We start from the raw sequence: 1153433 nt of genomic DNA on the forward strand, positions 1-1153433 counted from the left end.
ATAATAAATTTACTATGTAAATTATGTTACTCTTGTTCAACAAGAGAAGGCCAAATGGACTTCAATGGTAGTGATTATTTATTTGAATTTTCATTATTAGAACACTTGAGTCATTAGCTAATTAGCGTAAAGTGCATTTGTGAGATGGAGGAGAGGAAAAATGTTGCTGGAGTGCATCAAAAGTGATGTGGTTCCAAGAGTGACTGAGCTCTTAGTAGCTTCCGCCTCTTTAGGTCCTTGACTGGCGACCCCATCCTGGGGTGCTCAAAGCCTCTCCTCCAAATGTCACTTTCCTGCTGAATGGCATCGTCCTTCTAAATGTGTAGAGTCTCAGTTGTTTCTAAATCAACTGTGGATAATTTATACAAAATGTGAACACAAAAATTTAGGTGTTGTTTTAAATTGATATGGAGTAAAATTTAATGATATGCTTCTCATCAAGATAGAAAATGATTTCCTATAATTATCTACTTTAAGAATAAAGTCTTTCATATTTAAAGGAGAATGAATAACTAAATAACTAAATAACTAAATAACTGAATAACTATTTTATCCATGCTCTAGACTTAACCTTGGCACTATTGGTATTGGGGCCAAATGCTTCTTGGTTGTGGGGCTATCCTGTACATTGTGGGGTGTTTTCCAGCATCTGTGGCCTCTACCACTGATTGGCAGTAGCAAGCACCCTATTCCCCTTTCCAGTAGTGGCACACAAAAAATGTCTCTAGACATTGTCAGAAGTCCCTTGCAGGGCAAAATTGGCCCCAGTTAAGAACCACTACCCAAGACAAAGATGTGTGACAGGCTGTGTGCGAACATGTGTACCTCATAATCTAGTTAATAACCAAAACCATGGTTTTAACAGGCAGCCTCCTGTTTTTGGATCTACTCTTTTTCTTGGGAATTGTATTTATTTATTATCTTTTGTGGGGAAGGAAAATGGAGACTCATATATTTAATCTTCAAATTAAACTATCACTAGGCTGCCATTTATTAGCTGCATGACTTGATAAATGACCTCCAGAAGCCTCAAGTTCCTTGTATCGGGAATAATTTTCATAAAGTACTTAGCACCTAGCATGTTATTAATAAGTTTTGGGTTTTTATGGATGATTATTTTAAATTGCATTATAATTATTTCTTTTCCTTCCTCATGGAAAGATTTTATATTTCCATTCCACATGTGTCTTCTATGATTAGCTTTAGCGAATAAATTGTGAGTAAAAGTGGCCACTTTCAAGAAGCTATAAAAACCATTGCATGATTTTACCGCCCTTCCCCTGGCTCTCCCTTGAGACCAGCAACGTCTCGGGGGCTGTTCCTGCAGCCTGAGACCTGGAATGAAGACAGCATGGAACAGAACCATAGCCAATGTGTGGCAGACACGTAACTTGAGCTCGAAACTAAGTTGTGTGTGTGTGCTTTTTTTTTTCTTTTTAAATCAGCCTAACTTGGCTGGAGCTCATTGATAAGCTAATTAACCAAACATTTCTTGAATGCTTATCACATACCAGATGTGGTATTATGGATAAAGAGATCAGCAAACCCTTCCAGGCTGTTTTATATCGTAGATTCTATGATCAAGAAGGAAAAAAAATAACATGACAAAATTAGCTGACCTGAATGCGATGGAGGCTGCCTTTGTTAGGGAAAGGGAAGTGCCTTTTCAAGTCAAACTTAAGGTCAACTAGATTGCTAGTTATAGAGAACAGAAGAAGAATCAGGCTAAAGGAAGTGCAGGGCAGGGAAGCATGCAAACAAGGAGCATTTTCCTTTAATAGGGAAGAATTAGGTGAGGATATGGCATGCAGACTGTGTAGACAGGAGGAGGGGGCACCTGAGTAGTACAGTGGGTTCAGATTCTCACTCTTGGTTTTGGCTCAGGTCCTGATCCCAGGGTTGGAAGATCAAGCACAGAATCCGAGCTCTGTGTGGAGTCTGCTTGAGTTTCTCTCTCTTCTCCCTCTGCCCTTCTCCACCTCTCTCTCTCTCTCTCTCTCTCTCTAATAAATATATACATACAGGAGAGGGAGATGCCATCGATATTTTATAGAAATAGTGATGACTGCATTTTGAAATTTGGGATTTATCTGTCTAGACAAAAGGAAAACATTAAACATTTCTAATCAGTAGAATAATAATGTCCTATATTATTCACTGTGTCATTGTCCATACTTCTCGCCTGTTTAGAAGATTTTAACGGCCTTGTAACATTATTTAAAGATGTGTATCTGTGTCTAAATGTCTTATTTCTCAGAACAAACTCAAAGAATAGAGGTTTTTACAGTAAGCTGACATTCAACTTTTCTAAGATTGAATTTCTTACTTTGAGAAGTATGATCCTGAAAGAAGAGTAAGAGGGTATTATTCCTTACTGAATAGCACCAGCTTTTTACTTCTTGTTGAAATATTGCCAGTGACAGTGTACTAGGTAGTGTTTCAGGGAGAAAGATGACAGGGAAAAAAAAATAATAACAAAAGCACAATAGTAAGCAAGTCCAAAATAGAAATGGAAACTTGTCATTGGGAAAGATTCTGGAAATGGTAGAGACTCATTTCTTCTTTATTTGAATTCTGTTTGGGATTCATAAGGAATTACCATTTTTTTTCGGGTAAATCTTTTCTGGGCAAACCTATTCCATTGATGATAATGCCATCCTTTATGGATTTCCTGAAAGCTGTTTCTTGCTACAGAACACATTCCTAACTGATAAATTAGGACACTCAGCCTTTCCAACAATTGTGTAGCCAATCATCATCATCTTATTATTATCATCATCATATATCAAGTGGCTTTGTTCTCATGACTACACTTGGAAATATTATCTCAAATCATAATCATGATACATGGCCACACTCAACTGTAAAGAGATAGAGAGCAAATGAGTTTTAGGCTTTCTAACCTCTATAACCTCCATGGCCACTCTGTCCAGTTTTGTGCCCATTGCTACAACCTTTACATTTAATTCAATAATATTTAAAGTTTAGTTCCTGGCTCTTGGTAGGCACATTTCAAGTATTTGAAGCTACATGTGCCTGCTGGCTGCCATATTGCATGGTGCAGCAGATATGGAATATTTCCATCACCACAGAATGTTCTGTGAAAAAGTACTGCTCTATGATAAAGACATGCAAGAGGAATGAAATTCTACCAATCTTCCATCATGCCTCAAGGTGTCTAACATAGGGAAGGCCCATGTTCAACGGTTCTTCTAAAAGGTTAATAATTACTTATCTACTTCTGTTGTATGAAACCCAAATATTCTATCCCCTTACTGATTAACATTTTTAGAATGGGAAAGAGCAAATAATAAGTAAGTTAAAAATAGTGAGTGTACTCTAAATTTGTCTAAAATTCAGTGGAATCACCTACAAACTTTGGTCCTCTACTGCTACTACAAAATTCAAGTAAAGGCATAAAATAAACAAGACAGCAGCCTCTCAGAGATTTAATGCCACTTTCTATGCCAGCCATTCTATAAAATATTAATGAGGACATTTGCTGTAATAAATGTTAATACATTCTCTTGAACGTGTGAACACTGGCAGATGATTCTTTATAGTGACATTCAGTAGTAGGAAGAGTTTATTAAAACAATATATTAATTTTCAGGAAGCTAAAAATAATACTTAAGTTCATATCTGCTGTTTTTATAGTTTCCTACTGATTTTTTAAAATTGGAATAAAGTAATTTTTTGCAGCAGAAATGTTTGAATCCAAGAACCAAAACATTGTGTCCATAAAATACCTGAATCTTGCTCTCTCTTATTCGTGATAACATTACTAGAATCAGGAAAGGATAATAAGCATCTATGAACTTCCATACATGAATGAAGGACACACTAACCCATCTCTAGTTACTTAGTGGATATGATTTAAAATCTAGCATCACTCAATATGTGATATTGAGAGAAAGTTCAAGAAAGCTCTCTGATATACTAAAAGCCAATTCCATGCATAGAAAAAAATCCTCGTTTCTATACATTAAAAAAAAAAAAGAATCCTCATTTGAGAAACAATTGAATGGACCTTGTCTTTTCTGATCTCTTGACGTAATGACTATGGCCTATATGCTACTTTTGTGATACCTCCTGGACCACTCAAAAATGCAAGTATAATTTTGAAACTCATCTTAATCTATAAATCACATAACTATTGATACGTAGGTAACTTTTACGATTTTTGCACTCACTAAATTTGCCTTTTGCAAGGTTGATGATTTTGTTTGATATTTCTGGTTATGATCTTATTAAATGTAAAATTATCCTTTTGGAAATTAGGTAGTGAAAGTAGAGAGATACGCTCTCTAGCAACCCAGAGTAAGATTCAGAATTCTAAACTAGTGATTTCCGTAATAATATAATGGCATGCCAAGAATATTATTGAAAGTTCTCTGCCTTATATGGCACAACTTAATTTTTCAACAAATACTTATGGAGTACCTTCCTCAGGTGAATCTTCGTATTGCCTAATTGGAGGGGCCACAGAAAAGTTAAAAACACAAAACAATTCAAAAAATGGTTTGCAGTCATAGCAGAGCCATTGTATTCTGACAGTGTATTGGAACCAGCTGGGTAGCTGTGGAAACTGTTTCCTCCAAAACTTGCTTGTTGGAGCTTTAGCTCCCCTTGTGGAGCTGGGACTTTTGGGAGGTCATCAGGGTTATGTGAGGTCATGATGTCAGGACCTTCATAATGGGATTGGTACCCTTAAATTGGTACCCCGAAATGAAGAGACAACAGAGAGCTTGTTTTTTTTCCTCTCCTCCAGAGAGTGTGGGTATGTGATTAAGTCATGTGAGTACAGAGCAAGATGGCAACCACCTATATAAATCAAGAGGAGTGGCTTCAAAAGAAATGCTTCCTTGCCTGCCTTTTTTATCTTGGGCTTCCCAACCTCCAGAATGGAAAGATATACATTTTCTGTTTTTGCTATCTAGGTTATTGTGTTTTGTTATGGCAGCCAGAGGTGAGTGATATAGAAGCTAAAATGTATGAAAAACAAAGGATGAAATCTCCTACCTCTTCCCACTTTCAAATGTTTGTGTTGGTTTCATCTTGCAGAGCTTTAAGGAAGCTTCTCAGACTGATGAGTCTTCTTTCTCCTCTATTTGCATTGAGAACCACTGTGTAAGATACAGCGCTGTTAGGACAGAAGATAAAGATTACTTTCATGAACTTTTTAAGATAAAAATTGGGTGTTTGATTTTGTTTGTGTTCAGGTGATAGGAATTGATTTAGTTCAGTGAAAGGCAGACATCCCTTCCTCTACATGGACACCCTCATTTTCCCCGGGTTCTGATATCAGATGAAGTGGAATTTTGGGGAGAGTCATGGGAGAGCAAGGTAGGAAACATGAAATTTCTCAGAAGGTGCACTGTCCCAGGATGCACAATGCTTTCCATTTTGGGAGGTCCCAGTCTTTGCAGAACTTTTTTTTTTTTTTTTTTTTTGCAGAGCTTTTCAAGGAGAATGGGAGGTCCTAGCCTACAGGTGGGAGCTAAAACAGGAATTTGGGGTTATCGAGTAAACTTTTTTCAATCATAGCATTGTAAAGTCTGGACTTGAAAGTTTAGTAATTTATATCTTTGTATGATATTGTGCATTAGTCATACCCATAATTTAGAAATAAAAGTCTTAAATTTCCATTGAAGGAGTTTTAGAGTCTGGGGTTACTGAGGAAGGCAGTATTAATTTCTTCCCCTACCCTCTCCTAATAACGTAAAATCATACTGTACACATAATTGGAAAAATAAACAGTCTTTTCCACACTCCAGCAACCCTTCGCGGGACATGATGGCGCTTTCCTAAGGAGCGTTCTCATGTCAATACAGGAAACCATTTCAAAGCCTTAAATCTCTAGAGAAGGCAGGGAGGTAAGAGCTGATACGGCACTACCAAGAAACTGCATTACAGAATGGGATGAATTTGCTGCTATTGCAGATTTTTATCATTTTTGAGTCTCTTCATTGGCTGACTTTGAGGGGGAAAGGAAAGATAATGATTAATAAAAGAGAGTGGCCACACTTTGTGCAAGGTAACTTAGTAGTGGTTTTCAAAGGGTGGGTGGGTCAGTTGCATCAGCATCACCTGAAACTCCTTGGAAATGCTAATGACTTGCCCACATCCAATCTGTAGGAATCAGCAGCTCGGGGGTGGGTCTAGTAGTTGGAGCTTAAACATCTGCAACTGATTTGGATGCAGACTCCATGTGAGAATCATTACTTTAAAATAACATCAGCTGGGGCACCTGGGTGGCTCAGTCAGATGAGCATCTGACTCTTGATCACAGGGTTGTGGGTCAAGCCCCATGCCTGGCATGGAGCCCACTTTAAAAAATAATAACATCAGCTGTAGGAAGGTGGAACAGTTGGTGTAGGAACAAACTATTCACATAAAATGGACACCTACAAATAACAGGGGCAAAGAGAAGGCTGCAGAACCCCCACTTTGTGACAAGCATTGGGTCTCTAGAGAACACAGTGGCAGTGGTGGTGGTGGTGGGGTCTTCGTGAGCATTGCTGTGGGACAGTATGGCACAGCGATGAAGAGCATAAGCTGGAGCCATATTCTCCAGGCTTCAGTCCTCACCTTTACCATCTAAGAGCTCCATGGCTGTAAAACATTTCTTGATCTGCAAAATACCTAACACAGGGTTTGTTACAGGGATTAAGGAGTTAATATGTGTAAAGCATTTAGAACAGTGCCTGGAACAGAGAGCTCTACGAGTATCTGGTATTTGGGTCTTTCTCAATATATAAAGTGTAGTTTTATATTAAAACCCCTTAATCCAATTGTAAGTTCACTATTTTCTTTATACTTATAGACAGTGCATCTTAAAGAGTTTAAATAACTTGATGGATTAGTCAGGATCCTTGCAATTACTAGTAACAAAGATATAATCAAAATGCTTTGAAAATTTAAGGGGAATGTATTGATCCGGATAGCTACACATTCCAGAGAATCTAGAAAATGTCTGCATTCTTGGTGCTCAAGTCATCGTGTCGGGACCTGTGTTCTTTCGCTATTATTTCTTCTGAGAGGGCAACTCTACACCCTCTTTCCACCTCATCCCTTCTGCTACCTCCCAGTAAAGTGAGTGATAGACTTTATTCCTGTTCAGAGACCCACATTGCAAATCAAAACCTCAGCCTACACTTACTGGAAACACCTGTCAAGGAATCCTAGCATACTCCAATCACAATCCTCCAACTCAGCTTTAGTTCATTTGCCTAACCTTAGGACCCAGGACCTGCTAGCTGTGGGAGGAAATCCCCAGACCTCCTAGCCAACCATGCCCTGCTTCTGCATCGCTTCTAAAACCAGCTGTGGGGCCCTGTACTCTTCAACACTGCCTGTCCCCATCCCTGGATTGTTTCCCTGGAATAAGGACATACATCAGACTTGTAACAAATTGTTTTGGTTTTGTCATTTGACAGGAGGTTCTCTTCCTGAGTTTTATTTTTTAATTGGAGTATAATTGACAACACAATGTTATACTAGTTTCAGGTGTACAATGTAGTGATGTAACAATTCTATACATTATACAAGACAACACAGCAAGTGGAGTAAACGGCTGTCCCCACACACAAGTTACTACCATGTTACTTACCATACTCTTTGTCTGTACTTTTCATCCTGTGTCTTAGTATTTGTACCTATGGAGGTTTGTACCTCTTAATCCCCTTGACCTAATCCCCTCTTCCCTACCCACCTCCCCTCTGGCAACCAGCAGTTCTTCATATTTATGAGTCTGTTTTTGTTTATCCATTTATTCTTTTTAGATTTTACACACAAGTGAAATCATATGGTATTTATCTTTTCTGACTTAGTGTAACACTTTCTAAGTCCATCCATATTGTCATGAATGGTGAGATTGCATCCTTTTTTTATGGCTGGTTGAGCAATATTTCATTTGATACACGGTGTCAGCTTTATCCATTCATCTAACAATGGACACTTGAGTTGCATCCAAATCTTGGCTATTAACTCTGCAATAAACATAGAGGTGGTGCATGGACCTTTTCAAACTAGTGTTTTTGTTTTCTTAGGGCACATATCCAGCAGTGGAATTACTGGATTGTATGGTAAGCCTATTATAGGATTTTTTGAGGAACCTCAGCCCCTGGGCTTACCCACAAAAGCCTGACTTGGATGATGTGCTTGTCTTTGAGCCAATTACATATCATTTGGTCTGGATCACATGACCATCTTTCCAACAGCAGATCGAGTCAGAACACCTGATCCCCATCCTCTGACCTCAGAAGGACATGAAAAACTCAGGATTCTTGAACAGAAAGAACGGAAGGGGGATGATGGTAGGATTGAAAATAATAGGTGTTGACTGCATGTGCCTAGGGTCATCCAGGTGTCCAGTGGTAGAGCCACGCCTCCTATTAAAGATGCCCATCTGTTTAATTCAGAAGGCATGTTAAGTACTCCCAAATACTACGTGAAATTAAATATTTCTGCGTTCACTATGAGCTGATCAATGTCCTGGGTTTGAAGAATGTAAAACAACATAAGACCCATTACAGCCCTAAGGAGCTTTATTTAACAGTGGAGACAAACGAAAAGAGAAAATGATAGTGTCTGGATTAAGGTGCTCAGAAAGAGGCATGAAGGGCTCATTAGCAGCAATTAGAAGTACTTCCCTTCTGATCATTAATCACCAAGTACACTTCTGAACTCCAGGATCCGTACCCTCCCTTTGCCAGGGAGCATAGGGCGAGGGGGTGGAGAGGAAGTTAACATCTGAGATGTACCTCCTGGAGGAGGGAGAAATTCTCCTCGGTTATTCTAATTTGATTAATGGAATCCTCAATGTCGATGGTCGACTTCGGGGAACTCACTGCATAAATTAAAAAGGAAAAAGAAAAATCAAACATAAGCTTTAATTAATATATTAGAAGATATCTTCTGCAAAATGGGGGATCTTGATCCTAACACCCCAAATTCTTTCTCCAAACTTTTTTAGTGCTTCAGAGAGAGCCTGAATTCATTCACAAAGAAATGAAAACGAGTTCATTTTCCCTTGGTGCTTACTGGTGAAAACTGCCCATTTAATATAAAAATGACACGTTGGGTGAAGCCAGCTCCATCTGGATAAACTCCGGAGCTGCTGAGGCCCCCGGAGCTCCAATCGGGGCTCTGCCTTTGACATCCGAGCGCTGTGCTTGGCTGGCAAGTCAGAGGGACCGGGCTAGGGTAGGCGACCCAGAATCTTCCATTCACCTCAAGTCAATTTCGTGAATTGGTCCTGAAAACCAAGTATGAGCTGGAGGGCACCCAGCCTTCCTGTGAAATCCACGAGGTGCAGGGAGCAGCACAGTGGTGATGTTAGTCTGGTTGCGTCTTAAGTCAAGATTCTGCTAAAGAGCTGGATTGGAAACTCTTCTTCATTTTAGGGGACGTTGTGAGGCCGTGTGGTCCACACTTCAGGCTGTTAGATTCGTTCAGCACTCCAGAGGTTTCAGCTGGTCCCTGGACTTGTTCAGCTGCTGGTCTGGTTCTGGCAAATTCTCGAGGAAGAGCGGCAGCCCTCTGCTCCATAGCATCCGCCTATCAATGTTCTCATTTCACACAATCTGTCACGGACATCTGCTAAGGGAAATTTTTGACTAAAAAAAAAACAAAAACAAAAACATAAAAGCATTGAGAACTCAACTGTGGAAAGAGGGATGTGAGAAATTTTGAAAATCAACTCCATATACTCTGATCATAAACAATAAAGAGTAGACATTGTATTTAGTTTTGAAGCTAAACAGAGTGAGGCTTGGCATTTGACAGAATGGCCAGCGCCTCCAGGAAAGTGGCCGATGCCTTCACTATTTCAATAGCTTAGATGTAGCTGGGTGTCATGGACGGAACCCTAAAACTCCTGGTAAAGCCCTAACCTCCAGTCTGGTTAACCGTATTTAGAGTGAGGAATAAAGAGAAAAGGAGTCAGTAAGCTGGGGCCCTGACCCCATAGGGTTAGTGTCCATATAAGAGACACCAGACAGCTCACAGTCCCTCTGCACATCCCCAGTAGATAATCCACGTGAGGACAAATGGCTATCTCCAAGCCAGGGAGAGTGTCCCCACCACGAGCCAATTCCTGCCAGAAGCTGAACTTCGGTAGTTACGTGACACATGAAACCAAACACTTCCTCTACTTCTACCTGGGCCAAGTGGCCATTCTTCTGTTCAAATCTGGTTAAAAGCATGGACTGTGTCACACACCCAGTGATCCGTCCAAAACCAAGGACTGGACCTAAATTCCAAATACAGAGACTGAAGTCTTCAGCCTTGCCTAGGGGAACACCTCAATCTTTGAACCTTTATAGTGTTGTTTTGTACAGGGCATTCTCTGTACAAATTTGTTGTGGTTATAAAACAATTAGCAAAACAGCTAACATTTGTATTTATTTTCTATTCCATACCTCTGCCCCATGTTTTTTCTCCTCAAAATCCATTCCTTTCCAAATAAATCTGTTGGAGAAAAAAAAAAAAAAAAAGGAACCAAGAATGCTTCAGCAAGGCAGCATTGGTCAAGGAATTCAAGATGGTAGATGAATAAGCAATGATTCAAATTTGGGAAGAAAAGACTGCCAAATGATTGGCCCACCAAGCTTTTTAAATTCAGAAGAGCAATTCTAAATCTAAAGAAATGTAGTATTAAAGTAATTACATTACATTGGAAAAACAAACAAACAAACTCCTCCAGCCTCCAGAACTATGAGAAAATAAGTGTGTGTTCTTAAACCACTCAACCTATGGGTTGCTGTTGTCAAGGTGGCTACAACTGAGTACTGTGGATCTTGGTACAGAGAGGTGGGGTACTGCTGTATCAAATACCTAACAGTGTGCAAGCAGCTTTGGAACTGGGTAATGAGAAGAGCCTGGAGGAGTTCAGAGGTCCATGTTGGGAAAACAGGCTGCTGTGGAGGAACTGTTGATAGAAATACGGACATTCAGGATGATTCTGGTGAGGGTGCAGAAAGAAAAGAGGAGAGCCAGAGAGAAAGCTTTTGTCCTAGAGAACACAGGCATCATCCTCTAGGATGCACAGGGTGTAGGTAGAAATAAGGACACTGAAGGCCCTCGTATTGGAAATGGGCAACTTAGTGAAAACAGGAGGAAGGAACGTCCTTGGTGCGTAGAATTTGTCCGAGTTGTGTTGTAGTGTTTTCTGGAATTCAGAATTTGCAAGCAGTAAAATGAGCTATTTTGCTGAGGAAGTTTCTTAGCAAAGAAGTGAAGTAGCTTAGGTTTTTTTTTCCTTTCCTACTTGCAGTACAATGCAAGAGGAGAGAATTTTTTTTTTTTTAAGATTTTATTTAGTCATGAGAGACACACACAGAGAGAGAGGCAGAGACACAGGCAGAGAGAGAAGCAGGCTCCATGCAGGGAGCCCAATCCAATGCGGGACTCGATCCTGGAACCCCAGGATCATGACCTGGGCCAAAGGGAGAGGCTCAACCAGTGAGCCACCCAGGTGCCCAAGAGGCGAGAATTGATTTGAAGAAATGGTTAAGCAAAGGAACCAGAACTTGAAGACTTCTAAAAACTGAGAAAGCTTCTTCTGAAAAGCACACTAAGGGTGTGGCTGAGCAAACAATTGATTAAGAATCTGGTTTGGATGCAAACCACTGATGTGATCATTTATTTTTAACAGAAGCCAGGAATAGAGGTGGAATTTTATCAGGAGAAACCCAGCCAGTTTTGAACTGAAAGGGTCAGAGAGAGGCTGAAATGAAGGAAGGCTATCTTGGGTCTTTGTTTTTGTTTTTGTTTTTTGGTCTACAGGATGGGACCACAGAACTCTTCAGGTCAAACATGTTTTATCCTTTAGGAAAAAGGAAGAACGACCCCAAAGGTGGTTCAGAGATCAGCAGGGTTGCCCTCCCTACTTGCCAGAGGGAAGCCTGGTTTCCCCTTCATTTCGGAGAGTGGGGCCTCAGCTTTGAGGGCCAATAATGCCACTCTCCAGTGCCTCAGGGGCCAGGCCTTGGCCATAGTTGTCAGAGCAGTGCTGCCCCAGGGAGCCAAAGGGTGGGGGTGGGAGGGTGATGCAGCCAGGCCGGGGGCCTGGAGGACAGAATATCAAACTGGAGGATTTCTCTCAACCTTCAGATCTAATGGAATTTACCCTGCTAGATTTTCCATTTGCTTTGGATTCATCACCCCTTTTTTTCCTTCCATTTTTTCTCTTTTGGCATAGAAACATCTTTCCTGTGCCTGCCACACCAGTGTATTTTGGAAGCACATAACTTGTGTGGTTTCACAGGTTCACAGAGAGTTTTTACATTGGGTTGAATCCTACCTGGAGTCGCCCCCATATCTGGTTTAGTGATACATACACGAGACTTGGGCCATTAGACTTGACAGCTGATGGGAGAATAAGTGAAGACTTTGGAGGCCACTGGGATGGAATGAAGGTACTGTAGATGAGGGAAGGACAAGCAATTTGGGGTCAGGGTGGAATGCTGTGGAGTGAATATTGGTGTCTTTCCAAAATTTGTGTGTGGAAGCTCTAACCTCTGCTGAGGCTTAAAGAAACCATTAAGGTTAAATGGGGTCATAGGGTGAGGCCCTGATCCCATAAGATTAGTGTTCATATAAGGAGAGACACCAGAAAGCTGGCCGGTGTCTGGGTCTACACTCTCGCACTCTTCAGGTTCAAACCGTTAACATAATAAATTTCTGTCTTGAAACCACCCAGCCTGTGATGGTATTTTTTATGGCACGTCAGGCCGACTCCGGTGATAGACAAGGCCATGCGGATATAGATGCCTGTTTTATATGCCAGTCTATGTGTTCATGAGTGGATATTATCAATCTTATTAGCTATCGATTCTTGAATTGATTCACTGATAGCGATAATTGCTTTTCCTAATGTATCATTCCAGTAGCCTTTACAAGAAAAAGAAATGATACTTACCCCAGATAAATTTCTGTCACTATCTCTCCCTTGGGTTTCTGCGATCCTTTACTCGATCATTCTATTTAGCAAGGAACTACTTGCAAGTTCTAACATGCATAATATTTCATACCTTCACATGGTTAAGCATGATCTTCTCTTTATAGAATTCCCTCTGCCTTTTGCAGAGCTAAGAAACTTGTAAGCTTCCAGCATTCAAGTGAACTATTCCATTTACACCCTTTGGGAAGCCTAACTTCATAGGCAGAATAAATGCCCCTTCCTCGGAGATGCCTGTGTCCCTTGTATGTCATTTAATTAGTGACTTCAGACGATATATGCAAAACCTGCAAAGGAGATGGCTGGGAGGACAAACGCTCGTGAGAGTTAGCACTGATGGGCAATGTTTCTGAGACAGAATTAAGAATGCGTAATTAAGAAAGAAAATTTTTTTTTTTTTTTTTTTTTAAGTAGAGAAGTGCTGGGTGATGGCAAGATTCAGACAGTAGAGCTGAAACTCGATCTAGTTTTTAAGGAGTCTAACGCAGATGGATCTTGCAATGACCGAGGAGAGGGCAAAGATAAGTCCAAGTTAAGACTCTGCTGGAAGAGGCACAGAGAAGTGTTGGGGTCATGAGCTTATGACAGGGTAAGGAGGGCCATGATTTAGTCACTAATAGGAACTTCAAAAGAGGAGGAGCCTACCCACAGGGATGGGCAGGTGGTGATCTAGAATTGGGAGTGAAAAGGTTCAGATCTGCAGAAGAAGCCAGACGCCCAAGTAGTGTATCAGCCGCATGATCACTTGCTTCTCCTCAGTTTCCCAAGCTGGAAACCTTGGAGTCATACTTGACCATGACTTAGGACTCATTTGGTAGAGTTAGGCCACATCCTAGTGGTTATGCTTCTTAAATAGTTTTTAAATGCCACCCTCCTCTCTATCCCCAACTCTTATGTTATTAAATTAGAATCACTCCAGTACTAGATACCTTTGGTCTGCCCTTCAAGATTCACTCACTAGCTGCCTCCACCTGGCTCTGTGCTCTGGCTTCAGGCGGGGTTTGGCCAGTGGAAACCCTCAGCAAGAGATGGCAATGAGAAGAAAGGTTCAGGCATTGAATCCCCTGATTCCTTCTCTGTGAGGTCTTCCAGGATAACTGTGTTGTGACAGAAGGTCACTGTTCCTTCTAAAGCCACCCATTGGCATGAGTATATTGACCCAAGTTCTTATGACCTTTCTTTCCCCTCCTCCTTTGGCTCTTAGTACCTGGCTCATGCACTACCCTTGTTTAATGCCCCACACTGTGCACACACTCTTCTCCCAGTGCTAGGCTGAGTGTGCTAACAGAACCCTCTCTCCTCTTCCAAAAGGAAGAGCTGATCATGTCATTCTCCAAAGTTGCAAATTCTCCTACAAGGTGGACTGAGTTTCCTTTTAATCATTTAAGCATTAACATTTGTGGGAAGAGCGTCACTTCTTGCAATGCTTGCAAGGACCCTGTACTCTGGCTGCTTTGAACATTTGGGCCCCAAAGACCTTTGGCCCTTCTGGTGTTCGTGCTTTGGCATAAACCGTGTCCTCTTCGTGAAATGCTCTCTCCTGAGGTCACAAAGAAACATATCTGTTCGTTGAGCAAAAACAAATGTCGTGAAGGGTGGATCTGGGCGGGGGGCAGGGGGGTAATATTTCTTAGCTTACCTGGAGCAATTAGTGAGTATTTACTTAAATCCTATGACAAACTGTACATACTTCTATTACATTGCAAGTAGTACTGTATTTTCATGATTAACTGGCAGGCCTTCCTAGGCCCATTAGACTTAAAGTTTCATAGGAGAAGAACTGTGATATTTTAAAATCTTGATAGCAGTTTAAATCTTGATATCTTACTCCATGCCTGCCATAGATGTTCAGTATAATATGTGGAATAAATAAATATGCCAGCCTGTAAGCTATTAGCTAAAGACCTCACATCTGGTTAAAAGGTAAGATGGTCTAATGGTTACATCTTTTATTTTATTTACTCATGGCCAGAATTAATTTACCTGATCCATCTGGCTAGACTGATGTCCTCCTCCTCCCTGAGTCACTTATCCTATATATACACCTTTCTTAAAACTTTAAATCCGATAGAAAAGTTGATATGGACAGAGTGTTATAAGTGCTTACACTAAAAATTCATAGTCATTCATTAGGTATAAACTGTGTACCATTTTCCATCTATAAACAAATATTTACTGTGTATTTTATTTAGGAGACACGTTTTCAAATAAGAAAATGTGTTTAAACATACATGCCTTTGATTACAGTTGAATAATTGAGGTATATATTGTGTAGCTATAGTTAAATTGCAAGAAAAACTGAATTTATTCAATTAGAATATAAATAAAAATATATCCGGTAAATAATTTAGACCTAATAAGTTAAAGGGAGACTATCTTTCCTAAGTCCGTGATCCTTTTATTTAATGTACCTACAAGTAATAGGTAAAGTAAAATGCAAACTTCTATTAAGATTTTTACTCCGTCCTTTGCCACACTGCCTACTTGAATAAACAAATTTAATAAACTGAAGGGATATGCTTTCCTTTTTTTTTTCTTTCTGCACAGATGAAGCTTTAAAATAAAGTTTCCCACCTTCTGTTAAGCTTTCAGGGAGGCATCTGTGCCTCTGTAATAAGCAGCTAAGAGGCTAAGTCACATATTTTTCAGCTAAAAAGTCCGATCTGGATTCTTGTGCTGTCTCATTCATGTGAGTCAATGGCCATCCTTGCAGCACTGCTCTGGGAAGGAGAAAAGAAGCTGATGTGAGTTGATCTAAGTTGTGGAAGTCGATCCTGGGCCAGACTATTGGTTTGCTCATGTATTTTGCCCAAGAGAGGTTTTTAGGAACTATTGGCCCACCAGGGACAGAAGATCTCTCTTCTCAGGAGCAAGTAATACTTAAGAGAAGGCAGAGAATAAAGACCGAAATGTAAATCATAATTTTAGCAGTGAGAATACCTGTTTAAGAAAAACAGAATTCTAGTTTTCAGCTCAGGTTTCTGCTCAGGTCATGGTCTCCGGGGTCCAAGAGACTCTGTGTTTAGGGGGAGCCTGCTTAAGATTCTCTCTCTCTGCTCCTCCCCTACCCCACTTGCATGCTCTCTCTCTTTCTCTCTCAAATCAATAAATATTTTAAAAAATAAAAACAAATCTTGTCATTTTTTCAAAGAACAAACAATACCATGGAGAAACTACTACTAATCTGGCCGACCTTGAACAGAATAATGACTAGTTAAATGAATTGTGTTAATTCAAAAATTACTTCCTGCCACAGGTATGTCTCAACCTATGCAACAGAAGTTCAGGTTAAGCATTTATTTAAACTAAATTTTCCCAGTGAATTAATAGGAAATGCAACAGAGTTTGCTTTTTAAGGAATATCTATGGCGATGGCTTGTGGAAAATCATTTGTTAAACCATATACTTAGATCCAAATTTCTCTGAATATAAATTTAGATTTTCACGTTCAGTAATAAGATTCAGGAGATATCTGTAGGCTATCCTTGCCATTGGGCCCATTGAAACTGGTATGAGGGCCAGGATAATATTTTGATGTCATCACCAGTCTGCATAGCCATCTAGTTTTACAGCTGTTTGCATTTGGAAAATAAATGGAGTGTATTTCATTCCCAGGGCAGACCTTCAGCAGAGCCTCTTCCAAGCACTAAATTACAGCAGCGCACTGAAGACGAAATATGTTGTGTGATCCATGCCCATTTCATAAAACATTTTTCTCCCTAGTAAGTTTTGATGACTGCACCAATTCTTTGAAAAGCCATGCATATTGAATGAAGGAGGTGGTCTCCGAAAGTAAAGCAAGGCACAAGTTTAAGCTCCAGAAATGCCTGATTTTTTGAGTTATGATCAATACCATTATGTGCTTTTGCCTTAATATTTCATAGCATTTCCATGTTGAGGTGTTTGCATAATGTCACATTATCTTGAGGTAGTGATTATGGAATTGTCTCTAGATTATTTCCAATTTTTTCCAAAAACCTGGTAATGATGCAGTTGGCACCTTTATTCACATATTTTTTTGTATTTTTATCTTTACAGGTGCATAAATAAGCTGTAATGTTGTTTTTATGCAGCAAAAAATATTTCATCTGCATAGATAGGCCCTGTAAATGAAGTCCTCTCAGTGCTGTAACAGTGTTTGGCGTGCACCATACTCACTATATGTTATTGTGGCAGCTTTGGGAGATGATGATTTAGAATTTGTTCATGCTAAACTGATATATAGGAAATAGTGTCTTAACGTAGCAAGTTTTTAATTCCTTATATGCTGTTTAGTGATCTTCCTGCAAAGAGTCCTAGCATCAAACATCTAGACTTAGAGACCATTTGCTCGAGAAAGATACTCTATTAGCTTCCATCACATAATCCCCAAACTATAATGAAAAACGTGATGCTTCCCTCACATGCATTCACCCTATAGGCAGCCAGATAAAGGTGCTGACAGGTTTTGCTTCAGTAACTTTGGTGACCTGAGGGTGCCTGGGTGGCTCAGTAGGCTGAGCATCTGACTTCTGCTCAGGTCATGATCTCAGGGTCCTGGGATCAAGCTTAGCAGGGAGTCTGCTTGTCTCCGTTCTTTGACCCTTCCCCCTGCTCATGCTTGCGCTCTCTCTTCCTCTAAATAGGTAAAATATTAAAAAACAACAACAACAACAACAACAACAACAACTGAACTTTGGTGAAGAAAACAGTGCCTGATCCAGGAATGACAAAAAAATTAACAATTTGAAGGATGTATTTGAGACCTCTGTAAATCCCCCAGACTTAGAAATATACAAGAACATGAATAGCATACGAAGTAGAATAAGTTCCAGTAAAGACTTTAAATCCATACAGGGAAAAATGAGCAGGTCGTTTTGCCCTTCCACATACACTCTTGATTTCTCTGTATAGGTTTAGGAAACTGTGTTTAGGGAATAAATCTAAGAAAGCTCCTCCCCTTGATTTTTGCAAATAAAATTGCCCATTTGCAGCTCCTTAGATATTTTTGGTTTCTATCACCAACAGTAGCCTATACAGACAATCTTTCATGGAATTTTTATTTGACTTTTATGTGCTCTTTTTATCACATTATTAGCATTTACTAGATAAATTAGAGACCAACACATCAAAATAAAATAAAAATCATAAATGGTATACAGATGGCTAGGCTCCAAGTGGTAAGTTAATTGACTAAATGTAAAACATGAACAAGACTATAAATTACCTATGCCATGGGTCTCCAGGTAACTCCTTGAAAACTACAATTCTTTAATTTTTGAAAACCAAAGTTCTGTACTTTGAAATTAGACTACAAGAATAACTCCTAGCCTGTATGAAACCATAAAAAATTACTTTAAGAAAAAGTCTTGAGCTAGCTAATGTTGAATAGTTTTGTTAACTTGAAACTTCTTTGCAAAGAATTTTTAATGATTTTTTCAAAGTTTAAGATGTATGGGGATATATTTGTCCTTCTATTTCTAGGCTCCTACTTTCTCAGACCAGATACAACTATAGCTACCCACCCCAAATATAGTCTATGCATTGCGTATACATAGTATGTGGATACGTAGTACCATGGATGTGTTATAAATGTACCCTCCACAGTTTTAAACACAGCATATACCTTTTTCTGCTCCTTTTGAAAGTTTAAAATATGTTTTGGAGATCATCCCATATCTTATTTTGTTATCAACTGTGCAACATTCCCCTGTATTGTAACATAATTTTTTATACCAGTCTATACCTCCTTGGCTATTGGTTGCCTGCTTTCTCTCACTAATGTGAAAATACAGTACTGCATATTCTTGCAAATTTTTTGTAACATACCAGAGAATTTTTTTTTAAATAGCTTCCTAAAAATTGAGTTGCTATATCAAAGAAAAAGTGCATTTTTATTATTAATGGTAATTCCAAAATTTCCTTCATAAGAGTTGACCACATTCTCTAAAAATAATGTGTGAAAAGTACCCACATTATACAGGTCGAGGTTCTAAATGTTACCTTTGTTAATTCCTTAGGTGGCCAATACCTCCACTTTGTTATTTTGATTTACATTTTCCTTAAGAGTTGGGTTGAGCATCATTTCACAGGCTTTTGTAGTGAACTGCCAGTTCACGCACTCTATTTTCTAGCGTTGGCAGGTAGTTTTTTTGGTTTTATGAGCTTTTTAATACACAACCCTACCATGCCTTTTTTGTGAAATACATGCTTTTTGCAAAACATAAGCTAGACTTGTTCATTGTTTACAATATACTTTTTACATACACATTAAAATTTTTAGGTGATCAAATTTGGGAACAGATCAGTAATTTCAAGTTTTGGTATAATGCTTCCTATTGGTATTCAAGATCATTTTTAGTTTGGTATTCAAGATCATTTTTAAAAATTGATCTTTTAAAAATACTTCAAAGTTTTTTCTTTTCTTCATATTTTTATTCCATTTTTTTATACCTTTAAAAATTTTTACATATTTATCTTTAATTCTTCTGGAATTCTCACAGATAAAAGGAATATGGAAGAGATTCAGCTTGTTTTGCAGTCATTCACCTGAATCCTTAAGAGTTATTACACTACTTTTAGCTAACTTACTCATTGTATTTCACCTCTGATCAGAAATAGGGGTTTGTCATACACTGATTATTCACATCAGTTTTTATTTTTGAAATCTCCCCTTCTGTCCTCAGTACGAAACTGTTAGTTCTTGTGGCTTTATGCAATAATACAGCTAGTCTTTCCTTATTGCTGTCTTTTTCTCCATAGAACATGATTTCTATATTTTTATATGAAATTTAGTCTTCTCTAGGCAATTGAAGTTGCTGAGTGTTTTAGGGGGGTTAAATAAAAAGTATTAGGGTAACTTGGTACCATTTTATAACTGAGTTATTCCATTCAAGAACATCACATAAAAGGGAATAAATATTTTTCTTCATTTTCAAAAGTTAGATTTGCACAGATCTTGTAAATTTTATTTCTAGAAATTTAACTCTGCTTTTTCTCTTTTACTACTGTAAATATTTTTCTTCCAGATGTTTTCTACTATATGGCTATTTTGATAACTGCATAACTTTCCATGTTACTTATTTTGTCACTAAAATACCTTTCCATGGAAAGTTTATATAATCATACTACTTAAAATGACAATTTTTATCCTAACAGATTAAAAAATACTTTTTCTTGGAATCCATTAAAATTTTTGGATTTGTAGACTTATAATTTTCAAAGTTAGACAATTTGGGCTATTTTTCTATGTTTCTGTTCAGCATGCCACCCCCTCCTGCTTCTTTTGGGTCTCCAATTGCATTAATGTTAAACTACTTGCTATTTTTTCTTAGGTGATGGGTGTTGATTCTTCTTCTTCTTCTTCTTCTTCTTCTTCTTCTTCTTCTTCTTCTTCTTCTCCTTCTCCTTCTCCTTCTCCTTCTCCTTCTCCTTCTCCTTCTCCTTCTTCTTCTTCTTCTTCTTCTTCTTCTCCTCTTCTTTCTTCTGAATTGTCAGGAGCTCATCTGAGCTGAGAGAGAGTGCTGAGCTACCAGGTATCGGAATAGCTGATAAAAGTAGCCCAAAATAAGAGTTAAGCCTTCTGTCACCTTCTGTGATGGTATAAGCAGGAGGCTAGAGCAGGAGAATGTGCTCACTTCCCCTGTTCCACTGTCCCTTCTGGAACACATCTGGAAGAGGGTAAAGTGGCTCAGCATAGGCATGGCGGAGTCATCTCCTAGCTGATGGTCCCTCCACCACATATAAACAACAAAAAGCTTGGGCAGTTTTGTGGATGCTGAGATCAGAGAGAAGGCGGTGGTCTGGATGGGGGAGGCTCAGAGGAGAAGAGTACTGGACACTGAATCAGAGTAGGAGCAGGTGTCTTCAGGGTTTCCCCCTGTCCTCAAGGCCAGTCTTCCCTGTCCTCTCCCCCCACCACACCCATGTCCCCCCGAAAGGAGGCCTCAGGAGAGATCACTGCAGACAGATAAAGAAATCAGGATGATTTCTGGGCTAGGAAAGCAAATATGAGAAGGGCTTGTCTGGCCACATGGGCCTGAGTCCCTGACCATCACTCTCTTTGGAGACTGGAAAGCTATTTATGTATACCAAGTCCACCCCGCGGAAGGCAGCTTCCTGCCAGCCACTGCCCTCCCTTCCTGGCCACCACTTGGGCGGTCAGACAGTCTTAATGGCTTATGGTCAGGCTTAAGAAAACAGGTACAGGTTTTTAACCTGGAGCCTGATTACTCGTGTTCTTTGTTTTGGACAGTTTTTACGTACGTTTATGGATTGATTTTTTTCCTGCAGTGTCTACGTGTATTTTTCATTTAAGATAGTGTTTTTTATTTTTAGAAATTTCTTTTGTGTCTTTTAAAATATCTTCCATATCTCATCTGTTCCTGTTTCCCTCTGCTTTCTCGAACATATAGAGCATATGTACAGTAACAGTTTGCGATCCTGCCTGTGTGCCAGATCTGACATCTCTGTAACTTCATGGTTGATTCCTATCACGTTTTCTCCTAATTAAGGAATATATTTTCTTGCTTCCTTGCCTACCTCTGAGCTTTTTAATGGATGTCAGACAATGTCTTGTGAACTTTGTTGATTGCTGGCTTTGTTGCACTTCTTAAAATCATTTTAGGTTTAGTTTTGATAAGCAGTTAATAAAGACCAGCAAAACCCTTTGAGGCTTTGTCAGGACAGGTCCAGAGTAGCCATATCCCAGGCTAATCTGGCCCTGCTACTACCGGCTAGTACCCTGAAAAAGTCTTTCCATTGTGGAGCACAAAAGATACCTGGCTCAGTACGAACAGGTTCATGCTCAGCCAAAGATTTAAAACCCTCTCCTACAAATGTCTAGATCCCTCTCCTTTTCCATGTAGTATTTGTTTTTTCTAGGACTGACTCTGCCCCATAAAACGGAACTCTTTGGGCCTTTCTGAGTTCTGACCTCAGCCTCCTTAACCCAGAGAGACCACAGGCATCTTTAGGTTCTTCCTCCTAGCACTACAGCCTGACACTAACTCCAAGCAGAAAGCTGGTGAGATCATAAAATTCACTTTATTTCCCTCATTCTGATATCATACCTGCTTACCACTTGCTATTCAACATCTAAAAACTATTGTTTAATACATTGTTTTTCCAGTTATTGAAAGTGTATACTGCTGTAGTTGCATGACAAATCACCATAAACTTAGCAGCTTAAAACAACACATTTACTGTCTCCAAGCTTCCACAGGTTAGGAATCCCGCCATGGAATAACTGGGTCCTCTCGTCAGGGTCTTACAAGCCAGGAATCAAGGTGTCTGCAGGACAGTTAGTTCTGGACCTTGGAATTCTCAGCTAAGCTTTTGTGGTTATTGGCAGAGCGGTCACCTCTCAGCTCCTTGCAGCCGTTGGTGTCAGGTCTCTTTTCTTGCCATCCCTCAGCAGGGGTGGTTCTCAGCTTGTAGAGGCCATGTGCAGTTCCTTGCCTTTTTATAACATGGTACCTAGTTATGTCTAAACCAGCTTTTTAAAGCCAGGCCCAGTCATAAGAATCTACTTTTTTTATTAACTCCAAATCAATTGATTTGGGAGTTTAGGTTTGTGAAATTCCTTCACTTTTGCCATATTCTATGGGCTTAAAAGCAGATCTCACATCGAACATGCACATAAGTGGGGGAAGCTGAGGATACGACTCACTGGGAGTACTCCTAGGGGATGTCTTACTGAGACCACGTGGCCATTTTCATCTTTATTTCTTGTTCTTGGTTGAAAGTGGAAATTCTCTAGTTTTCTTTCATTCTTTCTATGAGCCTGCAAGTAGAGCCCTGAAGTTATTAAATGAAGTGATATCAGACTTTCTTGTAGCCAATTTTAAGGGAACTTTCCCCATTATTATTAAATGTTGTCATGCTATCAACCTATATATTTATATGTTAAGAATGCATATTAAATATTGATAAGTTCAATATTAGCAAATGTGTTTTCACAACAAAGAAGAAGACTCTGATTTTTCCCTTTTGGTCTATCTATAAGTTGAATTATTAACATTGAAACAGATTGGCATTTCTAAATTGAACCTCACTTGGTTATGCTGAATGGTTTTTCCCTAGTATTAAGATTCTTTAAATTAATAGACAAAAGTGGGATTCTGTAGTTCTATATTGTAATGTTTTTATTTTAAAGATATGTCTGCTTCATTAAAAAATTCAAGTTTTCCTTTATATGCTTTAGAATGGTTTAAACAATCTAGAAAGGTTTTTTCCTTAAGTATTTTATAAGATCCAACATGTCTGGCACTTGAAGAGAAATTGCTCTTGTTTACGTTCTCAATTCCTTGTATAAAAATTGGTCTGAATTTATATCTCTCCTAAAGTCAATATTTTTTATTCATATTTTGCTAGAAATCACTCTTTTCCAGTACATTTTTTTTAAGACTTGAAAAAGTAGTTCATAGTTTAATTCCCACGGTACTTTTTATTTCCCATTCTGTTGCTTATTTTGTATCCTCCTATTTTTAAAAAGGTTTACAAATGATTTAATTATTCATTGAAAAAAAAGTTCTTGGACTATTTAACAGTTGGTTTAATTACCTAATTTATCTTACCTGATTCCATTCTTTGCCTATTTGACATTTTACTTTTTTTTTTTTTTTTTGGTACCGGGAGGGGGTTATGAGACTTTTTACTCTCATGTTTGTTTCTTGATTTGAAGATTTAATTCATTTATCTAATACTTCATTCACAAACTAGTTGACTTTTAGTCCCTAACTTTTCCTCCAGGTTCTGATTTTATTGTTCTTACTAAATCCAAGAGTTTCATATATGGAGTTTCATGTCACTTTTTCTAAGAATTTTTTTATTTTAGGTATTAATTCCTCTTTGATGTAAGAATTTTTATGGAGATTTTTTTTATAATTTTAATGTTAAGAGGATAGGAATTTTACAATTTGAGGTTTTTTTGGTAATACCTAATTTAATATAAAATGCTATCAAAAAATGTTTGCCCTGTAGTTTCTAGGTCTTATATTAATGTTCATATTACAGCCATTATAGGATGAATATATGTGCATGTTGTATGAGCACTTGAAAAGAGGAACTGCTTATGCAAGCAAAATTTACTCATTCAAGTTAAATATTTAGGAACCAAGAATATGATCAATGTAGTACCTAGCTAGAATTTTTTAATCCTAAGGTTTGTTGTATAAAAATTCAGGAATTATGTCCAGTGTTTGTAGTCTGACATAAACAGCATATATTGTAAGCTCAAAAATAGATACTATCCCCTATCCATGGTGATGAAATTCAAGTTCTGAAAAATTAAAATTTGTTCTTAATTCATCAAGCTGCAAACCTTAACCAGAAAAAAAGAAAAATTATTTATTCAAAATCAGTAATACAGAGAAAAAATACTCATAAGACTTACTGTAGAAATATGAACATACTGTAAATAATTGAAGTGCTATTTCAGACCCCTCTGGGGAGTTAGGTAACATTGAGTATCATCAACATTCTACCTTTCAGAAATCCAAGCCATATTAAGTTCCAAAATACATGTAGCCCCCAGAACTTCTGGTAAGGGATTGTAGACCTATCTTTCTGTTAAAGTTTTGCCCTATAGAACAAATACATATGATAGATTTATTTTGTTACTTTTGATATTAATAAGTATATTCTAAGGTAAGATATATTTTCTTTCTTCATCTACTTCTTTTTAAATGTTCTGTTATAAAAAGTGTGAACAATTATTTCTTTCTCAAAAATTAAAATTAGTGTAAAAACTATATTCTCTTTCATATGGGATTAAGATATTACAATTAACTATACAGAAAATGTTTCAGTTATGAGACATTGTTAAAATGCCTTAGAGCTCAGGTGAATATAATGCAGGTAAAATGAAAAGAACTTTATAAAAAATATTAAGGATTTTATTATTACAAACACAGATGAGATCTTAAATAGACTTGTTGATTCCGCTCTATTTTATTTCCTTGCCTTCACCAGAATCTCTACACACAGTGCTACAGATAAATCCAAATGCACTGCACCACTACCCTTACTTTCAATACTCCAAAGTACAAACAAGTTAATTACTACAACTTGCTGCCAGTAGTCCTCAAATCAGGAGTTGCCCCAGGTGCTGAATTCTTGGAGAGGAAGAGAGACAAACAGAAAATAGTAATATTAACATATATGGATGGCATAGTGGAAAATGCTATGAGAACAAACAGAAATAGGAAACCAATTATCCAAAAAAGAAAGAAAGAAAGAAACCAATTATCCTAGAGCATGAATGAAGACAGAGACAAGGAAAATTAGATATGAACCTTGGGATTGGTAGAAATGTTCTAATTCGTTAGTTGCAAAAAAAAAAAAATGTTCGTTGAACATTTGTGAGGCACAAAGATATTTACAGAGAAAATGCTGAAGATAAATGAAAAGAAGGTTTACAATGAGTGTTGTTGGGGGATTGGGTGTCTTGCTAGACACTTTTGGCTCTTTCCACACCATGTTCCTGAAAGAGAACTGACTCATCATCTCTCCCTCGCATGCCTTGCAGCAGATTCCAAGACAGTATTACACTGAATGTGTTTTGTAAATTACAAACAATGATACAAACGTTAAGTGGTACTCCAACACGTTCCAAGACAGCTCCATAGGCTTTAATAGGTTATGTAATTATCCTAGCTTTCCAAATTATAATGTCCTAAAAGTGATCATTAAATAAAATGAATAGAATGCTGATGGTATTTCTTGTAAATAAATGCGATAGTAGTGAAGCATTTTAGAAAGAATTTGAGAAAGGGAGCGTTTTAATCTAATATCACTGGAGAAGACAGCAGTTTTATAAAAGGGAAGAGATTATTAATTGTTTGCATTTTTAAATTGTATGCAGCAAGTTTGCGTTTTCTGTTTCACTAAAAGGCTCATTTGACATTTTCCAATAAATTCCTATGCTTTATATCTCAGCACCTTTGTGTTCATTTTATTTCAGTTTACATTTGCAATATGTGATTTATCTGCTTTTTTATCTGCCTCAAGAATAAAGTTCTTGGATTACATTTTGTCAGATAATATGAACAATTTATAAAGGGAAAAAGATGAACACCAACAAATTATTTTTTATCCCTCTGGGTTTTCTGTATGTAATAGACTGTAAAATATCTGAAAGTAAAGACTTTGTTCTCAACATGAAATTCTTAGTGTTAACCAGTATTGGACCAAGAATAAGCATTCACTAAATTCTGTTGAATGAAGGAATAAATTCATGAGAGATAATGTATTACAAGTGGGAAAATATTAATTATTGATTAGTAAACAGAAATTTTAACTCAAGAGCATAAAAGAAAGGTCAGTTAACTAGATGAGTTTACATAGTCTTTCCTCACATTAATATAATAAGGTTATAACAAGTCATAGAGAAATTGGCATATTCAAAACTGCTTGTGAAAATTAAATTGAGCCAGACCTTAAGAAAACCTTTCATCCCTATAAACTATATCCTTCTACTTTAAACTTTTCTATTGGGAGTTTATTCTAAGGAAATAATCCAAATGTGTTAAACAGCTATGAATATAAACAGATATTTATTTTTTAAAAATCCAAAATAATCTTGGCAACCTAAAACACATCTGATGGAGAAATGTTGAAGTAAATTCCTGTACCCTTTTAGGGAACCATTAGTTAGACATTTAAAAATATGCATAGGAATATAATAACTGTATAAATAACTTCTCAAAGTGTCAAGCAAAACTATTGGGATAAAAATCTGTACATATGTTCTATTAAAGGATATGTGCATTGCATCCATAGAAGGAAAAAAAGATGAAAGAAAACAATCTGAATTCAAATTTAGTTTATGATATTACTATGAGTAATTTCTTTTTAAAATCTTTAAATTGTCTGTGGTGGTTACATTGCTGACTCTTAGCAGTTCCTCTTCCATGGCTCTTACCAGTATTCACTCATTAACAGAGAAATAATGCTGAGTGTTTACTATATGATAGACTAATTGCTAGACGCTGAGAATATAAAATTGACTATGTTGATGATGAACAATCAATAAGATACCGTCTATGGGAAGAGTTTTCCCTGAATTTTAGCCTATTATCTGCAACTCTACTAGTGCTCCCAGAAAGTTCATTTGGTCACTAATAAGGCTGCTATGAGGAAGAGAGTGAGATATGAGTGTTAAAGTTTTTATGTGCAGAGGTGAAGGAAAAGTCAAGGAGACCTCATAAACAGATGTCTTTTCCAAAAAGTGTTGGGATAGGGGTAAGAAGAGAAATTTTGAAAAGAGTAACTTAGAGGTTTCCATATAATCATGAAAAATAAATTTCAAGTACTTCAACTTTGTAGTAATTCTCCTGGCACACAATCTAGACTTGTAATAATTCTATATGCAATCCTAAAACTTTTCCCTGGATGTCACCTTTCTCTACTAAATGCAATGAAAAGTGTTAGGGATTATCTCACATGTTTTTTGAAGTTAAAAGTGGGTACATATTACTGGAATGAAGGTTTGGCAGAAGCAAGAGCAGTGCTTAAATGTCCTTTAAACCATAAAGCGGGTGAGATAAACTCTATCGTAATAGCATAATAGGAACACTAGAGCTGGAATCAAAAGGCCACTACTTGAGTCTCTGGCCTACTGCTGCTCAAAATAAAACCTTGGACAAGTCTCAGAAATCATCTGTTTCCATTTCCCTACTTCTTTATCAATGATGAGAAATCTCTCTATTTATCTACCTACATATATTATCAGTTTATTAAAATCAGGTTAGGGATCAAATGAAAAGTCTAAATGAGAACATTTTTCTCTTTTGATATGTTGTAAATAAAACATTAAAAGTAGTAGTAATTCTGGTAACCTCAAGATTTCGTATCTTCGGACCAATATGCCGTTGCCTCAGAAAAAGGACCACAAGTATTTTATCACTCTGTGTACTCATTTCCTTCTCCTAGATCTAAAATACTTAGTAAAAATTGTAGTTTAAGCAACTGTAGTAAAAACTCGAATAGTTAAGAAGGTCGACACGCATAAATTGGTTGACCTACAAGAAAGTTTGACTTACAGGGAGTGAGATCTCTTTGTGGTCCATTTTTATAATTGTGGTCCTGATTATGTAATTTATTCTATACTTTCAAATTAGCAGACTATTCAAAGAAGTGCAATAACTGGATACTGATGGAGAAATTATCACAAATTATAAATATTAAAAAGCATGTTCAGGACAACTACCCCGGTGGCTCAGCGGTTTAGCACCATCTTCAGCCCAGAGCATGATCCTGGAGTCCTGGGATGGAGTCCCAGGTCGAGCTCCCTGCATGGAGCCTGCTTCTCCCGCCTGTGTCTCTGCCTCTCTCTCTCTGTGTCTCTCATGAATAAATAAATAAAATCTTTTTTTTTTTAAAAAAAAAAAAGCATGTTCAGATTTCTGGAATGGCCTTTTGTGTCTGAGAACATTATCTTTATAATTTTTTTCATTCAAAAATTTATAATCCATTTTATTGAATAGAAGTCTTAATTAAGCAACTTTCAAATTCTATGGCTTGAAAAAGAATTGAGCTCTTCAACAGAGACAACTTGAGAACTCTTCACGACATCTAGTAAAAGAGCATAGTTCCATAGGCCAAAAAACTAAACAAACAACTAAGTGACAGAGGAATGGTTAATGACATTTATCATTGCATTAAGTCTATATTTGGAATGTTGAGGGGTTAGAGTTTGTAAGTCATTCTCTGTAGGGAGAAGAGCAATTTCAGTAGGGTGTATCTAAGATATATAGCATATGAGTTGTCACAAAAGTTCTATTGAGATCATATAAAAATATATTGAATGATTCATGTTTCTCTGCTACAAATTACTTGCCTCAGTAAACACACTTCATTCTTCTTTATAAATTTGACTAAATGGGCAGAAAGTCTAATCAGGTAAATATATATTCACCCAACATAAAGTTTAAATAAAGTTCTATTTTACTTTATGACAGGAAAGGGTATCTCAAGAGAAATGGAAATACATGGAAATATCTAGATTCAATCAGTCGTTCTTGCTTTCCCAACTATCTCTTTCCCAAGACGCATATATGGCTTATTTTAGTCAAACCAAAGAAATTACTGGGTGATTCCTGGTCCTTACCTAGTCATTCATATAAAACTTATATTAAATATTCATTGCCTTTTCAATATTTTTGAAGTCTTTAAAAACCATGAAAAGTGGAACCCATGCAAGGACTTGAAAAGAATTTGGTTCTGGTAGAGTTTACAAAATTGCCCCCAACTAACATAAACAAATTTAAGTGTTTAAAGCATTCATTCAAAATGCTCTGTACCTTATCACATATAAGCTTTATTTTAACATATAGCTAGCATATCACTTTTTGTAAGATAGTTATATAAATATATACTGTATATATATATAAATATATATATATATAAGTATATACTGTAAATATAGCAGTGTAAGAGCACTTGAATCTGTTGTTCAGTAGGCACAAATACTCTGGCTACCTTTAGAAAGGAGAACAAGACAAGTTAATTGCAAAATGATAAACACTTTCAATATTCAACACACTTAGAATGCAGACGGAATTTGGCATACTTGATTTACTAATTTCATATACAATAACCCATACTCATGAAATATTTCCTGCTGAGTAATACAAGAAGTGTACCCCCGTGTACCTCCAATAAAAGGTAGTATTGCCAAACAGCTAGTTGTGTTGTTTTGGGTTCCAGAGTAATAGCCAGTCTACTAGGAACACATGTTAAATCCTCATTTATACTGGCGTGCATCTATTGTCTATTTCCGGTAGAATGGGTTTCGCTCTGATCAATAAATGTTTCAGCCTAGTTGTTCATCTTATTAGAGAGGTCAAAGCAGTGACAGAGGTACATCTGTTTTCATGTCAAATAATGTTGGAGGTAATGAATTTTCTCCAAGTAGATAAACAACACTCCTGCAATTGTCCTTCGGTCTCTCACTACAGAGCTGATCATGATTAAGCTGAGGCTCTTGGGGAATTGGAAGTGTTGGCATGTCTTAAAACATTTTTTTACTCCAAAATTTATTTCCATCTCTGTGGTATTTTCAGTTCTTGAGTAGTGACCTGGTTGCATAATATACATCTAAGATGACGCTTGTTACATAATGCATTTGCATAAGTGGGAAAATGTAGCAGAAGGATTGTTCCAAAATACAGCCAGTTAAAATTGTTTTCAGTTGCCTACATAACAAAAAAAGCCCTCTTTGCAAGGTTAAATATTAAATTTAACATGATAATAATTAATAAAGTTTCCTGATGAGCATGATGCAAAAATGCGTATAAATGTAAGTTCACATACATGCCTTGTTAGTGCTTGGTGAAGGCAATCCTGATATTGCACTCTCTTGAGTGACTAAATGAGGGCAACCATAGGTTGCATTTACAGGAAGGTAAAACACAAAGAGATGTGCAGACAAATCTAGAAAGTTTCTATGAGAAACTCAAGTGGTTTGGAAGCAAAAAGTATGAAGGTGTTGTCTCGCTTGCTTGATGGATAGGGACAGTTGTTTCCGTGTGGATTAAGTTATTGTGTTTCATCAAGCCTGTTTCCTGTAACAGAATTGGATGTGATGAATAGATTCAGTCACTCTGATTTGCAGTCACTTGGCAAATTGCTAGCATTCATTTTAGCCCCCACTTTGGCATTGATTGACCATGTAGCACTGTCACTTGAGGCAAGTCACTTGAACCCTATAGTCATTGATGTATAGATTGGCAAGAAATGATTTACGTATTTTACCAAACAGCCAGCCCTGGGGAGAGATACTCAGGCCATGGGACAAAGGGAAATCTTGCCAATTAGCAGATTAATTAGCAATACGAGGTCGTGGACAGGCCACCAGTGTCTGGGAAACCTACAGAGGGGCAAACTGCAGCTATCCTGCATCCACACTTAGGGACCTTATGACCTAGTAAAATTCCAAATCTTCAGCAAGCACATGATTATCATTAGGTTTTTCTATTGAAGACAGATAACAAACACTTAAAGTCAGTATAATTCCACAGGTTGAAGACATTTCAATTTCAAGATTGGGAAAGATGTAACTGAAAAACAATATTAAGCAATTTTTTTTCACTATACTTTTCTTAATTTTGTTTCAATACAGACGATTTCATCATTTGATGGCCCCAGATGGTGGACAGGCATTTGGGGAACATAATTCCTGAGAGGCAGCAGGACCCTGCAATAAAGATTCTGGTATTGGCCAGACTCTGGAGATGCAGAAAGACAGACCAGAATGCAGGGTCCAGAGGTCCAAAGTAGGCAGCAGTGCGTTGGTCACATGGCTGGGATTCACAACAGTCTCCAATCCTGAGGGAAGCAGGTTAGCCTCAGAGAAGATAGAAGCTGGCCGAGTTACTGAGGTCCGACTCAGATTTGAAAGCCAACACGTTGAGACCAAGTCCCTGGGCCAAGGATCAAAAGCTACAACTGTGTAGCTCAGCTAATAGTAGCGGTATAAAAAATGGAACAAAAGGGAATCTTAACCCCAAGCTGTCTAAATTTCTAAATAAGTAGCAGGCTTAAAATTACTAAGAATGATGTGATGCCTGGGTGACTCAATGGTTGAGAGTCTGCCTTCAGCTCAAGGTGTAACCCGGGGTCCTGGGAACAAATCCTGCATCAGGCTCTCTGCAGGGAGCCTGCTTCTCCCTCTGCCTGTGTCTCTGTCTCTCTCTGTGTGTCTCCCATGAATAAATAAATAAAATCTTTAAAAAAAAATTACTGAGAATGAAACACTCGATTCTCATCACTGAGGCTAGAGCTGTCTCGGTACATGGTGGTCATGTCCCTCGCTCTGCAGACGAAGTTGGGGAGCAGGGCTTCTTGCAGCTTACCACATGGAGGGATGGCACGGAGTGGTCTGACCCTACTAGGGGGAGCCTCTTTGTAGTCATTTTCTTACCTCTTCAAAAAACTTGGTGAAATGTTTCGGTGCAATGTTTCTGTCTGTGAGATAGTAAAACAAAACTGCTTGTAAGTCCTCAAAAGGAGCCCTGGCACAGCTCCCGTCGGAGAGTAAAGACTACGTAGCATTCACAGCAGGGCAATTCCTCTGCACAGAGTCCTCCGTCATTTGTCGGCAGTCGCTCTTTGACTCGTAATGGGGATAATCAAACATGAAATTTATAAAAAGGTACAATATATGGATCATGACTTTCCAGACACATCGATAGCTCATTTTAGTGGATTTCATTTGTTATTGTTCATTAAATCATGTAGCTACAATTAAAATTTTTCCAACATTCTCTTAACACATTTTAAAACATTCATTTTGTGCTTAAGCATTCTTTAACTTGGGTTGAAAAACTGTAGCCCACAGGCCACAACTGGCTTACCATTTAAATTTGAATGAACTTCAGTCTGAGAATATTTCTTTTTTTTTTTTTTTTGAGAGAATGTTTCTTAAAAACATTTTCAGTTGATTTAATAATAGGGCTATACTAAATTCTACCGCTAGTTAAGCAAAATGTTGTCCTCCCCCCAAGTAATTTTATTCTCATTAGTAGAGCAATATTACACAAATATTATATGCAATTATTTTTATATTTTTAATTTTGTCAAAAAATACAGAAGATTTTTTTCTCTGTTAAAAAGAAACTATGTAACTTCTTCAATTTTACCTCTAATCCTGAGTCAAAATTACTTATTATGTAGGCTTACAGAAAAATTTACTGACCCTTGTTAAAAATCATCAAAGAAAGTTTACCTTCTGTGCATTATACATTTAAACATAGAAAAATTTTTATTTTACTTAAAATCTTTTAAAAAGTAAGTGGTATAAGTGGCAAATTTGGTTAGCTATTATTTCCATATGTGAGCAAGAAAATAAATCTTTAGTATATTTGAATTTCATGGATTCTGTCCTGAATAAATTATTGGAAGCACATCCACCTTGATAATTTTCAATTTTGAGACAAAATTCTTTTAACATATGAAAACCTTATATCAAGGCTCTGAATATTGTACCAAATATATCTGTAGGTATTTCAAATAATACAGAATTATTAAATAGGATATTAATACTGAAGGATTATGAAGGATGAGAAGATCAAATGTTTTATATGAATGTAATGAAAATAAATATTTAAAAATAAAAACCTGAATATTTTCAAAAATAGAAGAAATAAGAATGATAAATTCTATAGAAAGGACAAAGCTTTTATCAAGATAGGATGCACAATTCTTTGGTTTTTAATGACTAATAGGCACATGTAGACAAGTATTAGTGACAAAATAGTCATACAGAATGTTAAAGAAGGAACAATAGATGAAAATTTCTAAAGAACATAACTTACCAAGAAATAAAGAGAAAAATTGGTGCTTCTTCTTTTCTTAGACAATTTATATTGTATATTTCACTTCTAAAAAATTGGTGACACAAAGATATATTTAGTATTTATATTTTATATTTAATCATATTCTTGAAAACCCATTGACAATAACTTGAGCAGTTAGAATATATATAAACTTTATCCACTTTAGCAAGACTAGGTCAAAACCACAAACCTGTTTTTGAGCTAGAATTTTTTAAAATTTTATTTTAGGGAGAGAAAGAGAACAAGCAGACTTCATGCTGAGTGTGGAGCCAACATGGGTCTCAATCTCATAACCCGAGCTGAAACCAAGAGTTGAACACAACCAACTGTGCCACCCAGGTGCCCCTGAGCTAGGATGTTAATTTTTTTTTTTTTTATGATAGTCACACACAGAGAGAGAGAGAGGCAGAGACATAGGCAGAGGGAGAAGCAGGCTCCATCCACGGGGAGCCCGAAGTGGGATTCAATCCCGGGTCTCCAGGATCGTGCCCCGGGCCAAAGGCAGGCGCCAAACCGCTGCGCCACCCAGGGATCCCTGAGCTAGGATGTTAAAATCATAAATCAAATTACAGGACCGTGCCCTGTTTTTCTTTTTTAAATAAGTAAGTACAAGTAAGCTTATTAAATGGAAATCTATAGATAAAATTTCTCATACCTGTCAATTTTCTACAGAAATCAGATTTGTGTTTATGACTTCTTAGGAAAGACTTCCTATTTGAATGGTCTAAAAGTAAAACTCCACATACCCTAAAATACATTTTTATCCCAACCTATTTTTTTGACAGTTATTATCCATACATAACCCTACCTTCGATGTTGCTCCCCCATTTCATCCTTATTTTATCAAAACATTTCTAAAATACACAACCGCACTGCCCTCAAATCTTTATCTCCATAAAGATCACTTTATTTCACAGCTTCAACATTTTAAGGAGTCTGTTAAAATACTCTCCTATACCCTGGCCTCTATACTGCAGTAAAGTCTTCCCATTACTTGAAAAAATGAACACACACAAACACACACACAGTCTGATGAGGACAATTTCTGCTTGAAATTTTCTAAGGTAGCCCAGGATCTGTAGAATAAAGTTCAAATTTCGTAGCATGATGAGATGCTCTTTCTCATCTGTATCCCTTCTCTACTCCTCAGTTTTTCCTGGCCACGTGCCTTAATCTTAGGGCATCAGCTTGTCCTGCATCCCCTAACTAGTTAGATTACTTTATGCTTCTTTCCTTTGCCTCTTAAAATCTCTTCTTACCTTCTCCCTTTACTCATCCTTCACCTTCTAGACTGTTCTCTGTGTAATATTTCTGGACCTGCTCTTCATTCAAAGTTAATGCTCTTGCTTTATGATTTCACAGCACTCTGTACCATGTGTAGAATATTTGACAAATTTTATCTTTCTGTATCCCTGCTAGACTGTGCACAGATAACTGACAGAATGATAGTCATCTTTCTGTTCTTAACCCCTAGCAGTAGCTCGACTGTATTAGAGAACCAGTAGGTATGAATAGAAGCATGAGTGACAACTATCCCATTCCATTTTGAAAACAAATCATCTCTGACCACCTAAGCATAGTACCAAGCCCCTTCATGGCTCATCCCTCACCGACTCTAGAGAGTTGTTTCTGCTTTGACAAAACGTTCACTAAACTTACCCTATGGACAAATCATGTGAACAACAGATTTATACTGAGTATGATCTACATCAGTAGCTTATAATTTCACTTGGAAATTTTAATAATCATATAATTTTAATATATAATTATGTAACTATAATATATACAAGTTACAAAGCCTTACATATAGAATCGTTTAAATTGTAAATACTGTTGCAATATACAATTGTAATATTTTTTAAAATATTAAAGTAATCATAGACAAGAATAATATTTTGCATTCCTAAAGCACTTTTACAGTTATAATATCCTTCTATATAAATATTATTTAAACCTTGTATTTGGCAAGACTTAATATCCCCATTTTGTAGAAAATAATTTGTCCAAGGTCACAAGGAATGAACCAGAATAGAGCACATGATTCTGTTTCCCCGTGCTGTTTTCTCTACCAAATCACATTCACAGAGTAACAAAGTGGGGTAAGGACATAGCAGCATATTTGTATTTTGCCACCTCCTACTTAAAAATGTGTATGAGGAAATATGAAAATAGATTCATTCTAGTTGTGTGTTTAGCTACTGGAAAGTTCCAATATTGAAAAGTTGAAGGAGATGACAAAAGTAATTATGTTGCATCTATGACAGTCCTTTGATTTTAAATTCTTCCTGAAGTTAGTGCTACCGAAGTTTTTCCACTTGGCAACCTCTTGTGACTGTTTACCCCCTGAGCTGTCAAAATTATATCCTAATGTGAGGAAGAAATTTTTTATTTTAAAATAAATTTTCTCTAAAAATAAATGCAGCCACCCAAGTTCACCCTGTCCCTAGCAGTGGTAGATGAATATGCATCTCTCTGACAACCTAGCAGAGTAAGGGCTGCCTTCTTTCCCAGCAAACTGACAGTTGTTCTACTAGGAGATGAAAGGGGGGAAAGGCACAGCTAAATCTCACATCCATGTCTTTTAAGCAGACAGTGTTCTAACATTGAGTTTAACCTCCCAAACAGAAGACCCCTCCTTATGTAGAAAGACCTTTCTTCCACACTATGTATTAGAGAAAATACCTACACTGACAGGCAGTCTCCTGTGTTCTGTATAAAAGCCATGAAGTTGGGATTTGTAGATGATAAAACATTTGGACGTCTCATCAAAATGCTTAATCTTCTGGGCACCATAGAACTTAGATGGACTAGAACTGCAATAAGTTTTACTTCTACTTCGGTAACCTAAAATTGGCTCCTAGTCAGTGATGGAAGAGTAAGACCCATTCCCTTGAAATTTATAAATTCTAACTCATTTGATCCATTCACTCATTCATTCTTGAAAGAGAATTATCTTCTGGATGCCAGTTATTAGGATAAGCACAAATGTAATACCTAGGCTAAAACTAGTAATGGGATGATTACGTCGGGGAGAACTTTATGAAAGAAGAAATACTTTTGCTGATCCCTAAAAGAGAAAGAAAATTGATCCAAGCAGAAGGACCAATGTATGATTAGAACTAAAGGCAAGAGAGTATATGACACATCTACGAATAACTAAGTTCAGTAATACCGGAGCTAAGCCAGAATCAGCAGGAATGGAGAAAAGAAGACCAATTCCAGATACTTTAAAGACATAGAACTGATAGGTTTCAGTGATGATGTGTTGAGAGTAAATCAGAGAAGTGTGATGTTTAGTTTTCTGATTTGGGTGATTGGCTGTATCATGGTGCTGTTCTCTGTCTGGAAAAATACAAGAGGTAGGGAGGGGGTCAGGGGAAAGTGGAGAAAAACAAGTAGCAGGCCGGGGGAGTTAGGGGCTCAGTTAGAACTACCTATGAAATACCTAGCGGGGTTACTGAGAATGCTAAGACAGATGTACCCAGATTGATATCTGGACTGGAATTTTAGTTTGGCAATTACTAGCATAGAGGTCTTAAGTGGAAATTCAACTTTGAATCTCTTTATTTACCTTAAAATGTATTAATACATTTATAGTTTCAAAAGTCATTTTTTATCAGACTTTAACCCAAAACAGTAGTGTCCTGCCTCAGTTCCACCTCTCTCCTTGATTTCACTCCCAGGCACAAACTTCCCCTACCAACCCCAGCTCCTTTTTATCTTACTCGCCTCATTTCTAAATGACATGCTCTACAACCATTTCTCCCCCTCACATTGTAGGTAATATATTGACTTCCAATTACACAAGCTGAGAGTTTTCCTCCTTTACATTTTCCCTGGCTGTTTTTTAAATACTTATGTCAGTTTACATTAGAAAAATTACCAGTGTTTTTATTTTACTATGACTATGACAATATTATTTATAGATAAGTCTTATAATGTACTATGCTTGTTTCCTCTCTTGTACAGCTGGATTTCTTTCTTCATGGAGTAATTGCTACCATTCTGTTTATTTGCTTAGTTTTCTCTCTTTTTTTTAAAAGATTTTATTTATTTATTCATGAGACACACACACACACAGAGGCAGAGGCACAGGCAGAGGAAGAAGCAGGCTCCATGCAGGGAGCATGATGTGGGACTTGATCCCAGGACTCCAGGATCATGCCCTGGGCTGAAGGCAGATACTAAACTGCTGAGCCACCCAGGGATCCCTATTTGCTTAGTTTTCTGTGTCTATCACCAATGCATTCTTAGATAGCTATCAAGAGAATAAATATCCTCGCAATATTTTTAAACATTTTTGTTAAATTTATGAATTTGTTCTTTTTGTTCTTTTTCTCAATATTGCTGTGAGAATCCTCTAGTGGTTTTAAGTTGAACTGGTTACTGTCTGGCCTGTTGCTGCCATAAGCTGTCATGTTAGGGACTTAACCAAAGCCCCATCCCTGAAAATAATGCTTTTCTACTACTCTCATTTCATAGACCCCTATAATTGATTGAACTGTTTCCCCCAAACTGATACATTGAAGCCCTACCAACCTGTATCTTAAGATGTGACTATATTTACACATAGGGGCTTTAGAGAGGTAATGAAATTAAAATGATGTTGCTAATGTGTGCCCTGATCCAATCTGACTTGTGTTGTCACAAGAAACAAGACAGAAAGAAACATGCACACAGCACAGAGGGGCAACCATGCAAAAGGCTGGCTTTTTTCAATCCATAGGAAGCCAATTCTGTACCTTGAACTTTCAGCCTCTAGGACTGTGAGAAAATAAATTTGTTTTTTTACCCAGTCTGTACCATTTTGTTAGGGTAGCTTTAGTAAACAAACACAACCCTTTATATTGTTCTTTCCCTCGCCCCATTAGAGAAGGGGTTTATTGTGTTATATGAGAGACTTGCCATAAACAGACTCTTCCACAGTTAGTATCAAAACAATTGGCTGCACATTTCCAAGAGTAAAACAAACCATAGAGGTTGGAGTCCTACCTTAGGACTCACAAAAGTAAATTTTAGTAAAAACCAAAACTATTAAAACATTACAATAAAATATGAGCATATTTTTGACTTGAGGGTTTTAAAGGCCTTTGCAAACAGGTTTTAGAAAAAAATTTAACTTTTTAAAATTAAATTCAATTTGCCAACATATAGTATAACACCTGTATATTGTTCTTGATTCCTTCCCTCCCCACCCTGCTACTTTTTAGACAGAGTATATTCTCCAGGTGTTTTTTGAAAAAGAGTGAATTGGGGTGGAGGAAGGGGGCTTTTGTCCTATCTGAAAATATCTGTATTTAAACTTCATATTTATTTGATAAATTTTCTGGGTATAGAATTCTAGGTTGATTATTTGGTATGCTCCTATGTATTACCTCTCCTGTTATGAATGTTATATATCATATATCTATAACTTCAATTCTTACCTATGTATGAAACTTAACATTTAAGGGTAATCACTACTTTATCCCCCCTCCCATACTTGGAATACAAGTTTATTCCCAAACTTACTGTCATCCTGTAATTCAGTTTTATATTATTCTAATACATTAGGGCATTATTTGGTTACTGGATGCAATCAAGTTTTGTTTAAATTACCTGTACATTTTGTGTCTTTTTCTTCATTAGTTCCTTTTCTCAAACTGTCCAAACTGGACCATCTATCTTTTGCCTACAGATAATGGTTGAAACTTGAGATTTGTTAGCTCTGCAAATTGTATCTTTCACAAAATGTGGTGAAGTTATGGTCATTTAAAAGCATTTTCTACACTATTTTCTCTCTCCTATGCATTGTATTTTTTTTTTAGAGATTTTATTTATTTATTCATGGGAGACACGGGGGGGTGGGGGCAGAGACACAGGCAGAGGGAGAAGCAGGCTCTCTGCAGGGACCCCGATGCGGGACTCAATCCTGGGTCTCCAGGATGATGCCCTGGGCTGAAGGCAGGTGCTCAACTGCTGAGCCACCCTGGTGTCCCCTATGCATTGTATTTTAAAGAATGCAGAAGCTATCAGTAAATCAAAGTAATTTTAACAAAGGAGGAAGTTCTAAAAAGATACATCTGAAAAGAGTAGTGTATCTGTCATGATAGGCTACATCATGCTGTAGACACATCTCTTTGGTGGTCTAAAACATTAAAGGTTTAAATTCTCATTCATGCTCCATTTCTATTGTAGGTCCTCTGGAGTCTCTGCACTGCATTATTACTTTCTGGAACACTAAACAGCTTCCATCTAGACTATTATGTTCATGGCTAGGCTGGGGATGGAGGGAAAGAGATAAAGAAAGAGAGAGGTAGGGCCCCGGTTGGTGCTTTTGGTTGAGTGACCAACTCTTGATTTTGGCTCAGGTCATGATCTCAGGGTCATGTGATCGAGCTCTGCATTGGACTGCACATTCAGCGAGGAGTCTGCTTAAGACTCTCTCTCTCTCTCTGTCCCTCCCCTCCACTCTCATTGTCTTTCTCCCTCCCTCCCCCCCAAAAAAAATTTTTTTTAAAAGGAGAGGCAAATAGTTGATTCCTAAATACTACCTCCCAAAGTAAAACATAACTCCACCCAAATGTCGTTGGCTAAAGCAAACTACATGACCACTGCCTAATTCATGGGATCAGAGATGTCTAATTCTAAGTGCCCAGAGAAGAACTAGAATTACTTGGTGAACATCTTCAATAAAAAACTACAGTGAACAATATAAAGAAACCATGAAAAGAATTAGAGTAACGAGAATTTAGTGTTGAATTTGAGGTGAATAAAAACTGTTAAAAAATATTTCTTGGCTAACTCAGTTTCCAAAAAGCTACTAATGAAAAAATATTCAAGCAAAAATGACAAACTTTTACATTCGCTTAATCTAGTTCACTCCTTTCAGATTATAGTGAATCAAGAATTGATTGGGTTTTTTTTCTGAACAATCATAATAGAACATTTACAACCTGTATTAGACAACATATTTTGAATAAGAAAACATACCTTAAAATAATGGCCTTACCTATGTACCATATGCAGTCTAGGCCATATATGAATGCTGAGGAAATCTCTTTTATCCTAGTTTACCTACATGGCACAATGATAGGCCCAAAATATGGCATCAGGAACCTCTAAATTCAGTATCATGATAATTGGATAGCAGGTATTTGGCAATACAGAAATAGCAAAGTATTGCTAAATACATCATAAAGAGAGTGGGTGATATAGATAATATTAATACTCATATTTTGGAAATCTATGTTAACATCTTTTTTGGTTTTTTTTAAAACCTTTTTAAAAAGCAATCTCTATACCCAACGTGGGGCTTAAACTCAAAATCATGAGATCCAGAGTCAAGTGTTCTACTGACTGAGCCTGCCAGATGTCCATATGAGCATCTTCTCTTAAATTTCTTTGGAGTTTTATTTGGTGCTTAAAGAGTACCAAAGACAGATCACTGTAACTGTAATAATCCATTTGTACACTAAGGGGCGCCAGGACCATGTTCATAACACCACACTTTTAGATACAAAGAACTTCTCAAACCTCAAGTATGAGTGTCATTTCCCAGTATAAACCCCCTTTTTTGTGATACTAAATGGGGACCATCATTATTTCATAAATATTTTCCCCAGAGATTCATGCAGTCCTTGAAGCTCCAACTCAGGCACACCAAAGAAATCTTATTAGTGTCATTAAAATTAATATCCATTAAGAGCTTTACACAAATTAACTCACATAGCAACATCTTATTAAATCTCAAAGAAGAAATTCTTAGTCTAAATTTTGAAAAGCCTGAATGAGATATTAATGAAATGCTCTATGTTATCTGTGTTGAAGAGAGTATATATTAGATCAAATAATCCCATGTGTCTTTTCTTCTCTACTTAATATTTCTAGCTTAGAAGGTCGGGTTCAAATTAACGTCAAGAGAATTTTTTATAGAGAGGCTATAGCCTGAGCTCTATGGAGAGCTCTCATCTCTACCACTACCACCTGGAATCAATGGAGAGCTCTCATCTCTACCACTACCACCTGGAATCAATGCCTTCCAGAAATGCTAGGTCTTGAGGATTATCACAGTTCACTATGTTTCAGGAAAAATCTATATATAATAAGATTGTTACTCTGAATACGGAAGAAAGGCATAGAGGAATCATATAACCCATAAAGAAAACCCACTTAACAGTAACTTCAACAGATTGCTGGTAAGGTTCACTGTCCTTCTAAATCTCTTTTTGTTTAATTCTCACAATTAAAGAGGCAAATACTATTCTTATTTTAAGTGTGATGAAACTAAAGCTTATAGCAATTAGGTACACTTGGCCTGGGTCTTATAGCTGGTAGGCGCTACAACCAGGATCGATAAAAGTCTGTCTTTTTTCAAAGTTCTGACTTCCAATATGTTATTATCACATTGATTGTTGCCAAATTGGTATACTGAAAGGTTTTTTCTAAAGTCTTTATTGTAGTAATAACCTTACCAAATCAACTTTTCTTCAGGGATGGTACAAAAGTATGTTTCTGCAGAGGAAATACAACAGTGTCTTTTTCCACCAATCCTAAAAGTTAGATTTACTTGCAATTCACGTGATTGATTTAAAATGAAAATGGCTAGGTGCCGTGTTGAACTGGAGTACTTGTCACGGAACCTGACCTGTAGCTATCATCCTCAACTGGAGTTAATCAGAATCTGTCAATTTTGTATGCGGGTTTGTTCCTAGGGCCTGAAGGGTGAGGAGCTCACTAAGGATGGAAAAGGAGTTTCAAAGTGGAATTCTCTTTTCCAAGGACTTGTCACATCACTAGATTGTTTTATAATACAAGTCCGTGAGACTGGATGTATTAGCATATGTACACACCAGTACACGAGATTTTAAGTCTTCAACATTTATATAATAAATTGCTTTAAGATAAAACAGTTGTATGAAATGATAACATAGAAGAGTTTGAGCTTGTGAAAAAGGAAAGAAGGAAAGGAGGGGTTTAATACAGAAATTAGTATTTTTAATATTTATAAGACATTCTTTGTTTAAAAAGGAAATTATCCGCACTTTGTACTTTAACTGCTAGAGCTGAAAGAGATCAAAGAAAAGTTCTTATCAGTAGTAAGCTGTTGGCCAAACTTGAAACTTGTGCTTATTAGGCAGCAAACAGCCTAAGGGCCTTGATATTTAAACATAAAAATTTACTTTGTCAGCAAAGTAAGTTTAAGTGGCAGATGCAGTTAGATACTGAGCGTGGAATAGCAATGTAACATATAAACAGGAGAAAAAAAGGAATGACCATTATGAACCCATTACCATTGAGACAAATTACAACCTTATGGAGCTTATGTCTCAATTTTGTTCCAGCTACGAGTAACCCAAGAAGTGGGTCTGTCCACTCCTCCTGCCCAAGTCCCCCAGTGTACTTCTAGGGCCCTTTTAGAGCTCTGTCCTATTCTTTCCCTATAAAGAATTAGTGCTGTTTTTTGTTTTGTTTTGTTTTGTTTATATTTTATTTATTTATTCATGACAGATACAGAGAGAAAGAGAGAGGCAGAGACACAGGCAGAGGGAGAAGCAGGCTCCATGCAGGGAGCCCAACGTGGGACTCAATATCGAGACCCCAGGATCACACCCCGGGCTGAAGGCAGTGCTACACTGCTGGGCCACCAGGGCTGCTCGAATTAGTGCTTTTTAGAGGATGACTGATTTGATGGCCAGTGAACAGAATGATGCTGACCATTCTCTTAAAGACCCTTCAGCAATTTTAGGGGCAATGCTAAAAAGAATCAATATTAAACTAGCTCTTAATGGTCAAATATGATAATTTGAGCATTAAAATAAAACTAAAAATGTTGATTATAATGGTAGTAAAGTTGACAACTGGAACATACTGAGTCTATAAAAGAATAGAGACCTATAGTATTCAAGAGGAAGGATAAAGTGTGTAAGAAGATTAAACAAAATTAGAAGGTAATAGGAGATGACTAGTTCTATTCACTTCAAAATGTAGTAAGGTGGAGTGTTCGTTGTTATACATATATCATCTTGTATGTCAGTTGCAGAAATGTAAATAAAAATTTCTGTTTCATGGAAGAACAAACAGAAGGCATAATAAGTAAACCAAATGGTGCTGGGAAAGTAGATGCTACATTGAGAACAGGAAGGACTAATCAACACCAGTGGTCAGAAAAAAATAAGCAAAAAAGAGAGTAAAGTGATGCTGGATAGAAAGGAATTATTTAGGGGCGCCTGGGTGGCACAGTTGGTTTAACCTTCAGTTTTTGGCTTCAGCTCCAGTCTGATCTCAGAGTTGTGAGATGGAGCCCCATGTTGGGCTCTGTGCTCAGCATAGAGTCTGCTTGGTTTTCTCTCTCCCTCTCCCTCCTGCACACGTACACTCTTTCTCTAAAATAAATCTTTTTTTAAAAAAGAAAATAATTGTTTATTATTAATAGCTCATACTAATAGCTCATACTAATAATAATCTTTACTACATTCTAGTACTTTATATATATGTACTAACCCACTCAATTCTCCTAATATCTCTGTGAGTTAGATATTATTATTCCTCCCATTTTACAGCTAGAATCTGACACGCAGGTTCTGTGATATGCTCATGATCGCATAATTAACAAGGTTAGAGCTGTGATTTAACTCTAGTAATTAGACGCCAGGACAGTGTGCTTAACCTCTCTACACAATTAAACATTTCACAGGGACCCTTTGAGTTGAACTATTGGGATTCATTCCTGAGGTTTCAGAAGGAAAGACCATAGATGCTCCTATGAATTAAAATAATTTTAAGGAATTATAATTTTCATACAGTGGCCAAAACTTTTAAAAAGTCATTTTGTTGGGGTGGGGGGAGGGCACCCTGGGTGGCTCAGCTAAGTTTAGCGCTGCCTTTGGCCCAGGGTGTGATCCTGGAGACCCAGGATGGAGTCCCACGTTGGGCTCCCTGCATGGAGCCTGCTTCTCCCTCTGCCTGGGTCTCTGCCTCTCTCTCTGTGTGTGTCTTCCATGAATAAATAAATAAAATCTTTGAAAAAAAGTCATTTTGTGATGAACACATCAGGTTCAGAATCAAAAAACATAATATAAAAAGTGTGTACTTAAAAACTACATTTGATGAAACAAGCAAAATTTAGCTACTGAAAGGAAGTTTAGCTAGACTAGTGCCTTGTTCTTGAAACTTCTTGGGAAAAACAACTAAGAATCAGTTGATTTTTTTTTCTTATTAAGAAATAATTCACTTACACAAAATTCACCCATTTAAAGTATATGATTCAGTGGTTTTTACTATATTCAGAATTGCATAATCACCATCACAATCTAATTTTCTCCACTCAAAAAAAAATATCATTTTCCCAATAGAATTGAGCAATCTTTTACCCAGATCTGTACTTCACTGCACCTCAGAATGTATTATTTAGGGGATAGGAGTCTGCAATCATTACTGAAACCCTCAGAAGGAATCAAAACATCATCACTGAATCTCTAGAGATTATGAAAATAAGAATGACAGTAAGAAATGTATAAAATGGGTCCAGGAAAATAAAAGAAATATATTAAGCCTATGGTGCTGATTTTTAAAGAGGGGGAAGGGGTATATACATAAACTTAAAAAGGAGTTTTGTGGTCATTTCTGCATATCTACAAAATGAGGGGAGGGAGGATGGGGGATGGGTGGAATAGGTGATGAGGATTAAGGAGGGCACTTGTGATGAGCGCTGGGTGGTGTATGGAATTGTTGGATCACTGGTATTGTCCACCTGAAATTAATATGGCACTGTGGTTAACTATATTGGAATTAAATTTTTTATAAAGGAATAGAAATGTACAAAAGATCCTATGTGTTCCTCATCACAATCCTGTGTGTTCTCCCCATACATTGAAGTTCCTATGAATGTTTGCGATCTTATGATTACACATGGTATTATCCTACCAGTAAGGCATCATATTATGAAGTCTATCTGCACTATTTTTGGAGTGCTCCTTATTTAGACTCCCATCTGTACAATTATTTGTAAGAAATTACTCTGAAATGTTGGTTATTCAAGAGTATTTACTAAAAGTGACTGAAGGGCTTTGTAATATGAAAGCAACTTAGTCATTTAAGCAGTGACATATATACATATATATATGCGCACATAGGTATGAAATAGTTGTGTCTTGATGTGATGACATTTACTATCAGTTACTCAGTTGTCTACAGTTGAGACTTTGTTTACAGAATTTATCTGTTTTATATTTAGTTGTGCAACGGTCTAGGAATTCCTTTGAATTAAGGAAGTTCAACTCCCTCAACATGGACTTGGAGAAAGACTTTCTACAGTTATTGTTATCAAGGAAATGGTATGTATTCTTTATGTAATTTTTAGGTCTGCAAACTCTTCCATCTTGTCCAGTGTGGAATTAGAAAGTAAGTCCATATAATATGGAGTTTTTAATAGGAAAACAGCTCCTGGGCATCTGTTGATTTTTCATTTATTTAGTGTAATCTGTTCCAGGCTGTTCTAAGTACTTCATAAACAATGATTCATTTCATCTTTCTAACTCGGTAAGGCAGGAGTTATCATTATCTCTATTTTACAAGTGAGAACTGGTGTACAGACATAAGAAGAAAATAAAAGTGTGCACTGAAGCTAGATTCTCACAGAAGTTACTGAAATTTAATTGTTGAAATAGTGTCCTAAGTGGGAATGGTAGGATCACACCAATCTGAAGGAGCTGCACCTACAAGCAAATTATCCACTAAGACGATCTGTAGGACAGCAGTGAATATTGTGTGACTCTCCCGTCACATCACTGAAAATAATAGCAGAGATATTTTTGACCTAGTCAGTGTTCCTCCAGGGTCTACTCTTTTCTTCTTTTCTTTTCTTTTCTTTTCTTTTCTTTTTTTTTAATTTTTTTTAATTTTTTTTTTTTTTTTAATTTTAGAGAAATAGAGAGCACAAGTGAGGGGTGGTGGCAGAGAGAGAGACAATCTCAAGTGGATTCCACACTGAGCATGGAGCCCAATGCAGGCCCTGAGATCAGGGCCTGAGGCAAAACCCAGAGTAAGACGTTAACTGATTGTACTATCCAGGCGCCTCCAGGGTCTACACTCTTAAAATAACGTGGAAAGTGCGCCTGTTCCCAGAAGTCATTGACTTCTGGTTCTTTTGGCTCAGAATTCAGAGCCCCCAAGTCTCCCTGCCCAGTTCCCAAATGCCTCTTGATTTGTCGTCTATTCCCTGCAGAAGCCTGTATGTTCTTTATTTTCTCCTCAGTGGGAGAGACATTGTTTCAACTCAGTAAATTCTTAATGATGGAGCTAGAGCTTTAATATTGCACTAGAGCGGAAAACATTATCATCATAAAAAATCTATAGAAAATATTTAGTGACTCTTGTGAAAATCAATAAAGGGAAACCGCTAAAATGGAGCGGGGAGGTTCGGTAGGGGAGCTCTCATCCCCTACCGCTCACAATCAATTGGACACCCAACGGGAAGAGATGGGCCTTGCCCACCTGGTTCTACACCAGCAGGAAGGAGGAAGGCTTCCTTCTCATCTAGCAACAGCCCAGCCAATGAGAGCCATAGTTCAGCCAATGAAGAGCCACTGTACCTAGAACTCCCAGTCTACTCCATCGGAGCTATGGGCCTTCCCAACTTTCTGCTTTCCTCATGAATAGAGCATGTTCCTCTCCTTTGGTGGACTTGCCTATGGTCTCACCATAGTTTCCTTATCCCTGATTGCAATTCTCTATTATTCCCAAATGAATCCATCTTTTGTGGGTAAAATAAGTGGCAGTTTTATTTGATAAGGTTAGCCATCTGCTTTCAGCCCCACCACTGTGCAGGTGACTGGGCACCTGGTGCTGGGGGTTGTAGGCAAATCTGGGAAACAAAACCAATCACTGAAAGATACCTGTTGCCTTTGTAACAAGTTAGACTCATTGAGGTTTGATGAAATCTTTTAAATCCTATTGGGGGAAAAATTGAATGTTTAGATAAGCATTTCTCTGTAGAATACTTAGGACATGGTGACTTCTTTTCAACTACTGCTTTCCGGCTGACTTTGGTGATAAAATTCTCTGCTAATGCCAGTTCTCACGTACATTACTGGGATTTAATTGCTGAAACAGTGGTTGTGGCACAATCTGATCAAGTCAAGGAGCCACATTTATGAGGGCATTGTTTGGTAAAAGAATTTACCTAGAATTTACCTAGTTTATCAGGGCTAATGTTTTATAAAAACTAAACTGATGTATTTTAATTTCTCTCATGAAATAAGGATCCTTTCACACTCTTCAGTTTCTAAAGCCCGATCTTGAGGATTATCACTGCAGAATGAGGAGGTAAGGTGGAGGGGTAAAATTGTGTCCACTTTTCCAAGGTAATAGTTTCAAGTCTTGGTTTCATGGTAAGGTAATTTGCTAAGTAAATTTAAAGAACCAGCACCCTGAATTCTTCCACAGTATTTACCCAACACCTTAGAGACAAAGCCTGTGAAAGAAATGTTACCAACTAACCTGAGTTTGCTCTTTGGTAAATCACAGGTAGAAACCCCCAGGTTGAGCTGTCGCATAAAGGAAACTTTATTCACAACAAATAAGGAAATCACAGGGAATAACCTACAAAACTGATTTCCCAAGCAAGGGTGAATGGATTCCTTTCATTTAGGATTGTGGTGAATATTTAGTTAGAGGAGCCTTGTCATCGAATGTAGAGGTAGGCCTAAAGTCGCACATGTGCCTTAAAGAAACATGCTTGCTTACACATGCACTGTATATTAAGTAAATGAGGCTTGTGCTCCACCTGGGGTAGAGATTTTGACATTTTTAAAAAAGGATGTATTTATTGGAGTGAGAGAGGGGAAAGGAAGGAGATTTTAGTATTTTAATGAGGGAGAGGTAGCTGTAGGTCACTGTGACCCATCTGCACAGGTGTAACTTGAGGGTTGAGTTCAAACTGGAATGGGTGGGTCAGAACTCATCCTAGGGTAGTCACTATGGCTTGAGGGCCAGGTTGGGTTTCCATCAAGGGATGCTATACCCACTGGGTCTTATGCGGGTTAAGAGATAAACTGGAAACAAGAATTTAAGCAAAAATGTGGAACAAAAATTGATGAGTACAAACAGGTAGGGTGTAAAGATCAGCTGGTGACAGAAAGAGTTACTTGCAGGGAAGGGGGAAATCTGTCCTTTGTGGTCCTCTGGGAAGTTGTGGGAGGAGCAAGCAAAAAAGATAGCCAGAATAAAGGAGGAAGTATAGATAGATTTTAATCTCCTTTTATCTAATTCCAACTGGTGGTAGGCCACTGGATAAGGTGAGAGAAACAAAAAGAGCAAAGGGATTTTACTACCTTCTTGGGTCTCTAGAAGAAGGTATTTGTAGGTATTAATTGTACTAGCAGTGGTGTGTAGTGGAGAAAGAAAGGTGATGAGAAATGGCCATTTTAGGTGACTTAGATGAAATCAGTGCTTCATGACGTCCTGACTGAGAAGTTTCTGCACATGAGCTCTATCCATGAGACCTGAACCCACAGCAGAGTCCATGCTGCAGATGTGATATGTTCACTCTCTCAAAGACCAACACTTTCCTGAGGGAGTATCAGTCCTTCCAGGAAGCCCCAGCTCTTCATTAGGACCCCACAGATCATTGTCCTTGCTCAAAAACTAACAAGCTGTATATGACAGCTTGCTCAGCGCAGACACCAGGTCTGACTGTTTAAAATCATCAGCTGTGGGACGTCTGGGTGCCTCGGTGGTTGAGTGTCTGCCTTCGGCCCAAGTGGTAACCCCGGGGTCCCCGGATCGAGTCCGGCATCAGGTCCCCACAGGGACCCTGCTTCTCCCTCTGCCTGTGTCTCTGCCTCTTTCTCTGTGTCTCATGAATAAATAAATAAAATCTTTAAAAATAAAATAAAAAAATCATCAGCCGCTTTCACAGCCCATTTCATTTCCACCAGTGGTGCTCTGTGGAAGACAGCGCACCAAGTAGCAGCCAAGAGGCTGAGCAGAACTGGCTGACTCATGGGACAGAGGAGTTAAAATTGTAGTTGAAGCCTTGCTGAGGCTTTTGTTTACAACCTAAAAGGCCACCTAGTGCTTCACAAGAGTAGCATGAAAACCAAGCAGCCTTCACAGGAATTAAAATTAGAGCCTCAAATTCTGTCTCCAGTTTTTCATATGTAATCTGACATTCAACCCAAAACCTTGCATTTGAGAAAGTGGACAATATCATGATTGTTGTCAATATTAATACATTTGAAAAATCAGGAAAACTAACAAAAGGCTACATAACATGAGTTTCTACATATTTTAATGAGCTTAACTGAATCCAAGTCAGCAATATTATATTTATTATTTTTATGAGAATTAAGATGTGTGGGAGAGTTTGTGACATAAGAATGAAATGAATTATAGAATGTTTCAGATTCACAGTCAGTTGAAACCATACTGAGCTTGATTTCATTTATCTAAGGGAGAACTTGAAGACTTAAAAAGTTTACAAAGGTCAAAATCAGAGAAAATTTTAGAAAGTGAGACTGAAAAGGAAATACTTCTTTTTTTTTTTTTTTTTTTAAGATTTTATTTATTTATTAATGAGCCCGATGTGGGACTCGATCCTGGGACTCCAGGATCAGGCCCTGAGCTGAAGGCTGCACTGAACCGCTGAGCCACCCAGGCTGCCGAAAAAGGAAATATTTCTTAAGAAGTCTGAGGAAGGAGAATGTTTTTTTAACGTATGAAAAAACATTAGTTGGGAATAAACTCTTCTTAATGTACAAATAGATGTTTAAGATCATTGAGGAAAGTTGTAGGATTATCCATGTTTTAGAGCAAAAATTAACAACAAATGGATTTTGTGGTTTCTTACCTCATATTTCTAACTCTTTGATTCCATTATTTGTATATTCATTTGTTTGCATGCTGTTTTCTGGTACATAAGTTCTTAAAATGTTTTCTTCAAATACAGATTAAGAATTCCATGCGAGTATAAACTAGCTACATATTCTTATAATCTAATATATCATGGATGCTAAGTGGTTGCTGCATCATACTGAAATCAATAAAACAAACTATTCAAGCTATAATAAAAGTTTCCTGGGGTGTTGTTGCCATGATAAAGGGGAGAGCAAAAGAAGGAAAAGTGTGTCAGGGATTATACTTTGAAAGCTAATTGAGTTTTTTTTTTTTTAATTTTTATTTATTTATGATAGTCACAGAGAGAGAGAGAGAGAGAGGCAGAGACACAGGCAGAGGGAGAAGCAGGCTCCATGCACCGGGAGCCCGACGTGGGATTCGATCCCGGGTCTCCAGGATCGCACCCTGGGCCAAAGGCAGGTGCCAAACCGCTGCACCACCCAGGGATCCCCACTAATTGAGTTTTTAATGACAAATCTCATGGATATAATCAACCCTAAAATTGCAAGGAGAGTAGAATATGTACCAAATCTCTTTAACAAACTAAAAGTTTTATTGTAGGAAGATTTCTACATAATTCAATGGCTATGGAAAATTGATATGGGCTACAATTAATTATTCATCAGGAAAATTCCCAGTTAGAGAAATCAACAAAAATCAAATGCAGACATGTAGAAGGAAATGGTCTAAGGCCAAAGACAGTCACTTTGTTCTGTCACAATTATCTGACTCCTTCCTAGAGGATAGAATGAAACCTGATAGACAGGAGGTTTAAAACCCACCAAGACATCTTGATTTTTTTTTTTTTTTTTTTTTGGTCAATTGTTTTCTAAATTTCTCTGCTTTCTTTTTCTCCATACAAAACTGCTCTGAAAGATTTATTCTATTTTAAGCAAATATTTAAAATAGAATTTAAATGAAATTAAATTTGGGAAGTGGTGGGGGACACCTCGTTGGCTCAGTTGGTTAAGTGTCTGCCCTCCACTCAGCACTCCTCTGGGGTCCTAGGATCAGCTCCCTGCTGAGCCAGGAGTCTGCTTCTCCCTCTCCCTCGGCTCCTCCCCACTGTCTGTGCTCGCTCCCTCCCATGCTCGCTTGCTCTCAGATAAATAAAATATTAATTAATTTGGGAAGTGGTATACATAATTAATTCTGCTTATCTGGTTCTTAGCGACTGAATTTGAAAATTCCCCAAAGTCCAGCCCATTAGTCTGTTTTTGCTCCTCATCTGGTACTTTGACTCAACAAGACCTGGAAACAGTATGCTGGTTTCCCTGGAGGAATAATTCTGAAGGAACTGTTAGAAATGGAGTCCCTCATGCTGCCTCAATATTGAAAGCTTGGTGCAAGTGGGATCCACTGGAGTAAAAGAAATAAAAACTAGGCAGGGGATCCCTGGGTGGCTCAGCGGTTTAGCTCCTGCCTTTGGCCCAGGGTGTGATCCTGGAGTCCCCGGTCAAGTCCCACATCAGGCTCCCTGCATGGAGCCTGCTTCTCCCTCTGTCTGTGTCTCAGCCTCTCTGCCTCTCTCTCTCTCTCTCTCTCTCATATGAATAAATAAATAAAATCTTTAAAAAAAAAAAAAACAAAACAAAACTAGGCAGCTTTCTCAAAGCTGTTTTACAAAGAACAGAAAAACCTAGCAGGAATCATCACACATTGGCAGTTCTCTCTAAATGCTGAAGGGGTTGGGGAGGATTTTTCCTTTTTCTTGGGTTTGAGCACTGTTGTTTCAGTGTTGTTGAGCACTGCTGTCCTCTCCCTCCCCATCCCCCTAAAAATCACATCAGCTTTTAAATATGGATGTCCTGGAACACCTGGGTGGCTATTTATAAATAAATAAACAAATAAATAAACAAACAAATAAATGAATAAATAAATACATCAATAAATAGACTTTCTGTCCTGGCCTGGCCATAGAGATCACTGGAGGAATAGATGGATTTTAATTCATTCTTTGGATGGAAACACTCTGGAAAATTGTGTGGAGGTTCCTCAGAGTTAAAAATAGATCTGCCCTACGACCCAGCAGTTGCATTGCTGGGGATTTACCCCAAAGATACAGATGCAATGAAACGCCGGGACACCTGCCTCCCGATGTTCACAGCAGCAATGTCCACAATAGCCAAACTGTGGAAGGAGCCTCGGTGTCCATCAACAGAGGATGGATAGAGAAGATGTGGTTTCTGTATATACTGGGATATTCCTCAGCCCTCAGAAAGGACGAATCCCCACCATTTGCTTCGACGTGGATGGAACTGGAGGGTATTATGCTGAGTGAAGTGAGTCAATCCGAGAAGGACAATCATCATATGGTCTCATTCATTCGGGGAATATAAAAAATAGTGAAAGGGATTAAAGAGGAAAGGAGAGAAAACGAGTGGGAAATATCAGAAAGGGAGACAGAACATGAGAGACTCCTCACTCTGGGAAACGAACAAGGGGTGGTGGAAGGGGAGGAAGGTGGGGAGTGGGGGTGACTGGGTGGCGGGCACTGAGGGGGGCACTTAGCGGGATGAGCACTGGGTGTTATGCTATATGTTGGCAAATTGAACTCCAATATAAAAGTATACAAAAATAAACAAATAAATAAATAAAGCAAAAAAAATCATTCTTGTCCTCACAATTCATTAGTGGTACCTTCCGATTAAATTTAACTTTTAGTTTTAATATCTAAAATAACTCATGGTTAGTCATCCAGATCAAAACTGGAGGTATTATACTGGACTGTATCTTCCCATATCAGAAATCCTTCTCTCTTTTTATCCTGCTCCTTCTTTTTGCTGAGTATTCCTCTAAAAAAGCAAAACCCAAAAAACCTCTGTGTATGTATGTGTATAAAGTCACCACAAAAAAAAGGGTGTTTCAAATGTCCACAAAGGCATGAGAGACTTTCCAGCTTACAGATTGTACATTTAAACACATATACATGTGTACACACTGGCCGTAATTTTGAGTGTGACCATTCTATTTTTTGGAAAAATCTTTTGAATAAATAGATCATTTGATGTCTTATTTACTTGACAATAATTTTCTCCTCTGGAGTCTACAACAGATAAGTGAAAAAAATGCCCAATAGCAATGTAGTTTTTATCATGTACTTCCATAGTCACAGGCATCAAGCTGGAATCTCACTCTTGTCTACAAATAATCATTAGTCACCACAGCACCTGAAGGTTCCATATGCTCCTGACAATCCCCCAAGATAGATGTGCTCTGTTATTTAAGATTTATGGCTATGCCCATGAGTCATCACTGTATATAATTCAAAAACTGGCATTTGCCCTTGTGCTTAAACATTGATTCTCCCATTCTATCAATGTTTACATCTTATTTTTACAAGTCATAATCAGTTTGTCTTAATAAAATAGTACGTGTTTATGAGCCAAATGTTTTAAAATTATAACTATAATTTGTTAACTAGGGGTGGGAATATTTATTATCTCACAGAAACAAATACATGTTTAATTATTTGGTGAAGGTGTTGAGGAAGTGGAAAATATTTGGTTTCTAGAGAAGGCCCCCAATTTTTTTGACTTGGAAGTCAAACTAAAGAAAGCCTATTAGTTTGGATGAATGCATGGCCTCTGGGTCAGCATAAATTCTGTTCCATATGCCTGGTCTGCTTCCCAGAATGAAGGTGACATAGAGAGAGAGCAAAATCTTTGGTATCTGAACCAAAACATATTCGGAAGTTGGTCTTCACACACCACAGAAAATAAGGGTGGGCAGCTACATAAAGTAATTGGAGATTCAAGGAGATGAATTCTAATCTTGTAAGCAGATACAACACTGCTAAGGTCAACCATTAGAGAATCATTCCCCAGCTTCATTTTTTAACTCCTGTGGCTCTCCAGTGCCTAAAGGATGGGATCTCAGTTTTATCCTGTCATAAAATTTCTCTCCGAATTCATCTTGAGCTTCTTTCTCAAATTCACTCTGTCTTTTCCCATACATAAAATTTCTATTCATCTCCCAGGAAACATCTATGATTTCATAAAGTTCCCTTTTCTCCAAATGTTCCTATTTTTCTCTTAAAAACAACAGCAACAACAAAACCTTAGACACTTCTTAGACAACCAGATAGGATGTACCTGTTCTCATGCTTTCCCTGGTTTTCCAGGCAGAGTAATTGACTCCTCCCACTGTTACCCTTTGCACTTTGTGTATGTTTCCTATCACCTCATATGTGTGATATGTGTGATCATAAAGTGTGTCTTTAGAGGTATTGGTTGCCCATTAGACTTGACAAGCATTTAGAATGTAACGAATCTTGGAAGAATTTAAATTCTCTGCAGAGTCCACAAACTCCAATCCATGCAAGGGGGGCAGGCTGCTCTAAGGGTTAAATTTTTGGAAAACCACTGCATGAACATGTGTTTATGATGATAAGTGGTAGCTCACCAAGAAAGTGGATAGAAAGTGGTGGAGACTGAAGACGAAGGAGCTCTTGCTGAATAGTGCAGCCAAGTGATCTCAAAATGCAAGACAAGCAATGTCTCTGCCTTGCTTGTTGCTTCCATGTCTTTCCATTGTTTTAGAACATAAAGAAGCAGGAACACACACACACACACACACACACACACACACACACACACCCCAAACAAAAATACATAGGTGATAAAATCCTGCCTGACTTGAAATCTCTTAACCTTTATGTCTGCACAGTAGCTCACATTCCTTCTTGATCTCTATGTGGCAGTCCTTCTGTCCTCACTACCTTCAGTCCTTCTGCCATATGGCTTTTTATGTGCTTTTCTTCTTTTTTTATCTTTATTAACCCTTCCTCAAGTCAATTCTCCCTCAGATTCCTCAACCCACCACCAAACGCTTCTGTCTCTACCGCTAAACACAATGCTTCCAGTTTTTAAATGGTAACTACAGTTACCTGTCTCCACACAAAGTTTCTGAGTTCCATGAAGATAAGGACCCTTTATCTGTTTACCCTTATTTTATCTCTAGAAGTAAGCATAGTGCCAGGCAGGAGGTAAGCAGTAAATATTTGTTGGAAGGAAGGAAGGAAGGAAGGAAGGAAGGAAGGAAGGAAGGAAGGAAGGAAGGAAGGAAGGAAGGAAAAAAATAAATTATTAGCTTTTAAATGGATGGATGGAAGTTCATTATTCTAATTATCCAGTAAGAGGATAGGTCTGTGAACGAGGGGACAAAGCTATTTAAGATCTTGCTGTACACCTTTAACTTAGGCCTTCAGTCAGTACACCAACAGCAAGGAATTGTTAATATTTTTAAAGATTTTATTTATTTATTCATGAGGGACACAGAGAGAGACAGACACATAGGCAGAGGGAGAAGCAGGCTCCCTGAGGGGAGCCAGCAAGGATTTATTGAATAATAATGCTTGACATGTGTATTAAATGCATGTATTAGTGTCATTATAAACAGTTTGATATAAGAAAGATAGTACATTTAAAAAGTTCTTTTTCAGTTTCATTCGTGGTGGAGAATAGCTTGGTGAGAAAAGGTAACCTTTAGCTCTTGGAGACGAGCTTCTGCTTCTGCCAGAGATTTTTCAGCTATAGTTTCACTGCATTGTTCTATTGTAGACTGATCTTTCCCCTTTCATGCTTTACTCAAGAGAGAGAAAATCTCACCAATTGTGATTTTAATGTGAAAACACATATATAACAATAAAAATCCCCCCAAGATAAGAAATAAAAATCAATAATGATCAAGAAAATATTTAGCTATCAGAAGACAAGAGAAGGAATAAAAATACTTTAAAGGTCTAATAGAAAATTACATAATAAAATAGTATTATTGCTTTCAGCTTTTATGTTTGACACATTTTGGTTTTTTTCAGTAGAATAGTTAAATGATGCTAACTCAAATGTTCTTTAAAAAAAATACCAAACCATACCAAAAATGCTCTTAACACAAATTTTGCATAAAAAACACATCTGAGATTTCATTTCAAATATGTGTTTTACATATTCATAGGTTTGTATATATTACATATTCAAATAGGTATATAAAATGATATAAATAAATATATATACTTACGTTAAATTATATGCATAATTTTATATTTAACATACATATATACATTTAGAGAGGCAACCTTAGTATTTGGGAAATAGGCTTTTTAGGGGGAAGTTTTTAACTTTTCTGTTACTAAGCTTTATATAATTAGCCCATCGGTCCTTTCAACTTAATTTTATATTTAATTATATATTAATAATCAATAGTATTCATGTGTGAGCTAGATCTCTGTCATTCACACAGGGAAATGGTATTTGATTGTGGGAGTATGTTATATTGTATTCACTCTCTTGTGGATATTTGTCTGTTTTCCATGTGTATCTTTAAGAAGAGGGCTCCTGGGGATAGCATGGTATTCCAGTGCATGTATGCCATAGTTTCTCTGCTCTCTATATCTAGGAGTGCAACTGATGACTAAACACAAAACTGGTTTTCAAATTGGCAATCTTAATGTGACCTTCTACCAGGAGTGGATGAGAGTTCCCATTGCTCAATGATCCCTCAAACTTGGCAGCGTTATCACACTTTCTAATTTTTCTAATCCGTCAAAATGGTATATCATTCTGCGTGATGTGTTTAAGTATACGATTTGGTTAATTTTAGTATAATCACAGAGTTATGTAACCATAACACAACCTAATTTAGGAACATTTTTATCATGCCAGAAAGAACTCCACATCCTGGAGCTACTCCACAACCCGCCCTCCAACACAGCCTCAGGCAGCCACTAATGTATTTTGCCTGTACAGACTTGCCTACTCCCAGCATTTCATGTAAATGTGACCACACAATATGTGGTCTTTTTTTTTTTTTGGCTTTTTTTTTTTCAATATGTGGTCTTTTATGATTGCCTACTTTGCTTAGCATAACGTTTTCAGGGATGATTCAGTGTTCACATGAATCAGTATTTCATTTCTTTATATTACTCAATAATACTTCATTGTATGGATATACCACATTTTGTTTATCCCTTCTTCAGTTAATGAACATTTGAGTTGTTGCCACATTTTAGGTATTAAGAATCATGCTGCTATGAACATTTGTGTACAAGCTTTGACGTGGACACGTTTTTATTTATCTTACATATACACCTGGGAGTGGAATTGCTGGGTTATATGGTAACACCATATTTATTTAACATTTTGAGAGATTGTCAAGCTGTTTTCCAAAGGAGCTGCATCATTTTAAATCCTACCAGCAGATGTGTGAGGATTCCATTCCTCCACAACCTGGTCAACAGTTACTGTATATGTTATTGGTTATAGTCATGCTTGTAGGTATGGGCTGGTTATTTCACTGTGGTTTTGATTTGTATGTCCCTAATGACTAGTGCTGAGAGTCTTCTCACATATTTACTGGCCATTTGTGTATCATCTTTGAACAGATGCCTATTCGATACTTTATCCAAATTTCATTAGATTTGTCTTCTTATCATTCAGTTGTAAATTTTTTATGCCTTCCGGATACAAGTTCTGTACCAGATATATCTTGTAAGTGAGCTCTCTGTCAAATCAAATGACAATACTCCATCAATCAGTATTTTCTAGAAGGATGCAAGATCATTTTTATTCTTTTTATTTATTTATTTTTATTAAAGATTGTGTTTATTTATTCATGACAGACACAGAGAGAGGCAGAGACACAAGCAGAGGAAGAAGCAGGCTCCATGCAGGGAGCCCGATGCGGGACTCGATCCCAGGACCAGGAATCATGCCCTGGGCCAAAGGCAGACACTCAACCACTGAGCCACCCAGGCATCCTTCAAGACCATTTTTAAATAATGAATATTCTTTAAGGATAGGGCTTCTTGAGAAGCCACAAACTCATTCTGCCTCTTCTAATGTCTGTAAGGCTGTTGTTTTTCATACCTCCCATGGTTGTGAGGTTGATGTTATTCAAGGCTACTGTAGAGCTTTGGATATGAGAAAAGAACTCATATCCAAAATATATAAATAATCTTTACAGTTCAATAACAAACCAAAAACCCAATTTAAAAATTGGCAAAAAATTTTTTTAAATTAGCAAAAGATTTAAAGACACATCTTGAGAGAAGAATTATAAATGACAAAACATGAAAAGATGGCCAGCATGATTAGTCATTAAGGAAATGTAAATTAAAATCATAAGGAGATAACATTACATGCTCTTTAGAATGGATAAAAGTAAGACTCTTAATACTGACTGCTGATGAAAATGTAGTGCAACCAGAATTATGTTACTCTGTTAGTGGGGATGAAAAAAAAAAAATGGTACACTTTGAAAGAGTTTGGAATGTCTTATAAAACTAGAAAATTTCTTACATGCTCCAGCAATTCCACTAGAAATTTACCCAAGAGGAATGACTTCTGTTCACACAAAATCCATTCAATGAATGTTCATAGTAGCATCATTCATAATAATAAAATTTAGAAAAAGTTCAAATGTCCATCAAAAGATGAATGGATTAACAGTTTGAATTACATCCCTACAATGTGATGCTATCCTTAATTAAGAGGAAACCTCCTAAAACTACAAAAATATGGATGAATTTCACATGCATTACAGTGAGGAAAGAAGCAGACACAAAAGACCATATAGTGCATGATTCTATTTATATGACATTCTAGAAAAAGCAAAACATTAATGACAGAAAATGGATCAGAGTTTGCCAGAGGCTGGGTGTAGAGGAAAGGAATTGACTATAGCGAGGCTCAAAGGGACTTTCTGGAGTGATGGGAAATTTTCAATACCTTGATTGTGATAGTGGTTACTATATGTATTTATTTGTACTGTCCATTTTAAAAGGGTAAATTTTGCAATGTGAAAATGATGCTTCAGTAAAAGTGACAAAAATTTTACATGGATGTTATATTCAACCTTATAAATATTATTTTTATAAAATCAAATTACATTTACATTTTAATCCAGAAAACAGACAATACTATCAAGTCTATAGCAAGTGTCAATGACAACAAATGTGTAAGTTACAGAAAAATAAACCTAACAAAGATGTATAAAAACTTCATGTAGGAAACTTGCAACTTTATTGAAATATTTTAGAGATGATGTAGATAGATGGAAAGACACCATATTGATGGCTAAGAAAAATTTAATGTTACAAAGATGTCCACTTCCCCTGGCTGAGTCATAAATTCTAGTTAAATTCATTTGCTCAGCAAATTTTTACTGAGTACCTATCTTTGCCCAAGGAACAACTGTTTTCAGTGCTTGAGATGTACAAGTGAACAAATCCAAAAATAACTGTCAGTTTTGAGTTTATAATCCATCTGGGTAGGAGATGGGTAGGTGAGAGGGAAGTAAAATAATAATAGGCATATGAATACATAAACCGCATAGTATGTTAGAAGGTGATATTTGACTAAAAACAAGAAGTAGAGGCAACTAAATGAGTAAAAGTAGTGGGGACGGAATTGGGACAGGTTACAATGTTAAAATGGAGTTTTCTTTAAAATCAGCTAATTTACTCTAAAATACATGTGAAAAATGAAGTGGATCAAAATAACTAACTCATTACTGGCAGACGTATATGCACTATAAAGCTGAGCTCCATCAGATATTAAGACCATTTTAAGTTACACTAGTAAGGTGGTCTTGTACTGGTGACTGGAAAACAAAGAAATGTAATAGAGAACCCATAAATATACCCAAAGGTATATAGAAGCCGAGTAAGTAAAGAATAGCTTGTTTGATTAATGATCCTAGGATAGAACTCTGCTTCACAGATACTCAAATAATTTCAAATGGATCAAGGAGTTAAATATAAAAGACAAATTATTTGAAGCAACAATATAGGGGCATATCTTTATGAAATTGTGGTTTGAACAAATTAGGACTAAAAACTGCAACAGTTTTGCGATGCCTGGGTGGCTCAGCAGTTGCGGGTCTGCCTTCGGCTCAGGATGTGATCCCAGAGTCCCGGGATCCAGCCCCAGATTGGGCTCCCTGCAGGGATCCGGCTTCTCCCTCTGCCTGTGTCTCTGCCTCTCTCTGTGTCTCTCATGAATAAATAAATAAAATCCTTAAAAAAGTAAAATAAAAACCAAAACAGTTTCTTAAGGAGGCTTTAAAAATGCAACTATAACAAATTTTTAATTTCATTCTAAGAGTCTACTTCATTAGTAATCAAGAATGAATGAGTTAAATTCACAATATTATTCCCACATTCATTAGGCAAAGTAGAAACTGACAATTTCTAATAATAGCAAGGATGTGGAACAATGGTCACATGGGAGTTGAGAGTGATATATAACTGCTTTGAAAAGGAAACCATGATGCCTAATAAAATGTTTGAATATATGATCCTCAAGTCATAGCAGGAATGTTCATAAGATCATGATTTTAAATGAGTTAGAGCGAAGCAAGTTCACTTGCGTACATCTCAGGAGCGTGACACTATGTATGCAAAGAAACTTACAGATGAAAGCCTATAGTAACTGTTACATTAAAATTGGTTTCAAAATCAAGGAAAAGAAGACATATTAGTGGAAATAAACAGATACGGCAAAACTATATAGCAAAGAATGATTAACACAACTTCTTGTGTTTACTTCTTAGAGGCAGGGAAGGGAAGTTATTGGGGAAGGGCACATAGGGACTTCAAACATTGAAATATTCTATGTTGTAAGATTCATCATGGATAGGTCATCTTTTTTTAACAATGATGAACATTATGTAAATTCTTTTGTATATTTTATAATATAAAATTGTAACGAAGTATTGAATATGTTTAGCCATCTAATTTATACCCTATGGTCATCTTACATGTTCCATTTTATAGATACATAGAGCCTCATTTAATATTTGGTTTGCAAAGGTTAAATTCTTAACTACTTTTGAACTAAAATTGGAAAAAGCTTTTTATTTTTATTTTAAAAGATTTTATTTATTTATTCATGAGAGACACACAGGGAGAGAGAGGCAGAGACACAGGCAGAGGGAGAAGCAGGCTCCGTGCAGGGAGCCCCACGTGGGACTCTATCCCGGGACCCCAGGATCAGGCCCTGGGCTGAAGGCGGCACTAAACCACTGAGCCACCCAGGCTGCCCAGAAAAAGCTTTTTAAACGGAGCCAATTTAACATTCCCTGGAGAAATGAGGGATGTTTTATAAAATAAGTCCTATTAATGCTATAAAATGTTTCCATTAGCTTTCTGATTCATACAAACTTTGAAACTGATTCTTCCCTTCTCTACGTAGGGTAGGCTGGAGTGTATTAACAAGTAATTAAATCAGTCATAACAAAAATTACAAGAGATGTTAAAGCTTGCCAAATACCTACTATGTGTTGGTACCTTTTTTAAGGGAGAGAACATAGCAGACAACGATCTCTACCTTCAAGAAGCTCACATTGTCAGAGGAGGAGAAAGCCATTCACTAAAGGATATAAGTATAATATGTTGGAAGGTGATAAAAGTTATGGAGGAAATTGAAGCAGGGAAGAGCAAAGAAGTGCAGAGGTAGCGGGAGGGTGGATTTTAAATAGAATGATTAAGAAAGGCTTCCCTGAGAAGCTGACCCTTGAGCTGGTGACTGGGAATGTTAATAGGAATCCTGGGGGAAGAACAACCAGAAAAAGGAAACAGTTATAGGCTCCGAGGTGAGGATGAGAAATGGCGAGGGCAGCATAGATGGATGGAGAAGGGTCATCAGGACAGCAGTGTAGGAAACAAAATCAGAGAGGGGGTAAATCATATAAGACTTAGAGATGATGATAAGAGACCTTGATTTTATTCTAAATGAAACTGACAAATTGTACTCTAATTATATTTTATGGACATACATTGTAACAGGCTCATGAAGGAGATAAGGAGAATTAACTGAAGTTGAGCAAGGCAGATGAACAGGGTGACCAATCAGACCATCGCAGTAATCCAGGTAAGCAGTGATAGTGCTTTGGGTCATGTGTTAGCAGGAAGATGATGTGAGTTTTGTATTTTGAAACAAAGGCAGACAAGATTTACAGAATTCATATGGAAATGTCAGAGAAAAAGAATCAAGGGTGACTCCAATGCTTTTGTTCTGAAAAACTGAAAACTAGAGTTGCCCTTCCTCTACTCTCACGTGAGGTAAACTATAAGGGGAGCTTGTTTAGAGAGAAGGATCATGAGTTCACTTTATTCAGTTCGAGATTTATGTGTGAACTTGGAGTTCAGAGACAAGTGTGGGCTAAAGATATAAATGTCAGTTAAATATATAATACCCGGCGTCATTAAGAGAGTGTGAGCAGATAAAAAAAATATAAGGGACAATGCCTGAGCCCTGGAGTTTTCCAATATTATGAGGTCTGGAGAAAAAAAAAGGCAAAAGAATAAGAGTGTGGTTGGTGAGGGAGACTGGGGAAGGACCAGGAATGATTTGTCCAGGAAATGGAGGAAATATTTCAAACAAGAAAAGAGTCACCAAATGTGCTAGATGGTGCTCAAAAGTAGAGGAAGATGGGGACTGAGAATTGATTGTTGGAAGTAAGTCATCAGTGACCTTGATAATTCTCTTGGTGGAGGAGGTTTGGCAAAAGCTATTTTGAATGGATCCAAGGAGAAAAAAAAATAGAAAGAATTGAAAACAAAGGAGATAGACAACCACCAAGAGTTTTATTATAAAACCAGAAAAGAAATAAGACAGTTGTTACAGAAGAATGTGGGGTGGAGAATTATTATTATTTTTTTTAGCAATGGGAGAAAGCACAGCGTATTACATACGGCAATGAGAATGATTGAGTACAGAGACTGATTGCATGAACCATGTCCCTGAGTGGGAGAGGAAATGGAGTCTGATGTACAAGTGGAAAAGATGACTTCCCAAAGGTGCAAAGACCATGCAGGATTACAAGAGTGAAGGTTGAGTCTAGGATGCTAATGATGATGGAACATGTGCAGTTTGGGTAGAGGGAGCTGGGAAAGATGGTTTTCCTGCAAAATCTTCATGACCAAGAATCACAGATACTGAGAGCAGAAGACCACATAGATTAGGAATCTGTGATACTAGTATTGCTTCTATTGCTCTGAGAGTCCACTTGAAGCTAGCGGTCAGGGAGTTTAAATCAGAGAGATGATTATGGCAACATGTTTTTCTTCTTTGCAAACTGAGAGATGGAAGAGATTTGAGGTAGGTGCAAGAGAATGATTAAAATGTGGCTGTGAACTGTAAACTGATCAGGGAAGTGAGGACATGAGAGAAACAGGAAAAAGAAAAATTGGTATAGGGATTAACAGATTGTATACAGGGGTTTGAAGGATTGTTTGACCTTAGGGCAGGTGCTTGAAATGGAGATAATGAGGGTTTACAATGACTGCTGGTAAGTCCTAAGGGATGTGCACATTTGTTGATCTTTGCCTTGATAGGCACCTTTAAATCCTTATATTCAGTGGTCTGCACTGTTTTATGTATTTCTGAGAATAACATACTCAAAAATTATTACTTTGTTTAGCTTTTACAGTTAACAGTTTACTGCTTACGTAGGCATTTTATTGTATTAAGGAATTGAGTATGCTAATGCAATATGCAAATTCTTATTTTAAGTCTTAAAATTATTTTCTTTTAATTTTTTAATTGAAGCATAGTTAACATACAATGCTACATTAATTTCAAGTGCAAAACAGTAATTCAACAACTCTGGTATGTTATGCTGTGCTCACCATGAGTGTAGCTACAATCTATTACCCTACAGGTTATCACAGTACAATTGACTATATTCCCTATGCTCTTGCTTTCATCCCTATGACTTAGTGATGCTATAACCGGAAGTCCATACCTCTCATTTCCCTGGATCCATTTGCCCATCTCCCACCCCACCCCCCCACTCTGGCAACTGACAGTTTCTTCTTGGTGTTTATGAGTCTGTTTCTGTTTTTTTTTTTTTAATTCATTTGTTACGTTTTTTTAGATTCCACATATAAGTGAAATCATATGATGTTAGTCTTTTCTTGTCTGATTTATTTCATTTGGCATAAAACTCTGTAGGTCCATCTATATTGTCACAAATGAAAAGATCTTATTCTTTTCTTATAGTTGAGTAATATTGCTGTGTGTGTGTGTGTGTGTGTGTGTGTGTGTGTCTACATGTATCCTATTTTCTTTATCCATTCATCTGTTGATGGACACTTGGGTTGTTCCATACCTTGGCTATTATAAATGCAATAAACATAGGATTGCACACATCTTTTCCAATTAGTGTTTTTTCTTTTAAGTGCTCAGTAGTGGAATTCCTGGATTGTATCGTATCTCTTTTTAATTTTTTGAGGAATCTCCATACTGTTTTTCACAGTAGCAGCACCAATTTATGTTCCCACCAACAGTGCAGGAGGGTTCCCTTTTTTCTATAGCCTCATCAACATCTGGATCTTGGTGGGGGGCGGTTTGTTGTTGCTACTAGCCATTCTGACAGGTATAACGTGATATCTCATTGTAGTTTTGTTTTGCATTCCCCTATTGATTGGTGATATTAAGCATTATTCTATTAGTTCTTATAGAAAGTTGTAGTGTTCTTTTCCGTAATACATAAAAAAGTTGATGATATGAGAATATATAGAAAGTATACATAGTAAGATATACATCAATATCAGGATATATCTCATATCTTGATGATATGAGAATATATCAGTGAATGTGAATCACTAATATTCATTAGTGAATATATGCAAGGAATGCTGCCATAAAAAGGACCCACAAGTAGACTGGCATAAATAACAAAGATTTGCCTTCTCCCATGGAAAAATGTGAGTTGCATCTTCAGGCCATCAGGAAGCTTTCTTTCTGTAGTCATTCAGGGAATCTAGTTCTTTCCAAGTTCTTGCTTCTCCCATCCTTCAGGGCAGGTAAGACTCATAAGCATTTATGTGCCATGGACTTCTACAGTAATCTGGTGAAGTTCATGGATCATGTTTATGTGTCATGTTTACTGAACAAATAAAATGCTTCAGGAAACAAATAACACTGAAATACCATGATCAAAATGTATAAATATATGCTTCTTTAAGACTTTAAATTATAAGATTTTTAAATCCTACAGTTTTGCTATAAATAGCATAATTTTAATGCAGTTGTGAACATACATGCAATATCTTGAGATATCTGCAATGTCTGTAATATGATTTGAGAACATCTACGATTTCTGTATTCGCCAAAACCATAAGTACTCTTAATTCTGCTATGATTTATTGTCAATTTTTCAACAGAAGAAAACCCTCAATTAATAAAAACAAAGATAAATTTTTCGCCATCCAAGTTTCACAGATAGGTTGAATTCTGTCCAAGGTCACCGTTGGGTTAAGGGCTAAAAGCTGCTGCTGCTTTAGGGCATATATGTGATTTTCATTCAGGGTCACCCAAAATAGAAGTAGGAAAAAAGTGTGGAGGTCTGAAGACAGGCCTGAAAATTGACACATAGTACTTCAGTCATTCCATCTGAGATAAATCAATCACAGGATGACACCAACTTCAGGAGACCAGGACAAATGTAGTCCAGTCATACATCAAGAAGATGAAAAAACAGAGAGGACAACCAGCAGACTCTGCCACAAAGGACACACCGTACTTTCCCCACATTTCTCCTTCCCATTCCCCCTTTCATGTGATGTTTGTTTTATTTTGTTTTAAAAGTCAATTTTTCTTGCAGATCTGTTCCTTCTGGGTACTCTCTCAGTCTATTGGAAAATCTTAGAATACTAGGATTTTCAGAGGAAATTGTACTTCAAGGTGCAATAATTACACAATTCGAAGGCTTTTTTATTATCCAGGTATAATTGGGCTACAGTATTACTTTTAGGTGTACAACACAGGGGTTCGACATAAGTGTGAAGTGCCAGAAGTTCACCACAATAAATCTGCTTATCATCTGTCACCTTAGAAAGTTAATACAATATCATTGACAATATCATATTCTCTATGCTGTATGTGATATCCCCCTAACTTATTTTACAACTGGAAATTGGTACTTCTTAATCTCCTACACCCATTTTGCCCCAACCCCTACCTTTCTGGCATCTGCCAATCTGTTCTGCATCTATGAGGCCGGGTTTTGCTTGGAAGACATTTTAAGCATCATATAATACAAACAAATGCTGGGAGATTATTCAGAGGTAAGAAAAATGCAAGTATATATGATCCCGTGTATTGTCCAAGTTGGTCTATTATTCTGAAATTTTATTAGGTAAAATAGTTCTTGAAATAGTGTTCCATTTGCCAAATCAGAAATTAACTTTGTATAAAATTGTTGAAAAGATCATTTCTTATCTCAGGTATGTATATACATATGCACATGCATATATTACTTTATTTTTGCTTTTGATTCTAAATCACAAAGATTTACTTTTCTATACTTAGACAAATTAGTAGATAACAAAATAGTCTCTGAAACCCACAATATGATTATCAGGTGACCTTCTAATATTACCCAGGCAGAAGTAGCAATTTTGTGCAGCGAAGATGGCTATCCATCAGATTATTCTACTGTAATATCTCTGCTATGACCAGTGAGACCCAAATAATTATGTCTTCTGTAAGTTAGATGGTGGAAGGGGGAATCAGTTTTTATAAGCTTTTATTTATCAGAACATTTAATCTTGAATAAATATTAGATATCAGAACTTTATCTCACTTGTAATGACCTCGAATAAAAATGAAGATGTAAGAATAAGGTTAAAATGAGTTGTTGATACAAAGAAAAAAAGTCTGCTGCCAGGAAATCAGTTCCAGAGAACTGATTGGCCTGAAGCCCATTTTTACTTCATCCAGGGCAGAGGTGTATTAATAAATGCTTATTTTAGTGATTTGTTTAGTCTGTCTTTATAACCATGTGTTTTTTTTATTTAATAGGGAATAGTGAGTGCTTTTTTTATAATTATAAGTAGAAAACATTCTCTTAGATCTACTTAGCATTGATAATTTTATCACTGTGTCTGCGTCAGCTTTCTTTCTCCTTTTTCTTTTTTTTTTTTAAGATTCTATTTTTAAGTAATCTCTACACTCAATGTGGGGCTTGAACTCATAACCTCGAGTTCAAGAGTCACACGCTCTATCAACTGAACCAGGCAGGTGCTCCTGTATCAATGTTTCTTAATCTTTTTTGGGAATCACCTGAAATTTGGTAAAAGCTATGTACTCTTTCCCTAAAAAAAAAAAAAAAAAAAGTACACAAATAGAAATTTTGCATAGAATTTTGAGGTTTCTACAGACACCCCAATATTCTTCCAGAAGGACCCTTAGAGTTCAAGCTGGAAAACTCTTGAAAACCCTGCTTCCTCTACAATTTCATCTAATGGCAAAGGAATCTGAGTGTAGGGATACCCTTTCTCTACATGATACATCTCTAATTTGTTCATTATGCTGGTCTCTCTGCTAGGAAAATGATCTTGCTGCTATTTTCTTATTCATTCATATATATATATATATATATGAATATATGTTCATATATATATATTTAAAGATTTTATTTATTTATTTGAGAGAGAGAGAGAGAGCTCACACAAGTGAGGGGAGAGGGCAGAGGAAGAGAGAGAAGCAGGAAGCCAGACACAGGGCTTGGTCTCAGGACCCTGAGATCATGACCTGAGCCAAAAGCACATGTTTGACTGAACCACCCAGGTGCCCCAGGATGAATATACATTAACCACATCTTTTTATTCCAGTCTAGTTCTCACTGATTCAAACAGCGGAAGTAAGTGATACTGTGGATCATCCAAAATAAGGCAGTATTCACAAGTTTACATGACATCTGTTTGAAGCAGTTTAAACCCTAATTGTATTTTAATTACTATTACTGTTAAATTATGTACATTTCTCAGCATATATCACCACAGAAGAGACAGAAGTGTGTTGAAAGATGGAAGGCGTTTTGCATGTATGACAGGAGGGTGAGTGGGAATTTTCTGGTTGTCCCAGAATTGGTGACTAGATCCCAAAGCTGAGATCAAAGAAGTACTAAGCTCCCACTTTCTGAAGAGATAACCCCCAAATGACATCAGAATCCTCTCTGCAAGATTTACTAAGAGATCAGAACTAGCCCTAGAAGGCTTGCAGAGTAGTAACAGCACAGCATTGCCTTAGCCTACTGAATATCCAGACCTAGCCACACGGCTGTGGAAGCAAGAGCAATTTGGCCTCCCTGTCTCTCATTCCCTCAGTAAAATTGAAATAATACTGACTATGAGAGTAGTGCTTCAATAGTTCCACTTAGCACATGGTAAATGCTCAGTGGTGTTTATATCTAGCATTTTGTAAGTACTCACTACATCCTATGCTTCAAGGTCTTCCTTTTTAAATTTCTATTTCACATGGCTATTGTAAAGATTAAGGACCAACATAGATCTGAATAAATATAAAAGTACCTGGCCTTTAGTGAGTAGGCAATAAATGCATTATACCGTCCATAGTTCATACAACCATCACGCCACGCGCATGCTTGTGTGTGTGCACGTGTGTGTAAGTATGTGTAAAAAACTGAGTAGAAAGAGATGCAGTTGGAGGTGTGGATGTGGTGAGCCCTGGGGAAAGGGAAGTGTGTTCTTTGCTGAGAATAATTCCACACAGGGAAAAGTTGTTCATACACCTGCAAAACAGATTGAGAGGGGGGGGGGCTCCGTTAGAATCACTCAGAGATGAAGGCTCCCCAGAAGGGGCAGGGACTCCATTTCCCTAGCGAATGCTAGTTTAGCAAAAGACTTGCTGATGTGCCATGTTCCCAATATTCTTCCTCAGTCCCTGCAGTGTCTGAGCATCCTTTATGTATCACCTCCAATGATTCTCCAGCTTTCCCTAACTCTCAAACCAGATAAGATCTCTTGAATAGGCACACATTGCTTTTCTTTATAGACCTTACCAGAGTTGACACTTACATATTTATTTTGGGTCTGTTTGTTTAATGATTATCTAGCTTAATAAGACATAAGTTTCATTAAGACAAAGAGTCTATTTTTGTATTTCTAGTGTCTAGCCCAGTGACTTGCCCTTAGTTAAGTATTTGATAAATTTTGGGTAAATAAATGATATAAATTGGAAGATAGAAAAATCAATGTTCCCGTGTTGAAAAGGTTCCCATGATCCAAAAGAAGCATAGTACTAGATTAGTTTAGCTATGAAAGAAAAAGATTAATTCTGGTAAAATGATCATAGGAGGTTTATGACATATGTATAGGATTAGAATGAGAATTTGAAGAAAGATGGATGGCAATCAACAAATTGAAGGGGAGAGAAATCTAAGAAAACGTATGTGTGCTAAATATACTGGATTGTGAATAAGTGGGTTTGGGAAAGAAGAGAGTAGATTGGGAAAAGAAAAGATACATCTATAATTGTGAGGAATTTGTCATAATAGGTCCCCTTCGATGTGATGCTAATTATTTGGATAATTTCCCATAGAGAATGGTTAGATATTGCAGTTTTTAAGCTGAGAAGGGCATAAGATACATATCAGACAAAGTTTAGTATAGAAAACCAAAGCTAGTTTGATTATTTTGAGCAGAAAGTAACTTAAAATTGCTGGAAGAGTTGGAGAAGTGAGCTCCATATTGGGCCTCCAGAGCTGGCTGTAAAATGTTCCTCAAAACCCAAGAAGCTAGAAAATAGACACAAACTCTGCAGAAAAGTTTTAAAACTGGTGCAGAAAAAAATTCACATCAATATGACTGATTGTAAGCAGAAACCAGACAGGTCAAACATATAAAATGTCTCCATATTATTCCTGCTTTTCAAATATCACATTATTGCCTATAATTGGCAAAACCTAATATGTATCAAGGAACCCAGCAGTAGAGCTTGGTTGGTTGAACACATGATGTACTAGGAGGATGGGGTGCACCCAGAGAGGATATGGAAGCTCCCCCAACCTCCCCACGTTACACTGTGCATCTCTTCCATTTGGCTGTTCCTGGAATGTATCCTTTATAATAAACTGATAATACAAGCTGGATCTTGAATTTTCTGAGAAAAGCATATGAGTTCCTACCAGAGCTTCTTGCAATGAAATACACCAGCAGCTGCAATCCAGTGCAATCCTGTCACACCTTCATGATGTTCCCTTGGCCAGGAATATACTAAGAATACACTGTCTCAAGAATAGAAGCACGCAGCAAATTATGGCAAGACGGAGCCACATAAAATACTCTCTCGATTTTCATGACAAATATGGTAATTCTGTGCTAGCCAGCAGAACTACTTTCTTTGTTGTATGGATATTTAGAAACACACAGATTGGAATAGAATGGAACCTATCCTCGGTTGATAGAGTCACCACAAAGGAGTGAAAACATTAGTAACCATTATAGTCGCTGTAACACAGAATTGTTACAAAACCAACTTGCCAGCTAAGCACTCTTACTACTTATTATAGAATAATTGAAGCAATAAAGTACATTTGAAACCTTAAAAAAACTAGTATCAAAGAAATCTAAGAAATGTAGTCTTGGCTTATCTCAGTCTCTCTCCATACTATACTTTGTCTCACCACACTGTTGGGAGGAAGACGTGGAGTTTGCTGGGGTCAACCCACAACACCTCTCAAGGAAGTTTTTTTGTTTGTTTGTTTTTAATTCACTGTCAATTTACCAGTTGACTTGAAGTTAAGAGATTGATTTAATGAAGTTGGTGAGGGAGGGAAGTCACCAGTTGCTTACCCGCAGTCCATGTGTCTACATAAACGTTATGCTTTCAAATAAGACAGAAAATCAAGCTGACCTAACAGATGACTTTCTCTTTTCAGAATTGGTATATAAATGTATTCCCTTTAAAGTACATAATCAGTATGTTTAAAAAATTCTTTAGAAGTTGAACTTGGACTGTGGCAACATTTCAATTCTTAGTTAGAGGCGAGATCAAAAGCTCAGTATACGCTTTGAGTTGTTTTCCACTGAAAGAAGGAAGAGGTAGAGAAATGTGGGCAAAAAACATAACATTTGAAAGTATACAAAGATATGGCTTTAGCTTTTAAAAAAACTCCAAATATCTGAGGTGATCACTAAAATCTCGTGTTTTAAAATATTATTACAAAAATATTGCCTATTAGTATTACACTTCCAAGAACAGCATCCACATTTGGTTAATCACCAATAATCCATTCATCTAGTTGATGTATAGCCATGGCCAGTCCACTGCCTACACTCCAGCCTACATTTTGCTTTTTACAGTCCTTCCATTTGGAAGTGAAAGTCAGGATCCTTGCCAATAAAACAACCACCTCCAATGTTTTCAATATTGCTACCATCACCCTGGCAACACAGAAGACAGGACATAAATAGTTGCTCTGCCAAACATATCTCTTGCCTTGTTTTACCGTGGGAGTTAGAGTTGTCAAGGCAAGTTTATACCAAAGTTAAAAGTAAATTTTGACTTATCAATGGCAAGATTTTCTAAAAAGTGCATCCACATTTTATGTAGACCATTAAGTGGAAGTGTAAATAAAATATAAACTCTATGAGTACCAAGAAAATACTTGTCTTGTTCCCCAGTACTGAGTAGGAGTAGATGCTCTATAATAGTTAATGGATTATTTTTGTTCAATAGAGGCATAGGTTTCTCAAGTACATACAGATTCTCAAGTACATACAGATTCTCAAGTACATACAGATTGACATGATTTACATTACTGTGATGGTAGCATTAAAATATCTTCTTTTAAGATTTTTTAAAAATTTTTAAGTGATCTCTCTGCCCATTGTGGGGCTTGAACTCAGAATCCAGAGATGAAGAGTCACGTGCTCCACCAACGGAGCCAACCAGGAACTACTATCACACCTTTTAAAAATCATAGTCCAGAATATGTTTTAGTTGACAGAATTATAAATGCGTGCAGTGATTTAATGAATTCATTTCAGCTGAATTGTCTCATATACAATCGGACATAATATGATAGGATTCCATTGATGCTCTTGACACTGAACTGTGTACTTTTTATACATGTTGTAGCATTGTAAACCTTCCCACCCAGTGCCACGTGCTGTAGGTATTTTGGAGATAAAACCTAGACCTTAATGCAACAGCAGGATCGAGCAAGTTTACTCAGTTTGTCAGAGGAGGGCAAGACATGAACTCCGTTCATCAAACCCTGTACTCCTTTTACTCCCCATACTGCCTCCCTTGGTCTCTCTCCTCAGGCTACAGAGCTGTTTGGGCTTTTCTGGAGTTAAAAAGTCAAAAATCACACTGTTGTGGTAACCTGGTTTCACTTTCTTAGAATACCTGCCACCATCTCTCCCCAGTAGTGATCTGGGCACGTTTTCCATAATTCATAAATTTCCCGCTTTGAAAGAAGAAGGGCCATGGGAAGTAGAGTAGTCTGGGATTTCCTGCATGTTTATTGAGGATCTCTTTGAAATTAGAACTGGCTTTTGGAAATGGTTTGAGAGAAACAATGTGTATGGTAGATTTTGTGTCACCCTAGAATAAGCCTAATCTGATATTCAAGAAGTCATTAAATGAGAGCTTAATGGGGGGAGGGGGGATAATGAAATACATCACTGAGCTCCCCAGTGAGGAAATATTGTGGCACAGTAGACAGAACTTGACATTTGGAATCCGATTCCAGCTTGAATCTTGACTCTGTTACCTACCAATTTTTCTCACTTGGATAAATAATTTAAAGCCTGATTTCTCTTCTCTGTAAAATGGTAAATTAAAATATCTGGCTTTCAAGGCTGTTGGGAATTTAACTGCTAGCATGTGGAAGCACTCCAAAGGTAAGAAAGTGCTACATTAATATGTTGTGGCAATAACATATCGCTATTATTAGTGTTGGTCCCAGACAGAACACGGAATATTTAATCCAATGTCCTAATTGCACATAAAAGAAAACTGAGTCATAGAGGAGTGAAGTGAGACAAAGATTCCCAATAAACATGAAATAAAAAGAAATTTGAAAATAGATACAAGCCATCATTGCCTATCATCTGTGTATGCCAGTACATTGTCTCATCATATCTACAAGATTTAAAATGACAGCCCTTGCTTTTTGTACTTTGGCTAATGTGCTCTGAACGACTGAATATGAGAGAACAGCTGGTTACAAGTGCTACTCTTCTGTCCAGACTGGGAAGCCCCATATACGAAATAACAAATATTTGTGTAGGAATTGTGTTGTTTAAATAGAATGAGGTTGAGGAACCTCGGTGGCCTCAGAGTTGAACGTCTCCCTTCGGCTCAGGGCGTGATCCCGGGGTCCTGGGATCGAGTCCCACATCGGGCTCCCTGTTCAGGGTGGGTGGGGGGGGGTGTGGTCTGCTTTTGCCTCTCCTTCTGCCTGCAGCTCCCCTGTTTATGGTCTCTCTCTCCCTTTCAAATAATAAATAGATAAATAAATAAATAAATAAAATCTTAAAAAAAAATAATAGATCTAATTATCTCTCAAATGCCCCATCTCCAAATGTCATCATATTGGTGGTTAGAGCTTCGACATAAGAATTTTGAAGAAACATCATCACAGTGCATAACAGTGGGAAATAGTGATTGGCTATTGAAATTTAATGGAGATTAATAAATGTGTCTATTAAAAAAGAACACAAGGTCCCTAACAAGGTGACTACCTAGCAAGTACATTTACTTCTCCTTCTCTAAGCCTCTATGAAAGATCAAAGAAATACAAATATTAAAAATTCAATTTATTACTGGAAGACTATAAAAGATAAAACTACACACATAAAAAAAACAAAGCTAGGGGTGCCTGGGTGGCTCTGCCAGTTAAGCATCTGACTTTGGCTCAGGTCATGATCCCGGGGTCCTGGGACTGAGCCCGACACAGTCTGAGCCTGCTTCTCCCTCTCCCTCTGCCCTTCCTCCCCCACTTGTGCTTGCACAGTCACTCACTCTCAAATAAATAAAAATCTTAGAAAAAAAAAAAAAAAACAGAAACAAAGCTAAATCCAAGCTATCACTCCCACCAACAGCAAAGAATGGTAAGAGATTCTGGAAGTCAGAAAGCAGAGTAGTGGATAATGAAGGAAAACTAAGCTGAGAAACTTGCAACCCTTACAGGTAAAATGGATTTTATTTATTTATTTATTTTAGATTTTATTTATTTATTTATTTATTTATTTATTTATTTATTTATTTGACAGAGAGAAAGAGAGAGAGCCCGCGAGAGCACAAGCAGGGAGACAGCAGGTTCCCCACTGGGCAGGGAGCCCGATGGGGCTCGACCCCAGGACTCTGAGATCATGACCCGCAGGCGTCCTAAAATGGACTTTAAAAGGGGTGTGAGGGCAGCCCGGGTGGCTCAGCGGTTTAGCGCCACCTTCAGCCCAGGGTGTGATTCTGTGGTCCCGGGATCGAGTCCCACGTCGGGCTCCCTGCATGGAGCCTGCTTCTCCCTCTGCCTGTGTCTCTGTCTCTCTCTTTCTCTGTGTCTCTCATGAATAAATAAAATCTTTTTTAAAAAATAAAAATAAATAAATAAATAAATAAATAGGGTGTGAGACACCCTGGGAGGCCCTTCAACTAATCCCAAGTTAGAGACCTTGGAAACTGGGAGGATGGCCAGTAAAAGAAGAGAAAAACATAAGGACTTCTGCAAGAGTCAGTGACTTCAGCATTAGTTGGGGGACTTGGCTGAGCCAGGGGTCACCAGTGGCCTCAGGGCCCCAAGATGCTCCCCCAGGCCAGTCGGGACCTGGTGTGACCAGGTGGCTGCCTTCCTCCCCACCTCATGCCGGAAGCAAGACACACAGTGGGTTGCCTCATTTCCGATATTTTAAGGGTCAAATTCTCTCGATGCTGCTCCTGAGGAGAAGACACGGGTGGGCCGCAGGGGCCTGGAGCTCCCTAGCGGGATGGGGAAGGCCGTGGGCCACGGGGTCCTGGAGCTCGCTGGCGGGATGGGGAAGGCCGTGGGCCCGGAGGGCCTGGAGCTCTGGGGGGGCTGCGAAGGCCGTGGGCCGCGGGGAGGGGGTGGGGGTCCTGGAGCTCGCTGGCGGGATGGGGAAGGCTATGGGCCACGGGGTCCTGGAGCTCCCTGGCGGGATGGGGAAGTCCGTGGGCCGCCGGGGGCCTGGAGCTCGCTGCCGGGTTGGGGAAGGCCGTGGGCCGTGGGGAGGGGGTCGTGAGGGCCTGGAGCTCTGGGGGGCTGCGAAGGCCGTGGGCCGCGGGGAGGTGGTGGGGGTCCTGGAGCTCGCTGCCGGGATGGGGAAGGCCGTGGGCCACGGGGTCCTGGAGCTCGCTGGCGGGATGGGGAAGGCCGTGGGCCGCGGGGTGCCTGGAGCTCGCTGGCGGGATGGGGAAGGCCGTGGGCCACGGGGTCCTGGAGCTCGCTGCCGGGATGGGGAAGGCCGTGGGCCACGGGGTCCTGGAGCTCTCTGGCGGGATGGGGAAGGCCGTGGGCCGCGGGGGGCCTGGAGCTCGCTGGCGGGATGGGGAAGGCCGTGGGCCGCGGGGGCCTGGAGCTCGCTGGCAGGATGGGGAAGGCCGTGGGCCGCGGGGGAGGGGGCCGCGAGGGCCTGGAGCTCGCTGGGGGGCTGCGAAGGCCGTGGGCCGCGGGGACGGGGTGGGGGCCTGGAGCTCACTGGCGCTGCGGGGCTGCGAAGGCCTCGGTCCGCGGCCGGTCCCGCCTTCCATCAGGGGGCGCCCGACCGTCGCGGGGCGGCGTCAGGTCGCGGCCACACCCGGGGACCGGGGCTGCCGCGGCCGCCGCGCTCGCTGCTCTGGCTACGGAGCCACCCTGCACTCTCTGCGGCTGTACTTTTAAGGCCAACTCCCGAGTGGCGGCAGAACGTTCTTTAGTTGAGACGCAGGCTTCCCCGGGGGCTCCGGAACGTGCCGCCCCTCCAGGCGAGGCCTCCCAATGGGGAAGGTCGCAGAGACGCCGAGGTCGGCCACGGCTCCAAGGGCTCGTTCGTTCACGCGCATGTTGTTGACCTCAGGACTGCATCAAGTCCACTTTCCATTCTCTCCACTTCTCTAGTTTTTAAAAAATGCTAAAGCCTCCAGGATCGCGGTGATCGAGTCCCAGAGCCAGCCTGCCTGAGGGCCCCGCGGGTGCCGGGGCGGCGCCCTGCTCGGTTCTCCGGGGCGCGAGCCCTTCTCCAGGCCACGGGGAGCTTCGAGCTCTCAGCCGCTGCTCCGCAGACCTTGTTCACGTTAGGTCGACATTTACATTAATTTTTTGTGCAGAAATTAATGCTAAGACTTAAATTGTCATTAGAGAAAAAAATAAAGCTAATATGCTGATTTTATAAATGAGAAATTTGTGATGTAGATAGGATTTGTTGAAAATTATACCCAATTCGTAAAGGAGAAAGGACTAGAAGTTAATGCTTCTTCGCGTTTCCTTGTACCCTTTGTCTTAACAAATAGTTTCACAGCTCATTTTATCAGGAGGCTTTGGGGAGATTCGGGAATTATCTGATGCCAGGTGAGAAAAATCCCTCTGCTAGCCTTCTCCACTGCCTGTTTCTAGATTTAAATTGATCTGATTCCCACCTTGTGGAGGTTATTATCAGAGAGATGACCTTTTTGTTACCGCAGAGTACATTGGTCAAGATCAAAGCCAATGGAGTCAGACCTTATTTTCAATTTAGGCTCCTTGTTTTATTATATCTTGTGCAAATTAATCTCTCGCATCCCAGTTTGTCTGTCTTTAGCAGGGGACAGTGGCGGTAACTCTTTCATGGATCTAGTTTGAGGTTGAATCAGCTAGCGTGTTTCTATTGTAGGATGAGGCCTAGGGAATGACACTGTTAGTTATCGTCATTCTCTCACTGAGATCCCAATCATCCCTGCAGGGCTCATCTGCTTATACTATAGTGTCTAATATGTAGAAGGTGAATACAAAATATTAAAATGCAATTGTGGAGGTGCCTGGGTGGCTCCATCGGTTGAAGTCATGGGTCTGGTCATGATCTCCGGATCCTGGGATTGAGCCCTGCGTTGCTGGGCTCCATGCTTAGCGGGGGTTCTGCATCTCTCTCTGCCCCCACCCCCGTGTTCCTCGCTCTCTTTCTCTCCCCCTCTCTAAAACAAATCTTTCCAAAAATCAAAGGCAGGTTGTAAATCTCAAGTGTTGAATCTCTATATCCTCACAAGTGTATACACAATGAAACTGAGTAATGGATGAGAGAAGATTGCACTGGTGGAAATAGAGCAAAAAAGTTTACTACAAGTAGCTATGTCAGTGAGGAAAGAATGTATTAGTGCATTAGTAGTGAATTGGGACTCAGTAAATTTAATTTACACTAATGGCTTATAATGCGTAAGACTTTCACTCCATTAAAAAAAGTTTCTGAAGCATTTAAATTTCCTTATTTTATTTTCATTGGAATACACTAAGAAAATATTTACATATTCATATAGAAACTTAAAAGTTACCTTAAATTCCACCATCTGGAGAGCACTAGTTAAGTGTGTGTGTGCATGTATGCTCCGTAAACTTTAAAGATAACATTTTGATATACATCCTTTCATACTTTTATCTATACATCCATAAAGATTTGAAGAGAGTTAAGGAGTGGACCATATGGCTAACAAAGACAACAGTGTTTAAGGGAGAGAAAACAGTAAGTGCAAAAGCCCTAAATTGGGAACATGCCTAGCATGTTCTAGGAACAGTGAGGTATGTAATGTAGTGGGAGTGGATGGGTGAAAAAAAAAAGTGCAAACCAAAAAAAAAGGTAGCTAGTTAGACAGTTGAAGGTGATGGTAGCTTACATTAGAGTGGGGGCAGTGGAATCAGGAAAACTGTGATTTTTTGGGGATAGATAACTTGATATATTTTGAAATTACAGACAAAAAGTGTTATTGGTGAATTCAGAATGAGGTGTGCTGAAAGAGGGCAGCCAAGTGTGATTCCAAGGTTTGTGTGTGGATCATCAGAAGACTGGAGCTGCCATCTGCTGAGTTTGGAAAGAATACAGGGGAAGCAGGTTTGGTCGGGTTCGGGGAGATATCAGGGGCGCCGTTCTGAATAGGTTAAGCTTGAGAGGCATAGTACAATTCCAAGTGGAGGTGCAGGGTATGCATATGTTAACCTAGAATTCAGTGGAGAAATTTAGGCTGGAGCTTTAAACTTGGGGGCGGGCCATCAACACATAGGTGGCTCTTAAGTTACAAGAATGGAAAAGGTCACCCAGGGAGGATAGACAGAAAAAGAGTTTCAAGGTCTGAGGTGTGGGGCACTTCAAACTCCGAGAGTTTGGAGACAAGCCCAAGAGGCTGAGAGGTTGTCCTTGGGAAGTTGGGAGAAAATTGAGAAAGCCTGTGATTGAAGTGTTCTAAGGAGGGAGTGACAAAGCGTGTTAAGTGCCGTCGTCTGTCATTCAAATTGGCCAACTGAGAACGAACTGATGGATTCAGCAAGGTGCACGTCATTTGCTGCCTTCCATTCTGATAGGGAACTCGTTGTTCAAATACCTCCTCGTGGAGAAGCAGGTTCTCCCCCTGCCTATGTCTCTGCTTCTCTCTCTCCATCTCTCATGAATAAATTAAAATTAAAAAAAATACAAATACCTCCTCATTCTCACCTAATGACTTGCTACTTATTTCGATGTGAACACAGAAACAGAGAGAAGACCATTTAGGCAATCCCATCTGGGCCTTGGCGGGAAGGATACCCTCTCTCCTGTTACATGGAGGGACTCTCTGTGCTCTTAACTGTAGCCAACCTGCCTTCTTGGTCAAGAGCCCAACCCCTCTTGACAACCCAGGGATATCACTTCAGCAGTACCCGCTTCCAGCACTATTGTTTTCTCCATATTTTGATATTCTCATCAGCATATACATGTCTACAAATAAGTTTATGGGTCAGGCGAATATATACTTTTTTAATGAAATGGTTCAATAATTATCACTGTTTGTGTACATTCATAAAATCTTGGATCTTCAGTTATTCTTTTAGTATCAGAATCCATCTGTGTTGAGATTTAACATGCTTTTAAGCATGGAGAAAGTCACTGTCCTATTTCTGAGTTGCGTCTAAGCATATACATAACTACAAATATAGAATATTGGTTTGCAAATTATCACAACTGTCTGGTGATTGACCAAGATTTTGACGGCATAGAGCTGGAGTAGAAGAGCACCATAATTTTCTGGTTTCAGGAACAGCTGCCATAAAGCATTATCTCTAATTTCACTATCACTTGCACCCGGAGTGGCCTGAACCTCTCTAGTACACAATTCCTTCAGGCAAAGTATCTCAGATATATTTTATGAGGGGCAAAGAGGTTACTTGCAGTTGTAGGAACTGGGCTGGGGAGTAGAATTAGAATAGTGATTGATGCCAGTTTCTTTTCTCGGGTTTAAGTTCATGGAAGGGTATCAACATGCAAACAGCTCGTTGCAGTGCAGTGTGATTACTTCTTTAATAGGGCATATGGGAACATGTAGAAAGGACAGACAACCCAGCTTAGGAAGTAAGGGAATTTGATCAAAAGGACACTTACACATAGGGGGTGAGGAAGATGGTGAAGGAGCCAAGAGGAAGGAATTAGGGAAAATCTGAGGCCTCATGGAAATAAAGACCCATGGTTCTGTTTCTGGACCACAAAGTGAAAAAAACAGAAGCAGAAGTTAATAGAAATGGCAAGCTCAGTCGGTTGGACATCTGACTCTTGATTTTGGCTTGGGTTAGGATCTCAGGGTCATGAGATCGAGCCCCATGTTGGGCTTTACTCAGCTGTCTGCTTGAGGATTTTCTCTCCCTTTGCCTTTCCCCTGGCTTTCACTCTGTCTCTCTCTCTGTACATAAATAAATACAATTTTAAAAAATAGAGAAGAGAGAAAGAGAAATGGGAAAGTAAAATCAACATTCCAGATTCATAGAAAAAAAATGAAAACCAAATTTAAAGGTAGAGATTGAACACATTGACCTCAGAGGTCACAAAGAAGTTGATTTGAAAACCTTTATTACCAAGCACGAAGTATTGCATGAGAAGCCATCTACTGAGGAACCCCTTCCTTAGAAGACATTTGTTAACCAGAAGGAAAGGAAGGTAGAGGACAAAGAGGGCAAGCCAAGCAGGAAGGGAAACGGATACAACACTCTGAGTGCAGAGAAAGAAAAGCAGACCTTCTCCGCCTTCTAATGGCCAGATTTTTTTAAGTCTTAAGATTATAATGTCGCTTCTGGCAGTTGCTTGAGCTAAAACTGGCTTGTCTGCATGAGGTCCCAACAATATCTTTAAATGTGAAAGCAATTAATCAATAACCACAGTAGTTAATCCACATAATGTCAAACCATCAAGTCCTTTACTGAATGGAGGGAACGTTTTGGCATCCGCGATCCATCCCATCTTCAACCGCCCAAAGAATTGATTTTGAATCAGAGGTGCTTTAGGCAGATCGTGAAATTGTGAACTACATTTACTGCTCGAAGCTGCCAGGATGCAATGCGCCGAGCCTCTAGATTGTAGAGCTCCTCCAGGGGACATGGCCAGCCTTGGCAGCCACGTGAAGTCGGCTGCTTGCCCAGAGTGCCCGAGGCTTCACCCTTCTGTGCCCATTTATTTCTTCTTTGGCTTCTATCTCCTCTCCTCCTGTCAAAACCTTTTTTTTCTTCCCCAGAGAGGGCCTCATGTCAGTCAATTATATTTTAATTTGGGTTCAGATAAGTGTGTTCTTTAGCCCAGGGTTACTTTGCATTTTGAGTCTGAGCATAAATGTTCTTCAGAGAATTTCAGGAATTAACAAGTAGGAAAGCTTTGTACGGTCAGAGAAGAAGACCCTTCCCAGGGTCTCCAAAGTCGTGCACCCCATAGATTCCAAATCTAGCTGAATTTAGGAACCTGCTAGTGAAAGAAGTCTCATAGGAACAGAGAATTATTGTTCTTTAGCAGTGGTGACACCTGTTAGTGATAACCTGCCCCCAATCCATTTTCCTGTTCTTCGTAACAGCACCCAATTTTTCCTTTAAAGGATTGCTAATCCCTCACTCTGTGGTTTGGGTAGGGGTAACTCCAACCCTGGCTCCCAAAAGGAGCCTACGATTCCAGCCTAATTAATTTGAGTGTCAAATTTTCCCAGATTCTGCAATTAATTCATCAGCAGGCAAACAGGAAGAGTCAGGGAAGCAGAGGCACATTGACATGGTCTGGGCAGGGCAAGGCCGGGACCATGGACCTCGGGGCTTTGGGACTTTGCCTGGGGTTAGAGGGGGAAGGAAGGTCTCCATTCTCCTGAGCTGCTGAGTGGGACACACGGTAGAAGGAATCACTTGCCATAAGAGGAGCAGCATGTCCCGTGATAGAGCCTGGAAAGGAAAGTGAAGACAAGAAACAGGAGAAGGTGTTTACAAATCCTCATCATCTCGTTTGCGCCGCCGGTCTTTGCAGCTACCTGCAGGAATAGTTTTTAGTCAGCTTTGGTTTTATTATTGACAACTACATAAAGCATCGAGGTATTCCAGTTTCTGGTTGATGGTGCTCCCTGAGGAAGCCTGGGATGACGTGCCGACCGCACTGAGGACGCCACCCCTAAGGACACCAGACTGCCACCCTGCCTCCCCTGCTACCCTAAAACTTCTCCCCACGCCCCGCCAGCCCCAAAGCCTGATTTATTTTTGATGTTTATTTAACAGACATTTATAAAGTCATTGTCATTGTCCCAACTGCTTTACAAATATTGACTCTTAGTTTGTCTGACAATCCTGTGAGGTACTTTCTCTTCTCTGCTTGGTTTTGTAGTTGAGGACATTGGGCCAAGATCACAAAGCTGGGGAGCAGAGGCAGGGAGAGAACTGGGAATGGCTAATCCTTTTTTTTTAATAAAGATTTTATTTATTTATTTATTTATTTATTTATTTATTTATTTATTTATTTATTTATTTATTTATGATAGACACAGAGAGAGAGAGAGAGGCAGAGACATAGGCCGAGGGAGAAGCAGGCTCCATGCAGGGAGCCCGACGCGGGACTCGATCCCCGGACCCCGGGGACACGCCCAGGCCGAAGGCAGCCGCTCAACCCCGGAGCCTCCCAGGCGTCCTGCCTAATGCTTTTTAAAGCACTTATATCAATGTTCCTCAACCCTGTCTTCACATGAACCTCTAGGGAGTTGTTAAAAAACAAACAAACAAATAAATAATTCTCAGGGCTCAGACCAGAGATTCTGGTTTAAATGGTCTGCCCTGGGACCTGGACATCAGCATTTTTGAAAGCTTTATAGGTGGCTCGAATATGCATTTCTTATCAAACCACCTATTTGCAAAAAAATCAACAATTACCTGGTCCAGGCTCTGAGTATCCAACAAGGAGCTCACTCCAAAGCCCCATTGGCTTCTATATTTTCACTACGAAACAATACTTTTAAAGAGTTATTAAGACAATCCATTGTGATATATGTATATAATAAATTTAAGTTATGGATGATATTTGCTAGGATTGGAGATGGGGCTAGGGTTCATGAAACAATGAATGCACCTAATTGTGATACGGAGGGCAGCAAGAGCATAGGTATTTAGATTTAAATAATTGCAAATGACTCCGTTGTAGCTGCTTCTTCATGCTAAACAGAAAGTAAAATGGGATTCTTTTCCATGCAAGATTTGTACCCGGCCCATATAAATTTAATAGCAGTAAAATACCATTCACTTGCATAGTTTCTGTCTCTGAGGAGTATAGACTAGTACAAACTTGGTCTTCTCCTTTGTGTCTCGACTCTAAAATGAGACAAGAAATAATGCGTAACTTTATTTTCCACTTCCTACTCTCTCATTACCATCCCCAATCTCTGAACTTTTGTGTAGTTTTGAGGGGTCACAGATCCATTAAGCTTGCAGAGACACGTATTGGTAAAAGGTAGGAGTGACATTGTGAAGACCTCTCAAAAATAATGGAGAAAATGTTTTGCTTTTTAATATCTCTGGTTACATTGCTTCTAATGCATTAATTTCCATCGTAGCTTGAACTATTCGTGTAGCATATTTAATACTTTCTAGTCCTCCTTCCATTTGCCCTTCAGATTTCTTTAAATGTTATCCTTACAGTTCAGTGTAATTTCTGAGATTTACGTGTACAAGGGAGATCCTAAGCACTCAGGGCTGCTTGATTTCTAATTTCTTTTTCTTCAGGGGAAATGAGAAGCTGTTTTCCTGAAATAGTAAAGTATCACTTAAGCTTTTTTAAATCATAAGAATTAATGTGAGATCAGCAACTATATCCATATTTCAGATAAACATCCTAGTCTAAATGTTGTAGTTTCTTTCATTGTTTTTATTGTGTTTTTAAAGGAGTTTTTTCCTAAATAGAACCAACAAATTCTTTTAGATTTTTGCTAAGTTCACCACACTTTAGTGATACCTGCCATCCTCATCTATTCCTCATGCTTTTCATAAATCACTACAACTTTTTTAAAAAAAGATTTTATTTATTTAGTTGAGAGAGCACAAGCAAGCACAGGGTGGGTGAGGGGCAGAGCGAGAGGGAAAAGCAGACTCCTCCCCTGAGCAGGACACCCCAAGCCCCCACACGGGACTCCACCCCAGGGCCCTGGGATCACCACCTGAGCTAAAGGCAAACATTTAACCAACTGAGCCACCCAGGTGCCCAATCATTTTGCCTTTCAAATAAATACATTTCAATACGTAGAAAGACATTGAGTTATTGATTAAATTGGTGAACATAGAAAATAATCTTTCTGTGTTCTCATTGTTGACAGCAGAAATATATTAGCTTTATTAGTTATTCCCTAATTAGAGAAAGTTCATCAGTGAGGGAAAAGTAACATTCACTCCTTTAAATTAGCAATATGTAAATGTAGAATTACTACTAGGGACTTATAACTCATCAAGGGGAATGCACTGACTAGTCTTCAGGTGGTCTAAAGTGATTCAAGGCTTTGGGGAAGACAGCAAGTAGGTATTAAAATATGCTTTCTATAAAAGGGAAACAGAAAACCTGTATTCTTATTTACTGAAGGGTATTTCAGCATAATAACTAGCATTTAGCAATCTTTGCCACCCCCTCCTCAGGATTCTGAATGAATTCCTTGATTGATTATCGAAGTTTTTGTTGTTTATGTGTGATGAGAGAGAATTTGGGAACTAGGGGTATTCAATGATTTTTCTGATTTACACCACCGGGGGGCACATTCAACAATTAGATTGCCCTCTACCAAGTTGTTTCTCTAGTCCATGATGACTCATTTCTTGTGCTTTTTCTAAAGAGGTAAAAATTACTCATTTTTTTTTGACCTCAGAAATTCCTAGGATTTCTATTGACCATCCTAGCAGTTCATTCATTTCTTTCATAGACTCCCTTTCCTGAGTTTACAAGGCCAACTGGGTCTTGGATTTGTATCCTAGATGTGGTAATAAATATAAAGGATGTTAATAATTCTGAAAACCTAACAAGGCGGGAAATGCATCTTCCCCAATATTCGTTACTGAGAGGGCTAGCTATTCCCAGATTAAACTGTAAAACAGATGAAATATCGTCTATTATGGTCTTCTTAAAAGAAGCAACTTCTTTGCCAGGCTCCTGTGTGGTTCAATAAACATGTATCGAGTTTTTACTGTGCAAGGCACTGTACTAAATAGTTAGCAGGCAAAGATGGATGAGTCATTGTCCTTACAACCTGTTGCTCTGCAAACCCAGTTTTTCCTCTCAGTAGAGTCTCTAAATAGGGTGACTGTACACCCTGATTTGCTCCAAACTGTCCCTGTTAACTTCTGCTGTAACAATATTTATAACTGCCACTTGACTCTCCAAGAATCTGCTTTGATCTGCATGTATATGTATATATTTCCTTTTTATCTTTCATGATGTTAGTCACCCTGACAAAGAAAATAGTGTTGATGTTAAAAAGGACTTAATATAGGACTCTTCCTTGTAGGTATTGACTTGTATTTACCAATGGCTTAATGAGTTTTTAAAAATTTGTCTATTTTTATTTTGAAATTATTTATACATACAAAAATTTTGCAAAGATCATCTCAAATATCCCTTCAACTAGATCCTCCAAATGCTAACATTTCATAGAACCACAATAAAATGACAGAAAGCAGGAAATAAATATTGATACAATACACGTTCTAATTACAGATGTTATTCAGATTTTGTCAACTGCCCCACTGATGTTCTTTATTTTTTTTTTAAGATTTTATTTATTGATGAGAGACAGAGAAAGAGAGGCAGAGACACAGGCAGAGGGAGAAGCAGGCTGCGTGCAGGGAGCCCGATGTGGGACCCGATCCTGAGAACCTGGGATCACTCCCTGAGCTGAAGGCGGATGCTCAACCACTGAGCCACCCAGGTGCCCCATCCCTAGTGATTCTCTAGCCCAGAATCCAATAAAAAGTCACACATTGCATTTAGTTATAATTTCTCCTTGGTCTCCGCTAATTCTGGAATAGCTCTTCTAAGAAATGTCCTTCAAAGTCCTTCACACTTTTGAAGAATATTGGCAAGTTGTGTCTTAGAATATCCCTCAGTTTCAATTTATACTTTTTCATGATTACATTGGGCCATATATTTTTAGCAATAATAGAAGCAATATAGAAAGCTCATTACTTCATATTAGGCAACAGTCACAGGACTCCTTAAATGATGCTACAAAGACAAATGTCCACTCTTCAATTTTGCAGTGATAGTCCTACCCACATATTATATGGCTGTCCTATGAGGAGTTTGACTATGAGGACAGTTAATTCACTAAAAAATTAAATTTACCTGTATAAAGCAGCGTGGTCAGCTTTGATGTTGAAAAACTCTTTACATGATCTACTTTATCTAAAAATTCAGGCTGAACCAGCAATTGAAAAGGTCACTTCCTACATCTAGCCCTCAATACCTATGTGACACTCATGAGTCAATGAAGTGTTAAGTATTAGTAGAAAATGTATTGAGTGTTTAAGTCCGCCCCGGGTAAATGAGAGTGGAGGTTTTTTTCCTGGAATTCAATAATATAGCAAAGCAGTAAACATTGCCCTTTTCAAAAAAAGTACTACTCTTCTCTTTAGGATGTACTCCTAAAAGCCCTACTTTTTAGGATATCCTTTTCTTTATGTGTATAATGCCTGATTTGTTGAATTTGTTTATATCTTGGAAAGATTAGACACATATTACCTGCAACCTCCTATTTGTTGGCCCTACAAGGATTAATTTAGTGTACTACTATACTTTAAATTACTCTAAGTGCTATATCACCAAACTATATATTCAATTGTTGCCATGAGCTTTTTTTTTTTTTTTCTTTTCTTCTAAAAGAGCTGTAGCTATTGATTCACAAAATGTGAGAATTTATAAATGCTATTTGGGTAACTTCAGTTTGTAAGGTTTTTAAAAACATTTTTTTAAAGATTTTATTTATTTAATCATGACAGACACAGAGAGAGAGAGAGGCAGAGACACAGGCAGAGGGGGAAGCAGGTCCCATGCAGGGAGCCCGACGTGAGACTCGATCCCTGGTCTCCAGGATCAGGCCCTGGGCTGAAGGTGGCGCCAAACCGCTGGGCCATCGGGGCTGCCCGTTTGTAAGGTTTTAAAGAGGAAAAGGAATAAACATTTTTTTCATCCAAAGAGTCCTAGAAAAACTATTACAATGAACAAAAAAGTATTTGTGAAGCAATTTTCTATTTAAGCACGGCTCTGAAAGAAAATACACTTTGTTTACTAAAAACAAGTACAATGAAAACTTCTACTTCTTATATTTTTATTAGAATTTCCTTATTATTACTTAATCCCCATTTATTGTAAATTAAAAGGGCATGTCATGCATGTGCGCGAGGTTTAAAAGGAGACAGATTTTTCTGTGTGATTATATAGCCCATGCAGTACTGTGGTTCTCATATCCCATGCATGTTTATGATGATGGACTGGAAAAAAAAAGAGAGAGAAATGTGCTCACACACTCCCTGAAGATAGTGTTAAGCCTCTTGTAAAACACAAATGCTATAAATTTTAAAATAAATTTGAAAGCAGTTTTTTTAGATTTTACCAAAATGCAAATAGGCAATACTCGTTCTCATTCAACTGAATCTGTACCAAAAGGAACATTAAAATTGGGGCCATATGTTCACGGCATGGGATAATCAGATAAGAATAAAGTAGTAGGAGGTTCTGGTTCGCCTGAACTTAATTATATGTTCTTATGAGTCCTGAGATGAAGAATTTCCTTTCCACATTTTATAATATTTTTTAATTAACTGCAAATCAAACAATTTTAAATATTTCTTTTAAAATTCAGCTTGATCCTACAGACCCAGCAGGAGGAAGTAGTTATACATTGACATGGCTACCAGTTGCTAGCAGTGACAGCTGTTCCAGGAGACACATATTTCCCCTTGTATTGCGTTACACATTGCATCTTTGGTTTCTACCTCCACACAAGTTAAAATCAGCACCCTGCAATAATCGTGAGAACTTCTTAGGTGATGCAGCAGAGGAGAGAGATCTAGATAGTAATACTACTTTCCAAGTTCCTGAGGAGATTAAACGAGGCGTATATGAAAATCTCTCTCACTTGGCCTTGTACATACTAGAAGTTTCTCTTCTTTTTTAGCTACAGCAGACCCAATAAGAGTTGATCTTCATTATCTGCTAATAATTTCACTGGGTCCAGACTCCCATCTCACTGTCAGTCTGGAATATCTCTGCCCTTTATCATTTGAGCTATTTTTTTTCCTTGTTTATTAGAGAGCTCCACAAACTATTATTCACAAACCATGATTCCGCTGCCATTCTCTGAGGTGTGAGCATCTGCGAGCTGCTCGCAGAGGGTGCAGCTGTTGCTCGGAGGCCGGCTGGCTGCGTTGCCAAGCAACGGCTGCAAGCCAAATCCCGGGGCAGGTTGCTCGGCGGCCGCACCTGCCTGTCGACCCAGCTCTTTATTTAATTAAAAATCTGTCCCCGCACACCAGCTTGGCCGGGGGGGCAGGAGCAGCGATCGATCACAACTATATTAAATGGCCTGCCCGTGTTGTCTCATTGACTTCTTCGGCGCAAACCAGAGGTGTCTCTGGCCACCCCCTTCCTCTTAATGACTTTGCAAAAAAAGTGTGTCCGAGAAAAGTGTAGACGGTTTCTGTCTGCAGGACAGAGAAACGGAAACCCATTGGTCGGACGCATCGCTCCTGTAATAAAATGTGCCAAAAATAAAATGTTTCATCGACAAGAAAGCTGCTAACAAGACAATACTGCATTTTTTATGTGCAAAACAGGACAAAGAGGATTTCAAGTAGGTATTTACTATTAATTGGGAATTTCAAAAGTCAATGTTTTCCTAGGCCCAATTGCTTTCCTTTCTCCTTTCAATTAACAAAGAACTTCCATCCCAGGTGGCATTACAGTTCACCCTTCTACAGGTTTTCTATTTCCATTCTCCTCATTTTCAAAACTGACAGAGGTTCTTTTATGTCAACCAGATAATATTTGAAATAAAACTGTCAGGAATTAAAACCAGCCACTGAAATGGCTTTTAAAATCCCAGGAGAGTCTCACTACTGTTTGTATATGTGTCAGTTGCCCTCTGCCCTTAGAAGTTCATTCCAGCTCCCTGACCCTCTTAAGAATGCTTAGATCTAATAAGTATTTCAAGGGGAAAAAAATGAAAGCTCTTGATCGTGATTGCAGGACAAATTTTTTAATATCAGTAGGTGAAGACTTTAAAGTGGGACTCCAATAAGTGAAGTAGTTCTAATTTTTATGGCATCTATTAAAATCAAGAAAGGTCTTTATTAGAATCCAGTGTTTGTTATATCACCAAAAGCAGCATAGATTGTTATTTAGAAGACTTGAATTCCCTTTGACTGATATATAAATTACCTGTATAAAGGAAGCTTGCTCTTAGAAAAGGTACTTAAAATGCAAATAGTAATACTTCAGTGTTAATGGAAACTGACATTAAAAGAATATAGGAAAGTGGATTTTTTAAATATATTGCGTGTTCAATTAAATTGAGAATTTTTAAAATTTGAAATTAGGATAAAAGTATAAAAAATTCTGCCATTATATTAGTGTTCTCCTGGTTTGATGCATTTTATAACTTTATTTAGATAAATGCAACTCACAGAATTCTATTGTCATTATCTGCTGCTTGCCTTTTGCCACACTTATATGTTCAATGTTGACATCGAAGCTGTGTTTATTGCTTGTAATACTGCTTAAACTTACTAAGTACCTCATATCCATAAAGCCCTGAAATTTCACAATATCTGCTTCCAATGGAGCCATGCTACCACCCTGGTCTTTCCAGTATGAATAATATAATTTTATTTTTTATTGAAGAACAATGGATATACAAGATTGTCTTAGTTTCAGGTGAAAAACATGGGGATTTGATGTTTATATACATTACAAATGGATCACTACAATAAGCCTAGTGATCCTCTGTCACATACTAAGTGGTTAGAATATTATTGACTATATATTCCCTATGCTGCACATTGTATCCTCTTATTTATTTTATAACTGAAATTTTGTACCTCATCCTCTTTCTCACCCACTTTGGCCAACCTACCACCACCCCTACGTCTGGCAACCATCTGTTTGTTCTCTGAATCTATGAACCTACTTGTATTATTCTTTGTTTTTTTTTTTTTTTTTAATTCCACATATAACTGAAATCATATTGTATTTGTCTTTTTCTGGCTGACTTTACTTAGCATAATACCTGCAGGTCCATCCTTGTCAAAATCACAAGATTTCATTCTTTTCTTATGGCTCAGTAATATTCCTGTTTGTGTGTGTATATGTGTGTGTGTGTGTGTGTGTGTGTGTGTGTTTATTACATCGTGTATCCATTCATCTATTGATGAGCATTAGAGTGCTTCCATGTCTTGGCTATTGTAAGTAATAGTGTGATTAGCGGGGGTGCATGTCTTTTCAAATTCATGTTTTCATTTTCCTTGGAAAATACCTAGAAATAGGATTGCTGGATCATATGATAAATCTATTTTTAATTTTTTGAGGTACTCCATACTATTTTGCAGAGTGCTTGCACCAATTTCTAGTCCACCAGCAGTGACCAGGGTTCCCTTTTCTCCACATCCTTTCCAACACTCTTTTTATTTGTCTTTTTGATAATAGCTATTCTGACAGGTGTGAGATGATATCTTATCATGGCTTTGATTTGCAATTCTCTGATGATTAGTGATGTTGACCTTCTTTTCATGTGCTGTCGCCATTTGCATATCATCTTTGAAAGAAAATCTATTCAGGTCCTCTGTCCATTTTTAATCAGGTTATTTTTGATTTTGAGTGTTATGAATTCTTTATGTATTTTGGATGCTAACCCCTTATTGAATATATTACTTGTAAATATCCTCTCCCACTCAGTACATTACCTTTTTATTTTGCTGATGATTTCCTTTACTATGCAAAAGCTTTTTATTTTGATGTAATCCCAATAGTTTATTTTTGCTTTTGTTGTCCTGAAACGATAAATCCAAAAAAAAATCACTTAAACTGATGTCAAAGAGCTTATTACCTATGCTTTTCCCTAGGAATTTTATGGTTTTAGGTCTTATATTTAAGTCTTTAACCCATTTTGAGTTTTTTTTGTATATGATATTAGAAAGTGATCTAGTTTCATTCATGTCCATGCAGCTGTCCAGTTTTCCCAGCACTATTTATTGAAGAGACTATCTTTTTCCCATTGTATATTCTTGTCTTCTTTGTCATAGATTCATTGACCATAAGGACATGAGTTTATTTCTGGGCTCTTAATTCTATCGATTGGTGTCTGCTCTTGTGCCAGTATCATGCTGTTTGGGTTGCTATAGCTTTGTAGTATAGTTTGAAATCTGGGATTGTGACAGATCCAGCTTTGTTTTTTCTCAAGATTGCTTTGGCTACTCGGGGTCTCTTATGATTCCATATAAATGTTAGGAGTATTTGTTCTAGTTCTGTGAAAAATGCCATTGCTCTTTTAAGAGTGATGACACTGAATCTATAGATTGCTTTAGATAGTACAGACAGTTTAACAATATTCTTCCAATCCATGGGGATAGTAGGTCTTTCCATTTATTTGTATCATCTTCAATTTTTTTTTAATCAGTGTCTAATGGTTTTCAGAGTACTTTCAGAGGTCTTTACCTTTTTGTTTAAATTTATTCCTAGGAATTTTATTCCTTGGATGCAATTGTAAATGAGATTACTTTCTTAATTTCTTTTTCTGATAGTTCATTATTATTGCTTAAAAGCACAAGTGATTTCTGTATATTGATTTTGTATTGTGCAACTTTACTGAATTCATTTGTTAGTTTTAGTAGTTTTTGGTGGAGACTGTTAACTTGAAACTAAAAAGTAGACAAAAGAGGGAAGCAGATGTTTATTTGGGATCAATGAATTGTCCTTCAGGGAGTACAGATACAAGTAGAAACCCAAATAGTGTCCTGTTTCTATGATGAAAGCAGGGATTTTTTTATGTGAAAAAGAAAGGTAAGCAATTACATGAGTTGGAGAAAAGGAAGGGGGAAGAAAAGGTTTTCTGTGAGCATTATCAACTAAACTATTCCGAGTTAAACATTGATTGATTTCTGATTCTATCTTCAGAAAGTCCACCACCATCAGTCTTGTAATCAGGACACCTGTTCTCCTGCCACCTTCTCAAGCCATCACTAAAAACAATTGCCATTTTGCCCAGTTTAAGGGTTTTGGCACTGGTCAAAGATGGCTAAGGCAATTTCTCTGCAGTGGCTACTCTGGCTCTATTTTAAAATGGCTCCAGTCAGGCAGCCTGGGTGGCTCAGCGGTTTTAGCACTGACTTCAGCCCAGGGAGTGATCCTGGAGAAAATAGAATAGAATAGAATAGAATAGAATAGCCCCAGTCATGTCAATTCTTCACTTTGCCCTTATTTGATCTCAGTCTCTAAAAGTATCACTGTTTAACCATTAGAAGGCACCATTGATCAATCATTGGAAAGCATCGCCATTTGAGTATTAGTAAGCCATACCGGTCAGCAAACATTATTGATCCCTCATTGCCAGGAAGGCTCATTCCTAGTATGTCATAAGAGAAGGAAAATTATTTCCTTAGGAGCCATAGGCCATATATGAGTAACAAGAGTGCCAGAGCAGGGAAAGGCTTTACTGTCAAGTTCCTTTAAGGCCAAATGTCTCTTTCATAAGCCTTAGAAATTTCAAAACGCTGAGTGACTATTATTTGGATGATTTCTTTATAACATTAAGCTATACATGGGGGATCCCTGGGTGGCTCGGTGGTTTAGCGCTGCCTTCAGCCCAGGGCGTGATCCTGGAGACCTGGGATGAGTCCCACATCGAGCTACCTGCATGGAGCCTGCTTCTCCCTCTGCCTAGGTCTCAGCCTCTCTCTCTCTCTCTCTGTCTGTCTGTCTCTCATTGACAAATAAATAAAATCTTTAAAAAATAATATTAAGCTGTACAAAAGAGATGAAGTTTTATAATGACAACAATTTGAATAACAGTAAACAAAATGCTGAGTCCAAGTTGGAGGACTGATTTGCACCAAGAAGCAATTCCTGAGGGCAACCAGCTAAAAAGGATCAAAGAACCATGGAGTGTCAGTAGGTATTGCATTTAAACATCAGGTTTGTGTCTGGGTTTTATCTAGTTTGGTTTCTACTTTGCCAGAGGTGTTTACCCAAGTATAATAAGAGGTGTTTATCACGGATCAACCCCTACCCTCTTCAGCTAGGAGGTAATGAAAAACAATCCTATTATCTAATACTACTCTTGCAAGGAAATCCAGAAATCTTTCCTGGGCAGTTATTGCGTTAGCAAAAGTTAGCAATATCCTCCAGGCTTTTAGACAGATTTCTGATCATGTATTTGTTTATGGCAGTGCCTCCCCAGGGAAAAAGTAATCTTCCAAACCTGGCACCTGCAGTGGGATTGACACAACCATGCACTGAACATTCTTATGCAGCCAGTGTCACACTTTAATCTGTGCAGTAAATTTGAAGGTGATGTCTAATGCTGTGTTCTGGTTGATTATATACAATGAAATGGACATGACTAGTTAATACGCTGCATAATGACTTTCAGTTTGGTAGGGATTTATACAATGTTTTCCCCACAGGTCTTTTTGCCAAATACAAGTGAAAATAAATCCTAGTGAGGCACAAATTATGGAATCATCAGGATGAAAACAATCAAACCAAAGGTTTAAAGAGTATGAAAAATGGAGAAGGTTATCTGCAGCTAATAATTAAACTGGTAGAAATCAGGTAGCCTTTAATTTTTTCTGTTCATAAATATCATGCTTCAAGTCTTTGGTCTGAGTGGTCAGGCAAGGAGTCCTAAGAGTCCAAGTAAGAGCCCATATAAGCCTCACTCTATATGAAAGCTCAACAGTACAATTAACATAGAAAGTTAGGGGAAGAATGGTACAAAGATTGGTAATTAGATGTACTAATGGATCTCCTGATTCATTTACAGAGTAAGGCCTCCAATGATCAATTTAACAATTTAAGTTTCCTCCTTATAGAAGGGATTGCGATATACACACAGTGGAATCAGCCTTCCAGGCTGATTTATCTTTATAAAAAGGTAAGAGGGGAACAAGTTATTGTAGAAAATGTTTGACTTCCTTTTATTGTTCAAGACAGAATCAGTATTCTGAGGCAAACCAGGGGTGCCCAGGTGACACAGTTAAGCATGTGACTCTTGGTTTCAGCTCAGAACATGATCTCAGGGTCATGAGATTGAACCCCACGTTGGGCTCCATGTTCAGTGTGGAGCCTGGGTTTCTCTCTCCCTCTCCTTCTGCCTCTCCCCATCCCCCAAAATAAATAAATAAATCTTTAAAAACAATCTGGGGCAAGCCAGAGAAATGTGGAGTTACTAATTTAAGAAGTTCATCAGTGTTGTAAGGTAGATCTAACATGAGAATAATTAAGACATACATAAGGGCACAGGCCCGGTTCAGAATTTTGGGTTAGCTATCCATATCAGATGTTGTCTGTTTCATTTTCTTAGTTTGATTTGGGGATTCCCCAGTATTTGCATAGGGCTACATTTGAGGTGGAGACTTTTTCAGCTGTGTGATGTATACTCAAGGCTCAACTCCCTGATGTTTGACTGCCATCTGGATAGTGAGGAAGACCTGGTATAGCCTCCCCAGGGAGATTTAAGGTCAGTCTTTATTCTTATTGATTTAAATAAGAAAGGTAGAAGAAAATTGGAAGCATTGTTTTGGAAAGCCATAGACTAATATTTGAATAAACTAGGAAAAATTTAAGATCCAGTCCAGTGTATAGGAATAAAACAAAACCTCAAAGACAATCTATAGGACTACAATCTAACAAAGAAAAAAAGTGTAAATATAATTTTTCTATAATTACCCCATTTTAAATCAAAGATAACAACAAAAATAATTTGTTTATTTTAAACTTGGCCTCATTATCTAAAAGCAGCAAGAATAGTGACTACTATATCAGCTCTTTTAAAGATTACTTTTTGGACTTCTGGGAAAGATGGCTGAGGAAGAAGACCCTTAACTCACCTTGTCCCATGGATACAACTAGGTAACACCTACACCAGTGTAAATAACCCAGAAAATAACTTAAAGACTGGAAAAACAGACTCCACAGCTCAATGGAGAGAAGAGGCTACATTGAAGGGAGTATGAAGAATGGAGATGTGGTTGGAGCTAAACGAACCGAACGGACCCATGGGAATGTCTGCAGGAGAGAGGGGCTCTGCTGACTCAGATAGGGGAAGAAAGATGATCTTACTACCCAACACCCCAGGCACAGGGAATCTGCACGGGGAGGATGAATATCGGTAACATTTGGCTTTGAAAACCAGAGGGGCTGAATTTCATAAGTTCTTAAAATTAGTGGAGCTTAATACCTAGGGAGATAGGAAACTGAGTACCCATCATTAAAGAGACACCACAGCAGATACAGCATAAAAGCAGCATTTTGAAAAATTCCCGGGTATTAGGGTAGGGAAGTTTTCTACTAATAGAAGATGTTGTATACAAACATAATGGTAGCCACAAATCAAAAGCCAATAATGGGTGGGGGGAAGGGCAAGCAATCCAGTATATTACCAATGAGAGCCAGGAAATCATGAGAGAAGAGAGCAACAGAAGAAGGTAACAGAGAAGAATTACAGAAATAACCACAAAGCAAGTAACAAAATGGCAATATGAATATGCCTAGCCATAATTTTAATGTAAATGGACTAAACACTCAAATCAAAAGACATAGGTGGCAGAATGGCTAAAGAAGAAAACCCAAAAGAGATTTATTTTAGACCTAAAGACACATGCAGATTGAAAATGAAAGGATGGAAAAGCATTTACCTTGCAAATGCAAGTGAAAAGAAAGCCAGGGTAGCAATACTTATATCAGACAAAATAGCCTTTAAACAAAGGCTGCAACAAGAGACAAAGAAAGATGCTATGTAATCATAAAAGGAACAATCCAACACAAAGATATAAATCATAAATATTTTGCGCTCAACCTGGGAGCACCCAAATATGTAAAACAGTTAGTAACATAAAGGAAGTAACTGATAGTAATACAGTAATAATAGGGGACTTTAACACCCCACTTACATTAAAGGCTAGATCAGCCAAACAGAAAACTGACAAGAAGAGAGTGACTTCTAATGATACATTGGACCAGATAGACTTAAGAGATGCTTTGCCTCAAAACATTCCATCCTAAAACAGCATAATACACATTATTTTCAAGTGCACATGGAACAGTCTTCAGAACAGATCACATATTAGACAATAGACCAACTCTCAACAAATTCAGAAAGATTGCTTCAGCTCTAATCATTACGTCTTTCCTTCTACTGGTTTTGAGTTTTGTTTGTTCTTTTCCTAGTTCCATTAGGTGTAATGTTAGGTTGTTTGAAAATTTCCTGGCTTCTTTAGAGATGTCTGTATTGCTATAAACTTCCCTCTCACAAGATGTTTGCTACATCCTAAAGATTTTGGACTCTTGTATTTTCATTTGTGACCATGCATTTTTAAAATTTTCTCTTTGATTACGTGATCGACCCATTCATTGTTTAGTAGCATGTGATTTAACCTCCATGTGTTTGTGTTCTTTCAATATTTCTTCTTGTGGATGATTTCTAGTTTCATGGTCCTGTGATTGTAAAATATGCATAGTATTACTACAATCTTTCAGATTGCCTGCTTCTCCCTCTGCCTATGTCTCTGCCTATGTCTCTCTCTCTCTGTGTGACTATCATAAAAATAAAATAAAAAAATTAAAAAAAAAACAATAGAACAGATCAATGAAACCAGGAGCTTGTTCTTGGAAAAGATCAACAAAATGTATAAACCTTTAGGCAGACTCATAAAAAAAAGAAAGAGGATTCAAGTAAAACAGAAATAAGAGAAAGAAAAACTAGTATCACAGAAATACAAATGATTATAAAACAATATTATGAAAGAGTATATGCCAATAAACTGGACAACCTAGGAGAAATGGATAAATCTCTAGAAATATATAGCTTTCCAAAACTGAATCAGGAAGAAATAAAAAATTTGAACAGACTGATTACCAACAATGAAATTCAATCAGTAATCAAAAAACTCCAAATGAACAAAAGGCCAAGACCAGATGGCCTCCCAGTTGAACTCTAATAAACATTTAAAGAAGAGGGCATCTGGGTAGCTCAGCGGTTGAGCATCTGCCTTTGACTCAGGTTGTGATCCCAGGGTCCTGAGATCAAGTCCCACATTGGGCTCCCCTCAGAGAGCCTGCTTCTCCCTCTGCCTGTGTCTCTGCCTCTCTCTGTGTGTCTCTCATGAATAAATAAATAAAAATTAAAAAAAAACATTTAAAGAGTTACTACCTAGTCTTTTCAAAATAGAAGGGGAAGAAATGTTTCCAAATTCATTCTATGAGGTCAACATTACCTTGATACCAAAACCAGATAAAGACACTATGAGAATGAGAGAGAGAGAGAGAGAAGTACAGGTCAATATCTCTGATGAACATAGATGCAAAAATCCTCAATGTAATATTAGCAAACTGAATCCAACAATACATTGAGAAAATGATTCACCACAATTAAATAGGATTTATTTCTGGGTTTCAAGAATGGTTCAATATTGGCAAATCAGTCATTACGATATGCCACATCAACAAAAGAAAGTATAAATACCATATGATCCTAAAAATAAATAAATAAACAAATAAATAAATAAATAAATAAATACCATATGATCATTTCATTAGATGCAGAAAAAGTACTTGACAACATCCATTTATGAGAAAAATCCTCAACATATAGGCTTAGAGGAAACATACATCAACATAATTAAAGGCCATGTATAAAGAGCCACATTTAGTATCATATTTAATGGTAAAAACAAAACAAAACAAAACAAAACTGAGAGCTTTTCCTGTAAGGTTAGGACAAGACAATGATGTCCACTCTCATCACTTTTATTCAATATAGTACTGAAACTCCTAGGCCACAGCACTCAGACAAGAAAAAGAAATAAAAGACACTTAAATTGTTAAGGAGGAAGTAAAACTTCTCTTTTGCAAATGACATGATACTGTACCTAGAAAACCCTAAAGAATCCACCAAAAAACTACTAGAACTGACAAATGAATTCTGTAAAGTTTCAGTATTTCTTTACACTAATAATTAAGAAGCAGAAAGAGAAACTAAGAAAATGACTCCATTAACAACAGCACCAAAAATAGTGAAAATGCCTAGGAATAAAATTAACCAAGGAGATGAAAGGCCTGTACCCTGAAAACTATAAATCACTAACAAAAGACATTGAAGATCACACAAACAAATGGAAAGATATTCCATGCCTGTGAATGGACAGCAAATGTCTTTTTTTTTTTTTAATGTCCAAGCAATCTATGGACTTAATGCAATCCCTATCAAAATACCAAACATGTTTTTCACAGAATTAAGATAAATAATCCTACAATTTGTATGCAACCACGAAAGACTGTGGATTACCAAAATAGTCTCAAAAAAGAAGAACAAAACTAGGGCATCACAATCCCAGATTTCAAGATAAACTATAAAGCTCTAATGATCAAATCAGTATGATACTGACACAAAAATAGACACATAGATCAACAGAACAGAGAGCCCAGAAATACACCCACGATTATATGGTCAATTAATCTTTGACAAAGGAAGCAAGAATATGCAACACTCTCTTCAGTAAATGGTTTTGGAAAAGCTGGACAGATACATGCAAAAGAATGAAAGTAAAACACTTTCTTACACGATACACAAAAATAAACTCAAAATGGATTAAGGACCTAAATGTGAGACCTGAAACCATAAAAATTTCTATAAGAAAAGTTACAGGCAGTAATTTCTGTAACATTAGCCATTGCAACATTTTTCTAGATTTGTCTCCCGCGACTAGGGAAACAAAAGCAAAGATAAACGTTTGGGACTACACCAAAACTAGAAGCTCTGCACAACAAAGGAAACAATCAACAAAATTAAAAGACAGCCTGCTGAATGGCAAAAGATATTTGCAAATAACATATCTGATAAAGGATTAGTATCCAAAATACATAAAGAACTTCTATAACTCAACACTGAAAAGATAAATAATCCAATTAAAAAATGAACAGAAGACGTGAACATTTTTCCAGACGAGACATAGAGATGGCCAGCAAACACATAAAAATACACTTAACATTGCTAATTAGCAGGGAAATGCAAATCAAAACCACAACAAGATATCACCTTACAACTGACAGGTAGCTATTATCAAAAAACAAAGATATAATAAGTATTGGGGGGATGTGGAAAAATGGGAACCCTTGTGCACTATTTATGGGAATGGAAAATGTGGCAGATACTGTGGAAAACATATGGTGGCCCCTCAAAAAAATTAAAAATAGAATTATCATATGATTCAGTAATCACAGTACTGGGTGTTTACCCAAAGAATATAAAAACCCTAATTCAAAAAGATATGTGCACCCAATGTGTTTATTGCATTATGATTTACCATAGCTAAATTGTAGAAGCAGCTCAAGTGTCCATCAATAAATGAATGGATAAAGAAGTCATATCCACTATATATATATGGATAGTGGAGATAGATAGATAGATAGATAGATAGATAGATAGATAGATAGATAGATAGATAAGATAGTGGATATATATATATATGGATATATATATGGATAGTGATGGATAGTGGATATACATATATATGGATATATATGGATATATGTGGGATATATATGGAGAGTGGATAAATATATATAGTGGAGTATTATTCAGCCATAAAAAAGAATGAAATCTTGCTATTTGCAACAATGTGGATGGATCTTGAGAGTGTAATGCAAAGCAAAATAAATCAGTTCAAGAATGACAAATTCTGTATAATTTTACTCATATGTATGATTTAAGAAACAAAACAAAGAAAGAAACAAAAAAAGAGAAACACCAAGAAGCAGATTCTTAACTATAGAGAACAAACTGATAGCAGAGGGGAGGTGGGCAGGGGATGGCTAAAATAGGTGATGGGGGTTAAAGAGCACATTTATGATGAGCATTGAGTAATGCATAGAATTGTTAAATCACTATATTGTACATCTGTACTGTATATTAATTATACTGGAATTAAAAATTTTTAAATAAGCAGAAATGCAAAACCAATTTTAAAAAAGATTACTTTGTTGGAACTTTATAAGCAAGGTATTAGGCTGATTTTTCCAAGCAGTTCCCTAAAGCTGTCTGTCATAGCTGAGTCTATGTATATATCTGTCAGACATGACATTTCAGTCAAAGTCTTGGCAGGGGAGCCCATTTTTAAGATTTTTGTCCTGTAATGAGGAGAATAGATTTTTATTGAATTTATGTAGATAAATAATAATGCCTGAATTCTGAAGGGATCAACTAGGCAGAAAAAAGATAAATGTTTTATTTTTGCTTACAAAAGTATATTTTGCCAAATTATTGACAGCTTTAGAAAAAGATTTTCTAAAATGTGGAAAAAGAAAAGATTCAAAATCAGTGATACTTCTGGAAAAAAAATTCATTTAAAAATATAACCATATTAGTTCATTTAGTCCAATGTAATTAATATTTATTCTGCTCGGGGCCAGTTTTGCCATTATTTTTATTGATCTTCCATGATGATGGACAGTGATAGTTTTAAGAAATTTGTCAAGTTTTAATTGTGCCTTTATAATTTGTCCAGCAAAGTAGGTGCTGTGATTATTCAGGATTGTGGAAGGTATGCCCCCACGTGGGAAACAGATTTTACACTAAGCCAGAGTTACTGGCAGTTGAAAGAATCCAGTTGTGTCTAGTGGAAGGGGGTCTGCGATCTCTGGAGACGAAAATAGTGATCCTTAAATGCACTAAGAAGGCTAAAGGAATGCCAAAACTAAAAATGGAGTGTGCCAGCGAGCTGAGAAGGACCAAGTGCATGTCTTGGATTTCCCCTAGCTCCAACTATTCATTTAATTTATAACCCTTTTTTACCCATTTTAATTTGTCTAATGAAGACTGTTGCCATGTTATAGGGACATCAGGATAGCAAAAGTCTGATTATGAGGGGCCATTTTTTTTTGAGAAGTAGAATGGACTTTGCCCACATGTGCCACCATGTTTATAGATTTCATTGTCCATTATTAAAAATGTAATGAGAATTTGTTGAAATAGATTTGAAAGCAAAATTTAGTTATTTTGTGACACACAACCTTTTAAGATAACTGGGATTACAAGTGATAAGTTCATTCTGGGAAGCTTGTTACGATATTAAAAGGTTTAAAACACTTGGTCAAGTAAGATCGTAAGCCATTGTGACACAATACTCAAGTTACTCCTTCAGCAAAGGTGATAGAGAGACTGCTTTCAAATCCAGGCTAATGGGTTACAGGAACCTAAGCTCTTTCAGTAGGGAGGACTCGGTTTAGAGTAATCCAAAGAACTATAAAGCCATTTTTAAGGAAAAATCTTCTACAATCTTTTATCAAGAACAGACCAAGGGCACAAGAAACAGTCCTTTTCAGACAGAGCAAATCAAGTTGTAGATTCACAGCAGTGTACTTTTGATATTAAAACTCATTCTTTTTTTTTTTTTTAAGATTTTATTTATTTATTCATAGAGACACAGAGAGAGAGAGAGAGAGAGGCAGAGACACAGGCCGAGGCAGGCATGCCGAGAGCCTGACGTGGGACTCGATCCTAGGGTCTCCAGGATCAGGCCCTGGGCTGCAGGCGGCGCTAAACTGCTGCCCCACCGGGGCTGCCCTAAAACTCATTCTTAAATAAATTTTAATCCTAGCCGATTTGACCAAACATTAAGATTCCTTTTTAAATATTTTTTCCCACAAACTTTCTGCAACTTCTTTTATGTTCATATTTTTTACTCAGCCTTCTCTCTTTAAATAACCAACTTTACTTTAGGACAAAATTACCTCCTTTTCCTTAAAAAAAAAATTTCTGTTTTCTCATATCTTCATTTACTAAAAGCACACATATTCTTTTTGTATTTAGAGATATTTCCCTTAATATTTATAGTAGTGTTAATTATATTTATTAGAATTCTTAACTTTTAGAAGACTTAATTCTAGCAAAAACTAAGTAATGAATTAGGAATTGTGTGGCAAACCACCATTCTTAAGATTGCCAAGTTTATGAATATACTTCATAATTTCTAGAAACATGTTCGTTTACATAGTATACTCTTTCAACAAAGTACAAAACATATTTAACAGATCTAAGTTTATCTTTAGTTTGCCTGTAATAAAGAAGCCAAAAGTAGACAAACCCGTATTTAATAGTTAATATTTTATCTTACTTGGAAATGATCTAGTTATTTAAATTGCTATTAATTTAACTTAGCAAATCTCCAAAGTTTTGTGGTTTGGGTTTTTGTTTTTTTTAAGATTTTATTTATTTGAAAGATAGAGAGAGCACAAGTGGGATGGGGGTGGGCAGAGGGAGTGAGAAGGTTCCTCGCGGAGCAGGGAGCCCAGTGTGGGACCCCATCCTAGGGTCCTGGGATCATGACTTGAGCTGAAGGCCAACGCTTAACTGACTGAGCCACCCAGGCGCCCCAATAAATCTCCAAAGTTTTAAGTTACCAGAAAGATTTTGGGAGCTATCTTTAAGAAAACTTTCATCAAACCAAGTTACTGTTGACAAATTTTGTAACAGAGATAACACATTTATTTTTAGTAAACCTAAGTAGACTAAAAGTTCTGTATAGAATGCTGATACTTCCAAAGACAATTCTATTTCAATTAAACAGACATACTTAAATTAGCTTTAAGAGTGAATATTTTTCCAGATCACATGAACTTGAAGAACATTTGGCCTAGTTTTTCCTTTTTTCCTGAGAATTTAGTATGCCCAATCCTTACAAACGGTTGCCTTTAATCAATCAAATTTTAATATTCATGCATCTAGGACACACATGACATATAGACATACTGGACAAAATTTTAGAAGACTTTTTAGAGGGTTTTTTCCCCCTCTCTAAATTTCAAATGACCTTTTCTCCCTTTCTGTTCTCCATTTGATAAGAATTATTTCCCTCAAGTTTGTACTTTAAATAAATATCTGGATGCTAGTTAACATTTTTGTCTCAAAGTTATAGGGATAAACCTCTAATGTATACTTAGAGGAGGCTCTGAAAGTCAGCTTTCATTCTGGCTAAATTTTCAATCATAGAATTATTCAATTTTTCCAAATATCTTGTCAGGTGTCAACCAGGACCAACAGCAAATATTGCTGGCAGTATTGAATAATCCCATTAATTTTTAATTTTAGTTTTCCTTTGGCTTATTTTAGGGAATAGCAGTTTATGGGAAAATCATTCTGAATCTCCTTGACTTTAGGAGGGGTCCATATGGGGACTCTACTTTGAATGTAGATACGGGAGTGTCTGTAAGGTCATTAATTTAGCAGCCTCTGTTTACAGGGGCTATCTTGTAGGCACTTCTTATATCTTTAATTTCTCATTAACTTTTTGCACTAAAACTTAAAAAGCTGTTAAAAATAGGGGATCCCTGGGTGGCGCAGCGGTTTGGCGCCTGCCTTTGGCCCAGGGCGCGATCCTGGAGATCCGGAATCGAATCCCACGTCGGGCTCCCGGTGCATGGAGCCTGCTTCTCCCTCTGCCTGTGTCTCTGCCCCTCTCTCTCTCTCTGTGTGTGACTATCATAAATAAATAAAAAATTTAAAAAAAAGCTGTTAAAAATAATAATAATTTAAAATAATAATTTTAAAAGCTATTCTGGAATTTCAAACCGTGTTTTTAAGTGTACTTCCTATTTGATTTTACCTAAATCAATGTTCTTCATAATGGTCATAGTTATTCTAGGTTATAGGTGTCCTGAGGGCTGGCAGCAGTTTGGTAGGACCCTAGCCACAAATTAAATTTAACCCACATTTTTGTTTAGCCATATTGAGCCACAAAGGGATATAACCCACATTTCTGTCCAATCATAGGGTCCCAAGTTACTAAGCTAAATTCTCAGGACACAAAATAAAATAACAAGACTGTCATTTTATAGATAATTACAATTTTCTGAGACTGTAGTTCTTTAAGCAAGTATGTTGGAAAATGACCCTCCTCTTAGTATTAAAGATCTCATTTGAAATCTGCAGTTTTTCTTCTCCTTTTATTTTTTTAAAGATTTTATTTATGTATTCATGAGAGACACAGGGAGAGAGAGAGGCAGAGACATGGGCAGAGGGAGAAGCAGGCTCCCCATGGAGCCCAATGTGGGACTCAATCCCCAGAGCCTGGGATCATGACCTAAGCCAAAGGCAGACACTCAATCACTGAGCCACCCAGGTGCTGAGAAATCTGAAGTTTTTCAAGCCAACTGCACAAAAAGACAGGTTATGGAAGCTCAATGGAGCCCCAAAGTGGCCTTAGTAGTTTTAAATCATCATTACTAATTTCTGTCCTTTCAAATAAACATTTACAGGAAGAGGGGCCGTAATTTCTGAACATAAACTCAGCAGGAGGAATTTCTCAGGGATTTTTTAGAAACTCAAAGTGTTCTTAAGGTAAAGTGAGCAATGAATAGGGGAATCTCTACCAAGGAGAGCTCTTCCAGATTAACCCAGATATTTACCATATAGGGAAACACTTCCAGCTGGTCCTGTGATGAACCAGCAGAGACCCATTGTCTCCTTGGGTGATCACACCCACATTGAGGTATTATCTCCAGAATTTAGGGAAAACAAAACAAAACAAAACAAAACAAAACAAAACAAAACGCAGGAACCTCTACCAAAAGAAGGAAGGCAAAAAAAACTGGGGAAATTCCCAATAGGAGGAGTCAGTCTATCTGAAGAAGCAGCTGAGCGCAAGGGGCTCGCTGTAGGTACCATACCCTGAAGATGCCAGTCCATGAAGGTGAGATTACTTCCAACACCAGATAAAGAAAGAGCCAAAACAAAAGACAAACATACATGTATTTGGGCTCAAAGAATTGCAATCCAAGAAGCACAGAGTCAGTGGAAACCCAACTACCGTCCCACTTGAAAGGAGAAAGTAATAGGTTTTTATGAGGAAAAGGAAGCAACATGAGTTGAAGAAAAAGTTTTCTATGTGGGGTAACAAGCTGAACTACTTGGAGTTATACATCGATTAAATACTGATTCTATCTTCAGAAAGTCTCCAGCCATCAGTCTTGTGATCAGAGTATCCATTTTCCCACTGACTTCTCAAACAATTGTTGAAGTAGTTGGAGTTTCGCCCAGTCCAAAGATTTGGGCCCAATTCAAAGATGGCAAAGGCCATTTCTCAGCAATGGTTGCCCAAACTCTCCTTTAAAATGGTTGTGGTCATGTCGATTTATCATAAATCTCTAGGATTTTCTACATATTTTGTCATCTACAAATAGTGACAGTATTTTTTAAAGATTTTATTTATTTATCCATGAGAGACACACAGAGAGACAGAGACACAGGCAGAGGGAGAAGCAGGCTCCTTGCAGGGATCCCAACGTGGGACTCGATCGCAGGTCTCCAGGATCACGACCTGAGCCAAAGACAGATGCTCAACCACTGAGCTAGCTACCCAGGTGCCCCAATAGTGACAGTTTTATTTACTCCTTTCTGATTTGGATGTCTTTTATTTCTTCTTCTTGACTCTGACTAGGAATTCCAATATTATGCTGAATAAAACTAGATGTGGTGACCATCCTTGTCTTGTTCTTTATTTTAGAGGAATAGATTTCAGCTCTTCCCCGTTAGGCATGATGTTAGCTGTGAGTTTGTCATATATTGCCTCTATTATGTTGAGATATATTCCTTCTATACCTGTTTTATCAAAAATGGATGTTGAAATTTGTCCAGTGATTTTTCTGCATCTTTTGAAACCATCATATATAATTTTTATTTTTCATTTTGTTAACATGTTGTGTCATGTAGATTGACTTGTGGATATTGAAACATCATCCTTGCATCCCTAAAATAAATTCCACTTGATCATGGTATATAGTTCTTTTAAAAAAAAAATTTTTTTTTGAGTATAGTTGACGTACAATGTTAAATTAATTTCTTTTTTTTTAAGATTTTTTTTTTAATTCATTCATGAGCATACACAGATTGGAGAGAGAGGCAGAGACACAGACAGAGGGAGAAGCAGGCTCCATGCATGGAGCCCGACATGGGACTCAATCCTGGGACTCCAGGATCATGTCCTGGGCTGAAGGCAGCGCCAAACCGCTGAGCCACCCAGGCTACCCCAATGTTAAATTAATTTCAAGTGTACAGTGATTCAAGTTTTCTATACATTATGCTATATTCAGTACAATGATAGCTACATCTGGCAAAATACATACTGTTACAATATCATTGACTGTAGTCCCTATGCTGTGGCTTTAATTCCTGTGCCTTGTTCATTCCCTAACGGGAAGCCTATATCTTCTACTCCCCTTCACCCATTGTGCCTATCCCTCCACCCCCCTCCTTCCCTCTGGCACCCATCAGTTTGTTCTCTGTATTTGCAGATCTGATTGTGCTTTTTGTTTGTCTATTCTTTTGTTTTTTAGAATTCACGTATGATTGAAGTCATATGGTATTCATTTTTCTCTGTGTGATTTATTTCATTTACCATAATACCCTCTGGGTCCATTCATGTTTTCCCAAATGGCATTCACTTATCCATTTTTATGGCTGCATAATATTCCATTACACATACACACACACACACACACATCCTATATGAGTTAGTGTTTTTGTTTCCTTTCGGTAAATACCCAGTAGTGGAATTATTGGATCATATGGTATTTTTATCCTTAATTTTTTGAGGAATCTCCATACTGTTTTCCACAGTGACTGTACTGATTTGCAGTCCCACCAACAGTCCATGACAGTTCCCTTTTCTTTACATCCCCCACAACATTTCTTATTTCTTTGTCTTTATTATAATCCCATTCCGATAACTGTGAGGTGATATCTCCCTATAGTTTTGATATGCATTTACTAATGAACAGTGGTGTCAAGCATCTTTTTATGTGTCTGTTGCCCACTTATATGTCTTTGGAAATTTGTTCATGTCTTCTCTCCATTTTGTAATTGGGTTATTTGTCCTTTTAGTGTTGAGTTGTATAAGTTCTTTATATATCTTGGTACTTGTTCTTCATCAGATACATCATTTGCAAATATCGTCTCCCATTCAGCAGGTTGTCTTAATTTTGTTGACTGTTTCCCTCACTGCGCAGAGCTGTTTATTTTGATGTAGTCCCAATAGTTTATCTTTGCTTTTGTTTCCCTTGCCTCAGGAGAACTATCTAGAAAAATGTTGCTACGGCCAATGTCAGAGAAATTACTGCCTGTCCTCTCTCCTACAATTTTTATGGCTTCAGGTCTCACATTTGGGTCCTTAAGCCATTTTGAGTTTATTTTTGTTTATGATGTAAGAAAATGGTCTAGTTTCATTCTTTTTCATGTAGCTATCTAGCTGTTTGCTGTGGAGGGAAGCCAGGAACCACGGCCTGGCTAGATGGGGCATTTTCACAGGGGAATGTCGGGGTGTGATGTGCTATTAGTAAGCCAGAGGGAGAATGTTGGTGCTCTCCTGGTTCCTGCAGGTGTCCATGTATATAGGCTATGCGGTTGGGGAGGGAAATGCTTCCTGCCAGCTCCTTTGTTCTTGGAGAAGTCTCTCAAGTATTTCTGCCCCTCTGGTGCCTGTACTGAGGTTAATAAACACGTCTCCCTCCCATACTCCCCAGGCATTTTTGAAACTGTGGCTTCTGTGCCGTATCCCTATGGGGCTATCTGTTGTGCTATCTCTTTAAGGGCAGAGACTCCATCCTCTTCTTCTCCCACAGCCGAGCCAGCTGATTTTTAAAGGTCCAGGTATTAAGCCCTGCTGAGTGAAAGAACTTTAAAAAATTATGCACTTCTGATGTGATGTAATGAGCACTGGGTGTTATAAAAGACTGATGAATCATTGACCTCTATCTCTGAAATTAATAATACATTATATGTTAATTAATTGACTTTAAATTTAAAAAATAAAGACATAGCAAAAAAGAAGAAAGAAAACCAAAATTCTCAGGTGTATCACATAGAATGCTTCCTTTCAATTTTTCTGATGTTATAAACTGCAGCAGAAATATCTCTAAATATAAAAAATTATGCACGTCTGGTTTGCAAAGCCAAATATGAGCATTTGTCTTTCTCATATGGGTTCCCCGTGCTTGTGGCACCTGACATGAGGCCATGTGTCTGTCTCCTCCCCATGCCTGTGGCATCCCTCCCTCCCACAGACAGGCCCACGGGTCTATTTAGCCCACAGTTGTGTCTTCTCCCTTCCTACCCTCCTTGAGGTGGCTCTTCTCTGCAGTTAGCTGTGGAGAATCTCTTCTACCATTTTCAGGTTTTTTACTGGGTTATTTACACCAATGTAGGTGTTATTTGGTTGTATCCACGTGATAAGGTGAGCTTGGGATCCTCCTACTTTGCCATTTTCCCCAGAAGTCCTGAACTTTCATTTTTTGATAGTGTTTTTCTGTTACTGATTCAGTTTTGTTCCTAGTAAATGATCTTTTCAGGTTTTCTATTTCTTCCCAGTTCACTTTTGGAAGATTGTATGTTTCTAGGAACTTATCCATTTCTTCCAGGCTGCCCAATTTGTTGGCATATAATTTTTCTTAGTGTTCTCTTATAATCCGTGGTATTTTTGTTTCATCAGTTGTTACTTCTCCTTTTTTGCTTTTGATTTTATTTTGAGTCCTTACTCTTTTTTTTTTATTGATGAATCTGGCTAAGGGTTTATCAGTTTTTCTCTTTGCAAAGAACAATTTCTTGATTTCATTGATTTTTTTCTATTGTCTTTTCAGTCTGCATTTCATTTATATCTTTGATCTTTATTATTTCCTGCCTCCTATCACCTGGGGCTTTGTTTGTTCTTCTTTCTCCAGTCCATTTAGATGTAGGTTTAGATCGTTTATTCAGGCTTTTTCTTATTTCGTGAGGTAGGCCTGTCATGCTATATATCTCCTTATAACTGTTATAACTCCTTATATCTTCTTATAACTGTTTTTGCTTCATTCCAAATATTCTGGATCATTGTGTTTTCATTTTCATTTGTCTTCATGCATTTTATTCTTTCTGTCATTGCTTTGTTTACCCATTGACTGTTTAGTATTGTGTCGTGTAGTGTCCTTGTGTTTGTGCTTTTCTTCAGTTTTTTTCTTGTACTTGATTTCTAGTTTCATACATTACAGTCAGAAAAGATGCAATTCTCTTACATTTAATGAAGTTTGTTTTGTGACCCAACATGTGATCTATTCTGGAGAAAGTTCCATGTGCACTTGAAAAGAGAAACAATCTGTCATCTTTGGATGGAATGTTCTGTATATATTTGTTATGTTATCTTATGTCCATCTGGTCTGATGCTTCATTCAAAGACAGTGTTTCCTTATCCATTTGCAGCCTGGATGATCTATTTATTGATGTAAATGGGGTGTTAAAATCTCCTACTTTCATTGTATTACCATCAATTTCTGTGTGTTTATGAATATTTCCTGTATATGTAGTTGAGGGTCTCACTGTTGGGTGAAAAGATATTTATGGTTGTTACATCCTTTTGCAGTGCTAATGCCTTTATCATTATGTAATGCCCTTCTTTGTCTCTTCTCTCTTGTCTCTTTTTTTAGAGTCTTTCTTTTTAGTGTTTGCTTTGTGAGAGATGTATTGCTCCACTACCTTTCTTTTTGTTTCCATCTCCATGGAAATACCTTGTTCCATCCTTTCACTTACAGTCTTTATGTGTCTTTAGGTCTGAAGTGGGTCTCTTGTAGGCAAGCCTATGAGCAGAATGGGTCTTATTTTATTATCTACTCAGCTGCCCTGTGTCTTTTGTTTGGAGCATTTAGTCTAAATACATTTAAAATGGACTTTCAGTTTCTTGTTTTCCAGTTGTTTTTTATGGTTTTTCTCTGTTCCTTTCTTCCTTCCTTGGTCTCTTCCCTTTGTGATTTGATGGGTTTTTTTTTTTTTGCAGTTTTTTTTTTTAAATTTAAATTCCATTAACCCACATATAGTATATCATTAGATGGTAGGTTTTTGTTTTGTTTATTTTATTTTATTTTTTAAGATTTTATTTATTCATGAGGCAGAGAGAGAGAGGAAGAGACACAGGCAGAGGGAGGATCAGGTTCCATGCAGGGAGCCCAACGCGGGACTCGGGTCCCGGGCCTCCAGGATCACGCCCTGGGCTGAAGGCGGCGCTAAACTGCTGAGCCACCTGGGCTGCCCTTGTTTTTGTTTTAATGTTATATTTGAGTTATTTTTATTGTTAATTGTGCATATATTTTACCTTTTTGGTTTGTGACTAGTATAAGGTTCATATAGATCATCCTATTTTATAGCCATCTATTTGAGTTGGTCATTGCTCTAGTGTGACTGCATTGCAAAAGCACTGTGGTTGTACTCCCCTCCCCAACATTTGCTGTTTTTGTTTTGTTTAAAGATTTTATTTATTTATTCATGAGAGACACGGAGAGAGAGGGGGGCAGAGACACAGGCAGAGGGAGAAGCAGGCTCCACGCACGGAGCCCGAGGCAGGACTCGATCCCGGGGCTCCAGGATCAGGCCCTGGGCTGAAGGCAGATGCTCAACCACTGAGCCACCCAGGGATCCCCAACATTTGCCGTTTTGACATCATATCTACATCTTTTTATTTTGTTTATCTCTTAACTATTTATTATAGATACAGTTGATTTTATTACTCTTTTCACCATCATACTAGTTTTATGAGTGTTTTGATCTATCTTTACTAAATGTTTGCCCTTATCAGTGAAATTTTTCTTTCATGTGTTTTATTTGTACTTACGGCCTTTTCCACTTCAAGAGGACCCTCATATTTCTTATAAAGTTCATTTTAGTAGTGATGCTTTTGCTTGTCTGGGATACTCTTTATCTCTCTTTCAACTCTGATTGATAATCTTGCCAAGTAGAGTACTCTTTATTAAAAGTTTTTTCTTTCTTTTTTAGCATGATGAATATCTCCTGACACCCCTTCTGGACAGCAAAGTTTCTGCTAAAAAATAAGCAGCTGATCTTACAGGGATTGCCTTATACATAGCTAATTGCTTATTTCTAGCTGTTTTTAAGATCCTCTCTTTTTTGTCCTTCTCTGATTGACTTACTTCACTCAGCATAATACCCTCCAGGTCCATCCACCTCGAAGCAAATGGGGGGTATTTGTCATTTCTGATGGCTGAGTCAGAAGACCAGATGGCTGGTCTCTTCCATCGTATACAGAGACCACGTCTTCTCTATCCATTCATCTGTCAGTGGACACCGAAGCTTCTTCCACAGTTTGGCTATTGTGGACATTGCTGCTGTGAACATTCGGGTGCAGGTGTCTTAGTCTTTTACTGAGATGCCCTTTTGATCTTTAATTTTTAATATTTTAATTATATTGCATCTTAGTGTAGATCTTTTTGGGTTCATCCTATTTGAGGCTCTCTGTGTTTCTTTGAACTGGGTGTCTGTTTTCTTCCCTAGGTTAGGGAAGCTTTCAACTATTATTTCTTCAAATAAATATTCTACCCCTTTCCTTCTCTTTTCTTTTTCTGAGACCCCTATAATGTGGATGTTAGCATGCCAGATGTTGTCTCAGAGTCCCTTAAACTATCCTTATTTTTTAAAAGTTCTTGTTGCCATTCAGTTTGGCAAAATTACCTTGTCTTCAGATTGCTGATTACATTCTTCTGTATCAGCTAATCTGCTGTTTATTCCCTTGAGTGAATTATCCAGCTCTTACTGGTAATTTTTCTTACATTTCTATCTCTTCGTTGAAGTTCTCACTAAGCTCATCCATTCTTCTCCTAAGTTTGATAAGCATCTTTATGACCATTACTTTGAACCCTTTATTGAGTAGATTGCTTATTCTATTCCATTTAGTTCTTTTTCTCAGATTTTATCATGTGCGTTGTGCTTTCATTTGGAACATACTCTTGTCTCTCTCTCTCTTTCTTTTTTTTGCCTCTCTGTGGTTGTTTCTGTGTATTAGGGAATTCAGGTATGTCTCCTAATCTTCAAGGAGCAGCCATGTGTAGGAGCTGTCCCATGAAACTCAGAAGCACAAACACCCCTGGCCACTGAGCCAGGTTCTCTAGGGGTATTTCTTATGTGGGCTACAGTTGCTGTCCTGTGTTGGCAGGGCCATGTCTCCTGGTGATGTGCTGATGGGTGGGGTTATCATCCAATTAGCTGTGAGGTCCAGCCAATATGCAGGATTATATGGGGCTGTCAGTGGGATGCACCCCCTGGCATTAACAGTATTTTTTTTGAGAGAGAGAGAGAGAGAGAGAAAATCTTAAGCAGGATGCATGCCCAGCATATGAGCCTGACAAAGGGCTTGATCTAAAGACCCTGAGATTATGACCTGAGCCGAAATCAAGAGTTGGACATGTAACTGACTGAACCATCCAGGCACCCCAGCAGTATTAAGGGAGAATACCTAAATGGCTTTGGGATTGGAATGTCAGAATGACAGAGCACAAATGGTTGCCACCAGTGTCTTTGTTCCCCAGGGAGAGGCCCAGATGCCTTCTGCCTCTCTAGCATCCTCTTAAGATTAGTAAGCATTTCCCCTTTCCATGTGGTATATGCACTTCTGATCTGGTATTTTCGCACTGGTTTCCAGGTTGAGTGAATCTGTGTGCAAGCCCTTTAAGAGCAGGTGTTCTTTTCCTTACACTTCCGTAGCTTTCCTGAATGTATTACATGTTGATTTTCAAAGCCAGGGGTTTTATAGCCTTACCTCTCCTGTCTATGATCTAAGGATGCCTGATGGGAAGCTCCGATTTCTTTCTATTCAGAGAAAATTTCCATACCTTTGAGATCCCTTCTGATTATGGAACCCCAAGCCTGGGGTGTGGTTTTTACTAAGCAGAACCATACCTTTGTCTCTTCTACCCATCCCGGTGCTGTCCTTTGTTATGGGTACTCTGTTAATTCACTTTCTGGGCCCCCTTCATAGGGAATTATTAGATATGTACTTACAGATTTTATTGTGTCCACTGGAGACTGGGAAGTTAGGATCTTTCTGTGCTGCCACTTTGAACCATCCCCATATAAGTTTATTTTTGCTATGTGTTCTGGAACACTGATCACTAGGGAGGTTTCTGATCATTCAGGCCCCACGTGAAGCCCCAGGAGCAACATTCCCCGTTACTTTCCTGCAAGCAAAACAGGATCAAGTAGTGATTTATTGCCAACCCAAGCTGAAGGCAGAGTCTTAGGAGATTTATAGGGTAAGGAATTGGAGAGAAGGCAAAGGAGAGAAAAAGCAGTTGAGCATGGAGCTCTCTGCCCTTTGCAGACACTTTCCCCAACAGAGACCAGTTTAATATCTTAGAAAAGCTGCTCTCAAATCTCTGCCACACTGTAGATTCAGTAAGGGTTGAATTATATTTTTAGCACCTAAAGCTAAGAAAGAAATTTAAAAACAAACAAAAAAGAATTGATTTAACATTTTTCTAGATTTTACTATGTGCCTGATGAGGTAACAATAAGATATTTTACTCACGGATTATACCACCTGTCCTGTACACAGTAGGATAAAGTGTTAGGGATTTATATAAGATGAGGTATGCTCATGTTGATTATGTATCCTCTATTTTTTTTATTTTTATTTTTTTGTATGAAGACACTTTTGTATACCCCCTTTGTAGAGCTAAGCAATATGATGGACTGCAGGGTCAAAGACTTATAATACACAATATAATTTCAATGGTCTCACGACCTGAGGAAAAATCTTATTAGAAAAAAGGCAATTACTTTACCCTGTGACAAGTCTCATGGTGTAGAGTAGAGGGACAAGAAAGTCTGACGCTTCATCTGAGATTTTGGTGGAAGGATGTACAGGTGTTTTTGTTTTTGTTTTTGTTTTGATGGACAGGATTAAAGACGTTTCTGGCAATGAAAATTGAATACATAAAAACATGAGAATGTTAAATAATGTGATGATTTATGAGAAATAAACATGAGGCAGTTTATATGCCACCGGGTGTAATAGCATAGCATTTAGGATCTCACGGCAATTAGAATCCTTCCATCTGCTACCAATAGTGACCCTGCCTTAACTAACCTTACCTAAGTTTCTGCGTTTTCTGCAGTAAAATGAGGATTATATAAGACCTCTATCACAGAGTTGTGGAGTTTCATATCATGTATGTAAAGTGCTTAACATAATCCCTGCAGTGCTTAACAAAGTACCACTTAATAAACAACCTAATAGTTATTATTATGATTGGGCTACAGAATATATAAAAATAAGTGATGGATATGGACCTGATTAAAAGTGGCCTTATGCCATGCTAAAGAAAAGCACTGTATTCTCAAATCATACTAAAATATCTTTTGTCCTTTTATGTCTTGCAATGGAATAGAATTGATTTTGAGTATTTCCCCTGATATTCTTGTGCAACAAATACCTCAAAGAAAACAAGCCTCAAAGAGAAGCCTGAAAATAGTATGTTTTTACAATGTTGTAAAGTGTATTTACTCAAACAATTCCAAGAAATGTATTTGTAAAGAAAATGTGTACTGGAAAGAGACCTCAGGGTAAGTAAACAAGAAAATGGTGATATAACCTCCTCCACCCCATTTACCATATGTTATTGTGTACCTTACATTAAAAAAAATCTACAAAAAAAGAACACATGCTACTTTATAGCCTTCATGTGATATCCTACTGAAGCTGCTTTTAAAATTCAGAGTAACACATGACCCAGAGCTCCACTTACTTAGATGTCATTTCTTTTACCATCAGAAGAGGAAGTACACTAGCCTCTGTCATTTGAATATGTGACCCTCTTGCTCATGTGACATGTAGTTCACTTTAAAATTTCATACTTTGAACCTTTGTTAAACTTATGTGACTGCCTCTCTTCCCTCCTACCTCCTGCTTTTGTTTTATTTGTATTTAATCTATTCCCATCCCTCACCTCAAGATGTGTGAATATTATTAATTATCATAAATACATTTAACAAAATAAATCTTTTTTTTCTAACAGAAATATGCATGAGAATTATTGACTGTTGAGAGATCCGAAAGCATATCGATATAGGACATAAAGGAATTTTATTCCCAGTTTGCCCATTACATGATACTGAGCAACCACTTAGACTAAGTGGAATTCAGTTTCTACACCTAGAAAATAGATCAGTTAAATGCTTTGACTCTCTAGTCCTTCCCAGAACTAAAATTTTGGGGCTGCCATGATTTTATTTATAAGTCAGCTATGTTCTGGTGAAATGCATAATTAACCACTGAAAACCCAACAAAATGACTATGACTTACCATTGAAAAACCAACAAATATCAATATTTGTTGAAAGTATCAGTAATAGGGCAGCCTGGTGGCTCAGCGGTTTAGCACCGCCTTCTTCCCAGGGCCTGATCCTGGAGACCCAGGATCGAGTCCCACATCAGGCTTCCTGCATGGAGCCTGCTTCTCCCTCTGCCTGTGTCTCTGCCCACCCCCACCCCCCCTCTGTGTGTGTCTCTCATGAATAAATAAATAAATAATTAAAAAAAGAAAGTATGAGTAATAAAGATGAGGTAATAAGTCAGAGGTCAAGGTTACTTATTTTAGAATTAATGGAATAAGTACAACAGTGGACAGTAATTTCTTTGAGGGACACATTAGAGGAGTTTCATTTTGATTACTCTGAATGACACTAAAAGGCATAACACGTTCTTCCACACTAAAAGGTTTTTAAATCCTTTCTGTTCAAAAGAAGCAAAGAGTTCAAAATATTTAAAGCATCTCTCAATGAACATTAATGATTTTTCAGCCACTTGTTATATGTTTCCCATTTTTAGTACTCATACCCTGATTTTTTTCTGGAAAATACCTTGCTCTCAGTCCAAATGTTTCTCAGAGGAGTAAAGTACCCCTCTGTCCTATACACCATATTCCACTGGTCTTTGGAATTAATTAGGGTGGGACCCAACCTAAACAGTCAAATCAGAGTAAATCTCATGTCTTTTATTGTAACAAGGGAATAATACCATCACTTGTCCAGAGATCAGGGGCACTGGATTGTAGGGTGGAGAAGCTCTGAAAGGCCACACCCTACCAATATCTGAGAGAGTAAGTACCATTAAAAAAAAAAATTGGTGGGTGCCTGGGTGGTTCAGTGGTTGAGCCTCTGTCTGGCTCAGGTCGTGATCCTAGGGTCCTGGGATCAAGTCCCGCATCGGGCTCCCCATGGGGAGCCTGCTTTTCCTTCTGCCTGTGTCTGCCTCTCTCTGTGCCTCTCATGAACAAATAAATGAAATCTTTACAAAAATAAAAAAGAAATTGGCATTCATTTCACCCCTTCACAAAGTGACTACACGATAAAAGAGTCCAGAATCACTGACAAATCAATCTTTTTTTTTTGACAAATCAATCTTATGTCAAAAAACTTCTCAATTCTGCAAGACAAATTTATAAAAATATGACAAGTGTAATTTTATTTATTTATTTATTTATTTATTTATTTATTTATTTATGAGAGACACAGAGAGAGAGAGAGAGAAGCAGAGACACAGGCAGAGGGAGAAGCAGGCTCCATGCAGGGAGCCCAATGTGGGACTCAATCCCGGGACTCCAGGATCACGCCCTTGGCCAAAGGCAGGCGCTGAACTGCTGAACCACCCAGGAATCCCGGATAAGTGTAATTTCTTTATGCAGTCATATATTTTACTCATTTTGCATTTTCAGGTTGATTCAATATGAGATGTCATTGTTTGGATCAGTGCTGTGCAATAGCCACAAACCACATATGGCTATCTATTTACATTTAAATTGATTAAAATGAAATCAATTGAAAAGAAATATTTACTTCCTCAGTCTTTTTTTTTTTTAATTAAATTTGCCAACATATAGTATAACACACTGGGTGTTATACATCCTCAGTCTTATTAGCCATATTTCAAAGGCTCAGTAGCTATGTACCATTAGTATCTATTATATGGCTTATCCAAATATAGATTATTTATATCATCAAAGAAATTTCCATTGGTTAGTGTGGACTTGAAGAATAGAATTCCATGAAAAGCAAAACAAAGTAATTCACTTGTCCCCAAAAACGTATGCTTGGAGCCGAGTATGCAGGAATGAGTTGGTAATCAAAGCAGAAGATGATAAAGAAAATTATAGTATGTGAACAACAAAAGCCCCTGAACAAGAAATGACTTGCCTGAGGAAGTGACATCTACCTTGAAAGATGAAGTATACAGAGTATTTTTATTACTCACAAAATTTTCCTTGCACATTTTTAAAGTTAATCCTTCTAATACTTGGCTCCAAGTGGCGAATGTAATGCCTTCTGACCCATAGAGTGGTTTTGCCTTATCCAGAATTTCATATAATGGAATCATATGATATATGGTCTTTTATGTCTTATTTTTTCGATTAGTCTAATGGTATTTAGATGCATTTATTTTGTGGATAGCAGCAGTTCATGCCTGTTGATGGCCAAGTAGCATTGTGTGGATGTATAGTTTCTCCAATCACCTCTTGATGGATATTTACATTCTTTTCAGTTTGGGTTTTTATAAAGGAGTGTGCAGTGCCCATTCAGAGGCGTTGAGTGGACACAAATACCTACTTAAATTTCTCCCTAAATTAACATCTACTATGGTAATTCATTTCCTTTGAGTTTCTCCTGCATAAATATCTACTAATATAATTGCTTTTGAATAAATAACTACTAGTGTAGTTGAATTAGAGTTGAATAAATATAAAACCTTGGTCACTTTTTCATGGGATTTTCATTTCATGGGAAATGAATGAAGAGGATAATTTTACTTCAGGAAATGATGAAGCTGCCTACTATCAGTTGGTGGTAGTTAAGAACCAAAAAGTAAATAAACTGAGATGCTCTGCAGTCATATACTGTTGTGTGCCAACCTCGTACACAATTGGCACTATAACTCCAATAACCTAAAACTATATTGTATTAGAACTTGTCTTATTTTTAATTTATTAGAATGAATAATCTTTGCTAATTTTAGAATATTTTCAAAATTTTTCTGTAATTTGGGGTCAGTCCTCACTGTTGGTACATTCTTTTGCATAAATGAAGGTTTTTTTTATCTTAACTAACTCAAAGAAATAATTCTAATATTTTGTAGTGCTTTGGAATATAAAATTCTATCTTCTCATACACAACCATAAGTTTCTGATATATGCGTGTGCAATGGGTAAATAATAAATCGACAGAACATATCTACACATATGTGAGGTAAAGTGCTATTATTTCACGGCTTAAAAGTCTTGTGAAAATTGGATACTACTTACATTAAATAAAGAATCAAATTACAATCTTTATATCAATACAACCAGTTTTACATTTGCATTTTACATAGTGCAGTTTCACATTTTAGATTCTTTGAGATCCTTAGACTTCCAGAACCCTTGGTCTGAGTTTACTTTGTCATATATATGCCATATGTTATCAAAAATATTCCTTAGTTTTGCATAATGGTAAACTTAAATCTGTATTTATTTGAATGAGTAGAAGCTAACAGCATATTCAGCTGTATAACTCACTGCGCAATGATAATGTTTTGCCTGATTATGGAATAAGTACTCCAAAATATTTAATTATCTTTGAACTAATTTAATAAAAATTCAATAGGAAGTACAGCTAGATCACAATCTAATAATTTATGCACAAATAAGACAGAATTGATGTTATCATAGTTATCTTGACTTTTAATCAAGTTTTATGTGATAAACTACCAGGTAATATTAACTAAGTAATTAGCTTTTTTTCCAATATCAATGCATTATCATGTATGATGTCAGATAATACATGACAAAGAGTCTAGACAGTATTTTCTTTAATAATAGAAATAAAATTCTCTATAGTACAATAGAACTAAGACCAATGTGGTCACTGAATAGACTTAACAAGGATGGTAAGTCAGTGTCACATATCCAGTTATGATTGTTAGTCTCTTCTTAATAAAGTATTACAATATCTGAGGGGAGTATCTTTATGAAAAAATCACTAAAAATATTTTCAAAAATCTATAAGAATATCTTTATGAAAATATATTCAATATGATTATTTTAATGAATTATTTGGCTAGAAAATGTTTTACTCACAAATGATCAATGAGCGTCATATATATGTATATGTTAGAGCATCTAATCTGAGGATGCTCTAATATATATTATGGAAAATGTAGCTGATTATTATAAAAATGGCTTGTCCAAAAAATAAAATAAAATAAAATAAAATAAAATAATAAAATAAAATAAAATAAAATAATAAAATAAAATAAAAATGGCTTGTCCAACAAGACCATCTCGCCCTTCTATTCATTATTTGAATCCACTTTTAATTAAATGCTTGGGGCTCTAGAATTTAAAAAATACTGCCTTATCAACTGCATAAACATTTCTTAGATACAGTGATCAGGAATTCTGTTTCCAGACTCCATTCACCCATTCTAATTAGCTGATTTTGAAAGAAAGAAAACCTTGTTTGCCTGGAGTAAGATAAAAAGAGTGCTCTTTTAAGACTCACTTTTCTCCTAAGTAGTTAACTGTCTGATTAAAACTCTCTAAGTGAAGGAAATGGGCATTAGGAATTAATGAGGGTTCTTTATAGCAAAGATTAAAATTATAAAAAATAGAGGCAGAACAAATCTTGAAACTGTGATCATACTATATTCCAGAGGTATCAGTTTAGAGAGCTCCACTGGTAATTGTGTCACTCCAACAGCAGTGGCAGTTAGCTAAAAATTATTCCTTTGGGGGTGGCTCCTAAGTAGCTGAGAGTGCTCAGTATTGGTTGGTTGGTTGGTTGGCTGGTTGGTTGGTTTTTGAGGCATGCCAAAAGCATGTTATGTTTTAACAAAGCAGAGAAAGTTTTCAAGAAAGGAGGAGTCATCCAGACTGACAAATAGTTCTAGACATTGAAGCAAGGTAAGGCTGAAAGATGCTCATTTGATTTAGTGATGTAGAAATTGCTAATTTCCTTGGCAACTGCAATTTCAGTGGAACTGTTGGGAAGAAGAAGCCAGATTGCCATGGGTTGAGAAATGAGTGGGAGGTAAGAAAGAATTCATGATCAGTGTAAAAATTTCCTTCAAAGGGTTTTGTTATGAATCAGGATGAACAAATTAGCTGGCGAGGGTTGAGGGACTAAAAGAGAGTTCTTTGATTATTTTTTTAAATGGGAGCATGTTAAAAGGCTAATGAAGTAAAAGCAGGAAAAAAAATAGGTTGAACTAGAAGAGAGAAGTTAATGGAGCATGTTCTCTAAGAGTTGGGTGAGTCTTAGGACTCACAATTTTAACGAAAACAAACTCAAATGTTTATGTGGGTACATTTACTAATTCAGTAGCAGGATGTTGGGAGATTTTCCTCCTAACATTTTTCCTTTTGAAGTAGCAGAGAAGTTATCTGTTGAATATGAAGTAGGAGATGGGATAAACTGGCCCTGTTAGAAGCTCAAAAAAAAATTAACTTTATAAAAGGAGAGAATTAGGGATGAAAGGGGACTTTATTTTTTCAGATGGGAATTCTTGGCAGTGTAACTGGTACAGCCAGTATAGACATCTCAATCAAAAAAACCCGAAAATCAAACCTTAATCAAATTAAACCTCTAGATCTGTCAACTTGCAAGAAATATGGAGGATAAAGGGACGTGTCAGATGACATCCAGAAAATGTAATCAGCTGAATTCCATGGTGTATGTGATCCAGTTGCTTCAACAAATCAGTGGCATTTTGAAAGGATAAGGGGAACACCGTACTTGTGATCAATTTGGAAAAATTGAGCATTAGCTGGATATTTTAAAATTAAGTTTCCATAACCGGATCTGAGCATTTCTTCTTTGGAATATAACTGCAAGCACTTAAATATTTTGAAGTTAATACTGTTAGCTGGATTTTAAATCATTCAGGACTACTGTTACTTTATTAAGTATGGCGTTAGTATTTCACTTACTTTTGTATGACTTTATCTGAGAGATAAATGTTGATGTGTTTATGAACAAAAAGATAAGATGTCTGAGATTCATCTTAAAATATGTGAGCATAAAAAACTTCGGAGCCAAGTTAGAAGAAGCAAGAATGGCAAAATTTGGATAATAAATGTTGATAAACAGTGTGGAGCTTAACTCTAGGCATCTCTTTCAAAATGTTTTGTTGGGAAGAGTAAGGGCGAGACAGTTGGAGAGGGTGTGGGACAGAGAGGTTGGTTTCTCTGCGGCTGATGAGAGAATCCAGGGGGCAGGGAGAAACTGATGATGCTGGGCAGAGAGGACTACGCGGGCGAGGTTGCTGCGGTGAAAGGGGAGGGGACCCAGAACTGAAGCAGAGAAGTCCAAGTTCACCTTTGCTAAGGGCAGGGAGCCTTTGGCCAATAGAGAAGGTAGGGCGCTGGGAGCAGATGTGCGTAGTTGGTACTCAGTGGGAGGAATTCACAGCTCCTAAATTAATGCTTCTCATTTCACGAATCCAATATAAGGCAAGATAATAAGTGAGATTCAGAAAACAGTGAGGGACCAAAAGAAGTTAGCCAAGAAAAGAGAAACGGGAAGCAGTCCTGGAGACCTGGCACGTGTTTTTCAGGCGGCTCTGTCTCTCCCCAACGCATCTCAGGGAAGGCCTTTGTTTATGAACAGGGGCGGCTGCGATGTGGTCGTGAGAGGACCGAGCACCTTGCTTCTCAGATGATTTTTTTTCTGTGAAATCACTTTATCCTGACATTGATGGGATCAGAGAAGTGAACAGTTCTCCGTGCCAGACTCTGATGAAGCTGCTGGAGGATAAGGGAGTGAGATGAGCAGGGCCTGGGGCCTCCCTTCCCGCCTGCGGCCTGCGGGCCTCTCCAGGCCTCAGACCCGCTGCCCTGGCTGCCCTCGAGGGGCTGCTGCGTCTGGGAGCCCTTTCTTGACTTTATTTCATGACTTGGAAGATGTCTGCTTTGCTGATCAGTGCAACAGAAGCAGAGGCGGCGATTCAGGGGGACTCAGGGATGGCACGATGACACTTGGTCAGCAGATCCGAAGCCAGGCCGCAGGCACGACGTGCCACCTCGCCCAGATCCTGGGAATTAACAACAGATTAGCACAACGTCCTGGTGCAAGTCAGAGTTGGAAGGCCAATTAGATGGAGCTTTTTTTTTTCTAATGTGTCAAAATAATGCAAGTGTCTGTGCTAAATAAATTCATGCTGATGCACTGCTGCGAAAATTGAATGATTAATAAGCTTCGGTATTATTCCTGCTTAGTTTAAGACCAGGCCGACTAAGGCTTGGATATTGTGAGTTGCACATTTCTATGTGGATGTTACAAATTCCATTTTAATTATCTACTTTTTGCGTGTCGTATATTCCCAGATGATACTTTTGTCCATTCTGCCAATTAATAAAAGACCTCAGGCCCTCGTCGTAGAAGAAAGTAAGCTCTGATACTATAAACTAAAATACTTTTCCGGTGTGGGAGCCATCACTAATAAATTCAGCATGCTTAAAATGCTCATAAAACTTTGGATCAAAATATGTATTATATAGTTTTTACTTGTAATGCTTCTGTAATAACTCTGATATGAAAAGTAATCTTAAGGAGAAAATAAATGAAAAATACCTTATCTGTGTCAAAAAGGTAGCAGTTTATTATGGCTATTTTTGATTTAAAATAAAAAAATTAGTTACTTGAGTCTCTATACTAATTTTACAGTGAATTTCGATAAGATACTTTTTTATGTGTGTGAACTCAAAAAAATGTGAAGAAATAAAGCATAAATATTAATCTTTAAGGTACCTCAACAATTCTGGATACATTTAGTTTTCTTTGAGAACATTTTCTTAATATAGCATATAGGCTAAATTTTTTTAAAATATGGTTTAAATTTTGTAAAATACTATATATTATGTCTCTTGAGTAGAATGTATGTATATAATTCAATGTTATTTTCATCACTCATTGCAAGAAAATAATGTGAAAAAAATATCACAAATGACGCTAGATATGACCTTGCTAATCTCTCTTACAGGAGCAATCTGTAGTACATAAACCAACATATAGATTAATGGTCTCATTTCATAGTTTTACGTGGGAAGTTGGAGTCTTCTCATCCCAAATAAATATTAAAAAGCAAATTGAAGATAATAGATGGCATTCTATTTAGCATTTTTATTTATCTTTTTAAAGTTGGCTCCATGCCAGCAGAGCCCGCCATGGGACTTGAACTTAAGACCCTAAGATCAGGACCTAAACTGAGATCAAGAGTCAGATGCTTTAACCAGCTGAGCCACCCCGGTACCCCTTACTTAGCATTTTAAATTAAGTAATGTAATAAACAATAGGTAATCACTTGGGCTCTTAAAATTAGAATAATTAATTCCCTGGAGTCAAATCAAGTTCATTCAGAGCATTACAAGATAGCATGGCCCTCATTTGTATACTGATATAAGTACTCTTCTTCTTTGTAATTTTAGCTTACAAAATTATTGTACCAAGTACTGAAAAGGTATGCAAAAGATCGAAATATTTCAAGATCTCCTATGGCACATTCTTTCTATTTAGAAATTCTCATCTCCAGGATCACACCCTGAGCCAAGGCAGAGGCTCAACCACTGAGCCACCGAGGTGTCCCGCATTTCTTTCAATCTTTTCATCATGTAAGTATATACACCTTTTAAATAAGATTATATTAGATATAAAGTTGCATTCTTGATTTCATTTTTGCTTTTACTTATTTTTTACAAACTGGAAGTTTGTACCTCTTAATTTCTTTTACCAATTTTGCAAATCAGTCTGCCCCATATACCTCCCCTTGGGCAACCATCAGTTCTTTGTACTTCAGTCTCTTTGGGTTTATTTATCAGTTATTTGTTGTTGTTTTTGTTGTTGTTGTTTTTAGATTCCACATACAAGTGAAATCATAAGGTATTTGTTTTTCTCTTGCAGACTTATTTCACTTAGTATTATTCTTTCTATGTCCATTCATGCCGTCGCAGATGGCAAGATTTCATTCTATTTATGGCTGCGTAATAGTCCAGGGTGTGTGCATGTGCACACACATACCACATCTTCTTCATCCATTCACCTATCAGTGGATACCTGCATTGCTTCCATGTCTTGGCTATTGTAAATAGTGCTGTAAGAAAGATATGGGTACATATATCTTTTTGAATTAGCATTTTGGTTTTCTTTGGTTACGTACCCAGTGGTGGAATTACTGTATCATACAGTATTTCTATTTGCACCAAATCACGTTCCTCCAACAGAGCACTAAGGCTCCCTTTTCTCCCCATCTTTACCAAAACTTGTTGCACCTTGTCTTTTTGATATTAGATATTTCACAGCTGTAAGGTTGATATCTCATTGTGGTTTTGATTTGTACTTCTCTTATGATTAGTGATGCTGAGCATCCTTTCATGTGTCTGTTGACAATCTGTATATCTTCCTTGGAAAAAATCCTTATTCAGGTCTTCTGCCCGTTGTTAGATTATTTTTGTGTGTTTTGAGTTGTATAAATTCTTTATATATTTTGGATATTAACCCCTTATCAGATAAATCTTTGCAAATATCTTCTCCCTCTTAGTAGGTTATCTTTTCATTCTGTTGGTTCAAAAGTTTTTATTTTGATATAGTCCCAGTAGTTTATTTTTGCTTTTTTGTTTCCCTTGCCTAAGGAGTCATATACATAAATATATTGGTAAGGCCAGTGTCTCAGAGATTATTGTCTATGTTTCCTTCTAGGAGTCTTAAAGTTTCAGGTCTCACATTTAGGTCTTCAGTCCATTTTGAGTTTATTTTTATTTATAGTGTATGAAAGTGACCCATGTTTTTTCATGTAGTTTTCTAGTTTTCCCAACACCATTTACATAAGAGACCATCTTCTCTCTATTGTATGTTCTTGCCTCCTTTATCATAGATTAGTTGACCATATAATATGGGTTTACTTCTGGGCTCTCTATTCTATTCTGTTCCATTGATCTACATGTCTCTCTTCTGCCAGGACCATAATGTTTTGATTACAACAGCTTTGTAGAAGAATTGAAGTCTGGGATTGTGATACCTCCTGGTTTGTTCTTTCTCAAGATTTCTCTGGCTATTGAAGGTCTTTTATGCTTCCATATAAATTTTAGAGCTGTTTGCTTTATTTCTTTTTTTTTTTGCTTTATTTCTTTTTTTAAGATTTTATTTATTTATTTATTTATTTATTTATTTGAGACACACAAAGAGAGAGATAGAGAGAGAGGCAGAGACATAGGCAGAGGGAGAAGCAGGCTCCATGCAGGGAGCCGGACATGGGACTCAATCCCGGGTCTCCAGGATCACGCCCTGGGCTGAAGGTGGCGCTAAACTGCTGAGCCACCTGGGCTGCCATGCTTTATTTCTTTAAAAAAAAAAAAAAAAAAGTACTATTGGTATTTTGATAGGGATTTCGTTGAATCTGTAGATTATTTTGGGTACTACGTATATTTTAAAAATATTCTTCAAATCTATGATCATGGTATATCTTTTTGTGTCATGGTATGACATGGTATATCATTTATTTGTGTCATCGTCAATTCCTTTCATCAGTGTCTTCATGTTTTCAGAATACAGATCTTTCACTCCCTTGGGTAAATATATTTCTAGGTATTTTGCTCTTTTGGTGCACTTTTAAATGGCACTGTTTCTTAATTTCTCTTTCTGCTACTTCCTTATTAGTATATAAAATGCAACAAATTTCTGTATGTTAATTTTGTATCTTGCAACTTTCCTGAATTAGTTCTCATCTTTTTTTGGTAGAGCTTTTAGAGTTTTCTTTTTTTTAAATTTTTATTTATTTATGATAGTCACACAGAGAGAGAGAGAGAGGCAGAGACATAGGCAGAGGGAGAAGCAGGCTCCATGCACCGGGAACCCGACGTGAGATTCGATCCCGGGTCTCCAGGATCGCGCCCTGGGCCAAAGGCAGGCGCCAAACCGCTGCACCACCCAGGGATCCCTAGAGTTTTCTATATATAGAATCACGTCATTGGAAAGAGTGACAGTTTTACTTCTTACTTAACCAATTTGGATACCTTTTTCTTTCTTTTTTCTGTCTGATTTCTGCAGTTAGGGCTTACAGTGCCATGTTGAATAAAAGTGGTGAGAGTGGCCATCCTTGTTTATTTTCTGTCCTCAGAGGACAAGCTTTCAGTTTTTCACCATTGAGTATGATGTTAGCTGTGGGGTTTTCATACATTACCTTTATTATGTTGACATATGTTCCCTCTAAGCTCACTCTACTGAGAGTTTTTATCATGAATCGATGTTGTATTTTCTCAAATATTTTTTTGCATCTATTGAGATAATCACAAGGTTTCTACTCTTCTTGTTAATATCATGTATTACATTAATTGATTTGCAAAATACTGAATCATACTTGCATCCCTGTAATACATTTTACTTGATCATGGTGAGTAATCCTTTTAATATATTGTTAAATTTAGTTTGCTAACATTTTGTTAAGGAATTTTGCATCTATGTTCATCAGTGATATTGGCCTGTTCTCTTTTTTGTTAGTGTCTTTGTTTAGTTTTTATATCAAAGGAACACTGGCCTCACTGTATTTGGATGTTTTTCTTCCTCTTCTCTTATTCTATAACAGCTTGAGAAGAATAGATATTAACTTTTCTTTAAACGTTTGGTAGACTTCACCTGTCAAACTTTTTGGTCCTGGATTTTTTTGGAGGGAAAGGATGTGTTTCATTACTGATTTAATTTTGTTACTAGTAATAAGTCTGTTCAGATTTTGTATTTCTTCCTGATTCAATGTCAGAAGACTGCATCTAATGGAAAAAAAAAAAAAAAGACTGCATCTAGGAATTTCTCCATTTCTTCTACGTTGTCCAATTTCTTGGCATATAATTGTGTATAGTATTGTCTTATAATTTTTTATATTTCTATGGTATCAATTGTTATCTCTACTTTTCATTTCTGATTTTGTTTATTTGAGCCCTCTCTTTTTCTCAATGTATCTGGCCAAAGATCTGTCAATTTTGCTTCTCTTTTCAAAAAAGCAGCTCTTGGTTTCATTTATATTTCTTATTGTTTTTGTTTTTGTTTTGTTCTTTTATTTTCGTAGTCTCTATTTCACCTCCTTCCACCCTAATCTTTAATATTTCCTTACTTCTATTAACATTGGGCTTTGTCTGTTCTTCTAGTTTCCTTAGGTGTAAAGTAGATTGTTTATTTGAGATTTTCCTGCTTCTTATAGTAGGCCTCTGTTGCTATGAACTACTGTCCTGGAACTACTTCTGCTGCGTCCCAATAATTTTGGACCACTGTGTTTTTATTTTTATTGTCTCTACATATTTTTTTTATTTCCTCTTTGAGTTCTTTGTTAACTCATTGATTGCTAAGCAGTATATTGTTTAGTTTCCATGTGTTCTTGTTTTCTCCAGCTTTTTCTTGTAATTGTTTTCTGATTTCATACTGTTGTGATCAGAAAAGATGCATGATATGATTTCAGTGTTTTTGAACTTACTGAGACTTGTTTTGTGGCCAAACATTTTATCTATCCTGAAGAATGTTCCCTGTGCACTTGAAAAGACTGTATATTCTGTTTTTCGATGGAATGTTCTGTATAATCTGTTAGTTCCATCTAATTTAATGTGTTATTCAAAACCATTATTTCCTTGCTGACTTTTTGTTGGGATGGTCTATCCATTGATGTAAGTGGAATGTTAAAGTCCCCTACTATCATGTGGTACTGTTAATTTCTCCCTTTACGTCTGTCACTCATTTTGTATGTATTTAGGTGCTCCTGTGTTAGCTGTGTACATATTTACAATTGTTATATCCTCTTGTTAGATTGATCTTTTTATCATTATCTAATGCCCTTCTTTGTCTCTTGCTACCAATTTCATTTTAAAGTTTATTTTTTCTGATACAAGTACTGCTACCCTTGTTTTTTGTTTTTGTTTTGTTTTGTTTTGGAGGGGTGTTGTTTTTGTTTGTTTGTTTGTTTGTTTGTTTTTTACTTTTGGACTCCAAATGCATGGAATATCTTTTTCTATCCTTTCACTTTCAGGCTGTATGCGTCTTTAGGTCTGAAGTGAGTATTTTATAAGTATTACATAGATGGATCTTGTTGGGTTTTTTAAAATCTATTTAGTCACCATATTCTTTTGATTGGAGCATTTAGTTCATCTACACTCAAAGTAATTATTGATTGGTATAAATTATTTCCATTTTGTTCATTACTTTCTGGTGTTTTTGAAGTTGCTCTTTGTTCCTTTATTCTTGTTCTCTTCCTTAGTGGTGTGATGGCTTTCTTTTATGTTACCCTTGAATTCCTTTCTCTTTATTTTTTGTGTCTCTTACAAGTTTTTGATTTGTGGTTACCATTAGATTCATATATAAACATCTTCTTTTAAATATTTTATTTATTTACTGGGGTGGGGAGGGAGCATAAGCATGAGTGGGGCTGGGCAGAGGGAAAGGAACAAGCAGACTCTTTGTTGAGCAGGGAGCCTGACAAGGGACTCGATCCCAGGACCCCAGGATCAAGACCTGAGCTGGAAGCAGATGCTTAACTGACTGAGCCACTGTGCCCCTACCATTGGGTTCATATATAAAACATCCTGTGTCAATAGCTGTCTGTATTAAGTTAATGATTGCTTAAGTGTGAACACATTATAAAAGCATTAAATTTTTACTTCTCCCTTCACATTTTATGTATGCAACATCATATTGTATTGTTTTTATTTTGTGTATTTCTTGACTGATTTGTATAGATATAATTGATTTTACTACTTTTGTGGTTGAACCTTCATATTGGCTATTCAAGTAATTAATCTACTATCTCTACTGTATGTTTTCTTTTACCTGTGAAATTTTTTCCTTTCATAATTTTCTTCTGGTTATGCCTTTTTCTTTCCACTTAAATAATTCCATTTACTATTTCTTGTAAGGCTGTTTTGGTATTGATGAACTTCTCCAATTATTCTTTTCTTTTTCTTTGTTTTTTTTTTTTTTTTTGCCTGGGAAACTCTTTACCTCTCCTGCAATTCTAAATGATAATCTTGCCAGGCTACATATTCTTGGTTGTAGGTTTTCCCTTTCACTACTTCATATATATTATGCCACTCCCTTCTGGCCTGAAAAGTTTTTGCTGGAAAGGCAGCTGATAACCTTATGGAGTTCCCGTGTATATAACTTTTATTTTATTTCTTTTAATGTTGACTCTTTATCACTACTTTTTGCCATTTTAATTCCTACATGTCTTGGTGTGGACATCCTTGGGTTCATTTTGTTAAAAACCCTCTGTGCTTCCTAGACCTGGATGTGTGTCTCCTTCCCAGAGTAGGGAAGATTTCAGCTACTGTTCCTTCAGATAAGTTTTCTGCCAACCTCTTACTCTCTTCTCCTTTAGGAATCCCTATAATACAAATATTACTACACATATGATGTTGCAGAGTTTCCTTAACTTAGTCTCATTTTTTTCTTTTTCTCTTTTTGTTGTTCATCTTGTTACTTTCTATTACCCTTTCTTATAGATGACTGGTCTGTTCTCCTGACTCCTCTAATCTTCTGTTGATTTCTTCTAGTCTGTTTCTCAATATCAGTTATTGTATTCTTCAGTTCTGTTTTATTTGGTTTTTTATTTTCTCACTCTTTGTTGAAGCTCATTCCATTCTTTTTCAAGTCTGGTGAATATCTTTATGACCATTATTTTGAACTCTTTATCAGGCATATTGCCTATCTCCACTTCATTTAGCATTTTTTCTGTGATTTTTTTCCTGTTCTTTCATTTGGAACATACTCTTTTGTCTCCTCATGTTGCCCAACTTTCTGTATTTCCTTTTATGTGTAAAGTAGGTCACCTCTGTCTCATGGTCTTGAGAGATAATGGCCTTATATAGAAAATGTCCTTTTGTGCCAAGTAATGCAACTCCACCCTGGTCACCAGATCCAGGTGCTCCAGAGGGGCTCTGCATGTGGGCTGCTTGCACCTTCCTTTTGTGGCTAAGCCACATTTGCCTTCAGCCCATCTGGTTGCAGTGACTTGCTTTGCCTTCTGTGAGAGCACTAGGCAAGATTTGCTCCCTGTGCTGTTGAAAAGTCCAGCTATAGCCATCATAAGGTCAGTGGTGAATGGGGCCAGCATTTGGCCTCTGTAGTTAGCCTCTTTGGTACAGCTGCAGGCACCCTCAAGGGCAGGACTTGCTCCCTATGCAGCTAAGAGGCCAAGCTGCAGGAACTCTGTGCATGTCGGTGTATGTGGTTATCTTCTCCCACTCCCCAGGGCCGAAATCGCCTTGGAGTGGAGCAGGTCAGCTGGGGCCGCCTGTCATATATGGCAGGAGCTGAGGCAAGCAAGTTGGATGAAGGAAGGGTACAGGAGGATGCTAGGGAGGGGCACTCCCTGCTAGCAGATGAGAAAGCACTGCCTCCCACGTCTGACCAGCTAGGCCAGAAGAGGGCTAGAAAAATGGTGCTTACCAGCACTTTTGTTTCCTGAGAAATCCGAAGATCCCTGCCCCTCTGGCACACATTCTAAGATTAGTCGATAAATCTTCACGTTTACCGGTGGTGCTTTTCAAATTGCTGCCTCTGTACTATGTCTCAGACTGTTATTTAGCTTCCTAGCTTTTTAAGGGCAGAAACGTAGTTTGCTATCACCCTCTGGCTCTCCCAGAAATTAGCCTGGTTGGTTTCCAAAGCCAGACATGGATGCTTTGTCTTTCCGGTGTGGGTTCCCAGGCCTCGGGGTGCACGACGTGTTGTCTGGTCCCCCTGCTTCTCTGTGTTTGTGATCTCCCTCCTGTTTATGGTTAGTCATGCTGGGGGGTTGGTTTCTGACCACCTCTGCATCCCTTCTACCCTTGATGGTGTGGCCTTCTTTCTAGAACTAGCTGTGAAAGCTCTGTCCTGCCAGTCTTCAGGTCATTTCCAGGCAATTTATAAATATAGTTGTTGCCACAAAATGTCTGCAAAATGAGATGAGCTCACGATCTTCCTGTTCCTGCAGCTTTCCTAATTTTTTTAAAGATTTATTTATTTATTTATTTATTTATTTATTTATTTACTTACTTATTTATTCATGATAGGCAGAGACACAGGAGGAGGGAGAAGCAGGCTCCATGCAGGAAGCCCAACGTGGGACTCGATCCCGGGACTCCAAGATCACACCCTGGGCCAAAGGCAGGTGCCAAACCACTGAGCCACTCAGGGATCCCCACCTAACTAATTTCTTTTACTTACTCTTTAGTTGTGTTTTATTAAGTACATATATGCTTTACCTCATGGTTTCCATGAGTCGAGGATCCAAGTACAACGTAACTATGTCTTCTGCTCAGTAGCTTACGAGGCTGTCACGTGTCAGCTGGGCTGCGCTCTTATCTGGTGGCCTGACAAAGGCATGATATTCTTCCCAACTCATTCATAATTCACTTCCTTGTAGCTGAAAGCTTTTTCACTGTCTGTCAGCTAAGGCTGCCTTTCCATCCTATAGGCCACCTGCAATTCCTTGCTGTGTGCTTACTTTTCTTTACTTCTCTGGGTTGCTTTTTTGTTTTATTTTGGTTTTTTTTTTTTTGTTTGTTTGTTTTTGTTTTTGTTTTTGTTTTGGTGGCGGGAAGACCATGTACTTCTCTATAACATGGGGCCATTTACTTCATCCAGTATGCAGGGAGAGTCTCTCAACTTGGTGGGACCCTCTTTTCAGGGCTCTCACCTGAGTAACTCTGGCTCCTCTAGAATAGTCTCCTTTTTGATTAATTCAAAGCCAACTGATTTAGAACTTTAATTATACCTGTAAAATTCCTTCACATTTACCATTATGCTACTGGTTAGTAGCAAATTGCAGGTCCTACTCACACTCAAGGGGAGGGAATTATACAGGATGTGATCCCAAGGGGCCAAAATCACAGCGACACACTCAGGTCTGTCTAGTGTTTGGTCATTTAGTTTCCTCAAAATTATTATTTAAAAGGTAAATATTTTTTATAGTTTTGGATGCTTTTAGTTGCCATAACAACAACAACAACAACAAAACTATCATCAAATGAATTTATAATATGAACAGATAGATTTGGAGGGAAAAGGAAAAAGTCAACTATTAAATGTTAAGAGAATTTAGAAATCACCCATTTCCACAAAGCATTACAGTAATTGAAACCAGAAAGATTCTCAATGGATTCTTAAACCATTGAATGAAACATTTTTGAATAACAGAAAATTTCAAATATTACTTCAGAGATTATTTATTAAATAAAAAATAAACTTTTCAATGGAAAATTTTTGTATTCACCTTAATCAATTATTAAATGTAATAAAACAAATAATGATACTATCTGTCTAAAGACAATATCACCTATTTATTATGTTGACAATACAAAATTTCAATTTTGTAGGTTAAAAGTGACCTAATAGCAGCAGCTGTATGATTCATCCTAGTTTTTTTATGCATGAGATACTCCGCAAACAACTGACCCAAACTCTTCCAAAATGTTTATATTATGAAAAACAAAAAAGAGTTGGAAAATGATTATTGATTAAAGTGAACTAAAATGAAATAACAAATCATTGAAATATGCAATCTTTAATTGGATTCTGGATTTTTTAAAAAAAATCAGTAAAGTGGAAAAATTTGAAGATTAAGTATAAATGTATCAAAGTTAAATCTCTTGAATTAAGTATTCATAATTGTGGTAGTAAAAGGGAACAACCTAATTCTTAGGAGACATTTGCCAAAGTACTAAAATATGATCTGTACTATCATGATTTCTGAAAATTTGTTTCACTACGTTGCAGGGGTGGGGAGTTGGTGGGGCTATGTATTAAAAACAGCAAATGTGGCATTTCCTTTAGGATTGAGTGATATAAGTTGGAAGAGCCTTAAGGATATTATTAATAAAAATTTGAAAATATTAGTGACTGGTGTCCTTACAAGGAGAAGAGACATAAGCACACAGATATACAGGGAAATGCCGTTATAATAGAGACGAAGATTGGAGTGATGTGCCTACAGGCCAAGGAATACCAAGGATTGTTGGCAACGCCAGTAGCAAGATAAAAGGAATGGAACAGATTACTCTCCAGAATTTTCGAAAAGGGCATGGCCCTACCAACATTTGATTTTGAACTTGTAGCCTCCAGAAATGTGAGGGAATAAATTTCTCTTGTTTTAAGTTACCCAGTTGGTGGTAACTTGTTATGGCAGCTCTAGGAAACTATATTATGAAAAAATATGAGAAGAAAGAGATGAACTAGCAATGAGCCTATTTGATTTTTGACAATTTATAAAATAATATAAAGGATCTGGGACTTCCAGAATTTAAAAATAAAATGATATCATATTACCAGCCCTTCTCTGAAAAAAAATACACAAAATAATTAATGACTTCAGGGCAAAGATCAATCCAGGGTGTCCCTGTAGGACTTTCTGTTTCTGTATTTAGAAGGATCTAATTGAGTGTTGCTGTTAAGCAAAACACTTCTAAAGATCTGAACAGATGACCTTGTAGTCCCTTTCTAAGACACTTAGGAGCCTCAGGGGTCCTGTCCCACAAAAGCTTCACACTGGGTACAGATAGAGGAAGGCCTGTCTGAAGAGATCTGGGGGGGATGACTTGTAGATAATGGAATTAATCCCATAATGATACATAGAAAATAATGAGACACAGACAGTAGAAAGTGAAAAAGAGGCCTTTGCTTCCAAAGGCAGCTAGAAAGCCCAGAAATCTCTTCAGCTGCAAATACATGTTGTTCTTTACCAAAAGGGCAAGATGACTCAGCCATAGCACCCAGGAGTCTAGATCTATACATATTAAAGAATCATTCCCAGGGAATAGAACTAGTCCCTATTTAGTTAACACAGGTGCTCAACTAGATTTCAGAATTGCTGTGGAACAGTTACTACTGCAACTCTGTTTCCAATTCTCACATCCCTTTGAATGGGAATATCTATTGTGATTATTGCATCTTGGCTTCACAGTTGTATGTTGGGTCTGTGGACATCAGGTAACTTGGCTGTTTAGTCGATAGGCCTTCAGATTGAAAGCTACCATACACAATGAGCATCACCTCAGTGGCTTCCCCTGGACCTGGACCTGAGTTACAGGACCAGGTCCTAGAATGATACTGTAACAATAATGAGGCTGAGTTCTTGGGAGGAGGGTAGAGGCTATATATTTTCTATATGACAGGAATATAAATAGTTTGTGGATAGAAGGTAGACTCTGTCAGACTAAGAACAGTGACAAATTTTTTTATCATTCCAGGGGAAGGTGGGGTTCATGTGCCCTTTACCTTGAATGTGAGCAGGCTTTGTTACAGCTCTGGTCAGTACATTATGGCAGTAGTGGTGCTGTGCTAGCTTCTGGGTTCAAGCATTAAGAGACTGGAAGAATCTACTTCCTGTGGATGCTCATTATGCTGTGCCACATCAAGAAGAGTTTTACATATAAATTTTATTGTTCAACTATGGTGGGGCCACAGATCAAAAAACAACTGCCATTGGAAAAATAGTTTGTTGTTCATAATTCCCAAGAGAAGAGGATACACCACACCACATGGGGTCACTCAGAGAATCACTCGCAGGTTCAGGAAGGAATGTATGAGGGAATGTATGGCGTAGGAGTCTTTACTGTGGTGTCCATGAGAAAGGCGAGCCCAAGTAGGTAGTTTTGGGATTGGCTAATTAGGGTCATTTCAGCAGCCTCTGGGATCTAGGAGCTTCTTTGCTGATCTGGTACCTGGTGCTGTGATGATTAGGCCAGAAGCATATCGCTGCCCAAAGTGTAAAAGGCAGAGATAGAGGAAGTAGTAAAGAGTACGAACTATTGATTGGTTCATTTACATGCAAAAAAGCATTCCCCCTGGTAAGTCATTTGTTATCTCTAAGAATTGGCTAGCCCTCCCTACTCTACAAGGACTCACAAGCCAGAAATACAGAAAATAAGAAAACGTAGTTAATGCAGGAGGTCACTCTGGCCAAGGGATGATGGCCACATGAGTGGGTCAGACAGTGTTCAGTTTACTAAAACCTTCAGCTAAAAATGTGTGCCACCAGGTAATATGCACCACATTAAGACCCTGAGCAAAATCTCTACCCAGACAAGCCTGGTCAACCTGCAGAATCATGAAAGGCAGTCAGTTGTGTTTTAAGCCATTATGTTTGGGGGTGCACAAATCCCAGAAACAGGTAACAGAATCTGTGTATTTGTGGATTTTTATGTATCTACACACACACACACACACACACACACACATAGAGCAAGAAGACAGACAGAGCAAATGGGAAAAATAGCAACAATTGGTCAATAACCTGTGTAAAATATTTATAGTTGTTCTTTGTAAATTTTTTCAATATTTCTGTGAGTTTGAAATTCTTTACAATTTTCTGGAGAAAAACACACATAGGAATAAGAAAAACCATCTTGTGTGCAATACGGACATGATTGTACTAAGAAGGCCAGAGGAAAGAACTAAGCCTTTTCGATAGGTAGATGATTATGTGAGGAGAAAAGTATCCCATTGTGGGTAAAGCCTGCACTAGGAGAGGTGTAACATCACTGAAGTGTAAGAGGAGAGAAAAGAAGCTCTGTAAATAAAAGAAATGTGAAAATACTGTCAGATCCAAAAAATACTTTTGCATTAGGTTACTTCTAGAGATCTGGAAATTATTGTTTCCTTTCAGAAAATCTTTGAGGGGGAAAAAAGAAGTGTTTCTACATGCTGATAATTGGAAAATAAAAATGCCTGTGGCTTTAAAACAATACAGTATCTTTATTGGCTCATATAACTGAAAAATCTAGAGGTAGGTGAGGCTTCATAGAAAGCTGAGCATATGGGCAGCCCAGGTGGCTCAGCGGTCTAGTGCCTGCCTTTGGCCCGCGGTGTGATCCTGGAGACCTGGAATCGAGTCCCGCGTCGGGCTCCCTGCATGGGGCCTGCTTCTCCCTCTATCTGTGTCTCTGCCTCTCTCTATCTCCCTGTCTCTCATGAGTAAATAAATAAAATCTTAAAAAAAAAAAGCTGAGCATAATTCTTCATATATATTAACAGGGAGTAAGTTTGGTTTTTTTTTTACTGTTTCATCCCTCTGTCTTCCACTTTATCCTGAACCTGATTCCAACACGACACCCAGCACCTCCGAAGGATATCTGTATTCTTATTCCTTCAGGAAAGAGCAAGTGTCTTTAAAAATCTGAGATTCACGGAGACCAAATGCTCACTATATTCCCAAGGCTGCAGGCCGCTGTTCCATGCAGAAGACGGAACGCCTTAGTTCTGTGGTTTGCTTCACGAGCCAGGAGCGATACGAGCATCTCTGACCCTACCTAGAGGGCACATCGATGTGCCGAGAGCTTAAAAAGTGTAAATTGATGCTCGTAGGCAGTGAACCAATAACCACTGCAGGATATATTTTCTCTCCAGTTCTCATAAATTTCTCTTTGTACATTCCTTCCGTTTTTTCCTTACACTACCAAGTGACCATTTTCTAGGCTAGAACACCTACCTTTAAGAGAGCCAGCCTTATATTGGAAGCTGCCAGTCCTCAGGCAAATTTGTAGGAAAAGGACACTGCCTGCCTTGATCTCAGTCATATGACCAAATAAATGTGGCCATGGCTTTGGGTCAGTTCCAAGAAGCAGGAAGTATCTGGTGCACCACTGGGCTTGTGGTTTGTGGATATCACTAAAAAAGGAGGTTTGTGGGAGGGCCACGTATCAACCACATACCTCCACATAGAGGAGGTAGTGGCTCTTGGCTCAAGTTAGTGGACAGGCTCCAAGGTGGTTTCCAGTGACCCCTCATCCTTGAGGGTTGACACCTCACCTGCTCCAGGTGAGTACCGAGGAGGTGATGGAACAGCGTCTGAAGCGACATAGAAGACACTGCAGCTTCAGCCCTGCTCTTGGGGGTTGCTCGCCATAGGGGAAGCCAGGCCCCGTGCCACCTGGGGGAAAACAAGCCTTTCTCCAACAGCCAGCCTCATCTTGCTAGCCCTGACATCTAGCAACGCTGGAAACAACTTCAGATGCCTCCAACTCCGACCAATATCTTGACTACGATATAATGCAGGTCTCTGAGACAGAAGTGCCTAGCCTTTTCTGAATTTCTGATTCATAGAAACCGGGAGAGGGGTAAGTTGATGGTTGCCATAAGCCACTAAATTTTGAAGTAATTTGTTATGCAGCAATAAATAGCTAATATAGATTTATAGTATCTCTTTGTCAAAAATCACTGTATTGCTAGATGTATGCATATGTGTGTGCGTGTGTGTGTGTGTGTGTGTGTGTGTATATATACATATCCTGAATTATATATATTAGGTATTATACTTTATTAACAGTTCTTGGAAGCTACTCATTTTTTAAATAAATACTGATGTATTTTCTACTTTTAATAATTAGCAAGTGTATGTGTATGTATGAAATATAAAGTATATTTCAATTATTTCCTACAACAGTATGAAGTAGGTTATAAGGGAAAAACTGAGACTTAAGGAATTTAGGTAACCTCTCTAAGAACCTCTAACCTAAGTTCACCCAGCTGGTCAGTGACAGCCCAAGACTTCAAGGCCATATTTTTTTACCTCAACGCCCATGCATTTAATCATCGCATTTAAAAAAATTTTTTTAAAGATTTTATTTATTTATTCATGAGAAACACAGAGAGAGAGACAGAGACACAGGCAGAGGGAGAAGCAGGCTCCCAGCGGGGAGCCCAATGTAGGATTTGATCCCAGGACCCCAGGATCACGACCTGAGCCAAAGGGAGACACTCAACAACTGAGCCACCCAGGTGCCCCCATTACATTTTATATAGACCTTCTATCCCTACTAATTGCTCATGATTTACTATGGAATTTAGAATGGTCATATTTTAGTTAGGATTTTGTATTATAGTCACAGAAATGATTGCTCTCTGTCTCATATATACTATGTTTTGGCATTTGGGTGTCAGAATGATGATAGCTTCATAAACCAAATTGAAATGTTATTCCTCTCAGGCTAGAATTTGCACTAGTTAATAGTGTGAAGATCATATATGCCCATAAAATATATATTCCCACAAAATAATATATTTTGAAAGCATGGAATCAAATTACCTGGTTGCAAATTAACTTTGAGAATATCTTTAGTCCAAATATATTTTTTTTGTTTTTAATTTTTGTTTTAGGATAATCACAAATTTATGGAATGGTAAGTTTCTTTAATAAATGATTTGAAACCCAGTTCCCAAACTGATAGCATATCACTCTCAAATAATTTCCATTGTGCAATTCCTATAAACAGGGGCTTTTCCACTATGTAAGAATAATATAATTATCAAAATCAGGAAGTTAGCACTGATATACTTTCCCATCTAATTTTCAGATCCCATTCAAATTTTACTACTTGTTCAAAAAAATATCTTTTCTGCCCATTCACTCAGTTGATAATTCCTGGCTGTGCTTAGCTTTCGTATGTCTTTAGCCTTCAGTCTGGAGGAGCGCCTCCATACTTGATTCTTGTGACCTTGGCATTGCTGTTGCTCATACGTGTTCTGTAGAATGCTTTTCCATTTGAAGTTTTCAAGTGTAACTTCATGATTCGATTCCAATTACGTCTTCGGTAGAAATGTGACAGAAATGGCTGCATCCTCCTCTTGACATCCTTTTGGGTGACACAGGATTTCAACTTTCCCCAGCACTCTTGGTGGTTCACTTTGACCCCTTGGTTAAGACGATGCCTCCTGGGATTGCCCACCAGAAGGTCACTATTTTCTTTTTGAAATTAGTATCTCTTGTGTGGAGATAGTTTGAGGCTATTTATGTATCTTCTTCCTCAGTGAACTTTCCACTTCTCCACTCTGTACTTATTTTCATATGGACTCATGGTTTCTCCTTTGATTCAGTGGGTTAGAATCCAGCACTACCATCATGGGGTTGTTAATGCTGCTTCTGATGTGACCAATGGGAGCCTTTTCAGGGTGGCTCTTTTCTTTCTTGTCTTTGAGCATTGCCTTTTCTCGGGCACAAGATGTTCCAGGTTCATCATGTGATTTCCTTGTTGCAAACGTGTTGTTGCCATTTCTTCCACGTGCCCTGGTTACTTTTAGTAGAAATGGTTTTGAGAAGCCACGATCTGAGCTCTAGGTTGGTTTAGGTGATGGAGGTGTCACTGATCGCAGGTGGTGAACAGAGCTAGAGAGTGGCTGTGGGTATCAATGCACATGTGCGTGCGCACGCACACACACACACACACATACACAGTGTGTTGATTGCTGTATCTACCTATATATGGGAAACTCTTAGTTCACCCTGATAAATGTAGTTCTGTTTCAACACCACAAGGTTCATTTTAGTTTTCTCCCTTTCCATATTTCCAATTCCCTTCTATGATATGGAGGAAGCTGGTTCCTGCAATGTTTTAACTTATTTCCTTATTTGATCAGTGCTCTGTTGGGAGGATTTATCTTAGATCGGCCATAAATGGTATCTGCCTTAACTATCATCTTATAGTACTTAGTTGTTTGGGGATACATTCAAAGCTCATTTCTCATCTTGTGAATTTGTTTCCCCTGTTTTATCTTGAGTAGAACTGCTAAGTATCTCTTTGTTTTTTATTATTTTTGTTTGAAAAAATGTTCGGTATAAGGGACTTCTGCTTCTAACTATGCTAAAGGAAGAGTAATTGGGCTTATTTTCTCGCCTGAAACAGTTAAAACTCAATGCAAAATATATGAATGATTTTCAGACTTTTGACACCAGGCAGCACGGGAAGGCGACACCTGAAAGAGGAGACGTTGTGTAGTCAGGTAGTTGCTAAGCAGCAGCATGGGGGCAGCTGCTAGGTTGATTTGCCAAGTTCCGTAGACTGGGCCAGCAAGGAAGCTGTCTGACTGGATCTGGACAGTTGCATACTTGTAGCAACTTGTTCAAAACCTCTGTTTTCTAGGGCTCTTTGCTACAAACATCTTTGAAAAACTACTCCAGGACAAAAGCTATCATGAAACATATAGAAATGTTATGAAAAGTGCATCTCAAGGGGGAAGACAAACTAAGCGGGCACTACCATTGCCCCAGCTTACTGCCTGAAGAGAGTGGCCGGGGTGCAGGACAGAGACGGGTAACCCAAAGTTTGGTCGTCTCCCTGCCTTATGAAACGTTTTATCCAGTGGTGGTGAGAGGTGGTGAGTTCAGACATCTTTGCCTTGTTTCTGATCATAGCAATTTTATTTCTAGTAGCTCGAAACTGGGAACAACCCAAATGTTCCTGCACAGATGAATAGATGAGCATCTTATAATATATACATAAAATAGAATAGCACCCAACAATAGAGGAACAAATCAACAGATAGAACAAGACAGAATTGAAATAATTATGCTGAGTGAAAGAAGTCAGACATCAAAAAGGGCTCGTGTTGTATAACATTCTAGAAATTGCAAATCTACAGTAACAGAGAATTGATCTGCAGTTGCTTGGATTGAGGATCAGAGATAATTACAAAATAACATGAGAGAACGTTAGGGTGGCAGATGTTTGTTATCTAGATTATGGCAGTGATTTCATGAGTGTACACATATGTTCAAACATCAATTTGTACATTTAAATATGTGCAATTTATTGTATGTAAATTATACCTTAATAAAGCTATGGAAGTGGAAGAAAACACTCTGGAGATAGTGGATTTATTTATAAAATTCTGTATCCTAACAGATATTTTGGGGGTTTTTTCCCCCTTATTTTTGTCTTCATTTCAGACCTCTTGAGTTGTATGCTTAATACACCTCTTATCCTCACCAAATTAGTAATGATAACACTTCATAAAATGAATTTGCTTCTAAGTATAGCTTTGATCACTTATTCTGTAATTTTAGTTTTGAATCTCGCCTTCACCTTATAGCTCTTTAGAAAAGTTATTTTATAATTTAGAGGGTGAAACTTTTAGTAGCGATGATGACGTTGCCTTTGGGGTAGATAATCTTTTTTTTTTTTTTAATTTATTTATGAGAGACACACGGGGCGAGGGAGAGAGAGAGAGAGAGAGAGAGAGAGAGAGAGAGGCAGAGACACAGGCAGAGGGAGAAGCAGACTACATGCAGGGAGCCCGACGCGGGACTTGATCCCGGGACTCCAGGATCACACCCTGGGCTGAAGGTGGCACTAAACCACTGAGCCACTGGGGCTGCCCTGGGGTAGATAATCTTAACCTACAATCTTGTATGTCATTTGTTAATTTGTTCAGAATTGTACTTGTTCCCACTTAGTCTACATCACCTCTACCAAGCCAGTGTACCCAGGTCCTAGCTGCTGTGATTTTTGGCAATTAAGAGCTCACAGTTTTCCTTTTCTTAAGAGAATTGCCTCTAGCTAACAGGGTTGGCTTCATCCAAGAGTTAGGTCTCTCCCCTCCAGGGCAGCCCATAATCATTCAATGATTGATAGAGAGGCACAAAAAGTTGAGCCCCCTAATCTCAGAGTGAAAGGAATTACAGGTGCAACTACCTCCAGTGATCCCTTCCTCCTCATGCTTAAGTCCAGAATTTCCTGAGAGTACTTTCTTGCTTAGCTCCTTCCCCATTCCTAGCCTATTCCTCTGCTCCCTTCCTTGGTTAGGGTTTTTCCTCCCTGAAAGGCACGCCCTCAGGAAGTTACAGGCCTTCACTTTCCTACCTCATGCTCTAGGATACCATATTACCATCAGTTTTTTTAGAAGTGCCTCACAGATGCATAACAAGAATATGTACATAAGGGGACGCCTGGGTGGCTCAGCGGTTGAGCGTATGCTTCAGCCTCCGGGCGTGACCCTGGGGTCCTGGGATCGAGTCCCCATGGGCCTCCCTGCATGGGGCCTGCTTCTCCCTCTGCCTATGTCTCTGCCTCTCTGTGTGTGTCTCTCGTGGATAAATAAATGAAATCTTTTAAAAAAAAGAATATGTACATAAGATCTGTGTTTACACACACAGGCCTCTATATTCATGCAAACTCTTGGACTGATCACCCGGGATCTGAGGTAGCAGCGGAGCTTGCATCGCCCAGGGTAGGCCTGTTTCCGCTCCTTCCCTTGGCACCAAAGCAGCAGCAGGAGCGTCCTGCGTACACTGCCACAGGGGAAAGCTGGACGCAGCTTAGACTTAGGCCCACATCGTTTCTATGCTTTTCCAAATAGCCCTTGAAACCCGCAGTAGAGGAAGTCATCCTGACAGCAAAGGCGTCCACTTGCCATAGCCACACCCCATTCTCCCTTGTCTCAGTAAATCCCACCATTTGCTGTTTTATTTTTTAATTTAATTTGTGTTTATTTGTCTTTGTAGGATTTTATTTATTTAGAGAAAGCAGGCATCGGCAAAGAGGGGAAGGCCCGAGGGAGAATCCGAAGCAGGCCCTCGCTGCACAGAGAGCTGGTTGTGGGGCTCCAGCTCACCCCCAAGACCAGGAGCTGAAACAGAGCCTGACACCCACCAACCAGCCGCCCATCGCTGCTTATGGTGAAGTGATCCCCACGCCCAGCAGGGGGCTTGACTCCCCTGGAGGTCAAGAGTCGCCCCTCTGAGCCAGCCAGGCGCCCCATCCCATGTACTGAATTTTTTAGATGAAGATCTTCGGGCTATACTTCACTCTGCTTTTCCTTTCACCTCGGACAGCCAATCTGCAGCAAATTCCATGAGCCTTACCTTCCAAATATAACCCAAAACTAGTGTTTTCTCAATACCGCCACTACCCGGCCTGTGTCTCCCCTGGATTACTGCCCTCCCCTCCTAAACTCTCTGTTCCCACCCTTGCCTCTTCTGTGCTAACCAGACCAATCATTTTGAAATGTAAGTCAGATCCCATCTGGAACTCTCCCTGGACTTTTCATCCCACTTAAAAGAGAATACGAATTCTTTACATGACCTGGCATGCAACTTTTTCTATACAACCTTTTGTCCTCTTGCCCTTCCTCTTATGCACTGGACTCGAGCCACACTTGTGTTCTTGATACTAACGCATGGTCCTGCATCAGGACCTTTGTACTTTCTGGGACAACTTTTTTTCCCTGTAGATTCTAGGCGACTTTCCTGCTTAACTCCTGTCTCTGCATAAATGTCATGTCCTCCAGGAAACCTTTCTTGATCATCATTTTTAAAAGTATATTCATTACTCTCTGTTTTCTGACTTTGCATTAGTTTTCTGCAGAACTAATTATATTATCTCTTGCTATCTGACCCCTCACTTAATGAAGGCTTAGAAATAATATATGTTTTGTTCACTGGTGTTTCTTCCGTGTATCTAACAGTGCCTGGTACATAACAGCTCTTTGTTAAATAAAATGAATGAATAAAAGAATGGACAAATGAATGACTCAAACTAATGCCACATTCTGGTTAGTGTTATATTTGGTTCATGAATATTTTCAACAGTTTTATTAATTTTTTTCTTGGATTTTCTGGCTTTTCTGTTTTTGTTTAGGGGGGCCTTTTTTTTTCTTTTGAAAAGCAACATTTGCTTTTCTTAAAGGCCACAGATTTTTGGCTCTTATTTGGGATTTATGTCTCTGTATTTAGGCCAAACTTTCTTGTACAGATATTTAATTGACCCTTACGTTTCGAAGGACCAGTTTTATTCCCTTCGGCTGTTACAATGAGAATTCTGGGCATGGGGCATGACTTGACCCTGCTCTTCCTTTCACATTGAACATGGAATCTTCTCTCAACTGCTATCAGCCCTACCGTCAGAAGCAAAACCAAATGCAGCATTTTCTCAGCTCTCCCGGTACCATGCTCATTTCTTATCTATATTATTGCTATTACCTTGTTCTATCCTTACCATGCTCATTTCTTATCTATATTACTGCTATTACCTTGTTCTATCCTTAATTTATAATAAATTTGTAGGCATATTGTCTTTGTTGAACTTTTCATTCCTCTGGCCCAAGCTCACCTCCAAGAACCATCCTTCCATCCTCCTCTACCTGGGACAGATTGCTCTCTGGCTGTCACCATAGGATGCACCTTTATTTCCGTTATGGGTTAAATTCACTTTTTTCTAGATCCATTGTCATGATCATTCTTAGTCCATTATTTTGCTGAAGTATATCCTTTTGCTCTCACTTTCTAGAGTGAGCTCTCCCTCTCAATTTCCAATATTTTACCATTATCCTTAGGCCATTGTTATTTCTTCTGCACTAGCCTCCAGGGGAGTGTTCAATCTGAACATGTGTTTGTGCCTATTATATATTTTTATTCTTTGATAATTCCTCCTGTTCCCATTCCTATTTTCTCTAGTCTCCTCCTGAACTCAATTTAGTCAGGTATTGGGATCTTTAGATGAATTATTTCTCTCTTAAATTCTTCTTCTACATTTGCTTGCTCTACATTCTTTTGGTCTACATTCTGAGAGATTTTATTTATTCTATTTTTAAAGTTAATGTGGATCTATGTTTGTCGATTGTGCATGTTCTTTCCAGTAGATTTTTCTTTTTTTTTCCAGTAGATTTTTCTTTATTTCCTTGCTACTTCTGCTCAACCTATAACTAACTCTCCACACATATAGTATGCTAGTGAATGTGTTCCATGACAGCAACCAATTATTTTATCTTCTGTCCTTCAAGTTTCTGTCCTTAGTTTCCTCTTAGGAAATTCTTCATTTTTTTATTTTGGTCTTTTACTTTAAATATCTTGATTATCAGTTCATAAAATAATATTATTAACATCTCAATTATGGATTTATAAATAATAGGAAAGAGGGCTATTTATCTTATGCATTGAGGATGTTTACCGACTCTCTTAAAGGTAAGTCAAGGACCTGACTTTTATGCTGAGTTTGCCTTAAATTCCAAAACGAACACTGGGATGATGACACCTATTCTTACTCCTTTTCTTCTCACCAGAATTCCACTGAGTTATTTAGAGAACTACACTCTGTTGGAGGTTTTACTGGGTACATGCCAGCAGCAGGCTGTTTTTTATGTGGAGGCATGGGGGTAGGGTGTCAAGTACCTAGTGCTCAGTAATACATAATATTTCCATGTTCAAATCTGGTCTCCCTCCTCTTCATTTCCTCTGTCAGAACTATGTAATGGATTCCCACAGCCTGCTCTATCTACTGGCATTGTTCGTTCCACTCACTGTTTTCTAGATATTCGACAAAAGCTCTTGTGTGCTTTATACTCCACCTTCCTGTCCTCTCTGTTGGTGTAGTGGGATGCAATCTAAACTTTTTATCTTTATCACTATAATGTGATGTGGGGAAAGGAAGAACATAGCCAAGTTTTTAGTCTACTCTGTTGGCCCAGAATCATTAATGTATTGTTGTTGCCTTTTTTTTTTTTTGATTTAACAAAATATTTGATTCAAATGTTTTTCTGCCTCTAAGGAAAAATAAAAGCTCTTCAAAAGGTGTTAGGCCTAGTGTCATTCCTGACCTTCGTAGGAGACCTTGACCAGTGAACTACTATGGACCTCAAGCCAAGCTTATAAAGTTGATCTGCTCTGATGGAAACATTGCTATACTTATTTTACTTCTAAAATTATGATTCTGGGCAGCCCGGGTGGCTCAGCAGTTTGGCACCACCTTTAGCACAGAGTGTGATCCTGGAGTTCTGGGATCGAGTCCCACTCCCTGCATGGAGCTTGCTTCTCCCTCTGCCTGTCTCTCTCTCTCTCTCTCTCTCTGTGTGTGTGTGTGTCTCATGAATAAATCAATAACTTCTTTAAAAAATAAAATAAAATTATGATTCTAAGTCTATTATAAAAATGTTTATTAATAAGTTTAAAAATACTTCTAATTGTCACAGAATACTTTCTGACTATATATTTTGAAAAACCAGAAAAAGCATTAGAAGACATAGTGTTATTAAAGAGGGTAAAAAAGAGTTTCATTCTTCAAAAAAGAATCCTCTTTTTATTATAAATTCTGAAGGGGGGGGAACCAGCTGGCATCAAAACAGTAAGTTTTTATTTATAGGAAAAAAAGAATGACAGCTCAATTTACTTTAAGGAGAAGTCATACCAAAAGCTCATAAGAAAAGATTCTGTCCTTTGCAGATGTTCATATTGGTCTCTGAATCTTTTTTCTAGTTGTGGCAACCAGACAGCATCTAGTGGGTAGAGATACACTGGCCTTTCTTCTCGGCATGTGCCCAACAATGTTAGGGATAGGGGGTCAATAGGCTGCAAATGAGATTGTAGACTCCTATTATTAAAAAAATTTTTTTAGTACTTGAGAGATAGGAAGATGCAGAAAAGTAGTTGTAATATTTTTTAAGAACAAAATCATACCATTATTTGAAACTGTGTATCTTCATCGGTTCTTACTTTGAAGACTCTGGCTTAATCTGGGTTAGCAGGCTGCTCTTAAACATGTCTGTATGGAACACCATTTGGAAAGCTCAGGACACACGTATTAGTTCCCATTTCCCCTTTGGAGAGAAAGTGCTGTCGATGAATGAAGCAATGTTTGGAATACACATTAGCAAATTCCAGTACATGCAAGTGGCAAGTGTTACTCTGTGGGCATACAGGAGAATTGTAAACGCATCACAAAACATAATTGGCTGTGTTATAATTGGACCCTTGAGAAATACTGTCCTTCTGCAACTCGAGGATTTTCTCCTGGGGAATAGGAAAACCATAGCTCCTTTCTTACCAGTTTCATTCCTGTGCATCTTGAGCATCAATTTAAACTGCAGAGTTGATAGTAACTAAAATATTTATTAAGGAAAAAAGTTAACTTCGTGGAAGTAATACCTTCATAAATCTGATCTTACATCATGCAGTTGTGTATTTTTTGGCAAGCATTATGTTTATTGTATTAAGCATTTCAACCTATGTTTATATGATGTATATTTTAAAGACAGTTTTAAGCCAATTGGAAGAAAAATTAATTTCCAGTTATAAAACACTAATCTGAGATTATTTATATGGGCATGTTAAACTGGAATCACAAGATTGAAGAAATCTAGATTTTTCATGAAGGATTTATTGCTATCTTTGAGTGAGAGAATGTTTCTAGTTTTATTGTGAAGTGAGATTCTGAGAAAATCATTTTAAATATTAAGTCTCCTATTCATTTTAGGTATAATCAAGCATTGTCATAGTTGTGTGTTGAATAATCCTTGCTGACAAACTTTGCCTTTTTTTAATTGTTTTTTCTTCTCTGGACCCCAGAGCCCCTTGTTCCTCAACCTAACACCAGCCTCATTACATTTGTCTATTGATCTGTTTTGTGCATGTGGCATTTTTCTCACTCTTATAAGATTCCCAATAACAGAGAGCATATCTTATCAATTTTTTGTTGTTGTTCCTACTCTTAGGTTGTTACTTGCCAAGGGCTAGATTGTTGTTGAATTTACATTATCTAGTTTTTTTAATAAACTGGTTCTTTGGGCAGCCTGGGTGGCTCAGCGGTTTAGCACCTGCCTTCAGCCCAGGGCCTGATCCTGGAGACCTGGGATCAAGTCCCACAGCAGGTTCCCTGCATGGAGCCTGCTTCTCCCTCTGCCTGTGTCTCTGCCTCTCTCTCTCTGTCCCTCATGAATAAATAATAAATAAATAAAATATTAAAAAATAAATAAATAAAAATAAAAGTTCCTTTTTATTCTTTTGCCTTCCCTTTAAATTCATGGGAGAGTCTAAAAAAGTGAATATTGCTCTTTGACTAAGCTGCTGCAAAGTAAGAAACGAAATGATGAGTAAATCATTACAAATAAGTCAAATCAAACTAGATATTGACACCTCTGAGCAATAATTAAGATTTTAATATCTATCAAAGGAAATTTTATTCTTTAGTAGAAGGCTTATAAACAACAAAGCTCTTTAAACACAAACTGGCTAAATATTCTAGGTAAATGTATTTATGCTTGCAAATTAGATTATTAGGCTTTTCAGTAATCTTAAAATGTCTGAAGTCAGCAGACCACCCCCTGTCCTCATGAGCACATTCAATATTTCCTTAACCATTTCTCTTATTCTCATAACTTATATTGTTATTCTCACTTTCTTTAAATTTTCTGTGGGGCCCTTTGCATAAGGAAAGCAATTTCTGAGATAGAGCCATTTGAAACTAATAATTACTAGATCATGACTATAGAAAACAATTCTTTAGCCAATTTCTTATTTTAAAAGCAGCTGAACATCGGTTGGCTCACACATCCTCCTACCTTCCTCCACCTTCCTCTCTTTGTCCATAATCTTTGGCTTCTGTTAAAGAGCCTATTCTTACACTGTTTGAACCTTGTCTTTCACCCACATACATCCTGCTACTTCGCAGGTAACCATGACAATGCTTCACAGTACTGAGGTTATGTGCCATATAAAATGCAGCCATGCTGTCTTAAATTTATTAGCAAACACACCTTTCCCAAAATACACACACGCACACAAAGATCATATTAAAACTGCATGACATTTAGGAAGTCTTAAAAGACCAAGTATACAATCAAATGATTTAACATGTGGGAAGAGATCATGATTCTTTTGTTAGGAACAAATAAAAAGCATACAAATCCTTGCTAGTACAAAAATAACATCTTAACGTTTTCTAAGTCATTATTCCAGATACTTTCACTCCTTCAGTGTCTGCCTCCTTAAAATTTACATTTGGTAATTAATAATCACAGCAAGTGTGGAGGTAGATCTATTTTCTGGTAAATTATTAACAATTGTTAGTTTAATATTTCTAAAGGCACTCGTCAAGAAGTGAGAAGATTAAGGTTCAGATTCTGGGCAACTGAGAAATCACTGGATCAACCATTCATGGCTGTATAGACTATATCCTAACATTATGTTGACTCACACTTAAGGATTCCTCATCACCTTTTTAAGGTATTCAAGTATCTCCCCTTCTGGCTTCTCTACAGAGCTCTAGTTCATTCTTGAGTTGGGATAATATCATAAAATCCACCAAAAATAAATATTTTTGAGTGTAAGTGGAAAGAATGACCTAAACACTGAGAATAAAAGAAATATGTTAGATGTTCATCTGGCGCTTTGGGAGTTTAAAATTAAATTAGAGACATGAGCCATGTCTTATTGAGTCTTTTTAATAAATGGCCTCTTTCCTTAATAAACTAGTACATACTCAGTGGCCAGTACTGCAACACACTCTCTTAGATGTGCCCGAGAAAGGTAGACACAATGTCAGCCCTCAGGAAACTCCTATTCTGTCCATATCTTTCTTTCTCCTTCCACTGCACTTCCTTAGCTCATGCTCTTATTTCAGTACTAAAGTTAGTATCCTTTTCCCAAACTTTTCCTGCTGTCAGTTTATTATGTGCCAGCTTAAACTCTTGAAAACACTTTCCAACACATCACCAACTGTAGACGTTTCCAAAACAATGAAGTTTGTCATTGAAAGACCTCCAAAACCTGGTACTCAGTAAATCTTGTGTTACTCCATTACGGTATTTTTGCCAACATTTTTCCTTCTATCTGGCGCTTCCCTTTGTTTACTGCCTATCAATATTTCAAGACTCAATCCATGCTACAACTGGTCTTTGAGGCCTTCTCAGACATTCAGAATGATATCATTAATAATAAATAATAACAGATAGTACCAGCAATAATAATGATATTTAGTACTGGGAGATTAGGTCTGTGTTCCAGCTATGTACCTGGATCCGTGCCTTACACATATCATCTCGCTCAATCTCATATTGGCTTCTTATTCTTCCTGTAACAAATGACCACAAAATTACCAACTTAAAATAGCACAAATTTCTTATCTACCATTCTGTAGGTTAGAAGTTTAATGCATATCACTGGCTAAAATCAAGGTTTGGGCAGGGCTGTATTCCTATTTTATAAACTCTAGAGGTAATCTGTTGTCTTGCCTTTCCCAGCACCCAGGAAGAGCCATTATATCACCCCCACTGCGTGAAGAGTATATGGGTTGTATGAGAGCAGTGCTTAAAAACAGGAGCTCTGATTCAGAAAGCCTAGGTGTGAATCCTTACATTTCTATTAGCTCTGACCTTGAGAAGTTGCCTTTAATAATTCTATGCCTTAGTTTCCCTTTTCTTTGAAACTGGGATAATAATGATCCGGAACTCATGAGGCACTTAGGATTAAATGTATCAATCCATGTGAGGACTTCCAACAGCTTTTGGAAAGTAGAAGTATTTAAGAAATGGCAGCATTTGTTGTTTTTGTTATGATCATTAGACAAGCCTGTAGAGACATTGAAGCTGTTGCTTCCAAAGGGAGAGGCTGAAGCATAACCTTGAAGGGAGTTAAAGTGCAATTTAATAAGAATAGTAATTTCAATAAGAAAAGGCAAAAGATGGGGCTCGTCAGTTAAGCGTCTGATTCTTGAGGTTGGCTCAGGTCATGATCTCAGGGTCCTGGGATGGAGCCCCATGTCAGGCTCTGAGCTCAGCATGGAGCCTGCTTAGGATCGCTCCTCCCTCTCCCTCTGCTCCTCTCCCTGCTCACATTCATTTTCTGTCTAAAATAAATAAATCCTTAAAAAAAAAAAAAGAAAGAAAAAGATATTTTTAGTAACATGCAAAACTGTTTAGTTGAAGAGCAGAAATAATGTCCATTAAATATTTCTTAGGACATTTCTACATGCTTAATGTCATAAAACACCTAATCTGGAGCCTGGAAAATAAAATTCTCCAATGATGTTCACTTGTCCTCAAGGCTACTGAGAGCTGTTTTGTATCTCCTTTTGTCTTAAGTTAGGTTCCCTGGATGTTAATCCTGAGATGAGGATTGTTGTTCAAGTGATCTCTTAGAAAAAGGGAAGTGATGGGAGCAGGATAGAGCTGGAATGTGGTCTCAGCTATAGACTAGTTTCAGTGGGAGACTTCAAGAAGGTTTTGAGTGAAGTTTAGGCCAACATGTTGAGCAAGGGAAGCAGCCATTGTATGTTCTCATGCCAGTCTGCCCAGGTCTGGGTGAGGGACACCCTTCGAGGTGAAATAACTATAGTTTAGCAACTCTTTGGTGTGGGGGGCTGCTGTGAATTGCTATCAGCTAAACCACACAGAAGCTGTTGAATGGGGGTACTGGCCAGTACAGGGGGTCTGAGAAAGATACCACTGCCATCCAGTCCATACTTGATGACTTCTTTGTGTTTTAGGATCTTCTCATTCATATTGCCCTCTACTCCTCTAGACCACTCATGAGCTAAAAAAGAAAAAGACTTCTGCTATATTCAGGTTACACATACATACATATCCATTTATATATAAGAATGGCGTAGGATAACATTATTGGGCTCTATGAAGCACAAGACACTGATTATCACTTGAGATGGATAATCTCATTTATTCCTCAGAATCCAGTAAGGTAATCAGTTTCATTACATCATTATCTAACTGAGGAAATGAAAAGATCAAAAAGAGAGAGAATTGATTACGGTCAAAAAGCTAGGAAGCATAAAAGCTGAGATTCAAATTTAAGGCCTGTCTCAGAAACCATGTTCTAAATGGAGCTAAAATAAATATACTACCTCTTGTCTTTTCTTTCCTAACTCTTCCCTTCTTTGGAGTCATGTGTAAATTCTAGAAAGTAGAGGGCAATCTACATGCAATAATTCTACTCGTAACATACCAGTCCTTAACACTATCTTTGGATCAAGTTCTCTCATGGTTCAAAGTCAGTTTCATTCCAATTTAGGGTTTCATCTAAGTTTTAAATTTGACTCTTATTCTTAGATGATTTAAGTGTCTTAAACTCACAAGCCTACAGTCAGTCTCAGAGAATCAGAAGCCATCTTAGAAATAAACCTTTCTGTGGCTGTCTTACCAGGTGTTCAAATTTAACGCTTCCCAACTTACTAGTTTTCTGTATCCCTACTGAATCTCACAATCATTTTTTTTTACATGGAATATTGTCTCAGTCATTATTTCAAAGATATGCTTTAAAGGTTTGCCTCTACAAAGGTGATCCAGAAAGGCAGCATGGAGATACAGGAGAAGTGAAGAATAATGAGATAACTAAATAATATGGGTAAATCTGAATAAATATTGACTTGATAAAACTGTAACAACAATGTCTTAGAGAGTTTAAAATACTTTAATAATAATACATGAAGCAAGATGGCATAAATCCAGTTAATATGTTTCAGTATCTTTGCATTGTCTGGGAAATGATAGGTATTGGCTTATCTTAGACTTGAACGAGTCAGCAATGTAATCACTGGAGTAACCACTGAAAGAATATGTAATTATAAGTCTAACAAAGCAGATAATAAAGTAAGAAGAAAATAAGTCAAGGAATGAGGGAAAAGGCACACAAAAGAGACTTATAGAATGCAGAGAGCAAAATGATAGATTTGAATTCAAATAGAGTGGTAGAGTAAATATTGATGGATTGAACATTCCAATTAACAGGCAAGTATTTTCAGACTGAACTTTTTTAAGGGAGCCTCTCCCACAGGAAGCCCGGTGCAGGTCTTGATCCCATGACCCCGGGATCACGACCTGAGCTAAAGGCAGATTCTTAATCACTGAGCAACCCAGGTGCCCCAGACTGAACTGTTTAAAAATTAAAAAGAAAAACTATGCTGCTTACAAAAAAGACATTCTTCATATAAAGAAAGACCAGAAGTAAAAGAACTTTTTAAAGTATGCAAACACTTTTTTAAAAACTAATATAGCTCTATTTATATATGGCAAGAAGCATTACTATCAGTAAAAAGATATTTCATAAGATTTAATTCATTAAGAAGATATAACAATCCTCGACTTTTACATGCCTAATAACACTGCCTCAAGATATATAAAACAAAAACATGTAAAACTAATAAATCCACTTTCAGAGTTGGAGATTTTAACATAAGCCCCTTTGAAACTAACAGAAGAGATAAAACTCAATAGGGATCTAGGAGATTTGAACAACAGGACTATCAAAGTTGACCTAATTAACATATTAATAAGCATCACATCTACACTAAATATTAAGTCACCTTCAAGTTCACACAGAACATTTAACAAAATTAATTATTTGCTGGTCAAGCAAATCTCAACATTCTTCAAAGTACTACAACAATACAAAGTGTTTTCTCCAATCACAGACCAATGGAGCTAGAAATCAAAAGCAAAAAAACAAAAAACAAAAAAACAAAAACAAAAACTAGCCCCACCCTACCAAAATCCTCATAGGTTTTAAAATTAAACAATAATCCTCTGAATGACCTAATCACAGTATTTAGAAAATCTAAGAATTTTTAAATGAAACAACAGTAAAATACTTCCTATCAAAACATATGGGATGCTGCTAAAGCCACACTTAGAAATGTATGGAGAAGAAAAAAGCCTGAAAAATTAATAACCTAGCATCCATCTCAAGAAGCAAGGAGTGCATATAGTGCTCAGGTCTTGAGTTCTATATTTTATTCCTTTTCAAAAGAAAGCAGAGTGTTCACTTCAGCAGTACATACCCTAAAAGAAACCAGATTCCTCTCCCTGTAGAAGTGCTCGATTGTAGTTCAGAAGCGGGAAATGTACATGGTAAACCTGGGATATCCTGTTAGGCCTGAAAGTAAGGAAATTCTCTGAGATGAGTGGGATTCCAAAGAACACAGTATTTGATTTGGAGAGGCTTGTGGATTTTTATACATTGAATTAAGAATTCCCTAAGTAATCTTACTAGAGAGGGGGGGAAGGGAGAGAAAGAGGGAGGGAGAAGAAGGTTAAGTGAAAATGGGAAAGCTTAGATTTACAGAAAAATGTCTCTCTTTTAATGAAAGACTCGTAATGTGAGAAAATAACAATCTCACATCAATTGATGACATCAGTGGTGAAGCCATTGGGTGAAAAGTTGTCGGGGAACAGGACATTTGCAACTCTCAAAACGCTAGACTATGGATGACTTATCGATTACAAATGCGTAGCTTTTTACAGTGAAGAAAATTAGGCAGTCCCCGTCTCAACCAAGGGATCAAATTTAGTGTCACCAAAAGTTGGACAATATGACATGATGTTCCTAAAGTTTTCAGGCAATAAAAAAAGCATACGTCATTGCCTGTGAAGTGTCCTTGCCAAGAATTTATCAGACTTGAATCTAATTATGTGGAAATCACTCAGACCAATTCAGGACCAGGGACATTCTACAAGACAACTGGCCTGGTCCCTTCAGTAAATCAATGTCATGAAAGACAACGGTAAGTGTACTGTTCTAGATTAAAAGAGATCGAAGAGACTCTCGAAATTGCCAATGTCATATGTAAATTTTCACTGGATCCTGAATCTGATAAAAAAAAAAAATAGGGATAATAGGTATTTTGTAGAAAATTGGAGAAAAATGTAATGTGGACTGTATATATTTATGATATGAAATTATAGTCCATTTTCTTAGATGAAAAGAGTTACAGTCTTTTTTTTTAATTGCTGCTGTAACAATATTGCACAAAACTTAGTTGAAACCAACAAATTTGCTAAAGATTTGTCGACCAGAAGTCCCTCACTGGTCTACGGGAGTTAAAATCCAAGCCCCGACAGGGCTGCACTCCTTGCTGGTGGCCCCAGGGGACAACTTATTTCCTTGCCTCTTTCAGCGTCAGAGGCCACAATCCCACTGGCTGGGTTGGTGACATTCTCTCTAAGCTGTCTTCCCTCTCCCAGGTCCCTGGGATCATGGCAGGGGAGATTTTCTACTTTTCTGCATCAGCAAAGGTAACCATTCACAGGTTTGCCAGGTGGGAGGTGGGTCTTTCCATGAGGGGGAGGGGGTAGGAGGGGGTAGGAGGTAGGGCATCACTCTCCCCGACACAGTGGTATGTGGTCCTTTAGGACAGTACTTTCATTCTTAGGGGAAGCATGTTTAGCTATTCTGGAATAAGTCTGCAACGTGTGTGTGTGTGTTTGTGTGTGTGTGTGTGTGTGTGTAGCCAAATGTAGCAAGATGTTAAGAACCGTTGGATCTAGATGGAGAATTTATGGTTGTTTTTTATTGTTTTTTCCATTTGTCTATAGGTCTAAAATTTTTCAAAAGCGAGGTACTCTTGAGCTTTTTCAGTCCCCAGACAACCCCAGGACATATCTGATTTAAGAGTGACTTCAAAAAAGATAAAATAGGGAGAGAATTTTAAGACTGGGTATCTCCATAAATATATATAAATACAAATACAGAGAGAGCCAAGTAGAATGAAGATAAAGCTGTACTTCATTGTTTTAAAAAAGCGGTCACTCATATTTGAGGGAAAGAAAAGTATTTAGTAGTTTGTAGGTGACACGATGACCTTGTTTTTGTCTATTTAAATAAAATTATAAAGCAGATTTGCTTTGTCTCAGAGTGAACTTGTCTGATGATGCTGTTCTCTGAAAATGCTTTCCAATGGGACAACATCGTGGCTGGGCTGTGAGTGACAGGCCCCGTCTCACAGCTCGGAGTCCCAGCAGCAGGGGTGGCAGGGGTGGGAAGGTACTCAGAAGCCTAGGGCCCTTTCCTTCCTGCTCCCTGCCAGGCCCTCCCTCCACCCTCCCTCCCTCTCTCCTCCCTCCCCCTCTCCCTCCTCCTTCTCCCCCCACTCGCTCCTCCTTCCCCCTCCCTCTCTCCCTCCTCTTCCCTCTCTCCCTTCCCCATCCCTCCCTCTCTCCCTCCCCTTCTTCCCCTCCCTCCCTCCCTCCTCTCTCTTCCATCTCCCCCTCCTTCCTTCCTTCCTTTCTTCCTGTCCTTAGTTCCTTTCTTCTCATGCTGTCTCCCCTTCTGGTTTGACGGCTTTCTTTAGTCTTAGGCTCAGATTCTTTTCTCTTTATTCTTTGTGTCTCTCTTACAGATTTGTGATTTGTTACCATCAGGTTCATATATAACATCTTATGCACATAGCGATCTATACTGAGCTGATGGTGGCTGAAGTTCGAACTTATTCTAAAAGCACTAATTTTTACAACCCCGCCCCCCCCACCGTGTTCTGTGTGTATGATGTCATACTTTACATCCTTTTATTTTGTGAGTCCCTTGGCTAATATTCCTAGATATACTTGATTTTACTGCTTCTGTGCTTTAACGTCCATATCACTTCTAGATTTCCTTTCATAATGTTCTTACTCCTGCTTATTGCCTTTACTTTCCACTCAAGGAACTTCCTTTAACATGTATTGTAAGGCTGGCTGAGTGATGATGAAAACTCCCTTAACTTCTGACTGTCGGGAAACTCTTTATCTTCTATTCTGAATGATAGCCTTGCTGGATAATCTTGATTGCAGATTTTTGCTTTTTAATACTTTGAATTTATCACGCCACTGCCTCCTGGCCTGCGAAGTTTTTGTGATGCTTTGTTTTTTTTCAATGAATGCTCAACACATAGCCACAAATGAGTTTATTTTAACTCTAGTGATAAATCTGCAGAATACTGAATATTGTCCTGAAAAATGGTAAATAACCTAGGATAAACATCTCAAGGAGAATAATTATTCATCCTCATGCATTCACTTGACAAATATTTTGAAAGCCTACTAGGTGGAGAGTACTCTGAGTAACCCCGAGAGGACATGAGTAAGGGACAGTGGTTGTCTTGAAAACAATCAAAAAAACTACGTTTTGGTATATATGTGATAGATATTTCTAATTTAGATCATTTATTGTAAATAAGGAAAACTGTCAGCATGTTTATTAACTAAGTCTTTGTTAAAAGCTAAATTTAGTGGCTGAACTTACCCAAAGAAATCATTGCTAAATGTTACTAATAGCTGCTCCCCATAAAGATTACCAGCTGTGTGGTCTTTAGCAGGGCTATCCATTCACATGAATGATATGAAACCAGAACTGTGCCACGCAGTCTTGGACATTTGTGTATAAAATTAATACTTCTCGGTAAATTTTTTTCCATTGAGTCATAGCAAATGTGATAGTGGGAATCACTATTATTACTGCTAGCGTCATCAGCCTTTTATACTCAGTAAAAGTAATTCTCTGAGAGGAAATAGTTCCCAGGGGAAAACACAGCATTTAAATGTGGTATTAACAAAAGTAACTGACACGCAGAAGGGCCGCCCTCTAAGTCACATGTCGGCTTTTCATCATTAGCTGTTCTCTGCAGGTGCATTTGACCCAGTACATTTTCATGAGTTTAAAAGACTCCCAAGTTACCCGGAATGAATGAAAGAGTTCCTCTTTTTGGTTAATGGGCATTCTCACTTCCAACAGGATTGGGACATTAAACTTTCTGAAATTCACCTTCACGTAGCTTTCATTCCCTTTGTTCATTTTCTGATTGTTTAGTTACCTACTACAGAGATCTGAGAGTTCCTCGTTGCTCTAGGTTCTACTTTTGAGTCATTAAGCCTCAATACTCGCTCATTCCTCCCTCCGTCCACTTTCCTTTCAGGACTTCTGGAACGACGGTAGTGGTAGATCTTCTGTTACTGTCCCACAAGTCCCTGAAGCTCTGTTGGGTCTTGTTTTGTTATCAGAGGGGGAGTGGGCAGATGGAGTGGGAAGGAGCCAGTGCAGGGCTTGATCCCAGGACTCTGAGGTCACGTCCTAGCTGAAACCAAGAGTCAGGAGCTTAACCGACAGAGCCACCAGGCGCCCCTGTTAGTTGTAGGAGTTGTGGCCCCCAGGGACAGCAGGGCAGGAAGAGTGACCTCACTATCCCTGGATGTTGGCAAAGTCCTGGTTCTCGTCCCTGTCTCACGTCACCCCGGTGGGGAAGGGAAGGAGTGTTCACTCACTGTGGCTGGTAGTGGAAGGCCGTGCCCCCCAACCCCAGTCTCCACAGCCCAGTGGGCATGGACCAGCCAGCTCCCAGCCCCCGGCACCACCCAGAAGGCGGGTGGGGAACCTTGTTACAACCTGGAGGCAGTCTTTCCTCCACCTTGGCTGATGTGGGAGGCAGAGGGGGAGCCATAGTTCTTCCTCTGGTGTTGGGCTGAAGTAGAGCAGTTATTTATTGCTTAAAATGTTTCTCTCTGGCTAAGCTGCCCATTTCCTAGTCATTTGGCTAGAGAGAGCAGGCTTTTGTTGGAGTTATTTTTGTCTGCCCCATTTGTATTTCCAGGTTGCCACTTTTCCAGCAGCCAGTCTGGGATATATGAGGCAAAGAGAAAACCCACTCTTTAACATCATGCTTTATATTCTGGTCCCAAGATATCAAGCTGGCCTGCCTTCTTCTCACTGCCTTTGAGTTTTGTTATTTTTGTTTTATATATAATGTCTAGGATTTTTAGTTGTAATTACTGGGAGGAATATGGGGGAAAAAAAACCACATCTATTCCATCATCCTGAAAGTAGAAATCTGAAAATAAATTTATATTTTCAAATTGATAACTTTTATTTTTTATTTATTTTTTCTTTAAAGATTTTATTTATTTATTCATGAGAGACACAGTGACAGAGAGGCAGAGACACAGGCAGAGGGAGAAGCAGGCTCCATGCAGGGACTCGATCCCAGGACCCCCGGATCATGCCCTGAGACAATGGCAGACGCTCAAGGCTGAGCCACCAGGCAGCCCTCAAACTGATAACTTTTAATTATCATAAATTTATCAGGAGGGCAGCAAGACTATTTGATAGAAGTCTCATAGGACCCTCAGCATCCAGCTGATTTGGGTAGTTTTGAGGAAAAAAAAATTTTGTTCCTTTTTTTAGCTTTGAATTGAGAAAATTCTGCTTGACACAAATAATCAGTTACCATGATACCCTTTTTATTTCATCTAGGACTCACAGGCACATGTCACCCACTGCCTGTTTTGGTAGGCAAGGTCGGATCGCAGTCGCATGCTATTATTAACCTGTTGTGTACTTGGCCATACAATGGGAGAGTTGAGTGGTTGTGGCAGAAACTTTATGCTGTACAACCTTGAAAATAATGACTATCTATGCCTTTGAAGAAAAAGTTTGGGGGCACCGAGGTGGCTCAGTCGCCTAAGCGTCTGCCTTATGATCCCAGAGTGCTGGATGGAGCCCAGTGTTGGGCTCCTGCCCAGCAGGGAGCCTGCTTCTCCCTCTCTCTCTGCTGCTCCCCCTGCTTGTGTGCAATCTCTCTCTCTCTCTCTCTCTCTCTCTCAAATAAATAAATAAATAAAATCTTAAAAAAAAAAGTTTGTCAATTCCTGTTTACAATGTCCTACTTTACCTTCTTATAACACTAGTATATTACTCTAGTCCAGAAATTGAGATGAGAAAGAGTGGACTATTCTTATTTCAAAAATGAATTACTAACTACACTCAATAATTATTATTTTAGCCAGTAAATGAGCCCTTAGTCTTTTGAACATTTATTAATTGGTGAAAAATATTTTTAGGTTGTTTTTCCTTAATCTGACACATACAATATTGTCAATTAAAAAATAATAGATGTCTCAGTTTTAAAGTCAGAATTTCCTAATAAAATATGTTGAGTCTATGGTTGTAAACTTGTTTAATTGCCTATGCTTTATAACTTCATTAAAAGATTGCAGGATTCAGACTTTAGATTACCCGGTGGCATTTTCCTAGCAACATGCAAATAAGTGCATTTTTGCCACAGGTGTAGAAATAGGTCAAAAGTGAAGTAAGGGAGAAAGACATGACCATAACTGTGAAATTCTTTTCTGTGTTTCCTACATTTGAGGAGTAGCTAGGAAACTCTCATGGCTGCCAAAGAATAAAGGAGGAGGAGATTGATAGGAGTTGAGTTCAGACAGGTGGCTGTGGACCAGGTCATGTAGGACCTCTTTTGCCATGATGAAACCTTAGATTATTCTCTGAATGAACTGGGCAGCCACTGGGAGGTGTTGGGCAGAGAAAGGAATTACACGATTCAACCAAAATTTTGAAAGGAACACTTTAGCTGATATGTGGAGAATGAGCTGTAAGAAAGTAGAAGGGTAAGAGGAATACTACTGCAATAGTCCACGCAAGAGAGAACAGTGATTTGGGCTTGAGTGGTGGATAGTAAGAATTTGATTGACCTTGCTCTCTGGTTCCTGGGAGGTAGCTTCAATGGAATTTCCTGTGTGATAGAAATGTTTTGTTTTCATGGTAGACTCTGATAATTTATGCTAACCAGGTGACTCGTGGTAATCCCCTGCACAGTGAGAAGATGACTCAGAATGGCAGAGACCAAATCTATGATTAGAGGGCTGGGGCTTGAAGCCGCATATCAATCAGCCTGACCCTAGAGGAGAGAGGGCTCTGAAGACTGAGTTCATTCATGTCTGCAATGATTCTGTCAATTGTGCCTATAATGAAACTCCAGTAAAGAAGCTGGATACCAAAGCTCAGATAACAGAGTTTGTGTTCAGAGACATTTTATGAAAGGAAACCAAATACCACTTGGGCAAGTAAGGTTGGCTGCCATGTTTGAGGAGTCATATTTATTTTTGATATTATACGTTTTCCCTTAGAAGGAAGGCATTATATTTGACATGTTGTTGATCGTGAAAATAAAATAGTTTATAACACTTATGTGGATGTGGGAACCTTCTACAATATTGCATATTGATATTAACATTTAATAAATACTGGGGTAAGTCCGGTGTGACCCTGTCCACATCTTTGCACGTTATGGTGCCTCAGACTCTTAAAGCATATATGTTTGCTTTTATAGAAGATTGAATGAACACTATGCTTTCCAGTAATGACATTGTCACTTAAAGTTAGGGAATTGGATGCTCTTCTGACCTGGCAATGCCATAGCTTTAAACAGTTTCATGTGTATGTGTCAAATCACAAAGAACTGTACTCATATGAAGTGATTGGGTAGACTGGATGTTCAAATAAGCACATATGGCTTCAAAGAATCTGTAGATCTTAATTTGGACAAAGAAAACTATAGACTGCAAAACTTCAACTGAAAAAATCCTTGCAGGTAGAAGAATAGCACTGGATAAACAAATACAAGTAGCTAGTGATAAAAAAAAAAAAAGACAGATTTTTCAATGTCATTTTAAAATTACTACTGTAAAAATTGAGAATCACTAATTAAAAGCAAAGGACAATTTTTTTTTCAAAGGACAATTTATGACCTCTATCTATCTGTCTATCATCTATCATCTATTTTAATAACTAGATTAATTAAATCTTTGAGCTCTTTGTGTCTATGTAGAATAAAATAGTTTTTTAGGACAGCAGACAGCTCCATTACAGGTGATAGAAAGGAACCTATGATTACCAATTATAGTATCATCTTTTTAGTAAAAATTCTAGCATTTGAAGATACCATGACTGTAGTCATGTGTGTAAGCTTCAGACAGCAATAGATGTTTTCCATAAGAGAATTGTATGTTGCTTTTGGATTTTTTCCAAGCTCTTTCAAAGATTTATATAAAACCAGCCAAATGCTTGATGATTTGTCAGCAACTCTATACTGCAGAAAATTTAGGCGCAGTATACAGAGCTTATCTAATATAAAGGAACCAAAGGAAAATGTTCTTTTGCGTTATGTTTAATGCAAACATTGAAATTAACTGAATGACTCGAATGCATGGAATTATGGGACTTGTCATTTTTAAAATTATCAGCACTCTGGTTTTCAGGTCATAAAAGGACGTTAAATTACATCAACTAGAGTCATGCAGGAGGAGTGCCCTCATTCTGAGTCTGTAAACAGATATGAGCTCATTGACCTAACTGGCTAAGATTCCAATGTTATTTAAAAGATATGGAGACTTTCTCAAATAAACTTATTAAAGATGGTAGGAAAGTAATTTTGAATATATATACTTTAAAAGCATAGAGCATAGCAGTTATTTCGGTTATCTGTAGATGTTGATTATTGCTACTTGAAACCTAGTTTGGTGTTCCATCAACAAATGACAAGGCTCACTGCTGTGGATATAAAAAATGATGAGAAATAATTTCTGGCCCTTAAGAAATGTATATGCTGTTGTGGGAAGTATAGGATGTATTCACAAGAAAAGTAATTTGCGCAAGACGCTGCAGTTGTCAGAAGTTATAAGATAACTATCTCTGACCGAAGATAGTAAGATGAAGTTATTCGCAGTAAGGAGAAGTTGAGCTGGCCCTTGGAGGGTACGTCACAGCAGGCTATGATAAGGGGATCCAGTAAGGCAGGGGATCAAGCAAATGCTGTGCATGTTTGAAAGTGGCAAAGAGCTTTAGTTCCTGGGATAGTGAATGTGTGTGACAGAGCAGTGAAAATAAGATTGGCCCGGGTTGTGGAGGGTATTAAATGCCAGAATGAGAAAGAAGTATGGGTCCCAAACATTGTATTAATATTTTCATTTGGTTCATGCGTCACTTCATCTGTAAATCAAAATGCAAACTTCAGATGTGGATCAATTAAAAAGTGATGAACTTGCTTACCTAAGAATTGCAATTGTTCATTACAGGCCTCTTTTCTCTGATCCAAGAGATTCTGCAGAAGCAAACTGATGTAGAAACTTAAAACCATTGATTAAAAAATAAATAAATGAATAAAAGGGTGATATAACTATCTTTGTCAGTCTTAAGTATGAATTCAAGTTCTAAAAGAGGATTTCTCAAAAAATAAATAAAATAATAAAGTAGGATTTCCTACTGTTGAAATCTCCTCTGACCTTTTTTTTTTTTTTAAGATTTTATTTATTCATGAGAGACACACAGAGAGGCAGAGACACAGGCAGAGGGAAAAGCAGGCTCCCTGCAGGGAGCCCGATGTGGGACTCGATCCAGGGACCCCGGGTCACGACCTGAGCCGAAGGCCGACGCTCAACCCCTGAGCCACCCAGGGGTCCCTGAACTGATTTCTTAATACCCCCCAACATACATGGTGGATGTTTGTGATTTGCCTAACCAGCATTCTTTCCTTTTACTCACTCCAGCTTTGCTTGCTCCAGTGTAGCTGATTTCCCTAGCCTTGGGGGGGGATGTATGACTGAAGATGAATCACATTCCCTGATCTTGGAACCGAAATCCAGCAGAATGCCACAAACCATAAAACTGAGGCAAAATATCCCCATTTGTGGCAGCCAAGCAAGGAGGTGTATTGGTTTCTGACGGAGCCTCCAGGAGCTGTTCTGTGTCCTTGCACCGGGACATAAGCTCTCCTTCAGTTTGCTCTTCCATCCTCCAAGAAATTCCGTTTTGTTTTTTTCCGTATGTTTTCCACAGGGAGTTTTTATGACTTGTAATTGATGATACTGACTAGTACCAGGCACCTTCTAATAACAGTTAGGAGATTTTAGTATGAGATGCATGAGTTGACAGCTTATATTTTGGACTAGTGTCTCAGAGCTAACAGGACAGTATAATTCATTATCTTAAACTAGGACACTTTTGAGAGTAAAACTGAGCATCAGTAATGCTCAGTTTAAAAATTAATTAAAAATTAATCTGTAACAACAGATGTAAAGCAAAACCGGGGCATAAGTCCTGCCCTTTGTTTCAGTGTATCTTGTGTAAAAAACTTCAGATAACAAGCTCTGGTTTGCATTTCACCTCGTCTGAAAATGCTGTCAATGATTCTGTTAAATAATAAATGTTTGAATTCTGAATTACCTCATAAAATGATTGGAGAAAAAGAGTTATTGCAAAAAAAAAATCTCTGCAGCCTGATTTTCTCCTTAATGGGTCTTAATGAAAAGTTATTTGGGTGGTGGTTTGCAAATCATCATTTTAGCTGTGTACTCTATGCCATTGCTGGGAATCCATGTAATTCTAGTAAGACTATTTTACATTTGCTTACTCCACATTACAGTAAAAACAAAACCAAAATCAGCACCAATTAACATAAATGATTGAACTTCAAAAAAAATTGGAGTTTTTTTCAGTCTTTTGCTACTTTTTGGAAAACTGAAATATATTCCAAACTTCAAATAAGATTCGTAAAATCTGCAAATTTACCCTTTTTCATCAAGTTTATAATATTTTACCACTTTCTTGTGATTTTAAAATTGATTTAAAGGTGAAAATTCAGGGGTAGGTGGCTGACTCAATCAGCAGAGTGTGCAGCTCTTGACCTCGGGTTTGTAAGTTCTAGTCCCACATTACGTATAGAGGTTCCTTAAAAATACAAAAATAAATAAATAAATAAATAAATAAATAAATAAATAAATAAATAAATAAATGTCAACACTTAGAAGAACGTAAACTACTTTTTCCTTCCACGAGGATCTTGAGAGAGTACTTTTGGAGGTATGAGACCCTCAACAAAAACCCTTACTCAGAAAAGAATAAGTGGGTGTCACAACTCATGATTTGAGTCCTTAATCTGTTAACATCATTAAGACAATCAAGTAAATCCACTTTCTTTCTATAACTAAAAAACTGCTCTACATTAATTTGGAGATGTGACTCAATCATTTAACTTTGTTCTGTGAAATAGTTGTTAACCAGAGAGAGAGGCTCCGGTGCCCCAGCAGAAAGGAATAATGCAATAGTGGTTTAAGGCCACTAGAGGGGGAGTTGAAAAACACAGCCACAGTTCCAAACTGGAAAGTATCTCTGCAAAACAACACTTCATTTCAATACGTAGCAATTTATATTTAAAAGTATTGTTTATCTTCATAGAATTTCATTATAAGAAGTCATACTTAAACTTTGAGATAATTTATAAACACAGTGATTTGATGATTTGAGCCAACTAACTGGAAACTGAGTCTTCCTATGTCTTTCCTATGATTTATTTGAAAAGAAACTAAAAGTTAAGACTAATAACATTCATATTTTATGTTTTAGTGAGTATTTTTTGCCATTTGATAAATTTGATAGATTTAGTTTACAAAAATAAACCAACACTTACGTGAAACATGCAAAGGCTGCTATTCGGGCATAATCACACGCTCTGTGATAGAACAGAAATCTGGCAGTACATTTTAGGAAGAGTGTTTAGAATGACTGTAATTCCTGATAAATCCCAAATTCACTTTTTGAGTATCCCAAAGGCCCAGTAGCTCCTTCAGAATGTCTCCATTTTAGCCATAGGTTAGATTTATCCAAATCAACTTGGTTAAACATTTCCAGCTAGATATCGTTTAGTTCTTTTATTTTTTAACCCAAAACTGCTGTTGGAAAATGTATCATCTTTGAGTGTATGTTTCTTTTTCAAATTTTACAAGTATTAATTTCATTAGACTCCTTATTACCGTTTTTAATTATGAACGTGATGACAATGTTGAATGCTGACGTTACTGAGCCAGACACTGATCAGAGTCCACAATGATCTCGTCTAATGCACCAAAAACTGTTTTAGGTGCGTGAAATGAATGAACTCATCCAGTCCTCAAAACAAGCTCCGGTGAGGTACATGCTCTCATTATCTTGATTCTGTAGATAAGGAAACTGAGGAACAGAGGTTTAGTAACTTGCCTCCTATCTCATGCCAGTAAGGAGTGCAGCTAGGCGGTTGAGCCTCCTAATAGGTTGATAGTTATTTAGAAGTAATTAAGTTCTGCTACTTGGAAACAACAGATTGTTAGAAGTCATCAAGTTCTCATCTATTACTATGCAACCTTGAAGTATATGCCCATTTTTGGTTATTTATTGTTCATTTCTATATCTTAAATTTATATGACCTTAAATTTTAGCAATGATATGACATAACAAAAAATCCTATTTTCTGGATGGTCAAAACATCATCTTCTTTAAGTTTCATTTTGTGTCTAAATCATATATAAATGTTGCACCAGGTGTCAAAACACTTACATTTTTTTAATCTCAGTTTTCACATTTGCTTTTGCTGTTTGTAAAAGCTATATTAGTATGTACTGAATTTTATACAATTACCATTTAATCCTATTGATTTAGTGATATTTAGCATTTAATTAATAAATCTCATTCTATTTTGATTCCTTACCTGTCTTCCTTTTTCTGTAATAATAATGTTGATGATACTGAACAATGTTCATATGATGACATGATACGGAGGCACTTTGCAAGTCTAAAAAATAACCCAAGCCCATTGAATTGATCTCAAAGGTGGAGATTCTATTTCTGCCACTGCCACTTAACTTCTAGCAAGCAAAAGGCAACTTTCTGAGCTTCAGTTTCTCCATCTGAAAACTGAAAAAATTCCAAATGAGGTAGAACCACACAGTTTTCAGAAAGTGAAAAGTGAGTGTGCTAGACAACATCCTGTGGATTGGAAACCATGCAGTGGTGTGTTCGTTATCGTTGCTGTGGTTAGTGTTACCTTGGTTAGAGATCAAAAAAATATCAAGAGATGAAAAAGAAGCATGTGACAGCTTATAAGAAGTGAATAGCAGTGAGGCGCCTGGGTGGCTCAGTCAGTTAAGCGACCTATTCTTGATTTCAGCCCACGTCTTAATCTCAGGGTAGTGGGTTTGCCCAATATGGGCCCCCAATCGGCCCCATGTTGGGCCCCATACTGGGCATAGAGCCTACTTTAAAAATAAAGTGTATAGCACAAATTTAAAAGTACTGTTTAAGTAAGATAGATTCTAATTAAGATTCTTGAAAGTATTTTTGATTTAAAAAAAAAAAAAAAGGGACCCCCGGGTGGCTCAGCGGTTGAGCGCCTGCCTTGGGCCCAGGGTGTGATCCTGGGGTCCCGGGATCCAGTCCCGCATCGGGCTCCCTGCATGGAGCCTGCTTCTCCCTCTGCCTGTGTCTCTGCCTCTCTCTGTGTCTCTCTGTCACTGATGAATAAATAAAGTCTTAAAAAATAAAAAAATAAAAACCCTCAAGCACTAAATAGCTTCCAGTTTAGTTCTGTTCACTCTTAGATTCTGTGAAAGAATGTAAAACAGGATAAGGTTTAAAAAGAACTTAGATTCAAATTATGGATGGTTTTAATATCTAAAACAGTTGACCTTAATCTAAGAGAAAATTGGACTCACTGAATGTTTTCTCACATAATAATGATACAAGACCCATAATTTAAGGACATTGATTTTACAGCAACATTTGGGACCAACTGTTAGGTAAGAATGGAGAAGAAAGCCAATTGTAACAGAATAAGTAATCCATTAAGAATGCCTACAAATATTTGCAAAGTATACACCACGACTTTTAAAAATTTGCTTCAAAGTTGAAAAAAATCAATGTTAGTACATAAACATAAATAAAAGAGGTAAATTTGAATTGAGTCCGTATTTTTGTTTATTGCAAATAACTCAGGCTAATTTTAAAAGCAAGCTGTCTAGAGCAGTTATATGCTCTATTAAAAGATCCTACTAAATTGTAAACAAGTTTGCTGAGATAATTTCCTACCTCCCATTTTCATGAATTCCTTTGATCATTTAATTTTGAAAAAGCACTTACATAAATTTCTATAAGTGAGTAATAATGTTTTGACTAAGTACAATATATTATCCACTTATCGGTCATGTAGAAATTTAATTAATCATTACTTAGCAGTGCAATAGAGATTAACTTTTTGACTTCAGTTTAACAATGGCCCATAATATCAAGAAAGTTTAAAATATGGGGGTTCTGGGTGGCTCAGTGGTTAAGTGTCTGCATTTGGCTCAGGTCAGGATCCTGGGATGGAGTTGGGCATCGGGCTCCCCACAGGGAGCCTGCTTTTCCCTCTGCCTATGTCTCTGCCTCTCCCTCTGTATCTCTCATGAATAAATAAATAAATAAAATTTTAAAAAGAAGAAAATTTAAAATAAATATGAATCCACACAACAGTCAGTGGTAATGCTGTGGATGGTTTTGTTTATTAGTACTAGAGTGACATGAAACCAGCAAGTGAATCACAGCAGCTAGGAAGGAAGGAAGGGTCTAAGAATGGAAGCAATGGGCCAAGATTTCCCTAGAAAATTCCAGAAGAATAATATTAAGATATTTTCACTTACATTTGGTAATGAAGAAATGATAGGCTGGTATGAGTGAGGCATCAGAATGCAATCAAGAAAGCAAGGGGTATCCCAAGCCCAACAAGACAGAAAGAGCAAGTCTTTGAATGAAGCACACAATGATCGCAAGACAAACCCCGTGCTTTTGTCACCGCTTGTAAGCTGCAGGGATAAGGTATGGTGATCACACAGAGACTCACTTTAACTTGGCTACCCCTTCAGGAGGAATTCATTTTGGTTTGTCTGTCTCTTCATGAGCAACGAAACTGCATCTAAATGTATCTGGGCTGCGAAATTGAATCCCACTTATTAAATAATAAGTGGCATCTATTGGCAAATTTAGGAATAAACATGTTAATATGCTTACTCTGTTAGATGAAACATGACAACTCGCATATTTCCTGAAAGATCTGCTGTTCTGTAGAGCCGGATGAGTTCAAGTATATGTTGGTTTAAATAAGAAATTTTTCTGTTAACCACTGGTTTCTTAACTATGACACTCAAGTACATTTAAAAGTCTTATAAACCTGGGAAACTCCAGAAGTGGTCTTATCGAGCAATGAGATATGATGCTGATGCTAATTTAAAGAAAAAATGGCTGTGTGGTAACAGCTGTTAGCTGCTGTGCTCAGACTCTCCACGCTGTTGCTTCTCATTTAAACATAGAAATGAGTGATGTCAGTAAAAATAGTTCTCCCTGGTTAGCTGGCAGCAGATAGACTTCCTAGTTTGTAGCCAAATATCAGAAACTTGATAGATAATATTTCTGTTGCTAATAAGATAGTATGGGCTTTATAGCTTGAAGTAAGAGTAAAATCAGAAGCTCAATGGAGTTGATTTAAAACAAAATTCATGGTTGGTTACAGATAGCGATCAATCACTCTTAAGGTTAAGCTGACTCCGCGGTCATAAACAAGAGTACACATACCAGGAAAAAAAGATATGGAAGTTTCTCTGTGTGCTTTTTAGTGGATTGAAAAGAGAGATTATGATCTGCTGTAGAATTCCAAATAAACCAAAGGTTGTTATTGTGCTTAAGGATAAATATAAAATTGAAATCTGTACCTTCTCTGCAGGAACAATTAAATATAGACCCACGACCTAATCTAAATTGAGTCATAAAAGTCTCATGGTGTCTCTAGTTGCAGAAGGATTCTTACTTCATGTCTCTATTTGCCTAGAAACCTGCTGTATAAGAAAAATGAGGGTGCTTGTGTTTTTATATCAAGCCTCGAGTTTTCAAGGGAAATATTCATAAAAGTGACATATTCTCTCATTTAACTAGTCCAGAGAACTAATTAAAGGAATAAGTGGATGTTGGGAAGGTGGAAATCTGTTTGTTGATGACTTGTTCTTAACAATTTCTCGGAGTTCCTAGCCAGTAGGATTTTTTTAAGTGAGCAAAATTATGAAATTCCAATTTGAATCCTTTTATTTGCAGTAGAATTTTCTAGCAATGGGCTGGCTGTAGGAGACTCAGAGCCTAAGCTATAAACTTCACCATCATTCTTTCCCTTGCTTGACATGTTATTCCCTTTTTCAGTCTACATTGTTTTTCAAAACATTCCTTGTCCTTGGTGCTGAGGGACTAACAGGGAACAGAGAAGAGAGGCAACAAGTATATAAAGCATAGGGAAAGCAAAAATTACCTGACAATCAGAGGTCTGAATTCATTCCTGGTATTATAACTAACAAAAGCAAGTTCCCTAGACTGTCTGGGTTTTTGTTTCTTCATCTGCAAAAGTAGGAGTTAGAAATAATGCTCTTCTAGCTCTGTAGTTGATTATTCTGAGTGTGTGAGAGAAGCTGAGATAAATCCTCGTATATTACCAAAGCCCTACCTGTTAGGCAACAAGGGCAGCGCTTTTGGTTTTGCTTCTTCACAGAAACTAATGTGTCCTTTTCAAAACATCATAATTTCTATTTCCACTTTGGAGGGGAAAAAAAGTACAATATAAACTTCAAAATCTGGTAGCATCTGCGGAGAACTTTAGAAATCCTGTTCTAATATGCATTCCCTAAGAGATCTCATTTAACTAGATGTTTGCAAGTAACAGCTCTTTTTCTAGTAGAAAGGGCCGTCAGAATCATTTTGTTAAGACTTGAAGGCCATAGTTTTTACCAATTGTCATAGACCAAAAAACCCTATGTACCTGGAGAGTGAGCTGTGAACTGTGAGCTAACTATTGAACTCTGGAGAGAAATCGTTGTTTTAGATCACCGACGCACGGCAAAGTGTTGGAGATTTTATCATACTTGCAAGCTAACCAGTTGGCTTGCCGTAGTTTCATGGTTCTTGACAAAAGAGTCTTCTGGGTCAAAGAAAAATACCTGATTTCTCATTGTATCAGCTGACAACAAAGTGTGTCAGCATTTAAGCTTCCATCCCAATCTACACAGAAAGATTTGAAGCGGGACAAATGTTACCCATAGCTGGCGTGGGTTACGTTACTGGAGAAGAGTCCTGAGTTGAGGGAATAAATCCTTTGTAATGGGCACCAAGTCTGGCTGACCTTTGCCCCAGAAGAAGACCTGGTATTTATTTATGCACAACAGTAAGCCAGCTTTTGCTCCAGAGGGAGACACTATTTTCATCATAAAAAAATGCTCCTTATACAAACGTCCTCGGGAAGATAGTCCAGAGCACAGGTTGTTGAGTTCCACTAGCAAGTCGTACAGAAATCCAAGAGACCTGTGGAGAATTACTCTCAGCAATCTGTTAAATCAAGCTGTTTAAGAATGCCTAATCACAGAGACCACCTTAAAGTAAAGAATATGTAATATTTTATAATAAAACTGTTTACATTTTAGACATCAATCAAAATTAGAGTTTGGGACAACAGGGAGATAGAAAATAAAGCAAACCAGAATCTCATTTTGACCCAATAATTCTTTTTTCATCATGATAAGTGTGCTCTGTAACCCTCATTAACTGCTTCACCATCCCTCCACCTCACCTCACCTCTGGTAACTGGTTGGCTCTCTCTAGTCAGAATCTGTTCCTTGATTTGTCTCTCTCTCTTTTTCTCTCGTCCTTTGTTCATTTGTTTTGTTTCTTAAGTGCCACATATGAGTGAGATCACATGGTATTTGTGTTTCTCTGAATGACTTATTTTGCTTGACATTCTACTCTAGCTCCATCTATATCATTACAAATGGCAATATTTCATTCTTTTCTTATGGCTGAATAATGTTCTATTGTGTATATATAGCACTTCTTCTTTATTCGTCTACTGATAAATACTTGGGCTGTTTCCATGTCTTGCCATTGTAAATAATGCTGCAATAAACAGGTGCATATATCCATTTAAATTAGTGTTTTGTATTTTGGGGGGTACTCAGTAGTATGATTACTGGGTCATAGAGTAGATCTTTTTTTTTTTTTTTTTTTTTTTTTTGAGGAATATCCACAGTGTTTTCCAGAGTGGCTGCACCACTTTACCACTTTGCATTTCCACCAACACTGCACAAATGTTCCTTTTTCTCCACATCCTCGCCAACACCTGTTGTTTCTGTGCTGCTGATTTTAGTCATTTTGACAGGTGTGAGGTGATAGCTCATTGTAGTTTTGATTTACATTTCCCTGATGATAAGTAATGTTGTTTATCTTTTCGTGTGTCCGTTGGCCATCTTCATGTCTTCTTTGGAAAAATGTCTCTTCATATCTTCTACCCATTGTTAATTAGATTATTTGGGATTTTTAGGTATTGGGATGTACCAGTTCTTTACATGTTTTGAATACTAACCCCTTCTCAGATATGTCATTTGCAAATATCTTCTCCCATTCAGGAGTTGCCTTTTGATTTTATTGATATGCATTCTTTGCTGTGCAGAAGCTTTTTATACTTTATGTTTGCTTCAATTTCCTCTGTCCCAAGAAACATACCTAGAAAAATGTTGCTATGGCAAATGTTGAAAACATTGTCTTTTTACCATTGTATATTCATTCCTCCTTTGTGGAAGGTTTATTGACCATATAATTGTGGGTTAATTTCTGACACATAGACGCCCTGATCTATGTGTCTATTTGTATGCCAGTACCACACTGTCTTCATTACTACCATTTTGTAATATAAGTTGAAATTTGGAATTATGATACCTCCAGGTTTCTTTTTCTTTTTTCAAGGTTGCTTTGGCTATTTTTTTCAGATTGCTTGTTCTAGTTCTATGAAAAATGCTGTTGGTATTTTGATAGGGATTGCATTAAATCTGTCAGTTGCTTTGTGTAGTGTAGACATGTTGACAATATTTGTTCTTCCAACCCATGAGCATGGAATGTCCCTTTCTTTGCATTGTCTTGAATTTCTTTCATCAGTGTTTTATAGTTTTCAGAGTACAAGTCTTTCACTTCTTTGGTTGAGTTTATTCCTAGACTCATGATTATTTTTGGTACAGTTGGAAGTGGACAGTTTTCTTAATTTCACTTTGTGATGCTTCATTATTAGTGTCTAGGAATGTGACAGATTTTTCTATATTGATTTTGTATCCTACCCATCAATTCTTTATTTAGAATGACTATGTTAAATGCTATTATCAAGGTCACCAACAATCTCCATTTTGCTGAAGTCATTGATCAGTCCTACAGCCTTCTCTTGACCACCCCGCAGCATTGACAAAGTTGACTACTTCTCTCTTTTGTTTTAAAGATTTTATTTATTATTCATGAAAGACAGAGAGAGAGAGACAGAGACATGGAGACACGGGGAGAGGGAGAAGCAGGCTCCATGCAGGAAACCCGATGTGGCACTTGATCTCGGGAATCCAGGATCACGCCCTGGGCCGAAGGCAGGCACTAAACCACTGAGCCACCCAGGGTTCCCCAAGTTGACTACTTCTCAATCCTTAAGTACTTCCTCCCTGATTTTTGAGATGCCACAGCATATTGGTTTTTCTCTTCCCATATTCATAGCTCCTCTCTAGGCTACTTTGCTAAACTTTACTCCTATCACAAAACTATGCATTGTAGTGTGTCCTTGGATAAAGTTTTAGCCATATTCTCCATCAAACTTTTCCTAGGTGATCTCATTCAGGCCCCAAATTAAAATCTTTTTTTTTAAACATTTTGTTTATTTATTCATGAGAATACACAGAGAGGAGAAAGAGAGAGAGAAGCAGAGACACAGGCAGAGGGATAAGCAGGCTCCATGCAGGGAGCCTGAGGTGGGAATTGATCCTGGTACCCCAGGATCATGCCCTGAGCCGAAGGCAGACACTCAACTGCTGAGCCAGCCAGGTGTCCCCCAAATTAAAATCTAATCTGTATTCGAATTACCCAAATTATGTCTCAAGTGGAAAACTCTGTCCAGATATCGAGGCTTATCTATTCAACTAACGATACATACTTCTTCCAGTGTGGAATTGGCATATCTAACTCAACATGTGCAAAAAAAGAACTCTGGATTTCCTCCAGGCCAACAAGATCAGTTTCTCAAGGAGAAACATATTGAATCATTTGCTCAGGCCTTAAATTCGGAAGTTGTGCTTGATTTCTCTCTTTTCCATATCCTTGACAATCAGTCCATTAGTGGGTCCTGTCAGCAGTACTTCTACATAAACCTGGCATCTGACTCCTCACCATCTCTAGGACACTACTATTGTCCTAGCTACTGCCACTTCTTGCCTGTTGTACTTCCTTAAGCGCTTTTACTCTTCAGTGTAGTTCATTCTTAGATGGCGGCCACAATGAACATTTTAAGATGACTTAAAATCTTCCCAGCCTTAAACTCCTTCAATGACTTTCACTTTTGAATAGAAATAAAACCACTTCTTCTGAGGGCCTCTGAAGACCCTGTAGCTCTCATTAGCGTTCACTGCTTGGCCCTCATCTTGTGCCACTCTCCCAGATATTCTCTGAACTTCAGTCATGCGGTCTTTCTCTTGTGCCTCAAGTACATCAAACCTTTCCCCATCTTGCGTGTATTTCATGTGCTCTTCACTTTGCCCAGAATACTCTTCCCCCAGATTTCTGCATGGTCATGTCTTTGTCATCAGTCACATTGTAGTTCAATTTTATCTCAAAGAGATTTCTCAGAGCTCCCACTCCTAAACCAGTCACTCACTGTAGCAGACACTTCTAGCTGCTTATTATACAGTCATTTTTCTTTGATAACAGAGCTTTGAGTTTATGCACATCTCGTAGAAGAACAGAGTTTTCAAGGGAGACCAGACCTTTCTCAGCCCCAAGGCATGACTTTTGGTTATTTTAAGGCAAGAATGGTTATCTCAGACTATTAACAATTGATCTGTTTAGGCATAAATCTGTCATAAAATTCAGAGGATGCTTTGAGTATGCAGGAAGCCATGGCAGTTCTAGAAAAATGTATCTCTTAAAAAGAGTGCTCCTTTTACTACCCAAGGATATCTGTCACCTGGGACTGCCAGCTAATTTGGAATTCCTGAGGATAGATTTCAGGCAAAAAAGGGACTGGCCAAGATGCAGAAAATTATCAAAGAAGGAAGAATTTATGTAAATGGTGAGATAGCTAGCTCTTGAATTAATCAACCAGGAACTTTTCTAGCTCTACCTTCATGTTATGTGAGATAATGTCCTTCTTAAACTTTTATTTTGTTTTTTTCTATAACTTCAGACAGGTAGCATCCACGCTGCTACATTAGATAGCCAATTATCCTATTTTTTTCTTCCTAGCACTTCCTGCAATAAGGCCAGAAACCTCATCTTTCTTGTTCATTCTTATTTATTTAGCACCAGGATAGTGCCATACATATTCAGCAAATATTTTTAAATTAGTAAATAACTTAGAGAAACAAAACTGATGTCCATTGGAGCTCATAATATATTGAAAGGAATAAATCGTTACATATGTAATAGGTATAATAATCTTTTGAAATATGTTAATGTAGCTTTCTCTTCATCTGTCTACACTATGTAATCTTTCACCAATCAGCTACTGTGCGCATGAGTAATGGGGCGGAATTAGAGCTGTTAAAGCTCTTTGGCTTTGAAGAACAAAAGTAGGATTTTTGAGGGGTGTTTTACAAGATAATTGTCTTTACTCCAGATGATTTTGGAAAAAGAAAAGAGATTTTCAAAATTCTTTAAGCCTCTATTAGCATATGAAGATTTCAGTCCTCAAAAAAGAAAAAAAGATTTCAGTCCTCCCAGCTGAAGTGCTCAGATGCATCTACAGTGAGGTAGAGAAACATCAAGAAAATGGGTCTTGGGACTTTTGGAAGAAGGTGGTTCGAGAGGTTTCTACAGTAGAGAGAAGGGAGAAAGAGCTTCTTTCAATAGAGAGAAGGGAAAAATATCTTTCCCTTTTCTGTGAGGGGTGTGAGTTTAAAGAACATTATAGAAGTATTAAGACTATATCAGAGGAAACTAAAAATAGTTGAAGTTGGTAGCTTACTTCCCTGGATAGATCATAGAAGAGGCTAAAAGATGGAGAAATCTTTTTGATCTTTTCCAAGCCCTGAAGGCAGGAGATACCTATATGGAAGAGTACTGAGGCAGTGGAAGACTGGTGGGACAAGTAGAGACTTAGAAATCTTTCACCTGAAAGTACAAATGCCTGGAAAGAAGAGCTTTGGAAAGTTTCAGTAGGACACCTCAAAGAATCTGAGCCCACTTCAGTACAGAAATGATGAGAGCAACCACAAAACAGTGGAAACCAATGAGGACCTAGGGAACAGTATATAAATCTGAATATACATAGGCTAACTTTTTGTCACAAATGTGTATCTCTTGTCCAAATTTCACCTTTGAATTATTTTTTTTTAAAAAAAGAAGTATTTATTTATTTCAGAAAGAGAGAGAACAAGCAGAGGAGGGGCAGAAGGAGAAGGAGAGAATCCCAAGCAGACTCCAAGAGCAGGGAGCTGAGTCAGTGCTTGATTTCACACCTCTGAGATCCTGACCTGAGTCCAGAATCAAGTGTTAGACACTTAATCGACTTAGCCACCAGGCACCCATCACCTTTGAATTCTAACAAACCTACCCATTTTCCTGCTCAACATTTCTACTGGCATGACAAATTAAAATCTTAAAATTAGCATACTCCCTCAAAATTAGCCTACCTAAAACAGAAATCTTATGTTTACAACCCCACACCTGCTTCTCCTTCTGCCTTTTCCATTTCAATAATGTTCACCTTACCCAGTTGTTGAGTTTAAAATCTTGAACATCAGTCTTTACCTTACTCTGAAACTAATACTCAATTTCAAATCCATCTGCAGATTTGGCCACCTCCGAATTCACAATACGATCAAAATATGCGTACTTTCCATTCATCCCCACTACTGCCACTTTAAGCCAATATCCTTTCTTGCATGTACATTTGTGATAGTTTCTTAACTGCTCTCCCTCATTCTAGTTTTGCCAACTTTAACTCTATTTTGTATACACACACATGTTGGTGTGATACTTTTAAGAGAAAAGTCAGATTATGGGATCCCTGGGTGGCGCAGCGGTTTGGCGCCTGCCTTTGGCCCAGGGCGCGATCCTGGAGACCCGGGATAGAATCCCACATCGGGCTCCCGGTGCATGGAGCCTGCTTCTCCCTCTGCCTGTGTCTCTGCCTCTCTCTCTCTCTCTCTCTCTCTCTCTCTGTGACTATCATAATTAAATAAAAAAAAAAAATTAAAAAAAAAAAAAAGTCAGATTATGTCTCTCAGCTACCTGAATCTGACGAGAGGTTTTCTGCAGCACTAACAACAATATCCGGATCTTTCACTGTAACCTAGGCAGGACGGGGAGGGGCAGGGACGCCCGCAGATCCTCGGGGTCACTGCGGGAGGAGCGAGGGGAGCACAGTGCACCTGCCCCTCTCGGTAAGCGGCCGGAGTGCAGCCCCCGGAGCCTCAGGGACAAGCCGGGGGTCAGGCAGGGGCTGGGGGGTGGGGGCTGAGCCCCAGGAGCAGGTCCAGCCCACAGGCCTCAGAACCCCAGGGCGCCAGGGGAGGCCCCTGATCCTGCGCTCCCCCAGGACAAGTGGAGGTGGGGAGGGTCCAGGATAGGGAGGCTCCTCCTGCCGGGGGCGCCCCAAGCTGTGCAGGTCAGCGTCCCCCATCCCGGGAGCACTTAGGCCCGTGCAGACTGGGAGCTGCCAGGGGAGGGTGGTGTGTTCTGAAGAAGCTGACCCCAGAGTGGGGAGATGGCAGGCACCAGTGTTGCTGTTCCTCCTGGTATCACCCCGTGCCTGGGGTGGGGGGGACAGGGGCCTCACGGCCTACACAGCTCCCACTGAGCCTGGCACCCGGCAGGGGGCGGGGCATCTCCCCAGGTGCACACAACTGAGAATCAGCTCCACAGCCCCGCCCCCAGAGACCAGCTGGAAGGACACGGAAAGAGCAAGTTCGTGACCCAGGAGCACTGGAAAGCTCCAGGACTGAGGGAAAATAGTATATATAACTAGAGGGTCCTGCTTTTTTTTTTTTTTCCCATTACAACTCATTTCTATATCAGACTAAAAATTTCCAATATTTTTCTCTTTTCCCAACTTCACTACAATATTTTACCAACTCTTCATTTTTAAGTTTTTTTCCTTTTTGACTTTCATATTTCTACAATTACATACCTTAGATAGATTTTTCACTTCTGGATTCCCTTCAACACATTCAATTTCATTTTGGGAGATATATGAGAAATGGGGTTTTGTTTTGTGTTTTTTGTTTTTTCTGCCTCGTTTTGTTTTACAATGGTGGAAGTTAGTACCTTCTAACACGACCAGCATGCACCAGAACCAAGTGGAACACTGTGCTGGTTTATTCTGTGAGATTATATTCTCTCTTCCGTCCCATTCTGCCCCCCTCTTTTATCTGGTTTATATTGTGGTGGTCAGTGGTGGGGCTTTCTCCAAGTATTTCTGGTTTATATAAATTTGGGGCTGAGCATCTTCTAACATACAGAACGAAATACACTCAAAACCAAGAGGATCGCCTCTAGGATCCCTCAGTAGACTACATTCTCTCCCCATCCTCACCACCATCCCCCCCTTTTTTCCCTCTTTTTTCACTTTATTTGTTTTTCTTTTTCTTTTTTCTTCTTTGCTTGGCTTTTGGCTTTTTATTTTTACTACTTTGTTTTAAAATTTGTTTTTCACTTTAGTGGTCCTTTTGTTTTATTTTTTACTGTTCTTCTTTTTCTTTTATTTTCTGGTCTCTGACCTCTTCAGAATCATCTAGAGTGCATTTTATTGAGGTTGTGGCTGATATTCTTGACTCAGCCCACTCATATAGCCACTCTGCACTGGGCAAAATGACTAGAAGGAAGAATTCACCACAAAAGGAAGAATCAGAAACAGCACTCTGCCACAGAGTTACAGAATCTGGATTTCAATATGATGTCAGAAGCCAATTCAGAAGCACAATTATAAAGTGACTGGTGGTTCTGGAAAAAAGCATGAATGACTCAAGAGACTTCATTAGTGCAGAATTGAGATCTAATCAGCCTGAAATTAAAAAATCGATTAATTGAGATGCAATCCAAACTGGAGGTCCTAACGACAAGGACTAATGGGGTGGAAGAGAGAGTGAATGACATAGAAGACAAGATGATGGCAAGGAAGGAAGCTGAGGAAAAAGAGAAAAACAATTAAGAGCCCATAAGGAAAGGCTTCAGGAAATAAATGACAGCCTGAGAAGGAAAGATCTACGTTTCATTGGAGTTCCAGAGGGCGCCGAGAGGGATAGAGGGACAGAAAGCATATTTGAACAAATCATAGCTGAGAACTTCCCTAATCTAGGGAGGGACACAGGCATTCAGATCCAGGAGATAGAGAGATTCCCCCCAAAATCAATAACAACCATTCAACACCTAGACATTTAATAGTGAAACTTGCAAATTCCAAAGATAAAGAGAAAATCCTTAAAGCAGCAAGAGATCCCTAACTTATATGGGGAGAAATATTAGGTTAACAGCAGACCTCTCGACAGAGACCTGGCAGACCAAAAAAGGGCTGGCAGGATATAGCCAGGGTCCTAAATGAGAAGAACCTGCAGCCAAGAATACTTTATCCAGCAAGGCTCTCATTCAGAATAGAAGGAGAGAGAAAGAGCTTCCAGGACAGGCAGAAACTGAAAGAATATGTGACCACCAAACAGGCTCTGCAAGAAATATTAAGGGGGACCCTGTAAAAGAAAAAGGAAGCCCAAAGAAATAATCCACAAAACAGGGACTGAATAGGTATTACGATGACACTAAATTCATATATTCCAATAGTTACTCTGAATGTGAATGGGCTAAATGATCCCATCAATAGATGCAGAGTATCAGACTGAATAAAAAGCAAGACCCATCTATTTGCTGTCTATAAGAGACTCATTTTAGACCTAAGGACACCTCCTGCCTGAAAATAAAAGGTTGGAGAACCATTTACCATTCAAATGGTCCTCAAAAGAAAGCAGGGGTAGCAATTCTCATATTAGATAAATTAAAGTTTATCCCAAAGACTGTAGTAAGAGATGAAGAGGGACACTATATCATACTTAAAGGGTCTATCCAACAAGAGAACCTAACAATCATGAATATTTATGCCCCTAATGTGGGAGCTGCCAAGTATATCAATCAATTAATAACCAAAGTAAAGACATACTTAGATAATAATACACTAATACTGGGAGACTTCAACATGGTGCTTTCTGCAAATGACAGATATTCTAAGCACACCATCACCAAAGAAACAAGGGCCTTAAATGATACACTGGACCAGGTGGATTTCACAGATATTTACAGAACTTTGCATCTGAATGCAATTGAATACACATTCTTCTCAAGTGCACATGGAACTTTCTCCAAAATAGACCACATACTGGGTCACAAATCAGGTCTCAACTGATACAAAAAGATTGGGATTGGCCCCTAGATATTTTCAGACCACAATGATTTGAAACTAGAACTCAGTCACAAGAAGAAATTTGGAAGAAGCTCAAATACGTGGGTTTTAAAGAGCATCCTGCTAAAAGATGAAAGGGTCGGGGCAGCCCCAGTGGTGTAACAGTTTAGCGCCAACTGCAGCCCAGGGTGTGATCCTGGGGACCCGGGATCAAGTCCCACATCAGGCTCCTTGCATGGAGCCTGCTTCTCCCTCTGCCTCTCTCTCTCTCTCTCTGTCTGTCTCTCATGAATAAATAAAATCTTAAAAAAAAAAAGATGAAAGGGTCAAACAGGAAATTAGAGAATTATAAAGACGGAAACTAATGGAAACAAAGATACAACCATTAAAAATCTTTGGGATACAGCAAAAGCAGTACTAAGAGGGAAATACATCGCAATACAAGCCTCCCTCAAAAATTGGAAAAAACTCAAATACACAAGCTGACCTCGTACCTAAAGGAACTGAAGAAAGAACAGCAAATAAAACCCATACCAAGCAGAGGAAGGGAGATAATAAAGATTCGAGCAGAACTCAATGAAATAGAGACCAGAAGAACTGTAGAGCAGGTCAACAAAACCAGGAGCTGGTTCTTTGAAAGAATTAATAAGATAGATAAACCCCTATCCAGCCTTCTTAAAAGGAAAAGAGAAAAGACTCAAATAAAATCATCAATGAAAGGGGAGAGATTACAATAAATACCCAGGAAATAAAAAAGATTTTAAAAATGTATGATGAGCAGCTATATGTCAATAAATTAGGCAATCTAGGAGAAATGGATGCATTTCGGGGAAAACCACAAATTACCAAAACTGGAACAGAAAGAACTGGAAAACCTGAACAGGCCAATAACCAGGGAGAAAATTGAAGCAGTCATCAAACACCTCCCAAGACACAACAGTCCAGGGCCAGATGGATTCCCAGGGGAATTCTACCAAACGTTTAAAAAGGAAACAATACCTATTCTACTAAAGCTGTTCCGCAGGGCAGAAAGGGATGGAATGTGTCCAAACTCGTTTTATGAGGCCAGCATTACGTTGATTCCCAAACTAGAGAAAAACCCCACAAAAAGAAGAATTATAGACCAATATCCAGATGAACACGGAAGCAAAAATTCTCACCAAGATACTAGCCAATAGGACCCAACAGTACATTAAGTGGATTATTGGGAACCCTGAGCGGCTCAGTGGTTGAGCATCTACCTTCAGCCTGGGGCGTGATCCCCAGAATCCTGGGATGGAGTCCCACGTCAGGCTTCCTGCATGGAGCCTGCTTCTCTCTCTGCCTGGGTCTCTATTTCTCTCTCTGTGTGTCTCTCATGAATAAATAAATTAATTAATTTAAAAAGAGGATTATTCACCATGACCAAGTGGGATTTATCCCTGGGATGCAAGGGTGGTTCAACACTCATAAAACAACATGATAGATCACAGCAACAAAAGAAAAAACAGGAACCATATGATCCTCTCAATAGATGCAGAGAAAGCATTTGACAAAATACAGCATCCATTCCTGATCAAAACTCTTCAGAGTGTAGAAACAGAGGGAACATTCCTCAGCATCTTAAAAGCCATCTACGAAAAGCCCACAGCAAATATCATTCTCAATGGGGAATCACTGGGAGCCTTTCCCCTAAGATCAGGAACACACAAGGATGTCCACTGTCACCACTGCTATTCAGCATAGTACTAGAAATCCTAGCCTCAGCAATCAGGCAACAGAAATAAAAGGCATTCAAATTGGCAAAGAAGAAGTCAAACTCTCCCTCTTCACAGATGACATGATACTGTACATAGAAAGCCCAAAAGACACCACCCCAAGATTACTAGAACTCGTACAGCCATGCGGCAGTGTGGCAGGATACAAAATCAATGTCCAGAAATCAGTGGCATTTCTATACACTAACAATGAGACTGAAGAAAGAGAAATTAAGGAATCAATCCCATTTACAATTGCACCCAAAAGCATAAAACACCTAGAAATAAACCTAAGAAAAGAGGTAAAGATCTATACCCTAAACACTACAGAACACTTCTGAAAGAAATTGAGGAAGACACAAAGAGATGGAAAAGTATTCCATGCTCATGGATTGGACGAATTAATATTGTGAAAATGTTTATGCTGCCCAGGGCAATTTACACATTTAGTGCAATCCCTATCAAAATCCCATGGATTTTATCCACAGAGTTGGAACAAATCATCTTAAGATTTGTGTGGAATCAGAAAAGACCCTTAATAGCCAGGGGAATATTGAAAAAGAAAACCAGAGCAGGGGGCATCACAATGCCAGATTTCAAGCTGTACTACAGAGCTGTGCTCATCAAGACAGTGTGGTACTGGCACAAACACAGACACATAAAAAAAAAAAAAAAAACACAGACACATAGATCAATGGAACCGAATAGAGAATCCAGAAATGGGCCCTCAGCTCTATGGTCAACTAATATTCGACAGAGCCGGAAAGACTATCCACTGGAAAAAGGACAGTCTCTTCAATAAATGGTGCTGGGAAAATTGCACAGCTACATGCAGAAGAATGAAACTAGACCATTCTATTACACCAGACACAAGGATTAACTCAAAATGGATGAAAGATCTAAATGTGAAACAAGAATCCCTCAAAATCCCAGAGGAGAACACAGGCAGCACCCTGTTTGAACTTGACCACAGCAACTTCTTGCAAGATACACCTATGAAGGCAAGGGAAACATAAGCAAAAATGAACTATTGGGTCTTAATCAGGATTAAAAGCTTCTGAAGCAGTCAATAAAACTAAGACAACCTAGAGAATGGGAGAAGATATTTGCAAATGACAGATCAGATAAAGGGCTAGTATCCAAGATCTATAAAGAACTAATCAAACTCAACCCCCAAGAAACAAACAATCCAGGCATGCAATGGGCAGAAGACATGAACAGATTTTCACCGAGGAAGACGTAGACATGGCCAGCAAGCACATGAGAAAATGCTCCGCATCACTTGCCATCAGGGAAATACAAATCCAGACCACAATGAGATCCCACCTCACACCAGTGAGAATGGGGAAAATTAACAAGGCAGGAAACCACAAGTGTTGGAGAGGATGCGGAGAAAGGGGAACCCTCTGCACTGTTGGTGGGAATGTGACCTGGTGCAGCCACTCTGGAAAACTGTATGGAGGTTCCTCAAAGAGTTAAAAATAGATCTGCCCTACGACCCAGCAATTGCACTGCTGGGGATTTATCCCAAAGATACAGATGCAGTGAAACACCAGGACACCTGCCCCGCAGTGTTCACAGCAGCAATGTCCACAATAGCCAAACTGTGGGAGGAGCCTCAGTGTCCATTGACAGATGAATGGATAGAGAAGATGTGGTCTATATATACACTGGGATATTCCTCAGCCCCCAGAAGGGACAAATCCCCATTTGCTTCGACGTGGATGGACCTGGAGAGTATTATGCTGAGTGAAGTAAGTCAATCGGAGAAGGGCAATCATCATATGGTTTCACTCATATGGGGAATTTGAGAAATAGTGAAAGGGATTATAGGGGAAAGGAGGGGAACTGAGTGGGAAATATCAGAGAGGGAGACAACCATGAGAGACTCCTAACTCTGGGAAAGGAACACAGGGCTGTGGAAGGGGAGGTGGGTGGAAGGATGGGGTGATTGTGTGATGGGCACTGAGGAGGGCACCTGATAGGTTGAGCACTGGGTGTTATATGTTGGCAAATCAAACTTAAATAAAAACAAATGTAAACAAAAATCTTTATTAAGTAGGTAGCATTTAAGGTAGACCTTGAGGAATACATATGGTTTCTTAGGATCCAATCAGAACCTGAAAGCGAGTTAGATCCAAGCAATAGATTGCAGACGTGATGACAACTTATCAGCGTCCTGCTTGTAGGATACTGGATTCCATTTTGAGAGACCAGCTTATACTGCAGTTGCAAAATGGGGAAAGGCAAAGTCACAGGGCAAAAGTCCTAGCAGCTCTTAGTTACCAAGGCAAGAATCTGGGTATCCAGAAGCAAGCCTTTTCTTGGTTTGTAGGACTCTGGTGCCTAGAAGGTCATAGCCGAGTTTATAGGTTTATGTGGGAAAAGAACAGATTTAAGGCTGGTTTTAGGCTGCTGTGCTCATTTTTTTCAGACTTTTCCAATATTGCCCCTGCCAGGGAGCAGGATGGTTTCCAGGATCCAAGGTGGTCTGGACCTAGAGATTGGGACTAAGTGTCTTGGTCTGGGTAGGCTGTGCTATGGACTGAATTGCATCATCCGAAAATTCATAGGTTGAAGCCCTACCCCTCCATATGGCTTAAGTGGAAAAGAATCTTTAAAGAGGTGATTCAGGTTAACTGACAGTGGAGCCCTAATCCAAAAGAACTGAAGTCTTGATATGAAGAGACAGCTCTCTCTGTCCTCCATGTGGGGACGCAGGACAAGGTGGCCATCAGTTAGCTGGGGGCAGAGTTCTTACGGGAAAGCCAGCACGCTAGCTCCCTGCTCCTAGCCCTCCCAGCCTCCAGGGCTCTAACAAAGTAAGCTTCGGGTGCTTCAGCACCTCCGTCTACGGTATTTTCTTACCGCAGCCTAACCTAATGCATGAAAGCCAGCAGCGGTCTACAAATTCACGACTACCACTTGGCAAAGTGACCAGGCAAGAGTCAAATCAGAATTTCAATGTTACTGCCTATGGAAATTCCCGGATAATAGACATTAGGCGGTTTGAGAGGTTGTGGACCTGCTCCGTGGTGCTTCTGCCCACAGCCTCCTGCCCTTGGGTAGTGCCTCCACCTTGCAAAGGGCTGGCCCTACGCGGCCAACCTGATCCCTGGTCATGACGTTGGCGAGCTCGTCCATGATGGTTCAGCACCCATGGCCTAAGGTTCCTACCTACCTTGGCGAGCGAGGCCCTACATGATCCAGCCCCCGTGCTGCACTTTTGATTCACTTCCTGCCACTAACACTAACACTCTAATTTTTGGCCTAAAAGAACAGTGTCGAATGTCACGTGTTCCCGTACTATTTTCACAGCTTCAAGCTCTACACCCTTCCTGGAAGCCTTCTCTCCTTCCCAATCCTTCTCCCCCGTGTTTATTTATTATTTATTTATTTATTTATTTTTCTTCTCCCCCATTTTTAAAACAGCCATCCCTTCTTCAAGCCCTGGCTACAGTCTTGTCATTTTTCCCTGTCTTTCCGCATCCACATCTTTCCCCATCCCAGAACAGTATTCTGTTCTACTTACTCCCATTACATCTTGAATGTTCATGCATTATATAAACTCAGCTGCCGTCTCTTTTGCAGTGTGCTTCCCTGGAGTAGACTTATTTCAGAGCCATAACTTGTCACATGTTATTCACTTGGCCTGGAAAACTGTCTCCCTCTCTCCTTGTGCTTCTGTTTTGCAATCGTAATTCCTCTTCATCATCAGTCCTTGGCCTAAAATTCTTCTGGAAAACCTTCCCAGTCTCTTAAAGTTAGCTGGTCTCCCGATAAATACTCCTTCTCACTCTCATTAGCCCTTGATAGCATTGTATTTATTTATTTGCTATTTTCCTCACTCCGGAATGATGAGTGAATGTCTTCTCTTGGCTTGAACTATACTGTCCAGGACAGTAGCTGCTAATGACAGGTGACTCATGAACCCTTAAAACGTGGCTGGTCTCCGTTGAGTTGGGCTGTAATTATAAAATAGCCATCAGATTTTGAAAGTAGAACCAAAAAATAATATAAAGTATCACAATAAAATTTTGTACATGTATTACGTGTTGGAATGATAACATCTTGGACATATTGAGCTAAAAAATTATTTAAATTCACTTTTTTTGTTTTTACTTCTTCTCATCTGGCCACTGGAAAATTAAATATTCTCATATGTGCCATATATTGTTTCTACTGGATAGCACTACTCTAGGTCATGCTCTTCAAACATGGGGAAAACATATTTTATTGATTTTTCTTCATATGCTTGTATGGCTCAAAACCGTATTGAATGAATATATAAATAAATAAACATATTAATAAATTAATAAATGGCAATCAGTGGAAAAATAGCAATATCAAAAGCAAACAAGTTTACACAGGTTGTTATTAATCCAAGTGATTTTAGATTCATCCTAACAATGCTCTTTTCTTTATATTTTTGTAATATAGAAGAAATCAGGGAAAAAGAGACCAGCTTGAAAACCTTATAATGGTAAAGTTTTGACTCTAAAATGTACATCCTGACTTTAATATATACTTTCAATTTTTCATTTGAATCTGTGTTTGGGGGGCAATTCAGAATGTGCCTGTCATAGGCAGATGCTTCTGTTCTCTAAGACTAGAGACATAGGAATCAGTAGGTGGTGGTGCAGATGGCAAAGAGAGGGTGGGGTGACATTTCAAACTGTGGGCGGGACTAATGCAAATTTGGCAGCCCGAATGGAATTTTTGTAGGCCTGATAATTTTTGCAAGACTTCTTGCTTCCCAAGAAGCCTTTGTCTATCCCCCAAACCCCCAACACACACACACACACACACACACACACACACACACGATTATCTTAACTCTCTCCATTGGAAATCTTTTATATTGCAATTCTCAAAGACCAAAAGAATCCTTCTCAAAATTGTGCTTATGGGACCAAACTTTATGCTTTTAATATCAGAAACCACAGGGATGTCTGTTAAAAAGGATCTTAAATGTAGATAAATAAATTTGGTTTTCATTATGCATTTAATTATTAGAAACATTATGCATATGTATAGTTTTAATATTTAATAACAGCAAATTATTTCATCTGATTTTTTTTTTTTTTTGCTATGGTCATTGAAATTGCAGAGCTAAAGAATGCAAACTTCCTGAGATAAGTCAACCTCCACAGTGAGCTTGGCTGGCATGACTCAATGCCATTTCCAAAAGCACAAGGTAGAGGAATTTAATCTCTGTATCCTTGATCCCTAACCTTTCTGTAGAGAATGCCCTCCAGCTTGTCAACATGTTCATATAGCAATGATATGTTTTCAACTGTCTAGCCATTATGGCCTGCTGAGTTATATTCTTTTTTTTTTCTTTTATGTGCTTGATCATGGGAGGCCCAATTATGTTACTGAAAATTTTAACTGATGGTAAATTACTCTTACCAATATTCTCCTCTACCAAATTTGTAAAAATATTGGATTTTCAAAGATGAAATTGTTCAATGACTATGATTAAATGATAGAATGCTTTTGGCCCCACAAAATGCAGTAAACCCTTATGTTTTGAATTCCAGTCAATCTCCTTTTAAGTTTTTGCTGTGGCAAGAAAGAAAAAAAGAGAGTGATACTGTCAAGTATTAAGTGAGGCTCTGGAATAACCCATATTGTTAATTGGGATGGTAGTTACTAGGAAAAACAACTTGCCATTATGTAGTAAAATTGCATCTACCCCACTACCAAAAAATTCATTCTTAGAATCATGTCCTAAAGAAATTCTCATACACGTTAACCAAGAAATAGGTACAAGAATGTTCACAGGAACACTCTTGGTGACAGCAGAGAATTAGGAACTACACAAAGGTCTATCTGACAAATTTATACAATGGAATGCTAGACAGCAAGAAAAATGATCTGTAGGTAAAATAAGCATGAATATACCTTGGAGTCATAAGGTTGAGAAGAAAAATAAGACATAAAGGACTACATACAGTAAAATCCCATTCATATAAAGTTTGACATATGCAATATTAAGCAATACATTGATTAGAAATACAGATATAGGAGATAAAAATGTTCATACATTTAAAAAAAAAGTCATGACGAACAGAAAGCTCAAGATACTAGTGAATTCATGGTGAACAAGGGGTGGGGAGTGATGCAAGCAAGGCAGAGCAAGCAAGGGCTTCCAAGTCATCCCAGAAATGCTCTGTTTTTTAACCTGAGTGATGGGTATCGGAGTATTTAATTTATTAATTATATTTTATATAAAGACAAGTTATTAAGTTTCATTAAAACTTACAATTTGTTATGAATATATGTGTATATCAAATAGTTAATGTAAAATAATTTAAAACACAGAGTTAAAAAGGAAAGAAAGGGAGGGAAGGAGAAAGAAAAACATGAAAAAATAAACAGGGAAAAATAATGACTAAGAAAGAGGGAATAAAATAAAACCAGTCTATCTGAGCAAAATGGAAATCCCAAAGAGAAAGTTGCAAAGAATAGAGAAATGTTGGTTATGATTTAATTTCCCTGTTATGTTAACAGTGAAATTGAAATAAGCATGATGATGATGTAGTATCTAATGTTTATGCAATATTTTCCAGACCGTTTCCTCAGTTTATGAATTAACTGATTAGACCATTACGATTACTTCATGGAAGACATTCTATTGTTGTTTTCAGTTTTCACAGTATTAAACTAAAGGAAATAAAATCCCAGTAAACTTGAAAAAGTCACATATTTGGTAAGTGGCAGAGTTGAGTAATCCTATTACAGACAGCCTCCGAGAATTAAGGTGCCCAGATAATGAATAAGTAAACCTATCTGGCAAAGCCTCCATGAAATTCCCCCAGTCCTTTCTAGAATACAGCTAGGTCATTTATGGGACTTTTGCTCAATCTTGTGGAAATCAGGCAAACTTGCTTCAGGAGTTGTAAGATTAAAATCTGAGTTTCTACCTTTACCTTTTAAGAAATTCTACAGTTTCTTGCCTCTTCTCAAGACTGGTCATCCTGCGTGAGATACTGAGTTTGGAATCTGTAGCAGAGGCATTATTAGGTCACTTTTATTAGATGCATTTTCATGCATTACTGTATCTTCCTCTATTTCAATCTTTCATCTTCTTCCCAGAGAAATAGTAAGTCTTATAAAATGAATATAATGAAAATAGGATTTTTCATCCAGTACATAATGTTTACTTCAAGAATAAAATTGAATAATATATTCCATATCTTCAGTCTAGTTTTTTTTTTTTTCTTCAGTCTAGTCTTTTTTTTTTTTTTTCAGTCTAGTCTTAATTGAAAACTCACTGAGAGCAGTGCCACGTGTAGAGTTTTATAGCCGGAAACCATCACAAGTGGTTACAAACAAGGAAAAATGATAAGATTCTATGTATTTTCTAAAATATTAGTATATGTTATAACCATCTCTTAATTTCTTACATCATTGTGATGACCTTATTTTGTGCAATGATATATGTTTATTAATATTTTATCATTGTAGTTAGTAGAAGTCATCATAAAACAAAATTACATATGACTCATCAAGTCGAGGGGAAAAGCTCAGAATAGTCATCAAAAGTGAGTCACCTTCCTTTTATTCTCTTACCCTGTGGTTCCATGACCTGAGACAGCAGTGATTACATCCTTCCCTGCCCAACTTTCTATGGAACCGAAATCTACCCTCCACCTTAGTCCTTGCTTTAAGTGTGATGAGAATGTGAGGAAAATCTAAAGAGTTTTCCAGATCAGGATACAGCAAGAACACCACAGTCTTCAGAGTCAGTGAAGCCTGGCAGTGTGCCTTCCTAAAGAAGTTTCATAATCTTGTTTTCACTCTCAACAAATCCTTTAAATTTAGCTTCAATTTGTATAAGGGGAGTTAGACCTCCTTCACAAGGTAGTTGTGAAAATTCAGTGAGCTGATATATAAAAAATATACAACAGCATCTCATGCTAGTAGGTGCTTAATAATTTTTAGTGTCCTGAACTTCCATTAACCCAAGTAGATTTTTTAGACCCATTATGAATATATGTAGCCTCAATATCTCTAAAATCATATGGATAAAACCAAAATAATGGAGAAAATACCTTTTCAGGGCATATGAGTCATATCACATTCCTCAGGTCCTTGTCCGGCTGCCTTCAGGACTCCTCAGCTCTGATCGTTGATCATTGGACTCTGCCAGGATTTTCAGCCTTGCTGGTATCCATGGATGGAGGCATTTTTACAAGATCTCACTCAGTGCATAGAGACCTAAGATCAAGTAAGCCTCGCTGATAGTTGTCCTCTTAACCTGTGCCTTAGTTGTTCCAAATGTGTCTCAACTTATTTTAATACCTTTGCTCCTAATTCTGGTAACCAGATTCCTGATCTCCCCTATTTATCCCTTCACCTCCCCCAATCTATTCCCCTCAGATTTGCAAAGATAAATTGTTAACTGTACATCTCTGGTCATGTTATCCTCCAGTTAAATCCTTCAGTGATTTTTCATAATCCTAAGATAAAAGCTAAACTTGATCTTGAAGATCAAAAGTTAACATGATCTTGAAGATTCTGTATAATTTTCACTCTTTATCCCCTTTGTAGCCTCCTAGAGAAGCACTCGTTTTTTTGTTTGTGTTTTTTTTTTTTTGTATGTTTTTGTTTGTTTAACTAAAGTCCAACAACATTAGCTTTAAATTTTTTTTTCTTGAATGTGACAAACTCTTTCCTGCCTCTGGCCCTATTGCTTCATCAGACTGCCTTCAAAATTTCCTCATTTCTGATTTTTTGTAGCAATTTGACTGTTATATACTTAAATGTGACTTTTTTTTGTATTACAGATTGAGTTTCACAGTGCTTCCTAAATTTCTGAGCTGACATTCTTTGTCAGTTTTAGAAATTCTCAACCATTCTCTGTGCTTCTGCCCTGTTCTCTCTCCTTTCCTTGTGAGACTCCAATTACATGTATGTTAGACCTTTACCCTCCATCCCACATGTCTATACACAATTTTCTGCATTTCTCTCTTTTTTTTCTCTTCTGTCTCTCTCTTTAGTCTGGATAGTTGGAATAAATCTCTATTCCAATTCCATAGTCTTGTCTCCTGCATGTCCATGATGCTATTAAACACAACTATTTTCAGTTCTGAAATTTCTCTCATATTTTTCTTAGATAGTTTTCAGTTCTCTGACAAAATTTTCCCTCATTTCCCTCATTTATTTCTCCACATTTTTCTCTCTTTTCTTGAACGCTGTAATAATAATTATTTGCATGTCCTTGTCTGCTGTCTCCACTTTCTGGATTCCTGTAAGTCTATTTTTATTTTCTTAAGTTTTCTAAATGTTTGATCCTGTGGTCCAGTCTCTTAGCATCCCTAGACTTGCTGACTAAGTTCTGGGCATTAGGCATAAAAATGAAACAGAACAAAACATGGAGGTTCCAAATTATGTTATCTTTCCCTTTCTCCTTGTAGAAAAATGTATTGAGACTAATCTCCTTAATATAATTAGTAACTTCTGGGTTGAGGTTTCAGTAATGTTTTGTCTGCTTCTGCATTTCTCCAGTTTGAGGGCCTTCCCCTCTAGGGTTTTTTTAAAAAAGCATCTGAGCCCTTTTTCTGGAATTTCAGAATCCTAATTTTTCCTTCTCCCACTCCCCTCACCTCCCAGCAAAGTGCAACTATTGATAACTCTGCTATGCTTTTCAAGAGCTTACTTCTTGGCTTGTTAAACTAGCCATGTGTCAGGAATAATTCTCCAAACCTCTCTCCTCATCAGCCTTATGAGACTGCTGAAATATTTTCTGATTTCCTTCCATTGGAGATATTTTGCCCAGGCAGAGTCCATGTCTCAAGCATTTGCTGAGGAATATTCACTCAACTTTCTATGGTCTTCCTTTCTCTGGCCCTCTACTCTGGCTGACTTTGGAGTTCCTTGATACTCTTTCACATTTTGTGTGACTTTTCTAATTATTCCCAAAAGAAGCTTTGGTCTGCTACCAGCTATCCCATTCTATCAGAATAAGAAATATGCTTCAACTTTTTCACATAATTTTTCTCTACTTTTCACCTTTTATGATTAAATGTTTTTTGCTTACTGCCTTTCCCTGAAAAAAATTTAAGATCCAAAAGTATAGGGACCATTGTACTTTCTTCTTCTTCTTTACCTCCTTCACTTTCTGCTTCCCCTTCCTCCTTCTGCTTCCCTCCCTCATCTCTTACTCCCTTGTACTCCTCCCAGCCCCCCACCTTCTTGCCCCCTTTTTTCCCCCTCTCCTCTTTCTTGGAGTCTTTTACAGTTTTTATGTATCCAGGACCTGTATCTCCATGAGCTATTCACTCACTCAGTTCAACTAATCAGCATTTTTGTGGTTGCTGTTCCTTCTCCTGGGATGTAGCTTCATACTGCTAAAGCAGTGGTTTTCCATCCTGGCTGAGGACTTGGTCTTAGTTAGCAAAACCTTTATAAGAAAAATTTCAAAATACTGTTTTGGGTATGATGAATATGTATTAGTAGCAAAGACAACTAACTGTCTAACAAATGTGAAGCCCTCCTCCTATAGTATAACATTGACTTTGGCAAGCCCATGCTGGGGAAAAAGTCTGTGTTTCCTAACCCCTTTGCTCCTAGATAGGACCATGTAACCAATTCTCCTCATAGGAATTCTGTGAGTTGCTTTTATTTATTTATTTTTTAAGATTTTATTTATTTATTCATGAGAGACTCACAGAGAGAGGCAGGGACACAGGCAGAGAGAGAAGCAGGCTCCATGCAGGAAGCCTGATTCAGGACTCGATCCCGGGTCTCCAGGATCATGCCCTGGGGTGAAGGTGGCTCTAAAACCGCTGAGCCACCCAGGCTGCCCTTGAGTTGCTTTTATATCCACTTTTTTAAAGAAGGAAGCCTGCATTCTCTTCTCTGTCTCCTTTTGCATGTGATGGTGAGTTTTAGGGAGCTTGGGGCCACATGACTAACAGAACCTTTTTTGCTAATATTATATGGCTGAATCCCCATGTTTTACTATTAATAGTATAAGAAGGAAATGCCTATTTTGTTGAGCTACTGAAACATGGGTTTATTTGTAAAAACAGTTAACATTCCTAAACTAATACAGAAATTGATTCCTTAAACTGGGTGATACCAGAACAAAGACTTAAAATATGTGGCTTTGGTTCAATGGTCAGGAGGTGTCCAGGAAAGGAGATGATCTAACAGGCTGGGAAAGTAGAGACTCCTGTTCTGCAGTGTCAAAACAGTTCATCAAATTGTTACCATCAGAACTTTATAAAGACACCCCATACCACCAAAACTATAGCTCTGTCAAAAAGAAAAGAAAGGAAAAGAAAAAAAGGAAAGGGAAAGGAAAAGAAAAAAAAAAACCCACAGTGAAGATAGTGCATGTTGGATGTTTCTTGCATGACTTCACAGAAATTTACAAGAAAGATAAAGGCTCATGTAAGAATAGGATGAAAAGTTCAGCCCTATGGCAGAGATTGGTTTAAGAGTCTATTATTCCAAAGACGTTTATGATTTCAAAAGGCACAAAGGAAACTGATATTTAAGAGATAGAAACAGAGAGAAGGAGGAAGAGGAATACAAGAACTAAAGCAGATTTGACTATTTAGTCGAGGAAAGAACTTTTGAGTGTGGTTAATATAACTTGGTACCGATGGAAGTGATCAGATCAGAAGCCTCTACCTTTTTAGAGAATTCTATTGTTACAAACCAAATAAACCAAAACATGACCCTGACCTAAAAGAAAAAGCCTACAGCTGTTCAAAAAAAGATCTCTGTCCCTTCAAATTTATAGCAGGAATTGTGATCCAAATCTTTTACTGCTATTACAAATTAGCACAAATGCAGTGACTTCAGACAACACAAGTTTATGATCTTATAGTTCTGGAGGTCAGAAATTCAAAATGCGTGCTAGACTTAAATAAAAATTTCAATGGGGCTGTGTTTCTTTTTCCATGAGACTTTTGTTTTGTTTTTGTTTTTGTTTGTTTGTCTTTTGCCTTTGTCAGCATCTAGAGACCATTGCATTCCTTAGCTTATGTCCTCCTCTGTCTTAAAAGCCAGCAATGGCTGGTTAAGTCTTTCTCAGGTCTTGTTATTCTGACATTGACTCTCCTGCCTCTCTTATTCATGTGTGAGGAGTCTTCTGATTATATTAGGCCCACCCAGATTATCTAGGATAATCTCTCCATCTTGAGGTTAGATAGCAACCTTAATTTCATCTACAACCTTCATTCTCCCTTGCCATGTCACGCAACATATTCAAGGGTTCAAAAGATTAAAACGTAAACATTTCTGGGAGGATATGGTTCTTCCTATCACAGTGGGTATACTACTACTGTTATTCACTGCAGAAACAGTGTTGGAGAATAATGGACAAGGCTGGAGGCAGCAGCCATTGAAAATAATAAATAAGGAAATGTGTCTCAGAGTCAGAAATCAGGGCTTTATCATGGACCTTCTTAAGAGTATGTGTTCTTCACCACGTCATTCTGGTCAGCTGGATTTTGTCATTGCTGAGGAACAGTAACTGTTGTGTGTATGCCATTCTTCCTTTTGCAAATAGGAATTTTTTTTGCAACCGTACTCTTTGCACTTTGGTGTGTGGTAAGGGGAGGGGCCAGAAACTTGCTCTTCGGAGGTTGCTGTGTCATGGGAAGCCATATCTGAATGAATTCGAATTGTGTAGAGTTCCTTGACATGCGGTTGGATTAAGGGAAGGGGCAGGAATTTAGCTTAGAAGAGAGAAAAAGGTTCTATATATGGAAAGAAGGAAGCACAGACACTTGATGGTCAGAAGATAACCTGATGGTCAGAAGATAACCAACTTGCTACCAAAATTTGTGCTCTAGCTTCTGTTGCATATATGGAAGTTTGCTGCCCAGACAGGGACCCCCATTTGTCAGCCTCCACTTGCATCTGTGTGGGGTCATTTGGCTAGTTTACTATGAGGGAATGAGAGTAGACATGATACATTTCAAGCTATGAAGACTCCGAGATTTCTTGTTTGGTGTCCCTTTCTTCTTTATTCTGGGTTCAAGACTCCGGAGCCTTAAGAGACAGAGGAGCCACGAGAAGGAAAAAAACCTTGCTTCTTGAATGACCACTAGGAGAAATCTGCTTGGTGACAGTCAAGTCTGCACTGGGTTACTAAATGGGCAATAGATATATTTCTTTTATGTTCAGTTCTCAAAAGTAAGGTATTATTTGTCAGGGAAAACACTATTGCCCTAATACAGAATTATCTACATAGGGTGGAAAAAAATCCCTTAATCTTATAAAACAAAAATTTAACTTCAGATTAATCTTTCCCTTATTAAAACACCAATATTTATGAAAATCATAGCATAAGTGTGAAAATAATTAGTTGTAATATTTTAATCAGTGCTAAAATTTGTGACTATGTAGGTAAAAAAGAATGCCTAAAATAGCAAAAAGTGTTCATTTGAATATTCCTTTAAAAGTAAGAGGATAAGGGATGCCTAGGTGGATCAGCGGTTGACTGGTTGACTGTCTGCCTTCAGCCTGGGGTGTGATCCCGTTTCCAGGGATTGAGTCCCACATCCTGCTTCCTGTGGGGAGCCTGCTTCTACCCCATCTATGTCTCTGCCTCTCTCTCTTGTGTCTCTCATGAATAAAAATCTTTTTTAAAAAGTAGATAAAATATATTCCTTGATATAATTTAGCATAATCCTCTATTTTTATTTTTAAAGGTCTTGGTGATATTAAGTTTATATGAATATAATCTTGTCACATCAACTTTAAGGTTGGAACAGTTTTTATAGTAAAGAGAAAAATATATGTGTCTATTAACTACAATTACTGTTTTATAGAAAAAGAGTACAAATAGAATCAAATTTTATAGGTAACAACACCTGCAAATGTTGAGTGTATCATGACAAGAATTAACCTATTTAGTTTTGCAAATCACTACTACCTTTCCCATAACATTTCAGACTTTGACTCTCTTTATGGTATCAAGGTGGTCTAGTCATGTCACTTATGTTTTAATTTAAATTCAAGAATTAGCTTGCTCCATCTCATAGTCTGATACTGAATGTAATAGTGAATTATCAAATAGTTACAATTCCAGTGCAATATTTCATATAAATTCAAACATTACATGGCTTTGGAAATTGTTTTCAAAAGTCACTATGCTTATAAAATTCTAATTTAAACTCCTGAACCTACAGGGTGACCCAGTCCATGTACTCGCCAGTGCTAATATCTGTACTAGTGCTGGTTATTCACGCTGACATAATAGAAATAAAGAGCAAAGTATCTGTCTCCAGATGATACAGATTTCTTTGGAAAACTCAAGTAATTGAAAGAGGAGGAAGGCTGATTACAATTCTATACTTTATCTATTGAATTGTTTTTATTTCCATAACCATACTTTCATTGTAATATATACTTTTCTGCCCAGAGCTGGAAGACCAGCTTCTATTTTTTAACCTATAAAGAGTTTTGTTTATTTTTTGCTTTCGTTCTCTGAAAGGAGTCTGTGACCCATATGAGGTTTAAGACTTATAAGGAAGAGTAAAAAAACAAAACAAAACAAAACAAAAAAACACACACATAAAAATATCCTTCAGTGTCACATAAAGTATATCAAAGAAACATCTAAGGCTCTAAAGTACTCTGTTAATAATGCCTTCGTCTTGATTATCATTCTGACTTTTTTTTTTTTTAACCAAAACCAAAATAACTTCTCATTGTGCCTGGAAATCTTCTTTCAAGGTGTAGCTGGTTTGTCTGATAAACTAATTTTTGATAATGACAGATGGCTATGTATGTGTCAGTGGAAGAGGTGCTTATGCCTGTGAATGCATTTTGTAACTAACCCAAGGCAATAAATTAGATAATGGAGATTTACACCAAGTAGGAGAGGAAGATGGCCCTGAGGGGTGCATGCTTGGGGAAGAATCAGGTCCCTAACACGTCCTGCCCCTCGTACTGGAGAACAGGCCTCCACTTGGCCTCATGCGTTGTTCGGGCTGTTCTCGGACCCGCCAGTTCCAGGGAATTTGATACATGAAAGGCAGCGGGACGTCTGACAGGCAATTTTACTCGGGAATTGGTGTTAGCGGTAACACCTGATGATAAAACTCACCTCACCGAATCACCATTCTCCCCATGTACCGAGATAATCCACCGGCTTGGAAGCTTTGCTCTCAGCTATTGATTTATAAGATTTGTATTCATCGTGTCATTTTTTAAATGTCTTGCCCTGCCTTCCCTTAGCCCACCTCACATCATCTCCACCTGATAACTATTCTCTTTGTAAAGAACCAGCAGAACTCCGCAGACCCGCAGATTCAGTCTCATCTGCAAATTTGTCAGATATGCAAATTCTTAGGGCCCACCTGTATCCACCAGCCAGAAACTCAGGGCTCGGGCTAATGATCCGTGTTTTGGTAGGTCCTCGGGGTGTCAGGATGCATGCCCCAATGTGAGCAGCACCGATGGGTATGAATGATACTATAGCTTCAAGTCAGAGCTCTGGGTTTCTCCTGTCATTAGGATTTTCCAGCAGCCGCTCCTCAGTCCAGCCTCTCTCAATATCCTGGCGCTGAGTGTGTCCTTTGAAACTGCTTAGCGGGGAGGACAAACACTCCTGTCTACAGATCCACCTCTCCCGGATTGGCTCTTAGGAAGACAATTAGAACAGATTTCAGTAATACTGGGTTTACTTGAAACAGATGCAACACCTCATTTCAATTAATTTTTCTACATGTAATGCTTTTGGCTTGCTTACTTCCCTGTCTTGTTTCTTTCATAATATATTTACAGAGTGCCTACTACCGGCCCAGGTACTTGATGAGAAGCAGTATTGCATGTGCATTTTGCAGTCGAGTAAACTGCACTAGACATTACTGTATGTAGCAGAGATGTAATTTAGATATAGTTGGCATGTCATGTAAAGTGTATGATTCAAGGGTTTTTGGTATATTGACTAAGTTGTGGAACCATCCCAACTTAGGACATTCCATCACCCCAAAAAGAAATCCCATACCCATTAGAAGTCACTCCCCATCCCCCTACCTAGTCCACACCCTCCCACCGCTGCTGAAAATCCGGCCTAGTCCTAGGCGATCACCAAGATACTTTCTGTCTCTATGGATTGGCTTCTTCTTATTTATATGACATGGCTTTGGACATATCATATAAATAAATCATATAATAGGTGATCTTTTCTGACTGGCTCCTTTTACCCAGCACGTTTTCGAGGTTCATCCATGTTGTAGCAGGTCAGGACTTCGTTAATTTTTATTGCCAAATAATATTTGCTTGGTGATACCACATTGTATTTATATATGGACATTTGGTTTTTTGCTTTTTGGTTCTTATGTACATTGTTTCCAAGGACATTTCATGTACAGGTTTTTACGTATGTAAGTTTTCGTCTCTCTTGGGTTAATACCTAGGAGTGGAATTGCTGGGTCATATGGTAATTGTATATTTAACCTTTCCCAAAGCAGCCGCCCCATTTTGCATTGCGACCTGCAGTGTAGTTTCTAAGAGTTTTTGACCTGGTATTCTGGATACAAGTTGCAAGTTTTAAAACTTTCTTCTTGCAACCTAAGACTAGAAAAGAGGTAGATATCTCCTATAAACACTTACATATGACAAACACACATTTCATCCACTTTGGGGGTGGGTGTCAAGTAGAAATATATACATTTATGAAGCACATGATTCTTATTAGAATGTTAAGCTCTTGGGATACTCTTAATAACAAGTGAATAGATGACTCACTGAAATAGTAATTCATTGAATGAAGACACATATAAATTTCTAGTTTGTATCCAAACATATGGTAAGTTCCTGTGATTTCCATTAGGCACTTACACATAAATGCTTCACATGTGAAAGACAAAACACTTGAGTGTTTTTTTCTCCATGAAATATAATACATTTTTTAATGCTCTTTTTTTTTTAATGCTCTTAATGAGATTAAGTGATGACCATCATCCTACATTAATCAATTGATATTTCCAAGGTTATTAAATTAAAAGTTATTTGAAGTCTGTTAGACTTTATGATTAGAAATGGTGATTATAGCCCTAGCAATTGAAGCTAAGCAGAAATTTGAATGCATGCTCAGGTTGCTGACTAAAATCGACATGTTCTTTCTGTGAGAAACTGCAAGCCTGTGTTTCAAGACAGTGATATAAAAAATCACTGTTTGGTACACGTCTGTAAGTTGAAGATTGCCTATATCTATGGATTACCATTACTATTACAGTCTTTAAGAGATACTTTTACTTAAATTTCAAAAAATACTGCAGTGAGAAAGCAGTAAATTCAGTTAGTTGTCTTAATATTTCATTGAGAATTAAAATGACAAATCCTTTATTTGCAGATCTAATAGAAGTTATCAAAATGAAATGCATTTATAGATTTTATTGATCTAATTTTTCTGGTTTCATATTCAGTTTTCAAAGCTTCTCATTTACTTGATCAAGGTGAGGATGTTTTATTTCTATAACATGTTTCTTCCTCATCTCCATTGAAAGGGAAAAAAATCAGTACTCTGAAGGTGTCCTACTGAGGTATTGCTGTTTATGGAAGAACAGTACATGAAGCAGTAAATAGCTCTAGCCAGTGATTAAATGTAAAAGCAGAGTTGATGTACTCGATAAATGCAAATGTCATTTATAGTCTCACATACTTCAATATCATAAATACTCTTCTCATTGTATAAGTACAAGATGACAGCACAAAATAAACTCTATAACATATGCCTAAGTGATACAAATAAGAAGGAGGTACATATGCCAATCTGAATTATAATTTTACTGTATTCATATACATACATATGTATGTGTATATGTACACATATATGTATACATACACCTATATGTGTGTATACATGTATATATACATATTTGTATATATGATATATATTATAACAGTGTTTCCAATTAATTATTGATTTTTTATAGAAGTTTAAATAAAAACTTTTTATGGTGATCAACTGCTTGAAGTAAACTATGTAAGGGATATAGGCTAAGTTGTCTATTTGAAAAAACGCTAACCATCAAAAATTTGTATAATTTAGTTATCAAGGTCATCAAAATTTGTCTAACATTAATCTTAAGTTGAATTAACATTTGCAAAAAAAAAAAAGGAATTAACATTTGCCACATGTCTGTCTACATAGCTAATACTTGCAGGTCTCACCAAACACTATCCCTGTTCAAAGGTGTAATAATTGATCTTTTTAAATAAAAATGATATTGGAAATCTTTCTACGATACTAAAAGCCATTAGAACATGCTCTTTAAATGGGTGACTTGAATGATATGTGAATTATGTATCAATAAAACTGTTAAAAAAAGAAAAAAATGGGAAAAGACACCTCATTATATATTTCCAATAACTATTTTTTCCATTGTATGTAAATTACCTACATACATAGATCCTTGAAAAGCATTTATTTATTCTCATTTTTTTTGTTACACATGAGAGCAATAGAATCTACCTATATTGATCACTAGTGTGCTAACATAATATGTACATTTTACAGCGTGGACACAAATTACAAAAGAATGAGAAAAATAATGGTACATACTTACTTAGAGCATGTGTCTACCATAAAGTTCATTAAATGTATACTACATGTCAGTTAATTGTCTTTACAGGTTATTGTTTAGATTTCTCAAAAATAATTTGTTATAGATTTTTCAAGTCTTAAGTCAGTAGAGAGGGAGATATTTTTCACATTGCACGTCTAAATGGTTTATCTGTTGTCCTGTAATATCACTCCTTTGGGGTGTGGTTACAAATTAATGAAAAAATGGAATGAATGAGTAAAAAGCTGTATTATTTAATTCTCGCAGGATATTTTCAACTTTAAAAATCTAAAACTGAGGCTCAGGAAGGCTAAGTAATTTGGCCAACCTCTCTGAATTCCTAAATTACAGAGCTAGGCTTTGTAGTTAGGTATGTCTGTGCCATTTCTAGCACACCACTGCATATGACTGTACTTTCCTATAGCTGAGAGTTTCTAATGATTTCAAGACTCGACAGAGTATCTGGAGTCAGGAATTTGAGTATTTGATGGAGGTCTTAGAAATTAATGAGTTCAAGCTTTCTCATTAAGAACAGATTAATGTAAGACATGGACATAGCCTAGGACATATGACATTTAACTTAGTTCAGGGCTTGGGAACATTTTCTGAATGTGAACACTTTTTCAGGTGAGAACAAAGTCATTGAAGCAGCTAAATCACTTTTGCTCTCCCCTCCTAATCCCATTTACACCTTCTGATGGTTGATGAATTTTTCCTGAGAAAATGCATTAGGAGAAAAGAAGTGATTCTGAAGGTTGCCCATGGAAAGAAAGTAGGTTCACTAAATTTTATGAGTGATTGACTATAAAAATGTTTGTTACATACAAATTGATATTTTATATGAAGTGGCTTATGATGTTTTCCACCAGAGTTGATATAAAAATCCTGCATGATAAATGATCAGATTGCTGCCTATGGGAATTTCAAATGCAAAGGGAATTTGCAAACTTATGTCATGGTAGATGTACCTAATAATACTTTAATATTATTTTTTAAATTAAAAAAAGTGGTGAAATATGAAGATTCTAGAACCTCTTCCACTTTTAGAGAACCTTAAAAGGTTAATAAGATTTTGTATAAGTGGGGCAATATTGAATATTATATATATTGAGCAATAACAACTTTGGTTGATTGAATCCTGAAGTAAACTTGTCCTACTCTTTTGCCTCATTTATGCTACTGATTTTTTGTGGAAGCAGTTCTGGTCTTCACATTTCTTGCTGTTTCTGTTTTACCTCTTTGCATTGTGTTTATCTGCGTTGTATGACCAAACTCCTTTCCCCCTGCACATGGTTCCACCTTCATATTTCCATTTTCCTTTTCTTTGGATAATTCCGCTTTGCATTTCAAAATTTTTCTACTTCCTTTTCTCCTTACTACTTAAAAAAAAAAAATCCCTTTTTTGGTCACGTGTTAAAGACACTTAACTATTGTCTGTTGGGGAAGAAAAAAATCAAAAGAAGGGGTGGAGAAGGGGCGGAGTGGGGCTGGCTAGTTAACTTGGGGAAGAAAGGGGAGAGAAACAGCAGAACTGGGTTCTGTCCCTGAACACTGATGAATCATGGACATTTGTTAAGGCTTGAATTGAAGTTTTGTCACTGTGTTGTAAGTGAGTTTATGATGACAGTTCATCTTTGATAAGTATTGTGTTGTTGTTCAAAGGGAGAAGTTGTACATAGTTTGAGAAATAGAAATGAAATTTAAAAGAATTGTATAATCAATCCAATATATATAGGAAATCGCATAATACTCTACTGTTGGAAACAAGAGGTCTTGAATGTAAGGAATTTCAGGTACTATTAAAGAGACAGATGACTAAGTCTATAAGCTCTCCCAATCAAAATGTTTTAATGCATGTTCTTATTACGGGTAATGACTACCAACTCTTGTCAATGACATAATTAAAGAAAGTTAAATCACTATTAATGGAAGCTGGATTAGTAAATGTCTTTATGATATTACAGAAATAAAAACTTTCATTTTGAAGTTATCCACTCGATATTTGAGAGTTATGCATTTGTTTGAAATTTACTCTGCAAGTCCTGCTAGTATAAATTCTATCCACTAAAATGAAGGACATCTTGGTAAAAATAGACCGATCTGTGTGTAACAGAACGACTTGCAGTGACATCCAGGTAATAAATATACTTAGCTTGAAACTTAAGACTCAGTTTGCTGTTTAAATTTGGACTATCTTCACCCAGGTTGGCAAATTTATGAAATCAACTCTTTTCTTCTAGCCACCTATGGACATTCTGACAGAATCATATTCTTAAAGAATGGGTCACCTTAGAGTAAAATTTAAGGCACTGTGAATAAGAAAAAGAAATGTGTATAGATTCCAGTTGTAGACAATGCAAGCTATTTATAGATATGTTTAGATCCTTAATCTCAGTTTTAAAGTATAAAATGTTGACGTATTATTAATTACATAAAAATGTAGGATATTAGATAGCATATAACAATATCCTTTAGGCGATTAAGCATCACAGTATCTTTTTTCCCCCAAATTGTCAGAAACCCTTAGGACCCCACCACCTTTTAAGAAGTTATTACTGTATAAAAATATTTGTGCTGTCTTGGTTTTCTGATGCTTCCAAATATCAAGCTTATAAGATTATAACTTCCATCTGTGATAGGTGAGTAAAATAGAGGTCATCTTATTGTCATCTCCCAATAGAATGTAGGATTGTAATTCTATGTTTACTAATATGTTCAGGTAGTCATGTTTTCTTTGCAAATAATTTGCAGGAACTCTTTTTTTTTTTTTAAAGATTTTATTTATTCATGAGAGACACACAGAGAGAGGCAGATACACAGGCAGAGGGAGAAGCAGGCCTCTAGCAGGGAGTCCGAAGCGGGACTCGATCCCAGGACCCCGGGGTCATGCCCTTAGCCCAAGGGAGACGCTCAACCGCTGAGTCACCCAGGTATCCAAAGAGCAGGGGTTTTAATCATATCTAAAATAAAAATAGGATGATTGCTCTTTTATTTTCTCTCCATTACCCATTACTGCAGAGGGGGAAATTCCTGGCAACACCCTTTGTGGTGCTTCAATGGACACTCATTTAATAGATGAATTCTATATAATCTGTGTAGGCAGTGAATTTGATCCATAACATACCTATAGTCTTAGAGAAACATGCTAGGTTTCAATGGTGGTTTATTGTATTTAAAGTATATTAAAAACCTAATAGAATAGTATCAGTCAACCATCTTTCTTTTTCTTTCTCATGAGAGGTTACATCCATAAAATCAAAAAAAAAAAAAAAATCCAAACACTGGAAAGAGTGACAACAATTGTTAGTTTGGGTCATTTCAAATGTTATCCTCCATCTCTTATTAACAATGCCCATTATATTTTTGGTGCTATTGAATACTTGCATAAATAACTGAATTCTTCCCTTTGTATAGGCCTAAGTAAATGGGTTCCCCATACTTTGAGCTATCCCTTAAGGCTCAAAAAAAAAAAAAAAAAAAACCAACGAAAACTCCAATTCTGTGGAGTGAAGAGGATCTTACAATGAAATCTAGATTTTCAAGTTTAATAATTCTTCTTTAATGGGAAGTCACGCTGTGGGTGCTTTTTTTTTTTTTTTTTTCCGGAGATGTGCTTATACTTACTAGGGAAGGGAGAAAGAAAAATGAAGAAATCTGTCATTAGCAGAAATTTAAAAATACAGTACCGTAAAAGCCATGGCTTGTCTGAGGATTTGACAGGATTCAATATAACCGGTAATATTTCTAAATACTTAAATCAGCAGAAGTTTGCCAATATAGGCAAACAACAAACTTCCAATTAGTAACTATTGTTCAATGTTACTTTGTCTTCATTTAGCCGTATCCATTAGCACTTGTGTCACTTGGTGTCCCTTCTTTCAAGTTTAATGCCTTGTCAGTAACTGTATGGCTTGGGCCAGGGGAAAATGTCCTCCAAATATCTGTCTTGTTTGTAGGAATATGTGACCATATTTTTTGATCTAAGGTCGTGTTTTTTCCATGGTGCTTTCTATAATGGCCTCTCTGTGCTGCTTTAGTTTAAAAATACTGAATGTGAACACTGATGTAAGAACCCTCACACATTCCCTTAACCATTCTCCTGGGAATTGGTAGTTCTGAGTTGCTTTCTTTTCATATTCCCATCTCCTGAAAACATTCCCCAAGGACAGAGATAGTTGAGGCTTTCTGTCCATTTGTTTTTAACTTGGGCTCTGTCTGGAACACCCCTGTGCCTGCATATACTGCCTCAAATCGCAAGTCTGTCTTCTTCTGGCTCTTAACGCTGTATCTCTCTCAGAGACAGGTCCTAGCCTCCCATTTGCATGTAAATAAATAAGGCCTGTGGTCACTGTGCTCTTAGTTTCTTAACAGATACCAAAAACCTAGAAAATGAGTGATTGCCTGTTCAATTTTTTTTTGCCACAAACCATTTTTCTTTCTAGTGCTGTGTGTTTGTACATAAGAGAAAAACAGAACAAAACATCTTAATTACATTGTCTTATTCTTAAAGCAAAAATGTTGAAGAAATTAGATTTGATTTACTGAAAAAGATCATTACAAATATGCTTCTACACACAGAAATACGCTCACAGTAAAATGCAACCAAAATTGAATTTTATGCTACTGATACGTATAATATTACCTAAAATCAGGTAGGAGTAAGAGGAGTCATTTCGTGGCTATTAGGCTCATTTGTTCTTTCTGCATTTTTAATAAAAATAAAATGTTTATGAGCACATTAAACATTTACATATAGTAACAACTGAGAGCCAAAAGTTAGACACAAATTGGTCATGAGTAAAAAGTCAGTGCTTCGTGTGAACTAAATATTTTGGATTAAACTTTCATCTGGAAATGATTAATACAGGCATCAGATCTTCATTAATCTTTCTTATTAGATTATTTTCTCTTAAATGAATAGTAGCTATTGATTTGTGACTTCTTATTTATGATGGCCCATAACACAAGTTATGTCATCAGTCCCTATGATTTATAAACATTTTATCTGGAATGGCAAGATTTGGTGAATAAGCAAAATTTTATTACTACTAATGGTGTATGATCTGTTTTTTTTTTTTTTTTTTAAGATTTTATTTATTTATTCATGAGAGAGAGAGAGAGAGAGAGAGAGAGACAGAGGCAGAGGGAGACGCAGGCTCCACGTAGGGAGCCTGAGGCAGACTCGATCCCAGGTCTCCAGGATCATGCCCTGGGCTGAAGGCGGCGCTAAACCGCTGAGCCGCCCGGGCTGCCCTATGATCTGGTTTTTACGGAATTTTTCAAAATAACTGAACTGAGTTTAAACGATGCATTGTAGGGGCCTATGGATAATCCAACAGACACAGAATGCTATGTTGTGAAAATGCCCTTGCTCTAGTTATCATAGGTAAGAAATAAAAGCCACATTTTGAGTATCCTCGTTAGAAAGGTTTAGGTCAATGAAGCATTTAATCGCAAGCTCCACAACAGAGGATGAAGCAATGATTTAGGCTACGGCTGATAACCAGCACTTGCAGGAAGAACTGTGGAAGTAGTATCTTTCTTCAACAACTTCAGATATTAGAGAACACAGGGCTTCATCCGAGGGATCCAAAGAAATTGAGATTTGGCTCAAAGGCCAACAAATAATGAAGGCTGACTTACCTTCTCTAGAAGTTTATTACATCCGTTTTGGTCTTTAAGCTCTTTGTCTTAAAGATATAAATTGGAAATGGTGTACTTCCTTCGTAGGAAGTCTGAAGGCATTACTGAAATAATTGACAGAGTACAGAATTCTTACGGAGGGAGGCTGTTGTGGTAGCGACCTATCACATAGACAGTGATGGGCATCTCGTCCTGCTACTCGGAATCCTCAGGCCGAGAAAGAAAATCTGCTTTTGAATCATTAAAGATTGAAACAAAAACGATGGGCTTGACTGGTTACCTAAATCTGGACGGCAAGGCCATCCTCAGTTATGCAAAATACCCTTCCCGGGCTCCCGTTCTCAGGCCATTACATCCCACTTCTTTTCCCATTTGCTGGCTCCCGCGGCCTCCCTCTTTCTAACGGGCAAAAAACAAACTAAGTTAAGTCACGGCGGGGCGCCTTTTGTGAGGTCCCTCCGAAGCGGAGGAGGGAAACAAAGAGCAAGCCAGAGAGGAGGAGAACATAAAGAAAACAAATAAGGCACAAGGAAGGGTGCGAGTCAGGGGGAAGGGAACATCTCGGGGTCAAGAGGCAGAGAGCGGCCTACACTGTGACAGTTCGCTCCGCCGCTGGGCGCTCCGGCTCCTCCCGGGGGGCTGCCCTCGGGGGCTGGACCTCGACTCCGGAGTGGGAAGAGTCGCGGCCCCTCCACAGACCCCTCGGGAAACTAAGAAAAAAAAAAAAAAAAAAAAAAAGCTCATGAAACATCTTATAGCCATCGCCAATCGCCGCTTTTACCCATAGGCAGGTTGGTCGTTCTTTCCCATCAGGAATGGTATTCTCTTCACTTGCTGCGGAAGGCAGCCCCAGCGCATCACGGGGGGCCCTGCCCACCGGGCGCCCCGCTTCCACCCGGGCCGAGGCCGAGCCCCGGGGGAGGCCTGAGCCGAGCCCCCCGCTCTTTCTGGGAGGCCTGAGCCCCGCGCCCCACCGCCCCCCTGCGCACCTCCAGCCCCAGCGCCCCGATCCCTCGCGCCCCTGCACACCTCCAGCCCCCCACCCCCCGCGCCCCTGCACACCTCCAGTTCCCGACCCCCCACGCCCCTGCACACCTCCAGCCCCCGACCCCCGCGCCCCTGCACGCCCCGAGCCCCCGCCCCCCCGCACGCCCCGAGCCCCCGACCCCCGCACGCCCCGAGCCCCCGACCCCCGCACCCCTGCACACCCCAGCCCCCGCCCCCCCCGCACACCTCCAGCCCCCAAGCCCCCGCCCCCGCCCCCGCCGCACACCTCGAGCGCCCGTCGCCACCTGTTCCCGCTGCTTCCCCTTCTCGGGCCTGCGCCCTGACCCGGGTCGGCAGCCCCGCAGGGGGCCGGGGCCCGGGGCCCGGGGCCCGGGGCTCCGGCGGGAGTCGCCGCTGCGCCCCTCGGGCCGGCGGGTCGGGCTGCACCGTCCTCGGCCCGGGCCCCGCGGCTCCGTCGAGGCAGCTGCGCCCCGGCCCCCGGCCCCCCGGCCCCGCGCTCGGCGGCGCCGCCCGGCAGCGGGCACAGCGGTGCTCCAGGAGGCGAACCGAACCCCTGCGGCCTCGGCGGCCCGAGGACCGCTCCGCGCCCCGGGGGAGGCGGGGGGCCCGGGCGCGGGCAGAGCCGCGCCGGGCGGTGCAGCCCGAGGAGCCGCCGCCGCGCTCCCCTCCCCGCCCGCTCCCCTCCCCGCTCCCCTCCCTCGCGCCCGGCTCCCCTCCCCGCCCGCCCGGGCCGCCCCCGCCCCGCCCCGCCCGCCCCGCCCGCCCCCGGAGGAGCCGGAGCGAGCCTCCCGCCGCCAGCCGCGTCTCCGCCGCCGCCCCGCGCCCCCGGCCCCTCCCCCCGCCCCCCCGCGGTCGGGGGCATAAATCGGGGAGGAGACCGGGAGGCAGGGCGACGGCGAGCGCGGGCGCCGGCCGACTCGCCGCCTCTGTTCCCGAGTCGCCGCTGATGGCGGCGGAGGCGCGGCGGCCGCGGCGCGGAGCAGCAGCCGGAGCCGGAGCCGGAGCCGGAGCCGGAGCCGCGCGCTAGAGGGTCCGCCCGCCCCCCGCCCCCCGCGCCCCGCCCCTGCCCGCCGACCCGCCCGAGGCTGCCCGCGCCCCGCGCCCCGCCGGCCCCTCGACCGCGAGCATGGCTGCGGGCCGCCTGCTGGCCCTGGCGCTGGCGCTGGCGCTCGTGCAGGCGGCGCTGGTCCGGCCCGCCGCCGCGGAGCCCTTCCCTTCGGCCGTCACGTAAGTCGCCGGCGGGGCCGGGCAGGGGCGCGGGGGGCGGGCAGCGGGCAGCCGGGCCGGGCAGGGGCGCGGGGGGCGGGGCGGGGAGCCGGGGGCGCGGGGGGGGGCGCGGGGGCGGCGGCCGAGCCGGGCGGGGGGCCCCGCGGTCCCGACACGCCCGCCGCCGGCCCGCCGCGCCCCAGCCCTGCCCGGCCCGCCGCGCCCCAGCCCTGCGCGGCCGGCGCCCCCGCCCCCGCCCCGGCCCCCGCCCCCGCGAGCTGGGCCGCCCGGCCGGGGGGGTGGGGGGCGGTGTCCAGCCGCACGCGCGGCCCTCCAGGCCCGTCCGGGAAAAGTTGTGCGCCGCCCGCCGTCCCACGCTGGGCGCCCCGGGGCCCGCTGGCCCGGATGCTCGGCGGCCGCTCGGCCCGCTCGGGGTCCGGGTCCTGGTCCTGGTCCTGGTCCTGGTCGGGGTCCGGGTCCCGGGGCCCCGCGCCCCCCGCGCCCCCCGCGGCCCCGCCGCTCCTGCCCTTGGGGCGAACACGGCCCGTTCCTGGAGGGAGGGAGCAACGTCTCCAGAGTCCCCTGCAATTTCCTCTTATTTTTAACATTGCTAAAATGACTTAAAAAAAATCCGCTGCTGCTCTGGAAATAGAATATTTAAAGGTAACTGTAGTCACGCGGCAGGAAGGGAAGGGAAAATAATAGTTCTCTTTTCTCTTAGGCTGGAAAAAAAAGAGGCAAAGTCAGTAGCTCCTGAGATACGCACGCACCTCGGAACGGCGCCGGGCGGCCCCTCGGGCGTCCGGGCAGAGCCTTTATTCCGGTTCTTGGAGCTACTTTAAGGCTCCCAGGAGCAGGTGATCTTAAACGGAGGAGTCCCTTGAATGCGTTTTACATCCCGAAAACAAAGCCGAGGTGGCCTCCCGGGACTCCTGCCGCGGGGCCGGCCCGGCTGCCCTTTGTTGGCTCCGCGCGGCGGCCTGGGCGATGCTCCCCGGGCTCCGCGGGTCGCGGCGCCGCCGCGGGTTCAGGATGCGCCCGGAGGCCTCCCTGCCGCCCGCCCGGCCGGGGCACAAGCCCAGGGATGCGCCGTCTGCCCCGGAGAAGGGGAGCGGCGAATAGTTTTTGTCCTTGATGTGCAGTCCTGGCCCTTTTTCAGATAATCTCCCGTAGGAATGATTGCAGATCCTTTTCCTTACGAAGCGAAAGGGTAAATGCCATCTGTAGATCGTCGTTTAATTGGCAGGATGTTCCAAGCGGAGATTTTGAAATATATAGAGTAAGGATTTCTCTGAAGATGCTTCAGAATCATCCACTCCTATTAGGGAATTACACTTTTATGGATGGAATTCTTTATTCGTTTGGCCGCTTGGCCTATAAAACGAGAACTCCAGTGACTCGCCTTGCATTTTTGTCAGATAAAGAAGTGGCTCTTTAAAAAGGAGCCCGTGTGTGCAGCTTACATATTTTCAGTGTGTTATTTTTAACGGACAATTTATCAATATTTCTTTCATTTGGAGGGAATGCATCATCACCCCAGTGGAGGAAACTGTGACTTTCTAAAGCTACAACAAAATAATAGCCTTTTATTCCTGAACATGCCATGATAAAATACTAATGTACAAGTCCTTATTGTGAGAAGGACGTCTGCAAAAAATGCTGTCCTCAAATTCAAGTGACTTAATGTTTATGGTCAGAAATTCACTGGAGACAAGAAAGAAGACAAAGAAGTGAAGAAAAATAGGAATTAGGAAACCACAATTTCCTTCCTTTGAAACGATTTGAAATTTATTTTTTAGCAATAGAGATTTAAGACATTCTCAAATAATAGGAAATATTAATTATTTGGTAAGGTAAAAGCTTAATAAAAGACCTTGTAGAGAGCTAGGTCAGTCTCCTGTAGGTAACATTAACGCTATTTGGATGAGGCTTGTGCGTCTTCAGTAATTTATTTCAAAAGTTAAAATACCATCTTCTGAGGAGAGGAGAGATGATAGTTGACATTTGTACTTCTTGCTAGGTTTCTGAATAAACTTTATGAAATTTTAAAAAGTGCAGTGTTAATTTTGTCGAGATATGCCATTTGCCTTTCTTGCAAGAAAAGAATTCATACGGGGTGTTTATCATGCTAAATCTCGAATCTTTGGAAAAAAGATTCAAGTTTATAAACATTCAGTACAAAGATTATGGTATCAATAAAGGCAAATTATTGCAGTCCTACGTATAAATTTCTCTGGAAATCATTGATAAGTTCTTTTTTTTTCTTTTTTTTTGACAATTTTATTTTTCCCAGAAAAAGTGGTATCAGTAGTTTTTAGAGGGAGAACATGCCATCAACAGAGTATAAGATTAATTGTGCACTCATTGGAGTGGGACCTCTCCACTAGAATTAAAATTACTAACACGGAGCTTTATTTTTCTTTTAAGTAGTGTTTATAGTGATATTAAAGGCTTAAGTTTTAGTATAATAAAACAAATAATGTATCATTTTACATTTCTTTTAAAATTTTTTTCTGTCTTAGTATATATTCTCAAATAGCATTTTCTTCTGGATTTAGGTATAGTTAAACTGTTCTAAGACTTAACACTAAAATAACAAGGTTCCCCTCCCCCCACCAAGAGAGCAATTTTGATACAATTTTTTTGCTAGGCTAGGCTTTTCTTTTGAAAATGATTGTCTCAATAAAGTGTGAATCATAAATATGCCATATGGTAGCCACCACCTAATGCATGTTGGTTTATATATAAATGGAAATCCCATCATTTTCATGTTATAGTATGCACAGCTTATACTGGTAGTTTAAGATATACTTTTCAAAGAGGGAGTTCTTGCTTGTTCTAGAAATAATTTCTTGGCACATAAATGAAAACACTTCTATTTTAAAACTCAGAATAATATGTATGTTAGCCAGTATTGTAATGTTAATTTGAATCTGTTGCTCTTTATTTTAGGATCTATTTACAAATCCCGATTAAAAAAAAACAACTGTAGTTATAACTACTGTTAATGTTAAACTCTTAGTCATATCAGAATACCAATCAGTCAAGAATAATTGGCTGAGAGCCCATTGGTATGTGGGGGATTTTAATATAAAGTGTGTAATTGGATACATATATTAATAAGAATTATAGATATCTTTGGGAAATAGATAAATCTCATGAAAGAATAGTGCTTTGGAGTTTAAATACTTAAGATATGAATATTTTTTCTGTTACTGAACAAATTTATATTTAAAGGCTGTAGAAAATAAGTTTATGACATTGGAATGGATATCTTTTTCATGTGTTAGAAATGACATAATTATTTTCATTTGGTTCTAACAATTTCTTTTCACATACTACATGTGCAAGGAAATGTACCTTAAGATACAATGTGAGGTAAAATATTGTGTAAATTAAAACCTAAAAACAATGAACGTTAATAAATCCCGTTCTCAGATCTTTAATTTGTTCTCAGGAGATTAACTGTGAGACAACATTTATTATTCTACAGGTGTATGTTTAAAATATGCAACAGTAGGTCTATTTTTCAGAAAAGTAGTATCATGGTGTTAAATTTCTTAATATTTACAGGTGGGTATAAGTGTAGCTATTTGGATTGGCATTTGAGTGAGCATTAGGCAGACCATAAAGGATATAATCTAAAAAACATTTTGGGAAGGTACAAGAATCTAAGCAATCTAAAGCAATCTATTATGACTAAAGGAAATAAAATGTACCTTTATTATCGTGTATGGCTTTCACTAGTTTAATTTTAACTTAGTGCATATAAAAATAAAATCTATAGCAAATTGTTCATTTTGAAAACAGAAACTTGACCACTCTTTTTATTCAAAGAAACCTGGCTGTGTAGACACTTTTCTGTTATTTCTCCAACACTGATTAAAAGAAATAATAAAATACTTTTCATTTTCAGGTTTATACATAGTAAGGATTTGCAAAAATATAAATAACACCTGTAAATTCTGTATTCACATTTACTGTTTAGATTTTTGAGTGTACATAAGAAATAACAGTGCATTTGGGACTTTTTTACATGACTTTAAAATTGAATCCGTAACAAACTACTACTTAATTGGTATGTTTTCTGGAGTATCATTTAAACACATACACAGAAATTTCTCTTCTTTTCCCTGTTTTGTAATGTGGATATAGATTTCCAGGAAAGTAATCTATTCTTCTCAATTCACATCTTGTTTTCTAATACATGTCTTTGGACCATTTATAACCTTAAACTGGACACTTAAATGGTTAAAGTATATTTTAGGGAAATCATCTTTTTTGCTGATTTCCTTTGGTATCTTACATGTATACACACAATCAGTTCTATCATTAATGTACTTAGAAGTTTGAAAAAAAAATCAGATTTTTTTGCAGTGTTACTAAAAAGTAACATTTTGTTATAACTAAAGTGTCAACTTTTCCATCATTTGTAGTAGTATTTCAGAAAAGCGTATAAGCTGCTTATCCTGCGGAAGGAACTCGGTTCCATCGCATCCAGTCCTCATTTACTTAAGACTTGTAGTGTGCATCAGACACCGTGTCAGCCACTTTTTCTTTTCATGGACTGTTTATGTCTAGTACAGCGAATGTCCCCAAGCCTTTCATAGGCTTGCTTTCCAGTAAACTCTGAACTGCGTCAAGATGGTCAACCGTGCGGCTTACAAGTGATTTATTTTGTGTGTGCCTGTGTCCAAAATCATGGAACTGGTTGTATCATATTCTTTCCACATTTGAAAGAAAAAGGCAATTGACTTTAGTGTCAATTGAAATAAAAATGGTAGTACTTTGTGAAAAATATTGTACTTACCTTTTCCTTCAGGGTCTAAAATATTAACACTGCATAGTTAGATAATTTGTTTACTTTCCATCACAGTATTTTATTCATTAGGTAATATTTTATTACATATGGACATATACACAGACACACACAGGTGCTTGTGCACGTATTTCTTTTAACCTCCTTCAAGTGGTTTGCTGTGGTAGAAAAACCTCAGTAAGGTAAATTTATTAACAGATATATATGCTTGAAGATTCCTGCAAATCTACAACTGTTTTTAGTGGTTGAATCTCTTTCAAAATATTTTCATAACACTAGCATTTCAGAATAATTTGTCAAGAGAATCAAATGAGTTATTGTATACAAAAGCAGCTTGAAATGCTCAGGTCCTGTAGAGACGAGTCATTAACATAATCGATGAGTAGCAAATGAAGTATGATTTTGCCATCTTTTTAGCAAAATAAGTATGCGAAAGAAACTACTGCATTTGAAATGCTGGGCACCTGCTAAAAGGCCTTTGCATACTAAGCAGTTTTTATTTTGGCCATTTAGATATGGGATACTTAGATATTTGTAAGAATTAAACATATTTGGTGTGACATGCTTTAAGAATAAAGGATAAACATGAACAGTTTTAAAAAATATATTTGTGCAATATAAACTGTTAGGTTTCTCTTATAGGTTTATATAACTTGTAGTAATTCAGCATTATTGCTCCTTTAAAATTGCCGTTTATACAAATATTAACAAGATAATAAACAAGGAAAAGATTGACATTGTGGCCTCAACGAACTGGCACACTTTTACAGTTAATTTCAATAATGCAGGATCAGGTTGTTACATATGAAGCAATATTTAAAGTTCTCTTTGAATATGAATGCAGGATATTTCTGGCTAAATGTTATTTTAACATTTGCTTCTGCTGATTTTTTTTTTAACCATATGCTTCTGCTGGATTAAAAAAATTAGGATACATTTTAAATTCTGTGTCACAAATGGAAGAACAACTTAAAGTAGAAATGATGGCAATGGATAATAATGGTGTTGCCCATTTTAAAGGCTTCAGATAATCTTATTGTTAATTTGAAGTTACTTTTCCTGAGTCATTAAAAATGTATTACAGTTGTCTCTGGGCAAACTGAAAAAATAACTCCTGTATTCTTTTATTCAGATAATTAATTGCTCCTTCTCTGTCTCTCTTTCATACACCTACATACACAGTTACTGTTAATCATGATTTATTATTTGCATATATCATCAAATCAAATGGGGAGTTTTTGATTTGCTTTCTCCCAGTGACCTGTGACCAGACCTCAGGACTTTCTCCCTTGCATCTTCTTTGACTGTTTCAGGGGCCTTTCTCTTACCCTCGGACATTTCTGTCTATAGGGAAATTGTTGAGGAATTTTGATGTGGAGAGAAATCTGTAATACATGATCAACAGTTCTACCAAAATTGTCAAACAGTCTAGACAATTGTTTCTTTTGACATTTCCCCACCTACTGTGGGGGATAATTAGGGGAAAGGAGGAAGAGCTAATAAAATTGTTCTCTGTCTAAGGTGCCTACTGTCAGGCTTTAGAAAGGGATGGTTAGGCATTAATGATGTCTTATTTTGAGGGTTAAAAGAAGAATGGCTTAGTAAAATAAATGGACTCGGGCACACTGAGAAAATCTGTTTTAGGAATGCGATCAAGAGGTGTTGTGGTGAAAATGCCATGAGACGTGATGCAAATGCACGTGGGGCAAACAAAGGAGCCTTCTGATTAACGTGGTGTAGATTTACATTAAGGATGCTAAAAGGGCAGCTGGTCATTTTTTAAATTTTCTTTTTTCTCCCACTTCCCAAGTGAGCATGGCTATTCTGGAAATTATGTTTACTGAACATCAGATTTATGTATAGAGAACTAAATATATTATGGACATTCACCTTAGAAACCAAAGAAGACAATATAGTTGTCTAGGTCTCAAAAAACAGAAGCAATTAAGCGGTATTTTTTAGGGAAACCTTAGAATAATGGATAATTAGATAAATATTAGCATGACACTTTATTAGAGGCTTAAGTGGCGATCATCAAAAAATAAGTAAATTTCTTCAATTAGATTATAAGGAATGAAATAACTCACAGGTAGGTTGGCTTCTAGGTAGTACATTTAAGACTTTGGACTTCTGAGTACGTGGTACATGTTATGTTTTAATTTACACCGTCTTTTTTTTTAATGTCTCCTGCTTCAAATATTTTTAACATCAAATGTAATTTAATGATTAATGCAGGTATTGTTATTCAGTGTGAATTATGCAGTGCACTGAACTACTGCAGAGCATCCAAAGTGAGGAAGAGAGTCCCCGAGGAAGACATTCACATCTCCAAGGCCTCTATAAAGCAGCAGGATCTGAGGAAGAGTACAGAGCATGTTGAAGAAACACTGTCTGTTTTATGTTAAGCATAGGGTTTCTGGGTGTGGGAAGAGATGTTGGTGGGACTGGGCCATTGGTTTGAGTCTAGGTCATAAAGTGTTTGCACCAGAGCTGTGTTTCTGTATGACCTAAGTGGCGATGTGCAGTGTTCACAACAATGTGGACGTTTGTGGTGGCCTAGGTCTGCATTTTCAGACAATGTTAGCCTTCATCCTAGGGTTTTTTAAATTGAAAAGTAAAAGTAATACGTTTTGAATCATAGGATGTAGATGATAGATTCAAGAGGGCCAATAATTGAAGCGAAGACAGTGAGAGCAGTTAGTGAAACACTGCAGAATCTCCAGAATGAGAGATGGCCAAGGTCCAAAACAGAATGGTGGCAAGGGGAGAGCAGCACTGATGTGAGATATAAGGCGGAAGTAAGATTTCAGGTGCTGTTGGTTATGGGATTTGGGGAATCAGGAAGAGATCAGAGTCAGGATTCTGAGAGCTCTATCAGGTAAGCCACGCTACATTGAACTTTGTAGACTAGAGTACACAGGAGGAGCGCTGGGGGTGAAAGTAGTAGTTTCACTGTTGGACATCTTGAGTTTTCAGGGTCTCTCTAGAGGACTTTTAGGCCATTAGGAGGAGGTATGAGAAGGGGATTTGGATAATAAAAGAGAACAGTTTCAGTAGAGTGTTAGAGACAGAAGCATGGTTTCAGTGCCTTGAGGAGTTGGTAGCAGGTGAGAATGTAACAGCAAGTGCAGATTTTCCTTTCAAGGAACTTGGCAGCGAGAGGAAACAGAGATATAGAGAATTAGTTCCGGAAAGAAAGTTTAAGGGATTTGGCCAGCTTTTGTTTACAGAATTAAGAGTAATATTAGGCTATTTGGAATTGCACATAGTAGAAATATTTTTCAGTGGTGGCTGGATGTTCAGTCGTGGGAGTTAAGGTCAAGGACGTGCCAATGACTGCAGAAAGGGGTGGGCCTGCCATCAGGACCATCTCTCATTCCAGTCTCTGGTTTTCTTTGTCTAAGTCTTCATTCTTTGTCCCTGCAGATTGGCTTTCTCTGCTTCCCAGTGTTCATGGTATTGAATGGATGTGAGGGCTTATGTTTTCTCCACTGTTGCTTTGAACCAACTTGAGACATGAATCCTACTCCTAAACAAGGTATATTGGCATTCTGAAAATGGGCCAGATTGGCCACCTATAGCCCATTCAGTTGTGACCGGGCGATGGGATTTGGAAAGAGGACTGGTTGCCTCCACGTGGGTCACTTCTGCACACATTGGTACACTCTCACTGGGAGGTACTACATTGCAACAGGCCAGTTGTTATTACTATGAATAGAGCAAGCGGCAGTTCTTAGAAAAAGGCCCCTGGAGTGTGGGGAAGGTTTTGGGACAACTAAGGGAGTGTTATCAGACGGAAGATTTGGGCTTCTCAGAGGGAGGAGGCCAAATGGCAGAGATGAAAGAGATGAGAGAGGCCGTGATTGATGGGTGAATGTTCTGACAGAGGCAGGTGAGGAAGGAATCAAGAGGAAGAACAATGTCTTACAAGGTAACTTCTGAAATATGAAACAGCCTTGAGAATTAAAGCAGATGGTTGGAATATAGGAGAGACACACTTTTAATTTGTTGGAGATGTTTTTGGAGGAAAGCTCCAAATTACAGATTCCATTTTCAAGAAGGAATGACATGATTCAGAAAAGTAATACATTAGCAATGTTCAAATTTTGAGATGCACCAACTAGGGTTTTTCTTTATTTGCTAATAACAAAACTCCAGTTCACCCTTTGGTCACAGCAGTATTTGGTTCCCTTTTGTCTTTTTCTTTTGCCTTTTTTTTTTTTTTTTTTTTGGCGGGGGGTGGGGGGGAAGATTACCTTGAAGGTCTGTGTAGTTTTGTAGGTTTTTTAAAATATTTTTAATTTATTCATGAGAGACACACAGAGAGAGGCAGAGACAGAGGCAGAGGGAGAAGCAGGTTCCCCGCAGGGAGCCCTATGTGGGACTCTATCCCGGGACCCAGGATCACACCCTGAGCAGAAGGCAGACGCTCAACCACTGAGCCACCCAGGCGTCCCCTAGTTTTGTAGATTTTAATATGTGCATACGTTTATGGCAGGAAGATGTTGTAGCCATATCAATGAAGAGGGAAAAAAAGCAAATAGTTCTTTCTTTTGCCAATTTAGCATAAATTTTTTTGTTATTTGGCAGTTTGGGGTAGTTTGCTGTCCCACCCTGTAGGTGCTCCCACTCTACCCCATAGGCAATCCTGAGCACAGGGCAGAAATTTGAATTGCAACAGATCCTTGTGAAGAAAACAAAATAATGACTTTGATAAGATTACCATATGTAGAATATAGACATATAGACATATAGAATATAGACATATGGAATATTCCTGCAAAGCCCATCCCTAGTCGCCCCTTACAAAGGCATCTCAGGTCTCCTGAAGGTCTGGAAATTACTGGCAGCTACCATCACAGCGGTTCCCTGTGCTTCCGAGATGACTGAATGAATGGTTTGGATCTCACATGCCTTAGGATCTAAGAATCAATCTTGATCTCATTGATCCCAGCTCAGTGTGGAGAAACCACCCTTGTGGTTTGTAACAAGAGATGAGAAGAATCAGATGGGAAGAGTGGGCTATTTATTTCCCTTTCGTGACTTTGCTGTTTTTTTCTCCCCCGTAGGTGTTCACAGTGTACTTGAGTTTATTCTGATGTCTCTTCCTGCAGGATGTTTGGACACTAATAATTACTAACAACTCTCTTCCAGTGATTATGACCCTGCTTTCTGATCATTTTGTGGTCCTTGTGAGTTATCTCTGCGTGGTTTTAAGCCATCAATCTTCAAGCCCTTCCCCTGAGAGAAGTATTAGTATCTTCCCTGTTTTATCAATGAGGAAAGTTAACTTTAGAGTGTGAAGAACTTTCCTGAATTATCTCAGGAGCTGGAATTTGATCCCAAGCTGCTTGATTCAGAATCCTACCCTTCCCTGCCATAACTGCTGCCCTGTGGTGGCGGGGGTTCAGTGGGTTAGCATCCACGGACTCCTCTGGTCCAGTTGTGGGTGGCTGCATAGTCCAGCTGGGATGTCCACTGGAAAGAGGAGTCACTGTAAAGCAGAGCAAAGCCAACTCTCACTTTCAATTTCTCCATCTGCGGAACAAGGATAATATTAACTTAATCCTGAATCACAGTGTTATATGGTGAGGATCAAAGGAGAGGATGCGCGGGGAACTTTGAAGGACTGTTTAATGGGCAGGCTTTATTATTTGTACCACTTGTGATTTTTCTGCCTTCAAGAGATCATGAATTGATGACGAAGGTTTAGTGAGCTAGATTATTGTGCTAATATATCACTCGGGCCATTAGAAAAGCCTGAAATGAATGGGAAAAGGAATGCTTAGCAGGCCCGAGAAACATCCCTTCCTAAAACTTGTGTAGACTTTAATCATAAAGAGGAAATGAAAGGACTAGAGTGAGTGGAGTGTTCTGTCTCCGGGTGAAGGACACAACCTGTGTCCTAAAAGGGACCGTGAAGACAGCAGAACCACAAAGGACTTGACGTGTTTTATCCTGACATTTCAGCCGGCACCTGTTGTCTGAGAACTGTGCCACAGGAGGCGGAACCTATTTTTAAAAGTCTTCCCTTTGCTGATAACCTCTCATTTTCAAACGAAGATGTGAGTTTTCGGCCTCAAGGCAGAATATTGGAAAGTTAATAAAGCCGTGTGTCCATGAAGCTTACCGAACTGATTCCAAACAACCCTCCAAATTGGGTGAGCACAGAGTAGTAAAATTGAGACCCGTTGCATTTTTAGCAACCAACACAGAAGTCACTAGAAATCTGCCAAGAGCGTACTGAAAAAGGCCAATTTCCATTTGACTCATCCCACTGATGATTAGTTACACTCATTTAATCCCACCCCTTCACTTTGTAGTATAAATGGGGGTCAGCCTGTCACAAAACCCTCATCTTTCGTTGGTAGAAATAAAACACCTAAATTGTCACTGCGCATATTTAATTGATTCCTAGAGGAAAGTGATGTTTTAGACGAAACTGTGCATTAATAACGTGACTCAGGAGCAGGACTTGGTGATACCATGGGCGCAGCTCGTTTGTGAGTGCCAGGGACCAGCCTTTTTATGGCAGCATCTTGACATTTGCCACAGAAAGGGACGTGTAAAATTCTTATGATGTTCGTCACTTTAAAAATACCAAACCCTTCATTGCCTTGACATTATATTAGAATTGAGTTAAATTTGCATCCGTGAAAATGTTAGGGGAGACCAACAAATGGGCCACGTGAAGGCTCAGGAGGATGGGCACAATGGAGGGTGGGGGATTGCTCTAAATGAAACATGCGGAGTGCTGCTTGGTTGTTTCTCAAAACACCTGATTTTCCTGTCGATATAAATGTAAAAATCAGGATTAATTTTCATGAGGTAAAATTGTATTGTGCCCGTGTAGCTCAGTTCCCAGGGGACTGATACATGGGTTAAGGTCTGCTGGTGAGTAATTGTCTAAAATTTATATTAATACTCTATGGTAATAAATAAACGTAGGGGAATGGTAACTCATCACAGAGCAAACCATGTATGATAATTAGATGAGGTCATTCATCTCCTTAAATTATCAGATGTGACACAACCTGTCTGTGTGGTGTCTAAAAGCCAGCTGAGTCCCTGGGTGTAAACGACCGTGACAGAGGGGTGGCTTGAGGGTTGGAAGCCTTGGATTTGGTCCTACCCTTTCTGGGTTTTTTCTGCATGTGAAGTAGATTGGCCCCTGGGATTCTGTTTTTAGAATATGCACAGGGATCAACGGGCTGCTCAGAATCTTGTCTTTTTCTTTTTTGTTTCCTCTGCATCTCCACCCCTACTAATTGCAAGAAATTATATTTACATGGTGTATATAAATATGGTTTATATAAATGTTATATATGATATTTATGTTTATTATTATGTGACACAACATAACAGTACATTAAAATAAATGTTATATATGATATTTATGTTTAATATCATGTAACAATGTAACAGTACATTAAAATAACATGTAATGTTACAGATGTTATACAATGTAAACGTGTAAACATATATTAATGTCATATATAATATAAACATAATTTATATGAAATGAAAATAAAACATTAGTAAATTCTGCCTATAGATTCTGATGCATTACATGCATATAGAATGTAGGTTTAGAAGACTTTATAAAACCTGAAAATGCTCTCTAGTATCCAGAAGTGCTATCATACTTGTGAAGGACTGCACATTTCATTAGAAATAATTGAAACATCAAATGGATGGGGATAGGATGTATACTTGCTGATTATGATTTTTTTATTTTTTTAAATTTATTTTTAATTTTTTAAAAATATTTTATTTATTTATTCATGAGAGTCACAGAGAGAGAGGCAGAGACACAGGCAGAGGGAGAAGTGGGCTCCATGCAGGAAGCCCGATGCGGGACCCAATCCCAGGACTCCGGATCACGCCCCGAGCCAAAGGCAGATGCAGGTGTCCCTGATTATGATTTTGTAAAAAAATTATTTAATTATTTGAGAGAGAGACCACACGTGTAAACCCAGGGGAGGGGCAGAGGGAGAGCAGAGAGCCCGTTGAGGGGCTCAGTCCCACCACCCCGAGATCATGACCTGAACCAGAGGCAGCTGCTTAACCAACCAACCACCTAGGCATCTTGCTGATTATAATTTTAATTTTTTTAAAATAGCAACCAACACAGAAGTCACTAGAAATCTGCCAAGAGCATACTGAAAAAGGCCAATTTCCTTGAGTCCTGTGATCCCACTCTTGCAACTCTTCCAAACCCCACAGTGATTCCATGTTGCTGCACTTGCCTCCAGAAGTTGCAAGGAAGCCTGTTGATAGCTATTTAAGCAGAGCCAGAACCAGACCAGTCTCTCTTCTGAAAGTCCCAAGGACTCAAGGTAGGCAAATGGTTGAAAGGACCAGAATTTTTGAGTCAGGTAATGCGCAGGTTAAACTCTACCTCTGGTACAGCCTGTGTGATCATGGCAGGTTAACCTCCCTGAGTCTCAATTTCATGCTCTGTATAGGAGGAATCATACTCCATACCTTTTAGGGGAAATTCTGAGGCTTAGATGGCAGGCCATCAAGTCCTGGTATGTGTATATTCCATCGAATTTGTTGAGCAAAGGGTGGAAACTGTTAGTTTCTTTCATCCTATTTCCTGTGAAACCAATAGAACTGGAGGTTTTTCTCCCAGTTATAATCCACTCCTAGGGCTGTCTCTGGACATTACTAGGGATTGTTTGATTTTTCTAAATAGTCTTTTATTCTCTTCATGTTAAACAGATGAGAGCATTGGGAGAAAGTCTTCCCTGGAATGGGCATGGAAATGGGAGGACTTAGGTAAAAAATGAAACACACCAGACCTTGTTCAGTGTCCTGAGGTGGGGTTTAAGGCTCCTCATGCTTTGTGTCGTGGTTGTTGTCTCAAGTTGGGTTCTATGTCACTGAGACAGATGACAAGCTGTGTCAACTGCCAGTTGGGACCGTACCCTCTCAGTTTATCAAATTAGAACAGATTACTCCTAAGACACACAGGTCTTTGGTATTTTAAATGCATTTGGGTGTTGGATTTGTGCTAAGTATCGTTAAAGCTTCATTCTTGTACCTGACTACCAAGTACTTACAGTTCTAAAAAGTGCTCATTTATGGTGTGGTTGTAGCCCTTCTAATTGGGCTTCTTCATCTGAACCACAGAACACGGATTATAATTTGAGAGAGTATTTTTCAGTTCTCTCAAAAATGGTTCATTATTGATACCATTCTAGAAGCATAGAGAAGTTAACTCTTAAAGCATGGATGCTTTGGAACATTAGGGCTTAATTCCCTCATGGAGCTTGCTTGCTTGGTTCAGAGTGTAGGTTCAAAGCTCAGCTCTCCCATTATTGGCTGGGTAACTTGAACAGTTGGTAAAATCTCATAATGTTGTGAGAATGAAGAATGTGAATTGATGTAAAGCAACAGCACACAGAAAGCATCAAATAAATAGAACTTGATTAGAAACAGGAGAATTTCGTGGTCAGGTGACTTGAGTTCCTCTTTGTGTCTACCACTAATCATGTGGGACCTGAGGAAGAATTCCTGGTTTTAGCACCTTCTAATACCTACTTGCTCAGCACTTGACTATTTCCTAACAGCTTGGTACCAGGCATCTTCCTGTATCTGATTGAAGGGCATATTAGGAGATGTGTAATGAAGTTAGTGTGTTCTGTACATTTTTGTGTACAGAAAAATAATGTTAGTGGCCCATTGCCACCTGAGGATTTTGTTCTGTGAAAGAGGTCCCAGGTGTTCTCTCTTGATAATAGATTTCTTTTTTTTTAAAGATTTTATTTATTTATTCATGATAGACATGGGGGCGGGGCAGAGAGGGGCAGAGACACACAGGCAGAGGGAGAAGCAGGCTCCATGCCGGGAGCCTGACGTGGGACTCGATCCAGGGACTCTGGATCATGCCCCGGGCCAAAGGCAGGCACTAAACCACTGAACCACCCAGGGATCCCCATCTCTTGATAATAGATTTCTAAATAGTTGTTGTAAACTATCTGAAGCTGGTAACTCTAAAACTGTATCAGCAATAATTGTGAAACTATATATAGCATAGAATCGTGTCCCCCTTCCCCTTTTAAGACTAGTGATAAATATATCTTACCTTGTGGTATAAATAATATGCAGTTTTTTTAAGATTTATTTTAGAGTGGAGGAGAGTGCGAGAATGAGTGAGCTTGTGCACACACATGTGGGGTGTGGGAGGGGCAGAGGGAGAGACGGAATCCTAGGCAGACCCCATACCGAGTGTGGAGCCTGACACAGGGCTTGACCCCGTGACCCTGAGGCTGTGACCCCACCTGAAACCAAGAGTTGGACACCCAGCCAACTGAGCCACCCAGGCGCCCCTATTATGAAGTATTTTTTTTTCTTTACACAGCATACATCATTTATATCATACTGTTAAAAGTATCCATTCTGATTTTTCAAGAAGATATTGTAGTAGAGCTCATCATGCATCTTGAAGTTCAGCGGGGTGTGTATAGAATCACATAAAGCCGACCGGCTTTCCTCCTAGTGTAACTGTGTGATTAAATGAGAGAAGTCAAGGTACTTGTTAAATTCTCAACATTTATGCCAAGAAGATTTGAAAATTATATAAAATTATATAAAAGAGATTAAGTACTGACCACCGATTTAAATGGAAGCAAAATAGAATCTTCATAAAGGCATTTTACGTGAAGATGGTTAGATACCGTGGATCCCTTGTTTAGAATTTACTAGTCTAGATTTCTTTATTTATCTTGGTTTTTAAAAAATATTTTATTTAGTTATTCATGAGAGACGCAGAGACACAGGCAGAGGGAGAAGCAGGTTCCCTGTGGGGAGCCCAGTGCGGGACTCGATCCCGGGTCCCCAGGATCATGACCTGGGCCAAAGGCAGACACTAAGCCACTGAGCCACCCAGGCATCCCTATCTTGGTTTGGTATTTTTAATACTCTCTAATATATTAGCACAAACTTGGTGGTTTCACACACTGTGTATTTTGTCACAGTTTTCTTGGTGAGGAGTCTAGCCGTGGCCTAGCTGGATCCTTGCATTGCCCAGGGCCTCTCGAGCTGCAGTAGGTGGTGACTGGCCTGCTCCCCCTTCTTGGGTTGCTATCTTTTCCTCTGTTAAGCTTATGTGGTTGGCCACACTTCTTTGTGCTTGGGGGAGTAGCTCCTCCCTTCTTGCCCTTGTCCTCAGCTCCCAGAGGCCACTCACTTCTGCTCTCTCTCCTACAGACGTCGTCTCCTCTGGAGGCCAGCAGGAGAATCTCTGTTCCGAAGGGGGCCAGATCTCATCTTAAGAACTTTCGACTGACTCACTAGAACGCCCAAGGGAACACTCGGTTAGTTCAGAATCAGGTGGTTTGGGATCTTACATCTACAGGATCCCTTCCCCTTTGCCCCGAAACAGCTTCAGTGTGGGAGTGATGTCCCTTCAGACTCCCACGTCCCACCCCGACTGCGGGAGAGTAGGGGATACATGGGAACCGACCTAGAACCTTTGTTCCATAGGTTTTACTATCAGTCATTAAAACACCAAAACCTCAAACATAGGATACGCATTCCTTGCCCACTGTAGATGTTCACAGACTTTGGAAATGCTCTGAAATACAGGACCTGGCATCTTCTTGCCTCCAGGCAAACCGCTTCGCCACTTTGGTTCTGCTCCATCTGGTAAGGAAAGTAAATTACAATAGCTCATTAGCAGCTCCTTACTAGTGTTGGCTGAACTTTTCAGCCTCTACAAAGACTAGAGTTCTTCATGTTATGGTGTAAGCCAATTTACACAATTATCGTCAATAAATATGTGGAAAATTGTAAGACATTTTTCTTGAAATGTAAAGGATTAAGTTACTTCCAAGTTAAGGTTTATACTTTATGAAATCTTAGGTCTCCTGAATTCTGTGCATTTCCCTGCCTGTATAAATTAGTGATTTCCTCTAATCCTCATCAGCATTTTTTTATACACCCGTATGGAATGGTAATGTTTCTAACGAATGCCCTAATTATAAAGTATTATGCAGAAATCTTTATATGTAACTGAATGCAACCATACCATATATAATTTCTCCTATTCAGTGAATAGATTTCGGTGAACACTGTGACTTCTGATTTTCAGAGAGGAAGATGACCATGAAATGCTTCTTCACTGTACTTAAGTACTGGGTACTCAGTAAGTTTACTTTAAAAAAGGGGTCCCACTATCCCTGCATACGGGTGCGCTGCCCTGTTTACCCAGTTATTTCAGTTTGGAAGTACTGTTGATTGCCTGATTTGTTCAGGATTTCTCTTGTTATACATCTAGCACTAATTAATTTACTAACACTGGGAGTAATTGTCTAATGCAGTGCTTTTCACACTAACTGTGCTAGAGGAATAGAGTTTATTCATTTTTGGGGTAAATTTTATATCCATTGCAAATGTTTATTTTTGTAGAATACAATGCAAATCAATGAGTGGAAAAATGGAATTTAAAAAGACATGAGGGATCCCTGGGTGGCACAGTGGTTTGGCGCCTGCCTTTGGCCCAGGGCGCGATCCTGGAGAACTGGGATCGAATCCCACGTCGGGCTCCCGGTGCATGGAGCCTGCTTCTCCCTCTGCCTATGTCTCTGCCTCTCTCTCTCTGTGTGACTATCATAAATAAATAAAAATTAAAAAAAAATAAACCTCATTCTTCTTTAAAAAAAAAGATATGAACCTTGTTTTTAAATAATTAGATTCAATAGCTGTAACATTACTTTTTAAAACAAAAATTTACAAAAATATCTAAACAATTTCTGTACTTTTCCTTGAGTGGGATCTGCAGAGCACAATCTGAGTGACACTGGTTTGTTTGGTTTGGGTGTTTAAGGTAAAAAATGGCTATTTTCAGTTTAAAAATGGCCTTTAAAAATAGATTTTCAGATTAAAGCATTTTTTAAATGATATAACCTACTTTTTTAATTTTGGCTACTGGATAGCTGTGGCCTTTTTCCTCAAAATAAACATAATATTTTGGTTTAAAAGGAGCTGCCTATTTCAGATTGCTACATGCTAATATAGTTTCTTAGAATTTTATGTCACTTCCAAGCAAATTGGACTTTTAGTGTATTCTCTTTAGATCATTTACTATTCGAATGAGCCAAAACACTTGCTTTGGCAGAGCAAATACTTTGGTATTGCAATAAAGAGGAAGACTGTATATTCTTTATCTGACTTGCTCCTGTAAGTCAGAGCTAATGGGAAGGTAGCTAATCCCTTTTGATGGATTCTTGGATATATTCAAGAAACAGATGGATCCGATATTGTTACTCCACAAATATCTTATGTCCTAGAATCAAGATGGAAACATTTTGGTACATACCTGGGGCAGGTTGATTTTTCTTTTTCTTGACCTTTTTTTCTTTTTTAATTGTATAAAGTGTACTTGGCCTATGAGGCTGAGGGTATATGAAAAGCCCCATAGATACTTCACATGTCACAGTGTCTGCCAAAGTATAAAAGTATAAACATTCTCACTGTGTTGAAACACATCCATAACAAACAATATGATTCTCTTAAAGGCATAAAAGAAAAAAAGAGTTTTCAAAGAATGACTCAAATGCTCACTTAGTAGTGAGAATTGCAAAATCTTTTCATTTTGCAGACCCCAATTTCTCCTTATGCATTTGTGCGTGTTGAAATTATAATATATTGGGATGCCTGCGTGGCTCAGTGGTTGAGTGTCTGCCTTTGGCTCAGGGCATGAGCCTGGAGTCCTGGGATCGAGTCCCACATCGGGTTCCCTGCGTGGAGCCTGCTTCTCCCTCTGCCTGTGTCTCTGCTTCTCCTTGTGTCTCTCATGAATAAATTAATAAAATCTTTAAAAAAAGAAATTATAATATATGAAAAATTGTTGATTTTTGACAAAGTTTTTATTGTTTTCTACTGGTTCAGCTAGAGATTTTTCTGAAAACCTTTTGCCAAAGATGTTCTCAAATTGTAGGATTTTACCTAACAGAACCAAAGCATATGAAGTTCTAGCAAGAGAGTGGTAAAACAAGATAATCTGCTCTTTATTTTATGCCATTCTATGCAGTCTCTTCTTAGTTATATCTATCACAATATACTTATTCCTGAACATTTATCTTGAGGACTTTCATAGAGTTTTTCATAACTATTGAGATAAACCAGTTTCCTAAAGAAACCAGAATTATATATTTTAAGAATCTCTCGAAGGGTTCTTACTCAATTCTTCAGTAGGTCTCTTAAAACTAATAGAATTAAACAACTCTTTTTATAAAGATGCTGCATCTCCCAGCTAATACGTAGGGTGGCAAGCCAAGAATAATGTCAATATTGACAGTGCTAGACAAACTCTTGCTAACCCTCCCAGAGCAGCTAGCCCTTTTAAGTGATTTTCAGGATAAGCTCACAAAAAGGTACCTTATTGATAAATTCTCTTATAACATAATTTCATGGATCTTACATCCTAAGAACTATGGCTTTTTCTTTGTAGTATGATAATCCTCTTCAAGAAAGAGAACACTAACAGAGCATTACAAAGACTATGATATTGAGAAATCTGAAATTTTACCAATGGAAATTGCCCACACCCTAAGTAACCATTATAGTTAATTATTATAATACATTATTATCTGTTATTAATATTATGTGCACATCATTTAAGACATCTTGGCGAGGATGACCTTCATACATGAATGTTTTAATTTAATTTCATGCATTTGCAATTTGGCCAGAAATGTGGGTAAGAATTTAGAACCAGATGTCATTGTCTTAAAAACTTTACGTCTAAAAATAAAGTATTATCTTCTTTGTGAGCAGGTTTGGCTAGGGTTTGGTGAGGCCTTTTTCTTAGAACTACGTAGAGCAACAGGCCTGTGCTGTTGCTGCATCATGTGATTTTTGTGAAGCCAAGGCATTAACTCCAAATTATCTATGAAGTTATTCTGTTGACCTTAGATGGTTTTGAAATGAAAGTCTTTGGGTTCTTCTTTCTCTTTCTGACCATCTTCATTTTTAATTAGATTGTGAATTAAGGCACCCTTATGCATACCTGAGCTAGACCTGCCTCCCGGTGAACACTGTGGAAGTGACATGGCCATTATGGTTGGTAGTGTAGGAGGCAGTCACCAACTGTGCTAAATGTGGTTTTGTGTCCATCTGCATTTCTTTCTCTATACTTCTGCCACGATATTTATTCTTTTCCTGATGGATCAAGTACCCATAAGCTCTTCTTTCATGATCAAACTCCTGCTTTTATTTTCCGTCCATGATTTGAGACCTCCTACTCTCTTAAAGCAACAACAAACAAATCTCAAAGGAACTCTTTCCAAAACCACTGAATAAACAGAATCTTTCTAGAGATACCATTCATAACAGAGTTCATTAGCACAGATAAACCTCTAGTGTGCATGCCATATCAGCGCCGACCACATTTTTAAAGAGACGACTTTTCTATAGTTCTCTTCTGTCTTTTACCTGCAACTATGCAATCTTAGGATTTTCTGCCTAACTTCAGACTCTGTCCCTTAAATATCTGATATTATTATAAAAAGGTCATCATTTTTGATAGCTATCAGCGGCACATATGGAGTGATAATAAGCTGAGCATGGCCAGTAAAGAACTACTGTGGATATGTGTGGTATTTTATAAGAGGTGAATGAGAGTGCTATTTTATAAAATTACAGGTAGTAGAATACCAGTGTAATAGACTAAGAAGAAGGGCAGACCACTAGGATACGAGCAACAAAGATGTTAAGAACGTGTACTTAAAGAATTGTAAAGAATAATTGAGTTATATACTTAAGGAACTAAGTGATAATACCAACATGAGAGGAAAGTGTGATTTGATTTCTTTCTATGCAGTCTCTTCTTTCTTGCTCTGATTTTTCTATTTTGTGTCATTCTGAATTGACGGTTGAAAATTAACTCTGCAGAAAACACAATATAAATTTATCAAAGACAAGTACTCTGCAAAGTTGTTTTAGAATAAGGAAACGACCTCAAAACCCTTAATTGTAGTATTTTACGAAGAAGATGGCCTAGCATTTTTTAAGAGTCAGAACTGGAATTCCTCTTTTATCCAGATAGGTACATTTCTGAATACATTTCTCATGCTTTTATCTGACAGTGACGGTGGTTCTGTTTCTGGCCTCCAAGATGGGGTAGGGTTATAAACGATGTTTTATCTTATAAAGAAAACAAAATCACAGGTTGATAATGGGTTGAAAACTGGAAAGAGGCTTTTGGAATCTTCAATTAATATTACATGCGGTTCAGTTTGGACTCATGCGGATGTCTTTCCAATCTTTGGTCTCTCCTGAATTCAGGTATGGTGTGATCAAGGCTTAATTATTTTATTTTAGTTTTATAATATTTGTTTATATTTCATAATTTATAGTGTTTGGTAATAGTTTATAATTTTGACAAGTTAGGAAGATCAAATCAGAGAAATTTGACCAAAGATAACCATTAAAGTTTATTGAAATGCACATAGGGAAAGATAGTGTCAGCCTGTGGGATTTATACCAAGCTGCTAATTTTTCCACACAATTTAAGGCTGCGTTTCTCTAGCTTGGTGTTACTGACATTTTGGACCAGACCATTCTTTGTTTGTTTTTCCTTTCTTTTTAAAGAATTTTTAAATTTAAACTCAATTTAGTTAACGTATAGTGTATTGTTACTTTCAGAGATAGAATTTAGTGATGCATCAGTTGCATATAACACCCAGTTCTCACTACATCAAGTGTCCTCCTTAATCCCCATCACCCAGTCACCCATCCCCCCACCAACCTCACCTTCCACAAATCTCCCTTTCTAATAGTTGAGAGTCTTAAATGCTTTACTGCCCTCTCTGTTTTTTATTTTTCCTTGTCTTCCCCTATGTTCATCTGTTTTGTTTCTTAAATTCCATGTATGAGTGAAATCATATGGTATTTGTCTTTCTCTGACACAACATTCTTTGTAATGAGGGCTTGTCCTTTACATTGTAGTATATGTAGTAGCATCCTTGGTTTCCATCTCTTAGAAGCCAATAGCAACCCATCTCCAAGTCTTGACAATAAAAAACATCTCCAGACATTGTGAAATGTCTCCTGAGGTGTGAAATCACCCCTGGTTGAGAACCACTGATCTAAGTGAAATCTGCACAATAAATTGGCCCATGATAGGTGTTTGTGTTGCCAAGGCTGTCTATTTCTGGCTCGGTTTCACAATACTTATGTGGGGTTTGCTTTTCGCTAACGTTTTGTCACATCGGTGAGTTTTATTCATTAATCCCTGATAATAAGTGTGCTATTATAAAAGGTAAATTGGCTAGTTCAAAATATTTTCTAAATTAAGCTGTTAAATTGAGTGCTTTATGAAGCAGGAAGTGTAATTATTTAACATATAGTCAAATGTACAGGGGTGCAATTCCCCTGTTCCTGGAGATCTGTGAATTTCCTAAAGGAAAATTTTGCAGGGAAACATGTCCTTAACAGAAGCATCCTGGTGTCTGCTCTTTCCTGCTGGGTCTAGAGAGGAAATGAGACAATCCATCCTGCCCTTGTCGCACTGCATAAACTGCTTTGTAGATACCAGAAACGCTGGACCCTTGCCAGGGTGGCCTGTGGGCCAACTGTGATTAACATGGACATGCGCACTCTTGCGAGGGGTGTTTGTTACACCTGGGAAAGATGCGCAGAAAACTGATGAAGGTTTTCTTGGCTAAAAGTGCTTCATTTTTTCAGAGGGGAACAATTAACAGAGACGCCAAAACAATGAGAACACTATTGGGACAAACTCACTGTACTACTAAGGTACATCTGTAAGTGAATAATGTTCTAGCTTATACGTGGCTTTGAAATTTTATAGGGCTGGCCTGAACTGATCCCATACCAAAAATATCTTGATGAGTATGGAAAGAATACCAGGTGTTTCTGCTCATCTACTTTTTCTGTAAACAGAGAACGGTAGCAGCCCTTGCGGGCTTGTTCTCTCTTAGGACAGTGCACTTAGAATGACAGCGCGGAGTGGTGGAGCATCAAAACCGCAGCCCCAGTGAGCACTGTCCCTGGCTAGGAGGGAATGTAGCACATGAGGGAAAATGGAAACCCAGAATGGGCCACGATAACCTTTTTCCTTTATTTGATCAAAAAGTAATTTCTCTGCTTCTTTTTCCTCTGGCTGCAAAGAAATAGTACAATATTTTACCTCTTTAGTTGATTGGCTTAAGTAGGACTCTTGAAGTATTTCAGATCCATTCTACTGACTGATTTGGGAGAAGCTAGAAAGATTCACTTTTATGTGAGTAGTATCTCCTTTTTATATTGTGTTCTCTCTGGTACCTCTCTTGTACGTATCATTTTATTAACAAAAGTGAAAATATACTGGGGTGCCTGGGTGGCTCAGTCAGTCGAGTGTCAAACTCTTGATTTTGGCTCAGGTCATGATCTCAGAGTCTGCTTGTCCTTCTCCTACCCCTTCCCTCTCTGCTTCTCTCCTCGCATGTGCTCTCTCTTTCTTAAATAAATAAACCAAATCATTAAAAAATATACTGCACTCTTACTGTATGAAAAATCTAGTGCATTTCCACATATTTTTCTCCCTTTTTGGGGGATGCTTATTATTCATAAATGAGCAAAATAATTACTGCCTTTCCTTTTCTGTACTACAAACAAACATGATGAAATCTATCCTATACCTGATTCATTTTATTCCACCTCAGCTCTTCCTTTTGTTTACTCTCACATTGGGTTTGATTTGGACCATTTTGGTTTCCACCTGTTGTCTAGCCTAATGATGAATGCTCTTTCACTCTCAAAAGTGTCCAGATTCAGATAACAAATTATGTGGATACCCTATGCTCAGGCTATTTCACCAGTAGGTCTTAGTGTGTAACCCAACTTATGGTGCCATCATTAGGAAATTTAGATTATTATTGTATAATGTGATATATAGTAGAAATATTTGAGTATATATAAACTTCTAAACATATGCCTAGATTGTAGATATGTTCTAAAAAAAAAGCTATCAAGCTTTCATCACAGTTATGAAGAAACTCTTGGTCTACATTATCAACAATAGTTAAACTATGGAAAGAGCCCAACTGTCCATTGACTGATGAATGGATGAAGAAAATGTGGTATATATACATTGGAATATTACTCAACCATCAAAGAGAATGAAATCTTGGCATTTGCAGTGATGTGGATGAAGCTAAAGTGTATTATGCTAAGTGAAATAAATCTGTCAGAGAAAGACAGTACTATATTATTTCACTCATATATGGAGTGTAGGAAACAAAGCAGATGAACATATGAGAAGGGAAGTGTAGGAAACAAAGTAGATGAACATATAAGAAGGGAAAAAAAGAGGGTGGGGGGAAGTGAACCATAAGATTCTCTTAATAGTAGAGAACAAACTGAAGGTTGATGGAAGGAGGTGGGTGGGGAATGGGCATTAAGGAGGGCACTTGTGATGAGCACTGGGTGTTTTATGTAAGCGACGAATCACTAAATCCTACTCTTTAAGCCAATAATACACTATATGTAACTAGGAATTTAAATAAAAATTTAGGAAAAAAGAGAAAGAAACATTTGATCTAGCCTATTCATATCCTAGGTATACTCTTTCCTTTAAATGCATTAAGAAATGGGATATTTACTATACATCCTACAATAGCAGTTTAAAGTTTTTAAACAGCTATGAATTACCAAATTATGCAAATCATTGATGTAAGGAACAATCCTAATTTATGTATTACCTATGAGATTGCTTTTAAATTCCTGAATGGAACACTGTCATTGGTTGGCTTGTGTTTGCCCAAAATATATGTTGAATTTCAAAACCTCCCATGAGCTCAGAATGTGACCTTATTTGGATACAGCATGTTTGAAGATGTACTTACCTAGGATTAGGTCATACTGGATAGGGTGGACTAATCCAGTATGACTGATACCCATATAAACAGGGAAAATTTGGACCCCAGTTTATGCACAGGACAGTGTCACTTGGAGATTAGAGTTATGCTACTGCAGGCCAGGGAACTACCAGAAGCTAGGAGAGAGCCATGGAACGGATCCTTCCCTACCTTCTTCAAGAAGAGTATGGCCCTGCTGACCTTCAACTTGATCTTGATCTTCAACTTCTAGCCCCCAACCTGTGAGACAATACATTTCTGTTATTCTAAGCCACCCAGTTTGTGGTACTTTGTTATGATAGCTGTCATACACTAATGCAGACACCATTACTCTGAGCTGCTCTCTAGGGATGTTTATGACATTGCATTTAATTATTTAAGGGCTGGTGTATTATACTTGTCATCATATACCACAATTGCTGCAATAGTTTCATTTTAAATAGGGCATCATTAGAAATAATTTCTTTAGAACATTCAGTCACAGATGCTTTCTGTATTTACACTTGTAGACAAATGGTCCTTTACTGGGTACATGTATCATATCCTACATATACTTACCCATCCATCTTGCTCTTCTCCTGGATATTTTTTCTAAGAAAATCTAGATTTATAAGCCCGATACTCCCAAAGATAAGGTGCAGTGTGTTTAAGCGAAAAGAAAAAATTTAAAGTCTTATGAAGCGTAAGTCTGTAGAACCTATGTGGTGGGTAAGACTCACGCATAACCTACCTAACTAGAATGAAGTTGTGTGCAATGTAGCTTATCTCTTAGGTCTTAAAGGCAAGTATTCCAGGTAATTTCATGCAGGTCCTATACTTCATGTATAAGGGTTTTTTTTTTTCTAGTGTTCTCTTACAAACAGAGACTTCTATCTGATGTTTTGTCCTGTACTCTTCTCTGGCATAACACCAATGGATCTGCTCCAGGTTTGGGAAAATGTGTGATGGATAAATGGGATGATTCTTGCCAGACAGACTTTTCAAGAAATAAAGAAAACTCTTAGGCGTTTAAAGATTTGTTTAAGGGGGGGGGGGTGGGGAGCCAATTTTGAAGATCTTTTTCTTCTCTTAAAATAAGGTAATGTGATGATAGTACCTTCTACTTTGGGACATTTTAAGTTAGAATAGTATGAATTGGTTAACATGTACATTTTAAGAATGCTAATGATATGATTATAAATATAAGTGGGTAGCTGTAACCAGTGCATTAAATACAGCATTTCACAGAAGCATACACTCCCAGGATATACATTCTTCTAGAATCAGAGGTCAGACTTGCTTTGAGGTGTTACTGCCAGTACCGTGTTCACCTTCTTGAAGAGAAAATTTTTATAGTAAACATTCTGGACTCCTACACCTGCCTAGAATGGATAAAAATCACTTGTAGGCTGAATCAATACTGTGTGTATTCTCTTTCAGGACTTGACCCTGTTTTCGCTCTGGCCTCCCTGGCTAGAATGCTTGATATGTGCTTGTAACACTCATGGCTATTCCTGCTTCCCACAAATTAGTACTCAATATTTCATTGTCTGGAGTTATGTGTAGTAGGTCTTCTCACTATTTATTTTTCTTGCTTTGTCTGATGCTTAATTTTACCTGGGTGTAGGATCTTTTGTGATTTTTGCTTTTATGCTAGGCATGGGTCCGTGAGTACAGTGTGTGATGTCTCATTCTCCATTTCCTGGGTTTATGCTTTCAAAATGCTCTTTCTTAGTGAGCTCACTGTGTTGTTGTGAGATTTGGATGAGGTGATATATATGTGAATACTTTGAGAACTGTGGAGCTCAGTATTGACAAGTGATGTTAGGGTATTCATTTTCCTCGCTAAGCCAGTTTGTTGGATTTGTAGAACATTACATTCACCACTAAGGTTGGTGGTTGGACTCTATTTCACTATCTAGCTTTTTCCGAGTTCACTTTATATTTGAAATGCAGTTTAGACAGCAGTGTTTATATGCTGTGATTTTAAAATTGTAATCCCGATACAATTATATCCTGGTTTATTGTTCTGGTATTTTACTGGTTAAAATTCTGGCAGATAGGTTAGGGGAAATTAAGTTATAAATGTTATTCATGATAATATATCCTCATTAATGAAATAATTTGATGCGTACTATCATTCTATGGATGTGTCTCTGCATAGTATACATGTATGTACTATGTATATATAATAAATATACTCATTAATAAAATTAGTGAAATAATTTAATAAACATTACCAGGCAGTATATTAGTCCTTGAAGGAACAAAGTCAATAGAACAAGATCAGGCCTTAGATAACTTATAGAGTAGTTACAACAGTATTTAATATTTATTATTTTTATCTGCTATCTTAAAACTTTATTTTTATTAACGTTTTCTTCTAAATTATTTTGAGTTTACCAGTATTTTGATTGTGATTAAAAAAATACTCAGAAAGGTATTCCATAAAGTATAAATAATAGAACAAGCTCCATTTCTTGTCCTAAGAAATAATGAGGCTTTAGAGCCAAACCGATGTCAGCCACTGTCCTGGAACCCCTAGAAAGCTGTTGGTCGTATGAGACCCATGCAGCCAGGCAGAGATGAGACCTGTGAAGAGCCAGTTCTCTGCCCAGGCCTGAAAATGCAGACACATCACTTCTCTGGCTGAGAAATCAGGGCATGAGTAGAAATAAACTTGCTGATGACCCATTTTTCTTTGGGTAAATGTTAGATGTTACAGAGGGAAAATCAAATAAGTCAATACAAAGTTCCTTTTGCACAGATATGAAAGTGGTTCTGCAGTCAAATTATGAAAGATAAAAAATGATTGGCTAAGAAATGTCCACTTAAGAATTGCTCAGAAAGGTCATCCAAGAAACACGAATGGAAATCTATTTAGTTGCGTAACAGATACAAATAGATAGGTAGATTAATTCAAATACTATCTCTTTAATTTTTCAGATACAATGATTATAGTTAAAATAATTTAGTGAACAAAATACCTCACCTTTAGCAAACCGTTAATCCTTATTTAAGTGGTTTCTAAGCATTTTAGAGGTTTTTGTCTCATTTTACATCTTTGAAACAACTTGTGAAATGTTTCAGTTAATTCTGAATTTAAGAGTGTTTTGAAAATCCCAAGGGATATGTATAATGTTTACTCTAAATAGACCTTTTGAATTTCAAGTATTCTTTTTAGCACAGGTTCTGCATAATTTTCCACATTTATACCAAGAATTGATGACTTCTGGTCTAGAGTAAGGCAAGGAACAATTCAGTATATTTCAAAAATAAAGCTAGTACTTACCAGGAGATTAACAGCTGATTCCTCTATTTTTTTGAGAAGCAAATCGGAGGAAATGGTTTGGAACAGTTACCTGCACTGATAACTTCATACGCAAGAAGGGACATGTAATTGAAGGCCCGAGCCGTCTCAGGGGAGGCTGATCAAGAGCCCAGAGACAAGGCCTGTGAAATGAGGCCCGTGTTTTGATCTATGGTTACTTTTTAGAATTACTTCTCGTGTTCAGTGACACTTAGGTGGGTGGTAACTCAATTACGTTGTTCGAAATTTAGATAAACAGATAATGATTAACCCTGACCTAGGATATTTTGGAGATTTTTCAAATAGAGATTGTGTGGGTGTGTGTGCGTGCGAGAGAAACAGAGAATGAATGAATGTATGAATGAGAGGATGTTTTGGCCTGAGGTGAGGAGTTTACCATCTTGAGGCACTTCTAGGAAACTTTTCAACTTTTGGTCAAATTTAGACCTCTCTTGTGTATGCCCGTTGCAAGAAATATACTAAATGTACTAAAATAAAATGTAAACCTCCAGTGAAGTTTACTATTCAGGAAAAAAAAATTTTCCTGAACATAATTTCTACCCATTAGCTCCTCTGAGCTATATGCCAGAAAAATTGGTAATGGCAAGATATCCACATACCTGTTATGAAAAAAAAAAAAGGCTTTAAGAGTTTGGATTCTTGGAGGTAAATGTTATGTCTCTATTTAAGAACATTAACACATTTTAAATAGTATTGCCTCTTGATGTTTTGATCATCAGCTGCTTAGTGAAAAATAATTTATTAGCAATAACCATTTATTAAGTGCTAGGCGCCAGGCAGTATGTGAATGTTTTACTTACTTTATTTCAATCTTATCTCAACCTTCTAAAATAGGGGTAGGCATTATGTTGTTCTTTTAAAAATGAAGAAGAAACTGAGGCCTTGCAAATATCACTTTCTGTACTACACAGTTGGTGATAGTGGGTCAGGGATACGCCTCCGATGTGACTCCACACTTGCCCTCAGCCACAACACTCTGTCGTCTTCTCAGGCAAGTGCTCAGGCATCTGGGTGGCTAGGGTCATGATCTTAGGGTCATGAGATGGAGCCCCACATTGGGCTCTGCACTGAGCATAGAGCCTCTTAAGATTCTCTCTCTCAGGCACCTGGTGCCTCAGTTGCTTGAGCACCTGCCTCTGGCCCAGGTCATGATCCTAGGATCCAGCTCATCGTCGGGCTCCCTGCTCAGTAGGGAGCCTGCTTCTCCCTCTGCCCCGCGCCCCCCACTTGTGCTCTTTCTCGCGCGCACGCTCTCTCTCTCTCCCCATCTCAAGTAAATAAATAGATCTTAAAAAAAAAAAAAAGATTCTCTTTCTCCCTCTCTGTCTGCTCCTCTTCTGCTTGATCTCTCTCTAGCTCTCAAAAAAATTTAAAATAAGCATGACCTTATCTGGGTCATTACATATTATTTATTAATATCTCAACATATATTAATAATTATTTGTATATTATATGGTTACATAAACATAGTTACTATAATATTACTATATAGCTATTATGTAGAATTGTAGAATCCTAATACTAAGTATAGTATCATTAACATTATTGGGAAGACTAGTTTTTCTTTCTCCAAACCAGTGATTTTTTAACGAAGGACGTTTAAGCTGCTCTTTTTCTGGATAAATTAATGAGTCTTTTAACTCTTGCTTCTTAGAGTGGAGTCCCCCAAAGAATACATGAAGTATTAATGGAATAAACATTTTTCCAGAATAATACATGTGAAAGAAATCTTCAAAGTAAAATGGGCAAATGAATATCAAAGAAGCTTCTTTCGGAATGTAATCCTCTGAGAGCAGTCTTAAAGATTAGAAAAGATTCTCTTTACGATTATGAATTTGAACCAGCTGGAATGAGTTCAGTCATGATGAGCATAACTGAGGATCGTTTCTGAAAGCGAGGGAGGTAGGAAGTTAAAAGACCCATCGCCTGGCACCGAGGTCACCTGCTTCGTTAGAGACTGAAATAGAAGCGAACAAGTGTTAAGAATTCATCCTGCCTTCCCGGTGCTTTTGTCGCTTTATTTTTAGAGCTCTGCTCGGGCGTCTGGGAGCACGGTTTGCCTCGACGGGCCTGCTCAGCGAGACTCGCCCTCTCCTGCGGGCTTTGCCTCTCTTGGCAGGCGTGAGGGACTTGCTGATGTCACACGCCAGGCCCCCGGGTCAGCCCCGGCTGTAGCTGGCTTCTTCAGCCCACTGGGCTCCTAAGAGAGCTAATTGTTCTCCTGCCTGTTAACATGTGTTACTTCCTTGCAAAGTCAATCAGAATGAAAGGGCACTGGGTAGATAGTGGTCCAGGAGTGACTAAGAAATATCTAACAGGGACCCCTGGGTGGCACAGGGGTTGAACGCCTGCCTTTGGCTCAGATCGTGATCCTGGGGTCCCGGGATCAAGTCCCGTATCGGGTTCCCCGCAGGGAGCCTGCTTCTCTCTCTGCCTCTTTCTCTGTTTTGCTCATGAATAAACAAAATAAAATAAAATAAACAAAGAATGGATTAAATTGTTGTGATGGATTGATTCATGAGGAGCGGATGAAAAAGAATATTTCAGGGTCTCCCTTATACAACTAAGCTATCATAATTGTCCCAAACCACACAGACATACCATTTTACGGGGGGGGGGGGTAGCGATGAAGCAGAGTACATTCTTTTTCCTCATTAAAATTGTGCACGTGTGTAATCATAGGAACTCTTATTTAGAGTTTTATCCAGAACATGCTCTTTACTCAAGACCAAAGTAGAAGTAGCAGTTTAAAAGGTATTGTTAAGAGCCACAGTTTCAAATGCTTAAAAACTTAAAACCCTGAAAACAAAGTAAGCAGAAGAGATCTTAGACAGTAACTTTGTCAGGAACCGTCAGCAGTCCTGCTGTTCATTGGAGTTAGAGAGATACGGTGGTTTAATAACACAGATACACACTTGAATCACTTGGGAAGTTTTCAGAAATTACCAGCGGTTAGGTCCTGCCCTAGAGACTATGATAATTGGCTTGGCATTGGTATTTAAAACACATCTCCCCAGGTGATTGTGTGTGTGTGTGTGTGTGCGCGTGTGTGCAGTGATGGCTGAAAACCACGGACTTAGAGGAATCAGCAGTAATTAGTTCTGCTTTTGCCCATACATATGTTATCTGGAGTTCCACATTCCACTTCTTCAGATGTCACTTTCTTGTCTTAAAAGCTATGGAAGGGATGACATCTCTTAAACACTGGAGAGCTCTGTAAGGTGCATTTCAGAGGTATATACATCCAAGTATATTTGGTTTGCATAAGTCGCAGAAAATAACATTTTAAGGTACACTGGCATTAGTTTAAAAAATAACAAGTCTTTCATTACCTAACAAGGTATGCATAAGAGCCACTCAAATATTTGTTTAATATCTACTATGTAGGAGACTGATGGAGAGACTAAGGGATTTGGCATTTATTTGTTCTCAAGATATTTATGTGCAATTAGGGGGAGCTAATAGGTAGAATTTAAGAACTGCTTAACCTTCCGAAGCCATGTGTGCTTCTCAGCACAGCAGTGCTACAGTGAACCCAGGAGTACCCATGTCTGGGCTCATATGGTCTTGGAGAGTCCACAGGAGGTGTGTGCTTGTAGGTTTACCAGATGGTCGGTGTGCAGTCCTCCCCAGTACAGCTCTTCTTTTAAAATTTCGGTCCTTCTGAGTTTTCTTGGTACCTTAAAAGTGCTGAGATCGGATCACTAACTCCTCAGACCTGTTTTGTCTTTCCCTTGCAGATAAATTTTCTTCATTGAATCACATTGTCTTGGGACCATCGTTAATTAGCTGATTATGGCTTGTGTTTACAACTGCTTGGTGCTTGGATATGATGTTTGTCTTAGACCAGGGTAGCTTTGGAGGTGGCCTTAACAGAATGAGCGGACTGTAGGTGCAGGTTGGTACGCTGAGTTTTCCCACGTTGGGTTAGCAGGAGGAGCAGATTATACAAAGGTAAAGAGTATACCTGATTGAAGAAGGAAAGTTGTTGTTGTAGAGTTCATCGACTTCATCTTCCATGTGCCCTATCTGCCGAGGGCATTTTTGTTATCAGATTATGTTTACAGCTCCTGTCAGGTATTACTTTTATTTAGTAAAAAAAAAAAAAAAAAAAAAAAAGAAAAAGAGATCCAAAGAGTTTATGATATTACACGTTAATAAGTCATCAAGCCAAAATTCAAAGACCGTCCATAAAGCATTCGGATCATCCAGAGCAGGGTCCTCCGTGCTCTGCTCTGCTGCCTGTGTAAAGAGGCCAGAGGAAGGTCGGAGGGAGAAGCTGGGTTGAATGCCAGTCCAAAGGGGGGATTTCATCCCCATGGAAGTGGAGAGCCATTGAGGGTTTTTGAAGGGGGAGTGTATTTTCGGTTATTTTGGAACATTAATATGGCCGAGATATTTGGATTATATCAGTTCAGTAAAAATGCTTATTCAGTGAGAGCAGGCGATTGAGTGCATGGCGTGTTCTGCGCGGCGGCTGCCTCTGGGGCAGAGTTGGGTTAGGCTGCTTGGACCCTGGCACTCTCCCACTTGGAGGTAGGGCGGGGACACAGCATCTGCCCCTCCCCGACCTCCCTGTGGCAGCAGCCCGTCGGGTGACTGCGGGACGGGCCCGGGGCCGGCGCGGCCGGAGTGGGCGCAGGTGCAGGCCCAGCTCTCCGGCTCTCCGGGGACAGCGCTGGCGCCGCAGCGTCGGTGTGGCTCTGGGGACAGTGGCCGGGGATCGTTCCTGGGGGGCCGTGGAGCCGTCCACGTGGGGACAGGGAGCAGGATGCTGGGTGCCCGGGGAGGCCCACTGAGCGCGCTTCCTTCCCTTGGGTCCCGCTGTTCCCTTGCACGTTGGTCTGCACCCGGTGTGAGTTGCAGTCAGTGGGGGGAGAGGTTGGTGGAAGACCCGCCCTGGGCTCTCTGTTGGGCGCAGGTTGCTTTGGTCTGGTTTCCCCCAGTTTTTATGGTAAGCATCCTCTTTCAGGAAGCATCCTCCTTCTGCCTTGCTGCAAGACATGCCACTCAAAGGCCTAGAGTTTTAGCCACCCCCCCCCTTTAAGGAGGCAGTCAGAGGATGCTGGACTTCGTGCTGAGGGGACCCACGGTCAGGCCCTGTGGTGCCTCAGTTGGGTCCTTACTGGTGTGGGTTTTCTGTACACCCAGCCGGGGCAGTGATGGACTCTGGGGGAAGGCAGCTCCTGAGAGACAGTGGCCCGGGTGATCTCAGCGTAAGGGGGTGAAGAAGTGGCAGGGAAGGATGGAGTGAAGGAATAATAGGAAGGAAGATGAGCAGAGCTTGGTCACATGATGTGTATGAGAGAAGAAGGGACAGAAACTGGATCAGAAGTACTCATCTGGGTGACATTTTAAAATTTCCTATCTACTCACACAAGCTGCCAACGTGGAAAAGGAATGAGCATTTAAAACACTTTTCTGCTACTTTTTGGCTGTGTTCTTTGAACTTTTGTTTTGGTTCACACAAGCTTTTTAAAAATAGTTCTGTCCCCATGAGTTAATAGGTAGCATGCTGTGACATCCTAATGTTCCAAATGTTAATTTTTGCTTTGAGTGTGGAAATAAGTTCATCTCATTGTACACACCATTCTTTTTATGAAATGTTTGATACGTGGAACTGTGAAAGATACCACTGTTGGCCATAAAGAGAATTCACATTTTGAGAGGTTGTGAGAGAGGAAATATCTAAAGCAAGAGAAAAGCAAATTACATATTAAAATATATCATTCTTTGTGGCAAAGAGCTAATGTTTTACTAAATTTGACCAACATGTTTTTTGAGCTGTAAAGATTTTATTTATTTATCTGAGAGAGCTCTCGTGTGCACATGTGTAGCAGCAGGGGGCTTGGGGGAGAAGAGGAGGGGAAGAGTCTCAAGCAGACCTCACACTGAACATGGAGCCCGACATGGGCCTGAGATCATGACCTGAGCTGAAACCAAGAGTTGAATGCTTAGCCGACTGAGCCACCCAGGTGCCCCTGAATTGTCTTTCTTGATGGCTGACACTCTTTGAAGAAAAGTATCAGTACTGTGACCAGAACATAGGGTAAAACTGACCTCATCAAGCATTAGACCGTCTTCCTGGGCTTTCTTATTACCATGCTCTGACTTAGTCTGTGTGTCCTCCACCCCTGATGGAGAAGAGAGGGCCATGAAGTTGTTTCCCAGGAATCCTCAAAGCCTTATGGGCACCAGATGTGATAGCCTAGATGTGGAAACTGTCTTATTCATAATATTATTGCTGTGTCTCAATTCTATGTCAGTGCTGTTATTATTAATAAATTATATTTGCAAGTATATTATTGCAAAATATATTTTGCAAACCAAAATTCATTTACTTTTGTTGAAAGAAATCCTCGTTCAAAAATTTTAGCCACTTGTGACAATATAGATGGACCATGAGGATATTATGATAAGTGAAATGTTGGAGAGAGAAACACAAATAGGATCTCACTGACCTGTGGGATCTGTAAAACAGAACAGCCCCTGCATGTGGAGAGCAGAGTTGCAGTTGCCAGGGTGAGAGGTGTAGGGGTAGGTGAAATACTTTTAGGGTTCATGAGGTATAGACTTCCTGTTACGAAATTAATGGGTCCTGGAGCTATGGTGTGTTGCAGTATAGTGACTATAGTCCGTGGGATTGTAGTATATTTGCAGGTTGCTGGGAGAGATCTTGAAAGTTCTCATGGCAAGGAAGAAACTTTTATTTTTTTACTTTTTATAGTGACGAATGATGACTAGACTTATTGTGGTGGTCATTTTGCAGTGTTGCAATTTTGGAATCATTATGTTGTATACCTGAAGCTAACAGTGTTGTATATCAATTATATCTCAATTAAACCCATTTTAGCAGGCCTTGCTCTTAGTAATTTTGTGGCCAACATGCAGATAATTAAAAAAATTCAGTTAAGTAAATTAAAACTACAGTAATCTTTCATATTGGGGGAGTATAGGAAGTACGCATCTTGTACAGAAATATTATGAGACATTTTGTGCACACTTATTTTACTTATCTAGTGATATGAAAACCACTGTCCAAAATAAAGGTACTCAAATGTGGATGTCACACCCATTTCCCATTGCCTTTTGAATTTCAAATTTATTTTCATAGCTCTGGCAACGTTAGCTCTCTTGTGATAACCTAGGTGGCAGGCGGAGCCCTCAGAATACCCTGGAACGAAGAGTTGAAGACAACTGTCAGGCAGCTGCTAAGTTAAGCTGTGCTGGAGTTCTGTGTGTGAGCCAGTCACATTCTTCAGTTGGATGGAAGACATTTCCCATCAATGGATCTGCCTTATTGGCCTCTTTATAATTTTTTGAGGGGTAGTAAATAGCATATTTGATAATTGAAATTCATTTTTATGTTTGTAGGCCTGTCATTTGAAATTACTTCAACATGACTGTTGACTCATTTTAATTACTGAATTTAAAAAATAATCACCTGGATAAAGTTGAAAAGAAATCTTAAAATCTGAAAATAACAAAAGATTGAGCCAAAAGAGAGAGAGAGAGAGAGAGAGAGAAAGAAGTCTTCCAAGGTTCAAACAGATAAGGATATAAAGAAAGAAGCAGTGCATTGAACACCAAAACTATGATTTCTGAGCTAGGTCTTCTCCAAAGTGGGCAAAAAAAATTAAAGACTTTATTTTTTAGAATAGTTTTAGGTTTACAGCAAAATTGAGAGAAAGGTAGTACCTAGATTTTACATGTTCCCTGTGTGTCTGCACATACATGGACTCCTCCATTAGCCACATCTTTCTCCTTTTATATATAGCTGGAGAATCCAAACTCACTCATTTGTGAGCCCAAATGCAAACAGAGTTGAGAATACGATGTTTATTGACGGTGGGTTGGGGAATGTCTTCCAACAAATACAATTCAAACTATAATCTCTATATTTGAAAAGTAGTTCCAGCTGTGCAGACCTGACAGTTTGTGTTATATAAACACAGAAGTACATGCTGAGCCATGTCCCTTGGAATCCCCTCTGAATTCCACAGACAACATTGCTACTATTTCTACAGGCCACTGAGCCACAGCATGAATTCCTTGGACTTTGTCCTTCATTTTCTTACCAACCAGCTTCTGTATTGTTTTTTGTTTTGTTTTGTTTTTTGGGCTAGGGGTGTTGCAGTGTCTTTACTTGGAAATGAAGTAATTTCCTCAGGTTTAGAATCAAGATTCTTGGGGCACTGGGGTGGCTCAGTGGGTTGAGTGTCAGCCTTTGGCTAAGGTCATGGTCTCCAGGTCCTGGGATCGAGTGATGCATTGGTCTCCCAGCTCAGGGAGGAGCCTGCTTCTCCCTCTCCTACCTGTTCATGCTCTCTCTCGCTCTCTCTCTCTCAAATAAATCTTGTAAAAAAAAAAGAATTAAGATTCTTTTTGCATAAATTTAAGTTATTTGTATATTGATTTTAAACCTTAGTTTTAGGACTTTTTTAGACCATTCTGCTAAATTTTTGTGTACTTCATAAATACACATAAGATTAATATTTATTGAGCAAGTATTAATGGTCTATTTTCATGTTATGATCTTAATTAGCCATACATCTTTGCTTTTAAATTGAGAGCACTTGTTGCCTTTTAACATGTTGAAACATAAGCCTTTGACCGTTTTTTATGTTCAGAACCCCTGAAAACGGTGATATGAGACTAATCAGATAATTTTAAAAATGTTAAAGAGAAATGAAATGTTGGATTATCAGTATTTTTTGCTAACCCTCCCATATTACCTCAAAAATTATTATAATACAAATAGAATTTTATTCAACCGGTTTTGAAACACTCTAGCTCAAATGAGAATAATTCTCAAAATCAGCTAAGTCAGGAAAGTATCTTGGATGATTTGGATTGTTCTATGTAAATCTCCACTCACTGCCCCAAGTAAATATAGATTTAGTACTTGAGTGACAGCAACAAATGCTGAAACCTAATCCTGATTTCTCAGTGCTCTGATAGGTCATATTTGGCAAATCACTGCTCTCTCTGGACTTCACTGATCTAGCAAATACCTTTTCTGTTGCCCACAGAGGCAAACTACATGAGATGACGGCACAGTGTGAGAAATGAGTTAGTTTTAAAAGTTATCTAATAGTGCCAAACGTGGAATTAAAGAATTTGGCATTAATTATTTTGTAATGCCTACAAAAGTATGTAAGAAATATAACTATTTATTCCTCTATAATTAAATGTTAAATTTGAGTCTTAAGAATGATAGTAGAAAATGTGAGCTAGTTACTTATAACCAACCTCAGTCAATTTAAGGATTCTTCACTAATCCATTGCAACCGGGGGTGGCAATTATGTTTCTAGGCTTCGGAAAGCAAGGGTTCATCTAGTCTGCTTTGATAATCTAATCTAACAGCTAATCTGATTTAACTGTTGTCCCTCCTGCAGATCCCTAGATTTGCATGTTCCTGCACATGTCACTCTGTGTCCTCTTCATTGCAACTGTGAGGTTCCTTCAGGTCACTGGCCTCCATCAGCCACTTCCATGCTCTCTTTTGGCCAGACTTTCAAGAACTTTTTTAGAACTCTCATCCAAGGATTTGACTCTGGTCTGTGTACTTTGGCATCCTTCTTTGACCACTGACTCAGTATAGGGTTAGGGGTGGGGGCCAGAAAAGGGGAGAAGAAAGTAAATTCTCAGTTAACAGCACTAGATATTATCCTTTCACATGGAAACCCTTCAGCATTTACATTACTAATATATCTTGTCATCTAAGTTGAATATTTCTATTGTCACTACATCTGGCAAGGGAGTGTGGTTGGATTCAGGTGATATTGGAAGCTCAAACAATCCTAAAAAGTCTAGAAATCTTAGAAAAATACCGTGTTTTTTAGTTGTGATTAAAAAAAAAATCCTTCAAGGTAGTGGAGTAAATAAAGCACTGTCCGCCTTGGAAGGGAATTGAGGAACACTGGGATTGCTTCCCCAGCATGCATTCCACTTTTCACCCACTATGTAGTATCTATTGAATTTTGGTGGGCTCCCATTCCAAGTTAATCAGTGCAACCCCATCCCTCTTGACAGTAGTGGGCATGACCCCCTAGTTTGTTTAGGAGGATGTCTGGGACTATTTTTCAATAGGTAGGGAAAAGAATATTTATCTTCTGGATTTTGTAGGATATATGTAAAGTTGGGGATTGTTACCTATTTTGCTCCCCCAGGTGAAACCATCGTGACATGATACAGGGAAGAAGACAGTGTGACAATAACTGTAGAGAAAGAGAATTAGAGTCCTGGTCATCATCTGGCTATCTTGACTTGAGTATCACCAAGCTCAAAACCAGAACACTTTCTGCCCTACCCTTACCCCAGATTTCATTTTCTTTTCTCTTGGCTAATGGCGTCACCCTTTGAGTGTTCCAAGCTAGGAAGCTTAGAATCATCTCAGGACCTTCCTTTCTGAAGCTCTTCTGTCCCCCTCACACCCAGAATCAATTGGCTGTCACATCTTTTTCTTACTCCATTTTCTGTCCCCATTGATTATGGCTTAGAGCAAGCCTTTTCCACCTGGCATTTATTAAAAAATAATAATCTGTTAATATTGTGGTCCCTTAACCATAACATTCTGCTTCCACATTGCAGTTTAATACTATTAAAAAACAAGCAAGCAAAGGTAGATAGATGTCTGACCATGCCTCTTCTTTATTAAAAAAAAAAAAAAAAATCAGTGCATTGCATTGCTTATAGGATAAAGTTCAACTCTTTGGCCATAACCTGTTTGAGGTGATGAATGAATGAGTGTTTCATTTTTCTTTTATTTCTTTTTTTTTTCATTTTTCTTTTATTTCTAATGCCTCACATTATCTGCCATATGTCAGGTGCCAAAGAGAGATAGCTGAATAAATGAATGAATTATGCTATAGATCTGGAAAACTGGAGGAATGTGTGTTAGTGACTTAAATGTAGAAGGTTCTCTATTAGGTTTTAGGTGCATTTAACAGGGAGAAGAGAGGGGTGAATTGTAGTGATATCTCCCCAGTGCCCCCTTTGGGATTAAAAAATATATATATTTTTAAATGGAGGGTATAAAATGAAAAGAAAGAAGGTGGGAAGGGATATGAAACCTGTTAATTTTTACTCATTTACATGGAGAGTGAATTACAGCTGTAACATGGATGTGTCACCAGTTTCCCTGTCTGCCAGTTTATAAAATGGAAATGTAAATTTAAAACTGTTTTGTTGTTAACATTTTTAAAAAAAGATTTTATTTATTTATCTTGGGGAGGGGGGGAGCAGAGGGAGAGAGAGAATCTCCAGCAGACTCCCCGCTGAGCATGGAGCTGAACATGGGGTCAGATCTCATGACCCTGAGATCATGACCTGAGCTGAAACCAAGAGTCAGACGCTTAACTGAACCACCCAGGCGCCCTAACGACATTTCTTTTTTTGAATTATTTTTCTATCTTGTGAGAATAGTTCAGTTCCTATATAGCTATTTAAAACACACAGTTTTGTTAAATCACAACAGAGATGAACAGAACTATGGAAGCACGAGTGCCTTTCTGTGCTGATTGTGGCTTTTATGAGACTGAAAACTTGATTTTATAATACTTGGAATTTGGCCAGATATTGGCGATTGTGTCAGTCAGACTGGAATTGGTGATTTAAATATAGAACGTTCTCTGTTCCAATATCCAAGTAACTGTCAGTTTATAATTAAAAGAAAGAATTAAAGAACTAAAGGAAGAACAAAAGGGTGAAAGGAAAGAAGGAAAAGGGGATGGAAGCAAAGAAGGGAAGAGAGACAGCTGTGATTTTGTAGTGAGACTTGTTTGGATCTGAGGAAAGCAATTCTAAAATGACACTTACTTTACTTGTGTCCCAACAGCAGCATTTAGCTTCTCTGGACGTATTCATGTGGTTCCAGGTGCAAACACAATTCGTAAGCAATATGAATCTTTACTCCACTACTGTGTTACTTTGGTGAGCTACTTCACCTCCATGTCCCGTTTATATAACAGTGCCTGTCACAAAACATGGCACTGGTGGTGAAGTGAGGCCATATGTGCTTAGCACGGTCTTTCATATGACAATACATTTGGTGGTCAGAAAAAAATGCCACCTTCTATGCTAATATTGCTCTTTGTGTAGATACCTCATTAATACACTTACTGTATTAATTGTTATCATTGACACGCCTTTATGTTTCTCTACTAGTTTGTGGGCTCTATCAGCACAGACTTTTGCATTTTTGAAATACTCAATTTTAGGCAAAATGAATATTGTTAAGAATAATCACAAACTGAGGACCTGGGTGACTCAGTAGGTTAAGTGGGTGCCTTTGGCTCAGGTCATGATATCAGGGTCGATATTAGTCGAGCCCCTCATTGTGCTCCTTGCTCAGTGAAAGCAGTCTTGAAAAAAAAGAATAATTGCAATCTAAAATTTTGTAAATACAAATGCATAAAGTGTATAACTATTTATAAAAGGAGAAAAGAGAAGATCAAAAGAATGCCAAAAAGTAAAGACAATGAGTACTAAACTATATTAAATACAAGCATATTCAAATAAATGTGTTGTTATGTCAACATAAGATTAATATTTATTCAAGTTCAAGAATATAATGATAAGGGTAATCCACATGACAGCAAGGAGGTTGTTAATTGGGAAGACCAAATGCTAATGATAAACAGAAACAAAAACAAAAACATAAACAAATTGAGGGGAAAATAAGTTGGTCAAAGAATGCCTCTTCTTTCTGGATTCTGTTTCCAAGACTGAATGACTTTGGTTGGCAATCCATTGTGGAATGAGGGAGGAGAGGAGGACCATGCAACTTTTATGAAAAATCTGGAAGTTGATGAAAAATATGAAGAACTCAATGTCAGACTTTAAAAAGAAAAGCTCTGAAGTTCACAGCATCAGATATTGGTTAGAAATACGTGAATGGTTTGGGATGTTGTTAGACTTTGTTTTCAGTTAAGGAGTACAAATTAGAATGAATGAGTCTTATTTTGTAGCATCTATTATGGAGCATCAAACTTTTATTTCCTAAAGACATTTAATTTCTTTCATGTCTTTTATATTGCCAATCTGTGGACCCATATTTTAGTATTTTGATTAGTAGTTCAGATCTTGGTTTTATCATCAATTTCCTTCATTAATTGGATACCAGAAGTAGCAGGACCACAGGCAAGAAAACCGAGCTACAGAAAAATAGTTTCACATACAAAGGTGTGGATAATGAATAGGAATAAAGGGGAATATCACAAATTGAGGAATACTTATTTAGAGGTAAGGGAGCAGTGAGTGCAGGGAATCCCCAGGGCAGAAATACATTGCAAGCCACCTAGAAGCACATCAGCTGTGAGAAAGGCTACTGTTAACATTGAGGAGCTAATTAACATTGAGCTAATTAACATTAGCTAATTTAAGCCCATCCAGATATTCATCTTCGTCTTTAAAGACCCAAATTATGAGACCCATAGGATGATACCTGGAGGTCTGCATTACTTGAAAATTACATGCAACTTAAAAGTTGGAAAGAAAGAAAAAGCTTGGAGAGTAAAGGGCCAATGTGGCAGTTGAGAAGGTAATTTCAACTGAGAAAAAATACCTTTTAAAACTTGAGGTTGGGGTAAGCGCTTATGGGCGGAGTATTTTTATTTGAATTATACATAGAAAAATTTTGACTAATAATTGCCAAAATTAATAAAAGATATTAGAAAGTCCAAATAATTTTTTTTTGGAATAAAGAAGTTTTGAGTTGTCTGCCTGACTTATTATGTTCTTCTGCTACAAAATATTTTTATAGGCTGAGAATATATGTACTTACTACTAAACACTGACCAAAGTCTGAAGTATTGTATTGTAAGTACATACAGGCATGTTATTCTAACTTCTTAGACTCTTAATTTTAGTCAAGTGAACTATTGATTGTAACCAACAGCTCACATCCATGAACAACATAATATTCAGTTTATTTCCTTAAACATTTTTAGAATAAATATTTTTGACTTTCTTACTTAATATGAGTTTTCTGCTGAGAGGTTTATTTTTTAAACTATAACCTAATTACACTAAGGTACTACTAATTCAATATTAAGTGGAAAAAATCTGCTTTTCCAAGCAGAATGCTAGGCATGTTCCCTGGCAAGTATGATTACTTCCATAGCAGTAAAGCACCTGGTACAAAGGAATGGGCCCTGGGATTAGATTGCTCGACGTTGCCCTGTCACTTACTCAGTGTGCAATGTCAGGCAAGTATCCTTTAAATTGTCCATAACTCAGTTTACTCCTCCAGATTGTGCAATCTATCAGAGTCATGGTTTTTGTCTTTTTTGTTCAATACAGTATTCCTAACGTCTAGAATAATGGCCTACATATATAGTAGGCATTCAATGAATACATCTCAAAGTGGGAGCTTGTGTCCTCTGCCAAGAGGGTGCTTGAAAGGTGGAGCATTTCCCATAATTCCTCACAAATAGGAAATGCTAGTTGTTGCTATCACTTATTATCATTGTTAGTTTCTATTATTGTGGTTGAGGGTGAAAGAGGTTTAAAAGATAAGAAAATTTAAACTGTTCCAAGTAAGAGGGCCAATGTTTTGCAGAAGGGCTCTCCATTCTAGAAAAGTCTGTTGGTATCTGATAGTTAGTTCTATGTAGTCACACACAGAGGAGAGGATGGATTTATGTGTCCCTCCTAATAAGGGTTGGAAGTGGCCTTGAACCCCCTTCGATTCTTTTCTTGTTATGCTTACCCCTTTTTGGTCTCCTTTTACAGAAAAATAGCCTTTGATTCTTTTACTTTTGATGTTTCTGTTTATTCTGAATTTGAGGCTGGTAACTCGCTGTTGGTGTTAAGGCTCGGTTTTGCTCATCCTAATTATTTCTCTACCTCTTCCTATTATATATGCAATTATTCTGGCTAATTAAATGTAATGGCTAATCTTGTCATTTTTCTTCTCCAAGTATAATACTGATTGGGAAGCTCACAGGTCCAGTATAAGATTATCAGGGCTTAGGAGCTTTATAATATACTCAGTGTTAATAGTAGCCAGAAATGTTTGTCATTTTTTTGGAGAAATCTTTTTTTAAATAGAAAGGATTCTAGGAAAGCAAACAAACCCAAACCCAGACCCAACCACACAAAAAAACAAACAAAAAACTGTGCTGCTAAAAACTCCCCCAAATAAACCTTGTACATGTTACTCCTTTGGGTATGATCCCTTATTCTTTGTTCCATATATAAGATATACTGCTCTCAAAAAGTCTGTGAATCAGACTAACTGGTAAATGATCTTGGATCTCGACTACCTGTTTGTCTCTTGTTCTTTCTCTCCCCACCTGAGGTCTGCCTACCTACTTTATTTATCTATCTTTCCATCATCTATGTATGATAGATTTATCAATGATATTTTAATATGGATAACTTTGGTTTTTCCCCTTTTCCTTTCTTCTTTCCTTCCTTTTTTCTTCTTCCTCTTTCTCTTCCTCCTTCCCTCTTTGTCTTTTTCCTTTTCTTCCTTCCTTACCCCTCTCTTTCTCTTTTTTCCTGTGTCATTTTTCCTGTAAGATGTTTGAGATTTGTAAAGAGGAGTGAAGATACTATGATAAAATCTCTGAATTCTGATTGGAAATGCAGGTAGACATGTCCAGAATTCTGTCCTTGACTCCTCTCATTCCACTTGGACCCAGGGTTAATCAAACCCACCTTTGGGTCCCATTCCACCTTGTACTTGTGTCTCTTGATGTGCTTAATATACTTTAGTTTATTCAGTTTTTCTTTTCTATTATTTGAGAGCAAGAATTGAATTCTTTGATTCCTTGCATTGCTTACTTGGCACATACCAAAGGTTCAGGAAGTTTATTTTTCACCCTTGAAGTTTGGCAGTTTTTTCCAGTTCTTCTCACTTGAACTTTCTGCTGTCCCCCAATTCTTATTTCCATAAAGGGTCATTTCTACTATTTTCTCATTGATGTTCCATTAGGGATCTATAAGATACCTACCTGTAAAGAAGGAATTGTATATTAATTTTATATATACATATATATATATACACACACATACATATACATATATAAGTAACTCAAATTCCTAGTTATTTTGCAAGTTTGTTTGATTTTACATTTTTGGATATCAAGAATAAATATTTCTTTACATTTACTATTATTTTTAAGTCTTACTTTTTATATCATGAGAACACAAATGAAAGCTTTTGTATACATACAATGCAGCATTTAGTAGTTATGCCAAGAGAGTTCAGTTATTCTTACAAATAGATTTTACTTGTTGGAAAAATTTTTTCAAGTCTTAGTTTTGATTACATTAAAATACTTTAAGGATGTACAGAAAGTACATCTTTTTTTATTTGTGATTATACTGGAATAAAATACCCAAGGAATTCAAATTATTTTTAATCTGAATTACTAATTTAAATGTATATTGTATTAGCTCCTCTTTTTATTTGTCTGTATTTTTGTTAATATGGATTCAGGACTATTATTTGAGCCATTGTGTAACTGGAACATGTCTGTATAGCCTCCAGCATGGATTATACATTCTTTATATTCAAGAACATACTTAGCATTTGTTCTTTTTGTAAGATTTCAGCATTTTTCTTCTGTAAGATGACCTTCATTTCCATTACTTCATTAGAATAGTACATGTTTGTATATAGATGAAAAATTTCCATGCAGATGCTGTTTCAAGGTAATTCAAGTGATATTACCTACCCTTCCTTCCTTCCTTCCTTCCTTCCTTCCTTCCTTCCTTCCTTCCTTCCTTCCTTCCTTCCTTCCTTCCTTCCTTCCTCTTTCCTCTTTCCTTCTGAGTAGGTGTGAGATTTCATCATATTGAATCTTTGAGGAATGAGCTGGAAGACTGATTACTTTATAACCTCACATTTATAAAACTCATGGTGTTGATAATATGATCAAATTGATATCACTCCCAGAATATTACTAAGAAAGGAGGAATGTTATCTTTCAAGATAAAGGGCTAATTATTTCTTGTCTTTACTGTTTTCTAATGACTTACAGAGGCAGTTGAATATTTAAATCCAAGGGAAAACATTTACAATTAGAGTTTTTGCATTAACATGAGACAGGGTGCAAGAATTCCCTTTTTTTCCTGAGGTGGTAGTGGTTCAGCTTTCCATTTGCATCTATGAAAAGAAGCAAAACTTAAGGAAAAGTAGTCTATTATATGACAACAGTTAAGGCATTTAAAGGCCAAATAACAATATTTTTGTGCGGTATGCTTTCTTGGCTTGCCATAATATCAGTTTTCCTTTTTGATGTCAATAATTAAAATTTCAATGTGTTTTCAATTTGAGCTGATTAATCTGGATCATCTGAGGCTTCAGAATTGTATGAGTGGGTAAAAAAGACAGGTGAGTCAGAGGGAGGAGAGATTGTATTGCATAATTTGCCAGTCCTGTTCTGTCCACTGTTAGATATTATGAGGAATTTCCTCCTGACACATAAAGCATGCACACTACCTAAGCATCTAATTATAATTACTTGCGTGGTGAATGTGTCTTCACATTCTAAAACCATTTTGAATTAGCTTTTTTTTTTTTTTTTCTTTTTTACCTTGGTACTCTGTGCTTTCAGGGATTTTATATGGTCATATGAACTGTGAGTGATGCTCAATATTGACAAGTACAGTGCAAACAGCAGATGGTAAAATATTGATGGAGACATTTGGGCCAGTTGTCTTGCTTAGAAGTACAGCTTTTTGGCAGTTTTTGGCTTTTTTTACCCCCTGCTTTTTTATACGGTGTACCTTGGAGGGAGGGAGGTCCTTTTTGGTTTTCTAAAGATCCTTTTACGTTTTTTTCATGAGGAAAAAAGTGAATGTCAGGATAGCCTAGAACCACCCCCTTAGTAAAGGAGTTACTGCACCATGTACAGAAATACTTCTCTCAAAATAATGTAATTTCTATGACAAACATTACAAAATTTATTTCTGTTTTATAACTGTGTTACTCTATTCAGTAACTTACATTTTCAAATTCGGATACATAGTTTTGTACTTTATGTGTGTATGTGGGAGGTGCCATCCCATAAGCAGTGGTAAGCGTGTCAAGGGAAAAAAGATGTCTTTTAAGGCCTTTGTGTAGGGGAGGCGAGGACCAGGTTCCCCAAGATCTCTGGAACTGTACACATTCACAGCAATTACTGAATAAATCCTTATTTTTTTTTTTTAGAAGGAGAATTTTGCATCTTTGCTATTCATTTTTTTGCTAACTGGCTATTTCTTGTTGATGATGTAGTCCGTAAGACCTGATTTAAGGAATCCTAGAGTCTGTGAGGCTTCCACTGTATTTCAACTCATAAGTTTGCACAAGTGCTTGAAAGCAGAGAATGAATATTCAACTTTCCCAACAGGCTTTCTTTTACTCCAAGAGAATATGAAAGTAAGGGCCAGTGACCCCGCTTTCTGTTAAAGAAGGTCAAGACCTAAGAGAAGAATTGCTCTCTCCAGTCTTTATTCTACAGATTCTTTTACTGACTTTGGGTAAATTAGAATGTTCTACTGATAGCCCTTCAGATGAGCCACACCCACATTGCCCTTTCTGTAAACCTTTGCAGATTCTGGAATGCTAGATCATCCTCATTTTGCTTGTACTGTTCTGCTCCTTTAGATCCTACAGACGTTCCTGCCAGCCCGGTCTTCTTCTCTGAGATCCTGATGCACGTACATCTTTTTAAGCTTAAATAACAATACGGAATAGCTTATGAGATATATTAACTTATCTGCTTGCTTATTTTTACATTTACATTTTACTAGTTTATGTAATTCCAACAACCCAGTAAGTTAGGTGTTGCTCCTTGTATTTTAAAGCTGGGTAACTAGGGCTGAGAGTTTCTGTGGTCACACATCAAATGAGAATGAGGCATCTATCAAACCCATCTATCAGCAGAGCAGGCCAACTGCACGATTAGAAGGCTGTGGGGCACTGGCTCGTTGGTGGCTCAGTCAGTTAAGCATCAGACTCTTGATTTCCACTCAGGTTGTGATCTCAGGGCCATGAAATCACACTTTGTGTGGGCCCCTGCGAAGCCTGCTTGAGATTCTCTCTCTCCCTCTCCTGCCCTTCCCCCTGCTCATGTGTGCTGGGCTCTCTCTCTCTCTCTCTCTCATATAAATAAATCTTAAAAAAAAAGAAGGCTAGGGGTAGGGAGACTAGAAGATTATTCTAGTAGAGACAGTACCTTATATTATTGTGCATATTAATACAGCTATATTAATAGATTGTATATTTAAAAATGGAGATGCAGTAAAGGACCAGGAAATCTTTTTTTAAAAAATCAGAGCATATGTCATATATAAATAAAATTTGGAATTCAGTTTGTTGAATATACCCATTGTGAGTATTCAAATCTCTAGTGTGCATTAAAATGTTTGGGGGTACAAATGATTTCCAAAATGGTAGCTGTCTGTAGAAGAAAACAGTCTATGGATTTAAAAATAATCTTCCATCCTTATTGTTTGATTTACCTTAAATTTTTTTTTTTTGTTGTGTAATTTCTTTTAACTTTTTCTGGCAAACAGTTTAGATGATCAATTCATGAGGTGAGATCATGAACATACTACCTTTAAAAAGTTATGTATTCTCATCTTGTCTGCAAAGGGTGAAACTATAGGGAGCCTCTCACTAATTTCAAGCAAGTCTTTCTTTCCTCTTTCTTTTCTGGAGAAGAAAACGCCACCCTGGAGAAGCAAGGAAGCCTCAAGTTTGGTGATCTCTGATGCCCCTGAATTTTGCTGACTGTTCTCTTCAGTCTACATCCTGCCTCTGTTGTCTGTGTGCCCTCCAGCTGCTCCCAGCATACATGCCCTGCCCTTCATGGATCCTATGTGCCATGGAAGATACTCTAAGGAATGAACAGCCAACTTGAATATATTCTCGTGGCTTTGTTTATTCCGTTCTCAGCACAGTATAGGGTTGGTTAGAACATCTGCAATTTATTTTCTAATCTGTTTCCCAGCCAGGCGTTCCTCCGTTTCACCATTAGTAAAGGAAGCCAACACAAAAGAAAACCATAACCTCCTCCTTTGATTGTCAAATATAAAGAACTTTGTAGAGCATTTGCTAATTAATGGAAGAAAAGTGCATTTGTGAGTAGAAAGTTCCCTGTGTTCAAATACTTCTTCCTCTGCCAGTGGAAAATCAGGCCTAGATTTGAAGAGATTCGCTCTGGTTTAGTATGAACTGAGGAACCTTCGCTGCGAACGTGAATACTTTATGCTATTCTAATGTATTTTTTGTTTTCTTGGCTACTTCCCATTTGCATCTAGCTGAGGAAGTAACAAAACTGTTACTGCTCTGGTCTCAGATATTTGGAGATAGAGAATGTCAGAAATCCTGTAGGAAAGGTAGTTTTTTTTTTTTTTTTTTTTTTTTTTTTTTTATTAGTGACTCCTCCTGGTCATCTGAGTACCTTAGAGAATTAAGGGGTCATTTAGGAAAGTGAAACCTGATATTTTCATGGTAACTTTTATTGTTGGATCATCATATCAATATATGATAACTTCATAAATAACATTTGCTGCCCTTGGCACTTCCAAGCATGATAAAACATTTGTGAATTTGAAGAAACATTAAATTTGGCAGCACAAAATAAGCTAACAATATTGCTAAAAAATGTATGTTTTTGACTCAGATCTGAGCTTCCCTGATCCAGCAGTGATCTTGAGTTTCACATAGAGAATAATAATAAAGAAAATGCCCTTTTTAATGTGAGGCAGAGAGGTGGGGTGGCGATTGGAATAGCAGCAAAGAATGCTTTAAAATTTTGCAGGATAAGAATATTGCAATTATTTCTAAGCTATTTCACAAATATTTATGTCTTCATTAGTATTATTTCTAATGGTTGTTCATAAAAACTCGGACCTGGGAAGGGCTAACAATACAGATTACTTCACTTGCCATCATAGTAAAGGCATTTAATGATTTATAAAGGACGTATGGCTATTGGAAATGGGTTTTTTCCAAACAGCTACCTTAAGTGCAATAATTAATAATTAAACTGTCAAAACTATTCTTTAACCACATGATATACATTTAAATTGTCACTATTTTATATTGTATACATTAACTGTGTGTGTATGTATGTAGGGGTGCTTATCTAATTGCTTGTGATAGATTTGACAATTTTTAATTATCGCAGTTTATTTCTACAATGAAACAATGAACAATGGATTGGGTACTTTTGCATATAGAGCCCTTAAATGGTGTGGGACGATATTTTACCTCGCCCTTCATACTTGCGTTGTTTATTTCTGCTCTACTCCCTTGGCTTCAAAAGGTTATGATTATGTTAAAGCGTAATTTGGAACAGGAACTAATTTCTTTCCTCAATCTCATGTGCAAATGTATCTCTAACGTATTGTATATTTTGCACTTTCTAATGATGTGCAATTGCATTTGATATCAAAGTTTCCCAGGAGTATGCAGCACAAAATAAGAATTGGGAATCTGGTTGATTAAAACGGAAGGGTATTCAATACTACATTTTTTTTTTCTTGCTGAGTGTGCGTATTGCAGTGCTTACTGCTATTTGAACACGCAGAAGCTGCCACTTACTTAATGGTAGCCGGTGGTCTCTAGGGGACTTCGCAAAAGATTCCAAAAGGCATAGTGATTTCATGAGCCAAAAATATTTTGAAATTACCTGGAAAAATTCTGCGTGTTTCTAGATGTATTTACAACTCTAAATCTAAAAATTAATGCCAGGATGTAATTAATGTTATGTAGTGAAAAAACAAATAAGGGGCACCTGGGTGACTCAGCAGATTAAACATCTGACCGGCTCAGGTCAGGATGCCTGAGTCCTGGGATCCAGCTCCACTTTGGTCTCTGTGCTCGGTGGGGAGTCTGCTTCTCCCTCTGCCCTTCCCCCTCCCCACTCCTGCTCTCTCTTGCTCTGCTCTCTCTGTCTCTCTCTCAAATAAATAAATACAATCTTTAAAAAAACATAAAATGGGAGAACCTGGGTGGGTCAGTGGTTGAGTGTCTGCCATCTGCTCAGGTCGTGATCTCTGGGTTTGGGGGATCGAGTCCCACATAGGGCTCCCTACAGGGAGCCTGCCTCTCCCTCTGCCTGTGTCTCTGTGCCTCTCATGAATAAATAAATAAAATCTTAAAAAATATACAAAAAACATGGGATCCTTGGGTGGTGCAGCGGTTTAGTGCCTGCCTTTGGCCCAGGGCGCGATCCTGGAGACCCGGGATTGAATCCCACGTCAGGCTCCCGGTGCATGGAGCCTGCTTCTTCCTCTGCCTGTGTCTCTGCCTGTCTCTCTCACTGTGTGCCTATCATAAATAAATAAATTAATTAAAAAAAATTATTAAAAAAAAATCTTATAAAAAAAAATATATACAAAAAACAAAAAACAAATGTCAAAAGTATATCCAGCATAGGTGGTATTTTGTTGTAGTGTTCCAAAAGTATATTTGTAAGCGAATTCTTTGGAAAGCAAATAGCATATTTTATCATTAAAAGAACAACAGTTTCCCAGGTCAGTTTGTAAAGCCCATTTAACCCACATGTACTGGATAAATTAAAATAGAACTATTTCAACTCTGTTTGACCACCAGGCTTTCATGCTTATTTATTCATCATGGGCATCAGTGAGAGACATTTGTAGACATGAGGGGTGGAGGGTAGAGGTGTGGGGGCAGAAGAAATATTTATAAAGAAGTCCCTTTCTCTAAAGATCTACTGATTCCTTATAATCCATTCCTATTTGAGATTCTGAAGTCTCTTTCTTATTTCAGCAATGGGAGTGAAGGCTCTCCAGCCTCTTGGGATAGCCAGTGGCAGGACTGCAAAGAGAAGGATAAGCAAAGCACAAGCTGAGCAAAATGTGATCCTCTTCCTCGGGGAGCTTGCCATCCAGAGGGAAGGCAGAAAATCCTTCCGTTCCTTGTCTTGTGAAGTGGTGACGTTTCTTAGGAGATGTCGCCAGGAGGAGGAGAGGGGGAGGGAACTATTAATGCCGATGGAGGAGAAAGATTTTTGAGGAGAAAGATTTGCGTTGGGCCCAGTATTTCAGGAGGGGCTAACCGTATGGGAGCATTTCAGTGCATTAGTGTGATTTATGCTGCATCTACGTGCATTAATTGATTCTTACATCATGCGCTTTTTCCCTAGTGTCTTGCATCAACACTCAGTTAAAAACAATTCCATCTTTGCTATTTTCAACAGTGAAATACACTTTCTGCTGATTTCTGCCCTAACTTCTACTGACTTCAAATTATGTGAAAAATCTCTCTTCCTCAACCAGTTGTTTTTGTCATTTTGTACAAGACAAACAAATAAGCTTTACATTCTTTTATCTTTAGGCTCTTAATAGAATGTTCATTTCATATTGTAAAACATAAATTCTTTCCAAGGTATCTTTTTTCTTTTTCCTTTTCTCTCTCTCTCTCTCTCTTTTTTTTTTTACTCATTTTCCTATCAGTGATCTGTTTTATTTTAATTTCAAAATATTTTACAATGGGGCAGCCCTGGTGGCACAGCGGTTTAGTGCCGCCTGCAGCCTGGGGTGTGATCCTGGAGACCCGGGGTCGAGCCTCACATCAGGCTCCCTGCGTGGAGCCTGCTTCTCCCTCTGTGTGTCTCTGCCTCTCTCTCTCTCTCTCTCTCTCTGTCTGTCTATGAATAAATAAATACAATCTTGAAAAATTTTTTTTACAATGAATTGTATTAGTGTGCTTGGGCTGCTACAGCAAAACATGGTAATAGATGGCGTGGCTTACATAATAGATACTTCTTTTTCACAGTTGTAGAGGCTGAGGAGTTCAAGGGGCCAGGTGATTTGGTTCCTGGTGAGAATCCTCTTCCTGGTTTGTGGGTTGCCACCTTTTTAACTGTGTCCTCACCTGCCAGAGAGAATATCTCTCCTTTTTATAAAGCCACAAATTCCATCACGAAGGCCCCACACTCATGACCTCATCTGACTTTATCTCCCTATGGTCCTATCTTCTGAGAAGTCCCATTAGGGAGAAAGGCTTTGACATATTGACTTTTCGGGGCACACAATTCAATCCATAGCATTGAAATTTAATAAAAAAAATTTAAAAACCCTGGAGCTTTTTCAATTGCTACATTAATTCTCTAGTGTTTTTTTTTTCCTCTAGTGTTTTTGTCACATGAAACTTGATAAATGAGAGTTTTAAGTGTAAGACTGAAAAGGAGCTGGTTTTTCTGTATTATTTCACCATTTCATATTTTCAGCACTCATTTGGCTGTAAGGAGTGGATATAGACTTCATATAGACTTCCAGATTTTTCCAGAAGCTGCTTCTGACTTGTTTAGTTTAAAAAAAAAAATCATTTGGCTTTTCAAATAGGTAAAATTTTGGTCAGCTACATGCCTGAGTGTAAAGAGGTACTGTATAAATATTTACTAACAGCAACATCAGAAACTTCAATTTGTGTGGAAAGAACTTTGAATAAAATAGGGATCTAGCATGTGTATATTAGTAAATAAGCATTAATATCAAATAGAAGTAATTCAAAATAGATGGACTTAAGCCCATCTCTTGTGGAGATGGGTCCAGGGAGAGCAGAGCTCAGGGATAAATACAAAACAATAGAAATACGTACCATACTTGTTCATGCTCTGAAAGCCTCAGCTCATTCTGCATTTCATTGAACTTTTCGTACATACATGCTACTAATTTATTTGTGTATCTGAAGACCGAGGGTGCTGTCCATTTTTATTAGAATATCTGAGAACATTGTCTCTATCCCCTGTTGAAATATCATCATTCTTCTGTGATGCTCCTTTTCATCATAACTGTTAAAAATCCTCTTTCTTCTCAGTCTACATATTTGCTGCTCTATTTCTCCTTGGTGCTTTCTCTTCCAAACAAGGGCTGGTTATGAATAATTGAATGGCAAATAGTTTTTAGTTCAGAGTGGCAGTGGTACAGCTGGCAGTCTTGCCTACAAACATCCTTGGGATGGAAAAGTATAGCCTAGGGCCAAGTTTTCTCTTTTGGAATAGATCAGTGGCCCAAAAATCTTGGTCAAAGAAGTTGAAACACAAGTTCTGTAAGCTTGTCTAGCGGAGAAAAATACCCAACATGAATTAAGATCTGCTTTCTGATCAAGGCTGGTATTCTAAATGGCAAATGTGTAAACATCCCTAGTGGTTAATTTTACAACTTCTGCTGACTTTTAGGTTGCTAGATAAAATATCAGTGTGAGTCCTTCTTCTCCTACTGCGGAACTGATGGTTTAGAAGAATCACAGTACTATTTCAATAGAAGCAGTTGAATGATTGAATCCCAAACCAGAGACCGTGAGAGACTTAAGTCATCCGCACATACTTGGCTACTTATGGTATGTTCTCGTGCAGAAATGTCTCCAAATAGATTTATGCTTTGTTTTTAGAACAGGCAGTAAATATTTATGAATGCCAGTCATAGAATAGATTTTATACTCTTTTTGTATATCTAAACATGTCACTTGATTAGTCTTAAATACCAATAATTCATCCAATCTTTTCAGAAGCACCATTTTAGGCATGTAACGTTTACGGTATCACAAAGCGTATTATGGAGGAGGTGGTCCCCTTACACTTACTTAGACAACCAATGACAAATAGAAGGTCATTTTCTGATTTAAGAGGTCACTTTCCTTTCTTCTTTGGAGGGCCTCCATCCCGCCCACTGCCCCTCCCCTGACAGTCGTCTGAATAGTCTCTGTGAATGGGCCAGCACGCCTCTGTTTAGGCCTGTGCCACTCATGGTGCAGCACTTGAAGGGAAAGAGCAGGTGCAGGTCAGAAGTGAATGGGATAGCCTGAGATCACTGCTGGGAAACATGTTCAAGCAAGTCACAAACTAATCTGGCAATGACTTTAGACAAAGAAGACAAAAGAACACTTTAGGGTCTAAATCACCCACTTGACAGAGGAGGGCTTCGGGAGGAGAAGCCATGTCAGGACTAGTTGCTTATGTTTTCCTTTTCCTTTAGTTCTACTGAATTTTAAAGGTGAAGGACCAAACTCAGGCTCTTAGAAAATCAGGAGATTTCCTTAAATATAAAGTAATTGCTGTGCACAGTTATTTATCATGTTTGTCTGCTTTCTTAGTAGTACTCTGTATGCGGATAACCCAGCTTCAACTTGAACTTTATTTCTCTTACTTTGGGGTTCAAACTATCTTTATGGAGGATTCATTTTTCAAGTCAGGGTGATTTATTTATCTGCTTGATGTATGGTTTTTAAAATAGTCTCATGTAATATGGGCAAAATAAATCTATTAGGAAAAACTGTACTTCTATTAGGATTTTTGTCTTTGTACACTTATAAGGACATAATACAGTAGAATATAAATATAATGCAGAGTTAAAGATAAGGAAAGGGTAAATGTCAATAACAGGCTAGAGTAGTTTAGATTTTATTTATTTATTCACGACAGAGAGAGAGAGAGAGAGAGAGAGAGGCAGAGACACAGGCAGAGGGAGAAGCAGGCTCCATGCAGGGAGCCCGACGGACCCGATCCCGGGCCTCCGGGATCATACCCTGGGCCGAAGGCGGCAACTAAACTGCTGGGCCATCGGGGCTGCCCTTAAACCCAAATATATAAACTGTAAATCAAAAAAATTGGCCTATAGATTTTGTTCTTGAGTCTCCCAGAGGCTAAAGTAAGAAGAGAAATAAATCTCTTATAAAATCTATATATAGAAATAGATTTCTATGTACTAATTTTACAGGGGAGAGCATCCTTTTTCTGGTACTTCGGTCTGAAAGAAATTCATCCATGGGTTTTTAATATATGAATTGTTGAAGGATTAGTAACAGTAAGACTGGATTTTATAAACTTCTCTACATTATAGCTGAGGGTTTATTTTATTTATTTTTAAAAAGATTTTATTTATTTATTAATGAGAGACACGGGGGGGGGGAGAGAGAGAGAGAGAGAGAGAGAGAGAGAGAGAGAGAGAGAGGCAGAGACACAGGCAGAGGGAGAAGCAGGCTCCATGCAGGGAGCCTGACGTGGGACTCGATCCCAGGATTCCGGGATCACGCCCTGAGCCAAAGGCAGACACTCAACCACTAAGCCACCCAGGCGTCCCTAGCTAAGTGTTTAATAGCAAAATCAAAGTTAGGAAAAGTAATTTAATGGGGTTTTAAGATGACATGATCCAAGAACAACATGGCTTTGATCAACAAATAAGATCTAGACTCCAGAGGAATGTTTTTAAACAGTCTTCCATAAATATTGTTTCACTTCATTAGGCTAATGATAAAAGCAGTCACAAATAATTTGAGAATATATTCTCTGAGGACCCTGGAGTCTAGATGGTCTTTGTTGCTTCTTAGAGACATATTTATATACCACATTAACAGTGAGAGAGTAGTAGTTGGTAGGTTAGAAAGTTTGGTGAAAATTCAGTTTATCTGACCAAAATGCTTATTAAATGGATATTTTTCCCTCCACCTGCCACCAGGCTCTTTATAAAGTATGTTAGGAGAGTATCTAGAGTTACAGTGAGCTTTTCTTTATGTAATAGTTCTTGATTACTCCAAAACGTGAACAAAGAAATGATCAATTCTCTAAACTTCTTGAAACAACCAATAATTCTAATAAGATACTTTCTGTATATATGGGCTTTGATCCAAAGGAAGTATTGACACAAAGTTGATGCTATGGATTATCTGAAAGCATAAACCAAAGTTGTTATAGACTTATTTGATGTTCTTATACCTTTCCAAACAGTCATAACACTAATTTTTCTACTTCATCATCTTTTTTTGGAGGTGAGAAAAATATGGGTTTTGAACTGACCCATGCTTTAATGTCAAAACGAAAAACTTTGCTTCTTGGATAATGCAATGGAAGACATTATAGTTAGAACAGAATGTAAATGTAATAAATGTTGACAATTTAAAGGTAATACTGTAATGGGAAGAAGCTGGGTTTCAGGGGAAAGTGGTGAAGGCAAGGCATTATTTTTTTTCTGCTTCTCATACTAAGCGAGTAAGAAATACTGGCTAAAGCCTACAGATAGTCCAATAGGTTCTTTTTTTTTTTTAAGATTTTATTTATTTATTCATGAGAGACACAGAGGGAAAGAGAGAGGCAGGCAGAGACACAGGCAGAGGGAGAAGTAGGCTCCATGCAGGGAGCCCGACGTGGAACTCCATCCTTGGACTCCGGGATCATGCCCTGAGCCACCCAGGTACCCCAGTCCAATAGATTCTTAAGATACTATCTCATTCTAAGGATGAAAATAATAGAAAAATATATGACTTAGAAAAGTTGGAAGAAGAGAGGAGAGACTGGTACATGGAGGAAGATAGGGAAGTAGTACAGGTGAGTTAATTTCCATGTATTTAATTGGACTGAGTAGGTCCTTTTTACATCTGAAGAATTAAGAAATGAAGGTGAAAACAGATTATTTCAAGAAAGAACATGACCCAAACAGGAAATATAAAGAAAAACTGGAAAAATTGGTTGTACCTTAATGAAATAGAACTAGGCATGGAATATTATTTTTATTTTTATTTTTATATTTTTAAACAGGTAATGAGGGATTCACTGGGTACATTAAGTTTGAGATTTTAGGAAATTTTCCAAGTGGTCAATAATAATTGAATATGTCTGAGGACAGTACAACTACTTACATTCACACACACGTTTTCCTAAATGCTTTGTTTTTTTTTTTTTTTAAAGAGATCAAGACCTAAGTGGAGATCAAGAGTTGGACAGTTAACCAACTGAGCTACCCAGGCACCCCCTAAATGCTATTTTCAAAGCATTTCAGACGGATGCAAATAAATTAGATACAGATGCTTATTTTTATAAGCACATAGTTGTTTTACGGGTAATCATGAAAGTGTTAGAGTGCTTTGCAAATTTTAAATGGTTAAAAATGGTAGGTGCTTCTATTATTTATGAAGTTTGTCTTTGAAATGTACTTCTAGGAAGAAGTAAATGTTTAATAGCTTTATGAGAAAAAAAAGTCTTATTAATTATGTTTCCATGAATTCTTTTGACCCATGGTCTGGAATTCGTTATTCACCAGAGAAGAGGCTGGAAAGCATCTAATTTATTAGGCAAGTAGTTGGGGAAATATTGAGAAACTTTGGGTAAAAAGTAACTGATACAGGTTACAAAAAAAAAAAAAAAGTACCACTTCCTTTCCCAGGACCCTCCCACATTCCCATTTTAAGGAAAATATAGTTTATCGGGAACAAATATAAATCTGTAAGTTTCAGTTTACAGTCTATAGACAGAGTTAAGAACTGGCTTGGATACAGCTCCTGAGTATGACATAGACACACAGACACAGACACGTAGACACACAGACACACAGACACAGGCGCATAGACACACAGTCAGGGACACAGATACACCCTCAGCAACATTAACCAGTTGACTGTAAGCAAAACTTGCTTGCTCCTGAGACCCAGAACTGTCCTCTGGTCAGATGACAGACAACTTGAATGTTGTTTTTAGGTCTCAGAGTCAAAATTTTAGGTAATAAGTTTGTTGACAAATTAGATTACTTTCAAGGAGACTAAAATAGCAAGGAATCATATTTTAAGAAGAATAATAATTTGATATTTTTAGAAAGCCCAAAGAATTCATGACAGAAGTAGAATGAAGGCATCCAAACTTCAGGGCTAATGAGTAAAAATTATAGAGAACACAGAATATGCTCACCTCAAAGATGTTTCTTCTGTCAATTAAAAAAATGAAAATAAAATGGAACTCTCAAGAAGCTGAGCTTGTCATGACTCATGATGTTCAGTACAATTATAATCATTGCTATTCATTGAGCACTTCTGTACTATTTAAATACTCTTATATCCTTTTAATCTGTTATTTAATTCTCATGATATCCAAAAGGGAAAGGTACTGCTAAATAGCTTCATCTTACAGGTAAGAAAGTAAAGATTCAAGGACACTGTCTTGCCTAGAATCTTACAGGCTGTATGTGACAGGAAATCCCAGTTCTTCTGACTCTGAACCTTGAACTGCCAAGTAAGAAGATCACATCTAGGGGCACCTGGGTGGCTCAGTTCGTTAAGCCTAGGCCCAGGTCACGATCTCAGGGTCCTGGGAACGAGGCCCACTTTGGCTCCCTGCTCAGCGAGGAGTGTGCTTCCCCCTCTCCCTATCACTCTTCATCTCTCTCAGCTTGTTTTTTTTTTCTCTCTCTCTCTCAAATAAAATCTTAAAAAAGATCATGTGTAAATGTAATACATTTAGATTACACATATTTGGAAGAGAGTCTGAGTTAGATGCGCTGAGGGGGGTTTGTTTTGTTTTTAATGTCAACTCTGTGTTTTAATGATTTTCATTGATCTTATGTGAATCCAGCCCGACATGACTTTCTAGTAGTTATGGTTGTAGTATTGAATGGCGTAGGGTAAGAAGACCAGTCCTATTTCTCATCAGGTGGACATCAGAGCAGATTTTTCTGGACATTATAAGACAGTGTTTTGGTGCAATTAGATGCTATTAAAAGAAAGATCTAGAAATACCTGAAATCCTGCTAAACATTGCTCTTGTTTCTTAGATTTTTTTCGGGGGAGTTATATACATAGTTAACATAATTCAGGGAATAAAATACTATCATAGATGCTTCCCAAGTGATTGATAGCCTAGTGCCTTGGTTTTAGAGCTAACGGCTTAGCCATAAATAATGTCTTGTGAATCTAAAATTTGGGTCCCAAATGCTCCTGTATTTGTGGAAGTGATGAGAGCTAAAGCAATACGAAAAGAGAAAGACCAAGAGAGAAAGAGAAAGCCAGGTCCATGAGTGAAGAAGTTGGAGAATGTGAATAATACAATCTGATATTCCTGAGGTCTGATAATCCTGAGGCAAAAAAGCAGAAGTGAGAGGGAGAGAGAGGGAGAGAGAGAGAGAGAGAGATAGAGAAATCTTTTAAAAAATATTTTATTTATTTATTCATGAGAGAGACACAGAGAGAGGCAGAGACACAGGCAGAGGGAGAAGCAGGCTCCCTGTGGGGAGCCCAATGTGGGACTCGATCCCAGGACCCCAGGATCATGACCTGAGCTGAAGGCAGGTGCTCAACCACTGAGCCACCAGGTGCCCTGAGATCTTTTCTCTTGAAGCATCCTTGCCCCACAGTGACTCCTATACAGACCAGTCCGTATTTGAGATATGAACTGTGATGAGGTTATGCAATCCTTCCCTTAGGTAAGGAGGTGTGCTTCCATCTGGGAGGAAGGAGACCAGTGTTTCATGTTACGGACAGAAAGCAAAACTGTTCCTCTCTTACAATCTTAATTGGATTTTTCAGCCTTCATTCTGGACAGTTTTCCCAAACCTCCTAAGAGCCTTACTGACCATCCCAACTCTGTAGATAAATTACAGGCTGAGACAAGCTGATGGGAAGAGCTGAATCCAACAGATGGTCACAGCTGTATTGATCTAATATAAGAATCCCAGTCTAAATGGAAAAGAGAATCTAATACCTTCCAGGGCAACTCTGAAGCTTTAATCAATAACTGGAATGTTAGATTTTGGCAAAGGAAGAGGTGTTAGATTTTTAAAGCTGACTATATGACCCCGATAAAAAAGAATCAATTTTTTATTAGGAATGGAACCTAATAATTTTGCACAATACATCCAGAATTTCCTTGACAAAATTTGAGTAATGGATCAGCTCCACTGGAATTTAGGTAATTTCTTGTGACTTTAACATAATGCACAAGAAGCCTCAATCAATAATACTTGCATTGGAGAACAGTTTTGAAGTAAGCAACGAGCACGTACAATACTGTCATGTGTATATAATTATCTCAGCGCGTCAAAGGGTGGAAAACAATCTTCAAGTGGCAGAGAATTAATAACCCGCCATTTCATTGTTCAGCATTTTGTTCTAAACTTGTGTTGGTTTTGTTTCTGTTTTCCTTCATTGCCTAAGAGATTTTCTTATAAGTATCAACTTGATATTGCTCAATACAGCTAACTTTCATGAACAGTGAGCTGAAATGCTGTTGAAAGCCAAATATTTTACTTGTCCGTGTCTGAGAAGGCTAGTCGTGAGGAAAAATTTAATTGGGCTAGGTACTATATGGAGATTGTGTGCATATATAGAATCAAGAGTGTAGCCCAGCCCACATGAATTCTTCTAAATTAGATACAGAGCTGTATATTTGGAAGAGAAGCGTGGAGCTGTTCTTTTCAGATGAGAAGAGTTTAACCATTGCTGACACTACTGGATTAATAAGATACTTGCTGCTTTGGATTATCCTTCACTTAGCTGTGAAAAGAATATACAGCTCATGTTCAAAGGTTATATTTTACATCTTGGTTGATTCTCTTTGAAGATGATAGTGAAGTAAACCAAGGACAGATGACCGAAGATCATGAGTGTCCTGCTGGCATTGTCAAGTTCGCAGCTGTTTTATACGCTTGATAACAATAAGGGGGACGGTGAGAGTGGTGCCCTGTGCATTAAGGCTTGTTGTATTTCTAGTGTGTGAGTGAAAGGCATTCATTGAGCTGTTTAAGACATGAGGCAAGATGGAAAAAATACCCTTTAAAAGCTCCTAGTCATTTAAAAATATATGTTAAAGAATTTAAAACTAAATTTGCTGATGTTTGAGATCCAACCACAGTTTTGTTTTTTTTTTTAACTGACCTCCTAAGCTGGTGAACATGTGCACACGCCCAGTTTTCTGATATTTCATAAGAGGTAGAGTGCCCAGTGCTCTAAAGATCCTCTTCGTGACACCTATTTTCTGTACCCCCAGCCCTGGGTGACGGAGTCACAGTGACACGTCCCTTGCACTGACGGGCAACCAATGTGTTTTCAGTCATTAGGATTGCTCCTGGAGCCAGGGGAGCCTGAGGCAATCACCAGTAACTGAGTTTTACTCCAGGGACCTCATAGACACACTGTTTGGGCCTGTAGGCAATTAAGACAGTCTACAAGGAAATCGATAATATTTGGGGAGTGTAGTGTGTATTTGCTAACCACTGTGCTAGATACACTTGTGTGTGTCCTGCCTCGAAACTGTCCATCTTTATGGAGGAGAAACTACACATGTGTAGCTTGTTAACCTCCACGACACGAAATAACAAATACAGAATTGTAAGAAGTGTTGGAAGCAGTACCCGATGAAGTCAGTAGTGTCGATAATATGTGGTCTGAAGAGGAGCTTGGGCGGGGGCAGGGGCGGGTGGGGGCATGGCACTGAGGCCCCTGGGAACATTTGCACACGAAGAAGCTGGAGCAGGGCACACACTCCACCCCGGCACATGCCATCGAGATGGCTGGGAGGTTCATCGAGGCACTTGTGGTTTCAGTAGGGAGAGGTTGTATGATTCGGTAGGAAATCCCTGTGTCACTGAAAATGCCCAGGAACAACGGCAGGGTCATCTCTAGCTTCTGGAATGCATGCAGCCACCTGTGCCTCTGGGTTCTCTAATGGCCTGAGGTGGGCCTCGGGGTGATAGAGTACCAGGCGGTGTAATAGAGTACATGGCAGACCACGTGGATAAGGGGATAGGGCGGATATAGGGTATCAGGCAGGGTGATAGGGTATCAGGCGGGGTGGTAGGGTACCACTGCAGACCCCATGGATGACAGGGTGAGGTGGATAGAATGGTGGCAAACCGAAGTGTTCTGTGTGTGTGTGTGTGTGTGTGTGTGTGTGTGTGTGTATGTCTTAGGAGCATTCAGTCTGAAAGTTGTGTTCCTATGTCTTCTCTGCTCATTTTTTTTCCTTTATGTATCTCTGGCCCCAGTAGGGAATGCTAATTTTTCATTTGAGTTATCTGGAGAAATTCAGATCCAATATAATATTCTTTGGAATAAAGCTCTTATAGTCCATCAGTTTTATGCCTTTAGTTTGTTGAGGATTGGAAAACCGGAACGTGACTTCTAAATCGCAAATTGTACAACTCAGCTACTTCCTTAACCTTTGATTGAAATGTCTCATTTTCTACTTTCCTCCAAATGCTTTTGTTGAGAGATACTTTCATAAAGGTCAACTGAGTCACATCAGTCAGCAGATACTATATACGTCTCCTCAAGGGCAGTTAATAAAAGGGACAGAAGAACATAATTGTGTTAACTCTCTGGATTCTCTGCCTTGCGTAACGGAGTGAGGAGGATCACGGGGCCCATTTCAGGATTCCTGTGCTCCCCTTAATGATGCTATAAGCTAACTTGGCCAACAAACCGTGCAACTGCAACAATTGTGAATCACGTCCTTGTGACGGAACCAATGTTGTACAGTAAATTGCCAGAAGTTGCAATTCCTCACTCTGTGTGTGTGGTTTTCTGTTGTGTTTTTGGTTTTTGGATGTTTTTGTTTGTCTGTGATGCTCTGTTTTTACTAAAAAATTTTTTTGAAACTTCTATGGAAAGCATTGCCATATAGGATATTTTTGTGAGGCTTTTGCTAAATCTGAATTCTGTTACCCTTCATTTAGTTTTATTTATTTTTTCCATCTATTAATTGATCTTCTAGTACTGATTGCAGCCACCATAAATTCTCATTTGCAAAGATGGATGGAACAATGACAAAAGCATGGATCAGAGCTTAGAAGGAGCACCTGTGTTTGCTGTGGGGCGTGTGTGCGCGTGTGTGTGAGTGTGCCTGTTAGACATCTTGATCCATTTGTACATTTCTCTGGGGAATTTTCAGGCAATTAAGTCAACCTATTGCAAATAGAGCCCTCTCTGCACATTGTGATTTGATAGGAGAATGGGTAATTCCTGTTAATGACTAGTACATCTGTTCAATTATATTGTTTTGTATTGATGGTTAATTACGTGTCAGGTTGGAGGAGGGGGGGACTGTGAAAGCATGATTCCCTTTTAAATGTCAGAGACTCTTCCTAAATTACCTGTCTTTTTAACACACATGGAGCACTTTGACAGGCATTGTGTTCTTCTGACCTTAAAACATTTACCCTGTCTTGGAGAAGAAGTGGAATGTTCCCTGGGAAATGGGCTATATTGGAACTGGCCTGCCTTGAATGTCAGTCATGTCCAGTTTCGTGTGGAGTGACCCTTGTCAACCTTTAGCTGGCAGCAGAAGGAGGGCTTCCCATGGGTAATACAATTTTTGTTAAATAGCCTTTTCTTGGAGAGGATTTCCTTTGGAAAATATGGCTCTAAGTGAAATTGAGGCTATACTCTTTAAAACTATGACTTGCTTTTTTCCTAGATGTATCTAGATACAAGCAAATGAAACCCTATTTGCATATTTTCTTTTTTTAAGTGATATGCTCACACTGAACCTATTTGTAGATTATAGGCTAATGCATAGATTTGTGTTCAGTGAAGAACAGTGAGTATTTATAAATCCAACCCTTGAAAACAGAACAGGAAAAGATTTGTAATAGAGAGTAGAGTGGCTAAGGAGCTAAGTGTTCCTTCCATTAGCGAGGAGTTACGGATGCCATGGTATAAAAGCCTTCTTAGCCAGTTCGTATGTGTATCTCATTTTTTATTGATGTCAGTGGGTGGGTTGAGGCCAAAGATTATTACGTTTTACTTGACAACTCATGCTATGTCACAGGGCAGTACGATGTGTTGTCATAAAGCTATGCATTATGTATGAGATCCTGTAACAATTAAAAAGGGGGAATTGACAGCACAGAAAATTAAGTTCTTAAAAATGAATCATAATGGTGGAGGCTTGCTTGAGTAGAGGACTGATCTTGTTTAATCACCTTGTCTATAAGCGTTTGGAGTGTTTTTGTGGACTGTGTGGTTTTCCTTAACAAAGGAGAAGGATATTAATATTACATTCAAGAAAGCAATAAAGAGTTGTTGATTGTAGTGACTTCAATTAGGCGCCTCTTTCCCAAAGAAAAGGACTTGTGTGGCTTATGGCAGTATAAGAACAATCTGGCAATTTCTCAATTTGGTATTGCTCTTGTACATATTGGTGATCTTTCTTTTTTTCTGACTACACCTTAAGATAGTAAAATACAGAAATATATGAAGGAAACCATCAGCCATTCTCTTTCTTTTAGACACAGTAATATTTAATTATCCATTGTTGAAGGTTCTTTGCAAGACCCCTCTTCCCAATTGTAACAGTATTTAAGATTTTCTAAATACTTAACTAGATTCTTCTCTGCAAACTATATTGTAAATTTGAATAAAAGGATCTTTTATGTTTTAGGTGAGAGTAGAAGATGAAAATCTATTTTCTAACATATATTGTAATTTAATACATAATGAGATTTTGCCTTATTAAATTTATTTCTGTTTGTTGTACTAATCAGTTCTGTAAGTTATTTCTTAGGGAACTAATTCTTGTATGTCTTAAATGCAGTGAGGAATCTCACATTAAGTTCCAGAGGACTGAAAAATTTTTTTGAGGAACGATTATGTTAAAACTACGCAATAATTTTGGAAATATTATGACGATGTTACACAGTATCTTAACGTTTACAGTTTATTTTTGTGTTAATATTTGTTTGCTATATTTTTATTTTTGACAGTATTATCTTAGAAGCTGTATGTAAGTTAATGCTATAATAAAGCACACTTTTCATCTTATATAAAATTTTATATTAAATATATGAGCAAAATATAGTTTTTAAGCTTCTGATCTATTTGTTGAATATATAAAATTAAAGATCAGTTAATTTCATTTTATTTTTCTAATAATAAAAACGTTTATTAAATGTAGAAAATACAGAGGGGAAAAAGAAAAATTACAGAGGGGAATTTTAATAAAAGCATGAAAATGACAAACAGTTGTACTGCATTTCAGGATTACAGTCTTGCAGTGAAATAGCACATTAAGCATCTCAGAATTTGATTATAGTGAAAGTTATTTTTAAAATCTTATTCAGAACAAGTGATTTTTTTTCAGTAAAGTTTTATATCAAAGGCACAGTAATTCCAATGTAAACAAATGTTCCCTTTTGAAAAAACTAAGGATATAAATTAGTAATACGTTTATTTCTCAACCTTATGTTTCTAGTTCTAATATTCTAGACTTTGTAGAGCAACCACAATAATTTAGTGAAGATTTATTATTTTGCAGGTATTGTTTTAAGCCCGTCATGGGTAAGATCTTTTTTAATTCCAACAAGAACCCTATGAGTTAAGTACCATTGCTAGCCTAGTTTTTAAAGCGATAGAGCAACTATCCTACATCATCTAGTAAACAGCTGAACGAGAATTAAAACCCAAGAAGTCTGACCAAGGGCCCGAGAACTTAACACAATCACTGTGATACTGCTGACTGGGAAAGAATTGCTCTAAATCTTGTTAGTTGTTGGCAGACCATATCTGTGTAAAGAGACATGTGAATTAGCCTTTAAAAATTCTGTAATTGGGACGCCTGGGTGGCTCAGTGGTTGAGCATCTGCTTTGGGCTCAGGGCGCGATCCTGGAGACCCGGGATCAAGTCCCACGTCGGCCCCCCCCCAGGGAGCCTGCTTCTCCCTCTGCCGTGTCTCTGCCTCTCTCTTTGTGTGTCCCTCATTAATAAATAAATAAAATCTTAAAAAAAAACCCTTAAGAAAATAAAAAAATAAAAATTCTGTAATTACTACCTTTTAATACGTCATGTTGCAAGAGATTTAAACAGACATTATGTACAAAATAAACTATAGAAGCCACATCTTAGGACTCATTTCCCTGCTTCCACTGCCTGTTACCAATCTGATACGTATATTTCTGGTAATGTCCACTGTTTATGGAACTTCTTGTGTGAATGCTTAGAGAAAAAATATATATATTTTTTTATCTATATAGACCTATGGATAAGTTCACACTCTGCATTTTTAAGACTTGTTTTTCCCTGAAGATCTTGAGATCTTTCCATTCATTATTTTGTTGTTCCTTTATTTTTTCATTCAGTCCTTTAACTGCTGCGTATTCTATGGAACTGATATATCTGTCATCAACCTATAAGGGGTCCTTATAAGTTTAGGTTGATTTTCTTTATTTCCTATTACTAAAAATGTTCCAGTGGACATCCTTGTCCACACCACTTTGTGGATATCTTGGAGAATTTCCTTATAATAGATGCCTAAAGAAGAATAGGGAATGGGTATTTTTCACATTGAAAGACATTTCCTGATTTGCCTTCAAAGAATATATATGCAAAAAATATACATAGGCACATATGTTCCTATACATATATGCACATGTATACATATGTACTGTATATATGCCTCATACATATACATACATATACAGTCTGAATGCAAACCAGGAAATACTTGATACATACTATAAATTTATCTAGTTATGTATTTCCCAGTCATTGTCAGTATTTTAAAATTTTTATTGCTCTGATGTGTGATCAAATATTTTAATATGTTGAGTTTAATTGATTACTGATAAGGCTGAGTTTCTTTTGAATAGGTTTAGTCTTTTTTTTTTTCCTGGTATTTTCTAGTCATCTGTTACTGTATTTCATTGTTTACATTTTTTATTATGAATTTGTAAAATTTCATGCTGGACTATGTGTTAGCTAAGTAATTCATCAGTTTATTCTCTTGAATTGTTCTGTAGAGAGTCATATTTTATGCATATAATGAAAACATTTTCCCCTTTTCTCTTCCTATATTTATGCCTCTTATTTCTTTTCTTGTCCTAGTAAATTAACTATGAGTTCTGTTAAGGCATTTTTGTATCAAAGAGAGTGGACATTCTTCCTCTTTGTTCGTGATTCAAGTGGAATGTTTTGAATATTTTACTCTCAAATATTTTTTCATGTATCTGATAAATAATGTTTATTAAATTAAGGAAGTTTTTCTCCCTCCCCCTTTTGTAAGAATGTATATTTATTTTCGAGAGAGAGAGATAGAGAGAGAGCGCGAGATCAAGAAGTGGGAGGAGCAGAGAGGGATGGAGAGGGAAGGAGAAAGAAAGTCAAGCAAACTCTGCTGAGCACGGAGCCTGCAGTGAGGCTGGATCTCACGACCCTAAGATCATGACCTGAGCCAAAAACCAAGAGTCTGATGCTTAACCAACTGAGCCATCCAGGTGCCTGGTTTCTTATTCTTTCTAACTTACTGTTTTTTATTTTTTATTTTATTTTTTAAATTTTATTTTAAAAAATGTTTTATTTATTCATGAGAGACACACAGAGAGGCAGAGACACAGGCAGAGGGAGAAACAGGCACCCTGTGGGGAGCCCAATGCGGAACTGGATCCCAGGACCCGGGGATCACGCCCTGTGCCAAAGGCAGGTGCTCAACTGCTGAGCTACCCAGGCGTCTCATAACTTACTGTTTTTTAGCAAGAATAAAAATTAAATGTTAGCCAGAGCATTTTTTTGGGGGTATTATTGAAATGATCAGATCATTTAATGACTTAATTTAATGGCCTATAATAGTAAGTTGAAAATAATCTGATATTAACCATTAATTTTTTATTTAATATATTCTAGGGATTATTCTAAGTAGGTTTTTTGGTCATAATGAATTTTATTTTACAACGCTGTGAGATGAAAAAATAGACACAGAAATGTTATTTAGATTCTTCAAGTTCACACACAGTTAATGTGTGCAAGTATTGGTATATCCTAACGTGGGATCATGTGTTCTTTCCTGGAATATATGTTTTATGGTCATGGTGGATTATTTTTTTTAACATTTTCTCTTTGATTTGGTTAATATTTTATAGAGGTTTTTTGTTTATGTTCATAGGTAAGATCAGTTTACAGTCTTTTTTGGGGGGCCTTGTAGTGGGATAACTTTTGGCTATTTCTCTCAGTGTATATTAATTTATAACCCGAAAAAATGTAATGTTATTTCAAAAGATCACTTATAGTTGCTCTGAAACAATAATTGGGAAAGCACTGATGGCAGAGGAAGCTAGAGTCAGACTGTTCAGTTAGCAGGCAGGCAACTCATGCAGTAGCCCGTACACTAGATGAAAAAGTCTTTCAAAGCAGTGACAGAATGGAGAGGGAGAGATGACAAAGAGTTTTGATTGTAACAGAGTTAATATTAACAATTAGCAAATTCCTCTTGTGTGTCAAACCCTAGTCACTGTCATTGACACCGTGAAGGTAAAAGTTGAATGGAGAGCTTGACAAATTATTATGAACTACATTACCCTTTTGATATTGTAAGTAAATTATACAGGCTCCTGGAAAGATTTACTGAGAAGTAAATATTTGAATTTAGCTTTAAAGGATAAATGGAGATTTTCTAGGTGAAAGATTTCAAGTAAGAGGTATTTCCAGCAGAGGGAATAACAGTGTGGAGAACTTGTACGTTAGGGGAAAACGAAAACAAAAACAAAAAAACAACCAGTATGTGATGATGTTAGTAATGTCCTTTACTCAAATTATTTCAGATTTCTGAATTTTTATACAAAATAATTTTAAGATGAATTCGTGTAATTCTGAGTAAGATTGGTAGAAGGATCCTTGATATGTTGGCAAAAGAAAAAAATATCAATAGAAGGTAAGATTGGAAATATAGGAAGTGCTAGTTCTTGGAAGCTGCTTGTAAAACATTGGAGTGTAACTCACTGATCCACGTGGAAATTTCTGAACGGGAAGTAAAATGATAGATAGGATCTGGCTATTATGAGTAACATATTCTCAGGGTTCTTGTTACTATTGTTTAATAATAGAGGGAATGCAGTCCCTTAGCAGCTATCTAGAAAATTGAGACTAGATTACATCATATGTAAAATAACATATTTCTTGGAATTAATTTTCTCTAACAATTTAAACTAAAATGGTCCATCAGTTTGCTTAAAGTCTAAAAATGTGGAAATAGAGATATTCTATTTGCACTTTAATTTCAGAATCTCCTTTTGACTTTGAATGAGAAATCAGCTATGGAATCATTTTTTCCTGGTTCATAGAACTTAATGAGCTTTAAAAAGTAATTTTAACAATTGGCAAAGCCATATAGTGTTAAGTAGTAACCTTGGTGTATTTCCACACAATTTGTATAGCAGCTTTTCTCTGAAGAATCTAAATATTTACCTTAGTATGCCAATACTTTAGCTTCATAGGGAAGTAACTGCAGTCCTTTGGGTGGAAGTTTCAGCAAGTGATGCAGTGTGTTCCCATAATCAAGGCAAATGCTAGTTGAAGTCTAGGTAGTTGAGGAAATTGCTAGTGGTATGGAGCCCTGGATCAAAGCTGATAGAGGTGGACCGTGCCCAGAAATTGTTACTCTCTGATTTATCAGCAGTTGCTGATGCATTGGCTTCATCCCTGTTGAATTTTCCAATTTTTTGCTATAGAAACTCCGCCAAAGAGTTATACACTTATTTATTTAATTAATATTTTACTGGGCAAGTATTTTATCCCAGCAAAGCTATGTGCTTTTGATTTCAAGTAAGAAAGACCTCTCTTATATTGTTTACATTCTGTTAGAGGAAAAGAGACTAAAAATAAGAAAATATAATCATTGCAAGCCTGTGAGTGTCCTGAAGAAACCATAAAGGCCCGATGTGAAGTATAGGTGGCAGGACAAAGTGATAGATTTAGCTAGTGTGGTTAGGAGGTTTCTGTGTGGTTGACATTTGTCATGGGCCTTGAAGGGATGAGAAGAAATAAGAAGGAAAAACATGGTAGGCAGAAGAAAGAGCAGGTGAGAACGTGCTATTTGGTGATGGTGTCAAATTCCACGTAGAGTGGCAAGATGAAAATCTCAATCTGTTCTTCTTACCCAAAATGTTAGTGAATGCAGGGGGCTCTACATCTGTGCTGGACAATGAGTGAGTGGTGTACAACGATGGCTGGCTCAGGGGTATTTTCTCATTCGGGTTCATTTTCTCTCCACTGAGTCTGAGTGCTAAAGTTTCTCTGGCTTATTAGCTGAAATATTAAGGAGTAAAGAAATCCCCAGTTAGGATTGTGGAGAACCACCAAGGACTCCTCCGCATAGTATCTTGATTACCCTATTCCTATTTGATCCGCTGTGTTCCACAGAAAATAGGGTCATGCAAATCAAATAATATAATTTCAGCCCTTCTTAAACCTCTCCTTATTAGTACATAGAATGCCTGAAGAGAATGTGAAAGGTGGCTGCCCAAGGTTTAGAAATAGCATATTCTATAGTTTTTCAGTATTTAGAGCAATGAACTAGTTTAAAATTGTGTCTTTTATGTAAATGTTTAAATATAAGAATGCCTAAAATGTAAAGATGCACAAATGTGAGCACCGTTGCAGGGATTATAAACAAGTCACCATTGATTTATTGGTCTGTCTTTGATCTGTATACCAAAAATCAATGTTATTCAAATCCCTCATCCCCACTGAAAAGATATGGGGATAGAAAGATACTCGAAACATAAAGATCAAGGAATATTACTTTCCCTAACAATAAATTAAATATAAACAAAAAAGTATTCTTACAAATAAAAAAAGTCTTAAGAGAGATTTGCCTTCCCAGTTCTGTGTGAAATAGATGAAAGCGACCATGTGTTCCATCATAATTGGATTAAAGGCTATATATCATTTTAGTGTTAGTCTAGGACTGTTAATTGCATATCTTAAAAGTTGCAATAATTATTTGAACAATAATAAGCAATGCATTGTCTAAATTTTTTGGTGAGGAGCCAAATTTTTTCAAATGTGCTAAAGTAAATTTTCATCTTTTAAAAAGAAATTTCACATTCATTTTTTTAAAATGTGCTTTTATTTCTGGTCTCCTTTAGTTTTCTGCTCTCCTCCCCACTCCGCCCAACTCCATGTGTACCTCTTCCTCATCCCTTCTCTTGATTTCTTTCTTTTCCTTTGGGTCCATTGAATCTCTTTCAATTTCTTCAGTTTCATTTTCCTTCATTGAATCTTATCTGCTACCAGGTGGCTGTGGTACAAATTCAGGGAGAGTTGGTTAATCAGGAGTGTGTTATTTCCCCTGGGCTTCCTAGCTCTGTTCACTCCTCTGGATTTCTCTAATGAAAAGGAGAGATACTGTGATGGGTCCCATGTAGTCTCTTCCTTTAATTTTCTTGTCTTCGCATTCGTTTCACAGACTGCCCTTCAGTTAAGTCAAAAGAGTAAACCTAGAGAACTTGATCCCCTTGGATGGAACACCTTAACCACAACCCTGACAGGGATATTTTCTTCAGATGGAGAGTATAGACCCTATTCTTGAATTTATCCAGAGTGATTTCCATGGATTTTCTGAAAAATCTAGCAGGAGCAATCTGACTGAGAGATTCAGGAATAAGGTACTAAGTTTTCTCCCCAGTTTTGCTGAGAGATAATTGACCTGTATCACTGTAAGAGTTTAAGACGTACTGCATGATGGTGTGATTTATATATATTGAGAAATGACTACCACAGTAGGTCCAGCTAACTTCCATCCTATCCTATAGTTTCAGAAAAAAAAAAAAAAAGAAAAGAAAAAAGAAAAAAAAAAGAAAAAAGAAAAAGAGGGAAACTTTTCTCTTTATGGTAAGAACTCTTAGGATCTACTCTCTTAAAAACCTTCCTATATACTATACGGCAGCGTTAGCTGTAGTCATTGTGGTGGATGTTACAGCCCTTGTACTTACTCATCTTATGACTGGAAATTTGTGCCTTTGGGCCACCTTTCCCCATTTCCCCTCGCCTTCCTTCTACTCCCTCTCCTCCTCAGTCTTTGCCTCTAGTACCTACAATCTGATCTCTTTTTCTAGGAGTTTGGTTTTTTGTTGTTTTTGTTTTTAGATTCCACATATGTGAGATCATACAGTATGTCTTTCTCTCCAACTTGTTTCACATAGCATCATGCCTTCAAGATCTGTCCATGTTATTGCAAATGGCAGGAATTTCTCTTATATATATTTTTTATGGCTGAATGATATTCCACTTCACATATATACCACAACTTCTTTATCCATTTATTCATCGATGGACAATTTGGTTGTTTTCATAATGTTGTAATGTGAGCCCCGGTGTTAATATAAAGAAAATGGCTTTATTTACTTAACATCAGTTGACTTAAAGAAATAGGAAAACCAAATTAATTTCATATTATAGTAGTATTTTGCATGACATGCTAGAAATTATATAGAGAGAGTGGAGGTCTTTAAACAAAACTTCATAGCCATTTCTCTTAACCAGTTTGGGCTTCCAGTAGCTCCTTTTGTATCCAGAGGTAGACAAGAAAGCAGGGACTCTATTGATAGGTCCTTAATTACCTAATGAAATTTTGGGGGTATTTTTTTGATCCATAATTCTGAGGTCACTTACTCCTTTTTAGAATTTGCTGTGTCCTTGTCTCCAGTTGCTGTTTTCTTCCCACAGCTCTGCATTCTTTTTGCCCAGCCCCTTTGAACCATTATGCCTGTGGGTTACTTCTTTGATTCTTGCTTCCAACTTTGCTTTTGGACACTAGATTATTGGATCCTCCTTAGATACATAGTCCAAAGAACCTGAATGGAGGGCAGACCCAATCCACTCCTAAACCCCAAACCCAGGTCCTAGAACTTACCGCTTGGTCAGAAAGATGTTTCTATTAAACTTACATGGATGTTTATTAATCATTATCACCTGTTTGCCCTTGGTTGCTGATTCTTGCTTTTCTCTTAATAACAGGGAGAAGATATAAATTCTTATTTTGCTCATGATATCCATATATTTTTATCCACCTTTCACTCTTTTAAACAGAGCATAAGCAAATAAAAATGGCAGTCATATGGCCACAATTAATCAGTTAAATGCATTTTCCCTTGTCTAGGCACTAGGAATTGGATGTCTAAAGACAATTTTTTTCTGAAATTTTAAAAATTTTAGTTGTAAATTCCAAATCAATAATCATCATTAGAAAATCAAGCCATATAGAATATATATAAAAACTAAATCTTTTTTTTTAAGATTTTATTTATTTATTCATAGAGACACACATAGAGAGATAGAGAGAGAGAGAGAGAGAGAAAGAGAGGCAGAGACACAGGCAGAGGGAGAAGCAGGCACCACACAGAGAGCCCGACGTGGGACTCGATCCCGGGTCTCCAGGATCACCCCCTGGGCTGCAGGCGGCGCTAAACCGCTGCGCCACCGGGGCTGCCCTAGAATATATATAAAAACTAAATCTTATTTAGATGATTACCTAATAGTTTATAAGAGAGATATGCCACACCTAGAAGAACTTTCCAGTTGTTTTGCCCCCAAACAACAAGGTTGTTAATAAGGTGATGAATGCCTGTCACAGAAAATATTTGGGAGAAAGGGCATGATAATTTTTCACGGGTAATATATATGGGCAGCTTCCATTAAATAGGAAGCTGGACAGCAAGACCAAAAGGTTTCCTCCTTCTGCACTTTCTGGGACTGAAAATAATGTTTATTACCAACAGTCATTGGATAAATAACTTCAGTTAGAGATTTAGTGGCAAGGTGTTCAAAGGTGATGTAAATTCCCATGAGGCCACCATCTCCCTGATGTGATCAAGAGATAGGAGACGATGATCCGGCCCTTGGGGAGATACACCAGGGACAGTGGAAAAGACAGCTTGCCAAACAGCAAGAGATGTGCCAGTGGACTTTTTTTTTTTTCTATTACTGCAGGTGACCTAAAACAGGTAGTGTGAATTCTAACAGATTGCCTATGCTCAAATCCTTTTGTATTCTCTGAATAGCAAGAGGAATCCATTCAGCCTCTCGTATACAGAAGGAGCATTTGGAGAGAGACACTATAGGCTGTCAGACCTGTGGGAGGCTGCTGAGTCACATATGATTCACACATCTGGCTTTAGAAATCTTTGGACTTACACATTACAGTATGAGGTGGTCCATTTTAAAACTGCTTGTTGAAATTCACATTGGGATGTACTCTGAAATGAGCACCAGGAACAGTGACAGGATGACTATTTTAAAAAATTAGAATTCTGTAACAATTTATCCTGAATGTTGATAGTTAATTCATGTTACTGGCTGCTTCATGATTCCTTCATATTTCATAGGGATGATGGGTTACATGGGCGTGCCATCTTACCAAAGCATTTTTCTCTTTTCACTAGGGCATGTGACATGCTTGCCACTTTAAAAAAAAATGTTTTTAATTTTTAAAAAGATTTTATTTATTTATTTTCCAGAGGGAGGAAGAGAGAGCATAAGCAGGGAGAACGTCAGAAGGAGAAACAGGCACCCCAGTGAGCTATAATTCCTCCCCAAGAAGCTGTCTTGTGCTTGGCATGCTCAGAGTGCTCAGACCATCAGAGAGGGGAGCACAAGGGCAGTGAACGTATTGCTCAGGCCTAGAGGGTGAAAGAGAACCACGTGAACTTTTCAACCACAAAAAGACTGAAAGCAATTAAATTGTGTTTTCTGAGCTGAAAAGATATTTACCATTTCACATTTGAAGGTTTCATTCCAATTTTTTGAGAGTTCTGCACCAATGGTAAATAAAGGAATAAAATTGTTGGGGATAGGCTACCCTTACAGTGGTCCTTTCTGATGATCTTTGGAAGGAGAGTTGTTTTTCATATTTGCAAGGTAATACATTTGCATTGATAGCTTTTTGATTGTGAAATAAACTCTGTCCTGGAACAGGTGGCAGACAAATAATACTGTGGGCCACACAAGTCAGTCTAGGCCTATGCATTTGTATCCTTGCATTGGATTGTTTATTTGAACCTGCATTATGAAGACAGTGAAGGCCAGCTGAGAGTCATATCTCCCATTCATATTTGAAAGATTTAATGTTGCTTTTAGAATATTTTATATTTATAAACATATCAGGGCTGACTCTACATTTAACCTGTTACTTGATGTCAAATCTCTGTGCATGTTGTGAATAATAGGAGAGTCTGTGGCCCTGTACCTGATACTGATGGTGCTGTGCAATCAGTGAAAGCAGTGAAATTTATGGGTTTGTAAATAAAACAAATAGTGCTTGTTTATTTGATAATATGAATGAAAACCTAAAAACTTAATGTGAGGGAAAATTGTAGCATTTCAGTAATCACGTGCATATTTCCACAGATTTTTTTTTATTTTTTACGATTTTATTTATTCATTTTGAGAGAGAGAAAGTGGGGGAGGAGAGGGAGAGGGTCTCAAGCAGACTCCCTGCTGAGCACAGAGCCTGCCCCGGGACTAGATCCCATGACTCTGAGATCACAATGTGAGCCAAAATCAAGAGTCAGATGCTCAACCAACTGAGCCACCCAGGCATCCCTCCACAGAGTTTTTTTAAGGAAGAAAATATTTGAGTTTCCCCAATTATTTAAGTCCTCATTTCCTAACTAGAACTTTTCTCTTGCCATGTAAAACTAAGACTTCTCTGCCATTTTTTTCTCCTTTTATCAGTGAAGCAAATTTAGAACCCAGGGCTCTGACAGTATGTAAAATAAAAGACATGAATCCTTTGTAAGTTCTGATGAGAGAAGAGTTGAGGACTCCTATCTGGTGATTTATTGATGAGAGCCAAGTCAAGTTTCAGACCATCCTATCAATTAGCATTTATTAAGATTCTATACTCTGTTGGCTTCTTGGGGCAAATTCCTACACTTTGCCATTTACTAACTCTGTGACCTTGGGCAAGTAACTTAACCTCTCTATGCCTAAGTTTCCCTATCTGTAAAGTAAGACTCAATACCTGCCTCAACAGATTTTTGTAAGGATGAGAGGATGTTCACATGACATGTTTAGAACAGCTTCTCACACTTGCATGCTCAATAGATATTATCTACTATCCATTGAGTATCTACTGTATACTTAGAACTGTGTTACACATTCTCAGTATACAGGACTGTGGCCTATCCACTCACTGAAATTAAGTATTGCTGAAGAAAAATAATACTAACAGAACACCTGTATCAATACCACGTGGACATTTTGTAGGGCAGGCTATATGTATATTAGAAATTTAGGAAAAAACAATTTCTGAGGGTGTGAAGACTTGGGAGTGCCTGGAAGTAGGATCTAAGCTAAGTGCACAGACTTGAAGGATGGTTTTTGGGAGTTGAGGGGACTTAGGTAATTTCAGGTGAGCAGGAAACATGATTACCTAACATGAAAAACTGACATATTTTTGAAGCAGCTAACTGGCCTGACTGCAGATATTGATCCATATGGGGAAGTGGATTGGCCATTTAGGTCAGAATCCAAATATAATAAGCATTTGAGTATTTGGTAGTATTGAAAATTTGATGAATGTGCAGTTAATAATTCAGAGAAGAAAGGAAGTATGGACATTTTATCAGGACATTACATTATATCCACATGCTTGAATTAGGCTAAAATACATTTTGGGAACAATCCGCAATGACTGGAAGAAATACAGATAATGCAAGGGAAGATCTTCAATAAAATGAATGGAGGTTTTGTAATAAGCAAATAGGAATTCGGCTCATTTAGTTTATAGAAACAGCAGCAGCAGATTGTGTGGCCATGTGGGGCACCTCTTTTGGCACCAGGCTAGGGGCCGGTACTGGAGGTTGTAACTAACTGTGATGTGGAGGGCTACAATACAAAGCTGTCAGGGCCTCAAGGGAGCAAATCCCTACAGGGGAACTTTCCCCCTTCTAGCTAACCATGAACTACAATAATATCAGCCCTAAAGTGTATTGCTCATTTGTTGTCTCGGAGGCTGCAAGCAAATTGCTAGAGCTGAGGCAAAAAATATTAACTAAAGAAACAATAAAAAAAAATGCTTGGATAAAACAAAAATCAATCTAAGATGGTATAAAAAGTAGGAATGAAGAATCTTTGATCTTTGAGAATGAGGAGTATATGTATTTATGACACAGATTAAACACATGTACACACACACACACACACACACACACACAGGAGCAGCAAGAGGCCAACAGAAAATGAAGGCAGAGGAACAGGAACAGCTTAAAATCTGATTTTAGTGATAACCCTCCCCTTTTTTTCCCCCTACTCTCAAGGACTTTTACCTTTCCACTCTGATTAGCATGTTCACATCTCTTTCTGCATTTCTTACAGGATTGACTCTAGATAAAAATGGAACACTAAAGCATTTCACAAGTCTAAACAGCTTTCTAAAAACAGAGCAGCAGTGTTATTGAAAATGGCTTCAATTGAGAATAATTTCAGGAACTAACATTCCTGGCATAACACCCATCTCACAAACAATCCTACATTTAATGTAGATATCAAGCACTCCTGTTATACCAGAATAAAAAAAAAAAAGTATTTCATGATATAGTCTTCTACGATATTATAAGAAATGCCTATTTAGCAAAATAGTGTGTCTGGGCCATCTACATCTTTGGCTTACTTATGTTATATTTATCCGACTACAGGAACACTGTGGGTGGTTTATTACATAACAAAAAGCAGTGTGGCATTGGTGGGCTATTTATAGCAAGCAGAACACTTTTGAAATATATGATCTTATTACTTTAAATTTATGAATCAGCTCTTTATATATATCAACACAATTGAAGTGGTCAGATGGTCAGATCTTCTGATATTTTAATTTTTTTCCTAGGTCCACAAGGTGTAACTATGTCTCTTATTTCCTTGGGGTAAAAATAAAATTATTTCTTAAGAATAGTGACATAGGCGGAGAATGCTCAGGACTAGGGCTTTAAAGGGTGCAGACTGCTTTCTCCCTGGCTCCTCCTCCCAGCCCCCACCTTTCCCCTTCCCCTCTGGATCTTCTGTTCCTCTTTTCTTTAGTCCCTAGGATAATTGTTAGTGGTATAATTAAGGAGGGTGTGGAAGAAAGATGTCTGTTTTACTACTGTCTCCTTGCTAATAGCAGTGGGTTCATACACATCCTTCTCTTTTTTAGAGGACTTACCACATCAAATATAGCTAGGAAGGACAGTTAACTTTGGTAGGATCTATTATAACAATTCTTAGCTATCACTTTGGGTCCATTGTTCCAACCAGTAAAAAGGCAAATTCTCTCTGTAGCATTTAAAACAATTCAATAGATAACTATGTAGACTTGACACTTTGTACTCAACCATTACACTACAATAGATTAAACAGGGTGTAATTTGTGCTCTTCTGAATTTGATGTTCCTCAAAGGCATGGAAAATGAAATGGATTACCATTTTTTTTTTTTTTTGTCTTAAATAGTTTCCTGAACTCTGCACTATCCTTCTGAAAGCAGGGAAATCTGACCTCAAAAGGAAGAGTATTAAATGCATGGAAAATATTTTTCTTTTGAATCTAGTGAAAACTTGAATATCTTCTGTATTTGCTTGTAAAATTTTGGCTCTTTCTGTACCATAAAGTGAAATAATTAAGAGATTATCTTAATTATTTGATAAAATATTTGAGTATTTAGAGATCTCATAGTGATTTCTCAAAATTACCCGGAGTCTGCAGACATAATCAAATAGTTGGAAACATATATAGTCAGTTGACTCTGAGTTATTTTAGGGGCAGAGAAAAGATTACAAGACTTTTTTTTTTTTCTATGACATTTATTCTACAATTGAAAGATTTGGATTGATAATGTGTCACTTTAGAGATTTAATAATCCCCTTACAATAGTAAGTCATATTTTGAAAATTTGCTTCTTGTTGAAAACTGGGGGCTTTTTATAGATGCATGGGTCTAGCAGTTCATTTTTTCTGATGTGGATTGTGGAGAGAAGAAATTTAGTAGATCAATCACTTACTCTACTTAAATAAAGATAATTGTGCTTTTTAAAAAACACAGTAATGCAATTACATTTCATTTTGACACATTTTCTATATATTCAATAAATACTTGTGTGCCCACTTATATAGAAGGCACTGTATTTAAATATTGAGGATTCAGTGATGAATAAGAATAAAAGTATATACATTTAATCTTGAAAGTGTACAGAAGAATAAGCAAAAAAGCACAATTAAAAAGCTTTGGGTTAGTGGATAGAGGAGAAAATGTTTTTGTTTGGGAGGTTGTGATATTCGAGTATTTGTGGAATTTTTTCTATCACAATGGGGGTAGAGGGTTAATTTCAGTGAGAGGTTCTAGAGCAAACACAGAGCCTGGGAAAGGACAGCACACATGGAAATGCACGAAGTTGGCTTAAGTGAAAGGTCTTAGAAAAAAAGAAGCTGGAAGGCTGGGTGGTTTAATTTTTCTAAACTTTAACTTTTCTCATCTGTGAAAAATGAACACTAGTTTTTGTGAGATCTGATGGGAGTGAGTGTTAATCACTTGGGTATGGAGTTTGGCTTAAATATAAAGTCTCAATGCATTTAGCTATCTTCCAACTGTTTTGTGGAAAAAAATGCAGAAAGGCTGTTATTTAACAAAGGATTGGAGGATGAATATGATGAAGAAATTGATGGGATGGATTGAGAAGATGGTTTGCCCATGAGAAGGAACATAACTAACAGTACTACGGGGAGGAAAGGTCATGAGTTCAGGTTATAGATATTTTGAGAAAGAGTGATGGTAGATCAAGATGGAATGGTCTAGCAAATGGTGGTCAAGATAGAACGGGAGCTCACATGTTGGGATTATGTATGTGAGGCTGATAGTTGAAGTCATGAGATTTTGAAGGAGTACAAATAAAGAAAAGAGAGAAAGGAGGAAAGGATCAAACACAGAAGTTGAGAAATAGCAGTGTGTGATCTTAGGAAGATGAAGAGGAATCAGACAATAATGTAGACAAAATATTAGGAGATAGGGTCTCAGGAGCTAACGGAACAATGGGTTTCAAGAGGGCTGTGGAAAAATGGAAGATGGGGTAGTGAAGGGATGGGAAATAGTTCTGTTGGTGATACGTTTCTGATCTTTAGAGTGAGAAACAAAAAGCTATCATCCTAACAGTGAAGCCTCTGTTAGAGGCTCACTTGAGTCTTGAGTTTCGTTTCTACTGAGCAGAATAAATGTGGTCTTGTTTGAAAAACTTGGAAATCCAATGTTTTCTCATGGAAATAGCTTTTACTTATGTTCATTCATATCTATATGATCAGATATACATTGGTCGGAGACTGTAGTATATAGTTATTCCTAAGAGAAGGACTTTCAAAAAGACTATTAAACTCCCTGGAGCAATTCGTTCTATTTTACAATGATTTTAGAAATTTGTTCTTTAAAAAAATTATATATTGTTTAAGTGATTTGAAGTGTGCTGTGGATACTCAGTTTCATCTGCCAGCATACTCTTTTATAAGATTGTTAGGCTAAAAAGGAAAAACAATAATGAGAAAGATTTAAAATTTTTTCAGTGCAGTGTTTTCGCATTTCCTAGAAATATTTTAATATTTTTTTGTTTCATAGAAAAGAAATTTAGAAAATAAGCCTTGTGTATGAATACAGTACTCTAACATTTCAATGAGGTTTTTGGTTGTCTTCATTATTTAGGATGAATAGAGATCTTGAAATTCCCAGGTCCTTGAATTCACTTTTCCTTACCTTCTTTCCTGCCTGCTGATATCTGCCCTGCATTCATCGGAACGCCTTTTTGCTCTCCTCTTTCCGTCTCTGGTCAAGAGATGGTGAAGAGATTCACACAGTTGTGCTGATTAGTACCAGAAAAAATGATGACCTCCAGTCTAGGGCACATCTTTAAATACCCTCCAGCTCATGCTCTTTTTAAATCTCCAACTTTCTTTCCAACTGCCCTACCTTAATGCTGCTTATCACTGAACAAATGACTTGTCTCTTTTCTTACAAAAGAAATAGACACCAGTAAGTAGAACTGTCTCAACATTTCAATCAAGTTGTTCTGTTTATTTCCATTTATCTAAAAGCTTTTACATTTTCCCTCCAATCTCTCTGAAAGAGGTATCCTCCCTTCTAGCCATGGATTAGGTTTCTCCTAGGTTATGCTTATTTCTTACTCATTCTCTGCCCTTAGGTTTGGAAGACAGGGCAAGAAAAGGCCTAATTAATCTAGAGCTTCTGAAGGACCTTGCTCTGTCAAAAATTATGTGCTCTCTCCTGAATCTTTAGTTTCTCCTTTTCTACTTGCCATTTTCCTTATACCTGGAAACATGCCAAAATCTCTCCTATTAAAAAAGAAAAATAGGGGTGCCTGAGTGGTCAGTTGGTTAAGTGTCTGACTTGGCTTATGTCATGATTTTGGGGTTCTGGGATCGACCCTGTATCTGGCTCCACGCTAGGTGAGGAGTCTGCTTGTCCATCTCCTCCTGCCCCTCCTGCTGCTTGTGTTCTCTGTCTCCCAAATAAATAAATCAATAAATATCTTTAGAAAAGAAATTAAAAAAATGCTCTTTGTGCTCTTTGTTCTAGATACTTTTTTAGATTCCACACTGTTTCTCTCATTTTCCTGACATATAAAGTTTGAATAAATTTCTCCCACCTTATTAGATGACTCTATAACTACATCCTGTCTCTGGAAACTTTTCCCTTCTCTGGGTTTTGTGATATCGTTTGTTCTTCGGTTTCCTTTTCTTTTGCCTCTACTCAGATTCTCTGTCTCTTCTTTATTATTTTCCAGAGTTCTAGTACTGTGTATTTCCTTCTTCCTCCTATATACTGTCCTTTAGGAGTCACACATTGATTTACCTATGTCCTTTATATGTGTTGTAAACACCAAATCTTTATATTCCTATTGAAACTTCTAAGGACTCCAAAATCCAGGTAGATTCAGTTGCCTACTGAATATCTACACATGGATCTCTCAATAACAAATCTAACTGAACCAATAAAACAAACTCATAAATGTCCCTCTACATCCCTCTACATTGTTCTTTCTTCCGTGCCTTCTGTATCAAAAGGTCCTATTATTGTTTAACTGAGGAACTCCATGAATCATCCCAAAATCCTTCCTCCATTTACTGTCTATATATCCAGTAGTACATGAAAGCCTGTTGTCCATACTTCAGAATTTCTGTCGAGCTCATAGTTTCTTATACTTGGCCTCTTCTCCATTTTTCTCTACTGAGCTGGTTTGAATCCCTTCCATTGCTTACTTATCTAGACCTTCCCTTCTAATTTTTCATTTTCCTCTGTGCCACCATCTACTTGGCTGTCAGAAAAATGGTTTCATCATGTTTATGTACAATTAATTGATCTCGATACTCTTTAACTTCACATTTTCTATTATCCATTATTTTGGGAATACAATATAAATGCTTCAGAATGTAATTTAAGACCTTTGGTCTGGCCTATCTGTCTGCTTGAATTTTGTCCCTGCCATGTCTATTCCCATTCAGTGCCATTTGTTGAACCAACTTGGACTCCAGCCATTGAGACTACTTATAGTTGATGCATATGCCATGTTTGTGTGGCATGATGCATATGCCCTCTGCCTTTATTCTTATTTACTTGCCTTCTCAATTTTATCAAATTCCAGTTGTCTTTCAAATCTCACTTCAAGTAACTTCGAGTCCAGAAAGCCTCCTCTGTCTACCTGCACTACTACATAATAAAAATATATTGAAATATATCCCACCCATGGGATTCAAGACACACTACCCCAAAATATGATACTGAATAGTTTAAGTTGAAGGAGTTTGAGAAATGGCATGTGCAAGAAGTGCTTTCTGACCTTCCTCTCATATGAAAGTTGCTTTCCCTAAAGGCAGAGGGAAGGAACATCCTTATCTTTGAAGATAGGGACAGAGAAAAGAATCTGAATGAATAGGCTTTGTTAAGTTCCTGCTAGTTTACTATACTTAGCTCATATTCTTTGCTCTATCATATCTTTTGCAAAGTTATAATCTTAGCAAATCAGACTTAGCATAAGAGCACTCAGGTTTACCATTTCTTTCGGTCTTCATTTCCTTATGAAGGTTCTTGTGTCATGCAAAATGTGTATTATAATTATTTTTAAAGATTTTATTTATTTACCTGACAGAGAGAGAGAGAGAGAGAGCACAAGCAGGGGGAGTGGCAGGCAGAGGGCAAGGGAGAAGGAGGCTTCCTGCCCAGTGGGGAGCCTGATGTAGGGCTGGATCGCAGGACCCTGGGATCGTGACCTGAGCTGAAGGCCGACACTTCACCAACTGAGCCACCCAGGTGCCCATAAAATGTGTATTAAATAAATGTGTAGGCTTTTCCTTTTTTTTTAAGATTTTATTTATTCATGAGACACACACACACACACACACACACACACACACACACACACACAGAGGCAGAGACACAGGCAGAGGGAGAAGCTGGCTCCTTGCAGGGAGCCCGACGTGGGACTCGATTCCAGGTCTCTAGGATCACGCCCTAGGCGGAAGGCGGTGCTAAACCGCTGAGGATCCCCTAGGCTTTTCCTTTTTAATCTGCTTTTTGTTATAGGGGCCTTCTACTGTCCAGGTATTATATCTAAGTTAAGAACTTAAAAGGGTAGAAGAATAAGATATTTTTCCTCCCCTTTACTACGGGGTGTTTGTTCTCGTCTGCCTTTTTCCTGCCAGATCCAGTTTCAAGACCAGTTGTAAGGCATTTATCTTTCATTTCTGCATCTGTAGTTTTTAGTATCTTCTCCAGCAGGTACGAGTTCTTGTTGAATGGGTTAACAAAGAGCAAACAACATATTCTTCCTTGAGGAGTGCTGTTAGTTTCTTATTCCATGAAAAGGATATATCCTCTGTAAGTTTCTCCAAACTTTCTTAGTACCTTCTGGGGATATTGAGTAAAATAGGGCTTAGCGATTATACATATGTGATTGACAATTTACCTAGAAAGAGAAAGATGGAGACAGATTCTGTACCTCTGAGTGTTTTCCCTTGTGCAATTTTTCACTTTCATGATGAATGGGATCTTCGCTTACTTCACAGCCATTGTAATCTTCTAATTCCGGGTTTAAAAGGTATAGTACTTACGAATTTTTGGAAATCCAGGTAGCACCCCATATCTATGAAAAATTATCCTTGCTCCTGTAAAGCGTTCTTGACAGCCTGTCAGGGACAAGGAGACTGGGTAGGTCCTCCATTCTTCAGCCAAAGCAGGTTTACCTCAGTGAACATTGGTGGTGACAGTACATTCGGGTGTCAAGTGAGAAAACACATTTTGAAACACTTTAGCACAAATCAGAATTCAGGCCTGAGTTAAGTTCTTTTTTTTTTTTCCATTTATATTCTTTGTCTCTCAGTTTCTTAGCTAAGGGGATATATAACACTTCTTACTATTTGTCAGTGTTGGGAATTATATTTGAGAAAAACTGATTTATTTTCTCTGGGTCTTAGGACTTGTTCAGTAACTGCTTGGACAAATGAGGTAGTCTAATGTGAATTAGAAAATGGTGTAGGGGCACCTGGGTGGCTCAGTTGGTTAAGGATCTGCCTTTGCTTAGATCATGATCCCAGGGGCCTGGGATTGAGCCCTGCATGGGGCTCCCTGCTCAGTGGGGAGTCTGCTTCTCCCTCTGTCCCTCTCCATCCCTTGCCTCACTCGTATTCTCTGTCTCTCAAATACATAAATAAAATCATTAAAAAAAATGGTATCCATGTGCTCCTGCCCACTCCCTACTGTAATTAATTAATTAATTAATTAATTAATTAATTAATGAGAGACATGGAGAGAGAGGCAGAGACACAGGCAGAGGGAGAAGCAGGCTCCATGCAGGGAGCCCGACGTGGGACTCGATCCTGGGTGTCCAGGATCAGGCCCGGGGCTGGAGGCGTCGCTTAGTCCCCCGAGCCACCTGGGCTGCCCTTATCCTTTTTTTGTGACTGACTTCAGTTTTCTTCCTGCCTCTTTAGTTTATCAGCTTGTTATTTTTTTATAGGTTCATATGTACCTCATTTAAATCCCTTTTTTGTGTTATGTGCCCCCCCACATTTTTAAAATTCTGTTACATTTAATTGTATTTGACAAAAAGTTGGTAACACTGCAGTTCTATTCGAATTCTTATCTATCCAAGGGAAAGAAAGGCAAACATGTTTAAGTCTTATGATGGGACTCTTAGGAAATGCACAATTGATTTTCAAAACAGCACTTTTCTAAACCACTCTTGGACATGGTCTCTAAAAGGTGGGGGAACATTAGGTACTAATAAAGTTTGAAGAAGTAGGATAAACAAACAATGGATAGGTGCATGTCATATATGTGTAGGGAGAAGTTCAAATTCAAATATAAATCATTTCCTATCATTCTCACTAATGTTTTCTTGTATTTGCATGGGCAGAACAAGATACACATTGTATGTCTTTTTATCAATAAGGGTGAATAAATGAAATATATGAAGGAATTATAAACTATATTGATTTGAATAGGGAACGTTGTGTGCTCTTGGTAATGTCTCTAATGCCAGGAAGAAGTAAGACCATTGACTTAAGCTTTTCTAAAATGTCTTGACATCCATAACTTGTATTTTACGATGTCCATTTCATTAATCTGAAATATATATATGAAAAGGATTTGAACTGAAATCTTTCAGTCATAATTTTAATGCTCAGAACCATTCCTTTAAGACTTAAGCCTTGATCCAGGAATTTCAAATCTAAGAGTTTAGCCAAAGAAATGAAATACTTTTAACTTTATGCACTAAGATATTTGTTACTGTGTAATTTATAGTGGTTAAAGCTGATGATACTCTTTTTACAAAAAATAATGGTCAAATATATTATGGGATATAGAGATAATGGAATTGGCCATTAAAAATACAAAGTTTATAAAATATTTGCAATGGCATGGGAGAGTATTTCTCATGACCTACGCAAACAGAGATGTGAATTTTACATAATATGCTTTCAACCATGTGAGAGAATTTTAAAAGACTAGAAGTGAATACATCATGATATCAACAGTGGTTATCCCTGGGTGATGGAATTATGAGAAATTTCCAATTTATGTATTTTTTCAAGTATCCTATATGTAGCACACTCTTAGGATTATATTAAGAAGACTTATCAGCTAAAAGATGAAGTTTAGAATATTCTATTTAGTAACTATTAATAGAATTCTTGTAAGAATTAAGGAAACATGTACCCTTATATTGGACAAGACATCTATGTTGTTTTCTCTTTTTATTTTCTGGGATCTCAGCATCCTAAGAAGTTGACCACTACAGGATCATTGGTTTTGTCATTTGAAAGTGGGTTGGGAGGGTGGACATAGTAGAAACTTGGAGCGGGGAGAAATCTAATGAATTATCTACAGCATGAATATAGTATGTGGCTTTAATTTGCCAGAGATCTGATGGAACATTCTCTTCTGATTTCTGCAGTATCAAGTCATGGGTGGATAAGATGCAAGAAGATCTTGTCACACTGGCAAAGACAGCAAGTGGAGTCAATCAGCTTGTTGATGTGAGTAACATCCCAAGATGTTTGTTAAGCTTTTCTTTGATTCAAATGCAGTTCCATCTTCTGGGAAACTGCATTTCTGTATTCTGAATAGGACATGACTTTTCATGTTAATCAGGTAGTGACATTTGGAGAAGGAGCCTTGGTACTGCTAGCTACTGTGAACACCGAATGCCATTCCTGAACAATTAAAGTAGTATTCTCACCACATGTTAACATTTACACACAGCCTCATTGTAGATGAGTTCATGTGATGTGTAGATTCTCCTAGAGTACATCTTGGGGTTTTATGTCCCCATTCTTCAGAGTGTATTTAAGAATCTCTCACACAGTGGTGATTCTAAGTCCTGTGATGGATTCTTTTGAATATCCTCAGTGGGAACACATGTTCTCTCTTAGAGGGTAGATTTTATTTTTAAAAATGGTTGGAAAGTGTTTATAGCCATGTCTAGAGACTAGAGTGAGTCATTGAGATGGGTAATAAAGATTTTTGTGCAAGAAAAAGAGACACTCTAAAATATAGCTTTTCTTACAATTTATGAAATGGCTCTGAAAGTCACTCCAAAATGATTCTTGAAAATGATAGCAACGTATAAATATTCGTATAGCCTCTTAAATAGATGATTTTCCTTGGATGAGAGCACTCACACGTGTAGGCTCCATAAGATTTATTGAAAAACAAATGTTATTTCTTTAGTCTCACTTCCATTCCCATGTAAGTAACAATTTGAAAGTACTTTTATCTTGTGTTCCTAGTGATGTAAGGAGACCTTTCATTTCCCAAAAATGTGATGAGTCATAGAGGTGAGATATGGTATAAAAGCAAGTTTGTGTATGACATATGGACCTTTGTCATGGACCTTTATTTATTTGTGTGTATTCCTCCCTGGGAGACACTGGAATGTATGGATACCTTGTGTAGTGAGCAAACTTCATAAAGAAACATATCAATGTATGTTGAAGAAGCGTAAAGATTTGTGAGATGAGATAAGGAATGTATTGGGAAATGAGAACTGTCCTTTGTGAATAACAATGATTAAATTTAATTGTAATCAACACGTACTAAGCACATCATATGTCCCAGGCACTGCCCAGGCTGCCAAAGATTGGCAGAGATGCAGCTCCTCTCATTAGAGGACTGACGCTGTACGACTCCTAAGTCCCCATTTTGAGGGTACAGGGGTTCCTGAAAGCCACTGTATGCTGATGCTCAAGGTCTGCAATGATTCCATATAGAAAAAGATATTAAAATACACAATTGTGCAGGATAATAAGGTGAGCCTCTGTGAAAGTGATGGAGTTTGTGAAATGAGAAGAAAAGAAATGAGAATTGACAGATTCTGGTTAGACGTTATATGACTCTCTTTATTGACAGCTCGAGATTAAAAATAAACTGCTCTTGGGAGCTCTTCTTTTGTCTCCACTGTTTCTCTGGCCTCAAAAACCACTTTCTTGGCTGGCTTCACTTTTACTTTGGGTGTTAATATGTGAGCCCTTTCACCAAACCTGCTTTTTGCAATGAATCACTTAAAAAAACCCAAAACTCACCTGATTTCCATTATGCTTTATCAAGTATAGATTACTAGGAACAATGCCAATATTGATGAATCAGTAAGTGGCCTCGTCTGAATTAGGATAAAAAAATTAGAATGGACAGGATGAAAGAAAATCCCCACAATGTTCTGCTTATGTTACATGTACCAAATTAAGTGACAGAAAAAATACAAATAAAAGAATTGTATATTATGTAATGAGGCAAGGGGCAGGGGTGAGAGAGAGAGAGAGGGAGAGAGAGCAGAATCTATGATTGGAGAAGGAATTTAAATATTGGGGCACATGAAGAATGTTATTTTACATAGATAAATGATTCCATATATCCTTCTCTTTTTGCCTAAAGAGCGGAGGTCCATCATGCGGGCCAAAGGGTTGTATTTGTTCTTGGCCATAGGAACCCAAAGTGCAGAGTAGCTGAAGGGCACCAGAGTTGAGAGTGAACTTCATACTGAGTTTGGGGGGGTATTGGAAGCACAGTGATGATCAGAAGTTGAGAGAAATTTAGCAGATTTCTGACTTGATATTTAATATTGTGGAAATGACGATTCTTTCTAGATTATCTAATGGAATTATTTTTGCTGGCATCACAGGGTACAGCTAGCTTTTTACCTGAAGGCTCGAGCAACTAAAATGAGGCAACATAGCTAAAACAAGACATCTTTCCAATTTTGTAAAAATGGCTTTATGGCATCTTGAGACAGTAGCCCAGGGAGGGTTGATAATGATTAACGCATTGTGTTAATTGAAGGTGTACATTGTGTTACTTAGATACATTTATATATTGCAATATGGTTGTAATGATATTTATCACATTAGATACCTATGATTCATTGTTATTGTCTGTTTTTAACAGATTGTACACAAATTTTAGGGTTGTTTCTTCTGTTTTTTGAGAGATGTCTTTTATATTTTGATGGGGTTTACATGGAATCTCCAGATGGCTTTGAGCAGTGTGGCCATTTTAACAATATTAATTCTTCCAGTCCATGAGCACAGGATGTCTTTTTGTTTGTTTGCATCTTCTTTGAAATCTTGCAGCAAAGTGAAGACATTTTATTACTTTTAAACCCACACATAGACATACAAATTCCTGTAGCTGGCAAATGGAGAGGCTGATCATCATATATTAATGAATAGATAACATTAAAAAATTTAAGGTAATCTTAATATTCTTGGAAACACAGTTTTTAAGTTTATAAAACATTCACCAGCAACCATTTTCTCATGTAATATGTTGATAAAATATTTCATGTAGAGCTATACCTAAATTTCATTCAATATATAAATTATCAGATATTCTGAATTAGTGGGTTCTATAATAATGAATTAGCTTTATGAAAAAAATAATTTTATTTTGAGAGACAGCATGTGCATGCGTGTGGGGGGAGAGAGAGAATTTTTTAAAAGATTTTATTTATTTGAGAGAGAGAGAGTGAATAGGGGGAGGAGCAGAGAGAGAGGGAGAAGCACACTCTGTGCTGAGCATGGAGCCCGATGCATGGCTCCATCCTGGGACCCTGAGATCATGACCTGACCCCAAATCAAGAGTCCAGCACTTAACTGACTGAGCCACCCAGGTGCCCTTGACAGAGAATCGTAGGCGGGCTCCACGGCCAGCACGATCCAGATGCTTGATCTCCCAACCCTGAGATCAGGACCTGAGCTGAAGTCGGGAAGAGTCGGTCGATTAGCAGACTGAGCCACCAGGTGCCCCATGAAAAGTTTTTAAAAAATAAATTGATAAATACAAACTACTCTGTAAAAATAGACTTTTGAATCTGCAAAACGTTGTAGTGAAAGGAAACAGAGCTCTGCAAATAGGTCAGAGATCCTCAGTTGCTCCACTTGACTGACCCTGCTCTGGGGAAAGGAAATCATGACAAATATAGGCAAGTCACAAGCATCTGGGAGTTTTGTTGTCTTTTTTGTACTCTTTGCAGTTACCCTTTGCTTTAGGTATCCAAGACTTTCTGAGGGCCTTTTTATTACAAAAAAATAATAATAAGAAGGGACAGATGGTTATCATTCACATTTGTTTGTTACATCTGTAGTAACTCTTTCGTCTCTACACAGAACATATTTGATATTAGGAAGCAGGTGTGAAGACTATATTTTGAAAGAGGTGGAGTTTTTCCAAGTAGGTCATTCCAAATAGGTCTGTTTTCCTGGTTAGGGTCAGATGGGGCCAAGGGACCTGCAGAACCTGCACTGAGGTGAGGCACATGATGTTCAGAGGATGCAGAATTGAGGGAGGCGTTGGTTTGGAGAGTTCAGCCCTCACTCTCAGAGTGAGTGAGGAGCTCCTGAAATTCTGTGCCCTACGTCCTCGTGTGTGTCACCCGAGGGCTCACCCTGGGGCACAGGGACACTAAAAGCCTGACTCAGTCTGTGTCTTCTGCTCCCTGTGGCTGGAGACCTAGGCATCTGCAGCCTCCTGGACCTCACACTAATCCCAGCCTCTCTGCTACATTCTCTTCCCTGATCTTTTCCCATCCTACATATGATATCAGGTCTTCCTTAGAGCTTTTTTTTTTTTTGTGATGCTTTGTAAGCTTCCCAGACTCATCTTGTGTTTTGTAAGGTGCACTATTTCTATAGTTATTCCTAACAATATAGGCATCACCCACCTTATCTGACAGCGCTCCATATTCCCCTTCTCTTTCAATTCTAGTGTTGGGTTATATCTTCTGACAATGAAGGATGGTCTTCCCAGACCATCCAAATTTTTTGTTAACGGAGTTGTTTGTATTCTTTTAGCTTTCTAAGAGAGTTGAAATAATGCCTGTCACCTTATTTTAAGGCTTTCTTTTTTAAAAAAAATTTTTTTTTTAATTTTAAGGTTTTCTTTTTTTTTTTAAATTTTTATTTATTTGTGATAGTCACACACAGAGAGAGAGAGAGAGAGAGGCAGAGACATAGGCAGAGGGAGAAGCAGGCTCCATGCACCAGGAGCCCGACATGGGATTCAATCCCGGGTCTCCAGGATCGCGCCCTGGGCCCAAGGCAGGCGCCAAACCGCTGCGCCACCCAGGGATCCCTATTTTAAGGCTTTCTTAAATGCAAATTCTATCTGGGTCTCTGACATGTTAGCCTAGAATATGCAAATGTATTTAAGAAAATTTGCGGATTATTCCCCACCCCTCTGAAAGTATAGGTCAAAAAAAAAAAAGTATAGATAAAAAGGTAAAAATCATTCTGCGATGGCATCATCATAGAACTTTCTGGTTTTTGATTCACTGTTGTGATTTCATAAGTTAAAATAAGGTTAAAATCAATACCTTTACATTTCAGTATGCTCTCAAAGCTGTCAATATGAAATGTGTCTAAATATTGAGCATTCAGTACTCTTAATTTAGTATTTACATTAAATGTTTTAAGTGAATAATTTCTTTTCATTAGTAACTCATTAGCAGACTGATGCTTTTACTTTGACATTGTGGTCACGTCATTTATTTAAATAGCATATTCATTTTCTATGTGGTGGAGAGTTTAAGATATTAATCTGTTTACAAAAGAAGATACTCTAGAGCAGAACATAATTAATCATTGGTGATTCTGACTAGGGAATCCATAAGATGCAGAGGCAGCAAGGGCTGGTATCTTTTATCCCCCCCTGGAGAATACTACTAGGTAGCTGGAAGGTGTTAGATTCCCTGTTCCCTGCTTGTCAAGTGAGGTAGGTCCTAACAGTCTTCCTTATAGAAATGTTATAGGGGTAAAAGGGAAAATGAAATGAAATGTGAGAGCAATGAAAGAGGCTATGAAAAATTAATATTTATTGCATGTTAAAATGTAGCTTTATATTTTAAAATACAGCTTTATATGTTCATATTACTTTATAAAAGTAATAGAACTACTTTGTAAGAATAGCATAATTACTTTTCAAGTAAAACTATTTATTGTTATTTCACATTCTGGTTTTATTTAGAGTTGCCATATTCTCTCAGTGATGAAATGTTGTAACTAAATGAGCTGCGATAATTACATAGGCAATTTGAGACTGTAGTTATTTTAGGGGAAAATAAAAACTTTTTTTTCTCTAAGTAAAATGAAATCTATTTTGGCCACTGAAAGTACTATCAGTAGACAATTTGGATTCCTTTCACTCACCTACGGAGATTTTAAAGTTTCAGAAACTAATTTATTTTTATATGTTTTATTTTAATTTTTTTGGAGAATCTAATTTTTAAAAAAATGGTAGTTAATTACATTCATTTTGAAAGGTATGGAATAAACTCTAGGGGATTTCTAATCTGATGGCAACTTTCAATATTTTATTAACAGGATTTTGAAGGAAGTGCTATGGGTTCACAAACATTAATTGTAAAAGAAATGGAAATATTTTCTTTTTTACCTTACCGAGCTCTTTCATTATCAATCAATAATTAACACTTAAGTTATACTAGTACTTGAGGGATAAATGATTATTCTTTGTTTTTCCAAATAGTAATCTAATGGTTTTGTAATACTAATTACAGAGAGGATGATATAATGCTGCCTGTACTCTTTTCTTGTCTCTGAGCTCCACAATGAAGATGGAAGCTAAGAACCCCTAAATGATGTAGCCCAGCGGTAGTTTCTCTAGAATGAAGATGAATGGCATAAAAGACCATTATTTGCTACTGCACACTCTCAGGCTACAACATACAGCTTCTTACTATTTATTTTTCCTGGAGACATTTAATGTCTTTATATCTTGTGCTGTGGTTCTCAGCCAGGGGCAGTTTTGTTCCCCAGGAGACATTTGTCAGTGCTTGGAAACATTTGTGATTGTCACAGCTCGGGGAGGGGGTTGCTCCTGGCACCTTGTGTGTAGCGGCCAAGGATGCTGCTGAACATCCCACAATGCACAGGACGCCTTCTCACAACCAGGACTTACCTGGTAAAAATGTCTGTAGCACTCAGGTTGAAAACCTGCTCTACAAGGACTGAAACATTTGAGGCAAGGATAAATGTATGGGATTCTTTCAATGAATATAAATTTGTAAAATTGTCCGCCTTGGTGGGTAGCAGTTTTGCTTTAGAAAAAGCATTTGTTAGTAAGGTATAAGGGGTAAGAGCAAACTAAACAGCGCTGCTTTTTAAAATTGTTTTGTTGGCAGAAATGAATTTGGGTCATTTGGGTTTAGGGACATTAAGCAAGCAGCTCAGTCAGCCTATGGTTAATTATTTTTTAATTTGGTTTTAATGGAATCTAGTATGATCTCTTCCACTTGTAATTGCATATGAATTTGCTGCTCAAAATACTTATACAAGTCTTTTTTTAAAATTTTTTATTTATTTATGATAGTCACAGAGAGAGAGAGAGAGAGAGAGAGAGAGAGGCAGAGACATAGGCAGAGGGAGAAGCAGGCTCCATGCACCGGGAGCCCGATGTGGGATTCGATCCCGGGTCTCCAGGATCGCGCCCTGGGCCAAAGGCAGGCGCCAAAGGCTGCGCCACCCAGGGATCCCCTTATACAAGTCTTATATAGCTCCAGATTTGCAGAGTGAAAGAGGCTAGATTAAGATGTGATCTCTGGAATTAACAAACAAAAAACCCCCAAGTAGTTGGCTTATTTTATGTTTAATGCTTTTCTTATTTTAATTATCAATATTCTTTTAAAATTCTGAGTATTTATTTTTTTACAGATTTTATTTATTTATTTGAGGAGGGAGGAGCAGAGGGGGATGGAGAGGGAGGAGCAGACTCCCCACTGAGTGTGCAGCCGGATGCAGGGCTCCATCTCAGGACTCTGAGACCGTGACTTGAGCCAAAACCCAGATTCGGTTGAGCCACCCAAGCTGCCCTAATTCTGAGTATCTTAAAGATAAACTTACTGTTTACCTTACGTGTGAAATGTCTCTAACTTAAAAATTGAAGAATTCTTGCTATGAATCTTTTTTTTTTTTTTTTTTTTTTTGCCCAACTTAGTTTTTGTTATAGTTACTGTGTTCCACAAATGAAGCCTTTATATTTCACTTGCACTTGTAGTTAAATAGTAGCGCCTGTTCCTGTGCATAGTATGGAGAAGGCACAGACAACATATGTTTATGGTTGTCGCTTGTTCTGGTCCTTCTATCACCTTTTTTTTTTTTTTTTTCCCTTCTAGCATCTTTAATGCAAGCTTGAAAGTGTCACCATTAAATTCTTGTTAATAGGAATTAGGGCAAGTAGCAATATATGCTGTGGAAGGTTCTCCAATTCTGACTTCATTCTTCCTAAATATTCTTTTTTTTTTTAAAGATTTTATTTATGTTTATTTGAAAGAGAGCATGAGAGAGAGAGAGAGAGAGAGAATGGGGAAGGGGCAGACGGAGAGGGAGAAGCAGGCTCCTTGCTGAGCAGGGAGCCTGATGTGGGGCTCAATTCCACGACCCTGAGATCCTGACCTAAACTGAAGGCAGACACTTAACTGACTGAGCCACCCAGGTGCCCCCTTCCTAAATATTCTTAAAGATAATGTCTCATCTGAAATGTGATACTGTTTCAGCTAAACAGATACACCAAATAGAAAGAATGGAAAGACTAGGGAATATATTATTGAACACTTGAGTTTGATGTTTGAATGCCAATTTGATGTAGTTGTCAGAAAAATACACCCTATAAATTCAAGGACATGATCAATTACCTATGTGTATGTATGTGTGTGTGTGTATGTGTAGGTATGTAATTACATGGTGTGTATAAATACATTCAGATGAGGTTCTTAGTAAGCCTATGTCATATCTTGAGTTCTTCCTATGTGCTAATTTTACTATGAGTTCTGAGCAGGACAGCTTGGAGTTGATTAGAAGATCCAAACTAGTACCCTGAATTTTATAGCTGTTCATGTAGTTTCTCACTTTGCCTTTCAGTCTGTATTTTCCAATAATCCCCTTATATAACACACCCTCTGATTTCTTTCCTCCCTTATTAATGTGTATTTCTTTCAAAGTGTGACTACAATCCCATCTATCATAACCCATAAGGTTTTAGTTTGCCGTGAATTCTGACAGCACAATTTTCTGTACCTCTTTAGCGGAACACTAATATTCTTCATATTGATCATTACCTTATTTTGTGTATTTTCTCTTTTTAAGATCTAATTATCATTTAGGTGGTGTATTTTTTTAATTTTTATTTTTTTTAAAGATATTTATATTTGTTTATTGAGAGACAGAGAGAGAGAGGGGCAGAGACACAGAGAGAGAAGCAGACTCCATGCAGGGAGCCCGACGTGGGACTTGATCCTGGGACTCCAGGATCATACCCTGGGCTGAAGGCGGCACTAAACCGCTGAGCCACCCGGGCTGCCCCTAGGTGTTGTATTTAGATTCCAGTATCTAACTGAATGGCGCCTTCCATGGCTTTGTTATTTTTGTAGGTTCAAAATAAATAATTAATTTTAAAATACAAGGAGGAACTTGTTATAAGTCAGCATCCACATTCCTAGCAAAGCCTAGGTATGGTAACTAGTAGTATTAGTAGTACTAGTAGCTAGTATCAGTGTAGGCATTGTATTATGTGCTGAGCTGAGCTGTACCAGTGAACAAAATGTCCTCTTGAAATTTACATTCTAATTAAAGGAAATATGAAATATATAACAAACGTGAAACTTAATAAATTATGTTAGATGATGTTTGCATTTGCTTAAAGGTATCTGAATAGAAATCTCAAGCCATAAAAAATTCAAAGGTAGTTTCCTATCTCAGAAAGCTAGATTATAAGGAAAAGAAAACAAAAGACTGTAATTTATTTATTTATTAAACAATCTGATTAATTAATTAAATAAATAAATATTAAATTTAATATTTATAAATATTTAAAAATATAATATATAAATATAATAATTTATATTTATAAATTAAATATTTATTTATTTAAAAAATAAAGACATGGAGAGAGAAGCAGAGACACAGGCAGAGGTAGAAGCAGGCTCCCTGTGGGGAGCCCGATGCAGAACTTGATCCCAGGACCCTCGGATCACGCCCTGAGCTGAAGGCAGACTCTCAACCACTGAGACACCCAGGTGCCCCAAAAAGCTGGAATTTAAAGTGATTTTTACCAATTGTATTAAACATGATTCACAGTGTGTTAAAGAGTATTAAAGAGTGAATGATTTTTAAAGCTTGATATTTCTGAGATTGTAACATTTATTATTTTAATAAAAGAGAAAGAGGGGAGTGTTAAAGAAATCGGAAGTTAGTTGGTAAATATTGCATATTCTTTTATAGCAACATTAATTTTTTTAAACTCACCTAATTTTCATTGGAGGAACATAGACTTTTTAAAAATGTTCTTTGTTGGGGGATCCCTGGGTGGGTCAGCGGTTTGGTGCCTGCCTTCAGCCCAGGGCATGACCCCGGAGACCTGGGATCGAGTCCCATGTCGGGCTCCCTGCATGGAGCTTGCTTCTCCTTCTGCCTGGGTCTCTGCCTCTCTCTCTCTCTCTGTCTCTCATGAATAAATAAAATTTTAAAAAATAATTGTTCTTTGTTATTGGTAATATTTATTCATTCTAATGTCAATTCAGATCTAGTGTCACTAGTTATTGCTTACTTTAGATAAAGGATTCTTCACATCTGAATATCTGCTTCTGTTGGCCAGCTTCTCTGATGATGTAACTTATGATAAATAAAAAGAAAGACTTTATTATACTTGGGAATCATTGCAAAATTTCTTAAGGTAAGGGAACTTTGATCTTTGAAAGTGACCACGAAAGAACATTGTATCATTCTTTTGTGTTAATACATCTTTCAGAAACAAGAGATTCTCAGTTGCTAGGGAACAAGTAGTTCAAAAGCCCACAAAAGACTTAATAAAAAAGAAAAAAATAGAGCCAAGCCATCCCACATTGCAAAATTCAAGTAAAAGTAAGTGAAATTGATTTTGTTAGTCTGTAAAGCAGTTGAGGTGACAAAGCATCTCTTTTCCTGCCCACATTAGTATTGAAGATGTTAGAGTTTACCCCTGTTAGCCAATAAAGACAGTGAAATGAGAATGATGGTGGGAATTATGTCACATTTTCTTTTAATCCCTCTTATTATTATGAGGTAGAATCATATTCATTCATCCAATTCATATATATTTTTGGACAATGTATGCACATCTATTTTGATATTTTTAGCTTTTCTCTGTAGAATTTCTTCTCAGAATCCCACATTATTGTGAGCGTCATAATAGGAGTTCTAAGATAATTTCATTATTTTGTAAAGTCGAACGACAATTGCACATTTCTCACAATAGAGCTCATTTTTCCGATGAATGAAATGAATCTAATGAGTAATGAAATGAAGGTGCAAAGTAGTAATTAATAATGTTAATCACAACTTTCAAAGCATGAGGCCTTTCTTAGCATTTTTATTTTTTGGAAGAGTGAATCACTGGAGGAGGTTATTATAGAATTACTATCCAGAGGCTGATTATTATTGTTACCTCTCAGCTGGGAGCTCTTCAGAAATAGGTCATTATTTTAATTTTCTATTGTTAGTGTAACAAATTACCAAAAATGTATTGGCTTAAAACACAAATTTATTATTTTATGACCTTTAGATTATTTTATAACCTTTAGAAGTCCTTCCCTTGGTTCATGGCTCCTCTCCTCCGTCTTCAAAGCTAGCAACATTGGGAGGATTTCTTCTCAGGCTGCCATCTCTCTGGTTTCCTCTCGCATAGTCATGTCTTCCCCCTTCCACTTTGAAGAACCCCTGTGATTACATTGGTGAGTCAAGAGGAAATCTTGTCTCAGAAAGATGACTGTGGGCATGGCAGGACTCTTGATTGCTTGTTCAGGACAAATTCCATGGGAGGGAAGTAAATGTCTAAGGACCAAGGGAAGGGGTTGGCAAAATTTACATTAGGTTTATTACGCAGAAATTTCTGTTTCTCTTTAGGGAACTTAATTTATTCATGAGTTGCCATTCTCTCTCCCAGGGGGAAAACCATCTTAGTATTTCAAAGATTTTGTCCCAAATCCCTTCCAATAATCTCTAATGTTCTTGACTTTGCTCCTTGGCATCTGAGCACAAGGAGAAACATTGATGAGATGTGTAGTATGTTTGCTCTTTTCTGTTCTCTTGGCATAGATATAGAATATGATTGCTACTAAGGACGTGGCCAATCTCTGCAGCCTATGTAGGGCCCCTCAACTCTGGGTGGTTGGTACCATCATCCTTCCGCTGGAACCCTGCTCCCTCCACTGTCCATTTTTCAAGCTCTGCATTGGGAGTCCCTTGATTGTGTACTCACACAGCGTCCTAGCAGACAGATAATTCTAAGCCACCATTCTTGTTCATCCCAATGGGCCTTTCTGTTTTTCCACATCTTGCTGAAGCCGAGGGAGACCCCAGCAGAGTGGTACTGCGGATCCACTTTGTATAAACGTGCCACATGAGCATTTTACCCTCCGCAGCTTTGGGCAGTGGTTTGCTCCTTTACCATGTAAAATGGGACCCAAACCGCCTCCACTTTGATACTGCAAAGCTTGCATTTCAGTATTCTCACCGATATAATGGTTAATGAAATGTATTTTTTGGGTTTCTTAAAGTAAGTAAATAATATAATGTATGTGAAACACCTCGGACTGGTATGGAGCAGATGCCTCAAAGTGATCACTAATAAAATCTTCCAGGTCATCCAAAACTTGGAAGCCTATCTTGCTTTCAGTAAGCATCTCTGGGGTATCTTTGTTATCCCATGGCATCATAGTAAATATTATGATTTCTGAAACATTTCTTTAGGTCTGTTTGGTAAGCAATTATATCAATCAGTGGTGTTACTTTTTAAATATTACACTTGAGGGGGTATTCTTAAATGTATCATTCTGAAGATTATCTTGGAATTACGGACTTGGGGCAAAGAGACATAGAAGTTTCCATCGGAAAAAGGAAGGAAAGCTATATTCTCTGTTGTCTATGAGTGTAATAGTGAATAATCATTAAAGCCAGTTAATTAAGATTATAAGAAAGCAAGAATGGACAGCTGACACATATTCTTGGCTGTCCAAACTTGTGGCAAGGATGGAAATGAGAGCATTTGAACTACAGAAAAATTAAAACATATTAGTATATCAGTCAGGAGGAAAAACATCCTATCTAGATTCTCTTTATATGCTACGTTCTTTCTAGTAGAAGAAATGGAAGCTGGTGTCACACAGCATAAGAGGAATTGACACATGATTTGAATGAAGCTCCGGTATCAAGAACTCATGTTATTTACACTGTGTTCTTGTTTTATTTATTTATTTTTCTGGAAAGAGTGGATAAAATGGTCAGACAATTATTTTTTAGAAAAAAATACTAGGAAGAGAAAGAGAGAGAAATACTTAAAGTTCTACTTCTATTTAAAAAACATTTTAACATTTTAAGTATTTTAGAAATGGGGTTTATTTTAATGACAGGAAAAATTATAAATGTATGTACTTTGTAAAAATATATAATCTTAAAAATCCACTTGAACCCTTCTCCTGAAAACTTTTACTAAACATATATCATGAGAATTTTTGATAGCTTTCACAGTACCTCTTGCAACAACAAAGAATGTTACATTCTTTAAAGCCAGAAGCAAGAGCTTTTTTTTTTTTTTTTTTTTTTTGATGGGGCAGTAATATGGTTTTAATTCATTTTTATTACCAAAAAAACATTTCAAATGTGGTTTTATTCAGCAAGATATTTATATTGGGGCTGTGGATGTAAGCTTCCTTGATCTCATTTATTTAAAATTTATTTGTGAATTAGATACTACTTTTTTAATTTCCTAAGCATTTAAAAATTAGAGTCAATTTGAGAGAATATTCTATCTATGGTTGAGAGGATCTCTATATACTTGAATTGTTAATTGTTCCTGATTCATAATCCATCTAATGCATCTGGCCTACGTAGGTAGTGCCTTAGTAAGTGACATTATGTTTAGTACATAATGCAAAGCACACATTGTGTATTTGGAACTGATCTTTACGAACTCTGAGTGCTGGTGTGATCTCTATACCACAGGAAGAATGTCAGACTTCATACAGAAATAAACACAATATTAATGGCACAAAGCATAACTGCCTTTTCCACCAATTAGTTTTATTGGTTTTACTGAAAAAAACTAAATGTCTTCGATCAATTACAGTGATGTTGAGGCTTATCTGTTCGTACCCCAAATCAATTAATCTTTCTAGTTCATGTTCCTGGGTGTCATCTTTGGCTAAGATGAGAGAGAGCCTTGGGCTGGATGGAGTTGTTCATGGACAATCTGGTCTTTAAAATAGGACTCCGTAATCTGCCTCTTAGCAGAAAGTGTAAGCAATTCAGTAATATGCAGGAATTCCAAATAAAACTGAATATGGGGATTTTATATGACTAGATTTTTGTGCCTCGAATGGTTGGGAGGATAAATCCACAGGGTCAAAATTCAAATGAGTATGAGAAAAACTTCATAATTTGAAGAAGTCAAAAAATTTTAGGAGTGAAAGTTTGATTTAAATCCTTTAAAATGATTTTGAATCACACAATTAAAACTTCATGTGAAATTACTGTGTTCTGTTATAAATAAATGTTAGCATATGCATCTATGTATGTTTGAAACCAGTGTTCACCAGTAGCCTCCGTGGCCATCTGAGACCTGGCTATAGAACCTGTTGGTAGTATTGCAGAAATTTGGAGTTGTGCCAGAAAAAGCAGGGTTGAACTGGTTCCTGCATGTGCCTGGATTCACTTCTTCTAAGACGGTAAAAACCTGCCAGGCCCTGGCTTTCAAAGATGGTTTAGTCATGCATGTGCGGCCCATCTGGTGGATGCATAAGGGATTTCCTACTCGGCTCAGCCCTGTAGCCACAAGCATGGTCGCTGCCTGCCCCCACCCTCCCCCTTTCTTTAATCTGTCCTCTCCTGCCAGGAGTGTACAGGCTCTGCAGAACAGGTGCGTCTCCTGCCACTCCAGGGAAATCCTTCGGTAGACACTGTTGGGAGGCAAAATTATAGTCTTCTTTTGCTGCCTAGCTTCCTTGCAGCATAGTTTGATTCAGTGATTCAAATAAAACCTCAAAGATGAAGTTTGCTAATGAAAAATATTTATACTATTAGAGACTGAAGCAAACTATCATCGACTTTTAACCCCTCTGTTTGTGTAATAAAGCTCCCGGTGTTACACGGATTGAACCGTAGCAGGGTCTTTATCTCTCCCCCTCCTCCTCCTTCTTAACCTTCCTCCCTCTCCTCCCTCTCCCCTTCTTCCTCTCTCTCTCTTCCTAAGATTTAGCAGGATACACTTTAATCCCAGGGTTGTAGGGTTGTAGCTAGGGCTAACCGTAGGAGGTCTCCTTCAATACAGTATTGCTTGCCCTTCCTCCCACCTTGGCTCACTGCGCACATCCTCCCAAGTCTGACCTGTAGTGCTTCTGTTCTACTGACTGTAGCGTGGCCTCTCCTCTTCTTTCCTTTTTCCTTCCCTTTCCTTCCCTTTCCCTTTCCCTTTCCCCCTTCCCTTCCCTTCCCTTCCCTTCCCTTCCCTTCCCTTCCCTTCCCTTCCCTTCCCTTCCCTTCCCTTCCCTTCCCTTTCCTCTTTCTCTCTTTTCTCCTTCCTTCCTTCCTTCCTCTCTCTCTCTCTCTCTCTCTCTCTCTCTCTCTCGTTTTTAAAACCTGATGGCAGTTAATACCAGGTTTTGAATTTGGGGAGGTACAATTTCAAGTCACAAAATTGTATACACAAATCATTATGGTACAAGATATTTTACAGCCTGTTAACATGACATTGCTATTTTGCGTAGCTGGTGGTCTTACAGCAAATTCTTATTTATATACATGTTTTTGACACATTCAAATTCCAGAAAGATCAAAGTGAAGAAGGGAAAGAGTGGGCCTTTCTAATCATTGTTTATGGTTTAAAATACATTCTACTGTGAACTTATGAATCACATCAGCAATTATTATACTAATTTTCTTTTTTCTTCATGCAGATTTATGAAAAGTATCAAGATTTGTATACTGTGGAGCCAAATAATGCACGGCAGCTGGTGGAAATTGCAGCCAGGGATATTGAGAAACTTCTAAGCAACAGATCTAAAGCTCTGGTGGTGAGTTTTAATTGGATCTGCTCATTTTATTATTTTCATTACTTGTTTTTTTTTTTTTCCACCTTTATTTTCCTTTGTGTGCTTTCTTTACTTCAGAAACTATGTCCATGTAATGTGTTTGTAAAAGGTAAGATATCATAGTTTCATTTGTGAACTCAAAATGATCAGTGGATTACTAATTATTAGTTTATTTTTTATGTTAGATGGCTTTATAACATAGGAACAGCATATTTAATTGGTACATACATCTACTTATACATGTATAAGTTATGATGCATAATAATGTTTAGATCTGTCATACAGCATAAAACCCACAAATATTGCCAGTACCCTTAAAGCTTCCTTTGCAGTATTCTCCTCTGCTTCACCTTCCTCCCTGCCAGAGGCAGCCAAGTTGCTTGATATTTGGTTACTCATTTCTTTTATTTTTGTTTGTATTTATTTATTTATTTATTTATTTATTTATTTAATTTATTTTTTTTTATTTTTAAAAATAGAAGTACCTCACATAAATGTGTTGCGAAACATGGTGGTGGTTAGTTTGCTTGTTTCTCAGCTTTATGAAAATCATGTTGTAATGTAGGTAGCCATCAGCGACTTGCTTTCTTCCTTGTTACGTTTGTATGATTTATCTGGGGGTAGCTTTAATTTGCTCTTATTCACAGCTAAATATTATTTTATGAGGGTGTATAACAATTGGCTCATTTATTCCCTCTTGGTAAATTATTATTTGAATTATCTCTAGATGAGCACTACTATGAATACTGCTGCTGAATTTTCTTGAACATGACAATGGTACACATGTGCAGGGATACCTGTAGGGTGTTATGTACGTGGTAGTAGAAATAATAGGCTCACAAAGTCAGCTTTACAGAAGTATGAAAACTGTTTTCCAAAATGGTTGTATCAGTTTACACTTCCGCCAGCTGCATACGAGTCCCCGTTGATCCATATTCTGACCAATAAATGGCCATGTCAGACTTCTCAATTATAGGCCATCAAATGGGTGTAAACTAGTATCTATTTCTTATTAATGAGGCAGACATTTTATGTTCTTTAACCATTTTTGTTTCTTTAGTGAAATATCTGTTCATATCTTTTGGACATTTTAATTTTTTAAATTGATTTGTAGGTGGTGTATTCTTGATGGTAGCTCATTTAAGTTCTATATAATGCAAATAACTTTTTGTGACTTGCTTGTGACTTACCTTTTCATTGTCCTTATGGTGTATTTTGATAAAAGATGTTCTTAATGTAGTCAAAGTCACCTTTAAAAAATGTTTATTAAAAAAAAGTATTTCAGGGTGTGTGTTTTAAAAATCCTTCCCCATCTTGAGATTGTAAATATTTGTTATTTATTTATTTTTTAGGGAGTTTTATTTATTTATTCATGAGAGACACAGAGAGAGAGGCAGAAACATAGGCAGAGGGAGAAACAGGCTCCCTGCAGGGAGCCCGATGTGGGACTCGATCCTGGACTCCATCCCGGGACACTGGGGTTATGCCCTGATCCAAAGGCAGGTGCTCAACCACTGAGCCACCCAGACATCCCTGTTATATTTTTTTTATTATAAAAAGTTCTGTGTCTTTAAGATTTATTTAATCTACCTTCAGCTGATGTCAGTATATAGTATTAAGTTGCACTTTAAATTAAATGTTTTCCTAACCAATTTTCCCAGGGCCATTATTTAGCTTCCATTACTGCAGTGGGCTCCAGTTATCAAGCTAGATATCTAGTAGGTCCAGTCCCTCACCATATTCTTCAGAAGGATCTTGAGTGTTTTTTTTTTTAAAGGGTTTTTAAAAATTTATTTATTCATGAGGGACACAGAGAGAGAGGCAGAGACATGCAGAGGGAGAAGCAGGCTCCCTGCAGGGAGCCCGATGTGGGACTGGATCCCAGGACCCCAGGATCATGCCCTGAGCTGAAGGCAGATGCTCAATCACTGAGCCACCCAGGTGTCCCGGATCTTGAGTATTCTTGAACTTTCACATGTAATCTAAATTTTAGATTCAGCATGTTATTACCCAGTAAAATCCTTACTGGGATTTTGATTGATTTGCATTGACTCAGACCAAATTGGGAAGACTGATATCATTATGATATTTTGCTTTCACTTTATAAATATACTATTCTCACCGTTGAGCAAAATTTTATTCCATTCAACAACATTTTAAAATTTCTTCGTGGAGTTCCTATACATCTTCTGTTAGATATAATGCTGGAGCTTACGTTTAGCTTCTGTTAGTCTACAAATCACAGCATTGTTACAAGAATTTGTCCCAGGACAACTCTGAATTTCCGGTTTACTTATCACTCACAGTTCAGATTTTTAGCTTACTATATTATATGTATATCTTGGCACTCAGAAATTTTGCCTGCTTTTTTGACACTTATAAATCTTTATGTTTCTTAAAATATCCAGGATCTTGTTGTAATGTAACAGGAGAGTTCTTTGGAATATTTAAAATACCGTATTGGCAGAAGTTGAAACATTTAATTTTTAAGAAATATATAAATGAGTTATCCATGAGAAGTTTTCATTACTGGAGGATTCAATGCATTCTTCCTTTCAGTTTTTAAGCATCATTTGTAGATATTAAGTGTGTTTTTTAATTAAAGTTTATTTAATAAAAATAAGATACATATTTTCTACTTAAGTGGTTAATATTCACTCAATGACAACTGGAAAGGATTCCAATTATATTAATTTTTATCAGCTTACCTTTTTCCTCCGAAAGTAAGAAGTAGATAATCCGGACATCAAAGTCCCATGAAAAAAGACCATAGAATGAAATATGATGTATCTTGCCTTAATTGGATTAGGATGGAGCCTATTGAGACCTTCTTTTCTATCATTTGGAATTGAAGCTCTAGACACCTGGTGCATTATTTGAGTCCTATGGGGGATCAGTGACTATCCTAATGCATGAATGGCAGAGTACAGAAACCACAATGACTGTTTAATTGTGGAATTAGATTATATGTCAGGGAGAAAGAGTCCTGTTTGTTTTCAAACTAAATTCTTTATTTAACTTTTTTGATTCTACAAAAACAGAAAACACATTATTTCAAAGGGAAATGTTTTGAAGCTAATTGAAAAACAGGTGCTACATTGTACTGTAAATGAATGCAAGATAGCATTATTAATTAAGCTCTATTTTTGTTGTAGGCTTATACTCAGGAAGACTTCTTGACTAAAAGAGCTTAATTTATCTGAGCAGGTTGCCAGTGTAATTCCACAAGTAAATATACTGGAAAAGTAATGAATATAAAAATTTGAGGTAGATGATAAAATTTAATACCAGTTAGACCTTATGAGCATTTAGTAAGTAATAGTATCTGATTATTTCTCATAGTGAACTAAGCTCTTGATATCATTATTAGTGTCATTTTTTCAGTGAGAAAACTGAGTCTTTGAGAAATCCTCTAACTTGCTCAAAGAAATTTATCTGATAACTAATGTATGTCAGTGCTTCTTAAATTTTAATGAACATTAGTTCAGCTATGGCACTTGTTAAAATGTACTAGCTTATTCAGTAGACCTGGCCAGAGATACTACAGTTCTAATAAGCTCCCAGGTGATATTGATACTTCCAGTACAAAAACTATGAATTAGCAAGAATGGAAGAGCATTCAGATTCAGGTGTCTGACTTCAAGCTCTGCATTCTTACTTACTACAGAAATACATCTTTTGGCATGAAAAAAGTTTATAATCATAGAGGAAATGACTAAGGAGTATGCTATAAACTATTGTTCATTCAGATTACTTAAGAATTGGATATTCCAGTTGATAGAATATTCTGGAAGGTTATGAATTTTTTTAGTGACTCCTGTATCAATTACCCATCTTCAAAAAATGACTAAATGAAAATAATAGAATATTGAAAATTTTTTTCTTTTTTATTTAAATGTGAGAAAATTTTAAACCCTTATTCTTCTTCAGTATCAAGATTGGAACGTAAGATGAAGAACTAAATTCAGTTCGTTTTTTACTCACATATGTACTGAAGAAATTGCCGGTTTATAGTTAATAATTCAGTTTGTTTTATCTTTTAAAGAAAATGAACAGCTGGAGGCTTTTCTTTAACCAACCTTCCTTCCTTCCTTCCTTCCTTCCTTCCTTCCTTCCTTCCTTCCTTCCTTCTTCCTTCCTTCCTTCCTTCCTTCCTTCCTTCCTTCCTTCCTTCCTTCCTTTTAGTGGAATGATTACTTTTCAATATCTGCGATACTTTTTATTGTGCATGCATATACACAGATTTTATGTTTTTGAACCTTAGATTTTAAATTCTGTTAAAGCCTGTTGATTTAAAACGGAATTGTAATTTGTTGTATTGCTTTTTGTTTATCTTGCATTTGCTTAAGTGTTTGACTCTAAACTACTCCTACCAAGATTTTCTTTTTTTTTTTTTATTCACACTTATTTAATGCTGTGGTCTTTTTATCTGTTCCCTCAACCAGCATTAGAGCTGAAAGAGAAATCAATCAATCATTTTTAGTTACTTTTGCCCTAAAACTATCTCTTTTATAGCAGAACAGACTTTTGCTTAAAAAGTGATTGCTTAAAAAAACAGTTAAATGATTGGTTTTTTGGTTTTGTTTTGTCTTTACAACTATATAAAAACATGTTTCTGATGATTGATGTTCATTAGGCTCTTACATATAGCCTGTGAAGTAGGAACACTAAACGTTTACTTATTCTTGTTTCATAAATGAGGAAATTCAGACAGATCAGTGTCCTTGCTCAAGACTTGTTTAGATGAAATGAAGTAGTGGTGCAATTCAATTTGAGGGTATCAGTCTACAATCTTTATTTTTTGTTTTCCTTCCAAGCCCAAGCAGGTAATTTCAAACACTTTATTCCCAAAATTATTTCTAAATGACTATTTTTCTGGCATTTGTTACATCTTTGTCTCAGAAAATGGCTTAATGGGATGATTATTAACATTAATCAACATTAACATTATTAATTGCTAATATTGAATTATTCTTAAACAGTCTCAAATCAAAGAATGTTTACAAGCAACAACTCTCTCCACAAAAACACCACAAAATCACAGTAAACATTTAACATAGTTATTATCCACATTTATTTTAGCCTGAACTAGGCTGGAAAAACCTGCAACTATGCACACATAGCTCATGGGAGAAGGCTCTTCAGCACAATAATGTTCCAATTTCTAGTGGTGCCTTCTGAAGGATGGAGGTGAATAAAATCAGTGGTCTCATGCATGGTTCACTAACCTGCCTGGCTAAGGAAATTTGCTGAGTAAATGAAGGTTTCCAGATATTTTGCTAAAAGAAAATAGGATCAAGGTTGTAATAACTGAATTTCTGTGGTGACACTTTTGCAATTATGGTGTATCCTGTCTCCCTCTGGTGTCCTGGTAACTTTAATTAAAACTATTTCAGTTTATTACAAAGCTTTAAATATTGTAATATGCCCAACCTTTTTTTCTATTCTTGATATTGAGCTTATGATTAGAAAATGAAAAGAAGAAAATGACAAATGTTTTCAATGATTCTTAAAGTAGGGTCTTTTTTCTGGAGGATTACATTACTGTTGTTTAATCAAACTGGTTGTGTTTTCTTTTTCTTTCTTTCTTTTTTTAATGTTTCTTTAGCTCCTAAACCCATGGTTCTGCCTCTTTCACGTTTGTCAGAAATGCCTCTAGAGTTGGCTAAAAATGCAGGTTCCCGACCTTTATCTCTAGAGATTTTAACTTGGAAACATAGGAAGAAATCTCAGAAAATTTAGGTTCAAAGAGGTGGTAAAGAGATACAGGAGGAAAGGTGAAATTCTTCAGAGACTCAAAGAAGAGTAAAAAATGTATTGTATTTGGCTACTAAGAGTCAATGTTTTACTTCTGTGAAAACAGATTTATTAGAATGTGTTGGAACAGAGTAAAGACTACAGTGTTAAAAAGTGATTGGGACATGATAAATTGTCAAGAAATTTGTGTCTTCATGAAATTTGGTAGGACAGTGAAACAGAAACATGGAGTCTTATTAAATACTTTGTTTTTCTTTTCTGTTTGTTTTTGAGAATGGAGGTATATAAGTATATTTATAGACTGAAAGAGAGGAATCTGTAACATTTGGGGGAAAAAAAAACCCAAAACCCAAAAAAACAAACAACCTGAATGTTGAAGATTGACTCCAGTAAAAACAGGTACAGAGAAGATCAGAGTCATGCCATTTGTCTTTGAAAAGATAGTGGTATTTTTCACTTGAGACAAAAGAGATATTAAAAATGAATAAAGACTTTGCAGATAGAGAAAATCTGAAAGTCCCACTGAATTACTGCTTCTCTCTTGGTGAAGTAGACGTTAATATTTTATGTGAAGAATGAAGGGGCTGTGGGAACTTCAGGACCATACTAAAGACCATACTAAAGAAAAAGTGGAGAGTTTGCTGTGGGTAAGTGAAGTGGCTGATAAATAAAACCTAGGGCCTTCCTAACACTGAGAAAAAACAGAAGGCACAAAATACCTTCATATTCTAAAAATGAGGTCTTGGGCTGCATATGAATTTGAAAGAGCTCTCTGAAATTCTGTGTGTGTGTGTGTGTGTGTGTGTGTGTGTGTGTGTGTTTTGACCATTAGTTCAAAATTTGTCTTGTAGTTATAAATTTATCCAGATTGACAAGAACGAGAGAAATTACTTTGGAAAGAGTATGAAATGTTGTGCTATTTCTGTGTTCCCAGAAGAACACGAGTATGCTTACTCTTCTTTTGTTAGTATAAATGTCTTTGAGAGGATTACTCAGATTGTTTATATACATATATCCCTTTGACTCTGCGAGTGGTAAAGGGACCAGGTAGTCTGCATGTGTTTTGCAAAGCTGAGATTACTTTTATTTATTTGGTTTTGATACATGCCTCTAGATACTAAACATGCAGTGCTGAGGCTAGACATGCTGTCCTGGTGGCTGAGCAATGAAAGGTGGCTTCACTCTGTACAAGCTTACACACAGAAGAGGTAGGCCTTGTAGGACAGCCTACAGCTACCTACAGAGCTGGTCTGCAACTCCAGGAAGTAGGGCTTCCTGCCAAGGCCAAAGCCAGTTTAGCAGAAAGAGGTAGATGGGAATTGAGGGGTAGAGCAGTAAATGGCAGCCAGAAGTGTGGGATTGCAATTGTATGAACTGCCTGGCTTCAGGCAATGCAGAAAAGCACCTCCTAAGAAGGGAACATTTGCTGCTCTCAGAGAGGACCAACACATAATTACAGTCAAGAAAGGGCCTTCCGTTGCCAGCTTCTCATAGTGATGCTGCTAAAATCAGCACCTGTGAGCTGGTAAGGGGCGGGGGGTGCAGATGGGATCAGGAGAAAAAGCTCAGAGAGTGGAAATAGATCTCTCCCATACTTCTTAATCTGAATCTCCTGAAATTTCTTAGCCTGAACCAGTACCAGGCTAGTAATGGTATTACAAATAAATTTTAAATTAGGCTTATTAGACTTTCAATTTTTAACCTAGATTAGATATTTTAATTGATAAGCTGAGATTATTTTTAGGGATAGAAGTAGTATATACAATGCTGAATGGAAAAGTTACAGACTCTGTAAGGCTTGAAGTTATGTTCAAATATGATTAATACTCAAGGCAACTAATGAGCAATTTAAACAGATGGCAGGTTTGTTTTCTCTCATGTAACAAGAAACCTGGAGGTAGGTAGCTCAAGAGGTTTGTGGAAGTCCCATTCTGTTATTTCTTGTCCATCTCACTCAGTAACCTCTGGCTCCAAGAGGAAGCAAGAAATGTGGTGCCTTTAATTAAAATGTATATCCATCCAGCCAGTGTCTCCATGAAGACCTTTTCAAGATTTAGAGTGTGTTTTAGGGAAGAATGTCTAGAGAAAATTCAAATTAAGGAAGCAGAGGAAAGAGAGGAAAACATTGTTGGGATGTATGTATGTATGTAGAGTCCCACTCCTTCAAAATAATCATTATATGAACAACTAAATCAGCTTTCTCCAGCAAGGTGTTGGCACAGTATGGGTGGTAGTACTTGAAAGGACTGCCAAATCCATCTTGGGTTGAAAATTGGCAGGATATATTTTGTAAACATCAAGGATACTTAAGAATTAGCGGTAGTTGAAAAGTTTGAAATCCTGAGCCACGGTACGTGGTCTGGTAATTGTCAAGAATTCCAAGTTCAAGAGAGGAGACATTTTTATGTGGATAAAGTGTAAGATTATAGGGAACGTTGGAGAAACAAGACATTGTGGTAAATGTTGGAAATTTGAGAAATGAAGAGTTCTAGGGATGACAAGATTGAGGCATGAGTGAGTGAGCAGGTTACTAAGATGGAAAAGAGTGAAAGGTTTTAGGGTTTTAATGGTGCTGAGCAAGTTAATAATCAGCACATAGTGAATGTATACTATGGTCCAAACAGTTTGCTAGGCTCTTCCTATATATGTCTACCACAACTTATATTCTACAAAGTTGGTATAACTGTTTTCATTTTACAGATGAAAAAGGGAAAGTTCAGAGAATTTAAAAAATTTCAATTTTACACAGCTGGCAAATAAATCAAACCCACTTACGTATCTCTACAGAATACTTGGTGTTTCCTGTGTGCCTCCATTAGTTTAAAAACATACAACATTAACTCATTTAGTCTTCACAATGCATCAGAAAACTCACCTGAAAACTTAGAAAAATTGAAGGTCTTGCCCAAGTCTTACATAGAGTGGCATATTTGGGCTTGAGTTCCTGTTTTTAGATTATATAGTTGTTAGCTCAGTGCACCATATTTCTCACCTCAGTGACATCTCAACAATCTTAGCCAAAATATATTTATGTGTCATTTGTCCAGTCAACTTAGATCTCTCCTTAAAGGTGCCATTATGCCTTTAATGGAGTCCCATGGTAGCTTTGGATTAAACTCCTGGCATGTCAGCATCTTCATCTGTTTCGTTTGGCCCATCGCATCTAACACATACTTAAAGCGGAAATTAGCTACTAATAAAATACGGACGTACATAACCTGCAGAATGTCTTCTCAGTTAATGTTTTTGCAATAAAATGACTCTTGAGTTTTGAAATCCAGTTTTCACAGAGTAGACAGATTTCTCAGTAAGGTATTTTTCTTTCTTGGTTTCTTTTTTGCTGATTCCTATAAGGTAACTATTTATATTTACAGCCTCCAAACTCAATATTTTTTAAATAATGTGATATCTGGGAAGAGTCTTAATTTACATTCTAAATTCAATTAGCACATCAGAATCCTGTGTAGATGCTTTAAAGAGCAGGCCAGGTGCCAACCATGGAGATGTGCATGTTTGCTGTTGGCACTGAGAGGCCACGCAGGCTGATTGTCCGTTAACAATCCTATTTATCTTTTCATCAGGAAGCAGTGTTTGTAGTGCTTTTACATTCTCGTTTAAGAGTTTCTTATATTCGCTAAATGCATGTTATACTGTTCTACTTAGGTTTTAAAAAGTTGGTTAGGGGTATGGATTGATATACATACACTATGAATTTTTTCCATTCAACATAATAAATGATAGACTTTCAGAATTTTTCACTCAAAATATATCAGGTTTTTGGGAAGCAGATTACTGGGTTAAATGGGAGATGCCTGTATTTCTTGATACTATTTGTTAATGTGTCAAATGGAAATCTCTAGCAATACCATCACATTTCCTCTCTCAGGTTACACAGTTTAGGGGCAGCTTTATGGATTTTTAAATCTAACATAACGATAGGAATTGGGGGCCAAATAGAAGGGATGGTGAAGCACCCAGACCTATGTTTAGGACTTCTTAAATGACACTACAAGGGAAACAGATCCATATGCCCTGGAACTAGGTGGCTACTCTTTACCAACTCAGTGTTTTAATTTTGATTGTATTCTGTTCTAATTAATATGTTCTTTAAAGGTTAGCAGTGAAGTGTTTTGAAACAGTACTTTCTGTTGTAAATGACTTGGTGCCAGAGTGAATTTTCTCCGTCCCTCATTCCATCAAGTAGTGTCTGCGCTAAGTGACCGTGTAAACAAAGACACTTTTGAAAAAAAGGTAGTCGCCTTTAACTGGCAGGGCACAGTGAAAGGTATAGAGAGCCTAGTTTTTTAACAGAATGTGTTCAAACAGTGTAGGTTTCAAGCAACAGTTGTAGTCTCTTTATGGTCAAAGAAATGTCTTTTGGGAATGTGATTTTCATAGTCTTGAGTTGCCTTAATTCCATAGGATCTAAAAGTAATATTTAAAATATCAGTAAGAGCCTTATTCTGTTGGCAATTTGACCAAAGTAACGTGTGCTCTGATAATGCAGCCATTGAAAAATTTGTGTAAAAGAGTGTTGGGTTTGTTGATTGCATTTAGGAAATGAGAATTTGATGCATGAAGGGACTTACAAAGCTTACATAGGCTGGAATGACTATGTAGTTTGTGGGGCCCAGTACAAAATGAAAATGTGGCCCTACTTTTTAAAAAGTGATCACGAATTTTTAAGATGGCAGCAGCCGAGTGTTGCACCAGTTGTCGGGTCTTCCTGAGCAGTCTCAATTCGATTACACAGGTGGCACATCCATGAAGCTGGCCAACCTTGCACCCACCCAGGTGACTAATGGGACAACTGGACCTGGTCATGGGATTTGTCCAGTCCTGTTCCTATGATGATCGTCATCAGTCTTCACTTGGTGACTTGAGAGTTTATAAAACCTGTAACAATTGTTAAAAGATTACCTCAAAGTGAGGCAAAAAAAAAAAAAATCCATTTTTCTTTCTACTTTTTTTTAATGAAATTATAAACTTGTCCCAATAGCATGATAGAAATGCTCCGATTTAAATGTGCTAGTAGTATGATGGTTTGCATAAAAATAAATCTAGACACACTAGGGTTAATCTAAGGCCACCCTCTTTGATTCATATAATAGGATTTGTAGCTCAAACTTCATAGTATGCCATATATTTGGAGAGAATCTGATCAAGCAGTGTTTACTCTAAACACTGTTTTAACTGTTTAATGACTTGAACTTCCAGTGGTGGTCTGATTCCTGAATATTCTTCTTAACTTCGTTTTTTTTTAATCTAGTGTTTATCTTTTTACCCATTAACCCCTTATTATCCTATTGCAGAATTACATAAACTCTAAACCCTAAACCTTCTTCGGTGAATTCATTTTCTAGCTTTCACTGAATAACACGCAGGTGGAAGACCTTTATGTGATAGGCAGTGCCATCCCAGCTTTTTTTTTTTTTTTTTTTTTTGATATACATGAGGATTCTTTTTGATTCTATTCTCAATAATTTTTTAGAGGTTATAAAATCAAGAACTGCTTTTGCAAAGATGAGCTGTCTTTGCCTTCCTTAAAATCCCCTGACACAATCTACCATCAGAATGACGGAAAGCCCCGTTAATTTTAATTAAAATATCATAGAACCGTAAATCTTGTAGGAATTTGGGGAATTCATTTTTCTGACCTCCTTTCAGGCAGGTAAATGTCTAAACTACCAAGATTAGGGACGGTGTCGTTCTTTTCTCAAATATTTTTGGCGACGAAACTTCCCATTATTTGTAATACCTTGCTGTTGTTACTTTGCTTGTTTTTCAAGAAATTATTTCTAACGTCCACGTCCTTGTCTCATTTAAAACTATTTTGTTTTCTGTTCTCTGTGTGCATTACATTTCGATTGGCCTAATCCTTATAAGACCATCTAATTTTGTGTGTGTGTGTGTTGGGAGGGTTGAGGGTGGCGAGAACCATCGACTCATCATGGCTTAGCATTCCTAACAAATAATGATGATTCCTGTTTGCTGAGTAGTCATCATTGCTGGGCATTGTTTTAAATTGTTTACCCGTTTCAGATTCAAGCTTCAGAACAATCTTACGTGGCAGGTACATTATGGTGTCTGAGGATGAGGGGTTGCCCTGACGAAGCAAAGCTGTCTAACTCAGTACTAAGTGGAACAGGTTAATCCTGGGCATCGCTGACTCTCCCTCTGCCTTTTAATAAGCCAGGCCCTGTAACCTAAGGAGCTGTAGCTTCTTTAGCGTTCCTGTATATGTATATGGACGTGTTTTCTATTCCTTTTACATTTTGTGCTGTGTTCTGGAACTTATCAAAGATTTATTCTCCAACTTCCTTAAAACGTAGAGGTCAGAATTGAAGATGGTAATTTAATTTGTAAGGGAGCACTCAGAACAATCACAGTGTAACGGCAAGTTAACCGTTTTTCATACATGTGATCCAGCAGCAAGAGGTGTTATTTATTCTTTGTGGGTTGTATGGTAGATGATATGTATATTAGATGATTCTGATATATTTTTAACTTATGTTGATAAATATACAAGTATATCCTTGTAAATAATTTAAACAGTACAAAAATATAGCGTAAGATGAAAATCAAACTTCTCTTTAGAATCCACTAGAGTAAATGACTTTTTTTTTTTTTTACACAATTTGGTGATTACCCTTTACCCATCCTGTGTGTGTGTGTGTGTGTGTGTGTGTGTGTGTGTGATTTACCAATATTGTTTATGGAGATGTTTATGTCACTGGATTCTAATGCATATAGTTATTTTAATAGCTTTGTAGTATTTATTATATTAATATATTATTTATTTAGCCAGTCTCCTATTGAGAGACTTTGTTTCTATATTGTTAACATAGACAGTACTAATACTGTCTATAGCACATCTTTACATATGGAGAAATTTTTGATTTTTATTTTCTTAGAATTAAGTCATATAAAAGGATGGATGAGTCAAAACACAGGTGAGACATTTATACTTTTCTTTTAAGAAAACAGACATCTTTAATCTTTCCACCAATTTCTTCTTCCCTTTTTTTTATATTTGTTTTTAAATAACAGGGCTTCTGATAGACTCAGGTGGGAGTCACAAGGTTGCCTTTAGCCCAGTATAATAAGTTAAATACGGTTCCTTAAACAAGACTTAATTTTAAATGATAGTTTTTAATTATTATAATAATGTCAAAAACTCATACTGTTCTCTACAGATTAGTGCCTTTGTTGTTGGCAACATAATCAGTGCAAAATTAACAGGCTGGCTGGGGCAAACATCTGTCTTCCAGATTTATTTAAAAAAAAAAATCAGCCTAAGAGTTGCTGTTGCTGATTATGCATACCAGCTCATATGCTCTATCTCGCGTGCATTATCTCAGCCACAGGCAGCATGCCAACACGCCGCACTGTGCGTGAGTGATCCTGCTGTCGGCAGACCTTGTATTCTAGGGCATCTGACACCATCGAAGCCCAGTTAAGAGCAAAAACCAAGTTGTGTCTTGACAGGCGAGGCATTAGTTACAAAAGATTGTCCACGCCTTCTGTGGCTAATTTATTCATTTAGTCCCAGGACTCATTACTCCCTAATTGCAGCTGCTCCTGTAAATGTTGGTCTCTTGTTGCCTGACAGTCCAATCGCTTCTCATTGTTTGTACTGATTTTTTTCTCAGAAATTGTAGGTCAGCTGACTCCAAAGTCCAATAACACATCATAATGACTCATTTTCTACAAGAGGGCTTACAGAGAATTTATTGCCCTATATACATTACTGCCTATGCCATTTTTTCTTCTGCACAACAGAATGTGACCTCTTAAAAAGGAAGAGAATTAAATAAATCATCTTGTATGATATTTATGTGCTCAGAATACTTCTTTATGATGCGAATGTGCAATAGCCATTTTTGCCTGTAGTTAATCATAATGAGTTTGACTTTTGCAGAAATGTCCATTTTCTTTAAATGACTTTGCACACATCAACTTGCTCCACTCGAATGGGCTTTTTTAGACTTAGGAGATCAAAACACATTAATAGAGTATATAATTTCTCATGCCTTTATTTAGTAACTACAGTTTGACCCTCTAATTGTATCCATTGGGATGAAATTAATCCCCACAGTTTCTCAGTAGAGAGTGATGACATTTTTAAGTTCAAATATTACAGTGTTCTAAAACTAACAAAGACCTTATATAACACCTTAAATAGAAGGATAATAGTAATAATAATAATTTATTAAATGATCACTGTATTCTAGGCACTGTGCTAAGGACTTTATTTGCATTTATTTATTTAGTCCTTACAACATACTTTTGCTCTTGGTCTTAAAATAATCCCTATTTTATGGAGATACTTTGCCTAAGGATTTGAATCCAGATCCATGTAATTCCCAAACTTGATAGCATTTCTTCTCATTCTGCTTTGACTTCCTATGTGCCAGATACTCTACTGAGTAGAGTATTATTCCATTTAATAATTTCTTCTCTCTTCCTCTCTCCTTCTCCCCTCTTCTTCCTACTCTTGTTCTTCTTCCTCCTTCTCTTCTTCTCACTATTACATAATGTGATAAGGGGAGGAAGTATAGAATTGGAAATTTTGAAGTATATTCAGAGGTCATGTAATTCTAGGTTGGTATTTTTCTTTCAAAATAAGATTATTTTCTTTATTTTTATTTTTTAAAGATTTTATTTATTTATTCATGAGAAACACACACAGAGAGAGAGAGAGAGAGAGAGTGGCAGAGACACAGGCAGAGGGAGAAGCAGGCTTCATGCAGGGAGCCTGACGTGGGACTCGATCCTGGGTCTCCAGGATCAGGCCCTAGGCTGTAAGCGGCGCTAAACTGCTGAGCCACAGGGGTTGCCCTATTTTCTTTATTTTATATAAGATGTGCTACACACAAGAATTGGCAGTGGTTCCTTATTTTAATTTTAGTGGCAGTGATGGACTGAAAGAGAAGAAAGAAGGAATGGAGGGAACAAAAGAGAGAGGATCTGACTTTTCCATGACTGTCATGCGTTTAGTACTCATGTAAAACTGTGTGGATGTTGGCTGATGGAGGCAGAGATCACAAAATCCTAAATTTTTTTTATTAAGTTCAGTTGTAGTTACTTGGGCTTATATAGGATATGAGCCATTTAAGAGTATCTACAAGTCACAGACTGTGCTGAGACTTTTATGCCCCTAAATGAATATAGTCTGGGAGTGGTTTAGGGAGACTCTGGTCTGACTATTACACCAGTTGTAGTAAAAGATAAAAAAATAATTGTTCTTATTTCTAAACTTGTGCTTAAATACCCTGTAGATAATCACTCTCATTATGATCAATGAAACCAACATCCATACGTACATACATACCTTTGCACGTACATACGCACATGTCCATGCCTACATATACACACATACACATGTATAATATTGCCCAGTTAGTTGACATCTCAGGAAATAAATGTTATTGGCTCCTAAAGCCTTGGTAGATAATAAGCAAAGATGCAGAGCTAATTGGATCACGTGCAGTTCTAAACTTCAGGTATACTTAAATGACCAACTTTTAACTACAGTTAGTGAAAAAATGGATGTGAGGGGCACCTGGCTCCAGCATTTGTCAGCCCACTGATCAGCAGGGTTGACTTGGCCGATCCTGTTGGCTAGGTGGTGTGCCCTTCCTCACGATCTGTGTGTAACCCTCCTGAAGCCGCATGCTAGGCCAAAGAGAGGTTGGATCTTCAGTCACGGTGTCTGAGTAGCTGTGCTCCCCCGCTGGAAGCTGCAAACCAACTCTTAAGTTCCATTTGTAGGAGAAGATAGAGTGGTCAAGCTTCAGAGACCGCGGACACATCCCAAGGAGGCACTGCATGTGGCAATCATCTTTGAAATCGATAGATACGTAGAGACGGAGAGAGTTCGGGAGAAAGGAGGAGAAAGAGTGAAGCAGGACATGGTGTACAGTTAAAAGACAAGACGTCTTACTCATTTTTAAAAAGAGAGAGAGAGAGAGAGGCCGAGGCATCATGAGAGTGGGAAGGTAAGACCTGGAGGCCAACTGAGTTTCCTGAGTAGAATACAAACAACTTGCAACAGCTCTCTTAGAATGTTGATGCTTCAGAAACATTCTAGATGTTTATTGTAGTCACTGTTACTCGTTTGCCCTCAGACTGTTTACTGGAGCTTCGTAATATTGGGAACGACGTTGCCTTTTGGGAATCTTTCTTTAGGTTCACTGGTGTCCGATGTCGGCCAGTCTTCTGGCCTGGGGGTTCAGGGCTGCTACTGGTGGGGCACTCGGGTGATCAAGTTCCTCTGACACTAAGTGGTAGTCCCTAGTCCTCGGCTGGCCGTTCACTCCCGTGGGCCCCCCGCTCTGGAAGCTGTCAGCGTGTTAGGCAGCAGCGATGGGCCCTCACCGTGGGCCCCCCTTGGGCACCGCGGGCCGCAGCTGCCGCCCCTGAAGGGTCTCAGACGGGCTCTGCGGTTGGAAACAGCGGTTCTCGGCTGCGTGGAGAGAGCACACTGAGTAAATTCTGGAAGGAGGGCCGTTTGAAGACTTAGAGGCAGTTCCTGTCAAGGCAGGCCGGGCCTTTCCTCTGAGCTCCCCCCCGCACATGGGAATTAGCCCTGCCACCTGCCAGGGGCTTACCACATGCATCGCACAGGAGCTGGCCCGTCCAGTTTGTCGTGTTTGTGTGACAGTAGTAATTTCCCACTTCCCCTTGAGTGACAGTGTTGAAAAAGGAAAATAGTGTACGCATTTGAAGAAGCACTGAGCTCCCAGAGCCTCTTCATAGCTTCTACAAATGCAAGATCGTATGGATGGTATGGCTGATGTTTAAAAGCTGGATGATATTGGGGCCCCTGGGGGGCTCGGTGGCTGAGTGCCTGACTTCGGCCCAGAGCCTGAACCCGGGGTCCTGAGATCGAGTCCCACGTCGGGCTCCCTGCATGGAGCCTGCTTCTCCCTCTGCCTGTGTCCCTGCCTCTCTCTCTGTGTGTCCCTCATGAGTAAATAAATAAAATCTTTAAAAAAAAGTTGGATAATATTCAGCTAACATTAACTAGTGAAAGACTAGAGTTGGCCCCGTGTGCCCTCAGTGACGTTAGTCTCTCCTTTTTCTGATTCACGAGGTCTTACCTGTTCAAGTACCATGGGAGGAAGTGTTTTGATTTACATATTAAATCCTGATTCAGTCACTTTAGTTCTTTCCTTATGCTTCATATGACAAAGCCATTCCGTTACATTTAGTTCTCATTATTAGAGAGGGGGGAAGATCTTCTAGGCCTATCTCTTTGCAAGGAGCTGGGTTTTTCTCTGTATGATATATGAGGGTGGTGAAAGAAAGAGGGGTTGGAGGTAGAAACAGCAGTGATGAAGATTTTGGATATCATTTTTTACCCCATTTTTGATTAGAGAATAAACAATTTGACCATGTTTATAAAGACAGTGAGTAATGAAAGGAAATTATTGGGTTATCGAGAACGTATGCAAACAAATAAGCAGTATTCAGTGAGAGACAAAACTTGAATTGTGTCCTATCAGTGATTAGAACAGTGTGTTAAATATGCTTAAAACAAGTATTTTAAATGGTTAAATTATTATATAAACTGATTAAAACTATTCAGTATCTGTTTCCTTTGTAATGCTTAGTGATTCTAATATTGTTGTTTGTTAAGTAAAATATATATTAGGTTTTTGATTTTTGAGAGTCTCTTTGTTTACTTTTTCTGATTCTGGCATTCCCATACTACAAAACAAATTTTATGTATATTTTATATATATATAAAGATTAAGATTTATTTGTTTGACAGAGAGGGAAAGAGGGAGAGAGAGAACACAAGCAAGGGAAGTGGCAGGCAGAGAGAGGGGCAGAAGCAGGTTCCTCCAGGAGCAGGGAGCCCGATGTAGGGCTCGGTCCCAGGACCATGGGATCTGTAGCATGTTTATATGTCCCAAAAGTTGTACAAGCTTTACTTATTGGATTTCAAGAATTTTACCAGGATATGCCTAGGTGAGGATCATTTCTGATCCATTCATTGTACTCTGTGAAGCCATTCTGATCTTTAGACTCAGGTCTTTTTCCAACTCAGGTGCTCTTCTTTCTAGGATATGTTTAGTTTATACTCTATAGTCTTAAAATATTTTAGTATTTGCATGGTAGGTTGGTTGCCTGGATCTCTTCTCCACATCTTTTAGCTTTTCTTTTATTAGCATTTCTTTGTTTTTTCTTCAGTTTGAACTTGCATTTGAGCTTTCAGGCTCCTAATTCAGGTATCCATAATGATTACCCTCTCTTTTAACTCATCTGCTCAATTTTTTTGTTCATGGAAACCCATGATTTTATTTTATGTTACTCCCTGCACTTATTTATTTATCTTTTAAAGATTTTTTTTTTAATTTTTAGGGGGAAAACAAGTGTGCAAGCATGGGGGGAGGGGCAGAGGGAAAGAATCGCAAGCGGACTCCCCGTTGAGCCTGGAACCCAACACAGAGTTTGATCTCATGACCCTGAAATCATGGACTGAGCCGAAATCAAGAGTCAGGCACTTAATCGACTGAGCCACCGGGGTGGCTTCTGCATTTATTTTATTATTTTTCATGAGCTCATCTTTCTTCTTTATATGCTCTGTTTCACTAAAGTCTGTTCTGATCATTTTACTTGATCTTCTCTCTGGACTTAACATTTTTTTTATCTGTGCCTCCTAGGTTTGTGGTCTAGTGATTGAAATAAAGCTAATGCAAGAATCCCACGGGGATTGAAAGACAAAGAATTCTTTGGGTCCATGTTATAACAGAGTTTTTAATCAGTTCCCTTGTTTAGAGTCTCCCTGCATATTCTGAACCTCAAGAGCAAGGAAAATTCACTTCACTCAACTAATTTCCTTCGTATGTGTGTGTGTGTGTTTTCAAATTGGTTCTAATTTAAAAATAATTTCAAGATAATTTTAAACTTACACAAAAGTTGCAAGATCAGTAACAAAAAATGCAGTTGTATCATTCACCCATATTTCCCTAAAGTGCTTTATCACACCCACACAAAGAACAAGTTGCAGAAATTCTCCTTCATGGCTTTTTGAGGTCTTAGAATGTCACGGGGGACAACATCCAACTTGGGGTAAGGGTGAGGGCAGCATAGATGCTAAATTCCGACTCTTCCTGAATCTTCTATTTTAAGTTCTCATATGAGGTGTCTGTACAACTTCCAGTACATATTTACCCCATTGGGGAAAGAGGCTCTGTATTAATTTTTTCCTCTTGGATCTTATTATGGGCTGATTTGTGTGCTTCCTCAAATTCATTTGTTAGAGACCAGCTCCCAGTTCCTCAGAATGTGACTGTTTTTCCATAGGATGTTTATTTATTTATTTACTTATTTATTGAGAGCAAACAAGCATGCAGATGAGTAGGCATACACGGGACGGGGCAGAGGGAGTGGGAGAGAGAATCTTAGGCAGGTTCCACGCTCAGCATGGAGCCCGAGGTGGGGCTCCATCTTCTGACTCTGAGATCAGGACCTGAGCTGAAATCAAGAGTAGGATGCTTAACTGATTCAGCCACCTACGCATCCCAAAGATAGGATCTTTAAAGAGGTAATTAAGCTGAAGGGTGGTCATTAGGGTGGGCCATCATCCAATAGGGCTGGTGTCCTTAGGAGGAGAGGTTAGGACACAGATGAGCACACAGAGGGAAGATCATCTAAAGACACAAGGGCAATATGATATGGCTGTCTACAAATCAAGGAGGGAGGCCTCAGAAGAAACCAACCATGCTGACAATTTGTATTCAAACTTCTAGCATCTAGAAGAGTCATACTTGGTTATAGCAGCCCTAGCAAATAAATGCAAATCTCAATAGATCTAGTGATCCAGAGGTAATGGACTTTTTTATAGAAAGGTAATAAGCTTAAAAACCCAGAGCAGAAGAGATAAAAAACTATTCGTCCCCCGCCCCCCCCGCCCCCCCCCCCAGGTAATATGAAGCAGAATGATGGAGTACAGGGTGCTGAAGCCTTTATCACTTAGACTTGCTCTGAATCTTCACATTATCAAGGGTGTAATGATGAATAAGTTTATCTCCTGCATTTCTGTACCATATTAAAATGTCATTATTACTGCTGCTAGGTTGATTGGACATTTGAATCAGGAGAGAAGTCCTATTGTTTGAAGTTGCAAAATAAAATAGATGATTATTTTTTATTTGTATTTAAATACAAATCAAGTAAATTAAGTAGTGTTCTAATATTTTTTGAAGAAAAAGTTGACATGCAAAAGTTGGAACAAAATATTTGTCTCAGGAGCTATAGGATCGCCAATAGTTAGCATACCTCACTCAAGTTAAATTTCTTTGCAATACTTCCTACATATTTTTGATATTCATTACATTTATTTGGTATGCTGACTACGGGAACAACTAAGACTTTTTTTTTTGCCAAAAGTCTCATTATCTTGGTATTTGGAAGGGTTGGATGAAAACAATATTCCCTGGCTTTCTCACATTCTCTAATGACCCAGCACATACGGCTGACTGGAAGAATAAATGCTTTTAGTATTTTGAACACAAGTATAATTCCTTTAGTGTCTATAAAAAATTAATGAAGACAAATATAACTTTATTTTTTTTCTTCAATTTTTATTTAAGCTAAGATGGCAACTGTATAACAAATAGAAAAAAAAATAAAATCAAGCAAGCCAAAAGTATTTACCAGTCTGTAGTGGCAACCTTTGGTACTTTGAGATTCAGATAGAAAAGAAACCAAACATTAAGATTAAAAATGTAATGGCTTCGATGTTATTCATTCATCTGATTTCTTTAGAATGGTATTATTTCTTTCATAAAAGCATGGGATATAATAAAAATAATTGAAAAGGGTATTTATTACTTTACTTAATGTATTTAAACAATTGGTAGACATCTTTGACCCAATATATACTATAGTTTTGTTTTTTATTTATTATTTATTATTTTACAGTAATATGCATTGTTTGATTTACAAAATATACAGGTTTGATATAAGAAGTTTGAGAATGAGAAAAAAGTTTAAATCCTATCATCTGGAGATAGTCATGATTTATATTTTTGGTGTATATCATCATTCCATTAATTCTGTAAAAATGTTTACTTTAAAAGTTAGATTATGCCAATATAGTTTGTCTGCATGTACATTCATGAATCAGACTCTTGCTTTATAAATATCTCAAATTTATTGTCTCAGTGAATCTTCACAATGATCATTTTAGAGAGAAGTTATCTGAAACTCAGATAAATATATATTTCAAAATCATAAGATATTTTAAACTATTTATTTATTTGAAAGAGCGAGAGCGAGAGAGAGAGAGCAAGCACATGGGACAGTGGGAGAAGGAGAGAAAATTTCAAGCAGACTCCATGCTGAGCTGAATCCCACGACCCTCAGATCATGACCTGAGCCAAAACCAAGTGCCACCGAGGCACCCCCAAAGTCATAGCATTAATTAGTGGTAGAGTTAGGACCATTTGAAACTGGTCACCACTGATGCTTTGGGTCTTAAAAGTTATGTCGTATCATTTTCCTAACATACCACCACAATTCCCACATTTTCCTGTATTACTGACTATTCCTTTATAAAATGCTTTTTGTAGTTGTCTAAACTATCTTTTGGACATGACATAGTTTACTTAACATTCCCCTGTCAGTAGACAATTAGGTTTGATTTATGTTTTTCTATATGTAAGTAGTGCTGGGGTACACATTCTTGGAGATAGTTATTGCCCAAATCGTCGATGATTCCTATAAATAAATTATATGGGTTAGATGCCATAGAGTTGAGAGTGTGCACATTTCAGGTCTTTTTATTACTTATCCTCAGATTGAGCTCTGAAAGTTTGTGCCACCATTTGAGTGTACCCATTTTTCATTGGATATTACCATTAGAAATATATAGTGACTACATAAATGAAAATTTTATCATTAATTACAATATTCTTTATGATATGAATTACCAAAACCCTGAAAATCTAGAGTTTTAATAATGGGCACAATTATATGAAAATTTCGCTTTTCCATAGAGTTTAAATGTCCATGGAACATTCTTTTTCTTAAGAAAGAAATTTTAAATATATTCTCGTTGTAGAATATATTTGTATATAATTTATCAAATACAATGTACAATTTAATGCAGACATTCCTCATTTATGTAAATAGAAACTTATTAAAAAAGTATTAGGATATGAAATTTTTGAAAATTAGATACCAGTTTTTTTTTTCTTTTTTTGTCATCTAATATGGAAGTGTAAATAAATGAAACCCTATTAGGCTACTCTCAGTAACTCTGTTTTTTCATTATGTATAATTGGGACAACAAGTAACATTTTGTAGTACATATAAAATATTTGCATATTTAGATTCATTAAACTAAGAAAATATTTACCAAAGTAATCACATAACAAACCTTCCTTTAGCTATTCACTTTCCTACTCTTGCAACTTTTATGCAGTAATAAAGAAATTGCAATCTGTAAATTTAAATTGCAATGTAAAATTAATTAAATTTGGATGTTATTTATCACCTTATTTTTTTTTGTAAAATGTAAGTTTGAAAGTTGCCATCAACTCTTTTTTATAACCATTAACATTAGTAATCCAGATACTAGGTCCTTATTACTATATTGAAATATTTTAGCTCTGTTTTGAAAGAGAGATTATATGAATGTAATGTAATTTTAACTTTAGGGAGTATATTATATATTTATATTATCTATAACGTTTTTTAGTATCACTTAATAATTGCTCTTAGTAGAAAAAAAAGTGGATAGTGTCCATACGGAAGGTAGAAATAATTACTGCAGGGCAGCCCAGGTGGCTCAGCGGTTTAGTGCTGCCTTCAGCCCAGGGCGTCATCCTGGAGACCAGGGATTGAGTCCCGCGTCGGGCTCCCTGTGTGGAACCTGCCTGTGTCTCTCTCTCTCTCTCTGTGTATCTCTCATGAATAAATAAATAAAATCTTTAAAAAAGGAAAAAAAAAAAAGAAATAATCACTGCAAAAAACTGCCTTTCTTGCATAATTATGATGGCTAAAGCAAGCAAAACACTAATGCTTCCCCCCCCCCCCCCACACACACACACATATTCTGGATAAAACTCTAGTTTTATATGAATTGGTGTTTTCAATTTTGTTTTATGTGGACAACATGATCTGTATGGGAAATCACAGAAGAGCCATGTTCCCATTTACTTCTATACAAAATATTATTCATTTAGAATTAACTCTGTATTTCTATCAAGGCTTGTCAGCCCTTGTATGATCTGTTTTGTCTTTTCCTCTTTGATTTCATTTTATTTCTATAGACCTCTCAAAATGCTTCAGCTCTTGAGCCTTCTTTATCGTCATTCTCTTGTAAGAATATTTGCATGTTCTGTTTCCTTTCCCAGGTCAGTGCTTCGTCTTCATTCCTTAGATCTCAGTGTGAAGGTCAGTTGATTAAAATAGACGGTTTGACTGTATTGTTTGAATCAGAACTACCCCACTCCCCAAATTGTTTTTCTGAGTTACAGACTCCTATATTATCTTTACAGTGGTGATAACAAACTGATATTAAGTTTTTGTTCATTTATGACTTTGTCTCCTTAAGTGTGAATGTCCATAGATGCCCATTTCAGTTCCTGTTCTTTATGTTTGCCTTACACAGTGCCTGATATACTGGGACTGTTCAAAGAATATTTACGAGTAAAAAAGTCACTTACTGATTAAAATATAGCTCTGTTTCCCTAATGGTCTTTCTAATACTTCTTGTTTTGTTGTAATCCTATTCACTTAGGGCTTTAAAAATGATTTTGAATCACGTTTATTTGCTTGCTGCTCATATAATAATAAAACTGAAAGTTGCAATGAAATAATAGTGAGGACACATTGAAATCATATAGTTATATTATACTTTTTACAAGAAACAATCTGCTTTTGTTTCTGAGAACACAAAAAATGCAGAAAAAAGAAAAGGAAATAGAAGAACCAACTTTAACATAACCTCTCAAAAAAAAAAAGACAATCAACTACAACTACTCGGAATAGTTTGATATGAGATCAACTTTTATATTTTTCTTTAATGTCTATATCATGTCTATATGATACAGAGAGAAATTATTTTTTTCCAGTTCACCATGTTGAATAAAAGTGATTTGGCATTTACCATGGTTTTTCTTATTAATTAAGTTGTGCCTACTTTAGCTTACACTATTATAAAAACCATTTGTGGGAGCCTTCCTTTTAAATAAATTCTGTAGTGTGATTGAACTACAAATATGAAATTTAAAATAAAGCAAGGGGAACTAATTCATGAGTTCTAGTTTCCAGTTTGACATAAAGACAGAAGATACTGTCATCCAGACATTAGAGAGTTATTATAGAAATGAATGGAAAACTTGGATTTTGGCAACTCCTGAAATATATAAGCAAGAAAGGAAACCAGTGGAACCTCAAAGGACATAACATTACAGTAGTATTAACCTTGAGTAGCAACTATAGTTATAGACCTTTTCTTTAGTAAGTATTTGTAAATACAGGAATAAAAGATGGGAATGTCCCTGTGGGAATGTCCACATTGTCCTTGCATTCCCAGTTCATAGAAAATATTTATGTGATACAGCTTTTTAGAGCTATTACTTATTAGAACATTTAAATAATTCATACCAAATGTCATTTAGTAATTCTAATTAACATTTATGTTCTGCAATAGCTGCAAATATTTCTTTATGTCCAATTGAAGGGTTTTTAAACATTTTCTAATTATTCATGCATTTCACAATATATTTTTTAATGCATTTAAGAAGGAAAGTTTATTTTATTTTATTTTTTTTTAATTTAAACCTCAGTTGCACCCTTACCCTACTTGATTCTAATTAAAACTACCCTTTGGCAAAAAATTCTACTTCTAATATATCCATAGTACAAGAGAAATTGTAAAACATTATGGTTGGGTCTCATTTGGTAATAAGGTTGTTTATGGTGAATGCATACATAATTATTTTTAAGATTACTTATTACTCCTTCTGTTACATAGCAGCAAAATTCTTTATTACTGGCCTCCAGCACCTTAAATAAAATACATTCCTGAGAGGTAACGCTATGTAGAATGAGCTGAACAAAGCCATAAGTCACAGATATTAGTGAAGACCAGAGCTAGATTAAAAAGGCTAAAGGTAATCTTAGAAATAAATGTAGCCACTATATCTTAGAAGTATTTGATTTTTTTATAGGCCCCTCCTTATTCTTTAATTACAGTAAGACTTCTGTACATCTTCATTTCTTTTGAAAATAAATGTTGACCTTACTTGGGGTTTGCTAATCTTCTAAATACTGCACATTCTTTCTGTTATGCTACAGCTTTTACAATAAGGAGTATTGTATTTAATTAGATAAAGTTACGTGTGGAAAACAAGTGATAGGTTATTTTTCAAATCTGCTTCCCCCCAAATTAAATGGGGGATGGTATTTTTATTCAGTATTAGCTGTCAGAAGACATTTATGTCATATTGATTATCAAGGATGTTGTCATACTATTGAATGGAGTAATGCATCTAATACAGTTTTCTTAAGTGAATAAACACAGTATCCTAGACCTTGAAATATAAAATGATCTTTGCATATCAGTCTTCAACTACATGTGCAAATCCTTTTGCTGTCAAGTGTTAGCATTTTATTTATTGGATATAGACTATTAGCCAGGCATATAGATATTAGAGATACAAGAATTCATATTCACATTTATATACAGTTGATCAGGATCCTATACAAGATGTGAAACCGTGAGAACATACAAGGTACAATGACAATATATAGGAGGAATGATTCATTCTACCTTGTTGGGGTTGGGATGGGGTCAGGCAATGCTATAGCTGCATTGTAAACCAGTATATACTGAAGTGAATAAGAGTTTGACGGCTTATAAAAGAAACATTCTTGTAAAAATAAAATATACAGTTAGGTCTCATAGGTCTAAGTTCCTCTCAGTTCATCAGAATCCTCCCTGCTACTCCAAGAAGGTTTCTAATGATGTGTCTTTCTGCTAATTAATTGTGGTAGCTCAAAGCTTCGTCTCCTGTAACTGCTTTAGCTCCTAAGGCTGCGAAAGTGTAGCTTGACACATTGAGCAGACTGATTGTGATGTCACCAGTGCTCTGAGATGTTAACCCCATTTTAAAAGGGTCACTTAGAGAAACAGCTCTTCCTGTTCAATATCTGCATGTTAACATAGTAATCTCACATTTCCCCCTATCCTTTAGTTATATTGTCACAAAGTTGTCCTGTGTGATAGTAGTGAGTCATTTATGTTCATCATACACTGAATAGTACGACCTGCTAGATTTTGAAATTATCCATCCAATTACAGTGTCTGAGTCCGAGCACAGTCGAGACATATATATGTATATTTTTCCTTTCTGGACAGGCGAAGGAGTAGGTGGGCCAGGTGCTCTTGTTACTGAGATTGAATAGATGAATCTTTTCTCCTCTGATATTTGTTCCTTGCTGTAATGAGGAACATTTTACATTCAGTTATAAATTTTTTTTCTTTATAGGATACTTGAGGAAATGGCAAAGAGAGTATTAGAAATACATATTTTTCTTCCCAAATAATGATGTCTTGTGTTTTACTTCCTTTCCTGAAGGATTTTGTGCAACTGATAATTAGGCGGCAAGGCTTCCTTCTGTTGCCTGTTTAATTTAGCATGCAAAATAGCATGCAAAAATTTAGCAAAATATTGATAACTCTAAGTCTCTGTATACTTGTTATCTTCAGCTGATATGTTTTGGACTGATTTAATTTTTTTTGTTCTTTTCTTAATTAGATTTTTATAAAGTGAATATATCATCTTGTAAAAACAAAGTAGAACTGTTTTAGCAATATGAAATGTAGCTGGAAAATATACAGTTAAAAAATTAGCTCCAAATTTATTAGTGTAATCCCCTTATGAAGTTTCAGAAAAGTAGTATTGATAGTTTTTAGACTTTAGATTAGATTTTGTTGTGTATGGCTGGGCTGCGCTTCAGGGATACAACTACTCTGCATCTGAGTAATCATTTGTTTTGTTACAAGGGATTTCACTGTAATTATTTTAAGCATACTAGATTCCTTGACTTCTGAAATAGGCTTTTAATAATCAGGAGATTGTTAATGATACAATTTGTTATTAACCTTTAGTCAGTCTTTTCAGTTTTAAATATATTTCTCTCCTAAGAATTAAAACACTTCATCTCAAAGTACAAAAAGTCATATTTATGTTGCGTCAGAAAATCCAATTATAATAAAAATGAATGATGAGTCAGGCCACCTTATATAAACTTCAAGTGTGAGTAACTCTGAATTCCTAGATTCAAGAGAAAAAGACCTGGGATAAAGGAGCTTGATATCAAGTTAAAATTATTTTTATCATGCTTCTATGTTGTAGCTAACTCACATCAAACAAAAAAAAATCTTTTAATTTTATATAGCAAACACAAAGTATTTTATTATTGGTTTTAATAAGTTCTTTCTAATAGTAAAAAGTAAATTTCCTAGTATATTTAACCGTATCAAAATATAGCTCTTATAGTTTATGTTGCTGTTGAACATAATGGTTTAAAACTACTAGAGTTATGATTAAACATATCTAAACAAGTGTGTTTATCTTTACTTCCTCCTAAAACTCCATTAAAGTAAAATTAAGGAATAATGAGGCTTAAATCTCTGAGGACAAAGATTGTAAGACGAGAAGATAATGCCAGATAAGGGTTGCTAACAAAAGTTGAGTGGAGTGGTCGTTGACTTAGAAGAGCCGAAAGCTAAGTGCCTACATTGGTATGATACCCCATTGAGGAAGAATCCCATTGGTGCTCTGGAAGAGTTTAGAAATTGGAGTCACAGGTGACTGTGAAAGGTTGGGTTCAGGGTAGGACTGAAGACAAAGATTGTTTGAGAATGTTTAGAAGAAGTTTCAATCCCAATCCCTTTCTCACTGATCTCAGCCTTCGTTGTACCTAAGAAGCTCTGGACTCAGAGAAACCAGGAGATATGAAATGTGTCATCACTCTAAAAGAGATATCATCAACCTATAAAAGGAAACTTCAAAGATTAAATGAAGTCTACCTAGGGGAAATTCCTAGATTCCTTCCCTCTTGATCTCATAACTAGAAGTTTTGACACTTTTAATTTCTGAAGATACTGGCCCAAGAGGTGAGTCCTACCGAGATTGACATTTTGGGATTCACTAACAAAATGGCCAGGTCACCAACTGATTACCCTGTGGTAAAGCCACATATCAGAAAGGAAATCCATGCACCAAGAACTTCTAGTGAACTTTTCGATGCCTTACTCTTAAATATGGATAGGCAAAGATTACAAGTATTTGAGGAAGTTTTGAACATAATGAGAAAGTCAAAATAACACACTGGATACAAAGAAGAGAAGGACAAAATCAAAAACAGAGACAACATGAACAGTGCAGGAAACAGGAAAAAATAGAAAAACTAAAAGAAATCATTAGTTAAGAGAGCTTTTATTTTTGAAATAAGATTAGAGTGCTATATCTAATTTAGAGAACATATAAAAATGGATAATGGAAATCAAAACATTAAGTAGATGGAGGGAAGATAAAGTCGAGAACACTTTCCTATGGAAAAAGAAGGCAAAGGAATAGAAAACAAAGTCTTAGAAAATTAGAAAATCAGTCTAGGAGATCCCAAATAAAGTAAGACTTCAAAAGAGAAAGAAAAGAAAGTGGATGGGGAAAAATAGGTATATGTAAGTATGTGTGTGATTTTTTTTTATTATATATTTTTATATACCTCATGAATGCATATCCATGTATTCATATAAATGTTTGTGTATATATATATATCACAATTATATATACAATGTAGAATTTCCTGTAAGGACATGAAACCCAGGTTGATAAGAATCTCTAAGTATGAAATACAAGGAAGAAAAGCATTGGCAAGAGGTTTGAGGATTTTAGAGAGAAGATATTACAGCTCTGGGAGAGAAATAAAGGACACTACACTGGAATGATAGTCAAAAGGCACTTTTCAAAAAACAATCCTGAAAGTTAAAAATGGAAATTACTTTCAAAACTCTGAGGAATGGGCAGCCCGGGTGGCTCAGTGGTTTAGCGCGGCCTTCAGCCCACGGCGAGATCCTGGAGTCCGGGGATCGAGGCCCACGTTGGGCTCCCTGCATGGGGCCTGCTTCTCCCTCTGCTGTGTCTCTGCTTCTCTCTCTGTGTGTCTCATGAATTAAAAACAAACAAAACTTCTAAACTCTGAGGAATGATAATTTCTAAACTAGATTATTTATCCAAGTCAAAGTGTCAGTCAAGCATGAGGTAGGGGAAGTAAAGTCTCAGAAAATTGTTCTCCCATACACCGTTTCTCAGGAAAGTATTGGTAGGAATACTCCAGCAAAATGAGGAAGCAAGTAATAAAAGGAATACATGGATTCAACAAAACAAAACAGAGACAAGGAATTGAAAATAGAAAAGATAGGGAAATTGCTGGATGTTAGCAGAGTGACCGGCCAGGAATTAATCAGTCCAAACAGGTGTAAGAGGATGGAGGGTTCTGGAGTGATGTCTTCAAGGAAAGCACAAAGCTCAGTGTACGACCAAAGGGATTGACTGTTTCTTTCCAGAGCCTGGCAGTGCAGAACTCCAGGGAAATCAACAGGTTGTAAAAGAAAGACCATGTCGCCACGGTGAACTACGTGGCTTGGCTGTGCCTAATACTGAGAGTATCGTTGATTATATCCACTCTGCGTACTGAATTACCTGGAACTTGTGACTCTTTGCTGGAAAAACTGAAGGAGGGGAAAAACGTTTCCATATGTGTGTATTGGGGAAGGTGAAGTCCTAGAAGATAACTGAGTACTTTTTTGGGAGAAATTCTATAGAAATTATCTAAATTTCAAAAACATAGCAATTTTAGCATGTTAGATTTAAAAATAAAGTCATGTAACGAAAGAGGGTTAATCTGACTTACTGCATATGATGGAATGTGGTCGGCCTGGGAGTCCACTGGGAGTCGAAAAGGGCGTGGCGGGACGTTTAAAAATAATGCCTTCTCTTTCCCTGTCTGACCTGTGACACTGATTGACTTTTAAATTAAGCATCTGTCTGTATTGCTTGGGAACAGTAAAATGTCAGTAACAAGAAAATGCCGTACGCGGTTTCCACGTGGAAGCGAGTATACTCCGTTTGTGTCCCTTTCAGAAAGTCACGCGCTCCCTCTCCAACTTAGCCTGGACTCTTGCTGCTTCTGTTTGTGCCTCTTTTTAACCGGTGTAATATTGTTGAAACGTGTATCTGTTTTCTCCTTGAATTCTCTAGTTGTGCATTTACTCAGGTTGCAATAGCAGCAATTTATCCTCCTGGGCCTTGGCATGTGTCGCATCCCTCGGAGCCCTCCTTGCCCTGCGGGCCGCTGTCCTCTAGCGCCGCTGCCAGGCACTTGCTCAGTCCGGGAGCGGACTCGCCTCTGGAATGCAGTGGCAGCTTCTGCAATGCTGTTCCACCTCCCGTGTCCCGCAGCGCTGGCAGGTCCGGCGGTGCTGCAGGTTCTTTCAGGGAACGACCAAGAGGTGAGGGACTGATGAGGCAAAGGCTTTTCAGGGGGAAAGAATAGTCTTGAGGAAGGCCCTATGGGACGTCGGTTTCCTGGTGCCACCGAGAGGCGATTGACTTCATGGTGTTGACTGGTCGTGTTACAGGCCGGCGCTCTACTAGCTCCGAGGCTCTACGTATGAGGAAGACAGCGCTTCTCTTTTAAGGCCCATCGGGGGAAATGCTGTCAGTGGTGATGTCTGCACAGAGATGGAGTCTGGCCAAGTACTTGTCCAAGGAGAGTCAGAATCAATGAATCATACCTCAGCTATGATAGGTTAAATGGTGATTCTTTCCCCTGTACATCTTTACTCACTGAGAATGATGTTTATTATTAAAAAAAAAGAATGTCTACTACTTTTTAATCGCAGCCCTTTCATTCGTCATATTTCAAATTTCAAGATTAATTATGGAGCTGGTCCATTCTTTGGAATGGTGAGTCCCTTTCCTCCATGTCCGTTTCTATTCCTCTTGCTACTTACCTTTCTATTCTGGGCCTCTGTATACTCCTCTCCACAAACAATTGCAACTTCAAAATGAATAATTCATATGGTTCATTGTATCCTGAATCGGCATATCTGAGAGCAAATATAATACCTTGTGTTCGTGCAGGAAGCCTTTTTGTTCTTTTGCAAGGGAAGAAAAAAAAATATGTGGAGTGTCAAAAGATGTTTGTGCTAAATTATGTATATGTTGGGCATTTGATTCTTTCAGTCCTGCTAGGGGGTATGTTTGAATGTGGGGATATATAACGAGGTTTTATTGTACTTTTTTGCACTGGATGAATTCAAATATCATTTCATCTCAATTCATCATAAACAAATAGTATTCCTCTTTGCATTTAGAAGGGACAGACAGGTAACTACTTCAGTTGGATCCCATCAAGATATACAACTGCGTGGAACTAAATATTTGTGCTGTGTGGTCATAGTGACTTTCCGATAGGTAGTGGCTGCTGCAGGCTGGCTACATGACTGTGATTTATTATTTAACTATGGGCTGTGTTCATTTCAGCAGGGAGCCTCTCCTCCTGCAGCTCCTTTGAGATCTGTGACTGTCATCACACTTTGCGCAGTGGCTTGGACATCATTCTCAGTTGCAGGTCCCTCTGAACTCCTCCAAAAGGATTCATTTTCATAACCTCAATGGAACACACCGAGAATTCATGCCTAAGCTTATTGACTCTCTGATATCCAGTGTGTTCATAGAAGCATAAAACCATAGGCAGCTGTTCTTTTGGGTCCCAGTTGTCAGGTGGGAAATTACGAAGAGCTTCATGCTGCTCTAAATAATTAAAATTAATACCCGAAGAAAACCTGCTCAATTAGCATCAGATTCCTTACAGATATGGAATATTAAGCTAGTGTCTGTACGAGACAAGTGTGCGCTTGTGAGATACAAATATTTAAGTAGGAATAATTTTCAATCTGCCTAGACTACTTAACAAAATATATCAATTCAGTGACTCTTAATAAAGCTAAGTCTTCAGAGGTGTGTGTGCGTGTGTATGTGTGTGTGTGTGTTTATTTGGTAGGGAATCCAAAGAAGCCAGCTTTTGATAGGAGTGCTCCTTCCATCAACCCCTGGGCTCCTTAACCCCAAAGCAGTCCTGCCTCCCTTCAATTTCCTTTAAATCATTTACAGCATAACTTTTGGTGGAAAGAATGGAACCAAGGGGAGCCAGGGAAAAAGAACTTTTTTTTTTTTTTTTTTTAGTTTTAGAGAGTGAGAGAGTGAGAGAGCGAGTGGGGGAAGAGGCAGGAGAGGAAGAGGAAATCTCAAGCAGACTCCCTGCTGAGCCTGGAGCCCCACTCAGGGCTTGATCTCACGACCCTGAGATCATGACCTGAGCCAAAACCAAGAGCCGGAAGCTCAACCCACAGAACCACCCAGGCACCCCCAGAATGACATTTTTAATGGAAATAATGAATGACAAAAACAGGTTCTAATATTGGAATGAAGGTCAGGAAGACAACTGTGAGAATGTTTACTCTGGTGCTTGCAGACCGGTACATAAGACACTTGGGAAGTGCATACGTCGGGCGTTCATGGCACTTCTGCAGCAGACAGGCAGCATTAGCCAGCACCCAGCATCCACTGCTCTGCTCCGCGTATGAGAAAAGCATAACAGTGTGAACGGCTGTAACCAAGGTAAAAGTAAGAATATAAACAAGTTCTATTCTTAGTCCTTCTGACTCTCAGAGCTTTATCCCTGTATATTTATGTCATTAGAAAGCCCACAGTTTGTTTTCTCATTATTTTAATTGTCCACATTATTTTTAAAAAGGCTTATCAAAGATAGCTTGCCAAAATACATGACATTTGAATCATTAAGGAATCATATTAGGATATCCCAGATCTGAAAGTAGAAAGTGCATTTTAATGCTATCTTTTGAGAATTTGGGTCAGCCCTCCTGGGAGTTCTGCATTTGATATTCATTTCCTCTCTCAGCTGCATTTTTTTCACTGAAAAGACAGTGCACTGAAGCATATAGGACAGATGTTACGTATGAGAAAGAAAACAAAAAACAAACACAACTGTGCAGTGGGTTGCTACTGGGAGGAGATGTAATAGAATTCAGTCTGGATTTTTTTCTAGAACATCCCAACCAAGTATAGCATCCATTCTTGAGGCTGCCTTACTGTTTAACTGCCTGCCTAAATAGAATTTAAATTAGTAGGATATATTTTTTAGAAAAAACAAGGGAGGGAGCCTGGGTGCCTCAGTCCCTTAAGCATCCAACTCTTGATCTCAGCTCAGGTCTTGATCTCAGGGGTCATGAGTTCAAGCCCTGCGTTGGGCTCCATGCTGGGAGAGAAGCCTACTTAAAGCACAGAAACAAACAAACGAACGAAAGGACTCGCTGGGGAAAGTGAGCAGGTAAAGGTCCAGGCTGGATTTCCCATGTGTTAATTGATATTTATATGCCCGTAACTGGACAGTTGATGTCGAAGTCACTTTCTGGAAATGCTTGATGAAGAAAAGGAAATACGTTGGTGCTGATTGTCAGTGCCCTAGGTTGAAGACCTATGTCACTGAAAAAGCGTGTTCAGAGGACAGTGATAATAAATCGTAAATGAACTGTAAATTGGATCATCTGAAGATTAAAAAAGAAATCACCCTTTTTAATCTATATGTGCTTGTTAAATGATACAGGAGGCAGAAAGCACTTGCCCGCCTTTTCCATGCCCTGGACCTGCTGTGCTTTTGAAACCTATAGGTAAGGCCGATGTGTTCCTGGCGGCCCTCGGAGGCCATTTCATCTTCGTAAATGGGGGGAAAAAGGAGAGGAAGAAGAAGAACAACCCACACCCGCTTAAATCGGCAACCGGACAAAGTCGCTTGGCTAAGGAAGTAAAAACCCGTCAGGGGACATTTTTTCTAATAAAGCATTTTTATTTTTGCTTCCTTCTTTCTCTATTATTAGAACGAACTAGAGCTTTTTAAGGCCAGAGGAGGTGCCGAGGCATGATCCACGCATGTGCCGCATCAGTAATCAGAGCCGGGGAGCCAGGCGGTGGGAGCAGGGAGCCGAGGGAGGGACCGAGCAAACCCCGAGAAGGGCGGACTCTGAGGCAATCAAAGCGTCCTGTTTTGTTTTGCTGTGTCCTGGGGTGGCGGGGCCGGACTGTGCGGGAACTCGCGTCCCTCTCCGTGAGGGTTGGGTAGCCCGCGTGTGAGTGTGTGAGTGTGAGACTGAGTGTGAGAGTGTGTGTGAGTGTGAGAGCGAGTGTGTGAGTGTGACTGAGTGTGTGAGACTGAGTGTGAGAGTGTGAGAGCGAGTGTGAGACTGAGTGTGTGTGACTGTGAGACTGAGAGCGAGTGAGAGTGTGTGTGAGAGCGAGTGTGTGACTGTGAGAGTGTGTGAGACTGTGTGTGTGAGACAGTGTGAATGTGTGTGAGACTGTGTGAGAGTGTGAGTGTGAGAGCGAGTGTGAGACTGTGAGTGTGTGTGTGAGACTGTGAGACTGAGTGTGAGAGTGTGTGTGAGTGTGAGAGCGAGTGTGTGAGTGTGACTGAGTGTGTGAGACTGAGTGTGAGAGTGTGAGAGCGAGTGTGAGACTGAGTGTGTGTGACTGTGAGACTGAGTGAGAGCGAGTGAGTGTGTGTGAGTGTGAGAGCGAGTGTGTGACTGTGAGAGTGTGTGAGACTGTGTGTGTGAGACAGTGTGAATGTGTGTGACTGTGTGAGAGTGTGAGTGTGAGAGCGAGTGTGAGACTGTGAGTGTGTGTGTGAGACTGTGAGACTGAGTGTGAGAGCGAGTGTGTGACTGAGAGTGTGTGTGTGAGACTGTGTGTGTGAGACAGTGTGAGTGTGTGTGAGACTGTGTGAGTGTGAGAGCGAGTGTGAGACTGAGTGTGTGTGTGAGACTGAGTGTGAGACTGTGTGTGACTGAGTGGGAGAGTGTGTGTGAGACTGAGTGTGAGTGTGTGTGTGTGAGCGAGTGTGAGAGTGTGAGAGTGTGAGAGTGTGTGAGTGGGAGTGTGTGTGTGAGTGTGCGCGCGCGCCCTGCTGGAGGGCCAGGCTCTCCCGGAGCCCCTCTAAGCCCGTTTCCTCCTCAGAAGAGCGAGAAGGCGGGGCCGGTGCCTCGGCGCCTCGGCCGCTCGGCCTGCGGGGGGGGCGGATCCGTGGACTCGGCCTTCACCTGCGCTACAGTCGTCAGAACCGCTGGCGCTCGCGCTCGTGCCCCCTACGGCGCTCAGTGTAAGGCCCTTGGTCCGCGTGACGCGCAGGCCGCGTGGTCCGCGTGGGCCCGGGTGGTCCGGGTGCGTCCGCGTGGTCGGGCCCAGACCGTCGAGCCCCTTCCGGTTAAAGGTCACCGGAGAGACCGCGTGGGGCGAGGCTGCCGCGCGCCCCGGGGCCCTGCAGGCCTCATCCTCCCGCGGGGCTCCCGACGCTGCGACGGCCGCTGGGGCAGGGCCGGGCCGGGCCGGGCCGGGACGGGCGGGGCGGGGCGGGGCGGGGCGGCCCCTCACCCCGGGCCCCCGGAGCGCCCCTGGGCGTCTGCACCCGCCGCGGGCTCCGCGGGCTCCCGGGCTCCCCGCTGGGGCCGCCAGACGTGCGCTCGGCGCTTTGCGAACAGGGGCCGGTGGGATCCGGGCCGCCGGGGCTCGGGCTGCGGAGCACGCGTTGGGGGGGGGGGGGGGGGAGGGAAGGGGGCGCCGTCCCCGCGGCCTCCCTGCCCCGCCCCGCGGCTGCCCGTCCCGGTCCCCGCGGCCCCCGGACCCGCCGGCTCGCTCCCTGGGGCCTCGTGCCCTGCTGTTGGTTGGGGGCTCGCGCCAGCGCGACTTTGGTGCCGGAAATAATGTGCAAATGTTGACTCTTCTCCATTCTTTGAAAACAAAAATTTGTGTGGGGCAGCCCGGGGGCCAGCGGTCGAGCGTCCGCCTTCGGCCCAGGGCGTGGCCCGGGTCCCGGGATCGAGGCCGCGCCGGGCTGCCTGCGTGGAGCCTGCGTCTCCCTCGGCCTGGGTCTCCGCCTCTCGCTGGGTCTCTCCTGAGTAAACACACACAATCCTTAAAAAAAAAAAAAAAACCAAAAAGTGTTATGTCAATTCAGTGAACGAAGACCGAGCGTGTTGTCGGCGTCAGAGCAGAGCCCAGTGTCCGCTCAGCCCGCGCCGCCGCCGGGGCCCGCGCCCCTGGGGCCCTTCACGTCCATCCTCCTGGCCCGCGGCCCTCAGCGGATCCCCACGGTTAGCGGCTTCTGTGGTGTGTCCCCCCCCCCCCCCCCCCGGCTCTGCCCTCCCCGGTAGTCCTTCCTCTCTTCCCCTAGGCTGCTCTGTTTTGCGTCTTAGATTCCACACGACTGAGATCATGTGATAATGGTCTTTCTCGGCTTGACTTCTTTCTCTTCACATACCTTCTACTTCCATCCATGTTGTTACAAATGGCAAGATTTTGTGTTTTTTTCTTTTTCTTTTTGCTGGCCGAGTAGTGGTCCATCGTGCGTGTGTGCGTGTGTGCGTGCGTGTGCCGTCATCTGTATCCGCTCACCTGTCAGCGGACCCCTGGGCTCTTGCCATGCTTCCAGGGCTGTGACTTTTCTCCATTCTTAACAAAGGATGCTCTCTCCTTTACCGTTTCCAAGGACATGGAGACCAGAATAGAACCTAAAACTATAAACTCCGTGTCAACATGGAGGAGCTGGAGCCCGTAAGAGCAGGAAAACTTTGGTTCCACTTCAGTTTGGTATCTTGGGTCTCTTCTCTAAGAGCCCAGAGACTTTGGAGTCTCCGGCTGTCTGGAGCTGGCTGAGACTAGCCGCCCCGGCTAACTGTAATGAGTCCTTTGCACGAGCTCAGTGTTTCATGTAAAATAACCCACAGCGATTGCCATCTCCCTTCCTGCAAACTTCCTGACACACGCCTCTTCCCTCTTTTGCATGCAGCCTTACCTGGAATCTGGTAATAGGCTCAAATACATGCACGTTGCCTCAGCTCTCGAGTAACGGGACCTACTGTCTCACCTTCCTTTTCTCTTTGACCTTCAGTCCTCATCAGCCTTACTTATTTAAGAATTATTTGTCATTCTTTTTTTTTTTCCTACTAAAATTTTGTGGAATTCCAGTAAAAAGAAAAGAATAAAAATAATTTCAAATTTCTCACCTGAAGATCACCACTGCCAATGTATTGTTTTATGCTTTCTAGTCACCATGAGTATGGCTCCAGGAGTGGGGAGAGTGGGGAGAGAGAGAATATATATGTAGGAAAGTTGAAAATCAGAGAGAAAGACAAGGGTAAAGTTTGAGTTAGAGTTATAGCTGAACATAAGGTGAGAGAGAGAATACCATGCTGGTGGGCGTGGATCCTACATCGTACTGTAGTTATTATTTTTCAGTTTTCTTCTTTCCCTTATAACTATATTGTAAGAATTTAATAGTTTTCTGGAATATTTAAGATCACTCTCATGCTAAATTGACGTAATAGGATTTACTACATATTGGCGTTGTTTTCGTATTTTATTATTCTAAAAACACTATAGTAAATATACTTGAAGATAAAGGTTTATATTTTTCTCTAGAATTATAATAGTGATGTTGTGAAAGCTTGGTATTCTAGAATATTTTAAATGGCTACATTTTATATGAAATCAAGGCTTTTTTTGTTATTTAAGATTTTTATTTATTTATGCATTCGAGACACAGGCAGAGAGAGAAGCAAGCTCCATGCAGGAGCCCGATGTGGGACTCAATCCCAGGTCTCCAGGATCAGGCCCTGAGCTGAAGACGGCGCTAAACTGCTGAGCCACCAGGGCTGCCCTAAAATCAAGGCTTTGATGCATTTTGCTATTAAACAGGCCTCTGACACACTTGTTTAGACTCAAATTCCTGCTTTCCCAAATCTTAACTTGAGTTATCTATGTTTCTTTTTATTTTTTATTTTATTTTATTTTTATTATTATTATTATTATTTTTTGCATTTCTTTTTAAATTTTGTTCTAGTTGTCAGAAAAAAGAAAACGATTTATTGTTTATTTTTTTGGTGACCAGTGTGATTGATCATTTTTGTTTTTTTTGTTACTTGGCTTTTCATCTTCTCAGTAAATTTCCTTTTTCTGTCTTTGCCAAATTTTATTTCATAGGTTCATTTTTAATAATTTGTTTGTATGAGCTTTTATATATTGTGATTTCACACTGCCTTATCATTCCTTTAAAATTCGTTAGCTTGGTTCCGGTTCTGATGAGTAGAGGACACAGTGCCTGCATTAGCCTGAGTGGGCACCGTGCTTGGACAGCTATGAACACCCGGTCATGATGCTCATATTTATTCCAACTTGCCTCTGCCTTTCATTTTTTTTAATTGGTGTCGTTATCAGTCTTTTTCTTTAGGTTCTATCTTTGCCATTTTGTTTAGAAAAAAACTCTAACTTGCACTCTTCCTTTTCTTTTAACAAATTTATTCTTTCATTGTTTTTGTAACTGCTCCCCCTTCCTTTTTTTTCCTCTGTACATTTAATCTCTTCATCCATTTGAGTGGATTTTGGCACATGCAGTGAATGGGCACCTCCCCTCCCCCTTTCTTTCCTATCCAGACAGTTGACTAATGATTCCAGGATCATGTCTCAATTTATTAAAGAATTTATCATAAACCTGCAATTAAAATGACACCTGTTTCTAGTCTTTCAGTTCTATTCCATTAATCTGTTTTGTATTATTGTACTAGTAACATGGACCAATGTTATTTTTTTTCCTTTATTGTGCAATTTAATACCTGGCAGTCCACATATAACTTTGTTTATTTTAAAAATTGGATATTTTTCATGAGGATTGTGAGTAGGGTTTTATCAGAATCTTTCCATTATCCTATCCTCCCCAAAATACATAATTTTAATCCCTAACTGTATATAATCTTGCTTCCCATATTCATAGATACTGTTCTTAAGAGCCTCTAATGTCAAAAAAAGTCTCTAATGTCTTAAACCTCAAGTCCAATTCTTGTTGGCAAGTCTGCCAGTATCTGTGACATTTTATTGTGTATTATGATGCATGAATAAATATCTATTCTCTCTTTGTATATTTTAACCTTTTATAAAATCATAGGCTCTTTAGATGCTGGCTCCATCCCGGCTTATCTTTTCTATTCACCTTGCCCTCACCTTCTATGTAGTAAACGTCGCATGCTCCTCTTCTACCTCTAGAAGGGACCTTTGGGGCAGGGAGCTTTGAAAACGTATCATAAGCCATCCAACAGTTTGAGGGAGTTCAGCCTGAATTCTGGAGTACGGACTGGAAGAGATGGATACGCTATTTTCTGAAATGATATTTTTTTTTAACTTCAATTCTTTTCTAGCAGCAGGTAGATTGATACTCTTCAGGGAAGGTCTAATATGGTCAAAACACAATTGTAGGAGTGAGTTTTCTGTAATACTTTGTAGGAAGTGTGGGAGACAAAAATCTGTGTCTTGTTTAAGATGTTTAAGTTTCTCTTATAAAGTTAAAGACACTCAAAAAATTCTGAAAGTACGGTCACCACTGCCACAGCACTGACAATTTTACTTGTTTGGCTCTTACATTGGAGGAATTTCAACGTTGATATTTATAATATGTCACAGGAAGGTCACGTGGTACAGCTGCGTTGTTCCCCTGCCCTACCTACATCCATGTAACAGATTGGAACCAAAGGGAGCATATCAGAAATAACCCAAGAAATGTGTTTTCACTTTGCAATCCGTTTTATTGACTTAATCTCCTTATAGAATACCCACTCTGAGTTTTCTCCCATTTTACGATTTAATTTATGCTGCAGTTTCTTCAATAAAATGGAATTATGATTTTATTTGTTGGCAGTATGGGAATTAGTTATAAGAAAATAGGATAATGACTTGGCCCAATTCTATTGAGAGAATCAGACATGCCATCTCCGCCTGCCGAGAGTTTTCCTCCGAAGTCCCGCTAACCCCTCTGCCCCCAGTTCCACCCTGTCTCACAGGTGTTACCCAGCATGCATCGGTCTCAACTCTTACACAGATTTTCTGTCTGGATCTTGCTATTCTTTTTTGGTTCAGACATTCTCAACTTCCCCAGAACAGTCATGGATCTAAACACAACTGTGATGACAGATTAGATTTAGCTTTGGTATATGGAGTTTACGTGCTTGGTTTTCTTGATATTTGCAGTATTATGAAAGATTTTATAGATTGCTCTCACAAAAAGAAAATCACCGTAAGTTGTTTCAGTAGGTATGACTTTACATTCATAGGAGGTAATGCCATTATAAGATGGAATTATGGACTTTTATCTTATTTTTTAAAAAATATTTTATTTATTTATTTATTTATTTATTTATTTATTTATTTATGAGAGAAAGAGAAGCAGACTCCCTGCTGAGCAGAGAGCCCCGATGCAAGACTAGATCTAAGGACCCTGAGATCATGACTGGAGCTGAAGGCAAATGTCTAACTGACTGAGCCACCCAGGATCCCCAGAATTAGGGAGTTTTAAATAAACATTTTGAATTTAGAATTTTTTTGGACACTTAATTAAAAGTTCATAGTGACATATATTTGCATTTAACGCTTATATTCATATTGCATTTGTCATATTGTTATAAAATCTATATAAAAATAGCACATCTCTTTATAAAATATCCACTATATACTTACTTCAGTCTTTGGTGATCCTTCCTTTCTTGTTAGAATATATCCGCAAAACAAAAGGCACATTACAGCTTTTGAAAGCTTTTGAGGGTAATATTGCTTAGTAATCTCTCTGAAACTTCATACAACTGAGAATGTTCACTGTGTAAGGGATGGCAATTAGGTGATAATTGTGCACGTGAAAAAGTTAGGTGTCTACATTCTCTTGTGTGATAGATGATGTGACTGTCTCTTCAACATCCAGTCCACCCTCTCTTTTGTGTAGCATCTGTTTTGTCTGGATGATACCAGTTTCTCACATACGCTACCTCTTGAAATAGCGACTGGTTCTTGTAACGTGCTAGAACTCACTTAATTAACACATGAGCTTCTACTGTCTAGGAAGACTGATTCAGGTTGTCTCTTCAGTAGTTTTGTGAGGAAGAGAAACCTCTTTCATTCCCACTGATCCAGAACCTGGCTCTCCTAACTAGAACAAGACAGGAGGCTTTGGATCATGGGACCCTTGATTCCTTGATGATAATGCTGAGGTGCTCAATCAAGGAACACTGAGTTACACCTTACCTCTGCACTTCCTATTCTACCATCAGATAAATCCTTTTACTGGTCTTGTCAGTTTGAGTTCAATTTTCAGTTATTTGCAGTTGAAGGAAACCTGGTTTATATACTTGGTCTCATGGAAATAGTTCTGACCTGGATTCTAAATTAAGAACCTAAATTCTTGTCTTAGCTTTTCCATTTACTTGCAGTTAACCTGAGACAAGTAAGTCATTTCTATATAGGAGTAGAACGAGATGACATAAAAGGCTCCCTGTAGCTCTAAAATTCTAGAATCTTATGATCCTAAGTTGGTTTCCAAATTAAAAGTGGGGAGGGGGGGGAACAACAACATGTGCATTTTGGTTAATTATGAAGATGATTGGGATACCTGGTTGGCTCAGTGGTTGACTGTCTGCCTTCAGCTCAGGACATGGTCCTGGGGTCCTGGGATCGAGTCCCTCATCGGGCTCCCCGCAGGGAGCCTGCTTCTCCCTCTGCCTGTGTCTCTGCCTCTCTGTGTCTCTCATGAATAAATAAATAAAATCTTTTAAAAAAATGAGGAAGATGATTAATTTCTTTTAGAGCTATGGACTAGACCTCTAGGCACTTGTGAGCAAACCATAGACCGACCCGGAGAGTAGGATGGCAGATATGTACACTCTGTGGGATATATTAAGATGACACATATCTAAGTTTCATCTGGGTAAGTGTTACCATGAGCAAAAAAATGCCACAGAATTTTCTTATTAATTATGTGAACCTTGAGTTTTGCTTCTCTGAGATCTTTTATTTCTGGCATTCTGAAAATTATAATTTCTCTGTACTTTGTCATTCAAATGTTTTTTTATTCAAATGTTTCTGTACCATATATATGATATATGTGCACATGTATGTGAGCCTATGCACACATACATGCAACCTACTATTTTTACATATTCAGTAATGCCATGATTTAGAAAATAGCCAAAACCTAACATTAAAAAATTATTACAAGTAGTATTTGTTTTCACTTATGGTTCATGATAAGACGTTTCTATTTAAAACCAGTATATTTTAATTGCTGCTTTTTTGGTTCACAATATTTTTTTTTAAAAGATTTTATTTATTTATTCATAAGAGACACACAGAGAGAGGCAGAGACAGAGACAGAGGGAGAAACAGGCTCCATGCAGGGAGCCCCATGTGGGACTTGATCCCGGGACTCCAGGATCATGCCCTGGCCCGAAGGCAGATGCTCAACCGCTGAGCCACCCAGGTGTCCCTTGATTCACAAGATTTACTTTAATAAATGCCAGATTTTATGTTCTCTAAATCCCTGATTTTTTTTCATATTGCTTAAAAGTGAAGACATGGAAAATGTCATGGCTATTAAAATTTTTTTGTTTGTTTTTTTTTATGGTGTGCAAGTATAATTTACCTTTGATCATTGAAGCTGTGAGCAGAGACCAGATTGCATGAAAATTAGCTGAACTAAATTTAGTCCTGTCATAAGACACAACCTCCTAACATTTTTAGTTCTTTTTTTTATAACATAAAGCTTCAAGTTACCAGTAATAAGTATTTTATATTTTATTTATTTAGGGAAATTTAATTTATTCCCAGGTTCTAACAACAGATTAGTGTTTCAGAGGCAACTGTTAAAGGACACTTGATCACGAGCAGTGTCCACAGCCTAAGGAGATAACAAGTGTGTCAAGTTGGGCAAGAAGAGGAGATTGATTGTTATTTAAAGAATTAGTTCAGGTTCGATCTCATACACGTTTATCTGTATTCAGATAAGAATAAACTTGAAGAAGAGGTTTTCATCTCTTTGTGGGTTCTGAGATTTAGAATCATTAATATTCCTTAATGAGGAAACATCTTAGAGGGACTGTTATTGGCCAGTTATTTTGATTTCTAAGAAATATAGACTCTTTGATTGATAATCAAATTCTGTAAATGTAAATGGCCTATTCATCTACAAAATACAAATTTTCTTAAATTTTGGATTGGCACCTTTTATGAAGTGACTGCCTCATTGGCGGTCTGTTGCTGGGATGGGTAAGTTGCATCCTGGAATGGAAGAAAGGAGCAGAGGGGATCCCTGGGTGGCGCAGCGGTTTGGCGCCTGCGTTTGGCCCAGGGAGCGATCCTGGAGACCCGGGATTGAATCCCACGTCGGGCTCCCAGGGCATGGAGCCTGCTTCTCTCTCTCCCTGTGTCTCTGCCTCTCTCTCTCTCTGTGTGACTATCATAAATAAATAAATAAATAAAAAATTAAAAAAAAGGAAAAGAGGAGCAGAAAGCATCCTGTCCTCACATATTTTTCCAGAACATACTCAATTCAGTTTATTATTCCTCTTTGAAAATGCAGGTACTTCCCTGGAACAGTTAAGGCTATCTGTCACAAAAGAACTACCTTAATAAGCAGACCACATATAAATATTTTTTTAAATACCAGGACCGTGTAATTGCCTGACAAAATGGAATGAAATTTTCATGAAAACGGAGGAAAACCCTAGGGCTGCTTTTTCTCTGGGGTTTCTCTGGCCAGCAATCTTGGATTAAGTGGCTAAGGGTAGGAGTGCCAAGAGCTAGAAAAGAAGTCAGATCATTTCGCCTAGATTCCCAGAAAACTTCGAATCCAACGCAGGTCTTCTACTGATACTTCCACAAGAATATCTGTGATGATCAAGTAGAGCCTTACATAGGGTCGCCTTCTAAGTCTTAATGCCCTACGTTCCCTCCAATGCTACTAAGTGTTAAATTTTGGAAGCTCTTTACGAATGAAACTAATAAATCTTTAAATATGTGGATTAAATGGCAATATTGTAGTTTATTATTAATTTTTATTTGAATTACTTACACCAAAGAAATAAGAGGACTCATGAAAAGTTATGGTAAATTTTACTAAAGTCCTATTTTTGGAACTTGGTTGGCTTCATCCGAATATGGGAATTTCTTTTCTTAGGAAGATGTATAATTTTGCTTGTCGATATCACTATATTATCTTTATCAATGCTGTTTAAAAAAACAATCACCTTCTATCTGTTGTATAAATCATATCAATATAATAATAGGTTGACATGTACAGGCAATCTGTTTTTGTATATGGTACATTACTAAAAGTTGTATGTATGAACGTTAACATACACATTAAAGGGGAGAGGAACTCTGTTTCAGAGAGCTGAAAGTTAGAAATATTGTTACTGTATTCCTTTTTTTATGGCACAGTCTTCATTGTATATTTTTTAACAGATGTTTGTGTGTGTCTCTATATACATATAGAGATATATGTGTGTATAGATATAGGTGTATCTCCAATTGAGGTTAGATATTGGCTGTTTTTGTTGGATCAGATTTCCATCATCGTCTCAACTCTTTACCCCCCCTCCTTTTTTTTTTTTTTTTTTTTTTTAAGATTCTACTCATTTATTTGGGAGAGAGAAAGATAAAGATATTGACAGAGATAGTGAGAAACAGCAGGAGCACAGAGGAGAAGGAGAAGCAGACTCGCCGCTGGGTAGGGAACTGGATGAGGGGCTCAATCCCAGGACTCTGGGTTCATGATCTGAGCTGAAGGCAGACGCTTTCCCAGCTGAGCCACTCAGGTGCCCCCATCATTGTTCCAACTCTTAATGTAACCATACTTATGCTTATGTTCCCGGTATCAGTAATTTTACTTTTATGGTCTACAGTGATTGTATAAAATTAAAAAGGACAGGGCTGCCTGGGTGGTTCAGTCAATGAGGCGTCCAACTCTTGATTTTAGCTCTGGTCATGATCTCAGGGTTGTAGATCAAGCCCCGAGTTGGGCTACATACACTCCGCGCAGAATCTGCTTGACATTCTCTTTCTTCCTCTGCCCTTCCCCAACTTGTACTCTCTCTCTCTCTCTCTCTCTAGATACATGAAATCTTTTAAAGAAAAAAGATTTAAGAGGACAAAATGCAATTAAGAATCCGATACAGAATTATATGGACGACATTGCTGCTGTATAGATAAACATCAAAACTCTGTCCAGTAAAACCATTCTCTTAGGTAGTAGCTAAGCTATGTAATCAGCTCTACATGCTCCATTACTTGATGTTAAAAAAGGGTGAGGGGGAGGTGTGTACGTGCTTGGCTATCTCAGTTGGCAGAGCTTGTGACTCTCGATCTCAGAATTGTGAATTCAAGCCCCACATTGGGCCCAGAACTTAAAAAAAAAAAAAAAAAAAAGGATGTCAGTGTGTAATCTATCATTGTGACCATCCATGTAACCATCCATGAGTAAGTATCCATTACTCAGAGATTGTCTTAGTTAAGACTTTTTGTACAGTTCCAAATAATAAGATCAGCTGATTTAAATAGTGGATGTATTTATCGGAAGAGCATATTGGGTAATTCACAGATTTGAGGAAACTGCGTACAGGGCCGGGCTGGTGACCACCTACTGGCCACGAGCCCCACACACAGGCATCATGGCTTGCCTTGATTCCGCCAGCACTGGTCACCCGGAGCTGCCATTGCTTCCCCTACACCTGGATGTTCCTGCCAGGAGGGTCTGTCACTGTCCTTGCTTCTCATTCAGTGTCCAGAACAGGTCCATCTCATTGGCCGAGTCAAAGTGGTTGGCCAAGTCCCAGGGGCCAGCAATGCAAGCAAGCCTTACAAGCTTTTGATTTCTAAACTTGGATGCGGCCATTCTTTCCCGACATAGTTTTTATCTTGAGAAATTCACCAAGGAGATGTTTCAGTGAACAAAACCAAATAAGTAAAGGCTGAGACAAATGTCCAGGGTAAATTTGAGCTAATTGCACTATGCATACCTCGTGAAGATGCTATCTCTAACCACTCCTCTCTCTCTGTTTTAAAGATTTTATTTATTTATTCACGAGAAACACAAAGAGAGAGAGGCAGAGACACAGGCAGAGAGAGGAGCAGGCACCATGCAGGGAGCCCGATGTGGGTCTCGATCCCAGGACCCCAAGATCACGCCCTGGGCCCAAGGCAGAGGCCCAGCCGCTGAGCCACCCAGGCGTCCCTAAACACTCCTCTCTTAAATGATTTGACACTTCAGGAATATTTGATTAATCAAGCAACTCACCTCAGATTGAGAATATGATAAAGTACAACTGCAATTGCTTGCTTGTTTCATCCGTGAAGAAGTGGGAACAGCTAAACAATTAATTGGTGAAGATATAAATGAGATGGTGTGAGTGGAGACCTTGGAATGGCATATCTTTTATGGTGAATATTTTTAATGGGTGACACTTCAAAGCCTATTATGGTCTGCTCAATTTGCTCTTTAAAAATCTATTATGTTTCAACAGAAAATCATTAATTTTACTATCTGTCAAGGGGCAAATATAGTATCTTCTTAAACAATTATTTAGCACTTTCTGTGTGCACGCCACCGTTGCTTGCAAGATACACACTTCGATGTCTGAGTACTGCTGCTCTTCGGCTTCCAGTGTATATTGCCTTTAATCAGGCTTGGCAGGATGAAGTGTTGCTTGTGGAAAGTAATTACAGGTTTTCAGTGGAAATGACAGTGTAAAGCCAGCTAGATGGTGGTTGTCATGCTGAAGAGTGTACGAAACACATACACCAACCGTGGGCTCTCTGTAGAAAGACCCCTTCCGGGGATAATGATAGGGCTGCTTTCCGCACTGATAGAATCGGAGAACAACCTGATAGGGGTGCTGCCTTTACTTTGGGTGAACAGCTGTGCTGTCTATTCAAGAAGATCAGAGAAGTTAAGAAAATATTAAATAATGGGCACACACTGCTGGGTACATGCTCTGAGATGCATTTAAATTTAAAGAAATGTTATAAAAGTGAGAGTGGTATCGAAATTTTCATTACTTGGGGAAACAGTTCAAATGTGGCCTTGATTCCATTTCTTTGCAGGAAAGTACACGTGGCAGAGCCAAGGATCTTGCTTTAGGTCCTAAGGAAATTTTGATGTTTAACTGAAATAATAAATTTACGCTGTGATTTAATTGGCAGTGCCAGAGGCCTAGTGCGTGATGGAGGAAGCTGTGCATTGTGCAGCAGTGTATATATCTCACCTCACACTCATGTGAGACTGGTTCCCGAGCAAGGGTCTGCATTCAGCATACATTTATGGCCACGTGCTTTAGTCACAGTGTGCGTGGGTGCCCCTGTGTAGAATTTTCTTAGACTTGTTTTTCCTGTTCTGTTACATTACGTCTTTATGGATGGCTAGTCCTCATTCAGTCATTCAGAAATACAGGTATTTGACAATTATTTATCGAGTGCCTAATATATATCAAGCACTGATGTAGGGCCTAGAACCAACAAACAAGAAATAATTGCCCCCTCATGGAGCTTGTCTTCTAGTACCCTGTGAGCGTGGAAGAATATTGCATTCGAGTGAGCCCTTGCACATTGTTTGACAATGTTCGTGTAGTGTTCTTCACCTCGCTTGACCCTTTGTCATGCTTTAGTAAGGATAACCTGGCAGTGATGGATGGGTATGAGGAAGCAGTATGCGTTAGAAATGAAGGAGAAAAAATTGAAGCGTAGTACCTATAAGCCAAAAAGGGGAGGGGCAGTGAGAAGAGTAGGTGATGGTCAACATTAAATGAGGCATTTATTGCAACATTCATTCAGAAAACAGGATTTGAATCCCTGCTATTTGGTGGACATTTTTTCTAGGGACTAGAGGTGTAGCAGTTATCCAGAGAGATGAATTTTCTGCTGTAATTTTATATTTTATAAAGCAAGGGAGACACACAATAAACCAAAAGAAAATCAAAGAGAGATTTCTGTAGAGTAAAACATGCTCTGACGATTGGTAACGAGAGGAACATAATTCTTAATCTGTTGCCTGGACAGGCTGCTTTGAATATGATGGTTAATAAAGGTCCCCTAAAAAAATAAATAAAAAAAGAAAGGTTCTCTAAGGAAGGAAGGAAGGAAGAGGAAAATGTGGTGGAGGGAGCGGCTGTGTGCAGGGACCACTCCAGGCAGAGGGAGTGGCTAATGGAAAGGCGCTGAGGCCCAGGGAGCTTTTTGTGTTTCAGGGGCAGAAGGGCCAGTATGACTGGAGCTTAATGAGCAAGTATGAGACTGTCCAAGAAGAGTTCAGAGAGGTAGCCAGATTCAGAAGACATGTGGTCTTCTAGAAGAGCATCTGCGATGTGTGTGACAGAGACTATTTCTTTACTTTCTTCACTAGAAGAATTGCTTTCTCAATATTGAGAAATTGATAAGTAGAAGTAAATACAATATGGATAGTTGACCCTGACCAATACAGGAGTTTAAGGGCGCTGACTACTACCCCCTTCTCTCTCTCTCTCTCTCTCTCTCTTTCTCTCTCTCTCTCTCTCTCACACACACACACACAGAGTCAAGAATCTGTATCTAGCTTTGTTTTTCTAAAAACTTAGCTACTAATAGCCTACCTTCAACTGGAAGGAACCCTTATTAATAACATAAACAGTTGATTAGCACATATTTTGTATGTTTTGTGTATTATGTTTATTAAGTATTATATGTATTTGGTATGTAGTCTTACAATACAGTAGGCTCTAGAGAAGCAATGTTACTAAGAAAATCGTAAGGAAGAGAAAATACATTCACAGTATTGTACCATAAGAAATCCTTGTAAAAATGGACCCATGGCAGTTCAAGCCCATGTTGATCAAGGGTTAGCTCTATACTCTTAATTCTGCACTGAGGAATAAATAACATTGTGGTGCTTTATTTCTCTTCTCTTCTGTCCTTATCCTCTCACATGCACATACATGCAGGCACAGACACATGTGTAGCACGCAGGTGTTTATTAAATTGGAATTATAGTCCTTACATGTTTAAAACAAGTTATTGGCACTTGATGTGTTACGAAGATCATCAAATATAATGATAAAAAAATGGTATTACATAATATATAAAATACATAATACTATGTAACAATAAACATGAAATATAATTTTAATGGTAACATCATATGGATATATTAAGGTCTGCGGCTTATTTCTAAAACTTCAATTTTTTAGCATCACAAATATGAATTCCATAAACATTTGCATATAAAAATATGTGTCTAAACCTTAGCAGAATTTCCTAAGGTGGAAATTTATCAGACATCATTATTGTTATTATTATGAATACAGCTTGCCAAAATTCTCCCCTGAAATTGTAAGCAGTGTACGAGAGTGTCTTCATCTTTACTTCCTTTGAAACACTGGGTATTACTATTTCTTAAACATCTCAATTGCCAGACCACAAATGGTATCTCACTTTTATCTCTTTCTTTGGTGGTTTTATTTAGAACATGAAGTCAAGTTTGTTTGTTATACTGTTTGGGGTATCTCTGTCTGCATGATCCATTACCCCCAAACGCAGTGGCTTACAGCTGCAAACATTGGTATCTCATAGTTCCCAGGGCTCAGGAATTCAGGCATTGCCTACGTGGGTAATCTCAGTCTCTGACTGATCAAGGTAATCTGCAGGCTTGACTGGCGCTGGAGGCTCTGCCTGTAAGGGATCTTGAGCCCGTGGCCATTGGCAGGAGACAACATTGCCTTGTTATATGGGCCTGTCTGCTGTGATAGCTCTCTTGCCCCACTGTGAGCGATGCAAGAGAGCCTGAGGAACACTTCTCAGTATCTCTCATGACCTTGTCGCTTACATTGTGCACTAACTTCTACTCTAGGCAGTTTGTTAGAAATGAGTCACTAGGGCGCCTGAGTGGCTCAGTCAGTTAAGCATCAGACTTCTGATTTCCGCTTGAGTCATGATTTCAGGGTCATAAAATTGAGCCCCGTGTCCGGCTCTGTGCTCAGCAGAGTCTGCTTGTCCCTACCCTTCTGCTCCCCCACCGCCCCCCACAAATAAATAAATAAAATCTGAAAAAAAATGAATCACAAAGTCAGGCCTACTGATTGGGGAAAGGAATATCAGAGACTTTATAGACATATTTTAAAGGCACATGATAGTTTTTTACCACTTCCTTACTGGCATATTAGAAGGCATTGACCATGTTACTATTACTATCATTGTTCTTGGGTAACTAAAGTATCACCTCATTATCACAAGGGCTTTTTAAATATGTTTCTCATCTAGTCTAATGACCTTGCTGCCCAAATTGTTATTTTTTTAGAATTTGGAAAGTTAGCTTATAATCATTTCTTATAGAATAACATGTCTTGTAGAGATTATATTGAGGGGAAAAATTTTGTCATAGATTCTGTCTCATAAATTGATCATTTTGAATCTGCTTAAATGAAATTTGGCTTCTGTAAATCTGCCGTTTTTTCATGTGTATCCTCTGTATTGTTAGTTTATCATTTGTTGTCTAGGATTGTAAATACTATTTATTTCAAATAAGCTAGATTCAAGATAGAAGAGAATGTTAGAGTCTTACGTTATAGTTTTTTTCCCTGGCTCTAGCCATTGACTGTCCTCTCGAAACCTTTTTATCTCTTTGGCTCTCATTAACAACTGTCTATCTAAAGCTCAGTTTCTCTCAGCTTCCAAATAGGGATAATAAAAGAATCTTATCCACAGGTAGTTATGGTGCTTAAGAGAAAGAATGTATATTCAAAGCTATGACATGTTAGTAATTGCTTTGTTGTTGGTGGTAGTAGTGGTGATAATCTGAGGACAAAAATCAGCAAATTGAAAATTAGCAGGCTTGTGTGAAATTTGGCCAGTTGAACAGGCTCATTTATGGATGGTAAAAGGTACATAAAATTATAATGGTTAATTTTCATTTTAATGGAATAAGTATGTTTTATGGAATAAAGGTTGGATATAAAGTCTGAGAAGGAATCAAGATCATTCATTTAGTTATTACGTATAGGGAAGAAACTAGAGTAAAAATAAATGACTCAAGCTTTTGAGATTGAATGGCTATATGAAGAGTGGTATTTAGAATAGTAAGGGGAAACTATAGAGGAGAGCTACGTTCTAGAGAAACATGACAAATTTGAGGTGGGGGTGGGCTTTCATATTTGTAATATTTTATGAACATTTTTAGTTTAAGTATTACTATTTGTAGAGATAATATCTGAAACATTGAATCTTTGCCATTTTTATGGAATTGTTTTAAAAGACAAATTTTAACTTTGGTGCACTTGTAACACTGTATTTCCTTTGATTGATTCTAATCTTCCCATACTCTGTATATTTCACTGAAAGTTTTTATGAAATATATTAAAAACAAATTAAAACAATGTTAAAAACAAGTTTTTTTCTGTGCTTCTATAAAATATTTAAGAGACTGAATTCACTAGAATTAGTAAAATATTTCTTATTTGTTGATTTCTGTTCACATAGAAAAACTTGCAGAATCCATAAAGAAGTTGGCTTTAAAACCTTTAGTTTCTTCAATTCAGCAAGGCAATCACGTATTGATACTGTGTATGGGGAAAAGTATGAAGGGATGATTATACAAAAAATGTGAAGTGGGACGCCTGGGTGGCTCAGCGGTTGAGCATCTGCCTCGGATGGGGTTGTGACCCTGGGGTCCCGGGATTGAGTCCCCACATCGGGTCCCTGCGTGGAGCCTGATTCTCCCTCTGCCTGTGCCTCTGCATCTCTCTTTCTGTGTCTCTCAAGAATAAATAAATAAAATCTTAAAAGAAATGTGAAGCAGTACTTGTAGTCCAGGAACGTATGGCTGATGGGAGGAACAGACAAGTATCCAATTACATTCACGTCAGTACCATACTAGACATTCAGGTGCTGTAATCCAATGTCTTAAGATGAGTTGTTAGCAAACAAATTATTCTAAGCCGTTTTCCTATTTAGATTCAATATCAGTTGGTGTATCAATATCAAAAAGTTAGACTTTCAACAAATCAATAAGCAAAAATTGACAATCCAACATAAAAAGCAAATATAAGAAAAAACATGTCATACGCACACACATAAACACCAATAAACATGTGAAGGTGTTTACCCTCTTCCTAGAGAAACGTAAATCAGACTATTGGTAGAGCCTTTGTTCACAAATATATATTTTTTAACTGAAAAATATTTTTTTTGGTTTATTTATAAAGGATTTTTGAGGAGGCTTTTGGTAATTTGCCTTAAATCTATTTGATTCTAAATTAATTTGTCTATTTATGAAGTCTAGATTCTGGATACATTCATTGGGAGATTCCGAGTGGCTAATTTGGTGGAGGAAAATGTATTTCAGAAGTAGTTTGTGCTGTGATTGACATGTAGGTATAGAACAAATCAAATACTTCTTGGATTCATCCTTTTTTGGAGCAATATAGTTCTTCTTCCAGTTTATTTGGACATCATAAAAGGTCAAAGACATTTTTGTTAAGAATTAGTTGAAGAGCTTGTCCACCAATAGACAGAGATAGAAAGCTTTCAAGCACTGGCCTGCTCTGTTTGGGGTTTCATAAGATACTCCTTATGAGTTCATTTCTACAGCTGTTACAATTTACTTACATGTAAGTGATAGTAAATATATAACCATTTTCACAAAATGTTCTTCTGAACTCAAGAGTATTTGGAGAAGCATATACTTATTAAATGTGAGGGAAGCACAAGCTTATTACAACAGCTGAGGCCTGTGAAGGAGTCTGTCCATTGATAACCAGGAGTGCCCTGCACTTAGAAATCTTAAGTCAAAACCCAGATTTCAAATAGACAAAGGAGATGTACCTCATTATTACCCAAAGGCCAGGCAATTTTTCTTTCACTCTTCAAATTGGTTTATTGAATAGAAATGCTCTTGTGGTTTTTTTTTTCAAGGTAATTGAATGGCTCCTGTAAGACTGTCTCTCTATAATTTTATAAGAAATAATGCATTAGATACACAAAAGAAATACATCATCTGGTAGATCAAGTAGATGATTGAATGAGGGAGAATATATTTCCATGTAGATTCCATCTAAATATATTACATATATTTTTAGTGTTTTATCATCATATAGACAGAGCTAGAATCATTAAAAATAGCTAACTAAAAATACAGTTATAAGATTCTGTATTGCCTCTCACTTCTCGGAATCGAATCCTGGATAAAGGAGAAGGAAAATAAAAAAGAATGATTGAAAAATCAAAAGTTTAATGTGTAAGGAAATGGAAAATGGGCTGCAAATAGTGGCAGGTGCTTGAAGAATAAGGTATAGTATTTTTATTTTTTTTACGTGTAGTTTTAGGATAGATTTATCCTCGAGACAGCAACATTCTATGTTTATGTAGAGCACAGCAGACTTTCCAAATCTTTAATAAGGGTTTGTGGTAAAAGGCAGATATCCAGAAAAGGAACGCAGAGCAAATTAAATAAACTTCTGAGTATACAGCTATGAGTCCCCAGAATGACCTATTGCAAATGGGATTTGTGAATTTCTTGAATGAAATCCAAATAGTGTGTGTGTGTGTGTGTTTGTGGTGGTTGTTAAATAGAGGGACAAAAACTACACAGACACCAAAAAAAAGAGAAAAAAAACCCAAAACCCCACACACATTAATATGCATGGGTTAGATTTGGCCCTGGAGATCTGAGATGAAATATGATTGGGTTTGCATTGCTTTAGGAAAATTGCAAGGCAATATTTAGAAAAGAAGTATACGGTGAAATTTAGCATTTCAATTTGAGAATAGCACTTTGGTTCTAATGAGCAGATGCTCAACTGTGTATTGAGAGACCTGATGCAATTAAAAGATGTATTTAGGTGGGAGGAGATCATTCAGCCATGGATCGCCTGTCAGCGCTGCCTTGGCCAGCTTTCCTTGTGACAGATGCAGTTAGTTTTTCCTAAGTCTATTCAGCCAGCCATTAATTTGGCAGTGGTCTCTCCAACAATAACTTATAAGACCTGGGTTTGGAAGAAGACTTACGTGTCTCTTTTTTAATATAGCAGAGATCAGATGTGTCAGTGCAGTGATATGAACAAGCTTGATAATGGGATGAATCACACTGACTTCTCAGGAGAGAAGATAGAGACTGAAATTGGAAACAGGACGCATCTAGTTGGGAGAATCTGCTTTAATATAGGTAGATATTTTGCTTTGTAAGTCTCTATATGTGATGGAGAGAGATACAGATTTTAAAATAAGGGCAAGAATGCTTCTTTTTGGAGTAAATGGCCCCATCATCAGTTGTGTATCTTGGATGACACTAATTTTATTTTTAACAATCATAGATGAGGAAGCAGGTGCATCTTGAGTAAGAAAGTGGAGCTTAGAGATGCCGTCATTTACTGGAGGCAAAATTTGATTCAACTGATATGCTTTCCCTTGTCCATTCTTTTCCTTTTCTTTCTTCATTTCTCTTCAGGTCAGAGTCTGGCAGCATAATTAAAATTTGAATTATTTATGAAGAGCCATTAAAGTGGGTGGCTTGCAGATTAGTCAAAGACAGCAGAGCTGACACCAAGCTGCATTTCTTTTACTCTCTCACAATAAATGATACCTTGACTATATGCCTTGAAAGTAAGCATATGACATTGAAGCTTTTAAAAGAAAAATATATAAAACACTGTAACCATTTACACTGAAGCGAACACTGTGTATCTATAATCATTATAATGTGCAGAAACAGGTCTTTGTGTGTGCATACATACATACATAAAAGATGCTTCTCTGCCAATAATTCATTAATATTGAATAGAAATATAATTACCAAGGGGAACAGTTTTTTGTGGATATATAAAGATATGACTAGGACTATAAATATACACACATGGGTATCATTAAGTGCGCATTTTATATTTGGACAGGGACATTGAAACAGTTCAGAAACATCTGTCACCAGCATGATATGTTGAGAAGCAAAGAAATGGAAATGGGTGTCTTGTTTTCTCCAAAGCATTAGGATCTGTAAACATAAACATCATTTTTTTTTAATCTGCCAATTAGAATGAGTTTATGGGCCTAATGCAATTTTTGAAAACAGTAAGAGACTACCTAATAATGTTAAACTGGAATATTCTCCAAATTAGCAGAGAGAGAGAAAAAAAAAATGATGTGTTCCTTTATAGCCTCATCCTAGTCTTGGGATACGTTTCATTTTGCATAGTGATTGAGGCAAACCTCTCTATTTTGCTTACCATACCCATGATTTTATTTGTACCATTTAGGTGAAAATCAAACCTACCTTTGCTTTCCTAGCCTTTTTCTTCAAAATATTAAATATTTCCATACCTTTATTTTCATTTTTAATATCTCTTTTAAGATGCCCATATGCAGAATATATTAATGCTCCATTGATACAATTACTTTTGTCTAAGACTTATTCAGTTACATTAATTTCTAGTTTCAGCATTACCTCTCTGGATAGTCAGTCTATTTTTTCTTTTTAAGATTACTTTTTTTATTTGAGAGAGAGAGAGAGAGAGAGAGTGAGAGTGAGCACGAGTGGGAGGGAGTGCAGAGAGAGGGAGGAGAGAGAGAAGCAGGGAGCCCTACTCAGGGCTGGATCCCAGGACCACAGGATCATGACCTGAGCTGGAGTCAGACACTTAGCTGACTGAGCCACCCAGGCGCCCCTGGATAGGGTCACTTTTATGGGTTTTATTGTTTTTGAGCAGAAAATTGTTCTTTGTTTCGTAATTTTTGTTTGTGATGGTAGCAGAATTTTTGTTATTTTTGAGAGAAAGAATGTGATTGTGAGAGTGGGCCATATTGGGAGTGGGTCAGAGGAGGAGGAGGGAGGGGGGAGAGAGACAGAGACTTAAGCAGCCTCCACACCCAGTGCAGAGCCCTATCTTATGACCCTAAGATCATGACCTGAGCTGAAATTTAGAGTCGGATGCGTAACTGAACCACCCAGGTGCTCTGGGAACAGTGTTTTAAAAGTATCACCATACAGGTTTAATTATTTAAATTTGGGTTAAAATTCTCTCTATTTGTCTGGAGCCAAATGACCGGCGCATGATGTTTTTCCCAGCAGGTTGGTGTGTATATATATATAAAACAGTAACATATGTCTTCCTCATCTTGTGTTCTCTCTTTTAGGTGTCACTAAATTTCCTTCAGATTTTTGCATGTAGGTCCACGAGTGTTGCAAGATAAAATAATAGCAATAGCAATAACAACAATAAAAATAATAAACTTAATGCTTCTTGTTACTTGTTAGCATGGGAACACCCTATACTTTGTCATTTTCAGTAAAAAAGGACAGGTTGGTCTGCTTCCTCATTAGCATTTGAAATTGGTATTAACCTCCAAATAAGTCATTCACAGGGAAAAATTAATCCATTCTAACACCTTGAATGCCAAGGTCATTGAATGAAAAGTACCAGTAAGACACCAGGCTTTACCAATACCAAAAGGCATTAATTTACCCCATTTTTCTACTTAGAATGAAAATGTTACCTATTTCTAATATTCTCTTTTCCCCATTTGGTGCTTATGATCTCTGTCATACAGTGGTTTTTATTTGATTAGAAATGATTAAGTAGGATACCGTCCTTAATACAGGTGGAGCCTACCATCTTCATGATAGTCTGGAGTACTTCAAAAGACCATTTGTATCCTGTCATTGATTAGTACCTGATATGAGACTTCATCAGCCTAAGGGGGGCTTATCAAAATGGAAATACCATGATAGTGGATTACATAGTAGGTTGGCCTCAGTCACTCTTGGCTTTGTGGAAAAGAAGGAAAAGAGTGGTCTGAGAAGTCTGCAGATAACAAGATTCTTAGAGCTACACGTGCTGCTGAGGAAACGAAGGGTTATGGTACAATGTGGGGCTTACCAAAGTGTGTTCCATAGCACCTAGGTTCTGAGAGACATGTTGGGAAAAGTGGGCCGTGATCTAATGAATTTTGGACATGCCTTAGAGTTGATCTCTCTCCTCATGGACCTAACTAAACAGTTGGGTATTTAAAAGACACACTAAGGTCTATATTTAGCAAGTCTATTTATGTTTCTTCAGTCCAATGTTTTACATATCCGAATGATATATAACATGTCATTATAATGTCATTTGAATATTGTGTATGCATATATGTGTATGCATGCATAAGATAGATTGAGTATGTAGTATATAAGTCAATTGGAACTAATGTTCCTTGGACACATTTTCGAGCAATTTGAGAGCTACTGGTGTAGGTTTTAAAAACAGGCTTTATAGTTGAACAGCCTAGAGCAGAATCTGCATCTATCAAACTAAGCAACTTGGAGCAAGTTTCTGAACCTTTCTGAAGCCTACTTCTTCAGCTGTAAACTGCTAAAAGCCGTGTCTACTCACATGATTGTATTTGAAGAGAGAATGCCATAATGTGTTTAGAACTCTTAGTGAAGTTCTATCGTATAGTCTTTAGATAATAATACACTGGAGAGAATGATATCTTTAAAGTCATATTTTGCCCATTTCAAATAGTTGCTTAGGGTTAACCTTTTCTAATTGTGTTACTTGAATTATTTGCATATTATTTCATGGACATAGCATTACTCCTCAAGGAAACCTGTAGTTTCCTATAGTCAATATCTGTTGCTTTTGCCTTCTTGATATTTCTTTTTGCTTCTTGTAAAAAAAATACTGTATTCTGTGTGGTCCTGGTGGGATTGTCAATAGAGATGTTGTTGTTGATGATGACACATTGTACTTACATTAACTTATATTTTTATATATTATATATATATTTATATAAACTCATTTAAACCTTATACCAACCCCATAGCATATCTACTATAATCATCACAATTTTATAGATCCCCGACCTCCCCCACCCCCACCCCCAAGCAACAGCAATAACAACAGCAATAACAAATGAGACAGGAAGAGGTTAAGAAACTAGTTCAAGGTCACACAGCTAATAAGTGATTGAGTTAGTAGTCACACTCAAGCAATAGGGCTCCAGAGTCTGGACTTTTACCCACCACCTCATATACAGAGAAGGGCCCTCACGCAGGGCCTTGTTTCTCACTTCCCACCTGCGTGAGCATATGACCCAATCCAATCATGATTTTCCAGTTCTTTAGCATTTTGATATCAGTTTTCCAGAATAGTTATGATTATGTTTTTCTACCTACTTTAGAACCTCGGTAGTATTTAGGACTGGAAGTAGTATATTCTCAATTAGGAAAGATGAATTTTATTTCTTATGTTGTGGAGTGTTTCCTAAAATACTCTAAAATACTTATTCATATGGTATTCGTTAGCCATTTGACCATCAAAACATGTATATCCAGAGACCATTTGGAGTCTCCAGATTTGTTAAGAGCATTTGCCATTCCAGTCCCTCATTGTTGCTATTTATAAATGGAATGGTATGGTTATAAGTAGCAAAGGGGGCCTTTAGGTAGGCTCAATGACAGAATCATTCACATTCAGATTTGGGCTCATGGCCATTAATAACTCAACTGTGTACCACAGAAATATCACAAAGAGGTTCATATTATAGCTTTGGATGCTTACAAACAGTCCAAACACCACATGTGACATGAATGCTGTATATGTACATACAGAAGGACACTGGAATATCTATACATTAAAATAAATTAAAAAAATAAATTTTGTATTTTAACCTTCTAACCACCTAAACTATTTTGATTGAGGCTTACATAATGATCCTTTCTTGGATAGAAGACGACAACTCCAAAAGAGCCTGTTATCTGACTACATTGTCTGTCTACGTTTCTATGTATGATCTGTCTACCTATCATCATCATCATCATCATCATCATCATCATCATCTACGCACCTACCCACTTCTATGCCGGTGTTTATTTAGGAATCAGGTATAGGATTTTATTTTCTTAAGTAATTACAGTTTTCTTCAAATAGGCAGAAAACACACTTTCAAAATTACTGGCTTATGTATTCCTCTTAGGCTGAATGAGTGATTACTGAGTGAAATCACATGGGGTGTGATTAATATTTAAATACCTTCAGAGGAGCTTTCTTGGTGATGTATTTCATCTTGTCATCCTAAACTGTTTCAAGTGACACTCTGGATTTTAAACTAGAAATTCATGTTTTCAGAGCAATAGTGATTATGACTTACAAGCCTTAGGTGTGTAAATGCTGGCGACTCAAAAAAGTGTATCCAAAACCGGAGGGCTCCAATGGTGGACCTGTCAGAAATGCTCAAGAGTAGAACTTTTTTAAAAAACATTTTATTTATTCATTAATGAGAAACAGAAAGAGATAGAGACACAGGCAGAGGGAGAAGCAGGCTCCCTGCGGGGATCCTGGTGTGATCACACTCTGAGCCCAAGGCGGACGCTCATCTACTGAGCCACCCAGGCGTCCCAGGAATAGAAATTTCTTAGGGAAAGTAATGTATATCGTTGTTGTCCATTGAACTGGACAGTCTTACATGTGTTCAGATTGACCAAGGAGCTATATCTTTGGCTAAAACTCACAGAAATGATATTTTCCTCTTTCTCCACGGGGAGAAGGAGTGAGTGAAAACAGCACTGCAGGACTATAATTGCTTAATGAAATGGGGAAGAAAAGGGTGCTGTGACTCTAAACTCTTTGGAATGGGGAATATTTATTGTACTGTATTCATGAGTGAGGGCTGGGTTTCCTTCCCTTTTCTGCTCTAATATCATCAAATTCTATCTGTATCCATTGTACCTCTTTCTCCTCAGTCCCAGAAAAAAATGTTCTTTCCTCTGCTTGAAGCTAATGGCTATACCTGTTTCAAAAACATTTGCCTCCAATCTCTTTCAACATTGGAGTCTCCCTCCACAAGTCTCTGCTCCTATTTGTTTGCAGTCTCTTCCATTTTGCCAGCTCCTGCCTCAAAGCTTACAAGTTTATGCATACTCTAATCTTTTCCATCTTTATAAGATAAAGCTACAAACAAAATAAATGTTCTTAAGCCCTCTTTTCCCACCAGCTAATGTGTGTCTTTTCTTCTTTATAGCCAAACTCATATCAGAGCTTCCCAGATTTTCACATTTCATGGACCAATATTTTTTTCTTAATGTGAGAAATTGTCTAAATAGTCTAATAATCTAATATGTATAATAAAATACTATGTCTCCCCAACTTAACTTCTTAAACGAGAGGTTATACATCCTAAAAAGAAAAAGGACATATTTACGGTTATTCTGTTCTGACTACCTGTTTTCAGGTGTATTTAAGTCCTGGAGTGTAGAATTCTTTCATTAATCCCTTCATGTCTTTGTTTGTGATCTCATTGTTGTAACTCAGCGCCTGGAATCATATTTTAGGCATCACCACATTGGCTTTACATCAAAACAAGGAGTGTGATTTAATTCAGTGGATTGAGTTGCCAGTTGTAAATGGAAATTATCCCAAGATGCATATGCATTTTCCCTGAAAATAGATGACTGGCACTGAGTGTGTGTTTTTAGTGTCAAGCCAGGGGTAATGTATATGATTGGTGGTAAAATATAGACTGCTACAGGCTCGGGGCCAGAATCCTGTCTTGTATCCTGTGCCAGTCCCTTCGAGGAGCGGAGCTGACTAGAGCTGATTTGCTCTACTGTAATGCCTTATGTAAGATACCATACTGAGTGTCCTAAAAGGAGGGAAAAATGAACTGTTTTCTTGACTGAAACCTACAGAAACTTGCTTACTTTCTCTCCTTCCCTCCCTCCCCCTCATTCCCCTCTCTCTTTTCTCCTCCCTCTCTCCCTCCTTTCTCTCTTTCTTTCTTTCTTTCTTTTTCTTTCTTTCTTTCTTTCTTTCTTTCTTTCTTTCTTTCTTTCTTTCTTTCTTTCTTTCTTTCTTTCTTTTTCTTTCTCTCTTTCTTTTTCTTTCTCTTCTTTCTTTCTTTCTTTCTTTCTTTCTTTCTTTCTTTCTTTCTTTCTTCTTTTTCTTTCTTGTTATAAAAAGTATTAACATTTGATACCAATACAAATAACAAAGATGGTATAGTATAATTTGGTTAGTTTGCAGAGCAAAACCGAATACTTCCAAATTATAATAACTCAGATGAGATTTGTTTCTGCCACCTTCATTGTTGACATTATTCCCAATGAAGTTTTGCTTCAGATTTTATTTCTATTTTTTAAAATTTATTTATTCATGAGAGACAGAGACAGAGAGAGAGAGAGAGAGAGAGAGAGAGGCACAGAGACCTATACAGAGGGAGAAGCAGGCTCCACACAGGGAGCCCCATATGGGACTGTATCCCTGGACTCCAAGATCACTCCCTGAGCTGAAGGCAGTCGCTCGACCACTGAGCCTCCCAGGCGTCCCTTGCTTCAGATTTTAAATAACTTAAAGTTTCAGGTTATTTCAGTTCTCTGTGCTTCTATTTTGTCAAAATAATATTATCATAGTATCCTCTACTGAATGACTTAAGGGTTTTTATCCATAAGCATTAATTTATAAGTTAGGTTTTAACTAACATTTTCTAAACAGGACAGTAAACTCATTTTGAAAGATTCAAATATACTTTTAAAACAGTTTTTATGATTCTATACCACTAATCTTTATTCTCTCTTTGAAGTATATGCTATATGTGTAAAATACCGGTGTATATCTATACTTTTCTGTACCTATAAATGATTATGTGCTCTACATAATCTATATTACTCTCTGGTCCAACTTAATGTTATTGTTAGCAAAATGTATTAGAAAACACACAGTCTTTAAAAAAAAAAGAAAAAGAAAACACATAGTAAATTATGCAAGGGAAGAATACATTTATAATTTCATATATTCTTTTCCATACTTGGAAGCCTAGTGTTGAAGCATCCAACAGCAACTTGGAAAGAAAAATCAAACTGTGATAGTCAAATTTTAATTGATATGCAGGCACATACGCATATTGGAAGCCTGAATATGAGTCTTAGTAATCCAGAATGATTGCTTGAGTAATTTGATGGAATGCATTCACTTATTTAAAGAATTAAAGTACTAAGCTGAAGGGCACTTGGTTATTTAGTTTAAATAAAGATGGGAGACCGTAGAGAAAGCCTTCAGCAGTGACTAAGCATTACCTGTAGAGGGAGACATTTAGCTATTGATCTTTGACATTTAGGAACCATTGAAAAGACTGTCCTTAGATGCAAAATCAGTGTCTTCTACTCATTACTATTAACTATATGATTCATCTGAAGCACCTTATTCTGATCACATGCTCAAAAGCTGTTTATCATTTGGCTTTTTTTAAATTTTTTTTTAGTTTTATTTATCTATTCATGAGCGACACAGGGAGAGGCAGACACAGGCAGAGGGAGAAGCAGGCTCCATGCAGGGATCCCAATGTGGGACTCGATCCCCGGACCCCAGGATCACGCCCTGAGCTGAAGACAGACGGTCAACCGCTGAGTCACCCAGGCATACCTATCATTTGGCTTTTTAAGAAGTTTCACCCTCAGGCAGAAGACATATAGGTTATGCCAACTGTAGGGATCCAGAAAATGATAGTTCTTCTATCTTATGAACTGGGTTAATTTTTTCCTAATGAAATATTTATCAAGAGCTCGCTAATGGGATCAGCTTTATTTTGTACTCTGGGGATAAATCAGTGAACAAAAAAGGCAAGTTGCTTGTTCTCAAAAAGCTTATATTCTACAGACAAGATACATTAACACTGAGAAAAATTCTACTGTATATACTAGCAAAGAGACGAATGCTAGCATAATATTATATAATATCCATAATGTTATGTAATTACTTTTCAAAACATATGACTGACCCATCTTACTAATTCAGAAAATGTTATGCTTATTTGGGCAAGGAGAGACCACCCGGCCTTGGAAAGGGAAATAATGCTGTTTTCCTATAGGTCTTGAACATGTTCTGTCCTCCCCACACAAGGAGTGTCTGCCAAAAAGGCACGTGAAGAATTAAAAGCAGAATAATAGGGCTAAACAAATGAAAATTTGAAGAAAATTGAACTAGTGAAAGATATATGAAAATAAGCAATCATTAAGGCTTTCTTTTTCCACAGTTGTATATATAGTATTACTTTTTTTTTTTTTTTCCTGTTAAGGACATTTCAGGAAAATACAGGATTTCCAACGGATTTATGCTGAATGTTAATTTATTTGTTTGTTTGATATTCATTTTTGGAAAGACACCATAGGAATTGACCAAAATAAATTTCAGGGATGGAATAAGGTGAGAGGAGGGAAAAATGTTATCTTTTTAAGCCCTTAATGATATATAATCCACTTTTTAGAAGCCCCCTATTTAGTATGTGGCAAAGAAAAAATGTAATTTGTTTTTCTTTATTAGTATAGTAAAGTAAAGATCAGATGAATAATCTGCTGGTGGCATCAGTTTTTGATATTAGTTTTTAAATCAGAATAGAAACACTCCCCAAGCACAGAGTCAGGGGGAAGGTGAAGTTGCTCATCAAATTGACTTGTCAAGGAAGAAAAGAGGTTTTTTGTTTTTGTTTTTGTCTTTTTCCCCAAACCCATGCCACTTAAAAAATATTTTGACCTTATGTTTCTTAGCCATATGGGAATATACATGGTAAATTCATGGTTTAGTAGCTTCAAGGAATCTGTTCTAAAACCTCTCAAATTTCTGGAGAATAAATATTAACTGCATTTTATTTCTGTTGAAATTCATGTGATAACAATATATTATGTCAGACCATGATATTTATTAAATGAAAAATAAGAGAGAGAAGGATTTAATATACAACCTTAATGTGCATTTCTTCTGTATGCTAATATTGTACATCTTACCAGATTTTTCTTGGTCGTCTTAAAATATTTATCAGGATCTTTCAGACTTCCTCATAACATGAGATCATCTTCCATAGCCAACAGTTTTTATCGTTATGTCCTTGACTAATGTTCTTGGACATTATATTATACATAAAATATAACAATACTGTACTTACACAGTTCCTTTTTATGGTTTCCCCTTTTAAGTCAAGTTCAGAAGTCTTGCTGGCCACAGCCATCATCCCTACCTCAGTTCATGCCTTTTATCATTTCTGATCTGTTTTTTTTTTGCAACTGTCCTCTTGCTTTAGAGTTTTAATGCCCTTTGATTTGATTGATTTTCCACACTACGGCCAGTCATCTTTTTTAAATTCAAAATGTATTTCATTTCTCTACCCCAAATTCCATACTCATGTCTCATTCCCTTCAGGATGTAACTCAAATTATTTTGAAAGCCAAACAGAGCTTGCATTCTGGCAGGAGCCCTGTTTTCCTGGCCGCTCCTCCTCCTGTCTCTGTAGCTGCTCACACTTGCATTCTCTGGCTGCCCACACGCTGTGTTCTGACCTTGCAACACCCTTCGTGTTATGCTTCACCTTCTTAACTTCTCATCCTGAAAAGTGGGCTTTCTCCACAAAACCTTCCTAGATTTTAGTCTGCTTTCTCTCTCTTCCAACTCACCCTCTTCACTGATTTGTATTGGGGTTAAGGGCAGCTCCTTTTGCTTAAACAGCTCAGTTCTTACCACACTGCAGTAACATGTTCTAGAGCTGTGGTGTCCTCTGTTTTGTAATCCTCACGTACAAGAGCTCTCTATCTCCATTGATGAGTACACTGAGCACTCAGCAAATATAGTTTTAATGAATGACCAAATCCATGTTTAATTAAGAGAGGAAGTATGACTGGTGTAGTTGTGATAAGGCCAGGCAGCCCTGTCGCTTTTCAAGTCCTAGCTCCATTGCTTATCAGCTATTACTAATGGCAAGTTACTTAACCTGTCTGTGCTTTATTTTCCTGATTGAAAAATGAACACTACAAGAATAATGACCTTGGACCATGATTTTGAGAACTACATAAAACAGCAAAACGTTTTGTACAACATCGTTGCTCAGAGGAATGTTACCAATATTTTAATTGCAAAGGAGGGAAGCTTATTACAGTATACAGTATCCTTATTTTGTCTCTTCTAAAGCATGTTCACATTCTCATTGTTGAGTAGGAGTAAGAATAGGGTAAAACATATTTAGAAAGTGGTCATCTTGTAGTATCTAGTAAGTAGTCTATAGTAAAGGACATAATGAACTTGATACTCTTGCATTTTGAAGGATGCACTAATTCAAGTAGTGAAATGATTTGCCAGATTTTTTAAAAAGATTTTATTTATTTATTCATTAGAGGCCCAGAGAGAAAGAGAGAGAGAGAGGCCATAGACACAGGCAGAGGGAGAAGCAGGCTCCTTGCAGGAAGCCCCATGTGGGACTTGATCCCTGGACCCGGGATTACGCCCTGAGCCCAAGGTGGACACTCAACCACTGAGTCACCCAGGCGTCCCTAGACTTTTTAATCTTGTCTGTGCTTTGTAGTTCTACAACTGATAACTGTTTGTTGGCCAGAAATGTTTGTCTTTAGAAAACTAGGCATTTGGCATTAGGCAGGTCCAGGTGTGCGTCCCGTCTCCCATGCCTTCCCAGGTGTGTAAACGCTAATGGATTTCTTGACATTTTTAAAATTAACTTGGAAATTATTTTAATGAACCTAATATGTGGCATATAAAAAGCTGAAAAAGTGTTTTTAATGTATAGTTCTGAAAAGAAAAAGAACAGAAGGCATAGCAGCACCAAATCACTTTCAAAGCCTAGAAGGAAAATGGAAAAATGCATTACAGCCCAATCCTTGCACATCCATACTGTCCTTCATGGGCATGGCTATCGAGCGATTGCTTTATAAGGATCTAATTGCAATGTTGCAGTGATAAATATAATTGTACTTTTTTGGATTATTTAATATGTGTCTGTATTTATGTACTTAGTTTGAGGTATAATTTATGTAGAATGAAATACACAAATTTTATGTGAAACTAAATGAGTGTTGACAGATGTTTACAGCAATGTAGCCCAGACTCCTGTGAAGATACAATTTCCAGTATGACAAAAAGGCCTTTTGTGCCTTCTTTCCTGATTGTCCTTAGTGGATGATTTAAAATCTCTTAGTTTTCTGATATCACAACAGCAACCTATTTTAGGTGCTAGTAAACTATTATATAAGCCTTTTAAAAATGTGGAAATTATGCAGGTGGCAGAAGCAGGTGGTATTTCTGGCTTTGTTTAATATTGTTCAGTAACTTCTTATGACAGCATGGCGTTGAGAGATGGAAGATAGGGAAGGATCTGAGAGATCACATTCTTTGTTATATCCCCTGACTTAATGAAGATTTTTGAATACAGATAGAGATAACTGACTTATTATGTTCCTTATGACTTTTCCTTCTTGTTCCTGGCTTCATTTATTTCAGTACATAGATAAATGTGTGTGGCAGACTTTCTTAGCATTTAAAAATATCTGGAAAAAGATTATTAAAAATTATATAAACCAAGTCCTGAGATATTCTTGTGGTAAAGTGGGAAGTGAGTTTTGGTTGCTGATAGTCTTGGAAAAAAGGATACTGATGGAAAACAAATTTTCAACTGATAGATATTGGAAATTACCAGTGGACCATAAATCTTTTTAAAAAGACAAGAACATACAAAAGAGCCAATATTCAATTTCCTAGAAGAATGCTGTGTACTAAAAGCAGAATGCTGAATATAAGATTAAATTAAAATGTCTTCTTATAGTGAGTTAGAAATTGATATTTATGAAAAAGCGAGATCTTTCACAGATAAGGTCATTGCTTAAACAGGAACAGTTGAAGCTTGGACTCCTTTTGCCATAGTGATCACTCTCAGAGAGAAGATAATTAATGCCACTGACTGTGGGCCCCTAAAAATTACTTTGTCTGTCCTAATTTACATGATGAGGTAAAGAGGAGAATAATTTTCAGAATATCTCAGTAGGAAATGGTAAGTCCTTATTTCTATGGTGTTTAAGAAACAAAATACCTTCCCACTATGAACATTCATTTACATGGGGTCAGCTGACTTCTTGAGTGGCCATCACTAACCTACATCACTAACCTGAGTACTTAGTCACCTTTATTTTAGTGTGGTGATGATGATTATTATTAATAGACATGGTCATGACCTATGGCATCTTAGAATCTGCCAGAGAACCTGTGTAATATTTACATTCTTTGCTTGGCCTGCTCAGTGTTTTCAGGTGTAGCTTAGTTGCATTATAAACCATTTAGTGTCTATTGCTTATACCAGGGCCTTTTCACACATTTGTAGTACTACCTAAGTTCATTTTCTATAAAATAGGAAGCTTATTATTTGAAGACCTCAGGGCTCATCTCTCTCTCTCTCTCTCTCTCTCTCTCTCTGAGTGTATGTGTGTGTGTGTGTGTGTGTGTGTATGTATGTGTGTGTGTATTTCATAGAGGTCAAATTTGTTCTTTGTATATTCTCTTTCCAAATTTCAGGATTACTGAAGAATGAATTTGTAATGTTGAAACATCTTTAGTGTTAAAACACCAACTTGATTTATCCTAAAGAAATCTAACAAATCAGGTGAAAATGGTCATGGAGGCTCTCTCCTTATAGTTAATAATTTTTTAAAAAATGTGTTTGTCTACCTAATGTCATCAAATCAAATGAGCCTCTATGACGAAGCACCAAGAATCCCAACAACACATGAGTGGATATGTTTCAGAGCAGAGCTCATTGGGCCTGTGAGGAGAGTTTGGTTCCTCTGCTTTCACTTGCAGGGTTACATACTCAAATTGGCTTAAAAAAAGATGGGCATTGGGATCCCTGGGTGGCCCAGCAGTTTAGCGCCTGCCTTCGGCCCAGGGCGTGATCCTGGAGATCCGGGATCGAGTCCCCCGTCGGGCTCCCTGCATGGAGCCTGCTTCTCCCTCTGCCTGTGTCTCTGTCTCTCTCTCTGTCTCTTGCTCTGTGTGTTTATCATGAATAAATAAATAAAATCTTAAAAAAAAAAAAGATGGGTATAGTTTAATTCCAAATTAGTTCGTTAATGATATGTTATTGCCCTGCTCCAAATCCCCATTTAAAACATTTCCAAGAGGGGGCACCTCGGTGGCTCATGTCATGATCCTGGGGTGTCAGGATCGAGTCCCACATCAGGCTCCCTGCGTGGGGCCTGCTTCTCCCTCTGCCCATGTCTCTGCCTCTCTCTCTCTCTCTCTCTCTCTCTGTGTCTCTCATGAACAAATAAATAACATCTTAAAAAATTTTAAAATAAAAAATGTCCAAGAGGCTGTAAGAAGAGAAAACAAACTACCTTGGTCAGCAGTCCTAGGACGTCCGCTCGCTGTGTGCCGCACACTGTGGCTTCCCTTCTTCTGAACACTGGTGACTCTGGGGGATAAGCTGTGGGCTGAGGGGCCTGGAAGAGGACCTTCGGGGTGGGAGCCTTCTCTGTGGCTCTTCTGCTCTTGGGGGGGGTGTAGGGAGTGAAAACGAAGAGTGTGTTGATACATAAAGCCGACAGAATTGGCCAAAAGGGCACCAGAAATCTGTCTCATTTCCCACAGGTCTGTGTGTCTGTGTCACGAGCCAGAGATGGTCTGCCCTTTTCATAAAGATCAGAGCTGTCTGAATGTTCTCCAAAATAAGTTTAAAACACTTTTATAGAACAACCACCAATTGGAGGAGCGCGGACAGTTATTCCAGCTGTTTCGTCGGGGCCGTCGCTTTCCTCGGCGCTGCTGCCCCAGCCTGCCAGCCCGCGCGTGACCTAGGGGGCAGCCCACCTGCACCCACAGAGCAGCTTCTGAAACAAAATCTTCTTATGCAGGGTTTAAAAAAAGGTCTGTAATGTTTCTCAGATGTTTTGGTGTAAATAATATTGGATTGGTTCATTAAAAATGATGTATATTTACAGAACCATTTTTTGTTTATAGACCGGAAAATACATTCACATTCTACTATAATGTGAGCAACAGAGTTACGCAAATATCTTTTTAATGTGATAAGATATTTATACATTAAATGTATAAATTAATAGCTCTATTTATGCACGAGATGTGGAAGTGTATATATACCTGTAATACATACTCTAAGATTGACTGAGCGGCCTGTAGGGCATTTGCTTATTTTGCTTATCAGTGGTTTCTAGTTTTTTCCTTGGAATGAGCATGAGGCACTTACAAAATAACAGTTTTTGGTGCTTATTTTTTTTGAACCTAGTGATTCATCATAATTCCCAGACACAGAGGCCTAGTGCTCTGAAGGGCCGCCGTTACTGGGATAGCCTGAAATGAGTTTATCCTGAAGGCAGTGGCTCCGATCGCACAGCAGGGTATTGCCCTGCAGTCAGGCCAGGTGGCCGAGATGTACGCCCTGTAGAGCCCGTGCATAGCGCTCAGTAACGTACTTACAGCCGCCAAAGAGAATATGTTTCAATGTGACTCGATAGATTATGCTCTGCTGCAGAGTGATGTTATGAGGACTTTTTTTTTTTTTAAGATTTTACTTATTTATTAATGAGAGACGCACACAGAGAGAGAGGCAGAGACACAGGCAGAGGGAGAAGCAAGCTCCATGCAGGGAGCCCGACGTGGGACTTGATCCCGGGGCCCCAGGATCAAGCCCTGAGCTAAAGGCAGATGCTTAACCGCCGAGCCACCCAGGCATCCCAGGACTTTTTTTTTTATTATCAGGCTTTTTATAGGAAACCATGAATGTGTATTTTCTTCTCTTCTCTTCTCTTTTCTTTTTCTTTTTTTCTTGTATTTCATTTTCTAATGTTGCCAGTTTCTAATAAGTGAAAATGGAGATTTGACCACCTTTTCTTCAAAGTGAATTTTGCAAAACTAACAAAAGTGTTTTTTAAATGGTGTGTGTTTAGCTGAATAAGGAATATGCAACAAGTCAAATTACCGAATATTTGAGAATGCTTGTCTTTTAGCAGATTTGGGGTGCCGCTGTTATTTATTTAACAAGCATCTTCACCAAGTTTTATCATGTAGCGTGTTTAGTTATGCCATTATTTGCGTTTTCTTCCACCTTGGAAAATACCAAACCAAAGAGTTCTTTTCTCCTTGGAAGCCATTAAAGGTGAATTTCAATTGCATAGTGGAGACTAACATGAATAGAGGATTATTCAAAGGTTTATTCAAGATGAAAACAATTCTGCATCACTGCAGGGCTGAGCAAGTCCAGGGAGATTCAGAGAATTTTGTCTCATCTGTGAGAACCTTGATTTGGGTAAGACTGTAATCAATGATACTATGAAACCTTCATGTTCCATGGCAAGCATAAGGCTTGCCATGGAATTGCTGTGCACCTGACACATTTTATTTCTTGCTTGGAGTCAAGTGCTGTTTGCTACATTTGAGTGGACATGCTGAAGGATGCTTTATGCTTTGTTAGAAAATCAGCTCTGAGCCTTGCGACATTTTCAATTTTATTACACTTTTCCCAAGTGTGAGAGGCAATAATGATCAAAGATTTTTTTCCCATGTATAATTCATCTGATTTTGATGGAAAGCATATTGCAATTGTCTACAGAAGTAGAATATGGTTAAAATTAGACAATTAAAATAATCCTGGTAATTGTGTTTATGTATATGAAAGTTGCAAAGCTGGGACTGTTAAGGAAAGATTTTGGAAATAGATTTTCCAAAGACTTTAGTGTTTTGATCTTTCAGCTGCTCTTTAATGCAGACCTTGAGGGTGTACTTTATCAAGCCATCCATTTGTGTGTCATACTGAAGGTGAAATTTCTGGATTACTTGTGGTCTGCATTTATGACCCAGGCAGCCACGCCCTTCACAAGTTTTTTTTTTTTTAAGATTTATTTATTTACTTGGGGGGAGGGCAGAAGGAGAGACTCTCCAAGCAGACTCCCTACTGAGCATGGAGTCCAACGTGGGGCTCCATCCCATACCCAGGAGATCATGACCTGACCCAAAACCAAGAGTAGGATGCTCAACGACTGAGCAACCCCCGTGCCCCTCCCTTCTTCACAACTTGTAAGGTACTTCTGAATTCCTGCTTTGCCTCCTTTAGTTTAGCACTTATTCTAATGTAAGAAACACATGATCTATCTCCAGATACAAATCATGCTTGTGCATTCATATATTCTGTTGCCCAGCATTGCACTTTGATTACCTGTATTTATTTCTGAGATCTCTTTATGTTACTCTGGCACTTCAATTTAGCTGTTTATGTCTGCCCTCCAGATTCTCCAACAGATTTTAAATAAATTTTTACAGTACATTTAGTTATTCTTGTTTTTTAAAGACTTTATCTATTCACGAGAGACACAGAGTCAGAGACATAGAGGGAGAAGCAGGCTCCCTGTGAGGAGCCTGATGCGGGACTCGATCCCAGGACCCCGGGGATCACGACCTGAGCCGAAGGCAGACTCAACCGCCGAGCCACCCAGGTGCCCCAAGATACATTTTAAATAAGCTAATCTATAAATGAACCTTGAAGAGAGACACTCAGAGTTCTTATATAAAGGAATAGGTGTAACTTACCAATAATCAGACTACAGTTTTACACACACACACACAAACACACATGTATTTTAAAACTAAGTATACTACAGGAACATTCAGTTAATGGGATGACTGATGATATGCCCGCTTTTGCTACCTATTTGCACATGTGACATTGTGTAAAAGTAAATTGCTCATGTATGGCCTGGGGAAACATATGAAAGCTACTTACAAAGTCCTTAAGAAGATCAAATAAGATAACAGATGTGGTGATACTTTTAAAAATTTGAGTATACTACGCATGGAGGAAATTTGTAAGAGAGGACACTACATCAGGAATTTCTAAGTAATGAAGAACTTTATTCTTACTGACAAAAATTTTCCTTCATGTGACCTTGTTTTCCTGTGGCTGTTAGCTTCCTTTACTCATGATCATTCCATGTTTTATGTCTTGCTTTGTTTCTTGTTTAATTTCATTTTTCTTTTATATCAACTGATGTGAAGACATTTGGCCATGCTATTATTTTACTTGCAAATGGCCTTTACGCACATCTGTTAGAAGTTCTTACTTGATTCGGTTAAACATAGGTTAGGGCTGTTGGTCCACTGTAGAAAACTAAAACTAAACCAGTCTGCACATAAGAAAATGTCTGTGAAGACCATTTGAAAATGCAATTATGGTTAATAGTTATTTTAGATTCCTTTGTTTCTCAAACTCTCACTTTCTCCCTTTTGTCTTACGGGATTACGGAAACCTCTTTGATAAATAAAAGGATTTGTGTGTAAGGTTTGGATACTTCATCCCTTAGTGTCGTGATGGATTTGAATTTAAAGCTGATTAAAATCCTAATAAATGAATATACATATGAAGTATTTATCCATTGAGATAAAAATGGCATTTTTAATAACAAGAATGAACTTTGTTTCTGTGAGATATTTTCCTTGAGAAGCTCAGTGCCTTTGAAAAATAATAAAACCCCCAAATTATCTCATTAATGTGCATATTAATTAATGAATGAAAACTCTCTCATTTTAAGATACAAATCAAGGTGAAATATGAAAGGCTTTATACCTCTAAATTAGTCTGTTGAAAAAACACTGAGCTCAGCCCAGAGAATTCTTAAAAGTCTTTGGTCTTTATTCCCTTTATGAAGCCAATATGGGATTTCTGGTCACCTTTGAAAATGGAAATTTTGACATTTAAATGCAGGAACTACAAACCGTACTTTTAAAAATTCAAAAGCTAGAGCTAAATGTAAATAATTCTGTGATTTCGCTTTGGAGGTTATAGAGAATATAAAGGCTCAGGGCCTGGGACCTGGAGTCTAGCTTGTAGTATCATGAGCACGTAGGATATTTGCTGCGGCTGCAGCCATGCACTGTTGCGTGAGGGGGTATGAGCCCGATGGCCCAGGGCCTCTGCCTTCTGACCCCTGAAGTGGGCCTGGCACCTTGCTCACAGGCCTGTTGTGGGGATTAAAAGAGATACTGTGTGTAAAATACCATATTGCTTGGCAAATAACATTTATTCATCAACGGCTGTTTTAATCATGAATTGATAATAATAATTATTGGCAATAACAAGTAAATATTTGGGTACCTAATCTGTTCCAAATGGAAATTTTGTTTCCTTATTGAAGCAAAAGATAGGAACCAATTATATATCCAATATGTATATTTGAAAACATCTGAAAAATATTTACAAGGCATGAAATCTACTGTGGAATTGAATTTCAAATGATTTTTAACTAAAATCAGCCAGTATTCTTTCTTCTCTTCTTTGGAAAGGCATATCATAAGTAAGATTTTTTTCTTTAGCAGTGGTTGTGAAGGTGGGCTGGTGGAGGAAATGAGAGAACCAGTTCAGTTTCATATGCCACGTGTAAAGGCTTGGTTTTATTGTAAAATGTAAGACCAGAGCAGTACAGTAAAATGTTTTGGTACGGAATTTATATAGATATTGGAAGCACAGATATCTATATAACATATACCAAAATGTTTTAGTATCATAACTATCCAGAGTTAAATATACAACTTCTAAATAATTTAAAGTTTTCCTTGAAAACTCGATTTGTGGTTTTAAAACAAGATTGACTTTTATAGTACAAGGAACTTGTTTCTTAACTCTGGCACTACATGATTCTAAGGCACACTCTTATTTTTAATAAAATGCGAACAAAATACATTTTCATTGTTTTGGCCAAATATTTTTTCTCTCTGCAATGAATTTAGTATGAGCCTGACTCAACATTGATTTGGGATGTGTGGCTGTGTATAATACAAAACAAACAAATCAAGAAAAAAAATCAACACAATGAGTCCATTTGGAGAAGGAAATTTTTCTATTTCATATAATGAAAATCACTTTTGTGTTGTGCAGTGTTGTTTTATTGAATAGGATCTTTTGCATTTGACGGAGGCATGTTCTTTCAGCAATTACCACTATACATGACTTATTTCCAGCTAGTATATGAGCATAAGGAAGTGGAATTTTTTTAAAAAGATGCAACACCAAAAATCTTACTAGGAGGAGTATAAGTTAGGTAAAGCCCACAAATAAAAATCTTCATCTAAGAGACAAAGAAGTTATTGTAGTGAAGTTGAATATGAAACAAATGACATGTGTAGTATAACATTATGAGGATTGCTTGGAGTACCATGAGCACTTTTATCTGTTTCTTTATTTTACATCCTAGAATACTGTCTGCTGAAAATAATGTCTCAGATAGGTTAGATAATTGATTAAAGTATTTTTCATTATTAATTCTTTTGGTCTAGTGTGTCATAGACTACTCTATGCTGTTAATCCATTATTTCTCATTCATGGCAATAAAATTCCTTTACTGTGACTTTAAGAGTATTCAGAATCACATAATGTCACTTCATCCCTAATCTGGGTCATGCACTACACTAGACATCTTCACTTTTTTTTGCCCTTTATTGAAGCCTCATAGCAACCTTTTGATGACAGATTTTATCTTCTTTATGAGGATAAAGGAATTTTGGAGAATTATTTTAGAAATGCACATTCTTTTAATGATTAGAAGCAGTTAAAGAGGTGTCACCATAATTCTGTTCCTACAGCCCAGGAAATTCTATTTGTTCCTCTACCAGGACTTTCAATACAACAATACGGTGGCTAATGAGGCAGTTTTGCTCCTGGAGGAGTTGAAGATAGTTGCATCTATATATACTATTTAAATTCATACTTTTGATATAGTAGTATTTGCACTAAACCTAGAAATGAATTGCACATATATATGTTTGGGCCCCACATTAACCCTTCTCAACCTTGTCTCCCCATCTCTTCCCTTCCTTTCATCATTAGCACAAGCATGCTCGCACACATATGTTCATTCTCTTTCTCCCTCTTTCCTTCATCATTATAGAATGATTAAGAGATTAAAATGTGAAAGGTGAGATGGTATAAGAAGATCTCCTGGGACTTTGTCCTGAATCCCCAAATTGATCCCACAGAGGAAGGATTCCCAAGATGTTTGAAATTTCACTGTGGGGTACCAGCTTTTCTTCAGCTGCCTGACCCTGAGGAGGTCTGAACAGCGGTTCCCTGGAACCCCAGAAGTCCGTGAATTCCTGCAAAATTAGTCCTGAAAAAAAATGTAGTCCCAATTAACAGAATTCTCTCTGCAGCTTCTACGTGGTGGAGAGAGCAACATATAGAAAAAAAAAATTTAGGTCAAATGTTGAAATACAAACACATAGTTTTATCTTTAATAAGCAATAATATATTAATCTAAACCATTAATAAAGCTTATAAAGGTATCTGATTCATAATCAAGTTAATAAGTACTGAGAACATTTGAAATGTCCTTTTCAATAGATATATGAGTTACATCAGTCCTACTATATACAATTGGTAGAATTATTATACTGAGAGTCTGAGACCGAATTATAGATGTTTTAAGGACTGATTTGAATCCTTAGATTTGTGTACTATTTTTTGGTTTTTGTTTTAGAGAGGGGGAGAGAGATTAGGAGGGAGGGGCAGAAGAAGAGGGAGGCAGAGAGTCTAAAGCAGACTTCATGCTTGATGGAGGAGTTGATCTTATGCCCCTAAGGTCATGACCTGAGCTGAAATCCAAAGTCAGATGGTTGACTGACTGAGCCACCCCGGTGCCCCAAGTTTGCATACTCTTAATTCAGCTCTAATCTTGAAATATTTCAATAACTACACCTTAAAATACCTCTTAAAATTACTTTTAATTGAAGTGTAGTTGACATACCATGTTATGTTAGTTTCAGGTATACAGCATTGTGATTCAATGGTTATATACATTATGAAACGCTCACCATGGTCAGTGTAGTCCCCATCTGTTGCCATAAACATTATTACAATATTACGGTACTTTTCATCCCCATGATTATTTTTAGCTGCTACTGGTATCATTACTAATGAGAAACTTGGAATAAACAAGGAAGGCATCACTATAGCAGTGGGGTTTTTTGAGGAGAGAATTGGGTCTACTGAATATATCAAATTATTGGTCCATTGAATCATGATTGAGTAGAGCTAAAATTTTATTTCCCTTATGTCTTCACATGGGCTTGATCCTTTTTTAGAACATATTCTGAATTTGTCATATTAGGCCCATATATGGCTTTATTTGACTATTAGTTTCTTTTAGGGGCAGGAAGAACTAGCTTTCTACAAGCAGCATCCTCTTTAATGTCTTTTGTTTTCCTGACACAGTAATATTTCTAAATTCATATTCTGTTTCTCTTAAACAAATTAAAAGGGAAAAATTTATGGATATAACTAAAATACTGCTGTAAAAATTAAAATAGCCATTACTTAGAGCCTCTCTTGCATTGCTCTTTCCTTTCTATCAGTTAAATATATTGGCTCCCAACATGTTATTATTTTTTTTTTAAGATTTTATTTATTCATGAGAAACAGAGAGAGGCAGAGACACAGGCAGAAGGAGAAGCAGGCTCCCTGCAGGGAGCCCGATGTGGGACTTGATTCCGGGTCCCCAGGACCACACCCTGAGCTGAAGGCAGGCGCTAAACTGCTGAGCCACCCGGGCTGCCCTGCTCCCAACATGTTATAAGGAACTTCCTAAGAATATATTATTTAGTAACATTTTACTTCTTTCAAAATGTCCATATTCTATTACATCATTCATCTACTCAGTGATTTTTTTTTTTCATTCAACAAAGATTTTTTTGGCACATCTATCATGTGTCAGATATTATAATGAGTTTTGAGAATAAGATGAATGAATTCAATTACCATGTTTGTCTTCAAGCAACATCTAGTCTATCAACAGACAGATCCATCAGAGCCAACTACATGCTTGGTATTATTTAATGTTTTGGTTTAATAAGTGTTTAATGAAAGTCTGTTATATAGCAGTCATCATGAAGATACAAGTGTCTAAGTCAAGATTTCTCCTGTGAAAGAACCCATAGACTCTTTTGGCAAACAGAGATGTATCAATATTGGCTATGGCCAGAATTGTGTTGATGGTCCTGGAAGTGCAGATGGAGTGATTACCTGTCTTGGGCTGGGAGTAGGAATAGTACTACTACTGCCTGCCCTAGGGGATGATGAAATTAAAACATGTTTGGAAACAAAAAGAAAATAATTTGGTTGAAATAGAGAAACTCCACAGAAGAAATTATTTTTTCTTCTGTCTTTTTGGTGGTAACACAGAATACCATGTTAAAGAATTTGGATTTTTCTTGAAAATGACAGGCAGCAACAGAGGGAATTTAGTGGATCATGCTGGTTTTTAAAAATACAGACCCTGGGAGTATAAACTGACTAAGGCCGGTGGTGAGACAACTTCTCATTAACAAGCACTTTCACTGTTAAGGACCTACGGCCAATGGCTCTTTATTGACAACTGGCAGTCGTTTGTTCCATAAGATTCTTTAAGTACCTATAATTTCCTGAGATCTCAGAATGTAAGGAGACCATAACATGGGCATTTTCTAGGAGACAAGTGTAAAAATGATTTATAGTCACTCTACCTGAAGTTGTTAGAGATGATCTTTACATATGCTGGACCGACTGAAGACACTTCCTAAATTTGTTTTCAGTATGTGTATTTTCAATTTCATTACACTGGTTTCACTGGTTTATATTTAATGGATATCTCAAAATTACATGTCATATCCTTAGTGAGCAACGGATTATAGAAGAGAGGCTATAGAAAAAAATGAAATATGTATTAAAGTGTAGTGGGCCTATGAGCCTTGGACCTTTGGAGGTGCCCAGTGTGTGCCATAGACTAGCTGTAGACAGAGTAGACGACACACTCCTACATGTGCCACTGTGTTTCAAATGAGTGTTATTTTCTGATAAATAGAAAAGAAAATCATTTCAAAGAATTATTGATTTTATAGAAGGTTTTATTGTTATTTATTCTCCCAATCCACATTATTAAGAGCTCTACAATGGGACAGTCTCCAAAATATTCAGATGGTCAAATATGTTTGCAAAGATTATGAAAATCACTCCAGAGGAGGCACTAATGTCTTCATACCCAGCTGCTAGTTACGTGTTCCTAGACTCCTCTGGTCTTAGGGAGGGCCTGGCCTGGAGTACATGTTAATGCGAAGACATCAGACTCAGGCTCTTTTAAGTCCATTTTCAAGGCATTTTCAAGTCATTGAGGCTTTCTCTTCAGACCTGATTTTATTCGGACTCTCCCTCATATGACTAATAAATAACTCCAGTACGCATTTGGGAATGACTACTGGTGTGATGTAATTTTGCTGCTTTCCTTTAGGTTGGACTTAAGTAAATTGAAGTGTCAAAAATGGGAACTTATTTGGAAGGTTAGTAGAAGTCCACTTGCTAATGGTGAACATGAGAAAATGTAGGTTCTGACAAATGTTAGAGAGTGATTGGGACCTGGACTAGAATACAGACAACCTGAATCCTATTCTCTTCTTCAGCGTGAATTTGTTGTGTGATTTACTGCATGTGAAAAATCAGAACATCTGCCTTTCGGTTCTGTCAACCACAAAAGGAAGATAGTACTTATCTATCTAAATGCGGGTTGGTTGATAGGATGCAGTCAGACTACATAGGAGATAGTGTTTGAAAAGGCATTACTATTTAACTATAAATACCAGTAACAGTAGTAATAAGTGATGTTTCCTTCATTCTAAGGTGCTTCATATTTCCTATTTTGTAGTTGACATCTTTCCTTTCTAGGTAAGCTGCTGATTTCACCAGTTGCTTTGCATTCAGAAAATAATCCCATTTGGTGATTGAAATGTTAATGTGAGATTAATGATTGGTTGTGACTCAACTGTAAAATCAAAAGTACTTACATGAGTAAGGTTTGAGACAACCTGTTTATACTTGATAATTCTAGTAGAAAAAAAAGATGGGGGGAGAAAAACAACCAAGAAACAGGACAGAAATATGCATCTGTGTGTTTGTGTGTGTAGGACTGATGTTTTTCCAGTAACACAATTCTGTTATCATGTGCTCAGTAAAAATTCACTTAGATAGTTTTAGAAATGTTAGTTATGAGATTTTCTCTTTAGTTCCTGATCTTACCCCATATTAAAAAAAGAGAGAGAGGAGAGGATTATTAGCATGTGAAGAGACTTAAACAATTGTTTTTAGAGTTTAGAACATATTTCTTTTTTCTGTTTCTGAGTTTTTGCATAAATTACATAAGCTCTGGATAAATGAGAAAACAGCTATTAGAAAAAGTCACTTTAAAATATATTGATTGTGGGCAGCCCGGGTGGCACAGCGGTTTAGCGCTGCCTGCAGCCCAGGGCGTGGTCCTGGAGACCCTGGATCGAGTCCCACGTCAGGCTCTCTGTATGATGCCTGCTTCTCCCTCTGCCTATGTCTCTGCCTCTCTCTCTCTCTGTCTCTATGAATAAATAAAATCTTTAAAAAAATATTGATTGTAAGCAAAGTGTCATAGAATTAGTGCAATAATTTTTATTTTTACAGCTGCTAGTGATGTAGGTGGACCATTAAAATAAAGGACATTTTTATTTATAAGTACTAAAATACCTAGGCAGAAATGTAAGTGGATCCAACATTTGTGGAGGAAACAGATTTCCTCTAGCAAGTTGTTGCTAACTGATTAATTTATTTCTTCACTCTTCACTCTTCAATACAAAATTTAAAATTTAGAATAAAAATCACCTTCAGTAGATGATAAATTAGTTTTATGGCATGCATGAAACCGCTATAAGTGAGGAAGCATTAGTAAAAACCAAAGCAGTCAGGGGCACCTGGGTGACTCAGTCCCTTAAGCGTTTGACTTTGGCTCTGGCTGTGATCTTAGGGTCCTGGGATCCAGCCAGAGTCCGCAGTCACTGGGGAGTTGGCTTGTCCCTCTGCCCTTCCCCCGACTTGTACTCACACTGTCTCTTTCTCTCAAATAAATAATCTTTTTTTAAAAAAAAAAAAACCCAACATATCAGTTACATAGAACTTAAAAACGCTAAGGTTTTTCTCTCATTTGTGTCATATCTAGTTAGATGCTTTTAGAAAAGCCCAATATGAGAAACTACTAAAAAGCAAGGGACAAAACTTCTAATACCATTGTTTGAATTCTTCATTCTAACTTAAATCAATGAAGAAAATGCTTGCCCAAGTCAGCTTTTTCTGATATACAATTGGTTAGTGTAGAGGTTAAATTAAATTATGAATGTCACATTTAATTTAAAACTAAAGAGAGAAATAGCATCACAGAGAATGTGCACTTTTGTGAATGTCAAGTGCAACTTGTTGAAGGTCTTTTGAAAAACAAGTAGGAACGACTGTGTATTAGTTATGCATGCCTAGAGTACCTACCAGTTTGGAATACAGATGCCAAGTACGCTATTGATCACCGCTGTTTTTTATTCAAGTTGGCTCATGGAATCACATTGTTTCTGTTTTCCTTTTGAAGAGAATGAGCCTTTGCTACAGAATGGATCCAAAGCCTCTTAAAATCTGTTGAAAATAATGTTCTTGCCTTAGGAGCTTGGTTTTCACTTTCCATAATTCGAGATTTATCTGGTAACTTGCTCGGAGTTTCTAGAGAGGCCTTTCCTCTCCTCTGTGTTGTTCTTTAATACTCGTTCTCCTTAACAAAGAAGTATCTTTAGTTAGCATGGTGCTGCAGGACTGAGAATGTTGCCAAATGTTGTTAGCTTGCTTCTTTCTGTTCCCTTCTAAGCCTTTCACTTACCTAAGTGGGAAGGCTAATAGTGTTATTTCATGTAAGGCACTTACTCAGCTCTGCTCACACAGGCACTCATCAGTAGGATAGGTGGTGGGTATATTTCCATTAGGTAGATGAGAAGTGTGATGCATGGAAATGTCAATTCTTTAGTACAGAGACATCACTGGGCCTCATATACAGTGACATTATAGGAATCACCCACAATGAGCCAATCTGTGGCCCATTGACTTGTTATGACATTGTTGCTCCAGACTCCAATATCCAGCCACCAGGGTGGTTTGGCATTGCTACTTGATATTTTAGGCAAAATCTAGAAGAATGAAATGTTATGAATTTAAATGTTTTGAAACCATGAGCATTAATATAAAAGATACAGTTAGAACTGTCATCAGTAGGTCTGTCAGTATTCTTAAGTTGACTAATTTTTAGTTATTCCAGCTGTTATTGTTATTATCATCATCACCATCCTCATCGTCATCCTTGTCAACACTGCACTTCTCTGGTATCACAAAACTTAAGTTGTGATAATAGAATGAGTTACTGGCAATTACAGGATCATTCGATATGGTGAATTCACACTGTTGTCAGTCGGTATGCCAGAAAACATTTTCTCAGGCACTAAATAAAGGATTAAAAGATAATTACTTTAGTTCTATTATATATTAGCAGTAGTTCAGGATGTTTCTTTAAGGAGATAAGGATTAGTATAGTATTTTTATCCACAGAGGGAAGAGTTGATTTTGCCGATTGCACCATAGAGAATATTTGAGCAAAATGTTTAGTTACTTTATATAGTTTACCATTCTACCTGTTTTGTGAGTAATTTTATTTACTTATTAAATATTTTATTTATTTGAGAGAAAGAGCGTGAGCCAGCACAAGCAGGGGTAGGGCAGAGGGACAAGCAGACTCCCCGCTGGGCAGGGGCTCCATCCCAGGACCCTGGGGTCGTGACCTGAGCTGAAGGCAGACGCTTAACCGACTGAGACACCCAGGAGCCCCTTGTGACTAATTTTAATGAAAAGATGAACGGAATTAAAGCATACCATCATTGGTACTTTAATCTTTTAGTTTGCTTCTTTAGACTGGTGACCATGTTTTGGTAATTTTTATTTTCATTTCACTTCTGGTCACTGAGTTAGGTATTGGGTAGAGATTCTTTGTCAAATGATAAGTTATGGCACTTGAGAAATTACACCTTTATGAGTTATTCTCATAAACCGTCATATTTAATACTAATTCTGCTTAAAGTGAAGGTCTATTACGGGAGTCCAAGAAAGGCACTTAACTCTGGGAAATGAGCAAGGGGTAGTGGAAAGGGCGGTGGGTGGGTGGGGGGATGGGGTGACTGGATGACGGGCACTGAGGGGGGCGCTTGACGAGATGAGCACTGGGTGTTATACTATATGTTGGCAAATCGAACTCCAGTAAAAAAACATACAAAAAAAAAAAAAAGAAAGTCCAAGAGATGTGCTTGATTTGGAAAGAGAAATAAGAAAAAGTTTTTCTCTTCAAATGCATCGCATATATGGGACAAATCAAAGTAATTTATATTCATTTCACTTTCAAACATTGTATTTTTATGTTAATAAATGTTTTCTTATGTTAACTACTTTGTTTTCTTGAATTGATTGGTTGCATTTTCAGTTTTCTCTACTAGTTGGGTTATCTAAAAAATTCAAAGATAGTTATGGCCCCCTTGTGGTCAAATAATGTAAAAACTCCCAAGATTGAAGAATACTTCATTATCTTTTTCTAAAATGATATTGTTGAAAATTCTAAGGCTATGATTTCAAAAATCACAAAATAGTCTAATATATAATAAGGAAATTAGTTGGTTGAATAGATATTTAATGTATGGTCAAATATCTAGTTTTTAAAATTAGTTAAATGATCAGGTTTATGTAAATAAAACATTTGAAATCACTACATTCCCTACTCCAACTTCTGTGACATTTTAGTGTAGATGTGTTAATAAGCAGTTTAAAAAAGTATGTTTCCTATGATACTGAGTTTGTTAACTCAATGTCACTTAATACGACATTGAGTTAGATATTAAGATAGTAGAGGACATGAAGCAGCATATATTATGTGTATGCTTTTGGTAATTAAATTCTAACATTTTAATTAAAATAATTATCTAGTTTCTCACAAAATTCTGTTTTACTCTCGATTAGGAAAAGAATCTTGAGCTGTTTCATAGAAAATAAACATAAAAGTAGATTTTTGACCTTTTTTTTTCTTCTATGTTCAGTGTATATTTTATGTACTACTTAGGGATTAAAACATGTGATGGCAGGAAGTATATATCTTTATGCATATTTCAATTAGTTTATTATTATAATTAATTTATTAATTTCAGTTAATTTATTATAAGCAATTTGTGATAAATTATTTTTACTGAAAAAAATACTGATGTGGAGAGTTTATGTCCTACTTTTTGGAAACAACTTTATATACGTAGAAAAAATAATGCAGATTTGGGCCAATTGCTCTTTAAAATAGCATGTGAAAGTTATATAAGATTGTTTTATGTATAAACCTTTCTACTTAAAATATGAAAACAGATGGTAGTGAACTAAGCAGAAATAAATCGTGTTATGCAAATATAACTACTATCTCTGAGTTGTTTTAGTGAAACAATCTTTTTGGTTTTGATGTGGTTGTAAGAGTGGAGAGGAAATAAGGGTCTCACAATGGATGTATAGTGTGTGCCAGTGATAACATTCACAGTCTGTCTCGATGAGTGCCAGTTTGATATTACTATTTTCATCAGGTTCACTTTCCTTGATCGCATGGGATAATCTTGTCTCTTCAGTGAAGAAATGGAAAAGCTACCAGAAATGAAATGAATACTTCAGTAAAGGTCACAACAAATTTATCAGAGCTTTGCTAGATTAAAAAACATCTGTGAAGGCCAAACTCATCTCTGGTGTTAGAGCACAAGGGATGTTAGTGGATGCTAGTAATTTCTGTTTTTTGATTTATATGCATCATATGAAAACTTCTACCTTGTTAGAATCATGATTCATACAATTTTTGTATGTATGCTATTTTCAACAGTAGGAAACTAGGAAACTAGGAAAAAAGTTGCAAACACCTGTATAAAATTATAGAATCGGTCATATTATGAAAATATTGATATGTTGAAGTTAAAATGTTCTTTGAAACATAGTTCTATATAGTATTCACTCTAAGAGGCTTTAGGAAAAAAAAATAAGAGGCTTTAGGATTATTTCACCTAAAATAAGTTTTTTACAAAGTGTGTTTTTCCCCTTTAATTAGCTAAAAGCCAGGAAAGAAAACGTTGTCTTCATATGATCACTTAAATGCCTCTATGTCATAAGAAATTAGCTAACTGGTTTTACATGTTTCAACACTTCTGCTTAAAAGCAGTCCTGAAGCATCTTTGTAATTAGTTTATTAATTTTTTTCTTGCTTATTTAGGCTGTTATAGTAGAAATAACATGAGCTATTCTTTACCCCAAATTTTGTAAAAATAGAAGCAGTTACTATATAATTGTCAGCCTTAAATTAGATGACATATGAGAAAAGTCTGTAGCGTAAGGTGTGGCACATGATGTATTTTCAGTAACAGTCAGGTTTTTTTGTTTTTTTATGTTTTGTTTTTTCTTTTTCCTCTGTGGAGATCTTATTTCAGTCTGCTGTTGGAAATGGGTGGATTTTCTGGCTTGTTGGCAATACAAAGAAATGAACATTTGTTACTTTGAAATATGCATCATTTATAAAAGAATTAGCCAGATGAAAAATCTGTGTTGTAGATGGCATTTCTCAATGTGTTGAGTATGGGCTAAATGGACATGGTATCTTAATTTCATCTGCTACTTGGTTTTACATTCTAATCCTGTGACTATGTAATATGTAAAACTGGCAAAATTATTTTAGGAACAATAAATACGTTCATTCTCTTGAACTCCTTTTGCTGGGTACGTATCCTCAAGAAATAATTTAAAAAGTAGAAAAAAGGCTGCAAAGTCACACTCCCGGAATAGTAAAAGATTGTGGTCTGAATCTCATGCAGTAGAATAGTTTGAATTTGAATTTATCTGGTGGGTAGAATAGTATCTGAGGTTAAAACAAATATTTTGAAGTGTCTTAGTGTGCATAGTGTTTCATGGGGTAAAGCAAAATTTAAAAAGCCCATGCATATCTTTATTCCCATTATTTATTATAATTATATAATTGCACAAAGGCTATGGAATTAGGGAAATGTTGACATCACTTGAAATAAGGTTGTAGAATTTGGGGTGACAGTGCTCCTGTAATGTCATAATTTTGTTCTTTACATTTGGGATAAGGTGAGGTGGCGAGGGAGAGCACAGGGTGGAAAGGAGAGCAGTTGCTTTTTAATTAGTCCAAGAACATTTATCCTGGAATGCTGATTTCTGTTTACCGTACAGTGTAATTTTTTCCCCTCTTTGGTGACCGTGTATCACAATCTTGCCAAATTGAGGTGTTTGCTTTGGAGTTCTATGTTTGGTTCTCTCCAAAACAGGTCACTGAAATTTGACCTAAACATGTCTTAGAAATTTAAAGGAAAATATAAATTATTCCATAAGCACAGTTACTGGAGACCGTGACCGCCGTGATCTCTGGAAACTTCCAGGTTTGGTGGCTACAGATGTGTTTTGCTGTTCTCCCTTGGTGCGCTCGACTCCAGCTGTAACCACGCAGAGGGGATGTCTCTTCCTGTGGCCTTGGGGTCGGAGGGCACCTGTGCGAGCCAGGTGAGCAGACTGTGTGAGCGGAGGGAGCGAAACTTCCCTTTCTTGGGGGTCAGGCCCTTCCAGTGTCCGAGGCTGCAGGGAGAGGCCCGGCCCCGCTGCAGGGTCTCAGGAGCACGGACGCCGAAGAGAGGGCGCGGGAGGCAGATTTCATGACTTTTATCAAGTGTCCTATGACCTCATTAGAAGAAACATTTCAAAGGGAACATTTGCTGACATGGCTTTTTGCAGATTCATTTATTCCACAAACATTCAGCTGGAGCCTCCCTTGTACCCTGAGGTTCAGATGTAGGGGGGTGTGGAGGAGTCTGGCCTGCTCCCTGCCTCGAGCAGTTTATATAAGAGAGAAGTTTGTCCTGCTGAATTTCAAGGCTCCCTAAAATGCAAGCAGCTTCTTTCTCTTTTTATACTCCCCAAAAAGAAAGCCAAGAGTGCTTTTATTACACTGGTATTCTTAGATATATATATTTCCAGTAGATGTAAATTACATTTCACATAGCCTATATATTTCTAGAAGTAAAACTGGCATAATATCTGTGGGTTTCTTTCCCCCTTGGGGAAAAATATCATTTTTAAAAATAACACTTAGCATGATAGAAAATACAAGGTTGGCATTGTGCCTCTTTGGACAGTAAATTCCTTCCTTTACTTGAGCACAAATACATGGTTACCATGATTTTTATTATTAAAGAGTAATTTTCGTATCTATCAAAGTGAAGCACGTGCTCACACCATCATCCTGCAGTTCCACTCTTAGATACATTCCTAGGGGAAATATGTACATTGCCAGAAGACATGCAGTGGAATGTTCAGGGCGGCAGTATTTTTCATAGCCCCAAGCTAGAAACAACCCAAATGTCCACCAATAGTAAAATGGAAACATAAATTACGGGGCATCTATTACACTGGAATATCACACGGCAGTGAAAACAGTAAGGAAAACCGAAACATACCTTGAGTGAAGGAAGCTAGACGCCAAGTATAGATACTGTTGTCTGATTCCTGATCAGTAAAGTATAAAGCAGGCCAAACTAGTCTATGGTGGTGACGGCATAGAGGTTGCTCTTTTTTGGGGCAGACTCTAGTTCCTGGAAGAGAGCAGAAGGGGGTTTGGGGGGCTGCTAGTTACATGAAGTTTTTTCACCTGTGTGCTGATTACACAGGTGTGTTCAGTTTGTGAAAATTCACTGATCTTGATACTTATTTTTTTGTATGATGTTATATACTTCAATACAAAATTTAAAAATTAACAGCATCAGTTAGCTAGCTGGAAAAATGTGACAGGAAATGGAGCTGTACTCCTAACATTCACGTTCCTTATCTATTATACTGTTTGTGGAAATAAATGAAGATCATACCACCCGCAACAAAAACAGAAGCTGTTTATTCAGGGCTTCCTATAGCAGCCACCATTACTTGGACTTGGCAGAGACTCAAAGGTACGGCAGGGAGTGGGCAAGCATCGTGGAAAAAATCGAAGCTTCGGTTATGCTTGGTTGGAGGATGTTGGCATGGGAAGCCGGAGGTGGGCTGGGAAGAAGGCAGAGATTGGTTTGGGGAGCATAATTAGCTTTCTGTGGTTTGGCCTGAGTTAGAAGCAAGGTAGGGGGCGGGGGAGAGAAGCTTTTAACCAAGTTCTGTTATTTCTGAGGAAGTTGCTGCAGAGTTGTGGTTTGGCCTCCAAGTTGGTTGTTTCAGAAGTTGTGGGTCAGAGTCCTGTTGTCACATACAATCCGAGCAGTCTGTTTGGATATGCAGAAAGAACCATGTGGAAGTGGAATCAGCACGCAGGACACAAGGAAAAGGATACACTCCGTCACAGCCTCACATTTGGTATACTTTGGATCTGACTCTTGATGGCTTATATTTTGGGGGATTAGACCTGTCATCTTTTAGTTCTCCTCAAAGTAATAAGGTATGAGAAAATACCTACTACACTAACCTAAGCCCATACCTACTGAACTAATGTAAGAGGTGGAAAGACAGTTTTTTTATATGAAGGGTGGTCATATCATGTCCAACAGTTGGGACATTCCTTTTCTTGATGGTGAGTTTGTTCAGAAATAGCCATTAAATGCTAACAACCACCCCCCCCCCCCCGCCAAAAAAAAAGTCTGGATTCTATATGACCATATATTTGGGGTAGTGGTTCTTAATCAGGCTGAACATTGAACATGGTACTGTCCCTACCAGCAGACATAGAATCCAATGCAATTGATGGGGTGTGGGGCCCAAGTATTGCTATTTTTCTTTTAAAGATCCTCTAGTAATTGGGGATCCCTGGGTGGCGCAGCGGTTTGGCGCCTGCCTTTGGACCAGGGCGCGATCCTGGAGACCCGGGATCGAATCCCACATCAGGCTCCCGGTGCATGGAGCCTGCTTCTCCCTCTGCCTATGTCTCTGCCTCTTTCTCTCTCTCTGTGACTATCATAAATAAATAAATAAAAGAAAAATTGAAAAAAAAAAAAAAAAAAGATCCTCTAGTAATTTTAATGCGTGGTTAGTGTTAAGATCCACCAGTTTAGAGCGAAGGTTGTAAAATGAATATCTATATCTACATATCTATCTATCTATAAAGTTTGTGTCGTTGTTCATGGTATTGTATGAAATGTTTTACATATCATAAAATTGTCACCAGCATCCTATGAGGTAGTTGCTATGGTTATCTTTCTTTTAAAGATTAAGAAACTGGAACTCCTGGTAGTTAAATAACTTTGCCTATAGCAATTTAATAATTTATCTAAAGTTACACAAGGTACACGAGTCCTTATTTACAGAGAAAGAATCTGACTTAAACTGGAGTCAGGCTATATGTAGCCTTTATCTTACTTAGTATGAGTTTTCAGACAGTTCACGATGTTTGATTACTTACTGGATGCTGGAAATGTTAATATGATATACAGGATATACATCATAGTTCCTTTCTAAAGTTAAAAAAAACGGAAATTCTAAACCATCTGGCCTCAAGATTTTAGGTGAAGGATTATGGACCTGGAATAAGTAGCAAAACAGAAGTAGGTCTAATGAAATCCAGAGGAATCATTCTTAACCACCAGCTCTCATTTTTATTAAGCTGTGCTAATCTAAAGAATTTCCCTTCTTCATTCTAAGAACATGTTTATCAAAAAAACCCCAAACCAGTCCCTATTATGGATACATCTGTAATTTCAGGCTTGAAAGAGGTATTAACAGCTTGATTGTTAAGCCATTCACTAACCTGATGTTTGACTCTGCTCCGTCTTCTCAGAGCTCCAAGGCCATCCTAGAGCCTTGTCCAGAATCACAAGCAAACTGTCAGCTTTGTTGCTTATACAGTGTATTTTCTTTTCCTTTCAGGTCAGTTGCACTTGTATATCTCAGCTCTTTAAGCCCTTTTATTCTTTTCCATGAGTCATTTAAGACCATGACAATAGTTTCAGCTGACTAATCTTTACAATTTTTCCTAGCCTGTGCCACGTTCTTTTAGGCTGAAGGTCTTTAGTTCATTTAGAATTAATAAATTTGTTCTCCCTTTTGATCTGTTTTATTATTTTTTTCAGCTGTTTATATCTTAAGGCTATATTGACATCTATAGCAACATCTTTTAATTTATTGCTCTATATCTAAGGTTTTAAAATAATTATACTTTTAATTATTAACATGGATTTTGAAAAGGTAAAAAGTAACAAGGTAGTATAAATTTGTTCATTTTTGCACAAATAAAATTTTTATGTATTTTATGTATATGTATGTTTACATATGTTTATGTAATATTTTATGTATTTTATGAAATGCAAAATGAGGGCCTTTTAAGACAGGTTTTATATTACAGGTTAAACTCCACACTGTGTCTGGCTTAAATGATCCTTCGTTTAGAAGGAATGTTGAATATATTCAGTACATAATAAAGTATATAAAAACACACTATTTGGGGTTTAGTTGAGGAGTACAAAATACTGAGATACTTTCCAGGTCTATGGTAACAGAATTAAGCCTCTGAATCCTATATTTCTTCTTCCTTTAAGATATTAAGTGCTTTTTTTTTTTGGTCAATGGATCTGTTGTAATTTGTAATATAACTGATGATTGAGTGCACTCCTTCCTCGTCTGTACTCAGGAAGCCTACTCTGTTGGTCCTGTAGCTCAATTGCTTTTTAATCGATCCCTCTGAAGAACCAATATGCTAGCAGGATGACAGAGTGTCTCAAAGCCTGCACACCTGCCTGAGAAGTTAAATCAGTTCTTCCTTTCAATGAAAAGAATGGACAATAGGAAAAACAGTCATCTCAGAAAGGAGGCCAAGGCAATACTCGCTTACATCATCATGCAGCTCAATCTCTCTCTTGAAGGGTTTTGTGAGGACAAATGAGAAAATGAAATGCCTAGCAGAGTGAGTCAGCCCTCAATAAATGACGCGGCTGTGGTCATGTTGGTGATAGTATTTTGAGCTATTAGCACCTCTGTGAGTCAACGAGAATCAATGCATCTTTGACTTAAGAAAGTTATTTGGCCATAAGTGAGACTGTTATTCACCTTTGCTTTTGCAGAAGATGTTGGAGAAGAACTGAATGCCTAGTAAATGAACTCAATCACCTGTGACACATTAAAGAAATAATAACTTCGTATTTGGTATGAAAACAACATTAAAGTAGAATTATGTTGGGTTTTCTAACATATATTTTACGTTTTGTAATTGGTTTTATTTTGATCGATATGTGAATGATAATTTGCATAGCATTTAGTTTCTTTATAGACGTGAGTCCTAATCCAGTTCTACATTTGCATGGAAGGCCTTAATTAATATGCGTACATGCTCAATTAAACAGCCATTTTAAAGGACCCTCAATGTAAAAGAAAATAAGAATCAGAAAGAGCACATCTGTTTACTAAACAGTGGTAAAGCCAACAGTTTAAAAGCTGTCCTCTGATAGGGGAAGGGTTGACATTCCTTTTTGTAGGATGACTGTTTTCCCAAAGGAAAGGCTTGATTGCATGTCTTCTGTGCTCTTCCATATATAAGTCCATATGTGTATGCGTGCCTGCGTACAAGATATACAGATATAAAATATCAACTCTTGTGTAACAATCATAGTGAATAGTCTTTTCCAAAACCTCTTTTAAGTCATGGATTGCCTTGAAAGATTGGTGTGGGATAGGGAACCTTTCAGAGGAAAATGGATATATAAATACATACACAAAATTTTATGAATGGTTTTTAGAAATTGATGGAAGCCCTGAATCTAATTCTGGTATGTGGCTCATGAATCTCTGAGTCAGCACTGTTCTTCAGTCACCTTGAGTTAAGGGAAATCTAAGCAATTTGTTTAATTTTATAATGAGTTTATTAAAGTTCAGAGTAGGTAAGTCAATCCAGCTACTTTATTTCAGGGGTGGAAAAGGCTTACTTGGTAATTCTTTGGCATTTTCTTCCCTTATTTCCCAGCCATGTCCACAGTGATTTAATTCCATAACCAGCGGAGTCTGTAGCATGTGTTCAGTGTTACATAAACACTTCTGTTCATAATTCTTACTGTTCCTTCCATTATTTCTGTCTGCTTATTTTCTACATTTAACTCACTTTCTCGGCAAAGTAACAAGGGCACTTAGACAATGTAAAATGTAGACATGAGAAAATAGGAAAAGCTAAGTGAGAAAGGGAACAATTTTTGTGTAATTCTCAGTATTAACTTTTTGTCATGATTATCAGTAGTTGATGTGTTTTTACATTGGACTGTTGTATCAAACGTAAATTTTGCATCCCCTTAGTGATCAAGTTTATTTTCCAACAGTGGGACATTCTGACTTAGGTCTTGAATTTCATATCCAAATCGAAGCAGAAACTTCATCTGTCATGACATTGCACATTTTAGCTTTGCCGAGGGGAAGACCTAGATGCCACACGGAGAGAAATGTGGCCTGGGGACGAGTAAACAGCCACTACATGATTGATGAACAGGAGCAGTTCACACAGTTTCTGTTAAGACAGGGAGCTACATCTCCTCAGCCCTATGTGAACTCTCAAGTGTGGGCTGACTGAGAAATAGGTCCTGTCTTATTTCTTACCCTCCCTAACATGACAGGAAAAAATGCTCTTTGAATTGTAACAAATCATTGGACACCTAGTAACAGTAGATCAAAATGATTTTATGAACCCTACAAGAGAATGAATGTTGTGAGGAGACCAGAGTATTTTTGTTGTGAAGTTCGTTTTGGAAATTAGTGTGTGACTGAGATCGTCTCTGGAGCTGGCATGCCGGGATTCAAAACTAGACTCTGTTGCTTACTGCTGCCTTGGGTTGGTTACGTAACTGGCTGAACCCTGGCTTTTTCATCTGCCAGATGGGGACGAGGAGTATACCTATATTTTATGTTTTGTGTGAAGACCAAATGAGTTAATGCCTGTGGATAGTAAATAAGCGCCCAATTAATACAAGCAGTTCTTATTTTTAAATTTAAGGTAATGAAAAATGTTTCTCCATGATTTTATAATTCTGCTGCAATGCTACCTAGAAGCTTTAGAAATTATTACCAGTAATGTATTCACTTAGTGAATATTTTCGAGGGCTCACTATGTGCCAGGCACTGCTCTAGGTCCTGGGCAAATAGCAATGAAGGAAACATGGGTGGGATGGGGCTGAGGGAGGCTGCTAACAGGGCTGATAAGGGCACTTGGGAGCAGACAGTTGAAGTCAAGTATGAGAAGGGAACAGATGAGAGCTCCAGGCGGTGGGTTTTCAGGTAGAGCAAGGCTCCAAAGCCAGAGTGTGCTTGACATGTTCAGGGAACTGCTTGGAGACCAGTGGTAGGAATGTCAGACAGAGATGAGATTGGTGGTGGTGGTGGGGGGTGCATGTCATGTCGCCTTCACGGGTGGGGGGAAGTGAAACCACCGGTGGAGCAACAGAGTGACGAATCTGATTTACGTTGTGAGAGGCCTCACTGTGGTTACTGCGTGGAGCATAGGGGGCATGCATGGAATCAGGAAGGTTATTTTGGAATTATTGCAGTGATTTAAGCTAGAAAGGGTGGCGTTTGGGGCTAGCCTGAGGGTGGGTGAAGGTGTAGAAAAAGGCCCAATAATATATTAAATACCTACTGTAGCCAGAAGCTTTACATATATATTGTTGAGTCCACCCAACAGCCCTGAAAGGGAACTATTATTGCCACTTAGAGGGATGTTTTGCCCAAGGTCGTTGCAGGTGAAATGGAAAAAGAGCATGATGCTCTTCTCCTCTTCTGTTGCTGAAAGTAAAAGACGAACAGAAAAAAGGACAGGTACAGTACATCAGTCATTATCCGGTTAAGTTTAAACTTTCTTTTTGCACACCTACTATAAATTCCTGCCCGGTGGGTACCTTGGGGGCAGGAGGCGGGGGTGGGTTGTAGGGGTGAGAGATTGAGGAGAATCTCCAAGAGGTCCTGGAGTAGGTTTAGGGGTTTTTGTTTTTGCTTTTTCCTCCTCCTCTGTGCTTCCTTCTGTCCCTCTGCTGAGGCTTTGGAGTTTTTAATGTTTTGAGATCCAAGTCATTGAAAATAAAAGAACCCGCCCCCCCACCCCCAAAAAAAGGAAAATACAAAACTTATTTTGGAACAAGATGAACAGTAATTTAGCATTTTAAGATAAAGCACTAGAAGGGAAAGTACAAAACCAAAAAGTAACAAAAGCAAAAAACCCTGAAACAACTTTTAACTTTTAATTGGGTAGGTATTTATTGAATAAATAATCACTACAATTATGTAATACCTAGTATGTGGCAGGAACTATATTGGATACTTGGGATAAACAATGACTAAGATGTACCTACCCTCAAGAGTTTAGCTGTATAATACATAATAATAGCCTAGATCCAAGCAAAAGATAAAGTTTCTATCCTAAGTTAGAAGGTGGGAAATAAAGCGGTTATGTGACTTGAGGGTGACAGGAAAATCTTCAAGCAGGAGAGAGCGTTGGTGATAGGTCATTGTCTGTCGGACACAACTGAACAGTGCACTTGACCGTGGAGTGTAGAATGTCTTCTTCTTCATTATGGAGAGCCGTACAAATGCAGTCGCGGGGCCATCCAGGTGCAGGCAGAAGTGTGTATGAACCCGTGAGCGGTGTTGGGCCCCTGCCTCTGGCCCCCAGATCTCTCCCGACCGTGGATCACATTAGCTTCTGGTCAGCCTTCTCCAGGGGGGCCGTGAAGAGGGCCCCTCCCTGGCCCAGCGCTGCCTGCCTCCCTGTGCAGCACTAACTCCTCGGCCGATCCACTTCCTATGGTCTTGAATTTGAGCTGCATCTTTGGGCTGCTGCTTTTCATTTCGCAAGCACATGGTCTGATCTCTTCCCATCCCCCGTCAGAGTCCTCATTTTGCTCACTTTTTAATGATATTCTTCTAGCACCTAAAGAAGTGGTCTTAACTTTGCAGTGGAGGTTGGGACTCCTCACATCCTGGTCAAACAAACCCATGCATTATAGTCGATTAAAAGGAATCTCTTATTTTCATTTCATTGCATCTGGCAGGTGTTCATCATCCCAAACTGCTCAGCTTTCAGACTACAGGAGGTTTTTTTTTTTTTTTTTTTTTTTTTAATCAAAATCATGGCTATTTACTTTAAAAGTACCATTATATAAAATATTCTGTAACTTGTGTTGAAGCCACTTTGACATACCACTAGAAGTCGTAGTAAATTAATCTTGTAACAGTGAACTGATTTAACAACAGTTAGTTGCTTCACTCTGCGGTTGGAAATCTTAGGCCATGTGGTAGCTAAAATAGAATTCTTGAGAACCTCTTGTAGAAAAACTATTAGGAGTGAGTCATCTGTAATATTCAATACTAGAGGATAATATTTATTTGATATGTCTATAATGCAGCAGTGTTTTAGAAATTGTCTGTTATTAAAATTCTTAAATGCATTGGTTCTCAGAGTATGTTCCAAAGACATCTGGAAGTCTCAGAACCCTTTCTGAGGGTCTGCAAGGTACAAATCGTACATAGATAAAGGATACATTCCATGTGCAAGACAGACCAAAAGGATTTAATTTAACAGAGAATGAAAACTTCATTGGTAGGATTTCGGATTCCACTGACGGTACTAATCTTTAAGAAACTAAGAAACAGTTGTTCAATTTGGGTGCAGTTATCACAAAATATTAACCACCATTATCAGTAAAGACTTTAAAATATTCCTTTGTTTTCAAAATACATACTTCTTCCATTCTTCTCACTGTTTTAAAAAGTAGTCATTTTTCATTAAAAATATATCCTTAAATTAATAGAATTATTATTATTATTATTAAATGAAGGAATAGATAATGATTTAAAAATTTTTCACTTTAATTTCAATTATGGTAAATATTAATGGATATAACCCAAATGTACAAAACCTTTTTGGGGTTCTCGATAATTTTTAAGAGTGTAAAGAGGTCATGAGACCAAAACATTTGAGAAATAACTGATACAAAAATATTGTTGTCCATGACATAAAGATGTGCACTGCCTTCAACAAAATACAATAAAGATTCTTTTAAATCTAGTAGGCTGCTCATTTTTTAAAGTAGTTTCACATTGATATTCTAATACAAAATCTGCATCTTACGGATTTTTACAGCAATTAGTGTCACTCTCTTGATTTTTCTCAGACCTGTAATATGAAGTTCTCAAAAGAATTTTCTTTCCATACTCCTCTGTGTATTGATAAGACAACACAAGCCAGGAACTCAGTGTAGGTTTTTAACAGATGCTGACAAGACTAAAGGCGTGCTCAGTGATCTCTGTTGTGGAGTGGAAACAAAGTTTTGTCACTCCTAATTTTATTGTTATGGACTGGGTTTTTGTTTCCCCTCAAATTCATCTATTGAAACTCTGACCCTCAATGTGTTGGTATTTGCGGGTGGGGCTTTCAGGAGGTAGTTTGGGTTAGAGGAGGTCATGAGGATAGAGCCTTCTTGATGGTATTAATGCCCTTAGAGAAAGAGTAGGATCCATGGAATCTAGAAAAGGCCATGTGATGACATAACCAGACAGGGCCTTCACTAAGAACCCAACCAGGATGGCACCCTGATCTCAAACTGCTAGACTTCCAGACTTTAAATTTGTTGTTTCAACCACCCAGTCTGTGATGATTTATAGTAAGTAGTAGTCCAAGATGACCCATATACTTATGCAGACCTTTCACTTAAGATTGACTTCTGCCATTCTCAAAGCCATGCTTTGTATTTTTTTTTTGAGATTTCATTTATTGATTGATTTAGAGAGAAAGAGAGAGAGAGAGAGTGAGAGTGCGAGCACGTGGGCAGGAAGAAGAGAAGGAGGGAGAGGGAGAAGGAGAGAATCTCAAGCAGACTCCCTGCTGAGCATGGAGCCAGATGTGGGGGCTTCGTCTCACAACCCTGAGACCATGACCTGAGTTGAAACCAAGAGTCAGACGCTTAACTGACTGAGCCACCCAGGAATCCCCCATGCTTTCTATTTTTAAAGAAGAAGCCAGTTAACAAACCTACAATAATCTTTATGTCATGACAAGGAAAAATTGTAATCATTTCATAAAGATTCTATATATGAAAATAAAAGATTCAACATTGTGCATTTTCTTCAATGTCTAAAGTATTTTTGCATGGATATTCTGTTCTTTGGTAGGTACCTTTAATATTGATTTTTTAAATCTTTATATCAGAATGAGATAAAATTAAATCATAAGTCATAGATGAGAAAGTTGCTCAGTATTTTTGTAACTAAAATGCAGTTGGAATATAAGGATCAGGTTTGTAATTTTTGTTTAAGTGTAAATAGATTTAAAGTTACTCTTAACTTTTATGACAGTTTTTTCGTTTATAAAATTTTACAGTGGGAAAAACTATGAAAGCACATGTTTTTTTAATCCAAAGAAAATGACTTTCCTTGAAAATATTTCTAAAATATAAAATGTAACATCACCTAGTATTACATCACTTTTAGCTACTTTTCTTTGTTTAAAAATAAATACAATAGGTAGTGGGAAATCTTTTAATTGTTATACATTAAAAGTCACATATTAATAGCAAAAATATTGAATAGCTCAAAATGTATGACTGTCGGTTGCTATTGGAAACATAATTGCAGACATGGAAGGGATCATGATGCCTTCATTTAAGTCATAGAAATTGAAAAACATCAGTACATATTCTCATAAATACATGTACTCTTTTCTAAGTTAAAAATATTTATAAAATAATCTTGTGAAGTATGCTATATTATATTATGATGGTCAGTGATAAAGCTGTCAGTTACTTTTTTCAAAATCATAAACATTTGACCTATATTACTTTTATCCATATGATTATACATTCTGTAGATCTTTGTCTTACAAGACTTTGCCTTCAAAAACACTTCTCACATTTTTTTTAGATACTTATTAGGCAGCTACCTCAAACAATTGTCAAGTTCCTTATGTTATACCATTGTGATTTTACAAGTGAATACATTTCAAAAACATCTTTGATAAATGTTTAAAATTTACAATTAATTATCCACACCAGGATAGGAAGGAAAAGGAGCTGACCTGAAATGGAGGATTCCATGGAGACCATTTAGGCAAAACTTGGCTACCCATGCTCCTTTCTTCTATTTATAAGCTGATTTCTTTACTTTGATGATACAGAAATGTTTTTAAAAAAGCAATTCAAAATATGTAACTGTTCCAGATTCCAGTTGGCTCATGGCATTACTTAAACCGGCTGAACTGCTTGACATTTCTTGAGAAAAATAGATTACTTTCTACCAAAAGCAAGTATACATATGAGACCAAGCTAGACGTGTGTTGTGACTATTTCTCAGCCACTGTGGAGAAAATGAAATAAATAGGTGTTGTCCATATTGACACTGATGATGATGATGATGATGATGACGACGACACTAGTGGTGAAGAAAGAGCTAGAAAAGTTTTCAGAAGGAAAGATTAGCTGGTGGTATTTTTGCCCCTGAAACTTCTGAATTTTAGTAGCTTTGAAATTTATTTTTGCTTTTCCTCTATTAGAAATTAATGAGATGGACATCTGGTCACTCTCATGATAAAAATATTATTTTTCTGTGTGTATGTGTGTGAAACCTCACCATAACTTGGCAGATCTTGCTTGTGGCAATAATATAATAGCTGCAGTAGAACTACTGCAATTGCATCTGTATCTGAAATGTGATTTCCTGCCTCTGTTTTATTTTTTTGAATAGTTTCTTAGTTGAATTTGGAAATGTATCTAATTTATTTAAATCTGGCAATGCAAGTTCTTTGTCAAAGACATAGTCTTTTTCCTGATATTTAAAAAACAAAACAAGAAAATAGATGTAACAGATGTAAATGTAATGTGGAGTACAAATCTTGGTTTCTACTTGCTCTGATTAGCTTCCTAGTTTAGATGTTATAGCTTCAGAATGCTGTCACCTTGTGAGTGTGACTTGCGATTAATTCAAAGTATATTGTTTAAAGGGGTCAGAGAAGAGGTGGTTGAGAGGAGTAAATTAAAAATCACTCACAAGCTAGGCCAGTCAGATGGGTGTTATGAATAAAAGAATGTGAGCTTCTGTCGTTAATGGAGAAAGTCAGACATTATGAAGAGAAGGGAAATCACACTTTATATAGGAAGTGACTATGAGCTTTCTCTTGTCTCTCTGTCCCCCATTGCTTCTTCTTTTCCCCACCACTCTTTCTTCCTTCCTTAAGTTTCAGCTGTGTAAACTTTCAGTGATAATCATTTAGGTTTATAGCCAGTTTGAAGATGAAGAGGTTTTAAGTCCATTGCTGGTTTTTTCTGTTTTGTTTTTGTTTTTTTTTAGAAAAGAGTGCAGTGAGCCAGCAGTGTTGGGGAAAAAGGGAGAGAGAGTGCAAGAGAATCTTAAGCAGGCTCTGTGCTGAGCATGAAGCCTAATGCAGAGCTGGATCTCAAGACTCTGAGATCATGACCTGAGTCAAAATCAAGAGTTGGATGCTTAACCAGCCAAGCTACCCAGGCACCCCATTTAGTTGCCTTTTTACGGACATTTTTTGCTATTTGGGACATTATCTCCTTTTGTTTACTTTTGGATTCATTGTACTCTCCTTACTTGATTTTGCCAGGATCTAGTCTTTGCATAGCTAAAATATTTGAGAAAATTCAAACCATTCTTAGGAGTAAATTGTCTTATTGTGATGCTTTAAGTTCCAGGATGTTTCATAGAAGGAAGAATAAATCAGTAGCTTAATTTTCTGAAAGCAAAGTTTAGAATATTTACTATGAAATATCTCATGAATATGTAGCAAACCAAATTGATTTTGATAAACTGCTTCATATTCTAGTGTTATTAGTCTGTCTAAAATATTTGCTTTGTGTGCTGAGAAATTTAAACAATATAAGGAATATTTGGAAACAAAAAGAGGCGTGAATGTCAGGAGGATAAAAGGAAAAAAAAGAAGCTATTACTTTTAAAATATGCTGGGGAAAAAATCAATACAGAAGTGCTTTGCAGTGACTTGCCTATGTTCAAGACAAGAAATAGTTTGCTGACCTCCATTTTGGTGGATTCTCACTGTGGTTTCCTTCTGACTTTTCTATTAGATTATTCTAGACCTGAGAACCTCTCCTCAGATTGGTCCGGAGCTGACCTACTGTTTATGAAAAATTATTTCAACCACAGCGCTCATTTGAGATGCTTTAAAAAATGCCCTTGCCTATCTCCAAGCCTCTATATGTGGTATGAATAAGTATATTTGAAGCTCTGTAACTCGATAGCATAGAAAGGTCTACTTTAAACATTTAAAAAAATTTTTTTTAAAGATTTTATTTGAGAGAGAGAGAGAGAGCACACAAGCAGGGGGTGAGGTAGAGGGAGAGGGACAACCAGACTCCCCACTGAGCAGAGAGTCCTATGTGGGGCTTGATTGCAGGACCCTGATTCATGACCTGAGCCAAAGGCAGACACAGCCTACTGAGCCACCCAGGTGCCCCAAAAGGTCTGCTTTTGAAGACCACAATATAACATCTCTTCATCTTGAGGACAGTACGTACTGAAGAATGAAGAGCCATAGTTTTGTAATTGGACAGCATGGCCAAGTAACCTACAATTTATGTGAAAAAGTGCTTTATTAAGCTGAAAAATCTCAGTTTGAAGCAAAATGGCTTTTGACTAATTTCTATTAAAGGCACAATTAAGATTTATTGTTTGCTATTTTTATGTTAGATTAAATTGGACACAGGACATGTTTATCTTGTACAGAATTTTTCATGATGTACCAGAGAAAATGTAACTGATTCTAAGGAAAAAATGCAAAAATTTTAGTGATATTGATGAGAAAAACATTTTTTAAATATTTATTTATTTATTTATTTTAGAGAGTGAGAGCGTGAGAAGGAGGGATAGAGGGAGAGGGTGAGAGAATCTCAAGCAGACTCTCTTCTGAGCATGGAACCTGACATGGGGCTTGAAATCATGACCCTAGATCATTACCTGAGTTGAAATCAAGTGGGATACTTAATTGACTGCACCGCTCAGGTGCCCCCCAGAAAAACATTTTTAGGTAAAGGAAATTCTGGATTTTAGTGTTTTAAGAAAATGGTTGCTGTCAGATTTTGGCATAAAAGAACAACTCATGGTGAAGAAGAAATATAATGTTAATTAAAAGATTGTGGCATTGGATTTTAAAGGAGTATTAATCAATTAATCAAAATTATTTTAAATGCTTACTACCTAGGACACACTGAATAAATTAAAAAGTTTACCAGTGATTTTTAAAACAGTTATAAGAGATTGTACATGAATTATAGTACACATTAATTATATTTTATGTTGAATTAATATGTATCATTTATTGCTAAAACATTCTGAGAAACTTGTATTTCTTTTCACAGAAAATAAAATGTAAGTACTGGGGCTCAGATTCTTGATGTATTTGGAACAAAATTGTGAGAAATTTTGCTTGCTACTATGATTCTAATACACATGTAACTACTTTTTTTTTTTCCATGTACTTTTTATAAAAGCTTCCTTTAAATTCATTGTTCTTTGGAATGCTGACTTAAGTGATCTTTCTTTCTGATATTTCCCTGAAAGGAAGAAGAGACTGTTGAATAAAGCTGGAATTACACATTCTATTGTTTAAATTACTTCATAGTGGTTAAATCCTTTGGAAGTTTATGGATGCTTTTTAGCTTATTAAGTTATTATTATTATTTTAAAGATTTTCTTTTTAAGTGATCTCTACACTCACTGTGGGGCTCAAACCCATGACCCTGAGATCAAGAAGCACATGCTTTACTGACCGAGCCAGAGCCAGCCAGGTGCCCCTCGCTTACTAGATTATTAAGACCCTAAGAGTTAATTGGTTTTTTGATATTAACTTGTTATAAGGAATAATTTTGATGCATTGTGACCAGAAACCACTGTGAGTACCCTGTATTTGCTGCAATCATTTATGCTGTTTTTCATTTTAGTGGGTGTGTCAACTGTACTTGTTAGAGATTTTTTTTTTCTTGTAATCTCTACCTCCAGTATGAGGCTTGAACTCATAAGATTAAGAGTCACGTGCTCTACTGACTGAGCCAACCAGGTGCCCCTCATTTTTATAGATTATAGATTATTTTCTGACTTCTGATGATCTAGTTTCGTTCCAGACTCCTTTAACTTGCAGACTGGGCACCATGTGCTTTTTTGCCCCACTTACATCCTCACTTAGGGGAAAAAGAAATCCTCACTTAGAACCTCTCCTTGAGGACTGAGGATCTTATTCTCTGAGCTGCTGAGAGATTTGACAGTGGTGGCACACAGCCCAAGAAAGCCACCTTGCCCAAGTCTAGACCTCTCTAGGGAGACAGTTTGCGTAAGTGGGTGACGAGAGGGTAAATACAGCATGCAAGAGGCATGCTGCCCATTGAGTTCTGTCGTGAACAGAAGGACGTTACCTTACCGATGATCTGGTGGTAGCAGGCTTTCTCGGAGGAGATCCGTTAGTTTCCTTTCCAAACGTGAGAAAGAGGAGAAGAGGCCAACAGGTACATACACACAACAGCGCAGGCCAGTTGGAAGTCAAACAAACAAACAAAAACAAAAACAAAAAACATGGGTCATGTACAGAACTTCCAGCAGCTCAGCATGATGAGTCAGCAGGAGCAAGTAGAGGATGACAAGAGATAAGGACAGAAGAGCAGGGCATGGCAGGGTAATTAAAATTCATATATGTCAACACAGTGAAAGTGCACTTCGCCTGTAAGCAGGAAGGTGACATGATCAAATTTTAGATGTGTAAGTTTTAGAGGCATATTCTTCTATAATTTTAATTGTGAGCAGGTTTTGTTTTGTGTTTGGTTTTTAATGAGCTTAGATTTCAAATCTGCCAAGTGGTTTAAAGTGAAAGAATAGAGTTTTCTAGAAGTACAACCAGCTGAGGAGGGAGAGACGTTTCTTCTGTGTTATTTGGAGATACAAAATGGCCCCTCGATATGTAGCCATATGCATTATACCCAAGGGATTTTGCAGTCTGTCAACCTAAAAGGGACTGGCTCCTCAAGAGTTTCTGTATGAGTTTGTGTGTGTAGATACATGTTTTGAAGAGCTCTACAGTTTTCTAAAGCATTATTTGTTTTTTAGTAAGACAGTCTAGAATGTTGTTTAAGAAGCTGAACCTTGGGGCATCTGGCTTGCTCAGTCAGTAGAACATGTGAATCTCGATCTCAAGGTCGTATGTTCGAGCCCCACATTGGTCATGGAGCATACTTCAAAAAGTTAAAAAAAAAGAACTACTAGGTGGCCCAATTAGTTAAGCATCTGCCTTCGGCTCAGTCATAAACCTGGGGTCCTGGATTGAGCCCCACATCAGGCTCCCTGCTCAGCAGGGTGTCTGCTTCTCCCTCTCCCTCTGACCCTCCCCTCCCCTTGTGCTCTCTTTTGCTCACTCTCTCAAATAAACAAACACAATCTTAAAATTGTGTTTTGTACCCAGACCTACATGTCTTAAATCCCGAATCTACCACATACTTGCTCTGAGACCTTAAATCTACCAAAATAATTCCTGTGTCTTTATGGGAATAATAATGACATATTAGGTGAGAATGTTTCAATTCTATGTGATATAAACCAAAACAGGTTTCAAAAATAGAAAGGAAGGAAAGAAGAAAGACAGAAGAAAGAAAGAAGGAAGGAAGGAAGGAAGGAAGGAAGGAAGGAAGGAAGGAAGGAAGGAAGGAAGGAAAGAAAAGAAAGAAAGGAAGGAAGGAAGGAAGGAAGGAAGGAAGGAAGGAAGGAAGGAAGGAAGGAAGGAAGGAAGAAAGAAAGAAAGAAAGAAAGAAAGAAAGAAAGAAAGAAAGAAAGAAAGAAAGAAAGATGATAGATAGATATTGGCACACTAACTTTGAATTGTGCCAATCCAAAATCCAGAGGCCCTAATGGATGCAAGAGTTCCAGTGATGTCATCAGAACCTTGGCTCTGCTTGAATTTGTGAAGGCTTCATTCCCAGGCAGACCCCCCCTACTTTGAACAGAAGATGGCACCCAGCAACTCTAGGCATATGTTCCACAAATTTAGCAATTGTGGAAAAAATATGAAGTGTCTCTCATCCAATGGTTCAGTGTAAGTGCTGGCCTGAGTCTTATCATCATCTCTCCTTGTAGCATTTTCATATAAAATTTGAATATATTAGAATTTCAAATAAGCAATGAATCATTTTATTTTTAATTGTGACTTAAACATTGCATAGAATGTGCTTACACCAAGAAATGATTTGTTGTGTATGTGAAATTAAAATTGAACTGGTTTTCCTGTATTTTTATTTGGTAGTGATAGACACTCTTCTTGGGACCCTTGTCTTTTCCTGTGCCCCTCAGTCTGATCAGTATGATGGTGAGTCCACTAGGCCTGGTCACAGCCCTTATTAGCTAACACCTCCCCCTGCAACAAAGCAAATGGATTGAGAAAGGGGGAGAAGTAGTCCCACAACAAAAATTGAGATGCTGTTATCAAAGAAGAGATGCTGTGCAGAGAGCAAACAAAAACATATAACCCAATAAAAATGGTTTCTAATAGAACTTCAGTGAAGATCATGTCACATGGATAATTCTTTGAAAGCTCTTAGCACAACACCTGGCGCATAGAAATCTTAGTAAATGTTTTCTGCTGTATGTATTATTACTATTCTACTGATTCTAAGACATAAGTAATTCCTCCATTCTTTATGTGAACAGGTACTGGGTAATTCTATATTATTTCATAATTTTCATGTAGGAATAAAGGAAAGAATAGGAGAATGGTGAGAGAATTCTGTTGAAAATCTTCATGTGTTGGACTTTTCCCTCTCCCTAAATGTAATTTTTCCTAGGAATGGAAGAAATTGCTAGCTCAAAGGGAAAGGACATTTTACGTCCCCAGATAATTTATGCTGAGCTGGCTCTTAATGATAGTTCTGCAGAAATCCATGTTTCCAACCACAAATGCTGGTTGTCTCCTTTCTACTCGGAGACTCAGCTATATTTCTTGTAACCTCTGCACTTACCCATGTAGGAATCCAAACTCTGTCTCCAATGTGCAGCTTGTATGATCTCTTTACTACCAAAGTCATAAGTGAAGGTTAAAAACTACTACTTCTGTAGGTCTGCAGCCCAGGAGAGACATTCTCAATACCACCCAACAGCAAAAGAGGTCTCATCTTCCAGATTGTTCAGGAGACGAGACAGTTCAATGTTATTACTATTTACCCAGAGCTCTTTATTTCTTTTATGGTAACTTCCACCAGTATGTCTATGGTCTTCTGATGTCAACCAGTCCTCGTAGGCAATCCACACAATAACATGGAGAGTACATTAGAGGTCTTTCTTTGGAAAGAGGATCCAACTATCCAACTAAACCTAATATTAGAGAAAAACCAGGGTTGTGAAGTTGCTCAAATGACCTTTTGAGGAGGAAAAATGAAGACTCTAATCATTCTAACTGATCAAATTGATTTACTTTTCATGAAGGGTGTGGTTCAAAGAACTGTTCTCCCCACTTATTGCTTACTCCAGTTGTTCTTTTTGTTCAGAAAACCAAAGATAAAATTTAACTACGATTTCACTTATTGTATTTATGTATTTATTTATTACGGACAGGTCAAGGAAGAATAGTTCTACTGATGCTTAGCTTTGTCTGTTAAAGATAAAACTGGAAGTAAAAAGTCCCCCTAACAAGACCTAACTGGAACCACACTGGGGAGGTGTATTTACACCTTAACTCTGCATTCTGGGTACATGCAGGGGGCCAGCCAAGAAGATCTCCTGACTTGCTTTGCACGTCCCTCTAAAAAGGAATAGAAATTTATCTCTTTAAAGTAAATTGTTAAATATCTAAAGTTCAGACAACAGTTACTGTCTTAATCTAATGTTCTTTTTTTTTAAATTATTTAATCTAATGTTCTTTTAACTAAAAAATCTCAGTCCTACCAAGATCATCTTTTTCTCAATCTCTACTTAAGTAATTACACAAGTTCTTTGAACTCAGCTTCTTTGAAAATTAACGATAAACAGATACATACATATATACATTAATGTATTTAGAAAATTAATTCCATCATCCCCGAATATTTAGGCTCTTCTTATCCCATACTGTGGTAAAATAACTGCATTTATGTGGAAGAGGAAACCTATGTGCAGCATTGTTATTACTCTGTATTGCATTTCTTTAATCATCATTCTCTGCAAGAATAGGTATGTGCTGTGTGATGAGGTGCCTCACATTATGTGGCTAATGTATGAGAAGCGCATTATTAGTACCTATAATAGTGATAATGTCCATTTATACAGCACTTTGGGTGTGATAGACATCGAGCTTAGCATCTGACAAACATTAACTCATTTAAATCTTGTATGCATCTTAGCTAGCCATTGCTAGAGAGGGAAAAGTGCACTGCATTTTTTTTTTAAGTTAGGGAAGCCTGGAGGATACTGATATGCTAAGGGGAAAAGGTCTGTGGATAGGTAGACAGAGAGAAAACAAACAATAACAATCCCAAGGAGGCTGCTGGGCACAGGTGAAGAGAGACAGATTCATCTCAGAGGAAACTTCCTCTGAGATAAAGGGAGAGGAAAGGATGGAAGCAAATGCGGATAAATTTAAAGGCAAACAGTACTGTGAGTTTGGTTGATTATGATTATGTATCATCTTAGTTTGGACAGCTGTACCAAAATACCGCACCGCGTGGCTAATGAACAACAGAAATTTATTTTTCACAGTTCTGAAGTCTGGAAGTCTGAGATCAGGATGCCAGCATGGTTGGGTTCTGGTAAGAGCTCTTTTCCAGGTTCCCTGCAGCCAACTTCTTTTGTCCTTACAAAGTGGAAAATAAGCAGGACAGCTCTCTGGGGGTTTCTTTTATAAGAGCAGTAATCCCATTCATGGTGACTCCCACCTTCCTGAGCTAATTACCTCCCAAAGGCCCCAAGTCAAATACCATATAATCTGAAGGATTTCAGTATGAATTTTTGGGGGGACACAAACATTCAGTCCCCATCATGTACCAGTTTATAAAATGGTATAGATGCAGACAAGATAAGAGGTTGTGGTGATCCAAGACTGAGAAATTTCTGGAAAGCTGGAGCAGAAAGGCAAGGGAAGTTTCCACACTGAACACTAATCTCATTACTGTTTGGTTGATACATACATATAGAACAATTATATGTGCCAGCTTCGTGTAAGGCATTAAAAGGGTCACAAAAGAATATAAGAATTAATCTCTGCTCTGAGAAGCTCACAGTCTCATTGAGGAGATAAAAGCATATAGACAAGGACAACACAAGGAAATTAGTAGTTAATATTACAATGGATGCTATTGATAATTTACATGTTTGGAGATCAGAGTAATGATGGGGAAAAACTAGTTTCACTAATGTTCTTTAAATCTGACATGCCATTGATTGTAGGATGGGATAATATTGCATTAAAAAAAAAAAAAGGTCTATAAGCTAGGACTCGTCATCCATTATAAGACCCACCCAGGTTGGGATCCCTGGGTGGCGCAGCGGTTTGGCGCCTGCCTTTGGCCCAGGGCGCGATCCTGGAGACCCGGAATCGAATCCCACATTGGGCTCCTGGTGCATGGAGCCTGCTTCTCCCTCTGCCTGTGTCTCTGCCTCTCTCTCTCTCTCTCTGTGTGACTATCATAAATAAATAAAAATTAAAAAAAAAAAAGACCCACCCAGGTTATATAGATGTTAACATGGGCAAAAAATGTATCTGTCCTAGACAATAGATACAATGAATGAGGAACACTTCAAACTAAATTGGAGTTAAAGCTTCAAACCATTGCATATCTAGTGTAATTTTAAAGAGAGCTATTTTAATGTCAACAAACAAAACAATGAACTTATTACTAATTATCTTTTTGATTCATTTATATGGCAATATTTATATAGTGTATGCTATTTTCTAGGCAGTGTTCTTGTTGACTAATTTTGTATTACCATCTGTGAAAATTGATTTTATATTTAAGTTGAGAAATTTTGACTAAGTTAATGACTGCTGATCTTAAAAGAATTCTGGTGCATAAGGCCATTTGCTTGATAGTTGGAAGCTCTTATTTTTTTGAAATCCAAAGATTAACATGGTGATTTAAGATTCACGCTTACACTGAGGATGTTTTTAGATTGTGTTGTAAATGTTGGTCTGAAAGTGCCAAAAATATACTTCAGTTTGTTAATTTTTAGAAACAAAGAGGCTAGATTCTTTTGGTTCACACAGTGCAAAAATGTGGCACCGGTTATATAGGGAGCAGTTTGGCAACAGTAAAACATTTCACGACTTCCATTATTTCAGAAACAATGCCTGTTTTTGTTTCTATGATTGTAAGAAAGAATTAGAGATAGAACTTTACCTGGCGTATAGACAGAAATGAGCTCATTAGTGTTGGAATATCTTCTTATAACTGTTGGGAACGAGGAAAGAAAAACCAATCTGTTTGTTCTCTATTTCATATTCATGAGGCTGCTCAGGAGGCAGTTTGATTGACACCATTGGTATATGTTGTCTGCTTTCTTTAGATCAAGCTGGGGGTTTTGATTCACCTATCACTCACTTCCACTTTGTTACCAAGGTCTATTGTGGCTCTCTAAATTGTGTTGTGATGAATTGCCCACTCGGGAATTTTTAGGATATCTTAATCCCAGTATGACAGAAATCCTTTCAATAAATAATCTACCAAGCCCTATGCCAAATGCAAGTGGATCAGTGGACAGAGATTTATGACAGCTTTCACGAATGAAAAGTAGTGGCAGGGAGAGTTTGCTAGTGCACTTGAAAATCTATGAATGGTCTCTATTTCCCAGTTTAATTTTCCCTAGATAAATTCGGTTGAAATGTGCTCTGCAGGATTTCCTTTTAAGCTCTGTGTGTGTGTGTGTGTGTGTGTGTGTGTGTCCTCTGTGTGTTTGAATTTTCAGTGACTTCATTGGTAAGACTTTACAAAGCAACTGTTGAAAATCATTCTTTTTTTTTGTTTTAAGTTGGGCTTTTTTGGATAAATACAAGCTAATAAAATTGCATAATAGTAAGTCAGGAAAATTTTGATTAAATGCTTGACAGTGATTTTGAAATCACTTTCAGTCATCTTTTGAAATTAACATTTGAAGAAAGCAATTTGAGATGAGTGAATGACTAATGGCTTTAAAATCTGAATGATAAGAATAGGCCACTCATTTTAAGAGATTCTTTTATCAAAAAAGTATTTTTGAGTGTCTGAGAAGTTACCTGTACTAGTCTCACTGTAATTATATATTTGAATATGATCTATTTGCATAAAACTGGTACAATACAAAAATAGCAAAAAAAAAAAATAAGTTTGATAGCCTTAAACAATTAGCCTGTAATATTTTTAATGTAAATTTTGTTGGCTTCTGATTAATGACTTGATATGATAAATAATTTATGTTTGAAATGAAAGCTTATGTCAAAGAATAGAATCTAAGTAGTGTCTTTCATGTATATTATATACATACATACATACATATATAATGCATTTTTATTATTTAACATTTAAAAAGTAAGAAGCAATTTTAGGAAGCAAATCTGAAATTGAGTTTTTTTTTTTAAGTAATTCATGCATTATCACATTTAGATTGTGAATTCTGTTGCTATTATAGAAGCAGCATTCTTTCTATAAAGTGACAGCCACCTTTTCTCAGCCTTAAGGTATATGGCACAAGTTCACAACAAGTCAATGTGACATGTTGCTATTTGCCATTAATAATTTGTCAGCCTTATAAGTTTTTTATGAGGCCAGAAGTTTTCTTTAGTAATGAAGAGAGGGTTTTGTACTTAGGTATACACTTGTTCCTTAGTGATATACTGTGTGTGTTTTTTTGTATATATTTGTAAAAACACTAGGGAAAAAATAAACATGGACTGGAAAAGTTTGTGGTTTCCTAAATCCATAAAGTAAATTAAAACAGGCTTATTGTTGCTGTTGTCAGTTAAAAAAGACTGGATTTTTCAGAACATCCCCTAACGAGGTTATTAAATCCCTGCTAAGTACCAGCTTCTTTTCCTTGGACACTGGAGCTACCAGCAGGTGACTGGAGCCTCATTAAGGCTGCAACACAGGGTCAAGGATTAGAATTGCTTCTGGCTGGGATATCTGAAAAAATCAGAGCCTTTAAATCACTACACTTGCGTTCAAATTAGACAGTATTACATACTTTTTACAAAAATCTCAAAGCGTCCCTAATTAACCATGAAAAGTACAATGTTGGATAATTGTTAAATGGAACAAAGTGTTACAGTTTGGGGAGGCACTAGACATTGTACAAATCTTTTTTATTGCCCCTGTCTCATTTGATCCGTACAGTGATTTTGTGAGCCTCCAGGGCAGCTCTTATTAAACTCACATCATAAAAAAGTAAACTGAGGCACAGAGAGAACAGTAATTTGCCTAAGATCACATAGCTACTAGGATAGGATCATAGTTTTTGATAATTTGTCTCTTAAATTCACCATTACTGAATTATATCTGTCCTGTAGAGCACTTGGATCATTTTCTCAACCAGGAGCTGATATAACAGCCCCTCATCACCCTCCCTCATGCCCTCCCACCAAAGGAGTTTTTGAAATTGTGTAAGGGTGTTTTGGTTGTCACATAACAGTTGCTGGCATTTATTTACTTACTTTTAAAGATTTTATTTCTTTACTTATTTTAGAGAGAGAGAGGGCAGGAGAGAACATTGCGGGGAGATGTCGAGGGGGCCTCAGAGAGAATCTGAAGCAGGTTCTGTGCTTAGCACAGAGCACCAGGCAGGACTTGATCTCAGGTCCATGAGATCGTGACCTGAGCCGAAACCAGGAGTCGATTGCTTAACTGACTGGGCCACCCAGGCGCCCCAACAGTTGGTGACATTTCCTGGGTGGAGGGTTGGGGGTAGTTTCACAGTAAACTTTTTCTGCTCTCAAATCTTGTAATAGGTCTTTGGAGAAATATTTACAATCCCTATGCATACGAGGAAAGGAGATTCTTAGAATTTTATATGCGTGTTTAAATTCCACTTAGGATATTCCTGTTTTCATTTGCTTTTATAAAAGATGTAAGATTATATGATTAAAAATGCTTATTTTCTGAAGAATTTATACGTAGAATTGGTAAAATAATGATAGCTGTAATTCCTCATTCCCGGTTTGGCTTTCAGCTAGAACGTGTGCACATAAAAACATACCTATATTTCCTGTATATCTAGTGTATTTGTTTAGCTGTTATCCTTCCATGTTAGTAATGTCCCTATTGGAACAATAATTTTTAAAACTCTTTTAAATTTGGTATCCTCCTACTATGCCGGATCACCAAAGCTCTGGTTAGCTCCTGCTATTCTGAGACCAAGGGGAAGGGTAATTAGCCTCAGGCTTTGCCTGAAGAAACAGCAGCAAGTGTTCTTTTTGCAAGTAAATTTGCATCTTTTTGCATATATTTAATATTTGATTTGAAAGGGCTAACTATTTTATTTCCTGAATATCTAATTTGACTTTTGGAATGTTAAGGGTAGTAGTATTGTTGCCATTTGACAAGTTAAGTAATAAAAATAAAATACCATATTGTGTTGCTACTTAACTACAATTAGGTAAAATAAGTATTTGGTTTCATGGATGCAGTAGACTTCCATCTTCTGCCCTTCTCATTCGTGAAAGGGGATGAGAAAATGGGTAAGTTTTAAAGTCTTTTCCTATTAAAAGCATAGTCTTTGAATACAATATATGTGTATAGAGAGATATATACTTACTGCCATAAATAAGACATACGGCCTGTGTGCAGTTGATTAACATTGAGCTTATAAATATGCTTCCAAAAGTAATAGATCAAGAGTTAGTTAATAAGTTGGAAAAAGAACACATAAAAATCACATTCATGTCATATTTTATTAAATACATATTTCAAAGTTAGAATTAATAGACATACCATATACCTCAGAAACAAATGACCCTTTAGACATTAATGGGAGACCTCCATTTTATGTGCTTATAATTTTCTTTAATTTTTATTTAGCTGAGTTTTTTTTTTACAAAGTATTTTTAAAGTTGCATATTTATCAACATAAAAAGGATTATATATGATTACATCATATATAGTAGGGTTGAAATTGCTGGAGGGAATCAACTGAACTTGATTTAGTCTATTTTATGGGAACTCTTTCAAAGTATATCATAGCTCTCTGGTTTCCGTGGTTAAGCTTTTCAATACTTCAGAGTATTAACAATTACAAATGATATGGGTTGGATTTATATTTGTGTAGACCTGTTTTTATTTTTTAAAATTTTCATAGGGAAATCTATTATTTGAAATTACTTAGTTGTGACTGTATCCATTCTTCTAGTAACTAAGGACATTTGGCTGTAATTCTTTTTTTTATCTGGAAGATTAGTTGACATTTCTTAAAAAGTATATTCATACAATTATTCCCTTATTTTATCTCTGTCCTCTTCTAATGGTGGAAAGTTATGCAAAGCAAACCTAAGCAAACCACCTAGGAGCGGGGCTTGCGCTTGCGGCCCATGTACTGGGTATCAGGTCTGACCTCCTTGCCCTGCCACCTACACTATCCTCGTTATTGTTGAAACCTGAATGTATTGTGTCCTAATTATTGCTGCAGTGGTATATAGAGAACAAACTGCCCAGAAATTAATATCAGAATCTCACTGAGGGATTTTATAGTGACCAGCTTAAAAGGATAAATCACTTATTTGGGACCCTTAAAATAGCAGGGATTGGGGCACTTGGGGTGGCTCAGTCTGTTGAGCATCCAGCTCTTGGTTCTGGCTCAGGTCCTGATCTCATGGGTCCTGGGATCGAGACCCACGTTGGGCCCTGTGCTCAGTGGGGAGTCTGCTTGAAGATCTTCCTCTGCTCCTCCCCCCTCCACGCTTTTTCTCTCTCTGTCAAATAAATACATCTTTAAAAAATAGCAGAGACTGCTGTAAATGAACATATGAGTGAAAAAAATATATACAGTGTGCAAGAGCAAGAGGTTAGAAGACCGAATACCATGGAAGAGATTTATTAGTCCGTATCCGTACAGGTTGGTTCTGATGGCCCGTCAGCCCCCCGCTGTCAGGCCTGCCATTGCAGCGGGCTGGTCCACACAGGCCCGGGATCACTCGGCTGGGCCAGGCCCCGCCGTTGGGCCACCCGCACGTCCACGGAGACTGATCCACTGGTGAAGTCATGCTGGGAAGTCTGGAAATACTTGGAATAGTCTCCCGGAGGCTGCAGGCCCGGTGAAGTCACTGATGCACGTGATGCATCCTTGGAAGCACCTTTGTGCTCCACAGTGTGTGTGGGTCACAGCACAGTAGGGTTAGGACCCGGAGACCCCGAAGGACGAACCAGATAGGGCGTGAGTTCTCGGCGGTTCTCTCTGAGGTTGTAGTGTCAGCTAGCGGGCCCTTGCATTTCTTAAAGTTTTTTAAAGATTTTATTTATTCATTCATGAGAGACCCAGAGAGAGGCGGAGACCCAGGCCAAGGGAGAGGCAGGCCCCATGCCCAGAGCCCGACGGGGACTCGATCCTGGGACCCGGGGTCATGCCCTGGGCCAAAGGCAGGCACCCAACCGCTGAGCCCCCTGCCCCCCCGTCTTTCTCTGTACCCCTTAGCCTTCCCCCCACGCCTTCTCCTGTCCCCTGTCATTCTCAGCACGCGGGCTTGGACGGCCCACAGCACCCCCCCGCCCGGGGGCGGGGAGCCTGGCACTGCTCTGCCACCAGCACCTGTGCCAGGCCTGGTGTTTCAGGGTCCCTCCTGCGAACTTGCTGACACTGGACGTGAATGGAGCCACCTAGTATTAGAGATCCTGGAATAATGAATAAACATACGCTCTTTGTGATTCTTTGTCAACTATGTCCATTGAGAACCCCTCGTAAAGGGCACACCTCTGTTCTGTGCATAGCTCACAAGTGCGTGAGAGCACAGGCCGCACCATCACTCTCCTGCAGCACTTTGCTAGTCCTAAAGCTGCATAACTCCCTGTCTTCCTTACTGGGTGATTGCCTTCGCTTAGAGAAGCCAAACAGCTTATCTCAACACCTTCACATTCCTGAATACGCAAGCTTTACACAAATCATTCCTCCAGCAATGTTCTTTTGCATGATCAGTGTTCAGATTCTTTTTTAGGGTCATTATGTTAAAAAGTATGGAAGAGAGCCTGTGATTAGGGTGTGTTCACAAACAGGCAGCATTTTATGATGGAAAAGGTAAGGTGCTGAAAGATCAAAATAAAGGCATTAAAGAAAAAAGTTTATCAAGAAATAAAGAGGAAAAAAATTGTATAGTACCATGGTTCTAATTCAGAGGCGTGCAAATAATGTATAAGAAATCATGGTCTTGGAATCCCTGGCTGGCTCAGTGGTTGAGCGTCTGCCTTTGGCTCAGGCTGTGACCCTGAGGTCCTGGGATCGAGTCCCACATTGGGCTCCCTGCAGGGAGCCTGCTTCTCCCTCCGCCTGTGTCTCTGTCTCTGTCTGTGTGTCTCTCATGAATGAATAAATAAAATCTTAAAAAAAAAGAAAATAAATTATGTTTTTTGCTCATCAAGAAGATAGAAATAAGGTTAGACTCAACTATTGTGTTTATTCTTTTTCAAAATATTCTTTCAAAATAAAAATATATGCGTACAATTTAAAGGAAAATAGGACAGTATGGAAGATTTTAGGACAAAAATAAAAAGATGGAATTATTTAACATCCAAAGGTATATCCTTGTTAATGTTGTGATTCATCAATATATGAATATTTCATAAATATCTGTATGGATATATATGTGGTAGATAAAAGGATTTGTACTTTTCTTTTTGATAAACAATACATAATATACATTCTAGTTGGGTTTATAAGAAAAGAATTTTGAAAAGACACTAATTTTTGAAACTTTTTATTTTTTAAAAAATATTTATTTATTTATTCATGAGAGACACAGAGAGAGAGGCAGAGACACAGGCAGAGGGAGAAGCAGGCTCCTCGCAGGGAGCCTGATGCAGGACTTGATCCTAGGACCCCGGGATCACGACCTGAACCAAAGGCTGGTGCTCAACCCTTGAGCCACCCAGATGCCCCATTTTTGAACCTTATTTTTATGTATTGTCTTTGTAATATATATGTGCGTGTTGTATGTGTGTACGTACACACTCAAACATGTTTTAGGTATGTTTCTCTTTTTAATGATGCTCATAGTTTAGGCAAACACCATTCTGACTTCTGTCTATAGATAAGTTTTGCTTATTTTTTTTTCAGTTTTGCATTTTTCTGTGCTTCATAAAATGAAATAATGTGGTATGCATTCTTTTTTTTTGTGGTATGCATTCTTTTTGCATCTGTCTTCTTTCATGGAGCGTACTACTTTATAGATTCATTTATGTGTCATTTGTATAGTGGTAATTTCTTATAAATACACCACAATTTGTTTATCCGTTCTCCTATTGATGTACATTTATGTTTCTGATTTTCTGTTTTGCTGTTATGAATAAAACTCCAGTGAAAAGTTTTCTATAAGTCTTTTTGTGGACATATGTTTTTAACTTGTGTGTGTTTGGTGTCGGAGTTGAGTGGGGTTGTATATTTAGGAGTGAAATTGTTGGGTTATAAGATGGGACTATATGTGATTTCATAAGAAACTGCCAAAGAGGAAAACTCAGTATGAAGGTGATTTCTGGTTAAAAGAATGTTAATTATGTCTAATACATCTCTCATGATATAAATAGGGTTAAAGATGAAGTGTTCAGAAGCAATTAGAATCTTTGTCCCTGTATATAGATGTATTAGTCATATAAAACTGCCTCTCATAAGGCCAGTATAATTCATTAGTGAATGTAAGCTTTTAGGGTGAATTATTTTAAGACATTTCTACATGTTCCAGAGCCCCCAAACTCATGCTTTTTTATGCTAAAACAAATGTAATTACATAAATAGTTATCATAGTATAACTTAAGACATTTTGTTTTCATTATTTTTTCTAGAATACCTGATTCCTGCTCTTGCTATTGTCCTTTGTAGCGTGCTGTATATCAAGGCTGTATTCAGAGACAAAACACATATGATAATCGATATTTATGTAATTGACTCATTGATGCAAATAATTGGTACTTGGTGCAAGTAAGTAAATACAGGCCAGTAAAAGCTAAATAAATCAATGAAAATCATACAAATATGTAAATGATATCTTACTCTTTGAACAAGTTGACATCATTGGGGGAACAATGCCCGCGACTATCACAGCTCTAAACTAAAATCATGAATGTCTGGGAGGGAAGATGTCCGCACATTGATTCTTCTGTTAAGACAGAGGCAAAGGAAATCCAGGCTCTTCCTTGTGAATGTCAAAAAATAAGAAGAAATGATCATAGCCCCAATTCAAGGTATTAAGTAAAGTTCTTCACAAAGCCTATGAGTAATTTGAAGGTACAAAAATTGTGAGTCAAAAAAAAAAATTGTGAGTCATTAGTTTTGAATAAAAGGGAAGGTCAAAAATCTCCGGAGCCGCATAGTATTAAAGGAGCAAAGGATTAAGGTTTTGTTAGATTTCCTTTTTAAAATCCCTTTCCTTGATGGCAGTCTAGAGGGCAAGAGCATGCTTCTTCTTTTTTCTTTTTTTTAAATCTCAAATATCCCTTTGATTGGTTTGAATGTAAATAGAAGGAATCAACTTGTTTTCTCACTTTCATACCAGACTAGATAGTAACACAGACTTGGGCAAAGTTCTGCATAAACATCACTGCCTGGTTCCCACTCCAGACATTCTGACTTCCCTGGCCTGGGATCCAAATATGGTCTCAAGATATTTGGAAGCTCCTTGGTATTTCTCATGTGCAGCAGCCTTTGGGAACCGCCTTGTTAGAGCCTTGTAGCTCGTAATGCTCCATGCGCTTGTTTTGCAGGTGGAAATGCTGAGTCCCAGAAGAAGGAAAGGACTAGCCCAGGTTCACACAATATCTGTGGCAGAGCCAAGATTGGCTATAGTATTTGTGTACCCCACTGATATACCCCTCCCATCCTATTGCTTCTCTAGGTAATCAACCTCCCTGTGCTTTGATTTTCTCATTTGTAAGATGAGGGTCCAGTGGTACCTACTGGTAGGGTGGTTGTGCTGGTCAAAAAAGATGATGTTTCCGGAGTGCTTAGCATGGTGCTTGATTTACAGCACACAACATCCATTTATAGTGGCCGTTGCTGTTTTGTTCTGGGGGCACAGAAACGAATGAGCTGCCCAAAGGACAGTGAGGACCAGGACTGAGAGTCTGCTCTCTGTACCTGGCATTCAGTATAGACTCTGACGTTTAATAAAAGTTTTTCAATGTGGAGGCACCTGGGTGGCTCAATCTGTTAAGCATCTGTCTTTGACTCAAGTTATGATCCTAGGGTGTCTGGATGAGTCCCGCATCCAGTCCCAGCTGAGCTGGGAGCCCACTTCTCCCTCTCCTGCTCCCCTACTCTCTCTCTCACTCTCTCTCTCTCTCTCTCTCACTCACTTTCTCTTTCTCTCACAATTAAATAAAATATTTTTTAAAAAAGTTTTTTCAATGTGAGGAAAAAAGTCCCCTCCCTTTATTCAAAATATATGTATTTGCATATTTCTTTTTATTTATTATGTATTTACATATATATTTCTACAATATATTATATAATTTTATATTTTATAATTTATATTATATAATTTTATATTTTATAATTACAATATATTATATAATTTTTTAATTATATATATAATTTTATTATATATATAAAATTGCCTATTGACATCACTGAAATTAATAAGCTAAGTTAAAGTGTAGTTGGAATCATGTGGTAGCAGATAGATTTTTAAAGAGATATGAAAAGGATAAAATACGTAACTTAATTTTCTTCTTTTTTTTTTTCTTTTTTTTTATTTTTTATTTTTTTTTAATTTTCTTCTTGAATCTTAGTTTAGTCCATAATGTGTTAAAGGTAATTATAATTGAATGCTTAAGTCTTCTGAAAAATGCTTTCTACCTTGTCAGCGTCATGCCTATGGCACATCCATGTAATCTGTGAAGAATCGCCACGTTTTACAAAGTCATTAGGTTTCCTAAGTGCTTGTAACATATTACAGTGCATTAAAAGTAATTTTTATCACACAATAAAAGGAACGTTTGTAGTTCATTATTCTGCTTCATATATTAGGAAGTTATGTGCCTTTAAATTCTAGTCTTTGCAGTGGAGTGCCCTACATTTGTATTGTGATTTATGGTTTACAGAGTTAGAGCACATACGTGATTTTAAACAGTTCTAATATTCTTGAATTATAAAAAATCAACCCACTTTAGAAATGTGTTCTGAACCCCCTAAGACATCAGATATGTTATTCAAAGAGCCATAGATAGGTGAAATTTAAAATACCCCTTTCTATTCATCTTACAAATTACCTTTATATTTTAGGTACTCTCTTTGAATATCACCAATAATTGTATCCTGACACATGAATGGTATTTTTCATTAAATGATCGTTATTAAAGATTAATCTTTATATACATTTAAATCTCTAATGAAGTAACTTTTTTCTTTTCTGTATTATAATCAAATCGTATATATGATAGTTAAATACTTAAAGTAGCCACAATTTTTCATCAACTTGGTTTTACTCAATACTTTGTTTTTTTTTAATTCACATACAAAAAGGATATTTTTTCTCTAAAAAATCATCAAAAATTATATAATCTATGTTTTTTATCCCTGGAAAATGCCCTCATTTCATTATCCCAAAAAAGTATTATTTCAACATTGTACTACTTTCTTCCCACTCCACCTGTCTTCATTTTAAAACAACTGACCTCTGTAAATTTAGAGAGAAAATAGAGGATGTCAGGTGGGAACCTCCTCATTTCTTTGCTCCCTGTTCTCATTGGCAACCATCTCTGTCCTTCTCTTTATTTCTGACTCAGGTTAATTGGAGTCTTCTTGGTGCGAGTCCACCAATCTCTTGTCATTTGGACATCTTTCCCCACTCTTTAATGACTTTGTTCCCCTCCATCAGTTGTTGTTTTGTCTTGTTATTTCTTTAAACAAATCTACGAACAGACCAGCTAATGAAGCATAAAAAAAAACAAAAACAAAAAACGTTATCTCTAGGTCACGTGGGGCCAATTCCCCTCAATATGAATCTTTTTCTACTCCTTGAACCTCCTTCACATCACCATTCCTAATGGCCCTAGTTGAATGTGGGATCTCCCTGTTTTCTTCCTATTCTATTAGTGCTGTAACGATCCAACAGGAATCCCTACCTCAGGAATATCTGGCCTGTCTTTCCAGCACCCATCATAGAAGGCTTCAGGGGCATTTATGATAAAACCCAAACCTCCTAGCATATTAAATTGGTTGGGAACATGAGATTCTAACTGTCTGGAAATTTTTGCTGGTCCTCAAGGCAAAGAATCGCGAATGCCAAGTATCCCTGTTCTGTTCTACAGCGAGATACGAGACTGCAGGTAGATTTGCAGAATAGTTCCCTGATCTAGCTCTAACTTTTGCTAATGTCTCACCTTTAGGTTAGTTAATAAAAAGCAAAGAGGATCCCTGGTGGCAGTCCAGCTGTCCCCAGCTAAAGCACCAGGCTGTGGGATTACCTGAATTTCAGTGGGATGGGGAGGTTCACAGGTTCACTGCCGAAGGAATGAACCCCCACTCACAGGTGGTCCCATTTAGCAATCTCCAGCAGGGGAATTTCTGTGGAACTGTGAGGGCTTCCCAGGAAGCAGAGTTAGCACTAGGATTCCTTCACAGCCACGCACAGTGGATTGTAGCTACCTCGCCCGGGAAGACCCTTTGTGCAGTCACTTCTCCTTCTCCTGGGCCAACTAATGATGGTCGCAGCAAGTGGCAGAGGAAAGGTATAGAGCCTGGTTAAGAAATAGTGTGACTTATTCTTCAAGTCCTTTACTTGAGTCAGGACAACCTATAAGAAAGAGAGTTGAAAGTATGATTGAGATTTCATTAGGTCAGAGGGTTCTGGTATGTTTTGTTTTGTTGTTTTTAAATACCGGAGAATTGATTAGAAAGTTAGAGAATCTGGAGGAGGTAACATTCCAGGGTCAGGGGAAGGAGATTTGATGTTGCAAGGAAGAGAGGCAGCTACTTGTGCCTATAGTGTCCTATAGACTTTTTAAAAAAGAAAATCACTCCAGTTCTAGTAGGAAACAAGATCTTTAAATATTTGTTCTCTATTATCTATCTTCATCTTTCATCACTAGCCCTCCAATCCTAAACTCTTATTTTCCCTTTTTAAAAATTTTATTTAAATTCAATTTGCAACATGTAGTGTAACACCCAGTGCTCATCCCATCAAATGCCCTCCTTAGTGCCCGTCAACCAGTCACCCCATCTCCACAATCGCCTCCCTTCAGCAACCCTTAGTTTCCCAGAGTTAGGAGTCTCTCATGGTTTGTCTTCCTCTCTCATTTTTTCCCCACTCAGTTTCTCCCCTACTCTTAAGGTCCTTTCGCTATTTTTTATTTTTTTTAAATTAAAAAAAAGATTTTATATATTTATGACACACACACACACACACACACACACGGAGGCAGAGACACAAGCAGAGGGAGAAGCAGGCTCCATGCAGGGAGCCCAAAGTGGGACTCGATTCCGGGACTCCAGGATCACGCCCTGGGCTGAAGGCGGCGCTAAACCGCTGAGCCACCCAGGGATCCCACTTTCACTATTTTTTATATTCACTATATGAGTGAAACCATATTGTCCTTCTCCGATTGACTTACTTCACTCAGCAGCATACCCTCCAGGTCCATCCACATTGAAGCAAATGGTGAGGATCAGTCCTTTCTGAGGGCCGAGGAATATCCCAATGTATACATAGACCACAGCCTCTCTATCCATTCATCCGTCGATGGACACGGAGGCTCCTTCCACAGTGTGGCTACTGTGGATATTGCTGCTGTAAACATCGGGGTGCAGGTGTCCCGGGGTTTTGCTGCATCTGTATCTTTGGGGTAAATCCCCAGCAGTGCAATTGCTGGGTCTTAGGGCAGATCTATTTTTACCTCTTTGAGGAACCTCCACACAGTTTTCCAGAGTGGCTGCACCAGTTCACATTCCCACCAACAGTGCAGAGGGTTCCCCTTTCTCCACATCCTCTCCAACATTTGTGGTTTCCTGCCTTGTTAATTTTCCCCATTCTCACTGGTGTGAGGTGGGGTCTCATGGTGGTCTGGATTTGTATTTCCCTGATGGCCAGTGATGCGGAGCATTTTCTCATGTGCTTGTTGGCCACGTGTAGGTCTTTTTTGGAGAAATTTGTTCATGTATGACTGGATTGTTTGTTTCTTGGGTGTTGAGTTTGATAAGTTCTTTATAGATCTTGGATCCTAGCCCTTTATCTGATAGGTCATTTGCAACTATCTTCTTCCATTCTGTAGGTTGTCTCTTAGCTAAACTCTATGTCTTATCAAAATACTCTGAACACCATTCATCACCTTCCTGACTCAACTGACTCCTATTTGATCTTAAGACTCAGTTCAGGAATGATCTTCTTAATGGAGCCTCCCATAATGTCTTACCCAACTGTATGTAACGTTAGGTGCTCCCTTACATGTTCTTACGGCACCCCACTCGCTTCCATCCCATCACCCATCAACCTGGTGGCCTTATTTGTCTTTCCTTTGAGACCATGTAATTCTCTTTTGTAGCTGCATCCCTGACCCAGGTTGCTGTGTCTTTAATAGACTCAAAGAATTTTATAAATGCAAATTAATTGATAATGTTAGCCTTAAATTGAGATATAATATAAATTAAAAAAATACTTCAAATGTAGTACACTAATAGGAATTTTTAAAGAGATTGCAGATAAAGTAGTTTCCATAAAAGATGAAATTCAAAATGTTGCTGGTGCCTATTATTAATACCGTTGTGTAACCACTTGGAAGCTCTCTCTTGTGCATACATGTCTGTGTCTCTGTGTCTGTCTGTCTGTCACTCTGTCCTTGGGCTGGGAAGATGCATAAGTACAATACCGCTCACCCTTCAGCCGTCAAGTATTTTCGGTCTCTTATCTCATTACAAAATACACTTGAGAGGTCCTTTTCATTCTAGGTGTTTCAGTCCTTCCCTGCTGATACTTTTACTCTTTCTTCTCCCTGCTCCCTGATCTGACCCTTGCCAGACATAGTTATTGGCTGTTTCCCCACCTCTCAAAGTGTTTTCAGAACTAAGTTTTCTTTAAAACATTAATCTATATGAATAAAAATACGATGTGGCTTTGTTTGCTCGCTTTTCTCATTCGGATTTCTAAGGTTTCTGCTAGGACTTTAGCTGACTAGCCATAATTCACTAACAAAAAACAAAGAAACCCAAAAGGGATTTAAGGAGAAACGGGGGTGAGGGCCACCTTGCCAACCCTCAGCCCTCGCATGGACCCACTCCCATGAGGGACAACCATAAGGGGAAGAAAAATGTTCAATTTTTGTTCTTCCAACATAGGAAGGGATTTTCCTGACCCTGCGTGAACTTGCAGAGGCTTATTCTTCTTTGTGATTTTGGCACAAAGCATAATGAAGTCTGTCAGCTTGAAGGCCGAGTGGAGACCATCAGGGAGCTCCTGTGCCTGACAGGACCCCGAGAACCCCGTCAGCAGGCCGCCTCCGCTGGTGCTTGTGGACAGGGACCAGTCCCAGCTCTGCCGAGCCCCTCACGGAGAACGGTGTGGACTCTCCCAGGGCCTGGTGCCAGCTCATGTGGAGCCATGGAGGGCTTTTAGCAGCTACTTTGAAATCTTACTCTAATAAGGTTGATTAGTTTAGGAAATTTAACACAGGCTTCCTCATTTAGGGGGGATTTGCTAAACAACAACATAGTCTTATAATTTTGATGCCAGAATTATTTTACTGAGATTGCGGTCTGCTCTGAAAGCAGTTATGCAGATGTGATACTTTATTAAAAAAAAAAAATATATATATATATATATATATAAAGTTCACAGAATACACATGATAGATAAAGGGAATATTTTGGAAGCATTTATAAATATGTAATTAGATTTCATTCAGGACCACCAAATGAATTTTCAGGTTGTAGAGCAGCTGATCAAAGACAAAGGTGAAGCATACCAAGTGTTATCCCTAGCTGGCATGTCAAATACATCTGTTTTTAACAATGCACCCTCTTCCAGTACTGAATTTTATTTTTTTAGTTTTTATTCATGAGAGATACAGACTTAGAGAGAGAGAGGCAGAGACACAGGCAGAGGGAGAAGCAGGCTCCTCACAGGGAGCCTGATGTGGGACTCGATCCTGGATCCCAGGATCATGACCTGAGCTGAAGGCAGGCATCCAACCACTGAGCCACCCAGGCGTCCCCTGAATTTTGAGTGGAGTTGAGGGAAGGATTAAAACCTCAAGCATTCTACAAGTTTTCCAAAACGTTGCCACAATGATTTAGAGAACTCTATGAAGTTTAGTGCATATTACTTTGTTATACTCCCTTTAATGTTATTTGCATTTGTAAAAATTAAGGCTCAGGTGTAGTGCATATTTTGCTTAGATTCTTTTTTTAATATACTATATAAATGAGACATTGCAGTTTGTTCACACTAAATCTTTTTAGACTTAAAAATACCCCCACGTACCCACACATCTCAAAAGATTTGGCAAACTTCAATGAAAGCAATTATTGTTAATTTCAAAGACTGCAAAAATATCCTAGATATTTGTCAGTTTGCCTGGGACTATTTTGACACAAATGGTAGAAGAGATTAATTTTCTATTGTCATATGGCCATTAGTCATCAAAAAAAAAAAAAAAAAAAACCCAAAAACCCAGATAATGTGTTAAGGGGTATTGTTTGAAGTTACTTCAGAAATATTTCCAGCTGTGTCTAACATTAATAGTATTGAAGCATTTCTCCCAAATATTTGGCCTTGTTAACCGTTTTGGATTGTGAAGAGGTGGAGTTCAGGTAAAATGTAGTTCTCTCTGTATGTCTACCTGTGAAGCCTGTGTCACACCTGTGTACCCCCTTTGAGATCAGCATATGACTCACCAGATTAGTTCGGCAGAAAAAAGCATCAGACAAATGGAGCACATGGAATTTACTTACACTTTAACTGATGATTTGAAGGTGACTTTGATAAAATTATTTTTGTTGTTGTTTTAAGTAAATTATGACTAAAATGTTAGTATTTTCTCTGCAGGTCAGGGTAGTTTCCATTGTACAAGAGAATAATATTTCCTGGGCCCATTTCAAACATAGAGAAAGGATGGTTTGTGTTGTGTGCATATAGTATTTAAGGTAGGTGTTGCAATACATTAAAATAGAAAAGAGATCACTGCTCCAGTTATTAGCATTTGAAAACCTATGTAGAAAATATAGAAACAATGGAGAGTATTGAATAGAAGGCATAGAAAAATCTAGGCAGTTTGCCCTCAGCCAAAGGGTGTCGATTTAATACTTACACCCCATATTTTTATTATTTGATTATTTGATTATTTTTTGTTATTATTACCTCCATTATTATTATCTTAAATATAATCACATGTCCATAATGGAACTGACTCTGAAACATCTTGAATGCTTACTCTCTGTTTTCTTAACTGGTTGATCATTCTCCCTAACAAACATGTTTCTTAAGAACTGGCTCCCGACTCTTTTTGCTATTCTCTTTATATTTTCTTTCATATATAAGAAGATGACTATTAAATAGGTAATTTAGGGTTTTTCTAACCTGTACTTCCCTTTCCCCAAACACTGAAATCTCTACCTAGATTCCCAGTTTCCATATGCATCTCAAAATTTCAAACTGAACATTTAATATTTGTCTTAGAAAGTCCTTTCTCAGTATTTTTGTACTTTTGACAAAATAGCAATGTCATTTTTGTATTGAACTGTGCTTGCACAATTGTGGTCTCTTTCTTACACTCCTATTGGCCTCAAATAAACAAAACACATTTATTTGATTTCCCAAAATGGTCATGAGTGTCCTACTAAAGATTCAGGGGAAAACTTAGAAAAGGGATTTAAGTCTCTGTCACAAAAATAACACTAAATTTAGAACTAAGCTTCCCAGTTAATTAAAAAGTTTTTTTGACTATCCAAAAATAAGTTGTCACTGGTCTCATTCCATCTATTCTCCATTCAGAGCCCATACTGAAGTGTCTTGTTTCCTTCCTTTCCTCATACCTTCTGGAACTACCTCCCTGGTGTTTTCATTTTCCCTTATGCAGAGTAATTCCACTTGCCTAAGCTTGACTCCCAAACTTGTATGTGTAAAGCCAGCTAGAGGCACCCCTGAATACAGTAGGCTTCTATTTCACAGGATTTAGCCTCTGGCGAAGAATTCATGATTTGTAGGAATAGTTTTCTATAATATCAGCTCTCCTTGCTTCTTCCCTAAGCAGTCCCCGTATTCCATTTACTTTTATTAATCGAAATCACCTCTCTTTTGGCCTCTCTTTTCTGTGAGCCACATACCACCTGGACTTTCATTTCTTAATTTTTTCTCCATCTTCAGAGATTCATTCACTTCATTTATTATTGAATAAAATACTTCTGGATTTCTTGTTTTAATTAGCTCGGTGACCTTGGGCCTGTTCTGAGAAAAGATTCTGTACCTTTACTACAGTCATAGTAATTCTTTTTGATAGGGTTTTTGTGAAGTTACCTTGCACCATGCTGGGCACTCAGTCCTAAGTGATTAAATATAATAATTCCTTATTTTCTTCTTTGGAGTCCCATTGAGTATTAAGTGACTTTAGGGCATTACGATGATCATCCCCTCTCTATCTCTTTTTAATTTTCTTCTGTTTCTCTACACTAAATTGTAAAGTTCTTAAGAGCAGAAACTTGGTGCTTAAAGAGCATTGTGGACAGTGATAAGAGTCAAACATTTTTCAAATACGTGAATTTTTAAGAATATTACTTTAGGAAGTTACCTGAAGCAGTAAGTCTTTATAGTCAATAAGATTATAATGATGTTTGGTGATAGATGGTGACTACGCTTATCATGGTGAGCACTAAAGTATAGAATTGTTGAATCATTATGGTGGACATCTGAAACAGATGAAACACTGCATGTTAATTATACTTCAATTAAAAAAAAATACTAGTACCTAAAAAACATGTTTACAAAAAGGAAGTTACCCTATAGTATGTGGTGAGGTTTTTGAGGAGGGGTGTGGGGCCTAAACTCTCATTATGTTGTAAGTATCTTTCTTTGGGTTTCTAGGATGAATGTGAGTCCTAATTGAGAGAGTATTTCTAACTAAGCTGGTATATTGCAGCTTGTTCCTTTGAAATATATCCATTAATACTGTAATTCACTTTTCCCATTTTTCTTTACTTTTCTTTGTTCCTTTCTTTTGACTTGCTGCTTTTAAATACCCATTTGTGCTTGAAGTTGATCACACACACACACACACACACACGTTTCCTTAATAAGAGAAGAAGGAAATTATTTGGGTATGCTCATGTTTTGACTATGACTTTTTTAAAATATATATAACTTTTTCTTTGATTTAAAAAAATACAAAAAAAAATTTATAGCCAAAGTTTTCCCAGATAAAAGGTGGAATCGAGTGGAAGGAAAAAAACCAAAGGTTTTATACAGGATAATATTCAAAGCAACTTGCCTATGTTCTTTGAGTTTGAAGGTGGTGATTAGGTTTTCAGATTTAGAGAAGTGTGAGACAACCTAATTAAACACCTTTTTGCTGAAAAGCAGCTCGATAAATCCAGATTGCTTTGGGAACCTCTCAAAGCTTTTATCAGAAAGCTAATACTGCAAAAGTCTTTTAAACTAATAGCTTTTGAAAAATTATTTCCCAGACTGAAAATAATTTATAAAAATATTTAAATAAAATGCATGCTAGAATCCTACATTGGACAGATGCAAAAATGTATCTTCAAAAGTATTAGATTTTATAGTCCATAAGTGCGCCAGTACATATTTTCTAATAATAGTTAAGACAAATTAATTTAATTACTTTATGACCCCTTAGATCTCAGACTTCTCTTTACAAATTCTTAGTAATTATATATTAAGGGGATTGTATAGAGATGCGGATGAAGAAAGAAAAGCAAATCATTATAGCTTGTTGTTGTACAGAAAGCTTTTCTCTGTGAGCATAGTGTCTTATTATTGCTGTCATTGGAAGTATACTTATTAGATGTGAGTGGTTTACCTGTAAATGCAATGAAATACATTTTGTTATTCTGTAGCATCATTCAATAGCATGCCTGCCTTTCCAACAAAAATATTTCTGGGTGGTTCTGACTGACTTTCAGTGCCCCAAATACTTTATATTACCCATTTTGTCATTCTGTAAAGTGAGATGGATGGACTCAGTGAACCCAAAGATCGCTTCTAATCTCTGACAACGTATGATTTTATGACTTGATGTTTTTTGTTTGGTAAGAGAAAATGGTGATGGATTTAAGGAGATTGCGAGGATTCCTTTATTTAGCTGAACATAAGCAACAGCAGTATCAGAGAATATTTAATAAGATGGTATTACAGTTTGAAGGGAGCATGAAATTGCAGTTAGATGGTGAGTAAGGGTGGTGTAAACAAATCCACACACTATTGGGTTGATTAAATTTATCTTTCTGAAAACTGAATCTATGGTGATCTATTATATTACAAATGAAATTTGATGAAAATTAATGAAGCTGAATCCTTATTAGGTGGCCCTGCTTTTCTTCATGTTTGATTGATAGCAAAGGATTGCTACTGTCTTTTAGTAATTAATCTCCTTTGTGCCATAGAACAATTTTTTTTATTTAAAACAATTTATTCACAGTTAATACAATTATGGATATGAAGCAATTAAACATTGGCTTATATTCAGAATAAAGAAAAACTAATTGATAAACTGAATTCTTCATGCATAGAGCAACAGCAGTACAGTCTTGCTGTGGGGTGATTCTGTGGATGTGAATATCAACATCATTTTGGCTTCTAAAGTGAAATCTTTAAAAAAATAAAATAAAATGGTTACTTTCAGTTACAGAATTTTGTTTCTTTAACTCTTTAAAAGCTTTCACTAATGTGTCCAAAAATGGCAATTTCCCAGACAGTATGCTGTTTGATTGCAAACTCTTCATTTGGGGATTTTTTTTTTTTTTTCAAGGCAAGGTAGGGTCTAGCTAATTATTTCAAATGATCCATTCATTTAAAATTACTTGTCTTTGAAGTATATCTATAATAATGTTTGTGGCTACTATTGTTTTCATCTATTTAATGTAAAGTTTTAATATACCCACAATTTTCAAATTTTAGAAGAATTAGTTTAAATTCCTCCTAAACCAAAATTCTATCCATCCCTTGCAGTATCCCTAACGAAGCCACGGCTCTTCATTCCTCTCTTTGTTTTCCCAGCAGCTAGCCTAGTAGAAGCTCAGTTAAACCCCAAGAATGAAAGTCAGGCTTTTCCCACGGAAAGATTTCGTGGTGGGACTTCTCTTTCCCGTTTTCTCCTCTGTAAGAAACCAGTTCTGCTCGCTTCTGTTAGTCTCCAGGGTCTGTTGCTTGGCACCTCTAAGCACGTGCCGTAATCAAGTTGTGCCTCTTATTCTAAAATAACCCTTTTGTTCTTCTTTGCTTTTAAATCCTTGTGAAATTGCCCATTTTCCGCTATTCTGTCTTCCATCTAAAACCAATAGAACTTAATTTGTAGTAATTGCATGTTAAGAAAAACCTCTGATTATTCCCATGGATATTTCGATTTAAAAGCACTTTTGAAAATAAAATAAAGAATAAATGAAAGCACTTTTGGAACTGCTAGTGTATGTTTGGGCCAAGGGAGTGAATCTTGGATGGAGCAACTTTTGAGCTCTCTTGGTCAAACCAGGAAAATTGAGTGAAAATACATGAGCTCCTTGTTTCTGGAGCCAGACGCTGAGTCTCTGTTACTTTGCTTGACCATCAATCTCGTGCCTCGTCTGCCCAAGTGGGGGTAAGGCCCGAGCACCGGTGCCCTGTGCTCCTCTCATAGTGTTGGAAGTAGTGGATTCCTGAAAACCCTAATTTACTGGCTATTTGGAAAGTAGACCTTGTACTAAGTGCCACCAGGGAGAACTTTTCAGCAGCATATTATCTTATCTTCTGACACAAAACCGTGCTACGTCTATTTATTTGACACTCAGTGAACCAGATGAGTACAGTATACCTTAAATATGAACACGACGTTATTTTGTTTTCACTGTCTCACCCACCAGATATCATTTTCTCCCTGTTTGCTAAAATCCTGTTTTGCTTCCTTCTTTCTTTACAAATCCATCTAATCAAGACTGCTCTTCTCTTAGTATACTTCTATTCTGTTTTATATTTTTTTTCCTCTTTGGTATTCTCTCCTGTTAGATAATGTTGTTCCATGTTTGTTTGGCTTTTTTTTTTTTTTTTTTTTTTTGAGCATGAAGTTTAGCTTATAGGTATCACAGCTTTCTACCAAGCTTCTAAAATCAAGTTCTATGTATACAAAGTAGGTGCTCATAAATATGTACTAATTGAGTTCATTAACTAAATCAGTTTTGATTTGTTGATGGCTCTCAACTATTTCCTCGGAAATCTTGACTATCTTTTTTTCTTTCTTATGTTTACCCATCTTTTGATCTTCTCTGATGTTGCAATGGAAATGATTCTCATCTACACAAATTGCTGACACAATGTAATAAATACTATTGGACATTTTTTGTATTTCTGAGGTTAACTTTCTATCACATAAATTTAAATTAGTCTATGTTTTCCCATTCCTGGCTCTATAGGTTAGATCATTTCTGGGTTTGCTGTTCTATGATGCTTGAAAGAATTCCAGTTTAATGAGTTTTTTGGTGTAATTTTGAATCAGTAATCCTTTTGGAAATGTATTCGTTCTGTGCATTATTATGCTACTTACATTCAGCCTTTGAGATTGATGGAGGGTAGAGACATCGATTTTATTTGCATTCAGTTGAAAATAGGCTTTTTTTTTTTTAAGTTTCACCACATCTTTTTTTTTTTTTCCTATTGTGCCAGATTTTTTATTACTGGTATGTATTTAAAGCCAGATATATGTAAGGGTTAAATACATGGGTTTTATAAAATCATTTGTTATTGTTTGTGATCTTGAAAGATCAGGTGTTATACAAGGAAAAGACAACTTTAGAGATCTAGTATTTACTGAATTCATTAAATTTTAGATGAGTTATGTTTGTTGCGACATTACATCTCTACCATAAACTTGTGAGGGTGATCATTATCTTTTTTTTGACAGGAGAAGAAACTATAGGACTTAGTAATCTAAATTTAAAGTTAGAATTAAGATCTGTGTCTGAATGCATCATGCATCTTTCTCAGATATCTCATCATCATAGATAGATATACACTCTTTAGCTATTGTGGTTCATTAGGTCACTTTTCTAGAAATTTTCCATTCTATTCATTCCATTCCCGTTGTCGTGGTGGGACTTCTTCTAATGTGTTCCCCTACCTGTTCCCCATCCTAGAAATAAAAATAAGATATAATAAACTTTAAAAGTATGTTTACCCAAACATTTCTTTGTGACAGTTTCTGGATATGATAATCTTTGTTTCTTCTTTTAAGATTTTATTTTTAAGTAATCTCTACACCCAAGGGTGGGACTTGAACTCATGACCCCGAGGTCACTAGTCACATGAGCCAGCCAGGTGCCCCACGGATATGATAATAACCTTCTGCCTCCGGCAGATCTGGTGAACTTCCGAACCTACTGTGGATTGTGCATGTCTCAGATTGACGATGAGAGGAAATGGAAATACCCTGCACTTGCCACTTTGCTTTGCTCTATGACATACACATCAAAGTTACACTGCCTTGTGCTTTTAGTCTCTTACATAGATTTTGGTCAAGTAATTTTTACTATTTTTTTCCAAGAGTCCTTGGGGTGGATAAGGACAATTAGAGGCCTGTTATTCAAGAGGCTTCATTCAGAATTAACCTTTACCACCTTTCCCAAATACAGCCTCTGCACCCTCTTTTTATAGCAAATGTGTTTGCATCTATTTTCCCCTTTCTTTAGGATAAATTATTTTCTTGGAAACTCCTAAATACTTTGGGTAATAAATCTCTGCAAGAAACGTTGCCAGGGTGAATACAGTATATGTGTCCAAACTTAGGTAACAATCCTTCTCCTTTTTTGCCTTTTTAATCATAGATATCATAGATCTCTCTGGAAGGATGAGGGCCAGTAGTTTTAGAGGAGAAAACCCTACCTCTACCATGCATTTTTTATTTGTTATGGTCTGTTTCTTTGTCCCATTGTTGATAGTCATTCTAATTGACAGCTACTTTTGAATTATCAGGATGGGTAATGCTTTTCTAATTTCTAGCAACACAGCTTTATCTCATTTGACCTGTTATGTTTTAGCATGTGAATGCTGCAGCAAGGCAGTGGAGTGTGGTGGGATGGGGAGAGAAAAATAATCAGACATAAAAGGATTCTACTAACTTAGAAAATGAACAAAAAATTCAAATAAATGCTATGAGAGATTTTTTTCAAGTGCTTAATTGTTTAATACAGATCTTATTACTCTACTGTGTATGGAATCAATAGAAATTAATTACTCATTCTTTGTAATTGTCTTCTACTTATGTGAACTTCAGTAAGTTGTATAACTTCTTTCATCAGGTGGGATAGGAACAAGGGTTCTGGAAAAGGTAGCCATATTCATTTCTTTTTTTAAAGATTTTATTTATTTATTCCTGAGAGACAGAGAGAAAGGCAGAGACACAGGCAGAGGGAGAAGCAGGCTCCATGATGCGGGACTCTATCCCAGGACCCCAGCGTCATGCGCTGAGCTGAAGGCAGACGCTCAACTGATGAGCCATCTAGGCGTCCCAGGTAGCCGTATTCAAATGCCTACTCCTCCACCACTTTCTCTTTGCCAAGCACTTTTTTTTTTTTTAATTATGCCATCTATCTTTCCTCGGAAGATATTATCATTAGCTTCATTTACAAATGGGTGAACGGATTTTAGGGAATTTAAGTTGACCTTCATTTCTGGCTCTTGGAAGTTTGTTTACTCTTCTGTAAAAGCAGCATTTACTAAGTTTGAGAAAGAGATGGAATAATTCCTCTAAGGTGGTTGACAAAGAATAAGCACTGAAAAGATATTATCCCTTACTGTTATTTAGATCTCAGTATGATATTCAATGGAGATACAGTCTTTAAAAGGAATTTTATGAATTGTACAAGTAACACACATCTTAACCATCATTATTCTTGATGACATATGGGCATTGTATAATGAATATCCAATTTTAACTTTTCCCAGAAAGAAAAAAGAAAGAAACCTTGAGCTTTCCACTTGACAGCCAAGGGTTAAAATTTTGTCATTTCTTGGAAGTTCATGTCTAAGAAATATGAGCAGAAAATTATAGAATAATTGTGCAAATTATTAAGAGAATTTTGATAATGTAAGTTACTGGAAGCTTTTTACTGAGATCATTAAAAACTCACTTGAGAACATGGAGAAATAATAACAATAGAACTCAAATAAAAGTGAAAACCTAAAGAACTACTGAATATTTTAAAGCACATTCTCTAGAAAAGGAGGAATCAGGAATGGCATTTTTTTTTTTAAGATTTGTCATGGATGATATTTCTGATATTTAAAAATCTAGTAAATTGAGTGTTTACCAATGTGATTGACTGATTTACACATCATAGTGATTTTCCAAGTCCTAGGAGGAAAAATTATACAAGTGAGGAAGGAGCACATGGTACACACTTTTATCCACGACAGAATGTGATATATTCACTTCCAGTGTATTAACAAAAATGAAAGAAAGGGGAGAGTTTCCATAGCAACATTAGCAAAACAAAATTTGCCTACTGTCTAAGATCACATTTTTAAAAGCCCACCCACTCACCAATTTGGAAGCCTGTGAGAATTAATTAAACTCAAAGATAAATTATTTAAAAGTGAAAAAAAATTAAGATAACATGGCCAGAATGGTAAATTGTTTACAACCGGTCAAAGCATAGCTTGAGGTAAAGGCAACAGGTCTCCTTCGATATAATATGAATGAAAGGGAGGGTTAACAGAAGAGGAGAGCTGGAGATAGCAAATTATTATGGTAAAATTAAAAGGATGGAAGGTGGCTGAGGGAGATCTAATCTGACAGGATCTGGGGTGCACTGCAGTATACTTAGGCCATAGTGATGCACACCTGTTTGATTATAACCTTCAGTAAAATAAAGGAACTCCTCCTTTTTCCCCTTCCTGATGATTCATAATAGCTAATGTTGACAAAGATGTCACTGCTGTATTTGCCTTTGCAAAATCGTGAAATCCTTAAAACAATTCTGTGAAATGGGTATTATTATTTCTGTTTTACAGATGAAAGACAGAAATGCAGAGAAATTAAGTCACTTGTCCCATATTTTCAAAATCACTACATGTTTTATGGCTTCCTGAATTCTTTTTGAACAAGCCTTGCAGAAGATTTTAATTGGAAATGAAAACTAATTTCAGCATGATATCCAGACTAGCTGAAGGGGCACTTGTGTCATATTTTTTGTTACTACCTAATACTAAGATGTTATTGCATTCACTGGTAATTAAAATGTATGTGTGATAGCTGCCCAGGTTGTTACCTGTTCTAAGAGCAGTTCGGGGGCAGTCGAAGGTAGTGGGTGTCTATCTGTGAGTTGATTTGGGAAGTTAATAAATTAAACTGTTTCAAAACTCCTAAACTATGACATGGGAAATATAGTGGTAAACACTTGTGGGATTATGTTGAAAAGTAAATTATATATGCAAAAAGAAATGATCCTTTACTAAGAGGATAAACCTTTTTAAGTTAGTTTCCACTATAAGATAGCAAAATAAATTTTGTAATTTTTGTTTTTTTAAAGAGAGACAGAGAGAGAGAGAGCGTGCATGCCCATGCACATGCAGGGGGACGGGAGGAGTTGAAGGGAGGGGGAGAGAAAATCTTCAGCAGGCTCCATCTGCAGTGTGGCACCCACCCTGAGGATCTATTTTATGACCCTGAGATTATGATTTCGGCCCAAAGCAAAAGTCAGATGCTTAACCAACTGAGCCACCCAGCTGCTCTAATTTGGTAAACTTTTTTATCTGCCCTTCCTGTTAATCTTTTTTTTTCTACTTTATTACATATATAAACTTATATGTATGAGTATATGAAACTAATTGTAAATCATAAATATATGGGTTTTTGATGTATGTATTTATTTATATTCTTGCCTCTAGTTATGGTCTTTGAAGGACTAAAGTCTTTAGATTCACTTTCTGTTTTTTTCCTTAAAAACAAACAAAAAAAGGTAGAAATAAAGTACCAAAAAATAATTTTCAAGGACGCTTTTCATCTGGTATACACTTTTTATTACATCAATTTGAATCATTTTCAATTAAGTTGTATTTTTGGTATTTTCATAGACTAATGTCATCAACATGAACTTTGATAAATTTGTAGATTTAAAGGAAGGTGGAGCCTCCCTCGCACAAACCATCTGACCGTGAAAAGTGGCCTTTCCATATCTTTTCCTATCTATTTATTTATTTATTTGATTTTTTTTTTAAGTAATCTCTACCCCTGTCATAGGATTCGAAACCACGAGATCAATTGTTGCATGCTCCACCGATTGAACCAACCAGGCACCCCTTCTTCCTTCTTTTAAAGTGGTTGCTCTTTTATATCAGTTCTTTTGTATTACCTGGTTCCTACAAAGATTTGAGTATTTTCTTATTATGGTAATTTTCCCCTTTCTACCTTGTATAAAATTTTGTGCCTTATGCTTTATTTGACAATTAACCTATTGAAAACAAAATGAAACCCTGCAACCTACACAAGTGCTTGTAGATTTAAGTGGTGGGCTCCCAAGAACTAAGCAAGTTTGAGCTCTCATAGTGTCCTGTATTCAAGAGTGGAAGGAAGGAAGGAGGGAAGAAAGGAATTATAAAGGCTATAATTTAGAGTAGTATGTTTCAATAATGTATTTCAAAGAAGAAATATAAAAAGATAAAATTTTAAAAAGTTATAAAATGCAATATTATCAATGCCAGTTATTTTTAGGACGTTTTCTTCAGGATTCGATAACATTTCTACGGTTTCAATATACATTTAATATTGCATTTGTAACATTTTGCGTTTGTTTTGTCAAAAAGGCAAATACGATTTTCCTTTTCTTAAAGATTTTTTAAAATTTATTCATTCATGAAAGACAGAGAGAGAGGCAGGCAGAGACTCCCCCGACGTGGGACTCGATCCCCAGTCTCCAGCATCACGCCTTGGGCCAAAGGCAGGCGCCAAACCACTGAGCCACTCTGGGATCCCCAATTTTTCTTATTATTTTAACTGTTTTGAAGTTAATGTTAATTGTCTCAAAGTTCATAAGTTTTGGTCAGACTCTAAATCATGATTAACCTTCTGAATAGAAACCAATTCACTCAGGGACTTCTGCTTCACCTGGTCATCTCCACTAAGTCTGATTCACCAGGTTTATTTGTCAAAAAAGGGAGTTAAGAGCAAATCGTTGTTTTCTGTCTCACAGCTGTAAGAGCTTGATGTTAAGATCACAGAAACTTGTGCTTGAACAAGGCTGTGGATTTTTATTTTAGGGCAGTGCTTCTCAAACTTGAGTCTCCAGTGGAATCACCAGGAGATCTTGTTGTACCCTTGATTGCCGGGACCGCCCCACAAGCTTCTAATTCCATAGGCCTAGGGTGGGATCCAAGACTTTGCTCACCCAATCAGTTCCCAGGTGATGTTGCCCCGTCGGTCTGGGGTCACTTTGAGGAGCACAGTTTTAGAGACATCAAGACTCTGAGGCAGGGCGAAGATGCATGCTCAGCTTAAGCCCGGAGGATAAAATAAATATGCCATCGTTTAAATGCCAGCGCATTGAGTGCAAGGTATGCAGGTGGATCAGTGACCGTTCCTGTGGAAGCGGCTCAACCAGAGGTGGCGGGGCGAGAAACGCAGAAGCTCGGAGATTTTCACTCTTCTGCAAGCTCCCGCCAGCTGGCCACAAATTCAGGAATTCAGACTCCTCGGGGCCGACCCCGTGGCTCGGATGGCTCCCAGCACAGCAGACTGCGTGAGCTGCTGGTTGACACGAGTTACGCCAGGTCCTCTGGGGGGGGGGGTTGCTGCTCACTAGCCCGGGTGCACTGGGCTGTTCTACAGCTGAGAAGCCCTGGCTTGGGACCCTCATCTCCCAAAGGGAGCCCACCAGCAAACCTGGGCAACAAGCAGATCTGTTTCCCACCCTGCAGACTCCTCTGTCTTCCTTGTTGATGACCTTCTTTATTACAGAGTTTAAGATGGATTTTTCACCCTGAAGTAGTCAAATGTGTATAATGTTTCTCACTGATAACAGCTTCAAGATTTTCAGCTTATTAACTTTATAATTTTAGTCACTTCTTTGTACCTCACTTTTTTTTTTTTAAGATTTTATTTATTTATTCACGACAGACACAGAGAGAGAGAGAGAGAGGCAGAGATACAGGCAGAGGGAGCAGCAGGCTCCATGCAGGGAGCCCGACGTGGGACTCGATCCCGGGACTCCAGGGTCAGGCCCTGGGCCGAAGAGAGGCACTCAACTGCTGAGCCACCCAGGGATCCCATGTACCTCACTTTTTAATATGTTGTAGCTTCCATTTGTTGAGGACCTTACAGTTACCCTTACAATACAATCGTCATTTTATAGTTTAGAAAATTGAGGTAAAAGGTATTTAAGTTAGAACTGGTCACATGCGTAGCAAGAGCTAGGGCTAATTTCACTATACTGTGCTCTTCTGTTGTCAGTAGTAAAAAACAAATGCAGATGTGTGTGCAATTATGAGGTCACATAGGGAAGTAAAATAAGCAAATTAGGACAATTTTGATTTGGTATTTGATAGATTTGTAGGCAATTTGTTGGTAGGTAAAGTGTTAACATGATGTATTCCAAAGAATTCAGTTCTCACCTGAGGAGATGTATTACCTGAGTATGTGATTTCCTCATGGCAGTAGTTTGTTATTGTAACTGTGTGGGACCCTGGAACAGATTATCAGCAGGAATAGGGCTAGACTAGTTTTATTTTTTTTATTTTTTATTTTTTTAATTTTATTTTATTTTATTTATGATAAGCACACAGTGAGAGAGAGAGAGAGGCAGAGACACAGGCAGAGGGAGAAGCAGGCTCCATGCACTGGGAGCCTGATGTGGGATTCGATCCCGGGTCTCCAGGATCGCGCCCTGGGCCAAAGGCAGGCGCCAAACCGCTGCGCCACCCAGGGATCCCCTAGACTAGTTTTAGAAACTGTCTTGCTGCTGTTTTCTTTCCCTCTGGAACACTGATTCTCTTCCTTCTCCACACTGATTCTTTCCTGGGTTTCTGAAGCTATATTGGTGTTCAACATTTAGAGAATAAGGCAACTGATCCTAGATTAATTCTAGGATCCCATGGATTGCCCTGGATCCCTGCCACATCCACAGCCGAATTCTAATATTTTTAAGGACTAGGTGATGATGAATTAATTCAGCAATTTTTGAGAATTAATTTTTTTTTTTTTTAGATTTTATTTACCTATTCATGAGAGACACACACACACACACACAGAGAGAGAGAGAGAGGGGAAGAGACACAGGCAGAGAGAGAAGCAGGCTCCATGCAGGGAGCCTGACATGGGACTCGATCCCAGGTCTCCAGGATCACGCCCTGGGCCGAAGGCAGGTGCTAAACTGCTGGGCCACCGGGGCTGCCCAATTTTTGAGAATTAGGTAGTGATGAATTTGTCCAGCAAGATGCTTGTCAAATAGGAAGACAATTTTTGTAGCCTCTCAAAGTATTGTGATAATGAATGATGATAATTTAGTGAACCTAGTTATAAGTCTTGTTGCAACTGAGATAAAATCTCAAAAATACTGGAAATGATTATTTCCATATTTTCATACACATTCAAATGAATGTCTCCTCCTACTACACATTGTGTGAGATGTTGGAGGTGTACAGATGTGAAAGAGCTGTATCTGACACCTAATGAACTCACATTTCCGGGCTGTTGAGGCGAGGGAGGATGAGTACAGCATTGTGTGGGACTAATCAAGGGCAGTGGGTTATTTTTGTTGATTTCATTAAAATACTCCTCTATTTAGAACAGGATTTCTCCAAGAGTAATTAAATCCATATGTCTAATGTAGCTAAAAATGTTACCTGCTAGAGAAGGGTTTGCAAGGTTTATTTAGTCCCAGGAAAAGGTGGACGGACTATATTAAACATGGAGATTTCTGGTAATGACACCAGGTATAGAAATCAGAATCTTTGGATGGCCGTGGGATTGAGTGGGTTTGTATGGGGTGTGTTGAACAAGCTCATCTGTTGATTCTTTGCAGGTATCAGTGTGTAGAGCTGATATAGAAAATTAATTCATTTGGGACGCCTGGGTGGCTCAGCGATTGAGTGCCTCCCTTTGGCCCAGGGCGTGATCCTGGGGTCCCGGGTTCGAGTCCCACATCAGGCTCCCTGCGTGGAGCCTGCTTCTCCCTCTGCCTGTGTCTCCACCTCTCGCTCTGTGTCTCTCATGAATAAATAAATAAAATCTTTTAAAAAAGAAATTAATTCAATTGAACAACCTTTTTTTTTTTTTTATTGTTTTGTGCTATAGAGCCAAAGAAAAGAAAGGTAATGACAATTACCAGTTGTATATTATTTACTTTCACGACAACTAAAAGGAGTTTTGCTGTTCTTACCAGATGACATCTCCTTTACCCTGGCTTCTGTATTCCAAGAGTCTGCCAATTTATTTGGAGCTAATTACATCTCCAAAGATTAGACTTGAAGCTTTGTGGTTAATTTCAAAGGCATTTTCTGAATATGGCACATCCAGACTGAAATCTATACAACATGATCCAGAAGGCATGCTCCAAAAGATTTATTTTTCACTGGACCCACTAATAGAAGAATAAACGATGACTGGCTTGATTTCAACAGCTTTTATTTATATGTTTTGCATACATTATATTCCCTTGAAGCTTGGGCCTGGAAGAGAAATAGTGTTTGTATTATGAAACTTTTATTTTACATAACCTGAAATCAAATCAATTGTAAGAAAATGATAGGCTATCAAAAAAGAATTAATCTGTAGCCTTACTTGCATCTTAGGCAGTATAAGATTTGTATGGGATTTGGCTTAATATAATTACAAAGGAACGTTTTACTATTAATTTTCATAATTTCTTTATGTCATAATTCCAGTATTTACGGAAGTCTTAAATTATTTGAATAGGTATAAATAATAAGAGTATATACTTTATGAATAATTGTAATCAAAGTATGTATTAAAAGTCACATATTATGTAACCTGTTCTGTTTCTCTTAATAAACAATACTCGAGCTGATAAACTCCTTTTTTTCCTCCTTCATAATCTCAAATGGATGGGCTTGTGCTAAGATATTTTACCAGGGTCTGTTGGAATTTTTTAAGTCATTGGATATATTTTTCTAAATTAAAATAGAGTTTTATTAAAAATAATTTTTTTGTGTCTTGGGATCAATTTGAGATTGCTCTGCTAGAAAAAAGTGAGGTTGAGAAAAAGAAAGATAATGATTATAATTATGTGCTCATGTTTCATGTCATTAAACAAAAGCAGAAAGTCTGCAAAAGCGTATTTTAAGCAAGCACAAGTAAAACATAAAAACAGCGTTTAGTTATCTTTGTAAACGTGGGCTTAGTAACCCATAGCTCCATAGTGACAGGGAGTCGACATCTCTGGATAAGTAGTTTTGCTTGAGTGTTCATTTGGGTTCTTTCAAAATGCATACATAATTCTTGTGTAGAAGGAATGATGGTCCCTTGGTGGAGAGAAGGAATAAATGTGTTCTGATCATGAAGATTCATTAAATGCACAGAGTTTTGGTTCTAAAACGTGGTCTTAGAAATAGTTCCAGCTTTGTTTCCCTGAACATTGTTCTCTCCTCTAGACATTATCTTTACTTTCTAAAACTCTTAGCAAATCATTTCTCAAAACTCATTGGCATTAATTGGTTCTCATTTTCAGTGTAAAGCATCCCTTGCAAGGATAATGGGTTTCTCGTTAGACAAATCATCCCCCACCCTACCCCCTTGAAGCAGGTGGAGTTTCTCTTTGGCATTCAATCTGCACACATGTATTAATTAGAAAGAAGAATCAACAGTGTCAACATCAGATAACATTTACATTATTAAAAAAATACATGCCGAACAATGCCAGGGATACAGACCAATTCATTATAGAGATTGCTCTGAGTAGGGCACTTGGTCACGGGAGGTGAGTGAGGAGAACTTCAAGGTTACTTGTAATTTTCAGTTTGTATATGAAAAATTTCAAAGCAAACACACAAAAAAGATAAAGATGAATTTTGACTAATGGATTTCAGACTATTTTTTTCTATGCTTTTCAATATTTTTAGTCTCCCCCCAGATCAAACAAATAAAAAGACCTGTCGCTAAAAGTGTCATTGGCCAGCAATACACACTTTTTAGAATCTTTCCCATTACTTAATTTTGAGGTATTTCCATTTTTGATAAAACCAGTACTTTAAAAAATTTGTTCTTCATGTGGCAAATTCCACTGAAATAAAGTAAAATAAACAAACCATGTGTATTTTAACCATTAGGAAAGCATCTGCCAAACACTGATCATATGATGTGTTTGTGTGTGTTTGTGGGTATGTGTGTGTATGTGCTAGTTTTATAGTATATGATATGTGGGTGTATATAAATACCTTTAAAAAGCAGGGACTGTGTGCTATACTTTTACTCCCTGACACTTCCATTTAGCAAGTATTTAGTAAATATTTATTGAATGCAAGTAAACACACTCTATATTTACGTAGTGATCGCAGTTACCAAGTGTTGAAAGGTGCCATATTTAACTCGTCCTGGTTAGCCTATTCAGATTTAATAACCTTTTAATATCAAATCCCACTTTCCAGCCTGACTTCATTAGCTAATAGATCTTTGTCAAAATACCAATGTTTCTTTATAGAAATGTTTTTAAGTAATATGTAAGATAGATGTGATTTAAAAAACACATATAAAGCAGTTTCTCCATGTTAAGATTTTCATAGTGGTATCGTGGTTCACTAGGATATAGCAAGTTGCCTGAAAGTTTTTTATAGAATTCTGCTGGGCATATATATTTATGTAAATTTAAATAACATTTATGCATTGTTTTATGTGAATCAAAGAAACACCACATTGTTTCTCATTTGGTTAAGGATATTGGAAAGGGAAGAGTACTTTTTTTTTTTAACCTTTTAGATGCAACACTATATTAGATACGGAAGTCAGGTGTTGTCTACTTGAAGTCTTCACAATTTCTCACTAGAATGAAGAATGCTAAAGAAATGTTACACCTCACTGTCCTTTTTTAATATTTCAGGAAATAAGGCGAGAAAGCAGAACATTAACGATCTCTCTTTTCTCATTGTGTTTATGGTAATAATAAAATACAATAAAATTGAGCTAATTTTATTGTCTGCTATATTAAACCATTATATTCCCTGAATTGTTTTTGGACTATTGTGCGGTCCTATAGGCAAGAGCTTTTATGTAGGGCAAAATCAGTGAAATGTAGGGACTATTAAGATGCTTACAGTCATCTCACTCATATATATGCATGTTGAAGTGGTCATCAGTGATTATAGTTCTAACAGGCTATTCTATGAAGTTCCATTTACAAGATTCAAAAAGAAGCAAACCACTGAGTTTATAATGTGCTAGATATTTAGCATACAAATAGAAAATGTAAAGATAGATATTATTCTTAGATGCTGAAAAATGTTAAGCCCATTGCCTAAAATCCCATTAATTAGTGAATAGCAGCACTAGGAGTGAAAACCAGATCTGTTTAAGTGAAAAGTGGGTTGCCCATTATAATTTTACACCTCCAAAGTAATTGCTTGTACCTGTACACTTTTCTTCAAAACGTACTTCTCTGTTCATTCACCCAAGTCTGCTATTTTCAGAAGGTATTGTTAGACCATTCAAAAGATTATCCTGATTCTTTTGATATGTTAAGAACATTCGGTGAAAAAAAGCAAAACTCATTAGAGTAATTAAAAAATTGTCAACGTGGGCATTACACAATAAATGGTTAATCCTTCTTGGGTGTTAACTATTTATACATTAATTACATTAACGTGCATATTTTACTTAGGCTATTGTGTATATCTGTTGCCTCTTTATTAGAAAGAAAAATCTTGACATACGCTAGCCAAAGAAATTGTTTTGGATTAGAGATGTTTCTTTGACTGATGTTTCTAAGCCATTCTTGGTATTAACATGAATAGCGACATTATTGGAGTCTAACTGAACGGTCAGATGATCCCTGAAGGTTTCCTTTGAAAGCTATTATTAAAAGAAAATTCTTTATAATTAAAAGTTTCAGGAAACTTTTATTTTTGATCTGCAATTAGCATGCAATCTAAGAAGCATATAGGATATGGGTTGGGAAAGTAGTCTATTTCCAAGAGAAAATATATTTAGGTGTTATTGTTAAGGAGAATGATAGAATTATTTCAGTATACACTGTATAATTATATTGCTTTTATTAGACTTTCATATCACCTGACAGAAATCGGTGCTAGTGGAAGAGATAAGGATATGACAGTAAGTGAGGGTGGGGAATGAATAGGCCTTCAAGGAAGCTGATCTTTCTCTGCTCTGATAAACCTCTCCCATTCTTATTTCTGTTTCTTCTTCCTCTTCCTCTTCTTCTTACAGATCACTGCATATCAAAAGCTTTTTCTCTGATTAGCAGTATTCTCTCAGGATCTGAAGGCAAGACCTGTGTAAAAACAGTTCCTCAGTGGACATAGGATTTTTTTGTGCTGTTTTTGTTTTCAGCGATTTCTAAAAATTTTCTGGGAATTTTCCATTAGCCTGAGTTTTCCACCAGTGTTTCTGGCTTTGATACTGTTATATCTTTCTATATTATCTGAATATCTGGTGATGTTAATATTTGTAATGGGTCTAAGGGAGACTAAATATTGGTCTTGTAGTATGAACACAGGCTTTAGAGTTAGAAGACTTAAGTTCAAGTCCATTTTGTTAAACTTGGGAGTCTTCAAATTGGTCTTTTTTTTTTTTTTAAGATTTAATTTATTTATTTATGAGAGGCACAGACAGAGAGAGAGGCAGAGACACAGGCAGAGGGAGAAGCAGATTCCTCCCAGGGAGCCCGATGCAGGACTCGATCCTGGGACTCCAGGATTATGCCCTGAGCCGAAGGCAAGCGCTAAACCTCTGAGCCCCCCAGGGCTCCCCTCAAATTGGTCTTGAGTTGGTTTTCTGTTTTAAATGATCAAACCAATAGGTAGGTAGGGATGTATACATTATTTATACATCTGTGACATTGTATGTATGTATACTTATCATTCTATGCCCAGAGAATTTTCATATACACGTATGCTGTTTCATTTATGATAAAGCCATTTAATGAATCTATCTGGCTTATCTTAAGAACAGAATTAAGTTTCCATTTTCTCTCATAGGTATTTATGCTGAGTTGGGTCTTTTGTATCTTTACTTGGTTTGGTTTTAAGGTTTGATAATAGATTAAACTGTATCATAAATTAAGAAAAAACATATTTTCCTTATTCTGAATTAAGTTATTGTTACAGGATATACTTATGTAGCCAGTTATGGCTACTCTAGCCATAACTATAGTTCTATCCTGAGCAAATGTTCACATTTTATTAGGTAGGAATGTTATCAGTCTTAACACAATTTGCCCATGGCATTTAACAGTAGATCATTGGCTTTAAAAATAAAATGTCACTTGACCAGAATAGAAGTTAATTAAGGACTTGAAGTGTCCAAAAGACATGTCAGCTTTCTATAAGATGTGGCTAGCTGGTCTTATGCCACAAGGAAGAGCACCATCAGCAACTATTTCTATTCATCCCCAAGATAGCCTCGTTAAGTGTAAAGTTCAGTCTTATGCTTTATTATGAATTCACTGCATAAAAAATATTTCATTAATTTTTGCATGAACAAAGAAGTCAATAGTAGAGCATTTTCTTTTTTTTTTAATTTTTTTATTTATTTATGATAGGCACACAATGAGAGAGAGAGAGAGGCAGAGACACAAGCAGGCTCCATGCACTGGGAGCCCGACGTGGGATTTGATCCCAGATCTCCAGGATCGCGCCCTGGGCCAAAGGCAGGCGCCAAACTGCTGCACCACCCAGGGATCCCAGTAGAGCATTTTCATGATTCTGTATTTATAGATTTCTAAGCTGGGGCTATAAAATTTAGCAACTTTTAAGCTTCATACCAAGCTTTTAAAGTATACATTTCTTTCTCATATATAACTACGTCTTTCAGAATCTTGCAGTGACATTGCTTCATAAAATTAGGGTTTAAAAAATTGCATATAGATAGATATGGGTATCAATATAGACAATAAGGAAATAAAGCTGATTTGGATCTCTTCCTAGGAGAATTTTCTTCTGGAAGTTTGTTACCATTGTTCATCCCTTCTTAACCTTTCTTTTTTTTCTAGAAATAATTAACTGTGATAATTACTGTCATTATGGTTTGTTAAACATGGATTATGTTCATATCATAAGCCAGTGATTCTGGGTCAGATCAATGACGTTGTACTTTCTCATGCTCTCCAGAGTAGAGAACAACGTGGTAGTTAGAACTGGAGCTTTGAAAAGCATGTATGCCTCTGTGGGTGAGAATGTCCCCCAGTGTGTTTTGTTTGTGGGGATGGCATCTTCCTTGTGTGTGTTGTGCAAGGGAAAACCTTAATATTAGTTTTCTAAGACATAAAGACATTTTAGAGTTCTAATATTTCTTAGTCAAAAACGTTATTTAATTGATGTATGTTTTACCCAGTATTTTGTTTAAATTCTCAAAAAGCTTAAGTTTATTATTTTTCGTATACATATGAACCTTTAGCTGGTCTTGTATTGACTGTTAAAAATGAAGAGTTGGATTCTGAATTTTGTCTAGAATATGCCTTCTTGTTGATTTTCTCATTTTGTCTTTTCTTTCCTTATCTTCTCATCCTAAAGGTTTCCTACAAAGACATTACTTCCATTTCTACTTAATTTGTCACTTTATGCACCTTTTATTACATCTTCACACTGAATTTGAATTTTCAGAATTGTTGTGTTGCAATATTACTGAAAGGCATATGCTTTTCCCTTGGTTTAACTATAGTTAGCTTTTTGTTTTTGTTAGGAATAGAGAGCATCTTTTGGTTACTCTCCCTGGTCCAGTTTCTAACATTTACGAGCTCGCTTTATTTATTTATTTATTTATTTATTTATTTATTCATTTATTTATTTATTTACTTATTTATCTTTTTGTGATAGCGAAGGAGAGAAAGAGAGGAGGGAGAGGGAGAGAGAGAATCTTAACCAGGCTCCACAGTCAGTGGGGAGCCTGACATGGGGCTTGAGATTGTGACCGGAGTTGAAAGCAAGAATTGGATATTTAACTGACTGAGCTACTCAGGTGCCCCTACTGCTCTCCTTTTAATCTATGTTTGCCTAGTGGCTGAGAAACTGAAACCATTGTCATGTCGAACACACTGGAGAATTTTTCTTTTAAATTCAGTTCAGGAATTCTTAACTTTACATCTCCTATTAGACAGTATTTTATAGTGATCAGTAATACCTACTTAATAGTTTAGTAAGTGAACAGATTATGGTATTAAATAACAGGGGATTGAACTCAGTAACTAATGTAAAAACTGACATGAAGATATGTTTCTGTTATCTAGTGCAGTCTGGATTTACTTTGGAAGAGCACTCACTGGAGTATAGTTCATAGTGAGAGATCAAAACATGAACTAGTAATCCACTACAAGGTTTATACTTTCCTGAAACCTAACCTGATTATTCCCGTCTCTTAAAAATTAGTTTAATATTTATATTTATTCTATTTACTGTTACATCCTTTGTGTTTCTGCCACTAACTTATAGCTGTGTTGGGAGCAGGCCACAGCTGCTCAATATTGAGCCATCTTCTTCTCCAAGATACATAAAGTGCAAATAGAATCATAATTATCTAAGTTAAATTAGATAACTAACATCTATTATTCTGTCTACCAGGCACTGTTCTAAGCACTTCACAGTTTATACCTTGTTTAATCCTCTCTATAATCCATGAGGCCTACTTTGACATTATTCACCTGAGAAAACAGAAGAGTTTCAACTTTCCCCAGGTTTGCACAGCTAGGGTTCATATTTAAACCCAGGCAGTCTGGTTTCAGATCTGTGTTCTTCATCACTAAATGTAAAAGCTTATCACATAGACAACATGATAGTAATACCGAGACATTCAAAGAGAAAAATCTGAAAGCTATTAGAGAAAGAAAAAAATAGAATTTATTTACCAAATGTGATTAGCAGACTGACAACAGACATTTTATCTCCAACTGTACTTAACAGAATAACGTTTTCAAAATGCTAAAGGAAAAATCAGTGTAGAAGTCTGTAACTACATTAACATAGAAGAGTGAATATGACATAAGGCCATTTTCAGATGTGCAGATTTTAACAGTTTAGTATCATAGATTATCTCTGAAAGAACCAATGTACTTCAGCAAGAAGGAAATTACTACATTTGTATGGCTTTTGGTGAAAAACAAACAACCCTCATTATGCTATTAAGAAGGTGCCTAGGATAGTGCTTAGCAAATATTGATTGACATTTCAATATCATTTCCTTTCTACGTATATAGAAATACATACTATAAAGGTATTCACTAAAGACATGTTCCTACCAAGATGAATATACTCTGCTTATTAAAGCTTTCTCTGAAACTGAAATGTTAGTCATTAAAAGAAAGCACTCAAGGTGTCCACATCCTCTGATGACAACAGAGGTAGTTAAACCAGGGTATTCAAGAATAGTAGGTTATTCATATGACTTAAGAGTAAATACACATATATCTACGTTGTAGGTTAGAATACTAAATGATTGGGAATTTATGAATCATAAATAAGGAGTTTCTTTCCCTTTTATGTCCTTATAATTGATTTGAAAACCCCAGCTCTTTATGTATTCGCAAGTATAGATTCACGTGGTCATTTGAATTCTAAGATATAATGTTTCCTTTCCAGCGCTTGGCTTTGGAAGCAGAGAAGGTTCAAGCAGCCCACCAGTGGAGAGAGGATTTTGCGGTAAGGACCCCTTTATAACCATTTGAATTAGTGACATTTTGTGCTTGATAGTTATGATCGCATTAACATTTTTTAATGATACAATCTTAAGATTTTATAAGACCAAAATTCTATATTTTGGCTATATTTTGTTTCTTTAAAAAATGTGCTTTTGGGTAATCAGGCCAGCAAGTTAGTCAAAATGTTCCTGCTTACGTTCCATATTAAAATAAGTCTTCAAAAAAAAAAAAAAAAGTCTTTTGAAATGTTATCCTATAATCGGTTATTTGTAAAATTAATTACATTTAAATAGAATTGCATTATATTATCTGAACCATCATTGTAAATGTTATGAATACACTAGTTGAAAAACACATTGCATTTAACAATTTTGATTTTTTAAGAAGTGATACGCGTATTACAGTCACCTTGGTGGTAGGAAATGTGATCGAAGTAAGAATGAATGTATTACACTTTCTGAATTTTAATTTGCTCCACTTTAGCTAGAAACAATCTCTCTTTTACTGTGGCCTACTTTTAGAAGTTCCAGCTAATATTAGCTTTTCCATATATATTTTTGATAAACTTGTACCCTAAGAGTTGTTAAGCTAATTATACAAAGAGCAGAAATTCTCCTTATACTGAATTTTGTCTATTTCTCTATCATCTATCCATCCTTCAATTATCTGTCCATCATTCCATCCATCTATCCATCAATCTGTCCATCCATTTTCTTTTCTCTATCCCTGTATCTGTGTTTCCATCCATACATCTCTTCATACATAAATCAGTGTATCCAGTCTTTCAGTCTGTTGTATCAATCAATCAGTCAGTCTTACAGTGAGGGGCACAGTGAAAAAGTTTGTTCTATTTTAGTAGTTAAAATATTTATCTTACATATTTTTTATTTATAGTAAAAATCTCTAGTTTCTGATCATAGAAAAATTCCATATAACTAATTTTGGGAATGTTTAAAATAGATCTAGAGTATAAGTGACAGCTTGATTGTACTACTAAATTGGTTTTGAATGTTTTGTAAAATAAAAGTCTCAAATTCTAAGGTAAGAGAGTTGTGTTTCAAAGAACACAAAACTGAGGCTTAGGAATTAGCACTTTTACTTTGTGTAAGCATGATTATATTGTATATCAAAGGAAAATACATTCCATCATATGTCATTCACTTATGATATATGATAATGGTTAGTCCTCCCTGCTTCATGTTTCTGATATTATTTATTTTTACTATCTTTTCCACAAATTTATATTTCTTAAACCAGTAGTCAGTCTGCCAGCTGGAGCCTGTATTTGACTATTACCTATTTGATTCTTTTACTAAAGTGGCATATTGCCTGAGTTGTTGGTGTCATGTAGATACTGGCTTAGTCCATAATTGTTTATCATAGCTAGGTTAGGAAAGATCAGTTTGTCATTCATAATGTATAAAGAAAAAAATTGGTGATTAACTTAGAAACATAAGTTTGGGTATAGAGGGCAGACTGTAAGCTCATGCAGTGAACCGGGTTTACAATGTTGTTAGTTTCTTTTAGATGAAAGGAAAACAAACTTGAATTTTTTTGTTGTTGTTTTCAAATAGACAAAAAGGAGCCCAACTAATATGCCCAAATAAATATCCTTCTGATTAATTAATATTAAATGGAAATTCCTATTTGCTTCTCATCTCAGAGGTGGCATAGTAAAAGCAATGTAAAGATATAGCGGGTATACAGCTAGACCAACTATTCTACTTAGTGTTGGGATAGTACCAGATGGTGGTGTTTTAGTTTAAATTTTGAGTAATTCTTGGAACTCAAAAAATCCTTAACTTCACACGAATCAGCTTTCATAATATATAGATTCCATTGCTGTTTGTAAACTTTTCTTTGCATTTAAGGAATCTGGCAAAATTTCTCATAGTCATTTATTAGTTATATGTCTTTTTCAGTTTCCTAAGGAGAAATAATGTGGTAAAGAATAAAGTAGCAAGCAAGGATGAGTAATGCCATTTATATCATTGGTGCTGTTTTATTTGATTATCATATGATCGCTTTCTGGTTGTAGGAGTTCCTTTTCCAGACATACTGTAAACTCCTTGATATTGTAAAGTCATTAACACTAAATTAGCATTTTGGCCATGATTTATTTCTCCTTGCAGAAGTAATGGGCAACCATTCTACATGACACAATAACTCTCAATGTGTTATGGCTGTTACCATATTTTACTGTATCTGAGCCATTATCATTTGTAAGGCACCCTATCATATATGGATTGCCAAGAAAGAAAAAAAAAGAAGCCAATTAAATTATGATGCATTAGCAATTTTAAGATGTATTCTTATTTGTCAGATGTCAAAGTGTGAAAAATATTTACCCTGAATTGTGACCCCTGTTATTTACTACTCTCTCAGTGCCTGTACCAAACAGTAGCCCCGCTAGGATAAGTCAGGCAAGAGGACAAACGGGCTCCACAATGACACAGAAGCCATTACTAAATTGTAGGTGGTTAAATAGAAAGTAAATGGTTTTCTCAGTAAGTGTTAGGAGTTCTGAGCAAACAGTGACCAGCGTGTGAGAGAATTCTTGAACAAATTCTGTTCTTAATTTCCCCCTAGATTACCTCACAATTTATTTAGGACCTATGAAAATATTGATTGACATCAAAAGAGATTGTTAAAGGGAAAACAAGTTAGTCCACTTTAAAGCTCTGTCAACTCATTTCCTGAGTACCCTTCTGGAAGGACTGTAAGCGGTGTTCACAGAACACGCATCTGTCCCAGCTGGCACACTGAGAATTGATATTTTCCCTATCTTACCATGCCAGCCATCCCTAGTCTTGACAATAGTCCTTCCTATTTCAAGAGCCCTTTGAAATACCATAAGTTATTTTCTGTATGAAGAATAGAATGTGAATGCAGATTGCCTACACTCAAATATTGCAAAAATAAGGTGCACTTTTTCCTTTTTCCTTCTCCCCCCAATAAAACAGATGACGCTTTGATTCATAGTATGCAGCAAAGATAAACAAATCTTTTGAAGCCATAAAGCAAATCAAATTTAAATCTGTGGTTCGAAACAAGAAATCATCAACATTGAATCTCCTTTTATTTTAGGAGACCACACAAAATAATTGCAAATTACATCAGTACTTTAACCAGTACTTAAAAATGTTTAATTTGTAAGTAAATGCTACCATATTCCAAAAGGTCGTCTTTTTAAATATTATAATCCTTTTATCTTTTAAGATATTTAACTACTTGCATCAGTCGGATAGTTCTTTAGGGGAACCTTTACTAATTTAACACTAGGATGATTTAGAAGAAAGAAAAAATTTCCTAAAAGGTACGTTAGCATTTCCCAAAGATAAAATATTCTGATTCTTCCCTCAAGTATAAGTAGGCAAATTTCATTAATATTACTTAGGTAAAATGCTGATTAACATTTCCTATTCTTTAGTGTAGAGAAATCTCAGGAAAGGCAAGAACAAAAGACAAAGCACTAAAATGCTAAAAATGTTGGCAGCCAGGAAAGGCCCAAGTAATTCACACTCTCCCTCAGCGCCCTCAGTTCCCAACGGAATCTACAATTGAGGTAACACAGGGTGAACACTCTAAATGGATTAAGATTTATGCGGTCATGCATTTACAAGTTCAAACCAATATTTGTAAATAAACTGGATCTACCAGCTGCCTTTCAGGTCTCCACGCAACTTACCAGTGTTAAAGGTGACATTTCCTGTCACTTATGATGGACAAATTATTAAGAGCAGGTGGGAAAAGCAAAAGGAGAGCTTAGAAAACTAATTGTTCTGCATGCAATAATTGCTGTTATTTCTACCGAACAGATCTTTTCCAATTGCGTTTGAAATCTCATTTGATTACATTGCAATGGTTGGTTAACTTAAGCAATTTTGTTTCCAACTAAGCCTGAGATATTAATTGTACTTACACATGTATAAACATAAGGGATGCCTAATTTGTATTTTAATAAGTAGGATCTTTATGGATGGCTTATTAGCATCAGCTTGTTACTGTGCAGACTGAGTACAGACGTCTAGAAATTGGCCAGTAAATAAAACATTTGAGGAGCCTTTTTTAGCTTCAGCTTTACAGAGAAACTAAATTAGAAGGTGAAATTTTTTCTAGTGAAGTTGAATGTTACTGAGTGTCAATCATGCTAACTTGGTTCTCCTAATTTAGTGTTATTTTTATATATTTTTTAAAAATCACTTTTTCAAATTGTATTTTGCAATGTTGCTTTACAAGTTTTATGTTTATAGGAGTCAAATTAATAGGTACTGGTGTTATGTATTTAATTATTTCATCTATCTTATTCATTCCATGAAAATGCATCACTTCTATTGATTGAGGCACAAACAATTGTGAATATGTGAACTGTAAAAAAATACTATATTTATTTCGGTTACACTGTATAAAGATAAACACTGTTCTGAAATATGCCTTGGTAGAAGTTCTGGATGTGAAAGAGCTGACATTTTAGGGATAAAAATTGGGGGAGTGGCATGCTATATTAGTGAATAAATGAATTAACTTAGTAGATTACCAAAATGATTTTAGGGTCTGAATGGATTTGTTTGTTTGTTTATTTATTTATTTATATTCTATCTTTGGTTGAATTGCCCTTTTGGAAAAAAAAAAAAAAAAAACACCGTATCTTAATGTTTTTGCTACATGTCTTTCAATTTTTCAGTCCTACTTTCTTTTAAGTCTTATCAATCTATTCTCATTGTGAAGCTAGATGAAAAGGAGCTACAGGGCAAAACTGATTTCCCCCCAAATTCTGGGAAACTAGTTCCGTAGCAAAGAAGCATCTTTCTGATGCTTTACTCTGTTTGTTTATGCATATATATGAATGTCCATAGGTAGAGCACTATAATGGAGCAGAGTTGAAAGTAATAACTACGGGCTTTAACTTGTTAGTTATTCAAGGTGGTAGCTCTTATCTTTTGTTTCTTTTATTGAAAATGGAAGCTAATATTTATACATTAAGTACCTATAAATTAACACTGGTTTAAGTTTTCATACTTTTAAAAAATATTTTTTATTCATTCATTTGAGAGAGACAGAGCGAGTGAGAGCATGAGCAGGAGGGCGGGGCGGTAGGAGAGGGGGAAGCCGACTCTGCACTGAGCAAGGAGCCTATATCCAGGTGTCCAGACATGAACTGAAGTCAGACCCTAAACCGGCTGAGCCATCCAGGCACCCTCATTTTTCATAATTTTAATATTTACTAATAATCTTTCTAACTTCACTTTCTATTATTTCTGTTAAAGCCAAGGTCACATGGTCTATAGTACAGTAGAACCCCTAAAGTAAGACATCATGACAATATGTTTGGGATAATGCAAACTTAGATCTAAATATGGCTGTATAAAGTTTTTTCTTTCTTTTTCATCCCTCTCTCAGGAAGGGAGAGAGAAGTTGGGAAGGACAGCTATTGCTTACTTAGGAAATGGGGAGGCACATCGTGGGTCTCTGCATTTTTCCAGACCAGTCTGCTGCCACAGTGTCCTAACTTTGAGCTGATGGAAACATTGCTAAATTATAGGGAGATTCCTGCAATTGGTGCCATCGTTCTGATACTTGCAGCCATCTATGGCTGCAATGGAATCATCCTCATTGATGTTTAAGCTAGAGTTGATTCCTGCCACAGCTGGTGCCAACTTGTAGCTGTCACAAGAGAGTTTTCCAACTTGGTAATGTCATTAACCTCTCTATAGCTTAAGTGGCATTTTATTGAAATTTTTGGACACCACTTATTTGTCTTAAGGTGGGGCTTACTATATTAATTTTTGACCCATGAAAGAAATAAAAAGGTGAAGAAAATGTATAAGCATTATGAATCATCACCCCAATTTACACATAACCCATAGTCTGCAAAGATTTGCTCTCTAACCTTCTGTCCATTTTATTTCCTTATTTAAAAAGTTTCGGTGACTCTCTATTTGGCATCAGTGGCATTCCATTGTCTGCCCAGTCTTACTGTTCCTAAATGTTCTGTTGCAACATCTCCCCAGTAGCTATTATCATTCTAAACTTCTGAGCCTGTGAAACAGAGTGAACTATTTGCCATTTCTCTAAGACATTATTCTTTACTTCATCTTCAGACATTTTGATGGTATCTGCCTAGAAGTGTCCCCCTCCGTCTCCAATTTCTTCTTGCTTTTGTTCCCCTAATCTTAGATTTGTGGTCTGTTTTATATAATTCCCCCATTCCCAGTATTTATTCCAAATATGTACTCAGTACATTATTTTCCTTTATCTACTTTCAGCACTAAAATGTAAACTTCTGGGGATAAGAACTGTGATTGATGCATTGCTAAGAAAATTGTAGTCTAGTATGCAACACATAACGCACAGTAGCCTATATATACAAATTAAAACTATAAATTAAAAATTAATTACTTGTAGTTTTGAGATACCTCTTTTTACTCTAAACATTATGGTCAGTTATACTGGAGACATAATGAAAAATGTATTTGAGCAGCACTTTTTATGTCTGATTATATTTGCCCACAGCCATGGCATAGTTGCGGAACACTGGGCTTGGAATTATGCAAATCTGTTTCAAATTTTGTCTTTGCCACTACCTTGCAATACAATTTTCAGAAAATAATAGCCTTTTGAATATCATTTCTTTTTCTAAAAACCCTTAGTTTTGTAGTCTCTACCACTATAATTATTTCTGTTAGTTGCTCAGTAATTGTCTCTCTGTGCTCCTGTCAGCCCTATCTCTCTACCAAGGAAAATATTTTCTAGAAATCTCATGATTTGTCCACGTGTTCACAAGCAGGTTGACAGAGGTCCCTGGGTGGCTGTTCACCTCGTCTAGAGAGCATCTGCTAGCTCCATGGCTGTTGTTTTCTATTTGCCATCATTGCTCAAATGGAAAAATATGGTTCTGCGCAGGTGGTTGTCACGCGGCGCGTTCCAAGCTCTGTTCAGAGTGTGCCTTTTCAGAAATAGGGTGAATGACTCCCTTCCTAACTGTGGAGGGGTTTTTAAAAACCTAGATAAATTATATTTGCACCATTTAAAAAGAAAAGCTAATGCAAAAATCCATTAAACCAAATATCGAGTTTTTAGTGTGTTGTGGGAAGAACAGAACATGATATCTACTCTCTTAACAAAATGTAATACCATACGGTATTGCTGACTGTAGGTACGGGGTGTAGCAAGTCTTCAGGGTTTATTTATCTTGCTTAACTGAAATTTAGTGACTGTTGATTATTCACTTGCCATTTCTCTCTCTTCCTGAACCCCTGTTAACCACCGTAAGATTTAGTATACTGGTTTAGCTGGAGGGATATTATGCGTCCAGAATGTAGGAAAGCTACTCAAGCAGGGGTTTGGATAATGTTGAGAGTAAAAAAAAATGTAAGTAGAAGAAAGTTTTGAGATTTCTCAGACTTAAACCTGAGAGGTTAAATACAAAATGGAAAAAAACCTGGATAATATTTATCTACAAATTTCAAAAATTATGTAATTAGACATTAGTATTGGATTCAAATACCTATGCCTTTTGTCATCTTCTAACTTTCCAAAACAGCATGTTAATGGATTTATTCATCATACTGTCATCTAATTAATCAGCATTTTTCCCTTTTACATTTTCATTAACATCCAAACTTGCTCCAGTATCTTCTACCACTAAAAAATATCTATGTATCGGTATCTGTGTATCTATGTATCTATCATCTATATCTTGCCTCTTTTAGCAGCACCTTATTTGTTTGCTCACTTATACTGCAAACTCAGAAGAAATGTAGACCTTCATGATATTTCCATTCCCCTTTGCTCCCATCTCGCTCCAGTCTGAGTGCACATTCCATCCATGGTTCTTTGTAGTTCACGTGTACCTCCTTGTCATCCAGTCTTAGAGCCATCTTCCGTTACCTTCATATTTGTTTGGTCTGTTTATATCATTTTAATGGACCGCTTACTAGCTCCTTCTTGTTAAAACACTTTCTTTACTTAGGTTTCAGGAAACCCCACTTACTCCCATTCTCCTGTTTTCTCGCTATCTGTTCCTTCTCACTCTCTTGTTGAGTACCTGTTTCTTTACATTGGCTCTAACTAATCTTGTCTGCATTTTGGGTTTTCAGAGACCTCCTGTCTTTAATGTCATACTTTGTCCCAGAACACCTCATCCATTTCATTGGATTTAAACATAATTCTACGTAAGTCTTTTTACTGTGCTCTGTGCTCATTTATCTAACTGAACACTTGGAGTCTGTAGTTAGATGTCTTGCCTGCATGTTACTAACATGCTCAGATGAACTGCTGTTTCCATGACTTTCTCCTCTAGTATCCTGATCATCTGCTAATTATCCCATCTCAAATGATATCCCGCTTCTCCCCAGTTAATTTAGCCAAAATTTAAGAGTGATCTTTGATTTTTTTCTCTGCCATAACCTCTCATATATTCCATGTGTAAATTCTATCAATTTCAAATACATCATGCGCCAATTTCCCTTCATCTCCTTTACACCCGTCTTTGTCCACGCCCCCCTTCTACAGAATAATCTTGAAATTGTTAATCAAATTCTGAATCAGAGTCTGCTCTACTGCACTTTGGTATCCACAAATTTATTTCAGATGCATAGTTAAATAAGATTTTAGACTTTCAATTAAATGGAATGATAGGGCCTTTATCAATAGAGAGTTTTATAAGATAGGGAAGATATTGCTTTGCATACCCTTCTGGCACAGACATTTTGAGGATTAAGTAAGACTAACAAATTTTAAATTTTTTAAACTATAAAGCAACTAAATATTGGAACACAGTAGTGTGGGTGCCTCAAACCTGAATTTTGAAAGCAGTGTGCTGCCTGTCTATGATAGTAGCAACAATAAAATTAAGGCAGCACAAGTAACAGTAAGTTAAAAAAGACCAAATATTATTTTTAGTTAGAATTAATGGCACAGGGATGCCTGGTTGGCTCAGTAGTAGAGCATCTGCCTTTGGCTCAGAGTTTGATCCTGGGATCTGGGGATCGAGTCCTGCATTGGGCTCCTTGTGAGGAGTCTACTTCTCCCTCTGCTTATGTCTCTACCTCTTTCTCTGTATCTCATGAATAAATTTAAAAAATCTTAAAACAAATTAGTGGCACAAAAACGTGAAGTTTTCATATGTGAATTCAGGTTTAACATAACAGTTACAAATACCTTTTTCTGCTTCATCAAAAAACTTACTGATCTGAGAAATAGAGCTTGTAAGTGCTGAATATTATAGAAAGTTATCATGGAATTGTAGGATTCGTGTGCTATGGGACATATTAAATGCTAATTTAATTCTTATATTCCCCAAATTATGAAATTGCTACATTCCAAAAACTGTTTGACTTTGTTATGTTTCACCACCATATGGACAGTTCTCCTGGAGATCTTATAAGTATCACTGGGGAGCTTTTTTTGTTTTTCAAAGTCTTGACCCTTATGTCCTCCCCACAGAATTCTCAGTGCCTTCCTTATAGGGGTGAGAGCCAAGACACTGAGAATCCTTCTCTAAAACAAAACAAAACAATCCTTCCAAATTGGATCATGTATTTGGATTCTAAATCCAAAAGAATCCTTCTCTAGTGAGCATTTTAACTGACACAGTGTGACCCATCTGTCATGTGTGTTAAGACTGAAGAAAGGTTGACAGCCACTAACTGGTACTTATTTGTTATAAAAATATAAATGAAGAGTCTGAATGCAATTCTAAAGCTTAGAAAGAAGGGATTGAGTGGTAAATAAATTTGAACATAGAAAAGAAAATTGTAATAAGAAATTGAATGCTCTAAAAAAATCTAGTTAAGTTTAGTTAGCACCCAGAGAGCAATAGCGACAGTAATCAGACTTGTTCAATCACTTGCCTTCTGAAAGAATAATACCTTAATTGTTTTCATAAGGTTATTTCAGGATCGTTACTTAAAAAATCCAAATGATATAGATAACTGCAAAAGGAAAATTAAAATCTGTCTTAATTGCCACAACTAGATATATTCCTTGTTTACATTAGTGAGCATCATGATCGGTCTACCTGTTACCTCTTTTTTTCATGTATTGTTTCATGACATCCACCAGGAAAACAAAAACAAAAACATGGTTATATGATTTGAATAGAACATATAGACTTGTCATAGGAGAATACATTCTACTGTGAATAAATCAACATGTTCATGGTTCTCTCACCTTCCTTATTCGTCCCCCAATCTTACAAAATTATTTTTACATTAAGGTGTAGGCTCAAAAACCATAATTCCCACAGTGTTTAATCCTGGTTCTATATTTTGATGGTTTAAATGCTATTATCAGGACTGTGTGATAACTGACCTTAAATGCTATCATCAGAACTTCTTCCATACTGACTTATTTCTTTGTGTGTGTGTTTGTGTGTGTGTGTGTGTTTTAAATTCATAATTTAAGTGAATGGATTTTTGTTGTCATGTAGTTTGACCAAGAAGATCCCTGGGATACTCTATTCCCTGAGTTCTTGCATGATTGAGAATATCGGATTTCATTTTGAACTTAAAAGAAACTTTGGTTAAGTATGCTTTTTCTTTTTTTCTTTTATTTCTTTTTTTTTTTTTTTGGTTACTTCAAAATTTGGGGCATTGTTTCATTGTCCTCTGTGGCTCTAAAGAAGTCTTAAGCCAGTCTATTTCTAACCCCTGGAGCCCATCCTGAATTGACTTTTTTTTTTTTTTTTTTTTTTTTTTTTTTTTTTTTTGCTGCTTCCCTAAAACATTCTTCAGTCTTGAGGTTGAACTAAGAATGCTACATCCTGTTGTTGATTGTTTGGTGTCTTTGTATTCAAGTTTTAATTTTATTTCAGAGGTGAGTACTTTAAGCATCTTTTTGAATATTTTTATATAGTTTTTAATGCTCTTTTCATCAGGAATATGACTTTGTGTAAATTGGACCACCTTTTCTGTTTTCCATAACTAGTATGTGCTCTATTATAGTCTTTTTTAAGGATTCTTATATTTTTCATTTCGTTGGCGCGATTTCCCAAAGCCTGTCTGGAATGATGGTCTTTTCATATGCATCTGTGCTTTCCTTGTTTTCATGTAGCTTTCTTCTCTAAATAATCTGTTTTGCATCTCCTCCTCCTTTTCTGTCTCTTCTGGCAGCTCCTTTGGCAGTTTATAAATAATCTCATCTTTAGATCTCCTTTATCTTTTATTTTCTCTCATTATTTTCCTGACCCTCCTTCTCAACCTCTTATTTTAAACACCAAGCTTATAATTTCTCTGAGACTTTGACGAACCGTGGTCTTAATTCTTAATTTTATTTTAGTATCACATGTCTTTAGTTTTCCTTTCTTCCTTCCCCTTTCCAAAATATGGCTATGCATGGATTCCCAAATCTCTGAGTAAACTAACGATGTGATGGAAGAGGATGAAGGAGAATCAAAAGGAGAATTCCCAAGGCAATCTAGGGCTTCTCGTAAGGTGAATAGTCTGAACTGCCTCCAAAATATGTTCTGTATTTTGCATGATTCCAGGCTATTTTTAATGTTCAAGAAGTCTGTGAGACTTATGGTAAAAACAATTAAATCATGGCTTTTCTTGTAGCAATATGCTTATTGCATTTCTCTTTCCTGCTCGGGTTTATTTCCTTTTCTTTTCTACAGCTATCATTTATTAGGTAAAGAATAGAAAACATTAGCTGGTATTAGAATTAATTGCATTTTCAAAACCAAAATAGGGAATGTCTAACACCAGCTCCTGCAAACATATATCTGACTATCCCCTAGATCCCAGCTGGATATTATAAATTCTACTTTTAAACAAATTATTAGAAAATATAGAGAAGGAAATAAAATGTAATGTAAATCAGTGCAAAAATCTACAAAGCAGAAAATAAGTAATATCTGATAAACAGACACCTTTTGCACATGAGAAGTATTGATTCCGAATATGCTTCTGATTCTATGGAATATTTTGTTGTCTAATATAATATTAAGTCTAAATTTATATTTGAACCATTAAATAAGTTGGAAAGTATTATATTTAAAAGGGAAGTGCTCTAATTAATAGAGTATTTCTGCCAACGAGATGCCATAAAGCATCTGATTATTTTAAATAGTGTGATTTTTGGTTATTCATTTAATTCCTAAATCACAGTTTCTTCATCAGTAAAATGGGAATGATATTGGTACCAATAGCACAGAGTTATTTTGAAACTTAATTGAAATAGTGCAAGGAAGCTGTCACAGAGGTCTTTGAGAAGTAAGCTCCAGCTTAAATAAAGGAAATATAAATGATGTCACATTATTGAGAAATTGATGTCATTCAATGTTGGCTAAACAGATAAAACTGAAATTTTATTAACAATCAAATGTCTGTTTTTTTCTTTCTTATATTCCTTCTGCTTGTTTCTAGGGAATCTGCAAAGAGAACGACAATATGCCATCATCAAACACACATACATATGCATAATCAATAGTTTCATCGAGATTGATTTTGCTTGCAGATGTGCTGCTTTTCCCCTTTGAAATATATATATTTTTAAAAGATTTTCTTTATTATTCATGAGAGACCGAGAGAGAGAGAGAGAGAGAGAGAGAGAGGCGCAGAGACACAGGCGGAGGGAGAAGCAGGCTCCCCGCAGGGAGCCCGATGCGGGACTTGATCCCAGGACTCTGGGATCACGCCCTGAGCCAAAGGCAGATGCTCAACCACTGAGCCATCCAGGCGTCCCTTGAAACATATTTTTAAAGACTTCCAACACAAGTAACTGTGAAATATTAAAAAAAAAACAGAACAGCAGTACAGAATCAAAATATCGATTTTGATAAATTATATTCATGCTTCGAGAGAAACACACACATACATATATTTTAGCACAGCCATTTTAAGCTGTTAACGCCCTGACAGCATTTCTGCACTCCTACTAGTGTTTGTGTCAGTGTTGGAATCCCATTACCTTATAGCTCACAATCAGTAAAATCTAATAAATTTTACATTTCCACACTTCTATTTGAAAATCTTAAGCATTTTTATGTTTTTATGTTCTGAGGGTTTTCGGTTTTGAAATAAGAGCGTTAGATATACTCAAGAGAGAATAGATTACAGAACCCAAGTTGAAATAAATCTAAAATGTATGTTTGATGGTTCAACTGCTAAATTCTTTTCTCATAATCCTTGCACTGAGTAAAAATGACCAAATGATATACTAGAAGTGACTATAGCCTGTTTCTTTGGCTAAAAGGGAAATGAAGCCACCTGGCAGAGAATATCAAGGTTTCTGTTATTTTAATAACATATATGTTAATCCTGAGGCTTCCCAGAAATTTCTCTAGTTTTTTAGGGTTTTCTTGGAAATTCTTGTTTTTCCCAGTTTCATTGAGAAATAATTGTCAGCATCACTGTCTAAGTCTCACACATACAGCATGATGCTTTACATGTCTTGTGAAACGAGTACTACGGTAGGTTCAGCTGACATCTATCTTCTCGTATAATTACAACAAAATTCTCCTTGTGATGAGAACTCTTAAGGTTTACTCTTAGCAATTTTTCCTCTGTGTCAGTCAGCAGTAGTAGCTATTGTCATCATGTTGTACGTTCCATCCCTTGTCCTTATTTGCCATATAGCTGGAGGTTGGTACCTTTGACCTTCTTCCTCCAATGAAAGGAAGGTGGCAACATGGCACTTCTGTTGTCTTTTTCCATGAGTTTTTTGAGGGTTGCTGTTTTGTTTTTTTCTAAGATTCCACATATAAATGAGTCCTACGGTATTTGTCTTTGACTGACTTCACTCAGCTCATGCCTTCCAGGTCCATCCATGTTGTCACAAATGGTAGAATTTCTTTATTTTGTTATGAGAGACTATATTCCACTGAATATTTATAACATTCCATCGAACATATATACCACAACGTCTTTATCCATTCATCCATGGACAAGCACTTTGTTTCCGTGTCTTGGCTATTGTGTGTAATTTTGATGTGAGAATAGGGGTACAGATACCTTTTCGAATTAGTGTTTTCATTCCCCTTGGATATATCTCCAGGAGTGTGCTGGGTCATACGGTAGCTCTATTTTTAATTTTTTGAGGATCCTTCGTACGATTTTCCCCACCGGCTATACCAACTTGCAATTCTGCCAAAAGTGCACAGTGTTCTGTTTCCTCCACATCCAGGCCAGCATTTATTATCTCTTATCTTTTTGATGATGGCAGTTCCAACAGGGATGAGGTGATACCTTATTGTGGTTTTAATTTGCATTTCCCTAATAATTAGTGGTGTTGAGCATCTTTTCATGTACTTGTTGGCCTTTCATATATCATCTTTGGATATCAGGGCCTTTGCCCATTTATTAATTTTGGGTATTCTTTTGTTTCTGTTTTTTGTTGCTGTTGTTTTGCTTTTGAGTTGTATGAATTCTTGATATATTTTGGATATAAACCCCTTATCAGATATATGGTTTGCAAATATTTTTGTTCTCATCCCTTAGGTTGTCTTTACTTTGTTGATGGTTTTTTTTCTGTTGTTGTTGTTTTGGCTGTGCAAGGACTTTTTAGTTTGCTATAGTGTCCCTTATTCATTTTTGGTTTTGTTGCTTGTGCTTTAAGCTGTTGTATCTGAAAAATTACCAAGACATGTGTCAAGGAAGTTTGTACCTATGTTTTCTTCTAGGAGTGTCATGGTTTGGGGTCTTACATTTAAGTTTTCTTTAAAGATTTTTATTTATTTATTTATTTATCCATGAGAGACACACAGAGAGAGGCAGAGACACAGGCAGAGGGAGAAGCAGACTCCCTTTGGGAAGCCCGATGCAGGACTCGATCCCAGGACCTCCGGGATTGCAACCTGAGCCAAAGACAGACGCTTAACCACTGAGCCACCCAGGTGTATGACATTTAAGTTTTTAATACATTTGGAGTTACTTTTCTGAGTGGTTGGGTACAGAGACTATCTTTTCTCCATTGAGTATCTTGCCTCCCTTATCAAATATTAGTTTGATTTGAAATGTTAGGGTTTGGGAGCGGACAGCTAAGAAAGAATTCTTGAGATGTCTTTGGTGCAAAAAGGTGGTTTTATTAAAGCTTAGGAAATGTTCAATTACTACCATCTAGTAAGCTCTTTAGTCATAAGATCCTTCAGATGTCTATCAATGGGCCATATGTTTGGAGGATGATTGCTAACATGTATCCTGGGGCATGTGGCAGACTGGTAGAGGGAATTTCCGACGGGATTTTCATATGTTTATGAAGACTTACAGGATCCTGGAGGTCAGGCTAATGTCAAGCTAAGGCTGCCCTTTGCCTTTACAAAAGTCATTAACATTGAGGCAGTTGAGTTCCTGGAGGAAGGTCACTCTGCCTGTCCCAAGTACTTGTCAGTGAGCTGTAAGTTGTAAGGAAGTTTAATTTTGTTTTTCTGTATTTCTTTTGCCTTTGTTCTCCACATCAAATTGACAACATATGCTTCTGAATTTTTGATTCTCTTCTTTTGGTCTATTTGTTTTGACGCCAGTATATGCTGTTTTGACGACTGTAGGTTTATAGTTAAGCTTGAAGTCAGGAGTTGTGATGCTGTTTCTTTGTCCTCCTTTCTCAGAATTTCTTTGGCTCTCTGGGGTCTTTTACAGTTCCATGCCACTTTTAAGAGTGTTTGTTCGACTTCCATAAAAAAATGCAGTCGGGTGGCATCTGGATGGTGCAGTTGGTGCAGTTGTTTAGGCATCCAACTCCTGGTTTCTACTGGGGTTGTGATCTCAGGGTCATTAGATCGAGCCCTGCATGGTGCTCTGTGCTCAGGGAGGAGTCTGCTTAACTCCCTCCCTCTACCCCTCTCCCCTCACTCCCACTGTCTCTTTTTCTCTCTCTCAAATAAACAAATTTTAAAAATCTTTAAGGAAATACAGTTGGAATCCTGATAGTGATTATATCAAAACTCTAGATAGCTTTCAGTAGTTTTGATATTTTAGCAATAGTAATTTTCCAATCTGTGAACACAGGATATCTTTCCATTACTTGTGTCTTTGATTTCTTTCATCATCTTGTGGTTTTCAGCATAGAGATCTTTCACCGCCATGGTTCAATCTATTTCTAAGTATTTTATTGTTTTGATGCTGTATTTGTTTCTCAGAAATTTTTTTGTGAGTGTATGGAAATGGTACTGGTTTTTGCATGCTAATTCTGTATCCTGTGATTTTACTGAATCTATTTGGGTAGATCTAGCCGTGTTTTTGTTGAGTTATTAGAATTTTCTCTATATAATACTATACTGCTTACCATTAGAGACAGTTTTTCTTTTTCCTTTCTAATTCTGATACCTTTTATTTCGTTTTCTTGCCTGATTGCTCTAGTTAGGAATTCTGGTACTGTGTTACACAGGAGTGGTGAGAATCAGCAGCTTTGTCTGGTTCCAGAACTTTCTCTGAAATTCTGACTCATGAAATTATCTATTTGACTTGATAACCTAGATATTAATCTCAATACATTTCTTTTATCTTGCAGGGGCTTATTATTTTTTAAAAATTTTTATTTATTTTTAGGGAGACAGAGAAAGGGAGAGAGAGAGTAAGCAGGAGCCAGAGGGACAGAGAGAAAGGGAGAGAGAATCCCAAGCTGACTGGCGCCCAGTGCAGAGTCCAACAAGGGGCTCCATGCAGGGCTTTATCTCACAACCCTGAGACCACAATCCCAGCAGAAACCAAGAGTTGGATGCCCAAATGACTGTGCCACTCAGGCACCCCATCTTGCGGGCTTTTAATTCTATATTCTGATTCATAATTAGTTGTTAGTTTGTGGTTATAAGTCAGAATGGTGGAAAACTGAATGGTTTCAATCCAAAAATGAATATTCCCATCATGTGCCATTTTCATCAAACTATTTTCTTATATAATGCACATGGAATAAACACCAACAGAATGTTATGCAACTTTAGAACATTAGATTCTCTGGCATGGGGGCTTTGTATGACCTACTTGCTGTTGTTTCTTTTCTTAGTACTCTCAAATGTCAAGGGTAGTTCATTGAAGAATATAAATTGTCTTGATTCATGCTTTGTGACTCTCAGGAAAAAGACAGCAATGACAAGAAAAGCCAAGGTCTATCTACAAAAGCACCGCTTGGCTATGTTGAAAGCTTTGTGAATTTGGAATGAAGACAGGCAATTGTAGTATAATTCCTAGCTCTGCCTGAGAGTGCCAAGAAGCTCTATCTTTCAACAGCTTTAAAGTTCTTCAGGAGATGTAAAATTCAAGGTTACTGTTGAGCAAATTAAATTCATCAAACTACTTTGATTTCTAAGGGTATCAAACATCTATTGCGTGGTTTCAGAGGAAGTCTATGTCATCACTGTAATGCTAGTCAACTTGGTAATATGGAGACTATAAATTTTAAGCAATTTACACAATAAATTATAAAGTGTTTACAAAAGTCTTTGAGCATAAAAAGTCCAAGCACATTTTTGTGCAAAAGAGAAATCTACTTGACTTTCCATTTCAACTCCCCCTCTATCCTACTTCAAAAACAAGAAAAAAAAATATAAGTGATTAATCGTGGTTAATAGTATGGTTAGTGAGATTTTTGTCTATGAATCGGTTACTTGAGATTCTATATAAGACCATCTCCTTTTATGAGGAGAAAGGTGAGGGTTTATTTACTTTCATACTACAATTATAGTTTCTTTCCCATTTATTTATATACTTTTTAAGAGGTGCAGTTAATGTAAGTGGAGCGATATGTAATTCATTTAAAAACAGGGTAGTAATATATTATGTGGGATTATAGAATGCAAGTTGATTACATAGAAAAATCAGAACTGATTTCTGAGTTGCTTGATATTGATTTCCCACCTTGGAAGAAACAGATGATGGCAGGAGTTTTAATTGCTTAGAAGCTTACCTGCAGGTTTATTTGCGCAAGGCAGTTTGGTTACAAAGGGTTTCCTGCTGGGATATCTGATGATACCAAAAGTATATAGAAAGCAAAAGTAGAAGAGAAGTCAACAAAACAGGTAATTAAATAAGCATTGTACGTGCTAATTGTCGCTAAATTTAAAAGCAGAGTTTATTGAGTTAAAGCAAAAGTGTGGGCATAAAGTTGACTGCACAGCATGCCAACATATTTTGTGTAAATTTATTTTTTTAGACCATGCTATTAGATATTTTGCAATTACATTTTGGTGTATGTTTAATTTCTAAAATCTTACATCTTTAATGAGATAAAAATTCATTTTTAGTTTTAAGCGTTTTTTTTTTTAAAGCATCTGCACCTGTTTTATTCATATTCCTTTTTTTTGGTAAATTGAATGTTCAAGAATTAGATGCAATGGTAAATAAAATATTGTTAACACGTGAATATTGACATTATCTAAACAAATATGACATGCTCAATATATTGTTCTCCAAAGATAATAATGTTTTGCTGATGTTCTTTACTAAAATACAGTCATTTTAGCTTTTTCAATTTTCCCCTAGTGAAATACATAGTAACAAAGACAGTAATTTGTCACACCCTTCTACCTGGTGATGAAAACTTATCCTGTCTACTCCTTCACCCTTTGATTGTCATTCTTCTTAGGTCAGCTGCCTTACTCTTGGGCTTCTTGGCAGTAAGCAGTCAGGGAGATTTGAATAAGCATAGAGACCAGTTTAGAGAAAATTTTTAGCTTTGCAGAACTGATTTTCTTTCACTAATGGCAGAAAATAACCATTTTAGAAGCTCATCAGTAGGGAATATTGTTTTTTAGAAATGATGAACTTTAAGACATCTTATTCCCACACTAAGGATGTTTGTACTGTTCATATATGTATTATATTTACAAATACATAGTGTATACCAGTGTGATATTAGTAAATGAAAAGAGGACATTCATTTGCTCTAGAGGAAGTTACATGACCTTTCCTGTCAGAGAGATCCAGATTCAAATTCCATTTTGCTACTCATGAGAGACTCTGAGAGGTTGGCTTACCTTCCTAAACCTCAGTTTCCTAATCTGTACATTATAATAATCTACATCTCATGGATAATTGAGAATATAGTATGAGATTGTATAGTTTTCCATATTAAATTATCAATAAATGGACACAGCATTGTCATTACTATTGTTGATACCTTGTTTTACAAATCTGGGTTTACAAAGATCAACCGACGTTCATTTTTTTGAATCCTATCTTATACTCCATTTTAAGTGTAGTGTGAGTCCTTGTCAGCATTTATACGAGCATGTGTATATGTTCCATGTGCTGTATTCTTTCTGGAAGAAAGATGAGGGCTGGCCATCTCAGGTTCTTTTTTTCCTCTGTATATTCGGACCTTGCACATTTCTTAAAATGTTTTACTCAAAGTTTTGTGCTGGCAAATCTTTAAAAAAAATATTCAAAGAAAGAATAGTTTTAGATCATTGTCTATTGTCTGTGCATATAAGCATGTAATACTTCTTCTGTATGGAGGTGTATGGAGACTGAGGTGTGGGGAGATGGACGATTTGAAGAATTTTTTTGTGTTTGTTACAAAAACACTTTTGAAGACCTATGGCCATTGTATTTTTCAATGTCCTTCAGTCTTTGATTACAAGAAGCTATGGCTCAAGGGAAAAAATCTCATTTATCCCTTTTTCAAAATTTATTTTTATTTTATTTATTTTATTTTTTAATTTTGTTTTCATTTATCCTTTTCATCAGACTAGACTGATAGTACTGATCACAATTTCCTTTCTACTGTTCTGTCAGTTGGTTCATGGCTAAATTCAACGCTTAATTGCAGGATTGTAGGGTTTATAGCAGTTAACCTTTTCCTACCTCTAAGTCTTAAAAAATTATTGTTGCTGAAATGTTTAACTGAGCTGTTCAATAGGTGTTTTGTGATTTGCTCTAAGAACATAATCATATGGGCGCACCTGGCTGCCTCAGTCGATGGAGCATGTGACTTTTGATCTCGGGGTTGTGAGTTCGAGCTCTGCCTTAGGGGTAGAGATTACTTAGAAATAAAATTTCAAAAAATGAATGGAATCATATACCTTAGAATAATAATGTTTAAAGAGTATTAGTGGTTGGAGAAATAAATTTAGAAAAATCTCCATTAGAGCATTTCAAATATAACTTTGTCGATGTCTTTACACAAAACCGAGTTATAAATCAATGACTGGTCAATTAAATATCAATAAGTGGTCATACAAACATCAATGAGACCGTGGTTAAAAGTTTTAAAGCATTGGAATTGGTAAAAGTGGTATTGTATCACAAACTAATTTACAATTATACACGTAAAGAGATCTAGTGATCTATTATATCCTTTTACATAATTTGTCATTTTTAGATACTATAGATCTGAGAGTTATTTAAATGAAGATTGGAGAAAAATAGAAAATGAACAACTTTCAATTGTGTGATTGAGCTATTACCTCATACTTAGGAAATTGGAAATAATTCTGCAGTGATTAAACTAACTTTTAGGGAAATAAAATCTTAAAAAATCCATATGTATATTTAATTATATATAATTTATCATCTTGTATTTTCAGCGTACTTTGTTTATACAAACTAGTTTGCTTTTAGTTTAGAAATTGTAACCGTCTAGAATTTTTATTGCAGATAGTCCTGTGTCCTTTTTATGAATTCTCGAGGAAGCTAAACTTACAATCATCTCAACAAAATAATTGGTGGCACATTACTTAAGTGTCACTTAAAATTCTGTGTTAGTGGGTTTTACCGAGTTGTCAGCATTTTTGTGTATCTTTGACAACAGGAATGACCTTTGACCTGGTACGTGAAGTAGAAGAATTACATAAGGTAAGGTTTGAATTTAGGTGTAGATCTACCTGGCTGGTCAGGTCATGGCTACTAACCTAGGTGATCTGTGGGGTGTGAAACCATCTTTCTCTTGTGAATTTTCTCAAATGATCAATAAATAACAAACTGCTTATTATCGATGCAGTCATTTTGACGATGTCTTAGTGTATTTCAAAATGAGAATTAAATTAAATAAATAATGCCAGATAATTCTATATGTAAAATTGGAAATATCACTGAAGCATACAACACATTTGGCTAAAGATTTATTCCAATTTAGCAAAACAAATAATCCCTGGACTTACTAGGTAGTTAAGTCTTCTAAAGGCTAGAAGAGTTTGTAATTTTGTTGTCACTTCTCTGAGATCATTGTTCTCGTGTTCTAGTGTTCAATGATACAGGCTCTCCGTCTCTTCCGAAACAGACTGCAACAATATTTAATTTTAAAATTGTTGGAAATATAATAAAATGAAATAAAATGTATTCAAGTGATGTAATAGTATCTTAACAAATTAGGTTGCTAGATTTGGTACATAATATACAGGATGCCCAATTATATTTGAATTTCAGATATACAACAAATATATTTTTTGTGTAGATTCAAAACATACTTTTTACTAAAAGAAAATAGCCATTATTCAAAATTCATCTTTAATTGGGTGTCCTCTGACCTCTGTTTTATCTTGCAGCACTAAAGTACTAAGATTTTCTAAAGCTCATACCTAAAAATACCTAGCCCAAGCTTTTCTCAACTTTCTATATTTATTGAGATATGATTTCTTTTTCTGAGGTATATTAAGCAGTTTGTAAACAATACTAGGTCAGTTATATAACTGTGATTTTTGTATCATTTACTTAATGGGGAATGGAAAGAACATTATGTATATTAAATTCATCAGCTTTGATTAATCATTTGTAGGTTCCTCTCATACTCTGTTGTATATAGTTTGAAAATTTTACCTTTAATCTGTAAAATAGAAAAGATAATTTCACTTGCTCTGCTTTTAGTCTTCATCTTCTTCTTGGATGTGTCTAGAGCTGCTATATTTTTACCAAACAAATAATCCATGAAAGTGGCCAAAATATAAAACAGATTGGAGAAAAAAAACACAGCCTTCTAATTCTGTACGGAGGAAATTGTGTTTGTAAAGGTTAATTGGCTGCTAATACCTTTTCTTCCCACTTCTCACCTGGATATTGACTTTGAAATTTCTTGATTCTTTAAATGTAAAATATTTTTCATACTGATTTTCTTATGCATTAGGAAAGAAGCCAGTATGATCAAAAGAGGAGTATGTTGATGTGTTCCTTTGTTCAGTAGTACATCTGGAAGCATATTTTAAAATGTAGACAACTCTGTAATTGGCTTGGCTTCTCTGCAGGATTTTTGCTCTCCACTGAAGTGACACCAGCCTCTTATGATTGAAATATCTTCATTTAGGCAAGTTCTTTAGCCGATCAGTCTTACTTTGTCCTCAGTTTCTTGTTTGAAACTATCTAAATTTCACTACTTAATCTAAGATAAATCCCCCCTTTTTTAGTTTTAGGAAAATTTTATTTGATATTTCTACTTTATTCTCTTCTTTTTGTAGAATTATATTACTGAAACAAATGTTTTCTGGGTACTTAAATAATGACCTTGGTTATAATTGTATAAAACATTCTAAATATAATTTGAATACTAGATAATAAGATTAATTATACATATATCTGTCTGTCTATATATCTATGTCAATGTTCAAAATTCGCAAAGTTCTATCGGTTAGGTTCTAACATTACATTATCGCTGCCACCCTTTGAAGTTAGAGTTCTTTGTCCAGTTGATAAATTAGAAGACAAACAACTTTGGATGGATTAATTTGTTTGTCACAACAAACTACTAATAATTGAACTGAATTCAGATTTTTAAGATTATCATGTGTATTACATCATGTTGCCTCTGCTTGGAACAACGCTGTAATATTTTGAAAAATATCTTTAATTAATACTCTAGAAAAAAGATTACACATTATGAAAATGAAATTGAATAACTTATAAAAGTATGTCTGAGAGAAGAAGCCTGGTCCACAGAATTTCCTTTCTCTGTCCCTCTTTTTAAAAATTTTGGACAACAGACGAAATGCAACTAGGAGTATGTTGAGTCTCTTGGATTCCTTGAGAATCTTTTGGATTGTGGCTTTCATAAATTAACACTTTAACAATTATGCATGTTTTAATTAGAGACAAGTTATATCTGAGTGAACAGTTTGAATTGAAAAAAGCTGTTTGAAATACAACTTAATTAAATACAGTTACTAAGCTAGGCTAATGAAGTATAGGCTAGTAGGAATCTGTTTCCAAAGCAATTCTGTATTATGCAGATAGAATGGAGGGCTTCTAAAAGGTCAGATATTATTTCTATTCATTTCTTTTGCAACAGCATTCCTTTCTTTGTACTGTTAGCAAAACTATTTTCACAGAGAGGTAATACAGATTTAAACTGTAATCTATCCCCTAGGGAAAAAAAATATGATTTCTACTTCAGTTAAACACACATGAATGACATTTCATTATATCAATGAAAGGTAGCAGTGGTTGATATAGAACAGTTAATTTTATGCTATAATGGAGAGATTGCTGGTTTGCTATTTGGTAGGAGTAAAGGGGTTGGTTTTCTTCATATTACAGCTTAAAGTGGTTCATTCAAGCTTTTTGGTGAATGTGTCTATCTCAAAATGTCCATCCTCAGAGAAAGTTATTATTTTTCAGGAATGCGTGAATATATTTTGACTTGATCTTTCTAGATATAAAGAAAAATAAGGACATTGAGCTTTTTTTACACTTGTGCATGTTTCTAAAGAAATATGTCAGAAAAATTTCAGAGTAAGCTTTGCCTTTGTTTTTTCAGAACTGAAAGATATCTCTTTAAATTCTGTTGAATGTTCACAGGATAAGAGAAGGTAATCAAAGGCTCACTGAAAAACAGATGAACAAAGCCACTGAATCTTCTTGTGTGATCTAAAACAAAACACTCAGTGGAAATATCAAAATATATAGGTGTAAGGAATCTAGAGACCATTTTTGTCAACTGATTAATCATTCTGTACCTGAGGAGGCCAATCTGAGGAGAGTCATACTGCTAACTAGTCGGTGCTTAAAGCCATTTGTTGATTTAGCCATGTGCTCAGTAAATATTTCTACAACACTCTTTATGTGCCTGTGGTAGATGTTGACTTCCTGCCCACATCTTCTCAGTGTGCGTGTGCGCGCACACACACACACACATACACACTCCAGCTTCCTAAAGCATCTGTAAGTTTTTGAGTGCCCTCAGTGGGGACAGAAATTTGCAGTAATGAACACTGTCAAACAATGATGACCAGTATTGGTGAATACCACCCCTGAGACACAGTGGTTCCCAGAAGAACTGAGCCCTGATTGCCCACCTGCTCGTTAATGTACCTCACATGAAATCCTTTGTCTCCACCTCTCACTTCTTCACTTCCCTATTATTAGTATGTCCTGGGGTCACCTCTCACATTGATCATTTGTGCTTAAATCCTAAGTGAGTGTCTGCTTCTAGGGAACCAAATTGAAGGCAGTGGTGGAAACCTCTTCTCAAAAACCTTGTCTGTAGAGGATAAAGATAATAGGCAGGTCCTTCAACAACTCCGTGAGGAAGGCAGGCTTGTTCAATAGTCATTGGCATCTAACTTCTGATGGACCTCTGGCCAGGCATCGAGCACAAAGATGACCAATATATTGTCTCTCCCCTTACAGAGTTCAGACAAGTGAACACAGTATAGAACAGTAAGTACAAGGATTGAGGAAGGGGGTTTAGCCAATCTCTGGATCTGACTTTCAGTCATTAATTCCACTCAGTAAACCAGTGAGATGCCTGCCCACTGTTGTTCTCCCTGCTGTACGGAGGAGGAAGAGGTCAGAAGGTGCTACAAGAGGCGTTAACGGGGGGACCTAACCTTGATTTGAAGTGGGAGAGGGGGAAATTTTTTTTCCACTACAAGAAAAGCTTCGTGGCCATACACAAGGTGTGAAAAGGCTTAATTCCAGAATCCCAAATAGGAAAGGTGACATTTTCCCCTCTGTTCTAGGATTTCTCCCAAACGCCTCTTTTCCTTTCTTACTCTTTTCTACCTGTGAGAGGAGCCAGGATATGTATATTTCACTCTTTACTCTCTCTTTGCTCTTCAAAACCAAGTCAGCAAAGTCCCAGCAGTCGTTTCCTCATGGGTAGGAACTTCCCTTAGTCCATATGCTGAGTTCTAACTCTTGATTATTGTTGGGGTATCTAGTTTTGTCTCTCTACATAAAGTTGCCCTTTTTCTAAATTTAGAAATATCTTCTAAATCTTACTTTAATAAGACTGGCTTTTAAGACTATTGCCTCCTGATAGGAACGTAAACCTGATAAAATACCACAGCTGAATGATGATGTATTTATATTAGCCCAAATATTCACCTTAGAGTGCCAGACTGATTGTTTCAATAGTGGGGAGTTGGGATGGAGAAGAGGAAGTGATCCAACAAGCAAAGTGATACCATGATATAAGGCTAATTAAGTTTTTATCAATATATTATTTTCAAGATTATATCTATTATATATATTCAGGGGTTTTATTATTATTATTTTATTTTAGAGAGAGCACATGTGTGCGCCCACAAGCAAGGGAAGGGGGGTACAGGAGAGGAGAGGGAGAGAATCTTAAGCAGACTCCAAGGCCCGTGTAGACCTGGACACAAGCTTGATCCCACAACCCTGAGGTCATGACCTGGGCTGAAATCAAGAGTCAGATGCTTAAGTGACTGAGCCAACCAGGTGCCCCTATTCAGGGAAATTTATAACATTTAATGATATAACATAGGTACATGCCTTTCATGTAATGGGCATATAATCAAAACTTTTTCTCCTTCATTCTTTCTCGTTTAAACACAATGAAAGATACATTTATATAATGGTTACCAGTTTAATGTTCTTCAGAGCTCTGATTTTGACCAGATTATTTTATGCTCAGTAATTCATTAGCCATAGTGTAAGTCTTTATATACTTTGTGTTAGCAGGATAATTTTCTGAGGTTGATAATGATTAATTGGAAAAAGCAGTGCTAATATTACAATTGGACAAATTAACATGACTCTAATCCTAGGCCATCATATATTGTTATGATCAAGTGCTGTTAACTTTGATCTTGAGTCAAGAAAATCTGTGAGTTATCAAAGTCAGTAGGAAGAAGCCTAGAAAATAGGATATGTTGATGGATTAAATTTTAATGTTTTAGATGATTATACCTAAAGCTTCATTAGAATTATAGATTAAAGGAGATTAAAGCAAGTTCTCCTCAATATTATAGATGTGTTTGTCCAATCCTGTGCTGAGTTTCCTAGGGGATTTGGTAGCTGAAGAAAATAATATATTTATCTTCTCATATTGTGCTTTTGCTTTTCTCCTGCAGTTTAAATCATATATTTATCAATTTTATTTGGAGCACTAAAAGAACCTTACAGGCAGATTCTTATTAAAGTTTATCAGATGAAGAAATAAATTGCTATAGCTTTTCTGTTTAATAGGAATTGATCTTTGAAGTTCAACAAGCAAAGAACTCTGGAATCACAGTCCAATTGGAATTCCTCTTTGATTTCTTTCAGAGTGAAAGTGGTGTATGCTTTGGCTTATTTGGAACTGTTTTTTAAAAACTATATACTTTTTGTTTACTCTGATGCATTGTGTGTGTACATATGCACGTTTGTGTGTATTTTGTTGATATTTTTAGTTCAGAATTTCTAACACTTCCTTCATGGCTTCATGTTACTACTCATTTATTCATTTATCTGTCCAGTCGATAGTAGTTCATACAACGTTGCAGACACTGCACAAGCATTGAATAGACACATAATAGAATGCTGTCTCTGCTCAAATCAAAACAATTTAATCTCTCTTCTTTTTGCAATCCTCTTTTTTCAATTTATTTTAAGATTTCTTTAATGCAGAAATGATGAACATTTCCTTTGCTGAATATTATATTTTTTTTTTCCTGCGTAGGGTGTCCAGTCGTGTCACTAGCCCCATAGTATTGCTCAGTGATTGAGTTGTGAGCCTCTTTGTAATCAGGTGATGAAATATAGTAAAGACACCTGGGTCTATCATCTTTTGCTGTGATGACTTTTCTTAGAGGACTTTGGCTCGTTGATTGGTTTAATGTGCTGGCACAGTTATTAAGGAATTCTTCAATTTACTAGCAACATAATGGCTGCTTAAAAATCACAACAGGTGTGCCTGCGTGGCTCAGTTGATTAAGCACCTGCCTTCAGTTCAGGTCATGATCCTGGGGTCTGTGGATTGAGCCCCACTTTGAGCTCCCTGCTCAGTGGAGAGTCTGCTGCTTCCCTCTGTGTACTCACTCTCTCTCTCTCAAATAAATGCATACATTAAAAATAAACACAACAGTTAGAGTATTACAAATATATAATAGCAATCACCTGATGAATCAATGTAAAATATTATCTGCTAAAAGTAACAGAAGTAAACTTTAAAAAGGCCGAAGTTATTTTCCAGTTCTTTTTTCTTCTGGTAAGCTAAAGAAATTAGTATTAAATTAAATTCACATGTTAAAATAGATTATGAGGCAACATTTTTTTATAATAAATTTATTTTTTATTGGTGTTCAATTTACCAAAATACGGAATAACACCCAGTGCTCATCCCATCAAGTGCCCCCCTCAGTGCCCGTCACCCATTCACCCCCACCCCCCACCCTCCTCCCTTTCCACCACCCCTAGTTTGTTTCCCAGAGTTAGGAGTCTTTATGTTCTGTCTCCCTTTCTGATATTTCCCACACATTTCTTCTCCCTTCCCTTATATTCCCTTTCACTATTATTTATATTCGATTATAAGGCAACATTAAACGAACAGATAAGACAAATCTATCTCAAATATTATTAGACACTATTATTAGGTGAATTTCATAGAGTATCTGCGGAGTTCACTGTCTCTAAGAGGTAGATTATCTGCATTTAGGATAGCAGTACATGGGAAGGACTAGTACTTGACCAGATATTAACACTTTTGGATTCAGTTTACTGTAGGTCTTAGCTTTCAAATATGCAAAATTGAGATTAGTAATATGTCATTATTTTATTTTATTTTTTTAAAGATTTTATTTATTTATTCATGAGAGACACAGAGAGAGGCAGAGACACAGGCAGAGGGAGAAGCAGGCTCCTTACCAGGAGCGCGATGTGGGACTCGATCCCAGGACCCTGGGATCACGACTTGAGCCAAAGGCAGACACTCAACTGCTGAGCCACCCAGGCAACCATCATTATTTTATTTTTAATAATCAGCCTAGGGCAGCCTGGGTGGCTCAGTGGTTTAGTGCCGCCCTCGGCCCAGGGCCTGATCCTGGAGACCTGGGATCGAGTCCCACGTCGGGCTCCCTGCGTGGAGCCTGTGTATCAGAAAACACATTCCAACTAGCTTAAGAAAAAAATAATAAATTATTGGTTCTGTGATTGAAAGCAAGCGGTTGGAAGTAGCCTCTGTCTCATCAGGATTCAAACTTTAAGCATTTCAGTTGTTGAAACCGTAACTACACCTGGAAAAATGGAATCTTTCTAAGAAAGGAATAGAGAAATGAGATACTATTAATGGATAGATTTAGGCACCTATTAGTTTCTATGGTCAGAGAAGTCAGGTAGTATGGTATTTAGAGTATTTAAAATCACAGAGAAATTTGAAGGATGTAACATATTTAATGGACAGGATGCCTACAGAACTGTCAAACATTACATCTGTACTAGGATTATTTTCAATTTTTTAAAGCAATCTCTATACCCAATGTGGGGCTCAAACTCACGACCCTGACTTGCATGCTCTTCTGAGTGAGACAGCCAGGTGCCCCTTATTGGGCTTTTTAAAATAAATCAACCTTATTTAATATATCAGATTAAAAACAATAACAGCAAGTAGTAATCCCATTTCTTTTGCAGTCTGCCATGTGAAATGCTTGAAGAAAGGACTTTAAATGAATTAAATAGACTCACAGCATACTAACTGGTCTAAGAAAAATAAATGATCAATTCATATATAACTACGAGCTAATGCTAATAGATAACTTCTATGGATATTCCTGATGGTTGATAACATACAGGACATGTATTGTGTGCCAGGCACTGTGCTAGACCCCTTACATCATTTTTTTTTCTTTTAATTGCCTCTTGTCATATATGTGAATGTAGGTTTTCCTCATGCTTTTGTTCCTTGAATCTGCTGACACTGATCTCACGATGGAATGTGCCCATCTTTAGTTTTCCTTTTTTATTTTCATCAGCAGCGTGCTCATGTGTCCAAACCTCAAGCAAATATAATGACATAGGAAAATACTGTTTTTCCAGAACCCCTGTCTTCAGTTTACTGCATCAACCACTCTCAGCTGTCTTTGGGAATTTTTGCTCGTAGTCACCATTCTCGCCCCCCTACACACATGCATGCACACACAGACACAATAGGTTCCTAAGTTCTTTTATTCACAAAGAGCTACAGAGCTGCTGATTATCATGTCCTATGGACCTGGTTGACTGGAGCTCATGTCAAGGGCATTGGGGGGTGGGTTTACCAGGTCAGATTGTGACAAAAATATATTAATCAGAATTTATGAATTGTAACGGATTTGTGCTAAACAGTATGGATCTTGGTGGGCAGGAACCATTGACACAACTCATTTTTAACAAGAGTAGCCTTAATATTCACCTGATTGACTTCATTTTTGGAACTGAAAAGTAATGAATATTAAGAATGTGATTTTTTAAAAAGCAACTTTAGCAGACAATACAGTTGCTCAAAATTTGTCAGGCTGTGGATCATGTGCAGAGTCAAGCATACAGCCAAGAAAAGAGAATTAGTAATTTGGACAGGAAGTTGATCTCCATTTGAATTTTGAATGTGTCATATATTTCAGATGTTGGCTATAAAATCCTGATTTTCAGTTCCAATATTTAAATCTTTTCTTTGGCACCATCTTACTTCCATGTGGAAGCTTTGTACTTCTGCTTCCGATTTTTAACATAAATTCATTCTATTCATCAGAGGCCAAGTTTTATAGGAGAGTGGCATGCAAGGGACTGTCACTCACAATATACATTTTTAAGATGGAATGGTCTATTTTGCCCAGATTTAATTTTGACTCCTTGGAAACAATGGGAAACTAAAGTAATTCATCTCTCAACTTGCTAGGAGATGCTTTAAATTTCGGTAAGCAGCAGTATTATGTTAGCGTGGAACATTTGGGTAAATTTGTTTCAAGGAGATAATAAATAACTAAACTACTTGGTTAAAAATCAGAAACAAAACAGTTTGTTCTTGTCATCTGGTGTTGCTCAAATGATGAAAAATAGCTCTCTAAAGGTTTAACTAATCTGCGAATCTAGTTTGATGCTGTTGCTGGCTTTGTCCAATCACACTGTATGTAATACACTAAAACCCACTAAAAACCTTTGTATTTGAGTGTAAATACCTTCCAAGGTGATGTTGTCCAATAATTTGCATGAAAACATCTAGCCAGAAGCATGGTAGAGAAACAGGATGACTCAATTTTGTATTCTGTGCCTGTAATAATTAGCTTATGTGGCATCGTCCTAAAATATTAAAAGATAACTGATATAACTGTGTTTTCCTGGAGGAGGGGCTGAGGGAATTTTGAGTGATAGGATAAGTGAATGAATCACAAACACATGCATACACACGCATGCACGCACACGCGCTTGAATTGATTGTAAATGCAGGAGGAATATTTAAACTATCTGAAGTTTTTAACTCTCACCTATTTTGAAACCGGGGGAAATTTTGGCCGGTGTGGTCATGCCATCCAAGGGTAACTAACGAGAGATACTCTTCAGTTATAGCAGGTCAGAGCAACTGGCTCTGATATTCTTGGCACATGTGTACGAGGAGGATGAGAAACTTGCTTCTTATGGGCACAGTGTGGATAGTCTTCATTTTTATTTTTCCAAAGCTGTACAGAATAAGATCGCCAGACTATCGTTGAATGAGTGAGCTTGGCTCCCTCTGTTTGTTGGGAGACCCCAAATCTCCCTGGGTACAGTCTGAGTGGGATGGAGACAGGGGGCCCAGTAAAGGAAGAAAGGACTCAGCTGATACTTCCTCTTTTTCAGTTCTGCCCCCCTCAGGCCATGTGTCTGTTTTTACAGTTTGGTCTCCTAATTTTCATCCCTATAAGACAGACAGCAGAACATAAAAATAGGCTGATTCAGTGTGAATTGTACTTGATTCCTGAGAATTGTCTTTTAACCCAATCCCTTTGAGATGGTTTTGGATATATTTTGAGCGATTTGATTTCAGACTCAGTTAGTTTAACATAGCCGCACATGTCATATATTTTAAATAGTAGAGGAGATAGCTAAAAATGAATGCGATGGGGAAGAGAATTACTATGACTTCACCAAATTAGAATTTTCCTCAAGCTTATATTTAAAATAATATCTAAGCCACTTTTCAACTCTAAACAAAAGCCATGGTTAAGTAAACAATTCTAATTTTATGTAAGAAAGCATGAGGAACTGAGACTGGAAATATTATTTATAGATGATTATACAAATTAAACGTTCTGTGAATGTTTGCCATTTATTTTAATGTCCTATTGCCATGATAGTGAGCTGGTTGATGAATTAAATGCAGTTACACTTTCGCCAAATCCTGATGCCCTATGTAGATTTATGCTTACTGAAATGGATCAATTGAGCTTTTCTGTTAGGTAAGATCAGGGAGTAAATGAAATGTGCATCCTGTCACTGCGAAGTTTAGGGTTTGAGAAAGTCTGTTTATAAAAAATGAGGTAAAAAATGCCTCTAAGCCAAAAGCAACATCACATGCATTGGTGAAGAAGACATTTTGTTGTTAAGGCAATGGATGTAGCAACCAGTTGCGCAGTCCATTATGATCTTTGTTCTCTTATTAAATCATGATGAACTAAGAACACATTTAATTAATTACTTTAGAGTTTTATTAGAAAGCCATACTTCTGTTTTCCTTTGTATTTATATTTTGACCATATAAGAAATGAACGTTGTATAAAGAAAGCATTTTCTTTTTTTTTGAAAGAGAGAGAGAGGGAATGAGGGAGAGCAGGGGAGGAGGAGCAGAGGGAGAGGGAGAGAATCTCAAGCAGACTTCCTGCTGAGTGTAGAGCCTCACAGGGGCTTGGTCTAGGAGGGTGAGATCACGACCTGAGCTGAAATCAAGAGACAGTCACTTAACTGATTAGCACCCCTAAAGAAAGCTTTTTAAAAGTAGAGAAATAAAATACCTCAGTTAAAATAAGTATGGTTGTTGTGTATGCAGTATAATTTTATTGAATAAGGTGGTTTGGGGTTTTTTTCCAGTTTACTTAATAGAAGAAAAAAATCAATTTTGGGGATCTTATGTCTTCCAGAGTCTAGAAAGCCTGTTGCAGATGCATAAAATTTAAATAAAATTTGCAGTACACATTTTCATTAAGTTTTAGAAGCAATATAGAGTTTCTGGAAGAAAAGTAATAGGATTTTGTATAAAATATAGTACAATAACAAAAGGAAAAAATGTCTGAAAACTCTCCAATAAACTTATATTTTCTTCATTTTTATTTTTATTTCAGGCACACTTTAATGTAATAGAATCAAAATACTTAGTTTGAGTTAAACTAGTGTTTCTTTATCATGCTTTATCCTCTTTTGACTCTGTATGTGATATTCTTAATTGTAGGTTTAATTAAATTCTCTTTATTTGTTATATGTGACCCTGTGTATAAGAAAGAAAATTAAAAAAAAAATGTAGTCTGTTAGCTCTATTACCATGGGCCAAATGTAAGTCTAAATATATTAGTTGTTTTATGTAATTGGTCAGTGTCTGTTATTTTATTTAAAAGCTAGGGATAGCTATGTTTAACCTATCTTTTTGTCTCTCTTGGCACAGCGATGTGTGTATATAGATATTTAATGAATGTTTGTTGAAAATAATGATGTTGAATCACTTGAAATTTAATGCAGTTTCATCTTATTTTCTACATTTAAATTCTGTAAATGTAAAGAAGTTAGCAGGAATAAAGTCTAAAATGAAGATAAACTTATTCGAATTTTATCTTTTGATGGAATCCACATTCCAATTTGAAAATTGTCTCCTAAATATAAATTACAGTGTTGCAAGAGGAATCAATAAACTGTTAATTAGATTTGAGACTCTGGTGGATTCAGAAGATTCTCTTACTTTGTGTATATGATGAATTCTGATTTTGTATTTTAGCTTTGTTACAAAATTAATGCTGTAAGAAATGCTTCAGGAATTAGAATTTTTATGCATGTTAAAATTCCTTAGCTACTTAATTCTTTTTAAAGGAATTAATTAAATGGTAATTTTTAGAGTTGTTGATTCTAAATGAAATAAATTCAAAGTCATGGTTTCCTTTAGTATTATGAGTTATGCATTCTGTTATTTATTAATATAGTTTCTAGTTTGGTCTTCAGAGAGATCTATCATCTATAGAACTTTGGGATCATGGTATATTTCTCAGATCAAAAAAAGAGAGGCAGATTCCGTAGCAAATAAATTTGAGAGACAAAACAAGATCTGTTTTATTCCTGGAGATGTATAATGTACATTCATATACTGAAACTCAAAAGCTGAAAAGAGATGATTTTAACTTCACTGTTTATTTTAAAGTCATAGGGCCATAGAATATCTTAAGAACTAGTTATTTCTAACTAGTGGAGGTGGAATATATTTTAAGAAGCACTAATTTCTTGAATTTCTTAGAGTAATATTCTTTTTACAAAAATGTATACTGTATTTTCCTTTAATACAATTTCAGAGTATCCATGTTTTAGGTATTAAATGAGGCACAGAAAAATGCATTTTTACCTAATGCTCCAGTTTCTCCTGAAGACATAGGGAAGATGGATCATATCTCCAATCAAGAGAAGAAAGGAAAAGGAAATCAGTATAAGTGGGTTATTTTAACATTGCAGAGAACTAAACTAGTCTTGGAGCCTCAAAGAATAAAACCTTTAAATTCCTTGACAGTCATTTGTTCATTCTTTCCTTTCCATTTTCATTCTGTAACACAATTTATATCCATAATTTATAGTTATGGCATAGCTGAGCAACATCAATGGCTGATGGAAATGTCTGGATACATTTATTCTCGAAGAGCCAGTGCTCATTCACCACTTTGGTAGAATATGATAATATTAGTGTGTTAGATAATCTGATCTTTTTTGCTGTCTAGATTCAATTATTCTTGATCTCTTGTCTGAATCTCATGAAGAAATTTATGCCAATATTGTCTAGATACACCTTTCTTCACTAATTTCAACATGTGATATATATATATATATATATTTTTTAAAGTCACATTGTCAGTGAAGTATTAGCGAGTCACATTTGTACATTTTTCTTGAATTATTCTGTTTATGATTTTATGATTTAGGGGTGTGTGTGTATGTGTGTTCTGAGTGTGTACATATATAACTTCTATGCATTATGCATTCTTTATTTTTTCTTGACAAATGATTCTCAGACCTATACTGAGATACATTTTCCTCAGTGCAAGATGTATCACTGATACAGTGTTTTAATATGGTTTTAGGAAATATTGGCTTATCTTTATGGATCTTCGTGGAGTATTTTATGAAAGGAATACTATGAGGGGTTTATTATTTAAAATATACATAAAATATATGCAGTGCTTGATCCAGTATATTTTTACATTTTTACTCAAATAAATAAAGCACTCTTCTTTTCTTTTTTTATAGAGCAATGAAGTTGTCTACTACAATGCCAAGGATGATCTTGATGTGAGTATTAAAAGTTTTACATTAAACTTTGAGATAAACTGAATTATGCTAGGATGACTGGCTTTATAGAAGAAGCTGACATAGCAGGTTCAGTTTTTCAGAAAACGTTCTCTAGCATAAACAGAATACTGGTTTGACCTAACAAGGTAGTGATGGATTTTAGGGCTTATGTGATCTTTAATAAATTGTCTTTGGCATCTTTCTGGGTGGAAAAGCCATGTGTTTCTCTGGATCTGAACTTTCGCTGTGCCCTGTGCAGACCTCAGCCCTCCACGCTGACTGTGGTATCTCACACTCCATTAGCAACATGGGCAACAGAGTTTGGATCCCATCCATCTCTGGAGCCTGACTCTTTTCACCAGGGTTACTAGGCAGGTCTTCTCTGGCCTGAACTGCACATTCCAGGGGGCCCACTTATTTCCCCTACAATGTGAACCACACCTGGGAAGCTGTGCCTTGCCCAACCGATCTTTGAATCATAGTAGGTGTTCAATATGCCTTTTTCAATAAATGACTGTAATGTACATATTCAGGTGATTTTCAAACATGGATTATTTTAGCACAAATAAGTTACTTCTAATATTGCCACATTTGAGCAGACTTGAGGGAGACATTTTAATGACTCAGTTATAGTGGAAGCATTTGCAAAATTATAAAAAATAAGTTTACACTTAAGTTCATTTAAATTCTAATATATTTGACTTTTTTATCATGAAAAAAATATTTATTTACACCTATTTATCCAAAAGTGTTTGTTGAAGGCTTCTTGTATTTTTGGTATCCTTCCAAGAACTTGGGATAGATTTGTGAACAAGTCAAACAAATATAAAAAAAATTACCATTTATTATTCACACTTTTTAATCTGACTCAGAAAATATATTCATGTACTATTTTCTCCTAGCTACTTCACGGGAAAGTGAAAAACATATATAAATCAATTGTAGCGGGCCTTTAGGAAAAAAAATTAAAAAACAACACAAGGTAGTTTGCTTGAGATGCCACACCTTTTCAAACTGCACCACTACTACTACTCCTGAACATCATAGTTTATTGAGCACTGATCTTGCCTGCACACTCCTGACCAGTCTACACACATTCTTTTATTTAATTCCTTCTATGACACTATGAAGGAAGGAGCTTGTGTTTTCTTCATTTAATAAATGAAGAACTAGGATTCTTTTAAAAAGTGCTTTCTTTTTACTAGCCATGGGTGTTTTGTTAGTGCTTTTATGATAATTATTATCCTTTTATGATAATTTTATATGTCATTTTAATGATGTAGGAAGTTTGTTAGGGACAAACCAACAGTTAACACAAGGTGTTTTAATAGTTTATTGATTGATGGGGCACCTGGGTGGCTCAGTGGGTTAAGAGTCTGTCTCTTGATTTTGAATCATGTCATGATCTTGATGGTCAGGTCCTGAGAGCAAGCTCAGCATCGGGCTCTGTGCTCACTGGGGCGTCTGCTTGAGATTCTCCTCTCCGTCTTCCTCTGCACCGCCCCCCCCCACCCCCCGCTTGCACTGGCTTTCTCTCTCTCTCTTTCTCTCTCTCTCTCTCTTTCCCTCTCCCTCTCAGAATAAATAAATCTTCTTTTTAAGATTTTTTAAAATTTATTTATTCATAAGAGACACAGAGAGGCAGAGACACAGGCAGAGGGAGAAGCAGGCTCCACCTAGGGAGCCCAACGTGGGACTCGATCCTGGGTCTCCAGGATCATGCCCTGGGCTGAAGGTGGTGCTAAACCGCTGAGCCACCCAGGAATCCCCCAAATGAATAAATTTTTAAAAAATAGTTTATTGATTGGTATTAGAATGAATATTATCTTGGGGCAGACATTTTGTTTCACTGTTAAATGGATTAGTATTTGATATTTAAAAATTATGTGGTCATTTAAAATATACATGATAAATCTTTTTCACCCTTCCTTGTATTATACTAATTATAGCTATTTACAAATAGTTTGTAAAACTATGACAAAGATTTCATATTAAATAAAGTAGTTGGATGAACATGCTTGGTCCAATCCCCCAATTGAGTGTTGCCTAAAGATGATGATACCAAATAATCATCAAATATGTTTGCAAATATGTTTTTCTTTTCCTTAAAGCAAATAAAGAAGTCCTATTTTTGGTGTCAAATAAAATAGTTTTGTTTACTTACGTCAAGTTTGCTTCTGAATTAGAAAGTTTTTTTATTTTGCATAGAAATAGTGGGTTTTCTTTGTTCAGGATTTTAACAACCATATGCATAGATGTAGATGCAGCCTTTTAGTGAGCGCCTCCCCAGTTAGTATTCAGTGGTATAATAGAATAGTACAAAGGTAAAATTCATAGTAGTCAGTCACTATGCTGCAAAGTTAGTATATGTCCATTAAAATGGAAAAGTGTGCAGGGATTGTATATTTCTACTACTTGAGCTGTGCTCAGTGCTTAGGGCTACATCATTTGCCGATACAGATGTTTATTCATTTATCCAAATAAAATTGTGTAGGAGAAAAAAGGATTAATACAAGTGAACCTGTTGAACTCATCATGTTTTATTGCCTTCTTCCATCCCCAAAAGTCTATAATATTATAATAAGTTATAAACGTACCTATAAGAAAGATGCATTCTCTTTCTTAGGCCAAGAGATAAGCTTTAGCAAGTGAAATCAAGACTCTGTAAAGCAAAATATCAACTTTAAAATGTAAAACTTAAAAATTATTCACAGAAAAAATAAAATGATGCTCAGGATTTAGAGAAAGTATTTTCAATTCTTTATATATAAATAATAACTGTGAGAATAATTCACAAAGAATATCGTATAGTAGGAAGAGGGTTAGGATAGAAATGAGACTTTGCTTCACGCTTCATTCCAACCCCCAAATCATACTCACTTATAAGGCAGTAAAGCTCATTAAAATTGTTTGCCCTTCACGTAAGACATGCTCTAGGTAATTAGGTGATCCACAGATTTCATTGCAGTTCAGAATATTCTCGGAATACTAGTAGCGGGATCAAGTTTGTTGGAAAATTGTACTATTTCGTGTAAATTTTTTGAGAGCTTATTAAGAACTATAAGGTAATTTATTTTATATTTCAATGAAACTTTTTTTCTTTTTTTCTTTTTTTATTTTTATTTTTATTTTTTTTCAATGAAACTTTTCATTGGGGAAGATTATAGTGCTTTAGAAATGATAGTTCTATTGCTCTTGTAAACCCTTAGACACTGAATAAAAATGAACCATGGGCAGTGATTGGTGTATTGGTTTGACTCTTATAGAGAGAACTAAAGTAAATAAAAGTAACTGAAGGACAAAAGTTTATTTCCCTCATGTAAACATTCTAGATATGAGACCTAATGTGGCGAGTCTCAATCTTCTAGGCTCCAGGGTCCTTCTCTCAGTTTTTCCGCCCTCTTCAGTACAGCTTTTCCATGTTGTGATCCAAGATTGCTGCTCCAACATACACACTGAGTTTTGCATCCTAGATAACAGGAAGGAGGCGCGTGGCAGTAGAAGGCAAGCCGTGGGCCTTTAAGTGTATGTTTGCAGTTTGTACACATCGCTCACATCTGCATCCCTTGTCCGCACCTTGGTGACCAGCCTTGCTGATTTGCATCAGGATGTGGGAATTTAATCCTCCTCAACGTAGGCATGCAGTCAAACAAAATAGAGGATTCTGTTACTAAAGAGAGAATACTAATTGCAAAATAATTAGCAGCTTATGAACAGATCCTCAGTTCCCTCTTCTTGACTTATTGAAGTTAATTCCGAAATGCTACTCACTTATCTGAGTGACTTCTATTCAAGTTCTTCAACTTGGAACTGAGGGAAAAATTCTTTTTTTTTCAAAAGATTTTATTTATTTATTAATGAGAGAGAGAGAGAGAGAGGCAGAGACACAGGCAGAGGGAGAAGCAGGCTCCTTGCAGGGAGCCCAACGTGGGACTCAATCCTAGGTCCCCAGGATCACACCCTGAGCTGAAGGCAGATGCTTAACCACTCAGCCACCCAGGCATCCCAAAAAAACTCTTTTTTATAGTACAATGTACATAAAATTATGTGCTTTATTGAATATCTCTTAGTCTCCCCTTAATGCATGTGTTTTGATCAGTATAATTAAATTATTTTCTGCAATGGAAATATTTATTATCTTACAATGAAAGAAAGTTCAGACATGTAAGTAAATGTTACACTTTGATATTCTAATTTTGGTTTACAGTAGTTACACATTTTTTTTGAAGATTGTTTCTTACCTGATGAAGTTGGACTTCCATGGCGAAATTTACAAACTTTACCAGAAGTCTTGCAATAGAGGTGGATTTAATTGGCTCCAATACTCACAATTTGTAGTGCTTAATATTTTGTATATCAAATGTTAACAAATCATAATGTCATCTCATTGTTTTGGTTCACATTGGCTTGTCATCACTGTTCTTTGCCCTTTGGACTTTTTATATACTGATTTAATTATTTACAGTAGTTTTATTACTCAAATCCATAAAGCCACATCCAGTAATAAAAATAGGTAACTGGAAATTATAGAATGGTAGTTTTATCATCTCACACATCAGCAGCTAATATCTAGTGAATAAACGAACTAATTGGATTGGTAATATTGAGACAATATTATTGATTAATAAATTTGTCCTCATTTGTTTAAGTGGTTGTATAAATGGTTGAGAGCTAATGTTTCTGTTTTAAATGTTATGCCTCCTGAAGGAGACCAAAGGATTGTAAATCCTGAGCCTGTGATTATGATTTTTAACTTTTTCTCCATTTCTGTTTTAGCAGGAAAGGATTTTTTTTTTAAGGAAAGGATTTATTTTTCCATTATCATGCCTAGTGGTATAGTGATCATTTTCTCGATGTCCTACCTCTCTTACATCAGTCATTTTGTTTCCATGTCCATGATGAATGTATGATTTTAGACATTATTCTTAAATATTTAAGAGCTTCTTGAAATGGAGCTTAAGAGCTTCACATTTTATTTTATGCTTCTACATTATCCATGTACCTTTAATGATCTATATTATTAACATGTAAATATGTGTAAAATACTGTATCCCTAATTCTTTTTCAATTGTCAAGATGTTCATATCAGTTATTATTGCCTTTGTTTGGCATTTGAGACACTGATGAAACTTAACTAGTTCTTTCCTAAGTCATCGTGAATTTTATAAAGAAATGACAGCTTCTTCTTGGAGGTACAACCAGTCTTTTTAAATTATTCCCTTGGGATCCTTCCCTAGATTGTTACTTCCTGGAGGGCAGCTGTTGGTACTCACAGCAGGTGACTTAGTTCTTACAGCAACCAGCACATTGTAATCACTTAGGTTTTTTCCCCCCCAATAAGTCAGTGAATCAAAGTTTCAAGAGGAGCTTTTCTTGACACAAATACGAACTGGCTGATGATTAGCAAAGTCATAATTATATATCTTCCATCTCTGTGCTCCATACTTGGTCTCATTTTTAAGGATGCCCTTTTACCACCATGCTCAATTTCAGCCCAGGCCTGTGTGTTTCTGTTATCTGAAGAATTAGAATCAAAAGACCCTGACGAAAATGTTCCCCCTTCTCAAATGCCTACTCTTTACCAGAAACCATACTATACATTCAATTCCATTCTTTGCCTTCAAATTACAAATATGACAGAAGCAAGAACAAATGCTTGGAAAGAAATCTGTACCATTTTGCTGTTTCCTAATCTTGAGACGGGAAAAGTCTTCCTTCAGTTAAAACTAATCAGATAGAGGGCAGCCCTGGTGGCTCAGTGGTTTAGCACCACCTTCAGCCCAGGGTGTGATCCTGGAGACCCGGGGTCGAGTCCCACATCGGGCTCCCTGCATGGAGCCTGCTTCTCCCTCTGCCTGTCTCTCTCTCTGTCATGAATAAATAGATAAAATCTTAAAAAAAAAAAAAAAACCTAATCAGATAGAAACCAGTCAGTGGAGGGAGTACATGAAGAGATCAATAATAGTACAGTAAAAATACTGTAGTATTAAACATGTTTCCTTTGAGATATTCTTTCAGTTACTTCGCAGAAAACATTAAATGTATGCTTATTCTCTAAAGAAAGAACCAGTGATCTGTATGTAAAGTAGACTAAAATAAAATCATCAAAATCAATACTACTAAAATAACAATTTCACTGGATGAACTAACAAACTTAAGAGTGCAGATTATCCATCAGAAGAAAAAGGAAATACTCCCAGAATGTCAAAAATGTTTTAAAAAATTGTGTGAGAAACGATAACATATGGATGGGGACAATATGCAGTGAGGTGAACCATACATCATGTGTTCCCAAAGATCAAGTCAAAGCGTATGGATTAGAGATTTAAAAAAAAAAAAAAAAAAGCTTAATGGAAGAAAGCATTCAGGTTTGCAAAGAAATCTGTATATAATTGTAGATTTGAAAGGCTACAGTGTTTCTTTCATTAGAGGAGACAATACGTTTATGTTGGTTAGGATACTGGACATAGGAATATTTTTTAGCAAAGATTTTTAAAGGATTTAGCCAAGATTTTCAAAACTCAAGAACATTTATACCAAAAAACTTGCTCAAGGAAATCCAAGAAGAGATTTCTAGGAGGCAGCTATTTATTTAATTTGGCCTCGAATACTGTTATGCTTAGCTTATGAGTGGACTTTGAAAACAGGTGGCTGAAATTTCCCCAGCAAGTGTGAAGCTTCCCATATAGCAGAGCCAGATTCAATTACGGATACGTGTTGATGTGCTGGCACAGTGTTAAGATCAGAATCTGAATGATTTTGAATGTGGTACATTCTCCAGTTTGCCACAATCCCGTTACTCCCTTGTTTTACTCTCAGCCTGTATCACCTATGCACACAACAGATAAAATAAAAAAAAATGTACAGGAGAGAATCTGTAGCATCCCAGCATTTAAGGGAAGGTGAGGGGAAGGGGGTGGGCATGTGGGATATGAATAACTGGAAATGAAGAAGGAGTAGCTTTCATAGTAGAAATAAATCATACAAAGAAGGACGTAAATTTAGTATATTTTGGATTCCAGATTAAATTTGGAATCTCCGGTTTCCTGTTATTCTTGCATGCTGGTCTATCAGCACTTAAGATTTGAATATACAGAATGATATATTCAAGTGCAATCTATTGATTTTGTTCATTATAATGATGATACATGGCCTCACTTAAAGGTAGAACAAGCGTTCAGAGGTAATCAATTATTCCTTTGGAATATAACCTTTCAGTTGGCTGTATCTGAGTTAGTTTGTGGGGAGCTGTCGAGTTATAAGCTTTTCAATGGCTGTGATATAAGACCATTCCTCAGGGGCATTTTATGATTTCTGTACTCCCATACTTAGATCAGTGGTATTTATATTCACCACTGGGTATAAAAATACTTCGTGACAGCCAGATTTAGCTGAAGCAGTTGCTGGAATAAAGGGTAAAATTAATGTCCCTTTGGATTGCAATGGATGATGAAAAGTTATGACTATCATTATGTAAACAAATTTTCCAATCGAGACTTAAAGGTGCAGGTGTAACTGGGCTAAGTTATTTGCTGATCCACAGTTCCATGCTGAGCACATAGCTTACTGGAAACTTAAGACACTTATTCCTATGGCCAGTGTGCTAATTAATGTTAATATATTCTCTCCTCCAATTATGTGATCATTATGCCCTACAATTTTTTTAAATTTTATTTATTTATTCATGAGAGACACAGAGAGAGAGGCAGAGACACAGGCAGAGGGAGAAGCAGGCTCCATGCAGGGAGGCCGATGTGGGACTCAATCCCAGGACCCCGGGGATCACGCCCTGAGCCAAAGGCAGACGCTCAACTGCTGAGCCACCCAGGTGTCCCACCTACTATTTTTCTAATAAAATACTAAGTATTCTTGATAAGCCAATTCAAGTACTACTTTCTCTGGAAGGTTTGTTGAGTTTTTTAGGTAGCGAATGGTATTTCCTTCCTCTGAGTGTCATAAACTAGTTGTCACACCTATCTGGTCTTGTGGTATAATACACCATTTGTATACAGGGATTAACTTTTCTCTTAAATTTTTAGCACCTTGAGATAAGGATCTTAGTCACTTTTTCTCTAGTATTAGTAATAGTTAGTAGGAGTAATTTTTGAGGTGATACCTATTAAATTGGGTAGGTTTCATATGTTTCAATACCCATAGTACTTACATAGCATTTGTAAAAATGTGTTTACTTTTTAAAGTGGCGCTCTATTTGCAAAGTAACTAGGAAACCTCTGGCAAGGATGGTGGAAGTGAAAATGTTTGGTTTCAAGGTTGGGTGGAAACAAGTTAAGACGGGAGTGGCAAAGCTGTCCTTGACCATGGACACAGTTTTCTCATCTTTTCTCACCTAAGCCTCCCTCTCTTGGCCCTTGAAACAGTCATGAGGACCAGCAGTAATGTCAAAAAAGGCAATGTGGTTCCTCCACATCCAAAACTGATTCGAGTTGGGAATAAGCAGGTTTAGAATATTTATATCCAATTCCTTCAAGTGCCATGAGAATCAGGATTTGGGGTTCCAAGTCAGGGCAGATCTGATAAGCTAAATTATTATGAATCTCTGTGATGATATCAGACTTATTGTATTTACTCCATCAAACTAAAGATGTGAATCTGCACATAATTAGAATAAGTAATAGTTGCTCAATTTCATTTCTGAAGAGGTGATAGCATTAAAATGGGTGCCTCTCTATGTAACATTTTTTTAAACTTTTTTTTCACCAGGAAAAGATATCTTAAATGTATAGAAGACAGGAAAGTATAATATCTCCATAATTGCTTCCTCTATTATTTGCTTAAATATTTTATCATAAATTAGTGATATGCCATTTCATTTCTGTATACTTCTGTATGCAATTTGTTTTTCTCCTTTAAATAAATGACAAGACATACATGTATGATCATTATACACCGTGTTATACAGTGGAGGGAGCAGAGTGTGATGGTTAAGAGATTGTATTCTGGAGTGCCACTGCCTGGATTTGAATCCCAGCTCGGCTATTTTCCTAGCTAAGTGATATTGGCAGTCATATAATCTCTCTGTGTTTTACTCTCTTGATCTGTAAAATAAAGGTAATAGTAATAACTACCTCACACAGTTACTGTGAAAACTAGTTAACACATATAAAGCATGTAGAACTTTCCCATCTTGTAATAGGTAATCAGGAATGTTAATGAGCATAATTTAAAAAATAATTATTAATTTATTATAATAAATTTAAGATTTATTTGAAACGATTTTAGCTCCAAGTGGAACCTGTTTGTATGTGTGTATTTGCTGACAATACTGAAGGGGTATTAGATTGAGCTATTTTCCATTTATTGTTATGAATATATATAATCCTTGCATTTGTATAAAAAACTTAAGACAATGCCTAACAAAATAAATACCTGAGTAGAATCTTCAAAAAACTATTTAAAAATATAAACACAATGCAGTGATTTGTCTTCATATCTTTGTAGATTTTGTCTAACCAGATTTGAAAGGAAAATTAAATGTCAAAAAATGAAAGAAAATGCTCCTAATGCAACATTTTTAAATGAAATTCCACATTCAAGTTCTCCTGAAATTTGAAATTCATTGAGGTTCTTAGTTTAGGTTTTAGAGACATCTGTCCCAACAAATCCTTAAATTCCCTGAAGGTTAGTGAAGCAGATTCCCCAGAAGGCTTGAGTTGTACCAGCAAGCTGCACTATTTTCTTAATTCCCAGAACAAGCAGAAAGAAAGCAGATCATTACAAACCCTTATTAACCTAATTCCAAGATCTATGTTTCTGACTAAATTTCAAATGAAATGATTTCAACCCCACAATTCCCATGTCGATAAGTTGAGTTGATTTATTTGGTACATTTTATTGTATTGATTGTGTTAAAAATTTGACCTGTCTGCGACATTTGGCTGGTCCCCTGAATTCCCTTGCATATTTATGTTGCTATTTATTTTCTTAGCAGAATCTTGTCTACATTAAAATTAATTCCAACATAATGCCCTATCTAAATGTCTTTTTGAAAGCCCAATCTTTCATGATTTTATTTTATTTTAGAGAAACAAATGTGATTGTAGAATGAGCTAGTAGAGGTATGCATCAAACAGCAACGCAGTCTATTCTAATTATTAATGAAAGAATTAAGCGAAAGTTTCTTTTCTTTTTTTACACTATCTTATAATATGCGACCTTTATTTCAGACTCTGTTGATGACTGACATTGATTCCTCAAATAGGTGATGGCAGAGAAATCAAATATTAAATTGCTTCTGTATAATAATTGGTTTAATCAGAATTGTTTTGTGTATTAGTTTAAAATAAATGGTTTAAATATTTTGGATGCTATATGTTTGGATTGTAACAATACTCAACATATATATGCTTATTCTATACTAGGCACTAAGTGTTTTATATACAGTGCACCTTTTAAAGTCCACACTAATCCATTCGGACATATACTATTATTTTAATGATTTTCAGATAAGACAAATGCAATTTAATGAGCTCAAGAGACCTGCCCAGTGTCACACACATGGTATTTGGCTATGCAGGGAATTGAATGTCATGCTGATGGTATGATCCATAGCGAGAGTCATGTGTCACTATTCTTGCCACCCTGCCTCTACCTGGGGCACCTTTGGGAGATGAGAAAGGGCCCTGATGTGGCTGTTATAAGACTGAAGGTTACAATCTTTTGAGAGTTTTGATTTAAAATTTTAATTTAGTATGCCTACTCATTATTCTGTCCATGTTTAATTATTTGGTTTGTATTTTATCTAATCAGCTTCCTCATTGACAGTTATTTGTTTAAGGTGATTTGCAGTGGGTAAAATATGAGCTGTAGGATTGAAAAGATTGTTAGACTTGGCATCATAAATCCTCACTGATCTGATCCACTATCTGCAGTGGTATTTACTATTGATACTTAAAAGTCTGCAGGCACCACTGTGTGAAATATAGCCACATTAAGGTTCGCTGGGGAGAAAACAAACAAACATGAAAGTAGTAAAAAGATAGCTTAGATTAGGTTCTGTTTCTTCTAGGATTTCTACCTTTTGGTTTTTGAAGCTTTTAAAATTTTTTGAGTCTCTTTTGGCAGTTTTCTAACGCTTTGTGCTCTTGGGCATATACTCCTTTTGCAAGGATAGTTTAAACATTGATTCTCAGTTGTTGGGAGAAGTGGCATATATAATTCTCTTTTATATTCCATATCCACTTCTTTCTTTTCAAAGACTTTTTATTTAAAAAAAAATGTTTTTAGAGAGAGAATGAGCTGGGGAAGGGGTCAGGGGAGAGCGGGGGAGAGAGAACCCTGAGCAGACTCCATGCCCAGTGCAGAGCCTGATGTGGGACTCCATCCCAGGGCCCTGAGATCATGGCCTGAGTTGAAACCAAGAGTTGGACGCTTAACCGACGGAGTCACCCCAGCACCCCCAGTTCTTTCTTTTCAGAAGTAGTGTATGGTACCTTTATTTAGAACTCTGTAAACATTTGTTAAGTTTGGAAAATTCACTGGCATCATATGGGCATTTTATACTTAACCTGTGTAAAAGTTAGTAGGCTGCACAAAGATAGGGACTGAATTGTTTTGAATGGTATCTTCATCCTTTTTTTGGTTTGCACATATTAAGTGCACCTCCTGATATAAGAATATTTAGTTATAAATTCTGTATATGTACTACTGAACTAGTATGTTTGTTAGTTCAGCTAATAGTTAATACTGTCAACTGATATATTGACAAGCCTCAAGAGAGGCTTTAAAAGTTTAGTGAGACTTTATAAAGTATAAGTTTAAGGGCATATGGCATTAAAAATCACTATAAGAAAAAGCATAAGCATTTTTCCGGGATGGTTAGTTATTAAATGCCTTGGAAATTATGATGACCTCATATTACCATGGGAAATACCTCAATAAGTCACATGACCATGGGGCACTATTATTCAATAATAAATATAAATCCAAATTGATAATAGTAACTTTTTTGACTGACTCGTCTAATTGAACTAATGGGACCACAGTTCCTATGCTGTAATGAGACTAAAGAAGAGTCAGTGCTGGAAATAGAAGCATCGTCTCTGTCCTTAACTTTTTGTTTGGTGCAGCTTCCATTACGAGCATTTGATCTTTGATAATTATGAATTTGCAAAGATCTTCTAGAATTACTCGCCCATGTGAAATAGGTTAAACCAGAGAAGGTAACACGTAAATTTACATACCAAGGATAGAGTACTACCGTGAAAGTGACCATCCAGTGAGAAGACAGCCCTTAAGATGCCAGTGTAAGGGGTTTCCTCTCTCTTCTTGTGGGACCTGCAGTGTGACAGGTGACCTGAGACCAGCGCACAGCAGTCAGTAAGGCAGGTGGAGGGGAGTGGTAAGTCAATCCATATAGTCCATATTAGAAGACTTTATTTTTTTTTTCATATTTCATTTGCTAGAAATAGGAGTAAGTTCTAGTGTCTTCTTCCAACCCTCCAATGATTCTCTTGGAGACCACGGACACATGGGACATTCATTTTCATTTAAATTCTTATCAAAACGGTGGCCTTGATTAACAGTGAAGGAAAGTAAAAAGTAAAGTCTGAAATTGAGGCGTTAATGCCCAACTGATGTTTTAATTCATGTTCGGCTACAAATTGTCTGACTGATGTCTGTAGCTCTACACTACAAATGTATTGCCCTAAATTAAGGTGCAAATCATCAGGGGCAATGGCTTCGGTTAAGGAGAGACTCCCTTGGTAAATGCTTCTCTATACCAGCATTCCACCATTTACATGTTCTTGCAGTTACTTGGCATTTAAAAAAACATTTGTAATAATTCTCTTTAAGTTAAAATTCATTGATTGCAGAATTAGAAATTTCAGAGCTAGAATGATTTTTACAGATCTTGTTCTCTTCCCTTTTGTTAAAAGAAAGAGAAAGAGAGAAAGAAAAGGAAGGAAGGAAGGAAGGAAGGAAGGAAGGAAGGAAAAAGTGAGCAAGGTTTGAGAATTGAAATGAAAATGAGAACCTAGATTCCTGACTGAGGCACTGTTTGTCCATTTACCAGATTGCTTCCAACTTTTGTGCTTGCTTCATACTGAAATAGAAAAAGCAGAAGTTTGGTGGCCAGGAAACATAGGTTCAGGTTTATTTATTCACTCAGAAAACCTAAAAATGTGGCAGGCTAATACAGTTCTAAGCAATAGTCTAGATGCCAGGGAAGCAACTAAACAATGCTAATGAGGCCTCTTGCTCTCGGGGAGATTGTATTTTAGTGTAATGAGATTGCAAATGTAGGGCAAAGAAAAGGTTAAATAATTGCAGTTAGATTAGTGCTCTGAAGGTGATAAATGGAGTAATATATTCAGGATTCTATGGGGGTAATTTAGATGGAGGATCTCCAAGAAAGGATTTTTCAACTGTGATCTGAAAAATGCACTAGTGCTGTGAAAGGGAGTCAGGAAGACATGAGGCAAAAGAAACAGCAAGCACAAGGATATTTGGACCAGGAAGAGCATGGTAGTGGAGAGACCAGAAAACAGGCCAGGTATGGTAGGAACATCATGGGCAAGGATATGAAAAGTGGAAGAGTTGTCAGGCGGGAAATACATCATATGGAGTCTTGCAGGCCATAGGTAGGTTTTCATTTCATGTGAGTATGGTGGGGATATTGCAGACCTGGAGTCTAGGCTCTATGATTATACCTTAATTATATGGCATTAGGCACTCTTTGCCTTGGATATCAAGGGAAAATGATTGATCTTTCTCCTCTGTAGTTTTTTTTTTTTTAAATCTTTTGCTCTGACAATATTTAATAAAGTATGTTTGTCTATTCTAATATTTAGAATATAAAATTGTGCTTTTAATTTTTTAGAAGTAGAATGGCTTCATTTAAATGTTTTCTTTTTGTAATATAAATAAGACGGTGTGGTTTCCATGGAGAAGTGCTGTATTGAACTTCTAGACTCTCTAAAATCACATAGTTCTTTTCATATGTAAAATACCATTTCATAATTCCTTAGTGGAGAAAAATATCCTATCAGACTTTCCCCAAAATTTAGTTTACATATTTATATATAAAAATATATACATTTAAATAACTATTTAAAATAAAATAAAACTATTTAAATAGATATACATAGGATAGTATGACATGCTTTTCTTATGCAGGTGGTTTGAAAATCTCATATGCCATGTGGCATGTTTTAAACCAGGCCACAACCCTTCCTGTGAACACACTTACCTGTATTGGGATTCCTCAATGAGAAGGCTCTCATTCTCCTTGTGTGCTAGGTCCTGGGATAGGTGGTTTACAAACCTTCATCCATCATGCAAACTAAAATTACATCAATCTATTTTGAGGATGTTCTCAGATTCTGTATTTTAGCTTGTTTGAATGTTATCATGGTAATCTTTATCAGCAAGCCACCTTAATACACTTCATTTAAGCAACGTCTATTTTGTTTTTTTAATACAATTTAATAAACAAATTATTGCAGTGACTAGTATCCCTTTTTCAGTTAATTTAGTTTGGTTTTATTTCACATCCATACTTGCTTTTCACTCCCTGTCCTATTTGGAAACAGTATATATACAGTGTGTGTGTGTGTGTGTGTGTGTGTGTGTGTATAATATATTGCTTTAATACCCTCTACAATACTTCTTAACTTGCTCTGTTTGTTATCGTGGAGTTTCAGCTGCTTACTCTTCCCTTTTCCCCTCAAAGTCTGATTATTTCAGCCTGTTTCTTCTCTTTTCTATGTCATAATTAGTAATAGAAGATTACGTGAAGGTTTAACAATGAATATAATCTTTAAGAACTAGAATTGTTTCGGGCACCTGGGTAGCTCAGTGGTTGAGCTTCTGCCTTCTGCTCAAGGCATGATCTCGGAGGTCCAGGATCCAGTCCCCCATGGGGCTCCCGCAGAGAGCCTGCTTCTCCCTCTGCCTGTGTCTCTGCCTCTCTCTGTGTGTCTGTCATGAATAAATAAATAAAATCTTAAAAAAAAAGAACTAGAATTGTTTCTTTGATTTTTCTTTTGACTACTAATGTTATAAATTTGCTTTTCATGTTAACTTTAAAACTTTTTTATTAATGCTTTGAGTAAATTGCTTCTGAAGAATTAATGTCATACTTTTTCTGCAAGGTAAACCTGAGGAATTATAACTTTTTAATTACCTGAAGAACTAGAGAAATCCTCTGAATTCATTTTTAAAAACCTCTTGTTTCTTCATCGAACATATTATGATTCGCTAAACTCATACATTTCTGCAAAGGCAATATGGGCATTTATTAAATTTATAATTTAAAAATGCTCTTCTTATGATTTAGTAAAACAAAGTTCAAATGTTATATTGAATCTTTACTATGTAATTTAGACTGTCCTTCAATTTGTGTTTCTTTTCTAATACTAGTCATCCAGGGGATACTTCCCTGAATCATACCATATTCAAGGTGAAAATAGCGACGTAAACCAATTAAGTCAAGAGACACAACAATGTTCTTACTGCCACTGTAACTGGATTCATTATTTAATATTCGGCTTGGCCTTACAACCTGACCAGAATGATTAGGCTGGTTGATGCTCAGCACCTTTTTCTCTCTATTCATTATTCATTAATTTGGCATGGTCAGCTGGCAGCTATTTTGATGAATTTCCATTTCTAATTGATGCAAATAATTTACTACTAAAAAGAAGACTTTCAGGGCACCTGATTGGCTCAGTCAGATAAGCATCTGACTCTTAGTTTCAGTTTAGGTCACGATATCCGGGTTGGGGGATTGAGCACTGAGTCAGGCTCTGCACTCCATACAGAGTCTGTTTGAGATTCTCTCTCCCCCCCTTTATCTCTCTCTCTCTTTCTCTCTCTCTGTCAAATAAATAAATCTTAAAAAGAAGGAGGCTTTCCTCTGTAGGGTCAGAACAGGTACCCAGCTTTAACTAATGGAACATCACAGAATGGTTAAGATACCAAGGGTAAACTAGTGGTTACATAGGCAACATTGCTTTTTAATCCATGGAGTTGATGCCAACATCCTGGTATACCAGACTTTTTAGATTTAGTGACTAAGAAAGTCTATTTTAAATATAATATATGCATGGTAATTATTTATATTGGATGATATAACATGCCTAAAGGGCATATATCCAAATTTTTATTTGATATTGGGAATACTAGTAAAACTAACTAACTAACTAACTAAATAAATAAATATCTAAAATCAGTTATGGCTACATTGTGTTAAAGTTGCAGATCTCTGTTATAAAAATATCTTTGAAATAGTTATGAAAAAGAAAAAGATGTGTTTAGAGGCAGAAATTTTAAAACACATACTGGAGAAGTGTACACCAGGCTATAGTCTCTAGTTATGTAAGTATTTGGATCATTACACAAGAACTAATTTATTTAACTCGTTTCACTAGGGAGATTGAAATACCAATTGTGTTACTTATATAGAGAGTCTCAGTGAACCATTCTTACTCAGTATCAACTAATACTTGCACAGTGTTATGGAACACAGAAAAATAAGAGAGCAAGGGAGCTAAACTTAACCATGGTATGATTGTGAACAGAGTTTCTAGTTGAGCATGTGCAATGTGAATTGTGACAGTGATTAAGATACTTTCTATTGCAATTTAGGTAAAATATATATAAGCTTTTATTTTCTAAACATTTTGCTATCAGTTAAAAAAATAAACATTTTGCTATCAGTAGAATATTTTTTACATTTTAAGTTCATGTGAAAAAGGTAACAAGACATTAAAAACAAATATATTAGTATAGATACCAATTTTACAAACGTTTCATTTGAGATCAATATATTAAATATGCAAGAGCCTTTTGCGTCTGTCACAGACTTATTATTTTGCCTTTCCAAATTAAATTTGCTAATATGTACTGCTTGTGAAATTGAATGGCCTAACCATTCAAAACTGGCTTGTACTTGGGTCTCTGAGTGATCTAATCTATTATTTAATGATTGGAATTATATTGAGATGAATAGTATGAGAAACATACTTATCATGTTTCACTTATGTGTTCTAATAAATGCATTCAATTATATTTTAGAGTAGGCCCATTCAGTTTCTCTGTATACATTTATATATGGTAGTCTGTAGAATTCAAGAGACAAATTTATGGGGGAAAATGTTGGAAAGAGATATGCTTATTTTTTCTTCTTGTATGTTCTGGTAAATAGGAAATTTCAACTGCAGGAGAATTTATTTGAAACTTTTAATTAACGTATTAAACAACATATGTTAAGCTTTTCTTCAAATTCCTTTTCTCACTTTTTTGTATCTAATATTTGCTATATTTTCATTATATCATATAATGCCACAATATATCAAGATGGGCAGAGACATAGCTAGTGATGGTATCATCATAAGTCACAGTAATTTCATAGGTTTAAGGAAATAAATGAGGTACATTTAGAAAGTCTAATATCTTCATGAAAATAATTCATGGAGACTATAACAGGGAGAACCACAGAGAGAAGCTGTATTATTTTTTTTCTTTATATACTTACCAACTATGCATTAAAACTAGTCCCGATACATGATTATACAAATTGAGAAGTACATTATTAATTTTTAAAAATTATTTTGAAAACTACCTTTGTTTTAGTTATTCCTAAAAGCTCTTTATATGGTGATTTAAAAGTGTCAGAATCTCTATAAAGTGTATTTAAAACTTGGTGTTTAAAAAAATAAAAATAAAAAACTTGCTATTTTTAAGTGTGAGAGGATTCAGAGGAAACAACTTTAACTTTAGTAAGATAATCATATAATGCTTAATAGCACTCTACAAAGGACGTAAAACAAAAATTAATATTTTTTCATTACAATCACATGTTCATTGTATTATTGGAAAAAGCAAGAGAACACAAACATGAAACATAGTTATATTTCATAACTACAAAACCAACAATAGTTGGTTAATAACACACGATTGTATCTGTGATAATTGTGACACGTGCTATTGTTGAACATTTAACTTGTTTCCAGATTTAGATAGTGAACTTGTTTCCAGATTTAGATTTCTATTTCTCTAAATATCTCAGGCTACTAATGTGTTCTTTAGTCATTTAAGTTTTCAGAGCTGTATGGACAGTTGTGCATTTAGTTCTTCGTAAACCTGCTGACTTTATGTTGTTGGCACTTTCTTCCAGCCTTCTTAGGAAATTTTCTGGTTGTCCAATTATGTCTTTTCTCTTCTTTATCACTTGCATCATCACTGTAGTGTGCTGCCAAAAAGAGTCCAATTTGATTTGTTTTTTCAGTTTGGTTTTGAGGAGATTACCTTTGGAAGATGGAAAACAGTGTCTAACATTGAGTTGAAAATAAAAGTATGAACTTAAATTTTAAAAAGGACAGAGTTTAAAATAACTGTATTTGAACTGAAAAAAATATTTAACATAATTAGCAAAAACAACAAAAATGTTACAGAGATACATTTTGGATAAATGAATGTGATTCTCTTTTCCTGCCAGGGGAGGGCCATAAGCTAATTCATTATCAAAAGCCTAGTTTGAATAGGTAGAAAATTAATCTTCAACCTTAAACTCCTATGGGCTTTTCTTGAATCATTATTGATTGGAGCTTACCTGCTACCTCAGGAGACAGAAATGGTTGCAGTTAGGATGTACTTGTGCTTAGTTACAGAAGATCCTTTCTGGTATACTTTATTTTTAAAACAAAACAGAACAAAAATTTACAAATGGAAAGCTTGCAAAAATCAAGGGAACATGATACAAAATAATCCTTCATTGCTAGCTTTTGGCAGTCATGTTTACCAAAAGTGGTCAAGCCAAGAATTGTCTGCAACTGCATATAAAAATTTAGTAACATAGATAGTGAAATTTATATTGAGGGGTAATTTTAATTCAATTGTATTTAAAGGAATAAATTCCATTCTGTAAATGCATATTTTAATAAGTACTATGTATGAAAAAGCTCTGGTGTCCTTAGGATGATCCTGAGTGACTCCAACATTGAAGAAATGAGAGAAGTTAGATTTTAATGTGATTAATATAAAGATAATGCTAATTCTGATACCCGAATGTAATTTGTGTACCTGATGTCATCATGGTACTATATTCTATTTATTTTTTTATTTTTACAATATTTCTTCTATGGGGTTTCTTTTTTTTTTTACTGTGATATACTTAATATATAGCATAATAGTTTCAAGTGTATGACACAATTACTGATATTGGTATATATTGCAAAATGAGTAGCACAGTAAGTCTAGTTAGATGTCATCATGGTACTATATATATACATATATATTAAGATTTTACTTATTTGAGAGAGCAGAGGCACATGAGCAGGGGAGGGGCAGAGGGAGAAGCCGATTCCCCTCTAAGCAGGGAGCCAGACATAGGACTCTATTCTGGGACTCAGGATTGTGACCTGAGCCGAAGGCAGATGCTTAACCAAGTGAGCCACCCAGGCACCCCGGTACTGTATTTTTAAATATTCTTATACATCTATTTTTTTGAAGACTGTGCATTTGTCAAATGAAGAATGAATGTGGAGTATCTGTTATCTTAAGTTGTAACATTCTTTTTATTGTCTGTCTTCTCTAATACAGCCTGAAAAAAATGAGAGTGAGCCAGGCAGCCAGAGGATAAAACCTGTTTTTATTGATGATGCTAATTTTGGACGACAGATATCCTATCAACATGCAGCAGTCCATATCCCCACTGACATCTATGAGGGCTGTAAGTAAACGGATTTGAACTGCTGTTGGAATACCACAGTCTTGTCTGTTTTTGTTCTCCGATTTGATACCGTTTTGTTTAAGTGTTCTGTAAGATTCTGTGCTCAACTCCCTATAAAAGAAATTGGATTTTCATGAGCAGTTTATGTTCGTGTAACCGCACCCTGAATATTTGTAGGAGAGTCCACATCCTTTGGAGATGTCCTTCCACCCCGTTGTTGAGGAAGTCATTCTGCCTTCCCAGTGGCCATCAGAACTGAAAATTAGTAAGATTGGGTTTTTAAAAAATCCAAATTACGTAGCACAAGTGTTTATAATGCAAGTATACTTATACAAAGTGTAAAGGGAGAGAGCGGTACATTTCAAACTTAAAACCCACATCTTAAGGTTTCCTGTATGTGTCTGGCTGCCTCACCGCAGCTTATAAATAAAGCACGTGCCTCCCAATACGCTGTGGGCTCAAGATGAATATGGGAGAAAGACTGAAGTAGAAAAAAAAAAAAAAAGACTGAAGTAGAGAACCACTGAGTGGAAGACTTGCTGAGAAGGCTCCACTGAGAGAAAGGGAGGGGAAGGAGCTCCTTAGGCAGACAGGACAGGGCCTGGGCCAGGGGCCCGAGATGCCCTCTGTTAGTAAGGGCAGAGCCTGGAAGCTGGCGAAGAATTGCCCCGAGGACAGTTTGCATGGATGAGGACCACCCGAGACCCAGAGAGCAGGGTCCTTGTTCAGTCACGCCCCTGTGTTCCGGGTCCACCATTCTCTAGGCAGTTCCTACTCTGCCTTCTTGCCTAAGTAACAGGTAAGAAGAAAGGACCACCTGAGATCTTTAAGAGTGTGTGTCTTCTGTTCCCCTTAAGTGGAGAAGCTGTGCGGTGATTGGATACCCAGAACCGCGTGGGGTCTGGAGCCAGGTGGCCTGAGTTCAAAACTAGATTTTGTACTTTTTAAAAGATGTTATTTACTTGAGAGACAGAGAAAGAGAGAGAGAGAGAGAGAGAGAGATTGAGCGCAAGCAGGGAAGGGGGGTGGTGTGCAGAGGGAGGAAGAGGAGCAGACTCCTCGCTGAGCAGGGAGCCTGAAGCGGGGCTCCAACCCCCGACCCGAGGATCGAGGATCGTGACCTGGGCTGGCAGTAGACACCTGATCGCCTGAGCCACCCAGGCGCCCCATCACATGCAGTATTTTTTCTCTGACAAATCCTTTAAATTTCTGGGCAAGGGTTTTCTCACCTATATAATGGGGTTAAGATTACTAACCTAAAAGATGACTGAGGTTAAAGTATATTAATCTACTTGTTTTCCAGCCTAGGAGTAGGTGCTATTTAACTGTTTATTGTTACTGTTCATTACAATTTAAGTTTATTTAAGCACAGGGGACCGAGTACAGGACTAAGAAAATAAATGATGATTTGTATTTTGGATTCACTCTGAGATTGATTAAGAGAATTTGAAGTGCATGTGTCATTCTTTTCATAACAAATCTCATCTTGATCAAATTATTGCATTCTGTTTTTTAATTTTTTAAAAACATATAATGTTTTTTTTTTTCCTATCAGTTCTTTTAAGATATTAAATGTATGGTCTTTCACTATTGACAATAGAAACAAAATGATGTGTATAGGTAGTTTCTATTGTTACATGAGAATTAAACATAATTAGACTTACAGCACTATTGCGAATTCCAAGTTCTTTTAGGAATTACCTGGGATTTAAGTTCATATTTTTTCTTTTAACTTGGCTTATTGTGTATTTTTTAAAAGAATTCTCTTGATACTTGCAATTACATTTTGTAACTGTTAAAACTATTCAGATCATACTGAGCTATATGATACTCATTCTTCAAAAAATATTTCATCTGTATTCATTTCGGATTTTTTATCACCAGTTGTTTTTTTTGGGTATGCCAACAAAATAATCTTTTAACTTAAAGATTGTATCTTTCTATTGAATTCACATTAGAAGAACAAACACACTGACTGGATATAGAAGTTTTGAGTCAAAATATTTTTTTGTCCTTACTCTTGCGGATATCCTTGGCACTGTTTTTTTGACCTGTATTACTATGTTGAAGAAACTGTAGGCCAGGGTCCGTGTTTTCAGTTTGTTACAAAGCTGTCATTATTGTGTTTCTGTTTTGTTGCCTCATATTTGGGGATTTTTTTTTCTTCTAAAAATCAGTATTATTAAGAAGATACTCAAAGTCACTGATTTTACATAGCATAAGTGCACACAATTTATGTAATACTTTGTTAAAATATTTATTTAGGGGATGCTTGGGTGGCTCAGCGGTTGAGCATCTGCCTTCGGCTCAGAGCGTGATTCTGGGGTCTGGGATCAAGTCCCACGTTGGGTTCCCTGCAGGGAGCCTGCTTCTCCCTCTGCCTGTGTCTCTGCCTCTCTCTCTATGTCTCATGAATACATAAATAAAATATTTAAAAAATAGAATATATATTTACATGGAGAACTTGTATGTAAAAGAAACTAAAGCAAGAACCACTATGACTGAAATAAATATGGCATGAACGGAACCCTGGCTCCTTCACCGCCTACGTTCTTAGAGAGGAAGTCTGTCCAGTATTAGCAGGCAAGATGGATTCTCTGAGCGAGTCCATAGATTGCTGTTTATCATTCCCAAAGAAAAGAAAAATAACAAGGTTAACTGTATTATGGTTTGAATCTGCTTGCTTGTGGATCCAGCAGTTTGGGGAGGTAGGGATGGGTGCTTTGGAGAGCTTTGCCTGAGTGCTGGTTCTCCCTAATTCTCCCCCAGGTTGATAGGGCAGCAAGAGCCAGTGGGCCACAGCACTGTTCTTTGCTGGGCATGAACACCTTTCACTGATGAGGCTTGGAAAGAGGGCTTGCGCATTGTTCCTGGTGTGTATGGCACATGAGGTGCCCCTCTATGGCCTGGAGCTTACTTCCTGGTCGTGAGACAGCACTTCAGACCAGTATGGTATACAGACTCAGTTACCCCACTGGCCTATTCAGCCAGTTCCCTACCTTCAGAGGCACAAAATAATGAGGCTCTTCATACTTTCTCTCACTCCCATTCCTATAGAGCAGTAAATCTTTTTTTCTTTTTTCCTCTCTCTGTAGAAAAATTTCCCTGCGGTTCAGGAAATCTAATAGGGAGTGTCAAAAAATCCTCAAATTTTTCATTGCATTCTCAAGGAAGGCTATGGGTACTTGACACATTTTTAAAAATCTCCCCTTTCTAAAAAGCATTTACCATGGTGGCAAATTTTAATATAACATAAATATTTAATATAGAAAATTAAGGTCTCCAGAAATAGGACCTCTTGAAGCTAATCATGATTAACAGTTTGGGGCCATAGTCCTATAGAATAACTTTAAATGCAGGAACTAATCGTCCAAATGAGATTTTTCACACTGCTCTTCAACTTGCTTTATTCCTCAACTTAGAGATTCTTGTTAAAGTATTAGAAGAAGACTGCAAATAGGAGAAAGGTTTCCCTTCCAGAGTAGGTTACCCAGACAAAATAAAGACAAAGTGACCTTGCTTAGTTTCTCAATGAAAGGTTCGAGAAATAAATGCAAAAATACATCTCATTTTTCCCCTAGATCGTTACTGCCTAATTTACCAGCCTACTAAGTTTCCTCGTGCATACCTATTGTGAACAACAGAGGCTGAAAGACTCCACAGTTCAGTTGGCCCGGTTCATTTAATAACACCACTTTTTTTGAGTTGAGTAGTTGCTTGACTCCATGCTAACCGTTTTTAATGTAATATTTCCCTTATTTACTATAACATAGTTCGGGTAATTTTGAAGAAGGGGAAAACTGAAGCAGTCTTTGAGGAAAGGCCATATTATTAGTAAGGGATGGGATAAACTTCAGATAAAGTCTAATTCCCATCTTTATATTTTTAGTCACTATAATTGAAATTCCTGATATTGTACATTTGAGTTAATTTTAACTCTTCTGTTATACTGAATTGTCCACAATAATGTACTCTGCCTGAGAATCTTTATTTTCTTACTCTTTTTTCCCTCTTTATTTGATTTTTTTCTTTTTAATTTAAGTTGCATTCATATTTAAAGTCTTCATCTAAACATAATTTTTAAAATAATATTAAGTGTGACATGGCATACATAAGCCAAGCCTTTTTTTTTTTTTTTTTTAGTGTATTGCAAAAGAGTTTTGAATTTTAGAAGTATTTTTCTTTCCGGTTTAGAGTAAACTGTACATATCTACAGAAGATGATTTTAATAATCTTAGGGAATACAAAATACTTTGATTTTGAAACAAAGATAAAATATTTAAATACGTGTTTCCAGAAGTCCTAAGACATGCTTGGGAATGTGTCTTGATTAAAAAATAAATAAATAAAATTAAAATAAATAAAAGAAGAAGGTAAAAAACTCTGTCTTGGATTATTTATTTAGTCTCATTTATCTTAATATTGGTTTCTCCCCTTTGCTGAAATCTCATCAGTAAGACTCTGACCTTGCCTGGCCTCTACTCTTTTAAAATTCATATTCCATGAGACGGGCTGTGTGAGTAAATGACACAGGAGTAAAATAAAAAATGTCAACAAGATCTTGAAATTTAATAATTACTGGTATTCTTGCAGTTCATTGGAACATATCAGATTTACAGGATTGTTCTAGGTTTCTGAATTTAATAAATGTGAAAGCTGACTTTAATTGAAGGCTTAACTGAAGGGAAACAGCCTCTTCTTTCACTGAGACAATGTGTGACTATATTCTCATAAGGAATTTCATGTTCTAATTTCTCAAAGGCAATTACTTTTTAAAGTCCCAAGAATTGAAATGTGATTATCTTTGCTCATTGATATATTTAAAGTTTTAGAATAGTACATTTAATTAGAACCCTATTGGAAAGTGTTCATTTTTGAGAATTTCACTCTTTGGTACTTTTAATTTAGAGAGCTTTGAAACCATACTTAATTTTCAGATTTAATTTATCTGTTGGACAGTTAACAACAACAACATAGAAACTAGTAACAGAAGGATTGAATATTATGACAATTTGGTTTTAATCACAGAACTTATTTTTTAAATCATTTTATTTCTTGAAAAGGTTTTATTTATTTATTCATAAGAGACACAGAGAGAGAGGCAGAGACACAGGCAGAGGGAGAAGCAGGCTCCCTGCAGGGAGCCCGACGTGGGACTCGATCCTAGGACCCCAGGATCATGTCCTGAGCCAAAGGCAGACACTCAACCACTGAGCCACTCAGGTGCCGCTTAAATCACTTTAGATTCAGGTATAGGAACTCTCTTCATAGAATGCTCTTTAGTCATTTATCAATAGATATTTATATTTATAAAATTATTATAGTTCCAAAAGAATTTACAGTAGTAAGAGAAAATAGTAACTTCATATTGCATAACATATTCAGGTACTCAATATTTTTGTCCTTATATTGTAATGTAAGCAAGGCAATTATTTCCATTTTAAAAATTAAAAGAAACTTTTATCACAAGGGAGTATTCATTTTGATAAGAAAGAATTTTCAGGAATTATCTTTTAAAGTCTCATCTGTTTTACTAACAATATTTTTTTATAAATTGAACTACTTAAAATTACTAATACTGCCATTGCAGTCTGTCTTGATGTTGATTTTGTCCTTATAGCCACAGTGTCTCAGATGTCAGTTTAAAAATTAGAGGAAAGAGCTGCCCTGCCTTTGCTGACAATTCAATAGATAGCTTTCAATCTTCATAAATTTTAACAACTAATCTGTTCCAAGAGATGGACACTATTTAGTTATAGAGTGCCAATTAATAATTTACATTTGTTTTAAACAACTTATTTTGTTATTCCAACAAATAATGGAGTGGGCAATATCTCTTCCATAGATTTAGAGACTTAATATTTTAGTTGATTGGCATCCTCAAAATAAGGTTGTATGACTTTACAAGTCCAACAGTTGTAAAGATAGATGAAAACTATCTTTTAAAAAAATATTTGGTGCTTTTGGGCAAAAGGCTGGATTCATGAGGAGTGTATGTACTCACGAGTCTATCTTTTTTTTTTCCCCAAATTATAGTCCCTTTGAAGAGATTTCACTAGACTGATGTTACTTTATAGTATTGCTTCACCAGATACATTTTGTAGGAGAAGAAACTTTACATGGTATTTGTATAATACTCACTTTCAGTGTATAGTATTATTTTTTAAATTGCAGTTAACTGTAGAAATGAAGTTTGTCCCATATGTCTTTTTTTTTTTAATAAACTGAAAATAAATGGGCAACCTGGGTGGCTCAGTGGTTTAGTGCCGCCTTTGGCCCAGGGTATGATCCTGGAGACCTGGGATCGAGTCCCGCGTGGGGCTCCCTGCATGGAGCCTGCTTCTCCCTCTGCCTGTGTCTCTGCCTCTCTCTCTCTCTGTTTCTCATGAATAAATAAAATCTTTAAAAGAATTAAAAAAAAAAAACACCTGAAATTAAAGAGTAAAATTGTGAATTCTTGGATAATAAGTGATCTGAAAGAAATGCAGCCTTGGGGAATAGGATTACTTGTTGTAACTTAAAATGATTAATAGGAATAAGGTAGATTACTTTGAATGTAGCTGGTTTGAATATAACCAAGATGGATTTTAAAAGTTAACTAAAAAGGACGAGAGCTATCAACTATAGAGCTAAATTGTTTTTTTCACATAGTGTTTGGTTTTAAAAAATGCATTCTCTTCTTTTAAATTATATTGACCATAATGATTGTTGATAGATTTCAATTTCAGTTATCTCACGAGTGTATAATATCTTCAATCTGTATTTGGCATATTATTTAACAAATATTTTATTTATAGGATAGCTCAGAAAAAAAATAACCTATAGGCAAAAGTCAAAATAGTGTTCTGTTCTCAAAATACCAAATAATATAGATTATATTTATATGTACTAAGCAAAATACACTTCTATAATAAAGCAGTATTAAAAGTTTGAGGTAAAATATTATAAACTGTCTTATATATGTATAGAAATCTAGGAACATTCAAGATGAGATAACTTGGAGCTCTTTAGTTTTATTAAACATGGTATTATTGAATTACCTCAGAAGAAACTAATAAGTGAAATTTTACTATTTTTAGTTTCATATATGTTCAATACGTATCATGAGTAGAAAAATTATAGAATGTTTTCTTTAATTTGCCTGTAATGGATTTAAGTGGAGCATAAAATGAGCAAATAAACAATAGAATGGGCAATATGATAGAATAATAAATATTTTGTATAAAAATAGGGAAGAGTGTTAGGTAGTTCCTGGGTTAGGAGTGGGGAGTTGGTATTTTAAAATAGGTAAAAGGAAGGCCTTGTGAATAAGACAGCAGAGGCCTTGTCACGTGTAGACTAATGGATAACTGCAAAGACTGATTTTTTACTGTTACTGTTGTAGTCCAGGATGTTTTAACAAAATACCTTAGATTGAGTGGCTTATACAGTAGATATTTTATTTCTTACAGTTCTAGAGGCTCTGCAGTCCGAGATCAAAGTGCTAGCCGATTTAGTTCCTAGAGAAGGTTCTCTTTCTGGCTTGCCACCATCTTGCTCTATGCTCAAATGACCGTTTCTTTGCACACATGGGGAGAGAACACAAGCTCTGATCTCTCTTCCTCTTCATATGAAGTTCTGTCGTCATGAACTCATCTATCTCTGAAGACTTCTCAAAGGCCCCCCTACTAATGCTGTCACATGGAGGGTTAGGGCTTCCACATGGGAATTTTGGGAGGACACAGACATATAGGAGCTGTTTGGAAGTAATGAAGGTCAAATGAGTTGATGAAGTTGGGGCCCTAAGTCTTGCAGGATGGGTGGCCTTAAAAGAAGAGGTTCTGACATCTGCGTGCGCACACACAAAGAGGTTATGATATATGCACGTGCACACACATGCATACACATGCGTGTACACACGCACACACACAAAAGGTCATGTGAAGACATAACAAGAAGGAAACTGTCTACAAGCCCAGTGCGAATGCCATTACAAGAAGTCAAAAAGGCGGTCACGTTGATCTACGCCCCCAGAACTATGAGGAAATAAATTTCTCATTTAAGCCACCCAGTCAATGGTGTTTAGTTATGGCACTCAGGGCTGCCTAAAACCCAAATTTATTTCCTGAGAAAAAAAATACTATAGTCTTAAATTCAGAGTTTAAAAGAATAAGGAAAAAAAAAAAACTATGAAAAAGTTAAGTTGGATATTTTATACTTTGTACTGAAATACAATAGTTGAGAAATACTTGCCTCCTATATTTAGATTTACAACCCCCACCTTTTTTTTTTCATTTTTAACTCAGAATTGTGGTTTCTGTACTTCCCTTTGAAACACTTGTGCCCTGGAAAGCAATTAATTTCCACTAAACTCAACAGATGTGACTTGATTAGAACAACAATGAATTTTCAATTCTAACCCTCCATAGCAATGATTAAATTGATGATTTTCCTAGAGAATTCCCTAAGTTATTTGTGGATATGTAGGCTTTGCAGATGTAGAGATTGAAATTTATACTTAGTGAAGTGTGGTTTTTGTTTCATTTTTGTTTTGTCACATTTAAAGGATGGTGGAAGACTTATTATTACAACCTGATTATCTAGTCATTCAATCATGGTGCCCAGTGTCCAAGATGGTGATGACAAATGATTTACCATTCTGTGCAGATAATATTGTTTTGTGCACACTACAGTCTGATTACATTTTGAAACACTGTTCCTGGTTCAATTTGCAAAGGATCTCTGTCCCTTAATTGAAACTTGAGGGATATTTTAACCCATAACTATATCTGGAATTACAAAAATCCATAGATCTCATTAAAAATAAGGTAGAAATAGTAGTTATCTCAAGAACTGATTTACAAGGTTCACTCCCCTCCTTTATGTGAACACGTATGACGGTGGTTGCTTCTGTCTTTTTCATCACCTGCCATGTTATTTGACAACTACTCATTATTTCTAGCAGAATTTTTCTGGCATGTTCTAAACAAAATTTGTTTTACCCAGTATTTTTCATTTTAAATGACCATGTCACATTAACATCTCACAAGTGTATATTTCATTTAATTCACATCATCTCTTGTTGAGAAAATTTTATACTAATGACAAGTGGGCACAATACTTCTGATAAAATTTGTAACTCACTTTGTGTTCTATAGGAATCACTTTGTTGTACAAGTGTGACACATGGTTTGTTGTGAAAATCTAATTTTATTTTGTTAGCCTCCTAAACATTTTCAGTGAATGGCTATGGATGATGGTGACTTTCCTGGGGACTTTATAATAATGAAGTGTAACTATGGTCCCTGAAGTCCTAAAAATAGTTTTAAAAGTTTCAATTCAGAAATTAAAATGTGTATTGCCACGTGATAGCCCAAATTCCCAATTTGACTTAGTATTAAGTCTTCTCCCCTACCCTAGATGAGAGCTAATGAAAGCCCATAGTAGAGAAGGGGCCAAGAGGGTGGGCATTTCTCAGCCACTCTGAATTTTACCCCCCGCCTCCCCAGGGTGAAGCAAGGAGGGGGTAGGGGAAGGAAAGGAAGATCTTTGTTGCTCCGCTGGATGGCTTTAAGGCCCGGCTAGGTAGATGATGGGTCTTAGACATAATTTAAACTTTTTCTTTGAGGAGAGGTTTTATGGGTTTTTGAGACCTTTCTTGCTGGGTTCTCCTCTTCTGCAGTTCCTTGGACTTAGTAAACATCTTTATATGGTGAGAACCTAATACTAGTTGGTTCCATAGCCCTGGATGGCATTCCAGATTTGCCTCCTCAGAACCACGTAGGGTGCCACAGGACAATAGTAACATCTACATACTTCAACCAGTCTTAGCAGATCCTACCATGTCAGCCAAAATTGGGGCATAAAACGTCGTATAGCTTATAATGATGTATTGTATGTCTCTTGTACTATATTTCATTACAAAATTCTCCTATATTGTGTATTTGGCCAAATGGAAATTCTTCCGTACTTAGGAGCTTCATGAAGAATGTTCTCTAAGTGAAGAGTACCTGGAAAGGTGTTTAAAAAATTTAACATACGTGGTTATTTTTTTTAAGATTTGATTTATTTATTAGAGAGAGAGAGAAAGCATGAACAGAGGCAGTGGCAGTGGAAGCAGACGCAGAGACAGAGGGAGAGGGAGACGCAGACTCCCCAAGGAGCAGGGACCCCAGCTTGGGTCTCGATCCCCAAGACTCCGAGATCATAACCTGATCTGAAGGCAGACACAACCAATTGTGCCACCCAGATGCCCCATAATTTTGGTACTGAATTAAATATAAAACCTCATCTAATAAGGCTACACCCATGTTTAGGTCACATAAATCGCAGCACTTGGTCTAGCGTACTATAACTCATGAAGGAACATTCTAGATCTTCACTTGTTTTCAGAACTGATATTTCTCAGTGTCCTTTCTTAAGGGAGAGATCAAATATTGTGCAACATGGTTGTTAAATGTTCTAAATTCCTTTTTGTTTTTCATATTTTGTTGGGAGCAGAGTTAAAAAGAAAATACTCTGAATTTTTTTTAGTTTATTAATGAACAACAATTATTATTGTTATAATAACTACATTATTGTTATAATAATTATAACAGTTATTGCTACCCTTTTGCTTACTGTTTAGTGGGAACAAGTAAAAATTACTGTTTTTTTTTTCTTCTAAAAAGAAATTTGATAGGGAACATAGAGGGTATGGTATGAAAGGATATGTGTACAATTCAATTCCTCTGTAAATCTGATGGCTAGAAATCAGAAGTGTACTTGGCTAGCTTTCTATGATACGTATAACAAGTGACAGGCCATTCAAAGGTTGAAGAACAGAGATAATGAAATCTTAAATTAGAATAGCTTTCCAAACAGACTGACAGTACTGTTCAGAACAAATTAAAAAGGGATTGACAATTGGAGAGAAAATGGAGGTCTGGAATTTGAGATGAGAATTTTTTAATCATCTGGCATTTTGCTCATGTATAAAATCTTAGCAGATTTCTCCCTGGAGATAAAATACATTTAAAAGATCTTTCTAAAATCCTATTAAAAAAGAAAGATTTTGAATGGACCAGATTCTAACACTATTTTGTCTCAAGATAGATCATATTTTAAAAGTTGAGGGGCTGTGAGTAACACAAGAATTGAAATTGGACTTAGGCAATATTTACTATCAGTAGAGCAAATGAAGTTATATTTTAACTTAATGAATAATATACAACCCTTTACAAAAAATAGCGCTTAAGGTGTATAGCATTGGAAGGATAGTACCATAGGCCTTGTTGGTTGTTTCAATTCTATGTAAAGATTGTTTTTGTTTCTTGTCATTGGTGGTGAGTGGAAGTGGCGAGAAGTTCCTTATTAACCCTATGAGCACTGGGGCCCTTGTCTCATATCTCCCAGTCTGAAACAAATGAAGAAATGTTCCATTACTACCTTGCCAGGTCTATGAAGAACAGTTGTTCTTTCTGTACTTTCTTGGTAATCACTGCCAATGATTTGGCAATGATTAGCAATTATTAGGCCACTTGGGATATAGAACATATGACCCCAGGAGAGTTACATAAGTAGTGGGAGGCGTTACTTTTAGAAGAAACTCATCTTGTATTCAGCGGTATTTTTATTTTGTTTTTTATGTTTCATTTTAAAGATTTATTTACTTGAGAGACAGGGTGTGCTCTCTCCTGGGAGGAGAAGCAGAGTTAGAAGGAGAGAGTGAATCCTCAAGCGGACACCCTGCTGAATGTGGAGCTTGACCCGGGGCTTAATCTCAAATCCCTGAGATCATGACCTGAGCCAAAATCAAGAATAGGCTTCTTAACCGACTAAGCCTCCCAAGCACTCCTCAGTGGTATCTTTAATACTTAAAATCACTTCTTTATTTAATTTTGATCTTTTGTAAATCAGAGGGTGTCCTTAATTAATAGACAAACATCCTCCTTCCAGGATAATACAATCTTTGGACCGTCTTTCCTGATCAGCTCCATCCCAAAGCTAAGAAACACCTGACAAGAAAAACTAGTGTTTGAATAATTTTTCAGGACACGTATGCACCTTTCCCTGTTTCTAATGGGAAGACTAATGGAAACAATCTTTTATCCCCTGTATTTTTGTCATTTATCATTTGGAGTTTTTGTGTTATCAAATTTAAAATAACATTTTCTTACAAAATTGCTTTCTTGAGGTATCTGAGTGGCTCATTCAGTTGAGCATCTGCCTCTGGCTCCGGCTGTGATCCTAAGACCCTAGGATGGAGCCCCACATCCTCCGGCTCCCAGCTCAGCAGGAGCTTGCTTCTCTCTCTCCCTCTGCCTCTCCCTTCTGCTTGTGGTCTCTCTCTCTCTCTCGCTCTCTTGCCCTCTCTCTCTCATTCTCTCTCAAATAAATAAATAAAATCTTAAACACACACACACACACACAAATGTTTTCATTCTTTCTAAATGTGAACAACTTTTATGCAGTAACTTTGCATATATATTATTTCTGGTATTTTGACCTAAAATTTCCTTTTTTGTAACTACCTTAATACCAGTTTTCTAGCCTAGGGAATAAAATTACCATGTTAAAAAACAGAAAAAAAAAAAAACAGATTTTTTTCATCACACTTAATTCTAGAAGATTGATAGCTATTTGAAAAATAAAGTAATTCCTGAAAGGGCCAAACTGTTTATCATCAATTTAAAATATAATTCAAAATAATCTATAAAAATGTTAGAGAATTAGAAACTTATCTCAACTATCCAACTGATACAATTGAGTGATAGCCATCTATAATTTTAAGACCAAGCAGAGTATTAGGTATATAATCATCTTAATGCAGACAGCTCTTTATTTTAGTTGTAGTAAAGTCAGGGTCACTCATCATATTTATTTGTATTTCACTTCTATTACAGGTTGCTTTTAAACCAAGTCCTGTTAAAATCTTGAGTCTAAATTTATTCAACTTACTGTCTGATATTTATTTTCAGAAAGAGGCTGTAGATTGTTTTTGAAGATTTTTGAAAGATTATTCTAAAGTAGAAAAATTGAGAAGTCCTAGAATGGTAAAATTTGGAGTATAAATTAGATAGAAAAGCAGAATGGCACCAAAAATAAAAAATCACGGAGTAGAGAAATTTTAAAATTATGAAAAGAAAATAAGAGTCCAGTGAATATTTAAACAGTGATTTAGCAAAAATATAGTTAGCATTTTTGAGAATATTTTAATACATATCATAGTACATCTGTCAAGAGGATTAAAAGAAAGGACACAAAAGAAGCAGACCATTGTTAGATGAGTGTTAAACAAAATCTATCCTGTATCAGCAGCTCTCATTTTCCTAAGAAAATTTAGCTATATGGACACCTTGGTGGCCCGGTTGCATAAGCATCTGACTTGTGATTTTGGCTCAGGCTGTGATCTCAGAGTCATGTGATGACCCAGCCCCAAATAGGGATCCACATTCCGCATGGATCAAGTCTGCTTGAGGTTCCCTCTCTTTTACTCTCTGTCTGCCTTTCCCCCTTAATGCACGCTCACTGTCTCCCAAATAAGTAAATAAATTGTAGGGCATCTGGGTGACTCAGTGGTTGAGCGTCTGTCTTTGGCTCAGGATGTGATCCTAGGGTCCTGGGATCGAGTCCCACATCAGGATCCTCACAGGGAGCTTGTTCCTCTCTGCCTCTCTCTGTGTGTCTTTCTTGAATAAATAAATAAAATCATCAATCAATCAATCTTAATTTATACCTAAATTTTCTATTTAAAAATTTTTAATCCTGGTCTAATAAAAAATAATGTCATCTACTAAAAGTTCTTAATGTGGAATTGAGCCCGTGTGCGTGCACACACACACACACACACACACACACACACATATATCCTCTTTTTCATTCAGTCATTCATCAAGTTAAAAGAAATCAATGTTTTGGGATGCCCAGGTGGCTCAGCGGTTGAGTGCCTGCCTTCAGCCCAGGGCAAGATCCTGGAGTCCCGGGACTGAGTCCCACATCACGCTCCTTGCAGGAAGTCTGCTTCTCCCTCTGCCTGTGTCTCTGCCTCTCTCTCTCTCTGTGTCTCTCATGAATAAATAAATAAAATATTTAGAAAAAAATCAATGTTTTAATAAGTATTCAATAAAAGAGGATGAATTATAGAATTAAGTTTATTCTAATATCAGTGAACTACGTTAGAATTCTTTGATATTAGTTTCTTTTTATAGCTCTTCTGTCAAGGTTATTACATATCCTGCATAGCTTGTGAACATGAACTTCAGCAGATTTTGACATTTTAGTACTTTAATGATGAGACTGTGAGTCTGAAACTCTGAATTTGAAAGTATATTTACTTTGAAGAACATGAAATTTTTAATGTGAGGTTATCTTTCGTGTAATAAGTTGTATATTTCTGAATTGATAAGTTTTCAATTGATAAGTTTTGAAGTTCAGTTAGTCTACTAAACATAAATGATAAAACATTTTGCTACCGTAAAGCCAATTCTTATGGATGAGTAGCATTAGCAGTACCTATCTGGGTATTTAGGTATATTTTATTCAGAGCATTACATAGATTGTTTCTATCTTTCTCTAAAAGATTGAAAGTGATCTCTATTTTTATGTACAAAGTCTGAATAAATGTATACTAGTTTACAAGGATCTAATTATATAAGAATGAGAATAAGGCTGTTAAATAACCATGACTCATGCATTTTAGTTTATTACAGTATTGCAGTGAACTACATAGAGTATAAATTATATGTGGTAACCATTAGGAATCAGGTACAAAGATGGGTTATTTGGACTATGTGTCACATAAAAGCACAATCACGGTATTTTAATATTTTCTCCCTACCTTTCAAGAATTGCAATATGTGGCCAACTTTTTCTCCTCTCTGTATCAGAACAAAGTTTTCCATGGAACCATGTTCCACAGATGATTCTAAAGACAGTCCTGGCTCAGCCTTTTATTAGGTTGCTCCTTTTGTGTTCTTCTATGTAAATCATAATTAAAAGAGAAGCCATGATCGTCTATTTTATAGGTTATGTTTTTAATGAAATTAAAAAAATAATTCTGTGAATGCATTTTTTATATGAATGCATTTTTTAATGACTGTTCTGTGCTATATGCCAAAGTAGAGACTGCATTGCTCATCTGTATCTGAGTCTCTCTTTTGCACCAATTGGAGCATCACACCTCTTCCTACGTGTAACAGGTACTTGGCTGGTGCTGCCCAGTGGGTTATGGTGGAAGTGCTTTGTGTGACTTTTCAGCTGGCAAATTGAAATGTTTGCATTAGATTTTCTGGAAGTCTCTTCCCTCCCCATAACCATAGGGGTAGAAATGAATGAAATTTCTAGAAGTCTAGGTCCCTGAGTTGAAGGAGGACATACTGCAGAAAGTAACACCTCTTCTATACCTGAATCCCAGCAACAATAAGCTGTCTGTAGGATAAAGTGAGAAGAACACAGAAACTACTTTGGTATTTAGCCTACTGAAATTGTATACATATTGTATACATGCATGTAAATACACTTATATATACAAGCACATATCAAATATATTCTGATAGTTCTATCTACCTAAGCTCCGAAATCTCACTCTTCATCTACTTGGCTTAGTGTCATCATTCTTTTTATAAAATGACTAACCCCCTATCTTCCTCTGTTTCTCAGGACTTTTTCCAAAATATTTGAAAATTAGAATTTTAATCTCAAGGTGTATCTCCAAAATAAATTTTAAAACTTGAAATTTACCAAATTTTAAATCCCTTATCCAACAGATTTATCTACAGCTATAAAATAAAGGACACTTATTCTCTTATTCTCAATCTTTTATTTTGCTTTTCTTTAGATTTTCAAATATGACTGCTAAGGGAAAACAAAAGCTCACAGCTTCTTCTTTTGGGATATTGAATAATAGATTAATTTCAGATAGTTTTAAATCTACACTTTTGTTTATGTCCAAGTCAACAGTCAAATTGAGGTACTTGTAAAAATACATAAATCTTACATATTGAAATGATAGTCTCTAATTTATTAATTTGTTTTATAAAACTCAAAATTAAACTGTTAAAGTATGTGATGACACATACTGGCACAATTAGACTGTTTATAATTTATGGCAAAATGTAATTAAGCTAACATGTACATTGTAATCACTAGGCTAGGAGACATTCTCAAAAAGATTTAAGTTTTACCTGGGTTAGCAGTCTATAAGGAATATGTATTCTTTATATATTTATGTATTTAAATATTTTATTGAAATATTTCCATCAATTCTTATAATGAAGTACAAAATGTTGATGAAAATTGAAAATGTTAAGGGTTTTAAGTGGGTCAAATCGGAATAGTATATGCCTTCATGATTTTCATTGTAATGATGAAGTATATTATTTAAAAGTTCCTAAATAAATAAATGCTCCATTTTGGAGCTTTTAGGTTTTCATTTGTTTTATGAATTCTATTTCTAATTTGGCATTTTACTGGTGTTCATTTGTTGAATTTCTGAGTAAATAATGAAGACATAGTGTGTGAGCCATCATGTCCTGTCCACATCCCCAAGATTTTTGCCCTGCTGAGTTCAGACCTTTTGTAGTAGTAAAGTACAGAAGTTGAAAATTGTGTTGTGACCAAGACATTCTTAATTTCAAATTCTTTTTGTACGTATGGTAGCACATATACATAGACTTTCATTTTTGTTAGTGTATAGTTACTACAAAATTAATCTATTCCTATAATCCTATAAATACACAGAAGAATCCCTGAAGATAGGAGTCTCTAAAGGAATGTTATATTTACATATGTGTTATATCTGCATTTACATTTGTTTTTAGTATAAATAGTAATATATAGGTTTCAATGTAAAAGAGTGCCAAATATTTAAATTCCATTTTATTTTAAATATATAACCACAAACTCCTGGTCTTAACTATGACTTATACTTTTTTTTTTATGACTTATACTTTTAAAAAATTATGTTTGAAAAATTTCTAAGCTCTATTTATAAAATTACAATAAAGCATTTGCCAGAAAAATAAAAACTGAAATATTCTGAAAATTGAAATATTTAGAATACCATTTTAAATCTTCTACTTGATCCCAGGTTTACTTTGTATAAGTACACATATGTTTTTCATATCTGTATATCATTCAAGTGTAGAACTTTTTCAAGCAACTTGTATTGATTCAAATTTCAGTTAAGAATACCTTAAGCTAGGTGTCCCTGGAAGGCCCTGTCAGTTAAGCATCTGCCTTTGGCTCAGATCATGATCTCGGGGTCCTGGGATTGAGCCCCAAGTTGGGTTCCCTGTTCTGCTATTTGCTCTCCCTCTGCCCCTCTCTCCCGCTCATGCACACATTCTCTCTCTCTCTCTCTCTCTCTCCTCTCCTCCCCACCAAAAATAAATAAATAAATAACCTTAAGCTAGGAAAAAAGTATACTCCCAAAGTCTACATTTTGATGTTGATAGCATAAATGTCAACTTTTTCTGAGCTAAAGGAAAGAATTGTTTAGAAGTGAATACAACAATGTGAATTTTAGCCAAGTTTTTGTTTTAATGAACACATTTTTATGTTCAAACAACTAATAATGCCTTTGAAAGATTTATTAAATAAAAGATGTTAAGTTCTAGACAATACAGGAGATTTTAAAATTTGGTATAAAAATAGTAAACTTCCTATAAAATGATAAGATGGGTTCCAATTGATGGAACGGCCACTGGGCACATCTTTGGAAAGCAAGTGAATATATTTGTATTAAGCAGAAGCTTCTTTGAGGATTATAAAGAAATAGTAAGTTGAACTGCAGTGTCATATTTGGAATTTCCCAAGGCATAAAAAATATTTTTTCTGTCCTCATTCAAAAAAAAATTGTTTGAAGTTTCGACAGTGTCTAGAAAGGCTATTATAATTAAATGCTTTTAAAATGAATTAAATGGTATTGATTATGTGTATATACAGTTTAAATAGATGATAGAATAATATCTGGTGCCCATAGTGATTCACATACACACCCCACTACCTTCTTGTAAAAGGTATTGCTATCTTTTTTAAAGGATATGTGATATTGAAAAGTAGAAAAAAGTGTTAAATGTTAATAAAATACAGGAGCATTTTTAAAAAATGAAATTACAATTGTTATATAGCATTCTGTTAGTTTCAGGTATGCAGCATAATGATTTGGTACTTGTATACATTGCAGAATGATCACATGAAGTCTAGTTATCGACCACTAAGCAGTTTTAAAACAATTTTTTTTCATGCAGTGGGACCCTTTAAGATTTACTCTTAGCCACTCTCTATATGTAATATAATATTATTGACTATAGTTAGCATGGTGTACTTTATGCCTTCATAATTTATATCTCAAACTTTGATTCTCCTATCTTCCTTCACCCACCCATCCCCCAACCCTCCTCTCTTTGACAACCACCAATCTGTTTTCTATTTCTAAGAGTTCTGTTTCGTTTGTCCATTTGTTTTTTTAGATTCTACATGTAAGTGAAATTATATGGTATATGTCTTTGGCTAAGTTCACTTAGCATAATATACTCTACGTCCATCCATTTTGTTGCAAATGGCAAAATGTCATTCATTCTTTTTTATAGCAATGTAGTATTTCATTATGAAATAGTCCATGTGCACACACACACACACACACACCACATCTTTTTCATTACTTGTCTATAGGCACTTGGGTTGCTTCCATATCTTGGTTATTGTAAATAAAGCTGCAGTAAACACAGATCTTTTCAAATTTGTATTTTTGTGTTTTGTGTTTATTTTTTGTTTGTTTTGTTTTTTGTTTGTTTGTTTGTTTTCGGATAAATACTCCAAAGTGGAATTCCTAGATCATAAGGTAGTTAATTTTTTTGATGAACATTTATATTGTTTTCCATAGTAGCTGCATCAGTTTACATTCCCACCAGTAGCACACAACTGTTGCCTTTTCTCCACATCCTCACTAATACTCATTTCTTGTCTTTTTGATACTTGCCTTTCTGACTCTAGTAGGATGATATCTCATTGTGGCTTTTATTTGCATTTCCCTGATGATGAGTGATGTGAGCATCTTTTCATGTATCTGTTGGCCATCTGCATATCTTCTTTGGAACAATGTCTATTTAGGTCCTCTGTGTTTTAATTGAATTGTTTCTTGTTTTTGTGGTTGCTGCGTAGTTGCATTCATTAAGTATTGTGGATATTACCCTTTCCACGATACATGATTTTCAAATAGGTTCTTGCTTTTGGTGGGTTGCATTTTGATTTTGTTGATGATTTATTTCACTGTTCAGGAGCTTTTTAGTTTGATGTAGTCCACTTTATTTTTGTTTTTGTTGCTCTTGCCTTTGGAGTCAGATTCAAAATATTATTGCGAAGACTAATATCAAGGAGCTCACTGCCTGTGTTTTCTTTTAAGAATTACATAAATTTAATTGAACACCAATAAAAAATAAATTTATTAAAAAATAAACAAAAGAATTATATAAATTTTGATTTTACATTCAAGTCTTTAACCTGTATTTTGAATTAATATTTGCCTACGTTGTAAGATACTGGATCAGTTACAATCTTTTTGCATATAGTTGTCCAGTATTTTCAACAGTATTTACTGAAGAGACTATCCTTCCCTTCTGTATAATCTCACCTCCTTTATCATAAATTAATTGATCAGATATGCTTGAGTTTATTTCGGGGCTCTCCTGTTCCGTTGATCTTTGTGTATGTTTTTACGCACAGGCTTGGTTTTAGACACAAAATGTTGGCAATGTCATATTTAGGAATAGCAGATAAAAGGCAAAAAATTGGGAGATTGATACTTTAGTAGAATAAATATAAGAGAATTCTAGTTGAATCAAAGAAATGAAAGGCTTTGCTTCAGATTGATTTGGAAGGCCAGAGAAACTGACAAGTACTATAAAAGATCCTGGCTTCCATCAGTTTGATATGGAACACAAAGTGACAAGAACTTACAGGCTTCTTTTAAAAACATGAATAAGATTAATATCAAAGAAAATACATTTTGGGAAGAATGGGAAAATCCATTTTAGTAAGCCATCAATGTTTGTATTAGGACATTAACTGTGTGTTTAAGATGAAATGAAGTTTATTACTCCTTAACAATTGCCAAATTTTGTTTTATGAAATATAATATTTAAAACATCTTGATCTGTTTGTTAACCTCCCGATCTTACATTTTATTGAAAGGTTGATTGAAGTTTTCTTTTCCGGAATAAAAATGTATGTTTCTCCATAATTAAATCTTGTCACTCCTGCCTCTGATGAATAAGGGTGGTTGGCATTTGTGCATTCAGAGCCGATGCTGATTTAAATCATTTCTGAAAGTCAAAGGTTGTAAGTGAATTGGGGAAGAGAGCCACACAGTGATGGTGAGAAGAGCATGTTCAGCAATTTGAAGTGTCTTTATAATCCATCTACGACTCCTGTGGTAGAACTTTATGGTCTTAGAAGCTCATGTAATCATCGAGCCTCGGCCTCCTGAGGCTCTGTAAGTGTAAAGGCACAATAGATTACCTCATCATTCTAAGGGAGGCAGAAGGGAAATTGCTTCTTCTCCAAGTGCACAGAAACATTAAAGTGTTCTACATACAGGAGGTGCAGGCATTGTGTCCCTGGTTACTCGGTTTAATTCAATAACTATTTTAAAAAGCAAAATTAAAAAAATACATTAGAAGATGATGGGTTTTTATTGACTTCAGTATCTTTATACTCTGTCTCGATGGACTGTGAGGCATACAGAGAGACACGGAATTGGTATTCAGTGCATTGATTTTAATGCAGATGTGAAAATCAGATTTGAAAGGCACATTAGGTTTTTTCTGTTAAATGAAAACTTTAGATACATGAAGCATCCTGCCCACTGATTACTTTTATAGGGAAAGATGTTTTGTTTATGAGAGGTCCGCATTGTTTCCTTTTGGCAATCTCTCTTTGGTAAGTAAAGCTTCTTTGGTAGGTAAGGGTCTGTAGAGCTTATTGGTGGCAATAATTAACTTCATTCAAAGCAATACTTTCAACTGTTACTGAAACAGTGACTCCTCGACCTGATTTTCCATGTACCTTTCATAGCTAAGCCACAGATTCAGTTTTCTAATTGTCTCTTGAATAACCCTTTTTAATGGATATTTCACAAGCACAGTCATTATGCTTAAAATTGAATTCACCGTTTTTGTCCCAAATATCCCCCATGCTCCAATGCTCATGTCTTTGTTAATAGTGCTATTCAGGCCCAAGCCAGAAAGCCAGTTCTTTTTTTGCCCTTTTTCTATTTTCTGTCACTACAATCTGCAGATTGTTTCTCCTCCTCTTCTTCTTTAAAGATGTATTTATTTCATAGAGAGAGCAGTGGGGAGGGGCAGAGGCAGAGTAAGAAGGAGAAGGAGAGAATCTCAAGCAGACTCCCCAATGAGTGTGGAGCCTGACATGGGGCTCAATCTCACTACCCTGAGATCATGACCAGAACCGAAATCAAGTCTGACTCTCAACCAACTAAGCTCCGTGGAGTCCCTTCTCTTCATCTTTTCAGTCTCATGGCACTTCCCATGTGTACCATCTTTTTTTTTTTTTTTAAGTTCAGACCATTGCTATTCCTCACTCATCTAACCGTACTAGTTTTCTATCTTGTGTTCCCCATTCACATCTGTCTTGCTTTTAATCTACATTCACTCTTATTTCATAATGACTTCTGAGGAAAGTCTCAAGGGCAAGTATGTTTATTTTGCACATTCCCTTCTATGTCTCTGTAATGCCTAAAATAAAGGTATTTTGTGTTTAGCACTTTGGATCATCATAGCACTTGTGTGTCTCTATTTCTAATAGGCCACTGTTATCCCACATCCTCCTTTCACTCAACCATTTTGAATAACATCCAGCTTCTGGAATGTGTCTTTAAAAACACAACAAAACAAAGCATCATGCAAACAAAGGAAAAAAAAAAAAAAAGCAAAGCACTGTGCCATGTACAGGGTGCGAGTGATCACTGAATCAGCCACCTAGCCCTCCCATGACGTCTCCCCTCATCTTTAAAACTGTTTTGTCACCTCCTCCAGGAACTCGAGAGTGACCACCACACCTTTCTCTGACTCTAAAAACATTTGCTTAGCTTCATAGGCAGGTTTACTGTTACTAGAGTCTGTGATAGAAAAGCAGAATTTGATGTAAGCTGCTTTGATTTATCTCTCTGTCTTCTCTATTAGATTTAGAGCAACTTGAGAAGAATTTTCACAATTTATTTGATTTTAATTCCAAGAGCCTAGTCAAGGATTATTAAAAAATATTTTTGAATGATTGAATACAGTGCCAAAATTTAGACCTTCACCTCTCTAGGATTTCATTTATTACTGTAAAAGTGCCCAAACCAGTTCTAATCTGTCATATATTCCTTTGTGCCACATGTATCTGTTTGGATATTTCGGTGTTGCAGGAAAACTGTGTGACTTTTTATCTTTGAAAAATCATTCTATATCATAAAGCCATTCTTTTGCTCTCTGTGAATTTCCTATTTGTCAGTATCATTGGTGTCTCTTATCCTCATGGAGTGCTTTAGACCCATCTTTCCATGGTGAGTGCCTTTGCCTTCACATCTCAGCTTTAAGTATTTCTTCAGAGAGAATATTCCGGACAGCCCAGTCTAAAGTAGCCACCTCGTCAATCTCTATGACATACCAGTTTTAATTATTTAAGGAGCACCAACCGACTCTGATAGGTTATTATTTAGGTGTTCATTGTGTGTCACTTCCACTAGAATGTTAGAAGGCCTGACTGTTGGAGTGACCCTGTGACCCTGCTAACTCTGGCCCACAGACCCACCATTTACTTTTGTAAATAAAGTTTTATTTATTTATCTAGTTTTGAGTATAGTTGACACATAGTGTTACATTAGTTTCAGGTGTACAACACAGTGATTGGACAGGTTTGTACATTGTAATGTTCACCGCAAGTGTAGCTACGCTCCATCCCTGTACATCACTACACTGTTATAATATCATAGACTGTATTTATTATGCTGTGGGTTTTCTCTTTTTTCTTTCTTTTCTTTTTTATTTCTGTGACTTATTCATTCCATAACTGGAAGTCTACATCTTCCACTCTCCTTCACCCATTTTTCCTAATCCCCTCTGGCAACTATATATATATAAAGTCTGATTCTGCTTTTTGCTTGTTTATTCATTTGTTTTATTTTTAGATACCATTTATGAATGAAATAATAAGATACTTGTGTTTCTCAGTCTGACTTATTTAGCATAATACTCTCTAGGTCCATTGATGTTGTCTCCAATGATAAGATCTCATCCTTTTTATGGCTGTGTAATACTCCATTATATACATTACTATATGTGTGTGTACATACATAAATATGCACACATGCATATAAAAATATATGTACATATATAATACATGGGTGTGTGTGCGTGTGTGTACCACGTCTTCCTTATCCATTTCTCTGTTGATGGACACTTAGGTTCTATCCTTATATTGGCTATTGTAAATAATGCTGCAATAAACATAGAGGTGCATATATCTTTTTGAATTAGTGTTACTTTTTTTTAGGTAAATATCCAAAAGTGGAATTATTGGATCATAGGGTTATTTAAAAGTTTTTGAAGAATCTCCAACTGTTTTCTATGATGGCTGTACCAATTTACATTCTTATCAGTAGTGTACAACTGTTCCTTTTCGTCCCTGTCTCCGCCAAGACTTATTTGTCTTTGTAAAAAATTTTAGTCATGTAAATAAAGTTTTATTGAGACACAGTCACATCCATTTGTTAATGTGTTGCCTCTGGCAGCTTTTTTCTACCATTCCAATGTGAGTCATTGTGACAGAGACCATGTAGGTCATAGACCTACAAATATTTCCTATCTGGTCCTTCAAGAAAAAGAAAATTGCCAGCTCCTGCTCAAGAACTTAGATCAGTGCTTCATACAGAGGAGGAACTCAGTAAATATTTGTTAGATGAGTGCGGGATAGAAATTAGGTGATTATAAAATGAAGCACACAAATTGGGAAATACATAATAGGAAGCTTCTTAGATAAAATTGGTTGACTTAAAGGGCTTCCTAAAAACTAGGCTATGGGGCATATACCAGACTCTTCAAAACTTGTGTGTTAAAAGGGGTTGATCTATTACAGAACTTGAAGTCAAGCCAAAGCAATGAGCAGAATTATTTGATTCCTCCAGTTCAGTTGATGATAGCCGTCACCTATCACTTTGGATTGAAGGGAGAAGGAATTCTTGGATCATCTGCCTGCTTAGAATGTAGCACAATGAAGGTTAAACTAAAAATGTTTTGGTATTTACTGAAAATTACTTCTAACTTAAAAAGGTGACCTAACACATGAGAATAAAATTAATATATTCATTTAATCTTCCATTTACTTACAACTATTTTTGAGTACTTCACTATGTTAGTCACTACTGTTTCTTGAATGCCTATTATGCATTAAATATAGCATTATTTTCATTTTGCTGACAGCCCTGTCTATCCTAGGTACTGTTTTCTTCATATTCCACCTGAAAAACTAGAACCCTATACATATATATAGTTTGCCAAGTGATATATAACTGTGTATTAAATACAGAACGGTCTCATCCCGTTACTTCTTCCACTATATCCGAGGTATTGGAGGAAACATAAATAACATAATGTCTACCCTAGTAACTGATAGGAAACATGCAAATAAACAAAGATAGTGAAATATGGGAAGCATGTGATGGAGGTCTACAGGAAAAGCTGTAAGAGAGTGGAAATGTTTATAGTCTGCTAAATAAGGAGCAGATGGGGTAGGAAAAATCACAGAAGACCCTACAGAGAAGGTGATGCCAACTGTGCTAGAAAAAAAGGGAGAAGGTTGACAAACGAGCATGGTAGACCCAAGTCCAGAGAGACAGGACAGTATGTGAAGTGCCATAGGAGGTGTTTCCTCTGAGTAAGACACAAGTCTCATCACAGATTGGGTTTATGGCACACGAAACGCAACGGAAGACCAAATCAGGAGATTGGTGGGACCAACGTTTATGGAGAATAACTGAAGACTTTTGATTAGGGAGGGTACTTGCAGAGAAGAATACTGTGACATCAGTAGGAAGAATGGGTGACAGTGAGCTGAAATTGGAAACAGGGAGACTATTTGAAGGTTATTGCTAAAAACCTAAATATGGCCCTAGAGTAAGAGAAGATAAATATGTAGGGACTAGCACCCACATGTCCTGCTCTTTTACCATCTTCGGTTACATTTAACAGATCAGAAATCTTTAAGCCATTTCTAATAGTTTGTGCAAATGATTTGTTTTGATCAGGTTTTGAATCGTTTATATTTTGAAACTATGCCAAAATAACCTGAGTTTCTTGCCTAGTTTTACTTGAAAAATTTAAGCTTTTGTGAGATATTAAGCTATGATTTATTAATTTATTATTAAACACGTGATTTATGAAGATAGATAAATAATTAATTATTTTTTATTAAATTATTTGCTGAGGAACACGTATAAATATAAATTTATAAATAATAAATATAAATTTATTTTATAAAAATAAATTTATATTAATAAATATAAATTTCATGTGTCAATAACTGTAACAAGTATATGAAATATACTTGTTAATGTAATAAATATAAATTAATTAATAAATTAATAATAAATAATACATTTAAATAATAATAAATATAAATTAATAAATATAAATTTCATGTGTCAATAACTGTAACAAGTATATGAAAATCTGAACAAATCATGCTCAGTGTGTTGTAAGCATTATGAAAGCTGACAGTTGATGTATTTTTACAGATGTCTATTTGTATAAATAACAAAGTATGTACTAAGTGTTCTGCAGGTATGTATGCTCTATGCACAGGGACGATCTCTATTCATGTGCAACCAGAGATGTAAGGACGTTAACCTCATGTCTTAGAAATGATGTTAGAGTTTCTTCACAAGTCTGTAACAAGCTAGTTCAATTTCTTAGATTTGTTTGTTTTCACTGTGAAGCAGTGCGTGGTGTTAAAACCTAGTGATTGGTCTTCTTGATTATAGCCAGCTACTACATACTGTGTTTCAGGGCATCTAATCCTTCCACCTTAAAATCACCATGCAACTCTGTTCTAAGACTGGCTGATACAACCCTCCGTACTGGGCAGTGTGTGCCTCACTGACAGCATCACCCTATTCCCCAGGAGCCTTGTTATCCTTCTTCTTCAACCATATCTTGTTAGTCTGCTCCAATACTTTTTGATCCTTCCTAGTGAATTCAGCAGCCCAGTTTGACACATAGACACTAAATTCCCTATGCAGTTAGGCAGTCTCAGAGCAAAGGCAAGGGATTTCCCATGTCTAATTTGCTCTGTAATTCTCATCCGAGTTTCCTCTCAGGTCTACCAGAACTGGGTGTTCATTACTCCATGTGTATGTGTGCATGTGTTGCTTCTGGTACATATATTAGATCTTATGTCATTTCCTCTGCCAGAATTTTATTGTTGTCCGTGCTACATTCAGGGCTGCATTCACCCAAGTGGTTTGATTTCAGGAGCATGGGAAGTATCCCATTGTAAAAATTATCTCCTCCCTCAAATTACATGGAACACTGAGTGATATCATTAGTCTTTTTTTCTTTCAATTTGCATTCTCTTAGATGTCAATGGTTTTAGAAGAGTTAACACACTGTTTTCTTCATGTAATGTCAAGTGAAGTAGTGCCATTGGCCATTAATTTGGGGCCAAGATGAGAGAAAATGTTCCTGAGGCAAGAGGAGGATACAAGGTCTTAATTCCTCATCCTAGCATTTAGGGAGCTCGATCAGAATTGTTCCATCAAGATATTTTTAGTTTTAGTGTTGTATTTTTTTTTAAGATTTGTCTATTTGAGAGAAAGAGCAAGAAAGGAGAGAGCATAAGTTGGAGAGAGGGGAGGGGGTGAGAGAGAGAATCTCAAACTCCCTGCAGAGAGTGAGCCTGACGTGGGGCTCGATCTCATGACCTGAGCCAAAATTAAGACTGAGCCACCTAGGCACCCCTTTCAAGATACGTTTCTAGAAAATCGTTTGTATGCTGGATATTAAAAGGTAAATAAGATGATAATGATAAGGGCTGGTGGAATGTATTGTGCAGTTACTGAGTGACAGTTTTCTAAGTCCATGTAATCTTCAGCACGGCTCTGTGAGGCAGATGCCCTTATAAGACCCATTGTTCAGGGGAGGAAAATGAGCTGTGAGGGAGATTGAAACATTTTTCCCAAGGTCAGGTCTTTTCTTCTGGCATCAAGCCCTGAGGTCTATGAGTGGGAAGGCAGTCAGTGAGAGTAGTCTTTGCTTGCACTATATACATCCGCATACTCAATTCATAAATGCCAAGTATTCAGAGGAAAGGGTACCACCAGGAAAATATTATATATGTTTAAAAAAACACCCTCGATTTAAGGTTTTTTAAATTTGGTCTTAATTGAATATTCATTCTCATATGGCTCCCAACTCCATTTGAATGGTCTCAGAGTTTATTTCTCTGTAAAATTCCCCTATTTCATATTTCATTTTTAAAAGTTTAAATAAAAGATGTTTAGAGCATTTTTAGGTATTTTCATTTGTTCAAAATTTAGCATGCTCTGTGTTTGCTGAAATATATCACTAATATATAGAAAGGAGATATTTAACTTTTTAAAACAATTTTCATTACAAACCGTCAAATTGATGGTAAAAATAACTTGGTTGAAGTAGTATCAATGGGAGCAATTGGATCATCTTTGTCAGGTAATGACACTAAAGTTCCTGGTTTATATTTACAAATTAATACAGTGTTTTCAAATTTAAAATTGTATTTCAACCGCATGATTCCAGTGAAGAGCACCTCATCATGTGAGAGCTTCTAAGTAAAGCAGACAGAAAGAATGTAGCTCATTACAAAATAAATAGAATTACAGTCTAATTGCTGCATGTAAAAGGAATGTTCCTGTTAAAGTGAAATAACTGACAAGACTAAAATAATATGCTGAGCTGTAGAGAGAAGCTTGCTTCTGTGTAAAACAGCCAAAAGAGATACACACCATACAAGATTGTAAACAGCTAAGGAAAGGATTGCCATCATAGCTCTTGTTTACAGATTGCCTTTTATTCATAAACTTTTTGGACATTTATACTAATCCTGCAGATCATCTAGGATTCTTACTGTATTTGTGTTTATTTATTTTATTTAGATGAAAACAGCAGAAGCACAAGGGGTTGAATGATTAAAGTAGCAAGAGCCAGTGATACAGGCTCTTGGCTACCAAAGTTACTAATCATTTATTTGGTCTTAACTCTATTAGAAACAGAAAAGCTTAGAATGCTTGAAAGATAAAACAAAGGTTTTACCTTGCTTCCCATACTTAGGATCTTAAGCAGAATCCCTACATGCCTCCAAGAAAAATCTTACAAGTAATTACCATTTTATTGAAAGTGACATTCAAATCCTTCAATTAATAAACATGACATTAGATCCTCATGTTTTCCATTTCCCTGGCATTATTCTTATTTTCTGTAATGACAAAGTGGATTTCTTCTGGGCTTTTTTGTGCACGCCACAATTTGCAGATTTCATTAAAGCAGAACAGCTGGGTTCTGGGCATTAGCCAGGTGCTCAATCTATGGGAAGCTAAAGAAAGGGAGCAAGGCCAGAAAGCTCAGTAATACGGGGGTCAGGGAACTCACAAGGACAAGGGCCTTTTAATATTAGTACCAAATTCACTATAGGAATAAGGCTTATCTCCTCATCAGGGCCCACGTGTGCCTTGGAGCCTTCTGTTCACCAGTCCGCAGTGGGAGGTGGTAGATTCTGGTGCCTGAGATGTGATTAGAGAGATGAGATTTGGTTTTCCAGTCTGTCTGTACCTTATTAATCTTTCATTTACACTGGGATTAGATGAGATTCCATTAGCCAAATCCACTGAAAAGATTCATTCATTTTAATATTTATGCACACTGTCTAGTCCTTAAAGTGGATTCTTTTTGTGTGTGTACTTAATTGGATCAGTGGGCTTCTTCTTATTAACATTTTTCCTTTATAGAGATGAAGTTGATGAATAAAATTAGTGACATCTGGTACAGCTCATCTGTCAAATATAACTTTTAATAACTACCTTATGTACTATAGGATAAAATGAACATTGCGGTAAAGGTAAAATCAGTTTAGTTTAGAATCACATAGTAAGTGTTGACTCATTAAAAGAAAAATAAAGCAAAACTGTAATATTCTGTGAATGTCCAAAAACAGGGGGTAAGAAAGGATGAAATTTAATGGCACTAAGAAATAGCTTTGAAGTCCTTACTTAGGTATGAGAAGAGTGCGTTAGAATTTCTGACACTAACATGAAAATCTGCCCCACCCAAAGGATATGAAAATGTTGCTCAAAGCATTAGTATCATGAAATACTATTTTTAAATTATATTGACTTTCACTGTGAAGAAGAAATTTTGTTTTGACTTTTTGTTGACACTGTTCATTGTACATATGGCTTTTTAAAAAGTATATTGGATGTCCTGTGTTTATAGTTTTTCTTGAGCAAGATTTCTAAAGCTGGCATTGTTGACATTTTGAGCTGGGTAATTCTTTGTGGTGGGGGTCATCTCGTGCATCCTAGGATGCTCAGGGCATCCCTGGCCTCTCTCCACTAGGTGCTAGCAATCTCTCATGCATCATGACAATCAAAATGTCTCGAGGCTTTGGTGCATATTCCTCTGGGAGAAATATCACTGTCAAATGAGAAACAGTGTGCTACAAAGGCATAGTTATTTTTTTTTCACTTTCAAAATTCTAGGTAACCAGAGCTACACATATAATGAAAGCTTAGAAATCAGTTGCTCATGAACAGCACAAATTTTAGAATCTGACATAATTATTTGAGTGCTATATTGCTAACATTTCCCACTGTTTTTTCTGTCAATTTGAATACCTTTTCTATGTTTTATTTTTGCCATTTAAAAAAGGAGATAATATTAGTATCTCACTCAAAGTGTCATTCTAAAAGTTAAATGACATAATGCATAGAAAGTGGTTACCACAACTACTGTCACACAGTGTGTGCTTATGAGGTATTACTGACTTTATCAGTGGCAGTAGTTTAAGTACTACATGCCAGTGTTATCTAAATGCAAGGCTATAATAGAGCAGTATTATTAGTTAAATGGAAAGAGCGTAGTAAACATTTTGTTCAGTTCTCTTATTTTACTTATTTAACTGTAGCGTGTTTAGCATTGTGAAACAAAAATAATTTTAGTATCTATTTTGTTTCATAGCTTTAACATTTACAGGCCTTATCAAAGACGTGTCAAATACCTTGTGTTTTGTAAAAGACATTTTTGATACAGACTTATCAAAGTTATTTTATATTTTGAATAAATCCTACTATGTTTTTTTCTTTGTCTTGCTAGCTTCTATCTGCTTTGTTTGAAAGATGTAGTTGACGTTTATGGGTGTTGTAATTAATCTTAAGGTTTTTCAAATAGTCATATGGTGCTTTCAAGGTACAGTGAGGCCCTGAACCATGACTAAGTCAAGAAAATATATTCAAATTTCAAAGGGAGCGACAGTGTGATACTTTATGGGTTGAAATTTGTGGAGGAAAATAGGATTCAGAACTTGTCAATGATTCTGTAATCCATGTCATAAATAAGATGTAGATTTAAGTCATGTATCTTAGAAGAATTAGCAGGAATTGTAAGGTACTCCTTTTGTGCTGTTTCAAATTAGATTTTTCTTTGTTCCCTTGAGAAGCTAGATTGAACAATAGAATATTCTGAAAGAGAATTGCTGAATACCAAGGCCACGTTTTTGAAAGTATAAGAAGTATAAGAAGAATAGAGACGTATGCTTGGCATTTTGAATCAATTAACAGTGAAATCCTTCCATACTATTCAGAATAGAGGCCCCCAAGTCAAGGCTGACTTCTCCAGCATTCACTGCTTCTAACAGGCTTAGCCTTGCACATTTATAAAAGACTTTTTGTTTTGTTTTGTTTTGTTTTGCAAATCACAACAATTTAACAAAGCTAAAAATCTCCATTTCTTAAAAGTGGACATAAAATGAGGACTAACTTTACTCTTTGTGTAGCCATAAGACACTTAATTCTAAGTTCAGTAGTAATTGGCACTAGGTTCAAGGCTAGATCATCATAGGTTCAAGGCTAGATCATCATTGACCAGTTAGTCTTCACAGGGAAAAAAAAAGTAAGCCACTCATGTACTTCTAAGATCTGTTCAAGCAAGAAATTAAAGAGTTGTGTGAATGCAAAACAGTATTAGTTGGGGGGGAGCAGTGAGTAAAAGGCCATGAGTGAATATAATATAGGTTAAATAACATAATACAGTGTATAATTGAAAATAAGAAATGCGGGGGCATCCTGCGTGGCTCAATGGTTTAGTGCTGCCTTCCCAGGGCATGATCCTGGAGACCCAGGATCGAGTCCCACGTTGGGCTCCCTGCATGGAGCCTGCTTCTCCCTCTGCCTCTGTCTCTGCCTCTCTCTCTCTCTCTTCTCTGTCTCTCATGAATAAATAAATAAAATCTTAAAAAAAAAGAAAATAAGAAATGCAATATAATTTTAAATATTGCTAAAGAATCTATAGAAGAGTTATTATCTGTGTTCCTAAGTTTATCTGTCTAAATAAAAGGATGAAGTTATGTGGCCAAAAAATATTCCAAGATTCCAAGTTTTTTTAAATAATTTATTCTGAAGTTCCTATATGAAACATCTTTTGGCTACCAATTTATATCATTATTCTGCAATTAAATAAAAGTCTTTGAATTTTGATTTCTTTCTGTAGACATTCAAGTAAAGATTGTGACTTCCATAAAACTAATTGCTTTCAGCATTCTTTGTAATATACAATGACAAATGGAAACAAAGTCTGTTTAATTTTAGTGAGTCGGAATGCCACAATTACTTTTTGAGTGTCAAGTCTTTATAAGAACAAACAGAACAATGCATTTTCATATTCATATTAAACAGTGATGTTTGTTGAAGGTAATTTTCGGAGGTATTTGGGCTCCTTTTATTTTTCTCATCATAGAAGGATTATGTTTTATATCTTTTCAGTACCATAGTATTAGGGAAATAGAAGAGACTAAAAATACTGGTTGAGGACAGGAAGGCACTAGCATAACCACATAAACACTTGGTAATACGAAACACCGCCCCCCCCACAAAAAAAAAAAAAAACTATTGGTAACTTACCTTTTCTAATATACCAGGCTTTCTACCTAGTTGTAGCCAGAAGAATTACTTAAAAACATCTTCCTAATGAAGCCTACTTAGGAATTTAAATAAGAGAGAGAGAAAGAGAAAAAAAAAATGTGTAGGTAATTATAATGGAAGTCGCAGGGGAAGCAAATAGATTCAGGAAATGACATAAACTTTTTAGCATGGCCAATATTCTGCATTAGTTTCACTCTTCTAGCATCTGCCGATTACCCAGTTATTTCAGTATTGTTTATCTTGAGTTATGCTAATAGCATAGAAATGGAGAGATATGAGGCACCGTAGTGATTTTGGAGAAGCCATTTAATTTTACAAGGATAAGCAGATAAAAGTCTGTTCATTTTAGGAAACCAAAATAAGGTATGTTTATTAGTCAAATGGAATACATAGAGTGGATCAGAAAAATATAACCAAATAGCCAAGAAGGATTTAAAATAGCATTCACACTTTTTGATTTGCTTTGATGCTTTACATATTTTCCTTTACATTTTTCACTTGTTCAGTGTAGTTGGAGAAAAGAAATCATACTTGAGCAATTATTTTTCCTTGTAGTTTTTTGGTGTTTTAAGGAATTTGAACAGTATAGTTGAATGAATGTCTCTGTGAAGTTTTCTGACTACAGACTTTACTAACTTTGCACTCCCATGACAGATTCTTTGATTTTGATTTCTTTAGACATTTAAGTTAAGATAATGACCAATAGAATAACGATTGCACTAAGAAAATCTGTATAAATATACGAGGGTAAATGGAAGCATCTGTATCCTTAATCTAAGATTAAGCCTTACACATGTGGTAGGTATACGGTACCATTTCTTTCATTTGAATGAAACTTATCAGTTCAAACACCTATTATACAGAATCTTCATGTACTTGGCTCATTTGCAGGTGAACAAATTTTGAGAAAAACATTTTGAAATCTCCTTCAGTAATGTCTTATCTGAAAATGTATTTTCAGATACATAAACTGCAAACTTTAAGACCTATAACAATAATAAGAATATTTCAAAGCTTGACATTTTCCCCCAAGTACCTAAAAGTATATTCCACAGTGTATCAAAGCGTGATACTTAGTAGTTGTTACCAAACAAAACTGAGAAAACAGCAGCCTTGAAAACAAATAAAACTTTATTAAAAATAATTAGATATCAATTGTTGCTTAATGTGAATTAAAGAGTGACGGAAATTGAAGAGATAGCCGGAATAGATTGGCAATTAATGAAGTATATCTAGATCATAAGTAAACATGATTATTTGTTCAGTAGAATAATAGTGTAAAATTCATGAATGTTTAAAGAAAAGTACAATGTTCCTCTTTTCTGTGATGTTTTGTATATAACTATAAATATTCATGAATAGTGAGTATTAGTTCAGGTTATCTTTGTGAATATAAATTTTTATATAACGGGCCACTTAATGTTCATTGGATCATGCTTTTGAATATAAATTCACTAGTATCTCAGATGCACTATGGATCTGACCCAGCTCATGAATATTCACACCCACAACTCATCTTTCTGCAAGTAATCACATCCATAAAGATGGAAATCTTGTTAGTTCTCAATAATGAGAGATGCATTAGGATGCCCGTCCCAGAACAATTCCACAATACCCTTGCTTTCATTTTTTTGGTAAACGATCAACTTTAAAATATAAACACATATGCTGGGCATCTTTCTTGATAGAAGCTCTTGTTTCTTTTACCTTTATAAAATATTAGGCGCATTTTAACTGTGACTGCATGTGCTTCCTATACTTGCTGTGGTCCCTGAAAAGAGTAGGAATTAAGCTGTATCTCCAAGTCCTTATCCCAAACTCATTTCCACTGTTTAGGCTTGACCATACATTCTCAAGAGCACAGTGGTCCAATCTCTCATCTGCTCAGGGCATGGTACATACTTTACATATAAAGGGGGCGTGGAGATGTGAGATGATGTATGACAGCTTTTTGTGTAAAGGGAAAATAATATTCTAAGCTGATTAAATGTTTAATATGTTAGAAATAAGATGCTATGATCATGGAGGCCCATAATTATAAATCATATGCTAAATCCCACATTATAATTGCTTCTCTTTCATTATAATGAATGGCATATGTTTTTATTTATTTATTTAAAGATTTTATTTATTTATTCATGACACACACACACACACACACACACAGAGGCAGAGGAGAAGCAGGCTCTATGCAGGGAGCTCGATGTGGGACTCGATCCTGGGACCCTAGGATCACTCCCTGGGCCGAAGGCAGGTGCTAAACTGCTGAGCCACCCACCCAGGCATCCTCAGCATATGTTTTTAATACCTTTCCAAATTCAGTCAGTAGTTACAAGTAAGAATCAAAATCAATGACCTGGCCCTTAATAGCATCATTCTCTAATATTTAATTGAACTAACCAGAGTAAAAGAACTATTGCTGGTAAAGATAGTAGTAAAGCAACAGCTCCTTCTAATTTCTAACACTGGTATTGTCAAGCCTCTGAATAAATTTTTTCTCTGTCAAAATGTATGCATTTATTGTTGTGTAAACACAGTTAATGAACTATGTAAAATGACAAATACATACTTTTATCCCCCATTTCTATTAACAGACCAAATTATGTTAGTAGTTTACAGAGATTCGTCAATAGAGAAGTGTGGCCATCCAACTGTGTCCTCAGATGTTCTGTAGATTTCTTTGGAGCTGCTTCAAGGGGAAGTACGCCTCCTGCCCCTTCTCCACTGGGAGAGCTGCTATTGCCTGTTTTATGTATCACAGTGGTTCTCAAAGGAAGCAGTTTTGTTTGTATTCTGACAATGTTTGGAAAAATATTGCTTATCACAGCTGGGGGGTTGGTACTGGCATCTAGTGGGTAGAGGCCATAGATGCTGCTAAACATTCTACAATGCACAGAATAGTTCCCACAACAAAGACTTACCTAGCCCAAAATGTCAATATGGCCTCCATCATATAAAAATTTGTTTGGAGAAATAATTCCATGTCTAAACTTTCTGACAACCACCAGATTAGAGTACTTTTAGAGCTAAAGTGATGAAGAAGTATAATATTCTACAAATAAATGAAGACAGATTCAATTAGTAATTATAAATTTGAATTTTTCTTTTTTCTATAGCAACAATTGTGTTAAATGAACTCAACTGGACAAGTGCCTTAGATGAAGTTTTCAAAAAAAATCGAGAGGAAGATCCTTCATTGTTGTGGCAGGTGTTTGGCAGTGCCACAGGCCTAGCCCGATATTATCCAGGTAAGTGCTCGCTGACTCAGTGGGTATCAAATAAAATTGTAAGTACTAGGCTTAATATTTCTTGATATTTTTTAATAATTAGCTAATATCTGTTAGCTTCTCCTGTATTGTGAGAAAAAGCTATCACACTACTTTTATAAGGAAAGAGTATCCTTTCTTACGTGGGTTTCTATCTACCCAAGTCACTTTAAACTAAAAGACCTCGGGAGCAGCCGGCACTGTTGGCATCTGGAATCAGGCCAGGCTATAGTGATGCTATGAGCAGGTGTCTTTGTTACCTGGAACAGGGGATTTCATGAATCCTAAAACAATTCTGAGATTAGGGTCCATCTGCTCAACAAGGACAGAGTGTTGAATCACAGTGGAGAATGGAATAGAATCTTTTAGAAGCTAATTGAAATATTTCTCCAGATATCAAGTCTGTGTTCTTCTAAGTGTTGATGCTTTGCTTTAGTCAGTGAATGTGGATTTGTTAAAATGAGTATGACAGAAAATAAAATAAAATTTCAGAGAAAATAAAGCTTCCATAATTATCAGGTTGGATTAATTTTGAGGGCATTTTAGTGATGATATATATTCAGTGAAGAGCAATATATTTTACACATTAAAATGAATAAACCCTTATCTAATATCCTTCATTCTTATAAAGGAGGTTAAGGAGAAATAAATCAATAACAAAACTTTATGACTGGTATAGATCCTGAGAACTTGTTGAAAAGACTAAAAGAAACGTCTGCCGATATTTTTAACCTCATCTTTTAGAGTGAACTGTGGCAAATGCTTGTGCTTGAGTATTGTGAGATACATGCTAGGTAATTTGGCTTTGAACAATTGCAATATATAGAAGAATTCTTATGACTTGAGTTTTCCTTTTTTTTTTTAATTTTTATTTATTTATGATAGTCACACAGAGAGAGAGAGAGGCAGAGACACAGGCAGAGGGAGAAGCAGGCTCCATGCGCCGGGAGCCCGACATGGGATTCGATCCAGGGTCTCCCGGATCGCGCCCTGGGCCAAAGGCTGACTTGAGTTTTCTAAATATCTTTTACAAATAGAATTATTCATAATAAAAAGTCAAAACAGTGAAAATGGGGTGAAATAGAAATAAGCTAATATCTAGCTTTGTATGACAAAATGAATAATAGTATGTAGGCATCATCAGCCTGATTGGTCCTTAGATTAAGAAGTCATTCCGCATGGATGCAAATCCACATGGTGAGATCAGTGACAGTTATTTCTTTTTGTAGAAACTCAATGGGCTAGTCAAGACCTACTTCATTTTTCTTTGTTGAAAACAATCATGAGTTAATAAAATAATGTTAGTATCTGGGATCCCTGGGTGGTGTAGCGGTTTGGCGCCTGCCTTTGGCCCACGGCGCAATCCTGGGACCTGGGATCGAATCCCACGTCAGGCTCCTGGTGCATGGAGCCTGCTTCTCCCTCTGCCTATGTCTCTGCCTCTGTGTGTGTGTGTGTGTGTGTGTGTGTGTGTGTGTGTGTGTGTGACTATCATAAATAAATAAAAAAATTTAAAAAAATAATGTTAGTATCTATGTAATATTATCATATAGGTTGCTACAGGAGTAGAATTTTCTACTTACAGAAATACGGTTCAGTATAGTACAACCCTTCCAAATATTCTTGAGTTATTTACTAATATATTAAAAGTCCTGTATGAGGAGATTGAAAGTTTTAATATATAAGTCCTATTAAAAAATGCACCACTACTCATGAACATAATAAACCTCATATAATAATCCTTAAAGTTATGTCAGGTGTTACAAAACATTTTTAAGTATCATTTTGAAACATAGTAATTAGATACATGATGACTCATTCAGTAAATCACATGTTATAAGAATACATTTATCAATAACTTATAGCATTATATAATTGTAAAGTTTGTTAAAATGTATTGCCTCTTTACAAATTCCACATATGAGTAATTGATGGGAAGGTGGAAAAGATGAGAGATAATTAGTGTAATAATGAAAAACCAAGAGCCAGTACCAGAGGGAAATTGATGATGCTGAGGGGGAAAAAATTGTTCTAAGAGAAATAGGGGAAAGGAGGGAAGACTGCATAAGAAAGAAGAGCGAGAACATGAGGTCAAGAGAGGAAGGAAAGATGGGTTGAGTTATGACCAGTTTTCAAAGATGGCTCTTTTTACAAGCAGTGCTCACTTTTAACCTTACTGATTATTTTCTATATTCTTTCATTTTGGATGCTAACCAAGGATAATGGCTTTGATTTAATGACTTTAATTTTTTTTTCTTAACTTTCTTCATATATTTTTAAGTGTGCTGACATTTGTCCACTTTATCTTGGAAAAGATGTTTATTTTTTTAATCTGTTTTAATTGAAGTTCGATTTGCCAACATACAGTATAACACCCAGTGCTCATCCTGTCAAGTGCCCCCCCAGTGCCCGTCACCCAGTCACCCCATCCCACCACCCACCTCCCCTTCCACTACCCCTTGTTCATTTCCCAGAGTTAGGAGTCTCTCATGGTTTGTCTCCCTCTCTGATATTTCCCACTCAGTTCCCCTCCTTTCCCCTATAATCCCTTTCACTATATTTTATATTCCCCATATGAGTGAAACCATATGATGATTGTCCTTCTCCAACTAACTTACTTCACTGAGCATAATACCCTCCAGTTCATCCACGTCGAAACAAATGGTGGGGGATTCGTCCTTTCTGAGGGCTGAGAAATATTCCACTGTTTATATAGACCACACTTTCTTTAATTTGAAAAGATATTTGAATGTTTAATTTAGCTGAATCCTTGTGATTCCCCCCGCCCCCAATATTAGCTATGGAAGCAACCCTTGGCTTTCTTGTAGTACTTAGTTTTTGAGCAAAGGTGTGCCAGACAAGTTGGTTCATTGAATGACTGATGGCTGGAATTCATTTACCTATTAGAGGAGGTTATTTAAAATGGGTGTCTTGTATGCTACAAACCACACTTGACATAACTGAGACTTTGGTGATCTCTTCCTAAGTTCTTTTTATTTCATTTTGGTTTTTACTAACGTTTTGGTATACAAGAGCCATACATGATAGGTACAACTTGAGTTTGGAGATAATCTACCTTCTGATACCATCACTATATAATCAGTACTATAAACCTATCCATCTTTAGAAGTTTCTTGCCACCATGCCACCATCTTATCTATTATTATATTTCTTTGTGATAGGAGGGTTAGCAAATTTCTAAGCATATAATACAGTATTTGTAACTATAGGCATTATGTTGTTCAGAAGATCTCTAGGATTTATTCTTCTTCGATAACTGGAACTGTGACCCTCTAATACCTCCCCATTTCTCACCACTACTCTACTTCTATGACTTTACTCTTTTAGATTCTTCATGTAAGTGGTGTCCTGAATTATTTATCTTTCTGTATCTGGCTTATTTCACTTAGTGTGAAGTTCTCCATGTTCATACATGTTGTCACAAATGGCCGAAGATTCTCCTTTTTTCTTTTTTTTAGGACTGTTCTTTTTATATTAATAATAAAATAGAACCAAGTCTCTTTATCAAAGATTTTAAGACAATATTATAATTTAAAAGTAAGTCACCATATTTCTGTTGATGCTGACATGTTTTTAACACATTTAACACTTTTTTCAAGCTTAAAGCCTTTTTTTTTTTTTTCAAGTAAAGTGATTTTTAAAAATGTCTCAGTAAGCCATACTTTTTTCTCTTACCATTTTCATACAGGCCAGGATAATGTAGGGTGGCTCATGTCTAATAAGCATCTGTTAAAGTAAAGGTCAAAAATAGTCTTTAATATTGTTAATTACCTTGCTATGAATGGAAATAAAACATGTTACTTTTACTTAATTGAATTTTTATATAATAAGATTTGTACCTCAGGCTTAGATCTTTCTAGTAGCTATGAGAAACTGGTTGGATTTTTGAAATTGTCTCAATCTTAATCATCAAATCTGGAAAAAAAATACAATAACTCTTCAGTTTATTCCCTAAAGGTTGTTAACGATGAGATAACAAACTGTAAAGTACTTTGGAAATAGAAAACAGTAGGCATTTTTACCAGAGTGACTATCAGAATAATTTTGCCTAAATTCATCTTTCTCTTCATGTGAGAAATTGAAGAACATAATTGAGATTACAGTCAGTTGACAAGGAAACTGAAATAGCCATCTGTTTACAACTCTGTCCACATTTTTAATAAATAATATCCACCAGTTAACACCACGTGGTTGAGGTGGTCGGAAGAGGAGGGTTTAGCCTCTGACCTTGGTTAATGCACTTCTCAAGAGGGTTTCTGAGTAAAATAAAAGATGCCCAGATAAGTAAGAATGTCACACAAACAACAATGAATTTTTTAATGTAGGTATACAATATTCAGGAAATATGCTAAAAACATATCTGACCTTTATCAAAATTCAAATTTAAGTGAATGTCCTATTTTTTTTAAAGACTTTATTTATTTATTCTTGAGAGCCAGAGAGAGGCAGAGACACAGGCAGAGGGAGAAGCAGGCTCCCTGCAGGGAGCCCGATGTGGGACTTGATCCCGAGACTCCGGGATCACGCCCTGAGCCGAAGGCAGACGCTCAACCACCAAGCCACCCAGGGATCCCCATTTATCCCGTTATTTAAATGACATGGAGGAACTACTAGAAGTTTCTAGAGCTGATATAGTATAAAGATACCTCTGCAGAGCTGGTTCTGAAAAGCAGTTTGGTCAGTAGTCAGTGACTTTTTGACCTCTGACATCTGTCCTTGGACCCGACTTCAGTGAACTGCCTGCTTTTGGTTGGTGTGGATAGATATAAACTGGAAAAAGGATTCTGTAGGTCTTTTTTCTTCTCTTCCTTCTGCTTTGGCTCTTCCACCCCCTCCCTTCCTCCTTTTTCAGCTTCCAACTTAGATGGGGGGCATAGGCTGTGTGATAAGGGAAGGGACCAATATATTGGGCGGAGGGTGGTTTTGATGCTTGTGACAACTGCCCTCTGCGTAGTGTGTACCTCGGCTAAGTGGGGCTACATCTGTGAGCCCATTTCTTCCCCAGTAACTTAGGATGAGAGAAGATGATTTCCAGTGCGGACACTAACACTATCTACTTCAGTGTTTAGGGTTTAGCCTTTGCTGGGCCCACAGTCCTTGTTTCATGGGACACGAAGTCCCCCAGGCAGCGTGCTGGCCGGCAAGGCAGTGTAATGTAGTAGTGCTTGCTTTTGAAGCTCTTAATGGATTTGGATAAATGAACTTTAAAGCTATTAAACTGCACTCCAAAGCTATCCGCTTTGTGAAATCTTACCCATCATATGAACAGAGGTTCACATTATTCCTTTACCTGTTAGCATCTCCTGCAATTGTTTTAATTCCTACTGTAATTGGGATCGTAATTAGGAATTAGTGGCTCATGGAAATGCCAGTGGAGGCAGTACTTACTCTTTTTTAGATCATTAGTTGTATTTGAAAAAGAAAGAAAAGGGCAGCCCTGGTGGCTCAATGGGTTAGCGCCGCTTCAGCCCAGGGCCTGATCCTGGGGCCCCGGGATCAAGTCCCATGTCAGCTCCCTGCATGGAGCCTGCTTCTCCCTCTGCCTGGGTCACTGCCTCTGTGTGTGTGTGTGTGTGTGTGTGTGTGTGTGTGTCTCATGAATAAATAAAATCTTTAAAGAAAAAGAAAGAAAAGCGTAATATCTGCTTCATTTTCATATGACATTTTCCTTTTTTTTTTAGATTATATATATTTATTTATTTGAGAGAGGGGGTGGGGGGATAGCATCCGAGATAGCGAGTGAGCACAAGCAGGGAGGAGGGGAGAAGCAGGCCTCCCGCTGAGCTGAGCTCCCTCCCAGGACCCCGGGGTCAGGACCTGAGCCGAAGGCAGACCCTTAACTGGCTCAGCCACCCAGGCGCCCCCATTTGACATTTTCTTAATGTCTCCATTAAGCATTTGTTCTTTCTCTGCCCTTCTTCATTTGTTCATTTCAAAACCACCGGATCACAATAAAGTGACCTATTACTTGTTGAGTTGGTGTGAAGTACACCTCTGGGAGACAATGCTGTGTTGTTGTATCTGCTAAGATTTTGCTGTAATAAAATGCAAAAGAACCTGTGTACGAAGTATATGGAGCAACCTATTATTTCTGTATGTTCTTGAGTTGTTTAGTACTTTTTAAAAAATAGCTCAAAAATGCTTTAAACGTCAAATAGCACATGACCGGGTGTAGTCCAAAGAATACTTTTTTTTCTTCTTGATTATTTAGGAAGGCAGCACTTGCGATAGATTTCTAGCCAATTTGAAGAAAATAGAATAGTGTTTGAGCCTCAGCATTAATGGTATTTCTACAGGTAACTGTTTTCAGTGATGAATTATCTTTTTAAAAATTCCTAAATTCTTTTTTTTACTTAGATATTTGTGAATGGATGCAAGGTTTAACTATAAATGTATATTTACAGATCTCTGTATGAACAGACTTGAAATGGAAATGATGACATCATCACTTTTTTGTGCTAATAATTATTAAAATCCAGTGTACCGGTTATGGATACTGCCAATTACAAAAACGATTTGATTTCAACACTATGGAAGTTTGTTTCTGACCTAAGTCAGAGTATCACGCGGGGGTGCAGACGAGCTGATAGGGACGCTTCCCCCAGACGGGGTCCACACGCCTGCTTTCTCTTGTCATCTGAGCGTGGCCTCCGCCGCAGGCCCACCGCTGCTGCTTGTGCTCCTTCTTAAGGCACCAAGAACGGTTTTCTCCCCCTTGCTCAGAATACTTGCTGGAAGTCACATAAAACCTTCCCTCTTGTGGGACATTGGCCAGTATTCAGTGTTGTCATCAGCACAGTTATGTTCAGGAGGGCCATGTGCGTAGCTAAAGAGCAGACGCTGTACAAGGAAGGGGAGAAGAGATTCCAGGGGACAGAAACATCTTGGACTTGGTTACTCTGTGCACATGTGTGTTTTATTTTTAAAAATCTTTTTAAAATATTTTATTTATTTGTTAGAGAGAGAGAGAGAGAGAGAAGGGAAAGAGAGAGTGAGCAGCAGACTCCCTGCTGAGCAGGGAGCCCGAGCGGAGCTCAATCCCAGGATCCTGGGGTCACAGGCTGAGCCGAAGGCAGATGCTCAAAGACTGAGACAGCCACCCCGGGCATGAGTGTTTCGTATTTTTTTTTTTTTAAGATTTTATTTACTTATTCATGAGACAGAGAGAGGCAGGCTCCCCACAGGGAGCCCAATGCAGGACTCGATCCCAGGACCCCGGGACCATGACCTGAGCCGATGACAGATGCGTCACTGGCGCCACTACATGTGTGTTTCAAAAGACCAAATTGTGGTACATCTGGGTGGCTCAGCAGTTGAGTGTCTGTCTTTGGCTCAGGTTGTGACCCCAGGGTCCCAGGATGGAGTCCTGAATCAGACTCCAAGCAGGGAGCCTGCTTCTCCCTTTACCTATGTCTCTGCCTCTCCTCTCTCCCTCTCTCTCTCCCTCTCTCTCTCCCTCTCTCTCTCTCTCTCTGTCTCTCATGAATAAATAAAATCTTTTTAAAAAAAATAAAAGACCAGATTGTCCGATCTGCTGGAAATTTTAATCTACTTAGGGAGTCAAAATTTAATAGATCCTGAAATGTAGATTCCAATACAGATCATTGAATGGTCAAGTGTCAGATAAATTAGACCATACATTTGCTATAGGAGTTTTGAAAAAGACAAGGTGATCATAGACCGGAGTTATGGACTAGGGTACGAACTATGGACTGACAAATCAAGTTGAAGGAGAAAAAGCCAAAGCCTAATTAGAAGGAAGAAAGGCAGGAAGTGAGGAGCAGGGAGATGAGCAAGTAGCGTGAGAGGCTAGTAAGTCCCGTTAATCTCGTAGTTTGTTACAGGGGAGGAGTGCTGTCAAATCAAAAGGTTCATTAACAGCGAGTTAGGCAGCCTCAAATGTCAGAATTGTTTGGGATTTAATGTGTTGGAAAACACCAGGACATTCTGAGCAGTGGAACGCTATAGCTAAAAGTAGCTAGAAGAGTGTTTATTCTGATGGGAAGGAGAAACCGAGAACCTTGAAACCAGAAGGAAACCTATTGTAGTGATCAGATGCAGGATTTTAAAGATGTGAACAAGGAACTTAAAAAGGAGAATCTTTGTATAGGAAAAAAAGATGAAGACATTAGAGACCTTACAAAAAAAGAAACATTGATAAACTTCCATATTACATACAAAATGATTAGCAGTGTAGCATTAGCCAACAGCTCCATCAGCTCGCATAACTGCCATTTCTTTTTTGTGTTGAGAACATTTACAGTGTAGTTTCTTAGCGACTTACAAGTAGATATTATAATATTATTAACCATAATCACCTTGCTGTACATTAGTTCCCCACAAATTCTTCATCTTGTAACTGGAAGTTTGTGCTTCTCCCACCCACGCCTCCCCCGGCCAACCCCTAGCAACCATCCCTCTCCTCTCTGTGTCCAAGAGACTTTGGCTTCTTTAGATTCTACATGTAAGAGAAATCAGATCGTATTTATCTTTCTCTCTCTGACTTTTTTCATCTAGCATAATGCCCTCACATAAGTGTATCAAGTTAGCACATTTTTATATCTGAATTATATCTCAATAAAAAAGATTAAATAAATGAATTTAGTGACAGACATAGATGTAAGGGTGACTTTTAGTTTGAGTGGAGTGAGAATGTTGGCTCTGTTTGCTGAAAATACCAGAAGTACTTTTATTTGGGGAATAAAGTGGTGAGTTTGATTTAGAACAGTGATTATATATATATATATATATATATATATATATATATATACACACACACACACACACACACACATGCATATACACACACATGTAGGGACAAAATATTATCTTGAAATTCTCAATTGATCCTAATTTATGGAGATGACTCATTTTTGTTGTCTTTTGTATAACTCCTCTTACCAGAAGCTGTCTTATTTTTCACACATAAGGGTGGTTATCATTGTTACTCCCTTTGCAATCAACTCTGGATCCAGTTATGCTTAAATTGATTAAGTGATTTATTTATTTATTTTTGACAGGAAAGAGTAGTTAAAAAGGATGTTAATATGAAGCTGGAAGCTGCTTGTAATGGATGGTGGATAACACTATGTATAAAGCATGAGAATAAGTATTGCTAAAAAGCTTCAGTTCCTTTTAACTTCAAAAAGATATCTCCCAGAATTCTGTTCTTTCTTTTATACATTGCTAAATTTCTATACCATATGCCATCCATTTTTAAAAATATTTTATTTATTCATGAGAGACAGAGAGAGGCAGAGACACAGGCAGACGGAGAAGCAGGCTCCCCTCAGAGAGCCCAATGTGGGACTCGATCCCAGGACCCTGGGAACATGCCCTGGGCCGAAGGCAGACGCTCAACCACTGAGCCACCCAGGCGTCCTGCCATCCATTTTTATATACATAGAAATATCTTTGCTATGTAATTCATTTTCATGTTCACTATATGTTAAGAAAAATTAGACTCTTTGTAAAAAATCAGGTGTCTTTCTAAGCACTTCTGTTAAGTACACCAAATAAAAAAAAGTAAGAAACAGGTTATTGTCAACATTATTTAAGACTTATTGACTTAGATAGAACAAGAGGCAACTTGTTCTTGTAGAATCATAATTTTTTGTTTTTATGAATATATCAATATTATCTCATTGGATTTGTTTACTTACAAACATGGGCAATTTTTTGTCAGAGTTCACATTTTTCTCTATGTAGCATATATCTGAAATTATTCTCCAGTAGATATTCGTCTTTATAGAACTTGGGTTTTCGAGCTTATTTCTGAGCCACAGCTAGTAACTACTTAGGGGCCATCTAAGTGATTAAGGTGTTGTGTACTGTTTACTTTATTGAATATTCCAGTTAACGCACAACTTGTGTGATATCTGCTGCTCCTGCTGACAAATAGCCCTCTTTGTTAAATGAAAACGTTTTACGTAGGTTATCTGGCATCGGTAGAATTACCAGCGAATCACTTTGTAATAAGTGCTTTTATTCTGAAAACTAGTGATTTGTCCTGGGCTCTGATACGTTGTATCTGCATGTGAGTTAGTGCTGCTTATTTATCTGTAAGTTAGAGAAATGTCTGGACATACTGCATGGTGGCAGCAAAGGCACTCTCAAGCCAAAACAGTGATATCATCTGAACATCAAGTCTCATCGCTCAGTCACTAAGTTAAAATCCCAAAACAATTTCATTAATTGAATCAATATTATCAAGTGTGGGTTGGAAGGGGGGAAAATGGTAAGAAAAGCAAACATCCTGTTTCTAAGGAATGCAAGATATCCTAAGAATTCAAATATTAGAAGGAGTGAATTCTGCTCTGGAGGAGCTGACAGGTGGGAGAAAAAATTATAAACACCTTAAATTAAAATGCAATGTAAAGAGATAGCTGATCAGTATATTAACAAGTTATCTGAAATACAATTTATTTTTTTATTTTTTTAAAAGATTTTGTTTATTCATGAGAGACAGAGAGAGAAAGGCAGAGACACAGAGAGAGGGAGAAGCAGGCTCCATGCAGGGAGCCCGATGTGGAACTTGATCCTAGGACCCCAGGATCACGCCCTGAGCCGAAGGCAGATGCTCAACCATTGAACCACCCAGGCATCCCTGAAACACAATTTAAGTTATGAGTTCTCAAGTAAAATTATACAGTCTGGCATTGTTTACTTAGTGACATCTGGGTCTCTGACTGTGGGCTTTAGATCATTCCAAGACTCTGACCCAATGTTCATCTCCAGTTTTATTTACTATTTATTTCAGCCTTGATCACGTGCTCTTACATTGCCCTTTTCTCTCCTTTATTTGTTTTATTCTCTACAACCTACCTTTGCTTTTCATATGTCTTAATGCTTTGATGCTAGAGCTCCATCTCTGGTCATAGGCATCTTATCAATCATTTAAGATAGATTATAAATAAGTACCACCTTTCATGTGAAAGCTTTCCCAAAAGCAATCCTTTGTTTTGTCAAAGAACTTGTTTTTTGTCTCGGTTATAATAGCTATCAATTTTATCTTTCTTCTGAATTTATTTTGTATGTATTCTTTTTAAGAAACATTGCAGTGTAACTGCTGGTAGCAATGGCTATGCGTGCACGCGCGCGCGCGCGTGTGTGTGTGTGTGTAGTGAATAATAAGTATTTATTATTTATTATTAATAAGTATTTATTATTCTATTATTTATTCTAGGTACTAGAACTGAAAACAAGTATCAGAATATAAAGAGAAGTTTCTAAATAAAATGAAACAAGGACAAAACACAGATGGAAAGCACCAAGAACATAGTGTTCCAATTATCTAGGTCCCTGCCTGTACACCTTTCTCATCTACACCCTTGATCTATGCCAGTGTTCTCCACGGAGTTTCTGGAGTGACCTCATATAGTCCTTTTTTTTAGATTCCAGGAGATTTTATTGACTATTACAGCAGTCTGCATCATTAGGGGATGGAGTAGGATGGGGAAATGGTATGATGTTCCAAGCCCTAGTCATAGGAATGTGCTTATAAGCAGCTAAAATCCAAGTACATCTTATAATAATCTATTTTGAAAATCTCTCTATAATCAGTTCCAGTGACCCAGTGATACCGTTTTTTAATATTCACATGATTGTCCATTAGGTGCCAACTTAATTCAAAGTATTGTGTGTATAAGTCATTGAACCTTAACTATAAACCCTTGGAAGTAAGAAATAGGAATCATTACTCTCATTTTACTGAATAACATTAAGTAATGTGTCCAGTGAAAACTCAAGGCGGGCTAGCTCCAAACTCATTTCTGAAGTTCTACACTCGGCTGTTTCCAATCAGACAAGACCATTTTAAAGGACAGCTAAGAGGATAGACTCTTCCTATGATGGTGCCTCCCGTGCTTCCCAGTCTTACCTGCTGCCTGTGCATCTCATCGGTGGCTGTGTGTGATAAACCTTCAGTCATTGAGCTTTTGAAAAACTTGATTGGGAAATGACAATTGTTTGGGGACCAGAATGTGTGCCCCCAAATTCAATATTGATAGATGAAAGATGAAGACATGAAAATTAACTAGATTTTAGTAGTAGAAATATACAAGCAATAAGCAGTTTCCTCACGGCCAAAATAATACTCTAAGAAGATAGAGGAGTGTAAGAAAAAACAGTGAAGTGGATTTCAAAGACTTTGTGAAGCTTTTGCTTCCTTTATGTTCAGGTCTGTGTAATGGGGTAGAGTTCTGACTTCTCTCAGATTATTGATTCAGTTACTTAAACAATGGCTAATGTGACAGAAACTGTATATTTCTCTCAGGTTAAACTCTTACCTAATAGGTAGATGAGTTGTAGACAGTGTGGTCCATCCACCTGCCATTCCTTAGGTCCTGGGCCTCATCTGTATGACCGAAACTGGATTGGTACCACTACATTTATAGTTTAGATGGAAAAAAGGGGAAAACTCTGTGGAAGGCAAGCAGCATGACCATAAAAGTTGTAAATGTATCATATCTCAAATGCTCTTAACTAGAATTTCATCACATGGCCGCAACGTGGTGAGAGACACTGATAAATATAGTTTCTTGTAGGTAATCACCTAAAACTTGAGGCTGTACTGTTACTAGGAGAATGGAGAAAAAGAGTATTGTAAAGCCCTGTCACAGGCTGTCCCTCTGTCATCCCAGTACCTGTGTGTTTTTCGCCCCAACACATAGAACACACCCACCATCTTTCCATAGAAAATGATCCAGAGCCCCAGCAAGTTAGTACATCCAGGTAAGAACCGGGATCTCTGGGTGGCATGAAATTCTCCCATGAAATATCATGTGGATATTACTTTTCCTAATTGGACTGTTTATACAGCAGAGTACCAGTCATTCCTTCCACCCTGTTGCCATTATTGCCCAGGTATCTTACACATGAGGATACTGACTTCTGGATGGCCACTGTAAAAATCCCATTTGAAAAAAGAGAGTAGGAAATACAGAGCAGTCACACGTTTGTAGTATATATTACAACTCCTCAGATAAGAAACCCAAAGACCCCCTACTCTTAGATAAAGAAAATTCCTGGGCTAGCCCATGTGCCTGCTCCTGGTAGTGTTCTCTGGGGGTGTCCTTCTGTCTGTCCTTCTGTCTGTATCCTCTGACACATCCAAAGAGGGTCGTGCTTGAGGATCGACAGCTCTCATATCCTGCTCTTTCTGCAGCAGGTCTAGAGCCCCAAACTTGCTTTTGGGTTACAACCGTGACAAGATTTCTGCAGTCTAGCTTTGGTAACACAAATAGCATAAAAAAATAGTGGGGTGGCTTCTCCTTATTTTCTTCTATGAGTTTCCTGTGCTAGCAGTCTCAGTCCTAAGATTTAGTACAGCAGTCATTCTTTAAAAAAAAAAAAAATTATTTGAGAGAGAGAGAGAGAAAAAAAATATGGGGTAGGAGAGTGGCAGAGGGAGAGCGAATGTCCAGCAGACTCCCCACTGAGCACAAAGCATGAGTCAGGGCTCTATCCCATGACCATGAGATCATGACTTGAGCAGAAATCACAAGTTGATTATGTAACTAACTGACTGAGCTATTTAGGTGCCCCAGTCTAGAAATCATTCTTAAATCCAACATCTTTTTTTATATTTACTGGGTTCTGACCTTAGCCCATCTTCATCTCTCTCATTTTAAATATGGCTTACTCAAAACACTGCTGAAAACAGAAAGTTCATTGGTAGAGTAGTGGACATTATTCATATTTCAGTGGTCCATCTGTACTTGTGGCCAAGGCTCCTAGCTGCCTTCCACAGTTGTGTCTTCTCATTCTATTGTGAAATTTTGCCTTTGGAAATAAATGATGCCTGGCCAGGAAATAATAGTTGTCAGACCTCCTCTGTGTCTATGCAGCACCAGTAGTATATCAGTGATAGTAACAGGTGTCAACTCAAGCCTCAGATTGTTGTGACTTGGGTATGCCTTCTCCATACTTCCTAAGTGACTTTAGAAACCAAGTACCGAAGAAGGCAGAAGTGCCACCAGCTGTAGGCCATTGACTACTGGCTTGAAGCAGAATCTATGCCTCTGTGGCTAGGAATTAACTTAGGCTCTCGTCATGTGAGATGAACTTTGTGCTTTGTGCAAGATTTGAGATGTTCATTAGGTTATTTTGTGTTACCATAAGGGATAGACTTCTTTTTCCATGTTTTGGGTATTTCCCAGGTTAAAAGTTTTACTGGATAACAGAGCCCATTTTGTAACACAGAATCTGAAGAGGCCAGCTATTTGCCTTTCTAGATTCTCTGGCATTTCCGTGTGGGTACATAACCCTCAGCCTGTTAATGAGACTCATCCTGGACCCTCATATGGGAGCCGTGATATAAATTAGAGAATGTGGAGAATTCATTTTGGGACAGTAGTATTTGGGCAGCAACATTCAGATTCCTGGAAATGTTATGAGCCGTACACTACACATTTATTTAATTGATTGGGGCTTAAAAACAGTTCAAACTCATTATCATGGCTTACAATTCAGAACCATCACTAATAATCCATAAGAGATAACTGAGGCAAGCTCAAAGTAATGATCCACATAACACCAATTAGATCCAGGCCTTAGGACCAGGGTTGGGTTCTAAGGCATTTTTGAATATGTGAAGTTTACTTTTTTTCTTTTCATGTGACCAAAAATGCACAATCTATTAGAATTAGAAAAGTGCTGTTGCACTCATTAATGGGAAATGCGATTAGCTGTCATTTGAAGTGGTGTTTCTATCAAGAGAATCAGCCCTCAATTCATTATGTGCTTTATTATTTCCTAGCAGCTGAAATGAAAAACTGTACCCATATTATTTTTAGAGCATATTAACCAGAAAATGGCTCTACAATCTGCATATTTTCTCAAGAATATTTTTCTAACTCACATTTCAATATTCTGAGTAATTATGCATTAAATACCTTTTGAAGTCCATGATTCAATAGCTAGCATAGCACACCCCGAATATCATGTGAGGTAGAATTGTAGTCCCGCAGATTTGACCAAAGACACGCCCAAAGCTCATTTTTGTATAGAGAAAACATTCTCATAAACATCCTCACCGTTAAGCATGGCATTCAAAAGTAAGGTGCCCACATTTTGGACTCTACGTCTTACTCCTGTCATCCCAAAATCTTAGTGGAAAGCTAAAGTCAGTTAAAATGAATACCATTTTGCCTTTTTACAGGAATTTTAGCAGCTCCAGTTTCCTCTCAAAACACATATCTTTCATTATGAATCATTAAGAATCTGATTATATCAGGCAATTTCAGTATATGGGTATTATCTTTTTTACTCTTTGACCATCTGCAATTCTAAGGCTCTATAAATAATGTACCACTTAAATGCCACAATGGGATTTTACAACAGATTAATTGGTAATATCACAGAAGAAAGTACATTGTTTAATTTTATCATAATGTAAATATCTTAATTTAGTATAATCAAGGGATATTTCCTAATAGTAAATATCTCAGAAGACTTCTAAGAGAATATTCTTAATATTTTTAATATGTAAATGATCTAATTTTATAAACCATATTAAAATTTAATAGTCTGGCTCATATTATAAATTGCAAACCTTTTTGCTGTCTTTAAAGATACCAATTTTATGGAGCATAGAACCACATATCACAGTTAATTTCACTTAGCAATTATACCAAAAACAAATTTTAGATGAATGTTGTCTGCAGATTTCAGAAATCTAATTTAAACATGACTTTCAAATTTCAGTTTCAAGTCACTTCACAAATTCATTGCTTAACCATTTCCAGCTCATGGTGGTTGTGGGGTTAGCAGTGCTGCCTAATGCCACTTCCGTCATCTATCTCTCTCAATCATTTCTAACAGTCTGAATCCAATCAGGAGAGAAAACATAGTATTTTAAACATGGAAAAAAAAAATTTTGAAACTTGGAAAAAAATTTTTTTGAAACTTAAATTTTAAGAAAAATTATTTATTCATGAGAGACACAGAGAAACAGAGACACAGGCAGGCAGAGGGAATAGCAGGCTTTCTGCGGGGAACCCGATGCAGGACTTGATCCCAGGACCCCAGGATCCCATGGATATCTCCATAAGCCAAAGGCAGATGCTCAACTGCTGAGCCACCCAGGTGCCCCAAAAGTTAATATTTTTAAATAACGAATTGTTATAACAGGGATTGGAAGATTGACTAGAAGTAAAGATCACTCTGAATAAAATAGGAATACCAGGTATGGTATTATATAATGTAATATGTAATAACAACAAACCCTGGAATTGAGGTAGAGAGCCTGAGGAAGCAACCTCAATCCCCCTGTGCTTCTGGACTGAAATCCAGATTTTATTTATTTATTTGGGAGAGAGCACGTTGATCACACAGAGCCAGAGGAGGGGCAGAGGGAGAAGAAGAAGCAGAAGCACACTCCTTGCTGAGCAGGGAACCAGACACAGGGCTTGATCCCTGGGATCATGACCTGAGCCAAAGGCAGACCCTTAACTGACTGAGCCACCGACCCCCCCAAGATCCAGATCTTCGTATACAGACTGGTCATGGCCCACCAAATGACTGAAAGGTTGCTGTGGCGTCATGTGAGAATGGTTTGCTGGTAATTCATCTTTTCGGGTTCAAAATGTCTCATCAGAGGCACTCCACAACAAAAGTAGTCAGGGTGTACTGCTGGCCAGTTTTTGCTGGAGAATCTGAGAGCCCTACAAAAGTTACCCAAGCTGCAGGAGTTGAGCTCTGGAGAATACAATGCCCTGCAGGAGCCAGCCACCAGGAAAGCTTCACATGCTCCAAGGGCCTTTCAGCAAACAAATCTGAAGCAGGAAGCAAAAACACCTTTCTCTTTGAGTGTCTCTCTTTCATCATCTGCTGACAAAGCTTAAAATTGTGCTCCTTGGTAAAAGAAAAATATTTAAAGACCCCAGATCCATTTTCATAGAGCAAGATAAATGGGTGAATTTGGAGCTGGGAGGCAATAAATGTATAAATGGCAAAACATTGTACTGAAAGGATATCATTCACTTCAATTTGTAGTTATCACCCAGACCCTAGCGTGGGGAGTCAGGTATTATAGAGGACTAGTTGAAAGTGAACTGGCATGTCTACCAGCGTGCTCATTGCTTTATTCCAGTGCTACCACAAAAACAAAAGCAAAGTGAAATGTTATTTCACTGGCTATAAGTTTTCTTGCAAGTGCAGATTGTAGGAATAAAAGTAAATTTATCCTTTTGTTTGCATTGACTATATTGTAAGTGGTTGTTGGAGGAGTGCTGTATTTAAACTGCTTTATATAAATTGGTTAGTCTTTTAAAATGATGTTATTTTATAATGTAGTCACTAATGAGAAAGATATTTTATAATTAAGGAGAGGCTCAGAAGTTATTTTTTGATGTATACTAATTGGCCAAATTATCGTAGGTGGCTAATAAATCTGGTTCACGGTAAAGATTTCCATAGTTTTGAATAAAGAAAAACGCAAAATAGATTGGAAGGTATAGGTCATGAGAATTATTATGGAAATCTTCCTAAGAGTCATATGTTCAAGGGGAGGATATTTTCAGCATAAAATTATCATCTGATTTATTAACATTTATTATTCTCCATTAGGTCTAAGTTGCGCGTGTATGTGTGTGCGTAAAGCATTTAATTTTAATTAAAATGTTAGATTTGGTTAAAATAAGTATAAATAATTGCATTTAAAAATCAATGGAGTTAGACAATTTTTTCCCTGATGATTGCAAAATGATAAAGGCTCTGAAACACAGGATTCCTGAATTTGTACTTGAATCATTTCAAATCACTCAAATAAATTTAAGGAAAAAATGTTTTCATGGATTTATTTTAATTTTACTTTAACCTTTTAATTATAATCTCAAATGTTGTGGCCGTTATCAAATATGTGAATAATAAGGTTAAAAAAGTCATCCTATTACATAACAATTCAAGAGAAATAAGTGTCTTTTTATAGATCAAGATAGTATGACATTGAATGAAAATATAAAAATTAAGTAATTGAAAGTACAGTTTCCATTAGTGGCAAATGATTTTCTTTTAAGGAAAATTTTTGTGTTAGTAGAGGGAAAGTAAAAGGTATAATCTCTGAACACCTAGGAAAACTTGTAAGTTAGCATCCAGAAAATCTCTGTGTTTACAAGTCATTTATGAAACAATGTGAAAAAAGAAAATTGACTTATATTAACTTTCTTTTATACTGTTGTGTTGTTTTCCATTTTAAGTAACTTGTATTTTAACTATTGCTCTGGTAAGTGGAATGTGTCAGTAGAGTTTTGTAACTTTTGAAAATATCTTTCTAGATCATATGTAATATTTTGATTTATTTATTTATTTTTTTAAGTTTCATTTTCTCTCTCTTTTAGCTTCTCCATGGGTTGATAACAGTAGAACTCCAAACAAGATTGATCTTTATGATGTACGGAGAAGACCATGGTAAGAATTTTTAGGTAGTCATAAAAAGGTAAACTAGACAAAAGCAAGTTACTTTTTTTGTTAAAAAGTTGAAAAGGCATCTTTCTATTTCATAATAATATTGTCTAATTATTTTAAAGAGCTCTGGTGTTTGTTTTTTCTTTTGATAAATAAGTACTGTTAAATCTCAATGAAGATAATGAGTTTAAGTGAGCAAATAATAATGAAAATTGTTGAAATGATTTATCAAATGATTTCAAATGGACTAAGTTTTAAGTTTTATATTCAATGTCATCTCTAAATCTCTTTTAGCTGCTGGGGATTTCTATTGAAAAGCTCCCAGTTTGCTTGGTGTAGAGCTCTAATGAAGTGTCTAGATATAGTAGAAGACAGTTTGCCTCTGGCAGTGAACTAATGAGAACTGGCCCCAAGGTAAAAGCTGCCCCTAGTTATGGTCACATAGCTTAGGTTTCATTTTCCCAATAGGAAGCCTTTTTTATTCCTTACTACTAAAGCAACTCATTCTCCTAACATATAACTCAAAAAAATACCAGATAGCTCATGATTGCACTCACTAGGAAACAACTATTAAACTTGTTCATTTTATTTCCATTTTTAAAAAATGTATTGAGTCTGTGGCTGTGTCTTTTTTTTATGAATTCACATTTTATATAATTTACTGCTTTGTAACCAATTCTTTCATATCAACACCTTTGAATGCTTATGCCTAAGAGAGATCACTAGCGTCATTTTAGAGGCATGATTATATGGTAGCTTATTTTGAAAATCCCTTATTATTGGACATTTTCATTATTTCTAACTTTTTGCTAGGAGTTTAAACAAATTCCAAGATTCATGATGATTGGTTCAAAGAAATATACTTAAGACTTTTATAATGTCCTGTTAAGCATTCCAGTAGCAATTTACTGAACACTAGCCACATATAATAGTACTAGATATTATTAATCCACATAATATTCTAAAAAATATTTCTCTAGGTTTGGTGGCCCTCAAGCTTTGAGTTGCTGAATGAAGACTGAGACTATGATATCACATAGATTGGGTTTAGGAACTTGTTTTGGGGGAAACCTTAGAACCAAGGTGCCAACCTGTTATCCTGTCCTCTCATCTCCCATAGAGAAGCATGCCAGGAATACTTAAGATGCTGGACATAAACTACATTTGCCTTCCATTGGAATATCCTGGCGGACCTGCCCCTTTCACCTTCTGGCAGAGAGAGGGACTTGGTGCACATTATAAACTGTCTCATGAACACATAGTCCTGAGTAGATACTCACTGTGTTGGATGTCTGAAAACGAATTGGCAGGTTTTCCAGCAGGCTTTTGAAAAGGTAGATTTAGTCGAGGGCAAAGAGGCCTCAGAAATAACTAAAAAGTCCAGTTCAGGTTCAGCTCTTCCTGGTAGGTAAGTCAACCCTCCCTCCCCCCACACTCCATCAGACGGTGTCCAGGCAGCATAAACTTTGGGAATCATTCGCCTGCAATTGTTTCTGTCTTCTACAGTCACTAAACTGTCTGAACACAACTCTCCTAGATTTGCTTTACTAGGCAGGGCTTCTGAATCTGTAGGGCTGGGGTTCCGTGTGAGAATCAGCATTTTGGACTGGTTCTCCAGGTGATTCTTGGACACTCTAAAGTTCTGAGAGGCACAACTTGAAACTCATGGTAATGTTATTATATGTTAGTCTGTTTTAAGTTACTTCATTATCCCTTTGTATTATCCCTTAGTATCTCTTGTCTGTTGGTATTTGCTTTTTCACATTCCTAGACCACCTGGCTATTTCTGTGTTTATTTATTTATTTTTTTGCATTGAAAAATAGGACAAAATCTTATAATTCCCTAATGGGAATTTCAAATGTAAAAGGTATATATATATATATATATATATATACCTTTTACATCCAAGGGTTAATTTCTTTTGCTTCTAATATTAGAACACATTTCTTGATCTTTTGTTATATCTGTGAAACATATTTTAAATATTCTGCCTCTGACATCTCTATTATGTTAAATATAGCTTTTTGAAAATCGGCGTTGTAGAATTGTGAATGAAAGCACATTGTCTACTGAGATAGAATGGAAGTAGGGTCTTGGTTGGAAAATATCTAAGAAATCAATAAATAACAATTCAAAACATACCAGTGTTTAATATTTTTCAAGAGAAAAAAATATTCATATGGTATTTGTTTCAGGTATATCCAAGGAGCTGCATCACCTAAAGATATGCTTATCCTGGTTGATGTGTGAGTAGTTCAATATTCTATGTTTATATACTGAAAATATAGGGAGGATTTGAAGAGAACAGTAATGTGTTGGTACTAAGAAATAGGTTGAGAAAAAAAAGGTCAAAGAACAATTAAGATGATTTTTATATCCAGGCAATTATGAAAATATGAAGAATATATGTTGGAATTGAAAATTATGGCATAGTTCTAAAGTAATTTTTTGAACTTTTTTTGAAAAATTACTCATTTGTTTCTAATTTTTTTGCTTTATATTTTAAACAGGATTAAAGTATATGGTTACTAAAATTTAGCAGTTCCTACTACCCAAAAAAAAAAAAAAAGAAAAGAAAAGAAAAGAAAAGAAAGAAAGAAAGAAAGAAAGAAAGAAAGAAAGAAAGAAAAAGAAGAAAAAGAAAAAGACTTTGGCACTTAGTCATTAACGATTCAAATAACTTGTAGGGATTGGTCACAAAAAGATAAATATCAAATACATTAAAGGCCAATTTAAGGAAAATGCTGATATATAGGAAGGAATTCCATGGGTTTTTCAATTGGTTATTTTGTTTATTTTTTACATTGCTACAGGTTAAGGGGTATTTGTGTGTAATCTTGTATTAAGATTTAAAATGAAATTGTAGAACCTAGAAAAAAAATTAGTTTTTAAGAGCAATACCAAGGAGTTCAAAACATGAGGTATAAAATGCTTATTTTCCCTGAGAAGAAAAGCTTTATCTTCTTATATTCTTTGCCACATTGGAAGAAAATCCAATGTTTTGTAGGCAGCTGAATCCATACCACAAGCTAGTATCAACATTTGAAAACATTTAAAAAATTATCTGAAGGAAAAAAATGATAAACCTATCACCTAGCCTGAGAAAGAGAAGATAAATGAATTCAGCACCTATAACTTAACATGTTGATTCCCATTTCATTTCTTAAGATGTATTTAAATCAGAACATATTTTAGTTAAAGTATTGTGGCATTTCTATCATATGTTAGAAGAATCCTTGATATTCTTCTTAGGTATAAATCTAAAGGATGATTCAATATGTTAGAATCTCATTGAATGTATGGTAATTTCCAGAAATAATTTTTCATCATCAGAACCCATATGCATATCCCAGGATCAAAAATGCATATGAAGTTGAAATACCATTTTAAAAGATTATTTTGACAGACATGTCTGGAGGGTCTCCTATATACATTGGGATAATCTAGAGAGAAAGATGAGTAAGTTGTCTCTCAAAAGAAATTCAAGTATTAGTGAGGCTAAACCGTATTCCCAAGTAACTAAAATAATTGTAGAAGGTGATAGATGTGAAGTATGACGTAGCACTAAGAGTCTACAGGAAAGGGCACTTTGATTTAAAGTGTCAGGGAAGACTTCATTAAGGAGATAAAATTAGAATTGATTCCTTCAAGCTAAGATTTCCCAAGGTGGGTGTGGGAGAGGAGAGGAGAAAGAAGGGAATTTCCACTGGAAGAAATGACAGGAATGAAGTGGCTTAGGTGAGAACATCTGGGGCAACTGTGTTGAGAAGATGGAAGAAAAGAGAGAGAATGAAAGTTTCTGAATGCAGGGCTCCTGTGGTCACTGGCTAGTTAGTAGGTCACTGTAAGCTATTAACGGTATTAGGAGAAGGTGTGTTTCCAGAATTTTCACCTGTTTGCATGGGGAGGAGTAGAGACTAAGAGCTGGATAGAGGGGCTGTTACCCAAGCTCGGGGTCTTGAGGTAAGATGCACCTGATGCAGAGTGGAGAGAAGATGGAGAGGAGGCCTCCTCCATGGGAACTGTGAAATGGAGTAGAAAAGGGAAGGAAGTTGTCTGAGTGGGTAGGAAAGTTGAGATGGAGGAGGAAGTTGGATGACTGAAATATCCAGCCTGGTTGGTACCAAGACCAGTAATAGGAAAACTCCTTCTGACATGGCTAACAACTGGTATTCAGTATTTTCTGAATAAGCAAATATGCCACGAGTATCCACAGTTTCTTAAAATCAGCCCTGGACATGCAGTTTTCATCATTGTAGTTAGAAACATACACATTCTGATGCTAATAGGAAAGAGAAGAATCTTTTTAATTTACTTCTACTGTGTCTAAAATGTGATTTTTCTCTACTAATTTTTAAAGTCAAAATTATATAAATATTATCTAAATGACCTAGGGTTAGTGCAAAAGTCTCCTTAGGCTGTCTGGAGTTCCTTAAATATGTACTTATGGATCTGTTTTTTTATTTATATATATAGGAGTGGAAGTGTTAGTGGACTGACACTTAAACTGATCCGAACATCTGTCTCCGAAATGTTGGAAACCCTCTCAGATGACGATTTTGTCAATGTTGCTTCAGTAAGTATGACTGCATTTTTGCTGAATTAATTCTGTAATTTATATCCCCCCCCCCCAGATTTTAAATACTTCATAGTGTTTTATCATTGATAGGCTGAGATATGTCGATCTATTATAAGACTATGTTACTGAGCTGCCCTATTCTCACTATGTTACTGAGCTGCCCTATTCTCCAAAAACTTCCATGCTGAGATCCTTTTTGAATGTCTAAGGCTTTACCTAGGAGAGAAGCAATTAAAGTAATAATGAAGACAAAAACACTGCCGATAGTCTCCCTTTACTCAAAGGAGCTTGAACAGGTGACGTGAACCCCTCTACTCACTGACATTATTGTAACCCCTAATAAGTAACAACTTGGAAGGATAATGATATGGAAATTTTCTGTTTAATACTCATTGTTTTTTACACTGGACACATACCCATGATGCATTATGGTTTTTAAATTGAAGTATAATTAAGAAACAATGTTATATTAGTTTTGGGCATACAACATACTGATTCAGCGATTCTCTCCATTACTCAGTGCTCACAGTGATAAGTACAGTCACCATCTGTCGCCATACAATGTTATGATAATATTGTTGACTATGTTCCCTGTGCTGTACTTTTCATCTCTGTGACCTATTTTTTTTTTATAATTGAAAGTGTGTACCTCTTAATCCCCTTTATCTATTTTACCCATTCCCCCCCTACCCACTCTCTTCTGGCAACCACCAGTTTCTTCTTTGTATTTAAGAGTCTGTCTTTTGTTTGTTCATTTTTTTTTGTTTTTTAGATTCTACATATATGTGAAATTATATGGTATTTGTTTCTCTCCACCTGGCATTTCACTTAGCATAATACCTTTTAGGTATATTCATGTTGTCCCGAATAGCAAAATGTCACACTGTTTGATGGCCGAGTCATATGCCATTGTGTGTGTTATGTGTGTGTGTATCTTGCATTGTCCTTATTCATTCCTCCTTTGGTTGATACTTGGGTTAATTCCATATGTAGGCTATTGAAGATAATGCTGCAACGAGCATAGGCGTGCATATATCTTTTTGAATTAGTGTTTTTATATTCTTTGAGTAAATACCTAGTAGTGGAATTACTGGATCCTATAGTTTTCTGCTCTTAATTATTTGAGGAACTTCCATGTTGTTTTCTGCAGTGGCCACACCAATTTACATCCCCACCGATAGTGCATGAAGGCTTCTTTTTCTCCATGTCCTTACCAACTTCTTGATACTTTTTTTGTCTTTTTCATGTTAGCCATTCTCACAGGTCTAAGGTGATAAAAAATTGCAGTTTGGATATACATTCCCTGATGATGAGTGATATTGAGCATCCTTCCATGTGTTTGTTGGTCATCTCTATGCCTTTCTTGAAAAATGTATTCAGGGCTTCTGCTCATTTTTAAATAGAATTGTTTGTTTTTTATGTGTGATTTTTTTTTTTTTTTTGAGGGAAGGGTTTTGGATTGTAGAAGCTATATGTTTTGGTGTTAATCTCTTAATTGGATATATCATTTTCAATATCTTCTCCCATTCAATAGGTGGCTTTTTTGTTTTGTTGTTGGTTTCCTTTGGTGTGCAGAAATTTTGTATTTTAGTTTAGTATCAGCAGTTTAATTTTGCTTTCCCTTACCTGAAGAGGCATATCTAGAAAAATATTGCTAAAGCCAATATCAAAGTGATTATACCTATATTTTCTTTTAGGAGTTTTATGGTTTCAGGTCTCACATTTAGGTCTTAAATCCATTTTGAGCTTATTTTTGTGTATGGCACAAGAAAATGGTCCAGGGATCCCCGGGTGGCGCAGCGGTTTGGCGCCTGCCTTTGGCCCAGGGCGTGATCCTGGAGACCCGGGATCGAATCCCACATCGGGCTCCCGGTGCATGGAGCCTGCTTCTCCCTCTGCCTGTGTCTCTGTGCCTCTCTCTCTCTCTGTGACTATCATAAATAAATAAAAATTAAAAAAAAAAGAAAATGGTCCAGTATCATTCTTTTATTCATTGTATATTCTTGCCTCTTTTGTCATTGATCAATTGCCCCTATAAGCAAAGATTTCTGGACTGTCTGTTTTGTTCCGTTGATCTATGTGTCTGTTTTTGTGACAGTGCCATACTGTTCTGATTACTTTGTAGTATATCCTGAAATCTGGGATTGTGGTATCCCCAGATTTTTGTTCTTCCTCAAGATTGCTTTGGCTCTCCAGGGTCTTTTGTGATTCCATATAAATTTTAGTGTTATTTGTTCCAGGTATGTAGAAAATTCCATGGATAATATGTATCCTACTAATCTTTGTAATTATAATACTGTATTATGTATTCAAAGTGTTATTTATTAATGCAAGAACTAGTACATATGTCAGTGTGCTATTTTAAATGTCACATTTCCCAAGAACCGTATTAGACCTTCTATGCATAGCTAAAGAGTGTGAACTCTGAGGCAAATAAAACAGGACAAAATGAATTTTACCATTCCTCACTTCAATTCATAGAATGTAGGCAAGAAATCTCATGACCAGGGGCACCTGAGTGGCGCAGTTGGTCATATGACTGACTTTTGGTTTCAGCTCAGGTCATGATCTCAGGGTTGTGAGATTAAGCCCTGGAATGGGCTCTGTGCAGAGTCTGTTTAGGACTCTTTCTCACTCTCCCTCTGCCCCTTTCCCTCTTCCCACCCCACTCTGTCTCAAATAGATAACTAAATTTCATAACCATTTACTGGTGGATATAATTTCACATTTCAAGTGGTTATATTCACAGAGATGAATGTGAACAATTTGCGGTGAAGTCATTTTGTATTGAATATAAAAGAACAGCTCTGTCCCTGAAATCACATGGGAGGGGGAGAAATTAAAACAACTTCCCTTCCCTGGAAGGGCACCTCTAGGAACAGAGTTGTCAGGGGAAGCACATACAATCTCTATGTTAACCAGGGCTCCATGTAACTAAATGTATGATGTTTATAAGAGGAAAAAGACTTATAACCAAAATGCTTTTAGCTGGATGTCACTGGTTGAAGATAGCGAAAGAACCCAGGATCGAGGTGACAAGACTTCCTAGATATGTCCCATGGGTAATATATGCAAGAAAGTCTTCAAATCTCTTTTTGAGACTTCTTTTCATGTGGGCCACATGTGTGTCTCCAGCATGGTAAGGTATGACTGAGTCTTTTAGTTTCTAAGGCTACCACAACAAAATACCATGGATTGCATAGTGGAAACTACAGAAGTTGATTTTCTCACTGTTCTGTAGGCTGGGTCAGTTTCTCCTGCTGCCTCCTTCCTTGGCTGGCAGATGGCAGCCCTATTGCTGCCTTAGGTGGTCATCTGTCTGTACATGCCCATTCCTGGTGTCTCTTCTACTTATATAGACACCGGTTCTATGAAATTATATCCTTATCCTAGTAGCCTAATTATGACTTAACAATCTCTTTGAAGACCTTATCTTTTTGTTTTGTTTTGTTTTGTTTTGTTTTGAAGACCTTATCTTTGAATACTGTTACATTCTGAGCTACAAGGAGTTTGGACTTTAACATATGAATTTGAGGGGATACAATTCAGCCCATAATTCCTGGGGAAACACTCTCCAGGTCTAGATCTTTCTCTGCTTTCCCTTAACCTTTAGCAATCCTTTACCTTGTCTGTATCTGTGGTATTATTTAGTAAAACTTGATACTGCATAAGATCTGATTCATGCCAGTCTCAGTTAACACTCTGCTCAGTGTGTGAACTCACCATGTACTCAACAAAATGTGAACAGGTCACATGTAATGCTTGGTGTCTCAAATGATCAGAAAAGTAGTTATTTGGTTTGATTTGTACATAAAATTATCATTCATTACAAAAGCATAACAAAAGATAAAGATGTCAAAAACATTAAATTTGGTATGGATTTGATCTATCTAATGAAATGTTTATAAAGCCAGCAGATATTAAATATAGTCAGTATCTTAAACTGGCTTCTTCTCTCATGGATTCCAAGGTGATAATTTATTTGGGACAGGATCCCAGGAAACACTATCAGCGAAGGACTGTGGAATTGTGTCAAGAGAAGGAAGGTGGAACCAGTTAAAGGATCTCAACTTCATTTAAAGGAACTTTATCATCCTAAAGAATCCTAGAAGCTTTTTAGAATATGAATTTGAAAGTTCTTCTGCCTAAAGACCAAGGAGCCAGGCTTTTAAGCACCAGCCTTTCCCATTGGAGGGCAGAATAGATTCTGGCCACAAGAAGGGAAACTGAGACCAAAAGTTGTCAGTAATGATAGATAGAAAACTGACCAGTGTCCACTATATCCAGAACTGATCCTTAAATATGGTGACTGGTTACAATTTGAAACAAAACAAAACAGACAAGAATATATCAAGAAGGTGGGCTGCTAATGTTAGACCAAGTTCATAATTTATATTTATCTGTTTTCTCCTCTAATACCCTTTCTAATTTCCCTGCACCCTTGCCCAACTCCAGTGCCAGTGGCTTGTCTAGTGGAATGGCCCGACCTTTAAACCCAGACGCCTGTGAATCCATGATCCCTGTATGTCTGTTGCACGGTGGCTCCCGCAATTGTCCACAGTCTTCACCCAGCTTGGAAGTGCTTGGATGAGTCCGCTGAGTTTTATGCTTGGTTCTCCTTTCCCACATTACGTAGCAACGGCCTTCAAGGCCATCTCCTTGTCAGCTGGAACTCTGCCAGGAGATGTATTTTTTTCTTGCATGTTGGTTTTACTGGCTTGAGAAATCCAAAGTATCCAGAGAGTAGCTATAGATTTAGGTTTAGTGAAATTCTTACTGTGACCCAGGTAGGAGCGCCACCTGACCTTTACACCCTACATGGCACGTAGGACATTTGTGTTGAGCCAAGCCTATTCAGAAGGTATAGGGGAATGTGGAAGTTCACTGTTCACAGTTGCATCTACCCAGATGTTCTGTACTTAGGTTCAGTCCCATATTTGCCTGTCATTGCCCTGACTTTTACAGAGAAACCAGAAAAGGCAATAAATGCAGCCTCCTTTTTAATTATGCGACTCTGAAAAGCACATACTATGCCCAAATTTGAAACGTGAAGCCATCTTGATTTCCCACTCTACGCCCAGAAAAATTTATTACTGGTCTCAGCTCCTGTATATTAGCTTCTTTATATTAGTTAATTTCCTTACATCATTTATGGTTCTTATTTACCATAAAGATATTTTTGTCAACTATACCCTGAATTTTTTATTAACTATATACTGTTGTTCAATTATTTCAGAAAAATCATGAGTACATTTTCATGTTTGAAAAGTCACTGAATGATTTTAAGTGATCTTATTATTCCAGCCAGAGATTTACCCTTCAGAAATCAGTAGATCTACCAAGAGCTAAGGTAGCTGTGTGTTCATTGTTTACCGTATTTATGTATTGACTTTCAATGAATCACAAGTCGTGGGGAATTTTTAGTATTATTTTTCTAAATGCTGCTTTTGTGACAGAAACTATTCTCTGTGTTTTCTGTGATGACTCATTTAGTCTTTACAACTACATTGTTTGGTTGACACTACTACCATTCTTAATTTTACAGATAAAGAAACAGAGTTCTAGTATCTTTTCTAAGGGAAACACAGGATGCGAGCTCGGGCATCTTTGTGAGTCTATGTGTAACCACAAAGTTGTGTGGCTGAATGAATGCTAGGGAAAAATAACATATATTTACTAATTTCGGTGTGAAATCTGAATATTTAAATCAAACTCCAAAATACTAGAATTGTTAGAAATTCTAAGAATATGATTAGGTTATGAAAGCAAAGAAATTGTTTTTAAATCTACATTTCTTATTCATTTTTATTTTTATTTATTTTTTTTAATTTTTATTGAAGTTCGATTTGCCAATATATAATATAACACCTAGTGCTCATCCCATCTAGTGCCCGTCACCCAGTCACCCCAACCCTCCCCACCCACCTCCTCTCCACCACCCCTTATTCGTTTCCCAGAGTTAGGAGTCTCTTATGGTTTGTCTTCCTCTCTGATATTTCCCACTCAGTTCCCCTCCTTTCCCCTATAATCCCTTTCACTATTTCTTATATTCCCCGAATGAGTGAAACCATATGATGATTGTCCTTCTCTGATTGACTTACTTCACTGAGCATCATACCCTCCAGTTCCATCCACATCGAAGCATATGGTGGGGATTCGTCCTTTCTAATGGCTGAGGAATATTCCATTGTGTACATAGACCACAGCTTCTCTATCTGCTCATGTGTCGAAGGACACCAAGGCTCCTTCCACAGTTTGGCTATTCTGGACATTGCTGCTATGAATATTGGGTGCAGGTGTCCTGGCGTTTCACTCCATATCTCTCTTTGGGGTCAATCCGAGCAGTGCAATTGCTGGGTTGTAGGTTAGCTCTATCTTTAACTATTTGAGGAACCTCCACACAGTCTTCCAGGGTGGCTGCACCAGTTCACATTCCCACCAACAGTGCAAGAGGGTTCCCCTCTCTCTACATCCTCCCCAACATTTGTTGTTTCCTGTCTTGTTAATTTTCACCATTCTCACTGTGTGAGGTGGGATCTCACTGTGGTTTTGATTTGTATTTTCCTGATGGCCAGTGATGCGGAGCATTTTCTCATGTGCTTGTTTGCCACGTGTAGGTCTTCTTTGGTGAAATTTATGTTCATGTCTTTTGCTCATTTCATGATTGGATTGCTTGTTTCTTGAGTTTAATAAGTTCTTTCTAGATCTTGGATCTTAGTCCTTTATCTTATATGTCATTTACAAATATCTTCTCCCATTCTGTAGGTTTTTTAGTTTTGTTGACTTGTTTCCTTCACTGTGCAGAAGCTTTTAATCCTGATTATGTCACAGTAGTTCATTTTTGCTTGTTTCCCTTGCCTTCATAGATGTATCTTGCAAGAAGTTGCTGTGGCCAAGTTCAAAAAGGATGTTGCCTGTGTTCTCCTCTAGGATTTTGATTGATTCTTGTCTCACATTTAGATCTTTCATCCATTTTGAATTTATCTTTATGTCTGGTGTAAGAGAATGATATAGTTTCATTCTTCTGCATGTGGCTGTGAAATTTTCCCAGCACCATTTATTGAAGAGACTGTCCTTTTTCCAGTGGATAGTCTTTCCTGCTCTGTCGAATATTAGTTGACCATAGGGATGAGGGCCCATTTCTGGCTCCTCTATTCTGTTCCATTGATCTCTGTGTCTGTGTTTGTGCCAGTACCACACTGTCTTGATGATCACAGCTTTTAGTACAGCTTGAAATCCAGCATTGTGATGCCCCTGGCTCTGGTTTTATTTTTCAGTATTCTCCTGGCTATTCAGGGTTGTTTCTGATTCCACACAAATTTTAAGATCATTTGTTCCAATTCTGAAGAAAGTCCACGGCATTTTGATAGGAATTGCATTGAGTGTGTAAATTACCCTGGGTATCATAGACATTTTCACAATATTAATTCTTCCAATCCGTGAGCACAGAATGTTTTTCCATCCCTTGTGTCTTTCTCAGTTTTTTTGAGAAAGTGTTCTGTAGTTTTTAGGGTATAGATCCTTTACCTCTTTGGTTAGGTTTTTCCTAGGTATCTTATGCTTTTGAGTGCAATTGTAAATGGGATTGACTCCTTAATTTCTCTTTCTTCAGTCTCATTGTTAGCATATAGAAATGCCATTGATTTCTGGGCATTGATTTTGTATCTTCCCACACTGCCCAATTGCTGTATGAGTTCTAGCAATCTTGGGGTGGAGTCTTTTGAGTTTTCTATGTACAGTATCATGTCATCTGCAAAGAGGGAAAGTTTGACTTCTTCTTTGCCAATTTGAATGCCTTTTATTTCTTTTTGTGGTCTCACAGTTGAGGCTAGGACTTCTAGTACTATGTTGAATAGCAGTGGTCAGAGTGGACATCCATGTCATGTTCCTGATCTTAGGGGAAAGGCTCCCAGTGTTTCCCCATTAAGAATGATATTTGCTGTGGGCTTTTTGTAGATGGCTTTTCAGATGTTGAGGAATGTTCCCTCTATCCCTACACTCTGAAGAGTTTTGATCAGGAATGGATGCTGTATTTTGTCAAATGCTTTCTCTTCATCTAATGAAAGGGTCATATGATTCTTGTTTTTTTTCTTGTTGATATGATCTATCACATTGATTGCTTTATGAATGTTGAACCAACCTTGAATCCTGAGGATAAATCCCACATGGTCATGGTGGATAATCCACTTAAAGTATTGTTAGATCCTATTGGCTGGTATCTTGGTGAGAATTTTTGCATCTGAGTTCATCAGGGATATTGGTCCATAATTCTCCTTTTTGGTGGGGTCTTTGTCTGGTTTTGGATTCAAGGTGATGCTCGCCTCATAAAATGAATTTGAAAGTATTCTGTCCCTTTCTATCCTGCAGAATAGCTTATTAGAATAGGTATTGTTGGTTCTTTAAACATTTGATAGAATTCCCCTGGGAAGCCATCTGACCCTGGACTTTTGTGTCTTGGGAGGTTTTTGATCACTGCTTCAATTTCCTCCCTGATTATTGGCCTGTTCATGTTTTCTATTTCTTCCTGTTCTAGTTGTGGTAACGTGTGGTTTTCCAGAAATGCATCCATTTCTCCTAGATTGCCTAATTTATTGGCGTATAGCTGCTCATAATACATTTTTAAAATTGTTTGTATTTCCTTGGTATTGGTTGTGATCTCTCTTCTTTCATTGATGATTTTATTTATTTGAGTCTTTTCTTTCTTTCTAATAAGGCTGGCTAGGGGGTTATCTATCTTATTAATTCTTTCAAAACTCCTGGGTTGACCTGCTCTACAGTTCTTCTGGTCTCTATTTCATCGAGTTCTGCTCGAATCTTTATTATCTCTCTTCTTCTGCTTGGTGTAGGTTTTATTTACTGTTCTTTCTCCAGTTCCTTTAGGTGCGAGGTTAGCTTGTATATTTGAGGTTTTTTCCAGTGTTTTGAGGGAGACTTGTATCGTGATGTATTTCCCTCTTAGAACTGCTTTTGCTGTATCCCAAAGATTTTGAACGGTTGTATCTTCATTTTCACTAGTTTCCAGGAATCATTTTAATTCTTTCCTAATTTCCTGGTTGACCCTTTCATCTTTTAGCAGGATGCTCTTTAACCCCCACATGTTTGAGTTTCTTCCAAATTTTTTCTAGTGACTGAGTTCTAGTTTCAAAGCATTGTGGTCTGAAAATATGCAGGGGGCAATCCCAAACATTTGGTATTGGTTGAGACCTGATTTGTCACCCACTATGTGGTCTATTCTGGAGAAAGTTCCATGTGCACTTGAGCAGAATGTGTATTCAGTTGCGTTCAGATTGCAAAGTTCTGTATATATCTGTGAAATCCATCTGGTCCAGTGTATTATTTAAGGCCCTTGTTTCTTTGGTGATGTTGTGCTTAGAAGATCTGTCATTTACAGGAAGCACCGGGTTGAAGTCTCCCAGTATTAGCATATTGTTACCTAAGTATGTCTTTGCTTTGGTTATTAATTGAGTAATATACTTGGCAGCTCCCACATTAGGGGCATAATATTCATGATTGTTAGGTCCTCTTGTTGGATAGACCCTTTAAGTATGATATAGTGTCCTTCTTCATCTCTTACTACAGTCTTTGGGATAAACTTTAATTTATCTGATATAAGAATTGCTACCCCTGCTTTCTTTTGAGGACCATTTGAATGGTAAATGTTTCTCCAACCTTTCATTTTTAGGCAGGAGGTGTCCTTAGGTCTAAAATGAGTCTCCTATAGGCAGCATATAGATGGGTGTTGTTTTTTTATCCAGTCCGATAACCTGTTTCTTTCAGTTTCTGCCTATCCTGGAAGTTAGGAATCTCTTGTCTCTCGCTGCTTTAAGAATTTCCTCTTCTATCTTTGGAGTTTGCAAGTTTCACTATTAAATGTCAAGGTGTTGAATGGTTTTTATTGATTTGGGGGGGGGTACCTCTCTAAATCCTGGATCTGAATGCCTGTTTTCTTCCCCAGATTAGGGAAGTTCTCAGCTATGATTTGTTCAAATATACTTTTCGCCCTCTGTCCCTCCTGGCATTTTCTGGAACCCCAATTATACGTAGATTCTTCCTTCTAAGGCTATTATTTATTTCCCTTAACTTTTCCTCATGGTCTCTTAATCATTTGTCTCTTTTTTCCTCTCTTTCCTTCCTAGTCATCAACTTGTCTTCTATGTTGCTAACTCTTTCTTCCACCTCATTAAACCTAGTCATCAGGACATCCAGTTTGGATTGCATGTCATTTAATTGAGTTTTAATTCTGGCCTGATTAGATCTAAATTATGCAGTAACAAAGTCTCTAAATCCCCTTATGCTTTTTTTCCAGAGCCACCAGTAGCTTTATAATTGTGCTTCTGAATTGGTTTTCTGACATTGTATTGAAATCCATATCCTGTAATGCTGTGCCAGAAAGTACTGTTTCTGCCTCTTTCTTTTGTGGTCAATTCTTCCTTATACTTATTTTTCTCAGTGCAGAGTTGCTGTATGAGCGGGGTGAGTCAAGAATATCAACCACAACCTAGTAAAATACACCCTAGATGATTCTGATGAGGTCAGAGACCAGAAAATGAAAAGGAAGATTAGAACAAAATAAAACAAAAGGACCACTAAAGTGAAAAACAAATCCTAAAACAAAATAGTAAAAAATAAAAGGCCCAAAATCCCGAAGATGGAAAAAAGAAAAAGTAAAAAAGAATAGAAAACAAGTAAAGAGGAAAAAAAGAAAAAAGGGGGGGACACTGGGAGATGGTGGTGGTGAAGAAGTTGTAGTGGAGGGAGAATGTAGTCTACCTGAGGTGTCCCAGCGGATGATCCTCTGAGTGTATTTTGTTCTGTATATTAGAAGTTGTTCAGTCCCAAATTTATATAAACCAGCAATACTTGTAGAGAGCCCCATAGTGACCACTACAACATAAAGGAGATAAAAGAGGGGGGCAGAATGGGAAGGGAGAGAGAAGATAATCTTGCAGAATGAACCAGCTCGGTGTTCCCCTGGGTTCTGGGTTAATGCTCGTCATGTTTTAGAAGGTACTAACTTCTGCCATTGTAGAACAAAATGAGACCAGAAAACAAAACCCAAAAGAGAAAACCGTATCTCGTATATCTCCAAAAATTAAATTGAGTATGTTGAAGGGAATCCAGAAGTGAAAAATATATCTAAGACCTGCAATTGAAGAAATATGGGGATCCCTGGGTGGCGCAGCGGTTTGGTGCCTGCCTTTGGCCTGGGGCGCCATCCTGGAGACCTGGGATCGAATCCTACATCGGGCTCCCGGTGCATGGAGCCTGCTTCTCCCTCTGCCTATGTCTCTGCCTCTCTCTCTCTCTCTCTCTGTGACTATCATAAAAAATTTAAAAAAAAAGAAGAAGAAATATGAAAGCCCCTGGAGCTTTCCAGCGCTGCTGGGTCAAGAACTCGCTCTTGCCCTGTCCTTCCAGCTAGTCTCTGGGGCTGGGAGGGTGGGGGAGAGGGGGCGGGAGGTGGTGGCTGCTCTGTTGACTCTCAGGTGTGTGCACCTGGGGAGATGCCCCCCGCAACGACCCCCCGCCCTCTCCCCGTGGTGACCCTGGGACCTGGGAGCGCCCCTGCCCCTCCGCGTCCTGCCGGGCTCCCCGCTGTCTGGGCCTCATGGCAGGGCTCTCCTGTCCCCCCCCTTGCCCCGTAGCCCAGCTCCTCCTGGGGTCCCCCCTCCTCGATTTTTTTTTTTATTCCCCCGCCTCCGACCTGGTTGGCAGCCGCAGCAGGTGCATGTGGCTCAGGCCATTGTCCCCCTGGGCGGCCCGGCAGGTGCGCAGGTGGCGTGGCCTGAGGGTGGGGGGGTGGGGAGTGGGGGGCTGAGCTGAGGCCCCTGCTCTGCCACCATCTATGCCATCTATTATTATTCATTTTATTTTTTTTATTTTTATTTTTTTTTTATTATTCATTTTAAAGAAGAATGTTTTGTTTTGGTGGAGGGATTCTTTTAGTAAATGTTTCCATATTTTGGCTTGAAAAAGCACATACGGATTAGATTATTCTGACAAAATGTATATGTTTATTTTCTTTCTTCATCCTTTATCTTTGCTTCTGTCAACTTCGGATGCTCTTATTTGCATTTATATAATATTTAATGTCAACCACATGAACTGTATAATTCAGAAGAGATTCTTGAGTTTTATTAGTTACCATACTATATTTGGGGCTGCAACATGCCTGAAATTGATACATTTAAGGAGAATTAATCATTATACATCGTTTTGGGAAGAGAAAAGCAAAAATATACTTTTGTCTTTAACAGCTAGGCCTTTCTTAATAAATAGAAATTGAGTAATGGGATGGAGGTTCTAAGGCAAAACCTTCAAAATATACTTCTTTTTTTAAATTTTTTTTAAATTTATTTATTTATGATAGTCACACAGAGAGAGAGAGAGAGGCAGAGACATAGGCAGAGGGAGAAGCAGGCTCCATGCACTGGGAGCCCGATGTGGGATTCCATCCCAGGTCTCCAGGATCGCGCCCTGGGCCAAAGGCAGGCGCCAAACCGCTGCGCCACCCAGGGATCCCCAAAATATACTTCTAATGTCCTGGTGCGTGTGTGCATGCATGCTATAGGTGTGCACGTGCACACGGTTGCATGTATTTTTCTCTCTTTTTTTCTAATTTATTTATTTTTAAATCTTTTGCCCCTCTTTTTGTCCCCACTGAAGGTGTTGGCGAGTCTGGGAAAGAAACGACAGAACTTAGTGTTTCTGACTGCGGGGCTCAGGCCGCCGGGCCCTGGGGAAAGCTGGGGGAGGCAGGGAGTGGCCCGGCAGCTGTGCCCTCCCCCCCGCCGGAGGGTTCGGGTGCTGCTGGCGGGAGCGCACCCAGGCTGCCGAGCCGCCCCCCCGAGCCCTGCAGCGGCCGCCCCCCCCCCCCCCCCCCGCCCCACTGGCGCGCTCGCCGCCCCCTGCCCCGCCCGGCCCGGTGGGATCCTGACGTTGGCGCGGGGCGAGGAGGGGGCGCGGGCCAGGGTGCCCGGGGCGTGAGCCGTCGGCACCCGGATGTGGGCAGCTGCTCCAGGCTCCGCGCAGCTCCTTGCCCAGGACCTGGGTGCAGGGGCAGGTGTGGGGGTGCCGGGAAGGGCTGTCGTTCCCGTCCTCTTGGAAGGCTTTCTGACTTGGGGTCCTTATACAGTGTGGCCCCTGACACGCAGAGGAAGAAGCAGTCGCAGTACCTCTGAGAGCATCCGCTGTTAGCTGTGGGACACAAGTGTCCGTACCCACGGCCTGCTCGAGGCCCAGCGGCCAGTCGGTGAGCAGCAGCCGGAGGTGACAGGTGCACACGCAGGTGCCGGGAGCGGTGCGAGCCGCAGCCAGCGCAGCGCCGGGCCGACGTGGGCACCTGCTGGGCACCTGCTCCCGAGCTCACATCCGCTCGCGGCCGCTTCCCCCTCCCCGGCCGCCGCCGCCAGATGCCTGCAGAACCGTCTGGAGATGAAGCGCAATCTTTGAGGCTCACCGATCAGCTTTTAAGTTTAGTGTGAAATCTCACGCACTTCCCCGTTTGTGACTCGACGGTGTGACACCAGCTAATGTCAATGCGGGTTTGTTTAAATATGAAATTGCACTGTGTCTGCAAGAAGGACGTGCTAGAGACTCTTCCCTGCCTCGCGTGCTTGAAATGTTAGTTTTTCCTCCAAAATAGGTCTCGCGTATTCCCAGACCAGGGCACGGTTTTCTTAGCTCAGATCTTTTTTATTCTGCATATGGTAACAAGCACACTTGTTAAGTTGTTACACAGTTTACATTTAGAAGTGGGTTTTGTTTGTGTTTTTCATCCTTAGGAAACAGGCCCAGGGCACAAATAAACTCACAGACGCTGGCATGCCGCTGCACTCTGGTGACACATGAATTCCAGGAGAGTAATTTTACTTCATGTCTTACAAAATCATCATCATTTAGATTTCAAGCAATTTTTACGTGGATTCATATCTCATTTATGTCAACCAACAAGCATCCTGTAGTGGGGCCTGCGGCCCAGCAGCATGAGCAGCACCTGGCAGCTGGTTAGGAGCCCCCACCTAAGGAGTCAGGATCTTCACTTCGGGAGTCTCTCAAGGGATTCCTAAGCAGTGAGGAAATCAGGAAATCCCACCAAGGAGGTTCCTTCAGCAAAGTCCAGCAGGCATCTGTCTAGAGCTTGTTGTAACTTATGGTGCTTATTATTGATTTAGATTTTAAGATCTTGGTAATTCACAGCATTACTAGTAGTATGGACGTTTATGAATATTCTTATATTGTAGCCATTTGCATTTTGGAGGGGTTTACTAAAACAGGAAGGAGTAGAGTTAGGTTTCTTAAAAGAATGAAAGTTCTCTTTCATATGTATTTGAGTTGTTAAAGGTAAAGATGGGTGCTTTTTAAAATTACCTTCATTTAAAAGACATAAAGAAAACTCCCAAAGGACAAATTGAAAGATTATAACAGGGCATGTAATCAAGGTTATTTAGTTTAAAAAAAAAAAAAAAAAAGATTGCCAGAGGATAACTTAATTGCTTTGCAAGTATAAGCAAAGTTTATAAGAAGGTGTTGACAACCATGATATTTTTTCCATTAATTACATGGTACACTAAAGATAGTTTGGTACTTAGAAATTAATTACATTTTCAGTTTTAGAAATAGCAAAGTAATAAGGTGATGCAGAAGGAATACTTCTCTTTTGAACTGATCTGTTGTTTTTATTTATTTTTAAAAATTTTTATTTATTCGTGAGAGACACAGAGAGGCAGAGAGAGAAGCAGGCTCCCCACGGGGAACCCCATGTGGGACTCGATCTCAGGACCCTAGAATCACGACCTGCGCCAAAGGCAAAGGCTCAACCACGGAGCCATCCAGGCGCCCCTGATCAGTTATTTATAAAGCATAGAAGTTAGAACTTAGCTGCTGGATCTTCAAGGACTTGGAAAAGAGTCCATGCCCAGTAAGCACAGTTGTGTGTCAGTATTTACTGGGTAAAATTAGAGTCCCTGTATTTATTTAATTATAAGAATAGGTGAAGAGAGTAGCTTGGACTAAACTAAGCTGTAGGTTTAGCCAAGTTGCTCACAGTTACTTGAACTATCATATCTACTCCTATTTACTTAGTAGGTTTAAATTCAGCAGAAATTAAAGTATAAGTTGATACTGCACTAAGGTACTTGGAGAATGTATAGACTTGAACCTAATTTGTGAATAGCCGAACCCCATTTCAGCACATTTCCTAAGGTTCTAGAAAGCATTTTGAGAATTTTGATCTCTATGTTAGAGCTTGGAAACATGTGCTTAGACACAAAATATTTTTTGTTTTATGCTCCATTGTAAGAGATTTTGTCATAAAGTGACTATTTGCATTTTAAATCCTCTTATAAATTTCAAATATTGGCATTTGCTTTTTCTCATAATGAATTCATCTTTCTAATGTTTTGTCCAATGTTTGCATGCTTTAAAAATATATTCCACAAATTTTTGCATTCCTCATGATATCTCCTGCTTAAATGCTCTGTTAATAGGTATCTTCTTTATTTAATTGTTTCTTTGTTTTTTCCCATAATCATACTGCAGATTTTTCAAATATTTGTATTCAAATATATTATCCAGTATACATATATGTTTATATATTTGACTTCAGTGGAATTGAGTTAGGTTGAATTTCTTCAGTTTGTGTTGGTAACTTTTTGTTGATCCCAAATGGTATCTTGCATTTAAAAGAACTCATTGGTGATGTTACTAACATTGCTTAAAAAACAGATCTGCTCTTTCTGTTAGGTGCAGATCTTAAAATTATGCACAGATTAGAAATCACTTCCATTTACCCAGAGTCTTGATACTTCTGAGTGTATATAGATGCATGCTTACTCCCCCTCTTTGCTCAGATCTTTGCTCAAGTTCTTCCCTACTAGGAAAGACCCCTCATCTCCAGTACCATTCCGTTTTACTTACACTAATGCTCTAATTAGTATCTATCACTTTACATCACTTTTTCTTTGTAGCATTTGTCTCCACCTGATACTTTATAGATACACGTTTGTTGTTTAGTTTCTGTATCCCTGTACTCCCACCTCTCCAGCATTGGATGTTTTCTTGAGTATAGAGACACTGTTTCGCTGAAATGTACATAGAAAAATTCAAGACTCATAGTGCTGCTTCCTTAGTTGAGTCTATTTCTTTGTTAGTCATAACAGTATGGGGAGTGCTACAGAGTTGTCAGTATTTTTTTAAAAGATTTTTAGTTTTTTTTATTTATTCATGAGAGACACACAGAAAGAGGCAGAGACACAGGCAAAGAAGCAGGCTCCATGTAGGGAGCCCGATGTGGGACTCAATCCCAGGACCCTGGGATCACAACCTGAGCCAAAGGCAGATGCTCAACCACTAAGCCACCTGGATGCCCCAATTGTCAGAATTTTATAATGAATTTCAATCAGTGATCAAATATTTTTGCATTCTTAAAGAGGCATCTTCACTTATCTGTGTTGTAGCATCTCTTTTCTGGAAGTACATTAGACATTTGTATCCTTCTCTTTGAATGATACACAAATTTAGGCAAATCCAGCCAAACTCAAAACTGATTTTTTTTTTTTTCAACTAGAGAAGACATTCCAGATAATCAGCCTCAGGTAACCATAAAAACATTGAGCATATTTTCAGTTTTGCATCATAGTGTTGGTAAAGAGGAAAAAAAAATCAGAGTATATGATCTTTTAGGCATTTCATTAAAGTTTCACCCTTCGAAGCTGACAGTTAAATTTCCACAGGGCTATGAAAAACAACAACAACAACAGCAACAACAATTTGTAATAGAAATAATACTAATGCATTTATTATACCTTAAGAATGAGGGATTCCTGGGTGGTGCAATGGTTTAGCACCTGCCTTTGGCCCAGGGCGCGATCCTGGAGACCCGGGATCGAATCCCACGTCGGGCTCCCGGTGCATGGAGCCTGCTTCTCCCTCTGCCTATGTCTCTGCCTCTCTCTCTCTCTGTCTGTGTGACTATCATAAATAAATTAAAAAAAAAAAAAAGAATGATGTCGGGGTACCTGGGTGGCTAAGTCAATTAAACATCCCAGTCTTGATTTTGTCTGAGGTCATGACCTCAGGGTTATGAGATCAAGCACTGTGGCCTCTCCACTGGGTGTGGAGCCTGTTTAAGATTCTTTCTATCAGATCAAATGATAAGATTTTAGAATTTGAGGGTCTTTCCAGTTCATGTAGTAAAGCCTCTCCACACCCCTCCCCACCATTTTTTCCAGAAAGGAGAGAACTGAAGGCCAGAGGACATAGTTGAATCCGTTGTGGCCATTGATGCTTATTAGAAGCAGGGCTTGAGCTAGATTTGACTTTCCTAAATTGGGTTAAAAAATGGAAAATTCTTAATTTTTTTTTATATACTAGACCAAAGAAAACATAAACCAGCAGCCAGTGTTGAGGGCAGAGCAATATCCATTTCAGAACAAGAGTTTTCAACTCCCAGAGTACTAATAACAAATTGATTGCATCTCTAATTGTGCAATGGTAATGACCCCCTTCTGGTTTTCTCTGGACAGGGATTAATAATACAAATTAGAATCCTGTTCACAGTGTTTCAAAAACGTCATGAATTACCTAGCAATACTTTTAATGATATATTTGAAATCGCATTTGAGAAGAGAGAAAAGAATATTAGATACATGTAGAAGAGTTGAATGGAGATATAATAATAAATGTGGAATTAATAACTCTCCTTGAAATGAGAAGGTGGCTCATATGAAGATGTCAGTTTGACCAAAATTTATTGATAAATGGAACTTTAATGAGACCAACAGATAGTTACATAGTTGAACAGAAAGACGGTGTGGAAAAAGAAGCATGACCAGGTGTGGCAGCTTACTCTTTTGGTATAAATTGAAAATGATTCGACACCGTAGTGTGTTCAGCGTTTGGGTTTGCAGTGACTCTGGGCGCTTTGCTTAACATTCTAAGTAAGTCTCAATTCTTCAACTGCGTCATGGAAACTATTAAAACTAAACCCAGTGCTTGCTTCGGCAGCACATAGACTAACATTGGAACAATACAGAGAAGACTAGGATGGCCTCTATGCCAAGATGACTTGCAAATTCATGAAGTGTTCCATGTTTTCAAATCTTCAAACAAACAAACAGAAACTAAACCATAAACTTCACCATAAACTTGGTGAAGATTAAATGAATTCATTAAAGTGCTTTGTCTGGTACATTTGTGATTCTCCATATATGTTAGCTCATATTTGTATGATTAATATTAAAAGTTAAGAAGTTAGTGAAACAATGGAAATAGTGAAGGAATAGTTCTAGAAATGTATTCCACATCTTCACTTGTTATAGAGAATGGATCACAAACCACTAAGTATTCAGTAAAAGGGAAAATCGGCTACTCGGGGGAAAACCGCTTAATGTAATTGTCACCTCACATAATTGGGGGAAATCAATTTTACCATCAAACTACAGTGTAAAATAAGCAAACACTACATTGTAAAATAAGCAAACAAAACCATCAAATGTTAGTAGAGACTATAGATGACATTTATCTAATTAATAAATGGTTTTGTAAGCATATTATTTTAAGAAATCATAAGAATAAGTTTAAAGGTTAAAATTAGAAAGCAAGCCACAAACTAGAGAAAGAAGACTTACAATTCACAAGATTATATGAAAATTGATAAATGAGAAAGAGTTTTACGTCAAAAGCCATCAAAGAAATTCAAGTAATTAAAAGATTAAAATAATATTTTTACTTAGAATTTAGCAAATAAAACTTTTAAGTGTTCATGAAAATGGAGTGAGATTGTTAGAAATATAGTATAAATTGGCACAAAATTTCTAAGTTGGCAATAGCTTAACCTTAAAATCATTCTTAACTGGGAATATTATGTACATATGTGTATAGTTAAATGTTACCACTTATTTCTTGAGTTTTAGGATGACTATCTCATTTCCTTATATTTCTAGTTTCTAAGTTACCTATAAATAATAGGTTTTAAGGATTTCATGCTATTCACTTTGCTTTTATTTTCCTGTATCGCCATCTGGTGTCCAACATGTGGATAGCTTCTGATACCAAAATTGTAAGAGTCTGATACACAGAATTGTATCATTTATTTAATTTAAATAATTCATTTAAATTAAGTTTTGTATAGGATAAATTTGTTACATAAATTATTTATTATACTTATTTAAATAAGTTCACTCCTATTTTATAATTAAAATATATATCCATGTTTAAAGCAGGCTAATCTGAATTTGAGTTGTTTTTGCTAGTTTTATACACAGCGTGAGCCCAGCATTTTGCTTTTACATGGAAACAAAGAGAAGACAGATCAGTAAGACAAGTTCTAAGAAATCATTTAGATAATGTTAAAATTTTCCAAAAACCAAGAAATTATAAGTTATGTCCATTTTACCCATTAAAGAATGTTTTATAATTAAACAGTGTACAAAGTACCCTACAGCAAGTCTGTCTTTGTAAGGATCTAGACTACATGGATTAGGGGAAGGGGTAAAAATGAAAGGTGAGCTGAGTGGTCAAAGATTAAATGTGCCATTTCTATTTCTCTGCAGTTCCAAGTGTAATAATATCACCTTTGGGGTTCTTTTATCTTTAATTCTTAATATTTCTAGAGGAAAACTATTTGAGCCCACTAAGGATTTCAAAGGTAGACTTGGTGCCCTGTGAAAATGTTAGGACACCCCATGAGGGTGCCATTCCTATACAAGGCTGCTTTCGATGAACTTGATGCTTCTTTGACTTAGATTGTGCATCAAGACAGTACCAACATTTCCTTTTTATCCAAGGTGGATTCAATGAACAGCAGAGTTCTCTGTCTCTGAAATATTTTGTGAAATGATTTCTTACTTATCAGGGCATCTGAGAACAAAAATACTGTCTTTATAAAACTAAGAGTTTAAATTACTTCACTTGAGAGGTTAACAATGTATTTTGGCACTAGAAGTATCTTTTAATATGATGTGTGTACTTGACGATATTTAATAGAAATGTTCTTTGGAAGTATTGAAACTTACTGTTCATGGTTATTTCAGAGGCTATTTCAAACATTAAATTAATGTTTGAAGGATACTTGTATCATCCTGTTAGTGACCTTCATTTGAAGGTCACTAAAACTGGTATCGTTTATCAGAATCTTTCTCACTAATCTAGGAGTCCTTTCTGGTTTCAGCATACTAATGGTTTTACAAAAATATTTTTTTAATGATAGAGTTGCACTTTTTAAACATTTTTTTAATTTAAATTCAGTTTACTAACATGTAGTATAAAACCCGGTGCTCATCTCATCACGTTCCCTCGTCAGTGCGGGTCACCCGTTACCCCAACCCCTGCCCATCTCCCCTTCCACTACCCTTTGTTTGTTTCCCAGAGTTAAGAGTCTCTCATGGCTTATCTCCCTCTCTAATTTGTCCCACTCAGTTCCCCTCCTTTCCCTTCTACTCCCTTTCACTATTTCTTATATTCCCCGTATGAGTGAAACCATATGATGATTGTCTTTCTGACAGAGTTGCACTTGAGTTAGCTTCTGCTATGTGCCAGATTCTTTAATAGGTGTTTTACATATATCTTCTTTTTGGCATTTTAATAGTGTTATATTTATATGTATGAATTTATAAGCTTAACATTATAAAGCTAAAATATAATTTCTATAGTTAGGAATCTATAGCTTGATTTTAATTAGTATTTCACACTGTCTTATGAAACTTCCTACATACATTTATTAAATATTTATAGCGTACTATTATATATCCAGTACTGAGGTTACAGTGGTGGGCTGGCTATTTTCTATGACTATGTGGGCTTCTGATCCAGGGGAAGAATCTATCAAGATACATACAAAAAGTAGGAAATTTTAACAGAGTTGTGTTCTGAAAAAAAAAAAAAAAAGATACTCCAAGGATGAGGAGATCTTATAATGGGGTGGTTTGACCTAGTCACAAATGATCATGAAAGCCTTTTGTAAGGAAAAACTATTGAGGAAGAGAAGAAAAGTGTTGTAGGCAGAACAGGTTATATGGAAGGAGGAAATGAAAGAATTTTTGTTTGCTTGAGTAAGGATACTAAGTTCTGTATGATTTATACCCCAGATGCTCACTTTTTTTTTTTTTAAGATTTTATTTATTTATTCATGAGAGACAAGGTAGAGGGAGAAGCAGGCTCCCTGTGGGGAGCCCAATGTAGGACTCAATCCCAGGACCCTGGGATCATGCCCTGAGCCAAAGGCAGATGCTCAACCCCGCTCAACCCAGCCCCGCCCCCCCCCGCCCCCCCAGCTGCTCACCTTAGCCCACACGTCTGTCTTTCTTCCTCAGCATTCTAGCAGAGATTTTTCTCAACAGCTCTTATAAAGGACCTACTCGGTTGAATTTTCTGGGATCAGGAAAGGAATCCGTGTGATATTGTTTTGGATTTCTAACTCTTGGGTTATTTAAATATACAATTTTTTCTTCAAATAAAAGCATGTTCTTAATAATTGACAAAAGCAGGGATCCTTAAATCTATTTTCACTCACAGTATACTATTTCTAAGCTAATACTATATTTTTTAACTTTTGCTCTAAGATTTTTAATACATAAGTGATTTATGTATTAAATATGTGGTTTATAAATGAAAATTTAGGCACATGTTACCAAAGACTGCAGTTTAAGCTTGTGAAAATAAACCTGTTCTTTTTGTCTATTCTAAAAGCAGATGACTGTAAGGTGTCTGTGAAATACACACTTACCTAATTTGGAACTTTTGAAATTTCTCATCCCTTTCCTAAGAGAATAAGATTTGCTATGGGGACTTATACTTTGTAAGCTATTTCTTCCCCTGCATTATTTATGAGTTTTATTATGAGTATGATCATACTATTTCTGTTATACACCACTGAATTTGTATTTAATGAATTGAATTTACATTTAATCAGTTTGTGTTAAAGTGACTTAATGAGATGCTTCATTTTTCTGTGTTAAAAGCAGGTCAAGGCCAACCGAACTCAGGGCAATACATTATTTAGTGCTCATTTTCTGCATAACTTGTAATTTTATCATGGTTCGCAGTTTAACTAAATCAGTTAATAACATTTCCTGTAACCATTTCTAATAATTCTCTGAGGTCAGATATTTTACTCTTAATGCGTTGGCAAACTTCTTTTTTCCCCCAACTTTCTAACATGAGAGTTCTCATGCACTTTTGTTTTCAAAACGGAATGTGCAGAATCAGATAGTGTCAGATTATCAAAGAATGGAATAAAAGAGGCAGTGGAATTTAGAACTGGAGATACTGCGTTTCTAACATTAGAGTCTATGGAAAGAAAGAAATCTATCGGATCATCTTAGTCATATGTAAGATGTACCTGAAAGTAACGTTAAAGTAAAAAAGAGAAAGAACCCAAATTATTTACCTATGCAGGACATTTCCCTTCTTGTTTTATCTCCACTCTCTGCAAACCTTCCAGCTCCCCGGTTACTTTATCTTTATTGTGCCTTTTGTCCCCAGTGAACAGCAAGGCAGACAGTAACTGTCACCGGGCAACCCCCGTGGCCGTCTTCGCCCAGCCGCGTCTATACTGCGCTCTGCTCTTCCTGCTTCTTTGCAGAGCCGAGAGTCGATCCACACTCGGGGGTCACTCCTCCACGCGCAGGCCCTGTCTGTCCTTCCCTGATTTCACAAGACTTTGACATTGCACCTCTTTTCTCTTCCCTGCATCTTTTCCTTCCTTCACGCTTCAGTATCCGTCCCCTCCTGCCCTGGGCCCTTCCCTTGGCTCATCCCGACAGGCACCCCCCTTTCCACCCGGGTTTCCCAGCCGGGGTCTGAAGCCCCTCCACCTGCCACCGCTTCCACCGCACTTCACCGTGACCCTCCCCGACGATGACTGTGCAGCCCGATGAGTTCCCTGGACACTTGGAATTCTGCATCTTTGTATCTGAACTGCGGTTTCTTCCCTGAGACTTTCTTTTCTTCTCTTATCATCCCAAATGGCCTCGTCTCCTGATTTCCTTCCTGCCTCCAAGGGAACTTACTTATACTAAGTTTTCTTAAGGACTCCTTCGATGGCTTTCCTTTTATTTATACGGATGTACAGGAAATTTCTTTGCTGAAGCCTTCTATTTTTTTTTTTTTTTTAATCTTTAGCCAAGACTTTGGAGCCTCTTGCCTTGAATGTTACGATTTCCTGACTTCACCATCTGTGTGTCTTACTTACGTTGAAAACTCCCCCTCACTCAGACTTGGACTCTGCTTCCCTTGCCTCCTCCTCAAGTCCCCCCGAACCCATCACTCTTCCAGCCCTCGGGCCCTCCTGATGCCCAGGTCAGACCCCTGCATGGCATTCACGACACCACTCTCTTACTAAGCAACAGCCCCAGCCCACTGTCACATGCTGGGGATTCTTCCTCCAGAAAAGGTGTGCAACCCCTCCTCTTCTGACCATCTCCACCAGTAGCACAGCCACTTATTACATTGAGTTGGGTTACTGTAGAGCCTCCTAATTATTTTCTCTCCTTCGAATTTTGCTCGCCTTAAATCCATTTCCCAAACAGCAGCTTGCATGATCTCTTAAATTTTTACATTTGATTATTTTGTCTGTGGCTTAAAATCTTTCTGTGACTTTCCATTTGACAGGAAATCAAATCCCAGGTCTTGAGCATTTCTGTTAGACCCTGCAAGATCTAACCCTGCCTCCCTCCCCAAGCTCATTTTATGTCATTGTCCTCCTCACTCATGTGTGACTGAGCTAAACTCTCCTCCTTTATATATCCCTAAAAGGCTTCCCTTTTGTTGCTCTGTTGGCCTGAAATGTTCTTCTGCAGTAGTCTTCAATGAGACATTTCTCTGGAATCATAGGAAATGCTATTTCTCATGTGAATTTTCGCCCGACTACTCATAGTCCAAACTAGAACCCACTTGTGATATTGTCTCCTAGGCAATAATACTGTATTGCTTTACAGAACTAATCATGTGTCGTAATATGTTAAGAGGCCCTACAAGAGTAGTGAAAACCCGAGACACTTAGGTCGCACCACTAGTCTGGTCCTGACTCTGTGTCTTATTTGCCATGTGACTCTGGGCAAGTTCTTTAACTCCCTCAGTGCCTCCCTTTCTTTGTGAATAGTGATAATATGTATCTTTTCGGGCATTGGCAAAGAGGAAATGATTAATATTTGTAGAGTAAATAGAGTAAATGCAACAGAGTAGACACCGTATATGTGCTTATTACATCCATACATATGTTTATGTTTGTGCATAATTTACTTAATGTGTGAAGGCACAAAACTATCACCCGCCACAATTCTTGACCTATCACAAGCTGATAGTAAATATTTGCTTATTGAATTGATGAAATGTGCAGTGTACCTTATAATTAAGCGTCATTGATTTTCAGAGAAAAAAGGGATGTATTATAAGAATATGTGATCAGTTATAACATTTATATTTCAGTTTGTGATCCACCTAATAAAATTATTTAATTATATGTTTTTGAGAAAACCTCCAACATTTCGTCTCGCCAGGCCCCTACCTTCTAGCAAGTATGGCTTATCGTTATTCCCATTTTGCAGATGTGATACTCGGCCCCGAGAGTCTAAGGGCTCATACAAATCACAGAGTTAGTAAGTGATAGGATGATTCCACTGTCTCAGTGTCCTGGATCTCACTGCACGACTCACTGTTCTTATCTTTTTTGGAAATACCCAATGAACTTTGTGAATACTTTTAATAGGGTTGGTGCTATTACGTCTGTGAGGATTTTTGAATTTCACTTGGGGCAGGTATCAGGGTTGACATTCTCTGCTCCTCTGGCCTCCTTGTTTGTTCAGGGCTTCATCACTCACAGCAGTACCTGTCTGCCCTTTACCTTGTCTCCAACATTCCTCAGCCTTCTGTACGAAAGCCCTAGAGTGATCAGTTTTAAAAGGCCTCCCTTTGGGGGCACCTGGGTGGCTGAATCATTAAGTGGCTACCCTCGACTCAGGTCATGATCCCAAGGTCCTGGGATTGATCCCTGAGCCCTGTGTCAAGTTCTCTGCTCACTGGGGAGCCTGCTTCTCCCTCTCCCTCTGCTGCTCCCTCTCCTTGTGCTCTGTCTCTGTCAAGTCATAAATAAATAAAATCTTTTAAAAAATAAAATAAAAGGCCACCTGTTGTTCTTGATTCTTTCACATTACTTTCCTGGATTAGCCCTGGTATAAAAGGTTGTACCATCACATTTCAGAACAACTAGAAGTCTGTTCCTGTCCTTGACTTTGCCACTTTTCCACCTCGCTTTTCCTTAAGAGTGGCAAGCAGGTGGTTAGCTTGTCCTTGAACCTGCCCAGGTGTTACCATATCATTTCTGGATTCTGAATACATTTCATTGTTTGTTTGTTTTTTTTTCCTTCTCTAAAGGCTGAGAAAATCTGAGAACTGAAAGGGACTTTCCGTACGTAATTCAAGCCCCAAATTTATAATCAGAGAAACTGAGCTTCAGGAAGGGGAGTGACAGGCTCAGGGTTACAGTAGGAGTTAAGGGCTCAGAGGAAAATCGCTATTTGATCCTTAGTGCGCTTTTGTTACCAGTTTATGCATTTATGAAAGAGAAAGCAATGCAACTGGATTGGGACATACAAACCACAAATTCAAATAAAATGATGTGATTGATTTTCATGTTCACTTATATGTTTACTTTTTTATCTTTCACAGTTTAACAGCAATGCCCAGGATGTGAGCTGTTTTCAGCACCTTGTCCAAGCCAATGTGAGAAATAAGAAAGTGCTGAAAGATGCGGTGAATAATATCACAGCAAAAGGAATCACTGATTATAAGAAAGGCTTTAGTTTTGCTTTTGAACAGCTTCTTAATGTAAGTATCCATACCACCCTCTTTTCTCTTTTATTACTGAATCACAGCATATGAATTTCAATATGCTGGTCCTTACTACTATCAGGACTTCAATTACATAACAGTGCAGCTTTACATTTAATTTATAAGCAGACGTGTCCAGGCAGTAGAAATCTTTGAGCTACTTTTATGTTTGAAGCCAAGATTCAAAAGACATACAAAATGGTAGACATTCTTTTTCTTTTAGACCCCTTCTTCCATCATCTTTTAAAACTCTGTTTAAAAAGCACATTTGTAAGATAATTATTTTATTTTTATATGAGCACTTCCAACTTACTTGGCATATTTAGAATATCGTTTCCTTTTTGTTATCTCAATTGGGACTGTGTTTATCTGGATACTTGTGTTTCCAATCATCCAGTGGTCAGTGGGAATGCTTTAGTTTAAACATCTGTTTGGTTCTTAAAATTGTTTCTTAATGTACAGAAAGGTCCAAATGGCCCACATTAAGGTGAGGAGGACATACAATGCCAGAGTAGGAATTCCTTCCTCAGTGAAGTTCACCCTCCAAACAAATCACTCACCAGTGTCTCCATTTTAGACTCTCGATTCCAGCGTGCCTACTACCTGCCCCATACTATGTAGCACATATCTTACACTGCGGACTAGTGTTTGCAAGTGGCCGTGTCATCTGTTTCACTTTGAACTCTTCAAGTGCAAGGATTATCATTCAGTTTTTTAACTGTCATGAAGCAGTAGTATGGCAGTGGTTGAGCGTATGGACCCAACCTTTCTCTACGTTGGTTTCCTTCCTTAAACCATGGCACATACTCAGAAGGATTGTGGATAGAATTGTCCACAGAACCTGACACACAGCAAACATCATATGAGTGTGGGTTGTTGGCTTGGCATTGGAGTCATGATCATTGTGACTATCGTTAATGACTAGCACATGTCTGGTAGACTCAGCTCATAATTCATACCATATTTGCTGAGTCACTGAATAAGCCTTACATGTGCTCTTGTCTGCAAATCTGACTTGGTTGTTCCCTAAGTAAAGCTTCTAAAAACAGCTTTCAAGATGTCTGATTGGTGCTTCATCCGTTTGTTCATTCAGCCAATGTGTATGGCATGCCTCACAATTTCCTGCCACATTACTAGTGCTAGAATAGCAAAGGTAAATAATACTGGCTGATCTCAAGTATGTCTAGCATGATACGGTAAATTACCATTCCTAGTACAATGTGCCCTATTCGAGGGCATTCAGGGTGTGCTTACTTGAGTGGCACCAAAGGGGGTCAGGAAACTGTGGCATTTCCTTGAAAACAGGGTTTTGAAGAATGAGTAGAATCTCGGTAGGTAGATGAGAGATGGAAAATCATTTCAGATAAAAACAACAACATGGACAAAGGCATAGCCATATGAGATAGGATGGCACATTGGAAAAAAAAAAAAAACAACAGGTGCTTTGGCATGCCTAGGGCTGTAGCAATGCAGGAGCTGTGAGAGGAATCAGAAGGCCACTAGATACCGGTTAATGAGGCATTTAGGAGCAAATGAAAAGTTTACAACGAGTGTTCAAAGTTAATTTGTTGTGTAAGTCCTGGTGTTGGAGTCAAAGCAAAGAAATGCTAAAAGGAGAGTGACATGGTAACTAATTGGATGGGGCTCTGGACTCACATCCTTGGTGGCTGGTGACACAGGAATCTAGACAGAGGGGCTGTGAGAGTGGAGATGTACAGATTGTTCATTTCGGGTATGCAGGGTTGGGGGTGGTGATGTTTATTAGGTAGCGTTAGAGAAGTAGTTGAGTGTTGCACTTTCCAGGGGCAGTATCTTTGGTAAAATGCATGTTTATTAAAATGATGTATGTTGAGTAGCAGAAGGATGAAAACTTGGAACTTGGGAATTCAGATGTAATTGACATGAGATTAAAATGTATTCTTTCTGTGGTAAAGAAATAGAAGTTGCTGGGTTTTTTCACAGTTTTTTTTTTCTTTTGAGTCAACTTAGATTTTGCTAAGTTGTGGCATTTTAGTTACATTCTCAATATTGTTAATGTGAGTGGTTCACTCTTATTCAGCTTTGAGTTGTGAAATGAGAAGGGGCCTCAAGCCTCTTGTAGAATTTCCGAGGCTGCCTCATCAGAGAGGCCACATTAACTCCCAGATTTACTACTAATTGCTGATTAAATATGATTTAACTCCTCTTGGCCTCTTGCACTGCCTCTACCACACTTATAAGTGATTTTTAATATGTTCTCACTTGTTCCCGAAATAAGTCTCAGATGTCCTGTTTTGCACATGTCCCTTATGTATTGCAGTTTTTCATTTTAAAATAATTTTCCCAGGGGCATTTGGGTGGATCAGGAGGTTAAGTAGCTGACTCTTGATTTCGGCTCAGATCATGATCCTTAGGGTCGTGGGATTGGGCCCTGCATCAGGCCCCGTGCTCAGCGAGGAGTCTGCTTGTCCCTCTCCCTCTGCTCCTTTCCCTGCTCTCTCTCTCTCAAGTAAATAAATAAATAAATTCTTAAAAAATAATAATAAAACGAGATTTTTTCCCAGATGTCATTACTTGCCTTATTCAAAGTTGAAGCATATCTTGTTACCTATTTCAAATACTTCTAGTCACTATCTTAATCACACAATGTCATTCTCTGGTTTTTGTTTGCCCTTGTAAAGTGTATCATTAAGATCCCTGAGCCAAGTATCAAATAGAATTAAATGTATCGCTTATCCCACAATACACCTTAAACTAAGATTTGAGTTAGTCCTCAGGGAGCATTTCATAAAATATTACAACTATACCGAGGTGCATTTTTCAGAAACAAAATTTATTCAGTGTATATATGATAGATGCCGTGCTGTATACTGGCCACACGGTGACGCAAGGACACACAGGGATATACATAATATAATCTGTTGTGAAATAACATATAAAGTAATTTACCAACTCTCTGCAAATTGTCATTTTATTGAAATAGTCAAGTTCTTGCCTTTATTTAATTTGTTACAAATCCTTAAGGTTTAATTGTGGTGATGGTGTGAACCCTTGGAGAACTGCAAATCCTCTGACCAGGTGCTGACTTTGCTCTACCACACGTCTAGTAAGGAGGCTACTCTTGGGAAAAATCCTGGTGAAAACAAAACATTTCTTTATTCCCCCTTTTGTATATGTCCTAATACCTGTTTCTCTTGGGAAACATTATTATTTTAATTACACAAGCGATCAGTAAGACCCAGTGTGCCTACTTATACCGGTACTTGCATTCAGTAATAAAAATACCCCCACTACTTCCAAAAATGAAACCAAGTCCTTATGTAAAATCTTTACTTAATCACTTTTATGTAACAGTCCTTTAGATACATATTATTTTTCCTATCTTCCATAGCCAGATAAAAAGAAATCCTCAAAGAAATTAATTTTAGTTAAGGGATTTCAATGCCTTTCACAAAAGTATTTTGATGATAAAATATGTAACTTTTTATATAGCCAAGTTTTCAGATGGCTTTCTTCCAAGATAAGAACTATGCTTGAATGTGACAAATCGTATTAGTCAATACTTGCATTTTCACAATACTTGGTTAAAAGCTTTAACTGCCAATGTTCTAATGGCCTAATCAATGGGGTGAGATTATATGAAACAGGATCTTTTCATCAATAGAGTATAGTATTGTCTTGATTAACTTTTACAACGGGAAATGGGATTTTTCTTCTTTGAAAAAACAGAGTACAGACTTTCAGCAAGCCTAAACACTGCACGAGAGTTAATGATTTTTTTTTTATCAAAAATAATAGTCATTTAAAGGCCACAGCTAGTGCTGGCCAATCTGGTAACCACAATCCCATGTGGCTTTTGAGATTTAAAAAGTGCCTGGTCTGAATTGAAATGTGTTGTAAATATAAAATATACAGCAGATTTGAAGAGCTACTATGAAAGAAAAAAAATGTAGATTCCCTCAATAATTTTATAGATTTCATGTTGAATTGATAATATTTTGGATGACCGGGTAAAATAAAATACATTAGTAGAATTCACTTCAGAGATTTCTTCATACTTTTATTAATGTGGCTATTAGAAAGTCAAAATTACAAATTTGGCTTGCATTATATCTCCATTGAACAGCACTGACCTGGAGGCTTGGTGTATTCAAAGAAGCTGAGCATTCATAAATTAGTATAAATAATCTTTTATTCTTAACACATTTGAAAACACATTTTCACAACAGTAGAAGCTTGAGATTGTAATTTCAGACCTCAGGGAAGCCCATCTTTCTAAATTAGTTGTTCATTTTAGTGGCCCTTTGGCGCTAATCCATTGTTTTCCTACATCTGACTCTTGGGAGATCTTAAAGTTTAAGAGAGGATTTGCCATTGGAATCGAGTCTTTCAGAATTAGAATATGTGTGGTGAGGATATTTGGGGTTAGGTATTGGCATTTACAAAGAGCATCAGTTGTTAAGGATCACCCAGGAGTTTATAATTTTGGAGAGGTAAAGGGAATAAAGTAGGATGAAAAAGAAAGAAAGGGAACAAAAATATTCATAAATGGATTGAAAATATATGTAGAGGGACGTGCACATTTTTCATTCATACGAATTATTTGTTTCTGGTACAAATTATAGGGAAATAAAATTGATGCAATAACCATTAATTTAAATTCCATTTATTAATCAACCATGGAGAGGTTATTATATGCTGGGCTCTTGAAGATCAAAAAAAGATAAAACTTCGTACCCTTATGGCACTTAAATTCAATCAGGGGAAGCCAGCAATAAACAAATAAAATAGAAACTATGTACATAAAAGAATGTAAAATACTATGAAGAAAAATACAACCTGGGAGAGAGACAGCAATTTAAAACATAGTTTCCAGTAAAGTCCTCACTGATAGGAGACATTTGATCAAAGACCCAAAGGAAGTGAAACCTATGAGTATCTGGCGGATGGGAAGAGGCCCTTATAGGGACAGGCTGGGCCTGGTCTAGGAAGTGGTTCTTTGGAATATACTTACTGAACAAATCTTTCACCTACTACTTGCAACCTGTTCATGCTCTTTAAACATTGTCTTATATTCCTTACCTTTTATTGTGAAAGACAGACTTTTTTGTTTGTTTCCCTTACAGTATAATGTTTCCAGAGCCAACTGCAATAAGATTATCATGTTGTTCACGGATGGAGGAGAAGAGAGAGCCCAGGAGATATTTGCCAAGTACAACAAAGACAAAAAAGTGAGTGCAATTTTTTAGGATTTTAATCTTAATGTAGGTGGTTTTTAAGGAGACCATCAGGGAGGGGCAATAAGAGGAGATGTTAGTGTTGCTTATTATAAAATCATACAGATCATGGATTATAAACCATTGGCTAAATTACAGAATTACTGGGGCACCTGGGTGGCTCAGTGGATTAAGCATCTGCCTTTGGCTCAGGTCATGATCCCAGGGACCTGGGATCGAGCCCCACATCTGGCATCCAGCTCAGTGAGGAGCCTGCTTCTCCCTCTCCCTTTTCCTGCTGCTCTACTTACTTGTGCGCTTTCTCTCCTCCCTGCCAAATAAATAAATAAAATCCTTTAAAAAATAAATTACAGAATTATTAAGCGTGATATTTTATGTGATCCATACTTACCTTATGTCTAATTTATTAATAAAATAGTTTGGGCCTGTAGAATCCTATTTGATTCTTATATATAAATTCTGTATTAGAAAATGTTACAGGAAGAGAATAACCAGAAGAGAATGGAAAAATAGGAACAGTTTGAACTTTTCTAGGATAAATTTATGATCATTTAATTATTAAAGATTGTTGTAATAATAAAACTTACTACAGATGCCTAAAAATTATCTGCACAATGTTCTGTAGATTTACAGATAAAGCAGTTTATAATAGCAAAAACTGCATCCTCATTTGAAAACCTTTTGATTCTTGTTTATTTGTATCTAACTTAAAAGTAAAACACTTATTTTACCAGCAAAATGGTTTTATTCTGGAATAGCAGAAGAATTTGAACTCAAGATGTGCAAACCATGTACTCGTACCAAAGGAAAGGAACACTACTCTATAGGGAAAAAAACGTGGAAGTTGGCAAGGGGCTGCTTTGAGCAAAAGTCAGAGTTGAGGGTAGTAATGGTTTCTCGTTGGCTGAATTGAGGTGTTTTGTTACTGGCTGAACTCATTGCTGGACAAGGAGAAACTCTTTATCCTGCCGAAGTAGTAAAGTAAGCATCTTCTGTTGTAAATGCAAAGTGCCTCTCCTTTTTGGGGTCTGCCACTGATGAGGGTTAGTGGGGCATGACAGCTCCTCCTTCCCCGTCTGGCCTCCCAGCACCATCGAAAACGAGGTTCCCTTTATTCATTTGTACAGTTTCAAGAAAATAGTTCAGACAAATTCTTTTATATGTAACATTTTAAATGGTGTGCTATATCAATATGCAATGAGGAATGTGGAGACAAGTATTTTGAGGTTGGAATGTATTTGTTTCAATGATGGTTTAATTGCAGAGAAGAGTATTATTGTAGGGAGACCTGACTATTTTGAATGTTCATCCATGTAGCTAAACCTGCTGATATTGTGTAGAATATCAACTGTAACTATTTCTCTAGCAGTCCTACCATCAGCTTATTTCATCTTTCTTACTCTTTGCATTTGATAAGAGAGTGATCCTCAACTTGCTTTTTTAAAATGCTAAGGATTCATTTTTTTTAAAAAAAATGATAGATTTATAAGATTTTTTTTTTACGTTTCAGGAATTCCAACAGAAATTATATATTTGTCCAGAAGAAGTCTCTTCTGAGTAAAATGCCAGTTCACTTTGCTTTTAATTGGCGTTTTCACCATTTAGAGAGGTGAGCTCATCATGAGCTCTAGTGGACTGTTTTATATGCATTTCAGAAATTAAAAGGGGAATGGAGAAAGGTGAATTAATATATTTAGATAGTTTTGCAGACTCAACATTGTGAATAATTTTGTACAGTATTGGTGAAAATTTTTGGAACACTTTGAAATGTCCTTAGGTGTTTTTTAGCCTATATGTGATGGGAATATGATTGAAGAATTGAAAACATATCCACGCATATAACTTCAAATTAATTACAAACCTTTTTAACACATAACTCTTTCTCTTTGAATACTACATATGTTAGTATGTAGTTAGTATCTACATAATTATGTTATGACATAAGTTGAATACATTGGTTGAGGGTTTTTTTTTCCCTAAATACGTGGTGATTTTAATTTCTTTTGAAAAAGTTAATAAATTGAACTGTTGAGTGAATACTTACAAATGATAACTTGATGTTATGAATATTTCTTAGAAATTCCCAGAACTAAAAGTAATGGGAAGATGTGGGTGTATGGATCTAAGAGACAACGTATAGTAGTTACCTTATTTAGTAACTTACCATTTTTCAAAATTCAGAGCAATCATTGCCCCTTAGAGGATGTCCCTGACTCTCCTCTCCCCTTCAGGCTTGTTTGCATGCTTGTGCTCTGGCATCAGTCCTACATGTTCTTTACACTGTACTCTACCCATGGGATATCTCCTTTGTCTGCTCTCTGGATTACTAGGTCCTAAAGTCTAGGCCTGTGTTTTAACTCTGAACTCTAGGTGCCCAGCAGAGAGCTCAGATTGGAAATCATTCTTAGAGACTGTCAAACAAAAGTTGAAAGGAAGCATGATTTCTATTATAGGACAAATACATAATTATATAAATAACTTGGGGCAAGGAATATTCAGCTTATTTAAATATTCTAAATAAGTCTAACATTACCATATTTTGAAGAGCTCAAGTAAAATAAAATAAATTTAACCCAAAATTCTACTGTGTCTCAAAATCCTACTAGGTAATCTTACTCTTATAATTTGGAAGAGACTTTTTAACACCTTAAATTACGCATAATTTTAAGTATACTTTATTACTTTATGATAGAAGTATGTAAGTACAAGCCCCACTATTCATATCGTTTTTAAATGAATACATGTTTAGATAAACCATCTTTTACTTTATTATATCATCCAAACAAACCACCAGGAATCTCATTCAGTTCTGGGTATTTCTCTTTGTAAAGCAAGAATTTCTTAAAGGAATATAGCAATGAATTTCACATTTCATATCAGAATTTGTATCTAAGATGTATCTTGGTTTTAAGGCATTTATATTATATTCTAACAAGTTTAAATAAAAGAATACAAATGTATAAAAAGAGAAATGATTTTCATCTAAACTTGTAATTTTTCTTCTTCTTCTGAAATTGTATTTGCATCCAGGATTAACACAATAATATGTCTTAGAGGCATTTATCATAAGGGGTTATTTTTCCTTTTTTTTTTAAATACAAGAGGAATTATGTCATACGAAAAGCAGTTGTTTTCTACCTTGTCACAAATTGTTTACTTGAATAAATGAGGAATTTACTAGTTTAAAGCCACTTTTCTATGTATACATTCTAAAAATTTCCAGTCTAAATATTAATATCTTAAAACACTGCTTCTCATCCCCTTCACCTTTTATAGGAACTCAACTTTTTAAACAAAGCATTTTGTGACATGCTAAACCACATAATAAATGATTCATATCACATTCACTTTTGTAAAACTAATGAATCTAGTCTTTTTCAACAATCCTGCTGTTCACTGACATATTGACATATTGACTCCTATGCTTTATGGACACACTTTTCTTAGAGCCACACACCTTCCAAAATGCCAAAGCAATTTTGGAAATGAATTAGCACTTTGTTTTGGCAATTTAAATGCTATTTTTGCCTAACACAAAAAGTAAGGTGTTCTTGGAATCAGATACTGTATTGGTTCTGTGATTCTCATCTCAGTGGCTATAGTAAAGTTCTGTAATAAGTACACGTACACATTATGCTTACCTACATATCCAGATATATCCACACATATGTATATCTATTTTGAATGGGTGTCCCCTCTGTCCAGTGTATCTCCAGGAACAAGAGACCATGTGTGCTACATTGGCATGAGATTTCTTATGTAAAGTTGTATGAATCAAACCCAACAACGTGGTTGAGCAGTAAATGAGGAAATAGAAATCTTCAACTTCAGATCAGGTTGTTTAGATGTACACACAGGTATGGATGTACACACACACACACACACACACACACACACATTTTAAGAATGAAAGAGCTAGGGATCCCTGGGTGGCGCAGCGGTTTGGCGCCTGCCTTTGGCCCAGGGCATGGATCCTGGAGACCTGGGATCAAGTCCCACGTCGGGCTCCCGGTGCATGGAGCCTGCTTCTCCCTCTGCCTGTGTCTCTGCCTCTCTCTCTCTCTCTCTCTCTCTCTCTCTCACTGTGTGTCTATCATAAATAAATTAAAATTTTTTAAAAAAAGAATGGAAGAGCTAATTTATTATTCTGTATTATAGATTAGTAAAGGGATACACACACAGGGAAAGCTGACAGATATAAAACAGGGAAATGATTATTGATGGAGATCCTTGAAAGAGGAGTGACAGAGAGATAACAGATCATAGATTTCTTATTTGACCAAGCAGGAATTGTATTTATGGAAACATTGCTCTCTCACATTTCTTATGCACTCTGCTTTCTTGCTCAATGGCTTACCACATTTCCTAATGTGGGAAAACTATATTAAACAAAAATTTTGTGTCTTGGTATTTGCATGTTCTGTAGCCACAATACTGAAAATGATTTTAAGTCAGATCTTTGAGTATATTTGTATTTTGTCAAGACAACATTTACATAGTTAGTTGTTTATGTGAAGGACGTATGTGTGTGTATAGTTTGTATATATACCTACTAAAAATGGCATGTATATATCTAAAATTTTTTTCACCATCTTCAATAGGACTTCAAATGGTTGTGGATGAATTTGAGGATCCCTTTCTAACTTGTCCTTCGTATTCAGAATTCCCCACCTTCCACCCTCCCACCCAATTTGCAATATTTGCAGCTCATAGATACTGATACAGAAGATAATTGCCTGTCTTTGTCATGTAAAGAAGTGTATGACACAAAATGTTCAGTATTTTTGCTGTAAGCATTTTTCTCATAGACATCTTTGCCACAAGCATTTTCACTGCAACCATTTTCACCTTATAACTAAATGGGCAGAAGGCAGTTTTGCCACTAAAGATTTAAAAAAAAAAACTTGATTGACAGATCAGTTTGACAGTTTAGTTTCTCAAACTGGTTAATAGTTTGATTTCTTTTCACCATCAATGCAGCATGCATTAATGGATTGTATTCCCATTTCCGTGTTACATGCCTGTTAGTCCTCATAATGGTGTATATCCATTTCCTCTAGAACTTTGGAATGTCTTATCACTGGACATGTACCAGTATGCCAAGGAAAAACAACTGTGTAGAAGGCTTTCACAATACACACATAAAAAATACAAAGTGCAGTAACAAAATGCATCTTAGTGTTTGGAAACTGATTCCTCTTTTATAAGATGAAGTAAGAGATTTTAGCAAAAGAATAAAATTATGATGCCAAAGGAAGAGACAAATCAACAAGCAAAAAAATCCCAGAAAAGTATAACACTGAATGAAAGACTTCAAAGACCAGTGCTTAGGTTTAACCCACAGAATAAAAGCAGTGAGTTTTGTAGTATTGCTCAGAGAATGTATTCAGGTATACTCATTTTCCATGTTTCATAATCTTTTTAAATGAATGATGCTCTATAATTTTCATTATTTTATCTTCTATAGTAAAATTGCCTTAAAGCCAATACGTATGCAGTGAAATGTTTGCAGTGAAATTGCTTGCAGGAAATATGTTTACAGTGAAACTATCCAGAACCATGTGTGACAGACCAGTTCCATACTTGCAAAATTAGAATTTGTTGCATAATAAATTTATTATCAACTCAGAATTTCCCTAGCCACTTTATCTTTCAGATGGCCAGTGGGTAAATATAAAATTTGATAGATTTAATAAAATAAAAACTTTACTCTTAAAAATTCTGTATTTGATTCTAACTTTATTTTAAAACATGTTCTTTAAAGAAGTTCAGTCGTGGCTTTATAAATAGGAAAATTACAAAGTCATAAAGTTCGATGAGCTTTAAAAGAAAGGTCTGAAAACTGCTCTTTGAATTCGGTCTTTTCCCCCAAGCCTCTTGCTTGGCATAAATGTGGCTGCTGAATGCTTCATTTCCATCCATTCTTCATCCAGATGACATTAGAAATCATTCAGAGCAACCCAGGTAGGTGTGATGAGGCACATCCAGAGAGCTGATGGATGAGGCTGCAGATATACAGCACAATTTAATGAGGCCAAAAGGTTCGAGAATTAGAACAAAATGTTTGGGTTCCTTCGAAATGTCTTACTCTTGGGAATCAATCTACCTGATTATAGATAGGTACAGCTTTAAAACTGAGTCCGAGTTAATCTCCTCACACAGCTGTTCCATATTAAAACACATTCACTTTATAATCTTTACCTGCAGCAATGCCATTCCTTAGGGTTCACCCGTGTGTATGACACTTCCTTAAAAATGGTGCCAAAACTGAAATGAACTCTATCATAAAGTCCAAACAAATGAATAAAGGAAAGTGAAACCAGACACAGAGTTGAAAGATAATTCCCAGGCCTTGCAAAATTAAAAATACTTGATTTTCTGTAGAATAGCAAAAGGATTGGTTAGCAATGCACACTTAAGATTTCTAGCCAGAGAATCATCTTCTGATTTTTAGCTTAATTCTCAGAATTAGTCGAGAAATGCAAAAGCATCAAGAATTTATAAAATGAAAATTTCAAAATAAATTGAATAAGAAGAACAAGTGGAAAATACAATAGATTAATTTCACACTAAAGAATGCGCACCTAAAATCGTAATAGGCTGGCAGTAGCTGCGTTGTTACTTTCATTATCTAGAAAACAATTAGCAGCGTGTTTCCTAATTTCTCGCAGATCCAGAGGAAAATAATCTGTAGCCTAAATCTAAAGCAAGTTAAAATAATAGCATCTGCCTGTGTGTTTTATATATAACAGTGAAAATTGTCAATTAATTTTTTCAGCAGATGGTAAGGAAAATATTTGTTGCCTTCCCTACTGTCTGCCGGCTTCTGCATCGGGGCAAGATTGAAGCCTTTGGAAGCAACACATGAATATACGCAGCATTCAGATTTTCAAATAGGCAATCCTTCAACAAATGCACTGCTTCTAGAAGGTTTCCTTTTAGGTATTTTGCCACCTTCCACAGTTACCAAGGGTTTTTCTGCTTTAGAAGAGAAAATATCTTTGTTGATAACAATCAAATATGTTATTTATGCTGGGGTTACTAAGAGTTGAAAACAGTAATTACCAGTAACGCTGGCCCTGCCGGTAGAGAGATTATCCATTGAAAAGGCCTGTTGTGCGTGTGCGTCTGTGTCCTCCTGACAGATTTATTTACATTTGCTTCTCTTTGTATAAAATTAATGTTGACAGTTTCCTGAATTAAGGAAAAATATTATCAGATAGATAAATTCTCTTCAGGTTTGAGCGATACTATGACCACGCATTTTCCAGAATGTTTGATATTTAAGGTCTAATGAGGACGAAGGCAGGTGTTACACGAACACAGCGCGTGGGGAGGCCTAGAGGGCGCGTGCGGCGGATGCGCTTGAATTCCTGTCGGGATGGAATGCTGTCGCCTACCTGGCAGCCGCCCGGTGCCTCGGTGAGGGCTAGACCCGGAAAGGCACGCTCTTCTGCTTTGCCCAAGGCTGCGTGCTGCCCCCCTCCAGGGAGCACCCCCTTTCCCACAGACTCTGGAGCTTCGTGTCTCTGCGTGCTCTGTCCACTTGTTCTCCCAGATTCTGCTTTTGATTATCTTAATTATTTAACTGTTCACTTACCTTGCACTTCCCTCTATGAAGGAATTTGTCCGAATAACACTTTACTTTTTTTAAAGATTTTATTTATTTTTTCATGAGAGACACAGAGAGAGGCAGAGACACAGGCAGAGGGAGAAGCAGGCTCCATGCAGGGAGCCCGACGTGGGACTCGATCCCGGGAATCCGGGATCACGCCCTGAGCTGAAGGCAGGTGCTCAACCACTGAGGCTGCCCACAACACAACTTTAAAAAGAAAAGCAAAATGCGTAGTCACGTAGGTTTTGTATACATGATCTTAAGGAATCGAACGGATGTTTCTGTCCTGTCTTACATGTGGGTGTATAAACATAGATACGTGCCTTGGGGTTATGTTGCTATTTTACATTTATCGACAATTTTTTTAAACATTTTATTTATTCATGGGAGACACAGAGAGAGAGAGAGAAAGAGAGAGACAGAGACAGAGGCAGAGACACAGGCAGAGGGAGAAGCAGGTTCCATGCAGAGAGCCTGATGTGGGACTCGATCCCAGGCCTCCAGGATCAGGCCCTGGGCTGAAGGTGGCACTAAACCGCTGAGCCACCCGGGCTGCCTTATTTATCGACAATTGTAGTGACTTATTCTCACATTATCAGATGATGAGGTGGGCTTGAGGCTCTAGGAAGTAGGGCTCATGCTGGTTTGTAAAAGTACCAGTGAGTCCTTAGAGGCTGGCCCGGTGCTTGATGCACTGCAGTGGCTAAATATTTACTGATATGTTGGAAGTATCAGTAAATGTGCAATAAATAGGCTCCTAAGGTGGTAAACTATAAATAATTCAAAGATGGAAGAAAATCCAATAGGTTTGTTCTTTTTTTAAAAGATAATCCTTTAAAACAATATTTGTTTCCTTTTAATTGGAAGTGAAGCAGAATTGTGTTCCACTCTGGTACATATTATCTTATAAGGAAGGAGGGTTTAAGCGTATATAAAAAATGGTTGTATTGATGGCATCTTTCCATTTAATCAGTCTAACACATACTTCTTCATGAGTGTTCTCATTATTAGTGTCAGTGAAGTATTTGGCGTTACCCAAGAATATCTGAAATAAATCAGTATATTGCTTATTTTCTGACGTCTTAGCTGATGATAGTCTTGGCAGAGCTACAAATTGCTTGGAAATACAATGCACCCATACTTATTCCTCCTTTATCAGGAACTATAAACGTATGCAGAGGGAAGGAGAACTAGACATTACTTATTAGCTGATAATGTGAGGCTGATTCATTTTAATTGTTATTAATAAGTTTTAAATACTCACATAATCCCAAGGCATGTATCCCTGTTATTATGCACCAGCATGTAGGACATGGGAGAGAAGTATCTGCCCAGTTCCTTTGTAGGCTCATGTATGCAAAACCTATGTGACCACTGCATTTTGTTTCCCTTTATAAAGTGATTTGGTGTTATTTCCTTGAACAGATTCAGTAGGCCTGGATTAAACTCTCGACCCTGTCTCAGCATAGGAAATTTCATAGAGATATATCTCCTATGCACACAATGGAATTTAGACAATATTGACCTCTTTCCTTTAGTTCATTGCTAAATGTAATAAAGCCAGCCAAAGTCGTTTCTCTAGAAAGGTGTCATTCTGAATTAGAGTTCTTTTTGAGGTATGGAAGGCTAATGTCTCACTAGTGGAAAAATGTGATCCCGCAGAAATCTGATAATTTGACCAGAGAAGTTGTAGTACCCCTCCCCCGCCCATTACCATAGGTAATATTGACTGAACTTAAATTTTTCCATGTAACATAAAAGCTTTTTATATATCATTTCATTTACAATGGGGATAATCATATGATCAAAATATTTTTATGACCATCATCCTTATCCCCATTTTGGAAATAAGAAAACCAAAATGGGGGAAGTTAAATAACTTGTTGAAAGTCCTACAGCTACCAAGTGGCAGAGTCAAGAATTTAAATGATCTACGGTCCAGATTTCATAAGCTCACATGGAACGTGCCTCGCCAGTCATCGATCTCTGTCTTCCGGGCAGCCTGGTGGGCTGTGCCAATCATCATCTGCCCACCCAGGAGCCTGCCTTGTAGTCCGGCAGCAGGACTTTTGCTCTAAGTTGGGGGGGGGGGGGGGGGAGGCATGCTTCTCGCCGCATTAAGAGGTTAAGACGGATTAAACTAAGCCATCAAAACTTTGCAGACTGCGAGTACCTTTCAGATCATTGGGCTTTATAAAATAAATTAAGTGTGAAAGGTGAATGTGGACACTTTTATTTATTTCATAATGCCACGAAACTAGGCATGTGGGTTATTTGAATGCTCAGGATCCTGGTCCACTTGTGAATTATGGAAACCACTGTAGAATTTTCTCCTAAAATATCCACTCCAATCTAGTATTTGTATAGGCTTAAGGCCAAAAATTTTAGTACACACATAAATTAATAAAACCCATTTCTGACATCATTTTTCTAACATGTTTCGATAGCTGAAGTTTTTATTTTAGTTTTATTGGCCTCTTTTCTTCATAGTCTCATTTCCATTATTCCTTGGAGATTTGCCTATTGTAAATTAAACTTGAACTCTGGGTAACTGATAATTGTTGAGGTGACAGTTTCCAGTAACTGGGTTCTGCTGGGAAAAAAATTCCTATGGCTTTTTAAAATAGGTTGACCCCTGTGGCTTTGGAAAAATCTTAATTGAAGACAACTATTTTCATCTTCAACAAACAGAACAAAACAAAACAGATTAGCAGAAGTCCAGAATTGTAGGATAAAGTTATAAAACAGTGGTATATTGTAAGGAACAAATTAACAGTATATTTTAAATAACCAAATATGCTGTTAATTGAAAGTTTTCTCTGTTCAACTGGACCAGCCTTGACATACCAACATTAGACAGTTGGAAGCACAATATTCTGTTCAGAAAAAAAAAATTGGTTTTTGAAGCAACTGAAGGCAGAATTATGTAATTTGTAACTAATTATAATGACTGACCTTTAAGAATTTTAACTTTATTAACTACACCCTCAAATTACTGTTGCGTTTTTTAATATGCTTATGTAATTAAGCATAAATCAAGACTTGGGAGAAATTTTTCATTCTCTAGAAATAATAAAGTACAGAAAAGGTATAGACATGAAGTATACTTCATTTTGGGGCACCTGGGTGGTTCTCTCTGCCTTTGGCTCGCGTCATGAACCTGGGGTCCTGGAATCGAGTCCCACATCGGGTTCCCTGCATGGAGCCTGCTTCTTCCTCTGCCTTTGTCTCTGCCTCTCTGTGTCTCTCATGAATAAATAAAAATATTTTTTTTAAGTATACTTTATTTTGCTTCAAAAAGTTTGTTCGGCTTCATTGAAGGAGTCTGAATAACTTAAAATGAAAAGATACAGAATTTACCATAAGTATAATGATACTGCCCAAATTTTCAAAATGCAAAATGACTATCAGCCTAGTTTTGGCTCTATGTTAAAATGAGCATATTTAATTTGAATGACACCAAAGCTTATCTTAGATCCATCTGGTAAGAAGTTGAAACCATTTGGGTACCTGGCTGGCTCAGTAAGTTAAAAATCTGCCTTTAGATCAGGTCATGATCCCAAGGTCCTGGGATCTAGTTCCTCATTATGCTCCCTGCTCAGCAGGGCATCTGCTTCTCCTTCCACTCCTCCCCTCTGCTTGTGCTCTCTCTCTCTCTAATAAATAAATAAAGTCTTAAAAAAAAATTGAAGCCACCCAACCAGCTATTGACTTTTTTCTTTTTTTTTTAATTTTTATTTATTTATGATAGTCACACAGAGAGAGAGAGAGAGAGAGAGAGGCAGAGACACAGGCAGAGGGAGAAGCAGGCTCCATGCACCGGGAGCCCGATGTGGGATTCGATCCCGGGTCTCCAGGATCACACCCTGGGCCAAAGGCAGGCGCCAAACCGCTGCGCCACCCAGGGATCCCGACTTTTTTTTTTCATTTGATGTTTATTTTCATTTATATATGAGGCCTTATATAGATGCAATAGATAAATACTGTTTCAACTCAGTCAAATGTGTATTCAATACTACCTCCCCGTTATTTCTACTAAAGACCTGATGTCCAGCATGATTATTTTTAAGTCCATCTGTGACTGTATATGTCTCATATACAACCTAAAGAGGCCAGCATTTTGGAACATGAGCTTAACTAAAATCCAGATTACTGGAGAAACATTTAACAGATTTTCTAGAAACATTTCAGTTATGAAGTTTCTGGTATGAATATGTTACATGAATCCAGTATTGTGATTACAAATGTACTACTGGGCATGAGTAAAGAAATTTTTCCTCCACAAAAGTTGACTTTGCTCTGATGAAGGCATAGTTTACAGTTAAGTAATTTGCTTAATTTAGACTTTAGATGAAATAATTAACTTATGTGACTGCACATTAAGTATTTTTAGTTATTTTATGTCTTTTTATTTTTTTTTTAAGATTTTATTTATTTATCCATGAGAGACACAGAGAGAGAGGCAGAGACACAGGCAGAGGGAGAAGCAGGCTCCATGCTGAGAGCCCAACGTGGGACTCGATCCCAGGACTGTGTGATCACGCCCTGAGTCAAAGGCAGATGCTCAACCGCTGAGCCACCCAAGTGGCTCTCTTTTTATTTGTTCTTATATTAGACTATGCAGGTATACTAAGAAGAAAAGAACTCTAAAAATATACATCCTTAAGAATGTAATTTACCTTAATTTTTACACCGTGCATACTTCAAGGAATTATTTTTTATCTTTCCCCCAAATTATAGATAAATAAGAATAGTAAATTTCAAGTGGAAAACATCAGAGGAATGAGGATATAGCAATCAGCTCCTGTGGACTTGGCATTTGGAATTTTAGAGATAGTTCATTCACTGCTCCACAGGGTGGCAGTAACATAGCATAGAGGAGGAGAATGAACCTACTTAAAATTCGAAGTGGAAAGTTAGAGTGCAAACATAATCTTTTAAATTTCAGCATTTATTATGAACATGCCTTATAACGTGTATATTGCACATGTTTATGAAATCAAAGAAGTTAATATTCTTACTACATAATTAGGCAGAATATGTAAGGCAAAACTAAATGCCACATGAGTTATGGCAGTTGGGATTAGATAATTTTCCTGTTGGTTCCCTCATTGTTACATAAAGAATTGAAAAGCTAGGGTGCTTTATGTTAAAATTTTTCTCAACCAAGTGTATATTTATAAAATAATTTCAAAAAATTTTAAGTGGTCTATAAAATCATTAAAATATATACAATACAAGTGTTTGGGGGGGGTAGTGCGTGCATGTGCATATATGTGTATCTACCAAGAGAAAAATAAGCATCTTAGGTATTTTAGAAAGATCTTGGAAATATTGTAATGGTAAGGCAGTTGCAGAAATTATAAAAAAGTTGAATTTATAATTCTTAAGACTTTAGTCACTGTGGAGAAGAAAATTTCAGAAATATAGTGTGAAACAACATCTACAATAAGGCAAATAAAAATTAAATGGTACAGATTATAAAGTTATAATATGGGAATAATTCAATCCGTTAATGCAGCTTTTATTCAATAGCCAAGGAGTTGTGTGGCAAATGAACACAGAGAGAGGCACACACACACAAACAATGTTAGGGTGCTTTAAAATTTTAAAACTCTACATCCAGCTCTGAGTCTAAATTTCTTAATTTGGACATCTTCTAAGATCTTCATGTATGCAAATCTGGGGGTTAGGCAAAACTTTTGTAGTAAAACAAAGCAACAGTATTTTGGTATTTGGGGAAGTTTTTGTTTGTTTTCTTACTAGTATGTGTTTTGGTTGAGTTATGTTTATTTGGACTATTTGGTGAATAGCATCAGTCAAAATCACATAGTGTATGTCTGAGTGTAGCCTCTGTGTTAGTAGAAGTGCTTGCCTTCCAGGGACATCGATATAATTCATTTAGTCTTACTTATTTCTTTATACTGAAAAGTATTTCATGGAAAATATTTTACCAGAACACTGTTGTGGTAAGAAAGACACTAAGAAAAAGCAGTGCTGTAAGTTGAAAACTTGAGACATGCTTTCAAATGTTCATTGTGAAGGAGATCTCCCATGTGTTTTCTGGAGCATCTGGGTTTTTTCCCCTGCCCTTAATTCATGTGACAATTGTTTAAGGTATAGCAGTGCAATTGAATTATCAGTAGGGTGACATACTTGTTTACAAAAATATTTCCATTTAGGAGTAAGTTCAACTCTGTTAAAAGGTAACACTACATTGAAATATGAGCTGTATAGACAGCCCCCAAAATAAATTTTTAGATTTTAAGAAAATGAAATTGGTATGTTTTACGGAATAGGAGGAGTTGATAGGTGTCACCGACTTCTGTTAACCTAGCAGGAGTCACTTGTCCTTATAATTTGAGATGATTAAAATTCAGATGTGTCCACCAAATGGCTGAGGCAAGCATGGACAACTGAAGGGTGGCTCACATAAAATAAGTGAAACAGCAACATCTCCAATGTACATTTTGGGGCAAGGATTGTTATGAAGTGTTCTCTGTGTGGCCAAGACCAGTAGAGGAACAGAAAACAGATGTGAAATCTCTTTTGAGATTTGCACTCTGTGGTAATGTGCAAAGATGAAACAGGCGAAACAATTAGAAAATGTCAGTTCAAACAGTCAATCGACATGAATTAGGGAAAAGCTGTTAACATAGTTCAAACCAGAACATGAATTCATGGAAAAGTGATTTTCTCCATGTTTATCTTTGGAAACGGCTAAAATGTTTCACTGAAAATATTGGTTTACTTAGATTACTAACTTGGTAAAAATCAATATATCCTAAGTATCCATTTTATTAAACATTTGTTGACTCTACATTTATTCTCTATATTCTTATATAATTATGAAATTATAGTATTTTTGAAATTAAACACAGTAGTTTCTGATAAACATTTATATTACTGTAATTTAAAAACTATCTCAACTGAATTTTTAAAATATTTGCATATTTTATACCACATTAGCGACAGTTGAAATTTTGATTCTCTTTAAAAATCTTAGGAGTTTAACATACTTATTTATATATGCTAATCATATTTTCTAGAAAGTGATATAACAACATCATAATCATATATGTGCATACTAAATATTTTCATGGTGCGAATGTAGTGAAACTATCACTAAGTATAATTGCCTTAAGCAAGTAAAAGCATAATGACCATCCTTATAAAGAGATACTTAAGAAATAGGAATTATTATTTTTACTTATGATTATTTTTGCAGTGACTAGGTATGTGGATGTTTTAACTAGGCAAAATTGGTTGGGCCTAAAAGATGCCATTTCTCTTAATGAAACCTCAGTCATGATTCTGACATTGGATCATGACACAGTGCAGGGCACCCAAGGGCTGTCTTAAATTTAGTAGCTGAAGTCCAAGCTGAGAGTAGGTTATGTGGTTTCTCCCCGGTGACTTCTTGAAAGATGTACTGGCCTCGACTTGTCATCTTAATCACCTGAAAAGCCTGTTTGTATTTGTCTTTTGCTTTAGCTCTTTTGTGTTGCCATTCAGTTAAATTTTTGTGTCCTAACAGATCCCTGTGTTTCAATTCACCAGGTACGTGTATTCACATTTTCAGTGGGTCAACATAATTATGACAGAGGACCTATTCAGTGGATGGCCTGTGAAAATAAAGGTAACAGATCTGTTTTCTTGACCATGTTTTAGTACTAAAACAAAATTGGAAGTTGTTGTTAGTTCTACATATTATCATTTAAGATTAAGTTGTAGCTAATGGGGACGCCTGGGTGGCTCAGCAGTTGGGCCTCTGCCTTCAGCCCAGGGTGTGATCCTGGGGTCCCGGGATCCAGTCCCACGTCGGGCTCCCTGCGTGGAGCCTGCCCCTCCCTCTACCCATGTCTCTGCCTCTCTCTGTCTCTCATGAATAAATAAATAAAATCTTAAAAAAAAAAAAAGTGTAGCTAATGTTTACAGTAGTAGAGACAAGAATGAGATGTTGAATGTGTTTTTTTTTTTAAAGATTTATTTATTTAAGAGAAAGTGGGGAAGGGGTGGCAAATGGCAGAGGGAGAGAGAGTCTTTTAAGCAGACTCAGTGCTAAGCTCAGAGCCTGATACAGGTTCAATCTCATGACCCTGAGATCATGACCTGAGCCAAACCAAGAATCAGACCCTCACCCAACTGTGCCACCCAGGGGCCCCTCGATATTGAATGTGTTTTTTTGCAGAGAAAACCCACACAAAAAAAAACTTTGACATTACGTCACAATATATAAAAAGTCAGACATTTGATCATATGGTATATAATATCATATATTGATATCATTTGATCCTTTATTTAAAGATACATATCTAGTAGAATCTTGCATGAAAAATTGAGAATGAGAGAATATCTGAAGTACATAACACTTATAAGGAAGTGTGACACATAGTTGCATTTTTTTCTGAGTGGTTGAATTTTCTTTTAAATGTTTTACACATTCCTAGGTAATTCAGATTTTGTGTACTGAGCCCATGTTCCCCTGTGTACACAGAAAAAAACCCACAAAGATATTGTTTGAAAAATAAACTGAAAACATAACAATTAAAGGAACCTCAATTTATTATGAAAGTCATATTTAGGCAAATATTTTATATAAGTATAATTTTCAGATTCCCATTATCATATATCTTTAATAATTTCTCCAGTGATAAAAATATTTTAGATTGCCACATTCCTTAGTATTCGGTAGAAAAATCACATGTATATGCTACAGTTTAAGAAATGTAGTGAAATTTCTCACAAAGCCTATGCATTTGTTAGGAATATACGTTAATCAAACAGTTTCTGCATTTATCAATGGTATTGATATGTTACTCTTTCCTCAATTAGAAGTGAAAAAATTGCTCTTTTCTCCTCCAAAGATCTAAAATAATTTTGTGGCCATACATTATAAATAAATATGTATGTTTGTTTCAGGTTATTATTATGAAATTCCTTCCATTGGAGCAATAAGAATCAATACTCAGGTATGGTTATTTAAAACTTACTTAGATTATTTTTTCAAAGAACAAGATGTTTCTTTGCTGCTTTAAATATGCTCAACTAGAGAAAAGAGGTAAAAATGGAAAAAAAAATATCCATAATGCTGTATTTGTAACACAATGATGAGTATCATGATCATGTAGTGATTATTAATTCATGAAGGTTCCAAGCATTTTCAAATATTCAAAACTCAGGTAAAAAAATCTATGTATTGTTGTTCTTCTCAGATGTTAAAAACATCAGGAAATAAATAAAAAGAAAATTTACTAACAATCTTGTTTCATTTTAAAATAAGCTTACAAGGAGATGATTTTTCTAGAACCATTTATTTTATTTTCTGCTTAATTGCATTATTATTTATTTTTTTCAAATTTGTGTATAAATTCTAGTAAGTTAACATATAGTGTAATATTGGTTTCAGGAGTAGAATTTAGTGATTCATCACTGACACATAACACTCGGTGCTCCTCCTAACATGTGCCCTCCTGAATGCCCATCACCTATTTAACTGTTCAGTTTACAATATGTTAAATAACCTGTAAATTGAAGCAATAAAGTTAATTCAAGTGCAAATTATTTTCAAGTATTCATAAATTACGATTTAAAATCATTACTCAATTTTAGACATGACTGAGGATCCACTAAATAGACTAAGTCAAAATTTAGCATAAAGAACATGGCATTTGTGGAACTAAATACTGACTGTGTTTTATGTTGAAATGAAACAGCAGCTGCACTTGAGTCTGATGTCTTACTTGGCACAGGATTGCATTTATTTTTTGATATGTTTAAATGTAGTTTTGAATTTCAGCCAAACAATCTGTGATATGAAAGCAAGGATGTGGCTGCTTTATTATTTCACATTTGTGTAATTCCATCCAGTAAATCACAGAGCCTTAAATAGTTTAGATTAACATAAAACAATTCACAAGGAACATATTTCACTTATCATTGGCTGTACCTCAGAAAAAGAATGTTTTGCTATTAGAAAAAAACCAGGGTAGATATATTGTATAAATAATATGAGTTCAATATTGTGGATTCAAAGTATGTAGACATACCATCCATGGTATACCCAAAATGGGAATTAAATGATCATATATTTACTCTCTTAATAATTTGATTCTGTATTTATTTTTAACTCTAGATAATTCTGTGGAGTTATTTTGTTTTTGTTTTTAATACAGAATTTCTATTTTTTCAACCATGTGACCTTTTCTCTTTCTTTCTTTTTTTTTTTTAAATAAATAGGAATATTTGGATGTTCTGGGAAGACCAATGGTGTTAGCAGGAGACAAAGCTAAGCAAGTCCAGTGGACGAATGTTTATCTGGACGCACTGGTAAGACATTGACTGTTCAGCCAGAGATTGTCCTAACAAAAGCATATAGCTGATTGCTGCTTCTTTCTAGGTAACATTTATTTTTCCAATTCATTAAGACTTTCTAAAAGTCCTTTTATCACAACGCTTTTGCTAGAATTTAGATAATATACATAAAAACAGACTTGTCTATTGACAAATGTTGTGTTATTTTTAGGTGATCTGTTGTGAATGTGGGATTTCAAAACCTCAAATCTTAAATTTATGAGCATTTCAAAAACATTTTGAATATTTATATTAAAAAATACTAAAGTTTGGGATACCTGGGTGGTTCAGCAGTTGAGCATCTGCCTTTGGCTCAGGGCATGATCCTGGGGTCCCGGGATCGAGTCCCACGTCGGGCTTCCTGCGTGGAGCCTGCTTCTCCCTCTGCCTGTGTCCCTGCCTCTCTCTGTGTGTCTCTCATGAATAAATAAATAAAATCTTAAAAAAAAATACTAAAGCCATGTGAATGAATACCTGCTACTGCAGACTTTGAACAAAAATTTTGAGGAAAGTATTTTTAAAGTAGACTGTGCAGCTAGCAGAAGGGTGGATAGCCTCCACAACTCAAGCCAGACCCAACAAAGCTTGGGAATATATGCAGTTAAATAGGCAAATAATCTCACCCTACTCTGAAATCACCACAAACCTAGTAACCTCTTTATGTATCTAATCTCTTCTTTCAGATTCAACCCTAGATTTTTTATGGAAATAAGCCTCTGAAATGATCAGAAGTGCTGTGATACAACAAAAACATATTAAGCTGTCCATTGCACAACTGAAATTTCAATATAGATATTCTGTGATATTTCAAACAAGTGGTTCTCAACTAAGGGTGATTTTGCCATGCACAGGTCATTTGGCAATATCTATGGATATTTTCAATAGTCATGACTGGGATGAGGAGGGGTTGCTACTGGCATCTCATGGATAGAGGCCAGGGATGCTATTAAACATCACACAGGACAGTCCCCTCACCCCATGCCCACACACAAAACAAAGAATTATCCAGCTCTCAATAGCATTAGAGCTTATGTTCAGAAAACATGTTTAATATAAGTTTTAGTGTCCTAGTGTGAATGTTGTAAATAGTAAATATCATACTTAAGATTTATTCGTATGCTTGATCTTGGTGAGATTACTTTATTAATATGAGAGAGAACCAAAATATTAAGCCCTGAAAAGTAAATGCTGATTCAAGAACCCTTTTTCCTACTTGGAGTACAATTATATGCTGATACTACTTTTCTGAATGCAATGATGACCCCAAAGGGCAAAATGCAATCCATTTAGAATTACTTATCGTTTGGTTCTTGTAAAATAAACATATACAGGAAGTTGGAAGAAAAATAGGCACTATTAACAGCAGCTTTGCATGCTAAGAAAGATAAAGTGAAGCTTGCTTACCTCAAGTCCTTGCTAAAATTACTATCCAGTGTTCCTTCTTGACATCACGTATTTATTTAAGGTCACATGGTCATCTAAAGCTGTGGTCAAAATGTTTCGTTTTTCCGAATCCATCACAGGACAGGGTATGATAGGAGGAGTCAATAATTATACCCTCTAGGATTTCCTATGACCAGAAGTTCATTCACCAGCACGTCTGCCTTGTTGGTAGGGTTCTACTGATAGCACAAATGACATTAGGAAGAGATTTTGGTTCTAAACGTGCTGTTCAATAAGCTGAAGCTAAGTATAAAACAAGAAAAAAAAGAAAGGCACAGGAATTGGCTAGTCAGTGGATACAGAGAGCGTTCTTTTTACCAATTTGAGAATGAAAGGTGATGTCTTGTGTTTCTAATTACATGTCTCTAATCTCTGCACGTAGCAGATTCACAATATATGCCAGTCAGTACTTGCTGGTTACGTTAAGGAAAAAAGAGAAACATATTCCAAGACAGTGTAATAAATATAATGAGAATAAAGAAAAGAACTTTGGAAATTCAGAAGAAAGAAGCCATATATTTGGGGATGGTGTAGGGTGAGGTTAAAAAGATGGTGATGGGGCGCCTGGATGGCTCAGTTGGTTAAGCGTCTGACTCATGATTTCAGCTCAGGTCATGATCTTAGGGTCCTAGGATTGAGCCATGTGTCGGGCTCTAAGCTCACTGTGGAGTCCCTCTTTGCTCCCCTGCTTGCTCTTACACACACACTCTCTTTCAAATAATATGTAAAATCTTAAAAAAAATAAAAAGATGTTACTAGTTTAGCTGAACATGTGAGCACAGATAAAGTTTCTGTAATTGGTGGGGAGTAGTGAAACCACACAGTATGCAGTATGAGTCGGGCGAGTGCTGGGTATGTTGGAAAAATGCTACGTTAGTCACTTTTGGGGCTAACGGGAGATAAGAACAGAAACAAGATGGGGACAGTATTGCGGAGAGTTCATTTTATTTGAGAGATAAAGTGAGGCTCTTTGGATAAGAAGATAAAAAGATGGAATCAAGAAAATATAAGTATCAGATAAATTACAGGAGAGCATAAATCTTGTCTTATTTCTGTATTTTGTTCTCTAGAGACTGGCACAGTGTCTAGAAATTGAGTACAAATTATTTGTCCTCTTAATAAATAGAAGACAAAATAGACATCAATGAGTTCATTGATGATCGTGAGTCCTATGTTAGAATTCTAGTATCTCATTCTAGGGCAAATATTCCCATGTTTAGAAGCAAATTACCATACTCTATATAATTGCAAAAGTGATGAACAGACGTTGGTTGTATCCATATATATTTGTTCATATATCATACTAGTATTTTAACAACTATGCATATACATTATAACTCAAAAACTTCTCCAAAAGGAACATTTACTGGATTATGTTTTATAAATCATCTATAATCTGACTTATTGTGGTGGAAAGTTTTCATTAGAGATATGAATTTGCATATTTAACTATAAATATTAACATTTTAAGCATTCTGTCTTAGAACTAAATAGAAAGCCAACGTGTGTATCATCACGCACCAATTATGTGTAGTTGTTTCCTTAATTGTGTTTGTCCTGAACAATTTGGTATCTTGTTCTGCTGAAAGCCTTTGCGTGATTGTCCTTCCTCATTAATTCAGTTCCCATTGTTTTTGGGCTTCCCACACGCACGATTATGAACTTACTGCCTAAGACATTTTCTCTGTGAAGCCAGGCTGTTTCTGGAATTAGAACAAGGGTCACAAGATTTGGATTTGGGGTCATTATTCACAAGAAGATTACTAACATTTTCTCAGCCTAGCAAATTTGAAGTTTTCAATGATAATTTTTAAATCATTTTAAAGTGTGACTTTTTGGAAAAGATAGTTTTGCCATGAAATAATGGTAAAAATATATATGATTGCTGCAGATAGCAAGTAATAAAAGAAAAAAACCTCTGGCTTGAGAATCAGTTTATTTCAACTAATCTCCATGGATTAATTTAATATATGAAATTATCTACATGCCGATTGACACTAGGTCATTATTTTTGTTATACTAAACTGCTTCATGACCAGACTGTTGGATTTGATGTTTGCAGTTGGCTACGTTATTTTACTTTGTCAAAAAGTACTATTTGTTTTGGAGGGTATTTAGGAGCATTATGGCTTCTTTAGAACAGCATAATATTTACCTAGACTATTGCAGAAATGCCGTATTGATAGCATGTTTCTTCTATTTATTCTGCTGTACATCTGTGCTGTAACATGAAACCTTTGGCTTAGGGCATGAAAAAATTTAAAATGAAGCTACAAAAAGGAACAAAAATAAATCCTATGAAACAGTATTTTATTATCATGGAATCCCATGATATTAGGCAAACTATCACAGTGAACAGAAGGGTAGAAGGGCAGGGTGACTGAAATATTTACTGTCATTTGATTTTTTAAATTTTCAAGTTACTTGCAATGCCTTCTTAGGGTATTACTTTAGGTGTTGCATGCTTCAATAGCTGCCTAATAGATTCTGATTATTTCCCAGAGTTTCTCATTGATTCTTTTAAAAAAATAAAAATAAAAGTTTTTAAAAAGCTTGAGATATCCTTTAATCATTTTTTTGTGTCTGTTGATAATGTAACCATAAAATGCAGTGTGGTATACCAGAGACTAATGCAGAATGACAGAGTTTTAAGTTGTAATTCTCATTTGCCTTTTCTTTCTGAATCTATTTTTAGGAACTAGGACTTGTCATTACTGGAACTCTTCCGGTCTTCAACATAACGGGCCAAGTTGAAAATAAGACAAACTTAAAGGTTAAAAGTTAATTGATAAAATTAATAATAATAAATGATAAATGGTGACGTTGAAGCTGAGTGTGGATAAGATATTTCTATAAGGAAGTACATACAATGTAACTGTCTTGTGAGACCAGAAGTAAGAGGGAACAGCTGCCTTTGTGATAACCACCTGGGAAAAAGGAAATGCAGGTCAAGTTGTCAGCTTCCCCAGAGCCAGGATTCAACTTAACTCTGTAACTATGAACTGATGAGAACACAAGTTCAGACTCTGGGAGTAATTACATGATAAATGGGCAATACTATTTTGTGCACATTTTAAAAATGTATCTGAGATATCCGTGGAGCTCAGAAAGAAAAATCCAAAGAACAAAACCGTGGTGACGTTTGTAGTCAGTGAACATAGGTATCTTTATTGAATCATTCCGCCTCCTACTCCTATTCAAAGTGTTTTTTTAATCATCACATAAGTGAAGCCCCTGATTTTAAAATGAAAGCTATCTATTTTTTTTCTATTTTTTAAGATTCAAGAGAAATATTTCATGAGTTTCATAACAGTGTTGGTTTCTGTAGCAGTGGTAATATTGTCAATGCAATAAGATACTAGCAACTTCAAGTTCTGAAAAATCTGTATCTTGTACTTGTTAAATTCCATTATTTTTAAAATACTTTTGATTTTGCAGTAGCGTTGGGTTCCTGTTTCTTAGCTTGCATCATAAAGAATTCATAAAGAATTTAAAATGGCAGGAGAATTTAAGATTTTCTCTTTTTTTTTTCTTTTTTGATACTAAATACTGATTTTATGCTTTGGTTGACATTCCAGATTGGAAGGAAATTTATTTCCAGTTTATGGCATAATGACATCTACTGCACTTATTATTATTTGTTCAGTTATAAATTTCAGTTGAACACTTTCTCAAAATAATGTAGCCATTAAAAACATTAGTTATTCCTCTTTGGAAACCCATTATCATTCTTAAATATCGGTGGGCTCTAAATAATTTAACCCATAGAGGAGTAATTGTCTAACTCCTCAGATGGACTAAGGAATTGCTTTAATTAGCAGTTTTTGCTCAGAGTAGGATTGGTCCATGGCAAAAGAAAATAGTTGTCATAACTTTCTCACTCCCCATGCACCTACACAAAATTCACAGTGGTCTCATAACTATTGAGTGGGTTTTATAATTTTCTTTGTAGCATTTTAATTTATTTTGTAACTTTCATAACTATTTAAAACAAAAATTCCTGATTCTAAATTTAACATCATTTTCATCTTTAATGTCCCAAAGAAGATTATGATGGCAGTTGACCACATAGCCTTTTTGACTTGTAACTAAAGTTTTGATGCCCATTGTTTGGTATTTAGAAGTTGCCAGCACTGAGAAACAGGGTTTGAGGATTTCTGCTATTTTATCACAATGAGGTCATATCCTTTTCAGAATAGTTACACATGTGCAGTCACTATCAATAGCAAAAAAAAAAAAAAATACATTGTTTTCTCATTTCATATTACCTGACATCTTCAGGCTAGACATTTTTGTGGGTTTTTTTTTAATAATAGTATACCACAAAGTCACAAAGTACTCTCTCTCATACACACAGCTACAACTAACTGTACAGAAGCAATTAAAATAAATAACAGGGATAATGAGTACAGGAGGCATCAAATAAAAATTTCCCATCTTTTATAGCGCCACTCATCAAGATCTCATTTTTTAAAGTTAAATAATAATGATGATAAAGTTGTGGGTAAATGAAGGTGAGAATCACTGTAAATTGATATCAAAGAGTGCCTCGCCCTTATATATGTTTTAGCTAGTGTGGAGTACAACTATTGTCAAGCAAAAAGTTGAGCATATATAATAATTGTGTAAAAATATATGCATTTTTGTGTAAAGTACACTACCTTTTTACTGTCTTGTTACAGAATCAGTTGATTCTTGGTGTGATGGGAGTTGATGTGTCTTTGGAAGATATTAAACGACTAACACCACGTTTTACAGTAAGATGAAATTTATTCTCTGGGCATCTTTCTTATTTTAGAGCTTTGTACTAATTTAGCTTGTCTATAAAGCATTTAAGCAATTCTCAAAAACCATGTGCAGTTAAGCTAGTGAAGGAACTAAATTTTAAAAAGAATCTTTAGGGATCCCTGGGTGGCGCAGCGGTTTGGCGCCTGCCTTTGGCCCAGGGCGCGATCCTGGAGACTCGGGATCGAATCCCATATCGGGCTCCCGGTGCATGGAGCCTGCTTCTCCCTCTGCCTGTGTCTCTGCCTCTCTCTCTCTCTCTCTGACTATCATAAATAAATAAAAAATAAATTTTAAAAATAAATAAATAAATAAAAAGAATCTTTAAAATAAAGATACCATGTTATCTTTCTTCATGTTTTAAAATATATTCAGATTTTTTTTAAGAATGTGATTTCGATTATGATTCAGAGATCTTGAAAGTTTTCTGTTTTTTTTTTTTTTTTCAGCTGTGTCCCAATGGCTATTATTTTGCGATTGATCCTAATGGTTATGTTTTACTACATCCAAATCTTCAGCCAAAGGTATGTATATAATTTGTTTACAGTGACCAGCACAGTTCTGTAAAATTAATGGTTAATGTTCTTAATAGTTTTCTCATCTTTAAATTCACTAAATAGCACCAAATATAAAAGAATGTTATATCTATCATGTTAATAGATGACGATGTATGAAAGTGTGAAAAGTTTTCATTTTCTCTTACCAATTTAGCTCTCCCATATTCCTATCGAATATTTAACTACCCAGTATTCACACCTCAAAGACAGCCATTATCGCCCCGTGCCTGAGTTCACACATCCCACTCGGGATTTTGATTAAGGCTGTAAGGTAACGAGGAGAGTCCCCAGATGGGTGTGAACCTGATAAATATAAGTAATGTTCTTCTGTGCTCAGGCTACATTTTCCAACACCCTATTTTCTGGTAATTATCTCCCCTTTTCATCTCCCAGAGGATTTCTCTTTCTACTTTTGGGCAGGCTTATAAAACTGTGAATGAAATTGAATAAGTAGAACTCTGTGGGATGGGCTTCAGAAATGGAAAGTGTTTATTCATCAGGAAGGTGTGCAAAAGGTGATAAATTCCGTAGATTAACTATTTTATCCTCATTGTTATGCCAAGATGTAAGATATTTTCCTACATTTCTCATCCAACTTATTTCGCTTTCCATTAGTACTTCACAAATGGGGTGAATATATGTTTGTCTAGAAGCAAGAACTGGCAAAATATTATTATATAATTGTAATTTATAAGCATCTTCAGGTTATTGTTTAACTTTGAAGACAATACTGAAGATACTTTAACCCATGCTGAAGGGAATTATATCCAAATTTAGGTTATCTTCCTTTCCTCAGTCATGGGTATTTAATGTTAGTGATATCTTAGGACATCTACAAGTAGGTGCATAAACACACACATTTAATGTTGAGTCATTTAAACATTCAAATCAGTGATAATTAAGAACCGTTGATATTGAATACAAAACTATACTAAGTGGTTACAATAAATATGTCAATTTGAATTCTTCTCACTTTGGAACTTACTTCCATATAAAATCCATCTTGATCTAAACATTAGCTAATCAAGTGTAGCTGCTGATCACTCTGTATTATTTTTCAAGTTTTTCAAGTTTTATTATGAATGTGGTATAGGCATTTTTCCCATTATTTTGAGTCTAACACAGTTCTTTATAAACATGTATATTAAGTTCCTCTTAATAGAGTTATTTATGATTAGCTAAACAGTCTATGATTTTGTCACATTTGGAAATTTTTACCTTTTTAAATCTCTTTTAAGATTTTTTTTTAAATTTGTAATATTATTGTTTGGTCTTTGTATATACCATATATTTTAATTGCATTCCCATAACTGAAGTGATGTAAAAGCAATAACAATGTGATGTTATTACAATAGTAACGTGATGAAGAGTATGAAGGATCCCCATTTTTATGATTGTAGGTCTTAACCCCATCCCCAAAAGGAACTTTATTATTGAGACAAAATAATAAAAAAGAATAATGAGAGTAATGCACATATGATATATAGATATAAATCTGTCATTTAGAGTTAGTAATTTGAAAAAGGTTTTCCCTCTTTATAACCAGTATTTGTGGAGAAAAATTTTATACTCTTTGATGTTAACATACATTTGGCTCAGATTTGGAATCATTTACTAAAACTCATAAAATTACAAAGAAAATATAAATTCTGTAGAAACCCTTAATACAGCCCAAGTGATTTTTCTTCAGGATTATGTCAGCTTTTCATACTTTTATATAGGAAATTATTATAAGCAAGTATATAACAAAGATATTTAGAGAATATTATTTTATAAAACCATTAAAGTATGTTTGAACAGTGTGATCTTTTTTTGAAATTCACGCTTGTGAATTAAAGAATTAAAGATGCTTGTGAATTCTCATCAATAGGTTAAACGTTATAATTTCTGTTTTGTGGGGGATGGTGCATACTATTACGGGTAGATAAAAGAACCACGTACAAAGGATGATATAGTGTAAGGCAACTGGTTTAAAAATTGACAAGCACAAAGGACCAATGTGGTAATACCTGGTATACTAACAAAATTATTCAAATTCTTTCATCAGAAATTTACCAGTAAAAACAAAGGAAGATAATGCTATGTTTCCATAGTAGCCCTTATTATGTAACAAGGTCAAAGTCTAGTGTTATTGCAAGTGTTCTTTGCAAGTGTTATTGCAAGGCATTCTTTGCTGAATGCCTTACGCTTTCTTCCTAAAACTATAATCTTAAATTTATTTCAGTACAATTTTTTAGTTTGTAGAAGGCAGTATGAGAATCCTTTTAAAAGGGCTAGAATATCAGGAAATAAAGTAGCTGTAAACTTTGTCCTTATCTAATTTTCTAAGGAATCATTCTTATTTTCTCAAAGTGTACTGTCTCTACCATGATCACATTTGGACAAATACTGGATTATGTATCCTACTTTTTCCCCAAATGCATTTTAAATTTCCTCCATTTTGTTTCATAAAAATCACCAGATCAGTTAAACATATTAGATATCTAATTTTAGTCAATCTTAAGAAATATTTATTGTATAGGAAATTGTGCATGATCTACGGTTAGAAGTCAGTATTTAAAATCTATTTAAAATGTAAAAAATTAAATAAAATAAATTTATAGTATTAGGATTAAATTCTCTTTCAGTTCCAGAGATACAACATTGGGTAACACTTCAGAAAACAAAGGCACAAATTTTAAAGGTTTAATATTGACACTTTTCGGTACCCTATAATATTTATATTTTAACACATTTGAATTATATAAATACTAAAATTTGCTGGTTTTTTTTTAATCAATATAAAAGTTGTCTGAGGCAAACTACCTTTCTCACTTCCCAAATATGTACTTCTTTGGGGGGAAAAAGGGAAAATATGCAGTCATTTTGCTAACCATTTATTTACTAGCATAAGTTTTCTTAGTCACTGCAAATATTTTTAAACTTTCATTTTATTTGTTGATTCATCACGAACACTATGATACCTGATTAAAATTTATTGTAGGATAGGAGCCTTACCTCTATTGATACAGAGCATGATGAATTACCATCTTTCTGTTGCTTCAGCCTATTGGTGTAGGTATACCAACAATTAATTTAAGAAAAAGGAGACCCAATGTTCAGGTAACTGAATGAAATTGACAGTGCCTTCAAATTTGCTAAATCAGAGTTGAGATTAAGCTTTTCTTCCTAAAAGCATATGATTAATGCTTCCTTTCCTGACTTCAAGCTTCCAGAGCATGAGTTGGAGATGAGCATCATTTCTCAATAAACTACAGCAAAAATGTTATTAATGATGGCAGACGGTATGCATTTGCTAACTAAAGATTGCTAGTAAATTATGTAATGTCGTTAATCAGAACAATCATAATGAGATGGCTTCTAAAAATAAATTTGTTGTTAAATATTATGACGTTAATGTCAATTCCATGTAGCCCTAACAATTGCTTGTGAAATTAACTTCTAAGTGGAGATATACAATTCTGATGTGATAGTTTCTATAAACCATAAAATTTAAGCCAAAATTTCTTTGAATTTCTAAAGTGTTTTTTGGGATTAGAGGTTAGAGAAATTTCCCTAAAGCTAATTAAACGTGTCCAGAATTGCACATAAATGTGAATTTTTATTGCCTGACAAATTCATTTGCAAAATCTTTTCTGTCAACAAAATTTAAATGTTATTTTACATATGCATATTTCTGTATTCACACTAAAAGTAATCAGCAGAAAGGATACTTCCTTCAGTTTAGTACAGTACATTATGAGAATTTCAGAATTTCAAAGGAAGTTAAGTATGACTTAATGTTTTCTATGTAAGGCTATCTTTGCTTTAGAAAAAGTTAGTGGCATTATAATGCAGAGGTTATATGATACTAAGAAGAGACTATTGAACTATAAATTAGCAAAACAGGGTTCTAAGTTAGTTGTACTTATAGCTAATACTGTATCTTTGAGTAGTTCATTAAATCCCATTTTACTTTCTTAACTTGAAAAGCAGGAGAATTAAACTAAGAATTTTTTTTTTTTTACCCTATGCTGTATGTTCCCCCAGGAAAATAAATATGTATGTTGATCTCCGGCTCCATCTCCTGAAAACTCTGATTTAATATGACCAGGGATATGACCAAGTTAAGGAATAGTGTTTTAGGTTTTCCAGGTTGTTCTAAAGTGCAGGGCCACTGGATGCTGAAGCTTCAGTTTTCTTGTAGCTCTAGAATTCTCTGCAATCTGATCTCCATGTCTATCAGTCTTCATATCTTTTATGATTCCTATAGAGGTTAAAATTATGTTTATGTTATATCTTGACTTATTAAATTGTTTTACATTGCTCTCCATGCATGCTTCTTTTTGTGTATTATCTTCAGTATACTTTTTGCATTTTATATCTTTTAGTGAGTTTTCATTTTTATAGTACTTTCAAATATTGCATGTAAATATTATGATATAATTTGAAAACAAACAACCTGAAAAATGGTTTATTTTTGTTTTCCTTCTAAGGAATCCTCAAATGGCAAACTGGTGACTACACAAGACATTTGAATTTTGGGAAATATTTTTTCAAATAGGCAGTAGTTTTCATAATACTATTAAGTATTTCCATTTAAAATTTGTATAAAAGCATTATGCCTATTGTTTTAGTTTTACAAAGGGTGTTATATCAGCTGATATTAAAGTTTTACACATGAGAAATGTTAGATATTTAAAATTTCAAACAAAAGTGTTGGGATAGAATGGACTGGATTCCAGTTCTCAAGACTTGCTTGGTACTTTTTTTTTATTTAGAGGGTTCTGCTTTTGAATTTTCTAATCACTGTGCCTGTGATCGGTCTTTTAAAAAATGGTCAGCCAGATTGCCATTCACAAAGTACAAGTTATGCATTGACATTTTGCTTTTATGATTTCATTTTCTTCTCTATGTCTTTATATGTTGGATTGGGACATGATCTTCATATTGCCAATTCATCCTGATAATGCCTCCTCCATGCATGCTGTTTGGGTCTGGTCATGCTATGCATTATCCATTGCATGTAAGATAATATTCTTATTTATGTTTATAGTTTATCATTTTGATTATCTTGACTTTGTTTTGCAGTGAGTGTGTTAAAATTTTAATGCTGTTATGGTGTTTGTGTGAAGATGATTTATTTCAGGGGACTTTAAAGAAGCAGTTCTGAATAATATTGTCCACTGTAGAGTATCCTTTTATTAGTGACTTCCTTGGTTTGGTTTTTTTAAATAAAGGATTACAATTATTTTCGATATTGATTTTTATTTTCTCCTTATGAAATATGCTACATTTCAAATGAATATTTGCTTCTGAGGCAATATGTTGCTGTCAAAACAATGGTCAGTATTAACAGCTATTAAGCAATCTAATACTCCTCTTCCATATTCTAGAGACTTCTGATTCTAGATATCAGGCTCATGAGCAGTGAATATTTTTCTAATAGAAGTGCCAGTTACAGTTGAGATTATTTTTTCATTTGCCTTTAAGAATATCCATTCATCAAAACCCATGGGAATCATAAACTTTCATTATTTAAATGGTTATTCCTTAAAGAAAGGCATTTTTGTCATAATTATAAAATAAGTACATGCCATTATAATCTCATTCAGTATTGGAAATAAGTATTTAGTTTACATATATTTTTAATTATTATTATTATGGGTAGTCAGTCCTCCTTTAATTGTTATTATTATGAGTAGTCAGTCCTCCTAAAACAGTGTTTAAAATAGTGATATTCTGGTTCATTTTGTGGTTTAAGAAAATTAAAAAAAATAGTGATAATCTGAACATATTTTGGGAAAGCCTGTGAAGCTCAAATCATTAAAATTCTAGTGACCTTGCACCGATATAGCATAATTCATATTTATTACTTCTGTCCAATTAAATATCACATTTTGGTGGTATTTATTTTTAGTCAACTTTAAAAATCAATTTCTAAAATTACATAGTTGTAAAATTTTAGATGCATATTAAGATTTCATTATTATAATAAAGTTTAATATTCTATTATGGCATGTCACATTACTTAGCAGTGTAATAAGAGAATCAATGTATTTTTGTTTATCAAATAATTCAATAAGTTCATTTTATAATTGAAAAAAATTGTTAAATGTCATATGCGGTAAATTTGCCAGGTGGACAGTTTTATTTGATATATTTGTGTAAATAAAGAATCTACTTTATTTCACAGTTAATTTTACCTATTGCACACCAGCAAGAAGAAGCAATAGGAGATGTTAAAGCAAGAGACCATATGTAGTGAACCCAAGGGTTATTATTTTAGTTAGATTTTAATTATAATAGTTTATTCAAGTGCTTGTGACTTGATCACAAATTTTCTTATAAAAATTTACTGAATTTAACTTATGAAAATATAATGTCAAATTTTTGAGATTCAAATATATGAAGCAAACTTGGCTTTTTATGCATCTTAAAATATGCCTAGAAGAGTGTTTTACTTAGCAGATTCATAGTTTATAAAAGATTTTCCCTCATATAATTTATTTTTCTAAAATATAAAGAACATGTATTATTTATCTGTTGCGTTTGTTTAATTGCCAAATGTGTTATCCATATGGCTTTATTTTGCTCTTTCCCCATCCTAATTAAAGTTGAGTGGATCTTCAGTTGTCATATTCCCACAGAACTTGTAGTTATAAATGTAGTATCTAACATAGCACTCTGAGACTGTCTTCAGTTGGTGGTACATTCAAATTTTCCTGCTATACTTAAGGCTCAAATTCGTAGCCTATTTATTGTTACTTTAAAATATATGTATATGAAACCAGATACCTTTATATAGCTATTTAATATACCTTAGGTAAGTAACATTTATGGAATTGTTTACATATGAATATGTTAAATTATTTGTATACAGCATCATTTCATAATGTCAGATATGCTTAATTATTATTATTTTCTGTGTAGAACCCCAAATCTCAGGAGCCAGTAACTTTGGATTTCCTTGATGCAGAATTAGAGAATGACATTAAGGTGGAGGTGAGTGTACCCCTGAGCATTATTCTCAGGTAGGTGCTGAGGCTCATCCATTCCACGGTATTCGTTGAGCAGCTTCACTGTGCTAGCTTCTCTCCTGGGTACTATAATACACAGTGATGATTGTTGTTAAAATTTCGGGAACCTGGGCCCTCTCATCCAAATGGTCATATGAAAAGGAATCAATATTAATATTTTAAGTTGTGTGTGACATGAGTTTGTTTCTTCCATTCCCTAGGTAGAGAAGTTTCAAGTATTTCAGTACAAATGTAACTTATAAGAGATTAACTTCTCTCAACTATGCAAAGACCACTGTATGTCTTTTAAAATTTGTTACATTAATAAAATAAAATAAAATTTGTTACATTGTGTTTTTATATACACTTGTTTTATACATTTTATACATTGACTCTCTCATTATAGAACAATATAATTTAATTATCATTATTACCCAAGGCCAAGGCATAGAGCTGGGATGTCTTAGGTGTTTAATGAATGTTGGTTACAAGTTATTTTGAAATGATAGAGTGGAGTCATGTAATGTTGCACCAAGGTGATCCTTGGACCCTCACGCTGCTGAGTGACTGTAATAATATTACTTATCTATCCTGTTAAGGCTCAGTTTCCCTTCCATCGGTTCCATAAAGTAATTGACTATTCCTTCATTAATTATATTTCAAAAATTAATGACTAGGTGAAGACAATTAAGGGGACCTTTATTATTTTAAAATATGGAAATGACCATCATGTGGTAACTTTTAAAAGAATATTCCCAAAGGACAACCACAACTACTAGTACAACCACCCTATTTTTTTTTTCAGTCTGTTCTAAAATAAGGTATAAACCTTGGAAACACCAGTACTTTCATAGTCATACTTAGTCAATTTAGTACTTGCAATAGAGTGATTCTTATATTTTCCCATAGATTCGAAATAAAATGATCGATGGAGAGAGTGGAGAAAAAACATTTCGAACTCTGGTTAAATCTCAAGATGAGGTAAGAATCAGGTCAGGCTTATTCTTATATAAAATGTAAAGATGAATAATGATATTGGTAGTTTGTCTTTCCTATTAAAGCAGTATTTAGAAAACAGCTATCTCAAACACATTTTTAAGACCTTCTTTGCTAGGAGGATATTGTTTTTATCTTAACTCTTTAATTTCTGTAAAATGTTTTGCTTCAGGTTTCTTGATGTTTTACATTATTAATAGTATGTTCTTGAAAATTGTATTTTATGTCTCCATTTTTATCATAGAAAATAGAGCACCTGGGCAGCCCAGGTGGCTCAGCAGTTTAGCGCTGCCTTTGGCCCAGGGCCTGATCCTGGAGACCCGGGATTGAGTCCCACATTGGGCTCCCTGCATGGAGCCTGCTTGTCCCTCTGCCTGTGTCTCTGCCTCTCTCTCTCTCTGTGTGTCTCTCATGAATAAATAAATAAAATCTTTAAAAAAAAAAAAAAACCTTCATTTAAAAAAAAAAGAAAGAAAATAGAGCACACAATTTATTTTTTTTTAAAGATTTTGTTTATTCATTCATGAGAGACACACACAGAGAGAGAGGCAGAGACACAGGCAGAGGGAGAAGCAGGCTCCCTGCAGGGAGCCCAATGTGGTACTCGATCCCAGGACCCCAGGATCACGACCTGAGCCAAAGGTAGACGCTCAACCACTGAGCCATCCAGGAGCCCCCAGAGCACCCAATTTAATGTTTTACCATGTTTTTTAAGGCCAGTTCAGTCATGCAAAATTGAAATATTTAATAGCTGTATGTGTTATCTGATTTGTGCATGCAGATGTTCTAATTGTTGAGTTTCATGTATTGACTTGGGTTTTTAGTCAGTTACCTTTTTTTGACTTATGTTCCTTCACTATATATGCACTTTATGTCATAACTGCCCTGCATTTAAACCTGAAATAAAATCAAGGGGTAACACAACTATACCCATAAATCACTGGTATAAATATGTAGTAAACTTACATTGTTTTACATAGTTGCAGAAGAACTCTGCCTATGAGCAGTGTGTCTATCTATTGTCAGTCAAGTGTGGAGTAAATACACAGACATTCATATATTTGAGTATTTGAAAAATACATAGAATCCAGAAGCTTTGGAGCCTGGAAATTTATGTTCGTGGATAACTTATATCCTTTCCCTCAGTAACAGCCTCTTTAAATGTATACATTTCTTTTGAATTCCTCAGCAGGTCTTTCTCTAAGATGGACCTAGGATCCAAATAGGATCCATTCATTAGCACTTGGCATTTCTCACTTTGATATCATTAGGGGTCCCCATTACCAGAGGACAGGAGGAGGTATATAGCAATTGCAGACATTGTTGAAACTTCGATTCTCTTTACTTAGACTTTAGCCATGCTCTTTACCCACTCGCTCCTTGAGGAAAGATGTAAATCATTCAACAACCCTGCCAACTTTTCCATATCATTCTGCCAAAAACTCTTTGACCTACACATTCTTTCCTCAACTTAGAAATTAATTTTGTTTGTATTTAGTCACATTGATGTTTTCTTCCTTCAATTTACTGTAAATTCCTCTAACCAATATCCACCTGTAGACTTTGCTTGTTAATAATATTGCAAGAAAACATTATCTTGCATGTTTATTTTCTTAATATGGTATGCTATTTTTTAACTTACTGAATGACACCGATTTGCCTTTTTTTTTATGGGTGGTATGAAATACATGAACATTGTTCCTTTTCGTTTTTAAGAATTTTTCTAATCCAGAAACCTCCTCACCAATCCCTTTTCTCCCTCTCTCTGTCCTCCACACATGTTGAGCAAACCAGAGGAATATTTGTTGCATAAGGCAACATATATGGTTGTTATAAAATGAATTTGGCATCATACATTATCCTTCATCCTGTCAATTTTTTTAGAAGACTTAGGTATTTTTATTTCATCAGTAAATTGTAGAAAATAGTATTTAGTCCAGGGGTCGATTAAATTAGACAATGATTGTAAAGTGGTTATTGTGATGCCTAAGACCAAGTAACATTTCAGTGAAAGTTATTCTTCTGATGATGATAATAAAGCTGGAGACAACTTAAAAAATATAAAGATGCATATATGCCATCACTGTGCCTAATAGAAGAAAGAATGATTATTTCTTTACTATCATTTGTAGCGATATATGAAAGATTCTTTATCCATCAAGGTATTGAGCTTTGGGCTTCCTTCCCCTGGTGGATTTAGTTGTTTTTCTGACCTTCGGTGGTACTAAGTAATTAGTCTCTTATGATAAATGCCATAACAATGACATAATAACAATAGTAATATGCTAACCATACATTTGGATCTAGAAATGATGTGTTAACTTCTTGGTATTACCAATTTCTCATAAACACATTCTAGTACGGAAATATCTGAGGCTTAGCTAATATATCCTTCTATTGTATTATTAAAATTTATTTCTTAGAAAATAGTTTCAAAGTTTTAAGGTTAATAATTCCACATAAATTACTAAGATTTTGTACTTGAAAGTCCTTAAAAGTTATGAGGCAGATACTTATTTATGTCCTAAAATTTTGCTTACACATACACACACACCCCCATAACAGAACAAGTAAATGTAGACTAGATCAGACATTTGTGAAGGAGGGTATTGAATGGCCACAGAATTTATAAATAGATTTTAGTGTTCTGCTTTTCATATGAATTCACATAGATTTTATAAGGTGGTAACAACCATATCAAACTTTTTCTCTAGAGATACATTGACAAAGGCAACAGGACATACACGTGGACTCCTGTGAATGGCACAGATTACAGGTAATTAATTAGATTTAAACGTGTATCGTATACAAAAGTATTCTGTTCAGTGTCTTTCACCTATTTCTAGTAGCAGTTTTTGCAGTAGATAAATATTAAGTTTTTGCATTTTCAGAAACTATTTTCACTGTAATTAAAACAAAAGTTATCTTTTCCAGTGTAAAAATGTAATAAAATTATAGCTCTAATTTTCAAAATGGAAAAAAGCTAGGAATATAAATTTTAGAAATGAAGACATGTGATATAAATTATTTTACAGGGGATCCCTGGATGGCTCAGCGGTTTAATGCCTGCCTTCGGCCCAGGACGTGATCCTGGAGTACCAGGATTGAGTCCCTTATCAGGCTCCCTGCATGGAGCCTGCTTCTCCCTCTGCCTGTGTCTCCACCTCTCTCTCTCTATATATATATCTATCTCTCATGAAAAAATAAATAAAATCTTTTAAAAATAATATCATTTTACCTATTTATGTTAGTGATAATAAATGGTGACAAAACCGCCTAATAGTTTTTAGTTACCACTGATTTCCTCATTTAAATTATTAGTTTATATTACTTATATTTAGGTGGAAAGTTAACTTAAAACTTGTTACATTGTACTATTATCTGATATAAATGCTCAGTTGATATAACTTTACCCCATGAATGGCAAGTCTGTAACATCCTGGTCATTCCAAAGGAGAGGGCCTTAGAAAGCTGGACAGACTAATAATACCCTATAGTGCCTTGAAAGTTCTCCATTCTTCACTTGCCAAGCATCTCCTTCACTTTCTTGGTCTAACTTTTCTTGGAGGTCATGGCTTGTCCAGTGGTCCTACTTCCTCATGCTCTTAATACTAAGGTTGATAGAAATATTTCCTTCCTTTTTTCTTTTTAAAGATTTTATTTATTTATACATGGGAGACACACACACACAGAGAGAGAGAGAGAGAGAGAGAGAGGCAGAGACACAGGCAGAGGGAGAAGCAGGCTCTATGTAAGGAGCCCGATGTGGGACTTGATCCCGGGACTCCAAGATCACACCCTGGGCTGAAAGCAGTTGCTAAACTGATGAGCCACCAGGGCTGCCCAGAATATTTCCTTCTTGTTACTCATTTTGTCTTCCTCTTCCCTAAAATCCCCATCTCTGAATCTTTTGTCATCTTCCTCTCATTCCTAAAAGATTTCAATTCCTGGCTCACTGCCAATCACTCGTACATTCACATAGACCACTGCGTCTCATAATATTTTTGATGTACCCACATTTATATAAAACAGAACACAAATTATTTACTAAGTCAACTTAAAAAAAAGATTTTAAAAATTCAAGCTTAAATTTTTTTTTATTAGCTTTCAGAGACATGGACTTTGCCAAATTGCTGAAAATTTTTCTAAATGCTTACTCTCAAATTTCTCTACTTAACTGGTCCTGAGCTGATAATCGAGAGCTTGCAAATGTGGTTCTGAGTTTATCTCCTCTTCACTATGTGGGAATAGTGCTTCCTGCCTTTTTTCTTAGATGAACAAATTGTAAATTAGAAAAACTGGATCCTTTTAACCTTAACAATGAGTCAACAATAATGACAGTCATAACTTTTAAATTGTCATTATACCTTGCTTAAGTATGTTTGTAAAAGTCTCACAAATGTCCTCTACATTGGACTTACAACTTCGGGCCAGATTCAGTCTGTTTTCACTATAGCACTTCCCTGAATCACTGTATAAATAAATTCACAATTAACAAAAAAAATAGTTGAACTATGTCAAAGAAGGAGAAGAAAGAACGGGCATCTTTTGATTTAATGAACAAAGTATTCAATTTCATTTAGTGACTTCTGTCTTCTTAAGCCTTGATGTAAATTCAGGTATCACAGTTGAATTATAGTAATTAATTATATTAATAGACTGCTCTTTTTTCATAAAGAATTTAGTTTTATAGAATCATGATTGAGTTGAAAGTATGTTATATTCCATTTAAGTAAGTCAACCATGTTTATATGAGTCACAAAAACATCGCATGGGCTCTCGCATCCACCTGGTGGCCACTAGCTTTATTAGGCTTTAATCCCTGGGAGAAAATAAAGCAGCTTCAGTCTGTTGGTTTTATATGGAGAGAGACAGCAAACACTGCATATGACAACATCATCAACTCAGAATGTTGGTAAAGATTTTATCTGCTATAAGTTGAAGAAATAACCATTGCCTTGAGATGGAAGTAAATCAAGTGTGACTGTATTTTTCTATAAAATGAAGTGTAGCTCTTAATAACAACCTGAGACATGCAGGCCAATAAAATGTATATTTGATATGTCAATTTTAAAACTTCTCTTGTGTTCCTCATGAGTTCCAACACTATTTTTATGGTACGTGAGATGTAACCCAAGCTTGGAGAGTGACACTGTAGCAGCCACATGATATAACGTTATCGGTTTTAATTAGAAGTTTCTCTTAGCAATAAATGCTGATGGAGCAATAAAAAATGTCCTAATTTCCCTTGAGAGGAATTTGTGGGAGACAATCTTCAAATGCTCAGTAATTCTACTCTACATTTTATAAATGGCAAGCGAATCATGAAAGGTCATCTTGCTTTCAGACTAATTGCACTGCTTATTTTAATTTCCATCTCTGCCTCCACTTAAAGGAAGTTACCTATAAAATGAACGGAGAGATTTTCATTATATCTACATAACATTTTATTTCTCTGACCTTTTCTCATAAGGACAGTCTATGAATTACTTAATGAAGGAGAAAGATTTGGGAATTGGAGGTAACAAACATCCACCCATTTTGCTATCTTGACTGAATAATTAAGTTGTAGGAGATAAACCCTTGCTTTTTTTTCCCATTTTGTAGAGTGAATTTTTAACATATATGGTCATAAGAAGGAAAACCTGAAATTTTATATTTTGCCCTGTTCTGTATTAGCCATAAAAAAAAATAGAGAATGAGAATCTAGCTTGGGCATTCTTCTCAAAGCCTGGGAAACAGGAAACAAGTAATTTAAAAGAAGATCTAGAAATATGCAGAAATACTCAGAAGCCTAGAAATGCACACCTTTTCCTGTGCATTGCTGGATTCTGGATTAAATATTAGAAATGAGTGTTAATGACTCAGTAGGTCACATTAATCGAATGTTGCTCTTTGAAAATACTCGGTTCGCTGGGCATCTTCTATCCCCATTTTTGGTACCCACTAGTTCATAAGTTTCCTTTAGTATTAAAGCAGAGCCAAGGTCATTCAAAGCTGTGAATGTGGCTACGGAATAGTTAAGTCCTACACGCGTATATTAGCCATTTCCAGGGTGCAAGAATTACACATATGTGGTTGTGTTCTTTCAAACTGCCTAATAGTCAAATATTCTGACCGCTTTATGCTCTAAGAACCAAGAGGATGAGCAAGCAGTCTTTCTTCCTGCTATAAAGGCATCTGAATTTTCTTACCAACAGACATCAGGGGATTTTCCTCAAGAGTCTTAAAATAGGGGGTATTTAACCCCTTCAGGGAGTATATTTCAGATAATCTTACAAATTGTGTAGTAGAAAGGACAATACTTAACGTAATTTTTAAATAGCGTACATTTGCTGCAGAGCACTTTAACGTGATGTATAATTCAGGAAGGAGGGGTATCCAATTAGTATATTATTTATTTTCTCTAAATGTAACCCTGATACTCTGTATCTTTTTCAACACTCAGAGTATTTTCAGTACACTTTTCTGGAAATACAGTATACACGGCACTTCTTTCTCCGCTAATTCATGGGCACATTCAGTAGCTTATTTTCCTTGTGTCTCTTCTGATTCCCGACAATGTAGAGAACGGAGGACTCTGGATGGCGAGACTCAATAAAGTACTCTATTTGCTAAATGCATTTTCCTGTCATAGTAATATGTCTCTTTTTTCCCATGAGGAAGATCTTTGGATTTTCCATTAACTGGATGTGTCTTTTTTTTTTTTTTAAAGTTGTTTGTTTGTGTTTATGCTTCTCTTGTTTCTATTGCAGTTTGGCCTTGGTATTACCAACCTACAGTTTTTACTATATAAAAGCCAAAATAGAAGAGACAATAACTCAGGCCAGATGTAAGTACTATGAAAGCGACCCAAGAGTCTATTTATCTCTCAGTACCAGCTGTATAAATTTGTCTAGATATCAGAATGCCCAAGGCCTATACATTTTAGTAGGTGTTACTACCAAATCTACAGCAATGATTCTAACCCATTCCAAACATGCAAGGAACAAGAAATATTCTACGTGGATAGAATATGAGCAGGTACCCAGTCTCACTGGCATCCCCACCACCTTACCCTCCTGCCTTGCTTTGTGCTCATAGAATCATTGCAGTGCTGTGTCCTCTGTTGCTGTCATTTTAAGGGTCTGCTAGCTGGTGCAAAATGTTTCACATGGTCTCTACTCATGGCACTGTGCTAATAAGGCTTTAATTTTTCTTTTCTTTTCTTTTTTTTTTTTTTTTTTTTGCATTTCGCAAGAATAATATTGTGCTCCACATCTACTCTGTTTGAATAAATTAAATTGCATTGATTGGCGGCTTTGGTCTGGCAATTAACTTCCTTCTCATAATCCAAATTAATAATGTCTTCAGTAACTCAAATGGATTATTTTTTTAAAGCATCTTTTGGAATGTGGAGTAATTATTAACATAAGTGCATATTTTAAGTCATTATTAATCTTTGTTTTGGGTGACTGGATTTAGTAAAGTAAAATGACCATCATATCTTTTGTACATCAGTTACTACTAACAACCTAAATTATATGTTAGGAAGTAAAAAAAAAAAAAAATTGCGTGTCTGTATGTGTGTATATATACCTTTTACATCTGACTTTAACTGCAGTTTCCTTCAGTCCCCTGTCAGTTGTAATCCTCATTATGCTAAATTTATACTTTTATATTTACACTTTCACTTGATAGATATGATGGTCTTTTTAACAACCAGCAACTTTGCATGAGCTCGTTCTTCACATGATAAATGAGGGGATGATGACTAGTTGGTCTTTGATGGTTGGTAAATGCTTCTGAATATAGGCTAACATCGTCGCCATTGCACCTGCGTTAAACACTTTGCAAAATAGACCCTTGAAATCACCACAGTACAGAGAAGATGTTTTAGTAGTAAGTGATAGGACATACCTTCCAGTCTTCAAAAAGATGTCTTTTTTTTTTCCAGAGTACAGCTGTACATAAATAAACCTTTGATCTATGCACAATATTTTTATTCAAGAAAGTCATTGAATAAAATATTGTTTGTGACCCCCTTTGCTTTACCCTCTTTTTTTTTGTTTCCCTGCTTTCTCTTTCTGATGGATTTTCACAGCCAAAAAGGGCAAAATGAAGGGCAAGTATTTTCTTGTTGCTCAATTTCTTTGTTTAGTACACTTGACATTTCCACTGATATTTCCATTCCTATTGGATATTATCCTCTGTGCTTCTCATCTGCTAGATTTTCCTCCATCACTCAAACCTTAGCAGCAATAAGGGGGGAAGAATATGCTTGTGTTTTCATGTGCAGTCTATTTCACATTTAGGTTTTCTCTGAGGCTTAAAAACTTGGGTGTTTTTATCCTTCCACTTACTAATTCATACCTAAAATGAAAAATGTTACTAATTTACTAAAGGCATCGATGGGTTTATTGAAATCATTTTTCTTTACTGTAATGATAAAAATTTTGTGTTGAGATGTTCAGTGAACTCTGATGTAACATTGATAGAGAGATACCTTGGTTATGGCAGGGTTAGTAAATGGGATATTTAGAACACAACATTTTTCTGATAGAACTGGTGTAATTTGTGTTATGAAATTAAAATGGATTTTATAATCTTAGTATGCAGTGTTAAGGACCTTTATATTCATTGATGTATTTCAATTTAGGATATAAACACTCTTTTTATTTTTTCTTACTAGGTTATCATTCTAATGCCTTCATATTGTCCTAGAAGCTGAGGATGCATACTCTGGATGGCTTATCTAATTCTGTAACATTATCTTTGCAGATTCGGAAACACTGAAACCAGATAATTTTGACGAATCTGGCTATACGTTCATAGCACCAAGGTTGGTTTTGTTTTATTTTACTTTTTTTTATTGCTTGTATGGATAGGTGAGCCTTCAGGAACAGTTCTGAGTTAATCACACTGCCAAATTATGGAACCAAAGGGAGCAATAATTTTAAAACCATAACTGTACTCTATTCATGCACTCAACTCAGTAAGGAACTACCGTATGCCAAGCAATGTTCTGACTCAGGGATGCAATAGTGAATAAGACAGATGTAGACTTTGCTCTTAGTGGAAATACCACTAATACCAGTGTATCCATCAATAGTGAAGAACTGGGTCTTCGCATATGTGAGTACACACGAACACTCTGTATGTAGGTGTGGATATATACACATACACACGGTTGGCTCTACTGAGATCCACAGATAGCTGTGTAGGTATACACATAAGGCTAGAATGTCTTAGGTTATGATTGATGTTAATGCTCTAACAACATTCTGGGAAAGCATTTTAATACAGTGACATTTTCTCACATAATTTTTTAAGATTAATGTTCTTTTTTCTCTTCCCTTATTGTATTTCTCATACAATTCCTCTTTTCTAACCCTAAGATACACCTTTATCCCTACCTCTGCTTTCATGTGATTGATAATAATTTGAGTGTTTTTTTCTTAGTTCTTTTAAAATTTTGTGAATTTTTATTTTAAATTCCAGTTAACATGCTGTGTAGTATTATGTTCAGGTGTACAATATAGTGATTCAGCACTTCCATACAACACCTGGTGCTCATCACAGCAAGTGCCCTCCTTAATCCCCATCCAATTTCACCCATCCCCCCCACCTCCCCTCTGGGGACCATCATTTTGTTTTCTTTTTTTTTTTTTTTTTTTTGTTTTCTGTAGTTCAGTCTGTTTCTTGGTTTGCCTCTCTCTTTATTTTTCCCTTTGTTTTTTAAATTCCACGTGTGCATGAAATTGTACAGTATTTGTCTTTATCCAATAGACTTATTTTACCTAATACTCTGTACCTCCATCTACGTCGTTGCAAATGGCAAGATTTCATTCTGTTTTATGGCTGAGGAATATTCTATTGTGCATAGTATACACTGCATCTTCTTTATCCATTCTTCAGTTGATGAACGCCGGGGCTGTTTTCGTCATTTGGCTATTGTGGATAATGCTGCGGTAAAGATCAGGGTGCATGTATCACCTTAGTATTAGTATTTTTGTGTACTTTGAGTAAATACCTAGTAGTGAGATTGCTGGATTGTAAGTAGCTCTATCTTTAACTAACTTCTTGAGGAACCTCCACACTGTTTTCCCGAGTGGCTGCACCAGTCTGCATGCCAACACCTGTTGTTTGTTGTTGATGATAGCACTTGCCCTGGTGTGAGGTGATGAATCATTGGAATTTTGACGTTCATTTCTCAGTTAAGTGAAGTTGAGCATCTTTCCAGATAGTTGGCCATCTGTATGTCTTTTTTTGGAAAAATGTCTACTCATGTCTTCTGCCCATTTTTTCATTGGACTATTCATTTTTAGGTATTAAGTTTTATCTTTATCTATTTTGGATACTAACCTTTTATCAGATATGCCATTTGTAAATATCTTCTCCCATTCTCTAGGTTGCCTCTTAGTTTTGTTGAGTGTTTCTTTCCCTCACTCCTGCAGAAGCTTTTTATTTTGATGAAATCCCAGTAGTTTATTTTTTGTTTCCCTTGCCTCAGGAGATATGGTTTCAAGTCTCACATTTAGGTCTTTTAATCATTTTGAATTTATTGTTGTATCTACTATAAGAAAGTGGTCCAATTTCATTCTTTTGCACATTGTTGTCCAGTTTTCCAACACCATTCATTGAAGAGACTTTCCCATTGGATATTCTTTCTTGCTCTGTCAAAGATTGTCTATATAGTCATGCATTCATTTCTGGGTTTTCTGTTCTGTTCTCTTGATCCTTGTGCCTCTTCTTGTGCCAGTACTGCACTGCTTTGATTATATCCTTTTTTTTTTTTTTTAAAGATTTTATTTATTTATTCATGATAGTCACACAGAGAGAGAGAGAGGCAGAGACATAGGCAGAGGGAGAAGCAGGCTCCATGCAGGGAGCCCGATGTGGGATTCGATCCCGGGTCTCCATGATCGCGCCCTGGGCCAAAGGCAGACGCCAAACCACTGCGCCACCCAGGGATCCCTGATTATATCCTAATGTCTTCATATTGTGATAAAAACCCAGGATGCATACGCCAGCTTATCTAATCCTGTAACATTCATATTTATGGAAAACTGACAGGAATATCTTTTAAACATGATTCAAATCAGTGTCTACTAAGCATTTGTCTTTCCTCTCTTTCGTTTATATCTTTCAACCAACCACCAAGTCTTGCCAGATACAATGTATTTTACGAGTATCACGTTTATCTGCCAAACTCTGCTGTGTTTGCTCTCATCCAGGTCAGTGCTTTCTCTGACCTAAGCTATGATAGCTGCCTCCTACTTGATGTCCCTACCTCCCCAAATGCGCCTTTACTTCCCAGTCTGGTCTCATTTCTGTAACTGGAGAGAGTTTCTGGAATTCAATAAAATTGTGTTTCTCATCTGCTAAATATGAACCGATAGTTCCATAGTGTCTTGTGACAATCTGTATCTTATATCATCACTTTCAATCGCTCTGTTACTAGATCCCAGTTTACAGTGTGGTCCTTATACCCTAAATCCGGGGCCAGCAAATTACAGCCTGCAGACTGCCTGTTTTATACAAAGTTTTATTAGAACACAGCCATACTTGTTTGGTGATGTATTGTCTGTGGCTGCTTTTACTACAAAGGCAGAGTTGATTAGTTGTGGCCTAGACCTGTGGCCTGTAGAGTCTGAATCATTTATTATCTGGCCCTTCTACAAAAAGTTTGCCAACCTCTGCTCTGAATTCCAAACAACTAAATTTCTCTCAGTTTCTATGTGTGTTGGGGTTTTGTTTTTTTCTCCCCTTCTAGCTCTTTCGATCCACTGATTTTCTATTATGGACTGTACTCAGACACACCCCACCCTTCCCAAATCCCAACTTCAAAGCTCCTTGATCTAGGAATTTCCTTCTCATTTTCACTGGATTAGACATTCTTGCTGACTGCTTCATAGAATACTCTATTTCCTTTACTAGAGCACTGGCCCATTTTAGGTCATTTACTTTCCCCAGTAAAGCCACAACTCTATTCGATTTACATTCAATACAACATCCCATCCATTGCTTGGCACATAATAGGTGCCGAATAAATACATATGGTGTCTGTAGAATCTATAAGTACGTAAAGAATATTTTAAAAACCGTTATTAAAAATACCTAAAATCTTACCACTTTTTCCAGCATAAGTAACTGAGCATCTTCAAACTGCTAAAAGCAGTTTTAGCTAGAAAAGAATATTAGAGACAGAACAATATCCCACAGAATATTAACTTACACATTCATTAACAGTATAAGAAGAGATTGAAATTAGATGTGCTATAATGATAAGACTCTCCTTTCATCTCAGATCCATGTTTTGTTTTGTTTTGTTTTTTTTCTCTAGGCAACTTCTTCACTCATCTCTCTCAATTATTGAATAGCAGACCACACAGACTGGCTTTCTGAGCTTTACTGTTAGTCAGTGTGGAAAATATGGTTGAAGGCCCAGTACTCACAGAGAGGATAAATGTAACTTCCAGGTCCCAATTTGTAAGCAATGACTGTTCATTTCATCAAGGATTAACCTATGAACCATTTTCATGGTCTGACTTGAAGAGTAGAATTTCCTCTGTGTTTAGGGAAGGAGTAAATTCTAGAGAAGAGAAACGTGATAGCTTGTGGGACAAACCAATGAATGTCCATCTCAACTAACGTGTTAAAACTTTTACATGAATAATTATTTTTACTGCACAAGCAAATGCTATAGTAAATTAATAGTATTATCCCATTTCACAGATTGGGAAATTTCCTTGCTATTTCAAGATCGAAGTGTGTACATTGATTATCAAATGCTAATCGATCTCAGAAGAACACCCAGCACGTCTGAGTAAAATATAAATGCATAGAGCATTGTTTTTACCTGTTCATCAAAGGGATGAAAAGCTTAAAACATAGAATAATTTTTTTCTTGCTCATAAATCAGAAAGGCATTTCAAAGATGAGTTAGATTGAGAAAGGAAGAACATTAAGTGTGATAGCATCTAATTAAATGCTAATTATGGGAAGAAGTCCATTTGAGGTCTGTCAATAATGATTGAGTGAAAATCATGCCACCTTTCTAAACCCTGCCTCCAATCTAAAATTTTCCATGAACTGAGAAGTTTTACGTTGGTTTTTTTTTTGGGGGGGCGGGGCGGGGCAGTGTTTTGAAGTTCTGATATTCTCTTTACTCTCTGAGGCTGTTTAGCTGATGGTCTGCATCTGAAAATGTTCACTACATAATTGCACTTCTGTCTTCAGTATTTGATTATCCTATCTTCTGTTGAATTAACCTAGTTAATGACAACCTTATATTTGTTTTTTTTTTAAATATTTTTTATTTCCAAAATACTTAGGATAGTATTTCTCAAAGTAGGGATCTCAAACCCCTATGGGTTCCAGAGGCTCTTTTCAGAGAAGCCACCAGGTCAAAGCTATTTTCCTAATAGTGGTAATTATTGGTCTTTTCTCCATGTCAACATTTGAAGACAGTAGAAAAGCTGTGAGGAGCTGATACCTTAGCAGGACTCCAGGCAGTGAAGCTTCTGGTCACTGTTGTAATCTTTCTGGCTGCGGGGGGGGGTGGGGGGGGTGGGGAGCCGGTCTCACTTTAAAATATCCTTGATGGAAGCAGTAAAAATTACTAGTTTTATGGAAGCTTTACCCTTGAGTACATGTCTTTTAATATTCAGTGGGGAAAAAAATGGGAATGGTGCTGCATACCAGAGTAACTTGGCTGTCTCAAAGTAAAGCACTTGTGTGATTGAATTTCAAGTTGAAATAGGTGCTCTTCACCCTTTTTTCGTGAAATATAATTTTACTTGACAGAATGACTTAGGTATGTGATAAACATTTTCTCAATAATCAAGTGAGACTTTTACTTTGAAGAGAACAGTATAGAATGTATGTGTTGCTTGTGACAAAATTTGTCCTTTCAAAAAAAAAAAAAAGAAGAATTTGGGGGGAATTTGAATTTACTGCTTCCTAGTAGTTACCTGGCGAGACTGGTGATGTTATTAACGAATGTAATTTTTAAGTTTTAAAATGAAACGTGTCAGATCTGCAAATTTTCCAAATAACCAATTCATAATGTTACAAAATCAGATTCATTTAAGTGTAAGATAGTGCATTGAATTTTAATTTAATAGTATAAAAGGTGTTTCAGATTCCATATTGTAACTACCGACAAATTACTAGTAATCAAATTTTCATGTGTTACTTAAAAAAAAAAATCTGAGAAGTATATAAAATAAGTGCCTTTTCCAGCTATGTATCTTTAGGGAGAATACATTTTTCTCATGTGCCCAAATAGAATCTTGCAATTGATTAAATGCAGAGGTTTTCTAATGAGTCAGGAATTAAAGATATTTGCAAATAGGTAAATCAATGCCACATTTTTCACTAAGTTTTTTTTTAAACATAGTAATTTCTCATTAATAAATGTTAACATAGAATGGGTTTATTCTTGATATTTAATATTTCAAATTTTCTCTGTTCATTTTTATATGAAAACTCCAAATACATAACATACAGTGACAATAGTTATTAAGAACAACAAAAGCTAACATTTGTTAAGCACCAGTTGTCCAGAGGACAAGTGCTGAATGTATATTATCCACACCATTCACCCCTTATTGTCAAAGTATTATTCGATGATAGGAGGAAATAGAAATAACAAGAAAATCAAAGCTTGCAAAGTCCCAGAGGTGGTTAAGAGAAAATGTTTTCAGTTCCTTTGAGGAAGTGAAAACATTTATTCTTTTAAATAATAAATGAAATAAAATGAAAATACAAATAAAATAATGAAAGCTCATTCTTTTAAAGGTGTGATTTTTATAGCTAATATCTTAAATATTTTTTTCAGAGATTACTGCAATGACCTTAAAATATCAGATAACAACACTGAATTTCTTTTAAATTTCAATGAGTTTATTGATAGAAAAACTCCAAACAACCCATCCTGTAAGTATATACCGATTTGCAGTAACTGTTGAGTGTCACTCTAATTGTATCCAAAGTAGTCAACTCTTGGTTAACATTAGTGCATTGGTATGCTGGTTATTTATTTACTTTGTGAGTTTTTAGTAGTGAAACTTAACAAGTTGGGCTTTTATATATGAAAGAATTTTTATTTCATCCTGAAAGCCAGGTAATAGATACCTATTAGTGTTTAAATGTAAATAGGGCATCCTTACCTTGGCTCCTTTCAAATTTAAGAAACTTAATTTTAATAATATGAAGGTTTTTCATTTTATTGTTCTTGCTATATAGAGGAAAACACTACAACACATTTTTTTTATTTATCTCTATCCAGTTTATATAAACAGTTTTAAGATGAAGAGAATAAAAACAAGGTATATATAAAAATATGTCACTTTGGGGTTTTTTTATCCTGACATTCTGTTTTGATAAGTTGACTTTATAGTTTATGCATCTGTAATTTTTCATTTTATGAAGTAAAACAAGTGGGAGCAAATAAAAATTTTAGTAATTAGGCTTTAACCAGTACATTTGTCTTTCGGAGAAATTTACACCATTCATATTATGAAACTTCATAGAGATTAACAGATTCTTGGCTTTTAAAACGTTTAAAAATCTTAACTGTGTTTTGTTCCTGAAAATATTCTATAACAGTACTACTAGGGGTGCCCAGGTGGCTCAGTTAGTTAAGCATCTACCTTCGCCTCAGGTCATGGTCCTGCATGGGGCTCTCTGCTCAGAGGGGAGTCTGCTTCTCCCTCTGCCCTTCTCTCTCTGCTCATGATCTCTCTCTCTCATAAATAAATAAAATCTTAAAAAAATAAAATAAAATAAAAGTACTACCAGGAAAACCTGCAGTGGAAATGAGAGGAAAACCAACTGCATGGCAAAAGTTTTCTTAGTGTATGTAACTTGGGAAAAAAGAAGTAATTGTAACTGACTTTTATGTCCATTTCTCTTCCTCCTCTCATCCTCACTCTTTCTTCTCCTGTGCTTTTCTTTTTATTGTTTTTAAAGATTTTATTTATGTATTTATTTGAGAGAAAAAGAGAGCATGAGCAGGGGAATGAGGCAAGCTGATTCTCCGCTGAGCAGGGAGCCCAACCCAGAGCTCTATTCCCAGACCCTAGGATCATGACCTGATCCTAAGGCAGATACTTACCTAAGCCAACCAGGTGCTCCTGTGCTTTTCTTTTTTGAAATCATTTGCCTTTCCATTAGGAAGGAAAGAACTTCCTCAGTTATAAAAAGTGAATTGAAGCCATCTCTCAAATTTAAATTTATCTCATAAAAAGAAGGAACTTCTAGCACTATTCACATTAGCTAAAAGAATTAGAATTAGCTACTCTGCAAACCAGTCAGGGGTAGATGAAAGCGATACTGATCACCACTGAATGAGAGTGATGCCAAACCTTTTACTTGGTGTGAACTCACTCTGACCCAACCAGAGCCTTTCATTGTTACTTGTGTTCTTGTTCATTTTCTTGACTAATAGGGGTCCCAAAACAGAACTGAAATAATGATAATGAATATTCATTTAATTGGATGCATCTAGGTCCTAGGAAAGTATAAATATGTTGAAACAAAAATACTTTGAGTATCATAGGGCAAATATCCATACCATTGTCTGTTCTGCAATGTCTTCATTTCCCTTCATCCTCAATCTCCCTCCCTGTGATCCAATAGGAAATGCTTGCAGTTCTTAGATAACCATGTGAAGTGTTAAGATTTTATTGGATTTTTAATTATAAAAAGGTAATAATAACTGGGGGCACCTGGGTGGTTCAGTTGGTTAAGCATCTGCCTTCAGCAGATGGGATCACATGTTCTCTCTCTCTCTCAAGTAAGTAAAATCTTTAAAAAAAAAAAAAAAAAGCTGTAAAATTTATAAATAAAATTTACATTTTTCTCTGAAGTGTTATAAATTATAGTTTCATCAATCATCTTTTAGCTCATTTTATCAAATAATATGTACAACTAAAAGTATCAGTGATTAAAATCTAAATAGTTTCTTTTAAAACAGTTCAGGCTATTTTAATTTTGCTTTTATGGAAGCAATTAATCTAATCAAATTATAGTTCTCACTGTTAATTTATTAGCCTACCTAAATGTTTCTGCTATAGAGCTGTTGTCTTCTTCAGATCCCTCATTATTTCTGAACTAATATAAAAATAGATTGTAAGTATTGAGCTTTACCGCTTTACACACATATAATCTGTTTATGAATCGTATGCAGCAGAGGAAATATTTCAAGACACAATTTAAAATTATAGTGTAATTGAAATATGAATACAATTATGAAATTACTTGTAAAATTGATTTATATTAGAAATTAGAATAACAGTCTCATTTCTTTTACCTAAAAAGATTTACAGCAAGTAAATTATATCATTCACTTTTCAAATGGACTTTCAAAGGGATTCGTTTTCTGCTATAATAAAAATAGTTCCTAAAATGAAGTCTAAAATATGGATTAAACTGATCCTTTAAAATTGGGTGAAAGATATATTAAATTTTTTTTAAAATCAACTAAAATGTTTTCCAGTCTACTCCCTACCTCTTGTAGTAATAAGATTTTAGGCCCCGTATTCCTTACCTGAATAAAATGAAATTTTATCATAAATTTTAAGTTTCAGAGTATATTTGTAAGTTATTCAGAATTTCTTGGGCTTTAACAGAGAAGCCAAGAGAAATGAAAAAGGCGAAGTTTTTTGTTCAAGAATACATGTGAATTGACCCTTGGTCATTGCCATCTGACCCTCCACTACCTTTGAATTTGGGCTAAAATGTTCTTTGGTTATTCCAGAAAGGACAACCTGAAGCCTGTAGTCTTTCAGCATTACCCGTTGATTCCAAAAGCCAGTGTTGGAATAGTGCTGGTCTGTGTTAAGTTATTTAGTTCCTTGGCCAAAACACACAAGCAGAAAACTATACATATTATGTAGTTATATTTTTATGTATAAAATTGTCCATTAAATTATGATGGCTTGCAATCACCATACTAACCTATTAAAAAAAAAAGAGAGGGGTGGGAAAGGCTATTTCCTCAATGTTTCTTGAATGGCGCATTTTGACTATCTTTCTGATAGAGTATAAAATAATTTTCATTTATAATTGGCTTTTCTACTAATTTTGGCTACAGCCTGAAAAATAAGAGGGAAGATGAACAATATTTTTAAAATATGCAGAAAATTAATATTGGATTAATTTTTAATTTATTGAAATATTATACACTCTAAGTTGCTTTTACAAATAGAGACTAAATTTGTTTCATTATTATCTTAATGAAGAAACTATGTGGTTGTAATTGAGGCTATCCTTTTTGTGTGTCAGGTAACACGGATTTGATTAATAGAGTCTTGCTGGATGCAGGCTTTACAAATGAACTTGTCCAAAATTACTGGAGTAAGCAGAAAAACATGTGAGTGTTCTTAATAAAAATATATATATATATAATCTGCATTTCAGTTTAGCTTTTCTCTGAGAAATTTTTTTGGAAAACAGGCCTTGTACCTTTAGTTTATTATTTATCTTTAGGAACAATTTCTTGAGAAAAACGTCTTGCAGTACTTGACAACATGCATTTGCAGCAGTGGGCATTTGTCAGGACTAACCCATGCCATTAGTTAGCTTTCCCTCCAATACACTGCAGAGTGAACAAACTAAATTCAGTAGGCATGTTTGTGTTTCCATGTTTGTGACAGAACAGGACTTCCAGTGAATGTTCGATTGGCCTTTTCATAACACTGCCACACACCCAGTCAACAAATTGAGAGATCCGATTACAGTTCTCATGTACGGTCTCTTCTCTACCCCATTTCCAGTCACTCACCAAATGCTAAATATTTCTTCTAAAAATGTTGTCCTGTCATCTTCACACTTTCCCATTTTTAAGAAATTACAGCAGCTGATTTTCCTGCCTTGAGGGCTTTCAATTCGTCTACCTGTGGCACCTCGTCTAGTCTATTCGCCATAGAACTCACCCCTGCCGGCCTCATTCGTAAAATGCAGTTCCAGTTTCAGGATAAAGGTGAAGCTGTCCAGCACAGATTTCAAGATCATTCATGAGCTGACCATTTCCTAAGAAGCTTATCCTTGACACTTTACTCCCTATTGCTTCTTACTTTACGCCTTATGTTTTTATGACACCAAATGGTATCACACTAGCTTTCCCTTAACATACGCTCTTGGCTCCACATGTAAGATCTTCTTGCCGTCTCTGTCTTCTCTGTTAATTCCTTCTTTAAAATGCAGCTGTGCTTTTCCTTACTACCATGTGTCTTCCTTGAGAATCCTCCCTATAACCCTTAGATATGTCCACTATTATATCATAGTTTGCATATTTACTTTGTCTTCCCTTATTTTAGGAACTCGTTTTATTTCTCTTTGTATCATCAACCTCTAAATTATTATCTTACCAAGAGTAATTGGAATAAAAAATTTCCTTCTTCTGTCTTCTGTTTTAGCAAGGGAGTGAAAGCACGGTTTGTTGTGACTGATGGTGGGATTACCAGAGTTTATCCCAAAGAGTAAGTTCAAATAACATCTGTAGAAATCAGTATGTGACAAAAAATTATGCTGAGGTTCTGTACGTTACTGTATAAGGAAGCCATTCTGTAGAGAAACTGATTAATAGATTAAAATGGAATCATTTAACATATCTACACTATTAAAATAACCTATTTCTTTGAAAATGCTATATGATTATTCATTTGTACTTTTGGATATTTGGGGTATTTATTCCAAAACTTGAGAGATTTTTTTTTTCCTCTTCGTAGACACAAGCCAACCTAAATGACATAGTGGTTACAGCCCGTTGGCAATATTTTCCTAGCACCTCATTGTTTTCACTGTTTTTAATGGGTCTTATCTCTTTTATCCTCAGAACAGTCTGTAAAGTGGGCTGGAGAGACTTATTACTATTAGTTGACCTGTTAACTACCTTGTACATCATTACCTGCAGAGTAAAACTAAGAGCTTTTTCTAACTCTTACTATCACCATTCTATGGTGATATGTAGCCTAAGGAGTATCGTTTACACCATCAATTACCACTGACTTTCTTAGACATACCTGAGATATAGACATATCTGTAAAGTTTCATGATGTTCACAGGCAAGTAGGTTATCAGGCAGATTAAAGAATAAAAATGAAGAGCCATTTCTTCCTTAGGGCTGGAGAAAACTGGCAAGAAAACCCAGAAACATATGAGGACAGCTTCTATAAAAGGAGTCTTGATAATGATAACTATGTTTTCACCGCTCCCTATTTTAACAGTAAGTATCATTTGGAATTCTGCATTCTCAATTTCCTTTTTTTAAAAAATAAATTATTGTTACTATCCACTTTCCCTGAAACCATATATCTTAATTGCTCAGAATAGTCTTTATTCATTATGTACTGTATGCATGACATTGGAAAAACAGAAGCACCTATTTAACTAAGGAGGTAAAATGTATACCCAGCAAACAGGCAGCCCAGAAATGTAGAGAGAGCATATCTGTGGGCATGTGTAATACCTAGAAACACAGGTAGGTAATCCCTTGTTTCACAAACTGCAATTATATTGAAGAATGTATAATGACTTTTAAAAATTAATCAGTTAATCAGTTTTAGTTCAATGAATAAAATGTTCTTGGGTTCTGTCCCCAAACTTTTCTAATTTAATCCCTGAGCCTTGGGGTTAGGGGCAAAGACTGAAGGATGGAGTGTATTCATCCTCATTTTCACAAATGAGGAAACTGAAATTAAGAGAATTTTGGAGTTTTGTCCAGGGACTTGTCTTCTAAAATGCAAAGGCCACCTTGAGTTCTAAGATCAGTCTTTCCACTTCACTTCAGCAGCCTCCTCACTCTTTTAGCAAGCCTGCATACATTATGTTGTGGAAATAAATGCAGCCCAGCTGAAGAAATCATATCCCAACATCAGTTCATTCACAGCAACTCATGGACACTCCAGTGAGCCTGATGTATAGAGAAAGATGAGGGAAGAGAAGACTGCACACCTCCCTATTACCTCTCTGTACTAGAATACTTAAGCAAAACACTATCCACACCTGTAGCTATTAAGAGAAATTCACTATTTGATTTATCTACACAGGCCTAATGTCCTTTTTTGTTTTTGTTTTTTTTCTTTTTCAGAAAGTGGACCTGGTGCTTATGAATCAGGCATTATGGTAAGCAAAGCTGTAGAAATATATATCCAAGGAAAACTTCTTAAACCTGCAGGTAAGCACATATATTTTATATATGTATGTATATACATATATATACATGACCAAAATTAAATGTGATCGACCTAATATTCATATTAAAATCTTCTAGTACTTATCTGGAAGGCTATCAGGGTGCTTCAACCAAAATAAAGGCAAAGACAGACATGGAAATTTTAAAAAATAAAATATAATTAGTTACCTATGAGACTGGGGAAAAATAAAATTGATACTGTATGGAGATGAGTTTTAAAGCTTATATGTTTATACAGCTTCTGACACAAATTTATGGAGTCAAATCAAAATTCTCAATGCTGGGTTGATCTAGCATTTCTGCTCCATAAGTATGTCCTATCAGATGAGTTCAAGTATACAAAAGGATATAAAGCCAAGGATATGGATTTTTGTAATAAGTTATACATGAAAAGTTTCCATCACTGGAGGAAAAGATAAATAAGTTATGGCATATCTATACTATGTGCCTGATGAAATGCATTAGGTAAGAATATTTTTAATAAAATTACAGTAAAGTCAAAAAATGACTTTTTTTTTGCTAAAATAAAACTGAGCATCGATGGGAACTGGCAGTAGGCTGGTGTCAGTGGATGCAATAAAGTAGAAATTATGTTTTTCATTATATGATTCAGTATTTGTTTCAGAGAGCATACACTAGTTCAGACTGAGAGCGTAGGTCAATGGCCTTCCTGCTCCTGCAGGCTGTTTTACCCCTTACTGGTGGAGCTACAGAGACTTCCCCCATCACTAACTCAAACTAAGAAAGAAACTAGAATCACAGCCATGTTTTTGAAACGTGTGTAAATTTTTCTTAATGTCATTTTGCAGTTGTTGGAATTAAAATTGATGTAAACTCTTGGATAGAGAATTTCACCAAAACATCAATCAGGGATCCGGTAAGATAATTTTTTTTTTTTTTTAAAGATTTTATTTATTTATTCATGATAGTTACACAGAGAGAGACAGAGAGGCAGAGACACAGGTAGAGGGAGAAGCAGGCTCCATGCAGGGAGCCCGACGTGGGATTCGATCCTGGGTCTCCAGGATCGTGCCCCAGGCCAAAGGCAGGCGCCAAACCGCTGCGCCACCCAGGGATCCCGATAATTTTTTTTTCAACGTTTATGCTACACTCCCTGTCAAATGCAAGTAAGAAAAGTAAAAATAAAGTCTTACACATTGACAACATGAATTTTCATTGCTCCCAAATTGAAGCAGAACTATGAATTACTATTTCTGGAAAGTTTTTGTTTCAATTAGTTAATAAAAATAATTCATTGTTATAATTTGAAGTACAAGATAGCTATTAATTGAGATTTTATAAAGATAAAACTATTAGTTTTTATGGGATGGACTAGACTCATCTAATCTTACTTTATGCTTGACAAATTATTCTAAGATTTATAACATAGTAATAGTATATCATTTGATTACTTTTTTATTTAAAAATGTGGGGTGATAATTATGTTTTTGTCTTTCAGTGTGCTGGCCCAGTTTGTGACTGCAAAAGAAACAGTGATGTAAGACAACTTTTTAAAATAAAACTTTTAACTGTCATTTTTTTTGTGTTAACTATTACAAACACATCAGAGCTAAAATTGAAGGAATTTTTATTTGAACACTAAAAAAAGTTACTTTATGGATTTTGAAATCATTTATATGTAAGAATTTGAATTACATGATTGTAATTCCTCACCTTATTTTTTTAAATATTCACATAAAAAGCCTGTCTTGGTATGGACTCTCTTGTCCTCCATCTCAGCTGTGTTTGATCTCATGACCCAGAGATCAGGCAGGACATGAGCCAAAATCGAGTTGGGTACTGAACCAACTGAGCCACCAAGCCCCACCCCCGAATGAACAGAGGTATTTTTTGTTGTTGTTGTTGTTGCTGTTTTTTTAAGATTTTATTTATTTGTTCATGAGAGACACACAGAGAGGCAGAGACAAAAGGCAGAGGGAGAAGCAGACTCCATGCAGGGAGCTCGATGCAGGACTCGATCCCCAGATCCTGGATCACGCCCTCAGCCAAAGGCAGACGCTCAACCACTGAGCCACACAGGCGCCCTCCGAATGGGCTATTTCTACCCCAGGTGTCCTTAAGTTTGATGAGGGCAGTCTTCCTTTGTCTTTGGCACTATCCCTTCATTTGTTCACTCTGTTTATAGTGAAGAGAAAACTTCTTGAGCTAAATTTTAGAATTACATATTTTTTTAAATCAAATTCCACTTCCATGATTGGATTTTACATTTTCTTGTTACTTCTCTTGCTCTTTGAACTTCCTTTGTCCCAAAGTTAAATATGCTCTAAGAATGATACTATATAAATTATTCCAGAATAAAAAAAAAATTTCCACTTTTTTCCTAGTTTTGTGTGTCTGTTTATTTCCAAGACAAACAGTGGGTTCATACCATCTCTTTTCTAATCATGCACAATTATAAACCAATAATTTTATTTTTATAGTTTCTCCATTTTGTATAGACTTTATAGACAATGAAGACTGTTTTAGAGCCATGATTTTTAGCAAGCTGCTTCAACATTAGGAGAGTGGGATGCATATATCCCCAACTCTGAAAACAATGTTTTTGTTATCTTATACAATAACAATTAAACCAATTCATGCATTTAAACATGATATAAACCATACTGCCTTTTTTTAAAAAGCATGTAGCCTGGTGATTACAATGCACTTTTAAAGATATGTCTTGTCAAAATATTAAGTATGTGTTTATACGTTATTAAATATTTTGTTTTATCCAATTTCCTGGATCATTCAAATGACCAAATGGGAAAAAGATTGCCATTTGGAATGGCAAAAAGATTATTCCTGATTTGTTTTTAGGATTTGTTCAAAATGGGTTGACAGTTTTAGCTAAATGGGTGGTAGAGGATAGGAAGCCCTGAGAGTCTGATATGAATCTGTGTGTCTCATTTCATCAGAAGCTCTTGATTATATATGTTTAAATTTTCTCCAATTTTTTTGTTAAAGTCATCTACATACAATGACGTTATAATGCAGCCTTCTAACTAACCATCCTCAAAATGTGTTCTTTTTTTTTTTTTTTTTTTTTTTTTACTTTGGTAGGTCATGGATTGCGTGATTCTAGATGATGGTGGATTTCTTTTGATGGCAAATCATGATGATTATACAAACCAGGTAGGTTCCTGAAGTGGGACAAAGTACAGTTTCCAAAGTGTATTTTCTTGATTAGCATTACACAAGTCCTTCAAACCATTATAGAAATTCAGGAGTGGTTATAGTACTGTCAGAAAATAAATTTTAAAACGCTGATGTAAAATACACCATTAAATACATTCTGAATATAGTCTCCTGATACTTGTTAGTGGAATTTCCTTTCTGATACTAACAGTTACCTTTAAAACATATAGTTGAGAATGTTAACGTAATGGGAACTTTTTATTCTGGATTTCTCAGAAATTTAGAAAATGTTCCCATATTAAGTATTAATAGTGTCTCAATACGCGGCTGCTGTGATCTCTTGACGTCTGTTCCAAATCTGCATGTTGGCAGCAGGTAGGCTTAATGGGCTCATGCAGGATTTTAAGCAGATTAGAATCATTTGCCAATTTACTGCATTTCCGAGTGTCTATTTCTGGTTTCTCCTGAGACAGGAAAGCTCTCTCAACCCTGAGCCTTTTGGTAACTGGCTGGAGTTGAGCTTCGTTCCAGTTGGCCCCTTGAGGCCTCTGATCTTGCTCCCACCCCAGCCGTTCTCCTCAATGATGCTACGCCCTGTTTCCCACAAGGAGGCCGAGGGGCTGCGGGGTCACCTGCGCCCGCCGCTGGGACCGGGATGGGGACCGAGATGGGGACGGAGATGGGGATGGGATGGGGACCGGGATGGGGACCGGGATGGGGACAGGGATGGAGACGGGGACGGGGACGCAGTACCGGCAGCATCTCCTCGGCTCTGCCCCCCCCCCCCAGGCTTTGCACCTCACGCCCCCACCCCCTCTTCGTCGCTGCGGCCTCAACACGGGCGTCCATCTGAAACTTAATTATTTTTCCTCCTGTAATAGATTGGAAGATTTTTTGGGGAGATCGATCCAAGCTTGATGAGACACCTGGTTAACATCTCGGTTTACGCCTTTAACAAATCTTACGATTACCAGTCGGTGTGCGAGCCCGGCGCTACGCCCAAGCAGGGGGCAGGGCACCGCTCGGCCTACGTGGTCAGTAACCCCGGCCCCGCCCCGCCCCGCCCCTCCCTTGAGGTCCCTCCCCCTCCCCGGAGCCCCTCCCCTCCGCTGTGGACCCTGCCCCGGAGGCCCCGCCCCGCCCTCTAGGTCCCTCCCCCCGCCCCAGGGCCCCGCCCCTCCCCCGGAGGCCCCGCCCCTTCCCCCAGAGGCCCCGCCCCCGCCCCGGAGGCCCCGCCCCCGCCCCGGGGGTCCCCGCTGTAAGGTCCTCCCTTCTGGCCCGCAGCCGTCGGTCGCGGACATCCTGCACATCGGCTGGTGGGCCACGGCTGCTGCCTGGTGAGTGGCACCTGCGCTTCACTGGGGATGCCGAGCGGGTTGTACAAAAATAGTCATGAATGTGAGGACAATACAGATCTCGTGACCACACTGTAGTGTGGTTCATTAGTAGGGGGAACGACTTTCCTTTCATTTCCCTAATCACATACTGCTAATGTTTACAGATAGTTTCTCCTAAATGCTCAACTGAGACTTGTTGGGACGCCTGGGTGCTCAGCGGTTGAGCGTGATCCTGGGGCCCCGGGATCCAGGCCCGCATCAGGCTCCCTGTCGGGACCCTGCTGCCCCCTCTGCCCCTGTCTCTGTCTCTCTCATAAATAATTTTTTTTTTAAAGCTGTTGCAGCTGTTGTTTTCATATGAAAACAGTGTTTGCTCATGCAAACTCCAGCGTCTTCAGAGATCTATTGAAACTCTTGTGTTTTTCTCTTTACACTCAATTCTTTAAATTGTAGGGGTATTAGCCTATAAGAAGTTTCTGCCTATTGCCTTCAGTACCCAAATTAGATGTCTTCATGGGTTAAATCCAAGACCCCATAACTCATCCTTTCACCTCCTTCCTACTCATCCAAAGGCTGGCACAGGTTCACCCTCCTTACCTCCTTGAACACCTCACTTGAACTGTACCACCTACGAAAACAAGATATGTAAACTGTTTGAGGCACTGTGGAAAGTAGGCAAGATCAGATTTGTCATTGTTGGCCTCTGGTCAAGTTGCTAACCTGCTTGTTTGGGATCCTCTCTCCCCCTCACTCACTTACCTCCTCTGTATCCTGACCCTACAGTATTGTGCAAGCCTTACTGCATGTAGATTAAGCTTTAACATTTATTTAATGGTAAGGCTTTCTCAGGGAAAATGAATGATTATACCAGTTTGTGAAAGTAGCAAAGACTTTAGATTAAAAATCCTATTTTTTTTTTTCTGGGGGAAAAACATGTAAAAAATGGGGCTTTCTGTTGTGACACTGGTATTTATGTGTTAATTGACTCAGGTTTTCTAAATCTCCTAGTAATCCTGAATATGTGATTGCCTTGATTCTATTTACTGGCCAGAATCTACCTCCTTCTCATCACTTTTTTTTTTTCTTTTAAACTAAGTTCAGTTCCAGATGATTCTATACTATTCTATAGTATTTGGCTCAATTGTCATTTACTATAAAGCAGAAATGTACCATATGCCCTATGTATATTATAGTTGATGAATGTCACATTATGTATTTACAAGTATATTCTATATTGTCAAGTAAATAGTTTAAAAACCCACAGCACAAAATTGTTTTTGTTTGATCTTTTGTTGTTTTCCACCTTGGAGTTTTAAAACTAAAACAAGGAGCAATCCTGAATGTGAAACTTATGCTGTGAAATACAATTACCACTCCTCCATGATCACATTTGTTATGAGGCCTCTTTACACCTAAGCACCTCTTTCTTGGTCCTGAACATTTCTGACTTCATCACTTCTTTCACAGAAACAAATCTACAGTGTTTTGAATTTAGAAGCATCATGTGCTGAAATGGACCTAATTATATAAAATAAAACTGCTCCTTAACTTTCTATTGTCAGATTATCAATTTTTTCCAAACAGATGAAAAAGAAATGTATGTGTACATACAAAATTATTCAGTTTTTTAATTGTATAGCTTATAAAGGAAATATTTATATTTTTATCAATAATTATTCATATTTACAACTTAGGTCTATTCTACAGCAGTTTCTCCTGAGTTTGACCTTTCCACGACTTCTTGAAGCAGGTATGTGAACACTCAGCTGTTTTTATAATTAAAATTTTGTTTTGGGATGTACTGAGTTCATCCAACTCAGAGAAAGTATATGTATTTGTGTATATGAGAGAGAGAGAGAGAGAGCGCCCATCCATTCAATAGTTTCAAAGATTGGAATCTTTTTGTCATGACTTGCCTAATGCTTTGACAATTTTTTTCTTTTTTAATGTCATTGGCCTCTATTTTGTAACCTCCTATTTATTTTTTTCTCTTAATATTTATTGGGCACTATTAGGGGCTGCCCCTAGATTACCCAGCGATAAATAAGCCCCACAGGGTGCCTGCCCTTATACACTTGGTGTGCTGAGAAATGAAGGCTCTGGGCACTGACTATAGTGTCCCCTCCTGGTGACCTGCGTCCTTTTTTTTTTTTTTTTTCCACAGTTGAGATGGAAGAAGAGGACTTTACAGCCTCTCTGTCAAAGCAGAGTTGCATTACCGAACAAACCCAGTATTTCTTCGATAATGATAGTAAATCATTCAGTGGTGTGTTAGACTGTGGAAACTGCTCCAGGTAATCTGTGTCTTCCTTTTAGGAAGAATCCTTTGTCACTAAGAAATTGGATTCGCTTTTATAATCATTACAGAGAGTAATGGAGATTGTTGTTCCAGATCTTTAGTTTCACTGTAGGCTTTAAAAATTTACATTTTTTAGACTTTATCCTGTCTGGATAAGTTGTAATCCTTTCAACTATCATAATAGGATCAGGAAAATTGTACCTACTTTTAGCCAAAACATAAAGAAATCTGGTAATATAATACATTTTTGTCTAAAAGAATCCCTTAGGGGATCCCTGGGTGGCTCAGCGGTTTAGTGCCTCCCTTTGGCCCAGGGTGTGATCCTGGAGACCGGGGATCAAGTCCCACGTCGGGCTCCCTGCATGGAGCCTGCTTCTCCCTCTGCCTGCGTCTCTGCTTCTCCCCCCGCTCCCCCGGTCTATCATAAATAAATAAATCTTTAAAAAAAATAAATAAAAAATAAAAGAATCCCTTAAAAATTTTTGCTAAGGTCATAGAATTTTATGAACTATAATAAACTTAGAATTAATTATAGTACTTCTATGTAATTCTAAGCCAAATATATGATTTCTATTTACATTTATTTACTAAATAGGTTTAAGAAAGATATTCTGGGGGTGAGGAGTTTTATTTCAACCTTTCACTGAAATTTACAATTGGATGTATCTGAATTGAAATCAAGAACTAGGGATCCCTGGGTGGTGCAGCGGTTTGGTGCCTGCCTTTGGCCCAGGGCGCGATCCTAGAGACCTGGGATCGAATCCCACGTCGGGCTCCCGGTGCATGGAGCCTGCTTCTCCCTCTGCCTGTGTCTCTGCCTCTCTCTCTCTGTGACTATCATAAAAAAAATAAATAAATAAATAAAAAATAAAAAAATAAAAAAAAAGAAATCAAGAACTAAGAGAAAATATTACTTCCTAAAAATTATTAGTAGGCATAAAACATCTTGAACAGTTTTTTAAAGAGATTGAGAATTCAGTTTCATTGTGGGGGATAGAAGATAAAGGCAAGGTGGGATTTTTTTAAAGTTTTGAGAGAGATTGATCCTCCCTGTCACAGGATCCCTGATAATGGAGCAGAGAGGCACAGATTTGGGACACTGTTTCTAGCAACCGAGGGCAGGTTATTCTAGAAGCAGTGTTAACTTAGAAAAGAGGAAATAGGAGGAGGTAAGGTCATCTGAGCATGTGAAAGGGCTGGAATAGTTGCTAAGCGATCTAGACATTTCTAACAGAGAAATGTTTTGCAGAAGCAGTTAGCTGAAACTAGCATGAATTTTTAACCAATATGGTCGGTCAGTAGGACTTTTCTGATTTACTTTAGCACACCTCTGTGTCCTAGGAGGTGGTTGGGGTAGGAAGAGAAGAGTCAGGCATCAACTCAGAAAAAGCATTGCATCTTGTGTAGAACTTAGACTATGAGGCTATCAACTTTAGGGAGCAGAATCGTAACACCTGTGATGGTATCTCAAAACTTCAGAATCCTTTGGCCTTTGACTAATAGGTGTCGGTAACAGCAATCTGTGCTTTAAAAACTAAATAACATTGCAGCGTACCAATTTGTAATCAGGATATGAAGCTCAGTCACGGTGGCTTTTGATTCACTTCATCCTTGTGCCCCAGGTTCAGTGGAGAAAAAGGAAATTCAATTTTTTTGGGAAAATGTATACTCATAAAGAAGTGACTCTTTAATGACAGACTAACATTTTTATTTTAAGAAGCTACTTAAGACATGGAAGAAGAAGAAAAAAAAAAAAAAAACACTCAATGGAATTGAAAGCCCTTCAAAGCCCTGTGTCTGTGTCGTCCAGGTTAGAAGTTACAGCCCCGAGAAGCTATTTCAATGATCAGTTATAATTAATATTACATTTTATGCCTGAGTCCCATTAGTCACCTTTCAGGAGCTTGGTAGCCTCAGGAGGCTGCTGTTAACCATGCTGGGCAAAACAGAAAACCTTTCCATCTCTACGACGTTGGTCAACAGCACTGATCTATATTTACTCTGCTCTTAAGCAGGATGCTTAGACTCTTCAGGCTTCTAATATTTTCATCTGTAGAATAAGATAATTTTTCAGTAATAAGTACCACACTTCCTTAAGCATATCAAATCAAGCATTTATTCTAGGAGTTTCAGCAACTCAGTCATACTTATTTTGCATTGAGGACTAACACTTAAATTTTCTAGTATTTGGGAGAGGTAACGTGCATGCTGATGAGTCAAACATGGTCATGTTTCTCTTCTAAAATTCATTCTCATTTTGTTTTACTATTTATATTGGTGATGTTTTGTGTTTCAAGAGGTCAGATTTTTTTCTTTCATTTTAATATGTAAAATTGGAGGATTTTTGTTTCTTTCCCCCTCAAAAGAGAATGTCCATTTTCTCTCATTTTTAAAAATATTTGTTTTGCAGAATCTTTCACGTAGAAAAACTTATGAACACCAATTTAATATTTATTATGGTTGAGAGCAAAGGGACTTGTCCCTGTGACACACGACTGCTTATACAAGCAGAGCAGACTTGTATCCTTTGACGTCAGCGATGCTTGGAATCGAACGCCATCTTACAGTAAGGCATCTTTAACCTTGTCACGTTGTTTATGCTCAAAGAGCAAAACATACAGAGCGCCATGATTACCTCCCACAGCAGAACAGACCCCTCGCACAAAATGTGGTTTGAATGTGCAGACCAATGATGCACCAGAGAATGATGGTATATTGAGGCTCTATGGAGGAGGCAGTGCGGGTTTCCAAGTAGATCTGGAAATGGCTTGCAAGACGAGGGAGGGGCAACTGGTTTGAGGATCCATTAGCTGGGCCCTGTGTAGCTGGGATTGTTAAAAATGGAGTTGATTATGTCTGTCTACAGTGGATATAAATATGCTAAATTGACAATGCAATTAAAGCATTGTGACAGCAGGGATTGTACAGAATTCCTATACCCTTTGCATTTGCCCATGTTTCTTAAAAAAAAAAAAACATGATTTTTATTATTAGCAATTAGTTGTTTATAATAGGAGGCACCCAGGTCCTCCCTTGGGCTGTTTTATATGTATTACTCTGAGTCGTTTGTTCATTTCATCCCCTTAATATTTTACAGATATCTATTCAGTGCTTGCCCAAGGGCATGCTGTATAGAATAAAAATAAAAATAGCAGGCATTAGTTTGACAAAAGAAAATTGTGGCAGTTTACTTCTTTAAATTCCTTAAGCTCTTGAACTAGTTGTGCTGGACTAGACTAGTGGTGTAGGTGTCTGTTCCTTGCTTCGGGAAATGTATTTTTTTTGTGTGGGAAGAATGAATAACTTCATATTCCTTAACGAGTTTCTTTAGCTGATGGTCCGGATCCTTGTGATATGGTTAAGCAACCCAGATACCGAAAAGGGCCTGACGTCTGCTTTGATAACAATGTCCTGGTAAGGCCAAACTTTCGTTGTATTAAAACATGAGAACTCGGTGGTCATTGTCTTCAAGAATTTAGAGAGACAAATTACAAAACTCCAACATAGTGTCTTAATCATAGCTGATGTACTTCGCTGGTAGATTGATTTTTCATTTCAGTATTTTTCAGGGTTAGCCTAAGCTTCACAGTTGCTTCTTCTGTTCTTCCCACAGGAAGAATTGTACTTTCAAACACAATTCCAATCAATTCACTAATAATCCCAGGTTGCAAATGCGGTCGTTTCAAACACTTTCTCTTCAGTAGTGATTGACAATAAATGCTATATGAGTTGCCTCCTTTCATTTATAGTCCAATCTTGAAGATAGAAAAGGTATTTTTATGTTTGCTTAGTCTTTGTCTTTATTCAGTGCATTAAAAACCTGTGAAACAGCTATTGTCCTGTGATTGTATCATTCTACTTTTTTTAACATGGTTTCTGACTCTGCCAGAGATTTGTATTTTTACCTTGCAGTGGTATTAGACCAGGTCAATTACAAAGGGCTAGCTAGGTTCATAAAATTTTTACAAAACATCTTTATTGTAGGTCATGTAAAGACGACTACTCCTTTTCCTGTAGGGTGGCAGTCTTCCTCCAAGAAATGCTATTCCAACATACCATGCATGCAATCAGCTGTATGCTTTTAAAATAATTTTAATTATTAAGAAACTTTATTCTCAAATGTGAAGGCCACACCATCATTCCTGTCTAGTTTTGAAAACTATTTTTTTTCAATTTAATATTCCTCAATTCTGATTCTTCGTGGTGGACTTTGCATGAAGTAGCTTGCATACACTAAGGAGCATGCAAAGAGAGATCATCATCTTATGAACTGTTTATTCTAAAAAATGTCAGATCACCTCTTGTTTAATGTGCATTTACAGAGGTGGTAATTGATTTAGAATAGACTTACCTCCTATGTACTTATTTACTCAAATATGCACATAGCTACATTTGTCCCAGAAAAAATAAAACACTTCCAGATACATAATATGCACTTAGATACAAATTATTCACTTAGATGAATTAAGGGGAGAACAAAAATAAATAAATAAAATCAATGATGAGAAATAAGGCTTAAAAAACAAGATGTGTTAGCCAGTAATTCCCAGTTATGTCTGCAAGAACTATTGATCATTTCTCTTTGATGGAGAAAGTGATTCAGAGTTGCAGCTAAGTTTATTTTTTTTCCATCATATCCTGTTAGACTTAAATAAAAACCCAGATCTGAAGACTTCTGTTGTTCTGTTATATTTTCAGGAGTTTTGCCCATGTCAAATCATTCCCCAAAGAATGTTGAATGTGGGCCTAAGGGGAGTGTTGCTCATTAGGGAAACTTCATTCATCAACTGTTTGTCACTAGAGACTGAGATTAAATTCACTCAGCTGAACTTTAAAGATCACATACAAACCCTATTACCCCAAATATTTTCATCCTAGGAAACTATCTTCATCAAGGCCCTGCAAAGCTTGGACTATGACAAAAATTTTCAATAATTCATGTTCTTGTGAATTATACATCGGAGTGTGTGTGAAAGTACAACCCTTGCTCTGTAGCTTAATGTGCTAATGATGTCTCGTGTTTCTTTCGCAGTGAAATATTTTGGTAATGCTTATTTTGCAATGGTCACTGTGAATCTGCTCTGGATGGAGGCTCACATAAACTGCTAACTGCCAGCAAACTGCATGAAATCTCATCTTGTATGTCTTCTTTTCTGTGTTTTCTTTCCTTTTCCTGTACTTGCTACTTTGCCCATTATTAATAGGATCAACTAATGTGCACAAGTCATGCCTCTACCATGATGTCAGCTCCTGTCTTCATTGTACTGCAAGTTTTCATGTGGTGTGGATGGTCAGTCACTTTCTCTAATTTTTCTTTTTTTGTGCATTGCTTGAAATTTTAATAAATAATCCATATCCCTAAATCCACTATAATAAATGCTCTGAAACCAGGTTATTCAAATCCCAGCGCTTATACTGCTTTGTAAATAGTTGAATTCAAATATTGCTTAAGTTGCTAATCCTAAATCAAACATAGGAAAAGGATATGCTTATTTAAAAATCAATACCTTCTTTTAAGATTTTATATAAAGATTAAGTCAGTATGGGAAAAATTATATATGCTTCAAGATGTCTTGCATTTACTAAAGAGAAATACCCTAAGGACAATTATTTGAGTTGGTCATCTCTGTTTTCAAAAGATGCAAACATTTTTTCTAAGTCAACAATTCTGGTTTTTCTTTTCCTTTTTTAGCAAGTGGGACTTAATCAACTTTTTATATTTTTATTACCAAAATATTGATACTCTTATTGAAATATTTTAGAACAAGCGCTTCCAATTTCTAAGTTCATCTTACATAGAATTACAGTATCTAGGCTGAAGTGATCCTTTATTAACCTTTGACCAATTTCTGAATTCTATCATTCATATGACCGAATAACAGTTTCTTTTCCGATGCTCTGAAATCATCATGAGTAGTATTATTGGAGCAACTTTGTGTTCTTTCTTCACTGCTGTCCAGGTATTCATTGATTAGGGAACCACTAGATGGAGATATGGCCATTACTGTGAATGGAGTGAGCTCATCAGAGAGGGATAAAAGTGGAAGAGCAGAGGGAGTCTCAGAAAACAAGTACATTTTTTTGGGGGGGATCATAAAATCATGGTTTTCATGGCTCAAGATTCCACATGAAAGAAACCTAGCTGATTTGGATAATAAAGACCAAAATTAAATGATCCCCTCTCCATGGACCTATTTTTAAAATTGATAGAGAGGTAGCTACTTGAAGTCATGTTTTACTGATCCCTACCCAAGTGGTTATACCATTTACATATGAAAAATATAGTGAAATCATTTTTTCCATGTTATGTTTTTTATACTCCTCCCTATTTGTGATCATGATAGAAATAAGCAAACTAAAACCTAAGAAAATAGTGTCAATAGTATAAATATTCACTCTGTTTTCACCTTTGATTTAGAGGTTTGCTTCTCTCAATCATAGAATTCTTAGGTAAGATATACAAGCAACTAATTCACACAAAAATATAGGTCAATTCCCCTTTTTTATCTTTATGTTAAAAGTCTGTGAATGTTTCTAAGGTGTTTTTCTTTCTCACCATAAACTATAAACTTACCAAGAAAATAAATATTACTGTGGATTCAGCTGGATGGGATCAGTACATTTTAATGAAATAATTTTTGAAAGATGAAAAGAACACATCTGGGATTCCCTATTATTATTGTGTCCTTGAGCAATATATAATGAATAGTCTTGAGAAGATGATGTAGATGGCATATACTTTACATTAATAAGACTTGTTGAGTCTTTAAAAACACAGTTATCAGTATGGAACAGTGAATCTTATTTATGCAATTTGAGTGTTGATATGATGCCATCAAAAGAAGTATAATTTTCTCTGAAACAACACAAAGTTGAAAAAAATAATGTCAGTATCACCCAAAAAGACGGAGTCATTTGTTCCCGACACTGAAGACCAGTAAAGTCAAAGTCTAGGCTTCAGTGCTAGTCTAATTGTAACTTGGAATTTGTGGTGGGTGAGATTCTGCTCACAAATCTCTGACATCTTCTAAAGGATCATCTCTATATAAGAACTTCAAGAATGACTGCCTAAAGCCAAGACCCCTGTATCCTATGGAATCTAAAAAGAGTCTCAATTATCGATAACCCGTTACAAAGCCCTGTACTGTGAGGACTTCATTAAAACACAAGTGTTCAAATGAGAACTTTTGACAGGAACTTTTTGAAGATTAAAGAGGTAAAGAAGAACAAAAGAAAGTTTATTTATCAAAGAAGTAAAGCAAGCCAGTAATATGTGCCATTGAGAAAGTTCATTATTTTATGCAAACTGCAAACCCAATTTATGATAGCACATTACTGGGTACATGAAGAATGAATATACAGATGTGTGTATGTGGTATACACACATTTATATAGTTGAACAGATACATCACCTACTTCATGGGTTAATGTGGTAAGTGCGCTACAGTGCTGTGTAGGAGAACACATTATTTGTTAGACATCTTATTCCTATGAAAAGACATACTGTAGAATATCCATCTGCCTAATTTTAAAAATACATTTTCTTTGAAGTTGGTATAGGTGGTTTAACTATAAACCTGTTTAAACTCCAAAGTTATCCATTATTTGAGGGCTGTCTTCACCAGTGATTTTGACTTTTGAGTATGATGACTGTAATTCAGAAAACAAATAAGTTACAAATTATTGAACTCTTACTATCTGTAATTAGCCACCCCTACTTATTCTAATTTGGGAAAGAAAGGCCGAATTAAGAGTTTAGCAATACTTGTTTAACAAGAGAAAACCGAAGATATTTTAGCCACTAGAATACATGGTCTTAAAAGAAAATTGGGACAAAATCATATGAATAAAAGAAAAAAATTCTCAGTTGACTTGTTTATTAAGAGTCTTTTGAGAGGAATCTCTAGATGAAAACTGAAGAAAAATATTAAAATAATGTATATAATATTAACACTGCATTCTTTTTCTCCTTTGAGGTACCAGTGCTAAAAATCAGCCTGATTTACCTGCTCATATTGTTTGTGAGATTTTGATCTGTCTTTAAGACAGAAAATGCTAAGGTTTCTCCTACATCAATGCATTTGCAACTTAGAATGGTTTTAGCATCTATCTCTTAATTTCAAGTCTTAGTATATGTGGTTGCCATGCAAAACACATGAGAAAACATGACAGAAACTGAAGAGGCAGATTTTTTTAGTGTTAATCCACTTGCAGACTTGAGGGACTCCAGTTAACTTATCTAAACTGCCCCCTCCCAGACTTGACATCAGGACACACAGGAATTGCAACTGAGCAAATAATAAACAAAACAAAACAAAAACCTATAAATATAAAAGTACTATAATAGGAATTTATTTGACAAAATATATCTTTAACACTTACTGTACACTAGTAAATTAGATCATTCTTCTGGATGTGAGATATCTGAGACGTGTTTATACTAAAAAACATGTTTTTTTAATCTGGAATTCAAATGTAACTGAGCATTGTTTCTTTTATCTTGTTGTCCTACCTAGAGGGAAGAGTATTTGATTAAACAGGAGCAAGTATGAAATCTCTGAGATAGTACACACTTTGACCCACTGCAGAGCCAGACAGTGTTGCTAAGAAATTTAGATTTTGTTCTGAGGGATTAAAGAAAAAAACTTGATTTATGAGTTTTAAGGAGACTGCTTTTTGGTAAAAAGATTGTAAAAGAGCAAGAATTGGAAGCAATGAGACAAGGGAGGCAGCTTTTGAAGGACTGTAGACAAGTGATGGTGACTTAGACATGAGATAGTGAGAAGTGGTAAGTTTGGGGATGTATTTTAAAGCTAAAGTTAAGAATACATGCTGGTGAATTATGGTCAGAAAAATAAAAAGGAGGAGTAATCACCGATGCCCAGTTGACTTTGCCCTGATCTATTCAGGAAGATCATATCTTTGGGCAAGTTTGAGACCTTTCCAAGATGTCAAATAGGAGAGGCAGCAGAGATCAATCAGTGTGGAGGTTAGAGGAGCATTCAGGTCTGAAGATATGCAAGTGTGAGTTATTGTGGTTCTGGTCCAAGATGGTGACATAGAAGTTCCAAACTCACTTTATCCCACAGACACACTAAATCTACAACTATTAGCAAAGAAAGAATTTGAGAAACTGAATGACGCATACACACTGGGTGAATGAGAGAGCAGCCACATCAAAACAGGTATGAAAGGCTGAGACACACTATTTCCAGAATCCCTGTCTGTGCCATAGCAACTTAAAATCAGGAGGGAACTGGTAACTCTGAGCTTTTTCCTGCAGAATGAAGGGTTTGCTCTGAAAATCTAATACTCTCACTTTTTAAGACCTCATGCAAGGCACAGTTCCCCCAACCACTATCTCTGATAGTCTAAGAGGGCTTATGTCCGTGAGACCCATAGGACCAAAGGAACATAGAAACAGTTCTCATCAGGCTCAAGAGGACTTACTGCGGCTCTCCTCCCAGGGCTCAGAGAAGATGGACCAGACAGAAATGGCCTACTCTCACTCTTTCCCTGATGGTGGATATCTGCATCCTTAAACAGCTGTTGCCTGCGAATAAGGCTCATTGAGCACATGCCTCCACTTTCGCCCTATGACACTCTCCAAGAACTCACCTAAAGGAACTTGTAAACACATCTCACATTTGCCTTTTGAGGCTACCGCCCAAAGAACACCCCCTTTATCACTTGGCTCTGGTGGCTGGCAGGGCTGATGTCCTCAGGTACCACAGGACAGTGGCAAATAAACAGGCCTTAACTGCGTATTTCCCCAGGGTTCAGCACAGAGAAAGCAGACAAAAATGCCTTCTGTCAGCCATACCCTAAAACGGAAAGGTCCATTTGCATACCTAAGAAACCGCTGCCCTGGGTCTGTGCTCCAATCAGCCTGCATCCAGGTGCTGTATGATCTCACCTCCACTGGGCCACTGACAGGTATCGCCCACCCACAACTATTGGGAGCTGTTCAAGGCTGGGAAAGGTGGCTGTTTCATCTAATGCACAGAAACCAACACAGAGTCCAGGAAAACAAAGAAACAGAAAAATATGTTCTAAACAAAACAAGATACAACTCTGCTAAACAGACTTTAAGGAATTCAAAATAATGGTCATAAAGATGCTTACCAAAGTCAGGAAAAAAATGCATGAACTTGGTGAAAACTCGAATAAAGAGAAAATATGAAGTACAAAAAGGTCACAGAGCTGAATGTAATGTAACAGTAATAACATGAAAGACAAAAATAACATGAATAGATACCTTAAAAAGCATTTGACAAAATACAACATCATTTCATAAGAACCTTGGTCAGATTGGGTCTAGAGGAACATCTGTCAACATAATAAAGGCCGTGTATGTATGACAAACCCACAGCTAACATTCTCACTGGAGGAAAATGTCTCAGAGATGTGACAATGCGGCCCACTCTCACTGCTCTTTTTCAATATAGTAGTGGAAGTGCTTCCTAGAATTTTATGCAAGACAAAGAAGTAACAGGGATCCAAATAGGGAAGGAAGAAATAAAACTGCCAGTATTTACAGATGAGATGGTTCTGTATGTAGACAATCCCAAAGACTACCGAAAGACATCATCAAAAAGGAGAGGTGGCACAGATCAATCAGTGTGGAAGTGAGAGGAGAATTTAGCAAATTTTCAGGATATAAAATCAGAAGTCATTTGCCTTTCTATACCTTAATAATAAAACATCTGAAAAAGAAAACTGTCCCATTTGCCATAGCATCAAAAACAAAGTATTTAGGAATAACTTCAAGGAACTAAAAGAACTACGCAATGAAAACTATAAAACTTTACTGAAAGACGACAGACAGACCTCCTGTGTTTATGGATTTGGAGAATTAATATTGTTAGTATGTTCATACCACTGAGAACTATCTATGGATTGATTCAGTGTACTCCCCATTAAACTTCAAACAACATTCTTCACAGAAATCAAGAAAACAATTCTAAAATTTGTATGGCCCCACAAAAGACCCAAAATACCATGACAATCCCAAGGAAACAGAACAAAGCTACAGTAATCAAAACAGTATGGTACTAGCACAAAAAAAAAAAAAAAAAAAAAAAAAAAAAACAAGGACTAATGGAACAGAAGGCAGCCCAGAAGGAAACCCCAAATATATACAGCCAACTAATATTCAGTAGGGTAGCCAAGAACACCCAGGGGGAAAGAATGGTCTCCAGCAGACAGTGCTGGGAAAATAAACACAGGCAGGGAAATGGAACTGAACCCTTCTCTTACAAAAATTAACTTTGAAAGGATCACAGGCTTTAATGTAAGATGTGATAGGATAAAAAAAAAAAAATCCTAGAAGATAAAGCAGCAAGAAAGTCCTTGACGTTGGTCTTGGCAATCATTTCTAGATACAATACGGAAAACACAAAAGCAGAAACCAACAAATGGGACCATGACAGCTTTGAATGCTTCTCCGTAGCCAAAGAAACAACTAAATGAAAAGGCAACCTACAGAATGGGGGAGGGGGGATTGCAAACCATATAGAAGATAAGGAATTAATATCTAGAATATATGAAGAACTCAGAAAAGTTTTTTTTAATCAACTAAAAAATGGACAGAAAAATTTATAGACAAGTTTTTAAAGATGACATCAAAATGGCCATTGGCTACGTGAAAAGATGTTCAGCATGAACAGTCTTCAGGCAAATACAAATGAAAACCACACATTTCAGCTTTAAAGACACACCTTAAAGTATGTGAAAGTGAATGGATGGAAAAATATATTCCATGCAAATGGAAATCAAAAGAAAGCTGGGGTAGCTATACTTGGACACAATAGACTTCAAGACAAAAACTGTAATAAGAGACAATCATTATACACTGATAAAGGGTTCAATCAAAGTGGATCTATAATATTGATAAATATTTATGCATCTGACACAGAGGCACTTGAATATATACAGCAAATATTAACAGACCTAACAGAAGTAGGCAGCAATATAATAGTAGTAGAATACACTTAGCTACAACTATTAGGAAGCAGAAGGCAGTTCTAAGAGGGAAGTTTATTGTGACAAATACCTATATCAAGAATAGAGAAAGGTGGGACGCCTGGGTGGCTCAGTGGTTGAGCATCTGCCTTTGGCCCAGGGTGTGATCCTGGAGTCATGGGATCGAGTCCCATTTCGGGCTCCCTGCATAGAGCCTGCTTCTCCCTCTGCCTGTGTCTCTGCCTCTCTCTCTCTCCCTCTGTCTCTCATGAATAAATAAATAAAATCTCTTAAAAAACAAAAAAAAAAAAGAATAGAGAAAGGTCTCAAATAAATTTACATATTGAGGATTAAGAACAACCTAAGCCCAATGTTAGAAGGCAGGAAAGAACAAAGATCATAACAGAAAAAAAAGAAAAAAGAAATAGACCCTAAAAAGACGATAGAAAAGGTCAATGCAACTAAGAGCTGGTTTTTTGAGAAGATACAACAGACAAACTTCAGCTAGACTTACTTAAAAAAAAAAAAGGATTAAAATAAAACTAGCAATGAAAGAAGAGACATCAAAATTGATACCACAGAAATATAAAGTATCCTAAGAGACTACCATAAACAATTACATAGCAAAAACTAGAAAATCAGATGAAATTAATAAATTCCTAAAACATTTAGCCTATCCAGAATGATTCATAAAGAAATAGAAAATCTGAATATATCAGTTACTAGTAAACCGACTGAATCAGCTCTCAAAAACCTCCCAACAATCAAAAACCCAGGAGCATACAGCTTCCCTGGTGAATTTTGCCAGACATCCAAAGAAGAATGAATACCAAGCTCTCTCAAAGTCTTTCAAGAAATAACAGGAGGGAACACTTTCAGACCCATTTTGCAAAGCCAGCCTTACCATTATCCCAAAGCCAGACAAGGACACTCCAAGAGTAGAAAATTACAGGCCAGTATCTTTGAGGAACCTAGATGCAAAAATCCTCAACAACATGCTAGCAACTTGAATTCAACAATGCAAAACTATATGCCATCATCAAGTGGGATTTATTCCAAGGATGCAAGGACAGTTCAGCATTGATAAATCGACCAGTGTGATACACCATATTAACAGGGTAAAAGGAAAATCATACCATCTCAATAAATGCAGAGAATGCACTTGCAAAAATGTAACATCATTTTGATAAAACCCTTAATAAAGTTGGTATATAAGGTAAATACCTCAACATAATCAAGGCCCACAGCTGACATGAACAAGACAAGGATGCCCGTTCTTTCCACTTTTCTTCAACATAGTGCTAGAAGTTCTAGGCAGAGCAAGTAGCAAAGAAAAAGAAATAAGCATCCAAATTGCAAAGTAAGAATTAAAACTAATTTGCAGGCAATATATTATATTTAGAAAATGCTAATGACTCCACCTATTGTAATAAAAATAGTAAAATTGCAAGATAAAGAAGTACAAAAATTAGTTGAATTTTATACACTAATAAAATATCAGAGAAGTTGCAAAAATAATTTCATTTACAGTTGTATCCAAAAGAATAAAATACCTAGGAATAAATTTAACCAAGGAGGTAAAAGACCTTACACTAAAAAATTATGACAGAAAATTGAAGACAAAAATAAATGGGATGAGTGCTCATAAATTCGAATTATTGTTAAAATGTTCATACCATCCAAAGCAATCTACAGTTTCACTGCAATTCCTATCAAAATTCCCTGAAATAGAACTAATAATTCTAATATACTTATGAAACTACAAAATCCTAATACCCAAAGCAATCTTAGAAACAAGAACAAAAGCTGGATCCATCACACTTTCTTGATTCTAAACTATATTATAAAAAATACAGTAATTAAACAGTGTGGTACTGGCACATACACACGCACACACAAAGACACACACAGATCACACAGATCAATATAACAAAATAGCCCAGAAGTACACCCATGTGTATATGTCCAATTAATTTATGACAAAGGAGCCAAGAATATACAATGAAGAGAGAGAATGGTCTCTTTGATACATAGTACCAGGAATGGCTACACCCAAGACAATCAAACTGGACCACTGTCTTACACAAAAACCAACCAAAAATGGATTAACTACTTGAACTTAAAGACCTGAAAGCATAAAACTCCCAGAAGAAAACCTCAGAAGTAAACTCGTTGATGTTTGTTTGGGCAACGATTTTTTTTTAATTTTACATCATAGGCAAAGGCAACAAAAACAAAAATAAAAATGGGACTACATCAAAATTAAAAGCTTCTGCACAGCGAAGGAGACCCACAAAATTAAAAGGCAGCCCATGAAATGGGTGGAATTAATTGCGAATCATGTTTTGATAAGGGGCCAATATCCCAAATATATAAAGAAATCATACAACTCAGTATCAAAAATCTGACTAAAGAATGGACACAAGATCTGAATAAAATTTTTCTGAAGACCTATAGGTGGCCAACAGGTATAGACATACATTATTTTACCACTCTGTGCTTTATTGCACCTTCACAGATATTGCAAGTTTTTACAAATTGAAGGTTTGTGTCAATTCCACATCAAGCAATTGTACTTGTGTTATTTTTTCAACAGCATTTGCTCACTTGTGTCTTTGTATCATGTTTTGTGATTTTCACAATATTTCAAACTTTTTCACTATAATTATTAAGGTGATCTGTGACCTTTGATATTACCATTATAATTGTTTGGGGGTACCACTAACTGCACTCATTTAGGACACAAGCTTAATAAATATGTCTGTTCTGAATGCTCTACAGACCAGCCATTTCCCCATCCCTTTTTCTCTCCTTGGGCCTTCCTATTCTCTGAGATGAAATGATATTCAAATTAGGTTAGTTAATAACCCTGCAGTCTAAGTGTTCAAGTTAAAAGAAGAGTCACCTTAAATCACAAAGTAGATATGATTGAGCTCACTGAGGATGGCATTTCAAAGGCCAACACAGGCTGAAATCAAGGCATCTTGGCACCAAACATTTGGACAAAATGTGAATGCAAAGGGAAAGTTCTTAAAGGAAATTTAAAGTGCTATCCCAGTGAATACCCAAATGATAAGAAAATCGAAACAGCATTATAACTGACATGGAGCAAGTTTTAGTGGTCTAGATAGGAGATTAAACCAGCCAGCATAGTGCCTAAGCCAAAGCCTAATCCGCAACAAGTCCCCAATTCTCTTCATTCCTATGCAAGCTGAGAGAGGGGAGAAGCTGAGAGAGGTGAGAAAGCTGCAAAAGAAAAGTTTGAAGGTAGCAGAGGTTAGTTCATGAGATTAAAGCAAAGCCAGCTCTGTAATATAACAGTACAATGTGAAGCAGCAAATTATCCAGATTACTGAGGTAATCAATGAAAATGGCTAAGCACTAAGTGGCAGGGTTTTTTTTTTTTATTTAAGTTTTTTAAATTTTAATTCCATTAATTAACATGTATATTATTTCAGAGATGCAGTTAAGTGATTCATCAGTTGCATATAATACCCTGTGCTCATTACACCACATGCCCTCCTTAGTGTCCATTGCCCAGTTACCTCATCACCCCCCTTACTTCCCCTCCAGCAACCTCTTAACTATATAAGAAACGAACTGAGGGTAGTGACAAGTTTTCAGTGTAGATGAAATAGCCTTCTATTGGAAAAAGACCGCATCTGGTTCTTTCGTAGCTGGAGCCAAGGAGTCAATGCCCATCTTCAAAGGACAGACCGTCTCTCTTGTTAGGAGCTCATGAGCTGGTGGCTTTAAGTTGAAGTCAATGCTCATTGACCATTCTGAAAACCCCAGGGCCCCTAAGTCAATCTACTCGGCCTGTGCTTTATCAATGAAAAAACAAAGCTTGGATAACAGCATCTGTTCATGCATGACATGGTTACTGAACATTTGAAGCCCAGTGTTGAGACCTACAGGGGTGTGGGGGGAGTCCTTTCAAAATACACCTGCTTATAGAGAGCAAACTTAACCACCCAAGAGCTATGATAGAGATGTACGGTGAGATGCAGGTTGTGTTCATGCCTGCTAACACATCAGCCATTTTGCAGTCCGTGAATCAAGGAGCAATTTCAACCTTTCCAGGTCTCGTTAGTTAAAAAATACATTTTGTGAGGCTATAGCTGTCATGGATAATGATTCCTCTGATGGATCTGGGCAAACTTTACTGAAAACCTTCTGGAAAGGATTTACCATTGTAGATGTCATGAAGAACTCTCACAATTCATGACAAATCAAAATATCAACATGAACGGGAATCTGGAATAAGTAGATCCCAACCCTCATCGATGACTTTGAGGGGCTCATGACTACAGTAGAGGAAGTAATTGCAGATGAGGTAGAAATAGCACAAGAACTAGAATTACAAGTGGCGCCTGAAGATGTGACTGAAATCGCTACAATCTCACGATAAAACTTGAGTGGATGAAACTCACTTATTATGGATGAGCAAAGAAAGTGGTTTCTGGTGACAGAACCTATTCTTGGTAAGGATGCTGTGGATATTGTTAAATGACAATAGGTGAGTTAAGATATTACATAAACTTAGTCGATCAAGCAGTGACAGGGTTTGAGAGGATTGACTTGAAATTTGAAAGAAGTTCTACTGTGGGTACAATACTATAAACAGCATCACAGATGACAGAGAAATTGTTCTTGAAAGGCAGAGGCAATCAGTGTAGCAAACTTCATTGTTGTCTTATTTTGAGGACTGGCCACAGCTACCCAACCTTCAGCAACCACCACCCCGATCAGTCTGCAGCCATCAATAATTGAGGCAAGACCCTCCACCAGCAGAGAAAAAAAAAAAAAAAAGACTCACTGAAAGCCCAGATTTTAGACATAATGCTATTGTACACTTAAGAGACAACAGTATAAACATAACTTTTATATGCACTAGGAAACCAAAACATTCATTTGACTTGCTTTATTGAGATACTCACTTTATTGAATATCTGAAACTGAACTTGCAGTATATCCAAGACATGTCTGTCCATGAAAGAGGTTCAGTGTCACTTAGTAGAGACATGCAAATCAAAACTTAAAGGAGGTATCACCTCACACCTGCTAGAATGGATATTATAAAAAAGACAAGAAGATAACCATTGCTGGCAGGATGTGGAGAAAGGGAATCCTCTGTTAATGGTGGGAATATTAATTGGTACAACCACTATGAAAACCAGTATGGGGCTGCCTCAGAAATTAAAAATATAACTACCATATGAATTGGCAATTCTGGATATTCATTTGAAGACAATGAAAACACGAGAAAAGATAGATGCACAGCTATGTTCATTGCAGCATTTTTTTTCAGTAGCTAAGATATATAAACAACCTAAGTGTCCATCAACAGAGGAATGGATAAAGAAGTGGTGTCTGGATATATAGAAGGACATCTGGTCATTTGTGTTAACAGGATTGGACCCTGAGGGCATTATGCTGCATGAAACAAAGCCAGATAAAGACAAATAGTGTGTGATATCACTTATATGTGGATTCTATTTAAAAAGAAACAAAGGAAAGAGAAAAAAATTGATAGAAACAAAGAGTAGAAAACTACTTGCCAGTGGCTAGGGAGGGATAAGGAGAGGTTGGTAAAATGATACAAACTTTTGGCTATAAGATGAAAACAGTCTAAGGATCTAATAAAACATGATGCCTGTAGTTGATAACACTGTAGAACTGAAATCTACCAAGAAAAGTAAAACATAAATATTCTCACCAAACAAGAAAAGTGATAAATATATGGACGATTGACATGTTAATTAACTTGGAGGTGGTAACCTTTCACAATATCTGAGTGTATCAAATCACCTAAATCTAGATTTTAAATATAATTTTATTTGTCCATTAAAACTGAAAGTCAAAATTTTAAAAGCAAAGTGGAAAAAAACATTTTTATACTAAAAAGGATAAAAGTATGAGCTATTAACAAATGAATAGAATTCATAGCTGTACGACTGGATTAGATTACCTAGGAAGAAAATATAAACAGCGAAATAACTCCTGGAAAAGTCTATCATGTGGAGAGCATGAAGAGAAGCAATTTGAGCCAAAGAGAGTAAGATGAACCCAAAACAAGTTTGGGGGGAACCAGAAGATACGTTGGGCAAATATACAGGAGAAAATATTGAAAGACGAGAATGCTGTACATTGCCCAATGCTCTTGAAAAGTCCACTAGAATGAGGACCAAGAATGGAACATCACCTTATGCTTCTCTGTAGATTTAGGAGATAGCTTTTGAAAAATCACGAACAGAAAAAGGTGTTCTGCCTCAAAATGCAGCTCAAGAAGGAAATTTTATTAATTTACTGGGTGGCAGGCACTGTATTAAACCCTAGTGGGGAAAACAAGCCGATATTCTCTTCTCTGCAAGCTCAAGAGTCGTTGGATGATCATTCTGAACATTTGCTCCTTTATTTACTTACATTGCCTATTATTTTGACTATTGGATGATGATGAACCTTGGCGTTAGTGAATTCTCTTTGTAAAAAGCCTCATATCTACTTATTTTTCTAAACCAATTTTATGAACTCAGTAACTAAAAGGAATTAAAGGATGTAGAAAATGATACGAAATACAGAACCCAGGGATGAAAGATCCAGGATAATTCTGCATTAGTAGCGAACTTCATGAGCTACCACCAGACAATGGGGATTCTGAATAAGTATAGCAATTCCTTATATTTCATGATTCTGTAATTTAAACATCTGGTGCTAGCTTAGCTCTTTATTTTGAATATATTTTTACAGTGTCTTTTCATGTATGCTTCAAATACATTATTCTTTAATTTTTGTAAAGGTCCAGATGCTACATTTATAGCCTGGTATGTTCACCTTTGAAATTGGATATAAAAGATTTGGAAAATAGAGAAAATCATTTCTCAAATTGACTTTACCAGTCACAAACTTTACCTTATTGAGAATAGTTGTTAAAATCATTAATTCTTGGGAATTCTAAGCCGATAGAAAATTTTTACTCCTTTTTATAAATATACAGGAATATCTGGTACTATGAAAGTTTTTTATTTATTTAGCATCTGGCATATTACTCAAGAGCATTTATTATTAAGGTATTTTCTTTCTTAATCATCAGAATCTGCAACTCAAAATTTAAAGCATTCTTGAAATGGTACTAGGGAAATCACTTTATTCAAAATTGTTGAGCTATAAAATCTAGGGTAATATTTTTTTGGATTCAAATTAAAGCCCTTTTATCAGGTGAGTTCAGAAGTGGCTTGAACACGTGTGCTCTGAAAGGTGGCTTACTAGATACTTCTTCAGGATTTTTCTTTTTCCTTTTTTTTTTTTTTCCCCCAACAGGAGGATTATACCGACTGTGGTGGCGTTTCTGGATTGAATCCCTCCCTGTGGTCCATCATTGGAGTCCAGTTTGTACTACTTTGGCTTTTATCTGGCAGCAGACACTGCCAGTTATGACCTTCTAAAACTCAGTCTGCATAATTAAACTCCAGACCCTGCCAAAACATGAGCCCTCGGTTGCATTAAAATAGGGTCAACTGTGGAATGAGCAGAACATTAGAGCTGGGCCCATACCATGGCATAAATCTAAGGCGCAGACTCCTATGGCACCCACTGGCTGCATGTCAGGGTCTCAGATCCTTAAACTTGTGTGAATGCTGCATCATCTATGTATAACATCAAAGCAAAATTCTATACATGCTCTATTGGAAAATTGGAGAGCTTGTTGTTTGCGTTGTTGGTGATTATATGTAAAAGGGCTCCCCACACTGTTTATGAATCATACAAATTGTCTTGACCTGGAATTTTGACTTGCTGCAATTCTTGTTCTTTTACTAAGAAAATCTCTAGATGGGGAAAAAGGAGTGATTTTTGCCTTCACGTATTCTTCTGTTAAAAATTATTTCCTGCTCTGAGTAGTTATAATTGAAAAACAAAATAGAAAAAGCGAGATTGATGGGATCTGTTGAAATAATAATAATAACAATGGCTAATTTTCTACCAAAAATTAAAATTTGCCATGAATAAAATGCCTTATGAAGAATGGCTTCCCCGCCAAAAGTATAACACAAATGATGACCAATTAAGTTTTGCCGGGGGTAATGGATTGGTGTTTGAAAATCATAACTAAGATAAACTATTAAACTAAAAGGTGCTTGAAGATGTAATTTGAACACGTGACCTATTTCCTCATAAATGTAAGCCCTTAATCAATGCTTTGATGTAATGTTTCTTTTGTTCACAGTAAAGTTATGTAGTGCTAGCCAGATATTTCAAAATGCTCTAAGAGAAGCTTGTTGGGGGGAGGGGCAACGTTTTCTCTTGTGATAAATGAACTTTGGTTACCAAGGGTATTTTGCATGATGCTGCTGCTATTTTAACTTTCGGTTTGTTTTCCTCTTACTGTAGAGTATAGTCCTTTGAAAAGTTAACCGAGTGACATTATTGTTATGTAAGACTCTGAACCTTGCGGTGTAATGCACTTAAGTCATCTTTAAAAATGTCGTTAAATTACTCTGAATATACTGTGCAATGTCAATGCCGAATGACTGGGGTAGGTAAATGGTGAAATGGGAATTCATGGATTTTATACAGACTCGTGCTTTTGCCTGAAAACCTATGTACAGATATTTTAAGTACATAAATCAGATTTGACACATTTATTTTTTGAAGAGTACATATATGTTCTCAATGAAGATTTACACTAGGTTTCCTCTTTGTTCGTTTGAATAGTAGCACGTACACTGCAGACGTTTCTGCTGCTGCTGCTTCTCGCCCTCCGTTTTAAAGGGTACGATCACTTGACCAAAATTTCCATGCAGTTTGATGAGGGTTTTATAATTAACCTGAACAAATAGGAAACCTTGAATCTGTATGTATGCACATGAATACTTGATTGTGAATAATCAAAGTTGTTTTTATACAGCCTCATTGGTGAAAATGATTAGTGTAGTAAATCGGATATTTCATTATAGAGTAAATATGGTAGATTATTATTTATGCTTTTAAAAATAATTTTCAGGGGTAAACAGTGTTTGAAGAAAGGGTAAAAACAAAGAATGTGTAATTCTAGTTCACGTGAGTAATTCTGCCGAAGGCTGGAAGTATACAGATATTTTTTATGGTGAAATGCATCTGTTCTTATTTTGAACATGCCAAATATTGGTGTGTGTATATGCTGGAAATTTTCTTATACATCCTTTTTAAGTCCATATCTTACTGACATCATCCAGCATGCTCTAATATGCTCCGCGTGTCAAAGACAGAACCCGAGTCGTTAGCCTAGTTTAAAAGATACCTGTTTTGTTTTCAGCTTTGCATCCATTTGTAATTCCCTCCCACCACCAATATACCCTAGGAACCATTTGTGTATATTTCCTTATTTAACTATTTTTTATTTAAAAACAGGGGTGGGGTGGGAATGGAATCACGTTGCCAGCTATTGTTCTAAGAATTGACATCAGTTACCATTTCTACCGCATTGTTGTGATTTTGTAGTCTCATTTGTAACTGGTATTGACATTTTAGAAAACACCAAAGTGATTTAAAAAAAATAGAGAACTTCTCACTCTAGTAACACTATGTTGAGATCATGTTGTTTGTTGATTACATATTTAAAACGTATTGTTAACTTTTGCTAGACTATTTTAAATCAAGAAAGTGTTGGGAAGGGGATAACAATATAAAATCATGTTAGTACGTGTGTATATATGACGCACATTCAAACAACTGAATTGCTTCCAGCATACAACAAACTACCTTAAAATTATCTTTAAAATCTATTAAGTATATTTTCATGGCTAATGTCACTGAAATAGTGTGTTTTCATCAACTACATTGTTGTTGCATTAATCACAGTTAAACTTGGCATCTCTTGGCAGGGTCCTATTGATTACATTTGCCATCAAAATATATTTACATGCACGAGTCTTGCTACGATCCTTTATTTTCTGTTATAAAATAAGCCTATATTTATGGGAACCACATAGCTAGTAATAAATTGGGTAAAAATGTGCTTTCTGACTCAAAATTGGTCTCATGCCTAATTCTAGTCTTCAAAACTTTTTGCATTTTTTCAAAGACAGTAACACTCATCCCATCAAATTGTTATATTTAATTTAGGATTTTTCTGTGAGCTCTAATTCTTGACAGGAACTTAAATTATAACCTGTTATAAATATTGATTTTCAAAGACAAAATGATACAAGGGATGGAGAAGAAAGCTTTTAAACTCTTTGGCTTCTTTCATTCTCTACTCATCCAGTTTTATGTAGTTTGTCATTAAAACGAAATCAAAACAAGTCTCATATTGGTGTTGAGTAACAGGAATGACTTTTGCATTAATGGTTTCTTTATATTTTCTTCATTTGAACAACCAGCATTACTGCCAAACACCAATCGTGGTCCATATTTGTAACAGGTTTTTAACATGACATAGTTAGTTAGCAAGTTTGATTGAAGAGATTTTTAGGTCCTGGGCCTCTAAGACTTTAGTATGATCTTTTTTCATGTTTCTAATGCTTGAGGAGTTATTGCTTTACTTGGAAAAACAACGACAACAAAACAGTGTTGCTGCCATTTGTAAGTTTTCCTAGAATATTCCTTTTATTAACTTTAAAACTGGCCTTACTGGGTTCAAATAGGCAGTATCCCTTTTAAGTGACCTTTGCAACCCAAGTGTTACTTGCTTATTTGATGCTCTCTTCTATTTTACTTCTCATTCAAATCTTTCTCTCCACCAAAGCTTAAATTCTATGTCTTAATTTAAAACTCTGAACTATTCCATTAATGGTTAGTTGACATTAAAATATCTAGAGGTAGACAGTTTGACCTTGTGAAACACAATGAATGCTGTGACTTTTTCAAGTGTAGAATAGAATGATGATTTCACTTGCCCCCAACTTGAAATACTTTCTTACTATTTAGAACTTGTATTGTTTTCCCATTAGCAGAATGTTAATATTGCTAATATTTCGTGTACATTTCTGTACAGAACACATCAATACAACAGAAGTATCCAGTGTTGAATAAATTCCAGAATTTCAAAGACTCAGAAAACCCTTACCAAGAGTTTCCTCTACCTAATTTCTAGTTCACATAGTTAACTCAAAGAAATTCCACTGAGACTAATGGGATACTGTCTTGTGTAGATGCCAGTTGAGTTTACAGTGTGACCTAACAAAGCTGTCTTTTTTGTTGTGCTGTATGATTGTTGGATCATGCTTTTTAGGGATACTTTTATTGAAATGCTCAGTGTGCATCCATGCAAAAGGCCAATTGGCTTTGTGAACAAAAGATCTTTTCTCCCCTTTATTATGTTCTCTTGACACTTTTGTGGAAATTAACTAGCCTGATAAAAAACATTTTGTAAAAATTTGTATAATACTGTTATAAAAATATTTATAATCCCAGAAAATGTTGTGTTAAATCTTGTGCAAAAACAGTATATTCAGAATAAAAGTTTATCATTTAAAGTCACCAGTTTGGATTATTTAATTGCACAAAATCCCGTTGAAAGAGACAGAAGTTATTGCAAATATATTTTAATCAAGCCTTCTTGAGGAGAGATTTCAAAATAATGAAGTAAAACTTGGGATTAGGCAAGTGCTTTTGCTATTACAACCTCAGCTCACAAACAAACAGATGTGCTTCTGACTCCTTTTCTAGCTCTGACCCTCCGCATATGGCTCTTGCCATCAAGGCATTTAGGAAGTTATTAATTCAGACTTTGGACTTCTGTTGAAAAAAAAAAAATCCTCGGCAGAAATAAAAATAATGTTTCCATGTTCCTAAAACCTTAGGAAAGTAGTTTGAAAGAGATCATTAGAATATCTAAAACGTGTGTATCTTTTACACATCTGATTTTTTAAATGCTTCTCCTAGCTACGTTAGAGCAATCAGCAGCTGAAGAAGTGAGGTCTAGTGTGAAGAATTAAACAAACAAAAACCTATTAGGTTTCTTTTACATTTACTCTAGCTTGTAACCTGCCGTCATATGCTCAACTAATAAATAAATTAATGAGCCTGATACCGTGTGAAATCTAGTGTAACGGAGACCTGCTTTTCCTTCTGGGAGCCCTCATATGAGAACAAAAATTACCACACGTGGGAGGAATGCAGTACGTGAATACCAACGATGGTATTACTGGAAAAGCTGACCTCCAGTTTCTGATCAAGGCATTTTAACAGGAAAAAGCCTACATAAAAGTGTAAGGTGGATAACATTTGTGTTTTGAACATCTGGCTTCGTTTTTTTACCAATTTATCTCCTCAATCAATCCTCTTACTCCCCAGACACCCTCATTTCCTCTATCAATCATCTTGAACCCATCTCCACCTCTTCCCTTGGGACCTTGCTGCATCCATTCTCCTTCCTCAAGCATATTCAGTCTCCCCTTCCCACAGGCTTACATCTTTCTGCCTGTGAACACATTCGGAACACCTATTTAAAACTGAAAAATTAAGCATTTACTGTTGTTGCCTCTTATCCCTGTTACTCCCCAGAGTTGTAAACCTAGGATTAAAATATTCCTTTGCATATCAAGACACACATACTGGCAGTCTCTTCTGAAACTCAGCTCGGCAGGGACTCAATACACAACCAGGCCTTGGAATTTTAGATCTGAAAAGGCTCATTATTTCTGACCTTTAGCATGGGGCTACTACCACTGGAAAATTTTAGGTACCAGTATGAGGTCCGAAGAAATTCAAGTATTAGGCATCTTTTTTAAAATTTATCATTTAACATATAGTGTGCTAGAAGTTTCAGAGGTAGAGTTCAGTGATTCATCATATAACAGTGCTCATTACCTCAAGTGCCCTCCTAAAAGCCCATCACCCAGTTACCCCATCTCCCTACCCACCTCTTCAAAGGTATTGGGCATTTCTTAATGCTCAAAGGCTTTCTATATTAAAGTGGAGCTATTCACAGAGACCCTACCTCATTTTCTATAAATTGGTATACAATCAACAATGCTATTTATTTAATATCGTTTTTTAGAGTAGGTTCTACATTTTTAAAATGAATATATATATAAGGAGATTTAATATTACTGCCATAATTGGGCAACTAATATAATTTGCCACAATTAGTAGGAAAGGCCACAGTTTCATCTCTATTATCATGAAAAGAAATACATAAAATCCCTCAGCATATACCGCTGTCAAACATGCTAGAGTCAACACTTCTTCACCGTTATTGTAATGATAGGTTAGGCCGTTTATATTTCTGTCACTAACGTTTTAAGGTGTAAACCTAGACTCCAACATCTCAATGTAAATTGTAGTTATTAACACATTTAAAAACATATTTCCAAATGCATGCTCTTAAATTTCAAAGTTTGAGATTTTTAGGTTCGTGGGTTGTTTTCCAAACTGCTTTATCCCATAATAGTTTTTTAGTGTCTCGGGATCATAATGTAATTTTAAATGTTTAACATTTTCACTGATAGAAGGACAATTTCTCTTTCTTCTGTCTCATTGTTAGTGTATAGAAATGCAACTGATTTCCGTGCATTGATTGTGTAACCTGCCACATGTCGGGTTGCTGAGGCTAGGACTTCTAGTAGTATGTTGAACAACAGTGGTGAGAGGGGGCATCTCTGTCCTGTTCCTGACCTTAGGGGAAAAAGCTCTCAGTTTTTCCTCATTGAGGATGATATTTGCTGTGGGCTTTGTGTAGATGGCTTTTATAATATTGAAGTGTGTTTCCTCTATCCATACACCGTGGAGAGTTTAATCAAGAAAGGATGCTGCATTTTGTCACACACTTTCTCTGCGTCAATTGAGAGGATCATACGGTTCCTGTCCTTTCTTTTAAGGTGACATAACATGCTGATTGATTTGCAAATGTTGAACCACTACAATTTGATGCTTAGATTTGGATTCTGACTTTACCACTTATTAGCTTTGGAACCAGGTGCAAATTACACAATGTTTCCAAAACTCAGTCTCCTCCTCCATAAACTAGAATAAGTAACTACATCATAGGGTTGCCATGAGGACTAAATGATATAAAAACACCCATAAAGCACTGAGCAAGCACATGCCATCCAATAGCATTACAGGTGTTCTCACAATCCTCTTCTGGTCATCATAATCATCATTTTAGGCTGGAGCTTTTAAGACCCTAATTATCTTCAGGGTTAGCCATTTAAAGCTTACCTCAATTTGATTCAACTGCAGTGTTAGAAATGGAACCTTACACAGATTAAAATAGCAAAACGCAAACAGTCCCTTCCATTATAGAAGTACCGGCTGGAAATACTGAAAATCTAGTAAGCATTTACAATAGTATGAAAAAGTGCTATGATCTAAGAAATAAATGGCACTATGGGAGCTGACGGTAAGATAACCTGGCCAGAAGGAGCTGGACAGAGAAGTGCCAAGATTTCAAGCTGAGGCAAGGAGGTAGCAGTTCTGTAGCAAATAAGAGGTACATTCAAGGCACTGAAAGTAGCTGAATATGAGCCGAGGATGGCTTAAGAGGTGGGTGGATGAGGAGTCTGCAGAGGCAAAGGGCACGAAATTGGAGTCCTCTCTAGAATACACGGCGGCAGGAGGTGGGTGGTGGGTCAGGCGATGGGAAGCTGTGGAAAAATTTTAAGCAGAGAACAGTGTGATCAGATTTGCATGGATGGATGCACTGTGGATGAAATGGGAGTTCCTGGTAGAAGAACGTCTATAGTAGGGAGGCCAGTTGAGCCTCTCATCAAGATGACCAACGTGTTGACTGGCACAGGAAGCTTGACGGGTAAAAAGTGGACTGATTTTATTTAGAAAGGAAAAAGGAGAGAACTCATGATTCACTTGTTGCACTGCAAGGACAAAATTCAGAATTACTTCCAGGGTTTTGAAATTTAATTGTGGGGAAGTTATACAGTCTCCCAAGGTAGGGAACACTGGAGGGTACTAGGGCAGGGATGAGACAGGCAAGACAAGTCCAAGGGAAATAATGAAGGAGAACTTCAGAAATACCGTAAGTGAGCTTCTGTACATGCTGAGGATACGAAGAGAAGAGAGGGTCTCTGCCGCCCACCAGCATATAGGCCAGGATGAGGATTCTCAACACTAAATCATTTAAAAACTCTTAGTGGAATTTCCCTTGATTTCTTTTGGTTTGCTGTAAACACTGATACCCAGAACCTACTCTATTTCAGAATCTCAGGTGTTTTCACTGTGTAGCCAGAATTACACCGCTGGGCATTTTAGACTACAGGTACACCACTGGGCATGTTAGACTACAGGTACAATTCTGATGTAGGTAATTTCTGAATTATACTTTAGGAAACCCTATTCAGATGCAAGTTATTTGTTCCATTTTAAATAAACCCCTTTTTTGAACATGTATTTTGAAACACACTCTATAATCAATTCCAATATTTTTGAAGACTGTATTTTTTAAAGATTTTATTTATCTATTTGAGAGAGAGAGAGTCAGCACAAATGCCCCCAAGAGCAGGAGGGGCAGAGGGGCAGAGCAGGGAGCCTGATGCGGGGCTTCATCCCAGGACCCTGGGATCATGACCTGAGCCAAAGGCAGATGCTTAACCAACTCAGCCACCCAAGTGCCCTGAAGACAGTACTTCTTAATGTTAGATTTTTCTCTTTGGATCCAGATTATGTAGCTGTGCCTAGGATAATCAGGACCCACTATTAGAACGATTCCTACTATAGGAGATTCTATTCCCTTTTAAGTCTTATTAATGATATCAAATGTTTTATAGAGTTGAAGAACAGATTTTCCATAAATTGTATTATAGAACTTTGCCAAATCACACTCATCCTTATGGCAAATGATACTGCTAGTTAGGAAAATAAAACAAAAGGAAATTGTATTACTTGACAATCCAGTTTCTGCACATATTTTATTTAATAACTGGTATTCCTTAACAAAAAGCTAATTAGGTTTTTAAAAAACTCAGTTAATTGATGACTATTTCTTATTGGTTTCAGACTATCCATCCTAAAGCACAGAATCTCAAAAAAATCTGACTGACACAAGGGGCCATGTGATACATAGTAGAGACTCTAGGCTGCAGACTGCCTGAGTCCACATCCCAGTTCCCCAACTTGGGCGTGTATTATCATCTTTTTCTCTTCCTCGTCAGTCTAATTTACACTACTGACCCAACAAATATTTGTATATGAACATAATGTCATAGTTACTATCTCATAGTTGCTCATAATTCAGAATTTCAGTAATTCTGAGAAATTCAGTAATTCTGATGCTGAGGATTTCAGCTTTCTCTAAAGTGTCTCTCACTTGGCATCAACTGAGAGTTGCTGAGTGGAAGGAGGTGGGTGAAGGATGGGCTAAATGGGTGATGGGCATTGAGGAGGGCCTAGGATGAGCCCTGGGTGTTATATATAAGTGATGAATCACTAAATTCTCCTGCAACTAATATTACACTAAATATTAAATATTAACTAACTAGAATATAAATAAAACTTGAAACATCAAAAAATAAAGTCAAATTTAAAAAGAAATACTTGGTATCAAGAAGATTCCTAAGTTGTGAGGAATATTGCCAGAACTTCAAATTATTCTTCTGGGCATGAGGGATACAATGACAACGAAGAGAAATACAAACACAACACAAGCTGTAGGAGAAATAATTCATTTTTTAAAAATCATGTAAATAAACATACTGCTAACTCTAAAAAACACTTTGCGATAAAAGTTCTTGGTAATAAAGTGATGGCTAAGTAACTCTAAAAAACACTTTGCGATAAAAGTTCTTGGTAATAAAGTGATGGCTAAGGGGAGAACAGGGCCTGATAGAAACTGCAGTAGGTTTAAATGGAAGATCCAAACTGTCCTTAGTGTCTTCATCCAAATATTAGAAACAATTAGACAAACCAATATCCCTGATACAGATGCAAAAACTCCTAAAATAATATTAGCAAACTGAATGTAAGACATTAAGGAGACTATACACCATGACCAAGTGAGATTTATCCTTGGGATGCAAGGATACTTCAACGTACACAAGTCAATAAAAGTAACACATTACATTAATAGATTGAAAGACAAAACCCATAACCATCTCAATAGATGCTGAAAAGCATTTGACAAAATGTAATATATTCCATGATAAAACCTCTGATGTATTGGGTACAGAAGGAATATACCTCAACGTTATAAAGGACATACATTACAAACACCCAGCTAACATTACAATGGATGGAGAAAAAAAATGAAAGTTTTTGTTGTAAGATCAGGAACAAAAATGCCAACTCACACCACAGTACTGGAAATCCCAGCTAGAGCAATTAGGCAAGATAAAGAAATAAAAGTTATCAGAATTGGAAAGGAAGAGGTAAAAGTACCTCCGTTTGCAGATGATATGATTTTATACATGGACAATCCCCAAGACTCCACAAAAACTCTTGCAAATAATCCATGATTTTAGTAAAGTTACAGGATATAAAATTAACATACAGAATTGGCTACATGTGTCTACACTGATCATTAAACATCTGAAAATGAAATAAACTCTTCCATTCATAAAAGCATCAAAAACAATACCTAGGAAAAGTTTTCACCAAGTGACAGAACTTTACAATAAAAACCAAGACTTTGCTGAAAGAAATCAAAATAGACACAGACAAATGGAAACACATACTGTGTGTTTTGAAAAAAACACATGAAAATATGTTAAAAATGTTTAAATGTTTGTTAAAAATGTCCATAGTACCCAAAGCCATCTACAGATTCAACACAATCCCCATCAAAATAATATGGCATTCTTCACATAAATAGGAGAACACAATGCTAAACTTTGTATTAAACTATCAAAGACCCCACATAGTCAAAACAATCCTGAGGAAAGAGTATGGCTAGAGATACTACACTTCCTAATTTCAGACTCAATTATAAATCTAAAATAAAAAATAGTATGGGGGAGTGCCTGGGTAGTTCAGTCAGTTAAGCAGTCAGCTCTTGATTTTGTCTCAGGCCACAATCTCAGGGTCCTGGGATCAAGCCCCAGTAAGGCTCCATGCTTAGTGGGGACTTTGTTGAAGATTCTCTCTCCTTCTGCAACTCTGTGCCTCCACCCTCCTACCCCTGCTCATGCGTGCGTACTCTAAAATAAATAAATAAATCTTGAAAAGAAAATAGTACTGGCACAAAAATAGACACATAGGCCAACAGAACAGAGAACCCCAAACTAAACCTACACATGTACAGTCAATAATATTCAACTGGAGAGCCAAGAACACCTAATGGGGAAAAAAATGGTCTCTTCACAAAATGTTCTAGGAAAACTGGACAAATACATGCAGAACAAAATGAGGCACCTAACTTTCACCACCCACAAAAATTGCCTTGAAATTGATCAAAGACTTAAACGTAATACCTGGTATCACAAAACCTTCTGAAGAAAACGTAGGAAAGAATCTCCTCACCATTGATCTCAGCAATGATTTGTTGGATAGATCAATAAGAGTACAAACAAAAGCAAAAGAAAAGAACAAATGAAACTATATCAAATTTACAACCTTTGGCATGGCGGAAGAAACAATAAAATTAAATCAATCTACTGAATGGGAGAAAATGTATGGAAATCCTCTGTCAGATAAGGGCTTAATATCCAAAATCTATAAAGAATTTATACAACTCAGTATCAGGCAAACAAACAATAGTTTTTAAAATCTGATTTTACAATAGGCAGAAAAACTAAATAGACACTTTTCTAAAGACAACATCCAAATGGACAACAGGTACATGAAAAGATGCACAACATAACTTATCATTAAAGAGATGCATATCAAAACCACAATGAGATAACTCTCATCTTTTAGGACAGCTATCATAAAGAAGCAGGAGCTAAGTGTTAGCAAAGATGTGGAGAAGAGGGAACCCTCAGGCACTGTTAGTGGGAATGTAAATTGGTGCAGCCACTATGGAAAACAAGATGGAGGTTCCTCAAAATAATAAAAATAGATCTCCCATATGATTCAGCAATTCCATTTCTGGGTATATATCTGAAGGGAACAAAGACAGGATATTTAAGAGATATATGCACCTCCATGTTTCCTGCAACATTATTCATAATATCTAAGATATGGGAAAAAAAAACCCTAAGTGTCCATCAACAGGTAAATAAAGAGTAAAAACCTCTAACAAGGAAAAGTAACTCCTAAGATGAATGTACAATATAGATAATATTGTTTTATAATCATGAAAATTCCTAAGAGACTAGAACTTTTTTCTAACCACTGAAAAGATAATTATGTGATAGAGGTTTCAAATATTGATACAATGGCAATCATATTACAATATATAAATGTCCCAAATTAACATGTTGTACACCTTAAATTTACACAATGTTGTATGTCAAATGCATTTCAAATGAAAAAAAGAGAGAAAAAACTAGACATCTGGCGCATTGCAGCCGTAGATGTAATGGTGAAGCAGATGGTGACATTATTAGCTCTAGGAGAAACTGACTTCAGATAACAGCTTGGGCTGTGCAAGAAGGAACTCTGTTGCACTGATGGGCATATATTCAAGTTCCTCTCAAGAAAAAAATGCATCTTCTATGCTTTTTTTTATTGTAAATCTTCTCGAATTTTGTCTGTGCTTAATTACCACTTGATACACTACCATTTTCAGTTCCAGGTTCATTTCAGTTTCAATCTCCTGAAATATCATCTCCACCTCTCCTCTAAAACTGCTTTTGATGATATTCCAATTTCCATGTATTCTTTCTGTCATCTTCTGCCTTCTGAAAACCCAAGACTTGTCTGGGTTCCAGTGTTCCACTGTGTTTCTGCTCACTTTTTTCCTCTTTCTACTCTTTCTCAAGACCTTTCAACTCACCTGTCCCTGAAATATTGAAGTTTGTAGAGTTTCATACTGAGTTCTATATTTATCTCATTTTAAAACTTTTACTTATCTGATTTCATTAAAAATGGGTCTTTGTATATTCTATGTGGTCCAAATTTCCAATTGCCACTAGATACTCATTCCTAGATGTTTTAAATACATGCCAAGAAAATAACTTTTATTTCTCAATATATGCTCCTCATTTTTGATTCTGCATTTTTAAAGTTCTGGTCAGAAAGCCCTAGTGAACTAAACTAGAATAGTGTCATTAAATCATCCAATCCAGACAACTCTACCTACTTCTTAATTATCTTTTGATTCTCTACAATTCCTCATGCCCAGTGCAAATTTTTTGCTTCAGACTTGCATCAAATCTTCCCCACTTTAAATGGTCCCCAAATGGTTTCCCTACTTTGAGTATTTTTTCACCTTAACCAATATTCCATGCTATTTCACTTTTATTAAATTTGCCTCTTCTGACATCTTTTCTATTTATTAACATTAAGTGGCTCTCCATTGTTCATTAAATAAAATATAACTGCCTAAGGAGCACATATGATACCAATTACCAACTGACCTCTGCCAAAATCTAACCTTTTATTCTCCTTCCTTTCCCATCTCAACACCAAAAGCTGCAATTTTACCTCAAGCTTCACCAAAAAACCTATATAGTGCCTTCAAATGTAACACATTAATTTGTTTCAGTGCCCAAACCTAGGATTCCCACTTTTCCTAAACTTCCCACAACTTCTCCTAAACTTCCCTATTAGCTGTGTACACGTCAACACAAATTCAAACTGCCATCTCTGTGGAGCATTCTATGATGCTCTAAAGCACAATTATTTTTCCATCTACAAATTGCCATAATATGTGGAATATATTTCTTTTTTTTAAAGATTTTATTTATTTATTAATGAGAAATAGGGAGGGAGGGAGACAGAGACAGAAGCAGGCTCCATGCAGGAAACCCAGTGTGGGATTTGATCTTGGGACTCCAGGATCACACCCTGACCCAAAGGCAGACACTCAACCACTGAGCCACCCAGGCATCCCAATATATTTCTATTAACATCTATAAAAATGTGTTATAATTGCACCAAAAAGAATTAAAACCTAGAAATAAATGTAACCAAGTAGGTCAAACACCTTACTCCAAAAACTACAAGATATTGATGAAAGAAATAAAAGATGACACAAACAAATGGAAAGATATACCATGTACATGGATTGGAAGAATCGATGTCATTAAAACGTCCATACCGCCTGAAGCAATCTACAGATTCAATGTGACCCCCCTCACAAAACCAACAGTACTTTTTGAAGAACTATAACAAAGCATTTTAAAATTTGTATGCAACCACAAAAGACTTCAAATAACCAAAGCAATCTTGAAAGAGAAGAACAAAGTTGGAGAATTCACCCTCCCGTATTTTAAGATATTCTGTAAGGTTACAGTAATCAAAACAGAATGGTACTGGTGAAAAAAAAAACATATATACATAGAACAGTGGAACGGAACAGAGAGCCTAGAATTAAACTCATGCTTATATGGTCAATTAATCTATGACAGAGGAGGCAAGAACATGCAATGGGGAAAACATGGTCTTTTCAGTTAATGGTTCTGGGAAAACTGGACAGCTATATGCAAAAGAGTGAAATCATACTACTTTCTTACACTATACACAACAGTAAAGTCAAAATGGATTAAAGACATAAATTTGAGACCTGAAATCATAAAATTCCTAAATGAAAACATAGTCTATAATCTCTTGAACATCAGTCTTAGCAACGTATTATGAATATGTCTTCTCAGGCAAGGGACACAAAAGCAAAATGAAACTATCAGGACTACAGCAAAATAAAAACCTGTTGCACAGCAAAGGAAACTATCAATAAAACAAAAGGGTAATCTAGTGAATGGGAGAAGATATTTGTAAATGACATCCAATGAGGGGTTAATATCTAAAATATATGAAGAATTTGTACAATTTAACAAAAAATTCAATTAAAAATGGACAGAGAACCTGACTATATCTTTTTCCAAAGAAAATGTACAGGTGGCTAATAGACACATGAAAACATGTTCAAAACCACTAATTAGGAGAATACAAATCAAAACCTCAATGAGCTATCACCTCACGCCTGTGAGAATGTCTAATATCAAAGACAGGAAATCACCAGTGTTGGCAAGGGCGTGGAGGAAAGACAACCCTGATGCACGGCTGGTGGGAATGTACATTGGTGGAACCACTGAGGAAAATAGTATGGAGATTCTTCAAAAAAATTAAATATAGACCTACCACAGGATCAAGTCATTCCATTACTGGGTATTTACTCAAAGAAAGCAAAAGACACTGATTTGAAAAGATATATGCATCCCTATATTTATTACAGCATCATCTACAACAGCCAAGATATGAAAGCAACCCATTGATCAATGAATGGATAAGGAAGATGTGGTATTTGTGCATGCACATGTGTACACACATATGCACACAAATGGATTATTCAGCCATAAAAATGAGATCTTGCAGCATAGATGTATATACATAATATACCATGTATTATGCTAAGTGAAATAAGTCAGAAAAGTACAAATACTGTATGATTTCACTTTTATGTGGAATCCAAAAAATAAAACAAATAACAACAACAAAACCAGACTCTACAATACAGGGAACAAACTGGTGGTTGTCAGAGGAGAGGTGGGTGGGGATCTGTGTGGGTGCAATAGGTGAAGGGGATTAAAAGATACAAACTTCTAGTTATAAGAGACAAAAAATACAGCAAGGGAATACAACCAATAAGGTAATAGTTTTGTATGGTGACAAATGGTGACTATACTTCCCTTGATGAGCCCTGAGTAATGTGTAGAATTGCTGAATCAATAACCTGAAAGTAATACATCTGAAACTTATGTAATATGTCAACTGTACTTCAATAATATATATGTTAGGTATTATTTTTTCCTTATTCTTATATTTTTCCATTTTTTATTAGTTTCAAAGGTAGAATTTAGTGATTCATCAGTTGCACAAAACATCTAGTGCTTATCAGATCAAGCGCCCTCTTTGATACCCATCATCTTCCCTCCATCTCTCCCTCCTTCCACAAATAGAGGGTATGTTTCCAATGGTTAAGATTCTCTTATGATTTATCTTTGTCTCTGATTTCATCTTGTTTCATTTTTCCCTCCCTTCCCTTACACTCTTCTATTTTCTTTCTTAAATTTCCCATGTGAGTTAAATCAAATGGTTTTGGTCTTTCTCTGACTAATTTCACTTAGAACAATACTCCCTAGTTCCATCCACATCACTGCAAATGGCAAGGTTTCATTCTTTTTGGTGGCTGAGTAATATTCCATTGCAATAATATCATCATCATCATCATCATCATTATATAAGAATTAGGTTCACCGGAGATTCTGGATGGCTCAGCGGTTTAGTGCCTGCCTTTGGCCCAGGGGGTGATCCTGGAGTCCTGGGATCAAGTCCCACATCAGGCTCCCTGAATGGAGCCTGCTTCTCTCTCTGCCTGTGTCTCTGCCTCTCTTTCTCTGTGTGTCTCTCATGAATGAATGAATAAAATCTTAAAAAAAAAAAAAAAGAATTAGGTTGACCAACATAGGCAGGGGGAGGAAATCTTCAATCCTATTGTTATTTCATCTGTCTCTAAAACAGTATAGTCTGTAGTCTGGAAAAACTAAAATGGGAAATGTTTCTTTAAAAAAACCAAAGCCAAAAGCAACTTATATTGATTGTTTATATTGTCTTGATATTTCAACCTTTTTCTATGAAATGTTATTACCCTCAAATGGCATAAAATGGAAAAAACAGCATAAATGAAAAATAATCTTAACAAATTTACATTATTAGTTATAGATAAGTATATATTAGATGCTGTATGTGTATATGTGTGTGTGTATGTGCATATGTAAAGGAAGTGACAGCAAAAATGTCTAAATTATAGTTCTAAAAGTGACAATAGCATGCCACAAGTGGGGTCTGCCTATTATTTTATTGCATTCCTTGTCAATTAAAAGAATTAACCATGTCGTAAAACAAGAATGGAAAATGAGGGGAATTATCAATCAAAAACCCAGGAAAGTATTAAGCTAAACCTGGAAATTTTTTTTCAAGCTGATAAAAAAATTAAAATTCTATTATCAAAACTATAATAGGTGTTTCTCAACACCCAGTGCACGTCTTAAAAATTTCCATATAAAAGTCATGTTTCAGGGCTACTCCACTATAACACATAGCATTGGGGAGGTGATACTAAATTGTTAAATTAGAACGTGGCCTCATGACATAGTTTGCTGCTGATTTGAGCATGTTTGAGTCACTCCCTCTAATACAGAAAGAGTGTAGCCCTACAATGTGTCACAACCCTGCTGTATTTGTTTCATGGGATATTGAGAGTTTGAGTTCATACTGAACTATTTCATGAATCTGGAGCTCTTCAAACACTGACATTGAAGACAAATTTCATAAACTCTCTGAACCTTGTTCTTTTTCTTGTTGCCCCAATAATTATTCTGTTTCAAAAGCAGATTCAATTTCTCACTTACTTTGTACATTTCTCTTTCGAGCTATTATTAAATATGCATTACAAAAATTTATTAGTGTATCTTTCGTGTATATAAAAATAATTTATTGTTAAGTCTTCACTAGTGCTTTGATCCATATTTTTAATTAAAGAAAAATATAGGAGCACCTCCATACTCAGTTGGTTGAGCATCTGCCTTTGGCTCAGGTCATGATCCCATTGGGCTCCCTGCTCAGTGGGGAGTCTGCTTCTTCCTCTCCCCCTCTCCCCTGTTTGTTTTCTCTCTCACACTCAAATAAATAAAATCTTTAAAAATATATGAAATATTATTGAACTCAATCTAAGTAACTCACAAATAACCACAAAATTTCTTCTAATTCTTTCCTTACCTTTGTTACTACTCTCAGAAGACATTAGCTTCTTATTATTTTATCTCGTAGGCATAGAGAGTTGATTACATATCATTTAATTGCTCAGGTTTGCCAAAATTACTACCAAGTGGGAGACTTACAGTGAGAGACACTTACTCTTTCAAAGCTGTAGAAGTCTGAAATCAGTGCCAGAGGGCAACTTTCCAATAGCTCTAGGGGAGAATCCTTGCTTGCCTTACCCAGCTTCTGGTGGCTCCAGGCATTCCTTGGCTTGTGGCAGCCTCTTATTTCTTGTCTTCTCTGTCTTTACGTGACCTTCTCCCCTGTCTGTCTTTCCCCTCTCTAGCCCCTATGAAGGGTGAATAAATTCTTAGGCTACCAATTTGACTGCTCTTCTGAGTATTTAAAGATGTAGGAGAAGATACGAAGATGAAGATACGAAGATACGAAGAAGATGTAGCCAGATCCTATGTTCCTGACCAAGGTATTCATTTTCCCATTGTTCAGAAGAGTTGACTGTGGCTCACAACTAAACCCCTTCCCAGAAATTACCTTTGAATGAAGAAGGCTCTTTTGCCCTAAGTTATGCACATCTCAAAGTGGCAGATGAGGAGGTTTTGGAGGCCTGCAGCCCTTGTCTTACTTCAGTCCATCTGTAAGGGGCCATCATCCCAGCTGCCGAGCATCCCACAACATTGATGGGAAGCTCTGTCAGAACTGTACGACACAATTTTCTCTCTTCCTAATTTCTTTCCTTCCCCCTTCCTTCCTTCCTCCTTTTCTTCCTTCTTTTGTATTGTTACTAAAAGCACTTTCTAATAAATCATTTTTATACAAATGTCTCTTTCAGAGCCTGTCTCCCTGGGAACCCAGCCTAAGAAAATAGGCACCTTTAAGAGTCACACAGGAAAATAACTCTTATTGTAATGTATCCTCTATCACCCGGACTTTCCTCCTTCCATCAGAACTGTCCCACCACCCTTTTCAATTTAGTAAATGGAAGTATCATATAGAGAATTCTCAAACCAAAAAACATAGGATTATAATAATCCATGCCCTTTTCTATAACCAATATCCCACTTTGAGCAACCCCTAGCACTTTTTTTCTAAGTTATACTGGCTGTCTACTTTTCTCTAGTTCATCATCACCCTACTTAGTGTGACCAGTAACTCTCCCTGAACTATTCTGGTTACTCATATTGTGATCTTGAGCAACTTATTTGACTCTTGTAGGCCCCCATAAAATGAAAAAAAATAATAGTACTAACATAATAGTATTGACATTATAGCTGTGATTAAATGGGTTAATGAAAGTAAGAGTTAAAGAAAACTTGGTATATAATGAGTACTACAGTGTCAGTCATTATCAAGGTTCTGAAATTTTTAAAAGATTTATTTATGTATTTATTTGAGAGAGAGGGAGAGAGAGAGCAGAGCAAGCAAGAGAGCACACAAGCAGGGAGGAGGGGCGGAGAGAGAAGAAGGAAGACTCCCTGCTGAGCAGGGAGCCTGATGTGGGGCTCAATCCCAAGACCTTGGGATCATGACCTGAGCAGAAAGCAGACACTTAACTGACTGGGCCACCCAGGTGCCCCAAGATCCTAAAATTTAATTAGGCCACATTTTATGGTGAGGAATGGAAAGTACATACAAGTGAATGAAGAGAACTAACCGTGGACTTTTCCAAAGGTGGTCTTTGTCCTATCAAACAATATACATCTTCATTGCATGTAACTGCCCAATATTATTACATATAGATGAATTTTAGGACATTTGTATTTTCAAGTGTTCAATATGTACATATAATAGTAAAACATCTTTTATAAAATAGTTTTTTCTAAATATCAGTTATATTAACTTGTCTAAATGGTTCTAATTCAAGAATAAGTAGTCCAGATGCTCCCAGAAGTACATTCCAGAAGCACATTGTGGCCTGTTTCCATTTTGTGGCATTACCCCCGCTGTGAATTTGCTTACTGGTTGATTTCTTTAAAAACTCCCACATATGTACAAAAATACATACTTGACTCTTAGTTTCTTGTCCATCCCTTCCCGTTCCCAGCGGTGACTAAATGGGAAAATAATTCTCAGATTTCTCTAATACTGTGGTTAAAATGTGGTGCTTAAGACTGAGACATGGGCTTGAATGTATGATCTACTACCATGAATTTCTCTACATAAAATATGTATTAAAAGTATCAATTAGGTAACATCATTTTACATGACAGAGTTTGATAAGAATTATAAGATAGGAACTCATTAAATCCCAAATCATGGATATGTAGAGCTTTTTATTAAGCCACTTCCACTACTCTTAACAACAGTAGGGTAAGGAGACAGGTCAGCAAATACGATTACAGTTTGTTTTAACATATAGCCAGAAGAAAGCTTGTGTTTAAGTTTAATAGAACTGAGCTGAGTCTATTTCAAAAGCTTATACTTACATTGCTCCTACTATATTTATTCCCATTGTCTTATTCTTGTTCATGCATCTAATCAATAAGCTTTTAATTGTTTTTTTTAATTTATTTTTTATTGGTGTTCAATTTACCAACATACAGAATAACCCCCAGTGCCCGTCACCCATTCACTCTCACCCCCCGCCCTCCTCTCCTTCTACCACCCCTAGTTCGTTTCCTAGAGTTAGCAGTCTTTACGTTCTGTCTCCCTTTCTGATATTTCCCACACATTTCTTCTCCCTTCCCTTATATTCCCTTTCACTATTATTTATATTCCCCAAATGAATGAGAACATATCAATAAGCTTTTAATTGTATGTATTTCACTTAGAAACTCTGCTGAGCACTTGAAAAATAATTAATAAAATATACTCTCTTCTCCTAATCCAGTTTCCATCATGACCTACTCTGTATCTGCAGTACAGACAAATGTAAGCACGGTGGAAATAAGTATGACAATAGTGGCAAAATGCTTCACAAAAATGCACAGAACTTATACTTTAGGAAGATCTTGTTGGTATTTAGTTCTGACAGAGGTCAGGACATCCAACATCAAAAGAGAAGGTACTACCCCAAAATAAAAACACAGCAAGCTTGAATAGCCTCTTTGTCTACTGGGGGCTAACGTCTTGGATATGCTGTTCTAAAATATTTGTGGAGAAGCCTCAATAATTGCCATGCTGGTGTCTTTCAGCAAAAGAAAGTTCCATGTGTTCTAGGTTACAACCAGTACAAGTATCCCTGCTTTTCAGTCTTATAAACCTCAAGATTCATTGAAGCTCAAAATGCCTGTATCCAATTTAGTTTCTTATTAGACACTGTGAGTTGCCCCCAGCAGGTTGGTTAAGTAGGGGTGTTTAACTTACAGAACGCAAATTCTCTTACTGAGGAGTGGAGGGACAAACTTAGAAGCAAACATTAACAGATTTGGGGAGGAAAAATCTTTGGAGGAAATGAAATATATCAGCACACAGACCAAGTGTGTGTGTTTTGGGACATGAATTGATCATGTGTCCCAAATTTTGCATCTATTTCAACCACTAGGGGGTCAAGCAAACCTTGTAACACCCCATCATTAAGGGATGTGTTATGTTGGACTGGACCAGTGAACACTCTGAAGCCACAAACATGTTGCATGACCAGGGTACTCAGATTCACAGTGTTCCTAATCAACACCTACCCTCCTCCACTTATCCCAGCTAGCCTTCATGGACTGTTCTTAGGACGATTTGAAAGAGAAATAAATAAAAACCACTATAGATAGTTCTGTGCAATTCATTAGCACCAGCTTACTGAAGACATCTATAATATTAAGTCCCACTCAAGATTGGTTATGAAATAATAAAGAAATACTCTTTGTATACAGGACAATTAGCACTACGTCTTAATTTCCACTTTATCTAGAAAGTCATGGGTTGAGGTTAACATCTACAGTAAGATAATAGCTAATAATTTACCCTGATGGTCAAGGCCTCGGGAAGGATAGTATTGGAAGACTGGTAGCATTAAAGTTTGGAGAACACTAATGTGAATGGAGCTCTATGAATGTGGCTAAAGCCTATGAATATGGCAAATAGAACTCCAATAAAAAATATACAAAAAATAAAAAAATAAAAGCTTTAAAAACTAAATAAAAAAATAAAGCCTATAAATATTCTTACCCTTAGGAAGGACCACAAGAGATTTTCTCTAGAAAAATATTTTTTTTTCAGTTTTGAGGTACAGTTGACAAAACTGTAAAATATTCAAAGTATACAACATAAGGATTTGAAATATAATGTGAAAGGACTTCTCCCATAGACTGAATTAACATATCCATCACCTCATGTATTTACCTTTTAGAAAACAACTTTTAATAATTGTAGTGTGAGGCCTAAGTAAAATTAAGTCCAAATAGTAAGTGCTACCTTGATGTCTCAATCTGTGGTGGCATAACTACAAGTTTCCCTCCCCACTCTCCTTCTGTGGATAAGATCTGTCTTTATAAAACATAACACACAAAGTTTCTGCCTATACCTAAGTGACAAGTTTCCATTCCCTACTAGCAAATGGAATCACTCAAGTAAGCTAATCACATCCTTCCACTGGAACATCAGGGCATTTCACTGTTTTGAGGCCCCAAACCTCCCAGTATGCTGGGCTGTCCACACTATTCTCAAGAATAACCCTCATGTGCACTCTGATTGTGCAAGGTGTCCTGCTACCCCAGGCTGTTGCTCTAGGTGACTGACAAACTGCTACCAGGATCATTTGTTCATTGTTGGATGTTCTGCATTCAACTATCCCTAAAATCCTAGAGGGGGGAATCCCTCACTTACCGATGGAGTGAATAGGAAGTAATTAAAACAATAACCAAGTAGGTAGGATAATAAATTATTCATATTTTAGTCTGCCTTTCTGTTTGTTGGAGTCAAAAAACTTGAACTGAATCAAACTAAACTAAAAGTTAACCATGATCTCAAATATGTGATGGAACCATTCACTATGTAAGGGGAGCCAGGACAGAGACTGGTTGGGAAAGGGTAACAATGAGTTCACTTGGCAAGGCTGAGTTTTATGTGCCTTTGGACACAGGTATAGAGTAGCTGTAGGATAGGAGTCTCTTTCTCAGCAGGGAACTTCAGAGGGAACTATACAGATTTTGGAGTCAATATATGAATAGTACTTGAGGTCATAGGTTTAGATGTGGTAGGTCAGGGAGAGGGGAAAAAGTATTTAGCCTAATGAATCTTTTGACTCCCAGACTTTCTCTTATGCCAATCTAATTTAAATTTCTTATAAACATACATTTTTAAAAGAATATAACAGATGTTTTTAAGGTAGATATTAATTTGCATGAGCATGCCCCAATAATTGCCTGCTTCTAAGTTAAGTTCTGAATTATGTGTGAGGTTTTAGGTCATGTTTGAAATATACCCTAAATATTGAGTAGGAAGGGATGCCTGGGTGGCTCAGCAGTTGAGTGTCTACCTTCTGCTTAGCTTGATCCTGGGGTCTCAGGATCGAGTTCTGCATCGGGCTCCCTGTGGGGAGCCTGCTTCTCCCTCTGCCTATGTCTCTGCCTTGCTTTCTGAGTCTCTCATGAATAAATAAATAAATAGTCTTAAAAATATTAAATAGGCATGTTCTCAAAATCCTATGCAGGAATTGAATGTGTCCCACACATAGTACAGATGAGCCTATTTCAGAGTAAGAAAATTAGAATATGAAAAGGAAAGTAAGAGAAGAGAAGGGTGGAGAAGGAGAAGAATGTTCATTTCAAATATTACGTCTATGTATTTTTATTTATTTAAATAATTAACACTATATATGCATATATAGTCCCTCCCTGATAAATCCTGAGCTTCTTCAAGACAAAGACCAGTTATTTCTACAATCCCACTGTAACATCAAAAGCTTAACATTTTGATACTGTATTTGTTTTGTGAATCTAGTAAGAATAGACCTATAATATACTCTTGATTTGTCACAAAATTGGTGATTTCAAACCCTTGAAGTGTTTTTTTCTCATATTTAGGTGGGTCTCAAAGTTAGAATAAAACAAATTTCAAAAAAAGTACTCTAACTTCAGATTATAGATGTCAGATAACAGGCAATTTGCCCCTGTTTTGTGAAATGCTACGGGAATAAAGGGAATAAATTGAAGAATTAAATGAAATTAAGAAAGTAACATCAAGAACAGGAGTGGGAGTGCATATCACTGACAAATGAGAAAAAAATAACATTTCTGTTGAAGATATTGGAGAGGTCCCGACCTAGAAAAGTCCATAAAGATGGTAGAAGCAAATCTTTCCAAAGATGCTCTAAGAAGCTCTCATTTCATTTGGGATATGTAAAGTGTAGAAATGAAAAATAAGGCTAACATTTAGAGAAAGTTTAGATATGGAAGAGCTGTCATTAAATTCCCATTTATCCTAATCCTGAACACAAATCACAAGCCATCCATATTTATTACTAAGGAAATTCATTGATGGTTTGTACAGGAACATAGATAGTTATGACCTCTAAGTATCAGATAAATATGTGACATTTTTTGAAGAAGGATCATTTGTTACCCTTCCAGAACCCTCTTTCCATCACTTGCAGGCCAGCAACAGTGTCTTCACTGTTGTTGAAGTCACTAAGTTTTTGGTTTGCTACTTAGAAAAAATCTAATCTCATCCTATTTTGCCTATACTCTTATCCCAATTTTTTTTTTTGCAAACAATGGGAAAACCAAGCCTTTTTACTGAGAACGTTTGTACCACAGAGTTAAGCCCCTATCATTCCAATATTTGGAAGGTCCCACAAAATAAAGAAAAAAGACAAAGGAGAAGAGAAAACAGACTTGACCTAACAGACACTTAGAATGAAAAGTTCACCAAATTCCTATCACTTTAAATTTGAAAAAGCTCACACTTCAACATATTTTCATTAAACTTCAGAACAATAAAGGAGAAGATATTAAAGCTTCCAAAGATTTTTTTTAAGTCATTCAAAAGCAATGAGAAAATGACCACCATGAAAAGCTGCCAGATGTAGTTAAGCACCTGAGTTCTAGAGTCAGGCAATGCAATTTACTAACCACTGGTTTGGGCAACTTGTTTCATTTCTACTTCAGTTACTTCAACTATAAAATGAAAATAGTCATAGCTTTTTATCTTTTATACTTGTTTAGACCTTAAAGTTCTTCAAACAGCACTTATACCTGTTAGCTCTTATAAATGTTGGCTAAAATCATTTTCAGACTTATAAAGATCCATCCTAAAAGTGAGAAGACAGCAGGGCAATGTACTCAGAATTTACAATACACTTTAAATGGTTGTTGTTACAAAATGAACATTACAGTGTCCATTGTCTATATTGGTTCCTAATTGAAATTTGTTTTTAGCTCATGGATACCAATTTCTGTTTGGTAGTAGAGATAATTACCTAACCATTCAAGGTAACTCAGCTAAGTGGGATTTTAAAGCTTGAGCCCTTGGAACTCTCTCTTCCCTTGTTGCTTCTTTTGTTGATAGAAGGAACGAGTTGAAACTGGAGGTACCTAGGAGTGCAATGTCTGCTCCAAATGCTGATGTCTGTCCTTGATAAGATTCCATGTTTGATCTAGGAGATTGGCCACTGCCTCCATTTTATTTATTTATTTTTTAGAAATTTTAAGCTTTGATGTTGCAATGGAATTACAAGGATCACTGGTTCTTATCTTGAAGTGCTCAGGATTTATCAGGTGGGGAAGACACATGATTATGGATATACAGTTTAAAACTTTTTAATAACAACTATGGGGTTACCAAAGATTATTTTTACCAAGCAGATGTCTTCCCATTGCAGTAATTTTTGTTCCCAGATGTAATAATTTATGTCTCTACTTTTATAGGAAATGCATATATCTTTTTTTTTTTTTTATGTGGAGCTTGGTGGTTCTTCTGTCAATTTAGTTCCCACCTTGGTTTTTGTTGCATGTATGTGATACTCTGAACTCTACTATCTCCCAATACACCTTGGACCATTGTTCTATAGGCTCAGTTACAGGGTCCTTCGCCCAATTCGATTGTGAATCCTCAGCAGGCATGCCAACTTCACCATCTCAATCACATTTTGCATCGCAGTCAGAAATTTTCTGATCTTCTTCATGTTGGTAACAGCCAAAGTTCTCGGAACTAAGTTGCAACTATGCATTTCCATGTCAGATATATACTAAAAGAGTATGTAAATAAGTAGTGTGACTGTAGTGTGAAGATGCTAACTAGATTTAGAAATTTAAAAAAAGTTAGTCTATCACACAGTTACTGGAATACAGAGAGAAAAAATGAGTTTCATTTATAAAAATAAACCATAAAGACTAACCTATCCCTACAGTGTTTCTGTTGAGAAAAAACTTTTATTTTAGCCTTATACTTTCCCATAGATCTCTATCTCATTGCTCAATTATATGTGGTAGGTAAACTTTCTCTTTCCACTATTTAGACAACTGCCTTAATCCATGAATAAGAATGAGAGTTTAGTCCTGAATGTGATTTGATATATAGAGAATGTGGTCTAAGGCTCTGTTTTCAGCTTAAAAGTCTATGAATGTCTCTGAAATTCACTTACAATGTCATTTGAGTGTGGTTTCCTATGGTTAAGAGAAATATCTTAATATTTTATGATTTTTTCATTTTGATCCAGCTGTATTTGATAAACTATTACTGAACAATTATTATTTGTTATTGTTTGTTATAGGCCAAATACATATCTCTTTAAGATTTTAGTGATCAAAGTATTAAGCAATATGATGTAATGTTCAAGTTTGATATAGTTTAATTTACAGATTTTTTAAAATCCCCATATTTGGATTAATTAACTTTAAAATAGAAAATCCCAGTTATCAATGACAATTTAAAAAGCAAAAAGGCGAGATATCTGGGTGGCTCAGTGGTTGAGCATCTGCCTTTGGCTCAGGGCATGATTCCGGGGTTCTGGGATCGAGTCCTGCATCAGGCTCCCTGCAGGGAACCTGCTTCTCCTTCTGCCTGTGTCTCTGCTTCTCTGTCTGTATCTCTCATGAATAAATAAATAAAAGCTCTAAAAATTTTTTTGTATATTTTTAATTGGAGTTTGATTTGCCAACATATAGCATAACACCCAGTGCTCATCCCTTCAAGTGCCCCCCTCAGTGCCCATTACCCAGTCACCCCAACCCCCCACCCACCTCCCCTTCTACTACCCCTTTGTTCCATTCCCAGAATTAGGAGTCTCTCATGTTTTGTCTCCCTCTGTGATGTTTAAAAAAAAATTAAAAATAAAAAGCAAAAAGACTTCTTGCCTGTTCCTTTAAAAGAAATATATATACATATATAAAAGAATGTTCCTTACAAGAAATATCAGTTATCAAATGCCTTAGGTCACATTTTTAAAATTTCAAGACTGTCTTAATCTTAGTGTGAAAAATAATTTGTATTTCTAAGTTATTTTAAAGCATAGTTGTGGGGATGTAGATAGAAGAAACAATTATTTTAAAAATGAAGAGCTCATAATTTCTCATCATCTGCTCATGCCCTTCTTATAGCACCTAGGTTCAAGGACATGTGGAGTGAAATGTGATAAAGAGTCTGTATACATTATATATTACATTACCAATGTCTAGCTTCAATAAAAACTTCATCCAGCTTCTGTACCATGTGGTATATGAGTTAGGCTCACTTTAATTGACTCCAGCTGTTAGTTACTATGTGGAATAATGAATCATATTCTTTTCAGCATTGTCTAAAATGAGATATGTGTACAAAGGGAGAAAATGTGTAAAAAATAAAAAAATAATCACCAATTTATATTTATTGAGTGTACTAGGACCAAATGAGGGGGAAAAGGGAGAATCTAGAACATGGCAAAGTAAATAATGAACTAAGTTAAAGGCATTCAGGCATAATGCAAAAAGCAGATGTCTAGAAGTCAGTACACCTGGTTTTGGGCCTTGGCTTTGCCACTAACTACCCGTATGAGTGACTGAAGTGTGAATTGCGCATGGTCCTTAGAGCCCAGACAAGGTAAGAGAGGGAACAGTTTACTCTATTTGAATAGCCTAATAGGTGAACCAAGGTGACAATAGAGTATCTACCACAGGACAATACAGAAAAGCACGGCCAAAGGAAATTGATAAACCCAGACTATTTTAGGCCCTAGTCACGCACGGTTGTCCATATAGTGACAGAATATCAGCCAAAAGGAGAGAAGAGGGACAGGAGGTATTTTAGACCCAAGTAAGATCAGTAGTTTTCAAACTGCATGCTAGTGGAGGCCACCTTTGACTAATGAAATCAGATATCTAGAATTGAAACCCAGACATGTAGAGTTGAAACAGACATGCATAAAGTTTTTATAGCTCCCCACATAATTATTACATGTTGTCAAGGTTGGGAATGCATGAGTTACATGGTCATTTGAAAGGTCTGCCCCTGAAGAAATAGGTCACACTCAAGATACTGGACTGGGCTCAGCACTGAAGCCAAGTTCTAGTGCTGGGAATAAGGTACAGTGACGAGAACTATCCTTCCAGGATTAATGTAAGTGACCAGTGGAACCAAGTGGAAAGTAGATCCCCACCAGAAGATGACTGCACTTAGCACTTGGCGCTAAAGACAGACCACTGAGTGGTGGAGGTGACAACCAGTGTAGCTTAGGATCCCCAATCAGCATCAGTAATCAGGAGAAACACAGCAAACCCAGCTGTGTTAGATAAAGCAAGAGGACACCCAAAGGCAAATGCTACTTCTGCCTTGATTACTTTCTCTGCAAAATGAGGTTGACAAACTATTCCTTAGAATACTCAGGACCTACATCAGTCTTCAGGAATTTTTCACAAGGTATTGCTCTCATGGTTACATCTTCATTCATTCTAATCATCAATACTTCAAAACATTCTAAACTATTCTTTTTTCACAAAAAATTACACATTACTGTAACAAAGTTATTACGAAAACTTTAGCTTAGTCATTTTGAACAGTACCATGTAAATAGTGCAATGAGAAAGAAAAAAGTTGTTAAAATTTGGAAATGAAAAGGTAAAATATCATTATTTGTTGATTAAATAGTACTACCTAAACCCTAGAGGGTATTGCAAACACGAAGTTATATAGAAAAGTGGTGTGTGCAAATTTAATATACATTATCAAGAGTCTTATTTTATACAAACAGGAAATTAGAAAATAAGAATAAAAATGATATTTAGAAAAAATTAATAGGAAATGTGGAAAACTAAAAAATGCTTATGAACTTAAAATAGAACGTTCCTTTAAAAAAATATTTTATTTATTTATTCACGAGAGACAGAGAGAGAGAAAGGCAGAGACACAGGCAGAGGGAGAAGCAGGCTCCCTGTGGGGAGTCCAATGCAGGACTCAATCCCAGGACCTGGGATCACAACCTGAGCCAAAGGCAGATGCTCAACCCCTGAGCCACCCAGGTGTCCCTAAAATAGAAAATTCTTTGAGCTTAATGAGCAAATCTATAATAAAGTGCCTATTGTCACAAAATTGACTTTTAAAATTAACAGAAAGCAAAATTTGTATTTTTAAAACTAAACATGTTAATTTCAAAGTTCATAAAGGAAGGAATATAATGAAAAAAAAATAAGATCAGTTGGGAAGATGATTGTAGAGTTGAAGGATTCTAGGTTTGCCTCATCCCATAGTTACAACTAGGTAACATTCCTTTTTTTTATGGTGCACTTTTTTTAAATAATAAATTTATTTTTTATTGGTGTTCAATTTGCCAACATACAGAATAACACCCAGTGCTCATCCCGTCAAGCACCCCCCTCAGTGCCCGTCACCCATTCACCCCCACCCCCCACCCTCCTCCCCTTCCACCACCCTAGATAACATTCCTATCAGCATAAATAACCCAGAAAACAACAAAGGCTGGCAAGACAACCACAAGTCAAGTCAGGATGAGGCTGCATCAAAGAAGGTAGGAAGGACAAAGACAAGATCTGGGAGCAGCACTGATGTTGGCTGTCTACAGTGGAGAGGGAACGGGTGCCATGGGCAAGAGCGGGGGAGGGGACTTTCATACTGGGGAGCTAACAGGGAGAATGAATCTCCATATTATTTGCTGGATTTTGTCAGTTCTTAAAAGCAATGAGGCTAAAAGCCTGGAATTTTAAAAGCCAATGGGTTCCACTCTGGGAGTAGAGTCCCCACTCTTAAGGAGACAGCATGATGAATGGCCCTTGCAGATACAGCATTGAACAAGCATTTTGAAAAACGCTGGGGACAGATGAGAGGGAGAATAATTTGCTCATATCAGAGCATGGCCAGGACAGACAGGGATCATATAAGGACAACTCCAGGAAAAAAGGAGCTGGCTGGCACCATTTCCTTGCCTTGCCCCCAGCATAAACCAATGCTACCTATACTCCTCACCTCACTTGTTTTCACAAAGCCCCACTCTCCAACCCCTCTGGCTTCTGCAGATCCTCCCTTCCCAGTCATGCTCCCCTTAGTCCCAATGCTGCTGTTCCTCTCCCCTAGAGGACCAGAAGAAAACCTTGCCGACAGTCCATCTCCCAGCCAGGGCGTCCCTCAGCAGCAGTAGGGTGGGGCTTGTTTCTCAAGCTGAACACTGTGCCCCTTGTTAAAACATGTCCCACCCCTTGCTGGGTACCAGACACTGCCCATGATAGGAAAAGAGTGCCTCTGCAGACAACTGGACTGAAGGAAACAGAGGCCAAAACGCAACAGCAGAGCACACACAACACAGACATTCTTTGAAGTGACAGGCCTTGGGGAACAGGGGACATGGCACCTCAGGACCTCATCTTCATAAGGCCATTATCATTTAAGAGTAAGAGAAGTAGCTGGCTTTCCTAACACACAGAAACAGACACAGAAAGTCAGGAAAAATGAAAAAAAAAAAAAAAAACAGTGAAAAATTTCCCAAATGAAAGAACAGGACCAAACCACAAGAAGAGACCAAAAAGAAATGGATGCAAGTAGTATGCCTAATAGTGAATTTAAAGTAATGATCATAAAGATACTCACTAGACTGGAGAATAAATTAGGGGACATCACTGATACCCTTAACCCAGAGATATAAGAACTTATCAAAGATCAAGAACACAACAAATGAAATTAAAAGGATACTTAATGGAATAAATAACAGACTAAGCAAAGCATACATATTAATTATCTAGAAGACAGAGTCCTGGAAAATAACCAAGCTAAGCAAAGGAGAGGAGAGAAAATTATGCAAATTGAGAACAGTCTTAGGGAACTCAGTGACTTCATCAAGTGTTAAAACATTTGCATTCTAGGGATCTCAGAGAATAAGAGAGATAAGGGGGCAGAAAATTTATTTGAAGAAATAATAGCTAAAGACTTCCCTAATCTGGAGAAGGAAACAGATATCCAGATCTAGAAGACATAGAGATCCCCCCCCCCCAATTCAACTCAAGGAAGTCCACACCAAGCCACATAGTAATTAAAATGGCAAAAAGTAATAATGCACAAAACCATTTTAAAGTAGCAAGAAAAAAGACAGTAGTTACATACAAGAGAAACCCCATAAGGCTATCAGAGGATTTTTCAGCAGGACATTTGGAGGCCAGAAAGTAGTGGTATGATATACTCAAAGTACTGAAAGGGATAAATCTGCAGCCAAGAATACTTTATATGGCAAAATTACCATTCAGAAGAGAAGGAAAGATGAAGAGTTTCTCAGACAAGCAAAATTAGAGGAAATCATGAATAAACAAGTCCTACAAGAAATACTAAAGGGGGCTCTTTGAATGGAAAGGGAGACAATAGTGAGAGTATGAAAAGTAAAAATCTAGGAGCATCTCAGTGGTTCAGTCAGTTAAGTGTCTGATTCTTGATTTCGGCTCAGGTCATGATCACAGGATCATGCCTCACTGGGCATGGAGCCTGCTTAAGATTCTCTCCCTCCTTCTCCCTCTGCCCACTGCCCCCCTCCCCCGCTCTTGTGCATGCTCACTCTCTCACTCTTTCTCGCGCATAGTCTTTCTCTCTCAAATAAATAAAATGTTTTTAAAAAATAAATAGGATAGTCCAACCAGAGGCTATAATAATTGTAAATAGTGCACTTAGTCTTTCTTTCTCTCTCTCAAACAAATAAATAAAATCTTAAAAAAATAAAGAGGACAATCCAACTAGTGGCTATAACAATTGTAAATATTTATGCACCCAATATGGGAGCACCCTAATTCATAAAAGAGTTAATAGCAAACATAAAAGATATAATCAATAGTTAAATGATAATAGCAGTAGACTTTAAGATCCCACTTACATTGATGGAAAAATCATCCAAACAAAACACCGACAAGGAAACAGCGGCTTTGAATGACACACAAGATCAGATGGACTTAACAGACATTCAGAACATTCCCTCCTAAAACAGCAGGATACTCTTTTAAGTGCACAAGGAACATTCTCCAGAATATATCACATATCACATATTAGATCACAAAACAAGTCTCAACAAATTAAAAAAAAAAAAAGAAAATCATACTATGTATCTCTTCTGACTACAACATAAACTAGAAATCAACCACAAGAAAAAATCTGGCAAGAGCATGAATACATGGAGGTTAAATAACATTCTATTAAACAATAAATGGGTCAGTGAAGAAATCAAAGAAGAAATGCAAAATTATATGCGAACAAATGAAAGTGAAAACCTGACAGTCCAAAATATTTGGGATATAAAAAAGTGGCTCTGAGAGAATACAGTAATACAGACCTACCTCAAGAAGCAAGGAAAATGTCAAACAACCTAACTTTACACTGAAAGGAGCTAGAAAAAAGAACAAAACCCAAACCCAGCAAAAGGAAAAATAATAAAGATTAGATAAATATATAGAAATAAAGAAATGATATAGAAATAAATGATATAGATAGTGAAAAACAGTAGAAGAGATCAATGAAACCAGGAGCTGGTTATTTGAAGAAAAAAAAATATATAAGAAATTGATAAAACTCTAGCAAGACTCATTAAAAGAGAGAGAGGATGGATCCAAAAAAACAAAATTACTAATGAAAGAGAAATAACAAAACCACAGAAACACAAACAATTGTAACAATATTATGATGAAACGTTATATGCCAACAAATTCGACAATTAAAGGAAATAGATTAATTCCTAGAAACATATAACCTACCAAACTAAAGCAGAAATAAATTGAGAATTTGAACAGACTAATTACCTGCAATGAAATTAAATCATTAATGATAAAACTCCCCGCAAAACTAATGTCCAGGATTGGATGGCCTCACAGGTGAATTCTACCAAATATTTAAAGAAGAGCTAATATCTATTCTTCTCAAAACATTCCAAAAAAAATAGAAAAGAAGGAAAATTTCCAGATTCGATCTATGAGGCCAGGATTAGCCTGATACCCAAACCAGATAAAGACACACACACACACACACACACACACACACACACAAAGACACACAAATAAAGAAAACTGCAATTCAGTATCTCTCATGAATATAGATGCAAAAATCCTCAACAAAATATTAGCAAACTGAATCCAAAGTACATTAAAAAAATCATACACCACAATCAAATTGCATTTATTCCCAGGATGCAAGGGTGGTTCATCATTTGCAAAATAATCAGTGTGATATACTACATCAATAAGAAAAAGGATAAATGCCATATAATCATTTTAATAGATACAGAAAAGGATCTGAAAGTACAGTATCCATTCATGATTAAAAAAAAAAAAAAACCTGTGCAAAGTAGGTCTAGAAGGAACATACCTCAACATAATAAAGGCCTTATATGAAAAACCCACAGCCAACATTATACTTAATGGTGAAAAACTGAGAGCTTTTCCCATCAGGCACAAGACAAGGATGTCTACTCTCACCACTATTGTTCCACATAGTGCTGGCAGTCCTACCCTTCACAGGTAGACAACATACGGAAATGGCATCCAAGTTGGCAAGGAAGAGTAAAATTCTCACTATTTACAGATGATAATATATACAGAAAACCCTAAAGACTCTACCAAAAAACTTCTAGAACTGATAAATGAATTCAGTAAGATTCCAGGATGCAAAAATCAAAGTATAGAAAACTGTTGCTTTCCTCTACAACAGTAAGGAAGCAGAAGAATTGAAAGTAAAAGAAAAATCTCACTTCCAATTGCATCAAAAACAACAAAATATTTAGGAATAGACTTAACCAACGTGGTTAAAGACCTGTACTCTGAAAACTATAAAACACTGATAAAAGAAACTGGAGAAAATGAAAAGAAATGGAAAGACATTCCTTGCTCATGGGTTGGAAGCACAAATATTGTTAAAATGTATACATTACCCAAAGCAATTTACAGATTTAACACAGTCCTTATCAAAATACCAACATTTTTCACAGAACTAGAGCAAACAATTCTAAAATTTGTATAACCACAAAGGACCTCAAATAGTCAAAAAGCAATCTTGAAAGAGAAAAACAAAACTGGGGGTGTCACAATTCTAGATTTTAAGTTATATTACAAAGCAGTAGTGATTAAAAACAGTATGGTACTGGCATAAAAATGGACACATAGGTCAGTAGAACAGAAAACTCAAAAATAAAAATATACAGTATATGGTCAATTCATCTTTGAACAAAGGAGGAAAGAAGATGCGACGGGGAAAAGTGTTTTAAAAAAAATCATGTTGGGAAAATTGGGCAGCCACATACAAAAGAATGAATCTGAACCACTTTCTTTCATCACACACAAAAATAAACTTAAAATGGATGAAGATCTAAATGTTAGAACTGAAACCATAAAAATCCTTGAAGAGAGCACAGGCAGTAATCTCTCTGACATTAACTGTAGCAACTTCTTTCTAGATAAATCTCCTAAGACAAGAGAAACAAAAGCAAAAATAAACTATTGGGACTACATCACAGTAAAAAGTTTCTGCACAACAAAGCAAACAATCAACAAAACCAAAAGGCATGGGAGAAGATATTTGCAAATGACACATCTGATAAAAGGTTAGTATCCAAAATATATAAAGAATTGATACAACCTAATATCCAAAAAACCCCCAAATAATCCAATTAAAAATTGGCAGAAGACACGAACAGACATTTCTTCAAGGAAAATATCCACATGTCCAACAGACACAAGAAAAGATATTCAGCATCATACATCATCAGGGAAGTGCAGATCAAAATGAGATTCCACCTTGCAAATGTCAGAATGGCTAAAGTCAAAAATTCAAGAAACAAGTGTTGGAGAGGATGTAGAGAAAAGGGAACCCTCATATACTATCGGTTGGAATGTACATTGGTGCAGCCACCATGGAAAACAGTGTGGGAGGTTCTCAAAAAATTAAAAGTAGAACTACTGTATGACCCAGGAACTGCACTACTGGGTATTTACTGGAAAAAAAAAAAACAAAAACAAAAACAAAAACAAAAACCAAGAACACTAAAGAGCAACATGCACCTTTATGTTTATTGTGCCATTATTTACAATAGCCAAGCAGCCCATGGGTCTGCTAACGGATGAATGGACATGTATGTGGCATATGTGTGTGCATGTGTACATACCCCCACGATGGATCAGTACTCAGCCAGAAGAACGAAATCTCACCGTTGGCAACAACATGGATAGAGCTGGAGAGTACAACACTAAGTGAAGTAAAAGAAAGACAAGTATCATATGATCTTACTCACATGTGAAATTTAAGAAAGAAAACAAGCAAGGAAAAAAAAAAAAAAGAGAAACCAAGAAACAGATCCTTAACCATAGAGAACTAATGGTTACACGAGGAGAGGTGGGTGGAGGGAAAGATGATTAAGGCATGAGGATTAGAGTACACTTAGGATGAAAAAATGAAATAATAAAAAAGAATATATATAACAATGTTGTTGTTAAGGAAAAAATTAAAACAACTTGAACAATAATAGTTTAGTTCTATAGTGGAGACCACATCAAGGAATTTGGGAGCCTATAAAAAAACATGGAACTTTTGTCCAGGTAGGAATTATTTTCTAGCTGAAGGTATTGACTACTAGTGATTCAGTCACAGATCGAAGGCAGATACAAGTCTGGGGTATGCTGTTTGGTTCTTGGTTTATCCAGTGCCTTTGTGAAATCCACATAAAATGTAAGTTACAAAGCTCATCTGAAATGGGGAGGATTAACGTCATTCACCAGCTTCTTTCAGCTTACTAACCCTGATACAGTATTACACTTCTTTAAATTTAATGTAGCCATTGCTCTGTTCTCCTCATCTGACCAACATTTTTCATTTTTGAGTGTCTTTTTTGAGGTCTCCCTTTCACAGCCCCTAACTTGGCTTCATTTCTTCTAACCACGATTTTTCCTTTATTTTTTTAAGGTTTTATTTATTTATTCATGAAAGACACACACACACACACACACACACACACACACACACACACAGAGGCAGAGACACAGGCAGAGGGAGAAGCAGGCTCCCTGCAGGGAGCCCAATGTGGGACTTGATCCCTGGACCCCAGGATCACACCCTGGGCAGAAGGCAGATGCTAAACCGCTGAGCCACCCAGGGATTCCCTCCTTTCTTTTTTTAAATTGAAGTATAAGTGGGATACAATCTTTTATGAGTTTCAGGTGTATACAATATTGATTTGGCAAGTTTCTACATTGCTTGATGCTCAACATGGTAGATATAGTTACTGTCTGTCACCATACTACATTTCCTGCGCTGTAGTTCATCTTTGTGACTTATTTATAACTGGAGGTTTATATTTCTTAATCCTCTTTAACTATTTTTCCCACTCCCCTTCCTACCTCATATGTCCACCACAAGAGTGTTTTCTGTATAAAACGGTCTGTGTGTTAGTTTATTTTTTTATGATCAATCATTATCCTTAACATATATATGAATATGTCTCTTCAGACAAGAGAAACAAAAGCAAAACTAAACTATTGCAACTACACCAAAATAAAAAGCTTTTGCACATCAAGGAAACCATCAACAAAACAAAACAAAAAAGCAACCTGGTAAATGAGAGAAGATATTTGCAAATGTCATATCTGATGAGAGGATGAATAAAGAACATATACAACTCAACAACAAAATCCCCAAATAATCCAATTAAAACATGAAAAGGGACCTGAATAGATCTTTTTCCAAAGAAGACATACAGATGGCCAACACATAGATGAAAAGATGCTCAATCTCACTATTTATCAGGGAAATGCAAGTCAAAATCACAATGAAATATCATCTCATATTAGTTGGAATGGTTAGCATCAAAAAGATTTAAAAAAAAAAAAGGCATTAGTAAGGATGTGGAGAAAAGGAAACCCTTGTGCACAATTGGTGGGAATATAAATTGATGCAACCACTGTGGAAGACAGTATGTATGGAGGTTTCCTAAAAGTAAAAAATAGAACTACCAAAGAATCCAGTAATTCCACCACTGGGACTTTTCCCAAATAAAAGGAAAACACTAATTTAGAAAAAAAAAATATATATATATATACATCCTTATGTTTATTGCAGCATTATTTGCATAGCCAAGGCATGGAGGCAACCAATGTCCATAGATCAATGAATAAAGAAGGTGTCTCCCTTCACCTCTCACTCTCTTCTCAGACACATGTACACACACAGAAATATTACTCAGCGATTAAAGATATTGAGATCTTGCCATTTGCAAGAACATGGGTGGATCTTAGAGGTTATTATTCTAAGTAAAATAAATCAGAGAAAAAAAAATTACAGTTTTTCAAATAATACATTTCCTTCTTGTAGATTCCAAGACAAACAAATGCTGTTTTAAGCAACTCTAACTACAATGGGAAGCTACTAAGCATTCTTATGTTTACTGCTATAAAGATATAATCATGTCCCTTGTCCTCACATATTGAGTCAATAAACCTTGACATCGCTCGCTTTTTATATTTTACTTTCTTAATCACAATCATAAAGTAAATTATTATGACATGTTTTATTAGAAAATAGTCTGATTTCAGAGCTTTAAAAATTATTAGTCTGTGAAGAGGTAATTGTGTGCTAGATGCTATGTGGATTTATCCCATAATTTCATATCCATTATTAATTTATTGAAACACTGGAGGGTTTATAGTTTCATAACTCACTGGTATTATTTTAGATGAATGGTATACTCATGTGCTTTGGAGGGGAAAAACATTTAGAACAGCAATATTTTAAGTCAGAAAATGAAAACACATATATATTTTTTTTCTTTTGCTAAAAACATATATCTAGTTGACATTTTTTTTCCTGATGTTCATCCATTTGGTTGAGACATAAGTAAGCCTTTTAAGACTGATGTGACATGGCACTACATTTTAAATTTTTGTTTTTCTCTGAGTACAAATTGCATTTATCTTAACACAGAAATGTAGCCAATGCTTATTCTACACAGAGCTTCTTTTTATATTTTATAGTTTATATCTTTTTATTGATAGTTTTAGCAAAGAAAATACATTAAATGTTTCTGTCCTCTAAGTAAACTGCCAGTCCATACTGTTCATTTAGAAAGGATAGATTTTTGTTCACCTGAAGCATAGAATTTGGCTCTAGGCCACTAAAACAGTTTGAAAAATGACCTCTAAAATGCTTAAATTAACAAAGCAACTGTATTGTATGTATTCATTTTTGTTTCAGGAGAAGTCATTCATTTTACACCCTTTGAGCAATATGGTTAATTTATCACTAATGTTCATTTTATGATATATTTTAGGAGAGGCATATTGTTTCAACTAAAATACAGAAATGACATTCAAGTCATCTGAAAAGTTTATTTTTTACATACTCTGTAATGTTTTTTGCCAAAGTGCACACACAGTTTACCTGAAGATGGAATAATTATTCTTACTTTTTCACTGCAGATTTCATGCCCTGTATCAGGAAGGTACAAGAAAAGGAGAGACTCTCATGAAATAGGGAAGAGGAGGAAAAAGAGGAAAAAGGGGGAGGGAGACAAACAGTGACCCATTAGGTGAATGGTGTTGATGAGATTAAACAAAGTAGATATTAGACAGCAAACCACTGACCTTAATGACTGTGATTGCAATGAAGTGTTAAGGACAGAAACCACCCTTTAATGACTTAAGCAGGAATTGAGATAAAGGCATTACAAATATGTTATGTTGCTAGTGAGCCAGTCGGTTTTTCAGGGGATAATTATAGAAACAAAGTTAGACGAGAAATAGGATTCAAGTTTTGTTCCTTGAAACAAATATGCATTTTGACACTCAACAAATTTACATTTCAACTGAACAAATGTGTAGGATTAAAATAGTCCTCAAGGAAGTCTGAGAACAAGTAAATGAGGGGACTGTTGTCACTCATCTCTGTATGAAATTGATATAAATCCTTTAATTTCCTACTTTACAATAAAAATGTTTTGTTCAACCTTAATAGTCTCCTAAAGACAACAGTGTCTGATTATTTGTCATAACTATACATCATTAGATCACCTATCTCAAACAAATTCTTAGTAGGACTATAGATCTATTGTTGATACTCTTTGAAGCCTTTTAAGATAACCACCTCCATTTAATTACCATGGAAATCCACTAGAAATGTGTTAAACATGAAATTAATCTATCACCATCAATTCTGTTTAGACATAAAGTTCTAGTAAGCTTGAGAGATTTATTTTCCTTTCAGTAGCACATACTATGTAATATGAAGTTTTAATGTGTGGAAAAGTGACTTTTTGATTGCAAGTGTTAGTAAAGAAGAACTTAATATATTTAAAAGCCCACATTTTCCAATGTATGGAATTAAATGAACTTACTGCATCTTTTTTTTTTTTTAAGATTTTCTTTATTCATGAGAGAGAGAGAGAGGCAGAGGGAGAAGCAGGCTCCATGCAGGAAGCCTGATGTGGAACTCGATCCCAGAACTCTGAGATCATGCCCTGAGTCAAAGGCAGAAGCTCAACCATTGAGCTACCCAGGCATTCTGAATTTACTGCATCTTAAAGTATTTTGATCTTCATTTAGTACAAAGCTCCACCATCTAAAGTCATAAACATCATTAAAAATAACTAAGTTAAAAATTCTCCTAATATTAAGAAAATAGAAATGTAAAAATAAACCATGGAATACAAAGCATAAAATTATCTCTCCTAATGTTTCCAGAATTATCTCAGAACACTATATAAATTATGTAGTAAAATAGAAATATTCTCAGAAATAATGTATAATTTGATAAAAAATTTTATAAAAAGTTTAAATGAGGTATTATATATTTATGCTACTAACCAAAGATGTTCAAGTAACTTTCTATTTTAACAATGAAATAGAAGTAATAATGTTGAACTATGCTACATACTACTAGCACACAGCAATTTTTACATGGTTATTTCCATGCAGTATTCAATTTGATTAAATTGGTGATTTTCAAAGAGGAATTATAAGTCTTAATTAGTTTGGTTTGCTCTCATTTTGTCTTGTGTTACACTTCAGAAACTCCTAGTTCCTGTTATTGCTTAATATCCAATAGAGCTATTATCACTAGGGTTTACTACCATAATTATTTATGGTATTTGTCATTGATTAATATTTACTTTTTGTTTAGTGTTATCAGAGACTGTCATTTATGCAGTGCTACTAGTTTGTATTTTTAGGATGTTCCCTTTGTGAAGTAATATATGGTCAATTTTTGTGATTATTTCAGAAATCATGGAAAAGATAATGTCTTTGATGTATGTCAGTTAGATCTATCTCCTTAAATATGTTATTTTGGCTTACTATATTTATCCTCTTGCTTTATTAGAAATATACATTAAAATTCCTTAACAAGCTGTTTCCATTTTTCCTTGTATTTCTTGTAAGTTGTGTTGCTTTATGAGCTGATGTCTCTGATCTACCCAGGCTAACTAAGAGTCAAAAGAGGGGACATAATTTGCCTATATCAAGAATCAAATATAGATGTCACTGCTGATAAAGCCCATATATTCAATAAATTAGGTGAAATGGAGCACTTCTTTGAAAAACACAAACTATTAAAACTCACTGAAGAAGAAATAGTTAAACTAAATAGTCCTATGTCTATTAAATTAAATTGTGGTTAAAAGATTGAAGAAATTAATTTTTTTTTAATTATGCTTCTCTTCTTCCTTCCACCCTTCCTTTATTTCAGAGAGAGTGAGCAAGTGAGGTGGAGGAGGGAAGGGAGAGGGAGAGAATCCTAAGCAGGCTCCACACCCGGAGCAGAGCCCTATATGGGGCCCAATCTCATGATCCTGAGATCATGACCTGAGCTGAAATTGAGTCAGATGCTTAACTGACTGAAGCATTCAGGCACCCCTAAAATCTTTCAAGTCTGTTTTAACTGACTCAAAGACCAAATGTTTTCAACAGTGAATTCTACTCACATTTAAAAATGAATAATGCCAGCTATTTATAAAGGCAGAACTACATACTGGTAGAACTACATACTGGATACATACTGGTAGAACTACATGGTCAATTCCAGAAAACAGAATCAAAAGGAATATTTCCTATATTTTTTGACTCCAGCATATTATCAAAACTAGACAAAGACATTATACGTACAGACCATTATTGTTCATGAATATAGGCACAAAAATCCCTTAAAAATGAGAAAATCTAGTCCAGCAATAAATAAAAAAAGATAACACTTCATATCCAAGTAGAGTTTATCCCAAGAATGCAAGGTTGGCTCAATCCTGAAACCTTAATCAATGAATTTGAGTGTATTAACAAGCTAAATTGAATAAGCCATATGACCATCTCAACAGATGTAGAAAAAGCATTTGGCAAAAAGCAATATCCATTCATGATAAAAACTCTCAGCAAAATGGTATAGAAAACAAAATCTTTAACCTAATGCTGAATGCAGAGTATCTATGATGCTATAGCTGCATATTACCTAATCATGAAAGACTGAATTATTTCATTCTAATACCTGAAGACAAGAATGTCCTCTACCACCAATATTATTCAGTATTACACTGAAAGTTCTAACTAATGAATACAGAAAGAAAAATAAAAACCATACAAATTGGAACTGTCTTTATTCAGGTGACATAGCTTTCTATGTAGTAAATCCCAATGAATTTATTTTTTTTTTCTGGAAATAATAAATGAGTTTAAGTAAGTTTCCAAAATATTAGATCAATTACTAAAATCAATTATATTCGGACATGCTGGGAATTAATTACTGGAATGTAAAGTTAAAAATACCGTTTACAGTAACAGCTGAAAAATGAAATACATAGATATAAACCTATCAAATTTTCCCATGATATATATGTGGAAAGCTTTAACTCACTGATTAAACAAAATAAAGAAATCCAAGTAACTTGAGGAAAAAAATGGCATATCTATGAATTAAAAATCTGAATATTGTCATAATGTTCTTTCTAATTTGGTTAATAGATCTGATACAATTCCAATGAAAAACTCAACAAGCACTTACTAGATACCGACTAGCTGATTCTAAAATTCATATGCAAAGGTAAAGGAACTAGATTAAACAATTCTATAAAAGAACAAAATTGAAAATTCACATTTTGGGGATCCCTGGGTGGTGCAGCAGTTTGGCGCCTGCCTTTGGCCCAGGGCGCGATCCTGGAGACACGGGATCGAATCCCATGTCGGGCTCCCGGTGCATGGAGCCTGCTTCTCCCTCTGCCTGTGTCTCTGCCTCTCTCTTTCTCTCTCTCTCTGTGACTATCATAAATAAATAAAATTTTTTTTAAAAAAAGAAAATTCACATTTTTCAATTTCAAGATTTACTCTAACACTTCATTATCAATACAATGTAGTATTGCAGGAAAGATAAGACACAGAAATCAAGGAATCCAATAGAAATCCCAATAATTACATGCAAATATTGTCAACTGTTTTTAACAAAAACTCAAAGATAATTCAATATACAAAAGATAGTGTTTTCAACAAATAAGGCTGGAAAAATTGGACATCAATATGCCAAAGAGAGAAAAAATTATTAAGCTCCAGCATCTAGCTCACATTCTATGTAAAAAAATGATCATAAACCAAAATCTAAGATCTACAAGTCTAAAATGTTTAAGAATATGTAGGAGATCATCTATATTGCCATGTCTTTAACAAAAAAATTTTTAGAGACAACATCAAAAGCAAAATCCATGAAAGAAGTTGCCAATAAGTTCATTGTTTTTTTTAAATGCTCTGCAATGAACACTAAAAGAATAAAAAGACAAATCACAGACCTTGAGAAGTATTTGAACATCACTTATTTCATAAAGGGCTTATTCCAGAACATATAAAAAACCCCTCAGAATTCAATATTTATAAAACAAACAACTCAATAATATACAAACAAAAGATGTGAACATAACTTCACTGAAGATAAACAGTTGGAAAATACATGAAATGATGCTCAACATCATTTGTAATTAGGGAAATATAAATCAAAACAATGAGATTCCACTATACATGTATTAAGTAAAATTTTAAAAAAGTTGTCACATAAATGTAGGCTTGGATGTGGGACATTACTTGCTTAGAGCATTCAAAATGGTTCAGGCACTTTGGAGGACATTTTGGCAGTTTTTTTATAAAATTATAGACATTATATGATCTAGCAATTACAATTCTAAGTATTTACCCAGGTTATTTGAAAACTTATGGTCACACACAAAATCTGTTTATAGCAGTTTTATTCAAAATAGCTAAAACTAGAAGCAATGTGTGTTGTCTTCCAACGGGATTGGAGAAACAAATAATCTAAGATGGTCTAGAAATAAAAAGAAATGGAGGTATTGTTTTATGTTACATGGATATTTTTAAATGCATTTTGCTAAGTAGAAAAGCCAGACAGAAAAGACTACCTATTAACTGATTCCATTTATATAACCTTCTGGTAAAGGCAATATAATCAAGATGAAAAACAGATCAGTAATTGCTGGTGGTTGCTCAAGTGGAGTGGGAAGTTGACTACAAACAGACACACAAGGGAGCTCTTCTATTATATTACAATAGTGGATATATGAATCTGCATTTGTTAAAACTTATAGAACTATACACCACAGTTAAATTTAATGTATGTAATATTAGAAAAAGAGGAAAGATTATCAACCAAGATGCTGGAGGATGCCCACAATGGAATACAGACTCTAACAAATAAAATAAATTGCATACCAATATATGACATAAATACGCTGAAGGGAAAGTGGGGAAAAAATAGACTTAATTAACCTAGGGAAATGTCTGACTAGAAATTATAGGGCTAAAGACAAAAAGGAATAAATATATATATTATATATTTATATATATACATACATACACACACATAGATAAACTGGATTATGGGAACCAGGTTTCTTATTATTGGAGAGATATGGTACAGATAATAAAGAAGGAAAAGCTAACAGGTGAAGTTGGAAAGATAGCATACTAGGAGATCCCAGTGCTTGCTCTGCCCTCCCCTCGTCCGCCAGAAACAGCAAAACAAGGAATCAACAACTATGTAACAACAAAAATAGCTCTGGGAGAGCTCTAGAATGCAATAAAGGAGATGCAGAAGCACTGTAGAGCATAGAAAGTGAGCATGACTGACAGAAAAGCAGAGAAAACATTTTGTTTGTGCCACTCTATCTCCTGGTCTGCCATAGCTAGGCACTAAGAATAACCCCCTTGATGTTACACTTCGAGGGGGAAGAGAAACTACAAAAAACAAACAAATACTGGAGCTGAAGAATACGATGAATGAAATGAAAATGCAATGGAAAGCTTTAAGAGTACTTTAAAGAGCTTCAACAGATTAATCAAGCAGAAGAAAGACTCTACAAACTTATGGACAGGCTATTTGAAGTTATCCAGTCAGAAGAAAAACAGGAAAAAAATGGAAAAGAATAAAAATAGTGAAGAAATCTATGGGAAACTAAGGAGAGAAGCAATATGTACATCATAGGAGTCCCAGAAGAAGAGAAAGAGAAAAGGGCAGAACACTTATTTAAATAAATAATGGATAAAAACTCCCCTACTTTGGGAGGGAAGTGGGCATCAAGATTCAAAAAGCTACAGGCTCTCAAAGAGGAACAACACAAAGAAGGCTAACCAAGACATATTATAATCAAATTGTAAAAGTCAAGGGAAATTTTAAGAGAATCAAGAGAAAAGCAAATCCTCATAAAGAAGTCTATTAAGAATATATACAGTTTTCTCAGGAGAAACTTTGCAATCTAGGAAAGAGTGGGATGTAGTATTTAATGTACTCCAAGAAGAAAAAAAAAAACTGCCAACCAAGAATAGTATACTCAGCAAAATTATCCTTTAAAAATAGAGAAGAAATAAAATCATTCCTAGACAAACAAAAACTGAGGAAATCCATCACCACTAGACCTGATTTATAAGAAATTATTAGTGATGTTCTCCAAATTGCAGTGAAAAACTACTAAGCAGTATAAAAGCATATGAAAGCATAAACCTCAGAGGTAAAGCTAAGTATGTAGACATATACAGATTAACAAAGTACTATAAAGGTCTTTAAAATTCTAATATAATCCTAACATAAAAGTTAATAGGTAAAAACTTTTTAATGGATACGTAACATGAGAAGAATCGACTTCTGACTACTAGAACACAAAGTATGTATAGGATGGAGTAAAAGTATAATGTTTTGTATGTGATTGAAGTTATATATTTGTCAACCTGTAGTTGTAGTTACAACATATTTTATTCAAACCTCAGGGTAATCCCCCCCCCAAAAAAAATGCATGAAAGATACACACAAAAAGAAAATAAAATTCCTAAAAAATAACAAAATAATAAAGGAAGTGATTTGAGGAAGATGAATGGGACCAAAAAAAAAACAAAAAACAAAAAACAAAAACAAAAACAAAAACAAAAAAGCAAAAGCTCAATCCTGCAAAACAAATAGAAAATAATTGACAAAATAGTAATAGAAACTTGTCACTTATCAATAATTATCTTAAATGTAAATGGATTAAGCTCATCAATCAATCACATACAGTGGCTGAATGGATTCAAAAAAGAAAAACAAAAATAAGATTCACTGATATGCTGTCTACAAGAGACTTCTTTTAGAAGACATATATAGGCTGAAGATAAGGAGATGAAAAATGAAAAAAAAATCTTACAAATGGCAACCCAAAGAAAGCAGGAATAGCTATAATGATCTCAGATAAAGTAGACTTTAAAGTCTTGTTTCTAGGGGATCTCTGGGTGGCTCAGTGGTTTAGCACCTGCCTTTGGCTCAGGGCGTGATCCCGGGTCCAGGGATTGAGTCCCACACCAGGCTCCCTGTGAGGAGCCTGGTTCTCCCTCTGCCTGTGTCTCTGCCTCTCTCTGTGTCTCTCATGAATAAATAAATAAAATCTTTAAAAAATAAAAGAAAATCATAAGGAATAGAAAATACATTTACTGTACTGCACTGTATTTATTGAAAAAAAATGTGTATAAGGGGACCTGCAAAGTTCAAACCAGTTATTGTTCAAGGTTCACCTATAATTTCAAGTATTTTTTCCAACCAAAATGGAATGAAACTAGAAATCAATGATAGTAAGAACGTAGGAAAATTCATAGATATATAGAAACTCAACAGCACATTCTTAAACAATAATTTGGAATCAAATTTTTAAATTTGAGACAAAAATGAAAACAAAATACATAAAAACCTATAGAATACAGCAAATACAAAAGTAAGAAGGAAATTTATAGCAATACATGCATTTATTGGAAAAGAAGAAAAATCTCTAGTAAACAACTGAACATTGCAATTCAGGGAAATAAAATAAAAAGAACAAACTAGGTCCAAAGTTAGCAGAAACAAGGAAATAAAGATTACAGCAGAAATAAATATGGGACAAAAACATGAACCAAAAAAAAAAAAAATCAATGAAAAGTAGTTTTCTGAAAAACTTAATTGACAGCTCCTTAGCCATAATAATTAAGGAAAAGCAAGAAGACTCAAATAAAATCAGAAATGAAAGAGGGGACATTATAATAAATACCTCAGAAACAAAACATAAGGGATAGTTATGAACAATAACTGAATGACCTACAAGAAATTTCTAGAATTATACAAGTTACAAAAGTTGAATTTGTAAGAAATAGAAACAGATCATAAAAATACAACGATTGAATCAGTAATCAAAAATCTCCTAAAGAAAAGCACAGAACCTAATGGTTTCATAAGTGAGTTATAACAAATTGTCAAAGAAGTGTTAATGCCAAAGGTTACTGAACTTTTCAATAAAACTAATAAAATAGAAGAGAGAGTACTTCCACAATTGTTTTATGAGGATAGCTTCACCCTTATATTACAAAACCAAGCAAAGATAATACAAGAAAAATAATTATAGGCCAATATCTGTGATGGATACGGGTGCAAACATTTTTCATAAAATACTAACAAACTGGATTCAATAGCATATTAAAGGAATCATATACTACAATCAAGAAGGATTTATTCCAAGGATACAAGGATGGTTTAACATCCACAATCAATGTGGTATACATTAACAAGATGAAAGGTAAAAATCATAGCATCATCATAGTTGCAGAGGAAGCATTTGATGAGATTCAATATCCATTTGTGATAAAAACTCAATAGAGTGACTTTACAGGGAACGTAACTCAGCATAATAAAAGACCTACAAGACAAGTCCACAGCCAACATCAAACTCAAAACTAAAAACCAGAAAGCTTTGCCCCTAAGATCGTGAACAAGACAAAGATGCTCATTCTCACCAGTTTTATTCAACATAACTAATGGAAATTCTGGCTAGGGAAATTAGGCAAGAAAAAGAAATAAAAGGCATACAAGTCAGAATAGAAGAAACAAAAATGTCTCTATTTGCAAAGGATATATACAGAAAACTCTCAAGATTCCACAGAAAAACTGTTAGAAGAATACAGTAAAGTTACAGTATACAAAAATCAGTATGCATTTTGCAATATGCAATTATTAATGCAAATGAATGCATATTGCAAAATAATCACAATATGCAATGCAAAAATCAGTTGCATTTCTATACAATAAATAATAAAGGGAATTAAGAAAATAATCTTGATACAACTGCAACAAAATAAAAATACCTAAAAATAATGTAACTAAGGAATTGAAAGACCTATACACTGAAAAGTATAAAGAATTGTTGAAAGAAATCAAAGAACATACAAATAAATGGAAACACTTTCCGTGCTCATGAATATTAAAATGTTCATATTACCTGAAGCAATCTACAGATTCAATGCAATCCCGATAAAAATTCCAAAGACAGGGGATCCCTGGGTGGCGCAGCGGTTTAGCGCCTGCCTTTGGCCCAGGGCGCGATCCTGGAGACCCGGGATTGAGTCCCACATCGGGCTCTCGGTGCGTGGAGCCTGCTTCTCCCTCTGCCTCTCTCTTTCTCTCTCTCTCTGTGACTATCATAAAAAAAAAAATTAAAAATTCCAAAGACATTTTTCACAGAAATAGAAATAACTTGTATAATTTATGAAAACCACAAAAGATCATGATAAACCAAAGCAATTTTGAAGAAGAAAGCTGGAGGCATCACACTTCCTGATTTCAAACTATACTACAAAGCTACAGCAATCAAAACGGTATGATATTGACATAAAAGCAGACACATAGATCATGGAACAGAATACAGAGCCCAGAAGTAAACTCACACATATATGGCCAATTACTTTACAATAAAGGATCCAAGAATATAAAAAAAGGGAAAAAAAAGATATATATTATCTTCAATAAGTAGTGCTTAGAAAACTGGATAGCTATACACAAAAGAATGAAACTGGGCCATTATCTTACATCTTACATAAAAATCGACTCAAAACAAATGAAAGATGTGAACGTAATACCTGAAACAACAAAACTCCTAGATGACAATACAGCAAGTTAGCTCATTGAGATCAGTCTTGGCAATGATTTTTTTGGATTTGACACCAAAAGCAAAGGCAACAAAAAGCAAAAATAAAAAAGAGGAAATTCATCAAAATAAAAATGTTTCTTTAAAAAAAATTGTGTTTAGTTATTCATGAGAGACACAGAGAGGCAGAGACATAGGCAGAGGGAGAAGCAGGCTCCCCACAGGGAGCCTGATGTGGGACTTGATCCCTGGATCCCACTCAGGATCGTAACCCGAAAAAAGGCAGATGCTCAACCACTGAGCCACCCAGGTGCCCCAAACTAAAATGCTCCTGTGTAGTAAATGGAACTATTAAAACCTGAGGTTACTTTGTGGCATGAGAGTATTTTCAAACAACTTTCGGATAAAGGATTAATATTCAAAGTATATAAAGAACTCCTACAACAGCAAACAAACAAAAAAAAAAAGTCTAATTTTAAAAAATGGACAAAAGACTAGAATAGGCATTTTTTCCAAAGAAGACATCCAAATGGCTTAAGTACAAGGAAGTGTCCTCAGTATTACTAGTTGTCAGGGAAATACAAATCAAAACCACAATTAGATGTCCTCTCACACTTACTGGAATAGATATTTTCAAAAGGATAAGACATAATACATGTTCGGAAGGATATAGAAAAGAGTGATCCCCTTTGTACTGTTGGTAACAATGTAAATTGTGCAGCCACTATATAAAACAGTATGGAGACTCCTCAAAAAATTAAAAATACAAATACCACGTGATTCACCAATCCTACTTCTGGATATTTATCCAAAGAAAACAAAATCACTCTCAAAAAGATAGCTGCAGCATCATGTTCAATGCAATATTATTTATAATAGGACATGAAGATAAATATCTATCAGTGGGTGAATAAAGAAAATGTGATACACACAGACACACACACATGTGCATGCACAATGGGATATTATTCAGCCACAAAGAAAAAGAAAATCTTGGCGTTTGTGAAACATGGGTTGACTTTGAGAGCTTAATGCTAAGCAAAATAAGTTAGAGGACAAATATTGTATCATATCGTTTATATGGGAACCTAATAACTGAATTCATAGATACAGAGAACGGGTTTGTAGTTGCCAGAAGTGAGGGTTTAATAAAATGCCAGAGGTTAAAGTGGTTCAAACTTATAAAATTAAAAAAAAAAAAAAAAGACAATATACAACAGCCATTTGAAATAGCAACTTTCCAGAAGCTAGCAATAAGATGGAAACTTGCACAGAATGGTGAAGGGCACCTCTGAAAAACCTAAAGCTAATGTGCTTATTGATAAAACTGTAATACATCCCCCTCTATGATTAGGGGCATCATAAGGATGTCTTCTCTCACCACTTTCATTCAATATTGGGCTGCAGGTTCTAGCCAGTGCAATAAGGCAATAATTAAAAGTGCCTTTTACAGATATAAATGTATATAGAGATGTATATATGTAATAAAAGGCATATATGTACATACCTTTTACAGATACAGATGTATATATGTATATGTGTCTTACATAGGTCTTATGTATTTAAGAAAGATGTAAAACAGTCACTCATCAATAAGATTTTTTAAATGATTTTAACTAAAATACTGGTAGCATAGTAAAAAAATATATTTTAGGTAACTGAATAGATACTATAAAAATCAGTCAATTCAGTAGACGACACATCTAAGAAATTAGTTCAGTATAGTATTATAATGACGTGTAAATAGACAAGTAGGTTAGACTTAGAAAAACAAAGAAAATATACATTGTGGACAGATAAAAGGATTCAATGTTTGAAAATTAGTAATTCTTGATAAGGTATCAAAATTACACAAAAGTCATAAAGAATGCACTACTAAAACCAAACACATAATCAGTCTCTATATTATAAAAAAAAAAAAAAAAACCACCACCACCAACAACCCAACTATTCCTTTCCTTATACTTTTCCTCATATCATGGGAAGATAGTGAGCTTAGCAAATACATTTTACATAAATCAATAGAATAAAAATATGATTTAGATCTTGTACAATGTAATTTTAAAATATAAGTTATTTAAAATTGAGCAAAGATCAGACTGGAACTGAAAATGGTGATCTAGACCACTACATCACATCACTGCTGCTTTAAAGTGAAAGTTTATAAAATAAGAAATTCCTTTGCAGTTAGGATGATTTTTTGAAAGCTGTAGTAAGTTTTGTTTGAAACTATAGTATTATCAGGTATGAATATGACTCAGAAATATTAAACATGTTTTCTCGATATATACAATATTTAAGAAAATGAAAATAGAAAGGACTAGAACTTGGATGTTGAAATATTTAAACAGAGTCTTCTGAATACTTTTAGTAAATATGGCCAATGGGGGCTAACTACAAAAGTATCTTTCAAAGATCATATGGATATTTAAAGATATAGCCTTTATTAAACAGGGTCTAAAAATAAAAAGTATATTCAATAGAAATATATGAGGCTCCAATTTTGAGTTCATAAAATGTTAAATTATTTTTATATTATGAAAATCAGAAGACTTGTTACTGATTGTCAAAAAATATTACAGAGAAATTTTTTTTTAAAAAGTGCAGGCAAGGGGTCACCTTGGTGGCTCAGTTGGTTAAGTGTCTGCCCTCGGCTCAGGTCATGATCCCAGGTCCTGGGATCCAGTCCCACATCGGGCTCTCCACAGGGAGCCTGCTTCTCCCTCTGCCTGTCTATCTCTCATGAATAAATAAATAACATCTTTTTTAAAAATGCAGGAAAGGGTGTATATATTGCTAATCTTTGAAAAATCTTACAAAAAAAGCATACCACATAAAAGTGGCTCCTTGTTTTATACCTATGGGTTGTTTCTACTATGTTATTTCAGTATTATTGACTATATTTCCTATACTGTACTTTTCATCTCCATGACTTGTAACTGGAAGTTTGTACCCTCCTCCCCTTTTTGTTTTGAAAGAGAGAAAGAGAAAGAGAGAGGGAGAGAGGGAGAGAGGGAGAGAGGGAGAGAGGGAGAGAGGGAGAGATGAAAAAGAAGAAGAGAATCTTAAGCAGACTCTACTTCCAGATTGGATGCTGATGTGAAACTTGGTCTCAGGACCCGGATATCATGACCTTGAGCCAAAACCAAGAGTCAGATGTTTAACCAACTGAGCCACCCAGATGTCCCTGGAAGTTTGTACCTCTTAATCCTCTTCTTTTTCATCCACCCCCTAACCCTTTCCCCTCTGGCAATCATTATTTTACTCTATCAGGGATTTTTGTTTGGTTTGTGTTTTAATTTCTTAGATTCCACCTACGTGAAATCATAAGGTACCTCGCTTTGACTTATGTCACTTAACAGGATATCCTCTAGGTCCACCCATGTTGCAAATGGCAAGATCTTATTCCCTTTTATGGCTGAGTAATATCCTAGTATTCATCAACCTCTGTGGGGGTGCACAGAATCTTCCTCATCCATGCACCTATCATGGAACACCTCTGGTGCTTCCATATCTTGGCTGCTGTAAATAATGCTGCAATAAACACAAGGGTGAATAGATCTTTTCAGATTAATGTTTTCATTTTCTTTGGGTAAATACCCACTAGTGGAATAACTGGATCTTAATGGTAGTTCTGTTTTTAATTTTTTAAGAAAACTCCATACTGTTTTCCACTGTGATTTCACCAATTAACCTTGCCATCAACAGCACACGAGGGTTCCTTTGCGCATACCCTCACCTACAATTATATCTTACTTTTTTGATACTAGTCATTCTGACAGGCATGAGGTGATATCTCATTGTGTGTGTGTGTGTGTGTGTGTGTGTGTGTGTGTGTTTTAATTTCCCTGATGATTACTGACATTAAGCATCTTTTCATGGGTCTGTTTGCCATCTCCAGGTCTTCTTTGGAAACCTATCTATTCATGTACTCTGCCCATTTTTACTTGGATTATTTTGGGTTCCTTGGTATTGAGTTATATAAGTTCTTTATATGTTTTAGATATTAATTCCTTATCAGAGATGTTACTTGAAAATATTTTCTCCCATTCACCAGGGTTTTTGTTGTTAATGGTTTCTTCTACTATGCAAAAGCTTTTTATTTTGGTGTAGTCCTAATGGTTTATTTTTGCTTTTGTTGCTCTTTCCTGAAAAGACATATCTGTAAATGTGTTGTTAAGCAGATGTCTAATAGATTACTGCCTACACATTCTTATACAAATTCTATGGTTTCAGGTCTCACACTTAGGTCTGTAGCTGATTTTGAGTTTATTTCTGTATATGGTGTAAGAAAGTGATCCAGTTTTCCCAACACCATTTATTGAAGAGATTGTATTTTTCCCGTTGTATATTCTCGCTTCCTTTGCTGTAGATTAATTGACCAGATAAGCATGGGTTTATGTATGGGTACTCTACCCTGTTCCACTGATCTATGTGTCTATTTTTGTGCCAGCACCGTACTGTTACCACAGGCCTTTTTAAGACTACAAACTTTTTCCATTTCTGTTTATTCTACTATATTAACACTTGCATTCAAAAAGTTTATCTAAAATTCACTGTATTGCATTCAAGTTTTCCTTCATACAGTGAAACTTAAAAAATTGTATTTCAAAAATTAAACATCTTTAGGAATTTTGCTACAAAACCTAATGTCATTTCCCTTAAAAAAAAAATAGAGCTAAATTCAACTTGTGCAAATTAGTTTAATTCTGCTTGAAGTAATTTTCAACATAAAGGCTGCTGTTGTGGGTATGAATAATAATTTGAATTGGCAAGTGGTCTTTCACATGGTAATACACATTCTATTATTAACAAACAATTTTGACCCTTTTCTATCTAACAGCAGGATACAGAAAATCCCAATTCATGAAAGTAAGCATTAGCAAACAGAAGTGGAGTAAATTTTCACATCCACTTCTCCAGATAAGGGCAGCTTATGTCAAGGAAATTCAGAATTCTCTAAGACATTTCTTTGAAATCATATCAAATCTTTTCTGTCCTCGAGGCTGACATCATCTTTGGCAAGGTATACCTTATTGATGTTGCCTTTGTCAGACAAAAAATAAGAAATCCACATTTCAATTCTGAGGTTGTCTGAATAGAAGTCATCTTCAAAAGAAGGCTGCAAGTTCCCAGGTGTCTTCAGATTCTTTCCTGAAACTGATACATAAACTCTTGACTTCATTCTGCAGAAATCTTTCCAGCACTGGAAAGTTCACGTTTTGTGAATTCCCTTTCTCCCATCTTCTCTAGAGTGGCAGCTTACAAAAATAAGCTTCTAAATGTTTCAGAAGGCTTTCTAATATTGCCTATAAGGCCAAAGCAAGAATACTCACTCAAAAATCCATGTTGATCTGTATCTGTCCAGAAAATGGCCTTTTATTTGCAATTTTTTTTTTTAACAATTACAATTCTTTAGAGGAAGAAGAAACTGACTTCAAATTAATGATGAGGGAGAAGCACCACCCCATTTTTCTGGAAAGTATACCATGATAGCTTATAGAACAGATAGATTAAAAGAACCAGTGATTCAAAATAAATAAATAAATAAATAACCAGGGATTCAGAGTCTTACTGCTTCTGAAATGTTCTATAAGGAATCACAGATCTGTGTTTACAAGTCTTGGTGTGTTCTTACAAAGCTAACTCTCAGTAACAGCATTGCTGTTCAACTCCTGGGATAAAAGATCTTTTTCCTGGGCAGCCCAGGTGGCTCAGTGGTTTAGCGTTTGCCTTCGGCCCAGGGCCTGATCCTGGAGACCCATGATCGAGTCCCACCTCAGGCTCCCTGTATGGAACCTACTTCTATCTCTCTCCGTGTCTGTCATGAATAAACAAAATCTTTTAAAAAAAAAGATCGTTTTCCCAGATTAAAGCTACAGTCTCAGCTCTTACCTCCCCTATTCAAATGTGAGGCAGATCTCATATGCCCATTACCTCTACTCTGCATTCAGGGAACCCCACTTCATGTTGTGGGGAAGGAAGAGAGAATGTTACTACGTACTTGGGGGTAAATAGTACACAGGACTTAATTTAGGGGTACCTGAAGATTCAAGCTTTCCCATTTCTCTTCTTTATTCATCACAAGCCAATTTTATTTCCAATTTCATGCCTTAACCCTGTGAATTTTAGCATGTGGCAGAGAGCTAGTGACTACTGCTCTACAGGATTCGGTTTTACAATTGGTCATTTTAGAACCTTGTTGTGAGATTTAGTTTTTTTAAACTAAGTTCCATTTCTGCCCTCATACCAAGAGTCTCTGAGGTCTACTCTTTTAAGAACTTCCATGAAATAGATTAAACTATTCCACTATTTTCAACAAAGTCCCCCAAACCTCCTGCCACAGTTGATCTCACTCTGGGTTTCAAATTACAACATGAAACATTTTACCCAGGTGCTTCAATAATATATAACAAGGATTTGAATTTGCCAGTCTATCTTAGAACACTACTAAAAAAAAATGTTATTTTTTTTCTCACAAAAGAAATCGCTTTCAAATTGATTCTAAAACGTAAGAAACCACCACTTAATCAACTGAAAATCGACACCGAGATTTTGTCAAAGGCGGTCCATCTCAAGTGAACTCAGATTGGCAGGTGGTAGAAGGAAAGAGAAGAGGTTAGCATTCAGGTGGTGGAGGAGTGAAATTGCTTTATTATCAAATCTCCTTTTGCATTTTTTTAAATTTTTTATTTATTTATGATAGTCACAGAGAGAGAGAGAGGCAGAGACACAGGCAGAGGGAGAAGCAGGCTCCATGCACCGGGAGCCCGATGTGGGATTCGATCCCGAGTCTCCAGGATCGCACCCTGGGCCAAAGGCAGGCGCCAAACCGCTGTGCCACCCAGGGATCCCTCCTTTTGCATTTTTAAAGTAGAAAGTAGAATAACCCAAAACACTTCCCCCCCAAACACCTTCCTAAAACCTTTCAGGGAGGTAATAATAAGCTAACTATTTCTGTGTCTTCATAGTCATCTTTACTTGGACAATTCAGGAGCAGAAAAATCTCACAAAATCTCTGCCCAGAAGATATGGCCCAGGCTGTTCAGAGTGTAACTGGATACAAATCAAAATTTTTATTTTTACTTCATCTGAATTGTCCTATTAAATATCTTGCCTTCCTCCTTGTCTTCTTCCCTTCCTAAACTTAAGATTTGATATGTAAGGGGGGCAAAAAATAATCCAAGTGCTTGACTTGACAGGGATATTTTACTGGTTAAGAAACAAACTGTGGCTGTAAAGAGAGGACTTCAAAACCACAAATCACAAAGAAGCTGGTTTCAGGAAGGTTGCAATAAGGTTTATGAAGCACAGAAGAGGAGGTTGATAGAGCATGAGTCTCAGTGATTAGAATGAGGTTAGTTACATTTTTGCTGATTGGCTACAATGTGCTGAGTCACACTGACAAAAACAAAACAAAATAAAATAAAGTCTCAAAATTTGGCCAGAGTTGAAGTGGGTATCTTAGGAAATATGTCTCTGAGCTTTGCTCAACTTGCATGTGGGCCACTCCCTCAAAGGCAAAGGTAGGTCGCTACCTTTTCATTTTCATTTAACTGGTAAGGTATTGTCTTCCTCATTTTTTTAAATCTCCAAATTAGAATCCTCATCCATGGGATAATTTAAGAACACATCTCAATTATGAAATATCTCCATGTAGGGATTGGTAAATTATTGCTGTAAGGAAAAAGCCTGTTCATATTCTGAGCTATCTTTGTTTTCTTGGTAAGGATAGGATTCCCAAAGTGTAAAGCATTTTTTAATACTATGCAATAAATTGAGAACTGGCAGAGAATTCCCTGGGTTTAGACAGACATGTTCATTGAGGGAGACAGATTCCTGAGAAATGTTGACATATGGTGGACTTTTTTTTTTTTTTTATAGATTTTACATATTTTTTTTAGAGAGAGGGGACAAGGATCTGCAGAAGTGGGAGGAGGGGCAGAAGGAGAGGGAGAGAATCCAAAGCAGGATTCTCACTCTGTGCTGAGCTTGGAGCCTGATTGGGGGTGGAGGGTACACAGGCCTCTATCTCACAACCTTGAGATCATGACCTGAGCCGAAATCAAGAGGCAGACACAATTGCCTGAACCACCCAGGCACCACTGGTTGCCCATTTCTACCATGTATAGACACCTTGATCCCCAGAGAACTCATGCCAGGTAATATTTTTTTTGGAGGGGGGAAGGGAGACACAGGGTAGATGATTCCTTCCCACTTCATTTCCCTCCCCCACCTTATGGATCAACCTCATTATTGAAATAGTTCACTGTCCACAAACTTCTCTAGATCCTGGAGGTAGGGGTCGTGGCATGGGGCTGGGCTATACTGCAAAGTGAGCGCATCTGCCAACATTTCTAATTTCATCTGCTTAAACATTGGTCTTACGGTTTACCTGGTTGCCCGACTGCTCAATCTAGGCTTCATCAGCTCATTCTTTACTGCTTTACAAGGCAGGTTGATGGAGTAGCGAGCGTTTACAGGTAGGCCAAATTATAGTTTATGCATAAAATTGATTTCTTTCATCGAAGATACATGGTGTTATATTGAGGTCTGTCAAATTGACTTTTTAAAACTAAGCTGGTTGTAAAACAGGAGATCCAGCCAACTGTGATTTAAGGGGTAAGTACATAGTGTCCTGATAACTCAGAGCTGGAGCCACTGGGGTTTAGTTGGGATATCAAATAGTTTGTCTGGTGATAGTTGGAAAAGGGGTGAAATCAGGGGTGAAAACAGCCCTGTCAAGCAACCCAGGAGTCGTACAGGATGACTGACTAACACAGTAATTGTTGATTGGTGTTTTTAAGTCCATATTTGCCTCTTAACTCTTCTATGTTGGGGGCGGGGCGAGCCTTGTCTTTTTATCCCAATCTCCTTTTAGAAAGGAGCATGCTCACTCCAGAGGGAATGGTAAAGCAATTGCCCAAACTCATTGTTTTTTTTTGGTTACTCTAGGCAGATTGCCAATTATGAAACCATGGCAATGTTTAAAAAAAAAAAAAAAAAGGCCTAGATATTCATTCCCAAAGCTGACATTTTTAGCATATCTGAAGCATCTGTATTGGTGGTAACTGTCAAACTTTGCTTTGCAAAATTCAAAGCCAGAACCTGAGTGGGATATTAAATATGAGGATTCTGTTTTCGAGCACTGTAAAAAGAAAGAAACTAAAAGCCGTAAGGCAAATATATTGCACTGACATTCGAGACTCTAACAATGGATTTATTTATTATGCTTTTTAAAAACAAAGAACTAGAAATACACATTCCATTTTGCAAGGTGAGATATATTCTCTCTCTGACAATAAAAATGTAAAAATAAGGTATTTTATGTATTGAAATCCCAATGAATTTGAAATTTGCAAATGATCTCTTTCAGAGGACCTCAAGACAATAGTTTAAAAACCTCGAGTGACTATATAATGATTCATATCCAGAAAGTGCTTGAAAATTGTTAAACACTGATGGTTTGTAATACAAGTTGAAATAGTCCATATTGAAATGACCTCTCGTGAATTGGACTGGCCTGAAAAAACTGTTTTGCCAGGGATCATGTTAAGTGAGTGCTAGCAAGCAGGGAGACAGGTGTTTCCTGTCCCAACCACATGGCATAACCATATAGATTAGCTGCAGGGAATGTAGCCAAAAGATTAAAAAAAAAAAAAAAAACCTAATTCAATTTACCACCACTCGTATAGAAATTGGTTTAGGTTTAAATTGTATTCTAAATAGTTTAAAACTCATAATTAAGATTTATATTCTTCCTTATTCCTAGTACAACAATACTACACAATCTCCCACAGTCATAACTGCTTATACCAGGATGGGCTCTTGAACCTTCCCATTCAAACTTTCTAGTAGCATAGGTACTATTTCTGTTACTGCCCTGGAAGATGGGCCACCATCCTCTGCTTGAACACTTCCAGTGTCGGGAAGGAAGGAGGAGGAAAGCCAAAGATGCTGGAGACAGGCAAATTCATTTTTAGATACCTCTGAGGCTACTGTTTACTGGTGAGGGGTCAGATATTTAAACCGAAGTTAAAATATTAGGTGCTGCAAAATGGGAAAACATTTACACATCCTGCCTCTGTAGGTAGATCGTGTATTAATGCCCACGTGGATTACCACACAAGACTGCTTTCACAGGCCTCCGAATTTTTGTTATGTCCAAAAGAATACTAAATTGGAGGCGATGTTTTCTGGGGTTAACACTGATAATGACGTGATGATTAATTGGCATCTTTAGGTCTCATTTCCCTAGAACATAGTCATCCATCCAATGCTCTGGACAGTGGGACGCAGGCAGGGCCACTAGGACAGACCATCTCCAGATTCTCTACCCCTGTCCTGCCACATGCTGTAGAGTGAATTACCTGATGACTTAGTCATGTGACACCCTAATAGGCTGTATTAGGGGTTGTCTTGGGGTGTTGCAGAGCAGAGAAGGATACAGGCACTTTCTAAAATAGCATCTGCTTACAGGCTAAAAGCTGTGCAGAACTGATGAGCCTTCAAAACAGGTTTTTCCATAGTTCTTTCCTATTAAGAATTACTGAGGAATTATCACACATTTTCTGCGGTGCTATAAAAGCTCTGAGAAAGATGCATAGGTCATGCAGAAGTCTGTCCTAGCAATGCGATAGCATGATTCAGGGGCTGGGTTTGGGGGTCAGCGGCCCAGGAGTCAAATGCCAGAATCACTACTTAAGCCCCACCCAGAACTTTGGACAATTTTTAAAAATAACTCCTTGCTTCAATTTCTTCACCTATAATGTGAAGATAATAATCTGTAGTAAATAGCCTTGGGGCGGGGCGGCGGGGGGCTGGTTGTGAGTAACATGGTAAGCTCTGGCACAGAGTTTTCACTTGGTGAGTATCTTCTCTTTGTAGTAAACATGTTCTTAAATGTCACTAAGGCTATTTTATGTATTTTGCTTTGTTTCCACTTATAAGGGAACACACATCCCCATCTTTCTACTCTGCCTTGTAAACCTTGCTATGAAACTCTCAAAAATGAGTATTCCGGTGGAAGAGGCGGACGTTTCTTTCTTTCTCTCCCACTCCCCTTTCCCTTTTCTCTCCCATTCCTTCCCTCTTGCTGAGTCCTGTGTTTTGTGTGATCTAGCAGTTAGGCACTAAGGATCTGCCCACACAGGTAGTAATTTCCTGGGCTGCAGGCTGAAAGCACAAAGACTGCACATGGTGGCTGGGACTTCATCCGCTCGGGGGAGATGGGAGCATAATTATGGCCAAAAGGCAGGGGGAGGTGGGAAAGAGATTTCTCGGAGCAGTGCTTTGCTGGTGTCTTTCAAAAGGGAAAAAAGATTATACCTCTAGGTTAAAAAGCAAGACTAAACCACAGTTATGTAATTTCAAAAGATTCCTCAATCTGTGTTGGCATAATTTTTACAACACTAAACTTCAAAGAAGTAACTAAAGAATTTCTCCTGACCTCATACTACATATATTCCATTAAAAATTCAATTTGTAAAACATATTTCAAATGGTTATTCTCAGGAGAATATGCCTCAGCAAAGACCAGACACATGGAATATTTCAACTGTGTGTGGCTCTTCTTCATTTTTTTTTTCTTTTTCTTCACATACAGGATAAGCCGTCTAGATGAATAAAGATATGGTGTGTGCATTTTCCAGGACCAAATTATCTCTGGGCTGTGATCAAGCATGAGAAATTTCCACCCTGAGGAAACAATGTTTGAAGGGAAGCAAAATGAATGTGAGTTCATAGGTAATACTACTTTTATACTGTAAACATATTTGAATTCAAATATATTTTCTTTTATGGAGAATACCTAGGAATTCCTTAATTACGTATTTCCTGGGAATATATAGATTGCCACACTAATTTTGTTTAAAGATGACCAAAGACTAGAAATTTTCTCATCCAATACTCCCATTCTGCAGATACATCAACAAAGAGCCAAATTTCAGAGAGAGAGAGAGAGAGAGAGAGAGAGAGAGCGCATTCTAACTTTGGGACAGAAAACAGCTTGCTGTTTGACGGTCAACTCTTGCCAATCACTAGTGCTTGTGTGCACATTTCTCTTAAGACTAGGGTTAAGTTCAGAGTTGGCTGGAAAGGGTGGTGTGATCAATTAGCATCTGCTCCAGACTTGGGATCAGGTTCAAGGAAGCAAGAAGGTCCCGTGGTTGCTGATGGTAGTTCCTGACGGTCAAGAGAAGAGCCTTTATAGTCCATGCGATCCGACAATGGATCAGAGCGCTACGCTTGCTTTTTGAACACATGTAGATGCACTTCTTAACATTTTCATACCTCAGTTTTCTCGACAAATGGGAATGAGTTATTTATTGAAAAAATACTGATTCAACCAGAGCTTCTCCTACAGCCCTAGATTTACTATTCAGAAGCAATGATGCTTTGTTTCCTAGGCTAACTTCTTCAGGCTGGCATTTACTGCCCAAGACTATGGTAGTGAAAAAGATACTCAAAGGAAGCTGTGAAAAGTTTGTTATGACCAAGAAATGTATGTACCAGTCAATGATACACACCAAATGTTGAACAAAAGTCACGTGGAAGGAAAAGCTGAGGAACATCACTATACATGAACATAAACTGTTATGAGAAATTTAGAGACTTATCCTAAAAGCCACCTGGGTCAAGATTCCTGCAGGAATAGGTTGGAGGAAGCATGGCCATACCAACTCTATCACAGACCAGGGAGACCAGGTATTTTGTCCTGGAACAAACAGTACTTCCAGCAAATTGGAAGTCTGAGTGAGCAAAACTTGGAAGAATATAAGATAAGCCATGGGACTGGGCCAACACGTATTACAGCAAGAGCTTCCCTGTCACCAGCTTGGACCATGTGGAGCAGAATGGTGGCCTTGAAATGGAAACACTTCTTTCTGTATAGAACTACAGTTATGTCATTTTGAATAGATTCCAATCTATAGGTTTATAGATCTGTAAGTTCAAGTTTTACCTCTAGGTTTATAAATAAAACATGGAGTTCTCTGCTTCTATGAGCCCTACATGAGAAAATCTGCACAAGTGGAGTCTTTTAAAATGCTGTGGTTAGTCTGAGTATCATCTTTATGGCTATCTTGGTAACTTCCAAACATCGATGACTTCTAATCTATTTTGGGTTTTCAATAATGAAAATTGTTTCAATGGTCAACTTGTATTTGATCTGTTTCTACACTGTGGTGTAAGGACTAGATACTCAAAACCAGCTGTTGGGAGAGTTGTGAAGATGGAGTCATAAAATGACCAAAGGCCAAAGAAATACCTGTGGTTGAGGGAGAGGAGTCATCATTTCCTCTCCACCTGCGGACAAAGTGAAATGAGGACAGGCCATAATAATGTTACTACAACTGTCCAAGGCCAAGAAATTCTATGAGAAAGACACTTTTTTAGAGCTGGAGAGAACGTTTAAAATTGTAACTGCCTAGTTTAAACACACTTGTTTAAAACACATTTGTTCATGTTTGACTTGGCAGGTGAAATTGATATCATTAGGTGTCATGTGAGTCTTTCTATTCTAACCTACATAAATATTTAAAAGTAGTAAAAATAATAAATACTTATTAAGTACTTAGTATATGCCGGGCACTGATAATTTCTTTCAACTGTTTTTGATGATTAGGAAAAATATTTATGGCACCTGAGAAGGTAACTCATCACTGAGGAGTAGCTAGGCTTTTCCCCTACATCCACTATTAAGAAAGAGAGCTGATGACCTGGAGCCAAGCTTGTGCTTTTTTTCATCTACTCTGCTGCGTGCATTTCTGAAAGTCAGTTGTATTGTCTTTTTAATCTGATAAATCAATTTTACCTCATTTTATTGCCATCCCTGATTCTCATTTATCTTCTCCCTTTTCTAGATGATTGCAGCCCCTCAAATAATGCATTATTTTCATAGTAAAACCCTCATTTATTTATTTTCAAAGATTTTATTTGAGAGAGAGAGAGAGAGAGAGACAAAGAGGTAGCGACAGAGAACATAAGTGAGGAGGAGAGGGAGAAGTTGGTTCCCTGCTAAGCAGAGAGCCCCACACAGGGCTTGATCCCAGGACCCTGGGATCCTGACCTGAGCTGAAGGCAGATGCTTAATGGACTAAGCCACCCGGCTGCCCCTAAAGCCCACATTTAGAGAGATTATTTTTTTCATTGGCTCATAGAAGATGAAGTCAGATACTAATGTCAGAAACTCCTATATGTTCTACGAGTAGAAACCATACACACACACACACACACACACACACACACAAACACACACAACACACCTGGAAATAACCTATTGTCTTATTTTTAAAGTAGGCCATTAACTGCTATAACTTATCACTTTTTTTAACTTGTCACTTCTGATGTATCATATTATGGAGTGTATTAAACTATCAAAAGATGGCATTAGTCTTGAGGTTCCCTTAAATATGGCTCAAATATACTAGTAGTACGAAGTGTTTGTAAATGTATAAACAGCCATCAGTTATAATACTGTGACTGGAAGTTCTGGTTAATGTGAATACAATTGGACAAAATGGACTTTCCAAGCATGGGGAGCCATTTGTAACAGAAGAGATTTTAAATTTTGTACTATATTCTTAGTTTTATGTTGTCAACTATTATGCTAACTTTCCTCAAACTAGAACAACAAATACCATTTTAGCCATGGTGGCAGCTAGACATTCTTGAGGAAGATGGCATCCAAATTCCTCTGTGCTCTTTCCATCAAAGGGGGGTACTGTCCTGCCTGAGATTCTGATAGGTCCTTTTAAATATTTGAAAACTATCCCACATACACCACAATGAACGTGTTAGGTATCCAGCTCTCCTCAGGAAAAAACAAAACAAAACATGTGAGAACAGAAAAATGTGTTGTATGTTCCAGATACTTCTATGAAATCTGTCATGGCTAAATACCATTGATCTGATTAATATTGTTCTTTAATGGACATTTATAGAAAGTGCTCAGTTGTTTTTCATTTGTTTTACTATGAATAAGCTCTTCGCTGATAGATTAGAAAAGCTAGCATGACCTGAAAGACAGAGATGCCTAGGGTCTCCCTTACGTATAAAGCTAGACAAAGTCATATTTGTACATATGCCATTGTTTTTGTTTGATAACATGTATTTTGACTTAAGCATGAAATGACTGACTTTATAAAAACTGAAAACACAGAATATAGAGAAGAGAATAATCATCCTGATTCTCTCACCACTAACATTTCCTTTTGTTATTTTCATCGCTGGAACTCCACTGTTCTGTTTTCACTTAGTGCATCATTAGCATTATCCCATCTCCTCAAAGTTCTTTAAAAATGTATTAGCCCTTTTAGGTCTATAAAAATCGAGTCATTCTGTTGTTAGACATGCAGTTGAGCATGAAGTTTTGTTATTTTAATTTCTTGCTAAAACCAATATACTCACAACAAACATCTCTGTACATAAGCGTACACACACATACTGTTGGTAACATTCCTAGAACCAAAATTGCAGGAACCAAAGTTATAATTTCTGATACAGACAGTTGTGTGGTCACTGCTATGATGTAGTCTTGCTTTATTTATTTTTTTTTAATTTTTATTTATTTATGATAGAGAGAGAGAGAGAGAGAGAGAGAGAGGCAGAGACACAGGCAGAGGGAGAAGCAGGCTCCATGCACTGGGAGCCCGACATGGGATTCGATCCCGGGTCTCCAGGATCGCACCCTGGGCCAAAGGCAGGCGCCAAACCGCTGCGCCACCCAGGGATCCCCTGTAGTCTTGCTTTAATTGTTATTTCCTTCTAGCTTGTTTTCCTAATTTCTTTTATATCTAAATCTTGAACAAATTTAGATTTTTAAAATTGTTTTGTTGTTGTTTTTAGGAGACTTCACTTTTATACTTTTATTTTCCTAAATTATCCCATAGTGCAATGCATTTTAAAAAAAAATATGCCCTGGGGTACTATGGTGGTTCAGTGGTTGAGCATCTGCCTTTGGCTCAAATCGTGATCCTAGGGTCCTGGGATTGAGTCCCATATTGGGCTCCCCGCAGGGGAGCCTGCTTCTCCCTCTGCCTATGTCTCTGCCTCTCTCTCTGTGTCTCTCATGGGTCATAAAAAAAAAATCTTAAAATAAAAAGTAAAATATGCTCTAGAATTAAGATATTAATGTTGCATAGCCGTAAAATTTGGGATTCTGAATAGTGATTAGTCTCCATATTTTTTCTGTTATCTAGTATCCAAATAAAAACCTCTGGTACAAATAGTTCTCAATTTGTTAGAGGAAGCAAAAGGCCAAGTTCATTTCTGGAAAATCTGTTCAGGGATGCCAGGACCTAGTACAGAAGGGAAGCAGTATTTGTTGAAGTCTATAAATAAATATTCATTGAATTATTGAATGCTATATAAATCTTATGAATCCTACGCTCTTAAGAGGTTTTATGGATCACTATTTTTCTTATTAAGACATAAAAAATGTGACAGTATTTACTGAAATATTTGAATATTTAAAGGATCAGGAGTTGGTTTCTAATGGAGGCATAAAACCTCTTTGCTCCCTCTTGTTTTCCCCCATTATTGGCCTGTCATCTAGTTTCAGTGGTCACTCGTGTGACTGACCCTATACTCTCATCTGGGCTTCCAAGGAAATCGTACTTGGTGGTCTTGTTTGTACAAGTGCGAAAGTTGTTGAAAAATCCTGTAACGCAAGTAATTAGGATTACATTATAGCAAACAAGCAAGAGAGATCTGGGTTTCAATATCCTCCTTCTCCCAGAAACCATCTATTTCATTCCCTTGTATTTTAACCAATTAAATCATCTTATTCTTAAAAGCTCTAGTCTCAAAAGACTACTTAAGGCCTGTAAATTCTTTAAGGCCAACATAGCCTTTGAGGAAATTATACATTGAAATGAACTTTTAGTAAATTCTTACAGCAAACTTTGGGCAGTTCATTTCAGATCCATTCCAGAAAGCGTGGTTATTTTTAGATGTGCAATTCTAGATAATTCTTCCATAGACCTCATCTCTGAGAGTTTAGGATGCATGCTCCTGTTTACTGTAACCATAATGACTATCCTATTTCTACCAGATTTAACACGGCAATAATAGTCTAAGTAAACTAAAATTTAATTATTTTTAAATTTTAAAGGGAGAGAGAGAGAGCGCACAAGAAAGCACACCAGTGGGAGGGACAGTGGGAGAGGGGAGAGGATATCTAGCAGGCTCCCTGCTGAGGTCAGAGGCTGACCCCAGGCTTGATCTCACAATCCAGAGATTGCAACCTGAGCCAAAACCAAGGGCCAGATGCTTAACAGAGGATTCTATTCAGCCACCCTTAAGCAAATTATATTATTTTAATAACTAAATTTAATGCTAATTAATTATAATTATAAAACAATGATACATTAGTGTATTTGGTGAAGGTTAAACTATTTGCCCATAGAAAAATATTAAAAGATTTTGTCACTACTCATTAAAAGGCTTTTATTCAATACCCTTCCAGTGTGACTGAGCTGGATAGTGGATGGAGCAGTACCAACAAGGGCTGTAAGTAATGAAGGGACTACTAGGTGAGAAGCCCTTAACGCAGTTTTCGTTCACTGTATGTTCCATATTAGCAACCCATTTCTCATAATAGGAAAACATGCATGAAACAATCATTTTGTCTAACTCCCAAAGCTTTGCAGTAAAGTCAGGATTTCAAATGCAGACTGGAACGACTCAAAAGTCCTGCTCTTTTCCACTTTGATACATTATCTTTACCTGATGAAAAGGATCCTGCATTGTGGGATCATAAGCTAATTCTAGTAATACTCACGTGGCATCAGGGCTGGATAGAAGTATCCTATTTTCTAGACGAAGTTAATTCATTGCAACAGCTGCAAAGTCACATCAAATTTCTGTGAGACTCCAGACCCAAAGTGCCAACCAATACTTGATTGTGTGCCAGTTGGTAACCACAGAGCAGGTGAGTCCCAAGGCTAATAGCTTCACCTTCTGCCTTATAATACAGTTGAAAGGATACGGGTCCAAAATTTGTCTCTACACAAAATGATCTGTATGTAACTCTAGCTCTGGGTTTCCTTTCTCAACTGTTTATAGGAAGAAATGTTCTTTTTCTTTTGGCCATATACACCTCTTCTACATGGTTAAATTCCTGCAGTAGAGTAATATATAAAACAACTTGAGTAAAGATCCTGACTTGATCTCAGAACCATACCTTGGGTCTACAGAGTTGCCTTATTATGGGGGGAAGTTTGTAGCAATGGAAAATGTTCAAAATGTAATTGTCATCGTACTCTTTTTAAGAACTACACTACTACACTGTAGCTAACAAACACACATATGTGGTTTAGTACAGGCTTTATATTCTCAGTCTAGCTTAACTTCCTTAGATTAGTAAACAGATTGTTCATCGTCTACTTCCTTTTTAAGTAGTTCTACATTTTTTACTAAAAAGTCTAAAAATAATGAATATTTTAAACACAGTATATGATGTGTTAAGTTCTCTTTCCATGGTATCTCATGATGTATGCTATTTTTAACTTGTTCATAGAGTTTCATGAGGCCAATTCTAAGTGCTGATTTCTCCCTTTAAAAAAAAAATGATTTACTTGAAAGAGGGAGTATGAGTGGAGGGAGCAGCAGAGGGAGAGGGAGAGAGAGAATCTCGAGCAGACTCTGCGCTGAGCACAGAGCCTGACGTAGGACTTGACCTCTGGACCCTGAAATCACGACCTGAGCCGAAATCAAGAGTCAGATGCGCAACCAACTGAGCCAACCAGGCATCCCTCCATGTTCTTTAAAAGCATCAAATTTCACAGAGTACAAGTATACTACTTTTTCTTTTTAGTATAGTATTTTCTTTATAAATATTCTGTTCTGAATAATCTTTATGTTAATCAGAACTCTTAGTTACAAAGACAGAAATCCATTTATAATAGTTTCATCAACAACAAGCTATGTAGTAGACATGTGGAAGCATTAAGAACTGAAGGAAAGCTGCATACCCAAATATCAGAAGACAACTATACAGTCAGACCGGTTCAAACCACCCCACAAGTGCCTGCAAAATTTTGCCCATCACTGGTTTCTAGTTCTGTGATTTATCTTTATGTAACTGTAGATGGGCTTCTCCTCAAAGCAGGAGAAATAGCCACCTGCAGCTCTAGACTCAAAAACTCACTTCTGAAGATAAGAAGAGGTTACTTCTGCTAAACAATCCTTTCAAAGATTCTGCTTTTCAGAAGGGCCAGATTGGTTCACTTGCCATCACTTGAACCATTATAGCTAGCGGAAGAAAACATCATTATTGACCCAGCTGGAGGCCCTCCTATGTCCCCCAGTGTTTTGCAATGGTCAACCCTCAAATATTTATGGAATTAATACGCCAGAGACAACTTTGTTAAAATATAAACATTAAAAAAAGTCCAAGTACTTAGGAAACATCTTCTCTCTACAATGTCCTTAATTATTGAATTTTTATATAAATCTTCACTGTATTCACAATATATTAAAACATAGTTCTGATAGGGTTACTTATACACAATCACCAAATCTGCCACTTAATCCATCTGTTATTTGAAATTAATCAGAAGATTGATGACTATACACCCTTTTTGAGCATATGACAAAGGCAACTTTTCTGTTGGTTTAAAACCTTGAATAAACTCCTTAAAATTTAACAGTTAAAATGTTTAATACATCGTTCTTTCCAGAAATACTCATTGAACATGCCAGCAATACAGCTGTTTATAAAACAAAGCTCTTGTTATGATTGAGTTTATATGCTTATGAGGGGAGTCAATAAATGGGTAAGTACACAAATCCCTATCAGGTATTGAATAAAGCTGTTTAGGAAACACAGAAATTAGAACAAGGCAAGCAGTGGCATCCAAGGAATGGATATTTTAGATGGAGCGCCCAGGGCAGCTATTCTGAGTGTTGTTGTTTGAGCAAGATTTAGATCAGGGATGGAGTCATGCAAGTAACTCAGGGCAGAGACAGCTACAGGTCTAAGGAGCCTAAAGGAATGATCTAGCATGAGGGAAAAACTGCAAGATATCCACAGAGGAGGACAGAGTGGTAAGAGTTGAAACCAGATCATGTGAGGCTTTATCAAATGTCCAAAATGAAAACACTGATTTTTGTTTCAAATCCGCTTGATGGCCACTAGGTGTCTATTGTGTTGGGAGAGCAGGCCTGCAGAGAAGTGGAAGGCCTCCAACAATTATGATTAGTAATACATTAATTTTTGCTTATTTTCCACTGTTTTGGCCACCTTTAAGTGGTGATTTCAAATAAATGACCTGCAAAAAATTTCAAGGTCGTTGCATCAAATCAATTTTATGTTTTAAATGAGAGGACCACCAATGCTGGGAATAAAATGATAGACACTTAAACTTCCAATTAGATGAGGAAATCAACAAAGTGATTAATACATTGGGATGGTATTGTAGGGCAGCATGAACACCTAAACCTATCTTTAAAAAGGTGGGGGAATTTGCCAAAGCTCACGGAAAGATAGAACTTTTGAGTTAAAGAACATGTGCAAAGACTGGAAGAGTGTGCGTGGAAAATTCAGGACATGCTTAAGGAAGTCAGCACAGCTGAGGCAAAAGGCAGAGAGCTGTAGAGTTTGGGATGTTGGAGAAGATAAGAAGGAAAGCTAAGTGTAGGTCAGTGGGAGAGTCATGAAGAGCAATTATAGCTAAAGCCCAATCAATTTTGTCATTTGGGCAATACCATCAGACAGGTTACTAGGGGAAAAAAAATTTCAAAAGCAAAAGATGGCAAAGGTACTGAGCACTCAAAAGCCCTCTGCGCCTACCAACAATGAAACATTCAGTCCACTTGGGAGGAGAGGGAACACATAGAAGAAATGGTGAGAACTAGAAGGATATCTGCACTCATGGCAACTCATGGCACCTCAAGGAACAGATTTACAACTCAACGCTTCAACTCCTATTGCAATACAAATAAGTAACATTATCTAACATATAAAGAAGCATTTGAAGTGAACTTTAGTGTGGTTGTTCGTTTTATCCTTTACTTGTTTTATAATTACTGAAAAATGCTTCTATTAAAAAAATATTAGCTTAGTAAGGATTTTAGGTTCGGTATGATGTTTGGAACAATTAAATCCCTGTGGGCCTTTAAACACATGAATCAATCAGATTTGGATTATAGATGTTTTTGCTATCTTTGTCATTGCAGTATTGGCAATCACTCAGAGCAATAGGAGATTGAATGTAAAAAAAAAGATAATAGGCTTCTTAGGGAATCATGTAACACGAATGATAATACAGAAAGCAATGCATATACTGAAGAAATATTTAAAAGCAGTTGCTGAACAGGACTGGATGGTGAGGAATGAAGAAGAATTAAGGACAAAACTCAGTTTCCAGCATTAATTTAGATTCCAACATTTTAGACTATGAAAATTTGTTTAGTAGTTGGACTTAAATTGACTTTTGATAGGCTTTAAAAAATATTTCTTAGTGCACATTCATAATGCCAACAAAATGAGGCAGAGAGATTAAAAAAAAAACAGGAATGCTATTTATATGCAAAAAACCCCTCTTAAATGTTTAATAATAAACCTAATCAATTTATTAAAGTTTTTGAATGCTACTCATCCAAGTTAATACAATTACATTAAAATGGTAATTTAAATTGTTTATGCATGCACATCTGCCTTCTATATTTTTCTGGGTTAGCAAGATCTCATTGCATGTTGTATTCTATTAACATTCATGAGAGTATACACAGATACTACTTGAGTATTGATAACTGCATGTTGGGAAGATTTAACATTTCATTTTTAAGTAAGTATTGATTAATGAGCAATAGATAATTATCATTAGATATTCAGTTCAGGTGAGAATTATTTAGAAGACCCATCCCAAACTGGTCTATTTGCTTTGTATCTAGAGAGATGTGAATGTATAGTAAAAAGACTAATAGTTTCAATAGATAAATTTTCATAATCTGAATCATGGTATACCATATGTACAAGTTAACTAGATGGAACTTCATGTGGTCATTTTAAAATGGATTATGTAATATATTTTCAATGAAAAGGCACTAAAATTCTCAAGGCCCAGTAAAATAGTACATTACTGTGATTGTTGGAATGGTGATTTTTACTCTTAGTATTATCATCTCAGACCTTCAGATAATTGCTATGTCCTTTTCCCTTGTTAGACTTACTGTTGAAATTTTACAGATTTCCAATATTACTTTCAGTTGTCCATCATTACCTAGTTTCCTAAAGGACTACTATCCAAAGGAGAATGGGTGCAAAAAAGCTTGCATTAAAGGGAATTAAAGGCAACATTCTCTTCCTGATTTTTTGCCTTGATGAGCCCATGTGTGGACAATAAGTGTTTAATCGTACCTTACTTAAATTATGTCTGAATATTTAACAAATTGCTTTAAGTTTCAATAAACTTATTTAAAGAAAATACGGAGCCTAATGTCTTAACAATTTATTGATCTAGCTCATTTTTATCTCATGCCAATTGTAGGACCATTTACAGCAATTACTTCAAATTTTTTAAATAGACATCAGATTCCAATTATTGGAAACTGAAACACTTCTAAGAAAACAATGTGTTTAATTTATGAAATTTTTGAAAACCTACATCTGTTCTTGAGAGACATCATTGCTTTGACGTCAGTGAGTTAACCACATGTAATAAATTCTTCTTTTTTTTTAAAGTACCCTTGACGGTATGTTTTATGATCTTTGCAATCTTAGCCATTCCCAGGAAACACTTCTATCATTTTCCTTAGTGATACAAGTGTATTATTTATATGAAAAAAAAAGATGATTCTAAAGACAGAAGCCATTAATGAACGATACTTTGGCTTATGCAGTCTCACACTGTTATGAAAATAGAGTATAAAAACTATGTACTTTTAAAATGAGTAAATTAAGTTGTGAGAATTTCAACTGGTTTGTTATTTAGAACATCTGCATAAACACAACATAACAATAAAATAGGTTATCTATTCTTGTATCTTGAGAAATAAGGCCAATAGACAAAATATTGAGTTTCTTCAAGAGTTAAGATGTGTATTGATAATCAAAAGTGTATTCTGTTTTCCTTTGAAACTATTCAAGGGTCCTCTCAGTTCATAGTGGATCTAGTCTTTCCATTGCTCAGAAGAGTTGGAGTTATTCTTGCCTCTTACTGCTTTCACATTCCTCCAATCCACAAATACTGTTGGTTTAACTTTCAAACTGAGTTCAGATTGAGTCCTTGTCATCAACCTCCACGGCCATCACTTTGATCTAAGCCCTCCAGGTTTCTAACCTGAACCACTGCAAGGATATTTCCGAGTATCTCTGCCACCCTTGCCCCTATGTTCAATTCACAGCACAGCAGTTAGAGCGATCCTGTTAAACAATCTAACATTTGCATTTCACCCTCCTGATGGTTTCCCATTTTACAGCGAAAAACCCAGTCTCCACAACTTTCAGTTCCGACGGGATCTCATACTCTTTCCAACATCTATCCTTTCCAACCTCACCCGGCACAATTTCTCCCCTTGCTTTTTCTACTTCAACAAAATCTGCTTCTTTTCTGTCTCTTAAGAAAGGTTGTTGGCCTTAGCGTCTGCTCCTCAGTCAAGAGAGAACACTCTTTCCCTGTATGTCCCTATTGTTTGTTCCTTCATAAAACATTTTTGCAAACCTTACCTTCTCACATTTGGGTCAGATCTTCCACTCCCACTGAAGTTCCGGCAGAAGAGTCAGAGGCTCAAGAGTGTAGTGTAAGGGATAATTAGGGACTATTTATAAAGACTGGGAGGGCTCTAGAAACAGTGCCCACAGATTAGCAACATGGAAGCCATGACCACCCCTAGAGCGAAAGCATGAGGAGAGATGCAATTACCTGAAAGAATGAGGGCTGTGATATTGAGAGGAAAGTCACCTGTTTACAGGAGCTCATGACTCTACGTAAAGAAACAGATACTAATAAGCTATAGTTCAAGGAGGAGTGAGTAGAGGGAATAAATACTGATATTTCTCTCTCTTCCCGTCCTGTGATTGACTGCTGAGGCCACACATCACCTGAATACAAGCCAAAGAATCAGGGAGTCTGGGAGATACACCCTGTGGAGCTAAGCCTTTGAGAGCACAGAGTGGTGGCAGAGAAAGGCAGGGAGCCAATCTGGTAGGTAAAATAAAAAAGAATCACAATTGCCCATCCCTTTTACGCTCCCAGAATCCATGCTCTTTTAAATTACGGCTCTACCAAGGTCATATTTTACATGCTATACAATTGACCATTTTAAAGTTCATTCCCATTGACAAAGATAAGTAGGGGTAGTTGGATGGCAGCAGGACAAGTCAGGGGTGTATGTTCACTGCCTCTTCTCAGGACTGTGTCAACTCTTCCTCCTGTTGTCGTCCAAAGGAACTATGATCATTTGGCTGGTCCATCAGAAGAACATTTTTTGAGACTGTTACAATGTATGTAATATGCTCTTATATAATTTTCTTTTCTTATTTCTCTGTGCCACAACCTGGAAACAAAATCCTTCCACCTTTCCAGGAGCAAGTCAATTACTTCTATTTATCTTTGTTGATGGGAATCGAAAAGAAGGTGATTTCTTATTCAATAGCTGTGTATCAAACACCAAGGACTATTTGCAGCAATCGTATCAAGCGCCTCTGGGATTAGCTCCAGCTACTGATCATCCTTAAGAAGATTCAGTCATTATTTAAGACTCATTTGGTTTGGTAGTGGCGAAAGACACCAGTTAAACAGTGATGGAAGAGAAATTGCAAACCTGCATTTGTCAAGATGCTAATGATAGTGCTAACCTCTGTAATTCTCCTATAGATGCAGTTTTGCCTGGAAAGTTCTATTTTGGATGGAAAGTAGCATTTATAGGGGCTTCTACTAAAGATAAAATGTTTCTCTCATAGTAGCTCCTACTTCACAGTTAATTATTAGTCAGCTATTTACTAGAGTTTTGCCAGTTATTAATTATACGTATTCTTACTGTGCATGCCTTGAGTAAATAATCACAGGATGGGTTGCTGGTTTCACCATGAGACAGACTCAAATCAAGACTCCTTCTATCATTGTACTTCAATTAACCTCCAGTCTCATCTGTGGGTGAGTGGTGGTTTGATTTCTAGGGACTTGCCTCAGTGAAGAGCCTCTGTGTAGCTCTAATAACCTTCCCAAAAGTCTGTGTATTTTCATCTCTGGTATAGGGTTGTACACCACCTTCCTCCATTTGGGGAAGACGTAGAGAAAGATTCATGGGATAGCCTGTGGCCACATTGTATCTTATGGTTTAGGCCTGCTTCTGGCATGGAAGACCAGGAATTCATCATTAAAATTAAATTCAAGGATCTTTTTTTCAATCAACCCCCCGCCCCCATCATTGCCTCAGGCCTACAGAAGACAGTCATCCCAGAGCTTTCACTAAATCTTTGGAGAATACAGTGTCTTCTGGCCAGAAAGATAGTAGGAGGTGGCTGAGAAGCTTGCAAAAAATTGATCCCCCCAATATTGCCGAGGCCTTAACGCCCCTTCCTTGAGCGTGCCAAGAAGTGTCATTTCAACTTCATTGGTCGTATTTCACCACTGAGTTCGGTTTTCATTTGGTTAATGAACCGAGCCGCTGTTAACTATACTCACAAGTCCTTGAGCTAACCTTAGATTCATCCCAGGTGGGTTTCCCTAAAGTCAGTTAAAATCAATCTTGTATTTTGTCCTCTGTGGTCTCACATTCGTGTCAATGATTTCCACTTAGGTTGTCTAACGTACTGGCTATGCAAATAGGCAAGATCCTTTGTTTGAGCAGGTTTTCCGGTTGTACAACCCTGCTGTGCTGCGATCTAAGCCTCACTAGAGGCCTAGAGGTAGGGTGATGGGTGGGAGTGGCAACCAAGAGCATCTGTAACTCCTTGTTATGGGTGAAGTTATTTAAACTTTTTCTAGAAGGGGAACCTTGTTCTCTGGGGGCACAGAGGCAGGAAGAAGCAGTTTTCTTTTCCAGGGATTATTGAGAAGGATTCAAGTGATCAGTGCTTTCCACCTTGTCTGCGTCTGCCCACATGCCTCCGTGCTCCATCATAGGGTACTAGCCATGCTAAAGCTGTGCCTGTCTCTCAGAGAGGCCCAAGGTGTTGCATGCTTAATTGGAACTGAAATTCTGTAACTCTAGCAACCAAGTCCTTGGCTGGAGCCTCAGCTGTGTCTTTCCTGTTCTTTTATAATTGCCTGAAATTCAGTTAATTTTCCACCCATGTTTTGAGCTTGTAATTCAAGTGTCTCTCACTTCTCGTGCTTTTATGTGATTTAGAAAAAGCTAACTCACCCAACAGTTTTTATGATCCCCATACTGACTAAAGATTCACTAGCACTAGATTGGCCAATGCTTTACCCTCCAGCAGCATTCCATGCCATGCCACCGCCAGTGGTAATGTGAGTAACCTTAATACCAATGCAAGCCACAAATTAGCAGTGTCCCATTTATTCAAACAAGGAGATTCCTTTTTTGCATTCTTCAAATATGTATGCAACAGTTCCAAAAACAGCGTAGAAGGTCTATTTTGGGGAAGCAAAGTTTGTAAAAAACTAAATATCAGAAATTGTACAGGCAGGAAACAAACAGCACAGTTGAAAGAGTATTTCACCAGCTTAATATAAGAACTAGTTACACAGGTGTAAACAGAATAAAGAGAAGCAAAAGGGGATGGCCACACACCCAGGAAGAATCACTGATGGGAAGCCTTTAAACCCTCCAGGCTTGAAAGACAAGGGAAGGGAAAGAAATATTAAGATACTTTACAAGAGTTTTGTCCCTAATGTAGAAGTTGCCCAATAGTCACTGTGGCTACAGCAGTGAGCCATAGCCACTACCAAACCATGTCCCACGGGGGGCGGTTGGGAGAAAGAAATAATCAGGCCTCTCTCACTTGTGACCTCCTGCTAGCAATTTCCATCATCTAACTCAATTAGAAGCTAGGGAACAAGAGAGTATCGATGAGGCGGTACATAGAGATCATTTTCCCAGGACACAGGACAGAGAGATGTGGAGAAAGGTCTGAATAGGCAAATGGGGGAATAGCAGCACCTTTCTTGACTCTGATCCCTCTATGAAAAGCTGCAACACTCAAGGGGTGCCTGGGTGGCTCAGTCAGTTGGGCATCCACCTCTTGATTTCAGCTCCGGTCATGATCTCAGGTGGTGAGATGGACCCCATATTGGGCTCTGGGTTTAATGGAGTCTACTTCTCTACCTCTTGCTCTGTCCCTCCCCATGTACTCTCTCTCAAGTCAATAAATAAATCTTTTTTAAAAAAAATAGAAAAATAAAAACTACGATACTCCTTTCACCTGACACTGCCAATTTAGGATTTTCTACTTTATTTTTTTCCATATCACATATCATCTTCCCCATATAGTTATTTATTTACTATTGTTTACTATCTATCTTTTTTACTAGAGGGAGAGCTTCATGAAGGTGCAAAGCACAATGTGGAGCTTGACCTAAGACCTGAGATCGTGACCTGAGCCAAACTCCTTGAATTTTTCTAAAGGAATTATCACCTATTCGGCATATTCATATATAAAACTATCTGCATATCCTATAAATCACTAAATGGAAGCAGCTTACTTTTCTCAAGTTTTCCTGTTTTGCTCCCGGCTCTATTCTCAGTGCCTGAAGTAGTGCCTGGCACATAATAGGTACTCCATAAACATTTGTGGAATGAAACTCTATTTTAGGCATAACTAAAACTTCAAGTTTAAATGCTTGAAAATTGTCCAAGGTCTTAAGTCCTGTGCTGTAATTATAATGACCATTTTGCAACCTAACATTAAAAGACAAATGTTTTCACAATACATCCAAACAATTTGTAACAATCCGGCCTATTGTTTCAATTCTGGTGTTTCAAGACTTATTAGAAAGCTAGCTCTTTAAGATTTTTAAAAGACTGATGACCATACAGGACAATTCAAATTAGCAGTTCAGACAGTTGAAAGAATTGATTATACTGCTTCCTCCCTTTTATTTTGATACTAGTCAGTATTACATGGCTATCATATAATCTTAGATATTGTAAGGAAGCAAAAGGTGAATAAATACACATACATTTGATCCTTCACATGTAACAACTCTTTGGCATATATCACATCACATACTATATATCAAAACAGGGCCATCTTGGGGCGCCTGGGTGGCTCAGTTGGTTGAGCATCCAACTCTTGGCTTCAGTTCAGGTCATGATCTCAGGGTTGTGGGATTGAGTCCCTTGTGGAGTTCCCTGCTTAGTGGAGAGTCTGCTCGAGATTCTTTTTCTCCTTCTCCCACTTCTGCTTCCCACCCCACCTGTGTGCATGCGTGCACGGACTCTCTCTCTCTCTCTCTAAAGATAAATAAATAAATCTTAAAAAAAAAAAACACAGGGCCATACCATACATTTCTTAATAATCTTAATAATTAAATTCTTTAAAATTTTATTTTGATAAATCATGTAGCAGAGATACTTCTCCATATTAGTAAATATGCAACTAAATATTTTTCTATTAATTCCTACAAGGTATCCTGTTTAGTTTTTTTTTTAAGTCCTTAGTTTTTAATTGTTACTTGGATATTAGGCTATTTTGCTGTTTCAGAAATCTCCCTTTACTGACCAACCATCAGCAAAGTCATTTTTGTAAAGTTTACAGTCTCATATAAGAAAACAGCATGACATTGTTTTAAATAAATTTTTTACTGATAGTTTCTGTGGTTAAAAAAGTCTCATGTTAGAATAGGTATCTGATAGATTTAGAAGTAGTAGCATCTGGGTATCCCTGGGTGGCTCAGCGGCTTAGCGCCTGCCTTTGGCCGAAGGCGCGATCCTGGACTCCCAGGATCGAGTCCCACGTCAGGCTCCCTGCATGGAGCCTGCTTCTCCCTCTGCCTGTGTCTCTGCCTCTCTCTCTCTCTGTCTATCACAAACAAACAAATAAATCTTAAAAAAAATGGTAGCATCTCAGTGCAATTACATATCTCTATAACTTCCAAACACAACTTCAGTTCACTAAAATATTATGTATACTCATCTGAAGACTTTTCTCATCCATGAGATTTTTATTTATTTTTAAATTTTATTTATTTATTTATTTATGAGAGACTATCAGAGAAAGAGGCAGAGACACAGGCAGAGGGAGAAGCAGGCTCCCCTCAAGGAGCCTGATGCAGGACTCAATCCCAGGACCCCAGGATCACGTCCTGAGCCGAACACTGAGGCACCACTGAGCCACCCAGTCATCCCAACATCCATCAGCTTTTTAAAGGAAGACTGAATGGCAAATGAATCCAGGATGTTTCATTTTACTGCTACTGAATGTCAGGTTCGTTAACAACCAAATCCCTTCCCTGAAGTCATCAAGACGCATATTCACAAGAGAGATACTGTAGCGAGTGATTGGGTCATAGCTCACTCTTCCCTTCAGGTTTCCCTATGCTCCAGTTTTTCTCGGTGCTCTCTTTCACTCCAATCATCAAGTTAACATTTATGCTCTCAATTCATTGCTCTATGTTAGTTTAATACTGTGGTAACTTACCTTCAAAGTTAATTTAACTTTTTACTTCCCAGGTTCCCAATGTCAAATTGTTGATCACATCAAGATTGTAAATTCCTACACTGCAAACCAATAGAGTGGATGGCCTGGATAGGTCTCCAGAGTGCTCAACACACATTGGACAATAAAATATTATCAGCACATGCTCATTTCTGAATTCTAGAGAGAGTCTGTTTGTTAGGCTGTACCTTTTATTGAAACAAGGATAATACAAAAAGTTTGGGAGTCCTCCATTATATTGAAATAATCCAAAAAGTTCAGATATATTTTAGCTACTTAGTTCCTCAGTTTCCCATCTATAGATTATTATGGTCTTCCTTGATTCTTTTCCTTCTTGCCAAGGTCCCTTTGCTACTCTTTCACTAATGGTTCCCTGCCACGTTTATGAAATCATATACTTTTTCAGCATGCTTTTAGAGTGTTATGTGACTCACTAAACGTGTAGCTGAGAGAGTTTTGTAGTATTCTGGTTTTGGTTTTTTTTCAGTAGTTGTTTTTCAAGATCATTTTCTATTTACCTCAGCAGGTCTGCAATCACACACAGTACATTATTATTTCAGTAGGACATGAAAAACAATAACAGCATTGATTGAAAGAGCCCGAGGAAAGACATGATTACAATTCAGGAAAACAAAAGACAGAAAAGCAGATGAACAGATACAATCTATTATAACTGGAGATTGAGAGGTCATTGCAGCTGGAATGACCACAAGAATAGCTAGGTTTTTAAATAACATTGTTTTATTATTTTTTTTCCTGATTTGTAAAAGCAACACATGTGTATGCCCATTGGAGCAAATTTTAAAAAAATATACAGATACATAAAAAGGAAAATAAACTATGGGCACCTAAAAAATTACCTTTTAACATATAAATACCACACCTCAAAAACTTTGGTTCATAATTTATTATTTTAAATGATTTCATTAGCATTTTGCTATGTATTAAAATGATTTGATACATAATTTAAAGGCTTTCATATAAATAATATGTATTTTAAAATGTTCCTTTATTATAAATGAAACATTTTACATCTCTTGATAATTATTCACATCTATCTCTTGATAATTATTTACATCTCTTGATAATTTCCTCTAGGAAAGTTGCCAAATCTTTGATAGCAAATGATGAGAATGTCTACGTCTTTGGATGATCAAAAGCATGTATATATCTGTCATGAGTTGAACTGTGTCTCCCAAAAAGAAATGTTGAAGTCCTGATCCTGTGTGTCTGGGAATGTGACCTTACTTGGAAATAGGGTCTTTGCAGATATAATTAGATTGAGGTCATCTTGGATCATGGTGCACCCTAAACCGAATGGCTAATGTCTTAATAAGGACAGGGAGCTTTGGAGACACAAGGAGACACAGAAGTAAGACCCCATGAAGACAGAGGTAAAGATTGGAGTCACGTTGCCACACATCAAGGAATGTTAGGGAGTCCAGGGAGCCGCAGAAACCAAAAGAGGCAAGCAAGGATTCTCCCCAGAGCCATTCAAGAGAGGATGGCCCTGCCGATAACTTGATTTTGGACTTCTACCTTCCAGAACTATGAAAGAATACATTTCTGTTGTTTTAAGCCACCTGTCTGTGGTGCTTTGTTATAGCAGCCTTAGGAAACTAATGCAATATTCTCAATAACCACTCCAGAATTCCATCCTTATTTGGGCTCTAACACATATGTATCTTTCAAAACTAATGAGGAGAAAAATTTTTTCTTATGTGTTGTCTTACTCTGACAGATTGTCTGAGGGTCTAACAGACCCGTTTACTGGGTTTTCCTTAAGGCAGATGTGTTATAACTGTGGTTTTATCATTTTTATTTGTGAGGTCCCCCCCATAACCCCCCACCACTACCACCAAGGAGTTCCATGTGTACAGAGCTGTGTGAAAGCTTGGCATTTTACTTCTCATGGACAGCTTTTTTTTTTTTTCTTTTTTTCCCACCAAAGCCCTGACATAGGCAAGATTTCCCTATCATTACAATGGGACACAAAGAACTATTTTTTTAAGAATTTTTTTTGTTTGTTTTGAGTGGTCAAACCTTCTGAGCCCCAGCTTTATTTAGAAATCTGATTTCCAACTCTACCCTGAATTCAGATCCACTACCATGTTTTCACTTGCTGTTGGTTATTAAACTTCAGCTCCCTAGATGCCAGATTCTATATTAAAGCCTAAGTCTTCCTTCCAAAGCATGAGCTAGCGAATTTCCCATTTGCCTTTACATTCCTTATTCATTTATGGATGAAGTTTCCCTTTGGAACCTTTGTGTTTCCTTATCTTTTTAAAAGGTTTATTTGTTTGTTTGTTTGTTTGTTTATTTATTTATTTATTTATTTGGTTTCTTAAATAGAGAAAGAGAGCATGAGGAAGGGCAGAGGGAGAGTGAGAGAGAGAATCTCAAGCAGACTCCCCACTAAGCTTGGAGCCCAATGCGGAGCTAGACACAGGGCTCCATCTCAGGACCCTGACATCATGACCTGAGCCAAAGTCAAGAGTCAGATGCTTAACCAACTGAGCCACCCAGAGGCCCCCAATATATTGTTTTTTGAGTTCCTACAGAGCCAGCAATAACACTGAATACTGTAAAGAGAAATGTAAGACTAACGCCCTATTGCAAGATGCTCATAATCTATCAGAGTGATAGATCATGTAAACGTATGTATAATAGACTGTTGACAGAGTGCTAATAATCTACCAAGAAATAAAAGCAATCAAATATTAAGAAAGTCAAGTTAATATATTCTTCAATATCTTCTTCCTTCACTGGGAGGACCTTTGAAAGTACCTCTTTGTTTGTGGCCATTATTCTTTTTCCCCACATAGCAACATGGCTTCCTCTCCAGCCATACTCTGAGAATCTCAGTGTTCTAGCTGAAGTTTCCTATGGTCTCCAGAGGGACAGGACCTGCTGGATGGATGAGGCACAGAGGGATGGCGACATTACAATAAACTTGGTTGTAGGTGGGAAAGACTGAAATGGGGCAGCAGTTCCCTCAGACACCAGGGTCTGGATGGGCAGGACCATGGAACCCGGACTTGCGACAACCTGCCCACTGCTTTGGAGGCTTAATAAGTCAAAAGGCTATGCTCCTGTATGAATCAATAAATTGCCTTTTATATAGTGTGTACTCTCTTCTCTGCTTTCTCTTCCCTATGATAAGTTTAGGTCGGTGGGCTCCCATTTGCTCTTTCTGGCTGGGTGGGGACATTCAGTCGCAGGACAAGGAGTAATATGACCACATCTGTGCTTGCTCTGGTAATCAAACTTCATTTTCTAATCTAGCCATACTGGAAATAAAGAGAAAGTTTGGATTTCCATCTGATCCTGGTTCTACTACTCAACTAGTTCAGAATACACTGGGTGTGCTGAGCCAGAAACCTTAGAATCAGCCTGTAGGAACCAGCATTTTGGGCTCAAGCATTTTGGGACACAGAAGCTTTTTAGTAATACAATGGTATATTTAGTGAGCACAACTCCATGAGTCTTTTATTCTTCCCTGGGGCAGAGAACTCAGACTCCAAAATGATGAATAGTTGTTGCTTTAAGCCATTAAATTTGTTGATTTTTTTTCAGCAGCAAAAGAAAAAAAAAAGTAATACAGGTCGGGGGGTGGAAGAGGAAGGGGCGTGAAGCCTCAGAAGCAGCACAAAGCTGAAACCAATCTCATGCCTGATGTCTAATTCTGAAGTGAATGAAGAAGAGGGTTTGTCTTTGCTCTTTCACTGAACTTCATAACATATATAAGACATTTTATACTTTCTTCTCCTGTGTGTGAAATCTCATATGACATGAAAGCGGTGTAAAAGTCTTGTGCTGCTCAATTCATGGCTTTGTGGCAAAAGTAAGCTATATAGTACATTGACAATCTTTCCATATAAAAATTCCCTTTTAAAAAAGATGTGTTACACAGTGTATTTTCACAAAAGATAGTTGTGAGGTTCTCTTTCAGCTCGTTAATTCTGCCGATTCCCCACTAACATTAGAAACAGTGAAAATTTGAAAACAAATATTTAATGCAATTTCAAAAACCCACAGGATATGAAATCTTTACCTTCTGTCCTTTACATTTATATGTAATTTTATGAACTGTGATATTTATATGAATTTTATGAATTCATATTTATATGAGTTGCAGTATTAAAAGAAATTATAGATAACATTAGCACACATATTTATTGAGCACCAACTATGTGCCTGGTTGTCTGTGTCTGGTGGTAACCAAAAGGAGTTCATGCCTGTGCCTATCTTTTTTTTTTTTTTTTTAATTTATTCATGACAGACACAGAGAGAGAGGCAGAGGGAAAAGCAGGCTCCGTGCGGGGAGCCCAACATGGGATTCGATCCCAGGTCTCCAGGATCACACCCTGGGCCAAAGGTGGTGCTAACCCGCTGAGCCACCAGGGCTGCCCCCTGCCTCTGCCTATCTAATGGTCTGTAATTACAACTGAAGTGTATATTTTCTTTAATTTATTCAGTTGGACACTGAATTCATTTTTCTAGGGCTGCCATAATAAATTACCAGAAAGTGGGTGGCTTACAACAACAGAATTTATTTTCTCACAGTTTTGGAAACCAGAAGTCTGAAATTAAGGTGTTAGCAGAGCCAAGTTTCCTTCACAGGCTCTAGGGGACAATCCTGCACGCCTCTTCCAGCTTCTGGATACTTCTGGCATTCCTTGGCTTGTGACTGTACATTTCCAATTTCTGACTCTGTCTTTACTTGGCTTCTCCTCTCCTCCCCATATATTTTTTCTTTATGTATTTTTTATTAGAAGGGCACTTGTCACTGGATTTAGGACCCATCTTGATAATCCACAATCAACTCATTTAGAGATCTTTAATATAGTTACATCTGCAAAGGCTTTTTTTTTTTTTTTTTTTTTCTTTTCGCCAAATAAGTTCATGTTCTCTGGTTCTGGGGTTAGGATGCAGCCATATATTTTTAGGTGCCAGCATTTAACCTACTATAATACTAATCTACAATTCAAAACATAGAAATGATGATGATATTATGTAGAATCACATGACCTCTCATACTACTCTGTTATTAAGAATACTTACTTAAGTGACAAATGGAAATTTTTCCTCCTGGTACAGCTTTAAATGTTTAAAGCAAAGAAATGGTTCTTTATTTTCAATTTGGTTCCTGGTTACTCTTGATCTTTTGACCCCTAATAAAAAAATCTCATCATTCTAGAGAATCATTTTCCAATAGAGATTGGACTAGAAAACTTATCCTCTGGAGAAGGAGCTTACCAAATACCCATCTTACTGATTGGAGAGGGATTCTGGAGTTAATGAAAAAAACACTGTTTGATATATCTATTGCCTTTAGATATCAGATTGAAAAATTACCCATACCTTGCAGGGATAGTGAGAAAGAATTTAGAATTTAAAAAGTAAAAAACAACAACAACAACAAAAAACGAAAAAACCTCAAAACCTCTCATCCATGACGAAACCATAAGTAATTCTATATTATTAGTATCTATTGAATATATTCCCCTGTCACACAATAATTTAGGAGTCAAAACTAAATATGTGAACCATTTTGCATACTGTGCAATAACCCTTTAACTACTGTGAATGTCAGTTGGTTATCTCACTTCACACCTTAATATTTCTGTCTCAACTATAGTTCAATAAAAAAATAATAAAACGACAAATAAACAAAACTTCTATCTGCTCATGTAATCTAGTAATCAGGGGCTCCTGCTTTCCTCATGGGACTCCTGTTCAATTTATTTGTTTAATATCCTTACAATATTATTCCTAAATCTCAGTAAAAAAAAATGAAGAGCAGATTACATATTTTCTTCCTGTATCGAGAGCAGCATAAAATTTAAAACATATACTTCACCTATTATAAACAAATGAATAATAACATTTTGTCTTGTATCAGTGATAATGTTTTCTTAAAGACCTACAAAGACCTAAATATCTCTGTGCCATAAAATGTATAGAAGGACCAACACACTGAGAAAGTCTGCAGTGTGTGTGTGTGTATGTGTTTGAGAGAGAGAGAGATTTTTGAGGGAAACAAAGGAATATGGGTAAGAACATGTAATCTGTTTGTTGAATCCTCCTTAGAGTTCATAAATAGAGGGTATGACTTTTAGGTTGATGTAAATGTGCTAATACAGTCTTCTTTCAAGTGCAAAGCAAACATTTCTTGGGCTAGTTCTCCAAAATTTTGATAGTTTATGTCTAATAGAATTAAGACATTTGGATTCAATTTCCTCTAAAGTATGCATATGACAAAAATGAGACATGCTTATTTCTTTGCCAATTACACCTTCTATTAGAAAGGTCTGCTTTGATTTCAGGGGCTACTCCAAAAGGGAATACATATCAGGAGATTTGTGCACAAAGAAAAAAAAAGAAAAAAAAAAAAAAAACTAACACGCTGCCGACTGAAATGCAAAAGGAAATACTATATAAAAAATGAAATACAAGACGATTGGTGTATAGTTTGAACCATCTGATGGATTTATAGTATGCTTAGCTTTGATTAGCCTGTCAGGCAAACTGAAAGAATTGTTCTGTTATTCAGAGTGCAGATCAAGAAGTGCCTGCAAAGGATGATGATTGAGTTCAGAAGTTTGGGTCAGGTGTCTACTCCTCTACTACACCATGTGTACTCATGTCATCGTGATGAATGCAAGGTAACTTAACACTAATACCGTCTAAATTCAGTTGAGAAGAGTATCACTATCTAAGGCTACTTGTTTTTTTAGCTTACTACTTGACAGCATGACAAAAGTCAAGGGTTATCACTAATGGTGAGTAACAGCCTATAATAATTCCATGTGAGTGAGGAGGAGCTTTGCATGTTTGAAAAAATAAAATGTACCCCAAAACTGTAAAGCTCAAAGCACTTTTTTCCTGTACACCACAAGTCATTAACATTAACCTAAAATTGAAGGGAAATATCCATGGATGTTTTACTGTCATAACCTAAGAATGTAACATTAAAAAGAAAAGATAATCCTCTGTGGTTTCTCAACATATTCTTTGCATTTAAATCAGACTGTATGCAAAAAAAAAAAAATCACTTAGGTAGAAAAATGCCATGAATTCTTCCCATGAGGATCAATAAATTCAATTTAAAGGTAAAAATAGGGCAGCCCCGGTGACCCAGCAGTTTAGCACTGCCTTCAGCCCGGGGTGTGATCCTGGTCGGGCTCCCTGCATGGAATCTGCTTCTCCCTCTGCCTATCTTTCTTTCTCTCTCTCTTTGTCATGAATAAATAAATAAAATCTTAAAAAAAAAATAAAGGCTTGGAAGAAAAAGCAAAAGCACTCTGCTGTCAGACAAAATTATTTAAAAAAATAAAAATAAAGATAAAAATAATATTATCCAACTTAATCTTTTCTTTTCAATAGTCTGCTTATTAGATAAGAATGTCAGAACAAGTTCTTTTGAGGTTAAATGGATGTTTTTTTAAATTTCAGCTTTCATGAATTAGAAATTTGTCTGCTGCTTCTCTTAACCACTAATGACTATAACAACAACAACAATAATAAAAAACCTCAAGTGCAATAAAGAAGGTTTTGTTTGCTTTGTTTTGAGCAAGCTTAACATGTGCCAGGTTTTCTGAAATACACAATGCACTAAGCTATTTTATGAAACATACTATTTTCTATGGCTTCTTATCTTTACACTGGATCTATATTTAATTACCAGTATCTGGCTGTTAGAAAGATGCTCAACCACTCAACCACTGAGCCACCCAGGTGTCCCTATAAGAGTAGTTCTAATTAATTAAAATATATCAGTTACCAAAGTGACTTTGAAGTGCAATACCTCCTTATTATCAAAATTCCTTGGAAGTCCTACATTCTCCTTCGCCACAACAATGACTTAACAGTGGATTACATTAAAAGATCAAGAACAATCTTGTCCTGATAAATATAGAAGAAACTTAATAAGAGAGATTACCAAAATCAGTTCTAAATGGAAGAAATACATATATTAGAAAAATACATATATTAATATATACATATTATATGTATATTATCTTGAGATCATTATTTAGGGATGATTTGAAACCTATCTTCCATCAATTATGTAAGAGTTGGTTAGGTTAAATGCATTTTCCTTTTGATTCTCATACAGCATATCTGTTACTTAAAAAGCTTTTCCACAAAGGTAGATTTGCAAAAGTTTCAAAAAGTATTCCCTGTTTTTTTTTTTTTTTAATTTCATTTATTCATTCATGAGAGACAGAGAGAGAGAGAGAGGCAGAGACAGGCAGAGGGAGAAGCAGGCTCATCACAGGGAGCCTGATACAAGACTTGATCCCGGGTCTCCAGGATCACACCCTGGGCCGAAGGCAGGCGCTAAACCACTGAGCCACCCAGGGATCCCCAAAGTATTCCCTGTTTTAATAGGTGTGGTAAATTTGTCATTTGGCCACCACTTGGCATATTTTCATTACTCTGCTATCACCAGCTTATACTGAAATTGCCTTATTCTTTTCTGTCTAATCAATATATAAATATGCCTCACCCAACGGTACAATTTTCTAAATTGACTAGATCTTTGAGTCACAAAAAAGTATTGTATTGTTCTTACACATATTTACTGAAAAAATACTTTATTTTTTATACTTTATATACTCCTTTTGCATGAAAATACCCTTTATCTGTGTGTTTAGGTGGGAGGGATGCTCCACTTTGCCACTAGGAGAGAGCATTTCACTCCCCATTCAGTGAACTTTCCACATTTTGGCAGCCCCTGAAGCCATGGGCATACAGTCGAGGTAGCTGCCTACTTGAGGGTCAAGCTTTTCGAAGTCTAGCAAAAAAGAATTAAAGCACAAGAAAGTGTAGTTTGTTTATTCTCATTAGTTATCTTTATTACACATTTTAAAAATGTATGCAAAAGTGAATGGGGTAGTAAAATAAAACCTCTGTGTACATATTCTAATTTCAGCAATGTATCTGATTTTGTTTCATCTGTTGCTTCTCACTGGATTATTTTCATGCAAATCTGAGATATTATATTATTTCATCTACACATAATTCAGTAAATCTCTAAAGAGACAAATACTCTTTAAACAAAAACATAACCACGATGTAATTATGACAACTAAAAATCACTAAGAATTCCTTTATCGGAGTGGCTTTCAAATATTTAAATTCTTACCTATTAAAATGTTCTTATGTAGGTTTTAAGTGCTTGGGCTGCAATTGGCTCAAGTCTTCTGCTGATTTCTTTATTTGGAAAAATTTTAGTCTTCTTTGTGGTAGGTATTATTACCTCATATTTTTCAGATTGAGACCTATATGAAATAAATTCCCTGAGGTCAGAGTTTAAGTAACAGAACTGGTTTAGTTCTAGGCACCTTGTTCTAGTATCTGTGCTCTATCTTACTCAGATCCATATAATTTAGTTTATTTCAGGGTAGAAGAATATAGGGAGTACAATTGTACCCAAAACATGTAACATTCTTTTTCTAAAATTAAACACATACTGAATATGTAAAATTCTTGTCCCTCCAGCTCACCACGCTGGAAACCTTGGAGGACTTAAGATTTCTCACTGTTAGGCTTCACTTTCAGTAAGATGTTGCTACAGATTCTACTTTGGGATCATTCCTTGTTCACAGCACAGCAAATCAGGATCTTAATTTTTTTCTAAATTTTCAATTTCCCTTTGTTGAATTTAAGAAAGTTGCCAGACTGATTTTCCCTAAAGAACAGTTTTGTACTGTCATTAGAATTAGGGACACGTGGCTGAGAGAATAATAATTCTTTGAAAAGCACCAAATATCTAAAAAATCAATATATTATTGTCTAGGCCTGATTCTCTCAAACTTTAGCATGCAATCAGAATCCCCTGCAAGGTTTGCTAAAACACACATTGCCTGGTCCTAGATCTTTCAGTTCAGTAGGGCTGAGAAGGGCTGTGAATTTGCATGTCTAAGAATTGCACAGATGCTGCTGAGGATGCCAGGCCCAGGATCATACTTTGAGAACCACTGGTCTCTCAAACTATTACAAATAATGGGATAGGAAAAACACGGGACTCATGAGATGATCTGGGTTCTTTTTCAGATGTTTCATTTGCAAGGACTATGGGATTATGGAAGTTGGGTGGTGTCTTGAGATTTCATTTTTTCATCTTGAACTGGCTCTAGCTGGTTTGTAAGAGCCACTTTGGCGAATTTCTTCTAAACTCTGATTTCAGTGACATTACAGCTGGAAATAAGCCATGGTAGGAATATTTACACCATAAAAATGGACAATTGTTCTAAATCAGATTTTTTTTTCCATTTTTGAGAATCAGTTGCTAACTACCAGAACCCTGTTGATTAGATCCATATTGATTTTCATAAAATTTTCATAAAATTTGTGTTAATAATTTTAAACCTCTCAGTCTCTTTGAAATCATCTGTTTTTCTCTGAGCAACAGATTGTCCTTTCTCAGTGTGTCTTTATTATAAAACTAGAATGAATCTAGGACTTTGAGAAGTGTTTTGATTGGGAACAAAGACATTAATGACTAGGTTTTGGTTTAAATGAATCCTAACTTCATGGAAATGTCTATATTATGATGCATAAATGCAGGAAAATGAAAGGGGAAAATTTTGAAATAAATGTAAGACATGCTTTTCTAGTTTTCTTCTGGTCACAATTCCAGATGTTTTTAAAGATCAAGCCCTAGGCTCTCTTCTCTTCAAACTCTATACTTTCTCCAAAAGAATTTCATCTGATGGTATTCATTAACCCACTTTCTTTGCAAATGACTCCCAAGTTTGTATTTCCTATTAAAAACTTTTCTTTGCGCCTCAGGCCCACAAAACCTAAAGCTAGCTTCATATTTTCACTTAGATAATATGAAAGTTACTCTCATTTGATAGGTACAAAAAACTTTCATGGTCTTCTCCCCAAAGATGGTCCTCTGCCATCATATTTTTACCTTACCACTACATTCCTTATTTTAAATGCCTTTTGAAATCCTCTACTTCTCTTCACTTGAGCTGCTATCTCCCTAAGCCAAACATCTATCTTATCTTACCCAGGCTAATTTGCTAATTTCCCTTATCTCCTCTTATCTTCTTCCAATACACTCTCCTTCTAGTGATGAGATGGTTATTACAAATGCAAGTCTGATAATACTTCACTTTTTTTTTAAATGCTTCATTGATTTCCTCTCCTTTTAGAGTAATATTCAAAAGCCTTAATGCGGGGACGTCTGGGTGGTTCATTGGGTTGTGTTGGGACTTTGGCTCAGGTCATGGTCTCAGGGTCCTGGAATTGAGCCCTGCATCGGGATGCTTGCTCAGCGAGGAGTTTGTTTCGACCTCTCCCTTTGTCCCTCCCCACCCCTCATGCTGTCTTTCTCTGTCTCAAATAAATAAAATCTTTTAATTTTTAATTTTTTTTTGTTTATTTATGATAGTCACACACACACACACACAGAGAGAGAGAGAGGCAGAGACATAGGCAGAGGGAGAAGCAGGCTCTATGCAGCGGGAGCCTGACGTGGGATTCGATCCCGGGTCTCCACGATCATGCCCTGGGCCAAAGGCAGGCGCTAAACCGCTGCGCCACCCAGGGATCCCAAATAAAATCTTTAAAAAAAAAACAAAAACCTTAACGTGTTGCACGAACCAACATTACGTGGCCAACAAACATGAAATGACTCTTGCCTATTTTTCTAGGCACATATCAAATACTTCCTTGATCTTTATATGAAAGCCTTATTGGCTCAGGACCTTTGCACATGCAGTTACCTCTGTCTTATATCACTTGACTTCCTCATCTTTGCTTGTATTTAAGATCTCAGTTCAAAATCACTTCATCAGGAAACTCATGCCTCCTAAAGAATACAGAAGAATCCTTTTCCTATAACACTCTGTATTCTTTGTATCATGGCTTTTGCCAGTTATAATTTCATAGGCATTTCTGCTTTATCTGATTAATGTCTATTTCTTTCCTATATATTATAAGCTCCACAATAGTCTGTTTATAGTCACTATTATAGGATGAAAACTTAACAGACTATGGGATACTCAGTAAGAAATCTCTATCATCTATCATCATCTATCAATTGTTGAATAAATGTTACAGTATATTTTATAACTATCTTTCCTTCCCTCCCTCTCTCTCTCTTTATTCTCTCTCTCCCCCTCCCTCCCCACATCCCTTCCTCTCCCATACTCTTCCCTGTTTCTCTCTCCTTCTCTCTTTCATAGTTCCCTTTTCCTAATAGAGCAGCAAGAGATGTTTATTCCTCTAACCTGCAAGTCATTCTAAGAACCTACCTGCAAGGTCGTAATGTAGTGATTCTTAACCCTGGCTGCATATTAGAATCACCTGGGGAGATTTTAATAAATACCCATGCCTAGGCCCACCACAGACCAATTAAATCAGCATTTCTGGAGGTGGGGCTCAGGCAACATTTTTTTTTTAAAGCTCCCTGGGTGATTCTAATGTGCAGCCAGGGTTGTGAAACATGCTGTAATGGATGAAATCTGAATACCCATCTGTTCATGAACCATTCAAGCCATTACTCTTGGCCTAGAAAATTTCTAATTCTAATTAAATGATTCTTATATTTATTCATTCATTTATTCATACAAAATGTATCATTTTAAATCACATCTTAGTATATCTTATATTTGTTACACTCCTATTACATAGTATTTACCACTAGAAGCAAAAGTCTCTACGAGGCATTGTGAAAAACTATCCAATGTGGCCAGATACTGTCCAGATTCTGAATTGAAGTCTTTCCTTGCTTAGCTGATACTATGGGTTTAAATCATAAATTTGAAAGAAAAAAAAAACCTTAAAAATCATAAACTTGTCCCTAGAGTTTTCTCTTTGCTTCTCCTCCCACTCTGCATATTTCTTGAGCACGTGGTGGACTTTCACCCCAATTGCGCAAATGTAATAATGCAGACATCATTTATGCAAGAAAACCCGTGAACCTAGTCTGTAAAATAGGCACATCTGTGCAAAAATATTTCTCCCTTCATCTGAAAACTGTGAAAGGGAGCCTTTCGGATTGCTATAACATGTAGGGGCACAGTGGTTAGAGATGCTGTTACAAAAAGAGAAGCTGAAGAGCTGTTGGGGGTGGGCAGGAAGAGTAGAAATATTTAAAAAGAGACATGGTGAAATCAGGAAGCTTTTTCCTCAAAGGGCAGTTGCTGCTGGAGCAACTGAGTCATCCTCCCAGTATTGTCCGTCCTAGATACAGTGAACAGGAAGTGAAAGTTCAGTGTTGCTTACTGTCAATTACCATCCACATAAACAGACACAGGAAGATCAAGTCCTGTTACTTAGCCTTACTGCCCTCGGATGTTTTGATAAATATGTTAGCTATTTACTCAATATAAATAGTCAACTTACATACCCCCGAGGCTAAATTTTACAGTTTTCCTTTTGAACTCCTCTCTTTTAAAGGCACTGTCTTTGCCCACACATTTTCTTTTTGGATTCACCAGCCTCTAGCCCTTGCCTCTCCTCACCTTCTGCTTCCGGGAGGGGAAAGTCTCATCATCCAGGCCTCTCGTAAAGGTAAACTTGGTGCCAGGGAGTAATCCCCTTGGGTCACTAATGGATATTCACACATCTGAGAATGCTGTTAAGAAGCTTCTGAAGTGGAATGCGATTCCAGCTGTAGCAATTACATACTGCTCATATTTCCTAGTTTAGACTCCAGGGAGTTCAACAACTGCCTATTAGCAAGCTGACGATGAAGGAAGCGCTGTAAATCTCACAAGCAATGATAAAGCCGATGCTCCTGGAAGAAGTAGGAAAGAGGGAATTGCAATTAAAAAACAGAACCATGAACCTTGGCCTTTGAGAAGAACAACACCCACAGAAAGTTAATGAAGAACACGAGAGGATAAACTGAACTGTAAACATGTCTTATATCTCTTTTCAGTTATCATCTTGGTTGCAGGCAGAATGAAAGAGAAAACTAAACATCGAGAATCCAAATTAGTCTGTAGGATACATCTAATTCTCAAATACCACATCGGGTTGGGACGCTTCAGAACATTTGGTCACGCCTGTTCAGTGGAGAGGCAGAGAGTGGATTCCTCCTCTCATATGGGTATTTAAGACCATTTAGGCCTCTTAAAAATAGCTATCCAGAGAGGACTTGATTTAAGTGTCATAGAAAGAAAAACAATACACATAGAGAGTTCACTAAGCAGCATGGGATGTATATGAAGTGTCCTAACAACTTAAGAGGCCTTATTAGTGGGCTCACTTGACAGATACAGAAACCAATGTCTAGAGAGATTACGTAGGTCAATGGTAAACCCACAACCATGAAATACCAAGACAGGGGTGGGGACCCAGTTCTGTCTGCTATCAAAGTGCACATGTTTTATATTACCTGATGTTTCCTGCTGTGAATCTCGCTGTGATATATTTGAGGTGATGAGGATAGGAATTTCAAGGCCAAAGAAGGAGGTATCAAATCCCAGATGTTTTAATTAGATATGTTTGATTTTTTAATAACAATATGGTGACTTGATGGCTCATCTACTCCCATTGTTTAAACAGAAGTTAATGAAAATTTTGGAATGCGAGATAAGTTCCCTGACCATACCCCAAGTGGACTTGACTGTCTTCAGTGATTGATGACTAGCGGAGAATCTACCCCATGTAGGATGAAAGGAGGGAAGTTTGATATTTAGGCTGAAGGAAAGGGAGAATGAGATGTAATACAGTAAAAAAGACATAAGAATTAAACTTTAGAACGATGAAGAGTGTTTGCTCTATTTTTATTTTCCATAGTGCTTTTATGTATATTATCTTGTTTCAAGCTCACAGTCTTTCTGAGGAGTAAGATCCACTCTCTATAGAAGATCAGGTACTTCAAAATGAGAAAAAACAAAATTATCATATATTACAAAGCAGTAGAGCGCTATTGTCCATGTCACCAATAGCGACCTGGGAGAGGTATAAAATACAACTGTTGTGCTTTTGTAGATTGCTGATGTCTCGCAGTACCATTGTTAGATCTGTTGAAAAGATAATTCTGTTTCTTATTGTTGAGTACACTAAAACAATAAAATACCATCAGACTAGATAGGACCATCCCACTGTAGCCATTCAATAGCCTTAAACCATTTGGAAATGAGGGGGGGAAAGTGCCTATGAACGTACGGTTATATTTGTAAAGCACTATCTCCAAGATGTACAAGTAAATCATCCTTACAGTTTAAACAGCTTAATAGCTGGCTTTGTACTGCATTGGCGGTAGGTGTAAAGCTTAATCTGTAAAGTTTACAGTTTACTAAAGCACAGGAAGTACAAGTGAGGAACACATTTGCACCAGGTGGAAAATCTATCTGCTAAAAATAATCATTTGTCTCCCTGAAAATACTTGTAGTGCTGCATTGCAAATGACTTTATAACACTTCTGACCAAAATCTTTCACTCGATTGGCTTTAAGGAGAATCAGTGGCTGCTCCTCTCTATATAATGGAAATTCCTGTTCCACTGCCAGCGATCCATTAAGATGATTCAGGAAGAATTCGACCAACTGTATTTTGCAATTGCCAGTCTTATCTACTTATCTATTGGTCTGTCTCAAAACAAAACAAAACAAAACAAACACAATGAAAACTGATAAACTCCCCAAGTAGTCGAGATTCTGCATAAGTTAAATATATGCAATTTTATTTCTTAATTTTAAATCATACTTTGGACTTAGGGAAACGGAATGTTATGTGATAGTTAAAAAATGGCGCACTCTGGAACCAGAATGTTCCAGACTACCTGGGTTCATATGCAGTTAAGGACTGTTTACCAAGTCCTTTACTTTTTATAAGTCCTCTTTTGTCATATGTAAAATAGTTTATCAATAGTGTCTACATCCCAGGATGAGGATTAAAGAAGTTAATGCACGTAACATGCTTACAGCAGTGCCCAGCACCTAGCAACGACCTGCTCAGGTGCTAACTGTGTGCTGCCACTACAGCCCCCCTACTGCGCCCCTCTCTCTTCTTTATAAATATAGTTCCCTGTCTGGGTGATATTTTTTTTTCTGAGATTAGTACCATTTAGGTGTAAATGTGGAAGTAGGGTAATAATTTTACTTGAAACCTATAAACAGGTATGATAGTTGCCTTCATGTTGTCTAGAAGTTAGTAAAAGTGGGAAAAAGTAGAACTTATGAAGGTGTGAAAAAGTGAAATAAATATATACACTACACTAACAAGATTCTTATCAACCTTAATAATGCCTGTTTAAATCTATCATTTATATGGACTCAGTGTAATGTTTATACACGTACAATTTATGTCCTGCCTTGTCACTCCTTTTTGTCAAACATGTCAGTTCATTTCTAAAAATTTTATTTATTTGAGAGAGAGAGAGCACAAGCGGGGGGTGGGGTGGGGAGGGAGAAGTAGGCTCCCCGCTAAGCAGGGAGCCGGGTGCAGGGCTCCATCCCAGGATTCCAGGGTCAGAACCTGAGCCGAAGGCAGATGCCTCACCCACTGAGCCACCCAACGCCCCTATTGTGTCAAGTTCTTGCATAACTTCATAAATATATTTTAATAGCTTTACAGTATTACATCAAATGGAATATTGTTATTGTTGGAAACATTGTTGGTTTTAATAATGAACAATTACAAATTTTGATCCAATAAAATAGTTCTATAGATTTTTCTTCTTTTGAATTATTTTCTTTGGATCAACTATAAGAAGTGTGATTATTGGGTCCAAATGTATGATTTATTTTTTTCTGACCCAACTTTTCTTTCAAAATTGAACTCATATTAATGTTACAATTACAAAATAATATTTGATCAGTGTGAAAATACAAGCGGCACAAAAATGTATGAAGTGAAAATAATTAAAAAGTCTAATTTCCTATGCCTCAGTAATCACTCTAAGTATTTGTTGTATATTCTTCCAAACTTTGGTCTAATCATTTGTCATTACACTGCATAGAGTCTATATATTGAATATAGCAATCTTCTCTATTTTTTTTTTTTAATTTATTTTTTTATTGGTGTTCAATTTGATATCTTGTGGATATCTTTTCATTACCACTATTTATAATCGAGACATTTTAACCACTGAATAGTATTTTTCTGTGTGTATGCTATATTTTCTTTCTTTTTTTTTTTCCAAAATAACCCACTGCCATTGGTTATTCTGGTTGTTTCCAAACTATTATTATTATGTTCAAAGAACCAAGCATATATGTTTTTTTGTCACATTATTTTATTTTAATAAATTCTAGAAGTAAATTTGCTGAGTAGAAATTGTTATGCACTTAGAACTTAAAATCTCTTTTTACCAAATTGCCCTTCAGAAATGTACTGATGTCTTATTCACTGTGTTCAGAGTCCTCCTCTCACTAGGTTTGTTCACTTAATCTTAATTTGATTGTTCGCTTACAATTGCAGTCTTGGATTACTAATGAAGTAAAATATCTTTTCACTTGCCAAATATATTTAAGTTTTGTTTATGGTGAATTTTGTTATGTACTGATTTTTATTTTTATATTTTCACTTAAATGAATACATTTCAGTCCTTTATGATGTTTGGGTTTTTTTTTCCCCCCAAACCTAAACCTATCATATAACTAGGGGATGAAAATTGTGTTTTCAATGTTTCTTAAATTTTATACTTCAAATCTAAATATGTTAATGAAACTGGAATCTGTGTGCATGTGTGTGCTACATAGGGGGAGAGCATATCACTATATAATTTTTTACTGCTTTTCAATTAGAATTTTATGAGGTGAAGTTATTGTGAGAATTTCTTTAATGTCTGTTTATGTGTTTATTCTTGTTACTTCCTAAAATAAACAGGACCTATTTGCTCTTTATTATCATTATTTTTTATCTGAAGGGAAGAGCCACAGCATTATACTTGTAAAAATTGCCCTATTTTTGTGCATTTGCTTTTTGAATTAAATGCAGTATTAATTAATTAAGGGTCACACCTCCAAAAGTGGAATTGTGATTGCATAGGGCTATAATCATTAATTTGGGAGAAAACTTACATCTTTATTGATTAGGTCTCCCTTCCCAGGAGCAACATATGCCTAATTGCCACATATTCTTTTGCTTTTGTGATTAAATTTTTCTTTCTTTTGGTCCCCCACATATCAGTTTTTAGTTCTTTGGTTGAAAGCAATAAAACTCCTCTAACAAACAGTTTCAAATCAATTAAACCTTTATAGGGTATCTCTATAAACAAAGGAAAATAATGGGTTCAGAAAGAACAGATGGCCAGAGTGGCTCTGGGACCTAGATGGCAGCATGTAATGGACATCTCCAGGTCCCAGCCGTAAAGCTGGGAGATCACTATATAAAATCGGAGGGAGAGATAGTGAGTAGCCAAAACCAAAATATAGCCTCCATTTTAAACTATCATTATTATCAAGTGAATAGAATGACAATTTTAACTTGTGATGATTAGCTTAACTAAGTCCCAGTGTAAAATAAACCAATGATTTTTAAACTGTTCCTTTAATATAGTTCTCTAATATTCTTTCAAAATTTGAGTATTTTTCTACCTGTTTTCTTGAACTTTCTAAGCATTCAAAACTATTTTATGTAGATAATGATTTTTTTCCTTTCACTTATTTTAGTTATTTTCTTATCTTATGTTCTAGAATATAACCTAATCAGTAGCGATCGTCACACTTTTCCTGTTCCTGATTCTAACAGAAATGCCTCTAGTAGTTCACTGTCCAATATAATTTTTTACTATATCTATATTTACCATGTTAAGAAATATTCTTTTAATCATTAGGCTGGCATTATTGTTTTTTAATTAGGGTTGGATATTGCATTTTATGAAACACTTTTTGGCATATGTTGAGATAAAGTTTTTCTACATTATTTTTGAAATTAGAATTCATTATCAGGCTTGCTTTGGTTGAATCATCCCTGTACACTTGAAATAAAGCCTTCTCAGTCATGGCGTATTATTTTAATAAGAACACAGGACTTGCTCACATTTTATTGATGTATGTAGATCAACGATTGTAAGTAAGCTGTACCCATAATTCTATCATAGCTCTCTTTGGGTGTTTTCAAGTGGAATTTCATTTACTTTCGAATGTAAACTAAGAATAAGCTACTTTCTTCTTAAAATTTTTCCTTTATGTCAAGGTTTCTCAACTCTTGATATTTTGGGCCAATAATCTTTTTGCGGTGAGGGCTGTCCTGTGCATGTAGGAGTTTTAGCAACATTCTTGGCTCATGCCTTTTAGAGACCAATAGAACATTCCCTCACCACCTTGCCCAGTGTGACAATCAAAAATATCTCCAGACATTGACAAATGTCCCTTGTCACACACAAAAATCACCCCCAATTGAAATCTACCAGTGTAAGCTTTGGAAAAGCTTAATGTTTGTGGAAACTTCCCTATGAAACCTTTTGGAACGTGGCTTCTTTTGTGGACTGGTATGGAGTTGTTGGCAAGCTTTCCAAAATTTTTTTAATATTGTTTACCCAGTGGGGTAGTTAATGTCACAGTTTAAACAAGTCCTGTAATGTCCCCCAATGTTCTTTTTCTGCACGTTCCCCTTTCTCATCTGCATGTTCTTCTTGAGCAAGTTAATCATTTCCTATGGCTTCACATCATGCCTGTTCATTACTGAATTCCAGATCTTTTCCCTCCTTTACAGGACTCCAAGGTTTCCAGATTAGTATGTCTATCTGCATTATATATCTGTATCTGGATGTCCCACAGGGCTCTGTCACACCGCACATCTAAAATAGGGTTTGCTGTCCTCCCCCTTTCTAAGGCCCAGCCTCCAGTAGCTGTGTACTCCACATACTCCATCACACCTCAAAGACTTATTAGGAGTCAGGCTAGATTCTGCTTTTTATCCCTGCCTCACTTTGAATTAGCCCAAGTTCTGCAGATTCTTTCTTTTTTTCTTTTCTAAAGATCTCATTTATTTAGTTTAGAGAGAGAGAGAACGTGCAGTGGGGGAGGAGCAGAGGGAGCAAGAGAGAGTCCTAAGCAGACTCTGCACTGAGTGCATAGCCCACGGGGCTGGATTTCACCCCCTGAGATCAGGACCCCAGCCGAAACCAGGAGTCTCCACCACCTAAGTGCCCCTAAGCTCTGCAGACTCTGCATCCAATTACTTATATCTTTTACACATCAGATTCCTGTCACTTCTACCTAGAGTATTTGGTGAAGAAATTTTTAACTCTGAATTTTAAATACCATAATCCACATTTATTTATTGAATATTCTCCAACTCTTAAAAACATCACTGTTATAAGAAGAGTGGAAAAGACTAAAAGTCAAGTCCTATTATATCAAGGATATAATAAATAAGGAAATGTAATAACTCAGAGAATTGTCTATAGAAGGAGCCAAAAGTCTCTGTACTTGGTGTGTTCAAAGTTTGCTTTAATTACTTTGTAGAGAAGAAAGGGATAATAATCAATTTAAATTGATAATTGATGTTTAAACTTAGAGCTTTACAACTAGAATGCATGCGTAGTATATGGAGTGATTTAATCAAAGCTGTAAACCTTTATAAAATGAAGTGAAAGGTCCTAGCTAGCTAGATAAATGCAGTAGGGACATTAAATTCCACCATTTGGTTAAAAAAAATCCAACTGTAACTTATGGTTTAGTGATCAGGTGAGCAACATGAGGCTGGTAGTAAATAGAGAACAATTGGAAATGTGGCTCTTTGTGAATATTTTGTGAATGTAACTCCACGCTAATGTATAAATAGTCACATGCTACACTGTCAATTATATCACTAATAACGCTACAATTCAAACTGTTACAGGACAAAGAATTACTTAACTACTACTTGTATTTAAAAAAAAAAGTATATGTGACAAACTTAACAGAAGCATCCTGCAGACTACTAGCAGTGCCTGGGACCTGGATCTGACCGTGTCTGAGACATAGGGTTGCCACGGAGAGGACCAGAGCCCTGTGCAGAGGCTGATATGAACCCAGCAGCTAGAATGGAGACGATGATAAATGATGGTGCTGGTGTCACAGGGAAACCCAACAGCAGGATTCATTCTGAGATACAAGCAATTTGCTGTCCATTTAAAGTCGGTCATGGCATCAGTTTAAAGTCTAAGTCTAAAGACCAGGCATGTGTTCTAGAATGGCAAGGTTCCAAGCAGGAGCTTCAGCACAGCTAAAGAGTCAAGGACCCAATCATCACAATAAAGGTTCAAGTGAGAATAAGGGAAAAGCTGAGTTATTGGAACACAGCTATGAGTCATTGCTGGAGTGACTTATGTTTTGTCTCCGTTAGCTGGAGCTCCAAGCATCCCTCTAGGATGAAGGGGAGTGTTGCATCTGCAAGTGGTTTTCAAGGAATTCCAGCTGTGTAGAGAGCAGCACTTCAGGATGGAGAATTTGACTTGACTGTGAATTCAGTGCAAGAGATGTAATGCAGTTGTTATCTTCATCATGATCAAAGAGCGTGGTCTAAAAAAAAGGCTGGAATTGTGCTTAGTTCTGGGTCTAAAGTTTTGTGAAGGATAGTTACATGATGCTTTAGGAACAAATTTAATGGCCTATGGTGCCAGGCACATACTGTAAGGGTGTAAAGTGGACCCAGAATGAAAACAAAGGAGGAAAAAAAGAAGTCAGGAAGAGAGGGAAATGAGTGGGAGGGAGCGAGGGAGGGAGGCAGACAGCGTGTGAAAGAGAGGAAGAAAGAACAAGATGTTGAAATGGCAGCTTCCACTGGGCCTGCCTCAGGCAGTAACTGGTGAAGGGTGTGAGGAACTGGGTAGTGCATGTCCTACTTAAGTGGTGACCACTTTAAGGGCCTTTGATCAGACCACCTTCAGATATTTCTCAAAATGTGAGATGGATTTATTATTATGTTTATCTTCTGATTTTTAATCTTGGCAATCAATGTTTTTAACTGTGTGGGCCAAGAAAAATATTCTGTAAGCATGGGCCATCAATCTGAAACCATGCCTCAAGGTAGCAGCTAGAAAAAATGGAAGTGATGACTTTTCCTCCTAAAGGGAATGCATGGGAATGTTTAGTTCGGACAAGTCATAAGACGTACTTCAAATATGGCCAAGACTGTCATGTGGCAAAGATACTGGTTTTTATTTGAAAGGCAGAGTTAGGACCAAAGAAGGTAGTTTCTAATATGATGTAAAGATGAACTTTCTAACAAATCAGAACTCTTCTGCTACACAAATCCTGGAGGGTCTTCCCCTTTAGGACATACTCTACCTGGTGGATAAAATTTTTGGAAGGAATGAAGGAACCTTTGAACTGTATTGGGAAGTAAGATCTGGATGCATTTTCAGACCATGGGAGGACATCAGTTTTCCATTCTTAAGTTGGTTAATAACAGTACTATCCTGGGAAGAGAGAGAATATTATACAAATGTTATATCTTTTGTAATCATCTCAGTTATTGGCTATTCTATTCCATCTCTTTTTTTCTCTTACTCTTTGCATTTCAAGTTTTTAGTGACATAGCTTCAAGTTTACTAATTCTTTCTGCAATTGTGCTCAGTCTGCTGATGAGCCCATCAAAAGCATTTATTTATTTTTTTAGTCTTTTTATTTCTAGTATGTCCTCTTGATTTTTTTCTTAGAATTTCCATTTCTCTGCTTATATTACCTATCCATCCTTATATGTTGTCTGCCTTTTTCAGTAAGGCCCTAACCATATTAATCATAATGATTTTAAATTCCCAAGGTGATTATTTAAAAATCTCTGTATATAGTGGTCCTCCCTTATCCATGGTTTTGCTTTCCATGATCTCAGTTTCCGTGGGTTTGTTTTCTGTGGTTTCACTTACCTGTGGTCAACCACAGCCCGGAAGCAGATGATCCTCATTCTGATGTATCGTCAGAAGGTCAAGAGCATCCTAACGCTGTGTTGTAATGCCTGTGTCATTCACCTCACTTCTCCTCATCACACAGGATTTTACCAGCCCACACCATCACAAGAAGAAGGAGTACAGGGCAGCCCGGGTGGCTCAGCGGTTTAGTGCCGCCTTCGGCCCAGGGCCTGATCCTGGAGTCCCAGGATCGAGTCCCACGTTGGGCTCCCTGTGTGGAGCCTGCTCCTCCCTCTGCCTGTGTCTCTGCCTCTCTCTCTCTCTCTCTCTGTCTTCCATGAATAAATAAATAAAATATTTTTTAAAAGAAAGTACAGTATAGTAAGATATGTTGAGAGAGAGCTACCATGTTTAAATAACTTTTATTACAGTATATTGTTATAATTGTTTTATTTTATTATTGTCAATTTCTTATTGTATCAAACTTATAAATTAAACTTCATCATAGGTGTTTATGTATAGGAAAAGCATATCTAGGGTTGAGCGCTGTCCATCATCACAGACATCCAGTGGTGATCTTGGAATATATCTCCTGTGAATTGGGGGAGGGGAGCAATATACCTAATTTTGGTCCTGATGCTTTGCCTCTCAGAATGTGTTCTTGTCTTGATCATGACTTACAATTTTTTCTTAAAAGCCAGACATGATTGGAAGTGAGGTATATAGTAAAAGGAAGTGAGGTATACAGGCCTTTAGTATGAGGTTTTATGTTTTTCTGAGTATAGGGTGTATTTATATTTACTGCAGCAGGGCTTTCAGAGGCTAAACTTTTCTTTTGTGTCCATGTTTTTGCCTTCTCTGTGTTTTTTTGCTTTTCCTAGACACATTTAGAAAAGGTCTGAGTTTGAAGTTCTTTTAGCTTTTTCCTGTTATTATGCAGGTGACATAATTAATATGATGGTAAAATGCAGGAGAAGGAAAGCAATCTATTAGTACTATTATAACGTCTCATTCTTTTAGTGTCCAAGTTGGGTATTTCCCTTCCCAATATCAAAAACCAGCAGAGGTTTGGGTTGGGTATTTCCTTTTCCAAGTTTGGGTAGACTCTGGTGAAACCCTAGTCAGTTAGGCTGTGGTAAAATAATTTCCTTGGGGCTGGACCTGGTTGAAAACAGAGAGCTCTGGACATATTTCAAAATGGTTACTTTCCCCCTCCCTCTGTTGGAAACATGAAGTAATTAAAAAATAATCTTCACAAGTAGGGGCACCCGGGTGGCTCAGTCGGTTAAGCATCTGGCTTTGGCTCAGGTCATGATCCCAGAGTCCTGGGATCCAGCCCCACATCAGGTTCCCTGCTCAACAGGGAGTCTGCTTCTCCCTCTGCCCCTCACACTGTTCCTGCTCTCTCTTTCCCTCTATTTCTCACATAAAGAAATCAAATCTTTTTAAAAAAAATCTCAAACTATAATTATAAAAAACTAAATCTTCACAATTAGATTTGTTAAGGCAACTGGAAGTAAAAATCATAAAAGTGATTATGATTAATCCCCATACCCCTCACCCTCAGGAATGGGTCACATCTGAGTTTTTAACTCTTACTGTGCCTCCAGAAAGTCATCAATTATAGTTTAAAATCTTGATACTGATACTGGGTCCAGTTGTAGGGTCCTGCTCCTGTGCTTCTGCTTCAGATTAAAAAGGGATTCTCTGTGTCTGACTCTCCATCTCTCAGTTTTTAGGGTAGCAGCTAGACCTGTGACCTGAATTCTTTGGTATATAACAAAACTATTGACTTTCAGCTTATTTGGCATTTTTCATGTCTGGATGGGAGTGATGATTTCCAAGCTCTTTACATGCTATATCAGAAGTCAGAAGCCAACTGCCCCATAGAAAATACTCAACAAATATTTTGTCTCTTCTTATTTATTTGTTTGTTTGTTTGCTGTTGTTGAAAGTGTAGCCTTTTTTGCCTTAAAGAAGACTATTCTAGGGGCAGCTGGGTGGCTTGGTGGTTGAGTGTTGGCCTTCGGCCCAGGGCGTGATCCCGGGGTCCTGGGATCGAGTCCCACATCGGGCTCCCTATGAGGAGCCTGCTTCTCCCTCTGCCTGTGTCTCTGCCTCTCTCTGTGTCTCTCATGAGTAAATAAAATCTTTAAAAAAAATTTTAAAAAGAAGACTATTCAGTATAGCTCTATAATAAAAAAAATTTAGATTTGTACACCAAGTCACAATTAGATGCATTTTTTGCCTTACATGTATAATGAGTATTTTGTTAGTAAAATAATGAAGTGAAAATGCACGCACATTTGTTTGTGTGGGGATTCTTGATCTTCATCTGGAGGAATGTGTTTCAGCGTTTGAATAAGACCATTAGTACGATTGGCATCTGCATAAACTAAATCAGAATCTAAAATTCAGTATACAAAAGCTATTGTTTCACAAAGGAAAATTTCTTTGCCAAATAGGAAGATCTTTGTAGATCTTCCAAACCCAAGTTTGTACTCAGTCACATTCCCCCCTCACCTAATTGGAAGAGTGCAAGAAAATTCTTTTTATTTTGCTTATGTTTCCTACTTATTTTTTATTTTGCTTATGTTTCCTACTTATTTTTTATGAGTGACCTCTCTGTAATTGGTGACACACCTTTACTTGTCATCTGAGAGTTGTGTTTCCCAATTCTGAGGTATTATACAAAGTTTACAGAGTTTCTCAGGTCAGAGTTAAAAGCAAAACCCCCCACACGAACAAACAAACGGAAAAAACAAAAACACCCAAAAACTAAAACAAAAAACAAATCCCTAAGTCTCACTTGGTGGAAAGCAGCAGGTGCTGTGTTCACAGTTAAACCCATTGTTCTCTGGAGGGGTTGCAGATCCCGTCTCAGATCTCACACGGCCTCATTTCTGTGTAATCAACACAAACAGCTTCTATCGAAGTGTGTCTTCCAATAGAACCAGATTGCAGCGTGTGCACTCAAGATTGCTGTTACATGTCAAGTATCTTTAGCACAGGATTGTGCCTGTACTGATAGCTCTTCTAAGCTGAAAACACTAATTTTCTTTGCCATTAAACCTCTTTTTGCTTTGCAAGCATCCATTTCGTTGATGGAAGCCTGCCAGTTTTAAGTATTTTACTTGACCTCCCATAGTTCACCAAAATTGTATGAAATTGTTTCCAAAATAATGTATTTTTTGTAGAGTGAAAATATGCCCTCTTTTTAAATTCCGCACATGTCCTGACAATAAATTGTCCTCCTTATTTGGGGGCTGTCAGTTTTGTTTAAAGAATGTGGTAGGAAAACAGGCTGTGCTAATCCAATGTACCTTTCTGATAGAAAGTCTCCTGAGGCATCTGTTCTAAGACCAAGGAAACATTTGAAGGCTTTAAATCTGATTTTTCAGACAGCTGTACTAATTTAACCAAAAGGGTTACAGGAGGCAATGGAGAAAAAAAAAAATCTATAAAGTGCTTGGTTGACATTTGAAAAAGAAACTAGATATTTTCTCCTAGCCTCATATAGTGGCACATAATATGAATTGTGACAATGTTCCCAGATTCAATAGGAATAGATGCAAGCTTTGGAACTTTTGTCTCCAGATTTATAAGAGCAAATGAATGTTAATTTGCATATTTATGTGCATACATGTATATTCTGGTGCGAACAATATATACTTACTTAGGTATGTGTTATACATACATACTAAATGTGACCATTTTATATATTTTGATTGGCAAATGGTCTTGCAAAACTTTCTTGACAAATATAGATAGGTGACCACATAATTTTGATTAGTATTTAAATAAAACCAAAAGCTGATTGAGTTTTCAATCAATTATTGAATAATCAATTATTATATAGGTGCTTACAAATATTTGGCTTTTTACAGTCCCACGTCGGGCTCCCTGCATGGAGCCTGCTTCTCCCTCTGCCTGTGTCTCTGCCTCTCTCTCTCTTTGTGTCTCTCATGAATAAATAAATAAAATCTTAAAAAAATACTTATTAATAGTACTGAATGAGGACTGTTTTGACAGAATGAAAGTTTTCCAAGTACAGAGTCAAAGAGATACTTCATCTAATACTAAAACTTAAGAATTTTCATAAAGGGTTAGATGTAAAATAATAGACATCATAGGTATTACCAGCAAAATACCAGCAAAAGGATCCAAACTGAGTACTATGTACTTTGTAGTCACTAATCTTATCCACTGTTTTCAAGTACATTATTTGATTTGCAAGCATAGGTATATGTTGTATTTCTCTGCAAATAATAAATGAAAATTAGCATAAATTGTACACTTATATAATCTCATTACATCCAGACAACAGGGGTGCCTGGATGGCTCAGTGGTTGAGCATCTGCCTTTGGCGCAGGTCGTGATCCCAGGGTCCCAGGATAGAGTCCCACGTCGGGCTCCCTGCATGGAGCCTGCTGCTCCCTCTGCCTGTGTCTCAGCTTCTCTCTCTGTGTCTCTCATGAATGAATAAATAAAATCTTTAAAAGTAAATAAATAAACCCAGACAATAACTCTACCTGGTTAGTATTATCATCATCCCCAATTTTCTACAGAGGAACCCAGAGAGACGGCTTCTGGTGTAGGGGGATTCCAACGTCTGCAACATATGGTTGCAGGTTTTATTTCCATTGTACCAGGTGAGAAACACTATGGTAGAGATAAAAGATTTTAGGATATTTACTTTTCATTCTATATAATTACCAAAAAAATAAACACACAAAGAAGGTTTTAAAGGAATTTTTATTGTATGGGGGAGCACAGATCAGCCCAATATGACCAATAAATTCTTTTAAATAGGCTGCTCCATAGCCACAGACATAGGTCACTTTATCAGACAATTACCTGACTGTCCAACAAAACCACCTTCTTAAACATTCCAATATGTTGTTAAGAAAAAGATATGAAGTGTGATGTTAAGTATTAAAATACTTAAAAGCATGCCTGCACTTCTTTGGTGAATGGACGTGCCATTAATGAAGGTATATAAACTTCAGAAAATAAGAGCAGAGTGTGTGAGGAGAGATTTACTTCAAGTGAAATCCTCTGCCCTCAAAGGGTTAAATGTTAACAAAGTTAAAAAGCAGAAATCAGGCTCCTATTAGTCTTGAACACTAATCTTGTTGACGGTTGAAGTGTTTCCTTATTTTATCCATATTTATTATATTGAAGGTGGGTTATATGGTGGTGACTAATGACCAAACATCTGGACCTAGTGACCCTTAAAATTCTCCAGCCATTGCTGTTCACAATTAAATACCACATGAACTAAAATGATATTTTGGCTTGACCAGGACAAATTAGTGTGGCAAAGCTAAAAAAACAGCTTTGCCTTTAGTCTTGAAGAAATCATAGAAAAATCTGAAAAATTTTTATAGGACTTGCATGTCTCGTAATCAACAGAACTAAGAAAACAAAATGAATATTTTCAGAAGAAAATGAGTATTTTGATGGGTTTATCATTGTGGATATGAAGAATTCGTTTTGGAAGTTTTACCTCCCAGAATTTTGATTGAGCTGTGGAAAATGGGATTACTTCGGGTTAAATAATTTGGCAAACCTCATTTCCAGAGTAATTAATATTATCTGCGGACAGATAACTAAAAAGAAGAGAAGGCAAATGTCATCATCATCATCTTAAGAATTATCCATGAAAGGTAGGTGAGTTTGTCCTCTCCCAGATTTCTACTGAGGATAGGAAGGAGAGACAGCATAGAATGATAGTGGCCGACATAGTAAAGATGGGATTGCCAGAAACACAAAGGAGAAGGTGTTACACAAGAATCTCCGAGTTTGTATAAGTACCGAAGGGAAAGGCCTCAAAGAAAGTTCTATGTAGAGTCTACAAAGTTTGTCTCTTTTTGTCCCCTCTGGTGAGAAAAGGAGATGGGTTGCTCTGGGGAAAGGTTGGCAAAGGGGAGGAACTCAACCCCTCCAAATGAGTCCATGAAAGATGAAGCCTTCATGATTTGACTTTGATATTAAATTCAAATGCATCTTCTATTAGATTAAAAAAGACCTCTAAGCAGTATAAAGCCTTTGACAAAAAAAAAAAAAAAAAATCAGAGACCAAATCCACCAGCATGTCAACACACAGTCTCTTGATGAACCCATGTCTACCTTCTAAAATAAGAGCACTCATGGGACACCTGGGTGGCTCAGCAGTTGAGCGTCTGCCTTTGGCTCAGGTCATGATGCTGGAGTCCTGGGATCGAGTCCCACATCGGGCTCCCTGCAGGGAGCCTGCTTCTCCCTCTGCCTGTGTCTCTGCCTCTCTCTCTCTCTCTCTGTCTGTCATGAATAAATAAATAAAATCTTAAAAAAAAAATAAAATAAGAGCACTCAAATACACACAAGACACAAACCAGCCATAATCGGCCCTCAACTATGTGACAGTCTGAGATGAACACTAAGAAGTTTTAGATGGAAGTAAAAGAATCATAGGGTACTCATATAAACCATATCTAATCTAAAGAAAAATATTGAGACACAACTACCCATGTTAAATATGAGAAAGATGGAAAGCTGCTCACCGCTATTAAAAGTGATGCCACAAAAATTTTAAGAACATAAAATGCAATATAAGATTAAATACACTTCTTAGAGAATTTATACAAGGTACTGAAAAATGTTTCCTTAAAGAGTACTTTGAAATCCAGAAGAAGTACATTAAGAAACATGAAACCAGTGAAACAAAAAATGTATCAAAAGAAGTCAAGGATGAGATAATGAAACAATGGAGTAATTTGAAAATTAGAGACTGTGAACGAAAGAAACAAATTGAAAATCAAAACCATATCATTATGGAATTAACAAAGAAGGCACTATTAGGAAATAATAAAATATGCATATTTAAAGCCTAAAATCATGTCATAAGAAGACAATGTTTCTAAGGTGGTTAGAAAAAAGATGTTTTTCTTTGGGTGCAGAACTAATTCTAAGCTTATAGAAAACAAATGTTCCTGAAATAAAAAGTGAATCATTAGGTAGTAAGCAGCAAACAATCAAATATATAAAACAAGAATGACAGATTCTCAAAGATAAGTCTAGAGAAACTCAGTAGAATTAAGAGAGTAACTCAAGAAATCTTGTATCCCAAGATAAATCAAGTAGACAAACAAAAAGATATAGATGTATGTAGTAATTAAGATTCATCCAAATATATGTGTAAATAAACACCATGGCACTGGAACAAAACTTTTTCTTTTAGAAATTTTTTAAAGAATATTTAAATAAGTAGTATATTTTAGATACATTGCAAAATGTGATATAGAATAAATAACACCAATGCAATAAAAGAGTATCCAGCACAAACACACACACACATATTTACACATATGTGTGGGTAAATATGTATGTATGTAAATATATTTAATATTTGGAATAGAAAATATCAAAAATGAAACCATTACTTATAATATATGAGGTAGAGCTAAACTTGGACTCAGATGAAAAATTCAGAGCCTTATACATTAATCCTACTTAATTTGATACAAAATAAACATACAAGATAAAATTGTTTAATAGAACAAGACACAGACCACAAAAGAAACCCAAGAAAAGAATAAGGAAGGGTGCAAATAAAACTAAATAGCCATAAATTGGTGAAAAAGAAGGAATAAAGTGAAAAGCCACTTTTTAGATCAATTTACAATAAAGAAATAAAATTAAACAATTGTAGAAAACAAAAGTGACAGTACAAACATAGGCAATTTAAAGTTTTTTTTGCAAAGGTATAGGTAAGTAAATGCAAAAACCTAGAAAACATACATTTTCTATTAAAAAATCAATAGACATAAAAAAGCTAAAACCTTCACAAAACCCAAAATAACAAATAAATGTTCCATTTATTCACCATGGGAAAAAAAATGGCCACAGAATCACGAGTTAATACTCTTTGCAGGGGATCCGTGGGTAGCTCAGTAGTTTAGCGCCGCCTTCCGCCCAGGATCCTGTAGTCCCCGGTTCGAGTTCCGCGTCAGGCTCCCTGCATGGAGCCTGCTTCTTCCTCTGCCTGTGTCTTTGCCTTTCTCTGTCTGTGTCTTTCATGAATCAATAAATAAAATCCTTAAAAAAAATACTCTTTGCAAAGTGTCAGGCTCAGACAATGACCAAGTAGCTTTTCTTTATCAATTCTTGAAGGGACTGACATGATGTAATCTCACTGAGTGTGTTCCATAACACAGAGACAAGAATGTAACTCCGCATCACTCTGACCATAAATCCCTATACAGTAATGCAGATTTAAAAAATGAAAGAAAACTTTGAATGCATGATAGGGTGTTATATAATTTCTCCCATAACCCACTATCAGTTTTCCAATAAGAGGATCACTTCTAAAGTATCTCTTATGGTCATCTGTCCTGCCTCTGGGCTTTAAGGTGTAGTGATAATTCAGGAGCCCTAAGTGTTTTTCACAGCCTGTGGCACTTCTTTCCAACACAGGGGGCTCAAACTTGTAACATCAAAAAATAAATCCCAAATAAGTCCCTTTTCCTTCTAGTAGTTTGCATTTGTAAATCACACACACACACACACACACACACACACACACACACATATCACTATTTATGAATATGTGAAACTGATAATTCTTGCATCAAGCTCCAAAGTCAATAAGTCAAATCGACAAGTGCTTGTTCAGTACTCATCCCTCCCTGTCTGAGTAGTTTACAATCTGTGGAGAACTAACTGGAGAACTTCTAGAAACGCTAAATACTCAAAAGGTATTTTTACCATAGAGATCATAAATAACAGAAGAATTGAGATGAGAGAAATATCGAATTATCAAAAGAGGTCAATATCTTTATAGGAGGAAATAATAAATTTCCAAAATTTTAAGTAACTGCCCCAAAGTAACTTTATTTTGACCAGGTAGTAAATCACACACGCAGAACAACCTGGTGGTAAGAAAAGCAAAGATTGTTCATGGGAAATAATTCCCAATTTTTGAAATGCGGTTATATTTTCCTGAATAAATGAGTTAAGCAGACACCATTTGTTGATAAGCATCATATGGGAGAACGGAGTGGTTTGCCATAGTCAGAAAGTAAATCAATCATAGGCCCGAAAATAGAATCCACATGTGCAGACTTGTAGAGCCAGTTGAGCCACCGGCCAACACTCTCTCATCACGCTGGATTAGCTCCGCTCCTGTCCAGGAGGAGACTGTTACTGGGGAGGCCGATTAGACCACGGAACCCAGTCCCAAGGGAACTGACGGACACACCATCTCACGCGCCCCTTAAAATAACTTCAGGACCTGGAGGGTATCATTTGGTACTAGGACGGAAATAAAGGGCATGCTTAGCCCGAGATATTTACCAAATCCACCCCACCTGACTCAGCCACATTAAGGAATTTTTGTTTGAGAAAACCATTTTTTTTTGAGGAAACCAATTTTTCTTTTTTGGGGGAGACCCATTATGAGCTGGCTTATGCAATATCATCATTAGAAAATAGTTCATTTTTACCAGGGAGATTTCTGTTTGTTTTGGTAGAATGGCATCAAAGTGTTGGTATACTGGGACTCCAGCAAGGGATGTGTTTTTCTTGTATTCCTAGGCTGTACTTCATTTATTTATTTATTTTCATTCATTCATTCTTCGCTTCTTTAATCAATGAACAAGCTAGTGCCCATTTTGTTCCCAGATGTGTCATAAAAGGAAAGAGGCAATTTCTACATCACAGTGGAGTGACAGAGACAGACTTGACCTATTCATGTGGACTCTTTCAGTTGCAAATAATGAAAACACAACTCAAATAAAACTGCGCATCAGCAAGAGTAGCTGAGATATCTGGGGTTTGAATGGCTTCTGCCAAAGCTAAGTCTAGGTGCTGGAATAGTGTTTTTAGGGTTTGCCCTCTTTCTCTTGACTTCTTGGTTGTTCTTTACTCCCTAATGTCTTTACTCACGTGCTTACAGGATGCTTAGCAGTCGTGATCTTAGAAAAAAGACATTTTCTTTTCAAGTGTCCGTATTAATTTCAGAGTGGAATTTGGTTTTTGCCACTTAGGTCATTTGTTTTCTTTAAGTTACTCAGTGTAGCCAGGGAAATGTAGTATTGTGATTGGCTTTGATCTGGATTGTGTGTCTCTCCTGCAAGCAGGACAGTGGAGGCAGTTCCTCCCAAAGCACAAGGACTAAAATGGGAAGAAATAATTTTTCAAAAATTGACAAGAAAGATAAAATATGTCCATTATGGACATTTAAAAGGATATGTATGTAACACAGGAATCATTGTAGAAACAGAGGTGAGCTTAATCAAGGAACAAAGGAAGTGATGTTCGACGTTCTAGAGGGTTGTGAAGGGTCAAGGGATGCTTAAAAGAGTAGATAAACTTTGACCTAAGTTTTAAAATGTAAACAAGATGCTTAATTTTTGGACTAAAGTTGTAAGACCTGACAGCAAGAAGGGAGACCGGAGTTAAAATATAAAGATGCTAAACAACCTGGGAAGTTATCTGCTCTGAGCTCATCAAGTGGCAAACTTTACTCGCCGGGCAGATCAATCACTATACAACTGTGTCTAGATCATAGTAGTTGTTCAATAAAAGTTTGTCGAGTGAATAAAAGTTGAACAATTTCCAACCAAATTGGGAAGAATTAAGTGTAGAATTAGGGAGGAGTAGAATAAACACTTTTCTCCTTTGGGCATTAGCCAAGTACATGGATGCTTTTTGCAAAATTAAAAGGTAGAACTTGGCAGGATTTGAGATTTAGTGATACCATGTTCACTGCTGGACAAGCTTCTAGAAGAAAATGTGGATGATATAAGCAGTCTCTTACTTGTACTCTTCAACATCTAGCAAGACATTTAGGTATAGTTTTCTACTTGCAAGGAAAACAATCATTTTAGATGACACAGGATGTTGGGAGTGTCTAGGGGCTGTTCCGTGCTGTCAAACATTCATGAATGTCAAACACACATGTCCAAAAATTACCTGAGTTAATTTTTGCTCAATTAAAATTTTTTGCCTATGTTCTGAAGTCTTTTGACCACAAACTTTTACTGTCTTGTGTCTTTTTTCCCACCATCCTCACAACTATTTCTAATTCTCTGTCAAGTCCTGAAGTTCATGATGTGACCCTAAGGGGAAATGACCTTGCAGCAATGGAGACTCTAGATCATGCTCCTTGCGGGCAGGTAGCAAAGCCTTAATTTCCACTGGTGGAAGAGATTTTAAATAATTCATATGTTTCCAATTGGAGATTAATGAAAACTAAGTAAGTGTTGTTGGCTTTTTTTCTTTTTTTAAGATTTTATTTATTCAGGAGAGACACAGAGAGAGAGAGAGAGAGAGACAGAGACAGAGACAGAGACAGAGACATAGGCAGAGGGAGAAGCAAGCTCCATGCAGGGAGCCAGTGTTGTTTTTGCTTGTATTATCCTTCCCTGTTACCAAGACACCTTGCCCTAATCTTACCTTGCCACAATGGGTGGGGAAAAGAAAATACAAAAGTAAGGAGGAGAGTACTCTGACCTCTTACATTTCAAGATTAAGCAATTTATATTTTTCCAAGAATGCTGTGGTGAATTAAGAACACATTTTCTTCAATATTTATTAATCATTTCCTATTCCATCCTATGTGACTATATTGTCCTCCTAAAATTATACTATTATGTACTTACTTATGTTATTTTAATTTTTAAAAAATACTTTATTTATTCATGAGAGACAGAGAGGCAGAGACACAGACAGAGGGAGAAGCAGGCTCCTTGCAGGGAGCCGGATGTGGGACTCGATCCCCAGACCCTGGAATCACTCCCTGAGCTGAAGGCAGATGCTCAACCGCTGACCCACCCAGGCATCTCATTTATTTATTCTATTTTTTTTCCATTTATTTATTTTAAAGACTGATTTATTCACTTAAGACAGAGCATAGGCATGAGGGGTGGAGGGAGATGGAGAGAATCTCAAGCTGACCTCGAGCTGAGCCCAAGCCTGTTACAGAACTCAACCTCATGACTCTGAGATCATGACCTGAGTGGAAACCAGGAGTTTGAGTCTCAACCCACTGTGCCACCCAGACATCCCAAATATACTACTATTTAATGTCCATTTTAAAAACAACCTATTTAAAGGTTATCTCTTATTGTTAGATATTTCCCAATATTCCATTAGATCTAATGTGAGCTTGATACAAGTATTTTCTCATTGAGCTTATGCAGAGAATCAGGAAATGGACCAAATAAATAAAAAAAAAAATACAATTCCTGACTTCTTTGTTTGGATCAGGCAAATGCTGTTAGACAATCAGCTATCTCAAGTCTCTAGGCAGGCAATACATGAAGAGAAATAGAAGCAGCAAGAGAATACACAGTGTTTGGAATTAATAGTGTCCTTCACAAGTTGAAGTGTAAAGTCAGTGTACAAGGCAATATGCCCTGTGGTTACGGCACTGGGATTGAAAGTAATCCAAAATACAGCTGATTTCCAGTGTCACTATTTTTTAAATGAGTTTTTACTTTGGGAAAATCAGGTAAATTAGCTGAAATTCATTTTCTTTATCAGAAAAATTGAAACAAATTCTCAGGGCAATTGTGAGGATTAAATGAGAAAATGTATGTAAAATATACAATATATTGTATGTAAAATATATTGGATCTTACATTATATAGGTGCTCTATAATTAATATTTTCTGAGAAATCTGCCTTTGAGGAACAGATTAGATCCCTGGTTATAACGAAATCAAATGAAGTTAATTATACATGTAAATAAACAAAATATTGGTTACAAGAACAGATACTCATAGAAACTTTGAGAAGCACTTGGTGGCAGTGTTCCAGGACCTGAGTCCAGGGGACAGGAGATGAGGATATGAACTGTTCAGTCAAGAGGCCGGGGTATGTTTGATGTGGGGGTGAACACATTCATTGTCCCAGAGCAAGTCTAGCACACGTCAGATAAGCCTTTCACTGATCCCAAATGCAGCAGAATTATCTGGGGGGCTTTTAAAATGCAATTCCCATGCTCCACTTGGACTCCCTAGGCTATGGCTAGATAATCCGTATTTTTAGCTTATGATCCAGACATGCAGCCCAGTTTCGATGGTAGAGGTAATGCTCTTTATTCTGATCATGTGCTGTTCCCTGGGGTTGTGGCCTGGGTCCCCATGGGTCTCCGTGCCCATCTAGGACAGAGGGAGGACGAGCTGATCAGATGGGCAGCACAATGGCATTTCTTGTTATAAATTGGTAGTTGTCACTCTGGCCTATCCCGAGTTTACCATAAACTAGGTTGATATATGGTGTGTTGACCGAATAAAGTTCCGACACTTCTCAATGACAAAGACCAGACAATTCCTCTAGGGAACTGCCAAACTGTGAAACCTCTTAGAAAGTCACGTGACTGGCAAAACCCAGTCCTTCCTTCTTTTCAAAGGTCAACGGTGCTGGCCCAGGGACTGCCCTGTGCTATGGTCACCTCCCTCAGAGTCCGCAGGGCTGCTTGCTGTCCCGTGATTTCTTTCCTTCATAAACGACTGTGAGGAACTCCAGAAATGAATGTGCTTGGAAGAATATTAGAGGACACGCTCGCTGCCTTCTTTGTCCAAGCAGAGGTGTCTGTGTGGGAGCCAAGGGGTCAGCTGAGAAGCAGCACTTTGTGTCACAGGCTTAGCTCCGCTGCAGCAGGTCCCGGTGATCTGGCCAGAGGCTCCACGAGCACACTGCCTTACTTAGAAGAAAAAGAGGAATTATTCTCTCACTTGCTGTGTTTTTTTTTTTTTTTTCCAACAAGGGACTCAAGACCATTAAATAATACTTAAAAATAATCCTGCTGCATCAGCAAGCAATCCCTGTGTTGTCAGCGCAAGGCTTTGGTGGACACATGATCATACAGCCTGGTGGGGTAAGTTCAGCGTCTTGCACTGACCACTGTAAGCAAGTCTCATGGTCTGTCCCCACCCCTGAATCCCTGCGATGAGGCTTACTGTGCGGAGAGTATCACTCCCTTCCCTTGTCCCCAAGCAAAAGACCATTGCTCTTGTGTTTAAATTGAAACCAGGCTCTTTGCTGCATGACAAAACCAACTTTCAAAACTAGCAAAGTGTAAAAGTTGTGCCACTGGAAATATATTTTTGCCATAATCCCTTGCTAAGTTCCCTAAATTAACTTCGGTATTTCTGGTCTGACAGCATTATTTAAACTTCCCCCACCCAATGCTTCTTGCAGAAGGGGTCAAGTCTCCGTCCTGTATTGTCTCATCCCAGTTCGAAGATGAAACTATTCTTAAAAAGTCTAGGAAGGCCTCTCTCATGAGCAAGTAAGGTGCCTACCGGCAAGCTGCCAACAGGCCCAGAGCCGCAGAGCAAAGCGACACAAGCTGGGCCTCCTAAAATTTCTTTCCCTTTTAAAACTTGTTCTAATGTTCAGTCTAATATGTTTTGGGAAGTGTCCCAAAAGGATGACTTTCTGTTGGCTCTGCACTCTTCTGAGACCTGAGTGAGGTTGTTACAAACCAGCTGCCAGGGAGCTGGGATGACGCATCGTGCCCACTGTGCAGGGCTGTGTAGGGAGTACACCTTGCCCCTGCTTCACTGGCTTCAGGGACTGCAGTTTGAGTTGTGATCGGTAGAATAAGGTCTAGGAGGTCCAAAGAGAAAATTAGTTCAAATCTGTTGCATGTTATGTTAGTGTGCAGGGTTTACATTTATAAATTGTGGTTTCATGAGAAGAAAAGAGAGGATTTTCAGAATAACATCATTGCATCTTTTGGTGCTGAGGAGGAAAGGATGTGTCCTGTGTGTGCATTTGCTTAGGCCCTTAACCTCCCAGTCATTCCAGGTCAATGCCAAGCATGCTAGGGGTGTCGAACAGTTTCCCTAGATCATGTGCTATCTTCACATGCTACGTTGATCCTAACAACCTAATGGGAAGGGCACTATTAGCTCTATTTCTTTTATTTTTAATTTTTATGTTTTTTAAAGATTTATTTATTTGATAGAGAGAGCACACAGGTGGGAGGGGCAAGGCGAGGGAGAGAGAATCTCAAGCAGACTCCACTCTGAGCATGGAGCCCGATGCAGGGCTCTACTTCAATACTCTGATGTTGTGACCTGAGCCAAAACCAAGAGTTAGTTGGTTAAACAATGTACCACCCAGGTGCCCTTTGAAAAAATTATTTATTTTACACAGAGAGAGTGCAAGAGAGTGTGGAGGTAGAGAGACAGAGGGAGAGAGAAAGAGAGAGACGGAGAGAACGAGAGAGAGAGAGGGAGAGAGAATCTCCACACCCAGTGCAGAGCCCAACATGGGACTTGATATCATGAACCCAAGATTGTGACCTGAGCCGAAATCAAAAATCAGAACTTAACCCATCCATGCACCCCTGGCCCTATTTGATAGACAAGGCAAAGGGAAATGAAATGATTTGTCCTGAGAGCTGAACTGATATTTGACTAATTCGGCTTTACTCCACTTTCTATGTTATCTCTAAACATGGTAAAGACCAGGTCTGAAATCAATAAATATTTTTCCAGAGAATTCGATGTCCCAAACTTTGGAATAGAGCCAATCTAATCTTTTTCCTTCAAGGTTGTTGATAGTAGGATATTTGCAAACTATAGATATTACAACATAAAACACAATTATTTCTCTCAGAATGTGAATGGAGGAAAATGACATTACTAATTTTCAGATGAATAAACAGACACTTGTACATCTTATTGATTAAATATGGAAATGCCTGCAGAAACTCACAAGTTTGGCAAAATTGAAGCAGAACTTCTTACAATGGAGTATCTCTTTTTCCATTATTAAAATATTTATTTAAATGTCAATTGAATCCAGATGCAGTTTATAACTCCTCTATTCATAAAATGAACTTGGCACCCAAATGCACTAACATATAGTGAAAGAAAAGAGAGTGTTGTAAATCTTTCAAAGTATTTCTAGTATTGAATTCATTTTAGTATAATTCAAATTTTCTATTTCTATTTTTAATCCTCATGATTTTAATAATCAACCAAAATTAGAGCTAAATTTAAAAATATATTCACAAACTCATTCACAACAATGTTAAGACCATCTAGTTATTTTCTACTATACCTGCGTAAGCAGGCACCTGGCGTTACCTACATATCTGTTCCTCTGATGCTGCCCTGATAATGGGACTCAAACACTACTTGAATGCAGACCAGGTGACAACTGGGAGAGAAAAAGGCAAGCTGACAGTAGACCAGGACCAGCAGGATGGTTTCATTGCCTTATTTTTCAAGAACACAGAGGTATTTGTCTACTTGTTTGAGTCTCTAGACATCTGTTAACGCTATTTTTATCCAACTTTCTTTTGTCTCAAAATTCAACCTTCAAATTTGAAAGCAACTTTTGGATCTTCATAAAAATCAAGATTTTTTGAATTAAAAATGTTTAATTCAGAATGTGGCTTGATTTTTAAATTTCATTACCCATTCTACTAATGAATTCATCCCATATTGCAAAATATATGTGATTCTCTCATTAAAAATAATAGGAGAGAAATGCCTGGGTGGCTCAGTGGGTTAAGCATCTGACTCTTCCTTTTGGCTCTGATCATGATCTCAGGGTCCTTACAGTACAGTCTGCTTGTCCCTCACCCTCTGCTCTCTCTCTTTCTCTCTCTTTCTCTCCCCCCCCCCAAAATAAATAAATAAAATCTTTTAAAAGAGTAATAGGAAATGCAACTTTAAAGCTATCATTAAATAATAATAGTTACCAAATGCTCTAAGTACATTACCTAATTTAAAGGTCACAGGAGCCTAGTAAGACAAATATTATTATCACAAGTTTACACTGAGAGAACTGAATCTCAGAGATGACATACACTTAAAAAGACTGACATCAATGTGATTTGCCCAAGGCCACTGAGGCAGAGTTGGGACAAAAATAACCTAAAATTAAAAAAAATAAGAATAATTTGGTGCTTTCTTTCATACAGAATTACAAAGAAGACCTAAAATATTTAATTAAAAGTCAAGAAATTAGAAAATATAAATAAATGGATCTAGCCTAGAGGTTTAAAAAATGGGATAAATACCCTATGAACTGAACAATATAAAATAGAATTCCCAAGGCTTAAAAGGTAAAAACAAACTTTTGAAGGTGCATCAAATATAGTGGAGAGAAAAAGGACAGTAAAATCCTCACATTTTTAGTGACATCAATTTCTTTTATAACAGTGACCTCCAAGGTGAAGAAGGTCTCTGTTATGATTGTACAAACAGTTCCAAGGACCAAAATCCATCCCTCTGTTTCTCACTGTTCCATCTCTTTGTGTCCTGCTGGATGTTGATAGAAGTTGATGAAGAGAACTGTCCCTAACTCTAGACTAACGTCACTGCCTTCAGTACCCTGGACCTGAGGACTGTGAAAAGCAAGGGGTCCGCATAGAGGAGAGAAGAGACACAGCAGATTCAAGTATTGGAGGTGAGGGGCCAGGAAATAGGGGTGAAATGTTAAAGTGGTAAAGTAAGGAGGGGCTATAGAACAATTGCTGGAGATTGAGAAGGATTTCATCTTTTTCTTTCCCCATGATTTATTCTCCTTCTCAACTTTACTCTTGGCCTCTTTCTTCTCTTCATTACACTTCCTCTCTACAGCAACAGGAGAATCATGGAATGCTATGGCCGCTCTCAGCCCGATGGTATTTGGGGAACAGTACATGCTCTTCTCAAGACTTGCCCCTCCTCACACCACTGTCTGTGCCACCATGTTTCTCTGCTCCCCACAGGCCTCTTCAAGGGGAGAAGCAGGAGGAAATGGTGCTGGGCAGATGGTGGTGAGTTGCAATAGGCTTGTTAGGCATTGGTTGGATCATGTTATCCATCAGTTGGGGAAGGTAAATGATATAGTCTATAGTAACCAGAGAGTAAGCCCCACAGTTGGCCAGTTGAGGTAGCTGACAATAAGTAACAAATGTAGATAGATGTGCAATGTACATATTAGTCAGAAATTGTCAAATATAGCTTATATATTACATATATACCTTTATATCACTAAGAGATAATACAAAATATAGGCATGCAAAAAAAGATTTTCTACTTATTGGCTAATGGACTAAGAAGGCATTTTTTTTTTTTACAAGTATAAAGTATAATTCAGATGAAAAGTTTAGATACTTTCTTTTAAGCTGGAAACAGCCACAGTTATCAACTCCAGCTTATAGATAGGGAGTCTAATATTTAAAGTGTCTGAGGTATTTATCTGGGGTCACCAGGTATTATGTTTGCATAAATGAATTTCTTACTATGGCATTTTATTTTTACTTATATTAAAATTGAAATTAGGTTTCCTAGTTCCCCATTTATTATGGTCTATGGCACTCATCCAAGTGTCATGGTGTCATAGAAACACATCTCAAGGTAGATATATATACATGTATATATATGTGCATGGGATCTTTCAGCAGTTCTCCTGAGTCATATTTCCAACTGCTTCTATGGTGTTGCCACTGAACTGTCTTGCCACTGCATTCAATTTATCAAGTCCTAACTGCATCGTATCTCTCACAGATACTGTTATTCTTCTAGTCATCTGAATGAGACTAGAAATGTTGGAGTCATCTTTTATTCATTCTGCTCCTTCATCGTCTAATTATGATCTGTCCCCAAGGGTTATCATCCCTTCATCTTTGCCTCCCCTGCTTCATTCCCACAGCTACCCCATACTCAGGGCTTTCATCACTTTAGACTTAAATTCCTGATAGGCTCCCTTGCCTACACTCCATCATCCACCACTCTGGCCTTAGATCAGTGGCCCTTCAATATTCCCAGCCACTAACTAGTCCAAACACTTCTTCTGGAATTCTGAGTCTTTCTAATCTGTCTGTTATCTACGACAGTCTAACATTTAACCCTCAGCCTGAGGGAGGCCACTTTCCCTCCACCTTCCTACCCAAGTCACTTTATTTCTGCTTCCAAACTCTGTCTTGAATAATTTTCTCTTCCTTCCCTCTTATCTCTCCTCTTTTATTCAAACTATAACCATACTTGGAAGCTCAGCTCAAAATCCTTGTCTGTCGTCTTCAATGATTTGAAAAGTTCAGGATGATTTCTCTATTTCCTGAATTCATATGATGTTCAGCGGTATCATAGGCTTTGGGCCTCCATTGTACCCTTATTGGACATAACGTATTTACCTTATCAGAAGTGCTGTAAAACTGTCACCTGCACGTTCAATAGCATCAAAACAGTTGAAGACACATTAAAGGGATATTTTACCAACTGGCTGATTTGTTGAACATGCATTGCTGTTTTTTATAAGCAGACAGGATAAGCAAGCAGGCATCCCTCAGTATCAAATATCTCAAGGAAATGGGCGACTTCTTTAGATTTTACAAGTCTAATAATTTTGGCTTTACTTATATACTTATCCTGAGCCAAATATTCTGAATTTTATGCTGACAAGGGAAGTATCAGAATAGGAAACATCCTTTACTTTAAGGACTGGAGATTCCCGTGCAGAATTATATATGGAAATTCTTTCCTATTTTAAAATGTAACTCTGATGTCTGATTTGCATCATCCTGTCTAATTGTGTATCAAAATTAATGAGCATCTGAATACATACGCATACCTGAATTTCTGCATATTTTTTTTTCATGTCAGTAGTATAATTTCACAAATCAAAAAGCTGAAAGGTACATAGATCCCAGTCAGGTGTCCTTGGGTTAAATAGAAAACATCTAATTTAAGTTTCTACTATTTCTACCACTTATTCAAAATCTTTGCAAGCAAAGGTAAAAAAGGAACAAGGTTTTCTAGTAAAATGAAACTGCATAAAATCCCCAGCAGTTCAAAACTTGGCATTCTGGACTTTTTCACGAATTACAACTGCAAGTTTAACAGCCAGCCTTGGGGACTTCAATGCACCAGGTAAGGGATATTGTTCCATAGAATAATTGCTCTCTAGGGAAAAGGCATTTCGGTGACTTTCATGTTATAAGGCAGCACGAGCCAGTGGGTCATTAATCATTAGTGAGTGTCACTGAAGAGTTTAAATATAATGAAAAGAGCCCAATGACATTAAATATCAGATGGAAAAAATTGTACAAATTTTCATGATAATCTGACTTACTGACACAAAAGTTCATGCCTATACATATATGCAAATATCAAGTTTAAAAGAAATATGATAAAAGCAACTTAATTTAATACATTGAACAAAAATTTATGTCTCCACAGCTGATTCTTTTGGGGTTATGTGTAGGAGAACAGCAGAGTAGATGGAAATGGGGCAATGCTTTAAGAGTCTGAAATTAAAATGTACCATCTCTTTGAGTTGCTAATTTTTTAAAGGTGAATATTTTAAATTTATTCATCTATCTAAGCATAAGGGAAGCAGCTTGTAGTTAAAATTAAGCATAAAAAATTAAAACATAAAATTAAAGATAAGAAGTAAATATGTAGTTAAAATTAAAATAAGGTAAAACATAATTAAAATAAGACAAATAAGTACTAATAGGAGAAAAAGAGGGCATTCTTTTTCCCCAAAAAACCCTACCTTAAAAAGAGCTAGGGTAGCTATGAACTATTTCTAGCCCTAAGTTTGTAGCAGCTAAGCAGAGAGAGAAATAGAATAAATTATCTCATGGGAAGTATAATAGAACGCCAGGAAAACAGTTTCTTGTTGCACTAAATTTTAAGAGTTTATCTCATAACTGACATTGTGCAGCATTGATTCAGTTAGTCTTCAGTTTCAAACAGCAGAAACCACCTCTGGGTAACTTGAGGAAATTTATTGAAAAGATGTGAGGGAGCTCTCAGAATCAAAGGGAAGGTTGAAAAACCAGGCTTGGACCCAAGAGGAACCAGGCTTCTTTGAGTCTCAGCAGCTGGAACAGTGTGACAGTCTTTCATGGGCAATAGCTCTTCAAGAGGCCACTTCCCTGCCATCCTGGGGTCTGTTCCTAGGACAAGGTGACTTGTGTCTCCATCACAGAAAGAATTTGACAGTTTCTCCCAGGCATGATCCTAACGAATTGGCCCAACTTTTCTGTCGCCCTTGCTTCTCCTAACAGGGATTTACCTGTGCCGGTCACCTGAGGAGCTGCAGCTGCTGTCCTTCTGCTGCCATCGGAGTCCCCCCCACCTCTTCCCACCATGTCAATGGCTAGTGGGCCTTGGCAGGTCAAGATTCATATGGTTCAGCAAAATAATTTGAGGGGAGAGAGAATATTGCACTGAAATGAGAATGAAATTTAATAATCCGGTAAGACTACAAATCACTTAGAGATACAGTTTCTCAGGAGAAAATGAAGCTCTTTGAAAAGGAATCTTAGTCTTCTCTCCTCCTCACCCCTACCCCCAGGCCAGAGTGCAGGAGGAAGGAGGGAGAGTCCACCTTCAGGGAGGAGAACGTAAAGAGCCGCCCCTAAAAAAGCAAAAAGGATATCAGACATTTTTAAACACATCTCCAAATCTGCAAGATATTCAGGATGTCAACACCCAAGAGAGTGTTGGCTGAGCTTGGGTGATGCACAAGCCTGTGGCTGCTGTATGGGGCAGCAGAAGGAGCCTGCAGGGACCTCAGGGCTTCCCTGGTGGGAGAGGAGGCATCCTAACTACCAATCTGTCTGAGGCTATGACAAAGTGAGGAGTGGCAATTCCCTAAAAGGGATCCGTGTTCTCGTAAATGAGGGGAAATGGGTTGCTGAGCCACCAATCCCAAATGGATCCCTGTCCTATACGAAGGGCGGCAGCAGCCACAACAGTAGCAGTATCTTATCTGACGTTCAGTGGGTGCTTACTATCTGCTAGACACCGGGATACGTGCTTTACACTTGTTCAGCCTCACAACCTCCCTATGATGCAGTACACTGATTTATAATTGTGATTTTAATGAATAATTTGCCAAAGACACCTAGATGGTCAGTTATGGAATGGGGATTTGAATCTGGCTTCAGGACTCAGAATCCCCATGGCCATGAAGATAAATGCAAAATCAGAGCTCCTTGAATACACTCTGTATATAATCAAATATATTGTGAAAATGTATGTTAAGTATGTTATTTTAAAAGCCCTGAAGTATCAAGATCATGCCAAAAACAAACTTAAATACATGCAGATGAAGGTCAACATTATTTCAGGAAGAATAAAGGTGATTTTTGTTGTTTGTTTTTTAGATAGAGAGTTTGTAACTGCTTCCTCTGTGTACTTTGATAAATGTAACTTTCTAGTCCAGGTATGTTAATTTAATTAGTTATTTTTGTTTTGCTATTTGTATATTTAAAAAAACACAAGAACAGTAAAATATCTGTTGCCAATAATTTTACAAAAATTCAGATATTCGCAATTTAAAAAGCAAAAGTTCCTTGTCACTCATGCCCAAATCTGCTAGTCCCATTCCCTAGATGAGAGTAGTAAGGTATAATTTTTTAAAATGCCCTTCTTCACAAAGAGCAAGCGGGCTGTTCAACTTCTGTGTCATATTTCTAGCCAACAATTAAAGACAAATGAAAGAGTGCTCTGTTAGGCAACAAGTATACTAAAGCCAAATAAAAGAGAAAGTTGTCAATTGAACTTTCATAGCACCAAATCCTATTTTCTCTGAGATAATGATCATGAAATCATTTAAGAGTTGCAAGGACAAGAAATTGGAGAAATACATTCCTCTACTATATTCCAGTTTCTCTCACTGCTCTCTATTCTTAGTCTTACCATTTTTGTTTTTGTTTTTGTTTTGTTTTAACTTTGTTGAGTTTAAGAACCATGGGAGAATTTGATAATAACTCTGAATCTTTTTTGTCTCCTCCTCTCGGGAAAAAAATATTATATGTTTATAGATATACTTGCATGTATATATATATATACCTTCCACAGGCCTATAAATAATTTGGGAAGTTCATTGACACAGAAAGCCTTCTAAGTTCTATGATTAGACTTCTCATTTTAATTTGGTATTTTTTTATTTCTGAATTTACTCCTGGGAATGTGTACTGAGAGATTAAACCAGGAGCTCTGGCCATTATATGCCATGATTTCTGTGCTATACATATACATAACATATCCATATCCATATATATATGTAATATAACATATAAAATAATATGTTATTTTGCTACAAATTCCTCAGGCTTCTCTACACATCTCAAATCTCCTAACTCATCTACTTTCCATTATGAAAAAGATGCAGGTGGAGGTACCCATATAGATGTGCATGGACTTAGAAGGATTAACATTTTCTCACGTCCAGGGAACACCAAAGTACCTTATCTTGAGGTTTACTCAAGTATTTTCTATGCCTGAACCACCTCACTTATAAAGTGGCTTTCCTCTAGCTACTCAAAACTCATTTCTCCCACTAAATCAATCTTAACATTTTATATTGCTTAATTCTTGAAACAAATCATTTGTTAGGTGTTTGATGATAAAATAACCAGCAGATCGCCATAGCAAATGAATTTTCTGAGAAAATATTTTATACAGATGTATTCTTCTGGATGGGGAGGATAATGAAGGGTCTGTTTTCATTTGTATTTTGGAGTGACCCTAACTTGAAAGGTGACCGTATCGGTATTACATTTAACTAGAAATTTGTTCTGCGGAGAAATCGAATGTCAAGAGCAGGGTAAATGCCCCCGCAGGGAGGGAAAGTTTCCTTAGGCAAAGCTCTGCCTCTAACACACAAATACCAAGAATATTTTGAGTTGGCTCCTTTTTAAAAAAAATGACTAGGCAACCAAGACTTCTACAGAGAGGCAGTGAAGAAACAACATCAAAATAAGAGAGCGAAGTAAACAATGAGAAAAATAAAGTTGACCCAAGAAGAAAGTAGAACCAAGAAGAGTCACGAAATTTTGGGGGTTCAGTTAAAAAAATTAGGTCCCCTCATTCAAAACTCATCAAAGATTTCAAGATAGCCACAGCCGAGTGTTAAACCGAGAGCGGCTCTGAGCCCAGGGCTCCGTGAGGCTTCCCACATCCCACGCTTGCAGCAGGCCTTCCCCTCTTGGAACAGGGAAGCCAACCTGAATACATCTGTATAAATTACCCTTGGAGAGATTGGAAACGATAATCATTTCCACAGTGTAAGAATAAGACAAAAAGAAAGAAAAGAGCAAAGGGAAAACAAGAAAGAACTCATGAAGTTTAAATACATTTAAAGACATGTCAGAGTTCTCCTTCAGGCCTTAAATTTGGCTCAAATGTGCTAATTGGCTTTATCTTCAGGGTTGGCCTTTGCAAAGCCAAAACAGTGAATATGATATTTCTGAGTTTGTGTCTGGAGGGTGATTGGATTCCCATGAAATCTCATGGCCCATATCAATGTCAATAAAAGAAACAGGCCACGTCATTAACATTTACTTTACGTATCCGAATACTGACCTTCCTCCCAGTCAAGGATTCCTGTGTGTTTCACATATTGCAATTCTTCTAGGAATTGAAGTATTGGGGCCCCTGGTGCCTCAGTCGTTTGCCTTGCCGCTGAGCATCCACCCCTGCTTGGGGCTCAGGCCGTGATCTCAGGGTCCTGAGATCAAGCCCCAGTGTGGCCTCGGCACTCAGTGTGGATTCCGCTTGTTCCTCTCCTTCTGCTCCCCCCTTTGCTCTCTCTCTCTCTTATAAATAAATACAATTTTTTTAAAAGTATAAATATTTATTATTGTGAGCGAACAACTCTTCCTTATTAATGATAACTATCAATTAGAATTTTTATCCCCCAAAGGAGTTATTTTCCAAGATTTAAAGAGAGAAGTGAATTTGAATATTGAATGCAAATCTATAGTCGGAATCTGTGGAAATCTGAGGTTATAGTACAGAATGTACTATATTATGTACAGAATGTACTGTATATAGTAGAGAGAGTACACATATTATAAATACCACAAGCAATTGTATATATTTATCTTACTGGAAACTCACTACAATACTTTGAGGTAAGTAGAGATCGTTGTGTGCACTAGATACTTGAAACCACTGAGGCTCACAGAAGGCAGATTTGACCAAGGTCACCCAGGGTGTAAATGGAGGCAAATGGAACCAAAGCAAATTTTGTTGCTCCAAACCCACTGCTACTTACTTCATACCATCCTATCTTTTCAAAATTGTGGATAACTCATGTCAAAGGTTATCTTTATAAATAAAGCTTAATTATTCTTCTTTGAATAATCAAAAAGGGGGATATACTCTTCTTTTTAAGGATTTATTTATTTTAGAGAGTCAGGGAGAGAACCAACACCAGCCGGAGGGACAGAGGGAGAAGGAGAGACTCTCAGCAGACGTGGGGCTCCACTCGGGGCTCATGACCCTGAGATCACAACCTGAGCTGAAACCAAGAGTGAGACGTAATGGATTCCCCAGTCAGGCACCCCAAGGGAGATATACTTTTAAGGAAAGCATAACATTTGTAGTAAATGAACCATTGGGCCAAACATTTTTACTGTCGAAAGACTCCTGAAAAGATTGTTTCAAATGGGCTCCATGGTACACTGAAATGGTCAGGATGAGGGTATGCGGGCCAATCTGGAAGCAGGAAGCATGCCGGGGTACCCTCTCTGCTTTATTCAGAGAAGATGGAGTTTTATCTGCCTGAAATAGCAGGCGAATACATAAACTAGCTTCTGAAGGAAGAAATTCATGGCAAAAAAAAAAAAAAAAAAAAGTCAGGAAAGAAAAGGAAAGGAAAATAAATGAAAACCAGCAACACCACTTAATTATTGTTAGTAAAACTCAAGTGCAGTGTTTTATCTAGCAATGGAACAACCAAAAATTTTACCCTTGGTTCAACGATCCCCTTCCGTATAGATCTTTCTGTGATAGCACGCTGCCTATGATTTTAATGATAAACTTCTTTTTGCTCATCTAGTTACCTGAAGAATATTATTTCTTTCACACTGATGCTGATTATAGTGTATTACATACCAGTATTATTTTTTTAAGTAAACCATAAGCCTGGACTTGGGTATAACAGGATTTTTAAAAATGCATTTTCAAATATCCCAGGCTTTCCTAACATCATCATTTCCGCGGTTCCTATTGTTACAAGTTCTCAACAATTCCACTTTCTTTTATACACAGATATCATGATCACGAATCCCCAGGAAAAAAAGTCCCATTTTACATAGTTAACTTTGTGTAAAGCCAGATTTATTTATAAGTCCATAAATCATGCATTTGCACCTGCATAAAAAAAATGCTGCATTGTCCAAATGATTTGTTCTTGCCAAGATGATGTTTAATAGAGCCAAACCCAGCAAAATTGTGGTGTTTTCTATTCGTTTCCTCTGTTTGAAGCTTCCCCCATGCTTTGCTGAGCCTGCATCCTCCTATCACATTAATAACACTAGCTATCATTTATTATACTCCTCTTGTGCACCAGGCATTTTACATATGCTATCGGTGAAACTCTACACAGCTCTGTAAGGCATTTATTAGTTTCCATATTTTTTGGATGAAGAAAGTGTGGTTTAAGAGATTGAAGCAGTGAGCCACATTGATAATCTCTATGATTTCATAGCTACTTTGTCACTTCACCTTCCAGAAGACCTTCTCTCCAGGCCTTGAAGGGAAACTCGAGATAAAATTCGATACTCCCTTTAAAGCAACTTTGTCTCAAGAATAAAACTACCTAGACCTATTTTGGAAATTAATTTGATCATATATGAAGGAATTGCCAAATATTGGGTTTATTCATTCATCTTCTCAGATTTTTAAATCTTCTCTGACTTTTGATACTTTTCATATCTCCATGAGTAAAATTTTGTCAATAATATATCAAAATTTCATGATTAGAAAATAACACTTTCAAACATTTTCACTTTGTATAGTTTTGTAGAAGAAATATTTTTCTTTGTAAAAATATCACTTGTAGATACTGATGGGTTTATGTATGGGGATTATTAACTATATTACTAGTGATAATGTTTTAAGTCCTTCAAATGCTCATTTCCCTCCCCATGCTAAAGATCTGCATGTCAGCCAAAGTGTTCACATTTTTAGTGTCAAATCCACTGTTAGATTTTATTTACTTTGACTATGTTCTAAAAATCAAGAATTATTTCAATGAAAAAAGAGCTTATGGTTTTAGCTTTAATGATGTTATGAGTTGTTTCAGTATTTAATATTTACATTGGGGAAACAAATGCATTATCTACTTTTCCAAAGATGGATAAGCCAAGAAAAAAAGAGCACTGGAAGACACAGAAAGAGGGTAGTTATTGGGGAGAGGGAGCTACAGGTCTACAGGGTGAATATAAATGGCTAAAATGATCAATTACTTATTTAGGGGATAATTATATATTGGCATCTATTATTTTATAGACAAATCTTCTATTTTATTGTCATATACATTAATGTTCCAGGTCCATTTCAATTTTTTTATTTTATTTTGCTTTTTATAAGCTTGGGGTGTGGTTCTATAACGTGCGTCTTAAGTAGCAGAGGTTAAAAAAGAAAATATCAAAAAAATAAAAATAAAAAAAAAATAAAAAATAAAATATCCCAAGGATTTCTCCTGGTCACAGTATGTAAGGATGGACCACACCATAATTCATAGGCTACTGGAGTAACATGTGCTTCCCTATTCTAGTTTAAGCACTTTGTTCCAAACTGTCCCCATGAAACTAAGGTAATTCTTTAAACTATTGGTAAGTCTTAAATGTTTCATAGTTAGATTTTTTTATTTTCTTTTTAAAACTCAAGTAAATGGATGAATTCCTTTCATTGGAAAAGTCACTTTCTTTGCCCCCCTCCATTAAAAAAAAAATTCTTTTTTTTTTTTTTAATTCTAAAGGAGAAGCTTTTCTATATAAGAACTTATTTAAATTTGTCACCAAGTTTTATATGCTTCCATTTTAACCTTCTGGTTAAGTACAGCCACATTTTATCAATTACAGAGATACACGCAGAATAGTTTATGAGAGACACTATGGTATTGTAAAAAGTGTTCTGGACTTTGAATCAGGAAAACAGATTTCTAGGTCGTATTTGCCAGTGAGTGGCTGTGCTGGCTGCGGCAAGTCACTGCGGTGACGACAGTCTGCTTTCTGATCTGTGAAGCGCAGTGCACTGGGTAAATGACACAACATCCAACCCTTGGAGCTCCAGTAGACTCTGGAGTCTATCCTTTCCCCTCCCGGCTGGGAAATGGAAATGTTGGAGAATGATGGAAGAAGCCCTTCAAGTATAAAACACTTTCTTCTTTCTTTCTTTCTTTCTTTCTTTCTTTCTTTCTTTCTTTCTTTCTTTCTTTCATTGCTTAAGTAAAAACTGGTATGGTGGTCTTCAGAAGGAATTTCTCTCTCTCTCTCTCTCTCTCTCTCTCTCAGTCTCTCTATAAACTTTAGACATTAAATAAATTCACCATGTGTGTGTTCTTTGGCGAACTGGTAACTATTAATTTAATGTGACATTTCCTTCTTAGTTTTCTTCCTAGAGAAAAGAAATCAAATTTAAAATTAAACATTATAACCCTTATTATTTCATTCTCTGTAACTGCATAAAATGGTTTAAAATGAGATTAGTATGTATTTGAGAGAGAAATTTGCAGGTTAACCTTCTAGATATTAGTTAATTACAACCTTCTGTGAGCCTATAGTAACCTTATTTCCAGGGTTAGAGCCAGTTTTTTGCATTAGTTCTTCCAAAGGGACCACATGTCAAATATCCTTGGAACAGGGTACAATTTAAATTACTGGTGGTCTACTAGTTATTTTCAGTCTAGGAGAACAAACACCAGATGTATTATAGACAGACTTTAAAGGGCATTATAAAGGCAAGGGGAGAATGTTCTATTTCTCAAGTTGTGGGATCCACCCATTGTTGTTTTGTATAATAATCTCAGTCTGGAAGAATTCAATTCATTTTTATCATCATACTCTTTGAAATTATTCCATGAATGAAGAGTCTATGCACAAAGCAACCTCATATAAATAAGCAAGACATAATTCAGTATCTATCCCTAGCAAGAGACTTGGAATTTGCATGCCTGATCTAAAGAGAGAGATTGATGATGCACAGTGTGGCAAATCTTATTTAAATTTACTTGATAATGCCCTGTGGTTTTGTTCGAAAATAAAATGTTTACTGATTCAAGAAACAGTTTAGAAAGATTGTCTGCAAAATGAATCTGCTTAATTAAGGGTGAAACAAGCTTTAAAGCCCAAATCATTTTTGTTCTCTGTGGGGCAAGGTTTTCCTGGGGATTTTGCTGATTTTTCCAGCTTCTCCTTTATAATCCCCTGTCCATTTCCCTTCCCTGATCTCCAGCCATACTGCCTTCAGGGTGACACTGACACTCAGCACAGCCATTAACCATGATTTTGCTAACTGCTCAGTGAGGCCTGGTGTGAATTGATGGCCACCGTCGCCAGCTGTGCAAAGCCTTTGATCTTTATTTACATTTTGATTTCGTGTTTTGGTGCTGGTGGAGATTTTCTAGCCAACACTGGTTAAATGGATTTAAAATTCCGTACAGGATTCTTTTTAGCCACTATCTAATTAGTGGAAGCCTTTTACGAACCTTTTCAATATAGAGCTAGAGCACAGTGCAGTAACTCCAGCTTATTTTTCCCGCCCATAAAGAAATATATATACACTACGTTTTAAAGTAAACGCATTTCCTATTGCACCTTGGCTATTTCCTAACCCCTCTTAGTATTTCCAGCGAGAGTAATTTAAATAAAAGTCCTTACCATTTGTACCATTTCATAAACTTCACTAAACAACACACATAGTATAATTCACTGGAAAAATTTTTGCATTTTTTATATAACAAAGAAATGCACATCTTTAAGGCATTACTTAGGGAGATCGAGATCAGTCTGGACATTTTAATAAAAGTATCTACCTGTCAATATGTATATTTTAAACTTTTTAAAAATCAGAAGTAGGGGTTGCAGGAATTATCTTATAAGCATGGCTAAATGCGTTATCATTTAAATCTGGAAATTTTAAGTATTCTCATGTATTTTGAAGCAAAGCACATATATAAATATTGCAATAAGTGGAGCAATTTGTACATCGATTGCTATGTTATAAGGGATCAAAGAATTACATGGAGCCAAAGAATATTTAGAAGAGAATGGTATTTCTTTAGACATAAACAAATTTCAAAACATAGACTCTATAATGTTTAACTTGGTTCTTAATGGAAATATGTTGTTTTCATGAGATGAGATCCTGAGATAATCCAGAAGTTCTTTATAAGAAATCTAGAAAGAGCCAACTCTATAGCAACCCGCTGGTCACCTAATGAAATATTTTGAATGATTCAATCTGATGTAATGAGAGGTCTCTAAAAATTTTGGAGATGTAAATGTTCTTTTTTGTCCTTTGAAAGCTTACTATCTGGCACTTTCAAAAACATTTGAAGTGGATGACCACTGTTGACTGAAATGTGGAGCTAGAGCTTTCCTGAAAACATGTGTTTGTTCAAATATAATATACAAGTCTTTTCTTCTGGAAAGGCCTTTCAGCACGAACTCTCTCAAAGGTTATCGCTTTTTGTGCTGTTATTCCTTAGGGCCAACAGTCATGTCTGCACTTGTAAAAGCTGATTAGTGCCTTGAGTTTTGTTGTTGTTGTTTGCTTATTCTACATATTATCTGCGAGGTGGATATAATTATCCCCATTTGCAGACAAGGAAGTGAAACTCAGAATACTGCGTCCAAGCACACTGTAAGTGAACCGTGCATGTTAAGGACACTGCTAATGGGCTTCTTGGAACTGGAATGTAGGTTAGACAAGTTCTAACTCAAGAAAGTAACTTAGCAGAGTTCTATAGGACAGACCTCAGACTTAGTAGAAAACTTTAAAAATATGTGTCTTTTATTCATAAAATATCTATCGTTTATTTTTTTAACATTCACATTTTGTTCATTTATGTGTCCCCCACTGAAAATACAGGGATGATTAATACAGACCTTGCCCTTAAGGCTTTAAGAAGAGCCTAAGATGGGAGAGAGAGAGAGAGAAAGAGAGAGAGAGAGAGATACACTGTAGATAAAACCATGTGACAAATATTATAATCCGTGCATGGTACACATGAGGAGGGAGAAACTATTGTCTGGTGAAGACAGAGAAGATAGTTCAATGGAGGGTGCTAGGCTGTAACATAGAATGATAAAGGATAATCATAAGCCGGGTGAACTGGATAAGTAAGTATATCCCAGGAAGAGAGGACACTCCATGGACATGCACATACAAAGTGTGAAGTGCATTTATAAAGCTGGCCTTTAATTCTGACTAGCTTTGGCATTGTTGCATAGAGTAGAGGAATTTGTCAGAAGATGAGACTGGAGATTTTGCTTACAGCTGGGTTGGGAAGGTGCTTGTATCCCAGACTCTGGAAAGTCATCAGTTCCTCAGACAAAGAGATAACATGGTCACATTTTTTTTTTTTTTAACATGGTCACATTTCAAGATCGTTCTGGTGTAGGATAAATTTGAGGATGCATAATGAAGACAATGAAGAAATGTAGAAGAGTATTAGAGTAGGACAAGAAGCAACTGATGAGAATGTAAACTAAGTAATAATGAAAAGGAAAGTAATAAAAATTACTTGAACAATGTATGAATGGGTAGGTACTAGGGACAGATTTAATAGAAGAATATTTAAAAAAAAAAAAGTTGAAACAACTGGTGTTTCTTCTGTAGAAATGTCCCCTAACAGAGAGAAGTAGGAAAGGCAGTAAGAATGTGTGAAGAAACTTTGTACTCCATTTTGGACATTGGGAGGACTTTCAAAATATCCACATAGATGGTGCCCAGTCGCAGTGAACCTGAATCTAGATCTCAGGGGCAGTTAAGGAGGTGTCATAAGAGCATTGTAGGCAATGGGACTGTGTGGAAAGCAAAAATATAGTTATTATGCCTGTAATAACAACAACATGATAAAGATAAACAGGTGCCATCTGTCAGATTCAGTTCTTCAGAGGCAGACTCTGAGACAAGGATGCAGGTATGAGTGATTTCTTAAGGAGGCACCCTAGGGGAACATGGCAAAGGAGGGGGAAGGCAAGGCAGGGAAAGAAAATAAGCCAAACAACAGAGTGATCACAAACAAAGTCCTGCAAAGAGTTGCTTTCTCCTGCAGGGGATCTTTGGTTGATTGGTTGATTGATTGATTGATTTTAAGCGATCTCTATACCCAACATAGGGCTTGAACTCATGACCCCAAGATCAGGAGTCACATACTCTCTTGACAGAGCCAGCCAGGCGCCCCTGTAGGGGGACTTCGAAGTTTAAATCCTGCTTCATGGTTGTTCTCTCAAGCAAGCAAACCTTGGTTGCTCATAGGCCATTACAGAGGACTAAACTTCCCAAGCCCTAGCAGTCACCTCAGAAAGAGTTACAGGAGCTGGATACTGAAAGTAAAATCATCCAGTGGGGAGGCAGATAAAAGGGCAAACACTGGATGGGGCAGCAGCATCATCCCTACTATCATCTATCCCAGTGCTTATTTTAGGATTTGTTGGTAGAATATTAGGCACTATTTGATGTGAGGAGGAGCATGAAATGGCTGAAAAACTCTGGAAGAGGAATGAAGAGACTTGGCTTTTAGTCTCATCTTAGCCCAAAGTAATGGGATTGGCAAGTGTTTTGAAGTCTCTACAGTACAGTTTTCTATCTGTTAAATGGACAAAACAATATTTGTCTTGTTGCCTGGGAAGTAATTTGCTGTAATGAACAACAACAACAACAAAAAAAAGCAAGAAAAATTTCACACTTGATCTTGGCCAAAAGGCCGAGAAGCGATAAAGCAAGAAAAATTTCAAATCCGAGCTGAAGAATCTTTCTCAAATCTTCTTTTTTGAAGTGTTGTGATTGTTAAAAGATAGCCATCTTTCATAAACTTTATATAAATGCCAGGTGCTGTGATCAAGGCCTCTTCCAAATATATTATCAATGCAAGGGTGATTTAAGAACCAGAGAGAAATCAGCTTTATAAGTAATGATTAAAATGTTTTGCTTGGGGAAAAAAAAAAATGTTTCTCTTGGGACACCTGGGTGGCTCATTTGGTTAAGCGTCTGCCTTCTGCTCAGGTCATGATCCCGGGGTCCTGGGCTCAAGCCCCTCATCGGGCTCCCTGCTCAGCAGGGAGCCTGCTTTCCCCTCTGTCTCTGCCCCTCCCCACTGCTTATGCTTTCTCTCTCTCTCTCTCTCTTTCAAATAAATAAAAGATTTAAAAATAAATAGATAACATGTTTCTCTTGAACATAAATTCCCATTGTTAAAACTGAGAACAAAAATTTTTTTCTGCCATCAGACAGCTAAAAAATTCACAAAAACAAATTCAATGTTCTATTTTGTTCATGATCAAAAGTTCTTTTCATTGTTAAAATTCCTCTTTTCATCGTTCTTCTGTGGATGTGGATTGGCTAGGTTTTTGTTTTTGTTTTTTAGATTTTATTTATTTGAGAGAGAGCATGTCAGCATGAATGAGGGGAGGGGCAGAGGAAGAGGGAGAAGCAGGCTGCCTGCTGAGCAGGGAGTCCCAAGGCAGATCTATGGGGGGCTCTATCTCAGGACCCTGAGACCCTTGAGACCCTTGAGACCCTTGAGACCATGCCCTGAGTCGAAGGCAGGAATTTAATGGCTGAGCCACCCAGGGCCCTGGACTGGCTAGGTTTACAGGTGCTTAAGAGCTGTGTGATTTTAAGGCATTCATTTGACACCTCTGAGTCTCAGTTTATTCATCAGCGAAATGGTAGATGGTATATATTTCGTTGGGTTGTTTGAATTATTAAATGGGCAAAGTGTTTTGAGCAATTTATGGCACATGAAAAGAGTTCTACAGTTGTGTGTGTAAACCTACATATATATAAAATAAAACGTGTGTTAACTTTTTTTGTATACCAGATAATTATAACTGTCAGGGCTATAGAAGGAGTTCAACAAATGCATGTTAAATGAATGGCTTAATTTTATCCTATGATTTAAAATAAGGCTTTAAAATAAGGAAAATAATTAAAGAATTAAAAATTAAAAATATTATCTGTTCTCTTCTGCTCCTCAAAATGACTACTGCATACTGAGCCTAGAAAAATTTAATTACTTGTGTGATCACGAATGTCTCCAGTGGATTATACAATTTATACAGTTTATTTTTTATAAAAATGAGATTCAGCATTTTGTTTTTATTTTATATGTCACATACAGGATGAAATAGTTAAAATATCAGTTATTTACAAAGCAGATTTTTTTATACACAAGATGGTATTGGACCAAATAGCCAACACATTTTAGTTAACAAGATGGCTCAGGGTATGTCAACCAAATTAGAACAATTTACAAGACTAAAAATTTTACATGAACATGGTTAAAAGAAATCCTTTTAAGGTGTTTTACTGTGTAATATACTATTTATGAAATGTTTCACTTTGTAAATGTCATATTTTTTTTATTTGGTAGGATCTAAAGTTCTGCTCAGCATGTGATGGTTCACTCTCTATATCAATAGGTAAGACCTAAGGCATAACCAGTGGTCCAGCCTTACACCGAGTAGTTGGCTATGTGTGTCTCTCAAAATATCGAAGTTCTGCACTTGCTTCTAGACCAATTAAATTCTGGCAACTATAATTAATTTCACAAAATCTACTAACAATCTTAGAGAATGATTTAATCATAGAATGGGTCAGAATACCTAAAGGCAGCATTAAATACTGTTGGTGTTAAGCCTATCATAAGAAAATGCTTGCAACACGGAAGGAGCATGGAGAGGAAGACAGCTGGACCATATCACGTTCTGCTCATCCAACTTGACCATGGGTGACCAGGGATTTCAAAGCCAATGCTTTCTTATAAATGCCTTATTCCCCTACATCACCCAGCTCATTGTTTAGTCTAATATACTTTCTGCTTAGCTAGTTCCATTCAGGATTTCCTAGTTCCTTCCCATTTGGCTTTGGCAACGCATTCTTGTGAATGGGTGGCATTCTGAAAAGTTTCCATTTTTCTCCTTGAGAAAGAATGTGAAACATAGACCTATTCTAATTTTTATTCAATGGGATTCCGTTTAGTAAGCCTTTCCTAAGAAAATAATATAATGCTGTTAATAATAGTAGTAGCTGCGATTTATTGAGTACTTACTATGTGCCCAGGCACTATGGGGAACACCCTACATTCATTATTTTATTTAACACTTAAAACAGTCATGAAGGGAAAATACTAATATCATGACCATTCTATAGATGAAGAATTGAAGCATGGAAATGGTAAGTAGCTTACTTACAGGTAATGGCAAGTACCTGTAAAACCAGGTACCAGGTACAAGTACCTGGTAAAACCAGGTTTTAAGCCTTCTAAAGTGGACTCCAAGGACCGGGCACTTGTGGTAAGTACTCCAAAAGATGTAGATAAACATCTCATGAGCTTTTCGGGGCTTATGATAAACTCATACATTGAATGAGTAATAAAGTGTCCAATTAAAAACTGCATTTTTTGTAGCTGCTACAGGCAAATGGAGGGAATCAAAAGAAAACTGGGGATCGGGAATCCTCAAAGAAGGTGGTCAGGACTTTGCTTTTTTAGAATAAAAAAAAAGAGATCAGTAATTAAGGTAGGCACACTTGTGCGAAAGAACAAGATAGATAGAAGGAAGGAGGCGGAAGCATTTCAAAGACACCAGGAAAAGAGCCCGAATCTTTCTGGGGGGGCCAAAGCATCAATAGCAGACCGAAATTCATGAATACTTTCTTCTAGCCCAGTGGTTTTCAAGTGATTTCCTGGAGCTCTGCGATTCTTGGAGTCAAGTGACCCCATGCCCGCTTCAACTGAAAGTGCCCTGCATTTATCTGTGCGTCTGTGTATACAGATGTCCACCCTGGCAGACGGAGAGCGAGCTTCATGTGCCATCATAGCTCGTCACTTTCCTCTAACTACTTTTCTTGAAGAGTTACTATCCCTCATGACACCTTATATCTTCTTAAAGTTTACAATTCACAAGAATGGTTTTCATGACACATCTTTTGATCCTTCCCACAGCCTGGAGCATAGTAGGTGTTCAGTAAATAAATAAAAGGAGAGAAATCTATTGTGGGTATAAGCAGGGTCTCTTGCTCTCTTATTCCCCACTAATAAGATTTCCAACCTTTTGAAACTTGATTTTCTACTATTGCCTTTCTTCTCCCAGATTAGATCTGAAAATAAGGAAAATGTAGAGTACTGGGTCTCTTTCTCCCTGCTTGTAATTATTTCCTCCAATCAGGATGTAGTTTCAAGGGTGGCCAACACTGTCAATCACCCTCTACCCTCCTTTGAAACTCCTTGATTATGGGAAAGTGCTTTGCATGTAATCACTTCAATTACTCAGTAAAACTTCCTGTGTTCCTTCTGCTGTGTTTTAAATTTGGGTTTTTAAAGAGGCTTTGCTACTTTCTCCTCAGATTCATTTAAAAATATATTTGGAAGGAATAGAACAAAATGGCTTTTGAGTATGAGCACACATCTAGTTGTCCAAATTAGCTTGCCCAGCCTGGAGAGTCCATAGGTTGGAGCAGACAATAGGGATGGCAGAGGCATCAGAATGAGGAGCTTTTTTTGCTGAGGGCTAATCCAAGACTTCAGATTCCAGGGAGATTGCAAGCTGGGAACTTGGTAGCAGGCTGTTGCATTTGAAACCATTCATTTTGTCAGAAATTCCTCTGGCATGAAGTTCTGGGGTTACTTTATGGGCGATACACTTCTCTGGCCTTGAACTTTTTTTTTTTTAAAGCAAAAGTAAAAACAAAACCAAAATGAAAACAAATATAGCAACCACAGCAAAGGACCCTCTTTGCTGGACCTCCCAGTGCAGGGAATGATAGCTTCAAAAAGAGATTCTCTGTTGATCTTTGAGGGCTAGGACCTGCTCTTTGATATTATAGTCACTGTGTTGGTAAAGTCTGCAGAGGAAGCTGCTGGGTTCTGATCATGGGTGGTAGGGGGGTTTACAGGAGGAGGCGAGGACTCCCTTCCCAACTGACTCATCGACTGTAGTCCTTTCAGAATAATCAGTCACTCATGCCACATGATGGCAGGAATCAAAGATTTTTCCATGTAAGCCTAAGCACCCTTAGAAACTCAATTACGGGTGGTGTGATGAAGTCTTGATGGTTTTATATTCAGTGATATATCCTCCTCCTATATGAAGGTTCATTTGACTCTACCAGCATCATGTGAAAATAAACACACGCACTTATTAAGCACCTACTGTGTACTAAGAACTGTGCTGGTGATACTGAGATGAATGAGACCTGGCTTTGACCTCCAGGAGAACGTGGTTTAATGGAGAAAATTCTTCTAATAAAGTAGTTGGAATCCTCTTTCTACCTTATCCTAAACTTAGGCTCTCATTCCCAAGGAACTTTGTGGTAGAGCAAGAATCGCATGCTACTTGAACTGCCAAGATTCTGCTCTCATGACAGTGTCTGTCTCCTATAACCTATTCTAGAGAAAAATCTCTGGGCTTTATGCTCCAGTGTCCTAGTTTCAATCAGCTTGATGGGAAAAGGCTAAAGGCAGAAGAATTCTGATTTTTTTAATGGACATCCAAAGATTAGTGAAAATTTAAGTGGGAAGAGATGAGATGGTGACACTGGGATTATAAAGGGGAAAAAACCCTAAGGAAACAAATTGGCAAAATGCTTTGTGTCATCAGTACTCTTTTATATTAATTCCTTTAGTTCCATCACCAAAAGGGAAAAGAAAGTTTACTTAACCCTCATTAATTATTTGTTAGGTTCTTTTTCTGTGATATTGTCCCCTTATTCTTTACAAAAATCCTGTGAACCAAGTACATCAATTTTATTTTATGGAGTCTCTCTCTATAAGGTGATGGCTATTAACATAGGTTGTCACATTCCTGATGCCATAGTGAATAAGTGGTGGGTCATGTTCTAAATTTGCTTATCTCTTTCCTAAAACCATGTTATTTCCACTAGAAATGTATATATTTTACCTCTATTTTACACATGAGAAACTACGTTTTAAGGAACTTATGTAACTGGTCTAGGTCAACATATCCAGGAAAGTAAGAAGAAAAATAGGAGAGCATCTTATTATTTTTTTTAACAAGTTTCTTTTTTAGAAGATTTTATTTATTTATTCATGAGAGACACACATGTAGAGAGAGACAAAGACATAGGCAGAGGGAGAAGCAGGCTCCATGCAGGGAGCCCAACATGGGACTTGATCCCGGATCCCAGGATCACGCCCTGGGCTGAAGGCAGGTGCTCAACTGCTGAGCCACCCGAGCACTCAGGAGAGCATCTTAAAAGAATAATCGCCAATGCTTCCTGAACACGATGTGGGTCTCAGCTAATACAAGATTCTGAACCTGGTGATCTGAAAATGAAAATGTCATCAAAAACATTTTAAAGTTAAAAGGGTTGGCTAGTTAATATGGTGGTCGGTTAAACTGACTCTGAATTGTCCAAATATTCATTAAATGACCAAAAGGTAACAGAAAATAATTGAAAAGGTAGGTCAGGCGGGAGCTCATTCTGGAAATATAGCGTTAAAATCCTACTTGCTGTTCCCTCTGCCTGAAATTCCTTGTCCCACATTTTTCAAAACTATTTCGTTTTGATATTCTGGTCTTAGCTATATCTTGTCACTCCTCCCACGTAGTCTTCCGTAGCCCAATCTAGATTTTCCATCCTTACCTACCCCACCATTCCACTGCATCACCATGCTTAGGTTCTCCATAGCACTATCATCTGAAATAATCTCAGTCGTTATTTATTTGTCACTGTCTCTTCCCACCAAAATATCATCTCCACATCACCAGAGACCTTCATCTATCTTGTCACCAGTGTATCTTCAGAGCCTAGAGCTATTATTGGCAGAAAGTAGGCACTTGATACATTTTCATGGGAAGGAAAAGGAAGAAGGAATGAATGTAGATAATTCAACTGTATGTAGGTGGGTCTCTGGGCTAAATACTGAGGATTTGTAATTTCATGAGGCATGTTACCCCTCATGAAAGAAGTAAGCTCTGACAATAGGGCAGTTTTCTGAGGGAAGATATTTAGGCATAAGAACAAAATAAAGGACTACATTCTGGAGAGCAGCCGAAGGTACAATGTGAGGGACAAACTGCAGCAGTGGAAGAGATGACTAGAAGCACACGGTAAAGTTATCATGGAAACCGAGTGAGAAAAATGCTTCCTGGTAAACATTGTGGTGTTGGATGTAAAAATTAAAATGTAATTTGTGGGTTAATTTCAGACATCACCAAAAATATGTAGGACCTACTCAGATGCTAACTTATTAACTCTACTTGTAGTTCTATTCAAAGATGAGTAAGAAGTTAAAATTTTACAGTATTTTTGCCTTTGGCCCAAACATTCCTAAACTGTTCCTATGGTAGTATTTTTAAAACAAATTTGCATGTGCTTTTATGTCATATTTGTATAGTATAATGAATGTATAATAATAATAGAAAAAAGTATAGTCGTCTGTGGTACATCTGCACAGTTAAGTGGAATTCCTGTTCTCTACATCAGAACACAATATTTGGCCTGTTATATATTACCATCTTCCCCTGAAATCAGTGGCCCTATTTGGAGGTAAGTGTAACATTAGTGTTAGTTCAATAGCTGGAAAAGATTAGCAAAAATGAAAACAATATTTCTTTTGGCAGAAAATTAAAATTACATTTTAATTATTACCACTTAAATTTTATTTTAGTGAAACTTACACTTAATCTGTAACTCATGGGGTAATTATATACTTGGAAGTTTAGTCTTCAAATTTGTTTGAGTTTTGACTATTTTATCTCCAATGTCTTTGTTGTTATGATATATTCGATGGGAGGTAGAACATTGACTCCTCTTTGTTTTTATTTCAGGAGTTAAAGTAAAAAAAAAAAAAAGAATTTATAAAACAATTCTGTATTTTTTCCCCAGAAGTTATTTTCCTTCCTGTCATTAAACGCAATCAGTTTAAATTGTAGATCAATTTGAAAAATCCATATCCAATGTTTATGGGACTATAACACACTTGTACACACCTACACACACTTTTAACCACAGGAGCAGAAAATTAGGTTAATCATGAAGATAATTAATGCGCCACATTGATACGCCCTTGGGTAATCTATACTGAAAAAGTTTTTCATTCTCAAATCAAATATTTTGAGTCATTACACTTTAAAATGGGTTTTCCAGGAGAAATTCTTTTTTTATATCTTTTAAAAATATATATATATATTTTTTTATTGAAGTTCGACTGGGAAAAATTAAAGAGCAGAAATTCTTAATGAATAGAGTCAAAATCTTTGTTTTTTTTTTTGTTTTTTTTTTTTTTTGAGTCAAAATCTTTGTAAGAAAAGCAAATGCAGTCTTGGGGAGACAACCTTTCAAGAATAATGATATTACACACTCAGTTACTTTAAGGACTATTTGTGAATTTACTACTTGTAATTTCTCTGCACACATTTTGAACGTATGAATGCATATTCATACAAGTGCATTCATTTTCATTAATATTGTCTTAATTTCTTTATAAGGAGATTAAAGAATGGTAATTTATTTTTTTTAATTTTTTTTAAGAATGGTAATTTAAATGCATTTCATTTCTATAAATATTATTCAAGACCTATCCATTGTTTTATTGTTTTGAAGTAGCCACAGTCTAATGTCCTACACCTAAAGTCTGATAAGGCCACATAACACGAGGGTGATTTACTAATTATTACATAAATTCAAGACACAGGTGAAAACAAATTGAAGGCTTCAGGGTATGTGCCAGCATCGCCTTGCTCATATGCTTATCTTCATCTTGCTCCCTCATTTTCTTGACACATATTTACCTCAGTAAGATTCCTGATTGCACCTACCAGAATGAACAGAACTCAGGCTGCAGTAAATCTGTTTTAGAACTTTATTTTTAAAAAAAGGAATGGTAAATATATGACTGATAAATACTAAAGGAATTCATTATTTTACCAGTTAGCTGCAATCAGCTTTGCTCTGCTGCTTAGCTTTCAAGAGGTTATTTTTCTAGCTCATTTTAAGCTTTATTCTGAAATATGATTTTTCCCCCATAGGCACTCTGCCAAACCTTAATAAATTTAGTAAGGTCTGACAAGTCTGTTTATATTTTCGTGAACTATGAAGATCAGGGGTTCCTGGAGTAGATGTGAAAGGAGTGTGAGGTGTCATTTAGTTAATTTAAAACACATTATTGGACAGTTACTCTTGATCCTAATGGCATCATAATTAAATTTTATTCCAGTTGAAAAACAAGGTCTCCGGTTTTAAAGGTGGGTAAATATTTCAAAGGCTTTTCTTTGTGATTTATGGATACTTTTTGTTCTAGTTGTTTTTATTTTTATGTTCCAAATGCTTTTCTTTAACAATATGTATTTTTTCTAGTTACAGTGGATTTCAATTTTGAAAAAAAAATTCTATGGCCAGATATTTATCTTTAAATATTACATAATCAAATTATGTGTAAATATATGGGTTGACATAACCTCAGAAACATTAGCTAAAGAATGGATTACATGGGAAAATGACACTTCAAAATTACTGCATTTGTAAGGATTTATTATGTGGGAATAGTTTTACTACATTGTTTTAATACTGCTATAAAATATATTTATGTACATTTTATATTTTATTGTTCCTAAATATCTACAAAATATGTACGAGAAGTTTCACAAGGCTGCTTGAAGAAGTGATACTGGGTGGGCACTGAGAGACCGCACTGAACAAAATGTGGGGAAAGAAAATTTGCATCTGGACAGAAATAGTATGCTTTGCCCACCCCACACCCCAAGTACCCACCCCAGGGGGTTGTTATGAGGATTAAATGGCATGATGTTATAGAAAATTCTTTCCCAGTCCTGGACATATAATATCCTGTCAGTAGATGGCGGATTCTGCATTATGGGAATTGAATCCAGTTGACATCCCTTTAGTTTTTAGTGCAGGAACAGAGCTAAGCTGATTTCTATTCTGTGTAGACTGGGTCATGTTCCCGGTGTCCATTCTCCTCTGAACTTAGTGATTTAAGAGAGCATTTGAACAGAAGCAAGAGCTGAAGATGAGTAGTTGAAACAGGGGTGAGGTTCATCACTGGAAGTGGTACATTAATACTTCATGTATTTGAAAGAGAATAGTCTTATCGTCTTTAACTCAGAATCAGGACCAAATTCCTGAAAATTACAAGGTGGTAGATTTCAGATCAAAGTGGGGAAAGAAAATTTTAAAGAAGGAACATTGTCCAATGATGCAAATGCTTAACAGCAGAAAGAACCACCTAAAATGATAGTAAATTTCTTTGAAGAAATAAGAGAAGATGAAAGACTACTAGCTGAAGGTGGCACTTGGGGCAATGAGTTACTAGGATTTTAGAATTAGGTTTTATTTCAACACCCAAGGAACTTGTAACCACCAATAGGGTTCAGAAGAAATGGAAAATGTCATAAATGTACACAGGGCACAGGGCAGTCTTCAGTTATGATTAAGAGAAATGATGGATCCATACTGCCACTTACCGAATGGAGAAATCAATTATATTATTAAGGAAGAGATTTCTCCCCATTTTCCACATTTAATTCAAATTTAAATCAAAGGAAAACCTCTATCCTCTATTGTAAGCTGCTGTGCAGTAGTTTACTTTATTTTTTTTTGTCTTTTCTTTCTTCTTTTTTTTTTCTTTTTTTTTTTTTTTTTAAATTTTTTATGATAGTCACAGAGAGAGAGAGAGAGAGAGGCAGAGACACAGGCAGAGGGAGAGGCAGAGACACAGGCAGAGGGAGAGGCAGGCTCCATGCACCGGGAGCCCGACGTGGGATTCGATCCCGGGTCTCCAGGATCTCGCCCTGGGCCAAAGGCAGGCGCCAAACCGCTGCGCCACCCAGGGATCCCCCTTCTTTTTTTTTTTCTTGATGGAGGTTAGTAACACAGGTTTGATTTCCAATCCTAGATTTGCATGTACTAAATGTGTGTAGCAAAACTCAGCACTGCATGTGTAAAGTGGAGGTAATAATAGTACTTATCCATATGTTTGTTGTGAGGATTTACAAAAATACTTAAGAAGTATAAAATGTGGAATATGCTTAAAATAGTGCTCTGATAAATGTCTACTATTATTTATGATCTGGAGTCAATGCATTTAAATTATTTACAGCAAAAATCAATAAGGGAGATACCTTGGTGATTCCTTAGGCACATTCCTTAAGTTAGTGAAGATGGTATTTCTAGTTATTTTTAAATTTTAAAAAGTATAGTGAAAATAATAGGGTTGTAGAAACTGTAAGCAGATGAACATCAATGACTAGCCATCATGATGACCAAAAACTAGGACACCTGAGGAAGAGAGAGAATGAATCTCCACTTCTACTTAATTAACAGCTTAAAACTCATGAGAAATGTAATACAAAAAAATGGAAACACAAAATGAAATGTAAAAAATACACGAAATAAATTTATATATCTCTAGTGACTCTCACAGGTATCATTGTTAGGCTTATTGGTGGAAGATAATTTCTCCTTTGGATGGAGAGCATGTCTCCTATTTCTTTGTATGACCTCATATCTATTAGTACATTGGGCACTCAAAGATTATTAATGTCATTTTCCGGCAGGTGCAAGAGAATTGGAGTAGGTTTTAACATATGATTTATGTTTGTAATAAGATGTATAAATACAACAGTCATCCAAGAAATAGTAAATGGGCCAATACGGTGGGGGGGCGGAGACAAATACTTTCAATTACCCACTTTACACCCACAGGTCCTAGAGGATGTAGGCCAGGATTTTTAGCAAAACCCATCTGTGGCTGACAGACTCTGTGTAATTCCTCTAACTACTTTTCTGCTCCTTTTAAATAAATTATTTGGCAAAAATTTTTGCACTGCTACATCAATTTTTCAGCTACATTTTGCACAAGAATTTTGGATTTGCATCCCAGGGGAGCCTCTGGGAAGCCTTAGGGTATCAGATAAACTGGGACTGGAAGAGAGCCAGACATATAAAAGAGCCTCCAACAAGGATAATACTGGTTGTAAAGTCCTCCTTCCTTAGGAATCTGAACAGATAAAGGAAAAGACAGTTTTGCAACTTCCCCTTTCAAAGATACAGATCTCTGTCTTTCATAACAACACTATTGTTTGCTAATCTTCCTGCAATGTCAAGTGTAATTTTTGTGCTTTCTCCTGATTACTTGAATAAACAGCACATTGCCAAATGCTTCTCTGGGGCAGCAGTTGATGCATCATTGCGCAGGGCAAGACTGAAACCACTATGAGGTTAAGATTGCCATCACAACCTAATCAGTACAAATAATTTTTTTAAACTTCCTTGTTATATCATTTGGTCAAGATTTCTTGAATACTTACTAAGTGAAAAGCATAGAAATAGATAATTTGAAAGATACAAGGGAATGTAAGGCTTAACTTCTACCTTTAATGAGTTTATGAACTACTTGGAGAGCTAAGACGACACACATGTGCGGATGTTTATTGCTACTGTAATTGCTACTACAGACTCGGTGGCTTAAAACAATGCAAGTTTATTATCTTTGTTAGTGTAGGTCAGAAGTCTGCCATGGGTTTCACTGGGGAAAAATGAAGATGATGGCTTACCAGTGTTCCTTGTGGGGATTCTAAGGGAGAATCTGTTTCCTGCTGCTTTCAGCTTCAGGAGGCTGCCCCATTCCTTAGCTTGTGGCCCTTCCCTTCATTTTCCACATCAGCAATTTGCATTTCTCTGACCTTTCTTCAGCCATCATAGCCAGGTCTCTCTGAACACAGCTGGGAAAGGTTCTCTGATTTAAAGGACTCATATGATAAAGTAGGGTCCACCTTGACAACCCAGGATAATCTCTCACCTCAAAGTCTTCAACCTGAATCAAGTATGCAAGTCCCTTTTGCTCTGTAAGGTAACACACACTGAGTTGACCAATTGGTACAAGGGCATCTTTGGGGCCATTCATCTGCCTATCACAACACATAAAAACAATGTGGCATGTTTAGCACCTAGCAGAGTCTCCATCAGTGTTTTGAATCAAGGAACAAATAGAAAGATACATAAAGCAATGTATTGACGATATAAGGAAAGTGTATTTAGGTATTTGGAAATATGCAGCACCTGTACATAAATTTACAGGACTTGAGTATGGCTACAGAAATATCTAATTGTTTGAAATCAAAAGATTCTAAGTCAAAAGACTTAAACATATCAATTTAGAATTTATTATAAGTATATGCTTATACAGATATTGTTGGACATTGTTATAATTATCAATAATAAATTCTTTTTTAAAAAATATTTTATTTATTCATGTGAGACACACAGAGAGGGAGAGAGAGAGGCAGAAGGAGAAGTAGGCTCCATCCCGGGTCTCCAGGATCAGGCCCTGGGCTGAAGGCGGCACTAAACCGCTGAGCCACTGGGCTGCCTGGCTAGCAGTAATAAATTCTAATGCCAACGCATGTGAATAGCTCCTAGATTTTGCTATTACAATTTATATATTACTAAGATGGCATTTATTAGAACTGAAATCAATCTCAATAGAGCATCAATGGACATGGATCTTGGGTTTTGCCTTAAATTAATGTCTAAAGATGTGTATGAGGGTATAGAGGGATCTTTTAAGAGTTCTGGAAAAGTAGATCTGTATTTTCAGTTTCAATTTCTTCTTTTGCAAATTGAAACACTTTGGGTCACTTAAAAATCTAGCCGCCCACTAGCTGGTAAACTGGTGTTCTTTAGAGTAGTTTAAGGAGATTTTGACCAAGAGATTTTCTTTATGGATTCATATCTGTGTGTATATGTGTGTTTATGTGCATAAAATTAAATAGTACATTTGCTACCATTTACTAATCTTGTCATATTGCTTGAAAACAAACATCACACATTTTGGGCATGTTAAGGAAAAATGAACAAAGGCTACCCAGAGCCTACTCTTAGTGGTCACTAAGATATTCTAGATGCAACTTGCTATAAACTGAAAAGAGGACAATATATCTTTAATTATGTGCTTTATAGACTTGAATGTAACATGATGGGCTAGCTTGAATTATTTGTAAATAAGAAAAATTAATACTTTATCATTGAGAAATTGAGTCAATAAGGATTTTTTTGCATAGACCATGTCAATATTCAATCTCCTTTTTAATTGATTTAATGGAACAAAATACAAATACTACTAGTTTCTGGATGCTATATTTCCCTTAATTAAGTTCAAGAAAATATTTTAATGGCATACATCTAGGCAAGATGCCAAGGCAAAGTTGCACATGCCCCACATTTTTACATTTTAAAATATCAAAGTAAAAAAAAAATTTAAAAAATCAAAGTATTTCACTTACATAGAATTTTTCACTAGCAATATTTTATCACATGGAATTCTGTGGCCATTCCTACATCTCTAGATTAGTTAATGCAATGATGCATCTGAAAAATTTTAATTCATATTTAGCATCTGAAAATTTATTGTAAAATAATAACAGAATTTTAGATTAAATAACTGTTAAACACTAGGGGGTTTCCTAATATTATGCCACGAGCATGTCTTCATTTTGCATTTTAATTTAGGTATTTTTTTCTTTTTTCAAATATTTTATTTATTTATTCATGAGAGACACATACACAGAGAGGCAGAGACACAGGCAAAGGGAAAAGCAGGCTCCATGCAGGGAGCCCAATGTGGGACTCGATCCCAGGTCTCCATCCCAGGTCTCCAGGATCGGGCCCTGGGCTGAAGGCGGCGCCAAACCACTGAGCCACCTGGGCTGCCCTAATTTAGGTGTTTTCTATTTGAGATATTAAGTGACCAAAAGAGTACCTTAAATACTTCAGTACCAATAAGGATAATAACTAAAATTGTATTATGTTCTTAAATATTTCCCATGTGCTTTGTATCACGATTAACCAATCATTACTATAATTAATAAGATAAATATAATTATAAATCACTGTCACACCCTTGTTATAATCATTTTCCAGAAGAGTAAAGTGGATTAATTTGTTCAGTCTTTCTCAGTTGGTTAGTGGTTTATGTAGGGCTTGAATCAGTTGGTCTTGACTTTATCTCTTTGCATACATTAAGATAATTAAATAAATTCATAATGAGAAACATTAAATCATAGGGTATTAAAGCTGTATATTTTACAGAAATCCTGAATTAAAAATTAAGGAAGACACAATATTTTCTTCTGATAAGTAACTGTTAAGATCCTGCTGAGTAACCACAAGGCATGCAGCCCTTTTGGGGAAGTGGAAATTCATTTATGAGGAAAAGGGGAAAAAAAACCCTGGGAGAAATATTAGTATACCTTTAGACATAAGAAATAAATATATTCTTTTGGGGAAGGATAGAGATAGTTAAAGAAAATATTTTATTTACTTTTAGAAGAGAAGGATGTAACCTGATTACTCATAAAAATAAAAATAAAACATAAAAAAAAACCAACCATGCAAAAGAAATTCAGAAAACTCTATGAACATTTTTTCTTTTATCAGGGCGAAAAAAAAAAAGTAAGTTTGAGATAGTTATAATCTGGTGTTCTTCACTGTGGGTGTTCTGCTAAATGTCATCACCTAGTCAATATATGAGGTATAATTCTGTTTTAGAGTTGCAGGGTGAGAACATTTTGTTCATTCTAGAGTTCATTTTTCTCCGTTTATTCAGAATTAGATTAAAACATTGAGCAACATACTTCATCTGTCCTTTAAGCTTGGCAATTTTCATAAGTTTGCTATTTTTTCCCCTAACATTGTTGTGAATTATAAAAGCATAGAAATGTAGCAAGATTAATTAAGGAATATAGAGAGTTTCAAGAACCATGAATTAGCCTCCTCATAGTCAACACTACATGGCTAGAGAAAAGTGATGTTTCTGATGGATTTGATAGTCCCTTAGCTCTATAAAGTCCCAGGAATCCAGGGAGGACAAATACTCCCGAACTTGAGAGAGGTAAGAAGTGTGCCAAATACCCTATTATTCGGAATGAGGAGTCCCAGGCTCGTAGATTAGGAATTTAAATGTAAGATTAAAAAAAAAAAAAAAAAGCTAAACCATATTGCCTGAACTGAACTAACAAACAAACTGAATATAAATTCAGTCATTTAAAAAAGATCACCAGGTTTCTTATGTTATATGGGACCATGCTATCATAGCATTAAATAGCTCTTTAAGCAATTCCTGTGTAGGGTCAATAGACCAGATGATGTACAGTATAGTATAAAGAACCACCCCCCATACACACACATACACCCCTCCATGTATATAGACATATACATTCACATAAAAGCAGCGCTCCACCAGGTGAAGCCTTTTTCTCTCAGGTTTGAAATGTAATTCCTGGTGTTGAGTGCCATCTGGTAAATGGAGTTGCCCTCAGACATCCCCAAGACCACAATAAACATGCAACATGTACATATAATAAAAGGGAAACCTCACTTTTACTATGTGGCTTTTAAGATGCTAAATAAATGGATTAAACAGTTGCTTTGAAAAGGGCCTTATTGTGACTATTTCATTTTTCTTACAGTAATGATTTTATCCTCTTTGGATTCTCAACTCAGAAAAAAAGAAATCGATTCCCCAAGTTCATACATTTTACTAATAGGCCAGTGCCCAGCATACCAGGTGCAGAATGCTTACGCTTTATAAGTTTGGGGGCACTGCAGATTTAACAAAGCAGCCAACACCTGGAAATACATAAAAGCTGGCCTCTACGCGCGAGGTGATGAGTGTTAGTTAACTAGGCCCCCTGGATTCAGAGAATGGCCCCTTGTGGCTCAGAAAAGAAACCCGAAAGGCAGCATCACAGAGTTTAGTTTTAGCTCAGATTTCCTGGTGTTCTCAACGCCTATCTTCTCTACTCCCAAAGGGCAAGAAACAGCTCTAGTTAGGACTGTCCTGTTGGTTTTCAGAGAATTTCTTTTAATATGCACCCCGCTATTGCTTTATAGCCATGAGTGAACTGCATGAAAAAAAATTGCTGATTTCTACTAAAGTGTACAAGACATATTTCTAGAGAAAAGATAGCCCTGCTTTTTTACTCACTTGACAATTCCTACCTTGTAATGATGTACTTTGACTGTTACTGTCACTTCCCTGGATGTTGCTTTGTGGTCTCACCACAAACTCTGCAACAAATTTCCTGAGAGTGTGGCAAGTCATGAGTGAGTGGTTGAGTCTATGATTTGATTGAGTAAACATCAGAATCTTTTTACTAGTTAATCCATGATGAATTACCAACAAAAAAAGAACCAACAAAACTTTACATTATGCCTGTAGTGTGTCCTAGAGTCACGCCTATTGTTTTCAGTTAGGTCATTTTTTTTTTTTTAATTATAGGCAAAAACTTGCCAAATTCCCAGGACCCTCTACTTGAAAGCATAGATTGCATCTGATTCCTTAGAAAACAGATGTTTTGTTAAACACGCCCATTTTAAAAAGTTTTTCTCGTGACCAATTTCTCCGTGCTTGTGCTTGACTTATCCTTCAAACAACGAGCTGTATTCAGTCATAGTTCTTTTATGTTCAAACAACAAAGTAATTGAAGTCCTGTTATTCATGTTCAAACCATGTAAAATACGAGTAGAGAGAAAGGAGGGCTCTTCAAACTGCATGTCACCCATACACAGATCACTCGTTAGTATCTTATTTTATCCTTAACGTTGTCTTGCTGTGCCCCTCTTGTTGAGCCTGTAATCACATTTAGATGGCATTTACAGTAATTCCCTTAGACTAGATCAATATTGTTCAATAGGACTTTTGGCAATGGTGGAAATATTCTAGGGGGCCTGGGTGGCTTAGTTGGTTAAGCATCTATGTTCGGCTCGGGTCATGGCCTTAGGGTTTTTCCAGGGGTCCTGGGATGGAGCCCTTGCATTGGGCTCCCTGCTCAGCAAGGAGTCTGCTTCTCCCACGGCCCCTTCCCCCACATGTTCTCTCTCTCTCTCTCTCTCTCTCTCTCTCTCAAAAACAGATAAATAAAAAACTTAAAAAAATCCTATATCTGCTTTGTGCACTGGGAGAGCCAGTAGCCGCACACATTTGGCTATTAACTACTTGAAACAAGGGAAGCACAACTTTAAAGTTTAATTTTAGTTTTACTTAATTTCATTATGAATTTCCATAGCCCTAACTGCCTAGCGGCTGTCACAGTGACAACTCAGATGTAGGCTTTTGTGCCATCCTTGTACTCACTCCTCAACAACTTCTCAGATAAATATGCCATCGTACCTTCTTGTGTCATACTGTTTTCTTTTTTTTATTCTGCATCATGGATTTAGAAATATTGTCTGATCCAAAGTTTTAGTTGAACGATTATTCAGTGTTAGACAGTAGACACACTTTTAGATTTTGTTTTCTGAACAGCAGCTACTCAATGGCCATTTCCGTCCCTGGAATATATCTTCCTTCTTCATCAGGAGCCCCCATTGTAGATGCCGTGTCTCAGGCCTTTCGGGCTGCTACAGCAAAATGCTGCAGAGGGATGGTTTACGAACAACAGACGTTTATTCCCTAGAGTTCTAGAACCTGGAAGTTCAAGATCAGGGCACCAGCAGATGGTGCTTTGTCGTGCCCTCACGGGGTGGAAGGACCAAGGGGTCTCTCTGGAGCCTCATTCATGAGGGCTCCACCCAAAGCAACCACCTCTACTGATACTACTGTCATCCCTGGGGGTTAGGATTTCAAAGTTTGTACTTTGGGGGAACACAAAAACTCAGATGATTGCATTTTGGATTTAAACTAAGGCAGATTAATGTGTTGACCAACATTTTATACACATGCTCTGACATGAGCTGTTTTATATAAAGGATATTAATACAAATTACATGGATATTTGCAATATTTCCTAAATGAAAGGTAGTCAACATGAATTCTTCCGTGGTGAGGCCTATAGATGACAAATTACCAACTAGAGGGAGGAACAAATGAAGAGGGAAAGAATGAGAGAATACGGTTGCATGGGAAAGAGAAGCACCACCATAAATTACACAGGTGCTTCTTTCTCAGATGTGGAAGGTAAGAATTGTATAACAGTAAGGTGACCACTAAACAAGTCAGTAGAATAATTAAATTTTAAAGCTGGGAAGGATGCTGGAAATCTCTCAGTCTGGATTGCTGTCCATGTGGCGACTGGATACCAGGACAGCTGCATTCACACTGCACTCACAGTTTAACCTAACACTAGTTACATAGCACCTCCAAATCTCAGTTTCCTTATCTATAAATTAGTGACAATAGAAATACATACCTGTTAGATATACATATTCCCCTTTGTTCAGGTGAGGGGGAGGCACTGGTGAGATAATATATTTGAGACGTTTAGCATAGTATCTGGCACATGATGTCCCATTGGGATACTGAGAAACTGAGATATAGGGAAACAGATATAAGGAGCTTGATTAATTTTCTTAGTTTGTGACACATTTTGTGAAACAGTTGGGATCTGAAACCAGGTATATGACTAAACTGAGTCTATAGGAGTAGAAGCAGCAAGCAGAACAGCACCACACATGTGCCAGTCACCTAACAAATGAAATGACTAGCCCAAGAGCACAGAGCTCATCAGTAGTCTGCAAAGCACAGAGCCACATCAGCTTCTTCCCCATTTACACAAATATAAACATCACTTGTGCTTGAGAAACATGGGGCTTTTGAAGACACAATTTTTTAGAACTAGGAATAGCCTTTTAGAACAAGAAAGTACAATAACGTACATTTTTCCATTCAATCCATCTAGTTGACTTCAAAGTTATACTAGATTTAAGAGGATATTGTATTGGTAGTGAGCACTCATCCTGTAGTTACGTAATTAACGCAGGTTGTAGCAATTACAAATTCTCCTTATAAGATTGTTTCATCGAAAAAATTTCAGACACATTTTGAGGATTTATACAAACAGTTTAACATCTAAAAGTATAAAGGTAAGGTCAAGGGATGGGCAATTCATCATTACTATAATTTAGAAGGAACAAAGAGAGTGTGTTATCAAGACAAAGTAGAACAGTAGCACAATTAATGATTTATTCCGTGTGCATATTTCTTTACAGTTTAGGGAGATTTTAAGTTATTCATATATTCGTTTATTTTGTAAGTTATTACTGAACATGGCTTATATGTTCATCATGGGCTAACTTCGGTGATTATAATCTTAAACAAAAGACAGGTGGTTCTTCTCATGGGGATTACAGAATTTTCTCCATTCTCTGGGATATGACCACATATTCAAGTCCCACACCTGGATCTTCATTCCTTCGGGATCTTGTGGGAGTTATTTTAGGATAGAAATAACTTAAACTTAAGTTTCCTCAACTATAAAATGGGCATTATAATTCTTTCCTCATATGAATTTATTGTAAGGATCAAATAAGACAAATTTCAGAGAGCATTTGACCCAATGCTTTGCATACACTGAAAGCTAAACACGTATTCGCTATCATTTAACCCAGGGAAACCAAATAACGCGTCCAAGGAGGACTATAAACATAGTTATAGATAGGTTTAAGCATTTACTGTATTTAGCGTGACGACAGAGATCTGAAAGTGTGTGACCTGCCAAATGAGTTTGTCGGTTCCTTGTGGTGCTCTGCATCCCCTCCGCAGGTGGGCCCTGCTCGGGCCTCTGATGATGACCGCGATCACGCTTAGGGCCCCCGATTCTGCCGAGAGAGGGAGGGGGCGAGGGAAGAAATGGAAAGGCCGGTCTCCTTTATCCTTCACCTACAAGTATTTACTCATAGAAAAATCTAGCTTCTTTAAAGAGGAGTATGAATGAATCCCCACTGAGGCGAAGAGATGCTGCGGGCGCTTGGGGGTCGCGGCGGGTCGGGGTCTGGGGTGGGGGGCTCGGGGGGCTCGGGGGGCTCGGGCGGCGGCAAAGGCCTCGCGGGCTCGTGCTTCCAGGACGAGACGGTGATTAAAGAGAAGGGGGCGCAGTGGAGGCGGTGGCGGAAAGTAGGTCCGCGGCCCCGCTCCCTCGCCCCGGGCGTTTCCCGTGGGGCTGGGGGGTCCGGGGGCAGCGGGGGGGGGGCGCGGGGGGGCAGGGGCTGTGCCCGTCACCCCCCGTTCCCGGCCGTGGGCGGGCCCTGGGCGCACCCACCTGGGGCTGCGCGGGGAACCCCCGACCGTCTGCGGCGAGCGGGGTCTGGCCCGAGGCATCGAGCGTCCCCTGAAGGTGCGAGGACACATCCTGCAAGCGGCTGGGGTTGAGCCCCGGGGTCTCAGATTCTGCAGACACGAGCCCCCCCATCTCCGATCTCTCCGCCTAGGTTCTGGGGGGCTGTGGGTCCGCGCAGGGGAGGGAGGAGGAGGGAGGCGGGCTAGTGTCCAACTAAGGTGATGTGCGAGGTTTCCGGGGAAAGTCCGTCTTAGAAAGGCGCGCGCTTCACGGAGACACGCGGGGCTGAGTGTGTGTGTGTGTGTGGGGGGGAGTGGGGGTGCGGACGGGGCGGGGGGGCGGGGGCGCGGCGGGCAGGGCGCGGGGCGGGGCGGGGCGGGGCGGGGCGGGGGGCGCACACCGCGGGGCGAGCGCGCAGCTTTGGTCGCGGAGCGCGCGTCGGACGAGCGTCTGGGAAGCCGTCGGGGCCCGGGCCGCGCGAGGGGCAGCTCTCCCGCCCGCCCTCCGCGCCTTCACCCTTTTCCCGGCAAGGCCCTGCCCCCCGAGCCGCCCGGCCTCCCCGAGTCCCCTCTGCCCCCCGAGCCTCCCCAGCCTCCCCGAGACCCCAGCCCCCCCCCGAGCCTCCCCAGCACCCCCGAGACCCTCAGCCTCCTCAAGCCCCCCAGCCTCTCCCCCCAGCCTCCCAGCGCCCCCTGCCCCCCTGAGCTCCCCCAGTCCCCCCAGCTCCCCCTCTCCCCCCTAGTCCCCCAGCTCCCCCTGCTCCCCCGAGCCGCCCAGCCCCCCCCCGAGCCTCCCCAGCACCCCCGAGACCCTCAGCCTCCTCGAGCTCCCCCGAGCCCCCCAGCTCCCCCTCTCCCCCCAGCCTCTCCCCGCAGCCTCCCAGTGCCCCCTGCCCCCCTGAGCTCCCCCAGTCCCCCCAGCTCCCCCTCTCCCCCCTAGTCCCCCAGCTCCCCCTGCTCCCCCGAGCCGCCCAGCCCCCCCCCAGCCTCCCCAGCACCCCCGAGACCCTCAGCCTCCTGCTCCCCCGAGCCCCCCAGCTCCCCCTCTCCCCCCAGCCTCTCCCCGCAGCCTCCCAGTGCCCCCTGCCCCCCTGAGCTCCCCCAGTCCCCCCAGCTCCCCCTCTCCCCCCTAGTCCCCCAGCTCCCCCTACCCCCCTGAGCTCCCCCAGCCTCCCCGAGCCCCCAGCACCCCCAGCCTCCCCGAGCCCCCCTCCGAGGCCCCGGAGCCCCCCCCCGCCCCCCCCGCCCCCCCCGCCCGAGCCTCGCGCGGGGCCCGGGGCCGGGCCTTGAACCCGCGGCGCCGGCGTGGGGCCCGCGCACGTGGACTGCGGGGCGGCTCTGCCCCCCTCCCGGCCGCCGCCGTCGCGCGGACCCTGGCGCTTTCCCGGGGGCGCTGAGCGAGCGGGTCCCCGCGGGCCTGCCCCCCCCCCCCCCCCCCCCCCCCGGCGGTCGCGCTGGGGCCGAGCTGCGCGCGGCGGGCCGGGGCCGGTGACCTCGGGGCGGGGGGGGCTCCCTCGAAGCGGAGCCGGGGGCGGGGAGCCCGCATCCTCCGCTGCTGGGGGGGGGGGGGGGGCGGTGGGGAAAGGAAGGGGTGGAAGGCAGCGGAGGGATGTTGTTAAACAGTTTCTTACCGTAAGAGGGAGTTCAGACCTCGATCTTTCCAGTTAATCACACAACAAACTTAGCTCATCGCAATAAAAAGCGGCTCAGAGGCGCCGGGTTCCTCAGCACCGAGTGGCCCAGGAGCCGCAGGCGGCCGTGGGCTCCGGGTCGGCGGCGCCCAGCAGCGCCATGTGGGTGACCAAGCTCCTGCCCCTGCTGGTGCTGCAGCAGCTCCTCCTGCACCTCCTCCTGCTGCCCGTCGCCGTCCCCCGTGCAGGTCAGTCTCCTTCTCCACCGTCCTCACCCTCTTGCTCCCTCCCGGCTGAGCCTCCCCTCCCGCACACCCCGTCACCCCATCCCAGCATCCTGCCCCGGCTCCGCGGGGGGCCTGGGTGCGGTGTAGACCTCTCCGTGGGCTTTCTTGTGAATTCTTGTTTCTGTTTGCAAGGCATTTACAATGATCATTAACACCCCCTGAATGCGTGTCCTCCACCCCAGTCCCCAGCCCGGGCTCCCCCCGCCCCCCCTTAGAGTCTCCCAGGCGTGGACCCTGGGGCAGGAATGAAGGGCTAACACTGGCTGGGATTTTGCTGGTTTGGCCAAGTTTAAAGCTGAACGGAAGGTCTGGTCTGAAAGGGGGACTGTGACTGTCCCAGGGACTGTCAGTCCAGCAGGGACGCACTTCTTTCCAGAGGACAGTTTTCCGTGACTCTTCAGGACCCCATGTCGCTCCGTCAACATTCAGGGCTAAATGATGACTTTCTGCAGGTTTTCACTGGGAGAAGGAGATTAAACTCTGGGGATATGCGTATTATCAAAATGAAAGAGAAAGCCTGCCCTCCAAGACCTCCTTCTTTGTGGGTGCGGGCGCCTGCCCTTTGCAACTGCAGTGCAAGGGGGGTGCAAATTCTGTGACAGCGATTCAAGCTGCCCAACGGCTGCTTTCGGCCTCCCAAGTTCTCCCCTGAATTTGCAGGTTGGGAAGGGACGGCTGGTGAGTTCATACTACCTTTCTGGAAGTATAGAGATTCCACTTGGCGCTTTGAGAAGTTTTCTGCTGTTATCAGGGCAAGAGGAAACATCTGTATTTGTTTGTATTATCATTGTAGTGGCTGAGATGCCAATGGGGACAAGGTAGTGAGCACCCTGGGTAGGCACAGGGGAGTAGAAGAATGGAACAAATGCCCACATGGCAAACGTGGCCTTTTCATAAGACAAACCAGACAACTGGCCATATCTTCTGAGATAAGCTAACTATGAAATTTATCAGACCTCTGATGTACTTTCTGATGTAATACAAGGGTTGAAAACATCAAGAATCTGCTAAATGACAAGGTAAAGGATTCAAACCACCTGGCTTTCTTCTATTGTTTTGCGAAGTGGTCCTTGTGAAAAACAACACTGTGCAGGAAGGACCTGTTGGAAAACACTTAGGTAAGATTTCTAGAGAGGTGAACAAGAAGTTAGTGCAATCAGGCAGGTTGTCATGCCTAAGGTGTGTCGTGCTGAAATGAACTCCCCATAAGACATTGCTGATTTTAGGGGATTTTGAGTGTAAATTGAAATCAGGGCTAACATTTGGAGGGCTTTCATTTTTATTTTGTTTTAAAAAATATTTATTTATTTATTTATTTATTTATTTATTTATTTATTTATTTAGAGGGCTTTCATTTTTAAAGACTCAAATGTCGATGGTCTGAAATATAATACTGTTGTACCTGCAATCATCTGTGCTAATGCGAAGGAAACATAACGTGGAAAACCCAAACAGTAGATCAACCATAGACAATGTCTATTTGTTTTTGGCACGCATTACGAAGTTTTGGCAGGAGATATACATTCGTAATTATATTTCACTTTGGCTAATGTTGAAATGACTGCGTTTCCTGAGTATAGGGAGAATGAAGCCCAAGAGTGTGCTGGCAGGCAAGGCGAGGCCAATTGGGAATTACAGATATGCTGTGAATAATTCCTGCAGTGGATAATGCTAAAATTGTCATCAAAAGAGGGCTTGGCTTCATTTGGGTGGCAAGTTTATTTTGATAGTTTTTTTTTTTTTTTTAAATAGCATTCTCCGAAATGGAGAATGTGGATAGTCCTCTTAGAACATCCAAACTTTGTTCTTTTTTATATCAGCCAACACTTAGAGTTTTTTGTTGTTGTTAAATTGCCTTGGTTATACTTCTAGGTTTATCCTATGAGTCTATAGTTGTACATTTTGTGACATAATACAATGTCCGAAAAGAAGTGGATCCTATAACGAGGTGACAACCAATTACGAACAGAATGTATCATGGAGATCATTTATTACAGTGTTTCTTAAGAAATATGCAATATAGTGGACCTAAGCCATCCGTATAGGTGTTAGTCTACCTATAGACTACCTATCCTCTATAGAGGATAGAATTATCCTCTATCCACTTCCGCCTACACTGGAAACAAATATCCAATCCCCTGTACAAAAGCAGCATTAAATAAGCATCTAATGTCCAGGAACCTGTGGCGGACATAGAGATGAACAAATGAGAAAGAAACCTATGTTTGTTAAGTAACTGTTATGGACTAAGCTCTAAAAAAGAACTTACTTAATTCTAAAAAGATCAACATTATTCAAATTGTCTTACATGGGGAAATTGAGGTTAACGACCTTAATTATCTTATCATAGGGGATAGAGCTGAGATTTCTACCCAAATCCGCAAGAAGGAAATATGTTGTTTTTTCTTCTTCTATTTATATGGAAGCTGGAAGCAGTGAAATCAACTGAAATTGCCTTTTAAAAATCTGTTTTGTTAAGTAATATATGAAAAGCTCTGTGTTAGAAATACTATGATACTATGGTTGAGAGTGCATTTCTAGTTGAAGAAGTTTGAGGAAAATACGGTACCCAAGTTGAGTATGAAAAAATGGATAGTAGCATGGTCAGTACCTAAGTCAGGTGAAAAAGTGGCCACAAAGTGGCCAAAGGCCTAGAGGAGAGAAAGTATGAGGACAGGTAACCATGTGGGACTGGTTACTGAGAACCTAAGGGGGGAGTATTATGGCCTGTGATTAGAAAAATGAGATAGGGTAGCGTGCATAAAAGCATGAATGTTGTGCTAAACTATTCTGAACACCGCGGGTGGCAGTTGGAAATTTTCGAGTTGACAAGAGACCCAACTGAAGTTGAACTTCAGTGTGGTTGTTTTGATTGCTGCGTGGAGGGAGCGTTGTTTCTGGAAAAACTCTGCAAGAACCAGTTGTAAGTGACTCCACTAGCTATAGGCCTGCACCAGGTCTCTGAGGTAGCCGGTCAGGGAAGAGACCAGGAGGAGGGGTCTATGAAAGGACATCCTGACAAGGAGGCCGATTAAAGGTGAAGAAGGGAGGCACCAAATCTCACCTTGACTATCACTTCCTTGTGTGAATCTCTTTGGAAGAATTTTGCTTGCTTCTCGAACACCAACTGTGACATCCAAGTCTTAGATAAGAGCCATGAAACCATGAACTAGTATTTATGATTCTTGCCTTTGGGAAGGTTAAAGTCTCCAGTCACAACCGTTCTTTCCATTAATTACTTGTGTACTTTCATCTTAACATCTTGCCACTTCAAGCTGTTAATCACTAATCATGTGGGTAGGTTTCTCAGAATATGTGGAGCCAGATCCCTGCTTCTTTCCACACCCTGCAAATCCTTTCCTTGCATGATTTTCCTTTGAAGTCCATGCTTAGTCCATACAGAGAAGAAAATATATGAGGTACTGAGAGAAATGAGTGTGAGACCAGGGACCAGAGGGAGAAATGTGTCTCTCTTCAAGCACCTTGATACATTTGACCCTACTTTGTGTTTGTAGGTTTTCAGTAATGTTTTCAGTTCTAAAACAGGGATTTCAGGTTCTTCAGGAAATATAGCTTCCAGAATGTTTTCCCATACTGAGAGAAGAGGAGAAAGGAGTTGTAATTTAAAGTACAAGCAAGCATGACAAAGTTGCAGTGATCTCTTACCCTTTGATTTCATTTCAATAGTTTGTTTATAAACTTCAATAGTCATGCACAAAAAATAGTAGGGAAAAATCTGATCCAAAGATTTTTTTTTTTTTTTAGTTTCTTACCAAATTAAGCTGATCTTTTGACTGTTTTCAGTAAAACAAGCATCAGTTGTTAATACATATGGAAGAAAAAGTTGAAACTATTTTCAGAAAAGGAGTTTTATTTTGACATGCTTTTTTTAGACTCCTGTTTTGAATTTTTCTTTTATTTAAGAAGAAATTAGTTTTATAGATGACTGGACTACATGATGTACAACTAGCTTGGACTTCACATTTTTGAGTAATTTGTTACTGACCTAGTAGAAATGAGTAAATTATAAAGGGAAACTTCTAAATAATGAGAAATAGTGAAAAGGGAATCCTGATGCCTGGTTCCCATTGCCTTTGGTTAGTTCTGTAGCCCCAGACAAGCTTTTCACTCCTATCTATTATCTAGTAAAGGGAAATCATAGATTTATTTGCTTTTCTGAATGCTTTTTGATCTTTAGATGAGAGGTAGTGATGGAAAAACTTAGCAGCAAGCAAGAGTTAGACTACTTTTATGAGGGTACAGCCACACATTAACACATCTCAGTAGGACAGCTGAGGATCTATAGAATTAAGCACAACCAACAGTCCCACAGAGACGACTTCTCTCTACAGGCCTCAGTACTTGCCTTCATAGTGCATGGTACTGAGCCAAGAAACCAGACCATTGACAAGGGGTTCTGTTTTATTAGATAATTAGGAAAGTATATATCTGAATTTAATGTTTGCCTCAGACTTTTAAAATTTAGTTTTATGCTCTTAGATATGCATAATAAACACACTGTTCATCATGCCAGTTTTAATTCTATATTTTTAATCAACTGAATTTATTTGAGAAATATATATAATTTTTATATATATATAAATTTAGATTTAGATATAGATCTATATATCTATATATCTTCCATTTTAGTCAAGAATCTTATTTAATAGATTTTCAGCATCCATTAACTAGTATTGGATTCTAAGAAATACTCCAATTTATATAGGAAATCAGATGATTATTATTCTGTGAAACATTTCACAGAACCTAAGAAATAGTGCACTACGCTCAAAGGGAGAAACTCCCAATGCAGAGACATATCTCCCATTAACATGATCCTGTGGCAGAAACCAAAATGTGAAAAGAATTATACCACTTCTTTGCTTGGGAGAATAACAATTTCTTCTCTCTGCCAGAATTAGAGAATGGAATTTCAAAAACAAAGTTAAAACTTTGCATATTTGTAACGTTTTTATCTGAATTAATTTCCAAATATTTGCTTAATGATTATAATTTAAATAGATGCAAATATAATATAACTTATTTTGTAGACTGAGTCATTGATATATTAGCATTTCAGGTAATTAAGCAAAGTCATTTGGCAAGTCGGTAAGAATGCCAGAATTATCATCTGTCTGCCAACGTTATGCAAGGCATTTGCTCCACACTCAATAAATAACATGTTGATAGATTATTTGGTTGATTGAATTTCTATGTTAAAATGTCTTTTAAATTATATCTGTTGTACCATGGCCATTCCATCTTGTAGGGCAAAGAAAAGTTAAAAATGAAAACATTATTACAGAAATTAGTACCAGTCTTTGGGGGATTGTGTTCTGGAGTTTTACAGAGAACCAGAAATTCAGAGGACTTCATGTTTTCTCTTATTTATTGTAGACTTCAGGTTAGTATGGACATTAATGAATAGCGTCTGGATGCTTAATAAACCAACTGGAGCCAGTGGTTGCTGGCAAACTTGAGAGTATGATGCCATTGTTTGTACCTCACTCTGCTAGCCATATTTCCAAATTTTCTGCACAAAAATTTTCACCCTCTTTTCTTGGCACATTTCACCAGATATAAAGACCAGGAAAGCATTTCCTGTTCTACCATCCAAATTTCTTTTCTACTGATAGCTCTAAACCAGATCTTCAGAAAATTTTTATAAGCCATATTTCTACATACTTAGAATTCTTAAAAAGAAAAAGATGGCATCATGAGTGTTTAAGAGTGGGGGCCGGGGGTTCTGAAGCTAGGCAGCTGAGTTTTACATGAGGTTTGCTAAATGGGCAATTTAATATTTCCCTGTGTCTTGGTTTCTTCATCTTTAAAATGAATATATTATCACTGCCTTTGTTATAAGGGTGTTCAAAAGAACTTGCAAGCAGAGCAGAGGAGAGGCACAATCATGCCCATCCTTCTTGTATAATAGGTGTAGTCCCTTAGACATTTTGATCCTCATTGTGAAGATGGTGACCATCATCAGAAACTAGGTAACTTCGGGCACATTGAGAATAAAGAAGTAGTTCTTGATCCTCTAAAGTCATCTATAAGATTAAGTCCTTTAGGATGTTTTAGCTCTGTTTTCATGTGTTTAATGGGAGGCTTCATGCTATCTAGGGGCCTTGTAGAATTCCCTCATGAAGAAAAATGATATTGCTACACTAAAGCTTGAAGTTTTACACACTTTTGATTTATAGCATTTGGCTTGATCTCAAGACAAACAATTCAGTGATACTTAAGAAATAGTGCCCCCAAGCACAGAAAACACTTTTGTAGGAAATGAGAGGGGCCAAAATATGAATAATATGCAATACTTTAAAGACAGCCAGCATAATTTATCCACTGCACCATTTTTAGTGAGAAGTTTCTCACATGTAATTGAATTGACTTATCTAATTAATACTATAACTTTCATAAGGACCAACTGCGGAAGGAAATGACAAATTTAATTATAGAGCATGATATGACATGCCTGGGCATTTGGTTTCATACCATTTGGAGACTATCATGTCATTTATTTCTTTACAGTGAACTCTGTCCTAATTTTAAAAGCATATTTCATTTTAAAGAATGTAAATGAGTGACTGTACATGACAAGTGATTTATTCTTCACTGATTACAATATTCTTCTCTTGGTCTTAACTATCTGAGAGTATCAATCCCTAACTCACCTCACCCCCAACCCTTGGAGATCTATCTATCTAATATGTTGTCAGATAAAATCACTATCTTGTGGATGATCCTTAAGGACTTTTTTTTTTTCTATATGAGCCTTAAAAGCTTTTCCTCCATTTTTTTAAAAAAATTATTATTATTAATAGAAGGACAGAAGAAAAGAAGAAACACACTTCATGAATTCAAAAAGTCAGCAAAGACTACTCTAATTAAAGAAGACCCATTACTGAAGATAAAAACAAAAAAAATGAACACTGCAGACCAATGTGCCAATAGATGTATTAGGAATAAAGGACTTCCATTCACTTGCAAGTAAGTTGCTTCATTTTGTTCTTAGGATAACTTTCCAAATATAGCATCTACTAATTATTATCATGTTTTTTTTTTTGTTTTTTTTTTTTGTATTCAGTGTAATTTGCCCTTAAGAGTATAAGCTTAGCTTTAGTTTTAACTCATCATAACAGAAAGTGTAGCTCTCGACTGATGGAAATATGAGTAAGGGAGAACACGTAAACATATCTTTTTAGAATCCACAGTGCCTTTGGTTATGGAATTTGTGTTTTTTCATCTTATGAACAGTTGAATTTTAGAAACCAAAATTCCATTAGATTGTATTTTATCCAACATGTAAAGTATTCTATTTAGAATAAACATTTTTTTTTGTTTGTTTTCTTGCAAGAAGAGTGGAGGCATTTTCAGAATATAAGTTGGGCCAGAATTTGCTGCAACTTACATCGTCTTCAGGGATTTAAATAAAAGGTGTTGAGAGAATTAGATAAAAAAGTAGAGGGATTGGTGTCAGCAGCGAAGGCTGTTCAAAAGGAGTTAGGAGGTAGTGATGATGAAGTTTTAGGTGAAAAGTGACGGAGAAATTCAAAGAGGCAGGAGAGGATTCAAATGGAGGGTTTTCTTATCTTTTGAAATTCCCTATGCAGCCTCACAGGGAAGAATTCCTTCCTACTTTGTCAGTGATTTAAGGATAAAACTTGGGAGTTTCAGGCCATGAAGGAGACCATTGCATCTGAATGATTTTCCGAGTTCCCAAAAGAAAATGCATTTCCTCATTCTTCATAAACATTCCCATCCCCTCATTTACTTTATACCCGTTTATTCTCTGTGGCATTCTATTTTTTACAGGACTGTGCATGACATCCTGTCAGTTTTGAATTCTGCTCCATTTGAGCAGTGATGTGAACACAAATTTTAGTAATGCCATGGCAAGCGATCCTAATTTCATCTTACCTTTTTCAGAGAAATGAGTGCTATTTCTCAGGGAAGCGACCTGGTCAGAGAAGATCCTCAACAGATGTAGGGAAGGAGAGACTATCTCCCTTCTACTCATTCATAACTCTTCTGGAAATATTTTTATTTCTAAACTGCCAGGGAGGTGTTTCCTGGCAAGGAGAGTGGGGAATTGACTTTGCAAGTATATCCCTATAACAATTCTGTTTCTTTCCCTGACTTTCCTGCCTAGAGATTGTTAAAAATAAATTAGGAGAAACTACTCTCAATCAACATCATAGTTATGTAGATTTATGGTGATGTTCTTCTCAAAATTGAGGAGGTTAGATTTATTGTATTTTCCCCTCACAGGCTTGGGAAGGTGGGGCAAAGGAAACAAGAGAATCTCATGTCATTATTGATTTTTAATTCTAAATCTGAAACGAGACTCTCCTGAATCCACAAGTAAGGAAAGTATTCCTACCTCTTGATTTTCACATTAGTCTGCCTTCTGTCTAGAAAACAAAACAAAACAAAAACCTGTCCTTTTGTTTTAAGGAGGAACTAAAATAATTTTGCTGCATTAGAGAACACATGTGACCTGATTAAAAATCTTTACATATGAGGTTGCATACTTTCCTCCTATATTCTGGTTGAGTTACATTTAGCCTTCAATTTTATTGCAACCTGTACAGAAAACCACATATATAATACCTTTATACAGAAAGAGTTCTTCTGCCTAGAAATGTGTCATCCGTCTCACTTGTCTATCCCAAATTTATGTGCACATGTGTTTGGAATCACTAAATACATTAGTTATTCAGAATTGAATGCACAGAATTGAATGGTGATACTCTGAAATTAGATTCTTAATGAATTAAAGGATCTTCTTGCAGGCTTATAATATGGACTAGAATCATTGAAAGATGATGGCAAATATACAAAAATGCTTGGAAAATACCACCAATGCTGTGTGAAAGCATCTGTGATTCAGTGGGTGTGGGGTGGAACATTCTAAAACACATCTCTTCCTCAGAAGCTATCAACAGTATTGATTTAACAGAGATTGAAGTTCTTTTCTGCTGGGTAGGAAAGATGACCAGAATGCCTGATTCTAAGCTCCTCAGAAAATTGGTATCTATGAATTGACACAAAAGAAGAAAATATGAGGCTTTCTTCCTCCATCCATGTCTGAGTAACTGGTTCTGGCATTGCCTTCCTGCCATAATCAACTAGGACTCTACACAAAATAAATTACTGAAAGGAATATGATAATTAAGGATAAGATAAAGACACTTAAAATCAAACTTAAAAGAAGGTGTAACTCTAGAATCTGACTGGATCTGGTCTATTTGGAGGTATGAAGTGATTCAAGGAAACACTTTTCTGAGAAAATATGGCATTGTAATGGGATGAGTGGAAAGGGTGAAGTAAAGTCAGCAAACTAGAAGCTTGGTTACCCACTTTTCAGATGGAATCGCCTGTGTATTCATGGAGGCAAATCTTGCATGTTCCTGATGGGGCTCATGAGTCGCCGCCAAGGTGTTCTCATGTCAAAGCCATATGATCAATAGAAGAGTAGCTTATATATGTGTGGTGCACTTTATTTTAATGTGAAGTTAAGTGGCAACTTTAAATTTTGTTTTTAGGTGTTTGTTTAGTTTTTATCTTTATTTGTGTTCTTTTTCTAATTACTATGCAAAGTCATTTGACAACCCCTCCCCCAATATGCTACAATAGCTTAATAGAGAATTTAGCATGTGTTGCATAAGACTGCAATCCATCAGATCAAAATTCAAGTCTGTTATTAGCCAGTCCTCTCATATCTGCCACCACTGCAAAAAAGAATACACTTTTATTATTTGCTCTTAATTATTATTTCAGCTGCAAGATGTTCTTGTAGGTAGATGTTTAAAAATATCTCTGTGTTCAAGTCAAAGCTCAAAGTTTATGTGTAGAATTTTTTGGAGTTATTTGGATATAGAATAAAATGTTCTAAATAAAAATATGAGATAATAGGTAAAATATTTTAAATCTTATAATGTATTTTTATATGTTTCATAAAAGTTATTTCCCCTTCTTTAAACTTATTTATAAATTGGCAAACTACTAAAAAATAAATGACTAGCTTGGAATATCTAAAATTTTAAGAAAACTATGTGTTCTCAAAACATATTCTATGGATTAGAAGTGAAAAATCCTTATTCTCAGAAAATGTGTATTTCTTTTAATTAGATACTTGTACTTGGTGGCATTGTAATTAGTGTGAACATAGTGAGAAGGAGTTTTAATACCATTTCTTAAAGGAAGGTAAACAGGTCAGAATTCCCACTTGATTTTCTACATTGTAAGACGTGGTAACATTTAATATATTGAAAATTTTATCAATTTTTTTCTATTCTCAGGGTTTTTTTTTTCTACTTACCATCTTGTTTAGAAAGACTTTTTTTAGTGGACAACAAAACTCAATATAATGCTTAGCTATAGGAAGGATGACTGTAGGAGTGGTACATTTTAGTAATTTTCTTCAAGAGAGATATATCAAAAGCATATGCAATGTGATATTAATAGGTTTTTTAAATTAAAAATGTCATGAATGCAAATCTATTTAAGAAACATTGCCTTACATAAACAGTTATCCTGATAGCAAGATTTTTATAGCCTTTAATAAGCTTCCATTCTTTACAAATCACCAAGAAGGGATATAATGCAAAACATTCCAGACTTTTGATTTCAGATTTTTTTTTGCTAGGAAAATCTCTTGGATTGTGTTTTTTCTAATGTGTTTTAGGCAATGTCACTTTAGAATGTACTTTACACAATTACAAGCTTTGGAAATTAATCACGATGTTTCAGCTATAATCATTTGTATATAACTATAAACAAAATCTTCCCACTTGCTGTGTATTTACACACAAAAAAAGTCTTCAGAAATAATTCAAGCAGTTAGGTTATATATTGATTTTGCTTGTTTAAGACTTCATTTCTAGGCATCATTTAGAATAACATGAGAACATTCCAAATAGTATTCTGATATTTAAATCCACACATATGAAAACTTATTTTTGTTTTTTCTTATTTGGTATGAAAGTGGTAGGTTAAAAATCACTCATGTTTTTATTATGCATATATAACCTTGTGTCTTTTTATGTTGCCCTCCTTGGTTAAACCATGTGCCCATTCTTTAAAAACTGTATAAATAGTAGTATTCCTTCTTTTCATTTAGATATTTTTTTCAGGGCCTTTGTTTTTGATAAAGCAAGGAAACGATGCCTCTGGTTCCCTTTCAATAGCATGACAAGTGGAGTGAAAAAAGAGTTTGGTCATGAATTTGATCTCTATGAAAACAAAGGTAACTGGCTTCTCCCTAAATATTTCATAATAAAATAAAGCATAAAATGTATGTAATTTCCTGCCATAGTGCTCTTTCCCAGTAATTTTTCTATATACTGGTTCTGTTACACGGTCAATTCTTCCATAAAGGCAGAGAATACTAGTGTCGTGACTATTTTCAATATGGTAGTTTTAAATTGAGCATTTCCCAAATTTTTCATAATCAGATTGCCCTGTCCCTCTTAATTTCTAGGAGCATCTCCTAGAACTGATGATGTCCATGTTCATTTTAGAGGGTGCCACCTTAAATTCATAGTTTATTTTTATTTATTTATTTATTTATTTATTTATTTATTTATTTATTTATTTATGATAGTCAGAGAGAGAAAGACAGAGACAGAGACATAGGCAGAGGGAGAAGCAGGCTCCCTGCATCGGGAGCCTGACGTGGGATTCGATCCCGGGTCTCCAGGATCGCGCCCTGGGCCAAAGGCAGGCGCTAAACTGCTGTGCCACCCAGGGATCCCAAATTCATAGTTTAAAACACCTTATATTATAGTACATTTTGAGCTTAATACATAGTATTTTGAATGTTAACAACTGTGGGTAACTGATTTGTCTTAGTGGTGATTGCTGACAGTAAAATTTGGAGATTTTGAAATATTAGTTGCATCTTTTCCTAATTATTTACTTTATTTATTTAAAGATTTTATTTATTTATTCATGATAGACAACAGAGAGAGAGAGAGGCAGAGACACAGGTAGAGGGAGAAGCAGGCTCCATGCAGGGATCCCAACATGGGACTTGATCCTGGATCTCCAGGATCATGCTCTGGGCTGAAGGCGGTGCTAAACCGCTGAGCCATTTGGGCTGCCCTAATTATTTACTTTAAAAATCTTTAAAAGAAGAATTGAGGTATATTATTTGTTAATGTGTCTATTTTGTTTCTCTGATACTATATTCACAGGTATTTACTTTTATCCAAAGCCAAACTATATCAATGAAATAATTGGAGAATGTTAAATAAATATGAGTTTTACAAAATAAATCTCTTATCACACAAAATAATAATTATAGATTGTATTTATGATAATAGTATTTCAAGTTTATTGTTTTCTTAAATCATATTATGTCATTAAATTTCTGTTTGGTAATATGCACAGATATGTCTTTATTAGGAGGGTAGAATTTAAGTTAAAATTAATTTATGGTAGAAATAAGATGGCCTAAAAAAAATAAGATGATCTCCATACCCAATAACTCTACAAAACCTAAGCATAATTTAAAACCTAGTATAAGACCATTTTAAGAATTTTTCTAGGTTGCTAGCAGCTGTATATACTATTATTTGATAGGAACATGCAGCTTTTTTTTTTATTTTAAAGATTTATTTATTTATTTGTGATAGAGAGAGAGAGAGAGAGGCAGAGACACAAGAGGAGGGAGAAGCAGGCTCCATGTTAGGAGCCTGACATGGGACTCGATCCCAGAACTCCAGGATCGCACCCTGGGCCAAAGGCAGGCGCTAAACTGCTGAGCCACCCAGAGATCCCCATAGCTTGTTTAAATTTGATCGCCCTGTAGTTTTGCAGCTGAAAAATTACCAAAAATATAGAAAATAATAATCGACATAATATTACTGTCAGCTAAATATACACATACATGCATAGTTTTGCAGCTGAAAAATTACCAAAAATATAGAAAATAATAATCGACATAATATTACTGTCAGCTAAATATACACATACATGCATATACAAAAACTTAAATGATTTTATTGAGAAAGACAGGTTATTTTTATTATGTTGAAGTTACCCTTTGAATTGAATAGATTTTATCAATTACTTAATGTTTATTCTTAACATTTTCTTAAAGTGGTCTATATATGTAAGCACATCATTCTGTCAAATTGTTTGCCTGGCCAGTTGTGTGCATTGACTAATCTACACCAAGAACATAGACTAATATATGCTGTTACCTAGAAATATACTCACGAAATTAAAACTTCTCAGTAGTCTTTTTTGTTTTATATTATCCTGAAATGAATGATTTTGAAAACAGTAGAAGTTTTAGGCAAGAAATGTCAAAGATTTGAGATAACTTACATACGTTAATTACCTACAGATTTGGATCGGATTTTATTTTTTAATATGTAGCATATGTTACACATAGTTATACAATTTTTCTCTGCTTTCTTTTGGTAGACTACATTAGGAACTGCATCATTGGTAAAGGAGGTAGCTACAAGGGGACAGTGTCTATCACTAAGAGTGGCATCAAATGCCAGCCCTGGAATTCCATGATACCACATGAACACAGGTAAGAAAAGCATGAAAAAAAGAGCTTGGAGGCTTTCTTTTTTTTATATGTGTGTTAGCAACCTCATGTTAGTCCTTTGGTATAGTCCTACCGTTTTGTAATAACTTAGCAAACTTTGCTGAATTGCATTAAGCCAAGGGTCATGTGGCTTTGTGACTGATATCCAAAGGTGAATACATTTATCGTTAAGATGAGGCCTAACAGTATCTTACCTCAAAAATGTCAGCTTATACATCTTGGTGTTGTTGAGGAAATAATGAAAATGTGATTTAAAAAAAAAAAAAGATTTTCCTCCTCCTCTCTATGCCTTTTGGAGCTAGAGTGGAGAGGTGGACTGTGGTATAAACATGACGGATCAGATTCTTACCTGACCCAGGGCCGGACTGTTTGGTACACAACCCTGGCTTAAACATTAGAATTACCTGCTATGAGCCCTTAACAAATCCCACCACCCAGGCATCGACACAGACCAGTTAAATTAGAATATTTTAGGGGAGTAACCCAGGCACTGGTATTTTTTTTAAAAAGCTCCTCAGATGATTCCAAAGTACAGCCAAAATTGAGAACCTCTGCTAATAACTCATGGCAGAGATTGACCAGCTTTCCCATTTCACTTATTTAGTGACTGGAGAACACTTCTCATTCCTTGGAAATTAAATGTCTGCACTTCAGAGAAGAATTGTGTTCATTACAACAGATGAATGCTATTTAAACATGGATAAACATATGAATCCATGGGTTCATTAGTCTGAGAGTCTTAATCATCATGGAGGGGAAACATAGATTTTGAATACTCACTAAAGAACTAAATGTAGCCACAGTTTTTCAGGACCTGTTTCAGAAAAAAATTCAACAGGAGCTAAGGTAGTTTAAAACAGTTCTCCTTGGTCAGGAAATGTATAGGAAGATTTAGTTTACCGTGCTGCAAGTTCCTTGCTGAGTAGTCTCTCTTATTTATCTTGTTTAATCCCCTCAAGAACCACATAGTGGGTGGTTTTATTAATTCTATTTTATATACAGTGAAACTGAAGAACAAAGAGCCTTAGTGACTTTTCAAAGTCATGCACAACTAGTAAGTGCTCTGGCCAGAATCTGAGCCCAGCCAGTATCAGTGTATAAGCTGTGTTTTTAACATGATACAGGGCATGAGCAGTAGGACACATGCTGTGACTTGTTTTGCAATAATGGTGATGACTTTGCCTTGATGAATTCACTTTTTAAAATTTCATATTATTCATTTTTGAGGAGCATAATTATGCAAGATGATTTTACTTCCATAAACAGACATGAATTAATTGGCCCACTATAAAGAAAAGGAGTTAGTTGCTCTACACTGGGAACAAATCTGTGGTCCCTGCCTAATTAACACCAGCTAGTAAGTGTCCACGCTGATCAGTTTACAGAGTTTTTAATGACAGAAAACAACTGATTTTTTCCCAAATTAGTTACTTATAATAATACACAAATACCTCTGAAACATAATGTTATATTACAGAGCAAAAAAAACAATATAATTGGTTTGTTCCATCATAAGGATTTGCATGGTGTCACTCTCATGACTTGATAAGAGGAAAACATTTTATTTAAGTAGGCAGATCTAAGTTTTTCATGAACAAAGGAATAGCATTTGAAATCAATCCTACCCTAGTTGAGCTCACTAGACTGACCTAGTAGAGGTCTTAATTTCAACCCAAATTCTCTATGATTGTGATTCTGTGCTAGAAAAGTACATGTGAAATAGATCTCCCTGGGAACTGGCTTCCCAGTCCAATCAGTTTTTTTTACCAACAAACATTTCCTTGTGGTATAGAGGTTTAGGGCTGAGAGAAGATCTTGTATATTAATCAAATATTTTTTCTTTTTTTTATATAACAATGGTAACAATTTTCATCAATTAACAGCTTACTGGCTTATCTGCATGATAGCTTAACACTTAAAGATTAACTTTATGGGAACTAGAAAAAAAATATATGTGTGTCTTGGGGAGTGATTTGTAGACTCCTAAATTGAAATATTTTACAAGTGATTTAATGGGAAGATGATGATAGATGATGAAATTAGTATAGAAGCTTAACCAGAAAATCAGGTGACTTGATATCTACATCTATATCCTTCACTGGCCATCAGCATTCATTAATGAAGCAGATGATGGAATAGATCAAGGTTCCTATGAATGCACTTTATATTAAAAGAAAAGAAAAGATGGCTAGCACCCAGAAGACCTAATTTATATTTCAAAGTACTTTTGGATTTAACTAAGTTTTAAATATTTCTTTACTTCTCTCTCTTAAAGCCTGGCTGATAATGACAAAGAATCATGAATAGTATAAATGTGAATAAAAGTTTATTACAGAGCCTGTTGCCTGGCCAAGGGCTTGTGTGTAATAGTTTCTCATAAACATTTGCTGAATGAACACATATAAGTGAAAAGAGCAGGCTGGCTTCATCCCTTGGCTGAGTATAGCACACTAAAGAGAAGCAGGCTATGCTTCAGAACACACACAAAATACCCCCCAGCAAATGTGGGTAAAAAGCCATACATGCCAAAGAATGAAGGGAAGAGAGGACTAGACTGTCATGAATGTCCTAAAAAGGAATTTCATATGCATTGACATAGATATGGATAGCAGCACCTTTTCTTTTCAGTTTCATTTTATTAACTCCAGTGAGAAAACTTTATTCATATTTCTGCCCTATCTAGTTCTGATTTCTACTTTTTCTGTCTTCCTTACTTATATTTTTACTACTAAGCCATTGACTGATTCATTCACTACTTCACAGCTTTTTAGCTTTACAAATCCACTGGCAAGGAATATGTGTTGTGTGTGTGTGTGTGTGCAACAACAATCTCTAAAATCATAGATAACATGTGTATTTCATTTCTCTTAAGTAAGCTGAATACATAAAATGAAACAAGAGGATGTTATACTAATCAAATTCATTCCATATACCTTATAAATTAAGAAGTAAAAAACCCAAAGAGTAAATAAATTAGGTAGGGACTAAGGACTTGTGTCATATAAGTAGCCAAGTGATATATATGGGACAACAATGTAGATTTCGTGATTAACAATAACTTATTCTTACTACTCTACCAAGGTTTTTTTTTTTTTCATAAAATACAGTTATCAGAGCATTTTTTGGGTAAATTTATACTTTACAAAAACCAATCTGAAGTAAAAGTCGGTTTTGATTCTATCAGAAAAATGACTATTTCACTATAAATTTACTATGAAAACTTGGAAAACTGGCAAAATTGAAAGAAAATTTCAAGCAACGGAACAAACAAAAATTTCAAGCAACGGAACAAAACAAAAGTATCAGAAGCTATTCTGGAATAAAAGGGCCAAAAATAAGAAAAAAGATGCTTTCTTTTTCCTCTTAAAATTAAATATACTGTTAAGAACTGTGAAAGCATGATGTGCTTTAATTATATTATAATTTATGCTGGTCATATGGCCTTAAGTCTAATTTTTGTTTCCCCATATTTAAAATGCTAAAGAAGTAAGGATATAAACTCTACCTAAAGACATTTCGCAGTTACAAAGTACTTATAATACCGGTTTCCTTGAAAATGTTTGGTTAGTAGTAAGTCTCTTAGAATAGATTTTCTTTTTGACCAATAATTTATATTTTCAGAAAAAAAATAATTTATATTTTCTGAGGGACTTAACTCTGGCTTATTTCATGTCCAAATGAAAGAATTCCATTACAAAATATTGCTTGGTACCCAAAGCCCGTTCATACACATTTTGTGCCACAACACAACAAAAAACCTGATGACTTCTAAATAAGTTTCCATGGGTCAGAAACACATTTGGATGGTTTTTACCTAGAGACTAAAATCCTTTGACTTCATTAGAAGTGCTAGCTAGAACTCAAAAACTGATAAGCGTAGAAATAAAGCTTTGTAGCAACAATTGGATTGGATATTGAAAGTGTAACTGGATTTTGAAAAAAAAAATGTTTAGTGTTACCCACAGATGTATATTCTACTTTACTTATGATTTTTTTTTTTGCATTCAGATAAAAGCATCATTGAGGTCAATGCCATAAGCAGCACAGACGAATAAAGAAGGCTTTGCATTTTTCTGAGTTTGTGTTGAAATATTTTATGCTGATAAGAAAACTATAACTAGGGCATTAGAAATTTCAAGTGAAGGTAATGCATTGCAGTCTCTGCACCCCGTGGCAAACTGTTCCAAACTCAGTTTGGAAACACTAAACCCCAGTAGCAGTGAAATTTACCAAAATTTTTGAAAAGAATTAATAATTCTGGGTTTTGCTACGACAGGGTAAAGACTACTAAGTGGCCTGAGGTTAATAATAAGTAGCATTTATTGAATGTCCATTACCCTGTCATGTCTATGAACTCCTGAGGACAGACACCATGTAGAGTGTAAGTCATGGTCACACTCCGTGTGCAGGTAAGCTAGAGGCTGAGAGAGTCTAACTTACCTGCTGGGGTCTCTGGTTAGTACAAGAGAGAACTGAAATTTGAACCCAGGTTTAATTTGATTCTAGACCTTTTGTTTGTGTCACTTGATCAGCCTGTTTCTAAACAGCGCGGGAGAAAAAGGGGGCTGTTCCTTATAAGAATAGCAATAAAAAAAAAACAAGTAATTATCTTGGAGAAGCAGCATAATCAGGAGATTTCAAGGCAATTGCCCCCCCCACCCCCCCACTCAATCATGTGCCTTCTTTGCGTGGAGCTTTGAAATTGTGATTTGAACAGTTCGGTTCTAGAATGATTGGCTATTAGCAAATCCAGAGATGAGTCACTGTGAATGACGGTGAACGTGGGGATTCGGTCAGGCCAATCTGTAGAACATTCAAGTATTTTAAGAATGGATGAAAATGACAGTTCGGGTTACTATGTATGGAAGGAGGAGATAGAACAGTGGATTTCTGTACTGTAGGAAAGACTTACCCACTAATGAGTAAAATGAATAGGCCAAAAATAAAGTTGCATGCTCTTATACTGTAATGATTATCATTTTAAAACTAGCTTTTTGCCTTCGAGCTATCGGGGTAAAGACCTACAGGAAAACTACTGTCGAAATCCTCGAGGGGAAGAAGGGGGACCTTGGTGTTTCACAAGCAATCCAGAGGTACGCTACGAAGTCTGTGACATTCCTCAGTGTTCAGAAGGTAAATGAGCCTGAATGCCGTGGGGGGCGCTCTGCTCCCGCTTTGTGTAGAACTGCAACTCGCATTAAAGTTAACAGAAACGAATCCAACTATAATAAATATGTCCTTCATTCAAATGCGACTGTAGACAATTACTTGAGCATTTTTTACACAATGTTTTCAAAACTGATTCTCATCAGATTAAGACAGAAGGGTTGTCAGTTTGAATTTCACCAGAGCCTGAGGCATCCCTCTGGGGAGAGCAAAAGCTTGGGCTTCCTCATCTACTGTCCCGAGTTCACATCCTTCAATCCGTTCCCAAAAGTCACCTGAGAGGAGCTGAAAGACGCTTAGCTCTTTAAGAGTGATGCTAATTCTATTCAGCCAGCACCTGCTTCCGCAGAACTTGTGTCAAACTTACTCTGAAGTGGTGTGGCAAGAGTGTCTGAGCCCAGAAGAGAATATGGGAAGGGGTCGCTGGAAGTGCCTTACCCCTGTGTGCGTGTTGGTGAAAAGCAGATTTGTTATGTAGACTGACGTTAAACACCATTGAGAATAGGACCTGAAGAGATCAAAGCGGTAGAGTCCAGTGGGTCTTGAAGGCCGGCCCCCAAGTCCATGTGTGTCTTGACCTCCTCTCCCAGCAGAAAGGGGCACTGTCCTTACTCTTGCACTGGAAGACTGAATGCCTGACAAGAAGGAAGAGTAACCACTTCAGCATTGTATGTGGTTTCATTTTTCTTAATTACCTGGCCACCCAGCAGCTGGCTTTTTAGTTCTGTCGGAAACTAAAATTCTAACAATCCAAATGAAACATGGATTAAGTTCTGATAGAAATTTAGTAGGATTTGGAAATACTTGGGGGTAGGGGGCTGCTGGAATGCTGTCCACTTTTTATAGTAAGATACCTTACCTGTTTGTTATTAACCACATTTTTTGAACTATTTTTCCATAAATATCCATTTAATATTAGGTTGATATTTATCACATGAAAAGGCCATTGTTAGTGAATTGTCATGGAGAAGGTGAATTTGTTTTCTGTTGTTAGTTAATTTAAAATTCTTGACTTCATGTGCTAGAGTCAGTTCCATCTCTGTTTGTAAATTCTTACTTTCCATTCCATATCATATTCTGTTCACTATAACTTCTTCATTGTTTTCTTCTCTTTTAAAAATAATAAACTGATCTGTGATAACGTTATGAACAAGTCTGTTTTGTATGAGTAAATCTGTAATTAATATTTTAAATGTACACATGGAAGAAAAAACCTTACTTTTTGGGGGGCACTCTCCACTATCACAGTCTTCTGAGGCTAGAGGTCATTGCAAGGAGTTTTGTTTATTGATTTTTTTTTTTTTTTGACCTGGGAAAGTGTTTGCGAGGGAAGGTAACTTGGTCCAACCTTAAATAGCTTAGCACGTATGTTACTTGACTCGTTCATGTGGGAATGTGTTTTCTCAACAATGTGGTTTTTAAGAACCTTCACCGAAACACACTGGCATAGATCTGGACAGCTAGACAATGTAGGATAAATCTGCTAGAAAAGAAATAATTGGAAAAATTATATTTCCAGTTATCCTCATCTCTGTAGAATGTACATCTCTATCATCCTTTAATAATTTAAGGTCATTACACGTCCCTTAGAAAAGGGCATTGCTCATTACTATTAATGGCACATGATGCTGTTGGTCACCGTAGCACTGTGGAAGATAAGCTTTTTCTGGAAGGAATTAGAAATCTGACAGTAGTTGAGTAACTGTCCTGTGAGAGAAGTAAACCAACACCTGCCCTATAGGCTAAACATATTTCAGGGAGTGTGAATTGAGCTGTGATATTTAAATTCATACTATATTAAACAATGAGTTGGTGGGATTTTACAAAGAGGTTCTAAAATAAGAAGCCCCGTCAATACATTAATAGAGAAAAACAGAGCTATTTATAAAATAGATAATACAAAATATGCAAAATAGTGTAAATGCACTTTTTTGAAATTCTCATAACGTTATTAAGCTCTTGGCTAAATAATAATCTGAAATTTATCAGAAAGCTTTGTTCATAAAAGAAGTGTATCTGATATCCAATGATTGAAATTATTTTTTCATAATTTAATCTTTTAAACATATTAAGCATTCTAAGAGAAAATGAATACTTTTAGCACATTTAGAACTTTAAAAAATATGTAAAGAAAATAGCATTAATGTTTAACTCAAATATTATAAAAAACTGAAGTGTCTAAAATCCAATTTCTTGCTTTAACATTTGCTTGGGATTTGGAACAAAGCAATCACCAGTTATTGGAACAGATGTCTTTTTAAATGACTGTCAAATATTCAAGTAAACACATTTTATTAAGCCATAATTATTATTTTTAATACCTTACACTTAAAATCCCAAATAATACTCCTATAACTCTATGTGCATAATTTCATATTCTGTGGGGAAAGACTTTTAAAAACAAAGGTTTAAATAAAGCAATTATTTATAAATGTGGGTTTGTGAAGCTATTCATATTTCAGACATTTAGTTTTGCTGAAGTAATCATCAGCATGGATTTTTCTGAGAGATATTTCCAAAAGAGTTGTTTTAGTCTGTAAACGCAAATCACTGGTAGTTTTATGACTAAGAAAAACAGAACACAATAATTTTTGAGTTAGTTGGGTAGTATGACGAGAAAGATGCTAAATTAATCCTATTTTTACTACAATTCATGTGCAGCTAATATAGTTTTCTACTTTCATTTAGGCCAGGGATATATTTAGGAAAACTACTCTAGTTATGACTAGAAACATTTATTTAGTTTGAGTTTATGTGATCTGGCAAAGTATTTTGCTTTTGTTGTTTGTTTTTAAAAGGATAAACTTGGTGGAACCATTGAATAATACACTGGCAGAAATAGAGCCAAAAGGAGATAGAGTGAGAAGGGTGATTCTCACCCTATGCAGTGTTCTATAGATCCTACTCTCACCTACCTCCTACTCAAGTCCCTGATTTCCATCCCTACTGCTTGACTTTGAGCTTGGACAACTTAGAAGTTTCTTAGAATTCCAGAAGTTTGAAAAGTGATTGTGAGTTTAAAATTTGGCTCTCTTAAGGTAATTTTTATGAGTAACCTGATGGTTTGATGCAATAGTAAAACAACAAATTGTTCAGCCTGAGTAAGATGGTCAATCTGCTTGCTTCCCTTCTCCTCATCCTCCAATAGGTAAGAATACAACAGGGCAACCTACTATTGTAAACAAGAAGGCAGAGGGTAATGAAGACAATGTTGAAAAGGCAGGAGGTTGACTTTCTAAAATTATTGCTAGGAGTCTGTCTTAAAAATATGACCAATTAGAATGCATAGGAAACAAATTAAGAAACATGGGACGAAAAGATAATTAGGAAAAATGGAATGAACACTGGACTGTGGGTCAGAAGACCTGTGTTCCAGGCACAGCTCTGACATTTTCTGTATTAGGTAAGTCCCTTAAAACTTGTGTGAGCCTTGTTTTCCTCAAACAAGGAAGTCATTGATCAAATGACTTCTTAAATGTTAAAAGTTCTGAGTAATCAAAGAATTATAACTATAATATATTTGTCATCTCAGTTCTATCACAGGACACATTTTATCCCCACCCCAACAACAACTTTCATTGCCTACCAAAATCTTACATTATTCTTGCTGACTTATTTTTTATTTTTAAAAAATCTCCTTAAGTCTGCAACTGCATCCATAACTCTCTCTTCACCTTGCTATAAACATAACATACTAATTTATGTTTCTGTACCATTTTATGGGTTTTTTTTTGCTCCATAATAACTTATTCAAATCTCATCCATACTTCAATATCCAAGTAAAATCTGTTGTCTTCTAAAAGGCCATTACCACCAAACACCTAGAGCTTCTAGAATAGAATGAATTATCCACAAACTTGCTATTCAGTATGAAGTCCAAGGACTAGAAGCATCAGCATCCTCTGGGAGCTAATGACTGATGCCACCCTGTCCTGATCCTCTGAATCAGAACTTGTTCTTTAACAAGATCTCAAAGTGACTTTTATGCACATCAAGGTTTGGAGAAGCATTGATCTACCACACTCACCCTATAAAGCGGGTGTCTTATAGAATCATCCATTTCATCTGTAAAACTATTTTTCCTTAAGAAAATTAAAAATTCTGAATTTGAAGAAAAATGCTTTCTAATAATCCCCACAGTACAGCTTCACAGAAAATCATTTCATTCAATCTCATTAGAAAGGGATGTAGTCTTATCAACTGCATCTGCAAAAGGAGCTATAGTCTCCTTTACAAGCTTAGAGACTGTACACGTGGAGGACTTATTTCTCATGTGTAACCATAGCATTCTGTTCCACTCTTTCGTTCAGTATGAAGGAACAGAGAATGACAGATACCACATCATTTTCCATGAAGACATCAGACCTTGCATTCTTTTGAAAAAGAGAACGAAGTAAATCTGTACCCCATTCGACCAGAAAGCTGAAATGTGATAAAGCATAACCTATGTTGAGCATTTTAATGTGGAAATAATGACCTTGGCCAAACAGAGCACCTCTCATTTATAGTTCAGGTGCTTACGGACTATAGTCTGGGGAATCTCAGAGTCAAAAGAGAGGAAGCTGAATCGGTCCCTTGTCTTAGTTCATAGATTAAGCTACATAAAAAGAAGTAGATGGATCAAGCCAAGTAGTCTCCTGTTTCAGAAACTTAATAGTTAACGTCCTACTATTAGATGATAAAAATGAAAGGCTCAGAAGTGATTACTCTAATATTACATTCCAAATTATTACAAATAGCTTATTAGGCTAGATAGCAGCAGATAAAGCAAAACATTGCTATCTTGGCTTTGCTTTGGCTAGAGCTAGACGATCAGTAGTCACAGGATACAAATTATGTGTGTGGGGAAGTTAGCCGGATTCGTCAGAAAGCCACGCAGTGATGTATTCCACAGGATGCCTGCTCTGCTACAAATCAACCTGTCCATTTGAGAAGTCTCATTTTCAGAGAGCTGATGTGATTCAGAGGTTTCAGTGTGACATAAGAGGCCGGCCGATAGAGAACTATTAATTAACCTCACAGAATCATCAGTAGGATCCTACATAATAATATGAGTTTATACATTTTAAAACAGTGAGTGCGGGGAGTTCAATAGCAGGGCGTCTTCTGTCCTAGTCTAGATAGGATCGTAAGCTTGCCCAGTTATTCAACACAGATGCTCAGTAACAGAAAGGAGCTATGACTTCTTTTAAAATATCCCTGTTCTTTGAATAGCACCAGACTTATGGTTGGAGCTGATCTCTCAAGTTAACCGGGTCCTGATTTGGGCATTCACCATAGGGGTATGATGTGTACTCATTTTAAATTGTGCATTTCCTGTTTATGTGTTTGGGGGTAAGTTGAGAGAAGAGAATTCTTCTGCTGTCAAGATTGACACTGAAACCTTCTGCATTTTAGACCACCAAAGGGTAGATCTCAAGGGCCTCTCTTCTCTTTCCAGTTTCTGGGCACCTTTTGGACAGCTATGGAAAACTCAGAGCCATTCTGGCCCTGTGGTAAATTTGTATGACACTAACCACACAAATCCCAGGTAAACTATAGGAAGAGCTCTGCAGGGAGTATTTTATGCCACTCTTTATGGACATTAGACCTCCATTCAACATTAAAATGGTACATAAATTGTTCTAAAAACTCTTTTTGCTAAACAGGTGATTTACAGCTCAGTGGAACAGTGGAGTTCTTGATTTTGCTGTCAGAAGCAATTAACATGCCATACTTTAATTTTATTAGTTGAATGCATGACCTGCAATGGGGAAAGTTATCGAGGTCCCATGGATCACACAGAATCGGGCAAGATTTGTCAGCGCTGGGATCATCAGACACCGCACCGGCACAAATTCTTGCCGGAAAGGTAAACACTACCAAATTATCCTTTCAGTGATTCTTTTTGCAAACTGTTACTTGCTCCGTGACAAACTGCCTTAGAAATTCTCTTTATATCATGTTTTCGGGATAGTCTTGGGGCAAAAGGGACTTATGACGAGGTATAAGGTATATGGGAATACTGGCTGCACTTTTGACTAGTCTCTGCTGAGTAGATGGAGTCCGCAAAGTCATAATGGTCCTGAACACAGGAGCATCAGTGGGGTGCAGAAGGGGAGCACTAACAGAAGCTTCCTCTTTCTCTTCCACGACAGGAAAAAGACAGAGGCTCATTAAGTAATGACCATAGTCCAAGCTATGAGAGGAGGCATTATTGCTAAATACAAGCCATTGTCCTTCTAAAGCCACATCTTCAGTGACTTAGGTAAAGTGGGGTCACGTGTGTGACGCCATGATCTAGGTCATGCCCATAGAAAGGGAATGAAGGTGGAGCAAACAATTTCTTGGCTGCTTTATCCTAGTGTATTTTGAAATTGCTAATCTGGAGAAGTCAGGCAAACAAGTCTACTTTTCTCCTCAGGAATAAGTTTTAAGCTTAAATGGTTCAAAAAAAAATACATGTCTACTTTGGCTCATTCATTTCATATGAAATATTTTAGTTGACAAAAATTCCCTGATTTTATTATAAAGATTAAAATACAAACGATTATAGGGAAAGCTCTACCCCTCCCCCCTTTCTGAAAGGTGTTTTTCTTATCTTTTTGTTTATTTGTTGTTCTCTTAAATTAAAACTGTGTACTGTGGGTTTCAGTGTATCTCTTTGTCTTTTAAGTGAGCGCAGAAGGAATATGGTAACAATTAAAATCAAGTCACCAATTCAGGACCTTGTTAATTTAAAAGGAGGAGGGTAGAGAGAAAGTGGTGTGATGGAGTTTCTCTCTTGCCGTGGTGGAGGTGAGGGCATGACCTAGAAGGGCTCTATTTTCAAAATTGAGCAATCATTAGTAACAGAACTATTGAAACATAACTTTCAGTTTGAACTTTAGGCCTGTCCCAGAAAAGGACCCTTTTTCTTAATGAGTGTTCTACCTGAGGTCATGTTTATATAATCTGTCCTTAATTGGGCTTTGTGAGAAGGAGATTCAGTTTGGGCCCTCAACTGGTGGACAGGTATCAATGGGTCTAAGTTATTTGCAAACGGAATGTATCCTGTGCTTACTGGATCCCTAAGCTAGCAGATGCAATAGTTGATCATTAGCAGTTCTTGTGTGCTGTAAAGAAACTCTCTTCTTCCCCCATCTAGTAGTATCCAAGCTAGGTCGAAAGTTATTTTGTGAGCTGAGGGGTGGGTGGTGTTTCCAGGCAGATTTACATGACACTTTTCTTGGTGTGGTTTGCAGATATCCCGACAAGGGCTTTGATGATAATTATTGCCGCAACCCTGATGGCAAGCCGAGGCCATGGTGCTATACTCTTGACCCTGACACCCCCTGGGAGTACTGTGCAATTAAAATGTGTGGTAAGTTAGGGTCAAATTTATTGCTTCCTTTTCCTCTCGCAGACTGGATCTAAGCAAGCGATTATTAGGGAGACAGGTTAACAGCTATTTCACTTGATGCTTTAATTGTGTGTAGGATTTAATTTAAGAATGTGTTGCATAATTCTACCCCAATCTTTTGCATTTTCAGTCATTGTTTTGAGAGCGATAAATACTCCAGTGAACACATACACACAAAGCATTTGTACTTATGGTATAAAGGTCTCAACATTCTCATGTTATTTAAAAGAATATCCACGGAGGGAGAAAAAGATCAGGGATTAAGTGCAGTATCCTAATGTCATTAGGGCCATAAAAGCCAGGAACTCAGATTTTTACCTTCCAGTCTAGTATTTTTTCCATATCTTTCCTCCCCAGACATAACATGAGCTGTCAACTGACCATGAACCTCTTCTGGTGAATGATAGAATCACACTGAAGAATAGTAAGTCTGATAGAACAATCTCCCAGACATCGTGAAGCTCTAGAGGCTGATGCCCACCTCCCTGGCTGCCTCGTCCACAGCCTGTATTCTGTACCAACCTGTCTTTAGCTGTGCTGTGTTTGTTTTGTATGTACTGGCCTTTGACCAACACTCCTGAACTTATGATAGAAGCTTCTTCCTCATTGGCTTTGTGGTAGCTCTTTAGATCTGTATACTTTGTCCTCTCCTCTGTGGTTAACTTACACATTTTTGCTCTTTGAAATAATACTGGATACTCAGATGTAGACATGCTTTTATTTCTATGAGTACAGGTCTTATTTTTTCAGTGGATCCTAAAATGCTTTAAGACCAGTAGAATCACACAAATTTAGTAAAGTAATGTAATTTAATAATTACATTATGAATTGGCTTGATGATATAAAGATATGCATATAGAGAGGGATATGTAAAGACAAATGTCTACATAAGATTAAGTACCAGTGCCCAAAATGATGGGTGGACAGTTCTGAGCATAGGGATAGGTATTTGCTTATTTCTCTAAAATGGCCTGATGGGGATATCCCTTTGAACAAACTTAATTCAATATTGTTCACACTGTGATACTGCCAAGGTACATTTCTCTCCACAGAGACCTGCTGCTATAAGGAAATGTTGTGGGCAACTCAAATAAAGCCCGTAGAAAGAGGATGTGTCTGGCATATGTGAAATATGCAGAATCTGGTAGGCTCTCCATGTGAACAAAATGTTCCAAGGACACTGAATCATCTGTTTGGTCCCTTAAAAGATGACTCTTGTGACAGTGTTTCTCTGTATAGATTGGGTTAGTTTTACTCATTGACTTTGAAAATCTTGTTAGGCTTTACATTGTTACAGACTATTTAGGTACAACAAACCAACATGTTTCCCTTCCCTTTTGTGTGTGTGTGTGTGTGTGTGTGTGTGTGTGTGTGTTTTAGGTGCTCTTACAAATTGTCTCTGGAATAAAATCAGTATAAATACAAATACACACAGACATGTTCACGTGTATACTCACAGTCACTGTTGCCTATTAATTTACCAACCAGTGTTTGGTTATTTTAAAAGATGTTGTGAGAGAAAGGAAATAAAATAAATATGACTCATCCTCACTACTAGATAGATTTCTTTTTCTTTTCTGTCCAAAGAAGGGTTGGCTAATTATGCAACTAACAGGCAGTGATTCAGATGGCTTTGTTAAACAGAGGATGATGTTTATAGGATGTTAGTTCTAAGAAAACGGTGGTAGAGTTTGTAAGCCAAGCCTATATAGTTAAGAACAAAATAATCTTTTAAGCATCAGGAATATGTTAGAACTGTTTCATTACAGGAAAGCTTTTCGTTTGTAAAATCATATATGGAGATTACATTTTTATTCAAATGAATAAAGGTTAACATTCGGCAATTCTGGAGAGCATATGAGATAATGTTTTATGAGTATGCTTCCAAATAGTTTGGCTTACATTTATAGCACAGCCTAGAATGCAAAACCGAGACATGTGGTGATGGTTTCAACCGTGTAACAGTTTTCTATCGCTTCATAATGAATTACCAACAACTTAGTGGCTTAAAACAATGCATACTTATTCCATCATCATTTCTGTGGGTCAGGAGTCCAGGCATGACTCAGGTGGGTTCTCTGCTTAGGACATCCCAGGGCTGTGACACAGGTACCCACCAGGTCTGGTGACCGGCTGTCTTATTTAAGACTCAGTATCCCATTCCAAGTTCACTGGTTCACTGGTTCAGTCTCTTGTGGTTTCAATGCCGAGGTCCTTAGCTCCTAAAGATTGCCTGGTCCTTCCTGCTGCATGATCCTCTCCACAGTAGGAAGTTTACGTCTTCAAGGCTAACAGCATAGCTTTCTGCTGATTTGAGCCTCTGCACCTATATCCTCTTTTAAAGAGCTCACCTGATTAGGTCAGAACCACCCAGGGTAAGTTCCCTTTAATTAACTTAAAGTCAACTGATTAGGGAGTTTACTTGCATCAGCAGAATCTCTTCACTTCCGTTGTATGACGTAAACTAATTACAGAAGTCTCCAAATTCGTGTCCGTGAAACTCACGGGAACACAACAGAATCTTGTTGGGAGTCTGTGGGCATGGGCAACTTGGAGGTTCAAATTCTAGCGCCTTTACTTCCCTGTGAATTCTTGCCCAAAATCTTCTGCTTGAGATGCATGTGTTCCTAAGGGGTTGGTCAAGTTCAAAATCCTACCTTTCCATGCACAATTGCCCTTTCCTGCTTTGCTGAGCAAAAGCAAACTGCCCATCCTTCCTGAATTTTAATGCAGTGCATTGTCTTGGGGTATAAAAACCTTCGGGACACTAAGCCAAAGGACCTTTGAAAATACTATTCATGCTGCTGATCATTTATGTGTTATTAATAATCACACAACTGTATCCAGAATATATACATATATGTGTGTGTATGTGTGTGTGGTATATACGTGTATTTATCTCAGAATTCTGTAGCCACAGAAATTTAAATAATTAATTTCAAAATATAAAAAAATCTTTCAGAAAAGTATGATGGGGTGAAGAATAAAAATCTCTCCAATATAAAATGCATTAAATTCAAATAACATTCCATGGGTAAAGTGGAGTGGAAAAAAAAAATGATTCGAGGAGAAAAAGAGCTTGATAATGTACACCTATCCAGGTACAGGTAGGTATCAAATCACTCCTACTTCGAGTCTATTAATCCATTTAAAAGTGTGATATAAAAATTTTGGTTTCAAAAATGTCAGTAGTTAACATATGCTAGAAATCACATCTTTTGCAGCTATTTAAACTTACCATTAAAAATGTAGGTGTCAACTCAGAAACACGTGAGAGAGCAAAATACTTTTTCAAAATTCTTTTAGTAATAGAAACAAATAAACAAAGAAAAAAAAAAAAAAGCAAAACCAAAACACCACCACCAGCTGAAGACCACTGAACCAGAAGCATCCTTTCCATTCCCAGTAATTGGTCTGGAGGGGACTGAGAAAGGAGGCAGGTGGGTGTGAGCAGAGCTGATTTGAACAGGCCGGTCATGTGAATTAGTGCAGCAAGCAGTGAGGATAACAAGGCGAGGAAGGATGGGAACAGTACTGAAGAGGCTGAGTGCCCAATATGTAATGACAAATGGGATGTAGTGGGAAACAAGATAGGAAAAGAGGAGAGTCTTAAAAATTTCCTGAGTCATTGCCTATTTGAGGAAGATGTAACTTTGAGGAGAAAATCAAGAAAGTGTAGTTCTTCTTATGCAGGTGCTTAATCTCTGCTCAGAACACATCTAAGTTCGATCTTCTCTGAAGGTCATGCAAAATCATAAGTAAATAGTGGCAGCAAAAACTTTTGTGGTGCCAGCAATTCCAGGGAGCATACAAAAAATACAAGGAAGATTGTCGGCCCCTTTTCCATAGGATTTATTCAATAAATATTTACTGGCTAGCTCTTATACCTCAAACACTTTTCTAGTCTGGAGATATAGAGGTGAATACAACACTTGAAGGCCTATGATGAAATTAAAATTTCAGGGCCTTGGCTCCAATTAATAGGGTAAAAGCTGACATTGCCTTGACATTGGCATTATCACACCTTTCAGAGCCAAAGTTTTGAATACTGCCCATTGTTCTTTTTATTTGTTAAAAAGCCGGATGAACCACAGATGTGTTCCTGGCACTTTGCATCCAACCTTTTAATCCTACAATTAATGAGTGCATCCCTGAAAGTGCAGGACAAATGTGGCTCGTCGCCTGACAAATGTGGGCCATGGTGTCCAGTGGCAGGCCTTCTCAGTTACCCTTCACACCATATTCCTCACAAGATGATTTCTACCCAGATGGCAACCGCTCACAAATATTCTAGCCATATGCCATTTAAAAATATATATTACAGCTTTATTTGAAAATTATACCTCAAGAAACTGCGGAAAAGCAGTTTCAAAATTTTATGAACAGATTGCCTCCTTCTGAGTGTGTCTGGAACAGTATAATATACATATATTCAGGTCTCTTCTAAGAATTATTGAATCAAAAGAACAGACAGGGGTAGAAAGGAGGGAATTGAATATTTTAAATTTTCCAGAAGGTTCTTGCACACTTTAGCTCTGGAACCACCCCTGATGTAGAGTGAAATAAGCAGATCGTCTGAAGAAGGGGCAAGTGTAAAGTCCAGATGCTGCATTGTGAGGCTTTCCATTCCTGAGCCAATAGGGTTTCTATCTCAGTCAATCAGTGTGGGGTTCCCTAGAGGCACAGAGGGAAAATGCACATACCCAAGGGCAAATCCCATCCTCTGGAGGTTGGTGGTCCTTACCACCAACCAAAGTGGCCGGGTTCCTACCATTCTTCAACATCACATCACTGCCCAAGGCCCTGTGAGCAGAGTCCAGCCATTCCCGTTGCTTCTGAGAGAATTCTATGCCCCACCCCTGAATGTCATCCTAATTCAGACTCCTAATCCTGTATTCTTCTTCCCCTACTGGGCTCCTTCCTCAGGCAACATGAGCATGTAGTAGGCAATCCATCATTTCAGGAGTCAGTGTCACTCCAATTCAGAGTTTCGGCTCAAGTCCATCATCTTCCTGTTGAAGTGGACTCACAGAGTCCCATAGAGAGAGTCATTTTGCTAAGTTATGCTGAGAAAGTTCAGTGAACAGAACTGGGTGTAACTGAACTCTGAAATCCTGGCCTGAAGGAGCTACTAGCTACCCACTAGTGGGGCTGTTTTTATTGATCTTCTCCCTTAAAAACTCCATGACCATCTTTCACATGTGCTCCACACAGTGACTTTGCTCTGCACCATCCATGTCTGGGTCTACCTGCCTATAAAACTTTAACAGATTTCCAGGTATATGGAATTTTAAGACATTGCAAATATATAACAAGACCAGAAATCCTGCATAATACCTGAATAAAGTACTCAGTTTCTCATGATTTTCCTCTGTAATAACTTTATATTCTGAATAACAGCTTGTTCCGTAGATTAGTTCACGGCTTTTCAGAGAGAAATAATAATATTTGTAGGGAGTCATTCTATTTTTCTGAAGTGAAAATGGCTCCCTGGCAATTAAAAAGCTATCTTTTGGTTGATGTGTCGTAGAAAATCTTACTGATTATTCAAATCGGTTGTTCACAAACTTCTTGAACTGAAGATATCTTTACACTCTACCTTTATTGAGAACCCAAATTGTGTATCTGGGCTATACGAATCAATGTTGACTGTATTGAAAGTTAAATTATGAATTAAAAAATATTTATTCATTAAAAATAGTAATCTCATTGGATGCTAATCAATACAACATATTTAAAGTGAAAAATAACTGAATTTTTCAGAAAAATTGGGAGAAAAATGGTATTTAGATTTTTTGCAAACTCAGATTGCAAATTTTGCAAATTTCTTCAGTGTTACTTAATTAGAAGAAGATAGCTTTGTATCTCATGTTTCCTTTTGCATTCAATTTTTTGGAACATAAACACCAAGTGCATCTAGGAATTTCACTCTCTAAAGGACAAATGACATCTTAGCATTGTTATGAAAGTAGCTTTGATCTTCTGAAAGGCTCTCTGGAACCCCAGGTATCCCTCTGCAAACACCTTTTTTTGCTACATGTCAGCCATGTAATCCTGATGTGGTCTCGTTGGAAGATACTTTAACTGGCGTATACGTGTTGGCTCCTCCAATTGTTTTCCACCTCTCACCACCAGTGACTTACCCAGTTGGAGATTTCTGTCACCTGTCACTTGTTTCTGGTATTCTTCTTTTATCTTGTAAGATGGTCTAATCTGAGGTTCAACTCTCTTTTGTATGACTGGTACCACCATTATGTTTAACAACCAAAAATCTAGAATAATTCTAGACATGCTCTTTCCTTCACCTCTCACATTTGGTCCATCATGAAGACTTGTCAATTTCATCTTGTACGTACCTCTCAAATCTGCCCATTTTGCTCTCTCACTATCTCCTTTATCCGAGAGAGTGCTGTTGTGTTCTTGAGTATTTAAATAGCCTTCTGAAAGGAGATGAATCCATGTTTACTAGTTTTTCCCTTCAATCCCTTCTTCACACTGCAAATAGAATGATATAGAAATCTGCGTATGTCATTTCCCATCCCTAGCACACCACACACACACACACACACACACACACACACACACACGGTAAAAACTCTTCAGTGATTTCCTTTGACCTCATAACAAAGACAAAACAAAACCATCTTACTAAAAAAAGCTTATCCCTAACCGACTATATGCCCCCATGCTATCTACTCCATCTAGAATCACTCACTTCCTGTACTTTATATTTTCCATATTCTCTTTACAGTTCCTTTGCCCCTGCCATCTCCTCTGCCTTGAACATTTTTTTCTTCTTACCTACTTGACAGCTACTCATTGTTCAAATTTCAACTCAGTTACTATCTCCTCAGTTATCATTTCTTCATTTGACTCCCCTGACTTGGTCAAATTCCTTATTATGTATTTATACTACCATAGACCTCTCCTTCTAAGTACTTCTCAGACTCTGGTCTTTACATTTGTTCTTGAATGAATGTTATTCCTACAGAGTGATGGGTATGTACATCTCCTGGAGTTTCTTCTATGGTTCTAGATTTGCATATGACAACTTACTTATTCTCAGACATTGCCACCCAGGAAGATTTCTCCTTATCATCCTAACTCATCCTGAGGTTTCACGCTTCCCTGAACTACTGTTGCTCGTATGTACCTCATTGTCTTTTTTTTATATAAATTTATTTTTTATTGGTGTTCAATTTGCCAACATATAGAATAATACCCAGTGCTCATCCCATCAAGTGCCCCCCTCAGTGCCCGTCACCCAGTCACCCCCACCCCCCACCCACCTCCCCTTCCACCACCCCCTAGTTCGTTTCCCAGAGTTAGGAGTCTCTCATGTTCTGTCTCCCTTTCTGATATTTCCCAGTCATTCATTTGGGGAATATAAAAAATAGTGAAGGGGAATAAAGGGGATAGGAGAAAAAATGAGTGTTCCTGGTTGTCTTGATGGCTTTTTCTTTACCAAAAGAGAGACAAATTTCATTATGCTCTACCTTATTTTTCTCCTCCTCTTTCTTTATTGTTAAATTCTAGATACAAACATGTTCAAGACCATTTTATTAAATTTTTAACAGATTACTATGGTGTAGTTCATATAATCTGCATACATTTAATTTATATAATTTGATAGGATCAAACATATGCATAAACCCATGAAACCATTTCCACAAATAAGGTAATAAACGTATCTATCATTTCCAAAAGTTTCCTCCTGCCTGCCCTCCGCTTTTTTTATGTATGTCTAAGAACACAACTTGAGATCTACTCTTGACAGGTTTTTAGCATATGATGTAGTATTGTTTAACTATAGATACTATGTTGTACAGATTTCTAGTTCTCTAGAAGTTACTCATCTTGACTAACTGAAACTTTATACCTGTAGAGCGACTCCCCATTTCAGAAACGAGACCTAGGCAGATTTTTGATAGCTTTCTATTCAAACCATTGTTAGAGACTGAACTATGCAATTCCCCCCAACCCTACCCCCACCACACACACACAAATTCACGTATTTATGCCTTAAATCCCCAATGTGACTATATTTGGAGATAGGGCTTTTAGGAGGTAATTAAGGTTAAATGAGGTCATAAATGTGGGATGCTAATCTGATGGATTGAGTAGCTTTTTAGGTAGAGTAAGACAGACCTCCTCTTTCTCCTCCATATGAGGATATGGTAAGAAGGTGACCATCTGCCAGCCAGGAAGACAGCTCTCACTAGAAACCAAATTGTCTGGCACCTTGATCTTGACCTTCCTAACCTCCAGATTTGTGAGAAATACATTTCTGTTATTTAAGCTCCTGAGTCTATGGTATTTTTGTTATGGTGGTCCAAGCAGACTAATACAGGCATGTTGCCATTGGTAATGAATACAAGAATCCTTCCTTCCAGTAACCAATGTACATTGGTGTCATTTTAAAAAAATATGTAACCTTGTGTGTTTGTATGTTGGAAAAATAATTTTAGCAAATTATTTTCTTTCTTTTTTTTATTTAAAGATTTTACTTATTTATTTGAGAGAGGGCTAGCAAGAGAGAGCATGAGTAGCAGGGAGAGGGAGAAGCAGACTCCCCCCTGAGCAGGGAGCCTGAAGTGGGGCCCGATCCCAGAACTCCAGGATCATGACCTGAGCTAAAGGCAGATGCTTAACAGAGAGCCCCCGCAGGTACTCCCCCTAGTTATTTCTTTCTTAAAGAAAGCTTTTATTCCTCTGTAGTTTACTATTTTATCCAAGGCTAGAACAGAAATTCATAGAAATAAAATCTTATTATATTCTGAGTCAGGAAAAAACAATACCATCAATGACTCTCTCAAGCGAAAGGTCTTATACTTGGAGGTCTTTTTCAAGATGACTTGAAAAAGGAATAGAGTATAGAATTGAAGATCTTTTTTTAAAAAAAAATGTACTTATTTAGTCATGAGAGACAGAGGGAGAGGGAGAGAGGCAGAGACACAGGCAAAGGGAGAAACAAGCTCCATGCAGGGAGCCTGACGTGGGACTCGATCCCAGGTCTCCAGGATCACACCCTGGGCCGAAGGCTGGCACTAAACCGCTGAGCCACCCAGGCATCCCAATTTGAAGATCTTTAATGAAAGTCTTCTCTTGAGCATTTTACAACAGAAAAGTCTTGGATAAAGTCCAAGGATAAGTTTCAGATAGGACTTCTAGGTCCATGTGGAAAACAAACGTGCAAGCAATTTGAGGTTTGTCCTTTGGAAGTCTTTATACTACTTTTCCATGTCAATTTTAAAACCAGAAGTTCTTTAAATTTTCATTGAGCCTGATCTCGACATTCATAGCCCAAAGAGCCCAAGTCTGTTGATGGGAGAATAGCTTGACACACTGTTCTCAATCCCCAGGGACCTCCATAAAGTAAATCCTATGTTTCAGTGGCTCTTTAGTAGCTGAAATGGGAATAGAAGTTCGTTGGGCTGAAGTATTCCAAGGAATAATCAGGTATTTGTCCAATGGCCTATTGGACAGCTTGCTTCTGGCTATCGGCAAAAGAACAGCAACAGTTTGATACCACTGGGGCAGAAGGGGAACTATAAATGCAAGGATTTACTTATTGTTCATGTAAAGGTTATGGAGCTCTGGGCATGGCTCTCTATAATATACATGTGCACTCATACACTCCAGTGGCATTTCACAGACCTCTGCCAGGGCTGGGTAGTTTCTCAGCAAAAATCTGACTAGCCTTTCATAGAGAAATAATCAGAGTTGTTACCAGTTATCTTGTTCTAGTGGTTTTTCTGTTGGTGGCAAGATGTTCATCTCAAGGTTTAATGTTCATTCTCTCAAAAAAAAAAAATCTATTTAAACCTCAAAGTTCCCTACCAGATATTATAGCAATCATCATAACACATCCATACCAGCAGGGTGAAATTCGTGTTCCAAGAGGCACCCATTTGATTATGTTGTAAAAGGACAGTGAAAAATGTCAGTAGCACATGTTCTTTGTAAAGCATTTTCAAATAGAAAACTTTGTGTCAATCATCAAAGAAAAACACTTTTTCACTCATAGGCCACTAAGGATCATATAACTATTTTTGCATTTGCTCCAAAGGATAGCCACTACTGACACCCTTGAACAAATGTGTTTTTTTGTTGTTGTTGTTTTTTTTTTTTTTTTTTTTTTTTTGTGAGGAACTCTCTTATTTGTCAGTTTCTAGTATTTTCAACGGTTTGGTAGACAGACTTGCAAAAATGTATGAAGCTTCATATGAAACTTCACACAACTTGATCAACTTCAGCTGATATTCAGGGGTGTTTCTGTGTATCTTTAACACTTTGGTTGGCCGCTGGACACTTCAACATCTTCCCTTATTCAGGTCCCACTTCAAAGTTTTAAGTCCAAAGGAATAGCGTTCCTAAAATGTAGTAGCTTTTCCCAAATTGACTGGTATGAAACATTTGTTTTTGCATCAAGTTTTGCTATTTATACAGTAGGATAAAGGAGTCCATTTAATTGCAATTCAAGAATAATTGTGTTTGTAAAGGGACTATGTATGTAGGTAACAAAGATGAAACATTTGCACCCCAAGTAAGGAGTCTTAATGAAAGACTTAATAAAAATCATTCACATGGTCCCAGGTGAGGGGTCTATGAAAAATCATCAGATAATATGTATTCAAATAATATGCATGAAGTTTCATAATTCCTATTACTGATGAAAACTAGTGATCTTGTTGTAGTAATATATCTTTTTTTGGCCTTTGATATTTATTCTATATATTACCACCAGAAATCATGTAGTTTTTGTTTATGAGGTCACTTTTAGCAGCTGAATGTCAAATCGGATAAATACAGATATGCTAACTTCAGAAGGGCACTTGTTAGTTAATGAAAAATATTATCTCAGTACTTCTATTTTGTAGTTAAAATTATAAGAAATATTTCCACTGAATTAAAACACAAAAATAAATAAATCATCAAGTTGCTTGAGATTATGTATTTAAAAGTTATAGATGCTTATTAAAATAATAGTTAAAAGAATATTATTAATTAGATTTTTAAATATTTTGTTGAGGCCTATCTTCGGCTACTGTAACAGAATACCATAGACTGAGTGGCTTATAAACAACAGGTATTTATTTCTGACAGTTCTGGGGGTTGGGAAGTCAAAGATCAAGGTGCCAGAAGATTCATCACATGGTGGAAGGGGTGAAGGAGCTCTGTGGTATCTTTTTTATATAGGCATTGATCCCACTCATGAGGAATCTGCCCCTATAACCTAATTACCCACCAAAAACCTCATATCCTAATATCACCACATTTGTGATCAGGATTTCAACATATGAATTTTAATTTCAAAAAGTTTGAATTTCCACCAACACATTTAAATCTGTTAAATAGGGTCACCTGGGTGGCTCAGTGGTTGAGCCTCTGCCTTTGGCTCAGGTCATGATCCCTGGGGTCCTGAGATCTAGTCCTGCATCAGCTCCTTGCAGGGACTCTGCCTGCTTCTCCCTTTGCCTATGTCTCTGCTTTTCTCTGTGTCTCTCATGAATAAATAAATAAAATCTTTAAAGAAATCTGTTAAAGAATCCAAATTACTTAAAGTAAATCCAAACTTGTGTTTTTTATTTACTCATTTTTTAAAAATATTTTATTTATTTATTTAAGAGACAGAGCAGGGAACCCTGGGTGGCGCAGTGGTTTAGCGCCTGCCTTTGGCCCAGGGCGCGATCCTGGAGACCCGGGATCGAATGCCACGTCGGGCTCCCGGTGCATGGAGCCTGCTTCTCCCTCTGCCTGTGTCTCTGCCTCTCTCTCTCTCTCTCTCTCTCTGTGTGTGACTATCATAAATAAATAAAAATTAAAAAAAAATAAAGTATTCATAAAAAAAAAAAAAGAGAGACAGAGGAGAGGGAGAGAGAGCATGAGCAGGGATAAAGGCAGAGGGAGAAGCAGACTCCCCGCTGAGCAGGGAGCCTGATGTGGGGCTTGATCCCAGATGCTGGGATAATGACCTAAGTCAAAAGGCAAATGCTTGACCGACTGAACCACCCAGACGCCCCTTATTTACTCATTTTAACTTATACTGTCTTAAAGTGAATATTTAGTGATTTCTTAAATTACATCAAAGATTTTAAATTATACTAGTGAAAGTTTAGAAAAAATTGTTCAACAAAATTATTCAAATGAGGATTTTATGATTGCTACTTTTAAAAGTGAAAGAATCACTAATTAAAATTTATTGGGGACCTCTGCAGTTGAGGTGCAAAATTAGTACCAACAATTAGGACTCAACTTGACGCTGGAATTTTAGTGGATCAATCAACAGTGAAATATTTTCCTTAATATTTTTATTCAAGTTTTTTTTTTTTTTAACCTGGGGCTTTTTACTTGGGGTTTCACAGATATTCAAATTAGGAAAAGTTTTCATCTTCTACTAGCCTTAAGATTATATGGTTCCTCTTAAAATTTTCTGATGAACATGTAATTACTCATTGAATTTTCTAGGTATTGATTTCTTCAAGAATTATGATAATATTTGTTTAATTATCTCTCCTTTTATTCAAAAAGTACAGTTAAATTTGTTTTGAGTTTAAGGCTCTGAATTTCAATTGTCATGAGTTATGTTTACAAAATGTTGCTTTAATAAAGGTATTCATGAAAAAAGTTACTTTGAAAATCCAATTACTCTTGTCTAATAGCACATTCTAGAAATTATCTCTGATTTTTAATCTTATATTGACATCTTAGTGTCCAAGAAGCAGAGCATGTTAATCTCTGATGGGCTCAGCCTCTAGCTATGTTCTCAGGGAGATGTGGTGGACCCATATCTAGCCAAAGGCTGTCCCGATTGACCTTGAAACTCACTAAAACTGGTTTTTTTTAATTACATGTTCACAATGTCAGAGTAATACTTGAGAAAAAATGGGTCAGTAATAAACAAATAAAACCAAACACACATATATACGAAGGAAAGTAAGACAGTAGAAGTACCCAAGATAGACAATGAAGTCCCTAAGAAGATTAATTGAAGTGCTTTTGCTCTAGCTGTCCTAACTCTGACCTTCCTCCCCTTGTCTGGATTCTAAGTCCTAACTCAGTTTGCTTCCCAAGAACTTGTGCCCAAGAAGTAGGGGAGTAAAAACTTTTCTTCCTAAAATGTTAGGGTGATGAATTGATGGGTTCCTGGATACACTTGTTTTTGTCTTTTTTTATATCATAGCTTTGTAACTAGCTATGAAATATGTCAGTAAAAGCTTGAACTTTTAACTGTTTTAAAGTTATCATCCTTTAAAGATGTTCCCTTCATATATACCCAGTATCCCCAGATCATTTAACAGTTAAATCATCAGAAATAGTAGCTTGGTGACATTTGTTTCAATAATATATAGTTCCTGAGGACCTGTGAAATCCATCTTACTTTTCTATTTCATCTAAGAACTTTAATTTTAAAGCTTTTTTCCCCTTTACTATCACTGCCTAGGATTTTTTTTTAAGATTTTATTTATTCATGAGAGACACAGAGAGAGAGAGAGAGAGAGAGAGAGAGAGAGAAGGGCAGAGACACAGGCAGAGGGAGAAGCAGGCTCCATGCAGGGAGCCCGTCGTGGGACTTGATCTCGGGTCTCCAGGACCATGCCCTGGGCCAAAGGTGGCATTAAACTGCTGAGCTACCCCGGGCTGCCCAGAACTTTAATTTTAAAATCATAAAGGACTTAGTTAACTAGCACTGACTTTTTCTATACAAGTCATTTCTTCCAGGCCAATAATTTTTGTGCTTCCTGAATTGATATATGTTACCAATATCAGAACATATTAATTCTCAGAAATCAACTCTCAATGAGCACTTTGGGAATCGATCTCTGGACATTTTGCTTATCTTCATTTGAAGTTCCTTTTAATTTAAGGTATTTCTGAGCCAAATTTTCATTCCCTACAGTAGATACATAAGAAATAAAAACAAATTTTAAAAGGAACTGAAGAAAAGTTATTTTAAGGGCAATTTTTGGAAATCTGTTTATACAACATATTCCAGTGGTTGACATGCTCATTGATTAATCCTCCTTCTTTTTTTACTGAGTTTCATAAAATAACTCCAAGCTTAGGTTCCACTTAGTTTTCATGCAACTCAGTGAAATAAAACATTAAGCCCCATGAAGAGTAATTATTTGTTAAAAAAATGTATGTATTCATTCATTCCTTTATTTTAAATTTTATTTATTTATTTATTTATTTATTTATTTATTTATTTATTTATGATAGTCACAGAGAGAGAGAGAGAGAGAGAGAGAGAGAGGCAGAGACACAGGCAGAGGGAGAAGCAGGCTCCATGCACCGGGAGCCCGATGTGGGACTCCATCCCGGGTCTCCAGGATCACGCCCTGGGCCAAAGGCAGGCGCCAAACCGCTGCGCCACCCAGGGATCCCATTCCTTTATTTTAAAGATTTATCTATCTGTTTTATAGAGAGAGAAAGAGAAAGAGTGTGAGTGGAGGGAGAGGTAAAGGAAGAGGGAAAAAAAGAATCATAAGGAGACTCCCTGCTGAGCACTGAGTCCCAGATGGATCTCAATCCCTTGAGTCTGAGATCATGACTTGAGCCAAAATCAAGAGTTGGCTGCTTAACCAACTGAACCACGCAGGAGCTCCACAGAGAAAGAAATTTAAATAAAATGAGGAGCAGTTTAAAAAAGAATTTACACTATTACATGTGGAACACTTTTATAGACATCCCTAGCCTCTGAAGGCATATCTAATTCTGACTTCTTTTGAGAAATGACACATAAAATTCCAGAATGGATAAATCAAAGGCATTTGTTCAAATCCTAGACTGTCTTAGTGAGTTTGGAGTTTTATTGTCAGTTTGAGTTTTATCCAGGGGCATTTTCAATGACCATTTAGATTGTAAAGGTTACTGGGGAGTATACATTGACCTCACTCTACAGAACCATACATATTTTCAAGTATGTTTTGAGAAGGTATACGAATTTTAGTTGCTCTAGAAAGTTTTCAGTTATATTTTGTTTGAATAAACATCATTAAAGACAAAAGAGAAGGTCCAAGTTGTAATAAAATTTTAAATTTTGTACTTTTTTTACTTTGTTATGGAGATTTTTGTGATCTGTATGAAGTGCGGTAAGAATTGTATTTGGGCTAGGAAAAATAAATAAATAAATAAATCTGCCTAGGAACAACTGATTTCTTTTAATGTTAACAAACTGATTTAAAAAATTAACATACCAGCTTAGAATATATTTATTGTATTGGAAGAAAACTATGGTTAATGCCATTATCAACTTTTATGTGTATTTAAACAAACTAATTTTAGGATTAATTGTATAGTCATTTCAGAAATACTATCTATTCAGCATATATTAGTTATAAGTGACACATGGCAGTAAATGTGTTTAAAGAATTTTTCACAAATATACTATTTTAGTGTTTGAATGAAAAGAAAATTGGAATAGAGATAGTAATAATGATAAATTGATTTTTTAAAATGTTCTCTAGATCAACTGTTCCCTTTCTTACTTTTTTTATGGCCAACCTTACAGCATAGTGCTTTTTATTTTTTATTTACTTTTTAAAAAAGATTTTATTTATGAGAGAGAGAGAGAGAGAGAGAATGAGACTCAAGCTCCATGGAGGGAGCCTGATGCTGGACTCGATCCTGGGACTCCAGGATTATGCCCTGGGCCAAAGGCAGGCGCTAAACTGCTGAGCCACCCAGGGATACCCTATTTACTTATTTTTAAAAAGATTTTATTTATTTATAAAAAAAAGAGAGAGAAAAAAAAAAAAAAAACTTGAGCAGGGGCAGGGACAGGAGCAGAGGGAAAAGCTGACTCCCTGATGAGCAGGAAGCCTGACAAGGGGCTTGATCCCAGAACCCTGGGATCATGACCTGAGCCAAAGGCAGACATTTAAGCGACTGAGAAACTCAGGCGCCCCAGCTTAGTGCTTTTTTAATTTCCTTATGTGATCACTATATTACTCCTAGATGTTTCTCAATTCCTAAAGTAAAAAAAAAAACTGATTAAAAACATATTTATAAATAAATGTTTATTAATAAATAGAAAGGTTTTATATCTGATGTCAATGAATGAGTAGACAGATCCAGGGAATTTAAGTGTTATTAAATGATGCTCTTTCAAACTAATCTGGATAAAGCCAAGCTAGAATTTTCTATTTCATGAGCAGAGAAATCCTTGAGTCCATCATTCCTTTAGGTGGAGTGAGGTAGCAGTACTGATCCCTTGAATTTTTTATTCTACTCAATTTTTATAAAAACCTATGTGACAGGGATCCCTGGGTGGCACAGCGGTTTAGCGCCTGCCTTTGGCCCAGGGCGCGATCCTGGAGACCCGGGATCGAATCCCATGTCGGGCTCCCGGTGCATGGAGCCTGCTTCTCCCTCTGCCTATGTCTCTGCCTCTCTCTCTGTGACTATCATAAATAAATTAAAAAAAAAAAAAAAAAAACTATGTGACAGAAAACCCTAGTAATACATATGCAGATTAACACTGAGGTAGATGACAAATTGAAAGATTTTGCTTAAGTTTAATATTTCTTTTTATCAACAGCTCACAGTACTATGAATGATACAGATGTCCCTATGGAAACAACTGAATGCATTCAAGGTCAAGGAGAAGGTTACCGGGGCACCATCAATACCATTTGGAATGGAGTTCCATGTCAGCGTTGGGATTCCCAGTATCCTCACCAGCATGACATAACTCCTGAAAATTTCAAGTGCAAGTGAGTATATTAGGCACATACACATTTCAGTAGACTCTGCAGGAAATGAAGCTGAATAGTTACTCTTTACTAACTTCTGTGTTAGTAATTCTTAAACTTTAGTGTGCTGAGGGACAATCAGGACAATCAGGACTTGAAAGATTCATGCCCCCAGATATTTTGATTTCTAAGGACTGGGATCTGAACCTCAAATCTGCGTTTTAATGAACACTCTAGGTGATTTTGAATCAGATGGTGATACACCATATCTTGTAAAACACATCTCTAGGTTTCTGATCACAGCTTTGATTTTGCAGGTGCACTTAATAGATCATTAATGGTAATGATAACCAGGCAAGTTTCTAATTAGTACCTTCTTAAAATTTCACATTGATTTGAAGGGGGATTACATATTTTTTCTTTCACAAGAAGAGGCATATTTCAGTCAATATTGTAAACTAATGCATTCTCAGCCTTGAAGTAATATTATTTTTTAAAATTTAAATATGTTTTCTATTGTTTCTAGATTTCCTTTCAAAAGTGGGAAAGTAAAACAATTGTTTAGATAAATCAAGCCAAAGAAACCGCCCTTGAATATCAATTATATTGCTGCTGTGTACCTTCTCCGTAGCTGTTTTTTTTCACCACTTGACTTTAGCTACACAGAACAGCCACAATACCATGTGTTTTTAAATTGTCCACCTTGTTATGGGGAACATAAAATGATTGCTTTTGAAATTTATAACAGACGTGCCATTCATAGTGGCTTTGCTGAAATAGCACCTATAAATAACATATATTGGCTTTATGTAATTGGCTTTTAATAAGAGAGCTTAACATTTCAAGATGGAGAATTATGAGCACTAGTTGGCCCATCCACTGGAGAGAGGAGATATTTTATAGGTGTTTTTTGTTGTTTGTTTGTTTTAGCTAATTCAGTGTATTTGCTTAGATAGTAAATAATCATTTTATTATTCTTTCATTATCTTATAATAACAAATTTTTACTTGTCATTGTGGGTTTGCTTCGCTCATTTCCTTCATAGCGATTCTCTCTGTTCCTGACCCATGTGTTTCACACTTCAGAAATAAATACCAAAGTAGAGAAAGCAAAGAAAATGGGAAAAGATTAGTTAAGACAGACAAAGGAGACAGTATCAGCACCATTCACATATTTTGTTAATTTCTAATGACTGGTAATAATATTCAAGAAATTGTAGATGTACAAATATTCAAAAGAATTTAAGCAGTTATTTATCTAAAATAGCAAATTTGTGTAAACTTGGTGTAAAACTTAACACACATATTTTATATTGACATATTTTTGTGAATATAAGTATATATTAAAAGAATAAAAGATTTTCTTCATCTTAATAATTTTATAATTTATAAGAAGGCTAATGACTTTAATATGGGTTGTAACTATGAACATTTGCTATACAGTGGCTTTAACTATTGGCCATCACTGTTCTCATAATCTTAAATAAGAGTTTATGTCAGGACATATTTTGACTAAATAACTAAACTCAAGTTTCTTCCTTAAAAAGTTTGTCCATTTCCAATGGTGAACTTGGGCATTAATAAAATTATAATACTTCCAATTGGACCTAAGTAATATAAATAATGTAGTTCCAATAGATTAGGTATTAATTTTGTCAAATTACTAGCCAGGAGTCTATGAAGAGAAAACCCATGCTTGCTTCAAATTAGAGAGCATTTTTCAGAAAAGTGAATTATAAAGTACACATATTATTTAATGTGAGCCCTATATTAAGGAAAAATTCTTTTATATATTGAGAATATAGAGAGTATAGACGTTTTCCTTGTTGAGAACTATAAATGCTAATTAAATCACTGCTAAAGTAAGGGATGTGCTTGTACTACATTGGTGGTTTCTTATACAGTTAGGTCTTCTATACTATAATTAGGCCTTAATTTTATAGAAACAAAGTTTTCAGATAACTATTGTAAATCAATAAAGAAGTATTTTATAAGGGAAAGAAATCTATGCAGGAAATTAAATAAGTTAAATACAGAATTCAAGGAAGAAATAGCTACCTTTTTTTTTTGGTATCAAATGTTTGGATATGTGGAACTTCCATTTTATTTTATTTTTAAATTTTATTTATTCATGAGAGACAGAGAGAGAGAGAGAGGCAGAGACAAAGGCAGAGAGAGAAGCAGGCTCCACGCAGGGAGCCCGACGTGGGACTCAATCCCAAGACCCCAGGGTTACACCCTGGGCCGAAGGCAGCGCTATACCGCTGAGCCACCCGGACTACCCAGAACTTCCGTTTTAAATGAGAGTAGTTGACAACTATTAAAAATAGCCTTTCTTCAGCAAAGAGAGATACATGTTGTTTCTATATTATATATGGGCCATGAAAACATAATAAAGAAGAGGCCAGTTTTAAAAAATTATAATAGCTGAGAGTCCAAGTGTTGAGAATAAGTGAGAAAAATGAAATGGTACTGTTTTTTCCCTTTCATGAAGCAGTAGTGCTTGTGTGGAACTCCAGGCCTGTGGAATGAAAAGAATACTGACATCTGACAGCCTTTATTTCAGTAATATGGGCAGTGTCAGTTGTATATACTGAACTCTAAATTGTTATAACTATCCTAAATCTAAAACTTAGAACTCTATTTATAAACATGCATGCATTCTTGGATTCTAGAAATGTAATAGCGTTAACTTACCATTTGTAAGAACGTGGGCAATTTACATTAACATGCTTATTCTCAATAGGGACCTAAGAGAAAATTATTGCCGAAATCCAGATGGGGCTGAGTCACCCTGGTGTTTTACCACTGATCCAAACATCCGAGTTGGCTACTGCTCCCAAATTCCAAAATGTGATGTGTCAAGTGGACAAGGTAATAACTGACATTTTGCAGGGTGGGCACGATTAAATTCAGGGGAAATGCTTAAAGAGAGACCTACTTCGTGTTAACACTGGTTTTACTGGTTCACAAACAGAATCGCCAAGTCTGAAATTGCATTTCTTTTATACATTCATTTGCTCAATAATCACTTATTTATTTGAGCGTATACTAGTGCCAGGCACAGGTTTAGACAGTGGGGATATACTAGTAAATAAAACAAAATTCTCTGTCTCCATGGAACTCCAATAAGTCCAGGAAACAGAACACAGGAATAAAACAAACAAATGGAAGTGGGACTACATTAGTTTGTGGTAAGTGCCAGAGAGAAAAATGTCCTAGAGTAAGAAGAGAGGGTGTCGTTATTTTATATTTCAATAGTATGGGAAGATCTGACATATCAAGGGAACACTTAAGGAGGACCTGGAAGAGGTAAGGAGCAGCACGTGCCATGTGCATATGTTTGTAAATAGTGTTCAAGGTAGAGGAAACTGCAAGTGCAAATGGCATGAGATGGGAGAGTGCTTTAAAAGGTAAAGGAAAGAGATAGCAAGCTTATCACGTATCACTTAGAGACATCAAGCTTATCACTGTGGCCAGCCAAAGAGCAAGGGGAAGAGTCTTGGGGTACAGTTAGAGAACAGTCTAAAATCAAATATGCCTTGTAGGAATTGAAAGGATTTACACTTTTATTCTGAAAGAGAAAGGATTCTGTTGTATGGTTTTGAAAAGATAAATTAGATCATCGGTCTGGCTTAAATTTTAACAGGATGACTCTGGGTGCATTATGGAAAAACAGCCAGAGCTTCTGAACTTCTGACAACTTCTCCCAAATGGGAGAAACTATTGCATGGCTCTTTCAGTAATTCAGGAAAGAGAGGAGAGTGATGTGGACCTGGGTGTCAGCAGTGGAGATGATGTGTAGCAGTGGGGCATGGGATAAATCACAACTGTCTTTGGAACAGAGATGCCATTGAAGATCACTGTTTTGGGGAGCAGTAGTAGAGAAAAGTCAGATTGCAATAGGTTTTAAAAAGAAATCATTTGCTAAAGATTAATGCTGATGTTGGAATGTGGGCATTTATTAGTATATAATGAGTTGAGGGTTATGATTTTTAAATAATCACATTCTTTCCCATAAATTTAATTATGATGGTCATAGTCCAAAATCATCCTAAAAAGCCCAAGCCAAATTTAAAGCTCCATTTCATAGATTTATTGTTCTATCCATACTTCGTCCATGCTTTAACTTTTCCCTCAGTGCCATTCTTTTCATGAACAACTGTTAATAGTTGTAGAGGGAGGAAGGGGTAAGTTCCTTTTCAGTCAATTTCACTGTTATTTGGCAGATTTTAAAGGTCAGTTGGAAATAAAGTTGAAACCAATGTTTAAGGAAGGTTTAGTACCAGCTGGATCTTCTTTGTCCCTGACTTGTTCATTTAAACATGTGCTGATAATTTGAGATAGAGGCAAACGAGAACCATTGTTTAATAAGCTTCTTACGTATATTAAGATGCTTTTATATACATATATATCACTTACCAAAGGATTAGGTAGTAGAATATGAAAATTTTAGATTATACAAATTCAATTGATGATATTGCTTACCTAATAAAACTACAAATTAATAGATAAAGAAATCAGTTTTATTAAATTTAGATAACTTACCTAAATTCTCAAATTAGCACAGCTGGGATTGAATATAACCTTCCTTAAAATGACCTATCCATTACTTTTAACAATATATTATATTATTTTCAACAATATATTATACCTGATGCATGCAACAGTATGCTAGGCTCTGTGAGACAAGTGTTAAAAATGAAGAAGTCCACTCAAGAGACACTGTTTGCCAATTCAACACAGAGCTGTGAAGTTTTAAAGTTATGCCATTGTGTGATACTGCCAAGCTAATGGTATGAAGTGTTAGTATGTGATATGTATGCATGCATGCACATGCATACATGTGGAAGGATATTGCTCTTATCCTTCTCCATATAACAAAAAATATTAACACATATGTACTGATGAATTAGAAATGTTTTTCTTAAATCTTGCAACATCTGAATTAGCATATATACAAATACTCTTTGGATTGAATATGAAATAACTATCAAAAATTGGAAACTGAAATTATAGGCTTTCTTTAAAAATACTTTTAAAATACAACTATTGAATTATATAATAAACACTTAAAGCAGTAAGCAGGATGCAATTCATAGTTTTAAATGATTATATCAATATCATAAATAATGAAGACAAGTGAATTAAATTACAAACTGAGAGTTGGGGAAAAAGATAAACCAAAAGCAGTATACAAAGGAAAACCACCGAGATAAAGCAGACATTAATAAAGTCTAGAATTAATAATACTAGACATAATGAATAAAGCAAAGTGATTGTTTTTTGAAAAAACTGACAAAATAAATAATTACCAGCTAGTTGACTCAAAAAAAAAAAAAAAAAAGAAACAAAAATAGAAAATAATAGTTATCAAGAGGGAAATAAGGATTGAAACAGGAAAATTGAAAATCATAAAAGATGGGACGCCTGGGTGGCTCAGCGGTTGAGCATCTGCCTTTGGCTCAGGGCGTGATCCTGGGGTCCTGGGATCGAGTCCCACATTGGGCTCCCTGCAGGGAGCCTGCTTCTCCCCCTGCCTGTGTCTCTGCCTCTCTCTGTGTGTCTTTCATGAATAAATAAATAAAATCTTTAAAAAAATCATAAAAGACAATTTTATTTAACTTCATGTAGAAAACTTTGGAAATAACAAAATAGATAATTTACTAGGGAATTTCTAATTATTTGAATTGAATTGATGCTGGTCAATTCAGTTAGTCAAAGAATTAGATCTATTCTTACAGAAGAAATACAGAAATGTATTAATGAAAACTGTTCCATCAAAAATATACTGTGCCTACGTGCATTCACAGACCATTTAATCTCAGTGCTACATAAATTTCCATCTAGCTTAACACATATATTAAAGCTTTCATCAGTAGTGATGAAATTATAATACCTAAACATGATGAAAGTACCACAAATAAAAACAATAAACATCTCATTTGTAGATAAAATTTTTATTTGCTTTTACTTTTGTTTAAAGATTTTATTTATTTGTGAGAGAGCCGGACTCGATCCCCAGACTCAAGATCATGCCCTGAGCCAAAGGCAGACGCTCGACGGCTGAGCCACCGAAGCATTCCTGTGAATATAAAATTTTTGAAAGAAATTTGAATGAACAGTCTGTTAAAACAATTTAAAAATAATACATACTGATTTAATGGAGTTGAGTCTAAGAACAAAAATGATTCAGTTTTAGATACCCATTAACATTCATCTTAGATCTAAAAAAAACGATCATATAATAAATGTTAACAGCTTTTGAAATTCCTGTTACAAAAATCACTACTTTCTCATAAAAATACCCAAATAAGAATTTCTGGAATATATATACTACACACCCATATCCATATATCTATATCAATATATCTGTATCTATCTATATCTATCTATATAAACACAAAGACAGAGACTTCCCTAAAATATGTTTTCACATTTTAACATATGCACATATATATACACAGACGTATCCACATACACAAACACATATATCCATTATACTTGATGGTAAACATTATAGACATTAAAAAAGAAAACAAGAATGTATACTATTTTTACTATCTAACATCATAAATATAATTTAACATGGTTTAACATATTCCTCTTTAATATTGTATTGGAGAGATTATTCCATATAAATAAGAAAACATTGATTGGGTTAAAAAAGGAAAAGATCTTTATTTATGGAAAGATGTAATAGTAATGTACTTTGAAAAATGAATTCAAGTAATAAAAAATCCCTAAGGTAGCATTCATATGTGAGTTTGAAGATTTAATTAAGGAGAAAACTGTATCTATAATAGCAACAAAACTTATAGAAACAGGAATAAGTTTAGAAAGAAATCTGCAAAATCTATGTAATAAAATTTTAAAATCACTACTGCAGGCCACTAAAGTGTACTTTAATGTGGAAAAGCATCCCTTGCTCTTTTGATATGAGAACTCAGCATCATAAATACATCAATTCTACATAACCTAATTTTTATTTGAGAGAGAGTGCTAGCAGGGGAAGGGCAGAGGGATAGTGAGAGAGGATCTTAAGCAGGCTCCACTCTCGGCACGGAGCCTGAAGTTGAGCTTGATCTCAGGTCCTGAGATCGTGACCTGAGCCAAAATCAAGAATCGAATGCTTAACGAACTGAGCCACCCTTGCATCCCTGCCTAAGTTAATTTATAAATGTAATGTGATACTAATAAATAGATCCATAGGTTGTTTTTCTCATTCCAAACAAACTGATTCTGTAGTTCTCTTGGAAGAATAAACATGTAAGTACACTATGGGAGATCTTTATAAATAAGGCTGATTAGAGGCAGTTAACCTTATCAGATATTAAAACATTTTATAAAGAGCTTGTAATTAAGACTTTAGTTCTAGTGCAATGAATAAATTGGCAATTGGAAAAAAATGTAGAGGTCAGAAATAGATTTCTTACAGAGATTTATTACATTAAGAGTGTGGAACTATGTATCACTGGGTGAAAAATGAACTTTTGAAATATAATGGGTAAAATTAAAAACAATAAAATTGAATACATGCCTTACACCATCCCTAAAATAAACTCCAAATGTGTAGGAGCTCTGAATGTAAAAAAGGAAACCACATAGATACTAGAAGTAAACGTGGAAGAATTCTTTTTTAACTTAGATATGGTGAAAAGCTATCTAATTAACACTTAAAATCTAGAGGCCGTAAAAGAAAAAAAATAAAAATCTACCATGGCAAGTGTGCATACACACACACACACACACACACACACACACCTCTTATTGATCGATTGATTGATTGAGAGAGTCTGAGAGCAAGAGCAGGAGCAAAGCTAGAAGTTGGGAGAGAAGCAGAGGGAAAGAGAAAGAGAGAGAGGGAATCAAGCAGGCTCCATGCCCAGCGCAGAGCCCAACATGGGTCTTGATCTCATCAGCCTTATGATTTGAGCCAAAATCAAAAGTCAAATGCTTAACTAACTGAGCCACCCAGGTGCCCCCCAAACCCGTATTTAAATTCAAAAGACAAATGACAAATTTGAAAGTAAGTGTTAAAATGTATCTTATAGATAAAGGGAAATATTTTAAAATATAAAAATTCTAAAACCAAAAAGTGAAGGATAAAAAAATCTAAGTAATGAATAAAATATATGAATTCTAGATTTCTAAAAATAAAGTACGTATATGTAAATTCTCTTCAAACACATGAAAATTATGCTTCAAATCACACATAACAAAAGCACTCTTGGCACCTATTTTTTTTATTTAAGATTTTATTTATTTATTCATGAGAAACACAGAGAGAGAGAGAGGCAGAGACAGGCAGAGGGAGAAGCAGGCCCCATGCAGGGACCTTGACATGGGACTTGAACCCAGGATTCCAGGGTCACGGCCCAGGCTGAAGGCAGGCGCTCAACTGCCGAGCCACCAGGCGTCCCTTGGCACCTATTTCTTATCTCATCCTTAGCTTTCATCACTAAAATAAACAAAGTCCCCTTGGAGAAATTGATGATTCCAGGAGGCCTGAGACAAAGTGAGGCTGGAGTATCTTTCACCAGCAAGTTAAAAAGTGCTAAAAAGGGGATCCCTGGGTGGCGCAGCGGTTTGGCGCCTGCCTTTGGCCCAGGGCACGATCCTGGAGACCCGGGATCGAATCCCACGTCGGGCTCCCGGTGCATGGAGCCTGCTTCTCCCTCTGCCTGTGTCTCTGCCTCTCTCTCTCTCTCTCTCTCTGTGACTATCATAAAATAAATTAAAAAAAAAAATTAAAAAAAAAAGTGCTAAAAAAACTCATGTCTTCTCAAAAACCTATAACCCACATCACATCATGAAGAAAACATCAGACAAAGCCAAGTGATGGGCATTAAAAAAAAAAAAAATACTTGACCGGGGCACCTGGGTGGCTCAGTAAGTTGAGGGTCTGACTCTTGATTTCAGCTTAGGTCATGATCTCAGGGTCATGGGATCCTGCAATAGAGTCCATGTAAGGCTATGTGCTCAGGAGGAGAGTCCACTTGAGATTCTCTCTCTCCTACTCTGCTTCCCCCATCCAATAAATAAATCTTTTGAAAAATGATCAAAAAATATTTGAACAATTTTCCTCAAAATTGACAAGATCATCAAATAAGAAAGTCAGAAAAACTGTCATATTTAGAAGAGCCTTAGGAAATGACAGCTAAATATAATGGGGTATCACGTGGGAGCCTAGGACACAAAAAAGGATATTAGTTTAACAACTAAAAATATTTCAACAAAATACAGTCTTGTTAATAATGCATCAGTTTAGCTCAATAGTTATGACAAAGCTATCATACTAATGTAAGATATTAAAAGTGGGAAAAGCTGTGTAGTATATAAGAATTCTCTGTAACATGTACTACTTTCTTATAAATTAAATCTATTCCAAAATAAAGTTTTAGAAGAAAAAGTATATCGTAGGCTTTATTCAAGTAAAAGCGTAGTGGTGGTGAGGAGGATCTCTTCCACCAATATAGAAAAAAACATATATGCAAAAAATCCAAAAATATGTAAAAGAGCAGTACTCGTGTCCTGCATTGCACAATTGCTTTCTTCAGTAAGAATCCATCTAAAGAATTTACTACCTAACAGCTAAAGATTTAAACTTTCCTAATATGGTGGACAAAAGCACCATCAGAGGAAAATGTTTTCATTAGTATATTCTGCTTATGTACAAGTATTGGACTTTTCAAGTTTATGCTTTCCGAAAAGAATTTTATTGTGTACTGGAATGGCTGCTATGTTATCTGTATCAAGTCTTATCCTATTTCAGTTTTTATATTTAAGCCCAAATTCCTTATAGTGCTATTATGAAATGTGATGCATGGATTTGAAAACCTGACTATTGAGTATACTTATTATATTTCTTTTTCACTATGTTAACTGATTCTTGAACAAATTATTAAATTATTTAAAAATTTTATTAGGATTTATATCTATTTATTATGATATTAAAGTATATTTAAAGCCAATGGTAGACTACAGTTTACCAAATTTTAAAATATTTTTAAAAGATTTTATTTATTTAAAAAATATTTTATTTATTTATTTATTTATTCATTCATTCATTCATTTATATTTATTTGAGAGACAGAGAGAGAGAGAGAGAGAGAGAGCACGCCCAGCAGGTGGGAGGGGCAAGGTGAGAAGTAGACTTCCCGCTTAGCAGGGAGCCTGGGATCATGACCTCGCTGAAGGCAGGTGCTTAACTAATTGACTAAACCACCCAGGCGCCGGGCTTACCAAGTTTTTAAACAGAAATAATCTTGATGTATGTTTGTAGACAATATTTTATAGCCAAATCTGCAATTCTCAGTCATCTAAAAATCAGGAATGTTTAATAGTCACTTTTTAAATATGTGTTATTATTTAAATTATGGAATAGTGTTTCTTTTCAAATATAAAACTGCAACTCACATATTTGGAAGAACTGTTTTTCTTTACTTGACTTCCTTTTTATGATATTTTAAAATTAGGAATATGGACACTTCTATCAATGTTTAATAAAACACAAATTACTCATTTAAAAAAAAAGTGAGAAAGAAAACCACATGGGACACAGTAAAAGGCACAGAAGCCAGTTAAAAGTGGCTTCCATCAGCTAACTTTGGAACAACTTTGAGTATCCAAATGAGCAACAGGAATAGATTAGATATCATCCTGAGTAAAAAGAGGACATAGGAGTCTCTATGTATACTCCCATTTCTACTACAGGCACTAGTATTACTAGCAGCAGCAGCAGCAGCATCACCATCACCAGTAGTAGTAGAATACTTACACAGAAGGAATAGGGGAGAAGGAAAAGCTCTGATTTACAGAAAAATGATAATAAAGAAATGTAGGACATTGAAGAACAACTATTTTAAAACAATGAATCATAATTGATTCATGTAAAAGTAATCAAAGTATGCCTAAACCATTTTATGAAAATTTGGAAATAAGATATTTACTCAATCTCAGAGGCCCCAACAATTTTCCTTTACATCACTTAACCAAGTTATCAAACTCACCCCCAATAATGGAACAAACTGACATCATATGTCATATGACAAAATGCTCTGAAAAGGACCAAAATATCATCTATGCCATAATCCTGTCTTTAAATTGATTTTAATCATGAGAAAATAATCAGACAAAATGAAATTAAAGAGCATTTGCAAAACAGCTGGCTTGGGTGACTCAGAATGTTAATCTTGGGAACGATGAAAACCCAAACACAACGAATGTGACGAGTATATGAGTGTTTGTTATATTATTCTTCTGACTTTTCTGTGGAGCTAAGTTTTTCAGAAGAAAATGTTGGGAAATATATACGTGATTCTAAAAATTCTCATTTCTTAGGTATCCCTAAGGGCCACTCATTTAATTTTTTTCTTTGATTTTTTGTTTGTTTGTAATAAGATACATAAACCTTTAAGGAAGAAGAAATGTGGCTGAAAATAAAGACACTTTAATCTGAAATATTTGTACAGAGTGTATTGTCTTAATTTTTATGTTGACTTTCATGAATTTTCATGCTTGTAAATAATGTTTTTCTTCTATACTTCCTTGTATTCATTAGTCCTCTTTAATGTATTTTATGTTTAGATTGTTATCGGGGGAATGGCAAAAATTATATGGGCAATTTATCCAAAACACGATCTGGACTAACATGTTCAATGTGGGAGAAGAACATGGAAGACTTACATAGGTGTGTAGATTTCTTTCTATCAATACATAATATGTGGTTATAACAATATCTGCTGGTACAGATATGCACATTGCTATTTCTTTCTATTCTCATATATTATAGTAAGCTAAGACAAACATTAGATTTGTTATTCTATGCAACTCAATTTAGCATTTTCCCTTCATGTAACAAATATTTTTTCCTTTTAAAGATTTATTTATTTGAGGGGGGTGGGGAGAGGAGGAGGGGCAGAGGGAGAGAGAATCCTGAAGCAGTCTCTTTCCTGGAGCTCTACCTAGAGATCATGACCTGAGCTAAAATCAAGAGTCGGCAACTTAACCCACTGAGCCACCCAAGCGCCCCCAAATTTTTAAATAAGCAATTCAATATAGCACATTATTATTGAATATTTACTATGTGTTCTGTTCTGTGATAAGATGCCCATGGGAGACGTTAATAAAAAGTGGGCACAAGTTTTGGCTTCGCCATCACGAATGATATGGCCATATTGAGAAAACAATTGTACAGCCTGATAAGACAGTGCGTAATTAAGTGGCTAATCTAGTGCTTCAAATAGTATATTATATGATTGTGTTCTCATAGTTAATTACTAATTGTTAACATCAATTTATGAAAAATCAGTGTGACCATGAGTGTACATACATATCTTAAATATCCACTTAACCATTAACAACTTATAGAGATAGGTTTCCTGCTATAACTTTATTTTGAAACACTAAATTTTTCTACAACCAAAGGAGTGTATATGCAATTGAAAAAAAAAAGACTATATATTTTAGAGAATTAGAGATTTTGACATTGGACATATTCACAGAAAAAAACTGTCTGCTACTCAACCCTAGCAATAGTGCTAGTGTGTTTGAAATTACTATAAAAGTCTGAGACATAGTGGTGACATAAAACTGATTTTAATAAATATCCCAGAATATAATCTGCAGTAGAATAGAAGGAAAAAAGGTTAGTATCATTTGATCAAGTACTTATGCTGTGGTTTCTTTACACAAGTTATAATCTTATTTGGTCATCATAATTCTATGTGGAAGATATTTCTATATGTGTGAATAAGAATTTAAGGGCTCTGAGAGGTTGAGTTATTTTGCCTCTAGTTATACTTTAATTTTAACTTTATTCTCTTCCAAAATGTACTCACTGGTGGATGATATGGTTTCAATTAACTTACTTCACAAACAGTGATAGTTCTAAAGCCGTGCTCTCCAATATAAACATGCATTTCACATATGTAAATTGCACATGTACTTTTGTTTTCTATTAGCCACATTTAAAGGAGTAAAAATAAACAGGCAAGACTATTTTAAATAATATATTTTATTAATCCAATATATCTAAAGCCTTTTCATTTCATTATGTATCCAATATAAAATTATTAATGAGATATTTTACATTTTTTTCATATTAAAGCTTCAAGATTTGGTGTATATTTACAATTAGAGCACCTCTCAATTTGGGCTAGCTACATACCAATTCTTCAGTAGCTGCCTGTGGCTAGTAGCTACTGTATTGGACACTGTAGCTCTAGGATTTCAAAGATAAGCCAAATTCCAACCTCAGGATCTCATGCTCCGAAATGCCATCCAACAGGAAATGCCAATACCATATTATAAAAATCATGAAAAATAGCATATTTTATGCTGAGAGAATACAAAGTGCCCGAAATAATTTTGGTAAGGTTGAAAGATGGTGTAATTTGGTTAATGCCCACAGAAAAGGAATTCTCTAGTTGCAAGACCATATAGAGCCTTGAAAGCTGGACTAGGAACTTTGGATTTTATCCTAAGCATTAAGATTCATTAGAGAATTTTAAGTGAGAATTAGAATGATTAAGATGAAATGCTGATTTCAACACTGCCATGTGGTGGATCTAGGTCTTACGGACTTGTGAGAGACAATAGTACCAACTCTGCCATCAGAAATCTCTGAAGAGGGATCCCTGGGTGGTGCAGCGGTTTGGCGCCTGCCTTTGGCCCAGGGCACGATCCTGGAGACCTGGGATCGAATCCCACATCAGGCTCCTGGTGCATGGAGCCTGCTTCTCCCTCTGCCTATGTCTCTGCCTCTCTCTCTCTGTGACTATCATAAATAAATAAAAAAACTTAAAATATATAAAAATTAAGAAATCTCTGAAGATTTGGACATTGGAAACTTGATGTTTTTGTGGTGGAAGAATTTGCACCTCAGAAATTAGCAAGGACAACAGATAAAGTCTTCATACACATCTCAGAGCCCTCTTTTAAACATTACCAGCATACCACTGAAATACGTGGCATATTCACATAGGGAACTCATCGTTAAAACCATTAATTCACTGAGTTTGGGTTGGATATTTGGAAATAGTTAAAAGTTATTTGAAAACAAATTGTAGTAAATTGATGAAGGCTTAATTTTGGTTTAAGAATAAACTACAACTAGGGGTGCCTGGGTGGCTCAGTGGTTGAATGTCTGCCTTTGGCTCAGGTCCTGGGATCGAGTCCTGCATCAGGCTCCCCGCAGGGAGCCTGCTTCTCCCTCTGCCTGAGTCTCTGCCTCTTTCTCTGTGTCTCTCATGAATAAATAAACAAAAAATCTTGAAAAAAAAAAGAAACTACAACTAAGTAAGGACATAGTATAGAACGGTGGTTTGAACATTGACTCTAGAGCTATTTGTTCAAACCTCTGCTCTACTGCTTATAAGCCATGTGACCTCAGAAAAATCATTTTCTGTGGATTTCTATTTCATCAAGTATGAAATAGCATAATCTTAAAGCCCATCTCATTAGGTTGGTTTAAGCTTATATATGTAAATCGCATAATAGAATCTGGCACATAGTAAGTACTATATTTGATATTATTGGCTCAGAAAATGAAACTGAGTTTGGAAAGATAGTCCAACTTTCCCTGTCCAAACTTTTCCAGTTTTTTAATGCCCATTAATTACATTTAAGTATGGTAAGAATTATTAATCCAAAACAAATTCAGTCACTTATATAATTTTCATGACTTGATTGGGATGGTCATTTGGAGTTTGGCTTTATTAATCTTAACAAAATAAATATAAATACTGATGTTATATGAGTGGGCATGGTCTTATAAAATAATGCACAGTATTTTTGCTTTTCTTTTGTAATAAACTTACTAAGGGGCGCCCAGGTGGCTCAGTGGTTGAGCATCTGCCTTTGGCCCTGGGTGTGGTCCTGGAGTCCCAGGATCAAGTCCCACATTGGGCTCCCTGCATAAAGCCTGCTTCTCCCTCCGCCTGTGTCTCTGCTTCTCTCTGTGTCTCTCATGAATAAATAAATAAAATCTTAAAAAAAAATAAAAAACAAACTTAGTTAAGATGTAAAATAAGAAAGTGTTACTCAGTTACCTGTCAAAAACTACTATATTCTAACTATATGATCAGTGAAACTTTAGATTTTAATTATTTCATTAGCACACTATTATTAATTCTTCAGTGTATCTTTCTGTCCTTTGTCAGAATGATGTTGCTAGTAATGCTTCTTATGTTTCTGAAACATGAAAAATACTTTTGCAATAGCTTGCATTTTCTATGTATTTTATTTTATTTTATTTTTTTCTATGTATTTTATAACCTTGATCTTTGTCACCTGCTCTTTTTCTGTCAGTGTTTCTCCATTTCTATGCCTACAAGTATTGTTACCTTGCCACTGTAATCATTAAATAGAAGCAAAATCACAAAATATTTCATCATTTTATCTATGCTAATTATGTAGCCCTATTCCATAATCCTGAATAGAAAACACACTTCCAAACTGCAAGAACAACAACAAAATATGTCTAAAACAAAATTACCAAAATTCACATGAAGTAGAAGCTTGTGTTGTATCTGTAATGAAAGTTACATGCTAGGATTTATCTTCTTGGTGACAGTTTGTTTCTCTTGGACACAATGAGCAGCTTGTGATGTTTAGAGTTTGTTGTTTATGCAGGCATATCTTCTGGGAACCAGATGCTAGTAAGCTGAATAAGAATTACTGCCGGAATCCTGATGACGATGCCCATGGTCCCTGGTGTTACACGGGAAATCCTCTCATTCCATGGGATTATTGTCCTATTTTTCGTTGTAAGTACTTTTAATGATCTTCTTCAGGTGAAATATTTTAAATACACTGAATCTCCTTTAAATTGATACCTTAGTCAGAGGTGGAAATATAGGAGGGTTAGAGCTGATCCTAAAATGGGATGCATTCTAAACTGTAATACAGACACACAGACACAGACATACACACACACACACACCCCAGAGAGACCTTTCTTCATCTCTCTTGTAGACAAGGAGACATTCTGCTGACCTTTTAAAGAAGATTTCCTCCTCAGAAAATCCTCATTTGAAGTCCAGAACCAATAAATGGCTGTCATTGTAATATGTAGCAGAAAGACCCCCCCAATACTAACTGAGAGCTCTAACAAAGCCACCACCCAGTAATAGACCTATGGATAGACCTGAGATAGTGTTCCCTTCATTTTCTTCTCAGTACCTTAGCCTAAAACTAGAAAGCCTAGAGCATTCCATCCACATCTCTGAGTCAAAGATGATTTTTTAAAGATGATATTGTTTAAAGAGTATCAATGTGTAAAGTAAAAGATATATGTAAAATATATATTTCTGATACACTGAATATAAAAGAGCTCCTATATATCAATAAGATAAAATGAGATAATTTAGAACAATGAAGAAAATGAATTTTCAAGAGTAAGTATAATTAATAGACAAAATACATTAAAACTTAATAGTAAGAAAAAAATGAAATTGTAGAAGCATAAGATCATTTCATAAATCAGGTTGGCAAATAAGAAAATAATCATTAATGCTCAATATTAGTGAAGGTCTGCATAGTCAGAGTCTTTCAATACTGTGCAACTTTATGAATTGGAAAGTTTGTCTGGAAGTCAAACAAGGATTTGGATAAATGTCTCAGAATTTTTCAAGTTTGGCACTGCTGACATTTTGTACTGCATAAAACTTTGGTGTAGGAAGCTGGCCTGTGGACTATAAACTGTTTGGTGATGTCCCTGGCCTCTAGCCACTAGATGTCAATAAAACCACCCCTCCCTCCAGTCGTGAGAACCAAAAAACATCTCCAGACATTGCCAAAAATCCCCTGGGGAGCAAAGTCATCTCTACTAAGTACCACTGATTGGTATATATTTAGATGGAAGTATATCCTCCATATGTTATTGAGTGAAAAAGGCTTGTTATAAAGCTGTGTCAGTAGCAAAAGACCATTTAACTAGACTGTGCATCTCATAGCTCTGTGTTTATAACAAACATCTTTAAACACTATGTTAAAGTATCTCCTGTCTAAAAAATACATATTTATATAAGTTCAATAAGAGTCCTATTTTAAGAATGTTTTTCTCAGTACGTGGGAAGATGAGTGAAATAGGTGATGGGGATTAAAGAGTAAACGTCATGATAAGCACTGAGTAATATGTATAATTGTTGAATCACTATATTGTACACATGAAACTAATACAACACTGTATGTTAATTCTACTGAAATTAAAATTTTAAAAACTCAGTATATCAAAAAAGAATGTTTTTCATGTGAGAAAAGCTAGTGGCAAGTACCTTGAAAATAGAAACAAAAGTAGTGCCCATTTTAAAAAGATTAGATTGAAGATATCATGTTTGCTTTATTTTTAAAACTTTCTTTAAAGATTTTATTTATTCATGAGAGACACAGGCCAAGAGAAAAGCAGGCTCCTTGAGGGGAGCCTGATGCAGGACTTGATCCCAGGACCCCAGGATCACGGCCTGAGCCAAAGGCAGATGCTCAACTGCTGAGCCACCCAGGCACCCCTCATGTTTGCTTTAAAACATGAAATACAAACACATATTCTGTGACAAATCAAAGAGATAATTTATTGCCGTAAATAGAAACACTAATTATGTTTTGTGAACTTTTAGCATAAAAAAGCAAACTTCTTAAATATAATGTTCATCTAGTATGGCAATATGAACATCTTGGAACTTTCTAACCTATGTTTAATAAATAAATTATCTATAATGGTAAGTAAACACCTTCCTTACCTGTTTGCAAAGACATAGCATATCATATTATATTTCATCAGCTATCATCATAGCCATTCAAATTAGTTAGTGTGTTCTTAATTTTCTTTTTTTCTCATATTAGGGTTTGCATAGGTCCTGAAAATGCTCTTCTTTAGATGTCTTTCGAGGCTTAACATTACAAAGCAAAGAAACCTACCTCTCTGGGACATAAATCTTTTTAAAGGTTCAAGGATAATTTTTTATAAGTATTAGCTTTACTTGATGATACCTTTTTGTGAAGTCTCTATGATTAAGAATAATGGAGGCTAATAAAATATCCAATGGTCTAGGAAGAAGGAAAAAAAGTCAGGCTTTTAAAACAGACCTATGTCTAACATAGATATAGTTAAGAGTAAAATGCTCTTGTAGAATCTCAGGGAACGGTGATTTGGTTTATAAACCTGACACAGGACTCTAATAATTTTAAAAGTTTTCAAAACATTTTTAACTAACATTTTACAACTAAAAGTATTGTGCTATTGAAAGATTTCAGAGTGTTGCTGGCATTTGATTAAATGCTACTGCAGATAACTCATTTTTATTTCAATACATTCTGAACATTAATTTCAATAAATATTTTTATACTGTCATTTTTCTAACTATTATTTATAGCCAGGATATATTTACATTTTCCTGCTGGTGAAAGGCTAATAAAATTTGTCTTTAGAAGATTTGAGTTCTTATTTAACTGTAGAGACTATATAAGTCATTTTCACACTGTACATTTGTATTACAAATCATACAAAAGTTTTTATTTCTTTTTAAAAAATGCTTAACGGGCAGCCTGAGTGGCTCAGTGGTTTAGCGCTGCCTTCAGCCCAGGGCGTGATCCTGGAGATCCCGAATCAAGTCCCACATCGGGCTCCCTGCATGGAGCCAGCTTCTCCCTCTGCCTGTGTCTCTGCCTCTCTCTCTGCATCTCTCTGTGTCTCTTGTGAATAAATAAATAAAATCGTAAAAAAAATAAAAAATAAAAAATGCTTACAGAATAGTACTTAGTATACATTTTTAAGATTATCAGATATGTAAAAATAAAACTAGAGAAATGCCTATATATTAATCTATACACATACATACTTTGTAGATCTTAGAAAAATCTTCAGTATTAAATACTTACAGTGTAGCAGTTAAGAGCTTCAACTCCAATTTCCAGGTCAAGAATTTCAGTTCTCTCACTGTAAGGGTCTTGGATAACTTAACTTCCATCTAAGTTTATATTATTTATTCATTTATTAATAACTTTAAATTGAGTTGCTATTGTGTGCAAAGCTCTATATTATAACATGCTAGATACACAGCAATATAAATAATAGGTTTTTACCTTTGGTTAGTTTTCAGTGTAGAGACATTTATATAAATATAATGGTTTAATAAATATATATTCAAAATAACATGTAATGAAAATAGGAATATAGATATCTGCCTGAAGAAATATGTGATGTCCATAAGGTTTTGAACTTGGTTGAAGCTTTAAGAATGTATTAAATAAAGTTTTTTTCAGTAAGAACTCATATTTGGTTCTGAGGCCATATAAACACATAACACGCACACTACCTACCCTTCCTGAGGTAAAACTTCTATCATCAACATATTTCCTTTCAAATTCAAGTTGAATCAATACAGAAGATTTGTATCACATATACGTACATATATGATAAATATTTGTGTGATTTTATATATATATCTATATATATACACACATTTCAGATTTTAGTACTGTGGTGGAGATGGGGGAAAGCAAAAAAAAAAAGTAAGAATAGTATTTGATGGTAAAATAGCAAAATCCTAGAGCGCAGTTTCTCAAAGTTTGGCTCAAAGTGTGCAACAGAAGAACCTAGAATGCTTTTTAAAAACTCATAATCTATCTACCAACTCAGAATCGTTAGAAATCTGATTTATTTGATATTTCAGTATATTCCAAAGTGTGAGAAATATTAGTTCAAAGGAAAAATATATATGTATAAAATAATTATAAATTATTAAGTCCCAAATACACATCTATAAATTTTCTAAAATTTAAAAACTGCAGTAAATTACAATAATGAGCTAACCATTTTGTTTACCTATTAGCTTGATGCTTAGAAATAGAAAAGTTGATATACAATCAAGGATAGAGAAGTCTAGTCTGTTTCATCGCAATACCAGAAAGAATAAAAATCTAGTTTTTAATTTTAGAATTTTCAAGTAATTGGATTTGAGTGGAAAAACCAATATCCTTGATGTTTTAATGACCATAGTTGGCCTCAATCCTAATTTGTATTATGAGCTAAAACACTGACCTCAGCTGACTTTAAGACAAAATCCTCCCCCAGACTAAGCTAAAGGGAAAGGGAAACAATGAAATTTATGTGTTTTCCTTTACCCTTATTCATTTAAAATATCGTGATCTGGAAAATGAACATAAATAAAGATGACTCTTTAGCATATATTAATTCTCATGAGATTCTCCATTAATAACAATCAAATTTGCATATATTACAAGGGAATCCATATGCTATTATTGTTTTGTTGCCAGTTTATTTGAGCTCAGGGCATTTCCAGGGCTTGACAATCAGCTGGGTCTAAACAGTGCCTGACTAACTTCCAGGCCATCAATTCCTCAGACATTAAACTTCAGGAAATGTCCTATGCCTCATTCATTATTGCATAAGTATTTGCAAATCTAGTATCTTCCAAGCTTTTCTCTTTGCAGCCATTAAACCGCAGTTGGGATGTTATGAAAAAAGAGTAAGTTATGAAGTTTTAGTTAGAATTAACTTGCAGTTCTCTTTTTTCCATATTTTTTATTACCATGTGAAAAATAATATTTGAAATATTCTAACAAAATATAATTATATTTTGTTATCTCTCTTCTTCCATTAGTGACATTGATTTCTATCTTCTAGAATTTTTGAAGAGTTTTCAGAAGCATGTGATGTTTCAGTTGTCCTCAACCATAGAAAAAAATTCAAGTGATTTTTGAAAACAAACATAAAGGTTTCAAATTACAGTATTAACACATTGTCGGTCTATGAATGGCTCAAGCAAACTATAATAAGCATTAGTGCTATTTGTTCATTGTGTGCCATGTTGGGCATCTAGGTAGAGGGATACAGCTCTTTGAGGTCAGTAGTGTAATCCAGGCTGCCAGCACACTCAGCAAACCACACACCTGAGAGCCTCCACAGTCATAAAATAGGGCTTTTTCCACATTATCCACTACAAGTAGGTGTGTATCTTCATTACTGCCCCATAAAAGTGATACGTAACTACTAAAAACATACCACTACATTCTATTTTTAAATAAATGTCAAGAATTTTAATGAGTTATCCGATTCATGGACATTTCCATTTTAATATATAGCTTTGGCTCTATATGACAGAAATGTGTATTATGAACTGTGTATATGTGTATATATTTATTTTTACAGGTGAAGGTGATACCACACCTACAATAGTCAATTTAGACCGTAAGTAATCTTTTACTTTTTTATTTTTTCAAGATTTTATGTATTTAGTCATGAGAGACAGAGAGAGAGGCAGAGACACAGGCAGAGAGAAAAAAACAGTCCATGCAGGGAGCCCGATGTGGGATTCGATCCTGGGACTTCAGCGCCCTGGGCTGAAGGCAGACGCTTAACCACTGAATCACCCAGGTGACCCAGTAATCTTTTAAAATATGTAGTTTATTTGACTCTCTATGTGTCAGAGATGGTGTCATAATTTTCTTTATGGAAAAATATCACTCTATTAACTTCTGTCATAAAAATAAATTAATCTATTTGTTTTTATTGATATTTTTTCTATGTGCATGTGTAAAAGTGGCTACAAAGGTAACTACATTATATCAATATTCAATTCTCAGAACTTATAAGTTATATTTAATTTTGAAAAGAGCATTTATCTTGTTTGTGATTTTGGGCAAAATATATGTAATGGATGTTCACCATTCTTTAAATTAAACTAGGATGCTAAAGTTTAAAAGACTAAAACCTGCTCTAACCTGTTCTATCTTTAAGACTCTTCAAATGCTCCGCTAGGTGAAAATGATATAAACTAAGAGGTTCAATAAATCCTCAATTTAACAAAATCTTCTTGGAGCTGCTTGCTTTTGATTTTCACATACTCCTTGGGCTGATGGAAGATACTCAAGTATTTTGACTTAAGTAACCACCTGCTGTGTCCCAGGTTGAGGAAGCAAATGGAAATTTTAGACCATACATAGGAGTAGAAAGGATAAAGGCAAGGGATATGGAGAGGGGTCAGGAAAAAGTTGACTCCAAACAACTTGGTATTGTGTCATTTGGGTACACTGATTTGGACATAATAAATATGTCACTTGGATACAATTTCAATATAGTGTTGGTAACCTGTTTCCAAATGACTCTACATTTTGAAATGAGTTTCTGAATCATAAAAATTCTGAGCCTGTTTCTGAATCATAAAAATTCAGAAGTAATAAAAAACCAAATAGAATTTTTTTATTGAGGCTATTGATTTCCATTGACATGTAGAAATAACTACTATAAATAACATTTTTTCATTTTATATTGAGGTTTGTGAGGGAAATTCAATTAGTGTTAGACTTGAAGAGCCTGTGCTTAGTGCTTGGTGAGCAAAATCATTGTCACTATGGCAATACCTTGAGTTGATTCATTTTCTGTGTTACTTGTTTACCTAGGTGAGTACAGCAAACATTTTAGGCCTGATGTGACACTCTAGTCATAACACCTACCTTCTTTCCTCCCATATATTCTTCTGACAAAATTATAGTAGTAGTTACATTTGTTTAATTACCACTGCTTTTAAGAAAACTGAGAGGCACTGATTATTTCAAAATGTTTTGTCAAAATGTTATCTTTGGTCCTCTTTTTAGATCCTGTAATATCTTGTGCCAAAACAAAACAATTACGAGTTGTAAATGGAATTCCAACACGGACTAATGTAGGATGGATGGTTAGTTTGAAATACAGGTAATTATTAATAGACACAAATCAGATGTATTTGGAGTACTTGCAAAAGTCATATTCCCAACAGGATGTTTGTGCCACCCACACAGGCAGGCACTCATTTGAGCAGGATACAAGAGGAGACTGACCGTATTCTGCTTGTCAACGGCCCTGGATTTTACAATTTGTGCCTCCACAGAGAGTTCCTTTTAAATGTTCACGGAGGTCCCATATGTGTTGGCACCATCTCTGATTACAAGTGATGCTTCGGTAGTGATTAAGAAAGCACTACTACATAGAGAACCTACTTATACCTTGACATCACTGTAGTAGTTTTAAGAAGTTAGAACTTCCTAGAGTAAAGGAAGAAAGTGCATCCTTGCTACAATTAAATCACAGTGACATTAAAGTAGAATAAAGACACTTGAAACTCAAGTTCTTTTATGAATAAGCCAATTCTTAGCAAGCATGAAGTTTGTATCCTTTGCTATAAATATAGATAAGACTTTAGATACCATGTAGAAGACAGCCTAAAGTTCTTTTAGTATATCCTTGCAAGGAGTAACCCATCAAATTTTACAAGTATTTATGTCGATAACTATAGTGTAGCTGTCCTGCGTGTGTAGTACTGAAAGAGACTTGTGAGACTCACCAGAATTTAGAGCCAATTATGAAATATAAAGGTTTAATGAAGGCTCCAAGGGGAAAGAGTGTTTCATTTGCTTTATAGAAAATGTTCTAGGAATCCACATATCTGAATGAATTAGTGATTCTTTGCAAATCTCATAAGTCCAGGAAAAAAAAAAGGGGCATATGCTACCTAATTTATTATTACCCATGGGAGATTGTATAAGAATACTCCTTTGGGAGTCTGCACCCTTGGAGCAGCAGGTGAAACTCTTTTTGCATCAGATTAGAGTACTATAAACTTTTAGATAAACATATTTTCTTTTGAGTCCAAGTCCTCAGTAAAAACAGCTGTTTAGTTATTCTTCCAAAACACATACTGAGAGGAATAGAAATTAAAACTCGATATATACTCTCATCCTCCTCTGTGGTATAGGCCATAAATAATTGTGGTCTTAGTCTGGGAACCTTCTTCTTTTACTCTCTGAAGCACTGACCATCTATACTCTTTGGAACTGTAAATTGTGAAAAGTTGTGCTTTTTCTGTTTCTACATCAAAAAAACAATGCATTTACAGATTTAAGATATCATCAAATAAATGCACTAGTATTTTTCACTCTCTATAAATATTTTATAATTTCCTAGATGATATGCCTTACAAAATTGTCTTCTTTTATAAGTGAAATATTAGATTGCTTATTTTAAGCTAAACAAATTTACTGAAACTCAACAATGTCCTAAGTTAATGTATCAAAAATAAGTAATGGTGATGAAAGAAAGGAATAGTGTACCGATCTATATTGCTACCACCAGATAGTTTTCAGGGTCTTAGGTAAAAACTCAAATTTGCGTTTTTGTAATCAGACATTGAATTTAAAATAAGTCTACATTGTTTTTGTTGTTCTTTTGCATTTTTTTGTTTATTCTAAATATTCTATTTTTGTAGTACATACTTGTTCTCCCAAGGATAGATACGCACACAGGTAAATGTATGTGTGTTGGCAATGCATGTTGGTGTGTAGTGACAGGGCTCCTTAAACAAAAATAAAGTTGATTTCCTAAAATTGTAATCACATTATGAAAAAATGCTAATGCTACAATCCTCAAATATCATCTTTCCAGTCAAAGGATTATTCATTTTATTCTAGTTAATTTTTACATTTTCCTCTCAAATGTATCTATTTTTAACAAATGGAGACATAGGTTTAGCATTAATTGGCAGGTACCCTTTCTGCACAGATGTTACTTGTTTCTTTTTCCTCTCTCTCATAGAAATAAACATATCTGTGGAGGATCATTGATAAAGGAAAGTTGGATTCTTACTGCAAGACAATGTTTCCCCTCTCGGTAAAGTGTTTCTGAAGCCAATATTTGTTTTGAGCACTTAAAAATATGTAAAACCTCCATTTAGCTTTTAGACTTAGAATATGTATTCACTTAACAGATTCACCAGCACGGCATGAACAAATTAATTTCTTTCTTTAGATTTAACTCACAAAATTCACTTTGACTTAATTGACATTTGTGACTAGATACTACTTCTGTTCATTTCTTTCCACAATTTTTTTTTCTTTTTTTTTTCTTTTTTTTTTTTCTTTCCACAATTGACATTATTCTCATTTGGGGGGAAATTTTGCTAGAATTATGTAAATAATTTTTTTTCCTCAACCTCTTCCTTGCAATGCTACATTTCTAGATAGAAATTCTTTTCTGAATTATCAACAAATTTCTCTCAAGTCTCACTTGTCCTTTCTTATGTAGATACAGCATCCAAATCATCCCGGGAATAATTTTTAATGAGAATTAGCCTAAGGAAAAGTTAAGGAGGCAGCATTTGTAAGCTTACTTCCTGATTCTCATCAAAGTCACTTGTATTTTGTTAGAATAAATTTTCAATCATCATTGATAAGCCAAACATATACAAAGCGAAGATAAGAAGGAAAATCTACAGAAAATTATAATTTATGTAATGTGCTTTACCTGAGAATTTTTCTCACGTGATTTACTCTTAAACATAATCAAAAGGTTGTTTTTTTGTTTTAAATAACAGTTTAGAATTTGAGCAGTTTAAAGGCTCTTTCTGCTTATGTGTACTTGTAGCATTCCAGATCTCTCATAACAAATATGTTGCCCTTTATTATTTTTGATGCAAATTTTAAATTTAGTTATTTATCTGCTCTTATAAGCTAAAATAATAATATGGGTGAACAATATCACCCAATTTAAAATTATATTTTACATTTAAATTTTTAATTTAGAAACAGAGACTTGAAAGATTATGAAGCTTGGCTTGGGATTCATGACGTCCACGGAAAAGGAGATGAGAAACGCAAACAGGTTCTGAATGTTTCCCAGCTGGTATATGGGCCTGAAGGATCAGATCTGGTATTACTGAAGCTTGCTAGGTTAGTTGCTTAAGAAGGCTTTATATTTTTAACCTACAATGGAATTAGTGAAGCTTTTTCTTTATATATGTGGCTATTCTTTCTCTTTTATGTAAATTTATTATAAAAGCATATGTCACATGTCATATGTGTGTGTATTACACAGAGACAAAGAGAGTCATCTTCAAAATTTTCAAAACTTAATAAATTAAGTTTGACCAATAGTCTGATCAGCCTGCTCCAAAACCAAAACTTAGTGAATAATCATCTGATAACTTTAATAGGTAAAATAATGCATAAAAAAGCAGTGACCATTACCATTTAGCAAGTAATATTAACAAGTAAGTGACTCATTTCTCTGCTATCTACTCCTACTTCTACTACAAACATGTAATAGACATTCCCTTTTTCTTTTTTTGAGAAACAAGACTTCTTATTCTCAATATCATATTAAAGATTAACACTAAATTTAAATTTATTAATTCTGTGTTGAATTCAATCAAGGGTATTTACCATTGCATTTCCTATTTTCAGGCCCGCTATCCTGGATGATTTTGTTAGTACAATCGATTTACCTAATTATGGATGCACCATTCCTGAAAAAACCACTTGCAGTGTTTATGGCTGGGGTTATACTGGATGTAAGCTATTTTTAAAAAGATAAGACAACATTATACTTATTTTATTTAAAACAATTCTATTTGTTTCTCATTTTTCTCACCTTACCCTGTGTTGATTAACTGTACATTTTTGCTCCATTCTAGCGATCAACTTTGATGGTCTATTACGAGTAGCACATCTCTATATTATGGGGAATGAGAAATGCAGCCAATACCATCAAGGGAAGGTGACACTGAATGAGTCTGAAATATGTGCTGGAGCTGAAAATATTGTATCAGGACCATGTGAGGTAAAAAGGGCATTTTTAAAAAATAAGAAGTATATAGTAAATATCATAGATTCTTATGTTTCTTTTTTGTTTGGTCCATTTTTCTCAAATAAAAATCATTGTCTACCAACTTGTTCTAAGAGAGAGAAATTGGGGAAAGATAATCCCCTTCATTACTCTTGTGCACTTATTTTAACTAAATAGTACGAAAAACCATGTTTCATTATCAGCAAGCTAAGATGAGATTTGTCTCTCAAAACAGCAATAACCTAATACAGCCAGAACTCTAATGGAAAGCTGTTCAAATTAAAAGTCTCCAATATGTAGTTTGATACAATAGCTTGCATTTTTCTAATGTTTTCTAAAGTTATCCGATCTCCCCAAGTTCTCCCTGAATGAACTCTATGCCTGATTTTAAACTTTTAAATGTGTTTTTGGTTAAGCCAGTGTGTGTATGCTTGTGTGTGTATGTGTGTGTGGGAGGTGGGGGGTTAAACAAATTCTATTTTAGAAAACCAAAAGGTCGAAGTTGGTGACTTTAAGAGCTTGAACATTTTCATTTGTTAGGCAACTGTTCTTTCAACTTGACAGTGCTCCTATCCCTATTGTACATAGACAAGCTGTTAAACCATTATTTTATGTGTAATATTTTCTTTACTTTTTAAATTTTAACAATTTTAATCAATTTTTATACACATTTTGTTATTTTTAAATTATTTCTGAAGTTGAGAACATTTTTTTACATTTTTGTTAAAATTTTAATTCCAGTGTGGTTAACATACAGTGTTAGTCTATGGTATACAATATTGTGATTCAAAAATTCTATACATCATTACTCAGTGCTCATCATGATAAATGTACTCTTAATCCCCATCACCTATGTCATCCATCCTACCCAACCCCACTCTGGTAAGCATCAGTGTGTTCTTTATTGTTAAGATTTGTTTTTTGGGTTTTTTTTCTTTGTTTTATATCTTAAATTCCCCATATGAATGATTTCAAAAATCATATGGTACTTGTCTTTCTCTGACTGGCTTATTTCACTTGGCATTATACACTCTAGATTCATCCATGTTCCTGCAAATGGCAAGATTTCATTCTTTTTTTATGGCTGAGTAATATCCCAGTGTGTGTGTGTCTTCTTTATCCATTCATCTCTTCTATTAAGGGACCCTTGAGCTGCTTCCATAATTTGGCTATTGTAAATAATATTGCAATAAACATAGGGGTGCACGTATCCTATTGAATCATTGTTTTCATACTTCTTGGGTAAATACCCAGTAGTGGAATTACTGGATCATACAGTAGTTCTATTTTTTAATTTTTTGAGGAACCTCCACGCTATCTTCCACGGTAGTTGTACCAGTTTACATTTTCACCAGTAGTGCAAGAGAATGCCTTGTTTTTCCACATCGTGGCTAATGCTTGTTGCTTCTAGTAGTTTTGATTTTAGCCCTTCTGATAGGTATGAGGTGGTATCTCATTGTAGTTTTGATTTGCATTCCCCTGATTATGAGTGATGTTGAACCTCTTGTCACGTGTCTGTTCAAAATGTTTGTTCATGTCTTCTGCTCATTTTTCAATTGGATCATTCATTTTTTGAGTGTTGACCTATATAAGGTTTATATATTTTGGATGCTAACTCTTCATCAGATATGTCATTTGTAAATATCTTCTTCCATTCATTGGGTAGCCTTTTTTAGTTTGTTGACTATTTCCTTCACTGTGCAGAAGGTTTTTATTTTGATGCTTGATGTAGTCCCAGTAATTTATTTTCGCTTTTGTTTCCTTTGCCTCAAAGGACATATCTAGAAAAATATTGTTATGACTGATATCAAAGAAATTACTGCCAGTGCTTTCAGTGGTTTCAAGTCTCACATTATGTTCTTAATCCATTTTGAATTTGTGTGAATTATTTGTGTGTATGGTGTAAGAAAGTGGTCCAGTTTCATTCTTTGCATATTGCTGTCCAGTTTTCCCAACACCATTTGTTGAAGAGATGGTCTTTTTCCCATTGCATCTTCCTCCTTTGTTGAAGATTGACTATATATAATTGTTGGTTTATTTCTGGATTTTCTATTCTGTTCCGTTGATCTATGTGTCTATTTTTGCCAGTACCATGCAGTTTGGTTATGACAGCTTTGTAATATATCTTGAAATCTAACATTGTGATACCTCCAGTTTTGTTCTTATAATTTTTCATTTGCTTTGGCTCTTCAGGGTCTTTTATGGTTCCATACAAATTTTAGAGGTTTTGTTTTCTTTTTTCTAGTTATGTATAAAATGCTATTGGTATTTTGATAGGAATTGCATTATATTTATAGATTCCTCTATAGCATGGACATTTTAACAATATTTGTTCTCTCAGGCCACGAACATGGAGTATCTTTTCATTTCTTTGTGTCATCTTCAATTTCTTTCATCATTGTTTTATAGTTTTCAGAACACAGGTCTTTCACCACCTTGGTTAAGTCTATTCCTAGGCCTTTTATTATCTTTGGTGCAATTGTAAATGGGATTGTTTTCTTATTTCTCTTTCTGATACTTTATTATTAGTATTATTATATTTATTATTAGTATATGGAAATACAATAGTATCATGTCATCTGCAAATAGTGAAAGTTTGACTTCTTCCTCACTGATTTGAATACCTTTGATTTCTTTTTGGTATCTGATTGCTATGGCGAGGACTTCTAGTACTATGTTACATAAAAATGGTGAGAGTGAACTTCCCTTTCTTGTTCCTGACTATATAAGAAGAGCTCTCAGTTTTTTCCCACTGAAGATTATATTAGCTATGGGTTTTTCATAGATGGCCTTTATAATGTTGAGGTGTGTTCCCTCCAAACCCACTTTCTTAAAGGTTTTTGTCATGAATGGATGTCATATTTGTCAAATGCTTTTTCTATATCTTTTGAAACAATCATATGGTTTTTATCCATTCTGTTATTCATGTGATTCATGTTATTCATGTTGATTGATTTGCAAATATTGAACCAATCTTATACCCCAGGAATGAATCTCACTTGGTCATGATGAATGATTTTTTAAATGTATTGTTGGATTTGGTTTACTAATATTTTGTTGAGAATTTCTGCATCTATGTTCATCAGGGATATTGGCCTGTAGTTCTCTTTTTTCTCTAGTGTCTTTATCTGGTTTTGATATCAAGGTAATGCTAGCTAGCATCATAGAATGAATTTGGAAGCTTTTCTTCCTCTTCTATTTTGGGATTCTTTGCAAATAGGTATTAACTCTTCTTTAAATGTTTGGTAGAAGTCCCCTGTGAAGCCTTCTGCTCCTCAACTTTTGTTTGTTGGGAGGGTTGTTTTTTTTTTTTTTTTTCTGATTTAATTTCATTGGTGGTAATTGGTTTACTTAAATTTTCTATTTCTTCCTGATTCAGTTTTGGGAAGTTATATGTTTCTAGGAATTTATTCATTTCTTCTAGGTTGCCCAATTTGTTGGCATGTAATTTTTCATAACATTCTCTTATAATTGTTTGTATTTCTGTAGTGTCAATTTTTATCTCTTTTTCATATCTGATTTTATTTGAGTCCTCTCTTTGTCTCTCTCTATGATGAATCTGGCTAAAGGTTAATTAATTTTGTTGATCTTTTTAGGGGGTCCCTGGGTGGCTCAGTTGGTTAAGTGTCTGCTTTGGCTCAGGTCATGATCTTGGGGTCCTGGGATTGGGTCCCGCATTGGGTTCCCTGCTTAGTGGGAAGTCTGCTTCTCCCTCTTCCTCTCCCCTTCCTTCTTGCTTATACTCTCTGCCCTTTCTAGTGCTCTCTCTCTCTCTCAAATAAATAAAATCTTAAAAAAAATTGTTGATCTTTTCAAAGAGCCAGCTTCTGTTTTCATTGATCTGTTCTATTGATTTTTTTTCTTTCTGTTTTATTTCTACTCTAATCTGTATTATTCCCTTCCTTTTGCAGGGTTTGAGTTTTGTTTGTTCTTTTTCTAGGTTCTTTCAGTGTGAGGTTAGGTTATTTTTTCTTGCTTTGTGAGGTAGACCTGTGTTGCTATAAATTTCCATTTTACAACAGCTTTTGCTACGTCCCAAAGATTTTAGACCATGTGTTTTTATTTTCACTTGTCTCCATGTATTTTTGGTTTCCTCTTTGATTTCTTGGTTAACTCATTCACTCTTTAGTAGTGTGTTATTTAACCTACATATATTTGTCGTCTTTCTAGTATTTTCTTGTGGTTGATTTCTAGTTTCATGGTGATGCAGTTGGAAAAGATGCACGGTACACCTCTGATCTTTTTCAATTTGTTAAGACTTGTTTTGTGGCCTTATATGTAATCTATTCCAGAGAATGTCATATGCAGAATTGAAAAGAATGTGTATTCTACTGTTTTAGGATGGAATGCTCTGAATATATGTCAAATCCATCTGGTTCATTCATTGTGTCATTCAAAGCCACTATTTGTTGATTTTCCATTTGGATGATCTATCCATTGATATAAGTGGGGTCTTAAAAGTTTTCCTACTAGTATTGTGTTACCATCAATTATTTCCTTTATGTTTGTTATTAGCTGCTTTATGTACTAGGCTGCTCCCATGGTGGGTGCATAAATATTTACAATTGTTATATCTTCTTGTCGGATTGTTCCCTGTATGATTATATAGTGTCCCTCTTTGTCTCTTGTTACAGTTTTTGTTTTAAAGTCTGTTTTGTCTGATAAAATTATTGCCACCCCAGCTTTCTTTTCACTTCCATTTGCATGGTAAATGCTTTTCCATCCTCTCCCTTCCAATCTACATATGTTTAGGTGTGAAATTATTTCTAGGCAGCGTATACATGGGTCTTGCTTTTTTATCCATTCTGTTACCTTATGTCTTTTGATTGGAATGTTTAGATGTATTTTGAATGTAAGAGACACAGTCTCTAAGCCTAGGAGCTATGGAGTTGAGGAATACTCTGTGAGGTAAGGCATGGAATGAGGAAAGTAAATAGTGAAATATCTTTTGACATGTAGGAAAAAATTCTGAATATGGAGTATAAATATGTGCTGCCATGCATGCGCTATATATATTGATCTGAGATTCTATTCCTGAAAAAAAAAAAAAAGCTTATTACTAAGTCAGAGTTTTAAAAACTGCTTTAAAATGATATAGTTAAAAAAAATAAATAAAATGATATAGTTAGAAACAGATTGTGTGTTTATAACCACTTTCAAATTTGATGTTTTTCCAGTAGACCAGTATTACTATGTTCATTATTAGAATTGAAAATCTGCTAGGAGAAAGCTTGATTGATTGATTGATTGATTGATCTTGCTTACCTACCTACTTATACTAAAAGCCATTTATTTATTTATTTATTTATTTATTTATTTATTTATTTATTTATATTTATATTTTACTTATTTATTCATGACAGAGAGAGAGAGGCAGAGACACAGGCAGAGGGAGGGAGAAGCAGGCTCCCTGCTGGGAGCCTGATGCGGGACTTGATCCCAGAGCCCTGGGATCACGTCCTGAGCCAAAGGCAGGCAGTCAACCACTGAGCCCCCCAGGTGCCCTTTCAGTGGTGCATCAAAAGCCTTTTAAACTAAAGTTTTGAGCTCAACACAGCTTCAAGATCATTTAAGAGGCCATGCACTTTTCTGGCCTTTTTGCTGTTACAAAAATGCTTCAGCAATTGCTCAGCAGGAACAGCCTCTAAGGTGATGTATTATCTGTATATTTTTAGAGTTCTAATTTTAGCATTGAATTATTTATTATAGTATCATATATTTATTTTTTATCCATATTGACAAGAAAATTTTAAATTGATTCTGTCACTTCCTAGAAATGCATTTATCTTCCAGAATGCTTTTTTTTAAAATTTTAATATCACTTATATTTCAAATAAGATAATATAATCCCTGAAGCCGCTGAAATCTAAACACTGAAGAAAATCTCCCAAATGTTTATATAATAGCAATAGGATCACATTTGGTGAAAGTCTGCCAAAGTGAATTGCTTTGGAGAATTATTTGTATCAGTGATCACTGGTACATTTATTTAAAAATCAGATTTATTAACTCGTATGGCATGGTTCATACAATGTCTCCTGGAATAAACTCTTTTCCCTTATTGTGTTATCTCCTACTTCACCCGCACCTTGATTTTCCCCATCATACAATGCCCGTAGCACTCTTCTTTACACTTGTTACAGAACTAAATTCTGCAGTAGTTCATCTCATCACATCACTGTTAGGGAAAATTCAAGGTAGTCTCACTCCTCTCACACAAGGATGCCAGAAGCCAGTCATTGCAATCTTAGAAGGTTACATCATGCATGAAAGTGATGTAACGTATTTGCAATAATTATATATAATAATACACATTAGTATATACATGTTTATAAAAATATATACACAAATCAATCAGTTTATCATCTTTCATCTGTCATCTGTGTCTGATGATAAAATAGGGTAACTATATAAGAAATGCCATGAAATTATAGGCTACCTTCCACAAAGGGAACTATGAGATATATATAAGTATATTAACTACAAATACAGTAGTAAATACAAAAATATTCTTTCTTTATGCCTGAAAATGTAATTTGCAAACAGTAAATAGAATTATTTTATCAATTAGAATTTATATTTAATTTGCTAAAATCTTTCTGGGGACAAGATTGAAGGAAGGAAAACAAAAAGCTTTAGAAATAAGGGAATTTGTGATGAAATTTAATCATTAAAATTGTATGATTATAGGTGGAATACAAAAGTTCTTGTATTTTTCAACATTTTCTAAATTTTCTATATTGAACATATTTTGAACATGAGAAGAAAATAAAAGTAAATATAAAGTGTACCCTCTAAATAGCTATTTGGTGTTATTTGGTGTTAATCTGCATTCAACAGAGAAAAACCCTCTTTAAAAGATGAGTAAATATTTTGTATAAGGCAAATCATTCTTTTTTGTTTAAAGATTTTATGTATGTATGTATGTATTTATTTATGAGTGTGTGTGCAAGCAGGGAGAGGAGCAGAGGGAGAAGGGCAAGTAAATTCTGTGCTGAGTGTGGAGCCTGATGCAGGGCTCGATCCCATGACCATGAGATCATGACCTGAGCTGAACTCAAGAGCACTCAGGGTGAATACTCCACAGGACAAGACTTTGAATTTTTGTACTTCTGTCACTCTGACTTGGGTAATTCAGTAGAAAGATGACCAATGGTCTAGTACATCTTTTGGTGTCTTCATATCTCAGTTGCAGCTATTCTCTTTTTTTGTATGTGTATATTTGAGATATAAATCTATATAGAAGATACTCATGAATTCTTAACTTTTGTTTCTAAAATAATACTTTGTTGTCCTTGTTGTTATTGTTGCATGTCTTTCTCTTAGGGAGATTATGGTGGCCCACTTGTTTGCGAACAACATAAAATGAGGATGGTTCTTGGCGTCATTGTTCCTGGTCGTGGATGTGCCATTCCAAATCGTCCTGGCATTTTTGTCCGAGTAGCATATTATGCAAAATGGATACACAAAATTATATTAACGTATAAGATACAACAGTCATAGCTGATGTAACTGTGTCTGAAGCTTCCATCAATACAATTCTCTTTTACATGAAGATTTCGGAGAACATGGAATTAAAGTGTCACTTAAAACAATCCTAAGACAACTACTTGAGTGTCATGTTTGTTAAGATACTCATTAATATTTATGGGTGTTTTCTGTTGTTTTGTTTGTCAGTGTTATTTTGTAAATGTTGAAGTGAATTAAGGTACATGCAAGTGTAGTAACATATCTCCTGAAGATACTTGAATGGATTAAAAATTGCAAAGGTATAATTGCTGGATGATAAAAGATTTAACAGAAAAGTTCAATTAATCTCTCTACGCTGCTTTCCAAGGTTAGTTTATGAATAAACCATAAGTTAAACATTATTTTAACCTCACAAAGACAATTTATACCTGTGTCCTTAAATTGTAACTCTATATTAAATTATATTACCTTTCATATACCATACATTATATTTCATTCATTTCTCCTCACTGTGTATCCTGTAATACTGGTACACATACTTTTTACAAAATCATGTACCCATATATTCAGACCTGGGTACAATGTGCATGCACTAGAGTTCAAATCATGGTATATGTATGTAACCTCTAAATATTCTGAAAGTATGTATTTGTAGTTTTTCCTTAAGAGAAAAATAGAAATTTCTGAAGATTAGTAGAAATTTTAGGGAAAGATGCAAAATAGAAGTGATCAGCTCATTCTCTGTAAATAATCTGCAGATGACCTCTACTGGTTGGCATTTAAGGTGTGGTCATGACCCACAAAGTTAAGTAACATCTAATCTAGGTGTTTAAATATATTTATCATCCTAGTCATTGTGTAGTTTCTAATTCTTAAAGGGAAGAGGGTATATGTGTATCAGTATTATTTCTTTCCTTCAAATTTAGGGAACCTTATTTATGCAAGATACTTTTATATCCACTTTCCTAAAGTATTTTCTTTATTTTTCTTAGGCAATTGTCTAATTGAAGCTTAAAAATGTATTTAAGTAGGTTAACTCTAAGACTTGCTGCTGTGATTGGCTTGTAGCTCACTTTCTTTAAATTTTTAAAAATTATTTTGGAGGAAAATTTCCATATATCCCCAATGATTTGTAAATAGACTTTCATCAAACTATGAATTAAAGTATATCTTGAAGAAAAAAAAATCAGAATACATTTATCAACCTGAAAGTTTTTAGCCTAATAAAATTTTACTCAAGTAAAGGGAAAAACTGTAAAAGGAAAGGAAAGGAAAGGAGCTAGCTTATCTAAACTCTGAATTCAATTATTTTTTAAAGTGGAGTTGAATCTGCAGAATGAAATATTTTATCAAGATGTCTTCATTTTATCTTATTTTGTTTTACATAGATCTTTGTAATGCCATGGGGAATATCCATTCAAATTTTGTATTCTGTCTCATAAAACCAAATTATCATATTTATTGTTATGTTTGACATGATTAGCTAAAAAATCATGTATTTGTCAAGAAATGAGACAACAAGGACTAATAGAATAGGCTGTGAATTTTCACAAAATCATTCTATACAAACTTAAAAATAATTATTTGAGTGATTCCAATCCATTTCTCTAATTTGTTTCTCTTAAATGGTATCAATTAAGGCCAGAGATCCAAACAATGCTCTAAACGCCTCAAAGGACACTGTTCAATCTTGAGTAAAATGCTCTTAAATTATTTGAAGCTTAGTCCATAGAGTATAGGACAGAAAATCCAGAAATGCCTATGCAGATCCAGAAATGTATATCTGAATTGCGCCATACAAATTGAACATACTGTAATAAAATATGTTCTGGTATCAAGGAACAGTGAAAGCGAAGAGAGATCCAGAAAGTCATCAGTCCACACCATCTTCTTTGATTGCATTTTTCTTTATGCAATATATCATTTTAATCAAAACACTGGGAATTTCAAAGATATATTGTCCCTAAATTAGAGTATTTTTCATTTTTTTTCTGGACGAACTGGCAAAATTTGATTAAGTCATATATTAATGATACTTGTTAAACATTTATGAAATTCTAATATGTCTAAATACTCACATTTTAAAATATTTCTTTTTTGTCTTTTCCTGTAAATTTCCACAGAGAGATGGGATTACCTAGACATAAGATGCAGCTAACTTTTTAGATATTTTGAACTCAATGTTTTCCATTTTATTATAGGGTGAAAACATACCACCAATAAAACCATCAACATGGTGCACAAAGGAGTCCTAGTTTTGGGAAGTTCCCTTTGTAATAGAGGGAGATCAGTAAAATTAATAATAAAAGCAAGATGAGCAAGATTCATGGTAGGACAATGAAAAATCACTGTTTTTAGGTGGTAGGACAATGAATAATCATATCATTTTTCTCTGGCAAAAAGATACTATTTCCTGGTCATTCTTTTCTTAATAAATGACAAAAAATGAAAATCCAACTTATCCAAAATCCATTGTATTTTGAGTAATGGACAAAAAGATATTTTAAATTAGAAGTTTTCAGTGCTATTTTTGTTTGGGCTGTTTGAATGATGGTGATGTGCTGTTGTAATTGTGGACATTTTCTTATGTCTGCCAGGAATAGTAATGTAAAATTAAAATATTTGTCATAATGCCTCTGCCGTGCAGAAGGGATGATAATCCTTTTGTATACTTCTTTAATTTTATTGTAAAATATGTAATGAGTTTTACCTATTTGCTGTGGGCAGGTCCTCAGTAAAATGGTTTATATTGAGTCAATTTCTAGTATTAACAGGCTCTTGCTTGCTATCTAAGTGTTTCAAATTATGGGAACCATGAGACACTGGAAGGCAAGGATAATAACAATAACGGCATGTGATAGAAAAATTGTATTTCACTTATTCCTGTGAATATTTCTTGTTGGTACCAATGGTACTATACAAAGTGAATGTTATAGCCACAACATTCTCTTAAAAAAAAAAAAAAAGCACTGTCAAGAAGTGAGAAATTACTGTCAGACATTTTTTGTTGTTTGCTAAATATCTTCTTTCTTTCTTTTTTTTTTTTTTTTAAAGAAAACTGGTATGGCAATATAGAAATCATGAGGTAAAGAATTTTAATAAACTCTAATACTAAAAACCTTTAAATTGTTTACTAAGGGTCCAAATAAACTTTTAAGTATATCCCATCTTTATAGACAAACTCATGAGAACAATAAAATTAACTTGAATAAAAAGACATAGTCTATGTGTAAATACTTTTCACAATAAAGTACAAAAAGAAGTTATCTTTCAATGTTCAAGTGAGTTTTGTACTAAAAATTTACTAATACAAAAAAAAGTTAAAATTTTCCAGTCCCAAAAATCTTGACAGTGTATTTTAAGTAGGTTCATTTCCATTTGCACAGAAAGTTTCTTTCTTTAGGAAACTGAAAATGGAATACTGTGGATGTTATGACTGTTTGTCTTGGTGTAAATAGGAAATTGATAAGCTGCCTATTGAGTGGTATAGCTGGATGCTTACCCAAAAAGGGAACACTGTGGTTATGACTTGTGTATAAAGTTTCTGTAGTTAATAAAGTTGCTATTTTTATAACCATGATTATATTATTATTCTTAATAATAATAAAATATTTTATCAAAATGCTTCCTTTCTCTTATTATAATTATCTACATGGACATATTTGAATCTGCTTGAGGGCTTACTGCAGAAAACAACAATGATCTCATTGACAGAAATTGCATTACTTTGTTGCAATGAAGACTAGAACTAAGACAAATAATCATTATTTTATTCCAACTTCTATCCATGGCATTATCAGCGGTCTTCAGTAAACTATTAATCTCTATGCATTTTGATTTCTCCCACTCTAATATATAATTATTTAGTCATTTTCATATTTGGTAGCATGGTGCTATGATATAACTTGCTAATAAAAGCAAAATATTGTTATGAATGATCATCTAAATTCCTTTACTATATCACTAAAAGTAATTGTAATTGATTCAATAAATCAATTTGGAGTATAGCTTTAAAATATGCATTAAATTCAGTATAAATGTGAATCTACCAGACTCACCTAATTAAAATCAAAAGCAAGTCTGGAAGAACAGTTTATCAACCAATCTAACCAAAAAGAGCTCTGTAACCTACTGATTATTTCTATAAAAAAATTTTTTTTAATTTTTATTTATTTATGATAGTCACAGAGAGAGAGAGAGAGAGAGGCAGAGACATAGGCAGAGGGAGAAGCAGGCTCCATGCACCGGGAGCCCGACGTGGGACTCGATCCCGGGTCTCAAGGATTCCGCCCTGGGCCAAAGGCAGGCGCTAAACCACTGCGCCACCCAGGGATCCCTGATTATTTCAAGTTATATTGCCTCTTCCTCAAAAAAGTTGTACTATTAATTTTCTGGCATAGATGCCTATATCAAATGATAATTAGTGTATCTAATTCTAGAGCCCTTGATAGTATCTGATCTTCCTAATAATTATTATCTAAGAAGAATATATGCATTTATTCATTTCTGGTATCAGTATTTCTGATAGCAGTATCAAAGGATCTATCTATCATCTATCTATCTATCTATCATCTATCCAGACTCTTACATTTACAAATCTCAACTTATCTTAATTGCATGTATGGTTTAGGAAAGCCAAAATTTAAAAGTAACTTCAAGATAAAAAGAGTATTTGTAGTAATTCGGTCAAAGTTTACAGTCCTATGAAGAATACATTATAGCCTAAACCACCGCTAAGCAAGACAGAAAATACTGGATAAAGGAAATAATTCAAAAGAATGTGTGATTATAGATTATGTACATGAATTTTTTTAAAGATTTTATCTATTTGACAGACAGCACGTGTGCGCACAAGCAGGGTGAGGGGCAGAGGGAGAGGGACAAGCAGACTCCCCACTGAGCAGAGTGCCTGATGCCCAGTGGGGCTCAATCCCAGGACCTCGGGATCATCAACAGAGTCAAAGGCAGACGTTTAACTACTGAGCCACCCCGGCGCCCAGATTATATATATATAATTATATATATATAATTATATATATATAATTGTATGTTTTTAAAAGGTAGAGAACAACATCAAAACAAACAAAACCTATCAATCTGACATATTTTCTAACTCCAAACTGACTTTGGGCCCTCATTTTTCTCAAACACTCCTGAACACCCATCACTTTATTTTCATCATTTTATTTCACATCATAAATGTCTTCACTTTTAAACTTCATGTCTGTGTTCAAAAGTTCCTGTAAATACCAGGCTTCTCTTTAACTCTCCCAACCTTCAAAGGTCATGCAATTTCCCTTGTGATCCATCCTCAACATCTTTATTTAGAAGTCATTACTTCTTCAACTCTACTGCTGGGTTTGTGATGGTTTCTTTCCACTTGTTATCAGTCTGTCTATGACTGCCCACATGAGATTTATTTTGTTTTGTTTTGTTTTCTGTTTCGCTTTTATTTTTATTTTTTTAAGATTTTATTTATTTATTCATGAGAGACACAGAGAGAAGCAGAGATATAGGCAAAGGGGGAAGCAGGTTCCCTGCAGGGAGCCCCATGTGGGACTGGATCCCAGGTCCCAGGATCCCACTCTGAGCCAAAGACAAACGCTCAACCGCTGAGCCACCCAGGGGCCCCTGTTTTATTCTGCTTAACTTTTAATGTGTAAAATGCCTCCACTCAGTTTGGGCTGCTTGGAGACATCAGCAACATCTTGTTATCAATATTTGTATGTTTCTTATTTTGCACAATGCTTCACCTGTAATGATATCTTAAAATATTTTGCAATTATTAATATTTTATCATCCACCCTCTTTTTGAAGTTTTATAAGTATTACACAGAGATGTGCAACTTTTGTAAAGATTAGGCAACTTCAATAGAGGTTAAGAATCTTAGGGCTTCATTTTTAATTACATTATTTAGATTTCAATTAGTAAATGAGACTTTTTCAATTGTTTATTGTATTTCATACACTAGAGCATGCATCTAGAAAAGCGAGGAGTTATCAACTCTGAAGAGTTTATACCTTTATATTTATAAATGTAGTTATTAAAAATAAAAAATGGATAACTAGATGGTAGCTTGCTAATGGATGCAGGTGTGTACTTTATGTAAACATGTGATACAAAACCTGATACAGTTTTGATTACGTCTGTGAATGTTTTCCCATGTGAATGCTTTCTCCTTTACACGCTTCCACAAAGCACTGATGTCATAACATTGAGGGGAAAAGGATCATACCAATTATTGCAAAAATATTCTGAGGCAGCAATAGTCTACTCATTAGATATATGCAAATATGCCATCTGCTGTGCATTGAGTAGTTTCACAATATTGTTATTCAATTAGCAAACGGTTTTCATTTGGTGAATTTTCATAACTGAGAGAAATCAACTTGGGTAACATGTTGCAATGAAGTGACATGAAGGGGTAGATGAATTTTCATATTTTTTCATACATATTTAAAGTTTTACAAAGATGTTCAGTTTTCAGAGTCTAATTTTTTTAAGTTGCTAAAATTCAAATGCAGTGATAGTTTAGAATATAGGATTATACCCTAAAGTGAAAACTTTATAACCTACCAAAGAAAAATAATGAAAAATTTGACACTATGGAATGATAAAAATCATTAAAGATCTTTAGAGGAGAAACAAGAAGGTGCACTTTGGTTGTTCCAAGAGTTATTCTAAGAAGAAATGCTCAGGTCCTTCTGGTTAAGAGAGTAAGAATACAGGGAAAATAAGCTTGATATTTCAGTCAGATAGTTTAGGTACCATTCAGAATCTTCACATTCTGAAGACATCATAATGCATAAATGAATATGAAAACTCATAGAAGCTCTTACTGTGCATATTTCTTAAAATGGAAATATTTCTTCAATGACTTAGGTAAGCTTTACCCAAACTTTTCTCTCATGGGACATTATTCTGCAGGACGCTTTAAAGCTGTAACGAAAACAAAATGTTTGGGACTTGACTAACATTTAGGGATGCTGGGCTACTTTATACAGGTCACCTTATTGAAGAGTTCTCAGGGACCTTTGGACGATCATATGTGTTCTGAAGCTCCATGAGAGAGCATGGTATGACATATTCTTGAACTTTACCCCTTTAAAATTATGTAGACAATAGTTACACCCTTAGCATTACAGATCTGCTAAATACTGTGCAGGAAAACTTGATTTACATATTTATTTTCTGAAAAGAAGTCAGTGGTAACTACATACTATGAGATTTCTATTGTCTTTTAGAATCTAGATATTTCTTTTCTTAAAAAAATCTCCCAGCAATCTTTCCATTTGGCAAATTTTTGCCTTTTTACACTCAATCTGGTAAAATTCAGACACTTAGGAAGAGTTGAAGCATATTTTTCCTGACATATGTATTCCATCTACTTTGACCTCTCATATAATATTATCAACATAAAAGAATGATGACACAAAAATATGAAAGTGATACTGTTTCACACCCAAAGGTTAAAAAAAAAAAAAAGGCCAAAACACCATAGTGTTTTCCCATCTTGCTAGCCCTCACAATGTCCCCACATCAGCTGAAATTTCCAGTGTTGGAAACAGGGGAGCTAAGGGAGAAAATGGTAAGTAAAGGTTATAAAAGAAAGCAAAATGAAAAGAGGAAAAGGAAAATAAACCTGGAGGGAAGCTGGGCGACATTTTCTGTGGTCTTTACAGGGACCCAGAAGTAAAGTGAGAAAAAGATCTAAATCATTATTCTTTATTAGGCTCTTTCCTTCTTAGTCATAACTCTGCATTTCCCAGATCCACGCGTAATCACTAAGTGTAATGAGTCATCCTAAAATAAACAAACATAGAGTCTGAGCATGGATCGTCTGCCTTCACAATGTCCGATTTTTATTCTTTCATTCTTTCCACCTTTTTTATTTGCCGCCTCCATCAATTATATCTTAACTGTGATCCAAAGTAACAGGGAAACGCAAAGCTTTCCCTAAATCACCGTCACTCTCTAAAGCTTTACAACACTGCTCTCAGCTTCAAGGGCGTCAGCATCTTTCCATTGCCATAACTTACAGGTGGACCTGGCTGGAGCCTCTGCACGGCAGCTAAACGGGAAAGAGCTGGGGTGCCAGATGGAGATGCAAGGCGAGAGCTTAACTGTCTACTTGACATCACTGCTTGGATGTGCTGTCACCGTCTAAACATGTATCCAAAACCAAACAACAATACCTTCCGTCCCTTCGATCTTCTCCACAAAAGGCACATGGATCTGGTTTACTCAAACCAGGATCCAGAAAGTTAGTTTTTACCTGTGTTGTGTCTCCCCCTCTCTATCTGAACAAACTCTAAGAGATCGGTTTCATTTCCTAAATATATGCTTCATCTTTCACACGTCTTCATCTCCAGTGGCTCCACCATGACCCAAGCCACAATTCTCTTTTGCCTTCAATTACTACAATAATATCAAAACATCTCTCCATATTTACTCCAAACCATTTTCTATCCTGTTTCTAAAGTACACGTTTTAAAATATAGCTGCATCATACTAGTGCTTAAAATCCTTCAGTGATTTCCCACTGGCCTGCCAATACCTCTATGGACTGTCCTTGACTGTCCCACTCACCCAGCACTTCTCCTTTTGCCCATTACATTTATCTATAGCAGACTCTTTCCATCCTAAGAGTATGTTAAGCTCTTTCCTTCCCTGAAGTCTTTGTCTATGCTATTCTTTCTGCCTGGAATTACCACCCCCCCGCCCCCCACCCCCCCACACACACTAGTTTTTGTCTGACTAATGCCTATTTCATCCTCAGCTTAAATGTCACCAGTTGTCCCCCCACCCACTCTCCTGACCCAGTTACACATTACACATCTGAAAGTATGATACACTTCTATTTCGGAGTACTTACCTCAGTTAATCACGTTGATATTTGTATATATATATATATATTTTTCTCTCCTGTTAGGCTGTAAGCTCTGTGAGAACATGAAGGGCTAAGTTTAAATTCTTCACATATTTATCTTCCGTACTGGCTAAACCCTACATGATAAACATTTGTTACATGAATGTGTCAGTAATTATCTGCTTGCAGCATTTTTTCCCCTCTGATCAGTTCCAAAATATAATGACATATACATCTCTAAATTTTATTTACTATTACAATAGTAGTATCTTCAAAGTCCTTTCATGGTAGTGTCAGGGAGGTGGTTTCTACTAGCTTTCGTCATACACTTTTGTATTATGTGAGCAAATGTTTATTGATCATTTACTATGTGCTAGTCACTGGAAGTATAATAGTGAATAAATAAAACTGGGCCCCTACCCTCATTATAAATACAGAGAAGTGTGGGAGACAAACACAAAACAAGAACATGAAATCGTATCTGAGAAGAGCAAAGAGCTTCTGGAACATACCAGATTTTGCAGAGCTTTTTGTCTCATCTTTTCTTAATCCTTCTATATTGCTGTAGTCTTAAAGTCTGCCAATTTGAATATTATTTTTCTTTTTTTGAACACTTCCATCATTGCATTACTATTTGTTTAACTAAGTTTAGAGTTACTTTTCTTTTATCTTCCCCTTTCTTGGTTCAGTTTTTCCAGGTTCCTAATCTTTTAAATCCTGCCCTTTCTTCGTTACATTCTCAAGAATCTCATAACACTTTTAGTAGATTCAGAGAGGTTTATACATTTATCATCAGGAGAATAACACAACTTCTCAAACAGAGAGAACATGAGCAATTATTTGAGATGAAATTATAAAGGTTTCTTTTGCTAGCACAAGACTGATCAGTGTTTTATCATCATAAGCTTTTAATTATATTTGAAGATGATCTAATAATAATACATAATGCTTATTCAGTGCTTTCTATTTGCCAGGCTCTGTTTTATCTCATTTAATCATTATTACAATGTTACATAGGCAAGTTCTACAACTATATCCACTTTAGAGAAAAGGAAGTGTTCAAATAATTTGTAATATGAACACACTTGGGGCTTATTTTTAATATTAAATCTGCTTGACCCTTTCCTTCCATTATGTTGAATGAACATTTAACTTAATTATTTTCCCAAAAAGTAGGCTAAAAGGGGAAACTCTTATTTAAACAAGAAAACGTTGCTATCATCTGTGCAGGATATGAGCAAGAAGCTATTCAGAGGTCAAACTGTTTTTCAAGTACGCCTGGCCCAGAGTTCTGTGAGGCATCAATTAGAGGACCATGGCTTTCTCACCTTCAAATATGAATGGCTAAAGTATGAGTTGCTTGCAATACTAATTACTATGGAATTGAAGTTTGAAGGTAAGGCGGCTAGTTTAGAAGGGGAAGCTTCTTTATCTTTGATGGGGGAGGGGATATAGCTATTGACAAAGAAAAGCAACATGCCTATGAGATAGAAATAGTAAGAACTTCAGAGAAACAGGTATGGTAAGAATTCAAAGGCACCCATGTGGGGAAGAAAAAGCCCAGAACCTATTCTGAAGCAAAAAAAAAAAAAAGAATAGTGCCTGTCCTTTATTGTAGATATCCCGGGGGTGTTTTATGAAAGAGGGAAACACCTTCAAAGGCCATTTATAATCTTTTACATAGGACCACTGCAGTCCCAGGAAAAAAAAAAAAAACATGATTTACATATTTATCTTTGCATTATATTACATGGAATAAGAAACGTTGAGAGCTCCAAAGACATGCTAGAAATCATGCCTTTGATTTACAGAGGAAAAAAAAAAGGAAGAGAAAAGTGAATTATCTTGCCCAGTCACACAGCTAGAGGTACCGCCAGTGCTGGAAATAAATGCACTCCTTTTTTAATTCAACACCTTGATTTTATCATTTACTTAGTTTGAAACTGAGATCGTAAATATAAAAAACATAATAGTCAAAACCTCAGAAGAACTGTAGTACTTAAAAAGAATTTTAAAAGAAGAGTTAAAAAGAAAACCTTAAAATACTGCCCGAGCAAAAGGGAGGTCTAACTTACTTTCTTGCCTAAGGGCATGTGGACGAAGGCCTGGTAGAGAGGGGGTCCCAGGTAGAGTTCTAAGACCCTTCACAGGGAGTGAGCCAATGCGGAGGTCATTTGGCTTCCTTCCCCAGCACAGTTTGTGATGTGATCCCATCCCTGGTGGGAAGAAGCCTTCTAAGGACAAGCTGGGGGATTAATTTTCTCACAAAAATGGAATGACTGTGGGACCATCCTTCCCAAGTGGTGGGGAAGTAAACCTGCTGGGGCTAACCAACTCAGGAATCTGCGAGAGCTCCTCACCCAGAGAGGTGATTCTATTTCTTAAAGCAGCTTTAGAAGATTGCTTCTGAAAAGAGAAGAAAGAGAAGAAGAAAGAAGAAGAAGAAGAAGAAGAAGAAGAAGAAGAAGAAGAAGAAGAAGAAGAAAGAAAGAAGGAAGGAAGAAGAAGAAGAAGGAAGAAGAAAAAGAAGAAAAGAAGAATGAATGAATGAAGAAGAAAGAAGAAAAGAAGAAGAAGAAGAAGAAGAAGAAGAAGAAGAAGAAGAAGAAGAAGAAGAAAGAAGGAAGAAGAAGAAGGAAGAAGAAAAAGAAGAAGAAAAGAAGAATGAATGAATGAAGAAGAAAGAAGAAAAGAAGAAGAAGAAGAAGAAGAAGAAGAAGAAGAAGAAGAAGAAGAAGAAGAAGAAGAAGAAGAAGAAGAAGAAGGAAGGAGGAGGAGGAGGAAAAGAAGATTGTTTCTGTTGCAGATTAGAATTGCTTCCAGTTCCTCAGTTCGGGCCAGGGGTGTCCTGTGGTTGTACAACCTGTGACTTCGAAAGTCTAGCTCTAAGTTTCCTAAAGATAAGGTCACACACGGGTTTAAGAGCTTATTTAATACTAGTCTAGTTCCTGCTGTTATACACATGATCCATAGAGCCCTCAGCCACCTTCACTCATCAGTTTGAACCTTTAAACTCTGTCTCTACGTGCCCTGGAATACCATCAGCATCCGCAGGACATTCGCATGTCCTAAAACAAAATGAAAAGCCCACCTTAGTCCAGTGCTCCCGTCTGCAAACTGCAGTGTCTTTCCTTCACAAATCGTTTTGATGGGCAAGAGGAAGGACTGTTAATGTGGCCTCTGCTCATTTGAAGCTTTATCCCTTCAGCCTCGAGTTAAAAATGCAGTTGCAAAAACTTGACTTTCATGTGTGTGTTTTTTTAAGCAAAGACAAACTGAAAAAAAATGTTGTTTTTATTAACCACACAATAATGTGGCATGCATTTTAGTCAGTTGAATTTTCTGGACCTTTCTTACAGTGTTATGCTTGGAGGTTAGTGTATCTAGAGTCCTGAATCCTCTCCTGGGTTTTACTCAGGAAGACAAGCACTCTGTGCACCTCTCCACCTGGAGGTCCAACGGGTACTTCAAATGTTATTTTCCAAACTCAGAATGTGTTTGGAAATGTGGCTTCCCTCCAAACCTGATTCTCCTCTAATATTTTCTGTTTCGTATTCCAGTTGTGGCAGTATCACCTGCAAACCCCTGAAACTAGAGTGAGAGCCACGGTCCACCCCATCCGTCTCTCACTTCCCCACAGCTCAGCCAGCCAGGTCTTCTGATTTTGACACCTAATTATGCCTTGAAAAATCATTATTCCTCTTCTTTTTTAACCTCCTTTTGCTCAGGTAAAGCCCTCCTGATGTCTCTCGACCATTACAGTATCCTAAAGTGCCAAATTCACATTTGTTCTCCTTTAAACCATCATCGTCTGTGCTGTTTTAATGATCTACATAAAAGAGACATAAGGCACACGCAGCCCATGCCTACAGTCATTCTTTGGCTCTCCATCTGCCGGGATACAGACCCCAAACCACTTAGTGACTTCAGAGCTCACTCAGTGCATCTCCCCCCCTTCCTCCGTGCTAACTGCATTTCAGACAAAAAGATAGCATGTTAGCGGCTTGAAAGAAAGGGATTTGTTTTGTTTTAATGTTTGTTTCTTTTCATTTGTTCCTTTGTCTCTTGCCTCAATAACTTTGTCATGAATCTTCTGTCTTCCTGAAATCGTTCTGCCTCCCATCTCCACTCTCTGCTATGTTCTACTTAAGTTTTTGAGTTTGACCCTAGGTGTAACCTCTTTTTGGCCTTTATCCCAACCAGCTGGCTGGCTGGATCCCACATTCTTGTTCAGTTCCTGCCAGCCTCATTGTCTGGGAGCAAAACACTGCTCTAGATCTGTTCCATCTGTTTTTAGATGGATATCCTTAAAGAACCTATTTTCCCTGTAGCAACAGGGTGGAGAGATAACAAACTAGTATCACTACAATACACACTTAAAGTAAGTATTGATGTAATTCTCTAACTCACCTAGTGCTAGTAGCATTTTGTTGAAATGACAGGGTGATGCTACATGCTAAGTATTCTCCTCAAAGTTGGAACAATTTTGAATAGTTGGTAAGAAGGGGGAAAAAAGACTTAAAGATCTTCTTCAGAAGAGTAAATCTCCTTTATCACAGAGTTTGCTAGTGCTCCCCCAAACCCATTTTGTAGTGGATTTAAGTCCCTTCTGCAAGGATGGCTGCCGTGGTCCAGACCATGGCGTAGGAGTATCCCCAGTACTTAGCTGGGCCCGAGGAGCCCGAGGCACCATGTAATCCAGTGACCCTTTCAGCTCCATTTGCCATGTGACTGAGTTATGGCCAAGGAACTGCGGGGGGGGGGGGGGGGGAACATTATTAAAGGGAAGGGGCCCTCCATCATTTCTTTCTTCCTCTTTCCTGCTATTTAAATATATTTTACTTGTTGTTACATATGCTCATATTGTAACCAATTTTGTATACTTTGTGGGTATAAAATATACAATCTACCAATGAGTTTTAAAGAAGACAAGAAAAAAATCAAAATAATATCTTGTTGAAATTAGGAAGACAAAATTCTATTTATCTCACATGAGTACTTCAGGAAATACTCACGGGAGTCAATGATCTACTGGATAGTTATGAAAGAGTTGGATCTAATGCAGGACAGAAAGTGGAACAGTACTTTTTAGGCATGTTCTATAAGTGCTTCAAATTGATTTAAACATATTTATATTCTTGTGATTAAGAATGCAGTACATAAAAAATACCACTAAAGCCTGATATTCCAGAGGAATTTCTTATATGGATTTTATGTACTTATGAGAAAGGGGACTTTATTTTACAATGGCCAAATTCTCAACTCACAGTGTATATCTAATGTAATGTCTACATTTTCATTATTTTTAAAAAGATTTTATTATTCATCCACAAGACACAGGGAGAGAGGCAGAGACACGGGCAGTGGGAGAAGCAGGCTCCCCGCCCGATGCGGGACTCGATCCCAGGACCCCAGGATCATGTCGTGAGCCAAAGGCAGATGCTCAACCGTTGAGCCACCTGGGTGCCCCGTACTTTTTCATTATTAAGTAGATACTTCATTTAAAGAATATTTATGATTAAAATGAATCTACTTCCAAAGAATGATGTGTTACACACCCACAACTTAAAACATATTTATTAAATATATAACAGCTAGTAGTTTTTGAGCGCTTTCTATATGCCACTATACTAAGAAATGAATATAGATTTCTAATGTCATCTTCAGGATAATCTATATATCTTCATTATACCTACGAGTTAACAGAATGTGAAAAACCAGGTGTGGTGGCAACTATGAAGTAACTGCATCCAACTTGTGCTCTTTACCACAGATTTCTCTCTTGCTCTGCAGTGACATGTGCTTCATTCACATTCTGTCATAATATCAGCATGAAATAGCTAAGCATCTCTCCTGACAGATGCGCTAGGGTTGCTGCTGTCTTCATACGTTCTGCATTCCTGGCTTTTCAATAGATAATTCAAGGGGTTAATTCATTTTCCACTTGTTGATATTTATTCCTTGCAGCAAGACAACAAGCCATTTATTGAAGAATGTAAAACTTGGCCCTGCTCTAAGTTATAATATTTGTTAATTAATTTAACCTGCACATATTTATTGAACAGATGTTGCATGTCAGGTACTTTTCTAAGCAATAAGAACATAACAGTGAATCATTCAGGCAGTAAACAAGACAGAAATTCTAAAAATATAAAAACGGCGGCTTTAGAAGTGAAATCAAAGGCGTAGGGAGATGAATCAGAAGAATAGCCTGAGGTTTTAGATCTACGATCAGGGAAGACCTCTTCCTTCTTAAAGAGGATATTTGAGTGGAGACAGAAAACATAACAAGGGGAAAAAACAAACATGCTTTATGGGTAGAGAAGTGCGAATAAATGACATGGAGTGGCAGGTGCATGGTGAATGAAGGCCACACAGAGGCCTGGAGTCTGGTGAAGAGTTGAAGGGTAGTAGGAGATGAGGGCCAGAGAGCGACAGGAGCCAGATCATACAGGGAGAGCTTTGTAGGCCTTGGTTAGGAGTTTGCTTTTTCGGTGTTTCTTTTCTAAATGTACTAGGGAGCCCTGCTTACTCAGCTTGATGGAAGAGCCTCAGTCGGGCCCACGGCCAGTCATCGTTGCAGAAGGGACTTCAAGCTGCTGCCCAGAGGCAACACATCTCACTTCTGTGTTCAGCTCATTGAAGAGTGTGTGCCATGTGGCCAAGTCCGCATCTGTGAGACAGACAGGGTAATCCTTCTTTAGGGAGGGGGAGGGGGAGGGAACATCCGTGAGTAATAACATGACCTACCACAGGGACTGTCTCTTACTTTGACGGCCCTTTGGACTCCTTGAATGAATTCCATATACTTCATACAACAAAATTTAAATCATACTGTTTAAAAGACACTTTCCCAATTTGGGGAAGAAAAAGTTCCAACTATTTCACTGAAACAAACAGATCCACCAAATAGGTCGAAATCTCCATTTATTTAAAACTGGATTAGGATTATTGACATGACAATTTCTGAAGCTCTTTACACATGTAATTGAATTACCTTTAAAATAGGGTTGCATGAATTTAAGCTTCCATCCACACTATATGAAAACTTCAGTGTCATTGGAACATCCCTAGTAGCTGGTTTTCTGGCTTCATATATTTTGGTAGCAGTGTGTCAACCCCTGAAGATAGCCCTTTCCATGCCCTCCCCACTAGCAGTGGATATGTGGGGTGAAAAGAAATAAAGCTCTTTTTTTGTCTCAGAAACCACTAGAATATTAGTGTTGTCTATTACCATGCCATTACTATAACCTAGCCTATCTTGACTGATATAATTATGCTTCTGAGGATTACAACTAAGACACACTATAAATCCTATATGAAGGTCAGTAAGTACTAACACACAATATGCTTTAAGATTCTATGACAGCAGAGATGGAAAAAAAGATTCTGTGGAATGGAAAAAAAAATGGTGCTTTCACGTATGAACCAAAATTAAAATTCAGACCGGCAGACGCTTCAAATGAAGACACGTTGATTGAAAATTGACCTGCCACTCAATCTATAATCATGTCTGGTTTAGGGAAGGGTGAGTGGCTTCAGGGGTTTATTTATTTTAAGTATTATTATTCTGATTCTTGAGAGTATTATACTGTATTATACTGATTCTTGAGAGTGTGGCCAAGCAGGCTAATTCATCTAGTGTTAAGGAAACAATTATATAAACAGAGAAAAAAAAGCATGCAAATATGTTTATCAAAGCAATTTTATAAGATGTAAACACTGCAAAATATAGATATCCAGCTTTACAATGACATGGGTATAAACTCACATACATTTTACGGCCATCAAAATAAGTCACATTGCTCAGGTTACATATAAAATACTTGTGCTTACTGTGAAAATAAAAGTGAAAGAGGAAACTGTAGGATGGCAAGAAATCAAAATGGCAACATCTATAATCACAAGGTAATGGATTAATGACTTTATTTATTTTTTAAGATTTTATTATTTATTTATTTATTCATAAGAGACACAGAGAGAGGCAGAGACACAGGCAGAGGGAGAAGCAGGCTCCACGTAGGGAGCCTGACATGGGACTCGATCCCAGGACCCCAGGATCACGCCCTGGGCCAAGGCAGGCACTAAACCGCTGAGCTACCCAGAGATCCCCATGGATAAATGACTTTAAATTATTCTTGCCACTTTACTAAGTTGTATGCGCCTGCACCCACATTTAATACAGATAAAAAAAGAGGCAGTGGGATTGGCTGGTAGTGTTATGGTTGATCTGAGAAGACCAAGATTTAGTTGAAGGAGAAAATAAATTAAACATGATGTGTTGAATTAGCAGGTAATTTAAGTTTGTGTTTTTCCAAATGCTCTCTCTCAGCCTTGGGCTTATCTAAGCAGAAAACATAACATATGCGAATGCAAAATGTTCACCAAGTGTTAAAAAGAGAAAATCTGAGATCTCCTCTACCTAAAAAATAGCATTTTCCCCTTAACGATTGCCAACTTTTTTGTGTGTGCAACTTAGAATAAAACTTTTTATGACTCCCTATTAATCCATTTCAAAATCTTATATTTTCAATTTATCGCTTGAAAATGGCACAAACTCTCTTAATTCTAGCTGGGTTCTCTGAAAAGTCTCTGAGTGGCTGTGGGTTCCATATGCTGAAGTTTAGTTTTATGCTATTTATCACCTCCATCCCTGAGCCCCTCTGCTTCTCATTCCGTGTAGGATAAAGGGTGAGATTTATCTTTATTTACTGAGCTGGAAGCCTCCCGGATCGCCTCTGCTGGCCTGCTGCAGGCTGGGCTGCAGGCTGGGAGTCAGGAGCTCACAGGAGCCGAGGCCCCTCTGCCCGTCTCCTCAATTACCCTCCCCTGCGCTTTCTCAGCCGCAGCTTTATCTTCATTAAGGTAAAGCCACCACTTCCCCTTTGCATTTTTGTGAGCTGGGTCACTGCATAAAAGGACTTGGCATTTTGTTCTTTAATGCTGTCTTTGGGTATTATCTCAGTGCACAATAAACAAATAGCTTGTTGAGGGCTCTGTGTCTGTGCATGATGACGTTTTGTGTGTATAATAAAAATGTGATACATGCCTAGAACTATAAAAAATGCAAAGCACGCAGAACAGCATAAGCTCACATGGAAAGTAACACATCATCATAGAAATATCAATGGTCTGGCATATATCTTTCCAATAGTATTCTATTTGTAATAATGTATATTTGTTTCTAAAATTTGATCAGCCTGTCCATATTATTTTATAATTTGTTTTGTGTGTTCAACACTGTATCATGTGCATCTTTCCATGAGCGTCTTCACAGGCCATTTCACTCCCTCATATCTGAAATCATTCTATATTTTAGTAGTGCATACAGAGGTCAGCATTTCATTTGAAAACTATTATTTTTGTGTGTGAATGGATATCACATAACTTTATTTTTGTCACTTTTTAAAATCATACTACTTAATTCCTGAGATATCCTTATGGCATTTTCAAAATGAGATTTTTTTTTTTTTTGCCTTTTCTTCTAAAACAGACATCAAGAAACACTCATTTCAATTTAAATATAAAGAGAAAGGGAAATGAAACAGTGTGTCTCATATGTGCCAGGGTCAATACTGGGAACTTTAAATGTATAAATGTATAAATTATTTTTTATTTTCGTAACAACCCTATAAAGGAGTTGTCCCGGGATCAAGTCCCACATTGGGCTCCCTGCATGGAGCCTGCTTCTCCCTCTGCCTGTGTCTCTGCCTCTCTCTCTCTCTCACTCTCTCTCTCATGAATAAACAATTAAAATCTTAAAAAGAAATTGGTGGTAAAACATTTCTTGAATACCTACCATGTGAACTTTGTTTAACTATCACACAAGTTAGATATATTATCATTATACAAAATTGATATAATGATACATGTTATATGATATGTAATAATATATTATCATTTTACATTTTACAAAACGGAGGGAAGGGTGGTTCTAACAGTTAAAAAATAAAGGTGATAAATGATTGCTAAAATATCTGAGCCTGGCTGTGTAAATACATTGCCTTTAATCTTTCCATTAAACCATTTAATGTCACTCTTTAAGTGTATGTCATGCATACTGTGTTTTACATCACTCCACGATTTATCTTTCTAAACCTAAAGTTTTGTAATCCTACTTAAGAACCACAGTGGCTTCAAACTCTCTAAAGGACCTAGTCTTAAATCATCAACAATGTTTAAAAACCAAATTTTTGTCCCCCGCTTCCCCATATCACAGTTATGCAGACCTAATTTTCATTCAAACCAGACACATTGTTTCACAGCTTTGCATATGCTTTCTCAGTTGCTACCCAATTCTACAAATGTTGAATTCACGTTCATATTCATATCCCATTAAATTGTCACCACCTCTGAAAAGCCCTCCTGGATTCCTCATAGAATAATTGCTTTCTACTATGAGCTACTAGAGCAATCTGGACATGCCTTTACTACAATACATATCATAATATAGCACAGTTATGTTTTTACTTCCACTAGAACACAAACTTTTGGAAAGTAAGATTTGGGTTTGAGGCTTTGGTTTGTCTTTCCCGCTGTCTAGCTAAATAAATATCGTAAAACACTTACTTAAAGGATATACACCAACCCTGACCATAGAATTAAAAATTATTGGATCTACAGAGAGAATATCCATCGGCTTTAATACAAATCTGCAACTTTGTGGGGAGGGTATTTTTGTACCTTGTGGGACGATGTTATTATGCTCTAAAGCTTATCAGTTTTGTGGCCTCTTCCCCTCCAGAGCTGATATGCAGAAGATGAGAATGCAGGAGAGACATCTCTTCACTGTACAGCAATTCAAAGAAGCAAACAGATATTGCAGAGTTTACTATAATTTTAGGTCCAAGTCACATCTATTGCTTTGTTGGCCACAAGAAGAAGACGGGAGGGAAGACTCCTCTGACCTCTTTTTAAAGGCAACAGAACCTCTTGTAGCTTCATGAGAGCCATACCTTATTTACTTATAATCTTTTCTTTCTGGTGAAGTTGACATTGGAAAGTCATGCTAGTGTCTCTTTATTGGATCTCGCTGACACTTGAGGGGCTTCTGATTCATTTTACAAGCGTCTTCTTCTAATGATTTTAGAAACAAAGTCTTTCCAATGGGAGATACAAGAAATTCCTTGCAATAATATCTTGTATTTGGGGTTTGCCTTCCACTGATGAGAAACTTTACTTTGGAATCATATTTATACCATCATAAAATTATTTTCCAAAGACATGCTATTTCCATAAACTGAAAGTCAAATATTTCATTAAAAATAAGTTATATTTACATGAGTGAGCTCTAACAAAATACTGATTAGCTACCTTATTATGCTGCTAAACGTCCAGTTATTCCAGAACGACTTGGTTGTGTTTAAGCATAGTATTGGCTTTCTCTCAGCAATGAATTAAGTGAGGTAGATGCATACATGATGATAACGCAGGCGCATCAGCTTGGAAAAGAGATCCTTTGAACATGATCTGACATGCACTTGAGTTATGTGTAAAAAGGTCTTCTATTCACCATTCATAACTGAAAACTGGCATTGGGGAGAACGTTTGCCCTTTTCTCATGCCATGCTTTCTTCTGTTAAACCCATTTATGGTCTTCCTCAATGAGGAGCTTATTGCTGGCCTGACTGCTCAGAGTTCAGGTTCTCACAAATCACATTAACCAGCACGTGGACTCACTAGAACTTAAGGGTGGTTGTCATTGGATCCTTCTTTTCCTCTTCGTAAGCCAAGATCCCAGCTGAGCCTTCCAGCTCTCTCTTTACCTCTGCAAAGAATACTTTCACTTCAGTTATTTCATGATCTCAGGTCTTTGTTAAAGTACAAAGCTCTCAATGAGAACTTCTCTTTGCCTACCCTATTACAAACCCTATTTCCATCCTTCTGGCTCTCCCTATTGTTTTCCCCTGCTTTATTTATTACCACATACCACTTATGATCACAAACATACTAAAAATCTAACTTAATTGTTAATTGCCTCTATTCTAGCAATAAGATGTAAACTCCAGGAGGTAGAGAGGTGTATGTTCAATCCTGTAATTCTAGTATTTCCCACAGCGTAGGTACCCTATATCTATTTATCAAATGGATGAGGGGAAAAAACCATAGGTAGGAAGAAGGGAGAGTGTATGCCCAAGTGATACATTCCAACTCAGTTTCAGCAGTTATCCCTTGGGATAATGGAATCGTGTTTCAATGGGCACTTTAATCCTCACTTTGTTGTCATTTTTAAAGAATAATTCCACAGGGAAATGCACATAGTAGTAGTGGAAAAAAAGGGGTTAGTTTTTATGAGAATATGTTTATTTCTTTGTGCCTAAGCTTAATGTCCCTAATATCATCGAAATCCCATTAAAATATCTAATAATAATATAAAAGTGCCTAATAAATGTTGGCTTATTCACAGTGATACTGATTTTTTCTTTATTTTATCTACCTGAGTCTTTAGAGAAAACCAATAGTATGAGAAATTGACTACCATCCTACTAGACTCTATGGATCACTTCCCACCTATAATTTCATAAAATGGGGGACAGTAATAAAATCCTCATAGGGTGAAGTGCTCACAATTGTGTTCAGGATATATAAAGTGTCCAACATAAAGTTAGCTAATTTTACCACCATTTCCCAATTAGTTCCAGGCCTTGGTGATTCTCTCTTTTAGTGTCTATCTTTTTTTTGTTGTTGTTATGATTGATAATGACACAGGGTATTGTTTTCCAAGTTGTTCAGGTGCCACTAGTAGTACAGAAGGTTATTTTACATGGTATGTAAGAATAAATCACAAAACTTAAGCTAGTTATTTTATATTTTTAGTTTGTAATTCTTTATTTTAAGGTAACAAATTTTCATTCTGGATGAATAGGCTTGATTTCTTTTTAAAGATTCTATTTATTTATGACACACACACACACACACACACACACACACACACACACGCAGAGACACAGGCAGAGGAAGAAGCAGGCTCCATGCAGGGAGCCCGACGTGGGACTCGATCCCAGGCCTCTAAGATCATGCCCTGGGCTAAAGGTGGCTCTAAACCGCTGAGCCACCCAGGCTGCCCTGAATAGGCTTGAATTTTAAAGCAAGTTGATATAAAACAAAGCATTAGGTTGAGACATATGTACGTAATTTGTTGATATACAAAGCATTCTGATGACTTGTGGGAATGACTCACATTTGAAAAATGTTACCTGGACTGTCTCTCTTTTAGTCCAGCCTTATTCTCTACTTCTTTTCATACTGTCCTCTGCGTTACCTTTCTAAACAAAATTCTAATCCTGTAGCCGCCTGCCTTAGGTATCCTCCACTCCTAAGACTCTTTATAGAACAACTCTCAATCTTAGGAATGTGTAAACTCTCCATGATCTGCTTTTGTTACTTACCTCATTGTTTTTGTCCCTGCCCTCATTGATTACAACTTTCACAGCACAATTTGTGTTCTTGAAAAATGAAGATAATTAAATTCCTTGATTATATCCCCTGTAATTTGACAACTATTCTTTCAGGGAAATTGGTTTTTGTTCTGTTTTGGTTTGTTTTTTTTTTGCTTGTCTGTTTTGCCTGGGTGATCATTTTGCTTATTCAAATGGAGAATCTATATTCATACTTCAAACACCAATTTACATGTAGGGTACCCAGATGGCTCAGTCTGTTATGCTTCTAAGATTCTGACTCTTGATTTTGGCTCAGGTCTTGATCTCAGGGTCATGAGCTCTGCGCTCAACACAGCCTGCTTGAGATTATCTCTCTCTCTTTCCCTCTCCTCCTTTTCATGCTCTCCTAAACAAACAAACAAACAAATAAATAAATAAAATCTCCAAGAAAAACAATTTGCATATTATCTTTCTAAAAGCCTTATGAAAGGTATAGTTGGTTATTTCTAACTCTGATAATCTGGCATTTTATAATATTTAATGTTTTCCTTTATCATTTTTTGTATTCTTCATGTATATGTACACATGCTGTCTCCTTCACTAGAATATGATCGGAGACTATTTCCAACCCTAGTTAAAAACATGACAAAAGACAAGCAATAAATATATGTTAAATGATTAATTAATAAGAAAATGCATGTGTATCCTGCCTTTCAAAAAATCTATGTGTAGATATATAGAATATGATGATAACTGTTGATGATTTAAACAGATTATTCTTTTTCTTACATTTTGACTTTATTTTTTCATTGAAATTGTTCTTAGAAAATTCAACCATGCCTTCCTAATTTTCAAGCCCAATGACTTCACCTCAGACTCCATTGAATTTGACCTTCCCATAGTCCTTTGAAACATTAAATGTTTACTCTTGTCCTCACTTCTGCTTTTCTGTCCATTATGACATCAGATACAATATACCTAAATTATGTTTTTTTCCAGGCCATACTTATCTGCTCTGCTTCTTTATTCTCCATTTTAATTACAGATTGCCCGATTTTTTTCTAGGTTGAAATCTTAGCCTCATTTTTAATAAATGCCCCTTTTGTCCCAAACCATATCCAATTGTATTACCTAACAGATTGGTTGTTAATATTAATATCTTGTGCACTCCATAGTGTTTTAGTGTTGAACTTTTTTCTAGGTATCAAAATGCCTTCTTATAAAATTATTTTCAGAATCAAAAAAAAAATGCCTTCTTAGTTATATTTGGGCTCGTTTAGTCATATCAGAATCTCAAATTCAGTTAACTTATTGAAAAAGGGAACTTTATTAGCTTATCATATTAATTATGTACTGCCACAATAATGCTGTATCAGAAACAACCATAAAATCACAATGGAATGTAAGACTAAAATGCATTTTGCTCTGAAGTCTGAGTTAGGTGAGCAGTTCTACTGATATGAACTGGGTTTGGCTGGGCTAGCTTGTGTTTCTGAGGTAGGCTGGCAGGTTGGCTACCAACCAGCAAGGCTGGCTCAGCTCTTGTCCGTGTGATCTCTTAACCTTTTAGCAGATTGCCCTGGGTTTGTTCTCATGGGAATGGCAGGGTTTCAAGAGAATGACTTGCCCTATGCCTCTTGATGCCCAGATTCAAAATTAGCAGACTGTCACTTCCACCTTATTCCATTGGCCAAGGCAAGTCACAAGGCTATTCCAGTTCAAAGGGGGGAGGGGATAGACTCACTTCCTAATGAAAGAGGCTGAGTATTCACATTGCAAAGGCCACAGGTAAAGGCAGAGGAAGAATGGGTGCCAGTTTCACACTCCATCTACTATACTCACATAAACAAAATTGAGAGATGGAATGGCGCTGTTTTTAGAGAAGATTGGTTATGAAGATATAGCTCTATTAGGAATCAGGCCCTCTCTTTCTCTTGATCTCTAATCTCTAATTTTCGGGCAGCTATTTCCATAAGGGCTGTTCCAAGGTTGTAAGTGTTTTGTCCTTATGATGAAAGTAAATTCTTCCCTAACAGCAACAGATAAAACAATAATAATAATCTAGGGGTAAGCCCAAATTTCTTTGCAAAAGCATATATACCTCTCTCTGGTCCTTTCACTGTAGCCAGAGATAAAGGATACTATCATTAAATGAGCCAAGGTAGGAGAGAATGCTCCTCACTCCCAGAATCAGAAAAAAAGTGATTTTACTAAAAGGGGGAAGAAGAGTGAGGAGAAGACCAAAATAACATTCCCTTGGTCTTGTCCAATTCAATTCCTTCACATTCTTATACTCCACAGCATCACAGCAATTTCCTGATGATGGATATCATAGGGTTATTTCCTAGTTTAAATTCAGTGGTCTTTCATGGATTGAAGTTAAATACAAGTTTTTTAGTATGATATGATGTGCAAACCCTTCTCAGTTTGTTCTCTCTCTCTCTCTCTCTCTCTCTCTCTCTCTCTCTATATATATATATATATATATATATATGTATATATACATATCTCTCCAGTCATTTTATCTGCCTTTTTTTCCCTTGGTTACTGGACGATATTTTACCATAGTGACCTATTTGCTATGATAGAAATTTATCATGCTACAGTGCCAAAGGTTCAGTTAAGTTATCGTCATTACCTGGCCCAAAACTCTATCTTCTACATTGTTTCCTACCAGATCTTGTCAGCATTTGGTAAAAGTCATATTAGATTCATGTCCCCAAACTCTCTCTCTCTCTCTAAATATATATATTTATTATATATATATATATATATATATATATATATATATATATATATATAATGATTCAGTGACTTTGGTCATATCCCTTAAATAGAATGCCTTTCCTTTTCTTATTATTTGTTGAAATCCTGATTATTTTCCAAGTCTCAGATTTAATGTTCTCCTCTCCATGAATCTTGCCTTATCCAGAAATTGATCACTCATTTTTCTCCCATAATCCTTATCTTACTACATTCTTATTTTTTTAAATATCCTCTCCCTCTGGAATTTTTAATTTACTGTCTTTTAATCCTCTGTGCTTAACATCATGCCTAGACTGTATCATATGCACAATAATTCCCAAGAATTATTTTGTCTTTAATAGTTAATAGTTTTCAGTAATTTATTTAAGTGCTTATAAAAGGCTGAGAAAAAAGGATACCATGTTGATATCAAAAATATTTGCCATCTTCTTGTGTAAAAAAACACTATACTTTACTCCTGAGCAATAGAAAGAAATAAGTGACTGTTTTAAAACATTCAGTCTTCTCCAAAAATCCTTAACACCTGAGTATCGTGAAGTTCAAAACTAATTTATCAACTTTATCTTTAAAATTTCATTATTGTATTAGTTATGAATTATTCTCTCATCTTGTACAAAAACTGTGCCACTATCTTTTGAAATTAAATATCTGATGTTTCCTTGGTCTAATTCAAATGTATCCTCTTTCTAAGCAAAGATAGACACATTTTTACTTTGTTCTGTAAAACCATACATGCTAGTGATAAATGAGCAGTGTCTGTGGTTACATTTGTTCTTATCTCTTTTGAAGCAGAAAATCTGGCAGTCTCTTATCTACACTTTAACAAGTGGAGATAAACCTTGATAGAAAAATGTTTCTGGACTGCCATCGCTTTTAGCAAGAATAAACAATTTAAACTAAAAGCAGCTGTTTGATTTTTTCCAAAAAATAAATCTAAAAGTAAAATTCTCTCCAAAGAATGGCATATAATTCAGTGTAGCTTTCAATCAAGTGTAAATGCAGCTATACTGCATATTTATCTGTTAAAAATATAAGGCCATTTTATTAAGTTCTTTTGGCTTTGGAACTAAGATGGTTATTGCAATAAAGTTGATTATATGTGATTAATATGATGAAGGGAGTGGCGCTAATATTGTAGTGGCTATTAAGCTTATAAACATCTATATTTTTATTTTTGTAGCAATTGATAAATCCATTTGCTGGATTTTATTCTTGTTCTAGCAACCAGGAGTCCCCCAGAAAATTCTGAGAATATATTTTGGCTCCTTGGAGGAAGGCAATTCAAGAGTGAAGTTCCTGTTCCCTTTCAGAAGGGGAGCAAAAACAAAACAAAACAAAACAAAAACAAAGAAGAGAAAAAGATAAATCCTAACAGTGATGAAGGCAGCAAATAAACAAATAGTTCTGCATTATGAGGCTTAGAAGTGTATATCTTAAATTTTGAGATTGCCACATCAATTTGTTATCCTTGGCTCCAGTTAGCTCAGTGCTTTGACTTTCCTGATGGAATTACAGGCACAAATAGATTTCTACCCCTCCTTTTCTTTCTTTCTTTCTTTCTTTCTTTCTTTCTTTCTTTCTTTCTTTCTTTCTTCTTTCTTTCTTTCTCTTTCTTCTTTCTTTCTCTTTCTTCTTTCTTCCTTCCTTTCTTTCTTTCTTTCTTTCTTTCTTTCTTTCTTTCTTTCTTTTCTTTTCTCTCTCTCTCTCTTGTTTTGTTCACTTTGGGAAATATTTTAGTAACAAATTTTTCATTTGCACAAATATGAGGCTAATGATATACAATGAAATCTAGTACATTTTCAAGTCGTTTCATTGACCCAACTTTCACATTTGTTTCCTTCTTCCTCCCTCCCTCTCTCTTCCTTTTTTTTTCTTTTCTTTGTCAGAACAAAAGAGAACATTACCATAGTTGAGCAAAAATTATTTTCCTTCAGAAATAAATTAATATAAGAATATATGTATATATCCTAATTAAGCATTGTAAGATCAAGTGGTAAATTAAGCTAAATTGCCTTAAATTATAATAGCACATGCATACTCGGGTGTATTGCAGGTTCAGTTCTAGACCACTACAAAAAAATGAGTCAAATGAATTTTTTCATTTCCAATGCTTATAAAAATTATGTCTACAGTATACTGTAGTCTATTAAGTGTGTAACAGCACTTTGTCTAAAAAATATACATATCTTAAGAATACTTTATTGCTAAAAAATGCTAACCACCATGTATGTCAGCTTTCAACAAGTTGAAGTCTTTTTGCCTTGATGTTGACGGCTTTTGACCGATTAAAGTGGTGGTTCCTGAATGTTGCAGTAAATGTGGCAATTTCTCAAAATAAGACAACAATGAACTTTGCCACATCAATTGACTCTTCCTTTCACAAAGGATTTCTCTGTAGTACGGGATGCTGCTTGATAGCTCTTGACCCACCGTAGAACTTCTTTAAAAATCAGATTCAATCCTCTCAAACCCTACTGCTGCTTTATCCACTAAGTTTCTGTAATTTTCTAAATGCTTGTTGTAACAACAATCCTCACACAGCATCTTAACCAGGTGTAGGTTTCATCTCAAGAAGCCACTTTCTTTGCTCACCTCTAAGAAGCAACTTCTCACCTGTAAGTTTTATCCTGAAATTGCAGCCAGTCACACCCCTAAACTCCACTTGTAATCCAGCTTCTCCTGCTGTTTCTGTCGCATAAGCAGTCACTTCCTTTACTGAAGTCTTAATCCCGTCAATGCCATCCATGAAAGTTGGAATCAACTTCTTCCAAACTCCTGCTCATGTTGATATTTTGACCTTTTCCCATGAATCACAATTGTTCTTAATGGCCTCCAAAATGATGGTCCTTTCCAGAAGATTTTCAGTTTATTTCAATCATCAGCAGAATCACCACATATGGCAGCCGTAGCCTTACAAAATGTATTTCTTAGATAATACAATATGGAAGTGAAAACTACTCCTTAACCTGTGAGCGCCAGAATAGATGTTGTATTAGCAGCCATGAAAACAGCATTAAACTTGCTGTACATCATTGTCAGAGCTCCTGGGTGACCAGGTACATTGTCAATAAGCAGTCATATTTTGAAAGGAATCTTTTTTTTCTGAGAAGTAGGTCTCAACGGGGGGCTTAAAATATTCAGTAAATCGGGATGCCTGGGTGGCTTAGCCGTTGAGCCTGAGCCTTTGGCTCAGGGCATGATCCCGGAGTTCTGGGATCGAGTCCCACATCGGGCTGTCTGCATGGAGCCTGCTCCTCCCTCTGCTTGTGTCTCTGCCTCTCTCTCTGTCTCTCATGAATAAATATTAAATTCTTTGGGGAAAAAAAAAAAAGTGATCAGCCTTTAAAAAAAATATTCAGTAAATCATGCAGCAAACAGAGGTGATGTCATCCAAGCTTTATTGTTCCACTTAGAGAACATAGGTAGGGTAGATTTACAGAAATTCTCTCTCTCTCTCTCTCTCTCTCTCTTTTAAGATTTTATTCATTTGAGAGAGAGAAAGAGAGAGAGCAAATGAGTATGAGCTTTTCCTTTATATTCACATCTTGGCTCACTGTTTGGCTCAAGAGATCTAGCTTTTGGCCTATCTCAGCTTTTGACATGCCTTCCTTACTAAGGTTAATAATTTCTAGTTTTTGATTTAAAGTGAGAGATATGTAAGTTTTCCTTTCACTTGAACAGTTAGAGATCATTATAAGGTTATTAATTGTCCTGATTTCAAAAGTGTTGTAGTTCCAAAATTAGGGAAGCCAAAGGAGAGGGAGAGAGAATGATGGGGAAATGGCTGGTTGGTGTCACAATCAGAACACACACAACATTTATAGATTAAGTTCACCATCTTCTATGGGCACAGTTCAAAACAATTACAATAGTAAAATCAAACGTCTGATCACAAATTACTATAACAAATATAAAAATAATGAAAAAGCTTGAGATATTAGCAGAATTACCAAAATGTGAGTGATACTGAGACATGCAGTGAACAAATGCTATTGGAAAAATAGGCTGACAGACTAGCTCAATGCACAGTTGACGCATACCTTCAGCTTGTTTAAAAAACACAGTATCTGAGAAGCACAGTAAAGCAAATCTCAATAAAACAAAGTATGCCTAAACCTAGGAATATTTTTTTTCCTGTCCTTTCAGAAGAATAGAAATCACCAAGTTTGACTCCTGTAGTACTCGCTAACTCTGTTCCCTTTGGCTTAAAGACACACATTTCATCTTTAATGAACTCCAGAGTTTACTCTAGATTAGAGTTAAATTTTTCTAGAAATCTGAAATGTGAGGATTCTGGACTTGCATGTTAACCACTAGCTTTTTCTTTAGTGGTTTTCTTGTGTAAATTTAGTTGCTTTGCTTCTTAACCAATCTTCTTCATAGTTGATGTGGTTAAAGTTATGAATTTGCCACACCTTTGTCCTTGAGGAGACGACAATCCTTGAATAAGAGTTTGCCCCTGGTATTGTATTTTAGTTGTGGTCCACCTTTTCATAGAATAGAAATAAACACACAATAGATGAATTTAAGTAATACCACTACTTAAAAATTATGAAATATTTTTTTTGGCCCCAATCATGCATTCATAGTTATGATTTTTCCAAATCAAATTATTAGTGACAAAACATAGCAGTGAAGCAGTAGGGCACTCTGATCCGGTAGGATTGGGCAGAGGTAACTGGAAGCTGATTGTTAGGTAATTAAGTTTATATGAGAAAAAGAAAGCTAGAATCATCCCTTAAAGAGAAGTCTTTAAGATTTAGTGTTACAAATACTGAAGCTTAAAGCAATTCTCCTCTTTAAATTGTGGCATCTCCCCAAAACACATGGATTTGTTTTTTCTTAAGATTTTGCCTCTATACTTTGAATAATCACCCTCTCGGTAGGCATTAAATATACACAAATTTATCACAAAATATCGCAAAATAGATCTTTGAAGAGGAAAGTTGGAAGTGGATTGCAAGTAAATTATCAATAAATACAGTTTAAAAAGGAGTTTCATCCAACCTAATGGATTGGCCAACTATCAGTCCTTCAAACCAGTACAAAGTTAAAGCTTGATAGAAAAAGGTACTTTTTGTCAGTTACCATGTCAACCCTTGGATATAAACCAAAATTACTCTTGGGAATGTTACAAATTGATTGTTATCTTCTGCATAGTTATAACACCCAGAAATTCCTTGAACTAGTCTCTTGAGTTAGCTAACACAGAATAATTTATCAAAATGATTCTTTAAACATTGGCATTAATTTTCTCATTCTTTTCCTCTGTACAAATTTTTATTTAATCTTTTAATTTTTACTAGTTACCTTTCATACTTACATTATTGTATCAGTTATACCCAGATAAAATCCCAACCTTAAATGATTGTCAGTGTATCTTTTTATTGTATAATCTATAATCGGTAGATCCCTAGTGAATTAAAAAAATGCCTTTCCTCCATGAAAATACAAAAACAAAACAAAGGCATCTCAGTATCAATTCCACTCAATCAAAAATGGTTGTATTCCATAAGTGTCCTCCAATATTCAAATCAATAGACTTTAAATGATAGCATCAAAACTCTTCTTCAGGGGTGCCTGGGTGGCTCAGTCCATTCAGCCTCTGCCTTCAGCTCAGGTCATTACCCCGAGTTCCTGGGATCCAGTCCCACTTCAGGCTCCCTGGTCAGCAGGAGTCTGCTTTTCCCTCTGCCTCTCACCCTGCTTGTGCTCTCTGTCTCTTTCTCTCTGTATCTCAAATGAATAAATAAAATCTTTAAAAAAAAAAAAAAAGAACTTTCTTTCAGCTTTATGGTTTAATTTTTCATGGCCTGGTATAATTCTTTATGTGGTTTAGACATTTTGTGAGTTCCACAGAACTATGAACACGCCCCTAATTTTTTGTTTCACACTGTCATATCTCCTGTGGTTTAAAGTTCATACTTCTGACATTTTCTCATAGCATTTAAGAAGAGCCAAAGCTCTTTTCTGAGTACAAGCTAACATCCAACTACTGATACCTAATGTCAGCAACAATTCTGAATTATCTTTGAGATTAAGTATCCGATTCTTAAGAATTTAAAGTAGAATGATGACTTTCTCTCCCTTGCTTCTGCTATATACAGCAATTTAATTTCACATTAGCAACATATCTAAATTCAATATAATTATCAGAGAATTCAATCATGTTTTGACTGCCATCCAATACCTGCCAGAGGCTCTTTTAAGACACTGACATATGAGGAAAGCCTAATGGACATTTTTACTATCCATTGAATACACTTTCCAAGTTCTGTTCCAGTATTAAGTAAGAGTACATAAAAAAAGTAAAGTGCCTGGACCTTAAGTCTTAGTCTTCTATGTTGATTTTATATCATATCCTCTACCTCATAGAATTTCTATAAAATGAAAGAATTACCATTAAAAGAGTGATTTGATCTTCTGGAAAATTCTAGGTAAACAGGTATTAATGGAATAATCAAAATTAATTTTAATATAACTTTGTTGTAGTTAAAGATATTTTGTACTCTATTTTTAAATGGCATAAAAGGTAAATTCCCAGCTGATTTCTGGAAGAAAATATGTGAATTATATAGTATTGTGGATGATATAATATTTGCCTTCTTCGGCCTTAATTTTTGGGAAATGCACAGCAATTATTTATCACTTAATATATATTTTTTAAAGATTTTATTTATTTATTTGTTAGAAAGAGAGAGAGAGAGAACACAAGTAGGCAGAGCAACAGTCAGAGAAAGAGGGAGAAGCAGGCTCACCACGGAGCAGGGACCCCAATGTGGGGCTTAATCCCAGGACCCTGGGATCATGACATGAGCCAAAGGCAAAGGTTTAATTGATTGAGCCACCCAGGCACCCCTATCACTTAATACTGGTTATTAGTTTGTCTAGGGCCTAACAATTCCTATATCTATAGTCTTAAGTTTATTTTAAAATTTTATAATGTCTGTATATTTATTCCAAAATCTTACTGGAAGATACGGAGTATATATTGTAAGTAAATTGAGATGAGAAAAATTCATGTATTGTGAAAAAAAAAATTAAATGCTGCATTGAAATACATACCATAATTAAATCTGCAAAACTTTATTTTTATTTTTTTTTAAGATTTTATTTGTTAATTCATGAAAGACACAGAGAAAGAGGCAGACACACCAGCAGAGGGAGGAGCAGGTGCCATGCGGGGAGCCCGATGGGGGACTTGATCACGGGACCACGGGATCAAGCCCTGAGCCAAAGGCAGATGCTCAACCACTGAGCCATCCAGGCGTCCCTAAATCTGCAAAACTTTAACCTTGCTTCTAAAGGAGGAGAGAGTCTTTGTCTCGAAAGTTTAAAATTATAATTTGTAATGATTGCTGATTTTTATGTTGATAATTATTATTTAGCAAAATGGTAGCTGCCTTTGTCAATATATTTATTATATAAAGATTTGTGTAAAGGGAAAAAAAAATAGTGCTGCCTGTTGAGACAGGCAGTTTGTAGTGTGAATGTCACATAAATATTTAACAAAAGGAAACCCAAGGTCTCCAATGGACGTACATCTGCTACTGAAGAGTTACAACTCACACATCACATGCTTTTTCTTGACATATGGCATGTCAGAAAGGAATGTTAAAAAAAAAGAAAAAGAAAAAATGTAAACTCCTAACAAAGCATTAAAATCATGTATACATAATAATACAAGTATGTCTCATTAAAAGATCCTGAAAAAAAATATCTGGATTACATTTGGAATAAGACAGCTGTTAGGTTGCTGTAAGGTTAAACAGATTTATAATATCTCCATTATGCTCTCCATATGTTAATATCAGGAGCTTCTAGGAATGATTAATATTAATGACATTAAAAAGAAACAAGTGTGTCTTTCTTTGAAAAACTCAGATTTTGCACATAATTTTTGAATTGACTCAAAGTGTAAGAGTATGTAAGCAAGAAATGTTATTTTAGGCAAGACTGAAGAATGCTGAAAATAAATCCAAATGAGAAATGGAAAGTATTATAAGATTGCAGCTACTTTCAGAATCATGCAAAAACAGTTAATCTTTTCTTTTCATGAGTTAGATTTCTTAACATTCTCTCAAAACAACCTTATGAAGAATATGAAGAAAGCATAAATGAATTTAAAACCCTGAGTCTGAATAATGCAACTCTGAAATCAATTATGCCATCGAAATCTATATACACCCAAATGTAGAGTACCCCGTCTCTGTCTGCCCCCCACCATCACCCCATCTCTCCCCACCTCTGCCATCTTCTTCTCCCCTCTCTCCCTATCTCTCCAGATTCTGCTGTGTTCCAACAGGATTTAAGTTACCTTATATGGAAATACACAAAATCCAGCAAGATAATGTTGGGGTCTACCAGGAAAACTGAACCTGCTCTAATCAAGTTTTAATAAATTTAATAGAAGAAATTGTTTATGCAGGTGATCACCTAGAAGAGCGGCCAACTAGGTAGGGGACAGTGAGGCAACCCAGAAATTAGCAAGAGCAGGAAGCAGCTGAAAGGACATGGGGATGAGGCTGTGTTAGTGGGATGTAAGGACTGGAGTCTTGAAGGAGCTAGACCCACTGCAGGTGCGTTGGGCAGGAAGCAGGGCCACAGGGAAGAAGGGTCACTGAGGACATCCCTGGAGACAGAGAGACACGGGAAGTCCTCTGGCTTCTCGCATCCCCTGGACTCCAACTAGTCTTCCAAAAGTGGTTCAACACAGTGCGGGCTGGGAAGTGCAGTCTGCAGGGGTCAGACCCTCTGTGGAGAACACAGCTGGGGGAAAATAACAATGGATCTGTGTGAGAGCCCCACAGAGGCACAGCCGGCTTCCAGCTGCCAGGCTGGCCGAGCTGGCTGGAGTCGTTATGTGCATTTATGAGAAACACGGTGGCATCTATCGGATGAATATAGGGAAGGGCAGGGGTTGAAAACCAGCCCAGAAGGTGGAAGCCACCCAAGTCTCCTGCTCCTCTCATACACTGGCTCCCCTCAGATTTCATACTCCCCTCTCTCTCTCTCTCTTTCCCCTACGTTGGGGTCCAGGAAAGACTAAATCACCAAGCTCTCTCTCTCTTCTCTCCTTACCAGGCCATTCTGTGGACCTTGCTCTATCTGGCAGCTTTCTCCAGGTCAGTGCTACCATCATACTTGGGGCTGGAAATTTCTATGGGCACCACTCCTATGATGGAGACTGCATCTGTGATATCTCCCCCTGGAGGGGCTTGCACAATCTTCCCAGGGAAAAAAAAAAGGAAAAAAGAAAAAGAAAAAGGAATATATGAGAGAGAATTCCAAAGGAAGAAAATGAGAACAACATAAAACTTAGCAAAGATGAGGTTAGTGGAATGTAGCGTAAGTGCCTGACAATTAGCTTTTTTGATTATAATGTAAGTGTTTGACATTAAGCTTTTGACTGTGGAGGCATCCATTCCAAAGACATCTATCTCAAATAAATACATCGCTAGCTATACAACCAGATAAACAACCATGCCACCCCACCCATGTAGTCCCTCTCAGAAAGCTCTGGATGACCTAGATAACTCACCCCTTGAGTGACCTCCACTTTTCCATTCCCACATTTTAATTCCTGTACTTAGGTTTTAAATTCACCAATAAAAAGTAAACCCACAAAATCCTACGCACTCCGCCCTTGACCCCAATAAAAGCAAAACTCCGGGTCAGAGCCCTCTCTCTTTCTACCCATGATTTTCTTTTGTGTGACCCTGGGTGTGCCATGCACCTTCCAGGATTTGTGAGTAATAAAAGTTTTTTCAAAGTTCCCTGATGGTTATTGGTGAGGTCCATCTTTAGTAGTAATGAGAATCGCGAGGGCTGCTCCACGCACATTGTCTCCTGTTGGAGAAATGTCTATGGGGACTCAGCACAAGCGGTCCAGGCACAAGTGAGTGCCCGGCCCTTCCTAGCCAATAGCTGAGACCAACATAAAACATGCAAAACTCTGCCTCAGAAGCATGATAAATGGAGGGAGCCGTTTTTAAAAGCTTCCTAACAAACAACACAAAGAGGAACGTATAGGTAGACATATAGTTTAGTCTCAAAAATTACTCAGAAGAGGCAGGGCTTTCTTGATGCCAAAACCAGAAAAGGATTTGTTCTAAGTGTTCTAATAAAGAAAATATAGCTTAAAGTAATGCACACTGTTCTCCAAATCCTTGTAGTAAAGAGTTTCATTCCTCACAATATTTTAAGATCTAAACAAATACTGTTGAATTAAAAACATTCCAGGGAAACTCTTCCAAGGGGGAAAATACACCTAATAAGATCCAAGTAGACTGTTCTCTGGTCATCTAGATTCTATATTAATCAGGGGACCAATTTAGGAAGGGGACTGGGATGCCAATCCATCATTGCTGGTCAATAATGATAGACTTTTGATAAACATTCAGTAAAAGGAACTCAAGATTAAACTTCCAAACACCTTTGTAGATCTATTCAGTTTTGTCAGTCAAGTGAGGAGATTTTGTGCTTTGGCAACCAACTGACCCGGATTCAGGGCCAATCACAGAGCGTGTGGTAATGATGTAACAAAGTATAGTCACCAAGCCCCCGTCATTAAAACCACAAATAGACAAGACCGTTTAACTCATGGTGCTTATTCCTTACTGTACTTTCTTGATGCATTGATGAAGATGTTTTACAGTGATGGTAACATGCCAGCCAGAAAAGCCCCAATAGCAATAAAATGCCCAGAAGACCACACCCCACACATCCCTGTCCCTGTCCATGATCATGGACTGGACACAGGCCAACGCCCACCCACGATCACGTGCTCTCTGGCATATCACCCCCTGAACCTCTTCCTATAAACCTCTAGGTCAGTGGTTGAGGCTTGAGCCTGCCACCTCCCCCAGCTGGTGACACCCAAAATAAATTCCTCCCTTGCCCTTTTCCAAATCTTAGTCTCTTGAGTTACTGGCTTTTCTTGTGATGAGTTTATCCAAGTTTGTTTGGCAACAGTGTTGGCAAACCCAGCCAGGAGCTAAGCTTTTGATCCATCCCGTTCCCCCAGGATTCCCAGGATGGAGTGGTAGGCCAGGGCAGTGTGCTAGGTCTTATCCATTCATTTCCTGAGTTAGCAGCTATGATAGATCATTGGGTAACAACACGATGTCCCAAAGTGAGGATATGGTGGCGAATGATTAATGATGTATCTACATTACCGTGCTAAAAATGCCAAGGTATTCATAGCTAATGTTGATTTCGTTATTTCATTCCTCTTTAGTATAGGGGCCAAGGGCAGGCTGCCCCTAAATGGGCCATGTTGGCACAAATATTATTCTGAGTTGAAGGAACTGAGACCCTATGGACTCAAAAGAAACTTTTGCCCCTCCCTTCACAACACAGAAGAGTCAAAATTGCGGTCTTTCCCACAATAAGTGTTATTAGCAGAGATAAATATTATCTGAATGGCCCATCTGTATGGCAGGGCAGACATCTGTTCTTACCGCTCTGTGACCTGTTCTTACTGCTCTTTCCTCAGAAGTTCCAGGCCCTACACCCTACTCTTTAGTTCAGGATAACATAGATGCCTCATTTTGCCTGAGTGTCTTCAGAATTTCCACGCCTGTGTGGATTCCTCATGTGTACACTATTAAGTTTCATTTCCTCCTGCTAATTGGTCTCATGTCAATCTGATTCTTAGTCCAGCTAGAAGGAGCTTAAAGGAAACAGTATGTTCCTGCCCCCCTTCCTCTTGCCATTAGAATCGCAAAATTTTCCAGATTAGTGTGACCTATAATTTAGTCAATAATTCTTAGCTTTCAGTTTATTAATTAGTTGAGATATGTCCTTTCTTTTCTTTGACATTTTTTCTTTTCTTCTTTTCCAAAGTTTTCAGCTAATCAGTATGTGGACCAGGGTTACAAAACCCTCTGGTTTCTAATATAAGCAATTGATCTTATTATGTTATTGCTAATAACTGTATGTCATAGCTAAAATCTGCTAGGGAGCTATGATGATTCACAAAAATTAAGAAAAAAACCTTGAACTTTAAAGTCAATATCCAGGCCTATACAACCTTCCTTTGGATATAGTGTTAATGAAATAAATTAGCTTGTGTAGGAGCAGAGAAAATTTCTCCCTTTCTAGGTTCTTTTGGCTGCTCTATTAAATTGTCATAAGACAGAGTAGTAGGAGAAAAATGAACACATTTACCTACGGTGGAGACCCATGGAGAGAGGAAGACTCACAAGGCAGTCAGGTAATTGAGGCTTATATATTGAACTGAATTGAGGAAAGAAATAGGGGTTCAGGATTTCCAAGGGGAAGAAAGTCACTCACAGGAAGGCAGAAGAGATATTTAGAAAACCAAGATTCCTGTGTTAAGCAGATAAGTTTCTCAGGTGTAAAAGTATCTTTGGTAACAGTTTCTTCCTGGTATAGAATCCCTTTCCAATATAAATGTAGGCAGTGAGGAGGGAGGTAAATAGATTTTTTTCTGAATCTGCTGGGTTTTGATTGCCTTTAGCTCAGAATAATCCTCCTGTCAGAGTTACATATTTGGGGTTGATAAATTCTGCTCACCTTTACTTATAATTACTGTTGTCTGAATCCAAATCTCTCAGAGAATACTATTTGCCAATTCTCACACAGTGCATTTTTTAATTTGGTATTACATATAAAATTCTTACATCCTACCTTTTTACCGAGAATGTAAAAAGTCTGAGAGTAGGTATCTGAACATTCTAATTAGTGCTGTTATATCAACCCATGCCTCTTCGCACAGTCCTGCTGTGGCCAGCTAGACCTGACCTTTACTGCTCACCTGCTTGTGCTCCAGACCTTTGTCTCACACTTTTCCTTAAGCTCTTCTTTCTAGCTTATCTCTTAACTCAGACAAAAGACCCTGGATGGAAACCAAAACCACCCTTTAAGCAGTGACAACTGCCCAAAGAGGCTAGGCCTGTCCTTAGAGTAGTTTGAACTTAATCCCTGACTCACACTTGCACAGATGGACTGTGGAGCCACCCATGGAATGACCAATGGTTACCTTTACCTCATTATAATACTAATATCTCCATTCGAGGAGGAGCACAGCCCTCATTTAGATAACACACAACGTACTTACAGGCTGTTTCCTTAGGGCACATAAGCCACCTAGTGCTCCCTCTACATATGATAACAAGGCTCCTTTATCTATGTTCACTTTAACCTTAAATAAAAGAAATCCATTTACGCTTGCTTGGGGAGTCAGGGCTTTTGAACTTATTCCCCATGATCTCCTTATTTGTTGCAAATAAAGTTTCTTTTGTATGACAACTCCACCTGGTGTAGTTTCTATCCCTGATTCACCAGAGGAAGCTCAAGTTAGTTCAGTTACAATGTCAACTTCTGTAACTATGCAGATCAAATGATAACTGTTGAGAAGGTAGGGGCCAAAGAAGGCTGCCCCAAGATAGACCACTTTTGTATGAAGATTATTTTTGAGTTTAAAACTAACCAAAACCCAGCAGATCCAGAAAAAGTACTTTACCTCTTCCACAATTGTTTAAAAATAATTTAGATAGAGCACTTACTCCTGGAAAACACATATCACCATAGGAAAAGATATTAGGGCTGAAGTCAATGGCTAAGAAAAAATTCTTGAGAATTGTTTGTTGCAGAAAGGTGATTTTATTAAAGCATAGGGACAGGATTCATGGACAGAAAGAGCTGCGCTGGGGTCACGAGGAGGGGCCCATTATATACTTTCAAGTTGGGAGGGAGTCAGGGATAGTGTAAATCTCTAAGGGATTTTGGAAGCAAGGTTTCTAGGACCTTGAGGCTGTGGTTGGGAAAAGGTCATTTATTACCATCTAATAAAAACCTCAGTCATGAGACCCTTCAGATGTATGTAGTGGGCCATATGCTTAGGGAATGATCGCCAACACGTATCCTGGGGGTCTAGAGATAAAGGAAATTTCTAAAGGAATTTTTATTTATTTTTTTTAAAGGAATTTTTATATATTAAAGCAGACTTACAGGATCCTGGGGATCAGGCTAGGACTGCCTTTTGCCCTTAGCAAAGTCTCAACATTAAGGGAGCTGAGCTCCTAGAGGAATGTTATTCTGCCTGTTTCAAGGACTGGTCAGTGGGCTGTAGGTAGTAAGGAAATTCAATAGTTTCTGTTCTACCTTTGTTTCCCACATCAGTAACTACATTATACTATGAACTAGATAGGGCAGACAGGCAGGAACTTAGCAAGGCCTGCTTGATATCAGTCCTCTATGCTTCATTGCGAGTCAGGAGCCAACATTTGTTTACCAAACATTTACTCCTTTTCATCTTCCTGTGAATTGACTTCCTTCCCTTTGAAGTCCCAGACCCTCATCCCCTTCTCCTTAGTTCTAATTGACATATATTCCTCATTTTGTCAGACTGTCTTTGGAATTTCTTATCCGTGTGGATTCCCCATATATAGCTATTAAATTTTTCTCTTTTTACCTTGTCTCAGGTCAATTCGATTCTTAGTCCAGCTAGAAGGACCTAGAAGGGCAAAGGAAAGTCTTTCTCCCCAACAAGAAATACAAGAATTATTTTAGAACATGGCTACTAATGGAAATAATAATAATTTTAAAAAGGGATAGTGAATGTTCAGAGGTTTATAGTATAAAACAAAACCAACTTTGGCTTTTCTTTTACTACCATAAGGGACCTTGTCTACATGATTTTCAAATGAAAAGCAACAGAGGGCTTCGATTAAAAACCTTGCCTCCGAAGCCCATTTGCTGGTGCTGAATCTGGCATGGCTACTTATTAGATGTGTAACCTTGGAAAATTTATTTCTCTTGCCTCAGTTTCTTTATCTGTAAAATAGGGGCTATGTTAGGACCTTCCTCTTTAGGTTCTTATAAAGATTAATTCTTAATTGAGTTGATATTTGTAAATTGTTCATAACACTGTCTGGTCCACACTAAGTGTCATAAAACAACTATTAAATTAATAAATTAAACCTTTAGTATATCTGTTTTTAAAAATGAACTAAAGGGATCCCTGGGTGGCGTAGCGGTTTGGCGCCTGCCTTTGGCCCAGGGCGCGATCCTGGAGACCCGGGATCGAATCCCACGTCGGGCTCCCGGTGCATGGAGCCTGCTTCTCCCTCTGCCTGTGTCTCTGCGCCTGTCTCTCTCTCTCTGTGACTATCATAAATGAATAAAAATTTAAAAAAAAATAAAAATAAAATAAAAAATAAAAATGAACTAAGTTCATTTATACAAAAAATTTAAAAATAAACTTACCTGCTGATTTATAAGGGGTAAACTTACAGTCCTTTGTATAATTCTGACCAGGATAAAGTACCTTTAGCAATATTTTACAATTCAATATGTTTTTATATTCATAAATAAATGACCATTTGAATTTGAGGTAGTTCCCTATGAGCAATGTCATTTTATCAGATTAAAGCAAATTTACTGAGTTTTCTTTACTATATTTTAACTATATATACTGTCACTACCAAAATCTGTTACAGCCAAAAAAAAAAAAAAAAAAAGTGAGAAAGAGAGAAAGAGGGAGAGTCAAAATAGATGATATATGTTCGAAGTTTTCTATGTGCATAGAGTCAGAAAAAAAATGTGTTAAGACAAAAACACAGCTGAAGTATGGTTATGGCTAAATGCCTCAAATATAAACTCTTTGTTAAGTACTAAATAAGTTCTACATCTGGCTGGCAGTTTTTGATTCATTCTACTTCCTAGGGGGAATATCACAAATGACAAAGCATATGTTGATTTGGGATCATTTCAATAAAAACTCTTTCTAATGCAAATATTTATCTTAAATTCCATAAAACTACTAATGAAGGCAACAATTTTGAACAGACAATAGAATATTGTGAACCCTGGGGACACTGAGGACTTAGAATTTCAAAGATAAACTGAGATTCCTTGTGTAATGCTTCAGAAAGTCAGTTATATTGTTTAAATTTTGTTAAAGTATGCATGTGTTGCTTTGTAAGCAGGAAAAAAGCTGTATACACAGAGAGATTCAAACAAAAGTTAAATATGTATTTCTGTAATAGCCACAGTAGAGCTATAATTTTTGCTGTACTAAATGCTTTCCATATATTATTTAACTCAGCAACAGCCATAAAGTAGGTAGCATTTTAAAATTTCATCAAAAAAGAAATTAAGAAAAAGAAACTGTATGTTTGTCTGATTGCTATACATCTTTTTCATAGAATATAGTCTCCAAGAGAGCAGTGACTTTTCTCTGTATTTTCAGGATGATTTGAAAGTTATCTCGGTAAGCTGGTGGGGACAAGTGACTTGGGGACCCTACTCTTACACCATCTTGCCCCACCCACCTCTGTCTTTTCATAGACATTTCCTCAGTGCTTGGAATACGTTCTTGTATAAAACCATTGAAGAATGAAAGAATATTAAATTCATGAGCTTGTTAAGATCTCATATTTAGTAACTTGTTAGACTAGATGTGCACTAACTCACCCAAGATGATTTTCTTTTTTGTGACCATATGTTAAAAAACAAAGCAAACCAACAAAAAAACAGCATAAAACAGCATTGCTAGAAATTTCTAGCCAGGCTCTGAAAATTACAATGTCTTTTATCAAGTTCTATGCACAGCAAAGTTATTGTCCTGACTCTAATATTCATCTTCTCAAAAACAGACACATGGCTTTTGGTAAGAGTGAATTTTTTTTTTTGAGTGAAATTTTAATATTGGTGTAATGAAGATTTGATATGTTAGTATTTATAAAGCTCTTAAGATAGCATCTGGTATTAAGGAGTGCTTTTTTAAAAGATTTTCTTCATTTATTTTTACACAAGACAGTGCAAGAGAGAAAGAGAGAGAGGGGGAGAGAGTGCACAAAAAGGGCAGAGGGGCAAACAGACAGGGAGAAGCAGACTTCCTGCCAAGGAAGGAACCGGATCTTAGGCCTGGATCCCTGAGATCATGACCTAGGCCGAAGGCAGATGCCTAACTGACTGAGCCACCCTAATAAGCGCTTTAATAAATGTTAGCCATTATTGTTCATTATTGTATTAAATTAATTTCAGGAGCTACCTTACCTTTTTCCAAATTTGTATCAGGAAACATTGAAAATATAAGTGTGTCCAGCTGGTCATCTTTTAAAAGAGAAGAAATTTGCTTCACCCTGTTCATACACACACACACACACACACACACACACACACACAAGACCAGTAAGATGAGCAGAAAAAAAATTGATTTTTTAAATTTGATTTTTAAATGTTTTTTGAGGAGGAAAAAACCCCACAATAAACTGCTTGCTTTACCAAACACTTCCTATCACAAACATGCAAGGGTAAAAATTCTTTGTGGCCAGTTTTCTGGGGACTTTGGCTGAGTTGTCAATTACTAGTTGCAAGAGTAGGAGTGGCTAAAGGAAAAATAAAGAATGGCTAAAGAACAAAATTAAATTTTTTTTGGCCATGAGAGGTGAAGTTTGAAATTAGAGTTTAAAACTAATTCTCTCTGATTTTTTATTTTGCTCAGTTTCAGCCAAATATGTTCCCATTGCCTGCACAGAGCACTTCTAAGCATCTGCAGTCTGGGTTCTCTTGCAGGAGATCACAGGGGTCTCTCTAGAGCCTCAGAGTCCTAATTCATTTCTCAGGGGCTTCACTTTAAAAGAGCTCAGGAATCAGCAGAATAAATAAGATGGTTATCACATATCCTGTTGCCCACTAAATTAAATAAAAAAATGAAAATAAAAATGTCCAACCCTAGCTCCTAAAGTTAATTAATTCAGGCTCACAGGAGACAGTAGAGTAATTCCAAAATATAAAGTGGAGATGCTGTGTGTCTCACATGAGAAAGTAAATGGAGAAAATTAGTTTTTGCTTCAAACAATAAACTTTTTTCTGGGATCATTGTCCTTAGTTTACAACTTGGGCTCTTACACTTAATTAGCAGACTCTCTTTTCAAATGTCCTATTTGGCACTGTGCATTTTCCCGGGGGGGGGGGGGGCAAGTCATTGATGCATCTACTCTCTCTCCCCTTAGAGAATGGCATTTTGGGCAACCTGCACTAAATGTGCCTGCCCAGCACATTCAGACCCCCCCCACCTGACCCATTCCTCATGTGAGGTGGCATCCCAGGCATCAGACCTCACTCCTGGGGAAGGTTTATCCCTCATCTTCACATTGGTGTCAGTTGCATATTTGTTCTCAGGAGACTTCTGAACCGAGTCTGCAGCTGATGCCTCTGCAGCGTGGGCTCCACGGCGCATGTTAGACCCAGAGGTTGGTGCTGCTTGGCTCCCTCACACCCTGACTTCCTTCAGTTTTTGAAAAACTTGTGCAGCATGAGGCCTCGAGCAGCATTCATTCAGCTGCGTCATTTTCAGCAGCAGCGAGGTAAGCCCACTATTGCTTCTCTGTACCCATTATTTGTGTAAGGAAGGTTTGGCTGAGTAAATACAAGTTCTGGTTGTTTCTTTTTCATCTTTAGTATACCTGGACTAAAACTGGGTCAGAATGCTTTCTCTCATTTTCTTTCTTGCCCCAGTATCTGTTCCTCCCCCACTTTCTTTTCTTTTTTTTTTTAAGATTTTATTTATGTATTTATGTATTTATGTATGTATGTATGTATGTATGTATGTATTTATTTATTTATTTATTTGAGGGAGGGAGGGAGAGAGAGAGAGAGAGAGTGCACAAGCAGGGGGAGAGAGATGGGGGAGGGAGAAGCAGGCTCCCCGCTGGGTAGAGAGCCCAATGTGGGCTCTATCCTAGGACCCAGGGATCATGATCATGACCTGGAGGCAGATGCTTAACCAACTGAGCCACCCAGGCGCCCCTCCCTGCACTCCAATAGCTTCTGTTTGTTGTTCCGTGTCGGCTTCCGTAGGATAGAGAGAGAAAATTAGTTCAAGGACTTGAAAATCATTTACTGTCCAAGTCAATCTTCTCTATCTTAAAGTTCTTGATGCAGAAGAGTCACACCCAGCAGATATCCTTCCATCAGGACATCACCCAGGTCTAGAACCAATCTGTCGTTTTCTTCCCACCTCTAGCTCCTATGCTTCAACGTGTCTCTTTTTCTGGACTTCTTTAAGGGACTTAATGTCATATATCCCTTCTGCATAGGTAATGTCTGTAGCCCCATCTATAATATGAAGGTAACCTTACTAATCCCTTGGATATTTTATTCCAATATCCCTGGCCTTCCCTTTTCAAGTCAGTGAAATATTTTCTGTAATCATGTGGCCTAGATGTCTCAGTCTTAAAGGATATAGTTTCCTAATTGCTCTTGCTGTGAAGACTTATGAGGTACTTTGCAATCATGTTTTGGATCTAAGTTTGCCTTGAAAGAATGATCCAATGTGTTCTTTCAGACTTTGCTCCAACGGGGCAATCCGACTCAATATGATTTAGTGACACCGAACACATTTTCCTCCTTTACTTATCTTTTTAAGAGTAATTAGGCCTGGACATGTCAAATTTTCCCTTCAATATGTAATTTTTTTTAGTCTGTATCTCCAACTGATAACTTTTACCAAATGATATCTCTTTTCTTGCAACAGAATCACCCTGTCTTCTTCACCCCCTCCCACTCTCTATTATCAACTGGTCTTTTCTCTCCACAGCATCTTTTATAAACCATTATATTTTCTCTTTGAGGAAACCTGGTTCCTAGGCACAGTGTTACATCAAAGCCCCATTTAATTATCTTCTTAGATGGAAGTTTGGGTAATTTCTGTCAGTTCTATTTTAACCCAAGAAGACTATCCATTCTTTTAATTTTTTTTTAATTTTTTAAATTTATTATAGTCACACAGAGAGAGAGAGGCAGAGACATAGGCAGAGGGAAAAGCAGGCTCCGTGCCCCGGGAGCCCGACATGGGATTCGATCCCGGGTCTCCAGGATTGCGCGCTAAACTGCTGTGCCACCCAGGGATCCCTATCCATTCCTTTAAAATATAGACTTATCTTCCTTTCATTTGTTCATTGATAAAAACTATAAAATTTCTCTCAGTGAAGCTGAGATCTAAAAGTCTCTGATTTCTAGGATGTTACCACAATTTATGTAATTCACAAATCCAGGGGCAACTTGAGACCGTAAGATGGATGGTAAACCTTAAAATCCTGTAGACAAGTCCCATACATCTTAGGGTTTAGCTTCTGCATTCTCTACACATTAAAATGCCAGCGGAATGTGGAATAGTTAGTCTAGCATTGCCTGCCAAGCCAGATACTAATGACTTAAATGAGAACCTCACTCAGAGTGCCCAAGAGTGCACATGGGAATTGGGTAGAGTCTAAAATCCTGGCCTGAACAATCCAGATATATGGTATTGCTTTTGTTTTTTTGACTCAGGGATAACTGGAGTGAGAATGAGGGTGTTTGCAATAGATGTCACTTTTTTGGTTTGCTATCATAATGGTCCTTATTCCACGGAGCAGGAAACAAATGTGGATATTCTGCTAATTATTAAGTATATCTATTGCCATTATACATTCTGGGTAATTAATTTTCCTTGGAAGTGTAGTGTTCAATGTTGAGGTATTGTGAATATCGTATTGCTATGCTCCATAAGTAGCACTTTTTAAGTTTGTACTCTACTGTTTACATATATATATATATATATATATATATATATATATATATATAAAGATTCACAATAATATAAGTCATTATAATTGATTTTTATATTAACCTTGTATCATCACCATTTCTAATTGATTAACTCCAATAGTAAAATTGTAATTATAGAAAAGTAGTATAGTCGTACACTTTATAGATATAAAGTCTAGACTTTATAGATATAGTCGTACACTTTATAGATAGCTTTAGATTTTTTATCTATATAACCATGTTGACTATAAACAATGACAGTATTATTGTTTCTCTTCCTTATTTTACTGGCTAAGATATTTAGAACAATAATCAGTAGATATGGTGATAATGGGTACCCTTGTCTCTAAACTTGGGCTGTGAGAGATACTTTTAATATTTCACAAATGTATATGTATTTGTTTTTGAAAGATTATAAACATACATATTTATAATGTTATATGTTATAATAACAAATATATAAATATGTATGTTTTCTGTAGGTTTTTGTTTCATTCATGCTTTATCTCAGATTAAGAATATACTCTTTAATTACTTGTTTTTGGGTATTCAGAAATTCTCATATATGTCTGTATTCAATTAGCAGATATTTGTTTTGACTTTTTTTGTGATGATGTTTATGAGAAAGACTGACTCATAATTTTCTTTTCTTGTGATGTTCTTGTCAAATCTTGGTATCTCACTTATGCATATCTCATAGAGCATGATGAGAAGTTTTCCCTTTTTAAAATTCTTTGAAAAATTTTTTCATCTTGTTTTTATTGTTTTCTTGTTTAAATTTGGTTGATTTACAAATATACTCTATACTATTTATGTACTTAAATGTATTCAGACTTGCTTCCAGCATTTTGGTAAATGTTTCATCTGCACATGAAAATAGTGAATTTGCTACAATTATTTTATACATGTCAAGTAGGGCTAGTTTGTTAATGTCATTCAAATCTACACTGATTATTTCTTCTACATGTTCCATCAATTATTTGAACTATTAACTATTAAACTATTAAAGTTCCCACAATATGGGATACCTGGGTGGCTCAGCAGTTAAGCGCCTGTCTTTGGCCCAGGGTGTGGTCCTGGAGACCCGGGATTGAGTCCCACATCAGGCTCCCTGCATGAAGCCTGCTTCTCCCTCTGCCTGTGTCTCTGCCTCTCTCTCTCTCTCTCTGTCTCTCATGAATAAAAAAATAAAAATCTTTGAAGAAATAAAAAAATAAAAGTTCCCACAATGATTATTGATTTTTCTATTTGTTTTTTATGATTACATTGATTTTTGTTTTATATATTTTGTGACTATGTTATTAATTGCAAATTTAGAATTTCATATCTTTTGGTAGATTGACTCTTTTATCATTGGTAAAATCCATTGCCATCTCAGATAATGTTTTTTGCAAGTCTGTCTAATATTGTATAGCTATACAAATTTTCAATAGTTGTTGCTAGTGTTTGCATGGAAAAGTTTAAAATATTTCTTTTTGAATTGTAAATGTTTCTGAATCTTTAATTTTTTTTAAGAGAAGGAGAGAGAGAGAAAGAGCAGGACAGGGATGGGGGTGGGGAGGCAGAGAGAGAGAGAGAGAGAAGGGGAAAAGGGAGGGAGAGAGAGAATCTTAAGCAGGCTCCATGCCCAGCACAGAGCCTGATGCAAGGATCTATCTCACAACCCTGAGATCCTGACCTGAGCCAAAATCAAGGGTGGGGCACTTAACCGATTGAGGCACCCAGTGCCCCTCTGCATCTTTAGATTTAATGTGTATTATTGTAAGCAAGGTAGTCGATTTGTTAGGGCAATCTGACAATCTTGTTTTTTCACTGGGCTTTTTAACCTACTTACTTGTAATGCAGTTAGTGATTCCTTTAGTTGTGCAGTTATCGCTTTACTGTTTTATCTCCTTGCACTATTTTTTTCTTTGCTCCTTTTATCCTTTGCCCCTTTTCTTTGCTCCTTTGCTCCTTTCTTTCCTCATCTTGTGAAGGTTCTCTTTTAATTATCTTCTAACTATGCCCTCTGATAGCTGTTGATGATACAGTCTTTTCAACGTTTGTTTTGACGGTCACCTTGGGGACAGCAGTATACATCTGTGACTTGGCCCATGGGAAGTACATTTGTATTTCCATCATTTCCAAGACAAAGCCAGGACCTAGCTCAGTTAGATCTCTTGTCTTTTGTGCTCTCTTTGGCAGGTCTATTGACTCTTATGTTATTATTGTTTTATACAATTAAAATTAACTCAAATTTGCTTACTTATTTCCCCTTTCTGATTTTTTTTATTCATTCCTGAATTTTTATGCTTCCATCACAGTTGATTTTTCCTCTGCCATAAGAGCTCCTTTAGAAGACGTCTACCTTACCAAATTTTCTCAGGTTTTATTTTTTCCGAAAAATCTTTATTTGCATTCATTTTTTTCAAGATTTATTTTATTTGTTTACTTGAGAGTGAGAGAAAGAGTGGGAAGGAAAGAAAGAGAATCTGAAGTGGACTCCACGCTGAGCACAGACACCAACATGGGGCTTGATCCCCGACACTGAGATTATGACTTGAGCCAAAACCAGGAGTCAGACGCTAAACCAACTGAGCCACTCGAGGGCCCCTTCAATCTTTTTTTTAAACATAAGTGTATTTTTCTCATAACTCAAGGGATGAGACAAAACCATTTTCAAACATATAAAAACATCTGCAATAAGTTTGTGCATGTAATTTTTTTAAAGTTACAAATGTTGTATTTTAAAGTAGATCTACCCACTTTGCAAAGCACTAATCTTCCCTGAAACATTGCCATGTAATCTCAAATATTAACTACTACAAAGAAAAAGTAAATCCTATTGCTAAAATATTTACTATTTCTCTTTTGGAAGAAAGCAGTATCATTCCATTCCTCTACTAAAATCAAAAGAGAAAATTTATATTCAGGAATGAACAACACAATTCTTTATATTATATATGGATATTTCATCATATTCCTTAGGAGCAGAATTGCATAATATTATTGTGAACAAATCACAGATTCTGAAAAAAAAATATTTTTACGTAGGACCATAAAACTTGCTCAAAAAGGCCCAAATGAAAACTGTAGCCTCTTTCACACATGACACACTTCATCTGAAATAGCCTTTATTGACTCTGTTTACACACAAAAAAGCCAACTCAGAACTAAAGTTGAAGGTTTCTGACTCAGTTTACACAACTGACTCCTGTCTTGAATTCTCCTGACACATTTTAGCAACAATTATGTGAAGAAAGAAAACCCTGACCAGGGGCATTTTGCCTCTACTAGTTCTTTTTTTTAATTTTTAAAAAATTATTTATTTATTTATTTATTTATTTATTTATTTATTTATTTATTTATTTATGATAGTCACACAGAGAGAGAGAGAGAGAGGCAGAGACACAGGCAGAGGGAGAAGCAGGCTCCATGTACCGGGAGCCCGACGTGGGACTCGATCCCGGGTCTCCAGGATCGCACCCTGGGCCAAAGGCAGGTGCCAAACCGCAGCGCCACCCAGGGATCCCTAATTTTTTTTTTAAAGATTTTATTTATTTACTCGTGACAGAGAGAGAGAAGCAGAGACACAGGCAGAGGGAGAAGTAGGTTCCCTGCAGGGAGCCCCATATGGGACTCGATCCCAGGACCCTGGGGTCACGCCCCGAGCCGAAGACAGATGCTCAAATGCTGAGCCCCCCAGGCGTCCCTGCCTCTCCTAGTTCTTATGGCAAAACAAAACTAAACAGAGACACTACTCACTCTAATCTTTTCTCCCGGGTCTTAAGAAATTACTTACTATATTTGCAACCAAACATAGATACGTTCAAAATGTTCTCCAGCCCATATTAGAAAGTATTTAAACAAAATAATTAAAAATACAGACTCTTTTCAGTAATTAGTGCATTTAATGTTCCCCTTTTCTTTAGAAATTCCATCTTCGGTAGTCTGTGCTCAAATCATAGTGGGTGGGGCTGAATCTCCACCTTCCTAACTGAGGCATCCAGGCTTTGTTTTGCAGGCCTGAAGCTGACCCTTAGCTAAGACTCCTCTGCGCCTTTCATTGCCTGATGTTCCCTGGGAAGCAAGAGCTTCTCTTCCTTTGAGGGTCCCGAGGGAGTGTTCTGCTTTCCTGATGGCAATTGGCGTGGCTTTGGGAGGGACGGAATATTATGTCTCTGAAATCTTCAAAGTATTATTATTATTATCTCTCTGTTCTGTTCCTTGGAGAACATGAATCTTCAATCTTCAATCAGAAATTTGTACCGAGTGCTAAACGATGTCTAAACTAAGAAAAGCTCCTGAGCACTGAAGGGTCCTTCTTCTTCTTCTTCTTCTTCTTCTTCTTCTTCTTCTTCTTCTTCTTCTTCTTCTTCTTCTTATACAAAAGGATTTATTAAAAAACCAGTAAGACACTACTACATCATGACACTGTCACACTGGGCTTTTAACACAAGACTTGCTCTACAATACTGGGGGGAGGCGCATAAAACAAATGGATTCTGAAGCATAGCAATTAAGAAATAAAACAATGAAAGCGGATTTCTTTTAATGAGAACTCAGAAATAAACTTTAGAGGGACCCAATGTCATACGTCCATTCGGGGACTTGATACAAAAAATTTAGTTTGAACTGCTATTAGCAGGCAGCAGGAGCCATCCCCAAATGAATCTTCAAATTGGAAAATACTGCTTCACCACCTGTTGGGGATAAGTTGCAAATGGAATAATTTAGTATGGTTTGTAGCTGTTTTGATGACCACCTCGCCTGGATACTTTCCCATAACCACTCTGCTGATCCCTTGCTGATCACAAGATTATCTGCATCAGTTAAGCAAAGCCATACCTGGGCCAAGTGCATGTTCCATTGAAAATATTGTGTCTGGAGCACCCCCTCCCAGTTTCGCACTAATGGTTCCCACATCGGGTACAGAAGCATTATGGAAATTGCTATCCAATTATTTAAGAAGCTGAGAGAAGTGCTACACCTAGGGTGAGTGGTAAGACCAGGTGATGGATCTCATGGTACGCAGCTATCTTATATCTTTTTACTTGTCATGTGGATCGTAATGCTTATCAAATCCAGAGATTAATTGATTTCCATGTTTGTCAGCTTTACCCAAACAAAACATGGCAGTCAACCTATTCAGATGAGGCCCTTCTCACAGAACACCACATTCCTGCTGATAAAGTACCTGTTATTATTACAGAAACAACATCAGTGTTGACCAGACCACAACTCAGGCTGTCAATGAGGATGATGTCTCTATCCTTAAAGCACCAGAGTTGTTTTTTTGTTTTTGTTTTTTTTCAGATTTTATTTATTTATTCATGAGAGACACACAGAGAGAGAGAGAGAGAGAGAGAGAGGCAGAGACACAGGCAGAGGGAGAAGCAGGCCCCATACAGGGAGCCAGACGTGGGACTCGATCCCGGGTCTCCAGGATCAGGCCCTGGGCTGAAGGCAACGCTAAACCGCTGAGCCCCCTGGGCTGCCCACCAGAGTTTTAACCATATCTTCAGTTCTGAATGTTTGTTCACATCAGGCAGCTGTGCTTCAACAGCACAAAGCAAACAACAGCTGTTTGCACCCACTGACATCTTTGCTGCCATATCTTAGACCAAAGACAGACAGTCAAGGCTGCTCGATGCCCAACATCGGTAAGCAACAAGCCATTCTGGGCCACTGCTGGATGCCACCCTGCTGGATCCTTCTGAAATAGGATTTCAGTCAGTCTCCTTTGAAGAGGCTGAAGGGCCTCTCACGTGGAAAGTAGGAAATGCTGAAAGCACAAGTACATGGCATTTAGTCCTCTTGGAGGTTGTGACACTGCTGCCCTGGGATGGACGATGAGCAGAAGCGTGGCTTGGAGGAGAGGAGGACACATGGTAAAAGTTCTGGTGATGGCACCGGTGATGCGGAGATGGCAAGACTGAGGCAGGCAGAGGAAGGAAAGGCGAATGCCTGAGTGGAGGCAGGGACGTTGACTGTTGCAAGGCCCGAATTTGGCAAAACGAGAATCGGTACTCGGAGGTCATTTGGCCTGATGGGTCTGCAGTTCCTGGCATTGTTGCCCAAGGAAGCAGAATAGATTCACCCCCCCCCCCCCCCCACGAAGCCAGAGTGCTCCCACCCAGAGAAACTGTCAGCAGGTAGATTATCTGCTTTCAGCTGGTGCAGAAAGGGTCTCCTCCAGGAGGTGACTGAAGGGATGCCATGCTTATGGAAAACACGGACAGAGTGACAATGTCTCTTTTTCAGTGGACAACTGGAAGGGAACTCTCCGTACTCCATTACGTAGGGCCTGAACCCCGGCCCAGGCGTCCCTCTGTGGCCAGTGCCTGGGGGCAGAGAGAGCATGAGGCCGCGCACACGTGAGGGCCCAGGGATCCCCTCCCCACTCCCTCTAGCCTCTGCTGCCACTTGCTTCACATGGTAAAAATCTGTGTTGGTGCCGAGAACGCTCAGCCTCTACGGTTTCCCGCCATACTCTGTGAAACCCCTTTGGATCAAGTCTTAGATTGGCAGTTACTTTCTTTTATCACTTTGAATTGTCAATTTTCTTTTGTCTTCTACTGTTTCTATTAAACTGTCAGTAGCCTTATTATTGGCCATTAGAGATAAAGGGTGCTTCTCAGATTTTTCTCTTGGTGTTTGGGTTTCAGTGTTTTATTAAGCTATGGCTAGGCATGATTTAGGCATTTATTCTGTTGGGTATTTGTACAGCTTTTTTACTCTGTGGCTTGATGGTCTGATTCAGTTTTTGAAATATTTTTGGCCAATATTTTTTCAAATATTGGCTTTGCCCCCTTCTTTTTTTCATTTTCTAGGATTCCAGTTATCTGGATGTCAGAACTTTTAACTGTGATGCAACTATCCCTTAAACTTTTTGTGTTTTTTGTTTCACGTTTCATTTGAACAATTTCTACTGCTCAGTCTCCCAGATTATTATTATTATTTAAAGATTTTATTTATTTATTCATGAGAGACAGAGAAAGAGAGAGGCAGAGACACAGGCAGAGGGAGAAGCAGGCTCCATGCAGGGAGCCCAACTTGGGACTCGATCCCGGGTCTCCAGGATCACATCCCGGGCTGAAGGCCGCACTAAACCGCTGAGCCGCCCAGGCTGCCCCCTCCCAGATTATTAATTGCCTTTTTGCATTGTCTATTTGGCTTTTAACCTCAATCTACCGAATTCCTATTTAAAATTATTGTATTTTTCAATTCTAGAATTTCCTCTATTTGATTCTTTTTAACAGTCAGTCTAAGGTTCCCTGGAGAAATATTTTAGCTTTAAAAAACCTATTATCTTGACCACATCTAAAATTCATGACTGAAAGTTATATATGGATTGCCTTTCCAATGACTTCAAGGTCTTCCTGTTTTTTTGTTTTTTTTGTTTGTTTGTTTGTTTTTTGATTGGTTGGTCTTCCTCACATGTCTACAATTATTCTTGATTTAGTAGCTATTGTATATGCAAATTATCCATTCTCTGAGTCCTATTATTTTATTTCAGGGAAGACTTTGTTGGTCTGGCATTTTATCAGAATAGGTTCAGATTAACATCAAAGGACTTGAGGCTACATTTCAGCGTTGAGGAGAGTGATCCTGTTTGTCTTTCCTTTTTTGGTAACATCCTTCAGAAGTGTCGGATAAAGGTCTGGGTTGTGTTCCAGGTGTCTTCTTTTCTATTAGGCATTTAGCTCTAATTTTTGTCTTCTTAACACTGTTACTGCTACTGATTTGCTTAGCTTTTCATCCTCTACTGCTTTAACCCTGGCTTCCTGACCATTTACTATATGCAACCTAAGGATTAGGAAGGAAATACCTCCAGAAAAAAGTGCAGAATTCATGGAATTCATGCTGATTTCCTTATAGTCTTGTTTTCTCTGCAATTTCATCCCTTCAGTTGTAAATTATCATTATGACTTGTAGCACTAATTTGTAGTTCTCAATTTCATTTTTTGCTTACCCACCCTCTTCAAGCTTCCAAGAGGGCTGAGCTACTGATCAGCCTGCATATGTTACATATGTACAAATACCTGGGGTTGAAACTCTGAAGAATTTGGAGCTTACCTTAATGTGTTTTACTATCTCAACAGCTTAGCCCTTCAAATCCTGTCTGCCTAAGTTGCTTTTTTAAATCCTCCTAACAACTTTAAAAAATAACTTTAAAACAACTTTATATATAGCTTTTATAGTTGTTCTCAACAATATAAGTTGTGTCTTACAAGCTACTCTATAACAGCTGGAAGGACAAGACAAAAAAAAAAAAAAATGAAAGCATCTACTCATGTCTTGTTTTCTGGGGCCTGCCAGAAGGTATAGTTAAAATGTGACTGAGAAGGAAATTATCTTGTTATATTGTATTCAAAACAAAGGAGGCAGGAAATTCATATTTTTTTCAGTAAATATTACCAAGGGACTACTACAGTGCTCGGAGGTTGGATACTCTTCTAAATGCTGGAGATACGGAAGTGAACAACAGTCAACAATCCCTGCTACATGGAACTTATGCTCTAGTGAACTAGGACAGTCACAGCAGGCATAGAATGAGACAAATTTTTAGTGACTTTTCAGAGGAATCATGTGCAATGATTATAAATTTGTGGTGTGAGGCTATATGTTACCTACAGGGATATTTGAGAAATACCAATGAGCATTGGGCCATGTGCTTTCTTGGGTATCTGCCACAGCTGTTACACAACTTCTAGAATCATGACATTTAATTTCTAAACTTTGCTTACTAGCTCAAGTACAGAATATACTCTTTGGATTTTGGTTCTTGGGGTCACTGTATTCACATTAGGAGTTTTCTACTATTGGATTGAATCCATACTTCATCCTGCCTTGAACACTACTTTCATGATCTGGACTAATTTCTGATGATCCAATTCTATTCTCTAAGGACTGAAACTTGGTTCCACTAGCAGCGGAGCTAACTTCTGTGTAATCTGTGATACAGAGAGTTTCTTAATCTGAGGTCCCTGAGTCCTTGAGTGTCCACTGTACATACTTTATGCAGTCATTAGCTCCATGGAGTATAAAAACAATATCCATGTTTAGATGTACACGCTAGAATATTTACTTTCTGGGGGTTAAGGCCTTGTATTGTGCATAATCTAGTAATCAAATTTGTTTATGACAGCAACCTCGGAGTTCTTTTGTACATCTCCCTCATCCAAATCTAACCAATAACTAACCATTTTGAATTCTAAATTCTGAGTAGCTCTCAGGTCTATTCACTTTACAACATCTCTGGTGCATCCAAATCTAAGCCACCATTATTGCACCCAAAGATATACTGAGCTTCTTGACTTCACTCCTCAATGAGTCATCAGAGTATTTTTAATATAAAATATTTATGTTGCTCTTTTCTCTCCTTGACAGTTTTTTAGTAAATTCTCATGCCACTTTTTAAAATGCATTTAGAATAATGTAAACTTAAAATAATGTTAAATCCTTAGCATCACCCCGCAGTCCATCTAGTGAGACCGTAAAACTCTTTGGCTAAGCAAGCTGCCTCTGGAGTCACTTCAAATTCTAGCTCTCCTGCTTACTATGTAATTTTGGGCAAGTTATTTAATTCTCCTTGCCAAGTTTCTTCCTCTATACAGCGGGGATAAAATGTATCCACACAACAAAAATATTATGAAAATTAAGTGATTTTGAATAATAGTAGATTTAGAACACTACCTAGCAATTAATAAATATCTTAACAGGTATTACGTTCTGCATGATAACTTCATGTTTTCATCTCTATATTTACCAAATACAATCCCAATCCTCTGCCTGCCAATTGAGATTTAACGCCAATCTGCCTAGGCTTTTTACAGCTCTGTGGATACCTAGAGGTCATTATTCCTTAAGCTCTTCACATCTACTACTTCTGCTTTCACGTCCAGGTTTAGCTTTCTGTTTGATTTCAGTACAAGTTTAGGTCTTCTTATATATTGTTTTCATCATGCTTCATTAAAGAAATGTGATCATAATGATTTTAAATAATTACAGACAAAAAAATAAATAAATAAATTTTAAAAATTAAAAAAATAAATAATTACAGACATACTTTGTGTCTTACTTTATTGCACTTCATAGATATTGCATATTTTAAAAATTGAAGGTTTGTAGCAACACTGTGTTGAACAAGTTTATCAGTATTTTCCTAACAGTATTTGGTCATTTTTCTGTTTCTGTGGCACATTTTGGATAATATTTCAAACTCATAATATTTTAAGCTTTTTCATTATTATTATATGTATATTTCAATATTTCAAAATTTTAATTATTATATTTGTTACTGTGATCTGTGATCAGTGGTTATGACTCACTGAAAGCTCAGATGATTATCAATGTTTTTTAGCAATAAAATATTTTTAAATTAAGGTATGCACATTGTTTTTTTAATATATAATTGCAGACTTAACGAGACTACAGTATTGTAAACATAATTTTTATATGCACTGGGGAACCAAAAAATTAATTTGACTTGGTTTATTGAGATATTTGCTTTATTATGGTAGTCTGGAATCAAACCTGCAGTATCTCTAAGATTTGCCTGCATTGTCGATCTGACTGCAATGTAGGTTGAATATCTCATACTGGGCTTTAAACAGATTTTCTTGATCTCTCTGTCACCAGCACATATAAATAAAGTACAACACATATAAGCTACCCAATATTTTTTATTGAAATATTATGATAAAAGAATAAAAGGAATCCTAAACCCCCCAAAGTGATAAAAATCCACTTTATAGGAAGAAGCAGATCGACACAATAGAGTCGATAATTACGCACTTGGAGGGATTGAGCTCAAAGATCTGGTGGGACAACTGTGGATTGCTCAGAAGAGATAAGATTTTTCTTTTTTATGTAAAGACAACTTTAACAGTACTAGAAATAGAAAACTGAATAGCTGGGAATAATACACCGAGGCAAATCTAGCTAAAATAAATATCAAGCTCAGCTTTCTCAAGTATGAACTGTACCTAATATGGGTATGTTGTTTAACATGACTAAGAGACTAATTTTTTTTTTTTTCCTCCTGGGATCTTTTTGGGAATCCTTTATGTAGTCAGTTTTTTCTTGTCTGTTTCCCTTTCTACCTGCCAGCACCCCACAAAGATATTTTTGACCACGTTAAGCCAATCTCTTTTCCCACAAAGAGGCTTGAACCATAAGAAACCACAAATAGGCATGTATGTCTTTGAGGCTGAAGGTTTGCCAAAGAGAGTGCTCATGCCAAATCAAACTTGAAACTCTAATGCTTTCACACTTAAAACATTACAGTTTCATGGCAATGTAATGTCCAAGAAAACCACAGCATTAAAAATTTTTTTCAGCACTTCACGATGTTAAAGGATAAATAAATGAAACATAGCATTTTGATTAAACTGAAACCAAATAAAATAAATGTACAGTTTTTCATCTTTTTTTTTTTTTAATTTAGGGAAGTTTAAATGTTTTAAGCCTAAGTAAAACTGAGATATAAGGTAGGATACAGGATTCATTTTAATATGACAAATGCTAAAGTTACGTATGTCTAAGAATTATTATAAAGGCTCTTTGAAGGGAACATGATTTTAAAGTTAAAAACAAACATTAGCTTTGTGAAGTCAAAGTATACGACATAATTAAATTTTCTGCAATCTCTGCTTAATGATAAACAAGGATTTCCCCAATTTTATAGATATTTGCAGAGTTTATAGGTCTTCCTTCTTCTCCAATAAACAGATTTAAAAATAGAGAGATGTTCTTTTTGATTGTTGTGTTTCTTTTACCAGTAAGTTTATTATAAAAATATGTTATCAGAGTGTATCTTAAAAAAAATTATTAAGTGCTTATTCACTGTCAGGTAATGTTCTAAGCACTTCACTTGCATTAACTCATTTCTCCTTCAGATCAATACTCCACAAGTTAAGTAATTATCAAACCTATTATATAGATGACAAAAGCACAGAGACACTGAATAAATTTTCAAAGCTTACCCAGCTTTCAAATGGAAAATTAAGATTTAAATGTTGACAAGCTTGAATGTGTGTGCTTGATCATAAATAGGCCACCAAGAATTTCTTACCATCTGTTTCCCTCTTAGTCTAAACCAATCTGGCTTTCGTTAGAGTGAAACACTCTTTGCTAGGGTCACCAAGTTCCTTCCTAATTGCCAAATCTCTTGGATATCTTTCTGAGCTTAACTTGTTTCACTTCTTTGCCATAATTAACATTACTGTCCACTTTTCCTCTCTTGTTTAGCTTCCACAAAATGCTCTCTACTTCTTTCTTTCTGTGTTGGCTTTTTTTTTTTTTTTCTGTTTCTTTCACATATTCTTCTACCTTTTTCAACATCTTAGTTTTATTTTGCTTTTTTGCTGCTGTTGCTATTTGTTTTGTTTTTAATTCAGCCTTTAGTTTCCTTCACAGATTTCCTTACTTAAATTTTATCTAAAAGTTGATTCATAAGCATAAACATTTTCTGAAAACCTACATCTGGATATCCTATATAGGCAACTAAAGTTCAATCTGGTGAAGGAGTTTAAAACATATCAGCCCCCAATATGCTACTCTGGTATATTGATTATAATGAGTTAAAGGTATTTGGAAAATAGCAGATGCAAGAAGGACACTCTGAACTTTCTTCTTTTTCTTAAAAGCAGATGAAATTCCCATGCAAAACATGTCCTTCCTATACCAGAAGGAAAGTAACATTCTTTTCACCAAGGATGGGACACCGAGACCAAGATAAATCTATACAAACCAATTTTATTTAAAACAATTTAAACCAAAAATTTAAATCAATTTTTTAAACTAACCTTTATCTTTCATCTTTCTAGTCACTTCTCCATCCAGTTAACTACCCTAGCCTAAGCCTCTTTGCCTTATTATAGTTTCAAAATTTACTACCATTTGTTCCATTCAGTATAAGCAATCAACTCTAACTGCTTCTTTGAATCTTTATATTTTGATGAATTTTCTCAAGTATATGGGAAATATATAATATTATAAATGGGAAAAAATATAATAATTATAGTAATAATTAAAACATTTATAGTTTTCTCCTGCAAATCTGTCTTATGTGTAATTCTTAAAACCTAAGAGAATAGAGGAAAAAGAATTCCTCCTCTACACTAGCTAAAATTAATTACCCATTTTTAACCTCTTGAAACTGGCTCTTTTCCCCTTAATTCTTGTCTTAGTATATAACACCTCCATCACCAGAAAGTCAAATTTGATTCCTCCTTCTCATTTATTCTTCATCCTGAATCAGTCACCCCTTCATACCATGCCATTGTCACTTCCTTTATTTTGGACTTAGAATTTCTTACCAAGATTAGTTCTTATCAGTCTTCAAGTTCTTTCTCACCATTTCCCTCATCCTACCACATATAAAGTGATCATTACAAAATGAGAATACGGTCTTTTTACTCTTCAGTTTAAATTATTATTTTTTTAATTCTTTTTTTTAATTTTTATTTATTTATGATAGAGAGAGAGAGAGAGAGAGAGAGGCAGAGACACAGGCAGAGGGAGAAGCAGGCTCCATGCACCGGGAGCCCGACGTGGGATTCGATCCCGAATCTCCAGGATCGTGCCCTGGGCCAAAGGCAGGCGCCAAACCGCTGCACCACCCAGGGATCCCAGTTTAAATTATTGAATGCTTCTGCCTCATATCCAAGTTTCTCTAGGTTAATACTTCTAAACTCCTCTAGGTTAATACCGCTAAACTGGAATTCAACAAATTATCACCCTTCCCCATCTTCCAAACTCATGTCTCTTTCCTTCCTGTATGTTACCTATGAATATTTCACATATAGCCAATCTTCAGTGTTCACAGATTCCATATTTGATAATCCATCTACTCATTAAAATTTATTTGTAACCCCTAAACCAGTTCTTACTGATCTTTTATTATCATTCACAGATGTGCACAGAGTGGCAAAAAAGTTGAGTTGCCTAATGTACGAGTGCCCAGTGAAGGTCAAAGAAGGTGATGCTCTGCCTTGTTTCAGCTCTGTTATTCTAAACAAATGTTCTCTTCATGTCCTCTTAGTGTCACTTTTTTCATATTTCTGTGCTTTTTTTTGTTGGTGATTTTGCTGTTTACAGTGGACCTCAATCACGGTGATAAAGTGCTGTATAGATTGTTCCTAAGTGCAAGCAGGCTATGATGTGCCTTATGGAGAAAATGTTTCTGTTAGATAAGCTTCATTCAGAAATAAGTGATTCTACTGTTTGCTGTGAGTTCAAGGTTAATGAATCAACAATATTTATTAAATGAGGTGTTTAAACAGAAATACACATAAAACAAGGTTACATAATTTAAAATTAGAGTCATTATTACTTTACAATGTATTATAGATAAAACAAATAAGAAATTGTGTTAATGTTATGCATTGAAATTTCAGCATAAAAGAAAATAGATATAAAATCAACTAAATTAAGAAAAATCTCCATACTTTTAAAGTTGATTTGGAAATATCAGAAATATTTAATTTATTTTTATGTTTCTGAAATGTATTCTCAAGCTCTGTTCATTTAAAAGGCTTAGAAAAATAACAACTTAGCCTAAAGCAAAGACAATTCAGTAGTAGTCACCACCTCTAACATCCAGATTTGCGTTTTAAATATGATTTCCCACTACAAAACAAAATAAAATAAAACAAACAAACTTAAAACAAGACAGGACTCCTTGAAGACATGGTTAATTCCAAGTCTGGGGCAAGAAAAGACAAGATGGTTCTGGAACATCTTGTGTCAGAAACAAAGGCAACTTTCAAATGTCACTAGAGTCCAATTAAAATTAAAACTCCAACAACGATGAAACCAACTAACTAAACAAATCTAGGAAACCACTTAAAAGTATTCCCACTGGACTCAAATATAAGACAGCTATAGCATCAAAGAAAATAATCACTTGAATGATTGAAACCACAAGTTATGTTAAAGTCCATGAGTATCTTAAAAAAAAAAAAAACTTATTGGTTATCTTTACTTTGGAGTTTTGCTAAGACACAAACTCTCAAACTCTTTATTCTAAAACAGGGCCTGGCAAACTTTTGTAAAAAACAAAACAAAACAAAGCAAAACCCCAAAACCCAAACACTTATAGTTAATTCTTAAGGGCCCAAGGTCCACATCTAGTCTCCTTCTTCCTCTTCCCTTTTTCCCTCCCCTTCTCCCTTCTACTCCCTTAATAAATCTACGTTTAGTCTTGGTTGCTCATTCTTCTTTGTTCTTATTAATTCCCACTAAAAATATAAAGATCAAGGTGCCTGGGTGGCTCAGTCAGTTAAGTGTCTGCCTTCAGATCAGGTCATGATCCCATTGTCCTGGGATCAAGCCTTATATCAGGAGTCTGCTTCTCCCTCCCTTGCTTTTGCACTCCCTTGCACACGCTCACACTTTCTCTCTCCCCCTCTCAAATAAATAAATGAAATCTTAAAAAAAAAAAGATCAAGTTTTGCTTATCAGTCATACAAAAAGAGGCCTAAGCCATATGTGGTCCATGGGGCTTAGTTAGCCAACACCACTTCTAAAATAGTGTAAGTCAAGGTAAATAGACATCCTTTCTCTTTTGTTTTTGACGAATCACAAACGAGAGAGGAGAAGTTACATCCAACACCATAGAAATACAAACAATTATAAGAGAATATTCTGAAAAAGTACATGTGAAGAAATTAGACAACCTGGAAGAAATGGAAAAATTCCTAGATACTTATCAACTACCAACACTGAAGAAGGAAGGAATAGAAGACTTGAACAGACCAATAACCAGCAAAAAACCAGAATCAATTATCAAAAAACTCCCAAAAAACAAAAATCCAGGAACAGATGGCTTCACAGATGAATTCTACCAAACATTAGAGTTTGGTATTCTACCAAATATTAGAGTTAATACCTATTCTCAAACTATTCCAAAAAAATAGAAAAGGAATGAAAACTTTCAAGTTCATTCTATAAGGGCAGCATTACCCTGATACCAAAATCAGATAAAGACTCCACTAAAAGAGCTACAGGCCAATATCCCTGATGAACACAGATGCAAAGATTCTAAATTAAATACTAGCAAACCAAATCCAACAATACATTAAAAGGAATCATTCACTGTGATCAAATAAGATTTATTCCTGGTTTGCAAGGGTGGCTCAGTAGTCCCAAATTGATCAACATGACACACTACATTAATAAAAGAAAAGATAAGAATCATATTATCCTTTCAACAGATACAGAAAAAGCATTTGACAAAATATGACATCCATTCATGATAAAGAGCCTCGATTTTAAAGGGTTTAAAGGGAACATATCTCAATATAATAAAGGTCATCTATGGAAAACCCACAGCTAATATCATCCTCAATGAGAAAAAACTAAGAGCTTTCCCTATATGGTCAGGAACAAGACAGGGATGTCCATTCTCACCACTGTTATTTAACATTGTACTGGAAGTCCTAGCCCCACCAATCAGACACCAAAAAGAAACCAAAGGCATCTAAACCAGCAAGGAAGAAGTCAAACTTACACTCTTTGCAAATGACATGATACTCTCTATAGAAAATCCTAAAGATTCGAACAAAAAATGCTAGAACTGATACATGAACTCAATAAAATCATAGGATAAGAAAACTAAAGTATCGAAACGTGTTGCATTTCTATACCCCCAAAATGAAGTTATTAAGGAATCAATCCCATTTACAATTGCACCAAAACCAATGAGATGCCAAGGAGTAAAACCTAACCAAAGAGATGAAAGACCTGTACTCTCAAAGAAATTGAGATGACACAAGAAATGGAAAAAACATTTTATGCTCACAGATTTAAAGAACAAATATTGTTAAAATGTCTATACTACCCAAAGAGATTTATAGAGGTAATGCATTCCCTATCAAAATACTGACAACATTTATCACAGAGCTAGAACAAATGATCCTAAAATTTATATGGAACCACAAAAGACTGAAATACCAAAGCAATCTTGAAGAAGAAAAACAAAGTTGGAGGCATCACAATTCTGGACTTCAAGCTATATCACATAGTAGTAGTAATAAGAAGAATAGTAGTAATCAAAGGGCACCTGGCTGACTCAGTCAGAAGGGCACATGACTCAATCTTCAAATTGTGAGTATGAGCCCCATGTTGGGTATAGAGATTACTTAAGCAAATAAATAAAACATTAAAAAAAATCACTATGGAACTGGTATAAAAATAGACACATAGATCAATAGAACAGAATAGAAAACCCAGAAATAAACCCACAACTATATGTTCAATTAATCTTTGACAAGACAGGAAAGAATATCCAGTGGGAAAAAGACAATCTCTTCAAAAAATGGTGTTGGGAAAACTGGACAGCTACATGTAAATGAATGAAACTGGATCCCTTTCTAATACCATGCATAAAAATAAATTCAAAATCGACTAAAGACCTAAATGTGAGACTTGAAACCATAAAAATTCTAGAGGAGAACACAGGCAGCAACCTCTTTGACATCGATCTTGGCAATTTCTTTCTAGATATGTCCCTGGAGGCAAGGGAAACAAACAACAAAAAAAGAACTATTGGAACTTCATCAAGATAAAAAGCTTCTGCACAGTGAAAGAAACAATCAACAAAGTAAAAAAGGCAACCTACAGAATGGGAGAAGATATTTGCCAATGACATATCTGATAAACGGTTAGTATCCAAAACATATAAAGAACTTCTAAAACTCAACACCCAAAAGCCAAATGATCCAACTTAAAAATGGGCAGAAAAGAGGCACCTGGGTGGTTCAGTCAGTTAAGCATCTACATTTGGTGCGAGTCATGATCCTGGGGTCCTGGGACCGACACTCACACGGGCTCCCTGCTCAATGGGGAGACTACTTCTTCCTCTCCCTCTGCCTCTCCCACTGCTCATGCTCTTTCTCCTTCCCTGTCTCTGTCTATGTCAAATACATAAGTAAAAATCTTTTTAAAAAATGGGCAAAAGGCACGCCTGGGTGGCTCAGTGGTTGAGTGCCTGCCTTTGGCCCAGGGCGTGATCCTGGAGTCCCGGGATCCAGTCCCACATCAGGCTCCCTGCATGGAGCCCGTTTCTCCCTCTGCCTGTGTCTCTGCCTCTCTGTATCTCCCACGAATCAATAAAATCTTTTTAAAAAATGGGCAGAAGACATGAATAGACATTTTTCCAAAGAAAACATCCAGATTGCCAACAGACACATGAAAAGATGCTCAACATCATTGATCAGCAAAGAATTACAAATCAAAACTACAACGAGATATTACCTTACACCTGTCAGAATGGCTGACTTCAACAATCCAAGAAACAGCTATTGGCAAGGATGTGGAGAAAGTGAAACCCTCTTACACTGTTGGTGGGAATGCAAACTGGTGCAGCCACTCTAGAAAATAGTATGGAGGTTCCTAAAAAGTTAAAAATAAAACTTCCCTAGGATCCAGCAATTGCACTACTATATATTTACCCAAAGAATAAGAAAATATGGGGGGGGGGGCTCCTCAGTGGCTCGTTTGGTTAAGCACATGACTCTTGAATTCAGGGTTGTAAGTTTGAGCCCTACATTGGATACAGAGATTACTTAAAAATAAAATCTTTTTAAAAAGAATACAGCAATAAGGTAAATATGACAAATTTTCTCTAGATTTCTTGTGGAAACTATTTTATAGTAACCATATAGTGGATGAAGGATGAATTCAGAAATAATGATAGATTTCTTTAAAATTCATTTTTATTGGAGTTCGATTTGCCAACATATAGTATGACACCCAGTGCTCATCCCATCCAGTGCTCTCTTAATGATAGAATTTTAAATAGTCCTCATTTACATACCCTAAAGAAATAATGGATTGATGATTATTATACTGCAATCATTAACTAAAAGGTTAATGGGGAATTCTGTAAAAAGATAGATTAAGTTAGTGTTGTTTTACTTCAGAGGTTTCCAAACTTTATCACATATTGTTATCACCTGCAGAATTTTAAAAATTACTGATGTCTGACTACTACTCAGCCTGGAAATTCAGATTTAATTGGTAAATCTTGCACCAGGGTCTCATATAGTTTCACAACTCCTCCATCAGTGCTAAGTTCATTAAAATTGGAACGACCTGATTATTATATGACTCCTGATGAGATGTAACAGGAAATACACAGCGTTGCCATAATACATAGCATTGCCACCTATGCATTAAAAAAAAGATATTCCAAGAAATGTACTATCTTTATATAATTGTCCATTTCATATTCCACCATTCCAAATAAGCTTCATTAAAAATCACAGGCCTGGGCAGCCCAGGTGGCTCATCAGTTTAGCCCCACCTTCAGCCCAGGATGTGATCCTGGAGACCCGGGTTCGAGTCCCCAGTCGGGCTCCATGCATGGAGCCTGCTTCTCCCTCTGCCTGTGTCTCTACCTCTCTCTCTGTGCCTCCATGAATAAATAAAATCTTAAAAAAAAATCAGAGGCCTAAAAATGCTATCTAAAAGCAATATTCATTATAAGCTAAGAATATTTTTCTATTCTATTCACACATTTTACACAAATTTTAAGAGGAAACCAAATCTATAATTCAATAAAACCAAATATTTCTAATTTCATTCTATGTTGCTCACACGTAAAATTTTCTTGTAATAAAACTGTCTGATATATTTAAATTGCTCTATCTGAATAACATTTTTGATTGATATTTTCTTTTATAAGAAACTCTCTACATATGCCTAATTCCTCTCAAACTAGATATTATTTTAGCTTCAACTATACTTAAACACTATCTGCATCAAAAAAATTCACTTTGAATTTAAAGGCAAATTTATAATTTTGTATCTGTAAAATAATTCCTATATAAGAATATCTTGGTGTAGCCCCGGTGACTCAGTGGTTTAGCGCCACCTTCAGCCCAGGGCCTGAGCCTTAGAGACCCGGGATCGAGTCCCACATCCGGCTTCCTGCGTGGAGCCTGCTTCTCCCTCTGCCTCTCTCTCTCTCTCTCTGTGTCTCTCACGAATAAATAAACAAAATCTTAAAAAGAAAAATGGAATATCTTATTCATGGGACACCTGGATGGCTCAGTGGTTGAGCATCTGCCTTCCACTCAGGGCATGATCCTAGAGTCCCGGGATCAGGCTCTCTGCATGGGACCTACTTCTCCCTCTGCCTGTGGCTCTGCCTCTCTTTCTGTGTCTCTCCTGAATAAATAAATAAAATCTTTTTTTTTTTAAAGAATATCTTATTCATCATTTAATTATTATCTGTTGAGACTTGATCTTTCCAAATAAAGTATTACACAATGAAATGTTTACTTATGTTGCTCTTTCACTACCAGTTGTTTCCTGATTTTGAAAATAAACTTGTTATTTTTCTTTAATAAGTTGTAGGAAACTATTGCGATGTTGCCTTTTTAAAATAATCTTAATTTGCGTTGTCTTTTAATAATTTTAATGGCTAAATTAAAAATCTTTTTTTAAATTGAATATCTTTGACAAAATGTTTGACTATTCACACATGAAGTAATAGTTTCATATGTATATTTGGGAGGGAACAGAAAAAAATAATTTGAGATAAATAGGACAGAGGTATGGGCTGGGAAAGATACATTTCAAATTGTATAGTATGGGCTATTTTCATTCATTTTACTAGTAACTGAGGGGACCCTTTTAATCAATCTCATTCAGGAGTACTTTGAGTATTTCCTCCCTTACATTGTCTCTGCACTGTTTAAATTTCTTGATTTACCTTCCATCTTTTCTAAATTTTCTCAGATATCTTTCATGTCTTTTTCTGTCTGATTTATGTGTGGGAAGATTAATAGATTTTATCTTGCATATCACCTGCTTGATTCATTTTATTATATAATTATTATGTATTCTTATTTTAATTTCAATCATACTTTTAATTTCGAGTAATATTTCTGGTTATTTAATGCACGTTTTACAGTAGACTGTTTTTGTTTAAGGGATATAATATGACTATAGATTAGGAGCTTGAGTTGTCAAATAAATGTATACATATATAAACATAAGATAAAAGTAAAATATTAATAATATATATACACATATAGTGATTTATAAGCATTACATATATACACATATATATGTGTGTATATATATATATATTTCCCTTTCTAAAGTCTGATGATTAACCTAAAGTCTGCTCAAAGATTTGAAGTTCATGACTCCCAGCTTGAAGCTTCTTAAGAGCTCTGTTGCTCTTAGATTAGATTTTGAGCTGCCATTTTCCTTCTTCCATTTCTCCTGTTATTCAATTCCATTAATTTTACATCTTCCAGCATTTTCTCATAATTTCTATATTGCTTAGGGTTCTCTTTTCCATTTTCTAACACTTCTATAGTTCCTTTCATTTGTGTGTGTGTTTATATACAAAGTGACTATATATAATCATATGTACATTATATATGTCATGAAGTTATCCTTTGGATGGATGGAGTATGCTGAATTTGATATTAGAATCAAAAGTCATAGCAAAATATATGTAATAGAGAAATTAAATATCCATGAAATCCTGATTTCTTTACCTTCTTATGTTTTGCTAATTTCCTGTCATAATTTTCATTGCTTTCTTCAAGCCCTCCGCTCAAGCCTACTCTCTTTAACTTCTAGGGTCTCTCATGTTTTTCTTTAAGGAAATGAGATGCATGATCACAAACAAATCAGCTTTACTCCCATTCCACAGGCCAATTTATCTAAATTGCCCTTATGTAATATTTCTCTGTCTAGCCTCAGAACTTAAGAGACCTTTCCCATGGAGGCCAATTTCTGCTAATAAATTCTTGATTCTACTCTCCTTCATCTCAGGGCACGTGAACCACTGCTCATCTGCTCTTTTCTCTCTCATTGTTCAACCTCTTCCTATTTTGAGTAACTTGTTTCTCCTCTTCTAAGTATTGCTTCCCCTCCCCCTCCCTGCCTTTCTCTTATCCTCTCCCCCCCACCCTTTATTAAAAAAAATATTTATTTATTCATGGAAGAAAGAGAGAGAGAGAGAGAGAGAAAGGCAGAGACACACACACAGAGAAAGGTAGAGGGAGAAGCAGGCTCCATGTAGGGAGCCCGATGTGGGACTTGATCCTGGGACAGCAGGATCACTCCCTGAGCCAAAGGTAGGTACTCAATCACTGAGGCACCTAGGCCTCCTCTTCTCTCCATTTTTAGAGAAATTCTTTCTAGACAGAGCCAATAATCACCCTTTCTATCTACCATTCAAACTATTTTCACAAAGGAATTTAACCAATGTCCTCCATGATGTCAAATTCAATGGCTGAATTCTTATTCCTTAGCTTTTTGACAATCTTTCTTCTGATTCTTTTTACATGCTTTTTAAAAAAATGCTTTTAAATCATATATTCCCATTTTTCATTGTGGTAGGGATGGCATTTTATTCATCTTTCTTTCCTTAGATGACTACTTCAACAGTGAGGTAGGTAATGTGCCCTTAATAAAGGTTTACATTATGAACTGAATATCAAGAAAACAAAAATATGTATTATATACTACCTTAGGAAAAATACATAATCGAAGTATTCAAGCTTAAGTGAAAATAAATCTTTATTAATTGCTCTTTGATTATAGATTTTTAATAATAATAAAGTTGACCCCTTAACACATGAGTTTGATCTATACAGGTCCATTTATACAGAGATTTTTTTTCAATAAGTGTTTTGGAATTTTTGGAGATTTACAATGATTTGAAAAAATTTGCAGAGGAACCATGGGGCCTAGAAATATCAACAATGACAAAAGAAAAAAATGTATGTCATGAATGCATAAAATATGTGCAGGTACTAATCTATTTTATCTTTTGCTACCATAAAATATACATAAATCTCTTATGAAAAGTTAAAATTTATCAAAGTTTACACACACACAGAGTGTACTTGGTGCCATTTGCCACACAGAGAAATAGAAATAAACATAAAGGTGTTAAGTCTACATTTTTATGCAGTTAGAATTTAATAATTCATCTTTATGTCATGCACTTCTGTGTGCATGTGTGTTTGTGTGTGTGTGTGTGTGTGTGTGTGAGAGAGAGAGAGAGAGAGAAGAGAAAGAGAGAGAGAGAGAGAGAGAGTCAGTACCAGGATTTAAGGCAAGAAGGGATAAGCTAACTCTACTGTTTTATTCAAATGCAATTGGGTTTATGATCACTTCCCTTATCTGTAAAGCTGCTAACCCCTGAGCTTTGAAGGGAAAAGATAAACATCAGCTCTCAGTCTTTTGGTTGTACAACAAGAAGACCTGGACAATGAGAATATTTTCCCCAGAGTAGTTCCACTGATGTTTTGTCATTGAAGTTAGGAAATTCCTTGCCAGTAAGGGACTGACCTTTTTTTTTATAATAAATTTATTTTTATTGGTGTTCAATTTACCAACATACAGAATAACACCCAGTGCTCATCCCGTCAAGTGCCCCCCTCAGTGCCCGTCACCCATTCACCCCCAACCCCCCGCCCTCCTCCCCTTCCACCACCCCTAGTTCGTTTCCCAGAGTTAGGAGTCTTTATGTTCTGTCTCCCTTTCTGATATTTCCCACACATTTCTTCTCCCTTCCCTTATATTCCCTTTCACTATTATTTATATTCCCCAAATGAATGAGAACATATAATGTTTGTCCTTCTCCAAATGACTTACTTCACTCAACATAGTACCCTCCAGTTCCATCCACGTTGAAGCAAATGATCGGTATTTGTTGTTTCTAATGGCTGAGGAATATTCCATTGTATACATAAACCACATCTTCTTTATCCATTCATCTTTCGATGGACACCGAGGCTCCTTCCACAGTTTGGCTATTGTGGACATTGCTGCTATAAACATTGGGGTGCAGGTGTAAGGGACTGACTTTTAAGGTTCTTTTGATATTGGACAATACCTCTGGTCACCCAAAACCTGATGAATTCAACACCAAAGTTTCTGGGATGGTCTACTTGCCCTCAAACACAATGACTCTAATTTAGCCTCTACATCAGGGGGTAATAAAGACATTTAAGACTAATTATACACAATACTCTATGGAAAAAAATTGTCAACACTTTGGAAGAGAATCCAATGAAAATCTGGAAGGATGATATCATTAAAGATGCCATCATTGTTACAGAAAATTCTGTGAAAGCTATTAAGCCTGAAACAAAAGCCTGTTGTTTCCTTTAGGAAAACAACAACAACAACAAAAACCCCAAACCGTGTCCAGATGTTATGTATGACTTCGTGAAATTTATAGACAGAGTCAATCAAGGAAATCATGAAAGAGATTGTGAATATGACAAAAAAGGTGGGTGGTGAAGAGTTTCAAGATATGGATCTTGGAGAAACTGGAGAGCTAACTGACACCATACCAGAGGAATTAACTGATGACTTGATGGGGATGAGTGCTCTCATACCAGTGCCAGATGATGAGAAAGAAGTCATAGAAGAAGCAGTGCCAGAAAACAAATGGACATTAGACAATCTGGCAGAAGGGTTCTGATTATTCAAGACTGCTTTTTATTTCTTTTATGACATAGCCTCTTCTATGATATGGGCACTGAAAACTAAAGCAGATGGTGGAATAAGGATTGGTACCACAAAGAAACATTGTTAGATACACTAAAAAGAAAAAAAAAAGACTTTTATGATGATGCTTTTCCACTTAGTGAGCAGTAAATAATCATCATGCTGTACAGTTAATAAACTTGTTGTCTATGTGTGTCTTTGTATGAAAATCTAATAACTGTAAGGCAAGAACTGTATGCGATGTTTCTGTCATCATCATCATCATCATCATTGTCATCATCTTTATCACCTCAGTATTCATAGCATAGAAATTGTGTGCAAGACATTTGGAAATGGTGGCCTATACTTATACAGACATAAAGTGAGTGATAGTTAATGTAAAATCAATAATTTATTGGTTTACTTACTGTTTTATAAGTTTGCTTTCAGAGAATTATATTATTGTACAGTATGCATTTCTCTTAATAGGAAAAGCTTTCCTAATATTTGGAGAAACTGCGCATTAGCATTACATCACAGCTATATATGTTTTTAATGTAATATTGTTTCCAATACTCTATTATCAGTGACCGTAATGGTGTATGCCACAAAAATTTTAAAACAATTCACTCGTTATTATATAGGCAAGGCTACCTGAAGCAGTCGTAAAGATTACACTGGGCTACCAGCAATCATACTGCTTTTTCTTCATTATCAATGCATGAATTGTTATACCTGTGCATAAAGATTAACTCTTTCACACTATCTTTTCATTTTTGATGCTAATTTCAGTAATATGTGTAATATCTACAGTATTTTGCATCATATAACACAATACGGTTGTAGATACTGACTGACAGATGATCTATCTTGTAAATAGGGATGTAAACTTACCACACTAATAAATACAGTACAACGTTGTAAATGTATTTTCTCTTATGATGTTCTTAGTTACTTTCTTTTCTCTCACTTTATTGTAAGAATACAGTACATAATCCATATAACCAGCAAAATATGTATAAATCAATTGTTTATGTTATGGATAAGGCTTCCTTCCAGTCAACAGTAGACTATTAGAGGTTAAGTTTTGGGGGAAGTCAAAAATTATACATGGATTTTTCAACTTCATGGGTGATTGGCACCCAAACCTCAGTGTTGTTCAAAGGTCAATTGCATGTCATTTCTCGTGTGGGTTATGATATTGTAATATTCAAAGTAAAGCAAGAGGCGCCTGACTCAGTTGGTAGAGCACGTGTCTCTTGATCTCAGGGTTGTAAGTTTGAGCCCCATGTTGGATATAGAGATTACTTAAAAAGATTACTTAAAAAGAATTTTCTTTTAGGATTTATATATTTATTTTAGAGATAGAGAGAAAACATGAACAGGAAGGGCAGAGGGAGAGGAAGAGAGAATCTCAAGTAGATTCAATGCTGCACATGGAGCTCAACATGGGGCTTGATATTACTTTGATAGAAAGCATTTGGTTTCAGGGTTTATCTAGAACATAGATATTATCTCAGATGGTCTAGTCAACTTTTCTATTGATGTTCTATGATATGTATCTGGAGTTTTCTTTTATACATATATTTAAAATAAAGTAGTTAGGTATCTAATAAATGGCTACTTCAACTAAGGTATTTTAAAAATCTGTAATCTGTGACTTCCCACAAGGTTAAACACTATAATTCTCCAATTGAAATGTTATATATTGAAATCCATAAATCCCTCTTTTATTTGCAGTATTCTATTTGCGGATCTCTACATAATCTGCACTATATCTTCTCAGGGTGACCCTATGGCCTGACAGACACCAGAGACCTTTAGACCATCTCTTTGCTAGACTGACATGTATATTAGGAGACACATTCTTTAATCTATAACTGTACAATATATCATATTTCCATTTGTCTTGTGCATCACTATATTTTATTGATGCTTCCTGATGTGTTCAAATAAGTTATGCTCTCATGCCAAAAATGATTGTACTGTCTCTGTTTTTATTGGTTTACCACTTTCCCTAGGGAACTGACTAAGAGGCATACTTTTGAGATTGCTGTTAAGTGAAAGTTAATACTGATCCTGACAGAAAATGTTGAAAGTATAGAAAGAGAGAGAGAGGCAGAGAGAGAAAGAGAAAATGGAAAAAGAATAGCTTTCCTGTTTTAATTTTCTACCTCTAACTCTTTAATCTGTTCAATTTTCTGCAAATTAAAAATGAAATATGTTATATAAGTGTATCCAAATCAGGAGACACAGTGAAGAATCACTTACATCTAACAAGAATTCACTCACCCAAAGGATAAATTTGCTGAAATGTGATTATATGGAATCCAAAAGACTTTTGGCTAAGGAAGTATCTTCTAGAATACTAGTTCTCATGTTTTAGTTTATGGATCATTTGAGGGGCACCAAAGATCTCCAGTATTGGCTGACTTATTGAATATTTTTTTCTTCAAGCAGAACCAATCTAGTTTCTACGTCTTTAAACCTCAAATTCTGCTGACTTCAAAATATTTACTGTGCCATGATTAGAGATTTACCAATTTAAATCACTTCTGGTAACTGTGATACACTTCTGATGAACTGGAAGGCTAGATCATTGATAGTTATATGAAAACCTCTGACAAATTCCAAAAGGAAAAGAAAATCACCTATGTTGGTGTTATTTTCAGCATTGATATAAATATAAACAGTTTCTGTACATAGTAGGAGATAAAAATATTTATTCTTCATTCCCAATATCAATTCATCTCTTCTTTCTCTCCAAGACTTTAGTTTATTATCCTTGACATTTTTGTACTAGGATCTAGAAAAATTGAGCATATGTTTTGTGTTCCACTGCTAATCTTTGATTGCATTGAAATACTACTCCACTGCTGGTAATCATCTCAAGTGAGATCAGTTTCTGTAACCAATCTGAAATTGAATTTGAAAAAAATCAATGTTTGATTGCTTTATTTTATTAATTCAGATAACAGAATGGTTAAAAGACAGCCAAATAATTATCTCATGAAAAATTGTGAAAGCTTTAGTAATACTTTTTAATCTCTACCTCTGATTAATTGTGGAAAAGAGTAATGAAGAAGAAATAAAGTTGATGTTTCTAATCTTAGTAGGCTCTATTTATTTTCTGATAATAGTAATCAAGAATTCTTTAAAACTAACTTCTCTCTTTCTTTCTTCTTTCTTTCTTCTTTCTTCTTTCTTTCTTTCTTTCTTTCTTTCTTTCTTTCTTTCTTTTCTCTTTTTTTCTTTCTTCTATTTTTTTTCTTTCAGTTTTAATTCCAATATATGTTAACTATACTGGAATTGGTCATATTGGTATCAGGTCAGGTGTATAATGCAGTGATACAACAATCCTATATATTACTCAGTGCTTGTCATGATAAATTTACTTTTAATCCCCTTCACCTATTTCACCCATCTCTCCCATCCACCTCCCCTCTGGTAACCACCTGTTTCTTTCTCTATAGTTAAAAGTCCATTTTTTAGTTTGTCTTTTTTTTTCCTTTGTTCACTTGTTTTGTTTCTTGAATTCTATGTATGAGTGAAGTCATATGGTACTTGTATTTCTCTGAATTACTTCACTTAGTGTTATACTCTCTAGATCCATACATGTTGTTGCAAATGGTAAGATTGAACTCTTTTTATGGCCTAATAATATTCCTTTATACATATATATGTATGTATATACATATATATATACACACACATATATATATATATCCCATTTTCATTATCCATTCATCTATTGATGTACACTTGGCTGCTTCCATAATTTGATTATTGTACATAATGCTGCAATAAACATAAGGGTGTATATATCCTTTTAAGTTACTGTTTTTACATTATTTGTGTAAATATCCAAGGATTTTTTAAAAAACTTATAATCTAAAAATGGGTGATATTTTAATAGAAAAGGACTTAGAAAATGTCTAGGGGTGGTAGAAAGGGAAGTGGGGGTGACTGGGTGACAGGCACTGAGGGGGGCACTTGATCGGATGAGCACTGAGTGTTATTCTATATGTTGGAAAATTGAACACCAATAAAAAATAAATTTATATTATAAAAAAAGAAAATGTCTATAACATAAAATTATTACATTACCCTAATTAAATATTCTTTTTTCTAAGTAAATATTCTTAAACTTTCAGGTGAAATATACACACAAAGCATGTGTCATAAGTGTACAGAGCAACAGATTATCACAAAATAAACATATACATCCTTTGTGTTAAGAATTAAAATTTTTCAATATTTATTAATTTAATATAGCAATTTAAATCATAATAACTTTTTTTGTATGTGAAAAGTGAGCAATGTGTAAAAATAACAGTGAAGATGGCACATAAAATCTTAGAATTATTGTCAAAATAAATTTCCCTTTGTAGATCACCTGCAAGAGCCTCAGGGACTACTAAGGTACCCCTAACCACCTTTTCAGAACCACTATGCTGTATATACTATTTCATTAAATGAATACATTTGTTTTATTTATTTACTTTTTAACCTACTCTATCATAATAGACACTAATATCATAATAGACACTTTGGTTCTTTATTAGAAAAATCATCCTTTCCCCCGTTATTCTTTACTTTGCTTTTGTTTTATGTGCATCTATTTCTGGACTCTATGGTACTGTATTGTTTTAGTTAATATTATAACAATATAGCAAAATCTTACTTGTTATGCTTTTACATTAATATACATGTTATTGGCTAAGTCCTCCAATATTTTTCCCTTCAATATTTTTCTACTTTTGCCCTTTTTATTTTAATATTAAATTTAAAATCTAAAATATCTCTGTAATGAATGATTTGTTTTCTCTATAGAGTCTTATAAAATATTGGTTAGATTTATTAATAGGTATTTTATATTTTTGATCTAATTGTTAATAGAATTTTAAAAAATGAATTTCTGCTTGTACTGGTTTATGGGAATACAATTAATTATCATATACTGTGAACTTATTAGATTTACCTATTTATTTTAATAATTTAGAATAGATTGTTTACTTTTCTCATGCAAATTTACATAATTTGGAATGACAGTTTTATTTCCTCCAGTTTTATTTTATTTCTTTTACTTGCTTTATTATATTGGCTAGGAAAAATCTCAAGCATAATATTAAATAGAAGCAATGAGGGACGCCTAGGTGGCTCAGCGGTTTAGCGCCACCTTCGGCTCAGGGCATGATCCTGGAGTCCTGGGATGGAATCCCACAGCGGGCTCCCTGCATGGAGGCTGCTTCTCCCTCTGCCTCTCTCTCTGTGATTCTCATGAATAAATAAATAAAATCTTAAAAAATATATATATATATAAACTAAAGAAATATCCATCTTAATAATGGATATTCATGTAAAACATCTAGATTAGAGTTTTTTTCAAAAATAAATACATAACTCAAATGTATGAAGAATAAATATATAGGTCCCTTAAAATATTCATTCCACATTACCAAACAAACTACTTTACATTATGATAGTAGTTTTAGAACATGCACCATTTTTTTTATACCTTTCCCATTGAGAGGTAAATTTTAGCTTTTCCTTTTGATTCTGTCCAAGATTGTGATTACTTTATCCACAAGAATATAACAAAAGTTACTGTATGTGACTTTCAAAGGTAGGTAATAAAAGGTTGTGTGGTTTTCATCTTTTGCTTTTCTTAGGGATATGTCATATATAAGAAGTTTGACCACCCTAAATATAACATAAAGTGAGTAATTCCAAGCCCATGCTGAATGGGGAAACCTGTGTAGCTCTTCTATTCAATAATTTCAGCTGAACCTAAGCAATGAGTCCTCCAAATCCAGGTACTAGATATATGAAGAAAGAAGATGCCAGGTCATTTTAATCTCTAGCTTTTTTAGTAACTCCCAGCTGTTCTGGTCTCTCTAGTACCAAATACTGTGACTCAGAGGTCTATTTAAAATTGTAACTCATACAGGTGCCTAGGGTCAGTTAAATAGCCAACTTTTGATTTTGGCTCAGGTTATTGTACTAGGGTAGTGAGATCAAGCTCCCAAGTCAAGCCCCATGCTCAATGAGCAGTCTGCTTAAGATTCCCTCTCTCCCTCTGCCCCTCTTCCTACTTGTATAAATAAATAAATTTTTAAAAAATATGATCTGTAGAACCACTAGAAAATTAAAATGAGTCTCCTTTGGTATTAAGATTTGATGATTTGTTATTAAAAATGAGAAAACCATAACATAATTTGTGACTAGAATCAAAATCTTGGAAGTCTCATAAAAAAAACAAAAAAATTAGTTTCAAGTATATAACATAATGATTCAGTATATATATATATATACTGTATATATATACACTATAAAATGATCACTATAATACATCTTGTAACATCCATCAACACACATAGTTACAATTTTTTTTCTTATAAGGACAACTTTTAAGATTTATCTTAAGATTTTAAATACAGTCTGCTGTAATCCTATTGTGATACTTTATTTTGTCAACTTGATTGAGTTAAGGCCCAGATAGCTACTAAAACATAAATATATGTTTATGCTTAAAAATCGTATATTAAACTATTTATTCAAACTAAAATATAAATATATTTGAGTGTGTTTGTGAGAATGTCCCTAAAAGAAATCAGCATTTGAATTAGTAGACTGAGTAAAGAAGGGTCTTGGGCATCATCTAATCTGTTGTGGGTCTGAGTAGAACAAAAAGATGCAAGAAGGGTGAACTAGTTCTTTCTGCTTGAACTGAGACATCCATCTTCTGCCTTTGGACACTAGTGTTTCTTGGTTCTTAGGCTTTTGGAACTAGGACTTTATACTTTTGCACCCTCCTTCTCCCCCCAACACACACACACATACTCTGATTATCTGACCTTCTGAATTGGGTTGAATTATACCACTGAGTTTTCTGGTTCTCCAGCTTGAAGATGGCAGATTGTGGAACTTCTTGGCCTCCATAGCTATGTAAGCCAGTTCTAAACTCCTGGATATATCCTGATAATATGCCTATGCTGTCCTATCACTGAAGGTTGGGTGTGGTGGTGGTGACAGGAGGCATGAGCAGATCAAAAGAATTGTAACTAAAAAATTGCACCTGAGAAGCTTCACCTATACCCGGGTCTCATTTAAATGATGGTATCCTTGACCATGAGCATGATCCTATATGGTCATAGGATAATATCTTGGGGAGTTATAGAAGGAAATGAGTGTTTTGCTCATGGAAATTATGTATTTATGGTCAGAAGGTATATTGGCATAATTTTTTAAATGACAGCAAATTCTTTAGCATTTCTCCCATTAAGAAGTTGAGTCTATGCCTCCTCCTCTTGAATATGAATGGGTTATGACAGTCTCACCATAAGAGTATGGTAGAGGTAATACTATGTGACTTTGGAAGCTGTCTAAAAAATTAAGCACTTTGTTTACTAGATAAATTGTTCTTGGAGTCCTGAGTCATTTGGACTATTTGCATATAGGAAGAACATTACCAACATTTACTTCTAATTAACCTCCAAGGCTAAAGTCAGGGTTTTATGATTTTCATAAATAACCAATATATAATTATATACTATTATCTCGCTCTCTATTTGCCTTAAAATCCTGATGATTATCACACCCATTATCAGTTGATACAGATTTATGGTTGACTCTTACCAATGTAGAAATGAAAATAGAATGTCATGTACATTAACTTGCAAATATATTTTTTGATGCTTATTATTATTATTATTATTATTATTTCTGGAAGTAGTGATAGGGAAATGTGTTCATAGAGGAGAAATCATTATAGTTAAAGGAGGGCAAACTCCTAGGCTAGTCTGGACTTCAAGGGTATAAACTCCCATGGTTTCCATTTAGAGACAGAGGATACAGAAGAATAAAATATGATGAATATGCATGGTTACTACTAAATGACTGGTTGTATTACTAATTTATTCTCATTTACTGCAAAGTTTAATTAATCTAAATATAGGTATATATCAGTGACTAAGAAGAGTTTATTGTTTATCTAGTTTCTACTCAATTATCCATTAGAGTTTATTTTATGGACCACCTTCTATTTTTTAATTTATTGTTCCTGATTCATTCAGTTTTAACTAATTCTTTGTGCTGAAAGTAATAGGGACTTTTGGTGGTGTTAAGGATTTTTAAAATAAATTTCAAAGACAAGTGTTTTAATTTTAGGACCATGTTTTTTATGAATTAACATTGAATTCCAATAAAAGTTTTAACTTCCTTAAGGTTACTCAATTTTATTGAATCAAGTTCTGCTATTTTGATTGCTCAGTATTAGTCACCGTATACCAGATGTAGAGCCTCGTAATTCTTTATAGTTCCTTGAGATCACTTATGAAAAGAAACTATTGTTTATAAATTCATCACGATAGCCTTTTTTGCAACATATATTTCAACAACTGTTTTCTGAACTTAGTATAAAGGACAATGATGTCACAAATTTACATTTATTTAAATTTAGTAAAATTCTATTTATTTTCAGAGACATGGGACATCACTTTTCAACATCTGTGTTCTTTGGAGATTATTTTTGTAATGCAGATAATCATTAAAATATCATTTCCCTGCTTTATGGCTACATTTGTAACTACAAAATACAATGTATTCCAAAATACATTGGATGCCTTTGAATTTCTGATTAGAGAAGAGCATAGATACATTTACAAAAATAATTGAAAGCTATATAAGTAGATTCCTAAGTCCTAAAATCCATTCCAATTTATTCTTAAGTGTATAAGAAACAGGGAATGCAAACATTCCAAGGAAAATTTAATTCACAGCAGAATAACTTCAAATCCACAAATCCCAAGAGTATTAAAAAAAAACCAAAACCCATAGCCCTAACGATTTGTTAATGAATGCACAATATAAAAGTAGGTTAATAGTGACATCAAAATCACAAAAGGAGAGGTGAATGAAATGATAGAGCTTTCCGGATGCCCAGGCCGCCCAGATATTGCATTTTTTATAAATTGAAGGTTTTTAGCAATCCTGAGTCAAGCAAGCCTACGAGCACCATTTTTACAACAGTATTTGCTTACTGTGTTTGTGCCACATTTTGATAGTTCCCACAATATTACAAACATTTCCATTAGTATTGTATTTGAATTCTGAAATCTCAGGACAAAATGTTAACAGATGAGGAGTTGCTTTTTATGGGTAAACAAAGAAAACAGTTTCTTGAGATGGAATCTACTCATGCTGAAGATACTATGAATATTGTTGAAATGACAGCAAAAGGTTTAGAATACCATATAAACTTATTTGATAAAGTGGTGGCAGGGTGTGAGACAGTTGACTGTCTCTCTCTCTCTCTCTCTCATGAATAAATAAAAAAAATCTTTTTTAAAAATGCAATATCTGTGAAGCATAATAAAGTGAAGTGCAATAGTGACAGTTGACTCTAATTCTGAAAGAAGTTCTATGGTGGGTCAAATGCCATCAAAAAGCATCCCATGCTACAGGGAAATTGTTCTTGAAAAGAAGAGCCAATCAATGTGGCAAACTTCCTTGTTTCTTATTTTAAGAAAATGTAATACACCAAAAATTACATAGCCACCACAATCTTCAGCACTGACCACTTTGATCAATTAGCAGCCACCAATATTGATTGAGGCAAGACACTCCACCAGCAAAAAGATTATGACAATCCAAAAGGTCACATAATAATGAGCAATTTATAGTAATAAAATATTTTAAAATTTAGGTATATATATTTTTAAACATAAGGCTATTTCACACAGACTATAATACAGTATAAATATAAACTTTATATGCACCAGGAAATAAACAAAAAATTGACTTTATTGTAATAGTCATATAATAGTGGTGTTCTGGAAATGAATCAGTGATATCTCATGTATGCCTATACCCTCAAAACTGTAAGACTGATGAAAGTAATGAAGAAGACCTAAACAAATGGAAAGAGAGCCTATGTTCATGGATTGGAAGAATTAATATTGCTAACATGTCCACACTATCCAAAGTCATCTATAGATTCAACACAATCCTTATCAAATTCTAGTGGCATTTTTTTTTTTTACAAAAACAGAAAAAAATTCCATACAATTTGCATGAGGTCACAAAAAAGCCTGAAGCACCCAAAGCAATCCTGAGAAAGGATAACCAAGTTGGAGGCAGCTCTTTCCTGATTTAGAACTATACTTCAAAGCTCTAGTGATCAAAACACTATGACAGTGGCATAAAAATAGAAGCATAGTCTCATGGAATAGAATCCAGAGCCCAGAATAAATCCCCTTACATACAGTCAACTAATATTTGACAAGGAAGCCAAGAATACTCACTGAGGAAAGGAGAGTCTCTTCAATCAATGGTAATGTGAAGACTGGATAACTACATACAAAATAATGAAGTTAGATCTCTATTTTACACCTCTAAGAAAAATTAACTCCAAATGAATTAAAGACTTAGACATAAGAAATGAAACTATAAATCTCAGAAGAAAACACAGGGAAAAATCTTGACTTAGGTCTTATCAATAATATTTGGATATGACCCCAAAAGCACAAGCAACAAAAGCAAAAATCAGTTAAGTGGGACTATATCAAATTTAAAAGCTCTGCAGAGCAAAGAAATGATAAAGAAAATTAAAATGTAACCTACTGAATGGGGAAAAATGTACAAATCAGATATCTGATAAGATTAGTCTCTAAAATACATGAAGAACTCATACAACTCAATAGTAAAAAAGCCAATGTAATTTAAAAATGGGAAGATAAACTGAATAGATATTTTTAAAAGAAGACATCCAAATGCCTAATAGGTACCTGAAAAGATGCTCAATATCACTAATTATCAGGACAATGCAAATCAAAACAACAATAAAATTATTACCTCACACCTATTAGAATGGCTGTCATCAAAAAGAAGAGGTAAGTGTTGGTGAGGATGTAGAGAAAAGGAAACGTTGTACACTGTTGGTAGGAATGAAAATTTGTGCAGCTGCTATAGGAAATAGTATGAAGGTCCCCCCAAAACTAAAAAAATAAAACTCCCATGTAATTCAGTAATTCCACTTCTAGGAATATGTCTAAAAATGAAATAAGATCTAAAAAAGATATATGCACTCCTATAATCATTACAGTATTATTCACAGTAGCCGAAGTATGCAAATAATCTAAGTGTCCATGGATGAATAGATAAAGATTTAATGTGGGGAGGGCGATGGGGAGTGTGTTCAGTAGAGAATAATACATCCATGAGAAAGAAGAAAGTCTTACCATTTAGAAAAAAAATATGGATAGACTTGGAAGTCATTATACTAAGTGAAATAAGGTAGACAGAGAGACAAATCGTTTGTGATCTCACTTACATGAAGAATGTAAAAAAGCTAGAGATGGAGAGTAAAGTGGTGATTACCAGGGACTGGAGGTTGGGGAGATGGGAAGATGCTGGTCAAAGGTACAAACTTCCATTATAAAATGAATACGTTTTAGGGATCTAATGTATACCATTATAGATAATTAGTGATTACAGATCACTAAACTGTGTTATATACTCAAAAGTGCTAAGGGAATAAATCTTGTTGAATGTTCTCACCCAGGAAAGAAATGGTATTAAGTGAGATGATGGAGGTGTGGCAATCATTTTGTAACATGTAAGTGTATCAGACCAACACAGCCTGTATCTTAAATTTACACATTATGTCAATTTTATGTAAAGAAAATGGTAAGATTATAAAATTTTATGCTAGTAAATTTGAAAACTTGGACATAAAAAGTAAAAATATGCTGAATAGAATTTTAAAATAGACAAAATTTTGAAGTCATCTTATCATAAAATAAATACAATATACTTTGCTTGAATCCAGTATAGATTTATCAGCAGTTATCAATAGGTTTAAAAGGGAGGAATAATATTTTATGATAACGTGCAGTGTTCTTACTGACAGGAACTTATAATAACATTAAAACAGTAAGTTTTCTAGAAATAAAGTAGAAATGTAGGATTTCTTAGTTAAGTGTAGCATAAAATCATCCATTTAGTTTGAATGAAACAAAAAGATATTATTCTCTTATTCTTCCATCAAAACTCCAACTATTTGCAGGCTACCAGATTGAGGTAGCAGTGAAGTGATCATATTTCCTATTTATTACTGTAGTTTGCAAATAAAGGAGAATAGTGCTATTAACCAGAAATATAAATGTGCAACTGTTGCTCTTCCTTCTCCACATAATACCAAATAATTTCAGAACATCCATTTCACTCTGCTGCTGAAGAATGTCTTCTAATCCATATTAAGCCATTTCCAGTTGATCATTCAAACAATCTATGGTTACTCTACACTCTTAGGGCCCTGTCTAGTTCTGTGACCTCCTAAAATAAATTCTTTCCCTCAGTGATCTTAAACTGGGAAAGCTGCTGGAGAGGTTTTGGAAGAAGGCCAAAATCTCAGTGTTCTTTTCCCTAACTGGAATCTAGGAGAACCCCAGATTTTCCCCCAACAAGTAGCTATTCATGAGACCAGTATCCTGTAAACAAAGCCAAAGCATTCATACATTAAGTGACAAGACTTCAGTAGTTAGCATAGGATAGAGAATGTATTTTAGGACCGTGATCTGTGTTCAGATTTGCTGAAATTTCATTGGACAACCAGTGATAGAAAAATCAAAAGATGTCTAACGAATAGATTAATGCCATCTGGAAGAAAACCCGGAGTAACATAAATATAAATACTTTCCACAAAGAATGCCATATTAAATGAAAACACTCTAGAGTGGGAAAATATACAAGAGAAAACAAGCAATTGTTCATTAATCTAATGACTAACATAAAAGTTAATATTCATTTTAGCATTTTTATCTCCCTTTTAAAGGTGTTACATTTTTAAAATAGCATTTGTGCATCACAGTGTTCAGTTTATGGAAGTATTATAATCTGACTGGTAAAGATTGCGCTATTTCAGGGGAAAAATGATAATTATGATTTTGCTGCTCGAAACAGTATTTGGACTTTAAAAACTCATTTATATACATAAGAGAGGGAACACAATTTTAAAATATCTTGTCTTTTAAGAAGCTCTTCACAAATCAGAGTTAAACTATCACAGCAAATGTTAAGAATAATTTGGTCAAAAAATACTATCTTTGTTGACTTAAAATAAAAGTAGCTTCTTAAAACAGAAATCTATGCTCTTGCCAAGATTATTTTATAGTCTGTCACGTACATGTTAGTTTGCTCTTGAAAAAAATGAGAAAACCATTTCTGTTATTTTGTATGATACTTAAAATCCCCGTTATTTCCCAACCTGCCAATTGCAAGTAAATTTGATAAAGAAGTTCTGCATAGCACACATTTTGATAAGAAATTCTTAAATATCTATGTGCAGTAGCTATTGATGGCACACCCAGGAGCTACGCTGTCATCCTGAATAGACCCGTCTGGCTTATCACTTAAAAGTAAGATAGTTCCCGTGGATCAAACACATACAGATGTTTAAGACTTATGGTACAAATTAGAGGGAAAATGGTTTTTGAAAGAGCCAACCTGTTTAAAATACAAAATTGACTTTTAAAAGTGATCCGTATGGAAACGCAGCTTTCCCTGAAGTTTTGTCTACACTGGTAATCATTCTCTGTGAGATGTGCCAATGTTCACTGTCTATCCCCACTGGAAAGAGAGAAAATGGATGTTTTCCATCTGCAGCAAAATAGAGTCAAAACAAACGTATTTAAATTGGAAACATTTGTGGCTAAAAGAGCTGTTCTCCATGAAAACATCTGGTTGTACTTTTAAGTCATTGCCAAATAAACGCATGCTGGAAAATCTATTTTATGCCACACATGGTCACCCATGTAGATGTAGCCTAAAACTTTTTTTTTGTTTGAGGTCAACACCCTATTTTAGGAAGGAAAGTACAGATTTGTGAGTGTGTGGTGAATTTTTAACAATACTGCTGGAATGGCCGTGAGACTGAACATGTCTACTTTCTTCCAGACAAGGAACAGAAAGCCTATGGCCCACAGTGCTTTTGACAGTTCTCAGGTAGACAATGCAAAGATTGAAATGATGACGGTTGTGGGACAGATCAAATAGCTATTTACATGTGAACAAAGGCTGCTTGTGGTTCCTGGTTTCAGCTAGTTTTCATTACCCCTTTTTTTTTTTTTCTCATTTACATTGACTCAGAGAGATAATTAACTGAAAAGTTGTGAGGAGATAGACTTTGAGACTATTTGATTGACTAGGTTTATTTGTGAGGGAAGGCAACTCCCAAATATCAGTGGCTTCGCACGGTACAAATTTCTTTTTCATTCAAGCCTAGTGCAGATGTTTTGCTTGGTGGGAAGCTCTTCCTGTTGTCCCCAGGGATCCAGATCCTTTCAATCCAGTGGCCTTCCCCATCGACAGGGCTCCAAGACTACTGAAGGGTGTTCTGTATCTGATCATCATAGAGAATTTAAAGGTTAAGGATTTTAAAGAGAGAGTTTAAAAGATTTTTATGTGAAAGGCCTGGAATCCTGTATCGCACTTCCTTCCACATCTCCTTGGCCACACCTCATGAGGGGAAGGCTCATAAATGTCCTCTAGCTGTCTGTGAACCAGAAAAAAAATATATGGATTTTGGTGGATGCAAAATTATCTCTGCTATGTTTGGGGGGCGGGGGAGTTAGGTAGAAAGTTCAAATATTAAAATGTGATATTTTATATGTCATAGACAAATAATACAAATATCAGAACAGGGTCATATTAACTATTTTATGATAAATATCACTGGATTTCACCTCTCCTTTTCACAAAGGGTATTGGCTACTTATAAATGAACCGTCAAGTATGCTTCTGAAAGTGTCTCACAGGCACTCATGAGCAAAACCACCGCTGCCACACCACTTTGTACCTTCTAGCAGCTTCCGGGTACACCAGCGCCACTCATCACGTATCCCTCCTGCTACACCAACTGCCATCTCCTAACGGGGCATCTGCAGGCTTCGCTGTCTCTAAGCACACCATGCACGTTTCAAGACAAGACTGCATAGATTTTTGGGATGTCAACGTACACAATGTTCTGTTGCAAAATTGGGAAAAGGCTGCTAAAAGTGTATCCAGGAGTAGAAGAGCCAAAACTTTACCTCCACTCTCTCAGGGTCTTTGCCTGAGCCTGAGAGTTAAATGAACATAAAATGGATTAACAGGAGAAAAGCATATACATTTCTACATGCACATGGGAGCTCCCACAGGAAAACGAGGATGCAAAAAGCCAATAGACTCAGATGCTGAGATATTCTATACTACACTGAAAACAGAGTAGCAATTGTGGAGAAAGAACTAAAATATATGGGAAAATTGAAGGAAGATAAAGGTAATTTTAACAAGGTCTGTTTGTACAGCTTTCTTTTGGCTTCAATTTCCTATCTCTGGTGATATGCGTGTTTCTTTCCTCCCGGTATAGGGAAGTAATCTTTCCAGAAACAAAAGGCGAGGTCCCAGTGCCCTCCTTGCATCCGATGTATCTAGCTCAAAATAACCCTTACCCTACTGTGGTGTATTTTGAGGTTGTGTAGTCCTCCACTCCTCACAAGCATTTCTGCTGTGTGCCCAAGACATCGCCCTCACTTTCTGCCTGCAGTCCCCACCCCCCCTTAGGACTCAGGTGTTTCTCTTGGTCTATTTTAAATGTCTGCATCTGTCTAGGCACAACTAAATCCCTTATGCCTGCATATAGTTTGTCATATTTAATCCTTACAATGAATCTAAGAGGTAGACCTGAAATAAGAGAACTACTATCCGTCTTATTTCTCAGATGAGGAAACTTAACCTCTAAGGACTTAAAGCAGTTTGTTCAATCTAACGAGATTCCTGGCCAGATCTCTGAATCTAACCTCCAGGCCCCTAAGCACTGCACCACACTGCTTTTAAGATTCACATAAGGCTCTCTACGTTCTCTTTCTTTTTATTACGTGTGCCTCGTATTTACATATTTCTCCATTGTCTCTCCCTTCCCTCCCTGTCTTATCACTCCTTTTTTATGAGAATAAAATTCAACCTAGAACAATCCCAGGTTAGTGCTCTAAAAACCCACTGAATCCAAGGTGAAGTTCATATACCAGTAGTGAGTGAGAGAATGCTGTGCAATAAGAATATAGGGACAGAAGGTGCATGTGCCAGACTAAAGGGGGCAACTGACATCTAACTCCAGCCAAGAGTTGTCATATAGGAATGCATACTATGTGTTGCCAAATCTTATGATTTTCCAAGGGAAGTTAGGAATTTGGTTTTTATGTCCAGATTTTTAATTATTGGCATTTTGCTCACTTTTTTTTTTTTTTTTAAACAAAATGGGTTTCTAATGTGCAATGCCTGAATAGGTCCATTTGGCCTCTCGGTTATTTTTATGGATGGGAAAGAAATAGACTTACATTATCCATGGTTGGTTGTGTTCCAGATTTAATAACCACTGCACATATAGTGGTTCACTCACTCTTAATCATTCATTCATTCATTCATTCACTCATTCATTATTCCATTATTTGATGAATTACATATTACCTGCAATGCACACAGTACAAAGATGAAAACAAATTATTCCTACCTTCAACATTCTCATAATTTGACATAGGAAAGAGACATATTAACAATCAATTAAAATGTTTTTTGATGGGTCTGTTAATAACAGAGTAATTACCTCTATCTGGGAATGATGGCTGGGAACTTGACAGGGGAAAAAGGACACGGCAGGAACAGCATACAGAAAGCCTAGATGGTTTAAAACAGTAGAATATAGTTGGAAAACTTGAAAAACTTTCTATCAATAAAATATTCATGTATATAAAGAGGTATAGGATGGTGAGGAAAACTTTTGGTAAAGATCTAAGGAAAGGAAAAAAGAAAAAGGAATGTGCCCTAGGCTGCCTGGCATTAAAGTAGATGTATCAGTCATTTCAAACACAAAATAAGAACAGTTGAAGGGTAAGCTATATGATATCACAAAAGTGAGTCACAGACAAGAACTATTTGTGATATGGAAATATAATAATCCAGACAACAAATATAAATTTTATTTTACTAAAAGATGAGCACTTAATATATTTTTATTCTGTATTAATATTGCTTCTCTTAAAGAGGTAAAGGGAGTGACTGGCTAGTAGAATCGTTATATTGGACTTAAATCTGAAAAAACAAGGAGTAGGTAATATTAGCGTTATTTGGGGAAAAGTGACCAAGTTATTTTAGTATATCATGGTCAAGGTCAAAAACACTAATGTGACCAAACATATTAGATCCTTTATATATATTCTTTTATATTAGAAATATGGACTTCCCCAACTTCAAGAGAAAGTCTTGACAGCTTAAATTTTTTGTGGCTAAGGAAGAAAGGGGGTATTTCAAACCTATAATTTCAAGATTAGTTCCCTTCAAGAAAATAATAAGTTCAGTTTAAAAAGTTGCCTCTTAGAACCCTCTATAATATTGATGATAAAAATAATGTGACATGATAATTTTCTGTTAACATCACTGTTAATTATTGTGTCTATGTGCCAGATACCGTAATCAACACAATGTATATGATGGTTTTTATTACACTCATTTTACAGAAAAGACCAATGAGGCTTAAACAAAGTCAGCATTTTCCAAAATAATATAGTAGATATTATGGGATACATTGTAGGCTTTGAGGTATCCAGTTAGCATTCAAACTTAAGTATCTCTGAATATAATTTTTTTAAGATTTTATTTATTTATTTATTAAGAGAGGTGGACAAAGGGAGAGAATCTTAAGTAGGCTCCATGCCCAGTGAGGAGCCCAATGTTGGGCTCCATCTCACAACACTGAGATCCTGACCTGAGTGGAAAACAAGAGTCCGATGCTTAGCCGACTGAGCCCCCACAACCCCGAACCTCTCTCTGAATAGAATTACTAAGCATTTTGTTCTCAAATATAGAAGAATATAAGCAAAACTTAGTAAAGAATAAAATTTCATTACAATCTTATCACTATCATCTAAGTATAAGATATACCTCAGGATAATTGTACTCTGCTGGGAACTAATCAAGTTTTCATGCAGGTAGGTACTAAGTAGACAGCGGGGCACCACATTTCAGAAATTTGTGGATGTGCCTTTGAAAAAAGTAGCTGTTTTATGAAGAACAGTTGAAACTGTAGACCTAATAAGGAATTATAGATTTAGGGATGTTTAACCCGGATAATAGGACAACTGGACAATTACGGAAAACAATAATAGTGCTTTTCAAATCCATGAAACAATAAAAATAATTGCAATAAGGCTTGCTTAATGTAGCTCCAGAGAGCAAATTTTGAATGATGAATTGGAAGATAAGGAGGCAGTTTTCACTCAATATACAGAGAAAGGTAATGGAGTTGAACATATTTAATAGCTCTATGAACCAAGAAATGTCATATATGTCATATAAATATATACATAGAATTATTTTAAAACCTGGGAAGAAGAGAGATCTTTTTCTTTTTATCTTAAAGAGAAGAAAAGTGAGGAGCTTGGAGAAGCTTTATTTTTATTTATTTATTTATTTATTTATTTATTTATTTATTTATTTAATTTATGATAGTCACAGAGAGAGAGAGAGAGAGAGAGGCAGAGGCACAGGCAGAGGGAGAAGCAGGCTCCATGCACCGGGAGCCCGACGTGGGATTCGATCCAGGATCATGCCCTGGGCCAAAGGCAGGCGCCAAACCGCTGCGCCACCCAGGGATCCCTGGAGAAGCTTTAAATAACAGAGCTACTAAGTGCAAAGCAGCTTTCCAGTTTTCTCTCCCATCAAACCATGTATATAAATTGAGTTCTTCAAGAATGGAGTGAAATGTCCAACATATCCACCCAAGATCTTCATTTTCTTATGTGCAAAGGGAATGCTGAAAAACTCTGGCTCCAAAGAATACCTCATGGCTTCATATTCTATTAGATTAATCACCTCTTTGTACGACACCAAATCAACCAAGATAGCATATGTTCAGTTCATATATTTAAGTATATTAACAATACATTTTTATTTATCTAAGGAAGTTGAAGGACTAGTGTAATTAACTTTGACTCTTTAGGGCTATCTATTTAGATCTCAGCAAAATCATTTCCAATTTTCATTTTGCATTGATTGGGCCATACACAACCATACACTGGTTGATAATTTTAAGAATTCAAGGCCTGACTACTTCTCAAAACTTTTTATTGTTTATAAACAATAAAATTTCCAAAAGAACATTTTAGAAAAGCAGAAAGGGAAAAAATATTCTTTCTATGTCAACCTGAATACTCTATTCAGGAAAAACAAAGCCAAAAACAGAATGCCTTTTAACTTTATATATTTTCTGTCAGAGATAAATCTGACAGATTTTTTTTTTAATTAGGCTTTTTAAGTATTTTGGGAGATTTTAGAATAAAAGATAATGAACTCCCCTCACCCAACAAAATAATAAACAAATACCTGAATGACATTTTAGTTCTAGTAAAATAAATTGTGTAGTCCTAAATAAACATATAAACCAAGGAAAAACAGACTATCACTTCTTGAACTTACATCTGTATTTGTTAGCTCGATATCTTCTTTGTGGGGATTCATATACCAATGGGTTTGTTCCAGTTATAAGATTAAATAGTAATTCAGAAACCAATTATAAACTCTCATTTCCTCCAGGGGTTACTTAAGCCTTTGGTTCAAAAGAGCTTGCGTTACTCATGAAAGATCTGTATTTTTCAGACACGCAACCAGTGACTCACAGGATGAGTAACAAACAGAACCAGTCCTCTTATTTCCTTTCCTCTCTCCTCTCTGTTCTTCTCTGCTTAGCCAGAACACACAAATTAATTGACTGTTTTCAACATGCCCTTCTGTTGCTTATCTTAGTTTCTGACTTTCAAAGATGTTTAAAAAAAACCAAAACTACAGTTAGCTCATACATTAAACTATATTCTAAAAGGATCTGACTAACATAATCACTGAGGTGGAAAGACACATTATATAAATAAATAAGTCTATGTATCTAATCTATCCATCCCATCCATCCAGGTCCTGGAAGGAACTATGGAATCTGTATACCAAAATCTATCTCAATGTCATAAATCAAGTCTGAATTAGTCTGACTTAGTTGTTACAGGATGCTAAATTCTGGAAAAATGTGATGTGAATAAAAAATCCTTGCTACAGTTTGTTTCTTCTAGTAATTATTTTAAATAATCATTGAGCTAGGTATTCTTCTAGCCACTAGAGATGTCTCCTTGAAGAAAAGGAGAAAATACATCCTTGACCTCATATAGTTTACAATGCAGTGAATGGAAATTGATAATAGATATAGTTTAAATAATTGCATAGTATGTTAAAAGATGAGGAGTACTGTGGAGGAAAAAAGACAAAAAAGAGGAGAATGATGAATTGCTATTTAAGTTAGGTGGTATAAGTAAACCTCAATATGTAAATGATAATTGAGCAAAAATATTAAAAAGGGGATAGATCAAGACATGTGAACATCCAGGGAAGGAATATTCCAGACAGAGAAAATGGTCAGTTCAAAGGGACCATAGCAGCAGTATGTTTGGCAAGATGTGTGGGCCAGATAATTTTGGATTTTAATATAAGATTCTATGAGAATATATATCCTTATGACTCAAAGGAAGTACCTTCTCACGTTAGAATTTAATCCATAATATCACGATAGAGTCTTTTGTTTATTCATTCATTCATTCATTCATTCATTCAAAGATCAAGCAGATAAATAGTAAGTTTTTTATTGTCTCAGCACTAGAACCACCACAAACATGAGTTAGCCAACAAGGAAACATTCATGTATGCAGATCTTTACATTCCACATTATAAATATCATAATAGAGTGTGCACAGAACTCTTTTGGATGATAGTAGAATGGGTGACTAACCATCCTGGGAAAGTCATAAATGGCTTCACTGAAGGAAGTGATGTTTGATTTGGTTCCTGAAGAATGAGTAAGATTTCACAAGTAAGAAATGAAAGACAGGCATTTCTGGGCACAGAATCATATCCGTAAAAATGGAAGTATTGAAGAGAACATGAAAAAGAATATGATATTACAGGATGTATGGTACATGAGAGGGGGAAAAAGAGAACTGAGCAAAATGTGAAATGCTGCGTGTTAAGCTGTTTGGATTATCTTTTGTAAGGAGAATGTTTTAATAGAAAACTGACATAATCAGGTTTGTAAGTTAGAGCTATTTGATGGTGGGTGTGGAGGATGGATTGCACCATTCAGGCAACCATCTACAGTTACCAGCTGTTCATAAGAGATCCCTATAGATACATGAATAAAGAGGCTTTAATTCTTCAGGGAAATCTTTATAACATTACATAGGAATCTTACTGCTAGTGTTGATGTAGAACAGAACTCAGAAACGGATAGGTTACTTCCGAAAATATTCAAATCACAATCCCATGGGGTACACAATAGGAAGGTCTACAAGATTCCATTCTAGACTTTGAGATTTTTAATGAGGTATCCTAAGTACTGTAAAGCAATATAAAATATTTGTTGAGTGCTTCTCGTATATCCTATACTGTGCTCGTTCCTTTTATGCATTACCTCATAGACTCTTCAAAACGGCTCTGAGGTAGTTACTGTAGCTTTCCACATATAATAAATGAGGTAAATAATATCTCGGAACGTTCAATAACATCCATAGATAAAATGGCTTTTATTACAATCAGGTACTTTTGATTACAAGGGCTTTGCTATACTATGTTTCTGAAAATATGGCCTATGTTCGTCTCTAGTATGTGGTCATTAAGGCACAGCATACAGTTGAAGTATTTTGAACTTGTTGTAGTTTATGCACTAAAATCTGCTTTAGTGCCTAGAAAGGTGAGGTTTCTCAAGGCAAGAATTGGCCAAGAGTGCAATTTTGCCTTATTTGCAAATTGAAAGAGGTTAGCTTCCCACAGTTTCATGGTTACTAGTAGAAGATATGAGACTCTTGGGTTAGAGATAAAGGATGTTATTATTCAAGGGAATTACAAAGGACAGAGTGCCAGCATTCACACCAGATCCTTAAGTCCACATCGCCAAAGAGGGGTTCAAAGAGAGACACATGATGCCTGACATGCAATAGGTTAGGTTATAAAAGAGGATCTTTGAGTTCAGTGAATTCCAATCTTTCATAAAGGGCATTATGTTTGCCTTCTCTTTGCCTCAGAGGAAGACTTTGTCTTCATTATATCAGACAGTAAACAAATCAGCCCCTAGTTCTGGAGGGAGACTCTATCACTATCTCTCAAACCTTTTTTCTACATAAGAATCCTTGAAGGGGCACTGGGTGGCTCAGTCGGTTAAGCACTGGATTCTGGATTTCAGCTCAGGTCATGATCTCAAGGTCCTGGCATTGGGCCTCCTATCAGGCTCCGTGCTCATTGTGATGTCTGCTTGAGACTCTCTCTCTCTCTCTCTCTCCCTCTTTCCCCCTGCCCCTGTCCGTGCTCTAAATAAATAAATAAATCTTAAAAAAATACTTGAAGATATTATAGAACAAAGTTGGTTAGGTTCTAAGTTCAAACACCTAAAGAAATGCAAGAAACCCATGAAGAATTGTCTCCTAGCATCTCGCTCTGAAGGTATTTGTGCTAGAGGGTATATAGGGAAGTCTTTCCAAGTACCATATCTACCATATATTCCTGAAATCCCATGGCAGACTTGAAAGGGAGACAATTTTTAGAACTTGACCTGGATAATTTAAGCCAAGTTTGAGTCCACTGCCAGGGCATATAGAAATTTGTCAATTTCATTACATGATTAATAAGTCTTGATTTGTAATCAAATTATAGAAAACTTTCACTTCTTGGTAGATTTTGATACCACAGTTAAAAAGTGATGTGCTTTGGGGCTCCTATGTGGCTCAGTTGGTTAAGCATCCAACTCTTGATTTCAGCATAGGTCATGGTCTCAAGGCTGTGAGATTGAGCCCCATGTGAGGCTCTGTGCTCAGCGTGGAATCTGCTTGAGATTCTCTTTCCCTCTTCCCCTTGGTTGTACACGCACGCATTCTCTTTCTAAATAAATAAATAAATACATACATACATAAAATCTCTAAAAAAAAGGAATAATGTGCTTTAAAGTATTTTCCTAGCATTGTGACTGGTTGAGTCATATATACCATTGTTTGTTTTCAGTGGTAGAAAGACACTATTGGCAAAATAATTTAACTTTTAAAGTACTCTAATCAGGATAATGCTCCATGTCATCTTAATTCTCTTAGAGTCATGAATGAAAATGTGAAAATTTTCTTTTTACCACTAAACAAAACTTCATTTTCCCAAACAATATGCAAAGGGGATTATTTCAACTTGTAAAACCTATAACTTTAGATGAATTTTCAGACAGGCTATTGACACAACATCATGAAATTTCCTTAGCTGATCTTTGGATGAAATATGACATGAAGCATGCATTTGAAATCATGAGAGTACCCAAGGAATAAATAGTAAATACAATGTATATGATACGGGAGAAACATTTACCACACTGGGCAATTAATGTTGCAGGATTCCATTCAAACAGAAATAAAATTAATAGAAGAAATAACTAATTGTGGGAGCTGTTGACTACTGCCATTTTGGAAACTCTAGATAAACACCCAAAGGAACTCAGTGAAGGTAAAATATCAACATAAATGAAGAAAATGGTTACAACAAAAAAAAGATGAGGAGGTCCCAGAGATAGTGACACTGTGAAAAAACTTCATATTAAGCAACTATATGCCAATAAATTAGGCAATATGGAAGAAATGGATGCATTCCTGGAAACCTACAAATAACCAAAATGAAACAGAAAGAAGTAGAAAATCAGAACAGGCCAATAATCAGCAAGGAAATTGAAGCAGTCATCAAAAACCTCCCAGACACAAAAGTCCAGGGCCAGATGGTTTCCAGGGGGAATTCTATGAAATATTTAAAGAATAAATAATATCTATTCTACTAAAACTGTTTCAAAGGATAGGAATGGAAGGAAAACTTTCAAACTCATTCTATGAGACCAGCATTACCTCGATCCCAAAACCAGACATAGACCCCACCAGAAAGGGAAATTACAGACCAATATCCCTGATGAACACGGATGCAAAAATTCTCACCAAGATACTAGGATCCAACAGTACATTAAGAAGATTCAACAGTACATTAAGATCCAACAGTACATTAGGATCCAACAGTCCATTAATAGGATCCAACAGTACATTAAGAAGATTCTTCACTATGACCAAGTGGGATTTATCCCCAGGATGCAAGGATGGTTCAACACTCATAAAACAATCAGTGTGATAGATCATATCAAGAAGAGAAAAGACAAGAACCATAGGATCCTCTCAATAGATGCAGAGAAAGCATTTGACAAAATACAGCATCCACTCCTGATCAAAACTCTTCAGAGTGTAAAGATAGAGGGAACGTTCCTCAGAATCTTAGAAAAGCCCACAGCAAATACCATTCTCAATGGGGAAACACTGAGAGCCTTTCCTCTAAGATCAGGAACACGACAGGGATGTCCACTCTCACCACTGCTATTCAATATAGTACTAGAGGTCCTAGTCTCAGCAATCAGGCAACAAAAAGAAATAGAAGGCATTCATATTGGCAAAGAAGTCAAACATTCCCTCTTTGCAGATGTCATGATACTGTACATAGAAAACCCAAAAGACTGCACCCCAGGATTGCTAGAACTCATACAGCAATTTGGCAGTGTGGCAGGATACAAAATCAATGCCCAGAAATCAGTGGCATTTCTATACACTAACAATGAGACTGAAGAAAGAGAAATTATGGAGTTAATCCCGTTTACAATTGCACCCAAAGCCAATAAGGTACCAAGGAATAAACCTAACCAAAGAGGTAAAGGATCTATACCCTAAAACTACAGAATGCTTATTAAAGAAATCAAGGAAGACACAAAGAGATGGAAAAAACATTTCACGCTCATGGATTAGAAAAATAAATATTGTGAAAATGTCAATGCTACCCAGGGCAATTTACATATTCAATGCAATCCCTATCTAAATACCATGGAATTTTTTCAGAGTTGGAACAAATAATCTTAAGATTTGTGTGAAGTCAGAAAAGATTCTGAATAGCCAGGGGAACGTTGAAAGAGAAAGCCACAGCTGGGGGCATCACAATGCTGGATTTCAAGCTGGATTTCAAAGCTGTGATCATCAAGACAGTGTGGTACTGGCACAAACACAGACACAGAGATCAATGGAATGGAATAGAAAACCCAGAAGTAGGCCCTCAGCTCTATGGTCAACTGATATTGGACAAAGCAGGAAAGACTATCCCCTGGAATAAAGTCTCTTTAATAAATGGCACTGGGAAAATTGGACAGCCACGTGCAGAAGAATGAAACTAGACCATCCTCTTACACCAGACACAAAGATAATCTCAAAATGATTGAAAGATATAAATGTGAGATAAAAATCCATCAAATCCTAGAGGAGAACACGGGAAACACCCTTTTTGAACTTGGCCACAGCCCTTCTTGCAAGATACATCTATGAAGGCAAGGGAAACAAAAGCAAAAATGAACTATTGGGACTTAATCAGGATAAAAAGCTTCTGCACAGCACAAGAAACAGTCAGCAAAACTAAAAGACAACCTACAGAATGGGAGAAGATATTTGCAAATGACGTATCAGATAAAGGGCTAGTTTCCAAGATCTATAAAGAACTTATTAAACTCAAAACCCAAGAAACAAACAATCCAGTCATGAAATGGGCAGAAGACATGAACAGACCAAAGACCTACACATGGCCAACAAGCACATGAGAAAACCCTCCGGATCACTTGCCATCAGGGAAATACAAATCCAAACCACAATGAGATCCCACCTCACACCAGTGAGAATGGGGAAAATTAACAAGACAGGAAACCACGAACGTTGGAGAGGATGCGGAGAAAGGGGAACCCTCTTGCACTGTTGGTGGGGATGTGAACTGGTGCAGCCACTTTGGAAAACTGTGTGGAGGTTCCTCAAAGAGTTAAAAATAGATCTTCCCTACGACCCAGCAATTGCACTGCTGGGGATTTACCCCAAAGATACAGATGCAGTGAAACGCTGGGACACCTGCCCCGCAGTGTTCACAGCAGCAATGTCCACAATAGCCAAACTGTGGGAGGAGCCTCGGTGCCCATCGACAGATGGTGAATAGAGAGGATGTGGTCTCTATATACAATGGAATATTCCTCAGCTATTGGAAACGACGAATCCCCACCATTTGCTTCGACATGGATGGAACTGGAGGGTATTATGTGGAGTGAAGTAAGTCAACCGGAGAAAGACAATCATCATATAGTTTCACTCATAGGGGGAATATAAGAAATATTGAAAGGGATTATAGGAGGAAGGAGGGGAACTGAGTGGGGAAAATTAGAGAGGGAAACAAAGGATTGCAGAAGATGTGAAGGGAGAGGTGATAGGGTAACTGGGTGACGGCACTAAGGAGGGCACTTGATGGGATGAGCACTGGGTGTCATGCTATATGATGGCAAATTGAATTTAAATAAAATATTTTTAAAATCTTCACATTAAAGATAATCTCAAAATATGTCATGACACTGAAAGTACAAGAGATAAAACATGGGAAGCTGATCCAACCTTGAAAGGAACAGGACAATTTACAAGGCCCAGAAAAGATCTTTGTATCTTAAATCATATAATGAGAAGACGGCAAACATCATTCAAACTCCTCAATAAGTATTTTTAGCTAGAAATAAAAACATTCTAATTTAAATTACAATGTATCAAATAAATATTAGTTTATTATTTTTAATCCCCTATCCATCTTTAACCTATATTAAGAGAGTTTTTAATATTTTGACAAAAATTTTTAAAGTACTGGACCAACTGTATTTTTTCTGATTTTTTTTAAAGATTTTATTTATTTATTCATGAGAGACACAGAGAGAGATAGAGAGAGAGAGAGAGAGAGAGAGAGGCAGAGACACAGGCAGAGGGAGAAGCAGGCTCCACGCAGAGAGCCTGATGTGGGACTCGATCCAGGGTCTCCAGGATCATGCCCTGGGTTGCAGGTGGCGCTAAACCGCTGCGCCACCGGGGCTGCCCTGATTTTTTTTATTATTCAGATTAATTTGTTTGATTTCAGCTTGCACAGGCATTTTTACAGTCCTGCGATACTGCACAAAAAAAGGATTTCCTTATCCTTGTTCCATACATGATTATTTATAATATAAATTCATATTTCACATACCAGTGATTGTTCAGTAAGTATGAAGTATACCTATTTTTCTATATTCTGGACATCATATTTTGGTATTTGTAGAAGTTTTTTCACCATTCTACTTTCTACTTTCTCATCTTGCTAGTCAACTCTTCATTTCCCTTCATGTGGATCTTTCTAAAATGCATTTGCAGTCACGTCACAGCCTTACTTAAAAGCACATAATGAGAAACTGCTGTGTATTTCATTAAGAAACTTTTCCCCCACTATTTTCCACTATCCTATTTTTGCTTATAGTGTCCTCTCCACTTATGTGTCATGCTCCTCTTTCCTCTTCCCTTTATTACATGAATCTATACATCAATGCATAAATGAGCAAATATTTACTTGTTGAATATTTCTTATAAACTAAGTAAATTAAGGTGATATTCTCCAAAGTGTTGATTCTCACACATGAGGGAATGTGGAAAACAATCTACTGTAAGGGTGAAAAGTAATATAAAACCTTTTATTACACATACTATGTTTTTAAAATCTAAAATACAAAAGATCCTAGATGGCTCAGTTTGTTAAGTGTCTGACTTTTATTTTAGCTCAGGTCATGACCTCAGGATCCTGAAATTGAGCCTCACTGGATGAGGAGCTTGCTTAAGATTTTCTTTCTCTGTCTGCCCCTCCGTCTGCTGGTGCATGCTCTCTCTGTCTCTCTCTAAAATAAGTAAATACATACATACATCAATAAACAAACAAATAAAATAAAATATAACAGAGAAACTAAGCCTTAATATTCATGTAGGTCATGGCAATCTTACTGGGTCAAACAGTCATGGGCCACATGGAGGCCAGAGTGGGAAGTCCTCTGTACAGACAAGGGCCTTCTCCCTTGTTTGTTCATGTCCGACACATTGCACTCACTTGTGCTTCATGTAAATGTGGCTGAAGTGGATTTTTGTTTTATATAATCTTGTTTAAACTAAATCTCTCTTCCCTGAATAAAAAAAAAAGAGATTTAAATTCAATGAGACAAGAATGAAGAAAAAAATGGGGCAGAGGGATGGCAAGAAAAGACATTGGACATGCGTGCCTCCTGCTATTATAAGGAACTAAAAATTGATCTGCCAACAAGTTAGCCAAAAAAACATTCAATATTATTCAGAAAAAAATATTTGCAGGATGGATTTGCATGTTCTATTAATAATGATGAACTTCAACTAAACAGCATATTTCTCTTGGAGATATTAGCTCATCATGGTGGCTTGAAGACATCATAGTCAAAGTTAAAATTCTGTACCTACAACATGAGGCTAAAATGATGCAATATTTTTAGGGGTACATTTGGAACCTTAGAAAATTTTACCAACTCAGCTGTAAAAGTATAATAGCAAAAGTCAAAATCCATATTTGATTAAGGTAATAATTGGTATTCATACAATTTTAGAAAAATGGCTAAAAGAGCTCATGTGAAATAATTATTATTTGGCAGATATAGAGAAATATTAAAGATTAAAAAAACTATTAGAACTAATAATTTACTGTGAGAATACGCAGTTTAGTTGATGAAAGAGCAGATTTTAAATATGCCTTAGCTGATAGTGTTTGTCAGATTCTATTTTGACAATGAGAAGTGTGAAGAATCACTCTTCTTAAACCACTAAAGGAAAGTTATCTAAGGAAAAAAGGCTCTCATAAAAGAAAATATGACTACTCTAAGAAAAGAAAAATTAATGGGGGAAAAATCTAAGGAAATGATGTGAGAAAAAGGCTGTTTTGTATCAGAAATAAAGGATTCAGGAATTAGCTTGTAGAAATAGAATCATATGTAAAATACATTCATAATCAAGTGATTGCATCGAAAATGGAGAAATTTAAGCCACAAATGGAAAGTAACCGTCAAAATGGCTACTGGGGGGTTGGGATGAGAAAAACTGATCTTTAAGAATCATAATGTTTTGTATAAAAGGTAGGCGATGATAATGAAAATATTTTTTACCATAAGTATTTACTTGTTACTACAGAGTTTAAGGAATTGTCAAATTTAGGGACAAATTACATATTTTCCCTTGCGAAAGGACAAGTCTTCCAAATTTGTTTACCATTTCTATAATATGCAAGTTCATCATGGAAGATAATAATAATAATAATAAAAAGTAATGTATCAGTCCTTTAAAGATTAATGTGGCCTTTAACAATGAATAAGAAAGCAACTGCTTTCTGAAAAAAACTCACTCTGTGGAAAGACAGATTTCAAAATGTTTCCATCGTTGTATGATTCAAACCATTGCAAGTGTGTCACCTACAAAAACTCATGTCAGCCCACTTGTACTGGAAAACAGAATTTTCCAATGAGTTTAAAAATCTTCCACATGAAAAGTCTCAGTAGATTTTAAACTGATTAAAACTGTAAAATGTGATACCTTCCATTTAGTTTGAAATAAAATCTGACTGACAGTAAGAATTAGGGATATTGATGAAAGATGAGTTCGTGATTATTAAGTACAAAATGATGTACTGAGTGGCCTGGGTGGCTCAGTGGTTTAGTGTTTGCCTTCGGCCCAGGGCATGACCCTGGAGACCCAGGATCAAGTCCCACATCAGGCTCCCTGCATGGAGCCTGCTTCTCTCTCTGTCTGTGTCTCTGCTCCTTTCTCTCTGGATATCTCATAAATAAATAAATAAATAAATAAATAAATAAATAAATAAATAAATAAATAAAATAAACCTTTTTTTTTTTTTTTAAATGATGTACTTCTTCAATTTAATTCTACACATATTTGTGAGGGATCTTTAGGATCCTTTCTACCTTTAATAGAAAACCAAGTGCGAGCATAAACTGAACTTTATCCCTGGCTATGAACATATTATATGCACAATGTAAAAACTGGATTATCAATAATAATGAAACATATTTACTTGTCCTCACTATATTATTAAATAATACATTATAAGCAACTTATAAGAAATATAATTATGTTGAGACTAACCTATACAATGCTTCATGTATAATTAATGAAGAAAATGAGTTTTGCAGCACCTGGGTGACTCAGTAGGTTAAGCACTGATGTTTGGTTTCCTCTCAGGTCATGATCTCAGGGTCGTGAGATCGAGCCCTGACTCTGGCTCTGGCTCTGTGCTCAGCGAGGAGTCGGCTTGAGAGTCTCTCTCTCCCACTGCCCCTCCTCCATTGCTCTCCTTTTCTCTCTCTCTCATTCTCCTCTCCTCTCTTAAATAAATAAATCTTAAAAAAAATAAATGAGGTTTCAAAGACATATTTTCATTTTCAGCTGATTCTTCATCTCTTTATGAGATATTATTAAATAACCATAAGCACTGTATAGCATATGGTTTATAATATTTTAAGGAGAGAAAAATATTTAAACACTCTACTGTAGTGTCTTTATGTCATTTTGCATTACAGTATTCATGATAATTATAATGCCGTATGCATAACATAACGTGATACAGTATTTTCCATCCTTCTACTGTTCTTTTAAATTTATTCTAATTCCTTTTTATTTATTTATTTATTTATTTTTTTATTTATTTATTTTTTTATTTTTTTATTGGTGTTCAATTTACTAACATACAGAAAAACCCCCAGTGCCCGTCACCCATTCACTCCCACCCCCCGCCCTCCTCCCCTTCCAACACCCCTAGTTCGTTTCCCAGAGTTAGCAGTCTTTACGTTCTGTCTCCCTTTCTGGTATTTCCCACACATTTCTTCCCCCTTCCCTTATATTCCCTTTCACTATTATTTATATTCCCCAAATGAATGAGAACATATAATGTTTGTCCTTCTCCGACTGGCTTACTTCACTCAGCATAATACCCTCCAGTTCCATCCACGTTGAAGCAAATGGTGGGTATTTGTCATTTCTAATAGCTGAGTAATATTCCATTGTATACATAAACCACATCTTCTTTATCCATTCATCTTTCGTTGGACACCGAGGCTCCTTCCACAGTTTGGCTATCGTGGCCATTGCTGCTAGAAACATCGGGGTGCAGGTGTCCCGGCGTTTCACTGCATCTGTATCTTTGGGGTAAATCCCCAGCAGTGCAATTGCTGGGTCGTAGGGCAGGTATATTTTTAACTGTTTGAGGAACCTCCACACAGTTTTCCAGAGTGGCTGCACCAGTTCACATTCCCACCAACAGTGTATGAGGGTTCCCCTTTCTCCACATCCTCTCCAACATTTGTTGTTTCCTGCCTTGTTAATTTTCCCCATTCTCACTGGTGTGAGGTGGTATCTCATTGTGATTTTGATTTGTATTTCCCTGATGGCAAGTGATGCAGAGCATTTTCTCATATGCATGTTGGCCATGTCTATGTCTTCCTCTGTGAGATTTCTGTTCATGTCTTTTGCCCATTTCATGATTGGATTGTTTGTTTCTTTGGTGTTGAGTTTAATAAGTTCTTTATAGATCTTGGAAACTAGCCCTTTATCTGATATGTCATTTGCAAATATCTTCTCCCATTCTGTAGGTTGTCCTTGAGTTTTGTTGACTGTATCCTTTGCTGTGCAAAAGCTTCTTATCTTGATGAAGTCCCAATAGTTCATTTTTGCTTTTGTTTCTTTTGCCTTCGTGGATGTATCTTGCAAGAAGTTACTATGGCCGAGTTCAAAAAGGGTGTTGCCTGTGTTCTTCTCTAGGATTTTGATGGAATCCTGTCTCACATTTAGATCTTTCATCCATTTTGAGTTTATCTTTGTGTATGGTGAAAGAGAGTGGTCTAGTTTCATTCTTCTGCATGTGGATGTCCAATTTTCTAATTCCCGTTTATATTTTATGAGCATGTAATATATTATGCCATGTTACATGTGAATGATTTATAAATTTATAGCTGTACATATATTGAGAGATACCTATTGAAAATCATTTTAACTGTTAAGGTTCTGTAATTAAAAGATTTTGGAGCTTTAAAGCCTCATTTCATAGAAGCTACCTTCTCCTTAAAGGTTTCTCTCTTTACCTCTTTTTTAAAGTGTCTCTTTCTCCTAAACTTTCACACTGTTTTACTGACACTTCTCACGCACTTTGCTACAGCGTAATTATTTTATTTTAATCCATCCATTATATTTCCTAGTGTTACAAACAAATATGTACAAATACATTTGTACTTATGTACAAATACATAAGACTGGTTCCTTTTTTTTTTTAAGACTTTTAATTTATTTATTCATGAGATACAGAGAGAGGCAGAGACACAGCAGAGGGAGAAACAGGCTCCCTGCAGGGAGCCCATGCAGGACCCAAACCCTGGACCAGGGTCACGCCCTGACCTAAAGGCAGACGCTTAACTGCTGAGCCACCCAGGTGTCCCGAAGAATGGTTCTTTCCTGTGTCTCCTCAGACATCAACTGAGCAGTGAGTCTACAGCTAGTGACACTCATGTTAGAGATAACTCTGTAAATAAGGATTAAGGAGCAAATCACATAGACTGCCTGCCAAATACTCTCCAGAAGATACCTCACATCAACTCTAAATCTTAAAACATAAATTGATGTTATATAATGATCCTTGCTCTGTGGATAATCTTCTTGCCAGACAGATGCATATGGGAAAGACACACGCAAGCTGATATATGACCCATGTGCATAATCATTCAATTAAACAGAATAAAACAGTTGGCTTCAATGTTGACTAACAATTATTGGCCTTTGGTTTATTCTGGGTACTGAATTTGTATAAATAGCCAAAGCTTTGCATTTGTTAGTAGGGGAATTGGGAAGCTAGATTAGATATGAGCATCTTAAAGATTTTATTAATGTACACAGGTTTGTTTAACTTTGGGGTTTGGGTTTTTTTTTTTTTTTTGGCTTTTAAGAAATTTAAGTGTAAGTATTAGTTAAGGAATTTGATACCTCTTGAGATCCTTTTATTGAGTATTATATACTCTCTCTTACTCTCACATTCTTACTCTTACGTGTGTGTCTGCCCATTTATGTGAATAAAGAACAAAAACTCAGAACATAATCTTATTTCAAAAAGGACTCTACTTTGGTATTTTTTTTCTTACTTTAGAGTCCTCAGAGTAATTTGCTACATAAAAATATTTCTCTATTATGTGAAATATTGACTATCTTAGGACTACTTTTAATATGGGCTAGTTTCACATTGTTTATATTGCCTTTTAATCAGACTGCAGACTCTGGGAATGAGTTACTGGATAAGCTAAAGTGTACTCTCTCTGGAGGTGCACCATAATGCAATTTGCAGTAAGTCACAACTTGGCCAAAACAGAGTTCAGTTCTTTCTAGCTAAAATAAATAAATAAATAAATAAATAAATAAGCAAAAATGTTTCACTAATTTTTTCAACTATCATTTAAAATTATAATACAAACTTTTACATGAAAAATATAACTTACATAAGCATGCAAAATGATTTGATTGAAATGATAAAAAATGAAAATGAGAAGTTAATGAAACTGGAAAATTATTTTTATATTTTAACTTGGTGTTACTTAAAAGTCTCTATGTGATTTCTGCAGTATTTTCACACACTGCAGCAGAAATTCAGATGTTAATTGACCTAGTGAATTTGCCTGAAAATATGCTTCCTGGGAAACAGCTAAGTGGAGCTTATGATAAGGATGTAGCTGGAAAAGCAGATGTCTACCGCTTTCTGAGTAAAATAAAGGATTTTATCATCAATGAAAAGAAATTTTAGCAGTTATATTTTTATGTATTTTATACTGATTACCTTTAAGATTCAGACTTCAGAAATATTTAATTAAACCTAAATGTTGGGATCCCTGGGTGGCGCAGCGGTTTGGCGCCTGCCTTTGGCCCAGGGCGCGATCCTGGAGACCCGGGATCGAATCCCACATCGGGCTCCCGGTGCATGGAGCCTGCTTCTCCCTCTGCCTGTGTCGCTGCCTCTCTCTCTCTCTCTCTGTGACTATCATGAATAAATAAATAAAATCTTTAAAAAAAAAAAAAAAAACCTAAATGTTATACTAGATTTCTTGGTTAAAACCTGCTGAAGATAGTTACGTAAACACATAATTTCTAAAGGGGCTTCCCATTACTACTCTGCCCCACATTCCTGATACTCTAATGTTGCCACAAAGGTTTCTTGGAAAAATAAATATTGTGCCTGTTAATTTGGCATGAGAGTCACCCCATTATTTTAAGAGAAAAAAACGTTCTTTGAATAATAGGAAAGATGATCCAAAACACATATTTTTGTACTAAATTCAAGAAATATTTTTTGAAAAATCTGGCCAATTGAATTGATTTTTTTCCAAAAAAGGAAGAACTAATCAATTAGTTGCTTAAGGCAGATTATATATTCAGTGCTCTGCACTTCCCGTAGCACTTGTGCCTAAGCAGGTGGTTTGCACAGTAGATCCTCAGTAGGTTCAAAGAAAAAGTGTCTTTTAATTAAACCCAAATTTCAAAGGAACCTTTTTTTTTATAATCAATCCAGCCAGGGCCAATTGCAGATACAAATTATGTTTCTAAATGCCTCTGAATTAGGGATCCCTGGGTGGCGCAGCAGTTTGGCGCCTGCCTTTGGCCCAGGGCGCGATCCTGGAGACCCGGTATCGAGTCCCACGTCGGGCTCCCGGTGCATGGAGCCTGCTTCTCCCTCTGCCTGTGTCTCTGCCTCTCTCTCTCTCTGTGACTATCATAAATAAATAAAAATTTAAAAAATTAAAAAAAAATCTAAATGCCTCTGAAATAGGGCCTGTAGATTCTCTTACCATGGTGCTTTTACTCAGATTATGATTTCTACAATTAACTAGATGCTCATTTTAAATCAAGGCCGACGTTTTAGAGAGCTGTCATATTGTGGGTGCCAAGTGCTTGAGTAGTATGCTCAGGAAATGTTGAAATATTGCCTGACATGATTTTTCTAATTTAAGACATTGTGGGGTTCTTCAAAAGATCTTATTTATTTGAGAGAAAGAGAGAGAGCGAGAGAGCATGGGCACACACAAGTGGGGGGGGGACGGGGGGGCAGAGGGTGAGGGAGAAGAAGACTCCTCGAGCAGAGAGCTGGAGCAGTGGTGTGGGATCCCAGGACCCTGGGATCATGACCTGAGCCGAAGACAGATGCTTCACCCCACGAGCCACCCATGTGCCTCAAGAAAGTAATTTTTAAAACACGAATAGACAGTTTTTTGTCTTATTCTTAACCCAGTGATGCTTGACTTGAATGCTTGCTTGTGGCTCAGCAGAGCCCCCCACTCTGAGAGGAAGTCCAGCTCCTTTCCACAGAGGTCTGTTCTAAGCTCTCTATTGGCTCACCTGTTGCCCTTCCTGTCACCAGGACTGAGCTCTACACCTCCAAATTCCAAATAATATCTGAATATCCATAGACCCTCTGATAAATTTCAAAATACTGGAAGCCTTCCTTTGGTGGGACATTTCTGGTTCCTTGTAGTCAGACTGCAATAATGTCACCTTCTCAGTCAGGCTCCCTGATAACCTGCTATTTGGACCTAACCCTCACTGGGAGTGTGACACACTCCCCATCCTCTTTGTGCACTACTTTCTTAATAAAATATAAAAATATCTGAATCTAATTATATGAAGAATGTGTACCCACTTAAAGTCCTTGCTTTTCATTTCCCTGTTATCCTTAGTAATTGCCTAAGATGAAATCTCCTACAAATATGAATTTATCCTCTTTCTATTCTTGTTACCATTCTTCTCCAAGCTTCCTCTCCCCTAACCTAACTGCACACACTTGCATCATTCTCGTACCTTTTGATTATGGTCTGTAGTAAATCCCTGGTAGGTGGCAAATGCATGCATCGTACGTACACACATACATCTCTTACTTTCGCAACTTCTTTTGTGACATTTCTCTATCTCTTGCTTTAACTGTAATTTGTTGTCCTATGAGACAACCACAGCCTGCCTCAAGCTGATGTTAATCATTCACCCACACATCTCATATCTCTTGGTCAGGAAGTGGGAAGTCAGCATTCTTCTCACTTCCCAAGCTGATTCCTGACCATTACTCCAATCTTCCTTGGAAAATCCCTTGCTCTTTTGGAGCTCAGGATATTTGGCTCTTTACCAAATACACTAATCACTCTCCTTCAAGCCCTGGGCACTTGAATCCATCACTCCCAGTGTTTCTCTCCATCTCAAGTCTTGCTACCATCTCTTAGGTTACTTCAATATTCACAGTATGGTCCAACCAGGGCCCCACACGCTCAATCCCTTGATGTTCTCTACTGTAAATTCCTATACCTAAATCCTTGTGTGTTTAAAATTGACTTCCATCCACACACTCCCCTGATTGTAGTCAGAATGTCGGCAGCACCCAGAACAATTCCATTTCTGCACTCTTCATCTCAGACGTCTCGTTCCTATGCTCTCTTCAGCTCTCTTGTTGTCCCCACTACACTGTTTGGTCAGCATCATGAAGGCCACAAATCCATTGATTTATTTTCTTTCTATCACTCACCTTTTTCTCTTTACTTCTCTATACAGCATTATGGTCCCTCTTTTAAACCTTTCTTGACAATAGCTCAGGTAACTGGCCTTGTTATTCTTCTATATCTTTTACCCAGGAAAACTCCAGTGTGAGATAAATCCAACAGTTATTTCCTGCTATGCCTGGGCTGATGAAGAATGTCAGGGAAAATCATATGAGCCAGCATGTTAACTCTAAATTTCTTTTGGCCCTCTATACCTTCTGGGAATCATTCAACATTTCTCTAGTTAGACCACTCTTTCATTTGCCAAGTTGGCTATTTAAAATTTTCTACAGTTTCATCTCAAATTTCCTACTCACCTAAAATCTTTTCTCTTTTCAAATGAACTCGACTCACATATTTGAGAAATAATAAAAGCAATCAGGCAAGAATTCCCTTCTGCTATTACCTAAAGAGTAGTTCTTTGTGATTTATCCCTTCTTTCCGCTTTCTTGTTACGGTTGATGTCTGCTTGCTTTTCTCTACTTATGTTCCCTTCAACTTTGTTCTGAGTTCCATTTTTTCCCCTTCCAGAGATCTTGCTGAACTGTTTATACCGTTATCTCTATGTTTTATCTTCTTCTTTGCTGGTTCCTTTCTATTAAGTAGTCTAGTGAGCCTTCCCTACCTTAGACAAAATTCACTTTTGACCGACATCCTTCTTCTTTTACTGTCTTCCCTTTGACCTTTTATAGAATGTCTCACTTTTCCTCTAAGTACCTGAACTCTTTAAAGAATTCTCTATACCAATTTTTCCACTTCTGCATTGTCCATTTATTCTTAAATAAAGCTAAGGATGAATGTTGACTGATCACTCCACCGAGACATGTCACCACATATAGCAATCCCCTTTTTACAAAACCAGCGCTCTAACCCCTGAGCTATGGAGCCAACCACAGCAATCTCTTTTTAAAAAATATTTTATTTATATTCAATTTGCCAACATATAGTATAACACTCAGTGCTCATCCTCTCAAGTGCCCTCCTTAGTGCCCATCACCCCGTTATGCCATCCCCCCACTCTTCTACCATTCTGCAACCCATTGTTTGTTTCTCAGAGTTAGGGGTCTCTCATGGTTTGTCTTACAATGCCATATTTTGGCCCTCGTCTCATATAACCTCTCTTTAACATTTAGAACATTTAGTAGCATACTTTTTGAAACACCCTTGTCCTTTGATTCCTTTTTTTTTTTTTTGTCCTTTGATTCCTATGACACTATATTCTTCCAGTTTTACCCATCTCTGTCCTCCATCTATTTCCCACTTACATTCTTTGTAAAATAAAAGAGTAAATATGTAAAATCTTTCAAGACTAAGATATGTTTCTATATACTTATGGTTATTATAATTTATGAATTATCTCTTAGCTAGATTCCATTGTAATTAAATATACCAAGATGTTTAATTATGAAAGTGATCTCAGAAGGCTTTTACTGACGGTTGATACCGGAGGGATCTTGAGACATGTTTTGATCATTAATATCATTAATGTTCGAGAATCTCCAGACTGTACTGCTGATCCCCGGTTTTCCTCAGGCACTTGTACAATATATCATTTTCTTACAGTTTACTCTCAACGACTATATATAATGAAAGAACTATATATAATTCTCCAGTTGGAGATATTGGAGTGACTTTTGTTATGTATATAATTTGTGTTTATATATAAATGTAGAAAAATTTTGTGCAGATATTTACGTATATAAGAAAATACATAACCTCTCTATGAAATTGGGAAAAGGGGTTATCATGTGGAAATTCTTATGAATGATTTAGGTTAGAAAGCAAATAATTAAAAATAGCAATAGAAATTCTTCAAGACTTCTAAGAAAAATGAGGCAGAAGAGAGAAAAAAAAAATAAAAGGTTTGGTAATTAATATATAAATTTAAGTCATTACTTGTGAAAATGCCATAGTGAGCAATTTATTTTTAATATCCTTACAGCTCAAAGGTTTCATGTTATGTAGGCAAATAATGTGTGTGTTTGCTTGTAGGAGTTGACCAAGCCAGAGACACAAGGGAAACTTTCTCTAAATAATAGACAATTTACTTTAAATCCAAACTCTAATATGAGTAAATGAGCAAGAAGAGAAGGGACAGTATTTTGTGTAGAAGAAACTGTATGTACAAATGTCTTGAGACAGTATAGAGCTTGGTGAGTAAGAAGAATTGAAAGTCTAGTGTGCTGGGGCGCCTGGGTGGCTCAATGGGTTAAGCGTTGCCTTTGGCTCAGGTCATGATCTCAGGGTCCTGGGATGGAGCCTTACAAGGGGTTTCCCTGCTCAGTGAGAAGTCTGCTTCTCCCTCTTGCCCCCTGCCTCTCCTCTCTGCCTCTCTTCCCTGCTAGTGCTCTCCCTCTCTCAAATAAATAAATAAAATCTTTTTTTCTTTTTAAAGGAGAAATTCTAGTATAATTGAAAAGGAGAATACAAAATGATTATTGAAAGATGATGCAGGTATTTTAAGAATTTTGGTCTTTGCCTAAAGGCTAGTAGGAATCATTCATAATATTTTAGGCAGATAGTTGTTTTAAATAGATTCTCCCTGTTGAGTATAAAAGATGACAAAGGTAGAAGAGGTATCAACAGATATCGTAAAGGGCCAGCTAGTAAATATTTGGGGTTTTTAAGGCTGAAAGGAAAAATCAAGAATATTATTTATGTAGTACCTATGTAATGGAGGGAACAAAGTTCTATTTACAAATTTAAAAAATATATAACAATAATAGTAACATTAAAATAGATTTTTCATTGAAGTCTCTTTTCTAAAAATATAAATTATAAAAATAACAGATTTTACCTTTGGGAAGATAGAATTTCCTTTTATCAGATGGAGGGGTTAAGTAACTTAACATCTTCAAATGATTTTCCTTGCTTGGCTAACATATGAGCCACTCAGAATCTTATTTGGGTTATAGCCTCATTTTGATTTATATTTGTGAATATAGTCCTTCATCATGGGATTTTTTTACATTTTCTCTTTTTTTCTGGCCATTATTTTCCTGTCAAATGGGAATATTGTGATGAGTGCTTAGCCATATAATTCTGATGTATATCATATTCTTTTATCACAGCTATAGTGCCTTTATATAATAAACACGATGCTTTGCCACATAATTCAATACTAAAGTAATCCACACTCTATCATGCCTTAAAAGTGTGGCATTCAAAGTCCATATTTTCCTTTCGTTTCTTATTTGGCCATGATGGGTAGGCATAGTAATAAAAAATGACATGGTACTCAAAATGCTGTTATAACTGGATTACTGCAGTTTATATATAGTATGTGAAGCTATGAAAGCACCGTATATGGTCTCTATCCCCATTACTCAGTTCTACAAGCACAAGAAGAATGCAACAACAGATACTACACAAACAAGTGGCTATGTGCATATTCTGTTAACACTTTATAAACACTGAAATTTGGATTCATTTAAATTTCACATGTCACAAAATATTATTCTTCCTTTTGATTTTTTTAACCATTTAAAAATGTACAGAAACATTCTTAGCTCATAGACCATGCAAAAACAGGCAGCAGTCTAGATTTGGCTCATGGGCAGTAGTTTGAAGACCCATGGATTAGGAAAGCTCAGCTACCAGGTTATTTCAGTAATCCAGGCAAGGAACAGTATAGTTTGGCCTAACAAGATGATGGAGATAAAGATAAAAGAATAGTCTTGAGAAAACTAAATAGTAAATTAATCTGGTATTGAATTAACCATAAAGGAAGAGAGGAGGACTCTGAGGTTTCTGATTTGCATACTAGTTTGGAGATCCTCAGTTAAGATAGGAAAATCTAGAAATACGCTACACTTACTTGGAGACAAAAATTATGAGTTCACTTTTGAACATGTCATGTTTGATATGCCTTTGTTATATCAAAGGAGAGATTTAAATAAGCAGTTGAACTCAGAGGTCCTGCCTAGGGCTATAAATGTTTTGTAATTGAAACCATGGATTTGGATGAGATTACTCAGCTAGAGAGTAGAGAATTAGAAGAAAAGAGGACAAAAGGCCAAACCTTGAGGTACTCCTACACTTAATGACGTGGGAAAGAAGCCCATCCTGCCAAGAAAACTAAGGAGCAGCTACAGTGTTGGTAGAAAAAAAGAGAGTTATGCCCACATCACCAAGGAAGAGAGTGCCAGTGGGTGGTAGACTGGAACTCCATGACCAAGTAAAATGAGGTATTAAATGTCCGCTGCATTTACCAAGCGATGTGGGCATAATGATAGGTAATGGGCCCGGGAACTATTTTATTGGTGTTACAAGGGTGGAAGCCAGAATGGAGCAGATTGAGGAGTGAGACTGTGAAAATAGGAACCATTTTTTAAAGAAATTTGCATGTGAAATTGAAGAGAAAGTATTGGCAGAACAACATTGAATTGAAACAGCTTTGTCTGGTGTATTTGGTTTTAAAGTGAGACTTAGATAACTTTACAAACAAGTGGGGAGAATCCATTTGATGGGGCATGTGAAGAAACCTGAAAGGGGAAAAGTAGAAGAGAGATGGGATCAAAGCCCAGGGGAATTAATCAATCACTTTTCAATCTAATCTCCTCATCTATCTTATAGACATCTATATGTCTATATTTGGATTCTCAATTTATTTTTATATTTAACAAATTCAAAATGCTTCAAAGCATTAGGTTTTTTCCTTTGAGACTGTACTGGCAACTATGATCTCTGAACAAGAACTGGTGAATTGAGGGTCCCAGTTTATTTGGGTAAGTGTTGGAATGACAATTTCTCTATCATTGAAATTGAAATATAAATTTCAAAAATATGCATCGGTATCCCTGATTTGAAAAATCATGAATGTAAACTATAAATTTATTTTAAGACTATAAAAGAAATTTAAGTTACCATTAATATTAATATAAACAGGGCAGCCTGGGTGGTTTAGCGGTTGAGCATCTACCTTCAGCCCAGGGCCTGATCCTGGAGACTCGGGATCGAGTCCGCATAGGGAGCCTGCTTCTCCCTCTGCCTGTGTCTCTGCCTCTCTCTGTGTCTCTCATGAATAAATAAATACAATCTTAAAAAAAAAGAAAAAGAAAAAAAGAAAAAGAAACCCTGATAGCAACTCTCTTAAGCTTTCCCTTTAAAAAAAAAAAATTAATATAAACCATATAAAGCAAAACCAATTAGGCAGTTAATTAAACTGCCATATTTAGTACCTTTTAAATGCATTATAAAAATAAACTCAGATGTTCTATATGTATCTTTGTTATGCTGTGCTCAAATACCACATTCATTTTCTTAAAAGCTGATTACACTGATTACATTAAAATGTAATGTTTATTACATTGATACAAAAAGCACTTATTTTTCCAATTTTCACTATTAAAGGCAATGTTCCCTGGTAACCATGTATAGTTATTTTTCAAAGTAAATACACACGCACACACACACATATATAGATATTCAAACATGATATTGGCTATGGATATGAATAAGGAACAAGACTCTTTTCCTTTTTTTTTTCTTTCTTCCTCTCTTGATCAAGGAGTAAGTCATCTCATCCAAGTTCTCCTGGGCTCTTTGCTGTCTTCTGTGTCACATTGAAAGCCTATGACTCCTTCCTGTTTTCCATTTCCAGTGCTGGCTCTGTCCCAGCTTGAGGTGGTAAGAGGTGTGTACTCAGGGATGACAGAGTATGGTGGTAGGTAAAGGAGACTGCAGATTTTAAGTTGTTGGTTAGGATTTGAAAGGCTATAATAAGTATTTTGTCCGATCTGAGAACTTAATGGCTGTTCAGGAACTTTGCCAAGTTTGATTTTCCCAGGCAATTGTTCCAGAGGTACTTAGAAGTTTTAGAGTGAACCCTATAGATTTGCAATAATCTTTTTCTGCCAAGAGAAAAAGCAAGAGTCAATTGTAAATGTTAAAGAGAAGTAAAATAAGATGAACGCTGAGTGTTGATTGGCTTTGGCAGCATAGAGGCCTTTGATAACTTTTTGGGATAAGCTTTGGTGTTTGAGTAGTAACCAGCAGTAACCCCTAGTAGAGTGGACTAAAGACTGAGCTGGAGGTTAAGAAATATACAGAACTCTGGATCTGAAGCGTAGGAAAGAGAGAGCCATAGTTAATGTATGTTTGGAGCTTGGGTGCTTTTTTTAATTAAACAGATCTGAGCATGATTAAATGCTAATAGAAAATAGAAGTGAAGGAATATTTGAAAATGGAAGATAAATTTAAAGTCTTTAAAGTCATATTCTTGAGAAAGAAGTAGGGGAGATACATCCCAGTGGAAAGGGATTATCGTTAATGACAAGAAGATCTTTCCTTTTAGTCTAAAAGGAGGGGAAAATTGCAGATATAAGTGGGGTTGTATATCTTATGAGAAAAGGTGAACTATTACTGGTCTAATGGTTTCTATTTACTCTGTGCAGTAAGAAGGGAGGTGCACCGGGGGAATTGACATAGAAGGGAAAGGGTAAAAGGTGAGATGTAAGAAGGCAAGGTTTAAAATAAGTGTAGAAAGGTGAAGAATAAATACAACAAAGACATGCCTAAAATAATTAAGTGTATAAGATATTTATTCCTTTATTATATTTTTAAATCAATAGTTCAGACTTATACTTATGAAATGTCGCAAAAACTGACACTAACCATTGACAAAAAAGCTTTTAAGCTCAATTTTCTGATTATTTGAATTAAAAAACTTATAGATGCCAGCATATTTCTAACAAACATTTTACTTCATTTTCTTTTAAAAAAATTATTATCTTGAAATCAATTTTTAAAAATTATTTATTTGCTTTTAAGGAAAAAAAATGGGGAGGGAGTGCCAGACGGGTGCAGTTAAGTGTTTGACTCTTGATTTCAGCTCAGGTTATGATCTCAGGGTCATGAGATCAAGCCCTGTGGAAAAGCTCTGTGCTCAGCATAGAGTCTGCTTGAGATTTGCTCTACCTTTCCCTCTGCCCCTTCCACTGGTGCCTTCTCTCTCTAAATAAATAAATAAATAAATAAATAAATAAATCTAAAAAAAGAGAAAAAGAAAAAATGGGGGATGAAGCTTTTTTTCACATATGTATTTTTTTTTATTTTTTTTAAAGATTTTATTTATTCATGAGAGACACAGAGAGAGAAGCAGAGACATAGGCAGAGGAGATGTAGGCTTGCTGTGAGGAGCCCGAAGTGGGACTTGATCCCAGGACTCTGGTTCACACCCTGAGCAAAAGGCAGATGCTCAATTGCTGAGTCATCCTGGCATTCCTCAAATATGTATTTCACTACAGTACTAATCAGGGTACTTTCAACATATTAGAAGTTTTTGTTTTTTTCACACTTTGACTTGCTCTTTCTGGTATTAATTTAACATCAACTACAGGGCTATAGTTCCCTTTCTCCTTTATTATTGGAAACTTTCCTGCATCACCTTTTGCTTGACACAAGGCTTTATGGTGGGATGGAAACTTGAGACATTACAGGCACATCTCAAGATATGGGGAGTTTGGTCCACCACAACAGAGCAAATATTGCAATAAAGTGAGTCAAATGAAATTTTTTGGCTTCCCTGTGCATGTAAAATTATATCTAAACTATACTTAGTCTATTAAGTGTGCCATAGCATTATATCTAAAAAAAAAAAAAAACAATGTACCTAACTTAATTTAAAAATGCTTTATTGGGGCACCTGGTTGGCTCAGTCAGTTAAGAGAAGGACTCTTGGTTTTGGCTCAAGTCATAATCTCATGGGTCATGAGATGGAGTCCCAGGTCAGGCTCTGCACTCAGTGGTGAGTCTGCTTGAAGATCCTCTCCCTCTGCCTCCCCCCCTCTCTAAAATAAAGAAAGCTTTATAAATAAGTAAATGAATAAATATTTTATTGCTAAAAAATGTTAACCATCATCTGACCTTTCAGGGAGTTGGTATCTTTTCTCAGGTAGAGGATTTTGCCTCAATGTGGATGGCTGCTGATGGATATCGCATGGTGGTTGCTGAAAGTTGGGGTGACTGTGGCAATTTCTCAAAATAAGATAACAACCAAGTTTGCCACATCAATGGACTCTTCTTTTGACAAATAATTTATCTGTAGCATGCGATGCTGTGTGATAGCATTTGACACACAGTGAAGCTCTTTCAAAATTGGAGTGAATGTTCTCAAGTCCCGCTACTGCCTTAGCCACTAAGTTTATGTAATATCCTAAAACCTTTGTTGTCATCTCAACAGTCTTCATAGCATCTTAACCAGGAGTAGATTCCACCTCAAGAAACTGTTCTTTCTTTGTTCATCCTAAAGAAGCAACTCCTTGTCCATGAAAGTTTTGCAGCTATTCACTCATATGTCTAGGCTCCACTTCTAATCCTACTTTTCTTGCTATTTCTACCACATATGCAGTTACTTCCTCTACTAAAGTCTTGAACCCCTCAAAGTCAACCACAAGGGTTGGAATTATTCTTCCAAACTCTTGATCATGTTGATATTTTGACCTCTTGCCATGAATCACAAACATTTATAATGGCATCTAAAATGGTGAGTCCTTTCCAGAAAATTCTCAATTTACTTTGCTCAAAACTATCGGAGGAATCCCTCTCTATGGCAGCCTTACAAAATGCACTCCTTAGATAATAACACATGAAAGTCAAAATTACTCCTCAACCCATGGGCCACAGAATGGATGTTGTGCTAGCAGGCATGAAAACAACATTAATCTTGTACATCTCCATCAGAACTCTTGGGTGACCAGGTGCATTGTCAATGAGAAGTCACATTTTGAAAGGGATCCTTTTTTCTGAGCAGTTCTCAGTAATGGACTTCAGCGTTGAGTAAATTGTGTTGTAAACAGATTTGCTATCATCCAAGCTTTGTTGTTCCATTGATACAACAGAGGCAGAGTAGGTTTAGCATAATTCTTAAGGGCCCTTTTTAGGTCAATGTGTGCTGGCTTCAACTTAAAGTCACCCACTGCATTAGCCCCTGATGGGAGTCATCCAGTCCTTCAAAGTTTCGAAGCCAGGCATTGATTTTCCTCTCCAGCTATTTAAGTCCTGGATGACATCTTCTTTCAATAAAAGGCTATTTTGTATACATTGAAGATCTGTTTTTTAGTGTAGTCACTGTCATTAATTATCTTAGTTAGACCTTCTAGATAACTTGTTGCAGCTTCTATATCAGGACTTACTGCTTTACCTTGCACTTTCATGTTATAGAAATGGCTTCTTTCCTTAAACTTTATGAACCAAACTGAGTTACCTTCCAATTTTTATTTTGCATCTTCTTCAATTTTCTTGGCCCTCATAAAACTGATGAGAGTTAGAGTCTTACTCTGGATTAGGCTTTGGCTGAAGCAGATGTTGGGGCTGGCTTGGTCTTCTATCCAGACTACTGAAACCTTCTCCATAACAGCAATAGGGCCATTTTGCTTTCGTATCATTTGTGTGTTCACTGAAGTAGCAGTTTTAATTTTCTTCAAGAACTTTTCTTTGTACTTAACACTTTAGTCAACTCTTTGCACAGAACTTCACTTTTAACTAATATTCCATGGGCTATGATGAAACACATGCACACACACACACATAGGCACACACATGTACAAGTGCACCCATTGAGAGACACACAAACCATCAAGAAACTATCAAATGATTCACTCAAGTCTTTCCTAAGGTTGCTTTATCCATATTGTATTGTAGTTTGGGTTTTTTTTTTTACCCACGGTCAGATCTATGGGGAGACGTTAGAAGGTATATAAGAGTTGGAGGTCAATCAGTTCTCTACAAATGTGTTTCTGGAAGAAAGAGTTCCTCCATGCGTGGTTGTACCAGGTCCAGAAATTGGAGTATAGGAATCTTACAGAGGTTGCCTCTGGCTCCCTATAGGACAATCTGTCAACATATATGTAATGACAAGAAGTAAGGAAAGGCACTCTGTAAGGGTAGGAAAGATGATAAGAAGCCAAAGGAAAAAATACAAAAATAAGAAAAAAATAGATAGCTATCTTGAATTATTATCTCAATCCTACCACCCAATCTAAAATTAGTATCATTCTATTTTTATCATACAAAAATCTAATGAAGTCATCATATAGTTTAATTTTTATACATTTTGATTTTTGCTTCACAGCTACCTTAGAAATTGATGAGAATCATCCATTATTTCAATCCATTTATAGAGTGACAGCCATGGATGATGACTTCAAATGGTGATGGTAGGTAGTGATCACTGTGTGGGATGAATATATTGCTTTGGGATACAGGACTATGCTTCATTTTTCAAAAGTAGTTGACATTTAATTTGATAACTAAAGAGCATATAATGAAGTTGACGACCACTATAGGGCCATATTTGTGTTAATGTTGGAAATAGTATTTTTAGAAGATGTTTCCTTGATTTGTACAAGAAAATTATATGACTTCTAATAAAGGTGGGCTGCTGAAAGGAAGATGTCAATGCTGAGCTGAAACTGGGGCTTTGCCTTCTGGATTCTTTTCAGAACTGTTTTACTTTTCTAGCAATTTCAATGACACATGTGAATATGATTATTTTTTTAAATATTTCAGTATCCTAATTACTAGAAATCTAACTGTAAGAGATTTGCTTTTCTCATAATTGATTCATGGTTGTAAAGTCTTTAGAAATTTGGCAAAATGTAAAGAACCTATAAAGTTCTTGTGGAGTATTTAGTGGTACACTGGACTAAGCCAGCATGCTTGCTCTGCAGCTGTTCTTTTCAAACATGTACTGAAAGAGTTTACTAGTTCTAATTTAGTAACTCACAGTATGGAGTAATGGAGCACTAAATGGGGGTGAAGTAATGGAGCTATCATGTGACTTGAGTCAATTTACGGCTTTAACACAAACTAGTGGTACAATCTGGGGAAGTTATTTAATCCCTCTTGCCCTTGATTTATACAGTTAACCTTCAGTGATATACAGGCTCTTGTTAGTGAAGTTACTCAAAATTCCTGCTCAAAAGCATTTTATTGCAGACTAGCCAATATGAAATTAATATAAAATTGTTAAGAAATATGAGACTTTTTTCTATTAGATGTTAAGTCTTTCTAATAGATTAAAAAAATAACCTATGATACTGTTGAAAATAGTTATTACCAGTCTGTCATTTGCAGGGAAAAAGGATAGGGATCCAGCAAGTGGTTGTTTTAAAAGTCAGTGTTTTGGGAAATAGTTACATTGTTAGAAGATAGATCCTTATCAGATTTTTTTTAAAATGCACAGATACAATCACATTTTTCTTTAATCAAATTTGACCTCATTTCAAATTAATCTTTTTTCAGATGCTTTTTAAAACAGATTTATCTACTCTCATCTCTTCTCAGAAGTAGTGGCACATTAAAAAAAAAAGTGGAATCAAGATGTAAGGTAAATTACAAACTTCATATTAAACCATATAAATATGAAGTTGTTTCTAACATAATTTTTGTTATTTCTTAAAATACAAACAGTGATGATGAGTTAATTTTGTACGTTCTTTCAGAATTGTATTAATTGGAAGAATCAGGATTAAAGCTTTTTAATTCTCTTGGGAAAATATGTATTGTACAGCTCTATAAAAACATAGAAAATCCTTTGCTTCTGTTGACAGGTTAAACAAGTTTTATTTTTCCTGTATTCTGCATAAGTATGTGCTAGTGATTTTAATACAAGCTAGATCATAAAGACTGAAATTAATTAGTGTGAAAATAGGGAACTTTCTACATATTAACTTTATTATTATATCTTAATGGTCTTACAGATAACTTTTAACTTATTTTGGTGTGAGTAATGTATATTTTATTTTTCTAGTAATCCAATGAGACACAGTTATCTGGGCCAAAGAAATGAGCAAATTCTTTTGGAGTAGGTTTGATAAGTGGCATTGTTAGTTTGAGAGGAAAAGATCCCTTGACTTTGATGTTGGATATCATGTAATTAATACATTTATTTATTTATTATGTTGTACAGAGTGATAGGAATTTTTAAAACTTAGAATTCTTGACAAAAATTAAAAACGCATTTTTTCAAAAAATAGTAATATTTTGTGTGATTCATTTATGAGAATTTGTGCAGTTAACCAAAAGTATAGATCCAGTCTCTGTCTTTACTCAAAGCATAGAGATCACATCTTAGAGTTATTTAAAGAAGTTTAGGGGTGGGGAAATCTCATTAAATTGTTTACTAATCAGGAAAAAATAAATCAGTAAATCATTAAAATTTAAATCTTTCTGAACATTAAAGAAATGGAAGAAACAAATTTTTTATACTGAAACTTCCAGTTTTCATACTCCACCCCCCTTAGAATGGCAAACACATAGCAAAGGTGAGATCCAATACACACCTTATAAATGAATTTGAAACTAACGTTGTAGGAAAAAAGAACAATTTCTGATATTCCCAAGAGAAAGACAATTTAAGGAAAGCGTTGTTGGGAAGATTTTTCTCAGTGGAAAACGAAGGATGCATAGGTAAGAACAACTGACTGGAAAGAAAGTAGCTGAAGGGCTGTTGAGATGATCTGTCCACCCAGAAACAAGTGGTGAGATTTGAGCAATTAAAGGATAAGTGTTTTATTATTATTATTACTACTACTACTATAATAATTATAACATTTCTATTTTCAAAAATCCCCTGCATGTGTTATCTTAATAAAGTGATTAAGAAAATAGCCATAAGGGGACAAATGCATGAGTTTTTTTTTTTTTTAATAGAGAGTTTGTTGCTTATAGATAGTTAGGAGGAAAAAAACCCGTGATAATTAAAGATGATATCAACTTACTAGCCTAAAAGATAAATGGTGGAAGAATGACTACTATTCAGCGACTTCTATTTCAATTTGGGTTTGTTGAATATTACAGGATGACGGAAAAGCTGATGATACATGTTTTAAGCAATCTGAGTATTAGGACTACAAAATGCAGTTAAAATTAGGTGGGAAGAAGTGGAGATTATCTGTATGAGCCACATATTTAGCAGTTCAGCTTCACACTTTTGACATCCCGACCTCACTTTCCCTGCTTGTGTTGACTCACACATTCAACCAAACTTCTACTTGTCCTTTAAAACCTACTTCATCTTTTGACTACGTTGATTAAGAAATTTATTTTACTATATTTGACATGTTAGTGTCCATCCAAGAGATTTAATAAGTACAATCACTATCAACCCCTCACTTGGCAGGGGCTCTTATGTATTGTAAAGCCTTATTGAATATTTGCTGAAGAAAGGTTTTAGTGGATATTTTACTGCCTTGGTGGTCTTTTCAAAGGACACTTGATGAAATATATGAATATATATATGAATAAATTATATCTAAAGAGTAAAATGTATGACAGGATGATGAAGAAAATATTTGAGGTCCAATGACATTTCAAAGTCTTCAGAAATTCCCTCTTGTTCTTGATCCCAAAGAGTAACTCATGGTCTTGTTTCTATGAATTCGGACCAAACAGCCTGCACTGTGAATAGTGCATTGTACCTTGAGTTTATGATTGAATCTGGAATTCCTTCCTTTTTTGTTGTTCAAGTTAATCTACATGTATTTATACGGCCAAGCTACACAGATTTTGAGTGAATTTTAATAATGTATAGAATGAAGCTATTTTGAAATATACAACTATTCTAGTTAGCTAGAAAGCATTTGCATGTCTTAATACCTATAAGAAAAAATTAAAAACTACATCTAATTGGGGAAAACTAAAAAAAAAAAAAAGAAGACATATCATAAAGATATACGTGTATTACCAATTAGTATGTTGTAAAATTTTAAAAAACTGTTTTCCAGTTTTTCCAGTTTGCACTGAGAGCAACTGTTAAAACAGGTTTGTTCTGTCAAAGGACATTAAGTGTCACACCTCTTACAACAATATTGCCTGTTCTCGTACAGAAGTGGTATTTGGAGGCTGGAATCATAAGGAGACCTTGCATACCTTTACTTGACTGAGTTTATTTTTATGCTATAGCAAATGTAGCAGGCTCTTTTTAGCAAAAATTTAAAAATATATTTGGTATTACTCTTAAACAATTAAGTTTTTGCAGTTTGGGGGACTTTTGGGGTAATATTCTACATGAACTGAAGGAGGCTATACATTATGGTTACTTCAGTATCTAGTTAAATATACTATAAAAATCAGAACATTATAAAAATGATGTGGAATTATTTTTATTGTGTAATGTGTATGGATTGAGGTATTCAGAAATACCAGCCATACAAATAGAATCTAGCTGGCAAAGGTAAACACTGTAATGCTGAACCTATTATGCTATTTAATTTTTTTAAATAATTTCTCAAGGTTTTTGTCAAATGTCAGGTGAAGGGTTACATTTTTCTTAAAAGATTGGTGGTCCCAGTGTCATATATCTTGAAATATATAACTGAATGATAGATTCTTTTTTTAGAAAAATAAAACTTTACAACCTGAAAAAAAATTAGAATTTGTCACAATTAGAAACATAAATGATGAGAAACTTCAATTTGAATAAGTATATTTATGTTAAGCTGTAACTACAGGAGAATGACTAAACTTTTCACATACATTACAAATAATAATAGTAAAGATTATGCAGCTACATAGAAAGTATTTTATGGCATTATCTTAAAAATATATGATTATATACCCATAATTGATACATGTGCTAATATAAAGTAATTGTATTTTAGAAAATACTGAAAGATAGATATGGAAGTGACCAACATTGCAATATGACAAGAGGATTTTCATGTATTTTTCCATCTGTTTTCTTTCCCAAAGATTTTGTAAAGTTGTTGCATTGTTTTTTAATAAGTACATTGATTTTAAGTAAAGGCAAAAGTAAGACCTTAAAAATAATTTGAAATTTTTAATTTAAACCACTTAATTATTTTTTTTTAATTTTTATTTATTTATGATAGTCACAGAGAGAGAGAGAGAGGCAGAGACATAGGCAGAGGGAGAAGCAGGCTCCATGCACCGGGAGCCCGACGTGGGATTCGATCCCGGGTCTCCAGGATCGCGCCCTGGGCCAAAGGCAGGCACTAAACCGCTGCGCCACCCAGGGATCCCTATTTTTGGTTTAATTATATTTTATTACATTATATCCTATATATACACTATATGTTTATATACATATATAATATATACAAATATTATAATAATATTTATATTAATTTAATTTAATTAATTTAATTTAAATTATTTCACTTCCATACCCGGAGGTACAAATGTGGCACTTGCAGATTATGAATGTGTAGTAGATATTTTTCTATATTCGAAGTGTAGTAATCAAATATATCACTACAATATAAAAAGAAACAGATACTTTGTGTACTATAGAAAAGGAAGAAAAAATGGTAGTATTCAAATTACTTCTATCACTAAGTTTTATCTCTATAGATAACTAAGGGGAGTAATTCATTGTTTGATTCTCCAAATCTACTTTAACTTATATTTGAACAATAGAAGCAAATATGGAGCTTAGTTTATCCCTTATTTCTGGGGACAGTTGTCCTGTCTACCTACATTTGCAGTAGACGTGCCACCAATTTCTTGAAACAATTTTCTGCTGCTTTCATGCCTTCAATAGGCATGAATTATTGCTGTTACTAATTTGGTAGAATTTAATGCTAGATATTATAACCATTACCAAAATTATTAAAATATTGCCTGAAAATATTATTTTTACCTCTTAGGAGATATAGCATGTTAAATTACAGTTAATGAAACAGAAAAGGAAATGATTTAAAGTGGTCCATAATGAAAATATTGTGAGTTAAATTACATTATGGTATAAAGGAGAAACCACATTAGACTGTGGTAGTGAAGAAGGTTGCTCGAGGAATGTGTCGCCAAGTCACTTCTCATTCCCTTTTACTTTACATTCCTTTGAGAACTTCCTTGAATATCTTTCTTAACCCCAAAGTTACCCTTTCCTTGGCTGTAAATCTATAGGAAAGTTATGATATCTATCGCAGAGCACTGTAGTTATTTTTATCTGTGTTCTCCACTAGCAGTGAGATCCTAAAGACTGGGAACAGGCTTATTCATATGTGTATAGACTGAAATGATGCATGCATGTACTGATAAATGTCTGATGCTTGACTGAAAGGCTGAAGAAGAAATAAATTCAAGTTTCAGAAATGTTATGGAAATTGATCAGGGAATTTAAGTATGATTTAAAGACATCAGCGATATATTTACACAAAAAATGTCCTGATAGTTTATTTTAATAAGCTATGATTTTAGACAGCATTTCATCACACCAGATAATAAGATAAAAATGAATATATTAAGTCTCTTATGTTCAACTGCCAACTATTACATATATGTAATATTTGGAATAATAGAGGTGCACTATTTCTATCTGCTTTTCAGTTTTCATCTCTTTGATGTGATATCTTTGATGTCTGGCATGATGCCAGAGACTAAATGATTAAAATTACTGCTTTAGCAAAAATTAAGTAACTTTGTGCCAAAAATCTTTGTCTCAACATTTGAATGCTTTTGGAACTGTTAAATTCTTGACAAGATGAAGGTGGGATCATCACAAACCCCAAAATATTTTTTGCAGGTTATCATAAGTCAGTAGATATGTGTATATAAATTTGCATTTTCAACATTTTATATCACTGTATTTTTGTGTGTGTAGACCTTTTCCTCTAAATTCTGTTAATGTGACTGAAAAAAATGTCTTGGCAAGAGTAAAAGCACCATATCAAGATGAAGATAGCCCCATCACTTATTCCTTTAAAACTCAGCAGGAAATGTTTGGTTTGCACTCTTGTAAGTTTTAAACACATACTTCTAGCCTAATTTGGTTAATCATTCACTATTCTCCTCATTTCCTTTAAAACTTGGGTAAGTAAAAACTAGTCTTTCAAAACTAAATTAAATATAGAAAAGGAAACAGTAAAAATATGTGGATCTTGACAGGTGCTATTTTCCTATTTGTTAAAATGACATTCTTGTGAAATAATGAGTTTCACAGGACCTTGTTTTTGTAACTGGCCATCATTTTTCATAAGCAATCAATACAAATGTTTCTGTGAAATTCTTGTAGACTATAGGACACATAAGTCATATCTGTCTCTTTAATTTCATGTGTAGAAATTGGGATGCCTTCATAACTATATTTTGAATATTTGATTATGGATAGATAGATTTCTGCCTGTGTGAACAGGTTTACTACTCTGAGATCTTGTTTCCTTTTGGCCTGTCACAGTACCTTATTTGATTGGTCAGCATTCAACCAGAGACAAAAGTATCATCAGGAGTGTAACGGTGAGAGCTGGTTAAGGCAGGCCCTGTAAGGCTGCTGTCTGTGTTTAATGCCAGAGCATGAAACCCGCTAAGACTGGAAGCAAGGAAGGAGAATCTCCCCATAAAGTAGGGAAGATTAAGGGTAAACTTGAACACACATTAAGTGCTGGACTCCACGAAGGTGGACTAAACCACTATTCATTGTGTGTGTGTGTGTGTGTGTGTGTGTGTTTGTCTCTGATCTTGGTATTGTAGGTATCCTGCAGAAGTTGGGGCTTTTGATCACAGGGTTAAGCACACTTATCTATTCCAGGAGTCAGAAGCTGATAGAGAATCTAGAGCAGTTGCAGACTCTTCATGCCAATGGTGAAATGGGGACTGGCAAAAAAAAAAAAAATCTCTGAGATGAAATTGCTGCTGCCATCTTCTCCCACCCCATCAACAGAAAATCTCTCATGGTGGCACCAGGGATGAATAATCATCTCCATTTTCACAACTTTCCCTGAGTTTGACCCTTAAGCTCATTTCCATCTCTTTAGACAACAGGATTGACTTAAATTTGATTGGCTAATATGGCTTGGCTCTTTTTTCAGGCTCAAAAATACTAATAATTCTTTATTACTAATTAAAATCAAAGTGGTAGGGATCCCTGGGTGGCGCAGCGGTTTAGCGCCTGCCTTTGGCCCAGGGCGCGATCCTGGAGACCCGGGATCGAATCCCACGTCGGGCTCCCGGTGCATGGAGCCTGCTTCTCCCTCTGCCTATGTCTCTGCCTCTCTCTCTCTTTCTCTCTGTGACTATCATAAATAAATAAAAATTAAAAAAAAAATTAAAAAAAAAATAAAATCAAAGTGGTAAAATCATAGTGGTTTCTGTTATTTTAAAAATAGAGATGCTCCTATACTAGCTAAACCCATATATGGCAAATTAGAGAGAGACTTGGAGGAAAATATGATGAAACCTTTAAAAATATTTAATTAAGAGCAGCCCCGGTGGCTCGGTGGCTCAGTGGTTTAGCTGCCTTCGGCCTGGGGCATGATCCTGGAGACTTGGGATTGAGTCTTACGTCAGGCTCCCTGCAAGGAGCCTGCTTCTCCCTCTGCGTGTCTCTCTGCCTCTGTGTATGTGTGTGTGTCTCTCATGAATAAATAAACAAAATCTTTCAAAATATATTGAATTATATTTTTAAAATAAGCATAAGATAAATGGGCATTTTTAAAGAAAGAATTTCAGTGAATATAGGATTGTTAAACATCAACTTTTCTCACTCATTAAAAACATATATAATTAAGTGAAGTAAAATACCATCAATTTGAATAAATTAATATATGCTTCATTATTTGAGTTTGCTAAGTTTCTTCACTTTTTTCTTTTCTTTAGTCAAAGGCCCATTCACTCTTCTTCAGATTTTGAATCCTAACAATCCACATAACCCTACAACTTATTCTTTGGAAATTGAAGCAAGAGATAATGAAAATAATACCAATTTTTGTGGAGAATGTAGATGATCCTATTGTCTGTGACTCAAGTTTTTACCAGGAATAGGTATATTACAAATCAATTTTACTGATTACATTCATGAAATAAATGTAAAGTAAAAACAAATTAAACCTTGAAAATATAATGATTTTTTTGTTTTAAAGAAGAGATGTATACAAAATGAATAAAGTGAGAGATAAATTCCTAAAAAGAATATACATAAAGAATATATATATATATATATAATATATATATATAAAAGTTAGAGTAATCTAAATTAACATTCAAACTATTTATGTGACAGATTGGTTCTAGGATAATACAAAATTATTTTAAATTTACCTGTAACATATGAATTAACTAAGGTAACTTTGGAAATTGTTAGAGGAGGGAGGGGTTAAGATGGTGGAGTAGTAGGGGAAACTTGGCCTTGCCTCATCCCACCACCACAGCTAGATCAACAACAAATCGTTTTGAAGAACCAGGAAATTTATCTGAGGATTAAGAAAACAATTTGCACAATTGTGGGGAGCCAATGTAGCAGATGCAAAGTTCAGAGGCATGAATTAGGGGAAAGAAAGGCCATGGTGCTGTGGAGGGGAGGGAACCCTCCCACAGAGCAAAGTCAGGGAGAGAGGGAGAGACAAGGAGAGAGAACAGCTCATAGGGTTTGAGTAAGATGCTGTGGTGTGGGGAATCCCCTGGCTCACCCTGGGCGAGAACATTCCCCTTCCTGGAGCACACTTGCCTCTGCAAGGGTGAAAGGCCCACCAGGCACCACTGAGCGGCCGTCCAACATCAGGGGACACAGGCACGCACAGAGGGTCGGTAGCCTGGTTGCATGCTTTCACTGTGTTTCACCACAGACTGCGACATCCGTGCAGGTGTGTGGCTGCTGCTCTGAGAACGGTGCTGGGTGCAGGGCAGCAGGGCTCTCCTCCAGGGTTGGGGAGCTGGGTCCTTTAAGGTTTGGAGTTTTGAATCCTAGCCAATGCTCAGAGATAAAACACAGGAGAATTATGGCACTGAGCTTGTAAATAGCCCAGGCACGGACAGGTTGAGGGCAGGGATCTGAGGAAAGCCTGGGACACAGAAGAGACATTTTTTGCTTTTCTTTGAGCGGCTCCTAAACAGCAGTGGCCATGACTGGCCCTGCCTGGGGAGAGAGGGCAGGGCAATGCCATCATCCACCACCACCCCTTTCCCTCACTGGCCCCCCAGTACAGAGCGATTTCAGAGAGAAGAAGAGTGCCTCCAGGGGAAGCTGGAGTCCCTTCCACCACACCCCACCACCGTGCACCCAACAGGGGCATCTTCACTCGGGAACTCTCACTGCAACCAGTAGTGGGCCTCTCCCTCAGAAGACCAACAAAGGATGCCACATCCACCAAGTCTGCCAATTATAAGGTGCTCCAAAGCATCAACTTTAGTTCTGTTGGAAATAGGACCAGGCTTTCCTTTTAATTCATTTGTTTTTTTTTTAATATTTTACTTTTTATTATTTTATTTTATTCTTATTTTTTCTTTGGAATCAGGCTTATAGTGTTTGCTCATTTGTTGGTTTGTTTGTTTGCTTTTCTCATGTTTTAGATTAGGCGGCTGCTTCTTCTTATTTTTCTTTTTCTTCTTCTTTTCTTTTTTTCCTTTCCTTTCTTCTTCTTTTCTTTTTTCCTTTACTTCTTTTTTCTTTTTTCTTTGTAACCAGGCTTACAGTTTTTGTCAGTTTGTTTGCCTTTCTGTTCTTTTTTTCCTTTCTCTTTTATTGAATCAGGATTTACTCATACTCTTCAGTATGAGTAAAATAGGTATTCCTGAAAAGTTTGGCATAAATTAAAATGCCATATGTATTTCATTTTTAAAATTCTACTAAAAAAATTCATAATATATTTATTGGAATCATTATACCCATGTATTTAAAATAATAAAGCATGTTCTTCTCATTAGTGCCATGTACTATTCCTTGACTTCAGTTGTATTTGTTTGTATTTTTCATGAGGATGCTCTGAAAATAAAAACTTAAACATTTGAATGAACTTGAAACTTCGCACATAGTAGGATTTCAGAAAATAAGCATCGCCTTTATTGGGATTTATTTGCGTCAACTGGAATTCATCAGTTTTATCTGTTCTGCTAGTTTGGTCTCTCCATTCCTCTCCCTCCATTTATTTCTAATCTTACTTGCTCACTTATCATCCATATTAAAATACTTTCTGCTTCCTCTGTTTTTTTTTGAGCACTTTTCTTCCTTTCACTGTTTCTATTAGGAGAAACTACCCAGCTAACGGGCAGAAAATGAGAGAAAGGGGAAATGGAACAAAGGCAAACTTCATTAAAATTGTTTTTTTTTTTCTTTTTTCACCCCCGGATTCCTGTTCATTATAGTATCTGTCTATTTCTTATCACCAGCATTATCTCCTCTCTATTTTAAATATCACTCTTTTGGGAACTCCAAGTTCTCTCTCTCTCGTTCTCTCTCTCTCTCTCTCACACACACACACACACACACACACACACACTTCTTACCTTAAAGCCTCTTCCTTGCCTACCTGTCTGGTATGAGGAATAAAAACATTATACAAAATAAGAGTTTGTGTTGAAGGGACCTATTCACAGAAGCCAAAGTTAAGAAAGAAAAGTCTCCTGGGAAGGACTTGGCAGTGTACCATCGTATAGGGCTGGTGTTTATGAAAACATTATCCTTTGGATCACTTTGAGACAATTTAACTAATGTTCTTTGTAATTTCCTTTTGGTCTCCCCCAAATTATAGAAAGTTTTGAAAAGATACACATGGGTCCCAAGGAGGTCGTTCTGACCTGATTTCCACCACACACTTGGCTCAACTAGCATAAACTGCTCAGGCAACATCAAGATCAAGACGCCCTTCTCTTTCATCATATGATTTTATGATCCTTAGGACAGCAGGATATCAGGAAAGGAAATAGGGTAACTGTGAGTCTCTGCAAAGTTTCCCCAAATAGGATATTGCACAATTATCAGGTGGCTGATGTGACACCCACGTAACCAATTCATTTACTGTGTTAAATTGTCCGGTTACCTTAAACTACAGCAAACAGAGAATCTGTTTACATATGTTCAGTTTGAAGCAAAGTTCAAAATAAGCAAGATCCACTTACACAAAAATTGTTTCATTACATTCTCAGAAATAGTCAAACTATATGAAGCTTTTTCATAAAGATCTACTCTAGATTATAGTCCCTGGGCTTGATATCCAAGATTCAAGTGTACAGAAAACAGGAATACTCTTTTTTTTTTTTTTAAAGAATATCACTTGTAGAATCACCTAGCTGGTGAAGATATTGCCTATGGTTCAATTTTGAGATGAGACAAAATCACAACAATCACAGGTAACATTGAAAGAAAAATAAGGAGCAATGGTTGAAGAAAGAAAAGGAACTAACATTTCAAGAGCACTTGTGAAATGTGTTATGTATATTTTATTTAATCCTCAGAACTACTCTAAGGTTTAAAATGTACTTTATCCCTATTGTACAAATAAGAATATTGATGGATCTGAAATTCAAAACATTTCTTTCTGACTTCACAGTCAGTGTTGTTTTTGTTTTGCACATTATTGTGAAAATATAAAAGACTTAAATCATCTAACATAAGGGAATCAAAGTTGAAATCATATCTTAATGACCATTGAATGCACCAAATACTGAGCAATTATATCCCATTCTACACTCCAGCCCAAAATTTAAATGTAAAAATATGAAACTGATACTGTAATGCTGGTTCTCTTAAAATAGCTGTCAATGAGAAAAATTATTTGGGGACTTTTTTTCTCTTTCTGAAGTATCATTAAGAAAACTGCATTTTTTGGCACCAATAAGAAGCGAGAGGTGATGAAAGATGTTTGGTTTTTATTTTTTCAGGGCTTTATTTATTTATTTAAGAGAGAGAAAAACAGACAGAGAGTGACAGAGTGAGCAGGGGAAGGGGTAGAGGAAGAGGGAGAAACAAGCTCCTCACTGAATAGGGAGCCTGATGCGGGGCTGGATTCCAGGACCCTGTGATCATGACCTGAGCTGAAGGCAGATGTTTAACCTGCTGAGCCACCCAGGTGTCCCAAGAATGTCTGAATTTAAGTTATTGTTTATAGTTTATATAACTGTACAGGTGTTACAGTGTCTGTTCCTGAAAATATACCTGCATCTACTTTAACGTATAAGAATTTTGGGGGATCCCTGGGTAGCTCAGGGGTTTAGTGCCTGCGTTTGGCCCAGGGCGCAATCCTGGAGTCTTGGGATCGAGTCCCACGTCGGGCTTCTGGCATGGAGCCTGCTTCTCCCTCCTGCTGTATCTCTGCCTCTCTCTCTCTCTCTCCCTCTATGTCTATCATAAATAAATAAATAAATAATAAATCTTAAAAAAAAAAAGAATGACTAGATATTGAAAAAAAAAAGAATTTTGCAAGAAACCCAGATCCAGGACAAGAAGTTGAAGTAAATGTTTTATAATCATCTATTTTTTCCCCAATTTGACTTAAAAAAGGACTCAAATTTTCAGTGAGTAAAAAAAATTATTTAATCAGGCTATGAATTAAAGTATTCTTTATATCTTATGGTAGTCATTGAGGTGAAAGAAGAAATTCAAACCTTTGAATATCATAACACAAAGTAAACATAACATGACTTGAAGATGAAAGCAGTAGACCTACAACAGTCTGAAGGCACTTTGAAAAACTCGAGCTTACATTGATTTCCATTTATCTGATGACATTTACATACTGGAGAGAATAACCTTCCATGTTTCCTGCCTTTTACTCCTCCGAGATCAGGTGTATTTTCTTTATTATACATATAACTTGAATTAAGGGTATATTATTTCTTGTTTTAGCAATAAATAGTGAAACACAGTAAATTAATAAACAATAAATGACAAAATAATTACAGATTAAAAGGTGATAAAGAAGAAGAGGGCAGCCCGGGTGGCTCAGCGGTTTAGCATCTGCTTTCACCCCAGGGCCTGATCCTGGAGTTCTGGGATCAAGTCCCATGTCAGGCTCCCTGCATGGAGCCTGCTTCTCCCTCTGCCTGTGTTTCTGCCTCTCTCTCTCTCTGTGTGTCTCTCATGAATAAATAAATAAAATCTTAAAAAAAAAATCTTATTCATAGGACACCTGGATGGCTCAGTGGTTGAGCATCTGCCTTCCACCCAGGGCATGATCCTGGAGTCCTGGGATCAGGCTCCCTGCATGGGGCCTGCTTCTCCCCCTGCCTGTGTCTCTGCCACACTCTCTCTCTGTGTCTGTCATGAATAAATAAATAAAATCTTAAAAAAAGAAGAAGAAATACAAGATAATTCATCGCTCTCGATTTTCTGAGTATGGTATACACGAGATCCCTCTTCTAATTTGTAAGACAAATTTTGGTTTCTTGATTATACAATATATTATAAATCACTAATACACTAGAATATTCTGACCCATATGTTGTATTTTTCCCTTTAATTCTCATTAGAGCAAACTAAGTTTTTTCCCATTTATTCATACTTACCCTTAACAACTGTCTTACAAAGAGCTTGGAGAGGAGAACATGGTGGAAACAAAAGTGTAAGGAGTAGCTTGCTGGAGAAATTAGTCTGTATATACATTTCTGGTAACCTGGTTGTAATGAGGATTGATCAGCTCTCCCAGTTTCAGGTTTTTTGCTCATGTGATTTTTAGACTGAGGGACTCCATCCCGGAACTCCAGGATCAGGCCCTGGGATGAAAGCAGATGCTAAATGGCTGAGCCACCCGGGCTGCCCTCTTCTTCTTTATCACCTTTTAATCTGTAATTATTTTGTCACTTATTATTTACTAATTTACTGTGTTTTACTATTTATTGCTAAAACCTGGTTTACCAGGTTCAGAAGCTCCATGTGTGGAGCGTGTGGATGTGTGCAGGGTCAGGGAAGGGAGATGTGTGTGTTTAAGGTGCGTGGGTGTAGGTCCGGGTTTAGGCCAGGGTGTGTGTGTGTATATATATATATATACATATGGAGGATGAGTCCATGTAAGTATTAATTATATATTTACATGTATATTTTCCATAACTAAAACTTATAATTTCTGGATTTTATTGCAAAAGTCACTGGAAAAGAAATACAAAATCTTGAGAAATGATATTTTTTAACAAATCCAACAGTAAACTAATAAGGGGAGAAACGAAGAAAAGGAGATTTTTTTTCGTGAGACCATTTAATGATTTTAGTCAAACATAAGCCAACTTTGGTTGTTCACTTATAGACAATTAAAAATCTGTTAATACGCCTTTCAAAATGGCTGGATTGTCCTTCTCCGACTGACTTACTTCACTCAGCATAATACCCTCCAGTTCCATCCACGTTGAAGCAAATGGTGGGTATTATGCTGAGTGAAGTAAGTCAGTCGGAGAAGGACAAACATTATATGTTCTCATTCATTTGGGGAATATAAATAATAGTGAAAGGGAAAATAAGGGAAGGGAGAAGAAATGTGTGGGAAATATCAGAAAGGGAGACAGAACGTAAAGACTGCTAACTCTGGGAAACGAACTAGGGGTGGTGGAAAGGGAGGAGGGCGGGGGGTGGGAGTGAATGGGTGACGGGCACTGGGTGTTATTCTGTATGTTATTAAATTGAACACCAATAAAAAAAATAAAATAAAATAAAGGCCATTGTAAAAGCAAAAAAAAAAAAAATGGCTGGATTTTGGAAATGGCACTGGATACCACATCTCCTTGGTTTTATTGTTTTTCTTTAGGCCAGAAACTGGATGTAAATCTTTAAAAATATAATGTCTTTACTGAATCCTTTTCAAAATCTTTAATATTTGTCTTGAAACTGAGCCCAGCTATAAGCATGGATGATAATAGTAGAGAGGAACATGATGATGTCCATTAAAAAAAAGAAAGAAAAATCTTTGTCTAAAGCAGTATTTTATTGTGCCATACAGAAAATCATTACAGAGATGAGATCAAATGGCTTCTTTCAAATAATTCAGTACATGTGCCTCCTTGTGATACATTTCATGAGCATACAAAGGGAATGATTTTTTTATATTTTAGAAAAATCTATAAATGCGACACTAGAAAGTAAAATTATAAAACCAATGATAGCTATTTACCAAAAAAAAAAAAAAAAGCTTAATACTTAAGTATAAAAATCTTTGGGAAAAGATACAACTAAAGCTATGAAGGAATTTTCAGATTGGTTTAAAGTCTGAACTGCAAGAACGTTTAGTTTTTATCTTATGGGCATTGTCTTTACCAAATTAATTTTGGTCTTGGCAAATCACTCCATCAAAACTGTCAGTTCAGAATCCATGCTTTTCTAATACTGTATTAACTCTTTGTGTGTGCATGTGCTTCAATTTTTAATATTAAATCCTCACTTAGCACCACTGCCTACTTTGCTTTGGATTTGCATAATGGTGTTATTTCTAAAACCATAGAACCTTTTTTGGACTATAAAACAAATCCTAAGGTGAAAAGTAACATAAAGTTTAACTCTAAAATAATAAATATCTTTAAATATCCTTTAATAAGAATAGTTTTCAGTATTTTTAATAAGAATAATTTTTAAAACACATAAATTGAAATTTTAAAAATATCAAATTCAGATAGTTTCATTTTCATATTCACATAGGTAAAAAGCAGAAATTCTGTTTAAGACTAAATTTAGAAGCTTATCTGATTCAATTTACTTATCCCATTAGACTTTATTTAAATATTATTTCCGTTTTTGTATTTGCTTCTTCAGGTTTGTATAAAAGTTGGAGAAAGGAATTATCTCCACTTCCAAAAACAGAGTTGTTTAATTACTGTTCTCATCAAGTAAATAAAACTACACTTTTTACAGTCATGAATTATGCAGAGAATTGCCTCCATCCTTGGCTTTTCCTCTAGAGATCTAGCCTATCTTTTTTCCCTCAATGTTCTGGTCAAATTTTAAATTTGTAAACATTTGGAAAAGACAGGTATGAGGGGATAGAAAACACCAAACAAGCCACTTTTCCTACCAAATTATTCTGGGAAATGGGACCACTTGAATTTCAAATGTTTTCCAGTTTTTTAAATCATTTCTCAGTGTTTCCAGTGGTCACTTACTGGGCACTGTTTAAAAGTATCATCTTACCTAGAACAAGCCTTTATAAACTGCAAATATTTTGACGACTTTTTTTCACTGTTTAAGAGTTGGAGAAAAAATAAAAAGCAACAACTGTTTCTCCATGACCATTGGCTAAGGTCTGATCATACTTTATTCCCTCTGGTATTTTAGGGTCATCTCTCATATTCAACTTTGCTGTTTTTCATTCACTCCTAAATGAAGTACCTTGGCTCTCTTGTTTCTTTACTTTCATATAATATTCAGGATTAACTCTATGAGAAAAGCCCAGTTGACATTTTGATTTTAATTGCATTGAGTTTTAAAATTAGATTGAAGAGAATTAGTATCTTTATCAACCATAAACCTGGAGGATTTCTTCATTCATTCAAAACTTCAATAACATTCTGTGTTTTTCTCCATAAAATTCTGTATTTTTACACTGCATATATGCATATATGACATTCTCAGATTACTTGGATTTTGTTGCTAACTATCCATTTCTAATTATTCTTCAGGGTAATAGAGGAAACCATTGATTTTTATGTGTTGATCTTGCAAACAATTTTACTAATGTGTCTTATGTATTCTAATAATTTATAGATTTTTTTTAATTTTCTGTGTTAACATTCATAAAATATCTATGAAAAATGACAGCTACTTCTAACATTTTACTTCATTGCTTTGAAAATTATACAGTTTTTAAAAATCTATTAAAGTTCTAAGTTACTGTAAGATATTTTCTATTATTATACCATCTTTGTATGTCTGGCACATAATTTACCCTGTATAAGGTAGTTTTCGATATAGATTGCTATATTTGATTTGCTAATATTTTAATTTAATTCTGGGATGCTAATCTTGATTTTTCCTCACTGCCTTTGCTGACTAAAGCTCAAGACAGTTTGTTCATTCATGCTTTTCTTTCTTTGTTTGTTTTCCCCACACATGAGCTCATCTTTAAAAGAGTTTTACATGCTTACATATTTGGACAGTGTGGAGCAAATGTCTCTTCAAAGGAGTTTTTATCTTTTGACTCTGCCAGGAATCCCTCAAGTATCATTGGTCTCAGGACAGTTTATCTACTAATTTCATGGCTTAGCCATTTTGGGACCAAATCAGTATAGTCTTAACTATTATGGATTCTCTCTCTCTCTCTCCTTCTTTCAATCTTTTTCTCTCTCTCTGTCATAATTTTATTTCCATGGTACTCTGGAAGCATTATAGCAAATAATTTACTCTATCCACCAACCTGATCTCAGAGAAGATTTTCATTTGAACATCTTTCACTGTCCTTTGGTTTACATGTCACTGTTCCCATTAGAATTAGATTTCCTCCATGGTAAGATTATTTCTTTTTCTTTTTAATTTCCCTTTTTTTTTCACATGTCTGATTTATTTAATCATCTTACATCATTTAATATAACTGAAAAATATTTCTTGGACTGATACTGTACCCCATTCCTTCATTTAAAAAAAATTATTTATTTTTTATTGAGGTTCAATTTGCCAACATATAGCATATCACCCAGTGCTCATCCCATCAAGTGCCCCCCTCAGCGCCCATCACCCAGTCACCCCCATCACCCGCCCACCTCCCCTTCCTCTACCCCTTGTTCATTTCCCAGAGTTAGGAGTCTCCCATGTTCTGTCTCCCTCACTGATATTTTCACTCATTTTCTCTTCTTCCCCGGGTAAGGTTATTTCTAATTTAGTTCTTGTCTTTAGTGTACTGCACCATGCATTGTATGGTCAATGCTCAGGAAATATTCTTGTGGGAAAGCATGAACTATACCATTTTCAAGGGTCTGTGTGTTTTGTTGGTTTAAAACAGCTGGAAACAATAAATCCATTGGTCTGAAACATTTTATTAAATCTCTGTTGTATACCTCGTATTGTGCTGGCACCCTTACCTTGATTTCTAAAGCACTGCATATTTGTCTTCTACCTGTTTTCTAAAGAGACAGGATATTTACATTATGCTGAGTATGTGTTAGGCACCAATAAGGTGATTTACAAATAATAATTTACTTCATGCTTCTGAAAACCTTATGAAGAAGATACTATTATTACAGATGAAGACACTAAGTCCAAATAACTAAGTCACCCAAGATAATCTAGCTGGTAAATGAATGAATCATGACTTCAATACAAGCAGTCTAACTTTAGTAGGGTTCATCACCACTCTATGCTCCACCACTTGCTGTCTTGTCATCTCTTCTGAGAAGCTATTATGATCCTCCCTCAGGCTTTTATGTTCTGCTGTAAGCTCTTATAGGCAAAAACTATGTGTTGCTTATTTTACATATCAGTGTTTGATAATGGATGTACTAAAAATGAATAAATAAATGGTGGTTAATTCAGAACAGCTATGCTGTCATAGGAAACCCCATTTTTAAAGACAGTGTCAAAGAAAGGGAAAATTAACAAAACTGAGGACAAATTTTTCATTTAAATAGCCCTTTGCCCTTGACTTTTAGGTAGTTTGTATCTATCTATATGTGTGTGTATACATGTATATGTGTATAGTGTATATATATATACATATATGCATATAGTGATTTGTAAAGAAATTTCTTAAGGCGAGGGGCTTAAGACTATTACAAAATATATATCACATAAATTTAAAATACTTATTGTGTGACATAGATGAAAAGAGACATTTGTTTACACTAAGAGATAAAAAAAATCCCTTTTGTCCCACAGATACATACCAGATGCACCTATAAATATTTATGAAAATCTGCCTCTTGGAACAAAGTGAGTCAAGTTGACAGCAACCAATAGAGACATAGGGGACTCGGTACATTGAGTTTATAGGTACACAAAATGAATTTTTAATAAATGAAGGTAAAGTATTTTTTGCTGCTAACCATTTGATAAAGTATAACATAAAGTATATTTTCACTAGTTATAATAAGCCTGATTACCTTCCATTAGGATAAAATAATTTTTTTTATTATTCAGTAGCATATTTAACATATTTTGTATGAGGTAAAATGTGATCATTCTTTCTTTCTCACAAGTATGGAAACACTGCACAATGTGTCTGCTCCAGTGGATTTCCAAACAATTTAGACCCACAGCAAGGTTCCCTGGGACTTTATTGTATGATCTCTCTCTGAGAAGCGTATTTTCCCAGGAAACCCATGATACTGGTCATATAAACTGAATATTTATTCCTCATCACACATTCTCATAAGCACTTTGCATATCTAATGATTTCTTTGGGTTTTACTTTCCTAATCCCCATTTAAGGTATGATGCCTGGACAGGATCTTAAGTTACCCAAGCTCATGCAGCTACTTTACATGGTAGAAACTGCACCAAAATCAGTCTGCTTGAGTATGATACTTGCAAATCTAGGTACATTCTATATGACCAAAAGTTAGGAGTCCATGCTCCTAACAACCAAAGCATAAAGCAAAGGGAGAGAAGAAAAGATTTCTCATCGACTTAAAAGATTATGTACATTTTACATGAAAAGAAACAGGATTAAATACCCATTATCTATTATATCGTCAGAAAGAGCCCCATGTAGGAAGTAGACTCTGAGATTGAGGAGGAAAGTGATCTGTGGAAGTCAAGACCTATGGTAGTCAGAGCTTAAGCAAAGGGAAAAGGCTGCCCAACATGTAGTGAGGAAAACAGAAGGGCAGTAGAAATCAGAGAGGAGTTACAGATAGGAAGATTGATAAAATAACTATGTTAAATATAAATGGAGCCGGGTTTCTCCTATTAACATGGGAGTTACAAATGTAGAAAATGTGAACATCGAATGAACAATATGAGGATGAATTTAAATCAAAGATTTCAGAGTAAATGTTAGTTTTTGATGGTATGTGTGCAGGAAGATGTGTATGTGTATGTAGTTACATAAAAAATATTGATGTAATTGTATGTGTACATGCTTACACACACACACACACACACACAACACATTTCTGTAGTTATGTCTACTGAAAGAGTGAAAAGGCTTAGAAGGATGATACTCTAATAGAAATGAACACACCTAGTATGCAGATACTGACTTTTAAATACCATTTTATCCTATAAGAGCTCCTTAGAGAAATGGCTTTTTTTGAAATCACAGGAGTTACAAGATGAACTTGAAATGTCTTATGACAGAAAGCAAGAACGTGGGATGCCTGGGTGGCTCAGTGGTTGAGCGTCTGCCTTTGGCTCAAAGTGTGATCCTAGGGTCCGGGATCGTTTCCCACATCGGGGTCCCTGCAAGGAGCATACTTCTCCCGCTGCCTCTGTCTCTATGTCACTCATGAATAAGTAAATAAAATATTTTTTTAAAAAGAAAGAACATGCTCAAAGAATAAGAGGGATGCTTGGGTGGCTTAGTGGGTTAATTTTCTGACTCTTGGTTTCTGCTCAGGTTGTGATCTCAGGGTCATGGGATCCAGCCCCATGTGGGGCTCTGCACTCATTGTGAAGTCTAACTGAGATTCTCTTTCTTCCTCTCCCTCTGCCCCTCCCACTGTGCTCTCTCTCTCTTTCTCTTTCTCTAAAAATAAGTAAATAAATCTTTAAAAAAAAATAATGAGAATATGTTAAGAAAAGACACAGAAATCAGCTTGAACTGGCTCCCCCTGGCCAATTAAAGGGCAATTTGAACACCAAAATAAATACCAGTTTCATATTACAGCCGTTATGTAAAATAGGATACCATGATTCCATAGAGATACAAATACAGAAATAAAATGACAATTTGATGGTAAAACAATGCTTATATATTTTCACAAGTACCTCACCACAAAATATTTATTAATTGAAAAGGATACACTAGAACTTTGGAGTGGCAGACACAATCCTAGTCAAGAAATTAAGGTGGGCTTTGGTAATGAGAGAGCACATAATAAGAATAGACTATAACTTCTGTGATATTTAATACAAAGCTTCATAACCAAATCATATCATTAGCAGATATCAGACAAATCTATTTTGAGGATATTCTTCAAAATTATCAGCCTTAAATCTTCAAAATGCTCATAAAACAAGGGCATATTGAAGAACTTCCCAGATTGAAGGAGACTAGAGAGACATGGCTGGATCTTTTTGATATAAAAATATTATTGAGATAACTGGTGAAACTTGAAAGGCAGAGGTTCTTAGAATTAGATATATTGATGTCAACTTCAAGATGTTGTTGTTTATGTTGTGATAATGTTGGAGAATGCTCTTAAGAAATGTACATTAAAATATTTGGAGATGATGAGACATCACATCACCAACTATTCTTAAATGGTTAAGGAGGAAAAAATCTCCACCCATGTGTGATTATTTAAAATATTTCATAATTATGAAGACTTAAAAATATAAAGAAAGAAAAAAGATAGATATAGAAGATATGCAAAGAAGAGATAATATTTTAAATCATATTTTAAAAATTCCCAAAGAAGTACACATAAAGCAGGAAGACAGAACAAATACTAAAAAGTATCATTCAATATCATGTTCCTGAAAAGAAAATTTTAGGATACCTGTTAAAAAAAAGCAAAATAAGTTTCTGGAAAACCATACAGATGGTTGAATCTAAGACATACTCTAGCAAACTATTAGCTATTAACAAAAAAGAAAAAAAATTGAGCCCCTAGGAAGAAAGACTGAGTCGCTTATAAAAGAGTGATAATCAAATTATAAACAGTATTTTTTTCTGCAAGTTCATAGAATAGCATGGTTAGGAAACTTGAGGACACAAAATGTGACTTAGGAGTTTTATACATAAGAAAATTACTTCATAGATAAAGCAGATAAAATTTTAGGAATATGAAAGCATTAAGGAAATATTGTTCCTATGATTTGTTCCTGAGGAATTCACTAGAGAATGTACTCCAGACAACCAAAATAGCTGGAGAGATATCAGCATAAGAAATGGTGAGAATTAAATGTATAGTTACTTATAGAGCTAAAAATAAGTAATGTTTAGAAAGGACAAAGACACACAGATGGTGCATGTTCTGCAAATATAGATAAAATAAAATAATTTAACCAGCAATTCACAAGTGAAATATTATTAGTTTTTATGTTTGTTGATTTTTATTATGTTTTATCTTCTCTTTGCATATAGCCCTCTACACCAACCTCACCCTACCTGGAGCTGGAGAACAAAAGCTTTTAGAGTAAGGAAAAAAACAAAAAGAAAGGAACAGAAGAGCAATGAGGAGAAACTGATCTTAGTAGATAGTGCCTCTAAATTATAAACTGTGTTACTGACAAATGATTAGGTAGATAGACATAGGGAACAAAATATAAAATCTTTTTTTTAAGATTTTATTTATTTATTCATGAAAGACACAGAGAGGGAGAAGCAGGCTCCCTGCTGGGAGCCCGATGTGGGACTCGATCCCAGGACCCCGGGATCACTCCCTGGTCCAAAGGCAGATGCTCAACCACTGAGCCTCCCAGGTGCCCCCAGAATATAAAATATTGATAAGAGTTTGTGAAAATGTGTATTCAGTAAAACTGCAGAAATGACGGACATTTTAATAAATGATATAATAACTGGATAGCATTAGGGAAAATGTAATGTTTTTATACTGATTATCAAAAAAATCAAATAGATTGTATATTTTTAAGAAATGCAACCATATATGTAACAGAAGAAATACGAATAAATTTCTTTGTAATCTGGGAGTAAGGAAAGCCTTCAAAACTGTAACTCAAAATCCAGAAATTATATGATAATAAATTGATGAATCTAACATAATCATCATATCATCATCACAACATTTTTATGGCAAAAAACCCACAAAATTACCATAAGCAAAGCAAAAATATAAATAGGATATTGAGAAAATTTTGGCCTCTTAGAAGAAATAAAAGTAACAATCATCTATGACATTGGACAAAAGTTAAGAATCAACAGTTTAGAGGAGTTGTAAATGACTCAACCATATGAAAAAATGCTCAATTTTGCTCATAGGTTGAAAATTAAAATAATACTACAGTATTGTTTCTAACCTATCAGATGAGTAAAACTTCATGTTTGATCTGTTGGTGAGACAGTAGGAAAATAGACTGCATATTCTGCTGGCGAGAACTGAGAAATACTACAACCCTTGCTGAGGAAATTTGGCAGAATCAAAGAAAATTGCGTATACATTTACATTTTTACTCTATAATTCCACCTCTAGAAAATATCCCAAAATAATTTGTAAAAAAATAGAAAGACCTATGCAAATTTTATTCATTTCAGCGTTATTTAATAGCAAGACTGAAAATATACATAGGGTACTGTTTGTATAAACTGTACATCTCAACAATGGAATAATCTGTACCTAGAAAAAGAAGTGAGAAATTTATCTTGGAATTATTATATAATAATAGCCAAGCTATATCTGGGAGGGAAAGGTAGAGAAAAGTGTGCATAGTGTGTTACCATTTAATTCATCAAGGAAAGAACACAGAATTATAGAACAAAAGTTTTAAAATGTGGGAGGACTTTATAGAGTTAAGAGATATATCAACCAATTATAAAGTCTTGGCCTTACTCAGATGATAATCTGAAATGCAACAAAACCTCAAAGACAATCCAATAAATTTGATCATTACTGGCAATGATGACAATGATAAGAAATTAATGTCATGTTTTAGATATGCTAATTATATCACAGTTATACTTTAAAAGAAGTGTCCTTGACCTTTAAGAGTAAATAAGAAAATAATTACAGATGACATAACATGTTTGGGATCATAAATAATCCAGGTAGAGGATAAAGTAGGCAATGCTACAGAGGAAAAAACTGGCCAAGTGTTGTAATTATTGGAGCTAGTGATGCGAACATGTGAGGTTACTGTATTATTTTCTTGGTTTTGTTATATGTTATTTTTTTAATAGAAGCATTTTTTTAAAGATTTTATTTATTTTTTCATGAGAGAGACAGAGACAGAGGCAGAGACATGGGCAGAGGGAGAAGCAGGCTCCTCACACGGAGCCCAAAGCAGGACTTGATCCCCAGACCCTGGGATCACACCCTGAACCGAAGGCAGATACTCAAGCCCTGAGCCACCCAGGCGTCTGTAAATTAAAAAATATATATATTCTGGAAAATCTATGCCCCATGATAACAGAAGTATATAATTGATATTTTCAATTGCAATAAGCTCTATCTTTAAAATAATGTAATTTGAAAAATTGATAAAGATAGTAAGAATTTCTTTCATTGCCTTCACTCTACTTCTGTTGTCTCCCAGATGCACATGTCCAAGTAGCCAGAAAATATTTATCAATTCTACCTGCTAAATATGAGTTAAAATCCTTTCTTTCCATCACTACTGGTAATCGACATCTTTCAGTCTTCAGTAGTGCATTTTACCTTTCTCAGAATGCTCTGTTCTTGTGTTATTTTTGCCTTTCCATCATGTGCTATTCACCTGCCTAGAGCATCCATCATCCTATGTCTTCCTCTTCTTTAGCATCCCTTTGCCCTAACTTCCTCCTTGCAACCTTTGTTCCATCCCAGTCTTCTCTGCCTAGATGTCCTGAGCTCATTCAATACTCAGCCTAGGCTTCACTGTGCATTCCTCACTTCCACTCACCATGACCCTTCTACGAAATATTTTCTGATCTATGCAGTTGAGGAGGCTTCTTTTTTCCGTCATAAACCATTCTCCGTAGATCCTCCTCAGTGGCAACTGGCTTGTGAGCATCATCAGGTCAGCAACTGTGAAATGTCCTTTAATTTATCCCTAGAACTATTTTATCCATATTATTATTTTATCCTTAACACATTCATCTTGTGAATGTTGAACAAAGTTGCAATTGTCTTTTAGAGACAGAAGAGGTCACAATCGCCAATCCTTTGTTGATTGTGAAGATGTAGCCATCCCACATTCGTGGATATTGTATTTTAGAGTTTATGACAGTGGATGAGTGCATTCCACAACTAAAATACTCATATTGATTCTTCAAGATGTTAATGACAGCCTATCCCAATGCATTTAGGATATTTACATGTAAGTTATTACAGCAAATACAGCCTTCAGATTTTGGCATAGAGAGAAAAAAAGAGTAAAATTAATGGATAACCAACATACTATTCCTGGAATGAATAATCCCTTCATCCTGTCCTTACTATATTGTCAAAGAATCCTTCTCTTTTTTCTTCCTTGCAACAATTGAGCCTCTCTTATTTTGTCTCAAAAATTAGAAAATTTCAAACTAGAAAGGACCCCAAAGGATCACCTTTGTTTAGCTCCTTGCTTTCAGGAAAACAACTTTCACATTTAAAAAATGTACATTGTGTATATAGCAAAGTTATGAATCATTTTTTAAAATTTTATTGACTTTAATTTAAAGGTAGTTCTAAAGCCACAGGCAAATATGCCTTTCCCAGTATTTTTAAAATTACTTAGAGATTTAAAAACATAGTTTTGCTAGGTTATTCCCATTGTATAAATGGAGTAACACATATGTCAGATTTAATTTACTCACAAAGTTTATACAACTAATTAGTAAGGAACTAGATATTGAAACCCAGATTTCCTGATTCTTGGTACATTTTTCTTTATAGAATACCTGATTGCTTAGAACTCTTCACCTAGCCTGGGAGTATTCTAATAACACACTCTTCTTTGGCATTCTAGTTACGTTACCTCATTACAACAGTCTGTGTAATAACCCACCCCTGAGGAAAACCAAAGAAATGTGTGTTTTATATTATCAAGCAACCAAACACAATTTAGATGGAGCTAAAATAACTATACAGACCGGAACTTCAAGTCTTGCAAACTGAGCAACGACAGCCCCCCCTCAAGCAGATTTTCACTTACATAGCAGAACCATGGTTTTATACAATGCCGTAAAAGTGTTTGGTGGTTTGCTCTTGAATAACTTGTCTCTCACTTAAAGCAATATTTTACAAATATTTTTGCAGGCATGTATTTTATCACTTTGTAGTAACAAAATGTAGGCCAAAATCCACACATAGAAACAATGCTATTGCTCTGTCATACATCAAAAATAAACTGTTAGTTCGTAAAACTTTTGCCAGAGATATGTTTTACTAAAAAAAATCAAGGGACAGAAATTGTAAATAGTAATTCTGTTGCTACTCTAATTGTAGTTTGTTTTCCATTGCTATTTCAGGTAGTAGTCTATAGATTGTTCCCGAAGGAATAGTATGAGTTTTGGTTTCTAGAACATTCTTTCTATTAGCAAATTAGACAACTCAACTTTTATTCTATTATTTTTCCCCAAATCTAATGTATTTTAAGTAATTAAAATTAGAAATGTTCTTTGAAAAAAAAACAACAAAATAATTACAATTATAACTGCCTTTATTAATCAGGTTCCTTAACACTAGTTGCTGAAACAAATAATTTTTTTTTTTTAAATCAATGGCTAAACCTACTAAAAATTTCTTTGTCCCTTATGCAAAGAGCTGTGGAGGCTGGTTGACTGGACAGAGTAGAATGAGTGGCAAGCTATAGTCTGACTCAGCGGTCCTGGTTTATTGTATCCTTTAGCTTTGTTGTGTTTGTTGCCTTTTGTTTCCACCCAGGTAAAGAGGCTAAAGAAAGGGAGAGCCTGTGGAAGGTACCCCACTTTGCTTACATTGATACATAGCCTTTCCACTTCCCACCTCATTTGCTAGCACATCCTCCTCTCCCTGCCACCCCAGAGCCAACTGTGGAAGTTGTAGGGGAAACTGGGATATATACAGAGGTATACAAACACTGGCAAGATGTAACAGTGCCTGCCACTCTTGAGTTGATATAGGAGAAAGTCCTATAGTCTGGTAGTAGGACTACCATAACCTGAACTATGTTGGACCACATCAATGCAATAGTTCAAGTCTGATATTAATTTGAGAAACTTCCAATAACAAAAAGATGGTTTTAAATAATAGGAAAACAAAGAAAATCATGCTGCACATGGAGGTGAGAGATCAAGGGTTTATTCATTTTTCCAGCCTGTGCCTTTAAATTGTCATCTAACTTCTTTAGTTCTGTTTCCTTATTTTTTTTCAAAGATTGTACTTATTTATTCATGAGACACACACAGAGAGAGAGAGAGAGAGAGAGAGAGGCAGAGACACAGGCAGAGGGAGAAGCAGACTCCATGCAGGGAGCCCAGTGTGGGACTCAATCCCAGGACCCTGGGATCACACCTGGGCTGAAGGCAGGCGCTAAACCGCTGAGCCACCCGGGCTGCCCTGTTTCTTTATTTTTAAGTGGTAACAATAATAATTTATGTTCCTAATGGCAAATGTATGGAGCAAATAATTGCAGATCACTTGTAGATCTACGATTTGTAGATTTTAAAAAATATGAATTCGATGTACAGACTGCCATTGTTCCAATGATAATATATGTATGTGCCTTACTAAATTTGCCTCTTATTATCCAACATAAAAGAAGTTCATTTTCCTTTGGCCTTAGTAAGGATGCCAAATAATTTCTTATCTTTCACAATTTTTCACCAACAGTATAATTTTATTAATGAAAGAAGTGGTTAGTTAAAATATGAGCACATTTTAAAACATTTTAAATTAAATATTATTATCTGTATAAATCTACCTTAACATGCTACCCCCTATTTTTCTCATATTTTACCCATTACATAATTGAACTTCCTGAAAACACCCCAGTTGCAACTCTCTTAGTCTCTAACTTGTACAAATAAGGATGGAACTGTTCCCAACAACAATATCACTTATCGTTTGATTACAGATACTTTTTCAAACGAAACGCTTACCCTCACACACAATGAACTGAAAGTAGTTTAAAGTTGCTCTCTAATTGTGGCCTTGTGATTAACCTTAGATTAAAAACAAAATTATTTTTATCATTATAAAATTCTTACTGAACTACAGTAGTTCAAATAGCTGATGGCAAAATTTGTTCCTGTATTTTCAAATGAACCTTAAATCGCCAACAAACTTTCTTGCTGGAATACAATTTTGATCTTGAGAACTGAACTAGGAAGGTTATAAATTTCCTGGAACAAATGGTTCTATGATGAAGTACTGACTATTCCTTTGCAATGTGTTCTAATCAACATAATTTCCATTAATGAGTATATTAAATAACTACTGAGCCTTATAAAAAATAGAATAAATATTCATACTTTATTAATGTATCTTGGAATATACAATAGGTTAAATATTTTACCCATTCAGTAAATCTAAATTTTATTTTTAATAATTTTTGAGAGCAATCTCTACATGTTGCCATATTCACGTATTTTTAAACTGAATAGGCGAGGTTGGATTAGGCCTTGTGCTTAACCAGGATTCACAGATCATAGCTACATGTTATGATAAAAAGTTGCTTATCTAACCAATTGACTAAGATACTAGACATGATCTGGATAAGTAACCCATAGATAGGTAATAAACAGGATTTTTTTTTCTTTTTGCCTTCATTGGACACAATCCCTTACAATTGGAGTACTACCCAAGCCCAGGTTGCATTTCGTACAAACCCCTAACATCCTTATCATTTGCAACCTCAGATTCTGTGACTAGAGTACACAGAATCACTTTCACATGAGGACACTAGCCACACAGCCTTTATGACTTTGTTGATACATCACTTCTTTTAGGAAACCATGCCTGATATTTCATCTCCCTCTTTTGTGGCTCAGGTGCTTCTCTTTGAGTTTTCACAGAAATTCATTTCTCTTCTATCATAGTACTTATCATTTATCTTACTGAGAAGACAGACAGGACTAGAAAAAAATATGCCATTAAACTAGTGCCTGGCACATATTCAGTACTTGTTAGATATATGTTAATCAATAATGAAATTACTACAATAGTGAGGAATAAACAAAATCAAACTATGAAAGTTTTTAAGACGTTGAAAGGATTTAGTAACAAATTATTCCCAAAAGCATCACATTTTCACAATTTTTTGCAGCTAAAAGATATTGTTAATATGACCAGAATGTTAAAAAAGATCCTCATAAACTATACATATTAATTTATACTCTGTTAATTTTAGAAGAGAATACAATATAAAAAATACTCAATATGAAGATCATAGCACTATATAAAATTACTTTGAATACCTCTTATTCAAACAAATTTCAACAAGAATAAAACAAAACAAACACACAAAATATATGAACAAACAACAACAAGTTGTTGTATGGGGACTGCTCTAATTTTGATAAAAATCATAAAACCTACCACACAAATTTCCTAGAAACAAAGTTACTAAATCAGAGTACCCAAGGATGACTTTTCCTACCTTTCTTGCAAAATATATAATATTAACATCCATTAAACTCACTAATGTATGGTATAACCCTCTTTTATTTAAAAAAATATTATTGGAAGGAGAATAATCATATTTTCTCAAAAGATGATTACGTTCAGAAAGGGTTATTAAAATGGCAAGTCTTATCTTTCTATTGAAGTCAAGCAAGAGAAGCCAATTTATAGAAAAACAAGAAACTGATACAACTTTAATGCTTAGTGAATAAAATCTTTATTATGAAAGCACAGAAAACATGTATATTTGGCTTCCAAACTCATATATATTTAAGTTTTAAACTCACCAAAGGGCATAATTAAGATACAAACACTAAATGTTAAAGTATAAAATTGATTTTTTCTTAGATGGCCAAATATTATAGTGAAAAGTGAAAAAAAGAGTCCTAACAGCCATTTAAAACTAGAATTTACAATAAGCACCAAGAGTTCTATTTTAAAATAATGAATAAAACTCTAATAGATTAGCAGACACCATTACCTCTAATTTATTTTAATTCATTGAGGAGTGATGTTCATCAAGGTTCCAGTGATAATGAATCCAAACATTTCATATGTAATATATTTAATTTATTAATAAAATAATAAAAAGTATATTTCTTTATACTAGTATTGCTAATCATGTATTTTATTAAGTCATTTCTCTTTAATGAGCATTGACCTGAAAAATCACCCCAATATATTTTTACTAGTCAAATCATTTTTAAATACTGCTTTATGATGCAATATTTGATTTTTGCAGGATAACATAACTAACATATTTGCATGTTATGGCATAGTAATACAATGAACCCTGAACCCATCACCCCCTTTAGACTTAGACCACTATTAAGAGGTTTGTTACTACTCTTTCTCATTCTTTTTCTCATCATTTAGAGGCAGCCAATATCCTAAATTTTGTATTTGTCATATTTGAGTGAATTTTATAGTTTTATCATCTCTGGATATGTTCCTGAACAACAGTGTTACTTAGCTTAGTTCTTGAGCTTTAAGGAAATGATATCATACTCTATTCAGTCTTCTAGGACTTAATTTTTTCATTTATGTTATGTCCTGAGGAGTCATCTATGTATGGCAACTCCCTCCCTCCCTCTCTTTCATCATCTACCTACCTACTTGCTCTAGTGTTCCATTATATTCCTTGATATTCCACCTTGTGACTATAGCCATTCTCCCATGGATAGAGATATGTATTTCTTCCTGAATTTTGTTTAAGTTTGTAGCAGACATTCTTGTGTGCTCCTCTTGGTGCCTACATGCAACCCTTTCTCTAAGGTATGTACTAAAAACAATTGCTATATCATAATGTATGTAAATGGTCAGCTATATGACATGGTGACAAGTTGTTTTCCAAAGTGGTTGCATCACATTACACTCTCACCAGCAGTGTGTAAGCATTCCTCTTGGCCAATATCCCTATTGTAAACTGTGTACTCCCACACTGTTTAAAATGCTTTTTAGCCTGATTAGTAATGAGGTTGCTTACCTTTTCATTCGTTAAGAAATTGTATTAAAAAAATGAAAATCTTTCATATGTGTCTGTGGAAAGTATAAACATGTATTTACCCATTTCTGTTTTGTTTTCTTTATTGATTTGTGTGGTATGTTCATCTATTCCGGAAAATATCCTTTATTTTCCTGTAAATATTGTAGCAAGTAGTCTTTCATATTTAAATTTTCTAAATACAAGGGAAATGATTTCACGGTTTAAAGTGAAGTATGAATTTGATTGAACTTTTTATTTTATTTTATTTTATTTTATTTTATTTTATTTTATTTTATTTTATTTTATTTATTCATGAGAGACACACAGAGAGAGGCAGAGATATAGACAGAGGGAAAAGCAGGGTCCCTGCAGGGAGCCTGATGTGGGACTTGATCCCAGGACTCCAAGATCACACCCTGAGCCAAAGGCAGAAGCTCAACCACTGAGCCACCCAGGCGTCCCTTGACTGATTTTTTTTTTTGCACTTGTAATACCAACTTGCACAGTGGTATTTCTACAGTGACCTGCAATGCCATCTCTTACATATATGGAAATTTTATGCGTGCTTGTGTCTACTTCTGATTACTTTCTTCTTATTGTAGTTCATATCAATGATCAATTTATTTCCAGTTTTTCTGTATCATTAGATATAAGCAGGATGAGGAAAGACATGCAGTTATTATCAGGAGCATTATGAATGTGAATTACTCACTTCTTGGCTGATATTTAGTTCAGTGTCATTAGTGTTCTATGTGTTACCTCTCCTTACATAGAATAAAGACAAAATTGGAAAGTTCTTAGAGATCACCTAATATTCTATTTATGCAGAACTATTTTTTTTGCCATTTGGCAATTCATTTACCATCCTCAATTTCTGCAATTCTTGGAATATTGTAGAATCTTAAAAACAAAAGAAAACAATTCTACTTACCTATGCTTTTCTGCAACATATCACCTAGTTGCTACACATAACATAACCCTAATAGGTACTCGCTGTTTGTTGAGGAAAATAGCTAATAGGAGTATGGCTAAGCATAAAAAGGACCTTAGAAGAACTGGAAACAGTGCACAACCACATTCCTTCTACTTTTCCTGGATGGCCTCAGATCTACTCTAACTATGACCACATTGAAGATTGTGTCATTATGCATGGGCTGTGAAGGTGGAGACTCTTACCATCACTCTTTTCATTTACCATTATGAAATGAAAGACCTTGAATGCATCATGAATCCCCTGCACATCCTTCCCTAGAGAATACAGTGGAACAGTAAAATATGAGATTCTTGACTCTCACAGAGTGGATCTCAGGTTCTGTTTTTGCATGACTTCAAAATTTGCAATTTAAAGCTTGTTTCTGAGAAATTATTCATGGTAATGATAATCCATATCTAACTCTTTTAAAAAGTGCAAATAAAGTCATGACAACTAAGTTTTATAAATCTTAAGAAACCTATAGCAGCTACTTATAGAATAAGAAAAAGACAAACTAGGCAAATGAGTCAGTGTAAACAAATGCACATCAAAACATACCTTATTTTTGCTCTTAGTATGCTTTTGTGATATAAGGTAATAATTATATACCTATACCAGAATATACAGGATTATTATCTCAGCTTTTGCAATGTGTGTAGTTTACTTTTTATAAAATTTTGTTCTCCTTGTCTGAATGGTTTTATGCTGTAAGTGTTAATCTGGTAACAGATTTATTAGAATTAGTAACAGATTTATTGGAAACATCTCACCAATATTTCTTTGATGTTGATTACATGTTCAAATGATAGAGTTTTGAATACATTTTATTAAATAAAATGCTTTATTAAAATTAATTTTTCCTGTTTCTTTTTATTTTTTAAATGTGCCTACTAGAATTTCTAATACTATGTTGTAAAGGAGAGGTGGGAGGAGGCATCCCAATCATCTATCTGATCTTAGTGAGAAAGCTTTGAGCTTCTTACCATTAAGTTTGATATTAGCTGAAGGTTTTTATAGATTTTCTATAACAAGTTGAGGAAGTTCCCCTCTAATCCTAGTTTACCTATTATTTTTATCATGAATGGATATTGGATTTTATCAAACATTTTTCTGCATCTATTGATATAATCACATGGTTTTTCTTTTTTAGCTTGTTGATGTAATGGGAATGTGGCTCCTACAGGAATTAAAATTAAATTTGAGGGGGAATGAAAAGTTATATGTGGATTCTTGCCTGCACAGGGGTTGGTGCTCCAAAACTCCATGTTTTTCAAGAGCCAATTGTATATTAGACAGCAATTAAAAAGGAAAGGGAAAGTAAAAATATAGAAGACATGTGATCACCTTAACTTAATTTTTATGTATTTTTTTCTTCACAGTAATTATTATAATCATCATTAGAGTGAGTCGCATAAATGAATTGAATCCAATTGGAACTACATCAGCATTTATCTTCAGTATATTTGGAAACAGTCCAGCTGATACCTGGTTGGGAAAATTCCATTTACAGATGCAGATTGGCCATTTAATAATATAAAATATACCATTGATGGAGGCAATTTGGGATCACCTCCCAAATTTTATATTAAACCAGACACATACGATAAAAACACTGGTATCAATTAATATCACAAATAAAGAGTTCCTATACTCATTTGAAATTTATTTTATTGTGTGTGGATATAAGAACATCTTAAAAAATAATTTTCTCTTGAACTCTATAATGTTCATCTTGATTTGGAAGCTGTATCCATAAATTCTTAGTTACTGATATATATATATGTTCTTCCTTATAGCTAAGAATGTGAAAAAGGTGGCTAAAATGGTATGTGAATTAACAACCACCATGATTTTGCTAGTGAATTATATTCTATGAGTATGAATATATAACCTAAGTTAATTTGTATTAGTCAATTTCAATTTGTTATTTTGTGACTATTTCATTTATATGGTTTGTGGTTTCACATAAATTAATATTTTGTGATCCAAGGATAACTGGGATCTAGCTCCTTGCCACTCCCCTGGAATATCACTGGAACCCACACCAAGCAAGGATGGGGGGACCAGGTGAGAGATGCTATTTCCTCATGACCCTAAGTGATGACTGAGTCCCGGGTTGATCGAGGACTCCTGATGACAGCAACAACATTGTGGAAGGGACAGGGATCCATCATCCTTAGAGCTGTGGCTTAGGCATCCTATTTTTGTTCATTTGATTTTGAGTGCAGTATCAGAGTTTAGAGAGATTTTTGTCTCCTTGATTAATATTATTTTCCAGGTTGTTGCATCCAGTATATAGTGGCAACCTCAGCCTTAAGCTTTGTTTCTGCTCATACCCCGGAGCCCCAGGCAGCATGAAGAGAGTCTGGCCATAGCCTGCCCAGCCCTCCGATCGTAAGGAAACTCTATCAGAGATTCAACTGGCTTCCAAGCTGGAAAAAACAAAAAACAAAACACACACACACACACACACACATACACACACACACACACAAACACTTGATTTCACTTGATGTTGTCCCATAGGGCCCTTAAAGTAACTACTTTTAAAAAATGCTTTTTTCTTTTTGCTGCTCTGTTTGGGTGACCTCTCCTGTCTTGTCCTGTAGATTACTAATCATTTCTTCTGCGATATCCAGTCTGTGGTTGACCTCTAGTGCAGTTACTGTATTCTTCATTTTTAAGACTTCTGTTTGGCACCTTCTTATATTTTCTATCACTTTTTGAATTCTCAATGCGTTCATCCATCCTGTGAAGTTCTGTGAGCATCTTAGTAGCCATTACTTTAAACTATTTATCAGGTAAATTACTTATCTTCATTTTATTAAGGTTTTATCTTATTCTTTCATTTGGAACATATACTTGTGTTTCCTGATTTTTCTTGACTCTCTGTGTTTTGGTGTATCAGGTGAAACAACTACCCGTCTTGATTTTGAAAGAGTGGACTTTTGTAGGAAATGAACATTATCTTTCAACCTTGTCCTAGATTTTGGTTGTTGTCAAACCTTGATGTTTGTCTAAACACCCTGATTTACTTTCTAGGTCCCCATTGTGACAAGACCCATTGGTGTTTCAAAAAAGGGGTCTCGTTCAATATCTAGTTTCAGGATGACTGGAAACCAGATCCTCAAATAGCAGCTTTCTAAGAATGCAAAATATACTGTCTTATGGGGCCACAATCATAAACCCTCCTGGTCTCCAGACCAGACAGTCTGGAGGTATCCCCTAGGTGACAGTTGCAAAAATAAGGGCTTCAGATAAATAAAAAAGCATCTTCTAACATACAAAACAAAATATACTCAGAACCAAGAGGATCACTTTATAAGACCCCTCAGGTAGACTACATTCTTTCTCCACTACCACTTCTTCACCACCACCATCACCCAATTCCCATTTTTTTTCTCTTTCTTTACTTTTTCTCTTTTTCTTGTTTCTTCTTCTTTGTGATTTTTGGCTTTTTATTTTTACTACTTGGTTTTAAATTTTGTTTTTCATTTTAGTGGTCCTTTTGTTTTATTTCATTCTGTTATTCTTTTTCTTTTATTTTCTGGTCTCTGAGCTCTTCAGAATCATCTAGGGTGTATTTTACTTAGGTGTTGGTTGATATTTTTACTCAGCCCACTCATACAGCCCCTCTGCACTGGACAAAATGGCAGGAAAGAAGAATTCACCACAAAAGAATGAACCAGAAACAGTACTCTCTGCCACAGAGTCACAGAATTTGGATTTCGATACAATGTCAGAAAGCCAATTCAGAAGCACAATTATAAAGCTATTGGTAGCTCTGGAAAGAAGCACAAAGGACTCTAGAGATTTCATTACTGCAGAGTTGAGATCTAATCAGGCTGAAATTCAAAATAGATTAAATAAGATGCAATCCAAACTGGATGTCCTAACGGCTAAGGTTAATGAGGTGGAAGAGAAGGTGAGTGACATAGAAGACAAGTGGATGGTAAGGAAGGAAGCTGAGGAAAAGAGAAAAACAATTTAAGAGCCCGTGAGGAGAGCATCCCGGATGGCTCAGCAGTTTAGCGCCACCTTCAGCCCAGGGTGTGACCCTGGAGACCTGGGATCGAGTCCCGCGTCGGGCTTCCTACATGGAGCCTGTTTCTTCCTCTCTCTCTCTCTGTGTGTGTCTCTCATGAATAAATGAATAAAATCTTAAAAAATAAAGAGCCCATGAGGAAAGGCTGAGGGAAATAAATAATAGTTTGAGAAGGAAGAATTTATGTGTAATTGGGATCCCCGAAGATGCTGAGAGGGAGAGAGGACCACAAAGTATATTTGAACAAATCGTGGCTGAGAACTTCCCTAATCTGGGAAGGAAATAGTCATTCGATACAAGAGATAGAAAAGACCCCCCAAAAAAACAATAAGAAACATTCAACACCTCAATATTTAATAGTGAAACCTGCAAATTTCAAAGATAAAGAGAAAATTCTTAAAGCAGTGAGAGACAAGAGATCCTTAACTTATATAGGGCGAAATATCAGATTAACAGTAGACCTCTCCACAGAGACCTGGCAGCCAGAAAGGGCTGGCAGGATATATTCAGGGTCCTAAATGAGAACATGCAGCCAAGAATACTTTATCCGTCAAGACTCTCATTCAGAATAGAAGGAGAGATAAAGAGCCTCCAGGACAGGCAGAAACTGAAAGAATATGTGACCACCAAACTAGCTTTTCAACAAAAACAGGGACTGAATAGGTAATATGATGATGCCAAGTTCATATCTTTCAATAGTAACTCTGAACGTGAATGGGCTAAATGATTCCATCAAAAGGCGCAGGATATTGGACTGGATAAAACAGCAAGACCCATCTATATGCTGTCTATAAAAGACTCATTTTAGACCTAAGGACACCTCCAGTCTGAAAATAAAAGGTTGTAGAACAATTTACTGTTCAAATGGCCCTCAAAAGAGGGCTGGGGTAGCAATTCTCATATCAGATAAATTAAAGTTTAATCCAAAGACTGTAGTAAGAGATGAAGAGGGACACTAATCATACTTAAAGGATCTGTCCAATAAGAGGACCTAACAATCGTGAAATTTATGCACCTAATGTGGGAGCTGCCTAGTATATCAATCAACTAATAACCAAAGTAAAGACATACTTAGATAATAGTGGGAGACTTCAACACGGCACTTTCAGCAAATGACAGATTTTCTAAGCAAAACATCTCCAAAGAAACAAGGGCCTTAAATGATACACTTGGCCAGATGAATTTCACAGATATTAACAGAACTTTTCAACCGAATGCAACTGAATACACATTCTTCTCAAATGCACATGGAACTTTCTCCAGAACAGACCACATCCTGGGTCACAAATCAGGTCTCAGCCGATCCCAAAAGTTTGGGATTGTCCCCCGCATATTTTCAGACCACAATGCTTTGAAATTAGGACTCAATCACAAGAAGAAATTTGGAAGAAATTCAAACACGTGGAGGTTAAAGAGCATCCGGCTAAAGATGAAAGGGTCAACCAGGAAATTAATGAAAAGAATGAAAGAGAAGAGATCACAACCAATACCAAGGAAATACAAACATATTAGAGCAACTCTATGCTAACAAATTAGATAATCTAGAAGAAATGGATACATTTCTGGAAAACCACAAATTACCAAAACTGGAACAAGAAGAAATAGAAAACCTGAACAGGCCAATAACCAGGGAGGAAATTGAAGCAGTCATCAAAAAACTCTCAAGACACAAAAGTCCAGGGCCAGATTGCTTCCCAGGGGAATTCTATCAAACATTTAAGGAAGAAACAATACTTATTCTAATAAAGCTGTTCCGGAGGATAAAAAGGGACAGAATACTTCCAAACTCGTTTTATGAGGCCAGCATCACCTTGATTCCAAAACCAGACCAATACCCCACCATAAAGGAGAATTATAGACCAATATGCCTGATGAACTTGGATGTAAAAATTCTCACCAAGATACTAGGATCCAACAGTACAATAAGATTATTCACTATGACCAAGTGGGATTTATCCCCAGGATGCAAGGATGGTTCAACACTTGTAAAACAATCAACGTGATAGACCACATCAATAAGAGAAAAAACAAGGATCCTCTCAATAGATGCAAAGAAAGCATTTGACAAAAGACAGCATCCATTCCTGATCAAAACTCTTCAGAGTGTAGGGATAGAGGGAACATTCCTCAGCATCTTAAAAGCCATCTACGAAAAGCTCACAGCGAATACCATTCTCAATGGGGAAACACTGAGAGCCTTTCCCCTAAGATCAGGAACATGACAGGGATGTCCACTCTCACCACTGCTATTCAACATAGTACTAGAAGTCCTAGCCTCAGCAATCAGGCAACAGAAAGAAACAAAAGGCATTCAAATTGGTAAATAAGAAGCCAAACTCTCCCTCTTTGCAGATGACATGATACTGTACATAGAAAACCCAAAAGACACCACCCCAAGATTGCTAGAACTCATACAGCAATTCGGCAGCGTGGCAGGATACAAAATCAATGCCCAGAAATCAGTGGCATTTCTATACACTAACAATGAGACTGAAGAAAGAGAAATTAAGGAGTCAATCCCATTTACAATTGCACCCAAAAGCATAAGATACCTAGGAATAAACCTAACCAAAGAGGTTAAGGACTATACCCTAAAAACTACAGAACACTTCTGAAAAAAATTGAGAAAGACACAGAGAGGAAAAAGCATTCCATGCTCATGAATTGGAAGAATTATTATTGTGAAAATGTCCATGCTACCCAGGGCAATGTACACGTTCGATGCAATCCCTATCAAAATCACATGGACTTTATTCAGAGAGTTGGAACAAATCATCTTAAGATTTGTGTGGAATCAGAAAAGACCCCAAATAGCCAGAGGAATGTTGAAAAAGAAAGCCAGAGCTGGGAGCATCACAATGCCAGGTTTCAATCTGTATTTCAAAGCTGTGATGATCAAGACAGTGTGGTAATGGCACAAAAACAGACACATAGATCAATGGAACAGAATAGATAGCCCATAAATGGGCCCTCAACCCTATGGTCAACTAATATTAGACAAAGCAGGAAAAACTATCCACTGGAAAAAGGACAGTCTCTTCAATAAATGGTGCTGGGAAAATTGGACCACATGCAGAAATGAAATTAGACCATTCTCTTATACCAGACAGAAAGATAAACTCAAAATGGATGAAAGATCTAAATGTGAGATAAGAATCCATCAAAATCCTAGAGGAGAACACAAGCAACACCCTTTTTGAACTTGGCCACAGCAACTTCTTGCAAGATACATCTAAGAAGGCAAGGGAAACAAAAGCAAAAATGAATTATTGGGATTTAATCAATATTAAAAAGCTTCTGCACAGCACAAGAAACAGTCAACAAAGCTAAAAGACAACATAGAGAATGGGAGAAGATATTTGCAAATGACCTATCAGGGAAAGGGCTAGTATCCAAGATCTACAAAGAACTTACCAAACTCAACACCCAAGAAAAAACAATCCAGTCATGAAATGGGCAGAAGATATGAACAGAAATCTCACAGAGGAAGACCTAGACATGGCCAACAAGCACATGAAAAAAATGCCCTGCAACACTTGCCATCAGGGAAATACAAATCAAAATCACAATGAGACACCACCTCACACCAGTGAGAATAGTGAAAATTAACAAGACAGGAAACCACAGATGTTGGAGAGGATGTGGAGAAAGGGGAACCCTTTTGCACTGTTGGTGGGGATGTGAACTGGTGCAGCCACTCTGGAAAACTGTGTGGAGGTTCCTCAAAGAGTTAAAAATAGACCTGCCCTACAACCCAGCAATTGCACTGCTGGGGATTTACCCCAAAGATACCGATGCAATGAAATGGCAGGACACCTGCCCCCCAATGTTCACCGCAGCAATGTCCACAATAGCCAAACTGTGGAAGGAGCCTCGGTGTCCGTCGACAGATGAATGGGTAGAGAAGCTGTGGTCTATGTATACCGTGGGATATTACTCAGCCATGAGAAAGGACAAATCCCCACCATTTGCTTCGATGTGGATAGAACTGGAGGGTATGATGCTGATTGAAGTAAGTCAATCAGAGAAAGACAATCATCATATGGTTTCACTCATATGGGGAATTTAAGAAATAGTGAAAGGGATTTTAGGGGAAAGGTGGGGAACTGAGTGGGAAAAATTAGAGAGGGAGACAAACCATGAGAGACTGCTAACTCTGGGAAACAAACAAGGGGTTGCAGAAGAGGAGGTGGATGGAGGGTTGGGGTAACTGGGTGACAGGCACTGAGGAGGGCACTAGATGGGATAACCTCTAGGTGTTATACTATATGTTGGCAAATCAAACTTCAATAAAAACAAAATAAATAAAATAAAATAAAATAAAATAAGATTTATTTATTCATGAGAGACAAACAGAGAGTGGCAGAGACGTAAGCAGAGGAAGAAGCAGGCTCTCGTGCAGGAAGCCCGGGACTCTGGGACCACGCCCTAAGCTGAAGGCTTAGTTGATGCTCAACTGCTGAGCCACCCAGATGCCCCTCCATGTCTTTTTCAAAGAAAGTTGTTCCACAAGAAGCTATAGATTCCCTGTGTCTGTGGGAGAAAGTGAGTTCATGATCTGCCTTCACCACCGTCTTGGAACACCAGAGATAAGCTGATATTTTTTAAAAGTCTATGTTTCTGCTCATCTGGCTATTCTATCCTATTCTAATTTTCACCTAAGAAATAATTAATATTTTCACTAGTAAAGATCCTGAGAGATCAGCCACAGAGGATCTAAACATAAAGTATACAGGCAAGAACTCCTCACTTATAAATGCTTTTTAAAATATTCTAAGGAAAACTGTATTTGACTTGGCTTATTCAAGACTTACATCAATATAGCTCTGTGCATTACTTTTATTGGCAGAACTATACAAAAGGAGAATTTTTCCTTTATAGATAGTGCCAAATTTTCTTTATCTTATGACTTTGTGCTTTATCTTGCTACTTGAGAGCAGTAAGAATTCCAACAATGGGTCCCACAAAGCAGGCAATGACTTCTAATAAAAATGATTTAAAACCACAAACATTGTTTAGAGTCTGTGTATACTCTTATATGATGAACACTTTCATATGTGTTCTTGCTGAGCTAACCTTAGTGGTGCCCGTGATTCAGTGTTACAGTCCCCACTATAGGCTCATTATGTCTGGAAAATACAATAAACCAGGCCAAAATTTTTTGTGGAGAGAAATTTAATAAAGTGATTTGAACGGCTTCAACCATGACTCAGAAGATGTCATAAGTTAATGAACCTGCTGTCTTTATGCAGGTTTTCAATAACACACCCCAAGTGCACTCTAAATTACATTATAAGTTTCAGTAGATGTCCTTTTCATTTGTATTTCTATAACTGATTATTTCTTTCATTCTGTTTGTGAATTCCTATACTCAGGATAGAACAAAAGATCTTTGCTATTCAGCTTTATAAGTACTCATCTTTCTTTCTTTTATGGGCTAGAAAGATTTATTGAGGAATATTTACTTATTTTCTTGGGACTAGATAAAAGGTTATACATTCCCCACTATGGGACAGGTAGGCTTAACTTTTGCACTGATATTAAATTCAAACACTTCTCCTCTAAAGATACTTCCAACTAAGCTTTGGGTGAAAATTGTCAATATATGGTATTTAGGAAAAAGAGTCAAGACTAAAATTCCCAAGTAAAATGCAATATTCTTTTTCATAATACACTTTTTTTTCCAAGAAAGATTAAAGCTGATATAAAAGATAAACACAATATAGCAATTCTACTTAAATTAGAAGTAGATGAATGAATATATTTCACCAGTAAGTATGAAAGAACAAGAAAAAAACACATATACTGTATAAAATGAGGCTGAATGGTGTCATGGACTAAATGTTTGTGTTTCCACCAAAATTCATATGTTAAAATCTTAATCCTCAGTGTGATATTATTTGGAAATGGGGCCTTTCAGAGGTAATTAGGGTTAGATGAGGTCATGAGGGTGAGGCCCTGGTTGGATGGAATTAGTTTATTTATAAGAAGTGATACCTGAGAGCTTGTTCTCTCTTAGCCATATAAAGACACAGCAAAGAGACAGCCATCTGCAAGCCTGAAAGAGGAGCCTCACTAGAAAGCAAAACTTGCTGAACTTTGAGTTTGGACTTTCCAGTCTACAAAACTTTGGGAAAATAAATTTCTATTTTTTTAAGTAACCCAGTCTATAGTATTTTGTGATGGCAGCCCGGGCTAAGACAAATAGCAATTTAACTTCATAAACACAAAAATGTTATAAACTATATAAAAATGTATGTTTCTGGGGCACATGGATGGCTCAGTCAGTTGAGCATCTGACTCTTGATTTCAGCTCCTGTCATGATCTCAGGGTCTTTAGATCAATCCTTGCATGGGGCTCTGTGCTCAGCGAGGAGTCTGCTTGAGGCTCTCCCTCTCCCTCACCCTCTGTTCCTCATCCCTACTCTCTCTCTGTCAAATAAATAAATACATCTTTAAAAAATTATTTAAATCTTTAAATAAATAATTTTTAAATCTTTAAAAAAACAATTTTATATATATTCCCAGTTAATAATAAATACTAGCTAGATCAATAAAATACCAGGAAGCCTAGGATCCAAGATATAAGATGGTAAGTTATATATAAATGAGGTTAGAATAATTAATAAACCATTTTGGCATAAAATAAATGTTGTTTCCTACATTAACTAAAAAGGTTAAAGATTTAAGTATAAAATGATAAACTCTAAATATAAATAAAGAAATGTAAGTAAATGTTTATGAAATCTTGAATTTGGGGAAGGTCCTTTAAGCTTCATAAAAGGGCAGGCATCATACGGGACAGGATAGCTAAATTTAACTACAAAGACATTTAAATCATTTGCATTTCAAAAAATAGCATAAAGTAAGCTAAAAGGCAAACAAAAATTGACAAAAATATATTTACAGCTTTTATAACAGATTTTTCAAATAATATATATTCAATAAATAAAGAGTTCCTTGTAATCAGAAAGAAAAAAAATTTCAATATGAATTCCAAGGTAAAATAAAAACCTAGCAACTTTAATAGTAAGCAACGGAATGGAAATGAAAACCACCTGATTTATTTTTGTGTATTAAATAAACAAAAAAAAGATATTTAGTGCTGGAAATTGCATAGGGAGTGGACAATTTACTCCTCTGGAAATTTAAATTAAATTGACACAAGTTTTCTGACAGGTCTTTGGCAATCTATACAAATTAATGTTCACATTTTATGTTTGAGGAAGCTGTATTTACAGAGGTTAATTAACCAGTTTAGCATGATTACCAAAAGCATAGCCAACCCTTAGTCCTACACCTTTAATCCCTATACAATTCAACTTTTTTCAAAAGGATAAACATAAAGACTATACTCCTAATAACCTGTGACGAAAAATTATCTCAAATCATAGCAAATGTACTATTCTCTAAAATACATTTTCACTTGAAAATATCTCATGGACATATTTCCATGTCATTAAATATTCTTCTTGACATGTCTTCTGAAAATTTTAATTAAAATGATAATAATGTAAAATGTCTTTTGTTTCTAAAACAGCAACAGAAAAGGACAATGAAAAACACCCCAGCACAATAGTTAAAAAGCATGCATGCAACTTCTTGATATATCTTCCAAGCTAAACTGGTTTTGAAATGTATGTCAAAATGTTTTAATTAAATTTTAAAAAAGTTAGGAAACAACAAATGTTGGCAAGGATGTGGAGAAAGGGGAACCCTCTTACACCCCAGCAACTGCACTACTTTGTATTTACCCCAAATATACAAAAGTAGTGATCCAAAGGGCATCTGCACCTTGATGTTTAAAGCAACAATGTCCACAACAGCCAAACTATGGAAAGAGCCAAGATGTTCATCAACTGATGAATGGATAAAGATGTGGTCTATAGATTCAGTGGACTATTTATTAGTCCATCAGCCATCAGAAAGGATGAACATTGATGTGGATGCAACTGGAGGGTATTATGCTTAGCAAAATAAGTTAATCAGAGGAAGACAATTATCATATGGTTCCTCTCATATGAGGAATATAAGAAATAGTGCAGAAAATCATAGGGAAAGGATGAAAAATGGAATGGGAAGAAATCAGAGAGGGAGAAAAGCCATGAGACTCTTAACTATAGAAGACAAATTGAGGGTTGCTGGAGTGGGGATGGGTGTGGGGATAGGGCAACTGGGTGATGGGCATTAAAGAGGACATATAATAATATAATATAATATAATATAATATAATATAATATATATAATATAATATAATATAATATAATATAATAATATAATGAGCACTAGGTATTATATGAAACTAATGAATTACTGAACTCTACATCTGAAATTAATGATGTTCGTTCTATATGCTGACTGATCAAATTTAAATTTAAAAATAATAATTAAAAACAAATAACAACAAAAAAACCAAGAAGAGAGCCTTCACAATGATAAAATGAAAGAGCACCTCCATATTCTGGCCCAGGAAAGCAACAAGCAAGCTTGTCCATCCCAGCCTAAGCTCTGAATTAAAGGCAACAATAAATCCTCTGAAATTTGAAGCAAATATATTGGGCTTGGATGATACATACTGCAAGATTTGGGAAACCCAAGACAAGACATTAGAAAAAAGTAGTCTAGGTGTGTTATTTTGATGAGTTTTCACAAAAACATTATCAAAACGTCTCTGGAGAGGCCTAACTCCACTTAAACTGTAGAAGATTCTTATAGAAAACCCTTGTTTGAATGTAAGCTCGGAATCTAAAATCACGAACTCTTTGAAAAAGGCCACAATGTAAAGAATAGTAAATTCTCCAATGCACAGTTATTTTATGCCCAATTCACTGGCTGTGAGGTTAAATGATTGTGGTGAGATTTGGGGTCTGGGTGCAATGCAAAGGTAAGCATACTTCTATGAGGTGACTCCCTCCCTGATCAGAGATGGTTTGCTTCCTTCTGTCATGTAGTCCATTTCTGCCTGATGTACAGAAGATGATATGACAATGCTAGAGTCTTGTTTTATATTAGTTAGCTAATAATCATATCATTTAGCTGCTAATTATTAACATATTTCATGTTTCTTTTATATTGAATCTGCATAAGAATTCTAAGTAATTTTGGCATATTTGGGGGGCCTTTTGGAGAAGGAATACATATAAAAAATAACTCTATTGTTAATAGATCATGTATACAATGGGAATGGGTAGCATTCATGACCAAAATCTTTACATGACACCTTTCACATTTTAGTGAAAATTAGATGTGGTCTGCTGTTTAGAGGGACACTGTTTTATTGTAACAAAGGAGTTGGAGGTCATTTAGTAATGTGTTGGTTGCAAAGTTATTATAAGCATCCAACGAAGTTGTTTTTATGTGATGAGGGGCCTCATGTAGTACCTAAAAAGTTAGAGAAACATATTCTTCAGACAATTGAAAAATGGGGTTGAGACCAGATATGCCAAGAAATTTCAACAAGTTTTCTTATCAAATAATAATTTATGAGACAATGTATGATCATGCTAGCAAATTGGTTTTATCACTGTTACTATTTATTTTACATCAGTAAGGAAATTCCTGGTTTGTTTTCTTCAAATCTAGTATCATGTATCATGCTACCTGAAACACATTTTTAGAAAGAGAGACAAACTTGGCCTTTTATGTAGATATGGCCTGAGTGGCTTTAGTCTGCTGTTAGAGATATGCCTTTTATCAATTAGAAAATGAACACAGAAATAGGCCTGTGCCATAGCCAAGCAAATGACTAAAAAGAAATATGCTCGTATCTAATTAGAAGTACAAGTTTTGCACCTGGAACACTCAAGGTAAGTGAGTCAATATTCACTAATATTGTTCCTGCCTAGATTTGAAGAAAAACAAACCAGGAATTTCCTTACTGATGTAAAATAAATAGTAACAGTGATAAAACCAATTTGCTAGCATGATCATACATTGTCTATTACACCATTGTGTACTTGCTGACAAGAATTTGCATACAGAATTGAAGGCTGCTTGTCTCCTGCAAAGAGCATGATAAATTTCCTTAGAGGATTACTGCTAAATCATCACTGTCTCTTCAGTGATTCTTTTGAAGAAATTATTACCAAACATATTCCCTTTGTTTCCAAATCAGAGTACAGTGGCTCTTCCATGGCCAGCTACTTACTTCATTTCTAGAATATGTAAAAATATAAGCCATTCCTTTAACCTCTACAATATTAATAGGGTCAATAATTTAAAAATTAATGTTTGTCCTTCCTTAAATACAGCTATAAGAGTAGCCAAACTCTTAGAACTCACTAGATTCTAAAGAAACTAGTATCCACAAGCATGGTAATGGTCACACTAATACTATTAAGTTTCAGAAATAAACTGTCTATTTTGGTAGGTTAATTTTACTAGATGTGATTTCTAGCAAGGAACTTAGTTTCTAACTCCTGTTAGAAAGCACAGAAATAACCATCTGAAATGGCAAGGCATTATCAAGCCCTGTCTGTGTGGTTGTTTTTCCCTTGAAAAGTTTTTTGTGCCAGAGAAATGGATCTTTCTCTGTGTCTCTCTAGATAGATAGATAGATAGATGATAGATAGACAGATTATATTAGCTTTACCACTAACCTCTACCACTATTATATTATCTATATATTAGCTTTAGCACTAAATGTTTTTGTGACCTGGGCAAGTTATTTAACTTCTCCTGCTTGTTTTTTCATTATAGAATATTAATAATAGTGTCTACCCCTGAAGGTAGATATAGGTTTTATAAAATGAATATTTGTAAAGCACTGACTTGGTTATTTAAGTGCCATATAAGTGTTTGGTAAGTAAATAAACTAGAACCATTTCCACAGCTGGAGAAGAAAATGGTGGTAATTGTTGTTCTGTTGAGTGAACATACTTGATTAAGATTGGATTTTTGGGATCCCTGAGTGGCGCAGCGGTTTGGCGCCTGCCTTTGGCCCAGGCCGTGATCCTGGAGACCTGGGATCGAATCCCACGTCCGGCTCCCGGTACATGGAGCCTGCTTCTCCCTCTGCTTATGTCTCTGCCTCTCTCTCTCTCTCTGTGTGTGTGACTATCATAAATAAATAAAAATTAAAAAAAAAATTGGATTTTTATCATTTACTCATCAAAACAAAGGCCAGAAACCACTTAAATATAACTGATAAGCATTTCAAAATGTTCTTATTTTTTACAGATTGCGGAATAAATAAAGCTACAGCATCGAAGTCACAAAGATTGCATATTTTTTAAAAAGAATAATGTTTTTTGAATTGTTTTTTATTATTATGAAACTGAAACTGCAATCCAATTACTTTCATATACTAGATATAACACAGCTTAAAAAAATTTAAAATATAGATAAAGAACTAACTTACTGCAGTTTTTATTTATAAAATGTGTGAAATCACAGTTTGGAAAAAAAAACAATGCAAGCTGTTAGAAGCAAACAAACAACAAAACAACAACAAAAAACCCAACCAAAACAAAAACACTACATTGAGTTCTCCAAAGAAATATCTATCTATATCTATCCATCCATCCATTCATCCATCCATCCATTTATCCACCCATCCATCCATCTATCTATCTAAGAGATTTGATATAAAAAAAATTGACTCACATAATGATGGAGGCTGGGAAATCCCATGACCTGCTAGAGACCCGGAAAAGCTGGTGGTGAGTTCCAGTCTGAGTCTGAGGTAATAACCAGCAGCACTAAAGGTATAAATCCCAGTCTGAGGACAGGAGAAAATCAGTGTTTCAGCTCATCGGTCATGCAGAGAGTAAATTCTTGCTTTCTTTACCCTTTCTGTTCTACCCAGAACCTCGGTGCATTAGATGATGTCTACCTACATCGAAGATGGCAGTTTGCTCTATTCAGTCTACCTATTCAAATGCTAATCCCATCCAAAAATTCCCTCTCAGACACAACCAGAAGTGATGTTTAACCAATTATCTGAGCATCCCATTATTCAGTTAAGTAGACACTTAAAATTAACCATCTCACCATGGGTCTAGTAGATCTCTGAATTAGAAATTAATTGTTCTTTTTATAGTGTTCCAATGTTTTTTTTTTTTTTTTTTTTTTATGATAGTCACAGAGAGAGAGAGAGAGGCAGAGACACAGGCAGAGGGAGAAGCAGGTTCCATGCACCGGGAGCCCAATGTGGGATTCGATCCCGGGTCTCCAGGATCGCGCCCTGGGCCAAAGGCAGGCGCCAAACCGCTGGCCACCCAGGGATCCCTGTTCCAATGTTTTTATGTCTACACTTTGTCACTTAAATCTTTGTGGCTTACATCATAAAAAACATTTATATTATACTAAATTGTTAAGTCTCAAGGAAGATTCTTTCTGAAGTATCTTTTATTTCATCTTATGACATATGAGATTCCCTTAATTATTTACTGAATATATATACAACTATAAATTTGATAGGAAGCATGAGTAGGAAGAAATATATCAGTGTCTAAGTACTTATTGTCATTGAGTATGGGAATCTGGGGTTGGAGAAAACCTAAGAGGAATTTATCGCTCTCTCGCTCTCTCTCTCTCTCTCTCACTTTATACAAAAGATATTTGCCTTATTGAAGTTAAAAAGCAATGTGATTATCAATGGCTCCTCAAATGTGTAAGTTGGAAGTTTGAGATCATGGCAGACACATTGCCATGTGCTTCCCAGTTCTACTTTCTAGGTACGCAGGAAGATTATATGCTCAGGGTAATTTTCAGTGAGATTAGGGCCATGTGACTACATGTAGGCTGATGCTTTTTCCCAAGTGTGGCTGTAAAAACTCCACTTTCCCTTTGCAAGGTGATTTTCAAGAGTTATCTTTCAAAAATAGAAACATTACAAAATGTAAGCTACTACCTGGAAGAGTCTCAAGAAGATCCATCTAACATGTCTGATTGTGATATAGGCAAGAATTAATTTTGTTTCATGTTGTCAATCAGATTTCATGGTTTAATTGTTACTACAACATAAACTAGCCTATTGTGCCTGATGCAGAATTTTTCTAGATGACAGCCAGATTTTCCAAATAGTTGGAATTCTTACAAATTTCTTTCCAAGGCTTTAACAGTAAGTAGCCAATGATCATTTTTAGAACATTAGGATGCACTTCTTACATGCTCTTATGCTTTTATTTAGATTCTAAGAGTACATAAATATTTATATGATGAACTGTTTGTTGGAAAAATCATCCATATAAAATTTTACTATTTAATATTCTTTACAATTCTGTGCTTTTCTAATTGTTTGATAATTTTTCCAGTATCACTGAATGATAAAATAAAAAGAAACCCAGGAAGTTTCTTGATACAATTTAATAATTATTTATGTTAGTAAACATTATTTCAACTTCAACAATAATAAAAGATACTAAATAATGTGCTTTGAAAAATCACAAAAATTGAGGTGAAATATCTGTGCAATCTTAAAATTATTATGTATATTGGTATGTTTATTCCAATATTAAGCGATTTATGGGATCAACTTCTTGAGATGAAGGCTGTCTCTAATGTCCTCATATTTTATTTTTACTGGAATATGATTGTCCTGGGGGTAATGACTCAATGTTATACAAGATTGTTATATATGATTACAAGAAACCAGTGCATTTCTGGGAAAATGCAATTTTTTGAACAGGAGGAAGATTTGATGATTACTTTAAATAAGAACCACAGAAGACATAAAAATGAACATAAAATGATGTTTCCTGTCTTGACATTTAAAAAAATCTTCTGTAAGTAGTTCTTTTGCCAAGTTAGAGGGGATAAGTCACAGGATTTATTCCTTCTAATATGTTGTTAGTCATAAATGCAAAATTTTAAATTTAATTTCAATTTGAGCAAAGTTGATAACAAATAGGCATATATATAACATGCTTTTAAATGAATACATGTATACTTATTTCCTGAATGAGAATGCATATACTCATTCATATATTCACATATGAATATATAAATTCATATATTATTATTATTTTATATTTTATTTTAGATGCATTAACTTGAACATTTAGTGTTAATTATTTTAAATTATATTGCAATTTTGGGGGATAAGATATAATCTATATCAACCATTTCCTAGTAATCTGTAAATATTTCTGCAAATATGAGAAATATGGCCATCCTATTAGTTTTAAATACTGTATTTAACTGTTCACTGCTTTTAGTTTCCTAGGACTGCCATAGCAAAGTACCGCAAGCTAGATGGCCCAAAGCGATAGAAGTATATTCTTTCATAATCTGGAGTCTTAAAGTTCAATATCAAGGTGTCACCAGAGTCATGTTCTCTCTGAAAGCTCTAATAGATAATCTTTGCTTTTGTCTTAGCTCCGGTAAGAACTAGAGCAAGCATCCTAAAATTTGTATGAAACCGTAAAAGACTCTGGATAGTCAAAGTAATCTTGGAAAGAAAAAACTGGAGGTGTCCAAGTCCAGACTTCAAGTTATATTACAAAGCTATAGCAATCAAAACGGTATGGTACTGTCACAAAAACAGACACATAGATTAATGGAACAGAATAGAAAACTCACAAATAAACCCACAATTATATGATCAACTAAACTTAGACAAAGAGGGCAAACATATGCAATTGGAAAAAAACCATCTCCTCAAGTAGTGTTGGGAAAACTAGACAGTCACATAGAAAAGAATGACACCAGACCACTCTCTTACACTATACACTAAATAAACTCAGAATGGATTAAAGACCCAAATGTGAGACCTGAAACCTTAAAGGAATGCATTTTAAAAGGAGGAATAAAGCAGGAGACTCAATATTGTGCATTACATTCGAAGGCAAATATGCAAAAGAAAATCGAGAGTGTTACATGCTGAAAAAAGTGAGTCAAAGTCTTAATTTTTAGTTATGGAACAAAATCCCAAAGTCAGGAAACTGGTGAGTAAGTTGCAGCATACAAGTGGGAGCAGGAAAAGTATGGGTGTGTGAAAGACCACTGGTCTCTTCAAGGGACCTGACCAGGTTTCAGGGCTTTGGTCTGCTCCTCTAGGTTGGTGCCTTGTTTCTCCTTGCACAAAGCGCTCAATGCTCTGTGCTTTATGTACCTAACCTGTAAAAACAAGAGTGATGGAACTAATAGGTCGTTTCCAGCTGGAAAGTCATATGGTATGTGTCTTTTGAAAAAAAAAGGCGGGGGAGTAAAAGTGAGGGAGAAAAAGATGATGCTTGAGGGATTAACAATGACTGCTTTCTCATATAATGAGAGTCCTGATCATGTTGGTAGAAAGAAACAAAAAGATTCAAGGTAGGGCGTGGGTAAATTGCTTGCATGGGGGAAGGAATCTAAGTTACAAGTAAGAGTACTAAGGTTTCACACAAGTGAAAAAAAATCATTATTTCTTAAGAAATAATAACAATAGTTAGCATTTATTAAGAATGTACTATAAAAGTGCTGTCCTAAATGCTTTGCATATCATAAATCTTTTATCTCACAAAAATCTAAACACAGGAAGTTTGTATTAAAAATTTACAGTTAAGGACCTCAGGGGTTCCTTGCCCAGGAAGATGTGACAGGGACAGGATTTTGACTCAAAATTCTGACTCCAGATTGCGTAAGCTGGTAGGCAGAAATCCGTAGTTTGATCACTAAGACTAGTTACTTAGCCAAGCCATTTACTACTCTGCACCTCTGTTTCCTTTTTCATCAAACAAGCAGAATAGTTTCTTTCCCATCTAACTTTCACAACTGCTCTGAAGCATGCTTGAGAAATTCTACTTTGTAAAGGGTAAATTATGATACATATGCAGTATATTTTTATTAAAAATGGACAAATGGCCATATAAAGTTTTAATTTAAAGGAAAAAATAAAGGTCTTAATCTTGAATGCTCTTGATTATTCATTAGCGTGGACAGGGTCAGATACTTAAAGAGGCAAACGGTATTGGAAGCTTAAGGAGCAAGAAAAAAATTTGGACAAGTTAATACTGGATAATCCCCAGTAGTACTACTATTTTTACTCTAGTTTGATAATGGGAAATTTGCCAGACCATAACAAAGGAAATTCCAGATTATGATTTAGCAGATACTCTTATGTTGGCTTCAGTGCCTTTTCGCTTTCTATATAGTCTGTCAACGTTCATACCATCTTATATTAGTGCAGTGTGTCAGACATACAATTGCACTCACTATGGAAACCAAGATTTCTCATGAGATTCTGAACATTAGCATGACAGCAACGTTGGATACATATACCCACACAAGAGCTTTGCTTTCGGAGTTTTCTCTTTTTATTCTTTGGCTAAGACTAGAAAATGCAGAAATAAAGCCTGGGGGGTTTGGGGTTTTATTTTTGTTATTTCTTGAACCTGAATATGAATTTGCTTCTATTTTCAATGCTATTGTTGTTTAATCCAAACTACTTTACTTTTTCTTTTCGCGATGCAGAAATCTTAACAGCATGATGAAAGCATGGGTGGGAAGTATTACTCTTACTTTTTTTGTTATTTTGGCTCAAAAACAATCTATATGAGGAAAAAAAAAAACAAAGGGAAAATTATGTCTGTGCCCACCCACAACTGAAAAGCTCTCTTAAGTTAAAATAATTAAAGCCCAGTCTCTGGCTGGAGGCTGTGCGTGTATAACCCCCAGAGATAACATAAAAACGGCCTTCTGGGCATCCTCTGAGACAGAGGATGTTCAATCAGATTCCAAGAACTCAAGAACATGTGTTTTACAAGAGAGAAAGCCAAAATACAAACTTTCCTGTAAGAACTGCAAATACCATGTGGAAAATTGATCCCATAAACTAAGAAGAAAAACATAATAAAGGCATGGCTTTTGAATCCCACTATGCCATTTAAGGGCTATAATCCAGTCTTTTATCCTAATTTCTAAAAAATTATGGTTGAACTAAAGGGGAAGATTTAATGAATAATTGAAGTACTATTTCTCACTCTCTTAGTAAACCTTATACAGATTCTTACCTTGTCTTGTTATTTTGCAAAATAAACCAGTATGAGACAGAAGGGGGCGGGGGAGAGAAAAACCATTACTTTCATTGGTTTCCTGTATTGTGTGGTATTGTGGGTGAGTGTTTATGTTTCCTTTCAAGTAAAACTGTACGATGGTAGCAAATTTATCTTAATTTCTAAGAAGTTGCCTCTATATAGAGAGAATAGAGAGGTCATATTTGGGAAATTATTTATTTATTGCATTTGCTCATAATTACTAAGGCAGAGAAGATGTCAATGATAAGATCATAAAATACAATTAGCATAAACTCTACCCTTATATAAAATTATATTTTTTACATGATCTTTATTAATATTTCCACATGAAAGAAAAAAGTGGCATTTATCAAGTCTTGTATTTTTAATAGGGCTTATGCTTTGCTTATAATTTATAATATTTAAAAATTTTATTTTAGCAAATTTAAGCATACTTACATATTGTCCCTTTCAGATAATTATATCATTTCCTAAAGAGTTATTTCTGTTTGTGTTTTGAAATTTTTCATTGTGTGCTCATGTTTTGAAGAGATTTTTTTTTCTAAATGAAAAGTCCATTGACTGGCTTGTAAAATGATCCCTCTAGAACACATTTACCTTTATTTCTTCTTTGCACTCTCTGACTGTCATGGGTTTTGGATCAAATTTTATATCAATCTCTTTTTTTTTGAGATTCCCATTGGATGAAAATAGGGTAAATTTGACTTCCATACAGATCTTTTTATAGCTGAAATGATGCAATAATGAGATCAATTCATAGCTCCTTTATTTCATTTGAGGCAGAGTCACTGGTTTGGGCAGACATTTCTTTCCTTTTTTGGAGGGGGGCAGACATTTCATAGGACTATATGAAAGTAAATGGACACAAGTTTTGGCCAAAGTTGTCTCACAGAAAGCCCAGGATACACTATTTGTAGAAAGAATATGAAATTAACTTTTTTACAAAGATGAAAAAAAATCTCAATGTGATTTTATAATGAAAAAAAATAACAGGACAAATTTGTTAGCCTCATTTTTTTTTTTCACAGAGAGGGAAAAAAAAAGTTTGGTGAATGGGAAATTTATGATTGGGCAAAACATACCCTGGAAGTGATTACAAGTTAAGATGCTCTCTCTAACTTCCAGAATGTTCTCCCAGCCTTCTGTCTCTGGAAATTTTCAAGAATAGACTAATTATTAGGTACATTTTCAAAACTGGCTTGTTAACTTCCAGTCAAAATGTCATAATCCTCTTTCTTCCTGCCCTTCTCTTCTTAAACACAATTGTAAACCCCAGAATAACACAGAAAGCAACCAAAAGAGAACTCTCAAAGTTTTTAAGAAGACATACTTGTTTGGAACCCCAGGAGTTGAGGAACAAATGGCAATTTATCTATGTTTCCCTATTCAACAGAAGAAAATGACCCAGATTCTTCATTTCTTAGCTCAGATACGCTCATTCTGCCGCAAGATGGAATAGGAATCTCTCTGACGACATCAGGGAAACCAGACACCACTGAGGATGGATGGGGATCTCTGCCAACAGTAAGAGTTCATTGGAATGCCCTCTTGTTGGTTGTTTCAGCAAATGCTTTCTCATTAGGCTTTTTTCTCTATGCGATCTTTGCTTTTCACTCAAATGTGAATGATCTCACTCTTAGGGAACATGGGAGTGAAAATTAGGTACACTTTCTTCCAAAAAGATTTACTTTTTCTGTTTTGAGGAAGAGCTAACTATCCATTAAAAACCACCATAATCTTCTTCATGGAACCTGGCTTACAATGCTTAGTTAGGTTCAGCTTTTTAGCTTCAGGTCTGAGATTCAGGACCTCAGTGCTGATATGGTCCTGTCTAGCTTTAGCATTCACTTATAAATTTGAGTACCAATTTCTCTTTTTCTTTCTGTCTTCATCATAAAATATTGATTATGTAGAGACCATGAATGCATTAATCATCATATTTTATCTAAAATCAACTCATTTGCTGCAGCACAGACCTTCAGGGAAACTGGTTTGATTATGGCACAAAGCAAAATTCTCAAGCAGACTTTTTGACTACTTAAACTAATCTATGAAGGTAATTCTGCAACAACTCACTGACTGAGGAATTACTGGTGTACATAGTCAAGGTATTGAGAAACATTGTAGGGTAAAAATTATGCACTTTGATTAAAATTTTTAAGAATTATTCCCAACAGTCTCTGCGTAAGCATTACCATTTTCCCCCTGAATTTCCTTTTGAATTTTTTAAATTTGTAAGTTATATTAATATTTAACTTGAAGAGATATTTCTTTTTATTATTTTTTTTTTGAAGAGATACTTCAATGTGTGTCCCAGATGATTCTTATCAATAGCTACCTAAATAGGGTGCCTGGGTGGCTCAGCTGGTTAAACATCTCCTTCAGCTCAGATCATGATCTCTAGGTTGTTCGATTTAGCCCCTGGGATGGAGCCATGACAGGCTCTTTGCTCAATGGGGAGTTTGCTTCTCCTTCTCTCTTTACCCCTCCCCACCACACCACGCATGTGCTCTCTCTCTCCTTCTCAAATAAACAAATAAAATCATAATAAAATAAATAAATGGAAGAATTGTGTTTGTAATCTTTATAGGTATTAGTATGCTTCACTTTTGATGACAGATTAGTTGTTGAGAGGCTTTGTATAAAATACAATTAAAATTACATAAAACGCAGTGTAATTTGTCACTAGAATTTATCATTTTATGAAATGGAAATTTTGCAAATCACTCTGCCCCATTTGGTGAATTCATCATTCTCTCTCGCTCTCTCTCTCTCTCTCTTTTGGTGTGTATAAATTTATATAGGGACTAAAAATGAAAACTTGAAGAACTTGTCACAAACTTGCATGTGATAAAGTTTGCAGAATGTATATTTTAAAAGTCTTTACATATTTTCTTTCTTCTTTCTTTCTTTCTTTCTTTCTTTCTTTCTTTCTTTCTTTCTTCTTTCTTTTTTTCTTTCTTCTTCCTTCTTTCTTCTTTCTTTTATTTGAGAAAGAGAGTATACACACATGCACATGTGCACGTGAGAGGAAGAACAGAGAGAAACCCAAGCAGGCTCCATTCCCAGAGAAGAGCCCAAGGCAGGGCTCCATGTGGTGGGGCTCTATCCCATGACCCTGAGATTGTGACCTAGGCTGAAATCAAGAATTGGTTGCTTAAATGAGCCCTAACCAGGCATCCCAACATTTCTTGAATACTATCATTATTTGTTTCATCTATCTATGAAAAGCAAGATTTAAAAACACTTTGGACAATATATAACTCTGTTTTTCTCTCCATGAATTGCATGAATATTCATGCAAATAATTGGCTAGCATTTTAAATTAGAAATTAAAGACTCACACCTTCTCTGAAGGTGAGAGAATTCCCCGTTTAAAGATACATAAGCTCTTAATTTCCTCTTGCAGAGTTAATTCTTAGTTTTATTATTTTATATTACTATTCTGTTTTGCATAATAAAAATCAGCTTATAGCACCCACATTAGCATGGCATTACTATTAGTATAGCACAGTTACTATTAGAAATTTTGCTTAACTTAGTTAACTTAGTTAAGTTCCCATTTGAGATTTTTCATTTAACTGCAATTTATATTAAGAAAATGGTTCATAGCTAGGGACTGAGAGTTTACCTTATTTGTATTTTAACAATATACATTCTACATTTAAGGAAAATCTATCTCTAGAATGTAAAATAAAGATATTAAATATCTTTAAGAATTACTTCTATATTGAGAATAATTTCCGAAATAAAAAATAAGAAAATATAGATAGCTTTGGTTTCAACACTAGCAAGAGAGAAATTAAAAAATGACTTTTTCTTATTTCTTCTTTTTGTTTGTTTGTTTCATCAGTTTTATATATATCCAGGATTTATTATATATATCTTTCAAAATAACTAGGTATTATAACAATAGTTTACAATTCAATTCTGATTGCACAGTTACTTGTGCAATTTTATTTACTTATAAGAATACTTTAATAAAGAAAATAGGTCTCTATATGTCTTACAGAAAATTTTATGCAGTTTTTCCTCATTCAACCATCATTTCAGGTTTTCTATCACAGCATGTTTACCACAACCAGTAAACCAAATTATGAATTACAATTATAAGTTTCAACCATTACTGAGATTCACAGTGTTAAAAGTTCTCAGGCCTTTTCTAATCTTTCCTGACCTGAGATAATTTACATATTTAAGCTAGAAGATGTACTTTAAATGCCATTCCTTCTAAATATATCTTGCATCAGGTTATCTCTGGGCTTGATCTTCTCCTCCTCACTTAGGCAAGACCAGTTAGTAGCTTCACTCCCGTTGCACCAAACGGAAAGGATAAAGTCCTTGCATTCCTAATAGTTTCTAAACCATAAAAACAAACCCTAGAAATAAGGGTTAAATACAAATATTAGGAAAGCTAAAACACTTGCTAAGGATTAGAATAAAGAACATTTTTCAATTTAAGTTCTCTCCTAAGTTGACATGTCTCCTAAGAATACATAAAATAAATAAAATAAAAGGCAGCAGTTTTATTAAATACTGAAAAACTAAAATAATGCTAATCACTTAGGTTAGTGGTGTATCGTTTCCAAAGGGCCAGAAGATACAGAATCTTCGACTATAGCTCCCGAACATGGTATCTGACATTCTTATGTTGTGGCTTTTGAAATATTCTAATACTCACTTGCCTAGGGCCCAGGGAACTTTGCAAAATCCTGACCGCATTTACCTGAAGACACGAGACACACCAGGGGAAGCATTTGGCATCCATACCATTCCTTCACTGTCACTGAGAAGCATGTCCACTTGGCAGTCCGTCTCACTTTTCAGGTAACATGAATAAAAACCAAGAGATGAGGCGTATTGCATAGTCAAGTTCCTGCTTACTCTGATCCAGTTAGCCAACGTTCTTTTTTTTTTTTTTTTTTTCAGTTTTTATTTATTTAGTCATGAGAGACGAGAGAGAGAGAGAGAGAGAGAGAGAGAGAGAGAGGCAGAGATCCAGGCAGAGGGAGAAGCAGGCCCCATGCAGGGAGCCGGATGTAGGACTTGATCGGGGTCTCCGGGATCAGGCCCAGGGCTGAAGGCAGCGCTAAACCACTGAGCCAACCAGGCTGCCCCAGTTATCCATCATTCTTAAAAGGATTCATTCACCAAACCCTTGTCCAATAAGAGATTTAACAGTACTTGAGGACTACAATATGTCCCATTTCTCTTCTATTTATCTTGATTTCTCTTTCTCACTCTAGTGTAATAAACTGCTACACGTTTATATAAAATACTGTAGCAGTAGTTCAAATGCATTATTTTGCATTACCCAAAGTGTTCAATCACACTATAATGGGTGACATTTACATAAAACTAGATGGCCAAACAAAGTCACCCGCAGTGATTTTGCAAATTCAACATGGTCAATGTATTTATTATTGTTCTTATCTTTCTTTCTCAAAACCCCATCAAGTTAATCAGCTCAGCTTCACTCTTTGGTGGTGTCTATTCATTCTCTTTGTCTTAATGGACCCAAGTGATGGCTATGGAAAAGTCTAGGCCATCCCATAAATTATCGCCATCATAATCAAGCATTTTAAATAACAGAGCTGCAGTTTTTGTGAAGACATCTCCATCTCTGGTTTGTTAATGACATCTTTTATTTATTTATTTATTTATTTTTTTTTTTTTTAATTGGTGTTCAATTTACTAACATACAGAATAACACCCAGTGCCCGTCACCCATTCACTCCCACCCCCCGCCCTCCTCCCCTTCTACCACCCCTAGTTCGTTTCCCAGAGTTAGCAGTCTTTATGTTCTGTCTCCCTTTCTGATATTTCCCACACATTTCTTCTCCCTTCCCTTATTTTCCCTTTCACTATTATTTATATTCCCCAAATGAATGAGAACATATAATGTTTGTCCTTCTCCGACTGACTTACTTCACTCAGCATAATACCCTCCAGTTCCATCCACGTTGAAGCAAATGGTGGGTATTTGTCATTTCTAATAGCTGAGTAATATTCCATTGTATACATAAACCACATCTTCTTTATCCATTCATCTTTCGTTGGACACCGAGGCTCCTTCCACAGTTTGGCTATCGTGGCCATTGCTGCTAGAAACATCGGGGTGCAGGTGTCCCAGCGTTTCATTGCATTTGTATCTTTGGGGTAAATGACATCTTTTAGATGCTTCATGGTATGTTCTTGATCGTGCACTATATTCTCATCCAGGCCCATGCTGCCAGGATGGGAGAAGCTCGCTCCAGGCTCCTCAGTCTGGCACCTGGAGCTCAAACAGCCTGGAGTAGACCACATAGGAAGGGGTTCTGAGCAGCCACTGAGATCTCATGGTCACCAATATCTTTGCTGCCCACAGTATCCAAGCAGTTATCCTCAGACGTAAAGCCTTCTAGCCAACTTTTCCTTATTTCTTAAAGATAATCTTATTTGTTTATAATTGGGAATAGGTTTGGGAGAATTTCCCAGATAAATTAGTTGTTTGTTTTTAGTTATTGAATTTTAGTTAATAAATACATATTGCAAAATTCTAGATTATGAGCAATAGTGTTATGAATTATGTTACCTTGCTTTATTTATATTTTTGTATTGAAAGTTAAGAGCAAGGTGAAACATTAACTACCATTTTTTTTTCTTAGTGGAAAGAGCTTCTTACATTCTAAAAGCTCAATAATTTTACATTTTTGAAATATAAAAACAGCTAAAACTAAGTTTTTCTCTCTCTTGTAGACTTCAGATTGAGGAAATTTCCATAATTCAATAGCTATACTTCTAATATTTTAATTGGGAACATTTAGAAAAGTGAATGTGCTACATTATTCTGTAACTGGAGTCAGTATAATGATGGTCTTTTGCCAAAATTAATTCTGACAAGGAACATTGGCATAATATATTAAATGCCAAGCCATAGAAACAACACCCCAGAAATAGGAGCTGATGATTCAAGCTTGGCACAGTCCCCTTGTGCTCAGTGTTAAAAACTAACTTAAAGGCTGGCCATAACAATGTTTGAAAAGGAAGAACTCTTCTTTCCAATGTGTTCTTCAAGTTCAAAAACATAATGGAGGTTTCAAAGGTTGTTGAAAAATACAGGTGTAGGAAAAAGGTCAAGAGATGAACTTGGAAGCCACCAATAAATAAAAGCCTCAGATTATCATGGGAAGATTTTTTTTTACTAAACTATTTAGACAGCTTCCATCTGAGGACTGGACTGTGTGTTGGTCCTTACCTTTTATCCTTTCCGGTAATGCTTTTACTATCTTTCGGTTTGTTAATTCTTCATTAATATTGTGAGATGGATTAATTTTTAAAGGTAAAAAACTTTACAAGAAAATTCATGAATAATTTCAACTCAATTAATTATCTCATGTCTTTACATTTAATCTTGTCCTTGTAACCGCAGAGAGCTTCTTTCTTTCTCAAAATTCTTCAACGACCCTGGTTGTCTCTTCATTAATTCACACTATTCCTGCAATGATGGTACTATATTAGGACATTCAAAATAAAGCCATTAGATTCCTAAGTATTATTTTATACCACTTTACTGTCAGACTCTTTAAAGTTAAGTAATACATTTTCCTATCTATTCTTTATTAAAGTACTACTGCATATTCAAATCAATAGTATTAGTAGTCCAGTATATCTGGACTATATCTGTTTTATTTCACAAATGAGTAACTTGAGAATAGAGGAAAAAAGGTATTTGAATGAACAAATCCAATAGGAAAATAAGTGGTAGAACAAGAATCTTCTGTGAAGAGAGAATGTTGTGCAAAGTTGTAGAGGTGAAGAACTCTGCCAACATCCAGTTTTGAGCATCTAAACTATCTTGGCTATTTGGCAATCACAGGATTTGAGCCACTGAGAATAGATATGCATGTGTGAGTGTATGTGTGTGCATGTGTTTGTGTATGTTTAGCTATATATGTTGCCATATTTTGTTACATATAGCATATTTACTATTATATACGTATACACACTATATATATAGTACTTTTGTGTGTATATATATAATTTGTTGTATATATGCATATATACACATATATACATACACACTATATACACATACACACATATATACTATATAGATATTTTTGTTTGTGCCTCCAATATCTTTTCTATATCCAGTTTTATATGTGCATTTTCTTCAAATATATCTCTCTGTATTTTTCTTGTCCACAACAATGGAAAAAAAACAAAAAGAAAAAAATGAAAATTTAGATTGAATACTGGACAATGACTTTTTCCCTCATAGACAAACACAGATGTCTACATTTATATTCAAAATATATTGTTTTATAACCAACGTTCAGTTTATAATACTTAAAATGCATTTGGCTAATTAAAAATGTCTAGTTAGCAAGAAAACTCTATTTAGGATTTTGTTAAAATTTCAGCTCAAATATGAAGAAGTTATAAAACACAAACCATAGTTTCTTAGAATGGAAATACTTTGAGTGCATAAAACTGAACGATCCTTTAAAAGATGAAGAAAAATCCTCTTTCAATGAATTAATATCATTCAGAATATCTTTTAAAGAGTGGAAGGGACTTTATATGAGAACACATAACACAGTAGACTGGTATTGTAATAGTGTAAACACTGATTATGATTAAATAGAAAACTAGTATTCTCAGGTGAAAAGCTTGGGCTCTGGACATATTTTAGAATTCTGGTTCCTATACACTTTATAGCTGTCTAAGCGATTTTATCTCTTTTCACTTTCCGCTTTAGGATAATAATAATACTACATTTTTCATGTGGAGTTAAAATATATTAATGTAGGTATTTTAGAGTCTAGCATTCAATAAGTATTAATTATAGTTATTATTAGTTGCTATTACAAAGAATTATGAGAAATTGTGAAAGAACCAATACTATATTTCCCTACTTTGGGTTATATTTGGAAGGAGAAAGGGAAACTAAGGACGATTCATTTACAGGGTAATATGGTTATCAAGGCTTTAATTTTAAAGAAACCAGTACTTAGTGAACCAGTTTTTAAATATTAACAGTACCCCTTTATGATCTCCACTGGACAATCCAACAAAGCAAGCTGCAATGCATTGGGAAGAAAGACAAAAGAGAGAGTGGAATTTTTTCTGCACTCTCACATGACTCCTTAGGGAACTGACTTCAAACTGAAGGAACCCAAGAATGTTTAAGAAATATTACGAAGGAAAGGAAGGAAAGCATAAATGAAATTAGGCACTTCATTTTCCTAAACTAAAGAAAATGCTTGAGTTAAAAAATAATATTTATAATAAGTCCAATAGTGAAATATGTTTTAAGTAGTGAGTACTCTTTTTGAGTAATTGTTTAAGAGGAAACTTGATGACATGTATCTTCTGGATTAAAGGGAAACTAAATAACAATTTAGTTTCCAATAACATTTTCTGATAACATTTCTGATAGTTTCTGATAACATTAAATAAATAACATTTAGTTTCTGATCTAGTTTTAAAATTTAGCAATCTCAAGAATGCCATGAGTACCTGTCCTAGAAAAAATATGCAGGAAATAGACATTTTTAAAAAAATTAAATTCTCATTCATAGGGCATCTGGCTGTTCAATTGCAGAGCATGTGACTCTTGATCTGAAGGTTGTGAGTTCAAGCCACATGTTGGGAGTAGACCTTACTTTAAAAAAAAAATTAATTCCTCATTCATAAAATTAAGAATGGAACATGGACTATACTGCTGGAAAACCCCAAACAACAATGCCTCTGTAATGAAACACTAATATATAGTGTTCAAATGTAAAATAATTAAGATGGATTGTAAAAGTATGCTCGAATGATATTATAAAGGTGAAAATGATGAGCAATAAAAAGAAACAAGAAATCAACCAGATATGGCAAGATTTTTAAGACATAAGCTAAAACAGAGAATATTTTTATATTATTGAATATAAATGATGAACCTCTTGTATGAAATCCACCACATTTGGAAATTCAGATTTATTCCCCTACTAGGATTCCTTTTATTCAGCTCAACTGTTCAAAGATTTTCCACAGGAACAGCTGAGATATTCAATGGAAAGTGGTAAGACATTAGATTTTAATTAAGTCACTTCTGTGCTATTTTACAAGATACCCATGTAAGATATTTTATAACTATTAGAAGCATATTATCATGAAACATATTTTAAAGCAAGAACTTAAACCAGACAATAGAAGTAATATATAATGTACTTTTATTTCTGTTTTATTACCTCATCATTCTCAGGAAATACAAATAATCAATTTGTACTTCAGAGACTAGGTGTTGAGCCTCTTTCTCTGGCCACCACTAAGAATTTCCAGTATGATGTGTTTCAAGGGATTCAGGAACCTATGACTTTCCAGCTACTTATTGAAGTTACTGATGAATTAGGTGGGAATAAAGCTAGTCAGCTGTCAGCCACTACAATAGTCATAATTCATATGTTTCCTTGAACCACAGTACATCCAACTTTTTCCACAAAAACTACAACTACAGTAAGTACTTAGTGATGAAATATAATTCTAAAGTAGTCTGAATTAGTCATAAACGTAGAAAATATTTGGGAACCCTTACAGGAGTTATTTTTATATTTTGGCAATAAAAGACAATGGAATAGTTACTTACATTAGAATAAATTAGAATTTCCATCATCAAAGTCAGGAAAATTTGTTAGAGGTGTTAGACACTAATTTTGAGTCAAGGTAAATATGAATGTTAATCATTTTTATAGGCCTTTTGGATATTATTTAGTTAAGATTCTTAATAATTCTGTTCTTTACATAGGATGCTTTTCTCTGTTTAAATGAACACTCATAAGGTTTCCTTATGTATATAGCACTCAATAAGGTTTGCAAAAATAAAAGTTTATTTCCTTGAAAAGCATACAGTCTCACTGGAAGATATACACTTCGAACAAATTAAATAGGGCAGCCCCGGTGCCTTAGCGGTTTAGAGCCGCCTTCAGCCCAGGGCATGATCCTTGGAGTCCTAGGATCGAGTCCCGCATGGGCTCCCTGCAGGGAGCCTGCTTCTCCCTCTGCCTGTGTCTCTGCCTCCGTCTCTCTCTCTGTGTCTCTCATGAATAAATAAAAAAATCTTTAAAAAGAACAAATTAAAAATGCTACACAATGTCAAATGATAGTCCAATTGTTACTTAACTTTGAGGTTGAAAATAAGGAAAATTTATTTGGGCTGAGATACGCAATAAGTTCTCTATAAAACAAGAAGGAAAATGATAATGTACTTCTTTAAGAACAGATTTTTTTTTTAAGAGAAGAAAAGCTTTGCAGGAAGAAGGTATAGAATTACTTAGGAAGAATGTACTCTATTCTGGGAAATGCTGAGAAGGTAGTGAAGCTGGAAGCTAGATTTATGTCAGGAAAATGAAGCTCATTGTAGATAATGTAAAATATGTGAGGATGGGACATCCTGAATGCAGAGATTAGAAGTCTGGATGATTACTGAAAACAGAAAGTTACTAAGTTTAACAGTGGAAGACTGATTCACAATGCCTCATAAACCTTGTTAGTATGGAAATAAAGAGAAAATCAATGATGTATAGGATGGATTTGTGTGGAATATATTGTTTGATTTCAAACAGGTGGACTTTGAAATCCACATAGGAAGTCATATCCATGCCTTCATTCATATTACTATGATGCTCCCTATGTAACTGAGCTAATACAGTAAGATATGTTTGAATTAAAATAGCCATTTGTTTGAAAAGTTATAGAAAATTTCTCCCTTGCTTGATTTTATAGTCAAGAAGTTTTGCATTAGCTGTACAAAATCATCATAATACAATTTGGATCTTCCTGATCCAAAGAAAACAAAACATTGGATTAAAGTGGTTGTGGGACTGGTAATGCTCCCAAGGGCCTAGCAGAAGGAAATTTAAATTCTCTCTGTGAGAAGATACAGTATCCCGAGACTCCAATTATTTCTAACAATTTTCAATCTAGCAACACCACATGATTAAATATAGCTAGGCACATGAGAAAATAAGATGTCAAAACCAAAAAGCAACAAAACCACAAAGAGCATAAACAGAAACACAGAAATTTTCAAAAACAAACTGCAAAATAAGTATCCCTTTTAAGTTCAAGGAATATAAATGTCAAGTTTGAACTTTGGTCAGGTTATATTTGAGACTATATAAGTAATATAGAATATCTGAGAACATATCAAATATATCTAGAAATTAAAAATACAATAGCTGAAATTAAGTCCTGACCATATTGATATATAGAATATATAAATACTGCAATCAACAATTACTGAATATACATTTTTGAGCACACATGAATGTGTAAAATAATTAATCATGTATTAGTCTATAAAGCAAATCTGAACAGATTTCATTTGATTGAAATCATGATAAGTATTATCTGTGACTTTAAGAATTACACTAGAGGTCAAAACAAACGTATTTAGAAAATAAAGGAATAAAGAATATTTTTAAATGAATGAATGAAAATATTACATAATAAAACTGTGAGATGCATTAAGTTAAAATATAATTGAAGGCTATAATCTATATATGACAATACCTGAGGAGGTTGAAGGTGAAGAGTGAAGTTACATTTTATCAATGTCAGAAGGAAAAGGGAACACAGCTGAATGTGGCAACTCTTCCGAGAGAGAGAGAGAGAGAGAGAGAAAGAGAAAGAAAAACCTAGGAGAATATAATAAATAACTTTGTCATTATGTTTGGTGAAGAAAAATCAAGGTGAGAAGGCTTTGTTTACCTCAAATAAAGACCTAATATAAAATGCAATGATTAAGATGATGTGGTATGGGCTCATGGGAGACAAATAGACAAGAATATAGAATAAAAATTCTAGCTAAGGATCCACAACATATAGACAAACAGTTTATATCAAAAGTGACATAACAGAGCAGCGGTAAAAGGATGATAGGCTCAATAAATTATACCGGGTAATGGTCATGCATATAGACAAAACAAGAATGATCCCCAGCCCAAATTAAGCCCAGATGAATTTGTAGACTTAAATGGCAAAATTACAAAATTAGGGGTGCCTGGCTTGCTTAGTTGGTAGAGCATGCAACTCTTGATCTCAGGGTTGTGAAATCAAGCCCCATGTTGGATGTAGAGAATAGTTAAAAAAAAAAAAAATCTTAAAAAAAAATAAACAAAATTACTACACTTTAGAAAGAATTTAAGACACTATCTAAATAATTTGGAGATAAGGAAAGATTTCTTAAATAAGGCCAAAGAAAGAAAAACAACTGGCCATAAGGAAATTTTTTGAATCCTTTAGAATTAAGAACTTTTTATTATGGATAAAATAGTAGGATGTTTTATTATGTAACTTTTGCTCCAGAATAAGTTAGTTGAAAAGACCAAGTGTAAGTAAGTTTAAACAATACTGGGAATAAGTTGGCAATTACTGAGATTGTGTTATGGGTGTCTGGTGAGTTATTACTTTTTTATACTTCTGTATATATGTTAGATATCATGGAATAATAGTTGTAAAATAATTGAAAGGAAATTAATATGAGATTCCTATGTACTTTTTTAAACTATTCCTATTTAATGCTGAAAGTTTTTCCCCAAATGCCCTTCGTGACTAAAATATTCTCACTTTTTTTGGAGTTTCATTAAAACTGTCTGCTTTGGAGCTTTTAATCATATTTTATATAGTCAAATCCTGGAATTATTTTAAGCATGAATATTCTCCTGGTCACTGTGTAAAATAATTCTTAGCCCCTAGCCCAACCTAGGGTATATTGCCATGGAACTTTCTTTCGCATTCCATAAATATATATTCAAATAATTTTATAAGTCGAGCAAATATTACCCAAGGTCGATCTATAACATAAGTAATATTGTAAGATGTTATAGTAGCATTCCAACCATTAAAACGTATTCTTTTTCATTTCTGAGTCAACATGAACATCATCTCTCTATTTTGAGTCAACCTTCTCTACTGGATCTTGCTTCTTTTGGACAGATCATTTTAGCCTGTACCATAGTGGAAAAAAATCTAATTTATATCAACACATTGATTTTTACCATCTAAATTTCTGATGAAAGCAAACTCTAGCAAAGCAGAATGCCTGAAATAAAACATAATAGAATAAACAAATTCTGTAACAAGATGTGAAAGGAGTTTCAGATTTGTGGTCTGAGTGGTCCTGTAATCCATATAAATCTCTTGACAAACTACATTAGTCTTGCTAAAAGAGGCAAACCAATTAATGCTGCCTGGAAATGATTACAAATGTGTGACTTACGAATTACTCCGAAAGACTGTGGCAAATGGTCTTTGCTATTTTCCATAAGCCATACCAGCTTTTATGTTTACATGTGTACTTACATAATACACACATCTCTGTAGGGAGATATTATGCTTCTCTTTGCAAAAATTATTATCAAATCAGAGGTAACCTTAGAAATTCTATAGTTCAGTCCACCAACTGCATAGGAAGGGGAAATGATATCCAAACAAGTCATAACTTCCATGTTCTTGACAGTGAGCAGACAAAGACATCTGCATATTTTAAGATAGGTTTTAAAAAGATAACATTTCTACAGGGTTATTTAATGTATTATTGACTAGCTATTATTTATATTTGAGTATGTTATAAAATTACCCAGTAGAGATCACCTATGTCTTTAGATTATCTATCTATCAACCCTATGACCAAGCCTTGTACTAGTTGGAGTACATAGCTGAATAAGTCAGGGAAAACCTTCTTGCTATAAATAATAGCATATCTAGTTTGAAGTGGTTGAAATAATAAAAAGTCAGGTTCAAAAATGTAGTAGATTATTAGGACAAAAAATTTGAAGATATCTATATATCAGCCTAAAGGATATGGCTTTATCTTCTAATCAGAAAGGATCAAAAGCAGTGTTACAAGTAAAGGGTGATAGGATATCAGAATCATTCAAACAGTATAAGTAATTTAGAATACACGAAGGAAAGATTAGAGAATAAAAAAGCAGTGCCCATTAAACCAGTTAGAATCTTATTTTTTTAATCCAGATAAAAAAGTTAGGTCTTAAAATAATAAGGTAGTGATACTTCATGTGGAAATAAAGTGCTAGATCTGAAATATACATAAACAGTAATATTCACCATTTATTGTGTCTGGAATTTGTATATTATAATATATTGTGGGAAAGAAATTTTCTCTTATTTAGCCATTATTATTACCCTAGATTTTTTTTAACAAGGCAGATCTTTCAACTTAGAATGGTGAATGAGATATGAAAACTTAAAAACATTTCTAAGTGGTTAGAATATACTGCCAGAATTTTATCTACTTCTAAAATATAACTATAAAATCCATTACAAATATAGAACATTCTTGAACCCAGATTGCTAGCAATGTACATCTGTGATTATAAAGAAATTAAGGTCTGAGAATAAAAAATGCAAAGTAATTGAAAATAAATCCAATTATATTATAAGTACTAAAGGGGGCATCTCCAACATGAAATCCACTATAAATGCAGATTTTTTAAATAAAAATTACTCTAAACTCTTGAAAAAAAAATAGGGCATCTCATATATTGTAATCTAATAAAGGCATTCAATAAAGACTTCTGTAATTTTTACAATGCCAAGGATGGTAGTTGATAAGAACCATTATCATACATTATACAAAAGATATATGATCATTCTTAATTGGGGGCAGGGAGGATTCATAAGCTGTTGCAGAATCTGATGAAAGCTATGGTTTCTCTCTCCAGAACAATGTGCACATATATGTGTGCCTACACTTTTATATTCAACTTTATAGGCTTTAATTTGGAACCCAAATTAAGAAATCCTGACCAAAAACAAGAGTTTATTCCTGCTTGTGAATTTGTAAAAAAAAAAAAAAAAAAAAAAAAAAAAAAGTTTGCATGAGCAAATTATATTTCTATTATTATAAATTAAACAAAGCAATATAAGCCACTAAAATAAATATTGAGAAAATTTTACGTAATATATTTCTTATATATGTTAACACTTGCTATGCTTTTAAAGACATTATAGTAAGTAAATAATACTTTGAAGCTTAGAAAAGGAAATAAGAAGAAATACTTTTATCTTAAATGTAGAAAGACTTAGTCAAAGAAGCTTATAATAATAAACCCAACCCCAGACTAAGTAAAATAAACAGAACTGCTGTAAATTGTCTCCTGATTAACCTTCATCTTTAAACCCATACCTGCCTACTCAGAGGTCTGTCTCAGGGCAGGTAGAGAAGAGAGAAACTAACTCATGTTTCACGAATTGAATTAAACTTGTCCAATTTAAGTCCAGATTGGCTAAAGAGACAATGAGGTAACTGGCTAGACACCATTTCCTGCAAATATAATCCCCAAAGGATTATGAATCAAAATTCCTGAAACTATCACATGTAGCAAATAGAGTTCCATAGTAAAAAGCCCAGAATTAATATCATAAATCACGTTAATTTATAATACTATTTTTTACTCTCATTGCAACATAAACAATGCATGAGTAAAAGAATAGAAGGGAGAAAGTGTCCATAAATAACTCTGTCCAATCTTTTCATCAATTCATTCCAGTTACCCATCCATGTTTCATGATGTGTAGCAGAATAATAAAAAGATTTTTAAACCACCAATGAAGTACTTGAAGTAGACATCAGATGCCTTAGACTTAATATGAATTTTGAAAACTAATCCTAAAGACATGGCTGCTTAGACACATAAGCTTAAAGATGAGGGGTAATGTCTTTATAATCTTACATGTTTTCTATACTATCATGTTCACAGAACAATTTTATTATCCCAAGGCTGATTTTGACTCATCGAAAACCAATCCTTTACTAGTATTATACTTCACGAGATAATTTGCAACCCATCTAATATGTCTAAAACTTTATTTTCAGCTGATAATTTAGAACAATGGGGTGTTGTGAGCTCATTCAAGGTAATGAGAGAATATTAGGTATTCGGAAGTCTTGTAAGCTGGTTGCTTAACCTTTTATAGCTTGAAATCAGTCATGGCAGGAATATCAATGAACAGTATGGAATTTGGTAAATAATACATACCAGGATTTTTTTTTCTTCTTTTTAAGACATAGTTTAGCAGCACAGTACTGGATTTGTCCCTCTTATTCTTTAATAGATTTCACAAGGTAGGAGAAATTTAAATTTGGCAAGAAGAAGATTTAAGTAAGATTAGCAAGTATGTATATACGACAAGCAAAAGTTTAGCCACCAAAAAATGAAAGAGCATTACTTTACTTTCTCACCCCTCATTTCAAAAAGCACCCTAGGCATATTTTTTATAGGTAGAGTATCCATAGAAGCCACTGGCATGTTCTACTGACCTGGGTCAACTCTCACGTCTTATATCCATTCAACATTATAGAAGAAACTAGGGAAATATAGGACTTGCTGTGAGCTATTCTTTTTTTTTTTTAATTTATTTTTTATTGGTGTTCAATTTACTAACATACAGAATAACCCCCAGTGCCCATCACCCATTCACTCCCACCCCCCGCCCTCCTCCCCTTCTACCACCCCTAGTTCGTTTCCCAGAGTTAGCAGTCTTTACGTTCTGTCTCCCTTTCTGATATTTCCCACACATTTCTTCTCCCTTCCCTTATATTCCCTTTCACTATTATTTATATTCCCCAAATGAATGAGAACATATAATGTTTGTCCTTCTCCGACTGACTTACTTCACTCAGCATAATACCCTCCAGTTCCATCCACGTTGAAGCAAATGGTGGGTATTTGTCATTTCTAATAGCTGAGTAATATTCCATTGTATACATAAACCACATCTTCTTTATCCATTCATCTTTCGTTGGACACCAAGGCTCCTTCCACAGTTTGGCTATCGTGGCCATTGCTGCTATAAACATCGGGGTGCAGGTGTCCCGGCGTTTCATTGCATCTGTATCTTTGGGGTAAATCCCCAGCAGTGCAATTGCTGGGTCGTAGGGCAGGTATATTTTTAACTGTTTGAGGAACCTCCACACAGTTTTCCAGAGTGACTGCACCAGTTCACATTCCCACCAACAGTGTAAGAGGGTTCCCTTTTCTCCACATCCTCTCCAACATTTGTTGTTTCCTGCCTTGTTAATTTTCCCCATTCTCACTGGTGTGAGGTGGTATCTCATTGTAGTTTTGATTTGTATTTCCCTGATGGCAAGTGATGCAGAACATTTTCTCATATGCATGTTGGCCATGTCTATGTCTTCCTCTGTGAGATTTCTGTTCATGTCTTTTGCCCATTTCATGATTGGATTGTTTGTTTCTTTGGTGTTGAGTGTTTCCCCTAAGATCAGGAACAAGACAGGGATATCCACTCTCACCACTGCTGTTCAACATAGTACTGGAAGTCCTAGCCTCAGCAATCAGACAACAAAAAGACATTAAAGGCATTCAAATTGGCAAAGAAGAAGTCAAACTCTCCCTCTTCGCCGATGACATGATACTCTACATAGAAAACCCAAAAGTCTCCACCCCAAGATTGCTAGAACTCATACAGCAATTCGGTAGCGTGGCAGGATACAAAATCAATGCCCAGAAGTCAGTGGCATTTCTATACACTAACAATGAGACTGAAGAAAGAGAAATTAAGGACTCAATCCCATTTACAATTGCACCCAAAAGCATAAGATACCTAGGAATAAACCTAACCAAAGATGTAAAGGATCTATACCCTCAAAACTATAGAACACTTCTGAAAGAAATTGAGGAAGACACAAAGAGATGGAAAAATATTCCATGCTCATGGATTGGCAGAATTAATATTGTGAAAATGTCAATGTTACCCAGGGCAATATACACGTTTAATGCAATCCCTATCAAAATACCATGGACTTTCTTCAGAGAGTTAGAACAAATTATTTTAAGATTTGTGTGGAATCAGAAAAGACCCCGAATAGCCAGGGGAATTTTAAAAAAGAAAACCATATCTGGGGGCATCACAATGCCAGATTTCAGGTTGTACTACAAAGCTGTGGTCATCAAGACAGTGTGGTACTGGCACAAAAACAGACACATAGATCAGTGGAACAGAATAGAGAATCCAGAAGTGGACCCTGAACTTTATGGGCAACTAATATTCGATAAAGGAGGAAAGACTATCCATTGGAAGAAAGACAGTCTCTTCAATAAATGGTGCTGGGAAAATTGGACATCCACATGCAGAAGAATGAAACTAGACCACTCTCTTTCACCATACACAAAGATAAACTCAAAATGGATGAAAGATCTAAATGTGAGACAAGATTCCATCAAAATCCTAGAGAAGAACACAGGCAACACCCTTTTTGAACTCGGCCACAGTAACTTCTTGCAAGATACATCCACGAAGGCAAAAGAAACAAAAGCAAAAATGAACTATTGGGACTTCATCAAGATAAGAAGCTTTTGCACAGCAAAGGATACAGTCAACAAAACTCAAAGACAACCTACAGAATGGGAGAAGATATTTGCAAATGACATATCAGATAAAGGGCTAGTTTCCAAGATCCATAAAGAACTTATTAAACTCAACACCAAAGAAACAAACAATCCAATCATGAGCTATTCTTTAAGATCTAATCTGCCTTGTATGCCTAGGAAGTAGAGCCCATCATTGGTATTTCTATAATCACCCAACATCTCCCATCCAAACCTAAATTTATCTTGTTCTTTGACTTTTCTAATATCAAGAAATAATGATACTGTAGTATTAGAAATAGTGCTTACTAATTGATTGCCTACTGAATGGTAGAAGCTTATGGAGGTATTTTTATTCTTGTAGTAACCTTGCTAACTAAGCAAAACTATTCCAAATAGGAATTAACCTCTCCGGTTTAACTGACAGTCCTAATTTCAGCTCAGATCTGTTTTCAGATGCTACAACATTGGTTCTATGTTCCAGTATTCCTGTATTTCTTAAACTTGATTAAGTTTACAGTTTCTTATAAAGAAAAAAGAAAGAAAAAACCCTCTCAGATATTCAGCATTGATTTACATTATTTTTGTAAGAAGAATAGAAAAAAATTATCACTTTTTATATGTAGCAACAGAATTATACAAATTCATTTGTCTTCTTCTAAATTATTCTTTAAAATAAACCAGTAAAAATAAAAGGCATTGATATAATGGGTTGACAATGATGGATATAATAAAGTACCTTTATGGTAGGGCAGAAGTGGAGAGAGTGTGAAGAAACACATAACAGGAAAGCATGCCTATTTTTATCTGCTCTCACAGAACATGCAGGAAGATGTATTATGAGATATGATATATATATATACCTCTGTGGGGAACTGCAATATAAGTACCCTTGAACCTATGGGGAAAATGGAAATCTTTTCTTCATATCTCAAGTCATTTTGCTATTCAACCTCTAACTATAAACCATGTAATTTTTCTTGTTAAGTAGCAGACATGGGAACTAGGTGACTAAGTCACTCTTTCTTCAGGTGTGGCTTGGGAGTAAAGTCTCTTGGTGACCCTCAAAACATTGCACTTTTTCTTTAAAGTCTGGAAGTGACATGGTTATGCAAGTGTTTGGGCATTTATTTCCACATGTTTTAAGTGTTACGTTTATATACCCTATAAGAAAATCAGCTCCATTAATAGTGAGAATCACATTTTACATTCATTTATTTCATGTTTTGTTTTGTTTTGTTTCGTTTTGTTTTTGTTTTTTGTTTTTTGTTTTTTTTTTTGCTTTTATTTTTTGGTTGTTTAGCCAAGTCCTAGTAGGAAACAGACACAGTGTAACAGAAGACTTATGGAAGGGCTTATTTAAAAAGGTGTAGGGAGAGATATGGAAAATCAGTATGGCATAACCTTGCCTATCACTTCGTAAGCAAATTATATTCTAGACAATTGCTATATAATTTTCTTTTCTGATTCTACTTGACTATCATATTGCCTAAAAGTACATGACTAAATCTTCCTTAGCTACTTAACAGAAGTCCTAGGGTTTATTTTTAAGGAAAATAGTATCTTACTAATTAAAAAGAGAAAATTACTTATATTAATCTCATGATTGGTGGCTTACTTACTCTAGGAAATAATGCTCTTGCAAATAAACACTTTCTTCCCCTCCCCTTCTCTAGTTTAAAAACTTATAAAACTTATAACTGTCTGCTGTATATGAGATTCCTTATGCAAGGAGAACATTAAATCAAACAAAAATGCTAGTCAAAATACAAGTATGAAAGAATGCTCAGCTTCATGATAGGAATTATTAATCTTTATCATATATATTTCACATATTTGCATATTTAAGTACATATACAAGTATGAAAGAATGCTCAGCTTCATGATAGGAATTATTAATCTTTATCGTATATATCTCACATATTTGCATATTTAAGTACATAGATATTAGATTTAATACTACATTTTAAGACAGAGTATAACTGTCTTTGGAACATGTTATTAGTATAGTTGATTTGTTTTAAATAGTTATTTTTAAACTAGAATCCAATAATGCAAATACATTAAATATATTAAATATTAATAATTTAAACATTTAAAATTTTAATATTAAAATATTAAATATTTTACAAAATATAAAGAAAGTCACATGGCCTTCAAGAGTAGTAACATAGGTAATCAAAGGGAGACAAATCACTAAGTAAAGAGACTTAAGAAATGTTTTCATTTTCTTTTACTTTCCTAAATGACATCTTTTTGCTAGTAGTCCTGTGTTTCATTCTAAGAAAATCAAGTTGTACCATTATTTTAAACTTTTGCCATTGTATTTTTAAATAATTTTTTCATTTTTTTTGCATTTGTTCTAATATGATAGCATTTAATAATTTCATGAACACCTCACATATGAGAATGAGTAAGAAGTTCGAGGAGTAATATCAAAGTTTAAAAAAAGGAATTAATTTTTATAATTTCATGTTCAGAAAACACATTAACAATGTTACTAAATGCTCACTACACTCATTCGTTCGTAGTAGGACCAGCTCTTCTAATCAAAAGGAAATAATATTTTCAAATAGAAGTTTGAAATGAAATAAATAATAATATAATTTCATGTAAATTCTGTCAGAATTTTTAAATAGACAGCAAACAGTCTTAAGGCCCCAGTTGTGGAATAGAAAGAATGTAGTCAAAAAAAAGAAAAGAAAGAAAGAAAGAAAGAGAAAGAAAGAAAGAAAGAAAGAAAGAAAGAAAGAAAGAAAGAAGAAAGAAAGAAAGAAAGAAAGAAAGAAAGAAAGAAAGAAAGAAAGAAAGAAAGAAAAAGAAAGAAAGTCTTGGTTATTAGACAGATCTTGGTTTGAATCCCAGGTCCTCCACTTGAGGTGGTGTCTAAAAAGTTACAAGGTGCCTGGGTGGCTCAGTGGTTGAGTGTCTGCCTTTGGCTCAGGTTGTGACCCTAGGGTCTTGGAATCAAGTCCTGCATCAGTTTCCCCAGAGGGAGCCTGCTTCTCCCTCTGCCTGTGTCTCTGCCTCTCTCTCTCTCTCTCTCTCTGTGTCTCTCATCAATAAATAAATAAAATATTTAAAAAAAACATGAAACAACAGACCCAAAATGGAGTCATTTATGCTAAGCTCCACATCAGCAAACCAAGACTTAACACCCAACCTATTGCAATTTCCATTGTATTTATGTAATCATAACTGGTCAGTCTGGAATTTCCTGGTTAGCACAAGTGGAGTAATCCACCTGACAGACCTCTTCCATTTTCCAAGGAAAGATTAGGTAATCAAATATTTTCTTTATCCCTGACCCTATCTGTCTATAAAAGCCTTCCATTTTGTATAGCTCCTTTCTATTGCTAGATGGGATGCAGCCAGATTCATGAATCATTGAATAAAGACAATTTGATCCTTAAATTTACTGAGTTGAATTTTGTTTTTTAACAGCTATGAACCGGGGCTGAGTTATTTACCACCTCTGAGCCTCGGTTTCTAATCTGCCAACAGGGATTATTAAACGTTACTTCAGAAGCCTCTCCTACTGCAGTGCTTAGAACATGGGAGATGACTAATAAGTATAGTATTTTATTAGTTATTTTATAAATGTCTATTAATTGATGAAACATGGAAACAGATTGTTTGAAAACATTTGACATTAAGTGATGGCTGAAATGGTGTTCAAACCTAGCTCACAGCAAGGACAACAGAATTTACCACCCCAAAATATGCCTCTTTGGCATAAGAATTATTTTATTTTAGGCTGAATATTTTTAAGAAATAGTTGAAAAGAAAGCTCGGAAAACAGAGTGGAGGTTAACCTTTTGCAAGAAACATTAATAAGGAAAATCTCGGTTTCTAAGAGTATCTGTCTCTCTATATACAAACCCAAGAGGAAGATCACTAAATTTCTCTAAACTTTTTATCAATGGAAAAACAGAAATAAATCTACATATCAACCTTACCCTTGTTTACTGTACATTTCCTGGTGATGTCTCATAACTGGCTTCTCTTTACACCCCACCCCAACCACATCATCTTTTGTCTTTACCTGGAGATGGTATTTAAAGTGGTGGCCTAGGCCATCTTGGAGAATTACTGAATTTTCCTGATATCTCTCATGTATACAGGAGGTACACATGTTATTAAGCTTCTGCTTGTTCTTTTGTTAATATGTCTTTTATGATAGGGGATTCTCAGCCAAGAATCTAGGACGGTAGAATAAAAATACATTTTTCCTTCACTGTACTCTACTTCTCGTTTTCAGTGTCCTCTAAGGAAAAAAAAGTTTTCATGTTTTCTTTAGAATACTAATATTTTAAAAATATTTCTAATATTTATTATTTTTATTTAAAAATTGGCAAATGAGGGACGCCTGGTGGCTCAGTGGTTGAGCACCTGCCTTCGGCCCAGGGCATGATCCTGGAGTCCTGGGATCGAGTCCCACATCGGGCTCCCTGCATGGAGCCTGCTTCTCCTTCTGCCTGTATCTCTACTTCTGTGTGTGTGTGTGTGTGTGTGTCTCTCATGAATAAATAAACAAAATATTTTTTAAAAAATTGGCCAATGAAAAAAAATCAGCATTTCTGTTTAAATTATCCGTGTTTTGACACTAAACGTTACTTATTTTCTATAGCAATCTGGTTTATATTTGATTTTAAGTCTCTGAGACACTGCATGAGAAGCAACTATTTTATAAACTTGAAGCAGAGTTTTTTACTGGCAGACTTTAAAAAACTATCTTCAATAAGAGTTAAATGAAATAATTTGAAAGTCAGCAGAAATACATAAATTGTACTCTGCTAGGTTATAGCGTTGCACATCTGCTGTGACTCTAATACCCACTGACGAAAGATTTCATGACAGGGAGAATATTATTATTGTCTTTTCTGTAAAATATAACAAGTTAAGTAATTAAGGTTATGAATCAAACCAAATTAACTGCACACAGATGTAAGAAGCTTGGTCCATGATCAAATAACAGAGGAGAAATTCTTTTGTTTTCACTGGTAATTTACCTAATGGTGAGATAAATGTCTGATGACATACGTAGTCCAGGGTCCTGTCAATCCTTAGCCATTTATTTCATCACTCCCCATGTTCATGACAAAAGGAGTAACTGCTCGATCAATTATAAGAGTATCTTCATAGTTTCTGCTTAAGCAAGTCCCAAAGCAGGTAAAAAAAAGTTTCAACCTATATTTAAAATATAACTATAAAAAAGGATACTTTGCATAATAATATACACATAACCTAAAATAAATTCCAGAAATTCTCAGGTGAAATTATTAAATCAAATTTTAGTGATTTTTCCTACAAGAAAATAATTCTGTTAATATATCAACAAAACTTTCTACTTAGTCATGAAATTTATGTTTATAAATCTATCTATACACAGATATACTATACTATACATAGATATATATGTACTCCTGATTTTCCAGGAGTTCCAATAAACTGCCCAAAGTCAGACTTAATAAGTGGTAGAACTAAGAAGACTGGAAAAAAGATAGTGAAATGGTAGAGGTTTGAGCAATCTTCTGGTACGGTAAGTTAGAGACAGTTGGGAAATAAAGTGAAGAGACTGGCAGGACTCACGTTATGCAAATACTTATAAGTAGACATATAGGCTTATTTCCAACAAATCAAGTTATATTTGTCAGTATGACAAATACTGTAAAGAAAGAGTAAACAATTGTTATATAGGCAGCATCATAAATTCTGACACAGAGAATATGGGAAGCTCCAGGAAGAGATTTTTGAAATTTATGTAGGCCTTTGATGGGTAGAACAAGAAGCAAAGATATTTAGAAATGGTGTAAATTGAGGAATAGAGGTGTAAGATACAAGGTCTTTTCTTGAAAGGAGAAAAATTGTCTAAAGCATGTGAGGAGGGTTGGCCAGAGGTAAGCGCAGGAAGATAGATTGATATAAGACTAGAGTCAATGCTATGGATTTTAGACTGTTTTGTAGACAATACAAAGCCAATCCAGATTCCTGGAAAGTGTAAATGAATTGTTTCAGGATTAAAATTGTATCAGCAGAGTAGAGGTCAGTAGGGGTAGAGGGGAAGACACAACAAAGCCAGTTAGGTCACTATTGCACGAAGTAAGGCAAGAGTAAATGTTCTTGTGAATTATTATCTACTGGTGATCCCAAAAAGTTAAAAATCAGTTAAAACATAAATTAGTGTATAACATAATGTAACAAATTATGGAAGCCCTGAGAGTGTTAAATGCTAATCCTCAAATTCAGTTTTTAAAAATTGTTTTGAATCATCAGTTTAAGGAGTGTTTAATTGAGAGAGCCAAGCCGGCATATAATACACGTTTAAATATTTACCTATATAAATATTTACTGTGTACACGGATTACCTAAGGGATTAGAATAGCTGTATGTATTGTACAAAGGATGTTGCAAAGATCAAATAAAACAAGAGATACAAAGGTTTGTAATAAACATGTTATGTAAATGTAAGTCATTAATATTATATTTAGTTCCCATGGAAACATTTTGCTTTTTTCATACAATTCCTGGGGGAAAAAAGTAATATCCGGATTTATTTTAGACTTTAAAATATATTTTTTAAATGGTGTGGCTTTTTATTTTAATAAAGGCATAAGATATTTTTAGATAGGATGCCTGAAAGAAGGAGAAGAAAAGAGAGAATAAAGAAACTGGGAAATCTACTCTTTCTTGTTAAGTAAACCAAGTACAAGGAGTAAGGATGACTATTTCATCTAACCTTTAAGTAACTTTCAAATACCTTTAATTGGATCTATACAATTAAATTCTTGTGACAAAAAAAAACACTGTACATATCTTTATATGATATAGAAATGCATCTTTCTCAAAACTTTCACAATATCTTCATTTTCTTGGGTGGTAGGGATGGTCTTGTAGAAAGAACATAATCTTCAGAGACATACTAATCTATATGCAAACACAAGTTCTACCATTTAGTAACTGTGGAACTTTAGATAATATACAGAACCTCCCTGGGCATCAGGCTACAATTATACATTGGAAGCAATGAACACTTTTCTTTTAGTTGTGAAATAACCAGCGAAAATGTTTAGCATCACTCATGGCACATGGTGGCCATTAAATAAATGCTATTCCTATCCTTTCTGAGTTTAAGTGTTTTTAAAGGCTTTATATTTCCTTTATATGGTGATTCTGATGTGCATTTCTTGAGATAGTAAGTGTTCAATAAATATTTGTTGGAAGGAAGAAAAAAAGGAAAGGAAGGGAAAGGAAAGGAAAGGAAAGGAAAGGAAAGGAAAGGAAAGGAAAGGAAAGGAAAGGAAAGGAAAGGAAAGGAAAGGAAAGGAAAGGAAGGACACAATACGTTTAGGCCTGGGGTCTCTTATTTTCATTTATTTTATTTTATTTATTTATTCATGAGAGAGAGAGAGGCAGGAGTCCGATGCAGGACTTGATCCCTGGACCCAAGATCAGGACCTAAGCCAAAGGCAGACGTTCAACCTGCTGAGCCACCCAGGTGTCCTCTGGGGTCTCTTTTAAAAATATTTTTCTATAATAGTGACATGCTTCCCAGATATGTTTGGTAGGAATATTTTATCTTAATGAGTTGAGAATAGCCTAGGTGATTATGATATAACCAAATTGTCATCTGTTTATTTATCACTGGAAATACAGTATATTATTTATTTAGGAAAACAAGGCTACAGTTTTTCAACTGATACTGCTGGAACCTGGTCTAATTCCTTGACCTTGTTTTTTCCAGATATGCCCTGATTGTTGTACTATAAAATAGAATTTTTAGTCATATAATACCTAATCTCAACAACTACCAGAAGTCAACAAAGTAATCAGGATTCTTCTCATTGACATATAAATAGTGTTATTTTTGGTACTATTGTTGACAGATTCTTGTTTGCAAAAGTCTGTTTTCTTCTTTTCTCATTTCTGTGAAACCAGCTCCAGGACTTACCTGGTCTTAGGAAACCGCACACCTAATGCGTGTGTTCACAAATTTACCCTATCCTACACTGCCATCTACTGGGGGTATAATGTTGCTTAATCATGGAAATTAAAGTCTACATTAAACTTTTATTACTAGCTGTTTTTATTTTATTTTTTACTAGCTGTTTTAAAAATAGTAATATTTAGATGGGGATCCATTTGAGAAAACCCCTTTTTTGTATTTTTAAGATATAGAATGAGTAAAGGCAACAACTCTTTTTTTAAAAAAATAACTTTGCTCTGTAAGCAACTCCCTGATTCATTCAATCTTACCAAAACTCATTGCTCTCTTCTCTGTATCAAGAATTCTACAGAATCCATAGCTCTAAAATGAGAAAGTAATGGGCCTTTTAAAATAGGAGTTTATTTCCCATAAGAAAAGGCCAATTAAAGAATATAAATATGGTAAATTAATTCCAAATAATTCAGTAGAAATATGCACAAGGAGATGTGGTACCAAGAAGCCAAGCTTGCAGAAGCAATGATGTAGGATGACCATGATAAGTGAACGAGCACTCACCAGAAGTTCACCATGACAGGAGAGAGGATTCTAGCCAGAATCGATATTATGAGCAAAGACATAGGCTTCTAAACAAAAACATTTGGTTTTGGTGGAAGAAAGAGATGTTAGTCTAAGTTTATTATACTTTGTAGTTTGAGGTTTGTGTTTTGTATTTTTCAAATAAGCATCAGGTGATAATCTTATTTTAATAATATAAAAAGAAGAAAGAGTGAAACATGCAAAACAGCATATATTGCTCTTCATTTTTTCAGCTGCATTGTTATCAGTTTTTATTAACTATCTTTTTATATTTTTCAAATTACTACTTCTGTCTTAATAAAGATTTCATATTATTGGAACCCTGATAACTGATTCCTGCAGAGCTAAGTCTAGTGGGAGTTCTCTGGTGTGTCTCTATGCTGTTTTGTGGTGCCTCTTCGAAGAATACGAATTGGATTACTGCTTCTATTTGAATTTGTTCATTGGTCATAAAATCTATCAAGAATGCCTTAAAAAGGCCATGGTGGAAGTGGAGACAAGAAATTGGGGGGAAAATGTGTCAAGCACCTATTACTTTTGAGCTTTCACAGATGTTATCCTTATTGTTATCACAACAAAGCTGAGAGTCAGATGACCGTTGATTTGGATACAGGATGTTACCCAAGACCTTCTGAATCTAAAACTAATGTGTTTTTCCCCCCTAAGTGATCAGTCAAATAATTCAAGCTAAAAAACATTTGTCTGAAAAATATAGTAAACTAGGAAAGTAAAATAACTGTTTAAAAATCTACGTTGCACCCATTTCCCGCTCTTCTTTATAATGCATTTCCCATCTGAAGTCCTATGTCACACAAGGGGATGTACGGATGTGCTGTTGCCAAGAGGATCCTGTATTGCTGCCACATAGTAAATGTTAAACTGCAAACATCTCCCCAAGTGTTCAAATGCTACCTACCACAGCCATGTGTTGTTGTTGTCTGTGCTTTTCCTCATTGTAAAAATAGCAGAGTAATCTGAAATACCTTTGACAGGTGAAAAAAAAAATTTTAATAACAGGAATAGAATTGCTGATTTTATTTTTTTTTTCAAAGATTTTGTTTATTTGAGAGAACATGAGCAAGAGAGAGGAGCAGGGGGAGGGCAGAGGGAGAGGGAGAAGCAGACACCCTGCTGAGCAGGGAGCTGGTCATGGGACTCGATCTTGGGACTCTCGAATCATGACCTGAGCCAAAGGCAGACATTCAACTGACTGAGCCACTCGGGCACCCCAGCAGCTGATATTTTCTTAAGGACATTTTATGAAAATGATTTAAGGATATTGTTTTCATTTGTATGTACAAAAGAAATATTTATCAATTGGCATTTTGTTTAGATTAAGTTTTATTTTTTGTGCAAAGAGTGTTTCCTGGGGTAATTAAGACTTTTCATTTCATATCACAGCAGATAATTTATTGGAATAATTTTGACAATTTTTTTAAAAAAAATAGGTGTTCAGTTTCTTTCTTCAAACTTTCTTTTTCTGTTTTTTGTTCCTTTATCTATAGTGCTCCTGCCTGCTCAAGATTCTTTACCCACTGCCATAAACATCAGCAGATCCAACCCAATCCCACTACCAAGGATCCTGTACAGGTATCAAGGTAAAAGTTGACTTGATGATTTAGAGGAGAAAAGTTTAGTTTTTAAGATTTGGGTCCTTAATGCTCATTAAATTTAAGTTTAGAGCCATAAAATGTTAATTGACATTTAAAAAATTTTAGTACCACCCTTAAATTCTTTATTAACATATTTTTAAGTAGCTTTACATTCATTCAACAGTATTTATTGATCACTTAGTATTATTACAGGCATGAAGACACAGCAGAGAGCAAAATCAGATTAACAGATAAGCATTAAGATTTACTACTGGTATTTTATTGCCAACTGTATAAGCTTATTGCTACTTTCAAGTGAACTTGTTATTTAATGATGAAGATGCATAAACAGCATAGAAATGAGAATATCCTTTTTCAAGAATCCAAGATGGCATATATGAATTTTTGTTTCCATTATTTCTTTAATATTTTATAGGCATGGGAATTTACTGAATAGCAATCCAAAACCAAACACAAAGTTGAACTTCCTGCCTGGAAATCATCAGGTAAGGACAAAGAGAAAAACCATGTCACAGGTATTACAATAATCACTCTTTCATTTCTTATAACATCCAGACAATAAAAAAGCACTTGCAAGTAAATTATAGTGAATGGTAACTCATAAAGAGAAATGAAAGAATTTAAGTCTATCATTTGAAAGTGGAAATAGAAATTGAGGGATAAAAGAGCTAACATTCAATTTTAAATGATTGACACTGGTGATATCAGTTGTAAAGGAAAAAAATAGTTTAAGGTTGACATTTTATAGAGGTATGAATTTATGATGTGTATTGGTGAGGTGGCCTTGAAATTTTCTTTGTGCTTTCTTTTTTCCCTTTTGATGTCTGTCTCCCCCCTGCCCCCAAAATTGGTGAAATTAGATTGCATAGATCATCTAGTTGAGCTGTGGCTAAGGATGCCTACCTATCATGCCCATTTATCCTTATAATACTCAAGTATTCAATAAATATATATTACAGGACAAATTGTCTTTTTTTAAAAAGATTTTATTTATTGATTCATGAGAGACACAGAGAGAGAGGCAGAGACAGGCAGAGGGAGAAGCAGGCTCCCTGCAGGGAGCCTGATGCGGGACTTGATCCCAGGACCACAGGATCATGACCTGAGCCAAAGGCAGACATTCAACCACTGAGCCACCTGGGTGTCCAACAATATGACAAATTGTCTTATAATGGTTCTGCCATTACAAAATTATTTAGCATATATTTTATTTCAAATTGGAGTCAAAACATTAAAACCGCAGCACACTATTTTACTGAATTAAAGAACTAATTTTTATGCAAAACTATATCTAATTCAATGTCCTTAGGTGTTTTCTAGTCAATACCAAAGTAATTAGCACTTAAATTAGTTTAATAAAAACAATTCATTCAACGGGTTTTTATGCAAAACTTAACTGTAGAGTTCACTCTGCAAATTACTCGAAAGAATTTAAAGATGTGTAAAACATGGTCTTCACTTGTCAAGAACCCAAATTACAGCTGGGAAAAATATAAGTAAAATATAGTAGAGAATAATGTATAGTAGCTTATAATTCCTGCCAACGTGCTTAGTGCATGCAATAAGCTCCACAGGCATTCGGAAAACACTGCTAGACCAGTAAGAGGAAACTTTTATAGAAGAACTACTACTAGAGTTCACATGAAGAATATATGTCATGTTATAGAACATTTAGAAAGTATAGCGAGAGAAATTTAGAAAAGAGTTTGCACAGTCATGACCTCAAGGATGTTGTACAAACTCCGTCTTTCATAGCTTCCTCCCCACCTGAATGGAGCAGCTTTTCTTCTCCTTTCTCTTTCTCATAGTATGGAACTAGACTCAGATATCCTCACTGCCACCCTCTCCAGGCCCACCATGTAGTCAAAGTTAGATGCATCTATAGAAATCTTCATTGTAGCATATATGACATTGTACTAAAATATAGATGTGTGTCAGTATCTTCCACTAACCTATTCCTTTCACTTCTTGAACTAATGGATTTTTTTTTTAACTTTGAAGAACACTCTGTGGAGGTAATATTTGCAGCAAAGTCCTATATCTCAGAGCCTGGACATGTAATGAATTATTTATTCCCCATTTCTTCCTCTTCCAATATGTCTCTTTCTTCCTTCAAAGTTTTTTTTTTTTTTGAAGTTTTATTTATTTATTTGAGAGAGAGAGAGAGACAACACGTAGGCATGTGCAGGCACATGTAGTGGGGAGGGGCAGAAGGAGAGGAAGGAGACGAAAAGTCTTAAACAGACTCCACACTGAGTGCAGAGCCAAATGAGGTGCTTGATCTCATGATTCTGAGATCATGACCAGAGTGAAACCAAGAGTCAAGTGGTCAACCAACTGTGCCACTCAGGTACTGCTTTCCTTCTTCAAATATTGCTGCCCTTGAAGTATATATCACCAAATTTTAACAGACATTAACTATTATTATTGTTATCCTCAAACTCATTAATGGCTTTAATTTCTGGCTCATGGGATTTCTTTCCACCACTTCTGGCATATTTCACAGCATATTAAACCTCCAAAAAAATGATTCACCAATATCATGGCTTCCAATTATAGAATGGCTGATTGGTTAGTTTGTTTTTAATATCTCTGTCCCTATTATTTTGTCTTTTTCCCCATTTCAGATACCCACTCCTAGGGTCACCCTCAGGACTTTGTCATCATAAATAATTGCACCACCTTAGAAAATTAATATAACAACTATCCCACTCTGGTCATTACCCAACCTAATCCAAAATATTTAGGTATTTCTCTATCTCAAATGCTTCATGCTGATTACTCTACTGCTTTTTCTTTTTTTTTTTTTATAAATTTATTTTTTATTGGTGTTCAATTTGCCAACATATAGAATAACACCCAGTGCTCATCCCATCAAGTGCTCCCCTCAGTGTCCATCACCCTCTACTGCCTTTTCTTTATCTACACCGGTCACTGTTTTTAACTGGCTTGGATCCATTGTCTAGCATTATTGTTCTGTATGCAAACACTTAACTTTTCTGTCCACCAGCCTTCTTTGAACTAATTTAGGAGAAATAAAACACAAAACAACACCACAAACAACAACAAAATCTTACTTCTGATTAAACTCAACTATCATCTGCTTTTTTGACAGTACCTAAGCAATAATATATTCCTTTTGAAAATAACACAACTATGCATTCAAGACTCACTTCAGATTTATAACCATGCTTTCAAGTGGTCACTCAATACAGCCACACCTGTCTATGTCCCTAATAAATTCACATTGCCAATGTCAGTGATGATAATTTCAGAACTTTCCTACTTTCACAAATCTCTAAAATTTCCATCTCTCCTCACTCTTAACTGAAATCTTGTTGCAATTCATAATCAAGACATGTAATTAGACTTAAAAAACTCAAGTAAATTGCTCTGAAACTCTAAGGAAACCTTCAGTATAAGAATTTCTTATTGTGTAAATGACTCTAGTATAGTGGCTCTGTGAATTTCAAAGTAATAATCCCATTAGGAATTATAAGGTCATTGATAATGTCAACATCTCTGTATAGACACATATTTAGACTAAAATAGTAATCATAAATTATTTTCTTTTAGCCATTGATAGTTTATGATGGACAAGCAATTGATTTTGATAAGAAACAGAATACAATATCAATGTTCCTATATTCAAAGTGTTCCAAAAATTTCACAGTACTGAGAAGAATAATTATGGAATGGTTAATTAATATGCTGTCAAGTTTCAATTATGCAAACTATGCTTAAGTTAAGGGAATTACAAATGCATATTTTTACCTTAAGGTCCAAGTACATTATAATAACAAACTGTTACCCTATTCAAAAATTCGTTGTTTAATTTTCCTTAATCAATTTTTTAAATAATAAATTTATTTTTTATTGGTGTTCAATTTGCCAACATACAGAATAACACCCAGTGCTCAACCCGTCAAGTGCCCCCCTCAGTGCCAGTCACCCATTCACCCCCACCCCCGGCCCTCCTCCCCTTCCACCACCCCTAGTTCATTTCCCAGAGTTAGGAGTCTTTATGTTCTGTCTCCCTTTCTGATATTTCCTACCCATTTCTTCTCCCTTCTCTTCTATTCCCTTTCACTATTATTTATATTCCCTAAATGAATGAGAACATATGTTTGTCCTTCTCCGATTGACTTACTTCACTCAGCATAATACCCTCCAGTTCCATACACGTTGAAGCAAATGGTGGGTATTTGTCATTTCTAACGGCTGAGTAATATTCCAGTGTATACGTAAACCACATCTTTATCCATTCATCCTTCGATGGACACCGAGGCTCCTTCCACAGTTTGGCTATTGTGGACATTGCTGCTAGAAACATCGGGGTGCAGGTGTCCCAGAGTTTCATTGCATCTATATCTTTGGGGTAAATCCCCAGCAGTGCAATTGCTGGGTCATAGGGCAGGTCTATTTTTAACTCTTTGAGGAACCTCCGCACAGTTTTCCAGAGTGGCTGCACCAGTTCACATTCCCACCAACAGTGTAAGAGGGTTCCCCTTTTCTCCACATCCTCTCCAACATTTGTGGTTTCCTGCTTTGTTAATTTGCCACCTCACTGGTGTGAGGTGGTATCTCATTGTGGTTTTGATTTGTATTTCCCTGATGGCAAGTGATGCAGAGCATTTTCTCATGTGCGTGCTGGCCATGTCTATGTCTTCCTCTGTGAGATTTCTCTTCATGTCTTTTGCCCATTTCATGATTGGATTGTTTGTTTCTTTGCTGTTGAGTTTAATAAGTTCTTTATAGATCTTGGAAACTAGCCCTTTATCTGATTCGTCCTTTGCAAATATCTTCTCCCATTCTGTAGGTTGTCTTTTAGTTTTGTTGACTGTATCCTTTGCTGTGCAAAAGCCTCTTATCTTGATGAAGTCCCAATAGTTCATTTTTGCTTTTGTTTCTTTTGCCTTCGTGGATGTATCTTGCAAGAAGTTGCTGTGGCCAAGTTCAAAAAGGGTGTTGCCTGTGTTCTCCTCTAGGATTTTGATGGAATCTTGTCTCACATTTAGATCTTTCATCCATTTTGAGTTTACCTTTGTGTATGGTGCAAGAGAATGGTCTAGTTTCATTCTTCTGCATGTGGATGTCCAATTTTACCAGCACCATTTATTGAAGAGACTGTCTTTCTTCCATTTGATAGTCTTTCCTCCTTTATCGAATATTAGTTGACCATAAAGTTCAAGGTCCACTTCTGGGTTCTCTATTCTGTTCCATTGATCTATGTGTCTGTTTTTGTGCCAGTACCACACTGTCTTGATGACCACAGCTTTGTAGTACAACCTGAAATCTGGCATTGTGATGTCCCCAGATAGGGTTTTATTTTTTAAAATTCCCTGGCTATTCGGGGTCTTTTCTGATTCCACACAAATCTTAAAATAATTTGTTCTAACTCTCTGAAGAAAGTCCATGGGATTTTGATAGGGATTGCATTAAACGAGTATATTGCCCTGGGTAACATTGACATTTTCACAATATTAATTCTGCCAATCCATAAGCTTGGAATATTTTTCCATCTCTTTGTGTCTTCCTCAATTTCTTTCAGAAGTGTTCTATAGTTTGTAAGGTATAGATCCTTTACCTCTTTGGAGGTTTATTATTATTATTATTATTATTATTATTATTATTATTATTTATGGTTTATTCCTAGGTATCTTATGCTTTTGGGTGCAATTGTCAATGGGATTGACTCCTTAATTTCTCTTTCTTCAGTCTCATTGTTAGTGTATAGAAATGCCACTGATTTCTGGGCATTGATTTTATATCCTGCCACGCTGCCAAATTGCTGTATGAGTTCTAGCAATCTTGGGGTGGAGGCTTTTGGCTTTTGGGTTTTCTATGTAGAGTATCATGTCATTGGCGAAGAGGGAGAGTTTGACTTCTTCTTTGCCAATTTGAATGCCTTTAATGTCTTTTTGTTGTCTGATTGCTGAGGCTAGGACTTCCAGTACTATGTTGAATAGCAGTGGTGAGAGTGGACATCCCTGTCTTGTTCCTGATCTTAGGGGAAAGGCTCCCAGTGCTTCCCCATTGAGAATTATATTTGCTGAGGGCTTTTCTTAGATGGCTTTTAAGATGCTGAGGAATGTTCCCTCTATCCCTACACTCTGAAGAGTTTTGATCAGAAATGGATGCTGTATTTTGTCAAATGCTTTCTCTGCATCTAATGAGAGGATCATATGGTTCTTGGTTTTTCTCTTGCTGATACGATGAATCACATTGGTTGTTTTACAAGTGTTGAACCAGCCTGGTGTCCCGGGAATAAATCCTATTTGGTCATGGTGAATAATTTTCTTAATGTACTGTTGGATCCTATTGGCTAGTATCTTGTTGAGAATTTTTGCATCCATGTTCATCAGGGATATTGGTCTATAATTCTCCTTTTCGGTGGGGTCTTTGTCTGGTTTTGGAATTAAGGTGATGCTGGCCTCATAGAACAAATTTGGAAGTACTCCATCTCTTTCTATCTTTCCATACAGCTTTAGTAGAATAGGTATGGTTTCTTCTTTAAACGTTTGATAGAATTCCCCTGGGAAGCCATCTGGCCCTGGACTCTTGTGTCTTGGGAGGTTTTTGATGACTGCTTCAATTTCCTCCCTGGTTATTGGCCTGTTCAGGTTTTCTATTTCTTCCTGTTCCAGTTTTGGTAGTTTGTGGCTTTCCAGGAATGCGTCCATTTCTTCTAGATTGCCTAATTTATTGGCGTATAGCTGTTCATAATATGTTCTAAAATCGTTTGTATTTCCTTGGTGTTGGTAGTGATCTCTCCTTTCTCATTCATGATTTTATTAATTTGAGTCTTCTCTCTTCTTTAAATAAGGCTGGCTAATGGTTTATCTATCTTATTAATTCTTTCAAAGAACCAACTCCTGGTTCTGTTGATCTGTTCCACAGTTCTTCTGGTCTCGATTTCTTTGAGTTCTGCTCGAATCTTTATTAACTCTCTTCTTCTGCTGGGTGTAGGATCTATTTGCTGGGTTTTTTTTTTCTCTAGCTCCTTTATGTGTAAGGTTAGCTTTTGTATTTGAGTTCTTTCCAGTTTTTGAATGGATGCTTGTATTGCGATGTATTTCCCCCTCAGGACTGCTTTTGCTGCATCCCAAGATTTTGAATGGTTGTATCTTCATTCATATTAGTTTCCATGAATCTTTTTAATTCTTCCTTAATTTCCTGGTTGACCCTTCCATCTTTTAGCAGGATGGTCCTTAACCTCCACATGTTTGAAGTCCTTCCAAACTTCTTGTTGTGATTTAGTTCTAATTTCAAGGCATTATGGTCTGAGAATATGCAGGGGACGATCCCAATTTTTGGTATCAGTTCAGACCTGATTTGTGACCCAGTATGTGCTCTATTCTGGAGAAAGTTCCATGTGCACTTGAGAAGAATGTGTATCCAGTTGAGTTTGGATGTAAAGTTCTGTAGATATCTGTGAAATCCATCTGGTCCAGTGTATCATTTAAAGCTCTCGTTTCTTTGGAGATGTTGTGCTTAGAAGACCTATCGAGTATAGAAAGAGCTAGATTGAAGTCACCAAATATAAGTGTATTATTATCTAAGTATGTCTTCACTTTGGTTATTAATTGATTTATATATTTGGCAGCTCCCACATTCGGGGCATATATATTGAGGATTGTTAAGTCCTCTTGTTGGATAGATCCTTTAAGTATGATATAGTGTCCCTCTTCATCTCTCACTACAGTCTTCGGGGTAAATTTTAGTTTATCTGATATAAGGATGGCTACCCCTGCTTTCTTTTGAGGACCATTTGAATGGTAAATGGTTCTCCAACCTTTTATTTTCAGGCTGTAGGTGTCCTTCTGTCTAAAGTGAATCTCTTGTAGACAGCAAATAGATGGGTCCTGCTTTTTTATACAGTCTGACACCCTGTGCCTTTTGATGGGGTCATTAAGCCCATTATATTCAGAGTTACTATTGAAAGATATGAGTTAAGTGTCATCATGATATCTATTCAGTCCTTGTTTTTGTGGATTGTTCCACTGGACTTCTTCTTAAAGGGGAATTTTAAGAGTTCCCCTTAAAATTTCTTGCAGAGCTGGTTTGGAGGTCACATATTCTTTCAGTTCCTGCCTGTCTTGGAAGCTCTTTCTCTCTCCTTCCATTTTGAATGAGAGCCTTGCTGGATAAAGTATTCTTGGTTGCATGTTTTTCTCATTTAGGATCCTGAATATATCCTGCCAGCCCTTTCTGGCTTGCCAGGTCTCTGTGGAGAGGTCTGCTGTTACCCTAATGCTCCTCCCCATAAAGGTCAGGGATTTCTTGTCTCTTGCTGCTTTAAGGATCTTCTCTTTATCTTTGGAATTTGCAAGCTTAACTATTAAATGTCGAGGTGTTGAACGGTTTTTATTGATTTTAGGGGGGAGGATCTCTCTATTTCCTGGATCTGAATGCCTGTTTCCCTTCCCAGATTAGGAAAGTTTTCAGCTAGAATTTGTTCAAATACACTTTCTGGTCCTCTGTCCCTTTCGGCGCTCTTGGGAACCTCAATTAAACGTAGGTTTTTCTTCCTTGGGCTGTCGTTTATTTCCCTTAATCTATCCTCATGGTCTTTTAATTGTTTGTCTCTTTTTTCCTCAGTTTCCCTCTTTGCCATGAACTTGTCTTCTATGTCACTCACTCATTCTTCCACCTTGTTAACCCTTGTCATTAGGATTTCTAGTTTGGATTGCATCTCATTCAATTGATTTTTAATTTCTGCCTGATTCGCTCTAAATTCTGCAGTCATGAAGTCTCTTGAGTACTTTATGCTTTTTTCTAGAGCCACCAGTAGCTGTATAATAGTGCTTCTGAATTGGCTTTCTGACATTGAATTGTAATCCAGATTTTGTAACTCTGGGGGAGAGAGGACTGTTTCTGATTCTTTCTTTTGAGGTGAGGTTTTCCTTCTAGTCATTTTGCTCAGTGCAGAGTGGCCAAAAACAAGTTGTATTGGGAAAAGGAGAAAAAGTGAGGAGAGAAAGAAGTAAAGAAAAGAGAAATAGAAAAAAGGAAGAAAAAGAGAAAAAGAGAAGAAAAAGAGAAAGAAAAATAAAGAAAGGGGGAAAAAAGGGTGGGGGAAGCAATCAGAAATCAAAAAGGAAAAAACAAACAAACACGGGGCAGTATCTTCTGATTCTGTATATTTTAAGTCCCTTGACTTCCCCTGGAACTTGTCCGTCTCGCTGGTCTTCTGGGGGAGGGGCCTGTTGTGCTGATTTTCAGGTGTTTGCGCTTGGGGGAGATGCTCTGCCCCCTGCCCGGTGCAGGGCTCAGTGGGGGTTGTTTACCCCGTGAGGCCCCAGGAGGAACAGCCCCAGTGGCAGGGCCAGCTCTGGAGCCCTGGATTCAGCCCCCGCAGGAACTACTGAGCTCTCGGTCTGCAGGGCCTGGAGGCTCCGGGGTGGGGCCGCTGATCTGCTCAGCTGGGGCAGGAGCGTCCTTGCTGTCCTGGGCCCTCCCGGCCTCTGCCTGTCCTGGGGGAGGCGGGATCCTGGGCTGTGTCCCGGGGCCCTGAGCTCCGGGGCCTGCGCTGGTGGATTCGCGCTCCCGCCCCGCAGCCCCCTCCGCGGAGCCGCCCCCGAGCCCCCCCCCCCCCCGCCCGAGCTGCTCCCGCTCCCGCCGTGCGCGCTGCAGCCCTTAGGGAGCTCGGCGCACTCTCCCGGGGCGCAGGTGTCTGTTAGTGTCCCCGGGAGGCCGAGGGCATCCCCGCCCTCCTGGGTCCTGCTCCAACTCCCTGCGAGCCCCTTTCCGCCCGGGAAGGTTGGTGCAGCTCCTGCGTCTCCGGGACGGGGCTCTCCTGTCCTGGGGACACTCGCCCCGGCCTCAGCCCGGCTCCTCGCGGGGCCCCTCCCCCTTAGAGGCCTTTTGTTTCTTTATTTCTTTTTCCCCGTCTTCCTACCTTGATAGAAGCGCGAACTCTTCTCACTGTAGCGTTTCAGCTGTTCTCTCTTTAAATCTCAGGCCGAATTCGTAGATTTTCAGGGTGATTTGAAGGTCATCTAGGTAATTTGGTGGGGACAGGTGACTTGGGGACCCTACTCTTCTGCCGTCTTGCCCCTCCTCCCTTAATCAATTTTTGAAACCTATATTCTGAAAATTCATAAACCCCATATCAAGTGAATTTAAATGTTTCTGCTATCCTCTGTTAATTTCCATTACTACCTGACTAGCCTTACTTAGTCACTTCTTTTCCTGCCAAGACAGAGGTTCCTAATTGTCCTCACTGTTTCTATCCTGAATTTTCTTCCACAACTTCAAACACTGCTTCCATTGCTGCTATGTAATAACAAGACAACATAGTTATGGACGGCATCTTGGCATCTTGTAAGTGTGTACTAAGTGCCAGACCTGGTTGACAAAAAGCATCATATTATGTAATCCTCAGGAAACCATGAAGGAGAGGGTAATATTTCTATTCTAATTTTAACCTGTAAGAAAACAGACGTGGGGCCAACTTCACATTGCAAAAATTCCGTACCTTAGCCTATGAAAATAATCATGCTCTTCCTTATCCCTAAACATATACAATCCCAGATACATACACCATTAATTCTGGGAGTATAGCACCATTTACTGCTCACTAAGTCTGCAACAATGTGTCAAACCTTTATTCTTTGGAATAAGACTTCATTGCATATATCCCATTTCTGTTTTATGTCTTTTCTGAATCCCTTTATCCTTTTTTAGCAACTAATTTCGACTTGTAAAGCAAGGCAACTCAAGTATCACATCCCCCAGTTAACCTCCCTTGAATGAACATACTCCCACTTATAAAATACTTACCACCATATAGGATATTATTGTCCTCTGTGTCTTCCTTATTGTAACATTAGGAAGACAGTTGCAAATATGAATTGAATATTTATCTCCAGTGCCAACCAAATATTAAGCACTCAAATCATGTTTGCTGAAGAGGAGGTTTGGTGCTGGTAACCTTTAAAAAGGTAAATATCATGTTACAAGGGAATAATCACTGAGTGGAAATGAGTAATCAGGTATAAATTGCTCTTTCCAGAGATTTTCTAGTACAAAAAAAGAGAAGCATGGGTAAATAGCACAACATAAATAACTTGAAGTGGTAGTTATAAAATATTTTTTGTTCTAGAATGGGGAGAGTTCTGTATATCTATATCTCTTTCATACGTGTGTGTGTATGTTGTGTGCATGTATAATAATAAACTAAAGGGGGAATTTTATTGAAATCATACATGGAATAAACAACAGATATTGTTTGGTTCATGTACTAAAGACATAGAAGTAAGACTTTAGATGGGGAAATAAGAGATAAATTGGAATCATAGCTTTATTTAATTTCCATATAATCTGAGAAATCAGCACATTAGGCCCTTCCTCCAGAAGACCAGCAGAAACATTTCACTTGCAACAAGTTTACTGATCATTGAGGGCTGCCAAGTTTTAGCTTTACGGAAAATAGAATCTAGCTTCCTTTTTATTTTTATTCCTTGGGTTTTTTTTAAATGATTATTTTTTCATTCATCATTTTTCAATTCCTTTTTAATTTATAATTACTTTAAAATTTTTTATTTTTACATACATTCATATATCTTTTCATTTTATTTTATTACATTTTTTTTGGAACTAGATTCTTTTAACAAGCAGATCAAAATACACCCAGGATCTAGTTTTTTGTTTTGTTGGGGTTTTTTCTTTGTTTTTTGTTTTGGCTTTTTGGTTTTTTGTTTGTTTTTTTTCCTTTTTTCTTTTCTTGACAAAATGATGAGATGGAGAAATTCACTGCAAAAGAAAGAACAGGAAGTAGAACTCATGGCTGGGATTTAATAAGTACAGATAGGAGTAAGATATCTAAACTAGAATTTAAAACAATGATTATAAGGAAATTGGTTGGGATTGAGAAAAGAAGAGAGGACAGGAGAGAATCCCTTACTGCAGAGGTTAAAAAAAAAAAAAAAAAAACCTAAAATTGAGTCAGGCCAAGATTAAAAATGCTATAGCCAAGATGCAAACTCCAGTGGATGCCATAAAAATGAGGATGGACAAAACAGAGGAGTGAATCAGTAACATTGAAGATAAAATTATGGAAAATAATGAAGCTGAAAAGAAGCTGGAAAGAAAGTAGACTTAGGGAATTCAGTAACTTATTAAAATGTAAAAACATTCAAATCATAGGAGTCCTAGAAGATGAAGAGAAGAAAAAAAGGGGCAAAACATATATTCAAAAAAAAATTATAGCTGAAAACTTCTCTAATCTAGGGAAGGACATAGACATCAAAATCTAAGAAGCACAGAGAACTCTCATTTAACTTAACAAAAGTCAACTATTGCCAAGGCATATCATAGTCAAATTCACAAAATACACATACAAGAAAAGAATCCTGAAAGCAGCAATGGAAAAGAGTCCTTAACCTACAAAGGAAGACAGATCATATTCACAGCAGATTTGTCCACAGAAACTTGATAGGCCAGAAGAGAGTGGCAGGATATAATCAATGTGCTGAATGGTAAAAATATGCAGCTAAAAATTATTTATCCAGCAAGGTTGTCATTCAGAACACAAGGAGAGATAAAGAGTTTCCCAGACAAACAAAAACTAAAGGAGTTCATGACCACTAAACCAAGTCTGAAAAAAATTTTAGGGGGTCCCTCTTAGAGTGGAAAAAAAACAAAAACAAAAATTGAAAAGCAACAAAGACTATAAAGGACCAGAGAACATCAACAGAAACACCAATTCTATGGGTAACACAATGGCACTGAATTATATCTTTCAATAGTAACTCTCAATGTAAATGGACTAAATCCAATCAAAAGATACAAGGGAGCAGAATGGATAAGAAAAAAAAAATATATATATATATACTCCCTAGAAGAGACTCATTTTAGACCTAAAGACACCTGCAGATTGAAAGTGAAGAGATGGAGGGATGCCTGGGTGGCCCACTGGTTGAGTGTCTGCCTTTGGCTTAGGTCATGATCCTGGAGTCCTGGAATGGAGTCCCGTATTGGGCTCCACATGAGGAGCCTGCTTCTCCCTCTGTCTGTGTCTCTGCCTCTCTCTCTGTGTCTCTCATGAATAAATAAATAAATAAAAGTGAGGAGATGGAGAATCATTTGTCATGCTAAAGGATGTCAAAAGATAGCCAGAGTATTCATATCAGATAAACTGTATTTTAAACCAAAAACTGTAACAAGAGATGAAGAAGGGCATTATACCATCATCTAACAATTGTAAATATTTATGTATCCAACTTGGGAACACATATATATATATATGTCAAATATATAAGTCAATTAATAATAAACAGAAACACATTGATAATAATGCAATAATAGTAGAGGACTTTAACACCCCACTTACAGCAATGAACAGATCATCTAATCAGAATATTAACAAGGAAACAATGACTTTGAATGACCCACTGGACCAGATGGACTTAACAGATATATTCAGAACAATTCATTCTAAGGCAGCAAAATAAACATTCTTTTCAATGGTACATGGGATATTCTGGGTTACATACTGGGTCACAAAGCAGCCTTCAAGAAATACAAAAGACTGATATACCATGGATATTTTCAGAGCACAATGCTATAAAACATGAACTCAACAACAAGATAAATTTGGAAAAACCTCAGACATATGGAGGTTAAAGAATATCCTACTAGAAAATGAATGGGCTAACCAGGAATTAAGGAAGAAAAAAAAAATACATGGAAACAAGTGAAAATGAAAGCTCTATAGTCAAAAAGCTCTGAGATTCAGTAATGACAGTCCCAAGAGGGAGATATATTGCAATTCAGGCCTACCTCAGGAAGCAAGAAAAGTCTCAAATATACAAGCTCACCTTACATCTAAAGGAGCTAGAAAAGGAACAGCAAATAAAACCTGTAACCATGTAACCTATAAAGATTAGAGCAGATAAATGATAGAGATGCAAACAAACAATAGAACAGAGTAATGAAACTAGGAGCTGGTTGTTCAGAAGAATTAATAAAATCGATAAATCCCTAGCCAGACTTGTCAAAAAGAAAAGAAAAAGGTCCCAAATAGATAAAATCACAAGAGAAAGAAAGAGCTCACAACCAACACCACAGAAACCAAAACAATTATAAGAGAACACTTTGAAAAATTGTATGTCAACAAACTGGATAATCTGGAAAAAATGGACAAATTCCTAGAAATGTATAAACTACCAAAACTGAAACAGGAAGAAATAGAAAATTTGAGCATACCCATAGCCAGCAAAGAAATTGAATCAGTAATCAAAAATCTCCCATCAAACAAAATTCCAGGGCCAGATAGTTTCCCAAGGGAATCCTAGCAGACATGTAAAGAAGAGTTAATACCTATTCTTCTCAAACTACTCCAAAAAATAGAAATGGAAAGAAACTTCCGAGCTCATTCTACAAAGCCAGAATTACCTTGATTCCCAAACCAGATAAAGATACCTCTAGTAAAAGGAAGTATAGGTCACTATTCCCTATTAACGTGGATGCAAAAATTCTCAATAAAATACTAGCAAATTGAATTCAACATTACATTAAAGGAAATACTATGATCAAGTGAGATTCATTTCTGGAATGCAGGGTGTTTCATTGTCCACAAATCAATCAATGTGATATACCACATTAATAAAAGAAAGGATGATTCTGTCAATACATCCAGAAAAAGCATTTGATAAAATACAACATCCATTCTGGATAAAAATCCTCAACAAAGTAGAGACAGGGGAACATACCTCAACATCATAAAAGTCATATATGAAAGATCCACAGCTAATATCATCCTTAACAGGGAAAAACAGCCTTTCCCCCAGTCAGGAACAAGACAAGGACGTCCACTCTCATCATGACTATTTAACACGGTACTGGAAGTCTTGGCCTCAGCAATCAGACAACAAAAATAAATCTGAGTCAAATATTCATTATTTGCCGATGATATGATATTCTACATAGAAACCCTGAGAGACTTCACCAAAAAAACTGTTAGAACTAATACATGAATTCAGCAAATTTGCAGGATATAAAATCACAGTGCAGAAGTCTGTTGCATTTCTATACACCAGTAACGAAACAGCAGGAAAAGAAATCAAGGAATTGATCCCATTTGCAATAGCAAAAACAAAACAAAACAAAACAAACAAAAAACAAAAAACAAAAAAAGAAACAAAAAACAACAAGAAACCAAGCAATAAACTTAACTAAAAGATCTGTACTCTGAAAACTATAGAATACTTAAGAAAGAAATTGAAGAGGACACAAAGAAATGGAAAAACAATCCGTACTCATGGATTGAAAGAACAAATATTGTTAAAATATCTGTACTGCCCAAAGCAATCTAAACAGTTAATGCAGTTTCTATCAAGTGGATGAAAGACCTAAATGTGAGACAAGAATCCCTCAAAATACTAGAGGAGAACACAGGCAACAACCTCTTTGACCTCAGCTGTTAGCAACTTCTTGCTGTAGGCAAGGGAAGCAAAAGCAAAAATGAACTATTGGGACTTTATCAAGATAAAAACTTCTGCACAATGAGGAAAACAATCAACAAAACTAAAAGGCAGCCTACAGAATGGGAGCAGATATTTTCAAATGATATATCTGATAAAGGATTAGTATTCAAAATCTATAAACATTTATCAAACTTAATACCCCCAAAGTCCCAAATAATCCAGCTAAAAAATGAGCAGAAGGAGGCATAAATAGACACTTTTCCAAAGAAGACATGCAGATGGCCAACAGACACATGAAAAAATACTCTACATCATTCATCATCAGGGAAATACAAACCAAACCCCAATGAGTTACCACTTCATACCTGTCAGAATGGCTAAAATTAATGACAAGAAGAAACAACAGGTGTTGGCAAGCATACAGGGAGAGGGAAACCCTCTTACACTGTTGGTAGTAACACAAACTGGTGCAGCCACTCTGGAAAACGGTATGGAGGTTCCTCAAGAAGTTAAAAATAGAGCTACCCTATGGCCCAGCAATTGCACTGCTATATATTTACCCAAAGGATACAAAAATACAGATTAGAAGGGGCACATGCACCTTGATGTTTATAGCAGCATTATCAACAACAGCCAACCATGGAGAGAGCCCAAATATCCGCTGACTGATGAATGGTTAAAGAAGCTGTGACATGTATATACAAGGAAATATTATTCAGCCATCAAGAGAATGCATTCTTGCCAATTGCAACAATGTGAGTAGAGCTAGATAGAGAGTATTGTGCTAAGTGAAATAAGTCAGAGAAAGGACAACACATGATTTAACTCATATGTGTAATTAAAGAAAGAAAGCAGATGAAATATGGGAATGGGGAAAGTAAAAGAAAAGATAGAGGGGAAACAAACCGTAAGAGAATCTTCATGATAGAGAACAAGCTGAGGGTTGATGGAGGGATGTGGGCGGAGGACGGACGGGCTAGATGGTGACTGATATTAAGGAAGGCACTTGTGATGAGCACTGGGTGTTGTATGTAAGGGACTAATCACTGAATTCTACTCCCAAAACCAATATTGTACTGTATGTTAACTAAAATAAAATAAAATAAAGAGGTATCAATTTTTATTTAAAAAGTGCTACGGCCTGTGTCCTATCTACAGAAGTTCTCCTTGACAAGACTGAAGTATGTTAAAAACCCATTTGCCCTCAGGTAATTCCATTAGGCAGCAAGGACTGAGAAGCAGTGCTCTAGGCAGAGGGATTGTTCAAGTGCTAACTAGTGGGGAATCATTAGAGTCAGTGGACCCCATCGGAGGGCACAGGTGAGGGAAACTCTAAAAGGTAAAGGTGAAAAAAAAGTGAAGCAGGAGTAATACATAAGAATGAGAGTAAAAGAACCAATAGCAAGATGATTTGTTTGTTTCTTGTGTGGCAACTGTATTTGGAGACATAAAAAAGTTGGTATCTCGGTGGACAGGAACATCACATTGGCTGAGTCTGGAACACAATGTAAATAAAACAAAAACGTGTAAAGCACATCTATCCATATTATCCATGTACACTTTGAATATGAAATGTATAATTAAAATGTCATGTTAATTTTAAATTTAATATGCTTTTTAAATTTAATCTGCTGCCCAACAAATCTGATAGGCACTGTGTATGCCACAGGAAGTTTGTTAAAATGACAGTTTCTTTCACGTATCTATTAAGAATTCATTGAGTGTATTCAGGAGCAATGTTTTCCAAGGTTGCCTAATTGTAAGTATTATCTAAGATGCTTATTAACTAATAGATTTCTGGGCCCCATCTCACCTAAATAAATATTTTTTGGGAGGAATAACTAAGATATGTCCATTTTACGTTAGTATTTTGAAATTTGCCAAGGACCAGAGTAGTCAGGAAATGCCAGTGAGAAGTATTGCCTAGTTTCTTCATTAATGTACAACATGATTAGCACAGCACATGGTATCACCATTAGAGAACAAAAGTTAAGCTTAAATTCAAGAAAATCAACATTATGGTTTTCTTTTTCTTTTTTTAATTTTTTTTTAATTTTTATTTATTTATGATAGTCACAGAGAGAGAGAGAGAGAGGGGCACAGAGACACTGGCAGAGGGAGAAGCAGGCTCCATGCACCGGGAGCCCGACGTGGGATTCGATCCCGGGTCTCCAGGATCGCGCCCTGGGCCAAAGGCAGGCGCCAAACCGCTGCGCCACCCAGGGATCCCAACATTATGGTTTTCTTTGAAGTGCCTAAGTAATACATGAACACAAAAACAAGATAGTAAAGAAGCACCTACAATGAAAAGCAACTGTCTTTTACCTCATCCCATGGCACCCCACCGCTCTCCTCAGACTCTGTCTCCAGAGGTAACCACCATTTGATTCTGATAATTTGATTCTAAAAGTTAATAAATCATAGGACATGTTATATTATGAGTACATCAATACTTTAATTGAATAGACAAATAACACGTAAGGAAGTAATTTCAATTGCTTCATTATTGCTCTCCAAGTGGTGATATTTTTTTCAGCCAATGAGGGCCACATTGTACTTTCCTTAGAAAATCATTCATTTCTGTATTTGTTCACTATGAACTCTCTTCTATTGTTTCATGCCTTTGTAAATAATTGTGTAGGAAAAAAATACATCATTAGTGGGGTATAGTGATAAACAGTATGAATATTTTTATGTAGGAAAAATATAGTGAAAGTGAAAGTATGTGTTAAGTATACCAAATCTGCTATTAAAGTGTCTCCTTTTACTCCCATTTCAAGAGAAAGTAAGAGTAATTCCCAATGTTAATGCCAGAGCACATTATACATAGAAGTTAAACTACTCCAAGCCCCATAAAGCCCTTATTCAGTGAATGTCACCAGCTCTAGGACTGCATCTCCCATGTTAAATAGTAAATTCATTTTCTTCTCAATCTTAATATTATTCTTCCTTGACAGTGCCTGCCCACCCTGCTTATTCATTTCTTCACTAAGGGTGTATGTACATGAGTTAAACTGGTTAAGTCTTGCAGGCGAGCAGCTGCATATGCCAAGATGCACAGAAGAAGAGAGAACTTCCCTTCTATCAGCAGTTGCCAAAAATTCATAAAGTATTTATCAATCTTTATGTACTAGGCATACATCTGAACTCATTTACTTTTTTCTTGAAAGAGTTTTTATTTATTCATGAGAGACTCAGAGGGAGAGGCAGAGACATAGGCAGAGGGAGAAGCAGGCTTCCTGCGGGGAGCCCGGTGTGAGACTCGATCCCAGGACCCCGGAATCATGCCCTGGGCGGAAGGCAGATGCTCAAACACTGAGCCACACAGGTGTCCCACATCTGGACTCATTTAATGTCCACACCATCCTAAGAGGTTGGTGCTATATTTACCCATCCCATTTTGCTTAGGAAATGAAGTTAGAAGGTCAAGTAACTTAATATTGTTACATGGGTGGTGAACGGTGGAGACAAGATTCAAATCCCATAGGTTTGGCTCTAGATCCTGCAATTCCAACCTCTCCAAGATGGTAGTCAATGAATGAATCAGTGAGTGAATGAGGATAGCTATTTTCAATAATTCACCACATTGTTTGATGTACATATAAGTGTACCAACTATGCGTATATTTTGTACCACCTTGAAGATTTCACGTCTTTCCTAACACTTCAATGAGAAATTTCTACAGGATCCTGGGAAATGGAGTCAACTGATGCTGATGGCAGTTAAGAGAAGAATTCCTCAAAGAGATAAGCTAAGCATTCAAGACCATAGAGTGACTCTGTTAGGTTTATTAGAAGACAGTAAAATACAAAAACAAAACAAAACAAAACATCATTAGTGGGGTATAGTGATAAACAATATGAAATATACATTTATTATTATGCTTTTAAAGGAGATAAATTTATTAATTGATATGATATAATTGATATTTTTACTGCCTTTCATTTTTCATATATTAATAAGGAACTTGAGATATCATTAATTATTGCTGAACCTGATGCCATGTATACACATATATTGAACCAGTGATTAATTGTAAAAGTGATCTCCTCAAAATATTAGTAACAAAAAATATGCATGTTCATAATGTCTTTTATTGGTCAAATTTATACTTCCAATGTTAAACATTAAGGTTTTTACAGATATTTGACAAAGGATTTTTTTCCCTTTATTCAGTGACAGGAATGCAGTAGGTATTCAACAGTCAAAAAGGTGAAGTCAAAATATTGAACAATTAAGAAAAGAAAGTGATTCCAATGGAAGACGTTTGACTTTAACTGGCATAAAGGTCACCGTATCTTCATGTCACTTTCTACGTTTGAAAAGACCTTTTAAAAATAGAGTTTTTAAACAATAAAAGAGTATGTTTTTTCAACATAGCTAGATACTTTTGTGTAACCTGTCACATATTTTCATAGGTCTGATTTTACTGTTGCAATTATGCCAAAGTGTTTTTTAGAGAGATGTGTCTCCTTTTAATCTAAACATTACAGGGGTGCCTGGTGGCCCAGTCAATTAAGTGTCTGCCTTTGGCTCAGGTCATGATCCCAGGGTTCTGGTATTGAGTCCTGCATGGGGCTCCCTGCTGAGCAGGGCACTTGCTTCCCCCAGCCCCATGCTCTCTCTTGCTATCTCTGTCACTATCTCTTTCTCTCAAATAAATAAATAAAATTAAAAAAAAATTACAGTGGTAGATTAATCACCACTTGAGGATTAATCCACTTGAGGATTCCAATTGTGTTTAGATTTTAATTGTATTTTATAATTGGCATTAAATTAAGACATTTAAAAATAGAAATCATTCATAGGAAATATTTTTTTTCATAGGAAATAATTTATAAATGAAAATATATATCTTGAAATAAGACTGGATTCTTTATTAGACTACTCAGAACCTGAGTTTGATTCTCTTGTGCAAAGGAGTAAATCAAATGTCTAAGTGGTAAACAATTTCACACCTTGTTAATAATGAACTTACCTGGTAAGTTGAGACTAACCCACATCCTTTCTTCATTCCCATATCCTGACATACTTTAAAAACATGAGCGTTCTGCAAAATCAGCATCATTTTGTGAGAGTAGCAGTACTGAAAGAAAAAAAAGAACAACTTTTCACTCACTTATGTTTTTGTTCTTTTTTTTCTAAGTTTATATCCTAAGTCAGTTAGTGTCTTAGGTTAAGTTCTCTGAAAAAACAAAAATTGTGAGGCACAGATTGCTTAAAGGAGGTTTACTGTGGGAGTGCTTTACGGCAGTGAGAGAAGAAGTAGAACTGTGATAGAATTCGGGGGCCTGGGTGGCTCGGCTGGGTGTCTGCCTTCAGCTCAGGTCATGATCCCAGGGTCCTAGGATGGAGCCCCACATCGGGCTTCCTGCTCAGCAGAGCAGAGTCAGCCTCCCCCTCTCCAGCTACCTCTTATGCCTCATGCTCTCTTTCACTGCCTCTCTCAGGTAAATAAATAAAATCTTAAAAAAAAAAAAATAAAGAACTGTGATACAGTTAAACAGAGGACTTGTCCGAGGTTAGAATGCAAGGAACCTGCCAAGGAAGGGAGACTGGAAATAGCGCCTGGGGTTTTCAGAACAGCTAATGCAGCAAGGCCTTCCCTGCTCGCATCTGTGTCCTGAACTGGCTCACCAGGGAAGCAAGTGCAGCCTTCTTCCTCCCTCAGTACCCTGTTGCCTCAGCTGTGAACCGAGGGGGTGCTGTCAGCTGTCAGTGTCCGAGGGGTGAACAACTGGGAGACCTGGGCCACCAGATCATGCACCTAGTGTTGGCCATGCCCAGGCCTGGGTAGACTTTGTTTGCACCCTGGATGTTGTTGGTGCCTCGCCACTTTTACCTTGGTTGGCCCTACAGAACTCAATTCCTGATGGGCACCTAGAGTCACGTGGTCCCTAAGGATGCCATGGCCAGATCGGTTATTTCTAGCATATCAGGAGCTGTTTTTTTGAATGGTGTGGGGCTCTCTCCTGCAGAAGGCACAGACTTGTCATTAAACACTATGGGTTTATATTGTCGCTCTTTTATTTTTTTATGGGTTTTTCCACAAATTCTGTGTGATGCCTTCCTCACCACTGATATCCACTAGGTCATATGGCTCTGGTGGCAGGGCTGCTTACTCTATAACCTAGATCTGCTACAGAGCCCTTTCTTGGTCTGGGCCCAAATAAAATTTGTTAGCTTTTAATGTCACTTAGTAAAAAGATCAGTGTGTTATGACCAGGTATATCGTGTCTCCATCTTACTGGGTAGGAAGTACAATTTCCCTTTACTTTAGGGGTAATGTTCCAGCTACTCCAAACCAGGGAGAGTCTACATAAATTACTAAGGTTGCAGGCCCCCGAACCTCTGTGAGATTCATCTTCTGTCCCCTGATGCGCATGTGTCTTACCAAGGCCCTCAACTTTCTTTCAATTTTCTTTTGCTCATCTGTTCTATTAAATGGTGACACGGGTATAATGGAACAATGTGATACCATGTCCAGATTATCCTGGAGTATGTTATGACAGAAAGAAAGAATTAACCCAATCTGAGTAAGGATGCAAATGTGAATATTCCATTCAATGAATGTAAACTCGCTTCTCCTATGGATAAAAATAATATATTCACCAAATCAATGCGACCATTGAACTGAGGCTGTGTTGATTTGCTATAGTAGAATTACCGTATCCAGTTCAGCAGTTGAAAATGAATCTACTTCCTAATTAAATTTAAGATAGATTCCTCTCAACCACAAGAAGCAGTCTAATTTTTGTAGAGGAAAGACTTGTGAATCAAGTGGGGGTTTTATGAGGCCCATGATTGTCCTTGATAGCTTTAAAGGTAGCACTAGGGCAGCCCAGGTGGCTCAGAAGTTTAGCGCCGCCTTCAGCCCAGGGCCTGATCCTGGAGACTCTGGATCGAGTCCCATGTCAGGCTCCCTGCATGGACTCGCTTCCCCCTCTGCCTGTGTCTCTGCCTCTCTGTGTGTCTCACATGAACAAATAAATAAAATTAAAAAAAAAAAAAAAGGTAGCACTAATCCCTATCATGTCCAACCTACTCATAGATTGTGATACTGCTTTTGATTTACTACCTTTGCCAAAACGGGGCAGTTTCAGAGACTAACATTTTGTCCTTGCAACAGGCCAAGGAATTAATTAATGGTGTGGTTCTGGCAGCCACATATTCTCAGGGATATCCATTTGGATTATATATCTGAGACCCATAGACATATTCACCAGATGGGGTATGAGCTGAGTAGACAGATCTGAGTAGAGCTGAGTAGGGAGAGGAACTTGGGCTGGAGCCCCATTTATTTTACCTGGTCTCCATGAGCCCTAAATCTGAGGCCATGGTGATGTTTCAGATTCTAGGAATCATTTTCAACTTGAACCCTGTATCCAACCTTTGACAAAAATGTCTTGCATTCCCGTTTTACGCTGACCACTTATAGAATAAAGTGGCTTAAGTCTCCCTTGGAAGAAGGGCTACATGGGGTCCTGAGTCTTCAAAATATCTTAGCTCTGGGGACTGAGCATGGGATCATGACTTCTTATTGAGATAGCTACTCTAAATCTCTGCATCACAAAGAAATCTTTGAATTATTTCAATGTATAAATTCTGAAATACCCTAACCGACTGCCCATCCATCTTGTACATGGAATAATGTGGCCTAGTAACCACCTCTATAACGCTCTGTGGGCCTGGAACTTTCAACTTCTACTCTGACCATGTTGCTCATTATGATTATGATTATGATATTATGATTATGTTTCTGACTCTTAAATGCATAGTTTCTCTTGTTTTATCTCCCTTTCACCTCCATTGCAATCAAGGTGTTCAATTCTGTAACAAAAACTGCTGTCAACTCTGGCCTACAGAAAACAGCTATCATTGAGACTCTCAGTGGGATGCCACTCTCACCAGCAGATTCCTGACTGATTTAATGAGTGTGGTGTCCTCCGGGCCTCCTGTGGAGAAGAGCTGGGAGTAGTGTTTCTTGTTCTTGTATAGCATACCTTTCCTAGGATCTCATTTGATCCCTTCCTGAATCACCTGCTGTGAAAATTCTGTAATTTTTACTTCTTTTAATGTCATTCTTTATTTTTCCAAGTCTCCAGGAGCAGGTTAACACTGTTTCTAGCAGTCTTTGCCAAAATATTAACCATCTCTCTCATATTGATGAATTCTCACTTATCAGTTTTATATTATAGAATTCTAGATCCATCGACCTCAGCACCCTCTGGATTTAGCGTCATATACATTCTTGCAGCTTGCTGGTACGTGCTACCTAGACGCTGCATCCTGAATGTTCCTGTCCCCCTAAAATTCACTGCCATTTTGTTATAGCATCCTGATTGTACTAATGTACTAGGTTCTGCAGCTTCTCTGGTGCATAGTCTTTTTCACTTCCTGGCAGTATCAGCATTTTTCCAGTTGAGTTGCGTTTTGATTTGACCCTCATTACTGGTCTGGTAGTCAAGAGAAGAGGTGAAGATTGATCCCAAATGACCTGCAAGTTAAATTGTTGTCTTCCAGCTAATGGGGAACATTCATCTTTAACAGGGAGGAATGGCCCAGAGGTTCAGAGGAGACCTAGTTTCAAGTTCATCAAATTAGCATCCTGGATGTCTTTTTTTTTTTTTTTTTTTTTTGCATCCTGGATGTCTTGACTCCAAATTTTACTTTTTGTTTTCCAATTAAAGTCCTGACCTGTAGAGCACACATGCCCGGATTGAGAATTAAATTTTTATCAGAGTTCTACTATCCTTATAAATAAATTCTATGCCTGAGTCTGTTTTTTTTTTTTTCTTTTTTTTTTTTTTTTTTTTTTTTTTTCTGACCTCTGGCTTTTGAAGATGACCAATGTGAGAGGCCTCAGCTGGTGCCACCTATTCTTCCATGTACTGCCAAGCTCTGGGTGTAATATTTGCTCCCCCCCTTTTTTTTTCTTCTCTTAGGAAAGGGTGAGAATGATCTCAATTGATGTCTGCATATGTGTTAATATTGATTATCAAGGGAAGCCCCTTTCAGATTGTTTTTATAGCTCTTATCTCTTAAAGACAATTACTTCATTCAAGGTAATAATCAACAAAAGACTCCTTGCTAATTATTACCCAAATGATAATCCTTTAATATTATCTCAAAAAAGTAAAGCCTTCCCTTCATTTCTAGTAATATCTGACTAGATTTCTTATTTTTCAAGACTTCACCCAAATTAGCTTAAGTGGCTAATGCTTCATATTAAAAATACCTGATGATTTTTCCCCAAGGAAAGACCAAAAGGAAACATCCTTTCCTTACATAATTCATACATTTTAAATATCTAGATAAGGAGCACCTAGGTGGCTCAGTTGGTTAAGCACCTGCCTTCCGCACGGGTTATGATCCCAAGGTCCTGGGATCTAGCCCTTCATCGGGCTCTCTGCTCAGCAAGGAGCCTGCTTCTCCCTCTGGCTGCCACTCTGCCTACTTGTGCTCTCTGTTTCTCTGTCAAATAAATAAATAAAATCTTTTAAAAATAAATATCTATATAAAAAGCCCTCTTTATTATAACTTGATACAGAAATTATCTTGTGATGTTATTTCAATTATGAAATGATTGCACCTGATTCTAACATTTTTGAAAAAAATATGAAAAAAGTGCGTTAGTTTAAATAACAACACAAAATTGCTACAGATGGAAGAGAAGATACTTGGAAGTGTATTGGATACTGTGGGAAAACAAGTCCTAAATTTTCTTAAACTTTGTTCAAGTGAGATTCACAGGTCACATATGCCATCTAGTGGCACTAAAAGAAGCTTCACTTACAAATTCATAACCCACTCCATTTCTCAGTGTTCGACACTTCTGAGTTTTTTGTGACCCTTGATATGTGTCATCCTGTGGGACTATTGAAGTTCTATAGTTTTCTTTACCTAAATCTCTTACAAAGAAGTTATATTGCTAAAAATTAAGAAAGTTACAATTACGTTGGATTTTGTCAAATGCTTTTCCTACATCTATTATCATTATGTCATTTTCCTTTTTAGCTTGTTGATGTGATGCATTACATTAACTGGTTTTTGAATGTTGAAGCAGCCTTGCACACCTGGAATAAATCCTACCTGGTTGTGGCGAAAATATTTTTTTTTTTTTTTTTTGCACATTGCAAGTCTATTGGCAATAAGTTCCTTCAATTGTTTGTCTGAGGAGTCTTTATTTCTCCTTCACTTTTCAATGATAATTACGAGAACCTGGTCAAGCTCCTGTAGGTAAATCTCATAAAAATGTGGGGGCTCCCCTATAACTGGGTTCCCTGGAATTTGACTCTTGTCTCTGCAAAGCCACTAGCAATTCATCAGTCACAACTGAGGGGTTCCTACTCCAGTGTTGGTTGTCAGGTCAGTTTCCACCCATGAGTCCACTCAGGTAAGTCCAGGACACCCTATAGTCACCTTTATGCCTCTTCAATCCCAGGGCAGCAGTTTGTCCTCTGTCCTCACATCTTTTATGGATTTGAGAAAAATTGTTCATTTCTCGATTTGTTCAGCTTTTTACCTGTCAGGACAGAGTGGAGACATCCAAGCTGTTTACATGTGGAACTGGAAACCAGGAATCCATTTAGAAGCTTTTTACACTTATTTATGCTCAGTAACTGATACAGAAAATTTCATTAAAATAGACAATTATAGTGAATTTTTATTTAATTATTAAATATCCTTGAAAATGTCATATGGTTTTGAAGAAAAGCATATATTCTCTGTATCAATTATAAATGGTACATGTACCTGTCACCGCATTAAATTTTACTCTCAAACTCCCTTTGTAGTTAATGCTCTTCTAGTTCTCCTTCCTCTCACTCCTTTAGCATATGCTGCCTCAACTTTCGACTCACTCCACCTACATTTCCCGAGTTATTTCACTGTTACTCTATGGCAGATGAGATTTAATCTCCCTCAAGATCAGCCCTCAACCTATGACTAAAGGAAATAAAGTATAAATATCCAGCTCCCACAACCCTGACTGTAATAACTCCAAGGCTCACACTTTTACCCTACTCCTAGTTCGCTTTGGGGTAAGCTCCATTATTGTGGTAACTTGTGTCCTAACGAGACCTGTACTGGCTGCCTTCCCTTTCCTGTCTCACATCCCCAGGATTTCTGGGCATTATCTCCAAAATATACTAGCTACCCTTGAAGCATTGTCTCACTGTCTTTTTTTGGTGTCCCTTCCATAAAGACACACTCTTCTCCAGCTTTTATAAAATACATTCTGTGTTTTAGTTTCAGCAAATGAAAAATTTATAAAGAATTTATGATTTTCTTAAAATTCAAAGAAAACCACTGATGTGCTCCAGATATTATATAAAAACCTAAGAAAAATAACTTTTAAATCATTGCTGGTGATCTTGCTAAGTGTTTTATGACCTTTATCTTATTTAATTCTTCAACAATATTGTGAAGTAGGTGATCTTTATTATTGTAATTATATTTAATAAAAAAATAAAGTTTTGAGAGGCCAAATTCACAGAACTTTGGTTTGAAAGCCAGAGACGTTGTATCCCCCCAACTCCAAACTCTCACTTTGCTGTGCTAGCTCTAGTTCATATATGAAATCAACCCATTCAAATGACTCATTCCCAATGGAAGAAAAAAAATGTCTTTTAATCTCTTGTATTGGAATTATTCAACTTGAGAGCCCTCCTCTGTTTCACAGTATTCTCTTCTCCTCAAATTTTTACTTCCAGTTCTCCTGAGTCCTTCTGAGGATGCAGCATTCCATCTGGACCAAGTTTTCTAACTCCACTAGGATCCTCTTTCTCATCTACACATTATTCTTAGATATGATTAAGATCAACTTAATCTGTTCTTAGATATGAAACAGATCAACTGTTTCAGTAAGCTTTCTGTGCCAACATTCTATTACAATCATAGATTTCTTGAAGTCAGAGAGTTCCTAATTTTCTGCTGGTCCAAAGTCCGTGCCTTCAGGAGTTCCTGGGTGGCTCAGTTGGTTAAGCATCCAACCTTTGATTTTGGCTCAGGTCATGATCTCAGGGTTCTGGGATCTGGCCCTGCATCAGGCTCCCTGCTCAGCAGGGAATCTGCTTGTCTCCCTCCCCCTTAACCCTCCCCTGCTCATGCTCTCTCTCTTTCTCTCTTTAAAATATGTAAATAAATCTAAAAAAGCCCTTGCCTTAAGCACATATAACTGAATTCTTGATATAATCAGGTGCCTTATATTCATTTTAAAGCCAGCATTCAACATAAAAGTGAATGCTAAGTTCTTTTTGTCTCCACAAAATTTCTCTATAAATAGGGTTTAAAGAGCAAGTGGAATTTTAATGAGGGGTATGTACGTACTTGCAGGTGTGCTTGTGCAGTCTCCCCTGTCATACAGAACTCTTCTAGTATCTCACTATTCCACTAGACGGTACTGTTTTAAGCAAAACTCTCATCTCTGTCTTGTCTTTTCACAGAAATTTCTCTGCCAATTTTCCCCTTTTCTCCTCTGGCTATGACCTCTTCTCCTCCCCTGTATGCAATGTTTCTATTGATATTTCTCCATTCCTTTTAATTCAGAGCAATTTAGCTTTCTCTTGGTTTTCCACATTTCACAATCTCACTTCTGACCCCATTGGGGCAAAAAAGAAAAATAAAGAGTGTTTTATTTATTTTTTAATCCACTTTTGAATCACTGCCTCTTTTGAATCACTGCCTCAATATATTCTAGGTTCTCCTACTTTGCAACACGATTCATGTTCAGATGTTATTTAAAACAAAAAGTCTTTGTTTTACTTTCAGGTTCTGTAACATACTTATAGCTAAGCAATATGGGCAGTAACAGATTCATCAGACTTTGGGAAGCTGAAAGTGTTAGAACTTTAAGATCCCTTTATGAGAAAAAATACAAAATTAAGTCTTCAAAATTAGGTACAAATTGGAAAGTGTGTATGCATGTGAAACACTTTAAAGTTTAACCATCATTGGCTTCCTGATCAACCTGGTTCTGATAACAGAACTGGGACAAATGATTTCCTTACATTTAAAGCTCCATTTTTCATTACTAGATGTTTGAACCTCACTATCTGAATATCTGAGTTTTGCTTATTGAGAAAAGTCAATGAGAAAACCTCTATGAAAATGCCTGACAAATAGGAAGTGCTGAATAGATGTTAGGTCTGAATGAAGTACATTTATTACTTTTCACCTTTATAATCAAAATATAGCTACATATAGGGCTTTTTTGTTGTTTGTTTGTTTGTTTCTAGAGAGAGAGAGCATGAACTTGAGCAGGTGGGGAGGGCAGAGAGAGGGGGGGAGTCTCAAGCAGATTCCATGTTTAGCATAGAGTCAGATGCAGGGCTTGATCCCAGGACCCTGAGATCATGACCTGAACTGAAATCAAGAGTCAGGCACTTAACAGACTGAGCCACTCAGGCACCCTTTGCTGTATATTAAAAATAAATTTGTTCATATCAAGAAAAAAATAATATCTAATAACTTTGAAAGCTTCTATATTTTTTCAACATCTTTCTATTAAAACAATTTTTCGAATTTAGTATTCTCACAAAAGGAATAACATAAGAGTGTTAATATATGAACTAGAATAATGTGAGAGACTTGAGTTACTGCCTGAACTTTTTTGTCTATCTACTGTATATAAAAATTGAAAGAAAAGAAAGACTCATGAATCTAATTATTTAACTACATTTCCAATCAGATGAGGTGATTCATAGCTCTGTATGAAATGCAAAGTAATTAAAACAAACTACAATTATGATGTTAAAATATAATCTCCCTTATTTAAATTTGGGTTATCTGAAAGAATATATAATACTAAGTTGTATTGAATTTTCAGCACCACTCAAAAAGTAAATCATCGCATGTACCATTATTTTCTTTATGAAATAGAATATGAAGGTCTTATAAAGGCAGATTTTACATACATAGATCTCTCATTTAGTAAAACCATCATAAATAATTCAAAAATATTATTATATTAAATTATGCTTCAAGATTGTTTTTAGTAAAATATTCTAAAATTGTGAAGATTTTTTAATGATGGATTCTTGCATCAGAATACATCTTAAGAAGCCAAATATATAAGAGATTTCCTTATTTAAAGATGATTTAAAGTTTTATCTACTTATCCTCTAAGATATCTTCAAAAAACCCTAAGGCTAAGAAAAATAGAAGTTGCCACTTAATGATTGTTGCATTTGTCAGCTTTAAGAGAATCATATGCTTGGAAATATTAAAAATTTACTCTTTCAACTTATTTTAGTATTTCTAAGTCTCCAAATTAACCAATAATTTGAATTAAGACATTAAAAATCTCTATTAGTTAGCATGTTTCTTGGAAATTTAGGGGTTTTAGAGAGGTTTCTGACCAACATTGACCCCCTCCCATGTGTGGGTATCAGCTAGAGCAGAGAGTTGAGTTCATCACACTCTTTGGTTCATGAAAATGATAGTCATTGGTCTGTTCTAGGCATTTTTTTTGTATTTTATATTATTACATTTCTGCCCATCACCCATGCTTTCTTTCATTCTTCTTTTGTCAATAGTTGCCAACAGTTATGTGTGAAATATATACATACTTAAATTGAAAATATACAATAATATTTTGTGTATTTTAATTTCCATAGATGAAACCATGGTACAAATTTCATTCTGTTGCCCTTTTAAGCTCAAAATTATTCTCTTAAGAACCATGCAATATTGTGTTCTCTCTGAAGTTAGGCAGACACACACATGCACATATGCACATTGAGGTTTCTGATATTGTGCTTATATAATATTCTCTCTTAGACATTTGCCAAGTTGTGTCTATTTGCTTAGTGATAGGCAGTTACATTGCCTAGAATTAACACATACAGCACTGAAAAAATGTCTTTCTACATATACTTTAATGCATCTGTGCAAGGGTTTCTCTGGGTGCACTATTTTTCAGGAGAGATATTATAGGATCGTAAAGTATAGACAACTTTAATTTCACTTAATAATTCCAGATTGCAGTCTAGCATGGGCTTTCTTTTTTTAAAAAAAATATTTTATTTATTTATTTATGAGAGACACAGAGACACAGGGAGAAGCAGGCTCCCTGCAGGGATCCCGATGTGGGACTCGATCCCAGGACCTGGGATCACTCCCTGGGCCTAAGGCAGACGCTCAACCGCAGAGCCACTCAGGCGTCCCAAGCATGGGCTTTCTTAAAACTGAATTCTCTGCCTGCATAATGGATATTAAGTAATTCCTCTCTCTCTTACTTTCATTTCTCTTATTACTAATGAAACATCTCTAAAGTGTATAAATTGATCACACTTACTGGAAATTCTTATTTCCTTTTCCATGAAAAAAAAAAAAAAGAACTATGTCTTTTAACAGTTCTTTGGACTTGTGCAAAATTTATCTTTGAAGAAAATCTAATTTTGAAGTAGTCAGATCCACTAAATTTCCATTTTGCAGTTTATGGTTTCTGACATGTTTAAGACACATTTCCCATTTTATTCGTTTTACTGTAGAGTGTAGATCTCTCATTTAGATTTTAAACAACGGGGGAACTATTTTTTCACAGGTAAGAGGTAAGGAAAGAACTTCATTTTTCATCATATTGTAAACTAGTTTTCCCAAAATTATATTTCCTTCTGTGTTTGATATTTTATGCTGCACAGATTCTATACTAAGTTCACATTTCCATTGCTGGCTCAAAGTTCAGCATCCTAAGAGTTGTGCTTCTGGGGATTTTGGCTCTTAGTATTATTCTGTCCCTGGAGGCCCTTAGCTCCCTCCTTTTTTCCCCCCTAACCAACATGTGGTAGATTATAAACTCGGAGGGAATCTTCTTCAGATCTTCTGTATCCTTCATAGGACCTGTTCTTTGGGCCACTGTTTATAATCAACCATGATACCAGAGGAGAGATAACTCATGCCTTTAAAACAATCCTCACAAATCATGTTACTCTACAGTTCTCCATCAGTGTAATTTACTTTAGTCTCCAAAAGGGTGACTTAATTTCTGAGGAGGATGACTACCAAGGTAGAACAAAGAAGTAACTGTTTAGGTATGATTCTCAAATTAGATTTCTGATAACAGTAGATTACATAAAATAATTTTTCTTTTAAAAATCTTATTTATTTATTTTTTTTTTTAGAGAGAGAGAGAGATAGCACAAGTGCGCAAGTAGGAGAAGGAGCAGAGTGAGAGGGAAAAGCAGACCGCCCTGAGTGCAGAACCTGACACCAGGCTTGATCCCACGACCCTGAGATCATGACCTGAGGAGAATATAGGGTCGGAGTCTTAACCTACTGAATCACTCAGGTGTGCTACTTTTTCTTTTTAAAGATAAAAGTATTTTACCTGTTAAAACTTGGGTTTATATACCAAGAGTTAAGCCTACTGTGAAGACTTAAAAGAAGAAATAGAGAATATGATAGAAGTCTCACTACGTGGAGACCCACCCAAGGGACCTGCTGATCTTTACTTATTGGTTATTGCCACTAATTATAGCAAGCAATGGATGAGCCAAAAAGCTTCCCCGGGGAGATATCCCATAGCCAATCTTCCTTATGTACAAATGCTACCTAAAGGGGCTCAAGTCATTCCAGTTCAGGGTTTGGTGTAAAACTTTACTTGATTCATATTACATCAGCTTAAGCCTCATGGGCGGGATCACTCAGGAGCTCCAGTGTCGCTTGTCATACATGGTGTTATCCAAGACTACTTGGGCTTTAAAAGGTCGCTGCTACTACTTTATATATAACCAAGATGACACCAGGGCAAAGCTGGCCATAAATTTCTATATGATTAGCAAGGCTTGCTGAGCCCTTGCCTTATTGATCATGGTGTCTGATTTGACCTACTCTAAAAGGAGGGCATCAATCAATCTGGGAGACTCAAAACCACCATCTTTCAGGTGCTAAGCTGCAGTAGGACCAAACTCCCTTCCCATTGTTGAACCGTTTTTAGAAAGAACTTACTTGCTTCAGACAGGTGTCACTCCTGTACAAGGAAATTACCTCTCCTTGTGTAGCAATTGTCATCTAAATAATCACTAAAACTGTAATTTTCCCATTTCGCCCTGGATTCTATTTTGTTTTTACTAGAGCACAGACAAGAGAAGATAGGGGCCACCTCTCCACAAGGAGGGACACCCGAGCAGAAGAATTCACTCTAGACTTTGTGAGCACTTACAGAACAAGCAAAGCTCTTATATTTACATTCAACAGCAGAATCTACAAGGACAGCACACTGAAAAATCTCAAAGCCTTCACCCAGAAGGTTGCTTTCATTTTCTTTTTTTCAATGCAGTTTGCCCAAACCCTGTCTGTTAAATCCAGGTCCACTTTTCCTCGTGGAGAACACAGACCAAGGGGGTTAACACACACTTGTTGGAGGCTATTGCCACAGCTGCCAGGAAATCATGCTGTTCATCTACTGGAACAGAGAAAACTAGGCTGTGGGGAACTGAGGTCCCAGAGCAGGTGAGTAGGGAAAACTTTTCTCCTGTATGCCCTAGATGTGAGCGCCCCTCACAGTGTGGCAGTATTTAATGAAACTTATGTTATGGGGGTAACTTTATTTTCAGGGAGGAGGGTTGTGTATACACAAAGGTATGTATGTATATTTTCATTGTGAAAAACCAATTTAAATTTTTTTTCTTTGTGTTAATTGAAAGATTTTTGTAGAGCCAATGAAGCTCTTTAAAGTTGTTTCTTCCAAAGAACAAAGCCAGGTAACAACATTTAAATTTCAGTGATACATTTATTGGAGCTGTGCCTTTTCTATCACACTGGATTAAAGGAGTTTGTCGGGAGTACGGTTTTGTTGGTCTCCTCTTTCTTCTGTGCACCTGCCTCCCAGAACCAGGCAGGTCTCACTTAAGGAAAGCTGTCGTAGAACCATTCCCAGCTGCGGGCTCCAAGCACCAGGAGCTCCCTGGCACGTAAATGTTTGCTCTTCTTTCTGCATGTGCGGCTGAGACGGTCACTGTGGTTCTGGGACAGCCCTAGACTACCTGGATTAAGCATTCTGTCCAGAGGGATAACACCAGGTTTTCCTTTTCTTCATCTGTAGTTAGCTTCAGGTCCTTGACACATATAGTCGAGTGGCCCCAGATTTGATTCAGAGCGTCCATATGTGATAAAGGAAAGCAGAGTCCGTGAGACTGAAAGAGGAGAAACTATTTAGTCAGGTGAGAAATGTTAAAGTGATATTTTCATAAAAACTTAGCCAGGTCTCAGTATATCAGTTTTTTATATCCTTAAAAACCAGATGACTTACTAATTTTAACTTTGCTGATTCCCATATCCTAGTTTATATAATATGAAGCATTCCAAACCACTGATGCCTCATCTATTACAAAAAAACACACGTAACTCCAGGCTCTAGTAAACACTCAATACCCGGGACCCCTTTCTGCAGACCATCTCCTCACCCACAGCTATGGGTCCTCCTTGCAATTCCTGGAACTTTGGCTACCTTTGTCTTAGCGTCTACTCTGCAACACAGCCACATAGAATGTGACTTGGGTGCATGTATTCAACAGAGCTATAAAAATGTGTGTCTTTCCTCCCCTAGATCCCCAACATATGCAGCCTTTTTTTCCTAAAGCAGATGAGATGAGGATAAATTCGGGAAAGAGAAAAGGGTAAGGGCGTATGGTGGGGAGAGCAGCTGCACTTCAGCAAACTAGATTTTGCATTTGTCTCCTGATCTTTTGGGTCCAAGAATTTTTTTAATGTTTTCTGTACACTTAGAGTTCTATATTTTCATCGCTGGCAGCATTTATTTCAGCTGGAGGATCCCCTACTGCCCCCTTGTCATAATAGCATCTCTCCTCCTCCTGTCTGACAAAAAGTAAGCAACTTAGGCAACACTTGTTTTGATCCCACCCCTTGCTGCTCAGACTCATTCACAGTAGGATAGTGGGGCCCTTATTCCCCCACCTTACCCACGTCTTTGGCAAAAGCATGTATTAACTACTCCTAGGAAGTCTCCTCACAGCCCCAAATTCAGCCCACCCAGGTCTTCCTTCTTCTGCTTCCAGAAAGCTATGTCTGTGTCTGCATTTCATCTTTGTCAAAACCATCAGTCTAGGGTTGTATCCTTCATAAAAACGAGCAAATTCGTTACTGTTTTATGGATGCTCTCAGAGGACCCAGTATTCCAGGATCAAAGATAAAAGAGTGTTAGATATAATACAACAGTAGTACAAGCATCTTCTTTGCATAGTTTCTCCAAATCCCACTGGGGTTTTGTGGGGGGACCCAGGTAGACATTGTGTATTTAGTGGGTTTTCATTGCAACTGCAACACTGAGCTCAAGGAATTTACTGCTTTTATGGTCAACAATAGACAAATCTGATCTTTGTCTGGGGGCACAGGTTATCTCATCATTCAAGGCTGCTGGCTGCAAATATGACCCCAAGAAAAAGGCATGGGCAAAGAGGGGCCAAAGCCTTATTACTCTTGGCATAACCAGCAAGAACTGGAGGGAGCCCAGGGTCAATGGTATACTGACTCTTAAGACAGATAGAAGAAAATAAATGAAATATCATGGTTAATAGTAAGTGAATACTGAGTACATTTTACCTTGAAAGCAATAAAAGATACTGCGGATGAAAATACTAATATTTTGAATAAATATTTAATGTCCTTAGGTGTCCATATCACTGAATTTATTTGAATATAAACACAATATATATGAGATAAAAATTTTAGTAACTTTAACTTATTTGGAGCTAAAATTGGTATGATAAATCCCAGTGTCACGATAGATAAGTGGGTAAAGGATATAAATGAATAGTTTAAAGAAAAGGAACGGCAATAGCTAGAAATATTTGAAAATATTTCAATGTTAATTCAAGTATGCAAATGGTAACAATGCTTACTTAACAAATTACTATTTATGTTTTTAAGAAAAATGTCCAGTATTGGGAAGGGTTTTGAGAAAACACTTTCATACAGTGTCTTTGGATAAAATCTTTTTGGAACTTGTCAATGTTTATCAAAAGCCTTAAAATGTTCATATTCTTTTGTGCAGAATAGTTCATATTATTTAGTGCAGAAATTTATTTCAGATAATCTTTTCCAATGCTTTACTAGAGAGTTAGTATTAAATACACTATGTGTGTTTTGGGTACACTCTGAAATTCTATTTGGAAAGTAGTAAATAATAAAAAAAATAAATGGCTCCTAAAGAAATGTGGAAACATGATAAAGATTATTGTTAAAAATGTTAAGTGTTCTCACCAAAATTAAAAGGTAAATAAAGAGGGTGAGAGGAAGCTTTAGGAGGTGATAGATTTGCTTAGAGCATAGACTGTGGCGATCGTTATCTTATCATCTTATCTTATCATCTCCAAACTCATCAAATTGTATATTCTAAATATATACAGCATTTTGTGTGTCAATCATACCTCAATAATGTGTTTTTTTAATTCATTGGGACCTATATGTAAAGAGATATTGAAAAGGATTTAAATGATTTTCAATAGGAAATCCGTTTTTTGAGGGTTAATTTAAAATACATTTAAAATTAATTTAAAATACATTTTAAAATAGAATATTTTGTCACCGAGAAAATGCTTTTTGTAAACAATCTCTATTTTAAGTAGGAAAAGTTAAGAACCTGCATAAACAATATGATTGCCAGTTCTTAAGGAAAATAAGTTAGATAAAAAGCAGAGAAGAAATTATGATGAAACGTTGTTACTGTCTCTGGGCAATAGGAGTTCATAGATTTTTTATTGTTCCTTTGCACTTTCAAATATTCCAATATCATGATATGATTGATCTCATATTTGATTACTTGATACCATGACATATCTTTACATATTTTAATAAAAAATATTTAAACATTAATTTTAAAAATATAAATTGTTATTTAAAATGTGGCACCCAAATGTTAAAATTAATTAGATTGTACTCAGAATTCTATTTTAATAGACATAAAAAACTAGACATTTAATGGACATAAAAAACTAATAGTTGAAATATGCTTTTAAGGACATGATGATTAAATTTAATGTCATATCCTAGATGTTATCCTAGAACAGAAAAAAGACATTAGATAATAACAAAGAAAGTCTGAATCAAGTATGGACTTTCATTAATAATAATAATAAACTAATATCAGTTCATTTGTTGTGATATATGTGCCATACTATATAGGATACTAAAAATGGGGAAAATTAAGCATAGGATATTTGGAAACTCCTAGTATTATCTTTGCAACTTTTCCATAAACCTAAAACTATTTTAAGATTTTTGAAAATTACTTAAATATATTTATGTCTCAACTCTTATAAAAATTTTAAATGAGTTTTTTTTTAATTTTGAAAAAAGGAATGTATGCATGTGGTATGGGATCCCTGGGTGGTGCAGCGGTTTGGCGCCTGCCTTTGGCCCAGGGCGCGATCCTGGAGACCCGGGATCGAATCCCACGTCGGGCTCCCGGTGCATGGAGCCTGCTTCTCCCTCTGCCTGTGTCTCTGCCTCATTCTCTCTCTCTCTCTGTGACTATCACAAATAAATAAAAATTAAAAAAACATTTAAAAAAATTTTAAGTGAGTTTTTTTTTAATTTTGAAAAAAGTAATGTATGCATGTGGTATATAATAACAAGAGTACAAATTAGATGTTTTTATTTACAAATTACTCTGTCATCTATGTAAATGCAAGACTGATTTTCTACTGATTTATGTACACCTAGTTAATTTACGCAAAGGCTCTGAGAATCATTAACAATTTCTAAAAAATTATTACATGAATCCTGTTTCTACCCACCCAAGAGCTTCCTGGACAATGAAAAAGCAGTCTGATTATACAAATGAAGGCCTAGGTATGATCGATTCATCTAAATTGCAGATGTGATGCCATAAATCATCCCTACTACTAAACTCTTCTCAGAAGATGAGAAAACAATTAATCATGAGATTGTTAATCCAGAATAATATACAGCATCCCTGGTGTTTTAAATATGCTAAAAGCGTATTTGCAAGCAGCACTTCGGCTGATTGCTAAGTTTGAAGACCCTGAACAACCATACCCACTTATTTAGTACTTAGCGCCTGTGACCACTCACTTTTTAAGGATACTATTGACAAATATGGAAAGGAGAAAAACAGAGAGGATATTTAATTACATTGAGTTAGTAGCAGAGACAAATGATCTAAGACTACACCCGGTAGCCTTCGTTTGAAGTATTATTTGATAACTACAGAGTTCATTCGTGTAGCAGTTGTTAATGTTAGCCCACAGGAGACAAGGCAGCAAGCACCATGGAAGACTGAATGAAGAACAGAGGTGCCCTTGCACATGTAGGGAGCATGTTCAAGGAAAGGTTACAACTTCCTCCAAAGATAGTGATCGGATACCAGCCCTGTGACGATTTAACTGCTGAGGCCCACTCTACCACTAAAATTAGATTTATTGTTTAAGAACTCTCTTGAGTATTCATGGGAGACTATGGCAAGCAATAAAGATTTAGGAACTTAAGCTTGTTCAGAAGCCATGTGGGCTCCATTAAAATTTGACTTCTTTCTAATATTGCTATAATATATGGAGAACCTCACTTGATTTTGTCTTTTGTCTTAAATTACTATTTTATTGTTGTTATTATTTTCTCTGCAGTATAAAATAATAATTTAAAAAACACATAGTACACATAACCCCCAGTGTTTCTACTCCATTCTGTTGTAGCTTAGTAAAACTGTTACAAAAATATACACCTATTTGCAATATTTGAAACATAATTTGCATTTCTCCACCTTTAAAAAAATTGTTAAATGTTCCATTCTAAAAAATTAAAAAAAAAAAAAAAAAAAAAAGGGATCCCTGGGTGGCGCAGCGGTTTGGCCCTTGCCTTTGGCCCAGGGCGCGATCCTGGAGACCCAGGATCGAATCCCACATCGGGCTCCCGGTGCATGGAGCCTGCTTCTCCCTCTGCCTGTGTCTCCGCCTCTCTCTCTCTCTCTCTCTCTGTGTGTGTGACTATCATAAATAAATAAAAAATTAAAAAAAAAAGTTCCATTCTATGTTGCAGTACATTTTACTGCTTTTAAGGAGAATAAAGCATACAATTTCCTAGAATTCTTTTACAGCATTGTTTTTATTGGATTCAATTTTTAATGATTTTTAATGATTTTCTTTACCAAATTTTTATTTATTCTTATTTTTCTTCATATAACATTGATGAAGGAATCACTCAATATGAAAGATCAAGGAATATGACAAAAAGCTGGAATAAACATGAATTCCGCTTCCATTTTTCCCCATAAAACCAAAGCCTGCCTTTCTGCATTTCTGCCCATTCTGGCTATTTATAATTTAATGGACCAATGACATAAAATATATATTACATAAAATATATTATTCCTTACATACATACATACATTATGTACATTATAAACATTTAAAATAAGTGTGAAACATTATACAAGGGAATAACAAAGCACTATGGAGTTTTTGAGGAGAGACCACACATTTTCAGTAAATGATCCATTGATTCAGGAGGGTGATTTGAATTCGTTGTATTTGCTTGAACAGTATTTTGGCATTTTGTTTTTGCTTTTGTTTTTATTTTGATCTCTGAAACAATGCTTCCTTATGGCGACAGAAAGAATGGGCCTCCCAGACCTCCAATTGGGAGAGCATAATTGACCAAGAGCCCAGTGTCTATACTCTGAAATCCGTCCTGAGTATCTATGTGCCCCAGGCACAATTCCCATGGGCTGCTCCCAGCCAAACATTGGAGGCGGAAGGGATGCTAAGAGAGAACCACTCCTAGTAAACAAGGGACTCCGTGGACAAGCCACCTGCTGCAAGGCTTCCACCAAGTTCTTGCTGAACTTTCCTTTGAATGCATAACATTTCATTTTATGATTCAAGGAGAGATTTTTTTCCTTCAATTTATCATTTTAGCCAGTCATATTTACAGATATGAAACTGTATTCGAACTTTTAAAAATATTTTATTTATTTATTTGAGAGAGAGAGAAAGAAAGAGAGAGAGAGAATGGCAGAGACACAGGCAGAGGGAGAAGCAGGCTCCATGCAGGGAGCCTGACGTGGGACTTGATCCTGGGTCTCCAGGATCACGCCCTGGGCTGAAGGTGGTGCTAAACTGCTGAGCCACCGGGGCTGCCATGATGAAACTATATTTGGTTTTGGTTCTGGCATTATATTTCATGTAATGCTTTTAATTTTTACTCTTTTTCCACTTCAATTTCTAATTATATAATCTGTGTGTGTGTGTGTGTGTGCGTGCGTGTGTGTGTATATATATAAATAAATAATTGGTCTATATATTCATTTTAATAATTATATTAATAGGTACGAGGTACAATGCATTTAAATTTCTGTTGGTTGACACTCTACTATGAACAGTGATGAAATTAATACACTTTACTTCCCCTCCTCCTCTTTCATCTGTATCTTCCAATTTTAGTTAATTGTATTAATTTTCTTGGCAGGTACCTTTATAACCTCTATATTTGGTACATTGTTTATTTGATGTTTAACCCTCTCAATACAATGTAAGGGAAATAGTTTTATACCAACTCTGAGTTACATGGATGAGATAGAGTTGGGAATTTGGGGAGGTCAAAGTCTCTAGAATTCACAGGGCAGAGAACCAGATAGAAAAGAGCAGAAAGGAAAAGGCAGAGCTAAGCATTCCTTTCTGAGATTAATTCAGTATGAAAGATCATGCTCAGTTGAAGAGTCCTCCAAGGTCATTAAACTACTGCATAATTTTGTTAGAATATAATATAATGATATGTTTGCAAATGTCAGAGCATTTTAATCAGACTTAAAATGTAATTTCCTTCCTCTTCTTTATATAGTGTTTTACTGAATGGTTCTAATAGGACAGCTGCAACCACAGAAAGAGATTGTCATTCCTGGGAGAATATAAAGATACAAATAAGCCAGCATTATGGTCCCTGACAGGTAAGGGTAGAAAGAGGAAATGGAGTCTGAGCACGTGATGGCCAGATGGGGCTGCATTGTGTTAACAAGTCATTTCATCAGTATTAACAGCCTTCTGTCCTAGAACTGAAGATTGTTTGAGGTTAGATCATACAAGAAATTTGTTCAAAGCTATAAAGCTAATGAAAAACTGCTCACTTATCATGACTTTGCTAGCTGTACACAGTTGGACATCCTCATTTTCACAGCAGAATGGACTTCAACAGAAAGAAAAGGTTCAGGTAGAAGGAAGCCATGTAGACTTCTTTCTCAAATCATGTGTAAGATCATTTTAAAAAAATGAACTGCTTGAGGGGTACCTCGGTGGCTCAGTCAGCTAAGTGTCCCATCTTAATTCTGGTTCAGGCCAAGATCCCAAGATCATGAGATGGAGCCCCAGAATATGCTCTGTGCTCTGAGTCTGCTTGAGATTCTCTTTCTCCTCTGCCTCTGTCCCTCCGCACCCTTGTGCTCTCTCTCTACAAATAAATAAATGAATAAATAATAAAAATGAATGCTTGAGATATTCATCATGTTTAATTTCTTTTGCACATTATTCCAATTCCCAGATTCTCAAAATGCTATAAATTTATTAAATAAAGATGTTCCTAAAATAGTTTCAAAATTGTTGAAGTAATAATATAACTGAATGAAACTTCTAAAATAAAAATATGTATGTATTTTGCATTCCTTCTTCCAGGTTAGAATTTGCAAGAAAGTCAAATTATGTTTAGTTCATATTTCTAACCAATATTTGATTTGGGATATTTTGCTTAATTATCTGTAAATCTAAGGTTAATAGAAAAAAAAGTAATAAAAAGAGTTGCCTTTAACTGAGCATGCCATTAGATATTTCATGTATGTTGCCACTTAATTTTCTCAACAACTCTGAGAAGTAAGTATTATTATCTCCATTTTTTACATGAAAAAATCCTGAATTCTGGGGCTCCTGGTTGGCTTAGTCAGTTAAGTGTCCCTTGGTTTCAGCTCAGGTCATGATAATCAGGGTCCTGGGATTCATCTTTCCCTTCAACTCTGCACTCAGCTGGGAGCCCGCTTGAAGATTCCCTCCCTGTATCTCTCCTTCTGCTCCCCCATCTCTCTCTCTCTCTCTAAAACACAAAACAAAACAAAAAAGCCCTGAATTCTATATAGCTCATGTAACCTACTTGACTAAGACTGCAGAGCTAGTAAAAGTTAGAAGCAAGACATAAACCTGGATCTGAAATGTAGGAAGGGAACAGAAATAACAAAGGTCATATAAGTCAAAAGATTTGAAAATTTTAAGAAGTAAGGGATTAGCCATTCCAAAAAAAAAAAAAAAAAAAAGATGTAGAGAGATTCAGAAAGGTAAGAACTGAAAAATGTCTACTGGACTAGGCTAGGAAGTTGCTGGTGATATGCTAAAGAAGTTCTTGTAGAATCCGAGGACAGAAGTGGAAGTGGGAAGTGAAGAAGTGAAGAGATGGAGAGTAGCCTGCTGCTTCACGAAGCTGGATTGAAAATGGGAAAGGATATGGATGGCATTAGAGGTGTGAGCAGGTTCAAAGGAGTTATTTTGTTTGGTTTTGGATTATTTATTTATTTTTTTAAAAGTAAGATAGGAGGGACTTAAACACATCTGTAGGATCAAATTTGTACAGTAAGAAAAGTTATTTTCAAAGTAAAGTATGAGCAAGGGAGTCTAGTTTTCAAAACAACTTGGTCACTTGAAAGAGAAAAGGTAATATCGATAGTTCAAATTTTTATAAGTCAGTTGACATTCTTAATAGAAAATAAATGCATCAGCTGTGATAAAAGTCAGATATCCATGTTTATGGAAACACACTGTGCTGGCCTTGTCATAAACTTGAGAGTGTCTTACTAGAAAATGATTGGATTAGCTATAATAAAAAATCAGATACTCATATTTTTAGAAACATAGTGTAGTGATCGTGCCCCAACCTGGAAATTCAAAAAATACATAAGAGAGAGTATGAAAGAGAGGAGCACAAGAGAGACAGGAAATGACTGGTTCGTGTGAAGGGACAGAGTGTGGAACAGAGAATACGCTGAGGAGTGAGCTGGTCTTCAGTGGGAAGGACAGAGCCCATCCTGACAGCTATTGCTCATTCTCTAAAAAAAAAAAGTAGAAAGCATTTAATTGTAGAATCCCTCTTCATTTTTTGAGGCATTCTTTTGCTTGGAGAGCGTAACTTGAAATGTAATGAAAACAAGTACAAAGTATATACTGACTTAGGAAAGAAAAGTGTACATATATCTGTCTAATCTTGCATTACAATATGTAACTTTGATTTATTCAAATAATTATATTTTATGTTTGAGAATGTTCTGATGGAGTGTCAAATTCCTTAATTTCCCTTTTTTATTTTTAAGATATATAAATTTAAGCTTATCTATGGTTTTGAGAATATTCACCCAATTACAAAATAACTACATTGTTGTTAGACTTACCATGATGCATTGAGTAAGACTCTGTGGTGGTTGTTGTTGTTTCCTCCACAGATTGGAATCTTATTAAATTTATAGTATTTTTACAAAGCAACATGTGATAATAAGATAGAGCAGCAGATGGAGCTCTAAAATTCAATAGTTCTTATTACTCTTCTCCAGTCCCTTTTTATTGCTGAATCTGAAGTAATTGGGGATTTCAGATACACATACAAATATGCTCATTTTTCTTGTTCCCTGAGAATTCTATTTTTATAAGTATATTATGCATTCATTACAGGATGCTGACATTTCCAAAATTAATGGATAGAATTATCTGACATTTAAGAAAATAATGACATGGAAAAAGATTATTAATAATTATTTATATTTCAAAATTTATGCTTCAATGTTAATGTGCTATGCAGTATAGTTTTTTTAATGACATGCATTGAAAATACATGAAAATGGTTGTTTTATCTTTACATTTTCCTTTTTTTAAGCTAATAGCTTTTTTTTTATAGCTAATAGCTGCCTGATAAGATGTAACTCCACAGAAAATCAAACCGTGTATTATGGCTACTGTATTCTCGAGTTCACATCCAAACTTATCTCCAACAATTAATTATTAAATAATTTCATCTCACTCTCATTAAGCCTTCTTTGACTTATTCTCCTGCAGGTTGAGTTAGCTGGTTTTCCTAGTGTATTGTTATCATCAGCTACAGCAATTTAATTGAGACTCAGTAATTTAGTTGTCTAACCTCAGTATTACGAACTCTATGTCCACACCTGGCATGTGGTTTGTACTCAGTAAACATTCACTTTCACTGAATGATAGAAGGTGTGCATTTGGAGTGTAGAAGAGAACAAGGAAAGGCAACTCTAGATAAATTAAAG

General features: G+C 36.6%; 2 protein-coding genes, 3 long non-coding RNA genes, 1 other non-coding gene and 1 pseudogene across 19 annotated transcripts; 4 read left to right on the forward strand and 3 right to left on the reverse strand.

Annotated features, from left to right (window-relative positions):
• The first annotated feature begins 206826 nt into the window (after positions 1-206826).
• CACNA2D1 (calcium voltage-gated channel auxiliary subunit alpha2delta 1) lies at positions 206827-681922 on the forward strand. Of its 8 annotated transcripts, none has more exons than XM_077863845.1 (40): positions 206827-206950; positions 292847-292928; positions 308381-308497; positions 453983-454042; positions 488565-488606; positions 508170-508299; positions 543598-543729; positions 562107-562176; positions 564370-564420; positions 566651-566750; positions 592419-592577; positions 597686-597790; positions 612972-613050; positions 614334-614383; positions 615651-615740; positions 619903-619980; positions 621890-621964; positions 622442-622516; positions 625595-625651; positions 629462-629533; positions 630457-630528; positions 633258-633319; positions 637299-637375; positions 638627-638647; positions 639304-639364; positions 645368-645465; positions 648817-648904; positions 649950-650012; positions 650655-650758; positions 651623-651709; positions 652537-652604; positions 653187-653225; positions 654791-654862; positions 655747-655899; positions 656150-656202; positions 657897-657952; positions 658367-658496; positions 660912-661021; positions 661833-661915; positions 677786-681922. In XM_077863845.1, the coding sequence occupies exons 1-40, from the start codon at positions 206850-206852 to the stop codon at positions 677900-677902; spliced, it is 3339 nt and encodes a 1112-aa protein (XP_077719971.1). In that variant the 5' UTR covers positions 206827-206849; the 3' UTR covers positions 677903-681922. The 8 variants fall into 8 exon arrangements, with proteins under 8 accessions (XP_077719971.1, XP_077719972.1, XP_077719973.1 ...); XM_077863846.1 differs by having other exon boundaries at positions 629477-629533; XM_077863847.1 differs by lacking the exon at positions 638627-638647.
• Positions 322508-324332, reverse strand: LOC144292900 (uncharacterized). The gene is made up of 2 exons (XR_013360299.1): positions 323838-324332; positions 322508-322799 (listed from the first exon to the last, which is right to left on the reverse strand). It is a non-coding gene; the product is annotated as an uncharacterized LOC144292900 (long non-coding RNA).
• LOC144293464 (uncharacterized) lies at positions 392977-396828 on the reverse strand. 2 transcript variants are annotated; one of them, XR_013360691.1, is made up of 3 exons: positions 396701-396828; positions 394437-394571; positions 392977-393654 (listed from the first exon to the last, which is right to left on the reverse strand). It is a non-coding gene; the product is annotated as an uncharacterized LOC144293464 (long non-coding RNA). The 2 variants fall into 2 exon arrangements; XR_013360690.1 differs by having other exon boundaries at positions 392977-393661.
• Positions 584744-584850, forward strand: LOC144293545 (U6 spliceosomal RNA). The gene has a single exon (XR_013360754.1). It is a non-coding gene; the product is annotated as a U6 spliceosomal RNA (small nuclear RNA).
• A 110118-nt stretch (positions 681923-792040) lies between the features above and the next one.
• On the forward strand, positions 792041-800366 carry LOC144293465 (uncharacterized). The gene is made up of 3 exons (XR_013360692.1): positions 792041-792157; positions 795581-795711; positions 799304-800366. It is a non-coding gene; the product is annotated as an uncharacterized LOC144293465 (long non-coding RNA).
• A 10467-nt stretch (positions 800367-810833) lies between these two features.
• On the reverse strand, positions 810834-810981 carry LOC144293525 (U2 spliceosomal RNA; annotated as a pseudogene).
• Positions 810982-832879: 21898 nt separating this feature from the next.
• HGF (hepatocyte growth factor) lies at positions 832880-913692 on the forward strand. 6 transcript variants are annotated; one of them, XM_077863854.1, is made up of 18 exons: positions 832884-833179; positions 840043-840208; positions 844357-844469; positions 846656-846770; positions 851779-851921; positions 857685-857805; positions 859178-859296; positions 875879-876053; positions 878778-878905; positions 887621-887723; positions 891668-891801; positions 897204-897242; positions 898649-898745; positions 900621-900695; positions 901607-901753; positions 902267-902373; positions 902497-902642; positions 909975-913692. In XM_077863854.1, exons 1-18 carry the CDS (start codon positions 833092-833094, stop codon positions 910149-910151), a joined length of 2193 nt encoding a protein of 730 aa, XP_077719980.1. In that variant the 5' UTR covers positions 832884-833091; the 3' UTR covers positions 910152-913692. The 6 variants fall into 6 exon arrangements, 5 of the variants coding, with proteins under 5 accessions (XP_077719983.1, XP_077719982.1, XP_077719980.1 ...); XM_077863855.1 differs by having other exon boundaries at positions 851794-851921; XM_077863857.1 differs by lacking the exon at positions 901607-901753 and having other exon boundaries at positions 832883-833179.
• Positions 913693-1153433: the final 239741 nt, after the last annotated feature.

Source organism: Canis aureus, chromosome 21, assembly GCF_053574225.1.
Source record: "Canis aureus isolate CA01 chromosome 21, VMU_Caureus_v.1.0, whole genome shotgun sequence".
In the NCBI taxonomy this organism is placed as follows: domain Eukaryota; kingdom Metazoa; phylum Chordata; class Mammalia; order Carnivora; family Canidae; genus Canis; species Canis aureus.

Bases quoted from the DNA above. Each gene is read 5' to 3' on its own strand.
- CACNA2D1 (XM_077863845.1), top strand. From the start codon at position 206,850: ATGGCTGCGGGCCGCCTGCTGGCCCTGGCGCTGGCGCTGGCGCTCGTG. The intron at 619,981-621,889 runs GTTAAAAGTTAA...GTCTTGTTACAG, and splicing joins AAAATAAGACAAACTTAAAG to AATCAGTTGATTCTTGGTGT. The intron at 655,900-656,149 runs GTCAGTAACCCC...TCTGGCCCGCAG, and splicing joins GGCACCGCTCGGCCTACGTG to CCGTCGGTCGCGGACATCCT.
- HGF (XM_077863854.1), top strand. From the start codon at position 833,092: ATGTGGGTGACCAAGCTCCTGCCCCTGCTGGTGCTGCAGCAGCTCCTC. The intron at 859,297-875,878 runs GTAAGTTAGGGT...TTTTATCAACAG, and splicing joins CTGTGCAATTAAAATGTGTG to CTCACAGTACTATGAATGAT. The intron at 901,754-902,266 runs GTTAGTTGCTTA...TCCTATTTTCAG, and splicing joins GTATTACTGAAGCTTGCTAG to GCCCGCTATCCTGGATGATT.